The 1,153,433-nt window shown below is 42.7% G+C and overlaps 1 protein-coding gene, 1 long non-coding RNA gene and 1 pseudogene across 4 annotated transcripts; 1 reads left to right on the top strand and 2 right to left on the bottom strand.

The window, feature by feature from the left end:
- Positions 1 to 80,450: 80,450 nt before the first annotated feature.
- Positions 80,451 to 80,624, bottom strand: LOC120992970 (annotated as a pseudogene).
- Positions 80,625 to 112,076: 31,452 nt separating this feature from the next.
- Positions 112,077 to 124,870, top strand: LOC120991878. Its single transcript, XR_005776849.1, has 3 exons — positions 112,077 to 112,185; positions 120,196 to 120,201; positions 124,860 to 124,870. It is a non-coding gene; the product is annotated as an uncharacterized LOC120991878 (long non-coding RNA).
- Positions 124,871 to 371,961: 247,091 nt separating this feature from the next.
- On the bottom strand, positions 371,962 to 961,340 carry SGCZ (sarcoglycan zeta). Of its 3 annotated transcripts, none has more exons than XM_040418805.1 (8): positions 961,240 to 961,340; positions 849,761 to 849,952; positions 612,208 to 612,309; positions 444,822 to 444,909; positions 431,425 to 431,547; positions 415,402 to 415,474; positions 373,106 to 373,229; positions 371,962 to 372,156 (listed from the first exon to the last, which is right to left on the bottom strand). In XM_040418805.1, exons 1-8 carry the CDS (start codon positions 961,321 to 961,323, stop codon positions 371,962 to 371,964), a joined length of 981 nt encoding a protein of 326 aa, XP_040274739.1. In that variant the 5' UTR covers positions 961,324 to 961,340. The 3 variants fall into 3 exon arrangements, with proteins under 3 accessions (XP_040274739.1, XP_040274740.1, XP_040274741.1); XM_040418806.1 differs by lacking the exon at positions 961,240 to 961,340 and adding an exon at positions 857,380 to 857,388; XM_040418807.1 differs by lacking the exons at positions 431,425 to 431,547; positions 961,240 to 961,340 and adding an exon at positions 857,380 to 857,388.
- Positions 961,341 to 1,153,433: the final 192,093 nt, after the last annotated feature.

The raw sequence follows: 1,153,433 nt of genomic DNA, 5'->3' as shown, positions 1-1,153,433 counted from the left end.
TGACCCCAAGCACACTGCTAAAGAAACACTTGAGTGGGTTAAGGGGAAACATGTAAATGTGTTGGAATGGCCTTGTCACAGACCAGATCTAAATCCAATAGAAAATCTGTGGTCAGACTTAAAGATTGCTGTTCACAAGCGCAAACCATCCAATTGGAAGGAGCTGAATCAATTTTGCAAGGAGGAATGGGCAAAAATCCCAGTGGTATGATGTGGCAAGCTCATAGAGACTTATCCAAAGCGACTTGGAGCTGTGATTACCTCAAAAGGTGGCTCTACAAAGTACTGACTTTAGGGGGGTGAATAGTTATGCACATTGAAACAGGAAAAAATATCTGTGGATCACTTCAGCTAGACAATGTGGACCAGCTGCTCTTGGTCTAAGTGGCCCACCCAGCCACAAGTAAATGGGTAATAGTAGAGAGAAATAGACCAGGCACTCAATATATGTTGACAAGAATGAGATTTTTATTTGATACACATAAAATCAATGGTTAAAATCAGCATAAACTATTAAACAACAATATTAAATGAAAATCTTGTATCATAAAATGTAGCAGCAATGGTAGCATAAAACTAGCAACAGTGTCCGATGTTACATGAATGTAGCAACAATGTGGAATAATCGCAGCAATTGATGAAAATTGTAAAAGTTCAAACAGCAATCCAGTAACAGCGCTCTTATAGTCCAACCAGAAACCGCAAACTGAATATGCGTTTATACATCCATTTAAATAGTAATGGCAGCTGATGGCAGCAGAAAATCGCAGGAGACTTTATAGGTGATTCCAAATCCAAAGGATTCTTTAAATCTGCGTAATTCCACTTCTAGCTTTCTATGCCAGTATAGACAGGTGGGTTACCGGTCTTTTCAATATGACCGGAAGACCAGCAGGTAAATAAAGTAAGCGGTCATGGTGGCGTCCCACATATTTGTAATTGCTAATACACTGTTACTTTAGTCTGGTCGTTTCGCTTCTCTGGACGCCAACTTGATGGTCTGGCGAATATCAGCTGACTGTGTCTTGTATCATCAGCGAGTTGTACGCTCCGTGGGACCATGCGTCAGAGTTATTTTGTAGTTCCGAGATTTAGTTCAAGTCCAGGGGAGACTCTTTACCAGCATGCCGGTGCAAGGTGTAGCCCATACGCGTTTCGGGGGTGTGCCCCTTCATCAGTGGTAGCCTTGCAACATTTCCCCTCCTTCTTTTATATTAAGATGAGTATCAAAAACCGGACCGGAATCACAATGTTCCACGGGTGGATATAAAACCCGGATTTGATAAAGTGCGATTTCTATGCGTTTCTCAAGCGGTTTATATTGTCAATATGCGTTTTCTATGTCAAAGCTGCTTAAATATAATAAAATACACAATGGATATTTAAAAGATATAAATACCACTAAAATAGATAAAAACATCAATTATGCAGTAAAAGTGTATACAATTACACTAAAATGTCCATTTCATCTTTAATGTAGCCAGAAATATGGCGCAACTATAACAAAATTACAGTTGTAAGTATAAAATACAAATATTCCATGATGCGGCTTATGTAAATTTGCTATACAATTTGATATTATGCTTTTATTTATTTTTATTTTTTAAATATATATTATTGTTTTTTAGATTCAATATGGAACCCAGTATGAATAAAGGTGCAGATATATTCAATAAATGTCAAATCAGTCAGAAATGTCAGTTAAGTCACAAATGTATGCGGTATCATCTCTACATATAAAACAATGGTTCCTCACTTTGGCCTCTGGGTATGGGAACAGATGGGTTCTCTAATGAATGTCCTTTGTAAACACCCATAGCACGAGGGGGAAGGGGAGTGATATGACACCCCAACCGCATCGGGAAGAAGGACACTCACAGAAACCCGAATAGTTCCCAATCCGCATTTAACCAGTTTGGTGCCAGTGAGCCAAAATCAAATATCAATTTTGATTCTAATCTGGACATCTTTTTTACCAGATCACCTCCCCTCCAGTCTGGTTCTACCTTGGCTAGGGCTGTATATATCAAGCCAGTAGGATCTTTATTGTGATATGTTTTAAAGTGCTTTGATACGGTATGGTTCTCATAGCCCCGGCGTATGTTGGCCACATGTTCAGAGACTCTTTTCTTTAAAAGTCTCTTTGTGCGGCCAACATATTGTTTTTTGCAGGGGCATGTCAGCAGATAGATGACACTCTTGCTATTGCAAGTCAAAAAAGTTTTTCTCTCATGTGAATAGCCATTACTATTGGAAATGGCGTTCACAGTTTTTTTAGGAAAGTTAGTTAACTTGCAATTAGAACATGAGTTACATCTATAGAACCCTTCAAAGCACAACCAATGTTTGTCTTTCAATTGGTTCAGTCTCTTGACAGTGGGGGCTATTTTTACGCCCAGATTGTCAGCACGTGTGTATACTATTTTGGGTTTTATTGGTAGCACAGGTCCTATAATCTTATCTTTCAATAGGAAAGGCCAGTGTTTAACAATACTGGCTTCCACTTTTTTATGTTGAGTATTAAAAGGTAGTACTATCTGCAGCCCTTCATGTGGCATCAGATCGTTTTGGGATTCTGTGGTTTTCTCCACAAAAAAATCTTTACGGTCCAAGTTTTTAATTTTATTCAGAGCTCTTTCGATACATTGGTTTGGATAATTCAGACTTTCAGCCTCTTTCATAAATGTATCGTTAATTGTACAGTTTCTTTTAAGGCGTCTGAATTGGCTAGTGGGAACATTCAGCAGCCACCTAGGTAGGTGGCAGCTAGAATGTAAAATAAAATTATTCTTGGTTGTTGGCTTGTGGCAAGTGCTACAAATCAACTTATCTACATTGACATCAATATTCAAATCTAAAAATTCAATATGGGTTTTGCTAATATTGGATGTAAAATGGAGGTTCCGATTATTATGGTTGATCTCAGATAAAAACACATTAAATGCTGAGTCTGATCCTCTCCATATAAAAACAACGTCGTCTATATACCGCTTCCAGAGCACCAGATCTGCCCCCAGTCTCGGTGAGTCTCGGTGAGAAGCATCATGCTGTGGGGATGTTTTTCAGCAGCCGGGACTGGGAAACTGGTCAGAGTTGAGGGAAACATGGACAGGGATATTCTTGAGCAAAACATGTACCACTCTGTGAGTGATTTGAGGCTAGGAGGGAGGTTCACCTTCCAGCAGGACAATGCCCCCAAACACACTGCTAAAGCAACACTTGAGTGGGTTAAGGGGAAACATGTAAATGTGTTGGAATGGCCTTGTCACAGCCCAGATCTCAATCCAATAGAAAATCTGTGGTCAGACTTAAAGATTGCTGTTCACAAGCGCAAACCATCCAATTGGAAGGAGCTGAATCAATTTTGCAAGGAGGAATGGGCAAAAATCTCAGTGGTATGATGTGGCAGGCTCATAAAGACTTATCCAAAGCGACTTGGAGCTGTGATTACCTCAAAAGGTGGCTCTACAAAGTACTGACTTTAGGGGGGTGAATAGTTATGCACGTTGACCTTTTCTATTATTTTGTCCTATTTTTTGAATGCTTTACAATTAACCAATTTAAAAAAGGTCTAAGTTGTGGGCATGTTCTACAAATTCACCCCTGCCCTCATTGTTGGTCTGCACACTTTCGAGAGACACATCTCATCCGAGATGTGCTGCGGTGGTCCTCCCATGTACTCATCTTGAAACATAAGTGGTTGGGCATCGGCGCACTCAATCTCTTTCACTTCTGGGGCAGGGCTATGTGGATGGCCCTGGGAAACCTTGCTAGCAGAGTCAGGAAAAAGCAGAAGAGACTGCTGCATGACGTGGGGCTCAGACTGCTTTGCTGATTTGCATGAAGGTGAGGTGAAAGACTGATGGACATCAGATGCAGGTGCCAACTCTGATCTTTCAGCAGGAGACTGGGTGGGAGACAATGTGAAGGAACTGGAGGCACTGTCAGCAGCCCAATCAACTATCACCTGTACTTGTTCTGGCCTCACCATTCATAGAGCCGCATTAGGCCCGACCAAATAACGCTGAAGGTTCTGTCACCTATTCGCACCTGAGGAAGGTGTTTCACTTGTGCGTGTAGCTGGCACAGATCGACCACGTCCTCTACTGGCAACAGGACCTCCACCAGCAGCACCACGATCAGGGCCATGTCCCTTATTTGACGCTCTCCTAATTCTCCGCAAATTTAGGATCTTGCCTAAAATGGGTGTTCTTTTAATAACAGAATATAACAGCAGTATCTAACTCGTGTATTTCACACTGACAGATGCAGCAAAAGCCGCAAATTTAGTATTTTCCCCAAAATGGGTGTTTTTTTAATTACAGAATATTATGACAGTATATAAATCTTGGAGATAAAGGGTTGCTACAGTGGCGCTCAGTGGATGCTATATGTAAAAGCAGCGGTATCGCGGCAGAACCACAAAATCTGCCGCACAAGGGAAGACAATGTGATATATTATAATACTGCGCTTAAGGACATATTATGATAAGTATTGATGTACAGGTATTGCAGATATATTGTATCTGGCACACGAAGGTATATCAATGTACAGGTACTTAGCTAGTTTTAAACAGTGTACCTGAAATGAAGGCTTCTATTTGTGTGCTTCTGTTCACGTCCCCGTACTTGATGTAGGATTATTTTCTTCTCTACTTTTATTTCTGCACTTGGTCTTTCTTGATGCTGGGAATCAGGATCAGTCCAGGTGTAATGTAGTTTGGCGTGCTGCCTCGTGCCCCGGCCGGTGGCGCGCTGCTGCCGCAGATGGAGGTGTATACAGAGGAGTGGTTAGCGCTCACGTGGAGCTTGTGAGTGACGTCACTTGCAGCGGTCATCAATGACCACCAGTACCAGGTATCTCTTTCTCTGACGCATTTCAAACAGATGCTGTTCTTCCTCAGGGAGTGTTACCTGGCTGCTCACGCTCCCTCTTTTTATGTGCTTCCAGAGCTTTAACCCCTTCCCTGCCGATCCTGCATGAATTCATCACCAGTCATTTATTCAAAAGCAAACAGTTCTATCTCCGCATTTAAACCATTGGGTATTAGGGTGTCCATGTTGAATATCCACTTTGATTCTTTTTTAGACATTTCCTTAATGTAGTCCCCTCCCCTCTTGTTTGGCTGTATTGTTTCAACCCCACAGAAATGGGACCCAGCAAAACTACCCCCATGCTTTACATTGTAGTGGCGCGATAATGGATGACCTTCATATTTTCTGTTTATATTGTATATGTGCTCCCCTATTATTTTCTTTAGGGTTCTTTTGGTGCGGCCCACATAAATCTTATTGCAGGGGCATGTTAAAGTGTAGATAACTCCTTTGCTGTTACAGGTGATGAAGTGTTTTATAGTTTGTTTATAGGTTCCCTCCGTATTGCTTATTTGCGTTATTGTTTTCTTGTTTTTGGATATTTTGCATCCTCTGCACATTTTACACGGATAGAAACCGCCTTTTTTCCCTTCTTTTTGTTTTTGGTTTTTTTCCTCTATATTTATTCCTGTACATCTACCTGTAGATGCAATTATGTTACCTACATTTTGTGCCCTTCGGAACACAAATTTCGGGTCTTTGGGGATAATTTCTCCTATTATTTTATCCTCTTTAAGGATGTCCCAGTGTTTTTTTATTATTTTTCTCACCACTCATATTTTTGTTAAACATACCATTTATAATTCTTTGAAATAGCTGCAGTGGCCGGCTTTCAGGTGGCCCCAATGATATGCTGGGTCTCCCGGACATTGTTGAGATGTCACCATGTGTTACTGTTCCCTGAAAATTATGGTAATGCATGGTGCACTCCAATGGTAATTAAGTCCAGAGAATCAGACACTGGGCTGGCTTCTCTAGTCTCTTCCACTGCAGAAATAGCGTTCATGCTGAGGAAAGGCCTGAGCTAGGTGTCCCTCTCTTTCTCAGAAGGCTGGTACCCTGGCCAAAGGCTGGAGGCCATGGTCTATGGCTCAGTACTCCAGCAGGCTCCTTAGTCACAGGGCTGGTAACCCATGGTCTGTGGTTCAGCATCCCCATCTCAGCATCTACTTCTGGTCACTCATGCAGTCTTACATGAGTCTCTTCTAAGCACTGATCCCTAACTGCAGAATACTAGTGGCTTTGACTGCTTTCCATATATACTGTTTCTAGCTGAACTAGAACATTCTAGAGGGAGGGTAGAGTGGAGAAACTCAGCCCAAACAAATGCAATGTTACAACTTATAGGGAATATGGTGGCATCCACAAAAAAGTAGTGTGTAGCAACAGGAAATAAAACTATAAAAGATAACCTACCAAAAGGTTTATTTCCATGTAGAAAGTGTTCTGGGTGTAAAAAATCCTGAAAAAACAAAAAACTATTTCAGGTACAGAACAAAGATGGTCTATATACATATGAGATTAGACACCATATAACAATCGGGGGGTAATATATGCAATTACAAGCCCCTGCAATAAGATTTACATCGGACGTACGAAGAGACAATTAAAGAAGAGAATGGGAGAACATATATATAACATATAGCGAAAATATGAGGGACATCCACTATCGAGACACTACATGGAAAAACATGAAGGGAAACTTGAGGGTTCAATCTTTTGCGGAGTAGAAATAGTGGAGGTAAATGAACGGGGGAAGACTATATAAAAGACATGTCAAGAATGGAAACAAAGTCGATTTTTAATATGGACATATTGATACCAAAAGGTTTGAATGGAGAAATAGAGTTGTTTGCGTTTGACTAAAGTGCAGACAAGTGAGATATGGCACATGAAGAGTTAAAGTAAAAACAACATCAGAAGATATAAAAGGGAGGTATCAGGGAGTGCCACAGTGATTCCCTGACGAAGGACAACGCATTGTCCAAAACGCGTTGGAAGATTTGGCACTCGCATTGATCCGTAGCTCGAGTAGTGATGTCACTAGTTCGCTGTAGGTTAGCGTGAGCCTTCAAATCTAATAGCATGGAGCAACGCCACTGGCTGGGGCGTGCTCCAGCAAAAAGTGATACCAGACCCGGATATATCCTGAAACGAAAGCCTGCAAAAGGAGTTACATAGAGACTGCGGACCCATTCATTCTCTATGGGGACGGAATGGATGCGGACAGCACACAGGCATTTCTATAGGGGTGCCGGGCGGGTGTGTTGCGGATCCGCAATTTGCGGGTCCGCAACACACCACGGACGTGTGAATGGAGCCTTAATGTGGTTTGTCTCCAGCTAAGTTATCAGGCATACAGCATAGAATGTAGTGCGCAATACCTTGTATTATTGTGTTCGTGGTTGAATGTTATAACTTCTCATCTCTCTTAGACTTGTATTAGAACTTCAATAATATCTAATGGGAATGACAAAGCAGTTTTTCCAAACAAAAACAAGTCTTAACACATAATAAGATAAACCTGACATGCAAAAGGTCATAATGTCTGGTTTTGTTGGTAAATAGTGATAGACGAACATCGGCCAGGACGATGAGCAAACGCGATCGAGCAAACGCGATCAAATGTTTCTTGAACCGCAAGTTGGCGGCGGGCCCCATTCACTTTAATGGCAGGCGAAACTGAAAAACCTTCAGGTCATATATACAGCCACCAAATACTTACTAGAAGTGCACAAATCATCCCACAACATGGACGGTGACATACCAGAGAGGGATCAATGGCAAAAATTCCCACAAAAAATATGTATTTTAATCAGGGGCCATTTTTATGCATCTTAAAAGGAAACTGTCAAAAATGTGCCCTGCTGGAGCCTAGAAATTTTTTATTTTAGACCACAGGAGTACAGGACCCAAACATTAAGCATTCACCGAGCAAAAAACATCAAGTGATTATGTGGTTGGAAGTATATTAGATGGTCATTGGATATCAATTTTACTGCAGGCCAGTGGAGTACAGTCCCCAAACATTAGGAATTCACTGTACATAAAAGATCAAGTGATTATGTGGCTGGAGGTATATTAGACGGTCGATGGATATCAATTTTACTGCTGGCCAGTGGACTACAGGCGCCAAAAATTATTCATTCGCCTAACAGAAAAGAACAATTGATAATGTGGCTGAAGGTACATTAGGCGGTCACCGTATAACATTTTTACTGTTGGCCAGTTAGATTACAGGCCCCAAAAAATATGCATTCACCGTACAGAAAAGATCAAGTGACTATGTGGCTGGAGGTATATTAGACGGTCATTGGATATCAATTTTAATGCAGGCCAGTGGAGTACAGGCCCCAAACATTATGCATTCACCGTACAGAAAACATCAAGTGATTTTGTGGCTGAAGGTTTTTTAGACAGTCGATGGATATCAATTTTACTGCAGGTCAGAGGACTACAGGCCCCAAAAACTATTAATTCAACGTACAGAAAAGAACAAGTGATTATGTGGCTGGAGAAATATTGGACGGTCATTGGATATCAATTTTAATGCAGGCCAGTACAAATATATATGTCAAATATATATATTTAAAAGAACTAAAAATATATAATTGGATTAAAAACATGGCTAGCGAAATCCCCACTCTTGAAAAACAAAACAAATGATAATAGTTGAAATTTGATAACACGTGGTTGTCACAGGTGTTGAATTCTTCCGTAGCCCCAAGTATTAGGCATTCACCGGACAGAAAAGGCCTTTTATGCCGCTGTATTTACCTAAGACAGGGACCATTATTTGTTCTGGGTGGCAGCGGATATGTGTGGGCTGGAATGAGGAAATTCAATTAAACGTGGTCATCACAGGTGTTGAATTCCTCCGAGATCCATGCCTCATTCATTTTTAGAAATGTTAGGTAGTCCACACTGTCTTGAGCTAGGCGAGTGTGCTCATCGGTCACAATCCCTCCTGCTGCGCTGAATGTCCTTTCGGACAGGACACTCGACGAGGGGCAAGCCAAGAGTTCCATGGCAAATTGTGCCAGCTCTGGCCACAGGTCAAGCTTGCACACCCAGTAGTCAAGGGGATCCTCACTTCTCAGACCGTCCACATCGGCCGTTAATCCAAAATAGTCGGAAACCTGTTGGTCTAGGCGTTCCCTGATGCTGGATCTAGAGAACGACTGTCGATGGGTTGGCTGCAAGAATGAACTCATATCCGAAGTGACCAACACATTCTCAGGAATCATCCTGCTACGTCTGTTTAGTTCAGATTGTCTTGCCCTCAAGTTCTTCCTTAGTTAAGATGGTGGATTGTGTCTCAGCTGGGTGCAATCTTACTTCCTGTTTCACATTTAAACCTCTCAAGCCTGTTACTAATTGCTTGAGTATTGTGTTTAGCTTCTGCTCGTGCAGTCCTCTTGCTTGGAACTAGCTCTCTGGTTTGTTCCTCCTACTTTCAGTTTACCCTGCTACTTTGTGAAGATCCTGCTACCTCTTATTGCCGACCCGGATTGTTTGACTACGTTCCTGTGCCACCTGCCCAGACCCATTGCTCGTCTGACCTCAGCTCTGCTGCATTCTTCAGTCCTGCAACTTCCTATTCAAGTCTCCAGTGTTTCCTGTGTACAGGCCTTGTCCCTCCCATTGGATTCCAGCAGTATTCCACTAGTATCGTGACACACATCTTCAAACAGCCCTCTTCTTGCATGTGCTGTGGGATTGGTACCCGCAACTGTTTCTCTGGTGGTGGAAATTCCTCTGCCAGGGCCCACAACAGCAGAATGCAGCATCTCTCGAAGCAAGGACTTAAAATTCTTCATTCTGACAGCCCTCTGTGACGCTGGTAACATGTCCGCCATTTGTGTTTGTAACGGGGGTCTAAGTACGTTGCCACCCAGTACTGATCCATGCCCTTTATGCTTTTTATACGGGGATCCCTCTTCAATTACTGGAGCATGAAGGCCTTCATTTGCAATAAATTGGAAGCAGTGGAGTGGCCTGGCTCCTGCTCATCGCCCAGGAGAATGTCGTCTTCGGTCTCCTCCCCCCATCCACGGACAACACTGGGGATCCGAGAAAAGTTTATAGCCTGCTCTTCTTGCTCCTCCTCCTCCCCTAGGGACCATCCTCCTCTGACTCCTCTTCAGACTCCTGCTGACTTGTCTCAGATGGAGTTGCCCCTCCTGGGAATTCATTCAGCATTGCAACTTCCTCATCTTCCTGCTCCTGCTCCTCAACCGTTTGATCAATGACACGACACAATGCACGCTCCAGAAAGAAGGCGTAAGGTATGATGTCACTGATGGCGCCCTTGCTGCGACTGACCAGTTTGGTGATCTCATCAAATGTCAGCAGAAGTCTGCATGCATCGCGCATGAGCAGCCACTGGCGCAGTGAAAAAAAAATGGCAATCCGTGGCGGTAACACCAAATCCACATGGATGCCATGGGTTGCAAGCTTGACAGCCGTCAGAAGGTTCACCCAGTGGGCAGTAAAAGTGTGCCAGAGATGCACTCACTTGCCGCTGAACATGGCCATACATATAGCTCTGGGATGCCCTTCTGGGAGAAATAATTTATTCCAGGGACCTTCCATTGCGCTGTGCCAATGGCCACAAATTTTGTAAAGGCCTCTGTGTATATGGCAGTAGTTGGCGGGCTAGCAGTTCTGACAAGCTGGCGGTCAGCCGTTGGGCAAGAGGGTTATCCGACATCATCAATTTTTTTACGTTAGAACATTTGGGCCACAGAAGTCTGTGTTTTGAAAGATGAACGCGATGACGGAGAGAGGAGAAAGAGAAGAGGCAGGACATGGCTTTGTGGGTTCTGACGGTGTTGATCCCACTGGGTTCGGTGATGGGAGGCCAGGTGCCTTCTTATGGCGGACATCCCTAGGTGAGTGTTGGGCTTACCGCGACATGCGTTGACAGCACAGGCTGCAGAAGGCAACAATATTGTCAGCAACTGACATGCTAAAAAAAGCCCACACTGCGGAGCCATGTGCCGGCGTCCTGGGAGCGCCAGATGTGACCATGCATGGTGGATGGCTTGCTCCAGAGACATTTGCAGTATGCTTTTTGCATCCTGTGCACTGCAAGTTCTGCCTGCTTCTCCTCCTTCTCCTCTCTATCTGCTGCTCCGTCTCTCTCCCTCTGAACTCTCCTCCTCTTGTGGGCACCCACGTGACAGCCATCGACACGTCATCATCGTCACCTTCACCACCACTGACATTAGAGATCTCAAATTTGGCAGCAACAGCGGGGACCACCCTCCTTGGGCTAATCTGGGTACTGTCGTCAGACCGCTGGGTGGCGGCCGTTGCTACCTCCTCTTCCTCATCAGATGCCAAGAATGGCTGCGCATCGGTAAGTTTTGGGAATGGATGGGAAAATAATTCCTCTGACTCGAGTGGATGGGCTATGGTGGTGGTGGTGTCTTTGGGGGTGCACACAGCAGAGAGTGAGGAGGGTGCTGATACAGATGAGGAGGGTGCAGAAGCGGAAGGCTGAGTGAGTCACTCAACCAACTCTGGTGCGTCCTTTGACGCAATCACACGCACCTTCTCCAACTTCCCACTTAGGCTCTGACCTGGTGCACATGCCCGACCCCTACCACACCTACGGAATGGCCTGCCTCTTCCTCTGCCTGTCATTTTCAAAATGACCCTGTGACAAAGTCCCTATAGAAGAGCAGTATTTGTGGAAGCAGGTATATCGCAGGCCTCAATCAATATTTGGTGGAAGCTGGTATATCAATCCCCTCTAAACAGTATTTTGTGGAAACAGGTATATAGAACCTAATAATGAGTATTTGCTGGATGCTGGTATATCAAACCCCTTAATCAATATTTGGTGGAAGCTGGTGTACTGCAGGGCTCAATCTATATTTGGTGGAAGTCTGTGTATCACACTCCTCAATCAATATTTTGTGGAAGCCGGTGTATCACACCCCTCAATCTGTATTTTGTGGAACCCGGTATATCGCACCCCTTAATCATTTTTTTGGGGGGGCAACAGGTATATCTCACCAGTTGCAATAAGTTATTCAAATAGCATTTGTCCCTCTATATAGCTCAGCAGAACCACGCACAACTGCTGCATAATACAAATACACGATAGAAAGTATATTATGTTAGAAGGTATATTATAGGTATATCACATCCCTCAATAATTTTTTTTTGGGGGGGGGGCAACAGGTATATCACACCAGTTGCAATTACTTATTCCAATAGCGTTTGTCCCTCTATCTAGCTGCGGTATCTCAGCAGAACCGCACACAACTGCTGCACAATACAAATGCACTATAATATACTTTCTATGTTAGAAGGTATATTATAGGTATATCACACCCCTCAATAAGTTTTTTTTGGGGTGCAACAGGCATATCACACCAGTTGCAATTAGTTATTCCAATAGCATTTGTCCCTCTATCTAGCTGCAGCATCGCAGCAGAACCGCACACAACTGCTGCACAATACAAATGCACTATAATATACTTTCTATGTTAGAGAATATATTATAAGTATATCACACCCCTCAGTATGTCACATCTATCGATAGCACACCTAAAAGGACTTTTTTGGCCCTATTAGCTAACGTTTGGTATCCCTAACAGTTTGTCCCTGCTCCACACAGCAACTTCTCCCTGCACTGGCAAAAGACTGAATGTAAAAAGGCTGCCAGATAGGGTTTATTTATAGGTTAGGGGGTGTGCCCATGTGCTGAAACGTCTCAATTGGCTGTCCTGTCCCACCTGATGGATGTGTCATGGGTCAAAGTTCGTCGCTATGCAAAAAATAAGGCGCGTGCGAATATCGCCATATGTTCGCATGTTCGGCAAATCGCAAACGAGCAAAGTTCGCCTCAAAACGACCGCCGGGCGAACCGCAAGGCGATCTCTATTGGTAAACAAGTCTGTCTTATTCCCTACAAAACATATTATTATTTTACCCTTATGGCAACTGTGGAAAATAATTAGCTTCTCATTATAAGCTAGAAAGTCCCAAATGTGTCTCAGTATTTATTAACCCTTTCCAGATTGCCTTGGAAATACAGTGCAAACGAGCAGTATACTGTATATATCACAACATTCATATAAAATGCAGTTACACAGTATTAAACAGTATAAGTCATTGCAAGTTAAAGGATAACTGTCACATTTGGACCCTAATTTCAATTTTCATATATGTAGTTACTAATACCATGATATTCCAGAATCACTAACTATTAGACTTACTTACCCCATATTTCAGAAGATTCAGCCCTTAGCAACCAGTCTGCATAAAACTGCAATTTCACTATTCTGTTAAGATGGCTGCCCCTGCCCACAGCCCTGAGGCTATTCCCGCCTGCCCTCACTACCCACAATGCATTGAGCTCCTCGTGCACTAGCTTCTGCACCTCAAACAATGGTTGCTCTCCACACTTAAACACGCCCTCCTCCTCCTTCTATCACATACACTTTAGGAACATCCCCCTCCCCTAAACAGTGCCATCCACAGATCCTCCCTAAAAAGTGCCATCCACAGATCCCCCTCCCTGACCGTCACAGGAGTATATTTATAAACTGGAATCCGTAACTTTAACTTTAAACATCGTCTCTTTACTTGGATACCTTACTCTCAGCTCCGGTAACAGCAGGCAGTGCGGGCCGTGCTCACTCACTGATGTCACGTGCCTGCTCTTCCCACTCGGTGGCGCAAGCGCGTGATGTCAGTGAGTGAGTGAGCGCCGCCCGCACTGCCTGCTGTTACCGGAGCTGAGAGTAATGTATCCAAGTAAATAGATGAGCGATGATTAAAGTTAAAGGGCTTCTGTCACCCCCCATTGTGCAATTTTCATTAGCCGACATTAGCTATTTCCTAATGTCAGCTGAGTGCAATCATATATGTCCTACCTTTATCTGTGGCTTATTTCTTGTAAAAATCATACTTTTATCATATGCAATGATTACGTGCCAGTAATAAGCCCCCCCATTACGTGCCAGTAATAAGCCCCCCCCCATTACGTGCCAGTATTAAGCCCCCCATCATGTGCCAGTATTGTAATAAGCCCCCCCATCATGTGCCAGTATTGTAATAAGCCCCCCAATGTGCCAGTAAAAAAAAATTAAAAAAAATTATACTTACCTCAGTGTCAACGATGCGATGCAGGCCTCTTCCGGCCTGTGTCCCGCGCTGTATGGCTCAGGCGGCACGATGACGTCATCACGCCACCTGTGCCGGTCTCTGAAAGGCTGCCGGCCTAGTGCCTGCAGCCTATCAGAGGAAGGGGAAGGGACACGCCTCTCCCTCCCCTGCACCGCCGCAGCACAGGCAGATTACTATGGAGATGAGCGCAATGGAAGCGCTCATCTCCCTGTGCCCGGCGACGGCTCACTTGGGGGGCACATGGTGGGGCACAGCGTGATGTAGGGGGGGCGTGGCCCCCTCTGGCCCCCCCCTGGCGACGCCATTGATTACAGTTAATAAATGTATAATCCTTTGAGCTGCGGGGCCCTGTGTATTCTAACCCCCAGGCAAGCGTCCCCGTCACCATGGGAACGCCTGGGGGTTAGAATATACCATCGGATTTGAGTTTTCATGATCTCAGTGAGATTGTGAAAACTCAGATCCGATGGTATATTCTAACCCCCAGGTAAGCGTCCCCGTCACCATGGGAACGCCTGTGGGTTAGAATCTCAGTGAGATCGTACTCGGCTGTAAAGCGCTCTCACTTCCGGGAATGGATGTGAGCGCGCACGCATGTAGCAGGGCAGCCTGCTCGTGCATCTCCCGTCCTCCAGCGCAGCCAACAGATAGACGGACCTCTCCTAGCAATGCAGTTTTAGGGTAAGGTGAGAATAGGCGCTATGGGGGACAAATTTTATGATTTTAATGGTTTAGGAAGAATTATTCATTTATTAATTTAGTGACTTTTAAAATTACCTTTATTAATCAACGTGCGGGTATAGGTATGTATATACCAACAGACAATGCTACGGTTCAAAAGCATTATATATAAGTTACTTTTGACTGGGGAGTAGCAACCCCTCAACATTCATTAGTGACAAACAGATAGTCTAGATAATTGGTAGTTCGAGGAATGAAGACGTGTACTGCGGTAGGGCAGGGCAGACAGTTGCTTACCCTAGATGCCCTAACGTCTGCTCAGCCCAGGGTCGCCCCCTGATGGTGGGAGTTCCCTGTCCCCGAACCTAGGGCTAACGAATCCCTAGATTGACCCTATCCAGGGAAAAAGTATTAGATACACACAACCAGTTAAAAAAGGCCCATAATGCCGCAAGTGGAAGGCGTTCCAAGGATAAGAAATAACCACCTACCCACTCGGGGCATACACTGGGATTAACAATAACAATACGTACGTTTTCATATGCCCATCCTAATACATAAACCTCGACGCCTTTCACCTGAAACGAGGCAGGTTCATCAGGAGGTAGATAGGTACTTGGACATAGTCCAGGGATGGTACAAACAAAACCTGAGACTAAAAATATGATAGTATAAGTGGGTCTGTACTTAGCTATAGATGCTTCAGAAAGACGGGGAAGTAGAAGCTCAATGGCTACCAGGTGGCAAGATAAGCCCCCATCACAGGATACCTAGAATGGTATAGTAAGGTACAAGTGGTAAGTTATATCGCATATAATGAAAGTGGTCACAGCTCAGGAAGAATTAATATAAAATTTGAAGATGGCCACTAAGGTGATACTAATCACCTTTATCAAAATATGAAAAAAAATATATATATGACAGTTATACTTTAAGTATTTCAAATGAAATAAAGTAAGGAGTTGATTTTTCATAGTCAAAACGGGCAAAGGTCCACAAATGTCCAGACTTCAAAGTATTCCTGCTCCAAGGCACATAGCTTGTTTTTGATCTTGCATTATTTTCCTCTTCTGGCGAAGCACCACCATTTGGGTGATGATATTGGAGATTTGTTCATAAAATATGTTCATCTTCTGTCAACAGCTACACCAGTTGGCTCCTCTTTACTTTCTAAAAAAAAGGATAGAATGCCATAATGTCTTACACTGCTTATAAGGATATGTCAGTAAGCTGCTTTATCTTTCATTCCTTCACAGTCAACTTTCCTTTGTTATTCACATCAGACTCAGAATAAGTAATATATTTCCCAAGAGGTTACACGTAAATCTTTTTTAGCTTTAGAATCAAAAAGGGATCATATCTACATTATCACTTTGGCTACTACTGCAATGGCAAATTACATTTGTATTTAATTTTTAGTTAATTTTTTTATTAGTCTCTTGTGGGTTACCTTGAGTACTAAAATCTTATTTTTTTTTTATTTCTGAGGGCGTTCTGGTTCATATTGAAGAGATCAATCTGCTATAAGGAAACTTACAGGCAATTTTCCATGGGGTAAGGTTTATCAGTCAAACTAGAGATTCATGTAAGTGATACTGATCTGTAGCCAACCCGGGTGCAAAATTTTAGGGGCTGCCAGCAGGGATGCACTGCCAATTAGGCAAAGTGAGGCGATCGCCCTAGGTGGCGCGGCCCTGCTCACAAGTGGGGTGTGGCCGCCTGAGCCGTACAGCGCAGGACACAGGCCAGAAGAGGCCTGCATCGCATCGCTGACATGGAGGTAAGTATAAGTGTTTATTTTTTTATATGGTACAATACTGGCTACTGGCACATGATTGGGGGGCCATCTAAGGGGTGCTCTTGCTACTGGCACACTATTGGGGGTCACTTGCTACTGGTACATGATTGGGCGGCCATCTATGGGGGCACTTCTTACTGGCACATGATTGGGGGGCATCTATGGGGGCAGATATTACTGGCACATTATTGGGGGGCACTGTTGGGACATCTATGGGGGCACTTTTTACTGGCACATTATTGGGTGGCACTATGGGGTCCCTTCTTACTGGCACATTATTGGGGGCATCTACTGAGGCCACAAAGGAGTATTTTATATGGGAGCTCTGTATAGGGTCACTTTATACTGGGCACATTATGGTGGGAACTATGGGGAAGGGGAGAGAGGAGTACTATGGGGTCATCTACGGGGGCACTAAGAAGGGATATTTTATACTTGCAAATTATGGGGGAAACTGAGGGCATCTTCTGGGGCACTATATAGGGGCATTTTATACTGGTACATTATGGTAGGCACTAAGGGGAACGGGGAGAGGAGCACTATGGGGGTATTTTATACTGGCACATTATGGGGCACTATGGGGACATTAGCTCAACTGGGGGCATTAACTTCTAACGCAGGGATGCGTCCTGGCGGCGGTCGATTCATTCCTCCTAGACACATATATGCGTCAAATCGCGAGACGCGAGATTTCCTGTGAACGCGCGCACACAGGCGCGCCCGTTCACAGGAACTGCAGGTAAGCGAGTGGATCTACAGCCTGCCAGCGGCGATCATTCGCTGGCAGGCTGTAGATGCGATTTTTTAACCCCTAACAGGTATATTAGACGCTATTTTGATAACAGCGTCTAATATACCTGCTACCTGGTCCTCTGGTGGTCCCTTTTGCTTGGATCAACCACCAGAGGACACAGGCAGCTCTGTAATAAGTAGCACCAAGCACCACACTACACCCCCCGTCACTTATTAACCCCTTATTAACCCCTGATCACCCCATATAGACTCCCTGATCACCCCCCCTGTCAGGCTCCATTCAGACGTCCGTATGTGTTTTACGGATCCACAGATCCATGGATCGGATCCGCAAAACACATACGGACGTCTGAATGGAGCCTTACAGGGGGGTGATCAATGACAGGGGGGTGATAACCCCATATAGACTCCCTGATCACCCCCTGTCATTGATCATCCCCCTGTCATTGATCACCCCCCTGTAAGGCTCCATTCAGACGTCCGTATGTGTTTTACGGATCCACGGATCGGATCCACAAAACACATACGGACGTCTGAATGGAGCCTTACAGGGGGGTGATCAATGACAGGGGGGTGATAACCCCATGTAGACTCCCTGATCACCCCCCTGTCATTGATCACCCCCCTGTCATTGATCACCCCCCCCGTATGGCTCCATTCAGACGTCCGTATGTGTTTTACGGATCCACGGATCCATGGATCGGATCCGCAAAACACATACGGACGTCTGAATGGAGCTTGACAGGGGGAATCCAAATGCGTAAAATTTTTTAGACATTTATATTCCAGACTTCTTCTCACGATTTAGGGCCCCTAAAATGCCAGGGGAGTATAAATACCCCACATGTGACCCCATTTCGGAAAGAAGACACCCTAAGGTATTCGCTGAGGGGCATATTGAGTCCATGAAAGATTGAAATTTTTATCCCAAGTTAGCGGAAAGGGAGACTTTGTGAGAAAAAACTTAAAAAAAAATCAATTTCCGCTAACTTGTGCCAAATTTTTTTTTTTTCTATGAACTCGCCCATGCCCCTCATTGAATACATTGGGGTGTCTTCTTTCCAAAATGGGGTCACATGTGGGGTATTTATACTGCCCTGGAATTTGAGGGGCCCTAAAGCATGAGAAGAAGTCTGGAATCCAAATGTCTAAAAATGCCCTCCTAAAAGGAATTTGGGCCCCTTTGCGCATCTAGGCTGCAAAAAAGTGTCACACATGTGGTATCACCGTACTCAGGAGAAGTTGGGCAATGTGTTTTGGGGTGTCATTTTACATATACCCATGTTGGGTGAGATAAATATCTTGGTCAAATGCCAACTTTGTATAAAAAAAATGGGAAAAGTTGTCTTTTGCCGAGATATTTCTCTCACCCAGCATGGGTATATGTAAAAAGACACCCCAAAACACATTGCCCTACTTCTTCTGAGTACGGCGATACCACATGTGTGACACTTTTTTGCAGCCTCGGTGGGCAAAGGGGCCCACATTCCAAAGAGCACCTTTCGGATTTCACAGGGCATTTTTTACACATTTTGATTTCAAACTACTTCTCACGCATTAGGGCCCCTAAAATGCCAGGGCAGTATAACTACCCCACAAGTGACCCCATTTTGGAAAGAAGACACCCCAAGGTATTCCGTGAGTGGCATGGCGAATTCCTAGAATTTTTTATTTTTTGTCCCAAGTTAGCGGAAAATTATGATTTTATTTTATTTTTTTATTTTTTTCCTTACAAAGTCTCATATTCCACTAACTTGTGACAAAAAATAAAAACTTCCATGAACTCACTATGCCCATCATGAAATACCTTGGGGTGTCTTCTTTCCAAAATGGGGTCACTTGTGGGGTAGTTATACTGCCCTGGCATTTTAGGGGCCCTAATGTGTGAGAAGTAGTTTGAAATCAAAATGTGTAAAAAATGCCTGGTAAAATCCTAAAGGTGCTCTTTGGAATGTGGGCCCATTTGCCCACCTAGGCTGCAAAAAAGTGTCACACATCTGGTATCGCCGTACTCAGAAGAAGTAGGGCAATGTGTTTTGGGGTGTCTTTTTACATATACCCATGCTGGGTGAGAGAAATATCTCGACAAAAGACAACTTTTCCCATTTTTTTAATACAAAGTTGGCATTTGACCGAGATATTTATCTCACCCAACATGGGCATATGTAAAATGACACCCCAAAACACATTGCCCAACTTCTCCTGAGTACGGCGATACCACATGTGTGACACTTTTTTGCAGCCTAGGTGCGCAAAGGGGCCCACATTCCAAAGAGCACCTTTAGGATTTCACAGGGCATTTTTTACACATTTTGATTTCAAACTACTTCCCACACATTACGGCCCCTAAAATGCCAGGGCAGTATAACTACCCCACAAGTGACCCCATTTTGGAAAGAAGACACCCCCAGGTATTTTGTGATGGGCATAGTGAGTTCATGGAAGTTTTTATTTTTTGTCACAAGTTAGTGGAATATGAGACTTTGTAAGGAAAAAAAATAATAAAAAAAACATAATTTTCCGCTAACTTGTGACAAAAAATAAAAAGTTCTATGAACTCACTATGCCCATCAGCGAATACCTTAGGGGGTCTACTTTCCGAAATGGGGTTATTTGTTTTTTTTTTCTACTGTCTGGGCATTGTAGAACCTCAGGAAACATGACAGGTGCTCAGAAAGTCAGAGCTGCTTCAAAAAGCGGAAATTCACATTTTTGTACCATAGTTTGTAAACGCTATAACTTTTACCCAAACCATTTTATTTTTACCCCAATTTTTTTTTTTTATCAAAGACATGTAGAACAATAAATTTAGAGAAAAATTTATATATAGATGTCGTTTTTTTGAAAAAAAAATTACAACTGAAAGTGAAAAATTTCATTTTTTTGCAAAAATTTAGTTAAATTTCGATTAATAACAAAAAAAGTAAAAATGTCAGCAGCAATGAAATACCACCAAATGAAAGCTCTATTAGTGAGAAGAAAAGGAGGTAAAATTCATTTGGGTGGTAAGTTGCATGACCGAGCAATAAACGGTGAAAGTAGTGTAGTGCAGAATTGTAAAAAGTGGTCTGGTCATTAAGGGTGTTTAAGCTAGGGGAGCTGAGGTGGTTAAAAGAGGGAAATTTTTGCACTGTCACATTATAAGGAGAATTATTACTACTGGGGGGCATTATGGTGGGCTTTATTACTACTGGGGGTCTAAGGGGAACATGATTACTAGTATGGGCACTATGGGAGCATTATTACTTCTGGGGCACAGTGGGGACATGTTGGGGGCACTGTAGGAGCATTATTACAACCATGTGTGCTCTAGCAGATTATTATTCCTATTGGTGGGACTTTTGGGAGCACTATTACTGTGGGGGCACCTTAGCACAGTATCAGCTTACCACAATTATTTTTGGGGGACGTTATGTTTACACTATTAGTGTCAGGGGCACTATTTGCTGGGCACAGTTATTTTAGGGCACTGTGTGCCAATAATTATTAAAGGACACTATCTGCATGGTACTACTATTATCAGGGGGTTTATCTGTTTCTGCAGTATAATATTGGGGAGCATGGCAGGCAGAGTATTGGGGATGGTAGGATGATTTGTCCAGAAGATGGGAGGATGATAGAAAAGTAGTAAACTAAGATTTTTTTTTGTCAAGCTGCAGAGACGAGAAATGGCTGAAAGGTCTGGTCTGAAAGGAGAAAATGAGGAAAGAGAACATTTACATCAAAGGAGACATTACTGGATGTAAGAGGTATGTGCGCTGTATTACCCTGTATGTTCTGTAGTGATAGGAAGGTATATATAGAATTTGGCCCACACTGTAGCATCCTGGCCCCAGACTGTGCGTGTTCTGAATTCTGAGAGTTATCACTGTGTTATCTGCAGGTGATATCTACTACATTATCTGTAAAAAAAAAGGGCGTGGCGTGGTGCTGGCAACCCATGCTACGCCACTGAGCCAACCAGTACCCTTCTTAGCACTAACAAGGGAGAAGAACCCAGAAACTGTCTATAGATGCATGTTTCTGTAGCTCAGATGAGTGACAGGTTTCTTCCATCTGGAGGAGAACTGATTTAAATGTTTTTTTTTTTTCCTGTAGTGCATTGCCTGTGTTAAGGATCCGTGAACCCATTGTGACTACTAACTGTTTTGGCTTTGGGCTAAACTCTAAGGCTATTATTCCAGCCATCCATGGTATTCATCCTTTAACTCCTATACAGGGATCTGGACTTCGCTACAGGTAAACAATGGACCACTCCCTCCTGGGATAGTCCCAGTGTAATTGTCAGCTGACCCACTGAGGTCAGGGATTCTGGTGCTAGAATCTCACAGAAGCTCAGAGTATGGAAAACACACCAGAAATGCAGGAAAACTGCAGGTATAATCTGAAGAGTAACCAAGACTAGAATGCTGGTTTTTAGAGATCCAAGCATCATAAAGTTAATGCAGACACAGGAAAGACTTGCAGAATATAGTAATGATGAGGCAGGCAGACTGAGGACTCGACTTGACTACAGACAGGGTAAATATAAAAAATACGTCTAAAAAGTCCAATAAAATATATCCAAAAAACGTCCAGAAAAAGGGGGGGGGGGGAACCAAAATTCCTAGATGGAAAATAGTATAACAGTTCTGAACAGATCCCAGAGTTATAATATAGTTTGTCCAGTCAATGTACTCCTTACAGTATGTCTATGTCAGTCTCTTTGACCTTATATTGGGCTTGTTCTCTTATGTATAGTGTGACGACAAATCGTTCTCCAGTATTCGGTAAGTATCAGACATAAACATAAAGGGCATCCGGTTTTTACTCACGGTAACTTTGTACCTTCTACGATCCAAATGTTCGGCGTCTCACTTTGCTCGTGCGCCACTGCTGCCTCTCGATCGCTATACCAAAATCTCGAGTCTGGTCATGTGACCTGGATTTGTATTCGCGAGAAGTGGACTTGTACTGACCGATTTAGGTGGCTGATCTTCCGAACATTTCTTTCTTTCTATTTTGGAGCGCTCCAATTTTTGTATGTGTCGGAATATTGGCGCACGGGCTTCCAGTGAGGATGTCCTGTTGGGAATGTACTTGGTAGCACCAAACGCGTTTCGGGGATCTCTTTCCCCTTCCTCAGTGGTCAAATCCCAACTTCCTATGATCCATTTTATATCCCTTTCAGGAAACACGCAAAATCTGGTCTGGAATTGATAAAAATCGCAGTTTTGGATGATATGCGTTTTTCATGCGTTTTTCTTTGTGAAGATGCGTTTTTTAAGTATGTTATGCCCAATGGTCTCCTTTTCCTAGTCTATAAAGCAAATTTTACAGTAGAGTTGCTTTCTAATAAAAATTCATTGTAGTTCCGTTAACAATGGAATCCAATATAAATAATCCTAGTGCCTACTGTATAAAAATGCATTCTTATAGAGCAATCAGCTCTATATTATCTACAGTAGTGTACATTTTATTCTAATAAATAAATAAAAGTGACAGTGTTTACATTACATAATATATAAATTAGTGTTACATTAAATGGATGGATATTAACCATCTTAGTGTGAAATCTAATAATAAGTAAGATATAATGAATAAAGTATGCAATTATTTGTGTTGCAATATAAACAAAACAATGTGCTTAACTTAATGTGTTCTAACATCTTCAATACATAAATAGTGTATATGTATATTATAACAAATATTCTCAGGTGATGATGGCATTTGTAGTGTGGTATAAATCACATGTTCGTATTGAATAGTGAGTGTGCCCATCACAGAGGAGGGGTCGCAGTGCTGATAAACAGCCAGACATGCGACTCCTCTTCTGTTGAGGGGCACACCCACAGGGGTCTACAGGAATCCAAAAATCTACAGTTCTGCATTGAGACCTGTTGGAATCAGGCTCCCAAGTTCATAATTTTTTCTTGATTCTGCTCTAGACATAGTCTCCACATGTTTACCTCCTCGCCAATTTTTGTCAATCCTTTCTAGAGCAGTAAATAATAACCCCTTACAATCTTTATTATGGGCCTCCTTAAAATGTCTAGAAAGAGAATGTTTTATGTATCCGTTTTTTATATTCGTCAGGTGTTACGAAATCCTTGTTTTTAGAGCTTTTTTGTCCGGCCTATATGCTGTTTTCGGCAAGGACATTGTATCATGTAAATTACACTGGTAGAATTACATGTAAGAAAATGTCTAATTTCTACTGAAAATGAATTTTGGGTTGAGGTCACCTGAGTGGTTTTTTGAGGAATACCGTGCTTTTGCAACCACGGCATTTACCACATCTGTAGAAACCTTTAAGACCAATCCAATTATGCATTATAGTCGCTTCCTTGTCCTAATGTTTCATTGATGGAGCTATCTTGATGCCCAAGTTGGATGCCCTAGTGTATGTTATTTGGGGTGCCGTAGGTGCCAACGGGCCTAGAAATTTATCTTGCAAGATATGGTGCCAATGTCGTTTGATAATTGCTTCAATTTGTCTATATTGTACACAGTATGGTAAAATCAATCTGAAGTTTGCATTATTGAGTATGGTTTGTTGTATTTTTGGTACAAAAAGAGATGTTCTAGGTATACTTTTTACTTTCTCAAGTGCTTCCTCTATAGTTTCGGATGGATACTCTTTTTCTAGAAATCTTTCTTTCATGATGGACGCCTCATTCTCAAATTGTACGTTTTCCGTCCAATTGCATTTTAAACGCCAGAACTGACCGAAGGGGACATTTAGGAGCCAATTGGGCAAATGACAACTAGAATATGAAATAAACCCATTTTTAGCTATGGGCTTATGATATGTACTACAGATGTATTTCTTGTTTTTCTGGGTAATTAAGAGATCTAGGTATTTTATTTCCTCTTTGTTCTCATTTGTTGTGAACACTAAATTATACGTATTTTTATTTAATTCTGCTATAAATGTTATAAGTTCTTCCTCTTTTCCCCTCCATATCAGCAGCACGTCACCTATGTACCTTTGCCAGAGCACCAAGTTGCCCCCACGCTGTGGGTCAATATATTCTTGCTCCCAATGTGCTAGGAACTAATTTGCGTAGCTGGGGGCAAACCCGGTGCCCATGGCGGTACCTTTTGTTTGTAAATATTAAAATAAAAATAATTGTGTTCAAGGATATGTTTCACCCCTTCTAGTATAAAATCAATCTGTTGTTTAAAATTTCCCTGGGATTCCAATGTAGCTCTTAGGGCAGAGATCCCTTGATCATGGTCTATTATGGTATAAAGTGATTGTACAGTATATCCAAAGTTGCCATAATCCAATTCGAATTTCCAACTTCTCCAACATTTGAATAATTTGTGTTGTATCCTTCAAGTAGGATTTTGTGTTTTTAACTAGCGGTTGTAACCACGTGTCCAAATATTTGGACAAGTTGGACGTAAGGGACCCAATTCCAAATACTATGGAACATCCCGGGGGGTCCACTGGGTTCATGTGTACCTTGGGCAAACAATAAAATACTGGGAGTCTCCCTGGTGTTCCCATAATAAAATCAAATTCCTGCTTGGATAATATCCCCAGCTCTAGGCCTCTATTACAATAGTCTCCTAGTTCTTCATTGTATTTCATAGTGGGATCATATTCCAGACTCTTATAGGTAGTATTATCTAGTAGTTGTTTGAGACAGTCATCATTGTATTTGTTTGTATTTAAAATAACAATGGCTCCGCCTTTATCGGCGGGGCGAATGGTAATTTGTTCTTTTATCTGTAATTCTTTAATTGCCATTATTTTCTTATTCGTTAAGTTATAATTACATCTTGTTTTTTCTTTTAATCTTCTTAGATCTGCCTCAACATTTTTTTGAAAGCTAGCTATTTCTGGTCCTATTTCGTTCCTGGGAAAATTTCTAGATTTGTTCTTAAGGTTTGTATGTAAAAAGTTCTCTTATTTTTGTACCTCAGTGGTTTTGGGATTTTTTAAGAAATATTTTTTTAACCCTTTAGGGACGCATGACAAACCGGTACGGCATGTTTCCCGAGTCCTTAAGGACCCATGACGTACCGGTACGTCATTAGTTTAAAATGCAATTGCGGCGCCGTGGGGGTTAATCGGAACGGGATGCCGGCTGAAATCATTCAGCCGGCATCCTTTCACAACGCCGGGGGGGTCATGTGACCCCCCCGTATCGGCGATCGCAGGTCAATTCAGACCTGTGGTTTGCTGCGTTTCCGGTCCATTCGGATCTCCGGTGACCCGATGAACCGGAAAAAGACTGCGATCGGTGGCGTGATTACACACCACCAATCGCAGTACGAACATTTGGAGAGGCGGTGCTGGCCATGGTGCTGATGCCTGCTGTCCAGGGTGCTGATTGGTGCAGGGGAGAGAGGCGCGAGATTCAAACTTCCTGCGCTCCTCTCTCCCCTCCTCTTCCTGTTCAGCACCTGCACCGTGCAGCACCGTCCTCACCAGGCTCCTGCGATCCCCCAATCGGCACCCATCACCTTCCTGCACCCATCACCCTTCAGGTAGGTTAGGGTCAGTGAGGGAGAGGCACCGTTAGGCAGGGATAGAAGGGAAAAGTTAGGGGAAAAAAACTTTATCTAAACTTATTGTTTTTTTGCTTTGAGACCCTAGACCCCCCTGCCACTTGCCTCTCCACAGCCCACGTTCCTCTTGTCATCCGCATCCTCTTCATCATCATCTGATGAGCCCTCAAGTTGGCGGAGACGCCGCCAGGTGGAGCCAGGGGCCCCACATGCTAGGGATCCTGTAACCCGCCTTAGTACGAGCCGCACTGGGGCTCATACTGGTTTCCCGGCCCACCAAATAAGCCCACCGGAGCCCCCTGCCGATGAACTTAGCTGGTGTCCCCCAGTGGATTTTGAGCCCGAGATTCCGGATTTTGTTGGCAATCCAGGAATCCAGATTCCCACAGTGGGGTTTAATGAAATGGACTTTTTTAGTTTTTTTTTCAGTGACCCATTTGTGAATCTGATGGTGGAGCAGACGAACCTGTACACCCAACAGTTCATTGCTCAGCACCCAGGCTCCTTTTTGGCTAGACCTGGTGGCTGGACGCCAGTCAGTGCAGCCGAGATGAGGACATTTTGGGGCCTCGTGCTGCACATGGGTCTAGTGCAAAAACCCAGTGTCAGGCAATACTGGAGTGGGGATGTCCTCTACCAGACTCCACTCTACAGTATGGTCATGACACGTCCCCGGTTTGAGGCCACCCGGAAATGTCTGCATTATTCAGATAATGCAGCATGTCCCCCCCGAGGTGATCCTGCCCATGACCGTCTGTATAAGATACGGCCGGTCATCGATCACTTTGGTGCCAAATTTGAGCAGGCCTACGTACCTGGAAGGGAGGTCGCGGTTGATTAGTCTCTCGTTGCGTTCAAGGGGAGACTCAGTTTCCGCCAATACATTCCCACTAAGTGGGCGAGGTATGGCGTGAAGCTGTACAAAATTTGTGAGTGTACCTAAGGGTACACTTACAAATTTTGTGTGTACGAGGGGCGAGATTCCCGTATTCAACCCCCAGAATGTCCCCCCACTCTGGGTGTTAGTGGGAAACACGTGTGGGACCTTATGTTCCCACTGCTAGATAAGGGTTACCACTTGTACGTGGATAACTTTTATACTAGCATTCCCTTGTTCAGGTCCCTTGCTGCCAGATCCACGTTCGCTTGTGGGACTGTTCGGAAAAATCAGCGCGGCCTCCCTGCCCACCCCCTCCAGGTACCTATCCCCAGGGGTGAGACCCGTTCCCTTACTAATGAAACCTGTTGCTGGTCAGGTATAAGGACAAGAGGGATGTCCTTATTCTGTCCACAAACCACGGTAACAGCACCACCCCCCGTCACTGTGCGAGATACCGCTGCAACGGTCCTCAAGCCCGATTGTATCTTCGACTACAATCGGTATATGGGAGGAGTTGATCTCTCTGATCAAGTCCTCAAGCCATATAATGCCATGCGCAAAACCCGGGCATGGTACAAAAAAGTTGCGATCTACTTGGTACAGGTTGCCTTGTACAACGCTTTTGTACTATCCCGAAGCGCTGGCAGCACAGGGACATTCCTCCAATTCTATGAGGCAGTCCTCAAAGACCTGATTTTTTCAGACCGGGAAAGAGCAGACCGGAGTACCTTGGGAATTGGAGGCGCCCGGATCGTCCCTGGCCAACATTTTCCAGGTGTGGTCCCCTATACTGTAAAGAAGGGATGAACCCAAAAAAGATGCAGAGTGTGTCACAAGAGGGGGATACGGAAGGACACCACCACTCAATGTAACACTTGCCCCGATCATCCGGGCCTCTGCATTATCGATTGCTTCAGGGAGTATCACACTTCCATGGAGTACTAAATTTTTATAATCCCCAACAGTCCCCTAGAGAACATAAAAAACTATGGCTCTCAGACTTTGGAGACACAGAAACAATTTTTTCCCCCAAAAAAATATTTGTTTTAGTGCAGGCATCTTCAATCTGCGGCCCTCCAGATGTTGTAAAACTATAACTCCCAGCATGCCCAGACAACCTACAGCCATCAGCAGGGCATGGTGGGAATTGTAGTTTTACAACATCTGGAGGGCCGCAGTTGAGGATGCCTGCTTAGTGTCTCCAAAGTCTGAGAGCCATACATATTGGGCATCGTCGCGTCCGTAAATATCTTCTCTATAAAAATAACATTTAACCCAACCCCCCCAGATGAACAGCGTTAAAAAAAAAAAAAAAAACGTGTAATAAAGCCCCATTTTTTTGTCACCTAACTTTACAAAAAGTGTAATAGCGAGCGACAAAATGTCATATGCACCCCCAATTAGTGCCAATAAATCCACCATCTCATCCCGCAAAAAATGAGCCCGTACAGATAGTCGCACAACTAAAAAAAAAAAAAAAAAAAACTGTAGCTCCCAGGCTATGGAGATACTAAAATAAGTTTTTGGGGTTCCTAAAATGATAATAGTGTAAAATCTAAATAAATTTTAAAATGTAGACATATTGGGTATCGCCGCGTCCGTAAGAATCTGCCCTATAAAAATAACAATTGACTAAACCCTTTGGATGAACAGCGTTAAAAATATAAAATAAAAACGGTGCCAAAACACCAATTTTTGGGCAAAATTTTTATTTGAATCCTTTTTTTCCCGGTAATAAAGCAAGTGTTAACAGCCAAACAAAACTAAATATTTATTGCCCTGATTCTGTAGTTTGCAGAAACACCCCATATGTGGTCATAAATGGCTATATATCCACACGGCAAGGCATAGAACGAAGGGAACACCATATGGTTTCTGGAAGGCAGATTTTGATGGACTTTTTTTTTGACACCATGTCCCATTAGAAGCCCCCCCTGATGTAGCCTAGACTAGAAACTACAAAAAAGTGACCCCATCTAAGAAACTACACCCCTCAAGGTATTCAAAAGTTACTTTACAAACTTTGTTAACCCTTTAGGTGTTCCACAAAACTAAATAGCAAATGTAGAAACAATTTTAGAAACTAAATTTTTTGTTACATTGCCTCAAAAAAGTGTAATATAGAGCAACCAAAAATCATATTTACCCCTAAAATAGTCCCAAAACAACAACCACCTTATCCCGTAGTTTCCTAGATGGGGTCACTTATATGGAGTTTCTACTCTAGGGGTGCATCAGGGGACTTGAAAGGGTACATGATGTAAATAAACCAGTCCAGCAAAATCTGCCTTCCAAAAACCATATGGCGTTCCCCTTCTTCTATGTCCTGCCGTTTAGCCAAATAGTAGTTTACGACCACATATGGGGTGTTTCTGCAAACTACAGAATCAGGGCAACCCATATTGAGTTTTGTTTGGCTATTAACCCATTTTTTCCAGTAATAAAGTAAGGGTTAAAATGGAAAATGTTAAAAAAAATTGAAATTCCAAAATTGTTTCTCCATCTGCCATTAACTCTTGTGGAACACATAAAGGGTTAACAAAGTTTGTAAACCCAGTTTTGAATACCTTGAGGGGTGTACTTTCTTGGATGGAGTCACTTTTTTGGAATATCTATTCTAGGGGTGCAAGGGGGGGGCTTGAAATGGGACATAGTATAAACAAAACCAGTCCTGCAAAATCTGCCTTCCAAAATCCATATGGTGTTCCCCTCTTTCTATGTCCTCCCGTTTGGCCAAACAGTAGTTTAGGACCACATATGGGGTGTTTTTGCAAACTACAGAATCAGGGCAACCTATATTAAGTTTTGTTTGGCAGTTAACCCTTGCTTTTTTCCTGGAAAAAATTGATTATATTGGAAAATTTTCCCAAAAAATCGAAATTCTAAAATTTTATGTCCATTTGCCATGAAGTCTTGTGGAAGACCTAAAGGGTTAACAACGTTTGTAAAAATCTGTTTTGAATACCTTGAGGGGTGTAGTTTCTAGAATGGGGTCATTTTTGGATGGTTTCTATTACGTAAGCCTCACAAAGTGAATTCAGACCTGAACTGGTCCATAAAAAGTGGGATTTGGAAAATTTCTGCGAAATTTTGAAATTTGCTTATAAACTTCTAAGCTATGTAACATCCCCCAAAAAATAAAATATCATTCCCAAAATGATGCAAACATGAAGTAGACATATGGGGAATGTAAAGTCATCACAATTTTTGGGGGTATTACTATGTATTACAGATACATTTTTGTATTCCAATCAGGGCCGGACTGGGACAAAAAATAGGCCCGGGCATTTTTGACTGAGCAGCCCAATCACATGACCCCCAACAGGCCCCACCCCCTTGCAGTCTAGGGGTGGAGCCAAACCCGGAAGCACAATTGAGGGGCAGGGCCAGCCACCAGTAAGATAGGAAGGCTTCAGCCAACACACAAGCTTTGCAGCAACCAACATACAGATCTTGCAACAATATAGGAAGCTACAGAAAAGTCTTATAATATCCTCAGTGGATCTCAACTTCCCCATCCTCCACAACCTGTACAGGTCAGTGCTCCCGAAATAGCACTCACAGTTCTCCAGCAACTCTGGCAAATACCACCAATTCCGTACAGGGTGGCTTTACATCTGCGTTATACCATTCCGTTATAGGTTTCCGTTTCAAACGGAGTATAACGGAATGGCCAGATGGAATGCAAAACGGAAACCTTTAAGAGGCATTCCGTTTTGCTCTGTCCTAATAGAAGTTTATGAGAAAGCATACCGGATCAGTCTGGGTCCCCTTATGCAAGACGGAAAACAAAGTCCTGTCGACAGGACTTTGTTTTCCGTCTTGCATAACAGGAACCAGATGGATCCGTTTTGATTCCCATAGACTTTTATGAGGACGGAGAGCAAACTGAAAGCCTCTTGCAGAGTCTGCACTGTAAAAGAGAGAGATATCAGTGGCTGTGAAGGGAAAAGTTCCAGAGCACACAATGACAGCCCCGGAGCCTTTCTGCTGCCTGGCCAACCGTATGCTGCCACAGCGCCAGCCCAGCCTGCAGGACATCAGAGAGGCCTGGGGTCCACATTATAGAACCACTACATTTACTTATTATCAAAAAGCATCATACATAACCAAGCAAAAGCCAGAATATAATAAAAGACAAAAACATTAAACTACATTTATAATAAAACAATTTACTTACAAAAGAAGCTATTCAGTCGTCTGCTGTGCCGTCCTCTGCTTGCTTCCACTGATTATTTGCCCTCCTTTATGTCTCTCCTCAGTGCGCAGGCGCAGTGTTATGGGGGATCTGTGGATGACAGTATGACACACTGTTATGGGGGACCTGTGGATGACAGTATGACACACTGTTATGGGGGACCTGTGGATGACACACTGTTATGGGGGACCTGTGGATGACACACTGTTATGGGGGACCTGTGGATGACACACTGTTATGGGCATCAGTGGATGACACACGGTTATGGGCATCAGTGGATGACACACGGTTATGGGTATCAGTGGATGACGCACTGTTATGGGGGCATCTGTGGATGACACACGGTTAAGGGGGCATCTGTGGATGACACACTGTTATGGGGGACCTGTGGATGACACACTGTTATGGGCATCAGTGGATGACACACTGTTATGGGCATCAGTGGATGACACACGATTATGGGCATCTGTGGATGACACACGGTTATGGGGGCATCTGTGGATGACACACGGTTATGGGGCATCTGTGGATGACACTGTTATGGGGGCATCTGTGGATGACACTGTTATGGGGGCATCAGTGCATGACGCACTGTTATGGGCATCTGTGGAGGACACTCCAGTGTTATGGGCATCAGTGGATGACACACTGTTATTAACAGTGCGTCATCCACAGACCCCCCTCCCCCCATAACAGTGTCATCCACAGATATCCCCTTAATAGACTTTTAAGGGGATATCTGTGGATTGCATGGCACTGTTATGGCGGCATCTGTGGATGACACTGTTATGGGTGGCCGGGGGGGATCTGTGGATGACACACATATATGGCAGCGCAAGCATCTTGTGCTATATATATATATGTGTCATCATCCACATGATCCACAGATATCTCCCCCCCCCATAACAGTGTCCCTCCCTATTGTAAGACAGACCCCACCGTTCCTTATGTAAGTGAGCTATTGAGCTTGTAAATAAACTTGTGCAAAGTATATGATTCAACTAGATCAACACAGCCTACTATTGACAAGGATGTACCTCCTAGATATATATATATTAAGCAAAGAGAACCGGTACTAAGTAGTATCCAATAAAATAGATTTTTATTTATGACATAAAAGAACGTATACAGACAAACACATATATGTAGAGACCATACAGGGTGCCTGCAGGGGCAGTCCACTATAACACTGCTGTCAACAATAGAAAATCACTATGAGGCCAGCAATCTCGGTATAGGAAAGCTGTGTGAAAGTATCCAGGCCAGCATATAAATATAGAAGCTGCCTCTGGCTATAAACACAGCTGCCTAAACTTAGAATGCATCTGGCATGGATATATACAGGGTATGAATGACATTCATATGCTCTGGCCGATGCCGTGTGAACAATAAGACGCATCACTGTGATGCTTCAGTACATAATCGAACCGGTCAAAGTCTCTTTCTTACCCAATATCCAGTGATGTGTATGTGGGCTGTCTCTGTCTGGCGTACTCCTCGACGTACGTTTCGCTAATGCTTCATCAGGAGGATTTTATGAGTAGTTAGTAACTACTCATATACTTTGCACAAGTTTATTTACAAGCTCAATTGCTCACTTACATAAGTTACTATCTAATAATCTATCACTATCACTAACTTACTGCCTGGGACAGTCAGGACTCCGATTGTATTCACAAGTACAAGTTCAATTCACAGTTTTTCTTTTTCACAGACAGTAGTCAGTGCTGCAGTGCACAAAAGACTGTCATTCACGGTTCACCACATCCATTCACTGTGGGTATGGGCAGGCGGCAGCCACAGCCAGTTGGGCACTACTGGGGCGGGCAGGCAGAAGCTGGTGGCTCCAGTCCTGCTCTTCAACATTCAAACTAGGCGGCCGGCGGCAGCGTAACGTGACGTGACGTCACTCACTACGTAACGCCGCACGCGCATGCTCCTCCCACTTTATTAATGAAGGCGGCGTGTGACGTCGGAGTGAGTGATGTTACGCTGCCGGACGCCGGGAGATGGAGTGACGGAGGCGGAGCATAGGAGGCGGAGCAGTGGGGGTGGACTGTCTCTACTCTACAGACTCAGACAGTCAGTATGTGTCTTCTTTGTGTCACTCATGATTAAGCTGTGCGGCCAGGGCTGGCAGGTGGCAGAGCAGGAGGCGGAGCACAGGGGTGTGATTAGGCCATACTCGGCACACCCACTCGAGCCCTGAGGCGGCCCCCCTGAGGCGGCCTGGCCCACCAGGCAAATGCCCGGTCTGCCCTATGGCCAGTCCGGCCCTGGTCAGGACTCCGATTGTATTCACAAGTACAAGTTCAATTCACAGTTTTTCTTTTTCACAGACAGTAGTCAGTGCTGCAGTGCACAAAAGACTGTCATTCACGGTTCACCACATCCATTCACTGTGGGTATGGGCAGGCGGCAGCCACAGCCAGTTGGGCACTACTGGGGCGGGCAGGCAGAAGCTGGTGGCTCCAGTCCCGCTCTTCAACATTCAAACTAGGTGGCCGGCGGCAGCGTAACGTGAGGTGACGTGACGTCACTCACTACGTAACGCCGCACGCGCATGCTCCTCCCACTTTATTAATGAAGGCGGCGTGTAACGTCGGAGTGAGTGATGTTACGCTGCGGGACGCCGGGAGATGGAGTGACGGAGGCGGAGCACAGGAGGCGGAGCAGTGGGGGTGGACTGTCTCTACTCTACAGACTCAGACAGTCAGTATGTGTCTTCTTTGTGTCACTCATGATTAAGCTGTGCGGCCAGGGCTGGCAGGCGGCAGAGCAGGAGGCGGAGCACAGGGGTGTGATTAGGCCATACTCGGCACACCCACTCGAGCCCTGAGGCGGCCCCCCTGAGGCGGCCTGGCCCACCGGGCAAATGCCCGGTCTGCCCTATGGCCAGTCCGGCCCTGATTCCAATATATGTAATGAATTTGTTTAGCTTAGCAGTAGGTGAGAATTTTAAACCTTTATTTAGGAGTGAGATTTGTGCCTGAGTGAGTGTAATTTCACTTAGGTTCATAATGATATTCTTCTCTGACTCTGGGACTATCTCCTGTGTTCCCTGGGTCTTCTTTCTTCCTTTCCGTGTCTTTTTGGGGTTTCTTGGGGCTCCTGATAATATAGGTCGTTCCTCTTCCCCTGTTTGTGTGACCCAAAGTAGATTTCGGATTCCTGGTGTCTGTGTGCGTGGTGGTCTTTGTGGGTAATGTCTCTTTTCTAGTCCTTGTTGTGTTTTGTTTTGTCTCAGATTGTAGTGATGGGTTTGTGGTGTTTGTAATCTTCTGTTGTGTTCTGGAGTTTGTGATTGTCGATGTCTTGTTCGTGGTGGATGTGGTGGAGTCCCATCTAAAAAAGGTTGTTGTACTAGGTTTTCATATCTATTTTTTACTGGTATATTGAATCTAGTTAGATCCATCATACTATTTATAATCTGATCATTCTCTTCTGGTCTGTTATATTCCCTTATTTGTGGATCTTGTGTATGCTGTCTTGGGGCATTCCTATATTTTTTGCTTTTTTTATGTATAATTTCCTGTTCTGCTTTGTCTAAGCTCTTACAAATCCTATCTTGCCAAATATCAAAGTATTCATTCATTGGTAATTGATCCACTTCTGATTTTATTTGGTTCATTTTGTCTGCTAAACCTATTAGAATCTGGGATCTTCTCTTTATAATTAGTTCCACTAGTGCCCTTGATTGTGTATTGAGGAGGTATTGAGAACATGTGATTTATACCACACTACAAATGCCATCATCACCTGAGAATATTTGTTATATTATACATATACACCATTTATGTATTGAAGATGTTAGAACACATTAAGTTGAGCACATTGTTTTGTTAATATTGCAACACAAATAATTGCATACTTTATTCATTATATCTTACTTATTATTAGATTTCACACTAAGATGGTTGATATCCATCCATTTAATGTAACACTGTAATTTATATATTATGTAATGTAAACACTGTCACTTTTATTTATTTATTAGAATAAAATGTACACTACTGTAGATAATATAGAGCTGATTGCTCTATAAGAATGCATTTTTATAGGCACTAGGATTATTTATATTGGATTCCATTGTGAACGGAACTACAATGAATTTTTATTAGAAAGCAACTCTACTGTAAAATTTGCTTTATAGACTAGGAAAAGGAGACCATTGGGCATAACATACTTAAAAAACGCATCTTCACAAAGAAAAACGCATGAAAAACGCATATCATCCAAAACTGCGATTTTTATCAATTCCAGACCAGATTTTGCATGTTTCCTGAAAGGGATATAAAATGGATCATAGGAAGTTAGGATTTGACCATTGAGGAAGGGGAAAGAGATCCCCGAAACACGTTTGGTGCTACCAAGTACATTCCCAACAGGACATCCTCACTGGAAGCCCGTGCGCCAATATTCCGACACATACAAAAATTGGAGCGCTCCAAAATAGAAAGAAAGAAATGTTCGGAAGATCAGCCACCTAAATTGGTCAGTACAAGTCCACTTCTCGCGAATACAAATCCAGGTCACATGACCAGACTCGAGATTTTGGTATAGCGATCGAGAGGCAGCAGTGGCGCACGAGCAAAGTGAGACGCCGAACATTTGGATCGTAGAAGGTACAAAGTTACCGTGAGTAAAAACCGGATGCCCTTTATGTTTATGTCTGATACTTACCGAATACTGGAGAACGATTTGTCGTCACACTATACATAAGAGAACAAGCCCAATATAAGGTCAAAGAGACTGACATAGACATAAGGAGTACATTGACTGGACAAACTATATTATAGCTCTGGGTTCTGTTCAGAACTGTTATACTATTTTCCATCTAGGAATTTTGGTTCCCCCCCCCTTTTTCTGGACGTTTTTTGGATATATTTTATTGGACTTTTTAGACGTATTTTTTATTTTTTTTTAAACACTGTTGAGATTTGCTGCAGCAATTATTAAGTCTTGGATTGAGATTGGTTTTGATTATATGTTTGTATTCTATGTGATATATTAAATATTGTGAACAATTCAGAGAATACTACTATGACTGATATCTAACTCGTTTGGGGGAGTGCCAGTCTCAAATTACATTATTAATTAAAAAATGAACTGAACTTGGACTTAAAAGTGCAGGAGCATACAGGCAGGAAGACACAGACTTGAAATAAGGCAGGAATAATGCAAGGAGAAAATGCAGGATAAAAACAGGTAAATCGCAATAGAACTAGACTATCAAACATCTTTGCTGGTCAAAAGAGAACCTAAAGCTAAGCTGTTGGAGATGATGCCTTAAAGGGACACTGACAGGCCTTCTGAGCATAATTAGCTCTTTATATGCCCCCCTAGGTCTTATAATAAGTTCCCAATTCATATAAGTATTATCCCTGTGCGCATTATAAAACGTTAAAAAGAATCTTTATAATCACCTCTCCTTTCTGTCCAAGGGGCGTTCTTTGCGGCGCATTTGTGCCCACCCGCGTCCCAACTGCCGGGTCCTTAGACACGCCCATCTCATTAGTATTCACTTGGCGCAATGTGATCCCGGCAAGCGAGGGTGCCGGGCGCATGCGCATGATCTCCGAATGTCGGGGACTGAGAAATACCGCCCAGCGAAGTGAATACTAATGAGATGGGCGTGTCTAAGGACCCGGCAGTTGGGACGCGGCTGGGCACAAATGCGCCGCAAAGAACGCCCCTTGGGCAGAAAGGAGAGGTGATTATAAAGATTATTTTTAACGTTTTATAATGCGCACAGGGATAATACTTATATGAATTGGGAACTTATTATAAGACCTAGGGGGACATATAAAGAGCTAACTATGCTCAGAAGGCCTGTCAGTGTCCCTTTAAATACTGAGGGACCCTTAGCCTTTGGCTGGAGAAGGATTTGAGAGTTTGACCCCTGGCCTTTTAAGAGGCTGAATGTGGGCATGCACCCGCCGTATGGGAGCATCAGGCAGGAGCATGGAGGCAGCAGTATGGAGAGGATGTCAGTGAACTGGACTCGTACGAAATAATAAGTGGCATGGCATTTGCATCCATACACAACTGCAGGAGGTCGGTAGGCTTGGAGTGCAGACCTAAAAGTAAATCTCCATATAGCTTCTGAATGTTTTAAGTTACAAAAAATACCCCCTTTCATCTGCACTAAAGGAATCTCATCTGGTCAACCAGTACCCTGAAATGGCTTAGGAGTATATGGTATGGATGGAGGAGTCTCTGGTATGGATGTTAAGAGAGACCTAAAATGTAAATAAAATGCTTTACAAAATAGCTAGCATAACTAGCAATTCTCTAGCAATTCTCCTTTGAATTGGATTTGGTCACTCAAGATTAGAAATCTTCATTGTGTTTCCTCTGTTATTCCTCATGTAGATGATTGAATAAATTCATATTGCATATTATCATTCCCATTGTCAAAAAGGGATGAAGTAATTCGTCACAGAGCTAATTTTTTGTGAAATTCGGCGAATCAGCCGAATCAAACTTTTAAGAAATTCGCTCATTTATAGTTATAATCCTAAATTATGTATCAAGCCCTGTTTAAAAGGTTGACCATTTTCTTATTGCTGCTTTCTTTTCTTTTTTCTTTTTACTTGGTCCAGTAGGGGTTAAGGTTGTAGAAGAAAATATGTAAGATTGGGATTATGTATTTGTTTTTTATGTTAGTAGCATATTGGTTTATGTAATTAATTAATATCACTATAGTAAGGCCTACAATGTAACTAACAAGTAATGTTCTCATGTGTTTTGGAAGACCATAGCACAGTGCTGTTTGGATCACTGCCTTCGGCAAATACTAATTTGGAGTCTTAATTATTTGTGCAAAGCTGTAACATTAGAAAATTGAACAATCTTTAAGTTTGTGTGTTTAAGGGTACTAGAAATGAAATGTATGCAGGAAATTAATTATTGTGGTATCTGAAATGCACTAGGCTTAATGGAATGGCCTTTATTATATACTAGAAACATCACAAAAAATTAGGATTTTGTAAGTTCAACACATTCTAGACATCTGGAGAAAATGGAATATTGATGTATTTTAATAAAGGCAACATCTGTCATACAGTATGTACATGTATTTCCTGAATTGGCAAACAGATTGGTACTCAAAAGGTTTTATGCAGTGAAAACAAGATTTATTGATTACATGTAGCATACATATTTCATAGTTGCCAGGGTCTTTTCTCAAGACAGTTGAACGCTAACACACTGTGATTACAAATGCCCACACAGACTATGGAGATAATGTAGGGATATACTGTATATGCTAAATTTTATCTTATAAAAAGTAAGCCATATTTGCAATTAAAATTAAAATACAGTATTAATATACACCGTTGAGTCACATTATTAGGTCTATTTCTTACTTTTGACTTTTGTCATGTGTAGTGAGCTGATATCTGCACTTGGTGTGAAGTCTGCGATCTACAGCGTTTTTTGCTTTGGGGGCGCAATGCAACATTTTTGTACCCTGCCCTGAGCCCAGTGAGACTGAAATTTTTTTTTTTAATCCGTCTGTTAGTTAGGTGGGCGTCGGCGGCTATTTTGTGCAACAGCAGTGCACCAGCACTGCATATGTGCCAGGGACAATAATTTAATCCTGTTCTTGTAGTTCAGTGGCCAACATATACCTATTTTTAAAGTGCACCTGCACTCCATATGTGCCAGGGGAAGGGAAAATAATACCGTCTGTGAGTTCAGGGACCCAGGGGGTGACATATCCCCATTTTTTCAGTAAAGTACCACTGTGCTGCATTTTTGAGAGTGAAATATAATCAGGCAAATCCATCTGTTCCATTGTAGGGGTGACATATTCACTATTTTTTAAGTAAAAAAACCCTGTACTTAATTCGTGAGATATAATCTCAGTTAAATCCATCTGTTTCATTTATGGTTAAAGAAACCCTTTATTGGGGGGGCCAATAAAGTACCTTTTTGCCCTGTGTTGCATTTCTCACAGTCCAATAAAACCGCCAAATACTGAGGTTAAATTTTTTGCTGAAAAATTCCAATTTTTGTTGCTATAAAGTATATTTGCGGCCTACGCTGAGTTCCTATCAGTCAAATAAAACCATTAAATACCGCTGTTACATTTTTGGGCATTAAATTCCCATTTTTGGGTGTAAAGTACCTCTGAGGCCTGCACATGTGACAGGCAGGCACATAAATTCAGCAAGTCCATCTGTTCCATTGTTGGGGTGACATATCCACCATTTTTAATGTAAAAAAACACTGTGCTTCATCTGCAAGAGTGAAATATAATCTCAGTTAAATCCATCTGTTTCATTTAGGGTTAAGAAAAAACTTTATTTGGGAGCAATAAAGTACCTTTTTGCCCTGTGCTGCATTTCTGGTAGTTAAAGAAATACAGTTAAATCCATCTGATTCATTATGTGTGAGAAAAACTTTTTTCTTGGCAAAATAGCACCTTTGCTGCCTGCACTGCATAGCAGACCGGGCAATAAGTTTAAAAAACTCGTCTGCTGCATTGTTGAGTGACATTAACCCATTTTGGCCGTCAAAAAAACCCTGCTCTGCATTGTTCACAAGGAACTTAATTTAGTAAAAATGTCTGCTACTTCGGTCGGTGACCGCAAAAAAAAAAGAGATTCAAACAAGGGACATGGACCTGGACATGGTGCTGCTGGTGTTGGTGGAGCTCCTGTTGCAGAGATGCTGTCATTCCGTCTGGTGGACAGTTTAAGAATCTGATGGTGGTGGCTGTCCCACATTACGTTGGCTCCAGCCGCCACTACTTTTCCAGGTGCGCCATCCCTTCCCTGCACAACCAAGCAGGGGACAAAATCAGTTGTGCACTGCAGAACGCCATTTGTGGCAAGGTCCACATAACTATGGATACGTTGACCAGTAAGCATGGTCAGGGACGTTATATCTCCCTAACTTCACACTGGGGAAATGCAGTGGCGGCTGTGCCTGAGGCGGATAGCAGTTTGGCACATGTCCTTCCACCACCGAGGATTGCATGGAGTTTCTCTTTGCCTCCTGTTGCTTCCTCCTCCTACTCCGCTTCCTCATCCTCTACTGCCTCCTCATCCGGTCAGCATAACACCTTCACCACCAACTTCAGCACAGCCAGGGGTAAACGACAGCAGGCAGTTTTGAAACTTATCTGTTTGGGAGACAAACCCCACACCGCGCAGGAGCTGTGGACGGGCATGGAATAACAAGCCCGGCCTGGTGGTGTGCGATAATGGGCTAAATCTCGTAGCAGCTCTGGGCCTAGCCGGTTTGACACACATCCCTTGCCAGGCACATGTGCTGAATTTGGTGGTGCATAAACTCCTGAAAAATTACCCTACTATGTCAGAGCTGTTGCAGAAAGTGCGGCCCGTCTGTGCGCGATTTCGGCGTTCTCACCCTGCTGCTGCTCGCCTGTCAGCGTTGCAGCGTAACTTCGGCCTTCCCGCTCACCGCCTCATATGTGACCTGCCCACAAGGTGAAACTCCACCTTGCACATGCTGGCCAGACTGTGCGAGCAGCAGCAGGCGATAGTGCAGTGGCTCCGAGGAAGGGTTCCTGCACCAACATACGCCAAGTACACAATTGTCCAGCCAGGGCACAGTTCTGGAGGATGACGAGGTGGAGGATGAGGAGATGGAGGAGGAGGAACCATGTTCACAGCAAGGTGGCATCCAAACCAGAGGACACAGACGATACATCTCCCACAGAGGACCGCTTGTCGTTGCCTCTAGGCAGCCTGGCACACATGAGCGATTACATGCTGCAGTGTCTCTGCAACGGCCGGCGAGTTGGCCACATTCTAATTTGTGCTGATTACTGGATGGCCACGCTGTTGGATCTCTGTTACAAGGACAACGTACCGTCCTTAATTCCGTCACTGGAAGGTGATCGGAAGATGCGTGAGTACAAGCGCACGCTGGTAGACGCACTGCTGATGACATTCCTACCTGACAGCAGGGGCACAGTGGAAGCACAAGGCGAAGGCAGAGGAGGAGGAAGAGGTCGCCAATGCAGCTGGGGCACCGCCAGCACCTCAGAAGGCAGGGTTAGCATGGCCGAAATGTCGAAAAGCTTTGTCAGCACGCCACAACAACCAGCACCACCAGCTGATATGGAACGTCTTAGCAGGAGGCAGCATTTCAGCAACTTGCTGTCAGTGAACTTAATTGTTGACTATTGGCGGTTACATTGTCACCTGACGAAAACCATCTGTTTGTTTTGTGGGTGAATGCAAAGAATCAGGAGATTGTCAAATAAGGGACGTGGCCCTGGTCGTGGTGCTGCTGGTGTTGCTGGAGCTCCTGTTGCAGGTAGAGGACGTGGTCGATCTCTGCAAGCTACATGCCCAAGTCAAACACCTTCCTCAGGTGCAAGTAGGTGACAGAACCTTCAGCATTATTTGGTAGGCCCGAATAAGTCTATGAATGGTGAGGCCAGAACATGTACAGGCGATAGTAGATTGGGTGGCTAACAGTGCCTCCAGTTCCTTCACATTTTCTCCCACCCAGTCCCCTTCTGAAAGCTCAGAGTTGGCACCTACAACCCATGGCCATCAGTCTTTTAAATCACCCCCTTGCAAATCAGGCAAGCAGTCTGAGCCCCAAGTCATGCAGCAATCTCTTCTGATTTATGATGACTCTGCTGTCAGGGTTTCCATGGGCCATCCACATAGCCCTGCCCCAGAAGTGGAAGAGATTGAGTGTACTGATGCCCAATCACTTATGTTTCAGGATGAGGACATGGGAAGACCACCGCAGCACGTCTCTGATGATGACGAAACACAGGTGCCAACTGCTGCGGCTTTCTGCAGTCTGCAGACCGACAAGGAGGGCAGGGGTAAAAAGTGGGTGGAAGATGATGTAGAGGATGATGAGGTACTAGACCCCACATGGAATCAAGGTCATGCGAGTGATGTGTTCAGTTTGGAGGAAGAGGTGATGGTCGCACAGAGGCACCAGCACAGCAAAAGAGGGAGCAGTGTGCAAAAGCGTCTGTTACATTCTTGGGTGACATTATACCATTTTTGCTGTGAATAAACCCCTGCTCTGCATAGGTGACAGGGACCTAAATTTAAAAAAATCGTCTGTTACATTTTCCAATTTTTGCCATATACAAACCTCTGCTCTGCATAGGTGACAGGGACCTAAATTTTGTAAAATCGTCTGTAACATTGATGGTTGACATTAAACCATTTTTGCCGGTGAAAAACCCCTGCTTTGCATTGCTGACAGGGAACTAAATTTAGTAAAAATGTCTGTTACTGATCGGAAGATGCGTGACTACAAGCGCAAGCTGGTAGACGCGCTGCTGATGGCATTACCACCTGACAGCGGGGGCTCAGTGGAAGCACAAGGTGAAGGCTGAGGAAGAGGTCGCCAACGCAGCTTGGGCACCGCCAGCACTTCAGAAGGCAGGGTTAGCATGGCCAAATGTGGAAACGTTTTGTCAGCACGCCGCAACAACCAGCACCACCAGCTGATATGGAACGTCTTAGCAGGAGGCAGCATTTCAGCAACTTGCTGTAGCAGTATGTGTGCACACGCCTACACGTACTGACTGATGGGTCTGCCCCCTTCAATTTCTGGGTCTCCAAATTGGGCACATGGCCTGAGCTTGCCCTTGGAGGTGCTGGCCTGCCCTACAGGCAGTGTATTGTCTGAACGTTTGCTTAGCATGGCAGGAGGGGGTTATCACAGACAAGCACAGCCGCCTGTCCACAGTCAATGTAGACAAGCTCACGTTTATTAAAGTGAACCAGGCAGGGATCCCACAGGACTTGTCCGTACCTTGTGCAGAATACACATGTATACCTGCCTCACCCAGCCATTGTTATACTCCAGCGCACTTTCTCTTTGTTTTATTTTTTCCCAATGTTTTGGGGTCTTCCCAAATTTAAACAACAAAAAAAATATATCATGGTATTTGCTCCATAGATTGTCTCCAACACACCCTCCAGCAACTGTAGGATGCACTGCAGTCAGCATGGCTCCCAGGGGCATAGCTATAGTGGTTGCAGAGGTAGCAGTTGCTACCTGGCCCAGAAGCCTTAGGGGGCCCAAAGACCTTTGCGCATAAGAAGACAATGGTATTCTAGAAAGTTCATGCTGGTCAAGTTACACCTGTGGCTGGAGGGAAGGTGTTAGGTTGAGAATTTGGCTTCGGGGGGCATTTAAATTTTTGCCTCAGGAAGCACAAAGGCTATGTGCTTCCCTTCCCCTGGCCACAAGGCACTGAGGGAAGGGGGCCCAAGCTGAACTCTTGAACCAGGGCCCATGAGCCTTTAACTCTGGAAATTAGCTGGTGATCATAATGATGTGTACAGTTGCAAGAAAAAGTATGTGAACCCTTTGGAATGATATGGATTTCTGCACAAATTGGTCACAAAATGTGATCTGATCTTTATCTAAGTCACAACAATAGACAATCACAGTCTGCTTAAACTAATAACACACAAAGAATTAAATGTTACCATGTTTTTGTTGAACAAACCATGTAAACATTCACAGTGCAGGTGGAAAAAGTATGTGAACCCTTGGATTAAAAAAACTGGTTGAACCTCCTTTGGCAGCAATAACTTCAACCAAACGTTTCCTGTTGTTGCAGATCAGACGTGCACAACGGTCAGGAGTAATTCTTGACCATTCCTCTTTACAGAACTGTTTCAGTTCAGCAATATTCTTGGGGTGTCTGGTGTGACTCGCTTTCTTGAGGTCATGCCACAGCATCTCATTCGGGATGAGGTCAGGACTCTGACTGGGCCACTCCAGAAGGCGTATTTCTTCTGTTTAAGCAATTCTGTTGTTGATTTACTTCTATGCTTTGGGTCGTTGTCCTGTTGCAACACCCATCTTCTGTTGAGATTCAGCTGGTGGACAGATGGCCTTAAGTTCTCCTGAAAAATGTCTTGATAAACTTGGGAATTCATTTTTCCTTCGATGATAGCAATCCCTCTATTGCCTGACGCAGCAAAGCAGCCCCAAACCATGATGCCCCCACCACCATACTTTACAGTCGGGATGAGGTTTTGATGTTGGTGTGCTGTGCCTCTTTTTCTCCACACATAGTGTTGTGTGTTTCTTCCAAACAACTCACCTTTGGTTTCATCTGTCCACAGAATATTTTGCCAGTACTGCTGTGGAACATCCAGGTGCTCTTGTGCAAACTGTAAACGTGCAGCAATGTTTTTTTTGGAGAGCAGTGGCTTCCTCTGTGTATCCTCCCATGAAATCCATTCTTGTTTAGTGTTTTACGTATCGTAGATTTGCTAACAGGGATGTTAGCATATGCCAGAGACTTTTGTAAGTCTTTAGCTGACACTCTAGAATTCTTCTTCACCTCATTGAGCAGTCTGCACTGTGCTCTTGCAGTCATCTTTACAGGATGGCCACTCCTAGGGAGAGTAGCAGCAGTGCTGAACTTTCTAAATTTATAGACAATTTGTCTTACCGTGAACAGCAAGGCTTTGGAGATACTTTTTTAACCCTTTCCAGCTTTATGCAAGTCAAAAATTCTTAATTGTAGGTCTTCTGAGAGCTCTTTTGTGCGGGGCATGATTCACATCAGGCAATGCTTCTTGCGAAAAGCTAATTCAGAACTGGTGTGTGTTTTTTATAGGGCAGGGCAGCTGTAACCAACACCTCCAATCTCATCTCATTGATTGGACTCCAGTTGGCTGACACCTCACTCCAATTAGCTTTTGGAGATGTCATTAGTCTAGGGGTTCACATACTTTTTACACCTGCACTGTGAATGTTTACATGGTGTGTTCAATAAAAACATGGTAACATTTAATTCTTTGTGTGTTATTAGTTTAAGCAGACTGTGATTGTCTATTGTTGTGACTTAGATGAAGATCAGATCACATTTTATGACCAATTTTTGCAGAAATCCATATCATTCTAAAGGGTTCACATACTTTTTCTTGCAACTGTATATGAGATGCTCATTGTCATACAATATAGATACCTTTAAAAGAGGTAAGGAATTTAAAGAGGTAAGGAATTTGTTAGACAGGGTATCACTATTGTCTGATTGCAAATGAGCATAGGCGAGTAAGGTGTTAATTTGCTGTTGAGGGAGGAGCCTTTGTGGGAGTGTGTGTATATATAGCAACATAGGATTAGCTTGTTAATTATAGCTTGATGCTTTTCCAAGGCTGCAATTCCAAGTGCTGATTTATAAGTGCATTGGAGATATTCAGGAGACTAACTTAGTCTAAGGCCTCATGCACACGACCGTTGTGTGCATCCGTGTCTGTTGTTCCGTTTTCCGTGATTTTCTGCGAACCCATTGACTTTCAATGGGTCCGTTGAAAACTCGGAAAATGTACCGTTGTTCATCCGCGTCCGTGATCCGTGTTTCCTGTCCGTCAAAAAAATATGACCTGTCGTATTTTTTTGACGGACAGCGGTTCGCGGACCCATTCAAGTCAATGGGTCCGTGAAAAAACACGGATGCACACAAGATTGTCATCCGCGTCCGTGATCCGTGTCCATAGGCTACTTTCGCACAGACGGATCCGCAGATCCGTCTGCATAGAGCTTTTTCAGATCTGAGTTTTCACATCGTGAAAACTCAGATCCGACAGTATATTCTAACACAGAGGCGTTCCATGGTGATGGGGATGCTTCAAGTTAGAATATACTAAGAACTGTGGACATAACTGCCCCCTGCTGCCTGGCAGCACCCGATCTCTTACAGGGGGCTGTGATCCGCACAATTAACCCCTTAGGTGCAGCACCTGAGGGGTTAATTGTGCGTTTCATAGCCTCCTGTAAGAGATCGGGTGCTGCCAGGCAGCAGGGGGCAGACCCCCCTCCCTCCCCTGTATTAAATTCATTGGTGGCCAGTGCGGCCCCCTCCCTCCCCTGTATTAAATTCATTGGTGGCCAGTGCGGCCTCCCCTCCCCCCCCCCTAATTAAACCCCCCCCCCATCATTAGTGGCAGCGGAGAGTTCCGATCAGAGTCCCAGTTTAATCGCTGGGGCTCCGATCGGTCACCATGGCAACCAGGATGCTACTGCAGTCCTGGCTGCCATGGTTACTTAGCAATTTTAGAAGCATTAAACTTACCTGCGCTGTCTGTGACCGGACGGGCGCTCCTCCTACTGGTAAGTGACAGGTCTGTGCGGTGCATTGCTTATAGCACAGACCTGTCACTTACCAGTAGGAGGAGCGCCCGTCCGGTCACAGACAGCGCAGGTAAGTTTAATGCTTCTAAAATTGCTAAGTAACCATGGCAGCCAGGACTGCAGTAGCGTCCTGGTTTCCATGGTAACCGATCGGAGCCCCAGCGATTAAACTGGGACTCCGATCGGAACTCTCCGATACCACCAATGATGGGGGGGGGATTTTAATTAGGGGGGAGAGGGGAGGCCGCACTGGCCACCAATGAATTTAATACTGGGGAGGGAGGGGGCCTCACTGGCCACCAATGAATTTAATACAGGGGAGGGAGGGGGGCTGCACTGGCCACCAATGAATTTAATACAGGGGAGGGAGGGGGGCTGCACTGGCCACCAATGAATTTAATACTGGGGAGGGAGGGGGGCTGCACTGGCCACCAATGAAGTTAATACTGGGGAGGGAGCTGAGGGGTTAATTGTGCTGATCACAGATCGGGTGCTGCCAGGCAGCAGGGGGCAGTCATGTACACAGTTCTTAGTATATTCTAACTTGAAGCGTCCCCATCACTATCGGAACGCCTCTGTGTTAGAATATACTGTTGGATCTGAGTTTTGACAATCTAACTAAAATCCGATGGTATATTCTAACATAGAGGCGTTCCCATGGTGATGGGGATGCTTCAAGTTAAAATATACCATCGGATTGGAGAAAACTCCGATCCGATGGTATATTAATAGGGACTCCTGACTTTACATTGAAAGTCAATGGGGGACTGATCCGTTTGCAATTGCACCATATTGTGTCAACGTCAAACGGATCCGTCCCCATTGACTTGCATTGTAAATCAGGACGGATCCGTTTGGCTCCGCACGGCCAGGCGGACACCAAATCGACTTTTTCCTTCTTGTCTGGTGATCCTCCAAAAATCAAGAAAGACCCACGGAAGAAAAAACGGACACGGATCACCGAACTATGGAACCCGTTTTTGCCGACCGCAAAAAAAAAACGGTCGTGTGCATGAGGCCTAACTCAGAGTTTTTCCACTGTAGCAGAACTTCAGTGCTGTTTCTGGTGGATACTCAGAAACTGTGTTTCAAAAGAGGTAAGGAATTTGTTAGACAAGGTATCACTATTGTCTGATTGCAAATGAGCATAGGCGAGTAAGGTGTTAATTTGCTGTTTGGGGAGGAGCCTTTGTGGGAGTGTGTGTATATATAGCAACATAGTATTAGCTTGCTAATTATAGCTTGCTGCTTTTCCAAGGCTGCTATTCCAAGTGCTGATTTATAAGTGCATTGGAGATACTCAGGAGGTAATCTGGAGGTGGATACAATCTAAACCAGTAAGATTTGTTTGTTTAAAATCTTTTCCCTCTTTACAATGGCAGACCTGGTTCTGTGCAGGAATTGTTGTGCTTTTATTTCAGGTTCCACTCCACAGCTCTCCATAATGCAGCAGGAAATCACCTTTTTGAAATATGAGATTTGTAAATTAACCATTAAACAAACTCAGGCTGAGAACATTGCAATGCCACTGCCACAGAGGCCCCCTAGAAATGGAAGATGGGTTACTGTAGGTTCTGGTAGACTGAGAGTTGTGGATAGAAGACATGTCCCACAGTCTGTGGCTCTCCATAATTCATTTGCAGCACTTTCAGAGTGCAAGAGCAACATGGAGGATGGCTCAAGCACAGTGGGTGAGAAACAATCATCTCCCATGCCTAAAGTATGCAAGACTGCAGCCAAAGACAAAAAGAAGAAGGTGAGGATTGACAGTAAGCAGCTGTTAGTGGGTGATTCCATCATGAGAAGTGTGAAGTTTGAGGAGAATGGTGTTGTGAGATGTCTCCCTGGTGCTACCGCTAGCAGGGATAGACGACGGATCCTTAATATTGTTAGGCAAGCAAAGCAGGAAAGGGAGGTGGATGTTATTGTCCATCTTGGGACAAACGATCTGGCTTGCAATGAGGTTTCAAAGGTGAAAGAAGCTTTTCACACACTTGGAAAGGATATACGGGAGGTTGCATCAACTGTTTCATTCTCTGCAGTTTTGCCTGTGCATAACCTTCAGCATGACAGGAAGATGCACATTAAGGAATTCAATGTATGGCTTGGTGAATGGTGTCTGAACCAAGGGTTTGGCTTTGTGTCTCATGTTAGCTCGTGTTGGAAAGGAAAAGAACTGTACAAGAAAGATAGTTTGCATCTTTCTCTCAAGGGAACGAATATCCTCGGTGAACAGTTCCAAGGATTTGCTAAGGAGCATTTAAACTAGGAAAGGGGGGCAAAAGAGTCATAATCCAGCAGTCCAACTGCCCCCCGGAACAATGTCAGAAAATGCCAGTAGCACAAAGGTTAAGAAATGACAAGCTCAGATTCTTGTCTACAAGTGCTCGCAGTTTAGGGAATAAGATCAATGAACTTGAGGCTATAATGGCATCTGAGAATATAGATGTAGTGGCTATTACTGAGACGTGGTTCAATGGGAGTAATGACTGGGATATAACAATACCAGGGTCCTCTCTATACAGGAAAGACAGAGAAGGGGGAGGGGTGGCCCTGTATGTGAAAGATAGCATAAAATCTAATTTGATACAAGTTAGCGAGAACAATTTAGAGTCAGTTTGGGTTACCTTGCAGCTTGATAATCATAAGGTAACTTGTGTAGGTGTGATATATAGACCATGTAACGGACCGTTTCCGCAGACAAGGGGTTCCAGCCGCTGGGGAGGGCGACCGACTGTCTCCGCTCCCAATACAGTGTCCTGTTGCTGGGGAAAGGAGACTGGGCTCTCTATTCCCTGCTGGACACTCTGCCGCTGGGGGACAGGACCGACTGTCTCTGCCCCCTGTAACTCCGCCTGCCGCTGGGGACTGGAGACTGGGCTCCCAATTGCCAAAAAATCATGCTGCTGCTGGGGGGCAGGAACAACTACCTCTGCCCCCTGTAACTCCGCCTGCCGCTGAGGAGGGAGGACGCTGCTCTCCTCTCCCTGCATTTCACACTGCCATCCCGGCATATCACTCTGCCGCTGGGGGGCAGGAACTACTACCTCTGCCCCCTGTAACTCCGCCTGCCGCTGGGGAGGGAGGACGCTGCTCTCCTCTACCTGCACTTCACACTGCCGCTGGGGAATGGAGTCTGGGCTCCCAATTCCCTGCAGGACCGGTGGAGAGACCTCGGTCCCATCTCTACCGGCCACCTGGGGTCCTTCCCAGTAACATTCTACAATATCTGCCCAGCTGAATGGGTCTGGATCTGGGTCTGTCACCTTACCGTCCTGCTGAGCCTTCTCAATGGAGTGGAAGAGATCTCGGTAGTCCTGCTCCAGTTCCCACTCCAGGGTTGCTAGGTGAGCCAGGTCTTGCTCTACCTCATGGGGGTCATCCCACTCATGCCTAGCCTCCCTCTCATAGAAAATGTCCTGAAGTCTGGACTGTGCAGGGCTCCCGAAGTCAGGCTCTGCAAAGGACTCCCATAACAAGCCAGGACCATAAAACTCCTCTCCCTCTGGCTTGTCATGTTCGGCTGTCCAGGGTATATACTGTGCCATATACCACCAAAGCGCCTGGTAGGCATCCTCCAGCCATAGCTCCTGCCATACCCGGTGCTCTAGTTCCTTCACCCATTCCTCCAGGTGCTGCTCTCCCAGGAAGGGAATCCGCAGGGCCACTTGCTTCTGCAACTGCTGCTCTTCACTGGGGAGACTCTCACCCCACTGGTATTGTAGATTATCCAGGACCTGGTACCAGATGCCTTTCCTTAATGCATCCCAGCTATCCAGGTCCTCCTCCTCGTATAACACTGCTGGTTCCATCCTGCTGCTGTCAGGGACGCTGTACTGGGACATGCGTTGTCCTTAAATTGTAGAATCCAGGGAATGATGTTTCTTTGTAGCTGTCCTTCTGGGCTGTGGGAACGATCCCGCTGCTTGCCACCAATGTAACAGACCGTTTCCGCAGACAAGGGGTTAAAATCCGTTTAGGCGATAAGCCCCTTTCTGAGAGACAGGCACAGCTACTGCAGAATACCAACCTCCCAAACTGGATACAAAGTAGCACTCCAAACTGGAACCTCACGAATAGCTGCTAGCAGACGAACAGGAAAAGCATACAATCCTGGCAATCGGTCTTCTAACAGCATACAGCGAATCCCCCCAATAACGAGACAAGGCTCCGTGTTGAGGGTCAAACAGTGGTCTGACTGTACTTCACGTACAGCCTCTTTTATTCATAAACCACAAACATAGTACTGCCCACAGGGGTTTGAAATACAACCAATCAGTAATTAACAACACATACAATGTAACTACAGCAACCAATCGTTCACGCCCCCAGAGGACCAGAATGAAGACTGGGACATAGGACAACATATCCCCACAATGCATCATGGTTTCCTCCTCTCTGTCCAGACAACCTGAAGAGCAATCCAATTATCTCTGAGGACAAAGGGAGATCGCCAATACACATGTAGATACAACAGGACAGACATCACCCTTTAAACACACAATGGGACAATGGCACAATGGAAACACACCCAGCATTTTCCCTCCCCTTATCCTGAGAGGAGACTCAATTATACATACAGTTAAACATACTTTCTACCCAACTTTCATAACTCTAAAACCATACATCACATTCACATAAGAATTACATATTCACAATCAATCCATTCAGGGGAACAACATATTAAAAAATGGCATGAATCAGACCAGGGGTTCAAAAGTTAGTATATGGCCCATAATCCAGGGGCAAGAGGCCAGCAGCCAGTCCTCTTCAAAGCCCAGTGGCGAGGTTGGTTTCACCACAGACCACCTAGCCAAGTCAAAGAATTAGATTATCTACTAGTTGAGGGAATAGCTAAAATGACCTTGAAGGGGGAAGTTATCATTATGGGAGACTTCAATCTTCCTGATGTAAACTTGAAAACCAAAATAGCTAGTTCTGCCAGGAGTACAGATAGTCTAAATTCCCTACTGGGATTATCTCTACAGCAAGTAGTTCCGGAAGGAGGCCATTTTAGATTTAGTATTCACAAATGGGAATTTGGTATCTGATATTACTGTAGGGGAAAGCTTGGGATCTAGTGATCACCAGTCAGTGTGGTTTACTATAAGTACAGTGACTGAGTCACACCACACAAAAACAAAAGTTTTAGATTTTAGAAAAACAGACTTTTCTAAAATTAGATTAGTGGTATACGAGTCCCTATCAGATTGGAACAGTTTCATTGGAGTCCAGGAGAAATGGGACTACTTAAAAGTGCCACTATTGAAGGCAACAGAAAATTGCATTAGGCTTGTCAGTAAAAGCAAAAAAAGGAAGAGACCACTATGGTACTCAGCAGAAGTGGCCAAAATCATTAAAAACAAAAAGATAGCATTTAGGAATTATAAAAAAAATAAAAACCGAGGATGACAGGCAAATTTATAAGATTAGGCAGAGAGAGGCCAAACAAGTTATAAGAGCTTCTAAAGCACAGGCAGAAGAGAAATTAGCTCAGTCAGGGAAAAAAGGCGATAAGGCATTCTTCAGATACATAAATATAAAAAGGAAACTAAAACAAGGAATTACCAAAATAAAAACAAAAGAAGGAAGGTATATGGAAGAAGATAAAGAACTAGCTGACTGCCTCAATGAATACTTCTGTTCAGTTTTTACAAAGGAAAATGAAGGACTAATGATTCTTTTGATGCATGTGTCTTTACAAAGGAAGAGGTTCTAAGTCAGCTGTCTAAAATTAAATACAAATAAGTCACAGGGGCCTGATGGGATACACCCAAAGCAATTAAAAGAGCTCAGCGGTGAATTAGCAAAACCATTAACAGATTTATTTAACCAATCACTGGCGACAGGAGTCGTCCCAGAAGATTGGAAATTATCAAATGTTGTGCCCATTCACAAGAAAGGTAATAGGGAGGAATCGGGCAACTATAGGCCAGTAAGCCTGACATCTATAGTGGGGAAATTAATGGAAACCATACTTAAGGAGAGGATTGTGGAACATCTAAAATCCCATAGATTGAAAGATGAAAAACAGCATGGGTTTACTTCAGGGAGATCATGTCAAACTAATCTTATAGATTTTTTTGATTGGGTGACTAAAATAATAGATGAAGGAGGTGCAGTAGACATCGCTTATCTAGACTTTAGTAAGGCTTTTGATACTGTCCCACATAGAAGGCTTATCAATAAATTGCAGTCTTTGGGCTTGAACTCCCATATTGTTGAATGGATTAGGCCGTGGCTGAGGGACAGACAACAGAGGGTTGTAGTCAATGGAGTATATTCAGACCATGGTATTGTTACCAATGGGGTACCTCAGGGATCTGTTCTGGGACCCATATTGTTTAATATATTTATCAGCGAAATTGCAGAAGGCCTCGATGGTAAGGTGTGTCTTTTTGCTGATGACACAAAGATTTGTAACAGGGTTGATGTTCCTGGAGGGACACACCAAATGGAAAAGGATTTAGGAAAACTAGAGGAATGGTCAAAAATCTGGCAACTAAAATTTAATGTTGATAAGTACAAGATAATGCATCTGGGGCGTAAAAACCCAAGAGCAGAATATAAAATCAGTGATACAGTCCTAACTCAGTATCCGAGGAGGATTTAGGGGTCATTACTTCAGAAGACTTAGAGGGAGTCTGTCACTTCCATATGTCCATATACAGTGCTTACATTGTCCTATAGCACACCTATACATAAATGTAATGGTGCCCAGGGGCGGCATTCAGTGTGTAAGTGCCCAGGCTGCTCTGCCTTCTTTATACTTTACTCCTCCCCAGCCTCTTCCTTTGCCCACCCTCCAAGTCTCCTGCCTCATCAATAGGGCAAAGGAAGAGGCTGGGGAGGAGGAAAGTGAAAAGAAGGCAGAGCAGCCTGGGCACCTACACAATGAACGCCGCCCCTGGGCACTTTCGAGTGCTCATTTGCATATGAATTAAACTTCGTTTTTCCTGCTGGTGCAAGTCTAAAGAAAAGAACAAAAGGTACCGTTACAATCCTGTATAGGTGTGCTACAGAGCCATGTAAGCGCTGTATATGGCCATATGGAGGTGACAGACTCCCTTTAAAGGTAGGCAGACAATGTCATAGAGCAGCAGGAAATGCTAGCAGAATGTTTGGGTGTATAGGGAGAGAAATTACCAGTAGAAAGAGGGAGGTGCTCATGCTGCTCTACAGAGCACTAGTGAGACCTCATTTGGAGTATTGTGCTCAGTACTGGAGACCATATCTCCAGAAGGATATTGATACTTTGGAGAGAGTTCAGAGAAGAGCTACTAAACTAGTACATGGATTGCAGGATAAAACTTACCAGGAAATATTAAAGGACCTTATCATGTATAGCTTGGAAGAAAGAGAAGACAGGGGGGATATGATAGAAACTTTTAAATACATAAAGTGAATCAACAAGGTAAAAAAAGAAAAACTGCTACAAGAGTACATCGTTTTAAATTAGAGCGGCAAAGGTTTAAAGGTAATATCAGGGAGTATTACTTTACTGAGAGAGTAGTGGATGCATGGAATAGCCTTCCTGCAGAAGTGGTAGCTGCAAATAGAGTGAAGCAGTTTAAGCATGCATGGGATAGCAATAAGGCCATCCTTCATATAAGATAGGGCCAGGGGCTATCCATAGTATTCAGTATATTGGGCAGACTAGATGGGCCAAATGGTTCTTATCTGCCGACACATTCTATGTTTCTATAATATATTGCTATAACCTATCTACTGTACAACTTGTGAATGTATACAATTAGTGTGTCTTATAATGGGTTTAGCATGTCTGTATATTTTAAATGACCATGTAAATCAGGTATGCAAGGCATTAAGAATAAGAAGTCTCCCATAGTATAGCATAAATACAGTTGCAAGAAAAAGTATGTGAACCCTTGGAATGATATGGATTTTTGTACAAATTGGTCATAAAATGTAATCTCATCTTCATCTAAGTTACAACAATAGACAATCACAGTCTGCTTAAACTAATAACACACAAAGAATTAAATGTTACCATGTTTTTATTGAACACACCATGTAAACATTCACAGTGCAGGTGGAAAAAGTATGTGAACCCCTAGACTAATGGCATCTCCAATAGCTAATTGGAGTGAGGTGTCAGCCAACAGGAATCCAATCAATAAGATGAGATTGGAGGTGTTGGTTACAGCTGCCCTGCACCATAAAAAACACACACCAGTTCTGGGTTTGCTTTTCACAAGAAGCATTGCCTAATGTGAATGATGCCTCCCACAAAAGAGCTCTCAGAAGACCTACGATTAAGAATTGTTGTCTTGCATAAAGCTGGAAAGGGTTATAAAAGTATCTCCAAAAGCCTTGCTGTTCATCAGTCCATGGTAAGACAAATTGTCTATAAATGGAGAAAGTTTAGCACTGCTGCTACTCTCCCTAGGAGTGGCCGTCCTTAAAGATGACTGCAAGAGCACAGTGCAGACTGTTCAATGAGGTAAAGAAGAATCCTAGAGTGTCAGCTAAAGACTTACAAAAGTCTCTGGCATATGCTAACATCCCTGTTAGCGCAAGAATGGATTTCATGGGAGGATACCACAGAGGAAGCCACTGCTGTCCAAAAAAACCATTGCTCACGTTAACAGTTTGCACAAGAGCACCTGGATGTTCCACAGTAGTACTAGCAAAATATTCTGTGGACAAATGAAACCAAAGTTGAGTTGTTTAGAAGAAACACACAACACTATATGTGGAGAAAAAGAGGCACAGCACACCAACATCAAAACCTCATCCCAACTGTGTAGTATGGCGGTGGGGGCATCATGGTTTGGGGCTGCTTTGGTGCGTCAGGGCCTGGATGAATTGCTATCATGGAAGGAAAATTGAATTCTAAAGTTTATCAAGACATTTTGCAGGAGAACTTAAGGCCATCTGTCCACCAGCTTAAGCTCAAAAGAAGATGGGTGTTGCAACAGGACAACGACCCAAAGCATAGAAGTAAATCAACAACAGAATGGCTTAAACAGAAGAAAATACACCTTCTGGAGTGGCCCAGTCAGAGTCCTGACCTCAACCCGATTGAGATGCTGTGGCATGACCTCAAGAAAGCGATTCCCACCAGACATCCCAAGAATATTGCTGAACTGAAACAGTTCTGTAAAGAGGAATGGTCAAGAAATACTCCTGACCGTTGTGCACATCTGATCTGCAGCTACAGTCGTGGCCAAAAGTTTTGAGAATTACATAAATATTGGAAATTGGAAAAGTTGCTGCTTAAGTTTTTATAATAGCAATTTGCATATACTCCAGAATGTTATGAAGAGTGATCAGATGAATTGCATAGTCCTTCTTTGCCATGAAAATTAACTTAATCCCAAAAAAAACCTTTCCACTGCATTTCATTGCTGTCATTAAAGGACCTGCTGAGATCATTTCAGTAATCGTCTTGTTAACTCAGGTGAGAATGTTGACGAGCACAATGTTGGAGATCATTATGTCAGGCTGATTGGGTTAAAATGGCAGACTTGACATGTTAAAAGGAGGGTGATTTTGAAATCATTGTTCTTCCATTGTTAACCATGGTGACCTGCAAAGAAACGCGTGCAGCCATCATTGCGTTGCATAAAAATGGCTTCACAGGCAAGGATATTGTGGCTACTAAGATTGCACCTCAATCAACAATTTATAGGATCATCAAGAACTTCAAGGAAAGAGGTTCAATTCTTGTTAAGAAGGCTTCAGGGCGTCCAAGAAAGTCCAGAAAGTGCCAGGATCGTCTCCTAAAGAGGATTCAGCTGCGGGATCGGAGTGCCACCAGTGCAGAGCTTGCTCAGGAATGGCAGCAGGCAGGTGTGAGCGCATCTGCACGCACAGTGAGGCGAAGACTTTTGGAAGATGGCCTGGTGTCAATAAGGGCAGCAAAGAAGCCACTTTTCTCCAAAAAAAACCATCAGGGACAGATTGACCTTCTGCAGAAATTATGGTGAATGGACTGCTGAGGACTGGGGCAAAGTCATATTCTCCGATGAAGCCTCTTTCCGATTGTTTCGGGCATCTGGAAAAAGGCTTGTCCGGAGAAGAAAAGGTGAGCGCTACCATCAGTCCTGTGTCATGCCAACAGTAAAGCATCCTGAGACCATTCATGTGTGGGGTTGCTCACTCACAATTTTGCCCCAAAACACAGCCATGAATAAAGAATGGTACCAAAACACCCTCCAACAGCAACTTCTTCCAACAATCCAACAACAGTTTGGTGAAGAACAATGAATTTTCCAGCACGATGGAACACCGTGCCATAAGGCAAAAGTGATAACTAAGTGGCTCGGGGACCAAAACGTTGACATTTTGGGTCCATGGCCTGGAAACTCCCCAGATCTTAATCCCATTGAGAACTTGTGGTCAATCCTTAAGAGGCGGGTTGTCAAACAAAAACACACTAATTCTGACAGACTCCAAGAAGTGATTATGAAAGAATGGGTTGCTATCAGTGAGGAATTGGCCCAGAAGTTGATTGAGAGCATGCCCAGTCGAATTGCAGAGGTCCTGAAAAAGAAGGACCAACACTGCAAATACTGACTCTTTGCATAAATGTCATGTAATTGTCGATAAAAGCCTTTGAAACGTATGAAGTGCGTGTAATTATATTTCACTACATCACAGAAACAACTGAAACAAAGATCTAAAAGCAGTTTAGCAGCAAACTTTGTGAAAACTAATATTTGTGTCATTCTCAAAACTTTTGGCCACGACTGTACAGGAAACATTTGGTTGAGGTTATTGCTACCAAAGGAGGTTCAACCAGTTATTAAATCCAAGGGTTCATATACTTTTTCCACCTGCACTGTGAATGTTTACATGGTGTGTTCAATAAACACATGGTGACATTTAATTCTTTGTGTGTTATTAGTTTAAGCAGACTGATTGTCTATTGTTGTGACTTAGATGAAGATCAGATCACATTTTATGACCAATTTGTGCAAAAATACATATCATTCCAAAGGGTTCACATACTTTTTCTTGCAACTGTAGATTCACTTGAAGCTAAATTCAACCTATACTCAAACTCAGGTAATAATGTCTTTGTAAGGTTTTGGAGATGCCCCCTCCAATTCCATATTTATATATAGCATTATGTGTACACTTTTCCACATGTGAACATGTTTATATTGTTTGTGTGTACATCAGTGGTTCTGATAGAGGGGTAGTGGAGCCAACCTCCAAGACAGTGAGAGGTCCTGTATCGCCATATTGTTTAGGGAAGGGAGGGGCACCAGTGTGGCTCAATAGCACTGGCATGTCTGTGCATGGCTACATGACCTGCATGGAAGGAGTCTGTGGAGCACTTATATTTCAGTCCTTCTCCCACCAAGTGAGTCTAGGCATGGTGCAGAGAGAGCTCCAAGACATTCAGCACATACACAGATATAATACAAAAATGTATATCCAAAAATGTATCTTTATTTAAGTCGATAAAACAAATAAATAGATGCATAAATTGGCAAAGACAGACACAACCACATGGAGAGTGCACACAATACGTCGGGACATCCAGTTATAGCATTACAAGTAGTGGAAAAGGTGGGATGGAAAAACAAGTATAAATAAATACAAAATCAAACCATGTGGCTCCCCCGCCTAGATAAAAAAAACATGATTCACAACATATACACAATGCAGACCCGGTGTCACGGCGGGAGCGGGGAAAACCCCCCACCGTGCAATGGAAGTGGCTGCAACGCAAGATAGCAGGGCACAAGGAGCTGGTCACCACCTAAAGTAACCCTGAGCTCTCCCTGGACTCCTAGCGCATGAGCCGCCTCAGATGGTAAGGGGGCTCATGCTCACGAACCTAGGACCCTATTATCCCTATTATCCCTGTAATGCCCTAGGCCAAACGACAGGGCAGAGACCACCCATTCATCCTACACCACGGGTGAAAAGGTGTCTCCAGAGACCCAGTGACACTAAGCAAGACCATGGGATAAACAGTATGGCAGGTAAGTTACACAGCAACATAACTATGCAATCCACACTTACCTGCCGTAGCCAAGATGGAATGAGGCTCCAGGCTGGGAAACCCACAGTCTTGTCTTAAACCCCTCCGGGAAAGCACGCCGCTTGCGAAGCCCAGACACCACCAGAAAACCACCATACACCAACCACACCAATACAACATATACCAGGTGGGGGAGGAAAACAGAGACACACCGGAGGGGACTCACAGCCAGGGCAAGGAATCAATATAATAAATAAGGGTGACTCACACAGACACAAAGACATACCGCCAGGGAGCAGAGCTCCTACACAGGCAGATAACAAAATAAGACTGACCACAGGCTCCACCACACCATCATATAAAGAGGCCTGAGGTCACACCCACCACACCTAGCAGACACACCTAAATTAACCCCGTGACCACCAAAACGGGGAATGCACCAAATAAAGGAAAGTGCACGTGCAAACAGAAAACTACACGTTGCCCCCGGAAACCAGTCTGCACGCAACAGCGTCACGGTCAACATAAATTGGCCATGACACCCGGCTAGTGGCACCTTTTAGATACCCCGACACGTGTTTCGCTTCAGCTTCCTCAGGGGGTGAGTCTAGGCATGGTGCAGAGAGAGGTAGAGTTTGCAACCTGTATATGTTGTATGTGGGGAGCACTGATATATTGCAGATTCAGGGACCCCAAGGGAAGCTGTAAGACTGTTAAAAGAAAGGCTTCGGACACTAGAAAGCCATTGTGTGATTATTCAGAATTGTTCTGCTGGTTAGTAATGTTTCAGGAGACTTAACCTTTAAGAAGAACTGCACCCATTATTGGCTGATCACTTCAGCAAAAGAACCATTGTTTGCAATTGCTGCTCTGAATCCTCTTTCATTTTTCACTGCTTATCACATGTTACTTGCACATATATTGTAGTAATGCAATAAATCGTCCATCTTGTGCTCATTTTTAGGAACCAGTTTCCATCTTGGGAATCTGGATAGCAGTGTGCTATCCCAAAGTAACAGATGCACAGTAATTGAATAGTAGAGGCAGGCACTACTGCTCAAATCCCAGTCCCTGCAGTTCCACAAGCACATGGAAGTCCAAATATTCCGTAAGGTTATGGTGGTGCTCTAGGTCCAAGTCTGTAACATATCTTCCCAAAGAAAAAATGAAACATGGCACTTGACTATCCCATCTATATATCCTGGATATATAGGGTTTTTAAGGGGCCACATACAGGAGTGCATGATACAGAATTATATAGCCAGCATGGAGCTGTGTGCAATTTAGATTGCTTGAAATTTCCATAAATTGACATGCTAAAATACATAGGAGAACATGTAAAGTTATACATCCTATGGCTATAAAATCCTCATATGGTCATATTAATGGGTGTGTAGAATCAATAATATGGTATGGACTAATTATGCTTGTAGATAATAGACTAAAAATGGCATTCAATACCAATCTGCTGCCTTAATAGCCTGCTGGATACTGCCATACATTAAATCTAGGTACACATTCATACCTCTTAGTGCGGCTTCAGCTGGCTTATGCAGTGCACGTAACCATAGGGATGTCCAAAAGAGCTATACACAGAAGAGCAACAAGATTAATGTGAGACTTGAGAACCCCACTTATGGTGAAAAAAGAATAACAGTGTCCAATATGTCACCCTTGAGAACAGGATACTTGTGTATAAAGATGTCTCCTCATATGACAAAGAAGCATCCAGCAACTGAAAGAGAAAAGATTCAGTCTCAAATGACTATAGGACTCTTTACTATAAGAACAGCGAAGTTGTAGAATACTGTAGCTTCCTGCACAAACTGATTTTGGCAAAACAGCAAATTGTTTCAAGAAAACGTAACATGATGCCAACATGTGATCCAGACTTTTCATCATTGTGGCTCATGATGAAAGGTGATCACATCTTGTAGTGGATTTTATCTTCTTCTACACCAAGGGTTAGGTAGAACCCCTTTTGTGCTTTAATAGGTTGCTTATTTCGTATTCTTTCTTTATTTGATGAAACTTCAATGTAAAGTATTTCCTTTTTCATTGAAATTATTACTTTCCTTAATGAGGAGACCAGAACTGAATAAATGTTACATTTATTAGAAACGTGATGTGAATAAGATCACACAGAATTGAAATTACAGTGCCAAGTTATGTTGTGTAAAGGCAAACTCAAGGTCTGTAGTGTTGAGAGCCTAGCTTCTAATGTGTGTGACTTTCCTGGTGTCAACTATCAGTGATATTTTTGTGGACACTTGGTGTCCACTTCCTCTTTAAACAAATGTCCATGCATTTATACCCTCATGAGAGTAGTTCTTTTCCAAGGAGTCGTATCATCCTCTTGTAGTGGCATGAAGGTGCCGAATACTCATTTCTGAGATCTTTTAAGCCAGACTTCTTGTTCTAAAGTATCTATTGTCTGCAGCTACTGCTGATGCAAAATACTTTAAGCATTGGCACTATATTTCTAATTTCTTGGTTCTCCCAATACTATGGAATTCTAAAACAGGACTACATAAATCCTGGTATTCTGTGGCCACACCAGACAGATTTGATGCAATACCTTGACTACAAATGACTTTGTGACTACTTTACCGTACCTCCAATATTACCACCTTTAGTCCTTCAGAGTCACAAGAAGTTAATGTAGTTTAATAGTTTATAGAAAGAAAGCTAATTTAACTGAGTACTAATTTTGTTCTATAATTGTAAAGTATAATTGTACATTTTTACTGCAGTTCCTAATCAGGTCTAATCTGACAATGCAGTCCTCAGATGATGTGACACAGAAAGGATTACTGAGGGAATATTTTAGGCTGAATTCAAATCTGCTTCACAGATTCTGTCATATCTGCCACCATGACAGAATTTGCTGGACCAATTATAAATCAATGGGATCCACTGGGCACATTAATGTACTTCATGTGATGGATCAGCTGCATCATCGTTTTCCGTTTTCTGCTCCTATGACAGAATAGTGATGAGCGGGAGGTGCCATATTCGGTTTCGCGATATTTAGCGAATATTCGCATGAATATTCGTGTTATATTCGTCGAAATCGAATATTCGCAATTATTCCAATTATCGCGAAATTATTTTTCGCATATTGCGAAAATTTATCTTGATAGTATAAGGCAACGTTCCTATGCTAATGACTATGGCTAGGCTAATATGTGTATATTACGAAATTTCGTAATATTGCTCTAACTTCGTCTCTTAGAATATTACGAATATTCTAAAAGACGAAGTTAGAGCAATATTAAGAACATTTGCAAAAGTCGAAATTGCGATGCGAGTAATATAACACGAAATAGTCGCATGAAGATTTAAACTTAGCACTGCTATATTCCATATTCTAGCCTAATATGGAATATAGCTGTGTTAAGTTAGCACTGCTATATTCCATATTAGGCTAGAATATGGAATATAGCTGTGCTAAGTTGAAATCTTCATGCGACTATTTCGTGTTATATTACTCGCATCGCAATTTCGACTTTTGCAAATGTTCTTAATATTGCTCTAACTTCGTCTTTTAGAATATTCGTAATATTCTAAAAGATGAAGTTAGAGCAATATTACGAAATTTCGTAAAATACACATAGATTGTATTTAAGCTAATATACTGCTATAGTAATAATTTTTAATAGTGTACATATTTTACAAAACTTAAGTTCAGAAGAGGCAAAAAAAATTACAGGAAAAAAAAGGGATTATAGCACTATATTAGCTAAATTACAATCTATATGTGTATTTTACGAAATTTCGTAATATTGCTCTAACTTCGTCTTTTAGAATATTCGTAATATTCTAAGAGACGAAGTTAGAGCAATATTACGAAATTTCTAAAAGACGAAGTTAGAGCAATATTAAGAACATTTGAAAAAGTCGAAATTGCGATGCGACTAATATAACACAAAATATTCGCATGAAGATTTCAACTTAGCACAGCTATACTCCATATTCTAGCCTAATATGGAATATAGCAGTGCTAACTTAGCACAGCTATATTCCATATTAGGCTAGAATATGGAGTATAGCAGTGCTAAGTTGAAATCTTCATGCGAATATTTCGTGTTATATTACTCGCATCGCAATTGCGACTATTGCGAAATTTCGTAAAATACACATATAGATTAGATTGTAATTTAGCTAATATGGAATATAGCAGTAAGTTGAAAACGCCACTGACTGGAGCAGCCAGGAAGCCAGGAATCCAAAGGACAGGTAAGAACAACTTTAGGGAAGTGGGAAAGAAAAAAATATAATAAAAAAAATAAATAAAAAAAACGAATATTCTATTTCGCGAATATATAGAACGATATTCTAAATATTCGCGAAATCTCGAAATTGCGATATTCGAGAAAAAAATTCGCAATTCGAATATTCGCGCTCAACACTATGACAGAACACAAAACAAGAAATGACAACACAGATATCAACTTTTGTAATCCTTCCTCAGTTCTCAGTAACATATTACAATTTGTTGAGGGAGACAATAAATGCATTGTCTGGAGTCTGTTATGGCTTTCCGTTATAACAGGGTTATAACTGAACATAACGGAATCCATATAATGGAATGCAAAACAAAAGCCTTTAAGAGGCATTCTGTTTTGCTCCGTCCAAATAGAAGTCTATGGGAAAACATAACGGATCTGTCTGGGTCCCGTTATGCAAGATGGAAAACAAAGTCCTGTCGACAGGACTTTGTTTTCCGCCTTGCATAACGGGAACCAGACGGATCCATTTTGATCCCCATAGACTTCTATTAGGACGGAGCGTCCGTTTTGCATTCCATCATAATGCAAGTCTATGGGCAGCAAAACGGATCCGCCCTTCCGTCTTATGGATTCCGTTATGTTCCGTTCTAACCCTGTTATAATGGAAAGCCATAACGGACTCCATAATGCTAGTGTGAACCCACCCTAACAGTGTTAAATTGGCAGTTTTTTTATTTTTTTTTAATTGGACTAAAAGCAGGAATTGGTATAAAATAATTTAAAAAAAACACAAGTCACACAACTCCAGTACCACCGCTCCAGTCCATGCCACTCCCGTCTTCCCACTACTGCAGTGATGATATCATATATCTTATTTACATGAACGCTATAGGCAAACACTGGTCTCAGCGGTAGCGTACAGCTTATGTCACCATCACTGCTCAGCCCAGTGATTGGCTGCAGTAGTCACATGAACAATATACATGACATCTTTGCTGTGGAAACGGCAGTTACCAGAGTGGAAGGACACTTATAGGGTAACTAATGGCAATTTTATTTATCTATTTTTCTTATAACAATTCCTGCTCTTAGTCCAGACAACCACTTTAAATATTCAAAGTGATGAACAGACTGTAAAGAGAATTAAGCGGTTACAATACATTATATCGACCATGTAGATTCGTTTTGCTACACCAATAAAAGGAAGATTAAAAAAGTTTCAGAAAGTGCTGACGGTTCAGATATTAATGTAAACGCAAAATATGTACCGTAACTGACTTTCTTATATTGAGCTACAATGTTTAATGTGCCTCTATTTTTTAATGTGAAAAGTTCACCCTTCTTGCCAGAGGTTAGTGAGCATGAGAAACGCTACTGCTCTATATGACACAGAACAATGAGTCAGATTTAATTTTGTATGAGCTATGCCGTTGCTAGGAATAGCAGTCAGTTCACTAACTTCTAAAGAAACAGTGCTCCTAGTAATTACTCAGACTACCCCAGTGATAATAGGTGTCTGCTCTAGTTTCCTTGCTGTTCAATGTCATAGAGATAATAATGAATCTTCCCGCCTACTATGACAGTTACTTATATTTAATGGAATCTGAAATGCTAATTAAATGCTGATATATGGAGGAAGAAAAATCGGAAAGCATGAGCTGCTGCACTCCATTACCTAATTTAACTAGTGAAGGCCAAGTCTTCCTGGATTTCTTTATTTAAGAAGGAATTTTGTATTCTGTAAGTAAGCAGTCGATAATGACTAATGTGCACAAGAGAAGAGAAGTGAAAAGAAAGGACGTGATTTTAAACAGAGGTTGGGAGTGAAAGTATGCCTGGTATAGCTAAAGCAATAAAATAAATGAATACTTAAGAACTGTGATTAATGGAATGGGAAACTTTTTATGGAGCAATCACATAAAGGAGTCATGAACGCTGGCAGTACTTTTATTCACTCAAAGCTTTTTATTAACAATGTAGTCAAATCTAGACATGATTTCTTTTGGGTAATAGGCGCCCAATAACACATACATGTTGAATTTAATTACTATGTCTTAGAATAATCTAACTGGTGAAAAGTATCTACAGTTAGAAAATACATTAATATTATATTGTCACTCCAACAGTAATTGTATGCCTCATTTTACCGGGTGTACTATATTAGTGTCTAACTGTCAGATTAAACATCCACAGCCCTTGGTTCTGCTCTTACGAAGCTTACTTATGTGTGTGTGTTTTATTGTTACTCTTAGCTTATGGGATTCTTCCTTGTCACTGTTGGCATGCAGTTTAATGCTTAGAGTTTATAGAATAGAGCTGGCAGAACGAAGTAGAGTTAGTATGTAGCAAAGACCACATATAGTGCCTGAGAAGTCTATGATGTGCCGTTAAGAGGCTACATGCCCCAGTAGGCTGGCTCGAGTAATGGAAGTTAGAGCATGAAGCATGCAGTGTCTAAGGAGCTTGCCCAAACAGTGTGTGGAATAGCGCTAGATACAGCCACCAAAGATTGTAGCAGTGGGCTAACACAAGAAGACGGTGACTCAAAGCCTGGGTAGGGTTGCGCGGTGTGGTCCAACAGTAGCTGCTGATAGAGACTCAACATGAGAGCTACTGAGGGATACCTGAGAAGTTGCCAGTGGTGTTGTGCAGCAAGGCTGTATAAAGAGAGTATATGGGATACTTTAAGACTGTAGTAGCCATTGCTGGAAAAAATGTGGGCTGAGAAAAAAAAAGTCTAAAGACTAGATAGTATAAGACCAGTGGATAATGGAAGACTGGCTGCCCTTAGGTCTAAGGAGAGACCTGTGTATTCCATTCCTATAAAGCATGAAACAGGCTACTTTTACACTAGAGTTTTTTGCTAGATCCGGCAGGGTTCAGCAAAAACGCTTCAGTTACTGATAATACAACCATCTGCATCCGTTATGAACGGATCCGGTTGTATTATCTTTAACATTGCCAAGACGGATCTGTCATGAACTCCACTGAAATTCAAAGGGAAACGGATCCGTTTTCTATTGTGTCAGATAGTGTCAGATAGTGTCATGATGGAAAGAAAACCGCAGAATGCATTTTGGAGCATTCCGTTCTGTTCAGTAACATTTTGTCCCCATTGACAATAAATGGGGACGAAACTGAAGCGTTTTTTTCCGGTATAATGGATCTCAATACCGGAAAATAGAAACGCTAGTGCAAAAGTAGCCTCAGAGGAGACTATGACTATTCAGTGTAAAAAAAAAAAAACACTCGCAAGGGCCAGAGTATGTATTTAAAGCGAACCTTTCACCAGGATTTCACCTAATAAACTATTACCAGTACCTTATAGATTATGCTCATTCTGTTTAAATGCATTCTTGTCCCGCTTTCCTGGGATGTATATTGATGAAAAAAACGACTTATAAAGTCCTTGTCTCCAGCTCCTGCAGTCACGGTGGAAGTCAAGGGGGTAGCCCTTCCCTCACTCCGGGCTGTAACTCCCCTGCCCTAACCCCTCCTCTAACTAGTGTAACTGACACCCGGCTCAGTCGCCGGGACCGTGCTTGTACTGGCGGCGCATGCGCCGTTGGTCTCAGTAGCAGCGCGATCCCGTCTATCGTGCGGACTGAAGCGCGATCCTGTAAGTGAATTGCGCATGCGCCGTCCGTCCCCGATGCCTCCCTGTCTTCTATTCAGGCGCGCGCCTGAATAGAAGACAGGGAGGCATCGGGGACGGACGGCGCATGCGCAATCCACTTACAGGATCGCGCTTCAGTCCGCGCGATAGACAGGATCGCGCTGCTACTGAGACCAACGGCGCATGCGCCGCCAGTACAAGCGCAGTCCCGTCGACTGTGCAGCGTACTCAAGTTAGGTTTAGAAATGTTCCTGGGTGTTGTAGTGCAATAGACACTAACCTGAGACGGCTGACTCTCTGCAAGGGCAGGTGATGATGAGAAGTGTTCGTGACGCCAGTGCCAATTAAACGGTGGCACGCCGTTTGCTGATAGCAGGAATAACTGAGGAACCACGTGATGTTAAAACAGAATTCAAACTTTAGTAGTCATCATATAGGGACATTGACGGAAGCGCAGTTCCTTTGAAGACAGTTGATTTTCAATACAGTTGATGCAGGCAATATATATATATATAGCAAGGTGACTTTAGAGTGTTAAGCACAGGACTTGCAGTACAGGCAGCTTGCACTCTATTCCTGACTGATCCTGGAACATAGAAATTCTTCTCCAAGGTCCAATGCCCTAGCTCTGGCGTATATCCTTGGTTTTATCTCTATCAAGAACCTCCTCTGTTGTCTTGAGTACCTCTTGCTTTTCTTGACTTGCCTCTGTCTCTCCCTCAGCTTCCTCAGGCTCTAGAAACTTCTGAACTCTCTCAGTGTCCTCAGGCTGATTAGCTGTGGTGTTCCTGCTTCTGCATATATATATTCAGGAGGGGAACCTTTTCCTTGGATCTGGAACCCGGTTACAGGGACTGCATTACCCTCTCCTGGTCCACAGGCTTCAGGCCTGGACTTGACTCTGACATAGTCTAATCTCTGGTTAGACTAGACTACAGACTTCAGACTCCAACTACAACTCTAGACTGACTTTCCTTTCCCTGACTGGGCCTTATATAGACTAGGGCTCCCTAGCTCCCTCTAGTGACTAAGAGCTGGAATGACACCCCTAGCAGGCCTGTACATGCACATTTTACAGCAACAGGGAAATACATAGCATTACATTACATTACATTTTATAAAGATGACTTATACCAACTTCCCCATAAATAAGGGGGACGACAGCACACAAGTGACCCTTCTGTAGTGACGGGCATTACAGTCCCCGTACACTACATACCCCACTGCTTTAAGCTGAGTACGGCCTCGTACTCCATCAGGGCCCGCCCAACTGGAATTTCTACCTGAAACAGAAAAAGAGACATGCAGGTATACATATATGTAATTCATCTGCATTTACATTCATATCAGGTCCAATTGGCAAAGGTGAAGGGTGGTGACAAGGGGCGTCGTACTCTTCTCTCAGGATAGTGAATGGAACTGGGGCGCTGACCTGGCACAGCGTGACATTAATACCAGGATAGTCCATATGTGCAAATTGTCCTTAATAGAACAGCAAGAAACGGTAAAACAGTATAAAAGTTCTTGGAGGCTCAAAGAACAAATATGAGTCCGTACCCAGGTTACTTTCCTATAAATCACAGAGGCTCTCATGCGGTGGAGTCTTTCTCTGGGCACATTCCTTTTAAAAGAGCAAAAATCTCAGAGGCTCAGGTTCTTTTGAGTCTATCTCCGGGCACGGTTCCTTAGTATCAAGTTGCACAATATAAAACAAGTGCTGTAATACCCCTGATCAACCTGAAAAGGGGGTTAAGGGTAAAAGGTGCAACAAAGGAACAGGCACAACTTGGCGTGGGATAGCAAAAGCAGGCAGGAGGTCCTGGAAACAAACTTGGCTTCGTTGACTTTAATACTTCAGTGGTTAACACCTACCACTGAGCCGTGGATAAACTGGCAGCAGCAACAAACGACCAGGAAACATAGGACTCCTGTCCTGGAAGGGTTAAGCTTTCAACATCATTTTTTTAAGCAAAATAAATCAAAGGCCTAGCAGGCTGATTCACAGTGGCATGTCATAATCACCTGGCTCTGCTGGCAAATACGGCCTGTAGTAGTCCTCTACAGGAGGATGTGCCCACATCACAGTGTTAGGGGGCAGCTGCAAAGTGAAGGGACCCCTAATAGGTATTGGCCCCATAGGCCCAGGGGCAAACACTCTTGTGGACCGTACCGGTCCCGGCACAATGATTGTGGGTTGTGCTGCATTGGGTACCGCCGCCGCAAGCGGTCCGGTGGGCTCTGTGCAGCAATTCACAGGAATAGTGGGTCTTCTTTGGGGCCTGGATGGAGCAGCGTTAACAGACGGTGGTTTACGGGTGGTGACAGGCACCCTTACCTCGTCTCCTTTAGGCGGCGTCTGGATCCTGGCGGTGGCAATCTTGCGCAGCTCCCGCAACTTCTCCTCTAGCCGGACGATCTGGTCACCAATGCTTTCCGTGTCGGAATCGCTGTCCTCTGCTGGCGCCGCCGGCGCAGGTACAGTACACGATGCGTCGGACGCGGCCGCTGCAGGCTCCGGTGGCGCATCTGGTCTCCGACCTTTACGGATATTCTCCAGGGTAACGCGGAGTCCTTTTAAATTTTCCAGGTCTTGGATGGTCTTCTCCCGACGAGGCAGCTCGGGGGAAGGATAGGGGCTCACCCATTTTTCCAACACGGTTGGCTGCCAGAAGACGTTAGGCCCAATGAAGGAGCCTCGCTCCTGGAAGGCGTGGTGGGCCTGTTCTGGAGAGCGTTCAGGTTCCCGCTCGCAGCCAGAGTAGTCTTCTTCTGCCTCCCAGTCCTCAGGTTCTCACTTGGGACGGGTCACAGCAGTCGCATATGGGCCTCTCAGGCTCTCGGCAGGGGTGAACTCCACCTCCTCTCCCTCGCGGAGGCTATGTTGGTACGAAGGGAGGTAGTCTCTCTTAACAGATCTCCTGTTGACGTATAAGTCTCTGCCAGTTAGGTAGTCTTGTATGAACCCGTAGCCACGGGTTTTGTCAAAGGACACCACCAACCCCTTTCTCCTTTCCAGGCGGGGTTGGGTGTTGGTGTGTCGTTCATGGATAGTCTTGGTCAGTTCCTCATAATATATTTTAGTCTTTGTATTCCGCTTTATTGCGGCCTCCCGGATCTCTGCCATTAGTGAGGACCACTTGAAAGAGGGCTGAAAGAAGTCTCTCCAAGAGCCATAGCAGGGCTCTGGTTCTTTCTCCCGTGGCGGGCAGGCGGGTTTCTCCGGTCCCGGAGAGTAGGCCGGTGGAGCCTCTTCTGGCTCTACACCAATATCCATGTTCGGTATTTCAGGCGCGGACGTGGCAGCAAAGCAATGCTGACTCTCCAACATGCTCGATCCTTCTCTGGAGAGCGACAGGGTGGCGCCAATAAGATCAGCCAGATCCTCCCATTGCGCCGGGAGGCCGCCCCCCAGGTATTCCAGTATGGGGAAGGCGGAGTCCATGCTGGCAGACATGCAAATGTCCAGATAAGAAGTGGCGCCTGACCTTGAACCTTTTCCCGCTTTTTCATCAAAAAGGCGCCAACTTTTCCCGCATTTTCGGGATGAAGATGACGCAGCAGTAAATTCAGCAATCTCAGCGGCCATCTTTAGCAAAATCCGCTGTCTATTCACTGACAGCAAGCAGGATGATAAAAAGTCCATAAAACCACACTCCAATGTGGCGATTTTCTTCCTCTTGATAGCGCAACACTGCACAGCGCTTTTTAGAGATTTTAGGCACACTTTGGGTATGTTTTTCAGTCCACAAAGTCCACTTTAATAAAACAGGCAATTTGTCACTTTGGTCACAGGGCAACTGTATAAGGCACAAAGTTCACGCTTCTTGCACTATAAAGCGTGCGTATCCTGTTCGTGACGCCAAAAGAGAGGTGCAGCGTACTCAAGTTAGGTTTAGAAATGTTCCTGGGTGTTGTAGTGCAATAGACACTAACCTGAGACGGCTGACTCTCTGCAAGGGCAGGTGATGATGAGAAGTGTTCGTGACGCCAGTGCCAATTAAACGGTGGCACGCCGTTTGCTGATAGCAGGAATAACTGAGGAACCACGTGATGTTAAAACAGAATTCAAACTTTAGTAGTCATCATATAGGGACATTGACGGAAGCGCAGTTCCTTTGAAGACAGTTGATTTTCAATACAGTTGATGCAGGCAATATATATATATATAGCAAGGTGACTTTAGAGTGTTAAGCACAGGACTTGCAGTACAGGCAGCTTGCACTCTATTCCTGACTGATCCTGGAACATAGAAATTCTTCTCCAAGGTCCAATGCCCTAGCTCTGGCGTATATCCTTGGTTTTATCTCTATCAAGTACCTCCTCTGTTGTCTTGAGTACCTCTTGCTTTTCTTGACTTGCCTCTGTCTCTCCCTCAGCTTCCTCAGGCTCTAGAAACTTCTGAACTCTCTCAGTGTCCTCAGGTTGATTAGCTGTGGTGTTCCTGCTTCTGCATATATATATTCAGGAGGGGAACCTTTTCCTTGGATCTGGAACCCGGTTACAGGGACTGCATTACCCTCTCCTGGTCCACAGGCTTCAGGCCTGGACTTGACTCTGACATAGTCTAATCTCTGGTTAGACTAGACTACAGACTTCAGACTCCAACTACAACTCTAGACTGACTTTCCTTTCCCTGACTGGGCCATATATAGACTAGGGCTCCCTAGCTCCCTCTAGTGACTAAGAGCTGGAATGACACCCCTAGCAGGCCTGTACATGCACATTTTACAGCAACAGGGAAATACATAGCATTACATTACATTACATTTTATAAAGATGACTTATACCAACTTCCCCATAACTAAGGGGGACGACAGCACACAAGTGACCCTTCTGTAGTGACGGGCATTACAGTCCCCGTACACTACAACTGAGCCGGGTGTCAGTTACACTAGTTAGAGGAGGGGTTAGGACGGGGGAGGTACAGCCCGGAGTGAGGGAAGGGCTACCCCCTTGACTTCCACCGTGACTGCAGGAGCTGGAGACAAGGACTTTATAAGTCGTTTTTTTCATCAATATACATCCCAGGAAAGCGGGACAAGAATGCATTTAAACAGAATGAGCATAATCTATAAGGTACTGGTAATAGTTTATTAGGTGAAATCCTGGTGAATGGTTCGCTTTAACTATTTTTGTCCCTGTTTTTCATGAAGGCCTAACTAGTCTAATAACATTCTGACACCATCAAGAAATAAATCCCGTGGAGCAAATGGAAAGGTGGCGATGGCGAACTTTTTTAACAGTTAATACGTATCCTGCAGCCGAGGAGAGAGGACGGCATCTCTGCAGCTCAGTGTGTGCATAGAAGATCTGCAGACATCCAGCTATTCCAGGAGTGTCTCTGGGCTTTATTTAGCTTCAGTTTATTTTGTGATATACCCCACTCCAGTTTGGGCCGTGTCCGGTGATTTTTTTGGCCTGCCAGAACTCAAGTTGCAGCTGCGGCCTACCTCTGAGAGCAATATTCACTAGATAAAGTACCGCACTCCGTATTGGCTGGTGCCAAGGATCCAGCGTTCTCCACCACAATCGCTCCCAGATTTTGACCGCTGAAGAAGGCCATTGTGGCCGAAACGTACGGTCATTGTACTCACCGATTGTGACTACCATTGTGATATGGGATTGTAACTGGATCATGTTGATGATGTAAAATGATACCATTAAAACTTGATTAATTGCAAATCTAAGAAGCTGTGTGCCGCAATTCTCTACTATTATTATACCTCTGAGAGCAAGCCGTGGCCTAAAGTTGAGGGGTCTGCACCGTTCCGGAGACAGTGAATCTTTTCTCTCTCATCACCCGCCCTCTAACAAGACACAGAGACGAGACAGGAGACCTCTGGCGGGCCTGCTTGACAAAATCTAGTAAGCCACAATATACTTACCGACCCAAGTAACCTCGCTGCCATTTCGGTAGATACCACTGGGTCTGCAAAGGGAAAGTGAGTTTTGCTAGGTCTTCAATACCGAGCTCTTCAGCTAGAGAAAGGCATCTGGACTCATTCTGAAATCCCTCGGGATCCCTTCAGGCTAGTTTACAATTTACCTAATCACACCCCCTAGCCTCTCATGTATCCTCCAGTCTCATTTTTACTAAAATTTCATAAGAACCTCCTAAGTCTTTGCCTTAATTTTTGTGGACCTTGGTTTATATTTATTACATAGAGGTTCATTCTGCTTTTTCAATTAAAGGACCACAGACCCAATATTTTTAGGCCGCCCTGACGGTCACCAGCCTTCTTATTAATTGCTTTAGTTACACAAATCAGACAATGTGAAAACTGTCTCATCTTTACACATCCCTGCTCTATCAGCTCTCAGTATGCTCTGAAATTACCTACTTGATGAAGGAGTGGAACTAATCTTTATTAGAAGCTACAAGATCTTATGCAGATATGGTGAAGGTGGGCAGATATAAGGGCTTCAGCCTAGAAACACAGAGACATCCTCTGAGTTCTTTTTTATCACAATCTGATCTAGACAAATACGTAATGATGAAAGCACAATATGGGGGCCCCATCCTCCACCCCTAAAGGTGCTACACATGGTCATACACCTGCACATCCTAAAAGAGAAAGTGAAGATAAGGACTCTGCAGTAGAGATGTCCTGAACTATTCGCCGGCGAACAGTTCCCGGCAAACATCGCTTGTTCGCATTCACCGCGGCGGGCGAACATATGCGATGTTCGGTCCGCCCCCCTATACGTCATCATTGAGCAAACTTTGACCTTGTACCTCACAGTCAGCAGACACATTCCAGCCAATCAGCATACCCTCCCTCCCAGACCCTCCCACCTCCTATCAAAAAGCAAGGACAGCATCCATTTTAGATTAATTCTGAAGCTGCAGTGTTAGTTAGAGCAGGGACAGTGCTGCTGCTGCTGAATTAATAGGGAAATCGTTAGCTAGGCCAGTGCTCTGTGTCCACTCCAATCCTCAAAGACTCATCTGCTGTAAGGACAGCGTCCTGACAACACCCGAAAAAGCCCTTTTTAGGGCGGGTACATCAGTCTGCTTTTTTTAAAAATATATTGACCGTGTGCCAGTATCATAGTGCCAGTATCATAGTGCCATCTCCCCCCCATATTGACCGTGTGAGAGGGCACAGGCCCACAGAATGTAATGTGCCCACTGCCCACCACTCATATCGGGTGGCACAGTACCTTGCAGATAAAAAAGTCATTTAATTTTTTCTCTTTAATATAATTGCAGTTGCCTGACAGTGTGTGTCAGGCCCACAGACTGTACTGTGCCCACTGCCAGTGCCCACCACTCATATCGGGTGGCACAGTACCTTGCAGATAAAAACGTCTTTTAATTTTTTCTCTGTAATATAATTGCAGTTGCCTGCCAGTGTGTGTCAGGCCCACAGACTGTACTGTGCCCACAGCCCACCACTCATATCGGGTGGCACAGTACCTTGCAGATAAAAAAGTCATTTCATTTTTACCCTTTAATATAATTGCTGTTGCCTGAAAGTGTGTGTCAGGCCCACTGACTGTACTGTGCCCACTGCACACCACTCATATCTGGTGGTAGAGTACCTTGCAGATAAAAAAGTCATAACATTTTTTCTCTGTAATATAATTGCAGTTGCCTGCCAGTTTGTGTCAGGCCCACACACTGTACTGTGCCCACTGCCAGTGTCAACCACTCATATTGGGTGGCACAGTACCTTGCAGATAAAAAAGTCATAACATTTTTCTCTGTAATATAATTGCAGTTGCCTGCCAGTTTGTGTCAGGCCCACAGACTGTACTGTGCCCACTGCCAGTGTCAACCACTCATATTGGGTGGCACAGTACCTTGCAGATAAAAAAGTCATAACATTTTTCTCTGTAATGTAATTGCAGTTGCCTGCCAGTGAGTGTCAGGCCCACAGACTGTAGTGTGCCCACTGTCCACCACTCATATCTGGTGGCACAGTACCTTGCAGATAAAAAAGTAATTTAATTTTTTTACTGTAATATAATTTCAGTTGCCTGTCAGTGTGTGTCAGACCCACAGACTGTACTGTGCCCACTGCCAATGCCCACCACTCATATCGGGTGGCACAGTACCTTGCAGATAAAAAAGTCATTTAATTTTTTTCTCTGAAATATAATTGCAGTTGCCTGCCAGTGAGTGTCAGGCCAACAGACTGTACTGTGCCCACTGCCCACCACTCATATCGGGTGGCACAGTTAGCTTGCAGATAAAAAAGTCATTTAATTTTTTCTCTGAAATATAATTGCAGTTGCCTGCCAGTGAGTGTCAGGCCCACAGACTGAACTGTGCCCACTGCCCACCACTCATATCGGGTGGCACAGTCGCTTGCAGATAAAAAAGTATTTACATTTTTTCTCTGTAATATAATTTCAGTTGCCTGCCAGTGTGTGTCAGACCCACAGACTGTACTGTGCCCACTGCCACTGCCCACCACTCATATGGGGTGGCACAGTACCTTGCAGATAAAAAAGTCATTGAATTTTTTCTCTGTAATATAATTGCAGTTGCCTGCCAGTGAGTGTCAGGCCCACAGACTGTACTGTGCCCACTGCCCACCACTCATATCGGGTGGCACAGTACCTTGCAGATAAAAACATCATTAAATTTTTTCTCTGTAATATATAATTGCAGTTGCCTGCAAGTGAGTGTCAGGCCCACAGACTGAACTGTGCCCACTGCCCACCACCATTTATATCGGGTGGCACAGTAGCTTGCAGATAAAAAAGTAATAAAAATTTTTCTCGGAAATATAATTGCATTTGCCTGCCAGTGAGTGTCAGGCCCACAGACTGTACTGTGCCTACTGCCCACCACTCATATCGGGTGGCACAGTACCTTGCAGATAAAAACATCATTACATTTTTTCTCTGTAATATATAATTGCAGTTGCCTGCAAGTGAGTGTCAGGCCCACAGACTGAACTGTGCCCACTGCCCACCACCATTTATATCGGGTGGCACAGTAGCTTGCAGATAAAAAAGTAATTAAATTTTTTCTCTGAAATATAATTGCATTTGCCTGCCAGTGAGTGTCAGGCCCACAGACTGTACTGTGCCTACTGCCCACCACTCATATCGGGTGGCACAGTACCTTGCAGATAAAAACATCATTAAATTTTTTCTCTGTAATATATAATTGCAGTTGCCTGCAAGTGAGTGTCAGGCCCACAGACTGAACTGTGCCCACTGCCCACCACCATTTATATCGGGTGGCACAGTAGCTTGCAGATAAAAAAGTCATTTCATTTTTACCCTTTAATATAATTGCAGTTGCCTGAAAGTGTGTGTCAGGCCCACTGACTGTACTGTGCCCACTGCCCACCACTCATATCTGGTGGCACAGTACCTTGCAGATAAAAAAGTCATAACATTTTTTCTCTGTAATATAATTGCAGTTGCCTGCCAGTTTGTGTCAGGCCCACAGACTGTACTGTGCCCACTGCCAGTGTCAACCACTCATATTGGGTGGCACAGTACCTTGCAGATAAAAAAGTCATTAAATTTTTTCTCTGTAATGTAATTGCAGTTGCCTGCCAGTGAGTGTCAGGCCCCCAGACTGTAGTGTGCCCACTGCCCACCACTCATATCTGGTGGCACAGTACCTTGCAGATAAAAAAGTAATTTTTTTTTTTTCTGTAATATAATTTCAGTTGCCTGCCAGTGTGTGTCAGACCCACAGACTGTACTGTGCCCACTGCCAGTGCCCACCACTCATATCGGGTGGCACAGTACCTTGCAGATAAAAAAGTTATTTAATTTTTTCTCTGTAATATAATTGCAGTTGCCTGCCAGTGTGTGTCAGGCCCACAGACTGTACTGTGCCCACTGCCCACCACTCTTATCGGGTGGCACAGTAGCTTGCAGATAAAAAAGTAATTTAATTTTTTCTCTGAAATATAATTGCAGTTGCCTGCCAGTGAGTGTCAGGCCCACAGACTGTACTGTGCCTACTGCCCATCACTCATATCGGCTGGCACTGTACCTTGCAGATAAAAACGTCATTTAATTTTTCCTCTGTAATATAATTGCAGTTGCCTGCCAGTGAGTGTCAGGCCCACTAACTGTACTGTGCCCACTGCCCACCACTCATATCGGGTATCACAGTAGCTTGCAGATAAAAAAGTATTTCAATTTTTTCTATGTAATATAATTTCAGTTGCCTGCCAGTGTGTGTCAGGCCCACTGACTGTACTGTGCCCACTGTCAGTGCCCACCACTCATATCGGGTGGCACAGTACCTTGCAGATAAAAAAGTAATTTAATTTTTTCTCTGTAATATAATTGCAGTTGCCTGCCAGTGAGTGTCAGGCCCACAGACTGTACTGTGCCCACTGCCCACCACTCATATCGGGTGGCACAGTAGCTTGCAGATAAAAACGTCTTTTAATTTTTTCTCTGTAATATAATTGCAGTTGCCTGCCAGTGAGTGTCAGGCCCACAGACTGTACTGTGCCCACTGCCCACCAGTCATATCGGCTGGCACAGTACCTTGCAGATAAAAAAGTAATTACATTTTTTCTCTGTAATATAATTGCAGTTGCCTGCCAGTGTGTGTCAGGCCCACAGACTGTACTGTGCCCACAGCCAGTGCCCACCACTCATATCGGGTGGCACAGTAACTTGCAGATAAAAAAAGTCATTTAATTTTTTACCCTTCAATATAATTGCAGTTGCCTGCCAGTGTGTATCAGGCCCACTGACTGTACTGTGCCCACCACTCATATCGGGTGACACAGTACCTTGCAGATAAAAAAGGCATTCGATTTTTTTTCTCTGTAATATAATTGCAGTTGCCTGCCAGTGAGTGTCAGGCCCACAGACTGTACAGTGCCCACTGCCCACCACTCATATCGGGTGGCACAATACCTTGCAGATAAAAAAGTAACTAAATTTTTTCTCTGTAATATAATTGCAGTTGCCTGCCAGTGTGTGTCAGGCCCACAGACTGTACTGTGCCCACAGCCAGTGCCCACCACTCATATCGGGTGGCACAGTAACTTGCAGATAAAAAAGTCATTTAATTTTTTACCCTTCAATATAATTGCAGTTGCCTGCCAGTGTGTATCAGGCCCACTGACTGTACTGTGCCCACCACTCATATCGGGTGGCACAGTACCTTGCAGATAAAAAAGTCATTTGATTTTTTTTCTCTGTAATATAATTGCAGTTGCCTGCCAGTGTGTGTCAGGCCCACAGACTGTACTGTGCCCACAGCCAGTGCCCACCACTCATATCGGGTGGCACAGTAACTTGCAGATAAAAAAAGTCATTTAATTTTTTACCCTTCAATATAATTGCAGTTGCCTGCCAGTGTGTATCAGGCCCACTGACTGTACTGTGCCCACCACTCATATCGGGTGACACAGTACCTTGCAGATAAAAAAGGCATTCGATTTTTTTTCTCTGTAATATAATTGCAGTTGCCTGCCAGTGAGTGTCAGGCCCACAGACTGTACAGTGCCCACTGCCCACCACTCATATCGGGTGGCACAATACCTTGCAGATAAAAAAGTAACTAAATTTTTTCTCTGTAATATAATTGCAGTTGCCTGCCAGTGTGTGTCAGGCCCACAGACTGTACTGTGCCCACAGCCAGTGCCCACCACTCATATCGGGTGGCACAGTAACTTGCAGATAAAAAAGTCATTTAATTTTTTACCCTTCAATATAATTGCAGTTGCCTGCCAGTGTGTATCAGGCCCACTGACTGTACTGTGCCCACCACTCATATCGGGTGGCACAGTACCTTGCAGATAAAAAAGTCATTTGATTTTTTTTCTCTGTAATATAATTGCAGTTGCCTGCCAGTGAGTGTCAGGCCCACAGACTGTACTGTCTTCACTGCCCACCACTTATATCGGTTGGCACAGTACCTTGCACGCATAGTACCACTAATCTAAAAAAGAATGACAGGCAGAGACAGGCCACCCTGCAGGGGCCATCGTGGTCGTGGGGCTGTGATTTCCTTTGGCCCTAGAATAATGCCCAGTGTTCAGAGGCCACGTACCCTGAACTCAAAAAGTTCTGAGGACATAGTTGACTGGCTTACACAGGACACCCAATCTTCTACAGCTTCCACTCGGAACCTTGACGCACCATCCTCCTCCAGCTCAGCTTCGGGCACCTCTCAAGTTACCACTCGCCCGCCCGCCGCCACCACTAACACTAGCACCACAGCCGCTTCACTTGATCTGTCAGAGGAGTTATTTACACATCAGTTGGAAGAAATGAGTGATGTGCAACCATTATTGCCAGAGGATGTAGATAACAGGGATATGTCTAAGTCAGGCAGCATTACACACATGGACGTACGGTGTGATGATGATGATGATGTTGTACCCGCTGCTGCTTCCTTTGCTGAGTTGTCAGATACAAGTGAAGTTGATGATGACGATGTGTCCGTGGATGTCACGTGGGTGCCCGCTCGAAGAGAAGAAGAACAGGGAAAAAGTTCTGATGGGGAGACAGAGAGGAGGAGGAGACGAGTTGGAAGCAGGGGGAGGTCGTCGCAAGGAGCTAGTGGCACAGTCAGACAGCATGTATCGACACCCGGGGTCAGCCAGACAGCACGCCAATCAACACATGCTGTTTCCACCACCAGAATGCCGTCATTGCAAAGCACAGCAGTGTGGAATTTTTTTTGTGTGTCAACGGCGAAACAACATGCTAGTTTGGCGCTTGATTTGCGACAGCCTGACACGTTGGAATTCAACACTTCTAATGTTCCACCGCCTGCTCCAACAACAAAAAAGCCGTCAACGAGTATTTATATGACTGGGGTGATAGGACAGCCTCTGCAGAGCTGGGTATTTTTTTGCCACGTTACTGGACCTGCGGCAACGCTGGAAGAGGAGTCTGAGGAAGAGGAGTCAGAGGAGGAATGTGGCTTTGAGGAGAAGGAAGACCAACCACAGCAGGCATCCCAGGGTGCTCATTGTCACCTATCTTGTACCCGTGGTGTTGTACGTGGCTGGGGGGAATAACAGACCTTCAATGAGATCAGTGAGGATGCGGAACGGGACATGAGTAGCTCGGCATCCAACCTTGTGCAAATGGGGTCTTTCATGCTGTCATACCTGTTGAGGGACCCTCGTATAAAAAGGTTTGAAGGAGAACGACCTGTACTGGGTGGCCACGCTACTAGACCCCCGGTATAAGCAGAAAGTGGCTGAAATGTTACCGAATTACTGGAAGTCGGAAAGGATGCAGCAGATCCAAAACAAGTTAATAAGTATACTTTACACAGCGTATAAGGGTGATGTCAAAGCACAACGGGAATCTAACAGGGGAAGAGGTGAAAGTAATCCTCCTCCTACCACGACCACGCCGGCAAGGACAGGACGCTTTACAGACGTGTTGATGGAGGACATGCGGAGCTTTTTAAGTCCTACGCATTGCCACAGCCCTTCGGGGTCCACCCTCAGAGAACGACTCGACCGACAGGTAGCAGACTACCTCGCCTTAACTGCAGATATCGACACTCTGAGGAGCGATGAACCCCTTGACTACTGGGTGGGCAGGCTTTACCTGTGGCCTGAGCTATCCCAATTTGCAATAGAACTTCTGGCCTGCCCCGCTTCAAGTGTCCTGTCAGAAAAAGCCTTCAGCGCAGAAGGAGGTATTGTCATTGAGAAGAGAAGTCGCCTAGGTCAAAAAAGTCTAAATTACCTCACCTTTATTAAGATGAATGAGGCATGGATCCTGACAGTGGGGGATGCATTTGACTAAAAAAAGGCCTGATGAGATGCCTTGGGCTAAAAATTGTCCACATGCTGCTGTATTTAATCTCTGCATGCCGGATGACTAGCGTGAGTTCTCCGCCACCAACTAGGGTTCAAGCCGCAATGTTTTAGTGCACTTTCTGCCTGGAAAACATCAATTTTTCCAGCGGCTGCAGCAATACCTGATTTTTCAGGCATGTGTTCATGCCAAATTTTTCTGGCCTCTGGTGCTGCACTGTGGCTGCAAAAACAAAACAAAAAAAAAAGGCACATACATGTGTCAATTCCCATTCATGATCGTTACCTTGTTGTGGTGAAGGGGCTTGCGTATCACAATGAAGCGATCACCTCTATGAGTGTCTTGGCAATGTTGGCACACCCCAGATGATAAGGTCGTTGCTTCATTGTGAACAGACCAAGAGCGATCGGCTGGATAATTTTGCATAGAAAAAACATAAATTTTCTTTGTGATCATTAAAGCCTACTAGGCCAACAATGGGCCCACACTGCAGAATCATTGTTTTCTGGGTCACTTAACTGTCACTGAACTACCTCAGCACGACCATAGGCTTTGAAAAACCACCATCACCTGCAATCTCCCAAACGTGCGCACGAGCACAGTCATCACTACACCAAGATTGACACATCGAGGAATAAAATTTATGTCATGAGTGTGTCAACTATTGACAACTCTTTGCGGTTGTCTAAAATCTATTCCATACACGTCGCCTGATAGGGGACATAACAGGGATTAAACTGATAGGAATAGTACTACTTAACACACCACTCTTATTTGGTGGCACAGTACATTGTACGGCGCACACGCAGTGCCCCAAATTGGAATTAGGAGGACCAAGCAAGCATCTTTTTCCATGTCCCGATTCCTAAAATCTATTATATACACCGGACCCTGATAGGGGACGTAACAGGGATTAAACTGATAGGAATAGTACTACTTAACACACCACTCATATCTGGTGGCACAGTACATTGCAAGGCGTACGCGCAGTGCCCCAAATTGGAAGAGGACCGACCAAGCATCTTTTTCCATCTCCCGGTTCCTAAAATCTATTCCATACACCGGCCCCTGATAGGGGACAAAACAGAGATTAAACTGTTAAGAACAGATTTTTTTTAATAAAAAAAAAAAAAAGAGTACAGCCTCTGCGGTATTTTTTGGCCGCGTTACTGAACGCTCATGCACAATGGCTGTAGGCTCATGTGTCCTTTTGCGGAGGTGACAAACCTGGTCAGTCAAACCCAAGGCACCATCATCGACCTCATCCCATATTCCTTTTGTTTTTGGAGCAAGCCCTGCGAAGAGTGCTGGATCAGGCCGTAGATGAGCATGAAGAGGAAGAGTTGTGGTCACCATCACCACCAGAAGCAGCCTTGTCGTCGTTGATTGCTGGACCTGCGGCAACGCAGAGAGAAGAGTCTGAAGAAGAGGAGTAAGAGGAGGAAGGTGGCTTTGAGGAGGTGGAAGACCAACCACAGCAGGCGTCCCATGGGGCTTGTTGTCACCTTTCAGTGACCCTTGGTGTTGTACGTGGCTGGGTGGAGGAAGAGTCCTTCAATGATGTCAGTGAGGACAAGGAACGGGACATGGCTAGCTTGGTATCCAACCTTGTGCAAATGGGGAGTTTGCCGTTGTGCAAATTGACTGTTTGCGGTGCATTAAACAGGGAGTTTGGTCTGTCACTGTGAAGCGGGCGTTATTAAAGCCCGTTATTCCAAACAATTTAGGAATGTTATGCCCTTTATGGATTAAAACCCGACTCCGCGTCAACTACGTAATTTTCCATGGGAGTTTTGCCATTGATCCCCCTCCAGCATGCCACAGTCCAGGTGTTAGTCCCCTTGAAACAACTTTTCCATCACTATTGTGGCCAGAAAGAGTCCCTGTGGGTTTTAAAATTCGCCTGCCTATTGAAGTCTATGGCGGTTCGCCCAGTTCGCCGTTCGCGAACATTTGCGAAAATTCGCATTCGCCGCTCGCGAACGGAAAATTTTATGTTCGCGACATCTCTAGCTATCAGTTCCGACAAGCCAGCGGTTAGCCGTTGGGCAGGAGGATTATCCAGCGTCATTATTTTTTTACACTCGAACATTTGGGCCACGGAAGCCGACCTTGTGCCAGATGAACGTGGCGATGGCACGGTGGAAGGTGGAGTGGAGGACAAATGGGAGGAGAGATTAGAAGGAGAAGGAAAAGGAGAAGAGGCAGGATGTGGAGCACCGGGAGTGTGGCTTTATGGGTTCTGACTGCGTTGCTCCCACTGGGCTCGGTGATGGAAGCCAGGAGCCTTCTTAAGGTGGTCGTCCCTAGGTGAGTGTTGGGCTTACCGCGACATATGCGTTGACAGTACAGGCTGCAAATGGCAACACTTTTATCAGCAGCTGACACGTGCACAGGAGCCCACACTGCATTGCCACGTGCCAGCGTCCTGGGAGTGCAAGATGCGACTGTGCATGGTGGATGGCTCGCTCAAGATACATTTGCAGTCTGATTTTTGCCTCCTGTGCACTGTAAGTTCTGTCCGCTTGTCCTCCTTCTCCTCCCTATCTGCTGCTCCGTCTCTCCCTCTGAACTCCCCTCCTCTTCCTCTCTTGTGAGCACCCACGTGACGTCCATCGACACGTCATCATTTTCACCTTCACCACCACTGACATTAGAGATGTTGAAGTAGGCAGCAGCGGGGACCACCCTCCTTGAGCTGATCTGGGTACTGTCATCAGACCGCTGGGTGGTGGCCGTTGCTACCTCCTCTTCCTCATCCGATCCCAAGAATGGCTGCACATCGGTAAGGTCTGGGAATGGATGGGAAAATAATTCCTCTGACTCGAGTGGAGGGGCTATGGTGGTGGTGTCTTTGGGGGTGTACACAGCAGAGAGTGACAAGGGTGCAGATACAGAGGATGAGGAGGGTGCAGAAGCGGAAGGCTGAGTAAACCACTCAACCAACTCTGGTGCGCCCTTTGAAGTTATCGCAAGCGCCTTCTCCTACTTTCCACTTAGGCTTCGACCTGGTGCACCTGCCTGACCCCTACTATCCCTTCGGAATGGTCTGCCTCTTCCTCTACCTGTCATTATCTAACTGACCCTCTGCCTAAGTCCATAGAGAAGAGCAGTATTTGAGGGCAGCGCTATAGCTTCTTACACAAGCAGTGTTTGGTGGAAAAAGGTATATTGCAATAGCACCACTCAATCAGTATTTTGTTGAAGAAGGTATATGGCACCCCTTAATTAGTGATGAGCAGGAGGTGCCATATTCGATTTCGCGAATATTCGATTGAATATTCGTCTTATATTCGTCGAAATCGAATATTCGGCATTATTCCATTTATCGCGAATAATATGCGATTTAATTAATCGCGTATTGCGATTTTTCTTTTGACAGTATAAGGCAATGTTCCTATGACTAATTGACTATGGCTAGGCTAATATGTGTATTTTACGAATATTCGTAATATTGCACTAACTTCGTCTTTTAGAATATTCGTAATATTCTAAAAGACGAAGTTAGAGCAATATTAAGAATATTCGTAAAATACACATATAGATAGCAAATATAGTGCTATAATCCTTTTTGTCAAATTTTTTTTGCATCTTCTGAACTTCAGTTTTGGAAAATATGTACACTATTAAAAAAATTACTATAGCAGTATATTAGCTAAATTACAATCTATATGTGTATTTTACGAATATTCTTAATTTGCTTTAACTTCGTCTTTTAGAATATTCGTAATATTCTAAAAGACGAAGTTAGAGCAATATTACGAATATTCTAAAAGACGAAGTTATAGCAATATTAAGAATATTCGTAAAATACACATATAGATTGTAATTTAGCTAATATAGTGCTATAATCCTTTTTTTTTTTTGGTCTAATTTTTTTTTGCCTCTTCTGAACTTCAGTTTTGGAAAATATGTACACTATTAAAAAAATTACTATAGCAGTATATTAGCTAAATTACAATCTATATGTGTATTTTACAAATTTTCTTAATATTGCTCTAACTTCGTCTTTTAGAATATTCACGAGCTCAGGGAAAACTCAGATCCGATGGTATTTTCTAACCCACAGGCGTTCGCATGGTGACGGGGACGCTTGTCGGGGAGGTGTATGCTGAAGTTGATTAAATAACGAATATATTCACTATATTGCTATGTATTCGTTTTTTCGAATAATCGTGAAATAATCGAAATCTTGATTTTGATTTTTTTTGTTCCAAATAATATTAGATTTTTTTTATTTGCTATCGCTGTCCCTAATTTAAATAAAGCAGGTAACGTAAACGTGCGTGAAAAAGCGTATGACGTAATTTACAGTACTAGAACCGCCCAGTGACTGTGACCAGTGTCTATAAAGCATTCATCATCACTATTTGAACTTTACAAGTGAATGACTACAATGGCTACTGGAAGTACGTCAAAGTTCAGACACATATTTGAGAAAGATGAGGACGACATCATATTAACTGTAAGTAATATTCTCTTAAGGCCTCATGCACACGACCGTTGTGTGCACCCGTGGCCGTTGTGCTGTTTTCCTTTTTTTTTCGCGGACCCATTGACTTTCAATGGGTCCGTGGAAAAATCAGAAAATGCACCGTTTTGCAGCCGCATCCGTGACCCGTGTTTCCTGTCCGTCAAAAAAATAGGACCTGTCCTATTTTTTTGACGGTCAGCGGTTCACGGACCCATTCAAGTCAATGGGTTCGGGAAAGAACACGGATGCACACAAGATTGGCATCCGCGTCCGTGATCCGTGGCCGTAGGTTACTTTCATACAGACGGATCCGAAGATCCGTCTGCATAAAAGCTTTTTCAGATATGAGTTTTCACTTCGTGTAAACTCATATCCGACAGTATTTTCTAACACAGAGGCGTTCCCATAGTGATGGGGACGCTTCTAGTTAGAATATACTACGAACTGTGTACATGACTGCCCACTGCTGCCTGGCAGCACCCGGTCTCTTACAGGGGGCTGCACCTGAGGGGTTAATTGTGCATATCATAGCCCCCTATAAGAGATCAGGGGCTGCCAGGCAGCAGGGGGCAGACCCCCCTCCCTCCCCAGTTTTAATTTCATTGGTGGCCAGTGCGGCCCCCCCGGCCCCCCCTCCCTCTATTGTAATATCATTGGTGGCCAGTCCTCGGCCTCCCCCGGCCCCCCCTCCCTCCCTTTATTGTATTATCATTGGTGGCCAGTGTGCGGCCCCCCGATGGTATAATAGGGACTCCTGACTTTACATTGAAAGTCAATGGGGGACGGATCAGTTTGAAATTGCACCATATTGTGTCAACGTCAAACTGATCCGTCCCCATTGACTTGCATTGTAATTCAGGACGGATCCGTTTGGCTCCGCACGGCCAGGCGGACACCAAAACGACTTTTTTTTCATGTCCGTGGATCCTCCAAAAATCAAGGAAGACCCATGGACGAAAAAACGGTCATGGATCACGGACCAACGAAACCCCGTTTTGCGGACCCTGAAAAAATACGGTCGTGTGCATGAGGCCTAAAGCATATATGTTGTTTGTGTAGATTTTGCATGCAGCACAATGATTGTTCTGTAGATCACGAATTCAGAAATATTCGTAGATGCGATTATTATCTATATTGATACGATTTTATTTTTTGGACTGTATGTCTCGTAGGGCATACGGTCGTGTGCAAGTGGCGTAAATGTCTAAAGTAGCTAATAAATATAAACTACCCAAAAAAATAACATTAAACTGTAACTATCTCTAATCTAAAAAACACTATAATAACCATAAACATGTGTAACTTTTGGATTTAGATGTAAATCTTAAGTGTTTATACACCTACTCCACACAATGCACTAATTCTCTGATAAACTAAATTGCATTAATATTTTCTTTTCTTTTAAACATACAGTAATCTATAAATGCCATCAATGAATGGCCAAGTACTAGAAGGAGCAAGAAAAGGATCGATTGGCTCTACATAAGCTTCTGCGGCGGGTTTAAAAAAAGGTTCGGAGGATGGATCAGAGGAACCGTAAAATAATAAAACATATGCATTTCATGAAAAAAATAAAAAATAAGTCAAAAATGACTGTTATTGTTAAAATGTTTGATATTGTTATTGTTAAAATGTTATTAAAAGCATTTATCTGCCACAGACTTGATGTGTCCAATCTTGAAAGTTCTATCAGTCAATGGAATACGTCGTGTCGTGTGTAGCTAATTTTGTACTTTTTTCTTGTTTAAAAAAAATATTTTTTATTTAAACAAAAATTTTAGAAAGTCAAATAGTGTATTTTTTTTCCATGTTAGCCCATTCCTGCTGCACACTTACAACATGATGCTGTCAGAGGTGTCTTGGTTTATTTCAGTTTTGTCCTGGTCTGGTAGGGGCCCATTCCTGGGAACAAATTCCTGCTGCACACTTTGAACCTGCTGCTGGCTGTCGTGCTGAGTTAGGCCGAGCTATGTGTAGGCCTTATACTGGACCCTTAACATCTACCTGCTGCTGATGCTGAAGTCTGTCCTGACCCTGATTACCTATGTGTGGGCCTTATACTCCACCGTTACCGATACTTGCTGTTGTAGGTCCTGACACTGCTGAGTTATGTGTGGGGCGTATACTACAGTGTTACCGTGTACCTTCTGCTGTCTGTTCTGCTGTCTGTCCTGACCCTGGAATAAAGGGGCCTTACAAAAAATGTCTAAAATTACACCGTAACATTACATAAAAAAAAAAAAAAAACACACACGTTATCAAACTGTAAAAAATGTATTTATTATAACAAAAATAATAAAGCAAGCCTCTATGGCAACTTTTTCAGCTCCAATAATATTTTGTTCAGTTTTCGGAGCTGGTGAAGGTTTTTTTCCTCCATTTGCCGCATCCTCTTATTAAAGCGATGCTGCATTTTCTTAAGCTCTGCAACATCTTTACTGAACTCCTTTTTGGTGGCCTCCAATTCCCTTATAGCCATGTTCACTACTGGGGAAAAAAAATATTATAATTAAAATTAGGGTTACTTATAAGACAAGTAGTGCATTTTTATTTTATTTTAATATAAAACTAGTTTCTGTTGTCCCCTCATTGTTACCACTTTTAACCACTTCACGACTGGCCATTAAGCGTAGGCGTCAGCGGAACGTGACTTGATGCAGAGGGACAGTCTATTACGGACCAACAAACACCCTGCCCCCAGGAATAATCGTTTGTGAACCGGGGTGCAAATGCAACTCAGCTAAACAGGCAGCCATGTTAACTAAGGGCTGCTATTTGTCAGATTCATTACACATGTTCATTACAGCGCTGGAGATGCAGGGTGTTGTGGGGATCGTGGGATGCTTGTGAATATGTTATGTATATCAAATTATAGTAATGTGTGCACATATTTACCCTCCCGGTGGGGGTGTAGACCACCTATTCCTACTCTTCTGGAGCTGGGGGGGCGGAATCAGGTGGCTGGGAAGGTCCGGCCTCCTCCTCAGTGGCCTCTGTATCACCTATATCTGGGGGTGAAGTGGCCTGCACATTTTCAACGGCATCCTCCATGGGCGTCTCCACATTTTCTTCCTCCTCCTCGATCATCTTTTTTTTTTTTTTTGTGGTGGCGGACCGAGGGATCAGGTTTACCATTAATAATGACACAATGTTAAGAATTTACACAAACAACTCATAAACCATAACCAAGGTAAAGATCAAGAAAATCCTATATGGTGGAATCTGCTTGGTATTATGAATTATACCAATTGTGGATTTACCTTTTTAAAAAAAGAAAAAAAAATAGTCTAAGTTACAAGGTAGGATGAGGTAACATGGGATTTGTTAGGAAGGTGCCCTATAGGGTATTGTGACTGGGTAATGGATGTTTAGGTAAACCAAACAACAGTTCGGAAATTAGATAAGGGGTTATTGGATGGTGTTATGTTGGGTATATAATTTTTTGTGGCTGCCAGCGTTAGACTGTCTGCTAAGCCGCATTTTGAAGATCTGCTGCCAAACCGCCCTCCCTCCCTGTTTATTTAGTTGTCAAGGTAACTTTATAATTAGGTGGCTTAAAGTCTCCCCTTTAAGTGTCACTTTGACGGTGACCACCCCTTTAACAGTAACTTTGATGGTGACCGGCCCTAATACACAGTGACTTTCACGGTGAACGCCCCTTTAACTGTGAACAGCTCCCGTCAATTGGCAGTTAGGATGTAAGTGAAAGGCTGGCAGGCTTGTATTGGATAATACAGGTAGTTTTTTGGGAATATCTCATGTACGTCGTAGACAGCCGAGACCCTGCAAGATTTATTTCCAGGTAGCAAGGGATGTGTATACCAAGTTTCGTTTAAATCGATGGTTGCGTTTTTGAGTTTTTGCGGAACATACATCCATCCATCTATCTATATATATATATATATATATATATATATCTTGAATCCCATGCAAATTAAGTGGGGGATGTATGTAATGGTCGGGGACGTTGACCGGAATGCTGAATGATGTTTTAACAGTTTATGTAGATATAAACGTGTGAAACGTATGAAATCATCTGGTGACATCATACATCAATACCGCTCTGTGTATAACAATATATACAATCTCAGCGAGGTAGAGATATATGATGAAACCAGAAGATTTTGTACATGTCACATCAGGTATTAAGTAATCATTTGAAAAGGGATGAAATACGGATGTAGTAGAGTTAACACAATTGCTTTATGAGACGTGTTGTGTAAACTTAATGCAATTAAATACGTTAAGATATTTTAAAAATACCTTGTGTTTCAAGATTACGTGATGAGTTAAGAAATTTGAGTTAAGAGGTTGTGTGTTAACCATACTACATCTGTATGGATTAGCAGCATAACTGAATATATACATTACTGAGTGTTGGTACCGTAGCATTGTACCTGGGCATAATCGCCAACTATACTCATCGACCTGATCTGGGTGTAGGCGCTTCAGGTCGCAATACTTTTTTTGAATGGCCTTGTGGTCGTGCCATATGCCACTTTTTCATTTTAATTTGGCCCGGACAGACCATACGATGGACACTTTTTCTACCCTTTTGCTGGTCCAAGGGTTTCCTTGCTCCAGAAAGCGCTGAAGGATAAAGATGAAAGCATATAATCACAATTTTTGCATACACGAATATTTAGCAACACTCAATCTACATATATATAATTTAGATGTAGATCGAGTGTTGCTAACTACTTTCACACTTGCGTTCGGGGTTCCGCTTGTGAGTTCCGTTTGAAGGCTCTCAAAAGCGCCCCCGAACGGATCCGTACAGCCCCAATGCATTCTGAGTGGATGTGGATCCGCTCAGAATGCATCAGTATGGCACTGTTTGGCCTCTGTTCCGCTCAGCAGGCGGACACCCGAACGCAGCTTGCAGCGTTCGGGTGTCCGCCTGGCCGTGCGGAGCCAAACGGATCCGTCCAGACTTACAATGTAAGTCAATGGGGACGGATCCGTTTGACATTGACACAATATGGTGCAATTTCAAACGGATCCGTCCCCCATTGACTTTTAATGCAAAGTCAGGACGGATCCGTCTGACTAACTTTTAGACTTAGATTTTTTTCTGAAATACAATGCAGACGGATCCGTTCTGAACGTATACCATCGTTTGCATTATAGGAGCGGATCCATCTGTGCAGACACCAGACGGATCCGCTCCGAACGCAAGTGTGAAAGTAAGCCTTATGCTAAATATTGTTCTGACATGCATGCAAAATGAAATAAAATACAGTGCTGTAATACAATATTACTTACAGTGAGAAGAATTTCTTCTTCTTCCTTTTGAAATCGAATTTTGCCCATTTTCGATCGCCGATTTTAACCCCTTAAGGACACAGCCTTTTTACACCTTAGGACCAGGCCATTTTTTGCAAATCTGACCAGAGTCCCTTTAAGTGCTGATAACTTTAAAACGCTTTGACTTATCCAGGCCGTTCTGAGATTGTTTTTTCGTCACATATTGTACTTCATGACACTGGTAAAATGAAGTCAAAAAATTATTTTTTTTTGCACCAAAAAATACCTAATTTAACAAAAATTTGGAAAAATTTAGCAAATTTCAAAGTTTCAGTTTCTCTACTTCTGTAATACATAGTAATACCCCCAAAAATTGTGATGACTTTACATTCCCCATATGTCTACTTCATGTTTGAATTGTTTTGGGAATGATATTTTATTTTTTGGGGATGTTATAAGGCTTAGAAGTTTAGAAGCAAATCTTGAAATTTTTCAGAAATTTACAAAAACTAAATTTTTAGGGACCAGTTCAGGTCTGAAGTCACTTTGCGAGGCTTACATAATAGAAACCACCCAAAAATGACCCCATCTAAGAAACTACACCCCTCAAGGTATTCAAAACTGATTTTACATACGTCGTTAACCCTTTAGGTGTTGCACAAGAGTTATTGGCAAATGGGGATGAAATTTGAGAATTTCATTTTTTTGTCTAATTTTCCATTTTAACCCATTTTTTCCACTAACAAAGCAAGGGTTAACAGCCAAACAAGACTGTATCTTTATTGCCCTGACTCTGCCGTTTACAGAAACACCCAATATGTGGCCGTAAACTACTGTACGGCCACACAGCGGGGCGTAGAGGGAAAGGTGCGCCGTTTGGTTTTTGGAGGGCTGATTTTTATGGACTGGCTTATTTACACCATGTCCCATTTGAAGCCCCCTGATGCACCCCTAGAGTAGAAACTCCCTAAAAGTGACCCCATCTAAGAAACTACACCCCTCAAGGTATTCAAAACTGATTTTACATACGTCGTTAACCCTTTAGGTGTTGCACAAGAGTTATTGGCAAATGGGGATGAAATTTGAGAATTTCATTTTTTTGTCTAATTTTCCATTTTAACCCATTTTTTCCACTAACAAAGCAAGGGTTAACAGCCAAACAAGACTGTATCTTTATTGCCCTGACTCTGCCGTTTACAGAAACACCCAATATGTGGCCGTAAACTACTGTACGGCCACACAGCGGGGCGTAGAGTGAAAGGTGCGCCGTTTGGTTTTTGGAGGGCTGATTTTTATGGACCGGTTTATTTACACCGTGTCCTGTTTCAACCCCCCTGATGCCCCCCTGGAGTAGAAACTCCCTAAAAGTGACCCCATCTAAGAAAGTACACCCCTCAAGGTATTCAAAACTGATTTTACATATGTTGTTAACCCTTTAGGTGTTGCACAAGAGTTATTGGCAAATGGGGATGAAATTAGAAAATTTCATTTTTTTGTCTAATTTTCCATTTTAACCCATTTTTTCTACTAACAAAGCAAGGGTTAACAGCCAAATAAGACTGTATCTTTATTGCCCTGACTCTGCCGTTTACAGAAACACCCAATATGTGGCCGTAAACTACTGTACGGCCACACAGCGGGGCGTAGAGTGAAAGGTGCGCCGTTTGGTTTTTGGAGGGCTGATTTTTATGGACCGGTTTATTTACACCGTGTCCTGTTTCAACCCCCCTGATGCCCCCCTGGAGTAGAAACTCCCTAAAAGTGACCCCATCTAAGAAATTACACACCTCAAGGTATTCAAAACAGATTTTACATACGTCGTTAACCCTTTAGGTGTTGCACAAGAGTTATTGGCAAATGAGGATGAAATTTGAAAATTTCATTTTTTTGTCTAATTTTCCATTTTAACCCATTTTTTCCACTAACAAAGCAAGGGTTAACAGCCAAACAAGACTGTATCTTTATTGCCCTGACTCTGCCGTTTACAGAAACACCCAATATGTGGCCGTAAACTACTGTACGGCCACACAGCGTGGCGTAGAGTGAAAGGTGCGCCGTTTGGTTTTTGGAGGGCTGATTTTTATGGACCGGTTTATTTACACCGTGTCCTGTTTCAACCCCCCTGATGCACCCCTGGAGTCGAAACTCCCTAAAAGTGACCCCATTTTGGAAACTAGGGGATAAGGTGGCATTTTTTGGGGGACTATTTTTAGGGTACATATGATTTTTGGTTGCTCTATATTACATTTTTGTGAGGCAAGGTTACCAAAAATTGAAATTCTGAAATTTCATCTCCATTTGCCATTAACTGTTGAGAAACACCTAAAGGGTTAATAAAGTTTGTATAATCAGTTTTGAATACCTTGAGGGGTGTAGTTTCTTAGATGGGGTCACTTTTAGGGAGTTTTTACTCTAGGGTGGCATCAGGGGGGCTTCAAAAGGGACATGGTGTCATAAAAAAAGGCCATCAAAATCGGCCTTCCAGAAACCATGTCGGTCCTTTCCTTTTGCGGCCTCCCTTTTACTGATACAGCAGTTTACGACCACAAATGTGGCATTTCTGTAAACTGCAGTATCAGAGTAATAAATATTAACTTTTGTTTGGTTGTTAACCCTTGTTTTGTTACCGTAAAAAACGGATTGAAATGGAAAAGTGCCAAAAATTGTGTTTTTGGCACCGTTTTTTTTATTTTTTTTAACCGTGTTAATCTGGGGTGTTAGGTCATGGGATATTTTTATAGAGGAGACTATTACGGACGCGGCGATACCTAATAAGTCTACTTTTTTTTACAATTATTTAGGTTTTTGACTATATTATCCTTTTTGATACAAAAATAAAATTTAAAGTCTAGGTGTCATTTTTTTATTTTTTTTTTATCCGATTATCTTATGTGGGGGCTCATTTTTTGCGGGACGAGCGGACGGTTTTATTGGCACTATTTTGGGGGCTATATGACTTTTTTTTCGCTTGCTATTAAATTTTTTGTTATGTTTGGTGACAAAAAATAATCGTTTTTTGCACTTTTTTTTTTTTTTTTTGACCGTGTTAATCTGGGGGGTTGGATCATGGGGTATTTTTATCGAGGAGATTCTTACGAACGCGGCAATACCTAATAAGTCTACTTTTTTTACATTTATTTAGGTTTTAGACTATATTATCCTTATTGATACAAAAAAAAAATTTTGTATCTCTAAAGTCTAGGTGTCATTTTTTATTTTCTTTTTTATCTGATTATCTTATGTGGGGGCTCATTTTTTGCGGGACGAGCGGACGGTTTTATTGGCACTATTTTGGGGCTATATGACTTTATGATCGCTTGCTATTAAACTTTTTGTTATGTAAGGTGACAAAAAAAAATCTTTTTTTGCACCTTTTTTTTTTTTTTTCCTTGACCGTGTTAATCTGGGGGGTTAGGTCATGGGGTATTTTTATAGAGGAGATTATTACCGACGCGGCAATACCTAATATGTCTACTTTTAATAAATTATTTTCATTTTTTTGGGTGTCTCAAGTCTGAGAACCAGTTTTTTTTTCCGATGTCAGTGCTAAATTGGGATATAAATTTAGTACTCCATGGAAGTGTGATACTCCCTGAAGCAACCAATAATGCAGAGGCCCGGATGATCGGGGCACGTGTCACATTGAGTAGTGGTGTCCTTCCGTATCCCCCTCCTGTGACACACTCTGCACCTTTTTTGGGTTCGTCCCTTCTTTCCAGTATGGGGGACCACACATGGAAAGTGTTGGCCAGGGACGATCCGGGCACCTACAGTTCCCGAGGTACTCCGGCCTGCTCTTTCCCGGTCCGAAAAGATCAGGGCCATGAGGACTGCCTCATAGAACTGGAGGAATGTCCCTGTGCTGCCAGCGCTTCGGGATAGTACAAAAGAGTTGTACATGGCAACCTGCACCAAGTAGACCGCAACTTTTTTGTACCATGTCCGGGTTTTGCGCATGGCGTTATATGGCTTGAGGACTTGATCCGAGAGATCAACTCCTCCCATATACCGATTGTAGGCGACGATACAATCGGGCTTGAGGAACGTTGCCGCGGTACCTCGCACAGGGACAGGGGTGATGCCGTTACCATGAATTGTGGACAGCATAAGGACATCCCTCTTGTCCTTATACCTGACCAGCAACAGGTTTCCAGTGGTAAGGGCATGGGTCTCACCCCTGGGGATAGGTACCTGGAGGGGGAGGGCAGGGAGGCCGCGTTGATTTTTCCGCACGGTCCCACAAGCGAACGTGGATCTGGCGGCAAGGGACTGGAACAAGGGGATACTGGTATAAAAGTTATCCACGTACAGGTGGTAACCCTTATCCAGCAGTGGGTACATAAGGTCCCACACAAGTTTCCCGGTAACACCCAGAGTGGGGGGACATTCTGGTGGTTGAATCCGGGAATCTCGCCCCTCGTATATACGAAATTTGTAAGTGTACCCTGAGGTACTCTCACAAATTTTGTATAGCTTTACGCCATACCTCGCCTGCTTGGAGGGCACATACTGGCGGAAAATGAGTCTCCCCTTGAACGCAATGAGAGACTCATCAACTGCGACCTCCCTTCCAGGTACATAGGCCTCCATGAATTTGGCCCCAAAGTGATCGATGACCGGCCGTATCTTATACAGACGGTCATGGGCAGGATCACCTCGGGGTGGACATGCTGCATTATCGGAATAATGTAGACATTTCCGGATGGCCTCAAACCGGGAGCGTGTCATGGCTGTACTGTAAAGTGGGGTCTGGTATAGGACGTCCCCACTCCAGTACAGCCTGACACTGGGTTTCTTGACCAGGCCCATATGCAGCACGAGGCCCCAAAATGTCCTCATTTCGGTTGCACTGACCGGCGTCCAGCCACCGAGCCTGGCCAAAAAGGAGCCCGGGTGTTGAGCGACGAACTGTTGGGCGTACAGATTCATCTGCTCCACCATCAGATTTACCAGTGGGTCACTGAAAAAATGACAAAAAAAGTCATATTCAGTGTAGCCCACTGTGGAAATCTGGATTCCTGATTGGCCTACAAAATCAGGAATCACAGGCTCGTATCGCTCTGGGCTACACCAGACAAGTTCACCGGCAGGGGGCTCCGGTGGATTTAACTGGTGGGCCGGGAAACCAGTACGAGCCCCAGAGCTGCTCGTACCAGGCTGGGCCACAGGGTCCCTAACATGGCGGTCCCCTGGGGGGTCTAGGGTCACACAGCTGTGCTGTGGACCCCAGACACCCTAACTTAGGGTGATGCAATAAAAGTTCACAAACTAACCTTCCCTTTTTTTTCCCTGCCTAAACCAAACTTTCCCTGTGCTGTCCCTATGTACCTGATGGGGGGTGCTGGGGCACAGATCGGGTCCTGGGGGCACAGATCGGGTCCTGGGGGCACAGATCGGGTCCTGGGGGTGCTGGCAGACACACGTGCAGGCAGCTCCTCTCTCCTCCGGCTCCGGAACACAAAAGGAGGAGGAGAGGAGCGCCTGCCTCTTTTGAATTTGCCGCTGGACCGCCCACAGACCAATCAGAAAGCGATCCTGAGTGGTGATGTCACCATCACCACTCAGGATCGCTGGATGGTGATTGGTGGAGTGAAATCACACCACCATCACCATCCTGTTCCGGGTTATCGGGTCTTCAGAGACCCGAATATCCCGGAAACGCAGAAAACCGCAGGTCTGAATTGACCTGCGGTTTTCTGCGATCGCCGACATGGGGGGGTCACAGGACCCCCCGACGCATTTGCCCCAGGTGCCTGCTCGATGATTTGAGCAGGCACCGGGTTCCGATCACCGCCGGCCGAGCGGCAGTGATCGGAACCATTCATGACGTACCGGTACGTCATGTGTCCTTAAGTACCAGGACATCATGACGTACCGGTACGTCATGTGTCCTTAAGAGGTTAAGACAGAATGAACGCCAAACTCCACTGAAAGCAATGCAAAACCAAAACCGAAACCGAAACCAGGGCACATGTCACGTGACACGATTACGTCACTCATAAGATCGATTCCTCACGCGATCATTCATAACAAGATCGATTCCACCCTGCTTCTTGCAATATTGCGAATATTCGAAAAAATTCTTTAGAATCAATCAATTTAGCTAATATAGTGGTATAATCTTATTTGTGGGCCAATGACTCATTGGCCCACAAGCAAGAAGCAGCGAGGGATCATGTTTTTTCAGATGTTAAAAATTTACGAATATTCGATATAGTGAATATATAGTACTATATTAAAAATATTCGCAAATTTCCGAATTTGCGATATTCAAGAAAAAAATTTGCAATTCGAATATTCGCGCTCAACACTACCCTTAATAAGTATTTGGCGAAAACAGGTATATAGCACTCTTCAATCAGTATTTGACGGAAACAGGTATATGGCACCCCTTAATCAGTATTTTGTGGAAGCAGGTGTATCGCAGCCCTCAATCAGTATTTGGTGGAAGAAGGTATATAGCAATAGCACCCCTCAATCAGTATTTTGTGGGAGAAGGTATATAGCACCCCTCAATCAGTATTTGGCGGAAACAGGTATATAGCACCCCTTAATCAGTATTTGGCGGAAATAGGTATATGGCACCCCTCAATCAGTATTTTGTGGAAGCAGGTGTATCGCAGCCCTCAATCAGTATTTGGTGGAAGAAGGTATATAGCAATAGCACCCCTCAATCAGTATTTTGTGGGAGAAGGTATATAGCACCCCTCAATCAGTATTTGGCGGAAACAGGTATATAGCACCCCTTAATCAGTATTTGGCGGAAATAGGTATATGGCACCCCTCAATCAGTATTTTTTGGAAGCAGGTGTAGTGCAGCCCTCAATCAGTATTTGGTAGAAGATTGAAGTTACACAGCAATAGCAACCCCCAATCAGTATTTTGTGGAAGAAGGTATATGGCACCCCTCAATCAGTATTTGGTGGAAACCGGTATATAGCAATAGCACCTCTCAATCAGTATTTAGTGGAAGAGGGTATATGGCACCCCTCAATCAGTATTTGGTGGAAACTGGTATATAGCTGCCCTTAATCAGTATTTGGCGGAAATAGGTATATGGCACCCCTCAATCAGTATTTTTTGGAAGCAGGTGTATTGCAGCCCTCAATCAGTATTTGGTGGAAGAAGGTATATAGCAATAGCACCCCTCAATCAGTATTTTGTGGAAGAAGGCATATAGCACCCTTCAATCAGTATTTGGCGGAAACAGGTATATGGCACCCCTCAATCAGTATTTTGTGGAAGCAGGTGTATCGCACCCCTCAATCAGTATTTTGTGGAAGCTGGTGTATTGCAGTCCTCAATCAGTATTTGGTGAAAGAAGGTATATAGCGATAGCACCTCTCAATCAGTATTTTGTGTAAGAAGGTATATGGCACACCTCAATCAGTATTTTGTGGAAGCAGATGTATAGCAGCCTTCAATCAGTATTTGGTGGAAGAAGGTATATAGCAATAGCACCCTTTATTCAGTATTTTGTGGAAGAAGGTATATGGCACCCCTCAATCAGTATTTGGCAGAAACAGGTATACAGCACCCCTCAATCATTATTTTGGCGGAAACTGGTATATGGCATCCCTCAACCAGGATTTTGTGGAAGAAGGTATATCGCAGCCCTCAAGCTGTTTTTTGGGGGGCAACAGGTATATCACACCCGTTGCAATTAGTTACCCCAATAACGTTTATTTCTCTAACTAGCTGCGGTATCGCAGCAGAACCGCACACAACTGCTGCACAATACAAATACACTATGATATAATTTCTATGTTAGAAAGTATATTATAAGTATATCACACCCCTCTATATTACACCTATACCAGTCCTTAAAAGCGCTTTTGTGGCCCTATTAGCTAGCGTTTGCTGTCCCTAACTGTCCCTGCTCCAAAATGCAACCTCTCCCTACACTGGCAAAACACATAATGTAAAATGGCTGCCAGATTGGGTTCTGTTATAGGGTAGGGTGTGTGTCCATAAGCTGAAACATCTCAATTTGCTGTCCTATCCATCATGAGGTCAAAGATCGGCACTATGCAAAAAAATATGTCACGTGCGAATATCGCCATATGTTTGTATGTTCAGCGAATCGCAAATGAGCAAAGGTCACCGTGAAACGACCGCCGGACTAACCGAAATGCCATCTCTAGTATATGGTACCCCTCAATCAGTTTATTGTGGAAGCAGGTGTATCGCAGCCCTCAATCAGCATTTGGTGGAAGAAGGTATATAGCAATAGCACCCCTCAATCAGTATTTAGTGGAAGAAGGTATATGGCTCCCCTCAATCAGTATTTGTCAGAAACAGGTATATGGCACCCCTCAATCAGTATTTTGTGGAAGCAGGTGTATTGCAGCCTTCAATATATGGCACCCCTAAATCGGTATTCAGCAGAAACAGGTATATAGCACCCCTCAATCAGTATTTGGCAGAAACAGGTATTTAGCACCCCTCAATCAGTATTTGGCATAAACAGGTATATGGCACCCCTCAATCAGTATTTTGTGGAAGAAGGTATATGTCACCCCTCAATCACTATTTGGCAGAAACAGGTATATAGCACCCCTCAATCAGTATTTAGCGGAAACAGGTATATGGCATCCCTCAATCAGTATTTTGTGAAAGCAGGTGTATCACAGCCATCAATCAGTATTTTGTAGAAGAAGGTATATGGCACCCCTTAAATCAGTGATTGGCGGAAACAGGTATATAGCACCCCTCAATTAGTATTTGGCGGAAACAGGTATGCAGCACCCATCAATCAGTATTTGGCAGAAACAGGTATATGGCATCCCTCAATCAGTATTTTGTGGAAGAAGGTATATGTCACCCCTCAATCACTATTTGGCAGAAACAGGTATATAGCACCCCTCAATCAGTATTTAGCGGAAACAGGTATATGGCATCCCTCAATCAGTATTTTGTGAAAGCAGGTGTATCACAGCCATCAATCAGTATTTTGTAGAAGAAGGTATATGGCACCCCTTAAATCAGTGATTGGCGGAAACAGGTATATAGCACCCCTCAATTAGTATTTGGCGGAAACAGGTATGCAGCACCCATCAATCAGTATTTGGCGGAAACAGGTATATGGCATCCCTCAATCAGTATTTTGTTGAAGCAGGTGTATCACAGCCCTCAATCAGTATTTTGTGGAAGAAGGAATATAGCAATAGCACCCCTCAATCAGTATTTTGTGGAAGAAGGTATATAGCACCCCCAATCAGTATTTGGCAGAAACAGGTATATAGCACCCCTCAATCAGGATTTTGTGGAAGAAGGTATATAGCACCCCTCAATCAGTATTTGGTGGAAACAGGTATATGACACCCCTCAATCAGTATTTTGTGGAAGCAGGTGTATCGCAGCCCTTAATCAGTAGGCCCTTGCATATCATTTTTTACCGGGTCAGCTCACCAGCAGACCTTCACCTACAATCTTTTACAGGGTCAACTCACCTGAAGACCCTCGCAAATAATGTTTTAGAGGGTCAGCTCACCAGCAGGCTCGCGCATATAATTTTTTATAGGGTCAGCTCACCAACAGGCCTTCACCTACAATCTTTTACTGGGTCAGCATACCTGAAGACCCTCACATATAATATTTTAGAGGGTCAGCTCACCTGATGGGCCTCTCTTACAACATTTTAGAGGGTAAGCTCACCAGCAGGCCCTCATCTACGACCTTTTACAGGGTCAGCTCACCAGCAGGCACACACCTAAAATCTTTTAGAGGGTCAGCTCACCAGCATGCCCTCGCATATAATGTTTTAGAGAGTCAGCTCACCAGCAGGCCCTCGCATATAGTTTTTTACAGGGTCAGCTCACCAGCAGGCCCTCAACTACAATCTTTTACATGGTCAGCTCACCTGCAGGCCCTTGCATATAATTTTTTACAGGGTCAGCTCACCAGCAGGCCTTCACCTACAATCTTTTACAGGGTCAGTTCACCTGAAGTCTCACGCATATAATATTTTAGAGAGTCAGCTCACCTGATGGCCCTCTCCTACAACATTTTAGAGGGTAAGCTCACCAGCAGGCCCTCATCTACAACCTTTTACAGGGTCAGCTCACCTGCAGGCCCGCACCTAAAATCTTTTACAGGGTCAGCTCACCAGCAGGCACTCGCATATCATTTTTTACAGGGTCAGCTCACCAGCAGGCCTTCACCTACAATCTTTTACAGGGTCAGCTCACCAGCAGGCCCGCACCTACAATCTTTTACAGGGTCAGCTCACCTGCAGGCCCACGCATATAATGTTTTACAGGGTCAGCTCACCTGTAGGCCCTGGAATATAATTTTTTAGAGCGTCAGCAGGCCCTCAACCATAATTTTTTCGATGGTCAGCTCAGCAGCAGACCCTCACCCATAATGTTTTAGAGGGTCATCTCAGCGGTATGCCCTTGCCTCTAATGTTTTAGATGGTTAGATCAGCAGGCCCTTGCTCCAAAGGTTTTAGAGGGTCACCAGCAGGCCATCAATCGTAATTTTTCAAGGCTGTGTATGATGCACTCTTTTATGTGTAACAAATGGTGTATTGGAGTGCCAGTTCCTTGTCATTTTTGGCAGTACTTTCACTTAGTGCATAGGCTTTATGAGTGTAGGAGTCCCACTACATGAACAATTGTACCACAATGTGAATGAGGCCCTACTTCCTGTGATATACGGGTTGTATTGGAGTACCTTTTGCTTGTAATTTTTGGCAGAACTTGCACTTTATATACACATAAATATACAGGAAAGAATGTTTCCTAACAATCTTTCCTCTAAAATCGATTTTATCTTTGGTTTTGTGTGTATTATTGTCAGTCTGTAAAAGTGGCATACTAATCGGACAACATCGTCCAAGATGCTTCCAGACATCCTCCCCATGCTGTTCCCGAACGATTTTGGTGAGGTTTCCATCAATTTATGACCATTTGGTCAGTAATCCATCAGTATTGCTAATGCCAAAAAAACTGGACTTGATCCAAAACAGAGATGACAAATCACAAGCCAATTCTGATGGGACCATAGAGGCCTCACAGCTGCTACACAGACAGGATCCATTGTGCGTCTCATTTTTCCTTCCTTCTGACAGATAAGAAGAAGGGTCAAATAAATGATGATGTCAGCCAGGCCGAAAGGCAAACTAGTGGCCCAGTCATAAAGTGGGGATGGTGAGAACAGAATGAGAAGTCCACAGAGTGGCCTTATGACATACTGGTGAGGTAGAAGCAGCATGAGGAGTCCATAGAGTGACTGAACGACAGAGTCTGGAGGCGGCGGCAGCATCAGGAGGCCACAAAGTGGCAAAGTGACATAGTGTGGAGGTGGCAGCAGCATCAGGAGGCCACAGAGTGGCAAGGTGACATAGTGTGGAGGTGGCAGCAGCATCAGGAGACCACACAGTGGCAATGTGACATAGTGTGGAGGTAGCAGAAGCATCAGGAGGCCACAGAGTGGCAAGGTGACATAGTGTGTTATGGTGGGTGACAATACCAGTACCTGCTGAATATGGTCGGTGAAAGAAGGAGCACTTGGCATCAGATGTGTGGCATCAGGCGGGTGGCAGCATCAGAATAGTAGCTCAGGCAGGTAGCCAGAAGAAACCGGTCTCTTTTATCAAAGTGTAGGTGTGGCACCATGAATGATCTAGTCTGATGCATCAGGTATTGGTGGGTGGAAATCTGAGCTGATCCATGCCTGAATCATCTTAACTAAGGTCAGTCTCTCCACATTTTGGGTGGACAGGCAAGTTCTTCTTGGGGTAACTATGGCCCCTGCCACACTAAACACCCGCTCTGATGCCACACTACTGGCCGTGCAGGACAGCTTTTCCAGGCCAGTTGCAGCCACAAATCCAGTTTGGCTGCCCAGTAGTCCAGCGGATCTTCAATGACGGCTGGCAGGGTGCACTCCAAGTATGCCATTACCTGCTGGTTCAGGTTCTGCTCTTCATGTACCAGCTACTGAGTAGTTTCTTCACTATGCAGGTAAAGAAAGATGCTCATCAGCGTCTCTAGACTCAGGCTGCTGCTGATGGAGCTGGTACTGCTCATGCCACCCCACCTCTCACCAGCAGCCATGGCAGTGGAACAAGAGACAGAGGGCCCCACAGTCAGACCTGCGAGAGGATGGATGATGGCGCAGATAAGCAGCGGCCAATTGACTACATAGGATGTCTCTATAGTAGTTCAGTTTGTCCTCCCTCTCAGCGGGTGTAAAAAAAGACCCCCATTTTGGACCAGTAGTGAGGGTCTAACAAGGTGGAGAGCCAGAAGTCATCCCTCTGCCGAATGGTGACAATTCGGCTGCCACTACCCAAGCAAGTGAGCATGCAGCGGGCCATTTGCGCAAGTGACTCGCAGGGACTCCCTTCCTCCATATTCACTGCATACTGCCATGGTGTGTCTGGGTCCTCTGCCTAATCTTCCTCTTCAACTTGTAGCTCCTCTGGCTGCTCCTCCTCCTCCTGCTGCTCTTCTCCTGTCACCTGTGTAGAAAAACTAAACAATTCACTACACATTGCTTGTGCTCCAATGTCTTCCTCCTCCTCCTCTTCCAGTTCAGCCCCAACAGGACTCATGTGGCTGTGAGATCTAGGCACCATGTCTCCAGTCCCCTGACCAGCCAGATTTAGCAGCATCTGTTCCAGGACATGAAGTAGTGGAATGACATTGTTTATCCCATAGTCCTGGTGACTGACAAATAACTGGGCCTCCTCAAAGGGCCTAAGAAACGTGTCATGCATGAGCTGCCACTGGCTGACATCGAAGTTACACAAGGGAGTACTCCTGTCTGCTTGGATCATCAAGAAATCGTTGATGGCCTTTCTTTGTTTGTATAGTAGGTCCAACATATGAAAGGTGGAATTCCTACAGGTGGAAACGTCATATATCAGCCTATATTGGGGGATGCCATTCTGCTGCTGCAGCTCAAGGAGGGTGTGCTTTGCGGTGTAAGAGTGGATGAAGTGCATGCAAAGTTTCTTGACCATTTTAAGGATGTCTTGCAGATGGGTGGAAGACTTCAGGAACCGCTTAACAACAAGATTGAACATGTGTGCCATGCAGAGTGCACGGCTCAGCCCTCCTTGACACAGCGCGCGACTAGAGATGGCCTTGCGATTCGCCCGGCGGTTGGTTCGCGGCGAACTTTGCACATTCGCGATTCGCCGAACATGCGAACATATGGTGATATTCGCGCCTGCCATATTCTTTTACATTGTGAAGAACTTTGACCCATGACACATCCATCAGGTGGTACAGGACAGCCAATTGAGATGTTTCAGCACATGGACATACCACCTACCTTATGAATAAACCTTATCTGGGCGCCATTTTACATTCAGTCTTTTGCCAGTGTAGGGAGAGGTTGCTGTGTGGAGCAGGGACAGACTGTTAGGGACACAAATCGCTAGCTTATAGGGCCAAAAAAGTGCTTTTAAGGACTGGTATAGGTGTGCTATTGATAGGTGTGACATACTGAGGGGTGTAATATACTTATATACTTTATAACATAGAAAGTATTTTATAGTGCAATTGTATTGTGCAGCAGTTGTGTGCGGTTCTGCTGCGATACTGCAGCCACACAGAGTGCCAAACGCTATTAGAACAAATAATTTCTACTAGTGTGATATACCAGTTGCCCCCAAAAAAACTGATTGAAGCAGGGATTTTTGTTATACCAATAATATAAGTTCTATATAGTGCATTTAGGTAGTGCAGCATTTGTCTGCGGTTTTGCTGCGTTACCGCATCTAAACAGAGTGACAAACACTATTTGAAGAAATAATTTCTACAGGTGTGATTAACCAGTTGCCCACCCAAAAAACTGAATGAAGCAAGGGTGTTATATACCAATAATATACGTTCTATATAGTGAGTTTAGGTAGTGCAGCAGTTGTCTGCGGTTTTGCTGCGTTACCGCATCTACACACAGTGAAAAACAGTATTTGAAGAAATCATTTCTACTGGTGTGATTAACCAGTTGCCCCCCAAAAAAACTGATTGAGGCAGGGGTGTGATATACCATCTTCGACAAATACTGCTCTTCTATAGGGACTTTTGTCACATGATCATTTTAAAAATGACAGGAAGAGGCAGGCCATTCAGCAGGGGTGGTAGGGGTTGGGCAGGTGCACCAGGCCGGAGCCTAAGTGGGAAGTTGCAGAAGGTGCGTGCGATTACGTCAAAGGATGCACCAGACTTGGCTGAGTGGCTCACTCAGCCATCCGCTTCTGCACCCTCCTCATCCTCTCTATCTGCACCCTCTTCACTCTCTGCTGTGTCCACCCCCAAAGACACCACCACCATATCCCCTCCGCTCAAGTCAAAGGAAATATTTTCCCATACATTCCAAGACCTTACCAATGTGCAGCCATTATTGGCATCGGATCAGGGAGAGGAGGTATCAACAGTCGCCACCCAGCAGTCTGACGACAGTATCTAGATCAGCCCAAGGAGGGTGGTCCCCACTGTTGCTGCCTACTTCGAGATCTCTAATGTCAGTGGTGGTGAAGGTATCGAATCCGATGATGATGTGTTGATGGACGTTACGTGGGTGCCCACAAGAAAGGAAGAGGAGGGGAGTACAGAGGGAGAGACGGAGCAGCAGATAGGGAGGAGAAGCAGGCAGAACTTACAGTGCACAGGAGGCAAAAAGCAGACTGCTAATGCATCTGGAATGAAACTTTCACCATGCACGGTCACATCTGGCGCTCCCAGTATGCCGGCACTTGACTCCGCAGTGTGGGCTTTTATTAATGTGTCTGCTGCTGACAATAGTGTTGCCATTTGCAGCCTGTGCTGTCAACGCATAAGTAGCGGTAAGCCCAACACTCACCTAGGGACAACCGCCTTAAATAGGCACCTGGCCTCCCATCACCGAGCCCAGTGGGAGCAACACCGTCATAACCCACAAAGCCACACTCCCGGCGCTCACCGTCCTGCCTCTTCTCCTTCTCCTCCCAGTTATCCTCCATTCCACCTTCCACCGTGCCATCGTCATGTTCATCTGGCAAAAGGCAGGCTTCCTTGGCCCAAATGTTCGAGTGAAAAAAAGTTGATGACGCTGGATAACCCTCTTGCCCAACGGCTGACCACTGACTTGTCAGAACTGCTAGCCTGCCAACTACTGCCATATAAACTGGTGGACTTGGAGGCCTTTAGAAAATTTGTGGCCATTGGAACACCGCAATGGAAGGTCCCCGGAAAAAAATATTTCTCCCAGAAGGGCATCCAAGAGCCATATGGCCGGCAAGCGGAAAGTGAATGTATCTCTGGCACACAGTGTAGGTGCCAAGATACATCTGACCACAGACACGTGGTCTAGCAAACACGGGCAGGGAAGGTACATAACTTTTACTGCCCACTGGGTGAACCTTCTGAAGGCCGTCAAGCATTCAACCCATGGCACCCGTGTAGATTTGGTGTTTGTTAAGATATATGACATCTTTTTATATGCCCTTATACAGCTTATCTATCGATCTACAGTCATATGCATATGTTGTCTGTTTGTTAACCAGGAAGTGTTTAAATAAAGTTGCACTTAAAAAAAAATAAAAAAATAGAGCAAGCTGCGCAGTAAAGAAGCAGTGTGTTCCTGAGGAAACAAAAGCATGGTGCCTGTGTGAGTTTGTCCTCCATCAGAGATCTTCTGTAATCCACAAGATAGGTTCAGAAGCAACTTAATCCGGTTATCCTATCTCTTAAGTAAAGAAATGGCAACAGGTTATGGGCCCAGGAGAGATGGAACGAGCCGATGGAACAGGCTACTTTTCGATGGAGATGAGAAGAATTATGAGCTGTGGGAGACAAAATTCCTAGGCCATCTACACTTGATGAATCTTAAAGAAACCATCCTGCGTGAACCAGCAGATGGAGTAGATCCTATGCAAGATAGGAATAAGAATGAAGAAGATTATGCTGAACTAATACAATTCCTAGATGATAAAAGTCTATCTCTTATAATGAGAGAAGCAACTGATAATGGAAGAAAAGCGCTGAAAATCCTAAGAGATCATTACACTGGCCAAGGTAAGCCACGTATCATAAATTTATACACAGAACTAACATCTCTTCAGAAATCGGAATGTGAAAGTGTCACAGACTATATCATACGCACAGAAACAGCTATTACAGAACTTAGAAATGCAGGAGAGACCCTCAGTGATGGACTATTAGTTGCTATGATTCTTAAAGGCCTGCCTGAATCATTCAAACCATTTGCAATCCATACAACACAAGTTAAAGAATATATGACTTTTACTGACTTTAAAACCAAGTTAAGGATTTTTGAGGACACTAAAAAATATCGTAGCAGCACAAGCACTGATAATGTTATGAAGGTCAGCACCCCTGTTATACCAACAAAGGAGAAAGACATCATTATCTGCTACAGTTGTAATCAGAAAGGTCACAAAGCCAATGCATGTCCAAGCAGAATGAATAAAAGGAAGACACAATGGTGTAATTATTGCAAGAGCTCCACTCACAGAGAGACATTGTGCAGACGAAAAGCACGAGACAATGTAAAACATGTAGTTGATGATACAGAACAAACATTTGCTTTTAAAATAAGCAAAGACCAATTAAGCAATCCCGTAACAAAAAGCCTGATGGTAGATACAGGAGCAACATCACATATTATTACAGACATTAAGAAATTTAAAAGATTTGACACCTCGTTTAAGCCAGAGAAACACTACATGGAGTTGGCAGATGGGAAAAGAACTTCCGGAGTCGCACTCAAGAGAGGCGACGCAGAAGTGTACAAAATGGACAGTAAGGCCTCTTTCACACGGGCGTTGCGGAAAAATGTGCGGGTGCGTTGCGGGAACACCCGCGATTTTTCCGCGCGAGTGCAAAACATTGTAATGCGTTTTGCACTCGCGTGAGAAAAATCGCGCGTGTTTGGTACCCAAACCCGAACTTCTTCACAGAAGTTCGGGCTTGGGATCGGTGTTCTGTAAATAGTATTATTTTCCCTTATAACATGGTTATAAGGGAAAATAATAGCATTCTGAATACAGAATGCTAAGTAAAACAGGGCTGGAGGGGGTTAAAAAAAATAAAAAATCATTTAACTCACCTTAATCCACTTGCTCGCGATGCCGGCATCTCCGTCTGACTCTTTTACTGTCTAGGACCTGTGGAGAGCATTAACTATAGTTTAAGGACCTGGGATGACGTCACTCTGGTCATCACATGGTACGTCACATGATCTTTTACCATGGTGAATCACCATGGTAAAAGATCATGTGACGTACCATGTGATGACCGGAGTGACGTCATCCCAGGTCCTTAAACTATAGTTAATGCTCTCCACAGGTCCTAGACAGTAAAAGAGTCAGACGGAGATGCCGGCTACGCGAGCAAGTGGATAAAGGTGAGTTAAATGACTTTTTATTTTTTTTTAACCCCTCCAGCCCTGTTTTACTATGCATTCTGTATTCAGAATGCTATTATTTTCCCTTATAACCATGTTATAAGGGAAAATAATAAGGTTCGGGTCTCCATCCCGATCGTCTCCTAGCAACCGTGCGTGAAAATCGCACCGCATCCGCACTTGCTTGCGGATGCTTGCGATTTTCACGCAACCCCATTCATTTCTATGGGGCCTGCGTTACGTGAAAAACGCACAAAGAGGAGCATGCTGCGATTTTCACGCAACGCAAAAGTGATGCGTGAAAATCACCGCTCGTGTGCACAGCCCCATAGAAATGAATGGGTCAGTATTCAGTGCGGGTGCAATGCGTTCACCTCCCGCATCGCATCCGCGCGGAATACTCGCTCGTGTGAAAGGGGCCTAAGGGAAAACAAATGAGAACATTGCTACAAAACGCATTATTTATCCCCACATATCCACAAGACATTTTCTCCGTTGAAGCAGCAACAAGGAATGGGGCGTCTGTTGAATTCCGACAAGATGACAGTATTCTGGCTCATAAGAATGGTACAAAATTTATTATAAAGAAATACAACAGGCTTTACTATTTGGACACCTATAAGGGATGTGAAGACAGTTGTTACGGTTGTTATGATATTCAGATATGGCATAAAATTATTGGTCATTGTAATTACGATGAAATCTCGAAACTACAGAATCTAGTAGATAGAATGAAGATCCAAGGTAAGGTTGATAAGTCCAACCTGAATTGTGAGATTTGTACCTAATGGAAATTTGCTCAAAGTTGAAACAGAGAGTCTGACACCTGTGCAAAATACTCACTTGAACTAGTACACACAGATTTAACAGGTCCGATAGAGCCAGTTGCAAAGGACGGATTGAAACACATCATAGCGTTCACTGATGATTATTCTGGTGCAGTGTTTGTATACTTTCTTAAAAACAAGAGAGTAAAGTACCAAAAGAGTTATGGACATATGCAGTGATGACAGCAGCTATGATTCGAAATCGATGTTTTAACAGTCGTTTGAAGCAAACGCCGTACATCATACTGACAGGGAAGAAACCAGACTTTTCAAAAATGAAGATTTTTGGATCAGAATGTTTTGCATATAAACACAATAAGAAAAAGTTGGATCCAAAATGCACAAAAGGGATTTTTGTAGGATATGACAAAAATAGTCCCTCTTACCTGGTGTATTACCCTGAAACTGGCAAAGTTTTCAAGCACAGACTAGTAAAGTTCATTGAAAAGGACATAATCGAGAAACAAACTCAGACTGAGCTGTTGGACAATAATGATGATGACTATGAGGAAAGGAGTATAATTCCTGTATCAAGTCCAATAACTAAAGTGACCCCAGATTCTTTAGCGGAGATTGCAGAGGACAAAGATGATGACCATGGTACAAGATACCCTACAAGAAATAGAAAAACTCCTCAGTATTTAAATGACTATATACTAGAATCTGTTCATGATGATCAGGTACTAATGAATATAGATTACTGCTATAGAGCACATGATGTACACCAGACCTTCAGAGAAGCTATGGAAACACCCCAGTCACAAAGTTGGTTAGATGCAATGAGAGAAGAAATGGAATCACTAAAGGAGAATGATACCTTCACATTGACCACATTACCAGAAGGTAAAAATTCTGTGGGGGGTAGATGGGTATATGTGATAAAAAGCAATGCAAATGGAACTGAAACATACAAAGCCAGGTTTGTGGCAAAATGTTATAATCAAGTAAAGGGAACTGACTACATGGAAACTTTTTCTCCAACTGCAAATTTTACTTCATTACTAGTGTTGAGCGCGAATATTCGAATTTCGAATTTTTTTCTCGAATATCGCAATTTCGAGATTTCGCGAATATTTAGAATATAGTTCCAAATATTCGCGAAATCGAATATTCGTATTTTTTTTTCGAAAAAAAAAATAAAAAAATCGTACGATTATTTTAATCTTATGATTTTTTTTTTTTCTATGACTATGGCTAGGCTAATATGTGTATTTTACGAAATTTCTTAATATTGCTCTAACTTCGTCTTTTAGAATATTCGTAATATTCTAAAAGACGGCGTTAGAGCAATATTCCGAATATTCTAAAAGACGAAGTTAGAGCAATATTAAGAAATTTCGTAAAATACACATATTAGCCTAGCCATAGTCATAGGAAAAAAAAAAAAATCATAAGATTAAAATAATCGTACGATTATTTTAATCTTATGATTTTTTTTTTTTTCCTATGGCTAGGCTAATATGTGTATTTTACAAAATTTCTTAATATTGCTCTAACTTCGTCTTTTAGAATATTCGTAATATTCTAAAAGACGGAGTTAGAGCATTATTCCGAATATTCTAAAAGACGAAGTTAGAGCAATATTAAGAAATTTCGTAAAATACACATATTAGCCTAGCCATAGTCATAGGAAAAAAAAAAAAATCATAAGATTAAAATAATCGTACGATTATTTTAATCTTATGATTTTTTTTTCCTATGACTATGGCTAGGCTAAAAAAAAAAAAAAAAAAAATATTATTCGCGAAAAATTGAATAATTACGAATATTCGATTTCGCCGAAAATAATAAGAATATTCATTCGAATATTCGCGAAATATCGCGAAATCGAATATGGCACCTCCCGCTCATCACTATTCATTACGCATTTTGATGCAAATGGCAGCGCAATATGATTTCATTTTGCATCAAATGGATGTGAAGACAGCTTACCTGCATGCCCCAATTGATTGTGATATATATATAGACCAACCAGAAGGTTTTGAGATCAAAGATGACACAAATAAAAAGCTAGTTCTCAAACTAAAAAGTCACTGTATGGTCTTAAGCAATCGGGAAGAAACTGGAACAAGATGCTACATGATTATCTATGTTCTAATGCATTTATACAAAATTCTGTAGACCATTGTGTATATGTCGAACAGAAAGGCAATGAACAAGCAATATTATTAATATGGGTTGATGATCTGATCATTGCTGCAAGCAATGAAAAACTACTCAATGATGTGAAGTTAACAATTGCGACAAAATTCAAAATGAAGGATCTTGGGAAACTGAACTATTTTTTGGGCATCGATTTTAGACAGACTAGTGAAACGGTGAAGATGAATCAGAAGAGATACATTTTGAAAATGATAGAAAGATTTGGTATGTCAGATTGTAAACCGAGATTTACTCCCTGTGAACAAAAATTAGATTTTAACGACAAAAGTGAACTTGCAGATGTAAAAAGCTATCGGGAGATAGTAGGCAGTTTGATCTATGTGGCTACGTGTACAAGACCGGATTTGAGTTGGACTATAAGCAAATTGTCACAACATTTTTCACAACCAAGTGTACAACACATCATCACTGCCAAACACGTACTGAGATATTTGAAAGGAACTGTCAATTTTGAACTATGCTACAGAAAATGTAAAGATAAATTAAAACTAGAAGCATATAGTGATGCCAGTTGGGCCTCGGACCAGATTGATAGGAGAAGCACAGGTTATTGTTTCAACCTGACTGAAAATGGACCTCTGATTTCTTGGAAGTCAAAGAAACAACCAACAATTGCACTATCTTCCTGTGAAGCTGAATATATAGCATTAGCCGCAACCACACAGGAGAGTCTATATCTTGCACAATTGCTAAGAGAATTGAACAGTGAATGTCAGTATGAGCCAGTAAAGATTTTTGAAGATAATTAGAGTGCGATAGCTCTCACAAAGAACCCAGTTTACCATCAGAGGTGCAAACATATTGACTAGTGATGAGCGGCAGGGGTCATATTCGAATTCGCAATATTTCGCAAATATTTCGTAGATTCGCAAATTCGAATATTAGTTATATTCTACGATTTTTTTTACTCCAAAAAATCGGCAGGGTAATGATCGTGTAATATGCAAATTTTCGTATTCGAATTTTCGAATTTTTATTGCGAATTTTTCAACCTTTAGACAAAGAATATTCTAGCACTATATTAGCTAAATTGCACTATATTCGTTTTTTTTTTTCAGAATATTCGCTATATTGCTATAACTTAGTTTTTTCGAATATTCGTAATATTCTAAAACAAGAATATATAGCAATATAGCAAATATTCGAAAAAAAAGAATATAGAGCAATTTAGCTAATATAGTGCTATAATCTTCTTTGTCTAATAGTTGTAATTTTTTTCTCATCTGAAGTTCAGAAACTTAAAAATTACAACTATAAAAAAAAAGATTATAGCACTATATTAGCTAAATTGCTTTTCGAATATTCGCTATATTGCTAAAACAAGAATATATAGCAATATAGCGAATATTCAAAAAAAAAAGAATATAGAGCAAAATTCGCAAACAACACTACTCCTAGTCCTAAAGTCAAGTATATTGCAGCCTTCTTATTGGCCCACAAGCTAGAAGCAGGGAGGGATCATGTGTACTGATAAAAATAAAAAATAAAAAATATAAAAATAAAAAAATAAAAAAATCGAATATTCAAAATTACGAATATATATCACTATATTCTAAATATTTGCGAATTTTCGAAGTACCTATATTCGCGCTAAAAATTTGAGATTCGAATATTCGTGATCAACATTAAATTTCATTTCCTTAGATCTGTTCTGAGTGAAGGCAAGATAGATCTTGAGTATTGTTCTACGGATAAAATGGTAGCTGATGTTATGACTAAACCAATAACAAAGTTTAAGCTTGATAGGTTTGTGAGTTATATTTTTGGAATATAGATAGTAAAATGATGTAACTGTACCAAACTATTTCTCATAAGCAGTATAAGGCTTATTGCACACGACCGTATGGCTTTTTCAGTGTTTTGCGGTCCGTTTTTCATGGATCCGTTGTTCCGTTTTTTGTTTCCGTTGTGTTTCCGTTTTTGTTCCGTTTTTTCGTTCCGTTTTTCCGTATGGCATATACAGTATACAGTAATTACATAGATAAAATTGGGCTGGGCATAACATTTTCAATAGATGGTTCAGCAAAAAACGGAACGGAAACGGAAGACATACGGATGCATTTCCGTATGTGTTCCGTTTTTTTTGCGGACCCATTGACTTGAATGGAGCCACGGACTGTGATTTGCGGGCAATAATAGGACATGTTCTATGTTAAAACGGAACGGAAAAACGGAACTACGGAAACGGAATGCATACGGAGTACATTCCGTTTTTTTTGCGGAACCATTGAAATGAATGGTTCCGTATACGGACCGTATACGGAACGCAAAAAACGGCCAGTAAACGGGGAAAAAAAACGGCCGTGTGCATGAGGCCTAAGAGCAAGTGGGGGTGTTAAGATATATGACATCTTTTTATATGCCCTTATACAGCTTATCCATCGATCTACAGTCATATGAATATGTTGTCTGTTTGTTAACCAGGAAGTGTTTAAATAAAGTTGCACTTAAAAAAAAAAAAGAGCAAGCTGCGCAGTAAAGAAGCAGCGTGTTCCTGAGGAAACAAAAGCATGGTGCCTGTGTGAGTTTGTCCTCCATCAGAGATCTTCTGTAATCCACAAGATAGGTTCAGAAGCAACTTAATCCGGTTATCCTATCTCTTAAGTAAAGAGATGGCAACAGTGTTACCGCCAAGAATTGCATGCAGGCCTGCCTCTTCTTCTCCTCCTCCTACTCCATCCTCCCTCTCCTCATCGGCTGACTCCTCCTTTTCCACTGCTACCATCTCTTCCGATGTGCTCCCCAAGATCTCCAGAACCTATTCGACGTGCCATGTGAGACGTTGCCATGCTGTGCTGCGTCTGTTGTGCCTGGAAGCCAAGAGCCACACCGCTCCTGCACTCCTTTTAGCTTTGCGGTCACAGGCAGATCAGTGGCTAACCCCGCTCAATTTGACAGTTGGTAAAGTGGTGTGCGACAATTGTGTCAATCTGCTGAGCACTCTGAGACAGGGCATGGCACACTTGCCAAATACCCTGGTGTCCAAGACGTGTTGGACAGAGATTTTCCTGGCCTGCCACATTTCAGAAGATCTTACACGGCCATGGCTCGCCTTGCTAACGTTCAGCGGCTACACCACACCTTATTTGTGACTGCCCGACGCGATGGAACTCCACCTTGTATATGCTTGATAGGCTGCTCCAGCAGTGCAGTTAATGACTACCTGTATGAATTCTGCGGCAGGACAGTGGCTGCTCATGCGCGATGCATGCAGACTTCTGCGGCCATTTGATGAGAATACCAAACTGGTCAGTCGCAGTCAGGGCGCCATCAGTGACATCGTACCTTCTTTATGGAGCATGTTTTGCGTCGTGTCATTGATCAAGCCGTCGAGGAGCAGGAGCAGAAAGATGAGGAAGTCGCAATGCTGGATAAATTCCCAGGGGGGCTTCTCCATATGAGAAAAGTCAACAGAGTTGAGGAGGAGCAAGAAGAGCATGCTTTAAACGTATCTAGGATCCCTGGTGTTGTCCGTGGATGGGGGAGGAGAACGAGGACGACATTAACCTGGATGATGAGCAGGAGCCAGGCCCGGCCACTCCACCGCTTCCAGTTTAGTGCAAATGGGGGCCTTCATGCTCCAGTGTTTGAAGAGGGACCCCCCGTATAAAAAGCATAAAGGGCAAGGACCAGTACTGGATGGCAACATACTTAGACCCCTGGTACAAACACAAAATGGCGTAAATGTTACCACCATCACAGAGGGCTGTCAGAATGCAGCACTTCCAGGCCTTGCATCGAGAAATGCTGCATTCTGCTTTTGCAGGCGCTGGCAGAGGAATTTCCACTCACAGAGAAACAGTTGCGGGTACCAATCCAACAGCGCATGGAAGAAGAGGGCGGTTTGAAGATGTGTTGGTCACTTCGGATATGAGATCATTCTTGCAGCCAACCCATTGACAACCATCCTCCGGATCCAGCCTCAGGGAATGCCTAGACCGACAGGTGTCCGACTACATCAAGTTAACGGCCGATGTGGACACTCTGAGAAGCGATGAACTCCTGGACTACTGGGTGTGCAGGCTTGACCTGTGGCCAGAGCTGGCACAATCTGCTATGGAACTGTTGGCTTGACTCTCGTCCAGTGTCCTGTCCGAAAGGACGTTCAGCGCAGCAGTGGGGATTGTGACCGATAAACGCACTCGCCTAGCTCACGACAGTGTGCTCCCATTTCTAAAAATGAATGATGCATGTATCTCGGAGGAATTCAAAACCTGTGACGAGTCGACCATGTTTGATTGAATTTCTCAGGCCAGCTCACAAATATCCGCCACCATCCAGAAAAAATCATGGTCCCTGTCTTAGGTAAATACAGCGGCATAAAAGGCCTTTTATGTCCGTTAAATGCATAATTTTTGGGACCTGTACTGACCGACAGTTACATTTTTATCCTGTGACTGCCTAATGTACCTCCAGCCACAGATTCCCAAATTCTTTGCTGTCAGGTGAATGCTTATTGCCTAATTTTTGTGGTCTGTACTTGCCAACAGTTACATTTTTATCCTGTGACCACTTAATGTACCTCCAGCCACAGAATCCTACAAAGTTGTGGATTGTCAGGTGAATGCCTATTGGCTAATTTTTGGAGCCTGTACTGGAGTGGCAAGTTCTCACAACAATACTTAGTGCACCAGTCACTAATATCTCATGAGAGCTTATAAAATGTGAAGTTGTGTGTACCGCAAAAAAATAAATCGCATCATTAGGGATTTTCACAATGGCGCTTTTTTGAAATACTCGATCTGCATATACAGCAATTTTTATAACATGCATGTGAAATGTAATCAAATACACTGCTTTAATATCAAATTACTTGCAGTGATCAGAAATTCTTCCTCAACCTCGTGAAAATTGTTGCCAACCACTTTTCTGATCGCATCCAACTTCGGTCTGGTGGAAACCCAGTTGCTGTACTAGGTCGCGTCTATTTTGCGCATGCGCATAGGTGAAAATTACATTGCTGATATTTTGCATTGAAAAAAATAATGAATGAAATTCTCAAATTCGAATAATACATCTGGTATGTCACTGTCCATGTTGTGGGACTATTTGTGCACTTCTAGTAAGTATTTGGTGGCTGCAAATATGACCTGAAGGTATTCCAGGTTCGGGAGCCTTTAAAGTGAATGGGGCCCGTGTTCGCGAAGCGTCCCGGCCGATGTTTGTCCATCACTACTCGTGACACTATATTCTTCCCATTGTCGGTCACCATGGTTCCGATTTACAATTGTCGCGGAGAAAGCAATGATTCGATTTCTTGCTGAAAGACATGTCACACAGTTTATCCCCTGTGTGACTCCATTCGCTTAGGCAAACGAGGTGCAGAACAGCGTTACACCGCCGTGCCCTGCACATGTGGTATGCTGGAGGGGCACTGTGGTTTGTCCCTGTAGTGGAGGCTGAGGACATGGTGGAGGATGAGGAGGCAGAGGCGGACAATGTCGCAGGACCAACGGTGTGGCAACGTGGAGGCGGAAGAAGCGTCATCTGTCCAAGTTGCTGGTGTAGCTGTACAGGAACCACATTCACCCAGTGGGCCGTAAAGGACATGTATTGTCCCTGATTGTAGTTACAGCTCCACAAGGCTTAAAAAACTGCCAAACTGCCGAGTAGGTGATTTTACCCCCAACACTATGCACTGACTCACTGCTACTACCGTTGCCTTGGTGGACCCGTGTGCCGCTACTTCCTGGGCAGGTAGGCTCCTGCAAAGTGGGTTGTCTACCCAGAGCACGTTTGGCTCCCAACCTCCCACTGCTGCCACCCTGCTGACTACCGGCCACGCTAGCGACATGCTGGCTCACGGGCAAGCTGCCTCCCTCTTCTCCAGATGATGATGAAGCCCCTTCATCACCTGGCTCCCAAGTGCGATCAGCTACATCATCATCGAGTACTGTCTGCACGTCACTGATGTCCTCCTCAACTGTCTCTGGGTCTGGAGCCTTACTGCTCGCAACACCAGCTCCGATGCCACTCTCCTCATCACTTCTTGCCCGCCTACCAGAGGAAGCGGCGGATGTCTCCTCCAGATCTTGGCTTGGCAACAGCTGCTGACTGTCCTGTAATAGCTCATCCTCGCTGAAAAGGGGAGCCGAGCCTACGACCGGATTCCAAAAAAGTTGGGACACTAAACAAATTGTGAATAAAAACTGAATGCAATGATGTGGAGATGGCAAATGTCAATATTTTATTTGTAATAGAACGTAGATGACAGATCAAACATTTAATCCGAGTAAATGTATCATTTTAAAGGAAAAATACGTTGATTCAAAATTTCACGGTGTCAACAAATCCCCAAAAATTTGGGACAAGTAGCAATAAGAGGCTGGAAAAAGTAAATTTGAGCATAACGAAGAGCTGGAAGACCAATTAACACTAATTAGGTCAATTAGCAACATGATTGGGTATAAAAAGAGCTTCTCAGAGTGGCAGTGTCTCTCAGAAGCCAAGATGGGTAGAGGATCACCAATTCCCACAATGTTGCGCAGAAAGATAGTGGAGCAATATCAGAAAGGTGTTACCCAGCGAAAAATTGCAAAGACTTTGCATCTATCATCATCAACTGTGCATAACATCATCCGAAGATTCAGAGAATCTGGAACAATCTCTGTGCGTAAGGGTCAAGGCCGTAAAACCATACTGGATGCCCGTGATCTCCGGGCCCTTAAACGACACTGCACCACAAACAGGAATGCTACTGTAAAGGAAATCACAGAAAGGGCTCAGGAATACTTCCAGAAACCATTGTCAGTGAACACAATCCACCGTGCCATCCGCCGTTGCCAGCTGAAACTCTACAGTGCAAAGAAGAAGCCATTTCTAAGCAAGATCCACAAGCTCAGGCGTTTTCACTGGGCCAGGGAGTGTGGCAAAATGGAAGACTGTTCTGTGGTCAGACAAGTCACGATTCGAAGTTCTTTTTGGAAATCTGGGACGCCATGTCATCCGGACCAAAGAGGACAAGGACAACCCAAGTTGTTATCAACGCTCAGTTCAGAAGCCTGCATCTCTGATGGTATGGGGTTGCATGAGTGCGTGTGGCATGGGCAGCTTGCATGTCTGGAAAGGCACCATCAATGCAGAAAAATATATTCAGGGTCTAGAACAACATATGCTCCCATCCAGACGTCATCTCTTTCAGGGAAGACCCTGCATTTTTCAACAGGATAATGCCAGACCACATTCTGCATTAATCACAACATCATGGCTGCGTAGGAGAAGGATCCGGGTACTGAAATGGCCAGTCTGCAGTCCAGATCTTTCACGTATAGAGAACATTTGGCGCATCATAAAGAGGAAGGTGCAACAAAGAAGGCCCAAGACGATTGAACAGTTAGAGGCCTGTATTAGACAAGAATGGGAGAGCATTCCTATTCTAAACTTGAGAAAATGGTCTCCTCGGTCCCCAGATGTCTGTTAAATGTTGTAAGAAGAAGGGGAGATGCCACACAGTGGTGAAAATGGCCTTGTCCCAACTTTTTGGGGATTTGTTGACACCATGAAATTCTGATTTAACATATTTTTCCCTTAAAATGGTACATTTTCTCAGTTTAAACTTTTGTTCCGTGATTTATGTTCTATTCTGAATAAAATATTAGAAGTTGGCACCTCCACATCATTGCATTCAGCTTTTATTCACGATTTGTATAGTGTCCCAACTTTTTTGGAATCCGGTTTGTATAATAGTTCTCGCAGTGAGGGATCTGAAAATTACAGAGGAAGGTTCAGGACAGGTGGGGGCACAGGGCCTGCTCCCGGGTCATGCCAACTAAGCGTCATGTCAAAGGAACCCACCGACTCTTGGCTGGGGGTTTCTGATGTCACTTAGTTGATGTCACTTTCTGATGTCATTTAAGAACTGTTGGGTTGCTGGTCAAGACACGACTGCTAGATGACACTGGAAGCTCAGGCCTCTTGCTGTGACCCCTGCTGCCACGCCCTCTTACTCTGCTGTGTCCTCTGCCTACGTCAGAAACATTTAGTCCTCTGCCACTCCCCTGTTCAGGGCCTGGCACTTTTCTGTCTGACTTAGGCCTTGTTCACATCAGCGTTCAGCCTTTCCGTCCTCCTGCTCCGTTATAGGAGCAGGAGAATGGAAAGGACGGATTCGGCACATAACTGAGCCGAGTGGAGCCTACGGACCTCATAGACCCCCATAGACTATAATGGGGTCCGTTAGGTTTCCGCTCAGAAGATGATTTTGGAGCATAGTTTGTATACACAGTTTTACTCCAGGTTTCTATAGCAACCCAGCCATTTATCTTCACTGCTGTAGGAGAGCTTTAACGACTTAAGGACCAAGCACTGACTCCATATATGGACATAGCTATATATAGAGTCAGAGCAGGGACTCCTAAGCCGAACTAGAGCCCCAACACCATCCCCTCTTCAGAGCAGGGGCTGCCTGGTGTAATGCTCTGGTTCTCCCATTGACTTCCATTGTGGTTATTTGCTCTTTAGAGCACCCGGAAGTGTTCTACTTGAGCAACCGAGCACACGAGCACTTTGGTGCTCAACCAACATTACTCCCTATCCTTTCTCTACGCCTTGAATAATCTTTCCCTGCACTTGTAAATTTTTTTTTTTTTTTTTGGCACAATCATTTTTTTTTCTAATACTGTCCCTAGTGCCTGCTGATGGCTCTCCCTGCACTAAGTAAATGGCAGAATCTAAGATGGCTGACGCTATTTATAGGGCTGTGACAACACAGGGCTGGCTGCTGATTGGCTGCATGCATGACATTATAGGTGATCTCGCCTTCCCAGAGTTCCTTTCTCCATGTCCTCACATGTGCAGCAGCCATTTTATGAAAAAAATTTGATTCGTTACCACGAAGCACGAGGAAATTCAGCTTCGGGGCGATTTCCACTTTGTCAGCTTCGATTCGCTCATCTCTAGAAATAATATTTAAGTATTATCATTTTCCTAATTCCCGGAGAACCCCTTTAAACAGCAACTGTTTTACTTGACATTGTGCAGCCTTGAAGAACATGATATAGTTGAAACCAATATTGTTTATTAGGGATTGTGCTATGGCAATAAGAGATAAAACATTTTCTAGAATGACATCAATACCAATCTAATTTTGAAATGTTAAAAACAATGTTTTATCCCTTGGCATCATGTTATTGCCTGTATTATTTGTCAAATTCAAAGATGACAGAAAATGTGCCTTTGAACATTTGAAAGATTAAACTCTAAGATTATCTTAAAAAAATGTCTTATTTTATATGACTATTATTAAGATAATACTGATTAAATTTCACGTAAGCAATAGTCCATAATGCACACAAGAATAGCACCATCAAGCAGAAAAAGACCACGCTGGACATCATCTTTATTAAGTCATAGTTAAAAACAGGCAAAACTATAAAAAATAATAACAAATAAAGTCCCTACCATTCAACACTTAAAGTGGTTTTCCAAGATTTCAATGCTGATGACCTATCCTCAGGCTGTTCAGGCATGTTGGGAGTTGTAGTTTGGCAACAGCTGGAGGGCCGCCGGTTGAGCATGCCTGATCTAGGTCATTTACAACTTCAAGAAAACCTAAGGCTTCAGTAACCTAAAGTATAATAAATAGGCAAAGCCCTAGGTACAAGTGTGGGCATATGGAGGCCTCCACTCACACATGCAATTAAGATGCCACACACATTCTTACTTTGGGTCTGAGCATTGGGCAATACCTTGAGCCCTGTGGGTAATGGAAAATGGAGCCATATTTGTAACACAGCAATATGCTGCACACTTACATGGACTGGACTAGTGTTCAGTGTCGGGAGCCTGCACCTCCGCTATAACTGCTCTGCTTTCCCCAGCAGCCGTAGAACAGCGGGTGGCGGGCAAGAGTGGCGCCAATAGGAGAGAGGCCGGGAGGGGCGATGGCAACTGCACAGAAGAGCAGGCAGGTAAAGGCTGAGGCAGGTGCTGCTGGGAGTGAAATGTGGGGCAGAAGGCGGATGGAGCCCGGGAGCCCACAGTATTCCGACCATGTAGGCTGTGCTGTACAACATCTGTATACACTGACCCTGCAGTGTGGGCGGGCGGCCGGTGGCGCTAGTGATTTATAAAAATAAAAAAAAGGTTAATTCTTCCGCCCTTACCTTCTCTGCGCCGCGTGCGCCCTAAGGCAGCCGCTTGGTCTGCCTTATGGTAGCGCCGGGCCTGCCGAGACCCCCACTGATCAGCTGTTTGAGAAGGCAGCAGTACTCACAGTAGTGCCATGGCCTTCTTGCAGCTTTCCCTAGCCCAGTGATGAAACATTGATAGGTCACGTGGCCTTGGCACAGCTCAGCCCCATTCCAGTGAATAGGGCTGAGCGCGATACCAAGCACAGCCGCAATACAATGTACAGAGATGTGCTTGGTGAGCAGGGATAAGGTCAGGGTGCTCACAGTAGCACCGATGCCTTCTGAAACAGCTGATCCAAACTTGGCTTTGTGCCTTATTAACAAAGCTGAGTTCAGCTTCATATTTTGATACAGTAATTTTTCTCAATAAAGAACTAACATGTGATAAAAGCTAGACGAAGTAAGTCTTGCAATATTTGCATAAACTTCGGAAAGACTTCCGTAGAGGACATACATTTAACAGTAAGATGGAGTACATATTATTAAGGTCGTTTTTAAAAGAATCGGGTTCAGATACAGCAATCCGAATCTGATTCGCTCAACCCTAGTCATCAGTTATAAAATGCTGGAAAACATTTTTAAGAAAAAAAGATAGCAGGAAAACAAGAAGGGTATGTTAGACACTAGCTAATCACTGTTGATGCATGTTTTGCTAGAAAAGCTTTGTCTTGGATGGCTGACCTTACAAAAGATTGCGTATTTAACCAAAGCTTAGTCAATCAAACACTGACTATAATTAATCAGCTACCAAAATAGACTATCTTCCAATGTAACATGTGACACGAACCACCGAAGACCAGCAGCATCGCTTCACATACCGCGTCACATGTCATGCATGGTCTTTTCTAGTTCATGTTGCTATAATTAAATGTCACATATTCATATCTGAAATGTTATTCATAATAGCATTGGTAATTATTCGATTAATAGGTATATATAACATTTACAGTGGTGCAAATACAAATAGTAAAGGACGAACATCGGCCGGGACGGTTCGCGAACGCGATCAAATGTTCGCGAACCGCAAGTTCACGGCGGGCCCTATTCACTTTAATGGCAGGTGAACCTGAAAAACCTTCAGCTCATATTTGCAGCCAGCAAACACTTACTAGAAGTACACAAATAGTCCCACAACATGGACAGTGATATACCAGAGGGGGGTCATTGGCAAAATTTCTCACACAAAATATGTATTTTAAACAGGGGCCATTTTTATGCGTCTTAAAGGGAAACTCTCAAAAATGTGGCCTGCTGGAGCCTATAAAAGTTTTATATCCTATCGGTTTGATGTATACAAATGTGCAGCACTCCGCGTTTTTGTATCCTTCAGAGTCTATTAAAAAAATGCATAAGTTAACGTAATTTTTTTTTCTACCATGGAACTGTATGGTGAATGGACGCCACTGTATGGCATCAGTCTGAGGCATCTGTTAACGCATTCATTTTTGGTATTGAAGAAAGTCACAGAAATAAGATAATAATGCACTTAATAAAGTAGATGCCAGCATTATATTTGGACAAAGTCCGCACTCTGATATGATAAAATCTGAGACACTTAGCCAATATATTTTTATCAAAACAAATCTGTGCCCGCCTACTAAGCGCCAAGGTGGTCTCAGGTCAGGCGGGTCCTACGCTAAACCTACCTAAGCCGTTGGGCTTCTATGTTCAGGAGCGCAAATGCCGCACATATGGTGTAGGAAGGGCAAATGTGCAAAGGAATGCTACTCCCAAGATAAAATAGGAGCACATTCACACTTGAAAGTGCCACTCCCTCAAGCATATACTACATAAACAAAAAAAAATCACAGACAAAACAAAGATAAAAACATCCTGCACGGTATAATAAATAAATATGCGGATGTCCCTGGCCATATTATTGAAGAAAATCACAGAAATAAGGTAATAATTAACTTAATAAAGTAGATGCCAGCCTTATATATGGACAAAGTCCTCACTTTGCAAAGTCCTCAAGCATATACTGCATAAACAAAAAAATCGTTGATAAAACAAAGATAAAAACATCCTGCACGGTATGAAATATATGCGCTCCTATTTTATCTTGGGAGTAGCATTCCTTTCCCCTTTTGCCTTTCCTATCTCATAGAACGCCTTGATTAGGTGGTACATATAGGTGTGCTTGCTCCTCCTCCCATTGGTTGCTTGATGCACATGTAGGTGACTAGGAGCAGCACTCCATATGTGCAGAGTCTGCGCTCCTGAACATAGAAGCCCAATAGCTTAGGTAGGTTTAGCGTAGGACCCGCCTGACCTGAGACCACCTTGGCGCTTGGTAGGCGGGCACAGATTTGTTTTGATCAAAATATATTGGCTAAGTGTCTAAGATATCATCATATCAGAGTGAGGACTTTGTCCATATATAATGCTGACATATACTTTATTAAGTGCATTATTACCTTATTTCTGTGATTTTCTTCAATAATATGGCCAGGGACATCCACACATTTATATATCATACCGTGCAGGATGTTTTTATCTTAGTTTTTTCTGTGATACATTTTTGGTATGCATTAAAAGGATGGCAAAAATAGGATGTGAACCCAGCCCTAGTGTCATAATAAGCACCAGTACCCATCGAAGCAGCATGGCGGAGAGGGGAGGCTGCCATGTACTGACAGAGCGCTACCTGGTTCTGGTGGTCAGGGATGAGGATTGTGTTTCCCAAGGATCATTTTCTACTGGGAAATACAGGGCACAGTATAATACACTAGAATCTATATAATATAAAGATATTAGCCCTACCCCAGAATGATAATACAATTTGGTGATCATTTATTATATAAAAATATGTCTATGTTAGGCGTATTTGTGACACAGATTGTGGCGCAAAGTTCCTTCGCACCGCAATCTGCATATTTTTCCCGCTCATGCCAGGTCTAAAAAAGAATGGCGTGGGCAAGGAAAGCGATACAGTTAATGGCCATCCAGATATTGGATACCACCGCCATACATTCATCGGATAACACCTCTGCACAGTGACCGGATAACACCGCCATACCGTGACCGGATATAAGAGTATAAGAGGGCACAGTACAGGGAATTACTAGGGGCACTGCACAGGGTGTGGTAAGAGGGCACAAAGCAGAGTATATTGGGGGCACAGTATGGGGTGAGGTGCACAGTACAGGGTGGGGGGCACAGTCACATGAACCTGTGACATTAGAAGATCCTTATGGTAATTGTGGTTCATACGCCACCATAATGAGAGGCAGAGGAGTGAGACAAGGGTGTGATTATGTGGCTAGAGAAAAAATAAATAACTGTCGACCAGGCCAGGCCCCAAAAAATTAGGCAATAGGCATTCACCTGACAGCACAGAACTTTGGATTCTGTGGCTAGAAGTACATTAGGCGGTCACAGGATAAAAATTTAACTGTCTGCTAGTACAGGCCCCAAAAATTTGCCAATAGGCCCCAAAAATTAGGCAATAGGCATTCACCTGATAGCAAAGAACTTTGGATTCTGTGGCTGAAGGTACATTAAGCGGTCACAGGATAAATATGTTACTGTCAGCCAGTACAGGCCCAAAAAATTAGGCAATAGGCATTAACCTGACAGCAAAGAACTTTGGATTCTGTGGCTGGAGGTACATTAGGCATTCACAGGATAAATATGTAACTGTTGGCCAGTACAGGCCCCAAAAATTAGGCATTCAACGGACATAAAAGGTCTTTTATGCCGCTGTATTTACCAAAGACAGGGACCATGATTTGTTCTGGGTGGTGGCGGATATTTGTGGGCTGTCATGAGAAAATTGTATCAAACGTGGTCGACTCGTCACATGTGTTGAATTCCTCCGAGATCCATGCCTCATTAATTTTTTGAAATGTGAGGTAGTCCACACTGTCGTGAGCTAGGCAAGTGCGTTTATCGGTCACGATCTCCCCTGCTGAGCTGAAAGTCCTTTCGGACAGGACACTGGACGAGGGGAAGCCAACAGTTCCATGGCAAATTGTGCCAGCTCTGGCCACAGGTCAATTAGACCAACCTATAAGAAAATACTGACATATAGTGTGTAAATAACACTGGGGTCTAGTATAATATACTGAGCCAACAAAAGAACCAAACCAATAACTCCAAAAGAGAGATGAGAGACGCACATATAAAATATATGTAATTTATTAAGACATGATCAAATAACAGACAATATATAAGACAAAAGGCACAAGGGTACAAGAGGGGGGAGACCTCATGTAAAGAGGTCATGTACAACCTCCCTCCCCAACCCCCAGCTGGCAGGGAAAAAGAGGTCACAGCCCTGGGTGTAAATCAGCATAAAATGTGTGAGAACTGTGGGTTCACTCAACGTAACATATACAAATATGTATGCTGCATGCACAGAAAAAATATAAATGAACAAATCGAAAATAAGATCACACTTGGCAAATTAGCCCACCCAGGGACCTGGGATGGCCGCATTAAATATGCAAAAAGCCACTAGGCTGTAAATACAGGCAGGGCAAGTGTGCCAAGTGCAGACAGTAATAGTGTAACGACTAACTAAGCATAGCAACAAAACATATATTACCCATGGTATGCTGGACCCAGAGCATGCGACCAAAAGCTGCACTTCGACGTACGTTTCACCTGGAGCTAGCTGCTCACAATTAAGGACGACGCTTTGCATGTGGAAGAGGTGGAAATGGGGGAAGACAGGGTGATAGCCAGACCACCCTCAGTTCGTCTTCTCTGTGCGAATTTGACAATGAAGAGGAGGAGGAGCAGGAGACGGTTGCCTCAGGAAATTTAATTCCATCTGTTCAACGTGGGTGGGCAGAAAAGGAGGAAGAGGATGAGAAGATTGAGAGTGATCCTCCTGATGACGACAGCGAAGTCTTCATGTTAGGCTGCCTTTCCTGTGACCCGCGCGTGAGATGCATTTTAGACAACACGGATTACTGGTTGTTCACTCTTTTTGACCCCAGCTACAAAGGGAACTTCTCATCTTTCATTTCTGTGGTGGAGAAGACGAGCAAAACGCTGCAATACCAGAAGATCCTTGTTGAAAAATTGCTCCAAAAATTTCCATCTGACAACGCTGGCGACAGAGTCCGTAGTTCCTTGGCCAACCGAGGAGGTGAGACAAGGGGAACACACAGCAGTTCCAACAGAGGCAGGGAAACACTCTCCAAAGCCTGGGACAGTTTCATGACAGCTTTCACTATTGTGTAGCGAATAATTTATAAGACAGTACTGATAAGAAACTGTATCTGTCTGGAGACATCTATTGCAGTTACATAATCACAATCTTATTTACACAAATAAAAAGTACAGTTTCTGAGCCTATGGCCTATAATAAACATAACATAGCTGTAAGCTAAATACTTATTTGGCCAACAGCTATAATGCCAGATCCCATCACACACATGACTGCTTAGCTTGGCCCAAGAAGCATCTGCTCTCAGAAGGAAGAGGGGAGAAAGTCACTACGAGACTCATCTAGCAGCAGCTTTTCATTTGAGAATAAAAGGATTAAGGAGTTGGAATCCAACTTGCCCAATCCTTGTTTCCCCTGGCATCTGCAGTCAGGGAAGGGGGCGAGTGTTGCCCACATACACATTAGATGGCCATCCATTCCTACCAATTTCAGTCGGTTCGGTTAGAATACATACTAGCATAACCAGTATGGCCAACTTAACATGCCTTGTTTCCTTTTAATATTCCTATTATATAATGACTTGTATTAGTTATTCTGTATAAAGTAATAGTCCATGACATTAAAACATGTCTTTTACACACCAAAATTGATAAACTAAGCATAAAATGCGAATTTTAGATTTGAATTAATTTAGTGTTTGTAAATTTAGCATTTGTATTAAATGAATAATTTGTATAGTTAAATTTTTTCTGAGGTTGGAGTTGGGTAGTGCAGCTGACTACGAAGGTTTTAACGTCTTTCCATGTCAATGCACACTAACTTGTTCTTCAAAAATATTGATTTGTGTGCTTTGTAGGACAGGAGAAAACAGATTGTTTTTTAAATTATGAATGGTATGTTGCAGCTGAAACAAAGATGTGATTTTAAGATGTGTTTGACCCACAGGTTTTCAAAGAAAGGCAGGATCAGTTGTTGACAGGTCTGACATAGCTTTGCTTCCATTGTTAGGCCGTTTTATTCTTTAAGCATTTTTTTTCCATCAGTTCAGGAACTGATATAATGTGAAAATGATTTAAAAATGTTTCTCTCATTTTTTTCTTGCAAAAAATATGTATTTAATCCCTTAAGGACCGGGCTCATTTTTACCTTAAGGACCAGGCCATTTTTTGCAAATCTGACCAGTGTCACTTTATGTGTGACTAACTTTAAAACGCTTTTACTTATCCTGGCCATTCTGAGATTGTTTTTTCTTCACATATTGTACTTTATGACACTGGTAAAATGGAGTAGTAAGTCCAATAGGTCGGCACTGCAGGTAAATACTTTGTGGTGCTCGCGGCCTAGGATTGGCATGCCACGAAACAAAAGCAAGAAAGGACCAGCACTCACTATAAGTTGTCTGCAAAAGGTTCTTGTTTATTGTCACATAATCCTGTCACGCGTTTCGACATTCGCAGGTGTCTTTATCAAACAGTAATACACACATTACAAAACCACCCTTAAATAGCCAAACCCCTCATCAAGGTGTGCGTATCACGTGATTGTGATGTCATAGGACACACACAAAAAAAACAAGTGTAGACACACAAGTGTGAATGAAATCTTAATAAAAAAATGAAAATTATATATAAATTTATTTATTTATTTATTTCAATTTTTTTTTCTGTTTTTAATTTAACTTTTTATGATTTTAATTGATCGATTCGGTTTCAGATTTTATTCAATCTTATGTACAGATAATGTGGATAGGTTTTCATGATGGCTATATTTATACATGCTTTTCTACAGGTGAAGTGATGCAAAATTGTGCTGCATATTGCAAATACAAGCATGAGAAGACCATATCCATGCTGAGAATTAACTGTTACAATACTTGTTTGAATTGTGTGTCTACACTTGTTTTTAGGGGGTGTGTCCTAGGACATCATGATCACGTGATACCCACACCTTTATGAGGGGTTTGGCTATTTAAGGGTGGTTTTGTAATGTGTGTATTAAGGCTCATGCACACAACCGTATGGCTTTTTCAATGTTTTGAGGACCGTTTTTACGGATCCGTTGTTCCGTTTTTTGTTTCCGTTGTGTTTCCGTTTCCTTTCCGTTCCATTTTTCGTAATGCCATATACAGTATACAGTAATTACATAGAAAAAATTGGGCTGGGCATAACATTTTCAATAGATGGTTCTGCAAAAAACGGAACGGATACGGAAGACATACGAATGCATTTCCGTATGTGTTCCGTTTTTTTTGTGGACCCATTGACCTGAATGGAGCCAAGCATCGTGATTTGCGGACAAGAATAGGACATGTTCTATCTTTTCACGGTACGGAAATACGGAAATACTGAAACGGAATGCACATAGAGACACTTCAGTATTTTTTGCTGAAGCATTGAAATGAATGGTTCAGTATATGTACCGCATACTGAACTCAAAAAACGGCCAGTATACTGAACGCAAAATACTGTTGTGTGCATGAGCCCTTACTGTTTGATAAAGACACCTGCGAGTGTTGAAACGTGTCATAGGTATGTCGCAAACATAAAATTTTCGCGAATTTTTGCAGATGTTGGCGAACGGGCGAACTGGGCGAACCGCCATAGATTTCAATAGGCAGGCGAATTTTAAAAACCACAGGAACTCTTTCTGGCCACAATAGTGATAGAAAAGTTGTTTCAAGGGGACTAACACCTGAACTGTGGCATGACGGAGGGGGGTCCATGGCAAAACTCCCATGGAAAATTACGTAGTTGACGCAGAGTCGGGTTTTAATTCATAAAGGGCATAAATCACCTAACATTCCTAAATTGTTTGGAATAACGTGCTTTAAAACATCAGGTATTATGTTGTATCGATCAGGTAGTGTAAGGGTTATGCCCGCTTCACAGTGACAGACCAAACTCCCCATTTAACGCACCGCAAACTACCGCAAACAGTCCATTTGTACAACCGCAAACTCCCCATTTGCACAAGGTTGGATACCAAGCTAGCCATGTCCCGTTCCTTGTCCTCACTGATGTCATTGAAGGTCTCTTCCTCCACCCAGCTACGTACAACACCAAGGGTCACCAAAAGGTGACAACAAGCCCCATGGGACGCCTGCTGTGGTTGGTCTTCCACCTCCTTAAAGCCACCTTCCTCCTCTGACTCCTCTTCTTCAGACTCCTCTCTCTGTGTTGCCGCGGGTCCAGCAATCGACGACGACAAGGCTGCTTCTGGTGGTGATGGTGACCACAACTCTTCCTCTTCATGCTTATCTACGGCCTGATCCAGCACTCTTCGCAGGGCACGCTCCAGAAAAAACGCATATGGGATGAGGTCGATGATGTTGCCTTGGGTTTGACTGACCAGGTTTGTCACCTCCGCAAAAGGACGCATGAGCCTACAGCCATTGTGCATGAGCGTTCAGTAAAGCGGCCAAACAATACCCAGCTCCGCAGAGGCTGTGCTCTTTTTTTTTAATAAAAAAAAAATCTGTTCTTAACAGTTTAATTTATGTTTTGTCCCCTATCAGGGGCCGGTGTATGGATTAGATTTTAGGAATCGGGAGATGGAAAAAGATGCTTGGTCGGTCCTCTTACTTCCAATTTGGGGCACTGCGCATACGCCTTGCAATGTATTGTGCCACCAGATGTGAGTGGTGTGTTTAAGTAGTACTATTCCTATCAGTTTACTCCCTGTTACATCCCCTATCAGGGGACGTGTATGGAATAGATTTTAGGAACCGGGAGATGGAAAAAGATGCTTGGTCGGTCCTCTTACTTCCAATTTGGGGTACTGCACGTGCGCCGTGTAATGTACTGTGCAATCCCAATATGAGTGGTGTGTTTAAGTAATACTATTCCTATCAGTTTAATCCCTGTTACGTCCCCTATCAGGGGACGTGTATGGAATAGATTTTAGACAACCGCAAAGAGTTGTCAATAGTTGACACTCTCATGACATAAATTTTATTCCTCTATGCGTCAATCTTGGTGTAGTGATGACTGTGCTCGTGCGCATGTTTAGGAGATTGCAGGCGATGGGGGGTTTTCAAATCCTATGGTCGTGCTGAGGTAGTTCAGTGACAGTTAAGTGACCCAGAAAACAATGATTCTGCAGTGTGGGTCCATTGTTGGCCTAGTAGGCTTTAATGATCACCTTAGATGATCACAAAGAAAATTTATGTTTTTTCTATGCAAAATTATCCAGCCGATCGCTTTTGGTCTGTTCACAATGAAGCAACGACCTTATCATCTGGGGTGTGCCAACATTGCCATTGCCAACACACTCATAGAGGTGGTTGCTTCATTATGATACGCAAGCCCCTTCACCACAACAAGGTAACGATCACGAAGGGGAATTGAAACATATATGTGCCTTTTTTTTTGTTTTTTTTTTGCAGCCACAGTACAGCACCAGAGGCCTGAAAAACTAGGTATTGTTGCAGCCGCTGCTACAGCAGCGGCCAGAAAAATTGATGTTTTCCAGGCAGAAAGTGCACAAAAACATTTTGACTTGAACCCTAGTTGGTGGCAGATAAGTCATGCAAGTCATCCGGCATGCAGAGATAAAATACAGCAGCGTGTGGACCATGTTTAGCCCAAGGCAGCTCATCTCATCACCAGGCCTTTATTAGTCAAATGTATTGCCCACTGTCAGTCCCTTCCGGATCCATGCCTCATTCATCTTAATAAAGGTGAGGTAATCTAGACTTTTTTGACCTAGGCGACTTCTCTTTTCAGTGACAATACCTCCTGCTGCACTGAAGGTCCTTTCTGACAGGACACTTGAAGCGGGGCAGGCCAGAAGTTCTATCGCAAATTGCAATAGCTCTGGCCACAGGTCAAGCCTGCACACCCAGTAGTCAAGGGATTCATCGCTCCTCAGAGTGTCGATATCTGCAGTTAAGGCGAGGTAGTCTGCTACCTGTCGGTCGAGTCGTTCTCTGAGGGTGGACCCCGAAGGGCTGTGGTGATGCGTAGGACTTAAAAATCTCTGCATGTCCTCCATCAACATCACGTCTGTAAAGCGTCCTGTCCTTGCCGGCGTGGTTGTGGTAGGAGGATTACTTTCACCTCTTCCCTTATTAGACTCCCGTTGTGCTGTGACATCACCCTTACACGCTGTGTAAAGCATACTTTTTAATTTATTTTGGAACTGCTGCATCCTTTCCCACTTGCGGTAATTCAGTAACATTTCAGGCACTTTCTGCTTATACCGGGGGTCTAGTAGTGTGGCCACCCAGTACAGGTCGTTCTCCTTCAGCCTTTTTATACGAGGGTCCCTCAACAGGCACGACAGCATGAAAGACCCCATTTGCACAAGGTTGGATGCCGAGCTACTCATGTCCCATTCCTCTTCCTCAGTGATCTCACTGAAAGTCTGTTCTTCCCCCCAGCCACGTACAACACCACGGGTACCAGATAGGTGACAACGAGCACCCTGGGATGCCTGCTGTGGTTGGTCTTCCTCCTCCTCCTCAAAGCCACATTCCTCCTCTGACTCCTCTTCCTCACACTCCTCTTCCAGCGTTGCTGCAGGTCCAGCAAGCAATGCTGATAAGGCTGTTTCTGGTGGTGATGGTGACCACAACTCTTCCTCTTCCTCTTCACGCTCATCTACGGCCTGATCCAGCACTCTTTGCAGGGCACGCTCCAGCAAGAAAATAAATGGGATGATGTCACTGATGGTGCCTTCGGTGCGAATGACTAGGTTTGTCACCTCCTCAAAAGGACGCATGAGCCTACAGGCATTGCGCATGAGCATCCAGTAACGTGGCAAAAAAATTCCCAGCTCCGCAGAGGCTGTCCTAGCCCCCAGGTCATACAAATACTCGTTGACGGCTTTTTCTTGTTGGAGCAGGCGGTCAAACATTAGGAGTGTTGAATTCCAACGTGCCGGGCTGTCGCAAATCAAGCGCCCTCACTGGCATGTTGTTTCGCCGCTGGATATCTGAAAAGTGCGCCATGGCCACGTAGGAACGCCTGAAATGGCCACACACCTTCCTGGCCTACTTGAGGACGTCCTGTAAGCCTGGGTACTTATGTACAAAGCGTTGTACAACCAGATTCAACACATGTGCCATGCACGGCACATGTGTCAACTTGCCCAAATTCAATGCCGCCAACAAATTGCTTCCGTTGTCACACACAACTTTGCCGATCTCCAGTTGGTGCGGAGTCAGCCACTGATCCACCTGTGCGTTCAGGGCGGACAGGAGTGCTGGTCCGGTGTGACTCTCTGATTTCAGGCAAGTCAATCCCAAGACGGCGTGACACTGTCGTATCTGGGATATGGAACAGCCCCTGGGGAGCTGGGGGGGTGCCGTTGATGTGGAGCAAGACGCAGCAGCAGAAGAGGACTCAGCCAAGGAGGTTATGGAAGAGGATGGAGTAGGAGGAGTAGAGGAGGTGGCAGCAGGCCTGCCTGTAAGTCGTGGCAGTGTCACCAACTCCTCTGCAGAGCCACGCATTACATGCTTGGCAGTCATCAGCAGGTTTACCCAATGCGCAATGTAGGTGATATACCTGCCCTGACCGTGCTGTGCAGACCAGGTATCAGTGGTCAGATGGACCCTTGCCCCAACACTGTGTGCCAGACATGCCATCACTTCCTTTTGCACAATCGAGTACAGGTTAAGTATTGCCTTTTGTGCAAAGAAATTTCGGACGGGTACCTTCCACTGCGGTGTCCCAATAGCTACAAATTTTTGGAAGGCCTCAGACTCCACCAGCTTGTATGGTAAAAGCTGGCGGGCTAAGAGTTCCGACAAGCCAGCTGTCAGACGCCGGGCAGGGGGGTGACTTTGTGACATTGGCTTCTTACGCTCAAACATGTCCTTGACAGACACCTGACTGTGGGCAGATGAGCAGGAACTGCTCAAGGCGAGAGATAGAGTGGCGGATGGTTGAGAGGGGGCAAGGAGGACAGTAGTGGTTGGCGTTGCTGAAGATGCTGTACCAGGAGGAGGATGGCGGCTTTGAGTTTGTGTGCTGCTTGTGCTCATGTGTTGATCCCATAAGCGTTTGTGATTTGAGATCATGTGCCTTTGCAAAGCAGTTGTACCTAGGTGGGTGTTGGACTTCCCACGACTCAGTTTCTTTTGGCACAGGTTGCAAATGGCATCGCTGGTGTCAGAGGCAGACACACAAAGAAAATGCCACACTGCTGAGCTTTGCAATGACGGCATTCTGGTGGTGGCAACAGCATGCGTCGATTGGCGTCCTGTCTGGCTGACCCCGGGTGCTGATGCATGCTGTCTGACTGTGCCACTAGCTCCTTGCGACGACCTCCCCCTGCTTTCAACTCGTCTCCTCCTCCTCTCTGTCTCCCCATCAGAACTTTCTACCTGTTCTTCTTCTCTTCGAGCAGGCACCCACGTGACATCCACGAACACATTGTCATCATCAACCGCTTCACTTGTATCTGACAACTCAGCAAAGGAAGCAGCAGCGGGTACAACATCATCATCACACCGTACGTCCATGTGTGTAATGCTGCCTGACTGAGACATATCCCTGTTATCTACATCCTCTGGCAATAATGGTTGCGCATCACTCATTTATTCCAACTGATGTGTAAATAACTCCTCTGACAGATCAAGTGGAGCAGCTGTGGTGCTAGTGTTGGTGGTGGCGGCAGGCAGGCGAGTGGTAACTTGAGAGGTGCCCGAAGCTGAGCTGGAGGAGGATGGTGCGTCAAGGTTCCGAGCGGAAGCTGTAGAAGATTGGGTGTCCTGTGTTAGCCAGTCAACTATGTCCTCTTAACTTTTCGAGTCCAGGGTGCGTGGCCTCTGAACACTGGGCATTACTCTAGGGCCAAAGGGAATCACAGCACGACGACCACGACGGACCCTGCGGGGTGGCCTGCCTCTGCCTGTCATTTTTTTTAGATTAGTTTAGTTGTACTATGCGTTCAAGCTACTGTGACACCAGATATGAGTTGCGCTGGTGACACTATGCACTTGCAGGGCCTTAAACACACAAACACGTGCAGGCAACTGACTGCTATTATATTACAGTCAAAAAAGTTTTTTTTTAAATGCAAGCTACTGTGACACCAGATATGAGTGGTGGCACTGGGCAAGTGGGCACAGTATACGCTGTGAGCCTGACACACACGCTAGCAGGAAACTGCAATTAGATTACACAGGAAAAAAATAAAAATAAGCAGACTGATGTTCTAGCCCTAAAAATGGCTTTTTGGGGTGGTGTCCTTACAGCAGAGATCAGATGAGTCTTTCAGGACTTTAGTGGACACTGAATACACTAGCCTAGCTATCGATTTCCCTATTAAATCAGCAGCAGCTACACTGTCCCTCCTCTCACTGAGAATGCAGCTTCCGAATGAATCTAAAATGGATGTTGTCCAGGAGGTGGGAGGGTCTGGGAGGGAGGATATGATGCTGATTGGCTGGAATGTGTCTGCTGACTGTGAGTAACAGGGTCAAAGTTTACTCAATGATGACGAATAGGGGGTGGACCGAACATCGCGGCGAACGCGAAGAACCTATGTTCGCCGGGAACTGTTCGCCGGAGAATAGTTCGGGACATCTCTAGTCACAGGATTATGTGGCAATAAACAAGAATCTTTTGCAGACAACTTATAGTGAGTGCCGATCCTTTCTTGCTTTTGTTTACTGGTAACATGGAGTAAAAAAATATATTTTTTATTTATAAAAAAAAACATAATTTACCAAAAATTTTGAAAAATTAGCAAATTTCCAAGTTTCAATTTCTCTACTTCTATAATACATAGTTATACCTCCAAAAATAGTTATTAATTTACATTCCCTATATGTCTACTTCATGTTTGGATCATTTTGGGAATGCCATTTTATTTTTTTGGGGACGTTACAAGGCTTAAAATTTAGGAGCAAATCTTGAAATTTTTCAGAAAATTTCCAAAACCCACTTTTTAAGGACCAGTTCAGATCTGAAGTTACTTTGTGAGGCTTACATATTAGAAACCACCCAAAAAATACCCCATTTTAGAACCTACACCCCTCAAGGTATTAAAAACTGATTTTACAAATGTTGTTAACCCTTTAGGTGTTCCACAAGAATTAATGGAAAATGGAGATGAAATTTCTGAATTTAACTTTTTGGGCAGATTTTCCATTTTAATAATTTTTTTCTGCTAATAAATCAAGGATTAACAGACAAACCAAACTTTATATTTATTGGCCTAATTCTGTAGAAACACCCCATATGTGGTTGTAAACTGCTGTACGGGCACACGGCAGGGCGCGAAAGGAAAGGAACACAATATGGTTTTTGGAGGGCAGATTTCACTGGGATAATTTTAACTTGCCATGTCACATTTGAATACCCCCTGATGCACCCCTAGAGTAGAAACTCCAAAAAAGTGACCCCATTTTGGAAACTATGGGATAAGGTTGCAGTTCTGTTCGTACTATTTTAGGGTACAGATGACTTTTGGTTGCTCTATATTACACTTTTTGTGAGGCAAGATAACCAAAAAATAGCTGTTTTGGCACTGTTTTTATTTTTTGGTATTTACAATCTGACAGGTTAGACCATGAGCTATTTTTATAGAGCAAGTTGTTACAGACGCGACATTACCATATATGACTACTTTTTTTGTTGTTTGTTTAAATTTTATATAATAAAGCTTTTTTTTTTTTTATAATTTTTTTGTGTCTCCATATTCTGAAAGCCATATTATTATTATTATTATTTTTTGGTCGACTGTAGTGGCTAATTTTTTTCGGTATGAGATGACGGTTTGATTGGTACTATTTTAGGGCGCATATTACTTTTTGATCGCTTGGTATTACACTTATTGTGATGTAAGGTGACAATAAAAAGACTTTGACAACGTTTTATGGTTTTTTTTGGTGTTCACCTGAGGGGTTAGGTCATGTGATATTTTTATAGAGAAGGTTTTTATGGACGCGGCGATACCTTATATGTCAACTTTTTTTATTTACACTAATATAATTTTTGGAAAAAAAAAAAATCATGTTTTAGTGTCTCAATAGTCTGAGAGCCATAGTTTTGGGGCGATTTTCCTATGTAGGGGATCATTTTTTGCTTAGTGTTGCACTTTTAGTAATGTAAGGTGACAAAAATGCCTTTTTTTACACTGTTTTTATTTTATATTTTTTATGGTGTCTATTGGACGGGGTGGATCATGTGATATATATAGAGCAGGCCGTTACGGACGCGGCAATATCTAAGGCTACTTTCACACTGGCGTTTTGAATTAAGCTTGTGAGATTCGTTTCAGGGATCTCACAAACAGTTCAAAACAGATCAGTTCAGCCCCAATGCATTCTGAATGGGTAAGGATCCGTTCAGAATGCATCAGTTCGCTCCGTTCCGTCTCCATTCCGCTCTGGATGTGGACACCAAAACGCTGCTTGCAGTGTTTTGGTGTCCACCTGGCGATGCGGAGCCAAACGGATCCGTCCTGACTTACAATGTAAGTCATTGGAGTTGGATCAATTTTCACTGACACAATATGGTGCAGTTAAAAACGGATCCGTCCCCCAATGACTTTCAATGTAAGTCAGGACGGATCCTTTTTGACTTAGACTTTTTTTTAAATAATGCAAATGGATCCGTTCTGAACAGATACAAGCGTTTTCATTATAGGTGCGGATCCTTCTGTGCAGATACGGTACCAGACGGATCAGCACCTATGGTACTTTCACACTAGCGTTTTTCTTTTCCGGCATAGAGTTCCATCACAGGAACATATATATATACACCAGAAAAGAACTGATCTGGCATATCCCCATGCATTCTGAATGGAGAGTAATCCGTTCAGGATGCATCAGGATGTCTTCAGTTCAGTTGTTTTGACTGATCAGGCAAAAGATAAAACCGTAGCATGCTACGGTTTTATCTCCGGCGAAAAAAAAACTGAAGACATGCCTGAATGCCGGATCCAGCATTTTTTTCCCATAGGAATGTATTAGTGCCGAATTCGGCATTCAAAATACCGGAATGCTGGATCCGTCCTTCCGGCCTGCGCATACCGGTAAAAATGAAAAAAAAAGATACAAGACGGATCCGTCTGTCCGCATGACAAGCAGAGAGACGGATCCGTCCTTGCAATGCATTTGTGAGATGGATCCGCATCCGGATCCGTCTCACAAATGCTTTCAGTCAGCGGCAGATTGGCGGGTCCGGCGGGCAGTTCCGACGATCACACTGCCGCAAGTGTGAAAGTAGCCTAACGCAGGTGTGAAAGTAGCCCAATATGCCTGTTTTTTTTTTCTTTTTTCAATTTTTTTCTTATAAAATTAGGGGAAAGGGGCGTTTTTTCTTTTTTTAACTTGAATTTTTTATTTTTTTTAAACACTTTTTTGACATTTTTTTTTTAAAACTTTATTTCTGTCCCACTCTGGGACTTCAACTTTTGGGGGTCTAATCCCCTCTGCAATGCATTACAATACATCTGTATTGTAATGCATTACCTGTTAGTGTATGACACTGAGTCATACACTAACAGGTTGCCTAGGAGATCAAGCCTGAGGTTGGATCTCCTCGGCTCCCAGAGAAGGCAGGTCCCGATGCCGTGCAAGGCATTGGGCAGCCTCTGCACCGCATCCGACTGTCTTCTCACCCATCGGGTCCCCTGCCACAGCAGCGCGGGGACTCAATGTGCTCCCTCAACCACAAACAACTTCTATGTCGCAGTCAGCGCGGACCGCGGCATAGAAGGGGATAATCCACAGCAATCTCTGATTTTGGGGGGGTCACAGGACCCTCCTCGGCATTGTCACAGGGCGCCTGCTGAATGATTTCAGCAGGCACCACGTTCCGATCACTGCCCGCCGCGCAGAGGTGATTGAAAATACACAGGGCATACCTGTACGCCCTGTGTCCTTAAGGACTCTGACATCAGGGTGTACTGTGTCCGTAAGAGGTTAATTTTAAACGAGTACACACTCTATTCACTACAGTATATGGCATAAGGAGGGGAAGGAGGCCCGAGCCTCTACAGCCCTTTACTTTCATCTGGCAGAGAGAAACAGAGAGAGAGATAAATTGCTAGATATATAGAGAATGAGAGAGACAGATTCTGCTGAAATCTCTTGAATATGTTACCTACACAGAGAATAACAAGCTGTGTGTCTGTAGAGGGAGATTTCAAGTTCATAAAGTCCTGTGAGCATAGTAAATTTGGGACTGATTCAATCAGATAGCCTCTCTGGCTCATTATTGTGTAAGATGGGCAAGGAGAGGTGGGAGAAGCGGCACAGGGATCTTAGCGCATCGGTAATATGCTGTAAGTGATTTACTAATGAATTCTCTTTATTCCTAGTGCTGTGTTTTTGAGCTTGACAATGTATATGGCCATGACTACTGCTCATCCAGCTGACATTAACAGCGCACATGTTCATGTGCTCTACATATTCATAGGAACACATGCCATAACATGTTCATAGAAGCAGCCTGTGTGGCTTGTAGTGCTGGAGAGGGGTCTGCACAGGTTGTTTGCATCTTTTATTTTAATGCTTAATAACAACCTGTCCAAGGATCTCCCCTTCACAGGCCATATGCAGCGACCTGTGAGAAGCAGAGGATGGGAGTGGTAGCTGATTCTGTTATTAGACAGTCTATAACAGTAAGGAAGGGGCACCTTTTCTTCTCTTGACGCACTACCTGATTCTAGGTAACCAGCCTGTTGGTAGCTTTGGTGCCTGTCTTTTCTAGTGCAAAATCTTAGTAGTAAATTGTGATGAGCGGCATGGTTCATATTCGAATTCGCGACATTTCGCAAATATTTTGTAGAATATTCGTTGAATATTCGCGAATTCGAATATTCGTTAGGAGTAGTGTTGATTGCGAGATTTCGTAGTATAAATTTTTGTCATGCAAATTTTCGTAATGAGAATCAATGAGACCGTGAAAACTCAGATCCGATGGTATATCCTAACCCCCAGGCATTCCCATGGTGACGGTGATGCTTGTCGAGGAGGAGTATGCCAAAGTGGAACAACTGTACAGATTAAAAAAAAAAAAGACGAATATTCTAGAAAACTAATATATTCATTTTTTTAGAATATTCGGAATATTCAAAATCAAGAATATATAGAAAATTAGAAAAAAAATATAGAGCAATTTAGCTAATATAGTGCAATAATCCTCTTTGTCTAATAGTTGTAATTTTTTTCTCATCTGAAGTTCAGATTGGAAAAAAATTACAACTATTAAAAAAAAAAAGATTATAGCACTATATTAGCTAAATTGTTCTACACTAGTTTTTTTTCGAATATTTGCTATATTGCTATATATTCTTGTTTTAAAATATTATGAATATTCGAAAAACTAATATATGGCCCTATATCGAATATATTAACGTAGTTTTTTGAATATTCGTCTTTTTTTCCATCTGAAGTCATGATTCCTCCCTACTTAAGTTACACAGGCGAGTTCTTCTTGGGGTAACTATAGCCCCCACGCACTAAACATCCGCTCTGATGCCACACTACTGGCCGGGCATTACAGCTTTTCCAGGGCAAACTTGGCCAGTAGTCCAGTGGATCTTCTATGACAGCTGGCAGGGTGCTGTCCAAGATTGCCACCACCTGCTGGTTCAGGTCCTGCTCCAGGTCTACCTGCTGCTGTTGGTGAGTAGTTTCTTCACTATGCGGGTGAAGAAAGCTGCTCATCGGCGACTGTAGACTCAGGCTGTTGGTGCTGCTGTCACTTGCGACTAAGTCGAAGATCCAGTCAACCAATCAAGAACTGCTGGGTTGCTGGTCAAGACACGACCGCTAGCTGACATGAGGACCTGAGGCCTCGGGAAGAAGCCCATGCTGCCATGATCCCCTTTCTTCTGCTGCAACCTGTGCCTGCGCCAGAATAATTTACGCCTCTGAAACTCCACTGTGCAGGGCCTGGCACTTCTCTGTCTGACGTACTTTTAGCTGAATTAAATAAATTAAAAGCAAATTAAAACACCTCTAAAAGCACCAAATATATATATATATATATATATATATATATATATATATATATTTACTGAGATAGACAACTAAAGTATTTGAAATTGGCAACAAACCGATTTCAGCGTAAATAACAGCAAAATGAACTGCGTATATATTTCTTGTATTTGACTAAAATAGGCCACTAAATGATTTCTAAGTAAATAACAGTAAAAGTAAACTGCAAATATTTTTCTCTTTTTCTCTAAAAAAAGACAATAAACGCTTTTAGCGCAAATAACACCAAATGTTAACTGCGTGAACTGAATCCGGACCCATTCATTTCTATGGGGCTGTGCACATGAGCGGTTATTTTCACGCATCACTTGTGCGTTGCGTGAAAATCGCAGCATGCTCCTCTTTGTGCGTTTTACACGCAACGCAGGCCCCATAGAAGTGAATGGGGCTGCGTGAAAATCACAAGCATCCGCAAGCAAGTGCGGAAGCGGTGTGATTTTCACGCACGGTTGCTAGGAGACGACCGGGATGGGGACCCGATCTTTATTATTTTCCCTTATAACATGGTTATAAGGGAAAATAATAGCATTCTTAATACAGAATGCATAGTACAATAGGGCTGGAGGGGTTAAAAAAAATAAAAAATATTTCAACTCACCATAATTCACTTGCTCGCGCAGCCCGGTTTCTCTTCTGTCTTCATCTTTGCTGTGCACAGGAAAAGGACCTGTGGTGACGTCACTACACTCATCACATGGTCCATCACATGATCCATCACCATTGTAAAAAAAAGACCATGTGATGAGTGCAGTGACGTCATCAAAGGTCCCATTCCTCAAAGAAGAAGACAGAATAGAAGCCTGGCTGCGCGAGCAAGTGAATTAGGGTGAGTTAAATTGTTTTTTATTCTTTTTTAACCCCTCCAGCCCTATTGTACTATGCATTCTGTATTAAGAATGCTTTTATTTTCCCTTATAACCATGTTATAAGGGAAAATAATACAATCTACACAACACCTAACCTAAACCCGAACTTCTGTGAAGAAGCTCGGGTTTGGGTAACAAACATGCCGATTTTTCTCACGCGCACGAAAAATGCATTATAATGTTTTGCACTCGCGCGGAAAAATTGTGCATTTTCCCGCAACGCCCCCTCATCTTATCCGGGCCAAAAACATGACGCCCGTGTGAAAGAGGCCTAAGAGTACAAGGATTATAGAGACCGCAATAATCTCCTGCACTTCTCTAGCTTCCATCCCCAAAACACCAAAAAGTCACTTCCATGTTCCCAATTTGAACATGTACGACGTATAGTGAAAACAGACTCCTTGCGCCAATTGAGACTTTCATAAATGCAACAATGCTTTCTAGAGAGAGGCTACCCACAATGTTTGCTTCACATCTCAGATACAGCTAGAACCCCTAAACCCAAGAAGAAGATCACACAGATTCCTTTTGTCCATACGTTTCATCCGAGTATAAACAAAATGCTCAATAGCATTTGGAATCACTTGTCCCTCTTACAAAAGGCCTACACCAAGGTAGAGGAATTCAAGAATCCAATCCTAGCTTGCACACGTCGCCCCCAAAAATTTACGCCATCTGCTGGTAAGGGCTGATATCAGACTTTCTAAAACGGTCCCTAGATAGACTTTCCTTTGTACACAGAAGACGGGTACATTCCCATGTGTACACTGCTTTCAATGTTCAAATGTTCTTAAAGGCTCGCATTTTCACCATGCACAATCAGGGAAAAGCTTTCCCATTCAAGGTTTTTTTACATATGAATCCAACATCATAGTATACCTACTCAAATGCCCTTCTGGTAAAGTATATGTGGGGGAGACGAAAATTCAGGACCAGATATGCCAGTATTAGGTGGAAAAACCTATTATTACTAGAAACAGCACATTTTGACTCGGCAGGCAACAACCTTTCCCAACTTTAATATCAAGTAATTGAACCCTTCACACCACTTAGGAGGGGGTGGGAGCGACAGAGTTAAGCAACTCACAATTTGAGAAGCTTACTGGATACACAAACTCGACAGTTTGGAAACAAAAGGGATAAATAGGAAGTACGAAATTCAGAACTGAATCTGATTATATACAACATATACCATGGGTCTTTCAATTAGCATGTATAATGTATAGAGTTTTATATATATATATATATATATAAGTATCTATGTAACATTTTGATTTCATTTTTTTCCAGACCTACTACTATGGATCCCTGGTGCCGCCTAAGTAGTCTTTATAGTTTCTTACTACCTCCTTTCTGTTCCTTGCCTTTCACCCCCCCCCCCTTTTTTTCATTTTTATTTTCATTTTTATATTTATTTTTATTCTTTATTTTCTATTATAATAATTTTTTCATCTTATTTTTTTATCCCCCTTTTCTTATTTTGTTCTATTCATTATTATTTATTATTTCATCCACTTCTTTTCCTTCTCTCTATCTCAATGGTAACTGTAATTCATTGCCACTTATTTCTCTATAATCCTTATACTCTTATATACAGTCAGGTCCATAAATATTGGGACATCGACAAAATTCAAAATTTTTTGGCTCAAGTGGTAATGGATTTGTAATAAAACAAACAGAATGTGCTTTAACTGCAGACTGCCAGCTTTAATTTGAGGGTATTTACATCCAAATCAGTTGAACGGTGTAGGAATTACAACAGTTTGCATATGTGCCTCTCACTTGTTAAGGGACCAAAAGTAATTGGACAATTGGCTTCTCAGCTGTTCCATGGCCAGGTGTGTGTTATTCCCTCATTATCCCAATTACAATGAGCAGATAAAAGGTCCAGAGTTCATTTTAAGTGTTCTATTTACATTTGGAATCTGTTGCTGTCAACTCTCAAGATGAGATCCAAAGAGCTGTCACTATCAGTGAAGCAAGCCATCATTAGGCTGAAAAAAAAAAAAAAAAACCATCAGAGAGATAGCAAAAACATTAAGCGTGGCCCAAACAACTGTTTGGAACATTCTTAAAAAGAAGGAACTCAGCAACACCAAAAGACCCGGAAGACCACGTAAAACAACTGTGGTGGATGACCGAAGAATTATTTTCCTTGTGAAGAAAACACCCTTCACAACAGTTGGCCAGATAAAGAACACTCTCCAGGAGGTAGGTGTATGTGTGTCAAAGTTAACAATCAAGAGAAGACTTCACCCGAGTGAATACATAGGGTTCACCACAAGATGTAAACCATTGGTGAGCCTCAAAAACAGGAAGGCCAGATTAGAGTTTGCCAAACGACATCTAAAAAAGCCTTCACAGTTCTGGAACAACATCCTATGGACAGATGAGACCAAGATCAACTTGTACCAGAGTGATGGGAAGAGTAGAGTATGGAGAAGGAAAGAAACTTCTCATGATCCTAAGCATACCACCTCATCAGTGAAGCATGGTGGTGGTAGTTTCATGGCGTGGGCATGTATGGCTGCCAATGGAACTGGTTCTCTTGTATTTAATGATGATAGGACTGCTGACAAAACCAGCAGGATGAATTCTGAAGTGTTTCGGGCAATATTATCTGCTCATATTCAGTCAAATGCTTCAGAACTCATTGGACAGCGTTTCACAGTGCAGATGGACAATGACCCAAAGCATACAGCAAAAGCAACCAAAGAGTTTTTTAAGGGAAAGAAGTGGAATGTTATGCAATGGCCAAGTCAATCACCTAACCTGAATCCGATTGAGTATGCATTTCACTTGCTGAAGACAAAACTGAAGGGAAAACGCCCCAAGAACAAGCAGGAACTGAAGACAGTTGCAGTAGAGGCCTGGCAGAGCATCACCAGGGATGAAACCCAGCGTCTGGTGATGTCTATGCGTTCCAGACTTCAGGCTGTAATTGACTGCAAAGGATTTGCAACAAAGTATTACAAAGTGAAAGTTTGATTTATGATTATTATTCTGTCCCATTACTTTTGGTCCCTTAACAAGTGAGAGGCACATATGCAAACTGTTGTAATTCCTACACCGTTCAACTGATTTGGATGTAAATACCCTCAAATTAAAGCTGGAGAAAATATGGAAAATCAGTGACTTTACCAAGAACTGGACGTCCCTCCAAAATTGATAAAAAGACAAGAAGAAAACTGGTCTGGGAGGCTACCAAGAGGCCTACAGCAACATTAAATGGTTTCTACCACTTCGTTTTCACATAATTAGCTTTCAGACACTAGCGATCCGCTAGTGTCTGCTCTACCGAACCATCCTAATATAATTGCTTTTGGGGCAGCCCTTTCGCTAAAAAAAGAACTTATATTGATATGCTAATGAGCCTCTAGGTGCTATGGGGGCGTCATTAGCACCTAGAGGCTCGGTCTACCTTCACAAAATGCCGCCGCCCAGCGCGTCCCTCCAGCCCGCCTATCTCCTCCGGAATGCGATCCTCCCTGTGAGCGTATGTATTCGGCTCATGCGCAGTTAATATCTGACCGCTTTCTGCACAGACATCTCCACTGCGCCTGTTCCTAGGAGCACTATGACGTCATCGGCGCAAGCGCAGTGGAGATGTCTGAGCAGGAAAGCGGTCAGACATTCACTGCGCATGCGCCGAATACATACTTTCACAGGGAGGATCGCATTCCGGAGGAGATGGGCAGGCTGGAGGGACGCTCTGGGCGGCGGCATTTCGTGAAGGTAGACCGAGCCTCTAGGTGCTAATGATGCCCCCATAGCACCTAGAGGCTCATTAGCATATCAATATAAGTTCTTTTTTAGCGAAACGGCTGCCCCAAAAGCAATTATATTAGGATGGTTCAGTAGAGCAGACACTAGCGGATCGCTAGTGTCTGAAAGCTAATTATGTGAAAACGAAGTGGTAGAAACCCTTTAAAGGAGCTGCAGGAATATCTGGCAAGTACTGGCTGTGTGGTACATGTGACAACAATCTCCCGTATTCTTCATATGTCTGGGCTATGACGTAGAGTGGTAAGACAAAAGCCTTTTCTTACGAAGAAAAACATCCAAGCCAGGCTAAATTTTGCAAAAACACATCTGAAGTCTCCCAAAAGCATGTGGGAAAAAGTGTTATGGTCTGATGAAACCAAGGTTAAACTTTTTGGCCATAATTCTAAAAGATATGTTTGGCACTAAAAATAACACTGCACATCACCAAAAGAACACCATACCCACAGTGAAGCATGGTGGTGGCAGCATCATGCTTTGGGGGTGTTATTCTTCAGCTGTAACTAGGGCCTCAGTTAAGCTAGAGGGAATTATGAACATTTCCAAATACCAGTCCATATTGGCCCAAAACCTTCAGGCTTCTGCTAGAAAACTGAATATGAAGATGAACTTCCTCATTCAGCATGACAATGACCCAAAGCATCCATCCAAATTAACAAAGGAAAAAGATTAACCCTTTAAGGACCCTGCCATATTTCACCTTAAGGACCCAGCCAGATTTTGCAAATCTGACTTGTGTCATTTTATGTGGTGATAACTTTAAAACACTTTTACTTATCCAGGCCATTCTGAGACTGTTTTCTCTTCACATATTGTACTTCATGACAGTGGTAAAATTGAGTCAAAAATTTGCATTTTTATTTATAAAAAAAACCAAAACCAAAAATTTGGAAAAATTAGCATATTTCCACATTTAAATTTCTCTACTTTTATAATAGATAGTAATACCTCCAAAGATAGCTATTACTTTACATTCCCCATATGTCTACTTCATGTTTGGATCATTTTGTAAATGACATTTTCTTTTTTGGGGACGTTAGAAGGCTTAGAAATTTAGAAGCAAATCTTAAAATTTTTCTGACAATTTCCAAAACCCACTTTTAAGGACCAGTTCAGGTCTGAAGTCACTTTGTAAAGCTTATATAATAGAAACAGCCCAAAAATGACCCCATTTTAGAAACTATACCCCTCAAGGTATTCAGAACTGATTTTACAAATGTTGTTAACCCTTTAGGTGTTCCACAAGAATTAATGGAATATGGAGATTAACTTTTTTTGGAAGATTTTCCATTTTAATCATTTTTTTCCGCTAACAAAGCAAGGGTTAACAGCCAAACGAAACTCAATATTTATTGCCCTGATTCTGTAGTTTACAGAAACACCCAATATGTGGTCATAAACTGCTGTACAGGGACACGGCAGCACACAGAAAGAAAGAAACGCCATATGATTTTTGGAAGGCAGATTTTGCTGGACTGTTTTTTTGACACCATGTCCCATTTGAAGCCCCCCTGATGCACCCCTAGAGTAGAAACTCCCAAAAAATGTATCCCATTTAGGAAACTACACCCCTCAAGGTGTTCAAAACTGATTTTACAAACTTTGTTAAACCTTTAGATGTTCCACAACAGTTCCACACAATTTCCAAATTTCAGTTTTTTGGCAAATTTTCCTTTTTAATCAATTTTTTTCTGTAACAAAGCAAGGGTTAACAGCCAAACAAAACTCAATATTTATTACCCTGATGCCATAGTTTACAGAAACACCCCATATGTGTTCGTAAACTGCTGTATGGCCACATGGTAGGGCACAGAAGGAAAGAAACGCCACATGGTTTTTGGAAGGCAGATTTTGCTGGACTGTTTTTTTGACACCATGTCCCATTGGAAGCCCCCCTGATGCACCCCTAAAGTAGAAGCTCCAAAAAGGTGACGCCATTTAAGAAACTACGGGATAGAGTGGCAGTTTTGTTGGTACTATTTTAGGGTAAATATGATTTTTAGTTGTTCTATATTACACTTTTTGTGAGGCCAGGTAACAAAAAATAGAAATTCTGAAATTTCATCTCTATTTGCCATTAACTCTTGTGGAACACCTAAAGGGTTAACAAAGTTTGTAAAATCAGTTTTGAATACCTTGGGTGTAGTTTCATAAATGGGGTCACTTTTTTGGAGTTTCTACTCTAGGGGTGCATCAGGAAGGTTTCAAATGGGATATGGTGTAAAAAAAACAGTCCAGCAAAATCTGCCTTCCAAAAATCTTGTGGCGTTCCTTTCCTTCTGCGCCCTGCCATGTGGCCATACAGCAGTTTAGGAACACATATGGGGTGTTTTTGTAAGCTACAGAATCAGGGCAATAAATATTGAGTTTTGTTTGAATGTTAACCCCTGCTTTGTTACTTGAAAAAAATTGATTAAAATGGAAAATTTGCCAAAAAATAGCTGTCACCCTTAGCTGGCACCCTTTTTATTTTTTCTTATTTACAACGTTCATCTGACAGGTTAGATCAGGTGTTATTTTTATAGAGAATGATTTTACAGATGTAGCAATACCAAATATGACTACTTCTTATTTTTTTTGTTTCAGTTCTACATAATAAAGCATTTTTGAAAAAAAAAGATTTTTTAGTGTCTCCACATTCTGAAAGCCATAGTTAATTTTTAGTTTTTTGGGCGACTGTCTTATGTAGGGGCTCATATTTTGCAGGATGAGATGAGGGTTTGATTGGCACTATTTTGGGGTGCATATGACTTTTTGATCGCTTGCTATTACACTTTTTGTGATGTAAGGTGACCAAAAATGATTTTTTTGACATTGTTTATAATTATTTTTTTTACGGTGTTCATCTGAGGGATTAGGTCATGTGGTATTTTTATAGAGCAGGTTCTTACTGACACAGGGATACCTAATATGTTTACTTTTTTAAATGTATTTAAGTTTTACACAATAATATCATTTTTGAAACAAAAAAATATCATTTTAGTGTCTCCATAGTTTGAGAGCCATAGTATTTTTATTTTTTTTGGGCGATTGTCTTAGGTAGGGGCTAATTTTTAAGGATGATATGATGGTTCGATTGGTACTATTTTGGGGGGCATATGCCTTTTTGATTGCTTGGTGTTGCACTTTTAGTGATGTAAGGTGACAAAAAAAATGTCTTTTTAGCAGAGTTTTTATTGAATTTTTTTGACGGTGTTCACCTGAGGGATTAGGTCATACGATATTTTTATAGAGTCAGTCGTTACAGACATGGCAATATCTGATATGTTTACTTTATTTTATTTATTTAAGTTTCACACAATAATATAATTTTTAAAACAAAAAATAAATCATGTTTTAGTGTCTACATAATCTGAGAGCCATAGTTTATTTTTATTCTTCGGGCGATTTTCTTAGGTAGGGGCTAATTTTTTGTGGGATGAGATGATGGTTTGATTGGCACTATTTTAAGGTGCATATGACTTTTTGATCGCTTGCTATTACACTTTTTGTGATATAAGATGACAAAAAATGGCTTTTGACACCGTTTTCATATTTCTTTTTTTGCGGTGTTCACCTGAGGTCATGTGGTATTTTTATAGAGCAGGTTCTTACGGATGCGGCGATACCTAATTATAAAATTTTTTACATTTAACATAAAAAAGCATTTTTGAAACAAAAAAATAAATCATGTTTTAATCTAAAAGCCATATTACTTTATTTGGGGAAAAGGACGTGGTTTTTTTTTACTTAATTTTTTTGGGGAAAACTTAATTTTTTCAACTTTTATGTCACTTTTTTTGTCCCACTTTAAGACTTCAACTTTTGGGGGTCTGATCCCTGTTATAATGCATTCCAATACTTCTGTATTGGAATGCATTGGCTGTAAGTGTAATACAGTATGTATTACACATACAGCTTCCTGCCTGTGGCTCTCCCCCAGAAGGCAGCCCCGATGCCTAAGGAAGGCATTGTGCTGCCATCCCTGCTATTCGGGTCCCTGTCACAGCAGCACGGGGACCCGACCGATCCCCACCCGACATCGCACGTGCCGCAGTCAGCACGGAAGTCCCATAGACTGTTGAACTATGAGTTACACAGAGTAACACTGGCTGAATACCTCAAGGTGAAACATATCCCTCGTGGATTATGGATTTGTGCTAGACCAATTCTCTTCAAAGAGAACACAAAATTTTGTGAGAAATTTGAACAAATTCTTAATAAATGCTCATTTGATTTAATGGTGCTAACCCTATCGTATCTACAGAATGCCATTAGTGAGTCCAAGACTGAAATTAATGTAATTGAGTAACAGTTAAAAGCCATCCTGTCTACAGAGGACTACAATCAACTTAAAGAGAAGATCAATTCTACTTTGTCAAAACATCGGAGGGAAGTGGAAGCTGCAAAAAGAAGCAAATTTGTTTGCGACACTGAGTACTATAGACAAAAAAGAGTCTACAGGTGGCCGGGTCCATCGATCACTCTGTCAAGTCACATCAGACAACGTTCACAATCTATGGATTCATCTCAGTCCGGCTCAAGCGGCGACACTTGCCTACAACCTAGACCAGATGAGCAACGGCCCACATGGGGCAGAAGGGGACAGAGAGGAGAACCCAATGCTATCTCACGAGCCTCTTCAAACATCACTACAAGATCTAAGGTACTGTCACTGGTAGTTAACATATCATCCTATACACTAGGACCATCGGAAATGTCTTCCTTAAAAAAAGGCCTTTCCTATTGTCCATCCGGTCAATTGGATACATTTCAACTTGATTTGGACTTACAAAGGTTCTTCAGGAATATTCGCCTTAAAGTTTATTTTTCCACCGATACTGGTACACTAAATAGGGGTACTATACAACCTATATCACAGATATCCATCCGTAACTTAGGTTTAAGTAACAAGAGCCATTTTGTGCCCCCTAAAAACCAGCCTGCCATTGAGATATTCTTTAATCTAGTACAACAAGATGTCTCTCAATTCAGAAAAGACCTAGAAAAAGGCAGATATCATTTTGCCCATAATACACAAAAACAAGCCCTTTCTTCTCTCCTAAAGAGGAAGAACTAATAGTTTAACCGGCAGGCTGGGGAGGGGCCCTTTTTATAATGGACAAACATAAATACATTGATGAGATACACCGGCAATTAAATGACAGTACCGTCTACCATAAACTATTTGGTGATCCAACCAAACAGGTGACAGACAAAATACAGAAGATATAGATCCATTATCGTTACCTTAACATGATTGATGACTCCATAGTAACCTTTCTGTCTAATACCAATCCTATAATGCCTGTGTTCTACACATTACCCAAAATACATAAGGATCTCCACAATTTCCCCGGTTAGCCCATAGTAGCATCAACCAATTCTGTCCTTTCTCCACTGGCTATTCTCCTAGAAAAAATCTTGACCCCTATCATTAAGGACACAAGATCTTTTCTTTTGGACACCTCCTCGTTCCTCAATGTTATAAGTAACTTACCTCCACTGTCGCCTGACACATTTCTGGTCACCTGGGATGTGGCGAGTCTATACACATCCATTCACCATCAGAAGGGCCTTGCAGCTGTCCATAAATGACTTCTTTCCACTGACATGGAACTTACTATGATAGGCTTTTACATGGAACTGCTAGAATGAGTTCTCATCAATAATTTATTCTGTTCCAAGACAATTTTTTTCTTCAACAACAGGGTACCGTGATGGGGCCCAATGTAACTCCTCCCTATGCAAATTGTTTTATGGCAGTCTTTGAGGATACTTTTATTTATCCAGACGTTAGTTTTAAATCACAACTTATAGCATGGAGATGGTATATTGATGATATTTTTTGCATATGGGAGGGCTCATTGGACTCCCTCTTACAGTTCCACACATTTCTCAACGCCATCTACCCCGAACTCCAGTTCACCATTCATTACCACCTTGCCTCCATTAATTTCCTGGACACTATGGTGAGTAAAGAATCATCGGGTACCCTCACTACGGACGTATATAGAAAACCAACTGACCTCAATAATCTCCTGCACTTCTCTAGCTTCCATCCCCAAAACACCAAAAAGTTACTGCCGTGTTCCCAATTTGAACGTGTTCGATGCATAGTGAAAACAGACTCCTGGCGTCAATTGAGACTTTCATAAATGCAACAATGCTTTCTAGAGAGAGGCTACCCACAACGTTTGCTTCACACCTCAGACACAGCTAGAACCCCTAAACCCAAGCAGAAAATCACACGGATTCCTTTTGTCCATACGTTTCATCCGCGTATAAAAAATATAATCAATGGCATTAGGAATCCAATCCTAACTTGCACATGTCACCCCAAAAATTTACGGGATCTGCTGGTAAGGGCCGATATCGGACCTTCTAAAATGGTCCTTAGACAAACGTCCCTTTGTACACAGAAGACGGGTACATTCCCATGTTTACTCTGCTTCAATGTTCAAATGTCTTTAAAGGCTTCCACTTTCACCATCCACAATCAGGGAAAAGCTTTCCCATTCAAGACTTTTTTACATATGAATCCAACTTCGTAGTATACCTAACTCAAATGCCCTTGTGATAAATTATATGAGGGAGCGATGACACAAAAAATTTGGGGCCGGATATGTCAACATAAGTCTAGTATTAGGCGGAAAAACCTATTATTACCAGTACCAGCTGTGGGGTTTCCCTCTGGTAGACAGGATTAGCAGATGCAGTATAGAGGCAACAACAAGTTCTTTGGATCAAACAGTTCAGTGTTTTATTCACACTTTAGGCAAGTGACAAAACAAGCAGTCATAATCAAACAAAAAGTCACCTTGCAGTGTTGATGGTAATTCACATCACGTGGCAATTCTGCCTCAAAGGGTCCTTGACCATAGAAGCACCAACCTTTTTTTTTACACCAAACAGGTAGCAAGCCTTCATCCAGACACAAGGCTCCCAGATCCCAACACAGAGACATGGTTTCTGAGCCCAGCTGCCTGTTTAAGGACTGCCAGGTGCTGCAAAAACCCGGACTGGCACTCAAAATCTGGTCTGGTATTTGACTTCACCTGGCTGTAAATCAGCTGAACAGCACATGCTGGGAGGAAAATACCTGTTTTCCCAGACAAAACCTCTCACTGTGTCACATACCCTGAGTGGGTGAACACACGCTAGAGAGTGTACCAGGGACAAGGCATCCGCGTTTCCCTGTAACCGGTCTGCCCTGTATTCCACCAAAGACATAAAGTTTTGTAGGGAGAGAAACCATCAGGTTACCCAGGCATTTATGTCCTTGGCCTGGCTCATCCACTAAAGAGGGGAGTGCTCAGTCACCAGGCAGAATTTCCTCCACAATAAATAATAGCGGAGAGACTCGAGTGCCCACTTGATAGCCAGGCACTCTCTCTCCACTATACTATACCGGGTCTCGGCTGGGGTGAGCTTACGGCTGAGGAAGACTACATGATGCTCCTCCCCGTTGACTTCCTGAGACAGTACAGCACCAAAACCTACTTCGGAGGCATTGGTCTGTGCTATAAACTCCCTTTTGAAGTCTGGCATCACCAAAACCAGAGACCCGCACAGGGCCGACTTCAAAGCGGAGAAAGCCTCCTCCGGCCAATCATCCCAGCGAACCATCATTGACTTGAGTCCCTTTAAGAGTCCGGTCAAGGGCGCGGCTAGAGTAGCAAAGTGGGGAACAAACCTCATGTAATAGCCCACCATTCCCAGGAAAGAGGTATATTGGGTTGTGACGGCTCACCTGTTTATTGTAAATGGAACGGGTGCTCCAACTGATAGACACACCCAGTCTATAAAATACAAGGTAATTATAAAATGTAGGTTAGTTGTGCACACCTCATATGGAAGTATATTTATATACGTAGACTTTTCTGGTATATAACATTCAATATTTATTATACATATATATAGAAAGTATCTTGGATGTCTATATATCGCTGCCAGTACCCAAAGTAGTCACAAAGTATATGTTGTTATACTCCTTCCATTATTTATATGTGAATATCCATGTAATTTAAATAGAATAGAAAAACAAAACAAAAAATTTAAAAAAAAAAACTTTTTACAATTTCTTTTTTTTTTTTTTTTTTTTTTTTAAAACTCTGAAAAAGAAATTTTTGGGAAAAAAATTTGTGCAAAAATATTGCAAAAATATACCTTGTGAGGGAAAAAAATATATATGTGAAAAAAAATATATATAAGTGCTCCAATGTGGTAAAGAATAGGAGTATTCCTTTTTTTTTTTTTATTTATATTTTTATTGTAAGTTTTTTAAAAGAACAAACACGAACACAGGTGTAGGGTAACAAGGTACCATGGTATAGGCGCGCAGGCCTTGCTATAGTAATTGTCAAGAGTACAGACTTTGCGGTTATAAATACATGTCAAATGCACGAGAGGATCTACTAAAGTCATGGTAGACAAATAGACAAGTAAACAAATAGACAAGTAAACAAATAGACCAATAGACAAATAGTCGGAGCCGTCTAGCATTGTTGTCAAGACACCGAACAACTTTTTTCGTGAGAAAGGCAGCTAGTAGGTCACTCTATTTATACCAAGAGGTATGATTAGACTCTGACAGTAAGGCAGTATGAAGCCATTGTATGGGTTACATGCAGATAGGGCGATTTTTAAGCATTTTGCACATTTGTTTTCAGTGGCTGTAGGGTCAGGACCTCCAACAGGTTCTATTAAGAAATCTAGGGTTTGGGTGATCTAAAAGTTATCCACAGTGTCCATTTTTTGAGGAAAACCCTGTGTGTACGGAATTCCCATGAGGAGAGTTCCTCGAATCTATGAATCTGATCCATTTTCTGTATCCACTGATCTAGGTTTGGAACTGTAGTCTGGAGCCAGAATTTGGGTAGTAGGAGGCGAGCCGCTATAATCATCTGTGTAAATACAAATGGTAGCTTAGCTTTCCCATTGTCTTGGGGGAGTGAAAGGAGAGCAATCTGCGGGGAAGGCTGGAACTTTGTTCCACAAACCTTGTTTGCTGTAGCGAAGATGTCGTCCCACCACTTCTGTATGGGAGGGCATGTCCACCATATATGGAGGAAGGTGCCCCTCTCCCCTAGGCATCTCCAGCACATGTCAGTAGCCGACCCAGCATATCTTGATATCTTATCCGGGGTGTTATACCACCTTGTGAGGATTTTGTAACTGTTTTCCCGGATCCTGACACAGCGGGAGACACCGTGGGGGGAATCAAGGAACCTGGGCAGTGAGTCAAAGGGGATTGTGATGTCCAGGTCTAATTCCCATTGCCTGACGAAGGATGGTTTAGCTAGCATAGGGGGTAGACGTAATTTGTTGTACAGCCGAGAGGTGAGCTTTCTGGGCAATGTTTGTGAGTTAGACAAGGCTTCAATCCAGACTAAGGGGCGAAGAAGGTCTCCTGCTTTGATGTGCTGTTTTAAGTAAGCCCTAAGGTAGGTTACTGGGATGAAGTCACATGGGTGAGGGTTAAGTAGGGCATTCATGTCCCTAGAGTCCATCCATTCTCCTCACGGGAGAGCTAAGGATATTAGTGGTATCGAAGAGGACAGCAATCCTGGTGAGGTGGCATTCCTTAGTGTATGGGGGTCTGTGTTCAGTGCGTCTGATACTGTAAGTGTGGGCGAAGGGAAAGGGAGGGAGCAGTGTGTATGTGATAGCCACTTCCATGCTTCTAGTGTGGCCCGGATGATTGGATATGCCAACATATGGCGAGAAAGAGCAGTTTCCTGGCCCAATAGGAGTGCCCTAGCTGGTATGTTTAGTATGTCTATTTCTACTTGTGCCACTGCGGAGCGTGGAGAAGGACTCAGCCAGGCTAGTGCGCGAGATAGAAGGATAGCCCTCCCGTATAATTCAGGGCTTGGAAGGCCTATCCCTCCTGCATGTCTGGGCTTGATGAGAAGAGAAGGGGACAACCTTGCTCTCCTCCCATTCCAGATGAAAGAGCTAAATTTCCTCATTATCGAGGCGTAATAATGCTTGGGAACAGAGATGGGAAGAGCTTGTTGCAAATATGTGAGTTTGGGAAGTATCAAGGACGAGAGGATGTTCTTTCGACCAAACCAGGAGAGAGTTGGGTTAGCTCGGGCCAGATTATCGATGGAGTCGAAGATAGATTTCCTCAGGGAAATATAGTTAAGGGAGAAAAGCTCCGATATGTCGGAGCTCATTTTAATCCCTAGATACGTAATGCTAGGGGATGACCAGTTAAATGGGGAGTCCTTCATTAGGAGAAGTCGGGTTGGTTGGGGGATACCTAGGCAAAGGACCAAAGATTTATTGGCATTGATTTTAAAATCAGATATTGAGCTATACGCCATGAGGTGAGTCTGCAATTTAGGGAGGGATGTTTTGGGGTTAGTTGTCATTACGAGAACATCGTCCGCAAAGGCGGCGATTTTCTGCTCCCTGCCTCCCAAACATAGACCCGTTACCTCCTGGTCCAATCTTATGTTTGCCAAGAGAGGCTCCAGGGCCAAGATGAACAAGAGAGGGGATAGGGGGCAGCCCTGACGAGTCCCATTCCTAATGGAGAAAGGAGGCGATGTGTTGCCATTGACTAGGACTGAGGCTGTAGCTTTTTCATACATCGAGAAGACTGCCTTGATGTAGGGATCAGGTAGGCCAAATCTCACTAAAGCTTGTTTTAGGTATAGCCAGTTGACTCTATCGAATGCTTTTTCAGCATCCGTGCTGAGTAAGAGCAAGGGGGAGGCGAGTCGTTTTGCATGACAGAGGGTGTTAATAACTTTTGAAGTGTTATCCTTGCCCTCTCTATTGCGGATGAAGCCCACCTGATCTCCATGAACAAGGTGAGGGAGTATGATAGCGAGTCTGTTAGCTAACATCTTGGCCAGGAGCTTAAGGTCTATGTTTAGGAGGGATATGGGCCTGTAATTAGCACACAGTCTAGTGTCCTTCCCTTCTTTGGGGATGAGAGTAATATGTGCCGCGGTCATATCTCTTGATAATGGAATTCCCTTAAGGGTCTGATTGCATACATCTAGCAGGTGAGGAAGGAGTATTGTCTGGAAAGTTTTGTAGTAGGCCAATGGTAGGCCATCTGGGCCTGGACTTTTCCCTGTCGGCATTTGATTCATTGCGTTCTTTAATTCTGTTAGGGAGCAGGGGGCTGTAAGGTGTGATTCCTGATCCGGGTCAATTCTAGGATGTTTGGCTGTCTCTAGAAAGGAAGATGTCAAGGAGGTGCGATCTTCAGGGGTTGTTGATGGAGGTAAGTTATATAAGTCATTATAAAAGGAACAGAATTGAGCGGCAATTTGTTCAACTGAGAAGATGGGAGTCCCTTCCTGTGATAAAAGTTGATGGACAAAGTTTGTGGATCTCCTCCCCTTGATTCTGCTCATTACAAATTTGGTGGCCTTATTCCCGTGAGCAAAAAACTTGTGTTGAGAGCTCATGTGGTATTTAGCGGCTCTAGTAGCTAGTAGGGATTTGAGTTTTGCCCTATATTCAGATAGTTTTTGGAAAAGAGCATCAGAGGACTTAGCTTTATGTCTTATCTCATGTATCTGAATATTTTTCAAGGTTTCGTCTATTTCTTTTTCCCTCGCTCTCTTAAGGTGTGTGCCTAGGCTAATAAAGTACCCTCTAACTACAGGTTTGTGTGCATCCCAGAGTGTATTGGCCGATACTGCAGGGCTTTTGTTGAGAGAGAAGTATTCAGCAATTTGCTTGGAGATCCGATCAACTGATTCTTGGAATCCAAGTATTGTTTCATTTAAGCGCCAATTGAAGCTCGAGGGCATCACTCTAGGGGCCTTAACTGAGAGATAAATTGGGGAGTGATCTGATATATGGATAGTTCCAATGGACGTCTCACTACACAGATGTAGATGCTCCTTAGAGATGAACAGGTAGTCTATTCTGTGGTATGTTTTGTGTGTCGGAGAGAAAAAAGTAAAGTCTAATATGTTCAGATTGAGGGACCGCCAGGCATCTACCAGGTGTAGATCCCAAAGGGTATTCCTAATACTTTTAAGGAAACTTTTAGAGTGAGACGATTTGCGTGTGGAGATATCTAGTTGAGGGCAAAGGGCGACATTAAAATCACCTCCAACAACTACTATACCCTCTTTAAAAGCCTCTATGATAGGGAAGATGTCAGTGAACCATCGGGGTTGGCCGGTATTGGGGGCGTATAGGTTGACAAAAGTGTATGTTTGTGGTCCTATAGATCCCTTAAGTAGGATATATCTGCCTTCAGGATCCAGATTCTGGCTGAGAAATTTGAAGGGGATTTTCCTCTGGAACCCTATACTGACTCCGCAGGATGCTGAGGAGTTACTCCCACAGTGGTACCAGTCAGAGTAGTGCGAAAATCTCATATCTGGGTAGTGATTAAACCGTAAATGCGTCTCCTGGAGGAAGACCACCCCCGCCCCGGCTTTTCTCAAAATGGCAAAGACTTGGCTCCGTTTAGAAGGGGAGTGAAAGCCCTTGACATTGTAAGAGGCCACTGAGATGTCAGCCATGATTTGCTATGTGTGTGAGTTTACCTTGTAGCTGTTGTGGCCCTCTCCCAGGAGACGCATTGAATCCGCTGTGGATTATTCTCTCCTGTACTTTTGGTGTCGCTCGTGTATCAGGGGCGATCCTATCTGACATGTAAGTCAAGTACCTTGAGTTAGGGGAAAAGAAAGGAAGTAAAACAAAACATAGTGAACAAACATAGGAAACAAACATAGACATAACACTTGATGTCTAAATCTGGTGGGGGTTACTTGGTCTGTAGACCGTTTAAGAGAACGTTTGATGCCCTGTGATATGCGATGATGGAGCAGAGTCAGACCAAATGCAATAATGAACTAAGGGGACTCTGGGCGTTAGTGTTTAGGCTATAAGACATCACGCTAACAGTGAGAGCCCTAGAACCTAGCAGTGAGATATGCCAGTTAAAAAGACAGGATTATTTATATCAACAATATTGTATACAAACAAGTCTCTCTAGTGATCTTGTGAAAGGCTTCTCGGACTGAGGTGATGACCCCTCTTCTTAGAGCGAGATGACTTTGGCGTGCGCAGTATCTCGAATGGTGCCACTTTAGGTATTTCGGGTAAGGAGCCGAGATCTTGAAAAAGTTCCCAATTCTCAATCCTCATGGGAGGCACATTAAGGATCTCAAATGCAGATGTGAGGTCTGTATAAGACGAAATGTTCACTCTCTTTCCAGCGTATGCGAAGGATATTCCAAAAGGAAAGGACCAGCGGTAAAGCACTTTTTTGGAGCGTAGCCAATCTGTTAAGGGCTTAAGGGCTCTACGTTTCTTTAATGTAGATGGAGCTAAGTCCTGGAAAACTTCTATCTTGGATCCCTCAAGTGCCAGATCAGGGTGAGCACGAGCGGCTTCCAGGACAGCTGTTTTAACTTGAAAATTCAGGTATTTGCAGATAATGTCTCTGGGTGGCTCGTCCGGCTTGGGTTTAGGTCTGAGGGCCCTGTGTGCCCGTTCTATGGTTATCTCATGAGGGAAATCAGGCCCCAACAGCGATCTGCTAATTTCGGTGATGGACGCTGAGACCTCTCCTGAGGTGACCGACTCTGGCACCCCCCTGAATCTGAGGTTGTTCCGACGCCCTCTGTTTTCTTGGTCCTCTAGAGAACAGTGGATGTCATTCAAATATAGGGCGCAGCGACGAAAAGAGTCCGTTACAGCAGACTGGTGATTCAGGATTTCTACCTGATGGTTCTCCAGACTCTCCACCCGGTCCCCTATTTGCCTCACCTCGCTCCTGCAGGCGGAGAGCTCCTCTAATATTGGCTCCATAATTCTGCTCAGGGCGCGATCAAGATATTTCCTTGTGACCGGAAGATCGGAGCTGGCTTGCACTTCTTCTGAGTCGCTTTCATCCTCCGGTGGAGCAGGGGCGCACTTCTGTGCTTTGGCCTGCGGAGTCGGCGCCATCTTGGGTTCTCTGGCAGCCACTGTAGCGGCGGCTTTCTTTAGGAATTTCCCCATTTCGCCTCCTGCAATCTGAGTTTTGGAGGGTGTCGGGGTGTCCACATACTTGTTGTTCCCGATCTTAACCATCTCCGTCTTTGTAGGCTAATGTTTGCAGGCGTCAGGGACGAATCTCTTCACAGAGCACGGAGCTATGCGACCATCTTCATCCGGCGCTAGCTCCGCCCCCCAGGAGTATTCCTTTCTGATGGTATTCCTTTCTGACAATATTTTTAGAATGCAGCAATATATAGAGACATGCAAGAAGACAGCAAATAAGACATTTAATACAATATTAGGGATTCAATATAAAATGCAATAAAATATAAAAAATAAAATTCAGGATGTTATAATATAAACTGCAGTATTAGAGGTAAAAAATGCAATATTGTTATACTATAGATGGGATTAAAAGTTCAACACTATTACAATGTAAAATCACAATCTGCTATACTTTATCCACATTAACGATAATCTCACTATGTGGCGTTAGCTTAGATATTTGTATCTTATCCAGCAATTTAGTCGCAGTTTATGTGCTGTCTAGTACCGTCAGGGTTATAATTTCTCCTGTAAGTTGAGGGTGTAGAAGGCACTTTATGATGTGCAAATGGTATTTCTTTCTTCAAATAATGGTGTTCTCCAACTAATGTTCTAGTATAAATATGGAATCAATCTTATATTTATATGGTTCCCATATTCGTCTTTTTTTTTCTCTCCAAACAGTACAGTTAAACCCCTTTGGCAAACTCCTACCCACAAGCGTCCCCGTCACCATGGGAACGCCTGGTGGTTAGAATATACCATCGGATCTGAGTTTGATCGTGAAAACTCAAATCCGATGGTATATTCTAACACAAAGGCGTTCCCATGGTGATGGGGACGCTTGAAGTTAGAGTATACCAACAGGCGCATACATACTGGCCCCCTGCTGCCTGGCGGCACCTGACCTCTGACAGGGCACTGTGATCCACACAATTTAACCCTCAGGTGCTGCACCTGAGGGGTTAATTGTGCGGATCACAGCACCCTGTCAGAGGTCGGGTGCCGCCGGGCAGCAGTGCGCCCCCCACCCCCCCTCACTATTAAAATCATTCATGGGCAGTGCACCCTAACCCCCCCTCACCAGTATTACAATCATTGGTGGCCAGTGCGGATCCCCCCTCCGTATTAAACATCATTGCTGGCAGTGCGCTGACAATCCCCCCTCCCTCCCCCCCCCGTATTAATCATTGCTGGCAGTGCGCCCTCAATCCCTCCTATCTCCCCAGTATTAATCATTGGTGGCAGTGCGCCCTTAATCCCCCCTCCCTCCCCAGTATTAATCATTGCTGGCAGTGCGCCCTCAATCCCCTCTCCCTCCCCATTATTAATCATTGGTGGCAGTGCGCCCTCAATCCCCCCTCCCTCCCTAGTATTAATCATTGCTGGCAGTGCGCCCCCCCCCCCCCTCATCATTAGTGGCAGTGGCAGTTCCGATCGGAGTCCCAGAACTGTAATGCTGGGGCTCCGATCGGTTACCATGGAAACCAGGATGCTACTGAAGTCCTGGCTGCCATCGTCAGTTAGTCAGCATTTTACTTACCTGCGCTGGGGCCGCCGGGCGCTCCTTCTTCTCAAACTCACAGGTCTGTGCGGCGTATGCTTATAGCAATGCGCCACATAGACCTGTGAGTTTGAGAAGAAGGAGCGCCCGGCGGCCCCAGCGCAGGTAAGTTTTTTCAACATCTAAAGTCATGATTCCTCCCTGCTTCTTGCTTGTGGGCCAATGACTCATTGAACACAAGAATTTTAAGCAGGGAGGAATCATTTGTTCAGATGTAAAAAAATGACAAATATTCTAAAAACACCTTTTTTGCATAAAAATTTGCATTATGCTATTTTTTTATTACAGATTTTTCGCAATAAAACGAATATCTCGAATACGAATATTTGCGAATATATGACAAATATTCTACCATATATTCGCGAAATATCGCGAATTAGAATATTGCCCCTGCCGCTCATCACTATCTGCTAACAGACGATCGAGCATAGAAGTGGGACTCAGCACGACAGGCTGTAGCCATTTTTTCAAGAGGTGAAGTAAGTTATAATACTGGGGTCTTGCAGGCTCAGCCGGGTTGAACCCGCACTGATACACCCACTGGGTCCGGACCAACACATTCACCCCCACCCCTCACCAGCACCTTAAATCTAATATACCCTTTTATGGATATATTTAAACTTGGCCTGATACAGCAGAAAACAATTATTTAGGGAATTGCTAAGTTGGGAATTGTATTCAACCCAGAACAAAAACTGTGCTTCGGCAGACAGCAGACAGTATTACAATTGGCTAGCCACAGCTGAAACACCAGATTTAGGGTACTGCTATTTTGGCAATTGTATTTTACCCCTCAATAAAATAGCAAGCAGAGCCAAGCCCCTATATGTAGGATATAGCAAAAAAAACAACACACTATTGATGGATAAAAATGGACTTGGTGGCAGCTTGTGTTGGCGCACCACAAGACACAAAATGGCCGCCGATCACCCCAGAAAAAAGTGACTGAAAAACGCTCTGGGCAGCCTTAAAACAGTGAGCAATTGAATAGCAGAGGTTGTATGATACACAGCTGTATATCGATCACTTCAGTAAATAAATCACTGCCTAACAGCAGCAATTGCATCCTATCCCTACACTGATCAGAGCAGAGTGACGTGCGGTGCTACGTGACTCCAGCTTAAATAGAGGCTGGGTCACATGCTGCACTGGCCAATCACAGCCATGCCAATAGTAGGCATGGCTGTGATGGCCTCTTGGGGCAAGTAGTATGACGCTTGTTGATTGGCTGCTTTGCAGCCTTTCAAAAAGCGCCAAGAAAGCACCGAACACCGAACCAGAACCCGGACTTTTACGAAAATGTTCGGGTTCGGGTCCGTGTCACGGACACCCCAAAATTCGGTACAAACCCGACCTGTACAGTTCGGGTTCGCTCATCCCTACTCGGCAGGCCACAACCTTTCCCAACTTAAATATCAAGTAATCGAACACGTCACACCACTTATATAACTAGAAGTTTGATAAAGGGATGTTCATTTAGTGTTAGAATTGAAGTGTAAATTCCAATGTAGTTTCAGAGTGCTATATCAGAGAATGGTGCAAAGTTAATTATCTGTTTCTCAGAAGATCTCGGGAAGGGGAATTGTAAATACAGATGTCCATAAGCAAACAATGTCTTCAACAAGACAAAGGGCAAAGTATCACTTGAATACTGTTTTATCACAATGGATAGGAAAGGTGTTTAGTCATGTCTAGGAGTTGTGTTTCTACAAGTCCTTGAGAATAGAGATCTAATCCTGGATGCACCTTTATGTTTACAAGCTATTGTTCTAGAAGTTCTAACTAAAATCCCAGTTAAAGATTACCCCTTCTTTAAATTAAAAAGGATAACATAGAGAACTGTTATAATTGTCAAAACTTTTTACATAGGGCCCTAGTGCCATCTAGGGGTAGAGTAAAATTAAGACATGTATTACAAAATAGTTGGGGGGATGAACTTTTATGATGTCACTAGTTAATGGTCAAACCAGACCAATCCCATTTCTTGAATGGGATAAAAAGGTGGCATGAGCTACAGAAGGGATTCCATCTGATCCATCTGATACACCTACCTGAGGAAGTCATCAGAACCATCCGATGAACTAGGACCACCTATCCAGTCATCCATGGGGATCCACCCATTCCTTGAGAACACCATTGCATTTTTAAATCTTTTCAAGGAGAACAAAACCATCCGTGGACAAATAGGACCAGACTAGTCAATAGTCCTGAATCTTGAAATTGATTTCTGCTAGCCGATATACTGGTATAGTATAAAATTTCCTATTGTCACCGATTTTACATTTGATTAATTTGCAATGTATTATTATTATTATTTTAATAAATATATATTTTGATTTACCACTGCCTTCTTTTTGTTGTCAAACTTAACGCAGATCACAAGCTCTTATTGGCTTGGTCTTTATGAAAATAAGTTAGAATCTCCTTCCTTACAGATTCTAATGTATTTACATAAGGAATATAGACTGTTAATCAGAGCAGTATAAATATTCTGACAGTTGTGGCGTGCTGACAAAGCTTTTTCCCATTTCAGCCATGCTAACCCTTCTTTCTGAGGTGCTGGCGGTGCCCCAGCTGCATTGGCAACTTTTTCCTCCTCCTCCTCTGCCTTAGGCTTGTGCTTCCACTGAGCCCCTGCTGTCAGGTGTGAATGCCATCAGCAGCGCATCTACCAGTATGCACTTGTACTCGCGCATCTTCCGATCACACTCCAGTGACAGAATTATGTACAGCACATTGTCCTTGTAGCGGGGATCCAGCAGGGTGGACACCCAGTAATCAGCACTGGTTAGAATGTGGGCAACTTGCTCAGGCACTGCAGCATGTAGTCGCTCATGTAAGCAAGGCTGCCCGGAGGCAATGACAAGCTGTCCTCTGTGGGAGGTGCATCGTCTGTGTCCTCTCTATCCCTCCAGCCACGTTCCATTGATGTCCATGAGCTGCTTTGGGTGCAAACCTGCTGTGAACATGGTTCCTACTCATCATCATCTTTCAGAACTGTGTCCTGGATGGACAGTTATGTACCTGGCCTCTGTTGGTGCAGGATCCCACCCTCCAAGCCCCTTGTGAATGACTGGCCTAATAACCGTGGAAATTACCCCTCTTCCTTCTCCTCTTTCTCTTGTGCCACATCCTCTTCCAACATCTGCCCAAAGCGTTTTTTCAAGGAGACATATAAGTGGGATAGTAACGCTGAGGATGGCTTCATCGGCACTGGCCATGTTGGCGAAGTACTCGAAACAGCGCAACACGGCACACATGCCCCGCATGGAGGCCCACTCAGTGGTGAAGTGGTGCTGTTCTGCACAGCGACTCACCCGTGCTAACAGGTGAGCAGCAGCAAGGTGAGAATGGCAAAAGCACGCAGACGGCCCGCACTTTCTGCAACAGCTCTGACATATCGGGGGAATTTTTCAGGAACCTCTGCACCACCAAATTCAGCACATGCACCAGGCAAGGGATGTGCATCAAACCGAGGCTCAGTTGTATCAACTACTCATCGGTCTGTTATTCCATACCCGTTCATAGCTCCTGCGTGGTGTAGGTTTTTCCCCCCAAACAGATGAGTTTGAAAACAGCCCGCTGCCGTTTCCCCCTCGGTATGCTGAAGTTGATGGGGCAGGTGTTACGCTGACCAGATGAGGAGGCGGTAGAGGAGGAAGCAGAGTAGGAGGAGGAGGCAACAGGAGGCAATGAGAAACGTCCTGCAATCCTTGCTGGCGGAAAGATATGAGCCAAGATGCTATCCTCCTCAGGCCCAGCCGCCACTGCATTAACCCAGTGTGCAGTTAGGGAGATACAACGTCCCTGCCCATGCTTACTGGCCCACGTATCGGTGGTTATGTAGACCTTGCCACAGATGGCATTGCGCAGTGCACACCTGATTTTGTCTGCCACTTGGTTGTGCAGGGCAGGGATGGCTCGCCTGGAAAAGTAGTGACGGCTGGTAACCACGTAATGTGGGACAGCCACCGCCATAAGGTGTTTAAAAGTCTCTGTCTCCACCAGACGAAATGACAGCATTTCAAAGGCCAGGAATTTTGAAATGCTGGCATTCAGGACCAGGGATCACGGGTGGGTAGGGTAGTACTTCCTCTTCCTCTCCGGTGTTTGGGGGATGGACAGCTGAACGCTTCCATGGGACAATGTGGACATGCTGGGTGACGGTGGTGGGGGTGGTGTTGTTCTTGTCACATACTCTATTTGTGGGGTGGCAGGTCCCACTGTCCAACCACTCCTCACCCTTGTCCTCCTTACGTGTCTGCACACTGCAGAAGGACTCAGCAGTTGGCACCTATGCATATCACCCACCGAACTAACAGACGGATTAACTTTATTCATTTCCCTGTCACGTATGTAGTGCAGGTGTACCTCAGACAAAAACAATGGGTATATGTCACCTACCGAACTAACAGATGTATTAACTAGACTTATTTCTCTTTAACTTATGCAGTGCAGGTGTACCTCAGACAAACAATGGGTATATGTCACCCACCGAACTAACAGGTGGATTAACTATTATATTTTTGTGTCAGGGGTACAAAGATGGTGCATTGCACCCACAAAAAAGTCACTATAGGTCACCCACAGTATAAATAGCCAGATGAGATTCCTAACACTTTCCCTCACTTCAGCTGCCTGCTTTCTGTCCCTGCAATACTTAGAGCTGCTGGGCGGTGCTACACGTGATCCAGCTTTTATAGAGGCTATGTCACATGATGCATGGGCCAATAACAGCCATGCAATTACTAGGCATGACTGTGATGGCTTCTAAGTGCCCACAGCATAAAAGCTTGTTGATTGGCTGCCCATCAGCCTTTCAACAAGCATTATTAAATGCCCGAACACAGAACTCGAACCCAAACTTTCATGAAAAGTTCGGGTTCACGTCTGGGTACCCGAACTTACAATTCGCTCAGCACTAATTAGCTACCCTTGGCTGCAGACTAAACTTCCCATGACTATACTTTACTTGATTGCACTGAACTTTTCTGAACTGGCTACTACCAACTGCCTTGCAATTCCTGTATCCTGTTCTATATATAGATCTATAGTACCAGCACCACCTAGGGGTGACTGGGTGTGTCTACATGCAAGGTATAAACAGCCTGTTAGAAGGAAATACAGCAATATACATACATATTATAAAATTACATTCTGCAAATACCCTTATATATACAAGGTCCCACAACTACTACGGAGTGGGACCCTGCATAACGGCAATGACACCGTTGTTCCAAGAGGCTCATTTGCATATATGAAACCTTCATTTTTCTCAGCAATGTAAGCACATATGAACATGGGACCAACACAGATGCCTTCAGCTGCCAAGCGGACATGCAAGAGCCAGTTTCATAGGTACAAACCTGCTGATAGATGCCCTTTAGAGGGTTATGCTATTCCAATTGTTTTAAACCCTCAGGCTGGGTTCACACCTGAGCGTTTTACATCGCGTTCCTACGTGCTGTAAGGCTGGGTTCACACTTGAGCGTATTTCATATGTGCGTTTAACGCGCGTTTTTGTCGCGCGTTTTTGTGCGCGTTTTTGTCCATAGTCAACGCGCGTATTACGCGCGTTTGTGTGATTGACAGCAGTGTTCTATGGCTGCAAACGCGCGACAAAACGCCCCAAAGAAGCTCAAGAACTTTTTTGAGCGTAGGGCGTTTTTCAGCACTTTCAAACGCGCTGTAAAACGCTCAAGTGAGAACCAGCTATAGGGAAGCATTGGTTTTCATGTGTTGAGCGTTTTACAGCGCGTTTGAACGTGCTGTAAAACGCTCAAGTGTGAACCCAGCCTTAAACGCTCAACAGGCAAGAACCAATGTTTCCCTATGGGAATGGTTCTCACCTGAGCGTTTCACAGCGCGTACGATCGCGCTGTAAAACGCCCGACGCCCAAGAAGTACAGGAGCTTCTTTGGGGCGTCTTGTCGCGCGTTCCCGTACATAGACTTCCGGGAACCCGCGACAATGGGCGTTCGCTTGTTCCGGAGCCGCGTCTGTAAACGCGCATAAAATCACGCATACAGAGCGCTCCATCCCGTATGCTCAGGTCTGAACGCAGCGTCATGCCCAATCTTATAGATGACTTCATGTAGTGTTCCAATGTCTCCTGACAAGAGTGTGTTAAGAGAACATTTTTCTTCAGTGTATAATTACCACTTATTTCCATTTTGATGTGGCATGTCTATTTTATTCCAAGGGGAAATACACTGTGCAATGAATGTGCTGCAAAATAAATATTAATCTATTTGCCAAGTGAAGAAATAATGTTATGTATTTCAGAAACAATGTGCCATGTTCATGTGGTTTTCAGAATAATACATTGTATTCAGCAGAAAAACATTTTAAATATCATTTGTCATTTTCAAAGGAAACATTCTCAGAAAGTCCTATCTTGAACGTGACAGCTTAACTACTGCATACCAAAACATATCTGTCATTGACTAAACAAAGCAGCTCCAGTGTGTGCTCTTTTAGGAGTAGTGTATTGTTAATACGTTCTTTTACAGCCGGCATCTAGAGATAACATTTTCAGTTTTGCTACTGGCAAGAACTGGAACTCGAAGAAATTGCAAATAATGTGGAAATCCAAGGAGTAATTTTAAGTAAATACAAAATAAATAATCCCTTGGTTAAAGAGTAGACCCCAAACAGCCATCATATTAAGATGTGAAAAAGGAGAAAATAAATGGAAGATTCCCAAGTTAAAATAAAGAAAAACTGAAAAAAAGTTTTAAATGTTTTACCTTCTCAATGAACTTCCATTTTATGATTATTAGCTATTTAAAGTTTTTATACTGCTATTGTAGGAGTGTTACGGTATCTATACATTCCAGTAAAATCTCTCCTGTGTACATACATTATAAGGCAGCTTATGAAGCTTGACAAATAAACATAGGGATGGATTCAATATGAGCAGTGGATATGACATGATGAGTTTGGTCTTGAAGAAAATACAGGCCTCTTTTACACAAGGGAGTTTTCTGTCCAGATGTGTTTTTGCAGTGGACAGCATTTGAACTGACCCGTTCATTTAAATGGGTATGCATGTGCACATGAGCATTATTTTTCACTGACCATTTGTCCATTCAAGAAAAATCGCAGCGTTCTATCTTCTTGATCCATGTTTACACAGGATTGGTCCTTTCAAGTCAATAGATTAGTGAAAAAATGACTGTACACGCATGGCATCACATGCAGGCTATTTTTCACTGATGGTTGCTAGGAAATGCTATTTGCTATTCTTCAGTTTTTCTTCACGCGCGTGAAAATCAAATAGTAGCATAGTAACATAATTAATAAGGCTGAAAAAAGACATTTGTCCATCCAGTTTGGCCTGTCATCCTGCAAGTTGATCCAGAGGAAGGCAAAAAAAAACTAAAAACTGTGAGGTAGAAGACAATTTTCCCCAATTTAGGGGGAAAAAAATTCCTTTCTGACTCCAATCAGGCAATCAGAATAACTCCCTGGATCAACGACCCCTCTCTAGTAGTAGCCTGTAATATTATTACCCTCCAGAAATACATTCAGGCCCCTCTTGAATTCCTTTATTGTACTCACCATCACCACCTCCTCAGGCAGAGAGTTCCATAGTCTCACTGCTCTTACCGTAAAGAATCCTCTTCTTTGTTTGTGCACAAACCTTCTTTCCTCCAGACCCAGAGGATGTCCCCTTGTCCCAGTTACAGTCCTGGGGATAAATAGCTGATGGGATAGATCTCTGTACTGACCCCTGATATATTTATACATAGTAATTAGATCTCACCTCAGTCGTCTTTTTTCTAAAGTGAATAACCCTAATGTTGATAATCTTTCAGGGTACTGTAGTTGCCCTATTCCAGTTATTACTTTAGTTGCCCTCCTCTGGACCCTCTCCAGCTCTGCTATGTCTCCCTTGTTCACAGGAGCCCAGAACTGTACACAGTACTCCATGTGTGGTCTGACTCGTGATTTGTAAAGTGGCAGGACTATGTTCTCATCACGGGCATCTATGCCCCTTTTGATGCAACCCATTATCTTATTGGCCTTGGCAGCAGCTGCCTGACACTGGCTTTTACTGCTTAGTTTGCTTTTCACTAAAATTCCTAGGTGCTTTTCCATGTCAGTGTTACCGAGTGTTTTACCATTTAGTATGTACGGGTGACTTGCAATTTTCCTTCTGATGTGCATAACCTTACATTTGTCAGTGTTAAACCTCATCTGCCACTTATCTGCCCAAGCCTCCAATCTATCCAGATCCCTCTGTAGTAGTATACTGTCATCTTCCATGTTAATTACTTTACACAGTTTAGTGTCATCTGCGAAAATAATATTTTACTGTGCAAGCCTTCTACAAGATTATTAATAAATATATTGAAGAGAATAGGGCCCAATACTGACCCCTGAGGTACCCCACTAGTGACAGTGACCCAACCTGAGTGTGTACCATTAATAACCACCCTCTGTTTTCTATCACTCAGCCAGTTACTTACCAACATACAGACGTTTTCTCCCAGTCCGGGCATTCTCATTTTATATACTAACCTTTTTTACGGTACAGTCTCAAATATATGATATATGACATCAATTGATTCGCCAAGGTCATATCTAGAACTTACCATCAAAAACTGATTGCATATGCACTGAAAAAAATGCAAGTAGGGTTGAGCGAACCCGTACTGTAAATTTCGGGTTCGTACCGAACTTTAGGATTTTTGGACCACGGACCCGAACCCGAACATTTCAGTAAAAGTTTGGGTTCGGGTTTGGTGTTTGGTGCTTTCTTGGCGCTTTTTGAAAGGCTGCAGAGCAGCCAATCAACAAGCTGTTAACTGTCTGACCTTAGAAGCCATCAAAGCCATGCCTACTAATGGCATGGCTGTGATTGGCCAGAGCAGCATGTGACCCAGGCTCTATATAAGCTTGAGTCACTCTGCTGTTACAAGTGCAGGGAGAGGATGCTGCTGGACTTGTGATTTCAGGGAGAGAATAGGGGAGAATCTAACTCAGCGATCTACAGATAAATAGTTGTGTGGGTGCAGGGCAGAATCGTTTTACCCTGCCCTGAGATCATTGACCAAAAAAAACTAACTTTTATAATTCTGTTAGTTAGGTGGGTGGCGGCGGCAGCCATTTTAAGCAAGCTCAGTGCACCAGCACTGCATCTGAGCTTTTGGGACATTGCAAATCACCATTTTTTGGGCAAACTACAACATCTGGATTAGTTAGTGTGCAATTTAAGCTATAAATACACCCATCATTTTCTGGGGTTTAAAAAACACGGTCTGAACCAGTGTTGGCCTGAAGTAAATATTTATTTGCCCAAAATGGCTGTATTTCAAATGGCTGTATTTCAAATCCCTGTATGAAAAGGGTGTATCTCACACGGTCTGAACCAGTGTAGGCCTGAAGTAAATATTTCTTTGCACAAAATGGATGTATTTAAAATGGCTGTATTTCAAATCCCTAAATCAAACCCCTGTATGTAGAGGGGGTATCTCACACGTTCTAAAACAGTGTAGGCCTGAAGTATATATTTCTTTGCCCAAAATTGCTGTATTTCAAATGGCTGTATTTCAAATCCTCTGTAGTAGTATACTGTCATCTTCCATGTTAATTACTTTACACAGTTTAGTGTCATCTGCGAAAATAATATTTTACTGTGCAAGCCTTCTACAAGATTATTAATAAATATATTGAAGAGAATAGGGCCCAATACTGACCCCTGAGGTACCCCACTAGTGACAGTGACCCAACCTGAGTGTGTACCATTAATAACCACCCTCTGTTTTCTATCACTCAGCCAGTTACTTACCAACATACAGACGTTTTCTCCCAGTCCGGGCATTCTCATTTTATATACTAACCTTTTTTACGGTACAGTCTCAAATATATGATATATGACATCAATTGATTCGCCAAGGTCATATCTAGAACTTACCATCAAAAACTGATTGCATATGCACTGAAAAAAATGCAAGTAGGGTTGAGCGAACCCGTACTGTAAATTTCGGGTTCGTACCGAACTTTAGGATTTTTGGACCACGGACCCGAACCCGAACATTTCAGTAAAAGTTTGGGTTCGGGTTTGGTGTTTGGTGCTTTCTTGGCGCTTTTTGAAAGGCTGCAGAGCAGCCAATCAACAAGCTGTTAACTGTCTGACCTTAGAAGCCATCAAAGCCATGCCTACTAATGGCATGGCTGTGATTGGCCAGAGCAGCATGTGACCCAGGCTCTATATAAGCTTGAGTCACTCTGCTGTTACAAGTGCAGGGAGAGGATGCTGCTGGACTTGTGATTTCAGGGAGAGAATAGGGGAGAATCTAACTCAGCGATCTACAGATAAATAGTTGTGTGGGTGCAGGGCAGAATCGTTTTACCCTGCCCTGAGATCATTGACCAAAAAAAACTAACTTTTATAATTCTGTTAGTTAGGTGGGTGGCGGCGGCAGCCATTTTAAGCAAGCTCAGTGCACCAGCACTGCATCTGAGCTTTTGGGACATTGCAAATCACCATTTTTTGGGCAAACTACAACATCTGGATTAGTTAGTGTGCAATTTAAGCTATAAATACACCCATCATTTTCTGGGGTTTAAAAAACACGGTCTGAACCAGTGTTGGCCTGAAGTAAATATTTATTTGCCCAAAATGGCTGTATTTCAAATGGCTGTATTTCAAATCCCTGTATGAAAAGGGTGTATCTCACACGGTCTGAACCAGTGTAGGCCTGAAGTAAATATTTCTTTGCACAAAATGGATGTATTTAAAATGGCTGTATTTCAAATCCCTAAATCAAACCCCTGTATGTAGAGGGGGTATCTCACACGTTCTAAAACAGTGTAGGCCTGAAGTATATATTTCTTTGCCCAAAATTGCTGTATTTCAAATGGCTGTATTTCAAATCCCTGAATCAAACCCCTTTATGTAGAGGGGGTATCTCACAGGGCCTGAACCAGTGTAGGCCTGAAGTAAATATTTCTTTGCACAAAATGGATGTATTTAAAATGGCTGTATTTCAAATCCCTAAATCAAACCCCTGTATGTAGAGGGGGTATCTCACACGTTCTAAAACAGTGTAGGCCTGAAGTATATATTTCTTTGCCCAAAATTGCTGTATTTCAAATGGCTGTATTTCAAATCCCAAAATCAAACCCCTGTATGTAGAGGGTGTATCTCACACGGTCTGAACCAGTGTAGGCCTGAACTAAATATTTCTTTGCCCAAAATGGCTGTATTTCAAATCCCTGAATCAAACCCCTGTATGTAGAGGGGGTATCTCACAGGGCATGAACCAGTGTAGGCCTGAATTAAATATTTCTTTGCCCAAAATGGCTGTATTTCAAATGACTGTATTTCAAATGCCTGAATCATAATCATGTATGTAGAGGGTGTATCTCACAGGGCCTGAACCAGTGTAGGGCTGAATTCAATATTGGTGCACGTAATGGCGGTATTTCAAATCTCTGAATCTAACCCAAATTAATTAAGGGTGTTTCTCACAATGACATCTGCATTAAAGGCTGGCAACAATTTTATTTGGCCTAAATGAGTGTTTTTTTAACAACTGAATTTAACAGCAGTATATAAGCCTGTCATTTCATACGTGCTGATGCTGCAAGGCCTGAAAATAGTAGTTTTTGACAAAAAAGGGTGTTTTTCAAACCTCAGAAAATGATGGGTGTATTTCTAGCTTAGGGCTCTTTCACACTTGCGTTGTCCGGATCCGGCGTGTACTCCATTTGCCGGAATTACACGCCGGATCTGGAAAAACGCAAGTGAACTGAAAGCATTTGAAGACGGATCCGTCTTCAAAATGCGTTCAGTGTTACTATGGCACCCAGGACGCTATTAAAGTCCTGGCTGCCATAGTAGTAGTGGGGAGCGGGGGAGCAGTATACTTACAGTCCGTGCGGCTCCCGGGGCGCTCCAGAATGACGTCAGAGCGCCCCATGCGCATGGATGACGTGTCCATGCGATCACGTCATCCATGAGCGTGGGGCGCCCTGACGTCACTCTGGAGCGCCCGGGGAGCCGCACGGACTGTAAGTATACTGCTCCCCCACTCCCCACTACACTTTACCATGGCTGACAGGACTTTAGCGTCCCGGCAGCCATGGTAACCATTCAGAAAAAGCTAAACGTCGGATCCGGCAATGCGCCAAAACGACGTTTAGCTTAAGGCCGGATCCGGATTAATGCCTTTCAATGGGCATTAATTCCGGATCCGGCCTTGCGGCAAGTGTTCCGGATATTTGGCCGGAGCAAAAAGCGCAGCATGCTGCGGTATTTTCTCCGGCCAAAAAACGTTCCGTTCCGGAACTGAAGGCATCCTGATGCATCCTGAACGGATTTCTCTCCATTCAGAATGCATGGGGATAATCCTGATCAGGATTCTTCCGGCATAGACCCCCGACGACGGAACTCTATGCCGGAAGAAAAGAAGGCAAGTGTGAAAGAGCCCTAAAATAGCACACTGACTAATCCAGATGTTGTAGATTGCCAAAAATGTGTTTTTTTTTTGTAACAGAATATGAAAGCTAAATATATTAAACTTGAATTTAACACTTGCAGATCTGGAAAATACAGTTTTTTGAAGAAAAAAAAAGTGTGTTTTTCAAACCCCAGAAAATGATAGGTGTATTAATAGCTTAAATTGCACACTGACTAATCCAGATGTTGTAGATTGCCAAAAATGTGTTTTTTGGTAACAGATTATGAAAGCTGTATATTCTATTACCAAAAAAAAACACTTTTTTGGCAATCTACAACATCTGGATTAGTCAGTGTGCAATTTAAGCTAGAAATACACCCATCATTTTATGAGGTTTGAAAAACACACTTTTTGGTCAAAAACCACTAATTACAGGCTTATATAATGACAGGCTTATATACTTCTGTCAAATTCAGTTGTTAAAAAAACACTTATTTGGGCCAAAAAAAATTAGTTGCCAGCCTTTAATGCAGATGTCATTGTGAGATACACCCTTAATTAATTTGGGTTAGATTCAGAGATTTGAAATACCGCCATTTGGTGCACCAATATTGAATTCAGCCCTACACTGGTTCAGGCCCTGTGAGATACACCCTCTACAAACAGGGGTTTGATTCAGGCATTTGAAATACAGCCATTTGAAATACAGCCATTTTGGGCAAAGAAATATTTAATTCAGGCCTACACTTGTTCATGCCCTGTGAGATACCCCCTCTACATACAGCGGTTTGATTCAGGGACATGAAATACAGCCATTTGAAATGCATCAATTTGGGGCAAATAAATATTTACTTCAGGCCTACACTGGTTTAGACCGTGTGAGATACACCCTCTACATAGAGGGGTTTGATTTAGAGATTTGAAATACAGTCATTTGAAATACAGCCATTTTGGGCAAAGAAATATTTAATTTAGGCCTACACTGGTTCAGGCCCTGTGAGATACCCCCTCTGCATACAGAGGTTTGATTCAGGGAATTGAAATACAGCCATTTGAAATACATCCATTTTGGGCAAAGAAATATTTACTTCAGGCCTACACTGGTTCAGACCGTGTGAGATACCCCCTCTACATACAGGGGTTTGATTCATGCATTTGAAATACAGCCATTTGAAATACATCCATTTTGTGCAAAGAAATATTTAATTTAGGCCTACACTGGTTCAGGCCCTGTGAGATACCCCCTCTACATACAGAGGTTTGATTCAGGGAATTGAAATACAGCCATTTTGGGCAAACAAATATTTACTTCAGGTCTACACTGGTTCAGACCGTGTGAGATACACCCTCTACATACAGGGGTTTGATTCAGGGATTTGAAGTACAGCTATTTGAAATACAGCCATTATGGGCAAAGAAATATTTACTTCAGGCCTACAGTGGTTCACACCGTGTGAGATACCCCCTCTACATACAGGGGTTTGATTCATGCATTTGAAATACAGCCATTTGAAATACATCCATTTTGTGCAAAGAAATATTTAATTTAGGCCTACACTGGTTCAGGCCCTGTGAGATACCCCCTCTACATACAGAGGTTTGATTCAGGGAATTGAAATACCGCCATTTGAAATACATCCATTTGGGGCAAAGAAATATTTACTTCAGGCCTACACTGGTTCAGACCGTGTGAGATACACCCTCTACATACAGGGGTTTGATTTAGGGATTTGAAATACAGCCATTTAAAATACAGCCATTTTGGGCAATTAAATATTTACTTCAGGCCTACAGTGGTTCAGACCGTGTGAGATACCCCCTCTACATACAGGGGTTTGATTCAGGCATTTGAAATACAGTCATTTGAAATACAGCCATTTTGGGCAAAAAAATCTTTAATTTAGGCCTACACAGGTTCAGGCCCTGCGAGATACCCCCTCTACATACAGAGGTTTGATTCAGGGACATGAAATACAGCCATTTTAAATGCATCCATTTGGGGCAAATAAATATTTACTTCAGGCCTACACTGGTTTAGACCAGGTGAGATACACCCTCTACATAGAGGGGTTTGATTTAGAGATTTGAAATACAGTCATTTGAAATACAGTCATTTTGGGCAAAGAAATATTTAATTTAGGCCTACACTGGTTCAGGCACTGTGAGATACCCCCTCTACATACAGAGGTTTGATTCAGGGAATTGAAATACAGCCATTTGAAATACATCCATTTTGGGCAAAGAAATAATTACTTCAGGCCTACACTGGTTCAGACCGTGTGAGATACCCCCTCTACATACAGGGGTTTGATTCATGCATTTGAAATACAGTCATTTGAAATACATCCATTTTGTGCAAAGAAATATTTAATTTAGGCATACACTGGTTCAGGCCCTGTGAGATACCCCCTCTACATACAGGTGTTTGATTCATGCATTTGAAATACAGCCATTTGAAATACATCCATTTTGTGCAAAGAAATATTTAATTTAGGCCTACACTGGTTTAGACCGTGTGAGATACACCCTCTACATACAGGGGTTTGATTTAGGGATTTGAAATACAGTCATTTGAAATACAGCCATTTTGGGCAAAGAAATATTTAATTCAGGCCTAAACTGGTTCATGCCCTGTGAGATACCCCCTCTACATACAGGGGTTTGATTCAGGGATTTGAAATACAGCCATTTTAAATACAACCATTTTGGGCAAAGAAATATTTAATTCAGGCCTACACTGGTTCAGACCGTGTGAGATACGCCCTCTACATACAGGGGTTTAATTCAGGAATTTGAAATGCAGCCATTTGAAATACAGCCATTTTGGGCAAAGAAATATTTAATTTAGGCCTACACTGGTTCAGGCACTGTGAGATACCCCCTCTACATACAGAGGTTTGATTTAGGGAATTGAAATACAGCCATTTGAAATACATCCATTTTGGGCAAAGAAATATTTACTTCAGGCCTACACTGGTTCTGACCGTGTGAGATACCCCCTCTACATACAGGGGTTTGATTCAGGGATTTGAAGTACAGCCATTATGGGCAAAGAAATATTTACTTCAGGCCTACACTGGTTCACACGTGTGAGATACCCCCTCTACATACAGGGGTTTGATTCATGCATTTGAAATACAGCCATTTGAAATACATCCATTTTGTGCAAAGAAATATTTATTTTAGGCCTACACTGGTTCAGGCCCTGTGAGATACCCCCTCTACATACAGAGGTTTGATTCAGGGAATTGAAATACAGCCATTTTGGGCAAACAAATATTTACTTCAGGCCTACACTGGTTCAGACCGTGTGAGATACACCCTCTACATACAGGGGTTTGATTCAGGGATTTGAAGTACAGCCATTTGAAATACAGCCATTATGGGCAAAGAAATATTTACTTCAGGCCTACACTGGTTCACACCGTGTGAGATACCCTCTCTACATACAGGGGTTTGATTCATGCATTTGAAATACAGCCATTTGAAATACATCCATTTTGTGCAAAGAAATATTTAATTTAGGCCTACACTGGTTTAGACCGTGTGAGATACCCCCTCTACATACAGGGGTTTGATTTAGGGATTTGAAATACAGCCATTTGAAATACAGCCATTTTGTGCAAAGAAATATTTAATTTAGGCCTACACTGGTTTAGACCGTGTGAGATACCCCCTCTACATACAGGGGTTTGATTCAGACATTTGAAATACAGTCATTTGAAATACAGCCATTTTGGGCAAAAAAATCTTTAATTGAGGCCTAGTCTGGTTTAGGCTATGTGAGATACACCCTTTACATACTGTCGTTCTATTTTACTATTAATTAATCACGCATTTAGAGCAAGATCCTAAATTTGAAAAATATGAGGAGAGCGTCAAATAAGTGACGTGGCCTAGGTCGTGGTGCTGCTGGTGGAGCTCCTGTTGCAGGGAGAGGACGTGGTCGATCTGTGCCAGCTACACGCACAAGTGAAACCCCTTCCTCAGGTGCGAGTAGGCGCCAAAAACCTGCAGCTGTATTTGGTCGGGCCTAATGCTGCTCTACAAATGGTGAGGCCTGAACAAGTACAGGCGATAGTATATTGGGTTTCTGACAGTGGATCCAGTTCCTTCACATTGTCCCCCACCCATTCTCCTGCTGAAAGACCACAGTTGGCACCTGCAGCCGATGTCCATCAGTCTTTCACCTCACCCCCTTGCAAATCTGCCAAGCAGTCTGAGCCCCAAGTCATGCAGCAGTCTCTTCTGCATTTTGATGACTCTGCTAGCAAGGTTTTCCAGGGCCATTCACCTAGCCCTGCCCCAGAAGTGGAAGAGATTGAGTGCACCCTGCAAACAGAGGATCTGCCAGCAACACCAACACCTGGGTCACCAAGCATCTCCACAATGTCCCACGGAAGCGTTCAGCTCTCCATCTCCCAAACGCTTGAGAGGAAGAGGAAGTACCCCTTTACCCACCCGCGATCCCTAGCCCTGAATGCCAGCATTTCTAAATTACTGGCCTTTGAAATGCTGTCATTCCGTCTGGTGGAGACTGATAGTTTTAAAGGCCTTATGGTGGTGGCTGTCCCACAGTACGTCGTGGCCAGCCACCACTACTTTTTAAGGCGAGCCATCCCTTCCCTGCACAACCAAGTAGGGGACAAAATCAGGTGTGCACTGCGCAACGCCATCTGTGGCAAGGTGCACCTGACTACGGATACGTGGACCAGTAAGCACGGTCAGGGCCGTTATATCTCTTATAACAGCACACTGGGTAAATCCAGTGGCAGCTGGGCCTGAGGCGGATAGCAGTTTGGCGCATGTCCTTCCACCACCGAGGATTGCAAGGCACTTTAGTTTGCCTCCTGTTGCTTCCTCCTCCTACTTTGATTCCTCATCCTCTACCAGCTCCTCATCCGGTCAGCGTAACACCTTCACCACCAACTTCAGCACAGCCAGGGGTAAACGACAGCAGGCTGTTTTAAAACGTATCTTTTTGGGGGACAAACCCCACACCGCGCAGGAGCTGTGGACAGGCCTTGAACAACAGACCGATGAGTGGTTTGTGCCAGTCATCCCATAGCCCGGCCTGGGGGTGTGCGATAATGGGCAAAATCTCGTAGCAGCTCTGGGACTAGCCGGTTTGACGCACATCCCTTGCCTGGCGCATGTGCTGAATTTGGTGGTGCAGAGATTCCGTAAAAATTACCCTGACATGTCAGAGCTGCTGCATAAAGTGCGAGGCCGCCTGTGCGCGCTTTCGGAGTTCTCACCCTGCTGCTGCTCGCCTGTCAGCGCTGCAGCGTAACTTCGGCCTTCCCGATCACCGCCTCACAAGGTGGAACTCCATCTTGCACATGCTGGCCAGACTGTGCGAGCAGCAGCAGGCGATAGTGGAGTTTCAGCTGCAGCACGCACGGGTGAGTCGCTCGGCGGAACAGCACCACTTCACCACCAAAGACTGGGCCTCAATGCGAGACCTGTGTTCCTTGTTGCGCTGTTTCAAGTACTCCACCAACATGGCTAGTGCTGATAATGCCGTTCTCAGCGTTACTATCCCACTTCTATGCCTCCTTGAAAAAACGCTCCTGGCAATGATGGAAGAGGATGTGGCACAGGAGGAGGAGGAGGAAGAGGGATCATTTTGTAGGGTTTCCGGCCAGTCATTCCCAAGTGGCTCAGAGGGTGGGTTCCTGCACCCACAAACCCAAGGTACACAATTGTCCAGCCAGGGCACAGTTCTGGAGGATGAGGAGGTGGAGGATGAGGAGATGGAGGAGGAGGAACCATGTTCACAGCAGGGTGGCACCCAGACCAGCTCATGGCCATCACTGGTGCGTGGATGGGGGGATACAGAGGACACAGACGATACACCTCCTACAGAGGACAGCTTTTCGTTGCCTCTGGGCACCCTGGCATACATGAGCGATTTCATGCTGCAGTGTCTCCGCAACGACCGCCGATGTTGCCCACATTGTAACTTGTGTTGATTACTGGGTGGCCATGCTGATGGATCCCCTTTACAAGGACAAAGTAACGTCCTTAATTCCGTCACTGGAGCGTGACCGTAAGATGCGCAAGTACAAGCGCACGCTGGTAGACGTGCTGATGGTGGCATTACCACCAGACAGTGGGGGCACAGTGGAAGCACAAGGCGAAGGCAGAGGAAGAGGTCGCAAATGCAGCTGAGGCACCGCCAGCACCTCAGAAGGCAGGGTTAGCATGGCCGAAATGTAGAAAAGCTTTGTCAGCACGCCACAACAACCAGCACCACCAGCTGATATAGAACGTCTTAGCAGGAGGCAGCATTTCACCAACATGGTGGAGCAGTATGTGTGGGTCTCCAAATTGGGCACATGGCCTGAGCTTGCCCTTTACGCCTTGGAGGTGCTGGTCTGCCCTGCAGCCAGTGTATTATCTGAACCTGTGTTTAGCGCGGCAGTGGGCGTCATCACAGACAAGCGCAGCCGCCTGTCCACAGCCAATGTGGACAAGCTCACATTCATTAAAATGAACCAGGCATGGATCCCTCAGGACTTGTCCGTACCTTGTCCAGAATAGACATGTATACCGACACTAACCAGCCATTGTTATACTGTAGCGCAATTGCTTATGTTTGTATTTTGGATATTTCACACTCTTTTGGAAAGTACCTTAATTTTTAAAAATTAAATTAAAACCAAAAACCTGTGTTGGCTATCTCGTCCTCCTCCACCGCTGCTTCCACCTACTCCGCTACGTCCACCGCCTCCTCAAACTCGTATTCCATATTGAACTCGACCTCATAAATGAATTTTTTTTTTGTACGTGTTTTATTTTAGATCATTTCACTACGTTGTCATTTACATTTTCGGGTGAAATTCACATATTTTTGGGTGTATAGTACCACTGCTATACCTAGTAGGCCGGTTAAAAAATAAAAATAAAATTGTCATTAACATTTTCGGGTGACATTCACCAAATTTTTGGGTGTATAGTACCATTGCTATACCTAGTAGGCCGGTAAAAAAATTAAATAAAATTGTCATTAACATTTTCTGGTGAAATTAACCAATTTTTGGGTGTATAGTACCACTGCTATACCTAGTAGGCCAGTTAAAAAATAAATAAAATTGTCATTTACATTTTCGGGTGAAATTAACCAATTTTTGGGTGTATACCACTGCTATACCTAGTAGGCCTTTTTAAAAAAAAAATTATAATTGTCATTAACATTTTCGGGTGAAATTAACCAATTTTTGGGTGTATAGTACCACTGCTATACCTAGAATGCCGGTTTAAAAAAAAAAAAATTGTCATTAACATTTTCGGGTGAAATTAACTAATATTTGGGTGTATACAGGGAGTGCAGAATTATTAGGCAAATGAGTATTTTGACCCAAAAAATTTAATAAAATTGTCATTAACATTTTCTGGTGAAATTAACCAATTTTTGGGTGTATAGTACCACTGCTATACCTAGTAGGCCAGTTAAAAAATAAATAAAATTGTCTCTTTATGCATGTTGTCTTACTCCAAGCTGTATAGGCTCGAAAGCCTACTACCAATTAAGCATATTAGGTGATGTGCATCTCTGTAATGAGAAGGGGTGTGGTCTAATGACATCAACACCCTATATTAGGTGTGCATAATTATTAGGCAACTTCCTTTCCTTTGGCAAAATGGGTCAAAAGAAGGACTTGACAGGCTCAGAAAAGTCAAAAATAGTGAGATATCTTGCAGAGGGATGCAGCACTCTTAAAATTGCAAAGCTTCTGAAGCGTGATCATCGAACAATCAAGCGTTTCATTCAAAATAGTCAACAGGGTCGCAAGAAGCGTGTGGAAAAACCAAGGCGCAAAATAACTGCCCATGAACTGAGAAAAGTCAAGCGTGCAGCTGCCAAGATGCCACTTGCCACCAGTTTGGCCATATTTCAGAGCTGCAACATCACTGGAGTGCCCAAAAGCACAAGGTGTGCAATACTCAGAGACATGGCCAAGGTAAGAAAGGCTGAAAGACGACCACCACTGAACAAGACACACAAGCTGAAACGTCAAGACTGGGCCAAGAAATATCTCAAGACTAGAGATTTTTCTAAGGTTTTATGGACTGATGAAATGAGAGTGAGTCTTGATAGGCCAGATGGATGGGCCCGTGGCTGGATTGGTAAAGGGCAGAGAGCTCCAGTCCGATTCAGACGCCAGCAAGGTAGAGGTGGAGTACTGGTTTGGGCTGGTATCATCAAAGATGAGCTTGTGGGGCCTTTTCGGGTTGAGGATGGAGTCAAGCTCAACTCCCAGTCCTACTGCCAGTTTCTGGAAGACACCTTCTTCAAGCAGTGGTACAGGAAGAAGTCTGCATCCTTCAAGAAAAACATGATTTTCATGCAGGACAATGCTCCATCACACGCGCCCAAGTACTCCACAGCGTGGCTGGCAAGAAAGGGTATAAAAGAAGAAAATCTAATGACATGGCCTCCTTGTTCACCTGATCTGAACCCCATTGAGAACCTGTGGTCCATCATCAAATGTGAGATTTACAAGGAGGGAAAACAGTACACCTCTCTGAACAGTGTCTGGGAGGCTGTGGTTGCTCCTGCACGCAATGTTGATGGTGAACAGATCAAAACACTGAAAGAATCCATGGATGGCAGGCTTTTGAGTGTCCTTGCAAAGAAAGGTGGCTATATTGGTCACTGATTTGTTTTTGTTTTGTTTTTGAATGTCAGAAATGTATATTTGTGAATGTTGAGATGTTATATTGGTTTCACTGGTAAAAATAAATAATTCAAATGGGTATATATTTGTTTTTTGTTATGTTGCCTAATAATTATGCACAGTAATAGTCACCTGCACACACAGATATCCCCCTAAAATAGCTAAAACTAAAAACAAACTAAAAACTACTTCCAAAAATATTCAGCTTTGATATTAATGAGTTTTTTGGGTTCATTGAGAACATGGTTGTTGTTCAATAATAAAATTAATCCTCAAAAATACAACTTGCCTAATAATTCTGCACTCCCTGTAGTACCGCTGCTATACCTAGTAGGCCAGTTAAAAAAAATAAAAAATTGTCATTAAAATTTTCTGGTGAAATTCACCAATTTTTGAGTGTATAGTACCACTGCTATACCTAGTAGGCCGGTTAACAAAAAAAATATAATTTTCATTAAAATTTTCTGGTGAAATTCACCAATTTTTGGGTGTATAGTACCACTGCTATACCTAGTAGGCCTTTTAAAAAAAAAAATTGTCAGTTACATTTTCGGGTGAAATTAACCAATGTTTGGGTGTATAGTACCACTGCTATACCTAGTAGGCCGGTTAACAAAAAAAAATAAAAATTGTCAGTTACATTTTCTGGTGAAATTCAGCAATTTTTTGGTGTGAAGTACCACTGCTATACCTAGTAGAGCGGTAAAAAAAGAAATAAAAAAAATTGGCAGTTAAATTTTCTGGTGAAATTCAGCAATTTTTTTGTGTGATGTACCACTGCTATACCTATTAGACAGGTAAAAAAATAAAATAACATTTGTCAGTTACATTTTATGGTCAAATTCACCAATTTTTGGGTGTAATTTACCCCTCCTCTACCTAGTTGACAGCTTAATAAATTTAAATAATTTTTATTTTACATTTTCGGGTGACAATAAACAATTGTTTTCTGTCATAGACCCCTGCTCTACCAAGTAGACAGGTTAATTAATTTCTGTAATTTTTCTGTTACATTCTTGGTTGACATTATACAATTTTAAACGTGAATAAACCCCTGCTCTGCATAGGTGACAGGGAATAACATTTCTGAAATGCTTCTTTAATTGATGCGCGCCACCTCCTTTGATTCAATGCTTAAACTTAAACAAGTTGTACCACATTTAAGCTTTAATACTTTGTCCCACATTTCCACTATACTCTTTTGGACAACGTTTGCGCCTCAATAGCTTTTCCCACATTTCTTCTCGATCCCCAAATTGTTTTTAAAAATGTATCTCCCTTAAATTTGGTCTCTTTTTATCATGCTCCCTCTCCGGCCTGGAACCCTGATTCCCCGCCACCCGTAATCACCATGGTAGGCGCATAAAAGAACATCGAAAGTTGATAGAGCAGATATCAAATTGGATCGTGAACATCACGGGGACATGCAACATGGTGGGGCAGCAAGTATGCACATGCCTACACGAACTGACTGACAGGGGTCAGCCCCTGCAACTTCTGGGTCTCCAAATTGGGCACATGGCCTGAGCTTGCCCTTTACGCCTTGGAGGTGCTGGCCTGCCCTGCAGCCCGTGTATTGTCTGAACGTGTGTTTAGCACAACTGGAGGGTTATATTTCCCAATGTTTTGAGGTGTACCCTAATTTAAAAAAATAAAAATAAATTTTAAACCAAAAAGCAGTATAGGCTGCCTCCTCCTCCTCCACCGCCACTTCCACCTACACCGCCACATCCACCGCCTCCTCAACCTCCTACTCCCTATGGACCTGGTCCTCCTAGATCAAGATTATAATTTTTTATTTTTACGTATTTTATGTTATTTTAAGTCATTTCCCTATCCACATTTGTTTGCAGAGCACTTGCCATGCTCTTATCCACATTTTGATGATATTTGCAACGCTCTAGCCCTTTTCATGAAATTTTTACAGCCATTTTAGTACTCAAAAGTTTGGGTCCCTATTGACTTCAGTGGGGTTTGGTTTCGGGGTCAAGTTCGGATCCCGAACTCCAACTTTTTTCCGAAGTTCGGCCGAACCCGTCGAACCCGAACATCCAGGTGTCCGTTTAACTCTAAATGCTAAGAACTTACTGTAAAAGATTTGCAGAAAACACTGAAGCAAACTTTAAAGGACAACGGAGGGAAAAATATTAGTTTTTCAATGACACAACTCAGATGAGTTCTGCATCATCATGTGAAAGAGTGATACAGAATGTATCAGGGTCTGTTCAGTTAATAACTGATGGTTTTACATGAAAATTGAATTAGTTTTATCTACAAATGCATTTACTGTTTCAGTTTTTTCTTTCAGGCTTGCATCCTTTTCACATCCCTTTTTCACGAGAGTGAAGAAAAAACTGAAGAATCACACAGCATCTCCTAGCAATCATCAGTGGATAATGGAAGGCGTCCGGATAAAGTGTGTGCCGGCAGTTTTTTTACACTCACCTGTTGATTTAAATGGATCAGTTTTGCATGAAAAACGGAATGTAGAACACTATGTGATTTTTCCTGAATGACTAGTCAGTGAACACAATGCTCATGTGCATATACAACACCTATTGAAATCAATGGGTTAGGCTACTTTCACATCTGCGTTTTGGCTGGATTTGTCAGGGGATCAGCAAAAAATGCATCCAGTTAATAATACAACGGTTTGCATCCATTCAGAATGGATCAAGTTGTATTATCTCCAAAATGAACAAGACGTCCCAAAAAATGGCCCAAAAAACAGATCCTGCACCATTGACTTACATAGTGTTTCACGCCATATCCGTCTTGCTCAGTATCCCATGACGCAGTCAAAAATGCTGCTTGCTTGTGCGCAGTGATGTATGACGTCATCATGCGGGCCAGCGTGATAACATCATCACGCACCGCAAAAGATGTCATGCGGGATCTTCAATCAAGATGGCTATGGTGGCCTCTTTGCTCTCAAATGGATACGTTTTTTTGTTTGTTTTTTATTAACCCCTGAAAGCCCTCATTTTTTATCTCAGATGCCTCGATCAACGACAGGGGCGTTGCTAGGGTCTCAAAAGATCCGGGGCCCAAGCACCAATCCATATGGCCCAATTCTCTAAGTTGAACAACCGCATCTCCCCCGCAAACAGTAGCACTGAAGACATTTTGCTGTACTTGCTATACAGCAGCACATACCTCTCACATCCATGGCCTCCAGGTGATGTCTCCTCTGATGTTGATCTTCTCTGTCATCATCTTCTCCATTCAGTCCGGACAACTTCTCTCAGCCGCCTCGTCTCTGCAGAGTGTGATGCATAGACATCTTAGCTTCCTTACTTTTCTGTACCCCCAAATACTATCCTGAAAATGAGGGCTCCCGATACTAACAGTACTCCTCATAGTCCCACCAATAGTAATTCCCTTCTAGAATGCTCTCACTAGAAATACTGCCCCCTACTGGACCCAACAATGATAATGCTCCACAAGAGTGCCTCCATTAGTAGAAGAGCCCTCCGGTATTAATAATACCCTCACAGAACCCCCAGTAGAACTAAGGCTTCCTATTATTCCCCCAGTGTTAATAACGCTCTCTACAGACCCCTCAGTAGTAATAAGGCGATCTATAAGTCCCTCCTATAGAGCCCCCAGTAGTAATAAGAATGTCTAATGTCACCTGCATTAGAAATGCCCCCACAGTGCCCCCAGTATTTATACTGCCCCCTACTGTTATAATGTTCGCCCTGAAGCGCCCCAAGTATTTATAATGCTACCTGCAGTGCCCCCTGTAGTTATATCGCCCCCTACTGTTATAATGCTTGCCCTTAAGGGCTCCCAATATTTATAATGCTGCCTGCAGTGCCCCCTGTAGTTATATTCGTCCGTTTAGTGTCCTCAGAAATGATAATTCCTCATCCCCTCCGCCATACAGTCCCATGTAAATAACACTATTTCCCTCCCTCCGCCATAGAGTCCAATATAAATACCATCACACCATCTCTCCAGCCCCCTCCAATATACAGTCCCATGTAAATAACATCCCTCTCTTTCTACAGCCCCCTCCAAAATACAGTCCCATAAAAATAACATCACACCATCTCTCCTGCCCCTTCCAACATACAGTCCCATGTAAATAACATCACCTCCTCAATATTCAGTCACATTTAAATAACATCACTCCCTCCCCCAGACACCTTCAACATACAGTCCCATGTAAATAAAATCACCCTCTCCCCAGCCACCTCCAACATGCAATCCCATGTAAATAACATTACCCCTTAACATTCAATCCCATGTAAATAATATCACTCCCTCCCATAGCTGCCTTCAACATGCAGTCCCATATAAATAACAATTACCCTAACCCAGACACTACCAAATTTCAGTCCCATGTAATTAACATCACTCAATCTCACTGTCCCATGTAAATAACTTCCCTCCCTTCAGGCCTAACACAGTTCCAGTTAAATAACTACAACTCCCAATATTGCTCTGCCTCTCACACTGAGTAATCTTCACTCACCTCTCCTCATGTAGCAGACCTCATCTCAGCCTCTTCCCAGGGCTTCTCTTCACTGCTGAGCCCTCCTCTCCTGCACTGGTCATATGATGGTGACATCATCCCAGGTCCTTTTCAGCTACTGCATTTAGAACTGATCACATGACCTGTGAGGTCATCACAGGTCCTTCATCTCTTGCAGTGCATTTGATTCAATTGTATTGCTGTCCTGAGGACGGCAATACAGTTATATCTAACAGGCAGGCAGGACATTCGGGGCCTGGGACAAAACATCAGGGGCCCAGGCCCCAAATGTTTTGACCTAGCAATGCCCCTGATCAACGATGAATGCGGCATCTGAGGGGTTCAATCATGGGGATTAAACAATCGCTGTTTTCCGACATTCCACACAAAGCGACTTTCTTTGTAAAATTCAGCAAAGCTGACAAATCAAAGTTTTGTAAACTTTGCTCATCTTTATTACCATGATTCTGCAGTTTGCAGAAACACCCCATATGTGGTCGTAAACGGTTTTATGGGCACACGACAGGGTTCAGAAGATTTTGCTGAAATGTTTTTTGAGTGCCATGTCACATTTGAAGATACCCTTAGGTACTCCTACAGTGAAAGCCCCTTATAAGTGACCCCATTTAGAAAACAATATCCTCTCAGGTCATTTATCAATGGGTGGAGTGAGCATTTTGACACTGCAACTGTTTTGCAGAAATCGATTAGCAGTGGACAGTGCGAAATTAAAATGGCATGTTTTCCACTGATATGGAATTTCAGTGCCCATATGATGTGCCCAGCTGGTGCCATCTAAGACTTACACCACATGCTTTAGTTGTTTGGTAGGTTATGGTGGGTATTGAATTGCAATAAATGTGGATGTAAACTGCTGTTTGGGAATGTTGCATGGTTGAGAACGGAAATAACACCTTTTGGCTTTTGCTGCCCAGATTTTGAGATAAGTTCACCTGATGGGGTAGAGCATGTGATATTTTTATAGAGCCTGCCGTTATAAATGCGATGATATCTAATATGCCTATTTTTGCAATCTTACACAATAAAAGCATTTTTGGAAAAAAATTCCTGTCTTTGTGTTGCCATTTTCAGATTTTTCTGCCAATTGTCTTGTGTAGGGGCTCGTTTTTTTTAGATGAGTTGATGTTTTCATTGATACTGTTTTGGGGTATGTAATACTTTTTGATCGCTCGCTATTACACTTTGGGCTCATGCACACGACCGTATGCCGTTTTCAGTGCTTTCTGGGCCGTTTTTAATGGATCAGTTTTTTGTTTCAGTAGTGTTTCCGATTAAGTTCAGTTTTTCCGTATGGCATATACAGTATACAGTAATTACATAGGAAAAATTGGGCTGGGCATAAAATTCTCAATAGATTGTTCCCCAAAAACGGAACGGATACGGAAGACATACGGAGTACATTCCATTTTTTTTGCGGACCCATTGACTTGAATGGAGCCACGGAACGTGATTTGTGGGCAATAATAGAACATGTTCTATCTTTCAACGGAATGGAAAAATGGAAATACGGAAACGGAATGCACACAGAGACACTTCAGTTTTTTTTTGCTGACTAGGGTTGAGCGAACCAGAACTGTAAAGTTCGGGTTCGTACCAAACTTTAGGAGTTTTGGAACCCGGACCCGAACCAGAACATTTTAGCAAAAGTTCGGGTTCGGTGTTCGGTGATATCGGTTTCGGTGATATATATTTCGGTGATATCGGTTTCGGTGATATATATATATAAAAAAAAATAATTTCCACCGTGCACCTGGTGTAATAAACACATCAACAGTTTTTTGGAAGTGCCGTGTAATTTTTACATTGATCTGGATGTTGGATCGCTTCCGTGGCCGGCTGGCACTCCATTTTTCCACTTTGTCTGCAGTGCTGCCCAATATCTTGTTTATATATATACACACTTACCTAAAGAATTATTAGGAGCACCATACTAATACGGTGTTGGACCCCCTTTTGCCTTCAGAACTGCCTTAATTCTACGTGGCATTGATTCAACAAGGTGCTGATAGCATTCTTTAGAAATGTTGGCCCATATTGATAGGATAGCATCTTGCAGTTGATGGAGATTTGAGGGATGCACATCCAGGGCACGAAGCTCCCGTTCCACCACATCCCAAAGATGCTCTATTGGGTTGAGATCTGGTGACTGTGGGGGCCATTTTAGTACAGTGAACTAATTGTCATGTTCAAGAAACCAATTTGAAATGATTCGAGCTTTGTGACATGGTGCATTATCCTGCTGGAAGTAGCCATCAGAGGATGGATACATGTTCTCATTCTGTTTACGCCAAATTCGGACTCTACCATTTGAATGTCTCAACAGAAATCGAGACTCATCAAACCAGGCAACATTTTTCCAGTCTTCAACAGTCCAATTTTGGTGAGCTTGTGCGAATTGTAGCCTCTTTTTCCTATTTGTAGTGGAGATGAGTGGTACCCGGTGGGGTCTTCTGCTGTTGTAGCCCATCCGCCTCAAGGTTGTGCGTGTTGTGGCTTCACAAATGCTTTGCTGCATACCTCGGTTGTAGCGAGTGGTTATTTCAGTCAACGTTGCTCTTCTATCAGCTTGAATCAGTCGGCCCATTCTCCTCTGACCTCTAGCATCCACAAGGCATTTTTGCCCACAGGACTGCCGCATACTGGATGTTTTTCCCTTTTCACACCATTCTTTGTAAACCCTAGAAATGGTTGTGCGTGAAAATCCCAGTAACTGAGCAGATTGTGAAATACTCAGACCCGCCCGTCTGGCACCAACAACCATGCCACGCTCAAAATTGCTTAAATCCCCTTTCTTTCCCATTCTGACATTCAGTTTGGAGTTCAGGAGATTGTCTTGACCAGGACCACACCCCTAAATGCTTTGAAGCAACTGCCATGTGATTGGTTGACTAGATAATTGCATTAATGAGAAATAGAACAGGTGTTCCTAATAATTCTTTAGGTGAGTGTATATATATATATATATATATATATATATACAATGGCAGCACATCAGGCCAAATATAAATATGGAGGTGCATGCCAATGGATCCGGCTACAAATCCAGGACAATATAAGAATAAAGAAAATGGCAGCACTCTCACAAAAAATGAGTGACAAGAAAAACACTTTATTCCCCCCTGTGGTCACAACTAGTGATGAGCGAACTTATGTTTAAAGTTCAGCGTTAAAGGTTCAGGTTATCTAAGAATCTTGTTATGGATTCTGCTACAATGAACCATGACTTATGGTCCGTGGTAGCGGAATCCATAACAGAATTCTTAGATAACCCGAACCTTGTACGCCGGACTTGAAACACAAGTTCGCTCAGCACTAGTCCCAACATTTCAGCTCATAGGTTGAAAAAAAGCTCTGTGAATGAGCTGAAAACATTGCGACCACAGGGGTGAATAAAGTGTTTGAGAGTGCTGTATTTTTTTTCTTTATATATAGTCATTTTCAAACTGGTGTAAAAAAGAACTGGCTTAGTTGCCTGTAGCTATGGGCGACTAAGCCTGTTCTACTTTACACCAGTTAGATAAATCTCCCCCACTGTGTACTTCTACTTGTACATAGCATTGCGTGTCGTCACACTATACTAATCTGTGTGGGAAAAGTGACCTCTCACTGTGCGGACTGCACACAAATACTGTATTCAGAAGAGAGTGCAGGTAGTGAGAGCGTCAGTAATGAGATCTATATCAGGCTTATAACTCCATGGTTCTGACTGTAGATCGCTGCACTAACGTTATCAGCAGAAATACTGTATCTATTGTGTCTACAAATAACGGACATTCTACAGAATGGAAAGTGAGCTATAGATCTGATTAAAAGCTGTAGTATACAAGTAGTCTGTATGTAAGTAGCTGCTAGCTGTCCAGCTATGTGCTATGTAAGGCCCCTATCACACGGGCGAGTTTGCCGCGCAGGTGCAATGCGTGAGGTGTACACACTGCACCTGCACTGAATCCGGACCCATTCATTTCTATGGGGCTGTGTACGTGAGCGGTAATTTTCACGCATCACTTGTGCGTTGCATGAAAATCACAGCATGCTCTATATTGTGTATTTTTCACGCAATGCAGGCCCCAAGTTAAATTAAAGTAAATTAGGGATGGAGGGGTTAAAAAATAAATAAAACTCGCCTCATCCACTTGTTTGCACAGCCCGGCTTCTCTTCTTTCTTCTTCTTTAATGACCTTGGAGGAAATGGAATGTTGGTGATGTCCCTGCGCTCATTACATGGTCCGTCACATGGTCCATCACCATGTCCCGAACATTTAACACTCTCTCAGTCTCTGGGGCGGCTATCATGCTACCTCTTACCCGGGCTAGCATGGGATCTCTGACTGTCACCACCCCAAATCTAGCTTTGATCTCAGGCTCTTTGGACGACCCAGAAACCTTCTCCCCTGCAGGTTCCTGCGAGGGAGTAACCGCAGCAGAAAGCTCCAGAGGAGTCAAAGGAGGAGACTCAGAAAGAGGTGAATGAACTGGAGGTTCTAGAGTCACAAATATAAGAGGAAATTCTCCAACTTTGAGAGGAACTTGCAGCTCCTGAGTGATCCAGACGTCATGTGGAGCCAGAAAGGGATGAGCTGGCTGATGAGGTCTCAAAAAGCATTTCAGGAAAATCTGCTCTCTTGGAGGAGAAAAGACTTTTGGAAGCCAGGATTGCTCAACTTGACCGAGTTGCGTGACGAATGGAGGACCTGGACCACCAGAGTCAAATTGTGTCTAAGCTGAAGAAGAAACAGAAGAAGTTTGACCAGCTCCTGGCTGAAGAGAAATACATCTCAGCTCGATATGCTTAAGAACGTGACCGAGCGGAGGCTGATGCTAGAGACCAAGGCCCTTTCCTTGGCTAGAGCTCTTGAAGAAGCGCTTGAGGAGCGAGAAGAGTTTGAGAGCATGAACAAGCAGCTTAGAGCAGAGATTGAGGGTCTCATGAGAGGATGACTTTGGGAAGACCTTCTGCAGTGTCCCAGGGGGTCAGTAGTGTAACTTCAGGTACGCTGGGCTTTGTAGTGCAGGGCAACCCACTAACCTGGGACTTACTGTCGTCTTCAATCGGGTCAACACTGGAACAGGCAGGTGATGAATGTCGTGACGCCAGTGCCAATTGAACGGTGGCACACCGTGTAGTGATAGGTGGAATAATTGAGCAATCCTTATATTTAAATAACAGGATAACTTTACTGAACGAATTTGAAGCTGGATGAACAGTCAGTAAGTACAGTTCCAGAATTATTCCACATGTTACAATACAGTCACAGCAGTGGTTCCGGCTATTACTCACAGTCGCAAAAGACTATCTTCAAGACAGGCCTCCTAGGATCAGGGATTTCCTCTTACTCTAAATGCAGCAATACCCTTCAGGCAACTATTCTCTCTGCAGGGGTATACTTATTTCCTCTCCTGCTTTACTTCCTGGCTGTAGGCAATACTCTCAAGGTCCAGACACCCAAATCACGGTGATAACCCTTGAGCAAAGGTTTTGTAGAGGTTTCCTTCTCTCCTGGTGCAGGCTCTATCTTTAGAGTACCTCAGGTAGACTTTACCTGGAAAACTGGGTGGGAATGATCCTCCACACCAGTGGTGCAATTTCTGCACTAGTTACTGAGTCCTGAATCTCTCAGAACTAACTCTGAACTGGAAACTTCCAACTGACTCCTAGGCTAGGCCCTGGCCTATTTATACTAAACTGGGGGCTCCCTCTGCTGGCTGGAATATGAATTGCCTGCTACAGGCCTAACTTTCTTAAAGGGAGATACACATTATAATATAGCAGTGTCGGGTAACCTACCCGTATGCTGCACTTCTATGAGCTGGAGAATTCTAAGCCAGAGCCTGTTAAGAATGGGTCTGGAAATGGTGGCGTTGCAGTGCCGGCCGAGTCAGAAAATCGAAGAGCTTTCTGCTGAACCCGTTGATGGGGCTAACATGGATGCAAAGGCCAAGAGGCTCATGGCAGTTTGAAGCCAGGACCTGGTCAGGAAAGATGTCCCCTCCGCCTATAAGGCCTTCCAAGTAGCTAGCAGCATGCTGGAGAAGAAGTTGAAGAGATGGACGACCAGTATGTGGATCGTGTTCACTACGATGGGCTGACTCTCCTGAATGCTTCCCAAAAGGAGAACCGTGTCCTAAGTGAGCTTGGGTCCCCGGTACCTCCTACCTCGGTGAGAAAGAGGAAAAGGACTTAAGAGGGAAAGTATATGATGCCGCGTCCAAGAAAACCAAGGCTGAAGAAGTTAAGGCCGAGTTGTGGGACGACATGAAGTCCTCGGGTGCTGCAGTGACCGAAGGAACGACTATCGAAGTGGAAAAGACCCCTAAAGAAGCAGAGGTCTCTGAAATTGCCGCCAAAGTGGGATAAACCACTGCTGGAAAGAAGGAAGATGTGAATCAGAGGCACGTAAAAGAAGCGAGTGCGGATAAGCCTGCTCTGCTTAAGGAGCTCCACAAGGAAAAGGAGAAAGGGTCGGGAAATTACCATGACTAGGACCTGTTTAGTTCAGCATTGCAGCAGTCCAAGAAAGGACGCGAGGAGCATGTGCAGTAGCCAGAAAATCTAGAAAGAGAGTACCGGCTCATGAGATGGGCAAGAAAATCTCATTGGTCTTTTCGGCTCTGTAATAAACACATGAGGGTGACAAACCAAGCGCTGTTGTCCAGGTTCTGGCAGAATAAGGGAAAGACTGTAGGCCAGGTCGATGCCCGTTCACGAGCATCTGGATTTGATGCTAGTGCTCACCCCTACGGGCTTGAACAAAGGGGGGGTATGTGAGGTAGTGACGGGCCTCATGGCTGCTAGGGGAGATTCATGGCAGGAGTTTCAATGTCTTCCGCGTCAGTAATCAATTCTGAGTGCCACAATTAGTCTGGGATAAGAGCCCAGCCCAGACTGTCAGTCCAGAGAGAGAGTCTTGGTGCAACAGAGGCCCTGCTAGAGGCTCTGGAATGGTGGTCTCACCCGGGCTGGCTGAGGGGCTAGGTGTTAGCCTGAACTTTGGGGGACTCCGCGAGGTCTGGGAACCGACGGTCGCTAGGCCAGAGTCAGGCAGATTTCTGGGCCACAATCCCCCAAACGTACTGGACTTTGTTACGGCCTGGAAGTGCTGGAGTATAGGCTGGAAAAGCCGCATGTTGGTATCATGTGTGAACGGGTGCTACAAGTTAGGTAGGATTATTCCTGTTTAGTTAGAGCCCAGACGGGCAAGGGGTTTGTTTTGTTATTTTTTGTTTGGCTGTTGTGAAAATAAACCTGTCGTTTGAACCTGCAAACCAGCTGTTGTGGAGATAATTGTGAGAATGACCCCCAAAAATGGCTAATATCTCACAGCGCTAAAAGCTTTTCTTGTCATATTTCACTACAATACCAGAAAAATAGACACAGTTCACATTTGGTGTTATTTGCACTAAAAGCGTTTATTGCCATATTTCAGTAGAAAAAGAGAAAAATATACGCAGTTCACTTTTTCTGTTATTTAATCTGAAATCGTTCAGTGGCCTATTTTAGTACAATATGAGAAATATATATGCAGGTCACGTTTGCTTGCATTTGTTCAGAAATAATTTAGTGGCCTATTTCAGTGCAATACGAGAAATACAGGTGTAACTCGAAAAATTAGAATATCGTGCAAAATTCCATTTATTATTAAAAGGAATTGCATTAATGCAGCTTAAAATTAGAATTTTGTGAAAAGGTTCAATATTCTAGGCTCAAAGTGTCACACTCTAGTCAGCTAATTAATCCATACCCCCTGAGCAAAGGGTACCTCAAAATTGTGACTTTGGTGTTTCATTAACTGAAAGCCATAATCATCCAAATTATAACAAACTAGACATTAAGCCCGCTAGAACAGAAGTGCTGGCACTGTGATGGGGGATCTGTGGATCACACTGTTATGGGGGTATCTGTGAATGGTACTGTTATGGGGGTATCTGTGGATGGCACTGTTTTGGGGGGATCTGTGGATGGCACTGTTATGGGGGGATCTGTGGATGGCACTGTTATGGGGGATCTGTGGATGGCACACTGTTAGGGGGGATCTGTGGATGGCACTGTTATGGGGGATCTCTGGATGGCACTGTTATGGGGGACCTGTGGATGGCACTGTTATGGGGGATCTGTGGATGACACTGTTATGGGGGATCTGTGGATGACACTTTTATGGGGGGATCTGTGGATGATACTGTTATGGGGGATCTGTGGATGATACTGTTATGGGGGATCTGTGGATGACACTGTTATGGGGGATCTGTGGATGATACTGTTATGGGGGATCTGTGGATGACACTGTTATTGGGGATCTGTGGATGGCACTGTTATGGGGGATCTGTGGATGGCACTGTTATGGGGGATCTATGGATGGCACTGTTATGGGGGGATCCACTGTTATGGGGGATCTGTGGATGGCACTGTTATAGGGGATCTGTGGATGATACTGTTATGGGGGATCTGTGGATGGCACTGTTATGGGGGATCTGTGGATGGCACTGTTATGGGGGGATCTGTGGATGGCACTGTTATGGGGGGATCTGTGGATGGCACTGTTATGGGGGATCTGTGGATGGCACTGTTATGGGGGTCCTGTGGATGGCACTGTTATGGGGGATCTGTGGATGACACTGTTTTGGGGGATCTGTGGATGACACTGTTATGGGGGATCTGTGGATGATACTGTTATGGGGGATCTTTGGATGATACTGTTATGGGGGATCTGTGGATGACACTGTTATGGGGGATCTGTGGATGACACTGTTATGGGGGATCTGTGGATGACACTGTTATTGGGGATCTGTGGATGGCACTGTTATGGGGGATCTGTGGATGGCACTGTTATGGGGGATCTATGGATGGCACTGTTATGGGGGGATCCACTGTCATGGGGGGATCTGTGGATGGCACTGTTATAGGGGATCTGTGGATGATATTGTTATGGGGGATCTGTGGATGGCACTGTTATGGGGGGATCTGTGGATGGCACTGTTATGGGGGGAACTGTGGATGACAGTGTTATAGGGGATCTGTGGATGACACTGTTATGGGGGATCTGTGGATGACACTGATATGGGGGATCTGTGGATGACACTGTTATAAGGGGATCTGTGGATGACAGTGTTATGGGGGATCTGTGGATGACAGTGTTATGGGGGATCTGTGGATGACACTGTTATGGGAGATCTGTGGATGACACTGTTATGGGGGTATCTGTGGCTGACACTGTTATGGAAGTATCTGTGGCTGACACTGTTATGGGAGTATCTGTGGCTGACACTGTTATGGGGGTATCTGTGGCTGACACTGTTATGGGGGTATCTGTGGATGACACTGTTATGGGGCTGGTCTGTGGCTGACACTTATTGGGGTCTGTGGGTGACACTTATTGGGGTCTGTGGCTGACACTGTTATGGGGGTATCTGTGGATGACAGATAGCATCTTATGCTATGTGTCATCCACAGATCCCCCATAACAGTGTCGCTGTTTAGTGTGAATGTAATGGCAGCGCGGCCTGGCTGCAGTCACTGTATTGCACCGGCCCCACTCAGAGTAGTAATACTTTGAATAACTGTAATAATAATAAAGATTTTCACTTCTTCACTTACTACATGGTGAGGCAGGAGGCCGGGCGGGCGGCCAGGCACTGGCAGTGTAATTCACTACGTCATGCGCCACCTGCTTCATTCATGCAGTCGGCGGAGAAGGGGCGTCACTTAGTGAGTTATGCTACCAGTGCCTGGCCGCCAGCCAGGAATCCTGCCTCACCATGTAGTAAGTGAGCGGGGCCGGTGCAATACAGTGACTGCCCCCTGCTGCCATTACAATAGGATGCTGCACATGTAGTGTCCGTGGAGTGTGTGCCGATGGAGCGGCGTCTGGCCGTGTGTGGGGAAGCGGGCGCATGCGCAGTGCGGCATAATGAGTAAGATAGCCGGCTCTCAGTGTGGACGGCTCCCCGTGTGCTCCGGGCAGAATATAGCTCTGAAAGCCGCTGTGCCCGGCTCCCGGCGTCCTCCTTCCTGAGCGCTGATGTCCCGCCGCTTGTGCCCCTGAGCCCGGCTCTGCAACCTGGATTGGCCTGTGTGTGTGTGTGTATCCATCTGCTGCGCATGCGCACTTCTATAATCGGCACACACGCACGGACACCAGCCCTGAGCATGTACACAGGGCTTTTATTAGTATAGATAATATTTTCTCTTACTGTAATACTGACTTATATGTAGCTATAATATGCGTCACTGGCACTGACTTTTGGCTGAGACTGCAGGCACTGTGACTGATGGCTGATATGACTGCCACTGACTGGTAGTGCTGAGACCACTTGCACTGTGACTGGTGACTGATACAGCTGTCACTGACTGGTGGTGCTGAGACCACTGGCACTGTGACTGGTGGCTGATACGGCTGGCACTGACTGGTGGTGCTGAGACCACTGGCACTGTGACTGGTGGCTGATACTGCTGGCACTGATTGCTGGCACTGACTGCTGGCGCTGACTGGTGGTGCTGACTGGTGGTGCTGAGACTGTGGTCACTGTGACTGGTGCCTGAGATGGCTGGCACGGACTGGTGGTGCTGAGACTGCAGCTAATGGCTGAAATAGCTGGCACTTACTGGTGGCTGAGACGACTGGCAGAGCCATGTGGTGCTGAGACCACTGGCACTGTAACTGGTGGCTGATAGAGCTGGCACTAACTGGTGGTGCTGAAACCACTGTCACTGTGACTGGTGGCTAATACGCTTGGCACTGACTGGTGGTGCTGAGACTGCTGTCACTGTGACTAATGGCTGATACGGCTGGCACTGACTGGTGGTGCTGAGACCACTGGCACTGTGACTGGTGGCTGATACAGCTGGCACTAACTGCTAGGACTGACTGGTGGTGCTGAGACTGTAGGCACTGTGACTGGTGCCTGAGATGGCTGGCACGAACTGCTGGCACTGACTGGTGGTGCTGAGAATGCAGCTGATGGCTGAAACAGCTGGCGCTGACTGGTGGCTGAGACGACTGGCAGTGCCATGTGGTGCTGAGACCACTGGCACTGTGACTGGTGGCTGATAGAGCTGGCACTAACTGGTGGTGCTGAAACCACTGTCACTGTGACTGGTGGCTAATACGCTTGGCACTGACTGGTGGTGCTGAGACCACTGGCACTGTGACTGGTGGCTGATACAGCTGGCACTAACTGCTAGGACTGACTGGTGGTGCTGAGACTGTAGGCACTGTGACTAGTGCCTGATATGGCTGGCACGAACTGCTGGCACTGACTGGTGGTGCTGAGAATGCAGATGATGGCTGAAGCAGCTGGCGCTGACTGGTGGCTGAGACGACTGGCAGTGCCACGTGGTGCTGAGACTGCTGGCACGTTTTGGTGTCCGCCTGGCGGTGCGGAGCCGAACGGATCCGTCCTGACTTACAATGTAAGTCAATGGGGACGGATCCGTTTACATTGACACAATATTGGTGCAATTGTAAATGGATCCGTCCCCCATTGACTTTCAATGTAAAGTCAGGAGTCCCTATTTTAGGCTACTTTCACACCTGCGCTAGGTGCGGATCCGTCTGGTATCTGCACAGACGGATCCGCACCTATAAATGCAAACGATGGTATCCGTTCAGTGCAGATCCGTCTGCATAACAGCTTTTTCAGATCTGAGTTTTCACTATCATGAAAACTCAGATTCGACAATATATTCTAACACAGAGGCGTTCCCATGGTGATGGGGACGCTTCAAGTTAGAATATACTAAGAACTGTATACATAACTGCCCCCTGCTGCCTGGCAGCACCCAATCTCTTACAGGGGGCTGTGATCCGCACAATTAACGCCGCAGATGCCGCACCTAAGTGGTTAATTGTGCGGATCTCAGCCCCCTGATCGGGTGCTGCCAGGCAGCAGGGGCCAGACCCCCCTCCTTCCCCTATATTAAAAGCATTGGTGGCCAGTGCGCCCCCCCCCTCCCTCCATCCCCAGTATTAAAAGCATTGGTGGCCAGTGCGGCCCCCCTCCCTCCCTCCCCAGTATTAAAAGCATTAGTGGCCAGTGTGGCCCCCCCTCCCTCCCCAGTATTAAAAGCATTGGTGGCCAGTGCAGCCCCCCCTCCCTCCCTCCCCAGTATAAAAAGCATTGGTGGCCAGTGCGGCCCCCCCTCCCTCCCTCCCCAGTATTAAAAGCATTGGAGGCCAGTGCGGCCCCCCCCTCCCACCCTCCCCAGTATTAAAAGCATTGGTGGCCAGAGCGGCCCCCCCTCCCTCCCCAGTATTAAAAGCATTGGTGGCCAGTGCGGCCCCCCTCCCTCCCTCCCTCCCCAGTATTAAAAGCATTGGTGGCCAGTGCGGCCCCCCCTCCCTCCCTCCCTCCCCAGTATTAAAAGCATTGGTGGTCAGTGCGCCCCCCCCTACCTCCCTCCCCAGTATTAAAAGCATTGGTGGCCAGTGAGGCTCCCCCTCCCTCCCTTCCCAGTATTAAAAGCATTGGAGGCAAGTGCGGCCCCCCCTCCCTCCCCAGTATTAAAAGCATTGGTGGCCAGTGCGGCCCCCCCCTCCTCCCTCCCCAGTATTAAAAGCGTTGGTGGCCAGTGCGGCCCCCCCTCCCTCCCTCCCTCCCCAGTATTAAAAGCATTGGTGGCAGTGGCCACAGGCTAACAACTTCCCTCCCCCCCAACATTGGTGGCATCGGAGCGGCATTTCCGATCGGAGTCCCAGTTTAATCGATGGGGCTCCGATCGGTTACCATGGCAGCCAGGACGCTACTGCAGTCCTGGCTGCCATGGTTACGTAGATTATACTTACATGAGCTGTTTGTGGCCGGCCGGCGCTCCTCCTACTGGTAAGTGAAAGGTCTGTGCGGCGCATTGCTTATAGCACAGACCTGTCACTTACCAGTAGGAGGAGCGCCCGGCCGGCCACAGACAGCGCAGGTAAGTATAATGCTTCTAAAAGTGCTAAGTAACCATGGCAGCCAGGACTGCAGTAGCGTCCTGGCTGCCATGGTAACTGATCAGAGCCCCAGCGATTAAACTGGGACTCCGATCGGACCTCTCCGCTGCCACCAATGATGGGGGGGTGATTTTAATTAGGGGGGAGAGGGGAGGCCGCACTGGCCACCAATGAATTTAATACTGGGGAGGGAGGGGGGGCGGCACTGGCCACCAATGAATTTAATACTGGAGAGGGAGGGGGGTCTGGCCCCCTGCTGCCTGGCAGCACCTGATCTCTTACAGGGGGCTATGGTACGCACAATCAACCCCTCAGGTGCGGCACCTGAGGGGTTAATTGTGCGGATCACAGCCCCCTGTAAGAGATCGAGTGCTGCCAGGCAGCGGGGGGCAGTTATGTACATAGCTCTTAGTATATTCTAACTTGAAGCGCCCCCATCACTATGGGAACGCCTCTGTGTTAGAATATACTGTCAGATCTGAGTTTTCACAATCTTACTCAAATCCGATGGTATATTCTAACATAGAGGCGTTCCCATGGTGATGGGGATGCTTCAAGTAAAAATATACCATCGGATTGGAGAAAACTCTGATCCAATGGTATATAATCGGCACACACGCACGGACAACAGCCCTGAGCACGGGTGATGCGCCGTGTTTTTATTGGCCGGCGGCGTGGAGCTTTGGGCGGTCTCTGCTGTGTGTGTGGAGTGTGTGCTGATTGGTTTGTGCGCCGCGCATGCACACTTCATTAATCGGCACACACGCACGGACAACAGCCCTGAGCACGTACACAGGGCTTTTATTAGTATAGATAAAGGTTTGAAATATCTCGCTTTGCATGTAATGGGTCTATCTCATATGTTAGTTTCACCTTGTATGTTGCATTACTGAAATAAATGAACTTTGCACAATATTCAAATTTTTCGAGTTTCACCTGTATAACTAGGCTAGACTAGTCTAGAATGTTCTAAGTCTTCTCCTTCATGGTGAGTCTGGTGGTGGACGCTGCAACCTATTAAACACTATGCGCACTCTATGTGCAATAACTACATGTTTTACACAGAAATACATTCTTTTACACTTTGCAGTGTACTGTGACTCTGGGGAAGGACACTGCACTTGTTATGGTTTCAAAGATTATATTTTATCTACCATGACCTATTCAATAGTGTTAAACATTTCAGAAGAGTTGCATTTATTTACGGTATCTTTACTGTATACAGTAGCTACACAAAAGGTTATGGGAAAGCTAAAGGGTGAAAAATAAATTACATTTTGAAGGCACAAAATTACAATTCTCTGCTTTACATATCATTCCCTAGACAGGTAGATATGAGTTTAATGTATAAACTTTATATTCAGATGTTGTTCCAGGCAGTCTGACAGCATAATACGTGGGGGGCTTTACTTGACATTGCTCCAATTGCTGCATGGAAATATTTGATCATAAGTATAAGATTTTGTCTTCTGGGTTAAAAAAACTATGAATAGTTAGTATGAAAACATATAACTTATTATGGGAAATTTCCTCACTATTTAATTCATTTAAATATTAAAATCTAATAAAAACTGGTAATTTTTTAAGTTATCAACCAAGCCGTTTCATATTAGATGTCCCAGGTTGAAAATTTGATGGGTGCACCTTTGCTTGGCCTGTACATTAACCAGTTTAAGACCAAGCTATTTACCCCTGTTCCTTCCACTTTTCTTTTTTTTTTTTTTTTAAGATATGCATCTTTGAAAGCCAGAACTTTTTTCCTATTTAATAATGTAACTAATTTTCGCTCCTTTTTTCGATGATAGAAGGGACTTTATTTTTACATCATATTTTTTTTAGCATTTGTAAAAAAAAATTAAAAAAATGAAAACATAGCTTGATTACATTTTTAACATTTTTTAATGCACAAGGTGCAACTATAATTAAGGCAACTTTCACACTAGCGTTGCTAGAATTTGGCAGGCAGTTCTGTTGCCGGAACTGCCTGCTAGATCTGGCAAACCGTATGCAGACGGATATCTTTTTTTACCGGATCTATTATTCCATTTGATCCTGGATTATAATAGATGAGACAGATTCGGTATTTCATCCGGTTTCAAACGGAATAACGGATCAGGTATTTACATTTTTCAAAGATCAAAAGAACCAATTTCAGAAGCAAATTGTACAGTGCCTTTAAAAGATGACCGAAGGTCACATACCCCTCAGATGCTGCCTCAGAAGATAGCAAACATGATGCTGGACCACATTCAGTTTGGATTTCAGGCTCTAATCCTTGTTTCCCGCTAGAGGAGACGTCTTCGGTCCAGACGGCGCCGTCGCTACTGGGTTCATCCGATCACTTCTGCCCGAATGAGAAGGGGTGCATTTGAAGTTCATTTTCCCGAACTGTGGAATTATCCTGACAAGTTTCTTAACCACCTCAGCCCCCCTAGCTTAAACACCCTTAATGACCAGACCACTTTTTACACTTCTGACCTACACTACCTTCACCGTTTATTGCTCGGTCATGCAACTTACCACCCAAATGAATTTTACCTCCTTTTCTACTCACTAATAGAGCTTTCATTTGGTGGTATTTCATTGCTGCTGACATTTTAACTTTTTTTGTTATTAATCGAAATTTAATGATTTTTTTGCAAAAAAATGATTTTTTTTTTACTTTCAGTTGTAAAATTTAGCAAAAAAAACGACATCCATATATAAATTTTTCTCTAAATTTATTGTTCTACATGTCTTTGATAAAAAAAAAATGTTTGGGTAAAAAAAAAAAAAGGTTTGGGTAAAAGTTATAGCGTTTACAAACTATGGTACAAAAATGTGTATTTCCGCTTTTTGAAGCAGCTCTGACTTTCTGAGCACCTGTCATGTTTCCTGAGGTTCTACAATGGCCAGACAGTACAAACACCCCACAAATGACCCCATTTCGGAAAGTAGACACCCTAAGGTATTCGCTGATGGGCATAGTGAGTTCATAGAACTTTTTATTTTTTGTCACAAGTTAGCGAAAAATGATGATTTTTTTTTCTTTTTTTTTTTTTTCTTACAAAGTCTCATATTCCACTAACTTGTGACAAAAAATAAAAACTTCCATGAACTCACTATGCCCATCACAAAATACCATGGGGTGTCTTCTTTCCAAAATGGGGTCACTTGTGGGGTAGTTATACTGTCCTGGCATTTTAGGGGCCCAAATGCGTGCAAAGTAGTTTGAAATCAAAATCTGTAAAAAATGGCCGGTGAAATCCGAAAGGTGCTCTTTGGAATGTGGGCCCCTTTGCCCACCTAGGCTGCAAAAAAGTGTCACACATGCCGTATTGCCATACATATACTCATGCTGGGTGAGAGAAATATCTCGGCAAAAGACAACTTTTCCCATTTTTTATACAAAGTTGGCATTTGACCAAGATATTTATCTCACCCAGCATGGGTATATGTAAAATTACACCCCAAAACACATTGCCCAACTTCTCCTGAGTACGGCAATACCAGATGTGTGACACTTTTCTGCAGCCTAGATGCGCAAAGGGGCCCACATTCCTTTTATGAGGGCATTTTTAGACATTTGGATCCCAGACTTCTTCTCACGCTTTAGGGCCCCTAAAATGCCAGGGCAGGATAAATACCCCACATGTGACCCCATTTTGGAAAGAAGACACCCCAAGGTATTCAATGAGGGGCATGGCGAGTTCATAGAATTTTTTTTTTTTTGGCACAAGTTAGCGGAAATTGATATTTTTTTTTTATCACAAAGTCTCCCTTTCCGCTAACTTGGGACAAAAATTTTGATCTTTCATGGACTCAATATGCCCCTCAGCGAATACCTTGGGGTGTCTTTTTTCCGAAATGGGGTCACATGTGGGGTATTTATACTGCCGTGGCATTCTAGGGGCCCTAAAGCGTGAGAAGAAGTCTGGAATATAAATGTCTAAAAATTTTTACGCATTTGGATTCCCTGAGGGGTATGGGGAGTTCATGTGAGATTTTATTTTTTGACACAAGTTAGTGGAATATGAGACTTTGTAAGAAAAAATAAAATATTTCCGCTAACTTGGGCCAAAAAAATGTCTGACTGGAGCCTTACAGGGGGGTGATCAATGACAGGGGGGTGATCAATGACAGGGGGGTGATCAATGACAGGGGGGTGATCAGGTATTCTATGTGGGGTGATCACCCCCCTGTCATTGATCACCCCCCTATAAGGCTCCATTCAGATGTCCGTATGTGTTTTGCGGATCCGATCCATGTATCCGTGGATCAGTAAAAAACATACGGACATCTGAATGCAGCCTTACAGGGGGTGATCAATGACAGGGGGGTGATCAATGACAGGGGGGTGATCAGGGAGTCTATATGGGGTGATCAACCCCCTGTCATTGATCACCTTCTGTAAGGCTCCATTCAGACGTCCGTATGTGTTTTGCGGATTCGATCCATGTATCAGTGGATCCATAAAAATCATACGGACGTCTGAATGGAGCCTTACAAGGGGGTGATCAATGACAGGGGGGTGATCAATGACAGGGGGGTGATCAGGGAGTCTATATGGGGTGATCACCCCCCTGTCATTGATCACCCACCTGTAAGGCTCCATTCAGATGTCCGTATGTGTTTTGCGGATCCGATCCATGTATCAGTGGATCCGTAAAAATCATATGGACGTCTGAATGGAGCCTTACAAGGGGGTGATCAATGACAGGGGGGTGATCAATGACAGGGGCGTGATCAGGGAGTCTATATGGGGTGATCACCCCCTGTCATTGATCACCCCCCCTATAAGGCTCCATTCAGATGTCCGTATGTGTTTTGCGGATCCGATCCATGTATCCGTGGATCCGTAAAAAAAACATACGGACATCTGAATGCAGCCTTACAGGGGGGTGATCAATGACAGGGGGGTGATCAGGGAGTCTATATGGGGTGATCACCCCCCTGTAAGGCTCCAATCAGACGTCTGTATGTGTTTTGCGGATCCGATCCATGTATCCGTGGATCCGTAAAAAACATACGGACATCTGAATGCAGCCTTACAGGGGGGTGATCAATGACAGGGGGGTTATCAGGGAATCTATATGGGGTGATCACCCCCGTCATTGATCAACCCCCTGTAAGGCTCCATTCAGACGTCCGTATGTGTTTTGCGGATCCGATCCATGTATCAGTCGATCCGTAAAAATCATACGGATGTCTTAATGGAGCCTCCAGGGGGGTGATCAATGACAGGGGGGTGATCAATGACAGGGGGGTGATCAGGGAGTCTATATGGGGTAATCAGGGGTGATCAGGGGTTAATAAGGGGTTAATAAGTGACAGGGGGGGTGTAGTGTAGTGTGGTGCTTGGTGCTACTTATTACTGAGCTACCTGTGTCCTCTGGTGGTCAATCCAAACAAAAGGGACCACCAGAGGACCAGGTAGCAGGTATATTAGACGCTGTTATCAAAACAGCGTCTAATATACCTGTTAGGGGTTAAAAAAATCGCATCTCCAGTCTGCCAGCGAACGATCGCCGCTGGCAGGCTAGAGATCCACTCGCTTACCTTCCGATCCTGTGAACGTGTGCGCCTGTGTGCGCCTGTGTGCGCGCGTTCACAGGAAATCTCGCGTCTCGCAAGATGACGCATATATGCGTGACTGTGCGCAGTGCTGCCGCCTCCGGAACGCGATCCTGCGTTAGGCGGTTCGGAGGCGGTTAACCACCTACGGATGAGCGTGTCCAGTTTTGACTATCTGCTACAAAGGGTCTATCATCGCATTGAAAGACAGAACACCATTTTCTGTCTAAGTATTTTACCTGCAGAACGGTTGATGCTTACCATAAAGGTAAATTTTTTAAAAGTTTTATATTTTGCTAGTAACTGTTATTTTTATATAAATCACTGCGAAAGGTGCACCACAATGATATGCAACTGACAACACTTGCTAATCCTGCAAGCTGATGTTAAGAACTGAGAATTTAGCCAATGTATTCCTGTCAGGAACACATCGGAGCCCTTTTGCACCACCGTCAAGGTATCTCAGTGTGGCATGGGTTCCTACCACTAGACTACCTACGGAGTGTGAGGTGCTACGATACAACTAACAGCCAAGCTCCCACATACCTCCATAGTGAGATCACTTAGGTAGTGGGAGAGATGATAAGGTTGTAAGCCCCACCTAAACCAGGTCATGTGACACAGGCAAAAATACAGATAAAACAGAAAGTCAGTCCTGTGTCCCAACACGGACAGTTACTTGCGCTGCTGCTGGTCCCGGGATAGTGTGGTAGGTTTCACACTGGCAAAGTCAAGTCAATAGGTTTTGGAACCGCGCTGCTGGAAACTATGTATTCCGGTCACAGGTGGATGGTACAAGGGTGTCAGCCCCTCTCCTCGACAACCAAAGGATACGGTCCTCCCAGACCTCCTCCTCTACAAGATTTAAGGAGATAGGCAAGATAGTGAAGCACCCTTGAGAATATTATTCTAAAAGGTTTTTCTACTTACAACAGGTCAGTAGACAAAAGGCATAAAAATACAAAGTGATCGTCACGTTCAGGAACGTGACGATCACTTTGTATTTTTATGCCTTTTGTCTACTGACCTGTTGTAAGTAGAATAAAACCTTTTAGAATAATATTCTCAAGGGTGCTTCACTATCTTGCCTATCTCCTTAAATCTTGTAGAGGAGGAGGTCTGGGAGGACCGTATCCTTTGGTTGTCGAGGAGAGGGGCTGACACCCTTGTACCATCCACCTGTGACCGGAATACATAGTTTCCAGCAGCGCGGTTCCAAAACCTATTGATGTGACACAGGCTACCAGGTGCAACGGGATGCTACCAGCAGTACGCAATGGCACATTCTAAACATATCAAGAAAAATAACTGAAATAAAGTCGCCTAAATGGGAGGAAATGCTCAAAAACCCCAAACACTTTGGCGTGTTTATAACCGGGGAAGCAATTCCTCCTCATGTGATCCGTTGTTAACAGCAATCCCCAGCAAAAATGCATACAATGGAGGATGTCAGCAGCGGACCACAAGCACCACAATGGCATCCTACACAAGAGGGGATAATGTGTGGATGCAAATATAAGAATACGTAAATGACTGCGAAAGGTACACCACAATGATATGCAACTGACAACACTGGCTAATCCCTCAGGCTGATGTTAAGAACTGAGACTTTAGCCAATGTATTCCAGTCAGGAACACATCACCACCGTCAAGGTATCTCAGTGTGGCATGGGTTCCTACAACTAAGCTACCTACAGAGTGTGAACACGGTCTGAGAGGTGCTACGATACAACTTACAGCCAAGCTCCCACATACCTCCATAGTGAGATCACTCAGGCAGTGGGAGAGATGAGGGGTTAATTCGCACAGTTCAGCGGGATCCCTGTAATTGAGGCCGAGTGCTGGCTGTGTGATAAGCCCGGCAACCTCAGTCTATATTTGTATTAAGTTAAACGGCAAATATATTTTACTTTTGCCACTAATACACGGTAAAAAGGGCTTTAGATCATATAACTTCACCGCTGAATGGCAAATATATTTTTATTTTGCCACTAATACACAACAAAAAGGGCTGTAATTTTTGCACTTAATGACACAACGGCTAATAAGCCCCTTTTCCCCCCACTAATTCAAGCCAAAAAATGCTTTAGAACATGTAACTGCACACCACAAGGTCAAATAAGACATAGAAATATTTCCTTGTAATAAACCCTGTTAATGACTGTATCAAACAGCACTTGCACCCCAATAACAAGAACGGTTTGCTGGAATTACAGAGCTGTATAATGGCAATTTGGGTCCCCAGTCAGTGCAGCAAGGTGTAATAGGATTGTTCCTATTACCCAGGCTGTAACCTCCCCTACTGAACCCTGTTCTATACAGATGCTGTGGAATGATTCCTCCCTATCCTTTCCCTACACCTTGAATAATCTTTCCCTGCACTTGTAAATCATTTTTATTAGCACAATTAAGTTTTTTTCTAGCACTGTCCCTAGCGCCTGTTGATGTCTCTCCCTGCACTAAGTACACTGGAAAATGGCTGAATGCAAGATGGCTGAGGCTATTTATAGAGCTGTGATATCACAGGGCTGGCTATTGATTGGCTGCATGCATGGCATTATGGGTGATCCCGCCTTCCCAGAGTTCCTTGCTTCTTGTCCTCACATGTGCAGCAACCATTTTAGGAAAAAATGCAATTCGTTACCACGAAGCGTGAAGAAATTCGGATTCGGTGCGAATCGAATAATTCCTGAAATTCGGATCGAATTCCACTTCGTCAGCTTCGAATCGCTCATCTCTAATTGTGAGCCAAAACGAGGTGCAGGTCAAAAACACAGAACAGGTGCAGATCTTTACATTATTCCTTATGTCTGTGGAGGCTCCAATCCTGCTTTTGACTCACAATCACTGATGGAAATCACTCATCACACTGATAGTCTGAAAGCGGCCTTAGGGCTCGTGCACACGACCGTGTGCGGCCCGTGCCCATATTGCAGCCAGCAAACATTCATTTCAATGGGTCCACAATCTGCAAGATACAGAGCCGGGCAGAACAATACTGCTGGTATATCCTTTACAAACAGGAAACATTGGAATGGCTGACGTATTGTTGTTGTTTTTTTCTAATTAAAACCAGAAACATATTTTTTTCAGATTTCATTCAATTTAGCATCTGATGGAAAACAGAATACTGAGTTTGATACAGTTTAGCATCTGCATTAGATTCATTTTATTTACATTTTGCCAATCCCCTCAGGAAAATAGAATTAAGATATATTGGAGATAGCAATAGGCACAATGAAAATGGATACCTGGCAAATCTAATTAGTGTTGAGCGAACTTCTGTTTTAAGTTTGGCGTCTAAAGTTCGGCTTCCGGTTAGCGGAGAATCCCGATATGGATTCCGAATTCCGTTGTGGTCCGTGGTAGCGGAATCAATAATCGGCCATTATTGATTCCGCTACCACGGACCACAACGGAATTCGGAATCCATATCGGGATTCTCCGCTAACCGGAAGCCGAACTTTAGACGCCGAACTTAAAACAGAAGTTCGCTCAACACTAAATCTAATGCTTCCCCAGTGTTATCCATACACCCGTGTACTGTCCACATCTGTAGGTCCATTCAGCTGCCCTGCAAAATGATTTAACATGTCCTATTCTTGTCCATTTTGAGTACAAGGATATGACAATTCTGCAGGAGTAAAAAAAAAAAATGGCAGCATGCACTCTGCCTGTATCCGTGTTTTGCATATCCGCAATTTGCGGAACACAAAAAACTTACGGCCATGTGCATGACCCCTAACATACAGCTGGCCATATGCTGGAGATTCCCATAGGTCACATTCATGTTTAGTGTATTTGTTGCAGATTTTCAGAGTAGATTCTGTACCCAATATCCAAAATAAAGTACAGTACAATACAAGTAATTTGGATTGCACAAAAACATCACTGATTTTAGGGCATGCTGTGAATTTTCAAAACAGAAATTACTATTTCAATAAGGGTGCGTAGACCGTTATAGCAATTGTGTACAGTCAAATCAAATCCAAGATACACATTTAGAAATGTTTATATGGTTCTATATTACAGCTTTATAGGTTTTTAGTATTCTATATAGATAATTATTTAAAATGATATAATAAAATTTTTTTTTTATTTCATTCAATTCAGCATCTGATGGAAAACAGAATGAATACTGAGTTTGATACAGTTTAGCATCTGCATTAGATTCATTTTAATTAGATTTGGCCAATCAACTCAGTAAAATGGCATTCAGAGCTATTGGAGATAGTAATAGGCAGAATGAGAATGGATAAGCCAACGCAAGAACAGAACCAATAATCCCAAAGAAAGATGGGAGAGACGCACATATAAAATATATGCAATTTATTAAGACATGATCAAATAACAGACAATATATAAGACATAAGGCACAAGGGTACAGGAGAGGGGGAGATCTCATGTGAGGAGGTCATGTACAACCTCCCTCCCAAACACCCAGCTGGCAGGGAAAAAGAGGTCACAGTCCTGGGTATACAGCAGCATAAAATATGTGAGAACTGTAGGTTCACTCAACGTAACATATACTCATATGTATGCTGCATGCAAAGAAAAAGTAAATAAACAAAATGCAAGATAAGACCACACATGGCAGACAAGCCCGCCCAGGGGCCTAGGATAGCCGCATGAAATATGCAAATAGCCTATGAGCTGTAGATACAAGCAGAGGCAAGTGTGCCAAGTGTGGACAATGATAAAAAATGACAGTTAACTGAGCATAGCAACATAACATATATTACCCATGATATGCTGGACCCAGGGTGCGTGTGACCAAAAGCTGCACCTCGACGTACGTTTCACCTGGAGAGGCTTCGTCAGGAGGTAAAGTAACAAACTGAGTTCGTCCTTAACCTCTTCAGGACATAGGGCGCAGGTACGCCCTTATGTCCTGGTACTTAAGGACACAGGGCGTACCTGTACGCCCTGTGTATTTCCGATCACCGCCGCGCAGCGGGCGGTGATCGGAAGCCGGTGCCTGCTAAAATCATTGACCAGGCTCTTCGGCTAAATGCCCGGGGGGGTTCCGTGACCACCCCAAACCGCAGGTCAATTCAGACCTGCGGTTTGCGGCTTTTATCTATTGCGGTGGTGGTGTGTGGCGGTGCCATCGGGTGCCCATGCGGCTTTAGGGGGGACCCGATGGCATGGAAGGCATCGCATATTAGGTATCGCCGCGTCCGTGACAACCTGGTCTATAAAAATACCACATGGTCTAACCTGTCAGATGAATGTTGTAAATAACATAAAATAAAAACGGTGCCAAAACAGCTATTTCTTGTTATCTTGCCTCACAAAAGTGTAATATAGAGCAACCAAAAATCATTGTACCCTAAACTAGTACCAAAAAAACTTCCACCCTATCCCGTAGTTTCTAAAATGGGGTCACGTTTTTGGGGTTTCTACTCTAGGGGTGCATCAGGGGGGCTTCAAATGGGACATGGTGAAAAAAAAAAACAGTCCAGCAAAATCTGCCTTCCAAAAACAGTATGGCATTCCTTTCCTTCTGCGCCCTGTCGTGTGCCCGTACAGTAGTTTACAACCACATATGGGGTGTTTCTGTAAACTACAGAATCAGGGCCATAAAAAATTAGTGTTCTATGGCTGTTAACCCTTGCTTTGTAAAAGTAAAAAAAATATTAAAATGGAAAATCTGCCAAAAAAGTGAAATTCTGAAATTGTATCTCTATTTTCCATAAATTCTTCTGGAACACCTAAAGGGTTAACGACGTTTGTAAAATCAGTTTTGAATACCTTGAGGGGTGTAGTTTCTTATATGGGGTCACTTTTATAGAGTTTCTACTCTAGGGGTGCATCAGGGGGCTTCAAATGGGACATGGTGTCAAAAAAAAACAATCCAGCAAAACCTGCCTTCCAGAAACCATATGGTATTGCTTTCCTTCTGCGCCCTGCCGTGTGCCCGTACAGCGGTTTACCACCACATATGGGGTGTTTCTGTAAACTACAGAATCAGGGCCATAAATATTGTGTCTGGTTTGGCTGTTAACCCTTGCTTTGTAACTAAAAAAAATATATAAAAATGGAAAATCTGCCAAAAAAGTGAAATTTTGAAATTATATCTCTATTTTCCATTAACTCTTGTGGAACACCTAAAGGGTTAACAAAGTTTCTAAAATAAGTTTTGAATACCTTGAGGGGTGTAGTTTATAGAATGGGGTGGTGGGGGGTTTCTATTTCTTATGTAAGCCTCGCAAAGTGACTTCAGACCTGAACTGGTCCCTAAAAATTGGGTTTTTGAATTTCAAGATTTGCTTCTAAACTTCTAAGCTTTGTAACATCCCCAAAAAATAAAATATGATTCCCTAAATGATCCAAACATGAAGTAGACATATGGGGAATGTAAAGTAACAACTATTTTTGGAGGTATTACTATGTATTGTAGAAGTAGAGAAATTGAAACTTAGAAATTTGCAATTCTTTACAAATTTTTGCTAAATTTGGTATTTTTTTTATAAATAAAAAAAGAATTTTTTAAATTTCATTTTACCAGTGTCATGAAGTACAATATGTTACGAAAAAACAATCTCAGAATGGCCTGGATAAGTGAAAGTGTTTTAAAGTTATCACCACTTAAAGTGACATTGGTCAGATTTTCAAAAAATGGCCTGGTCCTTAAGGTGAAATAAGGCTGTGTCCCTAAGGGTTTAAATGGTGTGGTCCACAGCCGGCAGCTGATTAGCGCATACGCCCAGTGTTGCAGGGCTGACATAATAGAGACGCGCCACCCAGCATACAGAGCCTAGCAGGGCACACCCCCCCCCGCGTCACATGACTAGACCAGGAGGAGGGAGGGAGCCGCATCTAACATCACGCAGCCACACCTCCCCGCCCCGGATCTGATCACATGACACGTGTGCGTACGTCAGCTGGCCCACAGATAGCCAGGTATAGGAGCGTCACTACAATGCCGCCCGAACAGCGCACCAGAGCGATGCGCATATGCCAGGTGGAGACAATATGTGAAGGACAATAAATGGATGACGATATGTAAAGAACAGTATATAGAGGAAACAGGGATCAAAATATTGGTAATTAACACAATCGTACAACATATCAGGGTAATATATATAGAGAAAGCAACATTTTATAGTGCCCCCTATCACCTTCACCCTTGGGAATATATATGTAACCCTATGAGTCTGCCCCTATTGTTGCTATGGCAAAAAACACTACAGTATAATGTTGTAATTTGACTACATATGCTGCAGAGGCACATTCACAAATGGTAAATCCCTGCGGTGATCCCATAATGGGCATAAGTCATGATAGTTATAATAATCTAGACCACTAGTGAGGGCATGGCCCCAAACAAAAAAATAAAAATATATATATATTTTTTTTTTAATTCTCTCTTCTTTTTTTTTTCCCTCTTTCCCTTCTTTCCCTTTTTCTTTCCTTTTTCTTTTCCTTTCTCCTTCCTTTCTCTTTCCTTCCCTTTGAAAAATAATAAATACGTGAAAATATATAATTAGGCAATGTGACAGTAGTGAACATAGAATATAATATAATAATCATGATTTTAACAAAAGTGAATAAATAATATTGGAGAATAAATATATATATATATATATCACTCTCAGCTAAAAAATAGGGATATGGATGCTAACGCATCAAGGGGAAGAAGTTATCCCCTCCATATCCTTGTGTGAGTTCATGTGAAAAAACAATCTCATTAATTCATATACATTCATATGTGCAGAATTTTTTTTTATATTTTTTTTAATAATAAATAGTAATGCATAATAATGATCAATAAAGTTAAAACAATCTAATGATTATAAATAATTTGAACTCATATAAAGTGCACTGTGCAGTGAGGCCATTAGCACAAAAGCCACATAGCCAAAACAAATAAAAACATACATTAAAGCCATATAGCCACCCACTGATATGGCCGCACGGATCAGCCCATACAAAGAACACGAAAAACAGAATACAACAACTAATTCTCATGCTCTGAGATTAATATTGTGATGTTGGTAGACAGTCGGTATCCGTAATTCCAAAAGGCATATTCTGCTCTGCAACACGACACAAAGAAAGCCTCCAAAAGGACCACACCATCGCAGCAATCAAGTATACTACGAAAATACAAATAATATCAATGAATACATGATAAAAACAACGAACACATATTAAGATAAAAAGCACGATTTATAGAAAAGACCTGAAGCTAACCATCTCGTTGAGACCTTTAGGGATCTCACTCTTAAGCAAAACAATCCACTTGGTCTCCAGCTGCAGAAGGCGCTTCTTGATGTCCCCTCCACGGCAACCCAAGGACACCCTATCAATTTCCATGCATTGTAACCCACGAGGGTCCCCTCTGTGGTGATCTCTAAAATGTAGGGCTATGGGTTGAAACTGACTCACATCATCCTGTGTAGTGGCGGCAGCCTGCCGAATTTTACTCGCGTGTTCGAAAATCCTAACACGCAACTCTCTGGTGGTCATCCCAAGATACAGGAGCTTACAAGGGCAGGTGATCAAATATATCACAGAGGCAGTCCTGCATGTGATATGTTGCACGATGTGGTATTCACGTCTGCCCTTGGAGTCCCCAAATGTGGAGGACCGGACCATATACCTGCATGCCTGACAGTTATTGCACGGATAGGAACCCCACTTAGGCCCCTTGCTGCCAAAAATGTATGATGGCGACGGAGATACATAGTGGCTGCTGGTAAGTCACCTAGATTTTTAGAACGTTGCCATGTCACTTGGGGATAGTCCTGAAGGGTTGCCCGCAAGTCACTATACGAGAGCAGAATTGGCCAGTATTTTGTTAGTATTTCACGTATTTTGCGCCACTGCATGTTGAAAGGGATAATGAAACGGCAACAGGTATTGTCAATCTTAGATCTACTACTGGTTAGGAGGGAATCCCTATTAGCAGACTTGGCCCGTGTGTAGCCCCTCTTAATGTCGGCCTGGTTATAAGCCCTATTGCGAAACCTCCTAGACAACTCCCCAGACTGTGTCTCAAATTTCTGATCGCTGGAGCAAACTTGTCGGAGACGCAAGAATTGCCCCACCGGAATGGCCCTCACTGTCTGCGGGTAGTGTGCAGATTTCGCTTGTAGCAAGGTATTGGTGGAGGTGGGCTTTCTGAATAGGTCCGTGGAGACCCGGCCGTCACTCTCCCTGGAGATGAGAATATCCAGGAATTCCATCCTGTCCTGGATGTAATGCCATATGAGCCTAATATTGAGGGTGTTGTTATTGAGTTGCTGGAGGAAGGACAAAAGCCGGCTCTCCGTGCCCTGCCAGATGAAAAGAACATTGTCGATATACCGCGACCACGAGACCACAGAGCCATAGTCAGGGAGGTTCTGGACTATGTCTCTTTCCCACAGTCTGAGGAACAGGTTGGCATAAGAGGGCGCACAAGTCGCCCCCATCGCTGTTCCCCGGAGCTGCAGGAAAAGGCGGTCCTTAAATGTAAAATAATTATGTCTCAAAATAAAGTCCAGAAGCTCCGTTACAAACATAATAATGTCTGGATCTAAGTCTACCATACGTAAAAAGTATTGGCAAGCTCTGATCTCGTGGTCATGGCATATCGACGTGTAAAGGGCCTCAACATCACACGTGAACAGCCACATGTCCCCCTCCAGCGACACCCCATTCAATTTCCGCAATACATCAGAGGTGTCCCTGACATAGGATGGCAGGGTCTCCACGCACCCCCTCAAATCCACAAATCTACTAACTCGTTCACAGAGGCTTCCTACCCCGGACACAATAGGCCGCCTGGGTGGGGTTTGTAACTGTTTGTGGATTTTGGGCAGCAAATACAGGTTGGGAGTAACCGGGTGATGCACCACCAGGCCCTCTTTAAGTCGAACTGGCAGAATATTGTTTTCTACCCCAGAATCTAGAATACAATCCAGTTCAGCTATAAACCTAGCAGTGGGGTTACTCTCAAGACGTTTATAGCAATCCTTGTCTCCCAACTGTCTGAATGCTTCCTTTTCATACATTTGTGCAGGCCAGATCACAACATTTCCCCCTTTATCCGCTGGTTTGGAGCTATTTCAGATAGTAATAGGCAGAATGAGAATGGATTCCTGTATACATTGGCAGAGGAACTACAGTATGCGTCACCAGTGTTATCCATATACAGAAAGGTTATAAATTAAGGGAATCTGTCACAATGTATTTTAGCACAGTTTTAATCCCTGACAGTGAGGGCAGTAGAATAAGAAATAGTGATCTGATAATAGTCCACGATCTGAGTGACAGAATCCCTTTAAGATAGAACTACATGTCTTATTTAAAAAAATATATATATATATCCTATAGATTTTATGGGGGGATTTATCATTCCTCCCACATCACATCTGGTGTAAAAAATGTCCCAAACCTGTGTACTGTATACTGGAGTAGCATTCATGTGCACTTTTGCTCCACCTTTCTAATAGGCGACCTTGATTAAGGTGGTACATGTAGGTGTGTGTGCTCCTCCTCCCACCGGTAGCTGCTGCACATGGAGGTAACTAGGAGCAACACGCTATATGTGCGGGGTCTGCGCTCCTGAACATAAATGCATACTGGCAAAGGCAGGTTTAGCGTAGGACCCGCCTGAACTGAGACCACATTGTCGCTTGGTAGGTGGGCTTAGATGTGTTTTGATCAAAATGTATTGACCAAGTGTCTCAGATTTTATCAATAGAGTGAGGGCTTAGTCCATATGTTATGCTTGCATCTATTATTATAGTGCATTATTTTCTGTGATCATTTACGTACAATATTCACAATTTTATCTGTCCTCATGTAACACATGAAAATATAACATATATTACAATGTAACAAAAAGGAACGGAAGGCAGTGTTTTTTTTAAACCAGAATATAACTGCAGTATTTAACGCTTGTATTGGACTGTCACAAATGCAGCAAAGGCCACAAATGTCGTTTCTTGCACAAAATAGGTGTTTTTTATTAAAACAAGAATGTAACTGCAGTATCTAACGCTTGTATTGGACTGTCAGAAATGAAGCAGAGGCCGGAAATGTAGTGTCTTGCACAAAAACTTGACCCCGAACCCTATTGAAGTCAATGGGGACCCGAACTTTTGTGCACTAAAATGGCTCTAAAATAGTCCAGGAAAGGGCTAGAGGGCTGCAAAAGGAATCAAAATGTGCTTAAGAGCATGGCAACTGTTCTGTAAACAAATGTGGATAGGGAAATGACCTAAAATAACATAAAAAACAGAAAAAAATTAAATAACAATCTGGATCTAGGAGTAGGAGGTCAAAGAGGCGGTGGATGGGTGGATGTGGCGGTGTAGGTTGACGTGGCGGTGTAGGTGAAAGCCGCGGTGAAGGAGTAATAGGTAGCCAACACTGATTTGTGTTATTTTTTATTTTTAAATTAGGGTATCCCCCAAAATATTGGGACAAATAACAAAATAAAACAAAGAATAAGTGCACTTGAGTACAAGAATGGATGGTTGAGGCTGGTATAAATGTCTATTCTGCACAAGGTACGGACAAGTCCTGTGGGACCCATGCCTGGTTCATTTTAACTGCCTCCGGACCGCCTAACGCAGGATCGCGTTCCGGAGGCGGCAGCCTGGTGCAGAGTCACGCATATATGCGTCATCTCGCGAGACGCGAGATTTCCTGTGAACGCGCGCACACAGGCGCGCGCGTTCACAGGATCGGAAGGTAAGCGAGTGGATCTCCAGCCTGCCAGCGGCGATCGTTCGCTGGCAGGCTGGAGATGCGATTTTTTTAACCCCTAACAGGTATATTAGACGCTGTTTTGATAACAGCGTCTAATATACCTGCTACCTGGTCCTCTGGTGGTCCCTTTTGTTTGGATCGACCACCAGAGGACACAGGTAGCTCAGTAAAGTAGCACCAAACACCACTACACTACACTACCCCCCCCCTGTCACTTATTAACCCCTTATGAACCCCTGATCACCCCTGATCACCCCATATAGACTCCCTGATCACCCCCCTGTCATTGATCACCCCCCCGTCATTGATCATCCCCCTGTAAGGCTCTATTCAGATGTCCGTAGGATTTTTACGGATCCACTGATACATGGATCGGATCCGCAAAACGCATACGGACGTCTGAATGGAGCCTTACAGGGGGGTGATCAATGACGGGGGTGATCACCCCATATAGACTCCCTGATCACCCCCCTGTCATTGATCACCCCCCTGTCATTGATCACCCCCCTGTAAGGCTGCATTCAGATGTCCGTATGTTTTTTACGGATCCACGGATACATGGATCGGATCCGCAAAACACATACAGGCGTCTGAATGAAGCCTTATAGGGGGGTGATCACCCCATATAGACTCCCTGATCACCCCCCTGTCATTGATCACCCCCCTGTAAGGCTGCATTCAGATGTCCGTATGATTTTTTCGGATCCACTGATACATGGATCGGATCCGCAAAACACATACGGACATCTGAATGGAGCCTTATAGGGGGGTGATCAATGACAGAGGGGTGATCACTCCATATAGACTCCCTGATCACCCCCCTGTCATTGATCACCCCCCTGTCATTGATCACCCCCCTGTAAGGCTGCATTCAGATGTCCGTATGATTTTTACGGATCCACTGATACATGGATCGGATCCGCAAAACACATACGGACATCTGAATGGAGCCTTATAGGGGGGTGATCAATGACAGAGGGGTGATCACCCCATATAGACTCCCTGATCACCCCCCTGTCATTGATCACTCCTCTGTCATTGATCACCCCCCTGTAAGGCTCCATTCAGACATTTTTTTGGCCCAAGTTAGCGGAAATTTATTTTTTTTTCTTACAAAGTCTCATATTCCACTAACTTGTGTCAAAAAATAAAATCTCACATGAACTCACCATACCCCTCACGGAATCCAAATGCGTAAAAAATTTTAGACATTTATATTCCAGACTTCTTCTCACGCTTTAGGGCCCCTAGAATGCCAGGGCAGTATAAATACCCCACATGTGACCCCATTTCGGAAAGAAGACACCCCAAGGTATTCGCTGAGGGGCATATTAAGTCCATGAAAGATTGAAATTTTTGTCCCAAGTTAGCGAAAAGGGAGACTTTGTGAGAAAAAAAAAATAAAAATTTCCGATAACTTCTGCCAAAAAAAATAAATTTCTATGAACTCGCCATTCCCCTCATTGAATACCTTGGGGTGTCTTCTTTCCAAAATGGGGTCACATGTGGGGTATTTATACTGCCCTGGCTTTTTAGGGGCCCTAAAGCGTGAGAAGAAGTCTGGGATCCAAATGTCTAAAAATGCCCTCATAAAAGGAATGTGGGCCCCTTTGCACACCTAGGCTGCAAAAAAGTGTCACACATCTGGTATTGCCGTACTCAAGAGAAGTTGGGCAATGTGTTTTGGGGTGTCATTTTACATATACCCATGCTGGGTGAGATAAATATCTTGGTCAAATGCCAACTTTGTATAAAAAATGGGAAAAGTTGTCTTTTGCCGAGATATTTCTCTCACCCAGCATGAGTATATGTAAAAAGACACCCCAAAACACATTGCCCAACTTCTCCTGAATACGGCGATACCACATGTGTGACACTTTTTTGCAGCCTAGGTGGGCAAAGGGGCCCACATTCCAAAGAGCACCTTTCGGATTTCACAGGTCATTTACCTACTTACCACACATTAGGGCCCCTAGAATGCCAGGGCAGTATAACTACCCCACAAGTGACCCCATTTTGGAAAGAAGACACCCCAAGGTATTCCGTGAGGGGCATGGCGAGTTCCTAGAATTTTTTTATTTTTTGTCACAAGTTAGCGGAAAATGATGATTTTTAAATTTTTTTTTTTCCTTACAAAGTCTCATATTCCACTAACTTGTGACAAAAAATAAAAACTTCCATGAACTCACTATGCCCATCACGAAATACCTTGGGGTGTCTTCTTTTCAAAATGGGGTCACTTGTGGGGTAGTTATACTGCCCTGGCATTTTAGGGGCCGAATGCGTGAGAAGTGGTTTGAAATCAAAATCTGTAAAAAATGGCCGGTGAAATCCGAAAGGTGCTCTTTGGAATGTGGGCCCCTTTGCCCACCTAGGCTGCAAAAAAGTGTCACACATCTGGTATCCCCGTACTCAGGAGAAGTTGGGCAATGTGTTTTGGGGTGTCTTTTTACATATACCCATGCTGGGTGAGAGAAATATCTTGGCAAAAGACAACTTTTCCCATTTTTTTATACAAAGTTGGCATTTGACCAAGATATTTATCTCACCCAGCATGGGTATATGTAAAATGACACCCCAAAACACATTGCCCAACTTCTCTTGAGTACGTCGATACCAGATGTGTAGTAGGCGTTATCACCGATGCTGGTGGATGCAGCAGGGATCCGGCGGTCAGTAACCACCGGATCTTTGCTGCTGACCAGGGGGACCACACGCGGGGGGAGGAACGACTCGTCCTCGAGCGCTAAGTGCCGGTGTTTGAGGACGAGCATTCTCGTCCTGGGTCATTAAGGGGTTAATGTTATTTATACTACAAAGAAAAAATGTGGGGGGTTCAGTCAGCACAACCCTGTATGCAGGTGCACATCGCTATGGCGAAATACACATACAAACACAAAAACACAAATGCAATAGCACTCTGCAACCAGCACTCTGCCCTGCCTATATGCTGGATGTTGAATGAGACATTGGTGTACATTTTAGCCAAAGTGTAATAATTCACTCACCACGTCAAGGTCGCCTCTATGAGTGGTCCCTAACACTAGTACCTACCTGTTATGGGCCATGATAGCCACACAAAGTCCAGGGAGCGCAGGTACAGCATGCACGCCAGGCACACTCTGCTTTTAACCCCGTCCTGTGCCGTGACAGCTTTCATCGGATCCAGGGATGCAAGTACCAACATGCATGCAGAGCCCACTATATACTTCTCCTGGAGCCAAATGGCTACTGGTAGGCACTGTAAAAGCAGACTCAGTTTTATACTGACTTTAAAACCAGCCTCCAGGGCAGACTAACTAGTCAGGTGTGCATGACTGCATGGAGATCGCCACGCCTCCAATATATATTACAAAGAAAAAATGTGGGGGGTTCAGTCAGCACAACCCTGTATGCAGGTGCACATTGCTATGGCGAAATACACATACAAACGCAAAAACACAAATGCAATAGCACTCTGCAACCAGCACTCTGTCCTGCCTCTATGCTGGATGTTGAATGAGGCATTGGTGTACATTTTGGCCAAAGCGTAATAAGCCACTCACCACGTCAAAGTCGCCTCTATGAGTGGTCCTTAACACTAGTACCTACCTGTTATGGGCCATGATAGCCACACAAAGTCCAGGGAGCGCAGGTACAGCATGCACGCCAGGCACACTCTGCTTTTAACCCCGTCCGGTGCCGTGACAGCTTTCATCAGATCCAGGGATGCAAGTACCAACATGCATGCTGAGCGCACTATATACTTCTCCTGGAGCCAAATGGCTACTGGTAGGCGCTGTAAAAGCAGACTCAGTCCACTCACCCATTTCTACAATAAAATTTGAAAGAATAGAAACCAGAGATAACACAGATTAAATAAAGCAATATGTTTGTCCCCTCGGCTATGACATATGGGGCCCCATCTCCACGTATAACCAACTATATGTAGTGATCTGTATTTTAGTAAATTTCATACCTAAGTCCCTTTTGGAATTTTAAGATATTATATTTTTAGACATTTTTTTATATTATTGTCGTATAATTTTACCGCAGGTTTATTAATTAGAATGTGGATTTAAGCTGTATACGACCAATACACTCAGGCCTATTTATTAAAAAAATATATAGCAACTATTTTTAAGTAATTTGTATATTTTTATATATTTTAAAGCTTTTTTTGAGAAAGTATTACCGCAGAGACGTCTCCTTTAATATATAGTTTAATCGCAATCAGATGGAGATAATATGCAAAAAATGCATAAATATAAGAATAACCGCACCAAAAACGCATGGACGCCATAGAAAGCCAAAAATTTGATTCCGGTCCAGGCTTTTGATAATCCTAAGTGAACTATAAAAGGAAGTGACATAACAATGGGGGTTGAGCCACTGAGGAAGGGGAGAGAGGTCCCCGAAACACGTCTGACGTAGTTCACCCCCATAAAGAAAGATCCGGACTAACTGCAGAGGACCGATGATATCCTGAATTGTGGAGCGCTCCATAAAAATTTTAGAATCAGCAATATTCGTAAGAAATACCGGACCAAACAGGCAAGTCCCGCGAGACAAATACCACGTGACCCGGAAGTCTCGGACGAGGACGCCAAACGGGAGAAGAAGATGCCGGTACAAGGTGGTGAGTGGAGACCTGAGAGAAGTAATCTCCAAGCGGCGTTCCCGATACAACAGGGGTAAGATATTACTTCACGCCTTACTCACCACTTATATTCAATAACAATATCAACCGGAATATTAGGCACCGTTCTCCGGTTTTATTCACTGTCTCCATATCCAAGTGAATGAGTGTCCCTATGCAAGGGAACACAGTGACAACTAAGGAAGTGACTTTCTCTCCAAAAACAGTGTTAGACCTGGAACTATTTATTTCTTATGGACTATATGTGATTAAACTACTTTACAACCATATTTAATTGAAGGACAAGACCCATATATATATTTCAACACAGTATTGCCAGTGTGCATTTATCCTGCGGTTTTATTTTATTTATTGACTTTCCATTTATTGTGTGTGATTGTATTTTACTGCATATCTTTTTAAGTGTGATTTTATAATAATTAATTGCTGTAATAAATTGCCACGTTCTATATGACCCACATAATTGAGTGCCAGTCTTATATCATTTGTTTCTAATTGTCCCTTTTACTGATTGGGTGATCAGTTTAAGACTAGAGCACCAGTTCCAGGCTGTAAAGGAGGTGAGCTATCCACTTTAGTGTTATTATATTACTTTTTATATTCTACATTGAAGGGTAATATTAACTTAGATGTTAATTCTCCTTGATTACTTTCTTTACTATTTTCTTCAAAAAATGTGTCTCTATCTAAATTTTTCACTCTATTTAATGCATCACCCAACAGCACGGGTGGATATTGTTTTTCCATAAATTGATTTTTCATGGATATTGCCTCCCGTTCGAACTGTTCATCCCTGGTACATTTGCGCTTCAACCTACGGAATTGGCTGAATGGTACATTCAGCAACCATCGAGGTAGATGGCAGCTTGTATTTAAAATAAAGCTTTTCCTCGATACAGTCTTTTGGTATGTGCTACACAAAAATTTAGGGCCATTTATTTCTATATTAAGGTCCAAAAATTGCACCTCTTGTGTGCTGATTTTCGGCGTAAATTTGAGGTTAAGCTTATTATAATTTAGCCCATCCAAAAATCGCACCAGATCATCATGAGGCCTATCCTATATCAGTATAATATTGTCAATGTAGCGCCGCCAGAGCACCAGACCCGACCCCAGCATGGGTATGATGATATTCAGTTCCCAAGCTGCCATAAACAAGTTGGCATAGCTGGGGGCGAATCTGGTGCCCATGGCGGTGCCCATTAACTGTAAATAATATTTTGAATCAAAATAAAAATTGTTGTGTGTTAACACATATTTAATACTATCTAGAATGAATTGCAACAGTTCGATTTTTAGGTCTTTTTTCTGGGATAGTATGGTTTTTATTGCATGTATACCATGCTCATGGTTGATGCATGTATAGAGCGAACTGACATCTAACGTTGCAATGATCCAGCCAGGCTTACATGTTAAATTTTCAAATAAGTCGACAACCGTTGTAGTATCCTTCAAATATGATGGGATGTTTTTTACATACGGTTGCAGCATATAATCCAGGTACTGTGACAGATTAGCTGTCAATGAGCCTATTCCAGAGACTATTGGTCTCCCCGGTGGATTAATAGAATCTTTATGCACATTTGGGAAGAATTTTTTTTAGGAGTGCCTAATATGAAGTCATATTCAGATTGATTCAGGATACATTTTTCTTTTGCTGCATCACACATGAAAGCATCTGTGGAGCTGCCGATGTATGGACTGCATATTAACAGACGTCACCTTGCAGATCATTACCAACATTGAGTAAGAAGCGCATAGCGCTACAAAAGAAAACCACCCACCATATTACAAAGGCGGCAAAGCGACTGGATACGTAAGTCGATCTACGCCCTACTACTAACAAGTACTTAATGCAAAAACCACTGTGTACTAATACACTGGACACTCACTTAAGCCCCATAGAACTGTCCATTATTCTGTTGGAAGTATACCCATCAAGAGAATCACAAAGAAAATAACAAAGGGTTGCAGCCTAAAATATATATAGTAAGCTGCGAGAGCTCCGCAGCTTAATAGAAAAGAGGGACCGTGACTACTATAACCACACTGCTATTTGATTTTATATTTTAGATAACATTTATAATTGTTCTTTGATTTTATAAATGTATTGTTCTTATATTGTTATTTGGCACATCCATGTCAGTATATGAGAGTGTATTATTGTATACGTGAGTGGCCAAATACCAGGCACAATTTTATAAGTTAGAAATAAATAAGATTTAGTTAACTTCTTGTGAGCTGACCCTTCTTTGTATATTTTTTTTGTCTAGCTATTGGATGGTAGCAGGTCATGCTCTATTTGGTGAGCTTCCCACAACTGTTTTGTGTACACTTGTTTGTGATTGACTATTGTTGTGACTTGAAGATCAGATCACATTTTATGACCAATTTGTGCAGAAATCCATATCATTCTAAAGGGTTCACATACTTTTTCTTGCAACTGTATAATCACTTAAGTCATTGGCTGCAGTGCTACATGTGGTCCTGTCTACGCTGGAAGCTTACATGCAGGGACCAAAGACCTCAGTGGACAAACAGAACTAGAACTGGTAAGTATGCTTCGCTTCACAGGTCTGGTGGAGTGTTAGGGATATTTAACAAACATGTCAGTGTTGGGCAACACTCTGAACATTGGCTCTATTCTTAAGGTATTAAACAGTTTTCTGAGAATAAAAACAAATAAGGTTTATGTCAATATATAGTATTATATCATTTGCATCCACCTTTTATATCTAATTCATTAGCTTGAGTTTAATGCATTTTGATGTGCTTTGGTGACTATTTGGGTTACTTTGCATTCTGACATCAAAAAGTTCATGTTAACATTTGTAATACTGTAAAATTGGTAAGATAAAACTACATTTTTACAAATAACAACTTAGCCATTAAAAACTTGATTGGCCTTTCCTGACATAGTCCTATTCCTTGGCAAATCAATATTGGACTGTTGCCATAGCTAAGCTGAAATCTATGGCCAGCAAAATAAGATTAAAGAAAATTATACATTACAAAAGTTCTGGGTATCAATTTAAAAAACCAAATTTAACAGGTCTTCACATCTAGCCCTTAGGTATTGAATCATAGTGATTAAATGGAAACTGCTATTACAAGGAGACAATGTTTATAGCAAGAGCAATTTTTGGAAAAAGATAGGATTTTGGTTACAACACTAAAAACTTATCTAGCATAGCATTACTGTCATTTTTCTCTGCAGGTAAATACGAGAAAACATTCCATAAATTTTGCAAATACCGCTTTTATGAAGTACAGAGTCCTTCAGGTATCAGAACCATCTGTAAAAAATAAAAATGTTTCATAGGTTGGATAAAAAAAAATGTTTAAACTGTGGGGAAAGAACTATTTCTGTGTATCAATCTTCACAAATGTCAAATAGAGGTAAACGCAAGGTAATCTTCCCAGCATGTACAGCTATTATTGTAAGAAAATGTCTTTTTACTTTATATCTCTTACATGTAAATGTTAAAAAGGAAATTGATGGTTCTCTTAATAAAAGAACAAATTGAGTCACATAAATGGCTTGAAAACATACAGTATATGTTGGCTTCCACTGAAGCGTAATTTGAGCACTTAACCTTTTTCCATTTATGTTGTCTCAGGTAGTTATTATAGTTCTTTTATCTTACTACTCATGGTCAATGTACTGTATCCAGGCCAGTTAGTAAAATCTCTATATAAACTTTAGTTTTAAGGCTATGTGAATGTATAATTAAAACCATTGCCTTACGGTTTCTCTGTAAGCAAATGGAATCTTGCTCCAGTAATCCATAACTAAACTATACTAAAAATAACTTAATCTAAACCAAAATAATTCAGAAAATTCTTAGTAAACAGATGTAAATCTTTATAAAAAACTCCAGTTTAGTTTCAAAGTGTAAAAAGAGGATTTATTAGCCCATGTCTATAATCAAAGATGTAGCCAGCATTAAAGCCATACCTGGTGCGTTATTTCATTAGCTTATCACACTGGTTTAGTTTAACTATGTGCGAAGCTTCTAAAGATTAAGTTTGGTATTAAGCTAGGGTATTTTCACACTAGAGCTTTAGTTTTCCGGTATTGAGATCCGTCATAGGGGAAACAAAAATACTTCAGTTTTGTCCCCATTCATTGTCAATGGAGACAAAACTGAACTGAACAGAACGGAATGCTCCAAAATGCATTCCGTTCCGTTTAGTTGCGTTCCCAGACCAGAGAGCAAACCGCAACATGTTGTATTTTGCTTTCCGTCCTGGGATGCGGATGCAAGACGGATCCTGCATAACCCCCAATGCAAGTCAATGGGGACGGATGCATTTTCTCTGCCACAATCTGCCACAAAATAAAAAGGATCTGTCCCTCATTGATTTTCAATGGAGTTAATGACGGATCCGTCTTGGCAATGTTAAAGATATGTTAAATATAATACAACCGGATCTGTTCACAACGGATGCAGATGGTTGTATTATCAGTAACGGAAGTGTTTTTGCTGGACCCAGCCGGATCCAGCAAAAATGCTAGTGTGAAAGTACCCTTACACTGTCAGGATTAAAAAAAAACACAAAAGAGACCCTGTCATGTAATAAGGGTGTATAGTAACAATAATTATATTTGGCCAATGGCCAGAAGAAGTCCCTAATTTATCACACTATTAAAATTTTTACTTTATTTCACTTTGATTAAAAGTAACTATTTGAATATTTGCCCCAACAGAAAAAGAAGAAGAAAAAAAGAATAAATCCCTCAATCAATTTAAAACTGCTGGTTCGCAGGGTTTTTTGTGTGATTAAATTGAGTGTATCTTTATGTTTTGATGATTAGATACTATTGCTAGTTTATAGCATCTATATTATCAATATGGGAATGATCGCATGGGAGGTAATATTGTATCTATTTCAGTCTTGAATTAAGAAGTAAGTGTAATTCTCTTGACAATGTCTTCAGGAGGATATGTAGCCTTATACTGTACACTTGCTCTGTAAGCTCACTGCTGTTAGTAGTCGAATATTGTGGCCAAATAGCTAGTAATTATTCTCCCTTCTAACTAGAAGTAAATTCACATTCCTGTTACTCACCACACATTCCTAGTGGCTGCAGTCCATCAAATTTGCTGGAATTTCATTAAATCGATTCTGCCCACAACCTGTGAAATGTTCTCAGTGCCATTGGCTGCATTACAAGCCCAAAGTATGATTGATCCACCCCCCTGCTTAATGGTTGGAGAGGTGTTCTTTTTCTGAAATTCTGTGCCCTTTTTTCTTCAAACATACCTTTGCCCATTGTGGTCAAGAGTTCTATTGTAACCTCATCGGTTTACAGGACTTGTTTCCAAAGTGCATCAGGCTTGTTTACATGTTCTTTTGCAAACTTCTGAATTTTGTGGTGAGGATGCAGGAGAGGTTTTCTTCTGATGACTCTTCCTGGAAGGCCATATTTGTACAAATGTCGCTGAACAGTATAATAATGTACCACAACTCCACAGTCTCCCAAATGTTCCTGAAGGTCTTTTGCAGTCAAGTGTGGGTTCTGATTTGCCTTTCTAGCAATCCTACGAGCAGCTGTCTCTGAAATGTTTTTTCAGATACCTTCCCTTGACCTCCACTGTTCCTGTTAACTGCCATTGCTTACTTAAATTTCGAACTGAGGAAATGGGAACATGAAAACGTTTTGTTATCTTCTTATAGCCTCCTCCTGCTTTGTGGACCTTAGCCATTTTCATTTTCAGAGTGTTAAACAGCAGCTTAGAAGAACCCACAGCTACTGCTTTCTGGGACAAGGCTACAAGATTCTGAGTATTTATAAAGCTTTGAAATTTGAATCACCTGGTTTTTCCTAACAATGACTGTGAACAAGCATTAACCCTAACAGGCTATTAAAGATCTCAGTTAAAGTTATCTCCTTGGTTTCCCATACTTTTTCAAGGTACTCCTTTCCTTTTTTTCACTCTAAAAATGTACAAAACCAAAATAAAATATTGATATTGTTTGATTACTTCTTACTTTAGGAGTGAAATAGATACAATACTACCTCCCACGCTAACATGTTGAAAAGTGTTTCATCTTTAATTTTCTAACTTTTGGCGATCATTTCATCTTCAAATTCATAGCAGGAGCATAGCTATAGCAGGGGAACAGGGGAAGAAGCCAACTCAGAAGGGGTCCGTCCAGGAGCAGGACTAAAGATTTTATTGTCAGGGTGTCACAGCCATGGCTATGACCGTGACTCCTGAACCGCATGCGGTTGTCAGCGGTTTAGTTTTGTTGTCAATCACAGGTGAGGGCTGTGGTATTTGCCTCACCTGTGGTTGCCGCTGGCAACAGTATGTGTGTGACAGCATAGCAGTCTGAGCTGTGTCGTGGCAGCTTGCTATGTTGTGCATGCGGTTTCGTGTGATATGTGTGTATGTGTGCACTTGGTTTTATGTTATTGTGTGCACTTCCCCTTTAACCCCTTAAGGACGCAGGGCGTATCGGTACGCCCTATATCCCGAGTCCTTAAGGACTCAGGGCGTACCGGTACGTCCTAACTTGAAATCATTTTCCCTTTGCCCCAGGGGTTAATCAGAACGGGATTTCGGCTGAAATTATTCAACCGGCATCCTGTGACAACGCCAGGGGGGTCATGTGACCCCCCCGTGTCGGCGATCGCAGCAAACCGCAGGTCAATTCAGACCTGCGGTTTGCTGCGCTTTTTGCAGTTTCTGATCCCCGCGGTCCCTGACCGCGGGGATCAGAAACTTTTGAGCGCCTAAAATCAATATTTTTCACCCCCCCTGCACCCCTGCACGATTTGATGCCGGCGGGTGGTGCGGGGGGGGTGCGCATGCGGTGGAGGCGTCCCGCCTCCCCATGAATGATCGTTGGCTTCTAGTGGTTATACCAGGGTGCCAGCACATTGCTGGCACCCTGGTATAAACGGCTGACATCTGTGCAGATGTCAGCCGTTTAACCCTTTCCATACCGCGGTCCGTACGGACCGCTGTATGGAAAAAGTTAACTGTCATTGGTCAGGGAGCTCCCTCCTTCTCCATCGGGGGGCTGCTGTGCCTTTGCAGCCCCCAGATGGAGAGGGAGAGAGCCCCCCGACAGCCCCCCTCAGCCCTGTGCTTACCCTTCCCCGTCTGCGAAGTTCTGAGCAGACGGGGAAGGTTCCCATGGCAACAGGACGCCTGCTCAGGCGTCCTGCTGTCCATGGTGCTGAACAGATCTGTGCTAAAAGCATAGATCTGTTCAGACAAAGTGTAAGTAAAATACAGTTCAGTACAATATACATTGTACTGTACTGTATTATACAGATATCAGACCCACTGGATCTTCAAGAACCAAGTGGGTCTGGGTCAAAAAAAATGTAAAAAAAAGTGAAAAAAAGTTAAGATAAAAAAAAAACATTCATCACTGAATAAAAAAAAAAAAAAAAAAATACACTACACATATTAGGTATCGCCGCGTCCGTAATGACCTGATCTATAAAACGGTCATGTTACTTTCCCTGCACGGTGAACACCATAAAAATAAAAAAATAAAAACTATGAGAAAATTTTAATTTTGCCCACCTTACTTCCCAAAAAAGGTAATAAAAGTGATCAAAAAAGTCACATGTACGCCAAAATAGTATCAATCAAACCGTCATCTCATCCCGCAAAAATCATACCCTACCCAAGATAATCGCCCAAAAACTGAAAAAACTATGGCTCTCAGACTATGGAAACACTAAAACATTATTTTTTTTTGTTTCAAAAATGAAATCATTGTGTAAAACTTACATAAATAAAAATAAAGTATACATATTAGGTATCGCCGCGTCCGTATCGACCGGCTCTATAAAACTATCACATGATCTAACCCCTCAGGTGACCACCGTAAAAAAAAAAAAATTAAAACGGTGTAAAAAAAGCCATTTTTTGTCATCTTACGTCACAAAAAGTGCAATAGCAAGCGATCAAAAAGTCATATGCACCCCAAAATCAAACCGTCATCTCATACCGCAAAAAATGAGACCCTACTCAAGATAATCGCCCAAAAACTGAAAAAACTATGGCTCTTAAACTATGGAGACACTAAAACTTTTTTTGGTTTTAAAAATAAAGTTATTGTATAAAACTTACATAAATAAAAAAAAAATACATATTAGGCATCGCCGCGTCTGCGACAACCTGCTCTATAAAATTACCACATGATCTAACCTGTCAGATGAATTTTGTAAATAACAAAAAAAAGAAAACGTGCCAAAAAAGCTATTTCTTGTTACCTTGCCGCACAAAAAGTGTAATATAGAGCAATCAAAAATCATATGTACCCTAAACTAGTACTAACAAAGCTGCCACCCTATTCCGTACTTTCTAAAATGGGGTCAATTTTTTGGAGTTTCTACTCTAGGGGTGCATCAGGGGGGCTTCAAATGGGACATGGTGTCAAAAAAAACAGTCTAGCAAAATCTGCCTTCTAAAAACCGTATGGCATTCCTTTCCTTCTGCACCCTGCTGTGTGCCCGTACAGCGGTTTATGAACACATATGGGGTGTTTCTGTAAACTACAGAATCAGGGTCATAAATAATGAGTTTTGTTTGGCTGTTAACCCTTGCTTTGTAACTGGAAAAAAAATATTAAAATGGAAAATCTGCCAAAAAAGTGAAATTTTGAAATTGTATCTCTATTTTCCATTAAATCTTGTGCAACACCTAAAGGGTTAACAAAGTTTGTAAAATCAGTTTTGAATACCTTGAGGGGTGTAGTTTCTTAGATGGGGTCACTTTTATGGAGTTTCTACTCTAGGGGTGCATCAGGAGGGCTTCAAATGGGACATGGTGTCAAAAAAACAGTCCAGCAAAATCTGGCTTCCAGAAACCACACGGCGCACCTTTCCCTCTACGCCCTACTGTGTGCCCGTACAGTAGTTTACGGCCACATATGGGGTGTTTATGTAAACGGCAGAGTCAGGGCAATAAAGATACAGTCTTGTTTGGCTGTTAACCCTTGCTTTGTTAGTGGAAAAAATGGGTTAAAATGGAAAATTAGACAAAAAAATGAAATTCTCAAATTTCATCCCCATTTGCCAATAACTCTTGTGCAACACCTAAAGGGTTAACAAAGTTTGTAAAATCAGTTTAGAATACCTTGAGGGGTGTATTTTCTTAGATGGGGTCACTTTTATGGAGTTTCTACTCTAGGGGTGCATGAGGGGGCTTCAAATGGGACATGGTGTCAAAAAAACAGTCCAGCAAAATCTGGCTTCCAAAAGCCAAACGGCGCACCTTTCACTCTACGCCCCGCTGTGTGGCCGTACAGTAGTTTACGGCCACATATGGGGTGTTTCTGTAAACAGCAGAGTCAGGGCAATAAAGATACAGTCTTGTTTGGCTGTTAACCCTTGCTTTGTTAGTGGAAAAAATGGGTTAAAATGGAAAATTAGGCAAAAAAATGAAATTCTCAAATTTCATCCTCATTTGCCAATAACTCTTGTGCAATACCTAAAGGGTTAACGAAGTTTGTAAAATCAGTTTTGAATACCTTGAGGGGTGTAGTTTATAGAATGGGGTCATTTTTGGGCGGTTTCTATTATGTAAGCCTCGCAAAGTGACTTCAGACCTGTAGTGGTCCCTAAAAATTTGGTTTTTGTAAATTTCTGAAAAATTTCAAGATTTGCTTCTAAACTTCTAAGCCTTGTAACATCCCCAAAAAATAAAATATCAATCCCAAAATGCTACAAACATGAAGTAGACATATGGGGAATGTAAAGTCATCACAATTTTTGGGGGTATTACTATGTATTACAGAAGTAGAGAAACTGAAACTTTGAAATTTGCAAATTTTTCAAAATTTTTGGTAAATATGGTATTTTTTTATGCAAAAAAATTAACTTTTTTGACCCAATTTTAGCAGTGTCATGAAGTACAATATGTGACGAAAAAACAATCTCAGAACGGCCTGGATAAGTCAAAGCATTTTAAAGTTATCAGCACTTAAAGTGACACTGGTCAGATTTGCAAAAAATGGCCAAGTCCTTAAGGTGAAATAGGGCTGAGTCCTTAAGGGGTTAAGTGGTGTTTTCCCTTCCTTGGTGTTGGAAGGGTTAACCTCCTTCCTAGTGTGTGTGTGTGTGTGTGCACTGGGTGTGTCTGACTGCGGGTGTGGCTACTTGGCCCTATAAAGCCTCAGTGGAAGGAGGTAGTCAGACAGGGTGCTTCAGCCATGCTTGCTGGAGACATCCTCCTGCTGGTTACCATCCTTCCAGTAAGGGCCACCCTTCCGTCATAAAATCCTTATCCCTGATGTTTAGTTTATGTCCTATGCTTTTGGTTGTTATTGCAGCTATGAATGTCCTGGTTCCTTTGTGTTCTTATGTGTGTGCTGTTTGTCTATGTTTGTGTGGACAGCGTTCCTGAGCACAGGTTCCAGTCAGCAAGGCTGTGGCAGGTTAGTGTGGAACAGTTAGGTTCACCTGTCATATTCATAGGCTGTTCTTGTTCCCCTTCTCCCTGCTGCTTGGTCAGTGAGACCCCTGTTCCTCCGTGCCTAGGAGGAATAGGTAGTCTTACCCTCCTCCTAGTTCAGGGCCGTCCTGAGGGCTTCCAGGGACTATTAGGTTCCAGAGTATAAGTCCTCCCACCATCAGGGTCGGCTCATGCGGACAGGAGACAGGGTCAGTGCTAGGGACGCAATAGGAGGTGACCTGCTCCCTAATGCTGTTGCCCTGGCCGAGTAGCGACCGGACATTTCTGAGCATCGCACGGCTGCGGGTTTTCCCTATCCTCAGCCGTGACACAGGGCCCCAACAACAGTATTATACATTTACATTATATACAGTGACACTGTAGAAAATCGACAGAGTGGATGCTGGGCCTTGTCTGACTAATCATAGGAGTGAATATATATAAACACACAGGACTGGTAGATCTCTAAGGTGCCACCATTAGTATTTTTGGTCCACTGGACATTGCATTACAATAAAAAAAATGGTCATGGATAAAAAACAGAGCGTCAGATGTTGTCCACTAGTTTAGGTAGAAGCGTAGTATATGTTAGTACATATGTTACTAACATATGGCATACATATGTTAGTATAGCCTCAATGCATTTTTAAGAAAAATGGCAAACAACATGTAGTACCTCTCAAAAGAATGGTTTGTGCTTGCACTGTAAATGCGATGAGTTGCTCATATTCGTATGGTGTTCATACTTAAAGGGGTTGTCCAGGAATAAGGAGTTTTTTAGATATTGCCACAGCTTGCCTCAGTTAGCCAAAGATTCATGACTACCTGCTCCCTGCTGCTCCGGTCCTCCGTGCCAGCTCCAGTGTGTCCATGTTCAGGTCCCTGACTTTTTTACTTCTAATGCAGCATAGGTAACATGCTCTGCTGCAGCAAATGACTTGCTTCAGCAGTGATGTGCTACTTGTGGAAGAAGACCTTGCCCATGCTGCACCCGAGTTAAACAAACCAGGGACTGGAACATGGACACACTGGAGCCAGAGCGGAGGACCAGAGCAAAGGGGAACAGGTAAGAATGAATCTTCTGCTTATTGTGGCTGGCTGCAGGCATTAGCTACAATCTTCTTATACCCAGAAAACTTTTGCAATGCCATTTTAGCAGAATTGAATTAAAAGAGTTTTCCGAGATTTTAATACTGATGACCTATCCTCCGGATAGTCATCAGTATGTGATCAGTGGGTGTCCGACACCCGGGAACCCCGCTAATCAGCTGTTTGAAGAGTCACCTGCTCTCCTGTGAGTGCTGTGGCCTTCTGGCAGCTTACCAAACACGACGCCATCCCTTGTATAGCTGCTATGCTTGGTATCGCGCTTGGCCCAATTCACTACTATGGGGTTAAGCTGCACCTAGGTCATGTGACCAATGAACATGTCATCACTGGCCAAGGAAAAGATGTGAGAAAGCTGCTGAAATACTGCGAGTGCTTCCGTCGTCTCAAACAGCGGCGGTTCTGAATGTCAGTTCCCTCCCGATCAGGAACTGATGACCTATCCAGGGGATAGGTCATTGGGATTAAAATATCGAAAAACCATTTTAAGACATCAATATCTAATAATTAATAACTGACAACATGCATCAATAATCTGCATAGCTCACTGTGGTTTTGGCTAATCAGTAGTATGATATTTCGGTAATATGACTTTTATATACAAAGCAGTACTGATAAGATTCTATGGAAGAGAAGGTGTAAATTAATATATAAATTATAGGGTGATGTGAAAGATAGAGACAGGAGAAGTAATTCTCAACAATCAAATGCCACTCCACCAAAGATAGCACAAGAACATTACAGTGTTTAACCCCATGTTCCTTTATGGAATGTTATATGTTATACAGATGTAGCAAGCACCAAAATCAATGGGTTAGTGTGCCATTCCAATAGTTTAACTCAATACGAACTTTAAGCTTTAGAAGCTATGTAACATATGCAGTTAAACTGACCCAGCGCGATAAGCTAGTGTTATAACGCGCCAGGTATGACTTTAATGCTAGCTACATCTGAATGTCTACTTTCTTAGGGTACTTTGACACTTGTGTTACAGGATTCCAGCAGGCAGTTTCCGATGCCAGAACTTCCGGCCGGATTCGGAAATCCGTATGCAAACGAATAGCATTTGTTTCCGGATCCAGATGCGGATCCGGCTGACAAATGCATTGAAATACCGTATCCGTCTCTCCGGTGTCATCCGGAAAAACGGATCCGGTATTTATTTTTTTCACATTTTTAAAGGTCTGCGCATGCGCAGACTGGGAAACCGTATCCGTTTTTCCAAAACACTTAGTACCGGATCCGGCAGTAATACATTTCAATGGAAAGTAATGCCAGATCCGTCATTCTGGCAAGTGTTCGGGAATTTTGGCCAGAGAAAATACCGCAGCATGCTGCAGTATTTTTTCTGGCCAAATACCGTAAGAGGGACTGAACTGAAGACATCCTGTTGCATCCTGAACGGAATGCTTTCCATGCAGAATGCATTATGATAAAACTGAAGCGTTTTTTTTTTCAGTATTGAGCCCCTTTGACGGAACTCAATACCGGAAAACTTTAATGCTAGTGTGAAAGTACCCTTAGTCTGTTGCTTTAAAGGTTTACCTAGAAATATAAGAAAAATGTCTGCTGATTGGAATAAATTGCACTTGAATATTTTTATACACAGTCGAGTCACATTATTATGACTGTTTCCTTCTTTTGAAGTTAGCAGCCTGTAGCTCATGAAAGGAGAGTAACTTGTCGTGAATAGGTTTGGGGATATACGGTATAGGGTGTGTGATAGGCTGTCTGCACACATATCCCTCATTGTTATTATGGATTAAAGGGGTGGTTTATCAGGGTCGCAAAATGAGATAATTATTGGCTTTCAGACAGATTTTCTGAAACTGCACAGTTTGTGAACTGTTTGCATGCAGCTATGGTGTAAGTGTATCGTGAGTGAACAAATGGCACCACTGCAAATAAATGACATGAAAACTGAAGAGCACCGTGTGCCATTGATGTGAGAGGTGAATATTGGCTATGAAGGAATGCACGGGTGGACTGACACGCTAAAGTGAAACTCACTGCCAAAATGAACCAGCAGGCTACCAGACATGTCTAAAACAACAGTTCAGTGAACCCTACTGGATATGGGGCTCCAAAGCACACAGATGGTCACTATACCTCTGCTAACAAAGTTGCATCTGCAGAAAAGGCTTCAATATTCAGGGCAGTATCAGTATTGGACCTCCTCTGATTGGCAAAGGGTTGTCTTCTCTGAAGAGTCATGTTTTCTGCTTCATCAAATGGATGGACGTTGTTGTGCCAGGCGAGAGACATCAGAGAACAAACATGCTGCAACTATTTCTGGAAGAACACATGCTGGTGTTGGCACCTTTATGGTCTGGGCAATGTTTTGTGGCATTCCCTGGGCCCATTCATTCATGTGCAAGGCATTCTCAACCAATTTTGGAAAGAAATGGATCCATCCTTGCAGATTACATACACTCATACATGCTGATTGTCTTCCCTGGGGTGGATGGGATCTTCCAGAAAGACAATGTGACATGTCTCAAGGCTAGAAATGTTCAGCATTGGGTGGAAGAGCATGACCAAGACTTCCAAGTACTACCCTGCCCCCACTAATTCCCTGGACTTGTACCCAACTGAGCATCTGTGAAACCACCTCAATTGTAGTATTTGCTCTATGGATCCACCCTACACACCATTCAGCAGCTTTGGGTGCAGTGCATTCAGCATGGCTCCAGATGCCTATGAAAATTTATCAGGACCTCATTGAGTCACTCCCAGCCCGTATAGCTGCTGTCCATTCTGCACACAGTGGTTACTCTGGATTTAGCTGGTGGTCATAATAATGTGACTTGGCTGTGTATAACATTTTCATAACAGCAATAAAGAGGAAATACACATTTTGATCTGGTCCTCATATTTAAAATCTCAATAATGATTAAGATACAGTAGCACTTATAAAAGAACTTGATGGATCATGGTGCTGGTTCAGGTTCAGAGTTCCAGCGGGTTAGGAAAATGCAATATCATGGAATTCCTAGACGGAATGCAAAACGGAAGCCTTTAAGAGGCATTAAATTTTGCTCCATCATAACAGAAGTCTATGGCCAGGCATAACATATCTGCCTGGTTTCCGTTATGCAGGACTAAAATTGTTGCTCCCATTTGCTCGTTGTTTACTAGGCCTCAGGGAGACGCTGGTTCGTTCATCTGGGAAGGAACCAGTAGTCTCAGACCCTGTCAATAATCCTAGGGATTTTCAGGGTTACTAGGGCCTAGGTACCTGGTGTATGAATATTCCCACTTTCAGGGTTTATTCATACTGACAGGAGTCAGTGCTAGGTTTAGGGTTTCCTTAGGTGGTCACAATTTCAATTTCCCTAGCCTTGAGGCCTAGTTCCTGGTTATTTTCCTTCTGTTGTCATTCTTGTGTTCCTCCCCTCCCCCTACACTGTAATATTAGAAAGCTAAATGGTTGCAATATTGTAGTAACAACCCAAATTGAACTGCTTTCTATTATCCCTGACTCTTTATGTGCCATCAAGCAAGACTAGATGAAGTGATTCGTTGCAGTCTTAGACATTGAAGAACTAGAAATTAGCCACTAAAGTAGATACAGGAAGTTAATTTCATTATAAGGATGGAGTAATTAATGGAGGAAGATTCTAATGATCTCAGTGAATATTTTTAAATAAACTTTTATTCCTCAAGAGTAGCAAATGTGATACTCATTTGATAGAGTTAATCAAAATTCCAGTGTATATCAATTGCCCATACCCAGTAACATAAATTTTACTAATATAGAGTAAAAAAAAAAAAAAAGAAGTATGAAGAACATAGGACTTTCCCCAAGCTTACAAGACTATAAAATTCAGGAAATTATAAGATACCCATATAGAAATAATAGAGAAAAACAGAAAACAACTGTATGAGGATCAGCTCACACCACCACCATGTATTTCCATTAGAGGAGCATTTGGCTCATAACAGACCCAAACAGAGCCAAACAGTTCCCAATAACTATTATTTGTTTTTGGCGAGCATGCTCGGCCGAACACTGCTTGTGTGTGCGAGCGCGATTCTCGAGTCTCCTCCCAGCAAGTACTGCCACTCACTGTAATGCCGTAGCCATGATGATTACTGGCATTACAGTGATTAGCTGGCTGGAACGCGTCATCGGGTGCTATATAGGTGGTTCGGCTCAGTCTTAGTCAGGGAGAGCTGCAATAGAAGGGACAGATAGTGTAGGAACAGGAATTGGTTTCTTTTAGGCAGGGTTTATTGTTAAAAGGTGTTAGGAACCGAAAAGACCTTTAAAGGACTATTGTTTTATCTGGCTGCAGTATATATTATTAGCGCAACCTGCGCTAAGTTGCGTGCAATTGTTTGGCCACTGCTGACAGTGACACAACCACTGCTACATCTGTTGAGTTACATTTGCACATCCAAAATATCTGTGACATTCAGGGCAATTGTTTGGCCGCTGCTGACAGCGACATTACCTGTGCTACATCTCCTGTATAACGTTTGCGCATCCTAAATATCTGTGACATTTAGTGTAATTTTTTCTTAGCCGCTGTTGACAGCGACATTACCTGAGCTACATCTACTGTATAACGTTTGAGCATCCTAAATATCTGTGATATTTAGTGTAATTTTTTCGCCGCTGGTGACAGCGACATTACCTGCGCTACATCTCCTGTATAACGTTTGCACATCCTAAATATCTGTGACATTCAGTTTAATTTATTTGCGCATACACTTACAAAACCTGTGCTACTGGACATGTGACATACTTGCAAGCATATATACCATTTAATATGCAGAAGGTAAGCATTAAAGGAAGTGGATGTGGCCGTGCTGCTGATGGTGCACGCAGAGGCCATGGCCCTGGGTGCGGTGAAACTGTGCCTGCTGCCAGAGCACAAGAAACACACTCATCCACGATATCTAGCTTCATGTTCCATTTTGCAGGGCTGCGCAGGACACCACTCTTGAAGTCAGACCAGTGCAACCAGGTGGTTGGTTGGATTGCAGCAGCTAATACTTCCAGTCGGTTAAGCACCACCCTGTCTTCCGCAAAGTCCAGTCTCACACGAGTGTGTTTCCTTTCCCTCCCAGCTGTTCACTCAGGTAATTTCCTATATAAAAGTTAATTCAGGTATTTCCTATATAAAAGGCACCTTCCTAGGCATAATTTGCACATACACCCCCTGAGGAAGCTTACGCGAAACGCGCATTGGGGCTCTTTTGGATCACTATTCTGGTATTTATGTAATTTTCTATATACCATATTGTTCATTTTATTGTCCATGTACATTGTATCTTTTGCACTTTGCACTTTAAACTTATGTACTGTATTTGGCTCAAATATCTTGTTCATGATTTTTGGTAAGGTCTTTGTAATACGTTGTCCATTTGGGTATTCATTAATTATTCAGTATTTCCTTGACCTTTTCATGAATTGTTTTTACATGTTGTCCACTTTGTGATCCTTTCCCACCCTGTATGTCTCTCATCCACCAATGTATTGTTTGTCATTGTATTTTATCGGATTTTCCCCTTTTTGGGAACCATAATAAAGTTCATATATATTGTTAGTCGTTCTTTGCCCTTTTTCCTTCTTTGGTGTTGATACTTGGTGTACAGGACTAGTACGCATATTCACTTTGTGAGTTATCTATTATTGGTGTTTACTTAAAGTCCAGTCTCAGTAGCCAAGAGTCTGGTCAACAGAATCCTCACCCTGATCCTCCTTCCTCCCACCATGGAGAGTCTTGCCAAACAAGTGATCCCACACTCTGATCTTCCGAGGAGCTCTTTTCATCGCCATTCCTTGATTTGGGCCTCTTGCCAAGCCCGCTTGAAGAGGGACATGAGGAGATTGTGTGCACTGATGCCCAAACTCTTGAGCATCCACAGTTACAAGAAGATGATGGTGAGGAACGGCAATTAGTGTTTCACTAGGTGGATGATGATAATGAGACACAGTTGCCAATAAGTAAACAGCAATTAGTGTCTCAAGAGGTCGATGATAAGGATGAGATACAGTTGTCAATAAGTGAGGTTGTTGTTAGGTCAACAAGTCAGGAGGATGACCAGAGTGAGGAAGTGGAAGAGGAGGTGGTGGACAATGAAATCACTGACCCAACCTGGGAAGGTGGCAAGCCGAGCGAGGAAAGCAGTACAGAGGGTGAAGGATCCACAGCACCTAAACAGGCTGGAAGAGGCAGTAGGTTGGCAAAAGGGAGAATGCGGGCCACACCAATCAGGCTCGCAACTGTTCCCCGGAGCACCCCTTGCGGCAATCTCCCTTGCCAAGGGGTAGGTGTTCCGCAGGATGGCACTTTTTTGAGGAAAGTGCGGACAATAAAAGAATTGTCATTTGCAACCTGTGCCGTACCAAAATGAGCAGGGGTGTGAACACTAGCAACCTCACCACCACCAGCATAATCCGCCACATGGCATCAAAGCACCAAATAGGTGGGCCAAACGCCTAGGTCTACAATCAGTGTCTGTGGGTCACACCACTGCCTCCTCTTCTCCTGTGTTACGTGCTGGCCAATGCCCTGTCCAAGACGTAGACCTGAATGAATCCCGCTCTGCACCTGGACCTTCGCAAGAACCATCAGCTAGCACATCCACTTCTGTTTCCCAGCGCAGCGTACAGATGTCCTTATCCCAGGCCTTTGAACGAAAGTGCAAATACTCAGCCACCTACCCACAGGCCATAGCACTAAATGCACACCTTTCCAAATTGCTGGACCTGGAAATGTTGCCATTTATTCTTGTGGACACAGAGGCTTTCTGCAACTTGATGGCGGTGGTCATCTTTCATTACTCAGTCCCCAGCCACCACTATTTTTCCTGGTGTGCTGTCCCCGCCTTACACCAGCATGTGTGCCCTAACATCACCCGTGCCCTGACAATGCAGTTATTGGGAAGGTCCACTTAACGAATGACACATGGACAAGTGCTTTGGCCAGGAATGCTACATTTCCCTGATGGCACACTGGGTGAACGTTGTGGAGGCCAGGAGCGACTCGTACCCTGGGATGGCACAGGTGCTACCGACACCAAGGAATGCAGGCTCTACTTCCATCAGGATTTCCGCCACCACCTACATTAGTGGCTGCAATCCCCCCTTCTCCTTTACCTCCTCCTCCACTTCCACCTGAATTCTCATCTTGCAGCACCAGTCAGCCATCAGTCAGTAGCTGGAAGCAGTGTAGCACTGCAGTGGGGAAGCGGCAACAGGCCGAGCTGAAAATAATTTGCTTAGGTGACAAACAGCACACCGCCGCAGAGCTGTGGCAGGGTATAAGGGACCAGACTGAGCCACTCAACCTACAACCAGGCATGGTTGTGTATGATAATGGCTGTAACTTGGTGGCAGCTTTGGAGCTCGGCAAGCTCACACACATACCATGCCTAGCCCATATGTTCAACTTAGTGGTTCAGCGGTGTCTCAACACCTACCCCAATTTGCCTGAGCTACTGGTGAAGGTGTGCCGCGTGTGTGTGCCCATTTCTAAAAGTCATCTACAGCTGCCGCCGGTCTGGCAATGCTGCAGCAGCACTTGCAATTGCCAGCTCACCGACTGTTGTGTGACGTGAGAACGCGCTGGAACTCCACGTTCCACATGTTGGCCAGGCTTTGTACACATGTTGGCCAGGCTTTGTGAGTAGCAGAGGGCAGTAGTGGAATACCAGCTACAACATGGTCATCGCCTTTCCAGTCAGCTTACACTCTTCACAAGCGACGTGTGGGTGTGGTGTCTGACCTCTGTGAGGTTTTACGCAACTTTGAGGAATCAACACAGATGGTGAGCAGCGATGCCGCTATTATCAGCATAACCATCCTACTTCTGTGTCTACTGAAACGCTTGTTGCCCACAATGAAGGCGGACGCTTTGCATGTGGAAGAAGTGGAAATGGGGTAAGACAGTACACAGGGTGATAGCCATACCAGAAACTAAGGATATATAATGAACGGGATAATATTGGTGTCCACAAACAATAGAGAATGTAAATTGTAAAAACGGACCCTTAAAACATAACTTTTAGTAATGATAAATTTAAATCACCCCGTAATCTCGACAGAGAATAGATATTTCATAAACATGGGCAATAGAATGGCCTGGCTAGCATTGTACATGTAGTATCCAATAGATAGCCAAAATCATAAAATGCATAGGAAGAAGAAAAGGGGGCAGGGCTATGGGACAGTGAACATTGATAGCAACGGGCAGGGAACACTTTCCCTAAGGAGGCCCTAATTAGACCTCAGCCCAGGGACAACCCCTAATGGTAGGATTTCCCTGTCCTCGTACCTATCCTACAAGACCCTTAAATGCCCTAGATGGTTTAAATTATTGGTAACCACACCCGACGCATTTCCCCTGGTTGCGTTCCTCAGGGGGACGGTAATAGCTAGAAAAAAATCCCATCTATCTTGAAGATATACTTAATACAATAAGTTAAACACAGAATGTGACAGATTAGGCAGAATTGAAAAATGGGTACCAGATACATCACATGTTCCTGTGGGACTGGTAGGAGAGGATGCAACATGTGATGTGCCCCATAAGTTGCCAGACTGCCTGATGAAGCAGTCACTTCTTCTTCCTATGCATTTTCTCCATGTGACTTCTGGCTCGTGTTTTGTTAATCTCATGTGAGCGATCATGTGATATTTCGGGGCGGGGTTTGAGTTACTTCCCTAATACCAACGTTCAGTTTGCGGAGGTGCACACCTTTCATATATCTTAGAGTGACTACATAGTATATTGTCTCTGTGCATGGTATTCTAGGTGCAGTTTTTTATACATGTCATGTGATAGAGTTGGTGGGCTGGTGAAACGGGGTCACATGCTTAGTCATGTTTTGTCTGCATATGACTTTTGGCTCGTATTTTGTTTTCTCTAGCACCTTGGTGATCATGTGAGCTATCGTGTGATATCACAGGCCGAGGTTTTTGTTACTTCCCCAATAACAATGTCCAGCTCGGTGCCGCGTGATGAGGTAGGATAAGCCCATTGGATATCTGTTGGGTGTGGATTGATTGAGTGAGGTATATGTAGGTAGGTTTAGGACATGGCAAGACTCGCCCCTCCGGAAGAAGCGCACCTTGCGAAATGTACATCGGGCTTTCGGCTCTCCCCAAACTGGTTGGTATTCATTATTACAGGTAGTTTGCCTCTTGTATTTATGCTCAGGGTGTGAATGTTTCTGTTCACATTGAGTTGCAAAGGGAAATTTTTCCTGGGATAAAGGATGATCCATTTATGTGGTAGATGATTTATGTTTTTTGTCACCCCACTATCAATACCTGGTATCCCCACACTAGTGTTGTATTTTATCTCATTGATCAGTACTTTCTGTGTTGGAATAACTGGTGATACAATATGTCTCAAGTTATGGTTATATACCTATAAAATATTTATTGCCACATATTACCGTTGCTTTGGGGATTGCCTGTTTTCTCTACTATTCAACACTCCCTGCATTTTTTACTCATTGTTGTATTGACTAATAAAGATGTTATTTTTGTATTTATCTATGTGTGGTTTGGATTACTTTTAGATTTTCTGATATGATCCCACACATTGTATATCTATAGATAATTAATTATTCCCAAATTTAATAAAGCCAGAAATACCTTCAATTCAATAAATATTTCCACAATATCCCTAAGAAGTACTGTTTTACTCCAATATGATGCTATGGGTGTACAATGCCACAAAAGCATGAGTAAGTGTTCCTCTTAGAGGGATTAGTAAAGAATAAAAGGACTATAACAGAAATTAGGGATGGCCTAGACCAACATAAAATTGAGGACCATATTACATGTAATACAAAAGGAGTAATATACTACATAAAATGCCACTGCAAGAAAATGTATGTAGGGTGAACCAAAAGGACCCTAAAAATAAGAAGAGAACATATAGAAAATATACAGAAGAAATATGATGACCATCCCTTATCACGTCACTACACGGAACATCATGGAGGACAGTTTTTAGGTTCTTTATTTGAAGGTATTGAGAAAGTAAAAATGGATGTGAGGGGTGGGGACTATATAAAGCAAATGTCATGTGTGAAAGTAGGTGGATTTATAGGGTTAATAGCCTGGCACTAGGAGGCCTAAATCAAAAAATTGAACTGTTTGCTTTTCATTAATTATGTGCCTCTGGAAAGTAGATGAAGGGAAATAATCCATAAGAAGCTACTTTAGAGATCTCTCAAAAACTTCATAGTCTAGAAAACCGATTGCTGGAAATATGGTGGAAATAAATAAATAGAGGCAGGTAAATGGTTAATCCCATTGAATCATGTAGGAGTTGTCATGGGACCGGAACACCTATTTAACCAGGAGGACTGAGATACTTACCTATCCCTGACAAAGGAACATGGATGTTCCGAAACGCATTAGAAGGTCTTTTTACCTTTGGAGGCATCCGTACTTGCAAATGTGACGTCACATGGGAACGCTCCCGGACTAACTTCTGTTTGCTTCCCCGCGCGTATGCCAGCTGCCGGCCGGAGCAGCACACGCAGGAGAGGGGAAGTAAGAAGACCTAGTGTTTTAACACCTACACTCGGGAGGGAATAAGAAGATTACCTGCACTATATCACTAACGATTTTTGGAACATCATCGATAGGTGAGAACTTATAACATAATAACCTGGACCATATGTATCAATAAGAGAAAGTATCTTTATTAACTACATATGAACGGCAACTTTATATATCAATAGAAGGAAGTGTCTTTTTCAGTGCGGGGACCCAGTTAACCTAGTTAACTCTATTATCCAAGTTTATATGTGCCCACATTGCTATGAAAAATTAAGTTTTAATATACAGTCAGGTCCATAAATATTGGGACATCAACACAATTCTTACATTTTTGGCTCTATACACCACTGCAATGGATTTGAAATTAAACAAACAAGATGTGCTTTAACTGCAGACTGTCAGCTTTAATTTGAGGGTATCTACATCCAAATCAGGTAGACGGTGTAGGAATTACAACAGTTTGCATATGTGCATCCCACTTGTTAAGGGACCAAAAGTAATGGGACAATTGGCTTCTCAGCTGTTCCATGGCCAGGTGTGTGTTATTACCTCATTATCCCAATTACAATGAGCAGATAAAAGGTCCAGAGTTCATTTCAAGTGTGCTATTTGCATTTGGAATATGTTGCTGTCAACTCTCAAGATGAGATCCAAAGAGCTGTCACTATCAGTGAAGCAAGCCATCATTAGGCTGAAAAAAACAAAACAAACCCATCAGAGAGATAGCAAAAACATTAGGCGTGGCCAAAACAACTGTTTCGAACATTCTTAAAAAGAAGGAACGCGCCAGTGAGCTCAGCAACACCAAAAGACCCGGAAGACCACGGAAAACAACTGTGGTGGATGACCGAAGAATTCTTTCCCTGGTGAAGAAAACACCCTTCACAACAGTTGGCCAGATCAAGAACACTCTCCAGGAGGTAGGTGTATATGTGTCAAAGTCAATAATCAAGAGAAGACTTCACCAGTGTGAATACAGAGGGTTCACCACAAGATGTAAACCATTGGTGAGCCTCAAAAACAGGAAGGCCAGATTAGAGTTTGCCAAACGACATCTAAAAAAGCCTTCACAGTTCTGGAACAACATCCTATGGACAGATGAGACCAAGATCAACTTGTACCAGAGTGATAGGAAGAGAAGAGTATGGAGAAGGAAAGGAACGTCTCATGATCGTAAGCATACCACCTCATTAGTGAAGCATGGTGGTGGTAGTGTCATGGCGTGGGCATGTATGGCTACCAATGGAACTGGTTCTCTTGTATTTATTGATGATGTGACTGCTGACAAAAGCAGCAGGATGAATTCTGAAGTGTTTCGGGCAATATTATCTGCTCATATTCAGCCAAATGCTTCAGAACTCATTGGACGGCGTTTCACAGTGCAGATGGACAATGACCCAAAGCATACTGCAAAAGCAACCAAAGAGTTTTTTAAGGGAAAAAAGTGGAATGTTATGCAATGGCCGAGTCAATCACCTGACCTGAATCCGATTAAGCATGCATTTCACTTGCTGAAGACAAAACTGAAGGGAAAATGCCCCAAGAACAAACAGGAACTGAAGACAGTTGCAGTAGAGGCCTGGCAGAGCATCACCAGGGATGAAACCCAGCGTCTGGTGATGTCTATGCGTTCCAGACTTCAGGCTGTAATTGACTGCAAAGGATTTGCAACCAAGTATTAAAAAGTGAAAGTTTGATTTATGATTATTATTCTGTCCCATTACTTTTGGTTCCTTAACAAGTTGGAGGCACATATGCAAACTGTTGTAATTCCTACACCGTTCACCTGATTTCGATGTAAATACCCTCAAATTAAAGCTGACAGTCTGCAGTTAAAGCACATCTTGTTCGTTTAATTTCAAATCCATTGTGATGGTGTATAGAGCCAAAAATTTTACAATTGGGTCCATGTCCTAATATTTATGGACCTGACTGTATGTCTATACATACAAGTTTGGGTCTGTGCTAGAAATTTACATGTAGAGAATGGTTCAAAAGCACTGGTCTTTCAGGAGTTGTTTCTCTCGGTCTTTGGCTTCAACCCCCACGATTTCTGAACCGACCAGCATCCAGAGCTGATGTTATTCCTTCAAATTAAAGATGAACACAGGGCAGACCCGCAAGACAGGATATTCGCAATAATTTATTGTACTTACAAAATTTCTTCTTTCAGTATCACACTAGGGAGTGTCAATTTTTTTTTTAAAATGAGGGTGATCAAAAACTTGCGTTTTGGTTAGCAATTCACAATAATATTTACAAGAAATGGCATTTACATTGTTTTGCTTGGTAAATAGCTACTTCAATTTTGTGATATTTTGACGTTTTATGTAAAATTTGCAGCAAATTGTCTTCTTTCAAGCAGTGCCTTCTCCTTATTTCTGTCTGTACTTCTGCTCTAAGGTTAAGAATATACAGTACTTTGAAAAAATTATGCAATTCGTAAAAGTTTTTAAACTAGCAATACTCTTTTGCAGCAGAGTGTCTTTTTAATAATTTTTACTAATGTCATACTTAATTTTTTTCATAGTATCATACAAATAGTAACATTTTCTTGTCTTTCTTTTTCCAGGCACAAATAGTTTCTTCCACTTGCACAATCTGAAAATTCAGAACCATGACTAGGAAAAGGAAGAAAAGACTGGCAACTTCCACTCACATGAGTAACTTCATTGGAACTGGTCGAGAAATGCTGCCTTCTGAACTCCCAACTCTGCATGATGTTCTAAGATATGGCCTTCTGCTAAGAGAGCAGAGTGGAGAGAATGTCCGAAATTACCCAGCAGCCACTCTTGCAAAGGATATTTATCCAAAAGTGCTTGAAAATCGGGAGCTAGCAAACCATTGTTTTGTGGTGCCAATTTTAAATTCGAGAGTCACAGTCCTGAAGAAGATAGAAGAAAACTGGGAAAAGGCCAAAAACATATCACTTTGAGGCAAACTGGAAGTGAAAGAGGTTTTCATAGCAACGTTAGACAAGCTCTTTGACATCCTCAATTGCAAGTGTGAGATTAAGCTATGTTCAGAATTTGAGGGCCCATGTCCAGGTGGTGCTGACTGTAAACATGAAGTGCACATCTCCTGCTCTTGTTCTAAGGACATGAAGATCCCTGTCAAAGAACTAGTGTTTATTAATGGTCAAAGAGAGAAGGTTGGATCTGTTGGACAGCATCAAATTGGATTACCAGATCTACCTGAGCACAGAAGACATTACAGTCATTACAACCAAATGAAGTTCTTTTCTCCCAAGAAGATGAAGAGTCAACTGATGTTGAAGATGAAGATTCTGAAGAACCTTTGCAGATACCATGTGATGATTCTGATGTACCTTCTACTTCAAGTATAAGTCAGTATAATAGATTACAATGTGCAATGTTGCATTGCAAAGTATTAGGTATGGTGTCGGTCTTCGTGCTACATCTGCCATCACAACAGCTGCATTTTTGGATGCTGGATAAATTACTGAAGGAGACAGGAGACTTGTGGTTGATCACAATAAAGTAAAAAGGGCCCAAGAAAAAGTCATGAAATCACTTCATGAAGAATTTCATGCTCGATGCCGGATAGGCAAGATTGAATGTATCTTCTTTGATGGATGCCAAGATTCCACTAAAGTTCTGTTACAAGCAGATAACTCAAGTCATCAGTTAGCAAGTATTGTGAAAGAAGAGCATTACACTGTTTGCAGTGAGCCAGGTGGAAGGTATCTTTGCCATTTTACTCCACAGAAAGAAAGAAAAAACCTGCTGAAGTTATTGCTAACCATCTTGTGAATTTTTATTTATTTATTTTTATAATTTTTTTTATTTAAAGTAATAAAACATAACATAGTATAACAAAGTATAACAAGGTACATATAAATGTATCATATACAGTCAGGTCCATAAATATTAGGACATGGACCCAATTGTAAAATTTTTGGCTCTATACACCATCACAATGGATTTGAAATTAAACGAACAAGATGTGCTTTAACTGTCAGCTTTAATTTGAGGGTATTTACATCGAAATCAGGTGAACGGTGTAGGAATTACAACAGTTTGCATATGTGCCTCCCACTTGTTAAGGAACCAAAAGTAATGGGACAGAATAATAATCATAAATCAAACTTTCACTTTTTAATACTTGGTTGCAAATCCTTTGCAGTCAATTACAGCCTGAAGTCTGGAACGCATAGACATCACCAGACGCTGGGTTTCATCCCTGGTGATGCTCTGCCAGGCCTCTACTGCAACTGTCTTCAGTTCCTGTTTGTTCTTGGGGCATTTTCCCTTCAGTTTTGTCTTCAGCAAGTGAAATGCATGCTTAATCGGATTCAGGTCAGGTGATTGACTCGGCCATTGCATAACATTCCACTTTTTTCCCTTAAAAAACTCTTTGGTTGCTTTTGCAGTATGCTTTGGGTCATTGTCCATCTGCACTGTGAAACGCCGTCCAATGAGTTCTGAAGCATTTGGCTGAATATGAGCAGATAATATTGCCCGAAACACTTCAGAATTCATCCTGCTGCTTTTGTCAGCAGTCACATCATCAATAAATACAAGAGAACCAGTTCCATTGGTAGCCATACATGCCCACGCCATGACACTACCACCACCATGCTTCACTAATGAGGTGGTATGCTTACGATCATGAGACGTTCCTTTCCTTCTCCATACTCTTCTCTTCCTATCACTCTGGTACAAGTTGATCTTGGTCTCATCTGTCCATAGGATGTTGTTCCAGAACTGTGAAGGCTTTTTTAGATGTCGTTTGGCAAACTCTAATCTGGCCTTCCTGTTTTTGAGGCTCACCAATGGTTTACATCTTGTGGTGAACCCTCTGTATTCACACTGGTGAAGTCTTCTCTTGATTATTGACTTTGACACATATACACCTACCTCCTGGAGAGTGCTCTTGATCTGGCCAACTGTTGTGAAGGGTGTTTTCTTCACCAGGAAAATAATTCTTCGGTCATCCACCACAGTTGTTTTCCGTGGTCTTCCGGGTCTTTTGGTGTTGCTGAGCTCACTGGTGCGTTCCTTCTTTTTAAGAATGTTCGAAACAGTTGTTTTGGCCACGCCTAATGTTTTTGCTATCTCTCTGATGGGTTTGTTTTGTTTTTTTCAGCCTAATGATGGCTTGCTTCACTGATAGTGACAGCTCTTTGGATCTCATCTTGAGAGTTGACAGCAACATATTCCAAATGCAAATAGCACACTTGAAATGAACTCTGGACCTTTTATCTGCTCATTGTAATTGGGATAATGAGGTAATAACACACATCTGGCCATGGAACAGCTGAGAAGCCAATTGTCCCATTACTTTTGGTCCCTTAACAAGTGGGAGGCACATATGCAAACTGTTGTAATTCCTACACCGTCTACCTGATTTGGATGTAGATACCCTCAAATTAAAGCTGACAGTCTGCAGTTAAAGCACATCTTGTTTGTTTAATTTCAAATCCATTGCAGTGGTGTATAGAGCCAAAAATGTAAGAATTGTGTTGATGTCCCAATATTTATGGACCTGACTGTATATCAAGCATGACATAGGTGTCATTGTACATCAAGGCAAGACCCCTATGAATAGGATCACGTACGTATATAGATAAACAAGTGTAGGTACAGTAATTCCCTTTATAGCATATCTAGCAGGTGGTAGAAGTTTACCTAATCCTTCAAATTACATGAGGGCCTTCAAAGGGCACATTCCTGTGATAGTGAAGGCTTACAAAGTTGTAAGTTTAGCTATCTCGGTTAGGAAGCCTATATTCAGACCACAACTTCCATTGTTTAGAAAATGTGTTGTGAGTGCGTGTTTCCCTAGAGGAAATCTCCTCAAACCTAAACAATTGGTCAACCTTCAATTTCCATTGTTCCAAAGACGGAGTAGAGGTTGATAACCAGAGTTTTTGCTGCCCATTTCCCCTGAAGAAGCCAGTTTAACTGGCGAAACATGTCGGGGGGCAGTTTCTTTCTGTTTTAATGTGCGGTCTCTTTCCTCATAGTGTTTGAACTGTGGCTGTCCGAATGGACTAGCACACTAGCACATTTATCAATCGATCAAGTAGTTTTGATATTGTTTACAGTGTAGCCGGAACTGTGGAGCTTTGGCTAATAGTTTCACTCTTAGCTGATTAGCTGTGTGTATGGGAGTCTCTTTTCTCCCGTTATAGAGGGCTGACGTCACTTTAGTCCCCTCTGCTTTACACTGCCACGGATAGCAGTATTGAGCCAATATCAGTCCTGCAGACGGTGACACTGTTACCTACCAGTGTGAGGGTGGGAGATAGTGCACTCTCCTGGTCCCTCTCATTTACAAAGTCCGGTCCTGTGAAGTTGAGACTGTAATTTTAACTTTAGGATTTTTTGAATGGTAGAAAACTAATAAAGTTACCCCCTCCTTTTTCATTTACCTATTGTGATGTAGGTTTTAGTACACTAAAAATAAAAGTGAAGTTTTAAGTAATACCTGGGTCAAGATAGGTCTCATTGCCTTGGTGGCATTAGTTAATTTAGTTATTAAATACCTTACCCAGGTTCTGTCCTAAATTTATTTCTTATAACCAGAGTTTAGGCACTAATAGGCGAGCAGCTATCAATAATTGTCTGAATAGAAAGGAGGGGTGTTGTATTGATATCTATATTGAGTAGAGCTAAAGACGGGGAAATCTGTATGTTTGTGTGACAAATCAAATTGCTTATATCAAATATGGATTGCCACCATTTGTTGATTATGGGACAGGACCACCATATGTGAAAGAACGACCCTCTATCTTCAAGGCATCTCCAACATTGGTCCTTCGCCGTGTCTGAATAAAGAGATGTCACGTCTGGCGTTCTGTACCATCTGGTTAAGAGTTTATACCCATTCTCCTGCATACGCACACAGCGAGATGACTTATGCGGAGATAAAAGTATTTTTGGCAAGTTAGAAAATGTGAAATCAAGACTCAGGTCTTTTTTCCAGTTTCTAATAAAAGCTGGTTTGACTAGTGACGGGGAGTCGTTGAGTTTTCTATATAACTGTGAGATTAACTTTTTTGGTGGATTAGGGTGGGCGAAGAGTGATTCAACCCAAACCAAGGGTCTAAGCTGATCCTTATTTGAAATGTGTAATGAAACATAAGAGTGAAGATATAGGATAGCAGGTAAAAACTATTTGCGAGGATTCAGTTTAGTTTGGATCTCTTTAACTGTGGGGAGGGTGTTTTCAGACTGATGAAGAGCAAAAATGGATATAGCAGATTCTCTAATGTCACGTGGAGTGCAGTCTCTTATTACTGGGAGAGAAGTACCTATAACATCTCCCACCGACAAAGTTGGTGATGGTAAGGGTATTGCACAATGTGAGGATTGGAGATGTTTCCAAGCATTAAGAGTAGCTTGTATTATTGGATAAGAACAGGAGGGGATTTTATTCAGACTGGAGTTCCCTAACAGAAGAGACCGAAAGGGTTGACCTACAAGTTCTTGCTCCATCGCTACCCAAGATTTAGGATTGGGTGTTCTGAGCCAATCTATAGCTCTGGATAACAAGACAGCCTTGCCATATGTTTCAGGGTCTGGGAAAGCTATGCCTCCTGAATGCTTAGGGTGTGTTAGTAAGGAATAAGAGAGTCTTGGCTTTTTTTGGGTCCAAATAAACAAACTAAACAGTTTTCTAAGGGAGACATAATAAGACTTAGGGACTGGGATGGGTAAAACCTGTTGGAGATAAGTAAGGCGAGGCAAAATTAGCGAAGCCAAAAGGTTTTTACGACCAAACCAAGATATAGTAGGGATATTTAGTCTATTTATGTCAGTAGTGATGGATTGTAAGAGGGGCAAGTAGTTAAGTGCAAATAGTTCAGACGGATTAGGGCTTATCTTGACCCCCAAGTAAGTGATGTATGGAGATGACCAATTGAAGGGAGAGTTCTCCTTTAGGTTCAATTGGTTTCTATGGGATATCTTCACACACTTCACTAGGGATTTTTGGATTATTTTAAAATTTGATAAAAGGCTGTACGTATCTAGGTGTTTTTGGATTAGGGGAGCGAAGTACTGGGGTTGGAAGTCATAATCATTATGTCATCAGCGAAAGCCGCAAGTTTGTGGTTTTGGTCTCCCAGCAAGACTCCATGGATGTCCCGGTCTGCTCTCAGTCTAGCAAGAAGGGGTTTCAAGGCTAAAACAAAAAGTAAGGGTGAAAGGGGACAACCCTGACGAGTGCCATTTTGTATTCTAAAAGGATCGGTTAGGTCTCCATTGATCAATACTGATGCTGAAGCTTGGGAGTACATTGCGAAAGTAGCTTGTACAAAGGGATCAGGCAGGCCAAACCCAAACAAGATTTGCTTCAGATATACCCAGCCAATTCTATCGAATGCTTTTTCTGCATCCGTGCTTAAAAGAAGCAGCGGCTTAGACCGTAAGACAGAATAGTATATCAAGTTTAGAACTCTGGCCGTGTTATCTCTACCCTCTCTTCCTCTGACAAAACCCACCTGATCCCCATGTACAAGCAAGGGAAGAAGGGTCGCAAGGCGGTTAGCCAACATTTTCGCCAGTAATTTAAGGTCAATATTAAGAAGTGAGATGGGCCTATAGCTTGCGCAATGTTTGGGGTTTTTCCCTTCTTTGGGGATTAAAGTTATGTGGGCCATTGTCATATCTCTGGATAAATGTTTCCCTTGTGAAGCCATGTTGCAGACTGAGAGCAGATGCGGGAGAACCACTTGTTGGAATGTATTATAATAGAGCACTGGGAACCCATCCGGACCTGGGCTCTTGCCATGCGGGGATTGAGCTAGTGCCTTAGTCAATTCCTCTAAGGTAAACTGGGATGCCAACTTAAGTTTATTTTCAGGTGTTAAAGTAGGCAAGGAGATTAAGTCCAGGAAGGATGCAAGGAGATCCGAGTGGGTTTCTGGATTCAAGGTAGGAGGAAGATTATAAAGTGCTTCATAAAATGTGCGGAATTGAGTTCCTATAAGTTTTGAAGAATACAAGGGAACACCTTGGGGGGATTCTAGTTGGTGTATATAGTTTGTGGATCTTCTATCTTTTATTCTTCGCATCATAAATTTAGACGCTTTGTCCCCATGTGCATAGAACTTGTGTTGAGAGTTTAAGAAGTATTTGGCGGTAGACTGTTGTAATAGGGATTTCAGTTCTGCTTTTAGGGATGAAAGCTCCATAAAGTGGGACTCTAAAAGGGATTTTTTATGTATCTTTTCTAAGGAATAAATCCTAGTATTCAAGGAATCTATTTTTTTGTTTCTTTCTTTTTTAAGGAATGCCCCGAGGCTAATGAAATGTCCTCTAATATAAGGCTTATGGGCGTCCCAAAACGACTGATCTGAAGTTTCGAGTATTTTATTGATGGAAAAATATTCCTTAAGTAAATCCGATATCTTCTCCCTAATCTTTAGGTTGCTCATTAAGGATTCGTTTAACCGCCATCTAAATTTACTTGGGTTAGGTGTGGGTGCTAAAATTGGTAGAAATATGGGAGCATGGTCCGACAAAAGTATGGAGCCTATTTTGGGTCCATGACAGAGCTGGAGGTGTTCCTTAGACACAAAGAGGTAATCCAATCTATGATATGATTGGTGGGGGTGGGAGTAAAACGTATAGTCTTTTGTGTCTGGATTGAATATACGCCATACATCCATAAGATTTAAATTCCAGAAGCCATCTTTTATAAAACGTAGTGTTCTATGAGATAAGCTCGATTTGCAGGAAGAGGAATCTAGGGTTGGATTTAGAGTAGCGTTTATGTCTCCTCCAACTACTGTCAAACCCTCAGCAAAGGATTCTATTAGGGGAAAGATTATCCGCAAACCAAGTGTGTTGGCCTGTGTTAGGGGCGTAAAGATTAATAATGGTATAGGTTTGAGGACCTATAGAACCTTTCACCAATAAGTATTTCCCTTCTGGATCTTGGAGCTGGGAGATATATTTAAAAGGAATCCTCCTCTGGAATCCAATATTCACCCCCCCGGATGCAGCAGAATTACCTCCACAATGATACCAAAGGGGGTAGTTGGAAAAGGATAAATTAGGGTAATGGTTAAATTTGAAATGAGTCTCCTGTAGGAGGAGGACGCTGGCCCCAGCTTTGCGCAGTAATGCGAAGACTTGGCTCCTCTTAGAAGGGGAGTTAAAGCCCTTCACATTAAAGGACGCAAATGATAAGTCAGCCATTTAGTCTGATGTATAGGACTTTACCTTGATGTAGCCAGGTCCCCCTCCCGGAGACCCACCTTTTGTTTCTGCTGAAGCTATATATCCGGGAAGGTGAGGAAGGAGCCAGAGAATTCTTCCGCCATGTCATGTAAGTTGGTCTGACAGACATATGTACCTTTAACAAAAAATAAACAAGAAAACAGGAAACTGTTAGATGAACTTTAAGATAGTAAGGCCCATTTGTGTGGGTCACACTAAGAGGCATAATAAGGATCGCAAGGGGGAAAAGGTTTTATCAACCCTATTGTGATCCTCACAGCACGTTGATACAGCCTCAACCGTGAGGCAAGGAGACAGATTGATTTAAGATATCAGAGGGGATTGAAAGCCTAATAAGGGGGGGGGGAGGGGAGGGGTAGGAGGGTAGGGAGAAGATATAGAAAGGGGTAAAGGACATGAGTAGAGGGGTTAAGAAAGGGAACTTAGATGGTTAAAGGAAACCTGGGAATCAGGCTATAGTTGATTAACCAACAGCTACGGCGTCATCTGGCTGGTCTTGCGCTTGATCTTCTGGGATCTCGGAGTGCGTGGAGGTTCAAAAGGTTTTGGTATGTATTATACCCTCTATCACCATTATTTCCAAATCCCCAAAAATGACAGTCTTTTTACTAATACTTTCAGTGAATTTGATGTTCCAAGTATTATTATTATTAATATAGATGATAAAATCCCTCAGGAAAGTCTACTCCCCTCTCCAAATAAATAGACAATCATCTATATATCTCTTCCACATGATGAGGTTGCTGTTCCCCCTGTCTCCATCCAGTAAGGGGTTAATATAAGCAGACTCCCAGTACGCCATGAACAAATTCGCGAATCTCAGTGCGAATTTCGCACCCATTGCTGTACCTGTAGGCTGAGCATAAAAATTATCCCCCTACAGAAGTAGTTGACAGTAATTAATACAGTCCAATATAAATATTTTTTGGTTTTCTTCCAAAATGTTATTCTCATTCAAAAAGTATCTCACTACTTCCAACCCTATCATATTAGGCATGATTGTATATAAAGATGTAATATCTACTGTTACTAAAAACATATAATCCGTAAATATTCGTTGTTCATTTAAAACTCTTGGGTTAAATGGATTCTATCCCGGAGACAATTGGTCTCCTGGGGGGATTTATGGGATCCTTGTGCATTTTAGCTAAATAATAAATAACCAGTGTATTGGGGTGTGAATTATTAAAAAATTCAAACTCTTTTTTATTCAAAATTCCCTGTTTCAGTCCTCTATCTAGTAGTCTTTTCAATTCTTTCTTATATTCAGTCACTGGATTCCCTTTCAATAATTTGTATGTCGTACGGTGACTCAATATTTTCACCATCCCCTGTTCGTATTTGTCCTTATCAAATATCACTATCCCACCCCCTTTGTCTGCTGGTTTTATAACTATATTCTAATTATTTTCCAGGTCTCTTAAGGCATCTCGTTCTTTTCTACTCAGGTTACCCTTCCTTCTATCCTTATACTTTATACCATCTAATCCTTTTAGTACACACCTTTGGAATGCTTCTATGCACTCATTATTTTTATTCTTTGGGTAGAATGTGGACTTATTCCTGAGATTAGCATGCACACACTTTCTCCACGTCACCTGATTTTGAATAGGGTTGGATACTAAATACTTGCAGATATTCAACTTCCTTACATACCTATGCACATCTAAAAAAGTTTGGAATTTGTTCCCCGAATTAGTGGGAGCAAACTTCAAACCTTTATTTAATACCTTCTGTTCTTATTTAGTCAGACTGTGCGAGCTCAAATTATAAATACCTAGTTGGTTTCTCTGCCTCCATTAGAAGAAATACGGTACGTTATTGATAGGTTAGGTGCAGTGAAAGAAGGAATACGGTACCCTCTTAATACAAAGTAGTCTATTTGGTCTGAATAGTATTCATTAGGGTAGTGATTGGATTTTGGTTTTATATGTAGGAGAGTAAAACATAAGGAGTTTATACCCCTTTTACCTCTTTTTATGATATTAGCGATACCCATGGATAGAGTTAGGGAATTTACATGAGTAGCAGCAGATAAGAAGGTTATATAGGATACATAGGAAATGTGTGTCATTTAAAAAATTTATAGATAAAATGTACAGTAACTGATTTAATAATTTATGTGAGTAAAATGGAATGCAAGTACCAAACTGAGAACCCCTTTTAAGAAAGGAATACCCTTTTAATTTAGAGTGGGGAGCTTTGGTAAATCACGTGCTTATTGTGATGGGACAATAAATATCGCTCAAGCGAAAACGATCAAGGCGAAGCAGGAGCGAAATCCGAGTCGGGCAGGAATTTTGCATATTTTGTGTAATACTGAAAGAAGAAATTTTGTAAGTACAAAAAATTATTGCTAATATCCTGTCTCGCGGGTCTGCCCTATGTTCATGTTTTATTTGAAGGAATCACATTAGCTCTGGATGCTGGTCAGTTCAGAGATTGTGGGGGTTGGAACCAAAGACCAAGAGAAACAACTCTTGAAAGACCAGTGCTTTTGAACCATTCGCTACATGTGAATTTCTTGCATATAAAGACTTTTATAATATTGAGAGATTGCACTTAATCCCTTTTTCTTGCACTACAGCTTAAGTGGTACTAGAAATAACACACAAAATCCTTTTGTTTTAAGTTTTAATATATGCAAATGAGCTGTAGGAGCAACGGAGAGTTGCCGATACACCTAGAGGCTCAGCTGTCTCTCCAACTGCTGTGCCCTTTGCACTTTGATTGAAAGGGCTAGGCAGTGAAAACATCATCATGCCGGACCCTGTCAATCAAAATGGAAAGGGTGCGTCAGAGGCAGGAACAGCTGAGCCTCTAGGAGTAACGAAAACACCCCCTTTGCTCCCAGATGGTCATTTGCATATATTAAAACTTTTTTTTTCTCAGCAATGCAGGCACATATGACCATGGGGCCAACACAGATGCCAGGTCAGTCAATTTCATGAGTACAAATCTGCTGACAGATGCTTTAAGTGCTTTAAATGGTTGACGCAGTTTGGTTACATTTACTATCTTTATATATTGTATTTGAGTATTTATTTAGCTTTATGTGGCTTGTATTAAACTAATGGTAGATATGATTTTTCAATAAAAAGTAAGCTGAAATTACAGTAACCATTTATAGTATTTGTATTATTGACTGAATTTAAATAGTTAAATAGCACTACCTGTAACATCTGTACATATAAAGTGTGGTAATGTGTACAGTAAAGTGCACGGTAAAGGTATGGTGGGGGTGTGTATCTCACACGGTTTTTCAGAAATGGTATGGCTTCAGCAAGGCATAGTTACTGGAGCTGTTTTTTATTTAAAGTTGTATGGGCTGGATTTCTTTGAACTGGGAGACAGGTTGGTAGTGGGAGTCTTCCAGTCCACACCCCTAGTCCATTATAGGTTCCCAGGACCCAGGTGAGGCCAGCTGGGTTAATCAAGCTGGGATAAATCAACCCTCTGTGCATGAGTTTGGGGGGAGAGGAAGTGACCCTACAGAGAGGGAAGCCTGAGAGGCTTGTGTGGTCACAGCCAGGTGGTCTGCTAGACCGTATGGCTTAGTGAAGCTGGATCTCTTACCTGGACTTATGTTTGGTGAGCTTACCTGCTAAGGGTTAGAGCCTCAGACCCTGTGGGTAAACTGCGCTTTAGAGGTGAGTCAGGAAGAAGACCTCTGTATTAGCTATTAGCTAGGGCCCAGACGGACAGGTGTTTATTTTGGTTTGGATTTATGTTTGTGCTGGTGCTAAAGTGCCAAAATAATGCACCATTTGGACTTGCATCCCGTTGTCAGAGGAGAAGTCTATGATTGCGACCCCCTGTGAGAGAGTGATCCCTTACAAAAGTCACTTTCAGATAGCTTTATAATGATAATTTTGTTTTGTTCTTGCATCATTAATACCCAATAAAATAATGTACAGCATGTTTATGCAGTGTTCTTATTTCACATCTCATAAAATTTGTATTATAATTGAATAATTTTCAACATATGCATTTTAAATGAAGCACATAAAATTATATTATCACATAATAAATTGCTGTATTTTCATAATAAATGCTGTATTTTGCTTTTTGGAAACTCAAAAAATTATAAAGAAATTTAGATGAAATTACTAAAAAGTGGAATCATCATGGATGATAATATAATAGTGAATGCATTAATCAGGAATGGTAGCTGTTATGCAGTCCATTAGTCTCTATGAAGGCTTTGAAGCAAATCAAACACTTGAATTTTGTATTAGCCAATACCTTAAAATCTATAATTGATGTGTTTATTTCTCATCTGAAACAATCATTTAGAAATACAATTATAAAAAATTGCTGCTAAATGTAGGTTGCATTTCTAAAATAGTGTCATAGACTTTTGGATAACAGATTATACATCTGTTATGTTGCTGGTTATAATTTTAATGTGGGTTCCCCATTTTACTTTTTATAATGTATCAACTTGCCGTAACTTTAACTTTTTTAATATTTAAGATATAGCTGATAGAATTTTAATATTGTTTTAAACAATATGTGTATTTTAAGCAGTTTTTATTGATTTTTAACAACAGAATACAATAGATGAATTTATATAAGTAGTAAAGTATTAATTTCTCTATATATTAACCTGGAAATCAATTCCCCCCAATGCCACATCCCAACAGATGGCACACCACCCTTTCTCGAAGGGCGAGACAATTCTTTCCTAGTCAACAAGCATTAGACTTCATCCAAACTCGCGTACATAAAATTTTATAGTAAATGTATTTTCCGCCTATATGTTAAGTCTTTCCAGTAAATCAGATATCTCAGCTGTGACATACCATGCTCTGTAACAGAAAGGTAATAATACTTCATTTAACTCAACATCAGTTAAAAGAGCACAAATAAAAGAACTCCACTTCTTGAAGGAGGCTTTTGAGAGTGTTTCTTTTTGGTGCTCAGCCTCCAAGCAGTCCTTACCAAAACACGTTTTGACCTATGAGATGATCTGGATTCTCTGAGGTGTGCTTGCTTTCAGCCAGTAAGTCAGTCAACATGTCTTGGTCACCAATAAGATGGCATGAACAACCAGTGGAATGAGAGATCTGATCGCACTTGAATGAAGCAATATCGTCTCTGATTTCAGTGCTACAGTCCTGATCAAAAGTTTAAGACCACTTGAAAAATGGCAAAAAAATCACATTTAGCATGGCTGGATCTTAACAAGGTTCCAAGTAGAGCTTCAACATGCAACAAGAAGAAATGGGAGTGAGACAAAACATTTTTTGAGCATTCAATTTAATGAAAACAACGAATAAACTGAAACAGGCGGTTTTTCAGCTGATCAAAAGTTTAGGACCACACCTCCAACAAAAACCTAAACCCCCCCAAAACAGAAATCCAACTTCCAAACATGAACTCAGTAATGAGTAGCTCCGCCGTTATTGTTTATCACTTCAAAAATTCATTTTGGCATGCTTGATGCAAGCGTTTCCATGAGGTGAGTGGGAACATTTCTCCAAGTGCTGAAGACGGCCGCACACAGGCCATCTACTGTCTGGAACTGTTGTCCATTTTTGTAAACTTCCCTTGCCATCCATCCCCAAAGGTTCTCAATTGGATTTAGATCAGGGGAACACACAGGATGGGCCAAAAGAGTGATGTTATTCTCCTGGAAGAAGTCCCTTGTCCTGCGGGCATTGTGTACAGTAGTGTTGTCCTGTTGAAAAACCCAGTCATTACCACACAGACGAGGGCCCTCAGTCATCAGGAATGCTCTCTGCAACATCTGGACATAGCCAGCGGCCGTTTGACGCCCCCGCACTTCCTAAAGCTCCATTGTTCCACTGAAGGAAAAAGCACCCCAGACCATTATGGCGCCCCCTCCACTGTGGCGCGTAGAAAACAACTCAGGTGGGATCTGCTTGTCATGCCAGTAACGTTGGAATCAATCAGGACCATCAAGGTTAAATTTTTTCTCATCAGAGAATAAAACTTTCTTCCACCTCTGAATGTCCCATGTTTGGTGCTCTCTTGCAAAGTCCAAATGAGCAGTTCTGTGGCGTTCAAGGAGACGAGGTCTTTGAAGACGTTTTTTGTTTTTGAAGCCCTTCAGTCTCAGATGCCGTCTGATGGTTATGGGGCTGCAGTCAGCACCAGTAAGGGCCTCAATTTAGGTAGAGGATCGTCCAGTGTCTTGACGGACAGCCAATTGGATCCTCCGGCTCAGTGCTGATGAAATTTTTTTAGGTCTTCCACTTGACTTTTTTGTTCCATAACCCTCAGGATCATTTAAGAAATTCCAAATGACTGTCTTACTGCGTCCCACCTCAGCAGCGATGACGCGCTGTGAGAGACCCTGCTTATGCAGTTCAACAACCCGACCACGTTTACAAAGGGAGAGTTTTTTTGCCTTTGCCATCACAACGTGTGACTACCTGACAGAGAATGACAATGAATCCACATCTTTGCACAGATTTGGCCTTTTAAAGGCATGTGGTCCTAAAATTTGGATCAGCTGAAAAACAGCCTGTTTCAGTTTAATCGTTATTTTCAATTAATTGAATGATCAAAAAATGTTTTGTCTCACTCTCATTTCTTCTTGTTGCATGTTGAAGCTTTACTTGGAACCTTGTTAAGATCCAGCCATGGTAAATATGATTTTTTACCATTTTTCAAGTGGTCTTAAACTTTTGATCAGGACTGTACATCCACTTTATCTATTATAAGTTTTATCACCTCCTTCCAATAATAAACCTCTCTTTAGATCCAGGTTGCCCTGGCTTATTAAAGCCATAAATCACTTTTTGGATAAGTCTATATTGAGACTCTCTCCATACGTCACTGCTGAGTGCTTTGTGCACAAGTGCCCATCCTTACAAGATCTTGACCACCATCTCCAAATCCATTTTCCAACCCTTAACCCCTTAAGGACTCAGGACGTACCGGTACGTCCTAAGTTTAAAAGTACATTGCGGCGCGGCGGGGTTAATAGGAACAGGATGCCCGCTAAAAATCATTCAGCGGGCATCCTGTCACAACACCAATGTGACCCCCCCGTATCGGCGATCGCCACAAACCGCAGGTCAATTCAGACCTGCGGTTTGCGGCTTTTACCTGCGGTTGCGGCGGCGGGCGGTGCCATCGGGTCCTCATACGGCTGTGGGGGGGACCCGATGGCATGGAAGGCAGCGCGATGTCTAAGGAAGGCGAGCCTGTGAGATACAGCCCCCTGGATCTCACAGGCCGGAAGCTGTATGAGTAATACACACTGTATTACTCATACAGCCAATGCATTCCAATACAGAAGTATTGGAATGCATTATAAAAGGATTAGACCCCCAAAAGTTAAAGTCCCAAAGTGGGCCAAAAAATAAAGTGAAAAGAAAAGTTGAAAAAATAAAGTTTTCCCCCAAAAAAATTTCAAGTTTCAAGTAAAAATAAACAAAAACGTCATTTTCCCAAAATAAAGTTAAAAATAAATTGGTAGAAAATAGGGGGAAAGAAAAAGTATACATATTAGGTATTGCCGCGTCCGTATCGACCGGCTCTATAAACATATCACATGAACTAACCCATCAGATGGACACCGTAAAAAAAAAAAAATTTAAACTGTGCTAAATAAACAATTTTTTTGTCACCTTACATCACAAAAAGTACAACAGCAAGCGATCAAAAAGGCGAACGCTCACCAAAATAGTACCAATCTAACCGTCACCTCATCCCGAAAAAAATGAGCGCATACCTGAGACAATCGCCTAAAAAATAAAAAAACTATGGCTCAGAATATAGAGACACTAAAAGATAATTTTTTTTGTTTTAAAAAAGCTGTTATTGTGTAAAACTTACATAAAAAAAACAAGTATACATATTTGGTATCGCCGCGTTCGTATCGATCGGCTCTATAAAAATATCACATGACCTAACCCCTCAGATAAACACCGTAAAAAATAAAAACTGTGCTAAATAAACCATTTTTTGTCATCTTACATCACAAAAAGTGTAATAGCAAGTGATCAAAAAGTCACACGCACCCCAAAATAGTGCCAATAAAACCGTCATCTCATCCCGCAAAAATCATACCATACCCAAGGTAATCGCCCAAAAACTGAAAAAGTGATGGCTCTCAAACTATGGAAACACTAAAACATGATTTCTTTTTGCTTCAAAAATGAAATCATTGTGTAAAACTTACATAAATAAAAAAAAGTATACATATTAGGTATCACCGCGTCCGTATCGACCGGCTCTATAAAAATATTACATGACCTAACCCCTCAGATGAACACCGTAAAAAATTTTAAATAAAAACTGTCCTAAATAAACCATTTTTTGTCACCTTACATCACAAAAAGTGTAATAGCAAGCGATCAAAAAGTCACACGCACCCCAAAATAGTGCCAATAAAACCGTCATCTCATCCCGCAAAAATCATACCATACCCAAGGTAATCGCCCAAAAACTGAAAAAATTATGGCTCTCAAACTATGGAAATCACTGAGAAAAATGCACCAAAAGGATATGCCACTGACTATACTAGCTGGTCATACAAGCAGATATTAAAAGCTGAGACTTTCGCCAATATATTCCTGTCAGGAAAATATCGGAGCCCATCATTGCACCACGTCACGGTCACTCAGCATGGCAAAGGGTCCTACCACTACGCTAACTGTGGTGTGAACACGGTCTGAAGGTGATGTAATCCAGCTCACAGCCCAGCCTGCACACAATTGCCTAGCACAGGGATCAGCAACCTGCGGCTCTCCAGCTGTTGTGAAACTACAATTCCCAGCATGCTCCATTTATTTCTATGGGAGTTCTGAGAAGAAAACAGCAAGTAGGCATTTTGGGAATTGTAGTTTCACAACATCTGGAGAGCCGCAGGTTGCTGATCCCTGGCCTAGCAGGACAGCCAGTGCAATGTGAACAAAGCAAGACTGTGAGCCCCACCCATATCAGACCGTGTGATGGAGGATTCCAGGTGCAAAGGAATGTTCAATTGCCAGATGAAGGCACATTCAAGACATATAAAACAAAATCACTGTAGAATTGCAGTGGCCAATATGGCGGAACTGCTCAAACCCCAAACACTGTAGCGTGTTTCTCATTGGGCGAGCAGTCCCATCGCATGTGAACCACAGAAATATCGTGGCAGATATGGAGGAGCTGCTCAAACCCCAAACACTGTAGCGTGTTTTTCATTGGGGGAGCAGTCCCACCGCATGTGGACTGCAGCAAACGACCATCCCGAGCAATTAATGCGTACAAAGGAGGACGCCAGCGCGGTCCACATGCACCACAAAAGCATCCTGCACAGGCAGAGCATTGTGCGGATGAAAATACAATTATATAAATCACTGAGAAAAATGCACCAAAAGGATATGCCACTGACTATACTAGCTGGTCATACAAGCAGATATTAAAAGCTGAGACTTTCGCCAATATATTCCTGTCAGGCTTGTGCAGGATGCTTTTGTGGTGCATGTGGACCGCGCTGGCGTCCTCCTCTGTACGCATTAATTGCTCGGGATGGTCGTTTGCTGCGGTCCACATGCGGTGGGACTGCTCCCCCAATGAGAAACACGCTACAGTGTTTGGGGTTTGAGCAGCTCCTCCATATCTGCCACGATATTTCTGTGGTTCACATGCAATGGGACTGCTCGCCCAATGAGAAACACGCTACAGTGTTTGGGGTTTGAGCAGTTCCGCCATATTGGCCACTGCAATTCTACAGTGATTTTGTCAAACTATGGAAACACTAAAACATGATTTTCTTTGCTTCAAAAATGAAATCATTGTGTAAAACTTACATAAATAAAAAAAAGTATACATATTAGGTATCACCGCGTCCATATCGACCGGCTCTATAAAAATATCACATGACCTAACCCCTCAGATGAAAACCGTAAAAAATTTTAAATAAAAACTGTCCAAAATAAACCATTTTTTGTCACCTTACATCACAAAAAGTGTAATAGCAAGCGATCAAAAAGTCACACGCACCCCAAAATAGTGCCAATAAAACCGTCATCTCATCCCGCAAAAATCATACCCTAACCAAGGTAATCGCCCAAAAAATTATGGCTCTCAGACTATGGTAACACAAAAACATACATTTTTTTTTTTCTTCAAAAAAGAAATCATTGTGTAAAACGTACATAAGTAAAAAAAAGTATACATATTAGGTATCGCCGCATCCGTGACAACCTGGTCTATAAAAATATCACATGATCTAACCTGTCAGATGAATGTTGTAAATAACAAAAAATAAAAACGGTGCCAAAACAGCTATTTATATTTATCTTGCCTCACAAAAAGTGTAATATAGAGCAACCAAAAATCATATATACCCTAAACTAGTACCAACAATACTGCCACCCTATCCCGTAGTTTCTAGAATGGGGCCACTTTTTTGGAAATTCTACTCTAAGGGTGCATCAGGAGGGCTTCAAATGGGACATGGTGTCAAAAAAACCAGTCCAGCAAAATCTGCCTTCCAAAAACCGTATGGCATTCCTTTCCTTCTGCGCCCTGCCGTGTGCCGGTACAGCAGTTTACAACCACATATGGGGTGCTTCTGTAAACTACAGAATCAGGGCCATAAATATTGAGTTTTGTTTGGCTGTTAACCCTTGCTTTGTTACTGGGAAAAATGGATTAAAATGGAAAATTTTCCCAAAAACTTTAATTCTGAAATTTCATCTCCATTTGCCAATAACTCTTGTGGAACACCTAAAGGGTTAACGATGTTTGTAAAATCTGTTTTGAATACCTTGAGGGGTACAGAAACACCCCATATGTGGCCGTAAACTACTGTACGGGCACACAGTAGGGCGTAGAGGGAAAGGTGCGCCGTATGGTTTTTGGAAGCCAGATTTTGCTGGACTGGTTTTTTGACACCATGTCCCATTTGAAGCCCCCCTGATGCACCCCTACAGTAGAAACTCCAAAAAAAGTGACCCCATCTAAGAAACTACACCCCTCAAGGTATTCAAAACTGATTTTACAAACTTTGTTAACCCTTTAGGTGTTGCACAAGATTTAATGGAAAATAGAGATACAATTTCAAAATTTCACTTTTTTGGCAGATTTTCCATGTTAATAATTTTTTTCCAGTTACAAAGCAAGGGTTAACAGCCAAACAAAACTCATTATTTATGGCCCTGATTCTGTAGTTTACAGAAACACCCCATATGTGGTCATAAACCGCTGTACGGGCACACGGCAGGGCGCAGAAGGAAAGGAATGCCATACGGTTTTTGGAAGGCAGATTTTGCTAGACTGTTTTTTTGACACCATGTCCCAATTGAAGCCCCCCTGATGCACCCCTAGAGTAGAAACTCCAAAAAAGTAACCCCATTTTGGAAACTACGGGATAGGGTGGCAGTTTTGTTGGTACTAGTTTAGGGTACATATTATTTTTGGTTGCTCTATATTACACTTTTTTGTGCAGCAAGGTAACAAGAAATAGATTTTTTAGCACGTTTTATTTTGTTATTTACAACATTCATCTGACAGGTGGTAATTTTATAGAGCAGGTTGTCACGGACGTGGCGATACCTAATATGTATACAATTTTTTTTATTTATTTAAGTTTTACACAATGATTTAATTTTTAAAACAAAAAAAATGTTTTAGTGTCTCCATAGTCTAAGAGCCATAGTTTTTTCAGTTTTTGGGCAATTATCTTAAATAGGGTCTCATTTTTTGCGAGATGAGATGACGGTTTGATTGGCACTATTTTGGGGTGCATATGACTTTTTGATCGCTTGCTATTACACTTTTTGTGATGTAAGATGACAAAAAATGGCTTTTTTTACACCGTTTTTATTTTTATTTTTTTACGGTGGTCACCTGAGGGGTTAGGTCATGTGATATTTTTATAGAGCGGGTCGATACGGACGCGTCGATACCTAATATGTATACTTTTTTTTATTTATTTAAGTTTTACACAATGATTTCATTTTTGAAACAAAAAAAATCATGTTTTAGTGTTTCCATAGTCTAAGAGCCATAGTTTTTGGGCGATTATCTTGGGTAGGGTATGATTTTTGCGGGATGAGATGACGGTTTGATTGGTACTATTTTGGCGTACATGCGACTTTTTTGATCACTTTTATTACCTTTTTTGGGAAGTAAGGTGGGCAAAATTTCAATTTTCTCATATATTTTTTTTATTTTTTTTTATGGCGTTCACCGTGCGGGGAAAGTAACATGACCGTTTTATAGATCAGGTCATTACGGACGCGGCGATACCTAATATGTGTAGTGTATTTTTTTTATTTATTTTTTATTCAGTGATAAATGTGTTTTTTTATCTTAACTTTTTTCACTTTTTTTTTTACTTTTTTTTGACCCAGACCCACTTGGTTCGTGAAGATCCAGTGGGTCTGATGTCTGTATAATACAGTACAGTACAATATATATTGTACTGTACTGTATTTTACTTACACTTTGTCTGAACAGATCTCTGCCTTGAGCACAGATCTGTTCAGCACTATGGACAGCAGGATGCCTGAGACAGCGTCCTGTTGCCATGGGAACCTTCCCCGTCTGCTCAGTACTGGTCAGAACTTCGCAGACGGGGAAGGGTAAGGACGGGGCTGTCGGGGGGCTGTCGGGGGGCACAGCAGCCCCCTGATGGGAGAGGGAGGGAGCTCCCTGAGCTGTTAACCTTTTCCATACAGCGGTCCGTACGGACCGCTGTATGGAAAGGGTTAAACGGCTGACATCGCATCACCGATGTCAGCCGTTTATACCAGGGTGTCAGCAATGTGCTGGCACCCTGGTATACCCACTAGACGCCAACGATTATTCAAGGGGAGGCGGGCGGGGGATCGCGATCCCGCCTGCCGCACCGACCGCCTCCCGCACCTCCCGCACCGCCTGCGACACCCCCCCGCACCTCCCACCCACATAATATCCTTCAGGGGTGCAGGGGGGGTTAATAAAACTTTATTTGGGGCATTTTAAAGTTTGATCCCCGCGGTCAGAGACCGCGGGGATCAGAATCGGCTAAAAGCGCAGCAAACCGCAGGTCTGAATTGACCTGCGGTTTTCTGCGATCGTCGATACGGGGGGGGGGTAAAATGACCCCCCCTGCGCTGTTACGGGATGCCTGCTGAATGATTTCAGCCGGCATCCCGTTCCGATTAACCCCCGCAGCGCCGGAATCGCGAATTAAAGCCATGACGTACCGGTACGTCATGGGTCCTTAAGGATTCGGGACCCATGCCGTACCGATACGTCCTAAGTCCTTAAGGGGTTAAAGAGGACCTTTCACCGATCCTGACATTGTGAACTGAGTATCATGACATATACAGCGGCGCCCAGGGATCTCACTGCACTTACTATTATCCCTGGGCGCCGCTCCGTTCTCCCGTTATGTCCTCCGGTATGTTCGGGGACTTGGTTATAGTAGGCGAAGTCTGCCCTTGTTCTGCTGGGCGTCTCGTTCTCCTAGGCTGTAGCGCTGGCCAATCGCATTGCAGAGCTAACAGCCTGGGAGAAAAAAAAACCCAGGCTGTGAGCTCTGCGCTGCGATTGGCCAGCGCTACAGCCTAGGAGAAGGAGACGCCCAGCAGAACAAGGGCAGACTCCGCCTACTATAACCATGTCCCCTAAGTCTCCGCCTACTATAACCAAGTCCCCGAGTGAATTACATCTTTCATACATTCAGCTAAATCATTGCTTGCAGGCAGCAGATCATACCATGCATTATCGATCGCTCCTACCCATACCGTGAAGGGTATCGCTGCATGTATATGCTGTGGTCCCATTTCACTGACGAGCAGTCGCTTGTCGGGAAGGAACCCTTCCTTCAAGACAATCATCTGTTAAATTGTCCTAAGTAAAGGGACCTTTAGGCTGGGTTCACATAACATTTTAAGCCTTCTGTCTGTATATCTGAAGGACTTAAGATTAGAGTTGAGCGGACACCTGGCTGTTCGGGTTCGACTGGTTCGGCCGAACCTCACAAAAAAGTTCAAGTTCGGGATCCGAACTTGACCTGAACTTGACCCCGAACCCCATTGAAGTCAATGGAGACCCGAACTTTTGAGCACTAAAATGGCTCTAAAAATGTCATGGAAAGGGCTAGAGGGCTGCAAGTGGCATCAAAATGTGGTTAAGAGCATGGCAACTGCTCTGCAAACAAATGTGGATAGGGAAATTACTTTAAATAACATAAAATATGTAAAAATAAAAAAATAATAATCTTGATTTAGGAGGATGAGGTCCATTTGGAGTAGGAGGTTGAGGAGGCAGTGGATGTGGCGGTGTAGGTGGAAATGGCGGTGGAGAAGGTTTTTTAAATTTTTATTAGGGTACACCACAAAACATTGGGAAATATAACCTGCGATAACCCCCTCCAGTCATGCTAAACACATGTTCAAACAATACACTGGCTGCAGGGCAGGCCAGCACCTCCAAGGCGTAAAGAGCAAGCTCAGGCCATGAGCCAAATTTAGAGACCCAGAAGTGGCAGGGGGCAGACCCATCAGTCAGTTCGTGTAGGCGTGTGCACACATACTTCCCCACCATGTCGCACGTCCCTGTGATGTTCACGATCTAATTGTATATCTTCTCTATCAACTTTCGATGTTCTATTCTGCGCCTACCATGTTGATCACGGTTAGCGGCGAATCAGTGTTCCATGCCGGAGAGGGAGTGTGAGAAAGAGAAACCACATCCAAGGGAGATCAATGGATGAAATTTAATTGTGATAGAGCGGAAATGTGGGAAAAGTTATTAAAACGGAAGAATCGAAGGAAAGGAGGAGGCGCGCGGCAATTTCCCAGTCCCGACTTGGGGGGGTAGTGACGATAAATAACAATACAGGACTCTTAAGATGCCCTGTTATTGGAATAATTAATTATATGGAATGTCACTGGGGTATTTAGGATTTGGAAACGTTAGACAGGAGAGGCCCTGCTGCCGCTTTGTTGACTCTAGATAACTTCTGCCTGATCGCACGTCACCGTGACATCCACGATCCATTTGGATATCTTCTCTATCAACTTTCGATGTTCTTTTCTGAGCCTACCATGTTGATCACGGTTATCGGCGAATCAGGGTTCCACGCCGGAGAGGGAGCCTGATAAAGAGAGACCACATCCAAGGGAGGTTAATATTTTAAAATTTAATATGATCGAGTGGAAAAGTGGGACAAGTTGTTAAAGTTTAAGCATTGAATGAAAGGAGGGGGCGCACATCAATTAAAGAAGAATTTTAGAAATTTAATTCCCTGTCAGCTATGCAGACCAGGGGTTTGTATACGGCAAAATTGGTAAAATGTCCCCTTGTAACAGAAGATTTTTTTAAATTTATGTCCCTATCACCTATTCAGAGAAGGGGTTTAATCACAACAAAAATGGTCAAATGTCACCCAAGAATGTGACAGACAAATTAGTGATTTTTTTTTTACCTGTCTACTAGGTATAGCAGTGGTATATCACAGCCAAAAATTTGGGAATTTCACCCGAGAATGTAACAGACAAATTAGTGAAATTTGTTTAGCTGTCTACCAGGTATAGCCGGGGTATATCACACCCAAAAATTGGTGAATTTCACCCGAATATGTAACAGACAAATTAGTGAAATGTGACCTGTCTACTAGGTAGAGCAGGGGTATATCACACCCAAAAATTGGTGAATTTCACCTGAAAATGTTACAGACAAATTAGTGAAATATTTTTACCTGTCTACTAGGTACAGCCGTGGTATAGCACACCCAAAAATAGGTGAATTTCACCCGAATATGTAGCAGTCAAATTAGTGAAATGTTACCAATCTACTAGGTACACACCCAAAGATTTGTGAATTTCAAACAAATATGTAACAGACAAATTAATGATTTTTTTTTTCCTGTCTACTAGGTATAGCAGTGGTATAACACAGCCAAAAATTAGTGAATTTCACCCGAAAATGTAACAGACAAATTAGTGAAATGTTTTTACGTGTCTACTAGGTACAGCCGGGGTATATCACACCCAAAAATTGGTGAATTTCACCAGAAAATTTAACAGACAAATTAGTGAAATGTTAACTGTCTACTAGGTAGAGCAGTGGTATATCAAACCCAAAAATTTGTGAATTTCACCCGAAAATGTAACAGTCAAATTAGTGAAATGTTTTTACCTGTCTACTAGGGACAGCCAGGGTATATCACACCCAAAAAGTGGTGAATTTCACCCCAATATGTAACAGACAAATTAGTGATTTTTTTTTTACCTGTCTACTAGGTATAGCAGTGGTATATCACACCCAAAAATTTGTAAATTTCACCAGAAAATGTAACAGCCAAATTAGTGAAATTACATAAAATAAAATACGTACAAATAAATAAAAAAAAAACTTGATTTATGAGGTGGAGTTCCATATGGAGTAGGAGTTTGAGGAGGCGGTGGACATAGCGGTGTAGGTGGAAGCGGCAGTGGAGGAGGACGAGGTAGCCAACACTGGTTTAATTTTTAAGACTGTGAAATATCCAAAATACAACAATGAGCCATTGAGCTGTAGTATAACAATGGCTGGTAAAGGCTGGTATATATGTCTATTCTGCAAAAGGTACGGACAATTCCTGTGGGATCCATGCCTGAATCATTTTAATGAATGCAAGCTTGTCCATATTGGCTGTGGACAGGCGGCTGCGCTTGTCTGTTATAACGCCCCCTGCCGTGCTAAACACACGTTCAGGCAATACACTGGCTGCAGGGCAGGCCAGCACCTCCAAGGCGTAAAGGGCAAGCTCAGGCCATGTTCCTAATTTGGAGACCCAGAAGTTGATTGGGGCAGACCCGTCATTCAGTACGTGTAGGCCTGTGCGCACATAGTGCTCCACCATGTTGCTGAAATGCTGCCTCCTGCTAAGACGTTCCATATCAGCTGGTGGTGCTGGTTGTTGTGGCGTGCTGACAAAGCTTTTCCACATTTCAGCCATGCTAACCCTGCCTTCAAAGGTTCATTGGTGACCTCTTTCTCCTCCTCTGCCTTTGTCTTGTGATTCCACTTTGCCCCCGCTGACAGATGGGAATGCCACCAGCAGCGCGTCTATCAGCGTGCTCTTGTACTCACGCATCTTATGATCATGCTCCAGTGATGGAATTAAGGACGGTACGTTGTCCTTGTAAAGGGTATCCAGCAGCGTGGCAACCAAGTAATCAGCACAAGTTAGAATATGGGCAACTCAGCGGTCGTTGCGGAGACACTGCAGCATGTAATCGCTGTGTGCCAGGATGCCCAGAGGCAACGAAAAGCTATCCTCTGTGGGAGGTGTATCGTCTGTGTCCTCTGTATCCCCCCCAGCCATGCACCAGTGATGGCCATGATCTGGTTTGGGTGCCACTCTGCTGTGAACATGGTTCCTCCTCCTTCATCTCCTCACCCTCCACCTCGTCATCCTCCAGAACTGTGCCCTGGCTGGACAATTGTGTATCTTGGGTTTGTGGGTGCAGGAACCCACCTTCGGAGCCACTTGGGAATGACTGGCCGGAAACCGTATGAAATGATCCCTCTTCCTCCTCCTCCTCCTGTGCCACATCCTCTTCCATCATCGCCAGCAGCGTTTTTTCAAGGAGGCATAGAAGTGGGATAGTAACGCTGAGATTGGCGTTATTGGCACTGGCCAGGTAGGTGGAGTACTCGAAACAGCGCAACAAGGAACACAGGTCTCACATGCAGGCCCAGTCATTGGTGGTGAAGTGGTGCTGTTCCGCTGAGCGACTCACCCGTGCGTGCTGCAGTGGAAACTCCACTATCACCTTCTGCTGCTTGCACAGTCTGGACAGCATGTGCAAGGGGGAGTTCCACCTTGTGGGCACGTCGCATATGAGGTGGTGAGCGGGAAGGCCGAAGTTACGCTGCAGCGCTGACAGGCGAGCAGCAGCAGGGTGAGAATGCCGAAAGCGCGCACAGACGGCCCACACTTTAAACAGCAGCTCTGACATATCGGGGTAATGTGTAAGGAACCTCTGCACCACCAAATTCAGCACATGCGCCAGGCAAAGGATGTGCGTCAAACCGGCTAGTCCCAGAGCTGCTACGAGATTTCGCCTATTATCGCACACCACCAGGCCGGGCTTGAGGCTCACTAGCACTAATCACTCATCGGTCTGTTGTTCAAGGCCCATCCACAGCTCCTGTGCGGTGTGGGGTTTGTCCCCCAAACAGATAAGTCTTAAAACTGCCTGCTGTAGTTTACCCCTGGCTGTGCTGAAGTTGGTGGTGAAGGTGTTACGCTGACCGCATGAGGAGCCGGTAGAGGATGAGGAAGCAGAGTAGGAGGAGGAAGCAACAGGAGGCAAACTGAAGCGCCCTGCAATCCTCGGTGGTAAAAGGACATGCGCCAAACAGCTATACACCTCAGGCCCAGCCACCACTGCATTTACCCAGTGTGCTGATAAGGAGACCGTCCCTGACCGTGCTTACTAGTCCACGTATCCGTAATTAGGTGGACATTGCCACAGATGGCGTTGCGCAGTGCACAACTGATTTTGTCCCCCACATGTTTGTGCAGGGAAGGGTTGGCACGCCTTGAAAAGTAGTGGTGGCTGGGCACGACTTACTGTGGGACAGCCACCACCATAAGGCTTTTAAAACTGTACGTTCCCACCAGACGGAATGAGAGCATTTCAAAGGCCAGTAATTTTGAAATGCTGGCATTCAGGGCCAGGGATCGCGGGTGGGTAGGGGGGTACTTCCTCTTCCGCTCCAGTGTTTGGGAGATGGAGAGCTGAACGCTTCCGTGGGACAGGTGGTGGTGTTGCTGCAGATCCTCTGTTTACAGGGTGGTAGGTGCCACTGTTACTCCAGATGTAGCTGAGGAGGCCGAGACTGCAGCAGAAGAGGAAGCAGGAGGAGCCAGAGACCTTTCTTGGTTTTTGAGGTGTCTACTCCACTGCAGCTCGTGCTTTGCACTTAGATGCCTGGTCATGCAGGTTGTGCTCAGGTTGAGAACGTTTATGCCTCACTTCAGGGTCTGATTGCACAGCGTGCAAACCACTCGTGTCTTGTCGTCAGCACATTGTCTGAAGAACTGCCACGCCAGGGAACTCCTTGGAGCTGGCTTTGGTGTGCTCGGTTCCTTGCTGTGGTGGGCAGTAGCAGGCGTACTGTCTAGGGGACGGCCGCTCCGCTTTTGCACCCTGCTCCCTCTTCTGCTCTTCTGCTGTGCTGGTGGCTCTGTGCGACCACCGCCTCTTCCTCCGAACTACACAGGTCACTCGCATGACCTTGATTCCATGTGGGGTCGAGGACCTCATCGTCCTCCACATCATCTTCCACCCAGTCTTCACCCCTGCCCTACTTGTCGGTCTGTACACTTTCGAAAGCCATAGCAGTTGGCACCCGTGTTTCGTCATCATCCGAGATGTGCTGCGGTGGTCCTCCCATGTACTCATCTTGAAACATAAGTGGTTGGGCATCGGTGCACTCAATATCTTCCACTTCTGGGGCAGGACTAGGTGGATTGCCCTGTGAAACCCTGCTAGCAGAGTCATCAAAAAGCAGAAGAGACTGCTGCATGACTTGGGGCTCAGACTGCTTGGCTGATTTTCAAGGGGGTGAGGTGAAAGACTAAAGGACATCGGCTGCAGGTGCCAACTTAGATCTTTCATCAGGAGACTGGATGGGAGACAATATAAAGGAACTGGAGGCACTATCAGCAACCCAATCTACTATCGCCTATACTTGTTCTGGCCTCACCATTCGTAGAGCCGCATTAGGCCCGACCAAATACCGCTGAAGGTTCCGTTGCCTACTCGCACCTGAGGAAGGTGTTTTACTTGTGTATGTAGCTGGCACAGATCAACCATGTCCTCGCCCTGCAACAGGAGCTCCACCAGCAACACCACGACCGGGGCCACGTCCCTTATTTGACGCTCTCCTCATATTTCTAAAATTTAGGATCTTGTCCAAAATAGGTGTTTTTTAACAGAATAGAACAACAGTATCTAAAGGGTGTATCTCACAAAGACAGATGGAGCAAAGGCTTCAAAATTAAGATTTTTGCCCTAAATAGTTTAAAAAAAAAAGCAGAATAGAAAAACAGCATCTAAAGGGTGTATCTCACAATGATAGATGCAGCAAAGGCTGCAAAATTAAGTTTAATAGGTGTTTTGTTTTTTTAAACCAGAATAGCAGAGCAATATCTAAAGTGTGTATCTCACACTGACAGATGCAGACAAGGCTGCAAATTATTTTTTTTCCCCAAAATGGGTGTTTCTTTAGTACCAGAATAGCACAGCAGTATCTAAAGTGTGTATCTCACACTGACAGATGCAGACAAGGCCGCAAATTAAGTATTTTGCCCGAAAAGGGTGTTTTTTTAATAACAGAATATGACAGCTGTATATAACGCTTGAATTTCACACGTACAGATGCAAGGGCTGTAAAATTTTGTATTTTACCCAAAAAGGGTGTTTTTTTAAAACCCAGAGAATTATAGCAGTTTTTCTAGCTTAAATTGCACACTGACTAATGCGGCAGAGGCCCTAGATGGAGGGTGTTGCCAAAAATGGGTGTTTTTTTAAATTATTGAAGCTTGTTTTTAACAATCACAGATGCAGCAAAGGCTATTAAGTACTTTGCCCAAAAAGGGTGTTTTAAAAAAAAACAACAGAATATGACAGAAGTATATAACGCTTGAATTTCACACTGACAGATGCAGACAAGACCGCAAATGAAGTATTTTGCCCAAAATGGGTGTTTTTTTAATACCAGAATAGCACAGCAGTATCTAAAGCTTGTATCTCACACTGACAGATGCAGACAAGGCCCGACCAAATACCGCTGAAGGTTCTGTCGCCTACTCGCACCTGAGGAAGGTGTTTCACTTGAGTATGTAGCTGGCACAGATCAACCATGTCCTCTCCCTGCAACAGGAGCTCCACCAGCAGCACCACGACCGGGGCCACGTCCCTTATTTGACGCTCTCCTCATATTTCTCAAATTTAGGATCTTGCCCAAAATGGGTGTATTTTTAATAGCAGAATAGAAAAACAGCATCTAAAAGGGTGTATCTCACAATGACAGATGCAGCAAAGGCTGCAAAATTAAGTTTAATAGCTGTTTTTTTAAAACCAGAATAGCAGAGCAATATCTAAAGCGTGTATCTCACACTGACAGATGCAGACAGGGTCACAAATTAAGTTTTTTGCCCAAAATGGGTGTCTTTTTAGTACCAGAATAGCACAGCAGTATCTAAAGCGTGTATCTCATACTGACAGATGCAGACAAGGCCGCAAATAAAGTATTTTGCCCAAAAAGGGTATTTTTATAATAACAGAATATGACAGCAGTATATAACACTTGAATTTCACACGTACAGATGCAGCAAGGGCTGTAAAATTTAGTATTTTGCCCACAAAGTGTGTTTTTTAAAACCCAGAAAATTATAGCTGTATTTCTGGCTTAAATTTAACTGGCTGGCTGTTTTTAACAATCACAGATGCAGCAAAGGCTGCACTATTAAGTACTTTGCCCCAAAAGGGTGTTTTTTTAATAACAGAATATGACAACAGTATATAACGCTTGAATTTCACACTGATAGATGCAGACAAGGCCACAAAATAAGTATTTTACCCAAAATGAGTGTTTTTTTTTTAAAAACCAGAATAGCACACCAGTATCTAAAGAGTGTATCTCACAATGACAGATGCAGCAAAGGCTGCAAAATTAAGTTTAATAGGTGTTTTTTTAAAACCAGAATAGCAGAGCAAAATCTAAAGCATGTATCTCACACTGACAGATGCAGACAAGGCCGCAAATTCACTTTTTTGCCCAAAATGGGTGTTTTTTTAGTACCAGAATAGCACAGTAGTATCTAAAGCGTGTTTTTCATACTGACAGATGCCGACAAGGCCGCAAATGAAGTATTTTGCCCAAAAAATTGTGTTTTTTTAATAACAGAATATGACAGCAGTATATAACACTTGAATTTTAAATTGCACACTGACTAATGCGGCACTAGATGGATGGTATTTCCAAAAATGGGTGTTTTTTAAAACCCAGAAAATTATTGAAGTATTTCAAGCTTGACAGATGCAGCAAAGGCTGGACTATTAAGTATTTTGCGCAAAAAGAGAGTTTTTAAAAAAAAACAGAATATGACAGCAGTACTGTCCCTGACAAAAGTCTTGTCGCTTGTGTACAAATTGACCCGAAGTGCCGCTAAAATATATTTCTAATCAAGATTTTGTTACAAGAAATGGGTCATTTTAATCCCAACAGCTTTTATAATAATGTTTCAGTGCAAAACGAAACTGACAAAAAGTATTCTAATTTTCACAGCTTGGTAAAGCCCATTGAGTCAATTTTTGCCAAGACATAAGTGTTGTTGCCTTGTCATATGAGCTTCACCTGTGACTAATAATGGATCAATTTGGACTCAGGTGTGTATAAAAAAAAAAACAGTACACTAGACCTTCACATCAACTGCAACTAGACCTCTGCAAACATGCTTATGATTCACCCGGAGACTAAAGTGTTGATTATCAAGAGGCTGAAGACCAGATCAACTGCTGATGTGGCAGTGTGGCAGACACCTTCAATGTGTCTCAGCGTCAAGTTCAGAGGATAAAAAATTTGAAGAGACTGGAGACGTTTTGGACAAGGCCAGGTCAGGCCGACCCCGCAAGACAACTGCTCGAGAGGACCGTTTGTTGGCTCGAAAATCCAAGGCCAGCCCATTTTCCACTGCAGCAGAGCTCCACGAGACCTGGTCACCTGAAGTCCCTGTGTCAACCAGAACAGTTTGTCGGATTCTGTCTCGAAATGGCCTCCATGGTCGAATCCGTGCCCATAAGCCAGCACTAAACAAAAGACAATTGAAAAACCGTGTGGCATTTGCCAAGGGCCACAGCCTGCTAAGAGGATGGACGCTGGAAAAGTGGCAGAAGGTGGATTTTTCAGATGAATCTTCTGTTGAATTACACCACAGTCGCCGCAAATATTGCAGGAGACCTACTGGAACCCGCATGGAGCCAAGATTTACCCAAAAAACTGTGAAGTTTGGTGGAGGCAAAATCATGGTCTGGGGTTAAATCCAGTATGGGGGTGTGCGAGGGATCTGTAGGGTGGAAGGCAACATCAATAGTCTAAAATACCAAGAGATCTTAGCTACCTCTTATATTCCCAACCATAAAAAAGGCCAAATACTGCAGCAGGATGGTGCTCCATCGCATACTTCAATCTCCACCTCAAAGTTCCTTAAGGCGAAGAAGATCAAGATGCTCCAGGATTGGCCAGCCCAGTCACCAGACATGAACATCATTGAGCATATGTGGTGTAGGATGAAAGAGGAAGCATGAAAGACGAAACCAAAGAATATTGATGAACTCTGGGAGGCATGCAAGACTGTTTTCTTTGCTATTCCTGATGACTTCATCAATAAATTGTATGAATCCTTGCCAAACCGCATGGATGCTGTCCTTCAAGCTCATGGAAGTCATACAAGATAGTAAATTTGGATCTCACGGCACCACTTAATTTGCTGACATATTTTTGGATTTGCAGTAAAGTTGTTCAATTTCTGTATAGGCAACAAAACTTTTGTCTTGCCAAAATTTGACCTTTCTGTCTTGATTAAATGATAAATCTTTTTTCAGGGAAACAAATTTATTTCAGTGCATTAAACATCATTTGGGAGGGCTTTAGCTTTTCATATGAGCTATTTCTAACACCAATTGATTAATAGCAGGAGTTTCTACAAAATAGAGAAGCGACAAGACTTTTGTCAGGGACTGTATATAACGCTTGAATATCACACTGACAGATGCAGACAAGGCCGCAAATTAAGTATTTTGCCCAAAATGGGTGTTTTCTTAATACCAGAATAGCACAGCAGTAGTGATGTCACAAACATAAAATTTTCCGTTCGCGAACGGCGAACCCGAATTTCTGCAAATGTTTGCGAACGGGTGAACCGGGGCGAACCGCCATAGACTTCAATAGGCAGGCGAATTTTAAAACCCACAGGGACTCTTTCTAGCCACAGTAGTGATGGAAAAGTTGTTTCAAGGGGACTAACACCTGGACTGTGGCATGCCGGAGGGGGATCCATGGCAAAACTCCCATGGAAAATTACAAAGTTGACGCAGAGTTGGATTTTAATCCATAAAGGGCATAAATCGCCTAACAATCCATTTTTTTTTTAACAACGTGGTTTAAAACATCCAGTGTGTGTATACGATCAGGTATGATGTTGTATCGATCAGGTAATGTAAGGGTTACGCCCGATTCACAGACATTGACAGACCAAACTCCACTTTTAATGCACCGCAAACAACCGCAAACTCCCCATTTGTACAAGGTTGGATACCAAGCTAGCCATGTCCCGTTGATGTCATTGAAGGTTTCTTCCTCCACCCAGCCACGTACAACACCAAGGGTCCCGGAAAGGTGAATTGAATTGATTTTTCGAAAGGGGAGATGGTTAAAAAAACGCTGGCTCCCTCCCCTTTGTTTGAATCCACGCCACGGTCACTGAGTCTGCGCCGTGCAATTTACTGCCCACCCGATATGAGTGGTATTTTCTGTAGTTCTCTCTTCTCATCAGTTTAATCCCTGTTACGTCCCCAATCTGGGGTCCATTTATTAAATATATTTTTATCGAACGGGGAGATGGTTAAAAAAATGCTGGGTCCCTCCCCTTTGTTTGAATCCACGCCACGGTCACTGTGTCTGCGCCCTGCAATTTACTGTCCCACCCGATATGAGTGGTATTTTCTGTAGTTCTCTCTTCTCATCAATTTAATCCCTGTTACGTCCCCAATCTGGGGTCCATTTATTAAATTGATTTTTCGACAGGGAGATGATTAAAAAAACGCTGGGTCCCTCCCCTTTGTTTGACTCCACGCCACGGTCACTGCGTCGTGCAATTTACTGTCCCACCCAATATGAGTGGTATTTTCTGTAGTTCTCTCTTCTCATCAGTTTAATCCTTGTTACGTCCCCAATCTGGGGTCCATTTATTAAATTGATTTTTCGAACGGGGAGATGGTTAAAAAAACGCTGGGTCCCTCCCCTTTGTTTGAATCCACGCCACGGTCACTGCGTCTGCACCGTGCAATTTACTGTCACACCCGATATGAGTGCTATTTTCTGTAGTACTATTCTCATCAGTTTAATCCCTGTTACGTCCCCAATCTGGGGTCCATTTATTAAATTGATTTTTCGAACGGGGAGATGGTTAAAAAAACGCTGGGTCCCTCCCCTTTGTTTGAATCCACGCCACGGTCACTGCGTCTGCGCCGTGCAATTTACTGTCACACCCGATATGAGTGCTATTTTCTGTAGTACTATTCTCATCAGTTTAATCCCTGTTACGTCCCATATCAGGGTGGGATTGCCTTTTGTGTAAAAAAATTTAGGCCGGGTTCCTTCGACTGCCTTCACAGTGACAGACCAAACTCTGATACACCAAACTGAATTGATTTTAGGAACCGGGAGATGGAAAAAGCAGCTTGGTCGGTCCTCTTACTCCCAAGTTGGGGAACTGCGCGTGTACGGAGCAATGTGCTGTGACACCCTATATGAGTGGTGTCTTAACTAGTACTATTCCTATCAGTTTAATCCCTGTTACGTCCCCTATCCGGGGACATGTGTCGAATTGATTAACCATTGTCAAATTAATGAACCATTACGACATCCTGGAATAATTTATTTCTGAGCTTTGTACTTGCCTTGTATTGGAATTGATGCAGATTTTTTAAATTGTCTGCATTATTTCTAATAAACTATTAAGAGACTTTATTATGATTTTTTTATTTTATGTATTAAAAACCCACCCATACAACTTAAAAAAAAAAAAAAAGTATGTTTTTTCTATGAAAAATTATCCAGCCGATCGCTTTTGGTCTGATCATAATGAAGCAACGGCCTTATCATCTGGGGTGTGGCAACATTGCCAACACACTCATAGAGGTGATGATCGCTTCATTGTGATACGCAAGCCCCTTCACCACAACAAGGTAACGATCACGAAGGGGAATTGACACTTGTATGTGCCTTTTTTTGTTGTAGCAGCGGCTGGAAAAATGTATGTTTTCAAGGCAGAAAGGTGACTAAAACATTGTGGATTGAACCCTAGTTGGTGGCGGAGAATTCACGAAAGTCATCCGGTATGCAGACATTAAATACAGCAGCGTGAGCACCATTTTGAGGTCAAGGCATGTCATCAAGCCTTTTTTTAGTCAAACGTATCCCCCACTGTCAGTCCCTTCGGGATCCATGCCTCATTCATCTTAATGAAGGTGAGGTAATCAACACTTTTTTGACCGAGGCGACTTATTTTGTCAGTGACAATGCCTCCTGCTGCACTGAAGGTCCTTTATGACAGGACACTTGAAGCGGGGCAGGCCAGAAGTTCTATCGCAAACTGGGATAGCTCAGGCCACAGGTCAAGCCTGCACACCCAGTAGTCAAGGGGTTCATCGCTCCTCAGAGTGTCGATATCTGCAGTTAAGGCGAGGTAGTCTGCTACCTGTCGGTCGAGTCGTTCTCTAAGGCTGGATCCCGAAGGGCTGTGGCGATGTGTAGGACTGAAAAAGCTCTGCATGTCCTCCATCAACAACACATCTGTAAAGCGTCCTGTCCTTGCCGCCGTGGTCGTGGTAGGAGGAGGATTACTTTCACCTCTTCCCCTGTTAGATTCCCGTTGTGCTGTGACATCCCCCTTATAAGTTGTGTAAAGCATATTTTTTAGTTTTGTTTTGAACTGCTGCATCCTTTCTGACTTTAGGTAAGTTGGTAACATTTCCGCCACTTTCTGCTTATACCGGGGGTCTAGTAGCGTGGTCACCCAGTACAGGTCGTTCTCCTTCATCCTTTTTATACGAGGGTCCCTCAACAGACATGACAGCATGAAAGACCCCATTTGCACAAGGTTGGATGCCGAGCTACTCATTTCCCGTTCCTCGTCCTCACTGATGTCATTGACGGTCTGTTCTTCACCCCAGCCACGTACAACACCACGGGTCCCAGATAGGTGACAACAACGAGCACCCTGGGATGCCTGCTGTGGTTGTTCTTCCTCCTCCTCAAAGCCACATTCCTCCTCTGACTCCTCTTCCTCATACTCCTCTTGCAGTGTTGCCGCAGGTCCGGCAAGCGATGATGACAAGGCTGTTTCTGGTGGTGATGGTGACCACAACTCTTCCTCTTCCTCTTCACGCTCATCTACAGCCTGATCCAGCACTCTTCGCAAGGCACGCTCCAGCAAGAAAACAAATGGGATGAGGTCGCTCATGGTGCCTTCGGTGCGACTGACTAGGTTTGTCATCTCCTCAAAAGGACGCATGAGCCTACAGGCATTGCGCATGAGCGTCCAGTAACGTGGCAAAAAATTCCCAGCTCCGCAGAGGCTGTCCTAGCACCCCAGTCATACAAATACTCGTTGATGGATTTTTCTTGTTGGAGCAGGCGGTCGAACATTAGGAGTGTTGAATTCCAACGTGTCGGGCTGTCGCAAATCAAGCGCTTCACTGGCATGTTGTTTCGGCGCTGAATGTCTGAAAAGTGCGCCATGGCCGTGTAGGAACGCCTGAAATGGCCACACACCTTCCTGGCCTGCTTGACGACGTCCTGTAAGCCTGGGTACTTAGACACAAAGCGTTGTACGATGAGATTCAACACATGTGCCATGCACGGCACATGTGACAACTTGCCCAAATTCAATGCCGCCAACAAATTGCTTCCATTGTCACATACCACTTTGCCGATCTCCAGTTGGTGCGGGGTCAGCCACTGATCCATATGTGCGTTCAGGGCAGACAAGAGTGCTGGTCAGGTGTGGCTCTCTACTTTCAGGCAAGTCAACCCCAAGACAGCGTGACACTGTCGTATCCGAGATGTGGAATAGCCCCTGGGGAGCTGGGGGGATTCAGTTGATGTGCAGCCAGACACCGCAGCAGAAGAGGACTTAGCCGAGGAGGTTATGGAAGAGGATGGAGTAGGAGGAGTAGAGGAGGTGGCAGTAGGCCTGCCTGCAAGTCGTAGCGGTGTCACCAACTCCGCTGCAGAGCCACGCATTCCATGCTTGTCAGCCGTCAGCAGGTTGACCCAATGCACAGTGTAGGTGATATACCTGCCCTGACCGTGCTTTGCAGACCAGGTATCAGTGGTCAGATGGACCCTTGCCCCAACACTGTATGCCAGAGATGCCATGACTTCCTTTTCAATCACGGGCAAGGGGGTGACTCTGTGACATTGGCTTTCTACGTTCAAACATTTCCTTTACATACACCTGACTGTGGGCAGATGAGATGGAACTGCTGAAGGTGAGAGTCGGAGTGGCGGGTGGTTGAGAGGGGGCAAGGAGGACAGCAGTGGTTGACGTGGCTGAAGATGCTGGACCAGGAGGAGGATGGTGGCTTTGAGCTTGTGTGCTGCTTCTACTCGTAATCATGTGTTAATCCCATAGGCATTTGTGATGTGCGATCATGTGCCTTCGCAAAGCAGTTGTACCTAGGTGGGTGTTGGATTTCCCACGACTCAGTTTCTTTTGGCACAGGTTGCAAATGGCATCGCTGTTGTCAGAGGCAGACACACAAAAAAAATGCCACACTGCTGAGCTTTGCAATGACGGCATTCTGGTGGTGGCAACAGCATGTGTGGCGTGCTGTCTGGCTGACCCCGTGTGCCGATACATGCTGTCTGACTGTGCCAACTCGTCTCCTCCTTCTCTCTGTCTCACCTTCTGAACTTTCCCCCTCTTCTTCTTCTCTTCGAGCAGGCACCCACGTGGCATCCACGGACACATCATCATCATCAACCACTTCACTTGTATCTGACACCTCAGCAAAGGAAGCAGCAGCGGGTACAACATCATCATCATCATCATCATTACAATGTACGTCCATGTGTGTAATGCTGCCTGACTGAGACATATCCCTGTTATCTCCATCCTCTGGCAATAATGGTTTCGCATCACTAATTTCATCCAACTGATGTGTAAATAACTCCTCTAAGGAATCAAGTGAAGCGGCTGTGGTGGCTGTGGTGGTAGTGGTGGTGGTGGCGGCGGGCGGGAGAGTGGTAACTTGAGAGCAGGTGACCAAAGCTGAGCTGAAGGAGGATGGTGCGTCAAGGTTCTTAGCGGAAGCTGTTGAAGATTGGGTGTCCTGTGTAAGCCTGTCAACTATTTTCTCCGAATTTTTTGGGTTCAGGGTACGTGGCCTCTGAACACTGGGAATTATTCCAGGGCCAATGGAAATCACAGCACCACGAACACAACGGCCCCTGCGGCGTGGCCTGCCTCTGCCTGTCATTTTTTATTAGATAAGTGTTACTATGCGTGCAAGGTACTGTGCCACCCTATATAATTGGTGGGCAGTGGGCATAGTACAGTCTGTGTGGGCCTGACACACACTGGCTTGCAACTGTGATTATATCACAGAAAAATATTAAATATATATTTTTTTATCTGCAAGGTATTTGTGAGTGAGTGACACCATGTAACGGTATAAGTGGAGGCATAGCCACTAGCCAGTGGTCACAATATAGTCTGTATGGGCCTGACACACACGGGCTTGCAAATGTGATTAGATCACAGAAAAATATTAAATATATATTTTTTTATCTGAAAGGTAGAAAGGTATTTGAGTGAGTGACACCCTGTAACGGTATAAGTGGAGGCCTAGCCAGTGGCCACAATACAGTCTGTGTGGGCCTGACACATACGGGCTTGCAAATGTGATTATATCACAGAAAAATATTAAATATAATTTTTTTTATCTGAAAGGTATTTGAGTGAGTGACACCCTGTAACGGTATAAGTGGAGGCCTAGCCACTAGCCAGTGGCCACAATACAGTCTGTGTGGGCCTGACACACACGGGCTTGCAACTGTGATTAGATCACAGAAAAATATTAAATAGAATTTTTTTTATCTGAAAGGTATTTGAGTGAGTGACACCCTGTAACGGTATAAGTGGAGGCCTAGCCAGTGGCCACAATACAGTCTGTGTGGGCCTGACTGGCTAATGCTGCAAAGGCCACAGATGTAGGGTCTTGCCAATAATTGGTGATTTTTTTAAACCTAGAATATAATTGCAGTATTTCAAGCTTCTATTTGACTGTCACAAATGCACATATGCTGTGCTGGTGCACAGAACTTGCATAAAATGGCCGCTACCGCCCACCTAACTAACAGATGGATAAAACTTTTTTTTCTGGGTCACTGGGCTCAGGGCAGGGTAAAAATATTGTGCACTGCACCCACAAAACAAAATCTAGGTAGATCGCTGAGTTAACAAGCACTTAAGTTCTGATTAAAGATTCTGTCCTATTCTCTCCCTCACAGCAGCAGCATCCTATCCCTACACTAATCAGAGCAGAGTGACGTGCAGCGCTACGTGACTCCAGCCTATATAGAGGCTGGGTCACATGCTGCACTGGCCAATCACAGGCATGCTATTAGTAGGCATGGCTGTGATGGCTTCTAAGGGCACAGAGTTAAACGCTTGTTGATTGGCTGCTCTGCAGACTTTCAAAAAGCGCCATAAAATAGACGAACACCGAACCCGAACTTTTACTGAAATGTTGGGGTTTAGGTCCGGGGTCCAAAAATCCTAAAGTTCGGTACGAACCCGAACTTTAAAGTTCGGGTTTGCTCAACCCTACCACTTCCCATCTGGGCCATTTGCCCCCTTCCTGACCAGGCCAAATTTTGCAAAACTGACATATCTCACTTTATGTGGTAATAACTTTGGAACGCCTTTATTTATCCAAGTCATTCAGAGATTGTTTTCTCGTGACACATTGTACTTCATGATAGTCATAAATTTGAGTCAAAATATTTCACCTTTATTTATGAAAAAATCCCAAATTTACCCAAAAATTAGAAAAATTCGCAATTTTCTAAATTTCAATTTCTCTGCTTTTAAAACAGAAAGTGATACCTCATAAAATATTTATTATTTAACATTCCCCATATGTCTACTTTATGTTGGCATCATTTTGGAAATGTCATTTTATTTTTTTAGGACGTTAGAAGGCTTAGAAGTTTAGAAGCAATTCTTCAAATTTATAAGAAAATTGCCAAAACCCACTTTATAAGGACCAGTTCAGGTCTGAAGTCACTTTGTGGGGCCTACATAGTGGATACCCCCATAAATGACCCCATTGTAGAAACTACACCCCTCAAGGTATTCAAAACCGATTTTACAAACTTTGTTAACCCTTTAGGCGTTCCACAAGAATTAAAGGAAACTGGAGATCAAATTTTTTAATTTCACTTTTTTGGCAGATTTTCCATTTTAATCAATTTTTTTCTTTAACACATCGATGGTTAACAGCCAAACAAAACTCAATATTTATTACCCAGATTCTGCGGTTTACAGAAACACCCCACATGTGGTCATAAACTGCTGTATGGGCACACGGCAGGGCGCAGAAGAAAAGGAACTCCACATGGTTTTTAGATGCCATGTCCCATTTGAAGCCCCCTGATGCACCCTTACAGTAGAAACTCCCAAGAAGTGAACCCATTTTGGAAACTAGGGGATAAGGTGCCAGTTTTATTAGTACTATTTTTGGGTACATATGATTTTTTGATCATTCATTATAACACTTTATGGGGCAAGGTGACCAAAAAATTGGTTGTTTTAGCACAGTTTCTATTTATTTATTTTCACAGCGTTCACCTGAGGGGTTCAGTCAAGTGACATTTTTATAGAGCAGATTGTTACGGATGTGGCGATACCTAATATGTATACTTTTTCTCATTTATTAAAGTTTTACACAATAATAGCATTTTTGAAACAAAAAAATTATGTTTTAATGTGTCCATGTTCTGAGAGCTATAGTTTTTTTATTTTTTGAGAGATTTTCTTATGTAGGGGCTCATTTTTTGCGGGATGAGGTGATGGTTTTATTGGTCCTATTTTGTGGGACATACGTGTTTTTGATCACTTGGTGTTGCACCTTTTGTGATGCAAGGTGACAAAAATTGCTTGTTTTGACAGTTTTTTTTTTTTTTTTTTACGGTGTTCACCCGAGGGGTTAGGTCATGTGATATTTTTATAGAGCTGGTTTTTACGGACGCGGCAATACCAAATATGTCTATTTTATTTTATTTTTTCTATTTTTAATTTTTTTTTTTTATTCCTAACTTGGGAACTTTTTTTTTTTTTACATGTGAAACTTTATTTTATTTTATTTTTTCAACCCTTTATTTTTTTTATTTTTTTTTACACTTTTCGTCCCCCATAAGGTCATACAAGACCTCTGGGGGACATTTGCTTCACTTTTTCATTTTTTTTTCACAGTTGATTTCTCCTGTAACTGGGGCTGACATACTGTAGTAGCCCCAGTTACAGGACAAATACACCACTAGAGAGGCTGTACAGCAGCAATCCAGTGCTGTACAGCCTCAGAGCAGGGCTGATCGAGGTCTCTGAGAGACCTCACACAGCTCTTGCACACTCCGGTCACGGCGGTCACATGACCGCCGGGCCGGAACAGGAAGCGCACAGCGCTTCCTGCTCTGCAGACACAGCGCTCGGTGAGCGCTGTGTCTGCAGCGATCGTGAAGGCAGGGACACCTGGGAACTGTCCCTGCCTTGTCTTAGGGTTGCCCTGCTGTCACTGACAGCGGGCAACCCGATCAGCAGCTGCACGATTAGCGTGCAGCTGCTATTTCTGACAGGACGTTTTAAAACGTGCTGTCATAAATAGACGTCCACCCATAGGACGTTTATAGTCTATGGGCGGACGTGAGGCGGTTAAGATGCATGCAAGTACCTCTGCCAGAAAGCTCAAATGTAACCCAGCGTATAGGTATACAGTGGGATACGTCCCCCAGACAGTCCCTCTTTATAGAAGTGTAGTGCATTCACTACTTTCCCCAGCAAGCCCGGTCACATGACCCTCTTGTTCAGTCCAGGTCTTTTTCTGTCCCCACTTAATTCTTTTGCAACATATGCAGCACGGTCTCAGGGGATGAAATAAAAAATGAAAGAAATAAAGTAAGCCAACGAGAATTTGGGTTAAATTTTTATGCAGGCAGTCTATAGTTGTGACAGATTTATCATACAAATTAAGCCACTGAGATAATTCTGACGCATGTAAAGACTTCCTGTCTAGATGTCTACCTAGGGTTAATCAAAGTAAATCTGAGCTATTGTGATGGTTTTTATGATACCATAAAATTAATTTTGGTAAAGCCAATGAATAAAGCATTCACTCAAAAAGCATAGAGAAAATACACTGTAAAAACATGTTGACAGAATTAAGCTTGAGACAAAAAATAAATGAAAAATAGTTGCACATTCATTATTCTTGGATCCAATTATTCTAATCTTTCCCTATGGTTACAAATGAGCATCCTTAATGGTTTGTGATCCTTCTTTTACTTTTCTTTTATCACAGTAATTATGCTCACCTAGCAACTCTGCACAAAGTAGACAAGAGAAAATGCATAGTAATGTTTAGAGACATAAGGGGTTTATCATGTTTTAAAACTGCAAATGAGTAATGCACAATTTAAGATGTTTACTACTTCATGTAATCTTTATAAATTGCTATTACAAATTAGTAGAAAACACTAAACTATCAAATGCTGTTACAAAAATATATTTTTTATTTGCTTTTTTTATTGAGGCATCCACAATTCGAAGTTCTTTCCTATTCCTACAATTCGAAATGTTAAGCAGCAACTCCAGTTCCTGAGAATATTGCCAGACAAATGAGACCATCTAGAGTCCCATGGTTTTGTAGCTTCATTGAAAGCATTGCCTTAGTAACTTTGGTATCTTAACTGATCTAAGCTACCCTCATGTACATGACTATATTTCTGATCTACATTATGTGATTATAGACAAGGAATACGGTATGTTGGTAATTCATTCCTATGATGTATGGTATATTATTGCTATTTCGCAGTTATTAAGGGAAGATTTCAACATTATCTTTAAGGAAAAGAAAATCTTGAAAATAAATCCCTTTAGTTTCACTCAAAGACAAGTTGTAAATAATTAGTATTAGAGTGGAGCGGACACCTGGATGTTCGGGTTCGACAGGTTCGGCCGAACTTCAGAAAAAAGTTCGAGTTCGGGACCCGAATTTGACCCGAATTTAACCCCGAACCCGAACCCCATTGAAGTCGATGGGGACCCGAACTTTTGAGCACTAAAATGGCTATAAAAATGTATTGGAAAGGGCTAGAGGACTGCAAATGGCATCAAAATGTGGTTAAGTGCTCTGCAAACAAATGTGGATAAGGGAAATGACTTTAACCTGTTGCCGTCACACTAGGCGTCACGGCGTCACGCCGATAGGCGTCAGTGCGGCGGCACTCTCAGGTTTCAGCGACGCCTGTTGGCGTCATCTCGTGAGACCCGAGATTTCCTGTGAACGCGCGCTGATCATTCGTTGGCAGGCTGTAGATGTTAAAAAAAATTGCATCAGAAAGGTATATTAGACGCTGTTTTGTTAACAGCGTCTGATATACCTGCTACCTGGTCCTCTGGTGGTCCCTTTTGCTTGGATCGATCACCAGAGGACACAGGCAGCTCTGTAAGTAGCACCAAGCACCACACTACACTACACACACCCCCCGTCACTTATTAACCCCTGATCACCCCATATAGACTCCCTGATCACCCCCCTGTCATTTATCACCCCCCTGTAAGGCTCCATTCAGACGTCTGTATGTGTTTTGCGGATCCACGGATTTGCAGATCCACAAAACACGGACACCGGAAATGTGCTTTCCGCATTTTGCGGATCCGCACATTGCCAGAACTATATAGAAAATGCCTTTTCTTGTCCGCAATTGCGGACAAGAATAGGACATGTTCTATATTTTTGCGCAATTCCGGATCCGAGCGGGACAAAGTCTGTCCCCATAGAAATGAATGGGTCTGCAATTCCGTTCCGCAAAATGCGGAACAGAATTGCGGACGTGTGAATGGGGCCTAAGGGTCCCTTATCACCGCCAGTTAGTTAGCTACTTGTTAGGTAGTTAGCGCCCACCGCACCGCAGTCACTGATTAGCATCATCGCTGTCGCTAATCAGCACTAGTACTATATAGTATTTGTAATTGAACAAGACTGATCGCAATCAGATCTATATCAGTACATTAGGGTCACCTTAGGCTCTACAAAAAACGCAGTGTTCGCCCGATCAGGCCTGATCTTGTGCGCACACTTGCGTTCAGTCCGCCCCACCGCAGTGACAGAAATGTTTTTTTTCTGATCACTGCAAAAACACAGTAAAATCGCTGCGGCGCTATAAAGATCACTTTTGAGCTTTTTGGATCTTTATTAGAGATCACAGCTTTACTTCGCAAGCACTCCTATGTCCTTTCCCCTCTTTTATTTTATTTTGGACATTTTTTACCAGAGATTTTTTCATCCACATTGATCGATGCGAATGAAGAAATCTGTGCCGTTCATTTTTTCTTTCAGCCCAGATGCTCAATATAAGGCCTCATGCACACGACCGTGTCGTTTTTTACAGTCCGCAAACCGCGGATCCGCAAAAAATGGAAGGCGCCCGTGTTGCCTTCCGCAATTTGCGGAATGGAATGGGCGCCGGCAATATAAATGCCTATTCTTGTCCGCAAAGCGCGGACAAAAATAGGACATGTTATATTTTTTTAGCGGGGCCACGGAATGGAGCCACAGATGCGGACAGCACACGGAGTGCTGTCCACATCTTTTGCAGCCCCATTGAAATGAATGGGTCCGCATCCGAGCCGCCAAAACGGCGGCTCGGATGCGGACCCAAACAACGGTCGTGTGCATGAGGCCTAAGGAGAATAGCAGAAACTCCTAATGCTGGCCATACATGTAATGATTGCGGAGACCCTCAAATGCCAGGGCAGTACAAACAGCCCACAAATAACACCATTTTGGAAAGAAGACACCCCAAGGGATTCTCTGAGGGGCATATTGAGTCCATGAAAGATTGAACTTTTTGTCACAAGTTAGCGGAAAGGGAGACTTTGTGAGAAAAAACTTAAAAAAATAAATTTCGGCTAACTTGTGCCAAAAAAAAAAATCTTCTATGAACTCGCCATGACCCTCACAGAATACCTTGGGGTGTCTTCTTTCCAAAATGGGGTCACATTTGGGGTATTTATACTGCCCTGGCATTTTAGGGGCCCTAAAGCGTGAGAAGAAGTCTGGAATCCAAATGCCTAAAAACGCCCTCCTAAAAGGTACTCGTTGGACTTTCGTCCCCCTTTGTGCATCTTGGCTGCAAAAAAGTGTCACACATGTGGTATCGCCGTACTCAGAAGAAGTAGGGAAATGTGTTTTGGGGTGTCTTTTTACATATACCCATGCTGGGTGAGATAAATATCTCTGTAAATTGACAACTTTGTATAAAAAAATGGAAAAAGTTGTCATTTACAGAGATATTTCTCACACACAGTATGGGTATATGTAAAAATACACCCCAAAACACATTGCCCTACTTCTTCTGAGTACGGCGATACCACATGTGTGACACTTTTTTGCAGCCAAGATGCGCAAAGGGGCCCAAATTCGTATTTCGGAAAGTAGACACCCCAAGGTATTCACTGAGGGGCATAGTGAGTCCGTGGGAGATTTTTTTTTTTTTTTGCCAGAAGTTAGCAGAAATGGAAACTTTATTTAATTTTTTCTCAGAAAGTGTCATTTTCTGCTAACTTGGGGAAAAAAAATGCCCCTCCGCGAATACTTTGGGGTGTCTTCTTTCTAAAATGGGGTCATTTGGGGGGTATTTATACTATCCTGGCATTCTAGCACCTCAAGAAACATGACAGGTGCTCAGAAAGTCAGAGCTGCTTCAAAAAGCGGAAATTAAAAATTTTGTACCATAGTTTGTAAACGCTATAACTTTTGCGAAAACCAATAAATATACACTTATTGGATTTTTTTTTATTAAAGACATGTAGCACAATAAATTCTGACACAAACTTGTATAGAAATGTAATTATATTTGAACAATTTAACCAGAGAAAGTTAAAAATACACTTTTTTTGAGAAAATTGCGGTCTATTTTGATTAATATCAGAAAAACGAAAAATCTCAGCAGCAATCAAATACCACCAAAAGAAAGCTGTATTTGTGAGAAGAAAAGGAGGTAAACTTCATTTGGGTGCTAAGTTGCATGACCGAGCAATAAACCGTTAAAGTTGTGAAGTGCCGATTTGTAAAAAAGGGCCTGGTCACTAGGGGGGTATAAACCTGTGGTCCTTAAGTGGTTAAATAACATAAAATATGTAAAAATAAAAAATAATAATCTTGATCTAGGAGGACAAGGTCTATATGGAGTAGGAGGTTGAGGAGACGGTGGATGTGGCGGTCAGGGCCGGTGCAAGGATTTTTGCCACCCTAGGCAAGATAAAAATTGCCGCTCCCCCCCCCCCTTATCAGATGATCTGCCCATATCATGACATCACATATGTTCCACCCCTTTCTCAGCTTTTAAATTAAAAGAACTGCTATTTTTCCCTTAGGGGTAATCAAGCTTCTTGTAGCTGTCTCTTTTTGCAGAACGGAATTGCGGACCCATAGATTTCTATGGGCCCGCACGACGTGCGTCCCCGATCCGGAATTGCGGACCCGGATCCGCAATTCCGATCCTGAAAAAAATAGAACATGTCCTATTTTTGTCCGCAATAGCGGACAAGAATAGGCATATTCTCTTAGTGCCGGCAATGTGCGGTCCGCAAAATGCGGAACGCACATTGCCGCTGTCCGTGTTTTGTGGATCCGCAAAACACACACGGATGTGTGAATGGACCCTAAATGTGAGGTAAATTAGTTTCCAATGTAGTATTAATAACTAAACAATTAAATAATAAACATATTGCATTGTCTACTTACCACCAGGACAATAAGATGATCTGGTCTCTGGCTGTAGTCTGGCTCTGGGGACTCCCTTGTCACTCTCTTCTCCCCCCTCCCTGCCTTGTCACTTTCTTCTCCCCCCTCCCTCCCATGTCACTCTCTTCTCCACCCCCTTGTCACTCTCTTCTCCCCCCTCCCTTGTCACTCTCTTCCCCCCTCCCTCCCTTGTCACTCTCTTCCCCCCCTCCCTCCCTTGTCACTCTCTCCCCCCCTCCCTCCCTCCCTTGTCACTCTCTCCCCCCCTCCCTCCCTTGTCACTCTCTTTCCCCCCTCCCTTGTCACTCTCATCCCCCCTCCCTTGTCACCCTTATTACCTCCCTCCCTTGTCACTCTCATCCCCCCATCCCTTGTCACTCTCATTGCCCCCCCCCTTGTCACTCTGATTTCCTCTCCCCCCCTTGTCACTCTCATATCCCCCCCTTGTCACTCTCATTTACTCCCCCCCTTGTCACTCTCATTTACTCCCCCCCTTGTCACTCTCATTTACTTCCCCCCCTTGTCACTCTCATTTACTCCCCCCCCTTGTCACTCTTATTTACTTTCACCCCCCTTGTCACTCTCATTTACTTCCCCCCCCCTTGTCAGTCTCATTTACTCCCCCCCCCCACCTCTAGTGTAGCGTGGCCGAGCTCTGTTTGGTCCGCGGTATCGGAGATTGTGTTTCAGTACCCAGCCGGACTGACAGGAAGTGCACACTAAGTGAGCACTTCCTGTCAGTCCGGCCGGGTACAGGAAACAAAAGCTCCTGTACCGCGGACCGAACAGAGCTCGGCCACGCTACATTAACAACAGCACAGAGGAGAGACAGAGACAGCAGGCGCAGGCAGGCTGCGCAGCACTGAGCCGGCGGCCGAAGATTCTTTAGAGCGGCAAGCGCTTGACGGGCGCCACCGGCTGGCCGCCCGATCTTAAATAAACAACGTTTTTTGTTTTTTTTTTAAACCGCAACGGCCGCCCCCTGCTAAATGGCGCCCTAGGCGACTGCCTAGATTGCCTTACTGGTGGCGCCGGCCCTGGTGGCGGTGTAGGTGGAAGCGGTGGTGGAGGAGGAGGAGGTAGCCTACACTGCTTTTTGGTTTTTAATTTATTTATATTTTTTAAATTAGGGTACACCCCAAAACATTGGGAAATATAACCTGTGATAACCCCCTCCAGTCATGCTAGACACACGTTCAGACAATACACTGGCTGCAGGGCAGGCCAGCACCTCCAAGGGGTAAAGGGGAAGCTCAGGCCATGTGCCCAATTTAGAGACCCAGAAGTTGCAGGGGCTGACCCCTGTCAGTCAGTTTGTGTATGCGTGTGCACACTTACTGCCCCACCATGTCGCACATCCCCGTGATGTTCACGATCCAATTTGATATCTGCTCTATAAACTTTCGATGTTCTTTTATGCCCCTAACATGGTGATCATGGGTGGCGGGGAATCTGGGTTCCAGGCCGGAGAGGGAGCCTGAGAAAAGGAAACCACATGCAAGGGAGGTGAATGGATGAAATTACATGTAATCGAGCGGAATTGTGGGACAAAGTATTGAAGCATAAGCTTCCAAGTTAAGGAGGGGGCACGCGGCAATTACCCACTCCCGACTCGGGGAGGTAGTGACGATAAATACCAATACAGGACTCTTAAGATTCCCTGTTATTGGAATGATTAATAAAAAATTATAGGGAATGTCACTGGGGTATTTTGGATTTGTAAACGTTAGACAGGAGAGGCCCTGCTGCCACTTTGTTGACTCTAGCTAACTTCTGTCGGATCGCACGTCCCTGTGATGTCCACCATCCATTTGGATATCTTCTCTATCAACTTTCGATGTTCTTTTCTGAGCCTATCATGCTGATCACAGTTATTGGCGAATCAGGAAAAGAGAGACCACATCGAAGGGAGGATTAATTTTTTTAATTTAAAATTATAGAGCAGAAATATGGGACAAAGTATTAAAGCGTAAAAGTGTGACAACTTTTTAAAGTTTAAGCATTGAATGAAAGGATGTGGCGCGCATCAATTAATGAAGAATTTATTAAATTGTATTCCCTGTCAACTATGCAGAGCAGGTGTTTCTATCTGGCAAAATTTGAAAAATGTCACCTGACAATGTAATTGACGATTTTTTTAAATGTATGTTCCTGTCACCTATGCAGAGATGCCCCAGTGACATCCACCATCCATTTGGATATCTTCTCTATCAACTTTTGATGTTCTTTTCTGAGCCTACCATGTTAATCACGGTTATCAGCGAATCAGGGTTCCACGCCGAAGAGGGAGCGTGAGAAAGAGAGACCACATTTAAGGGAGATGAATTTATTTTAAAAAATTGGGATCGAGCGGAAATATGGGAAAAGTTATTGAGGCGCTAAACAAAGGGCGTACACAGAAATCATTGGGCCCCATAGCAAGAATTTTAATTGGGCCCCCATGCCCATTCCTAGTCCCTCCCACTATGCGCCCTGGCTCCTCTCAGAACCCTCTCTAACTTCTTCCCTGCCCCACCTCATGCAGCAGTATTTTGTTCTACAAAATGGCAGTACTCACACTGGAATACAACAGACCCATTATAGTGAATAGGATCTGGTAGGTTCTGGCAGTGTTCAGCATATATTGACAAGAATCTGGGGCATTACATGATGTAATACCACCCAACTTTCCTGCTGTCCAGCATGGCACATGCGCAGAGACATGAGAAAAGTTTGAGGTAGTGAGTGCCCCCCTTCCCCCATCCTCTGTGTCATGCAGGACAGCTGGGAGACACTGACATTACTTGCTATCCTGCATGACACATGTGCAGAGACAGGAGTCTCTGGGAAAGCTGTGTGAACCCCTCCCCCCTGCCTTTCCATGTTCTTATTATCTGCATTCATGCCTTGCAGGATAGCAGAGAATCAGAGTGACATTACATGATGTAATAGCACCCAGCTTTTCTGCTGTCCTGCATGGCACATGTGGAGAGACATGAGAATAGTCTGAGAAAGCTGAGTAACACATCTCCCATCTACCCTCATATCTTCTCATGCCTCTGCACTTGTGCCATGCAGGACATCAGGAAAGCTGAGTCACGATACATAATGTAGTGACAATCAGCTTTCCTCCAGTTTTGAATGGCATATGTGCAGAGGAATAGCCTGGGAAAGCTGAGTGCCCCCCTCCCCTCCATACATACACCTTTGCACTGTCCTCGCCTACAAGTCGTCATTTACTTCATTACTGGTGGGGTTGTGGCAAGCCAGAGGAATCAGCCGTGGTGGAGCTAGCAGGTGGAAGGCGGAGCTAGGGGACAGGGCGGAGCTAGGAGGCGGGGCTAGCAGACGGGAGACAGTTAGAAAGATAGACGGTGCAGGGACTCTCCTCCACTGCGGGTCCCCCTTCCTCAAGGCCCCATAGCAGCTGTGTGGTCTGCCTATATGGTAGGGTAGGGTATGTAGGGCGCAAATATGGGACAAATTACAGGAGCGCAAATGTGGGAAAATGTAACTGACAATTTATTTAATTTTTTTACCTGTCTACTAGGTATAGGAGTGGTACATCACACCCAAATTTTTTTTAACCTCTTCCGGACATAGGGCGTACAGGTACGCCCTGATGTCCCGGTACTTAAGGACACAGGGCGTACCTGTATGTCCTATGTATTTCCGATCACCGCCGCGCGGTGATCAAAATCATTGAGCAGGCACCCGGGGACAATGCGCCAGGGGGTCCTGTGACCCTCCCTGTGTAAGCGATCGCAGCAAACCGCAGGTCAATTCAGATCTGCGGTTTGCTGCGTTTCCGGGTTATTCGGGTCTCTGGGGACCCGATAACTCGGAACAGGATGATGATCGGTGGTGTGATAATACACCACCAATCACCATCCTGTGATCCTGAGAGGTGATGTGACATCACCTCTCAGGATCGCCTCTCATTGGTCGCCTGGGCGGGCGGGAGGTTCAAATTAGTGCAGCGCTCCTCTCCTCCTCCTTTTTAGTCCGGGAGCCGAAGAGAGAGGAGCGCTGCGTCGGATCTCAGAGCCAGCACCCCCCATCTATCACGACCGGCGTGCCGATCACATACGTGACACAAAGGGAGGGAAAAGGAAGGCCCTGTCCAAGGGAGAGGGAAAGATGGTGACCCCTAACTCACCTTGAGGCTGGCACCTGACTGCCCTAACGTCCCTAGACGGGTTTCTCACCCGTACGCCAATCACGTGCCTAAACCCTGGCTTTCCCTAAGATGAGCCCTAAGTAGTGAATAGGGCGGTGGGAACACTAGTCCGCACCACTAACACTAAAGGGAAACACCAGGGAGATGACAGACAATACAGACAAAACATATAATCCCAGGTGGGCGACAACAAACAACCAACAGGGATCCGGAGGGTAATGCTCTGGTACGACAACTAGGAATAACAGCGACTAAGCTCCAGTGGGTCAGTATAGAAGTCCAGGCAGGAAGCTCTATATCTGGCAACCAGAGAAGTGGGAGAGGGGAATATAAAGAGGTTGGGAGTGACAAACAAGAAACAGCTGAGGAGAAGAAGCTACGGATCCCTGAGTGACACAAAAAGGATTGCAAGGCAAACACAGAAAGCTACCATTGAGTAACAGCGCGATCTTTAGACATAGAGCGTGCAGCCACCCGCTGCGACTTCCTAACCCCTGGTATAACAGAGTCAGACGTGGCTCTTGATACCCTCGTGACACCATCTGTGCAGAGATCAGGATCCAGAGCATCATCGAGCACTCCATCTGTGCCCCAGCACCCCCATCTGTGCACCCAGGTATTTAGGGAAAGATTAAGGACAGGTTAGGTTAGGCAGGGATATTCAGGGAAAGTTAGTAGAAAAAAATAAAAAAGTAGTTTTTGATTGCATCACCCTAAATCAGGTGTCTGGGGTCCACAGACCCCAGACCCCCCAGGGGTGCTGCAGCTTGCCCCCCTGCCCCCCCCTCACAACTTTTTTTGGGGTGCAAGCGTTTTTTTTTGTGTGCGTACGCTGACTGTGGCCGGCACTCTTAGCGTCCGGCCACTGTTAGCGCATCGCACACCCCACCGCTGATCAACTTAGGACGGTTGATCAGCGATTTTGATTTATTAATTTTTTTCACATTTTTTGCCCTTTTTTTAGTTAGTTTTTTTTTGTCTGTTAGGTTTAGAGTAAATTCGCGAACACCCCCACACGAACGCGCACATACACTCCCTTATGGCCCGCCGATTGTTCTCGGACGAGGAGGAATACGCCCAGCTTGCCTCCGACTCCGAGAGTCCCAGTGAGGACGAGGATGACCCTACTTTCCTTTTGTCATCCGCATCCTCCTCATCATCTAGCGATGATGATGAGCCCCCAAGGCAGCGGAGACACCGCTAGGCGGAGCAAGGGGACCGCCATGCTAGGGACCCTGTGGCCCACCCTAGTACGAGCAGCTCTGGGGCTCGTAATAGTTTTCTGGCCCACCAGTTAAGTCCACCGGAGCCCCCTGCCGGTGAACTTGCATGGTATACCCCAGAGCGTTTTGAGCCCGTGATTCCTGATTTTGTAGGCCAACCGGGAATCCAGATTTCCACAGTGGGCTTCACTGAATACGACTACTTTAGTCTTTTTTTCAGTGACCACTTTCTAAATCTAATGGTGGAGCAAACAAACCTGTACGCCCAACAGTTTGTTGCTCAACACCCGGGCTCTTTTTTGGCTAGACCCGGTGGCTGGACTCCGGTCAGTGCAGCCGAGATGAGGACATTTTGAGGCCTCGTGCTGCACATGGGCCTAGTCAAGAAACATAGTGTCAGGCATTACTGGAGTGGGGACGTCCTCTACCAGGCCCCACTTTACAGTACGGCCATGACACGCTCCCGGTTTCAGGCCATAAGGAAATGCCTGCATTATGCAGATAATGGAGCATGTCCCCCCCAAGGTGATCCTGCCTATGACTGTCTGTACAAAATCAGGCCGGTCATCGATCACTTTGGGACCAAATTTGTACAGGCCTATGTACCTGGAAGGGAGGTCGCGGTTGATGAGTCTCTCATTGCTTTCAAGGGGAGACTCATTTTCCGCCAGTATGTTCCCTCAAAGCGAGCGAAGTATGGCGTGAAGCTGTACAAACTTTGTGAGAGTACCTCAGGGTACACTTACAACTTTTGTGTGTACGAGGGGCGAGATTCCCGTATTCAACCCCCAGAATGTCCCCCCACTCTGGGTGTTAGCGTGAAACTTGTGTGGGACCTTATGCACCCACTGCTAGATAAGGGTTACCACCTGTACGTGGATAACTTTTATACTAGTATCCTCTTGTTCCAGTCCCTCGCCGCCAGAATCACGTCCGCTTGTGGGACCGTGCGGAAAAATCAACGCTGCCTCCCTACCCACCCCCTCCAGGTACCTATCCCCAGGGGTGCGACCCGTGCCCTTACCAGTGGAAACCTGTTGCTGGTCAGATATAAGGACAAGAGGGATGTCCTTATACTGTCCACAATTCACGGTAACGGCATCACCCCTGTCCCTGTGCAAGGTACTGCGGCAACGGTCCTCAAGCCCGATTGTATCGTCGACTACAATCGGTATATGGGAGGAGTTGATCTCTCTGATGAAGTCCTCAAGCCATATGAAGACATGCGCAAAACCCGGGCATGGTACAAAAAAGTTGCGATCTACTTGGTACAGGTTGCCTTGTACAACTCTTTTGTGCTGTCCCGGAGCTGTGGCAACACAGGGACATTCCTTCAGTTCTATGAGGCAGTCTTCAAGGCCCTGATCTTTTATGACCGGGAAAGAGCAGGCCGGAGTACCTCGGGAATTAATAGGGAAAGCGTTAGCTAGGTCAGTGTTCTGTGTCCACTACAGGCCTAAAAGACTCATCTGCTGTAAGGACAGCATCCTGACAGCACCCCAAAAAGCTGGTACATCAGTCTGCTTTTATTTATTTTTCCTATATTTATATTGCAGTTGCCTGCCCGTATGTGAGAGGCCACAGGCCCACAGACTGTACTGTGTGCACACCACTCATATAGGGTGGCACAGTACCTTGCAGATAAATAAAAGTCATTTAATTTCTCCTCTGTAATATGATTGCAGTTGCCTGCCAGTGAGTGTCAGGCCCACTGACTATACTGTGCCCATTGCCAGTGCCCACCACTCATATCGGGTGGCACAGTACCTTGCAGATAAAAAAGTAATTTAATTTTTCCTCTGTAATATAATTGCAGTTGCCTGCCAGTAAGTGTCAGGCCCACAGACTGTACTGTGCCCACTGCCCACCACTCATATAGGGTGGCACAGTACCTTGCAGATAAAAAAGTCATTTAATTTTTCCTCTGTAATATAATTGCAGTTGCCTGCCAGTGAGTGTCAGGCCCACAGACTGTACTGTGCCCACTGCCCACCACTCATATAGGGTGGCACAATACCTTGCAAATAAAAAAGTCATTTAATTTTTCCTCTGTAATATAATTGCAGTTGCCTGCCAGTGTGTGTCAGGCCCACAGACTGTACTGTGCCCACTGCCCACCACTCATATAGGGTGGCACAGTACCTTGCAGATAAAAAAGTCATTTCATTTTTCCTCTGTAATATAATTGCAGTTGCCTGCCATTGAGTGTCAGGCCCACTGACTGTAATGTGCCCACTGCTCACCACTCATATAGGGTGGCACAATACCTTGCAGATACAAAAGTCATTTAATTTTTTCTCTGTAATATAATTGCAGTTTCCTGCCAGTGAGTGTCAGGCCCACAGACTGTACTGTGAACACTGCCCACCACTCATATAGGGTGGCACAGTACCTTGCAGATAAAAAAGTCATTTAATTTTTCCTCTGTAATATAATTGCAGTTGCCTGCCAGTGAGTGTCAGGCCCACTGACTGTACTGTGCCCACTGCCCACGACTCATATAGGGTGGCACAGTACCTTGCAGATAAAAAAGTCATTTCATTTTTCCTCTGTAATATAATTGCAGTTGCCTGCCAGTGTGTGTCAGGTTCACAGACTGTACTGTGCCCACTGCCCACCACTCATATAGGGTGGCACAGTACCTTGCAGATAAAAAAGTCATTTCATTTTTCCTCTGTAATATAATTGCAGTTGCCTGCCAGTGAGTGTCAGGCCTACTGACTGTACTGTGCCCACTGCCCACCACTCATATAGGGTAGCACAGTACCTTGCAGATAAAAAAGTCATTTAATTTTTTCTCTGTAATATAATTGCAGTTGCCTGCCAGTGAGTGTCAGGCCCACTGACTGTACTGTGCCCACTGCCCACCACTCATATAGGGTGGCACAGTACCTTGCAGATAAAAAAGTCATTACATTTTTCCTCTGTAATATAATTGCAGTTGCCTGCCAGTGAGTGTCAGGCCCACAGACTGTACTGTGCCCACTGCCCACCACTCATATAGGGTGGCACAATACCTTGCAAATAAAAAAGTCATTTAATTTTTCCTCTGTAATATAATTGCAGTTGCCTGCCAGTGTGTGTCAGGCCCACAGACTGTACTGTGCCCACTGCCCACCACTCATATAGGGTGGCACAGTACCTTGCAGATAAAAAAGTCATTTCATTTTTCCTCTGTAATATAATTGCAGTTGCCTGCCATTGAGTGTCAGGCCCACTGACTGTAATGTGCCCACTGCTCACCACTCATATAGGGTGGCACAATACCTTGCAGATACAAAAGTCATTTAATTTTTTCTCTGTAATATAATTGCAGTTTCCTGCCAGTGAGTGTCAGGTTCACAGACTGTACTGTGCCGACTGCCCACCACTCATATAGGGTGGCACAGTACCTTGCAGATAAAAAAGTCATTTAATTTTTCCTCTGTAATATAATTGCAGTTGCCTGCCAGTGAGTGTCAGGCCTACTGACTGTACTGTGCCCACTGCCCACCACTCATATAGGGTGGCACAGTACCTTGCAGATAAAAAAGTCATTACATTTTTCCTCTGTAATATAATTGCAGTTGCCTGCCAGTGAGTGTAAGGCCGACAGACTGTACTGTGCCCACTGCCCACCACTCATATAGGGTGGCACAGTACCTTGCACGCATAGTACCACTAATCTAAAAAAAAATGACAGGCAGAGGCAGGCCACCCCGCAAGGGCAGTCGTGGTCATGGTGCTTTGATTTCCATTGGCCCTAGAATAATGCCCAGTGTTCAGAGGCCACGTACCCTGAACTCGAAAAATTCTGAGGACATAGTTGACTGGCTTACAAAGGACACCCAATCTTCTACAGCTTCCGCTCGGAACCTTGACGCACCATCCTCCTCCAGCTCAGCTTCGGGCACCTCTCAAGTTACTACTCGTCCGCCCGCCGCCACCACCAACACTAGCACCACAGCCGCTTCACTTAATCTGTCAGAGGAGTTATTTACACATCAGTTGGAAGAAATGAGTGATGCGCAACCATTATTGCCAGAGGATGAAGATAATAGGGATATGTCTCAGTCAGGCAATATTACACACATGGACGTACGGTGTGATGATGATGATGATGATGTACCCGCTGCTGCTTCCTTTGCTGAGTTGTCAGATACAAGTGAAGACGATGATGATGACGATGTGTCTGTGGATGTCACGTGGGTGCCCGCTCGAAGAGAAGAAGAACAGGGGGAAAGTTCAGATGGGGAGACAGAGAGGAGGAGGAGACGAGTTGGAAGCAGGGGGAGGCCGTCGCAAGGAGCTAGTGGCACAGTCAGACAGCATGTATCGGCACCAGGGGTCAGCCAGACAGCACGCCAATCAACGCATGCTGTTGGCATTTTTTTTGTGTGTCTGCCTCTGATAACAGCGATGCCATTTGCAACCTGTGCCAAAAGAAACTCAGTTGTCGGAAGTCCAACACCCACCTAGGTACAATTGCTTTGCCAAGGCACATGAACTCACATCACAAACGCCTATGGGATCAACATATGAGTACAAGCAGCACACAAACTCAAAGCCACCATCCTCCTCCTGGTTTAGCATCTTCAGCCACGTCAAGCACTGCTGTCCTCCTTGCCCCCTCACAACCACCCGCCACTCCGCCTCTTACCTTCAGCAGTTCCTGCTCATCTGCCCACAGTCAGGTGTCTGTCAAGGAAATGTTTGAGCGTAAGAAGCCAATGTCACAGAGTCACCCTCTTGCCCGGCGTTTGACAGCTGGCTTGTCGGAACTCTTAGCCCGCCAGCTTTTACCATACAAGCTGGTAGAGTCAGAGGCCTTCCAAAAAATTTTAGCTATTGGGACAAAAAATTGTTCCACAAAAGGCAATTCCCAACCTGTACTCTATTGTGGAAAAGTAAGTCATGGCATGTCTGGCACACAGTGTTGGGGCAAGGGTCTATCTGACCACTGATACCTGGTCTGCAAAGCACGGTCAGGGCAGGTATATCATGTACACTGCGCATTGGGTAAACCTGCTGACGGCTGCCAAGCATGGAATGCGTGGCTCTGCAGCAGAGTTGGTGACACCGCCACGACTTGCAGGCAGGCCTGCTGCCACCTCCTCTACTCCTCCTACTCCATCCTCTTTGCTAACCTCCTCGGCTGAGTCCTCTTCTGCTGCTGCGTCTCGTGATAGTTACCTTGTTGTGGTGAAGGGGCTTGCGTATCACAATGAAGCGATCACCTCTATGAGTGTGTTGGCAATGTTGGCACACCTCTGATGATAAGGTCATTGCTTCATTGTGAACAGACCAAAAGCGATCGGCTGGATAATTTTGCATAGAAAAAACATGAATTTTCTTTGTGATCATCTAAGGTGATCATTAAAACCTACTAGGCCAACAATGGGCCCACACTGCAGAATCATTGTTTTCTGGGTTACTTAACTGTCATTGAACTACCTCAGAACGACCATAGGCTATGAAAAACCGCCATCGCCTGCAATCTCCCGAACGTGCGCACGAGCACAGTCATCACTACACCAAGATTGACGCATAGAGGAATAAAATTTATGTCATGAGTGTGTCAACTATTGACAACTCTTTGCGGTTGTTTGCGGTGCGTTAAACGGGGAGTTTAGTCTGTCACTGTGAAGCGGGCGTAACCCTTACACTACCTGATCGATACAACATCATACCTGATCGTATACACACACTGGATGTTTTAAAGCACGTTATTCCAAACAATTTCGGAATGTTAGGTGATTTATGCCCTTTATGGATTAAAACCCGACTCTGCGTCAACTACGTAATTTTTCATGGGAGTTTTGCCATGGATCCCCCTCCGGTATGCCACAGTCCAGGTGTTAGTCCCCTTGAAACAACTTTTCCATCACTATTGTGGCCAGAAAGAGTCCCTGTGGGTTTTAAAATTCATCTGCCTATTGATGTCTTTGGCGGTTCGCCCGGTTCGCGAACATATGCGTAAATCCGCGTTCGCCGTTCGCGAACGGAAAATTTTATGTTCGCGACATCTCTAGTCACAGGAGGGGGATACGGAAGGACATTACTACTCAGTGTGACACGTGCTCCGATCATCCGGGCCTCTGCATTGACGGTTGCTTCAGGGAGTATCACACTTTCATGGAGTACTAAATTTATATCCCAAGTCTTCAAGGCCCTGATCTTTTTTGACTGGGAAAGAGCAGGCCGGAGTACCTCGGGAACTGGAGGCGCCCGGATCATCCCTGGCCAACACTTTCCAGGTGTGGTCCCCATACTGGAAAGAAGGGACGGACCCAAAAAAGGTGCAGAGTGTGTCACAGGAGGGGGATACGGAAGGACACCACTACTCAGTGTGACACGTGCCCCGATCATCCGGGCCTCTGCATTGACGGTTGCTTCAGGGAACAAAAATTTATATCCCAATTTAGCCACTGACAATCGGATAAAAAAACTATGGTTCTCAGACTTGAGATACTAAAACAAAACAAAAAATTTTTTTTCTAAAATATTATTTAGTAAAATTTAAATAAATAAAAAAAGTAGACATATTAGGTATCGCCACATCCGTAAAAATCTGCTCTATAAAAATACCCCATGACCTAACCCCTCAGATGAACACCGTAAAAAATAAAATGGTGCAAAAAAAGGTATTTCTTTTGTCACCTTACATCACAAAAATTGTAATAGCAAGCAATCATAAAGGCATATGCCCCCCAAAATAGTGCTAATAAAACAGTCTTCTCATCCCGCAAAAAATGAGCCCCTAGCTAAGATAATCAGCTAAAAACGAAAAAAAAAATAAAGACTCTTAGACTATGGAGATACTAAAATGTATTTTTTTTTTGTTTATAAAAAGATAATATAGTGTAAAACATAAAAAAAAAAACTAGACATATTAGGTATCGCCGCATCCGTAAGAATCTGCTCTATAAAAATACCCCATGACCTAACCCCTCAGATGAACACGGTCAAAAAATAAAATTAAAACGGTGCCAAAACAGCAATTGTTCCGCACATTTTCCATTTTAATCCATTTTTTTCCAGTAACAAAGAAAGGGTTAACAGCCAAACAAAACTTAATATTCATTACCCTGATTCTGCAGTTTACAGAAACCCTCATATGTGGTTGTAAACTGCTGCATGACCAAACGACAGGGCGCAGAAGGAAAGGAAAGCCGTATGGTTTCTGGAAGGCAGATTTTGATGGCCTTTTTTTTTGGCACCATGTCCCATTTGAAGCCCGCCTGATGCACCATAAAAGCGACCCCATGTAAGAAACTACACCCCTCAAGGTATTTAAAACTGATTTTACAAACTTTATTAACCCTTTAGGTGTTCTTAACAGTTTATGGCAAATGGAGATGAAATTTCATAATTTCTATTTTTGGTAACCTTGCCTCACAAAAATTTTATATAAATAAACCAAAAATCATATGTACCCTAAAAATAGTCCCAACAAAACTGCCACCTTATCCCGTAGTTTCCAAAATTGGGTCACTTTTATGGAGTTTCTACTCTAGGGGTGCATCAGGAGGGCTTTAAATGGGACATGGTGTAAATAAACCAGTCCAGCAAAATCTGCCTTCCAAAAACCATACGGCGCACCTTTCCCTCTACGCCCTACTGTGTTCCTGTACAGTAGTTTACGGCCACATATGGGGTATTTCTGAAAACTACAGAATCGGGGCAATAAATATAGCATTTTGTTTGGCTGTTAACCCTTGCTTTGTTAAGGGAAAAAATTGATTAAATTGGAAAATTTGCCAAAAAATTGAAATTCTCTAATTTCATCTCCATTTGCCAATAATTCTTGTGCAACCGGAAAATGCAAATGTGATCGCACACTGCATCCAGCACTCTGCCCTCCATGCTGGATGAGACATTGGTTTATATTTTGGCCAAAGCATAGTAAGCCACTCACCGCGTCAAGGTCGTCTCAATTGAGTGGTCCCTAACTTTTGTTCCTACCTGGTCATGGGCCATGACAGCCACATAAAATCCAGGGAATGCAGGTCAGCATGCAAGCCAAGTACACTTTGCTTGTAACCCCGTCCGGTGCCATTACAGCTTTCATCGGATCCAGGGATGCAAGTACCAACATGCATGCTGAACCCACCATATACTTCTCCTGGAGCCAGATGGCTAATGGTAGGTTCTATATAAGCAGACTCTGTTTTATACTGACTTTAAAACCAGCCTCCAGGACAGATTGACTGGTCAGGTGTGCTTGACTCAAAGGAGATCGCCACGCCTCTAATATATGCTACAAAGAAAAAAAGTGGGGGGTCGAGTCAGCACAACCTGCCTGCAGGTGCAGATCACTATGGCGAAATACATATACAAACGGAAAATGCAAATGTGATCGCACACTGCATCCAGCACTCTGCCCTCCATGCTGGATGAGACATTGGTTTATATTTTGGCCAAAGCATAGTAAGCCACTCACCGCGTCAAGGTCGTCTCAATTGAGTGGTCCCTAACTCTTGTTCCTACCTGGTCATGGGCCATGACAGCCACATAAAATCCAGGGAATGCAGGTCAGCATGCAAGCCAAGTACACTTTGCTTGTAACCCCGTCCGGTGCCATTACAGCTTTCATCGGATCCAGGGATGCAAGTACCAACATGCATGCTGAACCCACCATATACTTCTCCTGGAGCCAGATGGCTAATGGTAGGTTCTATATAAGCAGACTCTGTTTTATACTGACTTTAAAACCAGCCTCCAGGACAGATTGACTGGTCAGGTGTGCTTGACTCAAAGGAGATCGCCACGCCTTCAATATATGCTACAAAGAAAAAAAGTGGGGGGTCGAGTCAGCACAACCTGCCTGCAGGTGCAGATCACTATGGCGAAATACATATACAAACGGAAAATGCAAATGTGATCGCACACTGCATCCAGCACTCTGCCCTCCATGCTGGATGAGACATTGGTTTATATTTTGGCCAAAGCATAGTAAGCCACTCACCGCGTCAAGGTCGTCTCAATTGAGTGGTCCCTAACTCTAGTTCCTACCTGGTCATGGGCCATGACAGCCACATAAAATCCAGGGAATGCAGGTCAGCATGCAAGCCAAGTACACTTTGCTTGTAACCCCGTCCGGTGCCATTACAGCTTTCATCGGATCCAGGGATGCAAGTACCAACATGCATGCTGAACCCACCATATACTTCTCCTGGAGCCAGATGGCTAATGGTAGGTTCTATATAAGCAGACACTTTTTTTCTTTGTAGCATATATTGGAGGCGTGGCGATCTCCTTTGAGTCAAGCACACCTGACCAGTCAATCTGTCCTGGAGGCTGGTTTTAAAGTCAGTATAAAACAGAGTCTGCTTATATAGAACCTACCATTAGCCATCTGGCTCCAGGAGAAGTATATGGTGGGTTCAGCATGCATGTTGGTACTTGCATCCCTGGATCCGATGAAAGCTGTAATGGCACCGGACGGGGTTACAAGCAAAGTGTACTTGGCTTGCATGCTGACCTGCATTCCCTGGATTTTATGTGGCTGTCATGGCCCATGACCAGGTAGGAACAAGAGTTAGGGACCACTCAATTGAGACGACCTTGACGCGGTGAGTGGCTTACTATGCTTTGGCCAAAATATAAACCAATGTCTCATCCAGCATGGAGGGCAGAGTGCTGGATGCAGTGTGCGATCACATTTGCATTTTCCGTTTGTATATGTATTTCGCCATAGTGATCTGCACCTGCAGGCAGGTTGTGCTGACTCGACCCCCCACTTTAATTCTTGTGCAACACCTAAAGGGTTAACAAAGTTTGTAAAATCAGTTTTAAATACATTGAGGGGTGTAGTTTCTTAGATGGGGTCACTTTTATGGAGTTTCTACTCTAGGAGTGCATCAGGGGGGCTTCAAATGGGACATGGTGTCAAATAAACCAGTCCAGCAAAATCTGCCTTCCAAAAATCACACGGCGCACCTTTCCCTCTACGCCCTACCATGTGACCGTACAGTAGTTTACGGCCACATATGGGGTGTTTTTGAAAACTACAGAATCGGGGCAATAAATATAGCATTTTATTTGGCTGTTAACCCTTGCTTTATTACTGGAAAAAATGGATAAAAATGGAAAATTTGGCAAAAAAAAATTAAATCTGAAATTTTATCTCCATTTGCCATTAACTCTTGTGGAACACCTAAAGGGTTAAAGACATTTGTAAAATCAGTTTTGAATACCTTGAGGGGTGTAGTTTCTAGAATGTGAAGTTTTTGGGTGATTTCTATTATGTAAGCCTCACAAAGTGACTTCAGACCTGAACTGGTCCCTAAAAATTTGGTTTTTGAAAATTTCTGAAAAATTTCAAGATTTGCTTCTAAAATTCTAAGCCTTGTAATGTCCCCAAAAACTAAAATGTCATTCCCAAAATAATCCAAACATGAAGTAGACATATGGGGAATGTGAAGTAATAACTATTTTTGGAGGTATTACTATGTATTATAGAAGTAGAGAAATTGAAACTTGGAAATTTGCAATTTTTTCCAAAATTTTGTATTTTTTTATAAATAAAAATGATTTTTTTTAACTTCATTTTACCAGTGTCATGAAGTACAATATGTGACGAAAAAACTATCTCAGAATGGCCTGGACAAGTCAAAGCGTTTTAAAGTTATCACCACTTAAAGTGACACTGGTCAGATTTGCAAAAAATAGCCTGGTCCTTAAGGTGAAATATGGCTGTGTCCTTAAGGAGTTAATTTCAACCGAAAATGTAACTGACAATTTTTTTTTATTTTTTTTTACCGGTCTAATAGGTATAGCAGTGGTACATCACACCCAAAAATTGGTGAATTTCTCTCGAAAATGTAACTGACAATTTTTTTACTGGTCTAATAGGTATAGCAGTGGTACATTTTTTTAACCCACAAATAATTTTTTTTCCTGCTTTCTGATAAAAGACATGGTAAATTAAGTGGCGGCATTTAGAAAATGCATCTTGTCCCACACAAAATAAGCCCTCATATCAGGGGCGTAACTAGAAGTGACTGGGCCCCACAGGAAATATTTGTAAGGGCCCCCCCCAGCGCGCTTCGCACCTCCCTCCTCCTGTGTAAACCCCACTCATTTGGCACAGTGTAGCGGTATACTGTATATTGTGGGGCACAGTGTAGCGGTATACTGTATATTGTGTGGCACAGTGGATGCTATATGTGTATAACATAAACATATTTCACATGAAAACTTACAGTTACTTGGCTTGGCCCTTGGGGATCTCGGACACCACTTCAACAATATGGCCGGGGGCTCGGCGGAGCTGATGTTGTGCTTTATCCTAATGAGAAAGATTTCAAAATAAGGATTTGGAGAAGGGGCAGAGGGATAGAAGAGCAGGGAGAGGCTGATGCTGCTACTAGGGGGTCATACCATGGGGGAGTAATAAAGCCCACCATAATGCCCCCCCAGTAGTAATAATTCTCCTTATAATGTGACAGTGCAAAAATACCCCCTTGTAATGCCCCCAGTTGAGCTAATGTCTCCATAGTGCCCCCATAATGTCCCAGTATAAAATACCCCTATATAGTGCCCCCAGTAAATGCCTCCATAGTGCTCCTCTCCCCCCTTCCTGCTAGTGCCCCCCATAATGTACCAGTATAAAATGCCCCATATATAGTGCCCCAGTAGATGCCCCTCAGTGTCCGGCCTCTGATAGGCTGCCGGCCTAGTGTCCCCCATAATGCCCCCCAATAATGTGCCAGTACGTGTCCCCATAGATGCCCCCCCATCATGTGCCAGTATCAATTGCCTCTCTCCTCCCCCCCACATGTCCCAGTATCATAGTGCCATCTCCCCCCCCACAAAAAAGTGCCAGTATCAAGTGCCTCTCTCCCTCCCCCCCATGTGCCAGTATCAGGTGCCAACCCCCCCTCCCCCCCAGGTGCCAGTATCAGGTGCCAACCCCTCTCCCCCCCATGTGCCAGTATCAGGTGCCTCTCCCCCCCCATGTGCCAGTATCAGGTGCCAACCCCCCCTCCCCCCCAGGTGCCAGTATCAGGTGCCTCCCCCCATGTGCCAGTATCAGGTGCCCCTCTCCCCCCCCATGTGCCAGTATCAGGTGCCCCCCGCTCCCCCCATGGCAGTAACAGTCAGGTATTAAAAAAAAATAATAAACACTTCTACTTACCTCCATGTCAGCGATGCGATGCAGCCTCTTCCTGTGTCCCGCCCTGTATGTCCATATATGGAGTCAGGGCTTGTATTTCAGAAAAGGTTTCTGCTGGGATTTGAACCCACGACCTTCTGTAGCAGAGGCAAAGCATTTAACCACAAGACCATAACAGCTGCCTTGCTGCTGTTTGAAAAATTATGAGACTTCTACTGTTATAGCTGGCTAAGTGTACATCTATACACATGACAGCTGCTCATATATAGAGATATAGCAGAGCTGAGGGTGCTGGGACAGCTGTCATATAGAGATATAGCAGTGCTGGGTGTGTTGGGGCAGCTGTCATGTGTATAGATGTACACTTAGCCAGCTATAACAGTAGAAGTCTCATATTTTTTCAATCAGTTGAAATGCAGCCTTTATGGTTGTGAGGGTAAATGCTTTGCCACTGATACTTTGGAGGTTGTGGGTTCGAATCCCAGACACATCAGAAGACTTTAGGAGACAGTAAGATTAGATCACATTAGCGAGGGTGAAGGGGCCCTGAACATTAAGACATCGATATTTAACTAACTTGAAGATAAACTGTCACACACGCTGCCTGGACGCCGGGCCCCGAAGCAGCTGCTTCCCCTGCTTACCCGATAGTTACGCCACTGAGTTGAGCTATATCCGCCTCCCTTCAGGTGCACTGGGTGTGGTCATTGGTTTGAGTTTAAATTACGCCCACTCCCAGTGTCCTGTGCGGGTTATAGCTTTTGTCTGGCTCAGAGGAAGGAAGGAAGGATTTGCTGTTCTTGCTCAGTAAAAGATAAGTTGGTGTTGCTTTCTTGTGGTTGTCTGTCTAGGCTGTTAGAGAGGTCCTGAGGGAGCAGGATGCCTCTTTCCCCCTTTCACTATCTTAGGGATTTTAGGGTATCTTCAGCCTAGGCATGGGGACATGGTCATTCCTATCTTCAGGGTCTGAACGTGGGCATAGAAGTCTAGGGAGAGCTGGTAGGGATTTGTCAGGCGGTGACCTTCATCCCCAGCTTCTTGCCTAGACACTTGTTTGTTTATATTCTGTGCATCTTGTATCCTGTCCGCCGTAACATTATAATCCGCCTACTGTCATGCCCTGCTCAGGCTATGTGCGGAGGTCTGCCAGATTAGCAGCACGTGTGTAGCCTTTTGTTTTTGTTTGGAGTTGAGCTATATACCGCCTCCCTTCAGGTGCACTGGGTGGGGTCATTGGTTTGAGTTTAAATTACGCCCACTCCCAGTGTCCTGTGCGGGTTATAGCTTTTGTCTGGCTCAGAGGAAGGAAGGAAGGATTTGCTGTTCCTGCTCAGTAAAAGATAAGTTGGTGTTGCTTTCTTGTGGTTGTCTGTCTAGGCTGTTAGAGAGACGCCTGCCCCCTCCAGGTCCTGAGGGAGCAGGCTGCCTCTTTCCCCCTTTCACCATCTTAGGGATTTTAGGGTATCTTCAGCCTAGGCACGGGGACACAGTCATTCCCACCTTCAGGGTCTGAACGTGGGCATAGAAGTCTAGGGAGAGCTGGTAAGGATGTGTCAGGAGGTGACCTTCATCCCCAGCTTCTTGCCTAGACACTTGTTTGTTTATATTCTGTGCATCTTGTATCCTGTCCGCCGTGACACATACAGCAAAGGCTGTAAATTTAGTTTTCTGCTGAAAATGGGTGTTTTTTGAAACACAGAATATTATTACAATATTTCTAGCTTGTATGTCACACTGACAGATGCAGAAAAGGCTTCAAATTTAGTTTTTGGCCCAAAATGTTTTTTTTTTTTAAACCCAGAATATTATTGCAGTATTTCTAGCTTGTATCTCACACTGACAGATGCAGCAAAGGCTGCAAATTTAGTTTTTGGCCCAAAATGGGTGTTTTTTTTAACCACCTCCGGACCGCTGTACGCACAGACGCGTCCTGGAGGTGGTTGATTCATTCCGCCTGGACGCATATACGCGTCATCTCGCGAGACGCGAGATTTCCTGTGAACGCGCGCACACAGGAACGGAAGGTAAGAGAGTTGATCTCCAGCCTGCCAGCGGCGATCGTTCGCTGGCAGGCTGGAGATGTGTTTTTTTTAACCCCTAACAGGTATATTAGATGCTGTTTTGATAACAGCGTCTAATATACCTGCTACCTGGTCCTCTGGTGGTCCCCTTTGTTTGGATCGACCACCAGAGGACACAGGTAGCTCAGTAAAGTAGCACCAAGCACCACTACACTACACTACACCCCCCCCCGTCACTTATTAACCCCTTATTAGCCCCTGATCACCCCATATAGACTCCCTGATCACCCCCCTGTCATTGATTTCCCCCCTGTCATTGATCACCCCCCTGTCATTGATCACCCCCCTGTAAAGCTCCATTCAGACGTCCGCATGATTTTTACGGATCCACTGATAGATGGATCGGATCCGCAAAACGCATCCGGACGTCTGAATGAAGCCTTACAGGGGCGTGATCAATGACTGTGGTGATCACCCCATATAGACTCCCTGATCACCCCCCTGTCATTGATTACCCCCCTGTCATTGATCAACCCCCTGTAAAGCTCCATTCAGATGTCCGCATGATTTTTACGGATGCACTGATAGATGGATCGGATCCGCAAAACGCATCCAGACGTCTGAATGAAGCCTTCCAGGGGCATGATCAATGACTGTGGTGATCACCCCATATAGACTCCCTGATCACCCCCCTGTAAAGCTCCATTCAGATGTCCGCATGATTTTTACGGATGCACTGATAGATGGATCGGATCCGCAAAACGCATCCGGACGTCTGAATGAAGCCTTACAGGGGCATGATCAATGACTGTGGTTATCACCCCATATAGACTCCCTGATCACCCCCCTGTCATTGATTACACCACTGTCATTGATTACCCCCCTGTAAAGCTCCATTCAGATGTCTGCATGATTTTTACGGATGCACTGATAGATGGATCGGATCCGCAAAACGCATCCGGACGTCTGAATGAAGCCTTACAGAGGCGTGATCAATGACTGTGGTGATCACCCCATATAGACTCCCTGATCACCCCCCTGTCATTGATTACCCCCCCCTGTCATTGATTACCCCCCTGTAAAGCTCCATTCAGACGTCCGCATGATTTTTTCGGATCCACTGATAGATGGATCGGATCCGCAAAACGCATACGGACGTCTGAATGAAGCCTTACAGGGGCGTGATCAATGACTGTGGTCATCACCCCATATAGACTCCCTGATCACCCCCCTGTCATTGATTACACCCCTGTCATTGATCACCCCCCTGTAAAGCTCCATTCAGATGTCTGCATGATTTTTACGGATGCACTGATAGATGGATCGGATCCGCAAAACGCATCCGGACGTCTGAATGAAGCCTTACAGGGGCGTGATCAATGACTGTGGTGATCACCCCATATAGACTCCCTGATCACCCCCCTGTCATTGATTACCCCCCCTGTCATTGATTACCCCCCTGTAAAGCTCCATTCAGACGTCCGCATGATTTTTACGGATCCACTGATAGATGGATCGAATCCGCAAACTGCATCCGGACGTCTGAATGAAGCCTTACAGGGGCATGATCAATGACTGTGGTGATCACCCCATATAGACTCCCTGATCACCCCCCTGTCATTGATTACCCCCCTGTAAAGCTCCATTCAGACGTCCGCATGATTTTTACGGATGCACTGATAGATGGATCGGATCCGCAAAACGCATCCGGACGTCTGAATGAAGCCTTACACGGGCGTGATCAATGACTGTGGTGATCACCCCATATAGACTCTCTGATCACCCCCCTGTCATTGATCACCCCCCCTGTCATTGATCACCCCCCCTGTCATTGATCACCCCCCCTGTCATTGATCACCCCTCTGTAAGGCTCCAGACATTTTTTTGGCCCAAGTTAGCGGAATTTTTTTTTTTTTTTCTTACAAAGTCTCATATTCCACTAACTTGTGTCAAAAAATAAAATCTCACATGAACTCACCATACCCCTCACGGAATCCAAATGCGTAAAATTTTTTAGACATTTATATTCCAGACGACTTCTCACGCTTTAGGGCCCCTAGAATGCCAGGGCAGTATAAATACCCCACATGTGACCCCATTTCGGAAAGAAGACACCCCCAGGTATTCCGTGAGGGGCATATTGAGTCCATGAAAAATTGAAATTTTTGTCCCAAGTTAGCGGAACGGGAGACTTTGTGAGAAAAAAATTAAAAATATCAATTTCCGCTAACTTGTGCCAAAAAAAAAAATTTTCTATGAACTCGCCATGCCCCTCATTGAATACCTTGGGGTGTCTTCTTTCCAAAATGGGGTCACATGCGGGGTATTTATACTGCCCTGGCATTCTAGGGGCCCCAAAGCGTGAGAAGAAGTCTAGTATCCAAATGTCTAAAAATGCCCTCCTAAAAGGAATTTGGGCACCTTTGCGCATCTAGGCTGCAAAAAAGTGTCACACATCTGGTATCGCCGTACTCAGGAGAAGTTGGGGAATGTGTTTTGGGGTGTCATTTTACATATACCCATGCTGGGTGAGAGAAATATCTTGGTCAAATGCCAACTTTGTATAAAAAAATGGGAAAAGTTGTCTTTTGTCAAGATATTTCTCTCACCCAGCAAGGGTATATGTAAAATGACACCCCAAAACACATTCCCCAACTTCTCCTGAATACGGCGATACCACATGTGTGACACTTTTTTGCAGCCTAGGTGGGCAAAGGGGCCCATATTCCAAAGAGCACCTTTAGGATTTCACAGGTCATTTACCTACTTACCACACATTAGGGCCCCTGGAAAATGCCAGGGCAGTATAACTACCCCACAAGTGACCCCATTTTGGAAAGAAGACACCCCAAGGTATTTTTTTTTTTTTTTTTCATACAAAGTCTCATATTCCACTAACTTGTGACAAAAAATAAAAACTTCCATGAACTCACTATGCCCATCAGCGAATACCTTGGGGTCTCTTCTTTCCAAAATGGGGTAGTTATACTGCCCTGGCATTCTAGGGGCCCAAATGTGTGGTAAGGAATTTGAAATCAAATTCTGTAAAAAATGACCTGTGAAATCCAAAAGGTGCTCTTTGGAATATGGGCCCCTTTGCCCACCTAGGCTGCAAAAAAGTGTCACACATCTGGTATCTCCGTACTCAGGAGAAGTTGGGGAATGTGTTTTGGGGTGTCATTTTACATATACCCATGCTGGGTGAGAGAAATATCTTGGCAAAAGACAACTTTTCCCATTTTTTTTATACAAAGTTGGCATTTGACCAAGATATTTATCTCACCCAGCATGGGTATATGTAAAAAGACACCCCAAAACACATTCCTTAACTTCTCCTGAATACAGAGATACCAGATGTGTGACACTTTTTTGCAGCCTAGGTGGGCAAAGGGGCCCATATTCCAAAGAGCACCTTTTGGATTTCACAGGTCATTTTTTACAGAATTTGATTTCAAACTCCTTACCACACATTTGGGCCCCTAGAATGCCAGAGCAGTATAACTACCCCACAAGTGACCCCATTTTGGAAAGAAGAGACCCCAAGGTATTCGCTGATGGGCATAGTGAGTTCATGGAAGTTTTTATTTTTTGTCACAAGTTAGTGGAATATGAGACTTTGTATGAAAAAAAATAAAATAAAAAAAACCATAATTTTCCACTAACTTGTGACAAAAAATAAAAAATTCTAGGAACTTGCCATGCCCCTCACGGAATACCTTGGGGTGTTTTCTTTCCAAAATGGGGTCACTTGTGGGGTAGTTATACTGCCCTGGCATTCTAGGGGCCCAAATGTGTGGTAAGGAGTTTGAAATCAAATTCTGTAAAAAATGACCTGTGAAATCCGAAAGGTGCTCTTTGGAATATGGGCCCCTTTGCCCACCTAGGCTGCAAAAAAGTGTCACACATCTGGTATCTCCGTACTCAGGAGAAGTTGGGGAATGTGTTTTGGGGTGTCATTTTACATATACCCATGCTGGGTGAGAGAAATATCTTGGCAAAAGACAACTTTTCCCATTTTTTTATACAAAGTTGGCATTTGACCAAGATATTTCTCTCACCCAGCATGGGTATATATAAAATGACACCTCAAAACACATTCCCCACCTTCTTCTGAGTACGGAGATACCAGATGTGTGACACTTTTTTGCAGCCTAGGTGGGCAAAGGGGCCCATATTCCAAAGAGCACCTTTCGGATTTCACAGGTCATTTTTTACAGAATTTGATTTCAAACTCCTTACCACACATTTGGGCCCCTAGAATGCCAGGGCAGTATAACCACCCCACAAGTGACCCCATTTTGGAAAGAAGAGACCCCAAGGTATTTCGTGATGGGCATAGTGAGTTCATAGAAGTTTTTATTTTTTGTCACAAGTTAGTGGAATATGAGACTTTGTAAGAAAAAAAAAAAAAAAAAATCATCATTTTCCGCTAACTTGTGACAAAAAATAAAAAGTTCTATGAACTCACTATGCCCATCAGCGAATACCTTAGGGTGTGTACTTTCCGAAATGGGGTCATTTGTGGGGTGTTTGTACTTTCTGGGCATTGTAGAACCTCAGGAAACATGACAGGTGCTCAGAAAGTCAGAGCTGCTTCAAAAAGCGGAAATTCACATTTTTGTACCATAGTTTGTAAACGCTATAACTTTTACCCAAACCATTTTTTTTTTACCCAAACATTTTTTTTTTATCAAAGACATGTAGAACAATAAATTTAGAGCAAAATTTATATATGGATGTCGTTTTTTTTGCAAAATTTTACAACTGAAAGTGAAAAATGTCATTTTTTTGCAAAAAAAATCGTTAAATTTCGATTAATAACAAAAAAAGTAAAAATGTCAGCAGCAATGAAATACCACCAAATGAAAGCTCTATTAGTGAGAAGAAAAGGAGGTAAAATTCATTTGGGTGGTAAGTTGCATGACCGAGCAATAAATGGTGAAAGTAGTGTAGGTCAGAAGTGTAAAAAGTGGCCTGGTCTTTCAGGGTGTTTAAGCACTGGGGGCTGAGGTGGTTAAATAACAGAATATAACACCAGTATCTAAAGCGTGTATCTCAGACTGACAGATGCAGCAAAGGCTGCAAATTAAGTATTTTGCTTAAAATGGGTGTTTTTTTTAATAACAGAATAGAACAGCAGTATCTAGCGTATGTATCTAACACTGACAGATGCAGCAAAGGCTGCAAATTTAGTTTTTTGCCCAAAATGGGTGTTTTTTTCAATACAGAATATTATTGCAGTATTTCTAGCTTGTATCTCACACTGACAGATGCAGCAAAGGCTGCGAATTAAGTATTTTGCTTAAAATTTGTGTTTTTTTTATAACAGAATAGAACAGCAGTATCTAGCGTATGTATCTAACACTGACAGATGCAGCAAAGGCTGCAAATTTAGTTTTTTGCCCAAAATGGGTGTTTTTTTAAATACAGAATATTATTGCAGTATTTCTAGCTTGTATCTCACACTGACAGATGCAGCAAAGGCTGCAAATGAAGTATTATGCCCAAAATGGGTGTTTTTTTAAACCCAGAATATTATTGCAGCATTTCTAGCTTGTATCTCACACTGACAGATGCAGCAAAGGCTGCAAATTAAGTATTTTGCTTAAAATGGGTGTTTTTTTTAATAATAGAATAGAACAGCAATATCTAGCGTATGTATCTAACACTGACAGATGCAGCAAAGGCTGCAAATTTAGTTTTTTGCCCAAAATGGGTGTTTTTTTAAATACAGAATATTATTGCAGTATTTCTAGCTTGTATCTCACACTGACAGATGCAGCAAAGATTGCAAATTAAGTATTTTGCCCAAAATAGTTGTTTTTTTAATAACAGAATAGAACAGCAGTATCTAATGTATGTATCTCACACTGACAGATGCAGCAAAGGCTGCAAATTTAGTTTTTTCCCCAAAATGGGTGTTTTTTTAAACCCAGAATATTATTGCAGTATGTCACACTAACAAATGCAGCAAAGGCTGCAAATTAAGTATTTTGCCCAAAATGGGTGTTTTTTTAAATAATTGAATATAACACCAGTATCTAACGCGTGTATCTCACACTGACAGATGCAGCAAAGGTTGCAAATTTGGTTTTTTGCTCAAAATGTTTTTTTTTTTTTAACACAGAGTATTATTGCAATATTTCCAACTTGTACCTCACTCTGACAGATGCAGCAAAGGCTGCAAATTTAGTTTTTGGCCCAAAATGGGTGTTTTTTTTAAACCCAGAAAATGATTGCAGTATTTCTAACTTGTATGTCACACTAACAAATGCAGCATAGGCCCCAGATGTAGGATATTGCCAAAAATGGGTGTTTTTTTAAACCCTGAATATTATTGCAGTATTTCAAGCTTGTATCTCACACTGACAGATGCAGCCAAGGCCACAAATTTACTATTTGGCCCAAAATGGGTGTTTTTTTAATAACAGAATAGAACAGCAGTATCTAACATGTGTATCTCACACTGACAGATGCAGCAATGGCTGCAAATTAAGTTTTTTGCCCAAAATAGGAGTTTTTTTAAACCCAGAATATTATTGCTGCATTTCTAGCTCGTATGTCACAGTGACAGATGCAGCAAAGGCTGCAAATTAAGTATTTTGCCCAAAATGGGTGTTTTTTTAAACCCAAAATATTATTGCAGTATTTCTAGCTTGTATGGCACACTAACAAATGCAGCATAGGCCCCAGATGTAGGATATTGCCAAAAAATTGTGTTTTTTAAACCCAGATTATTATTGCAGTATTTCAAACGTGTTTTTCACACTACAAAATGCAGCATAGGCCCCAGATGTAGGGTATTGCCAAAAATGGGTGTTTTCTAAATCCAGAAAATTGTTGCAGTATTTCAAGCTTGGATTTCACACTTACAAATGCTGCAAATGCACCAGATATAGGATATTGCCAAAAATTTGTGTTTTTTTAAACCCAGATTATTATTGCAGTATTTCAAGCTTGGATTTGAATGTCACAAATGCATATATGCTGTGCTGGTGCACTGAGCTTGCATAAAATGGCCGCGGCTGCCCACCTAACTAACAGACGGATAAAAGTTTTTTTTCTGTGTCACTGGGCTCAGGGCAGGGTAAAAAGATTGTGCACTGCATCCACAAAACTTAATCTATGTAGATCGCTGAGTTAACAAGCACTTCTGATTAAATATTCTTTCCTATTTTGTCCCTCACAGCAGCAGCATCAACCTCTCCCTACACTAGTAACAGCATAGTGACGTGCAGCGCTTATATAGAGGCTGGGTCACATGCTGTACTGGCCAATCACAGCCATGCCATTAGTAGACATGGCTGTGATGGCTTCTAAGGGCACAGAGTTAAACGCTTGTTAATTGGCTGCTCTGCAGCCTTTCAAAAAGCGCCATTAACTCGCCGAATACCGAACCCGAACCCGAACTTTTACTGAAAAGTTCGGGTTCAGGTCCGGGGTCCAAAAATCCTAAAGTTCAGTATGAACCCGAACTTTACAGTTCGGGTTCGCTCAACTCTATTAATGGGGGAATCATGGTTCAATTCCGGAGAGGGAGCCTGAGAAACAGCTACAGCTACCACATCCAAGCAAGGCAGCAAGCGTGCAAATTACCTATTAGGTATAATTAGGTGAGGGTGCAGGTGAGCTGACCCTGTAAAAGATTTTAGGTAAAGGCCTGCTGGTGAGCTGACCCTTTAAACAATTATATGCGAGTGCCTTCAGTTGAGCTGACCCTATAAAAAATTTGAGGTGCAGGCCTGCTGGTGAGCTGACCATGTAAAAGATTTGAGGTGCGTCCTGCTGTTGAGCTGACATAGTAAAAGATTGTAGGTGAAGGCCTGCTGGTGAGCTGACCCTCTAAAAAACTATATGACAGGGCCTGCAGCTGAGCTGACCCTCTAAAAAATTATATGCGAGGGCCTGCATGTGAGCTGACCCTGTAAAACATTATATGTGAAGGGCATGTTGATATGATGAAAGAGGCGACTAGAAGCAGCACACCATATGTGCATGGTCTGCGCTCCTAAACATAGAAGCCCAATGGCTTAGGTAGGTTTAGCGTAGGACCCGTCTGATTTGAGACCACCTTGGCGCTTGGTAGGCGGGCACAGATGTGTTTTGATCAAAATATATTGGCTAAGTGTCTCAGATTTTATCATATCAGAGTGAGGACTTTGTCCATATATAATGCTTGCATCTACTTTCCTAAGTGCATTATTATCTTATTTCTGTAATTTTGGTCTGGCTATCACACCGTGCAATGTATTTTCCCATTTCCACCTCTTCCACATGCAAAGCATTGTCCTTAAATGTGAGCAGCAAGCATTTGAGTATGCACAGAAGTGGGATAGTTACGCTGATAATAGCGTTATCGCCACTCACCATCTGTGTTGACTCCTCGCTTGTGAATAGCGGAAGCTGACTGGAAAGGCGACGTCCATGTTGCAGCTGGTATTCAACTACTGCCCCCTGCTGCTCACAAAGGCTGGCCAACATTTGGAACGTGGAGTCCCAGCGCGTGCTCACGTCACACAACAGCCAGTGAGCTGGCAATTTCAAGCGCTGCTGCAGCATTGAGAGACCGGCTGAAGCTGTCGGTGACTTGCGGAAATGTTCACACACGCTGCGCACCTTCACCAGTAGCTCAGGCAAATGGGGTAGGGTTTGAGAAACCGCTGAATCATAACGTTGAACGCATGGGCTAGGCATGGGATGTGTCTGAACTTGCCAAGCTCCAAAGCCACCACCAAGTTATGGCCATTATCGGACACAACCATGCCTGGTTCTAGGTTGAGTGGCGAGAGCCACAGCTGATTCTTGTCTCTTATCCCTTGCAACAGCTCTGTGGCGGTGTGCTGTTTGTGGCCTAAGCATATCAACTTTAGCACAGCCTGTTGCCGCTTTCCCACTGCAGTGCTACACTGCTTCCAGCTAGCAACTGATGACTGACTGGTGCTACACGCGGATAATTCGGAGTTGGACATGGAGGAGGAGGCAGAGGAGCAGAAGTGGGGGTTGGAGCCACTAACGTAGGTGCTGGTGGAAACCCTGATCGACATAGGGCCTGCAATCCTTGGCTTAGCTAGCACCTGTGCCATCTTAGCGTAAGACTCACTCCCATCCTCCACAAAGTTCACCCAGTGTGCCGTCAGGGAAATCTAGCGTCCCTGGCCAAATGCACTTGTCCATGTGTCCGCGGTTAAGTGGACCTTCCCAACATTTCCAGGGCCAGTAATTTGGAAAGTTGCGCATTTAGTGCTATGGCTTGTTGGTGGGCGGCTGGGTATTTGCTCTTGCGTTCAAATGCCTGTGATAAGGACATTTGTAAGCTGCGCTGGGACGCGGAAGTGGATGTGGTCGCTGATGGTGCTTGCGAAGGTCCAGTTGCATGGCGGGATGCATCCGGGCCTGCGCCTTCGACAGGGGATTGGCCAGCACGTAACATAGGGGAAGAGGAGGCAATGATGTGACCCGCAGACCCACTTATTATGGTGTTTGGATGCCATGTGGTGGATCATACTGGTGTTGGTGAGGTTGCTAGTGTTCCTGCCCCGGGCTCATTTTCATATGGCATAGGTTGTAAACTACTATTCTTTTTTAATCCACACTTTCCTCAAAAAAGCGCCTTACTGCAGAACATTTACCCCTTGGAAAGGGAGATTTCCACAAGGGGTTGCTCCGTGGAACAGTTTCGGGCCTGTGTGGTGTGGCCCGCCTTCTCCCTTTTGCCACCCCACTGCCTCTTCCAGCCTGTTGCAGTGCTGCAGATCCCTCCCCCTTTGTACTGCTGTCCTTGCTTGGCTTTCCACCTTCCCAGGTTGGGTCAGTGACCTCATCGTCCACCACCTCCTCTTCCACTTCCTCACTCTGATCATCCTCCTGGTTTGTTGACCTAACCACAACCTCAGTGATTGACAACTTTGTCTCATACTCTTCATCAACCTCTTGAGACAGTAATTGCGGTTCACTCATTGGCAACTGTGTCACCTATTTAACCTGTTACGGATACAGGGCGTACAGGTACGCCCTGATGTGCTGGTACTTATGCCCTATGTATGCCCTATGTATGCCCTACCTGTATGCCCTATGTATTTCCGATCACCGCCGCACGGGAGAGAGAGGAGCTCGGCTGTAGTGTATGTTTTTTGGTGCCATCAGGCACAAATCAATGTATTTGGGTAGGGAGAGGTAGATTAGGCAGGGATAGTGAGGGAGATTTAGGGGAAAAAAAAGATTTTTTTATTGTGGTCTAGCACCCGTCTCAGGTGTCTGGGGTCCACAGCACTCAGCTGTGTGACCCTAGACCCCCCAGGGGTGCTGCAGCTTGCCCCGCTGCCCCAACACCCACATATTTTTGAGGTGCAAGTGTTTCTTTTTTGTTTTGTTTTTTTGCATGGGCTGACTGTGGCCGGCACTCTTAGCATCCGGCCTCTGTTAGCTCATCGCCCACCCCACCGCTGATCAGCTTCGTACCACTGATCAGCACGTTTAAATCTTTTATTTTTTTCTGTTAGGTGTAGGGCAAAGTACGTGAACACCCGTCCCCCACACACACGCACACTGAATAAAGTTTTCCACGCACGCACACACACGCACACAAACTCCCCTATGGCCCGCCGGACGTTATCGGCCGAGGAGGCATACGCCCTGCTTGCCTCCGAAACCTAGAGTTTCCAGTGAGGACGAGGATGACCCCACTTATCTCTTGTCATCCGCGTCCTCCTCATCATCTAGCAATGATGATGAGCCCCCAAGGAGGCGCAAGGGGACCGCCATGCCAGGGACCTTGTGGCCCACACTAGTACGAGCAGCTCTGTCTAACATCCTAGACAGTTTGTAGAGAGCCGTTATTTTTCCCTCAGGGCTAGTCGTCTAGCACAATCCTCCTAGCTGTCCAATCGCAGCGCAGCCAGGGAGAAGGAACACCCAGGGACAGAAGATGATGTCTCCTCCCTTGTGCGAAGAATGAATAGGGGGCCACAGCGGCAAACGGAGCGTCACCCAGATATAATAGTAAGTGCAGGGACATCCCTGGGCGCCGCTCTACATGTCCTGCTAAATAATTAACAAAGTCCGGACACATTAAAGGTCCTCTTAAACTTAATTACAACAATTCTCCCGTTGTTTTCAGAAAACTTACATTCTTTAAAACAGCCACAAGAGGGCAGCAGAGCTCAAACACGCCAGTGAGTTTCTACAAAAACGGCAAGGCCACAGATCATGTCCTCCTCTGGACTGCAGCTGCAGCCCTATTTCAAAGATGGAAAGCTGGCGCTGCTGCTCTACAAAATGTCTGTAGCCCCAGCTTGACCTGTAGCCATTAACTATAGAACATGTCACCCGATATGTGAGGCTTTTGTCCTTGTGAATTTATCTGTGCATTGAAGCAGTAACTGTTATGTTTATACTAACTAGGGGTAATACATATCCACCTGTGCCATCTCCTGGCATGGTCAGCGGCTTCGGCACAGCTCTAGTCTCATGTATTGTGACTATTGTCACACACAACCTGGTGACCTTCACAATACATGAGACAATACATGAGCGCTGACCATGCCCCCGGACAGAAGATGGCACAGGTGGATATGTATTACCCTAGTTAGTATTAACATAACAGTTACTGCTTCAATGCACAGATGAAATCACAAGGGCACAAGCCTCTTATATCGGGTGATGACATGTCAATTTTGATTTTGAATGATTTAATACATTTTTACTAAGTATTACTCTAGTACTCACTCTCATATAGTACTACTAGCGTTGGCGTAATGGCGTTGCGAACTTGCGTAGCAGCAGCAGGCCGGACGGACGGCAGCGTAAGTTCGTCACTCACTGTGTCACACGCCTGCTCCTCCCACTTATGAATCAGGCGGAGCAAGCACATGATGAAGTGAGTGACGTTATGCTTACGCTGCCGTCTGGCCAGGCCTGCCTGCTGCACCTGCCCTACTTTGAAAGTGACTCGTCACGTCATGAGTGAGTAGTATATAGTAGACCCGGCAGGTCCATGCCCGAGTGCCCGAATGGTCAGTCCGCCTCTGAAAATGATTATATGCCACTTCCTAATATAGCCTAATATAGCCTTTGTTAAAATTCTATACCATTTTCTGTATTTCATAAGCTATGATGCCTTGTTTACAAGGTCTTTTGTGTTGACCTCACAGAGGTTCTGTCCATGAAATAGCTGCTGATGGAGGGTCATGTAACTAGGCAGATCACCTCCATGTGAGGTATCCTCCATTTAAATACCCTTTACCTGCCATCTGTACTTGTTCTGTTGGGAGTTTAGTGCAGGTGCAGTGTGTTTGAATGGAGGAAACATCACATGGAGGTGATTTGCCTGGTCACATGACCCTCCATCAGCAGCTATTTTATTGACAGGACCTCAATGGGGATTACACAAAAGATAAATCTGCAATCAGAAAATAATAAACAGTTTAGAAAGAAAGGATATGTGTGGCTATCTGGTTTTAACTGGCACATACAATTTTTGTTGATATATTTCCTTTAAGAAAATCTAGCAGAACATTTGGAGCCATGAATGGGAGGATCACTGGATCTGATACAGGGCTGGTTCTAGCTTTGTTAGAAATAGATTTGTATATCAATCATGGCATAACTTATTTAAATAGAGTGTGCTCAGATTTTGCCCTCATAACTCTTAAATGGGTAAATGGTAACTTGGAATAGAATCTGGAAGATCATATGTTCTCATATTAAAGTACTGTTGAGAAAATATAATCTAAAAAACACAGGCGGTCATTTATTAAGACCAGCGTTTAAGACGCCAGTCATAATAAACCCGAGCGATGGCAGCGGATCTGCTGAAGTTATAAAGAGGTGTTGGCTACCACCGGTCTAAATCTAAGCCAGGACCCTTGCTGGCTTAAATTTAGACCATTTCATATGCCTAAAACAGGCGTAGAAAAACATAAATGAGGCAGACCTGCTGGCCTTTCCCAGCCCACGCCACACCCCGCTCCCTTTCTTAGACTTGGCGTGAGAAGGAAAAAGTTGCAAATTGCTCTGCAAATAACCTTTGTGACGCAATCTGCAACAGATATACGAGAGAAAACTGGCATATATCTGATGGTAAATGATCCCCACAAGGTTTCATAGCATTTGTTATGCTTTTTTAAATTAAAAACGTTCTAAAAATTTAAAATTTTTGGGGGTAAATGGTGTTTAAGAGTCAGAAAAAGCAGTTACCTGTTCTGAACAAGCATCCAAAAATGATGCCTTAATGGAGGCAGGTGCCTGTATCTGTTTATACACACACAAGTGTTAATGTCAGAAGAAATAGTGACTTGTTCTGAAGAAACCTGGAAAAAATCTTCCTTTTATTTGGGAGCAGCAGCAATACAGTATGGATCACTCTGGTTTTAAACATGCTACCATTACACCCATCCTCAAAAAACCTTGCCTTGACCCATCTTCTTTGTCCAGTTATCATCCCATATTACTTCTATCATGTTCCTCAAAGCTACTTGAACAAAATTTCCACTCTGAACTGTCCTCTCACCTCTCTTCCTGCTCCCTTTTTGACAAGCTATAATCTTGCTTCTGACCCCACCACTCGACTGAAACTGCCCTTACCAAAGTTTCCAATGACATGCTGAAGGCCATAAACAAAAAACATTACTCAATGACCTGTCCTCTGCCTTTGACACTATCAACCACTCGCTTCTAATGCAAACTCTCTCTCATCTCTTGGCATCACAGACTTGGCCCTCTCCTTGATCACGTCATACCTTACTGACAGTACTTTTATTGTCTCCCAATCCCACACCAACTCCTTGTCTCATTCCCTCTCTGTTGGGGTCCCGCAAGGCTCTGTCCTAGGATCTCTGCTTTTCTCAATCTGCACTTTTAGCCTGGGACAGCTCATAGAGTCCAATTGCTTTCAGTATCACTTTTATGCTGACAACACACAAATCTATGTCTGATGCAGACATCACCACTAGTGTTGAGCGAGCATCCTTAGCCTAATACCAGTTCAGTACTCGGCGAGTAATGCATGTGCTCGAGCGCAATGCTCGAGTCTCTGCCCTGCATGTTTCATGGTTGCTAAGCAGCCAATAAACGTGCAGGTAAGTATTGCCCTCAATGTAATGCCAGTAGCCATGTTGGCAACTGGCATTACAGCGATTGGCTGGCTGGAACACGTCATCGGGTGCTATATAGCACCCGATGACGCATGTTCGGATCATTTTAAGTCAGGGAGAGCTGAGGATAGGAAGGGACAGAGAGTGTAGGAAGTGTAATCAAATATTATAAGTGCACAAACACGTTTCAGAGACCCAAAAGTCCCTGTAAGGACTATTGTGTGTGAAAGCAGCAAAATATTTTTGTAGCGCAACCTGCGCTAAATTGCCCAGTGTTAGAGAGAGCTGTGCAAAGGAAGGGACAGACAGTGTAGGGAGTGTAATAGGAAGATTTTTATACAAAAAACTTTTCAGACACCCAAAAGTCCTTTAACCCATTAAGGACACAACCATATTTCACCTTAAGGACCAGGCCATTTTTTGCAAATCTGACCAGTGTCACTTTAAGTGGTGATAACTTTAAAACTCTTTTACTTATCCAGGCCATTCTGAGAATGGTTTTTTGTCACATATTGTACTTCATGACACTGGTAAAATGAAGTTAAAAAAAAACCTTTTTATTTATAAAAAAAAATAAATTTACCAAAAATTTGTAAAAAATTGCAAATTTCCAAGTTTCAATTTCTCTACTTCTATAATACATAGTAATACCTCCAAAAATAATTATTTCTTTACATTCCCCATATGTCTACTTCATGTTTGGATCATTTTGGGAATGATATTTTTTTGGGGGGGGTGTTACAAGGCTTAGAAGTTTAGAAGCAAATCTTGAAATTTTTCATAAATTTTCAAAAACCCAATTTTTAGGGACCAGTTCAGGTCTGAAGTCATTTTGCGAGGCTTACATAATAGAAACCAACCAAAAATGACCCCATTATATAAACTACACCCCTCAAGGTATTCAAAACTGATTTTACAAACATCGTTAACCCTTTAGGTGTTCCACAAGAATTAATGGAAAATAGAGATATAATTTCAAAATTTCACTTTTTTGGCAGATTTTCCATTTGAATAATTATTTTCCAGTTACAAAGCAAGGGTTAACAGCCAAACAAAACTGAATATTTATGGCCCTGATTCTGTAGTTTACAGAAACACCCCATATGTGGTCGTAAAAAGCTGTACGGGCATATGGCAGGGCGCAGAAGGAAAGAAATGCCATACGATTTTTGGAAGGCAGGTTTTGCTGGACTGTTTTTTTTTACACCATGTCCCATTTGAAGCCCCCCTAATGCACCCCTAGAGTAGAAACTCCATAAAAGTGACCCCATCTAAGAAACTACACCCCTCAAGGTATTGAGAACTGATTTTACAAACGTCGTTAACCCTTTAGGTGTTCCACAAGAATTAATGGAAAATAGAGATACAATTTCAAAATTTCACTTTTTTGGCAGATTTTCCATTTTTATATTTTTTTTTACTTTTACAAAGCAAGGGTTAACACACAAACAAAACTACACCCCTCAAGGTATTCAAAACAGATTTTACAAACGTCGTTAACCCTTTAGGTGTTCCACAAGAGTTATTGGCAAATGGAGATGGAATTTCAGAATTTCAATTTTTTGGCAAATTTTCCATTTTAATCCATTTTTCATCCAGTAGCAAAGCAAGGGTTAACAGCCAAACAAAACTCAATATTTATGGCCCTGATTCTGTAGTTTACGGGCACACGGCAGGGCGCAGAAGGAAAGGAATGCCATACCGTTTTTGGAAGGCAGATTTTTGCTGGACTGGATTTTTTGATTGCTCTATATTATACTTTTTGTGATGTAAGGTGACAAAAAATTGTTTATTTAGCACAGTTTTTTTATTTTTTTTACGGTGTTCATCTGAGGAGTTAGGTCATGTGATACCTTTATAGAGCCGGTCGATACGGATGCGGCGACACCTAATATGTATACTTTTTATTATTTATGTAAGTTTTACACAATAACAGCTTTTTTAAAACAAAAAAAAAATTATGTTTTAGTGTCTCCATATTCTGAGCCATAGTTTTTTATTTTTTGGGCGATTGTCTCAGGTAGGGGCTCATTTTTGGCGGGATGAGGTAACGGTTAGATTGGTACTATTTTGGTGGGCAAACGCCTTTTTGATCGCTTGCTGTTGTACTTTTTGTGATGTAAGGTGACAAAAAAAATGGTTTATTTAGCACAGTTTTTATTTTTTTATTTTTACGGTGTTTATCTAAGGGGTTAGGTCATGTGATATGTTTATAAAGCCGGTCGATACGGACGTGGCGATGCCTAATATGCAGTGTGAAACTGCAGCAGAAGAGGAAGCAGGAGGAGCCAGAGACCTTTCTTGGTTTTTGAGGTGTCTACTCCACTGCAGCTCGTGCTTTGCACTTAGATGCCTGGTCATGCAGGTTGTGCTCAAGTTGAGAATGTTTATGCCTCGCATCAGGCTCTGATTGCACAGCATGCAAACAACTCGTGTCTTGTGGTCAGCACATTGTCCGAAAAACTGCCACGCCAGGGAACTCCTTGGAGCTGGCTTTGGTGTGCTCGGTCCCTTGCTGCGGTGGGCAGTAGCAGGCGTACTGTCTAGGGGAAGGCCGCTTAGCTTTTGCACCTTGCTCCCTCTTCTGCTGTGCTGGTGGCTCTGTGTGACCACAGCCTCTTCCTCCGAACTACACAGGTCACTCGCATGACCTTGATTCCATGTGGGGTCGAGGACCTCATCATCCTTCACATCAACTTCCACCAAGTCTTTACCCCTGCCCTCTTTCGAAAGCCACAGCAGTTGGCACCTGTGTTTCGTCATCATCTGAGACGTGCTGCGATGGTCCTCCCATGTACTCATCTTGAAACATAAGTGGTTGGGCATCGGTGCACTTAATCTCTTCCACTTCTGGGGCAGGGATAGGTGGATGGCCCTAGGAAACCCTGCTAACAGAGTCATAAAAAAGCAGAAGAGACTGCTGCATGACTTGGGGCTCAGACTGCTTGGCTGATTTGCAAGCGGGTGAGATGAAAGACTGATGGACATCGGCTGCAGGTGCCAACCCAATCTACTATCGCCTGTACTTGTTCTGGCCTCACCATTCGTAGAGTGCATTAGGCCCGACCAAATACTGCTGAAGGTTACTCTCACCTGAGGAAGGTGTTTCACTTGTGCTTGTAGCTGGCACAGATCTACCACGTCCTCTCCCTGCAACAGGATTTTGCCCTACATGGGTGTTTTTTTTTATACCAGAATATGACAGCAGTATATAACACTGGAATTTCACACGTATAGATGCAGACAAGGCCTCAAATTAAGTATTTTGCCCAAAATGATTATTTTTTGAATAACAGAATATGACAGCAGTTTTTTAAAACCCAGAAAATTATAGCTGTATTTCTAGCTTAAATTGCACACTGACTAATGCAGCAGAGGCTCCAGATTGAGTGTATTGCAAAAAATGGAAAGATGGGTGTTTTTTCAAAGCCAGAAAATTATTGAAGTGAAATTCAAGTTTGTTTTTAACAATCACAGATGTAGCAAAGGCTGCAGTATTTTGCCCAAAATGGGTGTTTTTTGAATAACAGAATATGACAGCAGAATATAACGCTTGAATTTCACACGTACAAATGCAACAAGGGCTGTAAAATTGAGTATTTTGCCCAAAAAGGGTGTTTTTCAAAACCCAGAAAATTATAGCTGTATTTCTAGCTTAAATTGCACACTGACTAATGCGGCAGAGGCCCAAGATGGAGGTTATTGCCAAAAATGGGTGTTTTTTAAAAGTCAGAAAATGATTGAAGTATTTCAAGCTTGTTTTTAACAATCACAGGGAGGAACAAAAATACCAAACTTCAAAAAAGCTTAATTTAGCCAACTAAGAGAGGCCATAGGCCTAACTAACTGGGACAAAGTCCTCAAAAATAAAAATACAGCCACAAAATGGGATATCTTTAAAAATATCCTAAAATCTCATTGTGAGAGGTACATACCGTATGGGAATAAAAGGTTAAGGAACAAAAAGAAACGTGAATAAATAGAACTGTAAAGAAAGCAATAAATGACAAAAAGAAAGCATATAAATAACTAAAACATCAGGGTAGCACGGAAGCACTGAAAAACTATAAGGAAAAAAATAGAACATGTAAAAATCTAATAAAAGCGGCCAAACTAGAGACCGAGAAATTAATTGCCAAAAGAGTAAAACTAACCCTAAAATGTTCTTCAATTATATAAATGTTAAAAAGTATAAATCTGAAGGTGTCGGCTCTTTAAAGAGTAATGAGGGGGGAGTCGCAGAGAGCGACGAGGAGAAAGCAAAACTGTTAAATATTTTTTTCTCCAGCGTGTTCACTGAGCAAAATAAACTGTCAGATGACATGCAGAATGTAAAAATAAATTCCCCATTAAAAGTGTCCTGTCTGACCCAGGAAGAAGTACATCAGCGACTTAAAAAGATTAAAATAGACAAATCGCCAGGACCGGATAACATACACCCCTGTATCCTAAGGGAATTAAGTAATGTCATAGCCAGACCCTTATTTCTGATATTTGCGGTCTCTATACTGACAGGGAATGTTCCATAGGATTGGCGCATGGCAAATGTGGTGCCAATATTCAAAAAGGGTCCAAAAACAGAGCCTGGAAACTATAGGCCGATAAGTTTAGCATCTGTTGTGGGCAAACAGTTTGAAGGTTTTCTGAGAGATGCTATCTTAGAGCATCTCAACGGAAATAAGCAAATAACGCCATATCAGCATGGCTTCGTGAGGGATCGGTCATGCCAAACTAATTTAATCAGTTTCTATGAGGAGGTAAGTTCTAGACTTGACAGCGGTGAATCAATAAATGTCGTATATCTGGACTTCTCCAAAGCATTTGACACTGTACCACATAAAAGGTTAGTATATAAAATGAGAATGCTTGGACTGGGAGAAAACGTCTGTATGTGGGTAAGTAACTGGCTCAATGATAGAAAACAGAGGGTGGTTATTAACGGTACACACTCAGATTGTGTCACTGTCACTAGTGGAGTACCTCAGGGGTCAGTATTGGGCCCTATTCTCTTCAATATATTTATTAATGATCTTGTAGAAGGCTTGCATAGTAAAGTATCAATTTTCGCAGATGACACTAAACTGTGTAAAGTAATTTACACTGAAGAGGACAGTATACTACTACAGAGGGATCTGGATAGATTGGAGGCTTGGGCAGATAAGTGGCAGATGAGGTTTAACACTGACAAATGTAAGGTTATGCACATGGGAAGGAATAATGCAAGTCACCCGTACATACTAAATGATAAAACACTCGGTAACACTGACATGGAAAAGGATCTAGGAATTTTAATAAACAGCAAAAACCAGTGTCAGGCAGCTGCTGCCAAGGCCAATAAGATAATGGGTTGCATCAGAAAGGGCATAGATGCCCGTGATAAGAACATAGTCCTACCACTTTACAAATCGCTAGTCAGACCACACATGGAGTACTGTGTACAGTTCTGGGCTCCTGTAAACAAGGCAGACATAGCAGAGCTGGAGAGGGTCCAGAGGAGGGCAACTAAAGTAATAACTGGAATGGGGCAACTACAGTACACTGAAAGATTATCAAAATTAGGGTTATTCACTTTAGAAAAAAGACGACAGAGGGGAGATCTAATTATTATGTATAAATATATCAGGGGTCAGTACAGAGATCTATCCCATCAGCTATTTATCCCCAGGACTGTGACTGTGACGAGGGGACATCCTCTGCGTCTGGAGGAAAGAAGGTTTGTACACAAACATAGAAAAGGTTTCTTTACGGTAAGAGCAGTGAGACTTTGGAACTCTCTGCCTGAGGAGGTGGTGATGGTGAGTACAATAAAGGAATTCAAGAGGGGCCTGGATGTATTTCTGGAGCGTAATAATATTACAGGCTATGGCTACTAGAGAGGGGTCGTTGATCCAGGGAGTTATTCTGATTGCCTGATTGGAGTCAGGAAGGAATTTTTTATTCCCCTAAAGTGGGGAAAATTGGCTTCTACCTCACAGGTTTTTTTTTTTGCCTTCCTCTGGATCAACTTGCAGGATAACAGGCCTAACTGGATGGACAAATGTCTTTTTTCGGCCTTATGTACTATGTTACTATGTTACAGATGCAGCAATATTAAGTATTTTGCCCAAAATTTGTGTTTTTTTACTAACAGAATATGACAGCAGTATATAACGCTTGAATTTCACATATACAGATGCAGCAAGGCCTGTAAAATTGAGTATTTTGCCCAAAAAGGGTGTTTTTTAAAACCCAGAAAATTATAGCTGTATTTCTAGGTTAAATTAAACACTGACTAATGCTGCAAAGGCACCAGATGTAGGATATTGACAAAAATTGGTGTTTTTTTTAAACCCAGATTATTATTGCAGTATTTCAAGCTTGGATTTTAATGTCACAAAAGCACATATGCAGTGCTGGTGCACTGAGATTGCATAAAATGGCCGCCGCCCACCTAGCTAACAGACGGATAAAAGTTATTTTTCTCTGTCACTGGGCTCAGGGCAGGATAAAAAGATTGCGCATTGCACCCACACAACTAAATCTATGTAGATCGCTGAGTTCAATTGCAGTTCTGATTAAAGTTTCTTTACTATTCTCTCCCGCACAGCAGCAGCATCCTCTCCCTACACTAGTAGCAGCAGAGTGACGTGCAGGGCTACATGACTCCAGCTTATATAGAGGCTGGGTCACATGCTGCACTGGCCAATCACAGCCATGCCATTAGTAGTCATGGCTGTGATGGCTTCTAAGGGCACAGAGTTAAACGCTTGTTGATTGGCTGCTCTGCAGCCTTTTAAAAACTGCCAATAAATCGCTGAACACCGAACCCGAACTTTTACTGAAATGTTCGGGTTCGGGTCCGTGGTCCAAAAAATCCTAAAGTTCGGTACGAACCCGAACTTTACAGTTCGGGTTTGCTCAACCCTACTTATAAATGCTCCAAAGACAGGATCCTATGTGTTTTTCATTTTTCAGTTCTTCTGATAGATCAGGAAAACAATAAAATAAACTGTGATGTCAACAAGGCCAAACAGGGACACTAGTGTCCCCAGAACAGAGTGGTGAGGGTGGCAACAGCATAAAGAGTCAACACAGTGACCCAGTCACAGAGTGGTGAGGGTGGCAACAGCAAGAGGAGTCAACATAGTGACCCAGTCAATGAGTGGGAAGGTGGGGGGTAACAGCACAAGATGGTGGCAGTAGGAGAAGATGGCAGCAGAGGCAGCAGGTCTGTGGCATCAGGCAGGTGGCAACATCAGAATAGTGGCTAAATCATGTGGCCAGAAGTAACAGGCCATTTTTAACAATTTTCTAGTCTGCACACCACCTCATGCTGGATCAGGTTCTGCTCCATGTCCTGCTGCTGCTGACAGGTTTCTTCAGTAGGTGGGTAAAGAAACATGCTCATCAATGACTGGAGACTCAAGTTACTGCTGACAGAGCTGGTGCTGCTCCTGCCCCCCTCCTCCCCCTCTAGCAGTCATGGCAGTGGAGCTTGAGTACAGAGGGTCCCCCTGGTCAGATCTTCGTGGGGATGGGCAATGGCACACATAGGTAGCGACCAACTGACTAAGGAGGATGTCCTCATATTAGTTGAGTTTATCATCACTATGACATTATGCAAGCAACTCAGCATGCATCTGGCCATTTGCGTAAGGGACTCTGAGGCACTCCCTGCCTTCATCTCCAATGCTTACTGCCATGGTCTGTTGGGATCATCAGCCTTCAGCTCCACCTGTTCCTCTTCTGTCGCTTGTGCAGATAAACCACCTATTTCTGTTTACATTTCCTGGAAGTAAATGTCCTCCACCTCTTCGTCCTCCTCTTCTGCCAGTTTGAGCCCCTACAGGACTCAGGTAGTCATGAGATGTAGGCGCCATGTCTCCTGTTCTCTGTCCAGCCAGATTTATCAGCATCTGCTCCAAGACGTGAAGGAGTGGAATTACATCATTCATCCCGTAGTCCTGGTGACTGACAAATAAAGTGGACGCCTCAAAGGACCTGAGTATACGGCAGGCGTCACACATGAGCTGCCACTGGCTAATGTTGAAGTTACACAGGGGAGTACCCCTGTCCACCTACATCATCAAGAAATCATTCATGGCCTTCCTCTGCTCATATAATTGGTCGAACATGTGGAGGGTGGAGTTCCAATGTGTGGAAAAGTTGCATATGAGGTAAAGTTGGGGGAACACTATTCTGCCTTTGCAGCTCAAGGCGGGTGTATTTTGCATGGTATGAGTGTCGCACTTGGGTGTGGGAGGGAAACACCACACTGAGCATAGGAGGAAAGGGGGGAACAAAGAATCAGGCCTGAGAACTTGGGAAGGAAAATGGACACCTCCTAGTGAAAACCCTAACCAAAATCCTGACTGACTACCAGTATGAACAGACCCCAAAGGTAGGTGAGTTTATACGCAGGAATACCTAGAATCCTATCAAGCCCTATAGGACCCTAGTTCTAATGGTAGGGACGAAACTACCTGTTCCTCCAAAAGGAAGGACAAACAGGCTTCAGGCCTAATATAAACAATAGGGAAATGCAACACACAGAACCCAAACAAAATACAAAAGGGAAAGGAAAGACATAACTTCAAAGAGCAATAGAAGCACCAGGAACTCAGCCGAGATTCAACCACAATCTATCCAAAAGGTCCAAACAGAAGCTATAAACCACACAGCATAGTGGGAGAAGCAACTATAAATAGAGAGGGTTAAATTGCCCGAATAGCCACACCTCGGCAAAGAAGTTGTGGCAAGCACCACAAACAACACAGATGTAATTTGATCCAAACGGAAAGCATATCAGATTAAACCACGTGTTGCCAGTCTCACCGATCTCCTGCCAACATCCGTGACAGTACCCCCCTCCCCTTCTACTGGTGACCTCCGGACACCAAGGACCGAACTTATCCGGGTGAGACCTGTGAAAAGCTTTCACTAAATGACTGGCATTCACGTTAGATGCCGGTACCCACATCATCTCCTCTGCTCCATAACCCTTCCAGTGAACAAGATACTGAAGAGATCTACAGAGAACTCGAGAGTCAATTATCTTGGCGATTTGAAATTCCAAACTACCGTCCACCACAACAGGAGTGGGTGGCAGGGAAGATGGCTCCAAAGGTTCAACATATCTCTTCAACAAAGATTTATGAAACACATTATGAATTTTCAGGGCCTGTGGGAGTTCAAGACGAAAAGCTACAGGATTAATAATTGCAGTGATCTTACATGGACCTATAAATCTTGGACCCAACCCTTCAAATTAATTTTTCTTGTGGACAGCCACAAAAAGTCTCCTACTCTTAGGTGCGGACCTTTCATACATTTCCTGTCAGCCACACGTTTATACTTATTGCCCACATTCATCAAGTTATCTTGATTTTTCCGCCATATAGATGACAATGATGATGAAAAACTTTCCTCCTCAGGGATACCAGAAGTATCTGAACCAGAAAATGTGCCAAACTGCGGGTGAAAACCATATGCCCCAAAAAACAGCGACTTCCCAGTGGATTCCTATCTACGATTATTTATGGCAAACTGCCAAAGACAAAAATGAAGACCATTCCTCCTGGTTCTCAGAGACAAAACAACTCAAGTAAGTCTCCACACTCTTATTAGTGCGCTCCGTCTGTCCGTTCGACTGAGGATTAAAAGCTAAAGAAAAAGACAGTTGTTCCCCCAGTCGAGTACAGAACGCTTTCCAGAATCTGGAAACAAACTGAGTCCCACGTTCCGAGACCACGTCAGAGGGAAAGCCATGGAGTTTCACAATGTTGTCAACAAACACTTGTGCAAGTGTTTTAGCATTAGGTAGGCATGGCAACACTATAAAGTGCACCATTTTACCAAAGCAATCAACTACCACCAGAATAACTGAAATCCATGGATAAGTGGACTCACTAAAATCCATGGATAAGTGAGTCCATGGTCTGGACAGGATGGGCCACGGATATAGAGATTCGGAAGGCTGAGTATGTGTCACCTCAGCACGTGCACAGGTACTACAGGCTGACACATAGTCCTCAACACACTTACCCAACTGCAGCCACCATAATCTATGAGAGATGAGGTCAGCAGTGGATCTGCTCCCAGGGTGTCCCGTAAGAACTGTACAGCGATGTCCCTCAAACACATTGTGACACAATTCAGATGGCACAAACAGTTATCCAGAGTGACAAGAATCTGGTGCATCTCCCTGGGCCTCTAACACCTTCTCTAGGTCAGGGTAAAGAGCAGATATCACCACCCCTTTGGACAGTATAGGACTCGGATTTTCAAAAACACCACCTCCAGGAAAACTACGTGACAAGGCATCTGCCTTGACGTTTTTAACCCCAGGACAATAGATGACAGTGAAATTAAATCTGGTGAAAAACACAGACCATCTGGCCTGCCTCTTGTAGAGTTGTTTAGCCGACTCCAGGTAAGCCAGGTTTTTGTGATCTGTGAACACAGTGATTGGATGAATCACCCCTCCTAACCAATGATGCCATACCTCAAAAGCCAACTTAATGGCCAGTAATTCTCTGTTCCCCACATCATAATTTCTCTCTGCGGAAGAGAGTTTTTTTAGAGAAAAAAGGCACATGGATGTCATTTACCAGATGACGGGCCCTGCGATAAAACTGCTCCTACCCCAACCTCGAACGCGTCCACTTCCACAATGAAAGATTGTGATACATCCGGCTTCACCAATATAGGGGTGGAAGAGAAGCATTCCTTAATCGTAGAAAAGGCTCGCAACACAGAATCAGTCCACACTGAAAGTTAAGGGATTTCCTATTGTCGAATAGTTCTGAATAAATTTTCGGTAATAGTTGGTGAACCCCAAAAACCTCATAAGAGCCTTAAGATTTTTGGGTCGATCCCAGTTCAATACACCACAGACTTTCTCTGGATCCATTCGAAAACCTGAAGATAACAGCAGGTAGCCCAAAAACTGCACCTCGTGTACAGTCCCTGACAAAAGTCTTGTCGCTTGTGTACAAATTGACCTGAAGTGCCGCTAAAATATATTTCTAATAAATATTTTGTTACAAGAAGTGGGTCATTTTAATCCCAACAGCTTTTGTAATAATGTTTCAGTGCAAAACAAAACTGACAAAAAGTATTGTAATATTCACAGCTTGGTAAAGCGCATTGAGTCAATTTTTGCCAAGACATGTGTTGTCGCCTTGTCATATGAGATTCACCTATGACTAATAATGAATCAATTAGGTCTCAGGTGTGTATAAAAAGAACCCCAGTACACTAGACCTTCACATCAACTGCAACTAGACCTCTGCAAACATGGCTAACATTCACCCGGAGACTAAAGTGTTGATTATCAAGAGGCTGAAGACCAGATCCACTGCTGATGTGGCAGACACCTTCAATGTGTCTCAGCGTCAAGTTCAGAGGATAAAAAAAAAGATTTGAAGAGACTGGAGACGTTTTGGACAAGGCCAGGTCAGGCCGACCCCGCAAGACAACTGCTCGAGAGGACCGTTTATTGGCTCGAAAATCCAAGGCCAGCCCATTTTCCACTACAGCAGAGCTCCACGAGACCCGGTCACCTGAAGTCCCTGTGTCAACCAGAACAGTTTTGTCGGATTCTGTTTTGAAATGGCCTCCATGGTCAAATCAGTGCCCATAAGCCAGCATTAAACAAAAGACAATTGGAAAACCATGTGGCATTTGCCAAGGCCCACAGCCTGCTAAAAGGATGGATGCTGGAAAAGTGGCAGAAGGTGGATTTTTCAGATGAATCTTCTGTTTAATTACACCACAGTCGCCGCAAATATTGCAGGAGACCTACTGGAACCCGCATGGAGCCGAGATTTACCCAGAAAACAGTGACGTTTGTTGGAGGCAAAATCATGGTCTGGGGTTACGTCCCGTATGGAGGTGTGCGAGGGATCTGCAGGGTGGAAGGCAACATCAGTAGTCTAAAATACCAAGAAATCTTAGCTACCTCTTATATTCCCAACCATAAAAAAGGCCAAATTCTGCAGCAGGATGGTGCTCCATCGCATACTTCCATCTCCACATCAAAGTTCCTTAAGGCGAAGAAGATCAAAATGCTCCAGGATTGGCCAGCCCAGTCACCAGACATGAACATCATTGAGCATATGTGGTGTAGGATGAAAGAGGAAGCATGGAAGACGAAACCAAAGAATTTTGATGAACTCTGGGAGGCATGCAGGACTTATCTTTGCTATTCCTGATGACTTCATCAATAAATTGTATGAATCCTTGCCAAACCGCATGGATGCTGTCCTTCAAGCTCATGGAAGTCATACAAGGTATTAAATTTGTATCTCACAGCACCACTTCTTAATTTGCTGACATATTTTTTGATTTGCAGTAAAGTTGTTTAATTTCTGTATAGGCGACAAAACTTTTGTCTTGCCAAAATTTGACTTTTCTGTCTTGATTAAATGATAAATCTTTTTTTCAGTAAAACTAATTTATTTCAGTGCATTAAACATCATTTGGGAGGGCTTTAGCTTTTCTTATGAGCTATTTCTAACACCAATTGATTAATTAAAAGTCAGGTTAATAGCAGGAGTTTCTACAAAATAGAGACGCGACAAGACTTTTGTCAGGGACTGTACAACAAAAACACTTCTCTAATTTTGCATACAATTTATTATCTCTTAGGATCTGTAACACCTGTCTAACGTGATCCTGATGTATCACCACGTCGGGAGAATACATTAGAATGTCATCCAAATACACGACTACAACCTCCCCACAAGGTGATGAAAAATGTAATTTACAAAATGCTGGAAATCCGCCAGAGCATTGGTCAACCCAAAAGGCATGACCAGGTTCTCAAAGTGCCCCTCAGAAGTATTAAAAGCCTTCTTCCATTCATCTCATTCCTTGATTATATGCCCCCCGTAAGTCCAACTTGGAGAACACCTTGGCACCAACAATCTGGTTAAATAAATCAGGAATCAAAGGAAGAGGGTAAGGATCACCAACAGTAATCCGATTGAGTTCACGGAAATCCAGACACTGCCGAAGACTAGAGATGAGCGAATTTTTCAAAAATTTGATTCAGACAGTTTGCCTAATTTTTCCAAAATTAGCTTTGATCCGAATATATTTGCGGCAAATCACATTAAAAATTGCTAATTCCTGGCTGCAGAGAGCCTTTATAGTGGTGTAGAACAGTGTGCCTTGCCGTAACACGAATAGGGAGTCTGCTGTGGTAGCGAAATAATACCGTGAGTCAGTATGACATGCAGATGACAGGCTCTTAGAATCACTGCACACTTCACTTATTTGGGCAGTCACAGGGCCAAAACTGACCAAATAATTAAAGTATGAACTCCTTTTCTACCATTGTCAGCTGATTCCACATAGATTTCTACAGAACCTGTTCTATTAAACACTTATACAAGTAGAGCCCCCCGACAGAGTGGAGAGGGTGTCAGCAGTAAGTTTGTGTTGACGTCACTGATTAATTTGTCCTTCCTCTGATTTGTCAGAACAATAACTGATTAATTTTCCCTTCCTCTGATTCGTCAGAACAATAACCCCCAAAAAACGGATCCTGTCTGTTGAGCATCCGCCTCAGTGTCACGGTAACTCCTTTGACATATGTCAAGAGATCAAGGAGACTTGGGGAGCATGGAGGAATCTAACAGCCTCTTTGATTACTCTTGATTCACTGTTGTTGTTAATGACCACATCCCTTGTTTCAGGTGTTGCTTAGTAGTCATTACTTCTACCCTATTTAGTCCTACACCACCATTCTGACTGTGTGGTAAGATAGCTTCATTTGGTTTTGGAAGAGTTGGTGTGTGGTCCTCTCTGAAGTTCCTACTCGTCCATCTCACTACAGAAGTTAAGTGTCGCATTTGTTTGTGTTTTGTTTTCCCTTCCTTGTTGGTTGTTACTAGGCCTCAGGGAGACGCTTGTTTCTTCATCTGGAAAGGAACAGGTTGTCTCATCCCTGCCATTATCCATAGGGATCATTAGGGTCTGCAGGGTCCTAGGTTCCAGGGTATGGGCATTCCTACCTTGAAGGGGTGCCCATAAGGTTAGGAGTCAGTGTGGTGTTTCCCTAGCATTGAGGCCTAGTGGCTTTCCCTTTCCCTCCTGGTTGTCAGTGTGGTGTTTCCTCCTATACCTCATCCGTAACAGTCAGCATTTGGTCAATCCATCAGTATTGCTAATGCAAAAAACAACAGGAGTGGATACAAAACAGAGATGACACGCGAATGGAATATTTCCATGTCTTCTGTGTTTTGTACCCACTCCTGCTTTTGGCTACAAAAAAAAAAAAACATTTATTTCACAAACAGGACATTAACACACATAAAATACAACACAGAAGGGGCAAAACCACAAGATTTAAAATACAAACTAAAAAAAAAGTGCTTCATTAACATGAATAGATTGATGACTAGAGATCGCCTTGCGGTTCGCCCGACGGTCGTTTCGCGGCAAACTTTGCATATTCGTGATTCGCCGAACATGCGAACATATGGAGATATTCGCGCCCGCCATATTCTTTTACATTGTGAAGAACTTTGACCCATGACACATCCATAAGGTGGTACAGGACTGCCAATTGAGACATTTCATCACATGGACATACCGCCTACCTTATAAATAAACCTGATCTGGCCGCCATTTTACATTCAGTGTTTTGCAAGTGTAGGCAGAGGTTGCTGTGTGGAGCAGGGACAGGCTGTTAGGGACACCAAACACTAGCTAATAGGGCCACAAAAGTCCTTTTAAGGACTGGTATAGGTGTGCTATCGATAGGTGTGATACACAGAGGGGTGCGATATACTTATAATATACTTTTATAATGAGTCAAAAACACATAGATCTATATAGTGATCACCTGTAATTCAGGGGCCTAGAGGGTTACTAGGGCCATTTTTATATAGTGTAAGGTTCCAGATGGGGTTGCTCTTATCAGGGTGGGTGGTGTGTGGTTAGGCTATCAGGGGCAGAATAGCACCCCCCTGTAGGGCAATATCAGGGACAGTTTTTTGCCCACCCTGTCCTTCAATACCACATCATCATCTAGCCCAGGGATAGATGTTTTTTGCTTTCCCTTCGGGATTCATCGATGTGCACTGGAACCCCTGGATTGTGGTAGGACATATCGTTTCTGATTTGGTGCCGCCGAGCACCTGATTTAGTGCCACCGAGCACTTGTTATTGCCTACCACATCTTTGCTTTTTGCTTAACTTTAATAATTTAATTTATTTTCATTTTGAGGGATATATTTTCCACACAATCTGGTCCTCTGTGCTTGCCTGTACAGAGTCCATTGTTTTTGAAGGAGCAAAGCAGCTTGTGCCGGATCAAGAGTTTCCTCCAAGGGGGTGCACTGTGCGATTTTTCTTTTAGACAAGCTTCACAATGCAGACCATCGACGTGCAGAGGTCAAGCTTCCAGGAGGATACCTCGAGCTGTAAAAATTACTGCTCCTTCATGCCGATGACCTACTTCTGGGGGTTAACACCCTGCAGCGTCCCACTACGTGTGTGTGGGCACTGCTTAAAAGCACTTTTTGGTCTTAACAATGTATTGTGCAATATTGTATGATTTTTGTACTATTGTATCTGCAAAATCCCTGTTACCAGGCAGATTAGTGTAATTAGTGTAATTTATACATCCCACCACTAGATGGGGATATAGTTTAGGTCTTATATATATACCTAGGTCAGGCCTAGTGAGGCAGTTGGAAAAATGTAGTTAGAGATGTGAGCAGATCTGAGGAGGTCAGATCAGAATTAGTGGGAGAAAATGTAGAGTGAAGACTCCATGACACAGTTTAGTGAGTGGAGCCAACTTCGCTAGGAGGTAATACTAAGATGTGAGGCGCAGAAGAGCGTTTTCCTTCTGTGGCCGGACTATAGACTTGCATCCCTGACCAGTAGGAGAAGAGTTTGCCTCTCTGGAAAAGAAACAAGCTTTCCTTAGGATTCATCGGTGATAAGAGCCATTATTGAGGGCCACAGACACCTTTGCATGGTGGAGGATTTATAGCTTCTGGCAGCCACACCATACTTCTGAGAGACAGTTGAGTTTTCCTGTCTAAATGTTCAGCTTGTAGGGAAAGAACAAGGAATAGGATCCAGCACATCAATAGGAACAAGGTACACCTAACCCACTGCTCCAAACTAAAACCTGAAAAGCCTAGAAACAGTGGATTTGCAGAACCAACTCTGTATCATCAAGAGACTGCATTTTTGTACTGCTGCAACCAAAGACATCAAAAGTAAAAGTTGTGAGTTGCATTTCACCACTGTCTACCTCATTATTACCACTATTGGTTGTACCACCATTAACGATACTGTGGTCACGACAAAAAACATCAAGGGACTCAGCTGCAACAAGCACCCTAAGCACCCCTAACATCAAGGGCACCTCAACCACCATCTTGGCTGATGCTTCCCTACCACAGAGCGTGCCCCGGAGGATTTCGTGCCGTCCACCTCAACACTGTGCTGCCAGCCCAGGGAGGCTTTCTGCTAACCGTGAGTAAACTGAGGAACTGAGTGTTATAATTTGGCCCCTCATCGGTCCACCGTGCACCTCATGTGTTGCCCCTGCGCTACTGGCTGGCTGCATATCTTTTATTGGCGTCACGAACAGGATATTAACCCCTGCGCCACATTTGAGAGACTGTCGCATGTGAATAAGCCCCTTTATTTGATTGAGAGACTTTTGCTTATTGTGCGCTGTTTTGGGCTACAGAACTGTTTAAACTGCTTGAAAAGTATATGGAGGTGCTATACTAGTCCCAAGCATAAAAATCGCAGCGTTAAAAGTGAGAAAATCCAACATTTGTGTGTCACTATAACTGCTTGCTGTCAGTGAATATACTGTTTCTATGCAATTTAGATGGCCGCCGGAGCTCTGGTTTGAAAAAGAAAACTGCGCCATCACTGTGGACAAGTTAGCCACACCCCCTGAAGAGCGGGAAATTATTGTGCCGCCCACTTATGCAAAACTGTCTGGTCAAAGCCCATCCTACCTGTACTGTGTGGTGGTTTCTAAAAGGCCAGCCCTGTATGCAAACGCAGCACCGCCTTCTGTGCCCTATGAAGAGTCCTCCCATAGAAACAAAATGGGTGGAACTATGTGTGGAATATCAATGTGCCTACCTGTTAAATGTTGGGACCAAAGCGCTGACGCCTATGAACATCTTTATACCCAAAAGACTGCTCCAGTATTGTGTGTCACCAAGCAACCATACCCAATTGAAATACTGACCGGTGTTGTACCAAAAGCCCGACTCACTGAGACCGCCCCTCGTGTGGTGGATAATGGTTGCGCCGCTCCTGTCATTCAAACAGACCTGGGAGGTGGGCCTAGGACTTTAGAAGAGCGTGACGTGCGTGCGCACGTTAGTGTCACGGAACCATGAACCAGACGTACAACAAGAGATAAATTAAAATAAGAAGGCTTTATTGAAAATAAAGCTGTAAAGCAAAAGTCCAAACGGATGGTGAAACCGAGCAGAGTCTTTGCGAAGCCAGAGGTCAGGAACCAGAAGGGTAGTCAGACGAAGCCAGGATCAGGAACCAGCAGGGTAGTCAGACGAAGCCAGGATCAGGAACCAGAAGCAGCAGCAGTCTTAGAAGCATGTGAACACAAGAGGACCAAGCAAGGAACTGAAGCCACAGACCTCCTATATATATGAGCTAGGCATCCAGCTCCTCCCAGGGGGAGGAGGAGCCGCAGGGTGGAAGGCTACAAGAAACCCAGAAACCAAGATGGCCGCCAGCACATGTCAAACGAAGGAGAGCAGCAAGCAGGTAAGACCATGACAGTACCTCCCCCTCAAGGGCCCCTCCTCCGCGGAGCACAAAACGGTTTCTGAGGGAAGCGTGCGTGGAAGGCTCGGAGCAAGGCAGGAGCATGGACATCTGCGGAGGGAACCCAGGAACGCTCCTCTGGACCATAACCACGCCAATGGACCAAAAACTGCAACCGACCGCGGACCAGGCGTGAGTCCAGGATATTGCTCACCTCATATTCCTCACGATTGCCCACTTGGACCGGACGAGGCCGAGGAACCGAGGAAGTGAAACGATTACACACCAGTGGCTTCAACAGGGAGACATGAAACACGTTGGAGATCCGCATGCCAGGAGGAAGCGCAAGGGCATAGGCTACCGGGTTTACCCTGCGAAGCACTCGGAAGGGACCAACAAAGCGAGGCGCCAGCTTGGGAGTGGGCACTCGAAGGTTGAGGTTGCGGGTGGACAACCATACACGGTCTCCGACCTGGTAGGAAGGAGCAGGCGCTCGTCTGCGATCAGCCTGGAGTCTCTGGCGCTGCGCAGAGACCTCAAGGGACTTCTGGATCTGTACCCAAGAAGCACGTAGGACGGAAAGGTGATCCTCCACAGCCGGAATATCCTGGGGAGAGAATACCTCCGGTAACACGGCAGGTTGGAACCCATAATTGGCCATGAAGGGAGACGTCCCAGAGGAAGAGTTCACCGCCGTGTTCCTGGCAAACTCAGCCCAAGGCAGGAGGTCAACCCAATTGTCTTGGTGATCGGAGACATAGCAACGAAGGAATTGCTCTAAGGCCTGATTGGATCGTTCTGCGGCCCCATTGGACTGAGGGTGGTAGGCCGAGGAGAAGGAGAGATGAATCCCCAACTGGGAGCAAAAGGCGCGCCAGAACCTGGACACAAACTGACTCCCCCGATCCGACACAATCTCCTTAGGCAAACCGTGCAACCGGAAGACCTCCCTGGCAAAAATCGTGGCCAACTCTTGTGCAGAGGGTAACTTCTTGAGAGGAACACAGTGGCACATTTTGGAAAACCGATCCACAATCATGAAAATGACCGTATGGCCTCGGGATGCAGGGAGGTCCACAATGAAATCCATCCCCAGGTGTGACCATGGGCGCTCCCCGGTGGCTATGGGTTGCAGAAGGCCCAACGGAAGGTGCCGAGGGGACTTACTCTGGGCACAAACGGAGCATGCCGCTACATATGCGGCGATGTCGGAACGTAGGGAAGGCCACCAGAACAGACGTGAAACAGCCCAGGACAGCTGATTCTTTCCAGGATGCCCCGCGGTCTTGGAGTTATGGTAGGTTCGCAACAACCGAGTGCGCAACTCCTCAGGCACAAAACATCTGCCGTTGGGTCTCCCAGAGGGAGCACCAGATTGAGCCGCCAAAATCTGCTCACCCAGGGGAGAGGTCAGGCTGGTGCGAATTGCGGCCAGGATCTGATTCGGAGGTATGACCGAAGTCGGAATCGACTCCTCCCTGGACAGCTCGGAGTACTGCCGTGATAAGGCATCCGCCCTGATGTTCTTGGAACCGGGTAGGTAGGAGACCACGTAATTAAAACATGACAAGAACAGAGCCCATCTGGCCTGACGTGGTGTCAATCTCTTGGCCTCAGAAAGGTAGGTCAGATTCTTGTGGTCCGTCAGGATGAGAACCGGAACCACCGAACCCTCGAGCAAGTGCCTCCATTCTTTAAGGGCCTGCACGATGGCCAATAACTCCCTGTCACCAATCTGATAGTTGCACTCCGCGGAAGACAGTTTCCGGGAGTAAAACCCACAAGGAAGCAGAGGACCCTCTGGTGTTCTACGCTGAGACAGAAGGGCGCCTACTCCCGTCTCAGACGCGTCCACCTCGAGGACAAAGGGCAACCCAGGGTTGGGATGCGACAGAATCGGAGCCGACACAAAGGCGGACTTTAGGGCCTCAAAAGCTCGGATGGCCTCGAGCGGCCAGACCTGGGAATTACTGCCCTTCCTGGTCAGATCCGTGAGAGGCTTGGCCAGCATGGAAAAGTCCCTGATGAACTTCCGATAATAATTGGCAAAGCCCAAAAAGCGCTGCAGGGAACGAAGACCACTGGGCTGGGGCCACTGTAAGACAGCCGAAACCTTCTCAGGATCCATGGAGAACCCCTCAGCGGAAATGATGTAACCTAAGAAGGTTACCTGGGATCGGTGAAATTCGCATTTCTCAAGCTTACCGAACAGCTTGTTCTCTCGTAACCGTTGCAACACTCGTCTGACATCCAGAATGTGGGCCTCCATGGATTCAGAATATACCAAGATGTCATCCAAATAGACTACCACACACTGCTGCAACAGGTCACGGAAAACATCGTTGATGAATTCCTGAAAGACTGCGGGCGCATTGCACAACCCAAAGGGCATAACCAAGGATTCGTAATGACCGGTCCTGGTGTTAAACGCGGTCTTCCACTCATCGCCCGCCTTGATCCTTACCAGGTTATATGCCGCCCTCAGGTCGAGTTTGGTAAAGACCGTGGCCCCTTTAAGGCGATCGAACAGCTCGGAAATCAAGGGTATCGGGTAAGCGTTCTTGATCGTGATGCGATTGAGACCCCTGTAATCGATGCAAGGCCTCAACTCACTGCCCTTCTTTTTCACAAAGAAAAATCCAGCCCCAGCCGGGGACGAAGATTTGCGAATGTGTCCGCGTGAAAGCGCCTCCCTCACGTACTCCTCCATGGCCTCATTCTCCGCTACCGACAGTGGATAGACTTTGCCACGAGGAGGAACGGCACCAGATTGTAACTCTATGGCACAATCGTATGGGCGGTGCGGAGGTAGGGCAACCGCGCGCACCTTATCGAATACATCCCGGTACTCCTCGTATTCAGGAGGCAACAGAGAGTCCGAGGAAGTACACAGCAACTTGACAGACCCATGGATGCAACTAGCCCTACACTGCGGTGACCACGAGAGGATCTCGACCGATCTCCAATCGAAAGTCGGATTATGCTTCTGGAGCCAGGGGTACCCCAAGACCACCGAGTAGTGTGGAGACGAAATAACCTGGAGGCAGACCGACTCTCTGTGAACGGCACCAATGGCTATCCCCACTGGAAGGGTCTCATGAGTCACATGTGGCGGCAGAAGGGGTCTGCCGTCTATCGCCTCAAGAGCCAGTGGGGAACCTCGAGCCTGCAGAGGAATGGAATTGGCGGCAGCGAACACACTATCAATGAACAAACCACCAGCACCAGAGTCCACCAACGCCTGGGTCGTCACCGAGCCCCCGACCCAGGAGAGGACAACAGTGATCAGTGGTTTGTCAACACGGGAAACCGGGGACGAGGAGACTCCACCCAAGATCTGCCTCCGACAGGATCTCAGGGTACGAGCGTTTCCCGGACGGTTCGGACATGACAACCGAAAATGCCCACCGAGACCACAGTACATGCATCGGCCCTCGCGTCTCCGGAGTGCCCTCTCCCCCTCGGACAGGCGAGCAAACCCCAGCTGCATGGGTTCACCCCCAGACAAGTCATCCCCAGGAGGCGTGGGAGGAGAGGGAGGCACGGGTGGGACAGCAAACGTAGGCACCAATCTGTTAGAAGACCTCCGCAGGTTCTCCTTAAAGGAAGGTCTCTCCCTGAGTCTGGTGTCAATCAAAATCAGGAAAGAAATAAGAGACTCGAGCTCAACTGGTAGGTCCTTAGCTGCAACCTCATCCTTCAAGGCATCCGAGAGACCATGAGAGAAAGCAGCGACCAGAGCCTCATTATTCCAGCCCACCTCTGCTGCCAGGGTACGAAACTCAATGGCGTATTCAGCTACGGATCGTGAACCCTGTCTGATGGACATAAGGAGCTTCGCAGCAGAGGCAGCACGAGCCGGCACATCGAATACCTTCCGAAGAGAAGCAACAAAACCGGAAAACTCGGCAACCACCGGATTGTTGTTCTCCCATAAAGGGCTGGCCCAGGCCAAGGCCTTGTCCGAGAGCAGCGAGATCAAGAAGCCCACCTTTGATCTCTCAGTAGGAAAGGCATGTGGCAGCAACTCGAAATAAATGCCCACCTGGTTAAGGAAACCTCGGCACTGAGTTGGCTCTCCCCCAAAGCGCTGTGGAAGAGGGGCAGAACCGGTCATACCCCGAAACACCGCAGGCGCAACAACAGGTGTCGGGGTAGACTCTGGCGCAACAACCGGAGCGGCAGTAGGAGCGAGCCCAGGAGCGACAACCGACCCATCGGCAACGGGAGCGAAATGAGCCGTGCGTTCAAGCAGGGTTTGCAACGCCACAGCGAACCGACCCAACAGGTGATCCTGCTGATCAAGTCTGGCAACCAGCGTGGGTAGCGAGGATGGCCCTGTACCGTCAGAATTCATGGCTTGGTCCTAATGTCACGGAACCATGAACCAGACGTACAACAAGAGATAAATGAAAATAAGAAGGCTTTATTGAAAATAAAGCTGTAAAGCAAAAGTCCAAACGGATGGTGAAACCGAGCAGAGTCTTTGCGAAGCCAGAGGTCAGGAACCAGAAGGGTAGTCAGACGAAGCCAGGATCAGGAACCAGCAGGGTAGTCAGACGAAGCCAGGATCAGGAACCAGAAGCAGCAGCAGTCTTAGAAGCATGTGAACACAAGAGGACCAAGCAAGGAACTGAAGCCACAGACCTCCTATATATATGAGCTAGGCATCCAGCTCCTCCCAGGGGGAGGAGGAGCCGCAGGGTGGAAGGCTACAAGAAACCCAGAAACCAAGATGGCCGCCAGCACATGTCAAACGAAGGAGAGCAGCAAGCAGGTAAGACCATGACAGTTAGAAGCAGAGACGCCGATTGCTGCAGAGAGAGAGAAGAAACGTGCCGGAGCAGCATGGCCGAGAGACAGGAGAGCTCTGCACCTGAAATTGAATCCGGACGGAACCCGGTCGCCGCTCCGACTTGGACCCCCACAGATATGACTCCAGAGCTACAGGTTCGTGTGCAGGAGTTGTGGGACCGTCACTGGAGGGAGCGTAGTGGAGACCGCGGCTCTGAGTCTGCAAAGAGTCGTGCAGGTCAGCATGCACCTGCGACACCGCGACCCCAGTCTCTGAAAATAACCGAAAGGTCCGGTCAGACTGAAGATGTTCCCACCATAGCGTGGCCCACTGTGGAACATACCGCGCTTTGGGCTAAATTGCCTGCCGAGATAAAGTCTGCTCGACTACCGCATAATCATGCCTGTAAGCATTATAATGAGGGACTAACCCGCAAACTGTTGGAGGCACCGGTAAAGGATTTCCCGGTACCAGTACGCAAACTGGGCCGAGTGCTGGATTTTTGCAAGCAGCAGGGATTTGGATTCATCCACGATTTGTCAACAGATTGTGAGTACTATGTGAATCGCCGGTCCTTAAAAAGAAAATAACTTCCCCCTTGGCTACATAGCTTATACATTGGGGAAGTGGTCGAATTCACCCCTTCTGAGGGTACACGTGGACCCTATGCCGCTGCAGTCCGCAGGCCAGGACAACCTACAGAGCCCCAGGAGCTTACTCAGGACTCTGAGTCTGAGGAAGAGTCAGAAAAGAAACATCCTACCGCCCCCGTGCGGCCTGATGCCAAGTATGTACCACCAAGTTCAACCCAGAATCAGTATGCTACTGGTTTTGCAGGAACCAACATTCTTTGGCAACCCGCCATTGTCACCAGAGATCCTGACACCAAACCTAAACCCCAAAGAGAAAGGGTTAGGAGAAATTCAAATCCTGTGACCAGGAGTGACCCTACTGTTGGGCTGGCTTGTGAAGAGAAAAGAGAACTTCCCCCTATCTTTGAAAAGGTGAAGCAGGAACTTGGTTTGCTATCTACACCTAAACAGAAAGTGATGGAGGGACGAGCAGAAGGATCATCCCCTGATTCCTGGGATTCTGGGAGCCCAATTCCGACAGATGTGTCTTCCTGTTCGGATCCCTACAACTAAGTAGGCTGTTCACTTACCACTAATATGGAGCAGGAGCTGCCATTGTTTGAGAGGACTTCTCTTATTGTTTTTGCTTTGAGCCCCTCTCTAAGTTCTTTTTGCAAGGATTCCACCTACTTCAAGAATTTTGCACTACAGTTGTGTTTTACCATGTTTAACCCCTTTTTACCCCATTTTCATGTTATCAAGGGACTTTGTTAACACAACGTTTAAAGTAAAATACCCAGAAAGACTTTTCTGTGCTTAACCGTTCTACAACTAAATTTTTGCACTTTAAAATGTTTTTATCCATGTTTTATACCCCATTATAGGTATGGACTCTGTCTTCTGAACCATATCATGGACTTTACTGCCCTAATGTGAGATCAGTCTATAATAACCATTTTGGCCGCAACACATCTACCATAAAGATGTAATATATTTTATATATTTGCCTAGAATGTATTTTTGTGCATAACCCTTTATTCACTGGAGGTTATTAAAGAGTCATAATAATACATTGCAATGTCTATATTCACATATGCATATTTGGAGGTGTGTATTTGGTGTATTTAAGGACACGGCTTAGAGACCCACAGCTTCAGACAATACCAACGTCGAGGGCAACTTACATTTTACCATGGGCGTATGCAGCGTCCCACTATGTGTGTGTGGGCACTGCTTAAAAGCACTTTTTGGTCTTAACAATGTATTGTGCAGTTTTGTATGATTTTTGTACTATTGTATCTGCAAAATCCCTGTTACCAGGCAGATTAGGTGAAATTTATACATCCAACCACTAGATGGGGATATAGTTCAGGTCTTATATATATATACCTAGGTCAGGCCTAGTGAGGCAGTTGGAAAAATGTAGTTAGAGATGTGAGCAGATCTAAGCAGGTCAGATCAGAATTAGTGGGAGAAAATGTAGAGTGAAGACTCCATGACACAGATTAGTGAGTGGAGCCAATTTCGCTAGGAGGTGATACTAAGATGTGAGGCGCAGAAGAGCGTTTTCCTTCCGTGGCCGGACTATAGACTTGCAATCCTGACCAGTAGGAGAAGTGTTTGCCTCCCTGGAAAAGAAACCAGCTTTCCTTAGGAATCATCGGTGATAAGAGCCATTATTGAGGGCCACAGACACCTTTGCATGGTGGAGGATTTATAGCTTCTGGCAGCCACACCATACTTCTGAGAGACAGTTAAGTTTTCTTGTCTAAATGTTCAGCTTGTAGGGAAAGCACAAGGAATAGGATCCAGCACATCAATAGGAACAAGGTACACCTAACCCACTGCTCCAAACTAAAACCTGAAAAACCTAGAAACAGTGGATTTGCAGAACCAACTCTGTATCATCAAGAGACTGCATTTTTGTACTGCTGCAAACAAAGACATCAAAAGTAAAAGTTGTGAGTTGCATTTCACCACTGTCTACCTCATTATTACCACTATTGTTTGTACCACCATTAACGGTACTGGCGTCACGACAAAACACATCAAGGGACTCAGCCGCAACAAGCACCCTAAGCACCCCTAACATCAAGGGCACCTCAACCACCATCCTGGCTGATGCTTCCCTACCACAGAGCGTGCCCCGGAGGATTTCGTGCTGTCCACCTCAACACTGTGCTGCCAGCTCAGGGAGGCTTTCTGCTAACCGTGAGTAAACTGATGAACTGTGTGTTATAATTTGGCCCCTCATCGGTCCACCGTGCACCTCACGTGTTGCCCCTGCGCTACTGGCTGGCTGCAACCCCATTGGTAGGTGTTTGCATATTCTTGCAATAAATGATGTTCCCGTTCACTGATTGTAAACAGATATCTTGACAGACAAATGTATCAAACTCTTTCTAGGCGCCACATCTCCAGTCTCCTGACCAGCCAGATTCACCAGCATCTGTTCCAGGACATGAGGCAGTTCATCCTGTAGTCCTGGTGACTGACTAATGTGGCCTCCTCAAAGGACCTGAGCAAACTGCAGGTGTCATGCATGAGCTGACACTGGTTGACATCGAAGTTACACAGGGGAGTACTGTCGGCTTGGATCATCAAGAAATCGTTTATGACCTTTCTCTGTTCGTATAGTGTGTCCAACATTTGGAGGGTGGAATTCCAACGGGTGGAAACGTTGCATATCAGTCTATGTTGGGGGATGCCGTTCTGCTGCTGCAGCTCAAGGAGGGTGTGCTTTGCGGTGTACGGGTGGCTGAAGTGCAGGCAAAGTTTCCTGGCCATTTTTAGGATGTTTTGCAGATGGGTGGAAGACTTCAGGAACCGCTTGACAACCAGAATGAACACGTGTGCTATGCAGGGCGCATGGCTCAGCCCTCCTTGATGCAGTTCTGACACCATGTTCTTCCCGTTGTCGGTCACCATGTTACAATTTTGAGTTGTTGCGGAGAAAGCCAGGTTTCGATTTCTTGATGAAGGACACAGATCTGTTTCTCCCCTGTGTGACTCCGTTCACCCAGGCAAACAAGGTGTAAAGCCGTGCCCTGAACATGTGGTATGCTGGAAGAGCACTGTGAATTGTTCTTGCAGTGGAGGCTGAGGACACGGTGGAGGATGATGAGGTAGAGGTAGACATTTTTGCAGGAGCAACTACATAAGAACGTGGAGGCGGAAGCGGCGTCACCTGGCCAAGTTGCTGGCGTGGCTGGGCAGGAACCAAATTTTCCCAGTGGACCATAAAGGACATATACTGTCCATGACCATAGTTATAGCTACCGACCAATTTTCCCAAAAATAGCTGTATCACAAACAATTTTCACCAGTGAATGGCTAATCAACGTAATTCGGTTCCTACAGAAGAAAGTCTACAATCACCCATCAATTTTCCCATATTCTTTTTCCTATTAATAAGCCCCCAAAAATATAACAATCACAATTCACCGCAGAATGGCTAATAGGACGTACGTATCTGTCCTGTTAATACACCAAAAAGGGCTGTAATTTTCTCACTTCAACACACAACGGCTAATAAGCCCCCCCCCCCCACTAATACACGCCAAAAAGGCCTTTAGAACATATCTGCAGAACGGCAAATTTCTATATTTTTTTTGCCACTAATACATGCCAAAAAGGGCTTTAGAACATATAACTGCCTTGCTGAATGGCAAATATGTCCATATTTTTTCCACTTATACATGCCACAAAAGGCTTTAGAACATGTAACTGCACCGCTGAACAGCAAATATATTTTACTTTTGCAACTAATACACGACAAAAAGGGCTTTAGAACATATAACTACACCGCTAAACGGCAAATATATTTTTATTTTGCTACAATTATACGCCAAAAGCAGCTTTAGAAAATATAACTGCACCGCTGAACGGCAAATAGGCCCTTATTTTTTTACACTTATACACGACAAAAAGGGCTTTAGAACATATAAATGCACCGCTAAGTGGCAAACAAAATTATTTTTGTGCCACTAATACACGCCAAAAAGAGCTGTAATTTTTCACTTCACCAAAAAAAGTCTTTTTTTCCATTAATACAAGCCAAAAAATGCTTTAGAACATATAACTGCACTGCACAAGGGCAAATAAGACATATAAATGAGTGATGATCGAGCATGCTCGGCCGAACACCTGTTCGGCTCAAGCATCTCGATGCTCGGCACATGGCAGTACTCGGCCGAGTACCGCATGTGCTCGAGCGCCATGCTAGAGTCTCCTCCCCGCACGTTTCTTGACTGCTATGCAGCCAATAAACGTGCAGGTAAGTACTACCCTCACTGTAATGCCAGTAGCCATGTTGGCTACTGGCATTACAGTGATTGGCTGGCCAGAACGCGTCATCGGGTGCTATATAACACCCGGTGACGCATGTTTGGCTCTTTCGTCAGGGAGAGCTGAGCATAGGAAGGGACAGAGAGTGTAGGGAGTGTTATTGAATATTTTTTTGTACAAAAACATTTCAGAGACCTAAAAGTCCTTGTAAGGACTAATGTGTGTGACAGCAGCAATATATGTTTGTAGCGCAACCTGCACTAAATTGCTCAGTGTTAGGGAGAGCTGTGCATAGGGAGTGTAATAGAATGATTTTTATGCAAAAAAGAATTCAGAGACACAAAAGCCCTATTAAGGACTATTGTGTGTTACAGCAGCAATATATATTTTTAGCGCATCCTGCGCTAAATACAGTGTAATAGGTCACTGCGAACAGTTAAATTATTTGCGCCACATCTCCTGTGTGAAGTGTGCGCATCCCTAAAATATCAGTGACATCCAGAGTACTTTTTCCATAGACTGTGTCCGCTGCGGACAGTAAAATTATCCGCGCCACATCTCCTGTTTAAAATGTGCGCATCTCTAAAATATCAGTGACATCAAGTGTACTTTTTATGTAGATGGTGTCCACTGCGGACAGTTAAGTTATCTGTGCCACATCTCCTGTTTAAAGTGTGTGCATCCCTCAAATATCGGTGACATCCAGTGCACTTCTTCCGTAGACTGTGTCCGTTGCGGACAGTTAAATTATCCGCATTACATCTCCTGTTTAAAGTGTGCCCATCCCTAAAATATCAGTGACATCCAGTGCACTTTTTCCGTAGACAGTGTCCGCTGCGGACAGTTAAATTATCTGCGCCACATCTCCTGTCTAAAGGGTGCGCATCCATAAAATATCAGTGACATCCAGTGTAACTTTTTCCGTAGACATTACCTGTGGTACCTGTCCTGTATAACGTTTGCTAATCATAAATACCTTTGTAATTTTTTTTGTGCATACACTTCCAAATCCTACGCTACTGTACGTGTGCCATACTTTCAAGCATATATCACATTTAAAATGAAGAAGGCGAGCAGTAAGGGACAGGACAGTGGCCGTGATGCTGATGGTGTACCCAGAGGCCGTGGCCCTGGGTGCAGAGAAACTGTGCCTGCTACCAGAGCACAAGAAAAGCAATCATCCACGATACTTATCTTCATGTCCCAGTTTGCAGGGAAGCGCAGGACACCACTCTTGAAGTCAGACCAGTGCGACCAGGTGGTCGGTTGAATTGCAGCAGATAATGATTTCAGTCGGGTAAGCCCCACCCTGTCTTCCAAGTCCAGTCTCAGTAGCCAGGAGTCTGGTAAACACAATCCTCTCCCCGATCCTCCTTCTTCCCACCATGTACAGTCTGGCCGAACAAGTGATCCCACACTCAGATATTCCGAGGACCTCTTTTCATCAGTATTACTTGATTTGGCCCTCTCGCCAAGCACGCTTGAAGAGGGACATGAGATCTTGTGCCCTTATTCCCAACCTCTTGAACATCCAAAGTCACAAGAACATGACGGTGGTGAATGGCAATTAGTATTTAATGAGGTGGATGATGATGAGACACAGTTGCCAATGAGTCAACTGCAATTACTGTCTCAAGAAGTTGATGAAGAGGATGAGACACAGTTGTCAATCACTGAGGTTGTAGTTAGGTCAACAAATCAGGAAGAAGATCAGAGTGAGGAAGTGGAAGAGGAGGTGGTGGACGATGAGGTCACTGACCCAACCTGGGAAGGTGGAAAGCCGAGCGAGGACAGCAGTACAGAGGGGGAGGGATCTGCAGCACCGCAACAGGCTGGAAGAGGCAGTGGGGTGTCCTTACCTCAGGCCTTTGAACGCAAGCAAAAATACCCAACCACCCACCCACAGGCCATAGCACTAAATGTGCAGCTTTCCAAATTGCTGACCCTGGAAATGTTGCCATTTAGGCTTGTGGACACTGAGGCCTTCCACATCCTGGTGTCGGTGGCTGTCCTGTGTTACGCAGTCCCCAGCTGCCACTATTTTTCAAGGTGTGCCGTGCCCGCCTTACACCAACATGTGTCCCATTACATCACATGTGCCCTGATTAACGCAGATACTGGGAAGGTCCACTTAACCGCAGACACATAGACAAGTGCATTTGGCCAGGGATGCTACATTTCCCTGACGGCACACTGGGAGAATGTTGTGGAGGCCAGGAGCGAGTCATACCCTGGGATGGCACAGGTGCTACCAACGCCAATGATTGCGGGCCCTATGTCAATCGTGATTTCCCCCAGCACCTACGTTAGTAGCTCCAAAACTCACTTCTCCTCCTCCGCCTTCTCCTCCACTTTCACATCTGATTTATCTGCATGCAGCACCAGTTAGTCATCAGTCGGTAACTGGAAGCAGTGTAGCACTGCAGTGGGGAAGCGTCAACAGTCCGTGCTGAAGCTGATATGCTTAGGGGACAAACAGCAAACTACAGCAGAGCTGTGGCAGGGTATAAGAGACCAGACTGAACTGTAGCTCTCACCACTCAACCTACAACCAGGCATGGTTGTGTCTGATAATGGCCGTAACTTGGTGGCGGCTTTGGAGCTTGGCAAGCTCAGACACATCCCATGCCTAGCCCACGCGTTCAACCTTGTGGTTCAGCGGTTTCTCAAAACCTACCCCAATTTACCTGAGCTACTGGTGAAGGTGCGCCACATGTGTGCACATTTCCACAAGTCATCGACAGCTTCAGCGGTCTGTCAACGCTGCAGCAGTGCTTTAACTTGCCAGCTCACTGTCCGTTGTGCATGTTGGCCAGGCTTTGTGAGCAGCAGAGGGCTGTAGTGGAATACCAGCTGCAACATAGTCGTCGCCTTTCCTGTCAGCCTCCGCTATTCACAAGCGAGGAGTGGGCATGGATGTCTGACCTCTGTGAGGTTTTAAGAAACTTTGAGGAATCAACACAGATGGTGAACGGCGATGCCGTTATTATCAGCGTAACCATCCCACTTCTGTGTCTACTAAAACGCTCGCTGCTCACAATTAAGGATGATTCTTTGCATGTGGAAGAGGTGGAAATGGGGGAAGACATTTCACAGGGTGATAGCCAGACCATCCTCAGTTCGTCCTCTCAGCGCAAATTGGACGATGAAGAGGAGGAGGAGCAGGAGACGGTTGCCTCCGCTACAGAGGTTAATACCCATGGAAGTTTAATTCCATCTGTTCAGCGTGGGTGGGCAGAAGAGGATGAAAAGATTGATAGTGATCCTCCTGATGACGACAGCGAAGTCTTGCCTGTTGGTACTCTGGCACACATGGCTGACTTCATGTTAGGCTGCCTTTACCGCGACCCACGTGTTATACGCATTTTAGACAACACGAATTACCTGTTGTTCACCCTTCTCGACCCCCGCTACAAAGAGAACTTCTCATCTCTCATTCCTCTGGTGGAGAGGACGAACAAAACGGTGCAATACCAGAACATCCATGTTGAAAAATTGCTCCAAAAAGTTCCATCTGACAACGCTGGCGGCAGAATCCGTAGTTCCTTGGCCAACCGAAGAGGGGAGACAAGGGGAACACACAGCATAACAGATTAGCATATCCGCCTGTCAACTGAAAATGCTGACAGGTTGACTCATATAAAAATGAACAAGGCCTGGATTGACCATGACTTCTCGACTCCACCAGAGGAATGCTGATGAACATAAAGGTACTTTACATGTGTTGTTTTTATTGTAGTTAATAGACTGTATTCCCATGCACCCCCTACACCACAAACAAGGCTACATGTTTTGATTTAAGAACTTGTTTTGCCTCTGTACTGCGTCCACTTACCCTGCCTACCAGAGCAAATACTCACAATTGGTGGCTTGGAGCGGGCACACGCAGTAAGGCTGGCGTAAACGCCTAAATATTTTTGTTTTCGGGTACAGCTGGATGTCCTGGATTAAACAAGCTAAATTTAAGCCTGTGTCACGTGACAAAATTGAGGCTGTAATGAAAGCTCTCGTGTAGGCTAACCAACACCAGCAAGAAACAAACCAGCTGCTGTTGCAACACGTGATGGCTTTACAGACTGGGGGTGAATGTGTTGGTCCGGGCCCAGCTGGTGCATCAGTGGGGGTTTAAGCCGGCTGAGCCCGTGAGACCCCAGTATTATAACTTACTTAACCTCTTGCAAAAGTGGCTACAGTCTGACGTGCTGAGCCCCACTGCTATGCTCGACCGTCTGTTGGCTGATATGTTCTGGAGGGCTTTGCCACCCCCTATCCAGCAATGGATGGGCCAGGTCTCTCCAGGTGATGCTCTAGAGATGGTCGACCTGTTGGAGCGCTATGAGGCTACCCGGAATCTACAGGGGGGTTATTTTGGGAGGGGGTAGTCAAATCCCGTAACTCTCCACACCAGACCCGGCGGTTTGTGCCCACCAAACCCGCCCAGTATTTACCCCCTGTGGACCCAGCTTCGATAGTCTGCTGGCGGTGTCGGGAGCCTGGCCATGTACGAGCTGACTGTCCACATCAGGTGGAACCCATGGACACAAACTATTGCTTCCATCAGTCGTTATATGCTAGGAAGTTGTGTGCAGCGGGTGCCCCGGAGACTCTAAATCACCTGTGCCAGGTGGAGGTGGGAGACACTCCAGCGAAGGCTCTCTTGGACTCAGGGAGTCTGGTGACCCTGGTAAGGGCTCCCCTGGTACGGTCCACGGAGTATACTGGCCGGAAAGTCGGGTCATGTGTATTCATGGAGACTTAAAAGACTACTCCACTGCTATGGTGTCTCTATCCACGGTTGCCGGCAGGTGGACCCACGAGGTGGCTGTCGCCACCAATCTACACTGCGAACATATAATAGGGAGAGACTTCCCAGGCTTTCCAGTACTGTGGCCTGCTACGCAGTAGGGGTGACCGCCACTTCGGTGGAAGAGGGGGAGACAACCCCGCTAAGTGTGATAGTGGGAGACATGGAGGACTTTCTGCCAGGTCCTGAGCTGGCAGACATCAATGTCTCCGGGGATAATTTTGGTATCGCCCAACACCGGGACCCAACCCTATCCCGAGCCTGAAAAAATGTATTAATAGTAGATGGTGAACCACAACAACCAGGGGCAGAGTCGGTGTTCCCCCGGTTTGTGGTTCATCAGGGTATATTATACCTGGTAAACCAGCTGCGAGGTGAATCCATTGAACAGGTGGTAGTGCCCCAGGCTTAGCGCAAACTTGTGTTAGAGTTAGCCCACCAGCATGTTCTCGGGGGTCATCTGGGAATGCAGAAGACACAGGACCGGATACTACAATGGTATTACTGGCCCAGTGTGTTTGGGAAGGTGGAAGAATTATGTAAATCTTGCCCGACCTGCCAGGCAACTAGCCCCCAGCACTTTTTTCGCAGTCCCTTGGTACCTCTCCCGATCATCGAGGTACCGTTTGAGCGAATAGCTATGGACCTAGTAGGCCCAGTACTGAAGTCTGCTAGAGGACACCAACACATCTTGGTCATCCTGGACTACGCCACTCGGTACCCGGATGCGGTGCCACTGCGACATACATCGGCGAAGCTTATAGCTAAGGAGCTAATGGAGATGTTCTGCCGAGTGGGGCTACTGAAAGAGTTTCTGACTGACCAGGGGACCCCTTTTATGTCCAAGGTCATGAGAGAACTCTGTAAGTTGCTGCATATCAGACAGTTACGGACATCCGTGTACCATCCGCAAACGGACGGTCTGGTTTAAAGGTTTAACAAAACTCTAAAAACTATGTTAAAAAGGGTGGTGTCTTAAGATGGGAAAGATTGGGACCTTCTTCTGCCCTATCTCATGTTCGCTGTGCGAGAGGTACCCCAGGCCTCTACTGGGTTCTCGCCCTTCAAATTGCTTTATGGCAGACATCCTCGTGGTCTGTTGTACGTGGCCAAAGAAGCATGGGAACAGTAACCCACTCTGCATAAAAGTGTCCTGGAGTATGTTATCAAGATGCAACAGCGGATAGAGACCATTTTGCCTCTTGTCAGGGAGCATATGGAGGCAGCTCAGCGAGCCCAGAGTCTGATTTATAATCGTCTGGCTCGGGTCCGGATCTTCAACTTAGGTGATCGGGTTTTGGTTCTGGTACCAACCTTGGACAGTAAGTTCCTGGCTAGATGGCAGGGGCCCTACGAGGTACTCGAGAAAGTCGGAGTGGTAAATTACAAGGGAGGCGGAAGCCGGAGCAGGTTTACCATGTTAATTTACTTAAACCTTGGAAAGATAGGGAGACCTGTACTGAAGACAACCCGCAGCCGGGTTTTCTAGGGGAAGAGGTTTCGGCTCCTATGTCTGATGCAAGGAAAGCGGTTGCCACAGTAAAAATTTATGGCAGTCTCTCCTCTAAACAGGCTCAGGAGACCAGGGAGTTCGTTAGTCGGAACACGGATGTGTTCTCGGACCTCCCTGGACGCACTTCCGCAATCCAGCATGACATTATCACTGAGCCTCAGGCAAAAGTCTGGTTAAAGCCATACCGGGTACCCGAGGCTCGGCGACAAGCCGTCTTGGAGGAAGTGCAGCTCATGCTGCGGCTAGACGTCATCGAGGAGTCTAAAAGTGAGTGGGCCAGTCCTATAGTCTTAATACCAAAGTCGGACGGGATGTAACGATTTTCTTAAGCTGAACAAAATATCTAAATTCGATGCATATCCCATGCCTCCGTGGATGAGCTTATTCTGTTTTGGACCTCACCAAAGGGTACTGGCAGGTACCCTTGACGGAGGCTGCCAAAGAGAAAACTGCCTTCATTACACCAGGGGGGCTGCACAATATAAGGTGTTACCCTTTGGTTTGCATGGCGCCCCTGCCACTTTTCAACGTCTAATGGACATTGTGCTTCGTCCACATCGGCGGTATGCCTCGGCTTACCTGGGTGATATTGACATTTACAGTACCGACTGGGAAAGTCACCTGCCTAAAGTACAGGCCGTAGTGGACTCCCTTAGAAAGGCTGGTCTAACAGCTAACCCCCAAAAATGTGCGATAGGGTTAGAGGAGACCAAATACCTAGGGTATGTCATTGGGCACGGGGTCATCAAACCCCAAGTAAACAAAATAGAGGCAATAAGGAATTGGCCCCGACCTGTCACCTCTAGGCAAGTAAAGTCATTCCTGGGAATGGTGGGCTATTATATGAGGCTCGTTCCCCATTTTGACACTTTAGCAGCTCCATTTACAGGGCTCTTGAAGGGACAGAAGTCCGTGATAGTCTGCTGAAATGACTAGGCGGAAGAGGCTTTCTCTGCTTTGACGTCGGCCCTGTGTGGGTCCCCGGTTTTGGTGATGCCTGACTTCAAAAGGGAGTTTGTGGTACAGACCAATGCCTCTGAAGTAGGCCACGGAGCTGTACTCATTCAGGAAATAAATGGGGATGAACATCCCGTTGTTTTCCTGAGCCGCAAACTTACCCCAGCCGAGACCCGGTACAGTATAGTGGAGAGAGAGTGCCTGGCCATCAAATGGGCACTCGAGTCTCTCCGCTATTATCTGTTGGGGAGAAAGTTCCGTCTGGTGACCGACCACTCCCCTCTCAAGTGGATGAGCCAGGCGAAAGAGAGGAATGCTCGGGTCACCAGATGGTTCTTGTCCTTGCAGAACTTTAAATTTACAGTGGAACACAGGGCACGCCGGTTACAGGGAAACGCAGATGCCCTGTCCCGAGTACACTGTCTGGCGTGTGTTCACCCCCTCAGGGTTGAACAAAGGGGGGGGGGGGGTATGTGACATAGCAAGGGGTTTTGTTTGGGAAGGCAGGTATTTTACTCCCAACATGGGCGGGTGGGCTGATTTCCAGCCAGGTGAGATCAAATACCGGACCGGAGTTTAAGTGCCAGTCCGGGTTTTAGCAGCACCTGGCTGTCCTTTAAATAGGCAGCTGGGCTCAGTAGCTGAGTCTCTGTTTAGGGATCTGAAGTGCTGTGCTGGAAGGCTGAGAGCCGCATGAGGGCTGCACGCTGGGAAACAGGCCCCCTAAAGCCTGCTGTGAACTGTCGGGGATAAAACGGCTACAAAGGTGACGCGTCTGTTCTATGGACTTTTCATTGTGTGAATTAACATCAAGATTGTAATTAGTCGTGTTTTTTTTTGCCTTTTGTGTGAATAAACACTAACATTTTGATTTACGAACTTGTTTCGCCTCTGTACTGTGTCCGCTTACCCTGCCTACCAGAGCAAATCCTCACAGGAGGTAAATCCTGGCATCCACTCTCATAAAATACATTGGCGAAATCAGATATAAAAGAGGATAATGTCTTAGTAGTTAAAAAAGATAAAAGTGTATTCAGACATTTGTCAATGCAATAATCACTCCAATTCAAAATCTATCTAGCTTGCCAATCGATGGTTGCATTGTGCTTGCTTAACCATGATAAACCCAGAACCACAGGAGCAGGGAGACTATCCAACACAAAACACGAGATGGATACCTGTTGAAAGTCACCCACTCTTAATCTGATATCATGCACCACTTGAGATAAATACTTCTGAATTAGAGGTGTAGAATCAATAGCAAAAATGGAAATGTTTTTTTCTAATGCACTCGGTGATAACCCATGCATACAGACGAACTGAGCATCAATCAGGTTCACCCCAGCCCCGCTGTGGATAAACACCTCAATCCCCACAGTTTTTGACTCTAGTGCCACCTCAGCAGTCAGGAGAAATTGGGTACTACCAGTCAAAGACAAATGCACATTTTCTGCCTCTCATCTCACCCCTCCAAGAGTCAGATGGGAATTAAATATCCCTCTTTTTCTTGTTGCCTTTGAATGTAGGGACATACTCTGATAAAATGTCCCTTCTCTCCGCAGAAAAAAGACATTCCCTTCCTATTACCCGTATGCTTAAAAATGGATCTAGGAGTAGCTCCCCCTAATTGCATGGGTTTGTCCCCAGACATAAACCCAGGAGTAGCTTCACCCAAAGTCTCAGAGGAGGACGATACATGTGATAATACGTCCTGAGAGTTGAGGCCCCTAGATCTCTCTCTCTATCAATGCGTATAGCAAGAGACATAGCAGCCTCCAGAGACACTGGGGCTTCACAAAAGGCCAAAGCACCCTTCAGCCTCTCTGATAACCCTTGACAAAACTGGCTACGGAGGGAAGGATCATTCCACTCCGTATCCGTAGCCCACCTCCTAAACTCAGAGCAATAAATCTCAGTGTAACGATTACCCTGATGAAGGCCGCACAGCTTGGTTTTTGGCTAGAGAGGCCCAATCTAGATCATCATAGATAAGACCCAAAGCTTTGAAAAATTCATCTACTGGCCGGAAAGACTGTGATCCGGTCAGCAGAGAAAAAGCCCATGACTGCGCATCCCCCTTAAGCAAGGAAATAACCACACCAACTCGTTGTTTCTCATCCCCAGATGAGTGTGGACGTATCCTAAAATACAGTTTGCACGCCTCCCTAAATAAAATTAAATTATCATGTCCCCCAAACAAACAAAAAAAGACGATTTTGGCAGTTTATAATGTCGCACTTTGGTGTGGGAGGGAAACACCACACCAAGCATTGGAGGGAATGGGGGGAAGATAGGGAATCAGGCCTGAGAACTAGGGAAGAAAAATGGACACCTCCTAGTGAAAACCCTAACCAAAATCCTGACTGACTACCAGTATGAACAGACCCCAAAGGTAGGTGAGTTCATACGCAGGAATACCTAGAATCCTATCAAGCCCTATAGGACCCTGGAACTAATGGCAGGGATGAAACTACCTGTTCCTCTAAAAGGAAGGACGAAAAGGAGTCTCCTTCAGGCGTAATCCAAACAATAGGGAAATGAAACACACAGAACCCAAACAAAATACAAAAGGGAAAAGAAAGACTTAACTTCAAAAGAGCAATGAAAGCACCAGGAACTCAGCCGAGATCCAACCAAAATCTATCCAAAAGGTCTAAACAGAAGCTATAAACCACATAGCATTTTGGGAGAAGCAACTATAAATAGAGAAGGTTATATGACCCTAATAGCCACACCTGGGAAAAGAAGGTGTGGCAAGCACCAGAAACAACACAGACATCATTTGATCCAAACAGAAAACATGTCAGATCAAACCATGTGTTGCCAGTCTCACGATCTCCTTCCACCTGTCGCGGGAACATCCATGACAATGGGTGGCTGAAGTGAAAGCAAAGTTTTCTGGTAATTTTCAAGATGTCTTGTAGTTGGGTGAAAGACTTTAGTAACTGGATTACGTCCGGATGCATGGCTCCACCCTCCTTGACACAGCACTGACAGAATGTTCTTCCTGTTATTGGTGACCATAGTTCCAATCGTCAGTTGGCGAGGAGACAGGATTCAATTTCTTGATGAAGGATACAAAGCAGTTTCTTCCCCGGTGTGACTCCATTTGCCAATGCTAGTCACGTGCAAAACAGTGGGACACCACCATGCTCTGTTTAGGTAGTATGCTGGAGGACCACTCAGAACTGTGCCTACAGTGAAGGCTGAAGACAAGTTGTAGGTTGAGGAGGCAGATGAGGAATAACAGCATGAGAATGCAGAAGTGGCATATCCATCACCTGGCCAAGTTGCTGGTGAGCCTGGGCAGGAACCACATTTACCCAGTGGGCCGGAAAGGATATATAGTGTCCTTGACAATAGTCACAGCTCCACACGTTGGCACTGCCATGAACTGTACCAGACACCGACAGGCTCAAGGACTGGCCCACCTTCTGCTCACTATACATGTGCAGGTCTGGTACAGCTTTTTTTAGAGAAGTAATGACGACTTGGAACGCTCCACCTTGACTCGGCACAAGCCATCAGTTCTCTGAAATGGGCAGTGTCCACCATATGGAAAGGGAGGGACTGTAGTACCAGCAACTTGGCCAGAAGACCATTGTATTAGTGCACGCATACTGTTGTCTTTTTGCAATCACCTCAGTGATCGATTGCTGGCAAAACGAGTGACGAGGAGTAGGAGGAGAAGCATCAGGACCAGTGACGATGGGAAGGAAACACAGCTCCCTTCTGCTGAGGTGGTGGAGTTTTGACTGCCAGAGAAGGGGTGAGGGCCACTGGAAAATCCAGTGGTTGCCTCATCATCTGTACCACTATATTAGTGCCATGGTTTTCCCAGGCCACTTTATGGTGACGCTGTATGTGTTGACGCAGGGCCGAGGTGCCAGCATTGGCACCTTGGCCACACTTCACCTTGTGGCCACAGATTCTACAAATGGCCACGCCAGCGAGTATGGCATTTTCCCCCCACCACTCCGTGCTGACTGCCTGTTGCTGCTGCCTCTGTGAGCCGGGGCACTGCTACTTCTTTCCGGATAGGTAGGCTCCTGAGTAGCAAATGTTCTACCCCGGGCACGTTTTGCTACAGATGTCACACTGCTGCAACCCTGCTGGCTTGCGGACACACTTGCACCCTGCTGGCTCAGCTGCACGCTGCTACCCTGCCTCTGTCTCATGGACAGGTGCCACCCTCACCCCCTCATGATGATGGTGATGATGATGATGAAGCCCCATCTTCACCCGGCTCCCACGTGTGATCGGTTACATCATCATCCACTACTGTCTGCTCCTTACTTATGTCCCCCTGACCAGTCTCATAGCGGCGTCCCTGACCGCTCAAAACACCTGCTCCCACGTGACTCTCATCATCGCTACTTGCACACCTACAGGAGGAAGCAGCAAACCTCTCCTCCAGATATTGGCTGAGAAGTAGCTGCTGACTGTCCTCAATAAGCTCATCCTCACTGAAAAGCGGAGCATAGCCGACAGCATACAATACTTCCTGAGCAGAAGGAACAGAAAAAGAAAGAGGCAGGTTAAGGACAGGTGGGGGACACAGAGGTTTTTCTCGGGCCATGCCAACTAAGCGTGGTGTCAGAGAAGCCCAGAGACTCCTGGCTGGGGGTGTCTGATGTCATTTGAGATAATGTTGAATACCGAGTCAACAAGTCAAGGACAACTGGTTAGGCAACTTGAAAACTGGTCAAAACACAACCGCTGGATGACACTGACAGCACAGCACTACGTGTGTGTGGGCAATGCTTAAAAGTACTTTTTGATCCTATCAATTGCATTGTACAGTAATGTATAACTTTGCATTTGTGTATCTGCAAAATCCCTGTTAACAGGCCTATTAGGTGTAATTTATACATCCCGCCACTGGCACATGATATGGAGGGGCTATTGCTACTGGCACATGATAGGGGGGCCCTATGGCTACTGGCACATGATAGGGGGGCCCTATGGCTACTGGCACATGTTGATGGGGGGCTCAGGCTACTGGCACATGTTGATGGGGGGGCTCAGGCTACTGGCACATGATAGGGGGGGGCTCTGGCTACTGGCACATGATAGGGGGGCTCTGGCTACTGGCACATGAGATAGGGGGGCTCTGGCTACTGGCACATGATATAGGAGGGGCTCTGGCTACTGGCACATGATATGGGGGGCTCTTGTTACTGACACATGATGGTGGGGTGGCTCTTATTACTGGCACATGATTGGGGGGCATCTATGAGGGCACATTTTACTGGCACATTATTTGGGGACATCTATGGGGCAATTATTACTGGCACATTGGGGGCACTTCTTACTGGCACATTATTGGTGGGCACTATAGGGGCATCTACTGAGGCCACAAAGAACGGCTATTTTATATGGGGGCTCTGTATAGGTGTCATGGTCTTACCTGCTTGCTGCTCTCCTTCGTTTGACATGTGCTGGCGGCCATCTTGGGTCCTGGGTTTCTTGTAGCCTTCCACCCTGCGGCTCCTCCTTCCCCTGGGAGGAGCTGGATGCCTAGCTCATATATATAGGAGGTCTGTGGCTTCAGTTCCTTGCTTGGTCCTCTTGTGTTCACATGCTTCTAAGACTGCTGCTGCTTCTGGTTCCTGATCCTGGCTTCGTCTGACTACCCTGCTGGTTCCTGATCCTGGCTTCGTCTGACTACCCTGCTGGTTCCTGATCCTGGCTTCGTCTGACTACCCTGCTGGTTCCTGATCCTGGCTTCGTCTGACTACCCTTCTGGTTCCTGACCTCTGGCTTCGCAAAGACTCTGCTCGGTTTCACCATCCGTTTGGACTTTTGCTTTACAGCTTTATTTTCAATAAAGCCTTCTTATTTTCACTTATCTCTTGTTGTACGTCTGGTTCATGGTTCCGTGACATTAGGACCAAGCCATGAATTCTGACGGTACAGGGCCATCCTCGCTACCCACGCTGGTTGCCAGACTTGATCAGCAGGATCACCTGTTGGGTCGGTTCGCTGTGGCGTTGCAAACCCTGCTTGAACGCACGGCTCATTTCGCTCCCGTTGCCGATGGGTCGGTTGTCGCTCCTGGGCTCGCTCCTACTGCCGCTCCGGTTGTTGCGCCAGAGTCTACCCCGACACCTGTTGTTGCGCCTGCGGTGTTTCGGGGTATGACCGGTTCTGCCCCTCTTCCACAGCGCTTTGGGGGAGAGCCAACTCAGTGCCGAGGTTTCCTTAACCAGGTGGGCATTTATTTCGAGTTGCTGCCACATGCCTTTCCTACTGAGAGATCAAAGGTGGGCTTCTTGATCTCGCTGCTCTCGGACAAGGCCTTGGCCTGGGCCAGCCCTTTATGGGAGAACAACAATCCGGTGGTTGCCGAGTTTTCCGGTTTTGTTGCTTCTCTTCGGAAGGTATTCGATGTGCCGGCTCGTGCTGCCTCTGCTGCGAAGCTCCTTATGTCCATCAGACAGGGTTCACGATCCGTAGCTGAATACGCCATTGAGTTTCGTACCCTGGCAGCAGAGGTGGGCTGGAATAATGAGGCTCTGGTCGCTGCTTTCTCTCATGGTCTCTCGGATGCCTTGAAGGATGAGGTTGCAGCTAAGGACCTACCAGTTGAGCTCGAGTCTCTTATTTCTTTCCTGATTTTGATTGACACCAGACTCAGGGAGAGACCTTCCTTTAAGGAGAACCTGCGGAGGTCTTCTAACAGATTGGTGCCTACGTTTGCTGTCCCACCCGTGCCTCCCTCTCCTCCCACGCCTCCTGGGGATGACTTGTCTGGGGGTGAACCCATGCAGCTGGGGTTTGCTCGCCTGTCCGAGGGGGAGAGGGCACTCCGGAGACGCGAGGGCCGATGCATGTACTGTGGTCTCGGTGGGCATTTTCGGTTGGCATGTCCGAACCGTCCGGGAGACGCTCGTACCCTGAGATCCTGTCGGGGGCAGATCTTGGGTGGAGTCTCCTCGTCCCCGGTTTCCCGTGTTGACAAACCACTGATCACTGTTGTCCTCTCCTGGGTCGGGGGCTCGGTGACGACCCAGGCGTTGGTGGACTCTGGTGCTGGTGGTTTGTTCATTGATAGTGTGTTCGCTGCCGCCAATTCCATTCCTCTGCAGGCTCGAGGTTCCCCACTGGCTCTTGAGGCGATAGACGGCAGACCCCTTCTGCCGCCACACGTGACTCATGAGACCCTTCCAGTGGGGATAGCCATTGGTGCCGTTCACAGAGAGTCGGTCTGCCTCCAGGTTATTTCGTCTCCACACTACTCGGTGGTCTTGGGGTACCCCTGGCTCCAGAAGCATAATCCGACTTTCGATTGGAGATCGGTCGAGATCCTCTCGTGGTCACCGCAGTGTGGGGCTAGTTGCATCCATGGGTCTGTCAAGTTGCTGTGTACTTCCTCGGACTCTCTGTTGCCTCCTGAATACGAGGAGTACCGGGATGTATTCGATAAGGTGCGCGCGGTTGCCCTACCTCCGCACCGCCCATACGATTGTGCCATAGAGTTACAATCTGGTGCCGTTCCTCCTCGTGGCAAAGTCTATCCACTGTCGGTAGCGGAGAATGAGGCCATGGAGGAGTACGTGAGGGAGGCGCTTTCACGCGGACACATTCGCAAATCTTCGTCCCCGGCAGGGGCTGGATTTTTCTTTGTGAAAAAGAAGGGCGGTGAGTTGAGGCCTTGCATCGATTACAGGGGTCTCAATCGCATCACGATCAAGAACGCTTACCCGATACCCTTGATTTCCGAGCTGTTCGATCGCCTTAAAGGGGCCACGGTCTTTACCAAACTCGACCTGAGGGCGGCATATAACCTGGTAAGGATCAAGGCGGGCGATGAGTGGAAGACCGCGTTTAACACCAGGACCGGTCATTACGAATCCTTGGTTATGCCCTTTGGGTTGTGCAATGCGCCCGCAGTCTTTCAGGAATTCATCAACGATGTTTTCCGTGACCTGTTGCAGCAGTGTGTGGTAGTCTATTTGGATGACATCTTGGTATATTCTGAATCCATGGAGGCCCACATTCTGGATGTCAGACGAGTGTTGCAACGGTTACGAGAGAACAAGCTGTTCGGTAAGCTTGAGAAATGCGAATTTCACCGATCCCAGGTAACCTTCTTAGGTTACATCATTTCCGCTGAGGGGTTCTCCATGGATCCTGAGAAGGTTTCGGCTGTCTTACAGTGGCCCCAGCCCAGTGGTCTTCGTTCCCTGCAGCGCTTTTTGGGCTTCGCCAATTATTATCGGAAGTTCATCAGGGACTTTTCCATGCTGGCCAAGCCTCTCACGGATCTGACCAGGAAGGGCAGTAATTCCCAGGTCTGGCCGCTCGAGGCCATCCGAGCTTTTGAGGCCCTAAAGTCCGCCTTTGTGTCGGCTCCGATTCTGTCGCATCCCAACCCTGGGTTGCCCTTTGTCCTCGAGGTGGACGCGTCTGAGACGGGAGTAGGCGCCCTTCTGTCTCAGCGTAGAACACCAGAGGGTCCTCTGCTTCCTTGTGGGTTTTACTCCCGGAAACTGTCTTCCGCGGAGTGCAACTATCAGATTGGTGACAGGGAGTTATTGGCCATCGTGCAGGCCCTTAAAGAATGGAGGCACTTGCTCGAGGGTTCGGTGGTTCCGGTTCTCATCCTGACGGACCACAAGAATCTGACCTACCTTTCTGAGGCCAAGAGATTGACACCACGTCAGGCCAGATGGGCTCTGTTCTTGTCACGTTTTAATTACGTGGTCTCCTACCTACCCGGTTCCAAGAACATCAGGGCGGATGCCTTATCACGGCAGTACTCCGAGCTGTCCAGGGAGGAGTCGATTCCGACTTCGGTCATACCTCCGAATCAGATCCTGGCCGCCATTCGCACCAGCCTGACCTCTCCCCTGGGTGAGCAGATTTTGGCGGCTCAATCTGGTGCTCCCTCTGGGAGACCCAACGGCAGATGTTTTGTGCCTGAGGAGTTGCGCACTCGGTTGTTGCGAACCTACCATAACTCCAAGACCGCGGGGCATCCTGGAAAGAATCAGCTGTCCTGGGCTGTTTCACGTCTGTTCTGGTGGCCTTCCCTACGTTCCGACATCGCCGCATATGTAGCGGCATGCTCCGTTTGTGCCCAGAGTAAGTCCCCTCGGCACCTTCCGTTGGGCCTTCTGCAACCCATAGCCACCGGGGGGCGCCCATGGTCACACCTGGGGATGGATTTCATTGTGGACCTCCCTGCATCCCGAGGCCATACGGTCATTCTCATGATTGTGGATCGGTTTTCCAAAATGTGCCACTGTGTTCCTCTCAAGAAGTTACCCTCTGCACAAGAGTTGGCCACGATTTTTGCCAGGGAGGTCTTCCGGTTGCACGGTTTGCCTAAGGAGATTGTGTCGGATCGGGGGAGTCAGTTTGTGTCCAGGTTCTGGCGCGCCTTTTGCTCCCAGTTGGGGATTCATCTCTCCTTCTCCTCGGCCTACCACCCTCAGTCCAATGGGGCCGCAGAACGATCCAATCAGGCCTTGGAGCAATTCCTTCGTTGCTATGTCTCCGATCACCAAGACAATTGGGTTGACCTCCTGCCTTGGGCTGAGTTTGCCAGGAACACGGCGGTGAACTCTTCCTCTGGGACGTCTCCCTTCATGGCCAATTATGGGTTCCAACCTGCCGTGTTACCGGAGGTATTCTCTCCCCAGGATATTCCGGCTGTGGAGGATCACCTTTCCGTCCTACGTGCTTCTTGGGTACAGATCCAGAAGTCCCTTGAGGTCTCTGCGCAGCGCCAGAGATTCCAGGCTGATCGCAGACGAGCGCCTGCTCCCTCCTACCAGGTCGGAGACCGTGTATGGTTGTCCACCCGCAACCTCAACCTTCGAGTGCCCACTCCCAAGCTGGCGCCTCGCTTTGTTGGTCCCTTCCGAGTGCTTCGCAGGGTAAACCCGGTAGCCTATGCCCTTGCGCTTCCTCCTGGCATGCGGATCTCCAACGTGTTTCATGTCTCCCTGTTGAAGCCACTGGTGTGTAATCGTTTCACTTCCTCGGTTCCTCGGCCTCGTCCGGTCCAAGTGGGCAATCGTGAGGAATATGAGGTGAGCAATATCCTGGACTCACGCCTGGTCCGCGGTCGGTTGCAGTTTTTGGTCCATTGGCGTGGTTATGGTCCAGAGGAGCGTTCCTGGGTTCCCTCCGCAGATGTCCATGCTCCTGCCTTGCTCCGAGCCTTCCACGCACGCTTCCCTCAGAAACCGTTTTGTGCTCCGCGGAGGAGGGGCCCTTGAGGGGGAGGTACTGTCATGGTCTTACCTGCTTGCTGCTCTCCTTCGTTTGACATGTGCTGGCGGCCATCTTGGGTCCTGGGTTTCTTGTAGCCTTCCACCCTGCGGCTCCTCCTTCCCCTGGGAGGAGCTGGATGCCTAGCTCATATATATAGGAGGTCTGTGGCTTCAGTTCCTTGCTTGGTCCTCTTGTGTTCACATGCTTCTAAGACTGCTGCTGCTTCTGGTTCCTGATCCTGGCTTCGTCTGACTACCCTGCTGGTTCCTGATCCTGGCTTCGTCTGACTACCCTGCTGGTTCCTGATCCTGGCTTCGTCTGACTACCCTGCTGGTTCCTGATCCTGGCTTCGTCTGACTACCCTTCTGGTTCCTGACCTCTGGCTTCGCAAAGACTCTGCTCGGTTTCACCATCCGTTTGGACTTTTGCTTTACAGCTTTATTTTCAATAAAGCCTTCTTATTTTCACTTATCTCTTGTTGTACGTCTGGTTCATGGTTCCGTGACAATAGGGACATTTTATAGTGGGACACATTATGGTGGGTACTATGGGGAAGGTGGGAGAGGAGTACTATGGGGTCATCTACAGGGGCACTGAGAAGGGGTATTTTATACTTACAAATTTGGGGGGACACTGAGGGCATCTACTGGGGCACTATATATGGGGCATTTTATACTGGTACATTATGGGAGGCACTAGGAGGGAGGGGGGAGAGGAGCACTATCGGGGCAGTTACTGGGGGCACTATATAGGGGTATTTTATACTGGCACATTATGGGGACATTAGCTCAACTGGGGGCATTACAAGGGGGTATTTTTTGCACTGTCACATTATAAGGAGAATTATTTCTACTGGGGGGGGATTATAGTGGGCTTTATTACTCCCCCATGGTATGACCCCGTAGTAGCAGCACCAGCCTCTCCCTGCTCTGCTATCCCTCTGCCCATTCTCCAAATCCTTATTATGAAATATTTCTCATATAAAACACAACATTAGCTCCGCCGAGCCCCCGGCCAAAGTGTGGAAGTGGCGTCCGAGATCCCCAAGGGTCAAGCCAAGTAACTGTAAGTTTTCATGTGAAATATGTTTGTTATACACATATAGCATACACCGTGCCCCACAATATACAGTTTCTTCTGTAAATGTCATCAAGTGTCATGGGGGGGGGGGCCTTATTGTTTTTCGCCCCAGGCTTGTTTCTTTAGCTATGGCTTAAGTTATGGTAGTTATTCTCCACAATTCTTAATAGGGGGCTTTATTGCAACATATAACTCTCTTTTAATTTAAATGCTGAGAAATGGGTGGACATACAGTACAGACCAAAAGTTTGGACACACCTTCTCATTCAAAGAGTTTTCTATATTTTCATGACTATGAAAATTGTAGATTCACACTGAAGGCATCAAAACTATGAATTAACACATGTGGAATTATATACATAACAAACAAGTGTGAAACAACTAAAAATATGTCATATTCTAGGTTCTTCAAAGTAGCCACCTTTTGCTTTGATTACTGCTTTGCACACTCTTGGCATTCTCTTGATGAGCTTCAAGAGGTAGTCCCCTGAAATGGTTTTCACTTCACAGGTGTGCCCTGTCAGGTTTAATAAGTGGGATTTCTTGCCTTATAAATGGGGTTGGGACCATCAGTTGCGTTGAGGAGAAGTCAGGTGGATACACAGCTGATAGTCCTACTGAATAGACTGTTAGAATTTGAAAGGTCTTTTTATAGACCGAAACGTCCTGGGAATAACATGTGGCTTATATGATTTACTTCATTCTTGATATGATTATATTGTATGGAAAATTACTTACTTTGGAAAATATTCTTTCATGATTAAAAGCAATTGAGTATTACATCTGGAGTGCCATTGACATTCTTTTACTACAAGTATTGCCTGACCCATGACCAGTGCCTTGCACTGGTGTTTCTGACCTACGTGGGTCAACTGCCAAGTACACTGGGACTATTGCAAGAAGTAGCAGCCTGGTGGCTTCCCTGTAGGGAAGGTCAGATCCCTTATATAGGTTAAAGGTGAAAGGATAGGGCTTGCCTTAAGTCAAACCAGTTAGTTGGCCAATGGCTCCACACTCACTCCTCCTAACAAGTACTCACTGAGCCACCAATTAAATTTCTATCTTCTAGGTATGCATTGCCTAACAACCACATTCTTCTTACCGTGTTGATCAGTGCATCACTAACAAACAGTCTGCGTCAAGTTACTCAAGTTTTTAGGTCAATGAGAAGTAGCTGCAACCATGTGGGAAGGAAGATGATATGCAGGATTGGCAGAATTTAAATTTAGGGTTAGAAAACTATCAGCACATTAGAGTACAGAATCTAAAAGTTTACCTACCGATTTCTAGTGAAACTAACAATATGCATACATAGAGTATTGTTATTTTAGGGGGATTGACACTATTGAATTAGTGTAGACTCAAATACCAGACATTTGAGCAAAGAATAAGTCTCACTATCTAAATAGACTTAAAGAGTAACTATGCAACTTTTCTTTACATGTCCCAAATGCCCTAAAATTATTTTTCTAAAATACTTAAAAAAATGGATTTTGCCTTTTTTTATAAATAAATTAACAGACCTGTTTTCTACTGCGCTTCAAATTCACTATATGTGTACATCACTGATTTCTCAGTAGTGTACAGAGTACGGATTCCTTGCATCATAGCAATGGGGCCGTAGCAACTGGTGTACTGGCAGGAGCACACATCTCTGCTCCTGCCTGTGTTCCCTAAGCTTGACTAAATGCTGGGATAGTACATGGATACTATATAACAATGTGTTATACAAGTATTAGCTGATAACTTGACATGCACCAGATTTAACATCCTTCAATTTACTCCTCAATTCCCCCCCCCCCCCCCCTTAAATTCTCATCCACTTTGCTCCTTGCAAATCTGCTGTGGCATATTGGTAGTGTAACTGCCCCATGTGGATGTACCTTAAGGGTTTCTGTATAGTGGTAAACTAGTAGATATGCACTTTACAGATCTATAAAACACTAATAATCTGCCTTTTTTTTTTTTCTACTGGATTGGCATATAATAGATTATAAAAGAAGAAAGGTGTGGCATGTTGCAGTGCATGGAAGCATTATATGGTGACACAGCAAATGCCTATGGGTTCATTAGAGATTGCATGTTCTGCCAAACAATTTGACACCCTGGCTGAACCTGACTGACCCATTAAAAGTCAGATTTGGCACTGTGTCATGGTTTCCTTTATAATTGTAGACCATGGCGTAGATGTGTGCAGAGCCTAAAGATATTGAAAGGGACACTACCATAAAAATGTATTAACTATTAACAGCCTACATGTGAATACCCTCTTAGTTTTCTAATCCCTATTTGTCTTTACGTGTTTAATATTATATTTTAGAATACTTTTTCTTTTAAAAAGGAAAGTCTGGACACAATGAAAGTTTTTTTCTTTTAAAAACAAAATTTTAAATTTAATTGTTTAGTAAAGGCAATATCACATAATACTTTAATATTTATTTCTTTTGTGGGATAAAAGTATACATCCAAAAATATTGAATGGAAAATTGTGCTTTAAAACAGTACAGTCTTTTATTTTTACATGGGATTGTATTGTTTTTCCGAGTAAATGTCCAGCAATTTAGCTTGCATATGAGGTGTATAGTTCCTTTTTTCTAGACTCCTGTAAGATAGACACATGTGCTTCACTTCATTTAGCAAAGACACCCATGTATTTCCACTTTAGATAACTCTAGACTGTGATGATCCAGGTCTGGTTGAATTTTAACACATCCACCTCTATGCAGTATAAGATTGAAAGTCACATATGAACTTCAAGGCAGTGTTGTATTCCCTCATACCCTGGAAGATGCTCTGCAGTCCATTAAACTGTTCGATATACCACAACGATATCTGAAACCGTGAAGCAAACGTGAAGTAGCAAAAGGCTATTCTGGTGTGAGAAAACACGTAGTTCCTTCAGCTCCACAAACAGATGTTGCTACTGGATTGACATGTGGAACTAGCTCCTGCTGGAGAAAGGTAGAGTTTGCCATTAGGACAAACACACAGCTCATAGACAGTCTGTCGAGGGCCTACTGAGCTTGGAGATGAAGGTGTAAAAGAGCCTTGTGGTAAATTTGCTAATCTGATGCTGTCTGCATCTAAAAATATCTGTTGGAAAAAAAAGAATAAAAAATCAGTAAATCATCAAAACCAAATTACAAATAATCTCAATAGTAAATAATACACATTTTACTTGGAGGAGTAATTAAAATGACTTTTGCTAAGTTGTTGAAGCAAAATCCTCAATGTTGAAACCAATTGTCTGATATAAGGATTTTGCTTGTTAGTTGCGATATTGTATCAAATTGATTTCATGAGAAATTGAAGCCCTTGAAAGACACATCTGTACATGAGAGCCTACCTGATCCTGATATGAAAGTGTTTCTATCAGCAGTAATGATATACCAGTCTTATGGATTAATCTCAGGATTGTATATGCCATCCACAGAGAAGGCACACTTCTAGTATACATTATTATTAAACAATGGCTTTGTAGCACTAATCAAGGAATATTGCAATAAGACTTCTCAATTGCACTAATTGTATACATATGGTGTAGTCCTGGGGTAAAATTTTGGTTGAGAACCTATTGGTAAGTTATGTATTTGTTTTTATTAAAGAAGCACATTGATACACTAAGAAAACACCTTCAATAGTTTTTCAATGGCTATTGTTTCGGGACATCACGATGAGTTTGTGTGTTAACACTGCTACATCCGTATTTAGGAAATGCCAAATGCCCTTTTCAATACACCAATGCCATTAATCAGACTGGCATAAAATATATTGCTAAATCCAGTAAACCACACAAATGGTGAATGCCATGACACTGAAGATAACATAGAAAATTTGGATAACTGCATTGGCAAATGTGCCCCATTCTGTTTAAACTGGAATTAAAAGAGTATCCACATTAGAAGACCTTGTATTAACTTCTACAGTACATACTTTTTCCATATCTCGATTCTCTTTGAGCAAATGATTGCTAAACAATGTTTGACTTTAGAAATGTGGTATTTGGTAACATACAGTCTATGGTACCAAAAGTTGGACTGACCTCTCCATCTGTAGACTGTAAATGAAGCTCTTTTCTACAGCTGGCTCTAAATTCTCCAGCTACAGCACTCATTTGTACTCCCTTTGGTGCCTCCATTGTTAGTGACCTTGTTGGAGATTCAAGTCTGAAAATTGAAGACAAATAAATAAATACAAATCCACATACATTTAACCTAGTGAGCAATATTATAACATATACTATATGTATAATTCACAGTTAATAGACATCACTTTATCAGAAATATTATTACAGGGTAAAATCTTATTCCAATTTTCTTATTTTAGCTATTTTATGTTTAACTCTGACATACGAAAGGAAAGATGCAGTCTGATTGGATGCAAAGGACATTTGTTAGAACAGTTTTATATATGTGAGCCAATGGTAGTACAATTGATGACTAGTCTACAATTGATTTTAGAGCATTTTCTTATTCCCTTTTGAAAATTTGATAGGAATGTGGGCATGGCTAACTAGGCAAGTAGGTGTATGCCAGATTTAACAAATGCAATTCTTTAAAAAGTTACCAAAAAGTTGTAAAGTTGCACCAACCCTAGGTGAAATTTGGCGCAAATTACAGAAACTTAAGAAAAACGGACTTCCCCTCATGATAAGTATCCCTCTTTGTGTTTCAAATCCTTGCCATTTTCTAGATATTAGTTTCTTTGACTGTTTGAGAATACTTTTGCTTATATCCAGAGGTAGCAACTCCCTACATACTGTATACATTCTATTTAGTTCTGCTCTCAGCTGAAGATAGATTCTATCAAGTCTAGGCAATGCGCTGTGAGCTAAATACGTTAGTGGATACACAATTGTATTCTGTTAAAGGAAAAGAAAATAGAAAATAATGGAGTGCTTGATCTGTCACTGGACCAACACCAAACTCAATCAATGGCCTCTGATACAGATGTATGGGCATACACTGATCTCATAGGGTCCCATGGTAAACCTTAATATGGACCACTCCCATGGGAAATTTCTGATGAATTTATTAAAAAAATGTAAAGTGAAGATTTTTTTTTGTATATTAATAAAAAGTACTCCATCTCACTCACTTTACCACTTGTATGCTGAAACAACTTCATAAATATGGCTATCATTCTGAAGACTTTATTTATCAATGTATTTACAACAGACTACTAGCATAAATGCATTAAATAAATCTATCCCAAACTATTTTATGTTTCTTGTTCCCCTTCCCAGTGTAGATAACAAAACTGGCTACCTGCAGCTACCACTAAGGGATGCTCAGTACATAGGAATTTCAACAGTTATCTTTGAAATTAATGGAAGCTAAAAACTCTCTTTGTACTGAGCTCCCCCTAATGGTGGCTGCCAGAATTTGAAGTCAAATTATTTTGGAAAAACATGAGTTCATTACTGGGTTCCCCTTTCCTTGGGTCCCATGACAGTGGTCTTTCTCAATGGTATGCATGCTACTATGCAAAACTATCTTAAAGATAATTGGCTATATTGGATAAAATTATATCTACTTCATAGTAGAAATACTTGTTAATTCCCCTATCCTGTGATTCAGGGTGGTATATCTGTGATCTGCATATATACTTTGTGTCTGAAATTGTGTCAGATTTAAAACACAACCTTTATTTTAACCTTAAAACACAGTGCATGTTTGCAAAATGCATGAATCAATTGTTGCTTCATTAAAAGATTAAGGCTGGGTTAAATATATGGTTTCTAAAAAATGGGGATGGCGAGGTCATTATTCAGCCCTATTACTGTCAGTTTGCTGCGATGTCCACTAGTGTTGACTGCAAATATTCTAATTGCAAATTTTTATCGCGAATATTGGCACTTCGAGAATTCACAAATTTCTAGAATATTGTGCTATATCTTCGTAATGGCGAATATTCTAGATTTTTTTTAATCAGTATCCATGACCCCTCACTGCTTCTTGCTGTGGGCCAATGAGAAGGCTGCAATATCTTTGACTTTAGGAGTAGTGTTGATCGTGAATTTTAGTATCGCGATTTTTTATTGCTGATTTTCGCAATCAAGAAAATAATGACTGGAGATCACAAATTCTCGAATTCACAAATATATGATGAATATTCGCCCAAATATTCACAAAATATTGCGAATTAGAATATTGCCCCTGCCGCTTATCACTAGTGTCCACTGAAAGCTATGCCCTAGGCTTTCTATATAACCCTGTCCCTAAAGGGGTTGTCTCACCTCCCTAGTTGCTGGCAGCCTCGCTGCTCTCAGGGCCTCTCTTCCCTGCTTGCTGGGGGCGGAGCTGAACTCTGAGATACAAAGCACAGCAAGCCTGCCAGGGAGGAAGTAACCCCGGCCCTTGTCTGTGTGTGCTTGCTCCCGAGGCTTTCACAGTAGGAGATTATGTATCAGCCTCCGGGAGAGAAGAGCAGATCGTGACATTGAGTGGTAAGTTGCTTGTCACGATTTATACTGTGTGCTGTGTAAAGGTTCTCCCTCCTGTCATCAACACACAGTTTACTCTGCCCAGTAATGTCTGTAAACTAATTTCCCTGTCACTGCCTCCCTGCAATATAGTTTTATGTATTTTATTGCTTCTCAGATGTATTGGCCCCCTCCTCTATTATTCATGTCATTATTATGCTCTGCCACCTCTCCCACTAATCATGTCGGTATAATTCTCTGCCATCCTCCTCCATTATTCATGTCATTATTATGTTCTGCTCCCTCCCCCACTGATCATATCTGTATCTTTATATATCACAGTTACAGGTCTGTAGCTCATGCCCTGTAACTGTGATAATGATCCCTGCGAGGTGGCTGGGGCCGGGAGTAAATGAGCATGCACGAGTGTTTGTGTGCGCTCGCTCCGGGGAAAGCCGGCCACCTCTGCAGCTGGAGAGTAGATGATAAGTGCGCTTGCGCGGCCACCGCTCCTCACATTATAGTGGTAGCCATAACCCCTAGAAACGAGGATGCAGTTTGGGGGGTATAAACATAGTAACATAGTTTAAAAGGCCGAAAAAAAGACATCTGTCCATCCAGTTCGGCCTGTTATCCTGCAAGTTGATCCAGAGGAAGGCAAAAAACTCCAATTTTACGCACTTAAGGGGGGAAAAAAATTCTTCCCGACTTCAATCAGGCAATCAGAATAACTCCCTGGATCAAAAACCCCTCTCTAGTAGCTATAGCCTATAATATTATTACACTCCAGAAATACATCCAGGCCCTTCTTGAACTCTTTTAGTGAACTCACCATCACCGCCTCCTCAGGCAGAGAGTTCCATAGTCTAACTGCTCTTACCGTAAAGAATCCTCTTCTATGTTTGTGTACAAACCTTCTTTCCTCCAGACGCATAGGATGTCCCCTCGTTACAGTCACAGTCCTTCAGATAAATAGATGATGGGAGAGATCTCTGTACTGACCCCTGATATATTTATACATAGTTATTAGATCTCCCCTCAGTCGTCTTTTTTCTAAAGTGAATAACCCTAATTTTGATAATCTTTCATGGTACTGTAGTCCCCCCATTCTAGTTATTACTTTAGTTGTCCTCCTCTGAACCCTCTCCAGCTCTGCTATGTCTGCCTTGTTCATAGGAGCCCAGAACTGTACACAGTACTCCATGTGTGATCTGAATAGTGATTTGTAAAGTGGTAGGATTATGTTCTCATCACGGGCATCTATGCCTCTTTTGGTTGCAACCCATTATCTTATTGGCCTTGGCAGAAGCTGCCTGACACTGGTTTTTACTGCTTAGTTTGCTATTCACTAAAATCCTTAGGTCCTTTGCCTTGTCAGTGTTACCCAGTGATTTACCATTTAGTATGTACTGGTGACTTGCATCATTCCTTCCCATGTATATAACCTTACATTTGTAAGTGTTAAACCTCATTTGCCACTTCTCTGCCCAAGCCTTAAATCTATCAAGATCCCACTGTAGCAGTATACTGTCCTCTTCCATGCTAATTACATTACACAGTTTAGTGTCATCTGCAAAAATGGATATTTTACTGTGAAAGCTTTCTACAAGATCATTAATAAATATATTGAAGAGAATAGGGCCCAATACTAACCCCTGAGGTACTCCACTAGTGACAGTGACCCAATCTGAGTGTGTTCCATTTTAAACAACCCTCTATTTTCTATCACTGAGCCAGTTACTCACCCACATACAGACGTTTTCTCCCAGTCCAAGCATTCTCATTTTATATACTAACCTTTCATGCGGTACAGTGTCAAATGCTTTGGAGAATTCCAGATATACGACATCCATTGATTTGCAGCTGTCAAGTCTAGAACTTACCTCCTCATAGAAACTGATTACATTAGTTTGACATGACCGATCCCTCATTAAGCCATGCTGATATGGCAGCATTTGTTTATTTTCATTGAGGTACTCCAAGATAGCATCCCTTAGAAAACCTTCAAACAGTTTACCCACGACAGATGTTAAACTTACCGGCCTATAGTTTCCAGGCTCTGTTTTTGGACCTTTTTTTAATATTGGCACCACATTTGCTATGTGACAATCCTGTGGAATACTCCCTGTCAGTATAGAGTCCTTAAATATCATAAATAAGGGTCTGGCTATGACATTACTTAATTCTCTTAGGATACGGGGGGGGGGGGGGTGTATGCCATCTGGTACTGGTGATTTGTCTATTTTAATCTTTTTAAGACATTGCTGTACTTCTTCCTGGGTCAGACAGTGCACTTTTAATGAGGAATTTACTTTTACATTCTGCATTTCATTTGACAGTTTATTTTCCTCAGTGAATACAGTGGAGAAAAAAAATATTTAATAGCTTTGCTTTCTCTTCATCGCTCTCTGCAACTCCACCCTCATTGCTCTGTAGAGGGCCGACACCTTCAGATTTATACTTTTTACCATTTATATAATTAAATAACATTTTAGGGTTAGTTTTGCTCTCTTTGGCAATTAATCTCTTGGTCTCTGAAATGAAAGTATATTGAAGAATACATTATATTGAAGTTTACTGGAGGACAAGGAATGGATAAAAAGTGGATAATGGAGGTGAGACTTTCCTTTTAATAAAGCCCTAGTCCTACACATTTCACTAGGGAGATAAGCTGGCTCACCAGGCATCAATCGGGTAGCAGGTTCACCCAAATATTTATCCTGGCCTCAATCTTTTAATGTTGCAACAATCGATTGATGCATTTGCATTTGTGTTTTAGTGTTACTCAAATAAAGGTTATGTTTTACATCTGAGACGACTTCACACATAAGGTTACTTCACAGTAGACAGCAGGAATTGCTATCTAAAGATTTTCAGCCTTTAAATGTAAACAAGATTTTTCTCACTGGTAGAAAATGATTACCCTTGAAAAGGTAAATAATTAAAATACAAAGGGGAGATTTATCAAGACTGGCATTTCTAATGCCAATGTTGATTTAGTTTGTGTTCATATAAGAAGAGCCAAATGTATATTAAGAGGCGTGCATCTTAATAAATTTGACATCTTGACATCTTGATCTTTACTACCAATAATCTCAGTGTAATAGTCTATAGACCAAACTACAATATTATCAAAAATACCCCATTCATACAAGAGAAAATACTGTTCTTCAGTCCCTGATTACAGGCTAGTTAAGATGTTAAAGTCAATGACAAAAACACCACTGGTTGTCTTTTCTCATAATATAAATGTATCACCTATCTATATAATACGTGATAAGTTTCTGATCGGTCAGTGCCCGACTACTGGAGCCCAAAACAATCATGTATTCCCCACGATCTTGTGTCCCCCTGTTGAATGGAGCAGAAGTCAACCATGGACGTCACTCCACTCAAAGTCCATTCGACTGCCAAAGATAGCCAAGTAAGGTGCTCAGCTATCTCCAGTATTGCACCTGGTTACCTTTGAATTGATTATGTAGAAACCTCTAAAAAAAATTAACATTATGCCTGGAGGTATATAGTTGGAAACAAATTGATTCTGACATCTTTGAAGGTTTTAGGTTCTATATTGGTTAATAAATATATTTCTTATGATCTAGGGTGGCGAAGAACTGCAACCCAGGTAGTCTATGATGGTTAAATATTTTATTTCAATATTCTTAGTAGTCTAGGGTGCCAAAGACAACCTGGTGTCCAGTGAACTTATGGATTACTCTCATATCCATAATATATCATTAACTGATGCTCCCTAATGAATATACAGTACATCTGAAGCAGATTGTTAGTTCGAGTGGCTATCTGTAAACGAATGAAGGTAACTATGCTGAATCTTCAAGAGTTTATGCAGCTGGAATTGTCACATGCCACATGTGTTGGCACACTCTGGAGCACAGGATGGTGAGGGTTCATGGCATTTTAGTGAAGAAATTTGAGTGACTATCTTTGCAATTGTTATATTGGTGGGAGTAGCAGAAGAAACAATGGGGGTCATTTTCTATGACCCTCTATGCCAGAAACTGGCGCAGAGAGTTGCAAACTGCAAATTTGAAACTTTTTAAATTCCATTGCTGCTCATGTCACTTTCCGAAAAGGAGGCATCATGGGAATGGGTTGTGGGTGGGATCATCAGCCCCAGCACATTTATCATAATTTATGCCATTTTTATGGTATACATGATGACTGAAATCTATGTCTGCTACAAACTGTCGTAGATTTTAATCTAGGCACAAGAACTGACGGCAGATGTGCTTAATTTTAATATGAGGTGTGCGCCTCATCATAAATTAAGCACATCCTTGACAGTGCAGGGGAATATCAAAACCAGTGTACACATACTGATCTTGATAAATGACCCTTTGTGAGGAATTTATCTGGCCACAACTTTTGAGCTTATCTGCAAAAACAATTTTGCAATGTTTTGATTTTCTTACACCACTTACTCCAGTTTTGAAGAGTTGGTGGGAAAGTGAGCGTGGTTAACTTTAATTAGATTCACTCCAGATTTAGACAGAGAACTGGTGTATATAGTAGAGTGAAACCTGTAGACATTTATTAAACCATTTATCAAACATGGTACGACATTTGATAAATTTGGGGCAAATGACAGCAATGCAGACTCCTGCAAAACGGACTTTAAAATTCCCCTCATGATAAATCTCCCTCAATGTTTTCATTCAGATTTTTTTCTGTTAATGTGCATGAAGTTAAATACGGTATATTATAAGAGTTTTTATTATGCCAGCTATTTCAATCATTCAATATATTCCATATTTCAAAGTTCTTTCCAGTGTCTGCAGCAATTTTTAATAAACTCAATGATATTGTGTGGTTTCAAGCCTGCAATCAATTTCATTAGATGACTACTATTCATGTAACAATGTAATATACAGACAGACAAGGAAGGTGTGGTGGTTTTCTTCTCAGATCTGTTCTGAACCTTAAAAATTAAACACTGTATTATACAGTACATGATAAAATGGTTGCATTTTTACAGAATGTTACTTTTTGAAATTTGATGATATTAAAATACTTTTTATTGAATATAGCGATTGCTATGCAGATGTAAAGATATAGGGTGAATAATATGTGATTTTGAAATGGAATTTTATGAGAGAAAATGTTCTTTGAACATTCTATCCTTTTCTTTGCTGCATGAACAATTTCCATCTCATTATGCTTAGCATTAGCTTTTAGGATTATCTAGCAGTCATTATCTGAAAGTCACTGGCATCGACTAACAATGTCGCTTGCAGTGACATGTAAGAAAAAAGCTATTAAATGTGATCTCCATCTTCTCCCCATGGGCCTCAAGGGGAAAAAAAACAGCAACAAAATAATTTACCTCTATATTAAAGAGGTGATAGAAGCCAATGGTTGTAACATGAATCTATTTTCTTTGTCCAATACATTAATATTGCCTTATCAGTAACTAAAGCATAAAGTAATTAAAAATATAATTAGGGAGTAAAGAGAAATTAGCTACAAATTACAGTATTTTTCACCCTTTAAATTTAATCTCCCCCTCCCCAAGTGTGGAGGAAATGGCAGTGTGTCTTATAGGGTGAATATTAATGAGCATTCTATTGTGGAAGCGCTCATTAGTACAGTAAGACTGGAGAGCGATGAATACAGTGCTTCTTGTGTTGGCTGTACTCACCGCTCCCAGGTCTTCCTCTGCCAGTGTTGCATGCTGTGCTATGACCTGCACACAGCTTGAAGACATAGGGGAGCTCTGTGACCTCACCCTGTGCAGCATCGCAGCAATGCACTCAATCTCTTGAGTGGCAGTGTTGTCCAGAGCAGGAAAAATGAGTTTATTTATATATTTTTCTCTGATCTGAGGTCTGAATAACCATGGTGGTCTGATATGAGGTCTTAATAACATTGGGGTCTGATATGAGATCTAAATAACATTGGGGATATGATAGGGTGTCTGATCTGAGTTCTGAATAACACTGGGGGTCTGATTGAGGGTCTGATCCGAGGTCTGAATAACATTACGGGGTCTGATTTGGTGTCTGATATGAGATCTGATTAACATTGGGGTCCGATTGGGGGTCTAAGCTGAGGTCTGATTAACATTGGGATCTGATTGAGGGTCTGATACGAGGTCTGAATAACATTACGGGGTCTGATTGGGTGTCTGATATGAGATCTAATTAGCATTTTGGGTCTGATTGGGGGTCTGATATGAGGCCTGATGAAATTTTTTTTGTTCTTTCTTATTTTCCTCCTCTAAAAGCTAGATGCATCTTGTAGGGAAAAAATATGGTATCTTGTTAATTTGAATTTGTATACTTTCTGCACACATATTTGTCACGGCGCAGTGTGGTAAATACACTCCACACTGAACACAGAAGGGAATGGAAAAGGTATTAGGCCTGGAACCTAGGGAAAGGGAAATGGTCACACCTAGTGAGTCCCTACGCCGAGCCCTGACTGCTATCAGTATGAACAGACCTTGATGGTAGGAATGTTCATAGGCAGGAACCTAAGCCAAATCTCACCCTAACAGGGCCCTGCAGATAGTGTCAGGATACAGATGGCCTATTCCTTCCCAGATGAAGGAATAGGAGAACCCCTCAGGCCTAATATCAGCAGGTAGGGGAAAACAACAAACAACAAAGAAGAATAACTTAACTTCGAGAAGTATGTGGATGAGCAGGAACACAGAGAGAACCAACACCAGGACTTCCACAAACAAGAAGCTATCAACCGCATAGCATGATGAGTGAAGCAAGACTTAATAGAGGAGTTGGAATGACCACATAAGCTACACCTGAGACAAGAGGTGTGGTCATAATTAGCAACAACACAAAAACAAGTGAAACCAAAGAGGCTGTCAGATCATATTATGTGCAGCCAGTCTCTTAGATCTTCTGACCCCTGTCACTTATACGGATGGCCTCCGGACACTCAAGACCAACTTTATCCTGATGAGCTCTGTGAAAGGCTTTCACCAGACGACTAGCATTAACGTCGGCCGCTGGAACCCACATCCTCTCCTCTGGTCCATAACCCTTCCAGTGAACGAGATACTGGAGGGATCTACAGAGAATTCGGAAGTCCACTATCCTGGCAATCTGAAATTCCAGATTACCATCCAACATGACAGGAGCGGGAGGCAATGAGGACGGTTCAACATATCTCTTCAACAACGACTTATGGAACACATTATGAATCTTCAAAGCCTGAGGAAGTTCAAGACAAAAGGCTACCGGGTTAATAATGGCAGTGATCTTATATGGACCAATAAACCTTGGACCAAACGTCCAAGAAGGTACTTTCAACTTAATGTTTCTTGTGGACAGCCACACAGAATCACCCACTCTCAGGTCCAGACCATTAATATGTCTCTTGTCAGCCATATGTTTATACTTGTTGCCCATTTTTTTTAGATTATTTTGAATTTTCCACCAAATAGATGACAAAGAATAGGAAAATTGTTCCTCTTCAGGTATACCAGAAGTCTCCATACCGGAAAATGTGTCAAATTGTGGGTGGAACCCATATGCCCCAAAAAACGGCAACTTATTAGTGGACTTCTGTCTACGGTTATTTATGGTTAATTTGGCTAAAGACAAAAATGAAGACCACTCCTCCTGGTTCTCAGAGACAAAACATCTCAAATAATTCTCCAGATTCTGATTAGTGCGTTCAGTCTGTCTGCTCGAATGAGGATGAAAGGCTGAAGAGAAGGACAATTCTACCTCCAGATGAGTACAGAACGTCTTCCAGAATTTGGAAACAAACTGAGTCTCCCTATCAGACACCACATCAGAAGAAATACCAGGTAATTTTACGATGTTATCGACAAACACTTGTGCAAGAGTTTTAGCATTAGGTAGACCTGGCAATGCTATAAAGTGTGCCATCTTGCTAAAGTGATCAACAACCACCAAAATCACAGTTTTTCCTGAAGAATTAGGTTAATCAGTGATAAAATTAATGGACAAATGATTCCCAAACTTCCCCGGAGGACAAGAATCCAGTGCATCTCCCAGGGCCTCCAACACCTCTGCCTCAAGGTCGGGATATTGAACGGATATTACTACCGCTTCAGACAATATCGGACCAGGATCTTCCGAATCACCTCCCCCTCCGGCAAAGCTACGTGACATAGCATCAGCCTTGACGTTCTTAACCCCAGGGCGATAGGTGAAGATGCAATTAAATCTGGTGAAAAACAATGACCATTTGGCCTGCCTAGGGTTCAGTCGTATAGCCAACTCCAGATAAGCCAGATTTTTGTGGTCAGTAAGCACAGTAATAGGATGAATAGCTCCTTCCAACCAATGACGCCATTCCTCAAAGCAAACTTAATGGCCAGCAACTCTTTAATACCCACGTCATAATTCCTTTCTGCAGCCGAAAGTTTATTAGAGAAGAAAGCACATGGGCGGCATTTACTAGGTGAAGGACCCTGTGGCAAAACTGCTCCTACCTCCACCTCGGATGCGTCAACTTCCACAATGAATGGTTGTGACACATCTGTTTGCACCAGTATAGGATCAGAAGCAAAACACTCCTTCACCGCAGAAAAGGCTTGTAATGCCACATCAGACCAGACTGAGACATCTGAACCTTTCTTAGTCATGTTCGTCAAAGGTTTGACCACATTCGAGTAGTTCAAAATAAATTTACGGTAGTAGTTGGTGAATCCCAAAAAACGCATAGGTGCTTTCAGATTTTCGGGTCGATCCCAGTCCAACACAGCATGGACCTTCTCAGGATCCATCCAAAAACCTGAAGAAGAGAGTAGGTAACCCAGGAATTGCACTTCCTGAACTGCAAATACACACTTCTCCATCATAGCATACAATTTATTCTCTCTTAGGATCTGTCTGTGAAGGTTCTCATTTATCCAGGTCAGGGTATATCTGTAAAGAATAAATCAAGGCAACTGGACTTACTGTAGATTTCTTGAAAACATTTCACTCGTTCTTCCAACGAGCTTTCTCAATTCTGAGTGATTGTACAAGAATTCTCTTAGGATCTGTAACACCTGTCTCACATGATCCTGATGAGAATAAATTAGTATGTCATCTAGATATACAACAACAAAGCTCCCCTCCAGATGATGAAAGATATCATTAACAAAATGCTGAAAAACCGCAGGAGCATTAGTTAATCCAAACGGCATGACCAGACTCTCAAAATGACCCTCTGGGGTATTAAACGCCGTCTTCAATTCATCCCCTTCCTTGATCCTGACTAGATTATATGCCCCCCTTAGGTCCAACTTGGAGAACACCTTGGCACCAACAATCTGGTTAAACAAGTCAGGATTTAAGGGAAGGGGGTATGGATCACGGACCGTAATACGATTGAGCTCACGGAAGTCCAGGCATTGCCTAAGGGTTCCGTCTTTCTTCTTTACAAAGAAAAACCATGCTGCCTCTGGGGACTTGGAAGGTCTAATATGTCCCTTAGCCAAACTCTCGGAAATATACTTGGCCGCTTTTTCGGGTTCAGAGAGGTTATATAACCTAGATTTGGGCAACTTCGCTCTGGAAATAAGATTGATAAGACAATCATATTCCTAATGTGGGGGTTATTAGTGATGGATGAACATCTGCCGGGACGGTTCGCGAACTGGATCGCGCGAACGGGATTAAATGTTCGCGAACCGCAAGTTTGCGGCGGGTCCCATTAATTTTAATGGCAGGCGAACCTGAAAAACCTTCAGCTCATATTTGCAGCCAAGAGATAATTACTAGAAGTGCAAAAATAGTCCCACAACATGGACAGTGAAATACCAGATGTATTATTCGAATTTGCGATCTCCATTTATTATTTTTTTCAATGCGAAATATCGGCAATATAATTTTAGCGTGCGCGCATGCGCAAATGCACTATACAGTACCCAAATGCACTATAAAGAAAGTATATTAGTATATAACACCCCGCTTCAATCAGTTTTTTGGGGGGGGCGACTGGTATATCACACCAGTAGAAATTATTTGTTCCAATAACGCTTGTCCCGCTATATACCTGCAGTATCGCAGCAGAACCGCACACAACTGCCGCACAATACAAATGCACTATAATATACTTTCTAACATAGAAAGTATATTATAACATTGTACAAGGAAGGCATTCCATTAGAATATACATAAAGATAAAACATAACCTTTAATAATTTTACCATGAGGGTCAATTCACGCGTCCGTAAGTGTTTTGCGAATCCGCAAAACACGGACACCGGCAATGTGCATTCCGCAATTTGTGGACCGCACATCGCCGGCACTATAATAGAAAATGCCTAATCTTGTCTGCAATTGCGGACAAGAATAGGACAAGTTCTATTTTTTTGCGGAAACGGAAGCACAGATGCGGAAGTGCGGATCCGCAAATGCGGATGCGGACAGCACATTCCGGCCCCATTGAACATGAAAACAAATTGGGGAACGGATGCGGATCCCATTTTGCGGACGTGTGAATGGAAAAGATATCCCTCAAAATGAAAATAAATTAAAATTATTAAAGTTAAAGGGGTTCTGCACTTTGTTTTAACTGATGATCTATCCTCTGGATAGATCATCAGCATCTGATCAGCGGGGGTCTGACACCCAGGGCCCCCGCCGATCAGCTGTTTGAGAAGGCAGCGGCGCTCCAGCAGCGACGCAGCCTTCTCACTGTTTACCGCTGGCCCAGTGACGTCACGACTAGTATCAACTAGCGTGAGTGTGGCTAAGCACTGTTTACTTGAATGGAGCTTAGCCCGCCCATGCTAGTTGATACTAGTTGTGACGTCACTGGGCCAGCGGTAAACAGCGAGAAGGCCGTGGCGCTGCTGAAGCGCCGCTGCCTTCTCAAACAGCTGATCGGCGGGGCTCCCGGGTGTCGGACCCCCGCCGATCAGATGCTGATGATCTATCAAGAAGATAGATCATCAGTTAAAACAAAGTGCAGAACCCCTTTAAGCAAAAAGCATAGATGTGGTAGGCAATAACAAGTGCTTGGCGGCACTAAATCAGGTGCTCGGCGGCACCAAATCAGAAACCATATGTCCTACCACAATCCGGGGGGTTTCGGTGCACATCGATGAATCCCGGAGGGAAAGCAAAAACCATCTATCCCTGGGTTAGATGATGATGTGGTGTTGAAGGACAGGGTGGGCAAAGAACTGTCCCTGATATTGCCCTACAGGGGGGTGCTATTCTGGCCCTCATAGCCTAACCACAGACCACCCGCCCTGATAAGAGCGACCCAGTCCGGAACCTTACCCTATATAAAAATGGCCCTAGTAAGCCCCTAGGCCCCTGACTTCCAGGTGATCACTATATAGATCTATGTGTTTTTGACTCATTATAAAAGTATAAGTATATCGCACCCCTCTGTGTATCACACATACAGATAGCACACCTTTACTAGTTCTTAAAATGACTTTTGTGGCCCTATTAGCTAGTGTTTGGTGTCCCTAACAGTCTGTCCCTGCTCCACACAGCAACCTCTCCCTACACTGGCAAAACACTGAATGTAAAATGGCGGCCAGATCAGGTTTATTTATAATGTAGGGGGTATGTCCATGTGCTGAAATGTCTCATGGCTAGATCACCACTAGAATGTCCCCAATATACCTGTCCCATATCTCTGAGTGGTTTTATTGAGTGTAAAAATTCATTTTATATGCATGTAAATCAGCCTGGTAAGGAGCCCAAGGGGCTGCACTAACCGTTCTGGAGACCAGCCAAGCCCCCCTGTGAAGGAGCCCAGCACCGCCTGTATCCACGAATCTCCTCCTTGTTCACAAAGTCAGATCGCCGTAATCTCGCAGTGCGCAAGCTCGCGCATGCGCAGTTCCTTCCCTGAGGCTGATGCCAGCACAGGGAAGGAACACTATGATGACACTGCGCATGCTCAACCATGGTAAACCCAGAACCAATAGAGGAGGCAGACCCTCCAGCACAAAACACGAAATGGATTCCTGATGAAAATCACCCACTCTTAAACAGATGTCCTGCACCATCTGTGACAAACATTTCTTAGTAAGTGGTGCGGAGTCTATTGCAAACACCGAAATATTTTTTTGTAATGCACTTGTTGTCAACCCATGCATACGGACAAACTGACCATCAACTAGGTTAACCCCTGATACACTGTCAATAAACACCTCAATTCCCACAGTTTTGGACTCTAGCGCTACCTCGGCAGACAGGAGAAATCAGGTACTACCAGTAAATGGCAAAAGTAAGTTCTCTGACTCCCCACCCACACCACCAAGAGTGAGATAGGAAAACGATTTCTTCTTGTTTTCACCTTGACACAGAACGTAAGGACAAACATTAACAAAATTTAAAATTTCAAAGACACACTTTTTTCAGCTCACCTTTTTATCTGGCCTTTATGCCCGTATTCAGAAGCCTTTGGGTGAGTCCCCAGGTACGGTAAAGTAGAAAATAGCGGAAAAACAGCTCCAGAAAGCAATATTCGTCCTCTTTAAAAACTTCTCCTTTATTTCAACATTTTTCAACAGCAGACACACTCACTTCAAATGCAGTGTTTGTTTACGCGTTTCAGACAATACGTCCTTATTCGTAACATTGTATCACGGTGGAGAGCATGATTTAAATGTTAAACTTACCCCTCCTCCCTAGAGGAGGCAAGGGAATTGGCAACTGATTGGCAAGAGTTAATAGGGCGTAGGATGAAATCCCAGTGTGAAGGGCACATGAAACTTAGTAACAGGTAACAGGTGTTATCATGATGGAGTGACCAATGAAACATTTTTTTTCCCTTTGCCTCCTCTAGGGAGGAGGGGTAAGTTTAACATTTAAATCATGCTCTCCACCGTGATACAAAGTTACGAATAAGGACGTATTGTCTGAAACGCGTAAACAAACACTGCATATGAAGTGAGTGTGTCTGCTGTTGAAAAATGTTGAAATAAAGGAGAAGTTTTTAAAGAGGACGAATATTGCTTTCTGGAGCCGTTTTTCCACTATTTTCTACATTAACAAAATTTCCTCTTTTTCCCCAGAAAAAATATACTCCCTTCTTATGACTAGAGCTCTTGCAAGCAGGCCCAGGGGTAGTTCCCCCTAACTGCATGGCTTTGTTTCCAGGCATAAACTCAGGAGTCTCTCCTCCCAAGGTGTCAGAGGAAGCCTCCACGTTATATGATAGTTCATCCTGAGAGTGAGGGACCTTAGATCTCTCTCTCAGGCGTCTATCCACGGCAAGGGACATAGCCGCTTCCAGTGACTCAGGATTATTATGAAAGGCCAAGGCGTCCTTTAGCCTCTCAGACAATCCCTGAAAGAAGTGACTAGGGAGAGCTGGATCATTCCAATCCGTATCCGTAGCCCATCTGCCAAATTCAGAGCAATAGATCTCCGCAGAACACTCTCCCTGTCGTAAACCACGTAACTTGGTCTCAGCCAGAGAGATCTGATCTGGGTCAAAATTCATCTACCGACTGGAGGGACTGTGATCCGGTCGGCAGAGAAAAAGCCCAAGACTGAGCATCCCCTTTAAGCAACAAAATAATACCAACTCTTTGACTCTCATTCCCAGATGAGAGCTGGCGTAACTAAAAGTACAACTTACACGACTCTCTGAACCGAATGAAGTTGTCACTCCCCCTGAAAACCTCTCCGGAAGTGCAACCTTAGGTTCAAGACAGGCCTGGTAAGTACTACTGACACCAGCAGCCTGTGATCCCTGGATCTTCGTGGGGAAGTCGGCTACCTCCAAAGACAGACCTTGCAATTGGCCTGCCAGTGCAGCGATAGGATCCATAGCCTCACTGACACAGACAAAAATGACGTTTTGGGGTGGTTGATGATGTCACGGTGCAGTGTGGTAAATACACTCCACACTGAACACAAAAAGGAATGGAAAAGGTATTAGGCCTAGAACCTAGGGAAAGGGAAATGGTCACACCTAGTCAGGGCCGGCCTTAGGTGTTCAGGCGCCCTGTGCGAGCTAACCTTGTGGCGCCCCCCCCCCCCCCCCCCAAAAAAAAAAAAAAAAACACTGCTTGTTGCTGGCATCATGGCATAGGCTGGCTGACTATCCAACCAAGTAGTTACCAGCCCACACACCCCAAAGGCCGGTGTAATGTTATACTTCCCTACTTCGTGAGATTTCCCTACCCTCGTCACTTCCAGTCGCACCGGACATGACGTGAGGAGGTGTGCAGCGCCGCGCAGGCGCAAAACGACAGGTTAGGGAAGTTTCACAGCAGAGTGCGCATGCGCCAGGAGCCTCACCAGCGGTTAGGGAAGGGAAAAATTACGTACGGGCCAGTGCTTTTTCCCTACCCTAACCGCTGGTGAGGCTCCCAGCGCATGCGCAGTGTCGGCCGGTGTCCAGCTGAGAACATCCATCCGATCACCGCACCTGTGCACTGGCCCATAATTTTTCCCTACCCTAACCGCCGGCGAGGCTCACAGCGCATGCGCACTCTGCTGTGAAATTTCCCTAACCCATCGTTGTGCGCAGTGCGCCCCCCCAATATAATAAACATTGGCGCAGTGCGCCCCCCCCAATATAATAAACATTGGTGGTGCAGTGCGCCCCCCCCAACACCCCAGTATAATAAACATTGGTGGCGCAGTGCGCCCCCCCAACACCCCAGTATAATAAACATTGGTGGCGCAGTGCGCCCCCCCCAACACCCCAGTATAATAAACATTGGTGGCGCAGTGCGCCCCCCCCCCAACACCCCAGTATAATAAACATTGGTGGTGCAGTGCGCCCCCCCCCAACACCCCAGTATACTAAACATTGGTGGCGCAGTGCGCCCCCCCAAACACCCCAGTATAATAAACATTGGTGGCGCAGTGCGCCCCCCCCCCAATATAATAAACATTGGTGGCGCAGTGCGCCCCCCCTCAATATAATAAACATTGGTGGCGCAGTGGGCAGTGCCAATGAGGGTTAAAAACTAATTAACTCACCTCCTCCAATTGATCGTCTTCTGTTCTTTCTTCATGACCTGTCAAAGGACCTGTGGTGACATCACTGTGCTCATCACATGATCCATCACCATGGTAATGGGTCATGTGATGAGCTCAGTGACGTCACCACAGGTCCTGAAGAAAACAGGAGACCGGCAGCTATGCGATCAACTGGAGGAGGTGAGTTAATTTTTTTTTTAACCCTCACTGGGCACTTCCCACTGTGCCACCAATGTTTCTTATACTGGGGTGTTGGGGGGGGGGGGCCCGCACTGAGCCACCGTTTCTTATACTGGGGTGTTGGGGGGGGGGGGCCCCACTGTGCCCCCGTTTCTTATACTGGGGTGTTGGGGGGGGGGCCCGCACTGTGCCACCGTTTCTTATACTGGGGTGTTGGGGGGGGGGGGCCGCACTGTGCCACCGTTTCTTATACTGGGGTGTTGGGGGGGGGGCCCGCACTGTGCCACCGTTTCTTATACTGGGGTGTTGGGGGGGGGGGGCCGCACTGTGCCACCGTTTCTTATACTGGGAGTGTTGGGGGGGGGTGGCCGCACTGAGCCACCGTTTCTTATACTGGGGTGTTGGGGGGGGGGGGGGCGCACTGTGCCACCAACGTTACTTATACAAATACAGGAGAGCGGGTGCCGGAAATCAAATAGCCGACACCCGACCTTTGTGACAGGGGGCTGCGATCAGCTACAATTAACCCCTCAGGTACCGCACCTGAAGGGTTAACTCAACTGCAGCTGATCGCAGCTCCCTGTCACAGAGGTCGGGTGTCGGCTATTTGATTCCGGCACCCGCCTCCTGTATTTGTATTTCAGGTCAGTTATCTTCATTGGTGGCGCAGTGGCCACAGCCCTCCTCCTCCTGTCTCTTCTTATTGGCAGCGGCGGGGGCAGCAGGCAGGTCAGGCACAGGGGAGGAGGAACGAATCAGGTCAGACAGGGGAGGGCTAGATGGAGGGGGCGCCCCGAGGGAGAACACAAGTTCAGCCTCGCCTGCCGCATATTACATTGCGAGCTGTCGGCCGCCCAGCGCCCCTGTTACTATGGCGCCCTGTGCGGCCGCACAGCCCGCACACCCCAAAGGCCGGCCCTGCACCTAGTGAGTCCCTACACCGAGCCCTGACTGCTATCAGTATGAACAGACCTTGATGATAGGAATGTTCATACGCAGGAACTTAAGCCCAATAGTGCCAGGACACAGATGGCCTATTCCTTCCCAGATGAAGGAATAGGAGATCTCCTCAGGACGAATATCAGCAGGTAGGGGAAAGCAACAAACAACAAAGAAGAATATCTTAACTTTCAGAAGTATGCTGATGAGCAGCAACTCAGAGAGAACCAACACCAGGACTTCCACAAACAAGGAGCTATCAATCGCATAGCATTATGGGTGAGGCCAGACTAAATAGAGGAGAAGGGATGACAACTTAAGCTACATCTGAGACAAGAGGTGTGATCATCCCCAGCAACAACACAGAAAAGTGAAATCCAAGAGCCTGTCAATCAGGTGCAGCCAGTCACCTCGATCTTCTAGTCCCTGTCATAGGCAGGACCTTGACAATATTGGTGCACATTTACTAATCCTGTAGATGGTGTAAGCTTAGACTGGCTGTCTAAAACTGCATGAGATTTATCATAGGGGCTCAGGCTCGATGATGAATATGGTGCATAAAGAGACAGTTTTGTGTAACTCTATATCAACTATTAGTTGTCTTACTTTGAGACAGGATTTTATAACATAATTATGGTGCAATGTTGGTGCAAAACACCAAATCTTAGGCCATGCTTCCTGTGTCTTAAAAGCCATGCCCTCTTATAGGTAAGGCACACCCTATTTTTGGATTAGGCTTAGATAATTTCTCTAAACCTAGACATACCTAATTGTGCTGCATTTTGGTGTACTTTATGCCAAAATCTAGGTGTAGTTAGATTAGTAAATGTGGGTCACTGTATTTAAAGACCATATTTTAAGACCTTAAAGGGAACCTGTCATCAACTTTATGACAGGCAGCATAAAGTAGAGACAGGTGAGTTGATTTCAGAGGTCTGTCATTTAGAAGTTAAAAGTAGGTGGTTGCTGAGAACCAACATCACAATCATTACAGACTGGGCCTGAAAAGGACTCACGGCCACCTTAGAAGAGTCATGGTTATTCATGAATTTTTGCTCCTCCTGCCCACTTGCTGATGATTGACAGTCTTTTACCTAGTTTTCTCCTTTTCTCTCCAGGAGAAAATTGCCAATCATCAGCAGATGGGTGGGGAGAGCAGGAGATTATGAATAACCAGGACTCTTCTCAGTTAGACTTGATTATTTTCAAGGCCTGGGCTGCAATGATTATGATGCTGGTTCTTTGGCAACCCACTTAGTTTTTAGCTCATGAGAGACACTCGCTTGAAATCAGCATTTCTGTCACTATTATATTGCAGCCCTCAGTGAGGTCAGCATAAAGTTGATGAAAGGTTCCCTTTAAATTTAGATACCTACTAGAATATAGGCAAATCAATTCTAAACCAAATCTAAGCAAATGCAAAACATTTGCAATTTCTTTAGACTCACTGAAATGGAGGCCACCAGGTGAGAAAACATAAAATACATTTTTGGACCATTGTTTAATTGAAAAAATCATAGTACAGTATGTTTTCAAACAGGTTGCTTATTACTACCCGCTGCCATACATTTACCCATAGCCATATAAGTCTCTGTCACTTTGTCATTATTAATGCTGTTAAGTGCTATCTTGGCGTTAAAAATATTGAGAGGAATTAGATACAGTCCTAGGAGACCTCAATGTATCATACACAACTTTTCATGACATCTGGGGCAGCTGCGAATCGGGCCAAATTTCTGCCAACCTGAAAAAAACTATTTCTGTGAATTTGACCTGAATATTTTCATGTAAAGAACATTAACTTGGACACTTAATGAGATAAATACAATGTTGCTGCAAAGTAGAAATTGGCAACTGACAAATAAACAAAAGCCATTGAAAAAGTCTAGTTAAAGGTTTGCCGCCATGGTGTATTTAACACATTAAGTAGCAAATTACATTTGCTACATCTGTATGCTATTGTTAATATACATATATTGGATCTCAGAGGGATGAATCTGAAATATGATTGTATATCTTGTGTCTTCATGGGTTTCTTAAGTTCAGCCTACTAAGAACTTCTTCCAGTGGGCTAAAAACATGTAAAAATTGTTCACATATAGGTTCACTGCCAACATAAGAACAATGATGGACTCTTAATCACCAAACCAGAATCCAGCTGTCCTCTCAAAACCATGAGTGCTTTGCTTCTTGTTTGTTTTCATACTATAGCAATAAGGCAAACGGTGGAGGTAAAGACAAGTGTCCTTGAACGATATATGAGGATATCCCAATAGGATGGTACCATAAACTGACCATGACTCCACTGTTGGTAAACAGGGCAAATTTTTATTAAATGTGTTCACAGTCTCTCATGCTATAATCCCTTTTAATGACAACCCAATTCACAGCTTTAACCTGTAGAAATGTCTATTAGTCACATTGCAAGACCTGATCATTGAAGTCTAACTTTTCTTGTGAAATGCAGGGAAATAAATGCTAGTGTCATGAAAATGTTCCACTATATACTGAGAGACATTGTTAAATTTACACAAGACTTTGGGTAATCAGAGGTTCCACCTATCGGCAGTACCAACTGTTGTGAGGCATTTTCTATAACACATTGAGGCATTGAAGTATGTTAGTACAATAATCAATAGGACTTGTTCACACAGGGCATATATTACTGTATGTCTACCAAATTTACTTAAAGGGGTGTTGTAGGCATTTTAAATTAAAAGAAGGCAATCTCTCTTTCAGGGCATCCAGCAGCTGGAGCACAGGGACTGAAATTAGTGATTGTCTATTGAAAACCTGGACTATTAATGTATTATCAGTAGAATAGGCAAATCTAAATTAATAAAATCCGACCAAAATTTTCCATAAATATGGACCAAATTCATATCTGAATTTTTTGGCATTTCTTTTCAGGCATCAGCCATTTTTCAGTTCAGAAGACAGGAAAGATGAAGGAGGATCACATCACCCCGGGCAATATGTGTGTATACACACAATCAGAAATTTGCCGTTAAAAAGCAAAAATGTTTTGACCTTTTTTTAACCACTTCGGGACTAGGTAATTTTCTCCCCTTCCTAACCAAGCCGAATTTTGTGAATCTGAAACATGTCACTTTATGTGGTAATAACTTTGGAATGCTTTTACTTATCCAAGCCATTCTGAGTTTTTTTTTTTTGTGACGCATTGTATGTCATGTTAATGGTAAACGTGAGTCAATATGTTTTATATTTATTCATAAAAAATACCAAATTTTCTGAATTTTTTTAAAAAAACTTAACTAAATTGTAAATTTGACTTTCTCAGATTTTTAAGACAGATAGTCATAGCTAATAAAAGTTATTAACATTCACCATATGTCTACTATGTTGGATTATTTTTGGTATATTTTTTATTTTATTTTTACAATTGTTTACAATTTTAGAAGCATTTTTTTTCCATAAAATTTCCAAAATCAACTTTTTTAAGGACCAATTCAGTTCTGACGTCACTTTATGGGGCTTATATAATAGAAACCTCCCATACATTACCCCATTTTAGAAACTACGCCTCTCAAACTATTCAAAACTGATTTTCAAAATATTGTTAACCCTTAAGGTATTCCACAGGAATTAAAGCAAAATGGAGGTGACATTTCAAAATTTCACTTTTTTGCAGATTTTCCATTTTTATAATTTTTTTTCCTATATGCTTTAAAGGTTAACAGCAAAACAAACCTCAAATATGTATTACCCTGATTCTGCAGTTTACATAAACATCCTATATGTTGTCGTAAACTGCTATACAGGGACTCAGAAGGTGAGGAGCGCCATATGGTTTTTGGAGGGCAGGTTTTGCTGGAATGGTCTTGTGTAAGGGCTCGTTTTCTGCTAGATAGTGTGATGTTTTCATTAGTACCATTTTGGGGTATATAGGACTTTTTGATCACTTGATATTATGTTTTTTGGGAGGTAAGGTGACTAAAAATAGCAGTTTTGGCATAATTTTTTTTACAGAGTTCATCTAAAGGTGTAGATCATGTAATTTTTTTTATAGAGCCGGACTTTACGGACAAAGCAATATCAAATATGTCTATTTTTATATTTTTCTATTTTTAACAAATTTTAAATGACTTAAATGATTTTATTGGGCACCATCTAAATCGTTATTTCCTCTGTGGTGGCTCTGTATAGTAACTGATCACTTTTTCAGGCTTTCAACAATTATTCCTGGGGGATCTCAACAGTGAGACGCCTTGTCACCAGTTTATTTCGACTGACCCTTTTAATGAAAAGGGACTGACCAAAACAAACAAATTAATAACTTATGTTGAGTTTTCCATGTTTCATTTATAGTTCTGAGTTTTTCTCATTTGACAGTAAAAGGCCTCATTCACATGTCTGTGTCTGTAATGACATCTGTGACAAGATGGTCAGTAATTCATCTGTAAAAATGTCTGTGAGGAATCAATGTTTGGTCCGTGTGTCTGTTTTCTGTCCTCAATGTGTCATCTGTATTCATGGACATTGCTAGACTTAAAGGGGTCATCTCACTTCAGCATTTATAATGTAGAGAAAGTTAATACAAGGCACTTACTAATGTATAGTCATTGTCCATATTGTCTCCTTGATTCATTTTTCCATCACATTATACACTGCTCATTTCCAGGAGTTATGACAACTCTGCAATCCAGCAGTGGTGGACACACTTGCACACTATAGAAAATGACACTAAACTATTTAATGGCTGGGAATGCGGGAGTGCGCATAGGCCAGCACTTTTTTCTATAGTGTGCAAGCATGGCCACCACTGTTGCTGGATTATTGGGTGGTCGTTACCCTTGGATACAAGCAGTGTATAATGTGATGAAAAAATGTATCCAGCCAGCAAAGGAGGCAATATGGACAACCACAATACATTAGTGTCATGGTCTTACCTTCTTGCTGTTCTCCTTCGTTTGACATGTGCTGGCGGCCATCTTGGTTTCTGGGTTTCTTGTAGCCTCCCACCCTGCGGCTCCTCCTTCCCACTGGGAGGAGCTGGATGCCCAGCTCATATATATAGGAGGTCTGTGGCTTCAGTTCCTTGCTTGGTCCTCTGGTGTTCACATGCTTCTAGACTGCTGCTGCTTCTGGTTCCTGAATCCTGGTTTCGTCCGACTACCCTGCTGGTTCCTGATCCTGGTTTCGTCCGACTACCCTGCTGGTTCCTGATCCTGACTTGTCTGACTACCCTGCTGGTTCCTGATCCTGGCTTCGTTCTGACTACCCTTCTGGTTCCCGACCTCTGGCTTCGCAAAGACTCTGCTTCGGTTTCGCCATCCGTTTGGACTTTTGCTTTACAGCTTTATTTTCAATAAAGCCTCTTTATTTTCACTTATCCCTTGTTGTACGTCTGGTTCATGGTTCCGTGACATTAGGACCAAAGCCATGAATTCTGACGGTACAGGGCCATCCTCGCTACCTACAGCTGGTTGCCAGACTTGATCAGCAGGATCACCTGTTGGGTCAGGGTCGCTGTGGCGTTGCAAACCCTGCTTGAACGCACGGCTCATTTCGCTCCCGTTGCCGATGGGTCGGTTGTCGCCTCCTGGGCCCGCTCCTACTGCCGCTCCGGTTGTTGCGCCAGAGTCTACCCCGGACACCTGTTGTTGCACCTGCGGTGTTTCGGGGTATGACCGGTTCTGCCCCTCTTCCACAGCGCTTTGGGGAGAGCCAACTCAGTGCCGAGGTTTCCTTAACAGGTGGGCATTTATTTCGAGTTGCTGCCACATGCCTTTCCCACTGAGAGATCAAAGGTGGGCTTCTTGATCTCGCTGCTCTCGGACAAGGCCTTGGCCTGGGCCAGCCCTTTATGGGAGAAAACAATCGGTGGTTGCCCGAGTTTTCCGGTTTTGTTGCTTCTCTTCGGAAGGTATTCGATGTGCGGCTCGTGCTGCCTCTGCTGCGAAGCTCCTTATGTCCATCAGACAGGGTTCACGATCCGTAGCTGAATACGCCATGAGTTTCGTACCCTGGCAGCAGAGGTGGGCTGGAATAATGAGGCTCTGGTCGCTGCTTTCTTCATGGTCTCTCGGATGCCTTGAAGGATGAGGTTGCAGCTAAGGACCTAACAGTGGAGCTCGAGTCTTTATTTCTTTCCTGATTTTGATTGACACAGACTCAGGGAGAGACCTTCCTTTAAGGAGAGCCTGTGGGAGTTTTCTAACAGATTGGCGCCTACGTTTGCTGTCACCACCCGTGCCTCCCTCTCCTCCCAGCCTCCTGGGGATGACTTGTCTGGGGGTGAACCCATGCAGCTGGGGTTTGCTCGCCTGTCCGAGGGGGGAGAGGAGTACTCCGGAGACGCGAGGGCCGATGCATGTACTGTGGTCTCGGTGGGCATTTTCGGTTGGCATGTCCGAACCGTCCGGGAAACGCCCGCACCTGAGATCCTGTCGGGGGCAGATCTTGGGTGGAGTCTCCCTCGTCCCCGGTTTCCCGTGTTGACAAACACTGATCACTGTTGTCCTCTCCTGGGTCGGGGGCTCGGTGACGACCCAGGCGTTGGTGGACTCTGGTGCTGGTGGTTTGTTCATTGATAATGTGTTTCGCTGCCGCCAATTCCATTCCTCTGCAGGCTCGAGGTTCCCCACTGGCTCTTGAGGCGATAGACGGCAGACCCCTTCTGCCGCCACACGTGACTCATGAGACCCTTCCAGTGGGGATAGCCATTGGTGCCGTTCACAGAGAGTCGGTCTGTCTCCAGGTTATTTCGTCTCCACACTACTCGGTGGTCTTGGGGTACCCCTGGCTCCGGAAGCATAATCCGACTTTCGATTGGAGATCGGCCGAGATCCTCTCGTGGTCACCGCAGTGTGGGGCTAGTTGCATCCATGGGTCTGTTCAAGTTGCTGTGTACTTCCTCGGACTCTCTGTTGCCTCCTGAATACGAGGAGTACCGGGATGTATTCGATAAGGTGCGCGCGGTTGACCTACCTCCGCACCCGCCCATACGATTGTGCCATAGAGTTACAATCTGGTGCCGTTCCTCCTCGTGGCAAAGTCTATCCACTGTCGGTAGCGGAGAATGAGGCCTTGGAGGAGTACGTGAGGGAGGCGCTTTCACGCGGACACATTCGCAAATCCTCGTCCCGGCAGGGGCTGGATTTTTTCTTTGTGAAAAAGAAGGGCGGTGAGTTGAGGCCTTGCATCGATTACAGGGGTCTCAATCGCATCACGATCAAGAAACGCTTACCCCGATACCCTTGATTTCCGAGCTGTTCGATCGCCTTAAAGGGGCCACGGTCTTTACCCAAACTCGACCTGAGGGCGGCATATAACCTGGTAAGGATCAAGGCGGGCGATGAGTGGAAGACCGCGTTTAACACCAGGACCGGCCATTAGGAATCCTTGGTTATGCCCTTTGGGTTGTGCAATGCGCCCGCAGTCTTTCAGGAATTCATCAACGATGTTTTCCGTGACCTGTTGCAGCAGTGTGTGGTGGTCTATTTGGATGACATCTTGGTATATTCTGAATCCATGGAGGCCCACATTCTGGATGTCAGACGAGTGTTGGCAACGGTTACGAGAGAACAAGCTGTTCGGTAAAGCTTGAGAAATGCGAATTTCACCGATCCCAGGTAACCTTCTTAGGTTACATCATTTTCGCTGAGGGTTCTCCATGGATCCTGAGAGGGTTTCGGCTGTCTTACAGTGGCCCCAGCCCAGTGGTCTTCGTTCCCTGCAGCGCTTTTTGGGCTTCGCCAATTATTATCGGAAGTTCATCAGGGACTTTTCCATGCTAGCCAAGCCTCTCACGGATCTGACCAGGAAGGGCAGTAATTCCCAGGTCTGGCCGCTCGAGGCCATCCGAGCTTTGTGGCTCTAAAGTCCGCCTTTGTGTCGGCTCAGATTCTGTCGCATCCAAACCCTGGGTTGCCCTTTGTCCTCGAGGTGGACGCGGTCTGAGACCGGGAGTAGGCGCCCTTCTGTCTCAGCGTAGAACACCAGAGGGTCCTCTGCTTCCTTGTGGGTTTTTACTCCCGGAAACTGTCTTCCGCGGAGTGCAACTATCAGATTGGTGACAGGGAGTTATTGGCCATCGTGCAGGCCCTTAAAGAAAGGAGGCACTTGCTCGAGGGTTCGGTGGTTCCGGTCCTCATCCTGACGGACCACAAGAATCTGACCTACCTTTCTGAGGCCAAGAGATTGACACCACGTCAGGCCAGATGGGCTCTGTTCTTGTCACGTTTTAATTACGTGGTCTCCTACCTACCCGGTTTCCAAGAACATCAGGGCGGATGCCTTATCACGGCAGTACTCCGAGCTGTCCAGGGAGGAGTCGATTCCGACTTCGGTCATACCTCCGAATCAGATCTTGGCCGCCATTCGCACCAGCCTGACCTCTCCCCTGGGTGAGAAGATTTTGGCGGCTCAATCTGGTGCTCCCTCTGGGAGACCCAACGGCAGATGTTTTGTGCCTGAGGAGTTGCACACTCGGTTGTTGCGAACCTACCATAACTCCAAGACCGCGGGGCATCCTGGAAAGAATCAGCTGTCCTGGGCTGTTTCACGTCTGTTCTGGTGGCCTTCCCTACGTTCCGACATCGCCGCATATGTAGCGGCATTGCCTCCGTTTGTGCCCAGAGTAAGTCCCCTCGGCACCCTTCCGTTGGGGTCTTCTGCAACCCATAGCCACCGGGGAGCGCCCATGGTCACACCTGGGGATGGATTTCATTGTGAACCTCCCTGCATCCCGAGGCCATACGGTCATTCTCATGATTGTGGATCGGTTTTCCAAAATGTGCCACTGTGTTCCTCTCAAGAAGTTACCCTCTGCACAAGAGTTGGCCACGATTTTGCCAGGGAGGTCTTCCGGTTGCAACGGTTTGCCCAAGGAGATTGTGTCGGATCGGGGGAGTCAGTTTGTGTCCAGGTTCTGGCGCGCCTTTTGCTCCCAGTTGGGGATTCATCTCTCCTTCTCCTCGGCCTACCACCCTCAGTCAATGGGGGCCGCAGAACGATCCAATCAGGCCTTGGAGCAATTCCTTCGTTGCTATGTCTCCGATCACCAAGACAATTGGGTTGACCTCCTGCCTTGGGCTGAGTTTGCCAGGAACACGGCGGTGAACTCTTCCTCTGGGACGTCTCCCTTCATGGCCAATTATGGGTTTCCAACCTGCCGTGTTACCGGAGGTATTCTCTCCCCAGGATATTCCGGCTGTGGAGGATCACCTTTCCGTCCTACGTGCTTCTTGGGTACTGATCCAGAAGTCCCTTGAGGTCTCTGCGCAGCGCCAGAGACTCCAGGCTGATCGCAGACGAGCGCCTGCTCCTTCCTACCAGGTCGGAGACCGTGTATTGGTTGTCCACCCGCACCTCAACCTTCGAGTGCCCCACCCAAGCTGGCGCCTCGCTTTGTTGGTCCCTTCCGAGTGCTTCGCAGGGTAAACCCGGTAGCCTATGCCCTTGCGCTTCCTCCTGGCATGCGGATCTCCAACGTGTTTCATGTCTCCCTGTTGAAGCCACTGGTGTGTAATCGTTTCACTTCCTCGGTTCCTCGGCCTCGTCCGGTCCAAGTGGGTAATCGTGAGGAGTATGAGGTGAGCAATATCCTGGACTCACGCCTGGTCCGCGGTCGGGTGCAGTTTTTGGTCCATTGGCGTGGTTATGGTCCAGAGGAGCGTTCCTGGGTTCCCTCCGCAGATGTCCATGCTCCTGCATTGCTCCGAGCCTTCCACGCACGCTTCCTCAGAAAACCGTTTTGTGCTCCGCGGAGGAGGGGCCCTTGAGGGGGAGGTACTGTCATGGTCTTACCTTCTTGCTGTTCTCCTTCGTTTGACATGTGCTGGCGGCCATCTTGGTTTCTGGGTTTCTTGTAGCCTCCCACCCTGCGGCTCCTCCTTCCCACTGGGAGGAGCTGGATGCCCAGCTCATATATATAGGAGGTCTGTGGCTCAGTTCCTTGCTTGGTCCTCCTGTGTTCACATGCTTCTAGACTGCTGCTGCTTCTGGTTCCTGATCCTGGTTTCGTCCGACTACCCTGCTGGTTCCTGATCCTGGTTTCGTCCGACTACCCTGCTGGTTCCTGATCCTGGCTTCGTCTGACTACCCTGCTGGTTCCTGATCCTGGCTTCGTCTGACTACCCTTCTGGTTCCCGACCTCTGGCTTCGCAAAGACTCTGCTTCGGTTTCACCATCCGTTTGGACTTTTGCTTTACAGCTTTATTTTCAATAAAGCCTTCTTATTTTCACTTATCCCTTGTTGTACGTCTGGTTCATGGTTCCGTGACAATTAGTAAGTGCTTGTATTAACTTTGCCTACATGATAAATGATATTTGCTGAAATGAGACAACCCCTTTACAATTAATTTCCAGAAAATATTCTAGCAACGATCTGTGAAAACCATGGACCTAAGGCCTCATGCACACAACCGTTTTTTTTTAAGGTCCGCAAAAACGGGTCCGAAAGTCCCTGATCCGCGTCCGCTTTTCCTTCCGTGGGTCTTCCTTGATTTTTGGAGGATCCACGGACATGAAGAAAAAGTCGTTTTGGTGTCCGCCTGGCCTTGCGGAGCCAAACGGACCCGTCCTGACTTACAATGCAAGTCAATGGGGACGGATCCGTTTGACGTTGACACAATATGGTGCAATTGCAAATGGATCCGTCCCCCATTGACTTTCATGTAAAGTCAGGAGTTAATATACCATAGGAAACAGAGTTTTCTCCAATCTGATGGTATATTTTAACTTGAAGCGTCCCCATCACCATGGGAACGCCTCTATGTTAGAAAATAACATCAGATTTGAGTTAGATCGTCAAAACTCAGATCCGACAGTATATTCTAACACAGAGGCGTTCCCATAGTGATGGGGACGCTTCAAGTTAGAATATACTAAGAACTGTGTACATGACTGCCCCCTGCTGCCTGGCAGCACCCGATCTCTTACAGGGGGCTGTGATCAGCACAATAACCCCTCAGGTGCCGCACCTGAGGGGTTAATTGTGCGTATCATAGCCCCCTGTAAGAGATCAGGTGCTGCCAGGCAGGAGGGGGCAGACCCCCCCTCCCCTGTATTTAACTCATTGGTGGCCAGTGCGGCCCCCCTCCCTCCCTCCCCTGTATTTAACTCATTGGTGGCCAGTGCGGCCCTCCTCCCTCCCTCCCCTGTATTTAACTCATTGGTGGCCAGTGCGGCCCCCCTCCCTCCCTCCCCAGTATTATATTCATTGGTGGCCAGTGCGGCCTACCCTCTCCCCCCCACCTAATTAAAATCACATTCCCCCATCATTGGTGGCCAGTGCGGCCTCCCCTCTCCCCCCCCTAATTAAAATCATGAGGGGTTAATTGTGCGGATCACAGCCCCCTGTAAGAGGGGGCAGTCATGTACAAAGTTCTTAGTATATTCTAACTTGAAGCGTCCCCATCACTATGGGAACGCCTCTGTGTTAGAATATACTGTCGGATTAGAGTTTTCACTTCGTGAAAACTCAGCTCTGAAAAAGCTTTTATGCAGACGGATCTACGATCCGTCTGTGTGAAATTAGCCTACGGCCACGGATCACGGACGCGAATGCCAATCTTGTGTGCATCCGTCTTTTTTCACGGACCCATTGACTTGAATGGGTCTGTGAACCGTTGTCCATCAAAAAAATAGGACAGGTCATATTTTTTTGACGGACAGGAAACACGGATCACAGCCGCGGATGAACAACGGTGCACTTTCTGAGTTTTCAACGGACCCATTGAAAGTCAATGGGTCCGCAGAAAATCACGGAAAACTGAACAACGGCCATGGATGCATACAATGGTCGTGTGCATGAGGCTAAAGACGGATGGCATACGTGTTATATCCATGGTTTTTCATGGACCCATAGACTATAATGTGCATGAGGGATCTGTAATCAAGGACAAAAATAGGGCATGCTTCCATGGTGTCAACTCGGCACCCCTGGTCCGTGAAAAAACACTGAAGTAATGGATACAATAGAGGAAGCACGTCGGGACCATTAGGAAAGAAACACATTACAAAACTGAAAAAGCCCCTCAAAATCAAGTCGTTAAGGGGTAACTATCAGAATTCTGCTATTATATATTCAAGTCAAGAAAAGACCAGATGTAGCTTAATAGAATAGTTTTGGATTGAATTGTATGTTGTCCAATCATCTTTCAATTCATTGCATTATAAACATCTGCTTTCTCCGTATACTAGGCAGCACCGCAGCATTGGGTAATATCCACCAGAATCTGCTTCCAATGCCCTATGTTTGCATTCTGCACAGAGCCACAGCTTGTGTTTTCCCTCCTAGCCAAGAGTTTAGGATTATTCTTTCATCCTTGATGCCATGTCATTTTTTTGTCTATTTCACTGAAATATAAGCTTTATATTATGCTAAAATACTTTAGATTGCCTATATAATATACAGTGGGGAAGACCAAAAGGAATTGCAAAACATATAATCAATAATTACTTTTCATAAAATACATATTAGAGAGATTTAGCTTGTAGCATCAGAACTGTAAAGTTTTTTTTTATTTCAAATTTCAATCTCTAGAATTCATTACAAGCAGTGACTGGGTAGCAGCTGCGAGTCTGGCATTCAGATGTTTCCAGCAGAGCATCCTGTTTGCCGAATGGACACCTAGGGGAGATTTTAGCACTCTGATTCCTAACCCATTTGCTGAATCCCAGTTGTTAGTATATGCAATAATATTTTATATGGATATTTTATGTTGTGCAGCATTATAAGGTATGTGCTTTCATTCTTCTCAAATCTATACAGATTTACATATTACTCACAAACAAGATGAACTTTTGATCTAATTACATTTTAAAGAAGACCTGTCAGCTCTCCTATACTAGTAAGTTCTTGCATTACCCTTGCACTTATCCAACTCTCCCTACTGCATGTATTGGGAAAAAAAATATGGAAATGGAATGTATTGTGTAGTTAATGTAGTTGAAACTTGGGCGGTTGCAACTATAAACCAAAAAAGCTAGAAACCTGGAGGGACAGAAGAAAAATCCCAAGGGATAATTCTGGAGCATCTTTTCTTATAGCTCTACTAGTAGTGATGAGCGGCGGGGGGGTCATATTTGAATTTGTGATATTTCGCGAATATTTTGTAGAATATTCATCATATATTGGCGAATACGTATATTCGTTATATTCTACATTCTTTTTTTACGCAAAAATCGGCAAGGTAATGATCGCGTAATATGCAAATAATGCGCGCTCAATACAGGCATAGGTCAAAAACGAATATATAGCACTATAGAATATAGTGCTATATATTTGTTTTTAGAATATTTGTCATTTTTTCCATCTGAACACATGATTCCTCCCTGCGTCTTTATGGTGGGCCAATGAGTCATTGGCCCACAAGCCACTTAAGCAGGGAGGAATCATGACCTCAGATGGAAAAAAATGCCGAATATTCAAAAAAATTAATATATAACACTATATTCAATATAGTGCTATATATTCATAATGGCAAATATTCCGCATTTTTTTCCATCTGAAGTGAACACATGATTCCTCCCTGCTTCTTGCTTGTGGGCCAATGACATCATTTGCCCACATGCAAGAAGCAGGGAGGAATCATGTGTTCAGATGAAAAAAAAATGACAAATATTCGTCATTACGAATATATAGCACTATATTCTAAATATTCGCAAATTCTTGAAGTGCCGATATTCGCGATTAAAATTTGCTATTCGAATATTTGCGCTCAACACTATCTACTAGATGTTTATGAATAAATTGGCAGCAGTGTGCAATAAAGGTCCAACTGGGTGTTACCAGTCGGGGCTGTGTCCCTGCACAGTCTGACACTATTGAATCAGTGCTGCCAGCTGCAGGGACATACACCCAAGTGGTAACACCAAGTTGGACCTTTATTGCAGACTGCTGCCAATTCATTCATAAATTTCTAGTAGGAATGGCATTATTATTATTATTATTATTATTATTATTATTTATTATTAAAGCGCCATTCATTGCATACATGTGATAAGGGTGCACATACATAATACAGACAATTGCACTAATTATAAACAAGATGAGTTACAAACTGGTACAGAAGGAGAGAGGGCCCTGCCCATGAGGGCTTACAATCTACATGGTATGGGAGAAGGACACAGTAGGTGCGGGCATAACATAGAGTCATAGGAATATATGGTTCAGAATTATTACATGGGGAATGCAAGTAGTTGATAAAAAACATGTCAAGGAGGAGAGGCAGGACAGGTATAACATGATATGTATGGTTAATGTATGTGGCCCCTAGATGTGTGGAACTGAAAGAGCCAAATAGACGTCTTCAATGAAATTTACCAATTTTATTTATGTTTAAAGGAAGATGCAATTTAAAAATAAGATCCATTATCAAATAATAATGACCCATTATAAAAACACAATCAATCATCTCTGCTGCCAGTAGGATGCAAAAAATGGAACAGCTAAAGTACCTATGCTGTCTCGTGGAGAAAGGAATGCTGAAAAGCCAGGTCTCTGTCAGTTACAAGGCAAGCTTCTTCATCATCTAGTACTTATACAGTTCAGATTCACACACTATGGGGAAGATTTATCAAATTGGTGTAAAGTAGAACTGGTTTAGTTGCCCATAGCAACCAATAAAATTCCACTTTTTATTTTTCATAGCTCTTTTGGAAAATGGGCAACTAAGCCAGTTCTTCTTTATACCAGTTTCATAAATCTCCCCCTATATGTTTTGATGCAGTTGATGTGTCATTTTCTATATATATTCAGGCTTGAAGGTGTTGTTCACCCTTGGTGAGTGTTGTTGAGACTCCCCAGTGTGGCCGGACTTGCAGTGGTGATTATACTTACCCGGTCCCTGCCACTGGGTTCAGGCTCTATAGCTGCCTCAACGGCTTCTGCAGGTCCTGGGTGTTCCCGCGTCCACGTACAGTTTGACAAGGGTCAAGTGACCACTGCATCTAATGACTGGCCGCAGCAATAAGATGTCCAGTCAGTGGGTACCGTTCTGCATGGGTCAGTCATTGATAATGTGTCACCCATGTGGCAAGTCACTGGTTCACATGCCACATGGGTGAAACCTCACCGCTGTGGCCAGTCATTGGCTGCAGCAGTCACGTGACCCATGTGAAACAGGATGATGATGTGGGGAGACCAGGGGCATGCAGAGCCAGTGGAGCAGCGATAGAGCCGTAATCCAGCAGCACAGATCAAGTATGAATACCAACATAGCTCTGGCCACACTGTGGGGGGGGGGGGGGGAATCTGAAGAAACACTCATGAAGGGTGAACAACTTCTTAAAGCTAAACAAATTTGTGACAAGGAGCCTCTGAAACATGGCAGGTTTGGCTATATGTTTGCTCTTCCTTGTGTTGTGTCTTTATCCTGCCCTTGTAATATCACACAAGATTTTTTGTTAAAGGGCTTCTGTCACTCCACTAAACATATATTTTTTTTTTGTCTCCTTAAAATCCTTATGCTGCGATTTATCAATATATAGGGCTATTACTCAGTTTGGTTCAGTAGTTATATAAAAAAACTGACTTTTATAATATGCAAATTACCTCTCTAGCAGCCTGCGCCGATGACGTCACATATACACCCGGCGCAGGCGCACTGAGGATGGATCGGCCGAGCGAGCGTCCTCCACTGCTGTGCCAACTGAAGACCGGCACGAGATTTAAAACGCAGACAGGGCCAGTCAGAGAACGAGCGCGTCCGCTGGCCCTGTCAATCAACATGAGGAGGGGGCGTCATTATGAATGGAGGATGCGGCTGCTAGCAGCAGGTAGCCGCCCTACCTGCCGCTAGAGAGGTAATTTGCATATTTTAAAAGTCAGTTTTTTTTATATAACTACTGAACCAAACTGAGTAATAGCCCTATATATTGATAAATCGCAGCATAAGGATTTTAAGGAGACAAAAAAAAAATTTGTTTAGTGGAGTGACAGAAGCCCTTTAAGTCCAGGACCGATTGCCTATGGTCTACTATTAGAACTATATAATGGCAGTTATTGCTGATGCAGTGGGTTCACTTACGTGGCATGCTAATTAATGTTTTGTATACAGTGAATGATAAGCAAATAGAAAGCAAATTCTGTGTCCTGTGATTGATTTTTCACAAAGTGTCCCTGCACATCCAATTAGTACTGCGAGTCTCAGACTGTACCGGGACATCACCTCCAAACTGGTAATATCCATTCATAAACCTCTAGCAGGAATAATAGAGGGATGGCACAACATAGGGTAACGAGAATAGATGCTCCAGAATTGTTATTGCTTAGGGAATGCGGATAGTTACTAAAACAGACATGTCAGGAGAGGTTATAGGTCGACTTTAAGTCAAGAAAATCTGTCAGGATTTGACAATACCCTAGTGAAAATGGATCCAGCAAACCTGTCACGGCTGTAGTGTAGGGGGAAGTTTTAGGGGAGGTAACGATAAGCCAAAAACACCTCATAAAACTTTACATTTTGTCTGCAAATAAGTATATTTACGGTAACCTCTGGATTTAGCAAACACCTTGCTTATAATAACTACACTAGGTGTATTTCTTATATTTCACTTTAAAATCCTTTATAAGGAGAAGTTTTATGATAATGTAAAAGAGCTACAGAGCGGTCCATCTCTCTCTGACATGTCACTATAACTAAAATAATGATGCAGGAAGCAACAGCATCCCTCAGGAGCATACAGAACCACAATGTAGGGCAACACCATTATCATTTCCCCTAAAGACTGTAACAAAACCGTAGAAAAAAGTAAAATTCACTGGTGCTAACCTTCATTAAGAACATTGTGAAAGAGCAGTTGCTGAAAAAATAATCTATGGAGATATATGTAAAAATAGATATTATATGATTTTTCTCTAAATTGCATTAAGCAGATGTAAATAATGTCAAGTTACTGTGGTGAACCATAAATATTAAATTAAGTGCTGAGCTTTCCGTAATAGACAAGAGGCCAAATGAATGAACATATGCATTTAATGATTTACAAATAAGCAGCATTAGGCTGGAGTATATTCTTTTATTTCCTGTTAATTTGGCCATCAAGAAAAAGCTAAACACATGAAATAGAAAAGTACTCAAAGCATAAACAACAATGTAGAATATCAACTTTTTCTGTATCTGATATTTTCATCTTTTTTGCCTTATTATACTTGCTTTAAGTTTATTTTTTTTTATTTTTTTTCAAGAAATCTGCATGGATATTTTTTTAGGTTTATTTCCGGAAACATTTACAAAGATGGGTCAAAGAATATCTGTTTTTGCCTGCTATATCTGACCACTTAGCCCAAATAGCCTCAAAGTGTGTTATTCGAAACTCTTGGATGGTGGGCGGCTCAGGGGCTATCTACCTGGCTGCTATAGCCTATTGCCTTAAAGGCTTGATAAAGAATCCTCTGAATACAATATTCAACAGTTTCCTCTACATTATTCAGCTCCAGAATACCCAGCAAACATAGCCAGGGACTCAGGAGCAAGGCGGTGGATAAATCAGCATTTGTATTGCCATGAGGAGGAGGTTTAATTGAAGGTGGAGGACTCCATGCATAGCTGTGATGTTGTTGGTGGTTCTAGTAGTGGCACTTGTAGCCATGGTGGTGGCAGTAGGGGCACTGGTAGCAACAGTGGCACTTAGGGCAAATACAGAGCAGGGAATTGGGAAGGGGGCCAAGAAACCCATGATGACATGTTGCAGTCTGATAAAAGTGACAGGGAGGTTGAGGACTATGATGATGATTACATTTTAGACAGGACTTGGAAGCTGAATTTGGGCGCTGAGAAGGAGGAAAATACATTAGAGGAGAAGGGTGGTGCTATGGCAGCAATAAAGAACAAAGCAATGTATATCCAAAACCTCCAAAAGATCTGGCAGGGCCAGATCTGCTTTTTGTGTGGTCATCTCAGGAACTAAAGATGTCAATGGCATCTCCAAGCAGTACAGAGTCCTTGTTATCTTCAGTTGCTTCTTCTCCAGCTCAGACTCCTCCTCCTCCTCCTTGCCCTCTGCTCCTTTGTTAGACATCCATAAAGGAATGTGTGACTATGAGAATTCTAATCATGACCAGCAATTAACTTGTGTGTAAGCTGAACTCCCACCTGGCCAAGTTGCTGGCAGTGCTGTTGCTGCCATACCACTTAGTTGTGGCAAATGTGGAGTAATTCAGCACCTTCTGTAAAATGTAATTCTTTTCAAAAATGTATTTCTTCTGTATGTCATCAGCTGCAGTTGCAGTTTTTGCTAGGTAGTGGCACAGTCCTGCACCTTCCCCAAAATGTAATTTTTCTATAAAATGTAATTCTTCTCTATGTCATCTGTGTCAGTTTTTGCCAAATCCTGTCACTGAGACTTTTGACCAGGTGTCCATAGTGACTCAGTTCTGCTCCACCATCAAAATGTAATCCTTTTCTAAAATATATATATTTATTTTTATTTTTATTTTTTTTCTATGGAATTAGCCAAAGTTTTGCAATTTTCCATCAGTTGGACTTTTGGCAAGGTGGCCAGTGGCATAGTTCCATGCCTTCATCAAAATGTAAAGATCTCCTGTCAGTAGAATCATAGTAGTAAAACAGGCTCACCTGACACATGTGCATTGTTGAGCACAAGGTAGATGTCTTGGTCCCATCATCATACTTGATTTATTTTTTAGAAAAGAGAAGTTGTAATATATGCAAATAAGCCACTAGGAGCAATGGGGGCATTGCCATTACTTCTAGAGAATACACTCTCTCTGTTGCTGGACTTTGATTGACAGGACCAGGCAGTGAATACGCCATCATACCTGGCTCTGTCTTCTCCAAAAATTTTGCGAATCGGACACAAAAGATATTTCAAGAAGTGTTCTTATCTCTAATATATTTCTTTTTCTGTTGTTGAAACGATAGCTTAGTTCCATATAATACCATGAACTATAACATGTACCGCACAATAAAAAAATGTTACTACCTCCATACTGTATCTCAGCTCTTAGACACTACTTGCTTTGGGCCAAGAAAACGAATATATACATCACCAAATTCACGTTATAAAATGTATAGTATAAACACTTATTGTAACCATAGAATAGCTAATCTGAAATTAAACCTCATGATAGTCTTGAAGTCTTGAATAGGGTAATAGAACATTGTTTTCACTAATCTTCAGGATGAGACATTTTCTTGAACATCTAAGAATGTCAACAATTTAATTACATTTACATACTCATTTTATTATCAAAACTAAGATTAAGAGAATATGTGCTACTTTTGGAAATTAAGTCATAATTTGAAATGTGTGAATGTATTGAAGTTCTTCTAGCACAGATCATTCAGGGTTTATCTGTCAATAACAATTTGAGCGTTCCTGTTTACTGATAGATAGATCCCTTTTAACATATAAAGACCTCAATGTGACATTAAGCATATTGTATGCCATGTTATTGCCCTTATAATGTAAAGGAAGAAAATGCTGAATCCTTTCAAGATGTTAATCCACTATTTGCACTAGACTGGCATTTCTGTTTAGAAGTTTATGAATAATGCATGAACAAACATTTTGTCCTTCAACAGTCTGTTTTTTTCTGTACAGTTATTTCTACAGGAAAATAAAGACAAAATGTTCAAAAATAATATTAAAATGTCATACACTGACAGGGGAATCTTATATATTTCCGCACTATGTACATATAACTGACATTGAGTTCAACCTCTTTGGTAGGATTATATTCTAAAAGTGCATTAGATTCTATTTAAATGGGCTGTCAGCAGTTTTTGAAAATGTTAAACTGCTGACAGAACTAGGTAGAGGCTGGGGAGAGCAGTGGAAACATAACTGTTGTGTAGCTTTTATCCACAGGATTAGTGTGAATATGATTTTTTTTTTGTCAGGTTTCCCTCCAAGTGACCAGGGCAAGGTTTAATATGAAGCGCTCTATGCTCTCTGCATTGAGCTGTCTCACAGCCTCTCACAGCCCCTCCTCTCTACTCTAAATGAGAGCTATAGCAATGAACCAGGAGGCCAGTACATCTATCACTTAGGGCTGTGGAGAGCATGTCTCAGTGACAGTCTGCCTCCAGTGCACTTAAGGAACAGAATGTGGCAGAACTAAAATTCATATTCTCAGTACTCTTGATGATATTTGCTCCACAAATGATATATATGTCCTGCTGTAGGGCTGGCAGCAGTTTAACATGGTCAAAATCCCTTTCAGTTAGAAATTATAGGAAAGAGAATTGACTCCTCGTAACTTCATTTCTAAAAAATTATTCAGATCTAACAATTTTAGTATGGACAAAAAATCTGGATGGATAATGGCTAAAAATTGCGATCAAAATTGAATTTTCAGCTCAGTATATCAGTTAAAGGGTTTGTCCCATCTCAGACATTGGGGGCATATTGTTAGGATGATTTCCCCAATGTCTGATAAGTGTGGGTCCCACTTCTGGACCTGCAAAGTACCAGAGGGCGCACCTCATATACACGTCCGCCCTCCATTCATTCCTATGAGAGCATCAAAAATAGCTATTTTCAATATCCCCATCGAAGTGAATGGAGCGGTGCTAGCACTTGTGCGGTGAGCTTCCAATTCATTTCAATGGGACTTGCCACTCGGCTACTTTTGGCGCTCCCATAGGAATAAATGGAGGGCAGCCGCTCTGACTCTGCGGGCTCCATTCTAAGTATAAGTGTGGGTCCCAGAGGTGGGATCCACACCTATCAGACACTGCTAGGACATGCCCCAATGTCTGAGATGGGACAACCCCTTAAAGGGGTTGTGTCACTTCAGCAGAGGCCATTTCTTATGTAGAGAAAGTTAATACAAGCCACTTACTAATGAGTTATCCATATTGCTCGCTGGATTCATTTTTCCATCACATTAAAAACTTCTTGTTTCCATGGTTATGACCACCTTGCAATCCATTAATGGTGGCCTTGCTTGCACACTATAGAAAAAAGTACCAGCCTATGTGAGCTCCCACGGTCTCAGCCACCAGAGAGGCCGGCACTTTTGACTATAATGTGCAAGCACGGCCACCGCTGCTGGGTTGCTTGGTGGTTGTAACCATGAAAACAACTAGCTTAAAATGTGACGTAAAAATGAATCCAGCCAGCAAAGGAAGCAATATGGATAATTGCAAGACATTAGTAAGTGGCTTGCATTAACTTTCTCTACATAATAAATGGCACTTGCTGAATTGACACAACCCCTCTCATGCTAAATATTCATCTTTAGATGTAATAATCACTAAAAAACTGATTTACAGAATAAAATACATATAATTTAGATCTTTGCTCAAACACATATAGTTATGGATTATATTGCAGAGAAGACCGGCACTCGCTGTAGATAAATCTTGTATTTATTGGTCACATGTACGGAAAATAAGTGACGCGTTTCGGTGCTACCGCACCTTCATCAGACTTATCATCATACAAGAAAAATATCATGTTTAAATAGACCGCCAAATTACAGGGAAATGACATCACACAATAAACCCCTCCCACCAATCAGTGTTAAATCAAAACATCTAAACAAAATGGAATCAAGCTTTGTTGCAGCATTTTTTAGGATTCAATAAATAAATCAATATTAATTTTTCCTTCCTTATTGTGTTCTTCTTTTCTTTAGGTCTGCTATAGAAAAATACAAAAAAGTTTTTTTTGGAATTTTTATCATAAAAAAAACTTGTTCATTTTCTAGTAAGGTAATCTATCAAAGGAAGCTTTGTAGGTTGTATTCACGATTGAGTCCACGAGGCTCAATCGTTTGTAATCGGTGTATCCAATAAGCCTCCCTTTTAAGCAGTAATTTATTTCTATCTCCACCTCGCCGTGGGAGGGGTACACTTTCAATGATCTGATAACGTAGTTATGCTACTGTGTGTCTGTGCTCGTGGAAGTGAAATGGTACGGGAAATAGTAGATTCTGCTTTCTAATGGTAGTTTTATGATTGCTCGATCTATCTTTCATCCTTGTAGAAGTTTCAGTTTACAGTAGACCACAAGGGCACTTCAAAATATACACAACATATGGGATCGAACGTCGCACTGCCATATTTGAGACAGAATTTGTCTATACTAATGATTTCTACAAGGAACACTGCAAATTTTGGCGTCGTTTTATCGACGACATTTTTTGCGTATGGCGGGGCGACGTTGAAAGTGTACCCCTCCCATGGCGAGGTGGAGATAGAAATAAATTACTGCACCAATTACAAACGATTGAGCCCTGTGGACTCAATCGTGAATACAACGTACAAAGCTTCCTTTGATAGATTACCTTACTAGAAAATGACCAAATATTTTTTTGTGATAAAAATGTAAAAAAAAAAAATTGGGAAAAAAATTCTTTTTTTTTTTAAATATTTTTTTTCTTATTTTTCTATAGCGGACCTAAAGAAAAGGAGAACACAATAAGGAAGGAAAAACTAATATTGATTTATTTATTGAATCCTAAAAAATGCTGCAACAAAGCTTGATTCCATTTTGTTTATACAGTATGTTTTGATTTAACACTGTTTGGTGGGAGGGGTTTATTGTGTGATATCATTTCCCTGTAATTTGGCGGTCTATTTAAACATGATATTTTTCTTGTATGATGATAAGTCTAATGAAGGTGCGGTAGCACCGAAACGCGTCACTTATTTTCTGTACATGTGACCAATAAATACAAGATTTATCTACAGCGAGTGCCGGTCTTCTCTGCGATATTTCATTGGGAACGCCATCCCACAGACACGTGCACCGCGACTTCAAGCAAGCAGTGCCGACCTGTGATTAGTATATTAGTTATGGATTATAGGTACCTATGATCTTAAACCCTGCCAAACCTGTTCCCTTCATATACTTAACACTCTGAGGAGAATCGGTAATAAACTGGGAAACACTAGTAAAAATCTGAATACATATGGTAAATGTAAGTGTATGTAAATACGATAAATGCAAATGTATGTATTTTTCTAACCCCTTTCCTTTGTATGGAAACTTCTAAGGATTTTACTAATTTTAAAGTATTTTTTTTCTTTCCAGGATTTTAAGAAACTGACAAGAGTCAGATAAGGAATAAACTAAAGAAATAACCTGTGCTCACACACTAATCCTCTGCTGCTGCAACAAGGGAAGAGCGAATCGACTTTGGATAAAACATCCGAAGTCGATTCGCTCATCTCTAGCTGCAACCCCACTGGTGCTGCTTCAATGATGTCACATACATCATAAATGTGACCTCTGCAGTCATTCCCAGGCTTCAGTAGTGATGCTTTCATGTATTGCACATGACTGAGGCCAGTAATTGGTGCAGAGACTAGTTGAAGGATGTATGTGGTTTGGAGTGGGGCACTGGAGAAAATCATAGATGAGGACTTTTGTGCACATGTACGTGTTTTCTGCTATGGTTTTCTAAGAAATAACCTTTTCCCATTATAGTTTCTAATATTTGTATTTCTTGCAAAAAATAAATAAAAAATAACCAAAAAGGACCAATATAGCAAAAACAATAATAAAAAAAAAAAGTACAGTATGACTGAGATGTGATCTCTTGGAACATTAGTGTAAGGTCTGATAAAGAGGAACTAAATATGTATAACAAAATCCATCATCTCAGAACTAATATGACTGTATAATCATCAGGGATGTGAGTTGTTATCAAACCTAGACATTCCATTTACTTAACCTGTGATTTACAGGTTTCCTTCTGTATAGTAGCTAGCCCAGAGGTTAAACACAACATAACTCTAGTGAATAGTATGACAGTAAATACGGTCAACTTTGCAGTCCCTTTTCAACATCAGTTTATTATTCCAAGTACTTATAGTATATAATGTTGTGTTTTACAGATATAAAGAGCAAAGAAAAGAAAACAATAAATAAAATGTATTATGTAAACCTTTATCTGGCATAAACAGAAGAAAGATATTTTATACAATATACAGTACTTACCTGAGGTCTTGTGAAGGTCCAGCTCGTATATGTGGTGTTTCCACTGAATGGCCAAATACAGCTCCCTCTGTTCCTGAAATAAAAACAGCTCATGTCACCGATCATTTCAGTAGTTTCTTAAAGTAATAGTTTGCTCTCATGCTGAAATATGCCCACAAAGCTGTCTTTAAGGTAATTGTTTTCTCATCTTCAGGGAGGCAGAAGTTGTATTGCAGAGAAAAGTGGATATGATTATGTTTCTCTATAGCAAATCTGCCTGGGCCTAAATGTGTGACAGTGGCCTGTTCCAGTGGTGGGTGACGTGAAGCCTGATTCTCTGCTATGACATGAAGACAGATTCTGTGCTGACATAAGGCCAGATTCTCTGTTACAGGACCTCTCTCCTCTGTCTGGGTGCCGGGGCCTAAATGTGTGACAGTGGCCTGTTCCAGTGGTGGGTGACGTGAAGCCTGATTCTCTGCTATGACATGAATACAGATTCTGCGCTGACATAAGGCCAGATTCTCTGTTACGGGACCTCTCTCCTCTGCCTGGGTGCCTGGGCCTAAATGTGTGACAGTGGCCTGTTCCAGTGGTGGGTGACGTGAAGCCTGATTCTCTGCTATGACATGAAGACAGATTCTGCGCGACATAAGGCCAGATTCTCTGTTACGGGACCTCTCTCCTCTGCCTGGGTGCCGGGGCCTAAATGTGTGACAGTGGCCTGTTCCAGTGGTGGGTGACGTGAAGCCTGATTCTCTGCTATGACATGAATACAGATTCTGCGCTGACATAAGGCCAGATTCTCTGTTACGGGACCTCTCTCCTCTGCCTGGGTGCCTGGGCCTAAATGTGTGACAGTGGCCTGTTCTAGTGGTGGGTGACGTGAAGCCTGATTCTCTGCTATGACATGAAGACAGATTCTGCGCTGACATAAGGACAGATTCTCTGTTACGGGACCTCTCTCCTCTGCCTGGGTGCCGGGGCCTAAATGTGTGACAGTGGCCTGTTCCAGTGGTGGGTGACGTGAAGCCTGATTCTCTGCTATGACATGAAGACAGATTCTGCGCTGACATAAGGCCAGATTCTCTGTTACGGGACCTCTCCTCTGCCTGGGTGCCTGGGCCTAAATGTGTGACAGTGGCCTGTTCCAGTGGTGGGTGACGTGAAGCCTGATTCTCTGCTATGACATGAAGACTGATTCTGCGCTGACATGAAGCCAGATTCTCTGCTATGGCATGAAGAGACTGATTCTCTGCTGACATGAAGCCAGATTCTTTGCTATGGCATGAAGAGACTGATTCTCTGCTGACGTGAAGCCAGATTCTCTGCTATGGGACCTCTGTCCAATTGATATTGGTTCATTTTTTTATTTTTATTTTTTATTTTAATTTATTTCCCTATCCACATTTGTTTGCAGGGGATTTACCTACATGTTGCTGCCTTTTGCAGCCCTCTAGCTCTTTCCTGGGCTGTTTTACAGCCTTTTTAGTGCCCAAAAGTTCGGGTCCCCATTGACTTCAATGGGGTTCGGGTTCGGGACGAAGTTCGGATCGGGTTCGGATCCCGAACCCGAACATTTCCGGGAAGTTCGGCCGAACTTCTCGAACCCGAACATCCAGGTGTTCGCTCAACTCTACTGGTGCTGCAAGATGAGAATTCAGAGGTGGAAGTGGAGGAAGAGGTGGAGGAGGAGAAGGGGGGTGGCAGCCACTAATGTAGGTGGTGGAGGAAATCTTGATGGAAGTAGGGCCCGCAATCCTTGGCGTCGGTAGTACCTGTGCCATCCCAGGGTACAACTCGCTCCCGGCCTCCACAACGTTCACCCAGTGTGCAGTCAGGAAAATGTAACATCACTGGCCAAAAGCACTTATCCATGTGTCAGTCGTTAAGAGTACCTTCCCAATTACTGCGTTGGTCAAGGCACGGGTGATGTTACAGGACACATGCTGGTGTAAGGTGGGGATGGCACACCGGAAAAAATAGTGGCGGCTGGGGACTGAGTAACGAAGGATGGCCACCGCCATCAGGCTGCGGAAAGCTTCAGTGTCCACAAGCCGAAATAACAACATTTCCAGGGCTATTTAGGGCACATTTAAGGCTATAGCCTATGGGTGGGTGGCTGCTTATTTAAACTTTTGTTCAAAGGTATGGACATCTGTACGCTGCGCTGGGGCACAGAAGTGGATGTGCTAGCTGTTGGTGCTTGCGAAGGTCAAGATGCAGGGCGGGAGGAATACGGGACTTTGTTTTGGACAAGGGATTGGCCAGCACGTAGCACAGGGGAAGAGGAGGCAGTGGTGTGACCCGCAGACACTGATTGTAGACCCAGGCGTTCAACCAACCTATTTGGGTGCTTTGATGCCATGTGGCGGATCAGGCTGGTGGTGGTGAGGTTGCTAGTGTTCACACCCCTGCTCATTTTGGTACGGCACTGGTTGCAAATGACAATTCTTTTATCCGCACTTTTCTCAAAAAAGCGCCAGACTGCGGAACACCTACCCCTTGGCAAGGGAGATTGCCGCAAGGGGGTGTTCCGGGGAACAGTTGTGGGTGTGTTTGGTGTGGCCCACCTTCTCCCTTTTGCCACCCCACTGCCTCTTCCAGCCTGTTGCGGTGCTGCGGATCCCTCCCCCTCTGTACTGCTGTCCTTGCTTGGCTTGCCACCTTCCCAGGTTGGGTCAGTGATTTCATCATCCACCACCGCATCTTCCACTTCCTAACAAGAACCTCACTTATTGACAACTGTGTCTCATCCTCATCATGAACCTCTTGAGACACTAATTGCTGTTGACTTATTGGCAACTGTGTCTCATCATCATCATCCACCTCGTGAAACACTAATTACCGTTAACCACCGTCATCTTTTTCTGACTGTGGATGCTCAAGAGTTTGGGAATCAGTGCACAAGATCTCCTCATGTCCCTCTTCAAGCTGTCTTGGCGAGAGGGCCAAATCAAGGAATGGCGATAAAAAGAGCTCCTCGGAATAACCGAGTGTGGGATCACTTGTTTGCCAAGACTCTCCATGATGAGATGAAGGAGGATCAGGGTGCTTAACCGACTGGAAGCATTATCTTCTGCAATCCAACCGACCACCTGGTCGCACTGGTGTGACTTTGAGAGTGGTCTTCTGCGCTGCCCTGCAAACTGGGACATGAAGCTAGGTATCGTGGATGAGTGTGTTTTTTGTGCTCTGGCAGCAGGCACAGCTTAACCGCGCCCAGGGTCACAGCCTCTGCATGCACGGCCACTTCCCCATCCCTTACTGCTCGCCTTGAAAACATTAAATGGTATATATGCTTCCAAGTATGTCACATGTACAGTAGTGCAGGTTTTGTAAGTGTATGCACAAAAAAAATTAAACTGAATGTCAGATATTTAGGATGCTCAAGCGTTATACAGGAGATGTAGCACAGGTAATGTCGCTGTGACTAGCGGCAAAAAAAATTAACTAAATGTCACTGATATTTAGGATGTGCAAACGTTATACAGTAGATGTAGCACAGGTAATGTTGCTGTCACCAGCGGCAAAAAAATGAAACTGAATGTCAGTGATATTTAGGATGCGCAAACGTTATACAGGAGATGTAGCGCAGGTAATGTAGCTGTCACCAAGGGCGAAAAGATTAAACTGAATGTCACAGATATTTAGGATGCGCAAACGTTATACAGGAGATGCAGCTCAGGTAATGTCGCTGTCAGCAGGCGACCAAACAATTGCGCTGAATGTCACAGATATTTAGGATGCACAAATGTAACACAACAGATGTAACAGATGTAGTGTCACTGTCAGCAGCGGCCAAACAATTGCACGCAATTTAGCGCAGGTTGCGCTAATAATATATATTGCAGCCAGATAAAACAATAGTCCTTAAAAGGACTTTAGGGTCTCTAACACCTTTCAAGACTATTCCCTGCCTAAACAAAAAAACAATTCCTGTCCTTACACTATCGGTCCCTTCTGCTGCAGCTCTCCCTGACTAAGACTGAGCCGAATTACGTGTCATCGGGTGCTATATAGCACCCGATGACGCGTTCTGGCCAGTCAATCACTGTGATGCCAGTAACCAACATGGCTACGGCATTACAGTGAGTGCCAGTACTTCCCCGCACGTTTATTGGCTGCGTAATTGGTTACCAGTCTATAAAACATGGTCTGTAAAAATTCACTGCAATACAAAAGTACTGAAGTGATCAGAGAAAAAAAAGTTCAAAAAGTTAATAAAAATTTAACTGAATAATTTGTATGTACTCCCAAAAAGTTATATTGAAAAATATAACGCCCTTTAAAAAAATCCCTTATAAATCTCTAACAATGGAAAAATGCTTTACAAAAAAATGGGGAAAAAATCTAAATGGCCGATTTGCTGTATTTTCGACACATCTTTTCCCCAAAAAAATTGGATACAAAGTGATCAAAAAGTCATACACATCCCAAAATGGTATAAATAAAACTACAGATTGTCCTGCAAAAAATAAGCCCTTACATATCTCTGTAGACATAACTATAAGGCCTCATGCACATAATTTTTTTTCCATGTCCGTTCCATTTTTTTTAGGACCGTATACGGAACCATTTATCTAAATGGGTCCGTATGTCCGTATTTCGTTAGAACATGTCCTATTATTGTCTGCCTTATGGACAAGGATAGTACTGTTCTATTAGGGGCCAGCTGTTCCGCTCCACAAAATACAGAATGCACACGGACATCATCCGTATTTTCTGCAGATAAATTTTTTACGGAATTCAAAATAAATACTTAAGCCAAAGGCCTTTTGCACACGGCCATTTTGCTCCCGTGGCCGTATTGCGGGCTGCATACGGCGGTTCCGCGCGAGCATCGGACGTCACTGGGCTCGGCGCATGCCCAGTGACGCCGATGAAGCTCCTGCCCTCAGTCTCCAGTAAATCACACTGGCGCAGCCCTCAGAGGGTACTGCGTCTGCTCGAGACTTTGCTCGGCCGTCAGGGAGGGGGAGGAGAGGGATGAGACGCTGTGGGCGGTTAGGGATTCTGAAGAAAGGCGTTTTGGGCACTGTAAGAGGGGCGTTACTGGGCACACAAAGGGGAACATAACGCCCCTCTGGGCACCTTCAGGGTTTTATAAAAGTAATTTTTCTGCAAAACTGCTGGACGGATTACAATAAAAAACAGCACAGCCGAATCAAGGTAAGCTGTGGAGCATGACTGTTTTAAAATCTGAATTTGTGTTATACGAGGTGACAGAATCCCTTTAAGCATTGCAATGATTCCTTATGGTTCTTAACATAGTCTCTTTTAATCCCAAGGGCCTTAACACCCCTTAAAAACGATCTTACATGTGGTCAGAGGCGCTACGCCTAAAGGCAGATATTTTATGCTTGCAGGAATCGCACATAGTCAGTAAAGATGCTCACCGGGTCCGACACCAACTGTTCCCTCATGTCATACAGTTTCATTACCATAAAAAACAAAGGGGTGTTATCCTAGCTTTCAGCAATTCTATTGCCTTTTTACCCAGCACCACAATAGCAGATACAAATGGCAGATATATTATTATAGCATGTACGGTGAATAACATTCCATATACTATAGCTGCCATCTACGCACCGAATAAACACCAAATTCACTTTCTCAACAAGGTAATGGCCAAAGTAGAAAAAATACAAAAAGACCACCTGATGGTGTGTTGCGATTTTAACTTGGTGCCTGATGCAGAAGTGGACTCTACAGCGAGTAGCAGAGGGTCATACTCTACCCTCAATCCCCTGTTGAGAGGCGAGGAGATGTATGACATTTGGAGACTAGAGATGTCCCGAACTATTCGCCGGCGAACAGTTCCTGGCGAACATCGCTTGTTCGCATTCGCCGCGGCGGGCGAACATATGCGATGTTCGGTCCGCCCCCTATACGTCATCATTGAGCAAACTTTGACCCTGTACCTCACAGTCAGCAGACACATTCCAGCCAATCAGCATACCCTCCCTCCCAGACCCTCCCACCTCCTATCAAAAAGCAAGGACAGCATCCATCTTAGATTCATTCTGAAGCTGCAGTGTTAGTGAGAGCAGGGAGAGTGCTGCTGCTGCTGATTTAATAGGGAAATCGTTAGCTAGGCCAATGTTCTGTGTCCACTCCAGTCCTCAAAGACTCATCTGATCTGCTAAGGACAGCATCCTGACAGCACCCCAAAAAGCCCTTTTTAGTCTGCTTTTTTTTTTCAATTTTTCTATATATATATTGCAGTTGCCTGCCCTGTACTGTGCCCACTGCCAGTGCCCACTAATAATTGCAGTTGCCTGCCAGTGTGTGTCAGGTCCACAGAGTGTACTGTGCCCACTGCCAGTGCCCCCCACTCATATTGCGTGGCACAGTACCTTGCAGATAAAACAAGTAATTTAAATTTAACCTTTAATATAATTGCAGTTGCCTGCCAGTGTGTGTCAGGCCAACTGACTGTACTGTGCCCACTGCCAGTGCCCACCACTCATATCGGGTGGCACAGTACCTTGCAGATAAAAAAGTCATTTAATTTTTTCTCTGTAATATAATTGCAGTTGCCTGCCAGTGTGTGTCAGGCCCACTGACTGTACTGTGCCCACTGCCAGTGCCCACCACTCATATCGGGTGGCACAGTACCTTGCAGATAAAAGTCATTTAATTTTTTTCTCTGTAATATAATTGCAGTTACCTGCCAGTGTGTGTCAGGCCCACTGACTGTACTGTGCCCACTGCCAGTGCCCTCCACTCATATCGGGTGGCACAGTACTTTGCAGATAAAAAAGTCATTTAATTTTTTTGTCTCTGTAATATAATTGCAGTTGCCTGCCAGTGTGTGCCAGGCCCACTGACTGTACTGTGCCCACTGCCAGTGCCCACCACTCATATCGGGTGGCACAGTACCTTGCAGATAAAAAAGTCATTTAATTTTTTCTGTAATATAATTGCAGTTGCCTGCCAGTGAGTGTCAGGCCCACAGACTGTACTGTGCCCACTGCTCACCACTCATATCGGGTGGCACAGTACCTTGCACGCATAGTACCACTAATCTAAAAAAAAATGACAGGCAGAGGCAGGCCACCCCACAGGGGCCGTCGTGGTCGTGGTGCTGTGATTTCCTTTGGCCCTAGAATAATGCCCAGTGTTCAGAGGCCACGTACCCTGAACTCAAAAAATTCTGAGGACATAGTTGACTGGCTTACACAGGACACCCAATTTTCTACAGCTTCCATTTGGAACCTTGACGCACCATCCTCCTCCAGCTCAGCTTCGGGCACCTCTCAAGTTACCACTCGCCCGCCCACCGCCACCACCATTACTAGCACCACAGCCGCTTCACTTGATCTGTCAGAGGAGTTATTTACACATCAGTTGGAAGAAATGAGTGATGCGCAACCATTATTGCCAGAGGATGTAGATAACAGGGATATGTCTCAGTCAGGCAGCATTACACACATGGACGTACGGTGTGATGATGATGATGATGTTGTACCCGCTGCTGCTTCCTTTGCTGAGTTGTCAGATACAAGTGAAGCGGTTGATGATGACGATGTGTCCATGGATTTCACGTGGGTGCCCGCTCGAAGAGAAGAAGAACAGGGGGAAAGTTCAGATGGGGAGACAGAGAGGAGGAGGAGACGAGTTGTAAGCAGGGGGAGGTCGTTGCAAGGAGCTAGTGGCACAGTTAGACAGCATGTATCGGCACCCGGGGTCAGCCAGACAGCACGCCAATCAACGCATGCTGTTGCCACCACCAGAATGCCGTCATTGCAAAGCTCAGCAGTGTGGCATTTTTTTTGTGTGTCTGCCTCTGATAACAGCGATGCCATTTGCAACCTGTGCCAAAAGAAACAGAGTCGTGGGAAGTCCAACACCCACCTAGGTACAACTGCTTTGCGAAGGCACATGATCTCACATCACAAACGTCTATGGGATCAACACATGATCAGTACAAGCAGCACAGAAACTCAAAGCCACCATCCTCCTCCTGGTCCAGCATCTTCAGCCACGTCAACCACTGCTGTCCTCCTTGTCCTCTCTCAACCACCCGCCACTCTGCCTCTCACCTTCAGCAGTTCCTGCTCATCTGCCTACAGAAAGGTGTCTGCCAAGGAAATGTTTGAGCGTAAGAAGCCAATGTCACAGAGTCACCCTCTTGCCCGGTGTCTGACAGCTGGCTTGTCGGAACTCTTAGCACGCCGGATTTTACCATACAAGCTGGTGGAGTCTGAGGCATTCAAAAAATTTGTAGCTATTGGTACACCGCAGTGGAAGGTACCCGGCCGAATTTTTTTTCCACAAAAGGCAATCCCCAACCTGTAATCTATTGTGGAAAAGGAAGTCATGGCATGTCTGGCACACAGTGTTGGGGCAAGGGTCCATCTGACCACTGATACCTGGTCTGCAAAGCACGGTCAGGGCAGGTATATCACATACACTGCACATTGGGTAAACCTGCTGACGGCTGCCAAGCATGGAATGCGTGGCTCTGCAGAGGAGTTGGTGACACTGCCACGACTTTCAGGCAGGCCTGCTGCCACCTCCTCTACTCTTCCTACTCCATCCTCTTCGCTAACCTCCTCAGTTGAGTCCTCTTCTGCTGCTGCGTCTTGCTCCACATCAACTGCACCCCCAGCTCCCAGAGGCTATTCCACATCCCGGATACGACAGTGTCACACCGTCTTGGGGTTGACTTGCCTGAAAGCAGAGAGTCACACCGGACCAGCACTCCTGTCTGCCCTGAACGCACAGGTGGATCAGTGGCTGACCCCGCACCAACTGGAGATCGGCAAAGTGGTGTGTGACAACGGAAGCAATTTATTGGCGGCATTGAATTTGGGCAAGTTGACACATGTGCCGTGCATGGCACATGTGTTGAATCTGATCGTACAACGCTTTGTGCATAAGTATCCAGGCTTACAGGACATCCTCAAGCAGGCCAGGAAGGTGTGTGGCCATTTCAGGCGTTCCTACACGGCCATGGCGCACTTTTCCGATATTCAGCGGCGAAACAACATGCCAGTGAGGCGCTTGATTTGCGACAGCCCGACACGTTAGAATTCAACACTCCTAATGTTCGACCGCCTGCTCCAACAAGAAAAAGCCGTCAACGAGTATTTGCATGACCGGGGTGCTAGGACAGCCTCTGCAGAGCTGGGTATTTTTTTGCCACGTTACTGGACGCTAATGCGCAATGCCTGTAGGCTCATGCGTCCTTTTGAGGAGGTGACAAACCTAGTCAGTTGCACCGAAGGCACCATCAGCGACATCATCCCATTTGTTTTCTTCCTGGAGCGTGCCCTGCGAAGAGTGCTGGATCAGGCCGTAGATGAGCGTGAAGAGGAAGAGGAAGAGTTGTGGTCACCATCACCACCAGAAGCAGCCTTATCATCATCGCTTGCTGGACCTGCGGCAACGCTGGAAGAGGAGTCTAAGGAAGAGGATTCAGAGGAGGAATGTGGCTTTTAGGAGGAGGAAGACCAACCACAGCAGGCACCCCAGGGTGCTCGTTGTTACCTATTTGGTACCCGTGGTGTTGTACGTGGCTGGGGGGAAGAACAGACCTTCAATGAGATCAGTGAGTATGAGGATCGGGACATGAGTAGCTCGTCATCCAACCTTGTGCAAATGGGGTCTTTCATGCTGTCATGCCTGTTGAGGGACCCTCATATAAAAAGGCTGAAGGAGAACGACCTGTACTGGGTAGCCACGCTACTAGACCCCCGGTATAAGCAGAAAGTGGCTGAAATGTTACCGAATTACCGGAAGTAGGAAAGGATGCAGCATTTCCAAAACAAGTTAAAAAGTATGCTTTACACAGCATATAAGAGTGATGTCACAGCACAACGGGAATCTAACAGGGGAAGAGGTGAAAGTAATCCTCCTCCTACCACGACCACGCCGGCAAGGACAGGACGCTTTACAGACGTGTTGTTGATGGAGGACATGCAGAGCTTTTTAAGTCCTACGCATCGCCACAGCCCTTCGGGGTCCACCCTCAGAGAACGACTCGACCGACAGGTAGCAGACTACCTCGCCTTAACTGCAGATATCGACACTCTGAGGAGCGATGAACCCCTTGACTACTGGGTGTGCAGGCTTGACCTGTGGCCTGAGCTATCCCAATTTGCGATACAACTTCTGGCCTACCCCTCTTCAAGTGTCCTGTCAGAAAGGATCTTCAGCGCAGCAGGAGGTATTGTCACTGAGAAGAGAAGTTGCCTAGGTCAAAAAAGTCTAGATTTCCTCACCTTTATTAAGATGAATGAGGCATGGATCCCGAAGGGACTGACAGTGGGGGATGCATTTGACTAAAAAAGGCCTGATGAGATGAGATGCCTTGGGCTAAAAATGGTCCACACGCTGCTGTATTTAATCTCTGCATGCCGGATGACTTGCGTGACTTCTCCGCCACCAACTAGGGTTCAAGCCGCAATGTTTTAGTGCACTTTCTGCCTGGAAAACATCGGCTGCAACAATACCTAATTTTTCAGGCATGTGTACATGCCTAATTTTTCTGGCCTCTGGTGCTGCACTGTGGCTGCAAAAACAAAACAAAAAAAAAAGGCACATACATGTGTCAATTCCCCTTTGTGATCGTTACCTTGTTGTGGTGAAGGGGCTTGCGTATCACAATGAAGCGATCACCTCTATGAGTGTGTTGGCAATGTTGGCACACCCCAGATGATAAGGTCGTTGCTTCATTGTGAACAGACCAAATGCGATCGGCTGGATAATTTTGCATAGAAAAAACATAAATTTTCTTTGTGATCATCTAAGGTGATCAATAAAGCCAACTAGGCTAACAATGGGCCCACACTGCAGAATCATTGTTTTCTGGGTCACTTAACTGTCACTGAAGTACCTCAGCACGACCATAGGCTTTGAAAAACTGCCATCGCCTGCAATCACCCAAACGTGCGCACGAGCACAGTCATCACTACACCAAGATTGACGCATAGAGGAATAAAATTTATGTCATGAATGTGTCAACTATTGACAACTCTTTGCGGTTGTATAAAATCTATTCGATACACGTCCCCTGAGAGGGGACGTAACAGGGATTAAACTGATAAGAATAGTACTACTTAAAACACCACTCATATCTGGTGGCACAGTACATTGCACAGCGTACTCGCAGTGCCCCAAATTGGAAGTAAGAGGACCGATCAACCATCTTTTTCCATCTCCTGGTTCCTAAAATCTATTCCATACACCGGCCCCTGATAGGGGACGTAACAGGGATTAAACTGATAGAAATAGTACTACTTAACACACCACTCATATAGGGTGGCACAGTACATTGCACGGCGCACGCACAGTGCCCCAAATTGGAAGTAAGAGGACCGACTGTCACCAAAAGTGTCTTGCCCTGAAGGTTAAATCACCAGCCTAAAAGAGTGGTCCAGCATAACAACATAATCCCAAGAATATGAATAACTCACTTTACAAAAGTCTGTTGAAGTTGGCTGCTTTATTATTTAGTGAGTCTCATTAGCCTTGTCTCCCTGAAATAATTCTCCATTTACTGAATAATAAAAACTGTTCTTTGGACATTGGTTAAGTTGGAACAAAAAAAAACCATAAAATTATATGGTAAAAAGTGTTAGACAAGGATGTTATCTGATGAGATCTTGGACCACTGGGAGAGGCACATGTAAAAGTGAATCACGGTTCCTTCTTTTTCTGTTATTCTTTCCCTTAGAGAATTTCTTGTACAATGTCGACAAAAATCTTGTAGAACTTAGGGCGTTTTATTTGTTTTGAAGATAGAAGCAAACTTTATGTCCTATACTTTAGTGTAAGCAATCTTGGGAAAAATTCAATTGAAAGAAAATGTCGTGTCTATTACTGGACTGCTTGAACTTGTTAAAGGGTTTCTGTCATGTGCGATGTGCTAATGTCAGCTGAACATAACTATATTAGTGCCATCTCACTGCCTGAAGCCTTTATTGAGAAAAACAAAATTTTATAATATACTAATTAGCCTCTAGGAGCAGAGGGGGCATTGCACCTGCTTCTAGAGGCTCAGTTTGCCCACCTCCTTTCATGCCCTTCTTCTCTTGATTCACAGAAGCAGGGCAGCACTGCTCTCCTTCGCCGACCGTGTCTACTTAGAAAATCTTGCGCCTGTGCCGTCCCGTTCAGTATTCACTCGGCTCGGCGGCTGCTGGCTTCCTCACTGCGCCTGCACTGAATACGTCACAGTGAGGAAGCCGGCTGCCGGAGAACGTCCTTCCCTCACTGCGCCTGCGCCGAATACTGAACGGGACGGCGCAGGCACGAGATTTTCACAGTAGACACTGCCGGCGGGAGGAGAGCAGCGCTGCTCTGGCCCTGTCAATCAAGAGAAGAAGGGCGTGAAAAGAGGTGGGCAAATGGAGCCTCTAGAAACAGGTGCAATGCCCCCTCTGCTCCTAGAGGCTATTTAGCATATTATAAAAGTTTGTTTTTCTCAATGAAGGCTTCAGGCAGTGAGATGGCACTAATATAGTTATGTTCAGCTGACATTAGCACATCGCTAATGTCAGCCAGCTTAATACCCATTTTTCAGGTGACAGAAACCCTTTAAGTGCATAAACGTACAGCAATAAGTCACTTGAGAGATTTTAGTTGTGTGCAGTAGAGCATAAGATTAGAATATAACACTGCCCCTGTAGAAATATTAAAAGAGATTAGCCTCTCATTCTATAGTTGAGACTCATTAAATTTGCCCCTTTATTTCCAATCACAATATAAAACAGACACTCCAAAAACAAGTTTATATATTCCAAAGCAATTACAGTATTTTAAGTTTAATCCTCTTTTAAATGTTCAGTTTTGTTCTCACTCTCAATTTCATTGTATTAGTCTGAATTTCTTTCTTCCATCAAAGCTCCATATCTGTTGCTTTGGTCATTTTTTGAATGAATGATTATTCACTTGTTATCCATAAAGACTACTATGGATGACTCTGAACAAGGTCTCAGAAGAAGAACCAAGAGAGCACCATGACACTCATTGAGGATGTATACATTCTTAGGGCTCATGCACACGAACATATTTTTTTCCACTTCTGTTCCGTTTTTTTGCGGACCGTATGCGGAACCATTCACTTCAATGGGTCCGCAAAAACAACGGGAGGTACTCTGTGTGCATTACATTTCCGTATTTCTGTATTTCCATTCCGCAAAAAAGTTGTGCATGTCCTATATTTGTCCGCAATTCACGGTCCGAGGCCCTATTCAAGTCAATGGGTCCGCAAAAAATATGGAACGCACACGGAACACATCCGTATATCATCCGTATTTCATCCGTATTTTGCGGATCCATACTGTAGAAATGCTATGCCCAGCCCATATTGCTAATGTGTTTGGTGATTAATAAGTTACTGTTTCCATTTCTGATCCACAAAAACGGATCGCATACAGAAACCAAACGGATATGTTTTGTGGAATAACGGATCGGAAGAGGACTTAAATCAGAGAAAAAAAAAACTCAGCTACAGAACAACAGATCCGTGAAAAACGGACCTCAAAACAACGGTCGTGTGCATGAGCCCTTAATGAGAGAATTAAGAACAGGGCCTAACAAGATCTTGCCATCCTTGTAGGATTTGTGTTCTGATCAATTAACATAATTTTTTATACATACTTAAGGATTTTAATTTTGGCTTAGCAATTCCTTACCGTCAAAACTGGTCTGAAGAAATAGCAGTGCACATAAAGCCCATATGCGTTTTTTTTTTTTTTTGCAATTGCAATTTAAACTTTTTGTGTGTGATAAAAATCCCAATGGGTAAAAGCAAAATAGCATGATTTAAAAATAATTATCAATCTGCTATCCATCTTTTGAATGATGGAGGGTCCCTAGGAAATATAGTATGCAGGGGCATAGCTATAGGGGTGGTGGCTGCTTTAAAGCATAAATTCAGAAGGGGCCCATTCAGGAGGAGGACTAAAATATTTTATTGTCAGGGCCCCCTCAACAATATTATAAAATTACATTATATACAGTGACACTGTAAGAAATGAATGGAGCGACTGGCCTCATCTGAGAGAGCAATTTTGACTAGCCACAGGAGTGTGGGTTGCACAGGAGGAGGGGGTTGCAAAGAAGTTGCTGGGGGGGGGGGGGGGTTCAAAAGGCCCCATTCAAAAATTTGCTGTAGCGCCCAATCATTTCTAGTTACACCACTCATAGTATGTGTTATCATACTGTATCTGATGTGTGGTTTGTGTGTAGTGAAAGATCTAATTGTGGTGCTAATTACATTTTAAATTGCAAGAGATTATTTAGTTTTAGATCAGACAGTGTATCTTATACCATAAGTATTATTATTGTAAGCCAAAGATAGACATTGATAATTGTTAGTTTGGTTGAAGAGGTCACAGTAAAAACAACAACAACAACAAAAAACTAACTGTAAATTAAGGGTATGTTCACATGTAGCGTATATGTTTCAGAGTTTCCATCAGGAAACATATTACAATACCAGCAAGTAGATTTTACAAATCACATGTGGATGTACTCTAAAAGTCCAAAAATCATACTTACCTCAAAAGTAAATTAACAAGATTTATACCGCTGACAGTGGTCGAAAAACAACGATTAAAAACTCAATATCATAATTTAAACCTCTGACATAAATTACTTTTTTTTTAAATAATATTAGCCCTCATTATATTCACTTTTCCAATGGACTGTAGGTAAACCCACTGAATTATTTTAGGAGAGTCAATTACAATGGTGCCAACAGGGTGCCCTCGAGTTACCATATGCTCTTTACTTTCATCATTACCATTATAATGTTAATAAAGTAAAGAATACAGTATGAAGAGCAAATAAAATCAGAGCGACCTTCAGAATTTCCAGCGGAACTGTAAGTAAATAAAAAAGATGTGGAACTAACAGTGAAGGCCATTGATTTCAATTTTCTGTCAGTCTCTCATCGCTATGGTGCTTCACAATATTTCTGCTTGTACTGGTCTTAAGGTAATGATATACAGTAAATCAGGAAGCATGCACATAATTCACTCATGCACACTGAAGCACTTAGAGGAGAGATAGGAAACCTCTGACATAAGTAAAATAAATGTACTCTTACTGAGCTCAGTACATATTTCCAGGCTGTTCTACCTGTACTGAGATGTGTGAAGCCCCCCTGGCACAACATAGCCAACAGGATGCTTTGGCAATGTCAAAGGTCTTCCTTCCGTCATTGCTTCACTCTTTATTGTTTTCCTGACAAATCTAGCAGGTTAAGAAGTAAAGCAGCAATGCCATAGAAAGCTAGGGTCTACCGTGAGTCACTTTGGAGTGCTATTTAATGTACGAATGCACTGCTTTCAGAATATTATATCATTCAAAAGGGCCCCCACAGTGAGGGAGACTGACCATTGGTTTTAATTTTTTATGCTTGGAGACAGCAAACTTCTGTGGGTTCAAAATGGTATCTAGCCTGCTGGGAAAAAAATTGAAACTAGATTGTCATGGCATGATTGGCTAATGACGGCTAATCAGTAGCCATATTTCACTAAATTTAAAAAAAAAAAATTTTTTCTTATTCTGCCAGTTTAGTATGGCATGTCATTGGTGGCATCCTTCATGTAAACTATCTGAAAGACCGTAGATTGACCACAGTCAGGCTTTTTGTAATCTTATGTGTATGGCCAGCTTAACTCCCATACAGCCTGAATGAAGCAGCAGTTCAAGTTTGACCTCAGTGCAACTCCATATTTGGTCAGGAAAAATGGGGGATATGGAACCCATTTTTTTTATCGATCACAGGGATCCAGGCAGTAGTTAGGCGTTAAGTGTGTTTGGTGGAAAAACCTTTTATTATTCTTATTTTGACCCTGCCTTATGTAGCTTGCGTTACGTAGACCATTTATTTACACCAGTAGGTAGGCATCTTTTGGTGTATGTGGTTCTTGAATAAAATGTCATTTCAATAGTATTTTATATTTATTAACATTTTCAAACAAAAGTATAATATCAGGAAAATGTCCTCATATTTGGTAATTCTGTATGTTTCAATTTTTACCCTGACTCTTAATATCATGTTTGTTTGAAAAACCCTACCTGTGACTCTGAGTCTGTCAGCACCAATAGTGATTTCCTCCTCATCAGCTGAAAACAGCATCCTCCCATCCTCATTTGACCTAACTTCAAATCTTTTACACTGAGCTTCCACAGCATCTGCACCTGTATTGGAAAGAGAAATAAATTTGTTTAAAGTAAAAAAATAAAATAAAAAATGTATCAGAGTGAATTTACTAAAAGACCAGCAAAGTGCTGACTTGATAGATGGTGTGCACTTACCATTACTTAGCAAGGCATGACTTTACTCAAACTTAAATGATAGATAAGCTGTCAAGATGCCAGTTAAAAAACTGCTACTGTAGGTGGAGATTGTGATTATCTGTATTAAGTGTTTAGGAAGTTTTTCTTACAGGTTGTATGGTCAATAGCTATTCACACTCTATTAAAATGATGAAATAATATATACTTTATACTATGCAGCATATTAAAACAATCTATCCACTGGTTGCAATTTAATGCACATTACAGAATAACTATTTTAAAAACTGGCTGACAGATCTCTCCCTATTGAAAAAAGTATATGCACTCAGCCCAAGGTAAATTTCTAAAAATGGCCTTGCCATTTTTCAGATCAAAAGACATAAAAGATAAAGGATCATATGACCCCAGGTAACATGTGTGTACACACACGGGGAGGCATTTACCAGCAAAAAGCAAAAATGTTTCAAACCATTTTTTTACGAACACATTAAAAAATTCTACAGAGCAGTTCATTTTTTTTTTTAAAGCGTTATTTTTTTTTTTTAACACCTGCACCCATGCATTTACTCATAGCCGTATACTGTATGTTGCTGTTACTTTAGGATTACCACTGCTGGCGGTATGTTGAGAACTTTAAATGAGTTACACAAAGTCCTAGGAGACCCCAGATTGCCATCCACAACTTTTCAGAGCAAATGAAGCACCTTTGATTTGAGCTGAATATATTTGGGCCTGAATTGAATCGCTCTACCGTTTCGCTGTAATCAAATTCAAATTTATTTTCAAGAATTTTGCAAACCACTAGTAACAACTATATACAGGTTATGTATCGTCTATTTTCTATACAGTGCATGCATATTCTAGATCAGTGATGGTGAACCTTTTAGAAACTGAGTGCCCAAACTGCAACCCAAAACCCACTTATTTATCACAAAGTGCCTACACAGCAATTTAACCTGAATAATACAGTCAATCTTCCATGTACTTTATCATATAGCTATAATAGCCTGCCTATATTCAGTGCACTGCCTGTGCCGTTCACAGTGCGCCCTGCGCTGATGAATAGTAGGAAAAGTCCAAGGCATATTGGTACACCATAGACTTTTTCCAGGATGCGGATGCCCACAGAGAGGGCTCTGAGTGCCGCCTCTGGCACCCGTGCCATAGGTTTGTCACCACTGTTCTAGATTAAGTACTCTGCTAAGTGAGTCTATAGCATTTAATTTCAGAGGTGTAACTGAGGTCAATATATTATTGATCTCCAGATAACAGATATACAGTACATTGCCCATTTCAATGAATACAGTAAATGCAGTGCAGCTAATAATTGATGTTTTGTACAGCAGATGCTTGGACAGAAGATAAGGAGGAACATGGTACACAGGATAACACCCAAGAGCCAAGTCAAATTAATGAGGCATTTTTATGAGCGTGTTAACAGCAATATTCTCAAATTTTACCCTCAAATGGAAAGCATTTGTGAATAGATACATACACTATAAATCTCCATAAAGGTCTAGAAGTAATGGACAGTGAACATGTTTCAAGCATTGGTCTACTGAAACTGTGTAACAGTAGCCTCCAATAGTCATAACCTGTGAAATCCTTTCAATCAGATGAAACAAACATCATCTGAATGAGCAGCAGTTAAAGGGGTTCCCTGGCCATATGACCTAAGTGGTAGTTTGCACTAACCTGCAGAAGAAAAATATTTAACATAATACTTACCTCTCCCTCACTCCACAATGCTGCTGTTTCTGCTGTGCTCACACCAGCTATGAACTCTTCCACCTGGGTCCCGACCAGATGTGGCTGTTTATTTTCCCGTTCAGCTGCATACAGTAGTAAATGCAGCTGAACAGAAAAAGAAGCGACCACTACTGTTTAGGTGACATGGCCAGAGAACCCCTTTAACATATTTTATTACAATATATAAGAAGAAAACAATGACAAATCTTACAATCTGGCCCCAAATTGCAAAATTTGCAATATAGTACATGCATTAACTTTTGGTATTTATCACAATAGACCCTGTGATCATCTGCTTTTTTTTTTTTTTTTTTAGAATGTCCTCATTGTATGACAAAACTTCTTTGCTAAAGGAACATAGTAATGTTGTACTGTGCTACGGTATATTAAAATACAGCTGGCCAGAACAAAAGATTAAATTGGACAAACAGTCCCAGATATGTCTATAGCCTAATGCAGTCGAACTTGCACCACCCAGCTCTTTCTAAGCCTTTTCAGATAAATTAGACCTGATGCTAACATTGACCTGTAATACTGACGCACAGTAAATCTACAGCTACAGAAGGGATTAAAAGCATGTGTTTGGTCTGCCATAATATGCATTAAAAGAAAAAAAAATTATCCACTACTTTAGTGCCGCTGCCTCCGTTTCCTTATTTTGTTCCACAAAGGAGATATTTGGACACAGTACCTGCAAGGGCGCGCATGGGTTTTTTGATTTACTGAAGGGTGCTGTATGCTTTTCCTTTTGTTTAACAGAAGGGATTAGCTATGAATCTTGGTGCACTGCACAATGATGTAAATGGTAATAAATTACACCTACCTATAATACTGATGGCACAGTACCCACAGAATGGATTAACTATAAATATGAGTGCACTAGAACATAATGCTCAGCCCGCAATCTCTCCCTGCAATCTCCCTGCAGTTTAACTTCCAAGCCTTCACACTGAGATTGGGACACCAAGTGGGATGAATATGATTAGGAAGAGTGGCCTGGATATACTTGATTAATTGTGATTTGCAACAAATTAATTCTGAACTAATCAATTTTCTTGTCGAAGTTCGGTGAATCGGCCAAATTTTTCAAAATTTTGCATACCTCTTGTAAATTCTATTTATTTAGAAATGCAAGCATTCATCAGCAATGTACATCATGTCAATGGTTGAGTTTAAAACACTCTAATTTAATCAAATAAATGGAGCTAGTGTAGTATGATTAGTCATATAATCTTTAGATCTTTATAAATAGCATATACACAAAGAACAAAATGAAACAAGGGATAGGGGGGAAATTTCAGGCGGGGGATGAACATTAGTGCTGATCGAGCACCAAAGTGCTTGTCTGCTCAAGTAGAACACTTTATGATGCTCGGGTGTTCTACCGAGCACAATGGAAGTCAATGGGAAAACCCCAGGCACCCCCTGCTCTGAAGAGGGAGGGTGTCAGTACTCTAGTTCAGCTTAGGCATCCCTGCTCTGACTCCATATATAGCATCAGTGCTTGGGGACATTCCAGTGTATTTAAATCTAATTTAGCCTGTATTTCAGAAAGGTTTCAGCCAGGGTTTGAACTCACAACCATCTGTATTGGAGGCAAGGCAATTAACCACTCAGCTATAATAGCTACATAGCCAGTTACTTTAAAAAAAAATATATAATAATTGACTTCTAGTGTACTGTACATCTACTGAGACTTATACAGTAGAAGTCTCATATTTAAGAAAAAAAAAATTGTGACTAGCTATGCAGCTCTATAGTGTACTGGTTAAAGTTCTGGGCTGTAATGCAGAAGCTATAAGTTCCTGTCACAAGCTTTTTCAGAAATAGAGCCTAAACTTAATTTAAACACATATATATATATATATATATATATATATATATATACATATATATATATATATATACAGTGCTGCCCATAATTATTCATACCCCTATCAAATTTTGACTTAAAGTTACTTTTATTCAACCATCAAGTAATTTTTTGACTGGAAATGACATCGGTGTTTCCCAAATGATAATAAGACGACAATATATATATTATTATTATTATTAGGTTTTTTTGGCCATAATATATTTACACATATTATTATATATTTAGAATATAAGTAACTGTCTATGAAGCAATTATAGCTGAGTGATTAAGTGCCTTGCCTCTAATGCAAAAGGTCGTGAGTTTGATTCCCAGCAGAAACTGTTCTGAAATTAGATTTAAATACAGTGGGGTGTCCACAAGAACAATGACTCCATAAATGGAAATAGCTATATATGGAGTCCGAGCAGGGACTCCTAAGCTGCAAATGTATATCTGTTGCAGATTCAAGTGTAAAGGTTATTTGCACTGGAATCTACAACTTCACTGCTCGCATCCGGTCTACAAAAGGGGGCATAGCATGGATGATTCCCTCACTGTACAGTGATCTTCTGCATAGAAATAAATGCTAAATTAGATTTAAATACACTGACGTGGTGTTCGGCTGAACTGTGTGATAAGCTGAGCAAAGCGATGCTCAAGCCGAACTGGTGTTTGGCTGAACACTAATGAACATGTCAGTCTGATATTCTTTACTAATAATCATACAACAATTTATAAATAATTTATTAAGCTAATTTCTCCTGTAACTGAGGTCAGTGTATTAGTCCTAGTTATAGGGAGAATACAGACTCCAGAGATTTTCTAATTTGTAAAGCCTCACTGCAGAGCTGATCTGGGTCCACTAAAACTTAGCAACTTATACAGTTACCAGGCTAGGACTGGAGCAGGAAGCAGCAGCATTAATCATAGTGTTTATGGAGAAAGGCAGTTCTTTCTCTATTGGGAGCTCTGCTGTTACTGACAGCGGGCTACTCCTTAAGCAGCTGCCCAATTAGTGTCTTTTCAGATTGAAAGTATTTTCCAAGACTTTTATACTGATGACCTAATCTCTGGATTGGGGGGGGGGGGGGGTCCAACACCCAGGACCCCAGCAACAGTTTGAGAAGTCACTGGTGCTCACAATAGCGCTAGAGCCGATTCTACATTGTACAGTGATTGTGCTTGGTATCGCAGCTCAATCCTATTCACGTGAATGGGGCTGAGATGCGCCTAGGCCATGTGACTGATGAACCTGATCTCACTGGCCTAGGCTAAGCAACAAGAAGGCTGCTGCACTACTGTGAGTACCGATGCCTTCTCAAACAGCTAATTGGCAGAGGTCACGGGTATCGGAAATCCACCAATCATATACTGATGCAGATTGTCCAGAGGTATCCAGATGAGTATAAAAGTCAGCGAAAACCCATTTATGCATGGACTACTGAGACATTTAAAGTCTGAGCGGTCCAGAAGCAGTTAAACATGTCTGGGACGAATATATCTAAACTAAAAACAAAAACAACTGAAATAACATAAGGGCAGATTAGAGGGGTCTCTATTCTGCTGCTAATTTTTAATGAATCCTTGTGTAACATTACATGAAATCATGTGAAATCTATTGTGCCATTTGGTAAAAAAATAAAATTATATATATATATATATATATATATATATATATATATATATATATATATGAATGTGATTTAAGCTCATTTTCTTACACATGAATATATTGTAATTATAAAAGATTTACTTTCGTGAAATAATAATGGTAAATTTCATTCCTTTCCTAAGCCAGAACTCATAATAATGTAGCCTTGTACAGTTTAATTGTTTCTAAAAAAAACTAATACTGTATGTAGAGACATACATCTCTTTCCTGGTAAAAGAAATATGCTCTATAATTGTTCATTAAATCAGGTAATAAAATGAATTTGTTCACTAAACCTATATTTATGCTCAAGATTATTGTGACCACAATTTTTTTATTTATTTAAAGCCTTAAAAGACATTTATTATGCATAGGTTAAAGCATGTGTTTTATACATTGAAACTATTCAAAAGTCAAAAATGTACCAGAATATAAAAAGATAGTTATGATTTGTCTTTTGCTGGCTCAGCCTGGATAAGTGTGAATTCACCTGCAGATGCAGATTTGTTCCAGAAATTTCTGAGACTTTCTCATTCATCTAAATGGGACTGCAAAAATCAATCAGGGTTATTTACTATCAGATATAGCCCAGTTTTCTGGCCTATATCTGTCGCAGATTGAAGCGTAAAGGTTATTTGCACTGGAATCTACAACTTCACTGCTCACATCCGGTCTACAAAAGGGGGCGTAGCATGGATGGGGAAGGGCCAGTAGGGCCCTTTCATTTATCATCTTCTATGCTGATTTTAGGTGGAGAAAATGTTCTAAATCTACGCCAGCAAGGAAGCTGGCGTAGCTTTAGACTGGTGGTGGATGCGCTGAAGTTATGTAGAGGCCGGTGCCTCTACATACTGTAACTTTGGTGGATCCACCACCAGTGCAGGGGTAATTAAGACTGGTGTCTAAAACTCTGGTCTTAATAAATTACCCCCAATGTTCTTCCTACCAAAAACAATCCCATGTAGATGAATGGACAGAATGTTTTTTGGACATCACAATACTAAAAAATGTTTGGTAAGACTGGTTTCAGATGGATAATATTTCTATCTGTTCTTGTTTGAGGTTAGAACGGAGTGTAGAGATGAATGTATCTATTCTAAAAGAATTGTATTTGTCACAAATTTCTAGGTAAATTTCTCTGGATTTTTAGGTAATTGTTTGCAGCACTGCAGCAACAAGGCTAGGTTCTTTTGGCACAACCACTTTTTTTTGTCAGTCTGGTTTCCATACCAGGGGCTTATCTACCTCCTCCACATCTTCCTCAATGGACATTCTCCTGTCTACAACAGAAGCAGGGCAGAGCATTGCCTTCCTATCATATGTGAAAAATGAAGTATTGCCATGCTATGTTGGAGCTAATTGGCCTGGGCGAGAGTGGCCATACAGCTGATCAGGTGGTACACCTCATCAAGAAGCAAACATTCCACTGGCTGTTTCCCCACCAACCCCAATTGGGCAAGGTGGTCAGCAACACTAGTAGGAACTAGAGATAAGCAAAGTTTTGAAAAATTTGATTCGCCAGATTCACGGAACTTCGTTCTCCTGACAGAGTAGATAATGTGATATTTTTATAGAGCAGGTCATAACCATACGCCAATACCTAATATGCGTATTTTTTTTTAATTATAATTTTTTTTTTAAATCATGTTTTTGTGTCTTCATTTTCTGAAAGCCAAATTAATTTATTTTTTGGGTGATTGTCTTAGGTAGGGTCTCATTTTTTGCGGGATGAGATGATGGTTTGATTGGTACCATATTGGGGCACATATAACTTTATGATCGCTTGGTATTACACTTTTTGTATTGCAAAGTGATGAAAAATTTATATTTTTTGGCACTGTTTTTATATAATTTTTTTATGCCGTTGATCAGACGGGTTAACTCATGTGATATTTTTTATAGAGCAGGTCACTACGGACGGGGCGATACCAAAAATGTTTAGTTTTTTTTTTCTCAATTTTTAACCAATTATATGGGCAGATAGGAAGAAGTTAATTTTATTTTTTACACTTTTTTGACCCAGACCCACTTGGTTCTTGAAGATACAGTGGGTATGATGCCTCTACAATACAGTGCAGTACACTGTATAGTTTACTACGGTATATTGTCATTCACAGCAAGCCATATGCCTGTGAAGGCTTCTGGTTGCCATGGTAACCATCAGGACGCTGCCACAGCAACACAGCGGCCCGATGGGGGAGGGAGCTCCCTCCCTCAGTTTACCCTTCAAGCTTAGCCCCTCCATATAGCGGTCCCTAAGGACCACAGAATGGAAGGGGTTAAACGGCGACATCGGTAACAACACCGATGTTGGCCATTTCAAGTAGAGTGTCAGCTGTACATTACAGCTAACACTCTGCCCCGCTGCCGCTCTGCCATCCTAAAAGGGGGGGGGGGGGGGGAGCTTGTGCTACTTTGCCATTCTGAACGGGGAGCTATACTTGTGCTAGACTGCTTGGCTATCCTGAGGGGGGGGGGTGACCTGGGGGTGACCTGTTTGTGCTAGGTGGGAAGGGGGGAGAAGAGAGTTATGACTCCATACTAAAGAGCGGAAAGAGGAGAGGGTTAATGCCACAGCATCAGGCCGCTGCCACAGAGCAGCGACCCGATGGTTAGCCCCTTCCATACAGCAGTCCCTAAGGATCGTGACATGGAAGGGGCTTAAGTCTGCATTTTGAAGCAGACTGTCAGTTGTATGTTACAGCTGACAGTCTGCACCGCTCTGCCATCCTAAATGGGAGGGGGGAGGAGGAGGGAGAGAGAGACAATGCGTGTGGAGCAAGAAGTGGTTACACAGAATCCGTCAGATGAGAGCAGCCTGCTGTACATAGGAAGCACAGCAGGCTATAGATCAAAATGAAAAAAGATAGATAAATAGAACGAATTGGAGAAATGAATTTCTCCACAAAATAAATGAATTAGTGTAATTATTTTTGCAGCAGGGAGCATTTGTTGTTTTGAAGTCAGACAGTGGCAGCTCATCAGAGATGTGTCACTTACTCATGCCCATTGAAGAGATTTTTAAGTAGGGACAAATGCAGCATCAACAATGTCATCCCCTTGTTACATTAGAGCTAATGCAACAAGAGACGGCAGAAGGACGAACAGCTTACACATCTTACTGCCCACCCTGTAGGTGTTGGGGACCCACAAAAACCAAGTGTCATGGAGAAGGAGTTAGAGGAGGAGGATGAAGAGCTACCATTGGAGGAGGAGAATTTGTTGGCCATGACAACCAATCATCCCAGTGGGAGTGGAACTGGAAAGAACTGTGTCCTCTGGCACATCAGTGAGAATGGCAAACTGTATGCTTGCTTGCTTACCTACTGATATGTGTATGGTTAGCCTCAAACAAACTGATGCTTCTTGATAGCCATGTCTTTTGAGCCTTACTTTTAAAGCAAATTAGGGTAATGTTTTTCTGTTGCCAAAATGAAGGTCAAATTACCAGGATACACTAGGTGAGCAGATACCTCCCATCTGCTGTCTGACCAGGAGGTCCTTCTCTGCCCTGTGCTGAGAACCCCCCCCACCCCTAATTTCTGCTACCACATACAGCAGAAGCCACAGCAGCAGCCAGTTTAGTCTCATAATGGAGCATTACTTTCATGTGCCTTGTCAGGCTTACATATATCAGCAAACTGAGACTTGCTGTCTGAATATCCAGGCTCAATCCTACCTGGTCTGTGGCCTTTCTCTGGCACATACTGTGTTCTCTGACCCCATGAACTCCTGGGCAGGCATATTGAAGCAGTAGCTGATATTGGCCCAGTTTGCTCTCACTGTACTGTCTTGTCCAGGTTCCAGTGTCATCTCAGAAAAGGCTTTCAGTGTGGCAGGTGACATTGTCATGCCCAAATGCACAATGTTGTCCTCTGCTAGAGTAGATAACATCACTTCTGCCGCTGTCTAACTGCCTACTATCATGTTTCATACTGAATAGCTGCTGCCAACACTGCTGTACCTCCCACTCCCCTTTTTGCCTCTACATTTAGCCCTACCCAGCTCCCACTTCTGCTACTATTGTTAAACCTACATACCCACACACATCTATTGCCTTATCTTTTATGTGCTATGCTGTAACTGTTCCTGCTGCTATTGCTGCCATATGCCCATATTACCTAAACACCTAAGACCTTACTGTTTCCAAAGTCAACCTTTACTGCTTTCAAAATTAAAGGGAGCATTTTTCAAGTCTTGTTCATAACAATCCACTGTTTATTCCAACATGACCATTTGTTTATAAACAGGGGCAGGCATCTGCCCCATTAAGGCATAATTTTTGAACCACTTGTTGAGAACAATCCACAGTTCTTTACTATAACACCATGTGTGTTTAAACACCATCTGACCCAAATAAGGGATATTTTTGGAACATTTATTAAAAATATATTGGTTTTAAAAATCATAACATGTACAAAAGGTTCATTGCGTTTTTGAATGCGCTGTTTGTCACTGCCATCAACCATGTTATACCAGCTATATATGTCAGTGTCACTCTGACATTAATTGCTACTGCTATCATTGCATTAAAGAGCTTAAAAGGGATGGGAAGAAAAGAAAGAGAAAATATTTGAAGAAAAAAAAAAGACAGAGAAAGACTAGATGGGAAAAATATGAGTCATGGGAGACCTCAGAGAGTCACATCGCAATTTTCTGGCCAATTACAGCAAATTCGATTTGGGTAGAATCGATTCGCCCACAAATCAAATTTTCTTTAACAATTCGCTTAATTGAACAGGAAATGAATTTCAAGAAGTATGCTTGCTCATAAAAGTAATTTTTGTTTGTGACATAAATAAGGTTTTCATTACATTTTATACCAGCAATACTTAAGTGATTTACTGCTGTTTTTATATGCTTTAGTTAAATAGTTGCATGGGTTGAATAAAGACACAGGCTCATCAAGTTCAACCTTTTTCCTATCAAGTTCAACCTTTTGTAGACCAATTGTACCACATTGTAACTGGCAGGTCCTGCTGAATAAAGATAGAAGAGACTACTGCAGCGCGATCAAGTGGATGAGGTAAGTTATCTTTCTTTTTTAACTCCTAAATGGCTATATTCTTATGCATTGTGTCTTAAGAATGCTATTATTTTCCAATATAACCATGTTATAACGGAAAATAATAAAGTGAAGTTTGGGTCCCTATTGACTTTGGGGCAAGTACAGGTCAATTTCGGGTCCAAACCCGAAGTTTGACCTGAAGTTCTGCCAAACCTGGTGAACCAGAACTTCCAAGGGTTCGCTCATCCGTATTTGTAACTAATCAAATTTCTTAGCAAACTTCGGCAAACCGGCTGAATCAAATTTTTCAAAACTGCGCTCATCTCTAGTTATCTCTATAAAATAAGGAAGCAAAATAGTAATCTCTTAATGGGATTTAAAAATTGTGTATAAAAAATATTACAAATAATCAGTAATCGGTAATATAAAATTTGATTTATCATGCAGATTGTCAGCACAGTAGGCAGGGAAACACACTTACACGGTGAGTTCTGACTTGCACCCAACCCACTGTCCCTGCCTACTTGCAGAGCAAGCCCTAAGCGGCGAGTCCAGAACTTGTCGACTGTCCCTATGCTGGTAAGAGCAGGAAGCCAAACCAAGCACCCATGGTAAAAACTGCAGGGACCTGTTCACACAACTGGAACCCAGAACAGACAAACACATAAAGAAAGGTCAGGCAGAAAATGGTCAAAACCAGGAGGTCAATACAGTACCAAATCACAGAGCTGAGGGTGGTCACACGTAGCCAAGCCAAGGGTCAAAACTGGAAGGGAAACTGTACAAAATCACTAAGCAGAGAGAGAAGTGCAAGTCACGCCAAAGTCAAATCCAAAAGCAACAATCCAAAACCACAAAAGCAACTGGAGCACAGCAAGTGTGTATTGCCAGCAGGGATTTAAATAGAGCACCGAGTCCTAGGATCACAACCTGATAGGTCCATGACTCAGCGCTCCATTAGTAAGAACACTAACATACAGGAATAGATCAGCTGAGAAATCAGCCCCACTGCTAGTCTCCTCCAGCATACGCCCGCTGTGGGGAGAGAGAGCATTGCATCCTGTTGCTAATGACGCTGTGGCATCACCAGGGGCTGTGGGAAATCTCCTGACAGACTACAATTCCCAGAACAACCCCTGGATGGCTACATATAGGAAAGACATCTCGTGATATAGTATTGCAAAATTAGTTTTATTTATTTTTTTATGTTGATCTTCTCACTCCACATGTCTTTGGATATGTTGAGTAAAGCAGCAAAGTCAGAAAGGACACATTTTTATGTAAATTACATACTATTATCTATTCAAGGAACCACAAAAGATGCCTAAAGTGTTTATGCTAAAAATTATGTATTGTGTCATTAAGGCCCCAACAGGTTTAGTGATTAAGAAGTTAATTGACGATGATAATAATAAGGATGCAGACACATGTAGCGGCCTGATTGTCATGCAGTTTTGCCACCAACTAATGGCCACATTGTGGCCACCATGTGTGTATCTCTCAATCAAGATTAATATTAACAACAATATAATAATAACTATATATTATAAAAAGGTAAAGGTAACACACTACATTGTAGTGTGTCATCAAAGGCTGGATGTGAACATATCTCTTTGCAGCCTAATATATGCAGGCTATGTTGTCTAGAAAGGCTAGCATTTATCTGTACAAATAAAACTAAAAGACAGCTTGCAGTATTTGTCATAGTAAACCCGCTGACATGTGCATTTTAGCTTTGCTGGTATTTTTATCACAAGCTTTCATTACAAGGAACAAATACATGTGGCATTCATTCCTCAGTTTGTGACTCAAGCCTTTCTATTAATGGGAAATAACATAAATGATTTTTAGACCTATTAATAGCTATACATGTTAAATTGACAGGCAGTTTAATTACTTCAGAACATTCGCCATGCCATTAAAAGAAAAGAAAAATCCTAAGAAACTTTAGCTGATTAATCAATGTGCATTTTAAATTATATGGATCGCAGTTACTACATTAAACCTACACAATTCTATTAAAATCCCTCTTGACTTTTGTCTTTCAACCATTCACTTGCAAGATGGCACAGGCTATTTAAAATTAATGATGTGTCTAAATGTCAGTTGGAAAAATGCAAGAAAACTCAAATCTTTATACCCTTTCATGGTTTCTGAAGTCTGTATATCATCTGTCTACAATAATTGTTGGAAGACAGATTGAAATAATAATCTGACAAATACTGTAACACAGTTTTCATGGTTCAGCAGGCCATTTATTATTTGGTTTCAAATGAAGGAATAAAGCTCAGTGAAATGATTTATGTGAAATTAAATGGTGTACTGATATAGCAGGCACCAGCAAAAGGGATCTGACACCCTATACATTGGTGCCTGCAGGTTCCGGTAGTTTCTATTTACAATGGTCTTTCCTGGCTCATTGTAAATTGAAGCCAGATTCAATTTGCAATGCTTAAGGTGGTGCGGATCTGTGGCATATTATCTGGAAGATCCAATCAAACAGAACAGGCAATGTACTGGTTAAATAACTATAAATCAGCGCACCACATTACTGAAAACATGCCTGATTGGATCTCTAATAGCAACTCTTTGCAATACAGTACAGAGCAATATCTAGCGTACTGTTATCTATCTATACTATATTTATTGCACTGCTGTTAACCTGTGCGACTGTACCACAATATACCTGTGCTGATTGTACTGTGCTGCTCTCTACCTGTAATACATGTATTGTACTGTTATCTACCTGTACTACATTTACTGCACCACTATCTACCTGTGGTGCATGTAATGTACTGCTCTTAACTGTACTACATGTAATGCACTGTACTCCATCTGTACAGTTTTTATTGTATTGATATATTTAAATAAAATAATACAATAATATTTGAGGAATAGAAGAGAAAACTCACCTACTATCATTTGACCTGTTAGATGGCCGTTCTGGTTTCTTGCATTCACTGTTACATTTCTGTCTGACTGTAACACCAGTGGACTGTCCTACAACATAGAAGAAACATTTTGAAAGTCTGTACAAAAAAACAACCTGCAATAGGGTTGGTGACAACATATGACAAAAAAAAATATCTTTATATAGCACCAGCATTTTACTAATCAGAGGATTCAAACTAAATCAAACATAACAGAGTAACAAACTAATCAACAATTAAATTGATAGGAGCAAGGACCTTGCTCACAAGATCTAACAATCTATGCAGAAATAGGTTGGAGTACAACCTAGCTGGAGTACAGTGAATATGGATGAGGGGATCAAGTTCCAAGGATTACTGTACTAGGAGGTTAATAGAGAAGGGTTAGGTTAAGAAATGTGAAAGACCCCAAAAAATATGTTTTAGGGCACACTTAAAGCAATGGGTGTTGGGAATTAACCTGATTGTCTAGAAAAGCTCAGTCCAGAGAACTAGTGAGAGAAGCTCGAGAGAAGTCTTAGAGACGGGAGTTCAGCTTATGGAGAATATCAGTCTTAGCTCATAGCAGAATGGAAGGCATTAGTTAATTGGTAAAAAGAAATGAGAGAATAAATGTAGGGATTTGCAGTAGTGTGGAGTGCTTGATAAGTTTAAATTTTATTCTACAATGGATGGGAAAACAGTGCAGTGACTGGCACAAAATGGAATCATAAGTGTAGTGGGTGGACAGTGATGATAGGTTTAAGAATTGCAGTTGCCATTCAGTGCATTCCTGTATTGTTGCTATATAACTCTACAGGAAAAATCTCTCTGATATATTAGTCCTTAGTGACTTACAAGAGAATGAATTGATACAAAAATCATTGCTGTAGGTGAGAATTCACATAGAAAACGAAAGTATTAGCTAGTGTTTGCTTTTATGAACAACGTAAAGAAAGTTCCATCATTTGTAAATTGTTTTGTTGGTTCGTCTTTATTTTCGGTAAAAAATTACAGCATGTGGACCCCACCTTACACCACTGCACAATTGACGCATTTCGAACTATAGCGTTCTTAGTCGTAACTGTATGGACTGCCAAACCTCCAGTTTAAGTAGATCAACTCCCCTGACCAACAATAGGGGGGGGGGGGGCACCTGCATAGTGTGAATGGGATAAAAAGTCAAACATGAAAAATTCATTACGTCCAACATGTTTTCTGATGGTGAAACTGGACTGCGAACAGGCCAGTTTGGTACCCAGACTCTACTTCTGCATGTGGTTTAGCATTGGCATGCAAAAATTTTAAGGCCTTTCCTGAAAGAGATTTCCAGATGAGAGCACATGTTGTTCTAAAAATTCTATATACTGTTCAGCCTTGATAGTGGATTTCCAGATGTGTGAGCTAAACATGCCATAGACACTAATGCAACACCATTCCATCAGAGATGCAGGATTTTAAACTGTGCGTTCATAACAAGCTGGATAGTGCCTTTTTCCGCAGAACATGATGTCCGTGGTGTCCAAAAACAATTTAACATTTTGCTTTATCTGACCAAAGAACAGTTTTCCATTTTGTCTCAGTCCATTTTAAATAAGCTTTGGACCAGAGAAGACGGTGGTGTTTCTGGATTATGTTAACATACAGCTTGTTCTTTGCATGATACGGCTTTAACCTACATTTGCACAGTGAACAGTTTTCATAGACAATGATTTCTGGAAGTGTTCCTGAGCCTATACAGTAATTTCCAGTACAGAATCATGCCTGGTTTTAATGAAGTACCACCTGAGAGCCCGTATATATTGACTGTTAGCCTTGTCCCTTGCTCTCATAGATTTCTCCAGATTCTCTGAATCTTTTGATGATATTATGTATTGTATTGTAGATCGTAGGTTGCTCAAAGTCATTTTTCTGAGATTCTTCCGCAATTTTCAGACAAGCTTTTTTGCAGATTGGTGATTGCAGCTTCTGGTAGACTCTGTCTATCTAATATGCTCTTTTTATACCTAGCCATGTGACTTAGTTGCTCCTCCACTTGTTTTTTATTAGTAAAAATTACTTTTTCAGCCATTTATTGTCCCTTTCCCAACTTTTTTTTAAATTTGTTGCTGCCATCAAGTTCTAAATGAGTTAATTTTTGATAAAATTGTAAAATGTTTCACTTTCAACATCTGTGTTCTATATTCTATTGTTAATATAGGACTATGAGATTTGCAAATACCTGCAATCTGTTTTTATTTATATTTACTTACTTTTTATATGTCGTCCCAAACTTTTTGGGATTGGGTTTGCAATTTAAGCAATATATACTGTATATATATATATATTGTGGGGTTTTGCTCTGGTAGATAGGGTAAGCGGGTGCAGTACAGAGGCAAAATACAAGTTCTTAACTCAAAACATCAGTGTTTATTCACACTTGAGGCAATTGCACAAAACAGCACGTAACTTTGCAGTCTTGGTGTTAATTCACACACAATGGAAAGTTCATATAACACAAGTCACCTTGCTGGCAGTTCTGCCTCCAGTAGTGCACAGCAGGCTTTTGGGGGCCTGTTTCCCCAGTATGCGGCTCTCAGCCCTCCAGTATGGCACCAAGCCTCAGATCCCAAAACAGAGACATCTCTGCTGAGCCCAGCTGACTATTTAAGTTTTTTCCCACTATCACTGCAACGATCCCAAAATGCAACTGATTCCACAAAATAAGGCCTTATTAGACTACGTTGAGAGAAAGATAAAAAATATATGTTTTTTGAAAGTTGAGATGAAAAGAATTGCCACATCCTTAAGTCTAAAATAGGACAGATGTTTAACGGGTTAATTTTCATAACTCATCAAAATGTACTAGGGTTAAAAAATATGACATCAGTTTCTCTCCATTATTTATATCATGTTGTTCTGCAGAGCACAAAAATGTGACTTAGTACATTTTTGTCATGGACGTTCATGCGACAGGTGGCAGGACATCAGCTAGACTGGCAACACGTGGTTTGATCTGACATGTTTTCCTTTTGGATCAAATGAGGTCTGTGTTGTTTCTGGTGCTTGCTGCACCTTCTTTCACCAGGTGTGGCTATTATGGTCTTTTAACCTTCACTATTTATTGTTGTTTCGCCCACTATGCTATGCGGTTTATAGCTTCTGTTGGAGTTGTGGATAGCTGGTGTGTGGATCTCGACTGAGTTCCTGGTGCTGCCATAGCCACTTGAAGTTAAGTGTTTTCTTTCCCTTTTGTATTTTGTTTGGGTTATTTTGTGTGTTGTATTTCCCTGTCATTTGTATTAAGGCCTGAGGGAGACTCCTGTTCATGCTTCCTTTTGGAGGAACAAGTTGTCTCAGTCCTGACATTAGTACCAGGGTTCTATAGAGTGAGTTAGGACATTAGTTATTCCTGTGTATGAACTCACCTACCTCTGGGGTATGTTCATACTGGTAGTTAGTCAGGACTTTGATTAGAGTTTTACTAGGAGGTGTCCATATCCTTTCCCCAGTTTCCAGGCCTTATTACCTCACCCCTTTCCTCCTATGTTTGGTGTGGTGTTTTCCTCCGCACAACCGAACGTGACAATTTTGGAGTCCTATAAATATGGATTCTCACTAGACAGCTACAAAACATCATATGACAGTACAACAGTAGATGGAAAATAATACCATGCAGTATACAAGACATAAGAATACCAGGAATGCATCATCATCTCAGGCTTAATGATTTCCATGGGACATTACTGACAAATATGTGGTTGTACTTTTCTGATGCAATTAATATTAGGTGCAATATGGAAACTGTGACTCAGACTTTGGGATTGCGGCATAACATTAGTAATAATTTTTAAGAATGTTAAGTGTAATCTGCCTCCATATCTATTTTGTAGACATTACTAACTTAGTAATTAATAAAACATGAAGCTTCAGCAAATTAATTCCTTATAGTCCTTGTTATTGCATATACTTGAAATTGAATGTCTACTTTTTAACACTATACCATTTTAATTACAAAATTCTGTGTTTAATTTTATAATTTATTTTGGCCTGTGTTCCTTTTTCTAAGACTGTGTTCAAATCTGTGATTGAATTTCTGTTTTCTTCTATTATGTCATAGCATCATAAAACTGTAAATATGTGCTGTGTTAGGTACATGATGGATACTAGTAGCTCCTAATGGACTCCATTGGCTGATTAAGGTTGGTGGAGGCCCCTGGGGAAAAAAAAATCTGGTGGGGGCTCCCATAATTTTTACTGCAAGGTTGTGATTGTTAATGGCCGCATGGTTTTTCAGTAAAAATGTTGTGTTGCCTGCAAAATGTGTATGGAGTGAGTATTCAATATATTTTGCCTCCCAGATTCATCTCCATATCATCAGACCTGTCACTATTATGGCATTCAGTGATGACCCTTATCAATTCTTCAGCTGCACAGTCAGTGCTATGTAGAAACCAAATGTGTAGTGAGAGGCACGCAATTCTGGATATTTTGGGGGAGATCTATCAAAACTGGTGCATTATTAGGCCTCATTCACATGACTGTATTTTTCATCCACGTCCATTAATTTAAATGGGGCTGTGCACTCGTTCGTATTTTTAGTGGATCTCTGTGGCCATTCATAGAACATGCCCTATTGAGAAGGGGAATAGCTATTTCTATTGATGGCAGTGAGAAAAATACAGAAGGTGCCCAAATTTCAAAGATCCGTTGTTTGTAAACCAAAATATGGACATGGCTGTGTGCAGAAAGGCTTAGGAGCGGTTTACACTGCATTTTTTTCAGCAGAATTTCGGTTTGGACAGCCGCACAGAAATCCTGCCTGCAGCATTGTGGTTACTGTCTCCCATTCATCCCAATAGATGACAGTGTTGAAGATTGCGGAGCAGAAGCCTATAGCCCCAGCTTAACTGAGAAAGTACATGTCCTTTCTTGGCATGGCCACCAGTATGTGATCCTCAGGGCTACCTTCCATTGGGATGAATGAGAGGCAGCATCCACATGGCCGCAAGCAGGATTTCTGTGTGACTGTCCACCCAAAATTCAGCTAAAAACAATATGCCGCATGAACAGCCCTTAAGATAGATAGATAGACAGACAGGCAGGCAGGCAGAGAGGTAATAGATAGATAGATAGATAGATAGATAGATAGATAGATAGATTGATAGATAGGCAGAAAGATAGATAGATAGATAGATAGATAGATAGATAGATTTACTGGCTCAATTTGATGCATGGACTGTTACATTTGAAAACTTAATTGTACTTGTTAAATGTTAGCTTCAAAGAATGACCAGGGCAAAGAAAAATATATCAATTCAGAGCACGGAATAAAGGCAGTGCAGACTGTATGTGGGAGCCCATTAGTATTAATGATGTTCACACACATTGGAGTTAATGTTGGTATGCTGCCTATTTTTCACCGCCTCCTCCAGACACTTATAAATATTGATTCATTGGAATCTTGACACCATTAATCTTGTGCTGTGTGACATTGATTACCAATAATCTTTATTTTCAACTTCATTATGTCCATTTAGAATGACTACAAATTGACTATAATAAAGTGGCGGCACTAGAGGCAATAATAATAATTATGATAATTTACTGACCTGTTTGCATGCTGCTCTTCTAACGCTGCCAACTACTGTAGATACAGAAATCATTGGAGCTATTTTTACCCTATGAGGCTGTGTATGTTTTCTAGTCAATATGGTGAATGTAATCACATAATTATAACAGACAATGTCACCGTAGATTTATGTTAGATACAAAAAATGCATAAAAATTACAATAAATTACCAATGATATTGGATTATTGAATCTAGCAGGCGTCTATTTGATTGCTCATTCTCCAATTTAAATGTTTGCAATTGAAATTATATAAAAAATGTTTTCAGCAAAAATGTGTTCCGAAACCAACACCGACATATCTGAAGGGGAGAGAGATGCAGAAGACTCTCACAGCTCCCTATCACTCACCGCTTCCTGAAGCAATCGCTGAATAAAGCAATGGAGCCGATTTTAAGCGAGCTCACGGCCATGCGCCATGATATGCACCATATTGGCGATCGTGTAGTCACTCTAGAAGCGCGACAGACTGCAGTGCTTGACCACCAAACAGCAACTGCGTCCTCCCTGCAAAAATGCCGCACATACCTCAACGACCTCCATAACGCTCTGGAGGATCAAGAAAACAGAGGACGTAGGAATAACCTGCGATTTAGGGGGATACCAGAAACAGTCGCCGCGGCTGACATACCTGGGACTGTAATCGCAATATGCTGCTCCCTGCTAGGCCCAGACGGACAGGCCGACATCATCATTGAGCGTGCTCACAGAGCACTAAGACCTAAACCCAAGCGGTCGGAACCGCCTAGAGATGTAATCTGCAGGTTCCTTAATTTTCAAGTTAAAGGGATTCTGTCATGAAATTTGAGCCCTATAAGCTAAACATATGGCCAGGTCCGTACTAATAACATGAATCCTAAACTGCCCTTATTAAACCTGCTTGTGGCTCTATTAGGACGGGAGGATTGCGGAGTCGGGGCTGAGGTGAGGAAGGCGATGCTGGGCACCAGACGGCGAGGGGTGCGGGCGGGCACCCTGGGTTAACGTAAAACCCCTTGGGCACCTTAGGTAGGTGAGTGACAGCTTATAAAAACCTGTTTTTTGGGCTAATAGAGCCATAAGCAGGTTTAATAAGGGCAGTTTAGGATTCATGTTATTAGTACGGACCTGGCCATATGTTTAGCTTATAGGGCTCAAATCTCATGACAGAATCCCTTTAAAACCGCAGTCCTGGAAGCCGCTAGGAGCCACGATGATCTGACATACGAAGATTCAAGCATCACGATCTATCAAGACCTGGCCCCGTTGACGTTAAAGAAACAAAGATCCCTGAAGCCCCTGACGGATTGGCGCAGGATAAACAAGATCCAGTATAGATGGACCTTTCCCTTTGGGATTTCGTTCCTCCATGCAGGACGCAGCGTCAATATAAGCACCTTTGCTGACCTAAAGGGATCCTACGACCATCTACAGATTCCACCTTTAGACATCGTGAACTGGGAACTTTATCAGGATCTTACAGAGCTTCCAGAATTGCCAAAGTCCTTACCCTTTGAGCTTCCACGCACCCCGAAGACCCAGAAGTCCAAGCGTAGGAACACGCAGCTTACACCGTAGAGACTGTCTCCATTATCGTAATTACACACTTGAATCGTCCCGATTTTTCTGCTAAGCTCCCTTTTTACCTATCCCTCTGACTTACCTCCCACCCATCCTTTTCTTCCCTAACACTAGCTATCTGCTATTGTGCTATGTCCAATCCCTTCCCATCCTGTCCCCACTATACCTAATCTTCCCCCCCCCTTTTTACAGTTTCTTAACTGTCTGTCATTAGGTCTCACCTCTGAGACTTACATCTAGTGCCTTGAGGATCACAATAGGGTTGATTAACCATTTCCCCCCTTGTGACCCTTATATCCAACACTGGTTTAACCCACTTCAATGGGTACTGTTACTCAAAAGTTTATAACCACGTTATTTATTGTTTTGTTTATTTTGTTATTAAGGTACATGCATTCTGTATCCTAAAGATCCTGAAGTCACAGGGGGCTCCTCTGGGGCCCACCCTACTCGTCCGGATCCCTCACATTTCCATCCGCAATACTGCGTTCTCCTGGAGAAGGGAGGATTTTTAGCAAGGTAATACCCACCTCATTAAACATAATGGCTGACTTGTCATTTGCGTCCTACAATGTCAAAGGCTTTAATTCTCCCTCTAAACGGAGTCAGGTTTTCTCATTGTTATGCAAATCAGGAGCCACTGTCCTACTTCTCCAGGAGACACACTTCAAATTTAATCACTACCCAAATCTCTCATATGGCCACTATTCTCAGTGGTTTCATTGTGGAGGTAATTCATCTGCTTCTGGGGGGGTGAGTGTTGGGTTTCAGAGGAAGGTCCCCTTTCAATATACCTCTCACCTGCAGGACCCCGAAGGTCGGTACTTGTTGGTCAAAGGTTACATTGGCCCTCAGGTATACACGATCATCAACCTTTATGCACCTAATACTGGTCACTATAGCTGGTTTTCTAAGATATTGCCTATTATTAAATCCTTTGCAGAAGGCTTAGTCGTAGTAGGAGGTGACCTCAATGCAACCCCTAAACCCACAATTAGACTCCTCTGCTTTAAAATCTGCCCTTGCGCTTAAGACTTTGCGCTTCATAAGAGAGGGTTTCTGAAATTTGCACCTTATTGATGTTTGACGTACGTTACATCCGACTACAGCTGACTATACTTTCTACTCTAATACTCATGGTACGTACCAACGTTTAGACTACCTATTCGTCTCTAAGGAACACCTCCAACTCTGTCATGGTCCTCAAATAGGGTCTATCCACCTCTCCGACCATGCTCCTATATCCCTATCAATTTTAGCTCCTGTTTCCAAACAGAACCAATTCAAGTGGTGCCTAAATGAATCCTTGTTAGGTGTCCAGAATATCAAAAATAAGATTGCTGATCTCCTTGAAGAATATTTCACCATAAATAAAGATCCAGAGATCTCTGCCCTATGGGATGCCCATAAACCTTTTATCAGAGGACATTTTATAAGTATGGGAGCTTACCTAAAAAAGGAAAGAAATAAAAAACTTGATTCCCTATGCCAAAAAATACAATCCCTGGAATCCTTACATAAATGTTCATTCTCTGATCCACAACTTCAAGAGTTATCTAATTGTAGAGCTGAACTGAAATCCTTGCTACAGCACTCTACAGCTAAATTTTTCTTGAATTCGCAACACAAATTCTTTGCACACGGAGATAAAGCATCTAAATTTATGATGTGCAGAATAAAAAACAGAAGATCAACAAACTATATTCACCAAATAGAATCCCCCCAAGGATCACCCCTTTACTCTTCCAAGGCCATAAGTGCCCAATTTTGTGAGTTTTATGAAGCTCTATATAATCTGCCCCCTACGCTTGCCCCGGAGGCCCAATCTTCTCTTCTCTCTTCCTTCCTAGACTCACTTTCAATACCAACCATCTCCAAAGATCAGAAACAAAAATTTGCTTTACCATTCACCCTGGGAGAACTCTCAGCTGCCTTAAAACAGATTCCCCCGGGCAAAAGTCCAGGTCCAGACGGCCTCCCAGTTCTATATTATAGAACCTATCAACAATGCTTACTCCCACACCTGCTCTAGGTTTGTAATTTAACCTTACAAGGGAAAAAACTCTCCAGGGATATGACATTGGCTCATATCACCTTGATCCCCAAAGAAGGGAAAGACCCTAAACAGTGCGCCAATTACAGACCCATCTCCCTCCTCAACATTGATCTTAAATTACTAGCAAAATTGCTAGCTAATCGACTCTCGACTCTTCTTCCCTTAGTGGTGCATGGGGATCAGGTGGGCTTTGTCAAAGGTAGAGAGGGCAGGGACAATACGACCAGAGTATTGAATATAGTGCAATTTTCTGTTATTCGATCTAGACCTCTTCTCCTGCTGAGTACGGACGCAGAAAAAGCATTCGACAGAATTAATTGGTCATTTCTGCGACACATCCTATACCGATTTGGCCTGCCTGATCCCTTTGTACAAGCCACATTTGCAATGTATGCTCAGGCCCCGGCCTCAGTCTTGATCAATGGCGACCTATCTGATCCGTTTAGCATTCAAAACGGTACTAGGCAGGGTTGCCCTCTCTCCCCCCTGCTTTTTGTCCTAGCTCTGGAGCCCCTTCTCCTTAAGTTGAAAGCCGATTCAGGAATCCGAGGAGTAGCGCTGGGAGGTATGGATCATAAAATAGCCGCTTTTGCGGATGATATCATGATTATGACCTCTAACTCCAAAAATTCACTCCCTGTGACTCAGAAACACCTAGATACATATAGTTCCCTTTCCAACTTTAAAATCAACAAGCAAAAATCACTTGTGATTTGTTTTGGGATCCCCCAAACGACACAGAGAAACTTAAAAAAAGACTCCCCATTCAACTGGTCCTCCCCTTATTTAACACACCTCAGAACTTTTTTCACTCAATTACGCCCCACTACTAAAAGATATTTCCTCTAGCATAGACAAATTGGATATTCCTACCATCTCCCGGTTTGGCCGCAAAAACCTCCTTACGTCTTTGATACTCCCCCGCCTCACATATTTACAACAAGTCTTGCCTATTCCAGTCCCCAAAACCTATTACGACTCCCTAAGGAAACTATTCCGCTCGTTCATTTGGAAAGGGAAGAAACCCAGATTATCTTATGATCTCCTCTCACGTCCCAAGTGTACTGGTGGTATTGCCTTGCCAGACCCGGAGATGTATGGAAGAGCGGTCCTTTTATCCAGAATAATAGATTGGCTTAGACCTTCCAACCCTAAATCATGGGTCGCAATGGAACAGGAACTCGTACACAAATCTTTCAGATCCCTTTTACTAGGCAACAACAACATATGTAACATCCCACCCTCGCCATATCCAATTATTCAAGCTACTCTTAATATATGGAAATGTTTTCAATCTTCCCATTGTTCAATACCCTTCCCATCTCCCCTTCTCTCGATTAGAGACATCTTGGAGACAGCCCTGCCCGCTGTGATTGATTGTACCCCACGGGATTTGCGGGACTCATCTACACCGGTTCTCTCATTCTTTGGTCCAGATGGTTCTCTACTCCAGATCAAGGAGTTCCAAAAAGCTTTCACTGCCAGTCACCTACACTTATTCTCCACATCCTATCTTCACGCCTTCATCTCTCAGCACATATCAGTGAGCGACCTTTACCGCCCTCTGTTATGGTCTGAGTCACTTATCTCTAACCCTATTCCCCCAAAAAAACTAATCTCACAACTTTTCAAAAGATTACATACTCCCCCCCTACTTACTAAACCAGCCTTTGTTCGACAATGGGAGAGAGACCTGGGACAGGAGTTCTCCATCATAACTTTGCCAAACATAATGTCCTCCTCACATAATTCATCCAGATGTGTTCGCATACAGGAAAACGGGTATAAAATCCTGACCAGATGGTATAAAACGCCTGACATAACATCATTATATTCAGTAACAGCTTCAGACAGATGCTGGAGGTGCCTTGTTAGTAGAGGAACTTTTTTCCACATTTGGTGGGATTGCCCAATCATGAAGATCTGGTGGAAAGAAATCTTCCAGATTAGCAATCAAATATGTCAGACTAAGGTGCAAATGTCCGCATGTAAAGCCCTACTTAACCTTGATGACGATGCTGCAATACATCCCATGTCCTTCCTTTTTAAACAACTCCTGATAGCAGCTCCCTTATTGATTCCCAAGTATTGGTTATCCACTACCCCTCCGCCCATAGAACAATGGAAATTGAAAGTTGACCAAGTTTTCCGTTTTGAAGAACTTTCCTCGTGGGAAGCTAGGAACCATCAAAAGTTCCAAAGCCAGTGGCACTTATGGCAAAAGTTTAGACACCCGAGCTACTCATAGGGGCTCATTTGCCCTCCTATCAGATATACAGTGGCGGAAATAATTATTTGACCCCTCACTGATTTTGTAAGTTTGTCCAATGACAAAGAAATGAAAAGTCTCAGAACAGTATCATTTCAATGGTAGGTTTATTGTAACAGTGGCAGATAGCACATCAAAAGGAAAATCGAAAAAATAACTTTAAATAAAAGATAGCAACTGATTTGCATTTCATTGAGTGAAATAAGTATTTGAACCCCTACCAACCATTAAGAGTTCTGGCTCCCACAGAGTGGTTAGACACTTCTACTCAATTAGTCACCCTCATTAAGGACACCTGTCTTAACTAGTCACCTGTATAAAAGACACCTGTCCATAGAATCAATCAATCAAGCAGACTCCAAACTCTCCAACATGGGAAAGACCAAAGAGCTGTCCAAGGATGTCAGAGACAAAATTGTAGACCTGCACAAGGCTGGAATGGGCTACAAAACCATTAGCAAGAAGCTGGGAGAGAAGGTGACAACTGTTGGTGCGATTGTTCGAAAATGGAAGGAGCACAAAATGACCATCAATCGACCTCGCTCTGGGGCTCCACCCAAGATCTCACCTCGTGGGGTGTCAATGGTTCTGAGAAAGGTGAAAAAGCATCCTAGAACTACACGGGAGGAGTTAGTTAATGACCTCAAATTAGCAGGGACCACAGTCACCAAGAAAACCATTGGAAACACATTACACCGCAATGGATTAAAATCCTGCAGGGCTCGCAAGGTCCCCCTGCTCAGGAAGGCACATGTGCAGGCCCGTCTGAAGTTTGCCAATGAACACCTGAATGATTCAGAGAGTGACTGGGAGAAGGTGCTGTGGTCTGATGAGACCAAAATAGAGCTCTTTGGCATTAACTCAACTCGCTGTGTTTGGAGGAAGAAAAATGCTGCCTATGACCCCCAAAACACCGTCCCCACCGTCAAGCATGGGGGTGGAAACATTTTGCTTTGGGGGTGTTTTTCTGCTAAGGGCACAGGACAACTTATTCGCATAAACGGGAAAATGGACGGAGCCATGTATCGTGAAATCCTGAGCGACAACCTCCTTCCCTCTGCCAGGAAACTGAAAATGGGTCGTGGATGGGTGTTCCAGCACGACAATGACCCAAAACATACAGCAAAGGCAACAAAGGAGTGGCTCAAGAAGAAGAACATTAAGGTCATGGAGTGGCCTAGTCAGTCTCCGGACCTTAATCCAATCGAAAACCTATGGAGGGAGCTCAAGCTCAGAGTTGCACAGAGACAGCCTCGAAACCTTAGGGATTTAGAGATGATCTGCAAAGAGGAGTGGACCAACATTCCTCCTAAAATGTGCGCAAACTTGGTCATCAATTACAAGAAACGTTTGACCTCTGTGCTTGCAAACAAGGGTTTTTCCACCAAGTATTAAGTCTTTTTTTGTTAGAGGGTTCAAATACTTATTTCACTCAATGAAATGCAAATCAGTTGCTATCTTTTATTTAAAGTTATTTTTTCGATTTTCCTTTTGATGTGCTATCTGCCACTGTTACAATAAACCTACCATTGAAATGATACTGTTCTGAGACTTTTCATTTCTTTGTCATTGGACAAACTTACAAAATCAGTGAGGGGTCAAATAATTATTTCCGCCACTGTAGGTGATTCCTATTTAAGTCTGGTATGTCCAGACGGAAATTAGATACCTTGCCAACCTTCTACAAAGCTATCCCCCGGCAATTCTCAGACATATTGTACATTATTTACCGCTGTACTTTGCTAATTTGACTCTTTAACAAGGTGTAATGTGACTGAAAATATTGTGAATGGGAATTAATGTCACCTGTCTTATCTGATGTGAAGTGTGCTGTCAAATTTATGTACACATATCACGCCTTGCAAGGTGTATCAGAATCTATACATGTACCTTGTTACCTTGAATAAAAAAAATAAAAAAAATAAAAATAAATATATATATATATTTGATAAACACAGGGCATTTTGTGTAAAAATACAGAATAATTTTCACACTCTGAAATGTTCTTTTTTGGTAGGTTACCTGAACCTTTATACACTCTACTATTATTATTGTTGTATTGGTGATATTTTTCAAGTTGCTCTGAAGTCTTATTGAGGCCACTTTTACATGGTTAGTATTTGGTCAACATTTAGCATCAGTATTTGCAAATTAAAACCAGCAGTAAAGCCTACATAGAAAAAGGTATTAGGATGGGTATAAGGGTTCGCATATCCCACACATAACTCCTGTAGTCTGTTCCGGCAAATAAACAGACTACCACAGTTATCATCTCAAGTAGTATTGAGCAATCAAAGTTAACAAAATGAAATTCAGTCCAAATTTCAGGAAAAATTTGATTTGCCATGAATCTGAATTTCTTGGCGCTTTGTGGTAATAAATAAATTTTTTGTGAAATGCGGTCAAAAAAGAAAAAGCATACTTTGTGCAGAGGCCATCAAGGTAATTTTGATTGGAAAAAACGTGCCAATTTGCGTGTGCTCTGACGTTACGCACGTGAGAATTGACACGTTTTCTTTAGTCATGATGGCTTCTCCGTGATCAAATTAATGAGGTAAGTAAGCTTTTTTTAAACCCCTGATTAACCCCCTGATAGCATCATCTGAGTGGTTAAATGAGCGGCACAATCGCCATTCCCTGTCATTGCGCCGGCTCCATACAAATGGAATGCGATTTGTTATGAAGTCATTCGTTACGAATCAAATTTATTGTTGAAGTTTGGCAAAGCAGCCGTATTTCCATTAGCTATAATGGGATCAGACTGGGATCTGGCGGCTTTTCAGGATAAATGCCAGCATTCGCCTGGACTAATACAGATAACACACAGAAGGAATAGACCGGAGTCTAGGCCTCAAAGCTAAGGGAGAGGGATGGTGACCTCCTAGGAATCCCTATACCTCTCTCTGACTCCTGCCAGTATGAGTAGACCCTGAAGGTGGAAATACTTATACACCGTAAACTTAGCCCTGGAGACCCTGGAAGGCCCTAGAGTAGTGACATAGAATGAGACTACTTGTTTCTCCCCAGATGAAGTAACCAGCGTCTCCCTGAGGCCTAGACAAAAACACACACAAGCGAACAAAAAAATGCACTTAGCTTAAAGAAGAATGGAGGAGCAGTAGATCCAAAGGAACAACACACCAGCTCAACCAAATCCAGCAGGAAATATCAACCGCATGGTAAGCTACGTGAGTCAGAACTAAATAGAGCCTCAGTAATGACCACAAGCTGCACCTGACAAGAGGTGTGGTCATTACCAAACAACAACACTGCAAGATGAAAACAGAGAGACTGTCAGATATCGTCACGTGCCGCCAGTCTCTCAGATCTTCTCACCTCTGTCATGGGAGGGACTGTGACAATGGGGATCCAGCAGTGCACATTGGTATCCAACTATTCCTGACACGGTAAACTCCTGCAGTCTGTTCCTCTGCAGAATCAGATTACCAGAGTTTGTGCCAAAGATGTGCATATAGCCTAATAGAAAGAAAACTGTGCCTCTTTTGGGGTTTGGAACCATTTTTGGCTCTGAATTCATTTTTTTATATTTTTTTATATTTTTTTAATGCTTTATTAAAAGTATCGGTATTACACATATAGAATGTAAGACAATTTGCAGCAATAAACAGCAATATGCTGCATATTAACAGTTAAGGTAACAGGGTAGATGTCATCTCAGAGCACAATATATATAATCAGTAATCACAACTCATGTGTCTAATACAGGGATCAAAGCAAGATCAGTGCACGGTCAGTGGCCTCTGCTAAACTGTCTGAATTCCTCCCAATATTTCCATTGAGCACAAAATCTATTGTGGGAATGATTCTCCCAAGCAGCCAATTCTGCAAATCTGTAAATGGTATCCACCTTTTTTATCCAGTGGTCAAGTGGTGGAAGATCTGGGGATAACCAGTTATGAGGGACTAGCAAGCGGGCTGCCATCAGTAATTTTTTGAACAGTAGTGGGATACCTGTGGTAATGCGTAAAGAGGGGAGACCTAAAAGAACTAGCTGGGGTGAAGGTAGGATCTTCATTTTGCATACTAAGTTGCATTGCCTAAAGATCTCCGTCCACCACTTATGGATTAGTGGACACATCCACCAGATGTGGTAGAAATTACCCTCTCCTCCCCACACCTCCAGCAGGCGTCAGACTTCGTTACATCAAACCTACAAGTGACGTCAGGAGTTTTATACCACCTGGTGAGAATTTTATACCTATTCTCTTGTATTCTAACACACCTGGAGGAAGTATGAGGTTCCCTATAAAGCCGTAATTGGTCTTCTAGGGAAATAGCGACACCTAGGTCTTTCTCCCATGAGCCAATGAAGGCTAATTTAGGCATAAAAGTAGGAGAGTTGAGTCTTTTATATAATTGCAAAATTAATTTTTTAGGAGTGGGCTGTGAGCAGATCAAGCTTTCGAACCAGGTTAGGGGTCTGAGCAATGCCTGATATGGTATGTATTTAGATAAACATGAGTGGAGGAATGAGTATAAGGATGGGAAAGGTTTAGCTTCAAGAAAGAGGGAGAGAATGAGTTCTCTACGTCCTATTTTGCCTTCTTCTCCAAACAAGGAAAGGGCCGGGGTTCTAGAGTGCCGGATCGAGGGAGGGAGACTTTGTTTCAGTTCTGGTGGGGCAAGGTCAATTAAATCCCTCACTTGAATAAGGGGGGAGGGTAGTGAAATGCCCAAAGCCGAGTTCTGGAACTTCTTCCATGCTTCTAGTGTAGCTTTAATGTTAGGGCTAATATGTTTAATATTAATGTGGTTGTTTTGGGAGTGGACCAAAAGAACTCTGAAGGATGAATGGGACAGGGCAGTCTCCATTCCTATCCAAGACTTGTGTGGAGTCTCTCTGAACCAATCTATAACTCTAGTTAACAGAGTGGCTTTATTGTAAAGCGAAGGGTCCGGGAGATTAATACCCCCAAATGGTTTTGGCCTCTGGAGAATATAGAGGCTTTCTTTCGATTACATATTAAAGAGCGGAGTTCCCTAGTGAGGGTCTGAAAATAAGAGTTGGAAATGGGGAGGGGCAAAACTTGTTGTAAGTAGTTTAGTCTGGGTAGGACTAAAGAAGTAAATAGGTTTTTACGGCCAAACCATTAGAGCGTCGGGAGGTGCAGGTTATTCAATTGATTTTGCATAGACTGTAGTAATGGAACATAGTTAAGATGGAATAATTTTGTAAGGTCAGTCCAAAATTTAATTCCCAAATAGGTTATATATGGCGTATCCCAGTTGAAGGGGGAGTGCGCCGCGAGATCAGCCCTAGTTTGGGCACTTAATCCTCAAGATGTGTGACTTTTTCATATTAATTTTAAAATTAGACAGTGGGCTAAATCTTTCTAACATGTTATAAATGTGTGGTAAGGAGATTATTGGATTGGTAGTGAGAAGCAAAAGGTCGTCAGCAAAAGCCACGGCCTTATGTTCGTGATTCCTCAATTTAATGCCTTCAATTTTGTTATCTTGTCGGATATCAGTAATCACAACTCATGTGTCTAATACAGGGATCAAAGCAAGATCAGTGCACGGTCAGTGGCCTCTGCTAAACTGTCTGAATTCCTCCCAATATTTCCATTGAGCACAAAATCTATTGTGGGAATGATTCTCCCAAGCAGCCAATTCTGCAAATCTGTAAATGGTATCCACCTTTTTTATCCAGTGGTCAAGTGGTGGAAGATCTGGGGATAACCAGTTATGAGGGACTAGCAAGAAACACTGACCATCACGAAGACCAGAGGGGAGAGTGGGCACCCTTGTTGCGTTCCATTCCTGATAGGAAAGGAAGGAGAAACAGTCTCATTCACCAGCACCGATGCCGAAGCGTTAATATACATGGAAAATACTGCCTGAATATAGGAAGCAGGAAGGCCAAATTTCACTAGCGTGAGGCGTAAGAAGTCCCAGCTGATTCTATCAAAGGCCTTTTCGGCAGCGGTGCTAATAAGAGCTAAGGGATGGGAGTATTTTTTAGCATAATATATGGCATTATGAATCCTTGCCGAGTTATTCTTACCTTCTCTGCCCAAAACTAAACCCATCTGATCTCCATGAATCAATGAAGGCAAAATTGGGGAGAGACGATTAGCCAACATTTTAGCCAGGAGTTTTAAGTCGAGATTCAATAAAGAAATGGGGCGATAGTTTGCACAGTGGGCTGGGTCCTTACTTTCTTTAGGGTTGGGACATGTAGTCATCACCCTATGACAAGATATTGATCCAGGTGGAATCATAATAGGGTCGGTAAGTATAGAGGGGATAGCTATATAAGGAGTAAGGAGAGAGGGTACTAAATATAGAAAAAGACAATTAGAGGGTTAGGAGACACGGGTAGAACTGGGATGAGACTGAGAGAGTCCCATAAAGAAAGACATAAGTAAAAGTCTATCTCACTATCTTCACATACACGCGCGAAACGGCTGTTGCTTACTTGCTGCTGTATCTGCAACCCTTGCACCCCCCTCCTGCCATGGAATAAAGTTACCTGCCTATCAACGGTGAGTGCCGCTCGTTTTGTTTTCTTTTTCTTTTTATCATATATGCTCACTGCAGCTACAAGCTGAGCACCTCCGTGAGGCACCACTCCTCGGCAGTCGCATCCTGACAATTTTAGGTTTGGTGTAGTGCCACTGGTTATCTGCTCTACATTTTACATGAACTATGAGAGATACTGGTTTAAGATGTAGAGTTACAGGCTTTATGTTTATATAGAGATTTGTTTGTCCTATCTCTATTAGGCCTCATGCACACGACAGTATTTTTTGACGGTCCGCAAAACGGGGTTCCGTTGGTCCGTGATCCGTGACCGTTTTTTCGTCCTTGATTTTTGGAGGATCCACGGACACTGTAATTCAGGACGGATTTGTTTGGCTCCACACTGGCCACCAATGATGGGGGATTCAGAACGTGATTTTAACTAGGGGGGAGATGTGAGGCCGCACTGGCCACCAATGATGGGGGATTCGGAACGTGATTTTAACTAGGGGGGGGGAGGTGAGGCCGCACTGGCCACCAATGATGAGGGAATCGGAATGTGATTTTAATTGGGCGGGAGGGGGAGGCCGCACTGGCCACCAATGATGGGGGATTCGGAACGTGATTTTAACTGGGGGGGGAGAGGGGAGGCCGCACTGGCTACCAATGAATATAATATTGGGGAGGGAGGGGGTCTGCCCCCTCCTGCCTGGCAGCACCTGATCTCTTACAGGGGGCTATGATACACACAATTAACCCTTTAGGTGCGGCACCTGAGGGGTTTGTGCGGATCACAGCCCCCTGTAAAAGATCTGGTGCTGCCAGGTAGCAGGGGGCAGTCATGTACACAGTTCTCAGTATATTCTAACTTGAAGCGTCCCCATCACTATGGGAACGCCTCTGTGTTAGAATATACTGTCGGATATCAGTTTTCACAAAGTGAAAACTCATATCTGAGAAAGGTTTTATGCAGACGGATCTGTGATCCGTCTGTGTGAAAGTTGCCAACAGCCACGGATCACAGATGCGGATGCCAATCTTGTGTGCATCCGTGTTTTTTCACGGACCCATTGACTTGAATGGGTCCGTGAACCGTTGTCCGTCAAAAAAATAGGACAGGTCATATTTTTTGGACGGACAGGAAACACGGATCACGGCCACGGATGAACAACGGTGCATTTTCCGAGTTTTCAACGGACCCATTGAAAGTCAATGGGTCCGCAGAAAATCACGGAAAACGGAACAACGGCCACGGATGCACACAACGGTCGTGTGCATGAGGCCTTACTATGAGATTCACTCTTTTATCTATTTATTCATATGCCATATTGGATTGTGGTTTACAAAAGTTGGGATCATGACTGAGACTTTAGAAATATATCTGCATTGCTTTTGGGGTTAGTGATAAGGGGTAAACTTTTCCATTTAACACGAAGTCACCGTCAATAGTGAAGATTTACTTATAAGCATCATTTTCGTTTATGTGTTTTCACTCGTATTTAATCATTTTTTATCAGATGTATGAATTGTCACAATTGGTCACGCTTTACACCATGGCACTTTTGCGCATTGGCACTTTGCACTTTAACACTTTTTTTCTTATATAAAGTGTTTGATGAGGTCCTTTCACCGGATTTTATTAATTGAGATAAGTACCTGAACTTGCGGGGTACCCCCTGCTGATGCTGCCACACTGCCTGTTTTGTTAAAATAGCACTCCTACGCCGCGCTGTGCACCCTGGTATTTTCCTCGCTCAGGAGCAATGGGGAGGAGACGCTGTCTTTCTCTGTGGAAAAAAGCCCTCCCTGGGTGTAACGCTCTCCGATGCGATTGGACTGCACTACAGCCAGGGGAGAAAGAGACGCCCACAGTATTTGCATACTGAGCAGGGAAAATACTGGGGGGCACAGCGCGGCGTAGGAGCGCTATTTTATCAAAACAGGTAAGGTGGCACCCTGCAAGTACAGGTACTTATCTCAATTAATAGCTATCAGAATCTGTTCTACTAAACGCTTATACAAGTAGAGCCTCCCAACAGAGTGGAGAGGATGTCAGCAGTAAGTTTTTGTTGACGTCACTGATTAACTTGCCCTTCCTCTGATCCGTCAGAACAATAACCCGCAAAAAATGGATCCTGTCAGTGGAGCAGACGCCTTCACTCGGTCAGTATTTGCTCAATAATCCATCAGTATTGCTAATGCCCAAAAAAACAGGACTGGTTCTAAAACAGAAGGTATATACTGTATATATTGAGGCTCACCCAGCCTAAATCATGCAGTGGTGCTACAAGAACTGAATTGACCCGCCTAGTCAACAAGGGAAAAAATATTAAAATATGATATAGTCCGAGCACTCACATACGGGCATATGCAACGAATGTCATTAGTATGGATAAAAACATTTAATAAACATCAGAATACAATGCAATATAGGCCTCATGCACACGACCGTTGTGTGCATCCGTGGCCGTTGTTCCGTTTTCCGTGATTTTCTGCGGACCCATTGACTTTCAATGGGTCCGTTCTAAACTCGGAAAATGCACCGTTGTTCATCCGCGGCCGTGATCCGTGTTTCCTGTCCGTCTAAAAAATATGACCTGTCCTATTTTTTTGACGGACAACGGTTCACGGACCCATTCAAGTCAATGGGTTCGTGAAAAAACGCGGATGCACATAAGATTGGCATCCGCGTCCGTGATCCGTGGCCGTAGGCTACTTTCACACAGATGGATCGCAGATCCGTCTGCATAAAAGCTTTTTCAGTGCTGAGTTTCCACTTTGTGAAAACTCAGATCCGACAGTATATTCTAACACAGAGGCGTTCCCATAGTGATGGGGATGCTTCAAGTTAGAATATACTAAGAACTGTGTACATGACTGCCCCCTGCTGCCTGGCAGCACCCGATCTCTTACAGGGGGCTGTGATCCGCACAATTAACCCCTCAGGTGCCGTACCTGAGGGGTTAATTGTGCATATCATAGCCCCCTGTTAGAGATCAGGTGCTGCCAGGCAGGAGGGGGCACACTGGCCACCAATGAATGTACAGTAATACAGAGGAGGGAGGGGGGGCCGCACTGGCCACCAATGAATTTTAAACTGGGGAGGGAGGAGGGTGTGCCCCCTCCTGCCTGGCAGCACCTGATCTCTTACAGGGGGCTATGATACGCACAATTAACCCCTCAGGTGCGGCACCTGAGGGGTTAATTGTGCGGATCACAGCCACCTGTAAGAGATCGGGTGCTGCCAGGCAGCAGGGGGCAGTCATGTACACAGTTTGTAGTATATTCTAACTTGAAGCGTCCCCATCACTATGGGAACGCCTTTGTGTTAGAATATACTGTCGGATATGAGTTTTCACGATCTAACTCAAATCCGATGGTATATTCTAACATAGAGGCGTTCCCATGGTGATGGGGACGCTTCAAGTTAAAATATACCATCGGATTGGAGAAAACTCCGATCCGATGGTATAATAGGGACTCCTGACTTTACATTGAAAGTCAATGGGGGACGGATCCGTTTGCAATTGCACCATATTGTTCAACGTCAAACGGATCCGTCCCCATTGACTTGCATTGCAAATCAGGACAGATCCGTTTGGCTCCGCGCGGCCAGGTGGACACCAAAACGACTTTTTCCTTCATGTCCGTGGATCCTCCAAAAATCAAGGAAGACCCACGGAAGAAAAAACGGACACGGATCACGGACCTACGGACCCCGTTTTTGCAGACCGCAAAATAAAACGGTCGTGTGCATGAGGCCATAAGCAGAGACAAAAAAATAAAACTCAGATAATGAAACTCAGTTTCAGGGAGCTTGGTTGGAAATACACTCTTAACCCATAATACAGTATATACACTCACGACAGGATTCTTCAGTGGTGTGAACAGACAGCAATCCACCGGTAATAGTGAGCTATAAAATTAATTAACTCAATAAACAATGCTCCAGCCAATGGCAGCGCTATAACTGTACAGGAAAGGGCTGAACCTCCCTGCATGCAGCCATTCTAGCTGGTGACTGCATGCAGAGAGGTTCTGTGCTTCTCTGTGCTGCTTGTTGGCTTGCTGGGACTTGTGGTGCACCACCACTGTGATTTCAACTTTTTTTGCTGAAAGATGAAAGAAGAAAAGAAGAAGAACATCTGGAATTGCTGCACTGATTTTTTTTTTTTTTTTCATTTACAGCGGTTACAAATCCCTAAACCACCCTCCATCCCTGTCCTCAGAGCACAGATCAGTAGTGTGCTCATTTACATCTGCACATTTTTGAGTTGTTGTTTTTTTTACATTTTTTTTGTGTGAAAAAAGAACTGCAGTTAGTGGTAGATATATATATATATATATATATATATATATATATATATATATAGTTGCAAGAAAAAGTATGTGAACCCTTTGGAATGATATGGATTTCTGCACAAATTGGTCATAAAATGTGATCTGATCTTCATCTAAGTCACAACAATAGACAATCACAGTCTACTTAAACTAATAACACACAAAGAATTAAATGTTACCATGTTTTAATTGAACACACCATGTAAACATTCACAGTGCAGGTGGAAAAAGTATGTGAACCCTTGGATTTAATAACTGGTTGAACCTTCTTTGGCAGCAATAACTTCAACCAAACATTTCCTGTAGTTGCAGATCAGATGTGCACAACGGTCAGGAGTAATTCTTGACATTTCCTCTTTACAGAACTGTTTCAGTTAAGCAATATTCTTGGGATGTCTGGTGTGAATCACTTTCTTGAGGTCATGCCACAGCATCTCAATCGGGTTGAGGTCAGGACTCTGACTGGGCCACTCCAGAAGGCGTATTTTCTTCTGTTCAAGCCATTCTGTTGTTGATTTACTTCTATGCTTTGGGTTGTTGTCCTGTTGCAACACCAATCTTCTGTTGAGCTTCAGCTGGTGGACAAATGGCCTTAAGTTCTCCTGCAAAATGTCTTGATAAACTTGGGAATTCATTTTTCCATCGATGATAGAAATCTATCCAGGCCCTGACGCAGCAAAGCAGCCCCAAACCATGATGCCCCCACCACCATACTTCACAGTTGGGATGAGGTTTTGATGTTGGTGTTCTGTGCCTCTTTTTCTCCACACATAGTGTTGTGTGTTTCTTCCAAACAACTCAACTTTGGTTTCATCTGTCCACAAAATATTTGCCAGTACTGCTGTGGAACATCCAGGTGCTCTTGTGCAAACTGTAAACGTGCAGCAATGTTTTTTTTGGACAGCAGTGGCTTCCTCTGTGGTATCCTCCCATGAAATCCAATCTTGTTTAGTGTTTTACATATCGTAGATTCGCTAACAGGGATGTTAGCATATGCCAGAAACTTTTGTAAGTCTTTAGCTAACACTCTAGGATTCTTCTTCACCTCATTGAGCAGTCTGCGCTGTGCTCTTGCAGTCATCTTTACAGGACGGCCACTCCTAGGGAGAGTAGCAGCAGCGTTGAACTTTCTCCATTTATAGACAATTTGTCTTACCGTGGACTGATGAACAGCAAGGCTTTTGGAGATACTTTTATAACTCTTTCCAGCTTTATGCAAGTCAACAATTCTTATTTGTAGGTCTTCTGAGAGCTCTTTTGTGCGAGGCATCATTCACATCAGGCAATGCTACTTGTGAAAAGCAAACCCAGAACTGGTGTGTGTTTTTTATAGGGCAGGGCAGCTGTAATCAACACCTCCAATCTCATCTCATTGATTGGACTCCAGTTGGCTGAAACTTCACTCCAATTAGCTTTTGGAGATGTCATTAGTCTAGGGGTTCACATACTTTTTCCACCTGTACTGTGAATGTTTTACATGGTGTGTTCAATAAAAACATGGTAACATTTAATTATTTGTGTGTAGTTAGTTTAAGCAGACTGTGATTGTCTATTGTTGTGACTTAGATGAAGATCAGATCACATTTTATGACCAATTTGTGCAGAAATCCATATAATTCCAAAGGGTTCACATACGTTTTCTTGCAACTGTATATATATATATATATATATATATATATTTCAATTAGTGTCAGTTTAGAATTTTTCATTAACGCACCATCTGCATACGTGCATTTTGCAACCACTGAGCACCGATCAGTAGTGTCCATTACTAGGGATGAGCGAACCCGAACTGTATAGTTCGGGTTCGTACCGAATTTTGGGGTGTCCGTGACACGGACCCGAACCCGAACATTTTCGTAAAAGTCCGGGTTCGGGTTCGGTGTTCGGCGCTTTCTTGGCGCTTTTTGAAAGGCTGCAAAGCAGCCAATCAACAAGCGTCATACTACTTGGCCCAAGAGGCCATCACAGCCATGCCTACTATTGGCATGGCTGTGATTGGCCAGTGCATCATGTGACACAGCCTCTATTTAAGCTGGAGTCACGTAGCGCCGCACGTCACACTGCTATGATCAGTATAGGGAGAGGTTGCAGCTGCGACGTTAGGGCGAGATTAGGCAGATTAACTCCTCCAAAAGACTTCATTCTGTGATCGATCTGCAGCTGTGGATCATTGAAGTGCTATTATTGACTTGCTCACTTTTTTGAGGCTGCCCAGAGCGTTTTTAGATCACTTTTTTTCTGGGGTGATCGGCGGCCATTTTGTGACTTGTGGTGCGACAGCAAGAGCTATCACCAAGTGTATTTAACCATCGATAGTGTGGTTATTTTGTGCTATATCCTACATCAGCTGCAGGCTGAGCCTGTGTCACCGAAGTGCATTTAACCATCAACAGTCTGGTTATTTTTTGGCCATATACTACATTAGCTGCAGGCTGAGCCTGTGTCAAAGAAGTGCATTTAACCATCAACAGTCTGGTTATTTTTTGGCCGTATACTACATCTGGTGCAGGCTGAACCTGTGTCACCCAAGTGCATTTAACCATCAACAGTGTGGTTATTTTTTGGCCATATATTACATCAGGGGCAAGTTGAGCCTGTCACCCAGCGCCTAAAAAATAGACCTGACATTTCTATTCAACCAAATCTGCACAGTTTTAGCTGGTCAAGTTATTTGTAGTGACCGTAAAAGCAGACTTTTTGTTCTGAGTTGAAAAAGCATTCCCAAATTTGCCATTCTGAAAATAACTAGTTTGTGGTATTTGAGGCCTACTTGAAATCTATCCCAAAAAGAAAATCTTACATTGAAGGTATTGATAGTGTGATTCAGAAAAACCTAAGACACACGCTAGCGTGCTGATAGAAGTGTCATTCTGTGATTAAACCTATAACTGTCACACAGCGCAAAAAAAAACAGGTCTCACATCTCTATTCAACCAAATCTGCACAGTTTCAGCTGGTCAAGTTATTTGTAGTGGCCGTAAAAGCAGACTTTTTGTTCTGGGTTGAACAAGCATTCCCAAATTTGCCATTCTGAAAATAACTAGTTTGTGGTATTTGAGGCCTACTTGAAATCTATCCCAAAAAGAAAATCTTACATTGAAGGTATTGATAGTGTGATTCAGAAAAACCTAAGACACACGCTAGCGTGCTGATAGAAGTGTCATTCTGTGATTAAACCTATAACTGTCACACAGCGCAAAAAAAAAACAGGTCTCACATCTCTATTCAACCAAATCTGCACAGTTTTAGCTGGTCAAGTTATTTGTAGTGACCGTAAAAGCAGACTTTTTGTTCTGGGTTGAAAAAGCATTCCCAAATTTGCCATTCTGAAAATAACTAGTTTGTGGTATTTGAGGCCTACTTGAAATCTATCCCAAAAAGAAAATCTTACATTGAAGGTATTGATAGTGTGATTCAGAAAAACCTAAGACACATGCTAGCGTGCTGATAGAAGTGTCATTCTGTGATTAAACCTATAACTGTCGCACAGCGCAAAAAAAAACAGGTCTCACATCTCTATTCAACCAAATCTGCACAGTTTTAGCTGGTCAAGTTATTTGTAGTGACCGTAAAAGCAGACTTTTTGTTCTGGGTTGAAAAAGCATTCCCAAATTTGCCATTCTCAAAATTGTGGTGAACGGGAACAATGAGGAAAACATCTAATAAGGGACGCGGACGTGGACATGGTCGTGGTGGTGTTAGTGTACCCTCTGGTGCTGGGAGAGGACGTGGCCGTTCTGCCACACGTCCTAGTGAACCAACTACCTCAGGTCCCAGTAGCCAGCAGAATTTACAGCGATATTTGGTGGGGCCCAATGCTGTTCTAAGGATGGTAAGGCCTGAGCAGGTGCAGGCATTAGTCAATTGGGTGGCACGTTCACATTATCTCCCACCCAGTCTTCTGCAGAAAGCGCACAGATGGCGCATGAAAACCAAGCCCATCGGTCTGTCACATCACCCCCATGCATATCAGGGAAACTGTCTGAGCCTCAAGGTATGCAGCAGTCTCTTATGCTGTTTGAAGACTCTGCTGCCAGGGTTTCCCAAGGGCATCCACCTAGCCCTTCCCCAGGGGTGGAAGAGATAGAATGCACTAATGCACAACCACTTATTTTTCCTGATGATGAGGACATGGGAATACCACCTCAGCACGTCTCTGATGATGACGAAACACAGGTGCCAACTGCTGCGTCTTTCTGCAGTGTGCAGACTGAACAGGAGGTCAGGGGTCAAGACTGGGTGGAAGACGATGCAGGGGACGATGAGGTCCTAGACCCCACATGGAATGAAGGTCGTGCCACTGACTTTCACAGTTCGGAGGAAGAGGCAGTGGTGAGACCGAGCCAACAGCGTAGCAAAAGAGGGAGCAGTGGGCAAAATCAGAACACCCGCCGCCAAGAGACTTCGCCTGCTACTGACCGCCGCCATCTGGGACCGAGCACCCCAAAGGCAGCTTCAAGGAGTTCCCTGGCATGGCACTACTTCAAACAATGTGCTGACGACAAGACCCGAGTGGTTTGCACGCTGTGCCATCAGAGCCTGAAGCGAGGCATTAACGTTCTGAACCTTAGCACAACCTGCATGACCAGGCACCTGCATGCAAAGCATGAACTGCAGTGAAGTAAACACCTTAAAAACAAGGAAGTCACTCAGGCTCCCCCTGCTGCCCCTTCTGCTGCTGCCGCCTCGGCCTCTTCTGCTGCTGCCTCGGCCTCTTCTGCTGCTGCTGCCGCCGCCTCGGCCTCTTCCTCTACCTCTGGAGGAACGTTGGCACCTGCCGCCCAGCAAACATGGGATGTACCACCAACACCACCACCTGCGTCACCAAGCATCTCAACCATGTCACACGGCAGCGTTCAGCTCTCCATCTCACAAACATTTGAGAGAAAGCGTAAATTCCCACCTAGCCACCCTCGATCCCTGGCCCTGAATGCCAGCATTTCTAAACTACTGGCCTATGAAATGCTGTCATTTAGGCTGGTGGACACACACAGCTTCAAACAGCTCATGTCACTTGCTGTCCCACAGTATGTTGTTCCCAGCCGCCACTACTTCTCCAAGAGAGCCGTGCCTTCCCTGCACAACCAAGTGTCCGATAAAATCAAGTGTGCACTGCGCAACGCCATCTGTGGCAAGGTCCACCTAACCACAGATACGTGGACCAGTAAGCACGGCCAGGGACGCTATATCTCCCTAACTGCACACTGGGTAAATGTAGTGGCGGCTGGGCCCCAGGCGGAGAGCTGTTTGGCGCACGTCCTTCCGCCGCCAAGGATCGCAGGGCAACATTCTTTGCCTCCTGTCTCCTCCTCCTCCTACTCAGCTTCCTCCTCCTCTTCTTCCACCTGCTCATCCAGTCAGCCACACACCTTCACCACCAACTTCAGCACAGCCCGGGGTAAACGTCAGCAGGCTATTCTGAAACTCATATGTTTGGGGGACAGGCCCCACACCGCACAGGAGTTGTGGCGGGGTATAGAACAACAGACCGACGAGTGGTTGCTGCCGGTGAGCCTCAAGCCCGGCCTGGTGGTGTGCGATAATGGGCGAAATCTCGTTGCAGCTCTGGGACTAGCCGGTTTGACGCACATCCCTTGCCTGGCGCATGTGCTGAATTTGGTGGTGCAGAAGTTCATTCGCAACTACCCCGACATGTCAGAGCTGCTGCATAAAGTGTGGGCCGTCTGTTCGCGCTTCCGGCGTTCACACCCTGCCGCTGCTCGCCTGTCTGCGCTACAGCGTAACTTCGGCCTTCCCGCTCACCGCCTCATATGCGACGTACCCACCAGGTGGAACTCCACCTTGCATATGCTGGACAGACTGTGCGAGCAGCAGCAGGCCATAGTGGAGTTTCAGCTGCAGCACGCACGGGTCAGTCGCACTGCGGATCAGACACACTTCACCACCAATGACTGGGCCTCCATGCGAGACCTGTGTGCCCTGTTGCGCTGTTTCGAGTACTCCACCAACATGGCCAGTGGCGATGACGCCGTTATCAGCGTTACAATACCACTTCTATGTCTCCTTGAGAAAACACTTAGGGCGATGATGGAAGAGGAGGTGGCCCAGGAGGAAGAGGAGGAAGAGGGGTCATTTTTAGCACTTTCAGGCCAGTCTCTTCAAAGTGACTCAGAGGGAGGTTTTTTGCAACACCAGAGGCCAGGTACAAATGTGGCCAGACAGGGCCCACTACTGGAGGACGAGGAGGACGAGGATGAGGAGGAGGTGGAGGAGGATGAAGCATGTTCACAGCGGGGTGGCACCCAAAGCAGCTCGGGCCCATCACTGGTGCGTGGCTGGGGGGAAACACAGGACGATGACGATACACCTCCCACAGAGGACAGCTTGTCCTTACCTCTGGGCAGCCTGGCACACATGAGCGACTACATGCTGCAGTGCCTGCGCAACGACAGCAGAGTTGCCCACATTTTAACGTGTGCGGACTACTGGGTTGCCACCTTGCTGGATCCCCGGTACAAAGACAATGTGCCCACCTTACTTCCTACACTGGAGCGTGATAGGAAGATGCGCGAGTACAAACGCACGTTGGTAGACGCGCTACTGAGAGCATTCCCAAATGTCACAGGGGAACAAGTGGAAGCCCAAGGCGAAGGCAGAGGAGGAGCAAGAGGTCGCCAACGCAGCTGTGTCACGGCCAGCTCCTCTGAGGGCAGGGTTAGCATGGCAGAGATGTGGAAAAGTTTTGTCACCAGCTAAGTGCACCACCACCTGATACGGAACGTGTTAGCAGGAGGCAACATTTCACTAACATGGTGAAACAGTACCTGTGCACACCCCTCCACGTACTGACTGATGGTTCGGCCCCATTCAACTTCTGGGTCTCCAAATTGTCCACGTGGCCAGAGCTAGCCGTTTATGCCTTGGAGGTGCTGGCCTGCCCGGCGGCCAGCATTTTGTCTGAACGTGTATTCAGCACGGCAGGGGACGTCATTACAGACAAACGCAGCCGCCTGTCTACAGCCAATGTGGACAAGCTGACGTTCATAAAAATGAACCAGGCATGGATCCCACAGGACCTGTCCATCCCTTGTGCAGATTAGATATTAACTACCTCCCCTTAACAATATATTATTCTACTCCAGGGCACTTCCTCATTCAATACTATTTTTAATTTCATTTTACAATTATATTGCGGGGCAACCCAAAGTTGAATGAACCTCTCCTCTGTCTGGGTGCCGGGGCCTAAATGTGTGACAGTGGCCTGTTCCAGTGGTGGGTGACGTGAAGCCTGATTCTCTGCTATGACATGAAGACTTATTCTGTGCTGACATGAAGCCAGATTCTCTGTTACGCGACCTCTCTCCTCTGCCTGGGTGCCTGGGCCTAAATATGTGACAGTGGCCTGTTCCAGTGGTGGGTGACGTGAAGCCTGATTCTCTGCTATGACATGAAGACAGATTCTGTGCTGACATCAGGCCAGATTCTCTGTTACGGGACCTCTCTGCTCTGCCTGGGTACCTGGGCCTAAATGTGTGACAGTGGCCTGTTCCAGTGGTGTGTGACGTGAAGCCTGATTCTCTGCTATGACATGAATACAGATTCTGCGCTGACATAAGGCCAGATTCTCTGTTACGGGACCGCTCTCCTCTGTATGGGTGCCGGGGCCTAAATGTGTGACAGTGGCCTGTTCCAGTGGTGGGTGACGTGAAGCCTGATTCTCTGCTATGACATGAAGACAGATTCTGCGCTGACATAAGGCCAGATTCTCTGTTACGGGACCTCTCTCCTCTGCCTGGGTACCTGGGCCTAAATGTGTGACAGTGGCCTGTTCCAGTGGTGGGTGACGTGAAGCCTGATTCTCTGCTATGACATGAATACAGATTCTGCGCTGACATAAGGCCAGATTCTCTGTTACGGGACCTCTCTCCTCTGCCTGGGTGCCTGGGCCTAAATATGTGACAGTGGCCTGTTCCAGTGGTGGGTGACGTGAAGCCTGATTCTCTGCTATGACATGAATACAGATTCTGCGCTGACATAAGGCCAGATTCTCTGTTACGGGACCTCTCTCCTCTGTCTGGGTGCCGGGGCCTAAATATGTGACAGTGGCTTGTTCCAGTGGTGGGTGACGTGAAGCCTGATTCTCTGCTATGACATGAAGACAGATTCTGTGCTGACATAAGGCCAGATTCTCTGTTACGGGACCTCTCAACTCTGCCTGGGTGCCTGGGCCTAAATGTGTGACAGTGGCCTGTTCCAGTGGTGGGTGACGTGAAGCCTGATTCTCTGCTATGACATGAAGACAGATTCTGTGTTGACATAAGGCCAGATTCTCTGTTACGGGACCTCTCTCCTCTGCCTGGGTGCCTGGGCCTAAATGTGTGACAGTGGCCTGTTCCAGTGGTGGGTGACGTGAAGCCTGATTCTCTGCTATGACATGAATACAGATTCTGCGCTGACATAAGGCCAGATTCTCTGTTACGGGACCGCTCTCCTCTGTCTGGGTGCCGGGGCCTAAATGTGTGACAGTGGCCTGTTCCAGTGGTGGGTGACGTGAAGCCTGATTCTCTGCTATGACATGAAGACTGATTCTGCGCTGACATAAGGCCAGATTCTCTGTTACGGGACCTCTCTCCTCTGCCTGGGTGCCTGGGCCTAAATGTGTGACAGTGGCCTGTTCCAGTGGTGGGTGACATGAAGCCTGATTCTCTGCTATGACATGAAGACAGATTCTGTGCTGACATCAAGCCAGATTCTCTGTTACGGGACCTCTCTCCTCTGACTGGGTGCCTGGGCCTAAATGTGTGACAGTGGCCTGTTCCAGTGGTGGGTGACGTGAAGCCTGATTCTCTGCTATGACATGAAGACTTATTCTGTGCTGACATGAAGCCAGATTCTCTGTTACGCGACCTCTCTCCTCTGCCTGGGTGCCTGGGCCTAAATATGTGACAGTGGCCTGTTCCAGTGGTGGGTGACGTGAAGCCTGATTCTCTGCTATGACATGAAGACAGATTCTGTACTGACATCAGGCCAGATTCTCTGTTACGGGACCTCTCTCCTCTGCCTGGGTGCCTGGGCCAAAATGTGTGACAGTGGCCTGTTCCAGTGGTGGGTGACGTGAAGCCTGATTCTCTGCTATGACATGAAGACAGATTCTGTGCTGACATAAGGCCAGATTCTCTGTTACGGGACCTCTCTCCTCTGCCTGGGTGCCTGGGCCTAAATGTGTGACAGTGGCCTGTTCCAGTGGTGGGTGACGTGAAGCCTGATTCTCTGCTATGACATGAATACAGATTCTGCGCTGACATAAGGCCAGATTCTCTGTTACGGGACCGCTCTCCTCTGTCTGGGTGCCGGGGCCTAAATGTGTGACAGTGGCCTGTTCCAGTGGTGGGTGACGAGAAGCCTGATTCTCTGCTATGACATGAAGACAGATTCTGTGCTGACATGAAGCCAGATTCTCTGCTATGGCATGAAGAGACTGATTCTGTGCTGACATGAAGCCAGATTCTTTGCTATGGCATGAAGAGACTGATTCTCTGCTGACGTGAAACCAGATTCTCTGCTATGGGACCTCTGTCCAATTGATATTGGGTCATTTTTTTTTTTTTTTAATTCATTTCCCTATCCACATTTGTTTGCAGGGGATTTACCTACATGTTGCTGCCTTTTGCAGCCCTCTAGCTCTTTCCTGGGCTGTTTTACAGCCTTTTTAGTGCCGAAAAGTTCGGGTCCCCATTGACTTCAATGGGGTTCGGGATGAAGTTCGGATCGGGTTCGGATCCCGAACCCGAACATTTCCGGGAAGTTCGGACGAACTTCTCGAACCCGAACAACCAGGTGTTCGCTCAACTCTATCCATTACTGATCGCGTCTGCTCAGTTTGCACTGCAATTTTTTTTTTCTGAAAATACTTTTTTGTGCAGTATTTGTTTAACAAGTTTTTTTTTCTCCTTTTTTTTCTTCTAAATTTAATTTCTAATTTATTACATGCCCCTTCACGTGTGAAAACACAACAAACACACCCCTCACACGAAATAAAGGTTTACACATTTCACACATTTCACCCCAATAAAATAAAAATGGCCCGTCCGTCCCAATGAGTATATACAGCTTGCCTCCGATACTGATTTTGCCAGTGAGGGAGAAGAGGATGCCACTTTCCTCTACTCCTCTACCCCCCTCATCATCGTCATCATCATCATCTGCTGATGAGGGACCCTCTAGAAGGCGCCCCAGGGTAGCAGCAGAGGCAGCCCCCCAGAGTGATCCCTTATGGACCCCACCCCCTGATGATTATCAGCCCCAAATTCCGGATTTTGTGGGCAGTTCCGAAATACAGATAGACTGTGCGGGCTTCACTGAACTAGATTTTTTCAAAATCTTCTTTTCTGAAGATTTTGTAAATTTAATGGTGGCCCAAACCAATTTATATGCCCAACAATTCATTGATCAGAACCCTACATCGGCATACGCAAGACCCCTAGGTTGGACCCCAGTAAATGCAGCAGAGATTATGAAGTTTTGGGGACTCATGCTGCATATGGGCATTGTAAAGAAGCCAAATGTTAGACAATATTGGAGTTCAGACATTTTCTACCAGGCTCCAAATTACAGTAAGAACATGACCCAGAAGCAATTTGAGTCAATTAGGAAATTCCTACACTACAACGACAATGCACAGTGCCCAACATTTGACCGTCTGTTCAAGGTTAGGCCTGTCATTGACCACTTTAACACCAAGTTTGCTGAGGTGTACAACCCAGATTAAAATGTCAGTGTAGATGAGTCCCTATTACTTTTCAAAGGGAGGATTAGATCCCGCCAGTACCTGCCTAGCAAATGGGCAAGGTGTGGGATAAAAATATACAAACTTTGTGAGAGTAGCTCTGGGTACACCCACAAGTTCCGCAATTACAAAGGGAAAGATTCCCGGATAGAACCCCCAGAATGCCCCCCCAATCCTAGGAGTTAGTGGAAAGATCATGTGGGACTTAGTGCACCAATAGTGTGGATAACTATTATACTAGCATACACCTATTCATGTCCCTAACTGCCAGAGGTACTGTGGCTTGCGGCACAGTGCGCAAAAATCAGAGAGGCCACAAGAGGGACATCCTTGTACTGACCACCATTTACAGTAACACCAGCTCCCCTGCTTCTGTACGAGGTACCACAACCACTACCCCCAAACCAGTTTGTATCCTGGACTACAACAGGCACATGGGAGGGGTGGATCTTTCAGATCAACTTCTGAAGCCCTACAGTGCCAGGGCAACATTTTACAGGTCAAGTCCCCCAGACAGCAAGGAAGGGAAGGACCCGATGCAGGGTGTGTTTCAAAAGGGGGATAAGGAAAGACACCATTTACCACTGCGAAACCTGCAAAAAACCTGGCCTGTGCATGCAGGAGTGTTTTAAAATCTACCACTCATCCATGGAGTATTAATTTATTTTAATCCATGATGTATCCTGTAGTTTTACCACCTTATATCTCCAGATCCACTTTTCACCAACCACTACATATTAATTTCTGTGTCTGTGAAATACCTGTTATGTCAAAAGTGCCCTTTCCACCACTTAAAATGTTCTTACGGGGGTGCTCTTTCCAAAATGGGGTCACTTCTTGGGGTTTTTGATTTCTGGAGAATTTTTTAAATGTGACATGGCACCTAAAATCCATGTCTGCCAATTCAGGCCTGCCAGCAAAATCCATATTTTGCTGTTTGCCAGCTATGCGCTCATACAGCAGGCTACAAGCACATATGGGGTGTTTCCTGAATGGGGAGAAAATGCTGGGGTGCATTTTCTCCTTTAACCCCTTGTGAAAGTGAAAAATTGGGGTCTGCTAATAATTTTTCATTTTCACAAATGTGCGCTTTGAAATCCTTCTGCCTTCTGTGAGACACCTATTTGCTTAAAAGTACCTTTTCCACTACTTAAAATATTTGTACGGGGGTGCTCTTTCCAAAAAGGGATCACTTATTGGGATTTTTAATTTCTGGGGACCTGCTGTGTCCCCATACATCATTTTTTTTTAGCACATATGGGGTGTTGTCGTATTCGGGGGGGAAATGGAAACAAAATGTGGGGTGCATTTTGTCCTGTTACCATTTGGGAAAGTGAAAAATGTGGGTGTAAAGCAACTTTTATGTGAAAAAAATGCAATTTCTCATTTTCACTGCCAAGAAACCTGTTTCCTAATTCTAGGACCTTATGGTGCTCCTTTCACTCTGAAGCCTGCTGTGCATCCATACACTATATCAGTTTGTGAGCACATATGGGGTATTTCTGTAAACTCCAGATTCAGGGTAATAGATTTTGAGTTTTGTTTGGCTGTTAACTCTCGATGTGTTGCAAAAAAAAAAAAATATATATATATATATATATATATATATATATATATATATATATATATATATATATATATATTAAAATTTCAAATCTGCTAAAAAAAAAGTAAAATTTTGAAATTTCATTCCCATTTTCCTTTAATTCTCGTGGGGCACATAAAGGGTTAACAAAGTTTCTAAAATCAGTTTTGAATAGCTTGAGGGGTGTAGTTTCTAAAATGGTGTGATTTATGGGTGATTTCTAATATGCAAGCCCCACAAATTGACTTCATAACTGAACCTGTCCTTAAAAAACAGGGTTTTGGAAACTTTCTTTAAAATGTTAAGATTTGCTTCTAAACTTCTAACCCTTCTAACGTCCCAAAAAAATAAAACGTCATTTTCAAAATTATCCAAACATGAAGTAGACATATGAAGAATGTAAAGTAATTATTTTTGGAGGTATTACTATCTATTATAAAAGTAGAGAAATTGAAATTTGCAAATTTTTACAATTTTTAAAAAATTTTGGTATTTTTTTATAAATAAAAATATTCTGACTCAATTTTACCACTAAAAAGAAGTACAATATGTGACAAGAAAACAATCTTAGAATGGCCTGGATAAGTAAAAGCGTTTTAAAGTTATTATCACATAAAGTGACATATTTCAAATTTGCTAAAAATGTCCTGGTCCTTAAGGTGAAAAATGTCATGGTCCTGAAGGGGTTTAAAGATGTAAATGTAAATATTTATGTCTTACCTCTTTGATTTAAAGATCACTTAAAATAATTTACAACAAAATATTAAAAGGGCTTTAAGTAGAGATGATTGAATTTCTGAAAATTCAATTGCATCCAATTCAGCCACCCTGAATCAAAACTACTCTGCCTGGAAAAGTATCTCTCCCTCTTTCTTTCTCTCTCTCTCTCTCTCTCTCCTGCCCTTGATTTTCTCGAATTGACTTTCACAAAATTTGAGTTTGGTAGAATCAGAAATTTGGTTTGAATTTAACAATTTTTGAAGTGATTCACTAATCTCTAGTCTTGAGGCTTTTAAAATTCTTCAAATGAGCTGAATATCAGTTAAGTGAAAAATTACTCATTTTTCATATTTCCTGCTGCTCATCTTGGTGATCACAGTACCTAACAATGCAGCAATATTGTATCATTTGTACAGGTTACCACTGCAGCCAATCCTGGCTCCAATTCCTATGGAATTGATGTGTCAACCTTTCTGATCCCACCATTGTGACTTAATGTCATTATTGAAGAAACTAGCTGGAGACCACAAGAATGTAATTTCAAAACATTTGAAAGGTGGGTGAATAATTTTAAACCCATATTCAGCTCAAGAAGTTTTTGAAAGTGTTAGTTATAAATTTTTACTTTTATAGTTTTTGAGCAGCAAGCAAAGGTGTGCTATCTTCCAATAATAACTATATGTTATGGAGTAGGCATCCATGAAATTCCTTCACATTTTATAAACAATGTAGTAAAGGTGAGTGTAAAGCTTAAAAGGTCACTGAGTTTACAGAGCACTTTTGATATATCATAGAGACAAATCAAAAGTCTTGATCTCAATGTCCGCTACAATGAGGAGAGAGAAGCACTAGCATAGCATGCTCTTTCTTCTCACTGCAGAGAGCGGAAGAAAGATGGGCCCATAGGTTTTGTATTGAGTTTGTCTCGATTTTGTCTCCTGCAGTGAAGAAAAAGAGCATGCCACATGAGGCCTTCTCTTTCTTCGTTCTAGTGATCGGTGGAATTCTCAGCGCTCAGACCTCCACTGATCAAAACTTTGATATGTTTCTGTGGTACAGTATATAAGAAATTTTTCTGAAAACTAATTGACCCTAAGTTTACTCAAAGATTTAACCTCTATAATAAAAACAGTTATCATTTTAAGTTCCCTTTACTATGTGTGTTGTATACCCTCTTGATATTTAGGTTAGCCATCAATGAAAAGGGTGCATTTTATTTTGCCGGATAAGCAAAACAGTATTCTGAATCAAAGCCCTATTTTCTTGGAATGCAAGCTACATGAATTATGCAAGAGCACTTTGTTCAGCCTCAGAAACAAAAGAGCTCTTGGTTGTGGCAATCCAATGCAAATGTAACATGAAATAGAATTCTGAATTGGTGTGCAAATGATAACGTCTGGCTCGAAATCAATGCACAGTGCTGTATTTACTCATTTATAAAGCTCTATTTGAGGAATAAATCTGTGGCACAGTATGCCATTTTTGATCATCAACAACTAGAATAATGTCTCACCAGTCTAACCAAGAACTTTTCATCTATTTAACTTTTTCACTTCTTTCTTTGTTATAAAAAAAAGAAAAAAACAAAAGACACATTTGACATGTGATGTTAAAGAGAACCTGTCACCTCTCCTGTCTCGTCTGTTTTACTAAACTGTATTTCACATTAAATGACCATTCTATTGACCATCTATTCCTAGGATTATATGCTGTGCAATTCTTCTATTATTCCTACTAGATGTTTATTACTAAATTGTCAACTGGTGTTACCAGTCGGAGTGTGTTCCTGCACAGTCTGGCGCTATCCTATTAATGCTGCTAGTGTCTGACTGTGCAAGGACACCTATCCAACTAGTAAGGGCGGGTTCGCTTTTGCGTTATGCAATTCCATTATAGGTTCCATTATAACTCTGTTATAACAGAATTTTAGGACTGAATGCCAAATGGAAGCCTTTAAGAGGCATCCGTTTTACCCCGTCCTAATACAGAACTATGGGGACAAATAACGGTTCCGTTTGTTTCCATTATACATGACTGAAAAAAATAGTCTTTTCATCAGTACTATTCTTTTACGTCATGTATAATGGAACAAAACTGAACTTTTATTTGTCCCCACAGACATGAATAAGGATGGAGCAGAACGGACCCTATAGCAGAACCTACAATGGAATTTCATAACGCCAATGTGAACCTGCCCTAACATGCAGTTGGCAATTCATTCATACGTTTTGAGCAGGAATAATAGAGGAATGGCACAACATACAGTAGAGTCATAAGAATAGATGCTCCAGAATTGTTATTGCATGCAAGTAGTTACTAAAACGGCATGTCAGGAGAGGTGAAAACAGGTCCTCTTTAAAGGGGTTATCCAATCCTAAAAAAAGCCCCCCATATGCTGGGCCCCCCCACGCTGAATATACTTACCCGGGTCCCCGCTCCCTGCACCGCTCCTGGTCCCCACACCGCTGCTGCTTCTCCCCATGTGCGGATGAAAACATCCATTGTCGGGGGGGCGGAGGGGGCAGCCAATGGCAGGCGGGGATGGGGACGAGCCTTCCTTGCATCATCCAGTTGCTGATCCTCAGTTTTCAAAGATCTGTGCAATAATGACATATAGAAAGATGATCTTCATGAGATACATCGGTTTATCTCATGGAAAATTTACTTATCAAAAGGGCAATGTGCAATTGAGACTCCACAAACAACAGAGATTGCAATTTACTCAAATAGTGTCAAGCTGTCAAAACCCAACGCTACAAGATAAAGATGTAAGAAAACATATTGTTTACTCTTTGAAGTCTATATAGAAGATGCCTTGATTTTTTTCTTGGGTAGCATTTATGGAAATTTAGGCTGGAAAAGATCTTTTACTAAATTGTATGTCTTTTTTCAAGAGGTTTTAAGTTTTGACTATGTTATCATTTAAATTATTTCTGCCTGACATAACTGAGACTTATCTGAAAACTCATTTTCCCTTGATCGTATGAGTATGTAAATGGTAGTAAATGGATGTATGCTCAAGCCGTAGAGTGAGCATCTAGTTGCTTAACTTACTGCATTGTTATATTTTATTTTGCATTTATATAGTAGAGAATAGTAGTTCCTTGATATAAAACCACTTCCATATTGCCTGTCAATGATTTCAAAGCCATAGAGAAAGACAGCAAGATGGTAAAATCCAACATTTCCCTCATTACTTCAAAGATCACTCTTTGCCTAGGGATGTGGCTTTGGGAAACAATTTAGCTTTTTTCAGCCAAAATATGGAATGATTTCAAAAAGACGAGTATAAAGCTTTCCTTTATACTAATTCCTTGATTGCTAGATCATAATAATTAGATAGATAGATAGATAGATAGATAGATAGATAGATAGATACTCAGTAAAAAGGTTTTTAACATATTTTGTCTGTTGTTTTTAAGATCAAGCCAGGAATAGATTTAAAAAAAAGTGGAAGCAGAATTTTTCCTATATACTTTCTTATTATGAGTTACTCCTGGATTGGGCTTCTAACCTGCATGAAACAACCTGATCAAAACCTGAATGTTTATTGGCACCTGAAATACTAGACTCAGTTGCTGATGAATTTTCTGCACAACAATAATCATACATAATTAAATGAAATATCCTCTTATAAAACTAATTTTATGCACTGATCTGATTTCCAAGTGCTTTCTACAGCAATACTTCCAAGAATCACTTAATTAGTGAAGTCTGCAACATCCATACCTTTGGGAGTAGTTGTAGTTGCTCAGGTAGCATTAATTAAAATGTTGACAGGCTTTACAGTACATAGCTGGTATGATACCGTTGCCAGTGAACGTGGTATGAAATGCACACACCTATGATGACTGTCACCTACGTCACAAAGCAGAAGACTAGCAAGTCATGTATGAAATGTTATGAAATAATTTATGCAAAAGTCACATTTTATTATCTTCAATATGCTTCAGTGTAAAGTTGATAGAATGGGGTGTTACTATGGATGAAGTCAACTAAGCCTACAGCAATGAGCAGTTTTATTTCACAATATTGCAGGAAAGCCTAAAGGCCATTTAAACTTCAGGGACCTTAACTTCTCTTGTACCAACTAAAGAGTGTTTAAGACACACAGTTCTAATTGAGCACTGAAACAATCGCAGTTGCCATGACTTACTACTCATTTAGACCACAAAACTGATGTATCTGATTTGATAAATGTCCCTCAAAATTAATGTTATTATGTGATAGACAGACTGACAGACAGATAGACCGAGAGATAGATAGATAGATTTAAAGGCTCAGCCTGTTATCCTGCAAAGTTGATCCAGAGGAAGGCAAAAAACCCTCATGGGGTAGAAGCCAATTTTCCTAATTTTCTGGGTAAAAAATTCCATCCTGACTCCAATCAGGCAGTCAGAATAATTTCCTGGATCAATGACCCCTCTCTCATAACTAGAGATGAGTGAATCGAAGCTCACAAAGTGTAATTCGTTCTGAATTTCAGGAAAAATTTGATTCGCACCGAATGCGAATTTCCTCGCGCTTCATGGTAACGAATCGCGTATTTTCCTAAAATGGCTGCTGCACGTGTGAGTACATGGGGAAAAGAACTCTGGGAAGGCGGGATCACCCACAATGCCATGCATGCAGCCAATCAGCAGTCAGCCACCCTGTGATGTTACAACCCTATAAATAGTGGCAGCCATCTTAGATTCTGCCATTTACCAGCGCACTTAGTGCAGGGAGAGACGTGTCTGCAGGCGCTAGTGATAGAAAAAACTTCATTGTGCTAAAAAAGAAAAAAAAAGATTTATAAGTGCAGGGAAAGATTATTCAAGGTATAGGGAAATGATAGGGAGGAATCAATCCACAGCATTTCTGTATAGAACAGGGTTCAGTAGGGGAGGTTACAGCCTGGGTAATAGGAACAATCCTATTACACCTTGCTGCACTGACTGGGGATCCAAATTGCCATTATACAGCTCTGTAATTCCAGCAAATCATTTTTATTGGGGTGCAAGTTCTGTTTGATACAGACATTAACACGGTTTATACAAGGAAATATTTCTGCGTTTTATTTGCCCTAATGCAGTGCAGTTATGTGTTCTAAAGTATTTTTTTGCTTGTATTAGTGGGGAAAAAGGGCTTATTAGCCGTTGTGTGGTGAAGTGCGAAAATTACAGCCCTTTTTGTCGTGTATTAGTGGCAAAAGTAAAATATATTTGAAGTTTAACGGAGCAGTTATCTGTTCTAAAGCCTTTTTTTCTGTGTATTAGTGGAAAAAGGAAAATATTAGTGATGAGCGAGCATACTCGGCCGAGTACCAGTTCGGCTCCAGCATCGCTATGCTCGGCACGTGGTTGTACTCGGCCGAATACTACGTGTGCTCGTCGCATTGCTCGAGTCTCCTCCCCGCATGTTTGGCGCTTCCTAAGCAGCCAATCAACGTTCAGGTAAGTAATTCTCTTCAGTGTAATGCCATTAGCTATTAGCCTTACACTGATTGGCTGGCCGGAACACCTGGTACTAGTTTATATAGGAGCTGATGTCCCGCGCTCGGATCATTCAGCGTCAGGGAGAGCAGACAGTAGGCAGGGACAGATAGCGGTTTGCTGGAAATTCACAGATTTAACTCCAAAAAAACTATTGAAAGACCAAGCAGTCCTCTTAAGGACTACAGTGTGTGTTTGACAGCAGTGCAGCACCATTTTTATTTTATTTTTTTAACCAGGGGTTAAATTCAGCAGTATCAGGGACAGGCGTCTTCAGGAAGGGACAGATAATGGCTTTTTTAAGTACCCAAAAGCTTTTAAAAGACAGAAAGATTTGATATTAGTGAGATCTACAGTACGCCATCAGAAAGCAGTGTGTTTAGGAGACATTATAAAAAGGGGCTTATTCGCTAGAGTGTGTCTGCTAGTGAGATATACACCGCGCCATCAGAGCCATTATTTTTCTGGGGAAATTAACCTAATTTGTGCCACATCTGTGTGTGCGTTCAATCCACAAATGTTATATACAGTATTCGAGCAGAGAATTATTTGTATTTGGGACTAGGGATGAGCGAACCCGAACTGTATAGTTCGGGTTCGTACCGAATTTTGGGGTGTCCGTGACACGGACCCGAACCCGAACATTTTCGTAAAAGTCCGGGTTCGGGTTCGGTGTTCGGCGCTTTCTTGGCGCTTTTTGAAAGGCTGCAAAGCAGCCAATCAACAAGCGTCATACTACTTGCCCCAAGAGGCCATCACAGCCTTGCCTACTATTGGCATGGCTGTGATTGGCCAGTGCAGCATGTGACCCAGCCTCTATATAAGCTTGGGTCACAAAGCGCTGCACGTCACTCTGCTGATTCAAGCATAGGGAGAGGTTGCAGCTGCGACGTTAGGGCGAGATTAGGCAGATTAACTCCTCCAAAAGACTTCATTCTGTGATCGATCTGCAGCTGTGGATCATTGAAGTGCTATTATTGACTTGCTCACTTTTTTGATGCTGCCCAGAGCGTTTTTAGATCACTTTTTTTCTAGGGTGATCGGCGGCCATTTTGTGACTTGTGGTGCGCCAGCACGAGCTATCACCAAGTGTATTTAACCATCGATAGTCTGGTTATTTTGTGCTATATCCTACATCAGCTGCAGGCTGAGCCTGTGTCACCCAAGTGCATTTAACCATCAACAGTCTGGTTATTTTTTGGCCATATACTACATCAGCTGCAGGCTGAGCCTGTGTCACCCAAGTGCATTTAACCATCAACAGTCTGATTATTTTTTGGCCATATACTACATCAGCTGCAGGCTGAGCCTGTGTCACCCAAGTGCATTTAACCATCAACAGTGTGGTTATTTTTTGGCCATATATTACATCAGGGGCAAGTTGAGCCTGTCACCCAGCGCCTAAAAAATAGACCTGACATTTCTATTCAACCAAATCTGCACAGTTTTAGCTGGTCAAGTTATTTGTAGTGACCGTAAAAGCAGACTTTTTGTTCTGGGTTGAAAAAGCATTCCCAAATTTGTCATTCTGAAAATAACTAGTTTGTGGTATTTGAGGCCTACTTGAAATCTATCCCTAAAAGAAAATCTTACATTGAAGTTATTGATAGTGTCATTCAGAAAAACCTAAGACACACGCTAGCGTGCTGATCGAAGTGTCATTCTGTGATTAAACCTATAACTGTCACACAGGGCAAAAAAAAAACTGGTCTCACATCTCTATTCAACCAAATCTGCACAGTTTTAGCTGGTCAAGTTATTTGTAGTGACCGTAAAAGCAGACTTTTTGTTCTGGGTTGAAAAAGCATTCCCAAATTTGCCATTCTGAAAATAACTAGTTTGTGGTATTTGAGGCCTACTTGAAATCTATCCCAAAAAGAAAATCTTACATTGAAGTTATTGATAGTGTCATTCAGAAAAACCTAAGACACACGCTAGCATGCTGATCGAAGTGTCATTCTGTGATTAAACCTATAACTGTCACACAGCGCAAAAAAAAACAGGTCTCACATCTCTATTCAACCAAATCGGCACAGTTTTAGCTGGTCAAGTTATTTGTAGTGTCCGTAAAAGCAGACTTTTAGTTCTGGGTTGAAAAAGCTTTCCCAAATTTGCCATTCTGAAAATAACTAGTTTGTGGCATTTGAGGCCTACTAGAAATCTATCCCAAAAAGAAAATCTAACATTGAAGTTATTGATAGTGTCATTCAGAAAAACCTAAGACACACGCTAGCGTGCTGATAGAAGTGTCATTCTGTGATTAAACCTATAACTGTCACACAGCGCAAAAAAAAAACAGGTCTCACATCTCTATTCAACCAAATCTGCACAGTTTTAGCTGGTCAAGTTATTTGTAGTGACCGTAAAAGCAGACTTTTTGTTCTGGGTTGAAAAAGCATTCCCAAATTTGCCATTCTGAAAATAACTAGTTTGTGGTATTTGAGGCCTACTTGAAATTTATCCCAAAAAGAAAATCTTACATTGAAGTTATTGATAGTGTCATTCAGAAAAACCTAAGACACACGCTAGCGTGCTGATCGAAGTGTCATTCTGTGATTAAACCTATAACTGTCACACAGCGCAAAAAAAAACAGGTCTCACATCTCTATTCAACCAAATCTGCACAGTTTTAGCTGGTCAAGTTATTTGTAGTGACCGTAAAAGCAGACTTTTTGTTCTGGGTTGAAAAAGCATTCCCAAATTTGCCATTCTGAAAATAACTAGTTTGTGGTATTTGAGGCCTACTTGAAATTTATCCCAAAAAGAAAATCTTACATTGAAGTTATTGATAGTGTCATTCAGAAAAACCTAAGACACACGCTAGCGTGCTGATCGAAGTGTCATTCTGTGATTAAACCTATAACTGTCACACAGCGCAAAAAAAAACAGGTCTCACATCTCTATTCAACCAAATCTGCACAGTTTTAGCTGGTCAAGTTATTTGTAGTGACCGTAAAAGCAGAATTTTTGTTCTGGGTTGAAAAAGCATTCCCAAATTTGCCATTCTGAAAATAACTAGTTTGTGGTATTTGAGGCCTACTTGAAATCTATCCCAAAAAGAAAATCTTACATTGAAGTTATTGATAGTGTCATTCAGAAAAACCTAAGACACACGCTAGCGTGCTGATCGAAGTGTCATTCTGTGATTAAACCTATAACTGTCACACAGCGCAAAAAAAAACAGGTCTCACATCTCTATTCAACCAAATCTGCACAGTTTTAGCTGGTCAAGTTATTTGTAGTGACCGTAAAAGCAGACTTTTTGTTCTGGGTTGAAAAAGCATTCCCAAATTTGCCATTCTGAAAATAACTAGTTTGTGGTATTTGAGGCCTACTTGAAATCTATCCCAAAAAGAAAATCTTACATTGAAGTTATTGATAGTGTCATTCAGAAAAACATAAGACACACGCTAGCGTGCTGATCGAAGTGTCATTCTGTGATTAAACCTATAACTGTCACACAGCGCAAAAAAAAAACAGGTCTCACATCTCTATTCAACCAAATCTGCACAGTTTTAGCTGGTCAAGTTATTTTTAGTGACCGTAAAAGCAGACTTTTTGTTCTGGGTTGAAAAAGCATTCCCAAATTTGCCATTCTGAAAATAACTAGTTTGTGGTATTTGAGGCCTACTTGAAATCTATCCCAAAAAGAAAATCTTACATTGAAGTTATTGATAGTGTCATTCAGAAAAACCTAAGACACACGCTAGCGTGCTGATCGAAGTGTCATTCTGTGATTAAACCTATAACTGTCACACAGCGCAAAAAAAAACAGGTCTCACATCTCTATTCAACCAAATCTGCACAGTTTTAGCTAGTCAAGTTATTTGTAGTGACCGCAAAAGCAGACTTTTTGTTCTGGGTTGAAAAAGCATTCCCAAATTTGCCATTCTGAAAATAACTAGTTTGTGGTATTTGAGGACTACTTGAAATCTATCCCAAAAAGAAAATCTTACATTGAAGGTATTGATAGTGTTATTCAGAAAAACCTAAGACACACGCTACCGTGCAGATAGAAGTCTGATTCTGAGATTAAACCTTAACCTGTCACACAGTTCAAAAAAAAACAGGTCTCCCATTTCTATTCAAGCAAATCTGTACTGTTTAATCTGGTCAAGTTATTTGTAGCGACTGTAAAAGCCCTATTTTTTTTCTGGGTTGAAAAACTATTCCCAAATTTGCCATTCTCAAAATAACTAGTTTCTGGTATTTGAGGCCTACTTGAAATCTATCCCAAAAAGGATATCTTACATTGAAGGTACTGATAGTGTCATTCAGAAAAACCTAAGACACACGCTACCGTGCAGATAGAAGTCTGATTCTGTGATTAAACCTTAACCTGTCACACAGTGCAAAAAAAAAAACAGGTCTCACATTTCTATTCAATGGTCTGCCGGGTGTTCACTCCAAGGTCATGGAAGTCACGCCTGCGGCCACCCCGTTCTCCGAGGGATATGTCCTGAAATCCAGCTGAAAGCTGCAGAACATCAGTCGGAGGTCTCTCCACTACTGGCGGGCCTCTCTGGCGCCCTCTTCCCACAAGCAAAGGCTCGGCTGGTGGCTGCTGGGGTCTTTCAATGCGTCTAGGTTCTTGAGCCTCTTGCTCCTGTCCAGGCTGTCCTTGGCTGGGCTGCCCCCTGGCACGTGCTTTTCCGCGGGCTCTGGCTCGTCCACTCATCTTCTATTCCTGAGAGGATATAAACCGCTAATAAGGTCAATCTGCCGCCTAGCAGCTCCGCCGTGGCACAATCACCTCAGAACTCGCACACTGGTGACTTTAGGTATCTTCACTGGTCACTTTGAGCAGAATGATGACATCCGAGTCACGGCACCAAATGTAACCCTCTTTTCCTTGCACCATCTGCGACACCTCCAGCTTTCACACTCACTCGGTCACCAGCTCCTCCAGGCATAAACTCTAAGTGGACTCTAAGGGACGACACTCAGGTCTTCTGTGGTTTAAAGCTTTATTGAGGTGTAGTGCACTTGGCTGGAGCCTGTAATTCAACAGGGAAACACTGCCACTATGTGGTATACAGCCAGGTCACCAGCCCACCTATATCATAACAGGCAGTCATTATATTACATTCCCACATACATGTTACAGGATATAACAAAGCATACAGAAAAATGAACAAGAGAAAATCATTTACAAAGATATTGCAGCAGGGTGACCTGGAATACAGCATGTCTTGCAGCCATTTTAGGAAGAACACATGTCTCTTTAACTGTACATCATCTACTCAGCCTAGCATGTGCTGCAGCGTTTAAAGGCTGCTAAAAAACATACAGTCACCTCTTTACATTCTACAGAACTATTATGGGTATATATTATAACTTTTTACAATAGATAAATGAACTTTAGCTTTAGAGAACTTAGACAGAGATCCTACCTCCTTCACAGTAAATGTCTGCACTGAGGAGACCAAACCAAGTAGCAGAATACACAGGGGGCTTTCTGGAAGAGTCCACTGTAAAGACTCTGTCTGTTAAAACTTTCCTCAGTTATCTAATAGCACATTTGAAGAGGTTTATTTAGCATGTCCTGACTCTCTGCTAACAGCTTATGAATATATGGAACTATATTTAACAAGTGATCATTGCTGCAGCTCCTGTATATTGGTATGACCCTATTGCAAACCTGCAGACTGGATATTTGGTGAAACTTCATGTGGTTCATATCGACTGTACTACACCACTGACTTGGTGCCTGGGCCTAAATGTGTGACAGTGGCCTGTTCCAGTGGTGGGTGACGTGAAGCCTGATTCTCTGCTATGACATGAAGACTGATTCTGCGCTGACATAAGGCCAGATTCTCTGTTACGGGATCTCTCTCCTCTGCCTGGGCCTAAATGTGTGACAGTGGCCTGTTCCAGTGGTGGGTGACGTGAAGCCTGATTCTCTGCTATGACATGAAGACTGATTCTGCGCTGACACAAGGCCAGATTCTCTGTTACGGGACCTCTCTCCTCTGCCTGGGTGCCTGGGCCTAAATGTGTGACAGTGGCCTGTTCCAGTGGTGGGTGACGTGAAGCCTGATTCTCTGCTATGACATGAAGACAGATTCTGCGCTGACATAAGGCCAGATTCTCTGTTACGGGACCTCTCTCCTCTGCCTGGGTGCCTGGGCCTAAATGTGTGACAGTGGCCTGTTCCAGTGGTGGGTGACGTGAAGCCTGATTCTCTGCTATGACATGAAGACAGATTCTGCGCTGACATAAGGCCAGATTCTCTGTTACGGGACCGCTTTCCTCTGTCTGGGTGCCGGGGCCTAAATGTGTGACAGTGGCCTGTTCCAGTGGTGGGTGACATGAAGCCTGATTCTCTGCTATGACATGAAGACTGATTCTGCGCTGACATGAAGCCAGATTCTCTGCTATGGCATGAAGAGACTGATTCTCTGCTGACATGAAGCCAGATTCTTTGCTATGGCATGAAGAGACTGATTCTCTGCTGACGTGAAGCCAGATTCTCTGCTATGGGACCTCTGTCCAATTGATATTGGTTCATTTTTATTTTTTTAATTTTAATTCATTTCCCTATCCACATTTGTTTGCAGGGGATTTACCTACATGTTGCTGCCTTTTGCAGCCCTCTAGCTCTTTCCTGGGCTGTTTTACAGCCTTTTTAGTGCCCAAAAGTTCGGGTCCCCATTGACTTCAATGGGGTTCGGGTTCGGGACGAAGTTCGGTTCGGGTTCAGATCCCGAACCCGAACATTTACGGGAAGTTCGGCCGAACTTCTCGAACCCGAACATCCAGGTGTTCGCTCAACTCTATTTGGGACACATTTAACTACTTTTGGGCACATCCGTGTGTGCATTTAGGCCGCAACCATACTGTATATACAGTATTCCAGCAGAAAATTATTTGTATTTGGGACAAATTTAACTGTTTTGTGCCAGATATACTGTCCCTGTACTGTGGATTTATGTGACAAATACTCTATCACTCTGAAAAGAGTGTCTGTTGCGCCAATCTAAATAATCTGTGCATAATCTAGTGTCCATATTCTGTTCATTACTGGGGCATATACTGAGTCAAATTTAAAATCTGCGTTTCTTGCGACAATCTAAATAATCTGGTCCAAATCTAGTGTCCATAGCGCGTGGCTCTCTGTTTCAAATACAGTACCACTTGTGAAAACCGCGTATTTTGGGGAAAAGTTAAATATTTCTGTCACATCTACTGTGTGTGCATTTCATACATATTACTAAAATATACTGTACTTCATCCATAGACGGTGTATGGTAGTCTGTTACATTACACAGGGGATGTAGCTCTGATAAAGTGTGCACATCCAAAATACCTGATTGGCGCGTACACGTACATATCCTACAATACTGTATGTGTGACATACTTTTAAGCATATGACATTTAATATTAAGAAGGTGGCCAGTATGGGACGTGAAAGTGGCCGTGATGCTGATGGTTCACACAGAGGCTGTGGCCCTGGGCTCAATGAAGCAGAGTAAAATAATGTAGCTGAGGGCCTCCAGGTGCGCTAACCCTCTAAAACAGTAAAGGCGATGGCAAACCTTTTAGAGACTGATTGCCCAAACTGCAACCACAAACACACTTATTTATCGCACAGTGCCCACACGATCATTTACCCTGAATACTACAGTCCAATATAGTATATCTTCCATGCTCCTTTTTATTTAGCTGTAATAACCGGCCTACAGTCAATGTGCTGCCTGTGCCATTCATGGCGTACCCAACGCTGATGAATGGCAGGAAAACTGTAGGGCATATTTGTGCACCATAGACTTTTTCAAGGGTAAGGGTGCCCAAAGAGATGGCTCTGAGTGTCGCCCCTGGCACCTGTGCAAGAGTTTCGCTAACCCTATAAAACATTATGAGTGAGGGCAGCCTAAAAAGCATGTTGATATGATGGAGGAGGAGGAGGAGAAGAACGAGAAAAGGAAGATTGAACCAAAAAAAACTTTTTGGTGGTGGCAGAGGTGCATGTGAATACAGTGTATTCAGTACTTTACAAACAACACATTTAAAGTGCCTTTATGTTCAGCCGCTTTCATCTGGTGGAGTAGAGAAGTCAGGGGCAATCCAGGCCCGGTTCATTTTTATAATAGTCAACCTGTCAGCATTTTCTTGTTGACAGGCGGATGCGCTTATCAGTTATTATGCCCCCAGCAGCACTAAATACCCGCTGTGACAAAACACTGGTGGCAGGGCAGGCCAGCACCTCTGAGGCGTAAAGAAGACAAACTGAGGGTGTTCTGGCTATCACCCTGTGTAATGTCTTCCCCCTAGTTCCACCTCTTCCACATGTGAAGCATCTGCCTTCATCGTTAGCAGCCAGCGTTTCACTAGACACAGAAGTGGTATGGGTAGGCTGATAGTAGTGGCATCACCACTCACCATCTGCGTTTATCCCTCAAAGTTGCGTAAAACTGCCCTCTGCTGCTCACAAAGCCTGGACAATATGTTGAACGTAGAGTTCCAGCGAGTGCTCATGTCGCACAGTAGTCTGTTAGCTGGCAAATGCAAGCCCTGCAGCAGTGTTGCCAAACCAACGGCAGCTGTAGATGACTTTCAGAAATGGGCACACACCTTCACCAGTAGCTAGGGCAAAATGGGGTAGGTTGGGATAAAATTGAGAACACGTAGCCTAGGCATGGTATGGCCGGATCCCGGACATTAAGGTGGGATCCACATGGCCATATCAGCATTTGTCCCATGTCCAATTTTCCCTTCTTCACTGGGCAGAGGTTGTTTTCTGCCCCTGTGACGCCCTGATTCACTGAGGACTGGGCCTGTTATGTTCCAGGGTTTGATTTTTTTATTGTTATGGTTTGAGTTTCAGTTTCTGACTAGGCTGTAAAATAAAATATACTATGGTTATTTGGTTATTTATGAGTTCTTAAAAAGTTCATGCCATTGGTTTACCTCCACTCTTGTGTGTTAGGTTTTTAGTTATATTAATGTATAAGTTTGGGATGTTTGTTGTGCATGGTACATATATGCTGTATGATTGCGATGTGTGTGAGCTTGCTGAGCTACAAAGCTGCCAACAAGTTATGGCCATTATCAGACACAACCAACCTGGTCCCTTATACCCTGCCACAGCTCTGCAGCGATGTGCTGTTTGTCACCCAAGCAAATGAATTTCAGCAGGGCCTGTTGCCGCTTCTCCATGAGAATTCAGAATTTGCAGTGGAGGAGGAGGTGGAGGCGGAGGAGAAGAAGGGGAGGTTGCAGCCACTAATGTAGGTGGTGGCAGAAATCCTGATAGAAGTAGTGCCCGCAATCCTTGGTGTCGGTGGCACCTGTGCCATCCCAGGGTATGACTCGCTATCGGCCTCCACAAGGTTCACCCAGTGTGCCGTCACGGAAATGTAGCATCTCTGGCCAAAAGCACTTGTTCGTGTGTCTGTCGTTAAGTGGACCTTCCCAATAACTTTGTTGGTCAATGCACGGGTGATGTTACGGGACACAATTGCTAGTGTAATGCGGGGATGGCACACCGAGAAAAATAGTGGCGACTGGGGACTGAGTAACGAAGGACGGCCGCTGCCATGAGGCTGAGGAATGCCTCAGTGTCCACAGACTTAAATGGCAACATTTCCATGGCTCCAAATTTTGAAAGGTGCACATTTAGTGCTATGGCCTGTGGGTGGGTGGCGGGGTATTGGTTCTTACGTTCAAAGGCCTGGGGACATCTGTGCGCTGTGCTTGGACACAGAAGTGGGTGTTTCAGCTGATGGTGCTTGCGAAGGCCCAGCTGCAGGGCGGGAGTCATCCAGTGCTGCGTCTAGGACAGAGGATTGTCCAGCACGTAACACAGGGTAGGAAGAGGAGGCAGTGGTGTGACCCACAGACACTGTTTGTGGACCCAGGGGTTCGGCCCACCTATTAGGGTGCTGTGATGCCATGTGGCAGATCATGCTGGTGGTGTTGAGGTTGCTAGTGTTCCCACCCCTACTCATTTAGCCTCCAGTGTACAGTCTTCCTTCATTATGTTACCGTGTTTGAGTTTTTATTGTTATGGTTTGAGTTAGTTTATTAATAGGATGTAAAATATGTTATGGTTATTGTTATTTATGAAATGTTGAGTTCTTATTTTGGTATGGCACTTCCTTTCATGCCTCCCCCATTCCTGTGGCTAGTAAAGATCGATCTCTCAGACCAGGACCGGCAGCAGTTCCATCCGTTTTATGCACTGTCTATACTGTCATTGTATATAATTTAATTGTGTAATACTGTTGAGGGGGCCCTGACCAAATCCTTTAGTCCTCCTCCTTCTGGGTGGGCCCCATCTGGGTCAGGGCCCCAAAGCTACAGCTTCCCCTGCTTCCCCTATAGCTAAGCCCCTGGTCTGCATTCATTTTCAGGTGACCGTAATACAGCTTCACAGATTTGTTTCCATCTGCATCTTTCTAAACAATCTGTGGCCTTAGTCTTTTATCCAGACTCAGTCATTGTGCCACTATGTAGTAAAAAGGATTCTGATCAAGCGCAAAATCACAGGTTCCAATACGTCTCTGTAGGTGGATCTTCTTTATTTACATAATAAGCAAAAGGTGTGTAGAACAACGCATTTCAGGGCTCAAATTGTCCCCTTCATCAGGTTAACAGGTAGTCACAATATCTAGTAGTAAATACAGGTTTATATATATATATCGGGAAAAAAACGCCAAAAAACAGATTACCTTAGGGCTGCCCACAGATGGGAGGGGCTAGCCCCAGGTATAATGTCACAAATTAGAATATAGCTTTTAACTTTTAAACCTCAACATATATATTGTTGTTTGCTGCTAGTGATGCATTAGTAGAACAATACAAATAATAAATAGCTAATTATATAAAACTAGACTGTGTATAATGCGGCCGGTAAACTAAAGTCACATGACCGCTACACTGCGATCATGTGATAGGGGCAGGCCACGATGTGGCCTCCTCAAGCTCATTCTTTCCTGTACATTAACTTGCATATAAAGTGCAAGTTCTGCCAAAAATTACAAGGAAGAGGCACTCCTATACAACCTGTATATCACATAAAGGAGGGCCTCATTCACATTGAGTTTCGGGCCTGCAGGTGAGCTGACCCTGTAAAAGATTTGAGTTCCTGGCCTGCAGGTAAGCTGACCATGTAAAGGATTTGAGTTGCGGGCCTGTAGGTGAGCTGACCCTTTAAAAGATTTTAGGTTTGGGCCTGCAGGTGAGCGGACCCTGTAAAAGATTTGAGTTGCGGGCCTGCAGGTGAGCTGACCCTTTAAAAGATTTAAGTTGCGGGCCTGCAAGTGAGCTGACCCTATAAAATTTTTTAGGTTTGGGCCTGCAGGTGAGCTGACCCTGTAAAAGATTTGAGTTGTAGGCCTGCAGGTGAGCTGACCCTGTAAAAGATTTAAGTTGTGGGACTACAGGTAAGCTGACCCTGTAAAAGGTTTGAGTTGCGGGCCTGCAGGTGAGCTGACCCTGTAAAAGATTTTAGGTTTGGGTCTGCAGGTGAGCTGACCCTGTAAAGGATTTGAGTTGCAGACCTGCAGGTGAGCGGACCTTGTAAGAAATTATATGTGAGGGCCTGCTGGAGAGCGGACCCTGTAAAAAATTATATGTGAGGGCCTGCTGGTGAGCGGACCCTGTAAAAAAATAGATTTGAGAGCCTGATGCTGAGTTGATCCTTTAAAAAAGTTATATGCGAGGACTTGCTGGTAAGCGGACCTTTTAAAAAATTAGATGTGAGGGCCTGCTGGTGAGCGGACCCTCCAAAAAATTATATGTGAGGGCCTGCTGGTGAGCGAACCCTGTAAAAAATTTGATGTGAGGGCCTCCTGGTGAGCGGACCCTCTAAAAAATTATATATGAGGGCCTGCTGGTGAGTGGACCCTCTAAAAAATTATATTCGAAGGCCATATATGCAAGAGCATTATATGTGACGAATAAGCAATGCATGTTGATATGACGGAAGAGGAGGAGCGGGGTGAAAAAAAGGAAGATTCAACCATACCCTTGTTTGTGTTGGAGGGGGTGCATGGGAATACAGTCTATTAACTACAATAAAAACAACACATGGAAAATGCCTTTATGTTCATCAGCATTCCTCTGGTGAAGTCGAGAAGTCATGGTCAATCCAGGCCTTGTTCATTTTTATATGAGTCAACCTGTCAGCATTTTCAGTTGACAGGCGGATACGCTTATCTGTTATAATACCACCAGCAGCACTAAATACATGCTCTGACAAAACGCTGGCGGCAGGGCAGGCCAGCACCTCCAAAGCGTAGAGTGCCAGTTCATGCTATGTGTCCAGCTTGGACACCCAGCAGTTGTAAGGCACTGAGGGATCATTGAGTACGCTGACACGGGCTGCTATGTACTTCTTCACCATCTTCCAAAATTGTTCTCTCCTTGTGGCAGTAGGCCGCACTTCAGGGTGAGAGTGCTAGCATGGTGTCATGATACTGTCCCAGGCTTTGGAGAGTGCTGCCCTGCCTCTGTTGGAACTGCTGTGTGTTCCCCTTGTCTCCCCTCCTCGGTTGGCCAAGGAAGTACGGACCCTGCTGCCAGCGTTGTCAGATGGAAAATTTTGGAGCAATTTTTCAACAAGGATCTTCTGGTATTGCACCATTTTGCTCGTCCTCTCCACCAGAGGAATGAGAGATGAGAAGTTCTCTTTGTAGCGGGGGTCGAGAAGGGTGAACAACCAGTAATCCGTGTTTAAAATGTGTATAACGCGCGGGTCGCGGGAAAGACAGCCTAACATGAAGTCAGCCATGTGTGCCAGAGTACCAACAGGCGAGACTTTGCTGTCGTCATCAGGATGATCACTTCCAATCTCCTTATCCTCTTCCTCCTCTTCTGCCCACCCACGCTGAACAGATGGAATTAAACTTCCATGGGCACTACCCTTCGTAGCGAAGGCAACCATCTTCTGCTCCTCCTCCTCCTCTTCAGCCTCCAATTCGCGCTGAGAAGACGAACTGAGGGTGGTCTGGCTATCATCAACCTGTGTAATGTCTTTCCCCATTTCCACCTTTCCCATTTCCACATGCAAAGCGTCAAACTTAATTGTGAGCAGCAAGAGTTTGAGAAGACACAGAAGTGGGATAGTGACGCTGATAATAGCGTTATCGCTGCTCACCATCTGTGTTGATTCTCAAAGTTGCGTAAAACCTCACAAAGGTCAGACATCCATGCCCACTCCTTGCTTGTGAATAGCAGAAGCTGACTGGAAAGGCGACGACCATGTTGCAGCTGGTATTCCACAACTGCTCTCTGCTGCTCACAAAGCCTGGCCAACATGTGGAACGTGGAGTTCCAGCGTGTGCTTACATTGCACAACAATTTCAAGAGCTGCTGCAGCATTGACAGACCAGCTGAAGCTGTCATTGACTTGCGGAAATGTGCACACACGCGGCACACCATTACCAGTAGCTCAGGCAAATTGGGGTATGTTTTTAGAAACCACTGAACCACAAGGTTGAATATGTGGGCAAGGCATGGGATGTGTCTAAGGTCGCCCAGCTCCAAAGCCGCCACAAGTTACGGCCATTATCAGACACAACCATGCCTGGGTCTAGGTTGAGTGGCGAGAGCCAAAGCTCAGTCTGGTCTCTTATCCCCTGCCACAGATCTGCGGCGGTGTGCTGTTTGTCACCTAGGCAGATCAACTTTAGCACGGCCTGTTGCCGCTTCCCCACTGCAGTGCTACACTGTTTCCAGCTACCAACTGATGGCTGACTGGTGCTGCACATGGATAATTCGGAGGTGGAAGTGGAGGAGGAGAAGTGGGGGTTGGAGCCACGTAGGTGGTGGCAGAAACCCTGATGGAATTAGGGCCCGCAATCCTTGGCGTCAGTAACACCTGTGCCATCCCAGCGTACGAGTCGCTCCCAGCCTCGACAACATTCATCCAGTGTGCCATCAGGGAAATGTAGCATCCCTGGCCGAAAGCACTTGTCCATGTGTCTGTTGTTAAGTGGACCTTCCCAGTAACTGCGTTGGTCAGGGCACGTGCGATGTTAAGGGACACATGTTGGTTTAAGGCTGGCATGGCACACCTTGAAAATAGTGGCGGCTGGGGACTGCGCAACGAGGGATGGCCGCGACATTAGGCTGCGGAAGGCCTAAGTTTCCACAAGCCTAAATGGCAACATTTCCAGGGCCAGTAATTTGGAAAACTGCGCATTTAGTGCTATGGCCTGTGGGTGGGTGGCTGGGTATTTGCGCTTGGGTGGGTGCCTGGGGTAATGACATTTGGACGCTGAGCTGGGACAGGGAAGTGGATGTGGTCGCTGATGGTGCTTGTGAAGGTCCAGGTGCAGGGTGGGAGGCATCCGGGCCTGCGTCTTGGACAGGGGAGTGGCCAGCAGTGTGTAACACAAGGGAAGAGGAGGAAGTGGTGTGACCCGCAGACACAGATTGTGGACCCAGGCATTCAGCACACCTATTTGGGAGGCGGATCATGCTGGTGGTGGTGAGGTTGCTAGTGTTCACACCCCGGCTCATTTTGGTGTGGCACAGGTTGCAAACTACTATCCTTTTGTCGTCCGCACCGTCCTCAAAAAAGCTCCATACTGCCGAACACCTCTCCCTTGGCAAGCGAGATTTACGCATGTGGGTGCTCCATGGAACAGTTGCATGCCTGTTCGGTGGTGCCCGCCTTCTACCTTTTGCCACCCCACTGCCTCTTCCAGCCTGTTGCAGTGCTGCAGATCCCTCCCCCTTTGTACTGCTCTCCTCGCTCGGCTTATTGCCACCTTCCTAGGTTGGGTCAGTGACCTCGTCGTCCAGCACCTCCTATTCCACTTCCTCAGTCTGATCATCCTCTTGATTTGTTAACCTAACCACAACCTCAGTGATTGAAACCTGTGTGTCATACTCTTCCTCAAGCTCTTGAGACAGTAATTGCGGTTGAGTCATTGGCAACTGTGTCTCATCATCATCCACCTCATTAAACACTAATTGCCATTCCCCAGCATCATGTTCTTGTGATTCTGGATGCTCAAGAGGTAGGGAATCGAGGTACAAGATCTCAGGTCCCTCTTCAAGCGTGCTTAGCGGGAGGGCCAAATTAATTAATGGCAATGCAAAGAGGTCCTCGGAATATCCGAGTGTGGGATCACTTGTTTGGCCAGACTGTAAATAGTGGGAGGAAGGAGGATCAGGGTGAGGATTGTGTGGGCCAGACTCCTGGCTACTGAGACTGGACTTGGTGGAAGACAGGGTGGTACTTAATAGACTGGAATCACTATCTGCTGCAATCCAACTGACCACCTGATCGCACTGGGCTGACTTCGAGAGTGGTCTCCTGCACCGCCCTGCAAACATGTAGCTAGGTATCTTGGATGATTGTTTTTCTTGTGCTCTGGCAGCAGGCACAGTGCTTGATGGTGCCTCTGCGTGCACCCTCAGCATCACGGACACTTCACCTTCCCTTAATGATAGCCTTCTTCATATTAAATGTTATATGTTATAAGGGACCGTTTATAGGAAAAAATTGATAAAATTATGGAAAAAAAATAATAATTTTCGCAAATATTTTTCCCAATATCTGGGCCTGTGACACACACGCTATTGCAGCACAGATGTGACAATTCACTGCAGGGACCGTTTATAGGAAAAATGTGGATAAATTATAGTAAAAATATAATTGTTTTCGCTAATATTTTTCCAAATATCCGAGCCTGACACACACACGCTATTGCAGCACAGATGTGACAATTGACTTCAGAGACCGTTTATAGAAAAATTATGGATAAATTATTGAAAAAATATATTTGCTGTCAGTAATATTTTTCCCAATATTTGGCCCTGAAGCTATTGCAGCAACAGATGGTGCAATTCATTGCATTGACCGTTTATATGAAAAATGTGGATAAATTATTGAAAAAATATAATTGTTTTTGCTAATATTTTTCCCAATATCAGTGCCTGACACACACACACGCTATTGCAGCACAGATGTGACAATTCACTACAGGGACTGTTTATAGAAAAATTATGGATACATTTTTTGAAAAAATATATTTGTTGTTAGTAATATTTTTCCAAATATCTGGGCCTGACACACAGACACGCTATTGCAGCACAGATGTGACAATTCACTGCATGGACCAATTATAGGAAAATTATGGATAAATTATGGAAAAAATATATTTGATGTCAGTAATATTTTTCCCAATATTTGACCCTGACACACAGACGTTATTGCAGTACAGATGTGACAATTCACTGCATGGACTGTTTATAGGAAAATTATGGATAAATTATGGAAAAAATATATTTGATGTCAGTAATATTTTTCCCAATATCTGGGCCTGATACACAGACGCTATTGCAGCACAGATGTCACAATTCACTGCAGGGACCGTTTATAGGAGAAATGTGGATAAATTATAGAAAAAAATCATTATTTTTGCTAATATTTTTCGAAATATCTGGGCCTGACACACACACACTCTATTGCAGCACAGATGTGACAATTCACTGTAGGGACCGTTTATTGGAATTATAGGGATAAATTATGGAAAAAATATATTTGTTGTCAGTAATATTTTCCCCAATATTTGGCCCTGACACACTTGCTATTGCAGCACAGATGTGTCAATTCACTGCATGGACCGTTTATAGGAAAAATGTGGATAAATTATAGAAAAAATATAATTGTTTTCGCTAATATTTTTCCCAATATCTGGGCCTGACACACACACACGCTATTGCAGCACAGATGTGTCAATTCACTGCATGGACCGTTTATAGGAAAAATGTGGATAAATTATGGAAAAATATAATTGTTTTCGCTAATATTTTTCCCAATATCTGGGCCTGACACACACACTTGCTATTGCAGCACAGATGTGACAATTCACTGCACGGACCGTTTATAGGAAAATTATGGAAAAAATATATTTGTTGTCTGAGATATTTTTCCCAATATCTGGCCCTGACACACAGACGCTATTGCAGCTTAGATGTGACAATTCACTGCAGGGACCATTTATAGGGAAAATGTGGATAAATTCTGAAAAAAATATAAATGTTTTCAATAATATTCTTCCTATCTCTGCCCCTGACACACAGAAGGTATTGCTGAACCGATGTCACAATTCACTGCAGACACCCTCTATAGAAAAAGAATCGCAAAGTTTGGAAAAAAAAATCGAAGACTACTTTGTAAGATTAAATTGCTACCACCACACACAATAGTCCTTAAAAAGACTTTTGGGTCTTTGAAAGCCTTTAAAATTAAATAAATTGCGATCACAAACTCACTACACTATCTGTCCCTTCCTAAGCACAGCTCTCCCTGACTCGCAATGAGCCAAACCCACGTCATTGGTTGCTATATAGCACCCGATGACGCGTTCCGATCAGCCAATCACTGTAATGCCAGTAACCAACATGTCTACTGGCATTACAGTGATGGCAGTACTTACTTGCACGTTTATTGGCCGCTTAGCAGACGCAAAACATGCGGGGACGAGACTCGAGCATGGTGCTCGAGCACATGCGGTACTAGGCCGAGACCCGCCATGTGCCAAGCATAACGATGCTCGAGCCGAACAGGTATTCAGCCAAGCATGCTCGCTCAACACTAGTGATAAATTAAACCTGTAATACTGACAGCACAGTACCTATATAATGGATTAACTATAAATGTGAGTGTACTAGAATGTAATGCACACAGTGGTACATTCTCTGTGCAATCTCCCTGCAGTTTTAGTTCCAAGCCTTCAGACTGAGATTGGACCACCAAGAGGTATGATATGATTAGGCAAAATGGCCTAGGTATACCCGATTTTTCACGATTCGTGCCAAATCAAATTTCTTGTTAAAGTTCGGCAAATGAGCAGAATTGAATTTTTCAATACTTTGCTCATCTGTAGTCTAGATTCAGAAGTATAGTAACTAAAAGACCAAAATAACTAATAGTTGATGTTTCACTGCATGAGAATCTCAAAAGAGTCTGATTATGAACAGAAACAATTATTATTATTAGAGGGGAGAAAATTTTAAAAAAATTTGATTCGCCTTACAGGTCGATGTTAGTGCCAAGAAGAAGCGCACTCCTTTTACACAGTCGCCAGCTGATTCCACATAGATGTTATCAGAACCTGTTCTATTAAACGCTTATACAAGTAGAGCTCCACTAACAGAGTGGAGAGGGTGTCAGCAGTACGTTGTGTTGACGTCACTGATTAATTTGCCCTTCCTCTGATCCGTCAGAACAATAACCCACAAAAAACGGTTTCTGTCTGTAGAGCATACGCCTTCACTCGGTCAACATTTGCTCAATAATCTATCGGTATTGCTAATGCCAAAAATAACAAGACTGGATCTAAAACAGAGATGACACGTGAATGGAATATTTGCATGTCTTCTGTGTTTTGTACCCACTCCTGCTTTTGGCTACCAAATCATAAGCCAATTCTGATGGGACCATATAGGCCTTACAGCTGCTACACAGATAGGATCCATTGAGCGTCTCATTTTTCCTTCCTAAATGACTAAATAAATCCTCTTCACCTTTCCAAACAACAAATACGTTGTCAATGAAGCGTGCCCACATCAATATCTGATTTGTCTTCCTCAAGGCATCATCACCAAAGACCTGTGTATTTTCCCACCAGCCCAGGAACACATTTGCGTACGATGGAGCACATGGGCTCCCCATCGCTGTGCCCCTGAGCTGGTGGTAAATTCTGCCATTGAATAAAAAATTGTTCCTTGTCAATGAAAAATCTAACAGCTGAAGGACAAAAGTATTATGGGTATCAAATTGTCGTCCTCGCGAGGACAGAAAGTATGCCGTGGCTTGCAGGCCAAACTCATGTGGAATTGAGGAGTATAGTGCCTCCACATCTATACTCCCCAATATACAATCATCTTCAAGGTGAATCCCCTCAATCTGTTTGAGGAGATCACCAGTATCCCTTACATAATATGGGAGGGACAACATATTTCAAACTCAGCTTTTTTTTCAAACTACTGTTTTGAACAGACTCAATTTTGCCGTAGGGACAAAACTTAGTCCTTTGTCCAATATTTTTTCTTCAGATGGAGTCAGGGGGTGAGATGACAGATTAATGACCTTAGGGCCTAGGTTGGTTGGATGCGGTTGCGTAGAGGATAGGAAGGGTTCTGTTCTAAAAAACTGGGGTTATTTCTGTTATTCCCTCTATAGTTTCTTCTACCTCGACCTCTTCCCCTTCCTTGATATTTTTTATTATTATGGATAGAGGAACCTATACTTGGTTCTTTGTCTGAATCAGACTGTTCCGTTTCAGTTGTAGACAACTCACTTTCTCTCTCCTCTTTCCGCCCTCTACCCCCTAAAAGACTATAGGCCTTATTTTCTCTAAAGTCCGCCAAATCCCTAACAAACTGCTTCTGCTTCCTTTCTTTTAAATGGTATTGAAACTGTTCTAGTCCAGATTGCAATTGCTTCTCTTTAACTACAAATGCTGCCTCTTGAGAAAAGGATTGTGTGATGTAAATTTGTTCTTCCAGCTTGACATCAAGGTTCTCTAATGTGAGACGTTCTTGTTCTAGGAGAATTTTCATGAAGCGAAGTGAACTATTTGTCGCCTACTGCTCCTACTTAGTCATCAATGCAGTATTTCTACTTCTCGCCGCCGGAGTCAAATTAATCCTGAGACCTCTAGGAACAATATTATGCTCAAGATAGTTCTGTATGCTCCTAGCCTCCCACCAAGACACAATTTGCTCCCTATAGATTTTGTCCAATTCCTTAAATGCTCATCCAAATGAAGGTGTATATTTCTTTTGACAGAAATTTTTTATCAGAAAAGATTTCTGTCTTTTGTGTTTTTCAGTATATCTTCACTATCACACTCCCCTGATGAGTCCTATGATGAGAATGAAACGTGGCATGTAGGGACTAGTGAGGGCAAGCTTAGGGAATAGGCCCTTAAGTAGGGACAGGTTCCGTACGGGGTCACCCCTATCGGGGCGGGTGCTCTGTGTCTGATAGGCAGCCAAATGGAATAGTCCCCTCCATAGTTTAATTGTGAGGGAACCTAAACTAGGGCTATCAGTTTGTGCCGCCTGGTGTAACCTAGCACCCGTCCTAATCATCCTTCGCCACCACACTGAAGGATATCATACACACCGTACATCCATCTGCAATCTACACATCTGAGATGGTAGGACTGTATATTACCTTTTTCATCTTGGGCAGTAGTTGGATGTGCAGGTAGTGGTTTAGTTCAAGTGCTCACTGTTAGTTGGTGTTTTTTTTAACCATTCTATATGCTATGGCATATTTAGTAAAAGTTATGTTTTAATGCACTAATATACCCAGTCAACAATAGAAATTGATGTACTGAAATAGGCCACTAAACGCTTTTACCACAAATAAGTGCACCAGTGAAGTGCGTATATTTTTTCTTTCTGTACGCTTTCAACACATATAACTGCAGAAGTGAACTGAGAATATATTTTTCCTGTTTGAAAAGATATAAGCCTCTAAAGGCTTTTCAACATAGCACTTGCACCCCAAGAACAAATTGCTGGAATGACTGATTTGTATAATGGCTATTTGGATCCCCAAATAATCTTTCCCTGCACTTGTAAATCACTTTTCTAGCACTGTCTCTGGAGCCTTCTGATATCTCTCCCTTCACTAAGATGCTATGAAATGATTTCTCCCTATCCTTTCCTTGCACTAATAAATAGTTTTTTCAGGTTTTTTTTCACAATCAGGTTTTTCCAATTGCTGTCCCTAGCGCCTTCTCACATCTGTCCCTGCACTCAGAATGCTTCAAAATGTCTGACTCTAAGATGGCCGCCGTATTTATAGGGCTGTGACATCACAGGGCTGGCTGCCTGCTGATTGGCTGCATGCATGGCATTATGGGTCAGCCCACCTTCCTAGAGTTTCTTGCCCCATGTCCTCACATGTGTAGCCGCCATTATAGCCGCCAATTTAGTAAAAATTGTGATTCGTTACCACGAAGTATGAGGAAATTCACATTCGTTGCGAAACAAATTTTTCCTGAAATACGGATCGAATTCCACTTTGTCTGATTCTCTCATCTCTAATTATTATTACTATTAACTAAAGGATCAAAGCTTCTGTACAGTATTTCATAAAGTACTATATCAATTATTATACTTCCATTCATAGAATACAGAGTATTATGTCTAAATTCATTAAAGTTTTCCATGGTGTCATATGGATGGTTAAAGTGTTAGCCATATTTCATTTGCACATACAGATAATGGGAATTCTTCATTTAGAGCATGAAGACATGGGGACTTGGGGAGGATTTCAAGCTGAGAACTGCAAAACCAAATAAAAAAAAACAGCAGTGAATGATTTAGCCTAAATCTTAAACAAAGCACATATGTTGCTTATCACAGTGGGATGACACCTTTCATTACATTATGTACCCTCTTAAACCTTTAGGAAGTTAATGTTTGCTATTTACTCTACATGTTATTTTGTTTTATTGCCTTTAAAATGTATACTTCATTACCCAATAAGGTCACTCCTGTTGAGGTGTCTATTGATGTATATTACTGAATAAAAAATAAAATACAAAATGTAAAAACCTTTCAACATTAAAATAAACTATTTGGCATTTGTAAGTTGACTGTTAATTTTATGCCATTTTTGTCAAATAAGGGAAATGTGCAAATTATACAAATGTTAGAAGATTTGGTTACTGCTATAAAATATATACAAATAATCTACTTATTAACAGAGAATGTAGAATAGAGGATTTTCTTATTGTCATTATTCTTCGTGAATCAGCCTTAACTATGACCAATATTTGTGTAAGCATTTAGCTAGGCAATGGCCTGAACATGTTTGAGACTTAAAGAGGTTGTCCCCAGTATAAGCCATCAATAGCAGATGGGTGGATATTCAACACCCTGCACCCCCACTAATCAGAAGATTGGCACGGGTGTGCGAAACAATTAACTTGGGGTGGTAATAGTTGTGCTGCATAGATTTGGCACATCTTCCTTCCAGTCATGTGACTTAAATCTATGGCAGCCTCCTAGCTGGGAAAAGACAGAATATTTTTCATAATTTTAAGTTTTCGCTTAATTAAAACTGGATGACTATAAAAGAGTCTCAATTTATTCATGGCAGTTTGAAAATGGCACCTCAAATCAGAAAGATAGGAAGAGAAAAAAGAATGCACAGACACCAGGAAAGGAACAGTCTTCTTTTTTAGGGAGCAGACCCAACAACCAGCACAAAAAAGAGGCTGCACCAGACGGGGTGGCTGCAGACATCGAAGAACCTACAAAGTTGCGCAACAACAAAATTTGTGCCCAAGCCGGCAAACTCCAGATGCCAATGAGGAAATGACTGTTATCAATCTGTCATCCAAGATTCTTACCCCTGCACAAGTAAGTGTCTTGAATAAGGGATTGACATTTTGTCCATCAACTTCGCTTAATTGGTTTGATTTAGATACTGATTTGTCAGCTTTTTTTCGCAGGATTAAACTCAAAGCTTGGTTTTACAATAAGACACAGTCTGGTACAGCCCAATTGAGTGAGTTCACATTGGGCGGTCTCAGTCTGTCTCTTAAGAGTAATTTCTCTCCTGTAATTAATGAACCTGCCATTGATGCCTACATGACTGCGGTCAGATCTGAATTATCACACTATAAAACATTATGTGGTGGGAGTGAATTTAAAAATCCTAATCTGACACGGCTGGAGATTGAGGCCATTGAACAATTGAGAAATGATTCCCTCCTTACTGTGAAACCCGCGGATAAGGGGGGGTGCAGTTGTCGTCTTGGACACCTCCAAATATATTGCAGAGATCAGACGACAACTTGATGATACGGACGTATATTTAGCACTCCAGACTGATCCTAAATTTGACATCGCTAGATTGATAAATAAATGTTTAACTGACGCAGTCCTGGCTGGCATCATTGACAGTGATCTTGTTGAATTCTGCACAGTGGACCATCTGGTCACACTGGTGTTATGCGTGCTTCCAAAAGTGCATAAATCTTTGATCGACCCTCCGGGTCGCCCCATTGTATCGGGCTCTGAGTCTATTTTCAGTAATATCTCCATCTTTCTGGATAAAATCCTGCATAATTTTGCGTGTGGGGCAGAATCATATATTCAGGATACTACTGATTTTCTGTGTAAATTGGACAACATTGACCTCACTGACATACATTCAATACATCTAGCTTCCTTTGACGTGACGTCATTATATACCTTGATCGACCATGACCTTGGTATCATGGCGGTTAGACGTATGTTAGACATGTCATCCCTTACTGCACAAGAGTGTGATTTTATTATAGATCTCCTCAATATTATTCTGAGGCAGAACTATTTTATTTTTCAGGATGTATTTTACAAACAAATAAGGGGTGTGGCTATGGGGTCTAACGTAGCACCCACATATGCTAATATATTCATGAGATGTGTTGAGGAGGATGTCGTCCATTTATCCCACCACTGCAGCAGGATACTGAGGTGGTGGAGATACATCGACAACATCTTCCTTATCTGGACTGGGGACTGCTCCGAACTATTAGATTTTCTGTGCTACTTGAATAGTGTTAACAAGGAGTTACAATTCACCCTTGCACACTCGGAAACTGAGATCCAATTTTTGGACACCACGGTCAGGTATCATGAGGGACAATTACATACGTATTTATTAACTAAACCGACAGATAAAAATACCCTCCTGCATTTTGACAGTGGACACCCACGTAACATGGTCAAACATCTCCCTTTCTCCCAATTTCTGAGAGCCAAAAGGATTGTTTCCAACCCCGATGTTCTTGATGACAAGCTTGAAGTCATGGTTGACAAGTTTAAACAAAGGGGTTATCCTCCTAGATTATTACAGTCTCAAATTGACAAGGTACATGCTATTGACAGACACGATACATTGATGAGAAAGGATGTAAAGGGATCCCATCATAGGATTCAATTTATCTCACGATAAACTGAGCATAGCAATGAAGTCAACCGGATCATCAGGAAACATTGGGGTATTTTGGGAGGTTGCTTGAATCAAATTCCAGAATTCAGGTTCCCTCCTTTGTTCTCCTATCAGAGATCTAGGAATTTGCGCTATCAGCTGGTGAGAGCCGATATTGGTCTTAGTCCTAGATCAGTACAGGGCACTTTGACCCACCGGAGTCTGGGATGCTTCCCATGTCTCAGCTGTGTCAATTGTAAACATATTTGCAAGGGCAAAGCTTTTGTACATCCAATCACTGATGTGAGGTATTCTATTCCTTTTTGCCTCACATGTAATTCTAACTTTGGGATATATGTCTTAAGCTTCCCCTGCAAATTATTGTATGTGGGCGAGACATCAACAGATCTGAAAACCCGTTTAAACAACCATTGATCCACTATTAGGAAGAAACGCCAGGATTTGCCCATCCCTAAACATTTTTTAGAGCTAAATCACTCAGAGAAACAACTAAAATGTTGGATTATTGACCGTATTCCTTTACCCAGACGTGGAGGGAATAGAATTTTGCTTTTAAAAAAGAAGAAATTGTTTTGGATACATACATTGAATACTTTGAGACCTAATGGTTTGAACATTGATTACAATCCAGGGGTACATTCTTAAGGGATTGGTTTGCCTCATAATGTCCTTTTGCATTTCTGTTTTGTCTTTGTTCTGTAGTGGTGATTATTGTTAAACATAAGTGGTCATATAAGTTTTTGATGATTCTAATCTCTTTCTCTTATAGTATTTTTGATGAAAGATGTGGAGTAATATGGAGAAGACATTAGCATACTATATGGATGAACATCGTTATCCCATGCTTGTCTAGTACAATTGTGTCATTGTTATCTGTGCCATTGTCCAGGTTGAGCCTTGATGTATATTTTTTATATTGTATCCCATAGTTGTCAGGAGAACCCTGTTCTTGGCTGAGATGGGAGGCGTGTATGGGGCGGTGCTTAGATGCGCGATTGGCACGGCAGTGCCGTTCGGGCTCATATTGCATGCCCAATTATTAGGATGATGTACCCCCTTGACAAGAAGTGTCCACGTCCTATATTTGCTTCCTGCTAGCTGATATTAAAATAGTATTACAACTTGGGACAACTTCGCCAATATCCAATATTGCGCTTCCCGACTCAGCTTGATGTGGGCATGCGCGTTGGGACATTGGTAGCAGCTTCCGGTCTGGCCGCGTCCGAATAAGGAGGAGATGCGTGATACGTCCACCCCGGGTACGGCATGAGAGCACACAGTCGAGACACAACCTGGCGCTTGCGCATTGCTAGTTGTTACACGTCCAGTTTGGCCATTGACCGCATGTGGATTTACGATGGTTCTGTGTGGTATGTTACTGATCTTATCCTTTGCTCCACCTGTTCATATTTTAATTTAATTATCATGATACACGGCAGCTGATATGTATTGGTGTCATTTATGGATTCTATTTATTGTTTTCACTTTATCATTATCAATTTTTGTAATTCACATGCAATCATGCTTTTTATAATCATTGCAATACACTGTATCATGCTATTTCACATTGTATTGACTATTTTTATTATATTTATATTGTAATGATCATGTTGATTGATTGCTCCACCCCTTAATCATGGTTGTCTATTTATACTCTGTATTGCACTTATGGTTTATGCTTGAGAAAGGCTCTGTGTCCAAGCCGAAACGTTGCCCCACTTGGGCTGAATAAATTACGGTTTTCTATTGGAAGTGCTGTCCGTTTCCTTATAGATAGATATATATATACAGTTGTGTTCAAAATAATAGCAGTCAGACATCACTAACCTGATCAATCACTGTTTTTGATAGAAATATTATTTCTACATGGCAAATAATTTACTAGCAGGTGTTGTAGAGTAATAGAAACCCAACAGACCCAACAGTCATGACATGCATTCTGCTGATTCTCTGTAATTCAATCACTTATTGAAAGGGGCATGTTCAAAATAATAGCAGTGTGGAGTTCAATGAGTGAGGTCATTCATTCTTTGAAAAGAAGATGGCAACTATTGCCCTTATTTAAGGAAGGAAGGCATCAAGTGTTGTACATTTCTCTCTGAAATTCTGAGGAAAATGGGTCGTTCCAGACATTGTTCAGAAGAATAGCGTACCTTGATTAAAAAGTTGATTGGAGAGAGTAAAACATATAAAGAAGTGCAGAAAATGATAGGCTGCTCAGCTAAAATGATTGCAAATGCTTTAAAATGGCAACCAAAACCTGAAAGACGTGGAAGAAAGCGAAAAACTACCATTCAAATGGATAGAAGAATAGCCAAAATGGCAAGGACTCAGCCAACAATCAGCTCCAGGAAGATCAAAGAAGGTCTAAAGTTACCTGTGAGTACTGCTACAATTAGAAGACGCCTATGTGAAGCCAAGCTATCTGCAAGAAGCCCCCACAAAGTCCCACTGTTGAAAAAAAGACATGTGCTGAAGAGGTTACAGTTTGTCAAAGAGCACATTGACTGGCTTAAAGAGACATTTTGTGGACTGATAAAATTAAGATTGTTCTTTTTGGGTCTAGTGGCCGGAGACAGTTTGTCAGATGACCCCTAAACACTGAATTCAAGCCATAGTACACTGTGAATACAGTGAAGCATGGTGGCGCAAGCATCATGATATCATGATATGGGGATGTTTCTCATTCTAAGGTGTTGGGCCTATATATCGCATACCAGGGATCATGGATAGTTTGAATACATCAGAATACTTGAAGAGGTCATGCTGCCTTATGATGAAGAGGAAATGCCCTTGAAATGGGTGTTCCAACAAGACAACAACCCCAAACATACCAGTAAACATGCAACATCTTGGTTCAAGACCAACAAGATTGACATTATGGAGTGGCCAGCCCAATCCCCAGATCTTAATCTAATAGAAAACTTGTGGGGTGACATCAAAAATGCAGTTTCTGAGGCAAAACCAAGAAATAGAGAAGAACTGTGGAATGCAGTCCAATCATACTGGGCTGGAATACCTCACAAGTGCCAGAAGTTGGTTGACTCCATGCAACACAGATGTACAGCAGTTCTCAGAAACAGCGGTTATACAACTAAATATTAGCTAAGTGATTCAAAGGAAAGCAAAATATTCAAACAGTTTTCAGTTTATATAGTGAATGTTTGAGTTTGTAGAGAAGAATACAAGCACTGCTATTTTTTTTAACAGTCTAATATTCACTTTTCTTAATTTTTTTTAGAGGAACAACACAAATTTGATATATTTTTCTTCATGTTATGATTTGGAATAGAATGTGTAGTGTTCCCAATGCATTTGTGTGTATGGAAATAAAAGCTATTAGAAGGATTTTGAGCTTTATTCACTTTTTTAAAGACACTGCTATTATTTTGAACACAACTGTGTGTGTATATATATATATATATATATATATATATATATATATATATATATATAGTGGGGTTTTGCTTTGGTAGACAGGCTAGCGGACGCAGTATAGAGGCAATCACAAAGTCTTTAACTTAAACAGTTCGGTGTTTAATCACACATAAGGGAAAACAAAAATGACTTTTCACAGTCTTGGTGTTTCTTCACACCATGCAATGTCCATAGAACAAAATCTTCACCTGGTTAGCAGTTTTCCACCCGCAATCCACAGCAGGCTTTAGGGGCACAGATTTACAGGTCCCAAAACACAGAGACTCCCCAGCTTCTCTGTCAGATGGAGGATAAACCACATCCAGCTGAGACTGCTGGCTGGGTTTTATATAGGCCAAAAAAGACCCGACCTGCAGCGTGGGGAGAAGCCACCCACCCAGTACTTTGGCTACTCTTAGTAAAAACTGGCCCGGATCGGCTTTACAGCCAGACTAACAATAAACAGTGTCAGCCAGCACTAGCTGCCGCTGACACTTAAAAATACCGGCTCTTACCTGACCGAGGCCAGGAATCTCGGTGACACATACCTTCCATTAATGACGGCCCCTTGCGCCTTTCTACAATATATATATATATATATATATATATACATACACTCACCTAAAGAATTATTAGGAACACCTGTTCTATTTCTCATTAATGCAATTATCTAGTCAACCAATCACATGGCAGTTGCTTCAATGCATTTAGGGGGGTGGTCCTGGTTAAGACAATCTCCTGAACTCCAAACTGAATGTCAGAATGGGAAAGAAAGGTGATTTAAGCAATTTTGAGCGTGGCATGGTTGTTGGTGCCAGACGGGCCGGTCTGAGTATTTCACAATCTGCTCAGTTACTGGGATTTTCACGCACAACCATTTCTAGGGTTTACAAAGAATGGTGTGAAAAGGGAAAAACATCCAGTATGCGGCAGTCCTGTGGGCAAAAATGCCTTGTGGATGCTAGAGGTCAGAGGAGAATGGGCCGACTGATTCAAGCTGATAGAAGAGCAACGTTGACTGAAATAACCACTCGTTACAACCGAGGTATGCAGCAAAGCATTTGTGAAGCCACAATACGCACAACCTTGAGGCGGATGGGCTACAACAGCAGAAGACCCCACCGGGTACCACTCATCTCCACTACAAATAGGAAAAAGAGGCTACAATTTGCATGAGCTCACCAAAATTGGACTGTTGAAGACTGGAAAAATGTTGCCTGGTCTGATGAGTCTCGATTTCTGTTGAGACATTCAAATGGTAGAGTCCGAATTTGGTGTAAACAGAATGAGAACATGTATCCATCCTCTGATGGCTACTTCCAGCAGGATAATGCACCATGTCACAAAGCTCGAATCATTTCAAATTAGTTTCTTGAACATGACAATGAGATCACTGTACTAAAATGGCCCCCACAGTCACCAGATCTCAACTCAATAGAGCATCTTTGGGATGTGGTGGAACGGGAGCTTCGTGCCCTGGATGTGCATCCCTCAAATCTCCATCAACTGCAAGATGCTATCCTATCAATATGGGCCAACATTTCTAAAGAATGCTATCAGCACCTTGTTGAATCAATGCCACGTAGAATTAAGGCAGTTCTGAAGGCAAAAGGGGGTCCAACACCGTATTAGTATGGTGTTCCTAATAATTCTTTAGGTGAGTGTGTATATATATATATATATATATATATATATATATATATATATATAGATATATACTGTATATACAGGTGAAACTCGAAAAATTAGAATATCGTGCAAAGTTAATTTATTTCAGTAATGCAACCTAAAAGGTGAAACTAACATATGAGATAGACTCATTACATGCAAAGCGAGATATTTCAAGCCTTTATTTGTTATAATTTGGATGATTATGGCTTATAGCTTATGAAACCCCAAAGTCACAATTTCGAGGTACCCTTTGCTCAGGGGATATGGATTAATTAGCTGACTAGAGTCTGACACTTTGAGCCTAGAATATTGAACCTTTTCACAAAATTCTAGATTTAAGCTGCATTAATGCAATTCCTTTTAATTTGCATTGCTGAAATAAATGGACTTTTGCACGATATTCAAATTTTTCGAGTTTCACCTGTATACAGTCCATTTGCACAACTGCAAACTCCCCATTTGCACAAGGTTGGATACCAAGCTAGCCATGTCACGTTTCTTGTCCTCACTGATGTCATTGAAGGTCTTCTCCTCCACCCAGCCACGTAAAACACCAAGGGTCCCCGAAAGGTGACAACAAGCCCCCTGGGATGCCTGCTGTTTTTGGTCTTCCACCTCCTCAAAGCCACCTTCCTCCTCTGACTCCTCTTCTTCAGACTCCTCTCTCTGTGTTATTATAAGGTGTGTTAAGTAGTACTATTCCTATCAGTTTAATCCCTGTTACGTCCCCTATCGATTTTAGGAACGAGGAGATGGAAAAAGATGCTTGGTCGGTCCTCCTACATCAAATTTGGGGCACTGCGCGTGCAATCTAATGTGCCACCAGATAGGAGTGGTGTGTTAAGTAGTTCTATTCTTATTAGTTTAATCCCTGTTACGTCCCTTATCAGGGGACATGTATGGAATAGATTTTAGACAATCGCAAAGAGTTGTCAATAGTTGCCAAAAATTACTGCTATTATTTCACAGTTTTTTTATGTACACTACTGTTACACCAGATATGAGTTGCACTAGTGTGACACTGTGCCCTGGCAGGCCCCGAAACGCACACGTGTGAAGGAAAATGACTGCTATTATATGACAGTCCAAAAAGTTTTTTTTTTTTTTAAATGCAAGCTATTGTGACACCAGATATGAGTGGTGGCACTGGGCAAGAGGGCACAGTATACGCTGTGAGCCTGAGACACACGCTGGCAGGCAACTGCAATTAGATTACACAGGGGGGAAAAAAGCAGACTGATTATTACAGTCAAAATTTTTTTTATTTTTTTTAAATGCAAGCTATTGTGACACCAGATATGAGTGGTGGCACTGGGCAAGTGTGCACGGTATATGCTGTGAGCCTGACACACACGCTGGCAGGCAGGCAACTGCAATTAGATTACACAGGAAAAAAATAAGCAGACTGATTATTACAGTCCAAAAAGTTTTTTTTTTTTTAAATGCAAGCTATTGTGACACCAGATATGAGTGGTGTCACTGGGCAAGTGGGCACGGTATACGCTGTGAGCCTGACACACACGCTGGCAGGCAGGCAACTGCAATTAGATTACACAGGGGGGAAAAAAGCAGACTGATTATTACAGTCAAAAAAGTTTTTTTTTTTTTTTTAAATGCAAGCTATTGTGACACCAGATATGAGTGGTGGCACTGGGCAAGTGGGCACGGTATACGCTGTGAGCCTGACACACACGCTGGCAGGCAGGCAACTGCAATTAGATTACACAGGGGGAAAAAAAGCAGACAGATTATTACAGTCAAATTTTTTTTTTTTTTTTTTAAATGCAAGCTATTGTGACACCAGATATGAGTGGTGGCACTGGGTAAGTGGGCGCGGTATACACTGTGAGCCTGACACACACGCTGGTAGGCAGGCAACTGCAATTAGATTACACAGGGAAAAAAAAAGCAGACTGATTATTACAGTCAAAAAATTATTATAATTTTTTTTAAAATGCAAGCTATTGTGACACCAGATATGAGTGGTGGCACTGGGCAAGTGGGCACGGTATACGCTTTGAGCCTGACACACATGCTGGCAGGCAGGCAACTGCAATTAGATTACACAGGGAAAAAAAAGCAGACTGATTATTACAGTCCAAAAAGCTTTTGTTTTTTTTAAATGCAAGCTATTGTGACACCAGATATGAGTGGTGGCACTGGGCAAGTGGGCACGGTATACGCTGTGAGCCTGACACACACGCTGGCAGGCAGGCAACTGCAATTCGATTACACAGGGGGGAAAAAAGCAGACTGATTATTACAGTCAAAAAATTTTATTATTATTTTTTTTTAAATGCAAGCTTATGTGACACCAGATATGAGTGGTGGCACTGGGCAAGTGGGCACAGTATACGCTGTGAGCCTGACACACATGCTGGCAGGCAGGCAACTGCAATTAGATTACACAGGGGAAAAAAAGCAGACTGATTATTACAGTCCAAAAAGCTTTTGTTTTTTTTAAATGCAAGCTATTGTGACACCAGATATGAGTGGTGGCACTGGGCAAGTGGGCACGGTATACGCTGTGAGCCTGACACACACGCTGGCAGGCAGGCAACTGCAATTAGATTACACAGGGGGGAAAAAAGCAGACTGATTATTACAGTCCAAAAAGTTTTAGTTTTTTTTAAATGCAAGCAATTGTGACACCAGATATGAGTGGTGGCACTGGGCAAGTGGGCACGGTATACGCTGTGAGCCTGACACACATGCTGGCAGGCAGGCAACTGCAATTAGATTACACAGGGAAAAAAAAGCAAACTGATTATTACAGTCAAAAAAGTTTTTGTTTTTTTTAAATGCAAGCTATTGTGACACCAGATATGAGTGGTGGCACTGGGCAAGTGGGCACGGTATACGCTGTGAGCCTGACACACACGCTGGCAGGCAGGCAACTGCAATTAGATTACACAGGGGGAAAAAGCAGACTAATTATTACAGTCTAAAAAATTTTTTTTATTTTTTTTTAAATGCAAGCTATTGTGACACCAGATATGAGTGGTGGCACTGAGCAAGTGGGCACGGTATACGCTGTGAGCCTGACACACACGCTGGCAGGCAGGCAACTGCAATTAGATTACACAGAAAAAAAAAAAGCTGACTGATTATTACAGTCAAAAAATTATTATATATATATTTTTAAATGCAAGCTATTGTGACACCAGATATGAGTGGTGGCACTGGGCAAGTTGGCACGGTATACGCTGTGAGCCTGACACACACGCTGGCAGGCAGGCAACTGCAATTAGATTACACAGGGGGAAAAAAAGCAGACTGATTATTACAGTCAAAAAAGCCCGCTAACTACTGCCATATAAACTGGTGGACTCGGAAGCCTTTAGAAAATTTGTGGCCATTGGCACATCACAATGGAAGGTCCCCGGAAGGAAATATTTCTCGCAGAAGGGCATTCCAGAGCTATATGGCCATGTTCAGCGGCAAGTGAATGTATCTCTGGCACACAGTGTCGGTGCCAAGATACATCTGACCACAGACACGTGGTCTAGCAAACACAGGCAGGGAAGGTACATAACTTTTACTGCCCACTGGGTGAACCTTCTGACGGCCGTCAAGCATGTAACCCATGGCACCGTGTGGATTTGGTGTTACCGCCACGGATTGAATGCAGGCCTGCCTCTTCTTCTCCTCCTCCTACTCCATCATCCGTCTCCTCCTTAGCTGACTCCTCCATTTCCACTGCTACTGCCTCTTCCTCTGCACCCCTCAAGCTCCCCAGAATCTATTCACCGTGCCAGGTGTAACGTTGCCAAGCTGTGCTGCAGCTGTTGTGCCTGGAAGCCAAGAGCCAGATCGGTCCTGCACTGCTTTCAGCTCTGCGGTCACAGTCCTATCAGTGGCTAACCCCGATCAATTTGACAGTTGGTAAAGTGGTGTGCGACAATGGTGACAATCCGAACTTAGTCGTGCAGAGATTCGCTGCCAAATACCCCGGTATCCAGGACGTCTTGCGGCAGGCCAGGAAAATCTCTGGGCATTTTAGAAGATCTTACATGGCCATGGCTCGCCTTAATGACCTTTAGCGGCAGCACCACCTGCCCGTCAGTCGTCTGATTTGTGACAGCCCGACGCACTGGAACTCCACCTTGTATATGCTTGATAGGCTGCTCCAGCAGCAACGTGCCTTTAACGACTACCTGTACGAACTCTTCAGCAGGACAAGTTTTGGGGATCTTGTTTTTTTTTTTCACCGAGCCAGTGGCTGCTCATGCTCGATGCATGCAGACTTCTGCGGCCATTTGATGAGATCACCAAACTGGTCAGTTGCAGCCAGGGCACCATCAGTATCATCGTACCTTATGCCTACTTTCTGGAGCGCGCATTGTGTCATGTCATTGATCAAGCCATCGAGAAGCAGGAGCTGGAAGATGAGGAAGTCGCAATGCTGAATGAATTCTCAGGGGGAAGGTACTCCATCTGAGACAAGTCAGCAGGAGTCTGAAGAGGAGGAGGATGGTGGCTGGTGGGAGGAGGAGGAGAAGGAGCAAGAAGAGCAGGCTTTGAGTGGGACTTTAAACTTTTCAGGGATGTTGTCCATGGCTTGGGGGAGGATACCGAGGACGAAATTCTCATGGGCAATAAGCAGGAGCCAGGGCACTTTACCGCTTCCAAGTTAGTGCAAATGGGGGCCTTTATGCTCCAGTGTTTGAAGAGGGACCCCAGTATAAAAAGCATAAAGGGCAAGGACCAGTACTGGGTGGCAACGTACTTAGACCGACGGTAAAAACACAAAATGGCAGACATGTTACCAGCATCACAGAAGGCTGTCAGAATGCAGCATTTCCAGGCATTGCTGCGAGAGATGCTGCATTCTACTGTTGCGGGCGCTGGCAGAGGAATTTCCACCCACAGCGAAACAGGTGCAGGTACCAATCCTACCGGGCCTGCAAGAAGAGGGTGGTTTAAAGATGGGTTGGTCACTTCGGATATGAGATCATTCTTGCAGCCAAACCATCGAGAGCCGCCTTACAGATCCAGCCTCAGGGAACGCCTAGACCGACAGGTGTCCGACTACATTGGGTTAACGGCCGATGTGGACGCTCTGAGAAGCGAGGAACCCCTGGACTACTGAGTGTGCCGGCTTGACCTGTGGCCAGAGCTGCCACAATTTGCCATGGAACTCTTGGCTTGCCCCTAGTCGATTGTCCTGTCCGAAAGGACGTTCAGTGCAACAGGGGGATCGTGACTGATAAGCGCACTCGCCTAGCTCACGACAGTGTGGACTACCTCACATTTCTAAAATTGAATGAGGCATAGATCTCGAAGGAATTCAACACCTGTGACGACCACGTGTAATTAAATTTCCTCATGCCAGCCCGCACATATCCGCCACCACACAAAACAAAGAATGGTCCTTTTCTTATGTATATAGAGCGGCATAAAAGGCCTTTTTTTGTCAGGTGAATGCCTCATTTTTGTGGCCTCTACTCCAGTGGCCTACAGTAAATTTTTTATCCAGAGACCGCCTTATGTACCTCCAGACACAAAAGATCACTAGTTCTTTTCCGTCAGGTGAATGCCTAATTTATGAGGCCTGTACTGGCCTACAGTAAAATTCTTATCCACTGACTAATATACCTCAAGCCACATATTCACTTGTTCTTTTCTCTCAGGTAAATGCATAATTTTGGGGGCCTGTACTCCTCTGGCCTACAGTAAAATTGTTATTCAGTGAATGCCTAATGTACCTCCAGCCACATAATCACTTGTTCTTTTCTGTCCGGTGAATGCCTAATTTTTGGGGCCTGTACTGGTCTACAGTAAAATTGTTATCCACTGACCGTCTAATATACCTCTAGCCACATAATCACTTGTTCTTTTTTTTCCGGTTAATGCCTAATGTTTGGGGCCTGTACTCCACTGGCCTGCAGTAAAATTGTTATCCACTGACTGCCTAATATACCTCCAGCCACATAATCACTTGTTATTTTCTGTCAGGTGAATGTATAATTTTTGGGGCCTGTACTCCTCTGGCCTACAGTAAAATTGTTATTCAGTGAACGCCTAATGTACCTCCAGCCACATAATCACTTGTTCTTTTCTTTCCGGTGAATGCCTAATTTATTGGGCCTGTACTGGCCTACAGTAAAATTGCTATCCACTGACCATCTAATGTACCTCTAGCCACATAATCACTTGCTCTTTTCTGTCAGGTGAATGCCTAATTTTTCGGGCCTCTACTCCACTGGCCTGCATTAAAATTGTTATTCAGTGATCGTCTAATATACCTCCAGCCACATAATCACTTATTATTTTCTGTCATGTGAATGCCTAATTTTTGGGGCCTGTACTGGCCTACAGTAAAATTGTTATCCACTGACCGTCTAATATACCTCCAGCCACATAATCACTTGTTCTTTTCTTTCCGGTGAATGCCTAATTTATGGGGCCTGTACTAGCCTACAGTAAAATTGTTATCCACTGACCATCTAATATACCTCTAGCCACATAATCACTTGCTCTTTTCTGTCAGGTGAATACCTAATTTTTCGGGCCTCTACTCCACTGGCCTACAGTAAAATTGTTATCCACTGACCGTCTAATATACCTCCAGCCACATAATCACTTGTTCTTTTCTGTCAGGTGAATGCCTAATTTTTGGTGGCCATACTCCCGTGGCCTTAAAAAAAAAAATTCTAGGCTCCAGCAGGGCATATTTTTGAAAGTTTCCCTTTAAGATGCATAAAAATGGTCCCTGATTAAAATACATATTTTTTTTGTGGGAATTTTTGCGATTGATCCCCCTCTGGTATGTCACTGTCCATGCTATGGGACTATTTTTGCACTTCTAGTAAGTATTTGGTGGCTGCAAATATGACCTGAAATTTTTTCAGGTTCGCCTGCCAGTAAAGTGAATGGGACACGCCGCGAACATTTGATCACGAACGCGCGTTCGCGAAACGTCCCGGCCGATGTTCGTCCATCACTATTCTTTATGTGACACTGGCTTTTTTTTGGACAATGTATGGGTGATTGTACACCTCCTTTTGCGGTATGGGCCTAAGTATGCAGTGGTGACATTTTTTATTTCAAAGCAAACTCCGCTGCTCTGTATCTCTTGTGAAGTCAATGTCTCCAACTATGCCCCTCGCACGATTTACAACAAATACATTATTTTCATGTAGAGATACAAGAATTATGTTGGAGGCATGTAGTGTATGCAAGTCATGTGCGACCCCTCGTATCACTCTCACGCTGTTCTGCACCTGCTTTGCTCTGTGTCCTTCATCAAGAAACCGAATCCTGGCTTTCTCCGGGTCAACTCAAAATTGGAACCATGGTGACCGACAATAGGAAGAACATGGTGTTGGCGCTGCGTCATGGAGGGCTGAGCCATTCGCCTTGCATGGCACACGTGTTCAATCTGGTTGTCAAGCGGTTCCTTAAGTCTTCCACCCATCTGCAAGACATACTAATATTGGCCACACAAACTTTGCATGCACTTCATCCACTCGCACACCGCAAAGCACATCCTCCTTGAGCTGCAGCGTCAGAACGGCATCCCCCAACATAGGCTGATATGCAACGTTTTCACCCGTTGCAATTCCACCCTCAATATGTTGGACCGACTGTACGAACATAGAAAGGCCAGTGGCAACTCATGCGTCACACATACCGTTTGCTCAGGCCCTTTTAGAAGGCCAAGTTGTTTGTTAGTCGCCAGGGCTACGGTATGGACTATGTCATTCCACTGCTTCATGTCCTGGAACAGATACTGTTAAATATGGCTGGTCAGGGAACTAGACAGATGGCGACAGAGTTTCATACATTTCTCTGTCAAGATCTTTGTTTACAGTCAGTGAATGGCAACATAATTTATCGCAAAGATATGCAAACACCAACCGATGGGGTGTTAACCACCAGAAGTAGGTCATCGGCACGAAGGAGCAGTCATTTTTACAGCCCGAGGTATCCTCCCGGAAGCTTGACCTCTGCACGTCGACGCTCTGCATTGCAAAGCTTGTGTAAAAGAAAAATCCCGCAGTGCACCCCTTTGTAGAAAACTCTTGATCCAGCACAGGCTACTTTGCTCCTTCAAAAACAATGGACTCTGTACAGCGTGACACCGATGTATAATTTTTCATACACCAGACTGAAAGAGTATTCCATGCACCTGTCTGTCCACATAGCTGCCTAGAAGCAGAAGGGTCTTGCCATTGAAGTGGGCTCAGAGCTAAACCTAAAAGCTAAATTTTCCTGTTTAACTGGACTCAAAGGAAAGGACAGACATCCACTAGCTGTGCTCATACAGATTTCATTCAAGCCTCCACTCACTAAGGCAAGCACAGAGGATTGAATTGTGTGGACAGGTTGGTTCTGCGTCCCGCACACACAGAGGACGATCTATTGGAGGTGTTACCAAAGACATTTACTTGCCTCCCACTCTTCCTATGTAACGGCTCCCAAGCGCTCACGGATATCGTAGGGATGTTGTTCCAAAGAAACTTTGACTGTTGTTTCGGTAAGCTGGTGATCAGTTCTCAGGACCTTACATGGCTAGCAGCGATATGGACCGGGTATGACATGTCTGGATCAGTGTCGGCCACAGAGCTTGTTTTCCCAACCTCGCATGGACATTTCTTATGCCATCCACGCAGAGGACTTCAAGACTTTATGGAATGATATTCATGAATCAAAGGATGAGGTCATGTCACATTTCTTCAGACACTTTAGAATCCACTTATCAGCAACCCAGCTCATCAAGGAATGAGCTGGAGTCGGCTTGTTTGCTGGATTGTCCTCCAGTTATCATTCATAACCCAATACATTTCATGATATGCATTACCATCGTGGTCACCTTGACACTGGTCGTCAATCCATTTTTGTTGATGAAACACTTTCTTTTTTCAGTTTGTCTTTTAAATCTTGTGGTTTTGCCCTTTCTGTGTTGTATTTTATGTGTGTTAATGTTCTGTTTGTTAAATAAAGGTTTTTTATTCTCCCCCTGTTCATAAAAAAAAAGAATTGACTTGTGATTTGGTAGCCAAAAGCAGGAGTGGGTACAAAACACAGAAGACATGCAAATATTCCATTCACGTGTAATCTCTATTTTGGATCCACTCCTGTTTTTTTTTTGGCATTAGCAATACTGATGGATTACTGACCAAATGTTGACCGAGTGAAGGCGGATGCTTCACAAACAGGATCCGTTTTTTGGGGGTTTATTGTTCTGATGGGTCAGAGGAAGGGCAAAATAATCAGTGACGTCAACACAAACTTACTGCTGACACCCTCTCCACTCTGTCGGGAGGCTCAACTTGTATAAGCGTTTAATATAGAACAGGTTCTGTAGACATCTCTGTGGAATTAGCTGCCGACTGTGTAAAAGGAGTTCCCTTATTCTTGACGCTAACATTGACCTGTAAGGCTGAATTCATACTTTAGTTATTTGGGCATTTTGGCCCCATGACTGCCCAAATAAGTGAAGTGTGCAGTGATTCTAAGTGTGACGCCTACCATCTGCATGTCATATGGACTCACAGTATTATTTCACTACCAAAGCAGACTCCCTATGCGTATTACTGCAAGGCACAGTGTTCTACACCACTATACAGGCTCCCTGCATTCAGGAAATAGCTGTTTTTAACAAAATTATCCGCAAATATATTCAGATCGAACCAAATTTTTCCAAAAATTCGCTCATCTCTAGCTAAAACTGAAAAATTGGCCTGATAAAAGGGGTAAACACTCTAGTAATCAAGTGGTTACAATTTACAAATATATGAGTGGACATACAGTATATCTTTCTAGTGATCTTTTCATAACATGGGCATAAAACCATGGTAAGTGTCCAGCCTAAACATGTAGAGCAAAGAAGGATTCTACATCATCATAAGCAGTGACACTATGAATCTCTGTCACAAGATGTTGTGATGGTTGACTAACTGAACAAGTCAAAGAGGCCCCTCAATGCCTTTTTTTAAACGAATATCTTCGCAGGTTATTGATACTCAATTTCCTGGGATGAGACGATCCAAGTATTTATTCTGATTGACATATTTGTTGTCAGAAAGGATTTTTTGCCCTCCTCTGGATAAAGACTGTAGGATTATATGTTGGACTTCATGGACCTTTGTCTATTTTCTACCTTATCAACTTTGTTACTATGTAAGTTATCCCCTTTTTACCTAAGATGTACAAAACAAATTGCAAACTATAATGACTTATTGTAAATTATCTATTTAATATATTGTATACAGCAGAATGATTTTGTATCAGATAAAATGAAAGGCAGACACGTGGAGAATACATTATATTCAAATTAATTGTTTTAAAATGAATTTTAGATTATGTATCTCTATCCAAAATCATTGTAATGCAACTGAATCCAAAACCAATCAGAATAAGTATTCTTGATAATCGATCTATGGGCTTTTCAAGATAAAGGTCATACTGTTATTAATTTTGATAAGAGGTGCTAGGCTACTGAAAATGAATATCCCAATTCAATAGTGTTTTATTATTATAATTTAAATAAGTAAATTCAATATCCTTCTAAGCCAGCAGATGCTTTATTAAATACTAAATCTCACTTTATTTACATCAGTTGTCATTTTATGCACTTACTAGAAAAGACCTTGTTCAGTTTAATGTCACCTAGCTTTGGTATTTGACTGTTTGTTTCAGATACTATGATACAGAATCTCCTTCAAAATTGTATAAATGCATTTACAATGAATCTCATCACAGAAAGGTTGACCTTGTCCTAGTTTCTTGCCTTTTTTTCTATTTATGTGTCCCCTTTAATGTTTAAAGAACCAACAAATGATGAAATGTGTAATCTTAGAAGCAGGGAATTCGTTCAGAAAACAATACACTTGTGAAATGATCTTTCTGCTTTTGTAGCAAGTGCATTAAACAAACAAAGAACGGTTTTATCTTCAAATATCCAGCCTACAAAAGAAGCTCTGATCTCTTGACAAACTAATATTACAAAATGTAGAGGCTTTGTCCTGCCATCTTTCAATCATATGGAGACCTAAGATAACACTGGTATAAATTAAAACCAGACAAATACTCAGCATGAGAAGAAAATTTTAAAAAAAATGCTATTGTTGCAGTGAAAAAAAAATATTATAATATTGAGGCCTGTACAAATGTTGGTGAATAAAATTACCATTAGTTCAAATAAATCAAATGTCTGAATAAAAGTATTTGTTTAAGCATGAGAATTCATTTAGATTGTGACTGAATATGGTAATATGGAGAGTCCGAAATATTTTTCTATAAGGCTGATGTCACACATGAAGCCACACTTTTTTGGTGCTTTTATTTTTTTTTATGTATTCATTTTTCTGTTATGTTGCATGGAGGTATTTGGAAAATTTTGAATGCAGGATAAATAGGCATTTTTATGTGGTGGCATTTCCCAGTCTTGAGTTGTGTCTTTTTGGATCAATATTTTTTCAAAGCACTGTGTGTTCTAATTCTGATATTTTTCCTTCATTGTCTGTATTTAATTCTGTTTTTTAAATGTTTTCCCCCAGTAATATCCCTAATAATGTTTTTCATACCAGTCCCCAACCTCAACAGGTTATAGAGTTTACCATTTTCCATAGAGAAGGCACATATGATAAATATCGATTTAAATCACTTGCGCAATCTGAAAGTCAATGTCCAGCCACCTGAATATGGGAAACCATCATGGGCTGCCTTGGACTTTAATTAGCATTGTTGGGGGCTTGAAATGAAAAATGTACTCACATATTCTGTATTTCCTAGAAGTTTTTATTCTGGTTTTTGAATGGAGCTATTAGATAGATAGTAATAATCCACCATCACCAGCTATATGTAACTGCTTCATTTTTGCTGTTCAGACATCATAACAGTCTTGGGCTGTTTTCACATGCAAATTTTTTTAAATGTTTTATAACACTGTCCTGTGTCTTTTAACCTAAAAATTCTGTGGCTAGATTTGGTAGATAGTTGGCTGTAAATCAGTAAGGAAATAACATACCGAGAATTTTCGGCACATTTGACAGGTTGACGCTGGATCTGTGACAATCCCTATTATAGTTTAAGGGGCCGGACGGTGACACTTCAGCTTCAGGCAATAAGAGGCCCAGCAGGCTGTTCCCTGCAAGAACTGCCTACCAGATCTAAAAGTGCTATTGTGAAACTAGCCTAAGTTTATGCCATCTATAGAATTTGTAAATATTGTTTTCTGCCGTTTTTCTTCACTTTCAGTGCATTTCTTGGTCAATGACATTTTTTTCAAAGAGCATCGTGTTTTCATTGTAGGATAAATGCTACCCAAAGGCTCTGGTAATGTATTGGGAAAAAAATGCTTGAAAGGCCTGGCATTTTCTACAAAATAAAGAAATTCTCCACTAAAAAACTACAGTATGTTTAAAGAAAGTCTTTACCCTAAATTTCCATAAGGGAAAAGCAGTTCACTCATTACTACCAGACTGAAATAATGGAAAGCAAGTGCTAGGGAAAAGGATTACATCTGAAGTGATACACTTGCTAGTCACAAGGGGTTTTCTGGCCCATAGATACTGACCTTTCCTTAGGACAGATTTCCTTAATGATCAATTGTTTTTGTCAGCCTATTGTTAGTTCTCCACTGGACTGCTATTGATGTCTTAAGTCTCATTCACACGTCAGTGTTTCACGGACGTGTGCTTTACGTGTTCTCCACGGACAGTACACGTCCCCATTCATTTTAATGTGTGTATTCAGACATCAGTGTTTTAGCACTGTCCGTGAATCAGTGTTTTTAGCACGGATGCATGCTCTATTTTGTCCATGTTCATGGATCCATCACATCCATTATAGTCTATGGGTCTGTGAAAACCACAGATGCAACACGGATGCCATCCATGTTGCATCCATGTTTCACGGATCATTAAGAGGAGATGCTTTGAAAATCATTTTTCAGCTGTGCAGTGTCAGTTAAACACGGATGCAACATGGACAGCAAAAAACAGACACACAGACCCAACACGGTTTCTTCACAGATGCATCACTGTCCACCTGCTCACGGGCGTGTGAGCACGGACGTGTGAATGAGGCTTTATTCTGAGGATAAGTCCTGACATCTACAGGCTGGAAAACCCATTTAATAAGATTACCTGTTGACATTTCATGAAGACCAATTTTGAAACACTTCAATAAAAAGAGGTAAGCAGTTTAAAAGCAGAGAAAATACAGATTTATATATTAGTAATCTATGTAGGTCATATGTGTTTTTTGCAATTGTCTACACCGAGTGGCCTTAGTTCAGATCTGTTGTCTGTATGTTCATACTGAAAATACCTTTTACCACAGACCCCAAATGTGTATTATTGGAATATGGTAACTATATAGGAAATTGGAAAATGCTGACAGTTTGATACTCCTCATTCAGACTTGGTACACCCCTAAGGAGAAATAGTACCCCAACCAAGGCCTCTCAGACAGCCAAGCAAATTACCTTTGTTGAGCTCTGTTAATAGGTAGATACCCAGAAACAGCTAGGTTCCTGGTATGAGACACTATGTTTTCCTTTTCTTTTGGAAATGAGACTAGCTTGCATGTCTCTTTTGCAGAGTGGCATTGTGTGGGGACACAATCACAGCGATAGATAAAAAATTGTATTATGAAAAAGCACTGATTGAACAGTTTGAGAGCACCACTAAGCAGAAATCTTATTATGAAAAACTACTGATTGAAAAGAAAATGGAGGCTACCACTAGGGGAAAATTTTATTATAAAAACATACTTATTGAACACTTGGAGGTTACCATCAAAAACTTCGTGGAAAAACTAGGGGAAACATGGTCTATGAAGCACAAGGATATATGTACAAATGTACATACTAGAGATAAGCAAATCAATTCTGAAATCATCCTGAATTTCCGCAAAATATAAGATTCTAACAAGCCCATATATTTTTCAATTTAGTTCTTGCAAATCAAAAGACAGATCCACAAGTGCAAACTATGTGCAATTCAGCTTTCTTTCCAAAAGGATTAAAAAAGCTGATTGTTTCACAATTACCAGTCATTTTTCAGCCTTCTAAACAGAATTACATAACTTGAAGCATAGCTAAGCCAGCCTCACACCTGCAACTAGCTCTTTCAGGACAAAAGCCTTTATCAAACCAAAGTGTTACGGTCCTACAGGCTCACCTGAGTCAGAGGACCACTGGCTGGAGGTAGGAGTGGAGCCCAGTGGCAAGGACCGCAGGCAGGTAGTAGGTGCAGGAAGTCTGGCAGAGGCGTAGTCGGTAGGCAGGCGGTGGGTCAGGGCAGGCGGCAGTAAGCGTAGTCAGACAATCCGGATGGCAACGGTGGTAGCAGTTCAGTAGGTAGGGACAAGCAGAAGAGTAGTCGGTAGGCAATTCCTGGTCAGCAGTGGACTTTCAATAGTAACAAGAGCAGCAGATGAGGAGACGCTTGATCAAGGCTCAGGAGCTCAATAATCAGCAAACTGGAGTGCAAGGGGCTGGACTTATATAGGGAAGTACCAGGTGTGGGGAATCAAGGGTAATGAGCAAGGCTTGGCAAGACTGAGGTTAACTAATAGGCTTCAGGGAGGAATGTCCAGAGAGGACGGTAGCCTAGTAAGCAGGGCTACCGCCTGGGATGTGGCTGGTCACGGGTTCGAATCCCGACAGTACTCCCCCCCTTCCAAGGTGACCTCCGGGCACCGCAGGGGCAGTCTTACCGGGGTGCCGTTGGTGGAACTCTTTTACCAGTCTGGGGGCGTGGACATTTTCTTCTCGCTCCCAGGAGTTATCCTCAGGAGGGTAACCCTCCCACCCAATTAGGTATTGTAGTCTTCCCCGGTGGATCCTGGAGTCGAGAATCTTTGCGACAACATATTCTTCTTCACCCTGTACCCTCACGGGTGGTGGAGGGGGAGAGTGGCGGCCTGTGAAGGTGTTCTCCACGTATGGCTTGAGGAGAGAGCAATGGAAGACAGGGTGCACCCTAATGGAGTCCGGAAGGTCGAGACGGAAAGTGACCTCGTTGATTTGTGCGGTGATCCGGAACGGACCCATGTATCTTTGGGAAAATTTTTTGGAGGGGACCTTCAATCTGAGGTTCCTGGTGGACAGCCACACCTTGTCTCCCACATGGAAGCCCGGGGTGGGTTTGCGACGTCTGTCTGCTCCCTGTTTAAAGCGCCTCTGGGCAAGCTGGAGGTTGTCTATAATGTTCTTTTGTGCCTCCTGTAGGGTTGTTAGGCGTTCGGCCACTGCTGGGAGGGTGGAGGCGACGGGTAGGTGGGGAATGAACACCGGGTGCGAGCCTGTGTTAGCAAAGAAGGGGCTGTGCTTGGTTGAGCTGTGCTCAGCATTGTTGTAGGCGAACTCGGCCGTGGGGAGATGATCCAGCCAGTCATCCTGCAGGTGGGAGCTGAAACAGCGTAGGTATTGCTCTAGGGTCTGATTAGTTCTCTCCGTCTGCCCGTTTGACTGAGGGTGGAAAGCAGAGGACAGGTTCACTTTAACCCCGAGCGCCAGGCAGAAGTTCTTCCAGAACTTTGAGGCAAATTGTACGCCTCGGTCGGAGACCACGTCGTCCGGGATCCCATGCAGCCTGAAGACCTCTCTGAGAATAAGATCGGCCGTCTGTTTGGCTGTGGGTAGGCCTTTGTAGGGGATGAAATGGGCCATCTTGGTGAGACGGTCGACCACGACCAGGATGGTGTTCATCCCTTTTGAAGGAGGAAGGTCTACCACAAAGTCCATGGAGATCGAGCCCCAGGGGCGGGAGGGAATCGGGAGGGGTTGTAACAGACCCACGGGAGAGGAACGAGGAGTCTTATTGCGGGCACAGACCGTGCACGACGAGATGTACCTCTTGATGTCCTCCTTGTATGTTGGCCACCAGAAGGAGCGGGAGAGAAGCTCCTGGGTCTTTCTTGTGCCAAAATGACCGGCCACCTTGGAGTCATGGTTGAGTTTGAGCACTTCGAGCCGTGCGATTTCTGGTACATATAGTTGTAGGTCCTGATGAAACCAATGACTGTTCTTAAACGTAAGGCTGACATTGCCTGTGGGGTGGGAGAGGAAGGGGTCATTTTCATATCCTTCTTTGATTGTGCCCAGGAGTTCTTTAGAGTAGGTGGCCCCTACGACCCTTCTCTCGGGTAAGATGTTATTTTGGCCCTTGTTACTCTGTGAGGGCTCGGAAAACATTCTGGAGAGGGCGTCAGCCTTGCCGTTTTTTGATCCAGGGCGATAGGTGATGAGATAGTTGAAGCGGGAAAAGAATAGGCTCCATCTGGCCTGTCTGGCTGAGAGTCTCTTAGCGCTGCGGATGAACTCGAGGTTCTTGTGGTCAGTTAGTACGATTATGGGGTTGGTGGCTCCCTCCAGCAGGTGTCTCCACTCGGAGAAGGCATCCTTGATCGCCAGTAGTTCTTTGTTCCCGATGTCATAGTTCTTCTCGGAGGGGGACATCTGGCGGGAGAAATATGCGCACGGGTGTAATAGCATCCTCTCCCCTGTCCGTTGTGACAAAACTGCCCCCACCGCAGAGTCTGATGCATCCACTTCGACTGTAAATGGGAGCTCGGGGTTCGGGTGGATTAGGATTGGGGCAGAAGTGAAGAGGAGTTTCAACTTGGTGAAGGCCTCCTGGGCCTCGGGTGTCCAGGAGAAGGGGACTGCCTTCTTGGTGAGTTGGGTGATTGGTGCTATGACCTTGGAGAAGTTCCGGATAAACTTCCGATAGAAGTTGGCGAAGCCAATGAATCTTTGTATCTCCTTCTCGTTTTTCGGAACGGGCCAGTTCATCACAGCTTGGACCTTCCCCGGGTCCATACTTAGGCCCTCTGGGGAGATGATGTATCCGAGGAACTGAGTGGTGGTTCGCTCAAACTCGCATTTCTCTAGCTTGATATAGAGAGAGTTCTGTCTGAGTCTCTGCAGTACCCTGCGGACGTGTTCGCGGTGCTGCTCGAGGTCTTCAGAGAAGATCAAGATGTCGTCCAGGTAAACGACTACAAACAGATCCAGCATGTCCCTGAGGACGTCGTTAATGAAGTGCTGGAAGGTGGCGGGAGCATTGCAGAGTCCGAAAGGCATGACCAGGTACTCGAAATGACCATAACGTGTCCGGAAGGCGGTCTTCCATTCGTCCCCAGGGCGGATTCGGACGAGGTTGTAGGCCCCTCGAAGGTCGAGTTTGGTGAAGATCTTCGCTTCCCGGAGTCTCTCAAGGAGTTCGGAAATCAGTGGGAGCGGGTACCGTTTTTTTACGGTTATGTCATTAAGCTTTCTGTAGTCTATGCAGGGACGCAGGGAGGAGTCTTTTTTCTCTACGAAGAAAAAGGGGGCTCCCGCGGGGGAGGTGGAGGGCCGGATGAACCCCTTCCTCAGGTCCTCGTCCAGGTACTCTTTCAGAGCCTTGAGTTCAGGCTCTGAGAGGGAGTAGATACTGCCAAAGGGTATTTCGGCCCCGGGCAACAGTTCTATAGGGCAGTCGTAGGGTCGGTGTGGTGGCAGCTTGTCTGCGTTTTTCTTGTCGCAGACATCCTGGAACTCGCGGTATTGAGGGGGTAGCAGATCCTTGACGGATAGTTTAGAGATGGTGGTGTCTTCGGGTGGAAGGACGGGTTTGTGGGAGCAATTTAGCGTGCAGAACTCGGATGGGAATCGTATGCAGCGGGTTTCCCAGTCCACCAAGGGGTTGTGGGTGGCCAACCATGGGATGCCCAAGATCACTGGGAACTTCGGGGAAGCGATCAGAGAGAAGTGGATCTTTTCACGGTGATCTGGTTCTATGAGGAGTTGTAGTTCGGTGGTCTCGTGAGTGGCCGGCCCCGAGGAGAGTGGGGATCCGTCGACGGTTTCCAGGTCAACGGGGGCTGCCTTGATTGTCCGTGGAATGTTATTTTCGCGGGCGAAGGTTAGGTCCATGAAGTTGCCTCCCGCCCCGGAGTCTAACATCGCTGAACAGGGGAGTTGTCGCCCCTCAATGTCGATGAGGATCGGGATGATGAAGTGGGATCCATGAGCCGCCGTGTTGTTATTTTCAGGGGCTGCTGGCGGGGTTGGAGTTTGTGATTGCTCCTTTAGCTCCGTGACGGCAATAGTCTTTCGGATCTTATGAGGACATTTGATGGCAAAATGACCCGGCTCCCCACAGTAGAGGCAGAGGTTTTCGGCCAGCCTTCTCTCCTTCTCAGCTGTGGATAGAGACCTACGTAGAGCGTCGACCTGCATAGGTTCAGTTACTGACTGGGGGTCGCGCTGGGCGGTGGAAGAGAAGGAGTAAGTGGGTCTGTGGTCCGAGGACCAGAGTCTTTCTTTCTTCCTCTCGGAGAGTCTTTGATCTATCCGGATGCATAACTGAATGAAGTCATCCAGATCGTCCGGGGCCTCAACTCTGGCGAGTTCGTCCTTTATTAATTCTGACAGGCCTCGCCGGAATTGGCTTCTCTGTGCCGCTGGGTTCCAGGTGGTGTCCGTGACCCAACGGCGAAACTCGGCGGTGTATTCGGCGACGGAGCGTCTCCCTTGCCGCAGACCATGTAGTCGCGCCTCGGCTGTCGCACAGCGGTTGGGGTCATCGAAGACTTGGCTCATGGCGGTGATGAAGTTGTTTAGGTTGTCCAGGAGCTGACTGTTAGTCTCCACGTATGGTGATGCCCATTCTAATGCTTCATCCGTCAGGAGATTGACCACGAATAGCACCTTCTTTTTCTCGGTGGTGAAGGGGGCCGGGTACATCTGAAAATAGATGCGGCATTGGTTTAGAAACCCCCGATACTGGCGTCTGTCGCCGCTGAATCTTGATGGGAGTGGCATGCGGGTGTCTGCGGGCGCGCCGCGGACGTCCAGGAGTTGCCTCTGTAGTTCAATAATCTCCCTCTGTTGGCTTTGGACTACGCCTTGGAGCTGGGCAAATTTCTCCTGATATGTTGTACCAAATTCCTGAAGTTCGGAGACCTGCTTACGCAGAGTGGCCATTGCGGACTCCATAGTTTTGGCTGATTATTCTGTAACGGTCCTACAGGCTCACCTGAGTCAGAGGACCACTGGCTGGAGGTAGGAGTGGAGCCCAGTGGCAAGGACCGCAGGCAGGTAGTAGGTGCAGGAAGTCTGGCAGAGGCGTAGTCGGTAGGCAGGCGGTGGGTCAGGGCAGGCGGCAGTAAGCGTAGTCAGACAATCCGGATGGCAACGGTGGTAGCAGTTCAGTAGGTAGGGACAAGCAGAAGAGTAGTCGGTAGGCAATTCCTGGTCAGCAGTGGACTTTCAATAGTAACAAGAGCAGCAGATGAGGAGACGCTTGATCAAGGCTCAGGAGCTCAATAATCAGCAAACTGGAGTGCAAGGGGCTGGACTTATATAGGGAAGTACCAGGTGTGGGGAATCAAGGGTAATGAGCAAGGCTTGGCAAGACTGAGGTTAACTAATAGGCTTCAGGGAGGAATGTCCAGAGAGGACGGTAGCCTAGTAAGCAGGGCTACCGCCTGGGATGTGGCTGGTCACGGGTTCGAATCCCGACACAAAGCATATCAGAATCAGCTTTTCTAGCTAAAAGGCTTTGGGGGACTGCTGTTACTATTTCTCTTAAGGAGACCAGTTAATATATGTGATGACTATTGTAGGCTAGACAATGCTTGTCTTGATTTACGGAAAAAATGTATGCAAGTTAGTATGTCTAACATAAGCTGGTATCAGAAAGAATTGTCTTTCTTATCCTTTTGTCAGAAAAGCTAATTTGAATATTTTCCCCAAAACCCCATATTCAAATTAGCTTTCCTGACAAAAAAAGTGATTATAATGCCAGCTGATGTTAGACATACTAATTTTCACACATTTTTCCCAGAAATCAAGAGGCGCATTACTTAACCTACAATAATCATCGTATATACTAAGCAGTCTCCATAAATAGTATGCCCTCCCAAAGGTTTCCCCAAGGCCACTTAGCTACAAATGCCAATTCTGTCTGCATTGCTCTGTTTTTTTTTTTTTTTTTTTTCTCGAATAGCTGGCTGCAGAGGTGAGGCTGATTTGCCCCCACTTATGCGAATCTCCTCCTGGGCTGGTGGGAGGATACCGTTGTCTTCCCAGATCAGCACCCATGGTGGAGTGAGAACATCTCTTTTTGGACACGTTATATTGACGATGTCTTCCTGATCTGGGAAGGCACCATTCCAGCTTTCCACAGATTTATCGATACCCTCAACCATAATGATTTTGGCCTGAGTTTTACCTATGAAACCCAATTAGAACAGATCACCTTTCTGGATGTGGTGGTGACTAAAGTAGAGGGTACCTTAAACACCTCAGTCTTTCGGAAACCTACGGCAACTAATAGTATCCTCCATTGGGAGAGCCACCACACTACCGCAGTCAAAAAGGGGATCCCAAGGGGACAATACCTGCGAGTCCGTAGGAACTGTTCCTCGGGAGTCAATTTTTATCAAGAATCAGGAAAACTCAGGAAGAGGCTGAGGGAAAGGGGCTATCCCCCTAAGATCCTTAGGGACTCTTTTCAGTTCGCAGAGTCTAAGAAAAGAGACGAACTCCTGATACCAAGAGTGAGAGATATTGGCGATCACCCGATACGTCTCGTCTCTACCTTTGACTCTGGGAACAGCGAAGTGGTGTCTATACTTAAAAGGCACTGGGCAATTCTGACTATGGACCCCGACCTCACACAGGTAATTAGGAACTATCCACAAGTAACGTACCGCAAAGGGAGAAGCCTACGAGATCGGCTAGTCCATAGTCATTATGAGGGCCCAAAAAGAGAAGGCACATGGCTAGACCGTAGGCCCCTCGGTGTCTTTAGATGTGGCTCCTGCAAAGCATGCAAGTTTATTAACCCATCTAAAACAATAACTTGCTCGGTGACCCAACGACCTTTTGTGATTCGTGACTTCGCCAATTGTAAAACTAAAGGCGTAGTCTATATTTGCCAATGTAGCTGCCCACTTGACTACATTGGCAAAACAAAGAGGGAATTACGGAGAAGAATCTGCGAACACCTGAACGACATAAAAAAATCTAAAGACACTCCGGTGGCCCACCATTTTAACAACTGCCATGAAGGGGATGTAAGCTCGGCCCGTTTCTCGGTGCTGGAGGTGGTCCCTTTCCCTGAGAGGAGAGGTGACTGGGACAAGAGGATTCTCCAAAAAGAGTCCTCTTGGATCTATCGCTTTCAATCCCAGTCCCCTCTCGGTCTCAATGAGAGACTAAACTTTGCATGTTTTATTTAATATCCTTCTCGTCTTAGTGTTAATTTTGACATCCCTCAGTAATCTTTCCAAATATCACTGGTATGTGACCCAGGGTTCTGGGCTGATCAGTGCGAAAAGCACCACTAAAATAAGGGGTATTTAAGACTGAATCCCCATATCTAAACAATAACACTACCTTGTACCTCTTAATTTTATCAAAATCAATATAGAGGTAGGTGTGTGGATGTATCAAATTTTTTTAATATCCTCCCTCAGTATCATATTGTGTTGTTTGCCTTGTGATTCATTACTGTTCAAAAACTTTAAAAAAAAAAAAGGGGGTTGTTCCCGAGGGTTCTCTAAAATTATTGCGCCCCCAGGTTATTATTTTTACTATCTGGTGGCACATTCATACTTAGGGCATGCCATCCACAGCCGTTTTCAGCTTTTACCTACTGGCTCATTTATTCAAACCCCCTGTGATTCTTCATGCATTGACAGCACGGCCCCTGTTATCTTCCGGTGCCGGCATCGGGCCCTATGCGGCTCACGATGCGTTCCACGGTACCGGAAGTGACGCAGGCCGGAAGTCCTGTGCGTTCCACCATGCGCTCCAGGAGACCGGAAGTGCCTTCTGACGTCCGGGCCCTCTGTATCTGTACTGGCATTACACCTGGGCCCTCAGCCTATACTCACTGGCCCCCTTATTAATCCCCATGCGCTCGCATGGTTAACATGGCCCTTGTTATCTTCCGGTGCCGGCATCGGGCCCTATGCGGCTCACGATGCGTTCCATGGCACCGGAAGTGACGCTGGCCGGAAGCCTGATGCGTTTCACCATGCGCTCCAGGAGACCGGAAGTGGTTTTTCCGGCGTCCAGGCGCATTCATCAGACCCTATAAATGGGTTTTATTTCCACCTGCACTCCACCTGGGCCCAAAGCAGGCTACTGGGGGAGCCAATGGCCAGCATCAACACCATGTAAGTCTTTTATGCTACTTGAATCTGCAGGAGCTATTAATAGAGCTGTGAGTGATGTTAATATATACTGAAGTGTCCCTTTGTATATACACTTTTTTCAGGTATAACGTATTGATGTAGCTATCTTGCCATCTGGTAATATTATATCTACACCTCCTCCTATGAACATCTATAGCTAAGGATCGTTCCTATGTATATTAATGCTATCATTGGTCACATCTGTATCTGTACTGGACTCTGTCCTTTTCTACCTACCTCCTGATGAGCCTGATTCTATACAGGTGAAACGCGTTGAGGTCTGTGTAACAAGATGTGCATATTTTAAAACGTGCGTATTATTTATCTGAGAGGATTGGTGATTTCCTGAGTATCTGGATCCCTCCCCACTCCTTCTTTCTGTATATGTTTATTTGAATCTCGGAGAGGACGGGTGGTGACTCTGATCACCTGAGCCACCTGCCCTTTCCCCCGTTATATTTTGATATTATCGTTGTATACCTATCATTATTCCCTGGCTAGGGTCAAACTAGGGAGTTGACAGGTATAGGTTCGGGGACAGGGAACCTCCACCATCAGGGGGTTACCCTGGGCTGAGCAGTATTTAGGGCATTTAGGGTAAGCATCCAGTCTGCCCTGCCCTTTTCCCTCAGACCCTATCGTATTTATATAATAATTTTTTCGATTTTGATCCTCGGACCACCGCAAGTCTATTGACAGTCAATGTATCACTAGCACATGTTCTCTGTTAGGGGTTACTACTCCCCTGTCAAAAGAAATTTATATATAAACCTTTTGAAATTGTAGTACTCACTGTTGGTATATACATACCTATACCCACTGTATCACCATTAAAGGTATTTTTAAAAGTCACTTATTCTAAATAGCGATATACTCAAAAACCCACGTGACAATATTAATCTAATAATAATCTAAACATTAGGCTCTTTTTGATTTAGTTATTATCCTAGTTATGCTAGGAAGCCTGTTTAAAAGGTTGACCAATGATTGAAAAGATATGCTCATGTTTGTTAATCCTTACAGAAAGAAAGCTAAATTGCAGAAGTTTTTCACATACGGATCCCTTCTATTTAGCTGAAATTAATTGAAAAATATTTGGGTTTATTATAATACATATATCTTTTTTTAATTCAAGATGAATTTCAAATTGATAGAATTGATTTGCCCATTGCTAGTATGTATACCCTTTTTTCCCCTACGTTTTTGGCGCTAGTCTCAAAACATGAAATCAGTGCTTTTTCTTAATATGATTTCCCCCTAGTGGTAGCCTCAAACTTTTGTGAGGCCATGTTATGTATTATTAGTTTGGTAGAGGAATCTACCAACCCCTCATTATTCTACAAAGGGAAGAGTGTGTAGCTTCTGCCTATGAGTGATTACGTTATCCCATTGTGTTGGTTAATTGTATCACAGGTGGGTGTTTTCTGCCTGTGAGTGATTACGTTATCACATTGTGTTGATTAATTGTATCACATATGTGTGTTTTCTGCCTAAAGCTGCATGTGATTGGTTTATTTAAGAAACTGTCTCAGTCTTCCACAAGGTCCCATTAAAATTTCCTATTGTACCCTTCATGAAGTCTGGGCTCCTAATTGGGTAACTATCTACTGGCTGGGGGAGAAACTACTTGGAAGCTGCATTCGTCCAGAACCAGTCCTATCCACAACCGAACTTCAGCTATAATCCCTGAGGATCAGCAGATTGTGAGGAATAGGCGAACAAGGTATTACAACTTCCAGCGATCGTAACAAGTGCTGGCAGAGCGGTGGAATCGAATGAGACTCCCAAGGACAACTGGTGAATGGCCCAGCAGTATAAGAAACTAAAAAGGACTACACTGAAAGATCTTCTGTAAGCCCGAGGTCAGATGGCAAGCAACAAAAAGAGAGCTATCCTCATAGCAGAACTGATGGAAAGCGACCAAACCAGCAGCTTGGCGAATTTCAGCCGGGAGGAAGCAGAATTCCAACAGAAGGTGATGTGGAGGTTGAACTTGTTCGGATCAAATCCCACACCGGAGATGGCCTGGCTCTGATAGGCACAGAGCGCAGTGCACAACAGGCAAGTCTGAGCCAGGGAGACACAGCATTCTTGTCTGGATTTACAAATAGAGGGCAGCAGAGAAAAGTTAATTACGCTGCATTTAAAACTTTTTCGGACGGAGAAATGGAGATTGATGCTTATTTGCACGACAGTGCGCATTAGAGGGTCTGGAGCCAGAACAGTGGGCCGTGATACTAAGCAGAAAACTCACTGGTCGAGCAGCAGAGGCATACCGAGCAGTTCCAGACGCAGCCATACACGACTATGCCAGGGTAAAGGACATTCTGCTCGCCTGGTATGCTGTGACTCCAGAAACCTATTGGAAAAAGTTTCGGGCTCTAAGGAAAGGGAACCGAGACTCTTACACTGAATGGGCATTTAGGATGTACCGGGCAGCCCAAAGTTGGATACAAGGCTGCCAAGCCACTACGCTGGAGGAGGTAATGCAACTCCTTTTACTAGAGCAGTTCTTTGAGCACTCCCCCACGGACACTAGAGACTGGGTAAGAGATCGGAAGCCAACCACAGTAGAAGAAGCGGCAAGGTTGGTGGATGAACACCATGAGGGGAGAAAAGGGGAATCGAGTGGAGGTCGGAATATTGCTAAAACCTTCCCTCCAACGCCAGAGGCTGGGCCCGCTCCCAGGTCTAACCCTTTCACACCAGCACCCTTTCCCAACAACAACCAACGTGCACCAAATGCATTACAAAATGTATTGCCCACAGTGGAGCAGAGGGAGCTGGGAGCGATCAGCACCACCACCAACGAGGGCAGCCGCATATTACTACCACCATGAGACCCCAGAAACACCGACCACCAGCGCTGAACTGTGGGACGTAGTGCACGAGGTCAACCCAGTACAAGCAGAAAGTGACAATCGGGAGCACCACATTCAGTGGGTTACCGTAGATGGGAAGAATGCCCAAGCCATAAGAGACTCAGGAGCCACTCTCACCCTGGTGCAACCCCACACAGTACCCGCCAAAGACCACACAAATAGGACTGTGGTGGTTCGAGTAGCAGTAGGTGCCATCCATAAACTACCCACCACTCGGGTTCACCTCAACTGGGTCATAGGCGCTAAACAGCTGGACGTAGGAATTATGTCCGGCCTACCAGCTGAAGTTTTGTTGGGGAATGATTTGGGATGTCTTACCTCGCAGCTGACCCACCCCGAACCAGTCGGAGTATACGGCGTCACTACCAGGGCTCAAGCCCATCGAGAGGAACCAACACACTCCAAGGAACCACGGGTAGGAAACTCTAACCCCTGATTGTCACCTGACCCTATCCCATTCTGGGGTACCCCACAGACAGAGTTTTGGGCAAGCCCAACAGATTGACTCCACATTAGCGGGTTACAGGAAAGCCATAGGATACCCTAGAGACGGTAATTCTCAGGAGAGTTTTCACTGGGAGAAGGGGCTATTATACAGAGTCACCGGGGAAGTGGGGAGGGGGCAGCCCAAATCATAAAAAAAACTGTTAGTGATACCCCGCAAGTAGAGGGCCGAACTCCTATCGATATCCCATTAGCAGGACATCTGGGGGTGAAGAAAACGAAGGATTGCCTCACCCAGACATTCTTTTTGCCCGGTATAGCCAAAGATCTACAGACATACTGTAGGACATGTGATACATGTCAACGCATGGGAAACAGGGGGGACCACCCTAACGCTAAGTTACGCTCCCTACCCATAATAGAAGAACCATTCTACCGAGTAGTGGTAGACCAGATAGGACCGCTCAGCAAGCTCAGCATCTCAGGAAAATGCCACATCCTCACTGTAGTGGACTATGCCACTAGATACCCTGAGGCTGTAACGCTCTCCAATATTGAGGCAGAAACCTTAGCAGAGGTCCTAATTAAAATATTTTCCACAGTAGGGTTTCCCAAGGAGATCGTGTTCGATTAGGGAACGCAGTTCACCGCAACTGTGACCCAACAGTTGTGGCAGAGATGTGGGGTAAAGCACTTGTTTAGCTCTCCCTACCACCCTCAAACCAACTCTGTGAATGATTTAATGGCACGCTTAAGCAAATGCTCACAGCGTTCCCAGACGGACACTGCAGACACTGGGAACAGTTTCTCCCTTATCTCCTGTTTGCCTACCAAGAAGTGCCTCAGGCGTCCACCGGGTTCTCCCCCTTCGAACTCCTATACGGGAGAAAAGTTAGGGGACCCCTGGACCTCATAAGAGAGCACTGGGAGGGCAATACAGGAGAGGAAGGAATCCCTATCGTACCCTACGTACTGGAGTTCAGATACCGGTTACAGGCCCTGACCGACTCAGTATGAGAAAACCTACAAGCGGCTCACAAACGACAGAAGCAGTGATACGATAAGGGGGCCCACAACCCCTCAAAAAAGGACAAGCTACAGGCGGCTTGGCAAGGGCCCTTTAAGGTGGTGGAGCAGATTATCGACACCATCCACATTGTAACAAAATGTTCAGATGAAAGGATCAGATGGGCCTTTCATGTGAACATGTTAAAACCGTATTTTGAACGTCACGAGGACATGGCAGCTACCTGCGCCCCATCAACTGATGATTAAAATATGGCCTCTCATGCCAAACGGAACTGGAGTTATAACTATCGGGCCCGGACATCCCGAAGCCAACCCGACAGGGTCTAGGCGGGTATGCCGACCCATGGAACTAAGGGGGAGTAATCTGAGGCCATGTTATGTTTTATTAGTTCGGAGGAATCTACTGACCACCGACCACCCCCCTGGCTCATTATTCTACAAAGGGAAGAGTGTATAGCTTCTGCCTGTGTGTGATTACATTATCACATTGTGTTGGTTAATTGTATCTCAGGTGGGTGTTTTCTGCCTGTGAGTGATTACGTTATCCCATTGTGTTGATTAATTGTATCACATATGTGTGTTTTCTGCCTAAAGCTGCATGTGATTGGTTTATTTAAGAAACTGTCTCAGTCTTCCACAAGGTCCCATTAAAATTTCCTATTGTACCCTTCATGAAGTCTGGGCTCCTAATTGGGTAACTATCTACTGGCTGGGGGAGAAACTACTTGGAAGCTGCATTCGTCCAGAACCAGTCCTATCCACAACCGAACTTCAGCTATAATCCCTGAGGATCAGCAGATTGTGAGGAATAGGCGAACAAGGTATTACAACTTCCAGCGATCGTAACAAGTGCTGGCAGAGCGGTGGGATGTGTGTGTTTTTTGCCTGTAACTGCATGTGATTGGTTTATTTAAGAAACTGTGTCAGTATTCCACAAGGCCCCAATGTGGGTGTCCCTTGCTGGAAGACCTGCATAACAGGCTGACATGTAGCCCCATTAAAGTTTCCTGTTGTACCCTTGAAGTCTGGGTCCTGTTTGGGTAACTATCTACTGGCTGGGGGAGAAACTACTTGGAAGCTGCAGTTTGTAAGGAATAGGCGAACAAGGTACTACAACTACCAGCATTCATAACAGAGATGTCTAATAAAAATTTTCTTTTTATTGGCCTCATACACAGGACTGTATGTATTTTGCAGAGCACAAATTGAAGACCCACAAACTATGGATACTGTCTGTGTTGCATCCACATTTTTGCAGACCTATTGAATTCAATGGATCCGTGGTCCATATTTTTTGGTCAAGTATACAATATGTTATATGTTTGGATCATCTATGTGCTTTCCGCATTCGTATGTCCATTCTGCAGAAAGATAACATATGTCCACAAAATGCGGACCACTGACCCATTGAAGTCAATGTATCTGCAAAATAATGCAGATAACACACGGTTGTGTGCATGGGGTCTAAGTGTAAAGAACAGCTGAACTGAATCTAAATCAAAAATTTCTATCAAAAAGAAATAATCATTGTAAAGCCAACATACAGAGAAGACAGATGCATTAGAAAGATATGATTTAGGAAGTGTCTACAGATTTTATTTATATTTTTTAAGGGAGACAGATTTGATGATGACAGTTTGTTATAGATCACAAGCTATAATAGTTTGTACTTGTTGCATCTTGTTATACATAATTCTAAACCTTACTCTTCAAAAAATAGACCAAACTGGATTATGTAAACCAGATGGTAATATAGATATTCATTTCAATGTATTATTGTTTACTTTTTCTTCATGTTTTTCTTTTTATTCCCTTGGGGCAAGAACAAAAGTGTGGTTGTCAAAATATCAAATTGTTAATGAAGAAGATTACTTGTAGATGATGCAGGAACAGCTTGGACACTACTTTTGCAGTAAGCAAAGCTTATGTTTATTGCATCTGAACTGATGCATTCTGAACGGATCCTTATCTATTCAGAATGTATTGGGGCTGAACTGATCTGTTTTGGGCCGCTTGTGAGAGCCCTGAAACGGATCTCACAAGCGGACCCAGAAACGCCAGTGTGAAAGTAGCCTAAGCTGTAATATAGAGTAATAAAGAAATACGTTGCATTGCATATATATATAGCTGTGTTTGTTCTTTGACATGTTGATAAGTCCGATCAGACTTCTTATTAACCCAACAACATTTTTGGCATCTAATAAAATCAAAGTACAGTACCTGTACTGAATAATAACAGATGTGATTTCTAAACTCATTACTGTAAACAGCAAGACTATTGTGCATATAGTGTAATGAAATTTAAGAAATTAGGAAAGTTGTTTTTATGGTCATTCAAATGATTTCTGAAACAAGATTCTATGGTACTTAACTTCTTTCTAACATAGCAATTTTTTATTTTTTTTTCTCTGATTTCCGGGAGCTATAACTTTATATTTTTCTGTTCACATATTCATACCATGGCATATTTTTTGAGGGACAAGTTGTAGGTACTTGCACCATTTAATATTGCATACGATATAGTGGTAAGCTGGAAAAAATTCTAAATGGAGTGGAATTGAAAAAAAAAAACACAATTCTACCAAGGTCTTATGGGTTTTCTTTTTACATGGTTCTCTGTATGGGAAAAATTATAGAAACATAGAAATCTAGAATGTGTCGGCAGATAAGAACCATTTGGCCCATCTAGTCTGCCCAATATACTGAGTACTATGGATAGCCCCTGGCCCTATCTTATATGAAGGATGGCCTTATGCCTATCCCATGCATGCTTAAACTCCTTCACTGTATTTGCAGCTACCACTTCTGCAGGAAGGCTATTCCATGCATCCACTACTCTCTCAGTAAAGTAATACTTCCTGATATTACTTTTAAACCTTTGCCCCTCTAATTTAAAACTATGTCCTCTTGTAGCAGTTTTTCTTCTTTTAAACATTCTCTCCTCTTTTACCTTGTTGATTCCCTTTATGTATTTAAAAGTTTCTATCATATCCCCTCTGTCTCGTCTTTCTTCCAAGCTATACATGTTAAGGTCCTTTAATCTTTCCTGGTAAGTTTTATCCTGCAATCCATGTACCACTTTAGTAGCTCTTCTCTGAACTCTCTCCAAAGTATCAATATCCTTCTGGAGATATGGTCTCCAGTACTGAGCACAATACTCCAGATGAGGTCTCACTAGTGCTCTGTAGTGCGGCATGAGCACCTCCCTCTTTCTACCGGTAATGCCTCTCCCTATACACCCAAGCATTCTGCTAGCATTTCCTGCTGCTCTATGACATTGTCTGCCTACCTTTAAGTCTTCTGAAATAATGACCCCTAAATCTCTTTCCTCAGATACTGAGGTTATGACTGTATCACTGATTTTATATTCTGCTCTTGGGTTTTTACGCCCCAGGTGCATTATCTTGCACTTATCAACATTAAATTTTAGTTGCCAGATTTTTGACTATTCCTCTAGTTTTCCTAAATCCTTTTCCATTTGGTGTATCCCTCCAGGAACATCAACCCTGTTACAAATCTTTGCTTTATCTTAATTCTGTGGGTTAGCATGATTACAGTGATAACATATATTTATCCTTTTTCTTGTGTTTTAATACAGTTTTTTTCTATGCATTGCTATATTCTGACCCCCATATTATTTTTATGCTTATATGTACAGAGCGGGTTCGTTTTTGCTGGGTAATCTGTATTTTTCATTGATACCATATTTGGTATGACTTTTTGATCACTTTCTATAAAAATATTTTGGGTGGTGGTGAAGCGACTAAAAATGGTAAATCAGCTTTTTTGATTTTTTTTCCCATTACACCATATGCAAAAAATGCATATATTTTAATAATTCAAGAATTTTTGGAAGCGATGATACTATTGATCCTTTTTTTGTTTATTTTTATTTGTAAAATGGAGAAAAGGGAGTCATTTGAATTTTTATTCAGATTTTTTTAAAATGTTTATATTTTTGCAAACTTCTAGGGGAATTTAACATGCAATCATGTGATTGCTTTACCCATTGGAACTTCACTATGGTAGGCCTCAGAGCTTTAAAAGGGTCCGAGGCTGCAATAGCAACCAAACGGGCTTCCACAAACTCTCCGCAGGGAAGCCTGTCAGATACCAAGAGAGCAGCGCTAACAGTAATTGACCATTCAGGTGTCAGGCATGCACACTGCTGGTATCTGTATTTTGCACAAAATACATACAGTCGTGTGCATGAGGCCTTATATCACTTGTTTGCTTGATCCATAATAGGAGCCTATTGAGGTATTTGGTTATCAACCTAACTGGAGTGTGATGGACTGATTGTAGTGTATTGCTTTATATGGGAGGTTGATATATATGGCATTACAGTAGTCCAGCTGTGTTGTTATAAAGGCATGTATTGTTGATGGTCTGGGGAAGAGGTATTATATTCTTTCAACATTCTTCAGGTAAAAGTATGTGCATAATGGCAGATATCTGACTCCTGAGACAGTACTTCACTAATGGCTATAACCAAACTGCAAATGGTTTGAGCTCTGAAGGATTCAACATTCATTCTTACTGTTCAGCTAAGCAGGAATTTGTAGCTGTGATGTGTCTCTGCTTAAAAAACAGGTCTAACTGGATATTGTCTGCAATATAGTGGAATGTCAGTTGTGCATCTTGATTATTTTCCCTAATGGTAACACGTAAATCATTAATGGCATTGGGAATGGAACCAAACCCTGTGGTACTCCATATTTACTGGGAATTGGTTTGGAAGATAAGGGGCCAGTAGATGTTCTTTATTTTCTGGTAGCCAGGAATGAACTAAATGATTGAAGAGCTGTGCCGTAAATTCCATAAAACTCCAAGACTGTCTCAAGTCCTTGTGTTGAGACATCATGGTCAACCTTGAAAAATTCTGCTGAATGACTGCATATTTGCCTTATTTTTTTTATCGTGAGCTAGTTATTTACTACGTAGTTTAGTGCTGATTTGGTGTTATGATTGTTTCTGAAGCCAGAATGGACAGGGTCTGTTGTCTAACAGCTTTTTCTATACATTTCTCTAAAAAGGGCAGGTTTGAAACAAGGATGTAGCTACCAATAACATTTGGATCCATGGAGGACTTTTTCAAACGAACCCTAATGACTGCTGTCCTCAGCATATCAGGAGAGATCTCATTTTACATAGAAGACAGAATAGGTAAATAAACACATGGACTTAATTGTTGGTACCTTTCTATTAAAGAAAGAAAAACCCACAATGGTCACTAAAATAACTAGAAACTGACAAAAGTAAGGCCTCGTTCACATTTCTGTATCAGTGTCACGTCCAAGAAAAAAACGTATGTGTTTCATCAGTGAAGCTATCCGTGAAGGATCCATGGTTAATCCGTGTGTCAGTTTTTACCATCCACGTGTCATCCGTAATTGACGTTGCTCAGCTGAAAATCAATTTCCAAAGAATCTCCTATTAGTCTTCAGTGAAAAACGGACGCAACATGGACACAACATGGATGTGTGTCAGTGATTTTGACAGACCCATAGGCTTAAATGGGCATGCTTGGTCCGCATCACGGATCAAAGTAGCACATGTACACGTTATTATTTTTTTTGACCCGCGGTCAGTAAAAAAATGCTGAAATGTGAACAGACACATTTAATTCAATGGGTATGTGTGCTGTCCGCAGAAAATGCGGACAGCACACGTCAGTGAAAAACCAAAATGTGAACAAGGCTTTTGAATTGTGGTTTAACAAAATAATTTATAAAACAAACTAATGAAAGTGGCTTGGCAAAATTGGTGGTACCCATAACATTATAACTTGTTGCATAACCTTTTAAGGCAATCACTGCAATCAACCAATTTTTGCAACTGTTAATGAGACTTCTAAACCTGTCTGCAGGTATTTTGGCTCACTCCTCATGATTAAACTGCTCCAGCTTTCTCAGGTTTGAAGGGTGAGTTCTCTAGACTGCATGTTTCAGCTCCTTCCACAGATGTTTTACTAGGCTCATAGAAGGCCACATCAGAATTGTCCAATGCTTTGCTCTCAGCCATTCTTGAATGTTTTTAGCAGTGTGTTTTGGGTCATTATCCTGTTGAAGGACCCATGACCTGTCACTGAGACCAAGCTTTCTAAAACTGGGCAGCACATTTCACTGCAGAATACCTTGATAGTCTTGAAATTTTATTGTACCCTGCACAGATTCAAGACACCCTGTGCCAAATGCAGCAAAGCAGCAAAACATAACTAAGCCTCTTCTATGTTTGACAGTAGATGCAATGTTCATTGCATTGTATGTTTCACTTTTGCATCTATGAACAAAGTGCTGATGTGACTTGCCAAAAAGCTCCAGTTTTGCCTCATCTATCCAAAGGACTTTCTCCCAAAAGCTTTGTGGCTTGTCAATATGCATTTTTGCAAATTTCAGTATCGCTTTTTTATTATTTGCTTTCAGCAATGGTTTCCTTATCAGTCGTCTTTTTTTAACCCCTTAAGGACCCTGCCATATTTCACCTTAAAGACCAGGCCACTTTTTGCAAATCTGACGTGTCACTTTATGTGGTGATAACTTTAAGGCTGCGTTCACACGAGCGTGTCCGGATTAGTTCCGGATGCGTCCCGGTGTGTTGCGGCAAACCCGCGCGAGTAGGAATGCAATTGCAGTCAGTTTTGACTGCGATTGCGTTCCGATGTTCAGTTTTTATCGCGCGGGTGCAATGTGTTTTGCACGCGCGTGATAAAAAAACGACTGTAGTACCCAGACCCGAACTTCTTCACTGAAGTTCAGGTTTGGGTTCGGTGTTGTGTAGATGTTATTATTTTCCCTTATAACATGGTTATAAGGTAAAATAATAGCATTCTGAAAACAGAATGCTTAGTAGGTGATCAATTGAGGGTTAAAAAATAAAAAAAATTAACTCACCTTGTCCTCTTGTTCGCGTAGTTCTCCCGGTCTTTAGTTCTTTAAAAAGATGAACTATGGGCTAAAGGACCTTTAGTGACGTCAGATCACATGCTCCAATCACATGGTACATCACCGCGGTGATGGACCCTGTGATTGGAGCATGTGATCTGATGTCACCAAAGGTCCTTTAGCCCATAGTTCATCTTTTTAAAGAACTAAAGACCGGGAGAACTACGCGAACAAGAGGACAAGGTGAGTTAATTTTTTTTATTTTTTAACCCTCAATTGATCACCTACTAAGCATTCTGTATTCAGAATGCTATTATTTTCCCTTATAACCATGTTATAAGGAAAAATAATACAGTGTATAGACAGTCACCTAGCAACCGTGCGTGAAAATCGCACCGCATCCGCACTTGCTTGCGGATGCATGCGATTTTCACGCAACCCCATTCACTTCTATGGGGCCTGCGTTGCGTGAAAAACGCAGAATATAGAGCATGCTGCGATTTTCACGCAACGCATAAGTGATGCGTGAAAATCATCGCTCATCTGAACAGCCCCATTGAAATGAATGGGTCCAGATTCAGTGCGGGTGCAATGCATTCACCTACCGCATTGCACCCGCGCGGAAATCTCGCCCGTGTGAACGCAGCCTAAAACGCTTTTACTTATCCAGGCCATTCTGAGATTGTTTTCTCACCACATAGTGTACTTCATGACAGTGGTAAAATTGAGTCAAAAAAATATTTTTATTTATAATAAAATACCAAATTTACAAAAAATCTGGAACAAGTGTATTTAACCATCGATAGTGTGGTTAACCATCGATAGTGTGGTTATTTTGTACTATATCCTACATCAGCTGCAGGCTGAGCCTGTGTCACCGAAGTGCATTTAACCATCAACAGTCTGATTATTTTTTGGCCATATACTACATCTGGTGCAGGCTGAGCCTGTGTCACCCAAGTGCATTTAACCATCAACAGTCTGATTATTTTTTGGCCATATACTACATCTGGTGCAGGCTGAGCCTGTGTCACCCAAGTGCATTTAACCATCAACAGTGTGGTTATTTTTTGGCCATATATTACATCAGGGGCAAGTTGAGCCTGTCACACAGCGCCTAAAAAATAGACCTGACATTTCTATTCAACCAAATCTGTACTGTTTTAGCTGGTCAAGTTATTTGTATTGACCGTAAAAGCACACTTTTTTTTCTAGGTTGAAAAAGCATTCCCAAATTTCCCATTCTCAAAATAACTAGTTTCTGGTATTTGAGGCCTACGTGAAATCTATCCCAAAAAGAAAATCTTACATTGAAGGTATTGATAGTGTCATTCAGAAAAACCTAAGACACACGCTAGCGTGCTGATAGAAGTGTCATTCTGTGATTAAACCTATACCTGTCACACAGCGCAAAAAAAAACAGGTCTCACATCTCTATTCAACCAAATCTGCACTGTTTTTGCTGGTCAAGTTATTTGTAGTGACCGTAAAAGCAGACTTTTTGTTCTGGGTTGAAAAAGCATTCCCAAATTTCCCATTCTCAAAATAACTAGTTTCTGGTATTTGAGGCCTACTTGAAATCTATCCCAAAAAGAAAATCTTACATTGAAGGTATTGATAGTGTCATTCAGAAAAACCTAAGACACACGCTAGCGTGCTGATAGAAGTGTCATTCTGTGAATAAACCTATACCTGTCACACAGCGCAAAAAAAAACAGGTCTCACATCTCTATTCAACCAAATCTGCACTGTTTTAGCTGGTCAAGTTATTTGTAGTGACCGTAAAAGCACACTTTTTGTTCTGAGTTGAAAAAGCATTCCCAAATTTGCCATTCTCAAAATTGTGGTGAACGGGAACAATGAGGAAAACATCTAATAAGGGACGCGGACACGGACGTGGACATGGTCGTGGTGGTGTTAGTGGACCCTCTGGTGCTGGGAGAGGACGTGGCCGTTCTGCCACAGCCACACGTCCTAGTGAACCAACTACCTCAGGTCCCAGTAGCCAGCAGAATTTACAGCGATATTTGGTGGGGCCCAATGCCGTTCTAAGGATGGTAAGGCCTGTGCAGGTACAGGCATTAGTCAATTGGGTGGCCGACAGTGGATCCAGCACGTTCACATTATCTCCCACCCAGTCTTCTGCAGAAAGCGCACAGATGGCGCATGAAAACCAAGCCTATCGGTCTGTCACATCACCCCCATGCATATCAGGGAAACTGTCTGAGCCTCAAGTTATGCAGCAGTCTCTTATGCTGTTTGAAGACTCTGCTGCCAGGGTTTCCCAAGGGCATCCACCTAGCCCTTCCCCAGGGGTGGAAGAGATAGAATGCACTAACGCACAACCACTTATTTTTCCTGATGATGAGGACATGGGAATACCACCTCAGCACGTCTCTGATGATGACGAAACACAGGTGCCAACTGCTGCGTCTTTCTGCAGTGTGCAGACTGAACAGGAGGTCAGGGATCAAGACTGGGTGGAAGACGATGCAGGGGACGATGAGGTCCTAGACCCCACATGGAATGAAGGTCGTGCCACTGACTTTCACAGTTCGAAGGAAGAGGCAGTGGTGAGACCGAGCCAACAGCGTAGCAAAAGAGGGAGCAGTGGGCAAAATCAGAACACCCGCCGCCAAGAGACTCCGCCTGCTACTGACCGCCGCCATCTGGGACCGAGCACCCCAAAGGCAGCTTCAAGGAGTTCCCTGGCATGGCACTTCTTCAAACAATGTGCTGACGACAAGACCCGAGTGGTTTGCACGCTGTGCCATCAGAGCCTGAAGCGAGGCATTAACGTTCTGAACCTTAGCACAACCTGCATGACCAGGCACCTGCATGCAAAGCATGAACTGCAGTGGAGTAAACACCTTAAAAACAAAGAAGTCACTCAGGCTCCCCCTGCTACCTCTTCTGCTGCTGCTGCCTCGGCCTCTTCTGCTGCTGCCGCCGCCTCGGCCTCTTCCTCCGCCTCTGGAGGAACGTTGGCACCTGCCGCCCAGCAAACATGGGATGTACCACCAACACCACCACCTGCGTCACCAAGCATCTCAACCATGTCACACGGCAGCGTTCAGCTCTCCATCTCACAAACATTTGAGAGAAAGCGTAAATTACCACCTAGCCACCCTCGATCCCTGGCCCTGAATGCCAGCATTTCTAAACTACTGGCCTATGAAATGCTGTCATTTAGGCTGGTGGACACACACAGCTTCAAACAGCTCATGTCACTTGCTGTCCCACAGTATGTTGTTCCCAGCCGCCACTACTTCTCCAAGAGAGTCGTGCCTTCCCTGCACAAACAAGTGTCCAATAAAATCAAGTGTGCACTGCGCAACCCCATCTGTGGCAAGGTCCACCTAACCACAGATACGTGGACTAGTAAGCACGGCCAGGGACGCTATATCTCCCTAACTGCACACTGGGTAAATGTAGTGGCGGCTGGGCCCCAGGCGGAGAGCTGTTTGGCGCACGTCCTTCCGCCGCCAAGGATCGCAGGGCAACATTCTTTGCCTCCTGTCTCCTCCTCCTCCTACTCAGCTTCCTCCTCCTCTTCTTCCACCTGCTCATCCAGTCAGCCACACATCTTCACCACCAACTTCAGCACAGCAAGGGGTAAACGTCAGCAGGCCATTCTGAAACTCATATGTTTGGGGGACAGGCCCCACACCGCACAGGAGTTGTGGCGGGGTATAGAACAACAAACCGACGAGTGGTTGCTGCCGGTGAGCCTCAAGCCCGGCCTGGTGGTGTGCGATAATGGGCGAAATCTCGTTGTAGCTCTGGGACTAGCCGGTTTGACGCACATCCCTTGCCTGGCGCATGTGCTGAATTTGGTGGTGCAGAAGTTCATTCGCAACTACCCCGACATGTCAGAGCTGCTGCATAAAGTGCGGGCCGTCTGTTCGCGCTTCCGGCGTTCACACCATGCCGCTGCTCGCCTGTCTGCGCTACAGCGTAACTTCGGCCTTCCCGCTCACCGCCTCATATGCGACGTGCCCACCAGGTGGAACTCCACCTTGCATATGCTGGACAGACTGTGCGAGCAGCAGCAGGCCATAGTGGAGTTTCAGCTGCAGCACGCACGGGTCAGTCGCACTGTGGATCAGACCCACTTCACCACCAATGACTGGGCCTCCATGCGAGACCTGTGTGCCCTGTTGCGCTGTTTCGAGTACTCCACCAACATGGCCAGTGGCGATGACGCCGTTATCAGCGTTACAATACTACTTCTATGTCTCCTTGAGAAAACACTTAGGGCGATGATGGAAGAGGAGGTGGCCCAGGAGGAAGAGGAGGAAGAGGGGTCATTTTTAGCACTTTCAGGCCAGTCTCTTCGAAGTGACTCAGAGGGAGGTTTTTTGCAACACCAGAGGCCAGGTACAAATGTGGCCAGACAGGGCCCACTACTGGAGGACGAGGAGGACGAGGATGAGGAGGAGGTGGAGGAGGATGAGGATGAAGCATGTTCACAGCGGGGTGGCACCCAAAGCAGCTCGGGCCCATCACTGGTGCGTGGCTGGGGGGAAACACAGGACGATGATGATACGCCTCCCACAGAGGACAGCTTGTTCTTACCTCTGGACAGCCTGGCACACATGAGCGACTACATGCTGCAGTGCCTGCGCAACGACAGCAGAGTTGCCCACATTTTAACGTGTGCGGAATACTGGGTTGCCACCCTGCTGGATCCCCGGTACAAAGACAATGTGCCCACCTTACTTCCTACACTGGAGCGTGATAGGAAGATGCGCGAGTACAAGCGCACGTTGGTAGACGCGCTACTGAGAGCATTCCCAAATGTCACAGGGGGAACCAGTGGAAGCCCAAGGCGAAGGCAGAGGAGGAGCAAGAGGTCGCCAACGCAGCTGTGTCACGGCCAGCTCCTCTGAGGGCAGGGTTAACATGGCAGAGATGTGGAAAAGTTTTGTCACCACGCCACAGCTAACTGCACCACCACCTGATACGGAACGTGTTAGCAGGAGGCAACATTTCACTAACATGGTGGAACAGTACCTGTGCACACCCCTCCACGTACTGACTGATGGTTCGGCCCCATTCAACTTCTGGGTCTCCAAATTGTCCACGTGGCCAGAGCTAGCCTTTTATGCCTTGGAGGTGCTGGCCTGCCCGGCGGCCAGCGTTTTGTCTGAACGTGTATTCAGCACGGCAGGGGGCGTCATTACAGACAAACGCAGCCGCCTATCTACAGCCAATGTGGACAAGCTGACGTTCATAAAAATTAACCAGGCATGGATCCCACAGGACCTGTCCATCCCTTGTGCAGATGAGATATTAACTACCTCCCCTTAACAATATATTATTCTACTCCAGGGCACTTCCTCATTCAATACTATTTTTAATTTCATTTTACCATTATATTGCCGGCCAACCCAAAGTTGAATGAATCTCCCCACTGTCTTGGTGCCGGGGCCTAAATGTGTGACAGTGGCCTGTTCCAGTGGTGGGTGACGTGAAGCCTGATTCTCTGCTATGACATGAAGACAGATTCTGCGCTGACATAAGGCCAGATTCTCTGTTACGGGACCGCTCTCCTCTGTCTGGGTGCCGGGGCCTAAATGTGTGACAGTGGCCTGTTCCAGTGGTGGGTGACGTGAAGCCTGATTCTCTGCAATGACATGAAGACAGATTCTGCGCTGACATAAGGCCAGATTCTCTGTTACGGGACCTCTCTCCTCTGCCTGGGTGCCTGGGCCTAAATGTGTGACAGTGGCCTGTTCCAGTGGTGGGTGACGTGAAGCCTGATTCTCTGCTATGACATGAAGACAGATTCTGCGCTGACATAAGGCCAGATTCTCTGTTACGGGACCGCTCTCCTCTGTCTGGGTGCCGGGGCCTAAATGTGTGACAGTGGCCTGTTCCAGTGGTGGGTGACGTGAAGCCTGATTCTCTGCTATGACATGAAGACAGATTCTGCGCTGACATAAGGCCAGATTCTCTGTTACGGGACCTCTCTCCTCTGCCTGGGTGCCTGGGCCTAAATGTGTGACAGTGGCCTGTTCCAGTGGAGGGTGACGTGAAGCCTGATTCTCTGCTATGACATGAAGACAGATTCTGCGCTGACATAAGGCCAGATTCTCTGTTACGGGACCTCTCTCCTCTGCCTGGGAGCCTGGGCCTAAATGTGTCACAGTGGCCTGTTCCAGTGGTGGGTGACGTGAAGCCTGATTCTCTGCTATGACATGAATACAGATTCTGCGCTGACATAAGGCCAGATTCTCTGTTACGGGACCTCTCTCCTCTGCCTGGGTGCCTGGGCCTAAATGTGTGACAGTGGCCTGTTCCAGTGGTGGGTGACGTGAAGCCTGATTCTCTGCTATGACATGAAGACAGATTCTGCGCTGACATAAGGCCAGATTCTCTGTTACGGGACCGCTCTCCTCTGTCTGGGTGCCGGGGCCTAAATGTGTGACAGTGGCCTGTTCCAGTGGTGGGTGACGTGAAGCCTGATTCTCTGCTATGACATGAAGACAGATTCTGCGCTGACATAAGGCCAGATTCTCTGTTACGGGACCTCTCTCCTCTGCCTGGGTGCCTGGGCCTAAATGTGTGACAGTGGCCTGTTCCAGTGGTGGGTGACGTGAAGCCTGATTCTCTGCTATGACATGAAGACAGATTCTGCGCTGACATAAGGCCAGATTCTCTGTTACGGGACCGCTCTCCTCTGTCTGGGTGCCGGGGCCTAAATGTGTGACAGTGGCCTGTTCCAGTGGTGGGTGACGTGAAGCCTGATTCTCTGCTATGACATGAAGACAGATTCTGCGCTGACATAAGGGCAGATTCTCTGTTACGGGACCGCTCTCCTCTGTCTGGGTGCCGGGGCCTAAATGTGTGACAGTGGCCTGTTCCAGTGGTGGGTGACGTGAAGCCTGATTCTCTGCTATGACATGAAGACAGATTCTGCGCTGACATAAGGCCAGATTCTCTGTTACGGGACCGCTCTCCTCTGTCTGGGTGCCGGGGCCTAAATGTGTGACAGTGGCCTGTTCCAGTGGTGGGTGACGTGAAGCCTGATTCTCTGCTATGACATGAAGACTGATTCTGTGCTGACATGAAGCCAGATTCTCTGCTATGGCATGAAGAGACTGATTCTGTGCTGACATGAAGCCAGATTCTTTGCTATGGCATGAAGAGACTGATTCTCTGCTGATGTGAAGCCAGATTCTCTGCTATGTGACCTCTGTCCAATTGATATTGGTTCATTTTTATTTTTTTTATTTTTATTTTAATTCATTTGCCTATCCACATTTGTTTGCAGGGGATTTACCTACATGTTGCTGCCTTTTGCAGCCCTCTAGCTCTATCCTGGGCTGTTTTACAGCCTTTTTAGTGCCCAAAAGTTCAGGTCCCCATTGACTTCAATGGGGTTCGGGTTCGGGACGAAGTTCGGTTCGGGTTCGGATCCCAAACCCGAACATTTACGGGAAGTTCGGCCGAACTTCTCGAACCCGAACATCCAGGTGTTCGCTCAACTCTACTCAAGAGGTTCAAAGGGATGGTCCATAAGGACGGAAAGGGCCAAATTAAGGTCCCAAGGCAGAACCGTAGATCTAATAACTGAGTGAAGTCTGCTGGCTCCCTTTATGAACTTCTTGACCACATCCAAATCCGCCAATCTCATATCCAAGAAGGCACTAAGGGCTGAAATCTGGACCTTGATGGTACTGACACGAAGACCTTTATCTAGCCCCTTCTGAAGGAAGTCTAGGATTACCCTCACTGGGGGAAGAGTGGGATTCCAGGATTCCTTGGCAAATGAAAGGAAGGTTTTCCAAGTTCTCCAGTAGAGATGTCCCAAACTATTCGCCGGCGAACAGTTCCCGGTGAACATAGCTTGTTCGCGTTCGCCGCGGCGGGCGAACATATGAGATCTTCGGTCCGCCCCCTATACATCATCATTGAGCAAACTTTGACGCTGTACCTCACAGTCAGAAGACACATTCCAGCCAATCAGCATACCCTCCCTCTCAGACCCTCCCACCCCCTATCAAAAAGCAAGGACAGCATCCATCTTAGATTCATTCTGAAGCTGCAGTGTCATAAATTTGACTAAGTTGTAATCGCAATGCGATTAATACAGGTTATATTAATCGCATTGCGAATTCAACTTAGAGCTGGGTTCCTAATGGCTGTATTGCTAGAATATAACGAAGATTGAGAATATAGTGCTATATTCGTTATATTCGTCAATTCTAGCAATACAACCATTAGGAACTCAGATCTAAGTTGTAATCGCAATGAGATTAATATAACCTGTATTAATCGCATTGCGATTACAACTTAGATTTGAGTTCCTAATGTTTGTATTGCTAAAATATAACGAAGATTGAGAATATAGTGCTATATTCGTTATATTCGTCAATTCTAGCAATACAACCATTAGGAACTCAGGTCTAAGTTGTAATCGCAATGCGATTAATACAGGTTATATTAATCGCATTGCGAATTCAACTTAGAGCTGGGTTCCTAATGGTTGTATTGCTAGAATATAACAAAGATTGAGAATATAGTGCTATATTCGTTATATTCGTCAATTCTAGCAATACAACCATTAGGAACTCAGATCTAAGTTGTAATCGCAATGCGATTAATACAGGCTATGTTAATCGCATTGCGAACCTGTCTATTGAAGTCTATGGCGGTTCGCCCGGTTCACCCGTTCGCGAACATAAATTATGTTCGTGACATCTCTATTCTCCAGTAGATATTGGAAGTTACTTGCTTTCTGCTAGAGAGCAGGGTGGAGATAACTGCATCAGAGAAGCCCTTGGACTTCAAAATGGAGTGTTCAAATTCCAGGCTGTCAATTTTAGTCGGCAGATTGCCGGATGCCAAGCTGGGCCCTGATGGAGGAGGTCCGGAGACTGTGGAAGGGTCCAGAAGTCCCCCTTGGAGAGGTTCAGAAGGAGGGAGAACCAAGGCCTTTTGGGCCAGTATGGTGCCACTAGGATGACATGGGCTCGTTCCTCTATTATCTTTGGCAGAACCTTTGGTATGAGCTGGAAAGGGGGGAACGCATAGAGCAGACGCAACGGCCATGGACCCGCTAAGGCATCCACTCTCACCGGATGGTCCTTCGCCGAGAGGGAATAGAAAAGGTCCACCTGTTTGTTCTTTTGGGAAGCAAAAAGGTCTATTATTGGGACTCCCCATTTGCTGCAGATGTTCTGGAACACCGCTTTTTTGAGGCTCCACTCCCCTGGCCAAATTCTTTTCCTGCTCAGGAAATCCGCCAGTGTGTTCTCGTCCCCCTTTAGATGAACAGCGGTTATGGACTGGATGTTTGACTCTGCCCAAGAAAAGATCCGAGATGCTATCTGACAAAGGGAACTGCTTCTTGTGCCCCCTTGCTTGTTGAGAAATACCACCGTGGTGGAGTTGTTGGAGAGGATTTTGACGTTTTGTCCTCGGATGACTGGAGCCAGGGCTTTTAGGGCCATATACACGGTCAGAAGCTCTTTGGCGTTTGAAGAAAGGGGAAGGGTCTCTGCATCGCAGGACCCCTGTAACAGCTGACCCTGACAATGGGCTCCCCAGCCTGCCCCGCTTGCGTCTGTTGTTACCACTATCTGATTGGAGAGCTTCCAAGGGACCCCCTTGACTAAGTTTCTTTCGTTCAGCCACCACCCCAAGGAGAGTTTGACCCTTGGAGGTAAGGTAACAGCCTTTTCCAGGGAGAAGATGCTTTTGTTTCACTGTTTTAGCAGGAATTCCTGTAGTGGTCTCCCGTGAGCCTGGGCCCATCTCACCACAGGAATCGTCGAAGTCATGAGTCCCAGAATTTTTATAATTCTTCGGAACGTGACCTTTTTCTGGCGTAAAAAGATGGACATTTTTGATTTGATGTCCCGAATCTTTTGTTCTGGAAGAAAAGAGGTCATCTGGCTGGAATCCACAAGAATACCTAGAAAGGTCATCTTTCGGCTGGGTGATAGATTTGATTTTTCCAGATTTAGTTTCCAACCTAGGGATCTTAAGGTCTCCAGGACAAACTTCACTTGTAACTGCAACTGAGTCTGGGAGGCTGCTGTAATGAGAAAATAGTTCAAATAGGGTATGAAGTTTACCCTTTCTGGTGGAAAAAAGTAGTGATGAGTGGGAGGTGCCATATTCGATTTCGCGATATTTCGCGAATATTCGCATGAATATTCGTGTTATATTCGTCGAAATCGAATATTCGCAATTATTCCAATTATCGCGAAATTATTTTTTCGCATATGAGGAAAATTTATCTTGATAGTATAAGGCAACGTTCCTATGCTAATGACTATGGCTAGGCTAATATGTGTATTTTACGAAATTTCGTAATATTGCTCTAACTTCGTCTCTTAGAATATTACGAATATTCTAAAAGACGAAGTTAGAGCAATATTAAGAACATTTGCAAAAGTCGAAATTGCGATGCGAGTAATAGAACACGAAATAGTCGCATGAAGATTTAAACTTAGCACTGCTATATTCCATATTCTAGCCTAATATGGAATATAGCTGTGCTAAATTAGCACTGCTATATTCCATATTAGGCTAGAATATGGAATATAGCTGTGCTAAGTTGAAATCTTCATGCGACTATTTCGTGTTATATTACTCGCATCGCAATTTCGACTTTTGCAAATGTTCTTAATATTGCTCTAACTTCGTCTTTTAGAATATTCGTAATATTCTAAAAGACGAAGTTAGAGCAATATTACGAAATTTCGTAAAATACACATAGATTGTATTTAAGCTAATATACTGCTATAGTAATAATTTTTAATAGTGTACATATTTTACAAAACTTAGGTTCAGAAGAGGCAAAAAAAAATTACAGGAAAAAAAAGGGATTATAGCACTATATTAGCTAAATTACAATCTATATGTGTATTTTACGAAATTTCTTAATATTGCTCTAACTTCGTCTTTTAGAATATTCGTAATTTTCTAAGAGACGAAGTTAGAGCAATATTACGAAATTTCTAAAAGACGAAGTTAGAGCAATATTAAGAACATTTGAAAAAGTCGAAATTGCGATGCGACTAATATAACACGAAATATTCGCATGAAGATTTCAACTTAGCACTGCTATACTCCATATTCTAGCCTAATATGGAATATAGCAGTGCTAACTTAGCACAGCTATATTCCATATTAGGCTAGAATATGGAGTATAGCAGTGCTAAGTTGAAATCTTCATGCGAATATTTCGTGTTATATTACTCGCATCGCAATTGCGACTATTGCGAAATTTCGTAAAATACACATATAGATTAGATTGTAATTTAGCTAATATGGAATATAGCAGTAAGTTGAAAACGCCACTGACTGGAGCAGCCAGGAAGCCAGGAATCCAAAGGACAGGTAAGAACAATTTTAGGGAAGTGGGAAAGAAAAAAATATAATAAAAAAAAAAAAGAAAAAAAAAGAATATTCGATTTCGCGAATATATAGAACGATATTCTAAATATTCGCGAAATCTCGAAATTGCGATATTCGAGAAAAAAATTTGCAATTCGAATATTCGCGCTCAACACTAGAAAAAAGCTGTGATTTCTGCAATAATCTTTGTGAATACTCTGGGTGTGGAGGACAGGCCAAAAGGTAACACCTGAAACTGGAGATGGAGAAGACGCTCTCCCCTGAAAATGGTGAATTGTAGATATTTTTGATGTTTCTGATGGATCGGAACATGGTAATATGCGTCCGCCAGGTCGAGTGTTACCATGGAGCAGTTTTGTGTTAAAAGGTTCACTGTAGATCTTACCGTCTCCATTTTGAACTTTTTGTATTTTATATACTTGTTGAGGAGCCTTAGATTGATTATTGCTCTGAAGGAGCCATTTGTTTTTTTTACGAGAAAAATTGGGGAGTAGAATCCCCTTTCTTCCTGATCTGCTAGAACTGGAACCTCCGCTTTTTTTTCTAACAAAAGGGAAATCTGAGACTCTAGGAGACTGTGATCTGACTTAAATTTTTTGTTTAATACAAATCTGTCTGGAGGGGGAGTGCAAAATTCCAGCTGATTACGTCGGATTACGTCTAGGACCCAGGCTGAGTTTGAGATCTTTTCCCAGGAAGGGACGAACTCTTTCAATATCCCCCCCCACCGGGCCCATGGCGTCATTGGGAGGATTGTTTTGTATACTTATCCTGGCTAAAGAGGAAATTCCTACCTCTCCCCTTTGAGGACTGCCAAGAACTAGAGGGATCCTTTTTTCTACGGTCCTGTCTACCCTTTTTTTGGGGGGGAAAAGAATGGCGCTGTTGGAAGAACCTGGACTCTGGCGGAAACCCCTTTCTTCTATCAGAGGCCTTTTCAAGAATATCGTCTAAGACTGAACCGAATAGACGATCTCCTTCACAAGGGATACTGCAGAGTTTATTTTTTGAAGTGGTATCGCCTGACCAAGAGCGTAACCAGACTGACCTCCTTGCCGTATTAGAAAGAGCCGCTGACCTAGCTGATAACTTTACAAGATCGGCAGAAGCGTCTGCCAGGAAGTTAGAGGCCTGTTTCAAAACCAGCAAGGAGGCCAGGATATCCTCTCTGGGGGTGTCAGAGACCAGGTGCTCCTCCAGCTGAGAGAGCCAGACATCTAGCCGTATAGGTGGCAGCTATGCTAGGCCTCAACATAGCGGGATTGGATTCCCAAGATTTTTTAAGTACGGATTTACATTTTTTATCCATAGCATCTTTTAATTAGCCGACATCTTCAAAAGGCAAGGCTGCCTTTTTGGAGATTCGCGCAACCTTTGGTGTTTTATCCCAAAGAGCCGAATCTTTCTCGCTAAAGGGATATTTCCTTTTAAAGTTTTTTGAAGTACCGGCCCTTTTTTCTGGGTCCTTCCACTCGTCCCGTATAAGCTTTCGGATTCTGTCATTTAAAGATCTGATCCTGAACCGACTGTGACTGTCTAGATTCCTCAATATTCAGAGTTGATTTTATAGCTTTCAAGAGACCGTCAGTGTCTTCTAATGATCATAACGGACCGTTGACTTCCTCATCAGAGGAGGAACCTGAGTCCGACGAATCATTAAAATCGTTGTCCTCCATATACCATTATATCTGGGGTTCCGTGACCATTTTAGAAGTGGAAGGTATTTGGGGAAAAGACGCCATTTTTGCTTCCACTGCTGAACTCACTTCTCTTATAATAGATCGTAAATTTTCCACTAGAGAAGGGGAATCTTCAACCATTATTTTTTCAGTACACTTTTGGCAGATAGGTTTTTTGCTATGTTCTGCCAGATGCTTTTTGCAAATAGCACATTTTTTCTTCTGTGCAGATTCCCCACTCCTTCCAGTTTCTCTATTCTGTAAGTACAAAAAAAGAGTAGGGGCTCTTCTTTTGTGCAGGGGAAGGAGTGGGGTAGCCATCACCAGGATTACAAAAAACAAAATCCCACAGGTGATAGTATATATAAACTACTCCAGAGGAGGAGGCTTACCGGACTGGGGGCCTTAGGGGCATCAGAAGGCTTCTCCTGCTGCAGAGACATGATGAGGCATCCACTCTGCTCTGCTGGAGACACTCTGCAGCGTTTTTGCAGCTTCCCACCGCCGAGGTCACGTGACCGGATCTCGCGAGATCTCGGCCCAGAGATCCTGTGCGCCTTCTGGCCCTGCAACTGGCTTCCCCTGAGCCTGTGCACCGTCCGGGGGCTGCCTGAACTCAGGACTTATGCCACAAGCATGCGGTGGGAGCCGTATCTCGCCCCCAGCGTCCGCCGCTCTGCCACAGCCCTCCTGACAAGCAGGGAATACTCACCGCAGGCTGGGCGCATGGAACTTCGGCAGGAGGGAGCCTGCCCGCTTTCCACATATCCCAAGGGACAGGAAACTACTGGAGAAGGTAATGGGGAAGAAGCATTTAAACTTCTGCTTTCTACATCATTTCCTGTCCCTGGGGGTGGGGTACCCTCCTGCTGAAGTGCTGTTGTGGGAGGCGTACGGAAATAATTGCTTTTCTTACACCGTTTAAATTTTTTTCGTTTACGGTATTCACCTGAGGGGTTAGATAATGTGATATTTTTATAGAGCAGGTTCTTACGGATGCGGTGATACCTAAAATATCTACTTATCTTTATTTATGTAAGTTTTACACAATGATATCAATTTTTTAACAAAAAAAATCATGTTTTAGTGTCTGAGTGCCATAGTTTTTTTTTTTTTTTTTGGGCGATTGTCTTAAGTAGGGGCAATTTTTTTGTGGGATGAGGTCACGGTTAGATGCCTTTTTGATCGCTTTTAGTGATATAAAGTGACAAAATTTGTTTATTTAGCACAGTTTTTTTTGGTGACTGTGTTCACCTAAGGAGTTAGGTCATATGATATTTTTATAGAGCTGGTCGATACGGACGCGGCGATACCTATTTTCTACAATTATTTTTCCCCTTATTTTAGCAAAAGGATATATATATTTTTTACTTGAAACTTTAAATTTTTTTGTTAAACTTTTGGGGGTCTGATCCCCTTTACAATGCATGACAATACTTCTGTTTTGTCATGCATTGGCTATAAGTGTATTACACACTGTAATACACTTACAGCCTTCCTGCTTGTGAGATCCAGGGGGCTGGATCTCACAGGCTCTCCCAGAAGGCAGCCATGATGCCTAAGGAAGGCATCGTGCTGCCTTCCATGCCATCGGCTCTCCGTCACAGCAGCGCCGGGACCCGATGGCTGCTTCCTCCCTGCACAGACCTTGCATGTGCCACTGTCAGTGCTGACCGTGGCTGTGCAGGGGTTAATGTGCCGGCATCTGTGATTTCACCGATGCCGGTGCATGCAGCAGGGGTCCGGCTATCAGTGACTGCCGGACCTCTGCAGCTGACGGGAGGGCGCAGCTCCTACACCCACCTGATCATCATGACATACATATACTTCTCTGGTCCTTAAGTCACGGTCAGAGATGACGTACATGTACGTCATGGGTCCTTAAGGGGTTAAATCTATTTTGGCTAAGACAGTGATGGATGGTGCAATCTGACATGATGTACCTTGACATTGGAGTTTCCCTCTAATCTCTTTGGAAGTTGTTCTGGGCTCTTTGGTTACTATTTATATCATCTATCTCTTCAATTCGTCTTCAATTTCCCTCTTGTAGCCATGTCCATGGAGGTTGACTACAGTCCCGTAGACCCTAAACTTATGAATAATATTTGCAACTGTAGAAACAGGAACATTAAGCTGTTTGGAGATGGTCTTATAGCCTTTACCTTTAACATGTTTGTCTATAATTTTCTTTCTAATCTCCTGAGACAACTCTCTCCTTAGCTTTATTTGGTCCATGTTCAGTGTGGTTAAAACAATGATATCAAACAGCAGTGACTACTTTTAATCTTTTAAATATGCAGACTGACTGATTACAAGTTTGAAGACATCTACCGTATGATGCTAATTACAGGACACACTTTGGTTTAATATGTTTCTATGGTCAAATAAATTGTGATTTTTTTCTAGGGGTACCATCATTTTTGTCCAAGCTAGTTTCATTAAGGGTTTTTTTTTTTTTATTGTGTAGAACCACAATTGAAAAGCAATGTCTGATTTTCGTTAGCTGATTTAAAGTACATTTTTATTATTTATTGCTTGTCAGTTTCAAGTTATTTCACCATTTTGGGCTTTTCATTCTTTAATGGAAAAAGGAAAAGGTTCTTTGTGATCTCCATTTCACCGACCAGATCATATTGAAACCATAAAGTTAATGATATAATGTTACTGGTATTTGGACCATTAATGTTCTTAGTTGTTATTTTTTGAATTCCAGATCTGATAGCAGAATTTGTTTCCATTAAATAACAGGCAAATTTTTCATTGGGTTGTTGTGATGATGGAATAGTAGACATTAGGCATTGCGGATTGTAAACTTTATTTTTAATAATTGTGGGTAACAGCTAGTGTTCAGTGAATCAAAGTCCAAGAAGTGGACATCGATATGAATTTTAGGATAAATTTGATTCGCTGTGAAGCCAAATTTCCTCGTACTTCGTGGTAGCGAATCGATTTAATCTGAAATACAAAAAACAAAAATAAAAAAAAACATACTTACCTGCTCCATTTGCTCCCAATGGGAGGCCCATTTGAAGATCTCGGCATAAATCCCATGAACGGTGACGTATGACGTCACCTCATCGGCCGGCGTGATGACATATCAGCCTCCGCAAGAGTTTGCGCCAGATCTTCAAGCAAGATGGTGACGGCCGACCCGTCATGAGCAAATGGAGCAAGCTTACATTTAGACTGGCACTGGATGCACCGATGTTATGTAGAGACCGGCGCCTCTTCACAAATTCGGTACACCGTCTAAAGCACTGGTCTTAATAAATGACCCCCATATTTATAATTGCAGGGGGCAAGGCTAGAAGGAGTGGAGTGGCTTGTGATGACTAGCAATGAACGAATCGATACCTATGAATTGATTCATTCATCTGAAATAATTCTTCATCTGTGAGGAACTGTCCCTACAGACAATTCCCCACTGTGTTGGCAGATTAACATGGGTGCACATCTTGCATGACCTTGATAATCTTGCACATGCACCATTACTGTGAGTATCAGTGCATAGGCAAATGATAAGCCTAAAAAACGAATCAATGATTGTGTTCACGCTACTAAAATGTATTTAGCGTTGCATGCAAGTTTGTTGATGCGGATTCATAGGCATATCATCCTTGCATGCACCGATACTCGCAGTACGAGATTTTCAAGGCCAAGATGTGTGACAATGTTAATCTGCCAGCTGAGGAGGTTTCTACAGTTGTGGGCAGTGTCCTTCACAAGTGTAAATTCATTCTGGAGAACAAATTGATTCATACAGATTGATTCGCTCATCTCTAGTGCAAGTTTTTTTTTATTATTATAATTTTTTACCCTTTGTTTTCTCCGTAAGATCATGCAAAACCTTTGGTGAGCAATAGGCATTATAACATAATTTTTTTTTTCTACTGCTGATTTCTCCTGAAACTAGCTGATATATTAACCCCAGTTATGCAACCCCTAGCCATTTTAGCCAGGCTGTCCAGCCTCACTGCGGAGCTGATATGCTTCTGCTAAGATCCAGCAGCTTGTGTACATACTGTACCTAACGATCACCTGCTTGCTAGAACTTGAGCAGGACATTGCTTCTTCCTGATCCATATACACAGCGCTTATTTATATCTTGGTGGAGAAAGCAGGGATGGTAAAAGAAACCAACAACTCATGCCTGCCTTTTCTGCGGGAAGCTTGGCTGTCACTGGGCTTCTTACCCCCCCCCCCCCTTTCCAGAAGCCAGATTAATGTGCAGCTAAAAAATTCTGCAAGACATATATAGTGAACAGGCGGTCTGCAAGTGGTTAAATTCAAAATATATGCTGTATCTACCCTATTTTCTTCCTGGTTTCTTATAGTGCAGCAGTGATATTGTAGTTTCCAGTATAGGGCCTGGATTTCCATCAAGCATGTTTCAGTTATAAATCTTAGGATTCAATTATATGTATGATTGCTGTTTTGTAGCTGATCAATGTTGCAGTCCTGTTCTGAAGTGTTTTTCTTCTGTTACTCATCTTGTGCTTGAACCCTAAATTGCAATCTGCTTGTGTGAGAACTTTATATTTTGTTCCGGTCATTACTGCAGCTCCTGCAGACTGAGAAAGAACAAAAAGAGATTTTTATATCCCCCCCATACAACCCCTTTGTGTGTTTTTTTTATTTGTAATCTCCAGGGATTTTTAAAAGCTATCTGTTCAGGCGGTTTACATAACATGTAGCACTGGTACGACCTGATAAAAGTATGATATCAGCTTATCATATTTATTTTGGTATTTTATTAATTTAGGCATGCATGAGAAGATAGCTTTGTAGTTCTTAATTTTAGGTCAAAGCGAAGATAAGTGAGAAAACCTTTTAGAACCTAGGTGTAAACAGCATTCCAAATGTAAATTCAGTTGACTTATGAGCTACATGGATCTAAGTAAAATTTTCTTTACCTTAGGAAAATTAAAATGTTTGATGCAATTTGAGTATGTCTTATGAACAAAAAGGCTGAAAGTTTCTCACAATATGAGGTTTGTGGATTTACGATCACAAAACAGTACTTTGAAAGGTCTTTGAGAGCAGTGTGTCAATGGGTAGACTAAAATCAGTTGGTTAGCTTTCCAGTGAGAATGTTATAAGAATAAATAGTCCACTATAGTATACTATAGGTATGCTAGTATAAGTATGCTTACACTGAATTTGATTGTATCATTGTTTATTACACTTACAATCCAGTTGTTCTATTAAGAAAAAGATGTTAATGCTGTGGTTATATTATTGGATCCTTCTATAACTGTTTAGGTATCTTGGACATTTTTGCAATTGTGTGGAGAGTTATGAAGCAGGGAAGTCAGAAGAGGCCATATTGGCACCAATTCCCCAGACTCATAAAATTGAGGTGATTTCATTCTTTTGTCTTTAATTAGGACAAATTGTTTCTATTTAATTGTTTAAAATCCAGACAAAGGAAACTTAACTAAAGTAATGATACAGTTATATAAAAGCAAGTGGTTAAATTTGCCAAATAAAGGGATCATCCCATGACTCATATAAAACATGAAAATATATTCATTGCTTTGCTAAGTTTATTTCAGGTTGGCAGGAAGTAGCCTTCTCTCCTTGTAACTATCACTACTTCTTACAGAAAATAAGGCTGACACACCCAAATCTCAGAGCAAAAGAAACGCCCGGTATGGAGCTGTCCCTAATAGCTTCAAATAGATACCCAAAACTGACAAATAAGGACAGCAAATTGTATAATATAGAATACCAAGTTTTTATTAAACATACACTGATTTAAAACATTTATTGATATCCATATATATTAGAAGCATTAGTCACACAGGAAAAAATATACACAGGTCTGTCACTTATAATACATATAACTAGCAACAAATCTCCCAGGCTATGGGTGACAATGAGCCCCAGCCCTAAAGTTAATACATAAAGTGCATAGTGCCACAAAATACAAATCAAATACAGGAGAAGAATGCAGCAAAACATACAGTCCTGGATCCCGCCACGTGTTTCGCGGTCGCTTTCTCAAGGGATACTAGTGGTATGTATTCACTGATCATATATAGTCTGTAAATTAGGTCAATTGGGAACACATGAGAACAAACACACGCCCAAATCGGAAACAGGAAGTGTGGTGCGTTCCAGCTTGGAATGCACCAACTCACTTCCGGTTCCGCCAGTGTCCGGACACCATACCACTCACTTCATTCCTACATACATGCGAGACAAAATAGAGGAGGACAAAAGCACTAATTGAGATAGAATCCAATAAAAACATACTGGATGGTGGATGGAAGCAAGGCGATCCACAGAAGGCCGCACTCGCCGGACCAGATATCCGGCATGTGGTCCACCGTGAAACGCATCGCATCCAATCCAGCATCCAACCGCTCACATCATTCATACATGCAGGCGGGACAAGGCAGGAGGAGACAAAGCCGGGAGAGAGATGTTGATTGAAAATAGGGTCCAGTATAACCACTCTCAAGGGTGGATGGATGTGAGGCGCACCACGGAAGGCCGCACATGCCGGAATGGATATTCGGCATGCGGTCCACCGTGGAACGCATCGCATCCAATCCAAACCCACACATCTTTCTCCTCTTAGAAGTATATGCCACAAGTCCTGCAAGATTGACCGAACGTAATTACTTAATGTGTTCCACATTGGAATGCAGAAGAGCTCTGCGGCTATCTATCATTGTCACCCATAGCCTGGGAGATCTGTTGCTAGTTATATGTATTATAAGTGACAGACCTGTGGATATTTTTTCCTGTGTGACTAATGCTGCTAATATATATGGATTTCAATAAATGTTTTAAATCAGTATATGTTTAATAAAAACTTGGTATTCTATATTATACAATTTGCTGTCCTTATTTGTCAGTTTTGGGTATCTATTTGAAGCTATTACGGACAGCTCCATACCGGGCGTTTCTTTCGCTCTGCGATTTGGGTGTGTTTTCCTGTTTAAGACGAACCTTTTCTCTTTGCAGATATTTAGTGTCCATAATTATGGATGTGGAACAGAGGAACTCACAAGAAATTAAGGTAAGATTTAAGAATCTTTCACATAGACGCCTAAAGATCTGGTGGAACAGGACTTCACTTGAGCAATATATCATGAGGAATTTGATCCCCGCGGTCTGAGAGTACAGGTTTTTCCCTCCCATAATCTTGGCACAGAACAATTAAATACGAAATGGGAGGAGGCCTGCAATGCATGTTCTATGACCTTTATGCAGGTTCTCATTACCACATATGATATGATGCTCATAGAAGTTGATAATGAGTTGAAGACTCTTGAAGAACAATTAAATCAAATATTGAATGATAGTGATCGGGAGGTTGATGAAGCCTTCAAAATATGGGAGAAACAAATCAAGGAACGACAGACCAATAAATTCAAAGAGATCTACAGGACCTGGACTTAAATAGGATATACAAGTGGAAACAGGAGAAGTCTGAACCACGCAGCAGAAGTGCTTCGGTATCCTCGCTGTTTTCGACAGACAATGAAGGGAATAATTCGGACACTAGCATAAGACCATATGCTACACGGTATGGGAGGAAACGAAAGGAGGCAGTAAGGAATCGTCCTCCAACAAGAAGATTCTAGGGTACAGGTGATCCTAATAGCCAACGACTACAGGTAATTAACCTATCAAATCAGATTCTGAGTGATGAACAACATGAGGTGTTAAGTCTGGGCCTTAGTTTCATCCCCAAAACTGGTTTCAATCTCTCTACAGCGGTAAAGGATCTACAATGTTCGCACAAAGTTTAATTTTTAAGAAGTTATATCACAGGGGCGGCACGGAGGACACTATGTTCACAGCGGTGGAATTGGAAGCAATACATACTTTGAATAAACTTCAGGAAGGACAAACAGACGCTGGACCAGTGAGTAGATTACCAGAAGCTTTGGTACCGAAATCTAAGTTTCCTCCAACATCTTTGTTTTCCAATATTGTAATTTTTGTTAAGGTTGTGACAGATGAATTGAGGTCAGTCCGGAAGTTCACACCAGGGGACAACCTCAACAGACGACAACGTCTGGCACTGAAACAACTTAACAAAATGGAGAACATAGTAATTAAATCCTCGGACAAAGGAGGCAATGTGGTCATTTGGCCCACTCATATGTAAGAGCGGGAGGCCTTCAGACAGTTGAGGGATTCAAACTGCTATCGGAAATTGACTTTTAATCCATTAATTGCATTCCAGGATGCGTTGGGATTGATTTTACAAAAAGCAGTCCATGTGGGCATAATCAACGCAAAGGAACAGAAATGTCTATTGATCCACAATCCTACTATAGCAACATTTTATATGTTACCTAAGATACATAAAAATGCAAAAATCCCACAAGGACGTCCGATAGTCTCAGGTAACAACAACATGTGTGAAGCTGTCAGCAAGCTGATTGATCATGTTCTGAGACCACTAGATAAAGCTTCCCCTCATATCTTAAGGACACAGGTGACCTGCTATGGAAAGTGGACGGATTACAACTAAAGGAGGATATGCTTCTGGTCACGTGCGACGTTGAAGCACTCTACACATCTATCCGTCATGAGGATGGCATCTTAGCTGCAACACACTTTTTGATGACTTCCAACACACAGAGTGAGGATGCCTCGTTTATTCTCAAATAGCTTGATTTCACACTGCGGCATAATGTTTTCATCTTCAAGGGGTCATTCTACCTACAGGTCCAGGGAACCGTGATGGGGGCGTCTTGTGCGCCCTCTTACGCGAATCTTTTCCTGGGGCTGTGGGAGAGGAATATCTTCTTAACTGACCCGATTAATCAGATCGAGAAGGTCCACCTTTGTTGTCGCTATATTGATGACGTCCTCATGATATGGCAGGGCAGTACTGAGGATTTGAATAAACTCATGTCATCCCTCAATGAGAATAACATGAACATCCATCTGACGTATAGGACGGGGAGAACCAAGATGGATTTTTTGGATGTGTCTTTACATGTAGATAACAATGGCTTTATACACACAGATCTGTTTCAAAAACTCACCGTTGTGAACATTCTCCTCCGTGCCGACTCCTATGACCATAGAAAACTGCTGGATGGAATCCCCATTGGACAGTTCTTGAGATTGAGAAGAATATGTTCTAGAGATGATGACTTTGAGAAGCGGGCTGATGATCTAACTAAGAGATTCAAGGATCGTGGATATAGTGATCGCTCGGTAAGGAAAGCATATGTACGCACTAAACATTCTATCAGAGAGAAATTATTGGAAGATCGAGTCAGACACAAGGATGGGGAACAAATGGTGAGATACATTACATCATATAATTCTGGCCATGAGGAGGTTGTCTCAATCCTTGAGAAACATTGGAATATTTTACGGATGGACCATACCCTACGGAGTTACTTACCTGAGCATCCCTCCCTCACTTTCAGACGGGAAAGAAATCTGAAAGACATGTTGGTTCATAGCCATTATGAAGGCAAGACTACAGATATTATGTTCGGTTTAAAGGGTTTCTATCACTTCGTATGACATAATTAGCTGTCAGACACTAGCGATCTGCTAGTGTCTGCTCTGGCCAACCATCCTACTATAATCACTTGTGGGGCAGCGGTTTTGCTAAAAAACTAACTTTTATAAATATGCTAATGAGCCTCTAGGTGCTATGTGGGCGTCATTAGCACCTAGAGGCTCCGTCTACCTTCATACACAGCCGCCGCCCAGCGCGTCCCTCCAGCCCGCCCATGTCCTCCTCCGTGTGACGCAGCGGACGAGTTCTCGCGCATGCGCCGTGCGCGGCTGTATTCGGCGCATTTGAGATCTCAGCTCGGAGCGGTCAGACATTCAATGCGCATGTGCGGCTGTATTCGGCGCATGCGCATTGAATGTCTGACCGCTCCGAGCTGAGATCTCAAATGCGCCGAATACAGCCGCGCACGGCGCATGCGCGAGAACTCGTCACACGGAGGAGGACATGGGCGGGCTGGAGGGACGCGCTGGGCGGCGGCTGTGTATGAAGGTAGACGGAGCCTCTAGGTGCTAATGACGGCCACATAGCACCTAGAGGCTCATTAGCATATTTATAAAAGTTAGTTTTTTAGCAAAACCGCTGCCCCACAAGTGATTATAGTAGGATGGTTGGCCAGAGCAGACACTAGCAGATCGCTAGTGTCTGACAGCTAATTATGTCATACGAAGTGATAGAAACCCTTTAAAGGTCCGAAATGGGGCTGCCGCCCTTGTGGAAAATGCGTGGCATGTCCCAATATTCTACGAACGAACACCTTCACCGACTGTACTGGGCAGAAAACTTATGAAATCACTCATACAATATCGTGTACAACGATGGGGGTGATCTATGCAGCCACCTGTCCCTGTAATCTCTCCTATGTAGGGATGACCTCAAGACAATTGAGACGAAGGACAAGAGAACATGTCCTCGAAATCACGGGGGCCAAGTATGAAGAAGATCTTTCGAACTTGAAAACTATTCCCCGACATTTTAAGATCCACCACAACAGTGATGCCTCACTCCTCAAGGTAAGGGGGATAGATGGGGTTTTGATAGGGGGGAGGGGAGGTGATTGCAAGAAGGTTTTAGCGCAGAAAGAAGTGAAGTGGATCTTTGAATTCAATACCGTGAAGCCATCTGGTTTAAATGAGGCCCTAAGTTTTTCACCGTACTTGGGCTAGTCTCCTGGCTATCCATCTATATATGTATTTTCCTGTATTTTTTCTCGTGTTGATCATGTCCTCTGTAGGTCTAAGTGGTGGTTACCTTTTCAACCTGTTTTATGTGTGATTTTATTTTGTATTTTTAATGTTACTTTTTATATTATTAGGTCATCTTAGTTGTCAAAAGTATATGGACACATGCTCACAGTACTATCGTAGAGGCTGGACCGACAAGAAGTTAAAGATTGAAGGGACGAAATTATGCAGAAGGAGAGGGAGAACACAAGCAAGGTGGGAGTTAATTGGAGAATATATATACGTACAAAAAGAAGCAGTCTTATTTGATCTAATATTAAATACACTGTGAGGGGTTGGTAATATTGAACATTTTTGTTCTCCAATTGAGACATTATATTGATATAAGTATGTGTATTTGATTCACTTATTATTTATCACCATTCACTTTTTATCACTTTTAATTTTTTCACCCTCATTTTTCACTTTTTTATTGGCTTTTATATATTTTTTTCACCTTGGTTCTTATACTAATGAAATTTACATTCACGATATACGTGTCTTAATTATTTATTTATTTTTTGACAATTGTGATACATTATGTACTTTATGTAAGTGTTATTTTTTATCATCATTCACTTTATAATATTTAGACTATTTATGAGTATTTATATGTAATAAGCTGCGGTATTTGTTTTAATTAACCCCCATCGATATTTATATTTGTGGTCATGGCTACGGCCAAGAGATATCCGAAGAACCCTGGGGAAAGAAACAACGGGAACAACCTAACCCAGCTAGGCGTGTCCTAGCTAACCTGACTAAATGGCTTGTTGTGTGCCCTAAGCCATGATCGTGGGTAGGCCTATAAGTGGGCATACCCTGTGGAAATGAGAAGATAAGGGAGGGAGGGTGGGGCACCTGAGAACCCACGCCTGTGAGTGAGGCTGTGGCTCGTATATGAAGAGCCTCCGCCCCTCCCACAAATGCAGGCTGACTAATCAGCCTTACTAACTTGTGGTCATGGCTACGGCCAAGAGATATCCGAAGAACCCTGGGGAGAGAAACAACGGGAACAACCTAACCCAGCTAGGTGTGTCCTAGCTAACCTGACTAAATGGCTTGTTGTGTGCCCTAAGCCATGATCGTGGGTAGGCCTATAAGTGGGCAACAACCAAGCCAAGTAGGGTAGAAAAGGAACTCGAATGGCATGTGCAAACTAATCCCCAAGCCAACTGCAAGGCGTCAGGGATCTAGAGCGAAAAATTTGGGGTGTATGAGGCAAGGCCAGAAGGAGACCTACAACCCATCTTGTGGATGACAAGGCCAGAGACATGATGCTCAATATTGCGGATACTGCCCCAAAGCAGAATGGAGGACCGGGAATACGTTGTGAAATGGATCATGAAAACCAAATGAACCTTGTAAAGTTTTGGTTCTACGGAGTACTGGCAATGCCCTAGCCTCAGGAGATCATGAGACCGAAACCTAACTGCCTAGACTATGCAGGAATGAGGGCCAAAAGAACTATGTAGATAGGAAGATAATCCTTGAATAGTTCCCCGGACAACAGCTATCTGCTAGCCGTGGTCCGCGCGTTGTTCTAGTGTGTGCCCCTGAGAATTGTTTTAACGCTTGAGACGAGAAGACCGACCTACTATCTGAATCTTCTACCATGAGGAAATGCTGAACTTTGTCCAAAACCCGATTCAACGTGGTTGTAGGGAGTCTGAGGTTAGTGCGGTAAGAAGCTACGAAGCCATAATATACAAGATTCTGTCTATGCCCTCCCATGAGTGAGGGAATGCAATTGCAATGAAGCTACCAGCGAAAATGAATTCCTGGTCGTGGTAAAAAGGCAAAGACTTTGCGGGGAGACCTGGTTGGCAAGATATGATCGACTACGATCAGAGACTGACATGCTAGAGGGAATTACCCTACTTGTTCCTCCTCTGGCAGGACCTGAACGAAAGCATGAACAATTAAACCAAGACGAAATATCTGCGTAAGACATGACAATGATGCTGTAGGGCGAACCGGACCAGTTTGCGGTCAAAACATAAAGTGAGCGATCATCATGGATTATTAGGAAATTAGGGAAGCAGGTATGTATGTGATACATACAGGCCAAATCAGCACAGATGCACAGATGGACAACCAACCAGGCAATCAGCCCAGCAGGACTAAAAACAGTCATCGGGCCCCCAAAGCCATCATCGGGCCCCCAAAGCCATGGGGCCGAAGCCGCCATCAGGCCCCCAAAGCCATGGGGCCGAAGCCATCATCAGGCCCCCAAAGCCATGGGGCCGAGAATTCTTCACATATTTTATAGCCGGCTTGATAATTCCTGGCCGTGTTGGAGGAGAGGGAATGTTGTACCAGGTTCCTGGCGTGAGAAAGGAGGGACTCTAATCCATCACCCAGGAATTGAAGGCTGGGAGAGGGGACCCCGCGGGATCTGCTTTCTGCTTCTGGCATCACCTGGAAAAAAAAAGGGGGTGACTCAGAAATACCGCACCACGTAGCCCGGTGAAGGACCGCCCTGGCAGTGCCAGGAAAAAGTAAACCAGGAAGGGACAGGCATGGGTGAGACGAGTGTGAAAGAGTAGGTGGGCCTGTGTCGGATCATGGGGAATTATCGTAATGGATAGGAGGCTAAGCCTGGACGGATCCGCTGACAGCGGGAGACCCTGGAAAACCCCGGAATAGTAGACATGCAGGGAGACCAGACCTGAACGTACCAGGCAGAGAAGGAAGAACAGGGCCTGGACGGACCCGGGGTAATGATACATAAAAAATAAACTGAATGTACCCGTTCCCAGGAGAACAAAATCTAGTCGAGTCAGAAGGAGGAATAACTGAGGAGATGACAGCCTGGGCGATCCAGCAGACAGAGGTAGTTATGAGCCTGGGCAATCCAGGAGACAGAGGTAGTTATGAGCCTGGGCGATCCAGGAGACAGAGGTAGTTATGAGCCTGGGCGATCCAGGAGACAGAGGTAGTTATGAGCCTGGGCGATCCAGGAGACAGAGGTAGGTATGAGCCTGGGCGATCCAGGAGACAGAGGTAGGTATGAGCCTGGGCGATCCAGGAGACAGAGGTAGGTATGAGCCTGGGCGATCCAGGAGACAGAGGTAGGTATGAGCCTGGGCGATCCAGGAGACAGAGGTAGGTATGAGCCTGGGCGATCCAGGAGACAGAGGTAGGTATGAGCCTGGGCGATCCAGGAGACAGAGGTAGGTATGAGCCTGGGTGATCCAGGAGACAGAGGTAGGTACGAGCCTGGGTGATGCAGTGGGAAACAGGAAAAAACATAGCATATGAATAAATGAACATACACATACATAACGGCCCTGCTATCACTACATATCAGTACAGATGACAGCAGGCAAATGGCTTGCAGTGACTGTGCATAGTGTCTAGGGTGAAGCTGTGTATTTCCAACCCAGGTGAGTCGTATTCATGTAAAACACAGCCCAGCATGCGCTCCAACGTAAGGATTTTGCACTGTATGACCAGCTCCTAGCAACCACAACAAGGAATAGAGGAGCTGGTTTAGCTGCAAGCCACTATCAAGAGCGATGTCAGTGTGTGTGAACCTGATCTGCAAAATGCCGCTGTAGGAAGCATAGAGGAACCGGGAGGGGCGAGCACCGGTAAGTTTGGGCAGCAATGAAACAGTACTAACCAGGACACCACCTGTAATCCAAAACACACAAGTCCGGCAGTGGTTCTCAACATGCGTTCCACGCTGGAACGCAAGCCGACCCCGCGACCGGAAGCAGGGAAACACATGAGCGCTGATTGGAGGAGCCCTGTGGAGGGGATGGACTGAGGGAAGTAGCTTACCCGTCCTGGAGACACTTACAGGCGGTGTACAAGCGGCGGACGACTCGGACTGCAGTAGTGAAAGCAAGTTCTTTTTTTTTTTTTTTTTTTTTAAAGGAGACCAGTCTGAGTGAATATGAACCAGGATTAAAGAAGATCAAAAAATAAATAAAAAATTCTCCCTGAGGTGAACAGAAAAGTAGGCCTATGGAATGTAACAGACCACCGAGGAAAGGAACGTAAGCCTGAAAACAACGCAGTTATGTTTGTCGGGAGAGAGGTACCAGAGAAGTGGGTGCAGACTGCCCCGGTGAGATTATTGAGTAAAACCATGATGTAGCAATGAACAGGAGAATGCAGCTTTGAGTGGAAGCAGAGTACAACACATGATGTAACAACAAATGGGGCTTTGGATGTGAGTGGTACCTAAAAAACATGGTATGGGCGCAGCTCTGAGTATGGGAATGGAGTATAGGACAAGATGTAAAAGCAGACATGCGGACGCAGCTTTGGATGTGAATGGAATATTAACTTGATGTGACAGCAGACATGGAAAGAACCTGTAGTAGCATAGGACGTGTGAACGCAGCTCTGGGTGCGAGTAGAGTAAACCTGATATATCGATAGACGGATGAATGCAACTCTGGTCGAGGGTGGAGTGCAAAAAATGATTTGACAGCGTAGTGTGAATGCACCTCTGGGTGTGGCAGAGAATGAAATTGGTAGAACAGAAGCTCTAAATGTGAGTGGAGCATAAACATGATGTAACAGTGAAAGTGAATGCAGCTCTGAAACAAGCCTAGTATGAGCATGTTGTCACAGCGGACGTGCAAATATAGCTCTCACCGTGAGCAGAGCAAACATGGAATAACAGTTGACGCATGAACGCAGCTCTGGTTGTGAGTGGAGCAAGGTGTGAACACCAGGGTGGTGCGTCCCGAGAATAAAAATGGAGTAACAGTAGCAGCTGTAAACCGAGTACACAACATGTAATAACAGGCGTGTAATACGGATCCGGCTGTCGGCTGAGTACAGAATGAGATCTAACAGCCAACAGGTGAACGCAGCTTGAATGTGAGACCAATCTGAGTGAATACGAACCAAAAGTAGGAAAGTGCTGGACAGTAAAGACGGATGCAGCATAAGACATGAAATAAAAGCCGAAAGTGTAAATGCCGCTCAGGATAACAGCAGAGCATAAAAGTGCGGCACGGTTTGTAAGTACATGGAGCAGTGAAATACGTGAAGTCTAAGGATGGTGGTAGCGGGGGGAGGGGGAGACGACGTGGCAAGGAACAGCTACAGCAAGAGGCCTAAACAATAAATGCTGCGTCCAATCTCCAAACATGACGTCACGTGCAGCCCGGGTAACTCTTTTTTTACAGCAAACCGGCTGAAGTAACTTTTTATACAAGATGAACAAAGCGAAGTAAAACTTGTAAGATTTATAGGAACTAACTCCTATTACCAACAAACAAAGTTGAAAAGAAATAGAAGTATTTAGCCCCAACGAGCAAACCTGAGGTAGCAGATTCTGAGGCGAAGCCTCCCGTTTGCTAGCAAAGTCGGATCCAGCCAGCCAGGAGAGACGGCCCCGGCCCAACCTACTTACGTAGTATGGCGCATGCGTGCTACGGTAGCAGAGAGCAAAATAACAAGCTCTATTCTGGCTCCATGCTGCAAAGAAAGACTCCTACCACCAGAGAAGCTAGTTTGCTAATGACACCCAGCAGCAGCTGTGCACCTGAGAACCCACGCCTGTGAGTGAGGCTGTGGCTCGTATATGAAGAGCCTCCGCCCCTCCCACAAATGCAGGCTGACTAATCAGCCTTACTAACATGTGTGATGGATAGTAACTCCGCGATGTATTGATGGTGTACCTTTGTGTATAAGTTATGAGTATGGGTGAACGGCAATGAATAGATAGCCGCAGAGCTCTTCTGCATTCCAGTGTGGAACGCATGAAGTAATTACGTTCGGTCAATCTCGCGGGACTTGTGGCTAATACTTCTAAGAGGAGGAAGATGTGTGGGTTTGGATGGTGGACCGTATGCGGGATATCCGGTCCGGCGAGTGGGCCTTCCGTGGTGCGCTTCGCATCCATCCACCCTTGAGAGTGGTTATACTGGACCCTATTTTCAATCAACGTCTCTCTCCCGGCTTTGTCTCCTCCTGCCTTGTCCCGCCTGAATGTATGAATGATGTGAGCAGTGATGCTGGATTGGATGCGATGCGTTCCACGGTGGACCGCATGCCGGATATCCGGTCCGGCAAGTGCGGCCTTCCGTTGATCTCCTCGCTTCCATCTACCATCCAGTATGTTTTTATTGGATTATATCTCAATTAGTGCTTTTGTCTCGCATGTATGTAGGAATGAAGTGAGTGGTATGGTGTCCGGACACTGGCAAGCTGGAACGCACCACACTTCCTGTTTCCGATTTGGGCGTGTGTTTGTTCTCATGTGTTCCCAATTGACCTAATTTACAGACTATATATGATCAGTGAATACACACCACTAGTATCCCTTGAGAAAGCGACCGCGAAACACGTGGCGGGATCCAGGACTGTCTTGGTCTGTATGTTTTACTGCATTCTTCTCCTGTATTTGCTTTGTATTTTGTGGCACTATGCACTTTATGTATTAACTTTAGGGCTGGGGCTTATTGTCACCCATAGCCTGGGAGATTTGTTGCTAGTTATATGTATTATAAGTGACAGACATGTGGATATTTTTTCCTGTGTGACTAATACTGCTAACATACAGTACAGACCAAAAGTTTTGACACACCTTCTCATTCAAAGAGTTTTCTTTATTTTCATGACTATGAAGGCATCAAAACTATGAATTAACACATGTGGAATTATATACATAACAAACAAGTGTGAAACAACTGAAAATATGTCATATTCTAGGTTCTTCAAAGTAGCCACCTTTTGCTTTGATTACTGCTTTGCACACTCTTGGCATTCTCTTGATGAGCTTCAAGAGGTAGTCCCCTGAAATGGTCTTCCAACAGTCTTGAAGGAGTTCCCAGAGATGCTTAGCACTTTTTGGCCTTTTGCCTTCACTCTGCGGTCCAGCTCACCCCAAACCATCTCGATTGGGTTCAGGTCCGGTGACTGTGGAGGCCAGGTCATCTGGCACAGCACCCCATCACTCTCCTTCATGGTCAATAGCCCTTACTTTCAAAGTTTTCCCAATTTTTCGGCTGACTGACTGACCTTCATTTCTTAAAGTAATGATGGCCACTCGTTTTTCTTTACTTAGCTGCTTTTTTCTTGCCATAATACAAATTCTAACAGTCTATTCAGTAGGACTATCAGCTGTGTATCCACCTGACTTCTCCTCAATGCAACTGATGGTCCCAACCCCATTTATAAGGCAAGAAATCCCACTTATTAAACCTGACAGGGCACACCTATGAAGTGAAAACCATTTCAGGGGACTACCTCTTGAAGCTCATCAAGAGAATGCCAAGAGTGTGCAAAGCAGTAATCAAAGCAAAAGGTGGCTACTTTGAAGAACCTAGAATATGACATATTTTCAGTTGTTTCACACTTGTTTGTTATGTATATAACTCCACATGTGTTAATTCATAGTTCTGATGCCTTCAGTGTGAATCTACAATTTTCATAGTCATGAAAATAAAGAAAACTCTTTGAATGAGAATGTGTGTCCAAACTTTTGGTCTGTACTGTATATGGATTTCAATAAATGTTTTAAATCAGTATATGTTTAATAAAAACTTGGTATTCTATATTATACAATTTGCTGTCCTTATTTGTCAGTTTTGGGTATCTATTAGAAAATAAGGCTGGTGGCAGTTGAAGGATAGAACTGAGCATTTGTGGCCACCTCAGCAAGGTGGACAAAGAAAAACAGAAAAGTACAAACAGTAAGTGGCACTATATAGACACTTTTTTATGGAATAACTGATTGGCTATACAAAATGTTTAATTAGATGCAATTACAAAAGTATTCAGATCCAAGTATTGGTTTGAATAATGTAGAATACTTTGTCATGGGACAATTATATTATATGCCATACAGAACCAAACTAGGAAATAAACAGAGATAAAATAGCATATTATTAACAATTTCAATAATGGATACCATTTGTTTATTTTTTCTTTAAAATTAGGGGAATATTATTTTTCCCGAGCTTTTATATTTTTTTCAAAAAATTTAAATAATTTAAATAATGTCCATTAGTGATGGAAAAACATCGGCCCGGACACTTCGCGAACGCGAAGGTGCGTTAGCGGCGTGCCCTATCCACTTTAATGGCAGGCGAACCTGAAAAACCTTCTGGTCATATCTGGAGCCACTAAATACTTATTAGAAGTGCACAAATAGTCCCACAACATGGACTAATTTTTGGGCCTGTACTCCACTAGCCAACAGTAAAATTGTTATCCACTGACCGTCTAATGTACATCCAGCCACATAATAACAAGTTATTTTCTGTCAGGTGAATGCCTAATGTTTTGGGCCTCTACTCCAGTGGCGTACAGTCAAATTTTTATCCAGTGACCGCCTAATGTACCTCCAGCCACATAATCACAAGTTATTTTCTGTCAAGTGAATGCCTAATTTTTGGGGACCGTACTCCCGTGGCCTAAAATAATCAATGGCAAAAATTGCCACATAAAATATGTATTTTAATCAGGGGCCATTTTATGCATATTAATGGGAAACTCTCAAAAATGTGCCTGCTGGAGCATAGAAAAAAATTATTTTAGGCCACGGGAGTACGGGCCCCAAAAATTAGGCATTCACTTGACAGAAAATAACTTGTGATTATGTGGCTGGAGGTACATTAGGCGGTCACTGGATAAAAATTTGACTGTACGCCACTGGAGTAGAGGCCCCAAACATTAGGCATTCACCTGACAGAAAATAACTTGTTATTATGTGGCTGGATGTACATTAGACGGTCAGTGGATAACAATTTTACTGTTGGATAGTGGAGTACAGGCCCAAAAATTAGGCATTCACCTGACAGAAAAGAACTTGTGATTATGTGACTAGAGGTACATTAGGCGGTCACTGGATAAAAATTTTACTGTATGCCAGTATAGGCCCCAAACATTAGGCATTCATCTGATAGAAAAGAACTTGTGATTATGTGGCTGGAGGTACATTAGGCGGTCACTGGATAAAAATGTTACTGTAGGTCAGTACAGGCCCCAAAAATTAGACATTAACCTGACAGAAAACAATTAGTGAATTGATTATGTGGCTGGAGGTACATTAGGCAGTTACTGGATACACTTGACAGAAAAGGCCTCTTATGCTGCTGTATTATACATAAGACAAGGACCATTCTTTGTTCTGGGTGGTGGCAGATATGTGTGGGCTGGCATGAGGAAATTCAATCACACGTAGTCATCACAGGTATTGAATTCCTTTGAGATCCATGCCTCATTCATTTTTAGAAATGTGAGGTAGTCCACACTGTCGTGAGCTAGTCGAGTGCGCTTATCGGTCACGATCCCCCCTGCTGCAGAAGTCTACATGCATCGCGCATGAGCAGCCACTGGCGCGGTGAAAAGAAACCAAGCTCCCCAGAATTTGTCCTGCTACAGAGTTCGTACAGGCACTCATTAATGCACATTGCTGCTGGATCAGCCTATCAAGCATATACAAGGTGGAGTTCCAGCGCGTTGGGCTGTCACAAATCATACTGTATGTTTGACCGGCAGGTGGTGTCGCCGCTGAACATCAGTAAGGCGAGCCATGGCCGTGTAAAATCTTCTAAAATGGCCATAGATTAAAGGGTGCAGAGGAAGAGGCGGTAGCAGTGGAAAAGGAGGAGTCAGCCGAGACGAAGGGTGGGGTAGGAGGAGGAGAAGAAGAGGCAGGCCTGCATGCAATCCGTGGCGGTAACACCAAATCCACACGGGTGCCACGGGTTACATGCTTGACGGCCATCAGAAGTTTCACCCAGTGGGCAGTAAAAGTTATGTACCTTCCTGGCCATGTTTGCTAGACCACGTGTCTGTGGTCAGACGTATCTTGGCACTGACACTGTGTGTCAGAGATATATTCACTTGCCCCTAAACGTGGCCATATAGCTCTGGGATGCCATTGTGGGAGAAATATTTCCTTCTGGGGACCTACAATTGCGGTGTGCCAATGGCCTCCAAGTCCATCAGTTTATATGGCAGTAGTTCCGACAAGCCAGCGGTCAGCCGTTGGGCAAGATGGTTATCTGGCGTCATCAACTTTTTACGCTCGAACATTTGGGCCACGGAAGCCTGCCTTCTGCCCGATGAAAGCGACGACGGCACGGTGGAAGGTGGAGTGGAGGACAAATGGGAGGAGAGAGGAGAAGAGCCACGACGGGAAGCACCAGGAGTGTGGCTTTGTCGGTTCTGACGGCGTTGCTCCCACTGGACTCGGTGATGGTAGGCCAGGTGACTTCTTAAGGCGGTCGTCCCTAGGTAAGTGTTGGGCTTACCGGGACTTATGCGTTGACAGCACAGACTACAAATGGCAGCACTATTGTCAGCAGCAGATGCGTTAAAAAAGCCCACACTGCGGAGCATTGTGCTGGCGTCCTGAGAGGCAATATGTTACCTTGCTTGGTGGATGGCTCGCTTCAGATAGATTTGTAGTCTGCTTTTTGCCTCCTGTGCACTGCGAATTCTGCCTGCTTTTCCTCCTTCTCCTCCCTATCTTCTGCTCCGTCTCTCCCTCTGAACTCCCCTCCTCTTCCGCTCTTGTGGGCACCCACGTGACGTCCATCGACACGTCATCATCGTCACCTTCACCACCACTAACATTAGAGATCTTAGAGTAGGCAGCAACAGCGGGGACCACTCTCCTTGGGCTGATCTGAGTACTGTCGTCAGACCGCTGGGTGGCAGCCCTTGCTACCTCCTATTCTTCATCCGATATCAAGAATGGTCTGGGAATGGATAGGAGAATAATTCCTCTGACTCGAGTGGAGGGAATATGATGGTGGTGGTGGTATCTTTGGGGTGCACACAGAAGAGAGTGAGGAGGGTGCAGATACAGAGGATGAGGAGAGTGCAGAAGCGGAAGGCTAAGTAAGCCACTCAACTAACTCTTGTGCGTCCTTTGACTTAATTGCACGCACCTTTTCCAACTTCCCACTTAGGCTCCGGCCTGGTGCACCTGCCCGACCCCTACCACCCCTGCAGATCGGCCTACTTCTTTCTCTGCATGTCTTTTTCAAAATTACCCTGTGCCAAAGTCCCTAGAGTAGAGCAGTAAATGTGGAAGCAGGTATATTGCAGGCCTCAATCAGTATTTAGTGGAAACTGGTATATCAATCCCCTTAATCAGAATGTTATGGAATCAGGTGTATCACAGGCCTCAATCAATATTTGGTGGAAGCAGGTATATTCCACCCCTCAATCTGTATTTTTTGGAAGCAGGTATATCAAACCCCTTAATCAATATTTTGTGGAAACAGGTATATCGCAACCCTCAATCAGTATTTTGTGGAAACAGGTATATAGAACCCCTTAATCATTATTTGGTGGAAGCAGGTATATCGCACCCCTCAATCAGTATTTTGTGGAAGCAGGTATAGCAAACCCCTTAATCAGTATTTTGTGGAAGCAGGTGTATCCAGGCCTCAATCAGTAATTGGTGGAAGCAGGCATATCAAACCCATTAATCAGTATTTTGTGGAAGCAATTATTTTGCATCGCTCAATCAGTATTTTGTGGAAGCAGGTATAAAGAACCTCTTAATCAATATTTGGTGGAAGCAGGTATATCAATCCCCTTAATCAGTATTTTTTTAAGTAGGTATATAGAACCCCTTAATCAATATTTGGTGGAAGCAGGTGGATCGCAGGCCTCAATCACTATTTGGTGGAATTAATTAGTATTTTGTTTAAGCAGGCATATATAACCCTTTTATCAGTATTTAGTGGAAGCAGGTATATCGCACCGCTCAATCATTATTTTGTGGAAGCAGGTAAATAAAACCTCTTAATCAATATTTGGTGGAAGCAGATATATAGCACCCCTCAATCAGTATTGTGCGGATGTAGGTATATAGAACCCCTTAATCAATATTTAGTGGAAGCAGGTATATCGCACTCCTCAATCTGTATTTTGTGTTAGCTGGAATATCAGACCCCTTAATCAGTATTTTGTGGAATCAGGTATATCGCACCCCTCAATCAGTGTTTTCTGGAAGCAGGTATATCAAACCCCTTAATCAGTATTTTTTGGAAGCAGGTGTACCGCAGGCCTCAATTAATATTTGGTGGAAGCAGGTATATCAATCACCTTAATCAATATTTGGTGGAAGCAGGTATATCGCGCCCCTCAATCAATATTTTGTGGAAGCAGGTATATCAAACCCCTTAATCAGTATTTTGTGGAAGTAGGTATTTTGCACCCTCAATCAGTTTTTTGGGGGGCAACAGGTATATCACACCCATTGCAAATAGCTGTTCCAATAGCGCTTGTTCCACTATATACCTGTGGTATCGCAGCAGAATCGCACACAACTGCTGCATAATACAAATGCACTATATAATTTATATGTTAGAAAGTATATTATAGGTATATTACACTCTCAATCAGTTTTTTGGGGGGCAACAGGTATATCACACCAATTGCAATTAGTTACTCCAATAGCCTTTGTCCCTCTCTATAGCTGTGTTATCGCAGCAGAACCGCACACAACTGCTGCACAATACAAATGCACTATAATATACTTTCTATGTTAGAATGTATATTATAAGTATATCACACCCTTCACTATATCACACCTATCGATAGCACACCTATACCAGTCCTTAAAAACCTTTGTGGCCCTATTAGCTAGCATATGGTGTCTCTAACAGTCTTTCCCTGCTCCACAAAGCAACCTCTCCCTACACTGGCAAAACACAGAATGTAAAATGGCTGCCAGATCGGGTTCTGTTATAGGGTGGGGGTATGTCCATGAGCTGACACGTCTCAATTGGCTGTACTGTACCACCTGATGTGTGTGTGTGTCATGGGTCAAAGTTCGGCGCAATGCAAAAGAATATGGCGTCGGCTGACATTGCCAAATGTTTGCATGTTCGTTGAATTGCGATGGCGCAAAGTTTGCAGTGAAACAACCTCCGGGTGGACCGCAAGGCCATCTCTAATGTCCATGTATTAGTAAGTGACTTTCTTTTTTTGTCAGTAAACATTTATTCTGCTATTAGATACTGCTTGGCTTTTCAATGATCCCAACCTAAGCCTTCATAATTAAATTAGATTCCTGTGGAGGCTTTAGTATTTTCATTGCAGCTGTTCAATGTTTCCTAAGCCATTTAATTAATTCTAACATATTTGTATTGAGAATTTGTAGATTAGCATTCAAAGTAACATGACAAAATACAATCGAATGCCAAAAAGTAAAAAAAAAAAAATAATAATTAAAAAATTAATTATTTCTATTCACCAAAAAAAGAAAATTCAATTTGTGGAGGGAGCTCCGACATTTACTAAACAGCGTTTGTCATCTGAGCATTTAGATTTCATTCATGGAGTCTACTTCAGATGAATTGTATACAGTTTTTTAATCAAATCAATAAAGTACATACCAAGTTCCTGGCTTTATGTTACATAAAAAAAGTTTCTCTATTATGTATTTTTTTACTTGTTGAATCCAAAGACAAAATCAGGCAAGGCACTTAACATTAAGTATACAGTTGTATAATAAAACATCTATTGAGAAACCTTGAGTCACACCCGTGGGTACTTGCTGTAATAAATGTCAGTATAATATTTTTTCATGATATACTGTAGAGTGCAGTATAAGAAGTTACATATTGATTACATCAGAATTTTTACTGCTGAATCCATTATTGGTATACAATATGAAAATGAAAAAAAAAAAATTAAATAAAGAAAAGAAAAAAAGAAAAAACTAAATAAAAATGAGTAAAGGTAGAGCTAAACTGAACTTGTTTATTAATTAATAACATACTATGTGATAACTCTGTAAGGCTGGGTTCCCATCAGGTTTTTGTCATACGTTTAGCAATACAAAAATGTATAAAGTATCTCACAAGTCACAACCAAATTGCTGCCAACTAACAACTCTGTCTCCTCATGCTGATTCCACATCCATACTATGTCACCTTGCCAGTCTGTGGCCTCCTCATGCTGCTTCCACTTCCACACTATGTCACCTTGAAACTCTGGTCTCCTCATGCTGCTGCAAAATCAACACTATGTTCCTGGGTCACTCTGTGGCCTCCTCATGCTTCTGCTGCTGCCACCTCCACACTATGTCACCTTGCCACTCTGTATTCTCCTCATGCTGCTGCCAACTCACAACTTTGTCTCTGGGACATTCTGTGGTCTCCTCATGCTGATTCCACCTCCATACTATGTCACCTTACCACTCTGTGGCCTCCTCATGCTTCTGCTGCCACCTCCGCACTATGCCACCTTGCCAGTCTGTGGCCTCCTCATGCTTCGGCTACCTCCAAACTATTTCACCTTGCCACTCTGTGGTGTCCTCCTGCTGCTGCTAAATCAACACTATGTAAATGGGCCACTCTGTGGTCCCCTCATGCTGCTGCTGCCACCTCCCCACTATGTCACTGGGCCACTCTGTGGTCTCCACATGCTGCTGCTACCTCAACACTATGTCATTGGGCTACTCTGAGGACTTCTGTTCTCCCAACCTCCCCACTCCATGACTAGGCCACCATTTTGCTTTTTTGGCCTGGTTAACATCATCATTTATTTGACCCTTCTGATCTTTCAGAAGAAAGGAAAAATGAGATGCACAACGGATCCTGTCTGTGTAACAGCTATAAGGCCTGTATGGTCCCATCAGAATTGGCTTATGATTTGGTAGCCAAAAGCAGGCGGGTACAAAACACAGAAGACATGCAAATATTCCTTTCACGTGTCATCTCTGTTTTGGATCCACTCCTGTTTTTTGGGGGGCTTTAGCAATACTTATGGATTACTAACCAAATGCTGACCGAGTGAAGGCGGATTCTTAAAAGGCAGGATCTGTTTTTTGGGGGCTTATTGTTCTGACGGATCAGAGAAAGGGCAAAATAATCATTGACGTCAACATAAACTTACTGCTGACACCCTCTCCACTCTGTCCGGAGGGCTCTACTTATATAAGCGTTTAATAGAACAGGTTTTGTAAGACATCTATGTGGAATCAGCTGAAGACGGTGTAAAAGGAGTGCGCTTCTTCTTGGCACTAACATTGACCTGTAATGTGAGTTCACACTTGAGTTATTTGGTCAGTTTGAAGTGTGCAGTGATTCTAAGAACGACGCCTGTCATGTGCGTGTCATACTGACTTACAGTATTGTTTCACTACCACATCAGGCTCCCTATGTGTGTTACTGCAAGGCACAGTGTTCTACACCACTATAAAGGCTCTCTGCAACCAGGAAATAGCTGTTTTAACACGATTCGGCGCAAATAAATTTGAATAAAATCTTTTTAGAAAATTTGGCGAAGAGGCCGAATCGAATTTTTGAGAAACTCGCTCATCTCTAGCCTTGACAATATTATGCATGTTCCGTTGTTCCAAATCAATTCCCTCATCTCTACTTTCAACCCATTTACTTCCATGGGCTAAAATTGTAATTAAACAGCTATACCATAAAATTTCACAACATATATAGTCCCAAAAAGGTCTTAATACCTATAAGAAAATATTATTATTATTATTATTATTATTATTTAGCACCAACATATTCTGAATAACTTTACAGGCATTTGGGGTAATTTATCATGAGGGGAATGTTTTAAGTCAGTTTTGATTTGGGTCTGTTGGTGTACCTTATGCCGCATTGATAAAATAGCACATGTTTGATAAAATTGTTTTTTCTTTATACCTAACACTTGTCTAGAAAAGGTACTCCAGTTTTCCTTTCCCACCCTCCTACTGAGTTGAGATTGTGACTTTTTTTTACTTTTAAAAGTCAGTGATAAATTTGTAGTGAAACTTATTATTATGGTTAATCAAACTGACTTTCCCAATTTTATTTCAAAACTGGTGATTGATGTAAAAATACAAAAAGTAGCAAAAGTTTTATGCAAAAATCCCCTTAGCTGTGGCCAGCATAGCTCATGACAGTGCCATGCCCTTTTAACAGTCACCTCCACTGCACCACACCCCTTTAACAATAATCTCCATAGCACCCTGCCCCATTAGGAGTGACCTCCACAGCATCCCCTCATTTAACAGTGACTTCTACAGCACCATGACCCCTTAACAGTGACCTCCACAGTGCCCTGCCAATTAACAGTGATTTCCAATGAGGCTGCCCTCTTAACTGTGACCACCACAGCACTTAACCCCTTAACAATGAATGCCTGAATTCCACAGTGCCCACCCACTTAAAAGTGACCTTGACAGTGCACCGCCACCTTAACTGTGACCACTACAGTGTCCTGCCCCTTAACAGTGACCTTCACAGCACCCCACTTCTTAACTGTGACCTCTCCCCTTAAAAGTGATCTCATCACTCTAATCCCAAGGAAGGTAAGGACCATTCGTTATGCCCCAACTATAGGCCCATTTCTCTTCTTAATATAGATTTAAAACTCTTAGCCAAGATGCTCGCAAACAGATTGGAGAAACTTCTCCCTTCATTAATCCACAGAGACCAAGTGGGCTTTGTGAAACAAAGAGAGGGAAAGGATAACACGGCCCGGATTCTTAATATTATCCACTTTGTCAAGAGAAAAGGCCTTCCCTTAGTCCTTCTCAGCACACACGCTGAGAAGGCCTTCAATAGGGTCAACTGGTCATTTATGTACTCAGCGTTGCGTTCCCGCAATTTTCCTCCTCCCTTTGCACATGCAATAGAAGCTATGTACCATTATGCCTCAGCATCAATCCGGGTAAATGACACCCTGTCTGACCCCTTTAAGATACACAATGGCACCCGCCAAGGCTGTCCCCTATCCCCCCTCCTATTCGTCCTCGCCCTGGAACCTCTTTTACAGACCATTAGGATAGACAGTGATATCCAGGGAATAACTCTGGGCGACCAGCAACACAAAATTGCTGCCTTTGCGGATGACTTGCTTTTAATAGTAAGCAATACCGAGTCAGCCCTCCCTAAGATCTATGGCCACCTGGAAACATACGGGTCGCTTTCTAATTTTAAGGTGAACCACAACAAATCACTAATTATCTCCACTGGCCTTAAAAAATCCTTAAAGAATCACCTTGAATCTGGTTCACCTTTTAATTGGACGTCCCCTTTCCTAACTTTCCTAGGTGTAAAAATGAACACAGACCCAAACCAACTCTTTAACTTAAATTATATTCCTCTCCAAAATAAAATAGCTGAGGATTTAAATTCCCTGGATGTTCCTACTCTCTCATGGTTCGGGAGGAAAAACATCCTGCTTTCTCTCATTATTCCTAAACTTACTTACCTCCAACAGACCTTACCAATCCCTGTTCCTTCCACGTACTACTCTAAACTTAGGTCCATGTTCAGATCCTTCATATTGAACAAAAAAAGAGCTAGAACGTCCTATAAATCTCTGTCATATCCAAGAGAGAGAGGAGATATATCATTGCCAGATCCTGAATTATATGGCAAAGCTGTATTACTCACTAGAGTGGTGGACTGGATGATTGCTCCCAAACAGAAATCCTGGGTCCCGATGGAGGAATCTTTACTTGGGCTTCCTTTTAGAGCGGCTCTGCTGGGACGTATGTCTCCATTACCTCTACATTCAAATATTACCCCAGTTATTAAAGCTACCCTACATGCATGGAACGGCTTGCAAATCTCGCCCCTAAGCTCCCCACTCCCATCCCCTACTCTCATAATTAATGACATACTTCACTTGGCTCCCCAGGCCTTACAAAGCAGCCTACCTACAGAGATTAGTCAGTCTAAGTTGAGATTGATAGATCTCTATAACAATGACCAACTGATTTCTGTAAAAGCATTAAGTGATCTTTTGAAAATACCTTGCTCAAGCTTTAATGGGCTTCACTTTTTGCGGGCTTACATGTCTCAAAACGCCCAATTGCACAATTTATTACGCCCTATAACATGGTTTGAGCACATTATTTCTCAAGATTCTACCCCACATAAATTGATCTCACAGTGGTATAACAGGTTGAGAACTCCTCCCACCGCCCTAACGCCAGCTTTCATTAGACTGTGGGAAAGAGACCTAGATAAATGTTTCTCCCCGGAAGACACCCTCAACATATATAACTCTTCACATAAGGCCTCGAGATGTGTCAAGATTCAAGAGAATAACTATAAAATTATCACACGATGGTATAAAACCCCTGACAAGACATGTTTCTACTCAGCTTTGGCGTCTGACATATGTTGGAGATGTTCAAAACAGAGAGGTACTTTCCTTCACATATGGTGGACGTGCCCGATTTTACTAAGTTGGTGGGCCAAGATTTTTCAAACATGTAATAAGATTTGTAGATCTAATATTACCCCAGCACCGAAAATTGCCCTCCTGAATCTTTTCCCTCGTGATACCCCCCCCCCACCTAATCTGGCTTTTTTTAAACATCTAGTGAATGCTGCCAAATTGTTAGTCCCCTTATTATGGTTGTCCGCAGACGTCCCTACTACGGAACAATGGTTCCAGAATTCGACCAGATTTACCACCTAGAGGAGTTATCCTCATGGGAAATGAGATCTCACCACAAATTTCTGAAGATCTGGAGTCAATGGATCTCCTTTAGGGGTTATTAGACAAATTACTCTGTAGAGTTGGGTCTTCCAGGGTTCATACTTCTACATGGTTGTTACACCTAAATATCCCTCCTAGTCCTAATATATTCTCGTCTACAAAGCTTGCAGAAGAAATTATCCTCCCCTTTAGGACCCGTCTCGGATGTGAATTCTCGGATGTGACTCTCAGATGTGATTCTCTGACGAAATTCTTAGATATGTTTATCGGGAGTGATTTACGGTTACACTTTGAAAATAAGAGTGATGACCTTTATCTATCTTTTCCAAATGTCATTTTCCTATTGACTAACCTCATGGATTACACTATGTTCTACATTATGTACTTTACAGACCTGTATTCTGTTTTGAATTGTGTGGAGTAGTGGAGGCTTGCCATTCCTCCACTATTCTTTTCCTGTATTATTTTGATTTGCTCAATAGAATTTGTTGGAAAAAAAAACAAAAAAAAACAGTGATCTCAACAGTGCTCCAACCCCTTAACAGTGACCTCCACAGGATGCCACCCCTTTGACAGTGACCTCCCCAGCACCCCACCCCCATGAGAGTATATCATCTTTAAAACACAGTGTTCCGCCATATATATGGAAGATTGCAGAAAGGTATTAATAGTATAATTACGGTTATAACATACTATAGTCATAAATACACACAGATAGTTTCCTTGGTGAATTGGTAACTTTTGTTTAAAAATCATTTGTAATAAAAATGGACTATAAATAATTGTGTCAATATAAGTGTAAAACATATAAATGAAAGAACTATTGTCAATCAATGGGTTTCCACTTCATATGAAGGATACTTTTTAGCAGTGATTGGAGCAGTACACTAACTGGTAGTGCTGGCTTCCTGAAACAATGTCTTTTTTTAGAGACAGCAATAAACAGCATCCTAAACCCTGGTTTTAGCCCTTTATGAAATACTAGCAAAAGGACCCGGCTTTGCACGGGTATATTTAATCTATTTCATTTAATGTTTGTGTGTGTCGTTAAAAGATATCGACAGTATCCCCCATAACAGTGACCTCTACAGCACCCCGCCCCTTTAACAGTGAACTTTACAGTCCCTCCACCCCTTTAACACTGACCCCCCACAGTGCCCCACCACTTTAAATGGGACCTCCACAGCAGCCTATCTCCTTAACTTTGACCTTCACAGCAGCCCGCCATTTTAACAGTGAGTTTCACAGCACCCCACTCCCTTGACAGTGACCTCTTTAGGGGCCCCTCCCCTTAACAGTGACCTCCACAGTACCCCACCGCCTTAACAGTGACCTCACAGTGCCATGATGCCTTAACAGTGACCTTTACAGCAGTTGCCCCTTTAATAGTGGCCCCTGCCCCCTTAACAGTAACCTCCACAGTCTCCGCCCCTTTAACAGTGACCTCTACAGCGGCCTTCCCCCTTTAACAGTAACATCCACAGTGAACGAATCTTTAAAGAGGACCTTTCATGGGTTCAAAAAATATAAACTAAGTAGCAGGCTACATAGAGCGGCGCCCAGGGAACTAAGTGCATTTACTATTATTCCTGGGCGCCGCTCCGGTCACCCGCTGTGGCCCCCGGTATTTTCAACATTAAGAGCAAGGAGGAGGAGACGCCAGTGTCTCTCCGTCTCCATGACAGCAGCGCTGTCCAATCACAGCTCAGAGCCAGGGAGTTTTTTTTCTCCCTGGCTCTGAGCTCTGCGCTGTGAATGGACAGCACTGCTGTCAGGGAGAAGGAGAGACACTGGCGTCTCCTCCTCCTTGCTCTGAATGTTGAAAATACCGGGGGACACAGCGGGTGAACGGAGCGGCGCCCAGGAATAATAGTAAGTGCCCTTAGATCCCTGGGCTCCGCTCTATGTAGCCTGCTGCTTAGTTAATATTCTTTAGACCCATGAAAGGTCCTCTTTAACAGTGACCTCCACAATGCCCGTCCCTTTAACAGTGACCTCCACAGCGCCCTGCCCCTTTAATGCTAGGGCTATACGACGACATGTGTCGCGCAACATTTTGTCTCAACAATTTTTATAATGATAGGCTATGGTATCGCACTGCGACATGTGACATGTGTTATAATGTCTGCTGAGCTGTGTATCTAATCCTACCCTGTGTGATACTGACTGCTGAGCTGTGTATCTAATATCCTATACTGTGTGATACTGCCTGCTGAGCTGTGTATATACCTGTCATGTGTTATAATGTCTGCTGAGCTGTGTATCTAATCCTATCCTGTGTGATACTGTCTGCTGAGCTGTGTATCTAATCTTATTTTGTGTAATCTGTCTGCTGAGCTGTGTATCTAATCCTACCCTGTGTGATACTGACTGCTGAGCTGTGTATCTAATATCCTATACTGTGTGATACTGCCTGCTGAGCTGTGTATATACCTGTCATGTGTTATAATGTCTGCTGAGCTGTGTATCTAATCCTATCCTGTGTGATACTGTCTGCTAAGCTATGTATCTAATCCTAACCTGTGTGATACTGTCTGCTGAGCTGTGTATCGAATCTTATATTGTGTTATCTGTCTGCTGAGCTGTGTATCTAATCCTATCATGTGTGATACCGTCTGCTGTGTATATAAGTCTATTGTGTGATACTGTCTGCTGATCTGTGTAGCAGTCGCAGCATGTCACAGTGCAACACCATGGACTATCATTATAAAAATTGTCATGCGACACTTGGCGTTGTGTAGCCCTAGCCTAAAGCTGATCACACTTCCAGTCCTATCTGCCAATCCAACTAAAATCCAGCCCAGAATTAATAAACAAAACTGTCTCAGCAGACTACTGCTGCTCTCTGGATTTTAGTTGTCTCACCCAGCTGAGGTACCTGAGTGGGACATACACGCCTTCCAACACTGTTTCCATTACCACAACACATATACACACACATACATACACACATACATATATACGTCCTTTTATATACAGTACAGACCAAAAGTTTGGACACACCTTCTCATTCAAAGAGTTTTCTTTATTTTCATGACTATGAAGGCATCAAAACTATGAATTAACACATGTGGAATTATATACATAACAAACAAGTGTGAAACAACTGAAAATATGTCATATTCTAGGTTCTTCAAAGTAGCCACCTTTTGCTTTGATTACTGCTTTGCACACTCTTGGCATTCTCTTGATGAGCTTCAATAGGTAGTCCCCTAAAATGGTCTTCCAACAGTCTTGAAGGAGTTCCCAGAGATGCTTAGCACTTGTTGGCCCTTTTGCCTTCACTCTGCGGTCCAGCTCACTCCAAACCATCTCGATTGGGTTCAGGTCCGGTGACTGTGGAGGCCAGGTCATCTGGCGCAGCACCCCATCACTCTCCTTCATGGTCAAATAGCCCTTACTTTCAAAGTTTTCCCAATTTTTCGGCTGACTGACTGACCTTCATTTCTTAAAGTAATGATGGCCACTCGTTTTTCTTTACTTAGCTGCTTTTTTCTTGCCATAATACAAATTCTAACAGTCTATTCAGTAGGACTATCAGCTGTGTATCCACCTGACTTCTCCTCAACGCAACTGATGGTCCCAACCCCATTTATAAGGCAAGAAATCCCACTTATTAAACCTGACAGGGCACACCTGTAAAGTGAAAACCATTTCAAGAATGCCAAGAGTGTGCGAAGCAGTAATCAAAGCAAAAGGTGGCTACTTTGAAGAACCTAGAATATGACATATTTTCAGTTGTTTCACACTTGTTTGTTATGTATATAATTCCACATGTGTTAATTCATAGTTTTGATGCCTTCAGTGTGAATCTACAATTTTCATAGTCATGAAAATAAAGAAAACTCTTTGAATGAGAAGGTGTGTCCAAACTTTTGGTCTGTACTGTATATATATATATATATATTTTTTTTTAGAAAATACTGTTTAGAACAACTTTTTGTGGGGTAACCGGATTTGCGCGAATATATCTTTATGTACGTAACTTGTTTTGTTCTGATTTAAAGAATATAGTACATAGCAGTATCACATCCCCAATACCCTTTATTATCATTTTAATGCATTTCATGTATTTACAACTCATACAATATTATACTTTTATAAGTTACAGTCTTTTGGCTTTCTAGACTACTATTTCACATCCCTATCTGATTCAGCTTTCAGGACAGAGATTGATTTAATTGCTGGGATCTGTATTCTCCAGCTGAGGGTACTTTCAAACGTCTTTTCTTGTACTGAGTTACATTCTAAGGGCTCAATACTGGAAAAAAAAACGGATCAGTTTTATCCTAATGCTTTCTGAATGGAGTGCAATCCGTTCAGTATGCATCAGGATGTCTTCAGTTCAGTCACTGTACGTTTTTTGGACAGAGAAATTACCGCAGCATGCTGCAGTATTTTCTCCGTCCAAAATTCCGGAACACTTGCCGGAATGCCGGATCCAGCATTATTTTACATTGAAATGACCCTAAGTGTTCCGAAAAAACAGATCCGGCTTTGAGGTCTGCGCATACGTTTAAAAATGTGAAAGAGATAAATACCGGATCTGTTTTTCCGGATGACAACTGGAGAGATGAATCCAGTATTGCAATACATTTTTGAGAAGGATCCGCATCTGGATCTGTCTACAAATGGTATCCGTTTGCATACAGATTGTCGGATCCGGCAGGCAGCTCCGGCGACTGAACTGCCTGCCGGAATCCAGCGACTCTATTGTGAAAGTACCCTGAGCAGCAAATAATAAAACTTCTTGGTGAACCTAATGGGTTCTGAAGAATGTTTATTAGTTCAACCAATGGATATCTGTGATGACATGATAAAAGTAATTAATGAAATACAAATATTTTCAAATGTACATGTAAGGGTATATTCACATGTGACAAAGTTGCTGCATAAATGTGTCTATTTCTTTGCATACATCAAAATGGGGTTTAAAAAATAAAAATAAACATGCACATGATGCAGAAATTCTCTAAGTTCCAGGCTCATGCCTTGTTGTGTCCCAAGAATCAACCAGGTATCAGTTCTGGTTATTAGTCCCCTTGTAATGTTAGAGGTTTTTTTTCTTTTTTTTTCTTTTAACTCATTTTAGAGCTATAATGAAAATGTTTTGTTGATCTATTGGTAATGAAGGAAAGCCACAAGTATCTTGGAGATGTAATACTTTCATTTTTCAACACATAAAGAAAATAGAAAAGTCTACCAATACCTTATTTGGAACTATTCATCTCCTAAGGGACAATGCTCTTTTTATGTTTCTAAATATAATCCACAGAGGAGCTAATGTTTTGCCTGCCTATGTTATACAGAATTACTGTGAGTCTCTCTTTGATTGATACAAATGTCTTTTTTATTGTTCCAAAAACTCATGTTGAAGCTGTAGAAATTTATTTTCTCACTATTTCATACTAGCTTTAGAAAACTGGATTGTGACAGATTAAGTTTTTGTTGATACTTTAAATCTGTTGTTAACTATATTCTAAAAACGACCATATATACTTTTAAGCAATTATACATGTTTAGAGCAAAAAATATTTTAACTTTTCATATGTGATCTTTTGAGATAATTATACAATTTTTAGATTTCAAAGTATATCCACTTAATGCATTACCTTCTTTACTTAAAGCTATTCCAAAGTTCCCTTTTCAAGTTTGTCTTTTAATTTTCTGACTAAGAACCAAAATGTTGAGGAAATCAAAGTGAAACAAATTGACTTCAGGAAAAATTTGATTCACCATGAATCTAAATTTCAACATGTTTCGTAATTAATCTTATTTTTTTCTTTCTAAAATGGCTGCTACACGTTAAAAATTGAAAGTAAGATGCCCAGGAACGCCATATGCCCATAATGCCAGGCAGCGAGCCAATCAGCAGATCCTCAGTTATCCCCTGTGATGTCACAGCCCTCTAAAAGCATCATCCCGCGCAGTCGCCACCATTTCACTGTGAGCTGAGCATAGGAGAGACGTGGCAAGTGCTAGGGACAGTGTTTTAGCAAGCTTTTAGTTGTAGAATATTTCATAGGGACAGTGTAGGGAGATCATGGTGAGAGTTTTTAGACACTATAGGAAGAGCATAGAGAGATCGTAGGAGACTGCAGGGACAGTGCAAGCTGAGTGTAATCCTCCTTTGCATCTTGTTCAACTGCTGCACCATTCATACCTAATCTGTCCTGTTATACATAGACTGTGCTTCAGACTCATTGGCAACAGGCTTTCTAATATATACAGTAAGTGCTTTTATCTAGTCCATCTGCTGCACCATTTATAATTAATTTGTTCTGTTTTATATAGACCTACTGTGTATCAGAATCATTGTCAACAGACGGTCTAATATATAGGAGTGTTTATCTAGTTCAATTGCTGCACCATTTATGCTTAATCTGTTCTGTTATACATAGATTTACTGCGCATAAGACTCATTGTCAACAGATGTTCTAATATATAGGCATATTCATCTAGTTCATCTGCTGCACCATTTATACTTAATCTGTACAGTTATACATAGGCTTATTCTGTGTCAGGCTCAGTCTCAACAGGCAATCTAATATATATGCACGTTTATCAAGTTCACTTTCTGCGGCATTAATATTTAATTTGTTCTGTTATAGCTAGGCACATTGATTAATAGATAAGTAGTTGTCACAGCCTTTGCTGTGTGCGTCGTGCCATGCTTGCGGTTGCCGGTGGCAACGTTTTGCTGTTATGGCATGTGGTGGCAGTGTCTTGGCTTTGGCTGTGTGTGCCGTGACATTGTTGCCACGCATGCTGTTGCCAGTGGCAACGTAGTGGCTGGTGTGTGCACTTCCCCTTTAAGTTATAGCCTTTTCCTGTCTGGTGCTGTAAGGGTTAACCCCCTGATTGGGTGTGGTCACTAGGTGCTTCTTATACCTGTGGCCTTTAGCCATGAGTCAATGGAACTCCAGCCTTGGTGTGTGCTGGAGTTATGCTCCTTGTCTGGATGTTCCATCTTCCTGTGTGAGGGCCACCTAGTGGGACATCGATGTCTCCAGCGATGTCTTCCTTATCTCTCCTCCATTTTCACTACCTTACCAGTGGTTATGTTTGGTGTGGGTATATGTTCTGGGGTGGTTGTTCGTCTAGTTGTTGTTCTGTGTTTGGTCAGTGTTTGGTGTATTATTCTGTCCGGCATGGATGCTAGATGTTCCCCTGTTTGTCTGTCATGGCCTTTGGAAGGGGGGCTCATGGTTTTCCGGAGGGGTGAACCAAATGTAAAGTCTCTGAGCTGTTGCTGGAGGTCTGGTTCCTGTGTGTCAGTACATACAGCATCTGTTTGGTGTTTGGATTGCAGTATGTTTTTATGGGTTCCTGTTTACCTTGGTGTGGTCTTCTGTTTTGCCATCCAGCAGCTGCCAGGGGTAAGTTACCATGCCTTCCTGGGTTCTAGGTTCAGTGGTTATCCCCAGCACTGGAAACTTACCTGCTGTTCCTCTTGGCATTTCTCTGCAACTAGGCCGGTTGAGACTCCTGTTCATCCGAGTCTTGGAAGAACAGGTCGTCTCTCCCCTGCTCCTATGTTAGGGATTATCAGGGTGACTCAGGTATCCTGTGTATGAGCCATCCTACCAGCCAGGTACGTGGATATGGTGAGGAGTTAGGGCGAGGATTAGGGACTCTTTAGGAGGTGACCTGCTCCCTGATTCCGGTGTCCTGGCCTAGCTGCTTCCCTTTTATATCTCTGACATTGTACAGTGGGGGCTTTCCCCCACTCCCCATCGTGACAGTAGTTCTATTAGGCCCTGATTCAATAATTGAGGTGATACACCTGTCTCATTCTACTGTTTGTAGCGTATCTACATTGATTTAATAGATAAGCAATTCTTATAGAACGGTCTTATTTAACACCATGTGGGTAGTGCAAATAAATCGATTCTTCGCACAGCAGAGTTGCCCATGACTCGTTTTTTTGTCATAAAAAAAAAATATTTATCTAAAAGTTATTCTTTTAGCAAAAACATTAGTCTTGTAGCAAAAAAAAAGGGGGGGGGGGTAATTTGAACTTTCATTTTTATTTTATTTTTTAAAACATTTACTTTTTTTCACTTTTTTTTAAGTCATCTAGCAGTCACCTAACTAGCAATCAATAGGTTGCAAATTTTGTTCAGTGATGGGTATATATCCATCACAGAAAAAAACAAGCATTCACTGTATACTAATACAGTATTGCCCCCTGCTGGCTGTAATTTATATACCAGTGATAGGTATCAGAGCCTGCTTGAGGCTCCGAGCCTTCACTGGGATATTTCAGCTTCCCCCATCTCAGCCAGGAAACACTGTTATAGGCAAGGGAGCAGATCCCCTGTCTGCATTGCTCAGATGCTGTGGTCACATTTGACCACTGCATCTGAGGGGTTAAATGTATGCAATCAGCCTTATGGCTGATAGCATGCATTCTAAAGTGTTGACTTCCACCGTACATGTTCAGCAGAGGTCACAAAGGTGGTTAAAGGAATTAGAAATCTGTTTACTAACTATTGTGCAATAGATTATGTAATTTGTACTGCTACTGTAATTCAGCATGTTTTAATAGGCATTCCCACAAGACCGATACTGTTAAATGTTTTATTTACATTCACTGTCCAGTCAAGGCACATACACAGAGTTTTGTGCACTTACTTTGTCATAGGAAATCAATTCAGAGTATGATTGGAACAAATAAAAGCATTTTATACAATGTGAACTGTGAGTAGAAGACTCCAGAATCACATATCAGGGAACACATGTCAACACATGTTATATAACAAAGGAACAGCTACAGTATAGTTAGAGATGATTGAATCAATTCTAAACAAATCTAATTTATGAATTTCATAAAAATTATGTGTCCAGACAAAGCTGAAGTCTTGGTGATTCGAATGAGACAAATCATGCAAAACAGCTCCAGCCATTTTACATATCAAATTCAGTAGGGAAAAAAAAGTAAGGAATATGAAGATGGAGGATCGCATGACCCTGGGTGGCACCCTGGCCAGCCGGCTTGCCCATAATGCCTTGCAGTCAGCCTCACAGCCAATCAGGGGGGACGATATTGGCTTGTCTATTAGACGCTATATAAGGTCCCATGCAGAGACTCCATCCCAAACTCAGCTACTGATGTCATAGTATGCATCTGTCACAGACGTGGCAATTAGATACAAGACAGTCAGGATCTTACAGGGACAGTGTTAGTGTTGAAAGACATAGTTTAGCACTAGGGATAGGATAGGGTAAGGTAGTGGATAAGGTAGTTTATTGTGTGTGTTACAGAGCTTTAGCTGTTCACATATTTGGAAGGCTGTGGTTCAGCCTGCCTTTGTGGGAGGGGCGTCTGCCCCTTTTATTCACCAGCTTCCTTATCTCAGCACGCGTCTCTCTCGTGCTTCCGGGGTAGGAGGAGCCGCTTCTTTGTCTCCCTCTGTGGCCATTCCGGCTGTCGCCGCTGTCTTTCTGCACCAGAACACGCAGTTCATGAGGGGTAAGTGATAGTTTCCCCCTGCATGTTTTTTTTTTCCCCACCGCTTACCCCTTTGGGCTTGGTCGCGCTGCCTGTGACCCCCTTCATGCCTTCCCCTGCCGGGGTTCGCCCCCACTCGTTGCATGCGTTCCACAGTGGAGCGCACCAACGTGCTCTTCCCTGCTGCGGCCGGCAGGAGTGCGCTTGCGGGCGCCCTCTGCCGCTCCCTTTGCCACACTGCGGGTCTCCCGCTGGAGGTTCCTGCTGGTTGGCTGCAGCATGGGAAGGGGTCAAGCGGTTGTTTGATGAATTCGCACTGCCAGCACCTGCTTCTGCCAAAGATTACATGGAGTCATGTATCAGGAATCTTATCATAAAGTCCTGAGCTTATGTATGCTGCAGAGGTCCTTATGAGATGTGCTGCACAGTACACCAGTGCCTTTGCCATGTGTAATGCTCTGCAGCTTACTGAGTTCCTATATAAAAAAAATTATAATAATAAGGATTTTTTATTTTTACGTGCCTGTTTTGTTTAACTTTATGTCTTTATCTCTTCCTCATTTTGATTCGTGTTTTTCCTTTTCCTTGGCCTGTGTTTCATCACCCTTTGACTTGTGTAGGTAAATATAAAAGAAAAAGAAAAAAAAAAGGGTTCCTATTTTGTTTCCCCTCATTTCCATGTCTTTCACGGTCTCCTGGCACTTTATAGCCTTTTTCTTTTCCACTTCTGGGGTCCGCACAGGTTCTTCTGGCTACACTCTCTTGTCCTCCGTCACTCCGCCCAGTCCTTGTCTCATCATGCTTCAGGTTGCCTGATACGCTCAGGTTCATGTCGTCAATAGTCGCCTGACACGCTCAGGCTTCGTCCGTTGTTTGTCTGGTCCCCTGACACGCTCAGGTTTTGTCTTGTATGTCAGTCATCTTACACGCTCACGTTTGGGTCTCCTGGCATGCTCTGCCATTGTCTTGTCACGTTGTCTGGCTACCTGATTCGCTCAGGGCTTGTCTCGCAAGTTGTTGCCTGGTACGCCCAGGTTTCGTATCATCACGCTGACTGGCCACTGTTCCGCTCAGGCTTGTCTGCCCGTTCCACCTGGTACGCTCAGGTTTTATCTCGTCACATTGTCCTCACCTGAACGCTCTGTCTCTTTTTGTTGTTTTGTCCGCCTGGCACCCCAGGTTCCATGTTATCTCTTTGTCTTGTTTCTGTCTCGTTTCTCTGTCTGGTCGTCTGGTACCCTCAGGCTTGTTTCTTAGTCCGCCTGGCACACTCAGACTTCATCCTGTTTCTCCTCGCACGACCACTGCTTGCAGGTTTTTTCTTGTCCTTTCTGTTTCTTTTTGCACTATAGTCTTAGGTCCAAATTTTCCGTCGTCTGAACGTTCCCCCACTCGGTAGTTCGGCGTCCCTATCCCTCTTGCAGATTTGTCACCGGTCATCTTCCGCCATGATTCCCGGCTCTCCTGTTCACGTTTCAGGCTTCCTGGTCACACCTTCGCTTTTGGCTCATCTGGTCCAACCTGCACCCAGTAATCTGCCAATTTGCTGGTCGATTCTGCACCAGTCGCTCACGTTCATTCTTCAGGCATGCATGTCCCCCCTTTTTTTCCAGGTTTTTGCCTGCTTCACTTTTTCAGCACCGATCCAGGTCATTTGTTCATCTAAGTTATTTTTTCCAGCCGTCGGGACTGCATCCTTCGGGTACGTTTCACAACATGGCACAACCTTTCTTCACAACTCATCCATTCTCTCACTGCCTTCATCCGGTCGCCTATCACGCCAGCCGTCTTTCCTATTCATTTCCAATACACCAGTTTTTCTGATTCAGATAGTATGTTCTCTCCACAGGTCAAGCATGTCTCGAGCTTCCAATATTGACGACAATATGTCTGTTCCTAAAACTTCTGTTTCAGGCCAGGCCAGCACTATGTCTCTCAAGAATTGGACTGTTCCAAAGTTGATCATGGAGCTGAACAGGAGGGGGATACCGCATCCAGCATCCGCCAGGAAGGCGGAGCTTTACAAACTTTTGATGTCCAACCCGAGCCCTTCTGGGGATCAGCCGGGGCTGTCATCCATTCAACTCTCGCTATCTGTAATGACCGGCGTCACGCAAAGGGAGGGAGGGAAATGGGAAGGCCCTGTCCAAGGAGAGGGGAAGGTGGTGACCCCTGACTCACCTTGCGGCTGGCACCTGACTGCCCTGACGTCCCTAGACGGGTTCCTCACCTGTACGCCGATCACGTGCCTAAACCCTGGCTTTCCCCAGATGAGCCCTACGTAGTGAACGGGGCGGTGGGATCACTAGTCCGCACCACTGACACTAATAGGGAAAACGCCAAGGAGAGGACAGACCATACAGACAAACATATAATCCCAGGTGGGCGACAACAGCAGACCACCAAGGCCCAACAGGGATCCGGAGGGTAATGTTCTGGAACAACAACCAGGGAACACAGCTCCAGTGGGTCAGTATAGAAGTCCAGGCAGGAAGCTCTATATCTGGCAACCAGAGAAGTGGGAGATGGGAATATAAGGAGGTTGGGATTGCTGGACAATAAACAGCTGAGGAGGAGAAGCTACGGATCCCTGAGTGAGCCAAAAAGGATTGTAAGGCAAACCCAGAAAGCTACCATTACGAAACAGCACTGTCTTTGTACATCGAACGCGCAGCCACCCGCTGCGACTTCCTGACCCCGGGTATAACGGAGTCAGACGTGGCTCTTGACACCCTCGTGACAGTACCCCCCCTTCCACGAGGGGCCTCCGGACACTCAGGACTAGGTCTCTCAGGATGAGAGGCATGAAAAACCCGAACTAACCTGTCGGCGTTTACCTCAGACGCTGGAACCCACATTCTTTCCTCGGGACCATAACCCCTCCAATGCACCAGATATTGAAGAGAACGGCGGACCCGACGAGAATCAACAATTTTGGATATTTGAAACTCTAGATTACCATCCACAATAACAGGAGGGGTGGCAGCGGTGATGGTTCTAGAGGTGGAACATACTTTTTGAGTAACGATTTATGGAAGACGTTATGAATTTTAAAAGTCTGAGGTAGCTCCATGCGAAAAGCCACGGGGTTAATGATGACTACTATTTTGTAAGGACCAATAAACCTAGGACCCAGTTTCCAAGAGGGAACCTTTAATTTAATATTCCTAGTAGATAACCACACATAGTCATTCACACCTAGGTCTGGACCTGGCGACCATCTCTTATCAGCCATGCATTTATATTTACCTCCCATATCTTTCAAATTAGCTTGCACTTTCTGCCATACAGATGAAAGAGACGACGAAAACCGTTCCTCTTCTGGAACCCCAGAAGACCCCCCCTCTTTGAAGTACAGAATTGGGGATGAAAACCATATGCACCAAGAAATGGTGACTTGCCAGTAGATTCCTGACGGCGATTATTTATGGCAAACTCGGCTAACGGTAAATTATGACCACCTCTTGGTTTTCAGACACGAAACATCTTAGATATGTCTCAAGGTTTTGGTTGGTACGCTCAGTCTGTCCATTCGACTGAGGATGGAAAGCTGAGGAAAAGGACAAGTGTACCCCCAAACGGGAACAAAAAGCTTTCCAAAATTTAAAAATAAACTGGGTTCCCCGATCCGAAACAACATCGGAAGGGACCCCGTGAAGCTTCACGATTTCACTGATGAATACCTGAGCAAGAGTCTTAGCATTAGGTAGTGCGGGTAACGCAATGAAGTGTACCATTTTGCTAAACCTGTCCACTACTACCAAGGTAACAGTTTTACCCGCAGACAAAGGTAAGTCAGTGATAAAATCCATTGACAGATGTGTCCATGCCTATTGGGAATGACAAGTGGCAATAAAGACCCTGCAGGACGTGTATGAGAGACTTTCGCGCGCGCACAAGTAGAACAAGAAGACACAAAATCCATTACATCCTAACGCAACCTTGGCCACCAAAAACGACGAGACAATAGCTCCAAGGTTGCTTTACTACCCGGGTGCCCAGCAAGTGCCAAATTATGATGTTCCTTTAATAATTCGAGACGCAGGTTCAACGGTACAAACAATTTCTCTGAGGGGCAAGAGACCGGGGCGTCCCCCTGGGCCTCTAACACCTTCCCCTCCAGAACATAGTGTACCGCAGAGACAACCACTCCTCTTTGTAGAATGGGTACCGGATCACTCACATTATCCCCTCCAGGGAAACAACGAGATAATGCATCTGCCTTGTTATTTTTTTGCCCCAGGAACGATAGGTAATAACAAAGTCAAACCTGGTAAAAAAATAGCGACCACCTAGCTTGTCTAGGGGTGAAACGCTTAGCTGATTCGAGTACAGAAGTTTTTTGTGGTCCGTAATCACCGTGACGGGGTGGATTGCCCCCTCTAAGAAGTGACGCCATTCTTCAAACGCTAGTTTAATAGCTAATAGTTCCCTATTGCCAATATCATAGTTCTTCTCCGCTGCAGATAGTTTTTTAGAAAAGAAAGCAAGGACGCCATTTGCCAGGAGACGGACCCTGAGACAGTACAGCCCCCACTCCCACCTCTGACGCATCTACTTCAACAATAAAAGGCTGGGAGACATCAGGTTGATTAGTACAGGTGCCGAGGAAACCTCTCTTTTAGAGAGGAAAAAGCAATTTTAGCTGCGTCAGACCATTTAGAAAAATCAGTCCCCTCCTAGTCATGTCAGTAAGGGGTTTGACAATCACAGAATAATTTTTAATGAACTTTCTATAGAAATTTGCGAAAGCCCAAGAACCGTTGCAGTGCTTTAAGGTTCTCAGGAAGATCCCAATCTAAATTGCTGGACCTTCCTAGGATCCATACGGAAACCTGAAGCAGATAATAAATATCCCAGGAACTGTATTTCCTGAACGGCGAAGACACACTTTTCAATTTTCGCATATAATTTATTCGTCCGTAGGACCTGCAGTACCTGTCTGACATGTACCTCATGTGTTTTCAGATCAGACGAATAAATTAAGATATCATCTAGGTATATCACCACAAACCTGACGATAAGATGACTAAAAATGTCATTAACGAAATGTTGGAAGACAGCAGGAGCATTGGTCAGACCGAAAGGCATGACTAGATTTTCATAATGCCCCTCAGGGGTGTTAAAAGCTGTCTTCCACTCATCCCCTTCCTTGATATGAATCAGATTGTAGGCCCCCCTAAGATCAAGTTTGGAGAACCACCTAGCACCCGCAATCTGATTAAACAGGTCAGGAATGAGAGGAAGAGGGTATGGGTCTCGGATGGTTATCCGGTTTAGTTCGCGGAAATCTAGGCAAGGACACAGGCCCCCATCTTTCTTTTTAACGAAGAAAAACCCTGCAGCCACGGGTGAAGAAGAGGGTCTGATGTGTCCCTTAGCCAAGCTCTCGGAGATATAATCTTTCATGGCTTGTCTCTCGGACCCGAAAGATTATATAACCTGGTCTTGGGTAATTTTGCACCGGGAATCAGGTTAACCGGGCAATCATAAGGACGGTGAGGTGGTAACTTCTGACAACCCTTTTCAGAAAAAACGTCCTCAAAGTCCGAAACAAATATAGGTAGAGTAGCTATGGAGGCGACTAAGCAATTGCTATTTAAGCAATTTTCTCTGCAATGCTCACTCCACTCCAATATCTCCCTGGCCTGCCAATCCACCACTGGATTGTGCGCTACCAACCAGGGAAGACCCAATACCACAGGAGTGGGAAGCCCCTCCAGAACATAACATGAAAGACACTCGTTATGGTGGTCCCCTACCCGAAGGTGTAAGTTATGGACAATGTGAGTGAGGTTTCTCTGAGACAGAGGAGCAGAATCAATAGCGAATATGGGAATAGGTCTCTGTAGCGTACAGAGAGACAAACCCATAGTGTGGGCAAAATGGGCATCTATCAAATTTACTCCTGCTCCACTGTCTAGAAAGAAAGAAATAGTCTCCGTCTTAACACCAAAAACAACAACCGCTGGCAACACAAATTGAGATGTTCGTATGGAGGAAACGTATACCCCCCGGCTGACATCCTCCACACAGCCTGGGGTTAGTAGTTTTCCGACGGTCTTTTGTTTTTGAGGAAGGAAGGACAGACATTAATAAATGACCCCTCCCCCCACAGAAAAAACAAACCCCACGCCTACGGCGAGCCTCAGGAGGACGGACCTGACGAGTAGTTCCTCCTAGCTGCATAGGCTCGTCTAAGTCCGTACAGACTAACTGCTGCTTGGAGGGGTTACCAATTGCTCAGGATTTTTCAATCTGTCCCTAAGACGTCTATCTATTCTGATAGAAAGGGACATAACAGCATCAAGGGAAAAGGGGGTCTCATACAGCGCAAGCGCATCCTTAATCCTTTCGGATAACCCAGAGCAGAACTGACTCCTGAGAGCCGGGTCGTTCCACTGGGTATCCGTAGCCCACCTACGGAACTCTGAGCAATACTCCTCTGCTGGCCGCTCTCCCTGTAGGAGTCTCCGTAATTTGATTCAGCCAGTGCGACTCGGTCAGGGTCGTCATATATGAGACCCAAGGCCCCAAAAAATTCATCCACTGACCGGAGAGCCTGGGAATCAGTGGGTAAAGAGAACGCCCAGGATTGCGGGTCCCCCTGAAGCAGGGAAATAACAACCCCACCCGCTGTTCTTCATTACCAGAGGAGTAAGGGCGCAGCTTAAAATATAACTTACAGGCCTCACGGAACGTCACAAATTTGTCCCTTCCCCAGAAAATCTGTCAGGAAGAACAACCTTGGGTTCCGCAACAACCTGGTTACCGTAGCAACCGCTGGGCTTGCGGTCTGATGCAATTGCTGCTGTTGCTGGAGGACCGACGCCTTCAATCCTGCCACCTCCAAAGACAGGCCCTGAAGTTGCTTTGACAAAGCAGCAATTGGATCCATACTGGATTCTAAGTAGGTAGAAAGAAAAAGTATTTATTTTACCTACACAAAATAAGGGCCAGATATAATGTAATGACCGGCGTCACGCAAAGGAGGGAAATGGGAAGGCCCTGTCCAAGGGAGAGGAAAGGTGGTGACCCCTGACTCACCTTGCGGCTGGCACCTGACTGCCCTGACGTCCCTAGATGGGTTCCTCACCCGTACGCCGATCATGTGCCTAAACCCTGGCTTTCCCTAAGATGAGCCCTACGTATGAACAGGGCGGTGGGATCACTAGTCCGCACCACTGACACTAAGAGGAAAACACCAAGGAGAGGACAGACCATACAGACAAACATATAATCCCAGGTGGGCGACAACAGCAGACCACCAAGGCCCAACAGGGATCCGGAGGGTAATGTTCTGGAACAACAACCAGGGAACAAAGCTCCAGTGGGTCAGTATAGAAGTCCAGGCAGGAAGCTCTATATATGGCAACCAGAAAGTGGGAGATGGGAATATAAGGAGGTTGGGATTGCTGGACAATAAACAGCTGAGGAGGAGAAGCTACGGATCCCTGAGTGAGCCAAAAAGGATTGCAAGGCAAACCCAGAAAGCTACCATTACGAAACAGCACTGTCTTTGTACATCGAACGCGCAGCCACCCGCTGCGACTTCCTGACCCCGGGTATAACGGAGTCAGTGGCAATGTGTCTGTAGTCCTCAAGGCCAAGGACGCCCGCCTGAATAGGAAGTTGTCCATCCCCGAATTTGTGCTTGCATTCAGTTTATTTAGTTTATTTAGGGATGTTATTTGTACCGCCCAACCAGAATGGAGGGATGAGTTGGACATCTATCTATATCAGGTTACGGACTTGGGCCACAAGTACGGCGGCTCAGCCTTCTACGATTACCATCGCTCTTTCGCAGCGAAAGTGGCAGCAGCACTAGCTCAATTCCAGTTCGTCACCAACTGGGCTGGTATTGACATGGAGCTGTTCTGCCGCCACTTCGCGGGTCTTAGAGCCCCCACCTGTACGGTGTGTCAGTCAATTTTCCATTCTTCAGAATGGTGCCCAAACACCGCTAGCACCAATCAGGACAGGTCATTACCCGGGCCTTCCGGGGCCCTGCAGAACACTCCTTCAGTCGATAAGCTAGGACGACCCATTGTATATCTGGGCAAGATCCAGATCTTGAATAATTTCAATGCAGGCGGGTGCTCCTTCAGTGGCTGCAGAGCACTCCATGTGTGTTCTTTGTGCTTCAGGGCCACTTTGCTTACATTTTTTTCAAAATTGCAGGTTCTTGTCGCACAGGCAAAGATCGAGGGTCCCGCCACTAGGGTAACATTCCTTGGCATCATCCTGGATTCCCTTCAGATGGAAGCCAGCCTTCCCGAAGAGAAGCTAGTTAGTTGCCGCAAGGTTATTTCCAAAGCTGCTTTCTCCAGCTTCCTTACCAAGGTTGAACTCCAATCATTGTTGGGTAGGTTAAACTTGCCTCCAGGATCATGCCTCAGGGCAGGACTTTCATCTCTAGACTGCTTCATTTGCTCCCTTAAGCAACTGACCAGGACAGCATCATCCGCCTGGACAGCCATGCAATGGCGGACCTGGCCATGTGGAGATTGTTCCTTTCCCAGTGGAATTGTATTTCACTTTTCGTTCCCTCTTGGAGCCATTCATCTCCTACCGTTTTTTCTGATGCTGCCGCTTCCCGCAGATTCGCTGCCATCTACGGGTCCCATTGGATGGCTGGTCAGTGGCCCGCAGAAGTCTTGTCAGGAGCTGAAATCTTAAACTCTTCCTCCCTCCTGGAACTTTACCCTATCGTTGCGGCAGCCCAGGCTTGGGGAGAGCACTGGGCTAATGCCCCAGTGATGTTTGTCACCGCCAATCAAGCCTTGTCGACATCATCAATAGAGGTAGGGCCAAGTCTCTGAAAATGATGTCTCTGATGCGCAGGCTGGTATGGCTCTCTTTATCCTTCAATTTCCACATTTTCTGCAGTCACATTCAAGGGTCTAGGAACATAGTGGCGGATGCCTTGTCCCTGTTTAATTTCCCCCTCTTCTTTCAGGTTATGCCTGAAACAGATTCCACGGGATGTCCAGCCCCGGCCTGAACTCCCTCATTTCGTCAGCAAGGAACCTAGTGCAGCAATCCCTTTCTGCCAATACAGCCAGGAATTACTAAGCCGGTTTTAAAAATTTTCAGGGATTCTCCAGACTCCCCCCTCAGGGTGGCCTGGACGACATCTCCTACATCATGGCTTTCATCGCCCACTGTCATTTCCAGCTTAGGCTGTCATACAATACTATCAAGTTATACTTAGCAGGCATCCAACAGTACTCCATGCTTCGCTATCTAGGCGGGGGTTCCATATTCTCCGTACAAGTAATCAAGGCCACCTTACGAGGAATCCAGAAAAGAAGGGAGGACCCCCTTCTCATAGACAGCTCGTATCTGGAGAAATGTTCCGGAAACTATCTTCAGCCTTGGATGGTAACCCTTTTGGGCCCTTCACCAGTACGGTTATCAAAGCTTTCATGTACCTCAGCTTTTATGGCTTCCTCAGGCCAGGCCAGTTTACCTGCAGTTCCTCTAGGCGCAATTGCTTGCGAAAGCAGCAGTTGGTTTGGTGCGATGACCATTTCATCCTCAGGTTGCTCTCCACAAAAACAAATCAGTCGGGCCCACTGATCAAAGTTAGTTTTTTCAAAACCTCCAATCCTTGGTGTCCGGTTCAGGTCCTCAAACAACTCATGACCCTTATACATGATGCACCACCTGATAGCCCTTTTTTGCCTCACCATAACGGACCTCTCTCTGCCGCCCAATTCATTACACACATCCGCACCCTGGCCTCGGGCCTGGGTTATAATCCCCGAGTCATTTCCGGCCATTCATTTCGTATCGGGGCAGCTTCGGCAGCTTCCAGTAATAAGGTCCCGGCACATGTCATGAGGAAGATGGGGCGGTGGCGTTCCTCCTGTTTCATGAGGTACATTCCGAATCCACATGTCAAAATTTCTGAGGCTTTTTGTACTCTCGCCCTCTGATTGTGATTAAAATGGTTCACCTTAATCCTGGTCTCCTCGTTTCCTTTTTGCCCCCTTTTAGGCCTACCCTCGTACCTGGCTCCAGGCACAAGTCAGCCAATGTAGGGTCCGGGGTCGGCATGCTTCCCCGATTCGTTCACAGGTAGCCTCGACCACAAATTTGGAAGGCTGTGGTTCAGCCTGCATTTGTTGGAGGGGTGTCTGCCCCTTTTATTCACTAGCTTCCTTACCTCAGCACGTGTCTCTCTGGTGCCCCACCCTCCCTGCCTTTTTCTATGTTTTCCTCATCAGGGTAAGCCCTTTCAGGCCTACCCGCGTACCTGGCTCCAGGCACAAGTCAGCCAGTGTACGGTCCGGGGTCGGCATGCTTCCCTGATTCGTTCACAGGTAGCCTCGACCACAAATACAGTATACAGGCTATATTGCACTACAGATCAGTTTTTAAAGAGTACTGAACAGTACTCCTTTTAAAATACAGAATACAGCAAACAGTCCAATTATTATTAAAGGGGAAAAAAATCTACTAGCTGATGATATTTTAAGCATCATAGTTGCATTGAATACTGTGCAGTGCCACTTTTGTTTTTTTCAAAAAACTTTTGCTAAGTTCCATTTCCAGCATCACTGTCTTCCACCATCTATTTTGCTGTGCATGTTGTGCAATTTCACAATTTTTCAAAAAAATACTGCTGGAAAGCTTCTCCGGTTAATATGTGTACAATAAGCATATTTTACTACTGTGTCACCTGTGGGGGCATATTTTGGATGCAGAAATTGTGCACTTTTCCCCCCCAAAAAAATTGTTGCAAATCCCGTACAGTTAATATGTGTACAATAAGTATATTTTACAGAATCACTGGCAGCGTTTCAAGACATTTTTCATCTGTAGCTATGGTAATTAAACAATATTTATAAAATGTTCTTGCTTTTATTATTTATTATATAATGTTACACAACAGAATAGCAGAACCTAGCAGAAATGGCAACTTGTGTATTTACTTGTTTTAACTTTTCCTTAAATTCAATATTTTACAAAGGTTAGTGTTTTAAAAATAACGATAAGGAGATAGAACATGTATTTTACGCACTTTTATAGCGCTGACAAATGTTAACATCACATTGTCCCCAATGGGGCTCACAATCTAAGATCCCTATCATTATGTCTTTGGAGTATGGGAGGACACCAGAGCACCCAGAGGAAACCCACACAAACTCAGGGAAAACATTCATATTCCATGCAGATATTGTCCTTGGTCGAACTTAGGAACTCAGTGCTGCAAGGCACCAGTGCTAACCACTGAGCCACTGTCAGGTCTTCTTCATAGCATATACTTCTTGTCATACAGCGGAATTCACTTCCTCTATGAAGGTCTATGAGATTTACATTTAGGCTTTATAGACTTGCACTGAGAAGATCATATGACCAAACAAGGGACCCGAGGGATCCTATTGCAAACAGTAAGCACTGGGTGACTAAATTCATCATGCTTCAGTTTACAAAATGCTGTACTAATAGGTAAAAGATTAAAAAAATAGTCTGAGTGTTGCTTTAATGACTTCATATCTTTAACAGCAAGAATTTTATATTAAATCAATCCAAACTGGTCCCTCTTCTTAACAGAAACAATAATGTATAAACAAAATAAAACAAGTGTGATTAAAGGGTTTCTACCACTTCATTTTCACATAATTAGCTTTCAGACACTAGCGATCCGCTAGTGTCTGCTCTCCCAAACAATCCTAATATAACTGTTTATTGTCCTGCCGTTTCGCTAAAAATCAAACTTATATAGATATGCTAATGAGCCTCTAGGTGCTATGGGGGCGTCATTAGCACCTAGAGGCTCGGTCTACCTTCACAAAATGCTGCCGCCCAGCGCGTCCCTCCAGCCCGCCCATCTCCTCCGGAATGCGATCAAGCGGACGAATACTCGCGCATGCGCCGTGCGCGTCTGTATTCGGCGCATGCGCAGTGAATGTCTGACCGCTTCCCTGCACAGACATCTCCACTGCGCCTGTTCCTCGGAGCCCTATGACGTCATCGGCGCAGGCGCAGTGGAGATGTCTGAGCAGGGAAGCGGTCAGACATTCACTGCGCATGCGCCGAATACAGACGCGCACGGCGCATGCGCGAGAATTCGTCCGCTTGATCGCATTCCGGAGGAGATGGGCGGGCTGGAGGGACGCGCTGGGCGGTGGCATTTTGTGAAGGTAGACCGAGCCTCTAGGAGCTAATGACGCCCCCATAGCACCTAGAGGCTCATTAGCATATCAATATAAGTTCGATTTTTAGCGAAACGGCAGGACAATAAACAGTTATATTAGGATTGTTTGGGAGAGCAGACACTAGCGGATCGCTAGTGTCTGAAAGCTAATTATGTGAAAACAAAGTGGTAGAAACCCTTTAACAAAATATGTAATGTCTAATAAAAATAACCCGCATTCTCCCCACTGCATGTGTTTACCACTTTAATGTCTGCATAATAAATAGTCAATCATAAAATGATATAGGAAAATAAACATATCAAGACTGGAACTTACCTTTCTAGACTGAATTTCTTTCACATACAATGGAAGAAGAAATTCAGATACACCTTCCAGTCGTATTCCTTTTTTGGTAATTCTTAAATTTCCCATGCCATCCTGTAGAGGTAAAAATACATTTTAATATTTTTGACTGTTACAGATTTTAGCACAGTATGTATGTCAATAAACAAAGACATATCAATATTTTCTGCAAAAATTTGCAAGGATTTCCTGAAATTTTGTAACTGCATTTTTTTTAGCCCACATATCACTTTTTTTCAAGAAATGCGTGGAGCAAACTGATGATAGAGCAGTGTTAGGCCAGCATAACCAGCCAGACACCTTTATTATAATCTACGTCAGTCGGGGCGTAGATTATACTGTAAACTGAAATCTACACCAGCATTGTAGCTGATATAGATTTCACTTCTGACATACAGACCTGCACAGATGCATACATCTCTTAATAGTTATGACTCATCTGATGCAGTGGGGGATAGATTAAGAGTAGGGTTGAGCAAACCCGAACTGTAAAGTTCGGGTTCACACCGAACTTTAGGATTTTTGGACCCCGGAACCGAACCCAAACTTTTCAGTAAAAGTTCGGGTTCGAGTTCGATGTTCTGCGATTTAATGGCGCTTTTTGAAAGGCTGCAGGGCAGCCAATCAACAAGCGTTTAACTCATGTGCCCTTAGAAGCCATCACAGCCATGCCTACTAATGGCATGGCTGTGATTGGCCAGTGCAGCATGTGACCCAGCCTGTACATAAGCTGGAGTCACGTAGCGCTGCACATCACTCTGCTGTTACTAGTGTAGGGAGAGGATGCTGCTGCTGTGAGGGAGAGAATAGGAAAGAATCTGTTATCAAAAGTGCTTGTTAACTCTGTGCTCCACAGCGATTTTGTTTTGTGAGTGCAGTGCACCATTTTTTAACCTGCCCTGAGCCCAGTGACACAGAAAAATAACTTTTATCCGTCTGCTAGTTAGGTGGGCGTCGGCGGCCATTTTGTGCAAGTTCAGTGCACCAGCACAGCATATGTGCATTTGTGACAGTCAAATACAAGCTTTAAATACTGCAGTTATTTTCAGGGTTTAAAAAAAAAAACATGTTTTGCAAGATAATTCATTTTGGGTCCTTTGCTGAATTTGTGACAAATACAAGCTGCAAATACTGCAGTTATATTCTGGGTTTAAAAATACACCCATTTTTTGTAAGACCCTACATTTGGGGCCTTTGCTGCATTTGTGACAGTCAAATACAAGCTTTAAATACTGCAGTTATATTCTGGGTTTAAATAAGCACCCATTTTGTGCAAGAAAATACATTTTAGGCCTTTGCTGCATTTGTGACTGTCAAATACAAGCGTTAGATACTGCTGTTATATTCTGGTAATAAAAAAAATCTAATTTTGGACAAGATAATACATTTGCGGTCTTTGCTGCATTTCTGACAGTCCAATACAAGTGTTAGATACTGCTGTTATATTCAGGTATAAAAAAAACACCCATTTTGGGCAAGATAATACATTTGCGGCCTTTGCTACATTTGTCACTGTCAAATACAAGCGTTAGATACTGCTGTTAAAAAAAATCTAATTTTGGACAAGATAATACATTTGCGTCTTTGCTGCATTTGTGACTGTCAAATACAAGCGTTAGATACTTCTATTATATTCTGGTATTAATAAACACCCATTTTGTGGCAAGATAATACATTTGCGGCCTTTGCTACATTTCTGACAGTCCAATACAAGTGTTAGATACTGCTGTTATATTCATGTATAAAAAAAACACCCATTTTGGGCAAGATAATACATTTGCGGCCTTTGCTACATTTGTCACTGTTAAATACAAGCGTTAGATACTGCTGTTATATTCTGGTAATAAAAAAAATCAAATTTTGGACAAGATAATACATTTGCGGTCTTTGCTGCATTTGTGACTGTCAAATACAAGCGTTAGATACTTCTATTATATTCTGGTATTAATAAACACCCATTTTGTGGCAATGTAATACATTTGCGGCCTTTGCTGCATTTCTGACATTTCTAGCCATGCTTGCAATGGGAGGAGGGAGGAGTCTGCGAGTCCCACTCAAGACTGGCTGGTATGGCCCAGGCCTCATAGGTGCACCTAAATGTAGCCTGTAGATGGAAAACAGGCACATTTAAATTGGAGTTTATACACCTCCAGGCATCTCTATAAATATAAACTGTTTATATTTATAGAGATGCCTGGAGGTGTATAAACTCCAATTTAAATGTGCCTGTTTTCCATCTACAGGCTACATTTAGGTGCACCTGTGAGGCCTGGGCCATACCAGCCAGTCTTGAGTGGGACTCGCAGACTCCTCCCTCCTCCCATTGCAAGCATGGCTACATGCTGGAGGTAACTGGTGAGTTGTTTGTGAGTCGGCCTCATGCTCCTGTAATTTGCCCACTGGCTCCTGGTAGTGCCCATACGGCGCAGGTAGGTGAGTGTTAGGTTCCCGAGCTACTTGAGAAACCTTGACGCGGTGCTCGGGCTCAGACATGTCCTACACCGTAGGATATGTTGGCTAATCTCTCAATTTTAACATCAGTTTGAGGGTTTAGTAAGACCGCAGAGTGCACCTGTCTTTGCCAGTTTGCATTTCTGACAGTCCAATACAAGCGTTAGATGCTGCTGTTATATTCTGATATTTAAAAAACACCCATTTTGGGAAAGATAATACACTTGCGGCCTTTGCTGCATTTCTGACTGTCAAATACAAGTGTTAGATACTGCTGTTATATTTTGGTATAAATAAACACACATTTTGGGCAAGACACTACATTTGCAGCCTTTTCTGCATTTGTGACTGTCAAATAGAAGCGTTAGATACTGCTGTTACATTCTGGTATTAAAAAAAACACCCATTTTGTGGCAAGATAATACATTTGCGGCCTTTGCTGCATTTCTGACAGTCCAATACAAGCGTTATATACTGCTGTTATATTCTGGTATTAATAAACACCCATTTTCGGCAAGATAATACATTTGCAGCCTTTGCTGCATTTCTGAGAGTCCAATACAAGCGTTAGGTGTTGCTGTTATATTCTGATATAAAAAAAAACACCCATTTTGGGCAAGATAATACATTTGCGGCCTTTGCTGCATTTGTGACTGTTAAATACAAGCGTTAGATGCTGCTGTTATATTCTGGCATTAATAAATACCCATTTTGGGCAAGATAATACATTTGCGGCCTTTGCTGCTTTTCTGACAGTCCAATACAAGCGTTATATACTGCTGTTATATTCTGGTATTAATAAACACCCATTTTCGGCAAGATAATACATTTGCGGCCTTTGCTGCATTTCTGAGAGTCCAATACAAGCGTTAGATACTGCTGTTATATTCTGGTATTAATAAACACCCATTTTCGGCAAGATAATACATTTGCAGCCTTTGCTGCATTTCTGAGAGTCCAATACAAGCGTTAGGTGTTGCTGTTATATTCTGATATAAAAAAAAAACACCCATTTTGGGCAAGATAATACATTTGCGGCCTTTGCTGCATATGTGACTGTTAAATACAAGCGTTAGATGCTGCTGTTATATTCTGGCATTAATAAATACCCATTTTGGGCAAGATAATACATTTGCGGCCTTTGCTGCTTTTCTGACAGTCCAATACAAGCGTTATATACTGCTGTTATATTCTGGTATTAATAAACACCCATTTTCGGCAAGATAATACATTTGCGGCCTTTTGCTGCATTTCTGAGAGTCCAATACAAGCGTTAGATACTGCTGTTATATTCTGGTATTAAAAAATCACCCATTTTGCGCAAGATAATACATTCGCGGCGTTTGCTGCATTTGTGACAGTCCAATACAAACAGTCAATACTGCTGTTACATTGTTTGTTGACAAATTAAAACATTTTTGTGACCGCAAAGTTATTTTATAAAAGTCGCCTGTCACACTATTGTGTGACCTCAAGAAATTTTTCCTCTTTATGACACCGGCACTACCTTACTGTCAGTGAACTTAATTGTTGACTATTGGCGGTTACATTGTCGCCTACATAAACCATCTGTTAGTTTGGTTGGTGAACGTAAAGAATGAGATGAGCATCAAATAAGGGACGTGACCCCAGTCATGGTGCTGCTGGTGGATCTCCTGTTGCAGGGAGAGGACGTGTTCGATCTGTGCCAGCTACACGCACATGTGAAACTCCTTCCTCAGGTGCGAGTAGGCGACAGAAAAATCTGAGTTATTTGGTAGGGCCGAATGCAGCTGTACGAATGATGAGGCCAGAACAAGTACAGGCGATAGTAGATTGGGTTGCTGACATTGCCTCCAGTTCCTTCACAATGTCTCCCACCCAGTCTCCTGCTGAAAGATCAGAGTTGGCACCTGCAGCCCATGGCCATCAGTCTTTTACCTCACCCCCTTGCAAATCAGCCAAGCAGTCTGAGCCCCAAGTCATGCAGCAGTCTCTTCTGCTTTTTGATGACTCAAAGCTAGCAGAGTTACCTAGGGCCATCCACCTAGCCCTGCCCCAGAAGTGGAAGAGACTGAGTGCACCGATGCCCAACCACTTATGTTTCAGGATGAGTACATGGGGAGACCACCGCAGCACGTCTCGGATGATGACGAAACACAGGTGCCAACTGCTGCAGCTTTCTGCAGTCTGCAGACCGACAAGGAGGGCAGGGGTAAAGAGTGGGTGGAAGATGATGTGAAGGATGATGAGGTACTAGACCCCACATGGAATCAAGGTCATGCGAGTGACCTGTCTAGTTCGAAGGAAGAGGCGGTGGTCGCACAGAGCCACCAGCATAGCAAAAGAGGAAGCGTCTGTTACATTCTTGGGTGACATTTTACCATTTTTGCCGTGAATAAACCCCTGCTCTGCATAGGTGACAGGGACCTAAATTTTTAAAAATTGTCTGTTGAATTGGTGGGTGACATGAACACAGTTTTGCCGTGAATAAACCCCTGATCTGCATAGTTGTCAGGAACTGAAATTTAAAAAAATCATCTGTTCCATTGGTGGGTGACATTAACCCATTTTTGCTGATGAAAAACCCCTGCTCTGCATAGGTGACAGGGACATAAATTTCTAAAATTTGTCTTCAATTGACGCACGCCCCCTCCTTTCATTCGATCCTTCCACTTTAATAACTTGTCCCACATTTCAGCCATTGACCTCCCTTGGATGTGGTATCCCTTTCTCACACTACCTCTCTGGCGTGGAACCCTGATTCCCCGCTACCCATGAACACCAAGGTAGGCTCAGAATAGAACATCGAAAGTTGATAGAGAAGATATTCAATTGGATCGTGGATGTCACGGGGACATGCGATTAGGCAGGTTATCTAGAGTCAACAAAGCGGCATAAGGGCCTCTTCTGTCTAACGTTTCCAAATCCAAAATACCCCAGTGACATTCCCTGAAATTTTTTATTAATCATTCCAATACCAGGGCATCTTAAGAGTCCTGTATTGTTATTTATCATCACTACCTCCCCGAGTTGGGAGTGGGTAATTGCGCCGCCTCCTTTACTTGGAAGATTCTGCTTCAATAATTTGTCCCGCATTTCCGCTCGATCACATTTAATTTCATCCATTGACCTCCCTTGGATGTGGTATCCCTTTCTCAGGCTCCCTCTACGGCCTGGAACCCTGATTCCCCACTACCCGTGATCAAGAAAAGAACATCGAAAGTTGATAGAGAAGATATCCAATTGGATCGCGGACATCACGGGGACGTGCGACATGGTGGAGCAGTATGTGTGCACACGCCTGCATGTACTGACTGATGGGTCTGCCCCCTTCACCTTCTGGGTCTCAAAATTGTGCACATGGCCTGAGCTTGCCCTTTACACCTTGGAGGTGCTGGCCTGCCCTGCAGCCAGTATATTGTCTGAACGTTTGTTTAGCACTGCAGGAGGGAGTTATCAAAGAGAAGCGCAGCCGCCTGTCCACAGCCAATGTGGAAAAGATCACGTTCATTAAAATGAACCAGGCAGGGATCCCACAGGACTTGTTCGTACCTTGTGCAGAATAGACATGTATACCGGCCTCACCCAGCCATTGTTGTACTCCAGCGCACTTTCTCTTTGTTTTATTTTTTATATTTCCCAATGTTTTGGGGTGTACCCAAATTTAAACAAAAAATAAATAAATAAATAAAACTAAAAACCAGTGTTGGCTACCTCCTCCTCCTCCACCGCCGCTTCCACCTACACCGCCACATCCACCTACACCGCCACATCCACCACCTCCTCAACCTCCTACTCCATATGGACCTCCTCCTCCTAGATCAAGATTGTTATTTTTTTTTTTTATGTATTTTATGTTATTTGAAGTCATTTCCCTATCCACATTTGTTCGCAGAGCACTTGCCATGCTCTTAACCTTAAAAAAATGCCCAAAAAAAAATGCGGATCTGTTTTTCGAGATGACACTGGAGAGACGGATCCGGTTTTGCAATGCATTTGTCAGACAGATCAGCATCTGGATCCGTGTGACAAATGACATCAGTTTGCGTCTGGATTGACGGATCCGGCAGGCAGTGTCGGCGACGGAACTGCCTTCCGGAATCCTCTGCCACAAGTGTGAAAGTACCCTAAGTTATGAAAAATTTGATTTGGCTGCTTCGCCAAACTTCACAAAGAAATTAGATTTATGACGAATTACTGTATCACAAATTGCATTCCTTTGTAAGTAGGGGGCTCAATGACAGGGAATGACATTTGCACCGCCCCCCATTATTGAACCCCTCAGAGGTCTCATTTGTTGATGATAGTGGCTTTTGATGTTAAAATGGAGGCCTTTTATGGGTTAATCAGGGTTAAAATACATACTTACATACTCACCTTATCCATTTGCTCATGGAGAGGCTATCGCGGCCATCTTAATTGAAGAAACCGCACAAAATCTCCCTCTGGGTTATGTGTGACGTCTCTATCTCACCACACTGGCCGGGCATGGTGACATCACCCTATGCAAGATTTTGCACGGGTTCTTCAGTCAAGAATGCTGCGACGGCCTCTCCTTAAGCAAATGGATGAGATGAGTATGTTTTTTTTTGCTTTCATTTCAGGAAAAATAGATTAGTTACCACGAAGCGTGAGGAAATTTGGCTTTGCGGCAAATCAAACTTTTCGAGAAATTCGTATCTAAGTCAATTTATTTGGCTTCAATTCGCATCAGTATTTTCTTTACAGCTTCTTGAGGTTCTGACCCTGTAAGCAACTTATGCCATCAGGCATCAGGCTGGGAAATTTAATGATTTCAAGCTATTTATGGATCTGAATACCTTTATATGAAAGATTACACTCCAAAAGCACTTTGTTTTGTCCTCAATGAGAGCACTTTTCCAATGTAACAACCCTGCAGACTATATCCACACATCATTCTTGTTGTATTAAACTCTGGCCTGAAACTCAAGTCAGTATATAACCATATTCATCAAAGGGGCAGTCACCAATTTTACAGTTCAGATATATCAAAAGGGGTGTGTTAAAGAACAACAACAAAATAGTCATAAGAAATGCAAATAAGGGTGGGGGCAGTATACTTCAAGATAGGGATGTCTATATTGAAAAGAAGCAAATTGAAATCTAAATTACAAAGAATATTACCAAATTTTAACAGCTAATCCACTATCCAAACATGCTGTACTAGAGAACTACTGACTCTATTGCATAGAGCTAAAAAGGTGTTAAAATTGCCGAAGAAAGAGAAAGAATACATTTGCAGGATCCTGCTCCAGTGTCGCAGTACACTGCAAAGCGCAAAAGAGAGGGTTAACAAAATGTATATGCTTTCATATGTATATTGCCTTTTCTGTATATATTTGCACAAATATATTTTTTCCTTTTTCCACTAATACACGCAAAAAAAGGGCTTTAAAACAGATAACTGCACCGCTGAGCAGCAAATATATTTTACTTTTGCCACTAATACATGGCAAAAAGGCTGTAATCTTCGCACTTCACCACACAACGGATAATAAGGCCTTTTTTCTCACTAATACAAGCGAAAAAATGCTTTAGAACATATGACTGCACCACACAAGGGCAAATAAAATGTAGAAATATTTCCTTGTAATAATAGTAATGCCTGTATTAGAGATGAGTGAATCGAAGCTGACGAAGTGGAATTCATTCTGAATTTCAGGAAGAACTCAATTAGCAACGAATGCTAATTTCGTTGCGCTTCGTGGTTTTTCCCAAAATGGTGGCTACATGTGTGAGGACATGGGGCAAGGAACTCTGTTAGGAGGGATGACCCATAATGCCATGCATGCAGCCAATCAGCAGCCAGCCCTATGATGTCACAGCCCTATAAATACAGCGGCCATCTTGGTGTCACGGCGGACAGTATCTCAGATATACAGACAACCAAATAAACAAGTGTCTAGGCGAGATGCTGGGGAATGGTCACCTCCTAGCATATCCCTGACTTCTGTCCCTACGCTGCTAAGCCCACATTGAGACCTTGATGGTAGGAATAATGTGTCCTCGTGCCTGGACTGCAAACACCCTAGAATCCCTGAGATGGTAAAAGGGGAGAAGGGGCAGAAGACACACAAACAGCCTAGACCGCAAATAACAAAAACAGAAACCAAACTTATCTGAGCTGGAACAGACAATCCTTCCTTCCTTGAATCCAAGGCCAGACTGAATTCTATAACCCGCGCGGCCCTCTGGGAGTGAAGGCAATTTAAGCCAATGACCCCACCCAGAGCACCTGAAGGAAGGCGGATCCAGCATGATTCCAAAACAAAACAAAACAAATGGTTAGACACGTGCTGCCAATCTGACAGACATCCGCACACCGTCCGAGCAGGGCATGACACTTGGATTCAGACATTTTCCATCATTCTGAGTGCAGGGACAGATGCGAGAAGGTGCTAGGGACAGCAATAGGAAAAACCTCATTGTGACAAAAAAACAAAAAAAATTATTTATAAGTGCAAGGAAAGGATAGGGAGGAATCATTTTACAGCATTTTAGTGCAGGAAGAGACGTCAGAAGGCGCTAGGGACAGTGCTAGAAAAGTGATTTACAAGTGCAGGGAAAGATTATTTGGGGATCTAAATAGCCATTATACAGCTCTGTCATTCCAGCAATTTGGGGTGCAAGTGATATGTTCAAAAAAAAGCCTTTAGTGGCTTATATCTGTGGAAAAAGAAAAATATATACACAGTTCACTGTTGCAGTCATTTGCAGTAAAACATTTAATGGCCTATTTCAGTACAAAAAGAAAAATATATATGCAGTTCACTGTTGTAGTCATTTGCAGTAAAAGCATTTAATGGCCTATTTCAGTACAAAAAGAAAAATATATACACATTTCACTGTTGCAGTTATATATGGTGAAAGCATTTAAGGGCCTATTTCAGTACAAAAAGAAAAACATATACACATTTCACTGTTGCAGTTATATGTGTTGAAAGCGTTTAGTGGCCTATTTCAGTACAAAAAGAAAAATATATACGCATTTCACTGTTGCAGTTATTTATATATTCTTCGCTTTTAGGGGTGTTTTAATTTGCTTTTAATTTATTTAGTTCAGCTAAAAGACTGTCAGACAGAGAAGTGCCAGGCCATGCACAGAGGAGGGAAAGAACTATTGGCGTTTAAAGGAGCAGTAGAGGTAGACATCAGAAAATTAACTATTAGAAATAAGAATAAGCATAACCTAACTAGGAAGGGAACACAAGCATTGAAAGATCTTCAACAAAACCAGCAAATTACTATTCGCCCCGCTGACAAAGGAGGGGCAATAGTAATTATGAATACGGACCAATATAATGAAGAGTGTATCAGACAATTGACCGATAAGGAGACTTATCATGTACTAGAAGGAGACCCTATAAAAAAAATACGAGAGGGAATTGAAAAATATATGTGGAATGGCTAAAGAAAAAGGTATAATAAATAAATCAGAATATGATTTTATAATGGGCACTCCAAAAAAACTGCCAGTGTTTTATTGTGTTCCAAAGGTACACAAGGATCCAATAAAACCGTCAGTTATATGTGTTGAAAGCGTTTAGTGGCCTATTTCAGTACAAAAAGAAAAATATATACGCATTTCACTGTTGCAGTTATTTGTGGTAAAAGAGTTTAGTGGCCTATTTCAGTACAAAAAGAAAAATATATTCTTCGCTTTTAGGGGTGTTTTAATTTGCTTTTAATTTATTTAGTTCAGCTAAAAGACTGTCAGACAGAGAAGTGCCAGGCCATGCACAGAGGAGGGAAAGAACTATTGGCGTTTAAAGGAGCAGTAGAGGTAGACATCAGAAAATTAACTATTAGAAATAAGAATAAGCATAACCTAACTAGGGAGGGAACACAAGCATTGAAAGATCTTCAACAAAACCAGCAAATTACTATTCGCCCCGCTGACAAAGGAGGGGCAATAGTAATTATGAATACGGACCAATATAATGAAGAGTGTATCAGACAATTGTCCGATAAGGAGACTTATCATGTACTAGAAGGAGACCCTATAAAAAAAATACGAGAGGGAATTGAAAAATATATGTGGAATGGCTAAAGAAAAAGGTATAATAAATAAATCAGAATATGATTTTATAATGGGCACTCCAAAAAAACTGCCAGTGTTTTATTGTGTTCCAAAGGTACACAAGGATCCAATAAAACCGTCAGTTATATGTGTTGAAAGCGTTTAGTGGCCTATTTCAGTACAAAAAGAAAAATATATACGCATTTCACTGTTGCAGTTATTTGTGGTAAAAGAGTTTAGTGGCCTATTTCAGTACAAAAAGAAAAATATATTCTTCGCTTTTAGGGGTGTTTTAATTTGCTTTTAATTTATTTAGTTCAGCTAAAAGACTGTCAGACAGAGAAGTGCCAGGCCATGCACAGAGGAGGGAAAGAACTATTGGCGTTTAAAGGAGCAGTAGAGGTAGACATCAGAAAATTAACTATTAGAAATAAGAATAAGCATAACCTAACTAGGGAGGGAACACAAGCATTGAAAGATCTTCAACAAAACCAGCAAATTACTATTCGCCCCGCTGACAAAGGAGGGGCAATAGTAATTATGAATACGGACCAATATAATGAAGAGTGTATCAGACAATTGTCCGATAAGGAGACTTATCATGTACTAGAAGGAGACCCTATAAAAAAAATACGAGAGGGAATTGAAAAATATATGTGGAATGGCTAAAGAAAAAGGTATAATAAATAAATCAGAATATGATTTTATAATGGGCACTCCAAAAAAACTGCCAGTGTTTTATTGTGTTCCAAAGGTACACAAGGATCCAATAAAACCGTCAGGAAGGCCGATAGTCTAGGGAACATGTTCACTAGCATCGAACCTATCACAATACCTGGACTATGTTTTACAGCCGTATGTAAAGGAAACTCCATCATACCTAAAAGACACTACAATGGTAGTTGAAATATTTGAGAAATTAGCAAATCGACCGAATTGGATTATGACAACACTGGATGTAAGCTCATTGTATATGTGAGGGGGGAAACTTTTCAAGATGAGTGGTGACCATGGTGGCCATTTTGAAGTCGGCCATTTTGAATCCAACTTTTGTTTTTTCAGTAGGAAGAGGGTCATGTGACACATCAAACTTATTGGGAATTTCACACGAAATACAATGGTGTGCTTGGTTTTAACGTAACTTTATTCTTTCATGAGTTATTTACAAGTTTCTGACCACTTATAAAATGTGTTCAATGTGCTGCCCATTGTGTTGGATTGTCAATGCAACCCTCTTCTCCCACTCTTCACACACTGAAAGCAACACCGCAGGAGAAATGCTAGCACAGGCTTCCAGTATCCGTAGTTTCAGGTGCTGCACATCTCGTATCTTCACAGCATAGACAATTGCCTTCAGATGACCCCAAAGATAAAAGTCTGACTACCACTGATCTTGAAAAGTTTCCCCCCTCACATATACTAATGTGCCACAAACAGGAAGTTAATATCACCAACCATTCCCATTTTATTAAGGTGTATCCATATAAATGGCCCACCCTGTACAGGGAGTGCAGAATTATTAGGCAAGTTGTATTTTTGAGGATTAATTTTATTATTGAACAACAACCATGTTCTCAATGAACCCAAAAAACTCATTAATATCAAAGCTGAATATTTTTGGAAGTAGTTTTTAGTTTGTTTTTAGTTTTAGCTATTTTAGGGGGATATCTGTGTGTTCAGGTGACTATTACTGTGCATAATTATTAGGCAACTTAACAAAAAACAAATATATACCCATTTCAATTATTTATTTTTACCAGTGAAACCAATATAATATCTCAACATTCACAAATATACATTTCTGACATTCAAAAACAAAACAAAAACAAATCAGTGACCAATATAGCCACCTTTCTTTGCAAGGACACTCAAAAGCCTGCCATCCATGGATTCTGTCAGTGTTTTGATCTGTTCACCATCAACATTGCGTGCAGCAGCAACCACAGCCTCCCAGACACTGTTCAGAGAGGTGTACTGTTTTCCCTCCTTAAATCTCACATTTGATAATGGACCACAGGTTCTCAATGGGGTTCAAATCAGGTGAACAAGGAGGCCATGTCATTAGATTTTCTTCTTTTATACCCTTTCTTGCCAGCCACGCTGTGGAGTACTTGGACGCGTGTGATGGAGCATTGTCCTGCATGAAAATCATGTTTTTCTTGAAGGATGCAGACTTCTTCCTGTACCACTGCTTGAAGAAGGTGTCTTCCAGAAACTGGCAGTAGGACTGGGAGTTGAGCTTGACTCCATCCTCAACCCGAAAAGGCCCCACAAGCTCATCTTTGATGATACTAGCCCAAACCAGTACTCCACCTCCACCTTGCTGGCATCTGAGTCGGACTGGAGCTCTCTGCCCTTTACCAATCCAGCCACGGGCCCATCCATCTGGTCCATCAAGACTCACTCTCATTTCACCAGTCCATAAAACCTTAGAAAAATCAGTCTTGAGATATTTCTTGGCCCAGTCTTGACGTTTCAGCTTGTGTGTCTTGTTCAGTGGTGGTCGTCTTTCAGCCTTTCTTACCTTGGCCATGTCTCTGAGTATTGCACACCTTGGGCTTTTGGGCACTCCAGTGATGTTGCAGCTCTGAAATATGGCCAAACTGGTGGCAAGTGGCATCTTGGCAGCTGCACGCTTGACTTTTCTCAGTTCATGGGCAGTTATTTTGTGCCTTGGTTTTTCCACACGCTTCTTGCGACCCTGTTGACTATTTTGAATGAAACGCTTGATTGATCGATGATCACGCTTCAGAAGCTTTGCAATTTTAAGAGTGCTGCATCCCTCTGCAAGATATCTCACTATTTTTGACTTTTCTGAGCCTGTCAAGTCCTTCTTTTGACCCATTTTGCCAAAGGAAAGGAAGTTGCCTAATAATTATGCACACCTGATATAGGGTGTTGATGTCATTAGACCACACCCCTTCTCATTACAGAGATGCACATCACCTAATATGCTTAATTGGTAGTAGGCTTTCGAGCCTATACAGCTTGGAGTAAGACAACATGCATAAAGAGGATGATGTGGTCAAAATACTCATTTGCCTAATAATTCTGCACGCAGTGTATATCCAAACCCACATGTGAACAAAAACAGTACTACTGGATCTGCCTATTAAGAACTTTTTCTTTATAGCAAATACCACAAAGAAGTAAAACTGGCTATGTTAAGTTTTCCACAAAAAACTTAAATAAACATATGTATTATTTAATATTTATTTTATATCATAATAATGTTGTTTATATTTTTTATTTTTATTTTTTAGTCCCCAACTGCATGAAAAAAAAAAAATATATATATATATATTTTTTAATTTTCTTCTCTTTTTCCCTCTTTTTTCCCCCTTCTCTTTTTCTCCCTTTTTTCCCTTTTTAAGTTTAATCCCATAGGATAGCGGGTGTTTAAAGTTCAAGTTACTCGTATATATTTATATGAATTAGTAGTTTTAACGACTTTTGATTTACTGTATACTTTTGCACAAGTGGTAAAATAAATGTAGTATGTGTGCACTGGTCATATAGGGGTTAATTCCAGCCTCGGTTTGAGATCCTGGGATTATGTCAGCTGTGTGTCTGGAACACACATAAGGTTACGAGTAAGGACTTACAAGTCCGAAACATGTCAACCTAGCGGTGGAGGGAGAAGCTCTCCATGTATGTGAATTGTGACCATTATGAATAAAGAAAACATCTAGGTTTTTATCCTGAATGCTGGAACTCTTTTTCTTTGTGTTTCAAGTGAGGACTGGTCCGGTCTGTTCCGTGCATGGGAAAAGATATGGTGAGCTGGAAAAACATGTTTGTATATGCCTATTGAAATTGTACTTTCCGTGTTACTCGACGTTTGTTATACCTAGCTTATGGTCCGAATATTTTGCAAGACATACTGAGTGGACTCCTCCCTCCATCGGCATCATGGCTTATGTTTCTATCTTTGACTGTGAAAATAGAGCAGAGTGTTTTCCACACATGATCCTCACATCATGGATCAGTTGGAGATGAAGTCCAAACTGCATGAACTTGAAAAATTGGCAATACAGGAGACGAAGTTGTGGTGGGATCGTGCAACCTTAACTAAATATATAGAAAAATCCATGATTCCAAGAGGTCTCCGCATCAAAAAAATACCCACTACGATTTATTCAGAGAAGAGTGAACAACCAGTAATTCGTGTTGTCTAAAATGCATATAACGCGTGGGTCGCTGGAAAGGCAGCCTAACATGAAGGCAGCCATGTGTGCCAGAGTACCAACAGGCAAGACTTCACTGTCATCATCAGGAGGATGACTCTCAATTAGTGATGAGCGGGAGGTGCCATATTCGATTTCGCGATATTTCGCGAATATTCGCATGAATATTCGTGTTATATTCGTCGAAATCGAATATTCGCAATTATTCCAATTATCGCGAAATTATTTTTTCGCATATTGCGAAAATTTATCTTGATAGTATAAGGCAACGTTCCTATGCTAATGACTATGGCTAGGCTAATATGTGTATTTTACGAAATTTCGTAATATTGCTCTAACTTCGTCTCTTAGAATATTACGAATATTCTAAAAGACGAAGTTAGAGCAATATTAAGAACATTTGCAAAAGTCGAAATTGCGATGCGAGTAATAGAACACGAAATAGTCGCATGAAGATTTAAACTTAGCACTGCTATATTCCATATTCTAGCCTAATATGGAATATAGCTGTGCTAAATTAGCACTGCTATATTCCATATTAGGCTAGAATATGGAATATAGCTGTGCTAAGTTGAAATCTTCATGCGACTATTTCGTGTTATATTACTCGCATCGCAATTTCGACTTTTGCAAATGTTCTTAATATTGCTCTAACTTCGTCTTTTAGAATATTCGTAATATTCTAAAAGACGAAGTTAGAGCAATATTACGAAATTTCGGAAAATACACATAGATTGTATTTAAGCTAATATACTGCTATAGTAATAATTTTTAATAGTGTACATATTTTACAAAACTTAGGTTCAGAAGAGGCAAAAAAAAATTACAGGAAAAAAAAGGGATTATAGCACTATATTAGCTAAATTACAATCTATATGTGTATTTTACGAAATTTCTTAATATTGCTCTAACTTCGTCTTTTAGAATATTCGTAATATTCTAAGAGACGAAGTTAGAGCAATATTACGAAATTTCTAAAAGACGAAGTTAGAGCAATATTAAGAACATTTGAAAAAGTCGAAATTGCGATGCGACTAATAAAACACGAAATATTCGCATGAAGATTTCAACTTAGCAGTGCTATACTCCATATTCTAGCCTAATATGGAATATAGCAGTGCTAATTTAGCACAGCTATATTCCATATTAGGCTAGAATATGGAGTATAGCAGTGCTAAGTTGAAATCTTCATGCGAATATTTCGTGTTATATTACTCGCATCGCAATTGCGACTATTGCGAAATTTCGTAAAATACACATATAGATTAGATTGTAATTTAGCTAATATGGAATATAGCAGTAAGTTGAAAACGCCACTGACTGGAGCAGCCAGGAAGCCAGGAATCCAAAGGACAGGTAAGAACAATTTTAGGGAAGTGGGAAAGAAAAAAATATAATTAAAAAAAAAAGAAAAAAACGAATATTCGATTTCGCGAATATATAGAACGATATTCTAAATATTCGCGAAATCCCGAAATTGCGATATTCGAGAAAAAAATTCGCAATTCGAATATTCGCGCTCAACACTACTCTCAATCTCCTTATCCTCTTTCTCCTCTTCTGCCCACCCACGCTGAACAGATGGAATTAAACTTCCATGGGTACTACCCTCTGTAGCGGAGGCAACCGTCTCCTTCTCCTCTTCCTCCTCCTCCTCTTCATCATCCAATTTGCGCTGAGAAGACAAACTGAGGGTGGTCTAGCTATCACCCTGTGTAATGTCTTCCCCCATTTCCACCTCTTCCACATCCAAATCGCCATCCTTAATTGTGAGCAGCGAGCGTTTGAGTAGATACAGAAGTGGGATGGTTACGCTGATAGCGTTATCGCCGCTCCCCATCTGTGTTGATTCCTCAAAGTTTCTTAAAACCTCACAGAGGTCAGACATCCATGCCCACTCCTCGCTTGTAAATAGCGGAAGCTGACTGGAAAGGCGACAACCATGTTGCAGCTGGTATTCCACTACAGCCCTCTGCTGCCCACAAAGCCTGGCCAACATGTGTAATGTGGAGTTCCAGTGCGTGCTCATGTCGCACAACAGCCGGTGAGCTGGCAATTTCCAATGCTGCTGCAGCGTTGACAGACCGGCTGAAACTGTCGATGACTTTCGGAAATGTGAACACACGCAGAGCACCGTCACCAGTAGTTCAGGTAAATTGGGGTAGGTTTTGAGAAAGCGCTGTTGCCGCTTCCCTACTGTAGTGCTACACTGCTTCCAGCTACCGACTGATGTGTGAAGTGGAGGGGGAGGCGGAGGAGGAGAGGTGGGGGTTGGAGTCACTAACGTAGGTGGTGGAGAAAACCCTGCTGGAAATAGGGCCTGCAATCCTTGGCGTTGGTAGCATCTGTGCCATTGCTCCCTCGCTCCCTGCCTCCACAACATTCACCCAGTGTGCCGTCTGGGAAATGTAGCGTCCCTGGCCGAATGCACTTGTCCATGTGTCTGTGGTTAAGTGGACCTTCCCAGTAACTGCGTTTGTCAGGGCATGTGTGATGTTATGGGACACATGTTGGTGTAAGGTGGGCACGGCACAACTTGAAAAATAGTGGCGGCTGGGGACTGTGTAATGCGGGTCGGCCACAGGCATCAGGCTGCGGAAGGCCTCAGTGTCCACTAGCATAAATGGCAACATTTTCAGGGACAGTAATTTGGAAAGCTATGCATTTAGTGCTATAGCCTGTGGGTGGGTGGCTGGATATTTGCATTCAGATGGCTGGGGTAAGGACATTTGTACGCTGCGCTATGACACAGAATGTGGATGTGGTCTCTGAAGGTGCTTGCGAAGCTCCAGGTGCAGGGAGGGAGGCATCTGGGCCTGCGTCTTGAACAGGGGATTGGCCAGCACGTAACACAGGGGAAGAAGAGGCAGTGGTGTGACCCACAGACACAGATTGTAGACCCAGGCGTTCAGCCCACCTATTACGGTGCTTTGATGCCATGTGGCGGATCATGCTGGTGGTGATGAGGTTGCTAGTGTTCAAGCCCCTGCTCATTTTTGTATGGTATAGGTTGCAAATTACAATTCTCTGGTCGTCTGCACTTTCTTCAAAAAAGCGCAAGACTGCAAAACACCTACCCCTTGGCAAGGGAGATTTCCGCAAGGGGGTGCTCCGTAGAACAGTTGCGGGCCTGTTTGGTGTAGCCCGCCTTCTCCCTTTTGCCACCCCACTGCCTCTTCTAGACTGTTGCGGTGCTGAAGATCCCTCCCCCTCTGTACTGCTGTCCTCGCTCGGCTTTCCACTTTCCCAGGTTTGGTCAGTAACTTCATTCTCCACCACCTCCTCTTCCACTACCTCACTCTGCTCACCCTCCTGACTTGTTGACCTAACCACAACCTCAGTGATTGACAACTGTGTCTCATTCTCTTTCTCAACCTCTTGAGACAGTAATTACTGTTGAGTTATTGGCAACTGTGTCTCATTATCATCCACCTCATTAAACAGTAAATGCCATTCCCCACCGTCATCTTCTTGTGACTGTGGATGTTCAAGAGTTTGGGAATCAGAGCACAAGATCTGTCCCTCTTCAAGCGTCCTTGGTGAGAGGGCCAAATTAAGGAATTGTGAAGAAAAGAGGTCCTCGGAATATTCGAGTGTGGGATCACTTGTTTGGCCAGACTCTCCATGGTGGGAGGAAGGAGTATCAAGACTGGACTTGGTGGAAGACAGGGTGGTGCTTAACTGACTGGAAGCATTATCTGCTGCAATCCAACCTACCACCTGGTAGCGCTGGTCTTACTTCAAGAGTGGTGTCCTGCGCTGCCCTGTAAACTGGGACTTGAAGCTAGGTATCGTGGATGACTGTTTTTCTTGTGCTGTGGCAGCAGGCACAGTTTCAAAGCGCCCAGGGCCAGGGCCTCTGAGTGCACCATCAGCATCACGGCCACTTCTCTATCCCTTACTCCTTGCCTTCTTCATTTTAAATGTGATATACTCTTGGAAGTATGTCACATGTACAGTAGTGTAGGATTTGGAAGTGTATGCGCAAAAAATTAAAAAAAGGTATTTGGGATGTGGAAACGTCACAAAGGAGATATCCCACAGATAATGTCAATGCTGTCTCCAGCGGCTAATAATAAATTACAGGAAATGTCACAGGCATTTGAGATGAGGAAACGTTATACAGGAGAGGTACCACCGGTAATGTCACTGTCCAATGTATCTACTTAAAAAGTACATTGTATGTCACAGATAAAAATTTTAGTCGCACACGTTACACTGGAGATGTGGCACTAGTAATGTCACTGTCCGCAGCGGACACTGTCTATTGAAAAAGTACACTGGATGTCACAGATATTTTTTGGATGCGCACACTTTACACAGGAGATGTGGTGCAGATAATTTCACTGTCCACAGCGGCCTATTAGATGCTATTTAGCGCAGGATGCGCTAAAAATATATATTGCTGCTGTCACACACAATAGTCGTTAAAAGGACTTTTGGGTCTCTGAAAAGTTTTTGCAATAAAAATCTTCCAATAACACTCCCTACACTTTCCCTTCCCATGCTCAGCTCTCCCTGACTAACACTGAGCCGAACACGTGTCATCGGGTGCTTTATAGCACCCGATGACTCGTTCCGGCCAGCCAATCGCTGTAATGCCAGTAGCCAACATGGCTACGGCATTACAGTGAAGGTTAATACTCACCTGCATGTTTATTGGCTGCGTAAACATGCGGGGAGGAGACTCGAGCATTGCGCTCGAGCAGATGCGGTACTCGGCCGAGGTGTTCGGCCGAGCATGCTCGATCATCACTAATCTAGACCAAATCTCAATACTTTCCAAGTTGGAGAACCATCTAGTGTCTGGATCTAATATAGGTCTCAAGAACTCAGACTCTCGCTGGTTCAGACAGATGATTCTGGATTGTCATTTAATAGGTGGACTACCGTAGATACTCCTCTCTACTGAGGAGCACACTCCCCCAGATCAGTTTCTATGACCTGAGCTGAAAGTGTCATTTGAGCAAATTTTTGGTGCAGCCTCTTGGTCCTCACCAAGTTACCTCTTATTATAGGCTATGTAAAAGGTCCTTAGAGGAAATTTCCTTTGTCTGTCTTAAAATTTGTGCATGAGGTCTGGTTGCTACATCCCCATGAATGTGCTGCTGTAAGGGACATAAGGAAAGTTTACAATTTAGAATGTAAATCTGTTTCCCTTAGTCCAATCAGTAGCACAAGGCTTCCTCCCTAATTAGACAGTTTGTAAATAAAAATTAACACAAGGGAGCAGATTACCACTCAAAAGCTCCATCTATCCCATCAGCACACATGGTTCTGATGATGAGGGTAAGAGAAAACAGATTTATATTCTAAATCATAAACTTCTATTGAAGGAAGTGAGAATGTAGACTGTACATAAAAGGTATCTGTATTTGGTAAATCCTTTGCTTGTACATTGAAATATGGATACAGCTATGGGAATAATTCCTAACACAATGTTTTCCACTTTCATAAATAAATAAAAAAATTAGCTGTCATTTTTTTTTAAACATTGTATTAAATTATACAGCCTGGAAAAAAGTGTATTTAGAATTAAAAATAGATCCATTTTATCGACTTCTGACCTACATAAAGTAGCATATCAGTTCATTCTAATAATATACTATCATTCATTGCCTTTGCATCATTCCTTTTACTATAAGCTACAATTAAATGGAGATTTTGTACAGTGGTTTTGCATTATGTTTGTAAGCCGTGATTAAAATATACTAGATTTAGTACAAATCTATATTACATTTGCATGGCTTTATTTTATCTTTGAAACAAATAAGATAAAATGAAGACTATTTGCTGATACCTACTAAAGTTAGATGATACCTTGATTTAAATGATGCTATTTATAAAGTTTCACCAGAGGGGCTAATTTAAAGTACTGTATGTGAATGAATAATTTTCTATGGAGTTGATGATATATTTTTGCAATTCACCCTGAAACGAAATGAATATGTAATTCATGCCATCTAAATTATACCCAATATTCAAAGGTCACTAGATTATACTGAGGCAAACCAATTAATCTAGCTTTCAAGAACACACAATGACTTGTTTAATGTATTCTAAAAGATAGTGTTAACAAAAATATGTTCTCTTCCTAGCAAACAGGACTGATTGTAATGGTAATCCTCTTGCAACACCAGATGTATTTGCATCTGATTCACTGAATTTGTCAAAAAATGTGATTCAGGTCTGAATCAATTATACACAATATATATACAGGTTTTAGGTATTTTGGTTGCTCCAATTGGCCCTAAAAATAAAAATAAAAAGGTACATAACACTCTGACATCTCCTAGGTCTTTTTTTTTTTTTGGGGGGGGGGGGGGTAGATCTTTTCATTATTTATTTTTATTTTTTTAGGATTTTTTTTATATTTCCTCCCACCTCCACTTTTAAGCTCTTTAACACAATATCAGCAATAGCAAATAATGTCAGAGTGGCAGTAACATACATAGCTATGGATAAACGCATGGTTGATGGTGTTAACAAACAATGTGTTTAACCCTTTCCTTACGGAGTGATTTTTCATTTTTGCATATTAATTTTTTCGCTCTCTACCTTACCGGAGCCATAACTTTAAATTTTTCCATTCACATAACCATATATTTTCTAGTGGCAACATTTGCATAGGATGTATTGGGAAGCTGGAAAAATATTTGAAATGGGGTGAAATCGGAATAAAATGAAATTCCACCACAGTTTTATGGGTTTTGTTTTTATTGCATTCACTATGCAGTAAAACAGACATGTGCTCTTAATTCTTCAGGTCAGTACAATTACATTGATACCACATTTGTATAGTCTTTCTTGCGTTTTAATAAAAACTAAAAACTTTTGAATTAGGTTTTTTTGTTTCATCACAACATTCTGACCCTTATAACTTTTTATAGTTATGTTCACAGAGCTGTGTGAGGGCTCATCTTTGCAGAACAATCTGTAGATTTTATGATTTTTTTTTTGATGTGTATGACTTTTTGATCGCTTTATTTAATTTTTTGGTAGGTTAAGTGATGGAAAAACAGTGAATAGGCATTTTTTATTTTTTTTACCGTATGGGGTAAGTTTTTAATAGTACGGGCATTTTCGCATGTTAATTTTTTATTGTTTATTTGTTTTGATTTTAGGGAAATTATTTGAATTTAGATTTTTCAAACTTTTATTTATTTATTCATTTCTAGGTCTCCAAGTGGACCCCAACATGCAATCATCAGATTGCAATTTGTATAGAGTAATGGAATTTATTATTCTATACAGAAATTGCTATGTTACAATTCAGTACCTGCTGACCTGATTTGTAATACTGTATACAAGTAACAGCCATTGGCTATAGCTGCAACTCATATGTATATACAGTCAGGTCCATAAATATTGGGACATCGACACAATTCTAACATTTTTGGCTCTATACACCACCACAATGGATTTGAAATGAAACAAACAAGATGTGTTTTAACTGCAGACTGCTTTAATTTGAGGGTATTTACATCCAAATCAGGTGAACGGTTTAGGAATTACAACAGTTTGCATATGTGCCTCCCACTTGTTAAGGAACCAAAAGCAATTGGCTTCTCAGCTGTTCCATGGCCAGGTGTATGTTATTCCCTCATTATCCCAATTACAATGAGCAGATAAAAGGTCCAGAGTTCATTTCAAGTGTGCTATTTTCATTTGGAATCTGTTGTTGTCAACTCTCAAGATGAGATCCAAAGAGCTGTTACTATCAGTGAAGCAAGCCATCATCAGGCTGAAAAAACAAAACAAACCCATCAGAGAGATAGCAAAAACATTAGGCGTGGCCAAAACAACTGTTTGGAACATTCTTAAAAAGAAGGAACGCATCGGTGAGCTCAGCAGCACCAAAAGACCCAAAGACCACGGAAACAATTCTGGTGGATGACCGAAGAATTCTTTCCCTGGTGAAGAAAACACCCTTCACAACAGTTGACCAGATCAAGAACACTCTCCAGGAGGTAGGTGTATGTGTGTCAAAGTCAACAATCAAGAGAAGACTTCAACAGAGTGAATACAGAGGGTTCACCACAAGATGTAAACCATTGGTGAGCCTCAAAAACAGGAAGGCCAGATTAGAGTTTGACAAACGACATCTAAAAAAGCCTTCACAGTTCTGGAACAACATCCTATGGACAGATGAGACCAAAATAAACTTGTACCAGAGTGATGGGAAGAGAAGAATATGGAGAAGGAAAGCATGGTGGTGGTAGTGTCATGGCGTGGGCATGTATGGCTGCCAATGGAACTGGTTCTCTTGTATTTATGTGACTGCTGACAAAAGCAGCAGGATTAATTCTGAAGTGTTTCGGGCAATATTATCTGCTCATATTCAGCCAAATGCTTCAGAAATCATTGGACAGAGCTTCACAGTGCAGATAGACTATGACCCAAAGCATACTGCAAAAGCAGCCGAATAGTTTTTTAAGGGAAATAAGTGGAATGTTATGCAATGACCAAGTCAATCACCTGACCTGAATCCAATTGAGCATGCATTTCACTTGCTGAAGACAAAACTGAAGGGAAAATGCCCCAAGAACAAGCAGGAACTGAAGACGATTGCAGTAGAGGCCTGGCAGAGCATCACCAGGGATGAAACCCAGCGTCTGGTGATGTCTATGCGTTCCAGACTTCAGGCTGTAATTGACTGCAAAAGATTTGCCACCAAGTATAAAAAAGTGAAAGTTTGATTTATGATTATTATTCTGTCCTATTACTTTTGGTTCCTTAACAAGTAGGAGGCACATATGCAAACTGTTGTAATTCCTACACCGTTCAGTCTGCAATTAAAGCACATCTTGTTTGTTTCATTTCAAATCCATTGTGGTGGTGTATAGAGCCAAAAATTTTAGAATTGTGTCCATGTCCCAATATATATGGACCTGACTGTATCATTACCTTTAATCTTCCTATATTCTTCCATTGCAATTAGTGTTTGAACAAAGTCTTAATTGACCAAAACAGCACACCACACATATTGATGGCGGACATTAGCCCCAGGTATCTGCTGTGCAAAATAGCAGTCACCCGGCTTCTATGGCGCCTGCTCCACTTTAGAGTGGGTACCATCTTTAAAGACCGGACATCTGCTGTACATGTACAATGGATGTCAAGAACGGGTAAAAAAAAAATTACACTTTTTAGGGCAAATGGTGTTTAAACACACAGTGTTTCAGAAAAAAAGCAGTTTGTTTGGACAAAGCATCCAAAAAATTATGCCTTAATGGGGGCAGATCCCTGCACCTGTTTATATACACATTAATGTCAACAGTGGTTTGTTTTACACAAGAGTCCAAAAATTATGGGTTAACGGGGCAAAATGCCTGTCCGAAGTTGAATAAGCCTGGAAAAAATTATCCCTTATTTAGGAGCAGTAGCAGTAGAGTGTGGATATAAAGCGTAAAGTGTGTAGGGATAATAGTAGCAGCAGCAGTAGGCCAGCAGTAGCAGTACATCATTGCGATGGTCTGACTAACTCTCACCGTCTCGGGTTTCCCTTTTCTTCAGCCGGACCACAATTAGACATACAGGCGGACTAGTATAACCCCCACACATGAGACGAGGCTTAATGCTGGGTAAACCAAGTCTGACTTTTTTTGCACACACGCATCCAATTATACAGTGCACAGAACTCCTCCCCCACAGCCTGGGAGATGATTGAGTTACAAACTAAGTCAACCCCTAATTTCCCCAGGACAGAACAATACAGTATTGTAAAACAATCCTTGGATGTGATCTTCCTGAACATATGCAGGGTTTTTGGCATTCTAGGGGGAGGGGGTCTCCGCTCGGGGACCCAACAAACAGCCAAAATGAAGGAAATAAACAAACAAAAAGGTGCGAACGAATCCATAGTGAAAGGGCTCTCATTCACACTGCTCCCCCCTTGCTTACAGCTCCGGCAGACACAGTTGGACCCTTTCGGGTCGACTTGGGGCTGTCCGGGTAGTACCTGATATAACTTACGTTACCAACTCAGTCTGTCTGGATAGGCCATCCGCATTCCCGTTCAGCTTGAAAGGCCAGTAGTGTATAGTGAGGTCGTAAGTCGTACGGTTGTAGGGCTAGACTCCACCTGAGAACATGGGCGTTATCCCCTGCGACCCGATTGAGCCAGACTAAGGGATTGTGGTCGGTGATGAGGGAAAATGCACAGCTATAGAGATAAGGTCTCCGTTTTTTCAGTGCCTATACGAGAGCTAGGCATAACTGACCTCCCTGGGCAATAGTTTCTGGCTCAAATAAGCTACTTAGTGGTTCCCCTGTCCTCTCCAACATGGCTTAACACTGCCCCCAGTCCAAACATAATGGTATATGTATGGGCGATAAACCGTTTGTTAGGATCAGGGGCAGCAGGAACAGGTGCATTTACAATAGCTTGTTTCAAGGTTTGGAAGGCTGTCTCACACTCCAGGGACCACAGGACCTGTCGGGGTAAGTTTTTCTTCGTCAAGTCTGTCAAGGGTATGGCCAGGGCGCTATAGTCAGTGACAAAGCATCTATAGTAACTGGCTGTCCTTAAAAAAGCAATAACATGTGTCTTAGTATGGGGAGTTGGCCAATTGGCAACAGCCTCAATTTTAGCAGGCTCCGGTCGTTGTTTCCCACATCCTAACCTGTGTCCCAGATACTGAACTTCCGCCATACCAATGTGACACTTCTTGGGTTTCAAGGTCAAACTAGCTGCTCTGATCCTGTCCAATATGGTCCCTATGTGTTCTAAGTGGGCTTGCCATGAGTCGTTGAAGATTGCTATGTCATCCAGGTATGTGCACGCATAATCCTGGAGACCATCTAGGAGATGACCTACCATTCTTTGGAATGTAGCTGGGGCATTCATCATCCCGGACGGCATGACCCTAAACTGGTACAAGCCAAACGGGGTGACGAAGGCGGATTTCGGAACAGCATCCTCAGCTAGGGGAATTTGCCAGTAGCCCTTGCATAAGTCGATAGTAGTTAGATACTTCCCTCTAGCAATACAGTCCAACAGTTCGTCTACCCAGGGGGATTGGGTAGGCGTCTGTAACCGTTTTATCATTAAGTCGCCGATAATCAACACAGAAGCGGGTCGTACCGTCCCGCTTTAGCACTAGTACCACTAGTGCTCAATGACTCCTAAGCGGAGCATCTCCTTTATTTCTTTATGCATCCCTTCCCAGGCAGCCTCGGGGATGCGGTAGGGTGGTTGCCTCAACGGAGCCTGGCCTGGAGTCTCTACCCTGTGGGTTGCTAGTCTAGTGTATCCGGGCTCCTGAAAGAACGTAGCCTGTTTGGCTTCCAGAAGGGTGATCGCCTGGGTCTGCTCCTGTGGTCCCAGCCGTTCCCCCAAGTGCACCAACTTTATGTCCCTTTCTCTCTTGTCACTCCCTAGCAGATCAGGTAATGGTAAGTTATCTGTATCCTCAGAAGCTGGGGCACATACGGCCGCCACTTTTTCCTCTCTCCCTTTGTACTCCTTGAGCATGCTGATGTGAAATGTGCACTTCACATCCTCGTTCTCACAACTGGCTACAGTGTAAGTAGTGTCACATATCTTGCCAATAATCTGGTATGGTCCCTGCCAGCCAGCCTGTAGTTTGTCATGCTGGACTGGTTTAACTGCCATAACCTTCTGTTCAATTAGAAAACTACGGTGTCGGGCCTTCCGGTCATACCATACCCGCTGGTGCCGCTGGGCCACCTGAAGGTTCTCGCGTACCATGTCTCCATACGGTCTCTCAACTCCAGCACATATGGTACCACTGGGGTCCCTGCTGAATCTGTGGCCCCCTCCCAGTGCTCTTTAATAAGATCTAGGGGTTCCCTCTCTTGCCTCCCATATAACAGCTCAGAGGGAGAGAATCCCGTTGATTCCTACGGCACCTCCCTATAAGCAATGAGAAGGTAAGGCAGGAATCGCTCCCAGTCTCTGTAAGCGGCCGTGAACGTCTTCAGCATTTGCTTCAGAGTTTCATTAAACTTCTTACCTAGACCTTTAGTCTGGGGATGATACAGGGAGCTCATCAGGGGTTTTATCCCACAGACCTTCCATAGCTGATGTGTTACGGTTGCAATGAATTGGGTACCCTGGTAAGATAGAATTTCTCGGGGAAATTTTACTCTTGAGAATACATCTGCTACTGTGTCAGCCTCAATATTGGGCACCGCTACTACTTCGGGGTACCTAGTGGCATAATCCACTATTGTTAGGATATAACGTTTACATGAGCGACTAGTTTGAGCCAGGGGCCCTATTAAATCCACCGCTACCTGACTAAAAGGTTCTTCAATGATGGGCATGGGAATAATTTTAGCTTTAGGGTGGTCACCTCTCTTACCCACCGGTTGGCATACTTCACAAGTTTGACAATGTTGGAATTCATTAGAGAATCCCAGCCAGAAAAAGTTTTGGGTAACCCGGTATGACGTCCGCTGAATTTCAAAATGTCCAGCTAAGGGGATGTTGTGCCCAATTCTTAACAACTCCTGCCTATACTTTTGGGGAACTATTAGCTGAGATTTCTGTTTGGCCCTGAGCCTATACAATCTGCTACCTTCCCACACATACTGCTCCCCCTCCAGTCCTCCTTGATCAGTTACAGCTTTTTCCAGGTACTTTAGTAAGGTGGGGTCTCCCGCTACCTCTTTCCCAAAAATCCTCAGGGGTATCCCAGGGTAGGGGCTATACTGTCACTGTCGGGGAAGTGGATCTTACCTGGGTCTCTGGAGTTTGTGAAGGGTTTTCTGTAGCGCAACTCTGGGCTCTCCTGGTTGGGTGTAGGCATAAAGGCAGACGTAAGAGGACCCAAATCATTGCCAAGTATCACATTGGTGGGTAAATCCTTCATGACCCCCACCTTCACAGTTCCAGCCCCCACACCCCAATCCAAATGAACCTGGGCAGTAGGGATTCTATAGACGGCTCCCCTGCCACCTGAACTGCAATAGATTTGCCTGGCTGCACATTGTCGTTGTTGAGCAAATGTCTCTGAATCAGCGTGATTGTGGCCCCTGTATCCCGGAGGCCTTGGACAGTTTGGCCATTAACCATCACCAGTTGATGGTGGTGTTGTTGGTTGTCCCCACTGTCTGCCTGTACCGGATTGGCTTCATGAAGGAACCTCATGGGCTCTTCTCTGGTTAACTCCATGGCCTCCCAAGGAGTTAGGACTGGGTAATCAATTGAGTGAACTGCTGCCCTGGCATTGGTATCTGCTGGTACCTGTTGTTCCAGCGGACAATCCCTGCGGTAGTGTCCCACTTGCTTGCACCAGAAACAGCGAGGTCCAGTGTTCTGTGGAGGTCGATATGCTGCTGCTGCAGGTCGCTGAGGTTGTTGATGGCTCCCGTCTGGTGGTTGTGCTGGGGCCTCGACCCGAAGTGGTTGGGGTTTGGGGAAAGGTCATTCTGGTTTCTGGGCATCCGTGTATTCATCTGCCATCCTGGCCGCCTCTTGCAAGGTGAGAGGGTTACGGTCCCTCACCCACTCCTTTACATCTGGCTGGAGCAACGTGAAGAATTGTTCCAGTAGAACCAATTGTAACAATTCCTCCAGGGTGGTAGCCTGACAGCCATTCACCCAGTGGGTGCTGCCCTATGCAACTGGCAAGCCCACTCTGCATACGAGTCTGACTCTGCTTTCCTGGAATTTATAAATTTACTCCGGTATGCCTCTGGAGTTACTGCATACCTGGCCAGGAGCGCCTCTTTTACTCGCTCATAGCTACTTAGGTCCTGATCACGGATGGCTCTGAAGACATCAGCTGCTTTTTTTCCAGCGAAAATTGGAACCCATTCCTCTTCTGCTACCTTGTGCAAGGCACATTGTCTCTTGAAATCAGCCAAATATCCATCAATTTCGTTTGTGTGCTCATCAAATGCTTTAAACGCGCTGAAAGGAATGTCCCGCGGTTTGGGGTTAACACGGGAACTGTTCTGTACAACCGCTGTAGTTCTCTGTGCCTCCACTAGACGGATTTGTAATTCCCTTCATTTGTTCGCATTTTCATTTGCTCTATCAATGATGCGAAAGAATCTCAGGCAAAGGGTTTGGCCCGAACAGCGCTAGCCATTCCCTTATTTCTCTGTCCACTTCGCTCTCCTCTGTATGAACAGCCAGGGATGCCGTGACCAAGTGCTCCCTATCCAGCTCCATTATCTCGAACAGCGCTAGCCATTCCCTTATTTCTCTGTCCACTTCGCTCTCCTCTGTATGAACAGCCAGGGATGCCGTGACCAAGTGCTCCCTATCCAGCTCCATTATCTCGCTGATGATCAGACGCTTGGCTTCATTGCTGGCACTGCCCCCACGTTCTTCCAGTATTTCTTGTTGCACTTGAGTTGGGTGTAGCAGCCTTCCATGCATGCTGCTCTGGTTCCCACCCGGAATTATGAATCCCTGGAAAAGGGACAATCCCACTGCTGCCACCAAATGAGACGGTCTGACCAACTCTCACCATCTCGGGTTCCTCTTTTATTCAGCCGGACCACAATTAGCCATACAGCTAGACTAGTATAACCCCCACACATGAGATGAGGCTTAATGCTGGGTAAACCAAGTCTGACTTTATTGGCACACACACGCATCCAATTATACAGTGCACAGAACTCCTCCCTCACAGCCTGGGAGATGATTGAGTTAAAAAGTCAACCCCCAATGTCCCCAGGACAGAACAATACAGTATTGTAAAACACTCCTTTGATGTTGTTTTCCTGAACAGATGCAGGGTTTTTGGCATTCTAGGGGAGGGGGTCTCCGCTCGGTGACCGAACAAACAGCCGAAATGAAGGAAATAAATGAACAAAAAGAATCCATAGTGAAAAGGCTCTGCTTCACAATCATGAATCAAACAAGGCACTAAATGTGTTTGTGGACATGTTGGGGTAGTAGTAGTAGTGGCAGCCTTGTAGCAGTAATGGTAGTTGCAGTTGTAGTAATGGAAGTGGCAATAGGGGGATTAGCAGCAGGGAGCAGCAATCACGGCATTGGCAGAAGCAGCAGCCATGAGATATGGAACATGATTGTAGGCATTAACGGCATGATTGCAGAAGCAGCCACAGTACATAACATGATGATGGGAAGGCAAACAACGGCAGAGTCATAATGGCAGCAGTAGTAGACATACAATATAGAATATGATAGTAGACAGTGACAGTAGCATGATAGTAGAAGCAGCGATATGATACAGAAAATAATGCTAAGCAGGCAGACAGAGACAGTAGCATAATGGGGCACCCTCAGCAATGGCAGATTTATTCACCAGCCTTAGCTAGCGGTTTGAAATTCCTCAGTGATCCATAACTTATTCATTTTGACAAAAGCAAAAATAAATTAATCAGTGCTCAGCTTTCCTTTTATTAAACTGTTCTAATAAAATGAAAGCTATGCTTTGATTAGTTGTTTTGGGTAACAAAGACAGTTTCTCTTTCACACAGTTTTGATAAATCTATTCTTATACATACAGTTTACAGAGTAGATAATGGAGATGTACGGTATAATGTACTCACTAGAGATGAGTGTCACACCTATGACAGGTGTTAGAAGGTCTGAAAGACTGACTGCACATGAGTGATCTGACAGCCTCTTTTAGTTTCACTTTGTGTGTTGCTGATATGTCCACACCTCCTATTCAGGTGTGGATCATGTGACCTTTACCTCTCTCTATTTAGTCTGACTTTACCCATCACTCCTTGCTCTGGATAGCTTCATTTGGTTTTGGAAGAGCTGGAGTGTGGTTCTTGTTGAAGTCCTGTTCATCCATCATCCTCAGAAGTTAAGTGCTCCGCTTGTTGTGTTTTGTATTCTCCCCCTGGTTGTTAACTAGGCTTCAGAGAGACGCTGGTTCCTTCACCAGGGAAGGAACTGGTTGCCTCTGCCCTGTCATTACCTTTAGGGCATCAGAGGGTTAACAGGGTTTTCCAGGATCCTGGAAAAGAGGTGAGGTGCCCATACGGATAGGAGTTAGGGCCAGGAGCAGGGTTTTATGGGTGGTGACCCTTTTCCTTCCCTATCGGTGAGGCCTAGTGTCTTTACCCTTCCTTCGTGTTGTCTTTTGGTGTTCTCCCCTACTACATCCGTGATAATGAGTAAATCTATTCATTACGAATCTTCTATTTTTTCGGCACCAAATTGAACCCAAATCTTTTCTGGTTTGATATCGGAAAAATGTTGTTAATCGGCACCCAGCACATAAACAGACAATAGTGTTCCATCACCACCAGGCAAGAGGTAAGTGCAGTCAGTTGCGGCTAAGCAATAACTGCAGTTTGCGGCACCAATGATACCTGACGCAGTATCAGACCGAGGGGACGGGTGAGGGAAAAATGAAAATATTTGTAAAAAAATTACGAAACAAGATAAGAGCTTTCATTAAAAAAAACAACAACAACGTTTTAGAGGACTAGAGGGGTCATATACCAATTTCCAGGGAAACTGGAGCAACTTTGGTTCGGAACGAATAGATTCGGACTGGTACCAAACTTTTAGAAAAAATTTGCGAATCCGAAACTAACCGAATCTTGGAAGATTCACTCATCTCTAGTACTCACTGTTATAGATTATTTACATATGTAATATAGGGAGTAGAAACTTGAGATGTATAACCTATCTACTGTTATCATAGATTATAAAATGAGCTTCATTTTTGAAAACTAAATAAAAAACTGCTTGCTGCCCATAGCATCTCTTTTAGACGGTTTACTTATTACAGTTTACATAAAATAGCACATTTATTTAAAAATTTCACCGGGAGAGATGAGAGGCCGGCTGTGCCTCAGCAGCTACAGTTAGCACTATGCATGTTTGCTCCAATCTGCCACTGATTGGCTGAATTGGTTACACCATGTGACTGCTATAGCCAATCAGAGAATAAGTGAGTCACTGGCAAGACAACTTGCTTTTAATATATTAGTATGATTCAACATTAAGCAGGGCGATATATGATATTATTAATCATGCCCATACTATCAGATGAGCTAGAAAGGCAAACAACTTTTCAGTACACCTTACCACCTTACAAAGTACTGACTCCCCCCCATTCTTCCCCAACATCGCAAGGGCTGACTGCATCCTAGAAAAATAATAAAAATAATGTACTAGTAAGATATGTTGGTCAAAATACACAAATAATGGTCAAAATAAGTTATCATATCAGTGTAATTACAATATAAACATACATCTCACTAAATAATAGTGGTTGTACAAGTGGATGGTTCATCGTATTTCCCCCTTATAGCATTGTGGCTTGTTAGTAAGGGATTTTAACCTTCTTTTATTAGTAACTATGGTTATCTTATGTGAATTAGGACTTTTTAATTTCCCTATGTTTATTTAGTATAGTAAAAAAGATGAAATTACTGCTTTAAATTATGATGAGTGCGACATTATTATGATAAATTGTTGCTGCAAAGTTGGAACTATAATTTAAATTGACACCATTTTAATTTCTATTAAGGAATTATTTATATTGCTAATTTCTGGTACACTGTCACATCGAATGTAAAACATAAGAAGTGGATTCTGAAGTAAGTAATGGATAAAGCTAGGGTAAATGAATAAAATTAGCGGAAAATATGCTGGCAATTTAATAAGGTGCACTCTATTCTGAATGTGAAATAGACCTTTTATTTATAAAAAAATCTACACAAAATTCTCAGTCCGTTGTCCGGATGCAATTGCCTATTGATACATGCATTCTACTAATGTTCTCTTATGGAGACAGGGAGCCTGAAAAAACTTAACATGATTAAATAGTGAAATTGACAGTAGGGATGAGCGAACCCGAACTGTATAGTTCGGGTTCGTACCGAATTTTGGGGTGTCCGTGACACGGACCCGAACCCGAACATTTTCGTAAAAGTCCGGGTTCGGTGTTTGGCGCTTTCTTGGCGCTTTTTGAAAGGCTGCAAAGCAGCCAATCAACAAGCGTCATACTACTTGGCCCAAGAGGCCATCACAGCCATGCCTACTATTGGCATGGCTGTGATTGGCCAGTGCACCATGTGACCCATCCTCTATTTAAGCTGGAGTCACGTAGCGCCGCACGTCACTCTGCTATGATCAGTATAGGGAGAGGTTGCAGCTGCGACGTTAGGGCGAGATTAGGCAGATTAACTCCTCCAAAAGACTTCATTCTGTGATCGATCTGCAGCTGTGGATCATTGAAGTGCTATTATTGACTTGCTCACTTTTTTGAGGCTGCCCAGAGCGTTTTTAGATCACTTTTTTTCTGGGGTGATCGGCGGCCATTTTGTGACTTGTGGTGCGCCAGCACGAGCTATCACCAAGTGTATTTAACCATCGATAGTGTGGTTATTTTGTGCTATATCCTACATCAGCTGCAGGCTGAGCCTGTGTCACCCAAGTGCATTTAACCATCAACAGTCTGGTTATTTTTTGGCCATATACTACATCAGCTGCAGGCTGAGCCTGTGTCACCCAAGTGCATTTAACCATCAACAGTCTGATTATTTTTTGGCCATATACTACATCAGCTGCAGGCTGAGCCTGTGTCACCCAAGTGTATTTAACCATCGATAGTGTGGTTATTTTGTGCTATATCCTACATCAGCTGCAGGCTGAGCCTGTGTCACCCAAGTGCATTTAACCATCAACAGTCTGATTATTTTTTGGCCATATACTACATCTGGTGCAGGCTGAGCCTGTGTCACCAAAGTGCATTTAACCATCAACAGTCTGATTATTTTTTGGCCATATACTACATCTGGTGCAGGCTGAGCCTGTGTCACCCAAGTGCATTTAACCATCAACAGTGTGGTTATTTTTTGGCCATATATTACATCAGGGGCAAGTTGAGCCTGTCACCCAGCGCCTAAAAAATAGACCTGACATTTCTATTCAACCAAATCTGTACTGTTTTAGCTGGTCAAGTTATTTGTATTGACCGTAAAAGCACACTTTTTTTTCTGGGTTGAAAAAGCATTCCCAAATTTGCCATTCTCAAAATAACTAGTTTCTGATATTTAAGGCCTACTTGAAATCTATCCCAAAATGAAAATCTTACATTGAAGGTATTGATAGTGTCATTCAGAAAAACCTAAGACACACGCTAGCGTGCTGATAGAAGTGTGATTCTGTGATTAAACCTATACCTGTCACACAGCGCAAAAAAAAAAACAGGTCTCACATCTCTATTCAACCAAATCTGCACTGTTTTAGCTGGTCAAGTTATTTGTAGTGACTGTAAAAGCAGACTTTTTGTTCTGGGTTGAAAAAGCATTCCCAAATTTGCCATTCTCAAAATAACTAGTTTCTGGTATTTGAGGCCTACTTGAAATCTATCCCAAAAAGAAAATCTTACATTGAAGGTATTGATAGTGTCATTCAGAAAAACCTAAGACACACGCTAGCGTGCTGATAGAAGTGTGATTCTGTGATTAAACCTATACCTGTCACACAGGGAAAAAAAAAACAGGTCTCACATCTCTATTCAACCAAATCTGCACTGTTTTAGCTGGTCAAGTTATTTGTAGTGACCGTAAAAGCAGACTTTTTGTTCTGGGTTGAAAAAGCATTCCCAAATTTGCCATTCTCAAAATAACTAGTTTCTGGTATTTGAGGCCTACTTGAAATCTATCCCAAAAAGAAAATCTTACATTGAAGGTATTGATAGTGTCATTCAGAAAAACCTAAGACACACGCTAGCGTGCTGATAGAAGTGTGATTCTGTGATTAAACCTATACCTGTCACACAGCGCAAAAAAAAAACAGGTCTCACATCTCTATTCAACCATATCTGCACTGTTTTAGCTGGTCAAGTTATTTGTAGTGACTGTAAAAGCAGACTTTTTGTTCTGGGTTGAAAAAGCATTCCCAAATTTGCCATTCTCAAAATAACTAGTTTCTGGTATTTGAGGCCTACTTGAAATCTATCCCAAAAAGAAAATCTTACATTGAAGGTATTGATAGTGTCATTCAGAAAAACCTAAGACACACGCTAGCGTGCTGATAGAAGTGTGATTCTGTGATTAAACCTATACCTGTCACACAGCGCAAAAAAAAAACAGGTCTCACATCTCTATTCAACCAAATCTGCACTGTTTTAGCTGGTCAAGTTATTTGTAGTGACCGTAAAAGCATACTTTTTGTTCTGGGTTGAAAAAGCATTCCCAAATTTGCCATTCTCAAAATAACTAGTTTCTGGTATTTGAGGCCTACTTGAAATCTATCCCAAAAAGAAAATCTTACATTGAAGGTATTGATAGTGTCATTCAGAAAAACCTAAGACACACGCTAGCGTGCTGATAGAAGTGTGATTCTGTGATTAAACCTATACCTGTCACACAGCGCAAAAAAAAACAGGTCTCACATCTCTATTCAACCAAATCTGCACTGTTTTAGCTGGTCAAGTTATTTGTAGTGACCGTAAAAGCAGACTTTTTGTTCTGGGTTGAAAAAGCATTCCCAAATTTGCCATTCTCAAAATAACTAGTTTCTGGTATTTGAGGCCTACTTAAAATCTATCCCAAAAAGAAAATCTTACATTGAAGGTATTGATAGTGTCATTCAGAAAAACCTAAGACACACGCTAGCGTGCTGATAGAAGTGTGATTCTGTGATTAAACCTATACCTGTCACACAGCGCAAAAAAAAACAGGTCTTACATCTCTATTCAACAAAATCTGCACTGTTTTAGCTGGTCAAGTTATTTGTAGTGACCGTAAAAGCAGACTTTTTGTTCTGGGTTGAAAAAGCATTCCCAAATTTGCCATTCTCAAAATAACTAGTTTCTGGTATTTGAGGCCTACTTAAAATCTATCCCAAAAAGAAAATCTTACATTGAAGGTATTGATAGTGTCATTCAGAAAAACCTAAGACACACGCTAGCGTGCTGATAGAAGTGTGATTCTGTGATTAAACCTATACCTGTCACACAGCGCAAAAAAAAACAGGTCTTACATCTCTATTCAACAAAATCTGCACTGTTTTAGCTGGTCAAGTTATTTCTAGTGACCGTAAAAGCAGACTTTTTGTTCTGGGTTGAAAAAGCATTCCCAAATTTGCCATTCTCAAAATAACTAGTTTCTGGTATTTGAGGCCTACTTGAAATCTATCTCAAAAAGAAAATCTTACATTGAAGGTATTGATAGTGTCATTCAGAAAAACCTAAGACACACGCTAGCGTGCTGATAGAAGTGTGATTCTGTGATTAAACCTATACCTGTCACACAGCGCAAAAAAAAACAGGTCTCACATCTCTATTCAACCAAATCTGCACTGTTTTAGCTGGTCAAGTTATTTGTAGTGACCGTAAAAGCACACTTTTTTTTCTGGGTTGAAAAAGCATTCCCAAATTTGCCATTCTCAAAATTGTGGTGAACGGGAACAATGAGGAAAACATCTAATAAGGGACGCGGACGTGGACATGGTCGTGGTGGTGTTAGTGGACCCTCTGGTGCTGGGCGAGGACGTGGCCGTTCTGCCACAGCCACACGTCCTAGTGAACCAACTACCTCAGGTCCCAGTAGCCAGCAGAATTTACAGCGATATTTGGTGGGGCCCAATGCCGTTCTAAGGATGGTAAAGCCTGAGCAGGTACATTCATTAGTCAATTGGGTGGCCGACAGTGCATCCAGCACGTTCACATTATCTCCCACCCAGTCTTCTGCAGAAAGCGCACAGATGGCGCATGAAAACCAAGCCCATCGGTCTGTCACATCACCCCCATGCATATCAGGGAAACTGTCTGAGCCTCAAGTTATGCAGCAGTCTCTTATGCTGTTTGAAGACTCTGCTGCCAGGGTTTTCCAAGGGCATCCACCTAGCCCTTCCCCAGGGGTGGAAGAGATAGAATGCACTAACGCACAACCACTTATTTTTCCTGATGATGAAGACATGGGAATACCACCTCAGCACGTCTCTGATGATGACGAAACACAGGTGCCAACTGCTGCGTCTTTCTGCAGTGTGCAGACTGAACAGGAGGTCAGGGATCAAGACTGGGTGGAAGACGATGCAGGGGACGATGAGGTCCTAGACCCCACATGGAATGAAGGTCGTGCCACTGACTTTCACAGTTCAGGGGAAGAGGCAGTGGTGAGACCGAGCCAACAGCGTAGCAAAAGAGGGAGCAGTGGGCAAAATCAGAACACCCGCCGCCAAGAGACTCCGCCTGCTACTGACCGCCGCCATCTGGGACCGAGCACCCCAAAGGCAGCTTCAAGGAGTTCCCTGGCATGGCACTTCTTCAAACAATGTGCTGACGACAAGACCCGAGTGGTTTGCACGCTGTGCCATCAGAGCCTGAAGCGAGGCATTAACGTTCTGAAACTTAGCACAACCTGCATGACCAGGCACCTGCATGCAAAGCATGAACTGCAGTGGAGTAAACACCTTAAAAACAAGGAAGTCACTCAGGCTCCCCCTGCTACCTCTTCTGCTGCTGCCGCCTCGGCCTCTTCTGCTGCTGCCGCCGCCTCGGCCTCTTCTGCTGCTGCTGCCGCCGCCTCGGCCTCTTCCTCCGCCTCTGGAGGAACGTTGGCACCTGCCGCCCAGCAAACATGGGATGTACCACCAACACCACCACCTGCGTCACCAAGCATCTCAACCATGTCACACGGCAGCGTTCAGCTCTCCATCTCACAAACATTTGAGAGAAAGCGTAAATTCCCACCTAGCCACCCTCGATCCCTGGCCCTGAATGCCAGCATTTCTAAACTACTGGCCTATGAAATGCTGTCATTTAGGCTGGTGGACACACACAGCTTCAAACAGCTCATGTCACTTGCTGTCCCACAGTATGTTGTTCCCAGCCGCCACTACTTCTCCAAGAGAGCCGTGCCTTCCCTGCACAAACAAGTGTCCGATAAAATCAAGTGTGCACTGCGCAACGCCATCTGTGGCAAGGTCCACCTAACCACAGATACGTGGACCAGTAAGCACGGCCAGGGACGCTACAGTTGTGTTCAAAATTATTCAACCCCCAATGCTGTAAAGGGTTTTAGGGAATTTAGTGTACATTTGTAATTGTGTTCCGAATGAAATCTTACAAGGACTTTTTAAAGAACCAAATGCAACTAAAATGACATCAATTGTTTTTGTAATACAGTATTAAATATTTTTTTTGTGATTTCTTCATTGACACAATTATTCAACCCCTTAAAGACTACCACTCTTAAGAACAGAGGTTCATTCAAGTGTTTTCGATCAGGTATTGAAAACACCTGTGGATGTCAAGGAGCAGCAATCAAGCATAATAAGCACCAATTAGGCAGATTTAAAAGGACTGTGATACTCAGCTCCTTCTAGACATTTACTGGTGTGTTTACAAACATGGCGAAGTAAAGAGAATGGTCCAGGAAGACAAGAGAAGAGGTGATTTCTCTTCACAGGAAGGGCAATGGCTATAAGAAGATTGTAAAGATGTTAAACATACCAAGAGACACCATAGGAAGCATCATTCGCAAATTCAAGGCAAAGGGCACTGTTGAAACGCTACCTGGTCGTGGCAGAAAGAAGATGCTGACTTCGACTTCTGTGCGCTACCTGAAGCGCAAAGTGGAGAAAAGTCCCCGTGTGACTGCTGAGGAACTGAAAAAAGATTTGTCAGATGTGGGTGCTGAAGTTTTAGCTCAGACAATAAGGCGCACACTGCGTAATGAAGGCCTCCATGCCAGAACTCCCAGGCGCACCCCCTTGCTGTCTCCAAAGAATAAGAAGAGTCGACTGCAGTATGCCAAAAGTCATGTGGACAAACCACAAAAGTGTTCTGTGAACTCATGAAACAAAATTAGAACTGTTTGGGCCCATGGATCAACGCTATGTTTGGAGGAGGAAGAACAAGGCCTATGAAGAAAAGAACACCTTGCCTACTGTGAGGCATGGCGGGGGTCAATCATGCTTTGGGTCTGTTTTGCTTCTACAGGTACAGGGAAGCTTCAGCGTGTGCAAGGTACCATGAATTCTCTTCAGTACCATGAGATATTGGATGAAAATGTGATGCAGTCTGTCACAAACCTGAGGCTTGGGAGACGTTGGACCTTTCAACAGGACAATGATCCCAAGCATACCTCCAAGTCCACTAGAGCATGGTTGCAGATTAAAGGCTGGAACATTTTGAAGTGCCCATCGCAGTCACCAGACTTAAATCCGATTGAGAACCTCTGGTGGGACTTAAAGAAAGCAGTTGTAGCACGCAAGCCTAAGAATGTGACTGAACTGGAGGCTTTTGCCCATGAAGAATGGGCGAAGATACCCGTAGATCGCTGCAAGACACTTGTGTCAAGCTATGCTTCACGTTTAAAAGCTGTTATAACTGGAAAAGGATGTTGTACTAAATACTAAGATTGAATGTCACTTGGGGGTTGAATAAAACTGATAATGATGTGAGCACAGAAAAGACATTTGTGGTAATTTCATTATAAATGTTATGTTCTATTTGTCTGACTTACAAGTGCCTCTTTGATTTAATTGTAAACAAGATGACTGAAATGATCAAAATCAATGTCAAAATGGCCAAAACACTCAATTTCAGTGGGGGTTGAATAATTTTGAACACAACTGTATATCTCCCTAACTGCACACTGGGTAAATGTAGTGGCAGCTGGGCCCCAGGCGGAGAGCTGTTTGGCGCACGTCCTTCCATCGCCAAGGATCGCAGGGCAACATTCTTTGCCTCCTGTCTCCTCCTCCTCCTACTCAGCTTCCTCCTCCTCTTCTTCCACCTGCTCATCCAGTCAGCCACACACCTTCACCACCAACTTTAGCACAGCACGGGGTAAACGTCAGCAGGCCATTCTGAAACTCATATGTTTGGGGGACAGGCCCCACACCGCACAGGAGTTGTGGCGGGGTATAGAACAACAGACCGACGAGTGGTTGCTGCCGGTGAGCCTCAAGCCCGGCCTGGTGGTGTGCGATAATGGGCGAAATCTCGTTGCAGCTCTGGGACTAGCCGCATTGACGCACATCCCTTGCCTGCCGCATGTGCTGAATTTGGTGGTGCAGAAGTTCATTCGCAACTACCCCGACATGTCAGAGCTGCTGCATAAAGTGCGGGCCGTCTGTTCGCTCTTCCAGGGTTCACACCCTGCCGCTGCTCGCCTGTCTGCGCTACAGCGTAACTTCGGCCTTCCCGCTCACCGCCTCATATGCGATGTGCCCACCAGGTGGAACTCCACCTTGCATATGCTGGACAGACTGTGCGAGCAGCAGCAGGCCATAGTGGAGTTTCAGCTGCAGCACGCACGGGTCAGTCGCACTGTGGATCAGACCCACTTCACCACCAAAGACTGGGCCTCCATGCGAGACCTGTGTGCCCTGTTGCGCTGTTTCGAGTACTCCACCAACATGGCCAGTGGCGATGACGCCGTTATCAGCGTTACAATACCACTTCTATGTCTCCTTGAGAAAACACTTAGGGCGATGATGGAAGAGGAGGTGGCCCAGGAGGAAGAGGAGGAAGAGGGGTCATTTTTAGCACTTTCAGGCCAGTCTCTTCGAAGTGACTCAGAGGGAGGTTTTTTGCAACACCAGAGGCCAGGTACAAATGTGGCCAGACAGGGCCCACTACTGGAGGACGAGGAGGACGAGGATGAGGAGGAGGTGGAGGAGGTTGAGGATGAAGCATGTTCACAGCGGGGTGGCACCCAAAGCAGCTCGGGCCCATCACTGGTGCGTGGCTGGGGGGAAACACAGGACGATGATGATACGCCTCCCACAGAGGACAGCTTGTCCTTACCTCTGGGCAGCCTGGCACACATGAGCGACTACATGCTGCAGTGCCTGCGCAACGACAGCAGAGTTGCCCACATTTTAACGTGTGCGGACTACTGGGTTGCCACCCTGCTGGATCCCCGGTACAAAGACAATGTGCCCACCCCACTTCCTACACTGGAGCGTGATAGGAAGATGCGCGAGTACAAGCGCACGTTGGTAGACGCGCCACTGAGAGCATTCCCAAATGTCACAGGGGAACCAGTGGAAGCCCAAGGTGAGGCAGAGGAGGAGCAAGAGGTCGCCAACGCAGCTGTGTCACGCCCAGCTCCTCTGAGGGCAGGGTTAGCATGGCAGAGATGTGGAAAAGTTTTGTCAACACGCCACAGCTAAGTGCACCACCACCTGATACGGAACGTGTTAGCAGGAGGCAACATTTCACTAACATGGTGGAACAGTACCTGTGCACACCTCTCCACGTACTGACTGATGGTTCGGCCCCATTCAACTTCTGGGTCTCCAAATTGTCCACGTGGCCAGAGCTAGCCTTTTATGCCTTGGAGGTGCTGGCCTGCCGGCGGCCAGCGTTTTGTCTGAACGTGTATTAAGCACGGCAGGGGGCGTCATTACAGACAAACGCAGCCGCCTGTCTACAGCCAATGTGGACAAGCTGACGTTCATAAAAATGAACCAGGCATGGATCCCACAGGACCTGTCCATCCCTTGTGCAGATTAGATATTAACTACCTCCCCTTAACAATATATTATTCTACTCCAGGGCACTTCCTCATTCAATACTATTTTTAATTTCATTTTACCATTATATTGCGGGGCAACCCAAAGTTGAATGAACCTCTCCTCTGTCTTGGTGCCGGGGCCTAAATGTGTGACAGTAGCCTGTTCCAGTGGTGGGTGACGTGAAGCCTGATTCTCTGCTATGACATGAATACAGATTCTGCGCTGACATAAGGCCAGATTCTCTGTTACGGGACCGCTCTCCTCTGTCTGGGTGCCGGGGCCTAAATGTGTGACAGTGGCCTGTTCCAGTGGTGGATGACGTGAAGCCTGATTCTCTGCTATGACATGAATACAGATTCTGCTCTGACATAAGGCCAGATTCTCTGTTACGGGACCTCTCTCCTCTGCCTGGGTGCCTGGGCCTAAATGTATGACAGTGGCCTGTTCCAGTGGTGGGTGACGTGAAGCCTGATTCTCTGCTATGACATGAAGACAGATTCTGCGCTGACATAAGGCCAGATTCTCTGTTACGGGACCTCTCTCCTCTGCCTGGGTGCCGGGGCCTAAAGTGTGACAGTGGCCTGTTCCAGTGGTGGGTGACGTGAAGCCTGATTCTCTGCTATGACATGAAGACAGATTCTGCGCTGACATAAGGCCAGATTCTCTGTTACGGGACCTCTCGCCTCTGCCTGGGTGCCTGGGCCTAAATGTGTGACAGTGGCCTGTTCCAGTGGTGGGTGACGTGAAGCCTGATTCTCTGCTATGACATGAAGACAGATTCTGCGCTGACATAAGGCCAGATTCTCTGTTACGGGACCTCTCTCCTCTGCCTGGGTGCCTGGGCCTAAATGTGTGACAGTGGCCTGTTCCAGTGGTGGGTGACGTGAAGCCTGATTCTCTGCTATGACATGAAGACAGATTCTGCGCTGACATAAGGCCAGATTCTCTGTTACGGGACCGCTCTCCTCTGTCTGGGTGCCGGGGCCTAAATGTGTGACAGTGGCCTGTTTCAGTGGTGGGTGACGTGAAGCCTGATTCTCTGCTATGACATGAAGACAGATTCTGCGCTGACATAAGGCCAGATTCTCTGTTACAGGACCGCTCTCCTCTGCCTGGGTGCCGAGGCCTAAATGTGTGACAGTGGCCTGTACCAGTGGTGGGTGACGTGAAGCCTGATTTTCTGCTATGACATGAATACAGATTCTGCGCTGACATAAGGCCAGATTCTCTGTTACGGGACCTCTCTCCTCTGCCTGGGTGCCTGGGCCTAAATGTGTGACAGTGGCCTGTTCCAGTGGTGGGTGACGTGAAGCCTGATTCTCTGCTATGACATGAAGACAGATTCTGCGCTGACATAAGGCCAGATTCTCTGTTACGGGACCTCTCTCCTCTGCCTGGGTGCCTGGGCCTAAATGTGTGACAGTGGCCTGTTCCAGTGGTGGGTGACGTAAAGCCTGATTCTCTGCTATGACATGAAGACAGATTCTGCGCTGACATAAGGCCAGATTCTCTGTTACAGGACCGCTCTCCTCTGTCTGGGTGCCGGGGCCTAAATGTGTGACAGTGGCCTGTTCCAGTGGTGGGTGACGTGAAGCCTGATTCTCTGCTATGACATGAAGACAGATTCTGCGCTGACATAAGGCCAGATTCTCTGTTACGGGACCTCTCTCCTCTGCCTGGGTGCCTGGGCCTAAATGTGTGACAGTGGCCTGTTCCAGTGGTGGGTGACGTAAAGCCTGATTCTCTGCTATGACATGAAGACAGATTCTGCGCTGACATAAGGCCAGATTCTCTGTTACGGGACCGCTCTCCTCTGTCTGGGTGCCGGGGCCTAAATGTGTGACAGTGGCCTGTTCCAGTGGTGGGTGACGTGAAGCCTGATTCTCTGCTATGACATGAAGACAGATTCTGCGCTGACATAAGGCCAGATTCTCTGTTACGGGACCTCTCTCCTCTGCCTGGGTGCCGGGGCCTAAATGTGTGACAGTGGCCTGTTCCAGTGGTGGGTGACGTGAAGCCTGATTCTCTGCTATGACATGAAGACAGATTCTGCGCTGACATAAGGCCAGATTCTCTGTTACGGGACCTCTCTCCTCTGCCTGGGTGCCGGGGCCTAAATGTGTGACAGTGGCCTGTTCCAGTGGTGGGTGACGTGAAGCCTGATTCTCTGCTATGACATGAATACAGATTCTGCGCTGACATAAGGCCAGATTCTCTGTTACGGGACCTCTCTCCTCTGCCTGGGTGCCTGGGCCTAAATGTGTGACAGTGGCCTGTTCCAGTGGTGGGTGACGTGAAGCCTGATTCTCTGCTATGACATGAAGACAGATTCTGCGCTGACATAAGGCCAGATTCTCTGTTACGGGACCTCTCTCCATTGCCTGGGTGCCGGGGCCTAAATGTGTGACAGTGGCCTGTTCCAGTGGTGGGTGACGTGAAGCCTGATTCTCTGCTATGACATGAAGACAGATTCTGCGCTGACATAAGGCCAGATTCTCTGTTACGGGACCTCTCTCCTCTGCCTGGGTGCCTGGGCCTAAATGTGTGACAGTGGCCTGTTCCAGTGGTGGGTGACGTGAAGCCTGATTCTCTGCTATGACATGAAGACAGATTCTGCGCTGACATAAGGCCAGATTCTCTGTTACGGGACCTCTCCTCTGCCTGGGTGCCTGGGCCTAAATGTGTGACAGTGGCCTGTTCCAGTGGTGGGTGACGTGAAGCCTGATTCTCTGCTATGACATGAAGACTGATTCTGCGCTGACATGAAGCCAGATTCTCTGCTATGGCATGAAGAGACTGATTCTCTGCTGACATGAAGCCAGATTCTTTGCTATGGCATGAAGAGACTTATTCTCTGCTGACGTGAAGCCAGATTCTCTGCTATGGGACCTCTGTCCAATTGATATTGGTTCATTTTTATTTTTTTAATTTTAATTTTAATTCATTTCCCTATCCACATTTGTTTGCAGGGGATTTACCTACATGTTGCTGCCTTTTGCAGCCCTCTAGCTCTTTCCTGGGCTGTTTTACAGCCTTTTTAGTGCCCAAAAGTTCGGGTCCCCATTGGCTTCAATGGGGTTCGGGTTCGGGACGAAGTTCGGATCGGGTTCGGATCCCGAACCCGAACATTTACGGGAAGTTCTGCCGAACTTCTCGAACCCGAACATCCAGGTGTTCGCTCAACTCTAATTGACAGAACTCATGATTAAAAACCTTTAGCCAATGAATGTATAACTACAGTAGTTATAGAAGATGCCAGAGACTTTAGTTCCCTAATAGCAGATGAGAGTAGCTATGAGGAAATCAAATGTATTCGTATAAAAATATTCTAATGCATAACTATAGAATAAAGAGAACCTATGATTGAAATAAGACTATATACAGTATTTTATTTGGAAAAAAAAATGTCAGCCCTGATGGCTTTTCCCAGGGATGTGTTGGATGACGGCATGAGGTAGCACACTGTGCTGAAGCTCTTCTCGCTGCAGCCTAGCTTGTTCTGCCAACATCTGATTGACCCAAACGGCAGTACAGTATGTCTGGTCTATTATGGTCCAGTGTAGGTGCAGAGGAGAAACAACTATAGAGCTGATCATTGCCCAAAACAATTGGAAAAAGCCAAAACAGCCGGGATAGAATCTGTGCAGATTTTCTGTGAAAAACCACAGCGTAATACAGTACCAGCAAAGCAAATGAGATTTGACGAACCTCATGTACACTTTAGGGGAAAATTACTCCACAGAAGGTGCAGAACTGTATATACAATTAACATGCATGTCAATTTCCGCACCTTCTATGGAGTGGTTTTCCCCATATACTTCAATTGAGTTATTAAAGTAAACAGAAAAAATGCACGAAAATCCACAGCAAAAAATGTATAAGAAGAAAGCATGAAAAAATACACCAAGAATGCTATAAATAATGAGGATCTATTTTTTAAAAAAATTTCAGTTTTAGTGCAAATTTTTGCAGATTTTCTGCACAAAAACGCACAAAAACCACAAATCAATCTACACTATCACTGGTGCAGATTTTCTGTTTCTGTTTACAATCCCATTGAAATCTATGGGGAAAAGCCCTCTACAGAAGATCCAGAATTGCAACTGACATGCTGTGTATTATAAAATCCACAACGCAGGTCAATTTCCACACCTAAGAAAAAAAGCAAAGTTTACCTGATATTTATGAAATCTCATTCACTTTGCTAGTACTGTATTACTGTGCAAAATCAACACAGACAAAACATAATCAACACCATTTGCAGTCACCCTGAAAGTGCAAAAAAGCTGCAGTGATTAACTTTTGGGGGATGCTGATAAGTCAGAGAAGCATTTGGGCACTCCAATAATGGTCAATTTCACACAAGCGTATTCAGTCCATGAAATATGTAAAATGTCATAAAATTTTGATAAATTCCAATAAAAAATATGCTTTTTTATATTGAAAATACGCTTTCAATGAAAAAAACTTGCAAAAATAAAATCTCTGGGGGGCACTCTACTATTCAGTACTGTATGGAAATAAATACCCTATTACAGTTAATTGCTATCAAAACCTCTTATTTATTATAGGCATCATTACAACATGAAATACTGCGTAAAAATGCAAATGGTGAATGTCCCACTTCCAGACCTATATAGAGTCAACTCATGCAGAACATTTAGCATACATAAGAGCACCAAAAACGTACATAATATAGTCATATAAAATACCATAAAATATAGTTGGCCAACTTAAATAAAAATATAAAAAAGAAAAAAAAGAAAAAACAACTGCAGTACTTTGATATTTCTAAAGTCCATTAACAATATGCAAAATTCCAAAGTTAGTATATTCTAATTTTAGTATATTATACTGAATATATGTATTTGGTGTCGCTATAATGGCACTGATCCAGAGAATAAAGATATTATGTTATTTATGTCGAAAAATTAACAACCTAAAATTTATAATGAAAAGTACTATATTGCTGTTTGTCCCATCTCCCTCTCAGAAGAAGTTAATAAAAGTTAATCATAAAGTTATGTGTACCCCAAAATGGCAGCATTAAAAACTACAACTTGTCCCACAAAAAACAAGCCATCATATAGCTACATAGACATAGAAAAATTAAAAAAAATTCTTGGAAGGTGACGATGAAAAATGAAAGAAAAACGCTTGGTCAGTAAGGCCGAAAACAGAATGGTCACTAAAGAGTTAATCTGCCCCTGCTTCCTTCATTCTAACACACTGCACCTACACCAAACTCCCAGAAGTCCAATTGCAGATGGCAGGTGTGTATTTGAGTGTATTTGAATGGAAGAGACTAAGTGATTTGCCTGGTCACGTGACCCTCCATCAGCAGCCATTTTATGTACAGGATCCCCATGTGGACAGCACAAAAGACTTGTTTTAAAAGGAGCATGAAAATATAGAAAATGGTGCAGGGTATTAACCAAGGCTATATTAGGAAGTGCCATATAATATTACAGATTGATCAACAGTAGCCAGAAAATGGCCAACGCCTTTAGTGATGCAGAAAGGAAGCTAATACGAACTAAGCAAGTACAGAACACCAACCAGAAGTAAGGGAACCTTCTATGCTATCAGATCTTAGCTTTGGTTAATAAAATCTACCTCGAGAGGGGCGTGGCTTGGCAGCCGAGCGCGATTGCCACATGAATATTTAGCTCCTGCACTAATCGCCTTACTTCAGTGAACGATGCCCAATGCCTCTCCACGATGCCTAGAGGCAAAAAAACCTATGCCAGGCAGGGCAGGCTCGACTTCTATTTCGACAAAGACGTCGATGCTGCTCCGACAGGCCTGGTGGAGCCTCAGCATCACCACCACCTCCTGCTTTGGTGCCTCCTTATGTGCACAGGGAGCTCTGCAACCGGGAGCTCTGCGAGCGGAAGATTAGCCAGGTCATCTCCATATTTAGACCCCGCGAGGGCGCATACGCCATCTTCCCTCAACACGAGGAGTCCAGAGAAACAAAGGCCTAGACTTCAATCTGCCACGTCAGAGGAGGTGAGCACCGAATCCCCTGCTACTTGCTCTATTTCCTCCATATTGCAGAGGTTCCTCACCTCTGAACAGCCTGCCTCCAGCAATCTCCTGAGGGATATGTTAATAGCCTTTAGCGCTGCCCTCCACAAGGACTTTTCTTCACTATTAGTCCTGCTCAAATGCTCCATCTCGGGCCTAGAGGCCAGAGTCCTACATTTGAAGACTAAAATGGGAGAATTTGCCACATCTCATAATCAACTTATAGATAACCAAGAAGAAATGTCAGCAGATATTGACCGCATAAAGGCCAAGCTGAATGACCTAGAAGATTGCTCTAGGCGAACAATATAAAGTTTTGGGGGATCCCGGAGGAAATTGGGCCCTCTGACCTTATGGGCTATCTGAAGTCTCTTATGCAAAAGCTCCTACCCTCCTGCTCTGCCCAGGACTTGATCATATATCGGGCCCACAGAATTTCTACACCCCGACACCTACCAGAGACCACACCTAGAGACACTTTGGCCCAGATTCACTTTTAATGGATCAAGGAAGCGGTTCTGTCGGCAGCCCATCAGCTCTCGGAGATCCCAGCACCATATCAGACAGTGAAATTATATACAGACCTGTCTGCAGCTACACTGCAACAGAGGCATCTATTGGTTCCTGTCACTATAGCCCTACGAGAACACAACATTTATTACAAATGGGGCTTCCCAAAGCTCCTGCTCACTTACAATGGAAAACACCAAAGTATCGTCTCTGTGGAAGAAAGCCGCTGCCTGCTGGGATCGTGGAACATATCCTTACCATCTACAGAGGAGATCCATCAATCTCCTCCGCTGCATCTGATTTCTGAGTGGCACACAGTCAGTGCTAAAAGTGGTACCAAACACTGATTTTAGATTCACTCTAAATTGCACTGGAGTCTACTTTCCGTGCTTGCTCTGGGTAGCTTTTTGTTCTCCGGTTTCGAGCTTTCTGCTTCCTTTATTTTGTTTTTTATATGTTCAAGTTTGGTCTTTTAATGTTTTATACTTACTTGTACCATATTGTCTCAGATGACTATACTGTAAGTGGGACTGGAGGCGTGGTCGGATTACTGCTTTGTTCCCTTAAAGGGTTAGCTGGAGATCTATGCATTTCAGTCATTTCCCATGGTTCTTAATTTAGTTTCTCTGAACGTCAAAGGGCTTAACAGCCCACAGAAACGATCTTACATGTGGTTAGAGGCTCTACATCTTAAGACTGATATACAAGAATCACACATTGTAAGTAAAGATGCGCACAGGATTTGGCATCCACTGTATCCCCATGTCGTACAGCCTCATTACCGTAAAAAGCAGAGGAGTGTTATTATAGCCTTCAGTAACTCTATTGCTTTTTCACCTAGTACCACAATTTTAGATACAAATGGTAGATTCATTATTCTAGTGTGTACTGTGAAAAATATCCTATATACCATAGTTGCCTTCTATGCTCCAAATAAACATCAAATGCACTTTCTTAATAAAGTGATGGCTAAGATTGCAAAAGTAAGGAGAGCCCATCTTATCATTTGCGGAGATTTCAACTTAGTACCTGACTCTGAAGTGGATCCCACAGCGAGCACTAGAGTAATATACACCACTCTCAATTCCCTGCTGCGACGTGAGGAGTTGTACGACAATTGGAGGCTCCACCACGCATGTGAGTGAGACTAATCTTTTTTCTCGCCAGTGCACAACACTTACTCACATATTGACTTACTGTATTTCTTGTTAGCAGATCGCTCCTACAGCTGGCTACACAAGCCACTATTTGGACGATCAAGTGGTCCAACCACGCCGCTATATCCCTTTCAATACAAGAAATTTTCAACATTAGGGACTCCCTCTGGCGCTGAAGTCCCTATATTATTTATCTGTAACTCAATTTATAAGGCTGAATTGGCAGAGGCTATAGCTGAGTATTTCTGGTTAAACAGAGAATCGGTTTCTAGCCCCTATAGCCTATAGAATGCCCATCAGACTTTTGTCAGGGGAATATTTACCAAACTAGTCCATCAGGCAAAAAATAATAGGGAACAGAAAAAGCAAACTATACTTTCCCAGCTAACCTCCCTGGAATGCCTAAACAAGACCTCTTTCTCTCCAGAAAGAGCCACTCCAATCCATTCCCTGAGAATGCAACTTAGGGAATGTCTCCTTTTAACTTATGAGAAAAACTTAATATCAGTGAAAGCTCGATATTATTCTCAAGACAATAAGGCTTTTCATATAAGGGCAATTGCTCGCTTGCCACCTTAAAATGCGTGCCGCAAAGTCTAGAATTCCCCTCCTTATGCACTCAACCAGTGGCAGCAAGATCTATGACCCAAAAGCAAAGGCTGGCCAATTTGTAGAGTACTATTCTGCATTGTACAACCTCCAAGGTTCTCCTGAAACACGTGAAGTACTCCCTTCAGATATTTATACCTATTTGGAAAATCTGAACCTCCCATCCCTGCCTTCCCAGCAGAGGGACTTATTATCCCTTCCTATCACTCACTATGAAATTGTTAAGACTATTTCCTCCCCCTACATAAATCCCCAGGCCCAGATGGTCTATCTAATTTATATTTCAAAACTTTCCAAAACCAACTCCATCCCCACTTACTAACAGTATATAACAAGGCATTCCATGAAGGGTCTTTCCTGGAGGAAATGCTTGCGGCTACTATAGTGGCCCTACCAAAGCCCGGCAAACCCCCTGATAGACCCTAGAATTTTAGACCCATATCCCTTCTAAACATGGATCTAAAAGTATACGCCAAGATTCTCGAAACTAGATTGGCAAACATCTTACCCTCCTTAATAGATACTGACCAGACAGGATTTGTCAAAGGATGGCAAATTACAAACAACACCCGTCGGGCACTAACCTGGTTGATTACATTAATTGTAGGGGAGACGAGGCTTTGCTGGTTACCCTCGATGCTGAGAAGGTGTTTGACCAACTAAACTGGTCGTTCGCCTTCTCGGTACTGGGGACTATGGGCCTGGGAGGGGCCTTTATAACTGCTATACAGGCTCTTTATTCTAAGTCCTCAGCAAGAGTGTTCGTAAATGGAGTCTTGTCACCATCATTCCCTTTAACAAACGGTACATGCCAGGGGTGCCCTCTCTCGCCCCTGATCTTCATTTTAGCTATCGAGCCCCTTGCCCAGGTAATCAGACTTCACCTGGATATCACCGGCATCCACATAGGGGGTAAACAACATTGCATATCCCAATATGCGGATGATGTACTCCTAACACTATCCTCCCCTCAGACCGCCTTAGCGGCAGCCCTTTCCCCACTCAAAGAATATGGCCGCTTATCATATTACAAGGTCAATGAGACTAATTCCCAAATCTTTCCACTGAACATCCCAGACCAAACATTATATTCCTTTAAACAGGACTTCCCTTTTGATTGGAGAGAGGACAGTATACAATACTTAGGAATTGCTATTCCATCAGTGATGTCACGATTATACCATCTTAACTACATCCCTTTACTAGATACGATCAGGCAGGACACTGCTATGTATATCAAATATGAAATCTCATGGTTAGGTCGAATAGCGACTTTTCAAATGCAATCCTACCAAAACTTCTATTCCTTTTTAGGACTGTCCCTATAAAAGTCCCCAATCATTTATTTAGAAGAGCACATGGCCTACTTAATAACTTTGTGTGGTTAGGGAATAAACCATGGATTTACGCAGGCATTCTCACTAAAGCCAAAACTAGGGGAGGGTAGGCCTCCCAAACCTGCTGGATTGTTTTCTGGCAACCCAGACCCAGGCATTTAGAAAATTATGGATGCTAGACGCAAAGACCCTATGGGTAGAAATTGAATCTGCTCTAGCCCCCATTAAACACCTCAGAACTCTTCTTATCAACTGCATTTACTTTTCCCAACTCAAAACACCTCTTCTATGCTACTGGCCTCGGTCCATCACTGTATATAGGATACATATAAAGGAAATTAAATTAGGATTGATTTGAATAATAAAAATACCTGTTAACTGAAATAAGTTCATATGAGCATCAATAAATACAAAATATTTTTTAGGAGTATTTAGTCTTTTCTACCAAAGGAACAAACTAGTGTAGTTACCTCATCTTACATAGCTGGACACCACCAGATCCCCATTAACTATATATATATATATATATATATATTTATATATAGTGGGGTTTTGCTCTGGTAGATAGGGTACTGCCTCGGTACATCACTGGCGCACATTTCATCAAAAGAGCAACCATCAACCCTTTTCTTTCATGGATATATCCCCATTGCAGCTCGTGGAGTTCCACCTTCCAGATATGGACCTAGTCCAGTGGCGTTCACTGGGAATGCAACTTAAAAGCCAACAGTTGTGTCTCCAGTAGTCCACAGCACGCTTTAGGGAGCCTGTTTCTCCAGTGTGTGGCTCTCACCCCTCCAGCACGGCACAAAGCCTCAGATCCCAAAAACAGAGACATCTCTGCTGAGCCCAGCTGCCTATTTAAGGACAGCCAGGTGCTGCCAAAACCTGTACCAGCACTTAAAGGGGTTCTGCAGTTTGTTTAAACTGATGATCTATCCTCGGGATAGATCATCAGCTTCTGATCGGCAGGGGTCCGACATCCGGGACCCCCGCCGATCAGCTGTTTGAGAAGGCAGCAGTGCTCCAGCAGTGCCGCGGCCTTCTCACTTTTTACCACTGGCCCAGTGACGTCACGACTAGTATCAACTGGCCTGGGCGCGGCTAAGCTCCATTCAATTGAACGGAGCTTAGCCCCGCCCAGGCCAGTTGATACTAGTCGGGACGTCATTGGGCCAGCAGTAAACAGTGAGAAGGCCGAGGTGCTGCTATAGTGCTGCTGCCTTCTCAAAAAGCTGATCGATGGGGACCTCCGCCGATCAGATGCTGATGATCTATCCAGAGGATAGATCATCAGTTTAAACAAAGTGCAGAACCCCTTTAAACTCCGTCCGGTATTTGACCTCATCTGGCATGCTGGGAGGAAAATACCTGCCTTGTCAGACACAACCCCTCACTGTGTCGCTCTATATATATATATATATATATATATATATATATATATATACAGTATATATTCAGGTTACACAACCTGAAAGCACAAAACTTAACTTTCATAGAATTTATTTACATGCATTTTACAAGGGCAGCGTTATCTGATGAAATTGTTTAGATTGTGAGGCTCAACTTTGGAATTTAGTCATTTTTCTCCTTACTTCCACTTAAAGTGTCATTTAGTTTGTAATTTTGATTTACACTGAACTGTTTTTAATATTTATTGGCTCCTCTTCACATTTTCCCTGAACTCCAGACTGCCATAAAAAGTCTCTATAAGGAAGTAATCTTACTTCCATGCATTTAAATGCATTTTTTTCTTGTTTTTGTAATATTTAAAGTACTTAATAAATAACATCATGATGTATAAGTTATACTCAATGTTATTTTTAAGTAATATATTTGTCATTGATAGAGTAATGGTTATCTATCTAGCAAGGCACTGAAAAAGTACATATTTTATCTGTTTTCTATTCTAAACTACAAAGTGTTGCCTTTGACTAACAATTCTTTTTCTTATGGGCTGTATGTGTCGAAACCTTCCGGCAGTCATACTGGTACTGACATATTTTTTAAGGCTGTCATTAAGGAAAATGTGCCACTAACCATTATAAAGTTCAAAAGTAATTTTGATACTGGATTTGAAGCAATTAAGGTGAAATTCAATTGAGACACATTAGTCTGAAGACTTTGAACCCATTAACAACAGTATGACAGTTGTGTGAAAAAATAGGAATGACTCCAGACCTCTAAGAAAGTGCAAAAGGTAATAGGCCTAAATGTAATATACCAATTTTATGGCAAAATTGAAAGTGAATGAAAATGGAAAAAGTATTGCATTTTATTACATTTTTGCGGTTAATAACTATCACAAAGGGCTTCCTCAAGTCAAAGTAAATTGGGGCATAAGTGTTGAGGTGAGAACATCATCCAAGCTTTGGATCGGCCTTTCCTGACATTGTAGCGTGTTGAGCAAGCCCAGAAAGTGGATAGCAATGTATACAAGAACAGCATCAGAATGACAATAGTGGGGGATCAGTGGCAGACATGAGCGAATTTCTTGGAATTGGTGTCGGATTTGTCAAATGACATTTTTTTTTTTTTTTTTTATCGTATCTTGATTGTATTTTGAGTATTGAAATTGGTATATGGCATTCTGAGGTCTCCTAGGACTCCTAGGATTATTTTTAGATCTTTTTGTTATTTTTCTTTGCATTTTTTGTTTTAAAATTGTTTGCTCGTTCTCTACTCCCCCAACCCTTATAAATCCTTAATACAATAGCAAATAATGTCAAAGTGACACTGGTTAATGTCAGAAACAAATGGTTAGCAGTGTTAACAAACAGCACTGTCACGTGTTATGCGATTTCATATTAGAAAGCTTCCAAATATTTTCTCTCATTAAGGGCAGATGGTGTTTAAACACACAGCGGCACATTTACTAAAGCCCTGGCGGTGGTTCTGCCAAAGTAATGAAAAGGTGCAGCCTCTACATAACTTTGGCAGATCCTCCACCAGTTCTAAATGTAAGACAGCATCTGAACTGTCTTACATTTAGACCTTTTTCTATGCCTGAAACAGGCATAGAAAATGGTAAATGAGATGGGCGTGCCATCCTGTCCCCTTCCCCGCCCACACCACACCCACTTTGTTAGACCTGGCGTGAGCGGGGAGAAGCTGCAGATCGTGATGCAACTGGCTAGTTGCGCTGCAAATCTCCCCCTGAAATAGCAAATAGAACAGATTAGCTAGGATGATTTTTGGTCCACTGGACTTATGTACAGGGTGAAGTATTACACCTGCCTATAATAGAGATTCTCAGTAACTCTACATCAAATAGAATGGATTTGTTAGTAGTGATAAGAGCCAGGGGCAATATTCGAATTTGCGATATTTCACAAATATTTGGTAGAATATTCGTCATGTATTCGCAAATTCGAGATTATTTTCTTGATCGCGAAAAATCGGCAATGTAATATTTATGTAATGCGCACGAAATTCAGGCGTGGATCACTATAGCTACATTTTTTAAGCTGTTAGAAGTTTCCGGAGACTGGAGAAAATGGTTGGCACGGCAGAAAATGCTCCAATATAACAGTGCTCCAATATATTCGCGATTGCAAAATTGGCACTAATGATGCAAATATTTTGCCGCAATACATGCAACTTCACATTTTAACAGGTCTGACTACTTATTTGATTGGTGCACTAAGTATTGTTGTGAATAGAGATGGCCTTGCGGTTCGCCCGGCGGTCGTTTCGCGGTGAACTTTGCTCATTCGCTGTTTGCCGAACGGGCAAACATACGGTGATATTCGCGCCCGCCATATCCTTTTACATTGTGAAGTTTGACCCATGACACATCCATCAGGTGGTACAGGACAGCCAATTGAGACGTTTCAGCACATGGTCATACCCTCTACCTTATAAATAAACCTGATCTGGGCACCATTTTACATTCAGTGTTTTGCCAGTGTAGGGAGAGGTTGCTGTGTGGAGCAGGGACAGACTGTTAGGGACACAAAACGCTAGCTAATAGGGACAAAAAAGTCCTTTTAAGGACTGGTATAGGTGTGCTATCGATAGGTGTGACTTACTGAGGGGTGTAATATACTAATATTATACTTTCTAACATAGAAAGTATATTATAGTGCAATTGTATTGTGCAGCAGTTGTGTGCGGTTCTGCTGCGATACTGCAGCCACACAGAGTGCCAAACGCAATTGGAACAAATAATTTCTACTGGTGTGATTAATCAGTTGCCCCCCCAAAAACTGATTGAATCAAGGGTGCTATATACCAATAATATACTTTCTATATAGTGCATTTAGGTAGTGCAGCATTTGTCTGCGGTTTTGCAGCATTACCGCATCTAGACAGAGTGAAAAAAACTATTTGAAGAAATAATTTCAACTGGTGTGATTAACCAGTTGCCCGCCAAAAAAACTGATTGAAGCAGGGGTGCTATATACCAATAATATACCTTCTATATAATGCATTTAGGTAGTGCAGCATTTGTCTGTGGTTTTGCTGCATTACCGCATCTAGACTAGTGTTGAGCGTGAATATTCGAATAGCCAATATTTATCGTGAATATCGCAACTTCGCTAATTCGCTATTTTGAATATACACTCACCTAAAGAATTATTAGGAACACCATACTAATACGGTGTTGGACCCCCTTTTGCCTTCAGATCTGCCTTAATTCTACGTGGCATTGATTCCACAAGGTGCTGATAGCATTCTTTAGAAATGTTGGCCCATATTGATAGGATAGCATCTTGCAGTTGATGGAGATTTGAGGGATGCACATCCAGGGCACGAAGCTCCCGTTCCACCACATCCCAAAGATGCTCTATTGGGTTGAGATCTGATGACTGTGGGGCCATTTTAGTACAGTGAGCTCATTGTCATGTTCAAGAAACCAATTTGAAATGATTCGAGCTTTGTGACATGGTGCATTATCCTGCTGGAAGTAGCCATCAGAGGATGGATACATGTTCTCATTCCGTTTACGCCAAATTCGGACTCTACCATTTGAATGTCTCAACAGAAATCGAGACTTATCAGACCAGGCAACATTTTTCCAGTCTTCAACAGTCCAATTTTGGTGAGCTCGTGCAAATTGTAGCCTCTTTTTCCTATTTGTAGTGGAGATGAGTGGTACCCGGTGGGGTCTTCTGTTGTTGTAGCCAATCCGCCTCAAGGTTGTGCATGTTGTGGCTTCACAAATGCTTTGCTGCATACCTCAGTTGTAACGAGTGGTTATTTCAGTCAACGTTGCTCTTCTATCAGCTTGAATCAGTCGGCCCATTCTCCTCTGACCTCTAGCATCCACAAGGCATTTTTGCCCACAGGACTGCCGCATACTGGATGTTTTTCCCTTTTCACACCATTCTTTGTAAACCCTAGAAATGGTTGTGCGTGAAAATCCCAGTAACTGAGCAGATTGTGAAATACTCAGACCGGCCCGTCTGGCACTAACAACCATGCCACGCTCAAAATTGCTTAAAGGGGTTATCCAAGTTATATTTATTGATGACCTATCCTCAGGATAGGTCATCAATATCAGATCGGCGGGGGTCCGACACCCGGCACCCCCTCCGATCAGCTTTTTGAAGAGAAGGCATGTGGTGTCAGCGCTGCCTCCTCTTCACTGTTTACCTTCTAGCCGTTGCATCTGCAGTGGTGAGCAGGTGTAATTACACCCAAGCCGTCCCATTCATTTCAATAGGAAGGCTTGGGTGTAATTACACCTGCTCACCACTGCAGATGCAACGGCTAGAAGGTAAACAGTGAAGAGGAGGCAGCGCTGACACCACATGCCTTCTCTTCAAACAGCTGATCGGAGGGGGTGCCGGGTGTCGGACCCCCGCCGATCTGATATTGATGACCTATCCTGAGGATAGGTCATCAATAAATATAACTTGGATAACCCCTTTAAATCACCTTTCTTTCCCATTCTGACATTCAGTTTGGAGTTCAGGAGATTGTCTTGACCAGGACCACCCCCCTAAATGCACTGAAGCAACTGCCATGTGATTGGTTGACTAGATAATTGCATTAATGAGAAATAGAACAGGTGTTCCTAATAATTCTTTAGGTGAGTGTATTGCTATATATTCGCTATATCGAATATTCGTCATTTTTTAACATATGAAAACATGATTCCTCCCTGCTTCTTTCTTGTAGGTCAATGAGTCATTGGCCACAAGCAACTTAGGCGGAAGGAATCATGTTTTCATATGGAAAAAAAATGACGAGTATTCTAAAAAATGAATATACAGGTCCTTCTCAAAAAATTAGCATATTGTGATAAAGTTCATTATTTTCTGTAATGTACTGATAAACATTAGACTTTCATATATTTTAGATTCATTACACAACAACTGAAGTAGTTCAAGCCTTTTCTTGTTTTAATATTGATGATTTTGGCATACAGCTCATGAAAACCCAAAATTCCTATCTCAAAAAATTAGCATATTTCATCCGACCAATAAAAGAAAAGTGTTTTTAATACAAAAAAAGTCAACCTTCAAATAATTAAGTTCTGTTATGCACTCAATACTTGGTCGGGAATCCTTTTGCAGAAATGACTGCTTCAATGCGGCGTGGCATGGAGGCAATCAGCCTGTGGCACTGCTGAGGTGTTATGGAGGCCCAGGATGCTTTGATAGCGGCCTTAAGCTCATCCAGCGTGTTGGGTCTTGCGTCTCTCAACTTTCTCTTCCCAATATCCCACAGATTCTCTATGGGGTTCAGGTCAGGAGAGTTGGCAGTGGTTTTGGCACTGTGAGCAGGTGCCAGGTCGTGCTGAAAAATGAAATCTTCATCTCCATAAAGCTTTTCAGCAGATAGAAGCATGAAGTGCTGTTTCTGGTTCAAAAGTGGCGTGACCTGGGGAATGCGGCACCTGTAGCCAATTTCCTGCACACGCCTGTACACGGTGGCTCTGGATGTTTCTACTCCAGACTCAGTCCACTGCTTCCGCAGGTCCCCCAAGGTCTGGAATCGGTCCTTCTCCACAATCTTCCTCAGGGTCCGGTCACCTCTTCTCGTTGTGCAGCGTTTTCTGCCACACTTTTTCCTTCCCACAGACTTCCCACTGAGGTGCCTTGATACAGCACTCTGGGAACAGCCTATTCGTTCAGAAATTTGTTTCTGTGTCTTACCCTCTTGCTTGAGGGTGTCAATGATGGCCTTCTGGACAGCAGTCAGGTCGGCAGTCTTACCCATGATTGCGGTTTTGAGTAATGAACCAGGCTGGGAGTTTTTAAAAGCCTCAGGAATCTTTTGCAGGTGTTTAGAGTTAATTAGTTGATTCAGATGATTAGGTTAATAGCTCGTTTAGAGAACCTTTTCATGATATGCTAATTTTTTGAGATAGGAATTTTGGGTTTTCATGAGCTGTATGCCAAAATCATCAATATTAAAACAAGAAAAGGCTTGAACTACTTCAGTTGTGTGTAATGAATCTAAAATATATGAAAGTCTAATGTTTATCAGTACATTACAGAAAATAATGAACTTTATCACAATATGCTAATTTTTTGAGAAGGACCTGTATAGCAATATAGTGAATATATTCGTTATTTAGAATATTCGTATTTTTTTTTCAATGTGTACTGTTATTCCACTTTGGCATATTCCTCCCCGACAAGCATCCCCATCACCATGGGAACGCCTGTAGGTTAGAAAATACCATTGGATCAATTTTTTCCCTGAGATCGTGAAAACTCAGATCCGATGGTATATTCTAACCTACAAACGTCGGGGACACATGTCGGGGAGGAGTATGCCAAAGTGGAATAACAGTACACATTGAAAAAAAAAAAAGACGAATATAATAAATAACGAAAATATTTGCTATATTGCTATAACTTCGTTTTTTTAAATATTAGCCATATTCTAAAACAAGAATATATAGCAATATAGCGAATATTCATGAAATACAAATAACGAAGATAACAAATATAGCGCTATATTCTCTATATTCGTTAATTCTAGCAAGCCAATAGGAAAGTTGCCTATGGACAGCTCTAAGTTGGATTCGCAATGCAAATATATTACTTTGCCTATTTTTTGCAATAAATAGAATAATGACTCAGTATTCTATTTATTGCAAAAAATAGGCAAACTAATATTCTCGCATTGCGAATCCAACTTAGAGCTGTCCATAGGCAACTTTCCTATTGGCTTGCTAGAATTAACAAATATAGAGAATATAGCGCTATATTCGTTATCTTCGTTAATTCTAGATAGCCAACCAATAGGAAAGTTGCCTTATACAGTTAAACTCGCATTACGTGATTAATTAAATCGCATATTATTTGCGATAAATAGAATAATGCTGAATATTAAATTTCGACTAATATAAGACGAATATTCAATTGAATATTTGCGAAATGTTGCAAAATCGAATATGGCACCTCCTGCTCATCACTAATCTAGACAGAGTGAAAAACAGTATTTGAAGAAATAATTCTACTGGTGTGATTAACCAGTTGCCCCCACAAAAAAATTATTGAAGCAGGTGTGTTATATACCAATAATATACTTTCCATATAGTGCTTTTAGGTAGTGCAGCATTTGTTTGTGGTTTTGCTGCGTTAGCACATCTACACAGAGTGAAAAACGCTATCGGAACCAATAATTTCTACTGTTGTGATTTACCAGTTGCCCCCCAAAAAAACTGATTGAGGCAGGGGTGAGATATACCTATAATATAATTTATATATCGTGCATTTCTATTGTGCAGCATTTGTGTGCGTTTCTGCTGAGATACCACAGCTATACAGAGGGACAAACACTATTGGAACAACAAATTGCAACAGTTGTGATTAGAGATGAGCGAATCAAAGCTGACGAAGTCGAATTCGTTCCGAATTTTAGGAAAAATTTGATTCTGAACGAATGTGAATTTCCTCACGCTTCGTGGTAACGAATCACATTATTAGCAAGAGTGTAAAGTGTCCACATATAGCACATAGTGGGACACTGCATCAAGATGAAACGGGTGTGGATCAGCCAGGATTTCAACACACCAATGCCTGATGCATCAGACTAGATCATCCATGGTGCCACACCAACCTTTTGACAAACCTTTTGATGTTTGGCCTGATGCCAAACATCTGATGCCAAGTGCTCCTTCTTTCACCCAACATCTTCAGCGAGTACTAGTATTGCCACCCACCTCCACACTATGCCACCTTGCTACTCTGTGGCCTACTGATGCTGCCATGCCCACACCATGTCACCTTGCCACTCTGTGGCCTCCTGGTGCTTCCATGTCCACACTATGTCACAGTGCCACTCTGTTGTATCATGCTGCTGCTGCCATGTCCACACTATGTCATCTTGCCACTCTGACCTCCTGATGCTGACATCTCCACAGTATTTAACCTGGCCACTCGCTGGCCTCCACATACTGCTGCCAACTACATACTCTGTGATTGTGCTACTCGGTGGCCTCCTCATACTGCTGCCACCTCCACACTGTCATTGTGCCACTCTGTGGCCTCCTGATGCTGCCGCTACCTCCAGACTTTGTCATTGGGCCACTGTGTAGTCTCCTCATGCTGCTTTCACCTCACCACTTTGTCATAGGGACACTCTGTGGACTTCTCATGCTGTTCACACCCTCCCCACTTCATGACTGGGCCACTATTTTGGCTTTCAGCTTGGCTGACAACATCATTTATTTGACCTTTCTTATGATCTGTCAGAAGGAAGGAATAATCAGACGCACAACAAAACCTGGCTGTCTGTGTAGCAGCTGTAAGGCATGTATGGTCCCATCAGAATTGGCTTATGATTTGGTAGAAAAAAGCAGGAGTGGGTACAAAACACAGAAGACATGCAAATATTAAATTCATGTGTTATCTCTGTTTTAGATCCAATCCTGTTTTTATTGGCATTAGCAATACTGAGCAAATGCTGACCGGGTGAAGGCATATGCTCCAAAGACAGGATCCGTTTTTTGTGGGTTATTGTTCTGATGGATCAGAGGAAGGGCAAATTAATCAGTGACATCAACACAAACTTACTGCTGACATTCTCTCCACTCTGTCAGGGAAGCTCTACTTGTATAAGCGTGTAATAGAACAGGTTCTGTAGACATCTATGTGGAATCAGCTGACAAGGGTGTAAAAGGAGTGCACTTCTTCTTGACACTAACATCGACTCAAGAGTTCATACTTGAGTTATTAGGCCCTTAAGGACTCAGCCCTATTTCACCTTAAGGACTTGGCCATTTTTTGCAAATCTGACCAGTGTCACTTTAAGTGCTCATAACTTTAAAACACTTTGACTTATCCACGCCATTCTGAGATAGTTTTTTCGTCACATATTGAACTTCATGACACTGGTAAAATGAAGTAAAAAAACTAAATTTTTTTGCATAAAAAAATACCTAATTTACCCAAAATTTGGAAAAATTTGCAAATTTCAAAGTTTCAGTTTCTCTACATCTGTAATACATAGTAATACCCACAAAAATTGTGATGACTTTACATTCCCCATATGTCTACTTCATGTTTGAATTATTTTGGGAATGATATTTTATTTTTTGGGGATGTTACAAGGCTTAGAAGTTTAGAAGCAAATCTTGAAATTTTTCAGAAATTTACAAAAACCTAATTTTTAGGGACCACTACAGCTCTGAAGTCACTTTGTGAGGCTTACATAATAGAAACCGCCCAAAAATGACCCCATTCTATAAACTACACCCCTCAAGGTATTCAAAACTGATTTTACAAACTTTGTTAACCCTTTAGGTGTTGCACAAGAGTTATTGGCAAATGGGGATGAAATTTGAGAATTTCATATTTTTGCCAAATTTTCCATTTTAACCCATTTTTTCCACTAACAAAGCAAGGGTTAACAGCCAAACAAGACTGTATCTTTATTGCCCTGACTCTGCCGTTTACAGAAACACCCCATATGTGGTCGTAAACTACTGTACGGCCGCAGAGCGGGGCGTAGAGTGAAAGGTGCGCCGTATGGTTTTTGAAAGCCAGATTTTGCTGGACTGGTTTTTTGACACCATGTCCCATTTGAAGCCCCCTGATGCACCCCTAGAGTAGAAACTCCATAAAAGTGACCCGATCTAAGAAACTACACCCCTCAAGGTATTCAAAACTGATTTTACAAACTTTGTTAACCCTTTAGGTGTTGCACAAGATTTAATGGAAAATATAGATACAATTTCAAAATTTCACTTTTTTGGCAGATTTTCCATATTATTATTTTTTTTACAGTTACAAAGCAAGGGTTAACAGCCAAACAAAACTCATTATTTATGGCCCTAATTCTGTAGTTTACAGAAACACCCCATATGTGGCCGTAAACTACTGTACGGCCACACAGCGGGGCGTAGAGTGAAAGGTGCGCCGTATGGTTTTTGGAAGCCAGATTTTACTGGACTGGTTTTTTGACACCATGTCCCATTTGAAGCCCACTGATGCACCCCTAGAGTAGAAACTCCATAAAAGCGACCCCATCTAAGAAACTACACCCCTCAAGGTATTCAAAACTGATTTTACAAACTTTGTTAACCCTTTAGGTGTTGCACAAGATTTAATGGAAAATAGAGATACAATTTCAAAATTTCACTTTTTTGGCAGATTTTCCATTTTAATATTTTTTTTTCAGTTACAAAGCAAGGGTTAACAGCCAAACAAAACTCATTATTTATGGCCCTAATTCTGTAGTTTACAGAAACTTCCCATATGTGGCCGTAAACTACTGTACGGCCACACAGCGGGGCGTAGAGTGAAAGGTGCGCCGTATGGTTTTTGGAAGCCAGATTTTGCTGGACTGGTCTTTTGACACCATGTCCCATTTGAAGCCTTCCTGATGCACCCCTAGAGTAGAAACTCCAAAAAAGTGACCCCATTTTAGAAACTACGGGATAGGGTGGCAGTTTTTTTGGTACTAGTTTAGGGTACATATGATTTTCGGTTGCTCTATATTACACTTTTAGTGCGGCAAGGTAACAAGAAATAGCTTTTTTGGCACGTTTTTTTTTTTTTGTTATTTACAACATTCATCGGACAGGTTAGATCATGTGGTAATTTTATAGAGCAGGTTGTCACGGACGCGGTGATACCTAATATGTATACAATTTTTTTTATTTATGTAAGTTTTATACAATGACTTCATTTTTAAAACCAAAAAGATGTTTTAGTGTCTCCATAGTCTAAGAGCCATAGTTTTTTCAGTTTTTGGGCGATTATCTTAAGTAGTGTCTAATTTTTTGCGGGATGAGATGACGGTTTGATTGGCACTATTTTGGGGTGCATATGACTTTTTGATCGCTTGCTATTACACTTTTTGTGATGTAAGATGACAAAAAATGGCTTTTTTTACACCGTTTTTATTTTTATTTTTTTACGGTGGTCACCTGAGGGGTTAGGTCATGTGATATTTTTATAGAGCCAGTCGATACGGACGCGGAGATACCTAATATGCATACTTTATTTTTATTTATGTAAGTTTTACACAATGATTCCATTTTTGAAACAAAAAAAATCATGTTTTAGTGTTTCCATAGTCTAAGAGCCATAGTTTTTTCAGTTTTTCGGCGATTATCTTGGGTAGGGTATGATTTTTGTGGGATGAGATGACGGTTTGATTGGTACTATTTTGGCGTACATGCGACTTTTTTGATCACTTTTATTACCTTTTTTGGGAAGTAAGGTGGGCAAAATTTCAATTTTCTCATAGTTTTTATATATTTTTTTTTATGGCGTTCACCGTGCGGGGAAAGTAACATGACCGTTTTATAGATCAGGTCGTTACGGACGCGGCAATACCTAATATGTGTAGTGTATTTTATTTTTTTATTTTTATTCAGTGCTAAATGTTTTTTTTTTTTTCTTAACTTTTTTCACTTTTTTTTAACATTTTTTTATGTTCTGATGTCTGTATAATACAGTACAGAACACTATATAGGGTTCTGTACTGTATTTTACTTACACTGAACAGATCTATGCCTTTAGCACAGATCTGTTCAGCACCATGGACAGCAGGACGCCAGAGAAGGCGCCCGGTTGCCATGGGAACCTTCCCCGTCTGCCACAACTTCGCAGACGGGGAAGGGTGAGCACGGGGCACGGGGCCCGATGGGAGAAGGAGGGAGTTCCCTGACCGATGACAGATAACCTTTTCCATACCGCGGTCCGTACGGACCGCGGTATGGAAAGGGTTAAACGGCTGACATCTGCACAGATGTCAGCCGTTTATACCAGGGTGTCAGCAATGTTCTGACACCCTGGTATAACCACTAGAAGCCAACGATCATTCAAGGGGAGGCGGCGGCGATCGCGATCCCGCCTGCCGCACCGCCCGCCTCCCGCACCGCCCGCACTGCCTGCGACACCCCCCCCCTGCACCTCCCACCCTACATTAATCATGCAGGGGTGCAGGGGGAGTGCAAATCAGCATTTTGGGCATTTTAAAAGTTTCTGATACCCGCGGTCAGGGACCGCGGGGATCAGAAACTGCAGAAATCGCAGCAAACAGCAGGTCTGAATTGACCTGCGGTTTGCTGCGATCGCCGATACGGGGGGCTCACATGACCCCCCCTGGCGTTGTGACAGAATGCCGGCTGAATGATTTCAGCCGGCATCCCGTTGCGATTAACCCCCGCGGCCTCGGAATGCCTATTTAAATTTAGGACGTACCGGTACACCCTGAGTCCTTAAGGACTCGGGAAATAGGCCGTACTGGTATGCCCTGCGTCCTTAAGGGGTTAAGTATACTTTCTTATAATTTTAATCAAGTTTTGGTTTAATAAAATCAGTGTTAAAATATTTAATAAATGTAATAATAAAAATAAAAATTTAATGTTGCGTAAGACAGGAGAGAATCGGACAGTCTTCTGTTTATTCAACGACTTGGTGTTGCGATGGAGAAAGCATTAAAAAAAAATATAATGACTCTCCACCTGGAGCCGAATCCTGTCAAGATTGATGCAAGTGCGGTATTGGCTGCTCATCCAGCAAGATACTTCTGGGGGAACCTGCCTGGCATGCTTAGGCCTCTACTAGCGACAGACAATGAGAAGAAGACAAAGCTTCAAGATTGCTTGGAGTCCGGAAGAGTTGCGAATTTAATCACGATTCAAACCAACCAGGGCCCAATCTCTTCACTTTATTTTGTAGGTGTGTAGAACCCGTGTGGGACCCCCACGCTGCAGATTGATCATGGAGGCACCCAATTTTATAATACAGCCAGGTCCATAAATATTGGGACACGGACAAAATTCTAACATTTTTATCTCTATACACCACCACAATGGATTTGAAATGAAACGAACAAGATGTGCTTTAACTGCATACTGTCAGCTTTAACTCCTTAACCCCGTAAGGACTTAGGGCGTACTGATACGTCCTGTTTCCCGAGTCCTTAAGGACCCAGGGCATACCGGTACGTCCTGTGTAGTTTTGATCACTGCCGCACGGCCGGCAGTGATCGGAACAGGGTGCCTGTTGAAATCATTCAGCAGGCACCCTGTGACAATGCCTAGGGGGGTCCTGTGACCCCCCCGCATTACCGATCGCTACAAACCGCAGGTCAATTCAGACCTGCGGTTTTTAGCGCTTATGCAAGTTTCTGATCCCTGCGGTCTTCCCGCTGTATGGAAGAGGTAAAGAGGGAGGAGCTCCCTCCCTCTCCCATCGGGGGGCTGCTGTGCCTTTGCAGCCCCTGGACAGGATAAGGTGACAGAGGGAGGGAGCCCTCCTCCCTCCCCTTCCCCGTCTGCTCAGTTGTGGCAGACGGGGATGGTTCCCCTGTCAAAGGTGCTGAACAAATCTGTGCTAAAGGCAGAGATCTGTTCAGACAAAGTGTGAGTGAGATACAGTGCAGTACACTATATAGTGTACTGTACTGTATTATACAGACATCAGACCCACTGGATCTTCAAGAACCAAGTGGGTCTGGGTAAAAAAAAAAAGATAAAAAACACATTTATCCCTGATTAAAAATGAAAAAAATAAAATTCCCTACACAGGTTATATATCACCGCGTCCATAACGACCCGATCTATAAAACGGTCATGTTACATTTCCCGCACGGTAAACGCCATAAAAGATAAAAAATAAAAACTATGATGAAATTGAAATTTTGCTCCCCTTACTTCCAAAAAAGGTAATAAAAGTGATAAAAAAAGTCGTATGTACGCCATAAAACCATCGTCTCATCCCGCAAAAAATGAGACCCTACTTAAGATAATCTCCCAAAAACTTAAAAAACTATGGCTCTCAGAATATGGAGACACTAAAACATGATTTTTTTTTTGTTTCAAAAATGATATTATTGTGTAAAACTTACATAGATAAAAAAAAGTATACATATTAGGTATCGACGCGTCCGTATTGACCGGCTCCATAAAAATATCACATGACCTAACCCCTCAGATGAACACCGTAAAAAATAAAAAATTAAAACTGTGCTAAATAAACCATTTTTTGTCACCTTACATCACAAAAAGTGTAATAGCAAGCGATCAAAAAGTCACACGCACCCCAAAATAGTGCCAATAAAACCGTCATCTCATTCCACAAAAATCATACCCTACCCAAGGTAATCGCCCAAAAACTGAAAAAATTATGGCTCTCAGACTATGGAAACACTAAAACATGATTTTTTCTGCTTCAAAAATGAAATCATTGTGTAAAACTTACATAAATAAAAAAAAGTATACATATTAGGTATCGCCGCATCCGTGACAACCTGGTCTATAAAAATATCACATGATCTAATCTGTCAGATGAATGATGTAAATAACAAAAAATTTAAAACTGTGCCAAAACAGCTATTTCTTGTTATCTTGCCTCACAAAAAGTGTAATATAGAGCAACCAAAAATCATATGTACCCTAAACTAGTACCAACAATACTGCCACCCTATCCCATAGTTTCTAAAATGGGGCCACTTTTTTGGAGTTCCTACTCTAGGGGTGCATCAGCAAAACCTGCCTTCCAAAAACTGTATTGCATTCCTTTCCTTCTGCGCCCTGCCGTGTGCCGGTACAGCTGTTTACGACCACATATGGGGTGTTTCTGTAAACAACAGAATCAGGGCCATAAATATTGAGTTTTGTTTGGCTGTTAACCCTTGCTTTGTTACTGGGAAAAATGGATTAAAATGGAAAATTTGCCAAAAAATTGAAATTCTGAAATTCCATCTCCATTTGCCAATAACTCTTGTGGAACACCTAAAGGGTTAAAATAATGACATTTTTAAAATCAGTTTTGAATACCTTGAGGGGAGTAGTTTCTTAGATGGGGTCACTTTTATGGAGTTTCTACTCTAGGGGTGCATCAGGGGGGCTTCAAATGGGACAAGGTGTCAAAAAAAACAGTCCAGCAAAATCTGCCTTCCAAAATCCGTATGGCATTCCTTTCCTTCTGCGCCCTGTTGTGTGCCCGTACAGTAGTTTACGACCACATATGGGGTGTTTCTGTAAACTACAGAATCAGAGATACAATTTCAAAATTTCACTTTTTTGGCAGATTTTCCATTTTAATAATTTTTTTCCAGTTACAAAGCAAGGGTTAACAGCCAAACAAAACTCATTATTTATGGCCCTGATTCTGTAGTTTAAAGAAACACCCCATATGTGTTCGTAAACTGCTGTATGGGCACATGGCAGGGCGCAGAAGGAAAGGAATGCCATACGGTTTTTGGAAAGCAGATTTTGCTAGAATGTTTTTTTTTACACCATGTCCCATTTAAAGCCCTTTTGATGCACCCCTAGACTAGAAACTCCAAAAAAAGTGACCCCATCTAAGAAACTACACCCCTCAAGGGATTCAAAACTGATTTTAAAAACGTAGTTAACCTTTTAGGTGTTCCACAAGAATTAATGGAAAATAGAGATACAATTTCAAAATTTCACTTTTTTGGCAGATTTTCCATTTTAATATTTTTTTTCCAGTTACAAAGCAAGGGTTAACAGCCAAATAAAACTCATTATTTATGCCCCTGATTCTGTAGTTTACAGAAACACCCCATATGTGGTTGTAAACTGCTGTATGGGCACACGGCAGGGCACAGAAGGAAAGGAATGCCATACGGTTTTTGGAAAGCAGATTTTGCTAGACTGGTTTTTTTGACACCATGTCCCATTTGAAGCCCCCCTGATGCACCCCTAGATTAGAAACTCCAAAAAAGTGACCCCATTTTAGAAACTAAGGGATAGGGTGGAAGTTTTGTTGGTACTAGTTTAGGGTACATATGATTTTTGGTTGCTCTATATTACACTTTTTGTGAGGCAAGGTAACAAGAAATAGCTTTTTTGGCACAGTTTTATTTTTTTGTTATTTACAACATTCATCTGACAGGTTAGATCATGTGGTATTTTTGTTGAGCAGGTTGTCACGGACGCGGCGATACCTAATATGTATGCAATGTTTTTATTTATGTAAGTTTTACACAATGATTTCATTTTTGAAACAAAAAAAATCATGTTTTAGTGTCTCCATAGTCTGAGAGCCATATTTTTTTCAGTTTTTGGGTGATTATCTTAGGTAGGGTCTCATTTTTTGTGGGATGAAATGACGGTTTGATTGGCACTATTTTTGGGTGCATATGACTTTTTGATTGCTTGCTATTACACTTTTTGTGACGGAGGATGACAAAAAATTGCTTTTTTTACACCGTTTATATTTTTATTTTTTTACGGTGTTTACCTAAAGGGTAAGGTCATGTGATATTTTTATAGAGACGGTCGATATGGACGCGGCGATACCTAATATGTATACTTTTTTTATTTATCTAAGTTTTACACAATAATTTAATTTTTGAAACAAAAAAAATAATGTTTTAGTGTTTCCATAGTCTAAAAGCAATAGTTTCTTCCGTTTTTGGGCGATTATCTTGGGTAGGGTATGATTTTTGCGGGATGAGATGACGGTTTGGCGCTATTTTGGGGTGCATATGACTTTTTGATTGCTTGCTATTACACTTTTTGTGATGTAAGGTGACAAAAAATTGTTTATTTAGCACAGTTTTTTTTTTTTTTTTTTATGGTGTTCATCTGAGGGGTTAAGTCATGTGATATTATTAAAGAATCAGTTTTATTACCTTTTTTGGGAAGTAAGGTGGGCAAAATTTACATTTCCTCATAGTTTTTATTTTTTTATTTTTATGGCGTTCACCGTGCGGGGAAAGTAACATGACCGTTTTATAGATCAGTTCGTTACGGAAGCGGCAATATCTAATATGTGTAGTGTATTTATTTTTTATTTTTTATTCAGTGATAAATGTGTTTTTTTATCTTTACTTTATTCTCTTTTTTTTTATTTTTTTTTGACCCAGACCCACTTGGTTCTTGAAGATCCAGTTGGTCTGATGTCTGTATAATACAGTGCAGTACACTATATAGTGTATTGTACTGTATTTTACTTACACTTTGTCTGAACAGATCTATGCCTTTAGCACAGATCTGTTCAGCACCATGGGCAGCAGGATGCCTGAGAAGGCGTCCTGTTGCCATGGGAACCTTCCCAGTCTGCCACAACTGAGCAGACGGGAAAGGGAAAGGAGGGGGGCTCCCTCCCTCTGTGACACCATCCTGTCTGGGGGCTGCAAAGCACAGCAGCCCCCCGATGGGAATGGGAGGGAGCTCCCTGACTGTTAACCTTTTCCATACAGCGGTCCGTACGGACCGCGGTATGGAAAGGGTTAAACGGCTGACATCACAGCACAGATGTCAGCCGTTTATACCAGAGTGTCAGCAATGTGCTGACCCTCTGGTATACCCACTGGACGCCAATGAATATTCAAGAGGAGGGGATCGCGGTCAGGGACCGCGGGGATCAGAATCTCCAGAAAGCGCTGCAAACCGCAGGTCTGAATTGACCTGCGGTTTGCTACGATCGCCGATATGGGAGGGTCCCCCCCGGCGTTGTGACAGGATGCCCGCTGAATGATTTCAGCGGGCATCCTGTTCCGATTAACCCCCGCCGCGCCGCAATTGCGTTTTAAACCCATGACGTACCGGTACGTCATGTGTCCTTAAGGGGTTAATTTGAGGGTATTTACATCCAAATCAGGTGAACGGTGTAGGAATTACAACAGTTTGCATATGTGCCTCCCACTTGCTAAGGGACCAAAAGTAATGGGACAATTGGCTTCTCAGCTGTTCCATGGACAGGTGTGTGTTATTCCCTCATTATCCCAATTACAATGAGCAGATAAAAGGTCCAGAGTTCATTTCAAGTGTGCTATTTGCATTTGGAATCTGTTGCTGTCAACTCTCAAGATGAGATCCAAAGAGCTGTCACTATCAGTGATGCAAGCCATAATTAGGCTGAAAAAAACAAAACAAACCTATCAGAGAGATAGCAAAAACATTAGGCGTGGCCAAAACAACTGTTTGGATCATTCTTTAAAAAAAGGAACGCACCGGTGAGCTCAGCAACACCAAAAGACCCGGAAGACCATGGAAAACAACTGTGGTGGATGACCGAAGAATTCTTTCCCTGGTGAAGAAAACACCCTTCACAACAGTTGGCCAGATCAAGAACACTCTCCAGGAGGTAGGTGTATGTGTGTCAAAGTCAACAATCAAGAGAAGACTTCACCAGAGTGAATACAGAGGGTTTACCACAAGATGTAAACCATTGGTGAGCCTCAAAAACAGGAAGGCCAGATTAGAGTTTGCCAAATGACATCTAAAAAAGCCTTCACAGTTTGTGAACAACATCCTATGGACAGATGAGACCAAGATCAACATGTACCAGAGTGATGGGAAGAGAAGAGTATGAAGAATAAAAGGAACTGCTCATGATCCTAAGCATACCAACTCATCAGTGAAGCATGGTGGTGGTAGTGTCATGGCGTGGGCATGTATGGCTGCCAATGGAACTGGTTCTCTTGTATTTATTGATAATGTGACTGCTGACAAAAGCAGAAGTGGACTATTATGCAATGGCCAAGTCAATCACCAGACCTGAATCCGATTGAGCTTGCATTTCACTTGCTGAAGACAAAACTGAAGGGAAAATGCCCCAAGAACAAGCAAGAACTGAAGACAGTTGCAGTAGAGCGTCTGGTGATGTCTATGCGTTCCAGACTTCAGGCTGTAATTGACTGCAAAGTATTTGCAACCAAGTATTAAAAAGTGAAAGTTTGATTTATGATTATTATTATGTCCCATTACTTTTGGTCCCTTAACAAGTGGGAGGCACATATGCAAACTGTTGTAATTCCTACACCGTTCACCTGATTTGGATGTATATACCCTCAAATTAAAGCTGACAGTCTGCAGTTAAAGCACATCTTGTTTGTTTCATTTCAAATCCATTGTGGTGGTGTATAGAGCCAAAAATGTTAGAATTTTGTTGATGTCCCAATATTTATGGACCTGACTGCATATATGGAATCATTTATATAATAAAATGTTTAATAAATTTAATAATAACATAAAAATTCTTAGGAGAGAATCGGCCAGTCTTCAGTTTATTCAACGATGTGGAGGGTGTTGCGATGGAGAAAGCATTCCAAAAAAAAACAATTGCTCTTCACCTGGAGCCGATTCCTGTCAAGATTGATGCAAGTGCGGTATTGGCTGATCATCCAGCAAGATACTTCTGGGGGAACCTGCCTGGCATGCTTAGGCCTCTACTAGCGACATACAATGAGAAGAAGACAAAGCTTCAAGATTGCTTGGAGCCCGGAAGAGTTGCAAATTTAAAGGGGTTCTGCACTTTCATTTAACTGATGATCTAGTCGTGACGTCAGTGGGCCGGCAGTAAACAGTGAGAAGGCCGCGGCGCTGCTGGAGTGCCGCTGCCTTCTCAAACAACTAATCGGCGGGGGTCCCTGGTGTCGGACCCCCGCCGATCAGAAGCTGATGATCTATCCAGAGGATAGATCATCAGTTAAATGAAAGTGCAGAACCCCTTTAATCACGATTCAAACCAACCAGGGCCCAGTCTCTTCATCAGGGGTTCCCAGTCATCATGGAATGGAAAGGAGGGCACTCTTATTATAGTTAATACATTTAATAATAAAATGTTTGATAATTTTTGTAATAAAAATTACATTTTTCCTAACACAGAAATAAAAAAATTTTCTTAGGAGAGAATCAGCCAGTCTTTCGTTTATTCAACGACGTGGAGGGTGTTGCGATGGAAAAAGCATTCCAAAAAAACAATTCCTCTACACCTGGAGCCGAATCCTGTCAAGATTGATGCAAGTGCGGTATTGGCTGCTCATCCAGCAAGATACTTCTGGGGAACCTGCCTGCCATGCTTAGGCCTCTACTAGCAACAGAAAATGAGAAGAAGACAAAGCTTGTTCTTTTCTGTACATTGAATGAATAATTTTTGGGGCCTGTACCCCACTGGCCTGCAGTAAAATTGATATCTAATGACTGTCTCGTCTAATATACCTCCAGCCACATAATCACTTGATGTTTTCTCTCCAGTGAATGCCTAATGTTTTGGGCCTGTACTCCCGTGGCCTAAAATAAAAAATTTCTAGGCTACAGCAGGGCACATTTTTGAGAGTTTCAATTTAAGATACATAAAAATGGCCCCTTATTAAAAAAACATATTTTTTGTGGGAATTTTAGCCATTGATCCCCCTCTGGTATGTCACTGTCCATGTTGTGGGACGATTTGTGCACTTCTTGTAAGTATTTGGGGGCTGCAAATATGAGCTGAAGGTTTTTCAGGTTCGCCTATCATTAAAGTGAATGGGGCCCACCATGAACTTGCGGTTCGCAAACATTTGATTGCGTTTGCGAACCGTCCCTGCCGATGTTCGTCCATCACTGGTTGTGAACTTGTGACATCACAGCACTATGTATGTATGTATTAATTCTACGTGGCATTGAATCAACAAGGTGCTGATAGCATTCTTTAGAAATGTTGGCCCATATTGATAGGATAGCATCTTGCAGTTGATGGAGATTTGAGGGATGCACATCCAGGGCACGAAGCTCCCATTCCACCACATCCCAAAGATGCTCTATTGGGTTGAGATATGGTGACTGTGGGGGCCATTTTAGTACAGTGAACTCATTGTCATGTTCAAGAAACCAATTTGAAATGATTCGAGCTTTGTGACATGGTGCATTATCCTGCTGGAAGTAGCCATCAGAGGATGGATACATGTTCTCATTCTGTTTACGCTAAATTCGGACTCTACCATTTGAATGTCTCAACAGAAATCGAGACTCATCAGACCAGGCAACATTTTTTCCAGTCTTCAACAGTCCAATTTTGGTGAGCTTGTGCAAATTGTAGCCTCTTTTTCCTATTTTTAGTGGAGATGAGTGGTACCCGGTGGGGTCTTCTGTTGTTGTAGCCCATCTGCCTCAAGGTTGTGCGTGTTGTGGCTTCACAAATGCTTTGCTGCATACCTCGGTTGTAACGAGTGGTTATTTCAGTCAACGTTTCTCTTCTATCAGCTTGAATCAGTCGGCCCATTCTCCTCTGACCTCTAGCATCCACAAGGCATTTTTGCCCACAGGACTGCCACATACTGGATGTTTTTCCCTTTTCACACCATTCTTTGTAAACCCTAGAAATGGTTATGCGTGAAAATCCCAGTAACTGAGCAGATTGTGAAATACTCAGACCGGCCCGTCTGGCACCAACAACCATACCACGCTCAAAATTGCTTAAATCACCTTTCTTTCCCATTCTGACATTCAGTTTGGAGTTCAGGAGATTGTCTTGACCAGGACCTAAATGCATTGAAGCAACTGCCATGTGATTGGTTGACTAGATAATTGCATTAATGAGAAATAGAACAGGTGTTCCTAATAATTCTTTAGGTGAGTGTATATCACTATATTCTAAATATTCACAAATTCTCAAAGTGCCGATATTCGCGATTAATATTCGCTATTTGAATATTCGCGCCCAACACTATTTAGTAGTATGATTTTTTTTTTCCACTGCACACTTATGTACAGGGCGAAGAATTACACTTGCCTGTAATGCAGATGCTCAGTAACTCTATAGCAAACAGAACAGATTAGCTAGGATGATGTTTGGTCCACTGCACACTAACTGTATGTACAGAGCAAGGAATCACACCTGTCTGTAATATGGACACTTAGTAACTGTACAGCAAACAGGACAGATAGGATAATTTTAGCTATGATGAATCTTGGTGCACTGCACATTTATGTACATGGCAATAAATTGTTGCAGAGTCTGTAGTTCAGCAGTCTCCTATGCTCTCCCTCCACTCTCCCTGCACTCTCCATGCAGTCTCCCTGCACACTCTGTTAACAGTTTGAACTTTGCAGCAACATTGTCCTTAGTGAATAGGCATCTTGTCATGTCACTCCTTATGATCACCTCACAGGAAAATGCCGGTGACAGAGCAAGATTAACATTTTATAGGGCTCTGCCTTGCTTTGACATCTCAGGGGAATGACTATCTGTGTATTAACTGGCTGCACAACATTATGGGTGATCTCATATTCCTGGGCTTGTCTCCTCTACACTTACTTTCACTTTCATTTTCGGGGAAACTGATTTGTTACCATGAAGCATGAGGAAATTTGAATTCGTAGAGAATCAAAGTTTTTGTAAACTGCTGACTGAATTCAGCTTTGGATGCTTTGCTTCACTCAACACTAATGGCCAATGGGATGTTTGATGTTTGATGCACATTAGCAAGTGATTGGCTGTGTGGCCACTCTTATCCAGTCTGATCAGCTCTAACACAGCATGGCAATGCTTGACTTTATACAAATGATAGGATGGATGGGGATTTGGAGCCTTGTTTCTGTCAGTGAGGGAGGATTGTATGGATAAGGAGGATATGGAGGAGGTAGATAAGTGCCTGGTGTTTCAACCAGGCCAATAGCACCTAGTCTTGTTGCTGCTGTACTGCCTCACTGTCAAAAACATTGACCCAGTGGTAAGTGAAAGACATGTACTGTCCCTACCCATAACAGCTGCTCCAGGTGTCCACAGTGGCATGCACTTTGCTGCATGCAAAGAATTCCAAGGAGTGGCCCACGTTCTCCACCACATGATAGTACAAGATGCCATAGGAATATTTTTGGGGAGAAATTAAGATACCTAAATGTAAGATACCTAAAAAAAACTGAATCCCTAAAGGAAGCAGAATCCACTAAGTGTTATGGTAGCGACTACACTGTCAGCAACTTGGCTAGGTGGGAGTTAAGATTGCCCACCAGGGTTGTGTGGAGAGATGTTTACTGGCCACACATTCCGTTATTGATAGCTGATAATCGAGCGGAGGAGGAAAAGTAGTCTGAGTGTGAGAAACAGTAACTGATAATGACTATGACAAGGACATGGTACTGCACATGGATGCAACCTGGCTTCTGAAGGAGATCTGGAGAAGGAGGACACTCTTGATGCACTAGCTGGTGGCCATTTTTCCCACAGTAACTACTTATGTGGGAATATGCTACATGTGCTGCAATGGGGCAATGGTGCCTTCACTTATGTTTGAATGCTCACAGCTTATACGTATTTTCCTGCAGATCTTACACAAGGTAATGCTTTTGTCTTTTGGCAGTGTGAAGTAAAAGCTGCCAGACAGGCGATACTGGCACACTTCACACAGAGCTAGAGAAAGCATGGCTACTGTGGCTTATACTGAACCTGTGCCCACAGTATAAGCGGCATCACCGGTCCCTGAGCTGACCATATCTGAAGCAAATATGACCCTGGCAGTTTTTTGGAGGTTCTGGCCGTACATTGCCTATGCTCTTTATTGCTACCATGGACATGGCCACCACCCTCCAGCTCTAATGTTACCTCCACTTCACGACCCCGATCTGGCTCCCAGGTCATGTCCAACACAATCATCATCATCTCCACCCTTTGTGCCACTTTTATCAGACTGCAATATCTCACTGTGTGCTCCTTGGCCCCCCTCACAATTCCCTGCTCTGTATTTGCCCTGAGTGCTTCTATCACTACCACTGCCCATACCGCCACCACTGTGGCTACATGTGTCACTAATACCACCGCCAACATAGCTACAGTATGCATTGGATCCCCCGCCTCTGCCTGAACCTTTTCCTCATGGCAGTCCAAATGCTGACTGTTAAAAGTCATCAACAGGGAGGCCATCTTGAGGATGAAACTGCAAGACTTCTCTGAGGAGGAAAGCTGTGATCTGACATCCACATCATCTTGCTGTGACTGAGAAGACGAGTAAGCCATCCAGTCTACAATCTCAGTGAATTTACAGTGAAGGAGTTTAAGCATGCATGGGATAGGCATAAGGCCATCCTTCATATAAGATAGGGCCAAGGGCTAGTCATAGTATTCAGTATATTGGGCAGACTAGATGGGCCAAATGGTTCTTATCTGCCGACACATTCTATGTTTCTATGTTTCTCTTTGTCCTCAATAATAATGTGGCAACTTTCAGAAGCCAGGGAGAACTGTGGCCTGCTACTACTACCTAATTTTTTTTTGCCTTCCTCTGGATCAACTTGCAGAATAACAGGCTGAACGGGCTGAACAGATGTCTTTTTTCAGCCTTACAACCTATGTTACTATGTTACTGCTACTACTAATACTACTACTATTGGCTTAATGGCTGGTGCTGCTACTACCCAAATTCGGACTATCGGATGATGAGACCTTAGTCTTTCATTTTGCACTCTTCTGTTTTTCAGATATTTTATTATGTGGCCTATAAATTAAACTAACTGGTGTCCTATAAAATGAAAACTCATGGGTTTGGTTCAGAAATTTTAAAACTGTATTAGCAAAATTGCAAGTGTTTTTTTCAATCATTTAAAGAGAGAGGTGCAAATACAATTATTTTTATTTATTTTACTCTCTAGAACCCCAGCACTACAAGGCATTAGTGCTAATCACTGAGCCACCATGCTGCCCTAGTATTAATTAATTGGTATTAATAACTTACTTTGCTAATAATGGAGCTTTTACAGTAAAATGGGTTTGAAATACATGGTCTTATGCAGTAATGCATTCACTAACACAGGTATAACAATGTAATGTTTGTAATAAAATGTCTTTGAACTATGCGTTCACTAATATAGGTATAACAATGCAATTTTTAAGTAAAATGTGTTTGAACTACACGGTCTGATGCAGTAATTCAACTCGTATTTTGCAGTGAAAATAAAATGTGTTCAATAACATGGGTATAAAAATGGCGATAATGCAGTTTTTGCTTTTGCTGTAACTACTTGTTATTTTGCAGCAATACAGTATTCAAACAAAGTTTTGACCGAAGCAACTTCGCATTTAGGAGACAAAGCTTGCTTCTCTCATTACTATTTAACTCCATAATCATATTCAGGAAACAAAATTTTTAAAAATCTACACCTAGAAACTAAAAACTAATTACTATCTGGTTTTAACTGGCATAAAAATGATAGGTGACACATTTCCGATAAAGGGATATGGATACTCACCCTCATTCTTCTGCTGTGCGCACACAAACTGGCCCTGAATTCCTGGAATTCTCTTTATTATGTGAATGCGCTCATGAGTCCTTTCAATATATTTCATGATCTGATCTGGCAGCAGTACAAATGTAGTTAGTTGATACACCCCCTTTAATAGATTAATTTATTCATGGCCAATTATTGTGTCCGAGCATGGACCCACCTTCGGAACTTTGTCTCATTATAAGGGCATTTTTACTTTAGTGTGTTTGGACCCTTTAGATATTGACTGCTGCACTTATGTGTAGTATAGTGATGTTATACATTTTATTCATGGTACCTGAGTGGGACTAATAGTGATAGAAGTCTCACCGATATTTCAAGATTCAAAGCTGCCAGTGGCCCACAGTGTGAAGTGTGGGGAAATATCCTTTTAAAATATAGCTTTTATAAGATATGCGATAAAATATACACCAAAGGATGCATCAACAATACAAAACATATATAAGGGGTTTCTGTGATAGATGCCCCACTGCTGGTGAAGCTGAGGTAAGCAATGAAACTGCTGCGCCTGAGTGTACGCACGCAGTCTTACCTAAAGCAAAGGTAAGTATTAAACCGGCCGCGCCCTGTGGACGCAATCAGTCTCACCTGACCAACAACAATACAAGACCTAAAATACAGGGGGTTCCTAAATAGATACCCCACAATGATTGATACAATGGTAAGTATAGAACACTGCTGCGCCTGTGTGGACGCGAGCAGTCTTACCTGACCAACCAGGTGACCAGGATCAGGATGACGGGGAATGATGCTGTGATGGAACTGGGTGTAGAACAGAGATGCAGTCACGGGAGCGTGAATACTGTGCCCTAATTAGCCCTATACACTTGGTAGGAAGGGGGCTGCTCCCATACTGCCTGTCTACACAGAGCACTCGTCCTGAAAAGGACGACCCCGTCAGGATACCTGTCCCTAGTTATGGACCTGGTCACTAGTCTAACAACAAAAATTATAACTACAGACCTCCCGACGTGGCACGTTTCTGTCGTGTCGACTCCTCAGGGGGATTCAGTACATGTAGAAAAAAGAAACAGGGTGTACCACCTTAAACTGCATATAGCAGGTAAGCATATCCTGCAGTAAAGTGGTTACACTACAAAGGTAAGCTCAACCACTCAATGTAGGAGCCTGAGGGCAGACATCCAAGGTGCAGGATTGTCATGCTGCAGGGGGATAGATGCTCCTCCGCTTGTTGGTGTGTGAGGATATAGTGATCCTCGCCAAAGGTAATATCCCTATGGTTTAGGGGGTTCCTCAACCAATACCAGCCACACTGACACATACCTTGTTGGAGTTTAAATAGAGCCCAAACGCGCCTCTTCTTGGGAGACTGCCCTGTCAGCATCTGCGTCGGCGTCTGACGTCACGCGCATGCGCCGCGACGCACCAGACGCCGCCGCCCATACCACATGATTATGGCGGCCAATCCGATCCAGGGGCGGAGGGTGTGAGCGGTTACCTAGGAGACTGTGTCAACAGGAAGTAACCACACAGCACAACTCATAATAGAGGCGTCTGTGATAATGCTATGACACAGAATCATAGCAAGATTAGACTGACATTTTTTGCAGGAAATACAAGAACACGGACAGGTTACAGAGAATTACAAACATGAGGCAAAGTGGATTTGAATTATATTTGACATAGATGTTACAGATGTATTCATCCCATCACTTAGAACGGGATGTCACCGTTGACCTGGGATATATCCTTTTTAAAGGGGCCATCACCGCAATCTATATGAAGCACCCATAATCAAGCCTTTCATTAAGGCCACGAGGTGCAGTTGTTTTGAGATGGAATATCCATCTGGATTCTTGTTGAAGCAACCGCCTGTCCCAGTCGCCCCCTCTCAGGGGGGGTTTAACAAGATCGATACCCAGGAACTTCAAGGAGGCTTTACCATTATGCACAGTATGTACATGTTTTGAAATTGGGGTATCTCGTTTGTGTGAGATATCCCCTATATGCTCCCCTATCCGTCTCCTGAGTTCCCGTATCGTCTTGCCTACATATTCAATCCCACATTCACATTGGATCCGGTAAATGACCCCTCTAGATTTACAATTAATGAAATGTGGCATTGAATATGTCAAGGGGGGAAATATTGTGGTCATGGACTCGGCGCACTATAAGAATATGTGCAGGAACATACTGTCAGATAAAGGGACATATGAAGTTCTGAATCACGACCCTACTGAGGGTTATAGGCGGGAACTGAAAAATATTTTGGATGAGGCGAAAACCTCCAATGTCATCACTGCCGAGGAATTTGCCTTTCTATTTCCTTTGCATCCCCGCAAATCTACATTCTATAGTCTCCCCAAAGTGCATAAGGGGGTCAGTCCTCTGAAGGGGAGACCCATAGTGTCGGGGGTGGACAATCTCAACCAGAATCTTGGTATTTATATTGATCAGGTATTGGCACCCTTTGTTACAGCTCTCCCCTCCCATGTCAGGGACACTACTAACCTCCTTAAACGTTTGGAGGGTCTGACATTGGAGGAGACATGCCTTCTTTCCAGCATTGATGTTGAGGCCCTCTATTCATCTATACCGCACAATTTGGGCCTCACCGCAGTAGAACACTTTCTACGATCACGGGGATGTCAGTATCGCGCCCACAGCCAATTTGTCCTGTGTCTTCTTGAGTTTACCCTAACACGTAATTTCTTCACCTTTGACGGGAGGACCTACCACCAGCTCAGGGGTACAGCGATGGGGAGCCCGTGTGCCCCGTCGTATGCAAATTTATTCCTGGGCTGGTGGGAGGAAACCATCATTTTTAGGGAAGAGGAGGCGTTGGATACCTACGAAATTGGCTTGTGGGCGCGATACATTGATGACATCTTTATACTGTGGAATGGTGAACAAGGGACCTTTGAAACCTTTGTCCAACATATCAACCAGAATAACATAGGCATGCGTTTTACGTGTGAGTCGCACCCTACATCACTGCCATTCCTGGATATTAAAATCTCCAAGAATGCAAGGGGGGAACTTGACACGTCAATTTTTAGGAAGGAGAGCTCCACGAATTCCCTCCTGAGATGGGAGAGTAACCATCCTCTCCCACTCAGGAGAGGAATTCCTAGGGGCCAATACTTGCGACTACGACGCAACTGCTCAGACAAACATGATTTTATCCACCAGGCAGCCGATTTAAGGTTGAGATTTTTGTCCAGGGGCTACCCCGACTATGTGTTGAGAGCAGCGTTTCAGTCAGCCCTGTCTCGTCCAAGAAGCTCGTTGCTCACCCCTAACCCACCGTCCACCTCGCAAACCAAGATCATGAGAATAATCACCAATTTTGATAGGGGGTCCCAACAAGTCAGACAGATTATTAAACGTCACTGGGAAGTCCTCAAAATGGACCCTGACTTGAAAGATGTCTTGGGTGATCAACCACAAATCACCTATCGTAGGGGACCAAATATCCGTGATAAACTCGTGCACAGTCACTATGCACCTGATCGCACTAAGACCACATGGCTGCGATGTAGGATCCAGGGTTGTTACAGATGTGGTGATTGCATAGCGTGCAAGCGCATACAAGTCACCAAATCTTTTGTGAGCAATGTTACAGGCAAAACATATTCAATCCCACATTTCATTAATTGTAAATCTAGAGGGGTCATTTACCGGATCCAATGTGAATGTGGGATTGAATATGTAGGCAAGACGATACGGGAACTCAGGAGACGGATAGGGGAGCATATAGGGGATATCTCACACAAACGAGATACCCCAATTTCAAAACATGTACATACTGTGCATAATGGTAAAGCCTCCTTGAAGTTCCTGGGTATCGATCTTGTTAAACCCCCCCTGAGAGGGGGCGACTGGGACAGGCGGTTGCTTCAACAAGAATCCAGATGGATATTCCATCTCAAAACAACTGCACCTCGTGGCCTTAATGAAAGGCTTGATTATGGGTGCTTCATATAGATTGCGGTGATGGCCCCTTTAAAAAGGATATATCCCAGGTCAACGGTGACATCCCGTTCTAAGTGATGGGATGAATACATCTGTAACATCTATGTCAAATATAATTCAAATCCACTTTGCCTCATGTTTGTAATTCTCTGTAACCTGTCCGTGTTCTTGTATTTCCTGCAAAAAATGTCAGTCTAATCTTGCTATGATTCTGTGTCATAGCGTTATCACAGACGCCTCTATTATGAGTTGTGCTGTGTGGTTACTTCCTGTTGACACAGTCTCCTAGGTAACCGCTCACACCCTCCGCCCCTGGATCGGATTGGCCGCCATAATCATGTGGTATGGGCGGCGGCGTCTGGTGCGTCGCGGCGCATGCGCGTGACGTCAGACGCCGACGCAGATGCTGACAGGGCGGTCTCCCAAGAAGAGGCGCGTTTGGGCTCTATTTAAACTCCAACAAGGTATGTGTCAGTGTGGCTGGTATTGGTTGAGGAACCCCCTAAACCATAGGGATATTACCTTTGGCGAGGATCACTATATCCTCACACACCAACAAGCGGAGGAGCATCTATCCCCCTGCAGCATGACAATCCTGCACCTTGGATGTCTGCCCTCAGGCTCCTACATTGAGTGGTTGAGCTTACCTTTGTAGTGTAACCACTTTACTGCAGGATATGCTTACCTGCTATATGCAGTTTAAGGTGGTACACCCTGTTTCTTTTTTCTACATGTACTGAATCCCCCTGAGGAGTCGACACGACAGAAACGTGCCACGTCGGGAGGTCTGTAGTTATAATTTTTGTTGTTAGACTAGTGACCAGGTCCATAACTAGGGACAGGTATCCTGACGGGGTCGTCCTTTTCAGGACGAGTGCTCTGTGTAGACAGGCAGTATGGGAGCAGCCCCCTTCCTACCAAGTGTATAGGGCTAATTAGGGCACAGTATTCACGCTCCCGTGACTGCATCTCTGTTCTACACCCAGTTCCATCACAGCATCATTCCCCGTCATCCTGATCCTGGTCACCTGGTTGGTCAGGTAAGACTGCTCGCGTCCACACAGGCGCAGCAGTGTTCTATACTTACCATTGTATCAATCATTGTGGGGTATCTATTTAGGAACCCCCTGTATTTTAGGTCTTGTATTGTTGTTGGTCAGGTGAGACTGATTGCGTCCACAGGGCGCGGCCGGTTTAATACTTACCTTTGCTTTAGGTAAGACTGCGTGCGTACACTCAGGCGCAGCAGTTTCATTGCTTACCTCAGCTTCACCAGCAGTGGGGCATCTATCACAGAAACCCCTTATATATGTTTTGTATTGTTGATGCATCCTTTGGTGTATATTTTATCGCATATCTTATAAAAGCTATATTTTAAAAGGATATTTCCCCACACTTCACACTGTGGGCCACTGGCAACATTTTATTCATGCAAGGCTATAAAAAATATGGTTTTACAGGACATGCTATGGCTTTTACATATGGCACCAAATGTTGCTTTAATGTTTAGGTGATTCGATTCAGGATAATTTTTAGAGAGAGAGAGGCATTAAAAAGGAAAGAATAGCGAGGGTAGAGTGAGATAGACAAATACATTTTAAAAAAAATTGCTTTTGTGTTTCCATATTTTAAGGGGTTCTGCACTTTGTTTAAATTGATGATCTATCCTCTAGATAGATCATCAGTATCTGATCGGCAGGGGTCAGACACCGCCGATCAGCTGTTTGAGAAGGCAGCGACGCTCCAGCAGTGCTGCGGCCTTCTCACTGCTGGCTCAGTGATGTCACGACTAGAGTTGAGTGAACCCGAACTGTAAAATTCGGGTTCGTACGGAACTTAAGGTTTTTCGGCACCCGAACCCGAACATTTACGTAAAAGTTTGGGTTCGGGTTTGGTGTTCGGCGCTTTCTTGGCGCTTTTTGAAAGGCTGTACAGCAGCCAATCAACAAGCGTCATACTACTTGCCCCAAAAAGCCATCACAGCCATGCCTACTATTGGCATGGCTGTGATTGGCCAACTGCAGCATGTGACCCAGCCTCTATTTAAGCTGGAGTCACGTAGCGCCGCCCGTCACTTTGCTCGGATTAGTGTAGGGATAGGCTGCAGCTGCTGTGATGGAGAGATCTTATGAAGAACTGCTTCTTTACTCAGCGATTTACAGCAAATGTGTTTTGTGGGTGCAGTGCACAATTGTTTTAAGCCTGCCTTGAGCCAACTACTACTGAAAGCGAACTTTTTTTCCTTCAGTTAGTCAATATCAATACATAATCGGCAGCCATTTTATGCAACGATAGTGCACCAGCACAGGATATCTGCATGTCTGCAAGTCCGGAAATACTGCTTTGAGACACTGGGGTTAAAAAAAAACCTTTTTTTCATATAGTGCACATCTAGGATTAGACGTGCATAAGTAAGTGTCACATTTAGGCCAGAAATACAGCTTTTTGCTTACTGGGGTGGAAAAAAACCCATCTGTTTCATATAGTGCACATCTAGGATTAGACGTGCATAAGTGAGTGTCACACTTAGGCCATAAATACTGCTTTTTGCTTACTGGAATGAAATAAAAACATCTGTTTCATATAGTGCACATCTAGGATTAGACGTGCATAAGTGAGTGTCACATTTAGGCCAGAAATACTGCTTTTTGCTTACTGGGGTAAAAAAAAAAATATCTGTTTCATATAGTGCACATCTAGGATTAGACGTGCATAAGTGAGTGTCACATTTAGGCCAGAAATACTGCTTTTTGCTTACTGGGGTGAAAAAAACCCAATCTGTTTCATATAGTGCACATCTAGGATTAGACGTGCATAAGTGACTGTGAAATTTAGGCCACAAATACAGCTTTTTGCTTACTGGGGTGAAAAAACCCTCTGATATGCTACACAACTGGGATTAGACGTGCATGAGTGACTGTGAAATTTAGGCCGCAAATACGGCTTTCTTATTCTGGGGCATACTTGTCACGAATCAGAGTGAGGGTAACTCTAATCCGTGTGATGTTAAACGTAAAAGGAAGCTGCTTGACCAGGACAACAGAATTAGGGAGCAGGTCACCTCCTATGCGTCCCTAACTCTGACCCTGACTCCTACTGTATGAGCCAACCCAGATGGTAGGAGGGCTCATACTCAGGAACCTCGGGTCCCTACTAGCCCTCAAGGGATCCCTGAACTAGGAGCTGAGTAAGACAACTTGTTCCTCCTGGACACGGACGAACAGGAGTCTAAACTGGCCAAGCTGCAAGGGAAGAGAAACATAAACAGCCTATGGATATGGCAGGTGAGTGAAACGACTTCCACACCTACCTGCCACAGACACACTGACTGGATCCCGTGCTCAACTGCTGATGTCCAAACCAAACATAAAAGGACACAGCACACACACATAAACACACAGGAACCCATATCCATAGCTGCAGTAATAATAGACACCACATAAACATAAAATAACATCACGCATAACGTTTTATGACCACAAGTGTGGCCCTCACTGGCAGATGGTATAAGAAACCAGGAGGATGACTCCAGCTACAACAAGGCTGGAGTACCCCTCAGCTACAGGTCTCAGCAGAGGCTAAATAGCCCAAATGGCCACACCCACACAGACACACACTGGAAGGGGAATTAACCCTTCCAACACCAACCAGGGAGGTGAAACCACTTAAAGGGGAAGTGCACACATACCTAAACCTCGTGCACAACAAACAGGGAAAGTGCACACATAAAAATCACACTCCACCTGTTACCACCAGCAAATGGCATGCGTGGCAATCATGTCCTGGGAATCAGCCAGCAGGCCGAGACACTGCCACCACATGCACACAACACCACACATTGCCGCGGACAACCTCAAGTGAAGGGAAAATGTCTGAGTGCACACCATACAGACCAGAGGCACACCTATATAGCCAGGTTGCCAGGTGTAACCGCATGCACTTGACAGCAAGGTGCCTAGCAAAAGCTCAGGCTGCTATACTGTCAATACAATCATGTATGGCAACATACAAGCAGCCCTCACCATGTGGTTGACAAGAAAACCAAATCGCAGGCAACTGCATGCGGGTCTAGGAGTCACGACCATAACCATGGTCGTGACAATACTGGGGTGAAAAAAAAACACCTGTTTCATATAGTGCACATCTGGGATTAGACATGCATAAGTGAGTGTCACATTTAGGCCAGAAATACAGCTTTTTGCTTACTGGGGTGAAAAAAAACCATCTGTTTCATATAGTGCACATCTAGGATTAGACGTGCATAAGTGAGTGTCACATTTAGGCCAGAAATACAGCTTTTTGCTTACTGGGATGAAAAAAAACATCTGTTTCATATAGTGCACATCTAGGATTAGACATGCATAAATGAGTGTCACATTTAGGCCAGAAATATAGCTTTTTGCTTACTGGAGTGAAAAAACCCTCTGATATACTGCACATCTGGGATTAGACGTGCATAAGTGACTGTGAAATTTAGGCCACAAATACGGCTTTCTCATACTGGGGCATACTGGGGTGAAAAAAACCCATCTGTTTCATATAGTGCACATCTAGGATTAGACGTGCATAAGTGAGTGTCACATTTAGGCCAGAAATACGGCTTTTTGCTTACTGGGGTTATAAAAACCCTCTGATATACTGCACATCTGGGATTAGACGTGCATAAGTGAGTGTCATATTTAGGCCACAATTACGGCTTTTTGCTTACTGGGGTTAAAAAAAAACTCTGATATACTGCACATCTGGGATTAGACTTGCATAAGTGAGTGTCACATTTAGGCCACAAATACGGCTTTTTGCTTACTGAGGTTAAAAAACCCTCTGATATACTGCACATCTGAGATTAGACGTGCATAACTTCCTGTGAAATTTAGACCACAAATACCGCTGTCATATAGAGTTATTTTTTTTTTTTACTGCAATACTCTACATCAGAGTTTTTATTGGCGGTTAATTATTTTTAACAGACTTAACCACTTTTTACTTTGCTTGGTGAACGCTAACTAGGTAGTGGCAGCTAATCCGAGATGTCTGTCGGGTGCTGAAACCTTTTAAAGAGGCCACAAAGTTTGTTAGCAGGGACAACTGTGGCATGAACGATGTCCTCCCTCTCATATTTAGCTTAGAAAAGATGCTGACGCTCATTCAGCAGTCGACCACAATGGTGAAAAAGCATCTGAAGCTTCTTGCTGTCTGCCCTATGGCTCTTGGAGACACACAAAGGGAATCTGTCAGGGAAGATGAGGATGACAAAGATGAGAATCAGGAAGATGAGGAGCTGCCACTGCAAGAGGAGGAGTCTGGGGTGGAGGAGCAAGAGGACAATGATGATGGTGGCACCGGCTCAGGCACCCAATCGTCTCAGTAGGGGGCAGAGCCAGAAAGAAGTGGCTTTAAATTTCTTTAATGCGCAGCATAAATGTACGTGATTACTGCGCCAAAACCGTCATTTTATCACAGTCAAGGCTATGCTAGGGCTTGCATCATGCCACTCATGCCTGAAGGTCAGTTTCCTTATACTCACTTTTAGTGTTGAATCGAAGTATCCAAAGTGAACATTGATCCAAATTTCAAGAAAGGACCTGCGGCGAGCAGGATGACCTCACCACATGATCCCGCTGGGCACACGGGGTTATGTCATCAGTGAAGATGTCACCGCGTGCACCCAGCGTGATCATCACGCTCGCCGCAGGTCCTTTGGCTGATTTTCTTTAATCAAGACGGGAGCGGATGACCTCTCCACGAACAAGTGTGAGTATAATTGTTTTAACCCCTGATTAACCTTTGACATCTTAATGTGAGTCACAGATGCTGCAATCAGTGTTGAAAAGTGGCATGCGAGGGGTTAAATGAGGGGGTGCGATTGCTGTTCTCCATCATTTGCGTCTGCTCCATACAATGGAAAGCGATTTGTCATGAATCAAATTTCTTGTTGAAGTCTGGCGAAGCAGCCAAATTAAATGCTTCAAAACTTTGCTCATCTCTACTTACTTTCCACTTACTTTCCACAGGGTTGAAATTTACAGTATTTTTTGCTTTTTTAAGATGCACCTTTTTCCCCCAAAAAAAGTGGGGGGGGGAATGGCAGTGCATCCATTATGGAAGTGCTCACTAGTGTGCATTAGGTGCCGGGAGCGGGAAGTGAAGTGATGCTAGTGCTTCCGGTACTCACAATTCCTGGTCTTCCTTCCTGGGGCCTATGCTGCAATGTCCTGATCCCATACAGTGTCAGGACGTATTGCATCCTGATGCTGCGTCCAGTCAGGTGACAGTGCAGCGCAGGCCAGATAAACCATGGGTGCGTGACTGCTGCTGGAGATGGAGAGGAGCCGCGGTGCAGGAGAGGTAAGAGGAGTTTTTTTTATTTTATTATGATCTAAGGTCTGATGGTTCTGGCATGGAACTCTAATTGGGGGGTCTGACATTGAGGGCTGATCTGAGGTTTGATGGGAGGTCTGACAATGAGAGCTGATCTTATGTCTGATGGGGGTCTGAAATAAAGTGCTGATATGAGTTCTGATGGGGGTCTGACATTGAGAGCTGATCTGAGGGCTAATGGGGGTCTGAAATAAAGTGCTGATCTGAGGTCTGATGGGGGTCTGACATTGAAGTCTGATCTGAGGTCTGATGGGGGTTTGAAATAAAGGGCTGATATAAGGTAGATGGAGGTCTGATATTGATATCCTGATATTTATGGGGGTTTAATCAGAGGATCTGATATGAGGTCTGATGAAAAATATTTTTTTCTTAATTTCCTCCTTTAAAACCTGGTTTGCGTCTTATCATCTGGTGCATCTTATAAAGCGTAAAATATGATATATGTATTTTTTAATTTTTAATTTATGGTGCATCATAAATATATGTGATTACTATGTCAATACCAAAATGTTATCACAGTCAAGGCTATGATGGGGCCTGTATCATGCCACTGCCACTAATGGCTGAGGGTTACGGTTCAAATTTAAACATTTACATTTTTTTTGTCGGGGGTTTTGTTTAAGGTGCAGGATAAATGTACGTGATTACTGTGTCAATATCAACATTTTCAAGTCAAGGCAATGCTGCATCATGCCACTAATGCCTGAGGGTCATTTTTCATGTACTCACTCTCCACAGAGTTGAATTTTATAAAACAAAAGTTTGAGGCGGGTTAAATTTCTGTAAAGCATAGCATAAATGGATGTTATTAATGCATCAATATCGACATTTTCACACTCTCAGTCACGTCAATGCTGGGGCCTGCATCATGCCACTGCCGCTAATGACTGAGGGTCAATTTCCATGTACTCACTTTCCATATTGTTGAATTGGAAGTTTATAAATTTTTTGGGGAGAAAGTAAAATTTCCTTAAAGAGTAGCATAAATGTATGTGATTGCTGTGTAAATACTCAAGGCACAGTCAATGATGGGGCCTGCATCATGCCACTGCCACTAATGCCTTAGGGTCAGTTTCCGGTTGACATTCCGGGTCAAATTTCTTTTACGCACAGCATAAATATACAGGTGAAACTCGAAAAATTAGAATATCGTGCAAAGTTCATTTATTTCAGTAATGCAACTTAAAAGGTGAAACTAACATATGAGATAGACTCATTGCATGCAAAGCGAGATATTTCAAGCCTTTATTTGTTATAATTTGGATGATTATGGCTTACCGCTAATGAAACCTCAAAGTCACAATTTTGAGGTCCCCTTTTCTCAGGGGATATGGATTAATTAGCTAACTAGAGTGTGACACTTTGAGCCTAGAATATTGAACCTTTTCACAAAATTCGAATTTTAAGCTGCATTAATGCAATTCCTTTTAATTTGCATTACTGAAATAAATGGACTTTTGCACGATATTCTAATTTTTCGAGTTTCACCTGTACATGATTACTGGGTCAATACCAACATTTTATTACAGTCAAGGCAATGCTGGGGCCTGCATCATAACACTAATGCCTGAGGGTAATTTTCCATGTGCTCACTTTTTTTCACAGAGAAGGAGGGGGGTAGGGGGTGCGAACACGGTGAAAATTTGTAAAAAAATGTTTCAGGAGATGTTTAACACGGTTGAAATTTTTCATTTTTTTGAGGCAGCAGGTTACATTTCATGAGGTGGCATATGTATCTGATTACATTATTAATACTAACATTTTCTCACAGTCCAGGCAGGATGTATGTGATCATCTCTAATACTAATGCAATTTTTGGGGATTTTCTAAACTTTTTTTTACTATGTTAAATAGTCCCATAAAGGAATATGAATATGTGATCTTTTAATTGCTTACATAGCACTGCACTACTTATGCAGTGCAGTGTATTTTGATTGCATGTCAGTTTTCTACTGACAAGGTAGCCTATTAGATCATGTCTCCAGCAGAGTCTACTGCAGTGACCGGGCTGCAGGGGCAATATGTGAGTGTTGGTGGGCCGATGGTGGTAGTAGTTGTTTAGTCACTGTTCTGTAGAGCTCCCTGGGCCGGTTTGCAGTGAATAGACGAACAGCACTAGTTCCTTCGGGGCACTCTGTTGTCCAGAGACACCCGCCAGATGGTGGTTGAGAAGCCCTTGGTGGAATGGTTTAAGGTGCCGTGGAGGCAGGGTCCCTGGTGTTCGTGAAGCCAGCACCGTTAGGTGCAAAGGAAGGTGGTATAAAGGATGAAAGGATGAGGAGTCAATGGTTGTGAACAATGGAATTTTTACTTGATCAATTGTCTCAGGGTAGTTACTGCAGTACATTTATATAGCAAAAGTAGTAATCCAAATATTGGCTCAGCTGTAATCCTAGTAACAGGCTTGGCATAAGTAGCTTGCAGAGTTTCCTTCAGCAGGTAGGAGAGTTTCCTTCTTATATCTGTCTACACTATGTCCACACTTTAGCAGCCAGGTACTGGATATAATAAATTCTTACTTGTAATTAGCAAACCACAGGGCGGTCTCCCTGACGGCAGGCATGAATTCTCTGCTCTATTATTTGCACTGGTTGCTTTCAGAAACACTGATCCACCATATCCTCAGAGGTATGTGGCAATGGACAACCTTGCGCATAGTCGTCCGGCTGTGTCCAGGTGCTTCTGCTGGTCATTGGTTCTGTGGAGTCCGTAAGCTAAGGCTGCTTCTATCTCCACTAGACTTACTCTATATCCATAATTCACTCTGGTCTGTGCTAGGTAGTTATGGACAAACATCGGCTGGGATGATTCGCAAAAGCGATCGCGCGAACGCAATAAAATGTTTGCGAACCGCAAGTTCGTGGCAGGCCCATTCACTTTAATGGCAGGCGAACCTGAAAAACCTTCAGGTCATATTTTCAGCCACCAAATACTTACTACAAGTGCACAAATAGTCCCACAACATGGACAGTGACCTACTAGAGGAGGATCAATGACAAAAATTCTCACAAAAAATATGTATTTTAATCATGTGCCATTTTTATGCGTCTTAAAGGGAAATTCTCAAAAATGTGCCCTGCTAGAGCCTCGAAAATTTTTATTTTAGGCCACAGGAGTACGGGCTCTAAAAATTAGGCATTCACCTGACATAAAATAAATTGTGATTATGTGGCTCGAGGTAATATCAATTTTACTATAGCCCACTGAAGTACAGGCCCCAAACATTAGGCATTCACCATACAGAAAAGATCAAGTGATTATGTGGCTGAAAGTATATTAGACGGTCATTGGATATCAATTTTACTGCAGGCCAGTACAAATAAATGCCAAATACATGTTTAAAAGAACTAAAGCCTCTGTCACGAAAGTCAACGGGCTATCACTGGTATTGTTCTTTTTCCTTTTTACATTTGTGCCCATTATGGATGTATACCTTGTGGCCTTACTGCCCTGACTTTTTGACTATTATGTTTTGGGTCTTATGGGTTAATTTAATACTTGTTTATTTACCACTGATGGCTGACTGACTCTGCAGTTCTTCTCCTTCTCCTCATTTAGGATATCATTTGCTGCTATTAAATGTATTGTATATTTTATTCTGTGTGATTAATAAAGATATCATTTTGATAATCTACGGAGGTTTGTCTACTATTTGGTGTTGTCAATACAAATACATGTTAAATAAATATGTTTAAAAGAACTAAAAATATAAAATGGGATTAAAAACATGGCTAACAAAATCCCCCCTCTTGAATAAACCCCAAATAATAATATATGAAATTCAATAACACGTGGTCATCATATGTGTGGAATTCCTCAGAGGCCCCAACAATTAGGCATTTACCGTACAGAAAAGATCAAGTGATTATGTGGATGGAGGTATATTAGATGGATACCAGTGAAGTATAGGCCCCAAACATTAGTCATTCACCGGACAGAAAAGGTCTTTTATGCTGCTGTATTTACATAAGACAGGGACCATTCTTTTTCTGTGTAGTGGCGGATATGTGTGGGCTGGCATGAGGAAATTCAAAACATGATCGTCACAGGTGTTGAATTCATCCGAGATCCATGCTTAATTCATTTTTAAAAATGTGAGGTACTCCACACTGTCATGAGCTAGGCGAGTGCGCTTATCGGTCACAATCCCCCCTGCTGCACTGAACATCCTTTCGGACAGGACACTTGATGAGGGGCAAGCCAAAAGTTCCATGGCAACTTGTGCCAGCTCTGGCCACAGGTCAAGCCAGCACACCCTGTAGTCCAGGGGTTCCTCCCTTCTTAGAGCGTCAACATCGGTTGTGAACCCAATGTAGTCGGACACCTGTTGGTCTAGGCGTTCCCTGAGGCTAGATACGGAGGACGGCTGTCGATGGGTTGGCTTCAAGAATGATCTTATATCCAAAATGACCAACACATCTTCAAACCGCCCTCTTCTTGCATGCGCGGTAGGATTGGTACCCGCAACTGTTTCTCTGTGGGTGGAAATTCTTCTGCCAACGCCCCCAACAGCAGAATGCAGCATCTCTCACAGCAAGGCCTGGAAATGATGCATTCTGACAACCCTCGGTGATGCTGGTTACATGTCCGCCAATTTGTGTTTGTACCGGAGGTCTAAATACGTTGCCACCCAGTACTGGTCCTTGCCCTTTATGCTTTTTTTACGGGGGTCCCTCTTCAAACACTGGAGCATGAAGGCCCCCATTTGCACTAAATTTGAAGCAGTGAAGCGCCCTGGTAGAGATGGCCTTGCGGTTCACCCGGCGGTCGTTTGCGATTCGCCGAACATGCAAACATATGGCGATATTTGTGCCCGCCATATTCTTTTACATTGTGAAGAACTTTGACCCATGTCACATCCATCAGGTGGTACAGGACAGCCAATTGAGACGTTTCAGCACATGGAAATACCCCCTACCTTATAAATAAACCTGATCTGGCCGCCATTTTACATTCAGTCTTTTGCCAGTGTAGGGAGAGGTTGCTGTGTGGAGGAGGGACAGGCTGTTAGGGACACCAAACGCTAGCTAATAGGGCCACAAAAGTCCTTTTAAGGACTGGTATAGGTGTGCTATCAATAGGTGTGATACACAGAGGGGTGTGATATACTTATAATATACATTTATAATGAGTTAAAAACACATAGATAGATCTAGATAGTGATCACCTGGAAGTCAGTGGCTTAGGGGCTAGGGGATTACTAGGGCCATTTTTATATAGGGTAATGTTCCGGACGGGGTCGCTCTTATCAGGGCGGGTGCTCTGTGGTTAGGCTATCAGGGCCAGAATAGCATCCCCCTGTAGGGCAATATCAGGGACAGTTCTTTGCCCACCCTGTCCTTCAATACCACATCATCATCTAGCCCAGGGATAGATGTTTTTTTCTTTCCCTCCGGGATTCATTGATGTGCACTGGAACCCCCCGGAATGTGGTAGGACAATAAGCCCTAAGGCTCTACTCACACGTCCGCAAAATGGGTCCGCATCGTTACACAATTTTGCGGAACGGGTGCAGACCAATTCATTTTCAATGGGGCCAAAATGTGCTCTCCGCATTTGCAGATCCGCATCCACATTTGCATCCGTGCTTCCATTTTTCGCAAAAAAATAAAACATGTCTAGTATAGCGTCGGCGATGTGCGGTCCGCAAATTGCGGAATGCACATTGCAAAATGTCCTTATTTTGCGGATCCGCAATTTGCGGATCTGCAAAACACTTACGGACGTGTGAATGGACCCTCAAAGTAACATTATTAAAGGTTACATTTTATCTTTATGTATAATCTAATGGATTGCCTTCCTTGTACAATGTTATAATATACTTTCTAACATAGAAAGTATATTCTAGTGCATTTGTATTGTGCAGCAGTTGTGTGCGGTTCTGCTGCGATTCCGCAGGTATATAGAGGGACAAGCGTTATTGGAACAAATAATTTCTACTGGTGTGATATACCAGTCGCCACCCCAAAAAAATGATTAAATCAGGGTGTTATATACCAATATACTTTTTTTATAGTGCATTTAGGTACTGTATAGTGCATTTGCGCATGCGGATACGCGAAAATTATATTGCCGATATTTCGCATTGAAAAAAATTATGAATGGAGATTGCAAATTCGAATAATATATCTAGTATGTCACTGTCCATGTTGTAGGACTATTTGTGCACTTCTAGTAATTATTTCTTGGCTGCAAATATGAGCTGAAGGTTTTTCAGGTTCGCCTGCCATTAAAATGAATAGGATCTGCCGCGAACTTGCAGATGTTCATCCATCACTATGCCCTGGCTGCTGCTCATCGCCCAGGAGAATGTCATCCTCGGTCTCCTCCACCCATCCACAGACAACACCAGTGATCCCCAAAAAAAATTAAGCCTCCTCTTCTTGCTCCTCCTCCTCCCCCCAGGCACCATCCTCCTCTGACTCCAGACTCCTGCTAACTTGTCTCAGATAGAGTAGCCCCCCTGGGAATTCATTCAGCATTGTGACTTCCTCATCTTTCAGCTCCTGCTCCTTGACAGCTTGATCAATGACACGACACAATGCACCCTCTAGAAAGAAGGCGTAAGGCACTATGTCACTGATGGCATGACTGACCAGTTTGGTGATCTCATCAAATGGCCACAAAAGTCTGCATGCATCGAGCATCAGCAGACACTGGCGCGGTGAAAAGAAACCAAGCTCCCCAGAACCTGTCCTGCAGCAGAGATCGTACAGGTAGTCGTTAATGGCACGTTGCTGCTGGAGCAGCCTATCAAGCATAAACAAGGTGGAGTTCCAGCGGGTCTGGCTGTCACAAATCAGATGTCTGACAGGCAGGTGGTGTCGCTGAACATCAGCAAGGCGAGCCGTGGCCGTGCAAGATCTTCTAAAATGGCCAGAGATTTTCCTGGCCTGCCGCAAGATGTCCTGGACCGCGGGGTATTTGGCAACGAATAGCTGAACGACTAAGTTCAGGACGTGTGCAATGCACAGCACGTGTGTCATTTTGCCCTGTTTCAGTGCACTCAGCAGATTGGCACCGTTGTCGCACACCACTTTACAAACTGTCAAATTGAGTGAGGTTAGCCACTGATCGGCCTGTGACCGCAGAGCTGAAAGCAGTGCAGGACCGGTGTACCTCTTGGCTTTCAGGCACAAGAGCCACAGTACAGCACTCTGGGGAGCTTGGGGGGTGCAGTAGAAGAGGTGGTAGCAGTGGAAAAGCAGGAGTTAGCTGAGGAGGAGACAGAGGATGAAGTAGGAGGAGGAGAAGAAGAGGCAGGCCTGCATGCAATCTGTGGCGTTAACACCAAATCCACACGGGCGCCACGGGTTGCATGCTTGACGCCCATCAGAAGGTTCACTTAGTGGGCAGTACAAGTTATGTACCTTCCCTGCTCGTGTTTGCTAGACCACGTGTCTGTGGTCAGATGTATCTTGGCACCGACACTGTGTGCCAGAGATACATTCACTTGCCGCTGAACGTAGCCATATAGCTCTGGGATGCCCTTCTGGGAGAAATATTTTCTTCTGGGGACATTCCATTGCAGTGTGCTAATGGCTACAAATTTTCCAAAGGCCTCCGAGTTCACCAGTTTATATGGCAGTAGTTGGCGGGCTAGCAGTTCCAACAAGCCAGCGGCCAGCCGTTGGGCAAGAGGGTTATTCAGCGTCATCAACTTTTTACGTTTAAACATTTGGGCCACGGAAGCCTGCCTTTTGCCAGATGAACGCGACGACGGCACAATGGAAGGTGGAGTGGAGGACAAATGGGAGGAGAGAGGAGAAGGAGAAGAGGCAGGATGAGGAGCGCCGGGAGTGTGGCTTTGTGGGTTCTGACGGTGTTGCTACCACTGGACTCAGTGATGGGAGGCCAGGTGCCTTCTTAAGGCGGTCATCCCTAGGTGAGTGTTGGGCTTACCGCGACTTATGCATTGACAGCATAGGCTGCAGATGTCAACACTATTGTCAGCAGCTGACACGTTAAGAAAAGCCCACACTGCGGAGTCATGTGCCTGCGTCCTGGAAGCGCCAGATGTGACCGTGCATGGTGGATGGCTCGCTCCATATACATTTGCAGTCTGTTTTTTGCCTCCTGTGCACTGCGAGTTCTACCTGCTTCTCCTCCTTCTACCTCCTATATGCTGCTCTGTCTCTCTGAACTCCCCTCCTCTGTCTCTCTTGTGGGCACCCACGTGAAGTACATCGACACGTCATCATCGTCACCTTCACCACCACTGACATTAGAGATGTCGGAGTAGACAGCAACAGTGAGGACCTCTGTCCTTGGACTGATCTGGGTACTGTCGTCAGACCGCTGGGTGGCGGCCGTTGCTACCTCCTCTTCCTCAACCGATGCCAAGAATGGCTGCGCATCGGTAAGGTCTGGGGATGGATGGGAAAATAATTCCTCTGACTTGAGTGGAGGGGCTATGGTGGTGGTGGTGTCTTTGGTGGTGCACACAGCAGAGAGTGAGAAGGGTGCAAATACAGAGGATGAGAAGGGTGCAGAAGCGGAAGACTGAGTGAGCCACTCAACCAACTCTGGTGCGTCCTTTGACGTAATCGCACGCACCTTCTCCTACTTCCCACTTAGGCTCCGGCCTGGTGCACCTGCCCGACCCCTACCACCCCTGCGGAATGGCCTGCCTCTTCCTCTGCCTGTCATTTTCAAAAGTACCCTGTGACAAAGTCGCTATAGAAGAGCAGTATTTGTGAAAGCAGGTATATCACAGGCCTCGATCAATATTTGGTGGAAGCCGGTGTATCAATCCCCTCTGTTAGTATTTCGTGGAAGCAGGTATATAGAACACCTTAATGAGTATTTGCTGGAAGCTTATATATCAAACCCCTTAAAGCGAACCTTTCACCTGCATTTCACTTAATAAACTATCAAAAGTACCTTATAGATCATCCTCATTGTGTTATCATACAGTCTTGTCCCGCTTTTCTGCCATGTATATGCATGAAAAAATCGCCTTATAAAGTACTCTTCTGCAGCTCCACAAGTCACGTTAGAAGTCAAGGGGGTAGCCCTTCCTTCACTTAAGGCTATAACACCCCTGCCCTAACCCCGCCTCTATGCAGTCTAATTGACACCTGGCCGTCGGACTCAAGCGCGATCCTGTAACTAAATCGCGCATGCGCCATCCCTGATGCCTGCCTGTCTTCTCTTCCTCACGCGCGCGCCCCAATCTTCACGCTCCATGCGTCCACGTGATCACTGTTGACTTGCCGCAGATCGCAAGCCAGTGATCATCTGGAGCATTGTTATCATATTCAGCAGGTATTATATGTCAAAAACTGTGCATATTTCATGGGGCTATCTATCTATACATAGATATACACATGTGACCAACCCAGATTTAATTAGATGGCTATCTTGAAGACAGGCAGGCATCGGGGACGGCGCATGCGCGATTCAGTTACAAGATCGCGCTTGAGTCCGACGGCGCATGCGCCGCCTGTACAAGCGTGGTCCCGGCGACTGAGCCGGGTGTCAATTAGACTGCATAGAGGCGGCGTTAGGGCAGGGGAGTTACAGCCTGGAGTGAGGGAAGGGCTACCCCCTTGACTTCTAACGTGACTTGTGGAGCTGGAGAAGAGTACTTTATAAGGTGATTTTTTCATGCATATACATGGCAGAAAAGCGGGACAAGACTGTATGATAACACAATGAGGATAATCTATAAGGTACTTTTGATAGTTTATTAAGTGAAATGCAGCTGAAAGGTTCGCTTTAATCAATATTTGGTGGAAGCTGGTGTATCGCAGGCCTTAAACAATATTTGGTGGAAGCCGGTATATCAATCCCCTCTATCAGTATTTTGCGGAAACAGGTATATAGAACCCCTTAATGAGTATTTGCTGGAATCTGGTAAATCAAACCCCTTTATCAATATTTGGTGGAAGTCGGTGTATCGCAGGCCTCAATCTATAATTGGTGGAAGCCGGTATATCATTCCCCTCTATCAGTATTTTGTGGAAACAGGTATATAGAACTCCTTAATAAGTATTTGCTGGAAGCTTGCATATCAAACCCCTTAATCAATATTTGCTGGAAGACGGTGAATCGCAGGCCTCAATCAATATTTGGTGGAGGCCAATATATCAATCCTCTCCCTCATTATTTTGTGGAAACAGATATATAGAACCTCTTAATGATTATTTGCTAGAAGCTGGTAAATTAAACCCCTTAATCAATATTTGGTGGAAGCCAGTATATCAATCCCCTCTATCAGTATTTTGTGGAAACAGGTATATAGAACCCCTTAATAAGTATTTGCTGGAAGCTGGTATATCAAACCCCTTAATCAATATTTGGTCGAAACCGGTTTAACGCAGGTCTCAATTAAGATTTGGTGGAAGCCGGTATATCAATCCCCTCTATCAGTATTTTGTGGAAACAGGTATATAGAACCCCTTAATAAGTATTTGCTGGAATCCGGTAAATCAAACCCCTTTATGAATATTTGGTGAAAGTGAGTGTATCCCAGGCCTCAATCTATATTTGGTGGAAGCCGGTATATCAATCCCCTCTATCAGTATTTTGTGAAAACAGGTATATAGAACCCCTTAATGAGTATTTGCTGGAAGCTTGTATATCAAACCCCTTAATCAATATTTGTTGGAAGCCGGTGTATCGCAGGCCTCAATCAATATTTGGTGGAAGCCAATATATCAATCCTCTCTCTCAATATTTTGTGGAAACAGGTATATAGAAACCCTTAATAATTATTTGCTATAAGCTGGTAAATCAACCCCCCTTAATCAATATTTGGTGGAAGCTGGTGTATCGTAGGCATCAATCAATATTTGGTGGAAGCCGGTATATCAATCCCCTCTGTCAATATTTTGTGAAAACAGGTATATAGAACCCCTTAATGAGTATTTGCTGGAAGCTTGTATATCAAACCCCTTAATCAATATTTGTTGGAAGCTGGGGTATCGCAGGCCTCAATCAATATTTGGTGGAAGCCAATATATCAATCCTCTCTCTCAGTATTTTGTGGAAACAGGTATATAGAACCCCTTTATGAGTATTTGCTGGAATCTGGTAAATCAAACCCCTTTATCAATATTTGGTGGAAGTTGGTGTATCGCAGGCCTCAATCAATATTTGGTGGAAGCCGGTATATCAATCCCCTCTATCAGTATTTTGTGGAAACAGGTATATAGAACTCCTTAATAAGTATTTGCTGGAAGCTTGCATATCAAACCCCTTAATCAATATTTGCTGGAAGCCGGTGTATCGCAGGCCTCAATCAATATTTGGTGGAGGCCAATATATATATCCTCTCTCTCAGTATTTTGTGGAAACAGGTATATAGAACCTCTTAATGATTATTAGCTGGAAGCTGGTAAATTAAACCCCTTAATCAATATTTGGTAAAAGCTGGCGTATCGTAGGCCTCAATCAATATTTGGTGGAAGCCAGTATATCAATCCCCTCTATCAGTATTTTGTGGAAACAGGTATATAGAACCCTTTATGAGTATTTGCTGGAATCTGGTAAATCAAACCCCTTTATCAATATTTGGTGGAAGCTGGTGTATCGCAGCCCTCAATCAATATTTGGTGGAAGCCGGTATATCAATCCCCTCTATCAGTATTTTGTGGAAACAGGTACATAGAACTCCTTAATAAGTATTTGCTGGAAGCTTGCATATCAAACCCCTTAATCAATATTTGCTGGAAGCCGGTGTATCGCAGACCTCAATCAATATTTGGTGGAGGCCAATATATCAATCCTCTCTCTCAGTATTTTGTGGAAACAGGTATATAGAACCTCTTAATGATTATTTGCTAGAAGCTGGTAAATCAAACCCCTTAATCAATATTTGGTTGAAGCTGGTGTATCGTAGGCCTCAATCAATATTTGGTGAAAGCCAATATATCAATCCCCTCTATCAGTATTTTGTGGAAACAGGTATATAGAACCCCTTAATGAGTATTTGCTGGAAGCTGGTGTATCAAACCCCTTAATCAATATTTAGTCGAAGCCGGTGTAACGCAGGTCTAAATTAATATTTGGTGGAAGCCGGTATATCACTCCCCTCTATCAGTATTTTGTGGAAACAGGTATATAGAACCCCTTAATCAGTATTTGCTGGAATCCGGTAAATCAAACCCCTTTATGAATATTTGGTGAAAGTCGGCGTATCGCAGGCCTCAATCTATATTTGGTGGAAGCCGGTATATCAATCCCCTCTATCAGTATTTTGTGGAAACAGGTATATAGAACCCCTTAATGGGTATTTGCTGGAATATAAAACCCCTTAATCAATATTTGGCGGAAGCCAGTGTAACGTAGGTCTCATTTAATATTTGGTGGAAGCCGGTATATCAATCCCCTCTATCAGTATTTTGTGGAAACAGGTATATAGAACCCCTTAATGAGTATTTGCGGGAAGCTTGTAAATCAAATCCCTTAATCAATATTCGTTTAAAGCCGGTGTATCGCAGGCCTCAATCAATATTTGGTGGAAGCCAATATATCAATCCTCTTTCTCAGTATTTTGTGGAAACAGGTATATAGAACCCCTTAATGATTATTTGCTGGAAGCTGGTAAATCAACCCGCTTAATCAATATTTGGTGGAAGCTGGTGTATCGTAGGCCTCAATCAATATTTGGTGGAAGCCAGTATATCAATCCCCTCTATCAGTATTTTGTGAAAACAGGTATATAGAACCCCTTAATGAGTATTTGCTGGAAGCTTGTATATCAAACCCCTTAATCAATATTTGGTGGAAGCTGGTGTATCGCAGGCCTTAATCAATATTTGGTGGAAGCTGGTATATCAATCCCCTCTATCAGTATTTTGTGGAAACAGGTATATAGAACCCCTTAATCAGTGTTTGCTGGAAGCTGGTAAATCAAACCCCTTAATCAATATTTGGTGGAAGTTGGTGTATCGCAGGCCTCAATCAATATTTGGTGGAAGCTGGTATATCTATCCCCTCTATCAGTATTTTTTGGAAATAGGTGAATTACACCTCTCAATAAATATTTTGTGAAGCCGGTGTATCACACCCCTCAATCAATATTTTGTGGAAGACGGTGTATCACACCCATCAATCAATATTTTATGGAAGCAGGTATAGCAAACCCCTTAATCAGTATTTTGTGGAACCAGGTATATCGCACCCATTATTCAGTTTTTCTTGGGGCAACAGTTATATCACACCAGTTGCAATTAGTTATTCCAATAGCGTTTGTCCCTCTATCTAGCTGTGGTATCTCAGCAGAACCACACACAACTGCTGCACAATACAAATGCACTATAATATACTTTATATGTTAGAAGGTATATTATAGGTATATCACACCCCTCAATCATATTTTTTTGGGGGGGCAACAGGTATATCACCCAATTTGCATAACTATTAGTTTTTCCAATAGTGTTTGTCCCTCTATTTAGGTGCAGTATTGCAGCAGAACCGCACACAACTGATTTCCCAACTGGTTCAGGACCCGACTAGAGGGACGGCCATACAGGACTTAGTATTAACCAATTGACCTGACAGAACAACAGAGGTGCAGGTTGGCGGACACCTGGGAAATAGTGACCATAAATTAATAACCTTCCAATTATCCTTCAAACGAGCGTTTCTACTGGGAGGAACAAAAATACCATAGGCCATAGGCCTAACTTACTGGGACAAAATCCTTAAAAATTAAAATACAGCCACAAAATGGGATATTTTTAAAAAGCATCCTAAAATCTAATTGTGAGAGGTACATACCTTATGGAAATAAAAGGTTAAGGAACAAGAAGAAACCAATGTGGATAAATAGAACTGTAAAGAAGGCAATAAATGACAAAAAGAAAGCATTTAAATCACTAAAACAGGAGGGTAGCGAGGAAGCACCGAAAAACTATAAGGAAAAAAAAATGAATATGTAAAAAACAAATAAAAGCGGCCAAACTAGAGACCAAGAGATTAATTGCCAAAGAGAGCAAAACTAACCATAAAATGTTCTTCAATTATATAAATGGTAAAAAGTATAAATCTGAAGGTGTCGGCCCTCTACAGAGCAATGAAGGGGGAGTTGCAGAGAGCAACGACGAGAAAGCAAAGCTATTAAATATTTTTTTCTCCACTGTATTCACTGAGGAAAATAAACTGTCAGATGAAATGCAGAATGTAAAAAAAAAAATCCCCATTAAAAGTGCCCTGTCTGACCCAGGAAGAAGTACAACAGCGACTTAAAAAGATTAAAATAGACAAATTGCCTGGGCCAGATGGCATACACCCCGTATCCTAAGAGAATTAAGTAATGTCATAGCCAGACCCTTATTTCTGATATTTACAGACTCTATACTGACAGGGAGTGTTCCATAGGATTGACGCATAGCAAATGTGGTGCCAATATTCAAAAAGGGTCCAAAAACAACCCCGGAAACTATAGGCGGGTAAGTTTAACATCAGTTGTGGGTAAACTGTTTGAAGGTTTTCTCAGAGATGCTATCTTGGATGATCTAAATGAAAACAAGCAAATAACATCATATCAGCATGGCTTCATTAGGGATCGGTCATGTCAAAATAATTTAATCAGTTTCTATGAGGAGGTAAGTTCTAGACTTGACAGCAGCGAATCAATGGATGTTGTATATCTGGACTTCTCCAAAGCATTTGACACTGTACCACATAAAAGGTTAGTATATAAAATGAGAATGCTCAGACTGGGAGAAAACATCTGTATGTGGGTAAGTAACTGGCTCAGTGATAGAAAACAGTGGTTATTAACGGTACACACTCAGATTGGGTCACTGTCACTAGCGGAGTACCTCAGGGGTCAATATTGGGCCCTATTCTCTTCATTATATTTATTAACGATCTTGTAGAAAGCTTGCACAGTAAAATATAATTTTTTGCAGATGACACTAAACTGTGTAAAGTAATTAACACTGAAGAGGACACTATACAGCTACAGATGGATCTGGATAGATTAGAGGCTTGGGCAGAGAAGTGGCAGATGAGGTTTAACACTGACAAATGTAAAGTTATGCACATGGGAAGGAATAATGGAAATCACCCGTGCATACTAATTGGTAAAACACTGGGTAACACTGACATGGAAAAGGATCTAGGAATTTAAATAAACAGCAAACTAAGCAGTAAAAACCACTGTCAGGCAGCTGCTGCCAAGGCCAATAAGATAAGGGATTCCATCAAAAGGGGCATAGATGCCTGTGATAAGAACATAGTCCTACCACTTTACAAATCACTAGTCAGACCACACATGGAGTACTGTGTACAGTTCTTGGCTCCTGTGAACAAGGCAGACATAGCAGAGCTGGAGAGGGTCCAGAGGAGGGCAACTAAAGTAATAGCTGGAATGGGGCAACTACAGTACCCTGAAAGATTATCAAAATTAGGGTTATTCACTTTAGAAAAAAGATGACTGAGGGGAGATTTAATTACTATGTATAAATATGTCAGGGGGCAGTGCAGAGATCTTTCCCATCACCTATTTATCCCCAGGACTGTGACTGTGATGAGGGGACATCCTCTGCGTCTGGAGGAAAGAAGGTTTGTACACAAACATAGAAAAGGATTCTTTACGGTAAGAGCAGTGAGACTATGGAACTCTCTGCCTGAGGAGGTGGTGATGGTGAGTTAACTAAAAGAGTTCAAGAGGGGCCTGGATGTATTTCTGGAGTGTAATAATATTACAGGCTACTACTAGAGATGGGTTGGTGATCCAGGGAGTTATTCTGATTGCCTGATTGGAGTCAGGAAGGAATTTTTTCCACTAAAGTGAGGAAAATTGGCTTCTACATTACAGGGGTTTTTCCCTTCCTTTGGATCAACCTGCAGGATAACAGGCTGAACTGGATGGACAGATGTCTTTTTTCAGCCTTATAAACTATGTTACTATGTTAGTCAACAGCACAATGATTCACACTACTAGACTTGAATACCTGAAGTTTTTATTGTTTATTTTTCAACTTCTTCCTGCATAACAGTGTAACTATACTCCAAAGTGAGGGCTAACTGTGTGCCATATATATAGTTATTGGATCTCCCATCAGTCGTCTTTTTTCTAAAGTGAATAACTCTAATTTTGATAATCTTTCAGGGTACTGTAGTCTAGATATATGTTTGAGTCCTTGCAACTTTCATGGAAGAAACCTGGAATTTAATCTTTTTAATCCTTGAAGGGGTTGGCCTCTTTCTGGTTTTGGGTTGTCCACACAGAGGTCCTGTCCATAAGATGGCTGCTGATGGAAGGTCATGTGACCAGGTAAATCATCTCCATGTGATGTCTCCTCCATTCAAATACACTGCACCCACCATTTCTACTTGTTCTGTTGGGAGTTTAGTGCAGATGCAGTGTGTCTGAATGAAGGAGACATCACATGGAGATGATTTACCTGGTCACATGACCCTCCATCAGCGTCTATCTTATGGACAAGACCTCAGTGTATACAGCACAAAAGACTTCGCAAACAAGGGAGCATACTTTATGGGGCAAAATTTCAACAAAGGTTATATTAGAAAGTGCATATAGTCATCTCAAAAACACATTGGTCAACAATAACCTGAAAGTGTCCAAAACCTTTAATTTTGTATTACTTGGAATTAGAAAATGACTATTGTGAGGCCCAAACTAAATTATGTCATCTAAATTTGCCCAGTTATTAGCATATAATTAACAATACTATGAGACTATTAGAAAGAAATAAGTAATGTACTGTAATAATGCACAAAGTTCATAAAACTGAAAATAATATGATTTCATTCTATTATTTTAGTACGTGAATGATGAAAACATAACATAAAAAAACATAATGAAACATATACATCAATAAAAAAAAAATAATCTTGACTAATGAGGCCTCAAACCTACAGAACAAAAGGACTAGATAGGTTACTATTGAATATTTTGTTCTTGATTTTTTTCAATAAGTATCAAATTCCAAGGTTTTGGTACCTGAAATTACAGTTTCCATGGCAATGTTCAAGATTTTAGCAGTTGTAAGACTTTTTTTTTACATAAGAGTTCAAAATAGCTACAAAGTAAAATAAAAAGTTCACATCAAAGATAATAATATAATTCAAACAGCTAATTATATTTTTTTGGAGGAACTACTTCCATAAAGGCATCCAGTTATAAATTACTGGATAAATACCTCTAGATTAGGATGATTAAATATTAATGGCTTTTGATTGCCACAATTTGATATCAGGAACATATAATTTTCTTGTTTAATAAACTATCAGTGATGTTTAAAAGCTGGAATAAACTGTGAGCTTTTGGACTTTACATAAAAAAAGTTTTAGAAATAACATTTTCCAAAAATTTACAAAACTTAACTCTTTTAAATGGTATATAGGATGTAAACAAATAATACTACTGCAAATAAAAAAATATTATCATATGCAGTTACTGAAAATTGTAAACCTAGACCAATATTCTGAATAATAACACCAGTCCAATAACACTGCAAGATCATGAACACAAATTACCACCACATAGTGACTTAATACAACCATACTGAATAGCATCCACTATACTAAGATGTAAATAACCACTGTAGATTGACTTCATAGTGGTAGAAACCAATTCTACACATGCGCTCGGCAGGGTATACAGTATATGTGCATACAGAACAGTAATGTGCATGGACTTAGAGGTGACCTCCTCTATGATATTTGGACGCATTCACTTTCCCATATCTTCTTCATCCAGCCCAGGCTGCCATAAAGACTTACTCAGAAATCTCAGTAGTTATACTCCTGTTTGTGCCCCATAATAATAATCATGTCTCCCTTGTGTCCCCATACAACATTAAGGTTCTCCTTGAGCCTTTTACAACATCAATGTCCCCCTTTGTGACCCATACAATAGGGATCTCTGTCTTTAGACCACTATATATTCTATATATTAGTTACATCCACCTCTGTGTGCTAATACAGTAGTAATATCTTATTACTGTCTCGTACAGTCCCATATCACAGTAATGCCCCTTGTGTGTCCCCTATATAACAGTACAGTAATATCCCCCTGGGAGTCCAATATAACAATAATGTCCCCCTCTGTGCTTCCATACAAATGAAATGTCACAGTTTGTCCCCAAGTAGTTAATCATATGTGACCCCTTTAAAACAATACAAATTAAAACTAAAACTCACCTAGCCCTGTTTCCACGATGATCCCTCCTTTTATGAATGGTCCAGCGTAGTGTGATGCTCTTGGCCTACTCAGATCTTTTGCATTCTAGGAACTACCTCTGGTAGGCTTAAAGCATCATGTGGATTACCAGAGAAGTGCTCTGACACGGCCTTTAGCATCTGCATACTAATGATGCAGATACAGTTGAAAGTGGTGCGTGCCGACATTTGGAGTGGGTCCAGCCCCACATCACCCTCTGGCCTGGTCCTGCAATCACAGTCTTTATGCCTCTAATCTGTGTGCATTATCATGGGCCTGAGATCCATCTGGACCTGGGAAATTGCCCTAATTATGTATATTTTGTTTTAAAAGAGAGATACAGTAGAAGGTGCAAGTATCATGATGAAATGACAGTTTCCATAGGAGTGTAATACTACCTCCTGCTCAGGAGAGAGGGGCCAGGAGGAGATCAGTGCCTGAGTGAACATAAGGGGTATCTGTCTAACACTGTACGTAGGAGAACATGTGATTGGCATTTTATATAGGAGCGCACATGTGTGATGGGACTGGTTGCTACAACCCCCAAACGATTATGAACTGCACTTCCTTACCTGAATTCCGAGCTGAAATGTACTATTGTACTGGGGATGGATGTTCCAGAAAGGTTAACTGGGACAATTTCTGCCATACTGTATTTGATAATTGGCCCTGTTTATTTATGTGTGTTGTAATCAGTGTTGCCTTGAAGAAGCTCTACTTTTAAAAGTACTTGATGTAATGAGTATCCAGGTCTGTAATAGTGGGCATACAAATCACCTAATCCCAATCCAATCACATAATCCCAGTCTCTGGTGCAAACACTGAGCATAGCACCACAAAGCTTTAGTTCTGAGGAGAGCAAAAGGTGATATATTTAAGCAGTTCCCAGCTTCAAGACATGGGCAGCACAGTTGGCAGATAGAGAATTTCTGCAATTGTCAGGGGATGCTTTGGCTGGCTACATGTACTAACGGGATCTGATCTCACCAACCTGATCTGGTCTGTTGGACAAGGTTTTATGTTTAGCTGGCAATACCCGCTACCGCTGTGCGTCTGTAATCCTGTGGGATAACATAGTAACATAGTTTGTTAGGCCAAAACAGACATCTGTCCATCCAGTTCGGCCTGTTATCCAGCAAGTTGATCAAGAGGAAGGCAAAAAACCCCTGTGAGGAAGAAACCAATTTCAGTAATTTAAGAGGAAAAATTTCTTCCTGACTCCAAGCAAGCAAACAGCATAACTCCCTGGGTCAACGACCCTTTTCCATAAATCTTAATAACTATAAGGCTACTTTCACACTGGTGTTTTTGGCTTTCCATTTGTGAGATCCGTTCAGGGCTCTCACAAGCGGTCCAAAACGGATTAGTTTTGCCCTAATGCATTCTGAATGGAAAAGGATCCGCTCAGAAAGCATCAGTTTGGCTCCTTTCAGTCTCCATTCCGCTCTGCCTGCAGCGTTTTGCTGTCCGCCTAATGAAGCGAAGCCAAACGGATCCGTCCTGGCACACAATGTAAGTCAATTGGGACAGATCCATTTTCCATTACGGATCCGTCCCCTATTTACTTTCAATGGTGTTCAAGACGAATCCATCATGGCTATAGAAGACATAATACAACCGGATCCGTTCATGATGGATGCATGCAGTTGTATTATTGTAACGGAAGCGTTTCTGCAGATCCATGACGGATCCGCAAAAAACGCTAGTGTGAAATTAGCCTAACCGGTAATATTATTACACTCCAGAAACACATCCAGGCCCCTCTTGAATTCCTTTATTGTACTCACTATCACCACCTCCTCAGGCAGAGAGTTCCATAGTCTCACTGCTCTTACCGTAAAGAATCCTCTTCTATGTTTGTGTACAAACCTTCTTTCCTCCAGACGCAGAGGATGTCCCCTAGTCATAGTCACAGTCCTGGGGATAAATAAATGATGGGATAGATCTCTATACTGACCCCTGATATATTTATACATATTAATTAGATCTCCCCTCAGTCGTCTTTTTTCTAAAGTGAATAACCCTAATTTTGATAATCTTTCAGGGTACTGTAGTTGCCCCATTCCAGTTATTACTTTAGTTGCCCTCCTCTGAACCCTCTCCAGCTCTGCTATGTCTGCCTTGTTTACAGGAGCCCAGAACTATACACAGTACTCCATGTGTGGTCTGACTAGTGATTTGTAAAGTGTCAGGTCTATGTTCTCATCACGGGCATCTATGCTCCTTTTGATGCAACCCATTATCTTATTGACCTTGGCAGCAGCTGCCTGACACTGGTTTCTACAGGAAAGTTTGCTTTCCACTAAAATTCCTATATCCTTTTACATGTCAGTGTTATCCATTGTTTTACCAATTAGTATGTACTGGTGACTTGCATTATTCCTTCCCAATCTACATAACCTTATATTTGTCACTGTTAAACCTCATCTGCCACTTCTGCCCAAACCTCTAATCTAATCTATCCAGATCCATCTGTAGCAGTATACTGTCCACTTTTACACAGGTTAGTGTCATCTGCAAAAATGTCTATTTTTACAAGCCTTCTGAAAGATCATGAATAAAAATATTGAAGAGAATAATACCCCTGAGTATGTACCATTAATAACCACCCTCTGTTTTCTATCACTGAGCCAGTTACTCACCCACATACAGACATTTTCTCCCAATCTCATTTTATTTACTTGCCTTTTATGTGGCACAGTATCAAATGCTTCAAGTCAAGATATATGACTAGTGATGGACGAACATCTGCTGGGACGGTTAACGAACGCGATCGCGCGAACACGATCAAATGTTCGTGAACCACAAGTTCGCGGCGGATCCCATTTATTTTAATGGCAGGCGAACCTGAAAAATCTTCAGCTCATATTTGCAGCCAAGAAATAATTACTAGAAGTGCAAAAATAGTCCTACAACATGGACAATGACATACCAGATGTATTATTCGAATTTGCGATCTCGATTCATAATTTTTTTCAATGCGAAATATCGGCAATATAATTTTCGCATACGCTCATGCGCAAATGCACTATAGAGTACCCAAATGCACTGTAAAGAAAGTATATTGGTATATAACACCCCGCTTTAATCAGTTTCTTTTAGAGGGCGGCTGGTATATCACACAAGTAGAAATTATTTGTTCCAATAACGCTTGTCCCTCTATATACCTGCAGTATCAGAGCAGAACCGCACACAACTGCCGCACAATACAAATGCACTAGAATATACTTTCTAACATAGAAAGTATATTATAACATTGTACAAGGAAGGCAATCCATTAGAATATACATACAGATAAAACGTAACCTTTAATAATGTTACTATGAGGGTCCATTCACACGTCCGTAAGTGTTTTGCGGATTCGCAAAACACGGACACCGGCAATGTGCATTCTTCAATTTGTGGACCGCACATCGCCGGCACTATAATAGAAAATGCCTAATCTTGTCTGCAATTGCGGACAAGAATAGGACATTTTTTTGCGGAAACGGAATCATGGATGCGGAAGAGCGGATCCGCAAATACGGATGCGGACAGCACATTCCAGCCCCATTGAAAATGAATGGGTCTGCACCCGTTCCGCAAAATTGCGGAACGGATGCGGACCCATTTTGCGGACGTGTGAATGGAAAAGATATCCCTCAGAATGAAAAGTTAAGCAAAAAGCATAGATGTGGTAGGCAATAACAAGTGCTCGGCAGCACTAAATCAGGTGCTCGGCGGCACCAAATCAGAAACTATATGTCCTACCACAATCCGGGGGGTTCCAGTGCACATTCATGAATCCAGGAGGGAAAGCAAAAAACATCCATCCCTGGGCTAGATGATGATGTGGTATTGAAGGACAGGGTGGGCAAAGAACTGTCTCTGATATTGCCCTACAGGGGGGTGCTATTCTGGCCCTGATAGCCTAACCACAGACCACCCGCCCTGATAAGAGCGACCCTGTCCGGAACCTTACCCTATATAAAAATGGCCCTAGTAAGCCCCTAGCCCCTGGTCCCCTGACTTCCAGGTGATCACTATATAGATCTATGTGTTTTTGACTCATTATAAAAGAATTAGTATATCGCACCCCTCTGTGTATCACACCTATCGATAGCACACCTATATCAGTCCTTAAAAGGACTTTTGTGGCCCTATTATCTAGCGTTTGGTGTCCATAACAGCCTGTCCCTGCTCCACACAGCAATTTCTCCCTACAATGGCAAAACACTGAATGTAAAATGGCGGCCAGATCAGGTTTATTTATGAGGTAGGGGGTATGTCCATGTGCTGAAACGTCTCAATTGGCTGTCCTGTACCACCTGATGGATGTGTCATGGGTCAAAGTTCCTCACAATGTAAAAGAATATGGCGGGCGCGAATATCTCCATATGTTCGAATGTTCGGTGAATCGCGAACACGCAAAGTTCGCCGCGAACCGACCGCCGGGCGAATCGCAAGGCCATCTCTATATATGACATCCATGGACTCACACCAGTCAAGTCTAAAATGTACCTCCTCAAAAACTGATTAAATTAGTTTGACAGAACCGATCCCTCATGAAGCCATGCTGATATGGTGTTATTTGCTTATTTTCATTAAGGTGCTCCAAGATAGCATCCCTTAGAAAACCTTCAGTTTACCCACGACTGATGTTAAACTTACCGACCTATAGTTTCCAGGCTCTGCAACATTCCCTGTCAATATAGAGTCCTTAAATATCAGAAATAAGTGTCTGGCTATGACATTCCTTAATTCTCTTAGGATACGAGGGTGTATGCTATCCAGTCCTGGCGATTTGTCTATTTTAATACTTTTAAGACACTGCTGAGCTTCTTTCTGAGTGAGACAGGCCACTTTTAATGGGTAGTTTACTTTGATATTCTGCATTTCATCTGACAGTTTGTTTTCCTCAGTGAATACAGTGTAGAAATAATATTTAATAGATTTGCTTTCTCCTCATCACTCCCTACAACGCGCTCCTGCTGCTGGCTTCCTCACTGCGCCTGTGCCAAAGGAAGGAAGCCGGCAGCAGGAGCACTTCCTTCACTCACTGCGCCTGCTCTGAATACTAAACGAGATGGCGCAGGTGTGGGATTTAGGCCTCTTTCACACGGGCATCATGTTTTTGGCCCGGATAAGATGCGGGTGCATTGCGGGAAAATGCGCGATTTTTCTGCGCGAGTGCAAAACATTGTAATGCGTTTTACACACGCGTGAGAAAAATCAGCATGTTTGGTACTGTTGTGCATTTTCATACGTATACAATATAATCTAATGACATTATAACCAGAATGAATACTCATTGCCTTTAAGAGAAAATCAGCCTGAACCAAAGTTCTATTATGTGGCTGAGGAAGCCAAGATGAGTTCATGGCAAGTTCAGTTTATGTAAAAATAATTGTGAACATGAACGGACATTGTATTTAAAAGTTAGTGCTAAAGATATGGGCTTATCTATGGGGAGTAAACTAACTTCCTCAGACATGTCTGTCTGAAGGGAACAAGGTTGTTTCATGGATAAGCCATGACGTGATAAGGATTCATATCCTTGAGGCACACCTGCTATATGAGGTTCAATTTATATATTCATAATTATATTATATATATATATATATATCTCTGTATGGTATATTTAGTTTACAACATATTTTAATCAATAATTCATATAATGTGTTATCTATGTGTAACAATGTATTGATTTATATATATGTTATACCATGTATTCATCATTTAGAATGTATTGTAGAAGGTACAGAAACATTGAAGTAAGTTTATGTTAATTGGATTTCTGAGAAGAGTAAATGTTATTTCAAAACAATAGTTATACATGAATGTAGATAATTGAGATGTACAAGTTCCGATGCCAAGCATCAAAGCTGTTATATAAATTTTTATCAACTTAACGTATATTTCAAAAAGATAGGAGAAAACAGCCAACTCCAACAAGTCCAGGATATAGATAATTAAAAGGGTCAGGAAAAGACCTTCCTCCATGATGTATATTAAAAAGGTCAAGAAGGCCATGTGAATGTATTATTAGATATTTAGTTTTAAATGCTTAAAAGTTGTGATGTTCATCTGCAGTACCACAGTGCCATCCGGAGCCAGATGGACAATATTATTTCATTATTTGTTCTATGCCATATTAGGAGTTAATATGACATTATTGTATTATTAGCATGCGAATACACCCACCTTACCTGATTGGAAATCCCTACTCTAAAGGGGATGATTCTTAGATAAGGGGGGGAATAATTACTCGTGTGCGGAGCAGCAAGGGAGATCCATAGAGCCATAGAACCATTGATCCATCCATCCATTCATTCAATCAAAAATAAAACTTTACCAGAAGAAACTTGTATTATTTTTTTGGGATTACTAGGAAAGTTCTTGAGAACTGGTCCCATCTGAACTCTGTCTACCTTTGACCCGGTAACGTATATTTGTGTTTAATACTCGTGATATTAATAAGATATTTCTCTCGGTATATAGCCAAGAGTTCCCATACTGTGGGAATAAATAGTGTTAGGCGCCTCCATAATGCTGATTGTTCTCTTAGCAAAGATGCATATTGTTAATGGAAGATCTGACATTATTTGAAAAGAGGACTAAACCCTTGGAAAGTTATTTATCCATAGTCTGATTGCCAAGCTGAATATTTTATCATATTAATATCATATATTTTTGATTGGTCATAGGAAAACAGAGTCAAGGGATAACAGTTATTTTTCTGTATAATCCGTGTTTTATTGTTATAGCCTGTTTGATAAACAGAAGATCCTAAGTTTCTTTTAGTATATGAGTCCGTTTGATAAAAGTATGACACTGGTCGTCATAAATCACTAAGTCAAGCTGTGCTGACCAGATAGGGGTGTGTTAGCACCACTGTGTGGTACATTTTGGGTATTATTTTGTAACTTCATCATTTGTTTTGCAATTGTATTGATTTTATATTCTGTTTTATAAAAAACGATCATATATTTTTGCATATACAATTGTCCCTTTCACTGCTTGCAGAAATCAAATTAAGATACTTGATAAAAAGAACTTAGAGGCGTGTTTATGTCTGCCCGAAGGATAATATAATTTTTCTGTTTTTTTTTTATCCTCTCTTTTATATGAAGATTTTTTTTAATATAGAAGATATATGACAGTACCCAGACCCGAACCCGGACTTCTTCACAGGGTTTGGGATCGGTGTTGTGTAGATTTTATTATTTTCCCTTATAACATGGTTATAAGGTAAAATAATAGCATTCTTAATACAGAATGCATAGTACAATAGGGCTGGAGGGGTTAAAAAAAAAAAATGTTTAACTCACCTTAATCCACTTGCTCGCGCAGCCCGGCTTCTCTTCTGTCTTCTTCTTTGAGGAATAGGACCTGTGGTGATGTCACTGCGGTCATCACATGATCCATCACCATGGTGATGGATCATGTGACGGACCGCATGATGACCGCAGTGACATCACCACAGGTCCTTTTCCTGTGCACAGCAAAGATGAAGACAGAAGAGAAGCCGGGCCCATGCGAGCAAGTGGAAGGTGAGTTAAATTATTTATTTATTTTTTAACCCCTCCAGCCCTATTGTACTATGCATTCTGTATTAAGAATGCTATTATTTTCCCTTATAACCATGTTATAAGGGAAAATAATAATGATCGGGTTTCCATCCCGATCGTCTCCTAGCAACCGTACGTGAAAATCGCACCGCATCCGCACTTGCTTGTGGATGCTTGCGATTTTCACGCAGCCCCATTCACTTCTATGGGGCCTGCGTTGCGTGGAAAACGCACAAAATAGAGCATGCTGCAATTTTCTCGCAACGCACAAGTGATAAGTTAAAATCGCCGCTCATGTGCACAGCCCCATAGAAATGAATGGGTCGGTATTCAGTGCGGGTGCAATGCGTTCACCTCACGCATTGCACCCGCGCGGAAATCTCGCCCGTGTGAAAGGGGCCTTACTGGACACTGAGGAGAACTCGAAAGTCAATCAACTGGACCTGGGCGTGCCAAAGGGTGCGTAGACCGAGCCTCTAGGTGCTGAAGCAACGCCCTAATAGCACCTAGAGACTCATTAGCATATTTTAAAAGTCTTTATTTTAAGAGAACGGCGGCAGGCAGGGAGTTATAAAGCATACTGTTATGTACTGCTGACAGTAGCACATCGCTAATGTCAGACAGCTACATAACGCTATTTCTCATGACAGAAACCCTTTAATCTTAAATCACACACTTAAGAAAAACACACACTTGAAATCAAACATGCAAACACTCCCAAACTTGAGTTTTTTCTCTGCTTATATACAGTATGTGCTTCTCTCAGACAACTCCAAACCAGACTGCCAATTTTTTCCCTTTCAGATTCAAAGGACTGAGCTGAACACAAGCTGTTTAACCTCTGCTGATTAGACAACCACACCCCTAATTACTTACCGGTAGACTAAACTACTGAGCAAACCAATATGCGCTAAATGCAAAAAATGTATTCACAGTATACAAGAATGTACTCACAGTTTTCTCTGAGCTGCCATGCAATAAACCTGGCAGCAAAAACAAGTTACAGTATCTAAGCTATACTATACTGCTCTGACTTGCTATAAAGTCCAATTAGGTCAGTCACAGACACTCAGCAATGTGCAGAAATGATTTATCCGGCTCTCATAGATACTCACTCACTTAATCTTAAAGGAGAACTCCCGCAAACATTTTTATTCTGTGACCTGCTAGAAAGGTACATGATGTAATCTGTGGTGTAATCTTCTTACCAGTGACTGTATTTGTGAGTTATCCCCTCCCTTCTGACCCTCAGCTCATCAGCAATAGGACTTTGTAAATAACAAAGCATCTTATGTGTGGACAGTAAGTCAGTTTTTCTATTTATTCTTATGGGATCCTCAATGTTGGTGTCATAGGAATGACTAGAGAAGTAACTGATTTCCTGCCCTGTGTCAGTTGGAGATCAGAGAGTTGGTCATATGACACAGCTAAAAATGAGAAGGGAAAGGATACCTCACAAATACAGTCACTGATAAGAAGATTACTTTCACCACAGATTACATTATTTATCTTTCTAGCAGGTCAGAGATTACAAATTTTTTCACACTCTGAATACAAACACACACTTGAAATCAAACACACAAACACTCCCAAACTTGCATTTTTTTGTCTGCTTATATACAGTAGGTGCTGCTATCAGAAAACTCCAAACCATACTGGTGATTTTATTTCCTCTGGATTCAAAGGGGTATTTAGTATTTAAAGCAAAAGTATTGACAGGTACTATATGTACTCTAGAAAGGGACTACAGGAACAGAGGATGGTCCTCACCAGAGGTATTCATGAACAGGAAGAGGTTCCAGAGAATCCATAATTAGGGATGAGCGGACCCATGGATGTTCGGGTTCGCCAGGTTCGGCCGAACTTCAGGTCAAAGTTTGGGTTCGGTACCCGAACTTGACCCGAACTCAAACCCGAATCCCATTGAAGTTAATGGAGACTCTAACTTTTGTGCACTAAAATGGCTGTAAAATAGTCATAGTAAGGGCTAGAGGGCTGCAAAAGGAAGAAAAATGGGGCTAAGAGCAGGACAATTGCCTTGCAAACAAATGTGGATACGGAAATGACTTAAAATAACATAGACTAGAAATAAAATAAAAAATAATAATCTTGAACTAGGAGGCGGAGGTCAAAGTGGAGTATGAGGTTGAGGAGGCGGTAGACATGGCAGTGTAGGTGGAAGCGGAGATGGAGGAGTAGAAGATAGCCTAGCCATGTTTTTGTTTTGTTTGTTTTTTCCTTTTTTAATTTATTTATTTTTAATAAATTTGGGAAGGCCCCAAAACATTGGTAAATGGAAAAGAGAACGCAAAGATAAAGTGCAATTCTAACAAAGGCTGGGTGTGGCAGGTATACTTATCTATTCAGCACAAGGGATGGACAGGTCCTGTGGGATCCATGCCTGGTTCATTTTAATGAATGTGAGCTTGTCCACGTTGGCTGTGGACAGGCGGCTGCGCTTGTCTGTGATAACGCCCCCCGCCATGCTAAACACACGTACGGACATTACACTGACCGCAGAGCAGGCCAGGACCTCCAAGGCGTAAAGGGCAAGCTCAGGTCATGTGCCCAATTTGGAGACTCAGAAGTTGAATGGGGCAGACCCATCAGTCAGTACATGTAGGCGCGTGCACACGTACTGTTCCACCATGTTGCTTAAATGCTGCCTCCTGCTAAGACGTATCAGCTGGGGGTTTTGGTTGTGGCGTGCTGACAAAGTTTTTACACATTTCGGCCATGCTAACCCTCCCTTCTGAGGTGCTGGCGGTGCCCCAGCTGCGTTAATGATTTTTTCTTCCTCCTCTTCTGCCTTCGCCTTGTGATTCCACTGAGCCCCCACTGTCAGGTGGGAATGCCATCAGTAGCGCGTCTACCAGCATGCGCTTGAACTCGCGCATCTTCTGATCACGCTTCAGTGACAGAATTAAGGATGGCACGTTGTCCAGCAGGGTGGTCACCCAGTAATCCGCAGTGGTTAGAATGTGGGCAACTCGGCGGTCATTGCGCAGACAATTGTGTACTTGGCCTCTGTTGGTGCAGGAACCCACCCTCCGAGCCACTTGTAAATGACTGGCCTGATAACCTTGGAAATTATCCCTCTTCCTCCATCTCTTCCTCCTGTGCCACATCTTCTTCAATCATCGCCCAAAGAGTTTTTTCAAGGAGACATAGAAGTGGTATAGTAAAGATGAGTACAGCGTCATTGACACTGGCCATGTTGGTGGAGTACTCGAAACAGCGCAACATGGCACACACCTCCCATATGGAGGCCCACTTGTTGGTGGTGCTGTTCCACAGAGCGATTCACCCATGCGTGCTGCATCTAAAACTCCACTATCGCCTGCTGCTGCTCGTACCGTCTCTCCAGCATGTGCAAGGTGGAGTTCCACCTTGTGGGTACGTCGCATATGAGGTGGTGAGTGTGGGAAGGCCAAAGACAGGCGAGCAGCAGCAGGGTGAGAACGCCTAAAGCGCACACAGACGGCCCTCAATTCCTGCGGCAGCTCTGACATATCGGGGTAATTGTTCAGGAACATCTGCACCACCAAATTCAGCACATGCGCCAGGCAAGGGATGTGCGTCAAACCGGCTAGCACCAGAGCTGCTACAAGATTTTGTCTGTTATCGCACACCACCAGACCAGGCTTGGGGCTCAGCGGCACCAACCACTCATCGGTCTGTTGTTCCATGCCCGTCCACAGCTCCTGCGCCATGTGGGTTTTTTCCCCCAAACAGATTAGTTTCAAAACAGCCTTCTGTCGTTTCCCCCTGGCTGTGCTGAAGTTGGTGATGAAGGTGTTATGCTGACCAGATGAGGATGCGGTAGAGGAGGAAGCGGAGTAGGAGGAGGAGGCAACAGGAGGCAGTGAGAAATGCCCTGCAATCCTCAGTGGCGGTAAGACATGCGCCAAACTGCTATCCGCCTCAGGCCCAGCTGCCACTGCATTTACCCAGTGTGCAGTAAGGGAGATATAATGTCCCTGCCCATGCTTACTGGTCCACGTATCGGTGGTTATGTGGACCTTGCCACAGATGGCGTTGAGCAGTGCACACCTGATTTTGTCCGCCACTTGGTTGTGCGGGGCAGGGATTGCTCACCTGGAAAAGTAGTGGTGGCTGGGAATCACGTACTGTGGTACAGCCAGCACCATAAGGTTTTTAAAAGTCTCCGTCTCAACCAGACGAATGACAGCATTTCAAAGGCCAGGAATTTTGAAATGCTGGCATTCAGGGCTAGGGATCATTGGTGGGTAGGGGAGTACTTCCTCTTTCTCTCCAGTGTTTGAGGGATGGACAGCTGAACACTTCCATGGGACATTGTGGAGATGCTTGGTGACGGTGGTGGAGGTGGTGGTGTTGCTGCCACATCATCTGTTTGCAGGGGCACTCCAGAGGGGGAGGAAGAGGCCGAGACTGCAGCAGGAGGAGCCTGAGATCTTTCCTGGTTTTTGAGGTGTGTACTTCACTGCAGCTCATGCTTTGCATTTAGATGCCTGGTCATGCAGATGGTGCTCAGGTTTAGAACATTTATGCCTCGCTTCAGGCTCCGATTGCACAGCATGCAAACCACTCGCTCAGTTTCTGGGTGCAGTGGGCAGTAGCAGGCGTACTGGCTAGGGGACGGCCACTCTGCTTTTACACCCTGCTCCCTCTATTGCTGTGTGGCTGGCACTGTGTGACCACCACCACTTCCTCCTGCACACGTCACTCGCATGACCTTGATTCCATGTGGGGTCTAGGACCTCATCATCCTCCACATCATCTTCCACCCACTCCTCACCCCTGCCCTCCCTGCCGGTCTGCACACTGAAGAAAGCCACAGCAGTTGGCACCTGTGTTTCATCATCATCAGAGACATGCTGCGGTGGTCCTCCCATGTCCACATCCTGAAACATAAGTGGTTGGGCATCAGTGTACTCAATCTCTTCCACTTCTGGGCAGTGCTAGGTGGATGGCCCAGAGAAACCCTGCCAGCAGAGTCATCAAAAATCATAAGAGACTGCTGCATGACTTAGGGCTCAGACTGCTTGGGTGATTTGCAAGGGGGTGAGGTGAAAGACAGATGCCCATGGGCTGCAGGTGCCAACTGCTCTTTCAGCAGGGGACCGGGTGGGAGACAATGTGAAGGAACTGGAGGCACTGTCAGCCACCCAATCTACTACTGCCTCTACTTGTTCTGGCCTCAACATTTGTACACCGGTATTCGGGCCTACAAAATAACTCTGAACGTTCTGTCGCCTATGTGCACCTGAGGAAGGTGTTTCATTTGGGCATGTAGCTGGCACAGATCGACCACATCCTCTCCCTGCAACAGGAGCTCCACCAACACCAGCAGCACCACGACCAGGGCCATATCCCTTATTTGATGCTCTCCTCATTCTTTGAGGTCACCCACTGAACTAACAGACAGATTAACTATATTAATTTCCCTGTCACAGATGCAGTGCAGGTGTACCTCACACAAAAAATGGGTATTTGTCACCTGCTGAACTAACAGACGGATTAACTACACTGCTCAAAAAAATAAAGGGAACACTTAAACAACACAATGTAACTCCAAGTCAATCACACTTCTGTGAAATCAAACTGTCCACTTAGGAAGCAACACTGAGTGACAATCAATTTAACATGCTGTTGTACAAATGGGATAGACAACAGGTGGAAATTATAGGCAATTAGCAAGACACCCCCAATAAAGGAGTGGTTCTGCAGGTGGTGATCACAGACCACTTCTCAGTTCCTATGCTTCCTGGCTGATGTTTTGGTCACTTTTGAATGCTGGCGGTGCTTTCACTCTAGTGGTAGCATGAGACGGAGTCTACAACCCACACAAGTGGCTCAGGTAGTGCAGCTTATCCAGGATGGCACATCAATGTGAGCTGTGGCAAGAAGGTTTGCTGTGTCTGTCAGCGTAGTGTCCAGAGCATGGAGGTGCTACCAGGAGACAGGCCAGTACATCAGGAGACGTGGAGGAGGCCGTAGGAGGGCAACAACCCAGCAGCAGGACCGCTACCTCCGCCTTTGTGCAAGGAGGAACAGGAGGAGCACTGCCAGAGCCCTGCAAAATGACCTCCAGCAGGCCACAAATGTGCATGTGTCCCCTCAAACGGTCAGAAATAGACTCCATGAGGATGATATGAGGGCCCGACGTCCACAGGTGGGGGTTGTGCTTACAGCCCAACACCGTGCAGGACGTTTGGCATTTGCCAGAGAACACCAAGATTGGCAAATTCGCCACTGGCGCCCTGTGCTCTTCACAGATGAAAGCAGGTTCACACTGAGCACATGTGACAGACGTGACAGAGTCTGGAGATGCCGTGGAGAACGTTCTGCTGCCTGCAACATCCTCCAGCATGACCGGTTTGGCATTGGGTCATTAATGGTGTGGGGTGGCATTTCTTTGGAGGGCCGCACAGCCCTCCATGTGCTCGCCAGAGGTAGCCTGACTGCCATTAGGTACGGAGATGAGATCCTCAAACCCCTTGTGAGACCATATGCTGGTGCGGTTGGCCCTGGGTTCCTTCTAATGCAAGACAATGCCAGACCTCATGTGGCTGGAGTGTGTCAGCAGTTCCTGCAAGACGAAGGCATTGATGCTATGGACTGGCCCGCCCGTTCCCCAGACCTGAATCCAATTGAGCACACCTGGGACATCATGTCTCGCTCTATCCACCAACGTCACGTTGCACCACAGACTGTCCAGGAGTTGGCAGATGCTTTACTCCAGGTCTGGGAGGAGATCCCTCAGAAGACCATTCGCCACCTCATCAGGAGCATGCACAGGCGTTGTAGGGAGGTCATACAGGCACGTGGAGGCCACACACACTACTGAGCCTCATTTTGACTTGTTTTAAGGACATTACATCAAAGTTGGATCAGTCTGTAGTGTGTTTTTCCACTTTAATTTTGAGTGTTACTCCAAATCCAGACCTCCATGGGTTGAAAAATTTGATTTCCATTTTTTTATTTTTGTGTGATTTTGTTGTCAGCACATTCAACTATGTAAAGAACAAAGTATTTCAGAAGAATATTTAATTAATTCAGATCTAGGATGTGTTATTTTTGTGTTCCCTTTATTTTTTTGAGCAGTGTATATTAATTTCCCTGTCACGGATGCAGTGCAGGTGTACCTCACATAAAAAATGGGTATATGTCACCCACCAAACTAACAGATGGATTAACTATATTAATTTCCCTGTCATAGATGCAGTGCAGGTGTACCTCACACCAAAAATGGGTATATGTCACCCACCGAACTAACAGATGGATTAACTATATTAATTTCCCAGTCACGTATGCAGTGCTGGTGTACCTCACACCAAAAATGGGTATATGTCACCAACCGAACTAACAGATGGATTAAATATATTAATTTCCCTGTCATGGATGCAGTGCAGGTGTACCTCACACAAAAAATGGGTATATGTCACTTACCGAACTGACAGACAGATTAACTATTATTTTTTTGTGTCAGGGGTACAAAGATGGTGCATTGCACTCACAAAAAATCGCTATAGGTCACCCACAAAATTAATAGCCAGATTAATTATTATATTTCTGTGTCAGGGGTGCAAAGTTGGTTTATTGCACCCACAAAAAAATCACTGTAGTTCACCCACAGAATAAATAGCCAGATGAGATTCCTAACACTTCAGCTGCCTGCTTCCTGTCCCTGCACTACTCAGGGCTGATGGGCGGTGCTACACGTGATCCAGCTTGTATAGAGGCTGGGTCACATGATGCACCGGCCAATCACAGCCATGCCTTTACTAGGCATGGTTGTGATGGCTTATAAGTGCCCACAGCTTAAAAGCTTGTTGATTGGCTGCCCTGCAGTCTTTCAACAAGCTTTATTAAATACCTGAACACCGAACTCAAACCCAAACTTTTTCTGCAAAGTTCGGGTTCGGGTCCGGGTACCCGAACTCGCATATTTCGGTACGGACCCGAACTTTGCAGTTCAGGTTCACTCAACACTATCCATAACCTTTCTTAAATTAAGTGTGTATTGTCAGGTAGGTCCTGGAATTGCTACTACCACAACCAAGTGTGTTAAAAGTATTAGATTCTGTCATTCACAAGCAACAGGCAAGCACTGCACCCATATGTATCTGCAACTGCCATGCATTATGTCTATATATGTCTGTACTTGCCAATTATCATGCTCATATACAGTATGTGTCTGGAACAAAGCATTATGCTCACACGTCTCTGTAACTGCCAAGCATTATGCCTATATCTGACTGTAACCACCAAACTTTGTATCTACTTGAGACTGTAACCACTAAGCATTGTGCCTCTTGCTGGAATAATGTTCAGTTCCAAGTTCAGCTAAAGGATCAGCCTCATTGCTCCGCCTTCCTTGAGTGATGACCCAGAATCAGAGCTCAGCTTCAGCAAGCCGTTCCATCTTTGGTCTGATATATTTTTTGGTCTGTTTATTTGAATAATGTTAGATTTGATGTCAGATATAAACTTTACTCCCTTGCTTTTCCATGTCTCCATGTGTAATCCCAGAATGTAGTTTTCCAGCGTCTCAATGGGAATAGGGTCCATCACCACTGACCCCAGCCTGTCAATTGAGGATGGGCCTAAGTGCCATGTTGCTATAGTGGCGGTGACCGTGGAAGGAGCTTTATCAGCTACTGAGGATAATTGAATAGGAAAAAAAGTGTATCACCTTCATGTTAGTAATGGGTGATAAACTGGCTTCAATTTGTGACCACAATTTTTCTGATGGGTTTTGTCTCCAAAATTTAGACTGGTCTATCAAGAATGAGTTGGTAATGGAATAGATATGGAATGCCCATGGCCCCACATGTCATATGTTTGGTTAGTGCAGTAAGAGCCACTCTAGGTTTCATGTGGTACCAAATAAAGGATGACATTTGTTTCTGAAAAGGGCCAAAAGTTACTGTACGTAGCAGGTATAATATTTTGGGGAGGATAAGCATCTTATATAATACTATCCTGCCCATCCAGCTTGTTTCATACTTGTCTAGTCGGTCTAGTTCCTTTTGTAATAGACCATGGAGAGGGGGGAAGTTGTCTGATATCAGTTGCTTGGTTGTTGGTGTAATATTTACTCCTAAATATGGGATGGAATTTGATGTCCATGGGAATGGGAACATTCTTGAGATACTGTAGATTACTTATGATCTTGTGAGAGGTTGAGACCCAGCATTACGGACTTGGTAATATTTATCTTGTAGTAGGAGACTGCACTAAACTGATCTAAAATATTTTTCCCTGCTGGCATAGAAGAGTGTGGGTTAGATAACATTAATATTAGGGATGAGCGAATCGACTTCGGATGAAACATCCGAAGTCGATTCGCATAAAACTTCATTTCAATACTGTACGGAACGGGAGCTCCATACAGTATTAGAATGTATTGGCTCCGATGAGCCGAAGTTATTACTTTGCAAAGTTTCACAAGACTTTGCGTAATAACTTCATAAATTGATTTCTACTGTAAAAAAACATTTCCCGAACTTGGGTTCGGTTCCAAATGGTACCTTGGAACCGAACTCGAGTTCGGGAAATGTTTTTTTACAGTAGAAATAAATTTATGAAGTTATTACGCAAAGACTTGTGAGACTTCGCAAAGTAACTTCGGCTCATCGGAGCCAATAAATTCTAATACTGTACGGAGTTCCTGCTCCGTATAGTATTGAAACAAAGTTTCATGCAAATTGACTTCGGATGTTTCCTCCAAAGATGATTCGCTCATCCCTAATTAATATGACATCATGTGCGAACAGATTTATTTTGTGAGAGGAGGATGTGGTAGAGATGCCTGTCACCATTTATGTAGTCCTAATTTTCTATGCTAGTGGCTCCATAACTATGGCAAATATCAGAGGAGATAAGGGGCATCCTTGACATGTGCTAATACCTGTGCCAATGGGTATGAATATAGTGCCATTATGGCCAACAGAATAGGGCCTAGCGAGAGAAGCAGAGAAGGTAACTTCAATCTGTTTGCCTGATATACCAAGTTAATAATGCTCCTGGTACTCTCTGGTGCTTGATGGCCTGGAGTGAAGCCCACCTAATCTCCCTTTATTAGTGAGGGTAAAAGTGGTAGGAGCCTGTTAGCCAGTATTTTTGCATAAAGTTTTATGCTGGAGTTTAAAAGGAATATTGGGCGGAAATTAGCTGGGATATTCAGGATTTTGCCCGGTTTTGGCAAGGTAATGATATTAGCTCTTAGCATTTCTGCAGGAAATTTACCTTTTGACATGGCTAAGTTAAAGACCTCACAAAGATTAGAGTTAGAGTTTCCCCAAATTGTTTGAAGTATTCCCCTGAGAAGCCATCAGGGCCTGGTGCTTTTCCTAGTTTTATAGTTTTAATTGCATTAGAAACCTCTTGTTGGAAAATTGGTGTGTTTACAGATGAAATTTGAGTGGGGTTTAGTGTTGGCAAGTACACTGATTGGAGAAAGTTATTAGTGTTTTCTGTTGAGGGTTGGAGCACCGACAGATCCTCTTGAAGATTATATAGGTCATGGTAATATGTGCAAAATGCCCTTGCTATGTCTTAGGGGTTAGTTAATTTGTCAGTACGGGTTCCAGATTGGAGAGCCGTGATTCTCGATTTAGAACAAGCAGTTTTAATTCTGGACGCCATTAATTTGCTAGCTTTATTATGGGAGGTATAGTATGACAGTCTTAGATTTCTTGTTTGATCAAAGATTTCTTGTTTGTTTATCAAATGTTTGGGCCAAATATTTCTTTAGGCTTATTCACTTTTCCACAAGACTTTAATAAATTAGTGGCGAAGGGTTCTGCTTATCAGTGGATTCTAGGTGGGCAATTTTAGCTAAGAGGTCCCGGAGTTCACAGGGTTCTTGTTTTATTGAAGCGGGCAGTTTGTTGGATTAGAAGTGCTCTCATACATGCTTTATGAGCGTTCCACGGGGTAAATGGGTTAGTTGAGGAACTGGAATTAATAGTAAAGAATTCCTTTAAGTATGTGGAGAGAGATTGTTGGATCTTTTCTATTGTAAGGATAAATGGTTCCCAAATATACGTGTTAGCTGGATGAGCAAGAGTCCTTAATTCAAGTGATATGGGAGCATGGTCAGACCAAATAATGTTATGTATCTTGCAGGACAGAATGTCCAGCAGAAGCCACTTACAGAGAGTAAACATATCTATTCTGGTGTATATAGTATGTCGGTGGGAATAATACGTATAGTCTCTTTCATTGTCACGTGTGCACCTTCACCCATCATAAAGATCCTGTTGGTTTAGCCAGGTGCCCAGACATGGGGAGTGCATATTGCACCGAGACATGGAGTCCACAGTTGGATTATTTACTATGTTAAAGTCACTGCAAAGCAAGAGCTTGCCTTGTATTTTATGTCATACTTTTTTCATTAGTAAATTCAGGAAAGAGATATGTGCTGAATTTGGTGAGTATACAGTACATTGCCAATAGTGAGCAATATATTGTTGATGACATAACTCAGCCAACATATCTTCCCTTGGGATCCACTGTCACCCCTTTTTCCACATATGTAACTGAGTCTCGAATCGCTATACACACTCCCGCCTTTTTTGGAGGGGCATTAGAACAATAGATATGAGGATAATGTCCAAACTTTGGTTCATGACCTTTCTTAAAGTGAGATTCCTGTATACATAATATGTCAGCTCCCAGTGTTTTGGCTTCTTTCCAGAGTAGAGACCTTTTATAAGGGCTGTTGAGGCCCATAACGTTCATGGTTACTATCTTAATAGACATTTATTTCCTTAAAAAAAGCTGTTTCCCCAATATTTCTCCCTTATCACCATCAGAAATTATGTAGACCACAACATAGTAGAAGAGTGCAGAATCAGAGCCTTGAGGTGATGGTGCACAATAGGCCCGAATATGTAAAGAAGCCCTTGGTGTACCCTAAAGAAAACTGTAGCATAAAAAATTAACTGAAACATGTAAAGAAATATTGTTAATAAACATAAACATTTGTGCGCAGTGTGTGAAACTGCACAAACCATGGGGTTGGTTTGTAAGAAGAAGGATCAGTGTCCTGCAATGAGTTGCAGTCGTTATCTCATATGTCCTTTGCTGATGTGAACCATCCTGAGTGCATTCTCTGTGGAGAGGGATTGAGAGGTCCAGATGGTGAAGAAGCAGTGATCTGTAGGCCCCAGTTCTACAGCAGCTCCATTTTTTTTTCAGATGGAGATGACGTGAAGGTCCCCATTCCTAGAAATGAGCAGCTTCACGTGGAAACCCCATTTATATGGGATTCCATGTTGCCAAAGATTTTGTGTTATCAGTAGCAGTTTCCTTCTTGTCTGTAATGTTAGTTGCGAGATGATGTGAACAAATTGATGTCCTGGAAAGGATCAGGCAGTTTAAATTGCTTTCCGGCTGATTGCATCAGTTGTTCCTTAACATAGTAGAAGTGTATGCAAGCAATCATATCTCGCGGCACATGTTCAGGCAGAGATTTTGGTTTTGGAAGTCGGTGGGCTCAATCTATAATAAGGTCTGTTTCTGTGATATTTGATAAGTGTTTTTATATATTTAGATAGGTCGGATGGCAGAACCGACTCTTATCCTCAATGTCTGCCATTTTAGGTCTCGCACTTTCCAATTCCTCCGCCAATGTGTGCATCCACTAGGCTATTATGTGCCATAGAGAATTCTCCCATTTTGTTTTCTACATGATCCACCCATTCACCCAGACTATCTACTGTGCTAGAATTAGCAGTAATACCTTGAGTTATGTCCTTTTGTGTCGAACTCCTCAAGGCCAACATGGCGCTTTTCATGAAGGCCTCTGAGGCCACTTGGTTAGAGGATGATATCTTGCTTAATGCATCATCAGTGCTCACCTCTATTGCTAAGTCTGGTACATCGCTATCCGCGGTGAAAGACAGGGTGGTGTCCCACCTTGAATTCTGCTTGGCCGGGCTTGCGGTTGTTGAGGCTGGACGGGAGCCGTTGGTAGGTAGTTAAGGCCTATCGTCCGCTTCCTCACAAGATGGTGGAGCCGCTTTTGGGGATATGCCTCTCTTATGTCCCATCAGCGGTATGTTAGGCTGTGAGCGCGGCGAGGAGGAATTAGAGCTGGAGCCCAAGGTGTTGTCCTAGCGTATGGGTAGGTACAGCTTTGTCTTGGTTGAGTGCCTTCGGCCTCTTCTCCGTGTCTGAGGCCTCACGTGGTGCTGCGTCTGCTGTTATGGCATCCCACTTGCCATTTCCCGCCTGGATGAAGAAGGCAGTGAGGAGTTTTGAGGTTACTTTCTTACCCCTTAGCGTGATCCTGGGTGGTAGGCAGTTGTGTTTGTTCAGTTTGAAGGAAGTAATGGTTCGTGAGATCACTTTGGATGTCGCTTTTCAGGATGCCTGTGAGGAACACAAGAGCTAGGCAGCCATCACGCTCCCTGTCCAGGCCATGGCCCCCCATTTTTGTCTGATATTGACCTACTGTATGCTAAGGAGAAGTCATCCATATACAGAACTCAGACAAGCCATTTTAGGCCCAAGTGCTGATTTATTTTACACCTATCATAATGTATATTTTGTAGATACTGGCTTACACATGCAAATCCTCTGGTCCAGTTATTATCTATACAAGATTGATGATGAGAGCTGGTGCCACGGTATAGTGGCAACCCTTAAGGGGGATATTTATCATAAGGGAAAAATCTGAAGTCTCTGTTGGAGTACTTTATGCCACATTTATCAAATGTCTAATGTTACTTGATAAATTTGGCATGTCCTTAAACCTAACACTTTTGTCTAAAGAAGCTACCCCAGTTTCCTTACTGCACCCTCCTCCTGGAGTGAGATTGTGAGTTTAAAAAAAAAAACATAGCTAACCACACCCACTTTTCCACCCATATTACAAAACTGGATTGAGTGGTATAAAAATGCAAAAAGTCGCAAACTTTTGCTCAAGTGAGTGTAAAAAGTCGCAGAAGCCTTATTTCATAAATCAGGGCCAAGATTTTTAATTGTCTCTGCCAATGTACAGCTTAGGAACGTGTTTAACCATGAATGTCATATATAAATGACATGACTTATGAGCTAGAAGATTATACAAGCTAAGATCTTCAGAAATATGTGCAGTATTTTTTTTTATAAAAAGTAATATATTATGCATAAAATATGGCAAGTGTTGCTCTCTTAGCATGTACTTGACATAAAATAAAATATCTGTTAATAAGGAAAATGTTGTCAGATGGCTGCCACATATTGAAATACTAAAAGTATATTAAGATCATGTCGCAGTGAGACACAATGCAGTTGTCGGTTAAAAGCAAGCATCTGAATGAAAGAGTAGGATAATATGACAATCAGATAAATAATTAAAAATCACTGTGATTATTAGAATGAATGCATTTGTCATATGAACCAGATGATGAAGAATTAAATATCTGTCACTGAGGTCTGTGTTTAACAAAAAGACTGTCAAAGCATATGAAATGGAGATGTTACTTATTACTGCAAATAATAAAACAAGCAGTCTATGAAATTGTAATTATGTATTTTTTAATTGCAAATGTTATTCATAATATAAAACTGAGGTTTGCCATTTATTTTCAGTAACGCTGAGTTTCTTATGGTGAAGATAAATGCCCGAACATTCCCACTGTTTTTAAACTCTCAACTGGACATAACCTCAAGTAAAGCTGAGACACTCTACAGGTATGAAAGACCTGTAATTCAAGGTTTCATGTGACTTCTCATCCAGGATTACTGCAGTGAAACTTGGAAAGGAAAAAATATCTGCTATGCATTTTGACAGCAAAATGATATTGAACTATAGTATCTGCAGTTAAACACAAAGTTAGGTAGAGATTCCATCATTTCTGCTCCTACCTTACATGCAAAGATATTTTGTAGTGATTGAATCAATCATCTCAAAATGGCCATAATCTTGCCCCCACTGTTTCTTAGTCTTTGACATTTTCTGCATGTCCCTGAAACAATGTAACATTTTTACATCGAACATAATGAATCTCTTTAATTTTTGATTGGTAAATGGCCTGCAGATTGGGGTTAAATAAACATTGTGTCCTATTGCAGATCAGGGATGCTCTCCAGCCAGTTATCTTACAGTCAGACACAGAATAGTGAGGAGAAGGAAGGACGCGATGGAGGGGGGTCAGTGAATCCCTAAAACACAAAGGGAAAGTTTCTTTTTACAAGTTTCTTTTTTCATTCCTATTTTCATATGGGAAATCATATGATCACTTTTTGTGTGTGTGTGTGTGTGTGTATTCTGCATACAGTATTTTTGTATTTCTTTAAGTACTAAAACTCTGGTAATAACAGTTAAAGGCGTAGTCTCACTTAACGGTTGCAATGTAAATGGCATTTATAATGTAGATAAAGTTAATACAAGGATTACTAATGTATTGTGATTGTCCATATTACCTCCTTTGCTGGCTTGTTTCATTTACGGACTCAACTGAAATACTTACTGTATACTGTATCTTGTTCTTGGGAAGGTTAGTTTCCTGGATTTTTACTACAAACAAAATTTCTCAGATGGCCATGAATGCGTCTAGAGTGGGGAGAGGGGAATAAACTCCTGCTAGAGTCTTCAGTGGCTTATATCTCATAGGAGCAAAGGATCTGTATCTCCTATCAGGGAACCTCTGGGATGCCCCCAAACACATTCAATAGTCAGCCAATCGTACCAAAATCATTTGATCCACTTAAATCTAATGTGTACCTTCACTCTCAAAATTCTCTATTGCATAATTTTGTTAATCAGACAACCATTTAATCTGTTTTTTCTCTTGGATAAAACATTGCATTTAAATCCGAGTTTTAATATAGTTTTCGATACTATGACTGAGGCATGTTGTTCATGAAGCTGCCTTCATTTATAGTCTCTTGTCAAAAAAATTATATTCTATTGTAATTATGTAAGATCATGTAACAGGCTACAAAATGTATTTTATTAAATAGATGTGTTTACGATGGATATCTTAATTAACAATCTAAGGCCTCATGCACACGACTGTAGTTTGTTTTGCGGTACGCAAATCGTGGATCCGCAAAACATGGCGCATTTCGCAATTTGTGCAGAAAGAAGTTGAGAAGAATCCAGCTCCACTTTAACCCCTTAAGGACACAGCCTTTTTACACCTTAGGACCAGGCCATTTTTTGAAAATCTGACCAGAGTCCCTTTAAGTGCTGATAACTTTAAAACGGTTTGACTTATCCAGGCCGTTCTGAGATCTTTTTTTCGTCACATATTGTACTTCATGACACTGGTAAAATGGAGTAAAAAAAAAAAAATTTTTTGCACCAAAAAATACCTAATTTAACAAAAATTTGAAAAAAATTTGCAAATTTCAAAGTTTCAGTTTCTCTACTTCTGTAATACATAGTAATACCCCCAAAAATTGTGATGACTTTACATTCCCCATATGTCTACTTCATGTTTGAATTGTTTTGGGAATGATATTTTATTTTTTGGGGATGTTATAAGGCTTAGAAGTTTAGAAGCAAATCTTGAAATTTTTCCGAAATTTACAAAAACTCAATTTCTAGGGACCAGTTCAGGTCTCAAGTCACTTTGCGAGGCTTACATTATAGAAACCACCCAAAAATGACCCCATCTAAGAAACTACACCCCTCAAGGTATTCAAAACTGATTTTGCATACGTTGTTAACCCTTTAGGTGTTGCACAAGAGTTATTGGCAAATAGGGAGGAAATTTGAGAATTTCATTTTTTTGTCTAATTTTTCATTTTAACCCATTTTTTCCACTAACAAACCAAGGGTTAACAGCCAAACAAGACTGTATCTTTATTGCCCTGACTCTGCCATTTACAGAAACACCCAATATGTGGCCGTAAACTACTGTACGGCCACACAGCGGGGCGTAGAGTGAAAGGTGCGCCGTTTGGTTTTTGGAAGGCTGATTTTTATGGACTGGTTTATTTACACCATGTCCCATTTGAAGCCCCCTGATGCACCCCTAGAGGAGAAACTCCCTAAAAGTGACCCCATCTAAGAAACTACACCCCTCAAGGTATTCAAAACTGATTTTACATACGTCGTTAACCCTTTAGGTGTTGCACAAGAGTTATTGGCAAATGGCGATGAAATTTGAGAATTTCATTTTTTTGCCTAATTTTCCATTTTAACCCATTTTTTCCACTAACAAAGCAAGGGTTAACAGCCAAACAAGACTGTATCTTTATTGCCCTGACTCTGCTGTTTACAGAAACACCCCATATGTGGCCGTAAACTACTGTACGGCCACACAGCGGGGCGCAGAGTGAAAGGTGCGCCGTTTGGTTTTTGGAGGGCTGATTTTGCTGGACTGTTTTTTTGGCACCATGTCCCATTTGAAGCCCCCCTGATGCACCCCTAGATTATAAACCCCATAAAAGTGACCCCATCTAAGAAACTACACCCCTCAAGGTATTCAAAACTGATTTTACAAACTTTGTTAACCCTTTAGGTGTTGCACAAGATTTAATGGAAAATAGAGATACAATTTCAAAATTTAACTTTTTTGGCAGATTTTCCATTTTAATATTTTTTTTCCAGTTACAAAGCAAGGGTTAACAGCCAAACAAAACTCATTATTTATGGCCCTAATTCTGTAGTTTACAGAAACACCCCATATGTGGTCGTAAACAGCTGTACGGGCACACGGCAGGGCGCAGAAGGAAAGGAATGCCATACGGTTTTTGGAAGGCATATTTTGCTGGACTGGTTTTTTTGACACCATGTCCCATTTGAAGCCCCCCTGATGCACCCCTAGAGTAGAAACTCCAAAAAAGTGACCCCATTTTAGAAACTATGGGATAGGGTGGCAGTTTTGTTGGTACTAGTTTAGGGTACATATGATTTTTGGTTGCTCTATATTACACTTTTTGTGCGGCAAGGTAACAAGAAATAGCTTTTTTGGCACCGTTTTTTTTTTGTTATTTACAACATTCATCTGACAGGTTAGATCATGTGGTAATTTTATAGAGCAGGTTGTCACGGACGCGGAGATACCTAATATGTATACTATTTTTTTTATTTATGTAAGTTTTACACAATGATTTCATTTTTAAAACCAAAAAAATGTTTTAGTGTCTCCATAGTCTAAGAGCCATAGTTTTTTCAGTTTTTGGGCGATTATCTTAAATAGGGTCTAATTTTTTGCGGGATGAGATGACGGTTTGATTGGCATCTATTTTGGGGTGCATATGACTTTTTGATTGCTTGCTATTACACTTTTTGTGACGTAAGATGACAAAAAATGGCTTTTTTTACACCGTTTTTATTTTTATTTTTTTACGGTGGTCATCTGAGGGGTTAGATCTTGTGATATTTTTATAGAGCCGGGCGATACGGATGCGGCGATACCTAATATGTATACTTTTTTTTTATTTATGTAAGTTTTACACAATGATTTCATTTTTGAAACAAAAAAAATCATGTTTTAGTGTTTCCATAGTCTAAAAGCCATAGTTTTTTCAGTTTTTGGGCGATTATCTTGGGTAGGGTATGATTTTTGCGGGATGAGATGACGGTTTGATTGTTACAATTTTGGCGTACATGCGACTTTTTTGATCACTTTTATTACCTTTTTTGGGAAGTAAGGTGGGCAAAATTTCAATTTCATCATAGTTTTTTATTTTTTATTTTTATGGTGTTCACCATTCGGGTAAAGTAACATGACCGTTTTATAGATCAGGTCGTTACGGACGCGGCGATACCAAACATGTGTAGGGAATTTTATTTTTTTCATTTTTTATCAGTGATAAATGTGTTTTTTTATTTTTACTTTTTTTTCACTTTTATTCACTTTTTTTTGACCCAGACCCACTTGGTTCTTGAAGATCCAGTGGGTCTGATGTCTGTATAATACAGTACAGTACAATATATATTGTTCTGTACTGTATTTTACTTACACTGAACAGATCTATGCCTTTCAGCACAGATCTGTTCAGCACCATGGACAGCAGGACGCCTGAGAGGCGTCCTGTTGCCATGGGAACCTTCCCCGTCTGCTCAGTACTGCTCAGAACTTCGCAGACGGGGAAGGGTAAGGAGGGGATCTCTCGGGGGGCTCTCTCCCTCCCCATCGGGGGGCTGCAAAGGCACAGCAGCCCCCCGATGGGAGAGGGAGGGAGCTCCCTGCGCTGTTAACCTTTTCCATACAGCGGTCCGTACGGACCGCTGTATGGAAAGGGTTAAACGGCTGACATCGCATCGCAGATGTCAGCCGTTTATACCAGGGTGCCAGCAATGTGCTGGCACCCTGGTATCCCCACTAGACACCAACGATTATACTAGGGGAGGCGGGCGGGGGATCGCGATCCCGCCTGCCGCACCGCCCGCCTCCCGCACCGCCCACACCGCCCGCAACCCTCCCCCTGCACCTCCCGCCACCATAAAAATCATTCGGGGGTGCAGGGCGGGGTGAATAAAACATTTTTTTTAGGCAAATAAAGTTTCTGATCCCCGCGGTCAGGGACTGCGGGGACCAGAAACTTCAGAAATCGCAGCAAACCGCAGGTCTGAATTGACCTGCGGTTTGCCGCGATCGCCGACATGGGGGGGTCACGGGACCCCCCCGCGCATTTAGCCTAGGTGCCTGCTCAATGATTTGAGCAGGCATCGGGTTCCGATCACTGCCAGCCGCACGGCAGTGATCGTAAATACCTAGGGCGTACATGTACGCCCTGTGTCCTTAAGTACCAGGGCACAAGGGCGTACCTGTACGCCCTATGTCCTTAAGAGGTTAAAGGAATGTGCGTTTATTCAGCTTGCGGTTAAAAACTCATCCATGAAATACAAAATTTAGCAGTCTTGTCTTGTCTACATGTTTCGGGCTATCAGAGACATTTCCAGGCCTTCTTCATGACACAGAAAGACATTAAAAGTGCGACCTTTTAAAGGGGAGGGTGCACCTGTGTTCACTGATTGTTTCCACAGGCCTGTAACCGCCCCCAGGAAAAGGTGCCACACTTCCAGTTAACTCTTCTCATGAAAATTAAATGAAAGAAAAAACAAAAATATAACCATATGTATGCATAGAGAAAATAAAAGTATAATAACTATGAAAAAAACTATGTCATACAAGGGTATACATATATAGAGGATACATGGGGTATGAGCCGGATATACAGCAATATTCTAGCAAACCATGGTGGAATGTAATGGAAATCAGGTCACCAGAAATGTGTTGTAGCATTCTCAGGAAAGGAAGAAATTCACATGCCCAAAAATTATTAGCATGAGAATTATTGCTGCAAAATCAGATCTAGGCGTTTATTGAGCCCCTCAGGTTGGCGTGTATTCAGTGAAAAAATCCAAAAGGATTCCCTGTTTAATAATTTTCTTCTATGGTCTCCTCCACGTTTAGGCAGAAAAACTTTTTCTATGCCTTGTACTATCATATCTGATGTGTCCCCACCATGGCAGACAGCAAAATGCAGACTAGCTGCAGACACATTGCGACTGCCATGGTGGGGCACATCAGAGATGTGTTTGCGTATCCTAGATTTTATTGCATTAATAGTACAACCCACGTATTGCAGTTTGCACTTTGTGCAGGTGATCAAGTATACAGCGTGGGTTGTATTGCAGTTAAGATACGCTTTCATTGGAAAGACTCTGTTGTTTACAGTTGAGGAAAAGGTTTTGGATTTCATCATATGTGTGCAGCAAATGCATCTGTGGTGTCCACACCTGTAACTCCCCTTGGTCCTAAGCCACACAGGTTGCGACTTTTTGTCTTCTTGGTATAGGCTAGGGCTGACATAGTTTGCAATTGTGGGCGCCCTTCTGGCTGCGCATTTAACCCCATCTGCAACTATGTCAGTCCATTCTCTGTCATAAGACAGGACAGGAAAATGTTTTTTTATAATATGACATATGTGTTGGTACTCTGTACTATATTGTGTTACAAACAGATTCCTTCTGTCCTTGTCCTTGATAATGTTGTTTGTGTTTCTATTTTTGTTTTCACTATTAGTGCCTATATCTAGTAGTGGAACCTCCTTATGCACAGGATTTTGCTGTTTAGGATAAAGGAGGGATCCCCTTTCAATGGTTAAGACCTGAGCTATAGCATCTTTTACATGTTTAATGCTATAGCCTCTTTTACCCAGTCTATAGTGCTGCGGGGGCTGGGGACGCCGATCACCCTGTTGCATCCAATAGTGATCCCACCGTCTGTGTTGATGCGATTACTTTAGAAAATAGATATATGAGTTTCCATGAAATGATGCATATTTGTGAATTACAAGAGTCTAATACAGTTCTGGATGATCTGGATCTACATAATAGGTCCATGCATTTTCATACAAAAAATCAGGATTTTTATCCAATTCAATCCAGATCTCCAGCACTGGATAGATACCAGGATTTGGTGGAACGTGATCTACTTTTGCTGCATGATCAGATCAACCATGATAGTGGGGGTTGCAGCAATATTTCCAAAAAAGAAAAAAAGGCACTCCAGGATCTTAAAACAAGAGCTGATGTTGTAATTAAACAATCTGACAAGGGGGGCGGGTTGTCGTGCTGGACAGTGGTCTATACAGGACCCTGATAGAATCCATGCTAAGTGACACATCAGTTTATGTCACTCTCAGTGACAACCCCCTCCCCTCTTTTCAGAAGGAACTCAGGGCTATCTTGGATTTAGGGATCCAATCAGGCTTCCTAACCAAAAAAGAATCAGAGTATATTTATACCATGTCCCCAGTCATCCCAGTGTTCCATGCACTTCCCAAAACACATAAAAATGTTTTTCCACCTCCCCTTAGGCCAATTGTAGCGGGCATTGGCTCCTTTTCAGAGAGAATGTCACAATGGGTTGATTCCATACTTCAGCCACTCATACCATTAATACCGGGTTATCTCAGGGACACCACGTCTGTTTTACAAACAATCGATAACATTGAATGGTCCTCAAATTATGTTTGGATCACAGCAGACGTGGTGTCCCTGTATACCAATATTCCCCATGAATTGGCCATTAAATCCCTAACCTGGTTCCTACAGGTATATGGGAATATCACTGCAGGCTTGCAGGAATATGTCCTGATGGTGGTGGACTTCCTCCTCAGGCGCAATTTCTTCATGTTCAACAATAAATTTTATCTCCAGACATCGGGGTTCGATGGGGGCTAAATTCTCTCCCTCCATCGCCAATATTTTTATGGCATGGTGGGAGAGGTGTTTTCGCTTCATCGACACCCACCCTTTCTGGCACCACATCAGGTGGTATGGCCGTTACATCGATGACCTGATCCTGATCTGGACGAGCGATGTGGCGGCCATACCATCCTTTTGTGGTTACATCAATTCCTGTGTGGATACCATCTCCTTTAGTGTCCATCATGACACGCTGGAGGTGGCCTTTTTGGATTTGCGCCTGAGGGGGGACCCCGCCACCAGTCAGGTATCCACCTGCACATATAGGAAACCTATGGCAGGTAATACCACATTACATGCGACATCATGTCATCCTAAACATGTAACTGCCAATATACCCAGGGGGGAAATCATCCGTGCAAAAAGGAATTGCACGGAGGAAATTGGCTTCATGGAGGAAGCTGGACATATTTGCCATAGACTGGGTAAAAGAGGCTATAGCATTAAACATGTAAAAGATGCTATAGCTCAGGTCTCAACCATTTATCCTAAACAGCAAAATCCTTTGCATAAGGAGGTTCCACTACTGGACATAGGCACCAATAGTGAAAACAAAAATAGAAACACAAACAACATTATCAAGGACAAGGACAGAAGGAATCTGTTTGTAACACAATATAGTACAGAGTACCAACAGATATGTCATATTATAAAAAAACATTTTCCTGTCCTGTCTTATGACAGAGAATGGACTGACATAGTTGCAGATGGGGTTAAATGCGCAGCCAGAAGGGCGCCCACAATTGCAAACTATGTCAGCCCCAGCCTATACTAAGAAGACAAAAAGTCGCAACCTGTGTGGCTTAGGACCAAGGGGAGTTATAGGTGCGGACACCACAGATGCATTTGCTGCACACATATGATGAAATCCAAAACCTTTTCCTCAACTGCAAACAACAGAGTTTTTCTAATGAAAGCGTATCTTAACTGCAATACAACCCACGCTGTATACTTGATCACCTGCACAAAGTGCAAACTGCAATACGTGGGTTGTACTATTAATGCAATAAAATCTAGGATACGCAAACACATCTCTGATGTGCCCCACCATGGCAGTCGCAATGTGTCTGCAGCTAGTCTGCATTTTGCTGTCTGCCATGGTGGGGACACATCAGATATGATAGTACAAGGCATAGAAAAAGTTTTCCTGCCTAAACGTGGAGGAGACTATAGAAGAAAATTATTAAACAGGGAATCCTTTTGGATTTTTTCACTGAATACACGCCAACCTGAGGGGCTCAATAAACGCCTAGATCTGATTTTGCAGCAATAATTCTCATGCTAATAATTTTTTGGCATGTGAATTTCTTCCTTTCCTGAGAATGCTACAACACATTTCTGATGATCTGATTTCCATTACATTCCACCATAGTTTGCTAGAATATTGCTGTATATCCGGCTCATACCCCATGTATCCTCTATATATGTATACCCTTGTATGACATAGTTTTTTTCATAGTTATTATACTTTTATTTTTTCTATGCATACATATGGTTATATTTTTGTTTTTTCTTTCATTTAATTTTTATGAGAAGAGTTAACTGAAGGTGTAGCACCCTTTCCTGGGGGCGGTTACAGGCCTGTGGAAACAATCAGTGAACACAGGTGCACCCTCCCCTTTAAAAGGTCTCACTTTTAATGTCTTTCTGTGTCATGAAGAAGGGCTGGAAATGTCTCTGGTAGCCCGAAACATGTAGACAAGACAAGACTGCTAAATTTTGTATTTCATGGATGAGTTTTTAACCGCAAGCTGAATAAACGCACATTCCTTTAAAGTGGAGCTGGATTTTTCTCAACTTCTTTCTGCATTTGCTGCCCGCACCTGACACGGGCCATCCGTGCTCACAACTAAAGGAAGGGCAGGTGAGAGCTGCTACATTTCTCTTTTCTTATTTCGCAATTTGTGGAACGGCACGGACAGCCTTTAATATAAATGCCTATTCTTGTCCGCAAAGCTTGGAGTGCTGTCCGCATCTTTTTCGGCCCCATTGAAGTGAATGGGTCCGCATCCGAGCCGCCAAAACGGTGGCTCGGATGCTGACCAAAACAACGGCCGTGTGCCTGAGGGCTAAGGCTGAGTTCAGACTTCAGTTATTTGGTCAGTTATTTCAATCAGTTACTGAGAGCCAAAACCAGTAGTGAAGCCTACTTAGAGATCAGGTGTAGTGATTTGATTTGCACCTACAGGTATTTCCCACCTTGTGGTTTTGGCTCACGATAACTGATGGAAATAACTGACCAAATAACTGAAGTGTGAACTTGGCCTAACTTTTTATATGCCAAGTCTCTTTGATGCTATTAATTTTTATCAAAAATGTCGATAAGCGATGGGGACCAACTGCAAGCACAATATATAACATTTGAACCTATGCTAATGATGGCAATTTTGCTTGGATGTAGGGGAAAGGACTTAAAAATTCACTGCATGAAGTACAAAAATGACATGATTTTAATTAAAAATGATTGCGTGCTGTAAACTATTTGACATTCTCAACTGTGACAGATATGTAATCTGGATAATGAAACAAGTGCTTTTCCTGAAACAGTAGGCCAAATGTCAAGCTAAAGTTTAACTAACTTTGGTTGAACTCATTTATAATGATATATTATGATCACCTTATTCATTTATCAAAAAAAAAAAAAAAAGATAATGGCAGGCTTTATTTGTTTTATCTGAGTAATGAACGACAGGCAGTGTAATGAACAGGAAGTAGCACCCGCATGGAGCACGTCCTCCTCTTCAAATAAATGATCGATGGTGGTGCTGGATATCCCCGCCAATCAGATATTGATTACCTATTTCCGATTACCAGATACTGATTTACCTAGAGTTTGCATTGTCAAACTAATTGACCAATCTGACCGATTTGACATTTAAAAAAAAACTATATGTGTTGTATTTTATAGGATTAATTACAACCTAACATCCAATTAATCTATTGTTCTTTGTGCCATGAATAAAAACAGACTCAAAACTCCTCAAAACATTGAAAAAAACTTAAAATGCACAACACATTTTAGTGGTCTGACTTGTCTCCTGTTTTCTTCATTATTTCTATTATAAGTGTTTGTTAGGCAGAGAAGAGAAAAAAACATAAACAAGACTGTTGCCATATTTCGGAGCAGGATCACACAATTTTTGTGTTTGACCTCCACTGGAGAACATAAAGTGACCTTTTTAACATAGCAGTGCAAAAGGTGTTTTACTAAGGGGAATTGATGGCTGCTGAATATATCAAGTTTTTTTGCATTCATCTCTATGATGTTATCATCTCTCTTTTTTTTACTGTAGAAGGAAATAAGGACATACTGAAGGACGATGAAGGGAATGAAATGCTCTCTGCTTTTTAATGTTGGAAAGTTAAGGAAAAAATTCCATTATATAAATAAGTCAATTTGATCCAAGATGTGCAAAGATTACCGAATGATATATGGATAATCCATGATAAACATTGAATGTGGCCTTACTTGTTCTGTCAAATATCTGCAAAGATGATGAAATGAAATGTAACATCAGAGATTTGTTTGTATCACATATTTTTAAGAAGAAAAAGCTTTAGTCGCAGTGTTACTTACACACATTATGCCTTGGTTTTGATTGTGCTGTAGAAATGTAGCTAACTAGCCATTATTAAGATTATCAAGGGGTCTAACTACAGTGACAAGGATCTATCGACAGAAGCTCTCGCTCACAAATGTCCCGAGCAATTTAAGAATCAATTGGTTGAAAGGAATAAAAAGTCTATAATAAACTCTATGGCTAGAAACTCTTCAGGCTTTGGTAAGGACAATGGGGATTATTAGTGAATGAATGAGGTGTTGAAATGATTTTCTACAGTTTTTAAGTTTGGAATATTGTAAATGAACAGAAAATTTGCAGTCCTAAACTAATCCGGTTTTAAAGATGCCTATGCATCTTCAATAGCTGTTAAACAAATGGTCTTGGACAATTCCCCCATACACTGTGGACCGAGTGAGTGTTTCCAATGGGGAGAGAGGAGAAAGACGCTTTGTTAGCGAATTCTGTGTTGGTGAACACATTTTGCTGCAAAACTGCATTTGCTATATCCACTTTAGTGAACATGTTGTATTACTTCAAAGAACAGTGTAGTCACAGCAAATGCATTTTCAGAATCATCAATATGATGGGGTAGTTTATTCATGTGTCATGCCAGGCTGATGCTAATCAGCAAATGGAGATGTACCATCTGAACAACCAGCTGCAGTCCTACCTAGATGGTGACATTCTCTGTGTCCCCTGACACCATAGACTTCTTGGCAGGCAGACTGGAAAGCAGCGAGAACTGTCCCAGTTTACTCTCTCTGTACTGTTTTGTCCTGGTTGTAGTGTCATCTCAGAAAGGGTTTTCAGCATGGCAGATGGTGTTTTCACACCCGAGCAAAGTTATCCACCGCCAGTGTACAAAACATCACTTTTAGCAAAATAAACAAGGCAAGCATCCATGAGGATTTCCAGAAACCTCCGGCTAAGGCCAATGAATAGATCAGCCGTTTCGCGCATGAAGCGCTTCCTCTGGCCACAGCTGGAAGTGCTTTGTGAGCGAAATGGCCGTCGCCGCTGCCTGTTCGTTTGGTTGCACTGTATCGTGTCCGCTCCTGACCCTTGGTTATTAAAGCAAATGAAAACGTCGATTGGTGAGTGCCACCAGAGTATTTTCTTCTGTTGTATGTGAATTACCAATATCTGACACCAGCTGAGCACCGCCTGACCAGGGGACACACTGAATAGTGTCCGGAGCTGCACTTGCAGGAGGAAGAGGGGTATTCTGCAGTACCATCGGATCTGTTTTCTAATTCCAGTGATACTTCAGGAAAGATTAACACCTTCAGGAGTACAGACTCAGGGCTGAAGGCTTTGCTGAGTAGCTGCAAGCAGTGAGGAGACAAATGCTAGGCACAGAAGCTGACAAAGGAGATCTGCAGAGCATTGCACAAGAACAGGTAGGGAGAAGATCCTATGTGTATCAGCAGTGTCATTGTACAGCAGGGATTTGTAGTCCTACATATACAACATGCTGCTGAGTATCCCAGCAGGCAGACATGTCACTCAGGGCAGACTTATTCACTCCCTTTGCAGAGCAGGGGGAGGGGCAGAGATTGTTGTTATTGCATGTAAACAAAGGGCCAGAAGAGAACCAGGGAAATGAGGAAATATATATATTTTTTTACCTAAAACTTGCTTAGCTCAGTTATATATTGCTGCACATCAGATTAACAGTGCTATATTTTTTTTTCATTACTCGAACAACCCCTTTAAAGATTTTTAAATGAGAATGGTAAAAGAGAGCAAAAATTAATAAAAAATTAAAAAAAGATATTATGACAAGATATAAAAAAGCTATCATAGGTCATAGAAGACCTGTTAGAGCAGATTTGATTCATGAAGAATCTATTTGGCCATGAATGTAATTTTTTTGATAAATTCGATGAATCAGACACAAAACGGTTTTCAAGAAGTTCATTCATCTCTACTGTAGATACAATCTTGCCATTATGGTTTTTCACCTTTAGATTTGTATTTATAGCTCAACACAAAGCAATGGGTTGCTTCAGTTGGTTATTACATGAATCCATTTCTGTTTAAAGCCTCCCATATCCACCTAAATAAAGGTGTTCCTTGACTTATGATTGCCCTGACTTGCAGTATTTTCATGTTATGATAGCTTCTCCTGGGTCATCATAACTTGAGTGCGTACTGAACTTACAATAGCAACTCACTGATATGTGGAAAATGTGATCAGCTGGAAGATCCAGCGAATCTGTGTGTGGTTTTGTCAGAAGATGTATGCGATTGGCTGACATCAGACAAGTAAAGCCAATCAGCAAGCCCTAACACCAACAATTGGCCTTTGTTACAGCACTACAATACAGGGAGTGCAGAATTATTAGGCAAGTTGTATTTTTGAGGATTCATTTTATTATTGAACAACAACCATGTTCTCAATGAACCCAAAAAACTCATTAATATCAAAGCTGAATATTTTTGGAAGTAGTTTTTAGTTTGTTTTTAGTTTTAGCTATTTTAGGGGGATATCTGTGTGTGCAGATGACTATTACTGTGCATAATTATTAGGCAACTTAACAAAAAACAAATATATACCCATTTCAATTATTTATTTTTACCAGTGAAACCAATATAACATCTCAACATTCACAAATATACATTTCTGACATTCAAAAACAAAACAAAAACAAATCAGTGACCAATATAGCCACCTTTCTTTGCAAGGACACTCAAAAGCCTGCCATCCATGGATTCTGTCAGTGTTTTGATCTGTTCACCATCAACATTGCGTGCAGCAGCAACCACAGCCTCCCAGACACTGTTCAGAGAGGTGTACTGTTTTCCCTCCTTGTAAATCTCACATTTGATGATGGACCACAGGTTCTCAATGGGGTTCAGATCAGGTGAACAAGGAGGCCATGTCATTAGATTTTCTTCTTTTATACCCTTTCTTGCCAGCCACACTGTGGAGTACTTGGACGCGTGTGATGGAGCATTGTCCTGCATGAAAATCATGTTTTTCTTGAAGGATGCAGACTTCTTCCTGTACCACTGCTTGAAGAAGGTGTCTTCCAGAAACTGGCAGTAGGACTGGGAGTTGAGCTTGACTCCATCCTCAACCCGAAAAGGCCCCTACAAGCTCATCTTTGATGATACCAGCCCAAACCAGTACTCCACCTCCACCTTGCTGGCGTCTGAGTCGGACTGGAGCTCTCTGCCCTTTACCAATCCAGCCACGGGCCCATCCATCTGGCCCATCAAGACTCACTCTCATTTCATCAGTCCATAAAACCTTAGAAAAATCAGTCTTGAGATATTTCTTGGCCCAGTCTTGACGTTTCAGCTTGTGTGTCTTGTTCAGTGGTGGTCGTCTTTCAGCCTTTCTTACCTTGGCCATGTCTCTGAGTATTGCACACCTTGTGCTTTTGGGCACTCCAGTGATGTTGCAGCTCTGAAATATGGCCAAACTGGTGGCAAGTGGCATCTTGGCAGCTGCACGCTTGACTTTTCTCAGTTCATGGGCAGTTATTTTGCGCCTTGGTTTTTCCACACGCTTCTTGCGACCCTGTTGACTATTTTGAATGAAACGCTTGATTGTTCGATGATCACGCTTCAGAAGCTTTGCAATTTTAAGAGTGCTGCATCCCTCTGCAAGATATCTCACTATTTTTGACTTTTATGAGCCTGTCAAGTCCTTCTTTTGACCCATTTTGCCAAAGGAAAGGAAGTTGCCTAATAATTATGCACACTTAATATAGGGTGTTGATGTCATTAGACCACACCCCTTCTCATTACAGAGATGCACATCACCTAATATGCTTAATTGGTAGTAGGCTTTCGAGCCTATACAGCTTGGAGTAAGACAACATGCATAAAGAGGATGATGTGGTCAAAATACTCATTTGCCTAATAATTCTGCACTCCCTGTATATGTTGAAAGTATCTGGTATAGACACAAACCTAGGTTTATGGGATGCTGTATTCCAAGGCCGGGATGATGGGTAGGCAAAGGTAGGCACTCGCCTAGGGCGCCACCTCACTACACACAAGGTACCGCAATTTGTCTGTGAAAAAAAACGTTCTAATTGTTGCTAATGAGTGCTTCCATTGTGGAAGCGCCTAATAGTACACAGCAGCTGCGAGCCTGCGAACAAGGCCAGCCTTAGCTATGTGCGACCTGTGAGATCGCATAGGGCACATTACCCTGAATCAATGAAGATGGTGCCAAACCATGGCATGGAGAAAAGATAGAAGCACATGGGGAGAGAAGCACATTGAAGATGCAGATATCTTCTCATGTGAGTTATAGCATCTTGAATGTCTCCTTACAAGGAGCTCTTAGAAACCAGCAATATGGCAGTGGGAGCAGCAAAGCAAGGAGAGGAAGAGTGGGTAGGATGGCCAGACATACGGTTTTAAGCCAGACAGTCTGGATTTTAGACTCCCTGTCCTCCATCTGGAGCAAGGCCTGGATGGACGCAGGGATGACGTCCCTTTCAGTAGCTCACGGTCAGACCGCAGCATTACGCTATCTGAGAGTGAGCTACAACTACAAACTGACTGACTGAGGCTTCTCTCACCTTCAGTCAGTCACTAGAGCCCACAGACATGGCTCCCAGTGGCTGGCTGAGGGGGAGAAAAGCACCCCAGGCTGCCCCCAGCTCACATTCCCAACATGAATGTTCTCTCCCCACCCTTTTTTTGGCCGGTGGGGGAGTGGCTTTACTGAGTGGGTGTGGCTTCACTGAGCCGGGGGCATGGTTAAGCAGTTTGGTGGCGTGGTCAGTCAGGTCTGGCTTTATAGGGGGAAGCCAGTGACCACCCTAAGAGTGGACCATACAAGTTTCCTCATACCATACTATATACGCACCCTCTACTGTACCTCTATAGGCAAAAGATTTCATATATTTTTCACTATCTGTGCATTTTTCCTGCCCAAATCTATGGGCTTCTCTATGGACCCTTTAACACGGGCGAGTTTTCCGTGCAGGTGCAATGCGTGAGGTGAACGCATTGCACCCGCACTGAATCCGGACCCATTCATTTCTATGGGGCTGTTCACACTAGCAGTGATTTTCACGCATCACTTGTGCGTTGCGTGAAAATCGCAGCATGTTCTATATTGTGCGTTTTTCACTCAACAAGGCCCCATAGAAGTGAATGGGGCTGCGTGAAAATCGCAAGCATCTGCAAGCTAGATTGTCACGCATGGTTGCTAGGAGACAATCGGTATGGGGACCCAGTCATTGTTATTTTCCCTTATAACATGGTTATAAGGGAAAATATTAGCATTCTTAATACAGAATGCATAGTACAATAGCGCTGGAGAGGTTAAAAAAAAATACAAAATAATTTAACTCACCTTAATCCACTTGTTCGCGCAGCCCGGCTTCTCTTCTGCCTTCATCTGTGAGAAAAAGGACCTGTGGTGACATCACTGCGCTCATCACATGGTCCATCACATGATCCATCACCATGGTACTGGATCATGTGATGGACCATGTGATGAGCTCAGTGACGTCACCATAGGTCCTTTTCCTCAAAGATGAAGGCAGAAGAGAAGCCAGGCTGCGCGAACAAGTGGATTAAGGCGAGTTAAATTATTTTATTTTATTTTTTTAACCCCTCCAGCCCTATTGTACTATGCATTCTGTATTAAGAATGCTATTATTTTCCCTTATAACCATGTTATAAGGGAAAATAATACAATCTACACAACACCTAACCCAAACCCAAACTTCTGTGAAGAAGTTCGGGTTTTTTGTACCAAACATGCCGATTTTTCTCACGCGCGTGCAAAACGCATTAAAATGTTTTGCACTTGCGCAGAAAAATCGCACATTTTCCCGCGTCGTACCCACATCTTATCCGGGCCAAATCCATGACGCCCGTGTGAAAGAGGCCTATCAGATTCTGAACACATGATGGAGTCTGAAAAACAGTAAGGCGGTCCATGGAGGTAATACATCGCCTCCTAGGTTCTCTGCCAATGTGCATCAGCCCTGACACTGAGAATGCAGACAAAAAAGCATTTATAGAATATAAAACTGCTTCTTTGAAAATCTAAGTCTTTTGAAAACAATTTTAATACAATGTAAAATGATTTATTAAACAGCTTTGCCTCTTGTCTTATAACACTTGCCTGAGAAAACACTAAGGGAGACAGCACATCATATTAGAATATTTCTTTATTTTCCTTCTCAATCTAAATACAAAAGAATTGCAAAGCACCGTGATTACCCAATGCCCCTACTGATGATTCATTGGATTCTTGGCATTTCATTTTTCATGGAATTAGGGCGGCGTACTGTCTAGTAAATTTTGTGATGAAGCTGACACTTTCAATTCCTTTTTGTTTCTGTACATATGCTGATAAAATGGGACTTGAAAATCAAACTGTAAGTATGCATTAGGTTATTTAGTTATATGGACTTGGACGGGATTTCATGAGGGTTTCATACAGCAGATAAATGGTACTGTTGAATAACTGACAATACTGTGTATAACACTCGGCCATCATAAAACAGCATTTTGCTGCTATCTAGAAAATGACAATAGATATTTGTTATCTATCCCCTCTAGTCTATCATTCATGTATCTGTTTTATGAAGTAAAGAGATGTTCATTGTAATGAAACAGTCAAAGCCGGACAACTGCAGATAAAGTAGACATTTTCTCTGTTGTATATCCTTCATTTATCTAAAAAAAATATTGTGTGAACCCATCTTAAGGACATTGCAACTGCTTTGGGGTTTAAATTGTCATTTTACTTTCAAACAATGTATGTTTATCTGATAGCCAGTGTCCTATATAGCAAATATGTAAATAGTTTTATTGAACAAAAATGCTAATTTCCATTTCGAAAAACTCTCTAAATTGCTGGCTACTAGAGATCTGCCTTCCTGCTACATTGCTGTCCACTGCTGGTTATCATGTGAAGTCATGGGTCCCATGGAGTGGGGGCGTGTCCTTCGTGCTCCTGCATTAGGCCTCCTGCACACGACCGTATGATTTTGCAGTCCATTTTAAACGGATCTGTTTTTCCATTTTTTTGTTTCAGTAGTGTTTCCGTTCCGTTTTACCGTTCCGTTTTTTTCCGCATGGTTTCCGTGTGTGATGTGTTTTTTTGCAGATCGCAAATGGAAATGGAAGCATACAATAATGTTTGTAAAATTTTCAATAGATGGTTCCGCAAAAACGGAACGGATACAGAAGACATACGGATGCATTCCGTTTTTTTTTTTTTTTTGCAGATCCATTGACTTGAATGGAGCCACGGAATGTGATTTGTGGGCAATAATAGGACATGTTCTATCTTCGAACGAAATGGAAATACGGAAACGGAATGCATACAGAGTACCTTCTGCTGTTTTTGCGGACCCATTGAAGTGAATGGTTCCGCAAACAGACTGCAAACGGAACACAAAAAAATGGACCGGAAACGGGAAAAAAATACGGTCGTGTGCAGGAGGCCCTACACTGAGCTCACAGACCACATCCGTTCTGCTCCTGTCTCTACTGTACACAGTACACAGCTTCTGCAATGTAAATCCACTATGGTTTCTATCTTTTCTTTTTTTTTTCCTGTGGACATACACTGAGAAGAATGACCTGCCTGGGGAGTGATGGATATGTCCAGAGAAGAAACCACTGGATAAAAAGCATGGTGCATTTACTTTGCAGAGGCTCTATATGTAGTAAGCGGGAATGAAAGTGATGATGATGATGAGAAGGATCTGGGAGACAGAGCTATAGAACAGGGACACCCGTTAGTGATCTTACAAGCTGAGAGCATAGACTGTCTGGGGAGGGATGGATGAGTGTTACTTACCTATCTGCCTGCAAGCAGCTCTCTCCTCCAGATCATCATCATCTCCCCCATACCTGCACACAGCCTCTGCAAAGGAAATGGACTATGGCTTTTTCCCCCTCTGGATGTCCTGTAATATAGCACATACAGGCGTGGCAGAGGAAGGCTTATTTCTTAGCGCATTAATCTGAATAGACAGTGAGCACTATGGGCAGTAAGGACATGAAGTCTCGGGATGTGTGGTACATGCAGACATCACAGCTATGGACCTACCCCCAGGACTCCAGTGATCTGCAAGTGACACATTTCTAGGCCAAGAAGACCATGTACACTACAAGCCCATGATTTTAGTTCTCATTCTGGGGAAAGTATGAGAATGCTTTAATCCAACTCCTAACCTATGTATACTACTCTAGCTATTGTTTTCCACATCTATCAATAATGTTGATAAAGCTTGCTGCTTTTCCAAGGCTGCTAGTTCAAGTGCTGCTGTAGAAGTGCATTGGAGATATTCAGGAGATACTCAGGAGGTAATCTGGAGGTGGATACAATCTAAACAAGTAAGATTTGTTTGTTTAAAATCTTTCCCCTCTTTACAATGGCAGATCTGGTTCTGTGCAGGAATTGTTGTGCTTTTATTTCAGGTTCCACTCTTCAAAGGTTTGGATACTGTCTGATCTGTAGACAGCTCTCCATAATGCAGCAGGAAATTACCTTTTTGAAATATGAGATTTTTAAATTAACCACTAAACAAACTCAGGCTGAGAACATTGCAATGCCACTGCCACAGGGGCCCCCTAGAAATGGAAGATGGGTTACTGTAGGTTAAGGTAGACTGAGAGTTGTGGATAGAAGACATGTCCCACAGTCTGTGGCTCTCCATAATTCATTTGCAGCATTTTCAGAGTGCAAGAGCAACATGGAGGATGGCTCAAGCACAGTGGGTGAGAAACAATCATCTCCCATGCCTAAAGTAGGCAAGACTGCAGCCAAAGACAAAAAGGAGAAGGTGAGGATTGATAGTAAGCAGCTGTTGGTGGGCGATTCCATCATAAGAGGTGTGAAGTTTGAGGAGAATGGTGTTGTGAGATGTCTCCCTGGTGATACCGCTAGCAGGGATAGACTACGGATCCTAAATATAGTTAGGCAAGCAAAGCAGGAAAGGGAAGTGGATGTTATTCTCCATCTTGGGACAAACGATCTGGCTTGCAATGAGGTTTCAAACGTGAAAGAAGCTTTTCATACACTTGGAAAGGATATACGGGAGGTTGCATCAACTGTTTCATTCTCTGCAGTTTTGCCTGTGCATAACCTTCAGCATGACAGGAAGATGCGCATTAAGGAATTCAATGTATGGCTTGGTGAATGGTGTCTGAACCAAGGGTTTGGCTTTGTGTCTCATGATAGCTCTTGTTGGAATGGAAAAGAACTGTACAAGAAAGATGGTTTGCATCTTTCTCTCAAGGGAACGAATGTCCTCGGTGAACAGTTCCAAGTATTTGCTAAGAAGCATTTAAACTAGGAAAGGGGGGCAAAAGAGTGATAATCCAGCAGTCCGACTGCCCCCCAGAACAATGCTAGAAGAGGCCAGTAGCACAAAGGTTAAGAAATGACAAGCTCAGAGTATTGTCTACAAATGCTCACAGTCTAGGGAATAAGATCAATGAGCTTGAGGCTATAATGGCATCTGAGAATATAGATGTAGTGGCTGTTACTGAGACGTGGTTCAAGGGGAGTAATGACTGGGATATATCAATACCAGGGTTCTCTCTATACAGGAAAGACAGAGAAGGCAAGAAGGGGGAGGGGTGGCCCTGTATGTGAAAGATAGCATAAAATCGAATTTGATACAAGTTAGCGAGAACAATTTAGAGTCAGTTTGGGTTACCTTGCAGCTTGATAATCATAAGGTAACTCGTGTAGGTGTTATATATAGACCACCTACCCAAGTCAAAGAATTAGATGATCTACTAGTTGAGGAAATAGCTAAAATGACATTGAAGGGGGAAGTTATCATTATGGGAGACTTCAATCTTCCAGATGTAAACTGGAAAACCAAAATAGCTAGTTCTGCCAAGAGTACAGATATTCTAAATTCCCTACTGGGATTATCTCTACAGCAAGTAGTGGAGGAGCCAACCCGGAAGGAGGCCATTTTAGATTTAGTATTCACAAATGGGAATTTGGTATCTGATATTACTGTAGGGGAAAGCTTGGGATCTAGTGATCACCAGTCAGTGTGGTTTACTATAAGTACAGTGACTGAGTCACACCACACAAAAACAAAAGTTTTAGATTTTAGAAAAACTGACTTTTCTAAAATTAGATTAGTGGTATACGAGTCCCTATCAGACTGGAACAGTTTCATTGGAGTCCAGGAGAAATGGGACTACTTAAAAGTGGCACTATTGAAGGCAACAGAAGATTGCATTAGGCTTGTCAGTAAAAGCAAAAAAAGGAAGAGACCACTGTGGTACTCAGCAGAAGTGGCCAAAATCATTAAAAACAAAAAAATAGCATTTAGGAATTATAAAAAAAATAAAAACGAGGATGACAGACAAATTTATAAGATTAGGCAGAGAGAGGCCAAACAAGTTATAAGAGCTTCTAAAGCACAGGCAAAAGAGAAATTAGCTCAGTCAGGGAAAAAAGGCGATAAGGCATTCTTCAGATACATAAATGAAAAAAGGAAACTAAAACAAGGAATTAGCAAATTAAAAAATAAAGAAGGAAGGTATATGGAAGAAGATAAAGAACTAGCTGACTGCCTCAATGAATACTTCTGTTCAGTTTTTACAAAGGAAAATGAAGGAGAAGGACCTCAGTTGGGAAAGAAGACTAATGAATATTTTGACGCATGTGTCTTTACAGAGGAAGAGGTTCTAAGTCAACTGTCTAAAATTAATACAAATAAGTCACAGGGGCCTGATGGGATACACCCAAAGCTATTAAAAGAGCTCAGCGGTGAACTAGCAAAACCATTAACAGATTTATTTAACCAATCACTGGCAACAGGAGTCGTCCCAGAAGATTGGAAATTAGCAAATGTTGTGCCCATTCACAAGAAAGGTAGTAGGGAGGAATCGGGCAACTATAGGCCAGTAAGCCTGACATCAATAGTGGGGAAATTAATGGAAACCATACTTAAGGAGAGGATTGTGGAACATCTAAAATCCCATGGATTGAAAGATGAAAAACAGCATGGGTTTACTTCAGGGAGATCATGTCAAACTAATCTTATTGATTTTTTTGATTGGGTGACTAAAATAATAGATTGAGGAGGTGCAGTAGACATCGCTTATCTAGACTTTAGTAAGGCTTTTGATACTGTCCCACATAGAAGGCTTATCAATAAAGTGCAGTCATTGGGCTTGGACTCCCATATTGTTGAATGGATTAGGCAGTGGCTGAGGGACAGGCAACAGAGGGTTGTAGTCAATGGAGTATATTCAGACCAAGGTCTTGTTACCAGTGGGGTACCTCAGGGATCTGTTCTGGGACCCATATTGTTTAATATCTTTGTCAGCGAAATTGCAGAAGGCCTCAATGGTAAGGTGTGTCTTTTTGCTGATGACACAAAGATTTGTAACAGGGTTGATGTTCCTGGAGGAATACACCAAATGGAAAAGGACTTAGGAAAACTAGAGGAATGGTCTAAAATCTGGCAACTAAAATGTAATGTTGATAAGTGCAAGATAATGCACCTGGGACGTTAAAACCCAAGAGCAGAATATAAAATCAGTGATACAGTCCTAACCTCAGTATCTGAGGAAAGGGATTTAGGGATCATTATTTCAGAAGACTTAAAGGTAGGCAGACAATGTCACAGAGCAGCAGGAAATGCTAGCAGAATGCTTGGGTGTATAGGGAGAGGCATTACCAGTAGAAAGAGGGAGGTGCTCATGCCGCTCTACAGAGCACTAGTGAGACCTCATTTGGAGTATTGTGCTCAGTACTGGAGACCATATCTCCAGAAGGATATTGATACTTTGGAGAGAGTTCAGAGAAGAGCTACTAAACTGGTACATGGATTGCAGGATAAAACTTACCAGGAAAGATTAAAGGACCTTAACATGTATAGCTTGGAAGAAAGACGAGACAGAGGGGATATGATAGAAACTTTTAAATACATAAAGGGAATCAACAAGGTAAAAGAGGAAACAATATTTAAAAGAAGAAAAACTGCTACAAGAGGACATAGTTTTAAATTAGAGGGGCAAAGGTTTAAAAGTAATATCAGGAAGTATTACTTTACTGAGAGAGTAGTGGATGCATGGAATAGCCTTCCTGCAGAAGTGGCAGCTGCAAATACAGTGGAGGAGTTTAAGCATGCATGGGATAGGCATAAGGCCATCCTTCATATAAGATAAAGCCAGGGGCTATCCATAGTATTTAGTATATTGGGCAGACTAGATGGGCCAAATGGTTGTTATCTGCCGACACATTCTATGTTTCTATGTTACTAGAAACTTATATAAATAGTTCAAAAACGTGAACCTGCGCTGACTAATTGAGTATCAAACAATACTGTATTATTATAAGGCACACTAAAATACACTTGCCTTTCAAGCTGTAGGGTGAGTCTTTTTTTCTTTGCTCACCTCCAAAGAGATATATAGGAACTGATCCAAAAGTTTTGGCTTCTTCTAACCTCAACGTGCGGCTCCGGCCGGTAGCACGCACGTGCAGGGAGAAGCTACGCTGTAACCAAGAAGACGGGAATTCAGTGTGACGTCAAAGGCTCTACAGGTGCCCCCTGAGTCCACACTTCCTCCAACGTGTTTTGGAATACTCGGATTCCTTCATCAGGAATGCGTGCAGTATTGTTTGATATTCAATTAGTCAGCGCGGGTTTATGTTTTTTAACTATTTAGATGTATATATTATAAGGGGTACTGGCAGTCTACCCAGTTATTTGTGTACCCAGCAGGTTCCCGAGGACGGCGGCGCCGGGATCATCTAACTCTTTGTAGTTTGAATAAGTTTTTTTGTTACTAGAAACTGTGCACAACTGTCATGGCTTCCATTTATAACAGAAGCCTTAAATGCCTTCTCCCTGCACGCATTTATCATGTAAATTAACCTAATACAAGGCACTTCCTAATGTATTGTTTTTACCCATATTGCCTTCTTTGCTGGCTGGATTCATTTTTCCATCACATTATACATTTCTCGTTTCCATGGATACGGCCACCCTGCAATCTAGCAGCGGTGGACGTGCTTGAACACTATAGAAAATATCACTAAGCTATTTGTACTCCCATGGTCCCGGCTACCAGAGAGGCCGGCACTTTTTCTTTTAGTGTGCAATCACGGCTTCCCCTGATAGATTGCAGGGTAGTCGTAACCATGGAAATGAGAAACGTATAACGTGATGGAAAGATGAATCCAGACAGTAAAGGAGGCAATATGGACAATCACAATACATTAGTAAGTGCCTTGTAATAACTTTCTCTAAATGATAAATGCTATTTGCTGAAGTGACACAACCCAGTGGCGTAGGGATCGCCATAGCAACCATAGCAGTGGCTATGGGGCCCTACGCCACTAGGGGCCCGTCCGGGCCGCCTTCTGTTTATTTTTTTTTATTTTTTTTTATTTACATACACACCACACACAGGCAGCCAGGCCCGAGCCGCGGACCGCCCGCCCACTACACTTTAAATATGTCCCAATAGGCTTTCTCTGCTACCCTAATATAGAGACTGGGCTTTGGACTCAATCTGTTATGACTTAATCTGTAATGACTGGCAGTGATGAGCAGCAGGGGCAATATTCAAATTCGCAATATTTCGCAAATATTTGGGCGAATATTCATCATATATTTGCGAATTAGAGAATTTGTGATCTCGTCATTATTTTCTGATTGCGAAAATCAGCAATCTGAAAATTTGCAATACGAAAATTCACGAACAACACTACTCCTAAAGTCAAAGATATAGCAGCTTTCTCATTGGCGATAAAAATTTGCGATTAGAATATTCGCGATCAACACTAATGACTGGTACATTTTTATCAGGCCAATCCAATTATATGGTAATAGTTATTAATTACTAATAATTATTATCCATTTTGATCCTGTAATTAACAATTATTGTCTCACATACTGTATGGGAACATTAAAGATGAAAAACTCCTTGTCCGCCAGTCATATCAACCTTTTCCCCGGTTATGACTAAGACTTGATGTTGAAACGCGTCAACCTGTTTATGACTCATGTTCCTGTACTTTTAATGTGATTTCAAAAGTCCAAAAAGGCAGCGCTCACCTTTGTTGTTCTTATGGAGGCACGGACATAGCCCAGATTTGTCCGTAAGTAAACTCAATAGAAAAATGTTAAAGTCCAGCTACCAATAAAAAACTATAGCTTCATTGTTTACGAGGTAAAATCCAAACACGCATTGCATGCACAGTCCACATAGTCTACGCGCTTTGGACCATCAAATTTTGGTCCTTACTCATGACATGTAAAATTGTGAATGTTCACATCCCTTTAGCCATGTGTTGCAACAATCAATCAAGATACCGGCATCACATGGTCCATGGGAAGGGAGAACTTACAAAACACCAAAGAAAACCAAAAAAGTATTAAATAAAGAACATGAAAATAAATCCCTTTACCAATATTGTAAAATCAAGTCATGTTTTCTGTTCAGGCCTGTAGGAGATCAGCTTCCCAATTGGAACATCCAGTATGCCTCTGGGCTCAGGAGTTTTTGTTTATTTGATCCCCCCTCCCTTTCTACTCCCTGAACTACAAACGCTGTTGTATCACCATTGTCACAGTGTCAAAATTCAGGCTTGCAGCAGATACATTTCGAGTTTTATAATGGGGAATGTCTGATGTATGTTTGCGTATCCTATTTTTTTATCTGTTTTATGGTACAGCCTACATATTGTACCAAACACTTCTTGCAGGTAATCAAATACATTGCAAGGTATGTGAACATTCACAATTTTACATGTCATAAGTAAGGACCGAAATTTGATGGTCCGAAACGTGTGGACTTTGTAAGTGATACCTGTTTGGATTTTACCGCATAACAATAAAGCTAGAGTTGGACTTTAACATTTTTCAATTGAGTTGACTTGCGGCCGAGTCTGGGCTATGTCCGCACCTCAATAAGAACAACACAGGTGAGCGCTGCCTTTTTGTACTTTTGAAATCACGTGTGTATGGACTGCGTGCCCTCCCTGTGTATTATTGGATTAAAAGCGGTATTAATCCAACACATGTGATATGGGTGATGGCGCATATAGTGCTAAAGTCCGTAGAAGAATGTGAAGATCGGATGAAAAAAATGGATACAATATTCAACATCCCAGACCCCATTACCCAAGATACTTTGGATTTGAAAATTCTTATGTCATTGTTAGAAAAACTGTTAACCACATGGTGGAACCTCAAATCATTAAAAAGGTATATTGATAAAAATATGATACCTTGAGGACTCAGAATTAAGGAAAAGCCCACCACTATATACTCAGCCCTTTTTAAACACAGTGGCAACAGATATTATCAGACTTTTCCTATAAATTAATGCAATTGATCATTGGATATGAGGAATCAGCTTTAGCAGACTTACGGGAAGAAATTAAAGTAATGCAAGAAAATCTTCTTTGCCATGTGAATAAACCACTATTTTAGGAATTGGACGAAAAATTTTAAGACAATCTAACTAAATTGGAGGAAAATCTCATGCAGTTTAAACAAGATAAGTACAACATAGACTTAATGGATTATAAAACAGATGTGGTTGATTCTTGACCAGAAGTGAGGGCAAATGACCCGCTCCAGAAGGAATCATTCCTCCAAAGTTTCATTCAGTTCCACTGAAGTGGAGTCATCGGATTCGACCCAGGAAATGAGTAATCCTCCCTCACATTCTAGTGCGGATACCGCATGCACGTCATCAGAGAGAGGTACCCATAGAAGGAGACTGGCGGCAATAAACGCCGGGTGGGGAGAACACACCGTAAGAGGACTTCATTATCCATCTCGCCACAAGCCAGAGTAAGTGACCTTCAGATATTAAATTTATCTTCCATTACTTTGTCACAAGGGCAAGAGAACTTATTAAAGAAAGGACACTTTTTCACCAACGTGCTATTTTGACCTTTACGATACAATTATAGATGTTAATCGATTACCAAAGATTTTGACTTAAAAAAAACACTTTGAGACTATGGATGATCTTTCTGAAAATACACCACAAGAAGACAATCAGATAATACCAAAGATTCTGATGTCCTCCTTGGATTTAATGGAGTTAGCACAGATTGCTTCTCTCCAGGAAATGCGTCAAGAGCAGGTTGAGAATTTACAACAAAATACCTCAAAGTCTTTAAAAACATCGAACAGGGAATTTTATCCCATACAATCGTGATCAGCTGCTCTAGACCGATTCCAGGACTTGGTTGAAAAAGATTTATGTGCTCTGCATGAAAATATAAAATCACAAAGAGAGAGGATTGGCTCAAAAATGTCAAATAAAAGTAAAAAATAATGTCAATTGATGAGCACAATGCACTAAGAGATCTAATTAAAAGGTCGGACATAATAATAAAAGAAGCTGATAAAGGGGGATCGGTGGTCTTACTAGACAGCTATGTATATAAATCACAAATCAAAAAAATTCTGGAAGACATAGAAATATATGTCTTAACTAAATAAATATTTAGTTAAGAGTTATCCCCTCCCCCTATATCAGCAGAAACTTTAAAGTATTGTGCAATTTGGTTTCTCTATTGGTGTGTTAAGTAAAAAAGAGACAGAATACATATATGTGGAACATCCTACTATTTCATGCCTTACCAAAGGTGCATAAATGAGAGTCTCCACCCCATATGAGGTCAATAGTTGCTGGTATTGGCTCTTACTCCGATCTCCGAATTTAACATAGCTTGAGCTAGCTATGTGTATGTAAACTACTTCTCAAATGTACACTGCTCAGGAATTAATGGTGCTTTCAAATAAATTTATAATAAATAAATAAGAATATAATAAATAAATAAGTATATAATAAATAAATAAATAGATCCATACATAAATATATCGTACAAATATCAGAATATAATCACATATTGCTTTTTGTCCACAGGTTATTACTAATTAATTCGAAACATTTCATTTTGAACTACTAATACCCATCCCATGTACATGTGGATTAGATATTATACTGGTTTAATCATATTTTTTTTAAATGAGCACAAAAAAACATCAGTTTAGTCCATTTCTAAATGTTATCAGTACATCAATATCTTAACAGAATGCTCCTTAGCCCAAGTCCTTTGTTAATGAGGCAAATCTTCAAGTAGTTTTGCACTGGTATGGCTTAGACTAATTTGTATTTTGCTATTAGCAATATTTATTTGATTAGTCATTTTGTAAGAGTGATATTTTGCTTCTCTCAAGGTTTCTAAATGAAGTCCCAGCTCTGTATTTAGTTTTATATTTTCTATAGAACCCTAGCACAATATTAATGATCTAATGGTCTAAAATAGTCTTAATGAGATCCACTCTATGTCACTTATTTTATCTATGTCCTATTTACTAATGGATTCTATCTCATTTGCCCATAGAGCTAGTAATCAGGCAAAATCTGCAAAAATTAACTTTATTTTTTTTAGTTTCAATGGCACACTCAATTAGAACTGAATGTGTTTTAAACTTTCATTGTACCAACTAAAGAGTTTTTGAGTCCCTGGAGTTTCTATGGCTTTTAGGCTTTTCTGCAATATTTTTTTTAAAAAAATTAGGTGACCGCACATTGTCCTAGGCTTGGTTGACTTTATCTGTAGTAACACCCCATGCCATCGCCTGAAGTATGTTGACAATAATAAAATATGATTTTTGCATATGTAACACCCCAGAGTGGTGTTACCACTACTGCACCCTGCTACTATCTGTAAATGTCTAACCTCATATCATCTTATGCATTTATTTCCAGGTTCTCCACACTGTGCATTCCTAATATTTTTGCAACTGTTATGTTCATGTAATATATCTGGTTCACTAGCAGGTGGAAGCAAACATGGCAGAGCTATAGTTAGATAGAATGTAACTCACCATTCCATCCCCCCCACTTTGGTCAGAAGTGGGTCAGTCCTGCTTGCTACTAGAAGGAGGTGAGGCAGTTCTGGTTTGTGCTGGTTGAGGCTCCATGTTGGAGCCGTCAGGATTCTAACCTATTCCTTGACGAAGATAAGTCTGACTAAAAAGTGAAGTGCAGCATCAAGAAGAAGCCAAGTTGCCAAGTCAGCTTGTCAGTATAGCAGAGTGAGAGAAGGATAAAGCAGAGTTGAGTTTACCTGCTAGTTTAATGCTAAAGCCTGCTGGAACAAAGACAAAGCCTGAAACTGTTTGGAGAAACGTTTATTCAAGTAAATCTGCCATTGAACTTCATCTCAAGGTCTGGGTCCAGCCATATCCAGGTAGGAGCACCAAGACACACATAAATAGTGATGAGCGGGAGGTGCCATATTCGATTTCGACGAAATTAGCGAATATTCGCTAGAATATTAGTCTCATATTCGTCGAAATCGAATATTCGTCATTACTCTAGTTATTGCGATTAATATGCGATTTAAATAATCGCGTATTGCGATTTTAACTTAAGGCAACTTTCCTATTGGTTTGATATCTAGAATTAGCGAAGATGACGAATATGACGAATGTATTCGTCATATTCCTCAAAACGAAGATAACAAAATATTCTCCATCTTCGTTTTAGCTCCATATTCGTCAACTTTGCTAATTCTAGCAATCAAATAGGAAAGTTGACTATAGAGACAGCTGTGTTTAATTCGCTATGCGATTATATTACTTTGCTTTTTTTTTATAAAAAGAATAGTTATAATAATTATCAAGTATTATAATTATTCTATTTATTTAAAAAAAGCAAAGTAATATAATCTCATAGCGAATTAAACACAGCTGTCTCTATAGTCAACTTTCCTATTTGATTGCTAGAATTAGCGAAGTTGACGAATATGGAGCTAAAACGAAGATGGAGAATATTTTGTTATCTTCGTTTTGAGGAATATGACGAATACATTCGTCATATTCTTCATCTTCGCTAATTCTACCAAGTCAACCATAGTAAACCAGGTCTAAGTTGAAATCGCAATGTGATTACTTCAAGTTATATTAATCGCATTGCGATTTCAACTTAGCACTGCTATATTCCATATTCGTTAACTTCGTTAATTCTAGCCTAGAATTAACTAAGTTAACGAATATGGAATATAGCAGTGCTAAGTTGAAATCGCAATGCGATTAATATAACTTGAAGTAATCGCATTGCGATTTCTAGCAAGCTGACCCATTAGAAACCCAGCTCTAAGTTGAAATCGCAATGCGATTACTTCAAGTTAAATTAATCGCATTGCGATTTCAACTTAATTCTCACATCCGACAGTACATTCTAGTATGGAGGCATTCCCATGGTGATGGCTCCATGAGCAAGGAAGTCGGCAGAAGCGGCAACGGGCACTGACTGGAGCAGCCAGGAAGCCAGGAATCCTCAGAACAGGTAAGAACTACTTTTGGGAAGTGGGAAAGAAAAAATATAACAATAATAAAAATAAAAATAAAAGAATATTCGAAATAACGAATTTAGAGCGCTGTATTCGAAATATTGTGCTGATATTCGCTAAAAAAAATCGCTATTCGAATATCCGCGCTCAACACTACACATAAAGAGACATTTTTGGTTACAACATACCACTCGGCATTTCCTACACCTGGGAAACGTTTTAGAGAGGGCCCTGGGGGGAGGCGCACGTTGCACATAATTTTTTGCCATAACATTTCATACATGACTTGCCATTTTCTCTGTCCCTCTGTGACATAGGTGACAGTGATCAAATAGTTGTATGCATTGCATACTATTGGGAATGGTACTGGCAATGGTATCATACCAGCTATGTTCTATAAAGACTGTCAAATAAATAAAAAAAATCATGCTACCTTAGCAACTACTTTCAAAGGTATGTATGTTGCAGACTTCACTAATTAAGTGATAGATTCTTGGAAGTATTGCTGTAGAAAGTACTTCACAATCAGAGAAGTGAATACAATGAGTTTTATAAGAGGATATTTCATTAATTATATATGATTATTGTTACATAAAAAAATTCATCAGCAACTGAAACAGGCATTTCCAATGCCAAAACATGTTTTTGGTTTTTGATCAGGTTCGATTCATGTTGTTTGATGCAAAAGACAAATCCAGGGGTGCTCATAAAGAGAAAGATCGTACATAGCAAGGTTTCTACTTCCACTCATTTTTTTAATCCAATCCTGGCTTTGGCTTTAAAAAAAATACTACATAAAAAGCCTGAAAATAATTCTGACCAAAACCTGAATGTGTACTGGCTACTAGTGTTGAGTGAATAGAAGTCCACAAAGTGGACTCCAATATGTATTTCAGGATAAATTCAATTTGCCCCGAAGCAGAATATCCTTGTGCTTCGTGGTAGGGAATTGATTTACCCTGAAATAGTGCAAAGAAACAAAAAAAATCACACTTACCTGCTTCATTTGCTCATGATGTGCCACCGCCACCATCTTGATTGAAGATCTCGGCTGAAATCCCATAAGCGGTGACGTATGAGATCACCCCGCAGGCCGGCGGGATGACGTCATCTCGGGCCACGTGAGATTTCGCACCAGATCTTCAAGCAAGCTGGCCAATGGAGGCGGTAAGTATGATTTTATTTATATTTTATTTTACACTGTTTTATGTACATCAGATGCCTCAATCATGTATAAACGCAGCATCTGAGGGGTACAATGACGGGGAGGGTGGCAGAATCACTGCTCCCTGTCATTGTACCCACTACTAACAAAGAAATGTGCTTCGTGACAATGTAAGGCCTCTTGCACACGAACAATACGGATTAGGTCCGGATGCGTTCAGGGTGCGTTCAGGAAAACTCACACCACTTCGCATTGCAGTTTTAGCTGCGATTGCATTCAGTGGTTCAGTTTTTTTTTGCGCGGGTGAAATGCACATTGATGCGTTTTTCACGCACGTGATAAAAAACTTTGAAAAACAACATCTCTTAGCAACCATTAGTGAAAAACACATTACATCTGCACTTGCTCGAGGATGCTATGCATTTTTTCACGCAACCCTATTCTATTGGGCTGGGGCCTCGTGAAAAACGCAGAATATAGAACATGCTGCAATTTTCACGCAACATAGAAGTGATGCATGAAAAACAATTCATGTACACAGACCCATTGAAATGAATGGGTCCGGATTCAGTGCGGGCGCAATGCGTTCACATCACGCATTGCTCCCTCACGGAAAACTCGCTTGTGTGAAAGGGGCCTAATTCGTCACAAAGCAAATTTTTTGGTTAAATTTGGCAAAGCAGCTGTATCGAATGGCTAACTTACTGAAAATCTATCTATCTCTCTATCTACCTGTGAATATATGTGTGTGCTCAAGAAAGTTCTGAGGGGAAAAAAAGAACAATGAAAAAATATTCCCAGAAATATTTCTGAGGCGTGAAAATCCTAACTATTTTATAAATCATGCCTGCTGGTATACAACACCGGTAGTATATTTAAAGGGAGACAGTCACCAGGAAATAGACTTTTAAACCACTATGGTGGAAATTTATCAAAAATTGTTGTAAAACTTCCTTAGTTGCCTGTTGCAACCAGATTCCACCTTAAATTTTTCAAAGAAGCTCTAAAAAATTAAGTGTAGAAACTGATTGCTATGGACAAATAATCCAAATTTCCTTTACATCTTTCTTGCTAAATCTCCCCCAATGCCTTGTAGGGCTAGTTCAGCTATATGGAATGATAGACTTCACTAAGCGATCCTCATTCTGGAAAAAAAGTACTTTTAATTCATCTGCAAATGAGCAGCTTAGTGCACCAAGGGAAAACCCAAGCCACTCTGTGCACCCTTGCTCCTCCTGCCTCCTACCATCTCCTCCCTCTCCTTAATTGGCAGGACCAGTTTTCTTCAGTCATCTCGCCTGGTCCTGTCAATCAAGATGGAGAGGGAGGAGCTGGCAGAGAAAAGCAAAGGACCAAGGGTGCACATATTGGCTCGGGTCCACCCTTACATTCAGGTAAGTTAGCCCTACAATGGGTAGTCTGGTTTAACAGTGAACTGGTGACAGACTTCATATTTACAGTAATCCTATTGAATATGCCTATGAAACACCATAACTGGTATCAGTGCCTTACATTTCCTCTTAATCCAATATTCTTTTTGAGGCTGAAGAATATTGGATTAAGATGACTTTCTTTCTTGTTGACACCGATTGTGTCAGGAGGATGCATTCAGGATGTGTTCAGTAAAACTCACACCATTTCGCAAGCAAGTTCAGTCAGTTTTGTTTGCATTTGTGTTCAGTGTTTCCGTTTTTTCCATGCAGGTGGAATCAGTTTTGATGCGTTTTTCACGCGTGTGAAAATAAAATGAAGATCAACAAACAACATCTTCTAGCATCCTTCAGTAAAAAACGCATTGCATCCGGGTAACATCTGGATGCAATGCGTTTTTCACTGAAGCCCAATTCACTTCTATGGGGCCAGGGCTGATGCGTGTAAAAAAAAAAATCGCTCGTGTACACAGACCCCTTGAAATGGATGGGACAGGATTCAGTGCAGGTGCTATGCATTCACTTCACGCATCGCACACGCATGGAAAACGCGCTCGTGTAATAGGGGCCTTAGAATGTAGGTCCATGCACAGCATTGCTACAGTCACATACCCTGTATATTGCAATACGGAATCCTTACTGGTCCGTATTATTCCTTGAGAGGAACAACCCTCAAAAAATGAAGTTATAAAGAGGTACAATATAGCCCCATAACAAGCTATTACAGATTATGCATGAAAAATTCAGCAGATTGATTTCTGATAAAAAATTCTATATTACATGTCATTTTATAAATATATAACATGTAGATTAGAAAACTAAAAATATTGCAATTATATTTTTGCTTTATGGGAAAATGCTAAATATAAGCATGTTCTCTTCTTGTTATGTGCATAGCGTGTTGTGAGATTATAATGATTGGCATTGCAATCATTTTAAGATGGGTTAAACTCTCCATTTGCAGCAGCAGTCCCAGAGCTGGCCCATATGGTCGATTCCCAACCACCTCTGTATGAATTTATAAAATCTACTACATAACAGAGACGAATAAGCAAGGCGACTAGGAGCCCAGATGCTGCTGCTGTTTATATACATTACATGTATTCCAATGGACCATCTGTTGTCTACTGCAGCCAAGGAAAGTGGACAGTGACATTTGCTTTACTATCCAAGCACCTTTAGATACACACTTAGACATTTATAGAGATGAGCCTAGTGCCAAGATTAAATAACAGGAATTGAAGTTGCCAGCTTTCTTATTTTTTTTTAATGACTTTTTCTAGGAAGAGAATGAAAAAATAATGGCATAATGGAAAACAGTAAAACTGTGTATTGATTTAAATAGTTATTCTACACAGAGCCCCTACTGACAGTGGCACCTGGGAAGCATTTATTGCCTTCTGAAAAATTCTGCCCTTGCTTCCTTGTTCATTGCTATATTTGGCTTTCTTGATCTTTTTTACTACTGTATTACAGTTATTTTTTCCATTAATTTTGCCAGATATTTTTCTAGCAAATTAAAGGAAGAACTTTTTCTGGGTCAACACTTAAATTCCTCAGTAAATAAAAATAATACTCATGCATTATCTATCTATCTACGGTATCTACATATTTTTTTAAACTAAAATTGGAAAGAAAAAACTGTGACTGACCATTTTGGGGCATACAATATCTCCTTTTGGGGAGTGCCTAAACAGGCAGCGACCTTTTAAAATGGCCTTGGAGCTTCAGGGAATACAATATATCTTTATGGAGAGTGCCTCATTGATGTGAGGGTTCTTATAGGCCAAGCAACGCTTCAAGGGCTTTTAAAAAGGTCAAGCTTTGACTTATAGGATAGCAGCCTTACATCTGGTTTCATTAGATCAAGAAAGTGGAAAACCGCGCTGCTTGATACACCTCTTACCTTCTTGGTACGAGTTACAAAAGGCACGGGGAAGGATCTGCAAGGGGTATACCCGAGGATCCCTCCTCTCTCCAACACTCCTGTGGGTAATTAAAGGTCGCAACAATAGTGAAGCCCAGACTGCCACCGCCACATGCAAAGATTTATTGTACTTACCACAGTATCTCTGATAAAACGCATAAAACAATGGTATGCACACTTCGGTATCGCCCGACGCAGGTTGCGTTGTCACGCTTCGTGCATGCCATTGTTTTAAGCTCATTTCCATCCCTTTCTTCCCAGAATTCCAGAGGAGCATGAATGGCCTATAAGTAGGGTTAAGCGAACCTGTGGAAGTTCGGGTTTGCCGGGTTCGGCCGAACTTCAGGTCAAAGTTCGTGTTCGGGACCCGAACTTGACCCGAGCTTCACCCTGAACCCGGGCCCCATTTAACTCAATGGGGACACGCACTTCACTTTATTATTTTCCGTTATAACATGGTTATAACGGAAAATAGTAGCATTCTTAAAACAGAATGCTAAATAAAATGTGTATTGAGGGGTTAAAAAAAAAAAAACTCACCTCATCTACTTGATCGCGCAGCCGGTATCTTCTTTCTTCAGGACCTGAAAAAAGGACCTGTGGTGACGTCACTTCGCTAACCATGTAATGAGCGCTGTGATGTCACCGCAGGTCCTTTCGCAGGTCCTGAAAAAAAAAAGAAGATACCGGCTGCGCGATCAAGTGGATGAGGTGAGTTTTTATTTTTATTTTTAACCCCTCAATAGACATTTTATTTAGCATTCTGTTTTAAGAATGCTATTATTTTCCGTTATAACCATGTTATAACAGAAAATAATATAATCACCCAAACACCGAACCCAAACTTCAGTGAAAAAGTTCTGGTTCGGGTCCGGGTACCCGAACTCGCAAAGTTCGGTACGAACCCGTTTGGGTTCGCTCAACCCTAAATATAAGTCTTCTCACGCTGCTTAAGGTGCTCTCTCTCCAAGGAGAGATAGTACCTCCCAAATCCTGACTTATGTCTCTCACCCACTTAAGCCAGTACTCTCTGCTCTACCCTGATGTCGGGCAATCACCTTGGATTTGTCGGATATATGGATAATTTTTGCCTAGGAAAATTTTGGCAGAATCTTGGATCAGAGATTCAGTCTATGATGAAACTGTGTCAACTATTGACATCGACTCCCAAATAGTAAATGCATTTTTCAGATTTTAGGTTGGTTTTTGGGGAAGTTTGATGAATTAGCCGAAAAAATTGATCCAGACACTAAATCAGCAAATCAGGCATGCTAATTCATGATTTTATTATTTATGACTGGTCTGTTATGATTGCCAGATACCATGTGAAAATAAAATTGCATGTTTATATGATTTTTCCCTTTATTTATCTGCATAATGAATAGGTTGATTAGTGTATATTATTTATCTATAACTATTCCAAAACATTATTTTCTATAAAATGCTAAATTAAGAATTTCTATTCAATGCACCTGATAAAATAGTAGAAGAATGCCAGGAATATCCATGTAAATCACTAACTGATGAAATGTAGCATCTGCCAACTCAGGTGGCTGCTATCCCATTTTCCTTTTTTCAGCCTCTACACGTACAGTAGTTTGGATCGGATATTAAAGTCCTGGAAAGATGACAATTCTAATATTGAAACTTAATGGATCTCAATATTTCTTTTCTGTCATTTCATATTATTACATGCTTTGTTTAAATCAGATCGTAAGCTAGTATGACATGCTACAGGATTCTATTGCCAGAAGAGCTCAATGATCCATGAACCATATCCCCTAAACAGACTGTAATACAGAACATGTATATCTGATACATTTAGTCACCTTGACATATATCTTGGTGATAAAATTTCAGTTATCTACATTGAACGCGAATGAAACTAAAAGATCATCTTTGATATTATAGCAGCCTACAGATTGACAGTCCGATGTCAAGGGCACAGGTTGTTATGGAATACCATTTTATTCCTCGGTTCATGATTTAAATTTTCTTCATGGATTCAATTAGTTTAATATAATTATCCCATAAACACTAAACGGCAAAATAAATATACGTAGTTATCTGATGGTTAGGGTCTGGTATAACAAAGCATAGAACGCTGTTTAACCCTTTAGTGACCACCCATACGTGTTTTTACAGAGGTCACTAAGGGGCCTTAAGCTGGGCCGCCGCTTTTTTACGGCGGCCCAGTCTAAGCGCCACACGGGTCCCCCATGCAGACGGGAGCTGGGACCCAGCTCTCACATGAGTGCCGCGGCCCTGCCCTAACAGCCTGGACCCAGTGCCGTTCCAGGCTGTTTAAAACTTTACATGCCACGGGCAATGGCGCTCACCGCATGTGATGTGCTGACAGAGGGAGCGGACTCCCTCTGTCTCCCATCGGCACCCGCAAATGCGATCGCGGGGGGCCAATGTGTGTGAAGGCTGGAAGGCTGATGTAGGCCTCAGATCACCCTTCAGTAATTTCCAGCCTACACCTCTCTGGCGCAGCCTGCTGGTCAATGTTAGAATAGCATTGCCATTAATAGGGATAATGCATTGCATTTTAAAAGCAATCAAAATACTGTCTGTTATAGTACCCTTGTGGTAAAAAAAAAAAAAACATTTGTTGAATAAAAAATTTGATTCAAAAATTATTCATTTTTTTATTGAAAATACGCTTTTCCATGAAAAAAATTGCAAAAAAAAGAATCTCCCCCATATGTTTGGAAATTCCACGTCCGTAACGACCTGGACTACATAAATATCACAAAAATGATCCCCTATGATGAACGCCGTAAAAATAAAATAAAAAAAAAGACAGAATTGCTAATTTATCTTGGTTGCCACCGAAAACATGTAATAACAAGCGATCAAAAAACGTCATTTACTACAAAATGATTATCAATGAAAAATACAAGTCGTCCCACAAAAATCAAGCCCTCACACAACTCCATAGAAAGAAAAAAAAAAGTTATGGGTATTGGGAAGTGGCAATGCAAAAACATTTTTTATTTTTAAAAAAAGGTGTTTTATTGCAAAAAAGTAGTAAAATGTAAAAAAACGATATGTATTTAGTATCACTGCAATCATACTGACCCAGAGAATAAAGATATTATGTTAGTTATACCAAAAAATGAATGCCGTAAAATTTATAATGTAAAAAAGCAGTGGCAATATTGCTGTTTTTCCCATCTCCCTCCCAGAAAGAGTTAATAAAAGTTAGTCAAAAAGTTATGTGTACCTCAAAATTCCGCCATTAAAAACTACAACTTGCCCCGGAAAAAACAAGTGCTCATAAAGCTATATAGATGGAAAAATAAAAAAGTTATAGCTCTTGGAACGCGACAATGAAAAAAAAAAAAAAAAAAAAAACTTGGTCAATAAGGCCCAAAACAGGCTGGTCACTAAGGGGTTAAACACCACATTTGTACATTTAAGGAAAATACTGAGACTTTATATCTAGGGATATGGTTTTTCATGGAGTTGAAGACATTGGTAATTTTCTGACCTGAAATTATGCATAGTTGGAGAAGAAAGCATTTATCTTTCAAATAGTTCTCCAGTATTCCTGTATTTTATATTGGTGTCATTGATGTGCAGTGTGGTGCCTGAAATATCCATGCATCTTTGGCTGTGTCTGGTACTGCAGCTGTAAAGCACCGCCGGCACCCTGCGAAAGGAGGGGGACAGGGACGTAGCCTGCGTCCTCGTCTCCATGACAGCAGGCGAGCTGCAGGAGAGCCGAGCGCCAATAATAATGATCGGTGCTCGGCTGAGTTTGGCTGCTGTGAGTCACGTGACGCTGGCCATGTCATGTGACTCACTATTTAAACAGGCAGCCTGCTGGCCACAGGTTGCCTGTGAATATGGTCTTCTCATTTACCAAGTTCTCTGTATTGGTTTGCATTGTACCTTGACCGTGGCTCTGTTTTCTTGACCCCGCTTCTGCTGTTTCTCCTTTGACTTGACCTCCTGGCATTCGGACCTCGGCTTGTGTTTGTTGTGATTTGGTTATTCCTTTGTACTGGCGTGGCCTCCTGGTACTGACCTCGGCTTTTGTTGACCTTGCTTACTCTTTTATATGTACAGTATCTTTCGTCCTGTATTTTGACCGCTGCTTATATTTGCATTGTTTGTGTATTTACCCCTCCGTGCCTGCCTGTCACTTTGTTTATTATTTTCTCCAGTTTCATTGTTCCCTTTAAGGCCAAGCACGTACTCAGTTTAGGGAACATCATCTAGTTGTCGCCTAGGGCGGACCTTGCAAGCAGGCAGGGACAGAGGTGTGGGTTGAGCTCAGGGCTGTGCACGCTCTCCCTCTTTGTGACAGCAGCTTAGCCCTTTCTTAAATGAATGATTTGAGTTTCAGTACTTGACACAGAGGCAAGAACGCATGGGTTGCTATGTCAGTACTGTTCTGCTGACCTTTCATTATTCTGAGGGTGGAAGCCCTTATCAAACATTCCTAAGTATAAACAATCACATAAAATCCCATAAAACACAGTTTAATGATCTTAAGTAGAGATGAGCGAATCGAAGCTGACAAAGTTGAATTCGTTCCGAGTTTCAGGAAAAATTATATTCTGAACGAATGCAAATTGTGATTTTTCCTAACATGGCGGCTACAATGGCGGCTAAGATGGCTGCTACACATGCGAAGACATGGGGCAAGGAACTCTGGGAAGAGCGGGATGACCCATAATGCCATGCATGCAGCCAATCAGCAGCCAGCCAGCCCGGTGATATCACAGCCCTATAAATACGGCGGCCATCTCAGATTCTGCCATTCACCATCGTACTTTATTCAGGGACATATGTTTATGCAGGAGGCTAGGGACAGTGAGAGGAAAACCCCATTGCTAAAAAAAAAATAAAGCGTTTTATAAGTGCACGATAAGGATAGGGAGGAATCAATTCACATAATCTAAGTGCAGGGACAGACGTTTCAGGCGCTAGGGAGAGTGATAAAGAACACATTGTGAAAAACAAAGTGGTTAATAAATGCACGATAAGAATAGGGAGGAATCATTTCACAGCATCTTAGTGCAGGGACAGACATTGCAGGGGCTAGGGAGAGTCATACAGAAAACATCATTGGGAAAAAAATACTATTTGCAAGTGCAGGGAAATATAATTATTTGGGCATCTAAATAGCCATTATTCAGCTCTGTCATTACAATTTGTTGTAGGGGTGCAAGTGTTATGTTGGAAAGACTTTAGTGGCTTATATTTGTGGAAAAAGAGAAATACGGTATATGCTCTATTCACTTCTGCAGCTATATCTGGTGAAAGCGTTTAGTGTCCTTTTATAGTACAGTACGAGAAAAATAGACGCCCTTTACATTTGGTGTTATTTGCTCTAAAAACATCTATTGTCAGTTCAGTACAATACGAGAAAAATAGACGCAGTTTGCATTTGGTGTTATTTGCACTAAAAGCGTTTCTTGTCATATGTCTGTGAAGGTTCTTATTTATCCAGGTCATGGTGTATCTGTAAAGAATAAATCAAGGCAACTGGACGTACTGTAGATTTCTTGAAAACGTTTCACTTGTTCTTCCAACGAGCTTTCTCAATTCTGAGTGACTGTACAAGAATTCTCTGGGAATAAATATGTAACTGAATTAACATCTGGTAATTATACCCAGCATGGAGTCAGAGGTCATTATACCCAGCATGGGGTCAAAGGTGTTGATTCCATTATCCTAATTGGAGTCAGTAGGTGATAAAGACACAGACCAGTACCTGCTATTTGATTCCCATCATCCTCTAGACCACAAACTGGGAGTCATCCAGACTCTACACCACCGAGCAGAGAAAATCCCCACCAGCAGTGAGGCCAAGGCGAAGGAATTCAAACACCTCAGAGGGGCACTTAAAACTTGTGGGTATCCAGTTTGGGCCTTTGTAAAAACAGAAGGAAGGAGAAGAAAGAGCACCAAGACTACCAGTGAGGGCGAGAAGCATGACAGACGCAAGAATATGGTTATCCCATATGTAGCTGCCGTGTCTGAGAAACTCAAAAGGATTTTTAATAAACATCACATCCCTGTCTGCTTTAAACCCAGCAACACACTGAGGCAACAACTGGTTCACCCCAAAGACCCAACGCCTAAACACAAGATGGACAACATTGTGTACGCAGTCCAGTGCAATGAGGAATGCTCAGAACTGTATATCGGCGAAACAAAACAACAACTACATCAGCGTATGGCTCAGCATAGAAGAGCCAAAACCTCTGGTCAAGATTCAGCCATGTACTTACATCTAAAAGAAACAGGTCACACCTTTGAAGACAGTCAAGTACGTGTTTTGGATAAGGAGGCCTATTGGTACAAACGAGGTGTGAAGGAGGCCATCTACGTAAAAATGGAGAAGCCAAGCTTGACTAGAGGCGGGGGGTTAGACATCTATTGTCTGCCACATACAATGCTGTCTTGACATCTTTTTCTGGGAAGTCTTTATCACCTACTGACTCCAATTAGGATAATTGAATCAACACCTTTGACCCCATGCTGGGTATAATGACCTCTGACCCCATACGGGGTATAATTACCAGATGTTGATTCAGTTACATATTTATTCCCAGAGAATTCTTGTACAGTCTCTCAGAATTGAGAAAGCTCGTTGGAAGAACGAGTGAAACGTTTTCAAGAAATCTACAGTAAGTCCAGTTGCCTTGATTTATTCTTTACAGATGTTTCTTCTCATACTTCTAGAGAAAAAGAGAAAAATACATGCCGTTCACATGTGGTTTTCTTTGTGCTATAAGCGTTTCTTGTCATATTTCTAGAGAAAAAGAGAAAAATACACACTGTTCACATTTGGTGTTATTTGCGCTATAAGCGTTTCTTGCCATATTTCTAGAGAAAAAGAGAAAAATACAAGCCGTTTACATTCGGGGGGCTCTACTTGTATAAGCGTTTAATAGAACAGGTTCTGTAGATATCTATGTGGAATCAGCTGACGACGGTGTAAAAGGAGTGTGCCTCTTCTTTACACTAACATTGACCTGTAAGGCTGAGTTATTTGGTCGGTTTTGGCTCAGTGACTGCCCAAAGTGAAGTGTGCAGTGATTCTAAGAGCGACACCTGTCATCTGTATGTCATACTGACTCACAGTATTGTTTCACTATCACAGCAGACTCCCTATGCATGTTACTGCAAGGCACAGTGTTCTACACCCCTATAAAGGCTCTCTGCAGCCAGGAAATAGCCATTTTTTTAATGCGATTTGTCGCAAATTAATTTGGATCGATGCAAATTTTTCCCAAAAATTTGGCGGACTGGACGAATTTAATTTTTTAGAAATTCACTCATCTCTATTCATAAGTATATATCCTAAATTCCAATATTTGAAGTTAAGAATTAAAGGGAGTGTATCAGCAGTTTTAAGGTTTTTATTCTCACCACTGAATCAACAGTGCTTGACATTAGGTAGAACTAGGCTGAATTATGTTTTATTTTATTTTTTTCAAAACTTGCTATGTAGTTATCTACTTGCCCATTTTGCTATTATTTCAGGTGTTTCCATTTATATTATATTATTCATTATTTCTGAGAAAATAGATGCCATAGACAGTGGAACTCAATGCAATCCAAGATTGCAACAGAATGCTTTTCATAATTTGGATAATTTATGAGATATAAAGTTATAAATTTTACATGAAACACTCAACAAGTTTTGTAATAAACACCAAATCTGAAATATATATAATTAAAGGATGAATTAACTTAGGGCTGTATTACACTGACAGATTGTCTTCCAAATCATCGCTAATGAGTACCTATAGTACTGCTTGTTAGCGATGATCTGGGACTGGCAGTGTAATACTGCCATCAATTACCCGATGAACCGGCAAACAAGCTCGTTCATCGGGCAATCCAGATTTCTAAACAGGCACATTGTGCTGTGTAACAACTAGTCATTATGGGGAAGAGCGATGCATAACAATCGCTCCTCTTCATACTGAGGAGGAGATTGCTGCATGTAATATCAGTGGTCTCCTCCGCTGACAAGCCCGCGATTGCCGAGAAGGAATGCTTCCCTCCTGACAATCGTCTGCCTGATCTTTTAATACAGGGCTGGCCAACCTGCGGCTCTCCAGCTGTTGTAAAACTACAACTCCCACCATGCCCTTCTGTAGGCATATAGCTGTAGGCAGCCTGGGCATGCTATTTTTGCAACAGCTGAAGAGCCACAGGTTGGCCATCCATGTTTTAATATAATACAGCCCCATGAGTCCCTTCCATAGTAATTTAAAAAAATTATACTATGGCAGTGTATGATCCCATTGTAATTTACCCATCCCCCCTTCCCTTAATTTGTCAAAGGCTAAGGTTATGTCAACTGCTGCTATAATGAAACAAGACAACACACGTCAAGGTAAATTGATATCGCATTTCACTGTCGAATATTAATCAAGATGAAGAGCAGATAAAAAAGTTCATTTTTTCATTACCATAATTACCATATTTCTTAGAAATGCTTGTTCATACATTCTTTTTTTAGCTACAAAGTAATTTGCTCCTACTCAGAGTCAGACCTTTCATGTGTCAGCTTGAAAACTGTTTGAAAGTGTTAAAAAGAGTTAACGGTAAGTCTCCTGAAGGAACAATTATAATGAGATGACTGGTATGTCTGTTATCTTTCTCATTTTTGTATGTCAAGGTCTGATGTGCCTGAAATGTATCTGATACACTGATTATGTGGGAAATTTCTGTGGGATTTAATTATAAACTTTCTTTGGTGTAATTAAAACCAAAATAAAGAAAACCCCATAATCAGTATTTGTGAATTTTGTGTTGCTCTTATTAATAACTCTTCTATCAGCTAAATGTGACCTATAGCCCCCTTTAATCTAATTTGAAGCTCAGAGCTTGACCTAAATATATTGTCTGGTATATTGTCCATACAAGCCATGGACAAGAGCGATGCTCTTCCTAGAAGCCAACGCCTTCATGTTTTTAATGTTGTCAGCTTGGCACGGATCAGATTAATCATGGGTTGGAACTGCCATGGTAGCATTTGTAATGGCTGCTATTGGGCTGATAGCTAATTAGGCCTTACTTTTCTCCAGAGAGATGGACAGCAAAGGTGATTAAAGTGGAATAAATTGGTTCAACTATTAGGTACCACGTCTTAGCTAGTTGCACACTACATGAAAGCTAGGTATGATGTAGTGTTGAGTGAATCGAAGTATCTGAAGTGGACTTCGATCCGCATTTCAAGCAAAATTCGATTAGCTATGAAGCCAAATTAGCTCATGTTTCGTGTAAACAAATCAATTTTCCCTGAAATAGCAGTAAAAAGGAAAAAAAAATCATACTCACCTCATCCATTTGAGCATAAAGAGGCCACCGTGACAATTTTGCTTGAAGATCCCATGCAAAATCTTGTGCGCAGTGACGTATGACATCACAATGTCGGCCAGCGTGATTATGTCATCACACACCGTTCAAGATTTTGCACTGGATCTTCAAGGAGGATAGCCATGGTGGCTTCTTCGCGCTCAAATGGATAAGGTAGGTACAATTTAATTTCTTTTATGATTAACCCCTTAAAGGCCGTTGACGGCGGCAACACAATCGCCATTCTCGTCATTGCACCCACTACTTGCAAAGATATGCACTTCATGACAAAATAAGGCTACTTTCACACTCGTGTATGGTGTGGATCCATCATGGATCTGCACAAACGCATCCGTTCAGATAATAAAACCAGATGCATCCGTTCAAAACGGATCAGTTTGTATTATTTGTAACATAGCCAAAACGGATCCGTCTTGAACACCATTGAAAGCCAATGGGGGACGGATCCGTTTTCTATTGTGCCATATTGTGTCAGTGAAAACGGATCCGAACCCACTGACTTACATTGTGTGTCAGAACGGATCAGTTTGGCTCAGTTTTGTCAGACGGACACCAAAACGCTGCAAGCAACGTTTTGGTGTCCGCCTCCAAAGCGGAATGGAGACTGAACGGAGCCAAACTGATGCATTCTGAGCAGATCCTTATCCATTCAGAATGCATTAGGGCAAAACTGATCCGTTTTGGACCGCTTGTGAGATCCCTGAACGGATCTCACAAACGGAAACCAAAACGCCAGTGTGAAAGTAGCCTAATTCGTTACAAAGCACTTTTTTTTATTCAGCAAAGCAGCTGAATCTAATTTTTAAGAATCTCTAGTATCAAGTAACACAGAGTAAATATGCCAGGAAATACAATGTGATTTATTTAGCTTATATGGCATAATATGTTTTAATTTTAAACACAAAACATATACACTCACCTAAAGAATTATTAGGAACACCTGTTCTATTTCTCATTAATGCAATTATCTAGTCAACCAATCACATGGCAGTTGCTTCAATGCATTTAGGGGGGTGGTCCTGGTCAAGACAATCTCCTGAACTCCAAACTGAATGTCAGAATGGGAAAGAAAGGTGATTTAAGCAATTTTGAGAGTGGCATGGTTGTTGGTGCCAGACGGGCCGGTCTGAGTATTTCACAATCTGCTCAGTTACTGGGATTTTCACGCACAACCATTGCTAGGGTTTACAAAGAATGGTGTGAAAAGGGAAAAACATCCAGTATGCGGCAGTCCTGTGGGCAAAAATTCCTTGTGGATGCTAGAGGTCAGAGGAGAATGGGCCGACTGATTCAAGCTGATAGAGAGCAACGGTGACTGAAATAGCCACTCGTTACAACTGAGGTATGCAGCAAAGCATTTGTGAAGCCACAACACGCACAACCTTGAGGCGGATGAGCTACAACAGCAGAAGACCCCACCGGGTACCACTCATCTCCACTACAAATAGGAAAAAGAGGCTACAATTTGCACGAGCTCACCAAAATTGGACTGTTGAAGACTGGAAAAATGTTGCCTGGTCTGATGAGTCTCGATTTCTGTTGAGAAATTCAAATGGTAGAGTCCGAATTTGGCGTAAACAGAATGAGAACATGTATCCATCCTCTGATGGCTACTTCCAGCAGGATAATGCACCATGTCACAAAGCTTGAATCATTTCAAATTGGTTTCTTGAACATGACAATGAGTTCACTGTACTAAAATGGCCCCCACAGTCACCAGATCTCAACCCAATAGAGCATCTTTGGGATGTGGTGGAACGGGAGCTTCGTACCCTGGATGTGCATCCCTCAAATCTCCATCAACTGCAAGATGCTATCCTATCAATATGGGCCAACATTTCTAAAGAATGCTATCAGCACCTTGTTGAATCAATGCCACGTAGAATTAAGGCAGTTCTGAAGGAAAAAGGGGGTCCAACACCGTATTAGTATGGTGTTCCTAATAATTATTTAGGTGAGTGTATATAATATGTATGGCAGGCTTACAGAGACAAATGGGCATAAGATAATAGGCTAGTGCTGTCATACAAGCTTTCTTTTAGTTAGTTCAGGCTGAAACAAATGAATGGTGTTTCATGATTACAATAATTAAAACAGATTGCAATGTCCCTTCATTTAGAACACCACTAGAAATGAGCGGATTTCCCAAAATTTGTTTAGAGTTCAATTCAATTGAATCATACATCAGATTCTATTTGGTTTAAATTAATTCAACCTATTGTAAATAGAAGGTACACCAATTGCCCTGAAAAGTGGTGTGTGACTTTCTTTCCAGTCCAAGTCTTTCTTATTGGATGCAATACAATGTGGAACAAATTTGAATGTTTATTGACTTTTTCAATGAATTTTGTCACCAGATAACACTGTGATATCTGTGGGACTGGGGGAGGAATGGAAGGAGGGACTAGAACAGTTCAGAAGGAAATGTGTAGGGTAAAAAATATACATAAACCTCTCAAATGTATGTACACTAATGCCAGTAGCCTGACTAATAAAACTGGGGAGCTGGAATTAGTGATGTGTGAGGAGAACTATGACATAGTGGGAATAACTGAGACATGGCTGGATGATAGCTATGACTGGGCGGTTAATGTACAAGGTTACAGTCTGTTTAGAAAGGATCATCAAAACCGGAGAGGGGGAGGGGTCTGCCTTTATGTAAAGTCCTGTCTAAAGCCCACACTCCGTGAAGATATAAGTGAGGGACATGAACATGTGGAGTCACTGTGGGTAGAAATACATGGAGCTAAAAACAATAATAAATTACTAATAGGGGTTTACTATAAAGTAAGTCCACAGAAAATCTACTACTAAATGAGATAGACAAGGCGGCAAATCATAATGAGGTAGTTATTATGGGGGACTTCAACTACCCAGATATAGACTGGGAAACTGAAACTTGTATATCTCATAAAGGAAACAGGTTCTTGGCAATAACCAAAGACAATTACCTCTCCCAGCTGGTTCAGGACCCGACTAGAGAGACGGCCATACTGGACTTAGTATTAACCAATAGGCCTGACAGAACAACAGACGTGCAGGTTGGGGGACACCTGGGAAATAGTGGTAACCTTCCAATTATCATTCAAAAAAGCGTTTCTACAAGGAGGAACAAAAATACCAAAATTAAAAAAAGCTAAATTTAGCCAACTAAGAGAGGCCATAGTCCTAACTAGAGATGGGACGGGGGATTAGTCGAATCCACAAATCCCTCGAATCTTGCTGGATTTGTGGGATTCGTGGACTCGAATCCCGACGTAATTTACCGGATACGAATCCCGGTGGTGCCCAGACTAGTGGTGGCGGCGGCAGGGCACTCTAGAAGATGAGCGCTTCGCTGCTGCGACAGGGGAGGGAGAGGCGTTTCCTTTCCCTGTTCCTCTGATAGGCTGCCGGCACAAGGCCCGCAGCCTATCAGAGGCCGGTGCAAGCGACGCGATGATGTCATCGCGCCGCCTGAGCCGTACAGCGCGGGACACAGGCCAGAAGAGGCCTGCATCGCAGCGGAGGTAAGTACGTTTTTTTTTTTTTTTTAGCTGTTACTGGTACATTGGCGAGGGGGAGAGGTGAGAGGCACTATGATACTACTGGCACATTGGGGGGGGAGGCACTATGATACTGGCACATTATGGGGGGAGATGGCACTGATACTACTGGCACATTGGGGGGGAGGCACTATGATACTGGCACATTATCGGGGGAGATGGCACTTATACTACTTGCACATTGGAGGGAGGCACTATGATACTGGCACATTATGAGGGGAGATGGCACTATGATACTGCCACATTATGGGGGGAGATGGCACTATGATACTGGCACATTATGGGGGGAGGTGGAACTATAATACTGGCACATTATGGGGGAGATGGCACTATGATACTGGCACATTATGGGGGGAGGTGGCACTATAATACTGGCACATTATGGGGGAGATGGCACTATGATACTGGCACATTATGGGGGGAGGTGGCACTATAATACTGGCACATTATGGGGAGATGAAACTATGATACTGGCACATTGGGAGGAGATGGCACTATGATACTGGCACATTATGGGGGGAGATGGCACTATGATACTGGCACATTGGGGGGGAGATGGCACTATGATACTGGCACATTGGGGGGGAGATGGCACTATGATACTGGCACATTGGGGGGAGATGGCACTATGATACTGGCACATGGGGGGGAGGAGAGAGGCACTCCGCACTTGATACTGGCACATGAGGGGAGGAGAGAGGCATTTGATACTGGCACATGATTAGGGGGGCATCTATGGGGACACTTACTGGCACATTATTGGGTGGCACTGTGGGGCCACTTATTGGCACATTATTGGGGGGCACTATGGGGGCATCTACTGAGGCCACAAAGAAGGGGTATTTTATATGGGGGGCTCTGTGTGGTACTAGTATTATCAGGGGTATTATCTGTTTCTGCAGTATAGTATTGGGGAGCACAGCGGAACAGTATTGGGGGTGTTAGGATGATTTGTCCAGAAGATGGGAGGATGATGGAAAAGTAGTAAACTAAGATTTTTTTGGTCAAACTGCAGAGACGAAAAATGGCTGAAAAATGGTGGTCTCGTCTGAAGGTCTGAAAGTGGAAGATGAGGAAAGAGAACATCTACATCAAAGGAGACGTCACTGGATGTAAGAGGTATGTGCCGCTGTATTACCCTGTATGTTCTGTAGTGATAGGAGCAGGGGCGTAACGATCGCGGCCATATAGGGTGCGACCGTGACTGGGAGGTGGAGGTTCAGACAAACTGACGCGGTCTGACTTTGTTTCTTACACCGTTCACACAATTATGTACAGGATTCGTAGGATTCAAGATTCGATATATTCGAGAACCTTTTCGGATTCGGATTTGAAAAAAATTGGATTCGTCCCAACTCTAGTCCTAACTAACTGGGACAAAGACCTCAAAAATAAAAATACAGCAACAAAATGGGATATCTTTAAAAGCATCCTAAAATCTCATTGTGAGAGGTACATACCGTATGGGAATAAAAGGTTAAGGAACAAAAAGAAACCAATGTGGATAAATAGATATGTAAAGAAAGCAATAAATTACAAAAAGAAAGCATATAAATCACTTAAACAGGAGGGTAGCACGGAAGCACTGAAAAACTATAAGGAAAAAAATAGAACATGTAAAAAACAAATAACAGCGGCCAAACTAGAGACCAAGAGATTAATTGCCAAAGAGAGTAAAACTAACCCTAAAATGTTCTTCAATTATATAAATGTTAAAAAGTATAAAGAGTAATGAGGGGGGAGTCGCAGAGAGTGACAAAGAGAAAGCAAAGCTATTAAATATTTTTTCCTCCACTGAGGAAAATAAACTGTCAGATGAAAATGCAGAACGTAAAAATAAATCCCCTATTAAAAGTGTCCTGTCTGACCCAGGAAGAAGTACAACAGCGACTTAAAAAGATCAAAATAGACAAATCGCCAGGACCGGATGACATACACCCCCGTATCCTAAGGGAATTAAGTAATGTCATAGCCAGAGCCTTATTTCTGATATTTGCAGACTCTATACTGACAGGGAATGTCCCACAGGATTGGCGCATGGCAAATGTGGTGCCAATATTCAAAAAAGGTCCAAAAACTATAGGCAGCTAAGTTTAACATCAGTTGTGGGTAAACTGTTTGAAGGTTTTCTAAGAGAAGCTATCTTAGAGCATCTCAACGGAAATAAGCAAATAACGCCATATCAGCATGGCTTCATGAGGGATCGGTCATGCCAAACTAATTTAATCAGTTTCTATGAGGAGGTAAGTTCGAGACTTGACAGCGGCGAATCAATGGATGTCGTATATCTGGACTTCTCCAAAGCATATGACACTGTACCACATAAAAGGTTAGTATATAAAATGAGAATGCTCGGACTGGGAGAAAACGTCTGTATGTGGGTAAGTAACTGGCTGAGTAATAGAAAACAGAGGGTGGTTATTAAAGGTATACACTCAGATTAAGTCACTGTCACTAGTGGGGTACCTCAGGGGTCAGTATTGGGCCCTATTCTCTTCAATATATTTATTAATGATCTTGTAGAAGGCTTGCATAGTAAAGTATTAATTTTCGCAGGTGACACTAAACTGTGTAAAGTCATTAACACTGAAGAGGACACTATACAGCTACAGATGGATCTGGATATATTAGAGGCTTGGGCAGATAAGTGTCAGATGAGGTTTAACACTGACAAATGTAAGGTTATGCACATGGGAAGGAATAATGCAAGTCACCCGTACATACTAAATGGTAAAACACTCAGTAACCCTGACATGGAAAAGGATCTAGGAATTTTAATAAACAGCAAATTAAGCTGCAAAAACCAGTGTCAGGCAGCTGCTGCCAAGGCCAATAAGATAATGGGTTGCATCAAAAGGGGCATAGATGCCCGTGATAAGAACATAGTCCTACCACTTTACAAATCGCTAGTCAGACCACACATGGAGTACTGTGTACAGTTCTGGGCACCTGTAAACAAGGCAGACATAGCAGAGCTGGAGAGGGTCCAGAGGAGGGCAACTAAAGTAATAACTGGAATGGGGCAACTACAGTACCCTGAAAGATGATCCAAATTAGGGTTATTCACTTTAGAAAAAAGACGACTGAGGGGAAATCTAATTACTATGTATAAATATATCAGGGGTCAATACAGAGATCTATTCCCTCATCGTTGATCCAGGGAGTTATTCGGATTGCCTGATTGGAGTCGGGAAGGAATTTTTTATTCCCCTAAAGTGGGGAAAATTAGCTTGTACCTCACAGTTTTGTTTTTGCCTTCCTCTGGATCAACTTGCAGGATGACAGGCCGAACTGGATGGACAAATGTCTTTTTTTGGCCTTATGTACTATGTTACTATGTTACAAAAATAAAAAATAAAAAAACTAAGCAAAATAACAAATATGAATATAGCCACCCTCAAAGATAGGTTCTATGTATAATGTAATTTTCACATTTTGAAATAAAAACACAGAGCTTCAAAATAAAATTAATTCTTAGTCATTTGTACAGTACACTTTGAATATAATAAAAATTTATGTAAAAACTTGGAATGATCTTGGATATTGACTCAATCACTAAATTGTGCATTGACTGTTTCAGAATTTTAAATAATCAACAGTTCCAAGAATACTCATTTTGGGAAGTATCTTCTTGTTATATCACAGATGAAAAAACATATTTCTACAGAGTATGTACATTAGCAATTCTGAGGGTTAAATTATATTGAAAAATGTTCTTTTTCTACATGATTTATTAGTCAACATGCCTATTCAAAGAAATATTGTCCTCGAACTTGACTTTGACATTTTGCAAATGTTGCCATGTTAACTTTATAGATTTCCATATAAATTGAAAATGAATATTTACCTGTACCAAGATTTTATAAACAATACAAATATTATCATCATAAACTTCTCTTTTCTTTTACTTTCTAAACCCTGATATTTCTTAAAGTATCATAAAAACTTATCATCTATATTACAGAGACACACTGTATCAGGGCTTTTGATTGGTTGCCATCCAAGTGCAGAGACCTTTCCATTGAGTTTGTCGTCAGCATCGAGGACAGACAATGCTCTGTGTGAACTTTTTTCTCCTTGTTTTAGTGATCAGTGAGGGTCTACATAGAAACCTTGAATAAAGTTACAATAAGTTTATTTATGCTAGTGTGCATTGACTGTTAGAAATCGAACACAATGGATAACCTTTTACATAATGGACAATTCCAAGATTACTCATTTTGGGCAGTATCTTCTTGTTATGTCATTGTTGAAAAAAAAATAAAGCTACAGCTATTCTGAGGGTTAAAATAATATTGAAAAATCTTTTTCTACATGGTTTATTAGTTAACATGCCTATTCAAAGATACATTGTCATTGAACTTGCCTTTGACAATTTGCAAATGTTGCCATGTTAACTATATAGATTTATATGTAAGCTGAAAATTAAGTTATAACCGTACCAAGAAGAATAATATGAGTTGTACATTTCTCTTTGCTCTTACTTTCTAAACACCGATCTTTAAAAAAACTAACTTTTAATATTTCATAGTGACATATCAATGGTTTTGATCGGTGGAGGTCCAAGTGCTTATACCTCAATCAAATTCTAAAATGAGGAGAAAGAAGCTGTTTTATCCATGCTGCAGGAGACGAATTGGAGATAGACTCAGACTTCATATTGAATCTGTCTTTAGCATCGAGGACAGACAGAGCCCTATGTGAGCTTCTGTCTCCATGTTTTAGTGATCAGTGGGGGTCTCAGCAATCAGACCTCCACTAATCATTATGTCACATTAAAACTTTGTTTAAAATATTGGTAGACTTCAACCTCCTAACAGTCACATTAAAATTGGAAAAACCCTCCCAAAAAAAATCTCTTTTTTATTGTAGATTTTTAATGTGTCTGCAGTAAATCTTGTTGGCACACAACTCAGGGGACACAATTGCATTATTAACCACTTAGTGATATAATTAATTTTAGCCTTAGGGACCAATAATATTCCCCCATTTGTGTACTAGCAGTGCTAACTTAAAAAAAAAAAAATTTAATTTTTTTTTTGTGGGATTAGTCATAGGTTTTTTAGGAACTATTTTGGAGTATATAGTGTATTAAATAACTTTCATTATTATATTTTTAGGGAGATATATAAAAAACAGCAATTTTAACATTATGTTGTGGAATTTTTTTATGGCATTAACTGAGTGGTAAAAATAAAATTTTATTATGTGGGTCCGTACAGTGATTATAATGCCACAATTCTATATATATTTTTTTTTACAAATTTTCTCTCCTCCTGCAGCCTGTCAGCTCTGTAACTGCTCCCTCATTCTCCTCCAGACTGACAGGGAGGGTGGAGCAATTGCTTTAGCTGATGATATCTCTGGTTTGGTACCAGCTAAAGATATGGGCTTTGTATTGTTTGAAAGCTGGTGTTCCAAGCAATCTGACAACAATCAGTACAGGGAAAGATATCACTGACTGGGATGTAGTGAATGTAGCTGAAAGTGAAAGTAAAAGCAGGTTTTACCCGCGATTATTTCAGAATTCTGTTTGGCTGAGACTAATGCTGTTATTGGAAGCAAAACCAGTTGCATATTTCTAGCTGCTACCATTCAGGAGATAGCAGCATCTAAAGCAACTCTCCACCCTCTACTTTCTGCCTAAGCTTAGCTCGGGCAGTACAGTTAACTACTTTTCCCACTGCCCGAGCTGGACTCGGGCAAACAGTTAGGTGGTTAAACCACTTTCATACGGTGAGTATTTTGTCAGTATTTTGCTTCAGTATTTGTATGCCAGAACCAGGAGTGGAACCTATACAGAATAGATATACTGGAAATATCTGTGCCTTTTTCAAATTCTGGGCCTATTTCTTGTGTTAGCATACAAATACTGATAGGAAATACTGACCACATATTGACTGTGTGAAAGTGGCCTTAGACAAAGATCTTGTGTGCTATATTAGTTGAATATATTTATTGTGAAATTCCCCAATAATCTGCAGCAAAGTACAATGCAAGTTAATATGTTTTTCAAAATCCCATTCAAGTGCAAACTCTGCATTGTGCATACACTTTAGAGCACTTAGCTCTCATTGCAGCATATTTGTTCCAGATTTTTGCAGGAAATTTCACCCCTGGCTATGCAGCAAAATTGACACCATGTTTCAGAAAAATTATACTGTCTTTGTCATAATTTTTAATTAACTTTTTTACACCAAAGCAAGGATTGGGGCCACTTGTGGTTTTAGCTTAAAAGCTAGAAAAAGCTATTTTTTGCTGCTAAAAAAACCCCCACCATAAAACTGCATATATTTTTTTTTACTTGTAACATGCATTTTTATGGTAGGTTTTCTGTGGCCTTTTTTTCTTCACTGCCTTCTTTTCCCTGTAATGAAGGGCATGGAAAAATGCTTTTGCTACTAAATGCTGTAATAAAAAATAAAAAAATAAAAAGCTCACTGGAAACTAAAAATGCACTGTAATTGAAAAACAAACTGAAAAAAAAAAACACTATTAAAAAAAAGAGTGTGGGTACTGCATTTCATAATTCCCAGAGATATTCAGATAATATCTGGAGTATGCATTTTTTCTGAAAAAAATACACAAAAGTCAGCAGAATGGTGTAAAAAAAAAAAATTCTAAACTCAGCGTTAGGGCTCATGCACACGACAGTATGGCTTTTTCAGTGTTTTGCGGTCTGTTTTTTTACAGATCCGTTGTTCCGTTTCCTTTCCGTTTTTCCGTTCTGTTTTTCCGTATGCCATATACAGTATACAGTAATTACATAGAAAAAATTAGCCTGGGCATAACATTTTCAATAGATGGTTCAGCAAAAACGGAACGGATACGGATATGCATTTCCGTATGTGTTCCATATGTGTTCCGTATGTGTTCCGTATGTGTTCCGTTTTTTTTGCGGACCCATTGACTTGAATGGAGCTAAGCACTATGATTTGCGGACAAGAATAGGACATGTTCTATCTTTTCACGGTACGGAAATACGGAAATACTGAAACGGAATGCACACGGAGACACTTCAGTATTTTTTGCTGAACCATTGAAATGAATGGTTCAATATATGTTCCGCATACTGAACTCAAAAAACGTCCTGTATACTGAACGCAAAATACTGTCGTGTGCATGAGCCCTTATAGAAGTGTTCAGCTTTGTCTGAAAAGTCATTTTATCTAAAGCTTGTTCCCAAGATAAAATGTTCTTAAATTATTATATTGTGGCTTATGTTGATAGCTTTTGCTACAATGCTTAAACAACTGTATGTACAGAAAAAATGTTCACTTAAAAATGCACTTAACATACATAAGGTTGTTCAATAATCTGCAATCTCCCCACATCAATCATTTCACATCCATGTTAATATTATTATGACTAGTAATTCCTGTAATCATCTACTTGAGGCATGCTGCAAGCCATAATTCTATAATGTGAATAATTATTGAATTATATGTTTTACTTATGATGTGGTTTGATTCCTTCTTATTATAGGAGATGGAAATAGACACTACTGAAAGCTCATTATCATAATGCAAGTATATGATTTCCAGTTATGTTTCCATTTTGGTTTCAAAACCCATAACATATATTTAGGTTTCTACTTTAAATTGATACAAAATTACAAATGTAACATGTTTAGGGTGGGTTCACACTAGCGTTAGGGATTCCGTTATAGCTTTCCGTTATAACATGGTTATAATGAAAAATAACGGAATGCCCAGACAGATTGCAAAACTGAAGCCCTTAAAAGGCATTCCGTTTGCTTTCCGTCCTAATAGAAGTCTATGGGAAAGCATAACGGATCCGTCTGGGTCTAGTTATGCAAGATGGAAAACAAAGTCCTGTCGACAGGACTTTGTTTTCCGTCTTGCATAATGGGACCCAGACGGAATCATTTTTGATTCCCATATACTTCTATATACAAGTCTATAGGCAGAAGAACGGATCCGTCCTTTCGTCTTATGGATTCCGTAACGGAATCCCTTACGCTAGTGTGAACCCACCCTTACTTCTTTTAAATAAGTATATATTATCATAGACTGATTGGGCTATTAGTCCATGATTATACTGTATTTGTTTAAATTAAATTTTCAGGCAACTTTAAGTGCTCTTTCACACGAGCATGACGATTGGCTCTGGATGCGTTCAGGGTGCGTTCAGTGAAACCCGCACCATTTTGCAAGCAAGTTCAGTCTGTTTTGTCTGTGATTGCGTTCAGTTGTTCAGTTTTTTCCACGCGGGTGTAATGCGTTTTGATGCGTTTTATATGCTTGTGATAAAAAACTGAAGGTTTGCAAACTTCTCCTAGCAACCATCAGTGAAAAATGCACTCACTGAAGCCCCATTCACTGACTGCTGGGAACTGATTAGTGTTGACCAAAATGCGTAAAACGCGTGGGTCATGGGAAAGGCAGCCTAACATGAAGTCAGCCATGTGTGCCAGGGTTCCAACAGGCAAGACTTCGCTGTCGTCATCAGGAGGATGACTCTCAATCTCCTCCCATCCTCTTCCTCCTCTTCTGCCCATCCATGCTGAACAGATGAAATTAAACTTCCATGGGTACTACCCTCTGTAGCGGAGGCAACCATCTCCTGCTCCTCCTCCTCCTCATCATCATCCAATTTGCACTAAGATGAACTGAGGGTTGTCTGGCTATTACCCTGTGTAATGTCTTCCCCCATTTCCACCTCTTCCACATGCAAAGCCTTGGCCTTAATTGTGAGCAGCGAGCGTTTGAGTAGACACAGAAGTGGGATAGTGACTCTGATAATAGTGTTATCGCCGCTCACCATCTGTGTTGATTCCTCAAAGTTTCTTAAAACCTCACAGAGGTCAGACATCCATGCCCACTCCTCGCTTATGAAGAGCGGAAGCTGAATGGAAAGGCGACGGCCATGTTGCAGCTGGTATTCCACTACTGCCCTCTGTTGCTCACAAAGCCTGGCCAACATGTGGAACGTGGAGTTCCAGCGCGTGCTCACATTGCACAACAGTCGGTGAGCTGGCAATTGTAAGCGCTGCTGCAGCATTGACAGACTGGCAGAAGCTGTCGGTTACTTGCGGAAATGGGCACAGTGGATCCTCCCAGTAACTGCATTGGTCAGGGCACGGGTGATGTTACGGGACACATGCTGGTGTAAGACAGGCACGGCACACCGTAAAAAATAGTTGCGGCTGGGGACTGCGTAACGAAGGACTGCCGCCACAAGCCTAAATGGCAACATTTCCAGGGCCAGTAATTTGGAAAGTTGCGCATTTAGTGCTATGGCCTGTGGGTGAGTGGCTGGGTATTTGCGCTTGCGTTCAAATGCCTGGGGTAAGGACATTTGTACGCTTCTGCACTGGGAAACAGAAGTGGATGTGGTCGCTAATGGTGTTTGCAAAGGTCCAGGTGCAGGGTGGGAGGCACATTGGCCAGCACGTAACACAGGGGAAGAGGAGGCAGTGGTGTGATTCGCAGACACAGATTGTGGACCCAGGCGTTCGGCCCACCTATTACAGTGCTTTGATGACATGTGGCGGATCATGCTGGTGGTGGTGAGGTTGCTAGTGTTCACGCCCCTGCTAATTTTTGTATGGCACAGATTGCAAATTACAATTCTTTTGTCGTCTGCACTTTCCTCAAAAAAGCGCCAGACTGCGGAACACCTTACCCTTGGCAAGGGAGATTTCCGCAAGGGTGTGCTCCGGGGAACAGTTCCGTGCCTATTTGGTGTGGACCTCCTGTTCCACTTCCTCACTCTGCTCATCCTCCTGACTTGTTGAACTAACAACCTCAGTTATTGACAACTGTGTCTCATCCTCATCATCAACCTTTTGAGACATTAATTGCTGTTGACTTATTGGCAACTGTTTCTCATCATCAGCATCCACCTTGTGAAACACTAATTGCCGTTTCACACCATCATCTTCTTGTGACTCTGGATGCTCAAGAGTTTGGGAATCAGGGCACAATATCTAAGGTCCCTCTTCAAGCGGGCCTGTCAAGAGGCCCAAATGATGGAATGGCGCTGAAAAGAGCTCCTCAGAATATCCGAGTGTGGGATCACTTGTTTGCCCAGACTCTCCATGGTGGGAGGAAGGAGGATCAGGGTGAGGATTGTGTTGACAAGACCCTTGCTACTGAAACTGGACTTGGTGGAAGACAGGGTGGTTCTTAACTGACTGGAAGCATGACCTTCTGCGATCCAACCGACCACCTGGACGAACTGGTCTGACTTTAAAATGGTGTCCTGCACAGCCCTGCAAACTGGGACATGAAGCTAGGTATCGTGGATGATTGTTTTTCTTGTGCTCTGGCAGCAGGCATAGTTTCAATGCGTCCAGTGCCACGGCCTCTGCATGCACCATCAGCATTACTTCCCTGTCTCTTACTGCTCACCTTCTTCATAGTAAATGTTATATATGCTTGAAAAAAAAAAATGAAACGTCACATAGGAGATATACCACAGATAATGTCGCTGATGTCAGCAGCGGCTAATAAAAAATTACAGGGAATGTCACAGGTATTTGGGATGTGGAAATGTTACACAGGAGAAATACCGCAGATAATGTCGCTGATGTCTGCAGAGGCTAATATAAAATTACAGGGAAGGTGCACTAGTGTTGATCGAGCACCAAAGTTCTTGTGTGCTCGAGTAGAACACTTTGCGTAGCTCGGGTGTTTTACTGAGCACCCAAGAACAATGGAAGTCAATGGGAGAACCCTAGGCACCCCCTGCTCTGAAGAGGGGAGGGTGTCGGGACTCTAGTTCGGCTTAGGGGTCCCTGTTCTGACTCCATATATAGTTGTATCCATATGGAGTCAGTGCTTGGGGACACCCCAGTGTATTTAAATCTAATTTCTGAAAAGTTTCTGCCAGGATTTGAACTCCCAACATTGTACATTAGAGGTAAGGACCTTATCCACTCAGCTATAAAGCTGAGTGCTAAACTGTTTCAGAAAAACCTCATAGTAGTTTATGATGTAGTGAGTATTCCTATTCAGCAGAAGACTTAATTTATATTCCGTCAGCTTCCGTCAACGCTACATGTTAACCTGCACAGAAATATAAAATAAGTCTTCTGCTGAATAGGAATACTCACTACATCAGAAACTACATCAGAAACTACTTTTTCTGACATAGTTTAGTATTTAGTTTTATAGCTGAGTGGATAAGGTCCTTGCCTCTAATGTACAAGGGGTTAGGAGTTCAAATCCTGGCAGAAACTTTTCATAAATAGATGCAAAATTACATTTAAATACACTGGTGTTCAGCCGAACTCTGCGATGTGCCGAGCATAGCGATGCTTAAGCCGAACTAGTGTTCGGCCGAGCATGCTCGATCAACACTAATGTGCACACGTTACACAGGAGATGTAGCGCAGCTAATGTCACTGTTCTCAGCGGACACTGTCTATGGAAAAAGTACACTGGATGTCATAGATATTTTTGGGATGTGCACATGTTACACAGGAGATGTAGCACAGATAACGTCGCTGTCTGTAATGGCCTAACTATTGCACGCTATTTAGCGCAGGAGGCACTAAAAATAGATATTGCTGCCACACACAACAGTCCTTAAAAGGACTTTTGGGTCTGTAAAGTTTTATCAATTTAGCGCAGGTTGCGTTAAAAATATATATTGCTGCTGTCACACACAACAATTGTCCTTAAAAGGCCTTTTGGTTTGTAAAGTTTTAGCAATTTAGCAGTGTATAATGTGATGGAAAAATTAACCCAGCCACCAAAGGGGGCAATATGGGCAATCACAATACAGAAATATTGAGCATGTAATGTATTATGGAGTTATGATCCTACTTTATGAGAAATTATACATGGCCAGTATACAGTGCCTTTTTTTTCTGTAATCTTTTAACCCTATAAAACTTGCCAGAGGCATCCACACAATAAACAGTATGGAATCAAATATGCCATATTGCCTGGCATCTGGTTTATAACTCATTCTGGTCTTTTAACAAAGTACAAAGAAATGTCAGCTTTGAAAGCACCTGCACAGATAAAATCAAAAGATGATCGCTTTTTGTTTGATTAGATTTGCATTCAGAGTTTTTACTTAAAAATAAATATCTGGTTTATGCAATTTTATATCTTCTTTATCTACAGCCACTTATGATTGCTTTGTAGAGGTCATATGAAAGCAAACACTTCAAAATCATGCTGATAATTTTATATTGTTATTAACAATAGTAAATGATGTCTGAATGACATTGACATACATAGCTACGAGTAAACGCACATTTGATGGCGTTAAAGGGATTGTCCAATTTAGTTTTCTGTTCTTTTTATGTTTCTAACTAAGCAAATGTAAAAGGTTTTCAATTCACTTACTTCATCTACAGTGGCCCAGTTCTCCTAGTTAGCTGAACATTGTATGACCTGTGATGTCAGCTTCTTTCCCTGCTCTACTGACGTTCCGTGCACAAGCCTGAGGGAGCAGGAGGAGCAGGTCTGCCTTTGTGCACGGAAGGTCGCTGAGAAGGCTATGCTGGTTGGAGTGATAAGCCACGCCCCCTGCAATACCCGATCTGCTGGCTAAGCTGTTTTCTCTGTGTCTCCCCTCCCACTGGATTCTTCAGAAAAGTTTAACCCTTTCTCTCATCAGTGGCACAGTCTCAGTGTTGGTGAAGTAGCGTCTGCTGAGCATTGCTCAAGAAGATGTAAAGGGGAAGATCTTTTGTGTATCAGCAATGCTATTGTACTGTACAACTGGGACTTGTAGTCCCAGACATACAACATGAGTATCCGAGCAGTCAGACTGTAGACAGGACAGCAATTGTATTCACTCTTTTGCAGAGCAGGGGTAGGGAAAGTCAGTCTTTGTTGACACCCACAATAAATCATGAGGAAAACCTTAGAGATTGTTGTTATACGCTCCCTGGCTATGTACCTGCATGTCGTCAAAGGAACAGAACTAGGTAAATGAGTAAATATAATTTTTTTGGCCTACAACTTGCTTAGCTTATGTATATTTTGCAGACTATCAGAATCACAGTGCTTTATTTATTATTATTTTTTACATAACTCGGACATCTCCTTTAACATATTGTGTTTTTAATGTCACTTTTTTCATATTTAAAAGCTTCAAAAAATGGTTTCTTATTGGGGCAGATTATGTTTAACACACACAGTGTTATGGGATTAAAAAAAAGTAGCTTTTCAACAAAAATGTTGCCTTAACAGGGTCGGAATGCCTGCCCGTATAAGCGTTGATTGCAAGAAGAAACAGTTGCTCATTGTGGACATGCCTAAAAAATGTATCCCTTTTAATTGGGAGCAGCAGCAGTTCAGTGTGGACGTGGAAAGGGCACCATACGGATATAGTGGCACATGCCCGCAATAGTAGAGGCATCAGGAGTACCATAGCACGAAACATATAAGGCTATCTATGGGTAGAAGTAGCAATAGTAGTAGTAGTAGTAGTGATAGTGGTGGCAGATGCTTTTCGTTAATGTTGGTGGCAGTTGGAGATTAACAGCGAGGAGAAGCAGCTGCAGCAACCATATGGTACACGTTGGCAGAAAGGCAGCAGCATGATGGAGGCAGCCGCAGCCTTACAGAAGATAATAGTCGTCAGGTTGCAGCAGTGTTGCTTGAGGACATCAGTGGCATGATGGAGACGGCAGCATCAGCCATACAGAATGTGATGGTAGGCAGGTCATCAGTGGCCTGATGCAGGTGGCAGCAGCAGCCATACAGAACATGATGGTAGGCAGGTCACAGCAGTGGCATGATGGAGGTGGCAGTAGCAGCCATAAAGATCATGATGGTAAGCAGGTCACAGCAATGGCATGATGGAGCCAGGCAGGCAGAAACAGTGGCAAGATGCCAGCAAGGCTAGATCTATACATCGGCCTCATCCAGAGGAGTGTGAAAATTCTTCCCAATCCAGGCTTGGTTCATTTTGACAAAAGTGATGTTTTGGACACTGGCGGAGGACACCTTGGTCTTTTTGGCTGTCACCATGTTCCCCACCCCCAAAGGTGCTAAATACCCTCTCAGAGATGACACTGGAGGCTGGGTAAGAAAGAAGAGAGAGTGCCGTGCTAGTTCGGGCCATTGTTCTTTTCTACCTGTCCTGCCTGTATTTACAAGGGAATATGCCAGAGACTGGCCAGAGTTTAGATACGTAGACCTGAACCTGTGCATTGAGACGGGAGCTGTCAGCTTGCTGACTGGCCTAATCCTGTCATGGCATGTGGAAAAACCACTCCATCATATTTAGGAAACTGAAATGGCTGCTTCTGCAACTACTGCTCATGGCCACAGCATCAGCTCACAGTAAGCTGTGACAAGCTGCGTACACAGTGTTTCCTGGCAATAATGTAATTTATCCTACCTTTCTATAAAATGGAAAAAATTTCCCATATTGCCTTGATAGTGAGGGTCTAAAAGCTTGGCTATCCAGTTATCATCAGCTGCTTGATGTCACCGAACCGCCTGTCACTGTGTAAGCAAACGAGTCTACAGGTCCCCATTTGGCCAGAGTGCCTGAGAAGCTAGTTCTTTCTAACTCAACCCCTCCCCCCGGGGACATTGGGTGTCATGGTTGGTATCACACTCATCATTATCCTCTTTCTCCTCCAACTCCAATTCCTCTTCCTCCTCCTCAAGTGACAGCACCTCCACAGTGAGTTTCTCATTGTGGGTCCTCAACACCTCCAGGGCCACCTGTTGCATGATAGTCAGCGTCTCTTTAAAAATACATATGAGGGTCAACTGCAGCATAAACGATATGAGCTGCCGACCTGGAAACAACACATGCTCCCTGCTGAGGTGATCTGGTGCATGACCAAATCATTCATGGCTTTCCACTGCTCATACAGACACTCCAGCATGTGCAGTGTTGAATCCCAGCGAGTTGGAACGTTGCAGATTAAGCGGTGTAGCTGCACACCATTCTGACATTGTAAGTCCAGTGGAGGGCTCATAATAGAGCAACTAACTAATATGATGCTCATGATAGAGCCACTCACACTGTACTCATGTGGATGGAATGGTAAACACAGATCAGTGATGATGGGAGCATTGTAGGTTTGAACACCACTTTTTATGGCCTGCATCCCGAATAAGACTGCAATCCAGGGCTACTCCCCCCTTCCTATGAAGTAATGGGTGATTTGCCGGGACTCCAGCCACACCCCAATACCCCCCAAAGAACATCCAGTGTGTGCCTCATGGTCGGACACATCTCCTCCCTGTGATGTAGTTGGAGCAAGTCACAAAAGGAGGAGGAAAAGGGTATGTAATTAAAACAAATATGGATTGATGAGTATGTAAATGGTGATGGCAAAAGTGTAAATGATGACATTCATATGGAAGGTAATGGTAAAAAGGACTAGCCATTATGTAAATTAGGTTAATAATACAGTGATTGGTCACTGTATGATGATGACAGAAGTAAGATCAACCAGAAAGCAAATAATGATATGATTTTAGTTGATATTCATTAAAAGTTATGTTTTATTGCAGTTTGGTTATATTGCTAGAGATGAGCGAATTTCTCAAAAATTCGATTCGGTTGATTCGCAGAATTTTCAAAAAAGATTTGATTCGATATGAATTTATTTGTGATGAATTGCGTTAAAAAACAGCTATTTCCTGGCTGCAGAGAGCCTATAAACAGGTGTAGTACACTGTGCCTTCCAGTAACACGCATATGGAGTCTGCTGTGCTAGTGAAACAATACTGTGAGTCAGTATGACATGCAGATGACAGGCGTCGCTCTTAGAATCACTGCACACTTCACTTATTTGGGCAGTGTGAACTCAGCTTTAGCGCCAGGTATAAAGAACTGTGCAGAGGCCCAAGGTCCTACTATAGTGTGAAAGAGCGCACTCCTTTTACACCATTGTCAGCTGATTCCACATAGATGTCTACAGAACCTGTTCTATTAAACTCTTATACAAGTAGAGCCCCAATGACGGAGTGGAGAGAATGTCAGCAGTAAGTTTGTGTGGATGTCAATGATTATTTTGGCCTTCCTTTGATCCGTCAGAAAAATAACCCCCAAAAAACGGATCCTGTCTGTTGAGCATCCGCCTTCACTTGGTCAGCATTTGGTCAGTAATCCATCAGTATTGCTAAAGCAAAAAAAAATAAATAGTGGATCCAAAACAGAGATGACACGTGAATGGAAACTTTGAATGTCTTCTGTGGATGTCTCAAGATTTTGGCTAGGCAGTAGCTGTTGACTTTCCTAAGGCATAAAATACTTCTCGTCCTGAGGGAACTGAAAATGACAGAGGAAGGTTCAGGACAGGTGGGGGCACAGGGCCTGCTCCCGGGCCATGCCAACTAAGTGTTGTGTCAGAGGAACCCACCGACTCTTGGCTGGGGGTGTCTGATGTCACTTGCGACTCCTGCTCAGGCCTCTCGCTGCGACTCCTGCTGCCACCCCCCATTCTTCTGCTGCCTGCGACAGAAACATTTTGCCCACTGCCTGTTCCCAGTACAATGTTACTTCACCGCTAAACGGCAATTAAAATATATATATATTTTTTTCTGATTAATAAACTCCCCTCAACCCAAAAAAATAATCACAATTCACTGCAGAAGGTCAATTAAGATGTATTCTTTTTCCTATAACTACACCCCAAAAAAAGAATTATAACAATCACAATTCACTGCATAACGGCTAAGGAGACGTACGTATATTTCCTTTTTCTACACCACGTAAATGACTGTAGTACAATGTTACCTCACCGCAGAATGGCAATTAAGGCATATATATATATATATATATATATATATATATATATATATATATGTATATTTTCTGATTAATAAACCCCCCCTCAAAAAAAAATGATCACAATTCACCGCAGAACGGCAATTAAGACGTATTATTTTTCCTAATTGTATACCAAAAAAAAATAATTAGAACACAATTCACCGCCGAACGGCACTTATGACATATATATAGATATATTTAAATGACTGCATCACACAGAACGTGCACCCCGATCACAAGCAAGGTTTGCTGGAATTAGCGATGTATCATATAGTGCAAACAACTAAAAGCAACAGTATCACACCAATTAGGATCCCCAATTAGTGCAGCAAGGTGTAATAGAATCGCTCCTATTACCCAGGCTGTACACTCCCCTATTGCACCCTGTTCTCCTTTTAGAGTGTAGATGATGCCTCCCTATCCTTTTACTACACCTTGAATAATCTTTCCCTGAACTTGTAAATCGTTTTTTCAGCACAGTGAGTATTTTCTAGCACTGTCCCAAGCGCCTGTCATATCTCTCCCTGCACTAAGTACACAGGAAAATGGCAGAATCCAAGATGGCTGAGGCTATTTATAGGACTGCGACATCACAGGGGCTGGCTGGCTGCTGATTGGCTGCATGCATGGCATTGTGGGTGAACCCTCATTCTAAGAGTTTTGTGCTTCATGTCCTAACACGTACAGCAGCCATTTTAGGAACAAAAATGCAATTCGTTACCACGAAGCGTGAGGAAATTCGGATTCGGTGCAAATCGAATTTTTCTTGAAATTCGGATCGAATGCCACTTTTTCAACTTTGATTCCCTCATCTCTGTACATTGCATTGTTAAACCCCAACGCTTCTTGGAATGTGAGATTTTGACTCATAGGGGGCCACTTCCAACATGTGGCACTACCAAGATAGTTATCTTCCTTAAGAGAAATCTCTTTGCATGTCCATATGGTATAAAATGTTAAATGCCCATATTTCTATAGTCAGCCATAATTCCCCAAAAATAACTTGTTAATATGTCCCATATATAATAACATAGACAAATGCAAGATGCACCTTGAGTGTGCCACACTGACCCTCAAACAGCGACTCACTATAAGCTGACCAAAAACAAATGCTATTAGCAATGCTGTTAATATAGTGCCACCACAGTGCCCACCTCCAAATAGTGCTGAAAAGATGTGCCCTCAAAATACTAAAATTACTGTGTACTCAGCTCTTCCACAAAACACTGATGGTATCAGAACATGACTTTAAAACAGTAATAATTTACATAGTGTACATTAAAAACAGTAAATTGCAAATGTTAGTATATGCTTATATTGTTTGCATTATAAGTAAAAGTCACCAATTGTCAAACAACATTGGTTGGTGCAAAAAATAAATAACATTTTTTTCCCCTGAGTGTAATAAATAGAGCAAAAGGGATAATATGGAAAGTAATTTATGTATACTTATATATAACCATATGCCTTCATCATTATATGTGTTATTTAAAAATCAATAAACAATTTAGCTAAAAGCTTGGTTTGTGCCCTGATCATATTCAACGGCATGTTTGTGTAATTAATAATTGATTTATCTTTGTCATTTTCTGCCAACAGCACTTCATTCTGCAATTATAAAATGTGACAAAATGTATGAAGATGGCAAATCAAATATGTCAATCACAAAAAACTCTAACTCCATCAACATTAATAAGAAATTGCTAGAAGACAAGCTGGGGTATTTTTATAACCCATGTTGTGATGAACATTAGATAATGATTGCAAGAGGCATGAGGGGTTCAGCTTACAGGATGAGTACAGGCTCACACTCTGGTGCTGAAAAGTTTATTCTGCATTCATAGAGGCCTAAGGCCTCTTTCACACGGGCATCATGGGTTTGAGCCAGATAAGATGCGGGTGCGTTGTGGGAAAATGCGCGATTTTTTCAGCGCGAGTGCAAAACATTTTAATGCGCTTTGCACACGCGTGAGTAAAATCAGCATGTTTGGTACCCAAACCCGAACTTCTCCACAGAAGTTCGGGTTTGGGTTAGGTGTTGGGTACAGTCGTGGCCAAAAGTTTTGAGAAGGACACAAATATTAGTTTTCACAAAGTTTGCTGCTAAACTGCTTTTAGATCTTTGTTTCAGTTGTTTCTGTGATGTAGTGAAATATAATTACACGCACTTCATACGTTTCAAAGGCTTTTATCGACAATTACATGACATTTATGCAAAGAGTCAGTATTTGCAGTGTTGGCCCTTCTTTTTCAGGACCTCTGCAATTCGACTGGACATGCTCTCAATCAACTTCTGGGCCAATTCCTGACTGATAGCAACCCATTCTTTCATAATCACTTCTTGGAGTTTGTCAGAATTAGTGGGTTTTTGTTTGTCCACCCGTCTCTTGAGGATTGACCACAAGTTCTCAATGGGATTAAGATCTGGGGAGTTTCCAGGCCATGGACCCAAAATGTCAACGTTTTGGTCCCCGAGCCACTTAGTTATCACTTTTGCCTTATAGCACGGTGCTCCATCGTGCTGGAAAATGCATTGTTCTTCACCAAACTGTTGTTGGATTGTTGGAAGAAGTTGCTGTTGGAGGGTGTTTTGGTACCATTCTTTATTCATGGCTGTGTTTTTGGGCAAAATTGTGAGTGAGCCCACTCCCTTGGATGAGAAGCAACCCCACACATGAATGGTCTCAGGATGCTTTACTGTTGGCATAACACAGGACTGATGGTAGCGCATACCTTTTCTTCTTCGGACAAGCCTTTTTCCAGATGCCCCAAACAATCAGAAAGAGGCTTTATCGGAGAATATGACTTTGCCCCAGTCCTTAGCAGTCCATTCACCATACTTTCTGCAGAAGATCAATCTGTCCCTGATGTTTTTTTTGGAGAGAAGTGGCTTTTTTGCTGCTCTTCTTGACACCAGGCCATCTTCCAAAAGTCTTCGCCTCACTGTGCGTGCAGATGCGCTCACACCTGCCTGCTGCCATTCCTGAGCAATCTCTGCCCTGGTGGCACTCCGATCCCGCAGGTGAATCCTCTTTAGGAGACGATCCTGGCGCTTGCTGGACTTTCTTGGACGCCCTGAAGCCTTCTTAACAAGAATTGAACCTCTTTCCTTGAAGTTCTTGATGATCCTATAAATTGTTGATTGAGGTGCAATCTTAGTAGCCACAATATCCTTGCCTGTGAAGCCATTTTTATGCAACGCAATGATGGCTGCATGCGTTTCTTTGCAGGTCACCATTGTTAACATTGGAAGAACAATGATTTCAAGCATCACCCTCCTTTTAACATGTCAAGTCTGCCATTTTAACCCAATCAGCCTGACATAATGATCTCCAGCCTTGTGCTCGTCAACATTCTCACCTGAGTTAACAAGACGTTTACTGAAATTATCTCAGCAGGTCCTTTAATGACAGCAATGAAATGCAGGGGAAAGGTTTTTTGGGATTAAGTTAATTTTCATGGCAAAGAAGGACTATGCAATTCATCTGATCACTCTTCATAACATTCTGGAGTATATGCAAATTGCTATTATAAAAACTTAAGCAGCAACTTTTCCAATTTCCAATATTTATGCAATTCTCAAAACTTTTGGCCACGACTGTAGATTGTATTATTTTCCCTTACAACATGGTTATAAGGGAAAATAATAGCATTCTGAATGCATAGTACAATAGGGATGGAGGGGTTAAAAAATGAATAAAAATAATTTAACTCACCTTAATCCACTTGTTCGCGCAGCCCGGCTTCTCTTCTTTCTTCAGGACCTGGTTGAAGGACCTTTGATGACATCACTGCGCTCATCAGATGGTCCATCACATGATCCATCACCATGGTGATGGACCATGTGATGAGTGCAGTGACGTCACCACAGGTCCTTTTCATCCTGCACAGCAAAGAAGCCGGGCTGCGCGAACAAGTGGATTAAGGTGAGTTAAATTATTCTTTTTTTTTTTTTAACCCCTCCAGCACTATTTTACTAAGCATTCTGTGTTAAGAATATTATTATTTTCCCTTATAACCATGTTATAAAGGAAAATAATAATGATCGGGTCCCCATCCCGATCATCTCCTAGCAACCATGCGTGAAAATCGCTCCGCATCCACACTTGCTTGTGGATGCTTGCGATTTTCACGCAGCCCCATTAACTTCTATGGGGCCTTCGTTGCGTGAAAAACACAGAGAATAGAGCATGCTGCGATTTTCACGCATTGCACAAGTGATGCATGAAAATCACCGCTCATGTGCACAGCCCCATAGAAATGAATGGGTCCGGATTCAGTGCGGGTGCAATGCGTTCATTTCACGCATTGCACCCGCGCGGAAATCTCGCCCGTGTGAAAGATGTTGAGCCTACAAATGATCTACTGTATGAATACTCTCACATGATCACATGAAGTTGCACAGTTTTTGTTTCTCTAGTTGGACATTCTTTTCAGCACCACTGTATATAACAGTATTACTAGTGCACTGTATGTCACTGCTATGGGAGCACTCTATGACACTATTTGCACACTGTACCATAAATCATGTGTCACACTGAATGACACTACTATATGGGCACTGTATAGCACAATTTTTGTGCTATGCATGGTTCTATTATTTATGCACTATATGCTATTGCTTGTTTACTATATATTGCTATTATTGCACACTACATGGTCCTCTTATTTGTATGGCAATATTATTGATGCTCTGAATTTATTTTAGTATTATTTGTTCACTGCACAGCAATATTAGGCGTTACTTTATGCCTCTGATGTAAAATCACATAACTTAGGAAAATGTATGCTGTTTAAATGACATACATGATACATTCGTGTCATAGTGACTTTTTAAATGAGTCTTGAAGCTACTCCTAGAAAAAGAAAAAACTGTGCAGAAGTCATCATTAGTGTTGATCGAGCATGCTTGGCCGAACACCAGTTCGGCTCGAGCATCTCGATGCTCGGCACATGGCGGTATTAGGCTGAATACTGCATGTGCACGAGCGCAATGCTCGACTCTCCTCCCTGCACGTATCTTGGCTGCTACTCAGCCAATAAATGTGCAGGTACGTACTGCCATCACTGTAATGCCGTAGCCATGTTGGTTACTGCCATTACAGTGATTGGCTGGCCGGAATGCGCCATTGGGTGCTATATAGCAACCGATGATGCGTGTTCAGCTCAGTCTTAGTCAGAGAGAGCTGTGCTGAGGAAGGGACAGACAGTGTAGGGAGTGATATAGGAATAATTTTATTAGAAAAACTTTTCAGAGACCCAAAAGTCCTTTTAAGGACTATTGGGTGTGGCAGCAGCAATATATATTTTTAGCGCAAACTGCGCTAAATAGCTAAAACTATATAGACCCAAAAGTCCTTTAAAGGACTGTTGTGTGTTGCAGCAATATCTATTTTTAGATCATCCTGCACTAAATAGCGTGCAATAGTTAGGCCTCTGCAGACAGCAACATTAGCTGTGCCACATCTCCTGTGTAACATGTGCACATCCAAATAAAATCTGTGACATCCAGTGTACTTTTTCCGTAGACGGTGTCCGCAGCGGACAGTGACATTAGTTGCGCCACATCTCCAGTGTAAATTGTGAGCATCCAAGAAATATCAGTGACATACAGTGTACTTTTTCAATAGACGGTGTTCGCTTCTGACATTACCAGTGCCACAGTTGCAGTGTAACGTGTGCGCTGAAAAAAATGTATCTGTGACATCCAGTGTACTTTTTTTGTAGACGCTGAAGACAGTGACATTACCGGTGGTACCTCTGCTGTATAACGTTTCCTCATCCCAAATACCTTTGACATTCTCTATAATTTTTTATTAGTTGCTGGTGACAGCATTGACATTATCTGCGGGATATCTCCTATGTGACGTTTCCACATCCCAGATACCTTTTTAAATTTGTTTGCTCATACACTTCTAAATCCTACGCTACTGTACGTGTGACAGACTTTCAAGCATATATAACATTTAATATGAAGAAGAAGGCGAGCAGTATGGAACGGGGCAGTGGCCATGATGCTGATGTTGCACGCAGAGGCCATGGCCCTGGGCGCGGTGAAACTGTGCCTGCTGCAAGAGCACAAGAAAAACAATCATCCACAATACCTAGCTTCATGTCTGAGTTTGCAGGGCGGCGCAGGACACCACTCTTGAAGTCGAAACAGTGTTTCCATGTGGTTGGTTGGATTGCAGCAGATAATGCTTCCAGTCGCTTAAGCACCACCCTGTCTTCCACCAAGTCCAGTCTCATTAGCCAAGAGTCTGCTCAACCCAATGCTAACCCTGATCCTCCTTCCCACAATGGAGAGTCTGGGCAAACAAGTGATCCCACACTCTAAAATTCTGAGGAGCTCTTTTCAACACCATTCCTTGATTTGTCTCTCTCGCCAAGCACGTTTGAAGAGGGACAGATCTTGTGCCCTGATTCCCAAACTCTTGAGCATCCACAGTTACAAGATGTGGAAAGCCGAGCGAGGACAGCAGTACAGAGGGGGAGGGATCTGCTGCACCGCAAAAGGCTGGAAGAGGCAGTGGGGTGGCAAAAGGGAGTAGGCGGGCCACACCAAACAGGCCCACAACTATTCCACGGAGCATCCCCATGCGGAAATCTCCCTTGCCAAGGGGTAGGAGTTCCACAGTATGGCACTTTTTTGAGGAAAGTGCGGATGACAAAAGAATAGTAGTTTGCAACCTGTGCCGTACCAAAATGAGCTGGGGCGTGAACACTAGCAACCTCACCACCACCAGCATGATCCGCCACATGGCATCCAAGCACCGTAATAAGTGGGACGAATGACTGGGTCCACAATTTGTGTCTGCGGGTCAAACCACAGCCTCCTCTTTCCCTGTGTTACGTGCTGGCCAATACCCTGTCAAAGGCGCAGGCCCGGATGCCTCCCACCCTGCACCTGGACCTTTGCAAGCACCATCAGCGACCACATCCACTTCCTTGTCATAGCGCAGCGTACAAATTTCCTTACCCCAGGCATTAGAACGAAAGTACAAATACCCAGCCACCCACCCACAGGCCATAGCACTAAATAAGCAAATTTCCAAATGACCCTGGAAATGTTGCAATTTAGGCTTGTGGACACTAAGGCCTTCCACAGAATGATGTCAGCGGTTGTTCTGCGTTACGCAGTCCCCAGGTGCCACTATTTTTCAAGGTATGCCGTGCCCGACTTACACCAAGATGATTCCCGTAACATCACCCGTGCACTGACCAACGCAGTTACTGGGAAGGTCCACTTAACCACGGACACATGGACAAGTGCATTCGGCCAGGGAGGCTACATTTCCCTAACTGCACACTGGGTGAACGTTGTGGAGGCCGGGAGCGAGTCGTTCCCTGGGATGGCACAGGTGCTACCGACGCAAAGGATTGCAGGCCCTACGTCGATCAGGGTTTCCGCCACCACCTACTTTAGTGGCTCCATCCCCCACTTCTCGTCCTCCGCCTCATCCTCCACTTCAGCCTCAGAATTATCCGCGTGCAGCACCAGTCAGCCATCAGTCGGTAGCTGGAAGCAGTGTAACACTGCAGTGGGGAAGCGGCAACAGGCCGCGCTGAAGCTGATATGCTTAGGGGACAAACAGCACTCTGCCGCAGAGCTATGGCAGAGGATAAGAAACCAGACTGAGCTATGGCTCTCGCCACTCAACCTAGAACCAGGCATGGTTGTGTATGATAATGGCACTAACTTGGTGGCGGCTTTGGAGCTCGGCAAGCTCACACACATCACATGCCTAGCCCACGTCTTAAACTTTGTGGTTCAGCGGTTTCTCAAAACCTACCCCAATTTACCTGAACTACTGGTGAAGGTGCGCCGCGTGTGTGGACATTTCCGCAAGTCATCGACAGTTTCCTCCTGTCTGTCAACGCTGCAACAGTGCTTGAAATTGCCAGCTCACCGGCTGTTGTGCGACGTGAGCACGCGGTGGAGCTCGACGTTCCACATGTTGGCCAGGCTTTGAAAGCAGCAGAGGGCAGTAGTGGAATACCAGCTGCAACATGTTCGTCGCCTTTCCAGTCAGCTTCCGTTATTCACAAGCGAGGAGTGGGCATGGATGTCTGACCTCTGTGAGGTTTAACGCTATTATCAGAGTCACTATCCCACTTCTGTGTCTAATCAAACGCTCGCTGCTCACAATTAAGGATGACGCTTTTCATGTGGAAGAGGTGGAAATGGGCGAAGACATTACACAGGGTGATAAGCAGACTACCCTCAGTTTGCCTTCTCAGCGCGAATTGAACGAAGAAGAGGAGGAGGAGGAGCAGTAGACGGTTGCCTCCACTACAGAGAGTAGTACCCATGGAATTTGAATTTCATCTGTTCAGCAGGGATGGGCAGAAGAGGAAGAAGAGGATGAGGAGATTGAGAGTGATCCTTCTAATGACGACAGCAAAGTCTTGCCTGTTGGTACTCTGGCACTTCATGTTCATGGATTACTGGCTGTTCACCCTTCTTGAGCCCGCTACAAAGAGAACTTCTCATCTCTCATTCTTGTGGTGGAGAGGACGAGCAAAACAGTGCAATACAAGAAGGTCCTTGTTGAAAAATTGCTCCAAAGATTTCCATCTGACAACGCTGGCGGCAGAGTCTGTAGTTCCTTGGGCAACCGAGGAGGGGAGACAAGGAGAACACACAGCAGTTCCAACATAGGCAGGGAAACACTCTCCAAAGCCTGGGATAGTTTCATGATACCCCCAGAGCAACCTCACCCTGATGCGCGGCTACTGTCACAAGGAGGGAAATATCTTGGAAGATGGTGAAGTAGTACCTAGCAGACTGTGTCAGTGTCCTCAATGATCCCTCAGTGCCTTACAACTACTGGGTGTCCAAACTGGACACTGTTGTACGAACTGGCGCTCTACGCCTTGGAAGTGCTGGCCTGCCCTGTCTCCCACGTTTTGTCTGAGCGGGTATTTAGTGCTGCTGGTGGCATTATAACAGATAAGCCTGGATTGACCATGACTTCTCGACTTCACCAGACGAAAGCTGATGAACATAACGGCACTTTAAATGTGTTGTTTATAATGTACTGAATACACTGTATTCCCATGCACCCCTTCCACCACAAACAATGGTATATGGTTGAATCTTCTTTTTTTCATCCTCCTCCTCCTCTTCCATCATATCAGCATTCTTATTTGTCGCATGTAATGCCATGCTTTTACACACTAGGTACAGTCTCACCCAAGGGCCTTAATGAACAGCTCAATTATAGCTGTTTCATTAAGCCCACTGGTGGTTCTCTCACTATATGTGTCCATACTGCCATTCCTTTCTTGTGTCTCTTTCCACATTAATAATTATTTTTGAATTTTATGCTTTTTCCCCTCCCCCCCTGTCTCCCAGCCCCTCCCCTCGATACCATCTTCCCTCCTGCCCTCCATATGTGTTCATATACTGCCAACATAGTCTTGATTCCTATATTTTGTATCCTTATGCCATTAAATACCATGTTTATATATTGCAGCACAGCTACATATCTGCAGCTGCGCGGTCTGACGGTGCCTGGGAATAGCGTCCCGTTTGCCTGGCAACCGCCGCCTGATCTCGCGTGTATCAGCGAGATAGGGCGTGATGACGTCATCCCTGTCATTCACGTCCGCTCTCCTGTCTTCCTCCCTCTATGCGATGCACTGCTCCGCGCATGCGCGGGCGTGCACCGCTCGCTCTGAGAGGGAGGAGTGTCCTAGCCAAGCCTCATTCTGAGGCTGGCTCACTGTTTAAAAGGTAGCGATTTTTCAGTGCTACCTAGGCTACATCAGCCCATGCGTCTCAGTCAGTTATTAGGAGAGGGGCTCTTATCCTGACCCCCCTTTTCCCTCATAGCTAATCTGCCCACGTTGATCCATATCTGGATCATGGTGAAACTTTGTCTCTGTGCAGAGCGCACATCTGACATCATTGTCAGTGCACCCTGCACAGGTTCAGCCTAAGCTCCCGTGTTTCCCCTGATGAGCTCGTTACTCATCTCCTCCAGCGAAACATGCATGTAGGGATCAGGTAAGCGAGGGCCTTCTAGGGCGCATAAATTCCAGGGTGAGGTTCCTGTAGGTGACTGGTGGCGGGTCACCGCTACCCGGTCACAGAGGCCATTGTAGGGCTCTAGGGCATTACTAGGGCCAGCCAGCTCTACACACCACCCTGTGTTACGCAATTGCCGCAAGCAACGGTGTGTATATCTATCAACACCGGCTGGTCAATTGATGATCCAGAAGCATCCCATCTGAGCGGTAGGACCAACCGGTTATTATTCTGGTGTATGACTTTTTTTGGTGTATGACTCTATTTTTGTGCACTATTATTTTCTGTTTGGCAACCCGCCGCGTTGCTTCTTGTTTATATTTATACATTATATAATTTACTATCATGGGACCTATTTTCTAATTTTCTAATTAAACGTTAAGTTTTAAGTCTGACCACTTACTACATATTTCTTTGCATATAATGCCCTCGCATATATGCCCTCACATATAATATTTTATAGGGTCAGCTCACCTGCAGGCCCTCGCATATAAATGTTTTATAGGGTCAGCTCACCTGCAGTCTCTCACCTACAATATTTTACAGGGTCAGCTCACCTGCAGGCTCTCGCATATAATGTTTTAAAGGGTGAGCTCACTTATAGGCCCTCGCATATAATGTTTTACAGGGTCAGCTCACCTGTAGGCCCTCACCTACCATCTTTAACAGGGTCAGCTTACATGCAGGCCTTCGCATATAATGTTTTACAGGGTCAGCTCACCTTCAGTCTCTCACCTACAATCTTTTACAATGTCAGCTCACCTATAGGTCCTTGCATATAATGTTTTATAGGGTCAGCTCACCTGTAGGCCCTCACATATAATGTTTTACAGGGTCAGCTCACCTGGAGGCACTCACCTACAATCTTTAACAGGGTCAGCTCACCTGCAGGCCCTCGTATATAATGTTTTACAGAGTAAGCTCACCAGCAGGCCCTCACCTACAATCTTTTAGAGGCTTAGCGTCATCGCGCCGCCTGAGCGTTACAGTGCGGGACACAGGAAGAAGCCTGCATCGCATCGCTGACACTGAGGTAAGTATAATAAGTGTTTTTTTTTTTTTGTTTTTTTTTTTACAATAGTGTTACTGGCACATTGGGGGGGCTTATTACAATGGGGGGGCTTATTACAATGGGGGGATTATTACAATGGGGGGATTATTACAATGGGGGGGCTTATTACAATGGGGGGGACTTAATACTGGCACATGATGGGGGGGACTTAATACTGGCACATGATGGGGGGGACTTAATATTGGCACATGATGGGGGGGACTTAATACTGGCACATGATGATGGGGGACTTAATATTGGCACATGATGGGGGGGACTTAATACTGGCACATGATGATGGGGGGGACTTAATACTGGCACATGATGGGGGAGACTTAATACTGGCACATGATGATGGGGGTGACTTAATACTGGCACATGATGATGGGGGGACTTAATATTGGCACATGATGGGGGGGACTTAAGACTGGCACATGATGGGGGGGGACTTAATATTGGCACATGATGATGGGGGGGACTTAATACTGGCACATGATGGGGGGCTTAATACTGGCAAATGATGGGGGGCTTAATACTGGCACATGATGGGGGGGCTTAATACTGGCACATGATGGGGGGGCTTAATACTGGCACATGATGGGAGGGGCTTAATAGTGGCACATGATGGGGGGCTTAATACTGGCACGTAATGGGGGGCTTATTACTAGCACGTAATGGGGGGGCTTATTACTGGCACGTAATGGGGGGCTTATTACTGGCACGTAATGGGGGGCTTATTACTAGCACGTAATGGGGGGCTTATTACTAGCACGTAATGGGGGGCTTATTACTGGCACGTAATGGGGGGCTTATTACTAGCACGTAATGGGGGGGCTTATTACTGGCACGTGATGGGGGCTTATTACTGGCACATTGGGGGGCTTATTACAGACACGTGATGGGGGGCTTATTACTGGCACGTGATGGGGGGCTTATTACTGGCACGTAATGGGGGGCTTATTAATAGCACGTAATGGGGAGGCTTATTACTAGCACGTAATGGGGGGGCTTATTACTGGCAAATGATGGGGGGCTTATTACTGGCACGTGATGGGGGCTTATTACTGGCACGTAATGGGGGGCTTATTACTGGCACGAGATGGGGGGCTTATTACTGGCACGTGATGGGGGCTCTTGTTACTGGCACGTGATGGGGACTTATTACTGGCACATTGGGGGGCTCTTGTTACTTGCAGTGGCACGTTATTGAGGGCACTTATTACTGGCACATTATTGGTGGGCACTATAGGGGCATCTACTGAGGCCACAAAGAAGGGGTGTTTTATATGGGGGGCTCTGTACAGTAGCATTTTATACTGGGACACATTATGGTGGGTACTATGGAGAAGGGGAGACAGGAGTACTATGGAGTCATCTACGGGGGCACTAAGAAGGGGTATTTTATACTTGCAAATTATGGGGGACACTGAGGGCATCTACTGGGGCACGATATATGGGGCATTTTATACTGGTACATTATGGGGGGCACTAGCAGGAAGGGGGGAGAGGAGCACTATGGAGGCATTTACTGGGGCACTATATAGGGGTATTTTATACTGGCACATTATGGGGGACATTAGCTCAACTGGGGGCATAAGGGGGTATGTTTTGCACATTATAAGGAGAATTATTTCTACTGGGGGGCATTATGGTGGGTTTTATTACTCCCCCATGGTATGACCCCCTATTAGCAGCACCAGTCTCTCTCTGCTCTACTATCCCTCTGCCCCTTCTCCAAATCCTTATTATGAAATCTTTCTCATTAGGATAAAACACATCAGCTCCGCCGAGCCCCCGGCCAAGTGTGGAAGTTGCTTCCGAGATCCCCAAGGGCCAAGCCAAGTAACTGTAAGTGTTCATGTGAAATATGTTTATTTTATATATGTACACTCCTGTGAGAGGCGGGGAGGGAGATCTGTGGATGACACTGTTATGGAGGCGGAAATGGGGATGACACTGTCATGGGGTGGATCTGTGGATGACACATATAGCATAAGATGCTATATACGGTATGTGGCATCCACAGATCCCCCCCATAGCAGTGTCAACAACAGATCCCCCTCTCTATAAAAGTGTCATCCACAGACAGCTGGACTTTTCTTCCCTGTTGCGGTTTTAGGTATTGGGTAAAGTATTGCAGCATTTCTAAGCGTACTTGTGTAAATGTATCATTGTTATAGCTGCCCCCCCTACTTTTGTCCTGGCCCCCAGTGTGCCCCCCCAAAATTTTAAAGCTAGAGACGCCACTGCATGCAGGCCCTCGCATATAATGTTTTACAGGGTCAGCTCACCAGCAGGCCCTCAACCATAATTTTTAGATGGTCAGCTTAGCAGCAGACCCTCACCCCTAATGTTTTAAAGGGTCAGCTCAGCAGCAGGCCCTCGCCCCTAATGTTTTATATTGTCAGATCAGCAGGCCCTTGCTCCAAATGTTTTTGAGGGTCACCAACAGGCCATCAATCATAATTTTTAAATGGTGTGTATGATGCCCTCCTTTATGTGTAACAAAGGTTGTATTGTAGTGCCGGTTCCTTGTAATATTTGGCAGCCCTTTCACTTAGTGCATAGGCTTTATGAGTGTAGGAGTCCCACTACCTGAACAATTGTACCACAATGTGAATGAGGCCCTCCTTTATGTGATATACAGTTTGTATCGGAGTGCCTCTAGCTTGTAATTTTGGTAGCACTTGTACTTTATATATAAGTAAATATATAGGAAAGAATGTTTCCCAACTATTTTTTCACTAAAATACATTTTAAATTCAGTTTTGGGCGTATTATTGTCAGTCTGTAAAAGTGGCGTACTACTCGGACAACATTGTTCCCAGCAGCGACCTGGGAGTCCAAGATACATCCAGACATCCTCCCCATGCTGTTCCCGAACCATTTTGATGTTGTTTCCATAAATTTCTGACCTTTTCCTATGAAACAGAAATTCTCCCCTCTTCAGAGCAGGGGGTGCCTGGTTTAATGCTCAGGTTCTCCCGTTGACTTCCATTGAGCTTGGGTTCTCGGTAGAGCACCCGAGCATCCAGAGGTGTTCGGCCCGTGCAGCCGAGCACTTTGGTGCTCGATCAATACTAGTCATTATATATGAAAGGGCTAATCTAGTAAAGAATAGTGTTGAGCGTGAATATTTGAATCACAATTTTTAATCGTAATATCGCCACTTCGAGAATTCGCGAATATTTATAATATAGTGCTATATATTCGTATTCGCGAATAGTGTTGAATATTCTAATCTCAAATCTATCGCAAATTCATTACATTGGCGATTTTTGAAAGCAACTAAACAATGACTGAGATCACAAATTCTCGAATTTGCTAATTTATATCGAATATTCGGCTCATCACTAGTAAAGTCACAGAAACAAAAAAAAAAAAAAAAAGGAACCCCCCCCCACATATTTAACAAAAAAACATGTGATTGTTCTGCATTATTTTATTTCTATACCTGTTTAGGTATTATCTGGAAGACAAATTATGTTTTTTCTCTGCAAAAAACTGCAAAAAAAAAGTTAAAAAAGCATAAAAATCCTGTGTGACCCAAGTCTAAGCCATGTGTTAGTTACAATGATGTTGCAGACCATTTTTCATTTTCTTTTGACCTAACTCTCAAGGATAATTGCTTCCGTTTACCTGCAGTCATATAAGAAACGACAGCTAACATACTGTGTAGTGATATCCCAATCATTTGTGACAAATGACCAAAATAACTTTGTTACATCTGTGTGCATTCCTTCCCATAATATGTTCTAAGACCGACAACAGGGAGTGAATGCCACTAATGACATATAGCTGTCCCCAGACTTCTGATAACTACATTGCTCTACAGATTTGCCACACTGTACTCACTCTCAGTAGGAGATTATAATGACAACCCCTGTGAGAACTGTGATTGAAGTAATTCACTATTGTCACTTTATAAAATTGGAAACAGCACATTCAACAACTTTAAAGAAGAGGACAAGTCAAGGATTTATATTTACTGATGACATATGTGGTATACAGTGTATGCTGCAGGTTTTACGCTGTTTAATAGCTTGCAGAAAATCCACATGAAAATTTCATTTACACCCTGGGGATATTTTTTTGCAACGGAATGCCCACATAACTTAGATAATATCTGAAGCTTGCCAATTTATGCTGGGGATTTATACCACGGTTTTTACATTTTTTTTTTAATGCAGAGGGTGAAAATACACAGCAAGACTACAGTCAAATTAGCTGCAAAATAGAGACAAACGAGTCCATTCTACTGATTCGGAATTCGGCCCGAATTTCCCAAAAGTTTGGATACTAACAAGCCTCAATTTCTTGTCATTCTTTTCAGGCAATTACTTGGACATTCAATACTCTTGTCCTTTTGAAAGATCTGGCTTGCAGGTCTCACTCAGAGAGGAATTACACGTGGATCTCTCTCTCTCGTCTACTAGGACTCATATTTATTTTCAATTTTTTTTCATAAAAATTATAAGTCCTAGTAGACCAGAGACTGCTGTATCCCAATTTTCTGAGCAATTGGAGCATATTTTAGAATCGATTTGGACCCAAATCAACTTTTTTGAAAAAAATCTGCCGAATTGGTCACTAAACAAATTTCAAGAAATTAGATCATCTCTAATGTAAAAAAAGAAATAAAAAAATGCCAATTAAGGCTGCATCCATAATATTCAACCTGTAACATATTGACCACCTTAAAATGTACAGCCTCCCCTCTATGACTGTGTACAGATAGCTGTCAATCACTGATAGCACTGTCTCCTTGACTTCAAATGCATAAATTACACATTTTACACAATTTTATATATCAAACTATATATCAATCTGCTCAGTTCCTCCTGTTTTATAACAAGCTGCCTGCAGCTCAATAAGCATGTTCTATATGACACGTTCCATTTAAGTTCCATTGATTCTCCAGCTACCAGTGAATGGCAGTGAGCTGCAATACTGCACGCAACCTATGGTCAGGTGTGTTTTAGAAAGAACATAAGCATGTGTTTTTTTCCCCCAGTCAAGGATAAAGATTTTGATGCTAGCTTTAAAATGATGAACCATAAAAGTCTCTAGGACCTCATGATAGCAATGAACCACCTCCGAAATTCAAACCATGTAGAATATGTTCTCCTTACTGTGTCCAAAATGGTATAAACTACCCATAGTTCTTAAAGCATACAGTGTCATAGCTCGGTCACCCTAGCCTCCCTGCTCCAAACAAAAAGCATTACAATGGCTACCTTACAGTATATTACTAAAAATCATAAAAGAAAAATACTATATCTTGCGCTAAAGTAGAAGCTGGCTGCTGGCCAGGCAAGTCACTGGCTGAGGGGCTCTTGTTGCAGAAACAAAAAACACTAAAACGTAAAAGGCAATTTTCAGTAATACTGGATAATACTGGACACCAACCATTGTTATACTTGACACAATTCAATTTTATAATACATGCGTATGCTGTTATGGAAATTATTGTACTTCTGTTAGCTGTAATAGTTCTTGTTCTTCCTCAGTGATTTAAAATGGAGAAAAATGTTGCTGACCTTTTCTAATAGGAAAAAAATACTATAAAATAAAAATGGTTTTACTTTTTCATTACCAAGGTAAAAATACATAATGGATATTAAAGATATTGAATCAATATTGAAAGTCATTACTAATAGAGATAATCATCATAATAAAAATATTACTACTAATAAAAATCTGAATAATCATAATATCGTATTGAAAGAGACACTTTTTTAGGTATGGGTATAGGCATCTAAAAGATACCTAAAGCTGGAGCTGGATTCACACATGTTTTTTTTATCTTTTTTGATCATGTGTTTGTTGTGCTTTTTCTTTCTTTGCTGGAAAATTCTGGCTCCAGATGTTAGCTGAAACTCTACAGGAATTATGAAATGTAGGGCACAAATGTTTTTTTTTGTTTCTTTTTTTTTCTTTTTTTGCCAGATCCATTTATTTAAATTTTAGGTGCATTTCTTTTTTTTTTTTTTTTTTTTTGCAATGGAATTTTTCAGACGTCTTTCCATCTCCTTTTCCATAGGGAATGAAAAAACACAATTCAAGCAGGTCTGTGGAGAAAATACCACTAAAAAAGGATATAAAAACTCATTTTACCTCATGTGACAAGCAAAAAGTTTTTAACTGCGTTTTTAGTAGCAAAAGATTGACAGACCAAATTCATGTGTGTAGGAGGCTAGGAGCCTTTAGTTACTCGGAAAGGGCTGCACTTTCCCCTTAGGGTATTACTACATGGCATGGTCGTGAGCCATTCGGGCTCGACTATGCTGTAGTTGAGTAAAATAGGGCTATTTAGGATGCAGCTGCCTCTTATTTAACTAATGAAGACTGCACTGTATAGGTGATCTGCATGCGGACCCTTCAATACTGCCAGGCCATTAAGAATGCAGACCGCCTACACAGTGTGGTCTTCATTAGTTAAATAAGAGGCAGCTGCAGCCTCATTTCTGCTGTGGGGTCGTAACCTTTGATTGGAGTTGCTGTATGCACTTGAGCCAATTTTATGGAACTGGCGCACAGTATTAATACATTTGGCACAAGTGCAATGTGTTTGACACCTATATTAGTATGCCTAGGGCAGTGATGGCGAACCTATGACACGGGTGCCAGAGGTGGCACTCAGACCCATCTCTGTGGGCACCCTGGAAAAAGTCTATGGTATACCAATAAGCCTTAGACTTTTCCTGTCATTCATCAGCGAAGGGCGCGCTATGAACGGCACAGTGAGAGCACTGAATGTAGGCAGTTATTATAGCTAAATGAGAAAGTACATGGAAGATGTACTATACTGGTATTCAGGTTAAATTGCCGTGTTGGCACTTTGTGATAAATAAGTGGGTTTAGGTTGCAGTTTGGGCACTCAGTCTCTGAAAGGTTTGCCATCACTGGCCTAGGGGGTGTCTGGCTGGGAGTTGTGACTTTTTAGAATGTCAAAAAAGATAAGAGAGACATTAAAGTGATCGAACAACACACATGACATAAATTCCACCCCACTTTTGAAGTAGCAGAATTTTGAGCAACTTAATATGTGCTTCAACAGATGCACCAATCTTATACGTAACACAATTGATAAATGTCCCCCTTAATCTCTAGAAAAGGATGTGCAGGTGGTGACTGTGGAGGACTCTGCCCAAGCAGCACATTCTGCATATCTTTTTGAAAGGACTGAGCAGGGGCGTACATATAAATCACTGGGCCCCATAGCCAAAATCTAAATTGGGAACCCATGCCCTATTTATAGCCCCTCCCACTACCAGTTTCTGGCCAGTTTATACAGCAATGTAGTTATATGTGAGGTATGAGGTATAAATTACAGTTCCTACCTCACATATCAGTACACTTCTGTATATACTATATATCTGTACACACTGCATCTATTATACCTTGTGCCTCCCATAATACACTACTGTATATACTATATATCTCTACACACTGCATCTATTATACCTCGTACCTCACATATCAGTACACTGCTATATATAATGTATATATTTACACACTGCATCTATTATACCTTGTGCCTCATATATCAGTACACTGCTGTATATTTACATACCTGTGTCCACTGCATCTATTATGCTGCATAATAGATGCATTGTATATAGTATATAGTGTGTGTGTGTGTATATATATATATATATATATATATTATATACAGCAGTATAGTGGTTTAAACTGTCTGCTGTACTATATATATGAGTGAGATATGAGTAAAAATAGGGAATGGGGTGCAAATGAAGAGAATGGAGGAGAAGGCCCTCCTCCTACCACTCCATTCTAGTCTCAGTAGATAGCTCATCCTACAGTTCTTCTCCATGATTTTGGGGGTTGAAGGACTTATGATGATGCAGTTCTGTGCAGTTCCTTTACTAGTACTTGTGATCATCATAATGATGTCATCACAGGTCCTGGCAGATGATCCTTTCCAACCTGGGACCTACACCATGCTCTGTGCTCTTCTTTTACTAGAAGTACAGGACCTGTGATACTGAATATGATGTCATCAAAGGTCCTGGCAGCAGCACATGTGACCCAGTCAGTCTGAAAGTTTACAGATTGGACTGGAAGACCAGTGAAGGGAGTCTGGGACCAGGAATGGTGTGGCAGGATATAGGTATTTTATTTATTTTTTCTTTCTACAGATATAGCAGACTGGAGTTAAGTGAAAACAGCTGGAAATCCTTTAACTGTATATAAATGTTTTAGCTGTCATGAGATATCACAAGAGTTAAGATCTACCACCTGTCCCAGCGGATGCCTGTGCTGGTGCTCTGTACCTCCCACATACTTTACACTGCTGCCCTATCTGCTCAGTTTTCCTGTTGTGTACAAGCACACCATAAACCCAGTAGGCGGACAGTGCATAGAGAGCTGTTTATTTTATTAGCAAGGACTAAAAAAGTTAATTGCCATTAAAATTGAGAATAAATTTGAATAGCAGGGATCAATTTCTTCTACATACAGTGCAACATAGTAAGCTAATTAAAAATATCAGTTAACAGGTTACATACCTTTAAAGGGATTGTCCCACAGAAATATTTTACAATTTTTCAAACCAGCACTTGGATCTGAATACTTTTGTAATTGCATGTAATTAAAAATGTATTATAGCTACTGAGTTATTTAATAAAAATGTATCTTTATAGCACCACCTGCTGTTTGTATTTTTTCTTATTTCTTTGTCCTACTCACTGAGAAGGCCGCACATGCTCAGTTTCATCCTTCAACTGCTTCCTGAGCTGTGATAGGGAGAGCATGGACACGCCCCCTGAGCTGTGATAGGGAGAGCATGGACACGCCCCCTGAGCTGTGATAGGGAGAGCATAGACATGCCCCCTGAGCTGTGATAGGGAGAGCTGAGACACACACCCTCAGTTGCAGCAGAGAAGACACTCCCCTTGAGCTGCCAGCTTGATATAAATCTAGCAGAGCAATGAATGGAGAGATCTCTGGCTCCATGAAAGGTACAGGGCTAGTTCCAGCTTGGTTAGCAAAAAACTGTCATGTACTATATTAATCTATGATGTCTGAATTTTATTTTTCACAATAGTCATGGGATAACCCCTTTAATGGTATATTCACACAAGTGATAAAATGGCCATTAAAAATGGCAAAATGGTTTGTTTGTTTTTGACGGCCATTTATTTTTTTAATGATGTCTTTCTGAGAAACAGTTGTTAAAAACAATCCCCTTTAATTTTATGGGTCCTGTCAGTCTGTGACATGTTCTATTTTTTGATGACCATTATTCATGCGCCATCAAAATAACCACTGTGTAATTTACCCCATAGACTACATTGTGCAAATATAGGCTAAAGTTTTTTTGGGGTATTTTTATATTCATGGTCTATCCTTTGGACAGGCCATCAATATCTATCAGTGGGAGTCCAACGATCTGCATCCTCGCCAATCTACTGATCTGCTGTAGATGCAGCAGTTGGCGCCAGAATTACACAGCACCATCTGTTGTGTCGTGGATAGTGGTGGTTACTGTAGCGCTGTTCCAATTAAGAGGAATACTGCAGTAACCAGAACTGTCCACTATAGAATGGACTTAACTGTGTAGTTCCCATGCTGACTTCTGGCTCTGGACCCCCACCGATCAGATATTGAAGGCCTATCTTGAGGACTGTACAGTCCCTTTAAAGCTTAAGAGCTCTGTCTGCTTTTGCATGTATACTGGGCATGTTACAGGGAAGGAGTCCTTTAAATTCTTGATCAATACCAATCAGTGGCAATTGTAACGTGTCACTGTGAAGTTTTACATACAGGTTACAAGTTCAAAATTATTGTTTTGATGTATGTAGCGTATTATAGCTGGCAAAATGAATTGAGATGTATCACGTGAAATATTGTCACGCTGCTGGGAAATTTTCCTGCTATATACCTATTTATTTAAAATCAATAGAACAATGTTGAAGGCATGCATTTGCCAAAGATGGATTATTTACACTCTGGAAGTCCAATCCTTTTCATTACATTTTTATTCAATCAATGAAACCGTTTAAGAGAAAATACTAAAATAACTCCAAATCATGTAACATATTTTACCTGTGTCCTGAAAATAAATGTTCAGAGATCTACTAAGAAGTACTCAGAATAATATACGGCATGGCATATAATTCCTAACAGCAAAGTTATACCTTATATTACAATAAAATACTCCATCTACATATCCGTAAAAACTTTCTGCAGCTGATATGGAACCTAAATGGTAGCTGTCAGCTGTCTGTTTTACTAAATACTTGTATGCCCTATGAAATAGCCATGCTTGAGAATTTGCAGAGCATCTTTCCTTAGAATGCTGCACATTGCTATTCGTCTGTTGCTCCTCATGGAAATGTCTGAATACGTTCACAAGTAAGTGTGTCCATAACTAGTCTGGCAAAGTCAGTACTGATAGGCCTCATGCACGCGACCGTTCCGTTTTTTGCGGTCCGCAAACCGAGGATCCGCAAAAAACGGAAGCCCGTGTGCCTTCCACAATTTGCGAAACGGAACGGGCGGCCCATTGTAGAAATACCTATTCTTGTCCGCAAAACGGACAAGAATAGGACATGCTATATATTTTTTTGTGGGTCCTCGGAACGGAGCAGCGGATGCGGACAGCACACGGAGTGCTGTCCGCATCTTTTGCGGCCGTCTTTGAAGTGAATGGGTCCACACCCGAGCCGCAAAAAACGGCGGCTCGGATACGGACCAAAACAACGGCCATATGCATGAGGCCATAGGCTGTGCAGGATCACATCCCCACCAATAACACCCATTTGTTAAATTATCATAAATTCTTGGAGGAATAAGAGAGAACCAGCATGGGGTGACTACAGAAATAAAGCAAAGTGGCCTGTCATCCTGTGGAATTTATCACCAAGAAAATGCAGTGCAGTCTGTAGGCAGCATGTTATGGAGCAGGAGGAAGTAAACAGATTTATATATGCCTTTATGGGGAAAAGATTCAGTAACAAATTTTATTAATTTAAACCTTTGCTCTTTCTTTGCTTAGGAGTCATGTTGGTGGAGCATATTTGTGATTGACAACTTACTCTGCATAGCTAAGCATTCAGGGAAGGCTGTCAATCACTGAGTAGGTCCATCCACTGGACTCCATAGCATAAAGGAGTTGAGATTTAGCCCCTTCCTGACATCCTCCGTACATTTATAGCAGATGTCGGGTCTATAAAGATGGTGCCCACTCCAGGGTGGAGGGAGCACCATAGCAACCAGGTGACTGCTACTTCACACAGTAAACACCTGTGGCTAATGTCCACGATTAGCGGTAATGCCAAACACAGACACTTTTTTCTCTCAGATGCTGTGGACAAATGTAACCTAAAAAAATGTTAAAAAAATTTAAAAACAATTAGAAAATGCAAAAATATATAAAAATTCAAATCACGCTAATAAACAATTAAAAAAATCATGGACATCACCGCATACCAAAATGTCCACACAATTAAAATATTTTAAAAAATCCCATACAATAATTGGCATAAAAATTGATTCACCATTTCTTCATGACTTTAACCCCAAAAAACTTAAATAAAAAGTGATCAAAAAGTTATACACACTCCAAGATGGTCTCAATAAAAACTACTATTCATCATGCAAAAAATAAGCCTGCATACAGCTCCATAGACATAATAAAAAAGTTATGGGGGTCAGAATATGGTGATATTTTTTTGGGGGGGGATTAAAAAACTAGACATATGGTATTGCCGTAATCATGCTGACCTGAAGAATGTAGAGCAAAAGTCAGTTTTACTGCATAGTGAACCTTTGCTATTTTTTGGGGCTTCCCACTACATCCTATGAGATATTAAATGGTGACATATTTACTACACAAAAAAATTACTTATACTGGTATATGAACGGAAAAGTAAAAAAGTTATGGCTATTGAAAGGCATGGAATGAATATCGAAAACACAAAAAAACAGAACATTGCTCTGTCAGGAAAGGGTTAATTGAATAAATTGCAACATTTACTGAATCTTTTCCCACAAAATTATATATCAATCTGCTCAGTTACTCCTGCTCTATAACATGCTGCCTGCAGTTTACATTACAATTTTATGGTGATAGGTTCCTTCCCTTTAAATCTTGACAGCCAAGTGAAGATTTAAAGCAAAGTAGACATACGGCAAAATTGTGACTGTAACTGACTGCAACTGACTGCATGCCAGCGTAATTTTGTCAAAAAGCATAAAGCCAAAAAATGCTAGGGTAAAATGCTCTTAAAGGGAACCTGTCACCTGGATTTTGGGTATAGAGCTGAGGACATGGGCTGCTAGATGGCCGCTATCGCATCCGCAATATCCAGTCCCCATAGCTCTCTGTGCTTTTATTGTGTCAAAAACGATATTGTAGATATGTAAATGAACCTTAGATGAGTCCTGTCTCCTCCATGCTTGAGAGATGAGTCCAGCGTTCTCTGACTCTGAGCCCAGCCACGCCCACTGTGAAGGAGCCCAGCACCGCCCGCATCCTCCAAATCTCCTCCTTGCTCCCCCGACATCACAAAGCTAGAGCGCAGTAATCTCGCGATACAGTAGAAGTCTCATTTTTTATTTTTTTTTGACTGGCTATGCAGCTATATAGTGTATTGGTTTAAGTTATGGGCTATGATGCAGAAGCTGTGAGTTCAAATCATGTCACCAACTTTTTCAGAAATAGAGGGTAAATTAGATTTATATATTTTATATATTTTTTTAGCAATTGTAAAAAATATATGGCACTAAATAAATGTGTAATTACTAGAAAAAATAAAATAAAAAGAAATATATATATATATATAATTTATTTATATTTTTTATTTGTTTCTAGTAATTAGATTGTGTATATATATATATATATATATATATATATATATAAATTGCAAAAATCCACGGCACTCCTTAAAAGTGAAAAAAATTGCTATTTATTCACACATGTCATACAGCAACGTTTCGGTTCTCTCTCAGAACCTTTTTCAAGCCAAGTGAATTATAAAGTGCAACAGTGCCTACATTTATACATCATGAAATAAATCAGTACTAATTGATCAAACTGTGAACACCCCTTTTAACAATGTTACAATTCATTCAGTCTAAAACCCTCTTCAATGTGAACCACAGCATAGGTGCAATGTGCGTAGTCAGTAGCAACCATATAGGTTACGATATCTGCAGTACTAATCTTAGTGTTGATATATTATAATAGTGACATAGTTATATAAAGTGCATTGTGCTTAAAAACAACTGAGCCCTATACATTAAAAACTACCTTGCTGGGGCATTGTGGCTGTACTTTGCATGATCCATAAGGGTAATTACATCTCAATAATGAACAGTAGAACTCCATGCTGTAATCTCCGCGTCTCTTGATTCGAAATACGCATGCGTCAATCTATCCCACTCCTCCCCTATGAAGTGCAATGGATGGGCGTCACTCGGGGCGGAGACGGAACAGGCGCGATGTTAAGCGCTTACGCTGTGTCTATCTCCACAATGCGTGCACTCATATATGCAGACAACACAGCGCATCATGCATATGCGCATGTTCTAACATCTCCATCCCGACCAACGCAATCTCATTCACACCATCTTGTTTGGGGGCAAATTTGTGGACAAATAGATAGTAGTCATAACTTTTGATACATTAGAGATCTTCCCTATTAAATCATCTTGTATTCAGCAAATATATGTCCCAGCATAACGGCTTCCATATTTCCAACCGCAGAACAATTCCATGTTTCCAACTGTAAAGTAATCATAGTATAGCGTCACTTTCAGGGCAATACCCATATGCAGCATCTATTACATTCACTTGGTACAATAATTTGTATGCAAAAGAACACAAGCAATGGGATGTTAAGCATTAGCCTACCATGCCCCCAGTTACCCTGAACTCAACATTCAAGCCTTTGGGCTTCAGCGTATCCAGACGAAAAATCCATCTAAGTTAATTTTTCTTTAGCAACATTAGCCTATCCCCGCCCCTTTCCAGTGGTTTTACGTGATCCAAGATCATAAATCTTAAATCACTCTCCTTATGGGTTTTTTCAGCTAAATGTTTTGATACCGATAAGTCTTTTCTTTTATTTCTGATAGATTGCCTGTGATTATTTAACCTGGTCTTCATGTCGCACGTGGTTTCCCCCACATACAGCATTTTACACGGGCACCACAATACATACAGTTGCAAGAAAAAGTATGTGAACCCTCTGTACAAATTGGTCATAAAATGTGATCTGATCTTCATCTAAGTCACAACAATAGACAATCACAGTCTGCTTAAACTAATAACACTCAAAGAATTAAATGTTACCATGTTTTTATTAAACAAACCATGTAAACATTCACAGTGGAGGTGGAAAAAGTATGTGAAACCCTAGACTAATGACATCTCCAAGAGCTAATTGGAGTGAGATGTCAGCCAACTGGAGTCCAATCAATGAGATGAGATTGGAGGTGTTGGTTACAACTGTCCTGCCCTATAAAAAACACACACCAGTTCTGAGTTTGCTTTTCACAAGAAGCATTGCCTTATGTGAATGATGCCTTGCACAAAAGAGCTCTCAGAAGACCTACGATTAAGAATTGTTGACTTGCATAAAGCTGGAAAGGGTTATAAAAGTATCTCCAAAAGCCTTGCTGTTCATCAGTCCACGGTAAGACAAATTGTCTATAAATGGAGAAGGTTCAGCACTGCTGCTACTCTCCCTAGGAGTAGCCGTCCTGTAAAGATGACTGCAAGAGCACAGCGCAGACTGCTCAATGAGGTGAAGAAGAATCCTAGAGTGTCAGCTAAAGACTTACAAAAGTCTCTGGCATATGCTAACATCCCTGTTAGCGAACCTACGATACGTAAAACACTAAACAAGAATGGATTTCATGGGAGGATACCTCAGAGGAAGCCACTGCTGTCCAAAAAAAACATTGCTGCACGTTTACAGTTTGCACATGAGCACCTGGATGTTCCACAATAGTACTGGCAAAATATTCTGTGGACAGATGAAACCAAAGTTGAGTTCTTTGGAAGAAACACACAACACTATGTGTGGAGAAAAAGAGGCACAGCACACCAACATCAAAACCTCATCCCAACTGTGAAGTATGGTGGTGGGGGCATTATGGTTTGGGGCTGCTTTGTTGCGTCAGGGCCTGGACGGATTGCTATCATCGAAGGAAAAATTTATTCCCAAGTTTATCAAGACATTTTGCAGGAGAACTTAAGGCCATCTGTCCACCAGCTGAAGCTCAACAGAAGATGGGTGTTGCAACAGGACAACGACCCAAAGCATAGAAGTAAATCAACAACAGAATGGCTTAAACAGAACTAAATACTCCTTCTGGAGTGGCCCAGTCAGAGTCCTGATCTCAACCCGATTGAGATGCTGTGGCATGACCTCAAGAAAGCGATTCACACCAGACATCCCAAGAATATTGCTGAACTGAAACAGTTCTGTAAAGAGGAATGGTCAAGAATTACTCCTGACCGTTGTGCACGTCTGATCTGCAACTACAGGAAATGTTTGGTTGAAGTTATTGCTGCCAAATGAGGTTCAACCAGTTATTAAATCCAAGGGTTCACATACTTTTTCCACCTGCACTGTGAATGTTTACATGGTGTGTTCTATAAAAACATGGTAACATTTAATTCTTTGTGTGTTATTAGTTTAAGCAGACTGTGATTGTCTATTGTTGTGACTTAGATGAAGATCAGATCACATTTTATGACCAATTTGTGCAGAAATCCATATCATTCCAAAGGGTTCACATACTTTTTCTTGCAACTGTATATGACCCAAGATGAGTCACAGGTGAGATAGTATTTAATATCAAAAATCTCATTTGTTTTTGAATGTGTGAATGCAGACCTCTTGTACAGGAGTCTGCAATTAACACATCCCAAGCAAGGGGAACTACTTGTACGTTTAGTTTTTAAAAACATTTGTCTTAATTGACCTCTTTCTGGTACCCTTCAGCTCGATACCCTGTCTCTAATGTTCCGTGCTCTTTTATATGCCATCATTGGAGGATCCCTGAAGGCCGCTATTGTCGGATAGCCGCACCTCAGTACCCCCCAGTGTTTTCTTACTATCCGTTCAATGTTGGTACTTAATTTGTTATAGGATGATACAAAGGGTAACCTATCATAGTTTTTAAGCACAATGCACTTTATATAACTATGTCACTATTATAATATATCAACACTAAGATTAGTACTGCAAATATGGTAACCTATATGGTTGCTACTGACTACGCACATTGCACCTATGCTGTGGTTCACATTGAAGAGTGTTTTAGACTGAATGAATTGTAACATTGTTAAAAGGGGTGTTCACAGTTTGATCAATTAGTACTGATTTATTTCATGATGTATAAATGTAGGCACTGTTGCACTTTATAATTCACTTGGCTTGAAAAAGGTTCTGAGAGAGAACCGAAACGTTGCTGTATGACATGTGTGAATAAAAAGCAATTTTTTTCACTTTTGAGGAGTGCCGTGGATTTTTGCAATTTGTCTACCACCCAGAATCGACTGGTTGCCGCTGGCACCCACTTTACAGTTGGCAAAGGAGTGCTGCCCGACTTTTGATGTAAATAAATATATATATATATATATATATATATATATACACTGCTCAAAAAAATAAAGGGAACACAAAAATAACACATCCTAGATCTGAATTAATTAAATATTCTTCTGAAATACTTTGTTCTTTACATAGTTGAATGTGCTGACAACAAAATCACACAAAAATAAAAAAATGGAAATCAAATTTTTTAACCCATGGAGGTCTGGATTTGGAGTCACACTCAAAATTAAAGTGGAAAAACACACTATAGGCTGATCCAACTTTGATGTAATGTCCTTAAAACAAGTCAAAATGAGGCTCAGTAGTGTGTGTGGCCTCCACGTGCCTGTATGACCTCCCTACAACTCCTGTGCATGTTCCTGATGAGGTGGCGGACGGTCTCCTGAGGGATCTCCTCCCAGACCTGGACTAAAGCATCTGCCAACTCCTGGACAGTCTGTGGTGCAATGTGACGTTGGTGGATAGAGCGAGACATGATGTCCCAGATGTGCTCAATTGGATTCTGGTCTGGGGAACGGGCGGGCCAGTCCATAGCATCAATGCCTTCGTCTTGCAGCAACTGCTGACACACTCCAGCCACATGAGGTCTAGCATTGTCTTGCATTAGGAGGAACCCAGGGCCAACCGCACCAGCATATGGTCTCACAAGGGGTCTGAGGATCTCATCTCGGTACCTAATGGCAGTCAGGCTACCTCTGGCGAGCACATGGAGGACTGTGCGGCCCTCCAAAGAAATGCCACCCCACACCATTACTGACCCAATGCCAAACCGGTCATGCTGGAGGATGTTGCAGGTAGCAGAACGTTCTCCACGGCGTCTCCAGACTCTGTCACGTCTGTCACATGTGCTCAGTGTGAACCTGCTTTCATCTGTGAAGAGCACAGGGCGCCAGTGGCGAATTTGCCAATCTTGGTGTTCTCTGGCAAATGCCAAACGTCCTGCACGGTGTTGGGCTGTAAGCACAACCCCCACCTGTGGACGTCGGGCCCTCATAGCACCCTCATGGAGTCTGTTTCTGACCGTTTGAGCAGACACATGCACATTTGTGGCCTGCTGGAGGTCATTTTGCAGGGCTCTGGCAGTGCTCCTCCTGTTCCTCCTTGCACAAAGGCGGAGGTAGCTGCTGGGTTGTTGCCCTCCTACGGCCTCCTCCACGTCTCCTGATGTACTGGCCTGTCTCCTGGTAGCGCCTCCATGCTCTGGACACTACGGTGACAGACACAGCAAACCTTCTTGCCACAGCTCGCATTGATGTGCCATTCTGGATAAGCTGCACTACCTGAGCCACTTGTGTGGGTTGTAGACTCCGTCTCATGCTACCACTAGAGTGAAAGCACCACCAGCATTCAAAAGTGACCAAAACATCAGCCAGGAAGCATAGGAACTGAGAAGTGGTCTGTGATCACCACTTGCAGAACCACTCTTTTATTGGGGGTGTCTTGCTAATTGCCTATAATTTCCACCTGTTGTCTATCCCATTTGCACAACAGCATGTGAAATTGATTGTCACTCAGTGTTGCTTCCTAAGTGGACAGTTTGATTTCACAGAAGTGTGATTGACTTGGAGTTACATTGTGTTGTTTTAGTGTTCCCTTTATTTTTTTGAGCAGTGTATATATAAAATCATCCTTCTGATATATATGAATTCATAATATGTGGGAAACTACTACTGATGTTTTAGCCATAATATAGTTACATATATTATAATACATTATATATTGTAAATATATAATATGTATAAATATATTATGGCTAAAAACTTATATATATATGTTTAAATTAAGTTTAGCCTCTTTTTCTGAAACAGTTTGACAGGATTTGAACTTACAGCTTCTGCATCATAGCCCAGAACTATAACCACTACACTATATAGCTACATAGCTAGTCATTAAAAAAAAAATAATAATAATATGAGACTTCTACTGTATAGGTCTCAGTAGAAGTACAGTATAGTAGAAATCTCTTTTATTTTTATTTTATTTTTTAAATGCTGAGTGGTTAAGTGCCTTGCCTCTAATATAGAAGGTTGTGAGTTTGAATCCTGGCAGAAACTTTTCAGAAATACAGGTGAAATTAAATTTAAATACACTGGGGTGTCCCCAAGCACTGACTCCATATATGGACACAGCTATATATGGAGTCAGAGCAGGGACGACTAAGCCGAACTAGAGTCCCTACACCCTCCCCTCTTTAGAGCAGGGGGTGTCTGCTTTAATGCTCGGATTCTCCCATTGACTTCTATTGTGCGCGGGTACTCGGTGGAGCACCCGAGCATCACAAAGTGTTCTACTTGAGCATACAAACACTTTAACAATTATCATGGGTCTTTGATGAAACCTCTTGCATAACTTTTTAGTAGGCTCATATTCTAATTCCACATTTTCCAAGAGACACAGACATTTTAAAGATATTAAATCAATCCAAAGTCAGTTTTGTAATATAAAGTTGTACTTCTGTGCCATTCGCACTCTAGAGGCTGGAGTCTAACTCATATTGCAAACTATATTACAAAATTCCAATAATTACTAAATTCTAATTGTAGCAAAGCATCTAGACACAAGTCAGTGCTTTTTAATATTTCTTTTATAACACTTGAAATGTTATTTTGCTGAAGTCATTAGGCTTGAAGTAGTGTAATTACTTGAGCCACATAACTTCACAGGTTAGTGAAGCAACACCTCAGATTCTTTAAAAGGTACCGAGAAATGGCTCAGTGGACAGAAATGCTTTAGTCACCAACTTTAACATTTCATTGCATATGGAGTCCTTGATTGAAAAGAATTTGTTCTGCCCAAATACATCCATTTAAAATACCCTTTACTTTTAAGATATGGAATTGCTGTGCAGTGGGCTTTAAAATCAGTCTATCAGAAATGTATCAATGAGATAAATGTGTACCTATCATTTCAGTTTCTTATTAATATTTTTTTACTATAAAACAAGGTGGAAAGAGTCTCCTTAATGAGACTGTAAATGATTATGTCTAAGGAGATCCTTTCATGGATATGGGTTTCATATAGAAGCAGGCTCCTCAGCCTGCCTCTTAACTCACTACCCTAGCTCTTGGCTCCCTATATATGCTATAGGGATCTCTGCCTGTCTACCTGCTCATCTGCCATGTTGCCAGCATTGTCCACTAGCAGCTCTTCTACTTTCTCTGTTTTTTGCTTCTTTTACTGAATACAGAGAAGAGAAAGAACAGGACTGCAAGTGATTAGTGCTGACTTACAGGAACAGAGCATATTTACTGTCAGAACTAAGTGATGACAGTCCCAATACTTCTCTCTCTTCCCTGTGCTCAGTAATTAAAAGTAAAACACAGAATATAGAGATAAAGCAGCAGAACTGATAGGCCGCTAGCAGCAAGTCAAATAGGCTTTTGTCAGCATTCACATCATTAATAAATACAAAAAAACAGTTCCATTGGCAGCCATACATGCCCACGCCATGACACTACCACCACCATGCTTCACTGATGAGGTGGTATGCTTAGGATCAAGAGCAGTTCCTTTCCTTCTCCATACTCTTCTCTTCCCATTACTCTGGTACAAATTGATCTTGGTCTTATCTGTCCATAGGATGTTGTTCCAGAACTGTGAAGGTTTTTTAGATGTCGTTTGGCAAACTCTAATCTGGCCTTCCTGTTTTTGAGGCTCACCAATGGTTTACATCTTGTGGTGAACCCTCTGTATTCACTCTGGTGAAGTCTTCTCTTGATTGTTGACTTTGACACACATACACCTACCTCCTGGAGCGTGTTCTTGGTCTGGCCAACTGTTGTGACGGGTGTTTTCTTCACCAGGGAAATAATTCTTCGGTCATTCACCACAGTTGTTTTCCGTGGTCTTCCGGGTCTTTTGGTGTTGCTGAGCTCACCGGTGTGTTCCTTCTTTTTAAGAATGTTCCAAACAGTTGTTTTGGCCACGCCTAATATTTTTGCTTTCTCTCTGATGGGTTTGTTGTGTTTTTTCAGCCTAATGATGGCTTGCTTCACTGATAGTGACAGCTCTTTGGATCTCATCTTGAGAGTTGACAGCAACAGATTCCAAATGCAAATAGCACACTTGATATGAACTCTGGACCTTTTATCTGCTCATTGTAATTGGGATAATGAGGGAATAACACATACCTGGCCATGGAACAGCTGAGGAGCCAATTGTCCCATTACTTTTGCTCCCTTAACAAGTGGGAGGCACATATGCAAACTTTTGTAATTCCTACACTGTTCACCTGATTTGGATGTAAATACCCTCAAATTAAAGCTGACAGTCTGCAGTTAAAGCACATCTTGTTCATTTCATTTCAGATCCATTGTGGTGGTGTATAGAGCCAAAAATGTTAAAATTGTGTTGATGTCCCAATATTTATGGACCTGACTGTATATATCACTTTTTTTTTTCTATATGTCTTATATACTGAAGCATATCTAATCATTTCACAAAATGGTATGACTTCCATGAGACTCTCTGCTATTTTATCCAACTAGAAAATGTGGATAGGGAAATGACTTAAAATAACATAAAATACGTAAAAATAAAAAATAATAATCTTGATCTAGGAGGAGGAGGTCCATATGGAGTAGGAGATTGAGGAGGTGGTGGATGTGGCGGTGGAGGAGGAGGTAGCCAACACAGGTTTTTGGTTTTGATTTTAATCTTATTTTATTATTTTACGTTTTTTGTTCAAATTTTGGTAGACCCCAAAACATTGGGAAATATAAAAAATAAAACAAAGAGAAAGTGTGCTGAAGTACAACAATGGCTGGGTGAGGCCGGTATACATGTCTATTCTGCAAAAGGTACGGATTAGTCCTGTGGGATCCCTGCCTGGTTCATTTTAATGAATGTGAGCTTGTCCACATTGGCTGTGGACAGGCGGCTGCGCTTCTCTTTGATAACCCCCTCCTGCAGTGCTAATCAAACGGTCAGACAATACACTAGCTGCAGAGCATGCCAGCACCTCCAAGACATAAAGGGCAAGCTTAGGCCATATGCCCAATTAGGAGACCCAGAAGTTGAAGGGGGCAGACCCATCAGTCAGTACGTGTAGGCGTGTGCACACATACTGCTCCACCATGTTGCTGAAATGCTGCCTCCTGCTAAGACGTTCCATATCAGCTGGTGGTGCTGGTTGTTGTGGTGTGCTGACAAAGATTTTCCACATTTCGGCCATGCTAGCCCTGCCTTCTGGGGTGCTAGCGGTGCCCCAGCTGCGTTGGCAACCTCTTCCTCCTTCTCTGCTTTCGCCATGTGCTTCCACTGTGCCCCCGCTGTCAGGTGGGAATGCCATCAGCAGCGCGTCTACCAGCATGCGCTTGTACTGGCGCATCTTACGTTCACGCTCCAGTGATGGAATTAAGGACGGTATAGTTGTCCTTGTAACAAGGTTCCAGCAGCAAGGCCACCCAGTAATCAGCACAAGTTAGAATGTGGGCAACTCGGCGGTCATTGCGGAGACACTGCAGCATGCAATCGCTCATGTGTGCCAGGCTGTCCAGAGGCAACGACAAGTTGTCCTCTGTGGGAGATGTATTGTCTGTGTCCTCTGTATCCACCCAGCCATGCACCAGTGATGGCCATGAGCTGGTTTGGGTGCCACCCTGCTGTGAACACGGTTCCTCCTCCTTCATCTCCTCATCCTCCACCTCCTCATCATCCAGAACTGTGCCCTGGCTGTACAATTGTGTACCTGGAGTTTGTGGGTGCAGGAACCCACCCTCGGAACCACTTGGGAATGACTGGCCGGAAACCCAATGATATGATTCCTCTTCCTCCTCCTCCTCCTGTGCCACATCCTCTTTCATCATTGCCAGCAGCGTTTTTTCAAGGAGGCATGGAAATGGGATAGTAACGCTGATAACGGCGTCATCGGCACTGCCATGTTGGCGGAGTACTCGAAACAGTGCAACAAATCACACAGGTCTTGTATGGAGGCCCAGTCATTGGTGGCGAAGTGGTGCTGTTGCGCAGAGCAACTCACCCATGCGTGCTGCAGCTGGAACTCCACTATCGCCTGCTGCTGCTCGCACAGTCTGGCCAGCATGTTCAAGGTAAAGTTCCACCTTGCGGGCACGTCGCATATTAGGCGGTGAGCGGGAAGGCCAAAGTTACACTGCAGTGCTGACAGGCGAGAAGCAGCAGGGTGAGAACGCCGAAAGCGCACTCAGCTGGCCCGCACTTTCTGCAGCAGCTCTGACATATTGGGGTAATTTTTCTGGAATTCAGCACATGCGCCAGGTAAGGGATGTGCGTCAAACCGGCTAGGCCCAGAGCTGCTACGAGATTTCTCCTATTATCGCACGCCACCAGGCCGGGCTTGAGGCTCACTGGCACCAACCACTCATCGGTCTGTTGTTCCATGCGCGTCCACAGCTCATGCGCGGTGTGGGGTTTGTCCCCCAAACACATAAGTTTTAAAACTGCCTGCGATCGTTTACCCCTGGCTGTTCTGAAGTTGTTGGTGAAGGTGTTATGCTGACTGTTTGAGGAGGCGGTAGAGGATGAGGAAGCGGAGTAGGAAGCAACAGGAGGCAAAGAGAAACGTCCTGCAATCCTCGGTGTTGAAAGGACATGCGCCAAACTGCTATCCGCCTCAGTCCCAGCCGCCACTGCATTTACTCAGTGTGCTGTTAGGGTGATATAATGTCCTTGACGGTGCTTACTGGTCCACGTATCCGTAGTTATGTGGACCTTGCCACAGATGGCGTTTTACAGTGCACACCTGATTTTGTCCCCCACTTAGTTGTGCATGGAAGGGATGGCTTGCCTGAAAAAGTAGTGGCAGATGGGAACGACGTACTGTGGGAGAGCCACCGCCATAAGGCTTTTAAAACTCTCCATCTCCACCAGACGGAATGACAGCATTTCAAAGGCCAGGAATTTTGAAATTCTGGCATTCAGGGCCAGGGATCATGAGTGAGTAGGGGGGTTCTTCCTCTTTCGCTTCAGTGTTTGGGAGATAGACAGCTGAACGCTTCCATGGGACATTGTGGAGATGCTTGGCGACCCAGGGGGTGGTGTTGCTGGCGCATCCCATGTTTGTGGGGTGGCAGGTGCCACTGTCACTCCAGAGGGGGATGAAGAGGCCAAGACTGTAGCAGAAGGAGCCAGAGACCTTTCTTTGATTTTGAGGTGTTTACTCCACTGCAGCATGTGCTTTGTGCTTAGATGCCTGGTCATGCAGGTTGTGCTCAGGTTTAGAACATTTATGCCTCGCATCAGGCTCTGATTTCACATCATGCAAACCACTCGTGTCTTGTCGTCAGCACATTGTCTGAAGAACTGCCACGCCAGGGAACTCCTTGGAGCTGGCTTTGGTGTGCTCGGTCCATTGGTGTGGTGGGCAGTAGCAGGCGTACTGTCTAGGGGACGGCCGCTCCGCTTTTGCACCCTGCTTCCTCTTTTGCTGTGCTGGTGGCTCTGTGCGACCACCACCTCTTCCTCCGAACTAGACAGGTCACTCGCATGACCTTGATTCCATGTGGGGTCGAGGACCTCATCGTCCTACACATCATCTTCCACCCAGTCTTCACCCCTGTCCTCCTTGTCAGTCTGCACACTGCAGAAAGCCACAGCAGTTGGCACCTGTGTACTCATCTTGAAACATAAGTGGTTTGGCATCAGTGCACTCAATCTCTTCCACTTCTGGGGCAGGGGTATGTGGATGGCCCTGGGAAACCCTGCTAGCAGAGTCATCAAAAAGCAGAAGAGGTTGCTGCATGACTTGGGGCTCAGACTGCTTGGCTGATTTGCAAGGGGGTGAGGTGAAAGACTGATGGCCATGGGCTGCAGGTGCCAACTCTGATCTTTCAGCAAGGGACTGGATGGGAGACAATGTGAAGGAACTCAGCCACCCAATCTAATATTGCCTGTACTTGTTCCGGCCTCACAATTCATAGAGCCACATTCAGCCCTACCAAATAACGCTGAAGGTTCTGTCGCCTACTCGCATATGAGGAAGGTGTTTCCCTTGCTGACACAGATCGACCCGTCCTCTCCCTGCAACAGGAGCTCCACCAACACCAGCAGCACCACAACCAGGGCCACTTCCCTTATTTGGCACTCTCATCATTCTTTGCGTTCACCCACCAAACTAACAGATGGCTTATGTCAGGCAACAACATAACCACCAATAGTAAACAATTAAATTCACTGACAGTAAGGCAGTGTCGGTGTCTTAAAGAGGAAACATTTCTTGAGGTCACACAATAGTGTGACAGGCGAATTTTATACAATTACTTCACGGTCACAAAATGTTTTAATTTGTCAACCAACAATGTAAAAGCAGTATTGACTGGTTGTATTGGACTGTCATAAATGCAGCAAAGGCCGCAAATGTAGTATCTAGGACAAAATGGGTGTTTTTAAAAAAAAATCTGAATATAACAACAGTATTTAACGCTTGTATTGGACTGTCGGAAATGCAGTACTTTTTAGCAAAAAAATAAATAAATTTCCCCACAGAATCTAACAGATTGATTTACTTGGATTGTACTTTACAGAAAGAAATGTGAATATGTCACCCCCTGGGTCCCTGAACTCACAGACGGATTACCTATATTATTTTCCCTTCCCCTGGCACATATGCAGTGCAGGTGCACTTAAAAAATGGGTATATATTGCCCACTGAACTAAAAGAACAGTGTTAAATTATTGTCGCTGGCACATATGCAGTGCTGGTGCCCTGAACTTGCACAAAATGGCCGCCGACGCCCACCTAACTGACAGACAGTTAAAACTTATTTTTCTGTGTCACTGGGCTTAGGGCAGGGTACAAAAACTTTGCATTGCACCCACAAAAAAATGTAAAATAAAAAAATTGCTGTAGATCGCAGAGTTAACAAAAAGTTCTGATATCAGATAGATTCTTTCCTATTCTCTCCCTCACAGCAGCAGCATCCTATCCGTACACTAGTAAGTGCAGAGTGACGTGCAGCGCTACGTGACTCCAGCTTATACAGGGAGTGCAGAATTATTAGGCAAGTTGTATTTTTGAGGATTAATTTTATTATTGAACAACAACCATGTTCTCAATGAACCCAAAAAACTCATTAATATCAAAGCTGAATATTTTTGGAAGTAGTCTTTAGTTTGTTTTTAGTTTTAGCTATTTTAGGGGGATATCTGTGTGTGCAGGTGACTATTACTGTGCATAATTATTAGGCAACTTAACAAAAAACAAATATATACCCATTTCAATTATTGATTTTTACCAGTGAAACCAATATAACATCTCAACATTCACAAATATACATTTCTGACATTCATAAACAAAACAAAAACAAATCAGTGACCAATATAGCCACCTTTCTTTGCAAGGACACTCAAAAGCCTGCCATCCATGGATTCTGTCAGTGTTTTGATCTGTTCACCATCAACATTGCGTGCAGCAGCAACCACAGCCTCCCAGACACTGTTCAGAGAGGTGTACTGTTTTCCCTCCTTGTAAATCTCACATTTGATGATGGACCACAGGTTCTCAATGGGGTTCAGATCAGGTGAACAAGGAGGCCATGTCATTAGATTTTCTTCTTTTATACCCTTTCTTGTCAGCCACGCTGTGGAGTACTTGGACGCGTGTGATGGAGCATTGTCCTGCATGAAAATCATGTTTTTCTTGAAGGATGCAGACTTCTTCCTGTACCACTGCTTGAAGAAGGTGTCTTCCAGAAACTGGCAGTAGGACTGGGAGTTGAGCTTGACTCCATCCTCAACCCGAAAAGGCCCCACAAGCTCATCTTTGATGATACCAGCCCAAACCAGTACTCCACCTCCACCTTGCTGGCGTCTGAGTCGGACTGGAGCTCTCTGCCCTTTACCAATCCAGCCACGGGCCCATCCATCTGGCCCATCAAGACTCACTCTCATTTCATCAGTCCATAAAACCTTAGAAAAATCAGTCTTGAGATATTTCTTGGCCCAGTCTTGACGTTTCAGCTTGTGTGTCTTGTTCAGTGGTGGTCATCTTTCAGCCTTTCTTACCTTGGCCATGTCTCTGAGTATTGCACACCTTGTGCTTTTGGGCACTCCAGTGATGTTGCAGCTCTGAAATATGGCCAAACTGGTGGCAAGTGGCATCTTGGCAGCTGCACGCTTGACTTTTCTCAGTTCATGGGCAGTTATTTTGCGCCTTGGTTTTTCCATACGCTTCTTGCGACCCAGAGAGTGCTGCATCCCTCTGCAAGATATCTCACTATTTTTGACTTTTCTGAGCCTGTCAAGTCCTTCTTTTGACCCATTTTGCCAAAGGAAAGGAAGTTGCCTAATAATTATGCACACCTAATATAGGGTGTTGATGTCATTAGACCACACCCCTTCTCATTACAGAGATGCACATCACCTAATATGCTTAATTGGTAGTAGGCTTTCGAGCCTATACAGCTTGGAGTAAGACAACATGCATAAAGAGGATGATGTGGTCAAAATACTCATTTGCCTAATAATTCTGCACGCAGTGTATAGAGGCTGGGTCACATGCTGCACTGGCCAATCATAGCCATGCCATTAGTAGGCATGGCTGTGATGGCTTCTAAGGGCACACGAGTTAAACGCTTGTTGATTGGCTGCCCTGCAGACTTTCAAAAAGAGCCATTAAATCGCCAAACACCGAACTTGAACCCAAACTTTTACTTTACAGTTCGGGTTCGCTCAACCATACTTTAGAGGCATTCCGTTATTTATTCTGTCATAATAGAAGTCTTTGGCCTGCATAACAAATCCATCTGGTTTCCGTTATGCTGGAGTCCTCTCCTGCATAACGGAAACCGGGCGGATTCGTTATGCAGGCCATAGACTTCAATTATGATGGAATGAATAACGGAATGGCTCTAAAGGCATTCCATTATGCATTCCATCATGGAATTGCGTTATGGTCCGTGGTAACTAAATCCATAACGCAATTCAGTAAATACCACAACACAAACCAAAAACGAGTTTCAAATTATGAAATTTGCTCATCCCCAGATATAAACACTGTATTACATTACATGCATACTTTATGATCTTTTGTCAGTTTTAAATCAACATTTTTTTAATAAAAACATATCTTGGAACGTGGCTGAATTGTGAAGGTATTTTTCTTTTTTTTTTATAGATTTAATAGTTCCAAACTAGTTTTCTGTCAAATAACTAGGCTATATACTGTATATACAGGGAGTGCAGAATTATTAGGCAAATGAGTATTTTGACCACATCATCCTCTTTATGCATGTTGTCTTACTCCAAGCTGTATAGGCTCGAAAGCCTACTACCAATTAAGCATATTAGGTGATGTGCATCTCTGTAATGAGAAGGGGTATGGTCTAATGACATCAACACCCTATATTAGGTGTGCATAATTATTAGGCAACTTCCTTTCCTTTGGCAAAATGGGTCAAAAGAAGGACTTGACAGGCTCAGAAAAGTCAAAAATAGTAAGATATCTTGCAGAGGGATGCAGCACTCTTAAAATTGCAAAGCTTCTGAAGCGTGATCATCGAACAATCAAGCGTTTCATTCAAAATAGTCAACAGGGTCGCAAGAAGCGTGTGGAAAAACCAGGGCGCAAAATAACTGCCCATGAACTGAGAAAAGTCAAGCGTGCAGCTGCCAAGATGCCACTTGCCACCAGTTTGGCCATATTTCAGAGCTGCAACATCACTGGAGTGCCCAAAAGCACAAGGTGTGCAATACTCAGAGACATGGCCAAGGTAAGAAAGGCTGAAAGACGACCACCACTGAACAAGACACACAAGCTGAAACGTCAAGACTGGGCCAAGAAATATCTCAAGACTGATTTTTCTAAGGTTTTATGGACTGATGAAATGAGAGTGAGTCTTGATGGGCCAGATGGATGGGCCCGTGGCTGGATTGGTAAAGGGCAGAGAGCTCCAGTCCGACTCAGTCCGACTCAACCCAGCAAGGTGGAGGTGGAGTACTGGTTTGGGCTGGTATCATCAAAGATGAGCTTGTGGGGCCTTTTCGGGTTGAGGATGGAGTCAAGCTCAACTCCCAGTCCTACTGCCAGTTTCTGGAAGACACCTTCTTCAAGCAGTGGTACAGGAAGAAGTCTGCGTCCTTCAAGAAAAACATGATTTTCATGCAGGACAATGCTCCATCACACGCGTCCAAGTACTCCACAGCGTGGCTGGCAAGAAAGGGTATAAAAGAAGAAAATCTAATGACATGGCCTCCTTGTTCACCTGATCTGAACCCCATTGAGAACCTGTGGTCCATCATCAAATGTGAGATTTACAAGGAGGGAAAACAGTACACCTCTCTGAACAGTGTCTGGGAGGCTGTGGTTGCTGCTGCACGCAATGTTGATGGTGAACAGATCAAAACACTGACAGAATCCATGGATGGCAGGCTTTTGAGTGTCCTTGCAAAGAAAGGTGGCTATATTGGTCACTGATTTGTTTTTGTTTTGTTTTTGAATGTCAGAAATGTATATTTGTGAATGTTGAGATGTTATATTGGTTTCACTGGTAAAAATAAATAATTGAAATGGGTATATATTTGTTTTTTGTTAAGTTGCCTAATAATTATGCACAGTAATAGTCACCTGCACACACAGATATCCCCCTAAAATAGCTAAAACTAAAAACAAACTAAAAACTACTTCCAAAAATATTCAGCTTTGATATTAATGAGTTTTTTGGGTTCATTGAGAACATGGTTGTTGTTCAATAATAAAATTAATCCTCAAAAATACAACTTGCCTAATAATTCTGCACTCCCTGTAGAATAGGTCCTGATGTTGGGTATTGAAAATGAATTACAGTGGAAGAACCAGAGGTGAAATGCATTGTAAGCTCATTTTTTAAGCACTGATTGGTTCTGTCCCTTTAATTCTGTTCTTTTTTATTATTACCATTCTGTAATGATGTGCCTTGTAAATCTAGTACCCATCACCTATTGAACTGATAAGACCACATTCCTGAGTGATCTCAGGGACATGGAGGAGGAGGAGGGTTTAAACTCTGTGGCACACATTCATTTGGGAGACTCTACCAAACACTTCATCTTAGGTAGGATTTAAGTATTGATTTGCCCTGGGTTGTCAGTCATGTGTTACAACGTGGTAGACAGCCATATGTTACAGCATGGTCGACGGATCTCCACCCCATTTAGGCTAGTGTTCTATTTACTTTTCATTATTCAGTATGTCAGTTGTTTGTGTCATTGTTGCCTGCATAAGCTTATTCATTCTCAAATCTTTTGAATTCACGTTACGTTACAATGGCACAAAAAAATAAAAAAATAATAATTAAAAATTAACCTCTTAGCAATTCCGTGTTACTGTTCATAGCACATAACTACCCTAGAATAGTGTAAACTGTATGTAGTAAGTAAAGGTTTATACTGTAGGTTTTATTGAAAACTGATGATATATTTAAATTTTTTGTCAAATTAAGGAATCATCCTTGCTCTGTACATTTTACTGTACAAAGACAGGCATAGTCCTTTTTGCTCGGTACTATGGAGCCTTAGGCATTCCACACACCACTAAATGAGGCACTTAGGGGACAATAATTTTAACATAAAATCTGATGGAACTTTCTACAACTAAAGCCATATTAGGATGCGAAAATACAATCACTGGAAAAAAATGCACCAAGAAGGAGGTAATGAAATCAAATGAAACTTTCTATGTGTGAATGTAATGATGATATATGGAAGTGATTACAATATTAGAGGGAAAGGATACATTTATTTGGGAAAACTGTACAATTGAAAAGAGTCTTAGTACCGTATTGGGCTGCCCCTAGCCTGTATACAAGATGGTTCCGTATGGTATCCTGTGGCACATTTGCCCACAGATGTTACAGCTGGGCTTGTAGGTCCTGTACACTCATAGGTTGCTGAAGCTGACATCCCAGCAGGTCCCAAAAATGCTCTATTGCCAATAAATCTGGTGACCAAGCAGAGCAAGAAAGTGTTGCAATATGGTGGAGACATTGCTGGGAAACCCTTGCTGTGAGTGGGAAAGTATTATCCTGATGAAAAATGTCAGTTGGAGGCAACAGTTGGCCACAATGGCGGCACATATCACTGAGCTATTAGTGTCCCTTAAATCACTACTTTAACCATCTGACTGTCGTAAACAATGGCTCCACAGATCATTACACCAGAGGTTTGGGCAGTGTAGTGCTCCAAAGTAAAGGCAGGATTGAAGTGCTACACGCGAAGCTTCCATACTCGAATCCAAACAGAATTTGGATTTGTTGCTAAAGATTGAACTGTTTCAGTCCATAGCAGTCTAGGTTTCTCGTTCACGGAGATGGTGGCTTGCTGTCAATGGCAAGACACATGGCACCATAACACCAAATTTCCTTATGCTAAGTGCCTAGAAAGAGGCCAGACAGAGACAGGGGTGTGTAATGATGTAATGTCATCTATGTCTGGATGGTGGACAACAAAACTGTGGGCGCTGCTTGTGGTTTTCAGCAGATCAAACAATCTTTTCTGCTGATGGTCTGTCTAGACTGTAGAGGCATGTCTAGAAGTTAAATATCTCTCACCATGAGGTATAGTACCCAAACGCAGCCTCTGAGATCCTTGTCATAGGGCAGCAGGGGAAGCACTTTTAGGCCCGTTTGTGGCAAGACTCATTATAAAAATTGACATATCTGCCAAAGACATAACTATAGCAACATAACATTTCTTCATGGATACAATTTCTGTCTATGTGCGTACATAAGTGCAACATTAAGGCACTATACAATTTGGAGTAGTAATATGTTTGCATATACAGTATAAGTCTACTTTCACACTCGCATTTTGGCTTTCCGTTTGTAAGATCAGTTCAGGGCTCTCACAAGCGGTCCAAAACGGATCAGTTTGCATTTGAATGCATTCTGAATGGAAAAGGATCCGCTCAGAATGGATCAGTTTGCTTGCGGCGTTTTGGTGTCCGTCTGATGAAACTGAGCCAAACAGATCCATCCTGTCACACAATGTAAGTCAATGGGGACGGATCTTTTTTCACTGACACAATCTGGCACAATAGAAAACGGATCCGTCCTCCATTGACTTTCAGTGGTGTTCAAGACGGATCCGTCTTGGCTATGTTAAAGATAATACAAACGGATCCGTTCTGAATGGATGCAGACGGTTGTATTATCTGAACGGATTCATCCATGACTGATCCGCAAAAATCGCGAGTTTGAAAGTAGCCTAAGACCTCACAGAGACTTTAGACTGCCCTCGTTTTCTATACTTATTTTTTTCTGTAAAGAGTGCTGACTATTTTTTTTTATTATTTAGCATTTTATTACTTGTAGCAATATTTGAAATATTCACATCCAAATCTTACCAAAATATCTATTACAAACTAGAAAGACTTGAAATGTATTAGAATTTTTTTTTTAAGTTCAGTGTGCTCTAAAATATATATTACAATATAGAAATTGCCTACAACCTAATAAATTTATAATGAATATTGGTAAAAGAAATAATACAAACAATAATCAGCATTTCAATGGGCTGTATTAAATATATTATCCATATAACATTAACATAGGCGCTTCAATGACAAATTGATCTTAAAATATAATAATACTGAAGAGTTTGTATATTCCTCTAAGTGATTTTTGCAATACATGGCTAAAAGTAGAGATAACTTGCTTATACTTACTAAAACAATGCATAGTTTGTTATACATGCTTAAAGGGAATGTCCATGTTTGAAACCAGGTATTGCTGAACACCTTAATGACCTCTGATGTGTTATTTTTTTTATGGTGGTCATTAATGGGCTTTATTTTAGGTCACTACCTTTTTACTGGAGCCTAGACTAAGTCTAGGGCTACACTGCAACATGTGTCACGCAACAATTTTTATAATGATAGTCTATGATGTTGCACTGTGACATACGACATGCTGCGACTGCGACTGCGACACGACCGTAGCAAAAAATACATCTAAGATGGATTTTTGCACGACTGCCACAGTCACAGCATGTCGCATGTCACAGTGCGACACCATAGACTATCATTATAAAAATTGTCGCGCGACAGATGTTGCAGTGTAGTTGTGCCCTATGTGTCGCGCAACTTTTTGCAGCGTGACACATGTAATCATGTAGCCCTAGCCTAAGGGTTGCATAGGTCTCCAGGCCTGGCAGGAGCTTCAGTCTGAGATGTTTAAGCCCTTAGATGATATGGTAAATAGCTTTAATAGGTGCTGATGTCTTTACATGGTAGCTGGGGACCTAATGAAGACCCAGACCTACCTGCTGTATATTCCTAGCAGGCTTCACCTCTCTGACATGGCCTGCTATTGACTTTATAATACATATATACATTTGTACTACATTAGCAATACAACTGTATTATAGGAGAAATCAAAATATTGCCTATTAAAGTTCCCTGGTAGGACTAGTAAATGGTTAAAAAAAAGTTTTAATAAGTAAAACTTTCCAAGTTAAAAAAACACTTTTTTTCCATTGAAAATAAAAAAAGCTTTTCCATGGAAAAAATTGCAAAAATGAAATCCCCTCCAGATATTTGGTATCACGTGTCTGTACCAACCACCACCAAACCAAATTATTATGAATGCTGTAAAAAGAACTGCCAGAACTGCAGTTTCTTTCTTATTCACCACCAAAAAAACTAAATAAAAGTGATCAAAAAATGTTATGTACTCCAAAATGAAAACTCCAAGTATTCCCACTAAAATCAAGCCCTCACAGCTCTGTAGAAATAAAAATAAAAATTGATATGGGTCTTGGGAGGTGGCAATGCAAAACAATTTTTTTAAAAAGGGTTTTAATTGTGCAAAAGTTGTAAAATACAAAACAATTATACTGTAAAAACTTAGTGGCATTATTGCTGTTTTTTGCCATCCACCTCAGAAAGATTAATAAAAGTTAAGCGATAAGTTAAGTGTGCCTCAACATGGTGCCAATAAAAACTACAACTTGTCCTGCAAAAAGCAAGCCCTCGTATGGCTGCATATACAGAAAAAGAAAAAGTTATAGCCGTTGGATTGCGACAATGAAAATATGAAAACAATTGCTTGTACACCAAGGCCTAAAATGCATAACAGGGTAAAGGGGTTAAATTTCCTCAATAAATTTAATGTACTGATTAAAAACATTTGGCTATTTTGTGACTGCAGATCCTATGTAGATCTATGTGTCTCCAAGGTTACAGACAATAGAAATGGGGCTGAGGGAGTAGTATAACACACGACTGCTGGTTCACACTACAGAGGTTTTTTTTTTAGTCTGTAACCATGGATACATATTGGTCACATAGACACAAAATGGTAGAATATTTAAATCAAACCTATCTGCAAATCTTTTTTAATTTAGATGGCTTAAAATTTTAAAAACAATAATGCAAGTATACACCTTTAAATTATTAAACATAAATCTCCATTATAAGTAAGGTAAGCTATAGTTTAAATATGGATATCTATAAATTCCATTATCAGTAAACGGTCCAATGCATATATTATAAAAATATTAAATTATGTAGGTAGAGGATAGATAATCAGAGCCCATCCCTCACACAATCTTGAAATAATCATAACAAAATATAGTAATTAAGAATTAATTGACCTTATAGTAATAATATTACTTACCACTGTAAAATTCATAACCTTCAAAATCCATATTGTCATTGCTAAGTTAACAATCATGGTAACCAACAGTAGTAGCACAAAGAAGTACAAGCACCTCTTCCGCCATCCATAAATTCCAACTGGATAAAACTGAGTGTTTTCTGCTCGTAGATTATTTTGTTGTGTGGCCAATATGTACTGTTCCCGTGTCATCTAAAAAGTGAATAAAAAATAACAATAGATTAAATCATAGTTTATAAAAATAATAAATAAATATAACTTTTTAGGTTGTCTAGAGAACACAAAACATAGTGCAATAAATATGACATTTTTACTGAAATATGTCCCAACTGTGCACAATATTTTTTTATACTCTATATAATCAAAAGTATGTGGACACCTGACCTAAGTATGTGAGTTGTTTGACATTCCTTTCTAAAACTATGTGCATTAGGCCGAATGCACATGGGTGTGAGCCGTCCGTGGTATCCCGGCCTGGCATTCTGCTGACAGCAGGAGTGCATGGCATCATTGGTTGCTATGACGCCGTGCGCTTCATGCCACAGCTACACTACAGTAATACACTTGTATGATCTATACTACCAACCTTCTCCATTAGAGGCAAGGACCTTATCCACTCAGCTATAAAGCTGAATACTAGACAGTGTTAGAAAAACCTCATAGAAGTTTCTGATGTAGTGAGTATTCCTATTCAGTAGAAAACTTATTTTATATTTCTGTGCAGGTTAACATGTAGCCCTATAGTGTAGTGGTTAACATCCTTGCCTCTAATGTACAAGGTTGGGAGCTTGAATCCGGGCGGAAACATTTCAGAAATAGAGATTAAGTTTATATATATGTTTTATTTTGTTTAGTAATTGTAAAAAATGTCAGTCACAGCGAAGGGGCAGGGAAGAGGGCGTGGTTACCGTGACTTGAAGCAAGGAGGCCGCTGGCTCCGTGACTTCAAGCCTGACTAGAGAAGCGCGCCGGCAGGGGTTTAAAGAATGTTTTTACAGCTTTTCTGCCTGCAGGAAGAAAATGATCGTTAAAAACACGCTGCTGGCTACTCTAAGGTACTGCTACCTGCTTGGGATGTTTGTTGGAGGTGACAGGTTCCATTTAAACCATGTACATAGTTTGCTTGCAGTCATTGAATAGGGAACCCATTAATAGACCTCAGTAGAGCAAAAAAATGACAAAAATTCTCATATTCATTTTCTGTTACTCTTGGTTAATTTAGGGAGCTATTCTAAACCAGCAACATTTCTGATTTATTCACAGGATTAGAGATGACCAATTTTCCTAAAATGTGTTTCATGTCTGATATATCAGCCAAGAAATTTAATTTGGGTAGAAATCTACTGTCCCCTTGACTTCCCCTGACGAAGCCATTGGCGAAACGCGTTGGCCAATAGTGATGAGCGGCAAGGGTCAAATTCAAATTCGCGATATTTAGCTTTTTTTTTTTAGAATATTTGTCAAATATTCGCGAATTCAAATATTCGTTATTTTCTACAGTCTTTTTTCTTTTTTTACTCGAAAATTGGCAAGGTAATGATCGCGTAATATATTACCCGATCAATACAGGTGTGGGTCAAAAACTAATATATAGCACTATAGAATTTTTTTTAGAATATTCATCATTTTTTTCCATCTGAAGTCATGATTCCTCCCTGCTTAAGTTGCTTGACAAGCAACTTAAGCAGGGGGGAATCATAACTTAAAATGGGAAAAATTAAGAATATTCGAAAACGAATATATAGCACTATATATTAAAAAATATTTGCAAATTCTCTTCTGTATGATTACCGTATGTTTTATAGCACTAGGCTTGATATGAGTTTATGTGCAATCTGCAGCAGTACCAACTTCTTTTTTCTCTTTTGCACAAGCACTTTATTGTATTAACTGTATGTAATCTGATGTAATGTATATATACTACTGCTTCTTCCCTGTATATGTAACTGAGTACTAGTCCCATCTCGGTGGTCCCTCTTTTATGTATTTTTATCCCGCTGAATAGTGTGGACTCCATTATATGTTTTTAAAGGATTGTATACAATAAAGAGATTTTATTGCTAATATTGTGGACGTTTGTAGTTTAAATGACCTGGGCATGCATATGTTTGCTGTAGGTTCTGTATGAATCTACTGTACCAGAGTCAAAAGTACTTTGAATAGCTAGAAAAGTATCTCTGTCTTTTCATCTGTCAAATTAGAATTTTTAAAACATTTGGAATAATTTTTTTCTAAAGACTAAATTTACTCAACTCCAGACAGGATAAACCATAAATATCTAATAGATGGGGTTGACCAGTCAGATTAGCTCTTTAGAGATTTGTGTTTAATTTTAATCTTCAGAGATGTGTGTTCAATTTTAATCTTCAGATTAACAACTATTACTATTAAGTACAACAATTTAGAAATTAAATGTGACATCTACCTTTCTGTACAATACTGCGTCATCATCCATGGCTGATGTCAAATTTTAAGTAATCAGTTAGAGTGGTTTTACCCATCTTATAAATTAATTTCATACCACTAGAATATCGCATCATTTGATCATGTTGGGGGTTTCACCTCTGGGATCCTCATTGATCCTGAGAATGAAGGTTAATGGGGCCGCACTGCAGATCCCTGCATAGTCGAGTAGCCAGATGCCGCTGTACAGAAACAGTGACAGGGACACAGCACTACATTATATGTTTCATTCTCAGGACCGGTTGGGGTCATAGAAGTTGGACCCACCCATCCTAAAGTAAAGTCCTATCCTAACAATAGCCCATTGCTATATGAGTTGGGAAAACCCCTTTAAACCTGGGAGGAAAAAAAAACATGGGAAAACCCCTTAAAACTCGCCTGTTGGACTAATCTCTCCTACATCAGTTCTTTCACTATTCTATCATGTTTTCCTTCATTATCCAATGAACAGTAAGAGGTAAGTATGGATTCGACTACCCCACTGGTACTGAGAGGTCTTTAAATAAAGTTCACTCAAAATTAAAAGGGTTGGTCACTTTTTGATTACTGTTGATCAATGTGTTTGCAAGATGATTATATGACACTTTTTTGCATATTTTTCATGCCATTTCATATGTTTCATAAGGTATGCCCCTTTTTGGCCTCATTTTTTGTCCTGTATTCACGGAGGTCCTGTCTATAAAATGGCTTCTGATGGTGGATCATGTGACTAGGCAAAACACTCTGTCTTCTCCAATTTAATACACTGCCATTCGCACTGTTGGGAGTTTAAAGCAAGTGCATTGTTTTGTAATGGAGGAGTCTGAGTGATGGATCTTGTCACATGATCATCCATCAGTGGCCATTTTATGGGCAGAAACTGTATGCAGACAACACAGAAGATTTGCCCAAAAAGGGACATGGTGTCACGGACGAAGGTAGGGAAGCGTGCACCCCTGACAGGCAATCTGTGGCCAGCAGGCTGCCTGTTTAAATAGACCTGGCTGGTGAGTCACATGACGTGGCCAGCATCACGTGACTCACAGCAGCCCAACTCAGCGGAGCACCAATACTCATTATCAGCGCTCGGCTCCCCTGCTGCTTGCCTACTGCCACGAAGACGAGGACGCAGACTACTTCCTTGCCCCTCTCCTTGCGCAGGTTTCCGGCGGTGCTGTGAAGGAAGCACGCCTGCCCTTCATTACACATGGCTTATGAAATACAGTATAGCAAATGGCACGTAATATGAATGAAGGCTATATTCGTAAGTTTTATATACAGTAGTCATCTTATATGCACATTGGTTAAAAGTAGCCATAAAGTGGCCAACACTTTATTAGGACTATATGTTTGGGCACTGAACCAGTGCCTTCATCAGGTCATAATTACCAGTTCCTGTCTTACTAGCCAAATGTATCAGGTTTTCAAATTATAGTATAAAGAATACATATTTAGCAGAGGTTTACAAGTTAATAGGATGCAAGTGGAAATAGGTCAGAACACCACTTAAATTAGTATTATGGTGCTCAGTGATGGGGCAGAACCCTAATATAGTCAGACTTTGTAAAGCACAAAACTCAAAAATAAAAATGATCTTTGCAAAGTACAAAATTGTTTATTCCATCCTTAAAGCACACATATGTTATTAGTGGCCAACGTTTCGTTCCGTCCCGGACCTTGTTCACGGCCACTGTATTCAGAGAAAGTTAGCGTGTAGGATAGCACTGTATTAAGAACACCATCCTACACTCTAACTTTCTCTGAATACAGCGGCCATGAACAAGGTCCGGAAGGGACCGAAACGTTGGCCACTAATAACATATGTGTACTTTAAGGATGGAATATAATTTTTATTTTTGAGTGCTGTGATTTACAAAGTCCGACTACAAGTTTATAGGGACACAGCTCTACAGGGAGTGCAGAATTATTAGGCAAGTTGTATTTTTGAGGATTAATTTTATTATTGAACAACAACCATGTTCTCAATGAACCCAAAAAACTCAATAATATCAAAGCTGAATATTTTTGGAAGTAGTTTTTAGTTTGTTTTTAGTTTTAGCTATTTTAGGGGGATATCTGTGTGTGCAGGTGACTAATATTAGGCAACTTAACAAAAAACAAATATATACCCATTTCAATTATTTATTTTTACCAGTGAAACCAATATAACATCTCAACATTCACAAATATACATTTCTGACATTCAAAAACAAATCAGTGACCAATATAGCCACCTTTCTTTGCAAGGACACTCAAAAGCCTGCCATCCATGGATTCTGTCAGTGTTTTGATCTGTTCACCATCAACATTGCGTGCAGCAGCAACCACAGCCTCCCAGACACTGTTCAGAGAGGTGTACTGTTTTCCCTCCTTGTAAATCTCACATTTGATAATGGACCACAGGTTCTCAATGGGGTTCAGATCAGGTGAACAAGGAGGCCATGTCATTAGATTTTCTTCTTTTATACCCTTTCTTGCCAGCCACGCTGTGGAGTACTTGGACGCGTGTGATGGAGCATTGTCCTGCATGAAAATCATGTTTTTCTTGAAGGATGCAGACTTCTTCCTGTACCACTGCTTGAAGAAGGTGTCTTCCTGAAACTGGCAGTAGGACTGGGAGTTGAGCTTGACTCCATCCTCAACCCGAAAAGGCCCCACAAGCTCATCTTTGATGATACCAGCCCAAACCAGTACTCCACCTCCACCTTGCTGGCGTCTGAGTCGGACTGGAGCTCTCTGCCCTTTACCAATCCAGCCACGGGCCCATCCATCTGGCCCATCAAGACTCGCTCTCATTTCATCAGTCCTTGTTCAGTGGTGGTCGTCTTTCAGCCTTTCTTACCTTGGCCATGTCTCTGAGTATTGCACACCTTGTGCTTTTGGGCACTCCAGTGATGTTGCAGCTCTGAAATATGGCCAAACTGGTGGCAAGTGGCATCTTGGCAGCTGCACGCTTGACTTTTCTCAGTTCATGGGCAGTTATTTTGCGCCTTTGTTTTTCCACACGCTTCTTGCGACCCTGTTGACTATTTTGAATGAAACGCTTGATTGTTCAATAATCACGCTTCAGAAGCTTTGCAATTTTAAGAGTGCTGCATCCCTCTGCAAGATATCTCACTATTTTTGACTTTTCTGAGCCTGTCAAGTCCTTCTTTTGACCCATTTTGCCAAAGGAAAGGAAGTTGCCTAATAATTATGCACACCTAATATAGGATGTTGATGTCATTAGACCACACCCCTTCTTATTACAGAGATGCACATCACATAATATGCTTAATTGGTAGTAGGCTTTCGAGCCTATACAGCTTGGAGTAAGAAAACATGCATAAAGGAGATGATGTGGTCAAAATACTCATTTGCCTAATAATTCTGCACGCAGTGTACATTGTCAGATACTCCCCAATGTTGACTGCATTGAATTACACAGTGAGGATACTGTGAGGACCCCTGCATGTTTTTAATATTGACCATGGGACACCCCTATCATTGCAGAATATTCTCATTAGATTGTGTCCATTGGTCACGCTCTGTTGCCAATATATATGATATCCTGCTGAGAGCACAGGGACAGATGACATGAACCCATGGCAATTAGAGATGTCGCGAACATAAAATATTCCGTTCGCGAACAGCGAACGCGAATTTACGCAAATGTTCACGAGCGGGCGAACCGCCATAGACTTCAATAGACAGGCGAATTTTAAAACCCACAGGGACTCTTTTTGGCCACAATAGTGATGGAAAAGTTGTTTCAAGGGGACTAACACCTGGACTGTGGCATGCCGGAGGGGGATCCATGGCAAAACTCCCATGGAAAATTACGTAGTTGACGCAGAGTGTGGTAAGTTGAATTCGCATTGCACAACTTAGATCTGAGTTCCTAATGGTTGTATTGCTAGAATTGACGAATATAACGAATATAGCACTATATTCTCAATCTTTGTTATATTCTAGAAATACAACCATTAAGAACCCAGCTCTAAGTTGAATTCGCAATGCGATTAATATAACCTGTATTAATCGCATTGCGATTACAACTTAGTCAAATTTTGACACTGCAGCTTCAGAATGAATCTAAGATGGATGCTGTCCTTGCTTTTTGATAGGAGGTGGGAGGGTCTGGGAGGGAGGGTATGCTGATTGGCTGGAATGTGTCTGCTGACTGTGAGGTACAGAGTCAAAGTTTGCTCAATGATGACGTATAGGGGGCGGACCGAACATCGCATATGTTCGCCCGCCGCGGCGAACGCGAACAAGCTATGTTCGCCGGGAACTGTTCGCCGGCGAATAGTTCGGGACATCTCTAATGGTAATATGACTTATGCTCTACTGTTCTCTTTGCACAGTTCTCTACTTCTAGTGCATAATCAAACATCATATTTGCAAGGCTCAATACGTCTAAACCTAAAAAGACCAATCTTAAAAATCAATGCAATGTAATCTTTTTCTTTAGACATAGATAAAGAAAAATACAGTGTGAATGGTAAGCATTGTGCTTGTGATTTTGCTATGAATATATTATCATGTTTTTCACTGGTATATGCTGTATGCATCTCATTCGCTGCTGACCCATGTTCATTCATAGTCTTTATTATTGACTTTCTCACAGCTTTTTAGGCAGATTACAATATATCACATGCTGTGAACATAATGAATTCCTTTGGAACATATTTTAGTGCAAGCTATATAATGACATCTTCAATAAATATATTAAGTGTGGCAAAATGGGTAAAGCCATCAGATAACTGAGGAATTTAAGCACATAGCAATGGCTTATCAATCGCACAAAACACTTACATTTGCTTTGCATTTTGTGCAATCTTAAGGGGGCATTCAACAATCATATGTCATGTGGGCAGCTTGGTGGCTCACTGATGCCTTAGGCCTAGTGAGTTTTCTGCGCTGGTGCAATGCATGATGTGAACGCATATCACCCGCACCGAATCCTAACCTATTTATTTTAATGGGTCTGTGTACTGTACATGAACGTGTTTTTTTCACCCATCAGTTCTGCGTTGGGTGAAAAACACAGCATGTCCGATATTATGAGTTTTTCACGCAGCCCTGACCCCCATAGAAGTAAATGGAGCTTCAGTGAAAAACGCATTGCATCCGGAAGCAAGTGCGGATGCAATAAATTTTTCACTGATGGTTGCTAAGAGATATTGTTTGTAAACCTTCAGTTTTTTTATCACGAGCGTGAAAAACGCATGAAAACACATTGCACCCGCCGCAGAAAAAACTGAACAACTGAACGCAATTGCAAACAAAACTGAGTGAACTTGCTTGCAAAATAGTGCGAGTTTCACTGAACGCATCCTGAACGCATCCTGAACGCATCTGGAGCCAATCTGTCACGCTTGTGTGAAAGGGGCCTTACAGAGCTAAAGTCCTATGTTCAAATGTGACCAAGGACAGCATTTGCATTAAGTTTGTATGTTCTCCCTGTATTTGTATGGGTTCCCTCCAGTTTACTCCCACATTCCAAAGACATACTGATAGGGAACTTAGATTGTGAGCTCCATAGGGGACAGCAGGCAATAATAATGTCTTCAAAGCGCTGTGGAATATGTCAGTGCTATAGAAGTTAGTAAAATAAGTTATAAAAATCTGTAAATACCTTAATTTTCCTACTGCCAGGCCCATGCCTCCTAATGAATCTGGTGCACCTTACTCCAGCTGTCTTTTCACTGAAGCTGGCATACAATACTCCAGTCTTAGGGTACTTTCACATTAGCGGCAGGGGACTCCGGCAGGCTGTTTTGGTGGGTGAACAGCCTGTCAGATCCATCCTGCCGCTAGTTCACGTGTGCCCCCGGACTGCCGCTCTGTCCCCATTGACAATAATGAGGGCAGGGGTGGAGTTCTGGCGCACGGCGAGAGGCAGCCGGACTAAAAGTACTGCATTCACCCACCGGAACAGCCTGCCAGAGTCCCCTGCCACTAGTCTGAAACTAGCCTTAGCATGTCTCACATCTGCATTAAACAGATCCGGCAGGCTGTTCCTTATAGTCTTATAATTTTTCCCAGATATAAGCATAGTTTTGCTACATGTGATCTAATTTTTAATGAAGAAAGTGAACTTTGACTAATATATGTTAATGCTACTCTTGTTATTACTCCCTTTACTAGCAATGTTGAATAACCTTGCAGAATTCTGATTCCACTGTGACAGCAAGAATACAGGATGAACTTAGATTCCCTGTGGATACTCTTTTTGGAATTGTGACATTCCAAAGAGAAGCATCTAAAACCTAAAATATGTGACAGACATACAGTATGATTCACAGGAGCACCATTTTTCTAAAACATAACTGTTAATATTTCAATAATAAAAGCCAATATACCCTTATTACACAAAGAAAATATAATTCAAAAAGAAATCAAAAACCTAAATACAGAATAGATATTCCGATGGCCTATAGTTGCAGAAAGGCAGACAAACAGTATGCTCAGTTTGTCAATATATCAATATAATGCTATGCAACCCCATCAGTGCTGGAACTTCAGGACAGGAGCTTTGCTGCAAGTCCTTAGTGTGACACACGCTCGTGTGAAACCAGCCTTCATGAAAGTCTAAGCATATGTTGGTCACCCTGACAATGCCCTAGTAAAATTCCACATCTTTGATCCATGTTTTCCTAGACAGTAGTTACCAGGGAAGTGTCTACCAAACATCATCCATCGGATAATGGAATCAATATTGTCTGAAATAATGTTATCACTCTGTTTTTGTTTCTGTAGGAAAATGCAATCAAATGCAGCACAGACATACACTCAACTAAAGAATTATTAGGAACACCTGTTCTATTTCTCATTAATGCGATTATCTAGTCAACCAATCACATGGCAGTTGCTTCAATGCATTTAGGGGGGTGGTCCTGGTCAAGACAATCTCCTGAACGCCAAACTGAATGTCAGAATGGGAAAGAAAGGTGATTTAAGCAATTTTGAGCGTGGCATGGTTGTTGGTGCCAGACGGGCCGGTCTGAGTATTTCACAATCTGCTCAGTTACTGGGATTTTCACGCACAACCATTTCTAGGGTTTACAAAGAATGGTGTGAAAAGGGAAAAACATCCAGTATGCGGCAGTCCTGTGGGCAAAAATGCCTTGTGGATGCTAGAGGTCAGAGGAGAATGGGCCGACTGATTCAAGCTGATAGAAGAGCAACGTTGACTGAAATAACCACTCGTTACAACCGAGGTATGCAGCAAAGCATTTGTGAAGCCACAACACGCACAACCTTGAGGCGGATGGGCTACAACAGCAGAAGACCCCACCGGGTACCACTCATCTCCACTACAAATAGGAAAAAGAGGTTACAATTTGCACGAGCTCACCAAAATTGGACTGTTGAAGACTGGAAAAATGTTGCCTGGTCTGATGAGTCTCGATTTCTGTTGAGACATTCAAATGGTAGAGTCCGAATTTGGCGTAAACAGAATGAGAACATGTATCCATCCTCTGATGGCTACTTCCAGCAGGATAATGCACCATGTCACAAATCTCGAATCATTTCAAATTGGTTTCTTGAACATGACAATGAGTTCACTGTACTAAAATGGCCCGCACAGTCACTAGATCTCAACCCAATAGAGCATCTTTGGGATGTGGTGGAACGGGAGCTTCGTGCCCTGGATGTGCATCCCTCAAATCTCCATCAACTGCAATATGCTATCCTATCAATATGGGCCAACATTTCTAAAGAATGCTATCAGCACCTTGTTGAATCAATGCCACGTAGAATTAAGGCAGTTCTGAAGGCAAAAGGGGGTCCAACACCGTATTAGTATGGTGTTCCTAATAATTCTCTAGGTGAGTGTATATACATCTACAGTATATGCAGGGGCGGACTGAGCGGTCGGGCACTTCGGACGTGGTCCGAGGGCTCGGCCGGGAAAGTGGCCCAGCGACCGCCGCCCAGTAAAGAAAATTATTTCACCCGTCCGATGTCTCTGAGGCTCAGAGACATTGGGCGGGTCCGGGTGAAATAATTTTCTCTACGCATACTACGCAACATACATCAGGCAGGCTATGGGGCTCGGCGGCCGGAGCTACTTACGTCACATCACGTAAGTTACGTGGGAGGAGGGGCCTGGTGGCCGGAGCTACAGGTGAGGAGCAGCCCGGCCATGGCGTCCTGTGCGGTGCGGAGGCGCGCCATCATTGTCGCATACTGACATCACGCGCTGAGGCCAGATTTTTTTTCAGCTGCGTCTGCACTGCAAACAGTGTGCGGAATGCTGATGGATTCTCTCCGCACACTGCCTGAACAAGTGACAACTAAGTGAAAGGCAAGAAACTGCGCTCGGGCTCGAGCCGCTCGGCCACACATTTGAGCCAGCCCCAGGCCCAGATCCAGCCAGCCACAGGCCCAGAGCCAGCCCCAGGCAGCAGGCCCAGAGCCAGCCAGCCCCAGGCCAGGCCCAGAACCAGATAAAAGAAAAAGGCAAAAATAGGTAACCACAGGCACCAGTCTATAAGAAATATTATCTGTATTCAGGCTATTAGGTCTGCCCGTATGGACTACTCAATGTTTTTATACGTATATCAGTATATAGACATGTAATATAGTATATAAACGTGCTTCAGTGGTTAGACACAAGAACCAATATACCTGTAGACACCATGACCATAGAAGCATGTAGAGGTCAGTGTGGTCCCCCTTACGTCTTTGGGGTGCTGGTGACCAACATTTGGCCCACAGCAGAATCTTTGGAAGAAACAGCAGAGGGACTGCTGTTTCTTCCAAAGATTCTACAAGCGACCAAGGCGAGGGAGGAAGTTTTGTGGGTGTCTTGAGCTTTATCCCACAAAACTCCTCCCTGGTGAAGTGAGTGGTGTTCCTTTTTAAGTTTCTTTTAATTACCTTGTCTACTGTGGGCCAACAGTTTGTCACCGGCATGAATTTGCCCTGGCTGCTCATACATATTATACTTACCTGCTCCCCGGCACCTGCTTCGCTCTGGATCCCTGCACGGCTGCCGCTGCATCTCCCCGTCACGTGGATGAAAACATCCAGTGACCGGGGGAGCAGCCAATATCAGGCCGTGACAGTGACCAGCCTCAAGGGGGCCTGCTATTGGCTTCTCCCCCTTGTTGCTGGATGTTTTGATGGGTGATGTGTAGATGCAGTGGAGGCCATGCAGGGATCCGGAGCAATGTGGGTGCCGGAGAGCAGGGAACTATAATTTATATGAGGGGCTTTGGCATTGGGGGGGATCTTTTAAAATTTGGATAACCCCTTTAAATAAATTATGAGATCAGGAGATCCTTGGCCCTGACTTGAGCCAAAAGTCTTTTCTTTGTAATTGCATTCCCAAAGCATGCAGGGTATGTCCTAATATTCTTTATAACTTGCTAGTATACAGGCATATACCAGTTAGTTAAAAGATGAAGATAAGCTTCCAGTATGAGAATAAAAATGTTGAAAAAATTTAGCTATTACATGTTTTCCACAAGGAGACATTTTGTTTTTGTAACCTTACTTAATTTGGCATCACCATGACTGCAAAGCTAAGATCAAATGAGTCAAAACATACCATAACAACCCATTCTACACATGAATAACATTATATTATGGTAGGTCAAAGTTTAAAATGCATTTTCCCCTAAAACTACATTTATGAAAATTAAATTCTAACAAAAGGGTCTGCATAGACAACACATTTTATCTCACAATAATAAGGCCTCATACATCTGCATCAATGTGAAAGTAATCCCACAGGAATAAAGGGAGGCAAAAAAATGTTTCCAGTCCTCAAGCCAAAATCTGTAAGGGATTCAACATTTTATACTTAAAGGGGTCGTCGCCTCTCAGACACTGATGACATGTCGCTAGGATATTCCATAATTGTCAGATAGGTGCAGGTCCCACCTCTGGGAGCTGCAGCTATTTCCAGAACAAACCCCCAGAAGTGAGGGAGAGCTCACCGCACAAGCACAGCCAACCTCCTTTCACCGTTATGGGAGTTCTGAAAATTGCAGAGTGCTGGATCAGCTATTTCCAGCAGTCCTAGAAAGGTGAACAGAGAGGTACAGCTCACTTGGCTATTTTTCAAACTCCCATAGCAGAGAATGGAGATCACCTTGCATGTGTGGAATGCTCTCCTTCACTGCAGGGAACCTGGTCTGGAGATAGGAGTGGCATATCCTAGCAATACTTCATCAAAGTCGGAGATTGGCCAATCCTTTTAAAACTATTATTAATCATTTCTAATATTTGCAGCTCTGTAAAATTATTTTCCCACAAACTAGTGATTTTCCTAATAAATATGACGCTCATTCTTGTGGATTGCAATTGCTTACAATTAATTTAATTTAAGCTTATGTTATGCTACATATAATTTCTTTGTGCAGGATGCACCAACAATCCAGTGTCTATGACACATGGCGGACTTTAGGCAAGGACTGTCTCGAAAAACAAAGATCCAACATGATGAATTTCATCTATCCAAATCTTTTTTTTTTTCTATAGATAAGGGGGGGGGGGGGGGCTATCAGACTCACTAATTGTCCAAACATCTATATTACAACTCAATCGGCATGCAGCTTTTATTTAGCACCTACTCAAATGCATGGGCCTCTCCATTGATTTCATATGCTTGGAAAAAATTCTAGCATGCTTCATTACATGCCATAAGTACAAACCTTTTCTTCTCAAGACAATAACTTTGTACATACCACACCTGCCATAACTCGTACAGCAAGCACACAGAAGCAGTGCACCTCTTCTATGAGTTTGGGCAGATTATCGAGCCAATTATCAGGAACAAATCACTCATACTCATTCCCAATAATTGTCCTGCGTAAATGAACAAACAAACGAATTAACAAACTTGTTTGTCAGATGACTTGATCATTTATGTGGCACATAAAGGGTGGTCCCAGATGGTGCAGTTTTTTATGCAGATTTTGAAGCCATTAACAGGAAGGGATTGAAAAAAAGTATCCAACATGAACATTTGGCAGCACATAAAAACATTTTTTGCTGGCAAACAATGAAACTGTATGGGGATGAACAATCGTAGTAAGATCATTCATCACTAGAGATGAGCAAATTTTTAAAAAAATCGATTCACCAGTTCGCTAAATTTTTTGGGAAAAATTTGTTTCAATCCGAATATATTCACGGCGAGTTACGTTTAAAAAAAGGCTATTTCCTGGCTGCTGAGAGCCTTTACAGTGGTGTAGAACACTGTGCCTTGCAGTAACACGCATAGGGAGTCTGCTTTGGTAGTGAAATAATACTGTGAGTCCTTATGACATGCAGATGACAGACTTCGCTCTTAGAATCACTGCACACTTCACTTATTTGGGCAGTCACAGGGGCGAAACTGACCAAATAACTCAAGTATGACCTCAGCCTTACAAGTCGATGTTAGCTCCAAGAAGAAGTGCACACCTTTTACACCATCATCAGCTGATTCCACATAGATGTCTACAGAAGCTGTTCTATTAAACGCGTATACAAGTAGAGACCCCCTGACAGAGTGGAGACACTGTCAGTAGTAATTTTCTGTTGATGTCACTAATTAAATAGCCCTTCCTCTGATCCGTCAGAACAATAACCCCCAAAAAACGGATCCTGTATGTGGAGCATATGCCTTCGCTCGGTCAGCATTTGGTCAGTAATCCATCAGTATTGCTAATGCAGAAAAAAACAGAAGTGAATCTAAAACAGAGACGTGAATGGAATATTTGCATGTCTTCTGTGCTTTGTACCCACTCCTTCTTTTGGCTACCAAATCATAAGCCAATTCTGATGGGACCATACAGGCCTTACAGCTGTTGCACAGACAGGATCTGTTGTGCGTCTCATTTTTCCTTCCTTCTGACAGATCAGAAGAAGGGTCAAATAAATGATGATGTCATACTGTGGAGGTTGGTGGCAATACCAGTACCCGCTGAAGATGGTGGGTGAAAGAAGGAGCACTTGGCATCAGATGTGTGGCATCAGGTGTGTAACAGCATCAGAATAGTAGCTGAGGCAGGAAGCCAGAAGAAATTGTTGGTCTGGCACCATGGATGATCTAGTCTGATGCATCAGGCATTGGTGTATGGAAATCCTGGCTGATCTACACCTGATTCATCTTGATGCAGTGTCCCATTATGTGCTCTATGTGGGCACTTTAAACTGTTGCTAAATGTCATTTTAAATGTATTGTGGTATCATGCCATAATTCCCAGGCTGGCAGTGTTATTTACCTTTATTTCGCCCCTAGGTGGTGCTGGCACCACTTATATATATAGCTGGGGGGGGGGGGGGCAAGTCAGTGTGTATGTTGAGGATGAGAATGAAGAGAGATGGAAGTTAATGGAGAAGGTAGAAATTAGTGTTTCCACCGAAATAAGTCACAAAATATTTTACCACATATAACTGCAGCACTTAACGCTTAATACAATTTTTTTTCCAGTGAAATAATTAGCAAAAGATTTTACCACATAAAACTGGAGCGCTGAACGCTGCATGAAATATGTTTTTCCACCGAAATAATTCACAAAAGATTTTACTGCATATAAATGCAGTGCTTAATGCTGAATAATTTTTTTCCCCCTGAAATAAGTCACAAAGGATTATACCACATATAACTGCAGCGCTGAACGATGCATGAAATATGTTTTTCCACCAAAATAATTCATCAATTTTTTTACTGCATATAAGTGCTGTGCTTAACGCTGATTACAATTTTTTTTTCCACCAAAATAATTCACAAAAGATTTTAGCACATATAATTGCAGCACTGAACGCTGCATGAAATTAGTTTTTCCACCGAAATAAGTCACAAAAGATTTTACCACATATAACTGCAGCGCTGAACGATGCATGAAATGTTTTTCCACCGAAATAATTCATAAAAGATTTTACAGCATATGAGTGTAGCGCTTAACGCTGATTACAATTTTTTTTTCCACTGAAATAAGTCACAAAAGATTTTACCACAGATAAGTGCATCGCCTAAAGGGTTTCTGACATCAGAAAAATCGTTATGTACTGTAGCTGGCTGACATTAGCAATGTGCTAATGTCAGCAGAACACAACTGTATGACTTATATCTCCCTGCCTGCCATGGTTCGTGCTAAATAATGACTTTTATAATATGCAAATGAGCCTCTAGGTGCTAGCGGGGAGTTGCTGCAGCACCTAGAGCAGTGGTTCTTAACCTTGTTGGAGGTACTGAACCCCACCAGTTTCATATGCGCATTCACCGAACCCTTCTTAATTGGAAAAATTAAATATGATTTTTTCAAATTCAAAACATAGGTATATATTTATACATAGGTGCACAAAGTGAATAAAACCATTAAAGAACAAAACCATTAAGAACAAAGAACAAAACCATTAAAACATGATTTTCACACAAAAATAAAAACATAATAATGAATATTTACTGCAAATCAGTGTGACTTCTGCTGTTGTCTTTCAGAGACCAGGTCAGAAATGCGCGGCTTTACCTTGGCAAGTGCCACTCTCATGTCATTTTCGCAACAAAGTCTGTTCCTTTTCTTCATTTTTATGTCCAGCATCCTTGAAAAGGATTGCTCGCAAAGATATGTTGTAACAAACGGTATGAAAAACTCCAGAGCTTTCTCAGCAATAACAGGGTACGTTACCATTTGTTGACACCAAAACGTTGAGAGCGTTGTTGTTCTGAAGAGTTGCTGTTGAACCTGGCTCTGCTGAAGTTCAATGATTTCATCAAGGTATTCATCATTGACATCTGTTGTCTCAACACTAAATGTGAACGGCTGTCTCACCCATGCTGGATATGACTCTCTTGTAGGGAAGTATCCATCAAGAGATGTTGCAAGCTCATCTAAATGCGTGGCAATTGCTTGCTTCAGTTCCGTGGATACAGAAATGTCTCAGATTCCAGATACATCTTCGATCATACTTACACAGTCGTCTAGCAGGGGAAAGTTTGCGAAGTTATCGTTCTCTATTTGTCGTTTCCATAACGGTAGCTTTTTTTGAAAAGCCTTCAGGTTTTCTTCCGCTTCGATGATGTTGACTCCACCGCCCTGCATCTGTTGATTGAGATGATTTAGAGCTGCAAAGATATCAGTCATGTACGCTAAAATGAGAATGAACTCAGAATCTTTGAAGCAATCTGCATGACAATGTTGGTGCTCTTGCAAAAACAGGGCTAATTCCACACGCACGGCAAAAACACGATTCAACACCTGTCCCCGGGATAACCACCGAACGTTGGAATGGTACAGAAGTACCTCAAATTCAGATCCCATTTCTTTACACAGCTCCCTGAAGATGCGGTGCCTCAGAGCACTATTTTGCACATAGTTCACACATTCCACTACAATTTTTAATACTTCTGCCAGTTTTGGAGGCAAGGTTTTTGTTGCCAATGCATGCCTATGCAGAATACAATGCGTAACAATGATGTGTGGTGCATCGGCTTTCACTAGCGCACCAAAACCAGACTTTCTTCCCAGCATGGCTGGAGCTCCATCCGAACAAACTGCAGAAACCATATCCCACGAAAGATTGTTGTCTTTGAAGAAGTCATCCACAAGTTTCTTCACATCGGCTGCCTTAGTTGTTGTTGTAAGAGGCTTACAAAATAAAAACTCTTCCTTTATCACGTCGTCTTTCACATAGCGCACGAATACTGCAAGCTGGCTTAGATTGGAGACGTCTGTGGTCTCGTCGAGTTGAAGGCTGAATTTTGCCGAGCTTGAAATCAGATCTGCAACTATTTGAGCCAAGATGTCTTTGCTCATGTCCTCTATTCTGTCGCTGATGGTGTCATTTGAAAGAGGAATTTGGGATAACTTAACTTCAGCCGCTTTTCCCAGCATGATATTCGCCATCTTCAACACAGCTGGTTTTATGAGTGTTTCACCAATGGTGTGGGGTTTGCCCTGCTTTGCGATCAGGTAAGCAACTTCGTACGATGCTATGAGGATCGGTTTGTTGATGGGTACAAAGCCGAGAACAGGCAGACTAGCCTTTTCATCGAATCTGGCTCTCCTCACCTTGAATTCAGCGAGCGTTGTGTTCTTGTATTTTCCATCTCCATGCAGCTTAAGGAAGTGTTCTCTTAGTTTTGCCGGTGCTAGACTAGAATTGCTCAACTTGGCATTGCAAATCATACAGTTAGGACGCTGAAGAAAAAAAGTTTTAGCAGCTCTCACCTCTAGCCACCTGCGTGAAGCACGGAAGGAAAGTGACTTGAACCTAGCCACACTTGATGTGTCCAAAAAACAAAGAGGTTGATTCCAGCTTTTGACGTATAAAAAGTATTCTTTATTCGGCTTGCAGTATTAAGATCTAACAAATGTCACATGGAGAGACACAGATAGATTGTGACGCGTTTCGGGCTATGGTATTGAGCCCTTCATCAAGACAATCTTGTCTTGATGAAGGGCTCAATACCATAGCCCGAAACGCGTCACAATCTATCTGTGTCTCTCCATGTGACATTTGTTGGATCTTAATACTGCAAGCCGAATAAAGAATACTTTTTATACGTCAAAAGCTGGAATCAACCTCTTTGTTTTTTGGACACAGTTAGGACGCTGACTCCCATCACGTTCCGTTATACATGTGAATCCATATTGTACATATTCGTCCGACCACTTTCTTTTTTTGCTCGACATAGTTAGTATGAAGGGATAGGCCAAGCGATGTTGCGTGATCACCTGCAGCCAATGATGGACAAGCGGGGCGAGTCGGGTGTGTGTCTTGACCTCCAGGGCCGGACTGGGGATACAAAGCAGCCCTGGAAAAAAAATCGATGTCAGCCCCATAAGTCACTGCGCCTAATATACTACTGCCCCCCCCTCTCCACTATCTAATACACTGCTGCCCCCTCCCCACCACCCCCAATACACTGCTGAACACCCTCCCACCCCCCTAATACACTGCTTATCCCCTCCCACCCTCTACTAAACTGCTGACCCCCCTCCCAACCTCCTAATACACTACTGACCCCCAGCCTCCCAGCCACCCCAATACACTTCTGACCCCCCAGTCCCTCAATACACTGCTGACCCCCTCCCAAAACAATCCCAGCCCCTTAATACAATGATGACCCCCTTCCCAGCCCCCCTAATTCACTGCTGACCCCCCTCCTAGCCACCCCAATACACTGCTGACCCCCATCCTTGCCACCCCAATACACTGCTGACCCCCACCCTCCCAGCCCCCCAATACACTGCTGGCCCCTCCAATACAATGCTGACCCCTTAAATACAATACACAATAGGTCCTCCAAGCCCCTTTACTCTTAGGGCTCTTTCACACCTGCGTTATTGTCTTCCGGCATAGAGTTCCGTCGTCGGGGCTCTATGCCGGAAGAATCCTGATCAGGATTATCCTAATGCATTCTGAATGGAGAGTAATCCGTTCAGGATGCATCAGGATGTCTTCAGTTCCGGTACGGAACGTTTGTTGGCCGGAGAAAATACCGCAGCATGCTGCGCTTTTTGCTCCGGCCAAAAATCCGGAACACTTGCCGCAAGGCCGGATCCGGAATTAATGCCCATTGGAAGGCATTGATCCGGATCCGGCCTTAAGCTAAACGTCGTTTCGGCGCATTGCCGGAGCCGACATTTAGCTTTTTCAGAGTGGTTACCATGGCTGCCGAGACGCTAAAGTCCTGACAGCCATGGTAAGTGTAGCGGGGAGCGGGGGAGCAGTGTACTTACCGTCCGTGCGGCTCCCCGGGCGCTCCAGAGTGACGTCAGGGCGCCCCAAGCGCATGGATCACGTGATCGCATGGATCACGTCATCCATGCGCATGGGGCGCTCTGACGTCATTCTGGAGCGCCCCGGGAGCCGCACGGACTGTAAGTATACCGCTCCCCCGCTCCCCGCTCCTACTATGGCAACCAGGACTTTAATAGCGTCCTGGCTGCCATAGTAACACTGAAAGCATTTGGAAGACGGTTCCGTCTTCAAATGCTTTCAGTACACTTGCGTTTTTCCGGATCCGGAGTGTAATTCCGGCAAGTGGAGTACACGCCGGATCCGGACAACGCAAGTGTGAAAGAGGCCTTACCTGTAGTACAACAGGTCAGCTTAGCTCAGTGATGCCGGTGTCTGTGTGCAGGAGGGACAGGATGCCGCCACCGCCACCATGCTGTGCAGTCACTAGATCCGCCGCCGCGCAGCCACCGGATATGACGTCATGTCGTCATATGCCGCTTACATCCGGCGGCTGGCGGAAGCAAAATCATTGCGCTCGCTCGGCTCTTCTGATCATGAGCCGCAGCAGGCACAAAAGGAGTCTGAGTAACAGGAAATAAATATTTTCCTGTCTTGTGGCAGCCACCTATCAAAGCGGCACCCCAGGGCCGGCGGCCGAACCCGCGAGACTGACTCACCGAACCCCTGGGGTTCGATCGAACCCAGGTTAAGAATAGAGATGGCCCGAACTATCCGACGGCGAACAGTTCCCGGCGAACATAGCTTGTTCGCGTTCGCCTCTGCCGGGCGAACACATGCGATGTTCGGTCCGCCCCCTATACATCATCATTGAGCAAACTTTGACCCTGTACCTCACAGTCAGCAGACACATTCCAGCCAATCAGCAGCATACCCTCCCTCCCAGACCCTCCCACCTCCTGCACAGCATCCATTTTAGATTCATTCTGAAGCTGCAGTCTTAGTGAGAGGAGGGAGACTGTAACTGCTGCTGATTTAATTGGGAAATCGATAGCTAGGCTAGTGAATTCAGTGTCCACTCCAGTCCTGAAAGACTCATCTGATCTCTGCTGTAAGGACAGCGTCCTGACAGCACCCCAAAAAGCCCTTTTTAGGGCTGCAACATTAGTCTGCTTTTTTTTTTTCCTTTATATACATATTGCAGTTGCCTGGCCTGCCTGTGTGTGAGGAGCTGCAGGCCCACAGACTGTAGTGTGCCCACTGCCAGTGCTCACCCCTGTCATTCCGTGTGGCACAGGACTTTGCTTAAAAAAAGGCACTTAATTTTTACACTTTAATCTAAGGTTAGTTGCCTGCCAGTGTGTGTCAGGCTGACTTCCACTGACTGTAGTGTGCCCACTGCCAGTGCCCACCACTCATACCGGCTGGCACAGGACTTTGCTTAAAAAAGGCATTTAATTTTTACACTTTAATGTAATTTCAGCTGCTTGCCTGCTGCTAGTGTGTGTCAGGCCGACTTCAACTGACTGTAGTGTGCCCACTGCCAGTGCCCACCCCTGTCATACCGAGTGGCACAGGACTTTGCTTAAAAAATAGGCACTTAATTTTTACACTTTAATCTAAGGTTAGTTGCCTGCCAGTGTGTGTCAGGCTGACTTCCACTGACTGTAGTGTGCCCACTGCCAGTGCCCACCACTCATACCGGCTGGCACAGGACTTTGCATAAAAAAGGCATTTAATTTTTACACTTTAGTGTAATTTCAGCTGCTTGCCTGCTGCTAGTGTGTGTCAGGCCGACTTCAACTGACTGTAGTGTGCCCACTGCCAGTGCCCACCCCTGTCATACCGAGTGGCACAGGACTTTGCTTAAAAAATAGGCACTTAATTTTTACACTTTAATCTAAGGTTAGTTGCCTGCCAGTGTGTGTCAGGCTGACTTCCACTGACTGTAGTGTGCCCACTGCCAGTGCCCACCACTCATACCGGCTGGCACAGGACTTTGCTTAAAAAAGGCATTTAATTTTTACACTTTAATGTAATTTCAGCTGCTTGCCTGCTGCTAGTGTGTGTCAGGCCGACTTCAACTGACTGTAGTGTGCCCACTGCCAGTGCCCACCCCTGTCATACCGAGTGGCACAGGACTTTGCTTAAAAAATAGGCACTTAATTTTTACACTTTAATCTAAGGTTAGTTGCCTGCCAGTGTGTGTCAGGCTGACTTCCACTGACTGTAGTGTGCCCACTGCCAGTGCCCACCACTCATACCGGCTGGCACAGGACTTTGCATAAAAAAGGCATTTAATTTTTACACTTTAGTGTAATTTCAGCTGCTTGCCTGCTGCTAGTGTGTGTCAGGCCGACTTCAACTGACTGTAGTGTGCCCACTGCCAGTGCCAACCACTGATACCGGGTGGCACAGTAGCTTGCCGATAAATAAGGCATTTAATTTTTAGACAGTAGTCTAAATTCAGTTGCTTGCCTGCTGCCAGTGTGTGTCAGGCCCGCTTCCACTGACTGTAGTGTGCCCACTGCCAGTGCCAACCACTGATACCGGGTGGCACAGTAGCTTGCCGATAAATAAGGCATTTAATTTTTAGACAGTAGTCTAAATTCAGTGGCTTGCCTGCTGCCAGTGTGTGTCAGGCCCTCTTCCACTGACTGTAGTGTGCCCACTGCCAGTGCCAACCACTCATACCGGGTGGCACAGTAGCTTGCCGATAAATAAGGCATTTAATTTTTACACTTTAGTGTAATTTCAGTTGCTTGCCTGCTGCCAGTGTGTGTCAGGCCCGCTTCCACTGACTGTAGTGTGCCCACTGCCAGTGCCAACCACTGATACCGGGTGGCACAGTAGCTTGCCGATAAATAAGGCATTTAATTTTTAGACAGTAGTCTAAATTCAGTTGCTTGCCTGCTGCCAGTCAGTGTGTCAGGCCCTCTTCCACTGACTGTAGTGTGCCCACTGCCAGTGCCAACCACTCATACCGGGTGGCACAGTAGCTTGCCGATAAATAAGGCATTTAATTTTTACACTTTAGTGTAATTTCAGTTGCTTGCCTGCTGCCAGTGTGTGTCAGGCCCGCTTCTACTGACTGTAGTGTGCCCACTGCCAGTGCCAACCACTGATACCGGGTGGCACAGTAGCTTGCCGATAAATAAGGCATTTAATTTTTACACTTTAGTGTAATTTCAGTTGCTTGCCTGCTGCCAGTGTGTGTCAGGCCCGCTTCCACTGACTGTAGTGTGCCCACTGCCAGTGCCAACCACTGATACCGGGTGGCACAGTAGCTTGCCGATAAATAAGGCATTTAATTTTTAGACAGTAGTCTAAATTCAGTTGCTTGCCTGCTGCCAGTCAGTGTGTCAGGCCCTCTTCCACTGACTGTAGTGTGCCCACTGCCAGTGCCAACCACTCATACCGGGTGGCACAGTAGCTTGCCGATAAATAAGGCATTTAATTTTTACACTTTAGTGTAATTTCAGTTGCTTGCCTGCTGCCAGTGTGTGTCAGGCCCGCTTCTACTGACTGTAGTGTGCCCACTGCCAGTGCCAACCACTGATACCGGGTGGCACAGTAGCTTGCCGATAAATAAGGCATTTAATTTTTAGACAGTAGTCTAAATTCAGTTGCTTGCCTGCTGCCAGTGTGTGTCAGGCCCGCTTCCACTGACTGTAGTGTGCCCACTGCCAGTGCCAACCACTGATACCGGGTGGCACAGTAGCTTGTCGATAAATAAGGCATTTAATTTTTACACTTTAGTGTAATTTCAGTTGCTTGCCTGCTGCCAGTGTGTGTCAGGCCCGCTTCCACTGACTGTAGTGTGCCCACTGCCAGTGCCAACCACTGATACCGGGTGGCACAGTAGCTTGCCGATAAATAAGGCATTTAATTTTTAGACAGTAGTCTAAATTCAGTTGCTTGCCTGCTGCCAGTGTGTGTCAGGCCCTCTTCCACTGACTGTAGTGTGCCCACTGCCAGTGCCAACCATTCATACCGGGTGGCACAGTAGCTTGCCGATAAATAAGGCATTTAATTTTTACACTTTAGTGTAATTTCAGTTGCTTGCCTGCTGCCAGTGTGTGTCAGGCCCTCTTCCACTGACTGTAGTGTGCCCACTGCCAGTGCCAACCACTGATACCGGGTGGCACAGTAGCTTGCCGATAAATAAGGCATTTAATTTTTAGACAGTAGTCTAAATTCAGTTGCTTGCCTGCTGCCAGTGTGTGTCAGGCCCACTTCCACAGACTGTAGTGTGCCCACTGCCAGTGCCAACCACTCATACCGGGTGGCACAGTACCTAGCACGCGTAGTACCACTTATCTAAAAAAAAAATGACAGGCAGAGGCAGGCCACCCCGCAGGGGCCGTCGTGGTCGTGGTGCTGTGATTTCCACTGTCCCTGGAATAATGCCCAGTTTTCAGAGGCCACGTACCCTGAACCCGAAAAATTCAGAGGACGTAGTTGACTGGCTTAGACAGGACACCCAATCTTCAACAGCTTCCGCTAAGAACCTTGACGCACCATCCTCCTCCAACTCAGCTTCGGTCACCTGCTCTCAAGTTACCACGCACCCGCCCGTCGCCACTACCACCACAGCCACCACAGCCGCTTCACTTGATCCGTCAGAGGAGTTATTTACACATCAGTTGGATGCAATTAGTGATGCGCAACCATTATTGCCAGATGATGTAGATTACGGGGATATGTCTCAGTCAGGCAGGATTACACACATGGACGTACAGTGTGATGATGATGATGTTGTACCCGCTGCTGCTTCCTTTGCTGAGGTGTCAGATACAAGTGAAGCGGTTGATGATGACGATGTGTCCACGGATGCCACGTGGGTGCCTGCTCGAAGAGAAGAAGAGGGGGAAAGTTCTGAAGGGGAGACAGAGAGAATGAGGAGACGAGTTGGAAGCAGGGGGAGGTCGTCGCAAGGAGTTAGTGGCACAGTCAGACAGCATGTATCGGCACCTGGGGTCAGCCAGACAGCACGCCAGTCAACGCATGCTGTTGCCACCACTAGAATGCCGTCATTGCAAAGCTCAGCAGTGTGGCATTTTTTTTGTGTGTCTGCCTCTGATAAAAGCAATGCCATTTGCAACCTGTGCCAAAAGAAACTGAGTCGTGGGAAGTCCAACACCCACCTTGGTACAACTGCTTTGCGAAGGCACATGATCTCACATCACAAACGCCTATGGGATCAACACATGAGTACAAGCAGCACACAAACTCAAAGCCACCATGCTCCTCCTGGTCCTGCATCTTCAGCCACGTCAACCACTGCTGTCCTCCCTGCCCCCTCTCAACCACCCGCCACTCCATCTCTCACCTTCAGCAGTTCCTGCTCATCTGCCCACAGTCAGGTGTCTGTCAAGGACATGTTTGAGCATAAGAAGCCAATGTCACAAAGTCACCCCCTTGCCCGGCGACTGACAGCTGGCTTGACGGAACTCTTAGCCCGCCAGCTTTTACCATACCAGCTGGTAGAGTCTGAGGCCTTCAAAAAATTTGTCGCTATTGGGACACCACAGTGGAAGGTACCCGGACGAAATTTTTTTTCAAAAAAGGCAATCCCAAACCTCTACCATGTCATTGAAAAGGAAGTCATGGCATCTCTGGCATACAGTGTTGGGGCAAGGGTCCATCTGACCACTGATACCTGGTCTGCAAAGCACGGTCAGGGCAGGTATATCACGTATACTGCGCATTGGGTCAACCTGCTGACGGCTGACAAGCATGGAATGCGTGGCTCTGCAGCGGAGTTGGTGACACCACCACGACTTGCAGGCAGACCTACTGCCACCTCCTCTACTCCTACTCCATCCTCTTTAATTTCCTCCTCGGCTGAGTCCTCTTCTGCTGCGGCGTCTGGCTGCACATCAACTGATTCCCCCCAGCTCCCCAGGGGCTATTCCACATCCCGGATACGACAGTGTAACGCTATCTTGGGGTTGACTTGCCTGAAAGCAGAGAGCCACACAGGACCAGCACTCCTGTCCGCCCTGAACGCACAGGTGGATCAGTGGCTGACCCCGCACCAACTGGAGATCGGCAAAGTGGTGTGTGACAATGGAAGCAATCTGTTGGCGGCATTAAATTTGGGCAAGTTGTCACATGTGCCGTGCATGGCACATGTGTTGAATCTCATCGTACAACGTTTTGTGTCTAAGTACCCAGGCTTACAGGACGTCCTCAAGCAGGCCAGGAAGGTGTGTGGCCATTTCAGGCGTTCCTACACGGCCATGGCGCACTTTTCCGATATTCAGCGGCGAAACAACATGCCAGTGAGGCGCTTGATATGCGACAGCCCGACACGTTGGAATTCAACACTCCTAATGTTCGACCGCCTGCTCCAACAAGAAAAAGCCGTCAACGAGTATTTGTATGACCGGGGTGCTAGGACAGCCTCTGCGGAGCTGGGAATCTTTTTGCCACGTTACTGGACACTCATGCGCAATGCCTGTAGGCTTATGCGTCCTTTTGAGGAGGTGACAAACCTAGTCAGTCGCACCGAAGGCACCATCAGCGACCTCATCCCATTTGTTTTCTTCCTGGAGCGTGCCCTGCGAAGAGTTCTGGATCAGGCTGTAGATGAGCGTGAAGAGGAAGAGGAAGAGTTGTGGTCACCATCACCACCAGAAACAGCCTTGTCATCATCGCTTGCCGGACCTGCAGCAACGCTGGAAGAGGAGTATGAGGAAGAGGAGTCAGAGGAGGAATGTGGCGGCTTTGAGGAGGAGGAAGACCAACCACAGCAGGCACCCCAGGGTGCTCGTTGTTGTCACCTATCTGGGACCCATGGTGTTGTACGTGGCTGGGGGGAAGAACAGACCGTCAATGACATCAGTGAGGACGAGGAACGGGAAATGAGAAGCTCTGCATCCAACCTTGTTCAAATGGGGTCTTTCATGCTGTCATGTCTGTTGAGGGACCCACGTATAAAAAGGATAAAGGAGAACGATCTGTACTGGGTGACCACGCTACTAGACCCCCGGTATAAGCAGAAAGTGGCAGAAATGTTACAAAATTACCGAAAGTCGGAAAGGATGCAGCAGTTCAAAACCAAACTAAAAAATATGCTTTACACAGCTTATAAGGGAGATGTCACAGCACAACGGGAATCTAACAGGGGAAGAGGTGAGTGTAATCCTCCTCCTACCACGGCGGCAAGGACTGGACGATTTACAGATGTGTTGTTGATGGAGGACATGCGGAGCTTTTTCAGTCCTACTCATCGCCACAGCCCTTCGGGATCCAGCCTTAGAGAACGACTCGACCGACAGGTAGCAGACTACCTCGCCTTAACAGCAGATATCGACACTCTGAGGAGCAATGAACCCCTTCACTACTGGGTGTGCAGGCTTGACCTGTGGCCTGAGCTATCCCAGTTTGCGATAGAACTTCTGGCCTGCCCTGCTTCAAGTGTCCTGTCAGAAAGGAGCTTCAGTGCAGCAGGAGGCATTGTCACTGACAAGAGAAGTCGCCTCGGTCAAAAAAGTGTTGATTACCTCACCTTCATAAAGATGAATGAGGCATGGATCCCGAAGGGACTGACAGTGGGGGATACGTTTGACTAACAAAAGGCCTGATTACATGCCTTGGCCTCAAAATGGTCCCCACGCTGCTGTATTTAATGTCTGCATACCGGATGACTTTCGTGAATTCTCCACCACCAACTAGGGTTCAAGCCGTAATGTTTTAGTCACTTTTCTGCCTGGAAAACATAAATTTTTCCGGCCGCTGCTACAATAGCGTCTGCAACAGTGCCATTATTTTTCAGGCATGTGTACATGCCTAATTTTTCTGTCCTATGGTGCAGCACTGTGGCTGCAAAAACAAACCAAAAAAAAAAGGCACATACAAGTGTCAATTCCCCTTCGTGATCGTTACCTTGTTGTGGTGAAGGGGCTTGCGTATCACAATGAAGCAATCATCATCACCTCTATAAAAGTGTGTTGGCAATGTTGCCACACCCCAGATGATAAGGCCGTTGCTTCATTATGGTCAGACCAAAAGCGATCGGGTGGCCACGCTACTAGACCCCCGGTATAAGCAGAAAGTGGCAGAAATGTTACCAAATTACCAAAAGTCGGAAAGGATGCAGCAGTTCAAAACCAAACTAAAAAATATGCTTTACACAGCTTATAAGGGGGATGTCAATGGGGGATTCGACAATGGTTAATCAATTCGACCGGATAGGGTCCGTAACAGGGATTAAACTGATAGCAATAGTACTAGTTAAGACACCACTCATATAGGGTGTCACAGCACATTGCTCTGTGCACGCGCAGTGCCCCAATTTGGGAGTAAGAGGACCGACCAAGCTGCTTTTTCCATCTCCCGGTTCCTGAAATCAATTCAGTTTAGTGTATGAGAGTTTGGTCTGTCACTGTGAAGGCAGTCGAAGGTACCCGGCCTAAATTTTTTTTCATAAAAGGCAATTCCTGATATGGGACGTAACAGGGATTAAACTGATGAGAATAATACTACAGAAAATACCACTCATATCGGTGGAGGGAGCCAGCGTTTTTTTAACCATCTCCCCGTTCAAAAAATCTATTTAATAAATGGCCCCCAGATTGGGGATGTTAGAGGGATTAAACTGATGAGAATAGTACTACAGAAAATACCACTCATATCGGGTGTGACAGTAAATTGCACGGCGCAGATGCAGTCACCGTGGTTTAAAACAGAGTGGAGGGAGCCAGCGTTTTTTTAACCATCTCCCCGTTCGAAAAATCTATTCAATAAATGGCACCCAGATTGGGGACGTTAGAGGGATTAAACTGATGAGAATAGTACTACAGAAAATACCACTCATATCGGGTGTGACAGTAAATTGCACGGCGCAGACGCAGTCACCGTGGTTTAAAACAGAGTGGAGGGAGCCAGGTTTTTTTTAACCATCTCCCCGTTCGAAAAATCTATTCAATAAATGGCACCCAGATTGGGGACGTTAGAGGGATTAAACTGATGAGAATAGTACTACAGAAAATACCACTCATATCGGGTGTGACAGTAAATTGCACGGCGCAGACGCAGTCACCGTGGATTAAAACAGAGTGGAGGGAGCCAGCGTTTTTTTAACCATCTCCCCGTCCGAAAAATCTGTTTAATAAATGGCCCCCAGATTGGGGAGTCGGGGACGTTAGAGGGATTAAACTGATGAGAATAGTACTACAGAAAATACCACTCATATCGGGTGTGACAGTAAATTGCACGGCGCAGACGCAGTCACCGTGGATAAAAACAAAGGGGAGGGAGCCAGCGTTTTTTTAACCATCTCCCCGTTCGAAAAATCAATTCAATTGACCTTTCGGGGACCCTTGGTGTTGTACGTGGCTGGGTGGAGGAAGAAACCTTCAATGACATCACCGGGACGTGGCTAGCTTGGTATCCAACCTTGTGCAAATGGGGAGTTTGCGGTTGTGCAAATGAACTGTTTGCGGTGCATTAAAAGGGGAGTTTGGTCTGTCAATGTCTGTGATGCGGGCGTAACCCTTACACTACCTGATCGATACAACATCATACCTGATCGTATACACACACTGGATGTTTTAAAGCACGTTATTCCAAACAATTTAGGAATGTTAGTTGATTTATGCCCTTTATGGATTAAAACCCGACTCTGCGTCCACTACGTAATTTTCCATGGGAGTTTTGCCATAGATCCCCCTCCGGCATGCCACAGTCCAGGTGTTAGACCCCTTGAAACAACTTTCTCATCACTATTGTGGCCAGAAAGAGTCCCTGTGGGTTTTAAAATTCGCCTGTCTATTGAAGTCTATGGCGGTTCGCCCGGTTCGCCAGTTCGCGAACATTTGCGGAAGTTCGCGTTCGCTGTTCGCGAACTGAAAATTTTATGTTCGCGACATCACTAGTTAAGAACCACTGACCTAGAGGCTCCGTCCTCTTACCGTTTGGCATGCCCCTTGTAAAGGTGATTGACATCCTAGGTCTCCTCCATGCCCCGCAAATCCAGCGCCTGCACCGTCCATTTTAATATTAGGGTACATTCACAGGTCCGCAATTTCGTTCCGCAGAATTGCGGACCCATTCACTTCTATGGGGCAGCACGATGTGCTGCCCGGACACGGAAATGCGGATCCGCACTTCCGGGTCCGCACTTCCGTTCCGCAAAAAAATAGAACATGTCCTATTCTTGTCCGCAACTGCAATTTGATTACTGCTTTGCACACTCTTGGCATTCTCTTGATGAGCTTCAAGAGGTAGTCCCCTGAAATGGTTTTCACTTCACAGGTGTGCCCTGTCAGGTTTAATAAGTGGGATTTCTTGCCTTATAAATGGGGTTGGGACCATCAGTTGCGTTGAGGAGAAGTCAGGTGGATACATAGCTGATAGTCCTACTGAATAGACTGTTAGAATTTGTATTATGGCAAGAAAAAAGCAGCTGAGTAAGGAAAAACGAGTGGCCATCATTACTTTAAGAAATGAAGGTCAGTCAGTCAGCTGAAAAATTGGGAAAACTTTGAACGTAAGGGCTATTTGACCATGAAGAAGAGTGATGACCTGGCCTTCACAGTCACTGGACCTGAACCCAATCAAGATGGTTTGGGGTGAGCTGGACCACAGAGTGAAGGCAAAAGGGCCAACAAGTGCTAAGCATCTCTGGGAACTCCTTCAAGACTGTTGGAAGACCATTTCAGGGGACTACCTCTTGAAATTACCTCAGTAATCATTTCAGGGGACTACCTCTTGATTACCTCAGTAATCAAAGCAAAAGGTGGCTACTTTGAAGAACCTAGAATATGACATATTTTCAGTTGTTTCACACTTGTTTGTTATGTATATAATTCCACATGTGTTAATTCATAGTTTTGATGCCTTCATAGTCATGAAAATAAAGAAAACTCTTTGAATGAGAAGGTGTGTCCAAACTTTTGATCTGTACTGTATATATATATATATTTTTTTTTACTGTAATTTGCCCCTATATGCTTTCACCAGAAATAACTACAACAGTTCAGTGCATATATATTTGTCTTTTTTTACTGAAATACGCCCCTATACGCTTTCAACAGAAATAGCTGCAACAGTGCAGTGCATATATATTTTTCTTTTTTTACTGTAATACACCCCTATACACTTTCACCAGAAAAAAAATCTGAAGTGACCTGAGAATATATATTTCTTGTTGGAATGAAATAGGCCACTATACGCTTTAACCAGAAAACAAATAAATAGTAAATTGCATATATTTTTTTCTGGTAGTACTGAAATACACCCCTATACGCGTTCACCAGAAATAACTGCACAGTGCAGTGCGTATATATTTTTCTTATTTTACTGAAATACGCCCCTCTAAGCTTTCACCAGAATTAACTGCAGAAATGCACTGAGAATATGTTTTTCTTTTTTTACTGTAATACGCCCTTATACGCTTCCACCAGAAGTAACTGCAACAGTGCAGTGCGTATATATTTGTCTATTTTTTACTGTAATACGCCCCTATATGCTTTCAACAGAAATAACTGCAACAGTGCAGTGCGTACATATTTAGCTTTTTTTTTTTACTATAATACGCCCCTATACGCTTTTAACAGAAATAACTGCAACAGTGCAGTGCGTATATATTTTTCTTTTTTTAATGAAATTCGCCCCTATAAGCTTTCACCAGAAATAACTGCAGAAGTGACCTGAGAATATATATTTCTTTTTGGAATGAAATAGACCACTATATGCTTTAACCAGAAAACAATTAGATAGTGAAGTGTGTATATATTTTTCTGGTAGTACCGAAATTTGCCTCTATAAGCTTTCACCAGAAATAACTGCAACAGTGCAGCGCGTATATATTTTTCTTTGTTACTGAAATACGCCCCTATATGCTTTCACCAGCAATAACTGCAGAAGTGAAATGCGTATATATTTTTCTTGTAGTACTGAATAAGATACTAAGATATAAGCCTCTAAAGGCTTTTCAACATAGCACTTGCAGCCCAATAAAAAAAGCTTCAATGACAGAGCTGTCTAATGACTATTTGAATCCCCAGATTTTCGTTACCTGCACTTGTAATTCACTTTCCTATCAATGTCCCTAGTGCCTTCTGACGTCTCTCCCTGCACTAAGATGCTATAAAATGATTCCTCCCTATCCTTTCCCTGCACTTATAAATCGTTTTTTCTATCTTTTGTTTTTCCACAATCGTTTTTCCAATAGCTCTCCCCAGCGCCTTCACACGTCTGTCTCTGCACTCTGAGCGCTGGAAAATGTCTGACGTATTTCTAGGGCTGTGACATCACAGGGCTGCCTGGCTGCTGATTGGCTGCATGCAGGCATGTCAATCTGGGTGACCCTGCCTTCTAAGAGTTCCTTGCCCGATGTCCTCAGTCCTCACACATGTAGCCGCCATTTTCGTTACCACGAAGCGCGAGGAAATTTGTTGCGAATTTCGTCAGCTTTGATTCACTCAACTCTGTTCATCGCCATAATGATAGGTTGATTTCTACATGTAAATACAGCTGAATAAGCAGGCAGTGATGGGGAATAATTGGTACATACAGTACCTGATTTTCCCTGTAAATGAATCCTTTTTACCTTCTATTGCTATTAATAGGCCATGTATGTCTGGCCTAAAGTAAACATGTATGGTATATTAATGGGGAAAACCAGTCTGATAATGGTCTATGGTAGAGATGAGTCAATTGATTAGTAAGAATCTATTTGTTTCATCAAGCAGAGTTCTGTACCTGTAACAATGTTTCCCCTGAAGCTGAGCATGCTCCCCCTGCCACTTGATGGGGCCTTAAATCTTGTCCGGCCCTGAAAATCTTATGTCTGTGCCATTGCTCTGAGAAGTGGCGCAAGTGTAGGGGTTTTGATAACAGAGAAGTGCAGCCGCGAATGCAGTGCATAGATGCTGCTCCAGTAGCGTAAACAGAGCCTTTGCGCTTGCACCACTACTCAGAGTAGTGGCGCAGTCAGAAGATTGCCAGGGCTGGCTAAGATATCTAGTCCTGTCAATCAAGTGGCAATATGGTAATTAATATACATGTTTTTCTACACATGTGTGTAGACCTCAGCTTTGGGGGCATCCTGTCGCAGGTGCCAAACTAGGCTTGATGAGACAAATCTATTCTTACAAATTAATTTACTCCTCTCTAGTTTATGGTCTTGTTAATTGTAAGTTCCTCTTAGTGGTCGGAGAAAAAAAAAGTCAGCATAGCAATACTAGATATAAATAAAAGCATACTAATGAAGTCCTTTTCTCATAGAGCTACATGTTAATTATGTTTTGGAAAATTATTCTACGGCATTTAAGGTTTGAGGAAATACACACTGTCATGCAGTTAAAAGGTGTTATACGTTTCGTAAAGAAAACTGTATAATGTTCTTCTAAAGCCACAGTAAAGCATGCTGATTTACATGTTAATTATTTAGTTAGGGATGATTTTGAGAGCATTATGCTACAAATGAAAATGTCCAAGCCAACTAATTCTTTAGGATTTACTTTGATCCTTCAGTAGCCAGAGGGGGAAAAAAACAATTTCGAGACAAAATGGTGTATCAGCAACAAATCCTATAGCTGTAGCCACATATTCTCTACAAAGTGGCTATATCACTAGAGACAAAATAACAATGGATAAAATTCTAATACAGTGTAATTGTTTTTCTTTCTTCTCTTGTTAGTCATTGCAGTGTTAATGGAAGAAATTTAAAAGCAGAATACAAAATAACTGATTATAGGGAGGACGGCTGACAAACGGGAGACAAAAGTGACAATTTATTTTTCTACAAGGTCAGTTGAAAACATTGGCAGTTGTGCTAATCTTATTTTTTTTACTTTCTTAAAGGTTTTATTACTTTTCCTTTTGCTTTCTGCCTCATTTAAAATTTTAGATGAGATGGGAGCATCGTTATGATTAGAATTACTACTATAAGCATGTAAGAAACTGATAGACATCTGATAGACATCATATTAATGGATCCTTATTGTCAACAAACAGATGTGTCCTACCTTACAATTTCTTGAATTTCATTAAAGATTCTAATTTATATTTATACAAATTCAAAAGGATATCATGACATGTTCATGCTAGCAAAACCGGGTGGCCATATATATATATATATATATATATATATAAAATATATATATATATATATATATATATATATAATATTAACCCAACAGAATATAGCAAAATAATATATTTTTTTTCAAAGCTGGCCTCGCACCACATATCTTGGGATATCTTGAGCCAAGAGGAAAGGTATGGAAACACACATGTGTAGCAAATCATGTATATTAATTACCATTTTTTTTGCTTTATAATACTCACCAGATAATAAGACTCACCTAGGTTTTAGAAAAGGAAAATCAGAGGAATTTTTTTTTTTCATCAGATCCCCAAATTAGTCCACCATCTTTATCAGAGCTAAAATCAGACCCCCATATCATACCTAAGATCAGACCCCATATCAGCCCTCAGATCAGACACCCATTTCAGTTAACCATATCAGAGCTCAATTCAGACCCTCGATATCAGACCCCAATATTGGGCCTCCTTATCAGGCCTCAGATCAGACCCCCATATCAGATTCCCATATTAGACCTCAGATTAGACCCCCATTTCAGTTACCCATATCAGAGCTCAGATCAGACCTCAATATCAGACCCCAATATCAAACCCCCATATCAGGCCTCATATCAGACCCCCATATCAGACCTCAGAGCAGACCCCCATTTCAGACCTTAGATCATACCCCATATCAGTCCTCAGATCAGACCCCTAATATCAAACCTCAGATGAGATTAAAAAAATGACTAAATAGACTTATATCTCCAGATGGAGTGCTGTAATCACCATTCTCTGGTTTTCTCCAGGCCCTCACTGCACTTTGACCTGATGGCACTCAGAGTCAGGTCAAAGTGTGTGCAATATGTCCCGATGTTGTACGCAGTTAGGACATTGCAGCATGGGCCCGGAGAAGACCAGTGAGCAGTCAATACAGCCAGCATTAGTAGTGTTTCACTCACTGCTCCCAGGGCCTCCTGCATACTAGTATAATAAATAATGTAAGTGCTAACTAGTATTTGCTTTATAAGACGCACTGACATTTTCCCTACAATAGTAGAGGATAAAATTGCATCTTATAAAGAAAATATATATATATATATATATATATATTTACAAGATATTTAAATGGCCACTGTTTTCACATAACTTCGCATAAATCAATAGTACAAACTATACAAAATAGTACAAGAAACTTTGTAATATATCAAATAAAACTTTGCTTGCTCTATAGTTATCAGCTGTTTTCTTATTCCTCCGTTTCTAAACTTTCCCTCTAATATTTGGAAGAAATCAATCTTCTGAGACCAAGACAGGCTGGCTGTTCCTGATTTTGGCTAATTCTCCCAAAAATAACTTCACGCTTTGTCTTCTTTAAATCCAGAAAGCTTATGAAATCAGTTAATATAAAGTTAAATTCATTCATTTACATCTTTAGTCGATTTCTCCCCTCACTTCTGTAAAAACCCCATGATATCTCATCTTGCTTCTGTAGACACTGATGCAGCCTGTGTGCAATCACCTCTCTGCCATCTTTGCAGTTTTTGTTTCTATATACTCTCTTGCTTCCTGCTCCCCACTCTTATACAATATGTGTGCTTGATTTTCCTTTTCTCCCCTTCGGCAGATCATGTTTTGTATGTGTCAGCTTCTCCTATTTCCTCTAAAGAGATTGTATCACCAATATTTTTTACTAGGTAAAATCAGACACTTTTCTAATCTGTTTTAATTTTTCTGTTTTCCTTACATGATAATGGCTGCCTAAGCTGCTATTATACCCTTCCATACATTTACAGTGCAGTTGGCAAAGCATTCCTGCAGAGCACCCAGAGGGATTTCAAGACCACCAGCTTTGGGGATTGCTGCCATTGGCTGGTCGGCCAATAACAGAATCGTTAGTGAAAAATTCAATGTAGGGAATGTGGGGGATGAAGATTGAGGTTATTGGTGCTGTATTTGTTCAATGAGGTTTGTATTTATTTCTGGGTCTATATATAGTTGGCAGGTCTGGTCTGGTGTTTGAATTATTATTTTTTGCTATAACAACTTGGTGGTCTGGGACAGATAGAATAACATTTACAATCAGAGATGGTGTCACCTGTGAGTTACAAGATTTATTGAAGAATTGTTACCTTTTCTGCTAGGCATGTCTGTTATAGGAAATATCTGTATTCCACAAAAAGCCTATGTAGCTCAGGGCTTGGGACTAAGTGACACTTAAAATTACCTGAAACTGTAGGTAGGGAGAAGTCCACTTCCTAATCTCCAACCACCACTCTGTCCCTACCTACATGGATGAACTGCCCTAAAGGGCAGTCTTCAAGGGGTGATGTTCCCTACACTTCTAAGTGCGCAGAGCTTACAGAAAAACAAATAAGCAAAAACTAAAAGAAGCTCAGAAAATGGCCCAATTCCAGATTACGCAATATAAAACCCAAAAAATAAAACCAGACTGGATCAGAGCCAGTTGAGTATAAGAAAGGACCAAACAGTAAACAGATGCAATAAACTTTACCAAGTCAGGGTCATACACAGGTCAAGTCAAAATCCAAATCATAAATCAGAGGCAGGGTCAAAAGTCCAAGACAGTTTCAGAGAAAAAGATTATTCAAAAGTAAAGTGATTGTGCGCAAGAAGACCAAATCACAGGCGACTGCAGCAGTCAACTGTTTAAATAAGCCACACTGAACCATCATGGGATGCCAGGGATCATATCATTGTCATGTCTAATTGGCTTGGTGCTCCTTACCATGGATAGACCATTGTGCCTGGAGACCAGGCCTGGTTGTCATCTGGCAGGCGCAGCACTATGAAGTGTCTTTTGCGCTGTGGCATTAGAAGAATTTTGGTATCTCTGACTTTTAGTCTAACCAGACTGTCTATTACTCCTTAATTCCTCTAGCGCCGTTCTATGGAAACAGTAGGTTTAAAGACCACACCAAATGCTTGAAATAACTTTTTTTATATAACACTGCCGCCTCCGCAGCAGATAGTCCATGTACTTAACACGTGTTGAAAAGATATCACAAAATGGCGGTATGATCAAGATGGTGGCTCAACTGTTCAATCTTGTCATTCAACATAAAATAGTGGATATATTTCTCTCTTGAGTATCTGTATTATCACTTTAAGTTATTTAAGCACTTTATGATCCCTCTGAGAGGTACAGTGGGATGCGAAAGTTTGGGCAATCTTGTTAATCGTCATGATTTTCCTGTATAAATCGTTGGTTGTTAAGATAAAAAATGTCAGTTAAATATATCATATAGGAGACACACACAGTGATATTTGAGAAGTGAAATGAAGTTTATTGGCTTTACAGAAGGTGTGCTATAATTGTTTAAACAAAATTAGGCAGGTGCATAAATTTGTGCACCACAAAAAAGAAATTATATCAATATTTAGTAGATCCTCCTTTGCAGAAATTACAGCCTCTAAATGCTTCCTGTAGGTTCCAATGAGAGTCTGGATTCTGGTTGAAGGTATTTTGGACCATTCCTCTTTACAAAACATCTTTAGTTCATTCAGGTTTGATGGCTTCCGAGCATGGACAGCTCTCTTTAAGTCACACCACAGATTTTCAATTATATTCAGGTCTAGGGACTGAGATGACCATTCCAGAATGTTGTACTTGTTCCTCTGCATAAATGCCTTAGTGGATTTTGAGCAGTGTTTAGGGTCGTTGTCTTGTTGAAAGATTCAGCCCCAACGCAGCTTCAGCTTTGTTACTGATTCCTGGACATTGGTCTCCAGAATCTGCTGATACTGAGTGGAATCCATGCGTCCCTCCACTTTGACAAGATTCCCAGTCCCTGCACTGGCCACACAGCCCCACAGCATGACGGAACCATCACCATATTTTACTGTAAGTAGCAGGTGTTTTTCTTGGAATGCTGTGTTCTTTTTCCTCCATACATAACGCCCCTTGTTATGGCCAAATAACTCAATTTTAGTTTCATCAGTCCACAGCACCTTATTCCAAAATGAAGCTGGCTTGTCCAAATGTGCTTTAGCCCACCTCAAGCGGCACTTTTTGTGCTGTGGGCAGAGAAAAGGCTTCCTCTGCATCACTCTCACATACAGCATCTCCTTGTGTAAAGTGCGCCGAATGGATGGATGATGTTGTAGGTCTTTGGTGCTGGTCTGTGGGTTGACTCTGACTGTTCTCACCATTCATCGCTTCTGTCTATCCGAGATTTTTATTGGTCTGCCACTTCGAGCCTTAACTTGAACTGAGCCTGTGGTCTTCCATTTCCTCAATATGTTCCTAACTGTGGAAACAGACAGCTGAAATATCTGAGACAGCTTTCTGTATCCTTCCCCTAAACCATGATGGTGAACAATCTTTGTCTTCAGGTCATTTGAGGGTTGTTTTTGAGACCCCCATGTTGCTACTTTTCAGAGAAAATTAAAAGAGGAGGGAAGCTTACAATTGACCCCCTTAAATACTCTTTCTCATAATTGGATTCACCTGTGTCAGGGGTTACTGAGCTTACCAAGCCAATTTGAGTTCCAATAATTAGTTCTAAAGGTTTTGGAATCAATAAAATGACAACAGTGCCCAAATTTATGCACCTGCCTAATTTTGTTTAAAGAATTATAGCACACTTTCTGTAAATCCAATAAACTTCATTTCACTTCTCAAATATCACTGTGTGTGTCTCATATATGATATATTTAACTGACATTTTTTATCGTAACAACCAACGATTTATACAGGAAAATCATGACGATTAACAAGGTTGCCCAAACTTTTGCATCCCACTGTATATCTGAGATCTAACTAATAGTTATTCTTGTTCAACTTGGTTTGCAGTTTGTAGTATGCAATTGCTTATGATCTGGTATTAGCAGTTTGCAGTTTGTATGCATGGTTTGTATGCTTGCAATTTGTATTTGCAATTGTATTTGCAATTGGTTTTGCTACTGAACTTGCAATTGGTGGAACAGTAAGTAAACACATATATTTCTAGTTCAGTAAACAGTTCTAAACACAATACTAACAATATGAACATTAAATACAGTACAGACCAAAAGTTTAGACACACCTTCTCATTCAAAGAGTTTTCTTTATTTTCATGACTATGAAGGCAATAAAACTATGAATTAACACATGTGGAATTATATACAAAACAAACAAGTGTGAAACAACTGAAAATATGTCATATTCTAGGTTCTTCAAAGTAGCCATCTTTTGCTTTGATTACTGCTTTGCACACTCTTGGCGTTCTCTTGATGAGCTTCAAGAGGTAGTCCCCTGAAATGGTCTTCCAAGAGTCTTGAAGGATTTTTCAGAGATGCTTAGCACTTGTTGGCCCTTTTGCCTTCACTCTGCGGTCCAGCTCACCCCAAACCATCTCGATTGGGTTCAGGTCCGGTGACTGTGGAGGCCAGATCATCTGGCGCAGCACCCCATCACTCTCCTTCATGGTCAAATAGTCCTTATTTTCAAAGTTTTCCCAATTTTTCGGCTGACTGACTGACCTTAATTTCTTAAAGTAATGATGGCCACTCGTTTTTCTTTACTTAGCTGCTTTTTTTCTTGCCATAATACAAATTCTAACAGTCTATTCAGTAGGACTATCAGCTATGTATCCACCTGACTTCTCCTCAACTCCACTGATGGTCCCAACCCCATTTATAAGGCAAGAAATCCCACTTATTAAACCTGACAGGGCACACCTGTGAAGTGAAAACCATTTCAGGGGACTACCTCTTGAAGCTCATCAAGAGAATGCCAAGAGTGGGCAAAGCAGTAATCAAAGCAAAAGGTGGCTACTTTGAAGAACCTAGAATATGACATATTTTCAGTTGTTTCACACTTGTTTGTTAAGTATATAATTCCACATGTGTTAATTCATAGTTTTGATGCCTTCAGTGTGAATCTACAATTTTCATAGTCATGAAAATAAAGAAAACTCTTTGAATGAGAAGGTGTGTCCAAACTTTTGGTCTGTACTTTAACTGATTTAAATACCTATTTTGGCCTCTTGTTTCCATAAAACTGGACTCTCAGGGGAGTGAATGTCTCTTCAGATCCTGTCTCTGGTGAAAAATGATTCTAGCAGCAGGAGCTATGGGAATTCCCAGACAGGCTATGTGTGAGGCTGGCTGTGATTGGTGAAAACTCTTGCTGTGTGAGAAGCTGGCTGTGATTGGTCTAGACTTCTGCCCAGCAACAACAGATTAACACTATGCTTTCTGTTGTTTCTGCTGTGTCACTGAACTTACCTTACATTACAAAATGAATCTTAAAGGCATATTATCTTTTTCTACTTCTGTGAACACAAAATATATAACAGTTATATGACATCCAAAACATGATGTCACAGTAAATAACTCTGCTTTTGTCTTTAACACATAAACATAGGAACTGTATTAAAGTTATTAGCAAGATTAGCTGTATACACATATAAGCTATACTAGCAACCTAGGACAGGTCCTAGCTGGCCAGCTACATGCCATGGTTCTAGGACAACAAAAACATTGCTCACTGGAGAACGCGCCTGCTGGTCCCTAGTCAGGCAGATACATGACATTAACAGTTCTGCTGTCAAGAGAAAGTATCCCTACACAGTATAATACTGTCAGCAATAATTGAGCAATGTTAGTGTCAGTAGAAAACAGATATTTGACAAGTGGTATGGTGAAACCTAGTTGTAAAGCTGGCAGAGAAAAGTGGTGTTAACTACCGTATAGAAATAGCAAGGCAGGGCAGGAGTGGCAAAGGAAGAGGAAAGCTTAGGTAACAACAGCTCAACACCTGTGGTCTAAAAAATCCACTTCTGCTGACTGCCAATGGTTCCATACACTATCTACTTATATGTTTTGTACTGTTACTATTCATTGCACTATTTATGTATTGCACCTTTAAATGTGTTAGAGAATGAGAATTAGAGATGAGCAAATCGAAGTTGACAAAGTGGAATTCGATCCAAATTTCAGGAAAAATTCAATTTGCACTAAGGTCAAATTTCCTTCCTTCGCATTTTTTTTTAAAAATAGCTGCTGCACAGGCCCTATAAAAAGCTTCAGCCATTATGGATTCTGCCATTTTCCAGTGTACCATTTTCCAGGGAGAGATGTGACAGGCACTAGGGACAGTGCTAGGAAAGGTTTTATTGTGCTACAAAAATTATTTAAAAGTTCAGGGATAGGTAATTAGAAGTGTAGGGAGGCATTATCCATACTATAAAAGGAGAACAGGGTCAAAATAGGGGACTGTACAGTTTGGGTAATAGGAGCGATTCTATTACACCTTCCTGCACTAAGTGGGGATCCAAATTGCGGTTATACTGCTGCTTTTAGGTTTTCACTATATGTTAGTTCAGTTATTCCAGCAAACCTTGCTTGTTATTGGGGTGCAAGTGCTGTGTGATACAACCATTTACATATTAATAGGAAATATACGTACATGTTATTTGCCATTCTGCAGTGAACTTACATTGTCATACAGCCATTGCTGCGCTGTATCAATAGGAAAAATAAATACATCTTATTAGCCGGTCTGTGGTGAAAAGACTGTGTTATACAGCCATTGTTGGGGTTTATTAATAGGAAAAATAAGTATGTGTTATTAGTAGTTCTACATTGAATTTACATTGCCATACAGCCATTGTTGCGGTATTATAAAAGCAAAAATAAGTATATGTTATTAGCCGTTCTGCGGTGAATTTACATTGTCATACAACCATTGTTGGGGTTTATTAATAGGAAAAATAAGTACGTCTTATTAGCCGTTCTGTGGTTAACTTACATTCTCATTCTGTGGTGAAATTTTTTGGGGGATTCGGCTTGTTTTGCGCAAATTGCCCGGTGATTGCTGAGTTTCTTCCTTAGGGTCTGAAGAATCGTCTATTAGCCGTTCACTGGTAAATTTGTTTTGGGATACAGCCTGTTTTGCGCAAATTGCTTGGAGAATACAGACTTTCTTCCGTGAGGACTCAATAATCATCTATTAGCCGTTTAGTGGTGAATTTGTTTTGGGATACAGCCCGTTTTGCTCAATTTGCTCGGAGAATGCAGACTTTCTTCCGTGGGGACTGAATATTCTTCTATTAACCATTCAGTGGTGAAATTTTTGGGTATACAGCCTGTTTTGGGGTGTACAAATAGGAAATCTAAGTACGTCTATTAGACGTTCAATGGTGACTTTTTTTGGGATACAGCCTGTTTTGGGGCATACAAATAGGAAATCTTTTTGTGTCTATTAGCAGTTCAGTGGTAAAGGTTTTTTTGGGATACAGCTTGTTTTGCTCAAATTGCCTGATGAATGCTGAGTTTCTTCCGTAGGGATTGAAGAATCGTCTGTTAGCAGTTCAGTGGTGAATTTTTTTTGGGATACAGCCTATTTTACACAAAATGCTCAGTGAATGCTTCATTTCTTCTGTAGGGACTGACAAATTGTCTATTAGCCATTGAGTGTGACATTTTTTATGGATAAAGCCTGTTTTGGGGTGTATTAATTTACATTTAATTTAATTTAATTCATTTATTTTACAGTATGTCAGACAGACAAGTGACAGGTTCTTCAAAGGGAACAGGCAGTGGGCAAAATGTTTCTGGTGCAGGCAGAAGTAGCAGCAGAAGAAGGGGGGTTGGCAGCAGGGGTCGCAGCGAGAGGCCTAAGCTCCCAGTAACAACTTGAGGTCGTGTCTTGATCAGCAATCCAGCGGTGCTTGAATGGTTGACTCTGTCTTCGACTTCGTCGGAAGTGCCATCAGACACCCCCAGTCAAAAATCGGTGGGTTCCTCTGACATGACGCATGGTTCAGAAGCAGGCCCTGTTCCCCCAACTGTCCTTAACCTGCCTCTGTCTGTGAAGGTTCTCATTTATCCAAGTCATGGTATATCTGTAAAGAATAAATCAAGGCAACTGGACTTACTGTAGATTTCTTGAAAACGTTTCATTCACTCTTCCAACGAGCTTTCTCAATTCTGAGTGACTGTACAAGAATTTTCTGGGAATAAATATGTAACTGAATCAACATCTGGTAATTATACCCAGCATGGAGTCAGAGGTCATTATACCCAGCATGGGGTCAAAGGTGTTGATTCCATTATCCTAATTGGAGTCAGTAGGTGATAATGACCTCCCAGAAAAAGGTGTCAAGACAGCATTGTATGTGGCAGACAATAGATGTCTAACCCCCCTGTCTCTATTCAAGCTTGGCTTCTCCATTTTTACATAGATAGCCTCCTTCACACCTCGTTTGTACCAATCGGCCTCCTTATCCAAAACACGTACTTGACTGTCTTCAAAGGTGTGACCTGGTTCACCCAAAAGACCCAACGCCTAAACACAAGATGGACAACATTGTGTACGCAGTCCAGTGTAATGAGGAATGCTCAGAACTGTATATCGGCAAAATAAAAACAACAACTACATCAGCGTATGGCTCAGCATAGAAGAGCCAAAGCCTCTGGTCAAGATTCAGCCGTGTACTTACATCTAAATGAAACAGGTCACACCTTTGAAGACAGTCAAGTATGTGTTTTGGATAAGGAGGCCGATTGGTACAAACGAGGTGTGAAGGAGGCCATCTATGTAAAAATGGAGAAGCCAAGCTAATAGAGGCGGCGGGGGGGGGGGGGGGGTGTTAGACATCTATTTTCTGCCACATACAATGCTGCCTTTTTCTGGGAGGTCATTATCACCTACTGACACCAATTAGGATAATGGAATCAACTGTCACCGCCAGTTCTGTGAGAAGGTCTGACAGATGTTCTTCTCTACCTCTTGTATGATGTTCTTTGTATTGGTTTCACTTTGTCAGCTCCTTTCCTTCTGCCAGGTGTCACTTATTTAGACTAATCGTCTTCCTTTATATTCCCTCACATACTGCCTCACTTTGCGGTTTATACTACTTCCTGGATGAAGTGTTCACTGCTGGAGGCTGCTGCTGCTGTTTGCTCAGATAAGTCTTTTCATTTATTGTGTTTCCTTGCTGGCTTGATTCTAGGTGACCCTGACTTCATCCGTATTCAGTGCAGGGAGCCGATGGTCGTGTCCCCTCACTATTATAGGGTTTTCAGGTGTCACACAGTCTTAGGTACGTGGGCATGCAATCGTCTACCATTGAGACCCTTGCATGTGCATAGCAGTAAGGGAGAGCTCTTAGGGTTTTAAAGGGCTCACCTATATGCTCCTTAGTTTGGGATCAAGCCAGTTGGTCGTTTATTTATAAGTTCCAGCTATCTGCAACTTCACCCGTGACACCAACACCTTTGACCCCATGCTGGGTATAATGACCTCTGACCCCATGCTAGGTATAATTACCAGATGTTGATTCAGTTACATATTTATTCCCAGAGAATTCTTGTACAGTCACTCAGAATTGAGAAACGAGATACAAGAGGACAGACAGCATCTATTGCCCAACCAAGATCTGAAGGAGACATCTGCCCCTTCCTCCTATAGGCTGTCAAGTAGTGAGGATGAGAGTCGCGTGGGAGCAGGTGTTATAAGCGGTCAAGCTCCTGGCCCTGAGACCGTTGAGGGGGACATCAGTGATGTTCAGACAGTAGCGAATGATGATGATGTAGACGATCTCACTTGGGAGCCGGGTGAAAAAGGGGCTTCATCATCATCATCAGGAGAAGACGGTGGCAGCTTGCGTGTCAGGGAGCGGCTGATCCAGCAAGGTGGTAGTGTGGCCGTGAGTCAGCAGGAAAGCAGCAGTAGGAGGTTGGGAGCCAAACATGCCCAGGTAGACCACCCGCTTTACAGGAGCCTACTTCCCCGGAAATTACGGAGCTGTAGTTCACGGAGGCAGACAGTCAGTGCGGAGTGTTGGGGAAAAAATGGCATACTCAGCAGTGTGGCAGTTTTTTGTTAAGTCGCCGGAGGAGGTGAACATGGCCATTTGCCAAATTTGTGGGCAGAAGGTGAAGTGTGGCAATGTTGGCACCACAGCCCTGCATGAACACATGCAGTGTCACAATAAAGTGGCCTGGGAGAACCGTGGTTTCAATTTGGTGGGCCAGCCTGCTGCAGCAACCGCTGCATCACCCAGTGGCACACAGCCGATTTCAGGCAGTCAAGGCTCCACTACCTCACCCAAAGGGAGCTGTTTGTCCTTCCCATAATCTACTGGTCCTGATGCTCCTGTTCCTTTTCCTCCTCATCCTCATTAGTCATTTCGTCAGCATTCGATCACTGAAGTGATTGCCAAGAGACAACAGTATGTGTGCAATAATCGAACTACACCTTTCAGAGAACTGTTGGCTTGTGCCGATCGGAAGTGGAGAGTCCCAAGCCGTCATTTCTTTGCATAAAAGGTAGTACCAGCCCTGCACACATATGTAGAACAGAATGTGGGCCAGTCCATGAGCCTGTCGGTGTCTGCCAAAGTGCACGGTAGCGCATACGTGTGGAGCTGTAACTACGGTCAAGGACAATATATGTCCTTTATGAACCACTGGGTAAATGTGGTTCCTGCCCAGCCACACCAGCAACTTGGCCAGGTGACGCCGATTCTGCCTCCATGTTCTCATGCTGTTGGTCCTGCAACAATGTCCGCCTCTGCCTCCTCATCCTCCACCATGTCCTCAGCCTCCACTGCAGGGTCAATTCACAGTGCACCTCCAGCATACCACATGTGCGGGGCATGACGCTGTTCTGCATCTAGTTTGCCTGGGCATACGGAGTCACATAAGGGAGGAACTGCTCTGTTTCCTTCATCATGAAATCGAATCCTGATTTTCTCCTAGACAACTCAAAATTGGAACTATGGTCACTAACAACGGGAAGAACATGGTGTCGGTGCTGCATCAAGGAGGTGTTTGAGCCTTGCGCCCTGCATGGCACACATGTTCAATCTGATCGTAAAGAGGTTCCTGAAGTCATCCACCCATCTTCAAGACATCCTGAAAATGGCCAGGAAACTGTGTATGCACTTCAGCCATTTTTGCACTGCAAAGCACACCTTCTTTGAGCTGCAAAGGCAGAATGGAGTTGCCCAACGACAGCTGATATGCAACGTTACCACCCATTGGAATTTCACCTTCCATATGTTGGACCGACTATATGAACAGAGAATGGCCATAATCGATTTCTTGATGATACAGGTAGAAAGAGGTACTCTTCTGTGTAAATTCGATGTTAGCCAGTGGCAGCTCATGTGTGACACCTACCGTTTTCTTGGGCCCTTTGAGGAGACCACTTTATTTGTCAGTCACCAGGACTACGGGATAAAAAAAGTCATTGCACTTATTCATGTCCTAGAGCAGATGCTGATAAATCTGGCTAGCTAGGGGACAGGAGACATGGTGACTACATCTCAAGGCTGCATGAGCCCTGTGGGGGCTGAATTAGAGGAGGAGGAGGAGGACATTCGAGCACAAGCAATGCGTAGAGAAATGGGTTGTTTTTCTACACAGGTGACAGGAGAGGAGGAGCAAGAGGAACAGGAGCAGCCAGAGGAGGTACAGGGTGATGAGGAAGACAAGGCAGATGACCCAGATATACTGTGGCAGTATGCAGTGGAGATAGAGGCAGGGAGTCCCTTCGAGTCACTTGAAAAATGGCCCAATGCATCCTCGCTTGCTTGCGTAGTGACAGACAAATTTTTACCATTAGGCAAAGTGATGACTACTGGCTCTCCACCATGTTAGACCCTCGCTACCGGTCCAAAACCCGCTGAGAGGGAGGACAAACTGAACTACTATTGAGACATCATATGTAGTCAGTTGGCCGCTGCCTATGTGCGCCATCGCCCATCCTCATGCAGGTCTGACCGGGGGCCCTCTGCACTCACATTTCACTGTCATGGCTGCTGGAGGGGGTGGGGGGGCAGGAGCAGTACTAGATCTGTCAGCAGCAATCTAAGTCTTGAGTCACTGATGAGCAGTTTTCTTCACTCGCCTACTGAAGAAACTGCTCACCATCAGCAGCAGGTATACATAAAGCAGAACCTGAACCAGCAGGTTGTGGCATACTTAGAGTGCACCCTGTCACCCAACATCGAAGATCCCCTGGACTACTGGGCAGACAAACTCGAGTTTGCCCTGGACAAGCTTTCCTGCCCGGCCAGCAGTGTGGCATCAGAGCTGGTGTTTAGTGCGACTGGGGCCATACTTACCCTAAGAACTCACCTGGCCACACAAAATGTGGGGAAACTGACCTTTGTGAAGATGAATCAGGCATGGATCAGCCAGGATTTCCACATACCAGTGCCTGATAGTGCCTTTTATAGTGTTTTGTCATGTAAACTCGTTTATATAAACATGGGCATATGGGAAAGACATGCAAATTAGCAGAATCTGCCTTGTTTTTCCCATATGCCCGTGTTTATGCAAATGAGAATACATGATCAAACAGTATAGAAAGGTTATTGACTATAATGTTAAGACAATTAGAAAACTAAAAAAATTTATGCAACCCTCCTAAGCAGTGAGAGAAGGGTTAGCTGGCATCCAAAAAAATAATAACTACAATTCTTGTCACCCTAATGATAATGATGTAGGTGCACAGGTCCCCCAAGCCTTCCAACTCAAATTAAATAAGTTTAAGGCTTATTGGCTCTCAGTCAGATGAGTCTCGGGTTCCTCCATCTTGATTATCTGATTATGATCAAGGCATGCCCTGACGTGGTCGGAGGGTGCGAGGTTTGAGCTGATCTGGTTTCCTTTCTAAAGAGAGACTTTTTTTTTTCTGTGACTTTGGCTGACAGTTCCTAAAGATGGTTATAATCCCGCACACCATTCGTTTGGATGTAGACCTGAAGGATACAAGAAAGAATATTTTTGCTGAAATATTGTGAATATGTGGGGAAACCTGTGCCTCAGAAGAATCACCTTGCTGTCTTTAATTGTAAATACAGTTTCAAAGGTTAATTGAAAAAGGACCCACAGAGTGTGGGAGGTTTTAGTCACCCATCGGCTAATTTTTCGATGGCAGGGAATAGAGGTTACTTAATGTACCCTGGGCAGCCGTCATATTGCAGAAAATGCTATTCTTTTGGACACACTCAAGAGAGTTGTCAAAGGTGTATGTTGTAGGAACTGCAAGCAGGAGGGACTTACTGCTAGGGAGTGCCCAATTCCTAAAGCATGTGATATATGTGGGAAAACAGATCACATGTATAGAAATTGTCCAAGTGCTGAAGCCCAAAGAGACAACATGAGGCAGTAGCAGATAGTTAAAGAGGAGTGGGAAAGGAGAAGGCTAACCTATGCTTCTGTGGCGAGTGAGGGTGTGAGGAGGGAAAGAAGAGAAGGGACTATGTTGTGCCCTGCTACAAGACTTGATTGTGCAACCCTCTCTAAAGCACTTCCTGTAAGAAGCCTGGAGGAAGTTATAGATGATCTTCCAAGTGCGTCTGACCCAATAAATATTGAAGAATTTATGTCTGGAGAGGCGTCTGGAAAGAGTCAAAGGGAGGGTGGTGGGGAGTCCAACACAGAAGAAGAAGAAGAAGAGAGCTCTTCAGTCGTACAGAAGAGTAAGAGTGTCAAAAAGAGAAGGGGTTATACTAGTGGACCAGAAATCAGCAACCCCTACTAAAGCCAGCAAGAGGAGAGCATGGATTCTAGTGGAGGTGGCGAAACTGTATGACTTTGAGCATAAGCTACCTGGAAAATATGGATACATTGTAGTAAGAGAAGAAGAGTGGATATATGGAAAGTCTGTGTGGTCTGGGAGTGTGTTAAATAAAAATGATGGTGTTGGCTTCTTAGTTAAAGGGAGAGATGTATCTTTAGTAAGTTACATGGTAATAGAAGAAGTGAGGTGTATATTAGCAATTTTTGAATATAAAAGTGTGAAATTTTTGTGTGATTAATATTTACGCACCTATAAATAAGAACGAACAGAAACTTTTGTTTGAGAAGGTGAGATTGTTTATCCCTGGGAGAATGTCAGTAATTCTTGCGGGAGATTTTAATTGTGATTTAGATAAGAGTCATATTGATGAGTCTGGGAAAGGGTTCATAGACTTACTTTCGAAATTTTGAATTATGTGATATGCAAAATTTATGTAAAATTGAACCTAAATTGAAGACCTATCATGCGGATAGTGGCAGATTTCATAGCAGGTTAGACTATTGTTTTGTATCACAAAATGTGTGTCTTCTAAGTTATAAACAGAAAAAAGTTTTTTTGGATCATGAATGTGAGATGTGAGTTGGATATAGAATCAAGAGGAGTGTATGGACATGGGTTGTGGAAATTAAATGTGAGTTTGTTGGAAAATGAGGATGTCAAATTGGATTATAGAAGATTGTGTGAAAGTTGGTGTAGGAGAAGGAGTGAGTGGTGGGATTGGGTGAAAATGAAAACAAGTTTTTTTTAAAGAATTTAGGTTGTATAAATTGTGAGAGGGGGATGTTGATGTAAGTGAGGATATTGTGGGAGTGAAATGTGAGATTAAAGAATTTTTGATTGAAAAAGGAAGTATAATATATAGGGCAAAATTAGAAAATTTAGAGAATGAAAAATGCAGACTTTTTTTTTTTTTTTTTAAAGGTGTTTGGAAAGAGGCAGTGCATAAATGTATGTTATAATCAGAGTGGTAATGAGGTGAATGGAGAAGAAATGAAGGAAGTAGTTGTAAAATTTTATGAAGAATTGCATGCTAAGAAATGGAGGGATGAAAGGTTGGAGGATTATGTGTTAAGTGTGATAGATAAGAGCTTGAATGAAGAAGAGAGTGAGGATTATGAGGGATATAACAAGTAATGAAATATGGAGGGTGGTTAGTAGTATGGCAGCAAATTAAACGCCAGGGGAGGTTGGTCTTCCGGTTGAATTCTATAGAAAGATGTTGGATGTGGTAGGAACTGATGTGGTAGCATTGTATAAGTTTATGTGGATGAATGGAAAAGTGGCTGATAGTATGCGGTCGGGGGTGATTACCTTGATTCCGAAAAAAGGTGACTGTAAGGATTTAAGGACTTAGCTACCGATAACTCTGCTTAATTGCGATTATAAGATTTACGCAAAGATGTTTGCAAATAGAATGAAAGAAGTGATTGAGAGAGTGATGGGGGAAGGACAGTGTTGTGTGATACCAGGAATGAGGATTCATGTAAATATGTGTATGTTGAGAGATTGTTTGTGGGACTGTATGGAGAGGAAGAAGGTATTTTTGCAAAGTTTGGATTTTGAAAAAGCATATGATAGGTTGGCTCATAAGTTTGTGTATAGAGGGTTAAGAATGGGATTTCCAGCTGAGTTTGTGTGGAAAGTGAGAAGTATGTATGATGGGATTTTTAGTCGAGTGTTGTTGAATGGTTTTATAGGTAGAAGAGTAAGTGTGTTTTCAGGGGTGAGGCAAGGGTGCCCATTGTCACCTATTGTGTTCATATGTGCGATTGAACCGTTGTTGTGTTTGTTAAGGAAAGATAAGGTGATTCGTGGAGTGCAAATACCAGGAGGTGGTGGGAGTTAATGGAAGGTGAGTGGTTATATGGATAATTGTGTATATGTGTTATGTGAATCCGAGTGTTCAGTAGGACGGGTGAAATTGTTAGTGTCTATATTTTGTGGAGCATCTGCTTTTCGTGTGAATTGGAATAAGAGTGAATGTAAAGCTTTTGGAGGAGTGATTGGAAGGAATGTGGGAGTTAGTGTGGTGAAAGGTCCGATTAAAGTTTTAGGTGTGAAATTTGATGCGAAATTAGAAGGAAAGGATAGGTCGGAAGAGGTGAAGGTGAATTTTGGGTGGATTAGGGATTTGTCCTTTTTTGGTAAAATAATGGTGATTAAAAGTGTTATCTTGTCTATTTTTTTGTATACTGCAATTGTCTTTACACCAGGTAATGATGTTGAGAAATCTGAATAGAATTTTGTTTGTGTTCCTATGGGGATCGAAGATGGAGAGAGCCAAGAGGGAAATATTAGTTAAAAGGATAAGTAAAGGGGGTTTGGAGTTTCCAATATTTTGTTTTTACTAAAGATAGTTAAGATAGAGATGAAATACTCATGTATGTATAGATATTTATTTGGAAACTACTTGATACGGTTGAAGTGCTGTGTGAGTGATTTGAGATGTCCAATTTCGTTTGGGGTGCCAGTATGGTATATGTGGGTGTATACGTTTTTGGTCACGTATGAATTATGTGGAGTAGATGTGAGAATGTTGTGTAATAAAAGTTTGTTATACAGGATGATAAAGTGTAGAGATGGAGTGTGGAATAAATATGGTAAGGGGTGCTGATATAGAGAAGGTATGAAAGAAAGTTAGGATGGATGGTTTAACGAATAGACAGAGTGAAGTGGTTTGGCAGAGTTTACAACATGGGGTATTACCAGTAAACAAGTTTCAGAGGAATCGTGGGTTAGTAATAAGTGATGTATGTCCTAGGGAGGGTTGTGGTGGAAGTGAGAGTATTGTACATCTATTCTGGAATTGTAAGTTTGCGAAGGACTTGATTAGAAGAGTGGGACCATTATGCAAAGAAGTAACTGGGATCAGTTTGTTGTCCTTCGAATTATTTATGTTTGGTTTAGGTATGAGTGATGGGGTGAAGGAGAGAGTGTTGTGGTTGTTGTTAGCTATAAAAGAAGTATTATGGGATGTAAGAAATATATATGTGTTAAAAATGAAAGAATTAACTATTAGAGATAGTGTACGAATGGTATTAGGTAAGTTATATGTGTATTATCTGTGGAATAAAAAAGGAAAGGGGAGGTTGATGCAGAAGGGATATGGAAAGTGAAGAAGTGGATTAATGTAGTATATTGTTACTCTTGATTTGTATTTTTTGTATTCCTGATTTGTATATTTTGTATTCTTTGCAAGTATGTTGGAAAATAAGAAAAATAATTGTTCCCAGATGATGATGGGTGGGAGAAGTATGATCGGTAGTTTAATGATCGTATAGTATCCCCATCTGAGGTGGAAAAAAAAAGCTAGCCTTGAATGTCTCATTGCACACAAGGCTGCAATTGTAAAGTATACTAACTATCTGTCTCATGGATAGATTGTTGGCTTGCACATACCTGGCTTTTGGCATATATCCTTTGTGAGATTGTCTGTTACATGTTGTCTATTGTGTGTTTATAGGTAAAGATTTATTTTAAAACTAACATAATATAGAATCTATAAAAATAAATTATTAATGATGGGTAAGAAAATATTTATAATATATATAATATAAGTTAATTAATGATGGGTTAAATAATAACTGAAAAAAGGTATGGATGATAGATAGCATAGTAAGGATAAAGAGAAGCTATATATAAAAAGTGAAGAAAAATTATAGCTTTATCTAATGATAAAAAAATCTTCAATATTTGCAATTACGAAGATATAGCACTATATTCTAGAATTTTGCGAATTCTCGAAGTGCTGATATTCACAATAAAAATTTGTGATTAGAATATTCTCGCTTAACACTATCCATTATGTCATTGGGCTACTCTATTTTCTCCTCATGCTGCTGTCAGCTCACCACTCTGTCCCTGGGCCATTATGTGGACTTCTCATGCTGTTCCCACCCTCCCCACTCCACCGAGTGAAGATGGATGCTCAACAGACAAGATCTGTTTTTTGGGGGGTTATTGTTCTGACGGATCACAGGAAGGGCAAAATAATCAGTGACGTCAACACAAACTTACTGCTGACACCCTTTCCACTCTGTCAGGGAGCCTCTATTTGTAAAAGCATTTAATAGAACAGGGTTCTGTAAAAATCTATGTGGAATCAACTGATGACGGTATAAAAAGATACACTATATTAGGATCTTGGGCCTCTGCATGGTTCTTTATACCTGGCGCTAACATTGACCTATAAGGCTGAGTTCACACTTGAGTTATTTGATCAGTTTTGGACCCATGAAGTGTGCAGTGATTCTAAGAGCGGCGCCTGTCATCTGTATGTCATACTGACTCACAATATTGTTTCCCTACCACAGCAGACACCCTATACGTGTTACTGCAAGGCACAGTGTTCTACACCACTATACAGGCTCTCTGCAGCCAGGAAATAGCTGTTGTTTAACAAGATTCGCCACAAAGAAATTTGGATCGATTAAAATCTTTTGGGAAAATTTGGCGAAGCGACCGAATAGAATTTTTGAGAAATTAGCTTGTCTCTAATTATAATTTCAGAAGGCTTTTCTATAGAAGGAGCTTTACTAAGCCCTAACAAGACAGGGAGGACTGCAGTGACTGTGGCTAATGTTCTTGATATGACCACCTAGCACTTGGCACATCTGTCCCTATGCTCATTTCACAGTAAAATGACCAGGTAGGTTGAGGCTTTTATAGGACTGTGACCTCATAGGGAATGACTATCTGCTGATTGACTGGCTGCATGGCATTATTGGTCATATCACATTTCTGGGCTTCTTACTTTAACCTTATAACATGTGTAGCCCTTATTTTAGGAAAAAATCTATTTGATACCACGAAGCACGAAGATATTCGGATTCATGGCGAAACAAATTTTTCCTGAAATTCTAATAGAATTTTACTTTGATCCACTCAACAATACCCACACCTTAAATATTATAAATAAGTTGATGCTTAAACCAGTAAGAATATTGACTGTAACCATCAAATATGAGACTCTCTGTGAAAAAAGCTATATGTCTGCATTCTCTTCCTGTGTTAGCTGCCATTATCTTGTTGCACTATTCCACTGTAGGTGATTACTGTCAGACCCCTTAACTACAAATACCCTGACTTGGAAATTCTGTGCTGCTGTGAGAGGATAGATGCAGAGAGAGAGAGAGAAGCAGAAGAAAATCTTTGGCCCAATGTTAGCCAATAGTGATGACCTTGCGGTTCGCCCGGGGGTCATTTCGCGGCGAACTTTGCTCATTCGCGTTTTGCCAAATAGGCGAACATATGGCGATGTCCGCCGATGCCATATGGCCCCTGATTAAAATACATATTTTTTGTGGGAATTTTTGCCAATGGACTATTTGTGTACTTCTAGTAAGTGTTTGCTGGCTGCAAATATGACCTGAAGGTTTTTCAGGTTCGCCTGCCATTAAAGTTAATGGGGCCCACCGCGAACGCACGGTTAGCGAACATTTGATCGTGAACGCGCACTACTTGTGACTCTTACGATTAGCTTTGGGTGCAATGCTTCTGCCACTGCATAGTTTCTAGCATAGCAGCTGCCTGAAACAGCTGATTACTAAGGGGTTTGGGACCCCCACATTTCTGATTTTAATGACTTATCCTGAGTACAAGCTACCTAAGTCAGTGTCTAAGTACTGGAAAACCCCCTTAACAAGCAGTCTCAGCTAGTAATTTTCCCATAATATTTAAACATGATTTATTATTAGTAATATGGTAAAACTGGTATTTGTATGTTGATTGTGTTGCTTTGATTTTGTACATTGTAACTTACTACAAAAAGTCTGAGTATTTCTTAAGTATGTAATATCAAATGTAATATCAACTTAAAGGAACAAAGATTTTCTATTTAACTAAAGGTAAATATTTTGACATCAATGTCATCCAGGCTTAAGTCAGCATGCATTTTTTGACATGGCAATTTACTTGGCTTCACATTGTCAATTAGAATTCCACATTCCTGCTAAGTCAATACAATTAGATTACTACAGAGACTTCATTACAGCCACAAGCAGGACTGCTGCTGAGGTGTATACAATTTTCTCCCTGTGATGCTAACACAGCTAAACAGCTATTAGAACAACTACCATTAACACTACAATATGCTATCAGATAGAAAACACAATCACCTTGTGAAAGCGGATAATGATTTAAAAAAAAGAATGGTATGAAGTTTACTAGAAGTAAATTCAGTGATTTTGGAATAATTTTTGGTACAAAGTCTTATTTAAAGGCTTCAAATTTGGTCAAAAAAATCATATTGCACCCCTTACTTTTAATTTCAGTTGTAGTCAAGTTTAGGGATGAGCGAACCCGAACTGTATAGTTCGGGTTCGTACCGAATTTTGGGGTGTCCGTGACACGGACCCGAACCCGAACATTTTCGTAAAAGTCCGGGTTCGGGTTCGGTGTTCGGCGTTTTCTTGGCGCTTTTTGAAAGGCTGCAAAGCAGCCAATCAACAAGCGTCATACTACTTGGCCTCACATCTCTATTCAACCAAATCTGCACTGTTGTAGCTGGTCAAGTTATTTGTAGTGACCGTAAAAGCAGACTTTTTGTTCTGGGTTGAAAAAGCATTCCCAAATTTGCCATTCTCAAAATAACTAGTTTCTGGTATTTGAGGCCTACTTGAAATCTATCCCAAAAAGAAAATCTTACATTGAAGGTATTGATAGTGTCATTCAGAAAAACCTAAGACACACGCTAGCGTGCTGATAGAAGTGTGATTCTGTGATTAAACCTATACCTGTCACACAGCGCCAAAAAAAACAGGTCTCACATCTCTATTCAACCAAATCTGCACTGTTGTAGCTGGTCAAGTTATTTGTAGTGACCGTGAAAGCAGACTTTTTGTTCTGGGTTGAAAAAGCATTCCCAAATTTGCCATTCTCAAAATAACTAGTTTCTGGTATTTGAGGCCTACTTGAAATCTATCCCAAAAAGAAAATCTTACATTGAAGGTATTGATAGTGTCATTCAGAAAAACCTAAGACACACGCTAGCGTGCTGATAGAAGTGTGATTAAACCTATACCTGTCACACAGCGCAAAAAAAAACAGGTCTCACATCTCTATTCAACCAAATCTGCACTGTTGTAGCTGGTCAAGTTATTTGTAGTGACCGTAAAAGCAGACTTTTTGTTCTGGGTTGAAAAAGCATTCCCAAATTTGCCATTCTCAAAATAACTAGTTTCTGGTATTTGAGGCCTACTTGAAATCTATTCCAAAAAGAAAATCTTACATTGAAGGTATTGATAGTGTCATTCAGAAAAACCTAAGACACACGCTAGCGTGCTGATAGAAGTGTGATTCTGTGATTAAACCTATACCTGTCACACAGCGCAAAAAAAAACAGGTCTCACATCTCTATTCAACCAAATCTGCACTGTTGTAGCTGGTGAAGTTATTTGTAGTGACCATAAAAGCAGACTTTTTGTTCTGGGTTGAAAAAGCATTCCCAAATTTGCCATTCTCAAAATAACTAGTTTCTGGTATTTGAGGCCTACTTGAAATCTATCCCAAAAAGAAAATCTTACATTGAAGGTATTGATAGTGTCATTCAGAAAAACCTAAGACACACGCTAGCGTGCTGATAGAAGTGTCATTCTGTGATTAAACCTATAACTGTCACACAGCGCAAAAAAAAACAGGTCTCACATCTCTATTCAACCAAATCTGCACAGTTTTAGCTGGTCAAGTTATTTGTAGTGACCGTAAAAGCAGACTTTTTGTTCTGGGTTGAAAAAGCATTCCCAAATTTGCCATTCTCAAAATTGTGGTGAACGGGAACAATGAGGAAAACATCTAATAAGGGAGCGGGCGCGGACGTGGACATGGTCGTGGTGGTGTTAGTGGACCCTCTGGTGCAGGGAGAGGACGTGGCCGTTCTGCCACAGCCACACGTCCTAGTGAACCAACTACCTCAGGTCCCAGTAGCCAGCAGAATTTACAGCGATATTTGGTGGGGCCCAATGCCGTTCTAAGGATGGTAAGGCCTGAGCAGGTACAGGCATTAGTCAATTGGGTGGCCGACAGTGGATCCAGCACGTTCACATTATCTCCCACCCAGTCTTCTGCAGAAAGAGCACAGATGGCGCATGAAAACCAAGCCCATCGGTCTGTCACATCACCCCCATGCATATCAGGGAAACTGTCTGAGCCTCAAGTTATGCAGCAGTCTCTTATGCTGTTTGAAGACTCTGCTGCCAGGGTTTCCCAAGGGCATCCACCTAGCCCTTCCCCAGGGGTGGAAGAGATAGAATGCACTAACGCACAACCACTTATTTTTCCTGATGATGAGGACATGGGAATACAACCTCAGCACGTCTCTGATGATGACGAAACACAGGTGCCAACTGCTGCGTCTTTCTGCAGTGTGCAGACTGAACAGGAGGTCAGGGATCAAGACTGGGTGGAAGACGATGCAGGGGACGATGAGGTCCTAGACCCCACATGGAATGAAGGTCGTGCCACTGACTTTCACAGTTCGGAGGAAGAGGCAGTGGTGAGACCGAGCCAACAGCGTAGCAAAAGAGGGAGCAGTGGGCAAAATCAGAACACCCGCCGCCAAGAGACTCCGCCTGCTACTGACCGCCGCCATCTGGGACCGAGCACCCCAAAGGCAGCTTCAAGGAGTTCCCTGGCATGGCACTTCTTCAAACAATGTGCTGACGACAAGACCCGAGTGTGCCATCAGAGCCTGAAGCGAGGCATTAACGTTCTGAACCTTAGCACAACCTGCATGACCAGGCACCTGCATGCAAAGCATGAACTGCAGTGGAGTAAACACCTTAAAAACAAGGAAGTCACTCAGGCTCCCCCTGCTACCTCTTCTGCTGCTGCCGCCTCGGCCTCTTCTGCTGCTGCCGCCGCCTCGGCCTCTTCTGCTGCTGCTGCCGCCGCCTCGGCCTCTTCCTCCGCCTCTGGAGGAGCGTTGGCACCTGCCGCCCAGCAAACATGGGATGTACCACCAACACCACCACCTGCGTCACCAAGCATCTCAACCATGTCACACGGCAGCGTTCAGCTCTCCATCTCACAAACATTTGAGAGAAAGCGTAAATTCCCACCTAGCCACCCTCAATCCCTGGCCCTGAATGCCAGCATTTCTAAACTACTGGCCTATGAAATGCTGTCATTTAGGCTGGTGGACACACACAGCTTCAAACAGCTCATGTCACTTGCTGTCCCACAGTATGTTGTTCCCAGCCGCCACTACTTCTTCAAGAGAGCCGTGCCTTCCCTGCACAAACAAGTGTCCGATAAAATCAAGTGTGCACTGCGCAACGCCATCTGTGGCAAGGTCCACCTAACCACAGATACGTGGACCAGTAAGCACGGCCAGGGACGCTATATCTCCCTAACTGCACACTGGTTAAATGTAGTGGCGGCTGGGCCCCAGGCGGAGAGCTGTTTGGCGCACGTCCTTCCGCCGCCAAGGATCGCAGGGCAACATTCTTTGCCTCCTGTCTCCTCCTCCTCCTACTCAGCTTCCTCCTCCTCTTCTTCCACCTGCTCATCCAGTCAGCCACACACCTTCACCACCAACTTCAGCACAGCACGGGGAAAACGTCAGCAGGCCATTCTGAAACTCATATGTTTGGGGGACAGGCCCCACACCGCACAGGAGTTGTGGCGGGGTATAGAACAAAAGACCGACGAGTGGTTGCTGCCGGTGAGCCTCAAGCCCGGCCTGGTGGTGTGCGATAATGGGCGAAATCTCGTTGCAGCTCTGGGACTAGCCGGTTTGACGCACATCCCTTGCCTGGCGCATGTGCTGAATTTGGTGGTGCAGAAGTTCATTCGCAACTACCCCGACATGTCAGAGCTGCTGCATAAAGTGCGGGCCGTCTGTTCGCGCTTCCGGCGTTCACACCCTGCCGCTGCTCGCCTGTCTGCGCTACAGCGTAACTTCGGCCTTCCCGCTCACCGCCTCATATGCGACGTGCCCACCAGGTGGAACTCCACCTTGCATATGCTGGACAGACTGTGCGAGCAGCAGCAGGCCATAGTGGAGTTTCAGCTGCAGCACGCACGGGTCAGTCGCACTGTGGATCAGACCCACTTCACCACCAATGACTGGGCCTCCATGCGAGACCTGTGTGCCCTGTTGCGCTGTTTCGAGTACTCCACCAACATGGCCAGTGGCGATGACGCCGTTATCAGCGTTACAATACCACTTCTATGTCTCCTTGAGAAAACACTTAGGGCGATGATGGAAGAGGAGGTGGCCCAGGAGGAAGAGGAGGAAGAGGGGTCATTTTTAGCACTTTCAGGCCAGTCTCTTCGAAGTGACTCAGAGGGAGGTTTTTTGCAACACCAGAGGCCAGGTACAAATGTGGCCAGACAGGGCCCACTACTGGAGGACGAGGAGGACGAGGATGAGGAGGAGGTGGAGGAGGATGTTCACAGCAGGGTGGCACCCAAAGCAGCTCGGGCCCATCACTGGTGCGTGGCTGGGGGGAAACACAGGACGATGACGATACGCCTCCCACAGAGGACAGCTTGTCCTTACCTCTGGGCAGCCTGGCACACATGAGCGACTACATGCTGCAGTGCCTGCGCAACGACAGCAGAGTTGCCCACATTTTAACGTGTGCGGACTACTGGGTTGCCACCCTGCTGGATCCCCGGTACAAAGACAATGTGCCCACCTTACTTCCTACACTGGAGCGTGATAGGAAGATGCGCGAGTACAAGCGCACGTTGGTAGACGCGCTACTGAGAACATTCCCAAATGTCACAGGGGAACCAGTGGAAGCCCAAGGCGAAGGCAGAGGAGGAGCAAGAGGTCGCCAACGCAGCTGTGTCACGCCCAGATCCTCTGAGGGCAGGGTTAGCATGGCAGAGATGTGGAAAAGTTTTGTCAACACGCCACAGCTAAGTGCACCACCACCTGATACGGAACGTGTTAGCAGGAGGCAACATTTCACTAACATGGTGGAACAGTACCTGTGCACACCCCTCCACGTACTGACTGATGGTTCGGCCCCATTCAACTTCTGGGTCTCCAAATTGTCCACGTGGCCAGAGCTAGCCTTTTATGCCTTAGTGGTGCTGGCCTGCCCGGCGGCCAGCGTTTTGTCTGAACGTGTATTCAGCACGGCAGGGGGCGTCATTACAGACAAACGCAGCCGCCTGTCTACAGCCAATGTGGACAAGCTGACGTTCATAAAAATGAACCAGGCATGGATCCCACAGGACCTGTCCATCCCTTGTGCAGATTAGATATTAACTACCTCCCCTTAACAATATATTATTCTACTCCAGGGCACTTCCTCATTCAATACTATTTTTAATTTCATTTTACCATTATATTGCGGGGCAACCCAAAGTTGAATGAACCTCTCCTCTGTCTGGGTGCCGGGCCTAAATGTGTGACAGTGGCCTGTTCCAGTGGTGGGTGACGTGAAACCTGATTCTCTGCTATGACATGAATACAGATTCTGCGCTGACATAAGGCCAGATTCTCTGTTTCGGGACCTCTCTCCTCTGCCTGGGTGCCTGGGCCTAAATGTGTGACAGTGGCCTGTTCCAGTGGTGGGTGACGTGAAGCCTGATTCTCTGCTATGACATGAATACAGATTCTGCGCTGACATAAGGCCAGATTCTCTGTTACGGGACCTCTCTCCTCTGCCTGGGTGCCTGGGCCTAAATGTGTGACAGTGGCCTGTTCCAGTGGTGGGTGACGTGAAGCCTGATTCTCTGCTATGACATGAATACAGATTCTGCGCTGACATAAGGCCAGATTCTCTGTTACGGGACCTCTCTCCTCTGCCTGGGTGCCGGGGCCTAAATGTGTGACAGTGGCCTGTTCCAGTGGTGGGTGACGTGAAGCCTGATTCTCTGCTATGACATGAATACAGATTCTGCGCTGACATAAGGCCAGATTCTCTGTTACGGGACCTCTCTCCTCTGCCTGGGTGCCTGGACCTAAATGTGTGACAGTGGCCTGTTCCAGTGGTGGGTGACGTGAAGCCTGATTCTCTGCTATGACATGAAGACAGATTCTGCGCTGACATAAGGCCAGATTCTCTGTTACGGGACCGCTCTCCTCTGTCTGGGTGCCGGGGCCTAAATGTGTGACAGTGGCCTGTTCCAGTGGTGGGTGACGTGAAGCCTGATTCTCTGCTATGACATGAAGACAGATTCTGCGCTGACATAAGGCCAGATTCTCTGTTACGGGACCTCTCCTCTGACTGGGTGCCTGGGCCTAAATGTGTGACAGTGGCCTGTTCCAGTGGTGGGTGACGTGAAGCCTGATTCTCTGCTATGACATGAAGACTGATTCTGCGCTGACATAAGGCCAGATTCTCTGTTACGGGACCGCTCTCCTCTGTCTGGGTGCCGGGGCCTAAATGTGTGACAGTGGCCTGTTCCAGTGGTGGGTGACGTGAAGCCTGATTCTCTGCTATGACATGAAGACTGATTCTGCGCTTACATGAAGCCAGATTCTCTGCTATGGCATGAAGAGACTGATTCTCTGCTGACATGAAGCCAGATTCTTTGCTATGGCATGAAGAGACTGATTCTCTGCTGACATGAAGCCAGATTCTCTGCTATGGGACCTCTGTCCAATTGATATTGGTTCATTTTTATTTTTTTAATTTTAATTTTAATTCATTTCCCTATCCACATTTGTTTGCAGGGGATTTACCTACATGTTGCTGCCTTTTGCAGCCCTCTAGCTCTTTTCTTGGCTGTTTTAAAGCCTTTTTAGTGCCCAAAAGTTCGGGTCCCCATTGACTTCAATGGGGTTCGGGTTCGGGACGAAGTTCGGATCGGGTTCGGCCGAACTTCTCGAACCCGAACATCCAGGTATTCGCTCAACTCTAGTCAAGTTGGGTCAACAAGGAGGTTGTTTGGTTTTTGGTTTGGTTTTTGTTAAAAAGCCCCCTCCCCATAATTTAAAGTTTTCTTATTGCTGGAACACCCAACTTTACTTTTTTGTATGCCAATATAGGGGAAATTATATGGCACAGTATTCCAACAAATCATTAAGCTGACTATGAAATGCACAAACTTACTGGTCATCTACAAAGACCCTCTTTGTAGCTCTGTCTGTTTTGTCAAATTGTTGAAACTCATGAACTAAAGACTGTCATGTATTAAAGAGGACCTGTCAACCCAGGCAGCTGTCATATGGCCTATCTACTGCCTCGATGTCCCCCGAGGTGTGGCTTGCTCATGAAGAAGTGCTTATATCCTGCTCATTATTACTGGGTGCATGCTTTTTGTGAGCAAACCACGCAGCCATTTATAAAGACCAAGGAGTAGACACTACTTTCTTAGCCAAGCCACGTGGTCCCTCGTGGCTATGGTTCAGTTGTGCAACGCCCATTACATCTAACAGCAACTTTAGAAACATGTAACTATTAACACCCAGTTATGAATTTAATAATAAATTTGTAGCAGGAATAACAGAGTCAAGTCAAAATACAGGGTTATGAGAAAAGATGCTTTAGAATTGCTGTTTCATGAGTAGTGTTGAGCGAACTTGTGTTTTTAACTTCGGCGTACAAGGTTCGGGTTCGGTTTATCTAAGAATTCCGTTATGATTCCGCTACCACGGACCATAAGTTATGGTGTATGGTAGCGGAATCCATAACGGGATTCTTTGATAACCTAAACCGGAACCTTGTACACCAAACTTGAAAACACAAGTTCACTCAACACTGTTCATAAGGGATACAAGTGTAACAATAGGAAAATGAGCGGGCACTCATACACTTGGCAACCAAATTGACATATGCAGAAAATATTTATTAAATCCCCATAAAATACAATAATAAAATTTATAAGAACAATGTAGCAATAATATACAACATTACAATCACATATATTGTGGTAGATTTAATCGATAATAAATTCGATAAGAATATATTCGATAAAAATATTCGATAAATTGAATGGTAGAAAATTTTATGTTAAAATATTCGATAAAATATTCGATACCACTCAATAGTGTCGATAAATTCAATAATATATATCACACCAGAAACTGTTATTTGGGAAAGAGGAGGTATTTTCTTCTAGAGCTCTATCCCAATTTGGGAAACTGAATGTCACTTAAAATGTTGTAGGTGTATTCACTGGGAGCGCAATATGTTCATAAAGTGTCCACAGGAATCCTGATAATGTGAAAAGTCTCTTATAGTATATCCTTTTAAGGTCAATATAAACTTTGAATCGAAGAAAACTTTAAATCGATATTTGGCTTACCGTCTAGCGTCTGCTGTCTCCCTATTGCTTCAATGGAGCTTTAAATATTTGCCGGCTTATTCAGTCACTCCAAACAGCAAGCTGGTTTAAATTTCGCGGGAGTTCCAAAGATCGCGGGAGTTGCCACTCTGTTCCGCAATTTCCTTCGGTGCAGCTTTCGACGATAAGAATAGTTGATCCTTTACTGTAGAAATTTTCTTCTGTATGTCCATACAGTGTTATCGGACGCTTTTCAATGCAGGTACAGCACTTATTTCACCATACACGTTTCGGGTAGATTCACTTTCCCTTCCTCAGTGGTCGAGTGTCTGCCTGCTCTGCCTCCATTTTTATCCATTCCTTAATTGCTTCCCAAATCTCGGACACCTGTTGTTCATACTACTCCCAGTTGGCCAGGGAATCCTCCAACATAATCAGGGGATAATTCTATACAGCCTTAATGTCTTTTTCTTACTTGCGGTTTCCATGCATTTTTTTGGGGGACACATGCGTTTTTTGGCCCAGATGTCCCAATTGGTGTGATATGTCATTGTGTGAAATATAAACTTGATATCTGATTGCTAACACTTATAAAATGACTTTTTATAATAAAATATGATTAAATAAATTTTCAATATTAAAATATCAATATAAGAATATAAAACAATAAATAATAAATGTGAGGAATCTTGGAAGTTTCATAGGAATCCTAAAGTTTGATATAATTATTCAGATTTGATAGAGAAAGAAGGGTGGGTATCTAGGAGCCAAGGACACGTCGCAGCGCCGATAGACGGCCTAGCATGCGACGTGCCGTCGGCCACGAGAATTTTTCCAATTCTTCTTTACTCTGTTTCCAGATGAAGATCACATCATCTATATAACGGCGCCACAGGGCCAGATCCGTCCCCAGCCTTGGCTTGATGAGGTTATACTCCCACTCAGCCAAGAACAAATTAGCATAGCTGGGGGCGAATCTGGTCCCTATGGCGGTTCTTTAATAAGGAGGACAATAAAGTTAAAAATGAGATAGATAAAAATGAGAAAGATAAAACACAAAATAAAGAAGAAGCCATGAGAGTTGTTCTTCCATTTAATGAGAACTATAGGAAGATTCAGAAAGTTATTAAAACCCATTGGCACCATGTGTTGAATGACAAAATTGTGGGTCACTTACTTCCGACTGTTCCGACGATTACCTTCACTAGGGCACCCAATCTAGGTATTAAGGTGGCCCCTACCGTAAAGCCGTGGAAACAGAATAAGTTGAGTTTTTCAGGAACTTGGCTGAGTCTAAAGGGTTTTTATAAATGTGGAAGGTGTATGGGTTGTAGAATGAATAAAAAACCCCGCCTGACGACTAATGTCCCCTCGACTGAGAACGACTTTAATTGGGAGATAGAAGATTGTCTTACATGTGACTCCAATAGAGTTATCTACCTTCTCCAGTGCCCCTGTAACAGACAATACATAGGACGTACTAAGAGGCCATTCAAACAAAGAGTGGCCGAACATATTGCCAACATCAGGAAGGGGTATGATAAACATTCCCTATCTAAACATTATAAAGAGATGCATAATCAGGATCCATCGAGTCTGGTGTTTACGGCACTGGAGAAGGTGGAGAAACACTGGAGAGGCGGGGATTTTATCAGACAAATGTCTAGGATAGAATCCAGACGCATTTATGAATTTGGATCTCTACAACCGAAAGGCCTTAATTCGGAGTTGGAAATTTTGGGATTTTTGTAGGTTGGGTGTCTTGTAGCCGACGACACGATGCATGCTAGGCCGTCTATCGGCGCTGCGACGTGTCCTTGGCTCCTAGATACCCACCCTTCTTTCTCTATCAAATCCAAATAATTATATCAAACTTTAGGATTCCTATGAAATTTCCAAGATTCCTCACATTTATTATTTATTGTTTTATATTCTTATATTGATATTTTAACCTTGAAAATTTATTTAATCATATTTTATTATAAAAAGTCATTTTATAAGTGTTAGCAATCAGATATCAAGTTTATATTTCACACAATGACATATCACACCAATTGGGACATCTGGGCCAAAAAACGCATGTGTCCCCCAAAAAAACGCATGGAAACCGCAAGTAAGAAAAATACATTAAGGCTGTATAGAATTATCCCCTGATTATGTGGGAGGATTCCCTGGCCAACTGGGAGTAGTATGAACAACAGGTGTCCGAGATTTGGGAAGCAATTAAGGAATGGATAAAAATGGAGGCAGAGCAGGCAGACACTCGACCACTGAGGAAGTGAAAGTGAATCTACCCGAAATGCGTATGGTGAAATAAGTGATGTACCTGCATTGAAAAGCCTCCGATAACACTGTATGGCCATACAGAAAAAAAATTCTACAGTAAAGGATCAACTATTCTATTCGTCGAAAGCTGCACCGAAGGAAATTGTGGAACAGAGTGGCAACTCCCTCGATCTTTGGAACTCCCGCGAAATTTAAACCAGCTTGCTGTATGGAGCGACTGAATAAGCCGGCAAATATTTAAAGCTCCATTGAAGCAATAGGGAGACAGCAGACGCTAGACGGTAAGCCAAATATCGATTTAAAGTTTTCTTCGATTCAAAGTTTATATCGACCTTAAAAGGATATACTATAAGAGACTTTTCACATTATCAGGATTCCTGTGGACACTTTATGAACATATTGCGCTCCCAGTGAATACACCTACAACATTTTAAGTGACATTCAGTTTCCCAAATTGGGATAGAGCTCTAGAAGAAAATACCTCCTCTTTCCCAAATAACAGCATATATAAGATCTGGACAATACTTGAAGTTTCTGGTGTGATATATATTATTGAATTTATCGACACTATTGAGTGTTATCGAATATTCTATCGAATATTTTAACATTGATTTTTCTAGTATTCAATTTATCGAATATTTTTATCGAATATATTATCGATTAAATCTACCACAATATATGTGATTGTAATGTTGTATATTATTGCTACATTGTTCTTATAAATTTTATTATTGTATTTTATGGGGATTTAATAAATATTTTCTGCATATGTCAATTTGGTTGCCAAGTGTATGAGTGCTCGCTCATTTTCCTATTGTTACATTTGCCTTTTAAGAGAGGGTGGGGTGATTCCCTCTATATGAGCTTGCAGCACCATACCGTAACTACTTGCTAGTGAGCCACCACAACCTACCACTATTTTGTCAGGAGAGTTGACAGTTCCTCTTTAATTTAAAATAGCATCATTGTATATTTAAAATAAATTTTCTAAACCAAATGGCTCATGAGTTATGGCCACACACACAATAATTATTCTAACACATTCACCTCTGCTACATCATTCAGCCCAGTTACATCATTTTTTTTGCGACTGTGGATTTAGTTGACTTTATCTTAGATTTATTTTTTCCCATTACTTTTGGATGTGACACTTCACACTGACATGCTTACAGTAGATGAATATGAGTCTTAATTTCTTTTGTCAGCCTTTTCAAATCTTTCTTGTGCCTTTGACCAAACCATTGCTGTCCTGATATCAAATTCCTTTGATGAAGATGAAAGTTCTGTGAGCAAAGAATATTGACAGTGACCTAGCTCTTCCCATCTCATGACATGTCATATAATACATAGAAATGCATCAGGTTTTAATACTGCATATACTGTATGTTACCAATAAAGCATTTTCCAAAGCTAAAAACCACTATTGACAGTCATTTATTTGGCTTTTTCACTTTCTCTGTTTATTTTTTTTTTTTTTTTCCTTTTAAACACAGCATGCTTTGGGTATTGTGATTGGTATGATGTTTTTCTCTGTAGACTTAGCTAGGAATTTCTCTAATTTCTTTAAAAATGAAATATACCATATAAGACATCTACAGCATAAAAATACATTGAAAAAGCAACTTAAAATATAAAACTTTTAAGCTGCATTTAGACGCTGCTAGGAGCAGCCAATCATCGGGAAGCATATTCTTATCAACAATCAGCTGCTCGTTATATAGAGGTAAAGCTCTACATTTATGTACCGCGATCACTTCCATAGTATGAGGATTAGAAATGAGTGCTTCTTTTTTCTCATCCCCATGCAAAATCAATGTTTCTTGGCAGCGTGATGTTTAGACAGCACAATCTGCTGCCCAGGAACGATGATTGAGGTGTCCGCACTTGAGATCATTTCATCCGATGAACAAGAGTTGATTATCAGTAAGTAATCATAGTCACTGCACAGTAAACAGAGCTTTCTGCTTCTGACACCATCCACTGTGTTGTTTTCAGCATCTGGTCATGGGGGTGCCGGATGTCGGACCCCACTGATCTGATATTGATGACCTATCCTGAGGATAGGTCATCAATATCTAGAACCTGAACATATTGTTATCTTTGCCACCTTCATCTAAGATAATATTGTTCGTTACTGTAGCCTAGATCCATTTATCATGCCATGCATAGGTTGACATGACATTCTTTTATAACTCATGTTGTACAGAAGCCCCTACAGCCTAGAAGCAGAAAATGAATTTATAAGGCAAGAATATAAAGGATCACTAGGAATTGTGTAATGTGATGTAAAGAAAGATGCTTATTTTCCACAGGTATTAAATGGGATATTTCATGAAGACAATCCTTTTTAGACTGAAGCGTGGTGTTCAGCAACCCATCTAATACATGGATGGGCTTGACCTGACTGAGGGCTGCTCTTTTTTAATGAGTTGCTGCTCTGGATAAAAGAGGTGAGTTACCAGATAGAACCCCCCTCCCAAATAGTGTATATGTAAAATGGAATATCTTTATGAAACCTGCTATTTCTAAAAAAAAATCAGTAATCATGTATTGATATTTAAAGAACAAAATAAAATTATGAGATAATAAAAGCTAAAGCCTGAAACCTATATAATTGCAATTACATCTTTTTTTTTAAAGTTTTCTTTTTAAAGTAGCTAAGTAAAGCATGTCATTAGTATAACCCCTAGGGAACACGCACATTGGTTACAATTGTTTTGCGGATAAACTCTTTCACTCTTGATGATCAATTCTAAGTAGCATGCAATTGGTGTCTGGTTTCTCATTATATACTGTATCTGCACTTGAGAAGACAGCAGAACATTTACCATGGCATTTTACTTTCCTTGAATTAACTTTCCACAAACCAATTAAATTTTCTGCTAAATCAAGAACACATCACCATCTGAAATGGTTGCTGAGAAGAAGTATTCATGCACTGACTTCTATATAATGCAGTAATGGATGGAGTTAGATTTGAATTACAAGCTGCCATTCTCTATCTCTCATAAGAATGTAAGTCAGACACTCACATAATATATCAATTGGACTATAGACATTGCAGTTGGTTAAAGATAAAAAGAGCCCTGATAGACTCTACATATTATTCAGTAGTGCTCAAAATATACAATAGGGATGTCTCCTTCAGTCTGCTGGTTGTAAGACCTATATGTTCATTATAAATTACCAAAGCCAATACAGGATAGTAATTGTTAGTGACATAAGTTTTATGCTGGACATAATACAGTGAAGGTACCCATACATCTTCAGCAGCTAGCATTGAATATGTTCTTGTAGGTAAGGCTCCTTTCACATCTGCATCGGAAGCTCTGTTTGTCAAAAAATAGTGTTTAGACAAGTCTTGCATGCATGACGTTTTCTCCCTTAAAAACACATTCTCCCAATTGGAAACCTAATAAGTCCCATTATAGTCAATGGTTTCTGTCAGGCTCCATTTCTGGCACTTACACAATTTTTATTCTTCTGCTCCTATAACTGAGCAGAAGATCGGAAATAATAATGCTAATTTGAATTTAGCCTAAGCCACTGTCAAACACTTCCAGGGGTGGCTTATCCACTTTGAAAACAGAAGGATTAGAAGTTGAAATTTGACATGACTAAAGTGACCAATCCTTTTTACCTGTCATCAAGTATTGGGGGTAGAGCTGGTGTGACTAAAGGCACATAATTGGTTCAAATGTGAATTGTAAGCCCTTGAGGCCAAAGCCCTCTCTCCTTCTGTGCCAGTTTGTAACTTTTCTTGTTCAGGCTTATTGCAATTGTTTTATATTATGCATATATACAACTCCATGGAATAAATGAAGTGCTAATCTAATATATAAAGTATGTATGTATGTAAGGATGTATGTCCGCTAAAGGAATCCGCAACATCGCATCTACAATCACGAAATTTTGGACAACTGCCTCCTGTGACTCAGGGAACATCATAGACTATGTTTTTAGTAGAAATTTTTACCTCCCACGGTTTCCAATTATTTGCCAAAAAATATGCTTAGTAACTTAACCACAAAACTACAGGAGCTATTGTCTGTTGACTGTTGTGGCAGTTAACCTGGATATTCATCAGGTTGCATATAGCAACCAATAACAGCTGAGCTTCTGTTTTGACACAGGTCATTAATATGTAATAGATCATAATATGAGCTCTGATTGGTTGCTATAGGCAACGAAGGACATTCTTAGTATAAGACAGCTTATGTGTGAGTTAATATGATTAATTTCGATTGTGACGCATAGCCAACGTTGTTGTAGAGGCTGATGTAACTCACATGACCTTAAGTGTATACTAATTCTGTGGTGTTTTATATACTGTCAATTAAAGACAATAAGGCCCGCTGTGGAGGTCTTTGTTAGGGGGCGGGTGTTGTGGAGGTCACTGTTAAAGGAGCGGACTGCTATGAAGGTCAAATTTACGGGGCTGGGCTGCTGTGGAGGTCAAATTTTAAAGAGGCGGGGCACTGTGGGGGTTCGTGTTAAGGGGCGGGGGCTGTGGAGGTCACTGTTAAGAGGGCTACGGTGCTGTAGAGGTCACTGTTATAGGGGATACTGTCGATAACTTTTAACGATACACACCACAAACATTAAATTAAATTGATTAAATATACCCGTGCGAAGCCGGGTCCTTCTGCTAGTAATAAATAATAATGATGAATTCGTCAAAATCAGTGACTTCAGATAGTTGAAAAAAATTGGTGGGTTCAGCATATGTTACACTTATATATACAAGTACATCAAGTAAGTAAAAGTAGTTGTATACCAGGCATTGAAGCAAACAATGACATTACTGTATCCACAGAAATTAAAGTCTAGGGTGGGTGATCACAACCATTCGTACACAACATGTCAGTTCTTGATTGCAAAATCTTGAGATATCATGGGTTTGACTAGCATTACACTGTTGCCCCTAATCAGTAAGATTTCTAATTTTAATTTTGCTGTAGAGCCATTTTATGACAAAAGAAAAAAATACCAAAGATGAAACCCAAAGGGGATAATATAATGTTCACAGTCAGCGTTTTTAAAAGGAACAACCACAACCTGACCCCTTCATACATCTGTGACCTGATCTCCAGATAACTAGTCTCTAATCTTCACAAGATCTTCTTCTCTACTCTCCTTTTATCTGCTTTTCCCATAATCGCATATAACATTTCTCCCATGCATCCCTCATACTCTGGAACTCTGTTCCCAAACATATAAGATGCTCAACTACTGTGGAAACATTCAAAAGAAACAAATATATGGTAGAAGTTTAGTGATACAGTATGTAAAAGGCAAGAGTTTGATGTCAGAGCCTCCAGCATTTAGAAGGACTTAAAGTGTCATTAACCAATCAAAAAACTTTTGATACGTCATAGCAACCTAGAGAAGGTTTTGAGTGTGGGAGTCTGTACCGAGATCTCCACCAATCACTAGAAAGAGGAGAGAAAAAAACGTACATAGTAGGTTCTTTCTCCTTACTGCAAGAGATGTATTGTAATCAAGACTAGTGTTGAGCTCGAATATTCGAATAGCGAATATTAATCGCGAATATCGTAACTTCGTAAATTTGTGAATATTACAAATATAGTGCTATATATTTGTTATATCGAATATTCGTGATTTTTTAACATCTGAAAACATGATTCCTCCCTGCTTCTTTCTTGTGGGTCAATGAGCCATTGGCCCACAAGCAACTTAAGCAGGGGGGAATCATGTTTTCATATGGAAAATAAAATAACCAATATTCTAAAAAACGAATACATAGCAATATAGTGAATATATTAGTTATTTAGAATTTTGGCATTATTTTTTTCCTATCTGTACAGTTGTCCGCATACTCCTCCCCGACAAGCGTCCCCGTCACCATGGGAACGCCTGTGGGTTAGAAAATACCATCGGATCTGAGTTTTCCCTGAGATCGTTAAAACTCAGATCCGATGGTATATTCTAACCCACAGGCGTTCCCATGGTTACGGGGACGCTTGTCGGGGAGCAGTATGCCAAAGTGGAATAACAGTACACATTAGAAAGAAAAAAAAGACGAATATTCTAAATAACGAATTTATTCACTCTATTGCTATAACTTCGTCTTTTAGAATATTACGAATATTCTAAAAAACGAAGTTATAGCAATATAGCGAATATTCGTAAAATACACATATAGACTGCAATTTAGCTAATATAGTGCTATAGTAATTTTTTTAATAGTGTACATATTTTCCAAAACTGAAGTTTAGAAGAGGCAAAAAAAATTAGACAAAAAAAAATTATAGCACTATATTAGCTAAATTACAATCTATATGTGTATTTTACGAATATTCGTAATATTGCTCTAACTTCGTCTTTTAGAATATTCGGAATATTCTAAAAGACGAAGTTATAGCTATATATAGAATATTCGTAAAATACACATATTAGCCTAGCCATAGTCATAGGAACGTTGCCTTATACTGTCAAAAGAAAAATCGCAATACGCGAATAATTAAATCGTATATTATTCGCGATAAATAGAATAATGACGAATATTCGATTTTGACTAATATAAGACGAATATTCGCGAAATATCGCGAAATCGAATATGGCACCTCCTGCTCATCATTAATCAAGACAGGCCCAGAGCCTTTCTATTGAGCCAGTGTCCTGCAGCAGGAAGAGAGAGAGAGAGAATGCTATGTTATCTCTTTGTTCTAGAGATCAGTGGGCGTTTCACTGGTCGACCAATGATCTCCACCAATCAAAACCTTTGATATGTTGCTATCATACCAAACATTTTTTGAAAGTTTAACACATGTGAACACATTAATATATGGTGCTTGGATAAACACTGAAGAACTGCCAGAGCAGAGGGACATGCAGGTATCTGGGGTTGGATGGCCTACTGTATCCTAAGAATAAGTCATCAATGTGTTGTCCTGGAAAGCTCCTCAGTAGAAACTACTCCCATTAGAAGACATTTGTTTGTTTGGGAACAGAGTTCCAGAGTATGAGGGATGCATGGGAGAAATCTTATATGCGATTATGGGAAAAGTAGATAAGAGGAGAGTAGAGAAGGAGATCTTGTGAAGATTAGGGACTAGGTATCTGGAGATCAGGTCACAGATGTATGAAGGGGTCAGGTTGTGGTTGTCTTTGTATGTCATAGTTAATGCTTTTGGGGGGGTACTACACTGCTCAAAAAAATAAAGGGAACACTTAACCAACACAATGTAACTCCAAGTCAATCACACTTCTGTGAAATCAAACTGTCCACTTAGGAAGCAACACTGAGTGACAATCAATTTCACATGCTGTTGTGTAAATGGGATAGACAACAGGTGGAAATTATAGGCAATTAGCAAGACACCCCCAATAAAGGAGTGGTTCTGCAGGTGGTGACCACAGATCACTTCTCAGTTCCTATGCTTCCTGGCTGATGTTTTGGTCACTTTTGAAAGCTGGCGGTGCTTTCACTCTAGTGGTAGCATGAGACGGAGTCTACAACCCACACAAGTGGCTCAGGTAGTGCAGCTTATCCAGGATGGCACATCAATGCGAGCTGTGGCAAGAAGGTTTGCTGTGTCTGTCAGCGTAGTGTCCAGAGCATGGAGGCGCTACCAGGAGACAGGCCAGTACATCAGGAGACGTGGAGGAGGCCGTAGGAGGGCAACAACCCAGCAGCAGGACCGCTACCTCCGCCTTTGTGCAAGGAGGAACAGGAGGAGCACTGCCAGAGCCCTGCAAAATGACCTCCCGCAGGCCACAAATGTGCATGTGTCTGCTCAAACGGTCAGAAACAGACTCCATGAGGGTGATATGAGGGCCCGACGTCCACAGGTGGGGGTTGTGCTTACAGCCCAACACCGTGCAGGACGTTTGGCATCTGCCAGAGAACACCAAGATTGGCAAATTCGCCACTGCGCCCTGTGCTCTTCACAGATGAAAGCAGGTTCACACTGAGCACATGTGACAGATGTGACAGAGTCTGGAGACGCCGTGGAGAACGTTCTGCTGCCTGCAACATCCTCCAGCATGACCGGTTTGGCATTGGGTCAGTAATGGTGTGGGGTGGCATTTCTTTGGAGGGCCGCACAGCCCTCCATGTGCTCGCCAGAGGTTGCCTGACTGCCATTAGGTACCGAGATGAGATCCTCAGACCCCTTGTGAGACTATATGCTGGTGCGGTTGGCCCTGGGTTCCTCCTAATGCAACACAATGCTAGACCTCATGTGGCTGGAGTGTGTCAGCAGTTTCTGCAAGACGAAGGCATTGATGCTATGGACTGGCCCGCCCGTTCCCCAGACCTGAATCCAATTGAGCACATCTGGGACATCATGTCTCGCTCTATCCACCAACGTCACGTTGCACCACAGACTGTCCAGGAGTTGGCAGATGCTTTAGTCCAGGTCTGGGAGAAGATCCCTCAGGAGACCGTCCGCCACCTCATCAGGAGCATGCACAGGCATTGTAGAAAGGTCATACAGGCACGGGAGGCCACACACACTACTGAGCCTCATTTTGACTTGTTTTAAGGACATTACATCAAAGTTGGATCAGCCTGTAGTGTGTTTTTCCACTTTAATTTTGAGTGTGACTCCAAATCCAGACCTCCATGGGTTGAAAAATTTGATTTCCATTTTTTTATTTTTGTGTGATTTTGTTGTCAGCACATTCAACTATGTAAAGAACAAAATATTTCAGAAGAATATTTTATTAATTCAGATCTAGGATGTGTTATTTTTGTGTTCCCTTTATTTTTTTGAGCAGTGTATATCTCCTTAGGGAGAAAGCGCCTTATTCAGAGTGAGGAGACTTATAAGCTATACATGTTCCTCTGGAATTCAGGGAGGAAAGGGATGCAAATGAGCTCTTAACAAGCTCTTTTTTTACTGGATTCTCTGGGCACCGGGCAGCCAGGGAAGGGATTGGCAAAGAGAAGAGACAGAAGAGTAATGGAGAGATGTGGATTAGTTGGGCAGCAGATTTGAGGATGGATTGAAGAGGTGTGAGAGTTGTAGATGGGAGGCCTCAGAGGAGTATGCTATAGTAGTCTAAGCGGCTCAGGATGTGATCATTTTGATGCATTTTTGTGGACTCCTGATTGAGGAAAGTGCGGATCTCATAGATATTTTGGGTTTGGAAGTTGCAGGAGGTAGAAAGGGCTTGAATCTGCGGTTTGAAGGATCGAGCAGAATAAAAGGTTACCCCAAGGCAATCAACTTGGTTGACCAGGGAGAGCGTGGAGCCATGGCCTGTGAGTTATGAGGTGATCCAGGTGAGGTTAAAGTCTGTGACACCAAGAAATGAGAGAGTTTGTAACAGAAGGAAGTGGTCGACTGTGTCAAAGGCAGAGGACAGGTCAAGAAGGACAAAGTAGCTTTTTCAGTTAGAAGGTCATTGGAGACCTTGCTTAGGGAGATTTCAGTTGAGTGATGGGGTCAGAAATCAAATTGTCACCAGTCAAAAAGGGAGCAGAGATGGGAGAGGAACTAATTGAGAAATAGAATTAGTTAAGAAATAATGATCATTCCAATTAAATATTTGAGGTCAAGTTGAAAATATATCTACTAAGATGTAAGAATATTAAGTAGGGACACTTGTTTATTTAGTCAAATGCTCTTCTATTAATGTCCTCTGCTGATTTCAATGAGTAACATACCAGTTATGCAACTATGATCATGTCATACCTAGTAACAGTCATATAACTCATACTTTAAAGGAGAAATATTAGATGTTTGCTCACACTATAAAGTCCCCTTTACACTGGCCGATGCATAGGAAACATAGCAAATCAGGAACATACTGTTCATTTCCGATAATTGCTTAATCACTGAGTCAAAGTTATACTGGTATTTACACGCAGTAATTATTCCATCTTTACGGAGGTGAGCAGTCACTACTGTGACTGTTCGTCCCTATATACAGTAGATTCATTGTTTGCTTGCCTGCAGTGCAGTTGCAGTGCTGCCTGCAGATGATGATTTTATATGCAGCGTAGAATGTAATCATTTGTACAAAGTGTGTTTTTCGTCAGGTGATCAGCCCCACTTTCACTTTTGGCAATTATCAGGATTTGTAGGAACATTAATTCCTGATAATTGCCTTAACCCTAAGCCCTTGTAAAAGGGTCTTAAGAATTGAGGCTGGAGTGCATTTAGTTTATATGCAGCTCACAATATCTCTTATAGTGTGTTCCTTTTAATCTGTGTACACTTTAAGTTTGTTGGTTCCCATTGTTATATATCGATGTAAACAGCGAAGTTGCATTTTACAATGTTGGAGTTTGTGTTTTCATATCTGTCTGATAACTTAATTGTCTGCAGTTCTACTTGTCAACTTGTCTGCTTAATAAGCCTTGAAAGATTCCTCTATTTGCATCAGCAGTCGCTCTCAAATGCAACATTCCCAATTCTTCTACTGCAAATAAAGAAACGATACTACTAGCTGAACATGAGTCCAATTATTTGTACAGAACATCTTATACCACAAGTTTGCAATGCTATGAGGGTATTCTATTAATATAATTTGCAATACAGTGCAAGTGAGTGGTTTATTACAAAATTGGTAAGTTATATACAGTAGCTTCATGCTAAAAGAATAGCTATAGAACAGTAATCTGAACCAAATATTGTCACAGACCATAATCCTCAGTCAAAAGCAGTTTTCTTATTATTTTGACTTAGTATAGAAAATCGCATGTAGACACTATTATTTTGCTGAATAGGATTGGATTCTGTTATAAAATACTGTAATCTTATTTGTTACTAAGGGCATATTGCAATAGCAACCGCATTTCATTCATATGAATATGTTGATTTCGCATACCAGGAGATTGAAAAAGACAGCAAAAATTATTCACTATAAGTATTCACTATAAGGATCTTTTAAAGGCACATTCCAGCCAAATCATTTATAATGTATCCATTGGAAAGGTGGTACATTGTAGGTCAGGTGGGGGGTTCTGATCACTAGGATTCCAATTAATTCACAGAAAGGAAGCTCCTTCAAACTGCGGTCATGCAGATCTGGAGTTCTACCTACTAGCAATATGTGGCTGCCTCAGTGTTCAGACCGCTACCAATCTAGCAGTTAATACCTTTCCCATGCTTAGGTGATGAATGCTTTGGGCCCTATAGCAGAAAATTAGAGGATACATTTTGCAATGAGTGAAGTTTTCAAAAATTAGATTTGGATGCTTAACCGAATTTTCCAAAATAATTTAATTTGATCCAAATTCATTTGTGACAAAGCACCTTAAAAATCAGCTATTGCACGGCTGTATATCAGTGTACATCACTGTGTATTGCAGAAACATGCATAGCTAGTCCTCTGTGGTAGTGAAACAGTTACTACACATCAGTATGACGGCATCACGCTCAGAATCCCTTCACACTTCACTTATTTGGGCAGTCGCTGGGCCAAAACTGACCAAGAAACTAAAGTATGAACTCTGCCTTACAGGTTAATGTTAGCATCAGGTATATAGGACCTAACCGTGCAGTAGACCAACATTCTACTATAGAGTGAAAGAGCGCACTCCTTTTACACCGTCTGCTGATTCCACATAGATTGCTACAGAACCTGTTCACCCCCAAATCAGTAGTATCAGACCGCTATTTCACCCCAATTACAGAATCAAGGATTAATGAAATTACTTATCTCTAAAAAAATGTGAACACCCTAAAATCTGTAGTATTACAACACTTTTTAACCTCAATTAGTGCAGCAAGGTGTAATAGAATAGCTCCTATTAGCCAAGCTTTATACTGTTCTATTGGTCCCTGCTCTCTCATATAGTGTAGATGTATGAACAGTTGAAAACTAATATTTTTCAAATAAAGTCTTTACTAATCACTTTCCCTAGCACTTGTCACATCTGTCCCTATGATCAATTCACTGGAAAATGGCAGAGACCGAGCAGGATGTGGCTTTGTATAGGGCTGTGAAATCACAGGGGTTGGCTATCTGCTGATTGGCTGGCATAACAGCATTATGGGTGATTACTCATTTCCGGGATTTTTATTTCACTTTGTAACATGTGCAGCAGCTATTTTTGGAAAAAATCCGAAATTGTGACGAAAAAAACTTTTCCTGAAATTCGGATCAAATTCCACTTAGTCAACTTAGTTTCGCTCAACACTAGTTACAATCATTGATGCACATTATCACCTATTTAAAGAATTTCTTCAGGCAAAAAATTAAATAAAAATTGCACATTGTCTAGAGACATTGGGGCAATGTCATTGAAATTGGAATAGGAGCGATTATATTACACCTTGCTGCACTAATTGGGGATCCAACTTGCTGTTATACTGCTGCTTTTAGGTTTGCACTATATGATGGCTTAGTAATTCCAGCAAACCTTGCTTGTTACTAGGGTGCTGTGTGATATAACCATTTACGGGGTGTATTAATAGGAACTATACGTACGTCTTATTATCCGTTTTGCGGTGAACATGCATTTCTTTATATATATTTTTGTGGTGTATTAAGAAAAAAAAGTATACTAGGACTAGTTACTTCAGAACACTGAGGTAAAGAGTTGCCTTGTCATCCTCTTTGCTCTGCTTGTCAGGGATTATGATCCTGACTACAGTTTAATATGATGTTTAGCTGAATCTCTGTAGTAACAAAGTTAATGAGGAGACATGAAGTACAGAGCGGACGGACAGGACAGACTGTGGTAATGTGGGGCTGTGGTAATGGAGACTACATACAAGTGCTCCTGCTCATTAGCCGGATCTGCTCATAAACTCCATTCCTACAGAGATTCAGCAAAAGTTGTTATCAGCTCTATTCAGGATAGGAGATGGCCTTGTGGTTCGCCCAGCGGTCGTTTTGCGGCAAATTTTGTGCGTTAGCGATTCGCCGAACATGCGAACATATGGTGATGTTCGCATGCGCCATATTCTTTTACATTGCACCAAACTTTAATTCATGAGACATATATCAGGTGGGACAGGACAGCCAATTGAGATGTTTCAGCACATGGACACACCCCCATCCTATAACCCGATCTGGCAGCCATTTTACATTCTGTGTTTTGCCAGTGTAGGGAGAGGTTGCTTTGTGGAGCAGGGACAGACTGTTAGGGACACCAAACGCTAGCTAATAGGGCCAAAAAAGTCATTTTAAGGACTGGAATATCTGTGCTATCGATAGGTGTGATATACTTGTAATATAATTACTAACATAGAAAGTATATTATAGTGCATTTGTATTGTGCAGCAGTTGTGTGCGGTTCTGCTGCGATACCGCAGCTATATAGAGGGACAAACGTTATTGGAAAAACTAATTGCAACTGGTGTGATATACCTGTTGCCCCAAAAAATACTGATTGAGTGGTGTGATATACCTATAATATACTTTCTAACATAGTGCATTTGTATTGTGCAGCAGTTGTGTGTGGTTCTGCAGTTATATAGAGGGACAAGCGCTATTGGAAGAACTATTTGCAAAGGGTGTGATATACCTGTTGAACCCAAAAAACTGATTGAGGGGTGCAATATACCTGCTTCCACAAAATACTGATTAAGGGATGCGATATACCTGCTTCCACCAAATATTGATTGAGGCCTACAATATACCTACTTCCACAAAATACTTATTGAGGTGTGCAAAATACCTGCTTCTACCAAATATTGATTAAAGGGTTCTATATACCTGCTTCCACAAAATACAGATTGAGGGGTGCGATATACCTGCTTCCACCAAAAATTGATTAAGGGGTTCTATATACCTGCTTCCACAAAATACTGATTGAGGGGTGTGATATACCTGCTTCCACAAAATGCTGATTAAGAGGTTTGATATACCTGCTTCCACAAAATACTGATTGTGGGGTGCAATATACTTGCTACCACAAAACACTGAATAATGGGTTTAATATACCTACTTCCACACAATATAGATTGAGGGTTGCGATATGCCTGCTCCCACAAAATATTGATTAAGGCGTTCTATATTCCTGCTTTCACAAAATATTGATTTAGGGGATTAATATACCTGCTTTCACCAAATATTAATTAAGGCCTGTAATATACCTACTTCCACAAAATACTAATTAAAGGGATTGATATACCTGCTTCCACAAAATACAGATTGAGGGGTGTGATATACCTGCTTCCACAAAATATTGATTGAGGCCTGCAATACACTTGCTTCCACAAAATACTGATTAAGGGGTTTGATATACCTGCTTCCACCAAATACTGATTGAGGCCTACGATTCACCTGCTTCCACAAAATACTGATTAAGGGGATTGATATACCTGCTTCCAAGAAATACTGATTAAGGGGCTTTGATGTACCTGCTTCAACAAAATGCAGATTAAGGGGTGCGATACACCAGCTTCTACAAAATACTGATTGAGGGGTTTGATATACCTGCTTTCACCAAATATTGATTAAGGGGTTCTATATACCTGCTTCCACAAAATACTGATTGAGGGGTGCGATATACCTGCTTTTACAAAATACTGATTAAGAGATTTGATATACTTGCTTCCACAAAATATTGATTAAGGGTTTTTATATACCTGCTTCCACAAAATACTGATTGAGGGGGGTGATATACCTGCTTCCACAAAATACTAATTAAGGCGTTCTATATACCTGCTTCCACAAAATACTGATTGAGGGGTGCGATATACCTGCTTTTACAAAATACTGATTGATGGGTGCGAAATACCTGCTTCCACCAAATATTGATTAAGGGGTTCTATATACCTGCTTCCACAAAATACTGATTGAGGGGGGTGATATACCTGCTTCAACAAAATACTGATTGAGGGGGGCAATATACCTGCTTCCACAAAATACTGATTGAGGGGTGCGATATACCTGCTTCCACCAAATATTGATTAAGGGGTTCTATATATCTGCTTCCACAAAATTCTGATTGAGGCCTATGATACACCTGCTTCCACAAAATACTGATTAAGGGGATTGATATACATGCTTCCACAAAATACTGATTGAGGCATGCGATACACCTGCTTCCACAAAATATTGCTTATGGGGATTGATATACCTGCTTCCACCAAATATTGATTGAGGCCTGCAATAAACTTCCACAAAATGTTGATTAAGGGTTTCTATATACCTGCTTCCACAAAATACTGATTGAGGGGTGCGATATACCTGCTTCCACAAAATACTGATTAAGGGGTTTGATATATCTGCTTCCACAAAATACTGATTTAGGGGTGCGATACACCTGCTTCCACAAAATACTGATTAAGGGGATTAATATACCTGCTTCCACCAAATATATATTAAGGCCTGCAATACACCAGCTTCTACAAAATACTGATTGAGGGGATTGATATACCTGCTTTCACCAAATATTGATTGAGGGGTTCTATATACCTGATTCCACAAAATACTGATTGAGGGGTGCAATATACCTGCTTCGACAAAATACTAATTTAGGCTACTTTCACACCTGCGTTTAGGTGCGGATCCGTCTGGTATCTGAACAGACGGATCCGCACCTATAATGCAAACGCTTGTATCCGTTCAGAACGGATCCGTTTGCATTACCATGAACAAAAAAACTTTTTTTATTTTTTTTGTTCATGATAATGCAAACGGATCCGTTTTGACTTACATTGAAAGTTAATGGGAGGCGGATTCATTTTCAATTGTACCAGTAATTGTGTCAGTAAAAATGGATCCGTCCCCATTGACTAACATTGTAAGTCAGGACGGATCCGTTTGGCTCAGTTTCGTCAGACGGACATCAAAACGCTGCAAGCCTCCAGAGCGGAATGGAGGCTGAACGGAGGCAAACTGATGCATTCTGAACGGATCCTTATCCATTCAGAATGCATTGGGGCTGAACTGATCCGTTTTGGGCCGCTTGTGAGAGCCTTGAAACGGATCTCACAGGCGGACCCAGAAACACCAGTGTGAAAGTAGCCTAAGGCGTTCTTTATACCTGCTTCCACAAAATACAGATTGAGGGGTGCGATATACCTCCTTTTACAAAATACTGATTAAGAGGTTTGATATACTTGCTTCCACAAAATATTGTTTAAGGGTTTCTATATACCTGCTTCCACAAAATACAGAATTAGGGATGCGATATTCCTGCTTCCTCCAAATATTAAGTAAGGGGTTTTCCATACCTTGTTCCACAAAATACTGATTGGGGCGTATGTAAAACCTGCTTCCACCAAATATTAATTGAGGCCTACGATACACCTGCTTTTGCAAAATACTGATTAAGAGGTTTTATATACCTGCTTCCACAAAATAATTAATGAGGGGTTTGATATACCTGCTTCCACAAAATACATATTGAGGGTTGCAATATACCTGCTTCCACCAAATATTGATTAAGGGGTTCTATAAACCTGCTTCCACAAAATAGTTATTAATGGGATTGATATGCCTGCTTTCACCAAAGATTGATTGAGGCCTGCGATACACCTGCTTCCACAAAATATTGATTAACCCCTTCACGACTGCAATCCGTTTATATACGTGATATTTGCACATGCCCTGTGCAGCTATCACGTCTATAAACGTCAAACCAGCTCTTTAATCCAAGCGCTGTAAAGCGCTTGGATTAAAGCTTCTGCCCCTGTCCTGCTGCTGTCACGGACAGCATACAGTGCAGTAATGCCGGCAAGGGACCAATCAGAGTGGCCCCTTGCCGACAATCGATCCGATTGGTTAGTCTGTGCAGACTAACCAATCGGATCGCGGCAGTGAAAAAAATGCCGGTTTCAGGCTCTGATCTGCTCTCTGCAGATCAGAGCCTGAAATCAGGTAGTGTCTCTGTGGCCCCCGATCTGTGCCCCCTTCCTGTGCCCCCCGATCTGTGCGCCTCTAACACCCCCTGTCCGCGCCTGCCCCTGGTACAGTTACCCCGCCCGATCCATATTCATGTAGTCCCTGATGCGGTCCGCCCCATGCATTCTCCCCGCCCCTCCTGCCCCAGCCTCCCTCAATGTTGGCGGCATCCATGGGGTTAATAGAGGGATGGAGCTCCCTCTCTCAACCATCGGGGCTGCAGCGCTGTGATGGCAGTGCCCGATGGTTGCCATGGCAACCGGACGCTTTGCAAAGGCGTCCGGTTGCCATGGCAAAGGCGTCGGGTGCTGCCACCTACAGGGCATCTAATAGTATTATACTTTGCAATGCAAGAGCATTGCAAAGTATAGTGCAGCCATCAGCCCCACTGGATCTTCATGATCCAAGAGGGACTTGATAAAAAAAGAAAGTGAAAACAATAAAAAAAAAAAAAAAAAAAAAAATGTAAATGAAAAAAAGAAATGGCCTTTTCCTATAAAAAAAAATTAAAAAATAAAATAAAATACACATATTAGGGTCACCGCGTCCGTAACGACCGTCTCTTCAAATATATCACATGATAAACCCCGTCGGATAAACACCATTAAAAAAATAAATAAAAAACTGTGCCAAAAAAGCTATTTTTGTCACCTTACATCACAAAAAGTACAACAGCAAGCGATCAAAAAGACTTATGACCCCCAAAATAGTACCAATCAAACCGTCACTTCATCCCGCAAAAAATGATACCCTATTTAAGACAATCGCCCAAAAAATATAAAAGCTATGGCTCTCAGGCTATGGAGACACTAAAACATAATTTTTTTGGTTTCAGAAATGCTATTATTGTGTAAAACTTAAATAAATAAGAAAAAGTATACATATTAGGTATTGTCACGTCCGTAACGATCTTCTCTATAAAACTATCACATGACCTAACTTCTCAGATGATTGCTGTAAAAATAAATAAATGAAAACTGTTCCAAAACAGCCAATTCTTTTGGTCACCTTGCCCCATAAAGTGTAATAATGAATGATCAAAAAATCCTATGTACCCAAAAATGGTACCAATTAAAACCTCAACACTTTCTGCAAAAAACGAGCCCCTGCACAAGACAATCAGCAGAAAAATAAAAAACATATGGCGTTCAGAAAACAAATCCAGAAAAATCTGCCTTCCAAAAACCGTATGGCATTCCATTCCTTCTGCGCCCTGCCGTGTGCCCGTATAGCAGTTTATGACCACATGTGGGGTGTTTCTGTAAACCGCGGAATCAGGTTAATAAATATTGAGTTTTGTTTGGCTGTTAACCCTCAATGTGTTAAAGAAAAAAAATGTAATAAAATGGAAAATCTGCCAAAAAAGTGAAATTTAGAAATTTCATCTCCATTTTCCTTTAATTCTTGTGGAACACCTAAAGGGTTAACAAAGTTTGTAAAATCAGTTTTGAGTAACTTAAGGGGTGTAGTTTCTACAATGGGATCATCTATGGGGGTATCCACTATGTAGGCCCCACAAAGTGACTTCAGACCTGAACTGGTCCTTAAAAAGTGGGTTTTGGAAATTTTCTTAAAAATTTTAAGAATTGCTTCTAAACTTCTAAGCCTTCTAACGTCCTAAAAAAATAAAATGACATTTCCAAAATGATGCCAACATAAAGTAGACATATGGGGAATGTTAAGTAATAAATATTTTATTAGGTATCACTTTCTGTTTTAGAAGCAGAGAAATTGAAATTTGGAAAATTGTGAATTTTTCTAAATTTTGGGTACATTTTGGATTTTTTCATAAATAAAGGTGAAATATATTGACTCGAATATATAACTATCATGAAGTACAATGTGTCACGAGAAAACAATCTCAGAATGGCTTTGATAAGTAAAAGTGTTCCAAAGCTATTACCACATAAAGTGACGCATGTCAGATTTGTAAATTTTGACGTGGACACTAGGGCATCAATGACCCTTGGTCATGAAAGGGTTAAGGGGATTGATATACCAGCTTCCATCAAAAACTGATTGAGGCCTGTGATATACCTGCTTCCACAAATACTGCTCTTTTCTAGGGACTTTGTCATAGGGTGATTTTGAAAATTGGCAGAGGAAGAGGCAGGCCATTCCACAAGGGTGGTAGGGGTTAAGCAGGTGCACCAGGCCGGAGCCTAAGTGGGAAGTTGGAGAAGGTGCGTGCGATTAAGTCAAAGGACACATCAAAGTTATTTGAGTGGCTAACTCAGCCTTCCGCTTCTGCACCCTCCTCATCCTCTGTATCTGCACCCTCCTCGCTCTCTGCTGTGTGCACCCCCAAAGACACCACCACCACCACCATAGCCCCTCCACTAGAGTCAGAGGAATTATTTTCCCATCCATTCCCAGACCTTACTGATGCAAAGCCATTCTTGGCATTGGATGAGGAAAAGGAGGTAGCAACGGCCGACACCCAGCGGTCTGAAGACAATACCTAGATCAGCCCAAGGAGGGTGGTCCCCGCTATTGCTGCCTACTCCGAGATCTCTAATGTCAGTAGTGGTGAAGGTGACGATGATGTGTCAATGGACGTCTCATTGGTGCCCAAAAGAGAGGAAGAGGAGGGGAGTTCAGAGCGAGAGATGGAGCAGCAGATAGGGAGGAGAAGGAGGAGAAGCAGGCAGAACTCGCAGTGCACAGGATGCAAAAAGCATACTGCAAATGTCTCTGGAGCGAGCCATCCACTATGGACGGTCACATCTTGCGCTTCCAGGACGCCGGCTCATGGCTCTGCAGTGTGTGCTTTTTTCAACGCATCCGCTGCTGACAATAGTGTTGCCATTTGCAGCCTATGCTGTCAACGCATAAGTCGCTGTAAGCCCAACACTCACCTAGGGACGATCGCCTTAAGAAGGCACCTGGCCTCCCATCACCGAGCCCAGTGGGAGCGACGCCATCAGAACCTACAAAGCCACACTCCACGTCCTGCCTCTTCTCCTTCTTCTTCTCCTCTCTCCTCCCATTTGTCCTCCACTCCACCTTCCACTGTGCCGTCGTCGCGTTCATCTGGCACAATGCAGGCTTCCATGGCCCAAATGTTTGATAAAAAAAATTATGACGTTGGATAATTCTCTTGCCATAGGCTGACCGCTGGCTTGGCGGAACTGCTAGCCCGCCAACTACTGCCATAAAAATTTGTGGCCATTGGCACACCGCAATGGAAGGTCACAGGAAGGAAATATTTCTCCCAGAAAGGGAATCCGTGAACTATATGGCCACGTTCAGTGGCAAGTTAATATATCTCTGGCACACAGTGTTGGTGCCAAGATACATCTGACCGTGGTCTAGCAAACACGGGCAGGGAAAGTACTCATCTTTTACTGCCCACTGGGTGAACCTTCTGACGGCCGTCAAGCATAAAACCAGTGGCACCCGTGTGGATTTGGTGCTACCGCCATGGATTGCATGCAGGCCTGCCTCTTCTTCTCCTCCTCCTACTCCATCCTCTGTCTCCTCCTCGGCTGACTCCTCCTTTTCCACTGCTACCTGCCTCATCCGCTGCACCCCCAAGCTCCCCAGAACCTATTGGATGTGCCAGGTGAGACGTTGCCATGCTGTGCTGTGGCTGCTGTGCCTGGAATCCAAGAGCCACACGGGTCCTGCACTCCTTTCAGCTCTGCGGTCGCAGGCCGATCAGTGGCTAACCCTGCTCAATTTGACAGTTGGTAAAGTGGTATGCGACAACAGTGCCAATCTGCTGAGCGTGCTGAAACAGGGCAAAATGACACACGTGGCATATATGGCACACGTCCTGAACTTAGTCGTGCAGCGATTTGTTGGTTGCCAAATACCCCGGGGTCCAGAAAGTCTTGCGGCAGGCCAGGAAAATTTCTTCCTATTTTAGAAGATCTTACACTGCCATGGCTCGCCTTGCTGACTTTCAGCGGTGACAACACTTGACCGTCAGACGTCTGATTTGTGACTGCCCAACGCGCTGGAACTCCACCTTTAATATGCCGTTAACAACTACCTGTAAAAACTCTGCGGCAGGACAGGTTCTGGGGAGCTTGTTTTTTTTCCACCGCACAAGTGGCTGCTCATGAGAGACGCATGCAGACTTCTGCGGCCATTTGATGAGATCACCAAACTGGTCAGTCGCAGTCAGGGCGCCATCAGTGACATCGTACCTTACGCATTCTTTTTGATGCGTGGATTGCGTTGTGTCATTGATCAAGCCATCGAGGATGAGGAGCTGGAAGAAGAGGAAGTTGCAGTGCTGAATGAATTCCCAGGGGGCTACTCCATCTGAGACAAGTCAACAGGAGTCTGAAGAGGAGTCAGAGGAGGATGGTGGCTGTGGGAAGGAGGAGAAGAGCAAGAAGAGCAGGCTTTGAGGTGGACTTTAAACTTTTCGGGGATCCCTGGTGCTGTCTGTGGCTGGGGGGAGGAGACCGAGGACGGCATTCTCCGGGGCGATGAGCAGGAGCAAGGCCGCTCCACCGCTTCCAATTTAGTGCAAATGGGGGCCTTCATGCTCCAGTGTTTTAAGAGGGACCCCCATAAAAAAAGCATAAATGTCAAGGACCTGTACTGGGTGGCAAAGTACTAAGATCCCCGCTAAAAAAACTAAATGGCGGACATGTTACCAGCATCACAGAGGGCTGTCAGAATGCAGAATTTCCAGGCCTTGCTGTGAGAGATGCTGCATTCTGCTGTTGCGGGCACTGGCAGAGGAATTTCTACCCACAGTGAAACAGTTGCGTGTACCAATCCTACCGCAACTGCAAAAAGAGGGCAGTTTGAAGATGTGTTAGTCACCTCAGATATGAGATCATTCTTGCTGCCAACCCATCAACAGCCGCCCTCCGGATCCTAGACTGACAGGTGTCCGACTACATCTGGTTAACGGCCGATGTGGATGCTCTGAGAAGCAAGGAACCCCTTGACTACTATGTGTGCAGGCTAGACCTGTGGCCAGAGCTGACACAATTTGCCTTGGAACTCTTGGCTTTCCCCTCGTTGAGTGTCCTGTCCAAAAGGACGTTCAGCGCTGCAGGGGGGATCGTGACCGATAAGTTGACTTGCCTAGCTCACGACAGTGTGGACTACCTCACATTTAAAAAAATGAATGAGGCATTGATCTCGGAGGAATTCAACACCTGTGATGACCATGTATAATTGAATTTCCTCATGCCAGCCTACACATATCCGCCACCACTTAGAACAAAGAATGGTCCTTGCCTTATCTATATATAGCGGTATAAAAGGCCTTTTATGTCAAGTGAATGCCTTATTTTTGGGGCCTGTACTGGCTGACAGTTACATATTTATCTTGAGACCGCCTAACGTACCTCCAGCCACAGAATCCAAAGTTCTTTGCTGTCAGGTGAATGCCTATTGGCTAATTTTTGGGGCCTGTACTGGCTGACAGTTACATTTTTATCCTGTGACCGCCTAATGTACTTCCAGCCACAGAATCCAAAGTTCTTTGCTGTTAGGTGAATGCCTATTGCCTAATTTTTGGGGCCTGTACTGGCCGTCAGTACATGGCAGCCTCTCCTCTCAGCCATGCCTGTTTCGCCTACAGTAAAATTGTTATCCAGTGACCGCCTAATGTACCTCCAGCAACATAATCACTTGTTCTTTTATGTCAGGTGAATGACAAATTTTTGGGGCCTGTACTCCCGTCGCCTAAAATACAATTTTTCTATGCTCCAGCAGGGAGAGTTTCCCTTTAAGACGCATAAAAATTGCCCCTGATTAAAATACATATTTTTTGTGGGAATTTTTGCATTAATCCCCCTCTGGTATGTCACCATCCATGTTGTGGGACTATTTGTGCACATCAATTAAGTATTTGGTGGCTGAAAATATGACCTGAAGGTTTTTCAGGTTCGCCTGCCATTAAAGTCAATGGGATCCGCAGCGAAGGCGCGGTTCGCGAATATTTGATCGCAAACGCTTGTTTGCGAATCGTCCCAGCCGATGTTCGTCCATCACTATTCAGGATCATAATCCCTGACAAGTAGGAGAGGAGGATGAGGCAGCTCTTTACCTCAAGCGCAAGGTGCGCGAAATGGCTGTTACCTGATTTTTTGTGCAGTGCCTGTGTCCGATCTCTTTTTTTATTTCCAATAAAGCTGCAAAGTGAACATTATGGTGAGTGCCGCTATTGTGTTTCTTAGTACTTGGTAAACGTACATTGTTTTATAGACCTTTTATAGCTCAAGAAGAATTATATTCCATAGGTAGTCAGCATCTACTGCCCAGCCAAGATCTGAAGGAGATTTTCTCCACTTATTCCGGTAGGCGGGCAAGTAGTGATCAGGAGAGTGGCGTGGGAGCTGGTGTTGCGAGCTGTCAGGCTCCTGGCTCAGAGACTGTTGAGGAAGACATCAGTGACGTGCCGACAGTACTTGATGATGATGCCGATCGCAATTGGGAGCCAGGTGATGAAGGGGCTTCATCATCATCGGGAGAAGAGGGTGACAGCTTGCACGTGAGGCAGCCCCTGAGCTAACAAAGTGGTAGCATGGCTTCCTGCCCAGAAAGTAGCGGTGCAGGGGTTCATGGAGGCAGCAGTAACAGATAGTCAGCATGGAGTGTTAGGGAGAAAATGCCATACTCAGCGGTGTGGCAGTTTTTTGTCAAGCCACCGGAGGAGGTAAAAATGCCCATTTGCTGATTCTGTGGGCAGAAGGTGAAGCATGCCCAGAGTGCCAATGTTGGCACCACGGCCCTGAGTCAACACATGCAGCATCACCATAAAGTGGCCTGGGAGAACCGTGGTGCCAATGTAGTGATCCAGCCTGCCACAGCAACTGCCGCATCACCCAGTGGTCCACACCCCTTTCCCGCAAGTCAAGGCTCCACCACCTCAGCCAAAGGGAGCTGTCTGTCCTTTTAATCATCTACTGGTCCTGATGCTTCTGCTCCTTGTTCTCATACTCTTCATCAGTCATTTCATCAGCAACCGATCACTGAAGCAATTGCCAAGAGACAACAGTATGCGTGCACTCATCCAACAGCGCAGAAGCTTAATGTGCTCCTGGCCAAGTTGCTAGTGCTACAGTCCCTCCCTTCCCAAGTGGTGAACTCTGTGCCTCTCAGAGAACAGATGGCTTGTGCCGAGCCGAGGTGGAGGGTCCCAAGCCATAATTTATTTGTGAAAAAGGCAGTACCAGCCCTGCGCACCTATGTTGAACAGAAAGTGGGCCAGTCATTAAGCCTGTCAGTGTCCACCAAAGTGCATGGCAGTGCCGATGTGTGGAGCTGTAACTACGGTCAAAGACAATATATGTCCTTTATGGCCCAATGGGTAAATGTAGTTCCTGCCCAGCCACACCAGCAACTTCATCAGGTGACGCCGCTGCCGCCTCCACATTCTCATTCCATTGGTCCCGCAACAATGTCTGCCTCTGCCTACTCATTATTCACAGTGTCCTCAGCCTCCACTGCAGGGACAATTCACAGTGCTCCTACATGTGCATACTACATATGCAGGGCATGGCAGTGCCACGCTGTTCTGCACCTAGTTTGCCTGGGCGAACGGAGTCACATAGGGGAAGAACTGCTCCCTGGCCATCAAGAATTCGTGTCCTGGCTTTCTCCTAGACAACTCAAAATCGGAACCATGGTCACGGACAACCGGAAGAACATGGTGTTGGGGCTGCATCAAGGAGGTCTCAGCCATGCGTCCTGCATGGCGCACATGTTCAATATGATCATAAAAGAAGTTCCTGAAGTCATTCACCCATCTGCAAGACATCCTAAAAATGGCCAGAAAACTGTGCATGCACTTCAGCCATTGTAGCACTACAAAACACACCTTCTTTAAGCTGTAACGGCAGAATGGCGTTCCCCAATGATGCAACATTTCCACTTATTGGAATTTCACCTTCCATATGTTGGACCGACTATATGAACAGAGAAATGCCATAAACAATTTATTGATGATACAGGCGGACGGAGATACTCCCCTGTGTAACTTTGATGTTAGCCAGTGGCAACTCATGCGTGACACCTGCCGTTTGCTCGGGCCATTTGAGGAGGCCACTTTATTTATCAGTCACCAGGACTACGGGATGAACAACGTCATTCCACTGATTTATGTCCTGGAACAGATGCTGCTAAATCTGGCTGTCCAAGGGACAGGAGACATGGCGACTACATCTCATGGCCACTTGAGCCTTGTAGGGGCTTAACTAGAGGAGGAGGACATTCGAGCACAAGCAATGTGTAGAGGAATGGGTGTTTTTTCTACACAGATGACAGGAGAGGAGGAGCAGGAGCAGCCGAAGGAGCTATATGCAGATGAGGAAGACGAGGCAGATGACCCAGACACACTGTGGCAGGATGCAGTGGACTTGCGCAAATGGCCCGATGCATGCTCAGTTGCTTGCATACTGACAGCCAAATTGCTACCATTTAGCAGAGGGATGAGTATTGGCTCTCCAACATGTCAGACCCTTGCTAGCGTCGAAAATGGGGGTATTTTTTACACCCGCTGAGAGGGAGGACAAACTGAACTACTATCAAGACATCCTATGTAGTCAGTTGGCCGCTGCCTATGTGCGCCATTGCCCATCCTCACGTAAGTCTGACCGGGGGGTGTCTCTGCGCTCACGTTCCACTGCCATGGCTGCTGGGGGGGATGGGAAGGCAGGAGCAGTACCAGCTCCATCAGAAGCAACTTAAGTCTAGAGTCGCTGATGAGCAGTATTCTTCACCCGCCTAGTGAGGAAACTACTCACCAGCAGAGGTTGACATGGAGCAGAACCTGAACCAGCAGGTGATGGCATACTTGGACTACATCGAAGATCCCCTGGACTACTGGGCAGCCAAACTCGATTTGTGGCCGCAACTGGCCGAGTTTTCCCTGGACAAGCTTTCCTGCTCGACCAACAGTGTGGCATTAGAGTGGGTGTTTAGTGTGGCGGGGGCCATAGTTACCCCAAGGAGAACTCGCCTGTCCACCCAAAATGTAGAGAAACTGACCTCTGTGAAGATGAATCAGGCATAGATCAGCCATGATTTCCACACACTGGTGCCTGATGCATGCAACTATATTTTCCATGGTACCACACCTAAACTTTGTCAGAAGAGATTGCCAACTGAACACTCTGTCACTGGGCTACTCGATGGTCTCCTCATGCTGCTGCCACCTCACCACTCTGTGGTCTCCTCATGCTGCTGCCAACTGAACACTCTGTACACTGGGCCAATCTGTGGTCTCCTCATCCTGCTGCCACCTCACCACTCTGTGGTCTCCTCATGCTGCTGCCACCTCACTACTCTGTGGTCTCATGCTGCTGCCAACTCAACACTGCCACTGGACTACTCTGTGGACTTCTCATGCTGCTGCCACCTTATCTTCTCATGCTGCTGCCAACTCAACACTCTGTCATTGGGCCACTCTGTGGTCTTTTCATGCTGCTACCACCTCACCACTCTGTCACTGGGCCACTCCATGGTCTCCTCATGCTGCTGCCACCTCACCACTCTGTCACTGGGCCACACCACTCTGTCACTGGGCCACTCTGTTGACTTCTCATTCTGTTATCACCCTCCCCACTCCATGACTGGGACACTATTTTGGCTTTTTGGCCTGGATGACATCACCATTTATTTGACCCTTCTTCTGATCTGTCAGAAGGAAGGAAAAATGAGACACGTAACATGTCTGTTTATGTAGCAGCTGTAAGGTCTGTATGACTTGGTCCCTATTTTGCATCAAAATTGGCTTATGCTTTGGTAGCCAAACGCATGAGTGGGTACAAAACACAGAAGACATGCAAAGATTCTATTAATCTGTCATCTCTGTTTTGGATCCACTCCTGTATTTTTTTTGGCATTAGCAATACTGATGGATTGCTGACCAAGTGAAGGCAGATGCTCAACAGAAATGAATATTATTTTTGGGATCAGTGACGTCAACACAAATGTACTACTAACACCCTCTCCACTCTGTCAGGAGGGGCTCTACTTGTATAAGCATTTAATAATACAGGTTCTGAAGACAACTATCTGGAATCAACTGACGACGGTGTAAAAGGAGTGCATTATTTTACGTTACACTAGAATTTTGGACCACTGCACGGTTCTTTATACCTGGCACTAACTTTGACCTTTAACCACCTCAGCCCCTATGGCTTAAACACCCTGAAAGACCAGGCCACTTTTTACACTTCTGACCTACACTACTTTCACCGTTTATTGCTCGGTCATGCAACTTACCACCCAAATGAATTTTACCTCCTTTTCTTCTCACTAATAGAGCTTTCATTTGGTGGTATTTCATTGCTGCTGACATTTTAAATTTTTTTGTTATTAATCGAAATTTAACGATTTTTTTGCAAAAAAATGACATTTTTCACTTTCAGTTGTAAAATTTTGCAAAAAAAACGACATCCATATATAAATTTTGCTCTACATTTATTGTTCTACATGTCTTTGATAAAAAAAATGTTTGGGTAAAAAAAAAATGGTTTGGGTAAAAGTTATAGCGTTTACAAACTATGGTACAAAAATGTGAATTTCCGCTTTTTGAAGCAGCTCTGACTTTCTGAGCACCTGTCATGTTTTCTGAGGTTCTACAATGCCCAGACAGTACAAACACCCCACAAATGACCCCATTTCGGAAAGTAGACACCCTAAGGTATTCGCTGATGGGCATAGTGAGTTCATAGAACTTTTTATTTTTTGTCACAAGTTAGCGGAAAATGATGTTTTTTTTTTTTTTTTTTCTTACAAAGTCTCATATTTCACTAACTTGTGACAAAAAATAAAAACTTCTATGAACTCACTATGCCCATCAGCGAATACCTTGGGGTCTCTTCTTTCCAAAATGGTGTCACTTGTGGGGTAGTTATACTGCCCTGGCATTCTAGGGGCCCAAATGTGTGGTAAGGAGTTTGAAATCAAATTCTGTAATAAATGGCCGGTGAAATCCGAAAGGTGCTCTTTGGAATGTGGGCCCCTTTGCCCACCTAGGCTGCAAAAAAGTGTCACACATGTGGTATCTCCGTATTCAGGAGAAGTTGGGGAATGTGTTTTGGGGTGTCATTTTACATATACCCATGCTGGGTGAGATAAATATCTTGGTCAAATGCCAACTTTGTATAAAAAAATGGGAAAAGTTGTCTTTTGCCAAGATATTTCTCTCACCCAGCATGGGTATATGTAAAATGACACCCCAAAACACATTCCCCAACTTCTCCAGAATACGTAGATACCACATGTGTGACACTTTTTTGCAGCCTAGGTGGGCAAAGGGGCCCATATTCCAAAGAGCACCTTTCAGATTTCACTGGTCATTTTTTACACATTTTGATTTCAAACTTCTTACCACACATTTGGGCACCTAGAATGCCAGGGCAGTAGAACTACCCCACAAGTGACCCCATTTTGGAAAGAAGACACCCCAAGGTATTCGCTGATGGGAATAGTGAGTTCATGGAAGTTTTTATTTTTTGTCACAAGTTAGTGGAATATGAGACTTTGTAAGAAAAAAATAAATAAAAAAAATCATCATTTTCCACTAACTTGTGACAAAAAATAAAAAATTCTAGGAACTCGCCATGCCCCTCACGGAATACCTTGGGGTGTCTTCTTTCCAAAATGGGGTCACTTGTGGGGTAGTTATACTGCCCTGGCATTCTAGGGGCCCAAATGTGTGGTAAGGAGTTTGAAATCAAATTCTGTAAAAAATGGCCAGTGAAATCCGAAAGGTGCTCTTTGGAATGTGGGCCCCCTTTGCCCACCTAGGCTGCAAAAAAGTGTCACACATCTGGTATCTCAGTATTCAGGAGAAGTTGGGGAATGTGTTTTGGGGTGTCATTTTACATATACCCATGCTGGGTGAGATAAATATCTTGGTCAAATGCCAACTTTGTATAAAAAATGGGAAAAGTTGTCTTTTGCCAAGATATTTCTCTCACCCAGCATGGGTATATGTAAAATGACACCCCAAAACACATTCCCCAACTTCTCCTGAGTACGGAGATACCACATGTGTGACACTTTTTTGCAGCCTAGGTGGGCAAAGGGGCCCATATTCCAAAGAGCACCTTTCGGATTTCACTGGTCATTTTTTACACATTTTGATTTCAAACTTCTTACCACACATTTGGGCCACTAGAATGCCAGGGCAGTATAACTACCCCACAAGTGACCCCATTTTGGAAAGAAGACACCCCAAGGTATTCGCTGATGGGCATAGTGAGTTCATGGAAGTTTTTATTTTTTGGCATAAGTTAGTGGAATATGAGACTTTGTAAGAAAAAAATAAAGAAAAAAAATCATCATTTTCCGCTAACTTGTGACAAAAAATATAAAATTCTAGGTACTCGCCATGCCCCTCACGGAATACCTTGGAGTGTCTTCTTTCCAAAATGGGGTCACTTGTGGGGTAGTTATACTGCCCTGGCATTTTCCAGGGGCCCTAATGTGTGGTAAGTAGGTAAATGACCTGTGAAATCCTAAAGGTGCTCTTTGGAATGTGGGCCCCTTTGCCCTCCTAGGCTGCAAAAAAGTGTCACACATGTGGTATCTCCGTATTCAGGAGAAGTTGGGGAATGTGTTTTGGGGTGTCATTTTACATATACTCATGCTGGGTGAGAGAAATATCTCGGCAAATGACAACTTTTCCCATTTTTTTTTATTCAAAGTTGGCATTTGACCAAGATATTTATCTCACCCAGCATGGGTATATGTAAAATGACACCCCAAAACACATTCCCCAACTTCTTCTGAATACGGCGATACCACATGTGTGACACTTGTTTTGCAGCCTAGGTGGGCAAAGGGGCCCAAATTCCTTTTAGGAGGGAATTTTTAGACATTTGGATACCAGACTTCTTCTCACGCTTTGGGGCCCCTAGAATGCCAGGGCAGTATAAATACCCCACATGTGACCCCATTTTGGAAAGAAGACACCCCAAGGTATTCAATGAGCGGCATGGCGAGTTAATCGAAATTTATTTTTTTTGGCACAAGTTAGCAGAAATTGATTTTTTATTTTTTTTTCTCACAAAGTCTCCCTTTCCGCTAACTTGGGACAAAAATTTCAATCTTTCATGGACTCAATATGCCCCTCACGGAATACCTCGGGGTGTCTTCTTTCCGAAATGGGGTCACATGTGGGGTATTTATACTGCCCTGGCATTCTAGGGGCCCTAAAGCGTGAGAAGATATCTGGAATATAAATGTCTAAAAAAATTTACGCATTTGGATTCCGTGAGGGGTATGGTGAGTTCATGTGAGATTTTATTTTTTGACACAAGTTAGTGGAATATGAGACTTTGTAAGAAAAAAATATATAATTTCCGCTAACTTGGGCCAAAAAAATGTCTGAATGGAGCCTTACAGAGGGGTGATCAATGACAGGGGGGTGATCAATGACAGGGGGGTGATCAGAGAGTCTATATGGGGTGATCACCACAGTCATTGATCACGCCCCTGTAAGGCTCCATTCAGACGTCCGTGTGCGTTTTGCGGATCCGATCCATCTATCAGTGGATCCGTAAAAATCATGCGGACGTCTGAATGGAGCTTTACAGGGGTGTGATCAATGACAGGGGGGTAATCAATGACAGGGGGGTGATCAGGGAGTCTATATGGGGTGATCACCACAGTCATTGATCACGCCCCTGTAAGGCTCCATTCAGACGTCCGTGTGCGTTTTGCGGATCCGATCCATCTATCAGTGGATCCGTAAAAATCATGCGGACGTCTGAATGGAGCTTTACAGGGGTGTGATCAATGACAGGGGGGTAATCAATGACAGGGGGGTGATCAGGGAGTCTATATGGGGTGATCACCACAGTCATTGATCACGCCCCTGATAGGCTCCATTTAGACGTCCGTGTGCGTTTTGCGGATCCGATCCATCTATCAGTGGATCCGTAAAAATCATGCGGATGTTTAAATGGAGCTTTACAGGGGGGTGATCAATGACAGGGGGGTAATCAATGACAGGGGGGTGATCAGGGAGTCTATATGGGGTGATCACCACAGTCATTGATCACGCCCCTGTAAGGCTCCATTCAGACGTCCGTGTGCGTTTTGCGGATCCGATCCATCTATCAGTGGATCCGTAAAAATCATCCGGACGTCTAAATGGAGCTTTACAGGGGGGGTGATCAATGACAGGGGGGTAATCAATAACATGATGAGGGTGATCAGGGAGTCTATATGGGGTGATCAGGGGTGATCAAGGGTGATCAAGGGTGAATAAGGGGTTAATAAATGACAGGGGGGTAATCAATAACATGATGAGGGTGATCAGGGAGTCTATATGGGGTGATCAGGGGTGATCAAGGGTGATCAAGGGTGAATAAGGGGTTAATAAGTGACCAGGGGGGGTGTAGTGTAGTGGTGCTTGGTGCAACATATTACTGAGCTACCTGTGTCCTCTGGTGGTCGATCCAAACAAAGGGGACCACCAGAGGACCAGGTAGCAGGTATATTAGATGCTGTTATCAAAACAGCGTCTAATATACCTGTTAGGGGTTAAAAAAAAATCACATCTCCAGCCTGCCAGTGAACGATCGCCGCTGGCAGGCTGGAGATCCACTCTCTTACCTTCCGTTCCTGTGAGCGCGCGCGCCTGTGTGCGCGCGTTCACAGGAAATCTCGGCCATCGCGAGAGGACACGCCGGCGCGTCCACTCGGAATGAATCAACCACCTCCAGGACGCGTCTGTGCGTACAGCGGTCCGGAGGTGGTTAAGGCTTAGTGCTCACTTGAGTTATTTGGTCAGTTTTGGTCCATAACTGTTTAAATAAGTGAAGTGTGAAGTGATTATAAGAGCAACACCTGTTATCTGCATGTCATACTGACTCAGTGTTTCACTACCATAGCAGACTCCCTATGCAGGTTTCTGCAAGGCACAATGTTCTACACCACTATTCAGGCTCTCTGCAGCCAGGAAATAACAGTTTTTTAATGCGATTCGTCACAAATACATTCGGATCGTATCAAATCTTTGTGGAAAATTCGGCAAAATGACCGAATCAATTTTTTGAGAAATTCGCTCATCTCTTTTGACTATGATGTGCTTACACATACTGTCCAAAACTATGCAAAAAGCACACACTTTGGCATACATTGGGTCAATAGAAGTCTATGAACAAGCATGGTATATATTTCACAATTCCCATTGAAATGTACATGCACTAAAGACCTAGAAAAGAATGAAACGTATAGAAAATATGCAATTCTTCTGATGCTTACAGATGTGAGTATGTACTATATAGCATGGTTTATAAAGTCTTTGCAGTCACAATACTATTTGCAAAATATTGACAGCAATGACAGCTCTGCTCAATCATAGCCATTAAGCTGTTAAGGAGTTAAACCTTCGTCGCAGTCTCTTTGCTTCACCAAAATATACTCATTTATTCTGTTGCGTTGAAACATATAAAACCTTCTTCAGCACAGGTATCTTTAATTTGTATCTCACAGAATACATTTTAGAAAACCAAATATGAGCATCTTTCAACATGGAAATCTTTTCAATGGAGTAAAACTGATATGCACTTGTAATTTAATGGGGCATGCTATCTGTATATCTTAACACAGTAATATCCATTCAGAATGGAAAGGTAGTAAAGAGAATTCAAAGTAAAATAAAACTGCAGATTGAAACAAAAGTCGGTGAAGAAAGATTTTATGAAGATTAAGTGTAGTTAAGCAACTGTTCACTGATCGGAAACAAAGGAAAATGTCAAGCATTTTTAACAGCTAAGTGCATCAAGATAGGCAAATAATAAAAACATTTAACAAACTGCATTGTGGGAAATCAGTGTAGAAAGTTACAAATAATCTAAAATGAATTATCATTCTAAAAACAAATAATAAGTGACACTATTACTGCTGAATTAAACGTAAAGTGTCCTTGTGCCAATTTTTACTCCAAAACAATATACAGATAGGCAAATTGGCTTCCTACAAAATTGAGTGTACATTGTATGTTGGGGTTGAGGCAGCCACTGACTTCCCAGAGAGTCACTCCAGCCACACAACTATCTCTCCATTAAATTTATTAAGTCACAACTGAATTTGATGATAACTATATATACAGTAAGTGATATGCAATGAGCTCCTCCTAGTGGCAACATATTATAGTCAGAATTTTATAATTTAGATATAAAAAGGGATTTTGCGCTCCATATTACTGCCCCAGGGGGGCAGTGTTAAGTTTTAACATGCTGTCGCTTTTCCACTGTTTAAAATTCACCAGTAGTCCGGTTGGATTACGGCTTCATTATTGATATCACAATCAGTTGGCACTTATAGGAGATATAGCTGTGTAGTCCACGTTTGTACTAACTGTCAGTAGACAGTTAGTACTTCTAGTTGCCTGGTGGTTTGATGATCCGAGTCTTACACCAGTACACATGCAGCAGTCTTGTTAAATAAGGCAATTAGACGAAGCCATAATGTATATCTGCAGACGTGGCAGGGCAAACATCTGCCCCCTCTACTTTTGGTCTGGTGACTGTGTTTTTAATACCCTAGCAACTTTTTTGTTTCAATGGTCTGTACAATAAGTAATTTGCGTTCCATGCATACATCTAGTTTTTAATGAATACCGAATAAAAGTGAAGTATTAATTTGACTTGGGCCAAGATAGGTTTTTCTGCCTACTTAGGCATTTGTAAATAAAGTTATTAACTAACCTTGCCCTAGTCTGGTGCTGTAGTTATAGACCATATTAGTAAAAGTAAGAAGACCTCTGGACTCAGAGTAAGATGCAAGTGATAGCTTACTCCATCTTTTATTGTGAGAACTCCCAGTACAATAAATGTTCTCAGCCTAAAAGGCCTTCATCAGACACTGGAACACCTCATACATAATAGCATAGTATCCGTGTTAGTGTACATATGTAAAAAAAAACTGAGATGTCAATAGGCACAGTCTAGTGATAAGAGATATGTTGAAACACAAAAGTGTCCATTATACAAGCTTATAATTAGAGATGAGCGAATCGAAGTTGACAAAGTGGAATTCAATCTGAATTTCAGGAAAAATTTGATTTTCACCGAATCCGAATTTCCTCACTCCTCGTGTTTTTTTCCTAAAATGGCTGATGCACATGTTAGGACATGGAGCAAAGAACTCTGGGAACAAGTGATCATCCACAATGCCATGCATGCAGCCAATCAGCAGCCAGCCAGCCCTGTGATGTTACAGTCCTATAAATAGCCTCAGCCATCTTGGATTCAGCCATTTTCCAGTGTACTTAGTGCAGGGAGAGATGTCTTCAGGCACTAGGAGAAGTGCTTGGAAAGACTTGAAAACTTTTATTTTGGGGAATGAGCATTAAAAGTGTAGGGAAAGGACAGGGAGTAATTATTACACAGTATTGAAGCAGAATAGGGTCCAATAGGGGAGCATACAGCCTGGGTAATAGGAACAATCCTATTACACCTTGCTGCACTGACTGGGGATCCAAAATGCAATTATACTGCTGCTTTCAGGTTTGCAATAGATGATACCTCTGTAATTCCAGCAAACCGTTCTCTTTATTGCGTTGCAAGTGCTATGTGATATAGCTATTAACAGGGTGTATTACTAGGAAATATTTCTACATCTTATTAGCCTTTGTGCGATGCAGTTATATGTTCTAAAACCATTTTTGGCTTCTATTAGTGGGGAAAAAAGGGCTTATTTGCCGTTCAGCAGTGCAGATATATGTTCTAAAGCCTTTTTTGGGGTGTATTAGAGAGAAAAAAGCCATTGTGTGGTGAAGTGACAAAATTACAGTCCTTTTTGCCGTGTATTAGTGGCAAAAAAAGTATTATTTGCCGTTCAGCGGTGCAGTTATATCTTTTAAAGGCTTTTTTAGCGTGTATTAGCGGCAACAAAAGTATTATTTGCCCTTCAGCGGTGTAGTTATATGTTCTAAAGCCTTTTTTGGAGTGTATTAGTGGGAAAAATAAAGGGCTTATTAGCAGTTGTGTGGTGAAGTAAAAAAACTACAGCCTTTTTGGCGTGTATTAGTGGCAAAAAAAGTATTATTCTACGTTCAGCGTTGTAGTTATATGTTCTAAAGTCTTTTTGGCGTATATTAGTTGCAAAAAAAATATTATTTGCCTTTCAGCTGTGCAGTTATATGATCGAAAAGTTTTTTTGGCGTGTATTAGTGGGGAAAAAAAGGGCTTATTTGCCATTGTGTGGTGAAGTGAGAAAATTACAGCCCTTTTTGGCGTGTATTAGTAGCAAAAAAAATATTATTGGCCGTTCATCAGTGCAGTTATATATTCTAAAGCCTATTTTGGAGTGTATTAGTGGCAAAAAAAAGTATTATTTGCCGTTGTGTGAAGTGACAAAATTACAGCCTTTTTGGGTTATATTAATTTCCTTTTTATTTACTTATTTGATCTAACAGTATGTCAGACAGAGAAGTGCCAGGCCCTGCACAGGGGAGGAGCAGAGGCCTAAATGCTTCTGGCGCAGGCACAGGTCGCAGAACAGTGTCTTGACCAGCAACCCAGCTTTTCTTGAATGGTTGACTCGATCATCCAATTCGTCCCAAGTGACATCAGACACCCACAGCCAAGAGTTGGTGGGTTCATCAGACACAACCCTTAGTTGACATGGCCCAAGAGCAGGCCCTATGCCATCACCAGTCCTCAATGTGCCTCTGTCCTTTTCTGTTTTCTCAGCCAGAGAAGTATAATATGCTGTAGGCTCAGCTCCACTATACAGCGAGGACGAGCTACTAGAGGACAGTTAGCAGCTATTGGCCAGCCAAGATGTGGAGGAGACATCCGCCGCTTCCTCTGATAGGCGAGCAAGTAGCGATGATGAGAGTGGCGTGGGAGCTGGTGTTGCGAGCGGTCAGGCTCCTGGCTGAGAGACTGTTGAGTAGAACATCTGTGACGTGCAGACAGAGCTCGGTGATGATGTAGCCGATCACAATTGGAAACCGAGTGACCAAGGGGCTTCATCATCATTGGGAGAAGAGGATGACAGCTTACAGGTGAGACAGCGGTGGAGCCAGCAAGTCAGTAGCATGGCCGGGAGTCAGCAGGGTGGCAGCAGTGGAAGGTCGAGAGCCAAACATGCCTGCGGTATACCTCCCGCTTTCCAGGAGCCTACCTGCCCGGAAAGTAGTAGTGCAGGGGTTCACAGTGGAAGTGGTTGTAGCAGTCAGTCCGTGCAGAGTGTTGGGGGTAAAATCACCTACTCAGCGCTGTGGCAGTTTTTTGTTAATATGCCGGAGGAGGTCAACATGGCCATTTGCCGAATTTGTGGGAAGAAGGTGAAGCGTGGCCAGGGTACCAAAGTTGGCACCACGGCCCTGTGTCAACATATGCAGCGTCACGATAAAGTGGCCTGGGAGAACTGTGGCTCTGATGTGGTGGTCCAGCCTGCTGCAGATACCGCTGCATCACCCAGTGGCACGCACCCGATTTCAGGCAGTCAAGGCTCCACCACCTCAGCCGAAGCTGTCTGTCCTTCCCATCATCTACTGATCCTCCTGATGCTCCTGCTCCTTGCCCTCCTACTCCTTGTCAGTTATTCTGTCGGCAATCGCTCGCCCAAGTGATTGCCAAGAGACAACAGTATGCAAGCACTCATCCAGAAGCTGAACATGTTCCTGGCCAAGTTGCTGCTGCTGCTGCAGTCCCTCCCTTTCCAAATGGTGGACTCTGAACCTTTCAAAGCACTGATGGCTTGTGCCGAGCTAAGGTGGAGAGTCCCAAGCTGTCATATGTTTGCCAAATGGCAGTACCAGCCCTGAACACACATGTAGAACAGAAGGAGGGACAGTCATTGAGCCTGTCAGTGTCTGCCAAAGTTCACAGCAGCACGGACGTGTGAAGCTGTAACTGCGGTCAAGGACAATATATGTCCTTTACGGCCCACTGGGTAAATGTGGTTCCTGCCAAGCCAAACCAGCAACTTGTCCAGGTGACGCCGCTTCCACCTCCACATTCTCACGCCGTTGGTCCTGAGACAATGTCGGACTCTGCCTCCTCATCCTCCACCGTGTCCTCAGACTCCACTTCAGGGACAATTCACAGTGCTCCTCCAGCATGCCATATGTGCAGAGCACGGCGGTGTCACGCTGTTCTACACCTAGTTTGCCTGGGTGAACAGAGTCACACAGGGGAAGAACTGCTCTGTGTCCTTCCTCAAGAAATCAAATCCTGGCTTTCTCCGCGACAACTCAAAATCGGAACCATGGTGACCAACAACGGGAAGTACATGGTGTCGGCACTGCGTCAAGGAGGGCTGAGACATGTGCCCTGCATGGCGCACATGTTCAATCTGGAGGTCAACCGGTTCCTGGAGTCTTCCACCCATCTGCAAGACATCCTAAGAATGTCCAGGAAACTTTGTATGCACTTAAGCCACTCGTACACTGCCAAGCACACCCTCCTTGAGCTGCAGCGGCAGAATGGCGTCCCCCAACATAGGCTGATATGCGATGTTTTCACCCGTTGGAATTCCACCGTCCCTATGTTGGACAGACTATACGAAAATAGAAAGGCCATAAACGATTTCTTGATGATCCAAGCAGACAGGAGTACTCCCCTGTGTAACTTTGATGTCAGCAAGTGGCATCTCCTGCGTGACACCTGCCATTTGCTCAGGCCCTTTGAGGAGGCCACATTATTTGTCATCGCTACGGGATGAACAACGTCATTCCACTGCTTCATATCCTGGAACAGATGCTGCTAAAGGAGGAGGAGGAGGACATTGGAGCACAAGCAATGTGTAGCGAATTGGGTGTTTTTTTTACACAAGTGACAGGAGAGGAGGAGCAGCAAGAGCAGCAAGAGGGAGATGAGGAAGACGAGGCAGATGACCTAGCCAAACACCGTGGAAGTATGCAGTGGATAGGGAGGCACGGAGTCCCTCCGAGTCACTTGCGCAAATGGCCTGCTGCATGCTCACTTGCTTTGGTAGTTAATAGTTTTGTGCGCAAATATTCGAATAGCGAATATTAACCCCTTAAGGACACGGCCATATTTAACCTTAAGGACCAGGCCATTTTTTGCAAATCTGACCAGTGTCACTTTATGTGTGAATAACTTTAAAACGCTTTTACTTATCCAGGCCATTCTGAGATAATTTTTTCATCACATATTGTACTTCATGACACTGGTAAAATGGAGTAAAAAAATTTCATTTTTATTTATAAAAAAAATACCAAATTTACCCAAAATTCTGAAAAATTAGCAAATTTAAAAATTTCTATTTCTCTACTTTTATAATAGACAGTAATACCTCCAAAAATAGTTATTATTTCACATTCCCTATATGTCTACTTCATGTTTGGATCATTTTGGGTATGCCATAAAAAATTTGGGGAACGTTACAAGGCTTAGAAGTTTAGAAGAAAATCTTGAAATTTTCGGAAAATTTCTAAAACCCACTTTTTCAGGACCAGTTCAGGTCTGAAGTCACTTTGTGAGGCTTACATAATAGAAACCACCCAAGAATTACCCCATTTTACAAACTACACCCCTCAAGGTATTCAAAACTGATTTTACAAACTTTGTTAACCCTTTAGGTGTTCCACAAGAATTAATAGAAAATCGAGATAACATTTCAAAATTTCACTGTTCTGGCAGATTTTCCATTTGAATCAATTTTTTCCAGTTACAAATCAAGGGTTAACAGCCAAACAAAACTCAATATTTATGGCCCTGATTCTCTAGTTTACAGAAACACCCCATATGTGGTCGCAAACTGCTGTAAGGGCACACGGCAGGACACAGAAGGAAAGGAATGCCATACGGTTTTTGGAAGGCAGATTTTGCTGGACTGTTTTTTTGACACCATGTCCCTTTTGAAGCCCCCCTGAAGTGACCCCATTTTGGAAACTACAGGATAGGGTGGCAGTTTTGTTGGTACTATTTTAGGGTACATATGATTTTTGGTTGCTCTATATTACACTTTTTGTGAGGCAATGTAACAAGAAATAGCTGTTTTGGCACCGTTTTTATTTTTGTTATTTTACAACATTCATCTGACAGGTTAGATCATGTGGTATTTTTATAGAGCAGGTTGTCACGACACGACAATACCAAATATGACTACTTTTTTGGGTTATTTATTTCAGTTTTACATAACAAAGCATTTAAAAAATAAAAAATGATTCTTTAGTGTCTCTACATTCTGAAAGCCATAGTTTTATTTTTTTTTTGGGCGACAGTCTTGTGTAGGGGCTAATTTTTTTTGGGATTAGATGACGGTTTGAATGGCCATATTTTGGGGCCCGTATGACTTTTTGATAGCTTGCTATTACACTTTTTGTGATGTAAGGTGACAAAAAAATGTTTTTTTTTATTTTTTTTACGGTATTCACCTGAGGTGTTAGGTCATGTGATATTTTTATAGAGCAGGTTCTTACGGACGTGGCGATACCTAATATGTCTACTTTTTTTATTTATGTAAGTTTTACACAATGATTTCATTTTTGAAACAAAAAAAATCATGTTTTAGTGTCTCCATAGTTTTTTCAGTTTTTGGGCGATTATCTTGGGTAGGGTATGATTTTTGCGGGATGAGATGACTGTTTCATTGACATTATTTTGACACTATTTTGGGGTGAGTATGACTTTTTGATCGCTTGCTATTACACTTTTTGTGATGTAAGGTGACAAAAAATTGCATTTTTGAAACCTTTTTTTTTTTAACGGTATTCACCTGAGGGGTTAGGTCATGTGATATTTTTATAGAGAAGGTTCATACAGACGCGGTGATACCATATATGTATATATTTTTTTATTTATTTAAGTTTTACACAATACCAGCATTTTTTTGACTGAAAAAATGATGTTTTAGTGTCTCCATATTCGGAGCCATAGTTTTTTTTATTTTTTGGGTGATTGGCTTAGATAGGGGCTCATTTTTTGTGGGATGAGGTGACTGTTAGATTAGTACTATTTTGGGGGGCATACACCTTTTTGATCACTTGGTGTTGCACTTTTTGTGATGTAAGGTGACTAAAATGGCTTTTTTTACACCGTTTTTATTTTTATTTTTGTATGGTATTTATCGGACAGGGTGGATTATGTGATATATTAATAGAGCCGGTCATTACGGACGCGGCAATATCTAATATGTGTGTTTTTTTATTTTTTTCTATTATAAAATAAAGGGAAAGTGGCTTTTTTTTTCTTTTTTTACTTTATTAATTTTATTACTTTTATTAATTTTATTAAAAACATTTTTTTTTACTTTTTTTCTTAACTTTTTTTCTGATGTTTACTTTTGGGGGTCTGATCCACTCTGCAATGCATTACAATACATTTGTATTGTAATGCATTGCCTGTTCGTGTACTACAGTGAGTAGTACACAAACAGGTTGCCTAGGAGACCCAGCCTGAGGCTGGATCTCCTCGGCTCCCGTAGAAGGCAGTTCTCAATGCCGTGCAAGGCATTGGGCAGCCTCTGCACAGCATCGGGCTCCCTTCTGAGACATCGAGTCCCCGCCACAGCAGCGCGGGGACTCGATGGGCTCCCTCAAACACAAACCCCTTCTATGCCGCGGTAGCAGCATAGAAGGGGTTAATCCGCAGCGATCGTCGATACGGGGGGTCACAGGACCCCCCTCGGCATTGACCTAGGGTGCCTGCTGATTGATTTCAGCAAGCACCCAGTTCCGATTACTGCCCGCCACGCGGCAGTGATCTGAAATACACAGGGCGTACAGGTACTTAAGTACCAGGACATCAGGGCGTACCTGTACGCCCTGTGTTTGTAAGAGGTTTATCGCGAATATCGGCACTTCGAGAATTTGCAAATATTTACAATATAGTGATATATATTCGTAATTTTGAATATTCTAGATTTTTTTTTTCATCAGTAACCTCCCTTCTTGCTTGTGGGCCAATGAGAAGGCTGCAATGTCTTTGTCTGAGCTTAGCAACATGCCTAGCAGCCAATAGGAAAGTTACCTTGCCCCTTACTATATAAGAATCTCCCCACCAGCCCTTGTATGCAGTATTTTGCAGATCTGAGAGAGACAGCAGTGTTATTGCTGTGCTCTCTGCTTGCCTTTGTCATTACATTAGATAGATAGTTAGTTAGTTAGCTTATATATATATAATATTTTATGCAGCGTTCAGCTCTGCATTTATATGCGGTAAAATCTTTATTGAAGTATTTTGATCGAAAAACAATATTAATTCAGTGGTCAGCGCTGCGGTTATATGCGGTAAAATCTTTATTAACGTATTTCCATTGAAAAACAAATGTTATTCAGCGTTCAGCGCTGCAGTTATATGCGGTAAAATCTTTAGTGATGTATCTTGATGAACTTTGTGACTCTTCCGGGCTCAAAGCTATCTTGACACTTTGTCTTCTCATTGTCTGCAGCTACTAGAGGCGTGTTTCCCGCAGAAGTATCTGGGTCAATGAGCAGCCGATACCGCACTTGCATCAATCTTGACAGGGTTCGTCTCCAGGTGAAGAGAAATAGTTTTTTTTGGAATGCTTTCTCCCTCATAACCACGTTGTTGAATAAACAGAGGACTGGCGGATTCACTCCTGTCTTAGGCAACACTTACTTTTTATTATTAAATTTATTAAATATTGAATATTAAATTGAACCAAAACTTGATTAAAATTATAAGAAAGAAAACTTAAATTCGCCAATATATTATCCCAATCTTCGAGGGAAATTCACGGACAATCAATTTGCGGTGGTGGTGTTTACATTTGGGTCAGTATGCACAGCATTATGCTACCTTTATATGGTATTTTGGTATAGCATGGTATAATGTTCTGACTGTGTTGGATTAATTGTTGCATAACATTAGTAGCAGCAATATTGATGCTCTGATATTTCTATACTGTGGTCAGTAATAACACCATATATATGCACTGTCTATACTACCCCATGGATATATCTTTGCACTTGCACTTTATATAGATGAATTAATGTTACCATACACCTGAAGCCCATGAGATTTTAAATGTTCTTAATTATGTGAAGCCAGATTTTTGTAATTATGAAATGTTTAATAAAAATGATGATTATTTGAATATATATTGAGTGTTGGAATTGCGGTTTGTTTAAACTTTGATCCATATATTCTCTATTATTGGCTCCAATTGTTTTGATATTGGGTCATATATACATAGAAGGGAAAATGTTTATTGGTTGCTCAATCAATTTGCCAAGCCTTTTGTGCCAGAGAACGTGTATTATTAAATCGTGTTTTAACAACACTTTATAAAGTGAAGAAATTTTAACCTTCTCTTCTATATTCCCTATAAATGAATAGATGAAGCGGCCACTCTGTGGCTGGCCTCCTCTCATGCTGCTGTCACCTACACAATCTCTTATCGTCATGCCACTCTATGGACTCCTGATGCTGTGGCTTCCTCATGCTGATGCCACCTCCACACTATGTCACCTTGCCACTCTGTGGTCTCCTGATGCTGCCGCCACCTCCCCACTCAGTCATTGTGCCACCCTGTGACCTCCTCCTGATGCTGCTGCTGCCACCACCTCCACACTCTGCCATTGTGCCACCCTGCGGCCTCCTCCTGATGCTGCCGCCGTTGCCACCAGACTCTGTCATTGTGCCACTCTGTGGCCTTCTCCTGACGCTCCTGAAGTAATTTGTCAAATTTCTTTGTGAAATTCAGTGAAGCAGCTGAATCAAATTTTTGATAACTTTGCTCATCGCTAGTGTAATGACCGGCGACACGCACAGGGAGGGAAAAGGGAAAGCCCTGCCCAAGGGAGAGGGAAAGGTGGTGACCCCTGACTCACCTTGCGGCTGGCACCTGACTGCTCTGACGTCCCTAGACGGGTTCCTCACCCGTGCGGCGATCACGTGCCTAAACCCTGGCTTTCCCTAAAATGAGCCCTAGATAGTGAACGGGCCGGTGGGATCGCTAGTCCGCACCACTGACACTAATAGGGAAACACCAGGGAGAGGACAGACAATACAGACAAACACATACACCCAGGTGGGCGACCACAGCAGACAACCAAGGTCCAACAGGGATCCGGAGGGTAGCGTTCTGGACCAACAACCAGAGAACGCAGCAACACAGCTCCAGAGGGTCAGAATAGATGTCCAGGCAGGAACCTCTATATCTGGCAACCAGAGAAGTGTGAGAGGGGAATATAAGGAGGTTGGGATTGCTGGACAAGGAACAGCTGAGGAGAAGGAGCTACGGATCCCTGAGTGAGCCAAAAGGGTTTGCAAAGCAAACCCAGAAAGCTACCATAAGGAAACAGCCCTATCTTACATAGAGCGCGCAGCCAACCGCTGCGACTTCCTGACCCCGGGTATAACGGAGTCAGGCGTGGTTCTAGACACCCTCGTGACAGCTAGTCCACAGTGTATCAAAGTGTGACAATATTATCCAGAACAAAATGTAGTAATGCAAAAAGTTTGTTTATAAAGTTGAAAGGCCAACATATTTTTTCAATAATTTTTACCAGGAGAACAATTTGATATTTTTTTATTTATTTATTAAGTATTTTGATTTTATCATATGTATAGCCATTATCAGCTATATGAAGAGAAAGCAGCACTTGTATGAGTGCTAGCTTCTCTTCACTGTTTACCTGTGTGTCATCAGAAATGCAGTGGTGAGCAGTGTAATTAAAAATACGCCACACACTCCACTTGAATAGGAGGGGGCTATCCCCTTGAAGTTAATGCATTAATGCATCAATACCGCAAACTATAATAGTGTTACTGAAGGCATTACTGCAGCAGAGTGTCTAGTCAAATGAACTACTGTCTTTTGAATTACAGAAAAAACTGAAAAAACACTTGCAAATTTTGCTAGTACCATTTAATAATCTGTATGTTTAAAACCTGTCACTTTTTATTTATTGGAAATGCATGACTTTTCATTTGTAGGCCTTATAATAAAATGTTTGGAAAACAGAATAGTGCAAAATAAAACATCTCGTCATCCAATAGTCAGTATGTGTTTAGCAGCAGCAGTATCAGCACCAGCCATTGTAGTAGTAGTGGCACTTGTAGCCAGTGTCAACGTCTTTTGCGGTGAGGCAAAACCAAAAGTTTTTATTGACACCTCAAAGTGTATCTAGGTCTGGTTCCCACACCAGGCGCTTATCCGCCTCCTCCACGTGCTCCTCCATGGACAACCTCCCTTCCCTAACAGAAGCAGGGCAGAGTGTCACTCTCCCTCCCCTTACCTCCTATCATATGTTTAAAGTGAAGAGTTGCCATGGCTTTTTAGAGCTGATCGGTGTGGGGAAGAGTAGCCACACAGATAATCACTTGCGAAAGTGCATTAAGCAGCAAACATTCCGCTGGCTGTTTCCCTACCAACTCCAACTAGGCAAGGTGGTCAGTAACAATGGCAGGAAAATCGTGTCTGAGCTGCCTTTGGGGGAAATAACACATGCTCCCTGCATGGCACACATGATAAATTTAGTCGTGCAATGCATCTTGCCGGCTAACCTATAGCTGTTGGAGACCCGCATGGAGAAAGTCTCATGGAGTAGGAATTGGAGAATGAGGAGCTGCCACTGGAGGAAGAGGCGGTGGTGGAGGAGCAGGAGGTTGATTATAATGAAGGCGATGACACCAGCCACAATGGCCAATCATCTTAGTGGGGGCAGAGCAAGAAAGAACTAGATCCTCAGGCACACTGGCCACAATGGCCAGCTGTATGCCTGCTTGACTATGTAAGGACAGGTGTATCATTCACATGAAGCAATCTGATGATTACTGGATAGCCATACTTTTAGACCCTTGCTATCGAAGCAATATGGCGTAATGTTTTCCTGTTGCTGAAAGGGAGGCCAAATTGCTTTATTACCAGGAAACTGTTTACACAGCAGCTTTCGGCAAACAGATGTCTGCCGATCGCATTTCTGAGGCCCATCTCTGCCCCCCAGAGTCACCTACCTCCTGCCATCTGACATTGTTTGATTTTGCTGTCATTCATTCAAGAGCTTAAAAGATGGAAGGGAGAAGAGAGAAAATTCATAAAAAATTTGCATAAAGAGGTAGATATTTTCATAAAACATCTGAGTCTTAGGAGACTAGAGGAGACCATTTCAGGTTTGCAAAAAAAATACCCCAAAAAGGCCAATTTTGGAAACTACCCCTCCCTTTGAATTAATATAAGGGTGTAGTGATCATTTTGACCCCACAGGTGTTTCATAGAATTTATTTCAATTGGGGCATGAAAATCAAAATTTGCATGGTAACAATTATGGGAATAGTTATACGGCCGTTTCCAGCGATGGGTAAAACAAATTGATCTGAATTTCAGGGAAAATTCGATTTGACACAAAGTTGAATTTACTTGTGCTTCATGGTAATGAATAAATTTTTCCTGAAATGGCAGTAAAAAACCAAAAATACATACTCACCTCATACATTTGCCATCTTGATTGAAGAAAATAAGCAAAATGTTGAGCATTGCTGTGTGACTTCACCACGTCATCACGTCGGCCAGGCGAGGTGACGTCATCAGTAATGACCTTGTCCACCCAGATTGATGACATGGCGCACGTGATTTCATGGGTTTTGTTCAATCAACATGGCAGCGACAACCTCTCGGCAAGCAAATGGATGAGGTGAGTATGTTTTTTTTATTTTTTATCCCTAAATAACCCAATAACCCCTGAAAGGGCTTAATGTGACTGTCAGATGCCGCATTCAGGGTTGAACGTAGCATCTGAGAGGTTCAATGATGGGGGCGGTGTGATCGCCATTCCCGTCATTTTGTCCGCTGCATGCAATGGAATTTGATTTATCAAAAATCAAATTTCTTTGTGAACTTCGGCAAAGCAGCCAAATCAAATTTTTGCTAACTTCACTCATCTCTAGCCATTTCCAAACAATTTGAAGTCTATTATTCTGCAGTGAGAAAGATTATTCACAAGTGGAAAGCATTCAAGATAGCAAATAATCTTCCCAAGAATGAATACCCCAGAAAATTAACCCAAAATGTCAGGCGATGCAATGCTCAAAGAAATTACAAAATAAACAGAGCTACATCTAAGACTCTATGGGTCTCAGTTAGCATCATAAATTTTCAAGTTCATGAACATCAAATAAAAAAAGACTAAACAAGTATGGCTTGTTTGGAAGGGTTGTCAGGAGAAGGCCTCTTCTTTCTAAAAAGAATAAATAGCATGGCTTAAGTTTGCAAAGTTGCATCTGAAAAAAACTGAACGACTTTTGGAACAATGTTCTTAGGGCAGACAGGATCAAATTGGAACAAACATAGCATATCAGAACACCTCATACTAACTGTCAAACTCAGTAAAGGAGGCATGATGATTTAGGCTTATTTTGAAGCCACAAGACCAGGCAATGTGGAGTCATTGAGACAACCATGAACTCCTCTGTAGTCAGCAGAGAGACAGCTCCAGATATTTTCTTTATATGGACTATGCATTGTGGGGCCACACATAGTTCAAATAAAGAAAACCTCTGGAGCCATCTCTCTGTTGAATGCTTGTTCCTGGCAGCACAGTCACAATTAACGGATCATCATATTGCTTTATTGACTTCTCCAACCACTGTGCCTGGTGTGTGGATCCACGGACACATGGCATTCTTACTTGATATCTTGCTATGTATGGTGTTGTGTCCCATTGTGCAACCACAAAATGCATGCATCCAATTACTCTTCAACCCATCCTGTATTGAAACCTCTTACACTAGGAGTGCTATGTCTCATATTTCATTACAGATTTTCACACCTATGCTGCTGCTCCACATAGCTGCACAAACACAGAGGCTCTGCTGCTGCTCCTGGAGCAGTGACTGTGAATGTGCCGCTACCCAGAAGCGTAGCTCCACATGCATAGTCGAAGCTCGGGTATCAGCAGCAAAAGTCTTTACAGCAAAAACATTGTAACTGCTTTCATATATGTAAACAAAGCAAACTAAATAAAATGTAGAAATGGTGTGAATTATAAAATAGGTCTTCATAGAGGTTTATTATTTAATGTTTATCTTAAAGGGTTGATCATGGATTTTGATATTGATTGCCTTTCCTCAGAATGGGTCATCAATATCAGATCGGCACTAGTTTGACTCGCACACTCCTGACGATCAGCTGTTTGAAAACGCTGCGGTGCCCACCCAAGATCCAGGGAGGTCTTTGTTCTACTCACAGCTTGCTAAGCACAGCATCATTCATTGAATAGTGGCTGTGCTTGGTAATTGCAGCTCAGACCCATTCACTTGGATTAGACAGAGCTGCACCTAGGCCATGTGAACGATGTACGATGAGGTCACTGTCCTAGTAAGGGGTCTAACTACTCATGGAGAACCATGGCCACATTGAACAGTTGATTAGCAGGGATGCCAGGATTTGGTCCCCCACAGATCAGATATTGATGATCTATCCTGAGAATAGGCCACCAACATCAAAATCCCTGATAACCCCTTTAAGTTTGCAACTTCAGTTTAAGATGTACCTATGACCAGGTAATGGTAAGAAATCTTGACATTACAATGCCTTATGAGTGGGATGTAAGTGAAATTCATACACTATGACTAAAGCAAGAAAGTATTTGCTACATTCACACACATTTATCATTAATCCACTGACTCGTTTTTCATATCTTTGCCACACAATGTACAGTAATTTATAAAGTTTTTCTTACATCTTGAAATAGAATTGCAGCTTTCTTTTTCACAGGTGCTTTGGAAGATTCGAAATATGATGCTTGTTCTAAAACAAAATACATTGAAAAGAAAGCTACTGATTGCTCATGAAAGAAACATTTTCAAACTTATAAACAGAACATTAAAGTTGATGAAATATATTTACATATACTTATCTAATGAGATTGGTAGGCAAGGAATTATTTTAACATTCCCAATTTTCATCTTTACTGGTTCCTTGACATGGAGCGCAGATGGTTCTTTGCAGTGTCCTGGAAAAGAAAATATATTATTATTTAAAGAAGAAGAAAAGAAACTAAGTTGTGGAAGAATAGCAGAGAAATAGAACAAATGAGACAGAACAAGGCTTTAAAAGATGCAGAATTAACTGAGACACTGAGGATAATAGCCAGCACATTTAGGAGACCATTACGTCTCCAGCTGGTAAAAGTGCTTCTTCCAAATGTAATTCTCCATATTGTTTATAAATAATGCAGATTTTGTCTGCTCCTCCACTATTCATATCCAAGATACCTGACTGGTCAGATGTCAAAATTTGGCCTTTCATAATCTCAACTATGTAAGCTATATGTGGTCAAAAGAATACTGTAAAATTGATTTCAGCCACAGTATATGCTTTAATTGTTTTGATCATGACTAATAGACGTGCACTTTTCTTAATTTTTTATTTATCAATTGTATTATTTATCACCATATAATGTAAATTATCAATGTTGAAATATGGCAACTCTAAAACATTTTCTATAGTTAAACATTTTCTTTTTTTTTTTATAAAAAGATAATACAAAATAAATTAATATAGCTAATTAACTTAATAAATAAAAAATAGAAAAAAATATCTCCAGCTGTTATGAATTCCATGTTTTCAAATAATCCATAAATTCTTGTTTGTCTCATTTAATTCTGCTCCGGATTTTTTCAATGGTAAGCCTGTTATCTCATTGTTCCAAATTCTCTTTCATTTATCTCCCTTTTCGTTCTTTCCTCTTTAAATAGTAAGTTATTTTCTTTTTCAAGTCTAACGCGAGTGTCATTCTTTACATTATAAAAAATGTTGTTTAGGGCAAAACAAAGAAGTCACAAGTCATTCCATAATTATTTAGAGTGTTTGACAAAGTATTGAACTGCTCCATTCTTTTTTTTTTACAGGAAAAGAAAGGGAAATGAAAATCTACTGTATATCCATTGTTAATATTGAAACTTACACAAACATGAAATATTATAAAGGGTGACAGAAAGGTGAAACCCTTGTACATACATTGTAACATTTTGATAATTACAGATCAATTGCACTATATTTCAGATAAGTTAAATGGTACATCCATTTTCATTTTACAATGTCAAAGGAGGGGCACGCCAGGTAGAGACAGCTCATCCGGATTCACATACTTCTGGGGCATCGGGTAAGAGAGATCTAGATTTACAACCACATGCCCTGCACTCAGCTCTGATAGGAGTCAGTTTTGACCTTGACACATCTAGTGCTTGTTCACTCTGTTTACATGGTATGGTTGCATTGAAGCTAGCAAGCTCTGTAGTACGATATACCGGATGCCCGTCATGTTTGATTGTTAGGACACATTGAGAGAAGAGTTATATCCATATGTAGATGGTTATGTGTTGTTCATGGTAGTCCTCATTCCATGCTGTATGTTTGATCATAGGATATATCTGAGCTGCTGCCCCCGGCACTTTATGTTGTTTCCACGTGTCTGTATATGTGTATGTATGTTTTTTATGTTGATTTAATAAATTTTGATACATTGGGTAGTTTTGGTACTTGATCTCTTTGTTGATTAATATTTAGGAAGTACACCCTTGCATGTACTGGTGGTGTTGATCCAGTTGAATAATGTTAAAGGAGTTGCAAGACTGGGCAAAAATGTTGTACACAAGGTGGCAGAATGATCTAAAAAATATTCACCTTACTGATTTCCCTGACGGTCCCATTCCATTGCTTCTCACATGCCATGCTGGTCTCTACTTCCTGGCACAACTTGATACAGAAAATATGACTGCTCAGCCAATCACTGATCACATTTCAATATTAAGAGGGACCATGAAGTGGGGACTGGCAGGGGGTTCTGGGAAGCTCAGGAACATGTACAGCAGGGGATTGGTAAGGTTAGTATTACTTTATTTTGATTTTTAAAGCCATTTTGGCCAAATAAAAACAAAATGTTTTTTTTTTATTTCTGACTAAACAACATTTTTAATTTCCTCCAGAATGTCTAATGTAAAACCAGACTTGCTCATTAAAAATTAAACAAGTCACACATAACCACAAATAATAATAAACACAATATAATATGAGACACCAACCAAATGCATAATTACTCTCTATGCAGCACACGCTGGTGACGTATGTTTGTTTCTGCTTTTTGTCACAATACAAGCATAGATAATAACTAAATATATATTAGCTGGGAAGTACAAATAATCTTCTTATTCTATGTACAAAATATTCCTATATGTTCCTTCCATTCACTTCTGTTAAGGGTCTTCTACTGTGACTACTGATCCACTACACACTAAAACTTTTGACACCCAAATACTGCAGCGCTAAAATGCTGCAATAGCAATAAGCACATTATTGACTGGATGTTTGTTCTAGACACATACTGTAAATTATTAAATTAGTTACTCTGTTAAAAAAAAATATCGCTGTTGTGATATGTTACAATAGTCAATAAAAGTGATATTATGAAATTACGGATGACATAACTATGATGTGAGGCCGTTATAAAAGTTTCTATTTGTAGTATGCCCTGATGCCATCAACCCCAGCCATGTGCTACTATCTTTGAGGGAACTCAGTGGCAAGTGTTTCCTCGAAACTCCACCATAGAAAAAAAGAAGAATGACACAGTTTCCATTTAAATCAAAACAGATTGTCCTTGTAAGGCCTCTTTCAGGCGAGTTCCATGCCTTGGACTCGCAGCGTGAGTATGCGGCAGCTCCCATCCTGACCTCCCAGCACTGATGGGGTCGTATATCATTACACTGCGTGCAGAATAATTAGGCAAATGAGTATTTTGACCACATCATCCTCTTTATGCATGTTGTCTTACTCCAAGCTGTATAGGCTCGAAAGCCTACTACCAATTAAGCATATTAGGTGATGTGCATCTCTGTAATGAGAAGGGGTGTGGTCTAATGACATCAACACCCTATATTAGGTGTGCATAATTATTAGGCAACTTCCTTTCCTTTGGCAAAATGGGTCAAAAGAAGGACTTGACAGGCTAAGAAAAGTCAAAAATAGTGAGATATCTTGCAGAGGGATGCAGCACTCTTAAAATTGCAAAGCTTCTGAAGCGTGATCATCGAACAATCAAGCGTTTCATTTAAAATAGTCAACAGGGTCGCAAGAAGCGTGTGGAAAAACCAAGGCGCAAAATAACTGCCCATGAACTGAGAAAAGTCAAGCGTGCAGCTGCCAAGATGCCACTTGCCACCAGTTTGGCCATATTTCAGAGCTGCAACATCACTGGAGTGCCCAAAAGCACAAGGTGTGCAATACTCAGAGACATGGCCAAGGTAAGAAAGGCTGAAAGATGACCACCACTGAACAAGACACACAAGCTGAAACGTCAAGACTGGGCCAAGAAATATCTCAAGACTGATTTTTCTAAGGTTTTATGGACTGATGAAATGAGAGTGAGTCTTGATGGGCCAGATGGATGGAGCCGTGGCTGGATTGGTAAAGGGCAGAGAGCTCCAGTCCGACTCAGACGCCAGCAAGGTGGAGGTGGAGTACTGGTTTCGGCTGGTATCATCAAAGATGAGCTTGTGGGGCCTTTTCGGGTTGAGGATGGAGTCAAGCTCAACTCCCAGTCCTACTGCCAGTTTCTGGAAGACACCTTCTTCAAGCAGTGGTACAGGAAGAAGTCTGCATCCTTCAAGAAATACATGATTTTCATGCAGGACAATGCTCCATCACACGCGTCCAAGTACTTCACAGCGTGGCTGGCAAGAAAGGGTATAAAAGAAGAAAATCTAATGACATGGCCTCCTTGTTCACCTGATCTGAACCCCATTGAGAACCTGTGGTCCATCATCAAATGTGAGATTTACAAGGAGGGAAAACAGTACACCTCTCTGAACAGTGTCTGGGAGGCTGTGGTTGCTGCTGCACGCAATGTTGATGGTGAACAGATCAAAACACTGACAGAATCCATGGATGGCAGGCTTTTGAGTGTCCTTGCAAAGAAAGGTGGCTATATTGGTCACTGATTTGTTTTTGTTTTGTTTTTGAATGTCAGAAATGTATATTTGTGAATGTTGAGATGTTATATTGGTTTCACTGGCAAAAATAAATAATTGAAATGGGTATATATTTGTTTTTTGTTAAGTTGCCTAATAATTATGCACAGTAATAGTCACCTGCACACACAGATATCCCCCTAAAATAGCTAAAACTAAAAACAAACTAAAAACTACTTCCAAAAATATTCAGCTTTGATATTAATGAGTTTTTTGGGTTCATTGAGAACATGGTTGTTGTTCAATAATAAAATTAATCCTCAAAAATACAACTTGCCTAATAATTCTGCACTCCCTGTATACTGGTTTATGATGCTTTGTGACCCTTACATTTCTGGAATGTATTGGATAACACTGACATAATGCTGCCAGTGTTATCCAATAAATTCCAGAACTGTAAGGGTTACCTAGCACCATAAATCAGCATAATGTTGACCCTGTCAGTGCTGAGAGGTCAGGACGGGAGCTGCCGCATACTCATGCTGCGAGTGGAACTCACTCATCTGAAAGAGGCCTAATACGTGTGTTTTGTGAATCTCTATTAGCTCAAAACTCTAACAGGGTATTTCTAATCCTAAAAACCCCTTTAGGATGGGTTTCCATGTTCAGGTTTTAGGATATTCATTTTTTAAAGCCAAATCCACAAGTAGAATCCAAAAGAAGAGAAAACTCAGCATTTCCGTTATAGGTATTTTCAGTTTATGATCTGTTACTGGCTTTGTCGTCAAAAAGTGCATTAAGAAAAAAAATTAAGATGTAAACCCAGTCTTAGGTGGAAACTTCCATCACATTTTTTATCATATCCATGTTAACCCTTTCTACCCCGGGCCAGTTTTCACCTTCCTGCCTAGGCCATTTTTTGCAAATGTGTCAGTTTATGTGGTAATAACTTTGGAACACTTTTTTCTTATCCAAGCCATTCTGAGACTGTTTACTCGTGACACATTGTACTTCAAATTGTACTTCACATTTGAGTCAATATATTTTTCCTTTATTTATTAAAAAAATCCCAAATTTACCCAAAATTTGGAAAAATTTACAATTTTCTAAATTTTTATTTCTCAACTTTTAAGACATATAGTAATGCCTCATAAAATAGTTATCAGTCATCATTTCCCATATGTCTGCTTTATGTTGGCATAATTTTGTAAATGTCATTTTATTTTTTTATGACGTTAGAAGACTTAAAAGTTTAGAAGCCATTTTTCTAATTTTCAACTAATTTTACTAAACTAATTTTGTAAGCACCAATTCAGATATAAAATTATTTTAAGGGGCTTACATAATCAAAACCACCCATAATTGACCCCATTTTAGAAACGAAACCCCTCAAATTATTTAAAACTGATGTTACAAACTTTGTAAACCCTTTAGGTGCTCCACAACAATTAAAGGAAAATGGAGGTGAAATTTCAAAATTTCATTTTTTATGTAGATTTTTCTTGTTAAATCTAATTTTTTTTTTGCAACACTGCAAGGGTCAACAGCAAACTAAATCACGATATGCATTACTCTGATTCTGCAGTTTACAGAAATACCCCATATGTGGTGCTTTATAGGCATGTGGCAGTGGTCAGAAGTAAAGGAACGCCATATGAATTTTGGAGGCAGATTTTGCTAGAATGGCTTTTGGCCACCATTTTGTATTTGAACAGACCCTGACGTACCCCTACAGTGGAAACCCTCAAAAATGTACCCTATTTTGGAAACTACAACCTTCGAAGAATATATTAAGGGGGGTACTGAGCACTTTGACCCCCTAAGCTTTTTATGGAATTTGAAAACACTTGGCTATGAAAATGAAGTTTCATTTCTTCCAATAAAATGTTGCTTTTTCCAGAAATTTTTTATTTTCACAAGGAGTAACAGGAGAAAGAGCACCAAAAATGTGTTACCCATTTTACTCCTGAATATGGCAACACCTCATATGTGGTGGAGAACTGCTATGGGGGAACATGGCAGGACTCAGAACGGAAGGAGCGTTGTATGGCTTTTGCAGTGCAGATTTTGATGGATTGGTTTATGGGTACCATTGGTTTTTATTTTTTGAGTGATTGTCTTATGTGGGGGCTTATGTTTTACAGGATGAGGTGACCTTTTTATTGGTACCATTTTAGGGTACATAAGACTTTTTGATCGCTTAGTATTGCTTTTTTTGTGAGGCAAGGTGAAAAAAAGCTGTTTTGGCGTAGTTTTTTAAATTTATTTTACAGTATTCACCTGAGGGGGCATATAATATGATATTTTTAAAGAGCAGATTGTTACGGATTGTCAATTTTTTTTTTTTTTTCATTTTTACACAATAAATACATTTTTTAACTGAATGAAATCTTATTTTTGTGTTGACATTTTCTGACTGCCCTATTTATTTTATTTTTTTCTGGCTATTGTCTTAGATTCTCATTTTTTGTGGGATGAAATGGCAGTTTGATTGATACCATTTTTGGGTACATAAGACTTTTTGATCGCTTGGTATTACACTTTTTGTGAGGCAAGGTGACCATAAAATGGCTATTTTGGCATAGGGTTTCTTTTCATTTTTTTTACAGCATTTACCTGAGGGGGCATCTCATGTGATATTTTAGTTTTTTACTTGAAACTTTAATTTTTTTATTATGCAAAACTCCATTTAAACATTTTTTTTACTTCCCTTCCCCCACAACTTTTGGGGGTATGATCCCCTGTACAATGCATTACAATACTTTTGTATTGTAATGCATTGGCTGTAAGTGTATTACACACTATAATACAGTGGCGATCAACAACAACACACAATTTCTGAAATGTTAAGGTCACAGTGTAGTCCTATGTGAATATATCCTAACATGAGTAAAATAGCAGTATTTTAAGATTATTTCATAAATTGTATTTATTCTAAAGCACAGAATAAAAATGTAAATCAGATAATTGAAAAATAACACTGATCAAAATTAGAGAACATTTTCAGATACCTGCAAGTTATTGGTGTTAATCTGGCAACTGGTGCTAATTTCCTTAATGATCTAACAAACCCTATTTAACTGGCAGCCTAACTTTCCAGTAGAGTTGAGCGGACACCTGGATGTTCGGGTTTGACGAGTTCGGCCGAACTTGAAAAAAAAGTTTGAGTTCGGGACCCGAACTTGACCCGAACTTGACCCCAAACTCGAACCCCTTTGAAGTCAATGGGGACCCGAACTTTTGGGCACTAAAATGGCTCTAAAATAGTCCTCGAAAGGGCTAGAGGGCTGCAAAAGGCATCAAATGTGCTTAAGAGCATGGCAACTGTTCTGCAAACAAATGCGGATAGGGAAATGACTTAAAATAACATAAAATACAGAAAAATAAAAAATAACAATCTGGATCTAGGAGTAGGAGGTTGAGGAGGCGGTGGATGTGCGGTGTAGGTTGACGTGGCAGTGTAGGCGGAAGCAGTGGTGAAGGAGGAATAGGTAGCCAACACTGATTTGTGTTATTTTAAATTTTTTAATTGGGGTATCCCCCAAAACATTGGGACATATAACAAAATAAAACAAAGAATAAGTGCACTTGAGTACAAGAATGGATGGTTGAGGCTGGTATAAATGCCCATTCTGCGCAATGTACGGACAAGTCCTGTGGGATCCATGCCTGGTTCATTTTAATAAACGTAAGCTTGTCCACATTGGCTGCGGCCTGTGATAATGCTCTCTGACGTGCTAAACACACGTTCACACTATACACTGGCTGCAGGGCAGGTCAGCACCTCCAAGGCTGACAAAGCTTTTCCACATTTTGGCCATGCTAACCCTGCCTTCTCAGGTGCTGGCGGTGCCCCAGCTGCGTTGGCGACCTCTTCCTCCTCCTCTGCCTTCGCCTTGTGCTTCCACTGTGCCCCCGCTGTCAGGTGGGAATGCCATCATCAGCGTGCGCTTGTAGTCGCGCATCTTCCGATCAGTAACAGATGTTTTCACTAAATTTAGTTCCATGTCAGCAATGCAGAGCAGGGGTTCATTCACGGCAAAAGGGGGTTCATGTCACCCAGCAATAGAACAGAGGATTTTGAGAGAATGAGGCCCATGCCACCCATGCACAGCAGGGGTTCATTCACGGCAAAAGGGGGTTCCTGTCACCCAGCAATAGAACAGACGATTTTGAGAGATTTAGGCCCCTGTCACACAGGCACAGCAGGGGTTCATTCACGGCAAAAGTGGGTTCATGTCACCCAGCAATAGAACAGAGGATTTTGAGAGATTTAGGCCCCTGTCACCCAGGCACAGCAGGGGTTCATTCACGGCAAAAGGGGGTTCATGTCACCCAGCAATAGAACAGAGGATTTGAGAGATTTAGGCCCCTGTCACCCAGGCACAGCAGGGGTTCATTCACGGCAAAAGTGGGTTCTTGTCACCCAGCAATAGAACAGACGATTTTGAGAGATTTAGGCCCCTGTCACCCAGGCACAGCAGGGGTTCATTCACGGCAAAAGGGGGTTCATGTCACCCAGCAATAGAACAGAGGATTTTGAGAGATTTTGGCCCCTGTCACACAGGCACAGCAGGGGTTCATTCACGGCAAAAGGAGGTTCATGTCACCCAGCAATAGAACAGAGGATTTTGAGAGATTTAGGCCCCTGTCACCCAGGCACAGCAGGGGTTCATTCACGGCAAAATGGGGGATCATGTCACCCAGCAATAGAACAGAGGATTTTGAGAGATTTAGGCCCCTGTCACCCAGGCACATGAGGGGTTCATTCACGGCAAAAGTGGGTTCTTGTCACCCAGCAATAGAACAGAGGATTTTGAGAGATTTAGGCCCCTGTCACCCAGGCACAGCAGGGGTTTATTCACGGCAAAAGTGGGTTCTTGTCACCCATCAATAGAACAGAGGATTTTGAGAGAACGAGGCCCCTGTCACTCAGGCACAGCAGGGGTTCATTCATGGCAAAAGGGGGATCTTGTCACCCAGCAATAGAACAGAGAATTTTGAGAGATTTAGGCCCATGTCACCCAGGCACAGCAGGGGTTCATTCACGGCAAAAGTGGGTTCTTGTCACCCAGTAATAGAACAGACGATTTTGAGAGATTTAGGCCCCTGTCACCGAGGCACAGCAGGGGTTCATTCACGGCAAAAGGGGGTTCATGTCCCCCAGCAATAGAACAGAGGATTTTGAGAGATTTAGGCCCCTGTCACCCAGGCACAGCAGGCGTTAATTTACGGCAAAAGGGGGATCATGTCACCCAGCAATAGAACTGAGGATTTTGAGAGATTTAGGCCCCTGTCACCCAGGCACAGCAGGGGTTCATTCACTGCAAAAGGGGGTTCATGTCACCCAGCAATAGAACACAGGATTTTGAGAGATTTAGGCCCCTGTCACCCAGGCACAACAGGGGTTCAGTCACGTGTAGGCATGTGCACACATACTGCTCCACCATGTTGGTGAAATGCTGCCTCCTGCTAAGACGTTCTATATCAGCTGGTGGTGCTGGTTGTTGTTGTGACAAAGCTTTTTCACATGTCGGCCATGCTAACCCTGCATTCTGAGGTGCTGGCGGTGCCCCAGCTGCTTTGGCAACCTCTTCCTCATCCTCTGCCTTCGCCTTGTGCTTTCACTGTGCCCCCGCTGTAAGGTGGGAATGCCACCAGCAACGCTTGTACTCGCACATCTTACGATCACGATCCAGTGAGGGAATTAAGGACGTTACGTTGTCCTTGTAACGAGGATCCAGCAGCGTGGCCACCCAGTAATCAGCACAAGTTAGAATGTGGGCAACTCGGCGGTCGTTGTGGAGACACTGCAGTATATAATCGCTCATGTGTGACAGGCTGCGCAGAGGCAACGAAAAGCTGTCCTCTGTGGGAGGTGTATCGTCTGTGTCCTCTGTATCCCCCCATCCACACACCATTGATGGCCATGAGCTGGTCTGGGTGCCACCCTGCTGTGAACATGGTTCCTCCTCCTCCTCCTCATCCTCCACCTCCTCAACCTCCAAAACTGTGCCCTGGCTGGAAAATTGTGTACCTTGGCTTTGTGGGTGCAGGAACTCACCCTCGGAGCCACTTGGGAATGACTGGCCGGAAACCCTACGAAATGATCCCTCTTCCTCCTCCTCCTCGTGTGCCATATCCTCTTTCATCACCGGGGGTAGTAACGCTGAGAACGGCGTTATCGGCACTGGCCATGTTGCTGGAGTTCTTGAAACAGCGCAACAAGGAACACAGGTCTTGCATGGAGGCCCAGTCATTGGGGGTGAAGTGGTACTGTTCCGCCGAGCGACTCACCCGTGCATGCTGCAGCTGAAACTCCACTATCGCCTGCTGCTGCTCACACAGTCTGGCCAGCATGTGCAAGGTGGAGTTCCACCTTGTGGGCACGTCGCATATGAGGCGGTGAGCGGGAAGGCCGAAGTTAAGCTGCAGCGCTAACAGGCGAGCAGCAGCAGGGTGAGAATGCCGAAAGCGTGCACAGACGGCCAGCACTTTATGCAGCAGCTCTGACATGTCGGGGTAATTTTTAAGGAATTTCTGCACCACCAAATTCAGCACATGCGCCAGGCAAGGGATGTGCGTCAAAGCGGCTAGTCCCTGAGCTGCTACGAGATTTCGCCCATTATCGCACACCACCAGACCGGGCTTGAGGCTGACTGCTGGCACAAACCACTCATCGGTCTGCTGTTCAAGGCCCGGACAGCATCTGCGTGGTGTGTGGTTTGTCTCCCAAACAGATAAGTTTTAAAACTGCCTGCTGTCGTTTACCCCTGGCTGTGCTGAAGTTGGTGGTGAAGGTGTTACGCTGACCGGATGAGGAGCTGATAGAGGATGAGGAAGCAGAGTAGGAGGAGGAAGCAACAGGAGGCAAACTGATGCGCCCTGCAATCCTCGGTGGTGGAAGGACATGCGCCAAACTGCTATCCGCCTCAGGCCCAGCTGCCACTGCATTTACCCAGTATGCTGTTATTGAGATATAATGGCCCTGACCGTGCTTACTGGTCCACGTATCCGTAGTCAGGTGCAACTTGCCACAGATGGCGTTGCGCAGTGCACACCTGATTTTGTCCCCTACCTGGTTGTGCAGGGAAGGGATGGCTTGCCTTGAAAAGTAGTGGCGGCTGGGCACGACGTACTGTGGGACAGCCACTGCCATAAGGCCTTTAAAATTATCCGTCTCCACCAGACGGAATGACAGCATTTCAAAGGCCAGTAATTTAGAAATGCTGGCATTCAGGGCTAGGGATCGCGGGTGGGTAGGTGGGTACTTCCTCTTCCTCTCCAGCGTTTGGAATATGGAGAGCTGAACGCTTGCGTGGGACATTGTGGAGATGCTTGGTGACCCAGGTGTTGGTGTTGCTGGCAGATCCTCTGTCACTTCAGAGGTGGATGAAGAGGCCGCGACTGCAGCAGAAGAGGAAGCAGGAGGAGCCAGAGACCTTTCTTGGTTTTTGAGGTGTCTACTCCACTGCAGCTCCTGCTTTGCACTTAAATGCCTGGTCATGCAGGTTGTGCTCAGGTTGAGAACGTTTATGCCTCGCTTAAGGCTCTGATTGCACAGAGTGCAAACCACTCATGTCTTGTCGTCAGCACATTGTCTGAAGAACTGCCACGCCAGGGAACTCCTTGGAGCTGGCTTTGGTGTGCTCGGTCCCTTGCTGCGGTGGGCAGTAGGAGGAGTACTGTCTAGAGGAAGGCCGCTCCGCTTTTGCACCCTGCTCCCTCTTCTGCTGTGCTAGTGGCTCTGTGCGACCAGCGCCTCTTCCTCCGAACTACATAGGTCACTCGCATGACCTTGATTCCATGTGGGGTCGAGGACCTCATCGTCCTCCACATCATCTTCCACCCAGTCTTTACCCCTGCTTTCCTTTTCGGTCTGCACACTTTCGAAAGCCCCAGCAGTTGGCACCTGTGTTTCGTCATCATCCGAGACGTGCTGCGATGGACTTCCCATGTACTCATCTTGAAAGATAAGTGGTTGGGCATCGGTGAACTCAATCTCTTCCATTTCTGGTGCAGGGCTAGGTGGATGTCCCTGAGAAACCCTGCTAACAGAGTCATCAAAAAGCAGAAGAGTTTGCTGCATGACTTGGGGCTCAGACTGCTTGGCTGATTTGCAAGGGGGTGAGGTGAAAGACTGATGGACATGGGCTGCAGGTGCCAACTGTGGTCTTTCAGCAGGAGACTGGGTGGGAGACAATGTGAAGGAACTGGATTCACTGTCAGCAACCCAATCTACTATCGCCTGTACTTGTTCAGGCCTCACCATTCGTAGAGCAGCATTAGGCCCGACCAAATACCGCTGCAGGTTTTGTTGCCTACTCGCACCTGAGGAAGGGGTTTCACTTGTGGGTGTAGCTGGCACAGATCGACCACGTCCTCTCCCTGCAACAGGAGCTCCACCAGCAGCAACACGACCTGGGTCACATCCCTTATTTGACGCTCTCCTCATATTTTTTTAATTCAGCATCTTGCCCTACATGGGTGTTTAAATAATAGTAGAATAGAACGACAGTATCTAAAGGGTGTATCTCCCACAGCCTGAACCAGACTAGGCCTCAATTAAAGATTTTATTGCCCAAAATGGCTGTATTTCAAATGCCTAATTCAAACCCCTGTATGTAGAGGTAGTATCTCACAGGGCCTGAACCTCTGTAGGCCTGAAGTAAATATATCTTTGCACAAAAAGGCTGTATTTCAAATGGCTGTATTTCAAATGCCTAATTCAAACACCTGTATGTAAAAGGTAGTATCTCAGAGGGCCTGAATCTCTGTAGGCCTGCAGTAAATATATCTTTGCACAAAATGGCTGTATTTCAAATGGCTGTATTTCAAATCCCTGATTCAAACCCCTGTATGTAGGGGGGTATCTCACACGGTCTGAACCAGTGTAGGTCTGAAGTAAATATATCTTTGCACAAAAAGGCTGTATTTCCAATGCCTGATTCAAACCCCTGTATGTAGGGGGGTATCTCACACGGTCTGAACCAGTGTAGGCCTGAAGTAAATATATCTTTGCACAAAATGGCTGTATTTCAAATAGCTGTATTTTAAATGCCTAATTCAAACCCCTATATGTAGAGGTAGTATCTCAGAGGGCCTGAACCTCTGTAGGCCTGAAGTAAATATATCTTTGCACAAAAAGGCTGTATTTCAAATGGCTGTATTTCAAATGCCTAATTCAAACCCCTGTATGTAGAGGTGGTATCTCAGAGGGGCTGAACCTCTGTAGGCCTGAAGTAAATATATCTTTGCACAAAAAGGCTGTATTTCAAATGCCTAATTCAAACCCCTGTATATAGAGGTGGTATCTCAGAGGGCCTGAACCTCTGTAGGCCTGAAGTAAATATATCTTTGCACAAAATGGCTGTATTTCAAATGGCTGTATTTCAAATGCCTGACTCAAACCCCTGTATGTAGTGGGGTATCTCACATGGTCTGAACCTATGTAGGCCTGCAGTAAATATATCTTTGCACATAATGGCTGTATTACAAATGGCTGTATTTCAAATGCCTAATTCAAACCCCTGTATGTAGAGGTAGTATCTCAGAGGGCCTAAACCTCTGTAGGCCTGCAGTAAATATATATTTGCACAAAATGGCTGTATTTCAAATGCCTAATTCAAACCCCTGTATGTAGAGGTAGTATCTCAGAGGGCCTGAACCTCTGTAGGCCTGAAGTAAATATGTATTTGCACAAAATGGCTGTATTTCAAATGCCTAATTCAAACCCCTGTATGTAGAGGTAGTATCTCAGAGGGCCTGAACCTCTGTAGGCCTCAAGTAAATATATCTTTCCACAAAATGGCTGTATTTCAAATGGCTGTATTTCAAATGGCTGTATTTCAAATGCCAAATTCAAACCCCTGTATGTAGAGGGGGTATCTCACAGGGCCTGAACCAGTGTAGGCCTGAATTCAATATTGGTGCACCAAATGGCGGTATTTAAAATCTCTGAATGTAACCCAAATGTATTAAGGGTGTATCTCACAATGACATCTGCATCAAAGGCTGCCAACTAAATTTTTGGTTCCCAAATGAGTGTTTGTTTAAAAACTGAATTTGACAGCAGTATATAAGCCTGTAATTTCACACGTGCTGATGCTGCAAGGCCTGAAAATAGTGTTTTTTGTCAAAAGAGTGTGTTTTTCAAACCCCAGTAAATGATGGGTGTATTTCTACCTTAAATTGCACACTGACTAATCCAGATGTTGTAGATTGCCAAAAAATTCTTTTTTTTGCTAACAGAATATGAAAGCTGTATATATTAAACTTGAATTTAACACTTGCAGATCTGGAAAATACTGTTTTTTGAAAGAAAAAAAATGTTTTTTTTAAACCCCAGAAAATGATGGGTGTATTTCTATCTTAAATTGCACACTGACTAATACAGATGTTGTAGATTGCCAAAAAACTCTTTTTTTTGCTAACAGAATATGAAAGCTGTATATATTAAACTTGAATTTAACACTTGCAGATCTGGAAAATACTGTTTTTTGAAGAAATAAAGGGGGGTTTTCAAACCTCAGAAAATGATGGGTGTATTTCTACCTTAAATTGCACACTGACTAATACAGATGTTGTAGATTGCCCAAAAAGTATTTTTTTTGCTAACAGAATATGAAAACTGTATACATTAAACTTGAATTTAACACTTGCAGATCTGGAAAATACAGTTTTTTGAAAAAAATTGTGTGTTTTTAAAACCCCAGAAAATGATGGGTGTATTTCTACCTTAAATTGCACACTGACTAATCCAGATGTTGTAGTTTGCCCAAAAAAAATGGTGATTTGCAATGTCCCAAAAGCTCAGATGCAGTACTGGTGCACTGAGCATGCATTGGGTGGCCGCCGCCGCCGCCACCCACCTAACTAACAGAATTCTAAAAGTTAGTATTTTTTGGTCAATGAGCTCAGGGCAGGGTAAAATGATAGTGCTCTGCACCCACACAACTATTTGTCTGTAGATCACTGAGTTAGATTCTCTCCTATTCTCTCCCTGAAATCACAAGTCCAGCAGCATCCTCTCCCTACACTTGTAATAGCAGAGTAACGTGCAGCGCTATGTGGCAAGCTTATATAGAGCTTTGGTCACATGCTGCTCTGGCCAATCACAGCCATGCCATTAGTAGGCATGGCTGTGATGGCTTCTTGGGGCAAGTAGTATGACGCTTGTTGATTGGCTGCTGTGCAGCCTTTCAAATAGCGCCAAGAAAGCGGCGAACACCGAACCCGAACTTTTACGGAAATGTTCGGGTTCGGGTCCAGGGTCCAAAAATCCTAAAGTTCAGTACAAACGAGAACTTTACAGTTCGGGTTCGCTCAACCCTTTTTATATGCATAAAGGAGCTAAGTTAATAAAAGTCCTGTTTTTAGAAGATTTTCCCCAAAACTAGTGTTGAGCGAATCAAAGCTAAAGATATTGACTCCTATCTGAATTTTAGGAAAAATTTGATTTGCCGTGAAGTTGAATTTCCTGGGGCTTCATGTTAGCGAATCAATTTTTCCTAAAATGGCAGCAAAAAAAAATAAACATAACTCATCCATTTGCTCACGGAAAGGCTATCGCGGCCATCTTGATTGGAGACACACGCAAAATCTCATGAGAGGTGACGTGTGATCAGTGATGACGTCACTGCACCTGGCCAGCGTGATTACATCACGCGAGATTTAGCGTAGTGTTTTCAATCAAGATTGCAGCGACACCCTCTCCACTGGAAAATGGAAAAGGTAAGTAAATAATGAGTTAATAAGTTACTGAGTTAATAAATTAGGCACATATCTGCTGTATCCTGCACCACAAAGTGGGCACAAAACCAGTTTCTGGCATAAGTTATAGTAAATCCGGGGGGCCAAGCAATGCACCGCCCCTTCCACTAAGCCCTGTCCCTTATATTGCCACTTCAACTATGCCCTTAGTAAATATCCCTCACTGTATATTAACCCCTTCCCGACTGCCCAGTGTGTATGTACGTCCTATCTACACATGCCCCGTGCAGATAGCATGTACATAAATGTGCAGGCAGCGCTTTAATCCTGGGATTAAAACTCCAGCTCCTGCAATCTAGCAGGAGCAGGTTGGGTCCCCGCTGACAGACACAGCAGGGACCCTGAGGAGAAGACAGGAGTGGTTTGTTATTGCTTCTGCCTTCTCCTATGCTGTCAGGAGAGTGCTGTATGAGCGCATGGTGGAGGTAGCAGGAAGCCGCAGGGCTGCTTCCTCTGTTAGTTCTGACGGTTACGTGACTGCCACGGGTGTATGGGGCAGGGGCAGGTGCAGAGCTGCAGAGTCTAAGGAGACCCTGATCAGCCCTGCCTATGTGTCATGCCCCCATAGGGAGCTGTATTCCCCTGTAACTGGGCTTCCAGTGGATGCCCCCGTTATAGTGGAAACAATAAAAAAAAGTTAAAAAAAAAGTCAATGTCCTCCAGAGGTCCTTTAATGACCTCCTGGGAGACATATTATGTGCCAAAAAGAAATTAAAATATAAGTTAAAAAAATTATAATAAAAAATACTAATAAAATGCAGTCGCTAACAGAAACTGTCAACATAGTCGCCCCTTTCTCTCAAACCTATACATGTTATATATGAAAACGATCATCACAAAATAGGGAACCCATTGCAATAAATACATTTTTGTGTCAGTTTTTAATATTTTATAAATCAAAAGATATAATTAAAAGAAATACTTTTTAATAATAATTAGTGGTTTTCCACCAAATTAAACCTAAAAAAAGAAAAAAAAACTCTAAAAAACATTCTAATAAGTCCTAAAAGTCAAGTAAAAAAAATTGCAAGAATTATTTTGGCAGCCAAACAATTAAAAAACCTACGGTCAATAAACCATCCCGTGCACAAAATCACAAAAAGTTGCCTAGACATTTAGGCCTTTTTTGGGCCTGGTCATGAAAGGGTCAACTTATAGTGTATTGTTTTAAGTAACTTGTATCTTATGATATATTTACAGATGTAGATTACTTGTGAACCTGCTATTCTCTAGAAGTTTGCTTTAATTATATACAAATGTGACACATACAGTAAAGTTTTCTATTATCTAGTAAATTGAGATATTTTCTAAGATTAAAATAGGAAACCTCATTACATAGATTATTAATAGCATAGTAATTATGCTATAATGAAATCCAGTTATGGCCATAGGCATGACTTGACTTGCAATGTTTAGTTCCTGTTCAGATTACAGATAATCTATTGCCAGTTCATTTTCTCTTATAGGTGAAATTAATAACCTTTTTAGTTGAATTTATGACCATATAATAATGAGATGAGAATCTCTTCTTTATTAGATCTGGTAAACAAGTCTTCAACATGGCAGTCTGTCACACTGTGAATGCCATAATCATTAACTATTCTACACAAACTTCAGATCACTCTGTTTATGAGTGAAGAGGCATCAGGTACATTCTTCTGAGAAGCATCTTTATCTATTCTATTGAGATGGCACAGAGTAAATCATTAATTCTCCTTAACACCTACAACACTTTCCTATAGATATTGCATTCTGTTACTATTTAGTTTAGGCCTCAAGCACATGACGCAAATTGTGCGTCCGTTTTCCACAGATCCCTTGTAATAAATGCCTATCCTTGTCCGCAAATGTGAAAAAAGTAGGACATGCACTATTTTTTTTGCTGAAGGGAAACACGGACGACGGACGCGGAACACAAACGGATGAACTATCAGCATTTTTTTGCTGACCCATTGAAATGAATAGGTCCCCATCCTATCTACAAAAAAAAACAGAACGGAGGCCAAGAAAAACAACTGTCGTGTGCATGAGGCCTTAACCAGATGCAGCCTAATTTGTTTAGTTGAGGCCCAATTTTTTTTGTTTTAGAATTTTGCATTTCAAAAGACATTTTTTTTTTAGTTTTCCATAAACTTAGCTGCATAAGGATTTTTTTATGTGGAGCAAGTTGTATTTTTTTTTACAGTACAGTACATCAAGTGTAAAGGTATAAAGGTTTTTGGGGGCCACATAACATGTTTACCCCAAATTCTGTGTGTCACTATTAGTATCGAGATACAAAATTCATATGGTTTTTGCTAGCATTTACTAATTGTAAAAAAAAATTCAAATGCTCTTTTTTATATTTCTGACGATAGAACCCTAATAATATTTTTTTGAGATTCAAGCTTTAATTGTTATTGATACAATTTTAGGATATATGAAATCTTTGTTAAGAAGGCGAGGTAGAAAATGGTCTAAATGTAAGACAGCAAGGAAGCTATCTTACATTCCGATGCTGCAATGTATCCACTGAAGTTATGGAGAGGCCTGCGCCTCTACATAAGGCCTCGTTCCGTGCATTGGGGAATGCAATTTGCGGTCCCCAATGCACAGGCAATGTCCGTGCGGCGGCTGGGATGGATCGAGACCCATTCAACTTGAATGGGTCTGTGATCCATCCGCACCGCAAAAAAATAGAACATGTTTAGTATATTGGGCAGACTAGATGGGCCAAATGGTTCTTATTTGCCGACACATTCTATGTTTCTATGTTCTATTTTTTTGCGGTGCGGTGCAGAGCTTCTGTGGGGTTCCGTGCAAGTGGATGGGTCCACATCCGTGGTGCATGGCGCATGAGGCCTAACTTTGGTAGATCTGCAAATTGCAATTCCCAAAGCATGGAACGGCCGCACAACTGCCATGTGCATGAGGCCTTAACATGTAAAGTCAAAATTAAAAAATCTTCATGTAAGAGTAAATGGAAATACAACAAGAAAGGACACAAGCAGAAGCTTTAATTTCTTTCTTTTTTTTTATTTTATTAAAAACTGTATCAGTCAAGTCAAAGCCATGCATGAGAATCAAAATCACATTGCTAGCCAGGAAACCTTGCATCATAAAACCAATGCATGAAGATGCTCATGAGTGTACATTACTAGGGAGGACTTCTTCAGGTCATCTATTTTCTGAAATCAATATGTCTCTTATAACTAGAGTTTTGGTACTCACAGTTTGGGAAATTTTTGTGAAGATGTGCTTATGCAGACATCGATGTAGATATGAATTATAAGAAAAAAAGGATCTGATAAGTCTTTCATATTTTATTATTATTTTTATTTACCTTTTATTCAGTATAGCATGAAGTTATTCATGAAAGTATAGTGCTAGATTAAATACCTTTTGTATGCTATCCTTTTCCTCAATACTATGTTAATATGGTCATTAATAACACCGGACTCTTCCTCAATGGACCTCATTCTTTCTCAAACTTGCACACACTTTGGGCCAAAGAAAACTTAGATAAACTTGGGAAAACATATAAATTCAATGAAGAAAATTGAAGAAATCCAATTTTACATAAATTCATCCTTTAATTACACAATTAGTGTTGAGAGATCAAGATGGCAACTGCCGGCCCGTCGTGAGCAAATGAATGAGGTATGATTTAATTAATACATTTTTTTATACCCAATTATTGCTATCAGATGCCGCAATCATGCCTCAAATCCCGCTCCCTGTCATTGCACCCACTACAAAGAAATGCGCTTTGTGACAAAGTAATTTGTCATGAAGCAAACTTGTTTGTAAAATTCAGTGAAGCAATTGAATCTAATTTTTAAATAGTTCGCTCATTTCTATGCATAATCTAAATTAAATTAATGAATCATTTAAATAAATTGCTGAGAACTGGAGCCACCCCTACATAAAGGCCATATCATATGTCCTAAAAGGGCATAAGGACAAGGCTGTTTTTATGTTTTTAGGAAACAAACCTCATAATTGTACTGTAAAAACTTCTGCTTTACAGGAAAAAAAATGCTTAAAAATTTGCCAGAAACAGGGACAAGTGCCCCTGAGTGTCCCTTCACCATTTTGTCGCCACCAAGCAATGCTTGATTGACAGGTCCCTCACTATTTACATGAAGGGAAAGACTTGTCAATGAAGCCAAGCCAACGGGGGAGCCACACATTCTCCCCTAATTTCTATAGTTGGTCGATCCTTCTACTTGTAAAAAAGGAGGACACAAAGTGAATGTTAGCTGTTTTTTTCATATGATTATCTGTTCCCATAATGTTGCTTTTTGATGAATATACATGTATCTAATGCATCCAAACTTTTCTTTCTAGCTGTACTAAAAGTTAATTGTGGTCAAAACACAACAATTAATAACTTACATTAAGTCCAGGTTATTTTCATTACCCATAGCATTTTGTTGTGGTATTTTAATAGTAAAAGTGAATTTATTGTCATTTACTGGAATAACTACATTCCAGGTTCAGTGAAATATACAATAAAACAGCCAAGCGCTGCACCACTGGGAATAATTTGCCCTGCAGAAATGTGTTAAAACATTTAAATGAAATTGTTAATCAGGGACTGTTTACTGCCGCACCTGTTCCTAGTTCAATTAAATGCCGCAATCACTGACATCTTCTACATCTAGGTAAGAGATAATTGTTAATACAACTAACTAATAATAAAAGACACTCCCGACTGCTACGGCTTTGTCTGTTTAACTGCTTCATTACCAGAATGTTTACACCTCTTCCAGGCCAATTTTCCAGTTTTAGCAATGGGCTTATCTGACTGAAAGTAACTGTTTCATATCTGAGCCAACCTATATGTATTCGATATTATTTTTCACTGGACGCTTTAGGGCTCTTTCACACCTGCGTTCTTTTCTTCCGGCATAGAGTTCCGTCGTCGGGACTCTATGCCGGAAGAATCCTGATCAGTTTTATCCTAATGCATTCTGAATGGAGTGAAATCCGTTCAGGATGCATCAGGATGTCTTCAGTTCCGGAACGGAACGTTTTTTGGCCGGAGAAAATACCGCAGCATGCTGCGCTTTTTGCTCCGGCCAAAAATCCTGAAGACTTGCCGCAAGGCCAGATCCGGAATTAATGCCCATTGAAAGGCATTGATCCGGATCCGGCCTTAAGCTAAACGTCGTTTCAGCGCATTGCCGGACCCGACGTTTAGCTTTTTCTGAATGGTTACCATGGCTGCAAGGACGCTAAAGTCCTGGCAGCCATGGTAAAGTGTAGTGGGGAGCGGGGGAGCAGTATACTTACCGTCCGTGCGGCTCCTGGGGCGCTCCAGAGTGACGTCAGGGCGCCCCAAGCGCATGGATCACGCCCCGGGAGCCGCACGGACTGTAAGTATACCGCTCCCCCGCTCCCCGCTCCTACTATGGCAACCAGGACTTTAATAGCGTCCTGGGTGCCATAGTAACACTGAACGCATTTTGAAGACGGCTCCGTCTTCTTTTGCAATGCTTTCAGTACACTTGCGTTTTTCCGGATCCGGCGTGTAATTCCGGGAAGTGGAGTACACGCCGGATCCGGACAACGCAAGTGTGAAAGAGGCCTAAGCCCTTTCTTTTCTGTCACTGGATTACAGATATTTTTAAAAAATATATTTTCAGAAAAAATTTAAAATTCGGCAAAAAATTTTATTTTTGCATTATTAATTTTTCCCCCCAAAGATTTCAAGACAAAATATTTCTAAAAACCATTACCATATATTTGTACCATGAAAACGGATGCCATTTGTTTAATTTATCTTTTGGTTGGATCCCCTGCAAGACTTCCAAGGACTGGAGCGCATTTTGGCAGGCCTATTTTTATATAGCTGGTTTAATGGCACCATACTGCCAGTACAGATGTTATACAATGGCAAACCATTAGAAGCTCCTTCAATTTGACTTTTTTATGTTGAACCCCTAAGATATTTATCTTGTGGAAATTTGGTCATTTTAAGCTTTTGGCAGTTTTTAACATTTTTATCAATGAAAAAATATGTATGTGTGTGTATATTTTACTCACAAGCCCCCCCGCCCACCAGTCCTCTTATACTAAATATAGCTAAAGCGAATGCCTACATTTTGACATTTTTTAAGAAAGCAAAAAGGAAAGAAAAATGTGTGTTTGTATATTTTACACACAGAAGTTCGCTATAGTATTGCTAAAACTAATAAATATATATATATATATATATATATATATATGCATATGTGTGTAAATAATTTATTTTATGAATGAAAAAGAGGGGTAAATGTGTGTATGCATGTGTACATAGTCTGCTATACTATTGCTAAAACTAGTAAATGCAGCTATAAATTTTGTATTTTATTTATTTAGTTTTTTATAAATGTTTTATTTATTTTTATGAAAAAAGTGGGTTAACCCCTTCCTGCTACAGGAAGGGATCAAATCACAGACTGCAGGCTGACAATTAATTTTATAGCCAGCAAGGGGCAATCTCGCATCAAGAAAAGTGCTCTCTTTTGCTGGCTTTTTCACTTTAAACTTTGAGGGATCATTGTAGCACTCTACTTCGATGATGCTAAGCAGGGAGACCACTTTTCCTGGTCTCCGAGATATTTATTGTGACTCCAGATATCTAATTACAGCACGTTCATAGAGATCTACAGTGCCATAGAGCTTCGGTAGATCACAATGTAACTTAACACTCTTATACAGTATGCTGGGTTGCGGATAAGAGCTTACTGACACAACATATATAGTTGTGCAGCAGTAAGAAATAGGTTAAAGAACATATCTCAAAAAAATATATGGACAAAGTTTGGGGACGCCAACACATTATACCAACAGAAGCTTTTATGACCCCCTCATTCAAAAGTAGTAGGAGTAGGTCTCCCATTTGCAAATAAACCAGCTTCCACTCTCCTGGAAAGGCTTTTTGTAAGATTTTGAAGTGTGTCTGTGGGAATATTTGCCATTCATCCTAAAGAGCATATGTGAGTTCAGACACTGATGTTGGGTGAGATGACTTAGCTCACAATATCTATTGTAGTTCATCCCAAAGGTGCTTAATTTGGTTGAGGTAAGGGCTCTGTGTGGGAAGTCAATTTTTTCCACACCAAACTCATCTAACCATGTTTTTATTGACGTTGTTCTGTGCACAGTGAAACAGTCATGCAGGAACAAAAAGGGTCTTCCCCAAACTTTTCCTACAAAGTTAGAAACATAACATTGTCCAAAGTGCCTTAGTATGCTGAAGCATGCTTTTTTTTCCCTTCACTGGAACTAAAGGGTCTAGGCCAACCCCTGAAAAATACCCCATAGCATCAACCATTTTCCACCAAACTCTACAGTTGTCACAAGGGAGTAAGGTAGGTAATTTTCTCCTGGCATTCGCCAAAGCCAGACTTGTCCATCAGGCTGCCAGATAGAGAAGCATGATTTGTCTCTCCACAGAAACTGACCCAGTACTATTCCATTCAGCAATATGGGGTTGTCAGAGATGGCTGAACATCTGTACTTAGCTAATTCCAGCAGTCCCATAAAAGTGAATGAAGCAGCCGACATGCAAGTGTGTCTGTCACTCTATACAAATTAGAGAAAATTGACATTCTTGTGCTCAGTGGGGGCACACATTAGGACACTTTCTTAGATCCCCCTCTATGTCTTTATTTGAACATTACATTTATCCCAGTTCTACATAATATTCACTTTAGTTTCCCAGCATATCTCAGGTTGTATCCAAATCATTTTTGGCACACTTAGCAGTTCATTTGATTTTCATTTGGGTTTGCCATACTGTTACCTATTTCCTCTTCCATGTCTCTTAGCTACTCAAAACATATGAAATATATGTCATATATGCTCTAAAAACCTATAAGTTTACTTTCTATAAAATAAGTTCTGCTCCTCAAGCTTACTTTCTGGGGGGGCTAATATATATATATATACTGGCATTACAGTGGGTAACGGGGAGCATTATATACTTGCACTAGAGGAACATTACATATAGAGGGGATAGAAAGCATTATAAACTGGCACTACAGGGAGGACAGGGCAGCATTTTATATGCTGTGACTATGGGGAAGAATTATACATACTGGCACTACAGAGGGAGCATTATACATACTGGCACTATTGGGGGCATTATATATACTGGCACTGCAGGGGGCATAATAATATAGGAGACTCTACAGGGGAGTTGTAACCGCAGGATGGCATTATAACTGCAGAAGACAATGCATGGCAGAATTATAAATAATTACTACTGGGGGTACTGTGGGGACATTATTATTATTCAGCACAATATGGAGGAAATTTTTGCTAAAGAGAGCACTCATGGGGAACATTATTACTATTGAGGCACTGTAACTAATAAAGGCACTTAAAGAGAATTATTGCTATTGGTGGGACTATCCGTATGGTACTGTTATTTCTGCAGTATAGTATGTAGAGGCATTGGGGAGCACATCAGGCACAGTATTTGGGGTAACAGGAGGACACTGTTGGGGCACCAGGAAGAGGAGAATGAACGCAAAGTGGGGACTTTAAGATGTCTGTGTGGCAAACTCTGCACAGACAAGAAGAGGCTGAAAGAACTCATCATGGTTGTCTGTTCCCAGTGGAGATGAGGAAAAACATAAAACTATATGAGAAATCTAGAGGCGATGTCATTGACTATATAGAATATGTAGTGCTGTTTTCTCCTGTACGTTTGCTAGCGTGGATTGTAATGTCCATCCAAATATGCTTTTAGCAGTAGGGCCCGGGGGGGTGCCATTTCAACTTTCGCCACAGGCAGCAGAAAACCAAAGGAGCCCTTAATTATTTTTGGCATATGAGTATACTACAAGGCATATCTATACACTCCCCACATATCAGATAAAGTACTTTCTTTGGTCTACCAATCAACAAACTGGCAACCCTACAACTCTGCTACTAGATTTGTCTTTTTATCAGTTCATTACTTATATTTACTGTAAGGCTTTGTTTGACTTCGCCTATCTACACAAGCATTATCCTAACTCAATCTCTCAATCAATATCTGTTCACAATCCTCTCTACCACTTGTATCACTGTATTAAATAGAGAACCTCTCTTGTATCTTTCCCTTTTTCTTGAATTCTGTCATTTCCAACCCTCCAAATATAACCTGAGGATACATCCTCAGACATGAAACATGAAAAAATATTTTGGGTACAAAATTTTACACTGTTAGGATCAGTCGTGCTTTGCACCCTCTAAAACCAGACTGGCATTGGTCTCCATTCTTCTCTTTAAGTTTTGCTTGCAGTACCTCTCTCTTTGATCACTGTCCTAATACCGTAGCTGTCCTACTACCATACAAGACAGTGGCACTTTAACCTGTTTTCCAACACTTCCTCTCTTCCATACAGAACTAGACTGGGCTTGTAATACCAATATTGTTAATATGCAAGATAGAATCAGATAAACTATAAAACAGGAGTTAAAAATATGTATGTTGAGTAATGTAATGCATGTGATATTATAATCATTTCATATGTACAACTGACAACTTTTTGTTTCATGGACAATTGTTTGACATATTGAAGTGAGATCTACCATCAGGCTCGGACTGGGAAGGCGGGGAATTTCTCAGTGGACGCCCAGTCTCCTGTGCCCGGAGATAGGACGGAGGAGTAATTATTTCTCTTGTTTGTCAGGAGAAATAATTATTGTAGCCACTAGGTGGCAGTATCACACAATGATACAGCCTCCTACTGGTGTAAATTGTACAGGAGGCCCCGCAGTATCTTCTAAACTTCCCGGGCTGCTGGCAGTGAAGGAGGAAAGAACATGTCTGGCTATTCCCCTGCCCTCCCTGCTGTCAGAAAACTGTGGTTGCTGGAGAGAAGGACTCTTTTGAGGTGCTGGGCTGATTTCTCAGGTGTGTGACAGTAGTGAGCTGTAGGAGACTGTAAGGGGGAATTAGGGGATTTGTTTATAGTAGACTCAGATCTGTATATGTGTGCTGCTCTCTGCAGAGTTAATAGTGGCATTGGGGGGACTCTGCCCAGGTCCCCCCAATGCCTATGCTTTAGGTGCACCCCCATTAGTGCCACAGCTCAAGATGCTCCCCAATGCCCCCTACTTAAAAATGCACCCCTAACATTGCCTCTTCTCCAGTTGCCCCTCCTAATACCTCTGCTCCAGGATCAAAACTATTACCCTGCCTCAGGCTGCCCTAATGCCTCTGCTTTAGGTTCACCCCCATAAATGCCCCAGCTCCAGATGCCCCCACTATAAATGCAACGCTAATATTGCCTCTTCTCCAGTTACCCCTGCTCCAGGATCCCCACTATTACCCTGCCTCAGGTGACCCTAATACCACTGTTTCAGTTATGATCCTCCGTTATTGCCCTTTGCTTACGTTGCTCCTCTAGCACCTTTTCTTGGGCTTTGTTAAAGGTTATGAACTGCAAAGGGCGTTGGACATATGACTGAAAGATTCTACAAAGTGCGTTACATTCTCCAGTATTGACACATGGTTTACATGGTGGTAGTGATGATATTCCGTATTTACAGGCATCGCTGCTGCCATTTAAAGAGATACTGGTGATGGAGTGGTAGAGGATTAAAAGGGGTTGTCCAGGTTTAGTGGGGTTCGATTCTGCGACCCCCACTGATCCCAGGAACGGGTCCTGTTCCCCCTTTTTGATGGTGTGGCAGGCCATGCATATGTCCTGCTGCTCTATTTATTCTCTATGGGACCACTGGAAATAGCCAGCGCTGTACTTTGCCATCTCCAGCGACCCCATAGAGAATGGATGGAGAGGCAGGGCCTATACTCGACCTGCCACTCAATCAAGAAGGGGGATCAGTGGGGGCTCCAAAGTTCAGTTATCCCTGATCCTGTGGATAGAGAATACTGTAACTAGAAAAGTGGACACAGGTACTTTAACAGGCGAGCATATCTATTTTAGTTTCGCACATATTTTGGGCCAGATGATTATTATTTTTTTATTTCATTTCTTTAACCAACTGGAAGCATTATCTGCTGCAATCCAACCGACCACCTGGTCACACTGATCTGACTTCAAGAGTGGTGTCCTGCGCCGCCCTGCAAACTGGGACATGAAGCTAGGTATTGTGGATGATTGTTTTCCTTGTGCTCTGGCAGCAGGCACAGTTTCACCGCGACCAGGGCCACGGCCTCTGCGTGCACCATCAGCATCATGGCCACTGTCACTTCCCTTACTGCTCGCCTTTATTATATTAAATTTTATATATGATTGAAAGTCTGTCACATGTACAGTAGTGTAGGATTTGGAAGTGTTTGCGCAAACAAATTTAAAAAAGTATAACGTCAACAGGAGATATCCCGCAGATAATGTCAATGCTGTCACCAGCGGCTAATGAAAAATTACAGGGAATGTCACAGGTGTTTGGGATGAGGAAACGTTATACGGGAGAGGTACCACTGGAAATGTCACTGTACGCAGCGTCTGTGCAAAAAAGTACACTGTATGTCACAGATACATTTTTGAAGTGCAGACGTTACACTGCAGATGTGGCCCTGGTAATGTCACTGTCAGAAGCGGACACCATCTTTTGAAAAACTACACTCTATGTCACAGATATTTTTTGGATGCGCACACTTTACAGAGGAGATGTGGCGCAGCTAATGTCACTGTCCGCAGCGGACACTGTCTATGGAAAAAGTACACTGGATGTCAGATATTTTTTGGATGTGCACACTTTACACAGGAGATGTGGCGCAGCTAATGTCACTGTATGCAGTGGCCTTACTATTGTAAGCTATTTAGCGCAGGTTGCGCTAAAAATAGATATTGCTGCCACACGCAATAAAATGACTTTTGGGTCTCTGAAAAGTTTTGGTGGCAATAATATTCTTAAATCACTCCCTACACTGTATGTCTCTTCCTCAGTTCAGCTCTCACTTACTAAGAATGAGCCGAACATGCGTCATCGGGTACTATATAGCACCCGATGACGCTTTCCGGCCAACCAATCACTGTAATGCCATCAGCCAACATGCCTACGGCATTACAGTGAGGGCAGTACTGAGCTGCTCGTTTATTGGCTGCGTAGCAGCCAAGAAACGTGCGGGTCGGAGACTCGAGCATTGTGCCGAGCATCGAGATGCTTGAGCCGAACAGGTGTTTGGCCGAGTATACTCGATCATCACTAGTGATGACATAATCGCATCATAATGCTGAGCATACATGGTGACGTTGTAATCGATGACATCATCGTGCCCGGCCAGCGTGATGACATCATACATCAGAGAACACGAGATTTGGCAAGTTTAAGATGGCCAGAGCGGCCTCTCCACGAGCAAATGGATGAGGTGAGAATTAATTTTTTTTTTACCACTAAAGGAAAAATTGATTAGTTACCATGAAGCGCCAAGAAAATTCACATCAGATTCATAGCGAATTTAATTTTTCCTGAAATTCAGATCGAAGCCAATTCAATTAACTTCAATTTGCTCAACACTAATAATAATATTACAGGTTATAGTTATTAGATTCCTGGAGAAGAGTCGTTGATCCAGGGAGTTATTCTGATTGCCTTATTGGAGTCGGGAAGGAATTATTTCTCCTAAAATGAGGAAAATTGTTTTCTACCTCATGGGGTATTTTTTGTCTTCCTCTGGATCAAATTTGCATGATTAGGCCTCATTCACACGAACGTATGTATTTTGCGGTACAAAAAAAACTGATTCGCAAAAAATACGGATGACGTCCGTGTTCATTCTGTATTTTGCGTAATGGAACAGCTGGCCCCTAATAGAACTATCCTTGTTCATAATGCGTACAATAATAGGACATGTTCTATTTCCGGAAATACGGACATACGGAAATGGAATGCACATGGAGTAACTTCCGTTTTTTTTGCAGACCCATTTTCTGCATACGATTCGCAAAAACTATGGAATAAACGCGGAAATAAAATAAGTTTGTATGCATGAGCCCTAATAGGTTGAACTGGATGGACAGATGCCCTTTTTTAACATGACAAATTACACTGAGCAAATATATAAGCACAACACTTTCGGTTTTGCTCCCATTTTGCATGAGCTGAACTCAAAGATCTGAAACATTTTCTACATACACTAAAGATCAATTACTCTCAAATATTTTTCACAAATCTGTCTAAATCTGTGTTAGTTAGAACTTCTCCTTTGCCGAGATAATCCATCCCACCTCACAGGCATATCAAGGTGCTAATTAGACAGCATGAATATTGCACAGGTGTGCCTTAGACTGCCCACAATAAAAGCCCATTTTGAAATGTGCACAGGTTTGCCTTACTGGGGAGGGGGTCAGAAAACCAGTCAGTATCTGTTGTGGCCACTATTTGCCTCACGCAGTGCAACACATCTCCATCACATAGAGTTGATTAGGTTGTTGATTGTGGCCTGTGGAATGTTGGTCCACTCCTCTTCAATAGCTGTGCGAAGTTGCAGAATATTGGCAGGAACTGGAACACGCTGTTGTATAGGCTGATCCAGAGCATCCCAAACATGCTCAATAGGTGACATGTCTGGTGAGTATGCTGGCCATGCAAGAACTGGGATGTTTTCATGAATTGTGTACAGATCCTTGCAATATGGGGCCATGCATAATCATGCTGCAACATGAGGTGATGGTCGTGGATGAATGGCCCAACAATGGGCCTCAGGATCTTGTCACGGTATCTCTGTGCATTCAAAATGCCATCAATAAAATGCACCTGTGTTTATTGTCCATAACATACACCTGCCCATACCATAACCCCACCGCCACCATGGGCTACTCGATCCACAACGTTGACATCAGCAAACCGCTCACCCACATGACGCCACACACGCTGTCTGCCATCTGTCCTGAACAGTGAAAACCGCGACTCATCCGTGAACAGAACACCTCTCTAACGTGCCAGATGCCATCGAATCCAGTCCAGACCCTGATGAGGACGATGAGCATGCAGATGAGCTTCCCTGAGACGGTTTCTGACAGTTTTTGCAGAAATTCTTTGGTTATGCAAACCCATTGTTGCTGTAGCTGTCCGGGTGGCTAGTCTCAGACGATCATGGAGGTGAACATGCTGGATGTGGAGGTCCTGGGCTGGTGAGGTTACATGTGGTCTGCGGTTGTGAGGTCGGTTGGATGTACTACCAAATTCTCTGAAACGCCTTTGGAGACGGCTTATAGTAGGGAAATGAACATTCATTGCACAGACAACAGCTTTGGTAGACATTCTTGCAGTCAGCATGCCAATTGCACGCTCCCTCAAATGTTGTGACATCTGTGTCATTGTGCTGTGTGATCAAACTGCACATTTCAGAGTTGCCGTTTATTGTGAGCAGTCTAAAGCACACCTGTGCAATATTCATGTTGTCTAATCAGCACCTTGATATGCCACACCTGTGAGGTGGGATAGATTATCTCGGCAAAGGAGAAGTACTCACTAACACAGATTTAGATAGATTTGTGAACAATATTTGAGAGTAATGGGTCTTTTGTGTATGTAGAAAATGTTTCAGATCGTTGAGTTCAGCTCATGCAAAATGGAAGCAAAACTGAAAGTGTTGCGTTTATATTTTTTGTCCAGTGTATGTGACTATGATTCCTCCCCCTATCCACTTTGCATCAGCCTATGTATTAAGCTAAAAAAAAAACAACGAATTTGTCACCAATTGGTGCTTGTTTTTGCCGGAATATCAGGCAATCTAATAGGACTTTTAGGGGAAGATTTATCAATTCCCTTGTGCCTGAGAAGTGGCTTCAAAAAGTGGTAAACTATGAGGGAGATTTATCAAACTGGTGTAAAGTAGAACTGGATTATTTGCCCACAGCAACCAATTAGATTCCATATTTCATTTTTTACAGCCCCTTTGGAAAATGAAAGGTGGAATCTGATTGGTTACTATTTGCAACTAAGCCAGCTCTACTTTTCACTAGTTTGATAAATGCCCCCCTATGTGTTTTCAACTTTTTAAATGTGACTTTTAAAAAGTGTCAAGGGTAGAAAAGGACATGGCCAGTGGCCCCGACAAATTTATCTTAAGTTATGCCAGTTTTCTGGCCCAAATGAAGCCAAAAATCTATAGTAGCTCCGAGCTGTTGTAGATTTCTGTTTAGGTGCACAGACTGCTTGAGGATGCACCTAATTTATGATGAGGCAAGCACCTTGCCATAAATTAGGTGCATCTTCTGGCAGCTGGGGGATATCAAGACCAGTGCAGAAAGCTCCAGTCTTGATAAATCTCCCCCTTACTGGCAATAGATCCTGCATACTCAAGTCATGTGTATTGTCTTAGGATCATATGTTCAAGACATGTGTGATTAGCACTTAGAATAGAAAACAAGACCTAGAAAATGTCCTAAAATGTAACAATGCTTCTATTAGTGGACTTAGCTTCTATGGCTTTTTATGGATATTGCAGTCAAACTTTCCAGAAGCAGAATAAGAATATTCTTAATGCAATATAACTTGGTTTTGACACAGACTTTTGAGAATGTAATTGTGAATAGAATGGAAAGAAATCAAGTCTTTTGTTGAAAAAACGAAGCCTAACTTTCTGCTGGAAGATAAAATGAACAGTATGAAGCATTCTTATACTTTGAATAAAACACAGTTTATTAGAAGACAACTATACTTACAAGAGAAGAGAAAAATGAGTAAGAAAACTAAAATGAAGATAGATAGATGAAACCATGAACAAAATAAAAAGCCTAAAGACACAGAGCAAACTAAAGAAAAATTGGGGAAAAGTTATTTAAGTGTTTATAGGAGTTTTCTGGAATAAATTATTTGGAAAAATACAGGGGAAGGTAAATTGTTTTAAATGCAAAATATGCTTAACCCCTTAATGCATAATCATATACATGTATGGAATGAGTTCACTCCATACATGGCGGGTACTGGCTGTATAATACAGCAGGCACGCGCCGGCTGTGGCCCAGGATCAGCGATGATGTTAATTCCAGTCATCTAACACCTCAGATGCTAATGTCAATAGTGACTGAGGCATCTGTAGAGTTAGGGAGGAGTGGCTGGTTGCAATGGCATCCTGGGGTCTTGATCTCAGGAAACCTGTCAGAATCCCATAGACTGCAAAAAAATATATATAATAGTAATAATAATAATCACAGTGTAAAAAGTAAAAAGAAAGTTAAAAAGATATTGAAATTCAAAGCACCCCTTTCCCGATTTTACCTATAAAAATAACTGTCCAAACTATTAAAATAGGAGGATAGGAGGAGATACAGTAGCAACAGAATGCATTGGAAGAAGGCAATGGAAAGAAGGTAATTCAGCAGAGGTAGTGTGATTCTGTAGGCAAGATTCTTTTGGTAAACCTTGGGTCCTGACATTCATAGGGATGCTACCTTGACAAGTACAGTACCACCTACTTAAACATTGCATCCCTTCATAGCAACAGTATACTTTAATGGCTTTGGCCTCTTTCAGCAAAATAATACGCTCTCCTGTACTTCAAAAATTGAGGAACATGACAAAAAGTTATGGTGCATTGAAATTTTCAAGATCTCAGTTTAATTAATTGTAAGTTGTGCTGAAAAAATGAGTCTGGTTCATGAAGCTGCCCCATAACATCTTGCAGGGCAGGAAGGATCTACTGCTAACATCTTTGTGCCCAGGGGAGGACTTGCCATATACTATACTGGGAATTTCCCCAATGGGACAATGCCCATGGGGCCACCCAAGCCCCCCTCACAGCTGCTGGCCAGGTACTGTACATAACAATATGATTCCCTCAGCATTAATTAATGCTAGGAGCAACAGGTATCTATGCACCTAGCCAACAGCTGCAGGTGCCCTACTGAATCCACCTGTATAACCATCCTAAGTATGGTGATCGAGCAGTTTATTGCGATGCACTGTGGTATTTGTGGGCACTTTTAGTTTTTTTTTTCAGGCACACTTTAAATTTTCAATCTGCCCCTGTTAGTGCCAGATACCCTAGGGTACCTTTAAAGGTCCTGTGGTGTCTTTATTTTAGTGTATTAGAGTAGTTTTGGCAGCTTAAGTGGACCAACACAATATCAGACGGGTGGTAATATGATGGTTGTTAGATGTGTGTGTGTATATATATATATATATATATACATATATATATATATATATATATATATATATATATAACAAATTAGAAAGTTTTGTCAGAGAATTAGATATAATTTATGAAATTTGATTAAAGTTTTATTTGGAGGGCAATATTGTTGAGAAATGTCATGATATCAGGCCTGTAGCAGCACAATCATTTCAGAAACACAAAATGTCAGTCTATAGTTTAGGTTGTGTCGTTATTTTTTACATTTTTGGTACATCATTGTAATCCAGATTGACATGAAGCACATAGCACATATACAAAACAGATGCACAATTCAGCTCCCTCTGCCCTTTTACATTTTTCATGTAAAATTAGACATCTGGTAAATCTGACAAGGATTGGAAGCAAGATATGAATATTATTTTGCTTAAATAAAAATTCTAGTTACAGTTACAGCGAGCATTACTGTTACATTTTACATACTGTATGATAGACTTTTTTGCTATAATTCCACTTCCAAATTACTTACTTATCTCAATATGGTTCTCATAGTGTGCAGTTTAGGAAAAATTTAAGAATTTGAAAATGTTTGTAAAAGCATAACAGGTCACCCGCCACCAAATATTTCCTCCTGGAATCTGTCTATTGGAAGAGCAAAATTAAATATGGGATGACCCATGAAAAAGTAGCCCATCTTTAATATAGCCCATCTACAATATCTTCAAATCAAACTGTGCAAAGCAGATCGATTAAGGAAAGGCAAGAGACATTTGTCGACAAGTATCCAGGAACAAAACCAACCACCAGCTAAACGTTGTGTGCAAGAACTGAAAGAGACTGACAAAGCTAAATGCATAAATCACTGGACTTGGTTCCTGACTATGATTGTTGACAGACATTTGGATCCATTGCTGTACTTCATGACGAGCAAAGATTGGTTTCATTTATCAAGTCACGTAAATTCCCAGAATACGAGGTACTGGTCCACTGAAAATCCCCATTTGACTTACAAAACACAACTTCAGGACCAGAAAATTAGCATTTGGTGCGCAGTTTTCAGTAACACGAATAGTGGGTCCAATTTTTTTCAAATCAACTGTGAATACCGCAATTTACCTGGACATCTTTAAACAGTTTTACAACAGACTAACACCAGAAGAAAAAATGCCCTGCTTTTTCCAACAAGATGGGGCAACATGCCGCACCTCACGGGACTCACTGGCATGGGTTCATGAACTGGTTACTTGTCCAGGTACGATTTTTATCAGAAGTGTTCGCTAACAATCCACATCCCCTGGATGAACTCAAGGAGAACATCGCAAACACTATCCGCAGCATCACAAGCAATATCAGCCAACGTAATCCGACATGCCCAAGGATGCAGAGACGTGACCAGGACCACTTTCATCATCTTTTGAGACCTGTAGGTAATAAAAATAAAAATAAATCCACTTTCTTCTTCATCTTGTCATACTATCACTGGAGGCCGGCTACTTTTCTGTGGGCTACAATCATTAATAATAAGTTTGTAGATAGCAACAGATTTGCTGATCATGGTATGTAATTGGAAAATGTCTGATTATTGTGGCATTTTCCATGTTTAGTACATTTCTATATGTAATATACCAATTGCCAAGGTAATTTAAGTTTTAATTGAAAATATGCTTAACCCCTTAATGCATAATCATATACATGTATAAAGTGAGCTCACTCCATACATTATGGGTGCTGGCTGTATAATTCAGCAGGCACGCACAGGCAGTGACCAGGGTTGGTGATGATGTTGATCCCAGTCATTTAACCCCTCAGATGCCAATGTCAATAGTGAGCGTGCCATCTGTAGGGTTAGACAGAGGGAAGATACAGCAAAATTGCAGGGCTTTTATTGGTCGTAATGACAACCTGAGGCCTTGTGAAGGTTCCCAGGCCAGTCATGGCTAATTCAAATCACCCCCTTTACCAATTTTACATATAAAAATAACAAAAAACAAACATCATAAGCATTGCCAAAATCCATGATGCGCCATTTTTCATTACCTTGCCCCACCAAATTAATTGAATAATAAGAGATCAAATAGTTGAATGTACCTCAAAATGGTACAAAAAAAACTACAGTTTCCTCTGCAAAAAAGCAAGTTCCCATACAGCTCTGTAGTTGGAAATATAAAAAAGTTATGGGTGTCAGAAGATGGTGATGCAAAGATTTTTGTTTTTTAAAAGAAATAAAACAAACAAATTTGCGATCTTCGTAGTTGTACTGAACTGCAGAATAAGAATGTCATGTCATTTTTTGCACACAGTGAACACCTACTCTCAAAGACCTTGTTAGAATAGTGTTTTGTTTTGGCATGGAAAATTAAATGATGCCATTAAAAATATATATCTTGACCCACAAAAAATAAGCCTTTATATGGCCATGTGCATAAAAATATAAAAAGGTGTCGCTTTTGGAAGGTAGAACGGAACAAAGGGGTAAAAAACATTTATTTTCACATATGTGCTACCCATAAGCATCAGGACCTATAGATGGTATACTGTGGAGTCCAATTCATATCGCACTCTAGGGGAGCCACTAAGTACTAGTAGTTCCTGCTCTGGTGGACTCAACCCGTGGAGCTACCTACCGTAAGGGACAATCATGGCTGATTACAACTGCCGCTGTGATAAATCCCAACTAGCCAGACTCATAGTAAACACCAACATGGCAAAAAATGACAATGAAATTAACTGTGACCGAATGTGAAAGTAAATCATAGTATTGTATAGACAGAATACATTAAGAGTGTATTCTCATTTTATCTTTGTAAAGGACCTTCGAGATTATATTAATTAGTCTGTCATAATCTACTGTACCTTGTCCTGCAAAACATGACATAAACTGTACACTAAACTAACATCTTGATAAAGCCAAGAGGTTACACATTTTTAAGGATATGTCTTTTTTGGAGCAAAGACCTACAAAAAGCGAAGCCCACAGGTACAGATACAAAAATTATGTGCCTTAATAAATAACATGATTACATACATGAAGGACGTTAATTTTCAAAAGAGGTAGCAGCAAGAAAAACCACCATCCCTGTGGTACACTAAGCTATAAGTAATAACATGATAAACGACACTTGTAAAAGTCTATATAATATGGCCGAGTCTCATATCTCACATGCAATCGACATCTCTGTGTGGGACAGTAAAGTCACTACCAGAGATAGCAGCAGCAGTCTGATCTGCGGACATCACAGAGACATGTAAAGCCAAGGTGGAAACATAACATCTTACAGACCGCTGACCATAAGGAGACAATGATGAACATGTATAGAGGAGACTCACCAAAGAAGCTAGTGTATCCAAATCAGGAAGGCGTTACCTCAACACGCGTTTCGGCGTGCCTTCGTCAGGGGGTCAGATGGTGCTATCTTTGGTAGTGACTTTACTGTCTCACACAGAGATGTCGATTGCATGTGATATATGAGACTCGGCCATATTATATAGACTTTTACAAGTGTCGTTTATCATGTTATTACTTATAGCTTAGTGTACCACTGGGATGGTGGTTTTTCTTGCTGCTACCTCTTTTGAAAATTAACGTCCTTCATGTATGTAATCATGTTATTTATTAAGGCACATAATTTTTGTATCTGTACCTGTGGGCTTCGCTTTTTGTAGGTCTTTGTTTTGTTATAGGAGCTGGTACTCTTCTGTATTCTTGATTTCTTGACCCCCCCCCTTACTTTGCCGCGATATGTTTTGCATGTACTCATTGTCGTTTTGGCATGGGGCCAACGTTGGTCTTATATCGGTATTAACTTATTTGGAGCAAGTCCAGAGATTCTTAAGGGTACTTTCACACTAGCGTTTTTCTTTTCCGGTATTGAGTTCCGTCACAGGGGCTCAATACTAATGCATTCTGAATGGAGAGCATTCTGTTCAGTATGCATCAGGATGTCTTCAGTTCAGTCCCTCTTACGTTTTTTGGTCTGAGAAAATACTGCAGCATGCTGCAGTTTTCTCTCCGGCCAAAAATCCTGAACACTTGCCAGAAGGCCAGATCCGGCATTAATTTCCATTGAAATGCATTAATTCTGGATCCGGCCCCAAGTGTTCCGGCAAAACGGATTCGGTTTTGCGGTCTGAGCACGCAGAGACCTTTTAAAAATGAGAAAAAAATATATACCGGATCCGTTTTACTGGATTACAACTGGAAAGATGGATCCGGTATTACAATGCATTTGTGAGATGGATCCGCATCCACATCCGTCTCACAAATGCATTTGTTTGCGTCAGGATTAACGATGAATAGAAAACTCCAACACAATATGAGTAGTATGAAGATTGTACGCCGGTGCCGGGGAACAGGTGAGTATAATCCATACAAGAAACCTGGGCATTGGAGGGGATATTTTAGATATCAGATAACACTGATGCTGCCAGTATATGAAAAAAAAAACTAATAATAGTTTTTTAAAGTATGGATATAGCAGGTAACAGACCACCTAGCACCTGTAAATTTTCCCTTTAAGGGACTTTTTCAGTTTTATGTTACTATGTTGGCAGCTTTTTGCAGACATTAGCATCCAACTGTCACCAATGGAGCTCACAATCTACGTTCCCTATCAGAATGTCTTTGGAGTGTGGGAGGAAACCGGAGTACCTGGGAGAAACCCACACAAACACGGGGAGAACATACAAACTCCTGCAGATGTTGTCCTTGGTCAGATTACCTAGGACCCCAGCATGACAAAGCACCAGGGTTAAACAGTGAGCCACTGTGCTGCCCATTGAGGACATCAAAAAAACATGGCATAACTACCAGGTTAGCAGACAACAACTAAGGGGTGATTTCTACTGTGACATACGGTGAAGTTAGTGATGACTATGGAAGTTGGTGTGTAAAAATTCCTAGGCATTATCCCTTTCTGTGGCAGTACTTGCTGCATTATTCCTTATGTGTACATTATACCAGCATATGAGGCTGTGAGGTTAAAAGTACATAGTGAATTATTTATGTTTGTTTGCATTATCTCCGTGCTGCATAATGTTGTGTATTCTTTTTTGTATGTTTGTATTCTGTAATTCTTGTGCTGTAACATCACTGAGTAGATTATCAAGGTGCACATTACCCTACACCCATGGGTGCATTAAGCCTCTGCTGTGACATCTTTGTGAGCATTATTCCACTACTGTGACATCACTGTATGGATTACCCCTGTACTGTGACATCACTGTGAACACTATCCCACTTTTGTGACAACCTTCTGAGCATTATTTCCATCACTGTTAGCATTATCCCTGTACGGCGACATCACTGTGAGAATTATCCCCATACTGTGACATCACTGTGTGCATTACCTCTGTGCATAAGGGAGACCAAAATAATCTTGAAACTTTCTATTTTCTGAACTTGCTGCTAAAGGTGGTCATGGTGGAGTGGGGCCCCGTGCCACGTTTTGCTATGGAGCTCTATGGTTACCTGTTAAGCCCCTGCTAATATAGTCAAGGATACATTAGAGAACCATAATGAATTATAAAGATTATAAGTAATACATGTCTATAACTTTGTAGACTGATACAGGCTAAATTACCGTAAACTATAAAATTATGATAACTTCAGTCATAATGACAGCATGTTTTTTTTTCAGACAGTAGAAAAATACTATTTGTAATTGTTCAAGAATTTATGGACAGCTGGCAACCCCACACATCAATTAGAGCATAAGTGTTGTGGTTTTATGAGTATACATTTGTTGGTTCCTGCAATAAATATTGTGAATGCAAGAAAGTTCTGGGAAGTGAGGGCAGCCAGGGACACACAGTGCAGAAGATAGGTTGTTAGGAAATCTTGATGACAATCAATATCTCACAATACCAACTCCAGAACAGAGAAAGCAGCTCTCATATGAGCGCTGCCCTTTCTTAAAACAGCTGATCGGTGGGGGTGCCGGGAGATGCCCACCGGTCTGATATTGATGACCTATCTTGAGGATAGGTCATCAGTAGTAAAAAGGTGACAACCCCTTTAACAGTAGGACTGGAGAGAATGGGTTAGGTTGAGAATTTGGCATGGGGGGAATGTTTAAATTTTTGCTCCAGGCAGCAGAAAGGCTAGGTGCACCCCTGTCCCTTGCCATAACGCACTGGGGAAAGGTGGGAGGGAGGGGGGCACAAGCTTAACTCTTGCACCAGGGCCCATGAGCCTTTAGCTACACCCCTGCTTGGTAGGGTTGGTCCAGCCGAGTAAAACGATACATATATTTTCATTGTAGGTGTCTGCATTTCACTGAAATGTACACTTTAGTTTTTATGCAAATGAGTCATTGAAGCACCACAAGATGGACTTATGTGGTTTGAGCTCCAGCAGCGCCCCTGGTGCTCAATACAAATGCCTCCATTGTTAAACGCCCCCCTCCCCTTAGATTGACATTGCTAGACATTAGTCTAGTACTGATATCTTGTGCCTGCGCACAAGTTCTCTAGCAAGACACTTGTGTACCACGTCTTCTGCTGCTTGCTGAACCAGGATGTGAAGGCACCGTCGGCTTTATCCGCAGTCACCTCCACTTCCGGGTTCAGTGATGTCACTGGCACGTGCGCACTAATCCTCTTCGCTATTCAGCAAGCAACAGAAGATGTGGTGCTCATGCACTTTGCTAGTGAACCAGTGATCAGGCGCAAGATATCAGCACAAGACTCATGTCTAATGCTGTCAATCTAATGGGATGGGGGTAATTATTAGTCTAAACTGTAAGTCAACATTTAATTTTGATTAGTTTGCATAGTTTTTTCAGTGATGCTTCTGTTCCTATATCACAGAATAACCAGGTTTATGTGCCATTCAACACTCCTGTAAAGGTTGATGTTTTTTCTGCAGCATAAAGGAGATATACTGTAAGTAAGAAATTGTTCTGCCATACATGTATTGCAGAGCCCTGGAAAGGGACGTATTCGTTTGGAATATATTCCATGAAAGTCACAGCACTTGTTGTCTTCTAAGAAACCTTTAACAAAGTTCTAAAGCATGGCTATCAGCCAGCCATAGATATCTGAACAGTGGAGGAGCATGAACAAATTATTGTGATTGTAATTTTTATCGTTTTTAGCTCGCAGTGAATGGAGCTAATGTGTTAATATTAATATTGCAGCCTTTAGGCCTCTTTCACAGGAGCGTGTCCAGATAAGGTCCGGATGCGGCAAACCCGCGCGAGTAGGTACCCAATTGCAGTCAGTTTTGAATGCAATTGCGTTCCGTTGTTCAGTTTTTATCGTGCGGGTGCAATGCGTTTTGCACGCGCGTGATAAAAAACTGACTGTGGTACCCAAACCCGAACTTCTTCTCAGAAGTTCAGGTTAGGGTTCAAGGTTGTGTAGATTGTATTATTTTCCCTTATAACATGGTTATAAGGGAAAATAATAGCATTATGAATACAGAATGCTAAGTAAAATAGGGCTGGAGGGGTTAAAAAAATAAATAAAAATTTAACGCACCTTAATCCACTTGTTCGCGCAGCCAGCATCTCTTCTGTCTTCTTCTTTGAGGAATAGGACCTTTGATGACGTCACTGCGTTCATCACATGGTCCATCACATGATCTTTTACCATGGTGATGGATCATGTGATGGACCATGTGATGAGCGCAGTGACATCATCAAAGGTCCTTTTCCTCACAGATGAAGACAGAAGAGATGTCGTCTGTGCGAACAAGTGGATTAAGGTGAGTTAAATTATTTATTTATTTATTTTAACCCCTCCAGCCCTATTTTACTTAGCATTCTGTATTCAGAATGCTATTATTTTCCCTTATAATCATGTTATAAGGGAAAATAATAATGATCGGGTCCCCATCCCAATCGTCTCCTAGCAACCGTGCGTGAAAGTCGCACCCCATCCGCACTTGCTTGCGGATGCTTGCGATTTTCACGCAGCCCCATTCACTTCTATGGGGCCTGCGTTGCGTGAAAAACGCACAAAATAGAGCTTGCTGCGATTTTCACGCAACGCACAAGTGATGCGTGAAAATCACCGCTCATGTGCCCAGCCCCATAGAAATGAATGGGTCCGGATTCAGTGCGGGTGCGATGCGTTCAACTTACGTGTGAAAGGGGCCTTAGGCAATTATTTATAATATTTATTATGGTTCTCCAAAGTTTGTCGAAAATACGAGCGGTCTGTGATTTCTTCACAAGTTTTCCAGAAAAATAAATAGATTTGCAACTCAAGGGAACTTAGGATTTCAGGGAATCCTGGTTAGGACAAACAGAAAAGGATTTAAAAAAAAGAACATCTAAATGGACAAATTAGCATAATAAGACATGAATTTACCAAAAACAATCTACTTACTAAACTTTGTTGGGTATAAGTTTCATAAATACCAATTTGTAAAGTGGTGGGGAATAAAGACAAGATAAAGATTATTATTAGTATTATTACTAGAGATGAGCAAAGTTTTGGAAAATTCGGTTTGGCTGCTTCGCCAAATCTTGCAAAAAATATTTGCTTCATGACAAATTAGTTTTTCTGTAAGTAGCGGGTGCAATGACAGGGAGCTGCAATAGCGCCGCTGTCCATCATTGCGCCCCTCAGGTGCCACATTCATACATGATCATATCTGAAAGCAAAAACAGTGTAAAATTAACAGAATTTTTTTTTTTTAAATCATACTTACTGCTTCTATTTACTTGCGACGGGCCAGCCGCCATCTTGCTTGAAGATCTGGACCGAAATCTCGCGTGGCCCGAGATGACGTCGCGAGCAAATGGAGGAGGTACAGATGTAGCAGAGTTAGCACTCTAGCTCTTAACTCAAATTACTTAACTCATTGCGTTATCTTGAAACAAAAGCCATTGAAAATCAATTGCTTAACGCATTTAGTTGCATTTAGTTTAGATAGCATGTCTCATAATTCATAAAGCATGTGTGGTAACCTTGCTACATCTGTAAGTGTGATTTTTTTTTTTTTTTACACTATTTCATGTTAAATCGTTTTTCTACAACAAAGCACGAGGAAATTTGGCTTCGCGGCTAAACAAATTCATCCTGAAACTTGGATCGAATTCCACTTCGTTGGATTTGATTCGCTCAACTCTAATTATTATGCAAAACATTAATTCATAAAAAATAAAAAAAATCACTAATTCGCAAAATAAATTCAATGACAACTATCGAGCACTGTCCCAAACAAACGTATGAGCACCAGGGAGAGTGTATCAGCTGTAGTTAAAACTTAGGCTATTTAAGATGCAGACAGTTGCTTTGACAAACCTTTATGAGATACTTAAGCTAAACACTCAGAGAAAACTAGATAAATCACCAAGAAGAAAAAGAAGCTATCATTTACCAAAAAAACAATTATAAGTTAAGGAACCCCATAGAGTATAAAGAAAGACTGAATGCACAATACAATTTCCAAGCAAATAAATTATGATATGAGCACATCGAGCTGTGGTAGGGGAAATAGCTAAAGGAAAAGATCAAGATTGCACTTGAATTCAGTTCAGAGCATTTAATCTCATTTCAGTTAGCCAGTTTTCTGTGTAGAATATACTGAAAACTAATAGGGGAACAGAAATTCATTTTATTAAACATTAAGTCACGCAGTGAGCTGCACTTTTGTGTGATAAATAGGACACATAGCGCTTGTAGGATGAATTTTGCATTGTTAAGGCTATGTAACAATGACAGCGTGATGGCTCTTTTCTCTTCTTTCATCAATGTCCTAGTAAAATAATGGTACTTAAGACTGTGTTTAAGATTGAAGATAAGGGACCAGTCAGAATCTTTTCAGTATATGAGATTCAGGCTTTAGGTGGGGGCAGATGTGTGCAGTAGGCTTTACAGAGGCAGAAGAGATCCCTACAACTATGTAATACAAAGTGGTAGGAAGTTCATGGACTACCTCATGGTGCTCTGCACTCACTTAGAAGAAATGCTTCCTGGGAAAAATAGGTCCAGAATACAACTTCGGATGGATAATGCTTCATTTTTTTATTTTTTTATCAATGAAATCAAAAGCATATGGAGGTACAGTAGAGAAACCCAAAGAAATTTATGGATGTCCTAGGTTAGCTCTGCATAATGAGGTTGTATGAGCCTAAAAGGCCTCTAGATTGATCCTGTCATTCATATGTACTTTACACAAAAACCTGTGTAAAGCTGGCCATACGCTGTAGGTAACCAAAATGAACGATTTCATTATAAAAATGTTATTATAACAATTCAATGTCTGACACTTCACTAATGTCTGCCGAAGAAGGGATGGGTTATGTTAGATAGGCTGCTGCTGAAAATAAATGACTGACTAAGCAATCATCACCTCGCCCGAGTGCAAATGTCTGATAGTTTTGATAAACGATTCAACATGCAATTGATTGGACTTATTCTAATATATAGCCACTTTTAATCAATGGGACAAAGCACACCTCCATGTGCAAGGAGTCATAGTCCAATAAGCAGTATACTCCATTAGATGTCATATGTTACGTCCTCATGAGGTCGCTGGAGCCTGAATAAGACAAATAGGTAATATGGATGTATATTGTACATTCCTATGACAAGCATGTTATGGATTTGTATCCAAGTTATAGAAGAAAATATACAGATATAAATAATTATGAAAATATAAAGAAAAAGCAGTAAAACAAAAAGGATATTGAAACAATACTGACAAAAATGGTGAATTAACTGTATATAAAACAAATGATATACTGTATTATAATGTTGTTTCACCATGGTATTATACAGGAGATGTATCGTACTATCTAATATGTTTTTCAATTTTGCCTGTCAACAGAAAATAAACCTACGTGACTGATCTTGTATCTAGCATTTATACTCAATTAAGTGGCTTCCCATTCAGTACAATTGTATTCTTGGCACAGCTTCCCCGTATGATTACTATGTACAGATTGTGCATTCATAAATGATGCTTTAATGCTGGCAAATACTCCTTTGTGCAAAACATAATGACTATCAGTCTAGCATGTGGCGCCCCATACAAGCAAGAACATAGTTTAATCAGAGAATACATTTCTGCTGAGCTATATCCACCATCTGCCTTCTCTACAAGATTACATGCAAACATGTGAAATATTCTTGTAGATCTATTACAAAATAATGGAACATTCAGAGTATGACCACATGGCTTGGTCCTAAGCTGTCATGGTTGCGGCCGGCTGCAGTCGAGAACTGGGCCAATTAGGCTACAGCTGCCTTTTATTTAGACCACTATATAATGCGGCCTTCATTAGTTAAAAAAAAAGGCAGCTGCTAATTGGTTGCGCCGTTCTCGACTGCAGCAAGCCACGACCCGAACAGCTCACAAACTCCAAATGTGGTTGTACCCTAAAGAGGTGGCCACTATCTGGCTACTATTGATAAATGTGTTTGTAAGATAAATATATGACACTTACTAATATAGTCTTTATTGATAGTCTGTGCCGTTTCTATATTTCATAAGGTATGAAGTACACTCTTGTTGGCCAATTCTTTTGTTCAGATGTCCTGACCATAAAATGGCTTCTGAGTGGAGGTCATGAGTTTATTTACAAATGCCTAAACAGGCAATAGAACCTATCTTGGCCCAGGGGCAAAATTAAAACTTCACTTTTATTGCGATGATTATTAAACCTAACACTAGATGTGTGCGTGATGCACTACTTGATTAATCACAGACAAAGAAACAAAAAAGCTACAAAGATATTAAAAACACAGTCATCACTCCACTCTGGTGAATGTATTTGTTGGTCAAATTGAAGGGGGCAAAGAGATGTGCACAATCTCTTGCCCTTATGACAATGGAGGCAGATTCCTGCCTAACCACGTCTGTGGTGTTATCGCCAAATTAGTCAGATTGTCAGACCCCCATGTGGGGTGGTGGGAGGTTTGAGATGACAGCCCACTGGAAAGATTAGACGTATAGTTTGGCAACTAACACTGCATGCAGACTTAGCACACAGCTTGACTCCTGTGTGCCAACTGATTGTTACACCAGAGATATCAAAGTAATCCAGCCGGACTACTATTTGCCTCTTAACAGTGGAGTAGTGACAGCATTTAAAAACTACAACTGCCCCCCGACATGTTTCGTCAATGTTCTCGCCAGTATCACAGAATACTGGCGAAACATGTCGGGGGGCAGTTGTAGTTTTTAAATGCTGTCACTACTCCACTGTTAAGAGGCAAATAGTAGTCCGGCTGGATTACTTTGATATCTCTGGTGTAACAATCAGTTGGCACACAGGAGTCAAGCTGTGTGCTAAGTCTGCATGCAGTGTTAGTTGCCAAACTATACGTCTAATCTTTCCAGTGGGCTGTCATCTCAAACCTCCCACCACCCCACATGGGGGTCTGACAATCTGACTAATTTGGCGATAACACCACAGACGTGGTTAGGCAGGAATCTGCCTCCATTGTCATAAGGGCAAGAGATTGTGCACATCTCTTTGCCCCCTTCAATTTGACCAACAAATACATTCACCAGAGTGGAGTGATGACTGTGTTTTTAATATCTTTGTAGCTTTTTTGTTTCTTTGTCTGTGATTAATCAAGTAGTGCATCACGCACACATCTAGTGTTAGGTTTTAATAATCATCGCAATAAAAGTAAAGTTTTAATTTTGCACCTGGGCCAAGATAGGTTCTATTGCCTGTTTAGGCATTTGTAAATAAACTTGTGTAATAACCTTACCTAGGTTAGGTCCTGTATCTAAATATATGAGTGGAGGTCATGTAACCATGCAAATCACTCAAATACTCTGCTCCTGTTGGTGCAGTGTGTTTAAATGGAGGCGGCTGGGTCATGTGTCTCCATGAGCAGCCATATTATGAACAGGACCTCTATATGAACAGCACAGAAGATCTGCCCAAAAGGGGCACATAGCTTTCTTAATCAGCCCTTAATATCATCAAATACTATATTAGTAATTGTCATATAGTACACATTGGTCAACAGTAGACAGAATGTGGCCTTCCTTTTCAAATAGAAGAAAGGCAAGGAAAAGAAGGGGAGCAAGGAAAAGGATAACAAGAAAATGAAGTTCAAAGATGAAAAGCGTAAATAAAGGAGGAACAGAAAAAAGTATGTGAATGGAAAAAGCCTATCACAGCTCTAGGACTGTACATATTAGTGACGTAGAAGTCAAGTTGAAACTCTTAATATAATCAAAAAAGTTCTCTACCAAGTGTTTGCAGCTTAAAGTCAATTTTGTATCCTTTTTTCCTCTTACTATTTGTACCTCTGTATTGTGTTTCCTTTTGCTCTTATTGCTCTATATTTTTATAGAACAGATATTCTGAAAACTAGATTAGATTTATGTCACATGTAAGGAGCCTCTGAATGTCTATTAAACCTGAAATATTTGGTTCTAAGCTCATGCGGAGACCCAAATGCACAACACACGATGGAATGAACAAAAAAAAAAACAACATAAAAATCTAAGGCTGACCACACACATGAGATACCTCATTCAGCCAGCAGAGTTCTCTCCCAATTTCTCTGTGCACAAGCCCTCTCTTTTGACTAAGCTTGGCCTTCATGCGTGTGTTGTCACTAAGCTGACTAGTCTTTCTTCTCTCACCTGAATAATAGGTACAGCCCCCCCTTCCTCTAAAACTTAACTTTATAGATTCTAATTGTGGAGAATTGTTTGATGAATTAGCCCTAGAAATCAAGCTCCCCTAGCTATACCCTTTGAACAGGTTATGATTGTATGCTTAAGATGATGCCGACAAGCTCTATTTCATAAATGGGTAAGTATATACTACTAATATATACTAATATTAAAGCTCCATGTACACATTTTAATTTGTGGGTCCTCTAGTATTTCATATATACTATCTTGTAAATGTTTGCTTGATTTCACTTTGTTTAGTTATTTTAAAGAAGACCTTTCACCACAAAATGCAGTGTAATCTGCAGACAGCATGTTCTAAAGCAGGAGGAGCTGAGAAAATATATATATATATATATATATATATATATAAATATTTATTTTATTTTTTATATACTGCATTAAAAATCAAGTTGTAGTAAAGATACATACTAAGTACTATGACACAGCGCAAGCCAAGAAGCAACACCCAATAAGTAAACACATTCACCATACATAGCATGACAGCATAAAATACAGAACAGACTAATGTACATTATACATTACACTGCATGCTACTCTAACATTCGAATGATATATAGTTATGTGCTAAATAATATATTGTAATTCTGATTTTTTTCATACTTAGGACCACCCTGTGCACAACTATCAGTGACTGACATCTATCTCTGTATGCACACTTCCACATAGAATGCTGTCACTGATAACACCTCCCCTGTGTACAGCTGTCAGTAACTGACAGCTATCTCTGTATACACACTTACACAGAGTATGCTATCAATCACTGATAACACTTCCCTGTGTACATCTATCAGTGACTGGCAACTATCTCTGTATACACACTTACACAGACAATACTATGAATCACTGATAACACCTCCCCTATGTACAGCTGTCAGTGACTGACAGCTATCTATGTATATACACTTACACAGAGAATGCTCTTAATCACTGATAACACCTCCCCTGTGTACAGCTATCAGTGACTGACAGCTATCTATGTATACACACTTACACAGAGAATGCTATCAATCACTGATAACAGCTCCCTGATGTAAAACTATCAGTTACTGACAGCTATCTCTGTATACACACTTACAAAGAGAATGCTATCAATCACTGATAACACCTCCCTGTGTACAACTATCAGTGACTGACAGCTATCTCTGTATACACACTTACATATAGAATGCTGTCAATCACTAATAACACATCCCTGTGTACAGCTATCTATGTATATATACTTACACAGAGAATTCTATCAATCACTGATAACACCCCCCCACCCCCCGTTTACAGCTATTAGTGACTGACAGCTATCCGTGTATACACACGTACACAGAGAAAGCTATAAGTCACTGGTAACACCTCCCCCCGGTGAATCTTTTTTTTTCCCACAAAATGATATATCATTCTGCTCAGCCTCTCATACTGTATAACATGCTGTTTGCAGATTGTATTGCATTTAATGGTGACAGGCCCTCTTCAATGCATAATTCATGTTATAATTGCTTTAATAAATTGGTAGGAGTTTATTCATTGACTGCTATTGGGTTCCAAACAGGACTTTGAGTAGTCCAAATCGGACCTAACGAGTAAATACTTAATCTAAATACGCTGTAGCAGTCAAACAAACAATTTTAGCTTAATATGTAATCTTCATAGAGCACTTTGTTAATAAAAAACATCTAAAATACTAAAAGTCCAAGTAAGAAACAGAATGCACAACTGTCAGATACCTGTAACACTCCTACAAATGCGGTTTCAGAATGAATACTGCATCAATACTAACACAAATAAATTAAAAACATTATCAAACAGGAGCTGAATTAATCCAAGTAGCCGACAAATAACTTTTTGATGGAAAGTAATAAAAAAAAGACTTAGTCAGCACAGTGAACTCCATATTCTCCTACGGCATTTTCTAGAGGAGTATAAAGGTAACTGAGAAATGAAAATGTGCATGTTAACTCAGCCCTAAATAATCATAGTGTGAAATGATAATTAACACTTACCAAATTCATGCTGTTTGTCTAGCTTTTAAGGCATCCACAATCATGGACCATGGAGTGGATCCACGCCAATATGGCAACAGATCCCACCACTGTATGTCCAAGTCTAGATTATGCTTCAAGTCATAGACAAACAATTTCTCTTGCATATGACAACACATAGTGTGCCCAGTGACTGTACATTAATACATGGAGCTTGCTTTATGCACACAGATTTTCTTCCCTAGAAGCAATGTTTCCACTGGTGAGAAGCTTTGTACATAAAACATGTGACGGAGTATTCCATGATTTTCCTTCTGGGCATATGCAACAACAAAAAAAACTCCATTTAATTCTATATCAAATTGGGATAAAAGAAGGGAAGGCCTATAAACTTATCGGCTCAGAATTATAGCTCTGTACAATTTGAAAGCTGTATCATAAAATAGCAAGCTGTCTCTGCCATAAGGATCCACTTTTGAGTCGGGACATAATGGCCCACATTGACTAAGACTGGTGTATCTTAACCCCTTAGTGACCACCCATACACCTATTTTTGGCAGTCACTAAGGGGACTTAGGCTGGGCGGCCCTGAAAAATCCCCCATGCAGCAGAGAGCAGGGGTTCGGCTCTCACATCTCAATGGTGCCCGCACGTAAGGGGACTCCCTCTGTCTCCCATCGGCACCCCGAAAATGCGATTGCAGGGTGCCAATGTGTGTATAGGCTGGCTGGAACCTGATGTAGGCCCCAAGCCTACTTTGAGTGTTTCCCAGCAGGCTGTGCCTCTGTTGCACTGACATTAAAATGTAATGCACTATAGGGATAGTGCATTGTACACTGCTCAAAAAAATAAAAGGAACACTTAAACAACACAATGTAACTCCAAGTCAATCACACTTCTGTGAAATCAAACTGTCCACTTAGGAAGCAACACCGAGTGATAATCAATTTCACATGCTGTTGAGCAAATGGGATAGACAACAGGTGGAAATTATAGGCAATTAGTAAGACACCCCCAATAAAGGAGTGGTTCTGCAGGTGGTAACCACAGACGACTTCTCAGTTCCTATGCTTCCTGGCTGATGTTTTGGTCACTTTTGAATGCTAGCGGTGCTTTCACTCTAGTGGTAGCATGAGACGGAGTCTACAACCCACACAAGTGGCTCAGGTAGTGCAGCTTATCTAGGATGGCACATCAATGCGAGCTGTGGCAAGAAGGTTTGCTGTGTCTGTCAGCGTAGTGTCCAGAGCATGGAGGCGCTACCAGGAGACAGGCCAGTACATCAGGAGACGTGGAGGAGGCCGTAGGAGGGCAACAACCCAGCAGCAGGACCGCTACCTCCGCCTTTGTGCAAGGAGGAACAGGAGGAGCACTGCCAGAGCCCTGCAAAATGACCTCCAGCAGGCCACAAATGTGCATGTGTCTGCTCAAACGGTCAGAAACAGACTCCATGAGGGTGAAATGAGGGCCCGACATCCACAGGTGGGGGTTGTGCTTACAGCCCAACACCGTGCAGGACGTTTGGCATTTGCCAGAGAACACCAAGATTGGCAAATTGGCCACTGGCGCCCTGTGCTCTTCACAGATGAAAGCAGGTTCACACTGAGCACATGTGACAGACGTGAAGGAGTCTGGAGACGCCGTGGAGAACGTTCTGCTGCCTGCAACATCCTCCAGCATGACCGGTTTGGCATTGGGTCAGTAATGGTGTGGGGTGGCATTTCTTTGGAGGGCCGCACAGCCCTCCATGTGCTCGCCAGAGGTAGCCTGACTGCCATTAGGTACCGAGATGAGATCCTCAGACCCCTTGTGAGACCATATGCTGGTGCGGTTGGCCCTGGGTTCCTCCTAATGCAAGACAATGCTAGACCTCATGTGGGTGGAGTGTGTCAGCAGTTCCTGCAAGACGAAGGCATTGATGCTATGGACTGGCCCGCCCGTTCCCCAGACCTGAATCCAATTGAGCACATCTGGGACATCATGTCTCGCTCTATCCACCAACGTCACGTTGCACCACAGACTGTCCAGGAGTTGGCAGATGCTTTAGTCCAGGTCTGGGAGGAGATCCCTCAGGAGACCGTCCGCCACCTCATCAGGAACATGCACAGGAGTTGTAGGGAGGTCATACAGGCACGTGGAGGCCACACACACTACTGAGCCTCATTTTGACTTGTTTTAAGGACATTACATCAAAGTTGGATCAGCCTATAGTGTGTTTTTCCACTTTAATTTTGAGTGTGACTCCAAATCCAGACCTCCATGGGTTAAAAAATTTGATTTCCATTTTTTTATTTTTGTGTGATTTTGTTGTCAGCACATTCAACTATGTAAAGAATAAAGTATTTCAGAAGAATATTTAATCAATTCAGATCTAGGATGTGTTATTTTTGTGTTCCCTTTATTTTTTTGAGCAGTGTATTTTAGAAAAAAATCTAAAGATTGCCTGTTATAGTCCACTTGTGGAACTATTAAGTGGTTAAAAAAAGGAAACAAAAATGAAATAAAAAAATTTCAATTAATAAAATGCCTTTTTTCCATTGAAAATATGCTCTTCGATTTAAAAAATTGCAAAAATAAAATCTTCCCCACATATTTGGTATCCCCAAATCCATAACGACCCGCACTACACAAATATCATGTAAATTATCCCCCACGGTGAATATTGCTAATTTATTCTTAGTTTTCACTGAATAAACTTAATAACAAGCAATCAAAAAGTATCATTTACTCCAAAATGATACCAATGAAAACTACAAGTTGTCCTGCAAAAATCAACTTCTTACACAACTCCATAGAAATAAAAATAAAAAAAGTTACGGGTCTTGGGTTGCAGCGATGCAAAAATATTTTCTTCTTTTTAAAAAAAGACGGTTTTATAGCAGAAAACTTGTAAAATACAACAAAAAATAAACTATATGTACTTGGTATCTCTGTAATGGTACTGACCCAGAGATTAAAGATATTGGGGGAGATTGGGGGCGTAAAGTAGAACTGGCTTAGTTGCCCATAGCAACTAAGATTCAGGAACTGTTAAAAAGGAAAGGTGGAATCTGCTTGATTGTTATGGGCAATTAAGCCAGTTCTACTTTACACCGGTTTGATAAATCACCCCCATTATGTTATTTATGCCGAAAAATGAATGTTGCAAAATGTATAACTTAAAAACTCAGTGGCAGTTTTGCTGTTTTTTCCTATCTCCCTCCCCGAACTAGTTAATAAAAGTGAATCAGAAAGCCATTTTTACCCCCAAAATGACACCATTAAAAACAACAACTTGTAAAAAAACAAGCCCTGATACAGCTTTATAGTTGAAGATAGGATAGGTCATCAGTATGTGATCAGTGAGTGTCTGACAACCCGCACCCCCGCCAATCAGCTGTTTGAAGAGGCCTACGGTACTCTAGTTAGTGCCGAAGACTCCTCACAGCTTACCATGCACAATGCCATCCATTGGATAGTGGCTGTGCTTGGTATCGCAGCTCAGCCCCCTTTTCTTGAATGGGGCTGAGCTGTGTCTATGCCATGTGACTGTTAAACATGACGTCATTGGCATGGGAAAAGGCCACAGAACTAACCTGAGTGCCATGGCCTCTTCAAATAGCTGGTAGTGTCATACACTCACGGATCAGATACTGACGATCTGACGAGGTTAGGTCATCAGTATAAAACACTCAGAAAACCTATTTAATTTAATTTCTTATGACACTAAAAGCGGTTTGACATCTCAACAGTGTGGTGGCCCTAAATAAGATACAAGAGTGGAAATTTTGAATAATTAACTATGCCATGAACACTAAAATAAGAAATATCATAATTAAGTTATTGTCTGCATATGATTTATTAAGTTATTATCTATATTTGTGATATAGTAAAGCAGATGTAGTCATTTTACATACTCCATAATACAAATGAATGCACCAAAACTATTTGATTTTGGCTGTATGTTGCACACTTTTACAATCTTTTCATTCAAGTAAGCCCTACATCTTTTAACTCAATCCATTTCCATATTTATGTGCATATCATTTGTATATTGTTTATATTTGATAAGATTATACTGATTAGAAAAAGTTAAAACACATTGCTACAAATACACACCACACATTTAGAACAACTGACAAGAAAAACACACCTTCCTTGCATATATTATAATTTGTTACATGTTCAAGGCAAATGGCATAGAAGAAGCAAAAATTATTTCCAAAGCCTAGTAGTAATATATTTATTATATTTAAAGGGAGACTGTCAATAGTGATGAGCGGCAGGTGCCATATTCGATTTCGACGAAATTCGCGAATATTCGATAGAATATTGGTTTCATATTAGTCGAAATCGAATATTCGTCATTATTCTAGTTAGCACGATTAATATGCGATTTAAATAATGCGTATTGCGATTTTAACTTAAGGCTACTTTCCTATTGGTTTGATATCTAGAATTAGCGAAGATGACGAATATGACGAATGTATTCGTCATATTCCTCAAAACGAAGATAACAAAATATTCTCCATCTTCGTTTTAGCTACCTATTCGTCAACTTCGCTAATTCTAGCAATCAAATAGGAAAGTTGACTATAGAGACAGCTAAGTTTAATTCGCTATGCAATTATATTATTTGCTTTTTTTTTTAAAAATTGAGTTAAATACTTGATTATTATAATGATTCTATTTATAAAAAAAAAAGCTAAGTAATATAATCGCATAGCGAATTAAACACAGCTGTCTCTATAGTCAACCTTCCTATTTGATTGCTAGAATTAGCAAAGTTGACGAATAGGTAGCTAAAACGAAGATGGAGAATACTTCGTTATCTTCGTTTTGAGGAATATGACGAATACATTCGTCATATTCGCTAATTCTAAAGTAAACCAGGTCCAAGTCCAAGTTGAAATAGCAATTCGATTAATTCAAGTTATAATAATCGAATTGCGATTTCAACTTAGCACTGCTATATTCTATATTCGTTAATTCTAGCCTAATATGGAATATCGCAGTGCTAAGTTGAACTTGCAATTCGATTATTATAACTTGAATTAATCGAATTGCGATTTCAACTTAGACCTGGTTTACTATGGTTGGCTTGGTAGAATTAGCAAATATGACGAATGTATTTGTCATATTCCTCAAAACGAAGATAACAAAGTATTCTCCATCTTCGTTTTAGCTACCTATTCGTCAACTTCGCTAATTCTAGCAATCAAATAGGAAGGTTTACTATAGAGACAGCTGTGTTTAATTCGCTATGCGATTATATTACTTTGCTTTTTTTTATTTTTATAAATAGAATCATTATAATAATCAAGAATTATTTATAACTATTAAATTTTTTTTTAAATCAAAGTAATATAATCACATAGCGAATTAAACACAGCTGTCTCTATAGTCAACCTTCCTATTTGATAGCTAGAATTAGTGAAGTTGACGAATAAGTAGCTAAAACGAAGATGGAGAATACTTTGTTATCTTCGTTTTGAGGAATATGACGAATACATTCGTCATATTCGCTAATTCTACCAAGCCAACCATTGTAAACCAGGTCCAAGTTGAAATAGCAATGCGACTAATTCAAGTTATAATAATCGAATTGCGATTTCAACTAAGCACTTCTATATTCCATATTCGTTAATTCTAGCCTAATATGGAATATAGCAGTGCTAAGTTGAAATCGCAATTAGATTATTATAACTTGAATTAATCGAATTGCGATTTCAACGTAATTCTCAAATCCGACAGTACATTCTAGTATGGAGACGTTCCCATGGTGATGTGGACGCTCCATGAGCACGGAAGTCGTCAGAAGCGGCAACGGGCACTGACTGGAGCAGCCAGGAAGCCAGGAATCCTAAGGACAGGTAAGAACTACTTTTGGGAAGTGGGAAAGAAAAAATATAACAAAAAAAAATTATTAAAGAATATTCAAAATATCGAATTTATAGCACTATATTCGAAATATTCGCGAATTCGCAAAAAAAAATTTATATTTGAATATTCGCGCTCAACACTATCTGTCAACACTAAATGACCATATACAGCGCTTACATGGCTCTGTAGCACACCTGTACATGAATGTAATGGTACCTTTTGTTATTTTCTTTAGACTTGCACAAGTGGTAAAAATGGCATTTAAGTCATATGCAAATGAGCACTCGCAAGTGCCCAGGGGCGGTGTTTGCTTTACTCCTCCCCAGCTTCTTCCTTTGCCCGCCCTCCTATTCCCTTGCCTCATCGCTAGGTCCGGCCGAGATCCTGCGCCTGTGCACTGCTTCACCGGGCCGGGGGGAAGGATATTGGAGGGTGGGCAAAGGAAGAGGCTGGGGAGGAGTAAAGTGTAAAGAAGGCAGAGCAGCCTGGGCTCCTACACAGTGAACATCGCCCCTGGGCACTTGCGAGTGCTCATTTCCATATGAATTAAACACCATTTTTCCTGCTTATGCAAGTCTAAAGAAAATAACAAAGGTACCATTACAATCCTGTAAAGGTGTGCTACAGATTCATGTAAGCGCTGTATATGGTCATATAGTGGTGACAGGCTCCCTTTAAAATGAAACTGAATTAGATTCAGACAGCTATTATAGAATGCCTATTGTATGTCTCAATTACTAATTAAACATGCTAGCATGCTACTTTGGTCAACATCATAAATGGCTAAAGTGTATACGTAATGGGGTTTTTCAGGCTCCTAACATTAGTGACTAGGGTTGAGCAAACCCGGACCGCACTGTTCGAGTTCATAACAAACATTACGGTGTCTGGGTACCCAAACCAACAAGCGTTTAAGCTGTGGGCACTTGGAAGCCATCACAGTCATGCCTAGTATTGGCATGGCTGTGATTGACCGGCGCACAACATGTGACCCTGCATGTATAAATGCAGGATCAAGTAGTGCACCGCCATTCTGCTCTGACTAGTATAGGGACAGGATGTTGCTCCACCGAGGAACTGTATTAGGTTTTTATATTTTTTAAGAACTCTGTAGATAACCTGTAGACATTTATGTGGGTGCAATACAACACCTTTGCACCAGTGACACAGAAATACAATACGCAATTGGACTGTTCAGTCTGAGGGTGACCTATAGGCATTTTTGGTCGGTGCAATACTACTCCTTTGCAACAGTGATGCGGAAATACAATAGTTTATCCGTCTGTTAATTGTGTCGGTGACACATAGCTATTTTTTGGGTTGCAAAACCCTTCAATTGCTCCTATGACACGGAAATACAATAGTTAATCTGTCTGTTGTGTCGAAGACGTATAGCTATTTTGTGGGGTGCAAAACACTTTAATTGACCCTGTGACAAGGAAATAAAATTTTCAATCAGTTTGTTAACTGTGTCGGTAATACATAGCTATTTTTTGGGTGCAAAACCCTTCAATTGCCCCGTGATACAGAAATACAATAGTTAGTCTATCTGTTAATTGTGTCGGTGACATATAGAATTTTTTTGGGGTGTAAAACACTTTAATTGCCCCTGTGACATAGAAATACAATAGTTAATTAGTCTGTTAAGTATGTCGTTGACACATAGCTATTTTTTTCGGGGTCCAAAACACTTCATTTGCCCCTGTAACATGGAAATATAATAGTTAATCAGTCTGTTAATATTGTCTGTGACACAATCTCCTCAATTTCTGATGTAATGGCCCCAGAAGAACTGTCTAACACTATTTCCCACATGTGAAAAAACAGTATCTGAAGAAAATTTGAAACTAATGCTTCAGGCGCTAAAATCCACACTGTGTACTGACCTAGCAATTCTGATAGCTCCTATTTCTACCAAAGTGCAGGAGTTGGAGGTTCGAACGTCTCATATAGAGACCAAGATGTCCAAATTCGCTACCTCTCAAAATGCCATCATCGATGCCCACAACGACATGGCGGAGGAGGTGGAAATTCCGCGGCATTCCTGAAGATATCACTAACTCTGAACTCATCTCCTATTTACAACGGCTGTTTTTGATGCTTCTCCCTCATCTGTCGCCTCAGAACTTAGCTATAGATAGGGCACACAGAGTCCAGAAACCAAACTACCTGGGACCTAAGGTTCCGAGGGACGCTTTGGCCCGCATCCACTTTTACACCACTAAGGAAGCGATAATGCAAGCAGCACGAAAATTGGGAAAATTGCCTGCCCCCTTTCATTCGATCCGCCTATACATTGACCTCTCCGCGGCTACCTTGCGGCAACACCACTCCTTAATTCTTATCATGGCATCCCTGCGAGAATGTTACATTCTGTACAAGTGGGGATACCCTGTTAAGGCTGCTTATTTCAAAAGGAGGCCGTACCTATATGGCTAAGAAGTTTGAAGACGGCAAATGCTTGCTTAAAGATTGGCAAATTCCCATAGCAACATCCGAACCAGGAAAATCACAGTCTCTCATTACCTCAAGAAAAAATCGGAGATGACTTCACCTTAAGTCACTTCGTGAGTCATCAACCCAAGATCTTTATTGCATTCTGGATAGTGATAGAAGGCTGGTATTCTGATAGCTTTTCTGGTTATTCTCTAGGTTAATAAAGTTATGTATCAGTTTATCTAACTCACATCCATGCCACGGTTGGCTCCCACTCCTGGTTTCCGACAGGATGTCTCTGCCCTCCACTCACATCTTGCCTTCATCTCATTGAAGATATCAGACTGGATCATTCTGGTTTGTCAGCCTCAGCATTCATTATATGCAACTTCAGGTGCTATCCTAAAGTTGATTTCCCTGACCCACACCAGTTTGAAGCCTAGCTATTGGCTTCAAGATGGAACTGTTGCCCCATACCCATGCCAATGTTGGTTATTTCTTGTTTAGTATTTATTTTTATCTTTTATTCCTTAATCCTAGCTGCCTTTCTAACACAGGTTGCTTTCATTGTGTTTTATGGTTCGTTCATGTAGGTTTGGGATCTCTGAGGATTGACAATATCATCTTTCTGCATTATGACCCAAAGCCATGGGATTGAAAATCTTTTCCCTTAACACCAACTGAACTGCCCACAGAAAAGGTCACATCTATGGAGGAAGGTGCTGTCTAAGGGTGCTGACATAATCTGCGTGCAGGAATCTCATCTTTTGCGGTCAGACGCATGCCGTGTTAGACACCGTCTCTTCCCTACTGTTATTCACTCACATAATGTGAAGAAAACTAAAGGTATTTTTATTGCTGTTAAAAACTCTGTCTCTTTTTCCTCAACCTCCCAGGTCATTTATCCAAGGGGTAGGTTTGTGGTTCTGGTATGCACAATAAACAACATTGCCTATACGCTAGTGAACGTCTATGCCCCCAATGAACGTCAAATTTCCTTTTTGCATAGGATGATGCGACAGGTCCACAAGGTAAAACTGGGTAAACTAATACTATGTGGGGATTTTAACACCATTTCTGATCCTTCCCTCGACTCCACTAACCCCTCCAGACGTTCTCCCATAGGCTTAGCATACTTTATTTACACCAAAGGCCTGGTGGATGTCTGGCGGGCGCGGCATAGTCAAGAAAGGGATTACACATTTTTCTCCACAATACACTCCTCCTACTCTAGAATAGATATGTGTTTGGTGGATCACACAACTCTTTTTCACACCACTGATGCTTCCATTGGAGTAATCAAATGGTCTGATCATGCTCCCAAGAGATATTGCGGAACAATTCTGCTTATACTACGAGGACCTTCATAACCTTAACACGCATACCGCACTACCTGAAAACTATGACGCCTTATTCCAAGATTTCTTAAATAGAGCCCGTTTACCTAAACTCACCCCATCCCAGTTAGATTCGAACTAAAGAAATTGATAGCCTCCCTCCCATCAGGTAAATCCCCAGGTCCCGATGGTCTATCAAATGAATTTTATAAACATTTCCATTGGCGCAACACATTAGACTCTCTACATACATAGAAGGTCTGCAGATAGGTGCTACTTCACACATTATTTCTTTATACGCTGACGACATTACACTGACCCCATACAGTCACTCAAACATGCCATCTCCCTATTTGGATCCCTTTCCTACTATAAAATCAACAGCTCCAAATCCCAAGCCCTTCCCATTAACATCCCACTCCCCATATTGAGATATATAAAAGGCATTCTTTCCCTGGATTGGCACACAATGTCTGTTCCACACCTTGGTATTAAACTCTACCCCTGCTCGCTGGCTTACCAGAACAACTATGAACCACTCTTAACCACTATGGCAAAAGATTTTTCTAACTTCAATATAAAAGAGGTCTCATGGTTAGGCAGAGTGGCATCACTCCAAATGATGACCCTGCCAAAATTGATCTACATTTTCCGCGCTCTTCCAATTCCAGTGCCCGAGGCATTCTTTAAAGCCACCCAAAAACTCCTCAATGCTTATATATGGAGCTAAGGCCGCCCCAGACTCGCCCAATCTATTATGTCTAGGAAAAAAAAAGCAGGAGGTATCGGCCTTCCTTCCATCAGGGATTACTTTTGATGCATAGGCCTTTCCTTTCTTAGGAAGTGGTGGAGCTCTACTTCAGAAAAACCCTGGGTCCAGATTGAAGCCTTCTCCTTAAATGGAGGCACGCTGAAGAACTGCCTCTACATAGCTACATGGAAATTACACCCACATAAAGCTACGCTCTTAACTATTAGTAACGCTGTATCACTTTGGTTTGACTTCCATAAGATGCAAGGCAGCCCGAACCTCTTTGCATTTACCAATGCCTCAATCCTTGTTCTAGAAAAGCCCATTGGCAACATAGACCTAACACCCTGGCGAGCGGCGGGGATTACCTCGATAGCCCACCTACTTGATAATGCGTCCATGGTCTCTTTTGATTCCCTCCATAGAACTAAAGATTGCCCCTTTCAGAGTTTCTCACATACTTAAGGATATGCCATTCGCCTCCCAAGCTCCAATCTGATCTTATTAGATTGCACCAAAACCCATCGCTATTCAATCGCCATACTACTTGATATATCTACGATTTAATTGGGGAAAGCTTATTAAAACAGCTCCAATGTGTAATTGGCAAAAAGAACTGAACACTTCCTATACGGAGGAGGAATGTGGCAAAGTGGTAAATTTTTTGTCATCTACTTTCAAAAGCACTAACTATTACGAAGCCAGGATAAATACCCTGCTCCGTTGGTATTTCACTCCACAAAGATTGAGCATTATATATCCTGGTACCTCCACATGCTGTTACAGACAATGCGGGAGAAATGCTAGCACAGGCTTCCGGTATCCGTAGTTTCAGGTGCTGCACATCTCGTATCTTCACAGCATAGACGATTGCCTTCAGATGATACGAGATGTGCAGCACCTGAAACTACGGATACTGGAAGCCTGTGCTAGCATTTCTTCTGCGGTGTTGCTATCAGTGTGTGAAGAGTGGAAGAAAAGGGTTGCATTGACAATCCAACACATAGGGCAGCACATTGAACACATTTTGTAAGTGGTCAGAAACTTGTAAATAACTCATGAAAGAATAAAGTTACGTTAAAACCAAGCACACCATTGTTTTTCTTGTGAAATTCCCAATAAGTTTGATGTGTCAAATGACCCTCTTCCTATTGAAAAAACAAAAGTTGGATTCAAAATGGCCAACTTCAAAATGGCTGCCATGGTCACCACCCATCTTGAAAAGTTTCCCCCCTCACACCCTCACATATACTAATGTGCCACAAACAGGAAGTTAATATCACCAACCATTCCCATTTTATTAAGGTGTATCCATATAAATGGCCCACCCTGTATACTGGGATTATGTAGAAAACTGTTTGACCTGTATAATTTGTAAATCAACATTTTTAAGAAAATATATTAAACAATTTTTTAAGTATTAGGCAATGGAAATTGACTACTTGCGCATGAAGGTATAGTACTAAAATGGACAGTGTATGTGTAAAGATTTTCTTCAGTAAATATGCAGATGGCTGAAGAAAGCAATATCAGCTTAATGTGGTTATAATCAGCATATTCTGAGCAACAGCGATTCAGCATTTTATGCATCTTCATGTACAGTGTAAGATCATTTTCCTTTGCCTAATGGTACTTTATTACAGCTTATCACTATATAGTGCTATACATTTTACTTGAATTTTTGTAATATTGTCAACTGATTACCCATAATTATTATTCATCTCTAATAGATTGTCATTTAGTGCAAGGTTATGTTTAAAAATAAATACATTCAAGAGTCATAAATTGGTCTTGACTAGAGTTGAACGAACCCAAACTGCAAAGTTAAGGTTTGTAACGAACTTTGCGAGTTCGGGTACCCGAACCCGAACTCAGACTTTTTCACTGAAGTTCGGGCTCGGTGTTCAGGTGATTTTATTACTTTCCATTATAACATGGTTATAACAGAAAATAATAGCATTCTTAAAACAGAATGCTAAATAAAATGTCTACTGAGGGGTTAAAAATAAAAAAACCTCACCTCATCCACTTGATCACGCAGCCAGTATCTTCTTTTCTTCAGGACCTGCAAAAGGAATTGCGGTGATGTCACCGCTCTCACCACGTGGTGAGCGCGGTGACATCACCGCAGGTCCTTCTATTTTCATTCAGCAGGAGCCGCGGTGACATCACCACAGGTCCTTTTGCAGGTCCTGAAGAAAAGAAGATACCGGCTGCGCGATCAAGTGGATAAGGTGAGTTTTATGTCAGGATTGCTTTGATAGATAACATATAAAGGTTTGAGTGAACAGGGCGATTATGGTGACGGTTTCCATTAGTGACGGCATTTTAATTTTTTTTTACATTTTTTTTACTTATATTTTATTTTTATTTATTTTTTACTATTTTTTATTTATTTATGCCACATAATATGTCCCCCAAGAGGTCATTTAAAGACCTCTGGAGAACAGTGACTTATTTTTCTTACTTGCACTGTTTTCACTGTAACTGTACACACAGGCAGAACTGATCAGGGTCTCCTTAGACCCTGCAGCTCTGCTCCTGCCCCAAAACACCCTGCACTGATTTATTTCTCTCCTGCTAGCACAGGAGAAGGTACGATCGGTAATAAACCACTCTTGTCTTCTTCTCACGGTCCCTGATGTGTCAGACAGCCAGGACCTGACCTGCTCCTGCTAGAATGCAGGAGCTTTTATGGTGCTTGGATTAAAGCACTGCCTGACCCTTTATATATGTGCTATCGGCTTGGGGTATGTGCTGGTAGGATGTATTCAGCCAGTGGGCAGTTGTCAAGGGGTTAAACATGGAGAATGCAACAATTTGTAATGCAGTTTTAGTGTCATTCTAGTCTGTGAGCTGAGATCTCCAGGACTGCACAGCACAGCAGTTTTATCTATATTATTATTATACTTTATGAAGATTTTGCTATCAGTAAATTCTGTTTATGCAGTGTATCTATATAGGTTTCAAAACAATTGATCTTCAGATGATTAAAACTACTTATACAAGCACCTTCTTGGAGATGTGGTTTCATACTGGTTGGAGGCCCCTGGTCTATAGAGTAGTCTGTTGACTCACTCAGAATTCCACAATAGGACGTTTGAATGTTTTTTTTTATTTTTTTTTTTATTTACATTAATCCAAAATATCAAGAAATATGCAGCTTTCTATTTCTTTGGGAATATACAGAACATTCTATTTTTGAGTGCGGTATAACATTTTAGATATACACTAGTAAGAAAGATAAGGAAGCTTTTAAAAGAAATATGTTTTCTTAACCACTTCACATCCGGACCATTTACCCCCTTCCTGACAGAGCCTAATTTTGCAAATCTGACATATGTCACTTTGTGGTAAGAACTTTGGAACGCTTTTACTTATCCAAGCTATTCTGAGATTGTTTTCTCGTGACACATTTTACTTCATGACAATGGCAAATTTGAGTCAATATATTTCACCTTTATTTATAAAATAATCAAAAATTTATCCCAAATTTTCAAAATTACTATTTCTTTGCTTTTAAATAATAAGTAATACCTCATAAAATATTTATTAATTAACATTCCCCATATGTCTACCTTATGTTGGCATCATTTTGTAAATGTCATTTTATTTTTTTAGGACGTTAGAAGGCTTAGAATTTTAGAAGCAATTCTTAAAATTTTAAGAAAATTTCCCAAACCCACTTTTTAAGGACCAGTTCAGGTCTAAAGTCACTTTGTGGGGTTACATAGTGGAAACTCCCATAAATCACCCTATTGTAGAAACAACACTCCTCAAGTTACTCAAAACAGATTTTACTAACTTTGTTAACCCTTTAGGTGTTCCACAAAAATGAAAGGAAAATGGAGATGACATTTCCTAATTTCACTTTATTGGCAGATTTTCCATTTTAATCCATTTTTTTCTTTAACACATCGAGGGTTAACAGCCAAACAAAAGTCAATATTTATTACCCTGATTCTGCGATTTACAGAAACACCCCACATGTGGTCGTAAACTGATGTAACAGCACGCGGCAGGGAGCAGAAGAAAAGGACTGCCGCATGGTTTTTGGAAGGCAGATTTTGCTAAACTGGTTTTTAGATGCCATGACCCATTTGAAGCCCCCCTGTTGCACCCTGAAAGTAGAAACTCCCAAAAAGTGACCCCATTTTGGAAACTAGGGGATAAGGTTCTAGTTTTAATGGTACTATTTTGGGGTAGATATGATTTTTAATTGCTCTATATTACGTTTTTTTGTGAGGCAAGGTAACCAAAAAATGGCTGCTTTGACACTGTTCTTATTTTTTGATTTTTTATAACATTCATCTGACAGGGTGGATCATATGCTAGTTTTATAGAGCAAGTTGTTACGGATGTAATTATATCAAATATGTCTACTTTGTTGGTTTCAGTTTTACATAATGAAGCATTTTTGAAAAAATAAATTCTTTGTGTCTCCATTTTCTGAACGCACTATTTTTTTATTTTTGTGCCGATCGTCTTGCGCAGGGTGTCGTTTTTTGCGTACATATGACTTTTAGATCATTCATTATTACACTTTTTGAGGCAAGATTTGGCAAAAATTGGTTGTTTTAGCACAGTTTTTAATTATTTATTTTTACAGCGTTCATCTGAGGGGTTAGGTCATGTGAGCAGATCGTTATGGACGTGGCAATACCTAATATGCCTAATAAAAAACATAAAATTGTTGTGTATAGATGGAGGGCACACAAAATATCTGCGGCATTTTTTATTTATTTTTTATTTATTTAAGCATATTAATAGTATATAAACATTTGGATGTAATTTTATTTCATGTTTTTAATGCAAAGTCTTTGTACTGACCACATTTGATATATAGGGTCTATTATGAGTCATATATTGGAGGATTCAGATCCGACCCAGGTTTTGATTTAGACACAGCTGAAATACAATCAATTGGGGCAGACACCCTATAAAAAGAACTCAATATCAGTAATTTGCTGTTGACCACTGAAGAAGAAACAGTTTTGTTCTGAAATGCGTTTGGTACACAGCAAGGCCCAACAAGGAGCCATTTTATCAAAGCCAACAAGGAGCCATTTTATCAAAGCTATACAATAAGGATTCATTGTTTACAAGCTACTTTTTTGGCCGTTTTCTTCTCTTCCGGCACCTGTTTTTTTAGAGACTACTAGTACTAGTATCATCACACAGCTGATGGACTGAGTCACGTTATTCACTTTAACACACGTGGGACGCCACGTAGTGAGAGTAGAACGTGACTCCACGCTGAAATATTCAACGCCGACTCCTCAGTCCCGCAGTGAAACTCCAATTGTGCAGCCTCAACACCCACCGGACCGGTAATGTACACAAAAAATATCTGTGTGTATGTGTCCGCATTATAACAAGTTTGGGTGTGAAAAGTGAACCACGGAGTGCTGTTAAAATTGTGAGGAAAACAGGTGCTTTCATTTGAGATCTTAAAGAGGTGTGGATCTGCTGAGCAGGACATTTTCTTTACAGATACGCTGCTTTATATGAACAATCTGCTCACTTATAACCAAGTGCAATTATTTGACATTGACCAACTATTGAAGTATCATATTTATTCTGCAGATATATGACTCTGGTTTTAATATTTATCCCTTATGGTATGGATTGCTGATTTTTTTAAATCTAAGTATAAATAGGTTTTATATATATTAATAAATATTTATTGTTCAGTCCACATTGCTCCAGATTGCCCTCCATCTATACACAACAATTTAATCTTCTTGTTAAACCTGGGGTGGGTTGTGGAGTGAGCACCTACATATATCCACTCACCAAGTGTAGCCACTACTACTTTTACTAATAAAAAACATATTTTAGTGTCTCCATTGTCTGAGAGTCATAGTTTTTTTCTTTTTTGACCAAGTGTCTTAGGTATGGTCTAATTTTTTCTTAGATGAGGTGACGGTTTGATTGGTACTATTTTGGGGGGCATACTCCGTTTTGATCGCTTGGTGTTGCAATTTTTATGATGTAAATTGGCAAAAAATTGCTTTTTTGGCACTGTTTTTAATTTTATTTTTTTACGGTGTTCATCTGAGGGGTTAGGTCATGTGATATTGTTATAGAGCTGGTTGTTATGGATGCGGCAATACCTAATATGTATACTTTTTATTATATATTTCACTTTAACACAATAATAATAGCATTTTTGAAACAAAAAAATTATGTTTTAATGTCTCCTTGTTCTGAGAGCTATAGATTTATTTCTTGAGTGATTTTCTTATTTAGGGGCAAATTTTTTGCAGGATGAGGAGACGGTTTAATTGGCACCATTTTGTGGGGCATATGCTTTTTTGATCACTTGGAGTTGCACTTTTTGTGATGTAGGGTGACAAAAATGGATTTTTTGACACAGTTTTTATTTTTTTATGGTGTTTATCGGATAGAGTGGATCATATGATATATTTATAGAGCTGGTCGCTACGGATGCAGCAATACCAAATATGTCTATTTTATTTAATTTATTTCTATTTTTAACATTTTTTTAATTACTTATTTGGGGATTTTTTTTATATATGAAACCTTTTTTTTTTTTTTTCACTATTGATTTCTCCTGTAACTGGGGCTGACATAGCAGCCCCAGTTGCAGGGGAAATTCACCCCCCAGAGAGGATATACAGCAGAATACAGCGTGTACAGCCTCAGTGCAGGGCTGATCAAGGTCTATGGAAGACCCAACAGCTCCTGCACTCGATCGGCCCCGGTGGTCACTCATTGAACCCTGTGTATACAGCGATCTAGAAGGCAGGGACACCTGGGAACTGTCCCTGCCTTCTCTCTGGATTGCCCTGCTGTCACTGACAGCGGGCCCCCCGCTCGACAGCTGCACGATTAGCGTACAGCTGCCATCTATGAATAGACATTTCAGAACATCCATTCAGAGATAAACATTCACCCATAAGACGTTTATATACTATGGGCGGATGTGAAGTGTTTAAATAACAAAGCATTTAACATATTTTAATATTGGAACAAAAACAAATGTATTTCATCAAATGTCAAGATCTCCATTTGCATTATATTTGAAAAAAAAGACCAAAAAAAACATAAAAGAGAACATCCAAGCATTTTTTTGCTTTGCTTTCTAACACATGCATCACTTTTAACCAATACTATGTGACCTCTTTCAGTCAAAGAAATCTTTTTAAATTGTGAAGCATATCTCAATTCCATCATTTCACACTTTCTACTACTTATCCTCTTATCAGCTGGCATTTCATCAGACACAAAGATGAAAACACAAAGACAAGTGTGCAACTCGGTATACAAATACAAAAATGAAAGGAATTTAAAAGGAATAAGTCTGTGGATATTCTTATCTCCCTGAAAAGAAGTTGTCTATAAGACAAGTAAAGCTATAAAAAGTTAGCTTGTCAGGTGTGACAAAAATGAATTCACTGTAAGAGCATGGTAAAAGGATGAGTTACGCTTTCTAAAAGATAGCTAAGCAGCATGGAACACTACCAGGATGTTCATTATGACTGAAACTAGAAGCTGAGAACAAACGGAGGGATGAATGCATAAAACATACTGTATGCTGATGATAACATAAAAGAATAAAATATCAAGACTATAGGTTTTAGGGACCAAAATATATTTCTTTACCTCCTCAGGTGGGAAAAGCTGTTTATTCAGATATTTTTTAATCAATATTACAAAAATTTATTTTTAGTTGTAACAATGTTGGTTCTCAGACCTGGATCCAATAGGCAAGGCAAATGGTAGAGTTCAGATTCATGTCAAATTTAATGTTAAGTTAACCACAGCACAAAATAAAAGATTTGATTTGCAATATAAATGCAAAGCTATGTTTTGCTCTCATCAACCCCTACCAAGTGCCTGTTTGCATAAAAAAACACAAACTGCTGACAGACAATATTACACATTTGACAAAATATTAACATAAACTACTAAACACACATTATATATATATATATATATATATATATATACAGTACAGACCAAAAGTTTGGACACACCTTCTCATTCAAAGAGTTTTCTTAATTTTCATTACTATGAAGGCATCAAAACTATGAATTAACACATGTGGAATTATATACATAACAAACAAGTGTGAAACAACTGAAAATATGTCATATTCTAGGTTCTTCAAAGTAGCCACCTTTTGCTTTGATTACTGCTTTGCACACTCTTGGCATTCTCTTGATGAGCTTCAAGAGGTAGTCCCCTGAAATGGTCTTCCAACAGTCTTGAAGGAGTTCCTAGAGATGCTTAGCACTTGTTGGCCCTTTTGCCTTCACTCTGCGGTCCAGCTCACTCCAAACCATCTCGATTGGGTTCAGGTCCGGTGACTGTGGAGGCCAGGTCATCTGGCGCAGCACCCCATCACTCTCCTTCATGGTCAAATAGCCCTTACTTTCAAAGTTTTCCAAATTTTTCGGCTGACTGACTGACCTTCATTTCTTAAAGTAATAATGGCCACTCGTTTTTCTTTACTTAGTTATGTATCCACCTGACTTCTCCTCAACGCAACTGATGGTCCCAACCCCATTTATAAGGCAAGAAATCCCACTTATTAAACCTGACAGGGCACACCTGTGAAGTGAAAACCATTTCAGGGGACTACCTCTTGATGCTCATCAAGAGAATGCCAAGAGTGTGCAAAGCAGTAATCAAAGCAAAAGGTGGCTACTTTGAAGAACCTAGAATATGACATATTTTCAGTTGTTTCACACTTGTTTGTTATGTATATACACTCACCTAAAGAATTATTAGGAACACCTGTTCTATTTCTCATTAATGCAATTATCTAGTCAACCAATCACATGGCAGTTGCTTCAATGCATTTAGGGGTGTGGTCCTGGTCAAGACAATCTCCTGAACTCCAAACTGAATGTCAGAATGGGAAAGAAAGAATTTAAGCAATTTTGAGCATGGCATGGTTGTTGGTGCCAGACGGGCCAGTCTGAGTATTTCACAATCTGCTCAGTTACTGGGATTTTCACGCACAACCATTTATAGGGTTTACAAAGAATGGTGTGAAAAGGGAAAAACATCCAGTATGCGGCAGTCCTGTGGGCAAAAATTCCTTGTGGATGCTAGAGGTCAGAGGAGAATGGGCCGACTGATTCAAGCTGATAGAAGAGCAACGTTGACTGAAATAACCACTCGTTACAACCGAGGTATGCAGCAAAGCATTTGTGAAGCCACAACACGCACAACCTTGAGGCGGATGGGCTACAACAGCAGAAGACCCCACCGGGTACCACTCATCTCCACTACAAATAGGAAAAAGAGGCTACAATTTGCACGAGCTCACCAAAATTGGACTGTTGAAGACTGGAAAAATGTTGCCTGGTCTGATGAGTCTCGATTTCTGTTGAGACATTCAAATGGTAGAGTCCGAATTTGAGTAAACAGAATGAGAACATGTATCCATCCTCTGATGGCTACTTCCAGCAGGATAATGCACCATGTCACAAAGCTCGAATCATTTCAAATTGGTTTCTTGAACATGACAATGAGTTCACTGTACTAAAATGGCCCCCACAGTCACCAGATTTCAACCCAATAGAGCATCTTTGGGATGTGGTGGAATGGGAGCTTCGTGCCCTGGATGTGCATCTCTCAAATCTCCATCAACTTCAAGATGCTATCCTATCAATATTGGCCAACATTTCTAAAGAATGCTATCAGCACCTTGTTAAATCAATGCCACGTAGAATTAAGGCAGTTCTGAAGGCAAAGGGGGTCCAACACCGTATTAGTATGGTGTTCCTAATAATTCTTTAGGTGTGTGTAATTCCACATGTGTTAATTCATAGTTTTGATGCCTTCAGTGTGAATCTACAATTTTCATAGTCATGAAAATAAAGAAAACTCTTTGAATGAGAAGGTGTGTCCAAACTTTTGGTCTGTACTGTATATATATATATATATATATATATATATAAAACAAAAAGCTCCTGGGCAGCGCCACCAAACAAAAGTGCAGGACGTAGTGCCAGCGGTTGAGGTGGTGGTCCTACCACCTATACATCCAATAAAAATATGAATACTGCGGCACTTCCATAAAGTGACATGTGCTTTATTCACCACTTTATTCGCGCCTTATTGGTGAATAAAGCACATGTCACTTTATGGAAGTGCAGCGGTATTCACCCCCCTTGACTTTTTTCATGTTTTGTTACATTGCAGCCTTAAGTTCAATGTTTTGTTAATCTGAATTTTATGTGATGGATCAGAACACAATAGTCTAAGTTGGTGAAGTGAAATGAGAAAAATATATAAATAAAACTATTGTTTAGAAATAGAAAACAGAAAATTGGCATAAGCGTATGTATTCACCCCTTTTGATAGGAAGCCAATAAAAAGCTCTGGTGCAACCAATTGCCTTCAGAAGTCACATAATTAGTGAAATCATGTCCACCTGTGTGCAATCTAAGTGTCACATGATCTGTTATTACATATACACACCTTTTTTTGAAAGGCCTCAGAGGCTGCAACACCTAAGCAAGAGGCATCACTAACCAAACACTGCCATAATGACCAAGGAACTCTCCAAACAAGTAAGGGACAATGTTTTTGAGAAGTAAAAGTCAGGGTTAGGTCATAAAAAAAGCCAAATCTTTGATGATCCCCAGGAGCACCATTAAATCTACCATAACCAATTGGAAAGAACATGGCATAACTGCAAACCTGCCAAGACACGGCCACCCACCAAAACTCACGTACCTGGCAAGTAGGGCATTAATCAGAGAGGCAACACAGAGACCTAAGGTAACCCTGGAGAAGCTGCAGAGTTTCACAGCAGAGACTGGAGTATCTGTACATAGGACGACAATAAGCCATACGCTCCATAGAGTTGGGCTTTATGGCAGAGTGGTCAGAAGAAAGCCATTACTTTCAGCTAAAAACAAAAAGGCACATTGTGAGTTTGCGAAAAGGCGTGTGAGAGACTCCCAAAATGTATGGAGGAAGGTGCTCTGGTCTGATGAGACTAAAATTAAACTTTTTGGCCATCAAAGAAAACGCTATGTCTGGCGCAAACCCATCACTCAAAGAACACCATCCCCACAGTAAAACACGGTGGTGGCAGCATCATGCTGGGGGGATGTTTTCAGCAGCCGGGACTGGGAAACTGGTCAGAGTTGAGGGAAAGATGGATGGTGCTAAATACAGGGATATTCTTGAGCAAAAGCTGTACCACTTTGTGTGTGATTTGAAGCTAGGATGGAGGTTTACCTTCCAGCAGGACAATGACCCCAAACTCACTGCTAAAGCAACACTTGAGTGTTTTTTTGGGGAAACATGTAAATGTTTTGGAATGGCCTAGGCAAAGCCCAGATCTCAATCCAATAAAAAAAAAATAGAAAAAAATCTGTGGTCAGACTTAAAGATTGCTGTTCACAAGTGCAAACCATCCAACTTGAAGGAGCTGGAGCAGTTTTGCAAGGAGGAATGGGCAAAACTCCCTGTGGTAAGATGTGGCAAGCTCATAGACACTTATCTAAAGCGACTTGGAGCTGTGATTGCCGCAAAAGGTTACTCTACGAAGTATTGACTTTAGGGGGTAAATAGTTATGCACATTGACTTTTTCTGTTATTTTGTCCTATTTGTTGTTTGTTTCACAATAAAAAAAAAAACATCTTCAATGTTCTGTAAATAAAAATGATGCAAATCCTCAAAAAAAAGTCCAGGGGGAAAAATACAAACCGGATTCCAAAAAAGTTGGGACACTAAATAAATTGTGAATAAAAACTGAATGCAATGATGTGGAGATGGCAAATGTCAATATTTTATTTGTAATAGAACGTAGATGACAGATCAAATGTTTAATCCGAGTAAATGTATCATTTTAAAGGAAAAATATGTTGATTCAAAATTTCACGGTGTCAACAAATCCCAAAAAAGTTGGGACAAGTAGCAATAAGAGGCTGGAAAAAGTAAATTTGAGCATAACGAAGAGCTGGAAGACCAATTACCCCACTAATTAGGTCAATTGGCAACATGATTGGGTATAAAAGAGCTTCTCAGAGTGGCAGTGTCTCTCAGAAGCCAAGATGGGTACAGGATCACCAATTCCCACAATGTTGGGCCGAAAGATAGTGGAGCAATATCAGAAAGGTGTTACCCAGCGAAAAATTGCAAAGACTTTGCATCTATCATCATCAACTGTGCATAACATCATCCGAAGATTCAGAGAATCTGGAACAATCTCTGTGCGTAAGGGTCAAGGCCGTAAAACCATACTGGATGCCCGTGATCTCCGGGCCCTTAAACGACACTGCACCACAAACAGGAATGCTACTGTAAAGGAAATCACAGAATGGGCTCAGGAATACTTCCAGAAACCATTGTCAGTGAACACAATCCACCGTGCCATCCGCCGTTGCCAGCTGAAACTCTACAGTGCAAAGAAGAAGCCATTTCTAAGCAAGATCCACAAGCTCAGGCGTTTTCACTGGGCCAGGGATCATTTAAAATGGAGTGTGGCAAAATGGAAGACTGTTCTGTGGTCAGACGAGTCACGATTCGAAGTTCTTTTTGGAAATCTGGGACGCCATGTCATCCGGACCAAAGAGGACAAGGACAACCCAAGTTGTTATCAACGCTCAGTTCAGAAGCCTGCATCTCTAATGGTATGGGGTTGCATGAGTGCGTGTGGCATGGGCAGCTTGCATGTCTGGAAAGGCACCATCAATGCAGAAAAATATATTCAGGTTCTAGAGCAACATATGCTCCCATCCAGACGTCATCTCTTTCAGGGAAGACCCTGCATTTTTCAACAAGATAATGCCAGACCACATTCTGCATCAATCACAACATTATGGCTGCGTAGGAGAAGGATCCGGGTACTGAAATGGCCAGTCTGCAGTCCAGATCTTTCACCTATAGAGAACATTTGGCGCATCATAAAGAGGAAGGTGCAACAAAGAAGGCCCGAGACGATTGAACAGTTAGAGGCCTGTATTAGACAAGAATGGGAGAGCATTCCTATTTCTAAACTTGAGAAACTGGTCTCCTCGGTCCCCAGACGTCTGTTGAGTGTTGTAAGAAGAAGGGTAGATGCCACACAGTGGTGAAAATGGCCTTGTCCCAACTTTTTGGGGATTTGTTGACACCATGAAATTCTGATTCAACATATTTTTCCCTTAAAATGGTACATTTTCTCAGTTTAAACTTTTGTTCCGTGATTTATGTTCTATTCTGAATAAAATATTAGAAGTTGGCACCTCCACATCATTGCATTCAGTTTTTATTCACAATTTGTATAGTGTCCCAACTTTTTTGGAATCCGGTTTGTACTTTTGCAAGGCAATGTGTGTGTATATATATATATCCATAGTAATGACAAGCAAAAAAAAAGCAACTATGTTAATAACAGGAAAATATATCAAGATCGACTTTAGTCTAATACATAGCTTTACTTGTATATTTACCAGTTTTTAGATTTCTTCATGAACACTCCAATATCTTGTGTTTTTGACCCACTCAAGGATAGCAATACAAGAAAATCCAGTACAGATTCTTATATTCTCCCCATAGAAATTATGGGCAGGGCTAAATGCGTCTTGGACGTGGGTAAGGCATGCTGAACCTGAACTATGGCTGAGTTGTGCCGGAAGCCACGGGAGTGGGTAAGCCTGGAGAGGGCGTACCCTATTGGAGTGTGTGAAAAAAGGGGTGGGAGGGAGGGGCAAGTGAGACACACCACCTGAGGGAAGGAATTGGCAGGTATATATAGGGAGCTAACGCCCTGCCCACAAATACAGGCTGAAATCAGCCTTAATACTTATGGGCAGGGCTAAATGCGTCTTGGACGTGGGTAAGGCATGCCGAACCTGAACTATGGCTGAGTTGTGCCGGAAGCCACGGGCATGGGTAAGCCTGGAGAGGGCAAAAAGACAAGTACGCTATGTTGTCTACACTGGTTCATTCATATTCTTCCAGCCCGCATGACCTATAACGCCAACGACTGAAAAGCTTGAGAAATTTCCCGGTGTGGATTCGGAATGTATCTGTTGAAGCAAGATGACCTCCAGCGCCCCATGGATCGAATAACGTGAGCGGGGACTTGGTGTTTCGAAGCTGACGATGCCGCCCCAATACGGAACGAGTGACCCGAAATGGCTCCTGGGTCGTACCCCAGACCTGCCGCCAGAGAGCGGATGTGGGACATGAATTGGTTTGAAGTGAGGGGTTTGTTCTTGAAGGGCAGGAGCAGACTGTCAGGAGGCGCTGTCTGCAACAGGGACAATAATTTATTGAGGATCTGGACTGGACACCAATTATTCCGGGTAGGGAAATATTTAATTTCCGTGGATGGCCCTGTCTGGTTTGTTTTGGTTGACGGAATGCTGAGTACATAATAGTTATAGTGCCACGACAGTTGTTCTTTGCGAAGACCACCGGGTCTCGGAGAGCTGCCAGTGAACTCTCCTGGCAGGAGGAAGCCATAAAAACTTAGAACATGGCCGCTTGGATGACCGTGCTGGTCAAGGGCCAAAAAGGATCGCCGTCCAGGGCAGAAGACAAATCCCTGAACAGCTTGCCGAACACCGTCTGTCTACGGGTGGCAGCCTGTTTTGCATTTTCCTGTATTCCCCTGAGGGCCGCCTTGATGACCTGGTTGGACAAGATAGAAGAACAACCAGGATTACTGAGCATAAAATGGAGTTGAAGGCCTGCTAGGTATAATTTGATAGTATTATATGAGAGCTTTTGTTGGGAATGGCAGAAGGCTATGAACGCCAGTAAGTAAGATATTTAGTCGCGGCCGCCCTGAGGATAGAGAAGTCTAAATCTCTCAAACGCTTTCAACCCCGCTTTATAATTCCTGGACATATTGGGGCTAATGATTGTGTTATGAGGTATTTTGCTGTTGAGATCAGAGATTCTAATCCATCACTGGGGTGTTGTATGCTGGGGTTGTGGCACCCGTGGGGTCCGCGTCGGGCATCTCCTTGCGGGACTTTGCCTGCTTTTAGAATGATAATGGCCGGAGACGCTTCTAGGAATCTGGGGGAAACATAAAGTAAACTGAATAACGTACCCGTGGGGATAGGATAAGGACCGTGAGACCCCTTGACCATCCGGGAGACTCCTAACTAAGAACCGAGCCCGGGTGGCCTGGAGTGGGGTGTGGCGGACTCAATATGACATATGGCGTGGAAACAACAATGGCTAAATTGAAGGTCCAGTTGTCGCCCAGCATTTGGCTCATCCTGGCGGGACCCAGAGGCAAGATAAATTATGTGACATGGTATCAGTGGTAGCTGAACCTGGACGATCTAGGTGACATACACTGTTAAGTTGGCCTGGACGATCCAGGTGACATACAACATTAAACTCGGCCTGGACGATCCAGATGACATACAACGCTAAAGTTGGCCTGGACGATCCAGGTGACATACAACATTGAACTCGGCCTGGACGATCCAGGTGACATACAACATTGAACTTGGCCTGGATGATCCAGGTGACATACAACATTGAACTTGGCCTGGACGATCCAGGTGACATACAACGTTAAACTCGGCCTGGACGATCCAGGTGAGATACAACGATAAAGTTGGCCTGGACGATCCAGGTGACATACAACATTAAACACGGCCTGGACGATCCAGGTGACGTACAACATTGATCTTGGCCTGAGTGGTCCAGGCGACAGATAATTTAAGTACGCAGTATATGTGGTAACTAAACTGATCGCGCGCCACTGACGAATCTTCCCAGCCAAACCTGCGTTTGGAAAACGGGGAGCCTGCCACGCGCAATTTTGTACCCCTGGCACCTGCTGGCAGAGTGAATCCCTGCCTCCATGCCGAGACACAATTCTGACCTGCAGGAACCAAGTAGCTTATTGGCCCATGTGCTGTTGATTAATATATGTAAATACGCACACCAAAATTGCCCCTGACACAGGCTGGAAGCTGGGCTGCCGCAGCTTGGCGTAACGCCGGCAACAATGCCCACTGCTTCCCACCTGTGCCGCCTCTGCTATATAGCGTCTCTGCTGGGGCAATGATTTAATTATCCCTTTTTTTTTTAACTGGGGCGGATATTTCCGAATGGACATGTGCCGCGCTCATGGCCGCTGCAGGGAGGGGAAGGGGGACCCCCGTGCCTGCGACCCTGCTAGGACTGGGATGTGCGGTCCCCAAGTGCGAGCCTGGAGTGGACGGACGTGTGTGCCTTTCAAGGGGAACCTAGACTTGTACTCTTTCCCTAACTAAACATAGCTACCCCCGACTGCCCATTTCCTGCCACCGTAGGAGCTCCGGAAGGCAGAGCGAGCGGTGGACGTGTACAGGAGGGTCATTTCTTCGGCGCTCGGCTGAACATGCCTGTGGAGGCCCGGCGGTCACGTGTGCGTTCCACCGTGAACCGCACGCCATCCGCGAGAAGGGGAGACCGACCCGTGGCCGCAAGTATACGGCACGCTCAATTGGACAAGTACTTACCTGGTGACGGACCGGAAAAACACTTTAAGTATTGCACTATACCGTGTAGCGAACCAAAACTTTTGAAACAACCGTGATGCTTGCACGTGCCGGCAGCTGGATGTGGCTCCTCTTGAGAACGAAAACTTCTCTCAGGAATGTTGCACTGTGCAGAGAATCGTACTGAAGAGAAAAAACAGACGTGAAGCTTGCTGGGCAGCTAGTGTGGGCTCTTCCTACAGATGCAAGTGAGACACACCACCTGAGGGAAGGAATTGGCAGGTATATATAGGGAGCTAACGCCCTGCCCACAAATACAGGCTGAAATCAGCCTTAATACTTGTATGAAGTGTAAAAAATAAAGATTCATAATACCAATCTTCATTTTCACCATCACCATCAGGAGAGTCTAAAAATGATGGATCTATAGTTTCAATTAAATATGAACCAGTATGGTTTCCCATAGGTGTCAATAAAATCTAAAATATGGAATTCTATCTAAGGCCTGTTGCTCATCTCTAGTTGGTAGATGTCAAATATACAAATCGAAGGAGAATGAAATGTTAGGTTTTCATTTGATTTAAACCTCAATGATTATCCTGTGAGCTGTGGTCCACATTTATGTACATGGTATCATTCAATAGACTGATAAAGTACAGGTACAGACTTTCTCTCTGATGTTAAGCAGTTGGCATGGTGCAATCTATTCTTTTGATACAGTGTTTAATTTAGCAACAGGTTGAAAAGTTAACTTTCTTTTGCAGTTGCTTTCTGTCACCGATTCAGAAATGATACAGCAGGTCATATATGAAGGGACTACATATTTTTAACAATAGGCCACCTGACAGCTTGGGATTTGTTCTTCTTTTTTCTGCAACACCAAGGGCATCTGTAACTTATATGTCTGACATTTTTATGTTTTACATTTTGAGTTGGTAGTCTACTGACCTAGTGAAATAGAACGACTATATATTTCTTCTGAATGGGAATATCCAACATGCATTTTGAAGCTTTGGTCACCTGCAGTGTCCTGTATTTTATATTATTCTCAGTTCTCAGCTCTTCAAAAAAAATAAAAAATATAGAAAACTGTCACTTTTTATGTACAAAAATAATATATACTAAAAATATGTTAATATGGTAGGATCTTTGAAAATAAAACATATGTAACAGCCTTGTGCAAGATAGCTCATCAATATCTGATCGGTAGGGGTCTGACACTCCTGACGATCAGCTGTCTTGAAGAGGAGGCAAAGCTCAATGCGAGCTCTGCTTCCACTTCATTACACTACTCATTGTCTCCCATGCAGCGGCAGTGTAGTGTAGTTACAAGTATTTTCAAGTGGAGTGAGAACTTGTGAGTACACTGCACCGCTGAGATGGCAGGCAGTGTACTGAAGAGGAAGTAGTGATTGCATGGAGCTCCATCTCCTCTTTAAACAGGTGATGGTGAGAATAGCACATCAATATAGCTTTTAGGACTTTTTAGACAGACCCTTGCATTGTACATGTTGAAAAATGCATACTCACCTGCTCCCCGCTCCATTTTGGCTCTTTAGCTCTCTTCAATGGTCTACTTGTCCCCATCATGTGAACTTCAGGACAGATGGGGTCACGTGCGCAGTTGCAGTCAATGACTAAACTCCTTATGGACACATCACAGATGAGGCCAGTAAATGGCTGCAGTGGCGCACATGACACCATCCATCGAAAAGTTTATAGGATGGGGACAGGAAGTCAAATTTCAGGTTTATTAATAGGTCCCCTTACCTGCTGTTGCCATTGCATTCCCAAGGTAGTCACTGATGGAGGGTCATGTTACCTGTCCTTTCCAGCCTCCCTTTACTTACACTGTGGACAGGGGAAGAAGTACATACATTATCTGTGTGCAAAGTGAGTTTATAGAGCAGGGGTGGCCAACCCGTGGCTCTTGAGCCGCATATGGCTCTTTGCTTCTTCAAGTGCGGCTCTAGCTGTGGAGCCGGGAAGCAGTCAGGCCAGCTCACTCTCCACCCCATGCTCAGATCTCTTTTCCTGATCGGGCACTGTTGCTACTTTGCAGTTCCAGCTCACTCTCCACTATGTCCTGATGCACAAAGTGTGAGAACGTAGTAAGTGGAGACACGCACTTTGACCTGATGTTTTGCTCATCAGGTCACAGTGGAGAGTATTTCAGACGTGCAGAGTAGCAGATGCCCGAGCAGGAGCCCAGTGCCTGATCAGGAGAGGGAAGAGATTTTTATTTATTATAGAACTGAGCATGTGGGTCTGATCTAAGCATGGGAGGTTGTGATTTGAGCATGGGGGAGGGGCCCTGATCTTGGCAATGTTGGTCTGATCTGAGCATGGGGGAGTCCTGATCTGAGCATAGGGGTCAGATCTGAACATGGGTGGGTCAGATCTGAGCATGGGGGGGTCAGATCTGAGCATGGGGGGGTCAGATCTGAGCATGGGGATCAGATCTGAGAATGGGGGGCAGATATGAGCATGGGGGTAAGATCTGATTATGGGGTCAGATATGAGCATGTGTGGCAGATCTGAGCATGGAGGGCAGATCTGAGAGGGGGGTCTTGTTTGAGCATGCTCTGGTCAGGTCTGAGAAGGGGGAGATCTGAGCATGGGGGAAGATCTGAACATGGGGGGAAGATATGAGCATGGGGGGAGATCTGAGCACTGAGGGTCTGACACTGGGAGTCTGATTTGTGTTTTCTGATCTGAGCATTGGGGGTCTTATTTTGGGGGTCTGATTTGGAAGTCTGATGAGGTTTGTGGATCTTATTTTAGGTCAGATGAGGATTGGGGATCTGATTTAGGAGTCTGATCCGAGGTCTCATGAAAAATATAGTTTTTCTTTTTTTCTCTGCTAATGAAAAGTAAGAAAAAAATATTTTTATCAGACCAGATAAAAAATATTTTTTTTCTCTTATTTTTCTTTGTTAAAACCTAGGTGCATCTTGTAGGGTGAAAAATATGGTGATTTTTTTTTTTTGGGCTCTTTGTGTCTGTAAGGTTGATCACCCCTGGTATAGAGGTTGCTGATGAACGAGATCAGTCACATGAACCTCCATCAGCAGCCATTGTGGGACTGCAGCACCAGCAAGCAGATAAAAGGACCTGTAAATTAGACATGTTGAACCATGAAACATATTACTAGCTGCATGTATGTATTGTTCCCAGCACATGTACAGCTAGTAATATGTAGTGGCTAGAGATGAGCAAAGTTTTGTAAATACAATTCGGCTGCTTCAACAAATTTTACTAAAAATCTGCTTTGTGACAAATTACATAGCGCATTTCTTTGAAGTTAGTGGGTACAATGACAGGGAGTGGAAATTGTTTAGTTTTTTACATTATTTCAGGTTTAATCGATTCGCTACCGTGAACTTCGAGGAAATTCGGCTTTGCGGCGAATCAAATTTATCCTGAGATTCGCTCATCACTAGTAGTGGACAACCCCTTTGAATACATTCACCACTGAGCCAATCATTACTGTAGATAAGATATAATTGCATTTGACATACAATGATAATTTGAGTACTTGAATTATTTCTGTTATCCGTGGGAGGCTGTATGAATAAGGCGTGTAGGATCTTTTTTTGGACCAATTAACTGAACAGATATATGATTAGAAAGAATCCATTGATTTACTAGATTGTTATAAACTCTTTGACACTCACTTTCCTATTAGTGGGGATAAGGGTTGTGGTGTGTTGACTAAACAAAATGAATAGCAAATTTGACAATTACCAACCTCAAGTGAAAATACACAACCCCACCTGGCATCCAACCAGTAGTTCATATGGTTCTGTTCCAGGACAATTTTACTCAAAAAGCAGATACAAGGCATCAAGGTAGGATTCTCCACTGAAATACTATGAAGGCTCAGTTCTCTACTTTCAGTCTTATAGAAACATAGAAACAAAGAAACATAGAATGTGTCGGCAGATAAGAACCATTTGGCCCATCTAGTCTGCCCAATATACTGAGTACTATGAATAGCCCCTGGCCCTATCTTATATGAAGGCTGGCCTTATGCCTATCCCATGCATGCTTAAACTCCTTCACTGTATTTGCAGCTACCACTTCTGCAGGAAGTCTATTCCATGCATCTCTCATGGAATAGTAATACTTCCTTTAAACCTTTGCCCCTCTATTTTAAAACTATGTCCTCTTGTAGCAGTTTTTCTTCTTTTAAATATTATCTCCTCTTTTACCTTGTTGATTCCCTTTATGTATTTAAAAGTTTCTATCATATTCCCTCTGTCTCGTCTTTCTTCCAAGCTATACATGTTAAGGTCCTTTAATCTTTCCTGGTAAGTTTTATCCTGCAATCCATGTACCAGTTTAGTAGCTCTTCTCTGAACTCTCTCCAAAGTATCAATATCCTTCTGGAGATATGGTCTCCAGTACTGAGCACAATACTCCAAATGAGGTCTCACTAGTGCTCTGTAGAGCGGCATGAGCACCTCCCCCTTTCTACTGGTAATGCCTCTCCCTATACACCCAAGCATTCTGCTAGCATTTCCTGCTGCTCTATGACATTGTCTGCCTAACTTTAAGTCTTCTGAAATAATGACCCCTAAATCCCTTTCCTCAGATACTGAGGTTAGGACTGTATCACTGATTTTATATTCTGCTCTTGGGTTTTTACGCCCCAGGTGCATTATCTTGCACTTATCAACATTAACTTTTAGTTGCAAGATTTTTGACCATTCCTCTAGTTTCCTAAATCCTTTTCCATTTTGTGTATCTCTCCAGGAACATCAACCCTGTTACAAATCTTTGTGTCATCAGCAAAAAGACACATCTTACCATCGAGGCCTTCTGCAATTTCGCTGATAAAGATATTAAACATCATGGGTCCCAGAACAGATCCCTGAGGTACCCCACTGGTAACAAGACCTTGGTCTGAATATACTCCATTTACTACAACCCTCTGTTGTCTGTTCCTCAGCCACTGCCTAATCCATTCAACAATATGGGAGTCCAAGCACAAAGACTGCAATTTATTTATAAGCTTTCTATGTGGGACAGTATCAAAAGCCTTACTAAAGTCCAGATAAGCGATGTCTACTGCACCTCCGCCATTTATTATTTTAGTCACCCAATCAAAAAAATCAATAAGATTAGTTTGACATGATCTCCCTGAAGTAAACCCATGCTGTTTTTCATCTTTTAATCCATGGGATTTTAGATGTTCCACAATCCTCTCCTTAAAGGGAACCTGTCACCAGTTTTATGGTGTCCTAACTAAGGGCAACATAAATAAGTGACTGATTCTCTTAGCAAAATGCTGGGTCACTTTCTTTAATTGACCCAGTCAATCTGCCAACATCTTGTATTGAAAAGCTCCAGATGATAATGATGAGTCATGAATATTTATGAGCTTCTGACTCTCCCCGCCCACCTGCTGCTGAATGACAGTTTTTTTTCCATATGAATCAGCAGCAGGTGGGCAGGGGAGTGGCTATAGCTCTGAATTAAATATACGCTGCACTCAATGACATCACGCTGGAATCAAATCAGCTCATTAGCATGCGGCATCTTTGTGTGTATATTATGAGGTAACCATCTGTCACACCAGTAAGTGAATACATCTAAGGTACTTTTTAGTAGTTAATAATTGTATATAATTGTTAATAATTGTATATAATTAGTTAGATTATAATCAAATATCCACATGACAGGTTCCCTTTAAGTATGGTTTCCATTAATTTCCCCACAGTCTTAGTTTAGGTTTGTAAAATAGGTGACTTGTATGTAATGTCCACATTAGCAGCATATAGACTACATTGGCATTTATTACTGTTGCTTACTTTTTTCTCTCATAGAATTGACTAGTTGGATCGGAGAATGCTCTGCAATTAATTTGAAGTTAACTTCAGTTTACTGCACCATCATGCTATAATGAATATTGAGGTGTAGATAAGAGGGGAGATTTGGCACTAGTGATGAGCTGTATAGGCAATATTCGAATTAGCGATATTTTGCAAATTTTTGGGTGAATATTCGCCATAAATTCGCAAATTCGAGAATTTGTGATCTCCAGTCATTGTTTACTTGATTGTGAAAATCAGCAATGTAATATATTCGCAATAAATTTGAGATTAGAATATTCATTACTATTCGTGAATATAAATATATAGCGCTATATTTGAAATATTCGCTAATTCTGGAAGTGACGATATTCGCGATTATAATTCGTGATTCGAATATTCACGCTTAACACTAGTGGTTAGATGAAGAGTCCTTAACTCTGTATGCTCTAGATAAAAGTTTCTTTCTGATTACTTTTTCTATGGCTACTTTCACACTGGCGTTTTGGTTTCCTTTTGTGAGATCCATTCTGAATGGAAAAGGATCCGCTCAGAATGCATCAGTTTGCATCAGTTCAGTCTCTATTCTGCTTTGGAGGCGGACGCCAAAACGCTGCTTGCAGCATTTTGGTGTCCGTCTGACGAAACTGAGCCAAACGGATCTGTCCTGAAACACAATGTAAGTCAATGGGTATGGATCCGTATTCTATTACACAATCTGGTACAATAGAAAATGGATCCGTCCTCCATTGACTTTCAATGGTGTTCAAGACGGATCCGTCTTGGCTATGTTAAAGATAATACAAACAGATCTGTTCTGATCGCATGCAGACGGTTGTATTATCTGAACAGATCCATCTGTGCAGATCCATGACGGATCCGCACCAAACACCAAGTGTGAGAGTGGCCTTAGCTGTACTGATGGTATGAGAATTGTACTCCTCTCATTTGTGGACATGTAGCTGCAATGGGTACCTCTGCCACAGGTTCCCCATTAATTGGGTTTACAAGCTTCTGGGGACCTGGAGGATGAGCGTTATCAATCCATGGTGTGTTTCCTCTCCTCTATGTCCCCGCTTTTGTATGTTGGATTACAATTCTTTTTCTTTTATATTCTAAAAGATGATCTCTTTTAATAATAGAAGAGGGTATTTTATTTATATATTGTCTTTTATCTAGAGCACAACAGGTTGGATGCTTAAAGGGATTGTCTAGCCCTGTAACTGACAGTCCCTGAAGTCCTACCCTTTCTCCCTGAGCATAAAAAACATCACTCACCTGTCCACTGTCCTGCTGCTGCTTTGTCCACAGAGGACCAGAAAGCAGCTTAGTGCCATGACTGCTGCAGCCAATCACAGGCCTCAGCGTCTCAGTGGCTTGAACATTATGTTATAGCAGGGATGTACCGCTCAAGTCTCTGTGACCACTGAGACCTGTGATTGGCAGCATCAGTCACAGGACCAAGCCACCTCCTGATCCTGCAGAAATCGGAAACAGCCGTGGGACTGTGGAAGCTGAGTGGGGGAACACGGGTGGACCCAAGGTGTTGTCAGTTGAGTGAATTGAAGTATTCGAAGTGGACTCAGATCTGAATTTCAGGAAGAATTCAATTTGTCACGAAGCCGAGTGACTCAATTAGAGCATCACATGTTACACTGATAAGCAGGCTCAGACTGGCCCACAGGGGTACAGGTGAATCCCTCGGTGGGCCTAAAACAAGGTGGGCCCCTGGTCCGCCATCCCCTGCACATAAGAGTGGCTGCACTACATATAGCTAGGCAGTATAAAGCATCTCAAGCAGTCTAAACGTCCATAGAAAAAAAAACTGGGTAGAATATTTAACAGTTTATTATTATAGATGCCTCTGGTGGCTGAGATGACTTGTAGACACAGGGGAAGTGGTTGAAGTCGCTGCGGGGTCACCTATAATCAATCACCTTGTAACATCTTGCTGCTGTCTGCCGCTGCGTGAACGGGTAATATTTGCATGTAGCTGTGTAGTGGGTCCATAGAATTAATTTTACTGGTGGGCCCGCTAGGCACCTCGGTCTGACACTGGATAGGACTACAACTCCCAGCATTCTGTTATTATGGGATATCAGAGGACAATTCAGAAAGGGAGTATAGGAGGAGAGGACTACAACTTCCAAGGTTTCTTAGGCTCACCAACTGTACACTGCTGAACTCCGTCCCCGTCTGCACTGATCACATGAAGTGATCTGTAGGGAGGGGTGGCTGGCAACCCCCGTCCGGCAAGTTATGGAGGCAGTGGATGAAATCTTTTGGGGCTTTAACTGGCACTAATATGGCACTGTCAATAGCTGTCTCTTTCGGTAGCACTGTAGTTGCTCTGTTAGACGGGCATAGTGGCTAGCACTTATGGGGGCCCTGTGGGTGGCATTTGTAGGAGCACCATGGTTGTCACCTTTGGCATCAGTGTGAATAGCTCCTTCAGTATATTAACAGTATTGCTGGGAGTTGTAGTGGCAGTGTGGATTTTACTTATGGAGACTTATTGGCGGGCAGTTTGGGAGCACAGTGGTTTTCAGTTATGAGGGTATAGTAGCTGGCCATTGTGGGGGTACTGGGACTATGACCCCTGGCATCACTGTGGATAACACTTATGGGGTCAATATTGCTGTGATTTCTTGGGGAACCATGGCTGCCAGAAAGGAGACAGCAGAGGAAACTTATGGGGGCATAGACTGACACTTATATGGCGTTGTCGGTCACTATCTGTAATGGGGACAATGTGGATTGCACAAGGGGTCCAGAATTCTAGGATCTGTAGGGGTAGTGTGGCTGCACCAACTATGATTGGTAGTTATGAGGGCTCAGTATGGTAAAGGGGCACAATGAGGGCACTGGGACTGAGACTTGTGTTATTGCTGTGCTGTGATGATACAGACATGTGAAAAATCTGTTCCAATGTACATATTAAGGCCTCATTTACCAAGGACTGCCCTTGTTGCCCCTAGCAACCAATCAGAGCTCGGCTTTTATTTCTTTAACTGTTCTGGAAAAATTAAAGCTGCTTTATGATTGGTTGCTATGTCATTTTTTATTTTATGTAACCCCCTAATATTACGGTACATATATAATACACATTTATATATTTAGGCCAGGCTGTGTTCCAATTTAGACACAAAATGTGACATGCATCTAAATTTGCAACTTTCCAATGCCATAAAACTGGTGTAGAAGACTGATCCATTTGCCTCACAGCACTCACCTGAACAGTCGCTGACCCTCAGCATCACCAGCGACTTTTCCCATTCGATGCAATGGTCCTGGGACTCCTAATACTGCTGAGAGTCCTAGCAATGCTCTGCTAACTTGTTTTTTTGATAATTAATTTCATTTTAAGGGATATTCCATCTGGAACATTTATGGCATGTACATAGGATGGGCCCCCAAAGAGTGCAGACAGCAAGTCACGCATGTGCGTCCATCCTTCATTCACCGCTCTGGAACTTCAGAAAATACCTGAGCGCTGGTTTGGCTATTTCCAGGAGTCCCATAGTGGTGAATGGAGAGGTGGCTAGGCTTCTGCTACTTGTTCTCTATTCGCTGCTATGGGACTTCTGAAAACAGCCAAGCGCGCTCGCTATTTTTGGGACTCTCATTGCAATGAATGGAGAGGATGCTGCGCATGCGCAACGTGCTCTCCGTTTACTTCGGACTCCTGTTGTGGAAATATCAGCGGGTCCCAGAGGTGAGACTCACACCTATCAGACATTTATGGCACATCCTATCGATATATGCCATATATGTCCCAGATGGGAATACCCCATTAACCTCTTCTCTGAGAAAATCATGCATACAGCCCTGAAACCAAAGAACGCAAAATAAAGACACAGAATAAAGACACAGAACACGTTAATTGGGGGATAAATGGCCAAATTGTTTATTTAAAATATTTAAAAATGGCACACCCCCGACTCATGGAGAGTCACCTTCCAGCTCTCAGGAGAGGAAAACCCCCTTTGGAGGAAACCTCTAGGGAACCATGGCTGGAGGGCTGCCCTTCCCTTGGGCTTAGAGGGTAATGCCACTATGTGGCTGCCACATAAATAGTCTGGGGGGGGTGCAGCAGCCGGGCTGATCTGGTTGGCTAGGCGGATGTCCGTTTCCTCCCATTGCGCGATGGGCTTCCTGCTAGAACCTCCAAATTTCGTCAAGGTGCGGGGGCGGGGGTAGTCAAGCTCAAGGTCCTCAGGTCATCAAGTACGGCACCAAATATGGCCGCTCGCCTGCTTTTTACAAGGGTTCCACCCTTATGACAGATGAGCTTGTGATGTCACAGGTGTCTCTGACTGTTCATTACAGTGTTCTGAAGGGTTAACCCTTTAGTGACTGTCAATGTGCCTTACTGCAGAAGCTCTTAACCCCTTCCTGACCGTACTACGTCACTGTACTCCAGTCTGGATAACCGCTGTATATTTATGGTCCCCTGACAATCGCAGGGTTTCCTCCTTCGGGAGAACAGGTTTGTTCTGTTACTGAGAGCCACTGGTCCAGGTGCCGACTTTGAGTCCCCGGACCATTGGCTCTTATTTAACCCCTTCCAGTCCACACCATGTTAATGAACAGACTAACAGCAAGGTCTGTTCAGTTTTCTACGGGACTCTTGACCCCACTTGAGTATGGTATAGCCATGAAACAGACACTTGCATCTTGACTTTACCTAGGCAGGAGTTGCAGCGCTTAGGGGTTACAGTCACCATTGGGCACAAAGCTTGATGATTACATTGTTATTATAAGCTTGGTGGCTTCTATGGGCAACTGAACTGTCTATCAGGTAAACAATTTGATGGTGTCAGTCTTTCACTGGGGCACACAGGCTTATAGTTACAAATCTCACCCTGAGAGCACTTGGCTGCAGTTTCTGACAACTCACACTAACAAGATGTGGCGGGCACGTGGATCAGGGCAGAAAACAGCAAGAGGCAGTTGAGGAGAAGATGACAGTTGGGAGCTGGGAAGAGAGACTGTCTGATGGCTTACACAGCATGGCCCTGACAAGAAAGCCCTGATCCACGTGCCCCACCACATCTTGGTAGAGTGAGTTGTCAGAAACTGCAACTGAGATTTGTAACTATAGGGCTGCGCCTCAGTGACAGACTAAACATAAGGGCTCATCCACACTACCGTGGCTTGGTTCAGCATCCGAGCAGCATTTTTTGTGGCTCGGGTGCACAATTTTTGCGGCTCGGGTGCGGACCCATTTACTTCACCGCATCCATTACTCCGTTCTGTGGCCCCGCAAAAATTATAAGTCATGCCCTATTCTTGTCCATTTTGCAGACAAGAAAAGGCATTTCCGCAAATTGCGGAAAGCACACGGGCAGCATCCGTGTTTTGCGGATCCGCAATTTGTGGACCGCAAAAAACGGCAAGGTCTTGTGAATGAGCCCTAAAACAATAGCCAGTAGCTATACCAATTCTGTTTTAGGCCTAATTTGTATATTCTCTTTCTTTTATAACTAGTGATGAGTGGCATAAGCAATATTCGAATTTGTGATATTTAGCTAATTTTTCCCCTAACATTCGCCATAAATTTGCAAATTCGAGAATTCGTGATCTCCAGTCATTGTTTACTTGATTGCGAAAATCAGCAATGTAATATATTCGCCATAAATTCGCGATTAGAATATTCAACACTATTCGTATTCTGAATATTTGCGAATTCTCAAAGTTGCGATATTCGCAATTAAAATTCGAGATTCGAATATTCGCGCTCAACGCTATTTGGCACTAGTAGTGGGAGAGTGTAAATGGACATTATTCAGAACCTACTGAACGTTGTCATTTCAGAATGTGGCTTACTTAAAATCTGCAAAGGCCATAATGGGGTTCCCGGGCCCTAACCCTAAAACTGGGCAACAAAACTAAACGAAGACTGTTAGAGCAATACTCACCCACCACCATGCTGCCCAATCCTCCTTCTTCTTTCTGATTATGTGGCCTCCACTTCTACAATTTCAGAGCTTCCGGCCCAGTCTCATCCAGAAGTCTTCTTTTGTCTTCCTTATGTCTTCCTGATAATCACCATCAACTGCAGCTCAGAAGGGTTCTTTCTTGATGCAAGCGCAACACAATCTTAGTGCAAAGCATGTGTCAGGACCTCTGCATTGAATGGGCATAGCTGAAAGCTCTGCTCACTGCTGCCTAGAAGGCCTCTATTCTCTATATATGTGTGTGTGTGTGTATAGATAGATAAGTAGATATAGAGTAAGAAAGTTCTGTAAAATCTATATCAAAATAATATGGATGTTAACACTCAGACTCTTAACTCTAATTTCTTAATACATCATGATATCTTGAAACAAAAGCCATTACCGTATGTTAATACGTCTAGTTAAAGGGGTTGTCCGGGTTCAGAGCTGAACCTGGACATAACCCGTTCTTCACCCCTCCATCCCCTCTGAGTGTAGCATTGGAGCATTTCGTGCACGGATTCTCTCCCTTGACCTGCGCTACATCATGCAGGACAAGGGCTGTTTACATTGTTACACTTCTAGGCGAAGGCTTCTGCCTAGCAGTGTTCCTAGTGATGTTACCGGCACTGATGGGCGAGCTTTAGCGCTGCCCTAGTCTCTGCGCAAAGGAGAGCATTGGAGCATAAAATGCACCGATTCTCTACTCAGAAAGGCTGGAAGGGTGAAGAAGGGGTTATATCCGGGTTCAGCTGAGAACCCAGACAACCCCTTTAAGCATGTGTGTTAACTCTACTACATCTGTATATATAAGGTTATTTATCTATCTGTCTATATATCTATCTATAGAGAAGGATTATATTAATAATAAAAATATATGTATGTAATCTATCTTTCTCTCTCTCTCTTTATTTCTCTCTCTCTCTCTCTTTATTTCTCTCTCTCTCTACTATATATATATATATATATATATATATATATATATTTATATATATATAAAATTGGCTATCCAAAATATTAAAATGGGGCCATTTAAGCAGTTGGGTAGCCACAATCATGCCAAGAATAAATTTTGTAATTTTTTATCAAACGTCTGTTGTATGAATGGCAGCAAAGCCTCCCATTAAAAACAATAGTAGGCATCACTTCATCAGGTGCCGTGTAAACAGGCTATATATATATATATATATATATATATATATATATATATTTATTTATTTAGGGAATTTATTACAAATTGGCAGTTTACACTGGGATATGATATCTTCTGTGCTCCTGAAAGATGGGCCTAATTTCATAAATTAAGGACTCATCATAAATTAGTCCCATCCTCCGGCAGTTTGTGCAACTGAAATCTACTCCACCAAAGGAGCAAACTGGGGAAACATGATTGTGGTCTACAGATTCTAGGTATTTTATCTGTTGTGTATTGCAGATGTAGATTGCATATTGCTGCTGTAGGCTAAGAGCATCAACGACCAGAGTGGGGTTTGTTCTGGTAAGAGATTGTGTCTATGGGGATTATGTGAGCCTGGAGAGAACCAGAAAGGAGTGACTGCATTGTCAAACCTATAAGAATCCCTATGCATGCCACAGTCTCCACAAATAGAAACAGAACCCCCTAGACCAGGGATGGCCAACCTGTGGCTCTCCAGCTGTTGTAAAACTACAACTCCCACCTTGCCCTGCTGTAGGCTGATAGCTGTAGGCAGTCTGGGCATGCTGGGAGTTGTAGTTTTGCAACATCTTGAGAGCCTCAGATTGGCCATCCCTGCCCTAGACCATCAGAGATCTGCAACCATTGAGAGTTTAAAGTGTTCATAAAATATTTGTACCTCTGCCATTGTGGTTGCATTCATTAATTGAGTGTAATTGTTTGCACTCACTCATATGTTATAGTCTTTTTAAAGGGGAAACACTTGAACACCACCTTCTTTCAATGCTGCAAAGTTTGTTATAACCACGTTTGTGATTAAATATGTTGTAATTAAAAGGATTAGCTAACTCAACATTGATGGCATAATGCTAGGATATTTCCTCAAAATGCTGTTAATGATAAGCCAACCACTGTGACCCCAGTGGCAATGGTGTTAGTAGCCATTGGCTATATTAGGTTGACCATGCATCCTTCAAAAGAAACAGATTATTTGATTCATGATTCATAATCAAATTCATAAAAATGGTGCACATCTGCCTACATCATATAAGCACTTCTGTTGAGTGTTCTCAATATTAAAATACCTGCAAATGTTTAGATAGAATAAAACCATGGTTTCAATTTCATAGATATTATTTCCCAGGAAAGTCATTGGAAACAGTTCATATAACAGTTTCTGTCATTTTTGGTATTTTTACTCTTTTAGCTGCCTGTATATGTTTAGCTTTTGTCTATCGGGAGCCATAATATGCAGCACTCCTCAGTACAATTAATTATGTTACTGAGAATAGGCAGTCACAGCTATTGCTTTCATATAGATTTTTTAATTGCCATGGTGACTAAATAATTGCCAGTGGAAGAACAAAGTATAAAAATGAATGGTGGAAAAAGAAATACAGTATAGTGCTAAAAGTCAAGTTAATTATACACATAAAGAATCATTATGCTTAGCAATTGGGGGGAGAAACATATAGAATCATTGAAAGCTTTTGCTATTGCTGAAAATGTAATGATTTTTTTTTAGTTCCTGAATTTCTTCAAGTGCAGTCGCAGTCTTGGTGCAGCCAAAAATTTCCCACTGACCTTATAGATCATGGGTGTCTTAACTATTACTCCCTTATTTTATCTTTTCAATTTGCATAATTTTTATATATTGAATAGGAGTATATTATGGAGAAGGTACGGTATGAACTAAAATGCATTTCAAAGTTTGATGATGGTACCAAATAGTGGTTATTGTAGTCATGCTCAACTGAAATATGCAGTTAAGGCTAGAAGGAATATTTAACCAATTTCACGAGGGTGGCGCTTGATTGGGTACCAAATTCGCAATGTCGTGCACAGGCTAAAGGGTTTGTTTGTAGGATTTAAAGATTAAGGATAAGGCAAGGGATGATGTCTCCTCAATGAAATGGGGAAGTACATTTGGCAACTAGAAGTTGCAGAATGGCAGGAGATATTAACCATGGTTTTCATGAGGATTCGTTTAATAAGTAGCACTTGATCACTCAATTTTATAAATAGTAAATACACTTTATTTTATGCTTAAGAAGTTGGGTAAATATAATGAAGATTGGAGTTTTAGGTGTCCTGAGTAACACAATTTTTGTTTTTTCTCTCATATGTATTGATATTGCCTAGATATTAATTAGCACATTCAGGGTTGAACTATCTATTCATATACAGCATGGTTTTAATGTTAATAAGGCCTCATGCACACAACCATATGTATTTTGTGGTCAGTAAATTATCTGTACTTTTTGTGGACCCTTTGACTTCAGTGGTTCCATGGTCTACATTTTACGGGCAGCTATAAGACATGTTCTGTCTTATTGGAGAATGGACATACGGATGCAGAAAACATACAGATCATCTGTGTGCTTTCTGTATCCTTGAGTCTGTTCAAAAAAATGAATATATCCTCAAACTGAGCACTAGAGACTCATTGAAGTCAACGGGTCCGCAAAAAAAAATGCAGACAGCACAGGAACCAAATCCGCATTTTGCCGATCTGCGATCTGATGATGCCTCAATATGGTTGTTGAGTGGGTTGAGGCTCCAGCTAAGGAAAATAAAAGGTGATCAAGAAACTATTTTTTTCTGGCTAGACTCATTATTACTAAACATTGGATGGAAAATTGTTATTCTGAATTTTGAAATCTGGTTAGACCTGATTCGCTTTTGGGTATTGTTTGCACTTGGCACCTTTTTTGAACAGTTAACCTGTAACTTTGAAAATGTACCTCTCAGTAGCTATACTTCTAGGAATAGTTATGTTTTATGAACTTTGGTATCTACTGAATACCCCTGAATTTTTCATATGAGACAACATGCGAATTACCTTGCAAAGGAGGAAGGGATTGGTCTAGGCATTATCTGCTGTAGTTTGTAATTCATACAAGGCTGGGGGAATTTAATCTGCAGAGATCTAAAATAGTTAACATGTTACACATAAGCGAATATCGAAATGTACTATTTGCCTTACACATACCATACTATATACTGTATATTAGTGTTGAGCAAGGCAAAAAATTCTGTCTGAAGTTTAGGAAAACTTTGATGCACAACTTTCACAAAAAAAAAAAAAAATTCTCGTACTTCATGGTAACGAATTAGTTTTTCCTAAAATGATGGCTGCATGTGTCACAAAGTGAAAGTAAGAAGCCTGGGAATATGAGATCGCCCACAATGCCATACAGCCAGCCAATCTGCAGATAACCATCCCCTGTGATGTCACAGCCCTATAAAACCCTCATCCCTTGCGGTTTACGCCATTGTCCTGTGAACTGAACATAGGGAGAGACTTGGCAAGCACTTATATGCAAAGGACAGGGAGACTTATTCTGCATCAGTTTCATTTATTTATTCCTACATTTACTTATTCCTACATCTACTTATTCCTACATCAGCCATACATTTCATTCAATAACAATATTATTCCAGTGCCAGCATGCCAGCCAATACCATGCAGTCTGCACCCATTGGGGGGCCAGGTCTTAATGGTAACCATCCTCATCTTTTACTGGCTTTACTTCTTCCAAATCACCCTTCAAAGTCTCCATGTTCTAGAAAAGTCAGCAAGATGCAGAGAGAGGAGTAGTTGGGTATTCCTGATAACATAATCTCATTGATATTAGATGATGTGGAAAAGGAGGAAACGCAGATGGCAGAAGAAGGGCTCCCACCTGTAGGGCAGGAGAGTGCTGGGGTTTGAGAAGTGGGTATGCCAGAACTGATTAATATTCTGTGTTTACTGTAAAATATCCTGCAGGAGATTTCAGGCATGAACAGCAATAATACGCATATTGTCCCCCCCGACTAGAGATGAGCGAATCGAAGCTGACGAAGTGGAATTTGATCCGAATTTTAAGAAAAATTTGATTCGCAAGTAAGGCAAATTTCCTTGCGCTTCGTGGTAACGAATCACAATTTTTCCTAAAATGGCAGCTACAATGGCAGTTACAGGTGTGAGAACAAGGGGCAAGTAACTCTGGGAAGGCGGGCTGGCCCATAATGCCATGCATGCAGCCAATCAGCAGCCAGTCCTGTGATGTCACAGCCCTAAAAATACCCGCAGCCATCTTGGATTCAGACATTTACCAGCGTTCTTAGTGCAGGGACAGATGTTGCAGGTGCTAGGGACAGTTATACTAAAAACCTCATTGTGAAAAAAAGTGATTAATAAGCGCAAGGAAACATTTTTCAAATTGCAGGGAATTGATAGGGGGAATAATTTCATAGCATCTTAGTGCAGGGAGAGACGCCTTAAGTCGCTAGGGACAGTGCTAGAAAAACCTCATTGTGAAAAAAAAAGCGATTTTACAAGTACAGGGGAACATTGCTCAAATTGCATGGAAAAGATAGTGAGGAATCATTACACAGCATCTTAGTGCAGGGAGAGATGTTTGAAGTCACTAGAAACAGTGCTAGAAAAACCTCATTGTGAAAAAAAAAAAGTGATTTGCAAGTGCAGGGAAGCATTATTCAAATTGCAGGGAAACGATAGGGAGGAATCATTTCATCGCTTCTTAGTGCAGGTAAGAGACGTCTGAAGTGGCGAGGGACAGTGCTAGAAAAGAAAAAGGAAGATTTACAAGTGCAGGTAAACATTATTTGGGGATCCAAATTAAAGAGCTCTGGCATTCCAGCTACTTGTTCTTGTTATTGGGGTACAAGTGCTATGTTGAAAAGCCTTTAGTGGCTTATATCTGTGGAAAAAGAAAAATATATACGCATTTAACTTCTGCAGTTATTTGTGGTGAAAATGTTCAGTGTCCTATTTCAGTACAAAATGGAAAAAAAATATATACACACTTCACTGTTGCATTTATTTGTGGTGAAAGAGTTTAGTGGCCTATTTAAGTACAAAACGAAAAAATATATACGCATTTCACTTCTGCAGTTATATGTGGTGAAAATGTTCAGTGTTCTATTTTAGTACAAAAAGGAAAGAAATATATACACACTTCACTGTTGCATTTATTTGTGGTGAAAGAGTTTAGTGGCATATTTCAGTACAAAACAAAAAATATATACGCATTTCACTTCTGTAGTTATATGTGGTGAAAGCGTTCAGTGTCCTATATCAGTACAAAAAGGAAAAAAATATATATGCACTTCACTGTTGCATTTATTTGTGGTGAAAGAGTTTAGTGGCATATTTCAGTACATAATGAAAAATATATACACATTTCACTTCTGCAGTTATATGTGGTGAAAGCGTTCAGTGTCCTATTTCAGCACAAAAAGGAGAAAAATATACGCACTTCACTGTTGCATTTATTTGTGGTGAAAGAGTTTAGTGGCCTATTTCAGTACAAAAAGGAAAAATATATGCGCATTTCACTTCTGTAGTTATATGTGGTGAAAGCGTTCAGTGTCCTATATCAGTACAAAAAGGAAAAAAATATATATGCACTTTACTGTTGCATTTATTTGTGGTGAAAGAGTTTAGTGGCCAATTTCAGTACAAAATGAAAAATATATACACATTTCACTTCTGCAGTTATTTGTGGTGAAAATGTTCAGTGTCCTATTTCAGTACAAAACGGAAAAAAAATATATACACACTTCACTGTTGCATTTATTTGTGGTGAAAGAGTTTAGTGGCATATTTCAGTACAAAACAAAAAATATATACGCATTTCACTTCTGCAGTTATATGTGGTGAAATCGTTCAGTGTCCTATTTCAGCACAAAAAGGAAAACATATGTGCACTTCACTGTTGCATTTATTTGTGGTGAAAGAGTTTAGTGGCCTATTTCAGTACAAAAAGGAAAAATATATGCGCATTTCACTTCTGTAGTTATATGTGGTGAAAGCGTTCAGTGTCCTATATCAGTACAAAAAGGAAAATAATATATATGCACTTTACTATTGCATTTATTTGTGGTGAAAGAGTTTAGTGGCCAATTTCAGTACAAAATGAAAAATATATACACATTTAACTTCTGCAGTTATTTGTGGTGAAAATGTTCAGTGTCCTATTTCAGTACAAAACGGAAAAAAATATATACACACTTCACTGTTGCATTTATTTGTGGTGAAAGAGTTTAGTGGCCTATTTAAGTGCAAAACGAAAAAATATATACGCATTTCACTTCTGCAGTTATATGTGGTGAAAATGTTCAGTGTCCTATTTTAGTACAAAAAGGAAAGAAATATATACACACTTCACTGTTGCATTTATTTGTGGTGAAAGAGTTTAGTGGCCTATTTCAGTACAAAAAGGAAAAATATATGCGCATTTCACTTCTGTAGTTATATGTGGTGAAAGCGTTCAGTGTCCTATATCAGTACAAAAAGGAAAAAAATATATATGCACTTCACTGTTGCATTTATTTGTGGTGAAAGAGTTTAGTGGCATATTTCAGTACATAATGAAAAATATATACACATTTCACTTCTGCAGTTATATGTGGTGAAAGCGTTCAGTGTCCTATTTCAGCACAAAAAGGAGAAAAATATACGCACTTCACTGTTGCATTTATTTGTGGTGAAAGAGTTTAGTGGCCTATTTCAGTACAAAAAGGAAAAATATATGCGCATTTCACTTCTGTAGTTATATGTGGTGAAAGCGTTCAGTGTCCTATATCAGTACAAAAAGGAAAAAAAAATATATGCACTTTACTGTTGCATTTATTTGTGGTGAAAGAGTTTAGTGGCCAATTTCAGTACAAAATGAAAAATATATACACATTTCACTTCTGCAGTTATTTGTGGTGAAAATGTTCAGTGTCCTATTTCAGTACAAAACGGAAAAAAATATATACACACTTCACTGTTGCATTTATTTGTGGTGAAAGAGTTTAGTGGCCTATTTAAGTACAAAACGAAAAAATATATACGCATTTCACTTCTGCAGTTATATGTGGTGAAAATGTTCAGTGTCCTATTTTAGTACAAAAAGGAAAGAAATATATACACACTTCACTGTTGCATTTATTTGTGGTGAAAGAGTTTAGTGGCCTATTTCAGTACAAAAAGGAAAAATATATGCGCATTTCACTTCTGTACTTATATGTGGTGAAAGCGTTCAGTGTCCTATATCAGTACAAAAAGGAAAAAAATATATATGCACTTCACTGTTGCATTTATTTGTGGTGAAAGAGTTTAGTGGCCAATTTCAGTACATAATGAAAAATATATACACATTTCACTTCTGCAGTTATATGTGGTGAAAGCGTTCAGTGTCCTATTTCAGTACAAAAAGGAAAAAATATACGCACTTCACTGTTGCATTTTTTGTGTTGAAAGAGTTTAGTGTCCTATTTCAGTACAAAAAGGAAAAATATATACGCATTTCACTTCTGTAGTTATATGTGGTGCAAGCGTTTCGTGTCCTATTTCAGTACAAAAAGGAAAAAAATATATATGCATTTCATTGTTGCATTTATTTGTGGTGAAAGAGTTTACTGGCCTATTTCAGTAAAAAATAGAAAATATATACGCATTTCACTTTTGCAGTTATATGTGGTGAAAGCATTTAGTGTCCTATTTCAGTCCAAAAAGGAAAAAAATATACGCACTTCACTGTTGCATTTATTTGTGGTGAAAGACTTTAGTGGCCTATTTCAGTATGAAACTAAAAATATATATGCATTTCACTTCTGCAGTTATATTATTTCAGCACAAAAACTAAATATATTCAGTGCTCACTTTTTCAGTTGTATGTGGTAAAATCGTTAGTGACGTATTTCGGTAGAAAAACCAAATATATTCAGCGTTCACTGTTGCTGTTATATGTGGCAAAACCTTTAGTGACGTATTTCAGTCGAAAAACACAATAAATTCAGCATTCAGTGCTGCAGTAATATTTGTGGTAAAACCTTTAGTGATGTATTTTGGTAGAAAACTATACATTTATTCTGCGTTCAGCGCCGCAGTTTTACGTGACAAAGCCTTTAGTTGCTCATTTCAGTAGAAAAAGAAAAATGTATTCTTATAAAAATGTATCCTAATTAAGGAAGGATCCTGATTCTCCACCTCCTCCTACTCCTCGTCATTCATTCGGTCAGCAATCGCTCACTGAAGAGATTGCCAAGAGATAACACTATGAGTGCATGCATCCAACGGCACAGAAGCTGAACATGCTGCTGTCCAAGTTGCTGGTGCTGCAGTCCCTCCCTTTCCAAGTGGTGGACTCTGCACCTTTCAGAGAACTGATGGCTTGTGGCGAGCCGAGGTGGAGAGTCCCAAGCCTTTAGTGACATATTTCGGTCAAAAAACTAAATTTATTCAGTGTTCAGCACTGCAGTTATATGTGGTAAAATCTTTTTTTACGTATTTTGGTCAAAAACAAATGTTATTCAGCGTTCATTGCTGCAGTTATATGTGGTAAAATCTTTATTGACGTACTTCGGTCAAAAAACAAATTTTATTCAGCGTTCACTGTTGCCGTTATATGTGATAAAATCTTTAGTGACATATTTTGGTAGAAATTTATTTTTTATTCAGCGTTCAGCTCTGTAGTTATATGCAGTAAAATCTTTAGTGACTTATTTTGGTCGAAAAACTAAATGTATTCATCGTTCAGCGCTGTAGATATATGTGGTAAAATCTCCATGATGTCTCCATGATAAATCTGCAGTGTGGGGGCCCCGTGTGGCTTCTACACACTTTCAAAATAATCCTTTAGCGGGGTGAATAGATATCGGATGCCCAGGACGCTCCATGACCTTCCCAGGAGCTGCTGTCAGGAGCAGTCATTTATTTCTGAGACGTCCGTATAGTGCGGGGGGAATCCGAAGACCCTCTCCATCTCCGTGCACCACAGAATGTTCTCCTTCCCCTCCATGATGAATGGGAACTCGTGAGGTTTTCCCTGACGAAGATACCAGGGGCTAGTAGTTATGGTTTCAATCTTGAGGAACTTTGCGACTCTTCCGGGCTCCAAGCTATCTTGAAGCTTTGTCTTCTCATTGTCTGTAGCTACTAGAGGCCTGTTCATGCCAGGCAGGTTCCACCAGAAGTATCTGGCTCGATGAGCAGCCGATTCCGCACTTGCATCAATCTTGACAGGATTCAATTCCAGATGGAGATTGTTTTTTGGAATGCTTTCCAAATTTATTAAATATTTATCGTATTTTTCGCTTTATAAGACGCACCTGTTTATAAGACGCACCTAGGTTTTTGAGGAGGAAAATGAGAAAATAAATATTTTTAACCAAAAGGTGTGCTTTTGGTGGGTTTTGAACTAATGGTGGTCTGTGGATGACACTATTATGGGTGATCTGTGGATGACACTTCTATGGAGGGGATCTGTGGATGACGCACTGTTATGAGTGATCTATGGATGACACTTATGTGATTATACCCCCATCATCCTAGAGAATACACTGATGTACTGTAGGTACTGTACATTGGTGTATTCTCAAGGATGAGGGGAGTTATACTCAGATTAAATAGAAACACTATCCAGGGACTGTTCTGTAATTGCCATGTGTTTATATTAAATATGACTATAACCCCCCTCATCCATAGAAATCCACTTATATACTGCAGCACATGCGTGGATTCCTATGGATGAGGGGGGTTATAGTCATATTTAATATAAACACATGACAATTACAGAACAGTCCCTGGACAGTGCTTATATTAAATATGACTATAACCCCCCTCATCCATAGGAATCCACTCATATACTGCAGTATCTGGGTGGATACCTATGGATGAGGGGGGAAGGGGGGGGGGTTGTAGTCATTTATGACACATTTTCAGTCATTTTTATATTGCCCTGAGCTCCACTCACCCGGGGACTGGGTACACAAAACCGCTGTACACAGCAGGAGCAGAGCTGGTACAGCGGGAAATTGGAAGGAAGCTGATGAAGGTGAGGGCAGCACCACTGCGCTCACCACTAATCAGCAGGACTAAAGAAGTGCGGGCTGACGGCAGCAGAGAGCATTCATTGAAGCTGCCAGCCCGCCCAATTGTTTACTGTAATATCTCTTCAACTTCATTCACCTTCTCCTGGTACGGAGATTTCAGAGACTTCCACTTCTGTTTTACCCCTTCTACCTCTTGAATCAGTAACTCTGGGCTGTCTCCTCCGTTTTGACAATGTCCGCTTCTTGTATGAATTCAGGAAGGAAGCTCAGGACTTGCAGCTGGCTGCACAGCATCTTCTGCTTTCTGCGTCGCTCCATGGAATAATCCACCAGGACTTTGGCTGGGATCTTGCCATCACCTTCTTCTTTACACCGCATGTCCAGACAAGTAGTTCGGGAGCAGGAAGCAGTGACAGGATGGTGGAGGGCTTTTGGATTCCCTCTCTAACCGCCCTTGTCTGGACGTGCGGCGTAAAGAAGAAGGTGATTGCGAGATCCCAGCCAGTCCTGGTGGATGATTCCATGGAGCGACGCAGAAAGCATTAGATGCTGTGCAGCCAGCTGCAAGTTCTGCACTTCTTTCCTGAATTCATACAAGAAGCGGACATTGTCAAAAGGGAGGAGACAAGCCCAGAGTTACTGATTCAAGAGGTAAAACAGAAGTGGAAGTCTCTGAAATCTCCGTACCAGGAGAAAATTCTGTTCAGTTTACTATAATAGCGGGCGGGCTGGCAGCAGCGGAGCACAATAAGTGAAGCCGCCAGCCCAACAATCCCTGGTGCAGTCTTTTTAAGGAAGCGCGGGCTAGCGGCAGAAGCCTTTAGTGAAGCCGCCAGCCCGCCCAACAGTTTAATGGCAGGCTCAGGAGTTGTTAGTGAGAGCTCCTGAGCCACCTAATTTTAGTTCTATTCGTTTTATAAGATGCAGTGACTTTTCCCCTCCACTTTGGAGGGAAAAAAAGTGCGTCTTATAAAACGAAAAATACGGTATTATTAAATTGAACCAAAACTTTATTAAAATTATAAGAAAGTAAACTTAAACTCGCCAATATGTTATCCAAATCTTTTAGGAAAATTCACGGACAATCAATTTGCTAAGCCTTTTGTGCCAGAGAATGTGTATAATTAAATTGTCTCTTATAGGGATTCTGTCACCTTGTTTTAGGTTATAGAGCTGCGGCCATGGACGGCTAGATCGCCGCTAGCATGTCCGCAATATACATGTCCTATAGGGCTGTGTGCTTTTATTGTGTTTATAAAATGATTTTATATATTAGTACAGCCCCTTGGGCACCTTACCAGGGTCATTTACATATATATAGTACATAACATAACATAGTAACATAGTACATAAGGCCGAAAAAAGACATTTGTCCATCCAGTTCGGCCTGTCATCCTCTGGATCAACTTGCAGGATGACAGGCCGAACCGGATGGACAAATGTCTTTTTTCGGCCTTATGTACTATGTTACTATGTTATGTTATGTACTATATATATGTAAATGACCCTGGTAAGGCCCAAGGGGCTGTACTAACCTTCTTGGTGCCCAGCCGCACCCCCTTGAAGGAGCCCAGCACCGCCTGCGTCCTCCGAATCTCCTCCTAGCTCACAGTTAGATTGTCGTAATCTCGCAATGCGAGAGCTCGCGCATGCGCAGTGCCGGTATAGTGTTCCTTCCCTTTTCTGGCATCAGCCTCAGGGAAGGAACTGCGCATGCGCGAGGTTGCGCATCGTGAGATTACGATGATCTAACTGTGAGCAAGGAGGAGATTCAGAGGACGCAGGCGGTGCTGGGCTCCTTCACAGGGGGGCGTGTCTGGGCACCAAGAAGTTTAGTACAGCCCTTTGGGCACCTTACCAGGGTCATTTACATATATATCAAATCATTTTTTAAACACAATAAAAGCACACAGCCCTATAGGACAGGTATTTTGCAGATATGGTAGCTGCGATCTAGCCGTGCATGTCCGCATCTCTATAACCTAAAACGACGTGACAGAATCCCTTTAAGCAGCACTTTATAAAGTTAAGAAATTTCAACCTTCTGTTCTGTCCCATATTCACTATAAATGAATAGATGAAGCGGCCACTCTGCGGCCTCCTCATGCTGCTGCCACCTCTACAATCTCTCATCATTGTGCCACTCTGTGGCCTCCTCATGCTGCTGCCACCTCTACAATCTCTCATCATCGTGCCACTCTGTGGTCTCCTCATGCTGTTGCCACCTCCACACTATGTCACCTTGTCACTCTGTGGCCTCTTGATGCTGCCGCCACCTCCACACTATGTCACCTTGCCACTCTGTGGTCTCCTGATGCTGCAGCCACTCTCAGTCATTGTGCCATTCTGTGGTGGCCTCCTCATACTGCTGCCACCTCCACACTCGGTCATTGTGCCACTCGGTGGCCTCCTCATACTGCTAGTAAAAAAAGAGGGTTAAGCAGCACTCCAGGTCCCGATATAGGGACAGTTGCCAATAGAAACCTAGATAGGTCGGTGCTCGCGGATGGGGATCCTGGCTGGGGGTCCCATAGGTGTACAGATAAAGAAGAAAATCCACAGCACTCCTCAGTTCTGGTGAACAAGCTGGTTACTTTATTGGCAACAGCAGCATAGGGATAGCAACGTTTCAACCATCTCTGGTCTTTATCAAGCTATATATCGCTTGATAAAGACCAGAGATGGTTGAAACGTTGCTATCCCTATGCTGCTTTTACCAATAAAGTAACCAGCTTGTTCACCAGAACTGAGGAGTGCTGTGGATTTTCTTCTTTATCTCCTCATACTGCTGCCACCTCCACACTCTTTCATTGTGCCACTCGGTGGCCTCCTCAAACTGCTGCAAAATCTAGACTCTGTCATTGTGCCATTCAATGGCCTTCTCCTGATGCTGCTACTGCTGTTGCCGCCACCTCCAGACTCTGTCATTGTGCCACTCTGTGGCCTCCTGATGCTGCCGCCACCTCCATACTGTCATTGTTCCACTCTGTGGTCGCCTCATTCTGCCACCACCTCCAGACTCTGTCATTGTGGTACTATGTGGACTCCTAATGCTGCTGCCACCTCCAGGCCCTGTCATTTTGCCACTCTGTGGCCTCCTCATGCTGCTACCACCTCCAGACTCTGCCATTGTGCCACTCTGTGGCCTCCTCTTGCTGCCGCCACCTCCAGACTCAGTCATTTTGCCACTCGGTGTCCTTCTCCTCATGCTGCTACTGCTGCAGCTGCCACCTCCAGACTCTGTCATTGTGCCACTCGGTGGCTTCCTCATACTGCTGCCACCTCCACACTCGGTCATTGTGCCACTCGGTGGCATCCTTATATTGCTGCCACCTCTAGGCTCTGTCATTGCGCCACTCTGTGACTTCCTCGTACTGCTGACACCCCCACACTTGGTCATTCTGCCACTCGGTGGCCTCCTCATACTACTGCCAACTTCAGACTCTGTCATTATGCCACTCGGTGGCTTTCTCATACTGCTGCCACCTCCACACTCGGTCTTTGTGCCACTCGGTGGCATCCTCATATTTCTGCCACCTCCAGACTCTGTCATTGTGCCACTATGTGGTCTCCTGATGCTGCCGCCACCTCCAGACCCTGTCATTTGGCCACTCTGTAGTGTCCTCATACTGTTCCCACCCTTCCCACTTCATGACTGGGCCACTATTTTGCCTTTCGGCCTGGCTGACATCTTCATTTGTTTGACCCTTCTTTTGATCTGTCAGAAGGAAGGAAAAATGAGACGCACAACAGATCCCGTCTGTGTAGCAGCTATAAGGCCTGTATGGTCCCATCAGAATTGGCTTATGATCTCATCTCTACCCATCCAAACCCAAACTAGCAATACCCCCTGCTTAAAGGTGTCATGTGGCCATTAACAACGAAGAAGGACTATACCGTGCGGTCTTCATTTACTTAGCCTTGTTGCCGTACCCTAAGGCAGAGTGGTCTGAGTATACCTGATTTATAGCTGATTCATGACGAATAAATGTGTTTACAAATCAAATTTCTTGGCTAACTTTGGCGAAGTTGCTGAATCAAATTAAATCATTTGTGACAGACATGTTTTTATAATTGCTTAACTCATGTACGACTTCCCCATGCTTTTCTTTTCAATTTGGACTCTCCTGACCCATTTTCACCATGTAAATAAATCACTCTCTCCTTACATACTGTATGTGCATTCTAGTTTCAGCTTACATAGTCACTACTTTATAATGTAAAACTGTGCACAGTTGTCTCCCACTGCATCTTGTTATTGCAGTATTCCCCAACTAGTGGCTCAAGAAGTACTTATGAGTCTTGGGCTTACAGCACATTACTTCCTAGCTGTCAATAGAGATACTATTATACACTACTGGCTCCAGGGGTTTTATAGGATTGCTAGGACTTGGTGCTAGTGTAAATATCATACCACTAACAGCAAGGTAAATTCCATATCATGTAATTATATCTGTGGAATAGACTTCTTCTTCTCTTTTTATATTTGGTATGGCTCAGTACTATCTGCTATATTTGATAATGGTCTGCAGTCTACAAAAGGTTTGAGATCTCTGTATTACATTTTGAAAGTTTTTACCCTATTTAGGCTAGTTTCACACTAGCGTTAAAGAGATCCAGCAGGCTGTTCCAGCATTACAAGACACTACCTGAATGCCCATCAACCCCATTAACTATAATGGGGACCGGAGGAGATCCGGCCACAACCCGACAAATATGCTGAGAATCAGCCGGGCAAAAACCTGAAGTCGTTTTTATTCAATTTGTCAGAAATATAATAATTATAAAAGGTTCACAAACTTTCAAACACCACTGCATGTTTTTTTATAGCCTTACAAACTATGTTACTATATAAAGTCTTGGGAGCAGCAGAGCACAAAAACTCAAACCACAGTGACAGAAAAATGCAATTCTACAAATTATTTGTGTGATCTTAAAGTTATTTTCATTCGCATGACTTAAAGGCGTTGTGTCACTTCAGCAAATAATATTTATTATGTAGAGAAAGTTAATATAAGGCACTTACTAATGTATTGTGATTGTCCATATTGCCTCCTTCGCTGGCTGTATTCATTTTTCCATCACATTATACACTGCTTTTTTCCATGGTTAAGACCACCCTGCAATCCATCAGTGGTGCTCGTGCTTGCACACTATAGGAAAAAATTTCGGCATCTCTGGTGATCAGGACTGTGGGAGCACACATAAGCTGGAGCTTTTTTTATAGTATGCAAGCATGGCCACCACTGCTAGATTGCAAGGTGGTCGTAACCATGGAAAAGAGCAGTGTATAATGTGATGGAAAAATGAATCCAGCCAGCAAAGGAGGAAATATGGATAATAGCAACACATTAGTAAGTGCCTTGTAATAACTTTCTCTACATGATTAGTGATGAGCGGCAGGGGCAATATTAGAATTTGTGATATTTCGCAAATATTTGCGTGAATATTCGCCATATATTCATGAATTCAAGAATTTGTGATCTCCATTCATTATTTTCTTGACTGCAGAAATCGGCAATTGAAAAATTTGCAATTAAATTTGTATTACAAAAATTTGCATTGAGAAAATTCGCAATCAACACTACTCCTAAAGTCAAATATATTGCAGCCTTCTTATTGGTCCACAAGCTAAAAGAAGGGAGGGATCATGTTATACTGATAAAAAAAAAATCTTGAATATTCGAAATTACGAATATACACTCACCTAAAGAATTATTAGGAACACCATGCTAATAATTTTTGCCTTCAGAACTGCCTTAATTCTACATGGCATTGATTCAACAAGGTGCTGATAGCATTCTTTAGAAATGTTGGCCCATATTGATAGGATAGCATCTTGCAGTTGATGGAGATTTGAGGGATGCACATCCAGGGCACGAAGCTCCCGTTCCACCACATCCCAAAGATGCTCTATTGGGTTGAGATCTGGTGACTGTGGGGGCCATTTTAGTACAGTGAACTCATTGTCATGTTCAAGAAACCAATTTAAAATGATTTGAGCTTTGTGACATGGTGCATTATCCTGCTGGAAGTAGCCATCAGAGGATGGATACATGTTCTCATTCTGTTTACGCCAAATTCGGACTCTACCATTTGAATGTCTCAACAGAAATCGAGACTCATCAGACCAGGCAACATTTTTCCAGTCTTCAACAGTCCAATTTTGGTGAGCTCGTGCAAATTGTAGCCTCTTTTTCCTATTTGTAGTGGAGATGAGTAATACCCGGTGGGGTCTTCTGCTGTTGTAGCCCATCCGCCTCAAGATTGTGCGTGTTGTGGCTTCACAAATGCTTTGCTGCATACCTCGGTTGTAACGAGTGGTTATTTCAGTCAACGTTGCTCTTCTATCAGCTTGAATTAGTCGGCCCATTCTCCTCTGACCTCTAGCATCCACAAGGCATTTTGAGGCATGTTGCATACTATATTTTGGCATGCATTGTTCTGTGCGAGGTTACTTGTTAATAATTGGAACAGCATTTTGTGGCATTTTTGCTGCAATTAGTTGCCACTTATGAATATATACTAACAATTATATTCACTCCAAATCTTTACCCTTAATGGATGGATGCATGTATTTCCATATTTTATTATCTTCCACAGTTGACAGAACAAACTATCGCACATAAACACTTTTTTCTAACTAACCTAAACCTAGTCCTAATGATTTTGTATTTTGAAATAATTGAAATAGGTTGTCACACTTCAGTAATTGGCATTTATCATGTACAGAAAGTTAATACAAGGCTCTTCCTAATGTATTGTGATTGTCCATATTGCTTCCTTTGCTGGCTTGATTCATTTTTCCATCATATTATACACTGTTCATTTCCAGAGGTTACAGCTACTGCTGCTATGATTCTGCATTTTAGGAAAATGCGCCCTCCTCTCTGGTGGCCAGGAACTTGAGATCGCGAATAGACACGCATACACAGCAGCTCCCACCCTGACCACCCGGTAACCCCTGGAAACAAACAATGTGTAATGTGATGGAAAAATAAATAAAGCCAGCAAAGGAGGCAACATCGACAATCACAATATATATCTAGAATATAGTGCTATATATTCGTAATCACAAATATTCTAGATATTTTTTCATCAGTACCCATGATCCCACTGCTTCTTGCTTGTGGACCAATGAGAAGGCTGCAATATCTTTGACTTCAGGAGTAGTGTTGATTGCAAATTTTTATTGCGAATTGTCCAATTGCCGATTTTCGCATTCAAGAAAATAATGACTAGAGATCACAAATTTGTGAATATATGACGAATATTCACCCAAATATTTGCAAAATATCACGAATTCGAATATTGCCCCTGCCGCTCATCACTGGTGGTTGTCACCACCGTGTAATTTAGCAGTGGTGGCCGTGCTTACACACTATAGGGAAAGGATGGAAGTGTGCATAGGCCAACACTTTTACCTATAGTGTGCAACCACGGCCACTGCTGCTGGATTGCGGAGTGGTCAAAACCATGGATATATGCTGTGTATAATGTGATGGAAAAGAGTCAATATGGACAATCACAATACATTAGTAAGTGCCTTGTATTAACTTTCTCTACATGATAAATGCTATTTGCTGAAGTGAGACAACCCCTTTAAATATCAGCAAAAATGCAATGGGATTTCAACTTCAGATTATGGTTATGAATAACAATTTAGTATTGTTTCCTGAAAATGCTATAGTACAATTCAATTGCATCTTCAAGAACATTCAGTAAAACACACTGAGATAAAGGGTTTCATTGAATTCCTGTCCAACACTGTATTGGCATATTAGATTGTGCAGAATTGTTATTTTTATTACAAATTAGACACTAACAATCTTTCCTGGTGGCTTAAAATTGTAAAAATATAATTTTTCAAAATGGGATATAATATCCATTTCTATAGCAATCTTACCTCTAAATAGTATGTGCATAAAATAGCTTTACATTTTTTTCTCAAATGTAAATATACATGCACATATATGAAGCAAATATACAGAACAATTGGTGACTGCAAATGTCTAATTACTATTAAAATTCATACGGGGAAAAACTGTTCCAGGTAAAATGCTCAAAGCTTCTTTACTGTAAGAACTGTAAATCTGTGGAATAGACTTCCTCAGGACGTGGTCACAACAGGAATAGTGGACAGTTTTAAAAAGGGTTTAGATGAATTCTTAAAAGTAAATTGCATTGATGCTTATGAAAATCTGAATTTTAACTTTCTTCTGGGATTCACATTTCCGCCTATCCCTTGGTTGAACTTGATGGACTTATATCTTCTTTCAATTATATTAACTATGTAACTATGAATTTATCATTTTAAAATTACCTATTGTTTCATGAACATTCATGAAAGACTAAGGGTATTTTCACACTTGCGGCAGGACGGATCCGACAGGCTGTTCACCATGTCGGATCCGTCCTGCGGCTGTTTCGCCGTGCCCCCGGGCCGCCGCTCCGTCCCCATTGACTATAATGGGGATGGGGGCGGAGCTCCGGCGCAGCACGGCGGTGCACGGCTTAAGGCCGCCGGACTAAAATTACTGCATGTCAGGTTTTTTAGTCCGGCGGCTTTCTCCGTGCACCGCCGTGCTGCGCCGGAGCTCCGCCCCCATCCCCATTATAGTCAATGGGGACGGAGCGGGGGCACGGCGAACAGCCACAGGACGGATCCGACATGGTAAACAGCATGTCGGATCCGTCCTGCCGCAAGTGTGAAACTAGCCTAACACTTTCTGTATTGTAGACATGACTTTTCAGCTTATGTTATGTATACTGGGACAGGGTGAGTAATTATTTACTCATTTACGTTAATCATTAGAGGGCAAAATCACAATGAAAGCTTAGGAAAACAAGATCCTACCTTTGACAAGTGTTGATGAAATACCCCTTCAGTCCACTGCATAAGGTGCACATGTCACTGAGCTTGCTCATATCATTGCCCCATAGAGGTAAAAAAATAAACTTTTTTGTTTACATTTTTTATTTTAACCACTTCCAGAGCAGGCCATTTACACACTTCCTAACCAAGCCTAATGTTGCAAACATGACATGTTTCTCTTTATGTGGTAATAACTCTTGGAACGCTTTTACTTATCCAAGCCATTCTGAGATTGTTTTCTCTTGACACATTGTACATCATGTTAATGGTAAATTTGATTCAATATGATGTACATTTATTTAGAAAAAAAAATCCAAACGTTATAGAAAATTTGGAAAAATTCACTATTTTATACATTTGAATCTCTTTGCCCTTAAGACAGATAGTAAAACCTCATAAAATACTTATTAATAAACAGTAACCATATGTCTTTATGTTGGCATCATTTTGGTAATGTAATTTATATTTTTTTAAGACGTTTAAGATGAATTTTAGAAGTGAATGTTGATTTAAAAAAAATAAAAAAATTAAATTGACCTTTTTAACCACCTCCGGACCGCCTAACGCAGATTCGCGTTCCGGAGGTGGCAGCGCTGCGCACAATCACACATCTACGCGTCATCTCGCGAGACGCGAGACTTCCTGTGAACGCGCGCACACAGGCGCGCGCGCTCACAGTAACCGAAGGTAAGAGAGTTGATCTCCAGCCTGCCAGCGGCGATCGTTCGCTGGCAGGCTGGAGATGTGTTTTTTTTAACCCCTAACAAGTATATTAGACGCTGTTTTGATAACAGCGTCTAATATACCTGCTACCTGGTCCTCTGGTGGTCCCCTTTGTTTGGATCGACCACCAGAGGACACAGGTAGCTCAGTAATATGTTGCACCAAGCACCACTACACTACACCCTCCCTGTCACTTATTAACCCCTTATTCACCCTTGATCACCCCTGATCACCCCATATAGACTCCCTGATCACCCCCCTGTCATTGATCACCCCCCTGTCATTGATAACCCCCTGTAAGGCTGCATTCAGAGGTCCGTATGAATTTTACGGATCCACTGATAGATGGATCGGATCCGCAAAACACATACGGACGTCTGAATGCAGCCTTACAGGGGAGTGATCAATGACGGAGGTGATCACCCCATATAGACTCCCTGATCACCCCCCTGTCATTGATAACCCCCTGTAAGGCTCCATTCAGAGGTCCGTATGAATTTTACGGATCCACTGATAGATGGATCGGATCCGCAAAACACATACGGACGTCTGAATGCAGCCTTACAGGGGAGTGATCAATGACGGAGGTAATCACCCCATATAGACTCCCTGATCACCCCCCTGTCATTGATAACCCCCTGTAAAGCTCCATTCAGATGTCCGCATGATTTTTACGGATCCACTGATAGATGGATCGGATCCGCAAAACGCATACGGACGTCTGAATGGAGCCTTACAGGGGCGTGATCAATGACTGTGGTGATCACCCCATATAGACTCCCTGATCACCCCCCTGTCATTGATTACCCCCCTGTCATTGATCAACCCCCTGTAAAGCTCCATTCAGATGTCCGCATGATTTTTACGGATCCACTGATAGATGGATCGGATCCGCAAAACGCATACGGATGTCTGAATGGAGCCTTACAGGGGCGTGATCAATGACTGTGGTGATCACCCCATATAGACTCCCTGATCACCCCCCTGTCATTGATTACCCCCCTGTCATTGATCAACCCCCTGTAAAGCTCCATTCAGATGTCCGCATGATTTTTACGGATCCACTGATAGAGGGATCGGATCCGCAAAACGCATACGGACGTCTGAATGGAGCCTTACAGGGGCGTGATCAATGACTGTGGTGATCACCCCATATAGACTCCCTGATCACCCCCCTGTCATTGATTACCCCCCTGTCATTGATCAACCCCCTGTAAAGCTCCATTCAGATGTCCGCATGATTTTTACGGATCCACTGATAGATGGATCGGATCCGCAAAACGCATACGGACGTCTGAATGGAGCCTTACAGGGGCGTGATCAATGACTGTGGTGATCACCCCATATAGACTCCCTGATCACCTCCCTGTCATTGATTACCCCCCTGTCATTGATCAACCCCCTGTAAAGCTCCATTCAGATGTCCGCATGATTTTTACGGATCCACTGATAGATGGATCGGATCCGCAAAACGCATACGGACGTCTGAATGGAGCCTTACAGGGGCGTGATCAATGACTGTGGTGATCACCCCATATAGACTCCCTGATCACCCCCCTGTCATTGATTACCCCCCTGTCATTGATCACCCCTCTGTAAGGCTCCATTCAGACATTATTTTGGCCCAAGTTAGCGGAATTATTATTTTTTTTTCTTACAAAGTCTCATATTCCACTAACTTGTGTCAAAAAATTAAATCTCACATGAACTCACCATACCCCTCACGGAATCCAAATGCGTAAAATTTTTTAGACATTTATATTCCAGACTTCTTCTCACGCTTAGGGCCCCTAGAATGCCAGGGCAGTATAAATACCCCACATGTGACCCCATTTCGGAAAGAAGACACCCCCAGGTATTCCGTGAGTGGCATATTAAGTCCATGAAAGATTGAAATTTTTGTCCCAAGTTAGCGGAAAGGGAGACTTTGTAAGAAAAAAATAAAAAATATCAATTTCCGCTAACTTGTGCCAAAAAAAAAAAATTTCTATGAACTCGCCATGCCCCTCATTAATTACCTTGGGGTGTCTTCTTTCCAAAATGGGGTCACATGTGGGGTATTTATACTGCCCTGGCATTCTAGGGGCCCCAAAGCGTGAGAAGAAGTCTGGTATCCAAATGTCTAAAAATGCCCTCCTAAAAGGAATTTGGGCCCCTTTGCGCATCTAGGCTGCGAAAAAGTGTCACACATCTGGTATCGCCGTACTCAGGAGAAGTTGGGGAATGTGTTTTGGGGTGTCATTTTACATATACCCATGCTGGGTGAGAGAAATATCTTGGTCAAATGCCAACTTTGTATAAAAAAATGGGAAAAGTTGTCTTTTGCCAAGATATTTCTCTCACCCAGCATGGGTATATGTAAAATGACACCCCAAAACACATTCCCCAACTTCTCCTGAATACGGCGATACCACATGTGTGACACTTTTTTGCAGCCTAGGTGGGCAAAGGGGCCCACATTCCAAAGAGCACCTTTAGGATTTCACAGGTCATTTACCTACTTACCACACATTAGGGCCCCTGGAAAATGCCAGGGCAGTATAACTACCCCAAAAGTGACCCCATTTTGGAAAGAAGACACCCCAAGGTATTCTGTGAGGGGCAAGGCGAGTTCCTAGAATTTTTTTTTTTTTGTCACAAGTTAGTGGAAAATGATGATTTTTTTTTTTTTTTCTTACAAAGTCTCATATTCCACTAACTTGTGACAAAAAATAAAAAATTCTAGGAACCCGCCATGCCCCTCACGGAATACCTTGGGGTGTCTTCTTTCCAAAATGGGGTCACTTGTGGGGTAGTTATACTGCCCTGGCATTCTAGGGGCCCAAATGTGTGGTAAGGAGTTTGAAATCAAATTCTGTAAAAAATGACCAGTGAAATCCGAAAGGTGCTCTTTGGAATATGGGCCCCTTTGCCCACCTAGGCTGCAAAAAAGTGTCACACATCTGGTATCTTCGTATTCAGGAGAAGTTGGGGAATGTGTTTTGGGGTGTCATTTTACATATACCCATGCTGGGTGAGAGAAATATCTTGGCAAAAGACAACTTTTACCATTTTTTTATACAAAGTTGGCATTTGGCCAAGATATTTCTCTCACCCAGCATGGGTATATGTAAAATGACACCCCAAAACACATTCCCCAACTTCTCCTGAATACGGCGATACCACATGTGTGACACTTTTTTGCACCCTAGGTGGGCAAAGGGGCCCGCATTCCAAAGAGCACCTTTAGGATTTCACAGGTCATTTACCTACTTACCACACATTAGGGCCCCTGGAAAATGCCAGGGCAGTATAACTACCCCACAAGTGACCCCATTTTGGAAAGAAGACATCCCAAGGTATTCCGTGAGGGGCATGGCGAGTTCCTAGAATTTTTTATTTTTTGTCACAAGTTAGTGGAAAATGATGATTTTTATTTTTTTTTTTTTCTTACAAAGTCTCATATTCCACTAACTTGTGACAAAAAATAAAAAATTCTAGGAACTCGCCATGCCCCTCACGGAATACCTTGGGGTGTCTTCTTTCCAAAATGGGGTCACTTGTGGGGTAGTTATACTGCCCTGGCATTCTAGGGGCCCAAATGTGTGGTAAGGTGTTTGAAATCAAATTCTGTAAAAAATGACCAGTGAAATCCGAAAGGTGCTCTTTGGAATATGGGCCCCTTTGCCCACCTAGGCTGCAAAAAAGTGTCACACATCTGGTATCTTGGTATTCAGGAGAAGTTGGGGAATGTGTTTTGGGGTGTCATTTTACATATACCCATGCTGGGTGAGAGAAATATCTTGGCAAAAGACAACTTTTACCATTTTTTTATACAAAGTTGGCATTTGACCAAGATATTTCTCTCACCCAGCATGGGTATATGTAAAATGACAGGGCAGTGCAGTATAACTACCCCACAAGTGACCCCATTTTGGAAAGAAGACACACCAAGGTATTCCGTGAGGGGCATGGCGAGTTCCTAGAATTTATTATTTTTTGTCACAAGTCAGTGGAAAATGAGACTTTGTAAGAAAAAAAAAAAAAAAAAATCATAATTTTTCACTAACTTGTGACAAAAAATAAAAAAATTCTAGGAACTCGCAATGCCCCTCACGGAATACCTTGGGGTGTCTTCTTTCCAAAATGGGGTCACTTGTGGGGTAGTTTTACTGCCCTGGCATTCTAGGGGCCCAAATGTGTGGTAAGGAGTTTGAAATCAAATTCTGTAAAAAATGACCAGTGAAATCCGAAAGGTGCTCTTTTGAATATGATATTTCTCTCACCCAGCATGGGTATATGTAAAATGACACCCCAAAACACATTCCCCAACTTCTCCTGAATACGGAGATACCAGATGTGTGACACTTTTTTGCAGCCTAGGTGGGCAAAGGGGCCCATATTCCAAAGAGCACCTTTCGGATTTCACTGGCCATTTTTTACAGAATTTGATTTCAAACTCCTTACCACACATTTGGGCCCCTAGAATGCCAGGGCAGTATAACTACCCCACAAGTGACCCCATTTTGGAAATAAGACACCCCAAGGTATTCCGTGAGGGGCATGGCGAGTTCCTAGAATTTTTTATTTTTTGTCACAAGTTAGTGGAATATGAGACTTTGTAAGAAAAAAATAAAATAAAAAAATCATCATTTTCCGCTAACTTGTGACAAAAAATAAAAAGTTCTATGAACTCACTATGCCCATCAGCGAATACCTTAGGGTGTCTACTTTCCGAAATGGGGTCATTTGTGGGGTGTTTGTACTGTCTGGGAATTGTAGAACCTCAGGAAACATGACAGGTGCTCAGAAAGTCAGAGCTGCTGCAAAAAGTGGAAATTCACATTTTTGTACCATAGTTTGTAAACGCTATAACTTTTACCCAAACCATTTTTTTTTTACCCAAACATTTTTTTTTTATTAAAGACATGTAGAACAATAAATTTAGAGCAAAATTTATATATTGATCTGTTTTTTTTTTGCAAAATTTTACAACTGAAAGTGAAAAATGTCATTTTTTTGCAAAAAAATCGTTAAATTTCGATTAATAACTAAAAAAGTAAAAATGTCAGCAGCAATGAAATACCACCAAATGAAAGCTCTATTAGTGAGAATGAAAGAAGGTAAAATTCATTTGGGGGGTAAGTTGCATGACTGAGCAATAAACGGTGAAAGTAGTGTAGGTCAGGAGTGTAAAAAGTGGCCTGGTCTTTCAGGGTGTTTAAGCACTGGGGGCTGAGGTGGTTAAGGCCAGTTCAGCTCTGAAGTCATTTTGAGGAGCTGGCATAATGGAAACCACCCATAAATTACCTAATTTTAGAAACTACATCCCTCTAACTATTCAAAATTGGTTTGAGAAATGTTGTTAACCCTTTAAGTATGCCGCCGGAATTAGAGAAAAATGGAGGTAAAATTTCATAATTTTATTTTTTTGCAGTTTCCATTTTAATCAATTTTTACCTGTAACATATCAAGGGTTAACAACAAAACAAACATCAATATTTATTACCTTGATTCTGCAGTTTGCAGAAACACCCAATATAAAGTCGTAAACCACTGTATGGGCACATGGCTGGGCTCAGCAGGCATGAAGTGCCATATGTTTTTTGAAGGGCAGCTTTTGCTGGAATGTATTTGAAGAGACCCTGAGGTACCCTCACAGTTAAAACCCCACAAAAGTGGACACATTTTGGAAACTACACCACCCAAAGAATTTTTTAAGTGTTTAGTGAGCACTCTAACCCAACAGGTATTCCATAGAATTTATAACACTTGGCTGTGAAAATAAAAAAATGATTTTTTTTTTTACAAGAAAATGGTGCTTTAAACCCAAACTTTATTTTTATGAACGATAACAGGAGACTATCACCCCACAATTTGCTATCCAATTTTTCCTGAATACACTAACACCCCAATTTTTGTCATATACTGCTGTTTGGGGATATGCCAGGACTCAGAAGAGAAGGAGCAGCTTTTGGATTTTTTAATATGGAATTTGCTAAAATGGTTTTTAGGGGCGATAACTTTTTTATTTTTTTGTTTACCGAGGTGTATGAGGACTTATTTGTTATGGACAAACTATAGTTTTTATTGGCCCCATTTTGGGGTATATTTGGCTTTGTGGAAGTTGAGGTAAAAAAAAAAGCTGATATAATATATTTTTTAAGCCGTTCACTTGATGGGGTAGATCATGTTATATTTTTATAGCTCTGGTTGTTACAGATGCTGAAAAAACAAATATGTCTATGTTTGATTGTTTTTTTATGTTTTACAGAATAAGCATTTTTAGAAAACAAAATCACGTTTATGTGTTGTCATTTTCTTAGAGCTATAATAAAAAATAAAAAAGCTGTTTTGGCATAATATGCATTATTTATTTTTTTGCCCCCCATACAAGACCTCTGGGGGACATTTAATTATTAGTTTCAAAAGAAGAATACTTAAATTAATATGAACATTTAGAATTTGTTGATTCTTGCACCCCTGTTACATCTTAGTCTTGGTTGTACACATTTCTTATCTACGGGAAACTATGAACGGCAGATCTTACAGTGTTTACTTCAAGCATGCATAAATGGAGACCAGCAATCATGTTTCAAAGACATTTTGTCTATTATTGTGCATGACAAGAAACAACTGCCAATTAGCTACAGAATTTGCAAGCTAGGAATAAATAAGCATATTAAAAAAAAAAGAAATATAAATATGAATAATAGTTTTTTCTTGAGCAATGTTAAAAAGGTAATATGAATAATAAATATTTAGCAGTAAGACATGCACAGTTTAAAAGGGTGATGTCAAATGCCATTGTATAAATTGCTTTTACATTGTCAAAGTGAAAAATAGTTTAAAGGAATAAACTGAATTGGGGATTTATCATGAGAATAATTTTTTAAGTGAGTTCTTCTTGAGTGTTCATTGCCAAAAGTTGCAAAAACTTCATCAAATGTTGCATGCTGTTTGATAAATTTGGTTAGTTTTTAACTGGTTAACTTCTGGCTACATTTGTATAGTTCCTTAATACAGTGACATTACTATTTATAAAAATTGCTAAAATGTAAAAAAAAACATACTGTTTAGTATTTTTTCAATTCGGAAGCTAAAAATTCTAAAAGAAATTATAACATTCTAAAAGAAAGTATTATTTGAAAAGAAGCATCAATTTCTCAAAAATTACAACCCAACAAACAAAAAAGTTATACCTAAAGAAAAGATGAGCGAATCAGTTCATACTGAATCAGATTCAGTCCAAATTTGCTATTTTTCAGAGTTCAGACAAACCTGAATCTTTTCAGGTTCATTTTGTATTAATCCACTAATATGGCTCTTAGCACCATTGGCTTGCCCTGATTGGTGATAGAAAGCCTGGATGAGCCAATCACTGCTACAGTAGGCAGTGAGGTGCCCTACCAGATTGTGCCGAACATCATTCTGTGCTGGGTTGTAGAGGAGGGTGGTTGGATCTTACAGTGTCTGCCATAAAAATCATCTTAGGGATTCAGGGACAGTTAGAAATCAATCAAGCTTATATTATACTGCCAGAAACAGTAAATGTAAAGACTAGAATTACAAATAATAAGAAGAATTGTGTGTGTAGAATGTGGGAATGTAGGGAATGTGTCAGGGAGTGAGAAATAGGAAGCTGAGGCTGACTGTGCCTCCTAGCATAATTATATCTGCTGCAAACCTCAAAAGCAGCTACCTGCAAGGACATCCCTTTATTTTTATTCCCCATTTTCACAAAAATCCTTTTTTTTTTGGGAGGTGGTAAGGAGTGTTTTTATTTTACTTTGAAAAACTATATCAATGAATCAGTGATTGACAAAAAAATATTAGGGCTAAATCAATTTATTATCTTCACACACACAGTTCCAAATATTTTTTTGTTACTTTATTAAGCCACCATGTAGGTGATCAATACACCAATTACCTATAAGTGTTAACATAAAAATAAGAATCTGGCCTCAATCATTCGTTTTCATTTATTGTATTTCCATAAGGCCTCTTTCACACTACCTTTTTTTTTCCGTTTTGCGGGCTGTTTTTTGCGGTCCGTAGACGGTCCATATATGGAACCATTAAGTTCAATGGTTCCGCAAAAAAAACGGAATGTACTCCGTATTCATTCCGTTTCCGTATTTCCATTTTTCCGTTCCGTTGAAAGATAGAACATGTCCTATTATTGGCCGCAAATCACGTTCCGTGGCTCCATTCAAGTCAATGGGTCTGCAAAAAAAACGGAACACATACGGAAATGAATCCGTATGTCTTCAGTATCCGTTCTGGTTTTGGGGAACCATCTATTGAAAATGTTATGCTCAGCCCAATTTTTTCTATGTAATTAATGTATATTGTATATGCCATACAGAAAAACGGAACGGAAAAACGGAACGGAAACGGAAACACAACGGAAACAAAAATAGGAACAACGTATCCGTGAAAAACGGACCGCAAAACACTGAAATAGCCATACGGCAGTGTGAAAGAGGCCTAAGGCTAATATTAAAAAAATGATGCGTTTAATTGCTATCATTACCTAGGATGGGTAATACACAAATTTTCAGGGCAATTGAAGCAACTTCATTTTGGCCCAAATCAATTCAGGTCCAAACCAAACTTTTTTTTTAATTTGGTGAACATGAACTGAACTAAATCTTAAGTGCTTCGCTTAACTCTAGTTATAACCATAAACCCATCAAAGCATTGACAGGCCTACAATACTTACTTCTATTCAAGAGCTCTCTATAAGGAGAAATAGTACCCTCGGACCATAACCACATTTTTTGGTTTACCATGAATGTGACTGCTCCAGTCGATATACCTAGACATCCCCTTTGTCATCAATCTCAGGGACTGTGAACAGAACAAGATTTATAAGCATTAGGTGGCAATATGGCAGAGCTCTGCCCATACTGCACCAAAAACGTATTTGCATAAAAATAAAAGGAAGCATTTCTCAGGAATTAAAGATCAAAGTGTTGCCGCAATTCTCTATGACCATGCTGTCATTAGACAGCTGTGGTCATCGGAAGATATGCTGTGGCCAGTGGGAGGGGTCAGGCAGTAATAGATGGTTGTAGCATCAAGCTACAAGCGTCTAATACATTGTGAAATCTAAAAGCTGGCAGGGAGCACTTTTTGTTATGTAAGAGTGCCATCTGCTGGCTATAAATTAAACTGTCAGCCTGCAGGCTGGAAATTAACCTATTCCTGCCTTGACTGTAGCAGGAAGAGTAAATTCACTTAAAAAAATTATTAAATAAAAATGATAAAATAAATAAACCATAAAATAATAATAATAATAGAAATACAGAAAATAAAAAAATATAAAGTTATAGCAACAGTTACTAGTATTATCAATAGTATAGCAGACTATATACACACCCATACAAATATTCAGCCCCTTTTTCATTCATAGAAAAATAAAATAAAAAATCTATTATATTTATATATATTTATTAGTTTTAGCAAATAGTATAGAGGAATTTCTGTCTGTAAAATATACAAACATACACATATTTTTCATTTTAAAAACGTAGGTATTTGTTTTACGTATATTTTGTATAGCAGGGGCTTTTCTGCATAAAATATACAAATGCGCGTATATTTTTTTCATTTATAAAAACAATCTTAAAAAAATCCTTAAAATGTTCAAATTTCCCCAAGAATACCTTAGGGTAATAACATAAAAAACCCACTTTGAAGGGTTTTATAACATTTTGTCACTGTACAAGATTTTTCTGGCAGTATGGTGACATATAACCAGCAACACAAAAATAGGACACTAAAATCCAAAATGCGCTCCAGTCTTTTGAAGTCTTGAGACGGGCCCAGCCAGTAGAATATTTACATAAATACAAGTGTACAGTAATTGTTTTAGAAATGTTTTGTCTTGAAATCTTTTGTAATAGTTAGAAAAAAAATTGCTAAGAAAGTGAAAATATTTTTGTTTAATAATTTTAACAGTTTTTCCTTAAATATATATATATATATATATATATATATATATATATATATTAGAGAAAAAGTCCAGCGGGAGCACCATCCAAGAAACGGGTGCAATGTCCGACAGAGGGTAACGGCAATACCCAGTAATATAAAAAGCGAAGAAGTGGGACTGCACTCCTGAATTGTAGTGAAATCAGAAAGACTTTTATTCACCCATTGTATGGCAAACTTGCGTGAGGAAGGCTCTTGTGAGCCGAAACGTCGCAAGTTTGCCATACAATGGGTGAATAAAAGTTTTTCTGATTTCACTACAATTCAGGAGTGCAGTCCCACTTCTTCGCTTTTTTATATATATATATATATATATATATATATATATGTATATATTAGATATTATAGCCATTATATAATGGCACAAAAGAAAGGTCTAAGGTGTCAAGATAAAAATAATATCAAATACATATGGGCTGGATCAGAAATCAATCAGTTATTTACAATATGATAGACGTATTGCTAAACCTGAAAAATTGGCCTGGTAAGGATGAGGGATAATGAATGAAGTAATGAAGCGGTTAATACTAGTCAGTAGCTATACTTCTTTCTTTTGCAGACACATTAAGCTTTGCTATGTAGACTGAAGCAAAGCCATCTCGTGGTTGGATGCTTTAACTATAGATGATAGTTCTACTGTGACCTAGATATGGTAGTATACCAAATATATACACTATGGACACACATAAAGCTGTATTTGAGAATATTCTGCATAGCCAATTGTTTCAAAATTTTATGAAGTCAAGTTTGTGCAGCAAAATTAACAGCAGAAAAAACTGTAGCAGATAAGTCGTAGAAGATTGCTATCTGGTGGCATATTTGTAATTTGGTGAAGATTTTAGAGGAGTTTTTATAAGAGTATTAGAAGAGTATTTGGTTGAGGTTTCTCTGTTTCTCCATTGACTTCTATGAAATCCTCAATCAAATCTGCTTTCAAAAAGCAACATGCCACTTCTGAAGGGTATGTTCACACAACTAAAATCTACCTCTAATCTGGCACCATTCTGCCACTAATTCAGCAAATGGGCATTTTCACAAATCCACATTTAAAACTTACCAACAGTTTTCCCATTAATTTTAATGTTAAAAACTCCACATTGTGCACGCAGTGTAAAATGGTAGAGGTTTTTTTAGTAGCTGATTTGAAAAATGCTTGAAAAGTGACATGTTATTTTTCTTGGAAGCAGATTTGATAGAGGAGTTCATAGAAGTTAATGGGGAATCAGAGAAACCTCAACCACATACTCTTCTAAAGCTCTTGCAAAATTTCCTCTAAAGCCTCCAACAAATTAGAAATCTGCCACCAAAACAATCTGCTTTCAGCTAGTAATCTACTACTGATATGCTACTCATTTTTATGCAATAGATTTTGCCGTGTCAAATCAGCTACTGAAAAAAACTTCTACCATTTGACACTGTACTGTATGCACAGGAGTTTTTAACATTAAAAAGTTTACACCAAAAATGTAATTTTTTTATTTCACCTCCAGTTTGCTTTAATTCCTGTGGAACACCTAAATGGTTAACAAAGTGTCTAAAATCAATTTTGCATAATTTAAGGCAAGGCAATATGACTAGAGGATACAAGACAATATGACTACGGGATCTGACTACATAGTTTCTTTTTGCAGTCTGTAACCATGGCGACAAACAGATCCGTATAGTACCTTCAGACATGTAATGATAAAAGTTTTTAATTAAAGTTGTTATACCATGACTAATGTAAAAATAAAAATCAGACATCATATAGTACATGACCATCTATTTTTAACAAAACTAGAGTCAGCCCTGTACCACACAAGGATCCAGAGATCTTCTCTTTGTTCTGTTAGATTTTTTTTAAGCTGACAGCTCAAAAGGAGTGTCTTTTCTACTGTAGCTAAGGTGGTGTATCCATTCTGCTGCAGCTAACTCCCTTTCATAGGAGGCAGTTAAAGGACAAAACTAAGAATGTATGGCCATCTCATCCTGACAATAAAATAGGAAGAAAAAAACTGTAGGTAGCACTATACAGATACATTGAATAACTCAAAATTTTGAATTACAAGCAATCGCAAAAAATTCAGATTCAGGTGCTGGTTTGACATACCATATATTTTACACTTCAGGGAGTGCTAGTTACACAGCAGGCCCACTCCACGACACCACCGGCGCCAAATGGCTACCAAGGATTGCAGTGAGAGTCCACAAACTATCTCACTCCTGGTGCCATGGCTTCAGTGAGTGAGGGGGAGCAGGCCTGACTATGTACTAACACTAATTAAAATCAGCCTATAGGGCAAACAGGATGGTCAGGAGTGCAGGACTGAGGAGGCAGCCACACCTCCAGTACAAACTGCAAAGAAAAGCCAAAAAAGGGGGTCAGTCAGCACTTACCAAACCGCAGTAGCACATTGCTATGGCAGGGAACAACATTAAAAGACAGAAACATGCAATGCGACAATAAACTGCAATATAAAGTACAAAATTGCGTAATAATAACAAGTGCTACACTATAAGTGCGAGATACTTGGCAAATCGTTTTGTACAAAATTATTTGAGCCCGTCTGCCGAGCGTCAAGGCGATCTCTGTTAGACGGGTTCCTACGCTAAATTCTACCTGTTAGGTGCCATGACGGCTACCATACACTTCAGGGAGTGTAGGTTCCACGTACCTGCATTGAATACTACCTGTTAGGTGCCATGACAGCTACCATACACTTCAGGGAGTGCAGGTTACACAGCAGGCCCACGCCACGACACCACCGGCGCCAAATGGCTACCAAGGATTGCAGTGAGAGTCCACAAACTATCTCACTCCTGGTGCCATGGCTTCAGTGAGTGAGGGGGAGCAGGCCTGACTATGTACTAACACTAATTAAAATCAGCCTATAGGGCAAACAGGATGGTCAGGAGTGCAGGACTGAGGAGGCAGCCACACCTCCAGTACAAACTGCAAAGAAAAGCCAAAAAAGGGGGTCAGTCAGCACTTACCAAACCGCAGTAGCACATTGCTATGGCAGGGAACAACATTAAAAGACAGAAACATGCAATGCGACAATAAACTCCAATATAAAGTACAAAATTGCGTAATAATAACAAGTGCTACACTATAAGTGCGAGATACTTGGCAAATCGTTTTGTACAAAATTATTTGAGCCCGTCTGCCGAGCGTCAAGGCGATCTCTGTTAGACGGGTTCCTACGCTAAATTCTACCTGTTAGGTGCCATGACGGCTACCATACACTTCAGGGAGTGTAGGTTCCACGTACCTGCATTGAATACTACCTGTTAGGTGCCATGACAGCTACCATACACTTCAGGGAGTGCAGGTTACACAGCAGGCCCACTCCACGACACCACCGGCGCCAAATGGCTACCAAGAATTGCAGTGAGAGTCCACAAACTATCTCACTCCTGGTGCCATGGCTTCAGTGAGTGAGTGGGAGCAGGCCTGACTATGTACTAACACTAATTAAAATCAGCCTATAGGGCAAACAGGATGGTCAGGAGTGCAGGACTGAGGAGGCAGCCACACCTCCAGTACAAACTGCAAAGAAAAGCCAAAAAAGGGGGTCAGTCAGCACTTACAGTAGGTGAACCCGATTTTGTGTCAATCTCGCCGTATTTCTCGGCGAGATTGAGCACATACGAGCCCCATCGCGGGAGCCAGCGCCGAGCTGGCTTGCCGCGATGGAGAGCAAGCGCGTCATAGAAGAGGCGGGAGATCCGACTTGGATTCCCGCCAATTCTACACGTGTGCGGCGTTTGTTATGAATCCTGAGGGGGAAGTCCCCGCCGGATTTTAAATAAAAATCCGGCCTGGGTCCCGCCCTCAGGAGCATACCGGGCCCTTAGGTCTGTTATGGGTTGTAAGGAGAGCCCCCCCTACGCCGAAAAAAACGGCGTAGGGGGTCCCCCTACAATCCATACCAGACCCGTATCCAAAGCACGCTACCCGGCCAGCCAGGAAGGGAGTGGGGACGAGCGAGCGCCCCCCCCCCCCCCTCCTGAGCCGTACCAGGCTGCATGCCCTCAACATGGGGGGTTGGGTGCTCTGGGGCAGGGGGCGCACTGCGGCCCCCCCACCTCAGAGCACCCTGTCCCCATGTTGATGAGGACAGGGCCCCTTCCCGACAACCCTGGCCGTTGGTTGTCGGGGTATGCGGGCGGGAGGCTTAACGGAATCTGGGAGCCCCCTTTAATAAGGGGGGCCCCCAGATACCGGCCCCCCACCCTAAGTGAATGAGTATGGGGTACATCGTACCCCTACCCATTCACCTGCAAGAAAAGTGGTAAAAACACAAATAAACCACACAGTGTATTAAAATATTTTATTTTTCTGCTCCGGAGGCCGCCCCCTGTCTTCTTTATTAGCTCTTTTACCAGGGGGGGCTCTTCTTCTTCCGATATCCCGACGGGTCTTCTCCGCTATCCGGGGGGGGTCTTCTCAACTCTCCGGGGTTCTCCTTCTGTCTTCTCCTTCTGTCTTGTTGTCTCCTTCTGTCTTCTGTCTCCGGGGGGGGCTCTTCTTCTTCCGATATCCCGACGGGTCTTCTCCGCTATCCGGGGGGGTCTTCTCAACTCTTCGGGGTTCTCCTTCTGTCTTCTCCTTCTGTTCTTCTTCTGTCTTCTCCTTCCTTCTTGTTGTCTCGGCGCACCCCGGTTCTTCGTCTCGCGAGACTCGGCGCACCCCGATTCTTCTCTCTGTTGTTGACTCGGCGCACCCCGGTTCTTCGTCTCGCGAGACTCGGCGCACCCCGATTCTTCGTCTCGCGAGAACCGGGGTGCGCCGAGTCAACAACAGAGAGAAGAATCGGGGTGCGCCGAGTCTCGCGAGACGAAGAACCGGGGTGCGCCGAGACAACAAGAAGGAAGGAGAAGACAGAAGAAGAACAGAAGGAGAAGACAGAAGGAGAACCCCGAAGAGTTGAGAAGACCCCCCCGGATAGCGGAGAAGACCCGTCGGGATATCGGAAGAAGAAGAGCCCCCCCCAGAGACAGAAGACAGAAGGAGACAACAAGACAGAAGGAGAAGACAGAAGGAGAACCCCGGAGAGTTGAGAAGACCCCCCCGGATAGCGGAGAAGACCCGTCGGGATATCGGAAGAAGAAGAGCCCCCCCCGGAGACAGAAGACAGAAGGAGACAACAAGACAGAAGGAGAAGACAGAAGGAGAACCCCGGAGAGTTGAGAAGACCCCCCCCGGATAGCGGAGAAGACCCGTCGGGATATCGGAAGAAGAAGAGCCCCCCCTGGTAAAAGAGCTAATAAAGAAGACAGGGGGCGGCCTCCGGAGCAGAAAAATAAAATATTTTAATACACTGTGTGGTTTATTTGTGTTTTTACCACTTTTCTTGCAGGTGAATGGGTAGGGGTACGATGTACCCCATACTCATTCACTTAGGGTGGGGGGCCGGTATCTGGGGGCCCCCCTTATTAAAGGGGGCTCCCAGATTCCGTTAAGCCTCCCGCCCGCATACCCCGACAACCAACGGCCAGGGTTGTCGGGAAGGGGCCCTGTCCTCATCAACATGGGGACAGGGTGCTCTGAGGTGGGGGGGCCGCAGTGCGCCCCCTGCCCCAGAGCACCCAACCCCCCATGTTGAGGGCATGCAGCCTGGTACGGCTCAGGAGGGGGGGGGGGCGCTCGCTCGTCCCCACTCCCTTCCTGGCTGGCCGGGTAGCGTGCTTTGGATACGGGTCTGGTATGGATTGTAGGGGGACCCCCTACGCCGTTTTTTTCGGCGTAGGGGGGGCTCTCCTTACAACCCATAACAGACCTAAGGGCCCGGTATGCTCCTGAGGGCGGGACCCAGGCCGGATTTTTATTTAAAATCCGGCGGGGACTTCCCCCTCAGGATTCATAACAAACGCCGCACACGTGTAGAATTGGCGGGAATCCAAGTCGGATCTCCCGCCTCTTCTATGACGCGCTTGCTGGGATGTGCTGTCGCTATCCCAGTGAGTGCGAGATCTCGGCACCACGTCGCCGAGTATCAGCGCGACGCTGTCGTGCTGAAAACACAATGTCACAAACACCTACTGTACCAAACCGCAGTAGCACATTGCTATGGCAGGGAACAACATTAAAAGACAGAAACATGCAATGCGAAAATAAACTGCAATATAAAGTACAAAATTGCGTAATAATAACAAGTGCTACACTATAAGTGCGAGATACTTGGCAAATCGTTTTGTACAAAATTATTTGAGCCCGTCTGCCGAGCGTCAAGGCGATCTCTGTTAGACGGGTTCCTACGCTAAATTCTACCTGTTAGGTGCCATGACGGCTACCATACACTTCAGGGAGTGTAGGTTCCACGTACCTGCATTGAATACTACCTGTTAGGTGCCATGACAGCTACCATACACTTCAGGGAGTGCAGGTTACACAGCAGGCCCACTCCACGACACCACCGGCGCCAAATGGCTACCAAGGATTGCAGTGAGAGTCCACAAACTATCTCACTCCTGGTGCCATGGCTTCAGTGAGTGAGGGGGAGCAGGCCTGACTATGTACTAACACTAATTAAAATCAGCCTATAGGGCAAACAGGATGGTCAGGAGTGCAGGACTGAGGAGGCAGCCACACCTCCAGTACAAACTGCAAAGAAAAGCCAAAAAAGGGGGTCAGTCAGCACTTACCAAACCGCAGTAGCACATTGCTATGGCAGGGAACAACATTAAAAGACAGAAACATGCAATGCGACAATAAACTGCAATATAAAGTACAAAATTGCGTAATAATAACAAGTATCTCGCACTTATAGTGTAGCACTTGTTATTATTACGCAATTTTGTACTTTATATTGCAGTTTATTGTCGCATTGCATGTTTCTGTCTTTTAATGTTGTTCCCTGCCATAGCAATGTGCTACTGCGGTTTGGTAAGTGCTGACTGACCCCCTTTTTTGGCTTTTCTTTGCAGTTTGTACTGGAGGTGTGGCTGCCTCCTCAGTCCTGCACTCCTGACCATCCTGTTTGCCCTATAGGCTGATTTTAATTAGTGTTAGTACATAGTCAGGCCTGCTCCCCCTCACTCACTGAAGCCATGGCACCAGGAGTGAGATAGTTTGTGGACTCTCACTGCAATCCTTGTTAGCCATTTGGCGCCGGTGGTGTCGTGGAGTGGGCCTGCTGTGTAACCTGCACTCCCTGAAGTGTATGGTAGCTGTCATGGCACCTAACAGGTAGTATTCAATGCAGGTACGTGGAACCTACACTCCCTGAAGTGTATGGTAGCCGTCATGGCACCTAACAGGTAGAATTTAGCGTAGGAACCCGTCTAACAGAGATCGCCTTGACGCTCGGCAGACGGGCTCAAATAATTTTGTACAAAACGATTTGCCAAGTATCTCGCACTTATAGTGTAGCACTTGTTATTATTACGCAATTTTGTACTTTATATTGCAGTTTATTGTCGCATTGCATGTTTCTGTCTTTTAATGTTGTTCCCTGCCATAGCAATGTGCTACTGCGGTTTGGTAAGTGCTGACTGACCCCCTTTTTTGGCTTTTCTTTGCAGTTTGTACTGGAGGTGTGGCTGCCTCCTCAGTCCTGCACTCCTGACCATCCTGTTTGCCCTATAGGCTGAATTTAATTAGTGTTAGTACATAGTCAGGCCTGCTCCCCCTCACTCACTGAAGCCATGGCACCAGGAGTGAGATAGTTTGTGGACTCTCACTGCAATCCTTGGTAGCCATTTGGCGCCGGTGGTGTCGTGGAGTGGGCCTGCTGTGTAACCTGCACTCCCTGAAGTGTATGGTAGCTGTCATGGCACCTAACAGGTAGTATTCAATGCAGGTACGTGGAACCTACACTCCCTGAAGTGTATGGTAGCCGTCATGGCACCTAACAGGTAGAATTTAGCGTAGGAACCCGTCTAACAGAGATCGCCTTGATGCTCGGCAGACGGGCTCAAATAATTTTGTACAAAACGATTTGCCAAGTATCTCGCACTTATAGTGTAGCACTTGTTATTATTACGCAATTTTGTACTTTATATTGCAGTTTATTGTCGCATTGCATGTTTCTGTCTTTTAATACCATATATTTTGTGGGACAACCCCTTTAAGACTTTTGCATTAACACTTTTTTTCTTTTTAGATACATTCAGACAATAAAAATTGGTTTGTAAATGTTTTGTTCTGTTTTATAAGCAATGTAAAAAGTATAGTTGGAATTCCAGTGCATAATTAAAACTAAAAACTGAGCTCTGTTTAATACTGCATTTTCTTATAACAAATGTCCAAGATACTAGGTAAAAATTAGCTGCATTTTGATACTTCAATGAGTGTTCTCTGTAATACAACCACAAGGGACACACAGGCATTTAAGTGTACTACCATAAAATGGTTTGGCAAATCGTTTATCAGTTGCAGCAGAAGGTATAAAGATCAGGAATGCAAACAAGAAGAAAAACTGTTTTAATTGAAGAGAAAATACAGTTCCATTTAAACATTGTTATTTTTTCTACCCCCAAAAGTTTAATTAAAATGTGGTAATTCCTGGCTTTTCCATGCACTTACTATATGAAATGTATAATTTAGCACAAAAAAATATAAATACTAAGTCAGTGCTTGCAAATTTCTAAAATATTTTCCCTGCCACTTAAAGGAATATCTACCGTAATTACAGTTGCAAGCTGCTTTAGCAGTAATCCACACCAAAAAATTAAGTATACATAATCTAATTACAAATTAATCCTCTCATTGAAGAATTTGCTTGGAAAATTTTGGTATTTTACAATTCTTTTTTCCTTCTACCATACTGATAAGAAAATCATCCAGCTTTCCTGAAACTGGATATTATAAAGAGACTTTAGTGTTTCCATTTCTATGTATGCGCGATAGAAAATGGCGACGGCTGTAGCTGAAAAACAATGTTAGCAATGTGTGTTGAGATAAGATAAGATTTGTATGTGCTATGTAACCAAGTATGCATTTCTTGCTAAAGAAAAAAATTGTCTTAGCTATTAACCCATTAGTAGAATATAGAATACTAACCAATCAATAGATGGATTCAGTTCTGACCAATTAGAAGTATTATTTGTGCACCAATCAGAAGTTATTGTCAGAATATTTGTAAACCAATCATGTCAATACTTTGAGGGGGTTACACCCTTGGAATGGGGTATAAATAAAGGACCCAGGCCACTCCCTCTTTGGGATCCTGGCAGAGTTTTCAACTATGCGCTGACCTCTGTCATTTTCCTCTGTCGACGTCATTCACCTAAATACGTGGTATAGATCCTCACGTGACTGACCCTTGGTCTGCCACAACAATACATATGCATAAGTATAAGGTAGGTGATTGATGCTCATTGTGATAATACATGAAATGAAATCAGGCAAACTGTTTTCCTCAATGTGCTTTTATGTGCCCATTTCTCTGAAAACAAAACTAGAAAAATATGCAGCAATTATTTATGCTATGAATATCCATTAAAGGGGTTGTATAGTTCAGAAACCCATTTCAAGCTAATAGAGAAATTTACAGATCAGAACATCTCTTTCCCTCTGGAGGACTGATTCTGTACTGTACTTACATTATATATGTGGAGTGGATCTGCAATCTAAATAGGCACATTGTAATGGCTTTTGTCTCCTAGGGTGGCATTGCCAGAAAGTAAATTCCATGTTTGCAGATAGTCAATCTTTGATGACCAAATTTAACAGGGTGCTTTCAATAAAAAAGGATTGTAAGGCTATAGTCAGGTTTCTGAATGCAGTTTTGGAAACCAAAATCAGGAGTGGGTCATAAAAGGAGAAAATAGGGGCAAATAAAACTTCTCCTCTTTTTTAATCCACTCCTGGTTTTGTCTTCAAAAACAGCATCAATAAACCTGATACTGTGGTCGTACTCTACCACCTTTAATATCCAAGTAGTTCAGATTTGAACAATGACCTGTTTAAATTTATACTTATTCTATAATGCTATTTTCTTCTTACATACATACATGCCACATACATAGAGATTTAAATACATATGCATGAACAGAAACATGACTACATCTACATGAGCTTGCCAGTTATCAATTTGGCAAAAAAAAGAAAACCTTAAAAGGTTGTCTCACCTCCCTAGTTGCTGGCTGCCTCGCTGCTCTCAGGGCCTCTCTTCCCTGCTTGCTGGGGGCGGAGCTGAAGTCTCTGATGCAAAGCAAGGCAAGCCTGGCAGGGAGGAAGTAACCCCGCCCCTTGTCTGTGTGTGCTTGCTCCCGAGGCTGTCATAGAAGATTCAACCTCAGGGAGAGCTGCACAGCTGCAGAGCAGATAGTGACATCCAATGGTAAATTGCTTGTCACAATATGTTCTGTGTGATGTGTAAAGTTCCCCCTACTGTCATCAACACACAGTTTACTAGGAGATTATGCTTCAGCCTCTGGAAGAGCAGCAGAACAGCAGAGCAGATTGTGACATCCAATGGTAAGTTGCTTGTCACGATCTGTTCTGTGTGCTGTGTAAAACTTACCCCTCCTGTCATCAACACACACTTTACTAGGAGATTATGTTTCAGCCTCTGGAAGAGCAGCAGAACAGCAGAGCAGATCATGACATCCAATGGTAAGTTGCTTGTCATCAAAACACAGTTTACTATGCCTATTTTCTATTTTCCCTGTCACTGCCTCTCTGCAATGTAGTTTTATGTCCTTTCTGCTCAGATGTATTGGCCCCCTCCTCCATTATTCATGTCTGTATTATGCTCTCCCATCTCCCTCCATTATTCATGTCTGTATTATGCTCTCCCCCTCCCCCACTGATCATGTCATTATTATGCTTTCACATCCCCCTCCATTATTCATGTCTGTATTACGCTCTCCCCCCTCCCCCACTGATCATGTCATTATTATGCTCTCCCATCCCCCTCCATTATTCATGTCTGTATTATGCTTCCCCCCTCCCTCACTGATTATGTCATTATTATGCTCTCCCATCCCCCTCCATTATTAATGTCTGTATTATGCTCTCCCCCCCTCCCCCACTGATCATGTAATTATTATGCTCTCCTATCCCCCTCCATTATTCATATCTGTATTATGCTCTCGCCCCTCCCACACTGATCATGTCATTATTATGATCTCCCACCCCCTTCATTATTCATGTCTGTATCATGCTCTCCCCATCCCACAGTGATCATGTCGATATTATGCTCTCCTATTCCCCTCCATTATTCATGTCTGTATTATGCTCTCCCCCCTCCCCCACTGATCATGTCATTATTATGCTCTCCTATCCCCCTCCATTATTCATGTCTGTATCATGCTCCCCCCCTCCCCCATTGATCATGTCATTATTATGCTCTCCTGTCCCACTCCATTATTCATATCTGTATTATGCTCTCCCCCCTCCCACACTGATCTTGTCATTATTATGATCTCCTATCCCCCTCCATTATTCATGTCTGTATTATGCTCCCCCCGACTGATCATGTCATTATTATGCTCTCCCATCCCTGTAACTGTAATCATCCCGGTGAGGTGGCCGGGGCTAGGGCCGGAAGTGAATGCGCATGCACCATTGTCTGTGCACGCTCACTCCCATGAAACCCGGCCACCTTGGCAGCCAGAGAGGAGCAGAAGACGGCTTGTGCGGCCACCGCTACTATCATAGTAGAGGTGGTCGTAACCCCTAGAGACGAGCATGTAAAATCTGGGTATAAATATGTCAATAACAGGATTTAGATAATATAAATATATTGAAGAAATGCTTATTGGAGGGGAAGGAATAGACTGAAAGGGGATTATGAAGGTGAGACAACCCCTTTAACCACAAAAGATGATTGCAAGAAAGAATAATAATGTAATGCAACTGTAGATTTTACTAATAAATTTACAGAATAAGTATATCATATACAATCAAACTAACATGGGATCCGGAAATTGCAGAAAATGGGATCAAATTTACCTGAGCTCATAAAATGCCAAACTTATTGATTCACATTAAGTGCAAGGTAAAGAACCATTTCACTAAAGGATGCAGACAAGCCACAATGCTACATAAGGTAAGATACTAATACATGAGGTCAAATATTGATCAAAAGCCATTGATTCTCCTACCATTCAAAAGGGGTGATGGCTATTTCATATTATAATTGCACACCAAAAACTTCTATAAGAAGACGGTCCCAAGGTTATGTGTAATGTGCCATGCTGGCTTACAATACATGCTATCAGTACTGTGTGGTGCACTTAGAAAGTGTTGGGCAGCTTACTTGATCTAAGCCAATAAATCAAAGCAATGAGGACCTTTGATATGAATTGTGAACTTGCTTATTTGTCCCAAATGTCAACTAATACCTCATCATTTTGAGGTATGCAATTGGCCTGTCTGGATCTCGCTGAGAAATGGTATTTCAACCTGTCCTAGTTTCCGTTTGCATGACATTTTTTAAATCAGATTTTAAAGTGGTACAAGTAATATTTTCTGGGTCTAGTGGTAGAGGATCCCAGACCCATCTCAATAATTAACTACATTTGTTTTATTATTTTATAACATGCTTTAAAATTCTTATATTATAAGTTTTAAAATTTGCTCAATGTTTCTGTTCCTGGAGATTGCAGCTATATGATTTTAACCATTTGGAATGACAGCCACGATTTATATTGTCCATTGTACATTTTCATGTTTTATAATAAGAGGTCATAAAATTATTACAATATTATAATGTATGGAAAAATTTAATTTGTGCATTTTAGTAAATAACATATTTTGAAAATGTAGAAATTGAACTGGTTTATAAAACAAGGAATTCCCTTTTAATCTTAGATATATAAGTTACACTAAAGAATTTTAAGGGTGAGATCTCAATAGAAATCTGAATAGTACACTGAAATGTATTGAAAGTCAACTTACTGACTTAGAATATAATTTCATTATTAACACCGAACTCTCAAGATTCTATTAATCAGAGGTTAATTAAAAGCTATAAAAAAGGAAAAACAAAGTAATTGCTACTGAGTATTAATACATTGCATGGGTGACCTTATTTTCAGTCTGTGACTTCTTACAGTTCTTGCTATTATTCACTAACTCACATTATACTAAGTTTGAAGCTCTATTATTTATTTTACTCACTTACATAGTGCTGAAGTATTCTGCAGTGCTTTACAGACATTATCATCATCTAAAGGAAGTGCTAATTTTACTAAGAATACCTTGCTGATTGCTAATTCAAGAAGCTGAAGCAACATAAGACATTTCTATACTAGTGTAACTCAAACTAGTGAATAAAATAAGAAAAAGTATGGAATTCATCATTACTAGGGTAAAGGAAAATATGAGGATTTGTCCACACTAATCAGTAAGAGCAGCATTCTGATTGGCTGCTCTGGTTAACTTCTTCTCTGAATTATTTTTTATAACTCCCATCAAATGTTTCAATATATAACATATATCTTTAATGTCTTTTTTATAACTTTGTTATGCTTTATATGAAATTGTTTTTACACATTAAAAATGAAATATTGATAAGTCAATAACTATTATATTTTCAATTCATACAAAAAAAAGGCAAACCTTTAAAACTGCTATTTTCTGAAAATGCAAGCAAGGAAAGTAAAACTGTAGTACCAACTTATCTGTCTTGTGGAAACACAGATCAATTCCTCATAATATGGGAGCGTGGGTTAACTACTTGCGGACTGACCATGGACTTTAAATATGTCATGGGTTCACATTTAACTCTGCAATGATGTTTCTAATTGTTCTTAGATAGTGAGAAATGGTATAGCTGTGGAAGCGGGGAGCCCATTGTCAGTGACAGCAAAGCTCCCCATTAAGAAAGCATTACTGTGCTTAAGTGCTCATTGAGCACTGTGTATACAGATTAGGCTTCCTGCCCCAATCCTAGCAATCATGCATTTTCTGGGTACAGAGTAAGTGCACAAGCTGCTGGATAAACCCAGATCAGCTCTGATGTGAGGCTCAACAGGCTTGCTACAACCTCTGGGCACTGAATTCTCCCTATAACTGGGGCTAATATGTCAGCCATGAAAACAGCAGAAATCAGCAATAAAAAAATTTAATGGTGTAATGTTCCCCCAATTGTATTGTATGACTTTAAGTGGGGAACAATGTGTAAAATAAAAAAGAAAGACAATTTTATTTTTTTAAATAATATTAATAATAAAAGAATGTCACTGCTAGACCACACTGTATCTTCTAGCCCTGCCTCTGGCAACCATAAATAATATATCCCTACATAAAAAAAAAAAACTATAATAGAAAGAGGATATAATTTAAAAAAGTATTTTAGGTGCACTTTGGGCTAGTTTAAAAAAAACTTTAAAATGTGCTAAAGTAATTTCCCCTTTTTAACATTTTACTGGGTATAAAAAAAAATAAAAACAAGCAAAAAGTGCCATCAAAATAAAGCCCCGTATAACAGAAAAAAAGCCTTAAAATAACCTAACAGAAAAAAAGCTATGCCTTTTGAAGGCATTTGTACTAAGGGAACATTAAATATGTCCGGGCAGGAAGGGGAGTAAATGGCCTGGTTTTGAACTGGTTATAAATAGTTCTAAAAGAAAGGCAGCACTGAATGAGCGGTGTAATGAATATACAGAATGAAAAATATACCTTTAAAGTAATTATAAAAATATACTTATACCTTATACAGTAACCTACAGTATTTAGTTCGGCAATAGTTATTTGAATTGTGTAAAAATAAATATAAAAAAAAGTCAGCCACTTTGCAAAATACTACAAATGTAAGCAATCAAAGGAAATCTTTATGCTTCTAGCAAAATGGCGAAAGGCCAACATTCTTTTATGTGTGATTCTTAAAATCCCTTTCATCAGGTGATTATGAGCATGAATATCCTAAAATGAAGCAAATGCTGGTTTATTAAAGATTTGGGAATGATTTTCTCTCTTCAACTTTAAAGATATAAATTGATAAAGCATAAATAAAGAAACAATAAATTAAAACACAATTAGAATACATTCAAATGATGCAATGCAAAGCTATGTAACCTATTTTGGTAATACATAATATGCTTTAGTTATATAATATATTCATTGCATAATTAGAGTTGAGAGGACACCTGGATGTTCGGGTTCGGCAGGTTCGGCCGAACTTGAAAATAAAATTTGGTTCGGGACCTGAACTTGACCCGAACTTGACCCCGAACCCGAACCCCATTGAAGTCAATGGGGACCCGAACTTTTGAGCACTAAAATGGCTGTAAAAATGTCATGGAAAGAGCTAGAGGGCTGCAAAAGGCAGCAAAATGTGCTTAAGAGCATGGAAAATGCTCTGCAAACAAATATAGATAGGGAAATGAATTAAAAAAACATAAAAGACCTTAAAAAAATAAAAATTAGGAATGGTGTAGGAGGAAGAGGTTGAGGAGGCGGTGAATGGGTGGATGTGGCCGTGTAGGCTCACGTGGCGGTCTAGGTGGAAGCGGCTGCAAAGGAGAAATAGGTAGCCAACACAGATGTGTGTTATTTTGCATTTTTACATAGGGGTATCCCCCAAAATATTGAACATATAAAAAAAAAAGGAATAAGTGCACTTGAGTTAGGATGGATGGTTGAGGCTGTTAGAACTGTCTATTCTGCACAAGGTACAGACAAGTCCTGAGGGATCCAAGCCTGGTTCATTTTAATGAATGTGAGCTTGTCCACGTTGGCTGTGGACAGGCGGCTGCGTCTGTCTGTAATGACGCCTCCTGCCGTGCTAAATACACGTTCAGAGAGTACACTGGCTGCAGGGCAGGCCAGCACCTCCAAGGCATACAGGGCAAGCTCTGGCCATGTGGACCATTTGGAGACCCAGAAGTTGAATGGGGCAGAACCATCAGTCAGTACGTGTAGACGAGTGCACAGGTACTGTTCCACCATGTTGTTCAAATGCTGCCTCCTGCTAACACGCTCCATATCAGCAGTTGGGGCCGGTTGTTGCGGCGAGGTGACAAAGCTTTTCCACATGTCGGCCATGCTAACCCTGCCTTCTGAGGTGCTGGCGCTGACACAGCTGCGTTGGCGACCTCTTCCTCCTTCCCTGCATTCGCCTTGTGCTTCCACTTGTCCCCCAGCGTCAGTCGGGAATGTTCTCAGAAGCGCATCTACCAGCGTGCGCCTGTAGTCGCGCATCTTCCGACCACGATCCAATGAGGGAATTAAGGACGGCACATTGTCTTTGTAACGGGGATCCAGCAGGGTGGCAACCCAGTAGTCAGCAAACGTTAAAATGTGGGCAACTCTGCTGTCGTTGCGCAGGCGCTGCAGCATGTAGTTGCTCATGTGTGCCAGGCTGCCCAGAGGTAAGGACAAGCTGTCCTCTGTGGGAGGCGTATCGTCTACGTCCTCCATATCCCCCCAGCCATGCACCAGTGATGGGCCCGAGCTGCTTTGAATGCCACCCCTCTGTGAACATGCTTCATCCCCATCCTCCTCCTCCTCGTCCTGCAGTAGTGGGCCCTGGCTGGCCAAATTTGTACCTGGCCTCTGCTGTTTCAAAAATCCTCTTTCTGAGCCACTTCTAAAAGAATGGCCTGAAAGTGTTAGAGATGACCCCTCTTCCTCCTCCTCGTCCTGGGCCACATCCTCTTCCATCATCGCCCTAAGTGTTTTCTCAAGGAGACATAGAAGTGGTATTGTAACGCTGATAACGGCGTCATCGCCACTGGCCATGTTGGTGGAGTACTCGAAACAGCGCAACAGGGCACACAGGGCTCGCATGGAGGCCCAGTCATTGGTGGGGAAGTGGTGCTGTTCTGCAGTGCGACTCACCTGTGCGTGCTGCAGCTGAAACTCCACTATGGCCTGCTGCTGCTTGCACAGTCTGTCCAGCATGTGCAAGGTGGAGTTCCACCTGGTGGGCACGTCGCATATTAGGCGGTGAGCGGGAAGGCCGAAGTTACGCTGTAGAGCAGACAGCCGAGCGGCGGCAGAATGAGAACGCCAGAAGCGTGCACAGACGGCCCGCACTTTACGCAGCAGCTCTGACATGTCGGGGTAGTTGTGAATGAATTTCTGCACCACCAAATTCAGCACATGCGCCAGGCAAGGGATGTGCGTCAAACTAGTCCCAGAGCTGCAACGAGATTTCGCCCATTATAGCACATGACCAGGCCGGGCTTGAGGCTCACTGGCAGCAACCACTCGTCGGTCTGTTGTTCTATACCCCCCAACAACATCTGCGCGGTGTGGGGCCTGTCCCCCAAACACATCAGTTTCAGAACGGCCTGCTGACGTTTACCCCTGGCTGTGATGAAGTTGGTGGTGAAGGTCTGTCGCTGACTGGATGAGGAGGTGGTAGAAGAGGAAGAGGAAGCCGAGTAGGAAGAGGAGGCAACAGGAGGCAAAAAATGATGCCCTGCGATCCTTGGCAACGGAAGGACGTGCGCCAAACAGCTCTCCACCTGGGGCCCAGCCGCCACTACATTTACCCAGTGTGCAGGGAGATATAGCGTCCCTGGCCGTGCTTACTGGTCCACGTATCTGTGGTTAGGTGGACCTTGCCACAGATGGCGTTGCGCAGTGCACACTTGATTTTATCCGATACTTGGTTGTGCAGGGAGGGCACAGCTCTCCTGGAGAAGTAGTGGCGGCTGGGAATGACGTACTGTGGGACAGTAAGCGACATGAGCTGTTTGAAGCTGTCCATCTCCACCAGCCTGAATGACAGCATTTCAAAGACCAGTAGTTTAAAAATGCTGGCATCCAGGGCCAGGGATCGAGGGTGGCTAGGTGGGAATTTACACTTTCTCTCAAAGGTTTGTGAGATGGAGAGCTGAACGCTTCCGTGTGACATGGTTGAGATGCTTGGTGACTAGAGATGTCCCGAATAGTTCGCCGGCGATTAGTTCCCGGCGAACATAGCTTGTTCGCGTTCGCCGCGGCGGGCGAACATATGCAATGTTCGGTCCGCCCCCTATACATCATCATTGAGTAAACTTTTACCCTGTACCTCACAGTCAGCAGACACATTCCAGCCAATCAGCAGCAGACCCTCCCTCCCAGACCCTCCCACCTCCATGACAGCATCCATTTTAGATTAATTCGGAAGCTGCAATCTCAGTGAGAGGAGGGACAGTGCTGCTGCTGCTGCTGATTCAATAGGGAAAGCGTTAGCTAGGGCAGTGTTCTGTGTCCACAGACTCATCTGCTCTAAGGACAGCATCCTGACAGCACCCCAAAAAGCCCTTTTTAGGGCTGGTACATCAGTCTGCTTTTTTTTATAATATATATATATATATATATATATATATATATATATATGAAAGAAAATCAAGGCAGCACTCCTGGTAGTTAAGTGTGGGTGCCAGCGGCGAAAACACCTTACCAAGGTGTACAATGTAGAATGAAGAAAGACACCGCAGCACGTCCGTTTGGTGAAAAAAGTGGGACCCTTTATTCACCTGTGCGACGTTTCGGTCCGCTTACTGGGACCATTTTCAAGCACGTGCTGCGGTGTCTTTCTTCATTATATATATATATATTGCAGTTGCCTGCCCGTGTGTGAGAGGCTACAGGCTCAGTCACAGACAGTACTGTGTGCACACCATTCATACAGGGTGTGACAGAAAATACCTCGCAGATAAAAAAAAAAATCTATTTAATCTATTTCTGTGATATAATCACAGTTGCAAGCCAGTGTGTGTCAGGCCCACACAGACTGTATTGTGGCCACTGGCTAGTGGCTAGGCCTCCACTCATACCGTTACAGAGTGTCACTCACTCAAATACCTTTCAGATAAAAAAAATTATATTTAATCGTTTTCTGTGATATAATCACAGTTGCAAGCCAGTGTGTGTCAGGCCCACACAGACTGTATTGTGGCCACTGGCTAGGCCTCCACTCATACCGTTACAGGGTGTCACTCACTCAAATACCTTTCAGATAAAAAAAATTCTATTTAATATTTTTCTGTGATATAATCACATTTGCAAGCCCGTGTGTGTCAGGCCCACACAGACTGTATTGTGGCCACTTGCTAGTGGCTAGGCCTCCACTCATACTGTTACAGGGTGTCACTCACTCACAAATACCTCGCAGATAAAAAAAAATTCTATTTAATCTTTTTCTGTGATATAATCACAGTTGCAAGCCAGTGTGTGTCAGGCCCACACAGACTGTATTGTGGCCACTGGCTAGTGGCTAGGCCTCCACTCATACCGTTACAGGGTGTCACTCACTCAAATACCTTTCAGATAAAAAAAAATCTATTTAATATTTTTCTGTGATATAATCACATTTGCAAGCCCGTGTGTGTCAGGCCCACACAGACTGTATTGTGGCCACTGGCTAGTGGCTTGGCCTCCACTCATACCGTTACATGGTGTCACTCACTCACAAATACCTCGCAGATAAAAAAAAATTCTATTTAATCTTTTTCTGTGATATAATCACAGTTGCAAGCCAGTGTGTGTCAGGCCCACACAGACTGTACTGTGCCCACTGCCCACCACTTATATAGGGTGGCACAGTACCTTGCACGCATAGTAACACTTATCTAATAAAAAATGACAGGCAGAGGCAGGCCACCCCGCAGGGGCCGTCGTGGTGCTGTGATTTCCACTGGCCCTGGAATAATGCCTAGTGTACAGAGGCCACGTACCCTGAACCCAAAAAATTCGGAGAAAATAGTTGACTGGCTTACACAGGACACCCAATCTTCAAAAGCTTCCGCTAAGAACCTTGACGCGCTATCCTCCTCCAGCTCAGCTTTGGTCACCTGCTCTCAAGTTACCACTCTCCCACCCACCGCCACCACCACCACTACCACCACAGCCACCACAGCCGCTTCACTTGATCCCTAAGAGGAGTTATTTACACAACAGTTGATGAAATTAGTGATGCGCAACCATTATTGCCAGAGGATGGAGATAACAGGGATATGTCTCAGTCAGGCAGCATTACACACATGGACGTACAGTGTGATGATGATGATAATGTTGTACCCACTGCTGCTTCCTTTGCTGAGGTGTCAGATACAAGTGAAGTGGTTGATGATGACGATGTGTCCGTGGATGCCACATGGGTGCCTGCTCGAAGAGAAGAAGAGGGGGGAAAGGTCAGAAGGGGAGACAGAGAGAAGGAATAGACGAGTTGGAAGCAGGGGGAGGTCGTCGCAAGGAGCTAGTGGCACAGTCAGACAGCATGTATTGGCACCCGGGGTCAGGCAGACAGCACGCCAATCAACGCATGCTGTTGCCACCACCAGAATGCCGTCATTGCAAAGCTCAGCAGTGTGGCATTTTTTTGTGTGTCTGTGTCAAGGCGGGCGTGCACTCAGTATAACAGATAACGCACCAACCAGTCTCTGGGCCAGAGACAGGGGAAGGGTCACCTCCTAGCTAATCCCTGACCTCTTTCTCTGCACTGCTCAGCCCACCCACAGACCTTTAAGGTAGGTGTGAGGTGTCCCCGTGCCTAGGCTTACAAAACCCTGAATTCCCTGAGATGGTGCAGCCTGCTCGCACAGAACCTGGATGGGATAGATGACACAAAACAACTAACTAGAAACAACACTTATCTTCCTGAGGTGGAACAGACAGCCAACCTTCCTTCCTAGCTTCCAAGACCACAATCATGAGTATAATCCGCTCAGGGCACTGGGCTGAGGAGCTATTTAAACTAATGACTCCACCCAGTGCACCTGATGAGGGGCGGATCCAGCACGAGTCCAAAACAAACACTAAACTCGTGCTGCAATCCTGGCCGACCTCCGCACATCGTCAGAGTGGGGAATGACAGTCTGCCTCTGACAACAGCGATGCCATTTGCAACCTGTGCCAAAAGAAACGGAGTCGTGGGAAATCCAACACCTACCTAGGTACAACTGCTTTGCGAAGGCACATAATCGCGCATCACAAACGCCTATGGGATTAACACATGATGACGAGTAGAAGCAGCACACAAGCTCAAAGCCACCATCCTCCTCCTGGTCCAGCATCTTCAGCCACGTCAACCACTGCTGTCCTCCTTGCCCCCTCTCAACCACCCGCCACTCCGCCTCTCACCTTCAGCAGTTCCATCTCATCTACCCACAGTCAGGTGTCTGTGAAGGAAATGTTTGAGCGTAGGAAGCCAATGTCACAGAGTCACCCCCTTGCCTGGCATCTGACAGCTGGCCTGACGGAACTCTTAGCCCGCCAGCTTTTACCATACCAGCTGGTGGAGTCTGAGGCCTTCAAAAAAATTTTCGCTTTCGGGACTACACAGTGGAAGGTACCCGGACGAATTTTTTTTTCAAAAAAGGCAATCCCAAACCTCTACTCAGTGATTGAAAAGGAAGTCATGGCATCTCTGGCATACAGTGTTGGGGCAAGGGTCCATCTGACCACTGATACCTGGTCTGCAAAGCACGTCAGGGCAGGTATATCACCTACACTGCGCATTGGGTCAACCTGCTGATGGCTGCCAAGCATGGAATGCGTGGCTCTGCAGTGGAGTTGGTGACACCGCCACGACTTGCAGGCAGGCCTACTGCCACCTCCTCTACTCCTCCTACTCCATCCTCTTCGATAACCTCCTCGGCTGAGTCCTCTTCTGCTGCGGCGTCTGGCTGCACATCAATTGAAACCCCCCAGCTCCCCAGGGGCTATTCCACATCCCGGATACGACAGTGTCACGCTGTCTTGGGGTTGACTTGCCTGAAAGCAGAGATCCACACTGGACCAGCACTCCTGTCCGCCCTGAACGCACAGGTGGATCAGTGGCTGACCCCGCACCAAATGGAGATCGGCAAAGTGGTGTGTGACAATGGAAGCAATTTGTTGGCGGCATTGAATTTGGGCAAGTTGTCACATGTGCCGTGCATGGCACATGTGTTGATTCTCATCGTACAACGCTTTGTGTCTAAGTACCCAGGCTTACAGGATGTCCTCAAGCAGGCCAGGAAGGTGTGTGGCCATTTCAGGTGTTCCTACACGGCCATGGCGCACTTTTCAGACATTCAGCGCCGAAACAACATGCCAGTGAGGCGCTTGATTTGCGACAGCCCGACACGTTGGAATTCAACACTCCTAATGTTCGACCACCTGCTCCAACAAGAAAAAGCCGTCAACGAGTATTTGTATGACTGGGGTGCTAGGACAGCCTCTGCGGAGCTGGGAATTTTTTTGCCACGTTACTGGACGCTCATGCGCAATGCCTGTAGGCTCATGCGTCCTTTTGAGGAGGTGACAAACCTAGTCAGTCGCACCGAAGGCACCATCAGTGACCTCATCCCATTTGTTTTCTTCCTGGAGCGTGCCCTGCGAAGAGTGCTGGATCAGGCTGTAGATGAGCGTGAAGAGGAAGAGTTGTGGTCACCATCACCACCAGAAACAGCCTTGTCATCATCGTTTGCCGGACCTGCGGCAACACTGCAAGAGGAGTATGAGGAAGAGGAGTCAGAGGAGGAATGTGCCTTTGAGGAGGAGGAAGACCAACCACAGCAGGCATCCCAGGGTGCTCGTTGTTGTCACCTATCTGGGACCCGTGGTGTTGTACGTGGCTGGGGTGAAGAACAGACCGTCAATGACATCAGTGAGGACGAGGAACGGGAAATGAGTAGCTCGGCATCCAACCTTGTGCAAATGGGGTCTTTCATGCTGTCATGTCTGTTGAGGGACCCTCGTATAAAAAGGATGAAGGAGAACAACCTGTACTGGGTGGCCACGCTACTAGACCCCCGGTATAAGCAGAAAGTGGCGGAAATGTTACCAACTTACCGAAAGTCAGAAAGGATGCAGCAGTTCAAAACAAAACAAAAAAATATGCTTTACACAGCTTATAAGGGGGATGTCACAGCACAACGGGAATCTAACAGGGGAAGAGGTGAAAGTAATCCTCCTCCTACCACGACCACGGCGGCAAGGACAGGAGGCTTTACAGATGTGTTGTTGATGGAGGACATGCAGAGCTTTTTCAGTCGTACACATCGCCACAGCCCTTCGGGATCCAGCCTTAGAGAACGACTCGACAGACAGGTAGCAGGCTACCTCACCTTAACTGCAGATATCGAAACTCTGAGGAGCGATGAACCCCTTGACTACTGGGTGTGCAGATTTGACCTGTGGCCTGAGCTATCCCAGTTTGCGATAGAACTTCTGGCCTGCCCCGCTTCAAGTGTCCTGTCAGAAAGGACCTTCAGTGCAGCAGGAGGCATTGTCACTGACAAAAGAAGTCGCCTCGGTCAAAAAACAGTTGATTACCTCACCTTCATTAAGATGAATGAGGCATGGATCCCGAAGGGACTGACAGTGGGGGATACGTTTGACTAATAAAAGGCCTGATGAAATGCCTTGGCCTCAAAATGGTCCCTACGCTGCTGTATTTAATGTCTGCATACTGGATGACTTTCGTGAATTCTCCGCCACGAACTAGGGTTCAAGCCGCAATGTTTTAGTCACATTTCTGCCTTAAAAACATCAATTTTTCCGGCCGCTGCTACAACAGCGGCTGCAACAATAATATTATTTTTCAGGCATGTGTACATGCCTAATTTTTCTGGCCTCTGGGACGTAACAGGGATTAAACTGATGAGAATAGTACTACAGAAAATAGCACTCATATCGGGTGTGACAGTAAATTGCACGGCGCAGACGCAGTGACCGTGGCGTGGATTCAAACAAAGGGGAGGGAGCCAGCGTTCTTTAACCATCTCCCCGTTCAAAAAATCTTTTTAATAAATGGATCCCAGATTGGGGACCATACAGGGATTAAACTGATGAGAATAATACAGAAAATACCACACATGGGTGTGACAGTAAATTGCACGGCGCAGACGCAGTGACTGTGGCGTAGATTCAAACAAAGAGGAGGGAGCCAGCATTTTTTTAACCATCTCCCCGTTTGAAAAATCAATTTAATAAATGGATCCCAGATTGGGGGTGTGACAGTAAATTGCACGGTCCAACCTTGTGCAAATGGGAAGTTTGCGGTTGGGCAAATGGATTGTTTGCGGTTGTTTGTGGTGCATTAAAAGGGGAGTTTGGTCTGTCAATGTCTGTGAAGCGGGCGTAACCCTTACACTACCTGATCGATACAACATCATACCTGATCGTAGACACACACTGGATGTTTTAAACCACGTTATTCAAAAAAAAATTGGATTGTTAGGTGATTTATGCCCTTTATGGTTAAAATCCAACTCTGCGTCAACTATGTAATTTTCCATGGGAGTTTTGCCATGGATCCCCCTCCGGCATGCCACAGTCCAGGTGTTAGTCCCCTTGAAACAACTTTTCCATCACTACTGTGGCTAGAAAGAGTCCCTGTGGGTTTTAAAATTCACCTGCCTATTGAAGTCTATGGCGGTTCGCCCGGTTCACCCGTTCGCGATCATTTGCAGAAATTTGCGTTCGCCGTTCGCGATCAGAAAATTTTATGTTCGCAACATCTCTATTGGTGACAGAGGTGGTGTTGTTGGTGGCACATCCTCGGTTTGCTGGGCGGCAGTAAGCAAAAAGATGTATTTCTGGCCTAAATTTGACAGTCACTTATGCACGTCTAATCCCAGATGTGCAGTATATCAGAGGGTTTTTTCACCCCAGTAAGCACAAAGCCGTATTTCTGGCCTAAATGTGACAGTCACTTATGCATGTCTAATCCTAGATGTGCAGTATATTAGAGGGTTTTTTCACCCCAGTAAGCAAAAATATGTATTTCTGGCCTAAATGTGACACTCACTTATGCATGTCTAATCCTAGATGTGCAGTATATTAGAGGGTTTTTTCACCCCAGTAAGCAAAAATATGTATTTCTGGCCTAAATGTGACACACACTTATGCACGTCTAATCCTAGATGTGCACTATATGATAAAAAGTTGTTTGTTTTAGCCCCAGTAAGCAGAAAGCTGTATTTCTGGACTTGCAGACATGCAGATAGCCTGTGCTGGTGCACTATCGTTCCATTAAATGGCTGCCGATTATGTATTGATATTGACAAACTGAAGTAAAAAAAGTTCGTTTTCAGCAGTAGTTGGCTCAGGGCAGGCTTAAAAAATTGTGCACTGCACCCACAAAACACATTTGCTGTAGATCGCTGAGTAAAAAAAGCAGTTCTTGATAAGATTTCTCCCTGATCTCTCCCTCACAGTAGTTGTAGCCTCTCCCTACACTAATCCGAGCAGAGTGACGGGCGGCGCTACGTGACTCCAGCGTAAATAGAGGCTGCGTCACATGCTGCAGTTGGCCAATCACAGCCATGCCAATAGTAGGCATGGCTGTGATCGCCTTTTGGGGCAAGTAGTATGACGCTTGTTGATTGGCTGCTGTGCAGCCTTTCAAAAATCGACAAGAAAGCGCCGAACACCGAACCCGACCTGAACTTTTACATAAATGTTCGGGTCCGGGTGCCGAAAAAGTTAAAGTTCGGTACGAACCCGAACTTTACAGTTCGGGTTCGCTCAACTCTATGCATAATCAGTCATTTATTTTACCATCCAGATTACAAAATATTGCAAGAATACATGAGATAAATGTGTCCAGAATGTTTACCAGTCTCTAAGTTTGCTGCATATTCCATTCTTGTAGTAATCTTTATACCAAAAGACAAGCACTAAATAAATGCATTTCTGCATTTATAAAGCAACAAAGATATTTTGTAACCTTAGTAATGACAGTGAGATAGGCATCTCCACTAGTGACAGAATTGTTGTCCCAAGGGAAATAATTAAAAATAACTACATAACATGCATAACACAGCTAGGTATTTCAGAGTATATGCTGGGGGGGGAAAAAAACGCCAAATAAAAAGCATGCATTTCTTCTGTCACCCCAAACAAGTTTGTATTGATCTGTACCGTGAAATATTGATCATGTATATCGTTTTAGACTCCTGTATAAATAAAGCCCTGCATTGGGTTTGGATTCGCAACAGTTATGAAGAGGCGCAGGCCTCTACATAACTTCGGCGGATCCACTGCGTCTTCTAAATGTAAGACAGCTTCCAAGCTTTCTTTTATTTAGACCATTTTCTAAGCCTAGAATAGGTGTAGTATATGGTAAATGACAAGGGCCTCCACCTTCCCCGCCACACCACACCCACTTTTTTAGACCTGAGCAGGGAAAAGTCGCAGATTGCGGTGCAAAGGACCTTTCTGCCGCAATCTGCACCAGAAATATGCCTAATATAGGCATATTTTTGTTTCATAAATTACCCCCTCTATGTCTTTTTTTTTTCATCGGTCTCATGTATAATCAAGGGGGAAACTAATACAAGGACATACCGTAAAACCAAACATATCTGTACAAGGGGCTATTCACTCTACCATATATATTTTGTGATCCGCAAAATACGGATGACATCCATGTGACATTAATGTTTTATCAAATTTTTTTGTGGACCCACTAACTTCAATGGGTCCATGGTTCATATTTGCGGCCTACAATAGAACATGCTCTATGTTTTAGAAAATGGACACAAGTATGCGGAAAGTACACAGACGACATCCGTGTGCTTTCTACGTCCGTATGTCCATTCTGAAAAAGACAGGGCATGTCTTATACCTGGCCACAAAATGCTGTTCTCTAACCCATTGAAATGAACAGGTCCACACAAAAAAAAACGGATGCAACACAGGTGTCAGTCAGATGTCATCTATCTATTTTGCGGACAACAAAATATATACGGTTGTGTGAGTGTACCCTTAAGTCTATCATTTTGTTTAAAATGTTACTGTACTTTCCAGAGTAAACAGATAGTTTAAACATTGTTTGAATAATATGTTGGTAGATACTAAAATATATTTTACATTTCATAATTTATTGAATTTTTTGCTGTACATAAAGAAGGAAAGCATCATTTATCAAGATAATTATTTTAACAGTTCATAAAATGTAATGGAAGTGGTTTTACCAGGGGATTTATATTGCTACTATTGCTATTGTGCTTTTGATTGTACTTCATGGAAAATGCTACAATAGTGCTTTCCTTGTGTTCATAGGTGACATAAGATTATGAAGTGTTATAGATTCTTGATATGTATGGACATGAATGAATAATGAATGGGTCGCTAACTGTCAAATGAGAATCAAAGTAAATCAATGTTATATTATATTTGTGTAACAGCAGTAGCTGGTCACCGATGCTCGCCTACTCACTGCCACAATGTTGGCTCCTGTTCAGGTGAGTAATGTTCTCCCTTGCTGCCTCTCGCTGCAGTTTCTTTCCAGTCACATGCTCAGGATGTCTTTCAACCTAGCGCGAATGTTAAAAGGCTGGTGTTCGTCACTTCCTGTAATTTAAAAGGCCAGTATGTGGTATGTGATTTATTCTGACCATTCCCAGGCTTCCTGCACCTATATTAAGTGCTCCAACCCACTTACCATTTGCCTGAGCGTCATATGTCCTTGTGTCCTGCTAAGGTCTCCATTCATACGTTCCAGTGTTCCTGAACTCTCCACCCGGGTCTGCCTTCAGGATTCCGCTAACTGTCTGATCCCTGCCTATTCTTTTTTGACTCTCCTGTTGCTGACCTTCACTGCCTGACTTGTATCTGTGTAGCATGCCCTGACACTTTGCTTGTGTAACTATGCCTTTTCTTTACCCTTCTGCTCTGCACTGTCGTTCCTGGTTTCGACTCGGCCTGATGACTACCATCCACACCTCTGGTGCCTTGTACTCATACCCTCTGGTCCACCTGGGCCAGCTGCTTCATATTTCAACCCTCCTCAAGAGGAGCGACCTGGTGTTCTCCTTGGGAAAGTCTATCCCTACCATCTGGGGTACTGTGAAAAGCGAGGGGTTCTCTTAGACAATGCCCTTAGAGCTACCACTCTATCTTTTTTTTTTTTTGCTTCAAGGAGGAATGTTTGGATAAAAATCAATTAAGTATTGTTTAATTTTCCCAGCCTACTGTGGTGATGTTGTTTTCCACATATATTTGCATTACCAGTGGCCACCATTTAATGCCTAATTCTATCAGGAAAATTCACCATATGATAATGTATATATCACCTTAAATGGGTTGTCAGGAGCATAACAATGAATTCATTACACTTCAATGGCATGCAAGCCACAAAAAAAAATTTCAAAAGTGTACCTTGTGGAATATGGTAAGACAGGAAATTCACAGCAAAAAATGCGGAGCACTTATGTGACTACAACCATCAATGAATATTATAAGTACCTTGATTAATTCAGTTTCAAACTACTCTATTGCTACTCATCTTTCCCCAAGCTGAAGTCCCAAGCTTCTCTGCCACCAGCTGCTGTTGTCATACTAGTTGTCATGGCAACCAGTATCATCTAATAAGTTCAGTCCTCGTGGCCTATATCAAGAGGAATCTGCCATAAACCTTTCTCTGTGCATTTAAATGGGTTGTCCAACCTTTTTAATTGGTGGCCTAATACTGAGTGTAGGCCATCCCTAGCTGATTGCCAGGAGTCGGACAACCCTTCCAATCAGCTGTTCTGTGTACCTCTGTTACCGGATGTCTTTGACAAAAGTACACAACACCATCAACTTTGTAGTGTAAAGCACTTTTCACTGCAACATTACTCCCAATGTAGTATGTAAAGATATAGCAGGCACTCTATATGGAATATGGCTGAACACTGTAGTATACTAAATTGATTTATTACAAACAAGAGTAATGTACATAAATATATAAATCTTGTAATATATAATTGGGCGCCCAATATAAAATGGCATATAAAAACTGCAATAGTGCAGTGATATGTAATACAATGATAAAAAATCGAATAAAATAGTTCTCCCAAATAGGACTCACTGGTGTTGCGCAGTATCTATGCCACTAGGGCAAGTATTGTTAGTAGCGTGATGTCAGTATAGCAGCTGACAGGCTAAAGGAGCATTGTGCCTGCGCTGTAACTGGACTTGTACCAGTGTTCTCAGTCGACTTAATATTGAAAGTCCAGATTAGGAACGCTGGGATGGGGAAACAATGTATCGTCTTAGTGACAATGTCTCCAAAGTTTCAATGTTGTAATAGTATTTTCCAAACAAAGAGTGTAGATTTCAACTTTGTGTATTATACAGGGTGGGCCATGCCACTCTCCAGTGACATGCGGCGAGTGCTACAATGTGGGCTCTTGCTGAACCAGTTTCACGAAACTTAGCAAGCAGTTTGCTAACTGTAGCATGGGAGATGGGTGGTCTCGTAGGGTGTCTTGCATTGAAATCTGCTGCAATGACCCGGTTACTGCGTTCACCAGACATCAACACAATTTCTATCCGCTCCTCACGTGTTAACCTCGGCGTTGTTTTTCTTGTGAAATTCCCAATAAGTTTGATGTGTCACATGACCCTCTCTCTATTGAAAAAACAAAAGTTGGATTCAAAATGGCCGACTTCAAAATGGCCAACATGGTCACCACCCATCTTGAAAAGTTTCCCCCCTCACATATACTAATGTGCCACAAATAGGAAGTTAATATCACCAACCATTCCCATTTTATTAAGGTGTATCCATATAAATGGCCCACCCTGTAGATAATAAATCATATCTTGTAAATACAAGTTGTGTGTAGGAAATGGAGCTCCGAGGCCTCGGTGCAGCGTCCCGCACTGTCAGTAGCCTGGAGTACACTTACCCTACCAGTGTAGGCTGAGGTATACGATCCGTAAGTATGGCAGCTATGGTCTCCAGCTCTTGGCGTCCCACGTGGATACCTGATGTCTCGCGTAGCTAGGTTGGAATGATGAGGTTCGCGTCAGGGGTCACGGGATCGGACTCGAATTTGCCGGATGCTAATTGAATCGCATTGTCTGTAAAAGCGCTGGTATGAAGAAATCTGTTCGATCTGGTTTGATCTTTGTATATAGGTCTTGTAACTTTCCAGTATACTCCACGTCCTCATACGCGTTTCGGGACAACGCATGGTCCCTTCATCAGGGAGTGGAGGATCTTCGTTCGCCATGATATATATATAGTTGGCTATTAGGAGACTGGGTTCTATTGGTCCGGTAATTAAATGGACATGGTTAATTCAATTGGCTATAATAAACCCATTCTGCAGTGGTACTTTTTTGTTTCTGTCTGAACAATCTCATAGGGAGCTAAAATTTTGTGAAAAATTATTGTGAAAAATATATATAAATAAATTAAGAAGTGTTTAGAAGTGGAAGACTCAATAATACCAATAATAATGACCTTAATAACAGCAATATTATAGAACAATATATATATTTAATTATAAAATGTAAAAAATTTTAAAAAAAGGATATGTACGATAATAGTAAACAGTGTTCATTTTCTTTCTGGAGATGTAGGGAGGATTATATTCTAAGCAGGTGTATCGGATAGATGTAATAAGTAGATGCCGCTCACCAAGGGGGCACTGCGATGGATATAAACTGCAGCGGTCCGCCATCGGTGGGCGGCCTCTACCTGTATATGTGCTATAGCAATCCAAAGATTTCCATCTCGGCATTCAGTCCATATGGCACCATTGAGTTGAATTCAAAGATTCTCCTAGATTCTAACCTGGACATCTTGTTTAAATGGTCCCCCCCCCACACCAATCTCTTTTCACTCTCTCTAGTGCTTCGAATTTCAAACCAGTGGGATCTTTATTGTGTACTGTCTTAAAGTGGTTGGACGATGTGTGATTTTCAAGGTCCTTCTTTATGTTGTTTATATGTTCGGATATACGTCTTTTAAGTTGTCTTTTAGTGTGTCCTATATATAATTTTTGGCACGGACATTCTATAGCATATATAACAACCGTCGAATTACAGGTGAGGAATTATTTGATTTCTTGTCTATGCTGATTAAATCTAGATATTACATATGTAGTTTTTTTTCGGAAAAGTGGTAGTAGTTAGAGTTGAGCAAACACCTGGATGTTCGGGTTCGAGAAGTTCGGCCGAACTTCCCGGAAATGTTCGGGTTCGGGATCCGAACCCGACCCGAACTTCGTCCCGAACCCGAACCCCATTGAAGTCAATGGGGACCCGAACTTTTGGGCACTAAAAAGGCTGTAAAACAGCCCAGGAAAGAGCTAGAGGGCTGCAAAAGGCAGCAACATGTAGGTAAATCCCCTGCAAACAAATGTGGATAGGGAAATGAATTTAAAAAAAAATTCAAAAAATAAAAATGACCCAATATCAATTGGACAGAGGTCCCATAGCAGAGAATCTGGCTTCACGTCAGCAGAGAATCAGTCTCTTCATGCCATAGCAAAGAATCTGGCTTCATGTCAGCACAGAATCAGTCTCTTCATGCCATAGCAGAGAATCTGGCTTCATGTCAGCACAGAATCAGTCTTCATGTCATAGCAGAGAATCAGGCTTCACGTCACCCACCACTGGAACAGGCCACTGTCACACATTTAGGCCCAGGCACCCAGGCAGAGGAGAGAGGTCCCGTAACAGAGAATCTGGCCTTATGTCAGCGCAGAATCAGTCTTCATGTCATAGCAGAGAATCAGGCTTCACGTCACCCACCACTGGAACAGGCCACTGTCACACATTTAGGCCCAGGCAGAGGAGAGAGGTCCCGTAACAGAGAATCTGACCTTATGTCAGCACAGAATCTGTCTTCATGTCATAGCAGAGAATCAGGCATCACGTCACCCACCACTGGAACAGGCCACTGTCACACATTTAGGCCCAGGCACCCAGGCAGAGGAGAGAGGTCCCGTAACAGAGAATCTGGCCTTATGTCAGCACAGAATCTGTCTTCATGTCATAGCAGAGAATCAGGCATCACGTCACCCACCACTAGAACAGGCCACTGTCACATATTTAGGCCCAGGCACCCAGGCAGAGGAGAGAGGTCGCGTAACAGAGAATCTGGCTTCATGTCAGCACAGAATAAGTCTTCATGTCATAGCAGAGAATCAGGCTTCCTGTCACCCACCACTGGAACAGGCCACTGTCACACATTTAGGCCCCGGCACCCAGACAGAGGAGAGAGGTCCTGTAACAGAGAATCTGGCCTTATGTCAGCACAGAATCTGTCTTCATGTCATAGCAGAGAATCAGGCATCACGTCACCCACCACTGGAACAGGCCACTGTCACACATTTAGGCCCCGGCACCCAGACAGATGAGAGAGGTCCTGTAACAGAGAATCTGACCTTATGTCAGCACAGAATCTGTCTTCATGTCATAGCAGAGAATCAGGCATCACGTCACCCACCACTGGAACAGGCCACTGTCACACATTTAGGCCCAGGCACCCAGGCAGATGAGAGAGGTCCCGTAACAGAGAATCTGGCCTTATGTCAGCACAGAATCTGTCTTCATGTCATAGCAGAGAATCAGGCATCACGTCACCCACCACTAGAACAGGCCACTGTCACATATTTAGGCCCAGGCACCCAGGCAGAGGAGAGAGGTCGCGTAACAGAGAATCTGGCTTCATGTCAGCACAGAATAAGTCTTCATGTCATAGCAGAGAATCAGGCTTCACGTCACCCACCACTGGAACAGGCCACTGTCACACATTTAGGCCCCGGCACCCAGACAGAGGTCCTGTAACAGAGAATCTGGCCTTATGTCAGCACAGAATCTGTCTTTATGTCATAGCAGAGAATCAGGCATCACGTCACCCACCACTAGAACAGGCCACTGTCACATATTTAGGCCCAGGCACCCAGGCAGAGGAGAGAGGTCGCGTAACAGAATCTGGCTTCATGTCAGCACAGAATAAGTCTTCATGTCATAGCAGAGAATCAGGCTTCACGTCCCCCACCACTGGAACAGGCCACTGTCACACATTTGGGCCCCGGCACCCAGACAGAGGAGAGAGGTCCTGTAACAGAGAATCTGGCCTTATGTCAGCACAGAATCTGTCTTCATGTCATAGCAGAGAATCAGGCATCACGTCACCCACCACTGGAACAGGCCACTGTCACACATTTAGGCCCAGGCACCCAGGCAGAGGAGAGAGGTCCCGTAACAGAGAATCTGGCCTTATGTCAGCACAGAATCTGTCTTCATGTAATAGCAGAGAATCAGGCATCACGTCACCCACCACTAGAACAGGCCACTGTCACATAATTAGGCCCAGGCACCCAGGCAGAGGAGAGAGGTCGCGTAACAGAGAATCTGGCTTCATGTCAGCACAGAATAAGTCTTCATGTCATAGCAGAGAATCAGGCTTCACGTCACCCTCCACTGGAACAGGCCACTGTCACACATTTAGGCCCCGGCACCCAGACAGAGGAGAGAGGTCCTGTAACAGAGAATCTGGCCTTATGTCAGCACAGAATCTGTCTTCATGTCATAGCAGAGAATCAGGCATCACGTCACCCACCACTGGAACAGGCCACTGTCACACATTTAGGCCCCGGCACCCAGACAGAGGAGAGAGGTCCTGTAACAGAGAATCTGGCCTTATGTCAGCACAGAATCTGTCTTCATGTCATAGCAGAGAATCAGGCATCACGTCACCCACCACTGGAACAGGCCACTGTCACACATTTAGGCCCAGGCACCCAGGCAGAGGAGAGAGGTCCCGTAACAGAGAATCTGGCCTTATGTCAGCACAGAATCTGTCTTCAAGTCATAGCAGAGAATCAGGCATCACGTCACCCACCACTGGAACAGGCCACTGTCACACATTTAGGCCCCGGCATCCAGACAGAGGAGAGAGGTCCTGTAACAGAGAATCTGGCCTTATGTCAGCACAGAATCTGTCTTCATGTCATAGCAGAGAATCAGGCTTCACGTCACCCACCACTGGAACAGGCCACTGTCACACATTTAGGCCCCGGCACCCAGACAGAGGAGAGCGGTCCCGTAACAGAGAATCTGGCCTTATGTCAGCGCAGAATCAGTCTTCATGTCATAGCAGAGAATCAGGCTTCACGTCACCCACCACTGGAACAGGCCACTGTCACACATTTAGGCCCAAGCAGAGGAGAGAGGTCCCGTAACAGAGAATCTGGCCTTATGTCAGCACAGAATCTGTCTTCATGTCATAGCAGAGAATCAGGCATCACGTCACCCACCACTGGAACAGGACACTGTCACACATTTAGGCCCCGGCACCCAGGCAGAGGAGAGAGGTCCCGTAACAGAGAATCTGGCCTTATGTCAGCACAGAATCTGTCTTCATGTCATAGCAGAGAATCAGGCATCACGTCACCCACCACTGGAACAGGCCACTGTCACATATTTAGGCCCAGGCACCAAGTCAGTGGTGTAGTACAGTCGATATGAACCACATGAAGTTTCACCAAATATCCAGTCTGCAGGTTTGCAATAGGGTCATACCAATATACAGGAGCTGCAGCAATGATCACTTATTAAATATAGTTCCATATATTCATAAGCTGTTAGCAGAGAGTCAGGACATGCTAAATAAACCTCTTCAAATGTGCTATTAGATAACAGAAATGTTTTAACAGACAGAGTCTTTACAGTGGACTCTTCCAGAAAGCCCCCTGTGTATTCTGCTACTTGGTTTGGTCTCCTCAGTGCAGACATTTACTGTGAAGGAGGTAGGATCTCTGTCTAAGTTCTCTAAAGCTAAAGTTCATTTATCTATTGTAAAAAGTTATAATATATACCCATAATAGTTCTGTAGAATGTAAAGAGGTGACTGTATGTTTTTTAGCAGCCTTTAAACCCTGCAGCACATGCTAGGCTGAGTAGATTATGTACAGTTAGAGAGCCATGTGTTCTTCCTAAAATGGCTGCAAGACATGCTGTATTCCAGGTCACCCTGCTGCAATATCTTTGTAAATGATTTTCTCTTGTTCATTTTTCTGTATGCTTTGTTATATCCTGTAACATGTATGTGGGAATGTAATATAATGACTGCCTGTTATGATATAGGTGGGCTGGTGACCTGGCTGTATACCACATAGTGGCAGTGTTTCCCTGTTGTATTACAGGCTCCAGCCAAGTGCACTCCACCTCAATAAAGCTTTAAACCACAGAAGACCTGAGTGTCGTCCCTTAGAGTCCACTTAGAGTTTATGCCTGGAGGAGCTGGTGACCGATTGAGTGTGAAAGCTGGAGGTGTCGCAGATGGTGCAAGGAAAAGAGGGTTACATTTGGTGCCGTGACTCGGATGTCATCATTCTGCTCAAAGTGACCAGTAAAGATACCTAAAGTCACCAGTGTGCGAGTTCTGAGGTGATTGTGCCACGGCGGAGCTGCTAGGCGGCAGATTGACCTTATTAGCGGTTTATATCCTCTCAGGAATAGAAGATGAGTGGACGAGCCAGAGCCCGCGGAAGAGCACGTGCCAGGGGGCAGCCCAGCCAAGGACAGCCTGGACAGGAGCAAGAGGCTCAAGAACCTAGACGCATTGAAAGACCCCAGCAGCCACCAGCCGAGCCTTTGCTTGTGGGAAGAGGGCGCCAGAGAGGCCCGCCAGTAGTGGAGAGACCTCCGACTGATGTTCTGCAGCTTTCAGATGGATTTCAGGACACATCCCTCGGAGAACGGGGTGGCCGCAGGCGTGACTTCCATGACCTTGGAGTGAACACCCGGCAGACCATTGAATAGAAATGTGAGACCTGTTTTTTTTTGCACTGTGTGACAGGTTAAGGTTTAATCTCAGAATCAGACTTCTATCTGCACGGTAGCGTGTGTCTTAGGTTTTTCTGAATGACACTATCAGTACAGTAGGTGAACCCGATTTTGTGTCAATCTCGCTCTCTTTCTCGGCGAGATTGAGCACCTACGAGCCCCATCGCGGGAGCCAGCGCCGAGCTGGCTTGCCGCGATAGAGACAGAGCCGTCATAGAAGCGACGGGAGATCCGACTTGGATTCCCGCCAATTCTACACGTGTGCGGCGTTTGTTATGAATCCTGAGGGGGAAGTCCCCGCCGGATTTTAAATAAAAATCCGGCCTGGGTCCCCCCCTCAGGAGCATACCGGGCCCTTAGGTCTGTTATGGGTTGTAAGGAGAGCCCCCCCTACGCCGAAAAAAACGGCGTAGGGGGTCCCCCTACAATCCATACCAGACCCGTATCCAAAGCACGCTACCCGGCCAGCCAGGAAGGGAGTGGGGACGAGCGAGCGCCCCCCCCCTCCTGAGCCGTACCAGGCTGCATGCCCTCAACATGGGGGGGTTGGGTGCTCTGGGGCAGGGGGCGCACTGCGGCCCCCCCACCTCAGAGCACCCTGTCCCCATGTTGATGAGGACAGGGCCCCTTCCCGACAACCCTGGCCGTTGGTTGTCGGGGTATGCGGGCGGGAGGCTTATCGGAATCTGGGAGCCCCCTTTAATAAGGGGGCCCCCAGATACCGGCCCCCCACCCTAAGTGAATGAGTATGGGGTACATCGTACCCCTACCCATTCACCTGCAAGAAAAGTGGTAAAAACACAAATAAACCACACAGTGTATTAAAATATTTTATTTTTCTGCTCCGGAGGCCGCCCCCTGTCTTCTTTATTAGCTCTTTTACCAGGGGGGGCTCTTCTTCTTCCGCTATCCCGACGGGTCTTCTCCGCTATCCGGGGGGTCTTCTCAACTCTCCGGGGTTCTCCTTCTGTCTTCTCCGCTATCCGGGGGGGTCTTCTCAACTCTCCGGGGTTCTCCTTCTGTCTTCTCCGCTATTCGGGGGGGTCTTCTCAACTCTCCGGGGTTCTCCTTCTGTCTTCTCCTTCTGTCTTGTTGACTTGGCGCACCCCGGTTCTTCGTCTCGCGAGACGTCTCGCGAGACGAAGAACCGGGGTGCGCCGAGTCTCGCGAGACGAAGAACCGGGGTGCGCCGAGTCAACAAGACAGAAGGAGAAGACAGAAGGAGAACCCCGGAGAGTTGAGAAGACCCCCCCGGATAGCGGAGAAGACAGAAGGAGAACCCAGGAGAGTTGAGAAGACCCCCCCGGATAGCGGAGAAGACAGAAGGAGAACCCCGGAGAGTTGAGAAGACCCCCCGGATAGCGGAGAAGACCCGTCGGGATAGCGGAAGAAGAAGAGCCCCCCCCTGGTAAAAGAGCTAATAAAGAAGACAGGGGGCGGCCTCCGGAGCAGAAAAATAAAATATTTTAATACACTGTGTGGTTTATTTGTGTTTTTACCACTTTTCTTGCAGGTGAATGGGTAGGGGTACGATGTACCCCATACTCATTCACTTAGGGTGGGGGGCCGGTATCTGGGGGCCCCCTTATTAAAGGGGGCTCCCAGATTCCGATAAGCCTCCCGCCCGCATACCCCGACAACCAACGGCCAGGGTTGTCGGGAAGGGGCCCTGTCCTCATCAACATGGGGACAGGGTGCTCTGAGGTGGGGGGGCCGCAGTGCGCCCCCTGCCCCAGAGCACCCAACCCCCCCATGTTGAGGGCATGCAGCCTGGTACGGCTCAGGAGGGGGGGGGGGCGCTCGCTCGTCCCCACTCCCTTCCTGGCTGGCCGGGTAGCGTGCTTTGGATACGGGTCTGGTATGGATTGTAGGGGGACCCCCTACGCCGTTTTTTTCGGCGTAGGGGGGGCTCTCCTTACAACCCATAACAGACCTAAGGGCCCGGTATGCTCCTGAGGGGGGGACCCAGGCCGGATTTTTATTTAAAATCCGGCGGGGACTTCCCCCTCAGGATTCATAACAAACGCCGCACACGTGTAGAATTGGCGGGAATCCAAGTCGGATCTCCCGTCGCTTCTATGACGCGCTTGCTGGGATGTGCTGTCACTATTCCAGTGAGTGCGAGATCTCGGCACCATGTTGCCGAGTATCAGCGCGACGCTGTCGTGCTAAAAGCACAATCTCACAAACACCTACTGTACCTTCAATGTAAGATATCCTTTTTGGGATAGATTTCAAGTAGGCCTCAAATACCAGAAACTAGTTATTTTGAGAATGGCAAATTTGGGAATAGTTTTTCAACCCAGAAATAAAATAGGGCTTTTCCGGTCGCTACAAATAACTTGACCAGATTAAACAGTACAGATTTGCTTGAATAGAAATGTGAGACCTGTTTTTTTTTGTACTGTGTGACAGGTTAAGGTTTAATCTCAGAATCAGACTTCTATCTGCACGGTAGCGTGTGTCTTAGGTTTTTCTGAATGACACTATCAGTACCTTCAATGTAAGATATCCTTTTTGGGATAGATTTCAAGTAGGCCTCAAATACCAGAAACTAGTTATTTTGAGAATGGCAAATTTGGGAATAGTTTTTCAACCCAGAAAAAAAAAGTGTGCTTTTACGGTCACTACAAATAACTTGAGCAGCTAAAACAGTACAGATTTGCTTGAATAGAACTGTGAGACCTGTTTTTTTTTGCACTGTGTGACAGGTTAAGGTTTAATCTCAGAATCAGACTTCTATCTGCACGGTAGCGTGTGTCTTAGGTTTTTCTGAATGACACTATCAATACCTTCAATGTAAGATATCCTTTTTGGGATAGATTTCAAGTAGGCCTCAAATACCAGAAACTAGTTATTTTGAGAATGGCAAATTTGGGAATAGTTTTTCAACCCAGAAAAAAAAGTGTGCTTTTGCGGTCACTACAAATAACTTGAGCAGCTAAAACAGTACAGATTTGCTTGAATAGAAATGTGAGACCTGTTTTTTTTTTGCACTGTGTGACAGGTTAAGGTTTAATCTCAGAATCAGACTTCTATCTGCACGGTAGCGTGTGTCTTAGGTATTTCTGAATGACACTATCAATACCTTCAATGTAAGATATCCTTTTTGGGATAGATTTCAAGTAGGCCTCAAATACCAGAAACTAGTTATTTGGAGAATGGCAAATTTGGGAATAGTTTTTTAACCCAGAAAAAAAAGTGTGCTTTTACGGTCACTACAAATAACTTGAGCAGCCAAAACAGTACAGATTTGCTTGAATAGAAATGTGAGACCTGTTTTTTTTTGCACTGTGTGACAGGTTAAGGTTTAATCTCAGAATCAGACTTCTATCTGCACAGTAGCGTGTGTCTTAGGTTTTTCTGAATGACACTATCAATACCTTCAATGTAAGATATCCTTTTTGGGATAGATTTCAAGTAGGCCTCAAATACCAGAAACTAGTTATTTTGAGAATGGCAAATTTGGGAATAGTTTTTCAACCCAGAAAAAAAAGTGTGCTTTTACGGTCATTACAAATAACTTGAGCAGCTAAAACAGTACAGATTTGCTTGAATAGAAATGTGAGACCTGTTTTTTTTTTGCACTGTGTGACAGGTTAAGGTTTAATCTCAGAATCAGACTTCTATCTGCACGGTAGCGTGTGTCTTAGGTTTTTCTGAATGACACTATCAATACCTTCAATGTAAGATATCCTTTTTGGGATAGATTTCAAGTAGGCCTCAAATACCAGAAACTAGTTATTTGGAGAATGGCAAATTTGGGAATAGTTTTTCAACCCAGAAAAAAAAGTGTGCTTTTACGGTCACTACAAATAACTTGACCAGCTAAAACAGTACAGATTTGCTTGAATAGAAATGTCAGGTCTATTTTTTAGGCGCTGGGTGACAGGCTCAACTTGCCCCTGATGTAGTATATGGCCAAAAAATAACCACACTGTTGATGGTTAAATGCACTTGGGTGACACAGGCTCAGCCTGCACCAGATGTAGTATATGGCCAAAAAATAATCAGACTGTTGATGGTTAAATGCACTTCGGTGACACAGGCTCAGCCTGCAGCTGATGTAGTATATGGCCAAAAAATAACCAGACTGTTGATGATTAAATGCACTTCGGTGACAGCTGATGTAGGATATAGCACAAAATAACCACACTATTGATGGTTAAATACACTTGGTGATAGCTTGTGCTGGCGCACCACAAGTCACAAAATGGCCGCCGATCACCCCAGAAAAAAAGTGCTAAAAACGCTCTGGGCAACCTCAAAAAAGTGAGCAAGTCAATACTAGCACTTCAATGATCCACAGCTGCAGATCGATCACAGAATGAAGTCTTTTGGAGGAGTTAATCACTGCCTAATCTCGCCCTAACGTCGCAGCTGCAACCTCTCCCTATGCTTGAATCAGCAGAGTGACGTGCAGCGCAACGTGACCCAAGCTTATATAGAGGCTGGGTCACATGCTGCACTGGCCAATCACAGCCATGCCAATAGTAGGCAAGGCTGTGATGGCCTCTTGGGGCAAGTAGCATGACGCTTGTTGATTGGCTGCTTTGCAGCCTTTCAAAACACGCCAAGAAAGCGCCGAACACCGAACCCGAACACAGACTTTTATGAAAATGTTCGGGTTCGGGTCCGTGTCACGGACACCCCAAAATTCGGTACGAACCCGAACTATACAGTTCGGGTTCGCTCATCCCTAGTAGTAGTGCAATTGATACATTTTCCACATCGGTAAAATCCCGTGATGTCTGCCCATTCATGTATAGTTTCCGTAGTTGGAGTCACTTGTTTGGTAGATGGTGCTACTTTTAGTCCAATATTTGGAGCCTTAGTGAATGTAATTTGTGGGTTGTCTGGAATTAGAGGGCCTATTATTCTGTCCTGTTGTATATAGTGCCAATGTTTGTTTATAATATTCTTAATTTTTTTAAATTGTGAGTTAAATGGAATAATGATTCTAAAGAAGTGTCTTTTTGTTCCTAAATTTTACTTTCTCTAATAAAGAAAGATTTTCTATTCATTTTCCGTACTGAATTTAGTGATGATTCTAACAGTGGAAATGGATATTTTCTTTCTGCAAATTGTTTTGACATTTTTAGCTTCTTCTTCAAATTTGGTTTAATATGTACAATTTCTTTTGATTCTTCTAAATTGGCCCTGGGGTATGTTGGTTAACCACATGGGCAAATGACAACTGTCATAACGAATGAAACTATTTTTCGCTGTAGGTTTTTGATGTGTGACACAAACTATTTGATTTTTCTCGACAGAAATTTGTAAATCTAGGAATTCCAATTCAGACAAACCTATTGTAGATGTGAATTTTAAATTATAATCATTCCCATTAATATCTAGTATAAAGGAGTCTAATTGCTCCTTACTGCCTCGCCAAATAAAAATTGTGCAAAGGCTGGGGAAGGACCTGGTGCTCTGGAAAAGGTATATAGATGACATTATTTTTATTTGGCAAGGCAGTAAGGAGCAATTAGACTCCTTTATGCTAGATATTAATAGGAATGATTATAATTTAAAATTCACATCTACAATAAGTTTGTCTGAATTAGAATTTCTAGATTTACAAATTTCTGTCGAGAAAAATCAAATAGTTTGTGTCACACATCAAAAACCTACAGCGAAAAATAGTTTAATTTGTTATGACAGTTGTCATTTGCCCGTGTTGTTAACCAACATACCCCAGGGCCAATTTAGAAGAATCAAAAGAATTTGTACAAATGAAACCAAATTTGAAGAAAAAGCTAAAAAAATTCAAAACAATTTGCAGAAAGAAAATATCCATTTCCACTGTTAGAATCATCACTAAATTCAGTACGGAAAATGAATAGAAAATCTTTCTTTACTAGAGAAAGTAAAATTCAGGAACAAAAAGACACTTCTTTTAGAATCATTTTTCCATTTAACTCACAAATTTAAAAAATTAAAAATATTATAAACAAACATTGGCACGATATACAACAGGATAGAATAATAGGCCCTCTAATTCCAGACAACCCACAAATTACATTCACTAAGGCTCCAAATATTGGACTAAAAGTAGCACCATCTACCAAACAAGTGACTCCAACTACGGAAACTATACATGAATGGGCAGACATCACAGGATTTTACCGATGTGGAAAATGTATCAATTGCACTACTACCTCTTTTCCGAAAAAAACTACATATGTAATATCTAGATTTAATCAGCATAGACAAGAAATCAAATAATTCCTCACCTGTAATTCGACAAATGCTATATATGCTATAGAATGTCTGTGCCAAAAATTATATATAGGACGCACTGAAAGACAACTTAAAAGACGTATATCCGAACATATAAACAACATAAAGAAGGCCCTTGAAAATCACACATTGTCCAACCACTTTAAGACAGTACTATACACAATAAAGATCCCACTGGTTTGAAATTCATAGCACTAGAGAGAGATTGGAGGGGGGCGGGGAACCATTTAAACAAGATGTCCAGGTTGGAATCTAGGAGAATCTTTGAATTCAACTCAATGGTGCCATATGGACTGAATGCCGAGATGGAAATCTTTGGATTTCTATAGCACATATACAGGTAGAGGCCGCCCACTGATGGCGGACCGTGGCAGTTTATATCCGTCGCGGTCCCCCCTTGGTGAGCGGCCTCTACCCATTACATCTGTCCGATACACCTGCTTAGAATATAATCCTCCCTACATCTCCAGTAAGAAAATTAACACTGTTCACTATTATCGCACATATCCTTTTAAAAAAATTGCATTTTTTTATAATTAAATATATGTTTTATAATATTGCTGTTATTATGGTCATTATTATTGGTATAATCGAGTCTTCCACTTCTAAACACTTCTTAATTTATTTATATATATTTTTCACAATAATTTTTCATAAAATTTTAGCTCTCTATGAGATTGTTCAGACAGAAACAAAAAAGTACCACTGCAGAATGGGTTAATTATAGCCAATTGAATTAACCATGTCCATTTAATTACCAGACCAATAAAACCCAGTGTCCTAATAGTCAACTATATATATATATCATGGCGAACGAAGATCCTCCACTCACTGATGAAGGGACCGTGCGTTGTCCCGAAACGCGTATGAGGACGTGGAGGATACTGGAAAGTTACAACACCTATATACAAAGATCAAACCAGATCGAAGTATTACAGATTTATTCATACAAGCGTTTATACAGACAATGCGATTTAATTAGCAGCTGGCGAATTCGAGTCCGATCATATGACCCCTGACGCGTTCCTCGTCATACCAACCTAGCTACGCGAAACATCAGGTATCCACGTGGGTTGCCAAGAGCCGGAGACCATAGCTGCCATACAGACGGATCGTATACCTCAGCCTACACTGGTAGAGTAAGTGTACTCCAGGCTACTGACAGTGCGGGATGCCTCACCGAGGCCTCGGAGCTTCATTTCCTACACAAGCAACTTGTATTTACAAGATATGATTTATTATCTATAATACACAAAGTTGAAATCTACGCTCTATGTTTGGAAAATACTATTACAACATTAAAACTTTGGAGACATTGTCACTAAGACGATACATTGTTTCCTCATACCAGCGTTCCTAATCTGGACTTTCAATATTAAGTGGACTGAGACACTGGTACAACTCCAGTTACAGCGCAGGCACAATGCTCCTTTAGCCTGTCAGCTGCTATACTGACATCACGCTACTAACAATACTTGCCCTAGTATCATAGATACTGCGCAACACCAGCGAGTCCTATTTGGGAGAACCATTTTATTTTATTTTTTATCATTGTATTACTTGTCACCGTACTATTGCAGTTTTTATATGCCATTTTATATTGGGCGCCCAATTATATATTACAAGATTTATGTATTTATGTACATTACTCTTGTTTGTAATAAATCAATTTAGTATACTACAGTGTTCAGCCATATTCCATATAGAGAGTGCCTGCTATATCTTTACATACTACTGAATAGTGGAGCCACCTTTCAAATCACAACCTAATTACTCCCAATGTAGTCAATGAGAGCAATTCAGTGACGAATGCACTACAATGTTGCTGGTACTATGTAGCTTTGGCTCTGACTTCTGGCGTTGGGTGTCAAATCCTCACCAATGAGCTAGTTATGGCCTATTTTAAGGACAAGCCAGCATTTAAGTGCTTCCAATTGTTTATTGTGTTTGATAATCAGCCTCACCCTGACCCTAGCCTTGCCTCAACCCTCTAGTTTTGAACTCTGGTCCATCGTCCAAACATCTTTATCCCTTCCTTTTTTCACATCCTGACCACTCTCTTAGTGTCTTTGTTCCAGACTTTTCCTCTGCTGCTGATTCAGACATTTTTCACAGCATAGCCTTCACTAGTTGATGAATAATTTGATGACTGCAACCTGGGTCCTCAGTTTATCCAATCCCAAAGGTCCCATTCTCTGGTGAGAAAAATAATCACTGTGTTATTCTTAATATAGACACCAATATTTGTTGGTCCATTTCCTTTTGAATTGTCAAAATAATTAGAAAACACACAGTGAATGCCATAAAATACAATTTCCTGTACAAATCACTCACTTACTTCTCACTCTCTGTTTTTGAAATCCATTTTCTTGTGAAACAACAGTATCCAATATACTTCTATTAACCGTTATTCTTAAACTCTCACTCTGTGTCTAGCAAATGACAGGAAGTCATGCCGTGTGCATCAATCAAAAGGTAGAAAATAGATTACACCTTTGATTTAGAGTTCATTTCTGATTAATTTGTATCAAATACGATTGAAATTCTCACTGAAGCTGAGAACAATTTGGAAAATGCTTGGAATAAAAACATACAGTCACAACAATATTTATAGATACATAAAATGCATGGTCACACCATTTACACCAAACAATAATTGTATTTATAATGCAGTCCTACGTGTTTCCAATCAGAATATCACCTGCCTACATACATCAGTCTAAAATTCAACAAATTACAATATCTATTATAGTCTACTTTATCTTTTTTCAAATTTTTTATTGATTAAATGTTACTAAAGTGATAAAGCATAAATAATGCACTTGATTGAGTGACTTCTTCCCATCAGATCTTATATATTAGATCTTATAGCCAAAAAGAATACAATTGTAGAAATGTACTTCTGTTGTACACTGTACTAGGGTCGGTTGACTACAGCAGAGATATAGAAATAATGCTACAATAATTAGTCACTAAAATCAATGCTAAAATCATTTTTCCTAATATGTTCTATGTTTTTTTTTACATATTTGCACTTCAGTCAGTCTTTATCTAATATTGAGAATGGTGAAAGATATCCCAAGACCTAGTCTAATAAAGGTGCAGTGCAAATGTGAACAAATTGCTACATCTTCATGGTCTTTAGTAGAGATGAGCGAAGTTTTGAAATATTAGATTCACCAAATTTCTCCAAGAAATTAGCTTCGTTACAAATTAATTTGTCATGTAGTGTGTTAAATAAACTATATCCCAGGCCTATAGGTAAATTGTAGGGAGAGTGTATCTCTTTATACATATATGCATTGCAGTAACATGCATAGCTAGTCCTTTCTGGTAGTGAAACAGTTACTGTAACAGGCAGGTCTCATACAGTAAATGGATGTTCACATCATTGTTCAGGCTACCAACAGTCCTAGCTAATCCATAGCTAAACAAAAAAAAAAAGCATATAGAAGCCTTCAGTGAAGAAAAAAAAAACTTTGCGCGCCCTTGTAGGACCTGTGTCCCATAAACTCTTTAGTAGAACAAAAGAAGGACATACAGGCAGTGCCAATAAAGTAATGGAGAAAAAAAATGGTTCTTTTAAGCCATGTTATGACAAACACATGCATTTGAATAACTTATTTTAGCTATAGAATGACTGTGTGTCACTATTAGGCTCAGTCACACTTCATTTATTTGGTCAGTTAGAGGTTAAAAACACAGAGCAGTTGTAGATATTTTATGTGCCAGTAGGATTTGCTTCAGATTTTGGCTCATCATGCAGTAACTGCTGGATTAACTGTCAAAATAAATGAAGTGTGAGCTTAGCTTTACAGGTCAATGTTAGCGTCAGGTCTAATTTACTTAACTGTGGAGTGGCCCAAGATTATAATATAGTGGGAAAGAGCTGTCTCATTTTACACTGTCTGCTGTGTCCATATTAAATGATTGATAACTTATTCTGTTAGCCACTGATTTAAGTGGTGGACCAGTGACAGTGGGGTGGGTGACAGCAGTAAGATTGTGTTGACGTCACTGTTTAATTTTACTTTCTTCTGATCCATCAGAAGAACTGCCCTCCCCCAAAAAAATTAACGGATCCTGTATTTTGAGCATCCACATTCACACGGTCAGTATTTGGTCAATAATTGATCGATATTTGAAAGGGATTTTTCATAATTTTACTATTGATACATCACAGATTATAGAATATATATGGCCTCCTCTCTTGTGGAATGCAGTATCCTGAAATAGCACAAATCACACCTTGCCAGTTGGTGAACACAATAGCACCTTCCTCCCTTAACAAAAGGCTATTTAAAATCACACCTCACATACAATGACAGCAAACTATGACAAGTCATTCAAATTATTAGCAGTTAGAGTAAACCTGGTCAATATGTAAAATAACCCTTTCAGGTATTGTTTATAGCAGATACCAGTATTGTTTAACAAAGTTTCATTTGTACCTTGCCACACACTATGCTCTCACCCCCAAATGCCCTATAAGTATGTGCTGTGGAAGATTTTAGATATTGACAACCCAAGTTCAGTCTGGGCTGTTTCTTTATCTCCTGGCCAGAGCAAATCGGATATTCTTTGCACAGGAAAATATTCACAGGTTGGAGGTCTGATTCCTCATCCTGTAACCATCATAAACCTGCCTGGAGAAAAATCACTAACAATTTGGTGTCAGAAGGTGGGATCCACCAAAAACGGTAACTGGTAAGTAATTCTATATTTTTTTTATATATATATTATTACTACCCTATACTGTAAGAGTGGATTATTTGAACCCAGTAAGCGCTTCTGTAGCATCTCCCAGGAATCTGATATTCCTAAAGAGAATTAATGGGGTCTGGAGTCCCCAGGAATCTGATATTTCTAAAGAGAATTAATGGGGTCTGGAGTCCCCAGGAATCTGATATTCGTAAAGAAAATTAAAGGGGTCTGGAGTCCCCTAATCTGAAAAACAGTGCAGTGTGCAACAAATATCCTTTGCTAAAACTGTATATTGCTGTATAGTTGCTTAAGCATTTTTAGTCATTATATATATAAGATTGATTTTACTGTATAGACTATGTATAGATTATGTATAGATTGTATGCGAGTTCATGCTGAAATTAAAGATATAAAATTGGCCATCCAGAATAGCTTAAAATCTGCCATAAATTCAGGAGTATTCATGAGCCTGGATAAGAATTAATACCATCCAGAATAGCTTAAAATCTGCCATAAATTCAGGGGTAGTCATGAGCCTGGATTAGAAGATATAGGATGAAAAACACATAAACTGATAAGCATAAGGTTTGTCAGTAAGTATTTTTTCACTAAACACAAACATAATCATCCTTAGATAAACCGTCAAATTCAGCTGATCTCGCTGTATATTTTTAGCTAAGTAAAATGGGCAATTCTTATGGTAAGAAGGATCCCAAAAAGAAACAGAATTTTAAATTTAGAACTGGAAATCATGTTCCTAAGGCCGAATGCACACGGCCGTGTTCCGCGGCCGAGAGCGGTCCGTGGTATGCCGGGCGGGATTTCTGTTCAGAGCATTAGCGCACAGCGTCATTGGTTGCTATGATGCCGTGCGCTTCATGTCGCCGCTGCACTACAGTAATACACCATACGAGTGTATTACTGTAGTGCAGCGGCGGCATGAAGCGCACAGCGTCATAGCAACCAATGACGCCGTGCGCTCCTGCTCTGAACAGGAATCCAGCCCGGCATACCACGGACCCCTCTCAGCCGCGGAACACGGCCGTGTGCATTCGGCCTAAGTCTGCTGCAAATCACTCTATGGTAAAACTGTCTCCTAAAAATGAATTGGGGGAAAGTCCAAAAATGTTTGTCCAGAGGTGTTTAGGTCCATTTTATACTGATCCTTGGGTTGATAATATGTGTAAATGGACAGAAGGAATGAAATGTACTGACCCGTTCCCAAAAGAGGGGTCTTTTTCAGATTTTCATAAGGCCCAGTCTGAAAATAACATAATGTTGTCCCAGCTCCAAACTTTTGCAACATCAGCAGACATCGCTTATTGGTTTAGGCCACAAAAGGACTCAAGCAAACAATTGAGGAGGTAAGTAAAAGGTTTTGTGCAAAAAGTTTAAAGCAAGTGACAGAAAGTATGATTTCAAGATGTCTAACCTGTGCTAGAAACAATGTTCAGGGGAAGAGAGTAGGCCATCATGAACATTTACTGCCCCCACAAGGACTATTTCAGGAACTGCAAATTGATCTTACACACAGTCCATAGCTGAACAGTTGGCTATGGGTTGGAAGTTCCATATACCCATACCATCCCCAGAGTTTAGGAGTCGTGGAACGAATGAACCGCACACTGAAGGACAAACTAAGAAAGGCAACTGAAGATACCTACCATAAGTGGGACCAGTACATGCCAGCAATTCTTGCTGAAGTCAGAATGACTCCAAACCCAAGAACCAAGCTATCTCCCTTTGAGATTTTGATGGGGAGACCCTTCCCAACCCCATGGACAATGAGTCATTTAATTCTGATGCCTGAAGACTTGCAGCAGATACAAGAGGAATATGTGGCAAAACTGATTCAGAAATTAAACATTGATTATGATGATATTTCACTCTGGTTTCCTTTGCCAACAGGTGCATCAACCCAACCCTCGTCTTACAGGAAAAGATGGCACTGGATTATCTTTTAGCTTCTAAGGGGGGTTTCTGTGAGTTTACAGGAGAGTACTGCTGTACTTGGATCGCAGATACCAGTGATAAAGTCCAGGCCCATATGGATAAGGTCACTGCACTTTAGGGCAGAATTAGGGCTATTGCTAGTGAGGGATGGAATCCTTTCAAGGCTTTGGGTGGTTTTGGAGATTTCCTGTTTTCCATAGGTAACTGGTTGAAGGAAGTAGGAGTATATATCCTCATGTTGTTCTTTTTTTCGTTATCCTATATATCCTGGTGAGATGTTTCTGCTGTTTGAACGATCGGATCGCCCAGGCACATGCAGATGATCACATCCTTATCACAGCTCACGGACACACCACGGATCAACCTATGTCTTTGATGGAAAGGATGTCCAACTAAACGTTCATCACCATGCCACACCTCCCCACATCAGGACCTCCCTCAGAGTCAACTCCCCGAAGAATCAAGCCGAGGGATGGAGCATCATTATGGAGACAATGACACCCAAGGAGCACCACAATCGACGAGGGCAAGCTGAGGAAACCGAAGATTCAGCAAGAGATTCAAAGAACACAAGGGGCATATTACAAAGAGGAGGGAACTGTCGTGGAAAGTTTTATTAGCATAGGATGACTATAGTGGATTTTCTTTTTAGCTTATAAATGTTATGTAGGTTTATTTTGTACATGCCTCCCTGTGTAAGGTCTGACTGGATTACGGTTATGAGAGCGTGATCGGGTCAGGTCGTTGCAAGGGAAATTCCATAGATCAGCACTCGAGTTCCTACTCCCCCATGTGAAAGCCGCCACCGTTGGTTTGAGGGGGATCTAATGGCTGCTCGCTCTGAGAGCAATGTTCTTAGTGAAAGATGCCAGCGGGTCCTCATTAGCAACGGTGGGGTATAGCACGCTGATGCCGGTCTCACTGAACCATGGGGGCCCCAACATGAAACATTGGTTGGTGGGACTGGTGTCCATGTGACTGCTATATCACCTTTCTTGGTCGACCTTGTTTTAAAAGACCTTCCTCAGGGACTGATCCCCCCTTTCGGAAGCATGTCTAGCAGAGGTTCACTTTGGGTCAGTAGGATATTTGTACCAGATTAAATGGATGTCGTCCGATTAGGGCCATATCTATTTAAGAAAAAGGATGATTCATTTGGAAGCATGTTCTGGGTTTGGTAGTAAATGGTGAGCATGTTTGAGCTCCACCCACCGGCACTCTAGGGAAGTGTGCGAATGTGTACCTTCCAGTTCTAAAAAGTATTTCTATTGGTCAAAGCATGAGGTGGATTGTACCAGCCTATCTGTAATATTACTGGGCAGCCATGTGCCATGGAGGGCGGGGTTATCCCAGTAAAAGGTCTAACCCGAACAGCCTATCAATGTGTAGAGCTTGCATGCCTTATGTTTTGTATGTTTTGTGTTCTTTCTTACTTTTCTTTCTTCTCTCTTTTCCACTATGAAGGAGATTTTTTCCTACTTTGCACCAAATTACACAGAAGTTTTTTTTAATCTCCTTCATAGTCTTTAGTGTCTTCATGTGTCACATATATATATATATATATATATATACATACAAGGCCTTAGATGGAAGAGAACAGAACGTTTTTTATCTCCTTCATAGTCTTTAGTGTCTTCATGTGTCACATATATATATATATACACACAAGGCCTTTGATGGAAGAAAACATACAGTGATAATCGGTGATGTATCAATAGTAAAATTATGAAAAATCCCTTTCAACCCAACCATTGATCCCAACATATATATATATATATATATATATATATATATATATATATATGTTGGGATCAATGGTTGGGTTGAAAGGGATTTTTCATAATTTTACTATTGATACATCACCGATTATACAAGATATACAAGGCCTTATCTCTTGTGGAATGCAGTACCCTGAATTAGTACAAATCACACCCTGCCAGTTGGTGAACACAATAGCACCTTCCTTCCTTAACAAAAGGCTATTTAAAATCACACCTCACATACAATGACAGCAAACTATGACATGTCATTCAACTTATTAGCAGTTAGATTAAACCTGGTCAATATGTAAAATAACACTTTCATGTATTGTTTATAGTAGATACCAGTATTGTTTAACAAAGTTTCATTTGTACCTTGCCGCACACTATGCTCCCACCCCCAAATGTCCTATGGAATAGGTATTCCCCAGTATGTGCTGTGGAATAAAGATTTTAGATATTGACAACCCAAGTTCAGTCTGGGCTGTTTCTTTATCTCCTGGCCAGAGCAAATCGGATATTCTTTGCACAGGAAAATATTCCTGGGTTGGAGGTCTGATGCCTCATTGTATAACCATCATAAACCTGCCTAGAAAAAAACGCTAACAATATTGGCAAAGCAAAAACAGGAGTGAATCCAAAATAGAAATAAAATGTCATAGAAATCTTTGCATGTCTTCTGTGTTTTGGACCTACTCCTACTTTTGGATTACAAATCATGGTCAAATCCTGATGCAAAATAATGATTGTGTAATTGAGGCCTTATGGATGCTCCAAAGACATGATCCATTGTGTTTTTTTGTGTTTTACTGATGCTTTCTCAAGGCCTGATGGGATCGGGCGTAGTTACGCCTTTAAACCCCAGGCTATCAATCTGCCAAGTTAACCATTTTTATACACATTAACAATAAATAAAAATTAAAACATTAAAACATTTACATGATTAACAGTTTTCAAGATTAATCATAATACTACTCTACTCTAACTATTAAATATATTGAGCATAACCCATAACAAAAAGGAAGATAAATAATTTATATTGTTCAATTTACAAGATCTTAGTGCATTCATCTTTGTAATCCACTTAGCCTAAAACTGGAGAAGGGACCCTTGACAATCTGAGCCATTCATAGATGAAAAAACTCTCTGCAAACACACAAAGAGTAGGTATCGATCATCTGCCTTATGCACGTCCCATATGTGGTTTATGGGACGAGGGATACCTTTCTCTGTCTTCAACGAATATACAGTAGATGTTCATATATTCGTTTATACAGTGGACAAATTGTTTTGCCGATAAAATAAAACTTACAAGGGCAAAAAGACAGATATACAGAAAAATCAGAGCGACATGTAATAAAATCCCTAACCTCATGCATTTTTGGACCCAGATGAATCTTATTGCCCAACTGCATATGTTGATAATATTTATAGGAGCCAAATTTGTGATTACCAGGGGGAACAAACTTCTTAAGCCAATTATCTTTTTTACGTACCTTAAAGGGAACCTGTCATCAACTTTATACTGACCTCGATGAGGGCAGCATAAAATAGTGACAGAAATGCTGATTTCAGCGGTGTGTCACTCATGAGCTAAAATTGAGTGGTTGCAGAGAACCAACATCATAACCATTGCAGCACATGCCCTGAAAACAGTCAAATCAACTTGAGAAGAGTCATGGGTATTCATAATCCCCTGCTCTCCCCACCCATCTGCTGATAATTGTCAATTCTCTTCTAGAGAGAAAGGGAGAAAACTAGGTAAAATACTGTCAGTCATCAGCAGGTGGGCAGGGAGAGCAGGAATTTATGAATAACCATGACTCTTCTCAGGTGGCCGTGACTCTTTTCCAGGCCCAGTCTGCAATGATCGTTATGTTGGTTCTCGGCAACCACTTACTATTAACTTATAAATGACAGACTGCTGAAATCAACTCACCTGTCTCTACTTTATGCTGCTGTTAGTATGGGCAGCATAAAGTTGATGACAGGTTCCCTTTAAAATGTCCTTTAACTAATTCATCCCTAAGACTTCTACTTTTAAGAAATGCGATAATAGGAGGGGGGCGGTTGCACCCTCTGCTAATTTACTGTCACCATCAATAATATACCAATTTTTATATCAAGTGAGAGATATTAAAAGTTTGGTATATCATTGTTGAGGTTAACAGTGAATTAGCAGGACGTGCACCCCCCTCCTATTATCGCATTTCATAAAAGTAGAAGTCTGTATTTTACTATACAGTTGCAAGAAAAAGTATGTGAACCCTTTGGAATGATATGAATTTCTGCACAAATTGGTCATAAAATGTGATCTGATCTTCATCTAAGTCACAACAATAGACAATCACAGTCAATAGACAATCACAGTCTGCTTAAACTAATAACACACAAAGAATTAAATGTTACCATGTTTTTATTGAACACACCATGTAAACATTCACAGTGCAGGTGGAAAAAATATGTGAACCCTTGGATTTAATAACTGGTTGAACCTCCTTTGACAGCAATAACTTCAACCAAACGTTTCCTGTAGTTGCAAGGCAGACGTGCACAATGGTCAGGAGTAATTCTTGACCATTTCTCTATACAGAACTGTTTCAGTTCAGCAATATTCTTGGGATGTCTGGTGTGAATAACTTTCTTGAGGTCATGCCACAGCATCTCAATCGGGTTGAGGTCAGGACTTTGACTGGGCCACTCCAGAAGGCGTATTTTCTTCTGTTTAAGCCATTCTGTTGTTGATTTACTTCTATGCTTTGGGTCGTTGTCCTGTTGCAACACCCATCTTCTGTTGAGTTTCAGCTGGTGGACAGATAGCCTTAAGTTCTCCTGCAAAATGTCTTGATAAACTTGGGAATTCATTTTTCCTTCGATGATAGCAATCCGTCCAGGCCCTGATGCAGCAAAGCAGCCCCAAACTATGATGCCCCCACCACCATACTTCACAGTTGGGATGAGGTTTTGATGTTGGGGTGCTGTGTCTCTTTTTCTCCACAAATAGTGTTGTGTGGTTCTTTCAAACAACTCAACTTTGGTTACATCTGTCTACAGAATATTTTGCCAGTACTTCTGTGGAACATCCAGGTGCTCTTGTGCAAACTGTAAATGTGCAGCAATGTTTTTTATGGATAGCAGTGGCTTCCTCTGTGGTACCCTCCCATGAAATCCATTCTTGTTTAGTGTTTTATGTATCGTAAATTCACTAACAGGGATGTTAGCACATGTCAGAGACTTTTGAAAGTCTTTAGCTGACACTGTAGGATTCTTCTTCACCTCATTGAGCAGTCTGCGCTGTGCTCTTGCAGTCATCTTTACAGGACAGCCACTCCTAGGGAGAGTAGCAGCAGTGCTGAACTTTCTCCATTTATAGACAATTTGTCTTACCGTGGACTGATGAACAGCAAGGCTTTTGGAGATATTTTTCTAACCCTTTCCAGCTTTATGCAAGTCAACAATTCTTAATCGTAGGTCTTCTGAGAGCTCTTTTGTGTAAGGCATCATTCACATCAGGCAATGCTTCTTGTGAAAAGCAAACCCAGAACTGGTGTGTGTGTTTTTTATATAGGGCAGGGCAGCTGTAACCAACACCTCCAATCTCATCTCATTGATTGGACTCCAGTTGGCTGACACCTCACTCCAATTAGCTCTTGGAGATGTCATTAGTCTAGGGGTTCACATACTTTTTCCACCTGCACTGTGAATGTTTACATGGTGTGTTCAATAAAAACATAGTAGCATTTAATTATTTGTGTGTTATTAGTTTAAGCAGACTGTGATTGTGTATTGTTGTTACTTAGATGAAGATCAGATCACATTTTATGACCAACTTGTGCAGAAATCCATATCATTCCAAAGGGTTCACATACTTTTTCCGAATATTTTAAAACAAGAATATATAGCAATATAGCGAATATAAAAAAAAAAACGAATATAGAGCAATTTAGCTAATATAGTGCTATAATCTTCTTTGTCTAATAGTTGTAACTTTTTTCCAATCTGAACTTCAGATGAGAAAAAAATTACAACTATTAGACAAAGAAGATTATAGCACTATATTAGCTCAATTGCTCTATATTCTTTTTTTTTTCGAATATTCGCTATATTGCTATATATTCTTGTTTTAGAATATTACGAATATTTGAAAAAACGAAGTTATAGCAATATAGCGAATATTTGAAAAAAAACGAATATAGAGCAATTTAGCTAATATAGTGCTATCATCTTCTTTGTCTAATAGTTGTAAGTTAAAAAATTTGCAATAAAAATTTGCATTACAAAGTTTCACATTACAAAAATTCGCAAACAACACTACTCCTAAAGTCAAATATACTGCAGCCTTCTCATTGGCCCACAAGCTAGAAGCAGGGAGGGATCATGTGTACTGATTTAAAAAAAAAAAAACGAATATTCGAAATTACGAATATATATCACTATATTCAAAATATTAGCGAATTTTCGAAGTACCTATATTCGCGATAAAAATTTGAAATTCGAATATTCGTGATCAACACTAAGAATCAAGGCCTTGTAGAATTGGTTAACTATTAAACAAGGTAGACATCCCAATAACAGTAGTATTAGACAGATTATTCACCCTTATTTGAGAATAAAGACCTAAAAGGATTGCTTATCTATTAAATAAGGTGGAAACCCTAACAACATTTGAAGGAGATAGGTTATTCACCCAAATTTTAGAATCAAGGAATAATAGAATTGTTTATCTATTAAGAGACTCGGGATATTGGAGCTGCAATTCTTATTTTGGCCAGCAGGTGGCATGCCAACATAAGAAATAAGCAATTCTGCTCTCATCATGGATCTATAAGAAACATGATGGTACAGAATAAAAAAATAACTAAAAAAGAAATAGTGAGTCTTGTATTCTCAAATACAAGCTACAAAACCATAACAAAGTGAAAAAAAAATTAAAGAAATAAAATTTAAATTTAAATCACCCCTCCCCTTTCCATAGAATAAAAAATATGGTGAATGGCGTATCGGAAAAAAGGGTCAAAATGGCCAATTCGACATTTTTTTCATCGCTCCTCTTATCCCAAAAAATGTAGCAAAAACTACAGATCTGCCCACAATACATGAGCCCCCATACAGCTGGTGATGTAAAAAAATAATGTTTTTTCAAAGTTTTAATCTATTTTTACACTATGTATTTTTATACTGACCCAGAAAATAAAGGGCACAAGTCAGTTTTGCACCGAAGGGAACACCGTAGGGACAAAATGGTGAAGGTATTGCATTTTTTTTCCAATTCATCCACATTTGGAATTTTTTTCTAGCTTCTCACTGCATTGTATGCCATATTAAATAGTGGCATTAGACAGTGACAGTACAACTTGCCGTGCAAAAAATAAGCCGTTATATGGATATGTGAACGGAAAAACTAAAAAGTTATAGCTCAAGGAAGATAGGGAAGAAAAATGAAAATGCAAAACAAAAAAAACCTCCAGTATCTAAGTGGTTAATTACTGTGGATATTGTTCAATTAGATAGCTCTGTGCCCTACACTGCATTTAATTCAAACTTCGCTGTCTCCTATGAATCCCTTCAGATTCAGATTACAGTCTTTGCACTATTCCTGCTCTGTTCCTTTCACACCGGCAATTCAGTATTCTATTTTTCATTTGCACTATACCAATACAATGCTGAGACCTAGTGGCCTGTATTGGTATAGTCATCTAATAGGCACCAAAGCCTGCTTGAGTCTTTAGCCTATTAGATCAATGTAACAGGTTCCCCGATCTCAGCCTGGGAACGCTGTCACCGGAGCGGAAGTGCGTGACTTCCGCTTCCGGACTGCGCAGATGCCGTGGTCACATTTGACCACGGCATCTGAAAGGGAAAATTAATGCAATCAGCCTTTTGCAAAATAGCAGCAGCACGTGCGAGCAGGTGCCATGTTTGGGGATCGGACTTCCGCCGTACATGTACGGCTAAGGTTCTTAACCCCTTTGGGACACAGCCTTATTTCACCTTAAGGACCAGGCCATTTTTTGCAAATCTGACCAGTGTCACTTTAAGTAACATAGTAACATAGTACATAAGGCCGGAAAAAAAAATTTGTCCATCCAGTTCGGCCTGTTATCCTGCAAGTTGATGCAGAGGAAGGCAAAAAAAAAAACTATGAGGTAGAAGCCAATTTTCCCCACTTTAGGGGAATAAAAAATTCCTTCCCGACTCCAATCAGGCAATCAGAATAACTCCCTGGATCAACGACCCCTCTCTAGTAGCTATATCTTGTAATATTATTACACTCCAGAAATACATCCAGGCCCCTCTTGAATTCCTTGAATTCCTTTATTGTACTCACCATCACCACCTCCTCAGGCAGAGAGTTCCATAGTCTCACTGCTCTTACCGTAAAGAATCCTTTTCTATGTTTGTAAAAACCTTCTTTCTCCAGACGCAAAGGATGTCCCCTCGTCACAGTCACAGTCCTTGGGATAAATAGATGATGGGATAGATCTCTGTACTGACCCCTGATATATTTATACATATTAATTAGATCTCTCCTCAGTCGTCTTTTTTCTAAAGTGAATAACCCTAATTTTGATAATCTTTCAGGGTACTGTAGTTGCCCCATTCCAGTTATTACTTTAGTTGCCCTCCTCTGAACCTTCTCCAGCTCTGCTATGTTTGCCTTGTTTACAGGAGCCCAGAACTGTACACAGTACTCCATGCGTGGTCTGACTAGCAATTTGTAAAGTGGTAGGACTATGTTCTTATCACGGGCATCTACGCCCCTTCTGATGCAACCCATTATCTTATTGGCCTTGGCAGCAGCTGCCTGACACTGGTTTTTGCAGCTTAGTTTGCTGTTTATTAAAATTCCTAGATCCTTTTCCATGTCAGTGTTACCGAGTGTTTTACCATTTAGTATGTACGGGTGACTTGCATTATTCCTTCCTATGTGCATAACTTTACATTTGTCAGTGTTAAACCTCACCTGCCACTTATCTGCCCAAGCCTCCAATCTATCCAGATCCCTCTGTAGTACTATACTGTCCTCTCCAGTGTAAATTACTTTACACAGTTTAGTGACGTCTGTGAAAATTGATACTTTACAATGCAAGTCTTCTACAAGATCATTCATAAATATATTGAAGAGAATAGGGCCCAACACTGACCCCTGAGGTACCCCACTAGTGACCCAATCTGAGTATGTACCGTTAATAACCACCCTCTGTTTTCTATTAATGACCCAGTTACCTACCCACATACAAACGTTTTCTCCCAGTCCGAGCATTCTCATTTTATATGCTAACCTTTTATGTGGTACAGTGTCAAATGCTTTGGAGAAGTCCAGATATACTACATCCATTGTTTCGCCGCTGTCAAGTCTAGAACTTACCTCCTCATAGAAACTGATTAAATTAGTTTGGCATGACCGATCCCTCACGAAGCCATGCTGATATGGCGTTATTTGCTTATTTCCCTTGAGATGCTCTAAGATAGCATCTCTCAGAAAACCTTCAAACAGTTTACCCACAACAGATATTAATCTTACCGGCCTATAGTTTCCAGGCTCTGTTTTTGGACCCTTTTTGAATATTGGCACCACATTTGCCATGCGCCAATCCTGTGGGACATTCCCTGTCAGTATAGAGTCCGCAAATATCAGAAAAAAGGGTCTGGCTATGACATTACTTAATTCCCTTAAGATACGGGGATGTATCCCATCTGGTCCTGGCAATTTGTCTATTTTAATCTTTTTAAGTCGCTGATGTACTTCTTCCTGGGTCAGACAGGACACTTTTAATGGGGAATTTATTTTTACATTCTGCATGTTATCTGACAGTTTATTTTCCTCATTAAATACATTGGAAAAAAAATATTTAACAGTTTTGCTTTCTCCTCGTCGCTCTCTGCGACTCCCCCCTCATTACTCTTTAAAGGGCCGACACCTTCAGATTTATACTTTTTAACATTTATATAATTGAAGAACATTTTAGGGTTAGTTTTACTCTCTTTGGCAATTAATCTCTCGGTCTCTAGTTTGGCCGATTTTATTATTTTTTTACATGTTCTATTTTTTTCCTTATAGTTTTTCAGTGCTTCCGTGCTACCCTCCTGTTTTAGTAATTTATATGCTTTCTTTTATTTATTGCTTTCTTTAAAATTCTATTTATCCACATTGGTTTCTTTTTGTTCCTTAACCTTTTATTCCCATACGGTATGTACCTCTCACAATGACATTTTAGGATGTTTTTAAAGATATCCCATTTTGTGGCTGTATTTTTATTTTTGAGGACTTTGTCCCAGTTAGTTAGGCCTATGGCCTCTCTTAGTTGGCTAAATTTAGCTTTTTTGAAGTTTGGTATTTTTGTTCTAATAACTTTAAAACGCTTTGACTTATCCAGCCCATTCTGAGATTGTTTTTTCATCACATATTGTACTTCATGACACTGGTAAAATGAAGTCAAAAAAATAAATTTTTATTTATAAAAAAATACCAAATTTACCAAAAATTTGTAAATAATTGCAAATTTCCAAGTTTCAATTTCTCTACTTCTATAATACTGTACATAGTACCGTATATGCCGGCGTATAAGACGACTTTCTAACACTAAAAATTATTTTCAAAAGTCGGGGGTCGTCTTATACGCCGGGTATACTCAGATCCGATGGTATATTCTAACCCCCAGGCGTTCCCATGGTGACGGGGACGCTTGCCTGGGTGTTAGAATATACAGGGCCCCACCGCTCACTACATTTATTAACTGTAATCTGTAACTTTAACTTTAAATGAGCGCTCATGTCTTTACTATTGTACCTTACTCTCAGCTCCGCTAACAGGCAGTGCGGGCGGCGCTCACTCACTGACGTCTGACGTTACGTGCCTGCTCCTTCCACTAGGCGGCGCAGGCGCGTGATGTCAGTGAGTGAGCGCCGCCCGCACTGCCTATTACCAGAGCTGAGAGTAAGGTACAATAGTAAAGACATGAGCGCTCATTTAAAGTTAAAGTTTACAGATTACAGTTAATAAATGTATACTCCTCTGGGCGTCGGGGAGGGGGATCTGTGGATGGCACTGTTATGGGGAGGGAGATCTGTGGATGGCAGTGTTTAGGGGGGGATCTGTGGATGGCACTATTTGGAGGGGGGTCTGTGGATGGCACTGTTATGGGGAGGGGGATCTGTAAATAGCACTGTCATGGGGGATCTGTGGATGGCACTGTTATGGGGAGGGAGATCTGTGGATGGCACTGTCATGGGGGTGATCTGTGGATGACACTGTTATGGGTAGGGAGATCTGTGGATGGCACTGTTTAGGGGGGGGATCTGTGGATGGCACTGTTTAGGGGGGATCTGTGGATGGCACTGTTTAGGGGAGGGGGATCTGTGGATGGCAATGTCATGGGGTGGATCTGTGGATGACACATATAGCATAAGATGCTATATAGTGTCATCCATAGATCCCCCCCATAGCAGTGTCATCCACTGATCCCCCTCCCATAACAGTGCCATCCACAGATCCCAGTCAGTTCCCTGGACTGGAGAAGATCGTCTTAAAGACAGGGAGGGCTGGGCATTCAGGGGTAGTCTTATACGGCGAGTATAGCCCAAACCCTATATTTTAAATGGAAAAGTTGGGGGTCGTCTTATACGCCCAGTCGTCTTATACGCCGACATATACGGTAGAACCTCCAAACATAGTTATTACTTTCCCCATATGTCTACTTCATGTTTGGATCATTTTGGGAATGAAATTTTATTTTTTGGGGATGTTACAAGGCTTAGAAGTTTAGAAACAAATCTTGAAATTTTTCAGAAATTTTCAAAAACCAAATTTTTAGGGACCAGTTCAGGTCTGAAGTCACTTTGCGAGGCTTACATAATAGAAATCACCCCATTCTAGAAACTACACCCCTCAAGGTTTTTTTTGACACCATGTCCCATTTGACGTCCCCCGATGCACCCTTAGAGTAGAAACTCTATAAAAGTGACCCCATCTAAGAAACTACACCCCTCAAGGTATTGAAAACTGGTTTTACAAACGTTGTTAACCCTTTAGGTGTTCCACAAGAATTAATGGAAAATAGAGATACAATTTCAAAATTTCACTTTTTTGGCAGATTTTCCATTTTAATAATTTTTTTCCAGTTACAAAGCAAGGGTTAACAGCCAAACCAAACTCAATATTTATGGCCCTGATTCTGTAGTTTACAGAAACACCCCATATGTCGTCGTAAACTACTGTACAGGCACACGGCAGGGCGCAGAAGGAAAGGAATGCCATACGGTTTTTGGAAGGCAGATTTTACTGGACTTTTTTTTTTTACACCATGTCCAAATTGAAGCCCCCCTGATGCACCCCTAGAGTAGAAACTCCATAAAAGTGACCGCATATAAGAAACGACACCCCTCAAGGTATTCAAAACTGATTTTACAAACGTCATTAACCCTTTAGTTGTTCCACAAGAGTTATTGGCAAATGGAGATGAAATTTCAGAATTAAAATTTTTGGGCAACTTTTCCATTTTATTCCATTTTTTCCAGTAACAAAGCAAGGGTTAACAGCCAAACAAAACTCAATATTTATGACCCTGATTCTTTAGTGTACAGTAACACCCCATATGTGATCGTAAACTGCTGTACGGGCACACGGCAGGGCGCAGAAGGAAAGGAATGCCATACGGTTTTTAGAAGGCAGATTTTGCTGGACTGTTTTTTTTTAAACCATGTCCCATTTGAAGCCCCACTGATGCACCCCTAGAGTAGAAACGCCAAAAAAGTGACCCCATTTTATAAACTACGGGATAGGATGGAAGTTTTGATGGTACTAGTTTAGGGTACATATGATTTTTGGTTGCTCTATATTACACTTTTTGTGAGGCAAGGTAACAAGAAATAGCTGTTTTGGCACCGTTTTTATTTTTTGTTATTTACAACATTCATCTGACAGGTTAGATTATGTGGTATTTTTATAGACCAGGTTGTCACGGACGCGGCAATACCTAATATGTATACTTTTTTATTAATTTATGTAAGTTTTACACAATGATTTCTTTTTTGAAACAAAAAAAATCATATTTTAGTGTTTCCATAGTCTGAGAGCCATAATTTTTTTGGTTTTTGGGAGATTACCTTGGATAGGGTATGATTTTTGCGGGATGAGATGACGGTTTTATTGGCACTATTTTGGGTTGTGTGTCACTTTTTGATCGCTTGCTATTACACTTTTTGTGATGTAAGGTAACAAAAAATTGCTTTTTTTTCACAGTTTTTAGCTTTAGTTTTTTACGGTATTCACCTGAGGGTTTAGGTCATGTGATATTTTTATAGAGCAAGTTATTATGGACGCTGCGATACCTAATATGTATACTTTTTTTTTATTTATGTAAGTTTTACACAATGATTTCATTTTTGAAGCAAAAAAAATCATGTTTTAGTGTTTCCATAGTCTGAGAGCCATAATTTTTTCAGTTTTTGAGCGATTACCTTAGGTAGGGTATGATTCTTGTGGGATGAGATGACGGTTTTATTTGCACTATTTTGGGGTGTGTGTGACTTTTTGATCGCTTGCTATACTTTTTATGATGTAAGGTGACAAAATTTTTTTATTTTTGAGGACTTTGTCCCAGTTAGTTAGGCCTATGGCCTCTCTTAGTTGGCTAAATTTAGCTTTTTTGAAGTTTGGTATTTTTGTTCTAATAACTTTAAAACGCTTTGACTTATCCAGCCCATTCTGAGATTGTTTTTTCATCACATATTGTACTTCATGACACTGGTAAAATGAAGTCAAAAAAATAAATTTTTATTTATAAAAAAATACCAAATTTACCAAAAATTTGTAAATAATTGCAAATTTCCAAGTTTCAATTTCTCTACTTCTATAATACTGTACATAGTACCGTATATGCCGGCGTATAAGACGACTTTCTAACACTAAAAATTATTTTCAAAAGTCGGGGGTCGTCTTATACGCCGGGTATACTCAGATCCGATGGTATATTCTAACCCCCAGGCGTTCCCATGGTGACGGGGACGCTTGCCTGGGTGTTAGAATATACAGGGCCCCACCGCTCACTACATTTATTAACTGTAATCTGTAACTTTAACTTTAAATGAGCGCTCATGTCTTTACTATTGTACCTTACTCTCAGCTCCGCTAACAGGCAGTGCGGGCGGCGCTCACTCACTGACGTCTGACGTTACGTGCCTGCTCCTTCCACTAGGCGGCGCAGGCGCGTGACGTCAGTGAGTGAGCGCCGCCCGCACTGCCTATTACCAGAGCTGAGAGTAAGGTACAATAGTAAAGACATGAGCGCTCATTTAAAGTTAAAGTTTACAGATTACAGTTAATAAATGTATACTCCTCTGGGCGTCGGGGAGGGGGATCTGTGGATGGCACTGTTATGGGGAGGGAGATCTGTGGATGGCAGTGTTTAGGGGGGGATCTGTGGATGGCACTATTTGGAGGGGGGTCTGTGGATGGCACTGTTATGGGGAGGGGGATCTGTAAATAGCACTGTCATGGGGGATCTGTGGATGGCACTGTTATGGGGAGGGAGATCTGTGGATGGCACTGTCATGGGGGTGATCTGTGGATGACACTGTTATGGGTAGGGAGATCTGTGGATGGCACTGTTTAGGGGGGGGATCTGTGGATGGCACTGTTTAGGGGGGATCTGTGGATGGCACTGTTTAGGGGAGGGGGATCTGTGGATGGCAATGTCATGGGGTGGATCTGTGGATGACACATATAGCATAAGATGCTATATAGTGTCATCCATAGATCCCCCCCATAGCAGTGTCATCCACTGATCCCCCTCCCATAACAGTGCCATCCACAGATCCCAGTCAGTTCCCTGGACTGGAGAAGATCGTCTTAAAGACAGGGAGGGCTGGGCATTCAGGGGTAGTCTTATACGGCGAGTATAGCCCAAACCCTATATTTTAAATGGAAAAGTTGGGGGTCGTCTTATACGCCCAGTCGTCTTATACGCCGACATATACGGTAGAACCTCCAAACATAGTTATTACTTTCCCCATATGTCTACTTCATGTTTGGATCATTTTGGGAATGAAATTTTATTTTTTGGGGATGTTACAAGGCTTAGAAGTTTAGAAACAAATCTTGAAATTTTTCAGAAATTTTCAAAAACCTAATTTTTAGGGACCAGTTCAGGTCTGAAGTCACTTTGCGAGGCTTACATAATAGAAATCACCCCATTCTAGAAACTACACCCCTCAAGGTTTTTTTTGACACCATGTCCCATTTGACGTCCCCCGATGCACCCTTAGAGTAGAAACTCTATAAAAGTGACCCCATCTAAGAAACTACACCCCTCAAGGTATTGAAAACTGGTTTTACAAACGTTGTTAACCCTTTAGGTGTTCCACAAGAATTAATGGAAAATAGAGATACAATTTCAAAATTTCACTTTTTTGGCAGATTTTCCATTTTAATAATTTTTTTCCAGTTACAAAGCAAGGGTTAACAGCCAAACCAAACTCAATATTTATGGCCCTGATTCTGTAGTTTACAGAAACACCCCATATGTCGTCGTAAACTACTGTACAGGCACACGGCAGGGCGCAGAAGGAAAGGAATGCCATACGGTTTTTGGAAGGCAGATTTTACTGGACTTTTTTTTTTTACACCATGTCCAAATTGAAGCCCCCCTGATGCACCCCTAGAGTAGAAACTCCATAAAAGTGACCGCATATAAGAAACGACACCCCTCAAGGTATTCAAAACTGATTTTACAAACGTCATTAACCCTTTAGTTGTTCCACAAGAGTTATTGGCAAATGGAGATGAAATTTCAGAATTAAAATTTTTGGGCAACTTTTCCATTTTATTCCATTTTTTCCAGTAACAAAGCAAGGGTTAACAGCCAAACAAAACTCAATATTTATGACCCTGATTCTTTAGTGTACAGTAACACCCCATATGTGATCGTAAACTGCTGTACGGGCACACGGCAGGGCGCAGAAGGAAAGGAATGCCATACGGTTTTTAGAAGGCAGATTTTGCTGGACTGTTTTTTTTTAAACCATGTCCCATTTGAAGCCCCACTGATGCACCCCTAGAGTAGAAACGCCAAAAAAGTGACCCCATTTTATAAACTACGGGATAGGATGGAAGTTTTGATGGTACTAGTTTAGGGTACATATGATTTTTGGTTGCTCTATATTACACTTTTTGTGAGGCAAGGTAACAAGAAATAGCTGTTTTGGCACCGTTTTTATTTTTTGTTATTTACAACATTCATCTGACAGGTTAGATTATGTGGTATTTTTATAGACCAGGTTGTCACGGACGCGGCAATACCTAATATGTATACTTTTTTATTAATTTATGTAAGTTTTACACAATGATTTCTTTTTTGAAACAAAAAAAATCATATTTTAGTGTTTCCATAGTCTGAGAGCCATAATTTTTTTGGTTTTTGGGAGATTACCTTGGATAGGGTATGATTTTTGCGGGATGAGATGACGGTTTTATTGGCACTATTTTGGGTTGTGTGTCACTTTTTGATCGCTTGCTATTACACTTTTTGTGATGTAAGGTAACAAAAAATTGCTTTTTTTTCACAGTTTTTAGCTTTAGTTTTTTACGGTATTCACCTGAGGGTTTAGGTCATGTGATATTTTTATAGAGCAAGTTATTATGGACGCTGCGATACCTAATATGTATACTTTTTTTTTATTTATGTAAGTTTTACACAATGATTTCATTTTTGAAGCAAAAAAAATCATGTTTTAGTGTTTCCATAGTCTGAGAGCCATAATTTTTTCAGTTTTTGAGCGATTACCTTAGGTAGGGTATGATTCTTGTGGGATGAGATGACGGTTTTATTTGCACTATTTTGGGGTGTGTGTGACTTTTTGATCGCTTGCTATACTTTTTATGATGTAAGGTGACAAAATTTTTTTATTTTTGAGGACTTTGTCCCAGTTAGTTAGGCCTATGGCCTCTCTTAGTTGGCTAAATTTAGCTTTTTTGAAGTTTGGTATTTTTGTTCTAATAACTTTAAAACGCTTTGACTTATCCAGCCCATTCTGAGATTGTTTTTTCATCACATATTGTACTTCATGACACTGGTAAAATGAAGTCAAAAAAATAAATTTTTATTTATAAAAAAATACCAAATTTACCAAAAATTTGTAAATAATTGCAAATTTCCAAGTTTCAATTTCTCTACTTCTATAATACTGTACATAGTACCGTATATGCCGGCGTATAAGACGACTTTCTAACACTAAAAATTATTTTCAAAAGTCGGGGGTCGTCTTATACGCCGGGTATACTCAGATCCGATGGTATATTCTAACCCCCAGGCGTTCCCATGGTGACGGGGACGCTTGCCTGGGTGTTAGAATATACAGGGCCCCACCGCTCACTACATTTATTAACTGTAATCTGTAACTTTAACTTTAAATGAGCGCTCATGTCTTTACTATTGTACCTTACTCTCAGCTCCGCTAACAGGCAGTGCGGGCGGCGCTCACTCACTGACGTCTGACGTTACGTGCCTGCTCCTTCCACTAGGCGGCGCAGGCGCGTGACGTCAGTGAGTGAGCGCCGCCCGCACTGCCTATTACCAGAGCTGAGAGTAAGGTACAATAGTAAAGACATGAGCGCTCATTTAAAGTTAAAGTTTACAGATTACAGTTAATAAATGTATACTCCTCTGGGCGTCGGGGAGGGGGATCTGTGGATGGCACTGTTATGGGGAGGGAGATCTGTGGATGGCAGTGTTTAGGGGGGGATCTGTGGATGGCACTATTTGGAGGGGGGTCTGTGGATGGCACTGTTATGGGGAGGGGGATCTGTAAATGGCACTGTCATGGGGGATCTGTGGATGGCACTGTTATGGGGAGGGAGATCTGTGGATGGCACTGTCATGGGGGTGATCTGTGGATGACACTGTTATGGGTAGGGAGATCTGTGGATGGCACTGTTTAGGGGGGGATCTGTGGATGGCACTGTTTAGGGGGGATCTGTGGATGGCACTGTTTAGGGGAGGGGGATCTGTGGATGGCAATGTCATGGGGTGGATCTGTGGATGACACATATAGCATAAGATGCTATATAGTGTCATCCATAGATCCCCCCCATAGCAGTGTCATCCACTGATCCCCCTCCCATAACAGTGCCATCCACAGATCCCAGTCAGTTCCCTGGACTGGAGAAGATCGTCTTAAAGACAGGGAGGGCTGGGCATTCAGGGGTAGTCTTATACGGCGAGTATAGCCCAAACCCTATATTTTAAATGGAAAAGTTGGGGGTCGTCTTATACGCCCAGTCGTCTTATACGCCGACATATACGGTAGAACCTCCAAACATAGTTATTACTTTCCCCATATGTCTACTTCATGTTTGGATCATTTTGGGAATGAAATTTTATTTTTTGGGGATGTTACAAGGCTTAGAAGTTTAGAAACAAATCTTGAAATTTTTCAGAAATTTTCAAAAACCTAATTTTTAGGGACCAGTTCAGGTCTGAAGTCACTTTGCGAGGCTTACATAATAGAAATCACCCCATTCTAGAAACTACACCCCTCAAGGTTTTTTTTGACACCATGTCCCATTTGACGTCCCCCGATGCACCCTTAGAGTAGAAACTCTATAAAAGTGACCCCATCTAAGAAACTACACCCCTCAAGGTATTGAAAACTGGTTTTACAAACGTTGTTAACCCTTTAGGTGTTCCACAAGAATTAATGGAAAATAGAGATACAATTTCAAAATTTCACTTTTTTGGCAGATTTTCCATTTTAATAATTTTTTTCCAGTTACAAAGCAAGGGTTAACAGCCAAACCAAACTCAATATTTATGGCCCTGATTCTGTAGTTTACAGAAACACCCCATATGTCGTCGTAAACTACTGTACAGGCACACGGCAGGGCGCAGAAGGAAAGGAATGCCATACGGTTTTTGGAAGGCAGATTTTACTGGACTTTTTTTTTTTACACCATGTCCAAATTGAAGCCCCCCTGATGCACCCCTAGAGTAGAAACTCCATAAAAGTGACCGCATATAAGAAACGACACCCCTCAAGGTATTCAAAACTGATTTTACAAACGTCATTAACCCTTTAGTTGTTCCACAAGAGTTATTGGCAAATGGAGATGAAATTTCAGAATTAAAATTTTTGGGCAACTTTTCCATTTTATTCCATTTTTTCCAGTAACAAAGCAAGGGTTAACAGCCAAACAAAACTCAATATTTATGACCCTGATTCTTTAGTGTACAGTAACACCCCATATGTGATCGTAAACTGCTGTACGGGCACACGGCAGGGCGCAGAAGGAAAGGAATGCCATACGGTTTTTAGAAGGCAGATTTTGCTGGACTGTTTTTTTTTAAACCATGTACCATTTGAAGCCCCACTGATGTAGAAACGCCAAAAAAGTGACCCCATTTTATAAACTACGGGATAGGATGGAAGTTTTGATGGTACTAGTTTAGGGTACATATGATTTTTGGTTGCTCTATATTACACTTTTTGTGAGGCAAGGTAACAAGAAATAGCTGTTTTGGCACCGTTTTTATTTTTTGTTATTTACAACATTCATCTGACAGGTTAGATTATGTGGTATTTTTATAGACCAGGTTGTCACGGACGCGGCAATACCTAATATGTATACTTTTTTATTAATTTATGTAAGTTTTACACAATGATTTCTTTTTTGAAACAAAAAAAATCATATTTTAGTGTTTCCATAGTCTGAGAGCCATAATTTTTTTGGTTTTTGGGAGATTACCTTGGATAGGGTATGATTTTTGCGGGATGAGATGACGGTTTTATTGGCACTATTTTGGGTTGTGTGTCACTTTTTGATCGCTTGCTATTACACTTTTTGTGATGTAAGGTAACAAAAAATTGCTTTTTTTTCACAGTTTTTAGCTTTAGTTTTTTACGGTATTCACCTGAGGGTTTAGGTCATGTGATATTTTTATAGAGCAAGTTATTATGGACGCTGCGATACCTAATATGTATACTTTTTTTTTATTTATGTAAGTTTTACACAATGATTTCATTTTTGAAGCAAAAAAAATCATGTTTTAGTGTTTCCATAGTCTGAGAGCCATAATTTTTTCAGTTTTTGAGCGATTACCTTAGGTAGGGTATGATTCTTGTGGGATGAGATGACGGTTTTATTTGCACTATTTTGGGGTGTGTGTGACTTTTTGATCGCTTGCTATACTTTTTATGATGTAAGGTGACAAAATTTTTTTATTTTTGAGGACTTTGTCCCAGTTAGTTAGGCCTATGGCCTCTCTTAGTTGGCTAAATTTAGCTTTTTTGAAGTTTGGTATTTTTGTTCTAATAACTTTAAAACGCTTTGACTTATCCAGCCCATTCTGAGATTGTTTTTTCATCACATATTGTACTTCATGACACTGGTAAAATGAAGTCAAAAAACTAAATTTTTATTTATAAAAAAATACCAAATTTACCAAAAATTTGTAAATAATTGCAAATTTCCAAGTTTCAATTTCTCTACTTCTATAATACTGTACATAGTACCGTATATGCCGGCGTATAAGACGACTTTCTAACACTAAAAATTATTTTCAAAAGTCGGGGGTCGTCTTATACGCCGGGTATACTCAGATCCGATGGTATATTCTAACCCCCAGGCGTTCCCATGGTGACGGGGACGCTTGCCTGGGTGTTAGAATATACAGGGCCCCACCGCTCACTACATTTATTAACTGTAATCTGTAACTTTAACTTTAAATGAGCGCTCATGTCTTTACTATTGTACCTTACTCTCAGCTCCGCTAACAGGCAGTGCGGGCGGCGCTCACTCACTGACGTCTGACGTTACGTGCCTGCTCCTTCCACTAGGCGGCGCAGGCGCGTGACGTCAGTGAGTGAGCGCCGCCCGCACTGCCTATTACCAGAGCTGAGAGTAAGGTACAATAGTAAAGACATGAGCGCTCATTTAAAGTTAAAGTTTACAGATTACAGTTAATAAATGTATACTCCTCTGGGCGTCGGGGAGGGGGATCTGTGGATGGCACTGTTATGGGGAGGGAGATCTGTGGATGGCAGTGTTTAGGGGGGGATCTGTGGATGGCACTATTTGGAGGGGGGTCTGTGGATGGCACTGTTATGGGGAGGGGGATCTGTAAATGGCACTGTCATGGGGGATCTGTGGATGGCACTGTTATGGGGAGGGAGATCTGTGGATGGCACTGTCATGGGGGTGATCTGTGGATGACACTGTTATGGGTAGGGAGATCTGTGGATGGCACTGTTTAGGGGGGGATCTGTGGATGGCACTGTTTAGGGGGGATCTGTGGATGGCACTGTTTAGGGGAGGGGGATCTGTGGATGGCAATGTCATGGGGTGGATCTGTGGATGACACATATAGCATAAGATGCTATATAGTGTCATCCATAGATCCCCCCCATAGCAGTGTCATCCACTGATCCCCCTCCCATAACAGTGCCATCCACAGATCCCAGTCAGTTCCCTGGACTGGAGAAGATCGTCTTAAAGACAGGGAGGGCTGGGCATTCAGGGGTAGTCTTATACGGCGAGTATAGCCCAAACCCTATATTTTAAATGGAAAAGTTGGGGGTCGTCTTATACGCCCAGTCGTCTTATACGCCGACATATACGGTAGAACCTCCAAACATAGTTATTACTTTCCCCATATGTCTACTTCATGTTTGGATCATTTTGGGAATGAAATTTTATTTTTTGGGGATGTTACAAGGCTTAGAAGTTTAGAAACAAATCTTGAAATTTTTCAGAAATTTTCAAAAACCTAATTTTTAGGGACCAGTTCAGGTCTGAAGTCACTTTGCGAGGCTTACATAATAGAAATCACCCCATTCTAGAAACTACACCCCTCAAGGTTTTTTTTGACACCATGTCCCATTTGACGTCCCCCGATGCACCCTTAGAGTAGAAACTCTATAAAAGTGACCCCATCTAAGAAACTACACCCCTCAAGGTATTGAAAACTGGTTTTACAAACATTGTTAACCCTTTAGGTGTTCCACAAGAATTAATGGAAAATAGAGATACAATTTCAAAATTTCACTTTTTTGGCAGATTTTCCATTTTAATAATTTTTTTCCAGTTACAAAGCAAGGGTTAACAGCCAAACCAAACTCAATATTTATGGCCCTGATTCTGTAGTTTACAGAAACACCCCATATGTCGTCGTAAACTACTGTACAGGCACACGGCAGGGCGCAGAAGGAAAGGAATGCCATACGGTTTTTGGAAGGCAGATTTTACTGGACTTTTTTTTTTTACACCATGTCCAAATTGAAGCCCCCCTGATGCACCCCTAGAGTAGAAACTCCATAAAAGTGACCGCATATAAGAAACGACACCCCTCAAGGTATTCAAAACTGATTTTACAAACGTCATTTACCCTTTAGTTGTTCCACAAGAGTTATTGGCAAATGGAGATGAAATTTCAGAATTTAAATTTTTGGGCAACTTTTCCATTTTATTCCATTTTTTCCAGTAACAAAGCAAGGGTTAACAGCCAAACAAAACTCAATATTTATGACCCTGATTCTTTAGTGTACAGTAACACCCCATATGTGATCGTAAACTGCTGTACGGGCACACGGCAGGGCGCAGAAGGAAAGGAATGCCATACGGTTTTTAGAAGGCAGATTTTGCTGGACTGTTTTTTTTTAAACCATGTCCCATTTGAAGCCCCACTGATGCACCCCTAGAGTAGAAACGCCAAAAAAGTGACCCCATTTTATAAACTACGGGATAGGATGGAAGTTTTGATGGTACTAGTTTAGGGTACATATGATTTTTGGTTGCTCTATATTACACTTTTTGTGAGGCAAGGTAACAAGAAATAGCTGTTTTGGCACCGTTTTTATTTTTTGTTATTTACAACATTCATCTGACAGGTTAGATTATGTGGTATTTTTATAGACCAGGTTGTCACGGACGCGGCAATACCTAATATGTATACTTTTTTATTAATTTATGTAAGTTTTACACAATGATTTCTTTTTTGAAACAAAAAAAATCATATTTTAGTGTTTCCATAGTCTGAGAGCCATAATTTTTTTGGTTTTTGGGAGATTACCTTGGATAGGGTATGATTTTTGCGGGATGAGATGACGGTTTTATTGGCACTATTTTGGGTTGTGTGTCACTTTTTGATCGCTTGCTATACTTTTTAAGATGTAAGGTGACAAAAAATTGCTTTTTTTTCACAGTTTTTAGCTTTAGTTTTTTACGGTATTCACCTGAGGGTTTAGGTCATGTGATATTTTTATAAAGCAAGTTATTATGGACGCTGCGATACCTAATATGTATACTTTTTTTTTATTTATGTAAGTTTTACACAATGATTTCATTTTTGAAGCAAAAAAAATCATGTTTTAGTGTTTCCATAGTCTGAGAGCCATAATTTTTTCAGTTTTTGAGCGATTACCTTAGGTAGGGTATGATTCTTGTGGGATGAGATGACGGTTTTATTTGCACTATTTTGGGGTGTGTGTGACTTTTTGATCGCTTGCTATACTTTTTAAGATGTAAGGTGACAAAATTTTTTTATTTTTGAGGACTTTGTCCCAGTTAGTTAGGCCTATGGCCTCTCTTAGTTGGCTAAATTTAGCTTTTTTGAAGTTTGGTATTTTTGTTCTAATAACTTTAAAACGCTTTGACTTATCCAGCCCATTCTGAGTTGGTTTTTCATCACATATTGTACTTCATGACACTGGTAAAATGAAGTCAAAAAAAATAATTTTTATTTATAAAAAAATACCAAATTTACCAAAAATTTGTAAATAATTGCAAATTTCCAAGTTTCAATTTCTCTACTTCTATAATACTGTACATAGTACCGTATATGCCGGCGTATAAGAAGACTTTCTAACACTAAAAATTATTTTCAAAAGTCGGGGGTCGTCTTATACGCCGGGTATACTCAGATCCGATGGTATATTCTAACCCCCAGGCGTTCCCATGGTGACGGGGACGCTTGCCTGGGTGTTAGAATAAACAGGGCCCCACCGCTCACTACATTTATTAACTGTAATCTGTAACTTTAACTTTAAATGAGCGCTCATGTCTTTACTATTGTACCTTACTCTCAGCTCCGCTAACAGGCAGTGCGGGCGGCGCTCACTCACTGACGTCTGACGTTACGTGCCTGCTCCTTCCACTAGGCGGCGCAGGCGCGTGACGTCAGTGAGTGAGCGCCGCCCGCACTGCCTATTACCAGAGCTGAGAGTAAGGTACAATAGTAAAGACATGAGCGCTCATTTAAAGTTAAAGTTTACAGATTACAGTTAATAAATGTATACTCCTCTGGGCGTCGGGGAGGGGGATCTGTGGACAGGTTAGATTATGTGGTATTTTTATAGACCAGGTTGTCACGGACGCGGCAATACCTAATATGTATACTTTTTTATTAATTTATGTAAGTTTTACACAATGATTTCTTTTTTGAAACAAAAAAAATCATATTTTAGTGTTTCCATAGTCTGAGAGCCATAATTTTTTTGGTTTTTGGGAGATTACCTTAGATAGGGTATGATTTTTGCGGGATGAGATGACGGTTTTATTGGCACTATTTTGGGTTGTGTGTCACTTTTTGATCGCTTGCTATTACACTTTTTGTGATGTCAGGTAACAAAAAATTGCTTTTTTTTCACAGTTTTTAGCTTTAGTTTTTTACGGTATTCACCTGAGGGTTTAGGTCATGTGATATTTTTATAGAGCAAGTTATTATGGACGCTGCGATACCTAATATGTACACTTTTTTTTTATTTATGTAAGTTTTACACAATGATTTCATTTTTGAAGCAAAAAAAATCATGTTTTAGTGTTTCCATAGTCTGAGAGCCATAATTTTTTCAGTTTTTGAGCGATTACCTTAGGTAGGGTATGATTCTTGTGGGATGAGATGACGGTTTTATTTGCACTATTTTGGGGTGTGTGTGACTTTTTGATCGCTTGCTATTATACTTTTTATGATGTAAGGTGACAAAAAATGGTTTATTTAGCACAGTTTTTATTTAATTTTTTTTACGGTGTTCATCTGAGGGGTTAGGTCGTGTGATTTTTTTATAGAGCCGGTCGATACGGACACTGCGATACCTAATATGTATACTTTTTATTTTATTTATATAAGTTTTACACAATAATATAATTTTTGAAACAAAAAAAAATCATGTTTTAGTGTCTCCATATTCTGAGAGCCATAGTTTTTTCAGTTTTTGGGCGATTATCTTAGATAGGGTTTCATTTTTTGCAGGATGAGATGACGGTTTGATTGGCACTATTTTGGTGGGCAAACGCCATTTTGATCGCTTGCTGTTGTACTTTTTGTGATGTAAGGTGACAAAAAAATTGTTTATTTAGTACAGTTCTTATTTTTTATTTTTTACGGTGTTCATCTGAGGGGTTAGGTCATGTGATATGTTTATAGAGCCGGTCGATATGGACGCGGCGATACCCAATATGTATACTTTTATTTCTCCCCCTATTTTTTACCATTTTTTTTTAAACTTCATTTGGGGAAAATGACATTTTTGTTTATTTTTACTTGAAACTTTAAAAAAAATTTGGGGGGGAAACTTTATCTTTTCAACTTTTATTTTCATTTTATTTTTTGTCCCACTTCAGGACTTGAACTTTTGTGGGTCTAATCCCTTTACAATGCATTCCAATACTTCTGTATTGGAGTGCATTGGCTGTATGAGTAATACACTGTGTATAACTCAGACAGCTTCCTGCCTGTGAGATCCAGGGGGCTGGATTTCACAGGCTCATCACCGGAAGGCAGCGCAATGCCTTCTTTAGGCATCGCGCTGCCTTCCATGCCATCGGGTCCCCCCTACAGCCGCATGGGGACCCGATGGCACCGCCTGCCAGCGACGCAACCGCAAGTAAAAGCCGCAAATCGCAGGTATGAACTGACCTGCGGTTTGCGGTCACGGGACCCCCGCTCGCATTTAGCCAAGGTGCCTGCTCAATGATTTGAGCAGGCACCTTGTTCCGATCACCGCCCGCAGGGCGGTGGTGATCGGAAATACACATGACGTACCGGTAAGTCATGTGTCCTTAAGTACCAGGACAACATGCCGTTCTGGTACGTCATGTGTCCTGAAGAGGTTAAAGGGTTAAGTACATGCAAAGCCTATTCATTTATAATATTAATGCATTATATTGGAGTTATTCCAATGGACATGTCCAGACCTGTCCAGACACACTCAGGCTGATATCAGCAGTATGTATATAAGGCAAGCTGGACATATTTTGATAAAGTGATCTTTTATATTGGTATCAGTTTTGAAACTTAAGATGGATACACGGGAATGTGTTAACGATCCAGACAATTTCTGCTACATATGTGGCAAATACACTACTTATGATCAGTGCAAGAATCTGACAAAGCGAGTGCGTCTTGCAGCTTGGGATGCATTTGTGCT

The sequence above is a fragment of the Bufo bufo genome, chromosome 2, assembly GCF_905171765.1.
Source record: "Bufo bufo chromosome 2, aBufBuf1.1, whole genome shotgun sequence".
Lineage (NCBI taxonomy): Eukaryota > Metazoa > Chordata > Amphibia > Anura > Bufonidae > Bufo > Bufo bufo.
This window is presented reverse-complemented; position numbering and strand designations above follow the sequence as displayed.

What these genes read in the sequence shown, in the direction of transcription:
- SGCZ (XM_040418805.1), bottom strand. Translation starts at nt 961,323, where the DNA reads ATGTATTTTGTTTTAGAACAAGCATCATATTTCGAATCTTCCAAAGCA. An exon ending in GGACCTTCACAAGACCTCAG is followed by an intron (nt 373,230 to 415,401) that starts GTAAGTACTGTA and finishes TTCAATTTTCAG; the next exon opens with ACTTGAATCTCCAACAAGGT. An exon ending in TACAGTCTACAGATGGAGAG is followed by an intron (nt 372,157 to 373,105) that starts GTCAGTCCAACT and finishes TTTTTCCAACAG; the next exon opens with ATATTTTTAGATGCAGACAG.